Source organism: Dama dama, chromosome 20 (genome assembly GCF_033118175.1).
Source record: "Dama dama isolate Ldn47 chromosome 20, ASM3311817v1, whole genome shotgun sequence".
In the NCBI taxonomy this organism is placed as follows: Eukaryota; Metazoa; Chordata; class Mammalia; order Artiodactyla; family Cervidae; genus Dama; species Dama dama.
The window spans coordinates 45,363,512-46,516,944 of NC_083700.1; the positions used below are offsets into that span (position 1 = coordinate 45,363,512).

Below are 1,153,433 nucleotides of genomic sequence, written 5' to 3' on the forward strand. Positions count from 1 at the left end.
CAGAAATAAAGACACCCTTAAAATGGACATTCCTCTTATAAATATGTTTCTTACAAAAGGGCAACTCTTACCTGGTTTTTGAGCCCTTTTCATGTCTGCTGTTTCTCAGAAAATAACCAATTTAAAATAACATGCCAAAGAGACATATTTTGGGGTGGCAAATTCTGCTCTCCAATACTACTAAATAATTGTTCTCTTGCATTCTGAAAATTGGATGCAATTTTTTTTTAAGTATAATCTGATAACATTTTCAGTAGATGGAGAAGAAACTACTCAGGATATCTGGAAAAAAAAAAAAACTAATGAAACTCTTTGAATGCTTAAGACATGAAATAAGAAAATGAACAATATTTTCAAATGTACTGAAAAGACTACTCTAGGTACTTTACACACTGACTATATTTATCAAATGTTGCCCAGTAAGTTGCTAAGGCAAGAATGAGAACAGGAAACATGTTTCAGAGTAAGCTACTAGCTTGGAGTTTCTGTGGCTGCCATACATGATAAATTTCAACTTTTAAATGTTTAACGATGTAATGGGGCAAGTGCTACTGGAAAAATACACAAACATGCTGATTTTCAACCCATTTATTCATTCGATCAACACATATCTGGGTACATCTACTTATTTCTAGACACTATATAAGCTAAGGATTCAATGGTTAACAAGACATAGTATTTGCCCTTGAATAATCCTGATGGGTAAGATAGAAAAATAGATGTACAATACTCAATATTAAATGCTAATACAAAATAGGAAAAGAATGAAAAGAGACCATAATACACTAGTTATATCATCCATTCACACGAAATATTTGTGGAGCATATACACTGTGCTAGGCAGTTAGTCCAGACAATGGGGAAACATCAGTGAACAAAACAACCTTATAGAACTTAATGTAGATGATGAATCGACACGTAATTAAAATAAATAGAATGCCAGTTTGCGATAAAGTAAGAAAAGAGGTATAGAGAATGGGAGAAATGAGAGCTACAATTTAAGTGTGGTAGTCAGAATAGACCTTGCCAAAAAGGTGAATTTTACATAAAAGCTTGAAGCTGATAAGAGGCTAGCTGTTAAAATAGCTGGTAGAATATCACTACAGGCACAAGGAATAGCAAGTAGAAGAGTTGGAGTGAATAAGAACAGTGGGAAGTAGGGGGGGAGGAATAAATGAGCTAGATCATTGATGCCTTATAGGGCACTATGAACTTTACTAAGTAAACTGGGAAGCCATAAAGGTTTTGGAGCTAAAGTCTGACTAAGTATCACTTTAAAATTCAAATAAATCAATGCATTCAATTAATTATGTTGTAATGGGATATTATTCAAATATTCAAATTATTTTGTCTTGTTAGATGAGACTTAAGTAGTGTTCACTATTTGTCAGTTTCTACAATTTGGACTGCAAAGAGATGAAGCCAGTCAATTCTAAAGGAAATCAACACTGAATATTCATTGGAAGGACAGCTGCTGAAGCTGAAGCTCCAATACTTTGGCCACCTGATGAGAAGAGCTGACTCATTGCAAAAGACCCTGAAGCTGGGAAAGATGGAAAGCAGGCTGACAGAGGACGAGATGCTTGGATGGCATCACTGATTTAATGGACGAGTTTGAGCAAGCTCTGGGAGATGGTGAAAGACGGGGAAGCTTGGTGTGCTGCAGTCTATGGGGCTGCAAAGTCGGACATGACTGAGCAACTGAACTGATACAATGACACAACTTGAAAGTTGTAGCTAGGACCATGATATTATAAATCTATTTGCCAGTTTCTATAACTAGTACAAAATTTTAATTCAGGACTATGATATGAATAATTATTTTCATAGAATGGACTGTAGAACATTATAGACACTTTTGCATGTGTGCTAAGTTGCTTCAGTCATGACTGACTCTGTGACCTTACAGACTGTAGTCCACCAGGCTCCTCTGTCTATGGGAATCTCCAGGAAAGAATCCTGGAGTGGGTTGCCATGCCCTCCTCCAGGGTATCTTCCCAACCCAGGGATCAAACTCACATCTCTTCTGTCTCCTTCATTGGCAGGCAGGTTCGTTACCATTTTAAACGTAAAATATGAAAATTACAGTGAGCCTAACATGTGCCAAGTACCATGGTAAGAGTAAGGAAGATCTTTCTTTCATGCACACGCACAAATTTATAAAAGGTATATGTGCTTATAATGCAATAGAGTTTTTAAAATCTATTTTACTTTTTCCTATAATTGACTAGTTGTGCTTGTTACTTATCCAAGTATATTTAGGCCATATAATCTCATCTGTTCTTTAATATACTGTCAGTGCCCTTCACTGTTGGTAATATCATGCAACTTCAGTTCTAAAGACTGAATAAAACTTAACTGTATCCATTCAATACAGTTATTGATCAGTCACCTTTTGTAGGACATTTATGATGTCATGTTTTTGCTTTTGCATAAACAACTTTGGAATGAGCCATACTTCATGTAAATTGTGCATAGAAGTATAACTTTTTTAAGACACAAATATATACAAAATGAAGTTGGGACAAAGGTAATGTACATGTTTAAAATTTTGGTGAGGGCGTGTTCATTCACTTCAGTCATGATTGGCTCTTTGCAAACCTGTGGACTGTAGCCCACCAGGTTCCTCTGTCCATGGAGTTCTTCAGGCAAGAATATTGAAGTGGGTCACCATGCCCTCTTCCAGGGGATCTTCCTGACCCAGGGATCAAACCTGTGTCTCCTGCATCACAGCCATATTCCTTACCCTCTGAGCCACCTGGGAAGCCCTAAGATCTGGGTGTGTTTTGCTAAATGGCTCTAACTATATACCATACAAAATTTTAGTAATTATAGAGTCTTATGAATCCATTAATTTTCCAACTTCTTGACCACTCCTTAAATTTTCTTTGCCAGTCTAATGGGTGAAAAATCATATCTCATTATCATTTAACTGGCATTTCTTTGACTACTAGTTTGGTTGATACAGTTCCACTTTTTTTATCATCCACTTGTATTCTTTTGTGTGTGTGTGTGTGTGTGTGTGTGTGTGAATTGCCCATTATTACCCTTTATTTATACACTTATTACTAGAAATCTTTTCCTCTCAGGCTTTCTGTTTCCTCTGTCATATCTAGAAAGTAATAATTAATACTAATTTGAACATATTTGTATGTACTATTACTAGGTACTCTTTTAGGCATGGAGGATGATAGGATAAGACACACTCAAAACTAACAAGGACTTCACACTATAGAGGAAATGGTGATCATGAAAACAAACCAAAGAACAAGAATAGCCTGTCATTCATTACTCAGAAGATTAAAAATGGATCTTTACAGTTTCATATTGGAAAGCAGAAAGAGAGCCACTGATGGAGAGGGGTTTAGGCTTTTCTTTCCAGACTTTGATTAAAAGCATAGAGATGTTTGATTTTTTTTCCCTCCACATATAAGCGATAACATACAATATTTGTTTTTTCTATGTCTGACATTTCATGTAGCACAATGTCCTTCAAGTCCATTTATGTTGTTGCAAATGGCAAACTTTCACACTTTTTTATGGCTGAAAGTGACAGTCACGCAGTCATGTTTGACTCTGCAACTCCATGGACTGTAGTCTGCCAGGCTACATACCATATTTGGCTATTGTAAATCAGGCTTGTATGAACATTAGGATACTTAAACTTTTTGAATTTGTCTTTTCATTTTCTTCAGATATATACTCAGGAGTAGAATTTCTGGATGACATGGTAGTCTAGTTCTAAGTTTTTGAGGAACCTCCACACTGTACTCCACATTGGCTGCAATAAGTTACAATCCCACCAACACTGTACAAGCTTTCCTTTTCTCGTTATTTGTGGTCTTTTTGAAGATAACCATTCTGAGAGGTGTGAAGTGATATCTCATTGGGATTTTGATTTGAATTTCTTTGATGATTAGTGGTGTTGAGCATCTTTTTATGTGCCTGTTGGCAATCTATACGTGTTCATTCAGCCCTTCTATGCCTTTGGAGCATTCCAGTTTATTTACATTTAAAATAATTACTGATAAGTATATATTTATTACCATTTCGCTAATTCTTTGGGGGTTGTTTATAGCTCTTTGTTGTTCCTTTCTTCTTATTTTGTTCTTTTATCTTGTGTCTTGATGACTGTCTTTAATGTTGTTTGTGGATTCATTTCTCTTTCTTGAGTGTGTATGATAGATTTGGGTCTGTGGTTAACATGAGATATTTATCTATCTATCTAGATATATAATATATACATATACAGTTTTTTCAGTTGCCCATCTAAAAGATTTCAAGTATTTTAACAACCCTGCCTTTTTACTCCCCACCTCCTCACTACTACTGTATTTAACATCATATTTTACAACTTTTTGTTTTGTGTATTGCTTAAGTTCTTATTGCAGACATAGATGATTTTACTACTTTTACCTTTCAATCTTCTTACTAGCTTTATACATGGTGGATTTACTACTTTGACTGTATATTCGCCTTCATGATTTTCATGTTTCTTGTTTTGGTCTTTTCTTTTTCCCTTGGAGAAGTCCCTTTTAACATTTCTTATAAAACTGGTTTGGTGGTACCGAACTCTTTTTCCTTTTTTCTTGTCTGTAAAACTTTTTATTTCTTCATCAAATCTGAAAGAAAGCCTTGCCAGGTAGACTATTCTTGGTTGTAGATTCCCCCTCTTCACCACTGTAAATATATTAGGCCACTTCCTTCTGGCCTGCAGACTTTCTTCTGAGAAGTTGGTTGATAGCCTTCTGGGAGTTTCCCAGAACATACCTTGTTGTTTTTCCCTTGCTGTTTTTAAAAATCTAGCCTCTTTTTAAGTTTTGCTTTTCCATTCTAATTACAATGTGTCTTGGTGGGTCCTCTTTGAGTTGATCCTGTCTGGGACTCTCTGTGCTTCCTGGACCTGGATACCTGTTTACTTTCCCAGGCTAGGAAGTTTTCAGCTATTATACCTTTACATATATTCTTTGCCCTTTTCTTTCACTCTCTCTTCTTATGGGGCCAGTATAATGAGAATGTTACTATGTTTTATGTTGTTCTAGAGATCTCTTAAACTCTTAAACAGTTATTTCTTTTCATTCTTTTTTCTTTTTAGCTTCAGTGATTTCCACTCCTCTGTCTTCCAGCTCACTAATTTGTTCCTCTATCATTTTATTTACTTTTGATTCTTTCTAGTGTATTTTTCATTTCAATTATTGTATTGTTCATCTCTGGTTGGTTCTTTACATTTTCTAACTTTGCTAAAAACCTCTGACTTTTCACTTCATCCATTCTTCTCCTGAGTTCTTTGTTCATTTTCACGATCATTACTTTGAACTCTTTATCAGGTAGACTGCCTATCTTCACTTCACTTAATTCTTATGGAGTTTAATCTTGCTCCTCTGTTGCTTCATTTTGCCTAAGTTGTTGTTTTAATCTCTGTGTATCTGGTAAGTTGTTTATGCTTCCTGACCTGGGGAAAGTGGCCTTTTATTGAAGATGTTCTCTGATTCCCAGCAGGGCACTCCCCTCTCTCTGGTCACTAGAACTGTATTTCTAGAGGTATTGCTTCTGCTTCCTGCACGAGTACTTCTGTTGTGGTGGGCTGTGGGTGGCTGCTGTCTGGTTGATTGCTAGGCCCTGTTGTGTGTGGAAGGTCCTGGCCACGCTTTGGTGGGGCCAAGTCATGGAGAAGCTGATTGTGGAATCCTGGGACAGGGGGTCCCAGGGCTAGTGCTGGCTCCCTGGCTGGCAGAGCCAGGTTCTAGGGGGAGTGGTTGGAGGATCAGGATTCCCAAAGGTGGTGTTGGCCCGCTGGTGCGTGGGGCAAGTTCCTGACAAGGCTAGCTATGGGTTCTATAGTATTCCAAATCTGGTGCCTGCCTGCTGATGAATAGGGATGGATTCTGGGACAGAATCAATATAACAAACAGAAAAAGACTCACAGATATAGAGAACAAACTAGTAGTTGCCAGTGGGGAGAGGAAAGGGGGAGGGGCAGATAGAGGTAGAAGATTAAGAAGTACAAACTATGTACTATGAATCACTATGGTGTACATCTGTAACTAATATAATAACGTCACTACATGTCCATGGAGAAAAAAATAGAGACCTGCTTTCTAACTGTTAGAAAATAATAAATGACAATGATATTGATACATGGTAGAAAACTCACTGTTTTGGTTTCCATGACAATGGTGACTATCAGTCAGGCTAGCATGTGGAGGAAATGACTGAGCCCGTCCCCAGAAATCACTTGCCTTTGTTGATTTTCACACATTCACCCAAGTGAGTATATGAATATGCAATTACACATATACTGCAATCAAAGTGATACTTCAAAATACATACATTTGATCATGTCATTCCATTGCTTTAAAAAACTTCCATGATTTCTCATTTCTTATAGGATAAAATTCAAAATCCTAAACTAAAACTAAAACAGTTCAGGCCATTCTTATTTCTACTGCCTCCCTCTGGGATACTTTCCCCCCAGCTTCTTGATCTCCAGATATCAGAGTCTTCTTTCCCTTCCAATAGGATAACACTGCTCTTGGTCTTTGCAGAGATTACTTTCTCACCTGGAATGCTTTTGATCTCCTCTTTTTTGCCTTCTTAGGGGCTCCCCTGGTGGCTCAGATGGTACAGAATCTGCCTGCAATGCAGGACCCCCAAATCTGATCCCTGGGTCAGGACAATCCCCTAGAGAAGGGCATGGCAACCCACTGCAACATTCTTGCCTGGAGAATTTCATGGACAGAGGAGCCTGGTGGGCTACAGTTCATGGGTCATAAAGAGTTGGGCATGACTGAGCAACCAGCACTTTCACTTTCAATACTTTTTGCCTTCTTAACTCCTGTTGTCCTTCAGAAATTAGAAGCAAGGTCATTTACTCAAGCTGTCCTTCACTGATTTCCCAGTACTTCGGATATAACAGTTCTCTACATTTTCCTTGATATTGTTATTCATAGTAAATATTATATTTTTGTTTGATTACTTGACAAATATTCATCTCTCTATCTTATCTGTAAGCTGCATGACCAGAGAATTCATTTCTTTTTTGCTCATCATATCTCTATTTTTTTTCACTATGCCTAGTGTATATTAGGCATATAGTTATTTGTAATATGAATAAATATATGAACAAATATAGGAATATCTCAGTATGTGGAAAAATCATGAGACTTTATTATGTGAGTCAATTTTTTATGTCCAGATGTGTGGATAACTAAGTATATTTAAATACAATTTATTTTATCAGTGAAATAATGTACAGAGGTGATAATGCTGCTTAGGTCACCTGGGAAGTGAACCTAACAAAGAAATATATACACAGGCAGTTTATTTATTGGGAAGTGCTATCTGGATAAGGACCTGTTGGAGTGGAGAATGAAGCAGGATGGACAGAGGAAGCTATATTCTTGGCAACTCCAACACATGTCTCAGATGATCCCATCAGGGACCTCTGCAGTTGGGATGGCCAAAGATATCTTGAACTGAGGCAAGTGCCAAACCTTTATGGCCCTACATCAGTTATTGGATGTGCATTACCATTGGAAAAGACCCTGATGCTGCGAAAGATTGAAATCAGGAGGAGAGGGGGATGACAGAGGATGAGATGGTTGGATGGCATCATCGACTCAATGGAGACGAGTTTGGATAAACTCTGGGAGTTGGTGATGGTCAGGGATGCCTGGCGTGCTGCAGTCCATGGGGTCACAAAGAGTTGGACATGACTGAGTGACTGAACTGAACTGAACCAGAGAAAGAGGCAGGATTCTCAGGTGAACTAGTCTCTTTAGCCAGGGGCAATTTCCAAAGAGTGACTCAGCAAAGAGCTGTCAACCACCAGTAAGCCCAGAATGAATACCTTAGTCTTAACTTGCAGGGAAGGGTGGGAACCTGTGAGGCACATGAGACGTCCATTGCAGACAACCAAAATAAACAGCGAATAATTTCAGCAAGGTTCTGTCTCAATCCCAAATATAAACATACTTAAAACTACAAAAGAGTAAACTCTCAGCAAGAAAACCAAGAGACAGCTTTTTAACTGCCAGCTGCTGGAATTATGGTAAATTTTGATTGTGAGAGAGAAGCAACAAGCAAGAAGAAAAGGCTTTGCAGTAATGAGAGAGATTCAGGGACTATTCATTCTAGAGGATATTTTTTCCCTACTTTAAGTCAGCTAAGTCTATAAACCTCCTACTCACACTGCATTTTACCCTAAATCATTCATAGTCAATCATACTCCAATGGTGTATTTCCAGAACATGAACATTGGAGAACATATCTTTAAATACTTAATGTGTAACATTGCATGGCATTTTGCAATTTACAAAATACTATCATATACATTGTCATTTAACTCTCATAATAACCCCATTCATTTAAAACACTTACTCAAAATCATTATGTGACAGTATGTGTTTCTGAACTAGTGGCTTAATTTTTGTGATGACAAGAAAATTGTCTTTATTATACACTGAGGTGTCACTAATGCCGACCTCAGTGTCTGAAACAGTAGCATTCAATAAGTAATCACTGAATAAATTTCTGACAGGGATTTATGTTTTCTTTACTATCTGTGATGTTTATGCCATTACCTGATATATATGCATATATGTAGCACCCGTGTGTGTGTACGTGTATGCACAAGCAGGTTTGTACAGAATACATGATACATGTAGTTGAATAAATTATACCATGTTTATTCCATAAAATAGGACTGATATTTACTCCAGTATCCTTGCCTGGAGAATCCCATGGACAGAAGAAGCTGGCAGGCTACAGTCTATGGGGTCACAAGAGTCAGACATGACTGAGCAACTAATAAGCACACACACACATACATACATATTTATATATATAATTCCATTTTTTGAGCAGGAATATTAGAAATATTTGAATCCACTTGATTTTTAGTCATTATTCTCTTGGTCAATTTGGATAGGAGTTAATCTGGCCTTAGAAAATCAGAAGTGGAAGAAAAGTTTTATGATAAATCAAAGTCTCTAACATTTGGGAGAAAATCACCATCCAAAGAATTTTTTTTTTTTTCCATTGGAGGCTAATTACTTTACAATATTGTGGTAGTTTTTGCAATACATTCACGTGAATCAGCCATGGGTGTACATGTGTTCCCCATCCTGACCCTCCCTCCCACCTCCCTCCCCATCCCATCTCTCAGGGTCATCCCAGTGCACCAACCCTGAGCACCCTGCCTCATGCTTCGAACCTGGACTGCCGATCTCTTTCACATATGATAATATACGTGTTTCAATGCTATTCTCTTAAATCATCCTACTCTTGCCTTCTCCCAGAGTCCAAAAGTCTGTTCTATACATCAGGGTTTCTTTTGCTGTCTTGCATATAGGGTCATCATTATCATCTTTCTAAATTTCATATATATGCATTACTATTCTGTATTGGTGTTTTACTGTCTGACTTACTTCACTCTGTAAAATAGGCTCCAGTTTCATCCACCTCATTAGAACTGATTCAAATGCATTCTTTTTAATGGCTGAGTAATATTCCATTGTGTATATGTACCACAGATTTCTTATCCATTTATCTGACGATGGAAATCTAGGTTGCTTCCATGTTCTGGCTATAGTAAACAGTGCTGCAATGAACATTGGGGTACAAGTGTCTCTGGTTTCCTCCGTGTGTATGCCCAGCAGTGGGATTGCTGGGTCATATGGCAGTTCTATTTCCAGTTTTTTAAGGAATCTCCACACTGTTCTCCATAGTGGCTGTACTAGTTTGCATTCCCACCAACAGTGTAAGAGGGTTCCTTTTTCTCCACAACCTCTCCAGCAATTATTGTTTGTAGACTTTTTGATAGCAGCCATTCTGACCGGCGTGAGATGGTACTTCATTGTGGTTTTGATTTGTATTTCTCTGATAATGAGTGATGTTGAACAGCTTTTCAAGTGTTTGTTAGCCATTTGTATGTCTTCTTTGTAGAAATGTCTGTTTAGCTCTTTGGCCCATTTTTTGATTGGGTCATTTATTTTTCTGGAATTGAGCTGCAGGAGTTGCTTGTATATTTTTGAGATTAATTCTTTGTCAGTGGCTTCATTTGCTATTATTTTCTCCTATTCTGAAAGCTGTCTTTTCACCTTGCTTATAGTTTCCTTCGTTGTGCAAAGCTTTTAAGTTTAATTAGGTCCCATTTGTTTATTTTTGCTTTTATTTCCATTACTCTGGGAGGTGGATCATACAAGATCCTGCTATGATTTATGTCAGAGAGTGTTTTGCCTATGTTTTCCTCTAGGAGTTTTTTAGTTTCTGATCTTACATTTCAATCTTTAATCCAGTTTGAGTTTATTTTTGTGTATGGTGTTAGAAAGTGTTCTAGTTTCATTCTTTTACAAGTGGTTAACCAGTTTCCCCAGCACCACTTGTTAAAGAGATTGTCTTTTCTCCATTGTATATTCTTATCTTCTTCATCAAAGATAAGGTGTCGACAGGTGCGTAGATTTATCTCTGGGCTTTCTATTTTGTTCCATTGATTTAAGTTTCTGTCTTTGTGCCAGTACCATACTGTCTTGATGACTGTTGCTTTGTAGTATAGCCTGAAGTCAGGCAGGTTGATTATTCCAGTTCCCTTTTTCTTTCTCAAGATTGTTTTGGCTATTCAAGGTTTTTTGTCATTCCATACAAATTGTGAAATTATTTGTTCTAATTCTCTGAAAAATACCGTTGGTAGCTTTATAGGGATTGCTTTCCATCTATAGATTGCTTTGGGTACTTCACTCATTTTCACTACATTGATTCTTCCGATCCATGAACATGGTATATTTCTCCATCTATTTGTGTCATCTTTGATTTCTTTCATCAGTGTTTTATAGTTTTCTATATATAGGTCTTTTGTTTATTAGGTAGATTTATTCCTGAGTATTTTATTCTTTTCATTGCAATGGTGAATGGCATTGTTTCCTTAATTTCTCTTTCTGTTTTCTCATTGTTAGTGTATAGGAATGCAATGGATTTCTGTATGTTAATTTTATATCCTGCAACTTTACTGTATTCATTGATTAGCTCTAGTAATTTTCCGGTGGAGTCTTTAGGGTTTTCTATGGCAATCCACTCCAGTACTATTGCCTGGAAAATCCCATGGACAGAGGAGCCTGGTAGGCTACAGTCCATGGGGTCACAAAGAGTTGGACAAAACTGAGTGACTTCACTTCACTATGTAGAGGATCATGTCATCTGCAAACAGTGAAAGTTTTACTTCTTCTTTTCCCATCTGGGTTCGTTTTATTTCTTTTTATGCTCTGATTGCTGTGGCGAAAACTTCCAAAACTATGTTGAATAGTAATGGTGAGAGTGGGCATCCTTGTCTTGTTCCTGACTTTAGGGGAAATGCTTTCAGTTTTTCACCATTGAGGATAATGTTTGCTGTGGGTTTATCATATATGGTTTTTATTATGTTGAGGTATGTTCCTTTTATGCCTGCTTTCTGGAGGGTTTTTAATCATGAATGGATGTTGAATTTTGTCAACAGCTTTCTCTGTATCTATTGAGATAATCATATGGTTTTTATCTTTTAATTTGTTAATGTGGTGTATCACATTGATTTGAGAATACTGAAGAATCCTAGCATCCCTGGGATAAAGGTCACTTGGTCATGATGTATGATCTTTTTAATATGTTGTTGGATTCTGTTTGCTAGAATTTTGTTAAGGATTTTTGCATCTATGTTCATCAGTGATATTGGACTGTAGTTTTTTTGTGGCATTTTTGTCTGGTTTTGGTATTATGGCAATGGTAGCCTCATAGAATGAATGTGGCAGTTTACCTTCCTCTGCAATTTTCTGGAAGATTTTGAGTAGGATAGGTGTTAGCTCTTCTCTAAATTTTTGGTAGAATTCAGCTGTGAAGACATCTGGTCCTGGGCTTTTGCTTGTTGGAAGATTTCCGATTACGGTTTCAATTTCTGTGCTTGTGATGGGTCTGTTAAGATTTTCTATTTCTTCCTGGTTCAGTTTTGGAAAGTTTTACTTTTCTAAGAATTTGTCCATTTCTTCCAAGCTGTCCATTTTACTGGCATATAGTTTCTGATAGTAGTCTCTTATGATCCTTTGTATTTCTGTTTTGTCTGTTGTGATTTCTCCATTTTCATTTCTAATTTTGTTGATTTGATTCTTCTCCCTTTGTTTCTTGATAAGTCTGGCTAATGATTTGTCTATTTTATTTATCATCTTGAAGAACCAGTTTTTAGCTTTTGTTGATTTTTGCTATGGTCTCTTTTGTTTCTTTTGTATTTATTGCTGTCCTAATTTTTGTGATTTCCTTCCTTCTACTAGCCCTAGGATTCTTCATTGCTTCCTTTTCTAGTTGCTTTAGGTGTAGAGTTAGGTTATTTATTTGATTTCTCTCCTGTTTCTTGAGGTAGGCTTGTATTGCTATGAATCTTCCCCTTAGCACTGCTTTTACTGAATCACATAGGTTTTGGGTTGTTGTATTTTCATTTTCATTCATTGTTATGCATATTTTGATTTCTTTTTTGATTTCTGTAGTTTGGTGGTTATTCAGAAGTGTGTTATTTAGCCTCCATATGTTTGTATTTTTAATAGTTTTTTTTCCCCCTGTAGTTGACATCTAATCTTATCGCATTGTGATCAGAAAAGATGCTTGAGATATTTTCAATTTTTTTGAACTTACCAAGTCTAGATTTATGGCCCACGATGTGATATATCCTGGAGAAGGTTCCATGTGCACTTGAGTAAAAGGTGAAATTCATTATTTTGGGGTGAAATGTCCTATAGATATAAATTAGGTCTAATTGGTCCATTGTATCATTTAAGTTTGTGTCTTCTTGCTAATTTTCAGTTTGGTTTATCTATCCAAAGATGTGAGTGGGGTATTGAAGTCTCCCACTATTATTTTGTTACTGTTAATTTCCCCTTTCATATTTGTTAGCATTTGCCTTACATATTGCAGTGCTCCTATGTTGGATGCATATATATTTATAATTTTTATATCTTCTTGGATTGATCCTTTCATCATTATGTAGTGTCCTTCTTTGTCTCTTTTCATGGCCTTTATTTCAAAGTCTATTTTATCTGATATGAGTATTGCTACTTCTGCTTTCTTTTGGTCTCATTTGCATGAAATATCTTTTTCCAGTCCTCCATTTTCAGTCTGTATATGTCCCTAGGTTTGAGGTGGGTCTCTTGTATACAGCATATATAGGGGTCTTGTTTTTGTATCCATTCAGCCAGTCTTTGTCTTTTGGTTGGGGCATTCAACCCATTTACATTTAAGGTAATTATTGACAAGTATGATCCCGTTGCCATTGACTTTGTTGTTTTGGGCTTGAGTTTATGAACCTTTCTGTGTTTCCTGTCTAGAGAAGATCCTTTAGCATTTGTTGAAGAGCTGGTGTGGTGGTGCTGAATTCTCTCAGCTTTTGCTTGTCTGTAAAGCTTTTGATTTCTCCTTCATATTTGAATGAGATCCTTGCTGGATATAATAATCAGGGTTGTAGGTTTTTATCTTAGTGTTCTGCTATTCCCTTCTGGCCTGAAGAGTTCCTATTGAAAGATCTGATGTTATCCTTATGGGGATCCCCTTGTGTGTTATTTGTTGCTTTTCTCTTGCTGCTTTTAGTATTTGTTCTTTGTGTTTGATCTTTGTTAATTTGATTAATACTTGTCTTGGGGTGTTTTGCCTTGGGTTTATTCTGTTTGGTACTCTCTGGGTGTCTTGGACTTGGCTGGCTATTTCCTTCCCCATTTTAGGGAAGTTTTCAACTATTATCTGGTTAAGTATTTTCTCATGGCCTTTCTTTTCGTCTTCTTCTTCTGGGACTCCTATGATTCGAATGTTGGGGCATTTAACATTGTCCCAGAGGTCTCTGAGGTTGTCCTCATTTCCTTTAATTCTTTTTTCTTTTCTCCTCTCTGCTTCATTTATTTCCACCATTCTATCTTCCACCTCACTAATCCTATCTTCTGCCTCAGTTATTCTACTGTTGCTTCCCTCCAGAGAGCCTTTGATCTCACTTATTGCATTATTCATTATCGACTCTTGATTGTACATGATTTATTATTGACTCTTTTTTATTTCTTCTAGGTCCTAGTTAAACTTTACTTGCATCTTCTCAATCCTTGTCTCCAGACTATTTATCTGTAACTCCATTTTGTTTACAAAATTTTGGATCATTTTTACTATGATTATTCTGAATTCTTTTTCACTTAGACTCCCTATCTCCTCCTCATTTGTTTGGTTTGGTGGGCTTTTATCATGTTCCTTTACCTGCTGAATATTTCTTTGCCTTTTCATCTTGTTTAGGTTGCTGTGTTTGGGGTGGCCTTTCTGTATGCTGGAAGTTTGTGGTTCCTCTTTATTGTGGCTGTTCCTCCCTGTGGATGGGGTTGGACAAGTGGCTTGTCAAGGTTTCCTGGTTAGGAAAGCTTGTGTCGGTCTTCTGGTGGGTGAACCTGGAACTGGATCTCTTCTCTCTGGTGTGCAATGAAGTATCCAGTAGTGAGTTTTGAGGTGTCAGTGGGTTTGATGTGACTTTTGGCTGCCTGTATTTTTGTGCTCAGGGTTATGTTCCTGCATTGTTGGAGAATTAGCTTTCTATGTCTTGCTCTGAAACTTGTTGGCTCTTGGGTAGAGCTTGGTTTCAGTGTAGGTATGGAGGTTTTTGGAGGAGCTTTTGTCAATTAATGGTCCCTGGAGTCAGGAGTTTTCTGGTGTTCTCAAGTTTTGGATTTAGGTCTCCTTCCTCTGACTTTCAGTCTTATTCTTATAGTAGCCTCAAAACTTCTCCATTCATACAGCACAGATGATAAAACTTCTAGGTTAATGATGAAAAGATTCTCCACAGTGAGGGACACCCAAAGAGGTTCACAGAGTTACATGAAGAAGAGGAGAGGGAGGAAGGAGATAGAGGTGACCAGGAGGAGAAGAGGGGGAATCAAAAGAGGAAAGAGAAGTGTAGCCAGTAATCAATTCCCTATTTGCTCTCCACAGTCTGGAACACTCATAGAGGTTCATGGAGTTCCATAGAGAAGAGAAGAGGGAGGAAGGAGATAGAGGTGAACAGGAGGAGAGGAGGGGGAGTCAAAAGGAGAGAGACCAATCTAGCATGTGATCAGTTCCCTAAGTTTTCTCCACAACCCGGAACACCCAAAGAAATTCACAGAGTTAAGTAGAAAAGGTGGAGGGAGGAGATAGAAGTGACCTGGGGGAGAAAAAGGAGAGTCAAAAAGAGAGAGAGCAATCAAGTCAGTAATCACACTCCTAAGTAAAAATGGGTACTGAAGATTGGAATCTTTTTTTTTTTGTACATGAATGCTCATATAAGCTTTATTTGTAATAGCCTCAAACTGGAAATAACCTGCCTGGAATGTGGGAGACCAGGATTAGATCTCTGGTTTGAGAAAATCCCCTGGAGAAAGGAATGGTTACCCACTCCAGTATTCTTGCCTGGAGATTTCCAAGCATAGGGGAGCCTGGCGAGCTACACAGTCCATGGGGTCGCAAAGTGTTGCATGAGTTCAGCTGAGTTCAGTTAAGTCGCTCAGTCGTGTCCGACTATTTGCGACCCCATGAATTGCAGCACGCCAGGCCTCCCTGTCCATCACAAACTCCCGGAGTTTACTCAAACTCATGCCCATCGAGTCGGTGATGCCATCCAGCCATCTCACCCTCTGTCGTCCCCTTCTCCTCCTGCCCCCAATCCCTCCCAGCATCAGGGTCTTTTCCAATAGGTCAACTCTTTGCATGAGGTGGCCAAAGTATTGGAGTTTCAGCTTCAGCGTCTTTCCAATGAACACCCAGGACTGATTTCCTTGAGGATGGACTGGTTGGATCTCCTTGCAGTCCAAGGGACTCTCAAGAGTCTTCTCCAACACCACAGTTCAAAGCATCAATTTGAAGATTGGATTCTTAAAGGTACAGAATTGATAACAAATACCAAAAAGCAAAGATTAAAAATCTAGAGTAGAGGTTAGACTCTCAAAAATACAATATTAAAAAAATGAAACAAAATTGCAAAAGTTACATTAAAAAAATGAAATTTGCTTTAAAAATAGGGTCTTTTTTCCAAGGTAATAGTAGGTTTTAAAAATGAAAATTAAAGGAGTAATAAAGAACTTAAAAAGAAATTTAAAAAATTAAAAAATGATAATAGTCAAGTATATCTAGGAATTTCTCTGGGGCTGTTGAGGGCAGTGTGTGGTCAGTTCAGTTTCAGATTGTTCATTGTTCCACCTTATACTTCTTCTTAAGGTCTATAGGTCCCTTTCAATGTAGCCAGTGCTAACTGCAGGGTTTTAATCTGTTGCACCTGTCACTTCCAAAGCCTTTCCCTCTTTGTTTATTTTGGCTTCCTCTGTTTGCAAGTGGCTTCAGTATCTAACTTCTGCCCTGACACAAGATGGTGAAGGTGGTCACTTATTTAGGCTCACTTGTTCAGTTGTGCTGCGGGGAGGGAGGAACAGTGCAAAGAGTATCACTGGCGTCTGTGGGGAGTGCTTGCAGTGTCTGGGCCACACTGGGTTTGCCCCCACTCACAGCATGTGTGCTTTCCATGTCTACACTGTTCAGGCTCCAGGTTGCTCTGCAGGTTGTTGCTGTCTAAGGCCAGCCCTGGGTTGCGTGCACTTCCCAGATCTACGCCGCTCATGTTCAGGTTCTCGGGTACTCCACAAAGGCACAGACTCGGTTGGGCCTGCGTTTCGTGCCCTTCCCAGCTCCGAGTAGCTCAGGCGACCAGGTGGTTGGCAAGCGTACTCTTCCCAGCAGGGTGGTGTGTCTTATCACCTCTCTGGTCCCAGTTGCCCGGTTTCCTGGGTGCACAGTGGGAGCGCTGTCTCAGGTGTGCCGTGTGTCTCTTCTGGGGTGCTGATTTCTGGCTGCAACCCTCCTGATGGATGTCAACCGTCCAGGATCTCAGGAAGACTTGGTTAGCAACTGGGAGCCTCACAGTTTGGTAGGGGATACCATCTCTGCGGCCAAGTTTGTCCCTTTCCTTCCGGCTCTGGCTGTTGACAGCCTGCCTCCCTGCCTCTGGCAGGGGATGGGCCGGTCCACAGCCAGCTGACTCTCCTCTGGTATTGGCTCAGTCCTTTGTTCTGTGAGCAGGCCCAGCAGTGCCTTAGGTTAGAGCTTTTCATGGGAAAGTTCTCTCTCTCCTCTTTTTTTTTCCTTTCTGGCAATCCCAGTTTGGGTAGCTATCTCATGCTAGCTCCCTCAGATTGCCCTCAAGGCATTTAGGCCCGGTCCTTACACTAAGCAATGCAGCCCACACCTCCCTGTTCAGCCCCCGCTTGCTGGTGGCAGACGCAAGCATCTGGGCTACTTCTCTGCTGGGAGTTGCAGTTAGGCACGAAATCTGTGGGTTTTATTTACTTATTTTTTCCTCCCAGTTATGTTGCCCTCTGAGATTCCGAAACTCCACACAGACCTGCTGGTGAGAGGGTTTCCTGGTGTTTGGAAACTTCTCTTTTAAGACTCCCTCCCTGGGATGTGTCTCTGTCCCTAACTCTCTTGTCTCTCTTTTTATCTCCTATATTCTGTCCTACCTCCTTTTGAAGACAATGGGCTGTCTTTCTGGGTGCCTGGTGTCCTCTGCCAGCCTTCAGAAGTTGTTCTGTGGTATTTGCTCAGTGTTCAAATGATCTTTTGATGAATTTGTGGGGGAGAAAGTGGTTTCCCCATCCTATTTCTCCGCCATCTTAGGACTGCCCCCTTGAAGAATGTTTTAAAAATTGCTTAATTTTTGAGTAAAGCAGGAACATAAAAGCACATGGAAATTTACATGTTTATTGTGTTTCTAAGTTTGTGGTACTGAATAACTTTCCAGAAATGAAAGATGACTCATAAACCTTCCTTCTGACTATAGTAATAATAGTAATATTCAATTATGTAATGTAAATTATTAGGCTGAGATGCACTTTGGTAAGTTTGCACCTTATTAGATGAGCTGTCTTGCCAAAGCCTACAAAAAAATTAATGTGGAACACCTGATATTTGACTGTGCTTCCAGATGGAGGGACAGCTTGACAAATGCCATCATAATTTACAACTTTAAAAAGTGTACTGTGAATGCATTTGCAGTAAGCTTCAAACAGCTTGGATTATTTACAGGTACAACTGTGTTTAATGTGGAATTTCAATGGATTTAAAATATTATTAGATTCAATCACTGATCATGGAGTATAGGTGTGGCATATGAGCAATGTAGTTATATGCCTTAATTAAATATCTCAGAATAGAATACATCTGTTTGGTGAGGTTGAGGGAATGGTAATATAACATTTAAATTTTATATTTGATTATTGAGTACCACTGAAGAATCTCTCATCTTTGGAAAGGCAGCAGCATGTTTGGGGCTTATCCTGTATAGTGGTTTAGGAAAATAATACTCACATAAAATAAAAATGGAAATACAGTTCTAACTCTTAAGGATAACAGGACACTTATACCCATAAAACAAGCAAAAAAGAAGTACGGATTGCTAATTGATAAGATCTGTATTAGTGTGCAACCTAAAAGAACACTTAAATCTATATCTCTGTGGTCAGGAAATAAGTAGAACATTGAGAAGAATAAATGGTAAAGTGAAACTACAGTTTCTAAAACAAACTGGTTAGTGTGTAAATCTACTTCAGGACCTACTGAGTTCATTCAGTCACTCAGTATTTCTCTTGTATGTTTCAGTCCTGGCTTAGAAACTGAATATTCAGTACGCTACCAAGCCAGATATGTACCCTTGCTTTCTGGTGCTTACATTCTAAATAGATGACATATATTAAACAAATCACACTCAAATAAACAGGCAAATAAAATCTGACAGGGCTATGGGGCTTCCTTTGTAGCTCAGTTGGTAAAGAATCTGCCTGCAATGCAGGAGACCTGGGTTCCATCCCTGGGTCGGGAAGATCCCCTGGAGAAGGAGATGGCAACCCACTCCAGTATCCTTGCCTGGGAAATCTCATGGACAGAAGAGCCTGGTGGGCTGCAATCCATGGGGTCGTAAAGAGTCAGGCACGACTGGGCGACTAACACTCGCTTACTTATTTATGGAGAAAAAAATAGGGTGCCGTGAAAGGATAACAGAGGACAGGGTGGGCCTAATTTTGTTGGTGGTGGGGATGGGTCAGGGAAGGTTTCTTTGAGATCTAAGGTACCAATGGAATGGAGCATATGTACAAAGGGAGAACGGTGATAGAAGAACGGAAGATTACCTTGTAACCGGAACACAGTGGCTCTTGGAAAGAGAAGCCCTAGAGTGAAGCTGCAGAAGAGGGGAAGGGCTGGTTATTCAGAGGTCACTATGAAGTTTTATTTTCTTCCGAATGCAGTGGGAATCATCAAAGATTTATTCTGTGTGTGTTTTATGAGCCAATTAATACTTTTTAAAGCTTAATCTGTAGTGAAAAAGAGTAAGAACAGAAGTTGCAATACAATCAGCTTAGCTCTTGGTGGGTTCAGTGAAAGTGGAGAAATAAAGAAATGTTTCAAGATGTATTTAAGAAGTTGAATCCTGAGAGCTTGGGGATGCTCATTAAATATGGGAGAAAAGGGAGTCAAGAAAGATTTCGAAGTTTCTGTGTAGCTTTCTACATTCTCTTAATACACTGCTTAAGAAAAATGTATCCATCTCCTAGTAAATTTCAGGTTCTGGAAGGTAATCTGGTGGTTTGTTTAAAGAAATCTTCCCACCCACTTATGATAGTGAGCACTCACATCCCATTCAGTTCAGTTCAGTCGCTCAGTCGTGTCCGACTATTTGCGACCCCATGAATCGCAGCACGCCAGGCCTCTCTGTCCATCACCAACTCCCAGAGTTTACGCAAACTCATGTCCATCGAGTCGGTGATGCCATCCAGCCATCTCATTCTCTGTCATCCCCTTCTCCTCCTGCCCCCAATCCCTCCCAGCATCAGGGTTTTTTCCAATGAGTCAACTCTTCACATTAGGTGGCCAAAGTATTGGAGTTTCAGCTTCAGCATCAGTCCTTCCAATGAACACCCAGGACTGATCTCCTTTAAGATGGACTGGTTGGATCTCCTTGCAGTCCAAGGTACACCCCATTAATTCTGTCCTCCTTGTTTTACTTTCCAGGCAGGCATCTCAGTCTCCTATTAGTTTGCTTATTTCTGAGTAACTTTCCATGAGAGTGATGTTTCTTCTTGAAGACTATAAGCCAGAGCACCTAACACAGTGTTTGGTAATGAAAATGTTCCATAAATATTTATTGAATGACATGATGAACTAATGAAAGAATAATGATAAAGAGGAAATACTAGAACCCAAGGTGCTCACTGTCTAGCCAAGAGAACTAAGAAGTGTGATAAAAACCTTAACAGAAGTAGGCAAGACGCGTTTCAGGAGAAGGGAGGACTCTGGAGGGAGAATGAAGAGAGACATCTGGAGTACAGATATACTCAGAGGAGGATATTTTCTGGATTGAGACCATCTCCAAATGAAATAGCTCTCCTCTCCCCAGCGAGCTCTAAATCAAAACGTTAAGGAACAACTCTTGACAAGAGCTTCACATTTTAGATTTTTTTTTTTTTAAGGCCATTAGAATGGATTGTCCTGCAAATATACAACCTTGATTTTGTACCACCTACAGACAGGACTTACTGCTTGCAGCTTCTGACTGTAGAAATTTTTGCTCACCTCTATTCCTGGCCCCTCTTCTCGTCGCCCCCGCCTCGTCCCCGCTCCCAGGGATCGTCCATTTTCAGAAAACCCTTGCCCTTGCCTGTTCCCGCCTATTTGTTGAATGCACAGAGGAACATTTACTACCTTATCCCTGAGGAATTCTGAAGCTGCAGTTGCCAAAAAACAATGTTTCTGCACCTCGCAGGGTTCCTGCGGAAGGAAAGAAAAGGAATAATTTGTTACTTAGGGCGCCGATTGTTTTTACCTTTAATCCTGTGGTTCTCTCACATCTAGCCCCCACCTACCTAGCTCTGCCTCGAACAGTTTATAGAGCAAAGGCCAGTCCCGAACGCCAGTGCGCTCTCTCCCTCCCTTCCAGCCGCGAGTAGCAGGAAAACAAGCTGCTAGGTGGAGGGGCGGGGCGGGAGCCGGGGCCGGGCTCCAGCCGGCCCGCTCTGCCCGCTGCGCGGGGCTAGAGGAGCCGCAGGGCCCCGCGCGCAGCCCCGCCCCGGGGGCGGCACCGCCCGGCGCCCGCGCCGCCTCCGCGCCTCCGGCCCGCCGCTTCCTATTTCTAGGGGCGCTCGGGCAAGCTGTCACTTTCGTCTCTGGTTGAAGCCTGAGGGCGCGGAGGGGTTCGTGGCAAGGAAGCTCCAGGCTCTGGGCATCGCCATGGCCCCTGTGCTAAGCAAGGACGTGGCGGATATCGAGGTACCGACTGCGCGCGGGCTGGCGAGGGGCGGGCGGGGAGCGCAGCTGGTGGGTGCCCGAAAGGGCGCTGCGGCCACCGCCGGGCGGGGAAAAGAGTGGGAGCCTCGGGAAACTTTGCCTCCGCGGGAAGTCTGCGGAGGAGGAGGAGCAGCGGAGGAGCCGGCGCCCGTGTGGGCTGGCGGGGAGACGAGTGGGAGTCCGCGGCTGCAGGGCTGTCCTTCGCGTTGGGACCTGGCTGTTTACTTCGGAGTCGGGGTCCGAAGTTTCTGGGTGGCCATTGAAGAACTAGAAGAGTTCGAGGGAGATGGACTTTCTCATAAGGGCGTTCATCTCCCAGTCTATCCCGCACCGCCTGTTTTTTCCCTGTAAGCGTTTTGGGATACCTGTCTGCTACCCCCACCTCCAGTCGCTGAATTCTGCATATTTGCAAAGGTGGAGGATAGAAATAATGGAGATCTGTATGTAAGCTAATGCAGCCGCTGGTAGCCTTAGTATTGCTTATGAAAGTAACATAGGGAAGAACGGGATAGGGTATTGAGAACATGAAAAATACAGTGCCTTCAGAAATACAAAATAAACTGTATATTCCTCTTCTCAACAGTTTTTTATTTTCTCTTGCACTCTGTTTCTGTAAAAATGTCATCTTTGTTCCTGTGAATAAAGCCCACCCTGAAGTAACATGATCGTTTCCTTCAATTTCTCCCTAGGAGGATCTTTATGTATGCGACGAGAGAGAGATAATTTCAAGCAGTGATTTTAGACATACTAATCCGGTGTTCACAGTTCTGAGCTAAAATAAACTGCTTTTTTAGTTTTTTGTTGTGTTTTGTTTGGGGCTTTTTTAAAATTTAAGTCTTCTACTCTGGTAGAATGTACGTGCATGCCTGTGTTTTCTTAGAAATGACATCTTCCTTTCCTCTGTCCTTTCAGTCAGTGGCTTAAGTAAAACTTTAAAACCACCTGTTTGCAAAAGAGCTGCTTTTGCCACTGCGTTGCCTCTAACATTGATTGTAGGAACTTTGTGTCCTGTTTGGGGGATGGTAGTAGTGTTTTCTCCAGACTCCATGCTTGGTTTGAAAAATCCATCCTAGTAAGTAGAGCCAAAGTATGACTGAGCACACACGCACATGCTATGTGTACATGTCTACTTAATTTTACTTGTGGTTTCTCTTGTGGATAGTTTACTTTTTCATATTGATCTGTGTGATATATTTAACCCCAAAATTTATTCATGCACAAGGTAAAAGATGATTGATTTATGTTGTCCATTTTGGTCCTTGTTACTTTGACTTAACCACCGCCCCCCCCCCCCCCCCCTTTTAAGCTAACTCAAATAGTAACCTTCTGACAACGTTCATGTGGTACTGATGTACTGATTTCAGAGTTAAGAATGTCAGAGGGCTGGCGGCTTTTGGATTTTGAATTTCTTTATCGGTGGCTCTTTTGCATTTGTCCATGAAATCAGTTCTTAACCACATTACACTAAGGAAAAGATGCCACTGAAACATTAATGACCAGTTTAATTTCATGACTTGTTTCAACTAAGACTATTTAAGAAGTTCAGACCCTTACATTGACTCACCTCAATCTAACCTTAGTCAGCCTGATATTACTTGTACTATAGAATAGTGGTATTTAAGCTTCTTCAGCTTTTCTGTAATTCACACATGCAACACACTTTAATCAGTAACATCTTTCATCACACATAGTTATTTTCTTTTCCCTCAAAGTAATATCCACGATTCCCGAGCTAGAGTACCATGAAAGAGCATGAAATTCATCATTAAAATATAATGCAGTGCGGAAAAATACATTAAGTCTAGAGGAACACATTCAAGCGTAGATGTCTCAGGTGATCCTGTTGACTCACCAAAGTTCATTTTTTTGAATGAATTATAAAGGCTCAGTTTTCTATCAGATTTGAATGCATACATTGGATTTGGTTTTTTTGAATGAATTCATTAAAACCATTGTCTAGAAATTTATCTGCTTGTGACCATTGCCTTAGTCTCAAATATGTGAAGCATGCCATCTTTAAAAAAATTATCAGTATAAAACAGAGTACATGTTCAACTGACAAATGTGAAAAGAACAGAAGGTGATAGTGACAACCCACTATAACAGTGATTTAATTTTCCCCTTAAGCTACCTATAGAACCTCAAGTTGCAGTGAAGCAGCCAAGAAATATTTTATTTCTGGGGCAAAAAGTTATTGAGGTTTACAGAGTTATTTTGTGTGCTCACTCCATATTTCTAACCTCAATCCAATATCACATCAGGGTTTGAAGGGCTGAGAGCATAAAAGACAGTCAGAAGGTCACCAGATTCCAAAACTAAAATATCCCTGGGGAGAAAGATAGGCATAGCAAGGATGCCGTAGTAGATGACAGGTACTCGGCAATAGAACCTAGCTCACATACTCAAAAATTACTGTCAATGTATGAGAAATCAGACATTTTCCCAGATATGTTAATACGGTTCAGGACCACATTGTTATGGGATCTGGAGCAAATTGCCTGTGATTGAGGTCTAGTTCTACACCTTTTTAGACAGGTGACTTTGTTTAAATACCTAACTTCTCTGTGTCAAATTTGCATGATTTGTTAAGTAAGAAAAATAATCAGACAACATAATAAATGTGTCACACCTTGACATCTTCTCAAGAAAATAACAAAATATGATAAAATTAAAAGTTTTGAACAACTAAGGAAAATCACTGCCTATGAAATAACTTATTTTAAAGTTCACTAATGGTAGCTATAGACTTTAAAAAGATATTTTACTTTGTGGGCTTACTTTTAGGATACAACTGAATTTTATCAAGAATGACTTTTGAATACAAATTCTTTGGGGAAGGTTTCAAAAAAGGTGACTGTCAGACATTGATCACTTTCCCTGACCTCAACAATACCTTCACAATAATTCACTTAGTTTGAATCGACGGCTGGTCTAATGTCAGTGTCTGTACTTTTAAAAGCAAGTAAGAATGATTTTGGAAGAGTTCACTTTTGTTCAGTGTCTTGTTCCTCTCCACTGACATGGATAATTGAGAATTTACTATAGAAGTATAGCTGAAGAAAAATATGTGCAGGTACAGTGAACTTTTAATTAACTCTTTGGATATTAATAATTCTGGTAAGTATTTATAACTGAACTGAATTGCAATCTCGCATTCTACTATATCCACAACCCCAAGTCAAGATTTATTCTTAGAATTATCAGTTAATGACTCTTTGGTAGTTATAAACTCATTTCAAATTTACTGTGAATAAAAAAAAAAGATTTCAGTCCAATATCCACAAAATCATAATACTTTTAGAGTTAAATAGAAATGTTTTTTGAACAACTGATCCTATAACTTCTATTCATTTGAGAAGACAGTCAAAAATTTTGTGTTTATTAATTAAGAAAATAGTATAATAAAGTGATGGCTTTGGGAAATGGGAGTATAATGGTGTAACAACTTGGAGAAATTACATTTTTAGGAGAATTTTGAAAAAAAGGCTAATTAGTTGGTAGAGGTGGTAAAAGATATTGCAAGAATACCCTTTATTATAACTGCTTTTGCCACTGGGGAGGGAGGAGGTAGATCCCAAGAAGAAAATAAGGACTCAGCTTTGCAGAAGGTATGCATTATTTATTTATATAAACCTAAATGTTTTTTTAAGTCCAGTTTTGTTTCCTTGTTTTTATTGATTGGGTGCCACAAGTCTCTGGGAATGCTATCTTGACTTGCTAAGGCTTTTAAAGCATTAAAACTAAAATTTCATTTTTAATTTGTTTTGTGAGTTTGCATTGTTAAAAATATACTTGTTCTCCCTACTTTAAGCTGTCCTGTGGACAATACTTAATTTTAAAGTATTTCTCCTTTCTAAGGAATTGAGCTGGGCAGTAGAAACGTGCCTGTTTATGTGATTTAGAAAGTTACTCCAAATTTGGAGTTATTTCAGTGGAAGCTTCTTGTAGCTTTAAGGTACTATACACATTCCTATAGTTAAGAATGGTCATATATATATATATATATATATATATATATTTCATTATAGTTTTTCTTCTAAATTCTGCCTCCTACACATGAATTCAGATGACTCACTTTCAGTGGTTTAATTAAAAACTGTGAGATTAATGACTAATGATGAATCTATCACTAGGGAGATTTTTAGATTGGATCTGCTTAATCTTAATTATAGCAGATAGTGTTGACTGATTGCTTAATTGTAAAAGTGTGCTAAAACTCAATAGCCTCCTTTCTTACACTGTAGAAGGAATATCCAGTTTTGGAAAGCTCCACATTTGCAGTGAGGAATTAATAAGAATCCTATGCAGACCTCTAATCAAAATGCTGAGATAATTGGATGATCATTAAGCAATCATATCTTTCCTTAACTATTTTAATACAGTATTTTACCATACTCTGTATATGAACTGGCAAAACAAGAGCTTAAAAATAGGATAAACCTGTGGGAGAATCAAATAGCATAATGTTAAGTCACAATATTAGAAACACTAAAATTAAAGACAGACTGAAAAATATTTCACGTCATGAAATAACGTGACAACGAAGCCATAAGACATTTGATATAGTCTAGGCCTCAGTGTGGCTAAAAAGATTGAAAATTATAACTGGTCAATTTGCCTTTCTGCTTCTTAGCTAAATGGACACAATGATAAATAGTCCTTAAAACTGTAAAGAAAATTCTGTGTCATTTATATCCTGCCTTAATTAAAAAATACTTAATAAGGCATTCTAAGATTGTAAATTTATCTATAATCAGGATTTTGATTTTCAAATGTGACATGCTTGCCTTCTGGACTTCATTTCCTCTTAATCCTCCATATTAAGACAGAAGGTGTTTTTTGGCCTCAAACATCAATACTGTGGGTGTTCATAGATATCCTGGAGCCAGTTATACTACTGATAACTCTTAATAGGATTATGTCTTTCCTGTGGTTTATAATTATTACTGCTTCCATTGCTTTTAATTAAAATGTTATACTAGTAGATATGAAACATCTGTATTTAATTCAGCATATAACTTTTCTTTCAGACTATTCACCATAGTTATCTATATATTGATGTTAGGAACTCATTATATTTATATAAAATTTTTGATTAAGCTTCATTTCATGGTTAGTTTAAAAAACAAAATAGACGCACTGTGTTAAAACAGGCCTGTGTTCACATCCTGGCACCGTTATTATATATATTTTTTATTTATATGATTGTGCTCAAGTTGTTTGCTAAACTGTCATTTCTTTCTTTGTCAGTTGGATTTAATCTTAATTTATTTCATGTACTAGATAGAAGGATTAATTGGAGTCATGTACATGTAATGCCTCAGCACCTGTCACTTGAAATATATACCTCTTGAATGGTAGTAGTTATTTTAAATATTAGATTGAATGTATGTTATGCGTATGTATTATATAAATGTCATTTGGCTAGAGTATTGTTCAACTCCAAGAATTAACTAGTGGTATCAAAGGCTGTTAAAATATGTGAGGAAAGAGAGAGTTAATGAAGTTAAAAGAATTATGAGAGAGGCTTATTATTGATTAAAAAATGTTGCAAACATGACTTATGAGTAAACTCCTGAATTATTTTTGTCAGTATTAACAATGAGATGGGGGAGTTTTTGAAATTCAGGTCACATTAAAAGGACTGTCTTCATTTTGCTTTTTATTTCTATTTAAAAATATTTTTAGTACCCACTGAATAGCAAGCCCTATAGTGTAAGCTGTAAAAGATTTAGAGGAAGTATGTGGTGAAGGTTTTTTCTATATAGGATTGTCCACATCTAATACACTGTGGCAGAGAGTCAAATGTAGGAGTCCTCCTACTCCTAACCCTTGCTATTTCACTGCATTTGTACATGTGGATTGAATTGTTGGTGTTTTTCTGAATGTTTTTGTGACTAGATCAGGTCAAACCATTGGTGAAATTTACTTCTTGGCATTCTCAATGGTATTCAGAAGGGATTATTGTTATCCTTCTGTGAAAAGAAACCCTTATGTGTCATTATTTTAAGAAAAAGTGCCCAGCTCCATATGTCTTGTGTTTAACTGGACTAAACTTACAGTTTCTTTAAGCCATCATATTAGCTTCAAAGAGTTTTTTCTGGGCTTCTAAGCATCCTACACACACTATATTTGTATAGTATTTTATACTATATTATATATTTATATATTATATATTTAATATATATTATATGTTTAATACATATAATATACTGTATATTACAGTATTATATACTATGCTATATATATATATATATAATATTATATATTTTGTAACTTTTAAGTCCAAGGGAGGAGGGAATTGGAGATCAACCTATTTTGCACCAGGAAAAGGTAAAGTGTGCCCTTTCTAAAGGATGACTCAGATAATAAACTTTTTGCATTACATTATAATAATTTAATTTCTTTGAGGATTTCAGCTTGGTTGTGTAATAGCATTCTCACTATCCTCTACCTCTATCATAATAATTAAAGAGACAATCTGTGTTCCTACCTCCCAGGTGCTTGGAAATTGATATTATGAGTGCTTATGAATGTCCCCTTGAGGCAATCCTGACTAGGCCACTTTGAAGAAAAATCTCTTCATCAATAATGAAGCCCTGAGGGCCACTTCTCAGGGGACCAACACAAAATTACATGTCAACTCCAGGCCTGATTTATACAGATGGTGCTCAGGGATGGAGCCTGACTGCACTTCTCCCTCCCCCAATATTTTATTACTTACCACTCTCTGCTGATCCTCCCCATGCCCCTTCCCACTTTCACTTCTCTCCCCAAACCTCAGCCTCCAGTTTTCACCTTGTTTTTACCTACTCAAGATTGACTCCTCTAAGTAGATCCACTTCTTTAGTCCCTTTGAATGATATTAAAAATTGACCATAGTAGCATATTAAAGCTTTAAAAATCTTAGTATATTTAATTAAAGGCCAGGTGAAGATCTTCAGCAAAACAATAGAAGATAATGTGTATTTACTATATGTTAATGAAAATAAGCATCCTGGGATAGGGGCCAAGCTTGGGTATATTTTTGCTCCACAAGTCAGATCCTTTGCCTCTGACCTTGTGGAAGTCACTCAACCTCTGGGAAGAGTCTGCTGATTCCTCAACAAGTTTGTTATTGATTAGTCTTTCAATGATGGTTTGTAATAAAATATGGGAATGGTGAAATTGTTTGGAAACATGACCTGTTGGGTGATCATATTAAGGAAATGCAAGATGGTGGTGTCAGAGCTAGTGTATTTTACATGCTATACAGGATTAAGTGTACCATTTTTACCAGCTGTGTGGATTTGATGTCCTTATTCATCTGATTTTTACTTTTCTCATGCTTGCCTGCTTTCTTTTCTTTTTAAATCAAATAAATAAGTCTAAATCTCCCCTGAGCATGCCAAAGAAGTCTGATTTTTCTCTATATGGCTGGAGTTCTGTGAAGGTGATCTGGAATTCGTAAATTCATATTTTTGTATGTCTGTAGGATGATGCTGTCTTTAACTAGGAATTAAGAACAGAGATTCCAAAAAGGAATCAGTTTTTCCAGTGTGCTTTTTGATCGATAACTGTCAGTGGAAACTAGAGTACAAATAGTTGGGTCCCCAAGCCCACAGAAATACAAGTTACTTTTCTCTGACTCTGCACCACAGTGTCCTCAAAATTTTGGGGATCTTCTGCTAAATATTCTCTCATGACAGATTTTGGGGAATGCTGGTGTAAAAGTTTGATATCCTTAGTAATTCAAACAGAAAGTTATTCAGTTCCCCTTCGCAGATGCCTGAGATTAAAACATGACAACTTTCACAGCAAAATACTCTTTTTGAGGGGTTAATTTTCATTAAAACATTTTTTCATTTCTCTAATTTAATTTTCAAATTATTTTTAGTGATCATTACAGAAGATTTCAAAGAAACAAAAAAGAAGACCCCAAACATACAGTCACACCATATAAAACAGTCATGCTAATAGTAATTTAGTACTATCCTATGCATGAGGTTTTTTTTCCCCTAAATAGTTTAATCATATATAATATTTATTTATTGAGGTGTAGTTGATTTACAATGTTAGTTTCAGGTGTAGAATATTATGATTCAAAATTTTTATATATTATACTCCGTTTCAAGTTATAAAATATTAACTATATTCCCTGTGCTATACAATATAACCTTGTAGCTTATTCATTTATACATAGTACTTTGTATATCTTAATCTGCTACCCATATCTTGCCCTTTTTTCCTTTCTTCTCCCCTCTGGTAACGACTAGTTTGTTTTCTGTATCTGTGATTATGTTTCTTTTAGTTATTTTCATTCATCTGTTTATTTTTTGATTCCACATATAAGTGTTAACATGTAGTGTTTGTCTTTCTCCGTCTGACTTATTTCACTAAGCATAGTACCCTCCAGGTCCATCCATTTTGTTGCAAATGACAAAATTTCATTCTCTGTTTTGGCTGAGTAGTATTCCAGTGTGTACACACACACACACACACACACACACACACACACACCCCATCCACCAGCAAGCAGGCTGCCTTAAGATCCTTTGAACACACAGCCTCTGCTGCATACACACACACACACACACACACACACACACACACACCCCATCCACCAGCAAGCAGGCTGCCTTAAGATCCTTTGAACACACAGCCTCTGCTGCATATATACACACACACACACACACACACACACACACACAATCCACCAGCAAGCAGGCTGCCTTAAGATCCTTTGAACACACAGCCTCTGCTGCATACACACACACACACACACACACACACACACACACACCCATCCACCAGCAAGCAGGCTGCCTTAAGATCCTTTGAACACACAGCCTCTGCTGCGTATGGCCCTGTCCAGGTCCATCCATTTTGTTGCAAATGACAAAATTTCATTGCTGTTTTGGCTGAGTAGTATTCCAGTGTGTATACACACACACACACACACACACACACACGGCCCCATCCACCAGCAAGCAGGCTGCCTTAAGATCCTTTGAACACACAGCCTCTGCTGCATATGGCCCTGTCCACCAGTGGATCTGGGACTTGATCCCATGCACCAGGAAGCAGGCATTAGAACTCGTATCCCTAGGGCCCTTCAACCAGAGACTCCAGAACCCAGGTCCTCTATCCCGGTGGGCAGGCAGTAATCCCAGAACCCGGTGAGTTCCAGTCCCGCCTGCTAGTGAGTAGACACCAGTTCCAGTTCAGTTACAGCTTGGTGGCCTGCCATGGCAGGGTCCACCTTACTTACCACAGGCCGACACTGCTCTGAGAAACCTTGGCCAGCTGCCCCAGGTTCTGACTCACCAGTGAGTTAACACAAGCCTTTAGACACCCTGGGGCCATGCAGCCAGAGACCCTGGGAACTGGCTCTGCCCAACAGTGAGCTGGCACTAACCCTGGGATCCCATGGACCCTGGCTCCAGTGTCCCATGGAGCCTGCCCATGTCCAGCACCAGCCTCAGACTCCACCAACCCTGGCCCAACCCACCAGCAGGCCAGTATCAGTTCTGAGATATCATGGACTCCTCAGCCAGTTGCCCTGACTTCCAGCTTCATTCACCAGCACCAAGTTTGGGACACCCAGAAACTCACAGCCTGCCATGGCAAGAACAGGCGTTATCCACCAGCAGACAGACAGTAGATCCAGGAATCTTAACCCTGCGTCCACCCACTCCAGAACCAGCTCTGCCTACCGATTAGCCAGTACAAGTCCTGGGACCTCCTGGGGTTTTCCAGCCAGCTGCCCTGTGACCTGGTGCTGCTAACCAGTAGCTGGCAGCCTCTGCACAAGGCAAGACCTGGAAACCAATGGGACGAAGGAGCAGCCACATCTACCAGACCACCCACTTTAGTCAGCCTGCCGCAACAGATGTACCCACGCAGGCTTCATAGGTGCATCACTGAAGCTTATAGCTCTAGAGATCAGAGGGGACTATACTGCTGGGATGCATAGGGCATGTCCCACAGAAGGCCACATTTCTCAGGTCAGGAAATGCAACCAAGCAACCAGGTACAGAGAAATAAAAACAGCAATTTAGACACAATGAGACGACAGAGGAACATGTTCCAACGGGTTAAGGTAAACCCCCAGAAGGAAAACTAAGTACAGATAGGCGATCTACCAGAGGAAGTGTTTAAAGTAATGATTGTGAAGATGATCAAAGAACGTGGGTGAAGAATGGATGAACAAAGTGAGAAGTTAAAGATTTATAACAAACAAAATATAAAGAGAAACCAATTAGAGATGCAGAATACAGTAGTTGAAATGAAAAATACACTAGAAGGAATCAACAGTAAATGAAGTGATACAGAGGAATGGATCAGTGAGCTAGAAGACAGAGTAGTGGAAATCACTAATGCTGAACAGAAAAAAGAATGAAAAAAATGAGGACAATTTAAGAGATCTCTAAGAAAACATAGTAAAAACTATCTCATAAAAACATAGTAACATTTGCATTATAATTGCCCCAGAAGAAGAGAGAAAAGTAAGAGAACAAGTTTGAGGGTATCATAGGTGAAAACTTTGCTAGTCTGGGAAAGTACACAGACATCCAGGTCCAGGAGTCACAGAGAGGCCCAAACAGGATCAACCCAAAAAAGATAATACTAAGATGTATTGTAATTGAATTGGCAAAAATTAAAGAGAGAGAGAGAGAGGGAGAATATTAAAAGCAGCAAGGGAAGAGGGATGAGTTATGTAGAATGGAGCTCCCATAGGCTGTCAACTAACTTTTCTGCAGAAACTCTGTAGGCATGGTGTACTTACAGTGATGAAAGGGAAAACCTACAACCAAGAATACTCAATCCAGCAAGGCTTTCATTCAGATTTGATGGAGAAATCAAAAGTTTTTATAGACAAGCAAAAGGAAAAAGAGTTCAGCACCACCAAACTAGCTTTATAAGAAACATTAAAGAGGCTTTTCTAAGCAAGTAAGAAAAGGCCAGAACTAGAAACATATATAAATTACAAAAGGAAAAGCTCATTGGTAAAAGCAGATACACACTAAAGGTAGTAAATCCCACCTCATACAAAGTTAGTAAGAAAGTTAAGAGATGGAAGTAGTAAAATCATCTATATCTGCAATAGGAAGTTAAGGGCTACACAAAAAGATGTAAAATATGTCAAAAACAGTAGTAGTGAGGGAATGGGGAATAAAATTGTGGGATGGTTAAAATGTGTTTGAAACTAAATGAGCGACTTAAGAATCACATACATGTATGTATAGACCTCATACTAAATATTAACTTCAAATCCAAAATCTATAATATATACCACACAAAAAAGAGAAGGAATGCAATCTTATATTGGCCTTTTTATTCTGTCGGAAGCATTTCTCTACATTCTTACTAACTTTTTAAATAGTTTTAAATAGCAGCATGATTCTCTGGGAGTGGAGATAACAAAATTTATTGAAGATAAACTTCATTATCTTTTCATTCATGCTTTTGAACTGTGGTTTTGGAGAAGATTCTTGAGAGTCCCTTGTACTGAAAGGAGATCAAACCAGTCAATCCTAAAGGAAATCAGTCCTGAATATTCATTGGAATGACTGATGCTGAAGCTGAAGCTGCAGTATTTGTCCACCTGATGTGAAGAACTGACTCATTTGAAAAGACCCTGATGCTGGGAAAGATTGGAGGCAGGAGAAGGGGGACGACAGAGGGTGGGATGGTTGGATGGCATCACCGACTCGATGGACATTATTTGAGTAAGCTTAGGGAGTTGGTGATGGACAGGTGAATGAATAAATCTCAGATTGTCATCTCAAATGATTAAATATAATACCAGCTGCAGATGTCCCAGCATGTGACTAAGGATAGAAACTTTTATATGGAAGTCCTACCACCAAAATCACTCCAGCAGTCCAGATTCTCAAAGGATTCTTTCCCCTTAAGTCTTTACATCAAAAGAATGAGTAATATGTTTGTGTGTGCATGTGTGTATATACACAAACACATGCATGTTTGCAATTTTTTCCTTTTTATTTTTCTCATAGTACTTAAGATGAAAGGGGCAATTAGTGTAGCTACTTTTACCTGAACACAGTTGTGTCACAATAACAAATTTAATAAAGCAAAACATTTTTCTTTTGTCTTAGGTGTGTTAACCAAAATAACTTTTTAAAAAACATTTTTTTTTAATTTTTAAATTTTTAATCTTTTGACTATGCCTCCCAGCATGTGGAATCTTATTTTCCCAACCAGAAATCAAACCCACACCCCCTGCATTGGAAGTATGGAGTCTTAACCACTGTACCACCAGGGAAGTTCCAAAATAACTTTTGATTCATGCTTCATTTTAAAGCTAAAATTTACTTGCAACCTGAACTCTGAAGATTGGTATTCTTAAACCTCTATGTTTTTTGAAAGAGATAAAACATTCATAGACGAAAATTCTTAGATTATTCATGAAAATTATTGCCCATCGCCCCTTCATCCCCAAGCTAGATAATAATAAGCAAGTTTAAGATCACATTATCATGAAAGGATGCTAACTGCAGGTAAAATTATTTTAAGGATTCGAAATACTTGAAAACTGTAGTACAGTTTTATATGGCTACTATCAGTGTTTGAATGTGTTTGAAATAATATCCTTTTAAGGTTAATAATGATTTTTAATTTTTATTAAATTTTTAAATTAAAAAAAATGATGAAAACATCAAATGGTTCGATTCCTGGGTCGGGAAGATCCCCTGCAGGAAGGCGTGGCAACCCACTCCAGTATTCTTGCCTGGAGAATCCCATGGACAGAGGAGCCTGGTGGGCCATAGTCCATGGGGTTGCAGAGTCGGACGTGACTAAAGTGACTGAGCACACCTCTCTGAAAAATGGGGGCAGTGATAGTAACATACTGTAAGATTGTTGTATGGTTGAAGGAAGCACTACGTATTTAATAGTTTAAAACACATAGTAGCTGTGCCGTTGTCAGCTATCAAAATATTAATGGCTCCCGATTTTTGTTTTTATTCTAAGGGGTTTTTTATCCCTTTGAAAATATGGAATGGAGGGGAGGGAAAGAAAACTCGATGTTAAATTTTCGCTGAGTTTGGGCAGAGGGCAGTGTGGTAATCAAGGGGTTGGTAGCTGACAGGAACATAGAGTTATAAGGAGTAGAATACACAGGAAAGATGAAGATACGTGAGGAAAGATTGCCTTATGACTGCGGAGGCTGAGATGGAGTGAAGCATCTACATGCCAAGTCATGCAGAGGGTTGCCTGCGAACACCAGAGCCTCCACGAGACACAGGTTTCAGAGGAAATACGGCACTTGACAGTAATGTCAGACTCATAGGCCTCAGAACTGTGAGCCCGTTGTTTTACGCCACCCAGTTTGTGGTATATTTTTTTTTAATGACAATCCTAGCAAATGAATATTGGAGAAGGAAATGGCAACCCACTCCAGTGTTCTTGCCTGGAGACTCCCAGGGATGGTGGAGCCTGCTGGGCTGCCGTCTATGGGGTTGTAAAGAGTTGGACACGACTGAAGCGACTTAGCAGCAGCAGCAGCAAATGAATACAGATCTTAATAGGAATTGCAGAAAAGCAGAGAGATTTGTGGAAGGAAGGAAGAGAAGGAGGGGTGAAAGTTTGGAAAAAGAGATAGTAAGGCTAGGGATAAGCTAAAGTATGTAAGAGGGGCGATCTTTATAAATTCACATTCATAGCTTAAGGAAGTAGTTAAGGTCAAATATCATAATGAATTTTAAAGAGCCCTAAATATGCTATTAAAGTCCTGGTTCTGCCACTGTATGACTTTGTCAAATTAAGCTAATTTCTGTTCGTAAAATGGAGATCATGATCCTTTTCCTGTCTACCTCACACTATAATTGATTGGAACAAATGAATTAAGAACAAATGCATCTGTAAGCTGGATTATCATGAAGTCCTTTGACTTACAGACATGAACAGTACTTGTATGAGAGAAAAGTATATTATTATCAAATATGATAAAGAACCAAGTAGATAAATTCTAAAATCTACACGGAAAATTAAACATATATATTTTTCAAAGCTAAAGTTATCAACAAAATATACATCTCATTCAGTTTTATAAGTAATTGTTAAGTATCTGCTATATCCTAAGCACTGCATTAAGTATTAATAAGATGTGGGGGCTGGCTAAAAAGATTAATGTGTCTTTCCTAAATGAGCTTATGACATCAGAATGCAATTTGAAGCAAATTCACAAATAAGTATAAATCAAGATAGAAGGTGAAAAGTGCTTGGGTATGATGGTTCAGAATTATGGTGTTAGAATTAAAGTATGCATATTATAAATCCACTTTCATGCAGCTTGATGATTTAGTTTCACACTGCTATTTTCATTTTATTGAATGAATGATAATAGATTCATGTAGGCTTTGATATAATCTTTTTCCACATTCGCTACAATCTCTTATAATTCAAGGGCCAAAAAATGAGTTAGGTGTCTGTTTCTAGGGATAGGTAGAAGAGGATTCTCCTGGCTGAATTAGGTCAAGTGTAAGACAGGTGTTAGTGAAGGAGCTGGTAGAGTTAGTGCTAAGAAAGTTAAGTGTGGGTCTGTGTACTCACAGCACTATTTTCCCCCCACCTTACTTAAAAACATGTTTCCAACCTTTCAAAGATACATTAGTTTCAGAAGTGATGAAGCCAAGGGCATAGAGAGGTTAAATGGTATGATTATAGGTAGTGGTTGAACTGGAAACTAAAATCTATAAATATGAACCAGTTTTACATTGCTCTTTATTTAGACATTAAAAAACATGACATGAAAATGAGGAATCAAAGTAGTATAGGAGGGAGAAGTCCTTCAGATGTTACCTCATTTTTTCCCACTGTATGCATTCACAAAATTTCTCAATAAGATGTTTTATATTCACTTCTTCAAGGAGTCCTTCACATGTGTAAATAAAGCAAAGTATGAATGGCTTCTAATCCACAGACCAGATGGTTGCAGTGGAGGGAGCTGATGAGGCTTCATCAATCACTTCTCAACATGGTGTCAAGTGACCAGTTTTGCCCTTTGCCAGGCTTCTTTGACCTGTGACAGGACACAGTCTTTATCTGTTGGGGAAATTAAGAAAAATCAGCAAAATAGACAAGAAAACTGGAATTGGTTTTGGGATTCTAAATATATATGATATATATGTTTTTTCTCTCTTTGGTTTCTATATATTTAGACATGTTATAAAACTGATTCACTGGACCCCTTGACTGAAGGACATTATTCTTTTGCAGTTCTACTTTATAATGGTAATGATGCCACTGTGAAGACAATCACTTCATATTTGAGAATTAGAAAAAAAATGCATTATAAGGGTGTGATCTATGATTAATTTATATTAGCCGACCCATTGCCTCTTTTGTGTCTTTAGTACTAATACAGTTTTGATTTAATTATGCTACAATGGCAAATGCTTAGAGGTCCATATTATGTAATTATAATTTGCTCTACAATATTCAAAACAAGGCAATTTGTCTAGTTCTCAGTTAATCTGAAAATGAAATAAATCAGGAATCTATGTAATTATTTCATTTCTCAATTTTAAAATAATATGCCTCCATAAGACCCTTTGGTTTAAGAATATAACCTTTGGGTTTGATAACCTTTATTGTTTGAGTCAACTTTTCTGGGGATATTAAATTACATTGACTAGTTATGCAAATTCTCATGCTATTACTCAAGCTCACCAGTGCCTTTTAATACCCATGGGAACTACTTTTGATTAGAATGGACCTTTGAGTTCTCTCCATTATTATTAAGGTATTGTTGCTGAAATGTTATGATTACCTTGCTGCCCAGTGAATCCTATGGAATAAGCTCTGAATTATTCCATTGTTTTAATAAGGGCATCTTTAAATATAATTTTTTTATTAGTGTAACAAATGCACAATATAAAGATAAAAAATAAAGAAAAGCTTTTAATGAAGTCAGTGGTTCTCTTTACTATTCCTCCCAGTGATGTGTTGGCAAACGATTAACTGGGAGCTGGGAGAGGGGGGTGGGAGCAGGGAAGCCATGATTTGCAGTGTTTGCTGATTATTAGGTTATAGGCACATTCTCTGTGGCAGACTTTAAACCCTAAAAACATGAAGTTGGGAAAAAAGAAATGTTTACTGTAGGCTCTCCAGTACCCACTGGAGCTGAGTCCAGCACAGCACTGACTTCTCTGCTGTCCTCTCCATCTTCTCTCCATTCTTTTTCTAGAGGCAGCACTTTGAGCTGTTTCTGTTTTTAATTTACCCACTAATATGAGTCCAGTTTCTATTCATCTGTCACATTTTGGGACACTTTTCACTTTTTCTTTGGCTATTTGCCTAGCAGTTTTAGAAAAGTACATTTTTTTAAAAGGCCCCCTAATGGTTAAATTAAGATTTTAAAACATTAAATATTTGAGTCTCTGGGTTCCTCTGGTAGAGTTGAAACTACCAAATAATGGGCTAGAAGGTAGAAAACAATGAATTGTAAGATAGTTTCAAGGGAAGTTTTCTAAGGAATAATTTTTAAAAGCTATTATTGGTCCTAAACATATTACCAGGTTAATAATAAAATTAATTTAATAACCACAGGAAATTTCTACAGCCTTGCTCATGTTAAGTATTGTTTTGTCTATTTCAAGATTCTGGTTATGGCAGAAGCTCTACTATAGGGCTGATTCATGAATTGTGAGAAACACCATACATATATATTTAAAAGTTATCAAATAACTTCTGCTGCTGCTGCTAAGTCGCTTCAGTCGTGTCTGACTCTGTGTGACCCCATAGACGACAGCCCACCAGGCTCCTCTGTCTCCGGGATTCTCCAGGCAAGAATAGTGGAGTGGGCTGCCATTTCCTCCTCTGAATAATTTACTAGGAGGGTTCAATTTCATTTTAATGAAAACTTTTCTTACTTTCCTGATAAAAATTGTTATGTTCAGTGTAAAAAAAAAAAGTCAAGGAATCTAAGATCTCATTATCTGTGATAATGTTAAATAACTTATTTCTAGTCTTTCAAGTTTTTATTTCACTTCATAGTAAATACTACAAGAGATATGTTAATCATCTAGCCTTGGTTCCTTAAATCTTAACAAGTGTGTAAATACCTTGACTTGCTCACATTCAATTCTGTCATTTAATTATGTAACAACCTTGTTAATTTCCATCACAGTCTTCCATTAAGTCAAATTCTTCTCTATGCCAATATAATAACATTAATTACAAGTTAATATCCATCATTTTTGAGGAAAATGTTTATACCTTTGAATGAGTTTAAATTCCAGGAAGGCTTGTAGAATGTATGTGGACCTATGCAGTGATGGGAAGTGCCTTTTGTCAAATACCTGGAAGTTATTACAAGTATTTAGATTGAAATAGAGAACAATAACTGATTGTTTCCTAATGGTATGCCCCATTTTAGGAAAGTCTTAAAAGTTAAATGGTTCTGTTTAGTATGCTCTTTTTACAAAATACTCTACGAATAAAATAATAAATCTCACTAGAAACTGAATGCTACTAATTCGATAAAATTATTACTCATTACACAGCAATCTTAACTCTGCTTAAAATTTATTTTCAGTATGAATCTGTAACATGACAGCTGAAGTGTAAGAAGCTTTGTATTCAAAGTGACGGTGATAATTTACTCATCTTGAGATGAAGAGTTATTATTTCAGTGGCAGTGGAAAACTTTTAATGCTTAAAGAATTGTTTTAATATAGGGATTGTGTAATCTTTCCTGTGGGAACAAAAGGAATCTAGTTTTATTCAAAAATTATGAAACCCTGAACTTCTGACCTAGTATGCCTCTGTCTGGTCTTATTATTTATACACTTGGTTGATTATTGCTCCATTTCTACCTTTTTATATGACTTCCAGTCAGACAGAAGTGACTCAGTCAGAGGCAACATAAAATAGTGCATAACTCAAAATATTCGGTAGCTTCTTTGTAATAATATTCTTATATGAATATGGTAATGTAATGGAATCAGGAGACTTGGTCCTAATCTTGACCACCTTTAATTTGGGGTGTCCTTTCACCTTCCTAGGTTCATCTGTAAATGGAGGAGCCTTACAGCTCTAACATTCTAAGGAGGTGCAGTTCAATTCATTGTAAACCTCCTTTATATTATATCTACACAAGGTCTTGAAGACACTGAGATGACTCACAGCCAGTCATTATATTCATTATGGGCAGACAGGCACATAAGTAGACATTTTTTACAGTGTGGATTTCAATTGGAACACATCATCTAATAATACATGTAAAATTTTTTTTTATAAACTGAAAGTGTTAAGCATATAATTTCTATTATAATGGGAGTAGTGTTATTTGGCATTTCTAAGTTGTAAACTATATTTTTGGTACCAGAGCATCTGTGATTTCTTCACAATTAAGGAAGCAGCTTTTCAGATAAGATGTCTGGACTTAATTCAAATTTAACAATTGAAAGGCACTGGTAACATGCTGTATTTCACTGTCAATTTTTTTTTTAGCCTCTATGTCATTTGTAAGATGACACCAAAACTCAAGTGATGTGCCAAAATGAATTGAACACTTTTTCCTAAGCCAGTTCTGTATCATAACTTTTACTTTCTGTGGTTATCCTTGCCCTTATAATCACAAATTGTTGACAAGGGAGATAGACATATTTTTCTATTCTCGTCAGAGTGTTTATTCATTGTCTTTAGCTCCTTCCAGAGCTTCCTTAACAACATTTCTTAGATTTGCCTCTTTGTCATCATTTAACCCCCAAACAGGTAACCAGGTAGTTTGGTAGATGCTGTGGCTAACAGATAGATGATAGGTTTTCTATAAGTCTGACTTATTTCATGTCTTGTTTACATTGTTATATGTCCTACTGCAAAATTCATTTTATTATTTATGATGAATATGCAGCAATCTTTGAGTTGTATACATTAAAAAGAAATATGAAACTAATTTTATTGGTGCCCATGGAGGAAGTACAGACTAGTGATTAACAGTATAGAGTCTGAAGACAAAACACATGTAGAATCTGTCACTTTCTGGGCAAGTTATTCAACCTGTTCACAGGTTTGTTTCCTCACCTTTGAACTGACAATAATATTACTAAGGGCATCATAGGATTGTTGTGATGATCAACTTTAAAAACCCTTAGAAAAGTGCGTCACAAACTGGAAGCTCCCATTTAGAATCAGCTGTTACAAACAGTCACCCAGTGCAAGAACATTGGGAAAATGAATTTAAGTATTTCTTCAAATAAGAAACCTTATTAAATTTTGAAAAAAAATGAGTTAAACTGTCTTCTTGTTTGAAATATATATTAGGCTGAGAATAAATCTTGAAGTTAAATCAGAAAATGTTGATAGAGATAGTAGTGTATCTTGGGAGCACTGAAGTGTGTAATCTACTACAGCCTGGTAAGTTGGGTTTAACACATCTTGGTTGGGAGTGTATATTGAAGGCAGAGAGTGTACAAAGGATGATTATGGAAGGTTGCCAGAAAATAGTTTCTAAAGGAACATTGGGTAAATTTTTATTCACAACATCGTGCCGTGCTGTAAAAAATTTATGTCAGTTAAAATGGAGAAACCTATTAACAATCAGTCAAGGGAGATTAAAATGAATCTTTTTTTTTTTCTGTGCTGGTGCAACAAAATTTCCATTGATCACTTCTTGAAGTGAGTTATTTTTGGTTTAGGATTTTTGACACTGTGATGGATGTCAAGAAAAATAATGACTTATGCTGATGTGATTTCCCATTTTTCTTTTAAGTACATAAGCCAAATGCTTTCATTTTCATGTTTATAAATATTCTGACTCTGGATATTTTGCTTGTTGATGGGACTATCAGTGCTTCCCATACCTGGTTGGCCAACAGAATCACTGTGGGCACTGTAAGAACCAGTTTATGAGGCATATTATAGAAAAAAAATGAATAAAAGTGGCTTAAACAAGACAGTGTTTTATTTCTTCCTTGTGTGAAGAAGCCCAGAGATACATTGTACAGGGCATACAGTGCCTTTTTCTTGTAAACAGGTTTCTGTCTTTATACTCTGATATCTTCTAGTCCACCTCATTGTTCAGTTTGGAAGTTCAAGTTTCAAAAGGAGGGAGAAGGGGAAAAATAAAGGTGCACCCATCCTTTTATTGAGACTTCTTAAAAGAGTCACATTTCTAAATACATCTTACTGACTGACAATTAGTTGAATATGTAAGTGGAGAAATCACTTTATTGCCATTTTGAGAATTTTTCTTTGTTTTTTTCTTTTTTTTGGTCAAGATAATTTAGGAAGTTAAGTTGTGTGGGAGAGAAAGTGAAGTGAAAGTGAAAGTCACTCAGTTGTGACACTTTGTGACCCCATGATAGTCCATGGAATTCTCCAGACCAAAATACTGGAGTGGGTAGCCTTTCCCTTCTCCAGGGAATCTTCTCAACCCAGGGATTGAACCCAGGTATCCAACCCAGGTCTCCTCTTTACCAGCTGAGCCACAAGGGAAGCCCAAGAATACTGGAGTGGGTAGCCTATCCCTTTTCCAGCAGATCTTCCTGACTCAGGAATTGAACCAGGGTCTCCTGCATTGCAAGCAGATTCTTTACCAACTCAGCTATCAGAGAGAGAGTGGTCACTAAAATATAGTGTTCTGTCTGTATTTCCACTTCTGCTCAAGGTGGAGTATTAATAAAAGGGTGTGAGTTTCCCGTTTGTGTCAGGGGTCCCCACGACCACTCTCTGGTTCATTAATTCACTAGAAGTAGTCATAGAACTCCAAAGTTATTATATTCACGATTACAGTTTATTATTTGAAAGATATATTAAGATCAACAAAGAGAAAAGGAACACAAGTCAAATTCAGAGGAAGCCAGGCAGAAGCTTTGAGGCGTCCTCTTGGTGGAGCCATGTGAGACATGCTTAATCCCCCCGTCACAGAGTGTAGTAACCTGTGTGTAGTGTTGCTCGCCAGGGAGGCTGACCCAAGCCTTAGTGTCCAGAGTTTTTATTGGGCATTAGTCATGGGGGCATGTGGTGCTGCATGGCTGACTTCCCTTATTCACACTCCAGACCACCAGAGAAAAAGCAGATGTTCATTATTAATCACATGGTGAGCTTAAATTACCTAGTCAGTTAGTGTAGCATGGCCCAAGGCCTTAGGCATACAGAAATGCTCTGGTCAGAGCATTCTCAGCTTGGTTCCCAGGAGTGGGTCAAGGGCCACTTCTGAAAATAGTCCTTTTCTGGGACTGTGCTGGATTTGAGCAACTTAGGCCTACTGAATGAACATATTCCTGCACATATTCCCACCAGACAGTAAAAATAAATGAAGCATATGAAACAATGTTTTTAAAGAAACTAGCTATCAGACAACAAAGATGTGATCCCTAAGAAACAGAAAACAAAGGAGGAGAGCCCCCCAAATTTCCCCAGCTTACTCTCTTGGAAGAGTTTATAAGCTTTAGCTTAGGAAACTGGAGCCCACCCAAAGCCTGGTGGACTCTGGGGATCCCAAGGCACTGGACTTTCTAGAACAGAGTAACAGAGGAGAGAGCTTCTCAGAAGGAAAACCAGAGCCCTGTAGGGGCCTCCCCCTGAATCTTCCACAGAGGACTGATCGGCACATGAATGTGAGAAAAATTACCCAAAGCTGGGTAAAGAACAATCAGAACTAGAAGGAGCAGTATCTGACATTTACTCTGGTCTGGGAAGAGTGCCTGTTCCCAACCAGCAGGACTGGAACCCTTCATGTCATAGAGCATTAGGTACTTGCCTCAGTAGTGAGAAATAATTAACCCTGGACTAAATACTGCTCTGATACCACCTCACAAATCTTAGAAGCAAGACTCGAGGATCAAACTGTTTCCACATAACTCAACCATGTCTTAGAACAAAACTCAAGAATATGTATCAGAGAAGGCACTGGCAACCCACTCCAGTACTCTTGCCTGGAAAATCCCATGGACAGAGGAGCCTGGTGGGCTGCTAAGAGTCGCTAAGAGTCGGACATGACTGAACGACTTCCCTTTCACTTTCCACTTTCATGCACTGGAGAAGCAAATGGCAACCCACTGCAGTGTTCTTGCCTGGAGAATCCCAGGGACGGGGGAGCCTGGTGGGCTGCCGTCTATGGGGTCACACAGAGCCGGACACGACTGATGCGACTTAGCAGCAGCAGCAGCAGCAAGAATATGTATATAGGAATACAGGAATATCCCAACAAAGTGTGTCCACAATGCTTGGCATCCAATTGAACATTACCAGGCATTCTTAAAAGAAGTAGGAAAATGCAACTCATCATGAAGGTAAAAATGAATGAATTGAAACAAACTCAGAACTGACACAGATGTTAGAATTAGCAGAGGACATTAAAATGGTGATAACATATTGTATGTGTTCAACAAGTTAAGTAGAAGCACAGAAGGTAAGATAGAAATGTAAATTGAACTATAGAAATTGTGCCTACTATATCTAAGATGAAAGATACACTGGATAGGATAAAACACTGATTAGATAGTGCAGAAGAAAAGATAGTGCAATTGAGGACATAGTAATGGTAAATATCCCAAAATGAAGCACAGAGAGAAAAAAAAAAAAAGAGCTACAAGTTGTGGGACAGCTTCAAGTGACCTAAGATGCATGTACATGGAATCCCCTAAAGAGAGGAGTGGAGGTGGGATGAGAAATCAGAAGAAAAAAAAATGCGAAAATAAATTCATAGGTCCAAAAAGCCCAGTGAAGCCAAGCAGAAGAAATACAAAGAAAACCACAGTAAGACACATAATAAAACTGATCAAAACCAATTATAAGGAGAAAATCTTCAAAGCAGCCAGAAAAAAAAAAAAAAAGGCAAATTATGTACAGAAGAACCAAGATAAGGTAAACAGATTTCTTCTTGGAAATGATGCAGATGAAAAGACAAGAACAACATATGTAAAGCACTGGGGGGACAGCACACAACTCTCAAGCTAGTATTCTATACCCAGGGAGATCGGCATTCAAAAACTAAGGTGAAACGGACAGATCAGTATCTGAAGAGAAGCCGTCTGCACCTGCATGTTCACTGCAGCAGTATGCACAATGGGTGAGATACAGAAACAGCCCAAATGTCCATCAAGAATGAATATGAATGAATACCAAGAATGCAGCGCACACACACAGACACAACGGAATATTCAGCCATTAAAAAAGAAGGAAATTGTCTCATTTTCAATGTCATGGATGAACTTAGAGGACATTATGCAGAGTGAAATAAACAGCGCATAAAAAGACAAGCTAGGGGCTGGAAGGTGGGAGAAATGGAGAGATGATAGTCAAAGGGTACAAAGTATCTGTTATATAGAATGGACCTGTTCTGGAGATCTGATATGTACAGCATGGGGACCATAGTTAATATTATAATTTTGTATTTCTTGACATTTTCTGAGAGGAGACTGAAAATATTCCTCCCCTCCCCCCCCCACCATGCACACACAAACAAGAGGTTACTGTAAGGTGATAGGTATTTTAATTGTGGTAGCATTTCATGATGTATATGTGGATCAGAATCACATTGTACACCTTAAATAAAGTCCTATATATATATATATATATATATATATAATATTTGTCAGTTATGCTGCTGGAAAAAAGAAAAACTGGAAAAAAAGAACAATCTGTACTCAGAAAGTAGATTAATCATTGCTTGACACTGGGAATTTGGGGGAAATGTGAAGTGACTGCTAATGGGTATGGATTTTTTGGGGAGGAGGAAATTGATGCAGTATTCTAAAATTGATTATGATGATGATTGTACAACTCTGTGAATATACTAAAAGGCATCAAATTGTATACTTTAAATGGGTAAATTGTGTGGTAAGTGAATTATATATCAACAAAACTATTATAAAAATTTTAAAAAGGGACAAAGTATGAAAAACGAAAATGTGTGACAACAGTAGCGCAAAGAGAAGTAATGGGTAAATTCTTCATTATCAGAGACTTGAAAGAGTGTTTCTAATAGTGATAGGAACAGAAACTTATTTGCAATGAAAACCCAGGGGGTGGCTGAATATATCTGTTAAACTGAATATATATATGCATTCCTCTGTGAAGTGTTTTTGCCTGTTTTGCATTTTATCTTTTGGCATTTTCTTTTTTTTTTTTTTAATTCATGTGAGCTTTATATATGTAACCCTTTGTCATATTTCTTTGATAAATTTGATATAGTTCAATAAGTGTTTGGAATAGGATTTCTGAATTAGGATGGGAAATATTAATATCTAAAGTTCATTCCAACTCTAATGTACTAAATTCTAGAGACCTTGAGAAGATGCAGAGTTCATTTTATTTATTCCCGAAAGGAAACCAGTTTAGGTCAAGTAGATACCACGTTTTTCGTATGTTTGAGATGTCTGTATTGTGTAATAAAATCTGAAGTTTTGACCCTAGAACATTTTGAGTGGATAACAAGTAATTCATTTGTTTTCTTGTCAGAAATTGTTGCTGGTGTTATATTACCACAGATTGCAAGGTTCAGTTCAAAGTGTTTCACTGCTGCTTCTGCTAGTGAGTTGCATGATTAATCCTTCCAATGAAAGTCTGAAAACACTGACCTCCCATTTCTGAGTAGTTAATGATTATATGGCTTAAAAATCTTTGTGAGTGCTGACAAGTACTGAATGGTGTTCTTTGTCCTTTGCAATAGAATGAACACTAAGAAGAAAACAAAATTCTGTTTGTTTTGCCAGCATTAAAGTCCATTCTCCAGTGGAAGTTTCTTGCTGCTTTTTCTGACTGTTCTGCTAAAGAACTATTTTTTTTTCTCATTGGAGGATAATTGCTTTACAGAGTTGTGTTAGTTTTTGCTCTATGACAACATAAATCAGCTGTATGTATCCCCTCCCTCTTGGGTCTCTCCATCCCACCCATCTAGGTCATCACAGAACACTGACCTCGGTTTCCTGTACTTTATAGCAGGTTCCAACTAACTATTTTACATGTGGTAGTGTATTTATGTCAAACCTAACCTCCCAATTTATCCCACCCTTCCCTTCTTCCTCCCGTCCTTCCTCCGTGTCCACACATCTGTTGTCTGTGTCGCTGTCTCTGTTCTTACCCTGAAACTAGGTTTCTCTCTACTACTACACATATATGCATCAATATACAATACTTGCTTTCTCTTTCTGAGTTACTTCACTTTGTATGACAGACTCTTGGTCCACCTACATTTCTATAAACGACCTAATTTCACCCTTTTTTATGGCTCAACATCACTAATTATTAGAGAAATGCAAATCAAAGCTACAATGAGGTATCACCTCACAACAGTCAGAATGGTCATCATCAAAAAAATCTACAAAAAATAAATGCTGGAGAGGGTGTGGAAAAAAAGGAACCCTCTTGCATTGTGGATGGAAATGTAAACCGATAGAGCCACTGTGGAGAACAGTATAGAGGTTCCTTAAAAACCTGAAAGTAAACTGCCATATGACCCAGCAATCACACTACTGGGCGTATACCCTGATAAAACCGTATTTCAAAAAGACACGTGCACCCCAGTGTTCATTGTAGCACTATTTACAATAGCCAGGACATGGTAACAGCCTAAGTGTCCACTGACAGATGAATGGATAAAGACAGTATGGTACATATATACAATGGAAAATTACTCAGCCATAAAAAGAACTTTTCTAATTAGCAATTTTTTGTTTTGCATAATTTTACTTATGAAAAATTATGCTTGGTTTTGAGGATAGGAAAATATATAAACTATATCATTGCTTTTGAGGGTTTTACAGAGCAATTTGATAATAGAATGTATATATATTAACAGTTACTTGATTTCTTATCTGATATGTCCAATGATAGTGTCAATGGGATATCTCAAAGTTCATGGGTATGAGCTAAATAGAGGCAGGGACAATTTTTCTTAATTTTTGGAGAAATAGATCTCAGATTGTAAAGGAAAACTAGCATTAAATTAACATAAAGTGGTTCCATCTTAGAAAAGATATGTGAGTAGAGGTGTAGATGTAGGATTGTACATGGACTCTATAAACAACAAATAAGGTGAGAATGGTAGGTTGTAACACATTGAACAATAAAGTGGTAGTTTTTATTAGCATTAAGTATAAAACAGGGAGACATGTAAGCTTTGTGGTCTGTATATGGGTATGTGTACATGCATTTATCTGTGTATAGAGGATGTTTGTTATATAGGAAAGAGAGAAAGTACAGAATTGAGGTAAATAGTTTAATTAGGAGAGTACTATTATATCAGGCTTCCCTGGTGGCTCAGTGGTAAAGAATCCTGCAATTCAGGAGACACAAGTTGGATCCCTGGGTGGAGAAGATTCCCCGGGAGGCAGGCATGGCTACTCACTCCAGTATTCTTGCCAGGAAAATCTCATGGAAAGAGGAGCCTGGTGGGCTGTGGTCCCTGGGGTAGCAAAGAGTCGGACATGACTGAAGTGACTACATGCACACACTATGATGTCATGATCCAAGTGTACTGTAATAAGATCTGCAATAGTTTGTAGATGCAAGAAATACAAAAGGACAGGCCAGATGTGAGTAACATTGACTGGCATTGTGTGACTTTAAGGAACAAAAGAAATAGTAGTTGTAGATTGACCACGTGTGAAGTTCAATTTACTAGAAAAGTGGTGATATTATTAACAGAAGTCAAATGGATAAAAAGTTGGGGGTGGAAAGAGAATGCATTGTTTTTTGAGGTGAAGAAACTGAGATAATGATGAAACATGCAAGTGGGTTATTTGTCATCTATTGAAGTAGATGACTATAAATCAAGACAGAGATCTCAGGGTTTAGAATGTAGGTAAGACTCAGCGGCAGAAAAGTAATCATTAGTAGAAGGGCATGCAGCAAAGGTCCAAGGACCTTTATGTGTGATCAAGAGGGAAATGGAAGTCACAAAAGTAGAAGTAGCCAATACAAAGGGAAGTCTCAAAGCTCTGATGTCAGGGAAACCAAACAGGATGTGTTTCTGGATAGAAGAGCCAGTCAACACTGCAGAAAACCCATAGAGAGTTGAGAAGCAAACTAAAACATAGCATAATAATAAAAAATGTTTTCAAAAGTTTCATTTTCTTGATTTTCAATAGTTCAACTTCCCAATTTGCCATATCCTTGCCCCACTCCTATCCTTCTCAATTGTTACCAGACCCTGCTTGGATCGATTCAATTCCAGTTGAGTCCTTTTCATGCCTGCTGTTGCTTCCACCATTTGAAGAAAAGCAAGTTCCTGCCAAGCAGAGCAGGAAATATTATCTATTGATTAAAGAGTGAGGAAGGGAAAGCTCCATGCTCTAACCATCCCTTCTTCCTGGGGGAGGCAGGCGAGAAAATTTCAAGGGGTTACAGGTGAGTACGTCATCAATTTGAGAAAGGGGTGGAAATTTCCAGAAATAACTAGAGCATGTGTAGTCCTTTGGGCCCTTTTGCACATATTATGTCTTGCCAAGTGCGGGTCCACTCTGTGGGTGGAGATCTTAGCGTGATAATGAGGCAAAGGCAACTTTCTCACACTTTGGGTCTCATCTATGCAGGTGCTGCAGCCGTGGTCTGGCTGGAACCAGTTCAGGGCAGTGGACTGTTGCCGTTTTAGCCCTTTCTGGTTCAGGCTGGTTCTACGGTTTAACCTTAGTTTATATTTAGTTAGTCTCTGCACAGGTATTAATAAAGTCAGGAAATTAATAGGTCATTTCTGATATAAATCACTTGCTATCCCACATGTTTTCTTTCAGCTGTTAACCATATAAATGAAGGGCAACTAGTCAATCCTTGATTTATTATGCTATTGTGAACCTGAAAATCATGCTACTTGCTCAATTTAGTTAATTAAAAAAAAAAAAATCTAAGCTCAATTAACAAAAGTTCTCCTTTCTTTTCCTTTAAATCTTGTTTTTGAGCTTTTTCATTTGCTCATCAGCATGGCTTTATTTTTAGCATGCTGGTGGACACAGCCTCTCTTGAGCTAAAATGACCCTTGGTCTTGTAAACACAGCTCTTTTAGGGGACAGTGTGTCTTTTATTCAACAGTGAATAGATTAAAGGTAAATTGTAATAGTTTTCCTATTTCTTTGAAAGAGTCTGAAAAGCTGATTTTACTTTGAGGCCAAAAAATTACTGTAAAGCAAGTTTTGAGATAAAGTTACTAATTTTACTTGACTCTAAAAAAGTATAAATTAATGGTTAATATTAATTTCTTTGTTAATATTGTTTTTATTTTTTAAAATTTAAGCATACCATGTAATATTCCTTTTATTTATTTTAAAGTTTCTTCTTGTCTTGATAAAATAGAAATATAGACTCAATATAGTACCATTTGCAATCTAAAGAGAAAAATATCTTTTAAATTAATGCCCTGGATTTACAACATTTGCATAGTCCCACAGACAATAGAATCCTTTCCATAGCTGTTATGGGCTGAATGTTTGTCCCTCTTAAATTTTGTGTGTTGAAGTGCTGACTCTCAATGTGATAGTAATTGGAGATGAGGCCTTCTCAGAACTGTGAGAAAGAAATGTCCCTGAGATTCTTTAATAGCAGCCCAAGTTGACTAATACAGAGTCTAAGTCAGAGTCAATCACCACCTTTGGCATGCTCTGTTCTGTGTTAAGAATTACGAGAGTAATATCAGATGTATAAGTTAGGGTTCCTGTGTTTGAATTCTTAATCTTTGCTGAAAGACATTAAAAGTCATTTTTCAATTAGGGAGCACTTAAGTACCTAGTATGTGATGTGTGTTCTGTAAGTGAAGGAGGGTACACACTGGACCTTGCAAATACAGACAGCAGCTTCATGTAGATCTTTGCTTGCTGAGTAGGAGAGTGCCATGATGAAAACTGTTTTATTTGTGTTACCTATGGGTTCAGTAGAAATAAATCAAATTTCCTATGCAATGCAACTAGCGTGTGAAGGGGTTTATTCATTTCTAGTTGATGATTTTTTTTTCATTTTTTATAAATTTGTAACTTTTTACTTGTCTTTCTTAGGAAGGAATTGTGAGTTAACCTAAACATGTTGGGACCAAAGGTCCATAAGTTATATACAGTTATATGTGTTATAAAATGATATCTACATTGCTATATACATGTACTGGATTTTAAAAATCTATATTTGAATTTCATGACTCTTCCACACTGCCATTTTAATTTGTGTAGAGCATATTGCATTTTCAGACAAAGTGCCTTTGAAATTGCAGGCTTAGGGCAAAAATAACTTCAGGAACCAATGATTTGGTTTCATCTGGGAAACATCTCTACTTACTGTCTCTTTACATTTACCTTTTCACCTGTTTTCTTCATCTTTTTCTATATTCCTGTACTTTTGGGCTTTATTCTATATTCCTGTAATTTGGGCTTCCCTGGTGGCTCAGATGGTAAAGAATTTGCATGCAATGTGGGAGACCTGGGTTGGATTCCTGGCTTGGAAAGATCTCCTGGAGAAGGGAAAGGCTACCCACTCCAGTATCTTGCCTGGAGAATTCCGTGGACAGAGGAGCCTGGCAGGCCCATGGGTTTGCAAAGAGTCACACGACTGAGGGACTTTAACTTTTGCTTGTTTTCTTCACCTTTTTCTATATTCCTGTACTTTAAAAAATGGTTCCTATATCTGTATGTTCAAAATGAACAATACAAGAATATGAATACAGATTGGGTCAGTGGAGTCTAAAATCTAGATCCATCACTTACTAATTGATAACATGTGTTAAGCACTTTCTGCATGCACGGTTCTAAGTTTTTTATGTCATTTTAGGTAATCCTCAAAATGATATTATGGAGTGGGTACTGTGACTAGTCAACATTTTATAGTTGAAGAAGTAGAGGGATAGAGAGTTTAAATAACTAGCAAAAAGCAGTAGAGCTAAAATCTAAGCCCATTTAACCTCTAACACTGTGCATATTGTTTAGTAAATACTTAGCACAATTCAAGTTGTAAAACTTAAGACTGTTAGAGACTCCATCCTTCATCAATTATGTATTAATCATAATGAGTTAGTCATTGTGCATAGAGGAGAAAATGTTCTTTGAATAGAGTTAATCAAATGAAAAATGTGGAAGATAAGTTATTTGGAAAGGTAATACAGTCTAAAGGAAAAGAAATCTGAGCCTGTACAAAGAATGAAAGTGCAGTAAATATAGGAAAATCTGAGAGTTCTTGACTAGGACTGATTACCATGACTTTTCAAGGTTTTCAGACTTCAAGGTTATTTATACTGATCTCTTGAATGTGAGTGTCAGGTGCAAAATTGAGGCTGTGTTCTCTCTTCTACTCCCAAACCACCTGGAGTTCTGAGCTTATCCAAGAACCAAAGGCACCTTTGTAAATTCTTAAGTTACTTACTTAAACTCTCCTTACACTATGATCAGTGATAGACATGGGAGAGGGTGGGGTAATTGGCTGAGATTGGGGTTTATATGCAAGAGACTGTTAAGCAAATAAAAAGTTCAGTTCTCAACTGCTGAACATTTGTTAGATTGTTACCCGGATGAAGCAAACAATACTTAACAGAAGGATTAAGCAACAGTTATTTATTTTTCTGTTAACCAGGAGTATTTATTGAAGAAAAAAATGCTGCCACACTACATTTTATTGAAATTAACATAGTCATACCAAATTATGAAAAAAATGAGAGAAACAAGTTTTAAATTTTATTTACTTATTATTTATTTTTAACCTGGAAAAGTAGGAGACATTTATAAAGAACTTAGGATACATCATCAGAGACAAAATTTAAGCGTAATTTAAATAAGACAAAATTTAATGAATTAATAAGTTCAGCCTGTGAATTGAAATGTTGGTATATGTGTATTATGTTGTATATGTGTATAATGGCTCAGAATTAAAGTAAGTAATGACCAGTACTGAAGAGGAAACATTTGCTTATAATTTAAAATGCAAAGGATGGAAGGAGCTTGCTATGCTGTGCTGTGTTTAGTCTCTCAGCCATGTCTGACTCTGTGACCCCATGGACTGTGGCCCACCAGGTTCCTCTCTCCATGGAGGATCTCCAGGCAGGAATACTGAAGTAAGTTGCAAGCCCTCCTCCAGGGGATATTCCCAACCTAGGGCTCAAACCCAGGTCTCCCACATTGCAGGCCTATTCTTGACCATCTGAGCCATCAGGGAAGCCTAAGAATACTGGAGTGGACAGTCTATCTCTTCTCCGGGGGATCTTCCTGATCTAGGAGTCGAACCGAGATATTCTTCATTGCAGGTGGATTCTTTACCAGCTGAGCTACCAGGGAAGCCTGGAGAGAGCTTAATGGTGCATTAGGTTTGAATAATTGATACTGAGATGTAAAGCAAAGCTATGCTTTTAGAAAGAGAATATATTGGCCAGGTGACTTTCTGCAGTTGGAATTCACGCTCTCAGCGCTCAGTTCCAGTATTTGGGGGCTAAGACTTAGTGCTTTTATTTGTGAACTGAGGGCCTGTGATTGTAGTCAATAGGAGCTCCTTTTTGTGTTCTCTATGGTGGTAGTACAGAAGGCCACTTCTCAGATGTAGAATTCTAGTTTGTGTGTTGTGGCCTTCTATCTGCTTCCCAGAGAAGAATTGACAGACAGCATAGGGAAAACACATGCCTCTGATTTGATCTCTTGTGTGAACCTGTCTCCTGATCATATTCTATCATTTCTTAACCTAAATAAAATTAGTGCAATGAAATTCTCTCAAATTTTGTTTTTCCCCTCTAGAATCACCAGTACATTTTTATTGGGTTACTGAAAATGACTGGGGAAGCCAAAGGCCAAGTTCTTTGCATGGGAGAAAATCTTCCTTTATAAGTAATATGCCTTATTTCTGAAAGGGTTAATGGGTCTCTTAAAGTGCTCAATTTATCCAGAGAGGGGACCCTGTGACCCTGTTAGGACCTGGCTTTGGTCATTTCTTAGGAAGAATGCAATTTAGAACTCTCCTGTATTATTCTGCCAGCTGCTTAGTTATTGATGATATTGACTTTTAGTTCCAAAAAGTCTTGCTTTGGAAAATTGTTTTTAACAGCTCTCAACCACTCATGTCTTGTATTTTTATTTTATATCACTTTTCATTTGGGATATTATTAAGTCAAATCCTTGGTAACCATTCTTCACAATCCAATTTATTTTTACCCAAGATCCATTGAATTCAACTCATTGCCTTTTTGCAAAAGGTTAACCCAATATTTCATGTTGTGTTATACTTTCTACTTATGCTGTGCAAAAGAAAAGTTATTGTGATAAGCAGCCAATAAATTGCATTCAGAATGTTTATTCTTAAAAGTTACATTACTGTGCCAACATAGATAAACATAATCATTTATCACAATATGAATTGTGGAAGTAAAAACTAAATGAAATACAGCCATCTTTCTTGCATATTATCTACTTGGTTTTTTTTTCCCTTTAAATGTTGGTCACAATAACTACTTTAAAAACATCATCTTCTTATTTATCAGCTTGAATTAATGTATGAGATGACTAATGGTTCAAATAGGATAACTAAACAAAATTACTTCTGTTTCATGATAAAAAAATATTTTCTGTTTTTTTGTATATAAATAGGATTACTTATGTTTTCTAATGTTGGCTCTTTGTATATAAATAGGATTACTTATATTTTCTAATGTTGGCTCTTATTACTAGGTTGCTTTGGCATTGTTTAATCATGAGGAATATATTGTTTAAAACTCATAGATTTATTGTACATTTGTTGTTCAGAACACAGATATCTAAATTGATTGACTGAAGAAATATCATGTCTAACATATATAGCAGTTACTAAAAGTAATCTTCATTAATGTTAGGCTAATAAAATAAGCCCCAATAATGTTTACTAGAATGAATGCAATATACAGTGACATTCACTGAATGTAGAATTTACTGTGTATTATTAATACTATTATTTAGTAACAGCTTTATTAAGATATAATTCACATACTGTACAGTTCACAGATATAGAGTGTAGAATTCAAAGACTTTTATTGTATTCATAGTTTGCTACTATGACTGCAATCAATTTTCATCTACCCAAAGAAACCATATACCCTTCAGCATTCATGCTGCATTTGCCCCTAATCCCCCAGCCCCTGGCAACCATATCTACTTTCTGTCTCTATAGACTTCTCTATTTTGGACATTTTATATAAGTGGAATAATACAGGATGTGGTATTTTGTAACTGACTCCTCTCAGCACAATGTTTACAGGTTCATATATGTTGTTTGTAAATTCCCCAAATTTCCTTCTGTTACCAATATCTGTATTCAATCCATTATGGTTGGATAGCTGCTTTATATGATTTGTATGATTAAACCTTTGTAAATTTATTAAGGTTTGTTTTATGGCCTGGCATCTGGTTTGTCATAGAGGATGTTTTGTGGACACTTGAGACATGAAATAAAAAGATGCTTGCTCCTTGCAAGAAAAGCTATAACCAACCTAGACAGCATATTAAAAAGCAGAGACATTACTTTGCCAACAAAGGTCCATCTAGTCAAAGCTATGGTTTTTCCAGTAGTCATGTATGGATGTGAGAGTTGGACTATAAAGAAAGCTGAGTGCTCAAGAATTGATGCTGTGGTGTTGGAGAAGACTCTTGAGAGTCCCTTGGACTCCAACCAGTCCATCCTAAAGGAAATCAGTCCTGAATATTCATTGGAAGGACTGATGCTGAAGCTGAAACTCCAATACTTTGGCTCCTGATGCAAAGAACTGACTCATTGGAAAAGACCCTGATGCTGGGAAAGATTGAAGGCGGGAGGAGAAGGGGATGACAGAGGATGAGATTGTTGGGTGGCATCACCGACTTGATGGACATGAGTTTGAGCAAGCTCTGGGAGTTGATGATGGACAGGGAAGCCTGGCGTCCTGCAGTCCATGTGGTTGCAAAAAGTTGGACATGACTGAGCAACTGAACTGAGAAGAATGTGCATTCTGCAATTTGATGAAATGTAGTTATTATCTATTAGGTTTAGTTGGTTTACAATATTCAAATCTATTTCTTTTTGTTCTTCTCTCTTGAATATAGTATTCTTGCTTGACAATTTTTTTCTTTTAGTACTTTGAAATCTTATCCTACTACTCTTAAGCATCTATTCCTGATGAGAAGTCAACCGTTAAACTATTGGAGTTGTACATTTGAGTATTTTTCTCTTGCTACTTTCAAGATTTTCTCTTTGGTGTTGACTTTTAGCTCTTTTGCCAATGTGTCTATGTGTGGATCTTTTTGCATTTATCCTACTTCAAATTTGTCTGTCTTACTGAATATATATTTAATGTTTTTTCTTTTTTTAAAAAATTAAAATTTCAGTCCCATTATTTTTCATATATTTTTCTCCTCCTTTCTTGCCTTCCTTTCTGAAATCCTGCTACAATATTTTGGGGTACTTATCTGTGTTGGAGAAGACTCTTGAGAGTCCCTTGTACTGCAGGGAGATCAAACCAGTCAATCCTAAAGGAAATCAGTCCTGAATATTCATTGGAAGGACAGATGCTGAAGCCGAAGCTCCAGTACTTTGGCCACTTGATGCAAAGAGCCGACTCAATACAAAAGACCCTGATGCTGGGAAAGATTGAAGGCAGGAGGAACAGGGGACGACAGAGGATGAGATGGTTACATGGCATCACTGACTCGATGGACATGAGTTTGAACAAGCTCCGGGAGATGGTGAAGGAGGACAGGGAAGCCTGGGGTGCTGCAGTCTAGAGTTGCAAAGAGTCAGACATGACTGAGCGACTCAACAGCAACAAATTGTGTACCATATATCTTCAAGGCTGTGTTAATTTTTTGAAAAATATTTTTTGTCTTTTGGACTGCTTAGTATCTCTTGAGTTCTCTTAAATTTTGCTGATTCTTTCTTCTGCAAATTAAAATATACTGTTGAGCCCTTCTTAACTTATATGCAGAGTACATCATGAGAAATGCTGGGCAGGAAGAAGCACAAGCTGGAGTCAAAATTGCCGGGAGAAATATCAATAACTTCAGATATGCAGATGACACCACCCTATGGCAGAAAGTGAAGAGGAACTAAAAAGCCTCTTGATGAAAGTGAAGGAGAGTGAAAAAGTTGGCTTAAAGCTCAACATTCAGAAAACTAAGATCATGGCATCTGGTCCCATCATGTCATGGGAAATAGATGGAGAAACAGTGGAAACAGTGGCAGACTTTATTTTTTTGGGCTCCAAAATCACTGCAGATGGTGATTGCAGCCCTGAAATTAAAGGACACTTACTTCTTGGGAGGAAAGTTATGACCAACCTGGATAGCATATTAAAAAGCAGAGACATTACTTTGCCAACAAAGGTCTGTCTAGTCAAGGCTATGGTTTTTACAGTAGTCATGTATGGATGTGAGAGTTGGACGGTGAAGAAAGCTGAGTGCCGAAGAATTGATGATTTTGAACTGTGGTGTTGGAGAAGACTCTTGAGAGTCCCATGGACTGCAAGAAGATCCAACCAGTTCCTCCTAAAGGAGATCAGTCCTGGGTTATTCATTGGAAGGACTGATGTTGAAGCTGAAACTCCAATACTTTGGCCACCTCATGCAAAAAGTTGACTCATTGGAAAAGACCCTGATGCTGGGAAGGATTGGGGGCAAGAGGAGAAGGGGACGACAGAGGATGGAGATGGCTGGATGGCATCACCGACTCGATGGACATGGGTTGGGGTCGATGCCAGGAGTTGGTGATGGACAGGGAGGTCTGGAGTGCTGTGATTCATGGGGTTGCAAAGAGTCGGACACGACTGAGCGACTGAACTGGTTGATTGAGCCCTTCTAGTAAATTTTTTATTTCCCTATTATAGCTTATTATCTCCAGAATTTTAAAAATAATTTATATCTCTTTATGAGTATTCTCTGTTTGGTGAGATATTGTTACCATACTTTCCTTATAATGGCTCCTTTGAAGTTTTTATTCAATGTTACACCTGAAACCTCTGAAAGGCAATATCTGTTACCTGCTTTTGTTCTTTCCAGGACCATATAATCCTGTTTCTTTGAATGTCTTGTAATTTTCCTTTAATGGAAAATGGAATATTTCAGATGATATAGCAATTCTGGATACTAAGTTCCCTCTACCCCGTCCCAGAGTGGGGGGCTGGTTGTTGTTAGCCTGTTTGTTTAGTGACTTGGTGGACTACTTAGGTACCTTTGTTTCCCTGATCTCTGATAGCACTCACACAGGGTGAAGCCCTGGGCTTGTGCACATTAACTCTGGTATGACAGTGCTTTAAGTGGGACTCTTTTTGCCTTCTCTTTGGGTTTCTTTGTTAAATGGTCCACCTCTGTTTGTATCACACCCAGTTCTTAGTCTCCTTGATTGCTAGTTGATTGCCCTGTTGTTTTAGGCAGTGCCTTGGGATATATTAATAAATGGCTCCCCAGTGTGATTCAGTTAAATTTGGGCCCCTTTGCAAGGGTAGCTTTTAGGTGAGTCTTTGAGATTTCTTGTGGCCATACAGGAGCCATTAGCTATTCTTTCTGGTAAACTGCCTTGTGATTTAGTTTATTGCTCTCATGAAGCTACCTACTTCCTCTTAATTGTCTGGCACTGAAATCTTTATTGTTTTTGAGATTACCCTTAGACTTGAACTTCCCATGTATTAATTTAAATGAAGTCAGTTCTTCTTTTTGTGTGGCCTCTTTCTCTGGGAAAAACCTCTGCCACAGCTCCAGATCTAGGGGTAGTTACAGTGGCCCGCATTTCTCAGAGCCACACTCCTGCTTTATGAGCCCTGGTATAGGCAGTAACCTCTGACCTCAGTTTGCTTCTCCTGGTTTGCTAACTCTAAGCCATGAGTGAGCTAAGAGATGGTGATCAGGATCCTGTTGTTACAGGAGTGTTGCTCCTGAGATAGAGCCTTTCTTCTGTGAGTGAGCAAGGAGCTCATGACTTCTCAGCTGCACAAGGAGCTCATGACAAACAGGCTAACAACAACCAGCCCCCCACTCTGGGACGGGGTAGAGGGAACTTAGTATCCAGAATTGCTATATCATCTGAAATATTCCATTTTCCATTAAAGGAAAATTACAAGACATTCAAAGAAACAGGATTATATGGTCCTGGAAAGAACAAAAGCAGGTAACAGATATTGCCTTTCAGAGGTTTCAGGTGTAACATTGAAAGTGCAGCTGCTGCATAGCTGGTAGACTGGGGAGAGGGGATTAGATATGCTAATATCCTGCCTATCTTTGGGAGATACCTCAGTGTGACCTGGCAGCGAGGAGGGGGGGATAGCCCTCTGTTCTTGGCTGTACTCACCTGAGGTAGAGTTTCTGCATGCTGAACTGGGAGTCTGGAGGAGGGAGACAGACTGCACTTCAAATGCCACAGACCCTCGCCATTCTTACCAAGTTTTAGTAGGTTTTTTTCAATAACAATTTCTGCATTTGCTCTTTGACTTTAAGAATTTCTGGAGACTTCAAAGGCTTCTTATTTTTACTAATTTTTATCAGTTATATTGTTCTACTAGGGAGTTGATCTGCAGAGGTCCTCATACATTCATTCTGCAAGAGTCCTAGTGGTCATGTTTTAAAGCCTTGCTTAAGACAGGCCTTTTAAATTAATTATTTCTTCAGTTATTCAGGTGCTGCTTTACACATGTGTTTAAAAATGTTTTGTATTCTATTTTATACCTCAAAAAGTCACAATAAAATGTAGACTCCATCTTTGGATAAATTCACATGTAAGCCCAACACTCAGAACAAGTGTTGGGCTGATTTCTGATTCAATCCCTTCCACATATTAATTGTGAGATCTTGAGCAGGTTACTTCATCACCCTGAATTTATTTCCTTATCCAAAATTTTGAGATAACAGTAGCTATTTGTATATTAAATAATACATGTGAAAGCAATTGGTAAAACTCTAAAAACTTAGTGGAGATTATTATTACTAGTTTAAATCAAATCTGTAATGAAGTGCCTGCCTCTTTTCTTTCTCATTTAAGAATACTATTTATAAAATTTATCTTAAAGTCAATTGTTATGTTTTACATGTCTTTGAACTCCTTTATGTTATCATAAATAAATATTTGTATAAAGTGAACTGGAATATCACCTAGTAAATGGTTTCTTTAGATAAGTTTGTTGTGGAATTACAGTAGTAGAAGGGGAAAACAACATTTTTAATGTACATCTTTGGAGTATGTGTGTGGAATCTTAAAATAAAATTTTATTTTTTAAAATCCCAGAATATTTATGCTTATATTTTGCCTATGCTATCTTCAGAGTATCCTGGCTTTAAATCCTCGAACACAGTCTCATGCAACTCTGCGTTCCACTTCGGCCAAGAAATTAGACAAGAAACATTGGAAAAGAAATCCTGATAAGAACTGCTTTGTAAGTACCACTGATACATGGTTTCATGCTGAAAATTATCTCATTCTACACTGTAAGACATGATTTTATATATACTTAAAAATATAATTCAATATGTGTAAAATACAGCAGTTTTTTCATATTTAAATATTTCATATTTGAATCATCTCAAAAATATGATTCATTTTGCTCCTTAAAAAATCGTTTGAAATTGTTTAAAATCATATAAATTTAGTTTGTGCCAAATTTTATTTTTTGAAAATGTATAAAAATGTATTAAAATAATTTTATAATAACACAATGATATAGAAGAGTTTCCAAATTTCAGATGTAATTCAACTGAAGAAGGGTATACTAGTATACACAAACCATTGTTAAATATTCTTTTGGGGAACATATAAAAATTAAGTGTTCAATATGATCATCATATATTTCCAGATGAGGTGCAGGTGCAAAAATCTATGATTACTGACTCCTAGAATGTTATTTAATTGGATCCATGAAATCATTATAGGGCTGGGATTATTAGGCTATAAATGGGGATTAAGTAAGTACAACTTTGAAGGCAATATTTGAAATGTCATTTTATGAGGTATAAATATTTGTTAGGAAAACCACTTCCTTTTCACCTGATTTCCCAAAGTTAATTTCTCCAAGGGCTTCTCTGGTGGCTCAGATGGTGAAAGAGTCCACCTGCAATGCAGGAGACCTGGGTTCAATCCCTGGGTTGAGAAGATCCTCTGGAGAAGGAAATGGCACCCACTCCACTATTCTTGCCTGGAGAATTCTGTGGACAAATGAGCCTGGTGGGCTACAGTTCATGGGGTTGCAAAGAGTTGGAGAAAAATTAATTTCTCCAAAATTAATTTTCTCCAAGTTATTAGTGAGTCAAGTAATAAGTATAAACTTATTTAACATTAACTCTTTTGATACTTTGTGTATATGTTCTTTTTAGTATAATGATTTTAGTTTTTTTTTATGTACTTCTTAACTACATGTAAACTCTCTTAGGCTAGGAATTGAGGGTATCTGTACATGTGCATTTGTATTTATCTGATTTTTAATTTTTCTGTCACTGGCCAACCAGCAAAGTTTTTTACAGGGAAACAACACGATTTGCGATGATAACACAGCCACTTACTAGCAGATTTGGATTTGTAATTCAGTTTGCCTTGCTCCACTTCTGTGAACTTTGCATTCTACCATGACATTTCTTGTAGAGGTCTCTGGAAGGACACTAGTGTGGTCCAAATTAGATCAAGGAATGAATCAACTATCAGTTGTGATCCTGTATAATGGTGTAAATAATTGAAGAACACTTAAAAAAGAATCATGTAATTTTCAAACTTAGAAATCGTTTAATGATTATCAAGTCTCTTTCATTTTAAATGTGTGAGAACTATGATCCAGATAAATTAAACTCTCTAGGGTTTCCCCTTTATAGATTATTAAACTGTTTATTTAGAAGGGGAGACATTCACCATTATTATTGTTGTTGTTATTATTATTATTTTATGAAAAATTAACATTTTCATTCCATAATGTTAGCTTATAAATTGAGTGTCTCATATTTTCTTTTTTTTTTTGGTAATTGACAATGAAAGATTGTCAAGATACATGTCAAAGATACAGTGAAATAGGTTTTCTGCATTAAATATATATTGACATAGATTTCTAGGAACACAGTTTGACAGTATCTTTGTCAGTATCTTTGACAATATTTGTTAATACTTATGTTAGTTTTCTAGGGCTGTCACAGGCTGGGTGGCCTGAAGAACAGTTTATTTTCTCAGTGTTCTAGAAGCTAGGAATCTGAGATCAAGGTGTCAGCATTGTTGATTTCTTGAGGCATTTCTCTTGATGAGAGGTGGCTGCCTTTTCACTCTCGTCTCATGGTTTTCCCCCTGTACATGTCCAAATATCCTCTTATAATGACACCAATATATCAGATAAGAGCCATTCTGATGACCTCATTTTAATTTAATTACCTCTTTTAAGACTGTATCCGAATACAGTTACATTCTGAAATACTGGGGTTTAGGCCTTCGATAAATGGATTTGATGGGATTCAGTTCATAAGAATACCTTTAAATTATCAAACACTTAAACCTAGTAATTCATCTTCTGGTAAACTTATCATAAGGGGCAAATAAGGAATGTAGGTAAATAATTAAATAGAAAGAAGATTATCTCAATACTGTTTATTTGTAGAGAAAAATGTGGGTGGGAAAATGCAGGTTATAGCTAAGTAACTTAGGGCAGATCTATTCTGTAGTAAATTGTGCAACCATTAAATTACTATTTTTAAATAAAATTACTTTTGAAGTAATTAATAATCTGAAAAATACTTATAATTTATATTATTAATTTATGGACAAGGTACAGAACAACTCTATATTTCAGAATGGTTGTATATAGTTTTACAGAACCACACCTATACACATATTCATACAGAAAAAAATGAAATGTTAATAGTAATTGTATTTGTTTTCTTAGCACTTTTGTATATTTCAGATTTGCTATAATGAGCAAGTGTTAGAGGAAAAATGAAAGTTTTAAAGATATGTTAGTATTATCTCAATTATAAGATCAGATTTATTGCTCTGGATATATACTTGAAAACTCTATGTATTAAATGTATATACTGTATTAATTAAGAACAGTGAAATATGTTTCCAAGAGGGAATATCGAACTAGAGTTGAAAGTTATCCTCAGTGTCGTTAAAGAATGCTATTCTTCTCCTTTTCATTATTATTCTCTTTGTGCTTCCATGAAGAATTGAATAAAAGTATTACCACATGATATAATTTATTTTTTAATTTATTAATTTTCATACTTGAGTTTTATAATTACTCATCCAAATTAAAAAACATACATAAAACACATATGAGAAGATTTTCTAAGGTGTAGAGAAGACTAATTAACTAGGAATATGGAACCTGAAACATGACACAGTGATGAATTCCCTGGGTTTTCTGTTTTTCTGCATATATCTTGGAGCCTTGGAGCCGAAGAAGTTGGAAAACCAGAAATGCTAACTGATACACACACACACACACACACACACACACACACACACCTTAACAAAAGTCTGCTCTTTCTAGCCAAAATACTAAGAAACGAACAGTGTCTTTTCTGATCATAGCAAGATGGAAGACTTTTAGAGTAACTGCTATCCTCTAGCCGAATACAGCAACAACAACAAAAATGTGACCTCATCCCAATGTATTCATAAACGCTGAGCAGGGAGCCTGGAATTCAGTCCTGTGATGAGGTGATGAGACGATCCAACCCCTCTGCTTGGTGAAAGATACGGGAGTCAGGACTTTCATGCTCACTAGCTACCTGGTAACCAAGGCAGCCCACATCCCAGACCGCTGAATTTCTACCCTTAACAAGAAGAGAAGAAACAGGGTGAGGCTGAAAAATACCCCAAAGGGATATAACAGCTAAAAACTTACTAAATTTAGCAAGAGACACAAACCTACAGAATCAAAAACGTCTGTGAAACACGAGGGAATCCATATCAAGATGTATCATAATTAAATTTCTGAGAACTAAATACAAAGACAGTATCTTGAAAGAAGCCAGCCTGCTTGCCTTAAGGCGAGGACAGCTCCTATGGGCAGTTGTGCTCCAGATCCTTGCCCTGTGGCTCTTAGACCCAACACTATCACTGGCCCATCCTTGACCAGTGTTTCCTTTTCTACCCTGCTTCATCCCTCCTGTATTGTTATTTCCTGAAGAGCACTCACTCCATAAATCACATGTTTCAAATTCTGCTTTTAGGGAAAGTGAAAGTGAAAGTTGCTCAGCCGTGTCAGACTCTTTGAGACCCCATGGACTATACAGTCCGTGGAATTCTCCAGGCCAGAATACTGGTGTGGGGTAGCCTTTCCCTTCTCCAGGGGATTTTCCCAACCCAGGGTTCGAACCCAGGTCTCCCACATTGCAGGCAGACTCTTTACCAGCTGAGCCACAAGGGAAGCCCAAGAATACTGGAGTAGGTAGCCTATCTCTTCTCCAAGGAATCTTCCCGACCCAGGAATCAAACTGGGGTCTCCTGCATTGCAGGCAGAATCTTTACCAACTGAGCTACAAGGGAAGCCTTTGCTAACTGAGGAACCAAACCTTGCTGTTAAGTAGCAGCAGCACTTAACATAGGCAGTCACTTTCTCCTTCTTGCAATTTTTTTTTTCACTTCCCTTCCAAGACATCACACTCCTTTTTTCTTCTTTCCTCATTGGCATCTTCTTCTCGGCTTCTTTGTTGGTTCTTCCTTATCTCCTCACCCCTAAATATTAGAGCGCCCAGGGTTCAGATCGTTCTGTTTCTTTTTAAAGACTCAGTAAGTTGTTGATCACATTCTCTCTCCTCAGTTTAAATACCATCAGTTTAAATAGACAGATGGTTCCTGCATTTATATCTCTTGCCTGGACTACTGTCTTTGATTCTAGACTTCTGTAACCAAGTGCCTAATGAATGCATGTGTGTGCTTAGTCGCTCAGTCATGTCTGACTCTTTGCAACCCCATGGACTGCAGTCTATAGACTCCTCTGTCCATGGGATTTCCCAGGCAAGAATACAGGAATGGGTTGTCATTTCTTTCTCCAGGGGATCTTCCCAACCCCTGAGTCTAGTGATTACCTCCACTTAAATCTCTAACAGGCATTTCAGTGTCAAAAATCCAAATTACAGTCTTACATCCAAGATCTGTTGTTCCTGGAGTCATCTCTATCCACCACTTTCTGAAAGCAAAATATTGAGTCCTCGGTTTTGTTATTTGTCTCACCTCCCATACTAAATTAGAAGATCTGTTTGGATATATCCTTCAGTTATATTAATAGCTAGAATCTGATTATTTCTCTTCACTTCCACCACTTCTGCCTTTCTAAACCATCATCATTATTTTTCATCTGGGTTATTTTAGTTGCTTTGTAATGGTTGCATGCTTATGCCCTTTCCTGGTAGAGTATCTTTCTAATAGATAAATATATATCTATGACATCTGAGAAATCCTTTTAATATTCCTGTGCATGGAAACTTTCAGTGATTTTTCCAGCTTACTTGAGAGTTTGCACAATTTCCTTTGTACACCTCAGCAAGGCTTTCTCCGGCCACTCTGTTTAAAACTCTAGCCTGCCACCATACTAGGCTCTCCTGAGACTTTGCTTAATTTTTTTTCATGGCACCCATCACTGATATACTGTTTTCGTATTTACTGATTTGTTTATTGTCAGTTTTTTCCCACTAGCATATGAAATCCAGGTGAGCATGGATTGCTATGTTTTGTTCATTATATATTTTGTTTCAGAAGCTGTGTCCCCAGCATCATGAACCCTTGGTGCTCACTAAAGATGTGTTGAAAGAATTTAACCTTTCTTTTACATAGTCTTCACATGCTAGATGTAAGGATCACATATTTTTTTGGTATACAGCTCCCAGACTACTGTTGCATATTGGGTTTGATTTTAATCATGATCTAAATGAATAACCCAGATTTGTTTCTTCATTTTACTGACTATGCTGAAAATATTAAGTTATTTACTTAAACTCATTAAAATTACTTAGTTTTGTAGCCATGTCTAGAATTCTGGTCATCTGAATCTTGTATGCCTTTTCCAGTGTATTACCTCCTTAGAAAACACAAATAAGATTATTAGAAAATAGATACTTCAAAGTTAAGGAAAATGCAGATTGTAATGGTTGTTGCCATGACATTGAAGGAATCTTATAGCCTTTATGAAGGCAGCTAAAGAGGTCATTTTGAGCCAACTCCATGACTATCGAATGTAAAAGCTTGATATGTTTGTGTTTATTTTATTTTCTCATTATTTTGCATTAACTTTACAATTTTCTATTTTGATTTGACTCAGATAATCACTGCCTTATCATTCTTAGCAAATCTACATCAGGGTCATGGTTTGGGCTTATTTGAGTAGAGTTCTCTCTTTCTCTTTCTTTCCACTTTGGCCCTTGAAACAACCATATGTGAGGCACTACAGTAATGCCAATCAAAGGTAAATAAAATATGCAAAATAATTAGTCTAAAATTGTCTATTAAATTGAATCACATTTAGTTTTAATAAACAAATATTTGTTTGTAGGCTTTATAGAAATTCTGAAATTTTTTACCCAGGAATTTCTTTCCTTGCCAAGTTAATACGATTCTAGTGATAATTAGAAATTCTGAATTCAGTAGGGAATTTAAACTGGCAAATGTGTTTTTACTGGTTAATGAAGCACAAAGCAGTTATTTCCAGTATCTGTTAAGCAGGTGTTCCATAACTGCTGTTTATTTTTGCCATTTTTTAAAGTGTTGAACTGTCCTAATTACATAAATATTTTGTACTCCTTTTCCATTAGCAATTTTTAAAGCCCAGAAAATGTTACAAATCAGAAAATTTATCCTGTATGAAAATAAAAAGGAAAGCAATTAGAAACAATCAATTATTTGACATGATTTTGGAAATTTTAGCTAATCTATTTAAAATTCATGGCATGTAGTAGGTGCTCAAAATGAAATAATAAAAATAAGAATAAACTGTAATATATATTAAGAAATTACTGAGTAGTTATATTTCAAAGTGCTTTTTGTGAAGTAACCCATTTTAAGCCTCAGAGCCACCCATACTGTATTTTATCTTCATTCATAGATAAAGGAAGCTTAAGAAACCTGTCTAAGAGTCCACAACTAAGAGGCTGAAATTATGCAGTATGGTACCAGAGCTCTTTAAGCAGACTTTTAAAGATACTTAGATAAAAATAAATCATTGCCCTTTTTTTTTCTAGGAAGTAACTTAAGTAATATATAAGTTTTGATGACCACTTTTTTCCCCCTTCACAGTCTTAGTCACTGCTTTGCGTTCTCATTTATTGCCTGTTTACAATGGGCCAGGCATGGTACCACTTAGAACTCAGGAATAAAGATCAACACAATACGGGCCCTTCCAAGAAGGTTTCATGTTTCTTTGGAAGAAGACAGCAATATTAATGTGTAGTACTCTTTCAAAGGATGAACCATGAAGGAACTTTAATTATCAGTGTGAGTTGGTCAGATTGGCCTTGAGATGTATCAGTCTATAACTTTCAGTGTGGAAGTTGGGTTCAATGCAGAAGGGGTGAAGCAGGGTCTCTGAGACTAATGTGGAAGGCTGGAAGACAAATCATGAAGACCAGGGACAGTGGGTATGTAGGAGAGAGGACAAGCTTGAATATAGTTAGGAGGTGTCCTAGTCTGTTTGGGCTACTATTACAGAAATATCACAGACTAGGTGGCTTAAACAGTAAACATTTATTTCTCATACTTCTGGAGGCTGGGAAGTTTAAGGTCAAGGCACTGGAAGATTTAGTATCTGGTGAGGGCCTGCTTCCTCATTCATAGATGGATTTTTGCTGTGTCCTCTCATGGCAGAAGGGATGAGAGAGCTCTCTGAAGCCTCTTTCATAAAGGCACTAATCCCCTCTATGAGGGTTCCACCCTCATGACCTAAACACCTCCCAAGGGCCCCACCTTCTAACACCATCACACTGAGGTTTAGGTTTTCAGTATGCAAATTTTGAGGGAACACAAATATTTAGTCCATAACAGGACATAAATATGATTTGGGAGTTGACTTTATGTGTGCATTTTGTTGGTATAGGATAAATTGAGAAAAATCTTGAATTCAATTTGAGATCTTTTGAGTTTCTTGTACATGTGGGACATCCTGTTTAGTATAAAGCTTATAGCTAAGTAAAGGGGTCAGGAATGCAGATGAAGAGTTTTCAATACAAGAATTCAATACAGAATACAAGTGGGTAATTAAAAGCCTGTGGGTAGAGTTACCCAGGAAGAGTATGTAGAATGAGAGGAGTGTGGAGGTTAGACTTTGGGGACATTTGCGCAGGAATTAGGGAGAGGCATTGGCCTCCGGTGAAAAATGTAAAAGAGGCACCAAAAGACTCAGTATCAAGGTAAATAATAAAAACATATAAATCATACAAAATATATAAATGATGCAAGGATATATAAAACACATATGTGGAGGCACATGCATGCATGCTAAGTTGCTTCAGTCATGTGCAACTCTTTGTGACCCTATGGATTATAGCCTGTCTTCTCTCTCCATTGGACTCTCCAGGTAAGAATACTGGAGTGGTTTGCCATGCCTTCCTCCAGAGGATCTTCCAGACCCAGGGATCAAACCCATGTTTCTTACATCTCCTGCGTTGGCAGGCAGCTTCTTTACTGCTAGTGCTACCTGAGAATCCCATATGGGAGCACATTTCTTTCCTTTTCCCTCAGTCTCCAGAGTGGCTCAGCTTGGCGCTGATAAGCAGACAAGGGCAGGCAGATGAGAATTTAGCCAATAAGCCCTATAATGGGTGAGGTGAGGAACACGGAGCATGGTGAGAGAGTTCTTACAGGAAGAAGGGGTCAATGTGCTTTTCCTGTAACACCTGATTAGTCAATGTGGTTATTTTTTTGTCCTTTGGAAATTATCCTTCTAGTTTACCTTATCTGCTGAGTCCATTTTTCCATCTTAATTTTATGTGACTATTAAGAGATGAAATCCAAGTAGTTAATAAAGTTATTTGTTAGCTAATCTCTTTCAGAAAGTGAAGGTGGAAGCTTGAATCCCCAGCTCTGTTAAATGACATGGGGTGCAGGTCCCAATATTGTTATTATTGTTTTTATTTATTCACTAAGTCGTGCCCTACTCTTTTGTGACCCCATGGACTGTATAGCCTGCCAGGCTCCTCTGTCCATGGGATTCTCCAGGCAAGAATGCTGGAACGGGTTGCCATTTCCTCCTGCAGGGGATCTTCCTGACCCAGGGATCGAATTTGCGTATCTTGTACAGGCAGGTGGATTCTTGACCACTGAGTCACCTGAGAAGCCCTAGATCCCTGTACTGGTACATATCAAATTCACAATACGAATTTTTATTTTTAAGCTCCAAAATTTAATGAGTTCATGATTCATAGTGAGGAAGCAATCTGATTCTGCCCTGGCCTCTTCTTAAACCATAGTTTGAAACAACTTCTCAAGCTTGAGCTTGCTTTTCTGGTTGCTGACAATAGCTTTCTTCCCCAAATAGACTCAGTGCCTGAAGGAGTTTCTGGAATAAAGAAGTAACTGAAACCAAGATTCTTTGCAACTTAATGCCTTCTTCAGTAGGTGAAAAATACATTGTGTGGAGAGTACAAATATCAGACTAGAAACTCAGGCGTGCAAGAAATAAAACCTCCTTTATTTTTCTGTAACTAAACTTAATTTTTGTTTTGAGCTTCTCTCAGAGTGAAAGTTTAGTCACTGTCACTCTTAGAATTCTTTTTTTCTGTGTTCATAGCACCCCACCCCCCACCCCCCGCCACTTCCCCCATTTCTCTGAGCTAATATCTGAGTTTCTGAGTATTTGGTGGCAAGTGTGGTAGGTGATCTGAGCCCAGCTGATGCTTCATAACATCTTTCTGCTAATAACGATCCTGGGGAATGTGAAATCATCCTTTATTCCCATTTATTCCCATTTATCAAGTCCTTTCCTGTCCCTTAACTCATGTCTACTTTGAAGTCACTCTTGAACACATGACAGTCATTCTTAAGTTCTTCTCAACACTGGGGCTTGGAGAACTTCACGGTTCAGTTGCCTCTTCCCAGGGCGTCATCTAGTGAGTAACAGGTTCTCAAGCTCGTGATTTCTATGTGCCTTGATAGAGTTTGTCATTGCCCCTGTCCAGCCCGAGGAACTGATCTTCTTTCTCTGGATCTAACAATATTTCTGGACTCATCTCTTTCCTTTTGATCCTCATTTTGTTTCTCCATTCTTAAAATACTTACATAACTTAGATGCAGAGGTAAGAGTGGAGGATAACGTTTGCTTTATCACACATATCCTCCTAAACCCACACTGTCAATCACCCACATTCTTTCAGTTTCCTTGAGAACTTGACTTCTGAAATTTGAAACCTTATAGTAAATCTCTTCGTGCCAGTGCTTTCTGCCTTTGCATTCTTCCCTTTAAGAAATGAAAACCAGTGGCCTAGTTGCCTAACATTATAAACTTTAGAAGGAAGGAAACAAAGTTACAAGAAAACATCCCCTATCCTCCAGAGTCTGATTTTGAATTTAGATTTAACAGAATTGATGCTTATCTCCCATCCTTCATCCAGCAGAGTCTCAAATGCGATATGTTGGTGTGGGAAGATAGGGTAGGGTAAGTTCCTACTCTGGGTCAGAAAGACTAAGAAGGAAAGGGTCTTAGCCTGACCCTTATTTTGGGTCAGACTAACTAAGACTAAGAGACTAAGAAAGAGGCCAGGGAAAGCCTTTCAGAACCCTGTGTTGGGAAGCTGAGACGGTACTTGCAAGACTCTGAGAGTGAGTGTCTCCTTAAATTTTGTGACATGGACACCTCACTTACATCACCATAGTACTGGCCCTGAAAAGAGCTGCCAACCAAAAGGCTTCCACAGTCTTAGAGGTACCAGCCAGCCCGGGACACAGGAATGTCCTCATGAGTGTTTAAACTTGGGTAGCAGCTGCCAACCTGCAGCAGGGACTCAGATGGACTTGGATGGCCCAAGTGGACCCAGAACTCCTGGCTGGCTCCATGAGGGGCTTCCCTGGCCATTACATTAATTTCCCAGTAATGCTACTGTATGTAGTATGCATTTTTGGTTTTTTTTTTTTTTAAATTATTAATCTGGTATGGTTTTACCGTTTATATTTTAAGAACATTTCTCCTGATGAATTTGTGTTGAGAGCATTGTAATGAATTAGAAAAATAGATTTGTTTTTAAATGGTATATTTTAAGTGATCTTTATTGTACAGTCTCTTGCATACTTCTAACAAAGGTTAGAAATTATTACTGTTTAAATTTAGTAATTGATTTTATGTTTGTGTTAGGATAGATATTAACTAGAAAAAACTATGTGATCCTTTAAAGAAAATGCAAGTTTAAAAGTTCAGCAGAGGCAAACATTTGCAGTTAAAATATACTGTGAAATGTGACTACCGAAAAATTCTGTTGCCAGGATATACAACTTTAAGAACAACAGGGATTCTGGGCCCAAACTCTGCTGCGTGGTCATTTAGACATATTTAGACCTTGTTATTTTGAAATTGGGATGAAGTCTTCTGCTATATGAATTCTGACACATAACCAATATTTACTTTAATATAGAAGCATACTGCTTATGGGAAAGGCATTTTGGTAGAAGTCTAGTTAAGAATTTCAAAAGGAGAATTTTGGGAAATCTCAATTTCTTTAAGAATACAAAATATACCCTGAATTTGTAATTAAAATAGGAAAACATTGATTGGTTTCCGTTGTCTACATATGAATTATGAATTCCAAAGAACATCTCCTGAACATTTTTGGGCATTAATCCAATGACTGGAAATACTTTCTGTGGCAGTGAACTCTCTTAGATAACATATTGCATCATGCTTTCCCATATTTATATAACACTGCTGCTGCTGCTGCTAAGACACGTCAGTCGTGTCCGACTCTGTGCGACCTCGTAGATGGCAGCCCACCAGGCTCCCCCGTTCCTGGGATTCTCCAGGCAAGAACACTGGAATGGGTTGCCATTTCCTTCTCCAATGCATGAAAGTGAAAGTGAAGTCGTTCAGGCATGTCTGACTCTGAGCGACCCCATGGACTGCAGCCTACCAGGCTCCTCCGTCCATGGGATTTTCCAGGCGAGAGTGCTGGAGTGGGTTGCCATTGGCTTCTCCTTATATAACACTATTACAGATAAATTATTTTACTAAATATTTATAGTATATGTGCTTGAAATCTGAGTTGTACAGTTTAATTAATTACCATATATTAATGGAAGGCCTAATATGTGTCCACCAATATGAAAAGTGGGGAAAGGGACAGGCGCTTTTCTTGCCCTGACAGCTTACAGTCATTGGAACAAGCATTGAACTCATTCACGACCAAGTGTTATGCATATAGCCAAGCAGAGGCCTTATAGCCGAAGTAGGTAACCTAGTTTCAGGATTTAGGGTTGAACTTCCCTGAGGAAACAGAATTTAAGTTGAAAAGATAGAAGAAGGAAGGAAAGAAGATGAAGAAGGATCCCACCAGAGTATAGACTATATATTGCAAACACTTAAGATGAGGAAGGATATTGAACTAAAGGTACTTTAGCAACTTTAGTGCTACGCCTGAAGTGTGGAATATGGGTGGGAGTACCAAGTGATGAAATAGAAGAGGTCAGAGACGAGTAGTACAAGTAACAATAACAGTGACAATAGTAAAAATTACGTTTATTGAAGAGTTCTATTTTTTGATGCTTTCATTAAGAGACATGCATGCCATCTCATTAAGAAAGCACACTGAGCTACCTGCTATAATTTAGAATTTTGCCATATATTAGGTTATGTCTTTGAAAGTATGTATTTTCTCAGTGCTTTATTCCACTCATAGAATAGTATTGTCAGAAATTTATTCTCCAGGCAAAATATGTAATAAAATGTTAATTGACTAAAAAGAAGAAAAGTGTTAACTCTTGATTTCCTGAGGCTGTTACAAGAAAGCTTTGCTTTAATTATTTATTTCAGACTGATCACAACTTTCTCCACGTCCATGTGACATACAAATTAAACTCATTTGTAATTGTCAGCCATCAGCCCTGTTGCTTGTATTTTGTTCTTCTTTAGCCTGAAATTTTATAATGGTTAAGTGGTGGTTCTGCTTCTTTTTTCTTTTTTTAAACCAACTTTACTGTTGATTAGAATGCAGTGTACTTGTCTAGTCAGGGTTTAAATTGAACTGGAAAAAACTTTCCTCTAGGTCAGGTGGGTTTCGGCTAGCTTTATTAGCAAAAGAAAGAAATCTTTCTATTTAAAGCTAACTTTCTTTTCTTTGAGGTTGGGTTTTTATGAAAGAAGACTGTGAAACCTGAGGGGATGACATATCAACAGAAAGGCTGGTATAAGAATGAGTTACAGAGATAAATTAATTGGGTTCAGTTATTGGTTCTGCAATTTACTGACTGTGTGACCTTGAGTAAATTCTTTTATTTCTTCCTACCTCCATTTCCTCTTTTGTAAATTAAGGATAATAATAGCATCTACTTGATATAGTTGTTGTTAGGATTAAATGAATGAATTTGCATACTATTCTTAAAACAGTTCCTGGCACAAATGTATATAATCCTCTGTAACTGTCATTGTTTTGCTTTGATGGATTGATGCTCCCAGGTCTGTTTCTGTTACTACATATGTAGGTTCATAATGACAGTGGGTACAGAACACAGTAACTAAATATGGAAAGAATGTGGAAAGAGACAGGAAGATATTAAGGACGGTAATGGAAAACAGAACAGACATTTCCTGCATTGCCCAGCAATTTCTTAGCAGAAAATTGTATGTGTGTGGTCTGTGTTTGTGTGTGTATGTGTGTGTATGAGAGACAGAGAGAGAGAGAGAGAAACAGAAACGGGGAAACAGAGATACCAGATTTTTGAGCACTGCCTAATATATGCATGGAGTTGGAATGCATTATCTTCCTGAGAATTTTTTTTTGCCACGCTTTGGCTTCTCCAAAAAGCTTCAGTATGACATCTTGGTCCTGCCCAGTTTCATTGGTCTATAGCTCTTCGTTGTCATGGGGACTTCACCCTGGTGGACACTCTGTTGTGTGAGCGCCTGCCGGGTACTAAGTGTTAACTTGAAATGTTTCCCTCCCTTAAAAGGGCTCGAGAGAGACTGAAACATTTCCTCTAAACATTTGACAAAGAAGTTTCTCTTTGGAGAATTTGTTCATATAGATTACATATTAATCCAAGAATATTGAAAAGGGAATCCTAAAAATCTGAAACCAAACTGATCTGATTTGTTTATACAGAAATTCTTTGCATAATCATAAATACTAAACTGGAATTATATGATGTATTGTAGGTCAATAAGTACTATATAATAAAGCAGATGTGTTAAGACTATGTCTATAAAAACAGAATATGTATATTTTAAAAGATATTAATGAAGCCTATTACTGTATTTGCAAATAAGAAATATCTTTGCATATGGGAAAATAGAATGCTCTGAACAAAAGAAATCAGCTGAATTGTCTTTAGAGCCTAATGGTATATTTTACCTTTGCAAAACATTTATTTGGTGCTCATAACAAATAAATATGCGAGTTTTGCTGTTTTCCCGAATGGGCATACAATGGCAGCTGTCTTTCTAATCGCTCCCCTATTCAAACACTAATCGGTGGAACCCACGTAGAATGCTAGCCGCCTGAATAGGTAGACAATGGCAGCAGCGTTTTTAATCACAGTCCTATTCAAGCACTAATCGGAGTGATGATTAAGGGACATTAGAGGGAGCACTCTGACATCTGATCCTTTGAACTGGCGTCTGTGCAGGCTGCACTCCGTAGAGCTCCCTTGGCCAGACTGATTTCCTTAAATAAAGTGCAGTGATTTCCAGTGTAGGAAATATTACATTAGAGCCTATTGAAATGATTAGGAATTGAGGAGCTTTTCTTTCAGTGAGGGTTTGCTGTATGCTGTATACTCACAAAACTAGAACATTAATATTGCATGTACTCTGGGTGTCAAGGACCATGGAGACATAGCTTGAAAAAGGTCCTCCTGTAGTCACACACTTAAAATTGAATCTGAACAGAAATGTGGAACTCTGCTATCATAGTTCTCCATTATGGAAGTTTCTTTGAATTTTTATGTAACTCAGTCAAGATCAGAACATCCTGCATTGCATTTTTTTTTTCTTTTCTGTAGACCAGGGTATTTTAGTGTTACCTCTCTTGAGTTGCTTTAATAACAACAAAAATAAGTATTGTGTTATATTCTATGCATGGTTATGTCTTTAATAAGACAGAATGGACTGTTTCTATTTTTACTCTCTCAGAATTTCTAATATCTATTTAGATTTTACTAACCTATTCTCTAGAACATTACATATGATTGATCCTGAAAACATTAATATCTATTCAAAATTTGCAGATTGGATCAGTGATTAACATTTTAACACCAATATTATTTGAAGATATAGCTTTAAATATTTCTATATCTATCCGTATTTATAATTTATGTTGAAAAGAAAAAACTTTTCTATCATCTTATGTTCAGTATATGAGGTCTATGAATGAAACTGACAAGACGCATTAATAGAATAAAAAGCATGCACATTTTATTTGATGTTAATACTTTATTTTTATGTCCATAGAAGCCTTCATAGAAAAGAAGTGAAGACTCAAAGAAGCAGGTAGACTCATGGGCTTATATAGCATTTTAACAAAGGGTGGTGTATTGTGGAAAAGTGACCAGACAAAAGAAAAGGGATTTGACTTCTAGGTGTGGTTAATTGTGGAAAGGTAAGTATATGGGGGAAACTAATGGATGATAAGATTTATTTTAGCAAGGTTCGTTTGTTCATCTTGGTGTCAACTTTCTGTCTTCAGTGATAAGGATTGTTCTCCTGGTACCAGAGAAGCGGGGAGAAACACCTTCACAGAGGGAAATTTACGTCCTGCTTTTAGACAGATAGCAGAGGGCAGAGAGCTCTTTGTGCTTTTGCTTTGTCTTAATTGGCTTTAGCTCAAAATAATCTTTATGCTGCAGTAGCATATTTTGGGGTAGCATACTTTGATTGCCTTCATGTGCAGCCTCTTAGAATTGAACTGGCTGTATTTTTTATGTTCCTTAGTTATAGGATTCTTTTTCTGCAAGAGACAAATTTGTATCATAAGTTCTGGAATAAATATAACTGTGGTGTATACTTTTGAGGATATATGCCCCCAGTTTACAGACACATAGTGTGGGGCCTTGAATTTGTTCATGTACCATTTGACTCTGAGCTCATTCTAGGGTCAAATTCTGAATCTGATTGAGAAAATTGATCCAACCCAGGAAAAGCAGATTCTCTCTTAGAAATCTGGGACAAGAGATGGTATTTCATTCTAGGCTGTTTGGGCAGAAAAAATGTGAAATCTGGGTGTTATGGGGTGGCCATTTTCCACCTGACAATTATATTAAAAAATCCAGTCTGAAGAGAGAGAAGATTGAGGCAGATGTAGATAAAAACTTTCCTGGGTTACTCATGGCTTTTCATTAGGAGAGTTTTGCAGTTTTGTGTTTGTGATATATTCTTGTACCCAAATATAGTCATCTTATTTTGGCTTAAGCTAAAGTAGGTTTTAGGTATAGACAACCAAAAAATCCTAAGGTGCACAATATGACAATTTCTCATATGTCAAATTCTAATGACTTAGAAAAAGATGTTTAATTTTTAGGGAATATATTAAACTTACAATTAAAGTAGGGGAAGAATAACAGAGTAAGTAGTAGTAAAACCTTACATGTTGAGTGAGACAGTAGAGTGTAATGTAATCATCTCCTGCTCAGAGACAGACTGTGTGTGTGCTAAGTTGCTTCAGCCATGTCCAACTTTTTGAAATTATATGGACCATAGCCCATCAGGCTCCTCTGTGCATGGGATTCTCCAGACGAGAATACTGGAGTAGGTTGCTTAGGTGAAAACCGTTTCTCTGCATTTACTGACTTGATCTTGGATACAGTTCTTCACTTCTATCAGCTAACTCCAATTTCCTTCAATAAAAAAGGAAAATACTAATAATTAGGGCAATCTAATTAAATTATTTTGAGAATTAAGTGAACTAATAAATTTTAAATGGTATAATACAAAACTTGCGTGCATGCACACCAAGTCTCTTCAGTCATGTCTGACTCTTTGTGACCCCATGGACTATAGCCCTCCAGGCTCTTCCGTCCATTGGATTCTCTAGGCAAGAATATTAGAGTGGGTTGCCATGTCCTCCTCAGGTGGATCTTCCTGATCCAGGGATCGAACCCACGTCTTTCGTGTCTACTGCATTTCAGTCAGATTCTTTACCACTGAGCCACCGGGGAAGCCCAATATAAAGCTTAGCACATGGTAAATGCTCACTAAACAAAGTTATTTTATTATTTTATTTTTATGTACATATGGGGAGTGTCTCAGGCTCAGATGATAAGACACTTATCTAGGATTTCTTTGAAGAATTGTATGTCTTCAGTCTTGGTTGTTGTTCAGTCTCTAAGTTGTGTCTGAGTCTTTGTGACCCCATCTACGACAGCACGCCAGTCTTCTCTGTCCTTCGCTATCTCCTGGACTTTGCTCAGACTCATGTCCCTTGAGTCAGTGATACCATCCAACCATCTCATCCTGCATTGTCACCTTCTACTCATGCTCTCAATCCTTCTCAGCACTGGGGGCTTCTCCAGTGAGTCGGCACTTTGAATCAGGTGGCCAAAGTATTGGAGCTTCAGCTTCAGCATCAGTCCTTCCAGTGAATATTCAGAGTGGGTTTCCTTCAGGATTGATCTCCTTACAATCCAGGGGACTCTGAAGAGTCTTCTTCAACACCACAGTTCAAAACATCAGTTCTTCAGTCATAATTATAGATATTAAATATTGAGAAAAGTGATAGTACATTTATTTATCTTGTGTCTTTTTTTTTTCAAATGTCACATGCTTTTTTAAAAAAATGAGGTAAAATTGGTATGTAACATTATATAAGTTTCAGGTATAAAACATTATAGTTCAACATCTGTACACAATGTGATTACCACCAAAGGTCTAGTTACCGTTCATCACTATACAATTGACCCCCTTCATACATTTGGGTATTTGGTTAACAAATCCAGGTTAATATAACCATATGTTTTTTTATGATTAAATAGAGCTTTTGTCATAAACTCAGTGTTCTTTATTCTATAAAAGACAAAACATACCCAGATGTAGTATTTTTAATTTGTTTCCATGTTACATGAAGTAATTGTAGTTGGTTATTTTGGACTACTTGCATTTTTTTCTCCCAATAAGAATACAGGTAGTATTTATGGTATGACTTTGCTCTTATTGTCTATTGGTTCATCCTATCCATATGCTTTTAAATTGTCACTCATGTGTTTTGAGAATTGGAATCTGTATCTGTACCTCTATATTAATGTATCCCTCTTTATCTCTATCGGTATGCCTTCTTTTTAAAGTTATACTTTCTGGCTTTAAAGCTCGTAGCTTTGTAAACTACATATCAACAATAATCTATGCAAATCATTTCCCCACAGCACTGCCTAAAGTGGTTTGACAGTGTGGTTGTTTTTCTTGCACATATTTGGAATAGTTTTTCTATTATCCCTGGGCTCTTGCTATCTTTTGGTTTAGTAGGACAAGATTTAAAAGAGTGAATAAAAGGAAGAGGGCCAGGAGGTCCAGAAAGGAGAACAGAGGTTTGAATGTGGAATATGCATACTATATTTGGGAGACAAAAATCCAGTAGATAATTCAAATTTGAGAAGGGATTCATGTCTGAGAGTAATAGAAGAAGGCAGAGTGAAGATGGAAATGTCTAGAAAGGAAAACTGTATTGAGCTTGTGAAAACAATTAAGTATACTTTAGGGATTTGGATGTTTCCCTTAGGGTAATAAGCTCACGAATTTGACTACAGTACGACCATCATAAAAGTAATGTTTTAAAATTAATGAGTAATCTTTAGAATATTAATTTGGAACATTTTAGTTAAGAGCATCAATAAAGGTGGGAGTTATGTGAATAGAGAGAATGGGATTAAAGATTCTTCAGATATTGTGAAGATTATTTAGAAAGAATGAGCAGCTCTCTACATTGGAAAGGGATGAAAAAGTTAAATAAGATGTCATTTATCATTCAATAAATATATACTGAGTACCATGGTGGTGGTTTAGTTGCTAAGTCATGTCCGACTCTTGCAACCCAATAGACTGTACCCCGTCAGGCTCCTCTGTCCATGGGATTCTCCAGGCAAGTATACTGGAATGGGTTGCCATTTCCTTTTCCAGAGGGTCTTCCCGACCCAGGAACTGAACCTGGGTCTCCTGCATTTCAGGCAGATTCTTCATAGTAGGGTTATAAGAAGGCACCCATATTTTTATTAGGGAGGAACAGACAGGAGTGGAATGTAGCACTGATGTATGGTGAGAATTACCAGCTGCCTTGGCTCATTGACTGGCAAGTGCCTGGCGTATAGAGAGCACACTCAATGACTGCTAGCTGTTATCTTTGTTCTTGATAGATTTTTATATCCTTGATGCTGATATTTTCTTCTTATTGTTGTTATTACAGACATTCAGTGGTAAAATCACTTCTTTCTAATTACTGGTGATATTATACCGTCTGTGGTTCTGGCTGTCCCACAATTGCCTCTAGGCAGAGATGAAAAAAAAAAAGAACAAGTGGAAGAGAAGATAACTTCCCTCCAATCCAAAGAAAGGCTGATAGAACTTATCAAGCCTCAAACCTTTGGGTATATATTGGACAGGTTATCTGCAAGGCAAATTTAAGCTTTATCAGATGTTCTAAGCTTTATTACATTGAATATCATATACTTGTAATTTTTTCACTGAAAGTGTTCTTTTGAAGAGTCTCACTTATCTTCCCTATAAAAAGCATTATTCCTTTTTACTTCATCTTATACCTTCTTGGAAATGTTCATAGTACATTTTGTCTAGCATTGAAACATTACTTTCTTTGTGATGAATGTCATCATAGTAATCTGGTTTTAATCTTTTGAGTGGGAAATTTTATGAATCGATTGAATAAATGTTTAATCCCTCAAAGACAGAAATAAATGGAAATGGTGGCATTTCAGTCTTCTTTTCATTCATTCAACAGACTGAGTTTGGACTGATGGTAAAAAGATAAATATGATTTAGTCACTGAGTTGTGTCTGACTCTTTGCAACCCCATGAACTGTATGTAGCCTGCCAGGCTCCTCTGTCCCTGGGACTTCCCCAGGAGGAATACTGGAGTGGATTGCCATTTCCTTCTCCAGGGGATCTTCTGGACCCAGGGACTGAATCTACAACTCCTACATGGCAGGTAGTTTCTCAGTTGAATAAATATTTAATCCCTCAAAGACAGAGATAAATGGAAATGGTGGCATTTCAGTCTTCTTTTCATTCATTAAACAAACTGGGTTTGGACTGATGGTAAAAAAGAAATGAACAGAGAAGGTCAAGATAGAAACAATTATATTTTTAAGATAAATCTTGACTAGATACATTTTAAAACATAAAAAGATTCTAGAACATTGGATAATGTTGGGCATTCTATAAATATTTGTGAAATAAATAACTGGATAATTACAGAACATTTACCTTTGCCAGGAGGGAGTACAATGAATAATTGGAGAACATGATGGCTCATTTGAATCTTGAAGATGTAGCAGGCCTTTAAGCAAGCAGGAAAGAGAAGAGGGAAAGGAAGCAATACAACCAAACAAATATCATGTGTAGCCTCACAGATTTATGGAATAGTGACATATTTTCAATGAACTGCAGATAACTATAGTATTACTAGAATAGACAGGATAATAAGGACAGCTTATGAAGGCTTTAATTGTATGTTACTGTCCACCCTTTTTAGAAGAAGAAATTAAATAGCACTCACTTAATTTTCACAATAATTCAGTGATGTTAAGTACTAGAGTTATCCCTATTTAAAGACAAGGAACAGAGAATTAGAGATGTTAAGTTCCTTGTCCAAGTCACGTAGCTAGTAAGTAAAATATTTAGCATCTAGGGATGAAATTGACAACTTTAAACCCTAGCACACTTCAGAATATATAAAAAAATATATTTTTACAGGAAAAAATTAAATGTTTGGAATATTTTTGTACTAAACTGAAAAAAGACATGAGTAGTTGTTACATTTATCCACCTTTTAAAGTTGTTTTTGTTACCAGTTTTTCAGTATGCAAGTTTTACTGGGTTTGCCCAAAATTCAAATCAAATTTAACTAAAAATCTCATTTCAAAAGAGTGATCCAAGTCTACTCAGCAGTTTGATATACCTGACAGAAAATTGTCTCAAAGCAATAATGTTATTGTACTGTCATAAGGGCAGTAACAGAAAGAGAAATAAAAATACTTTATTATGAATCAGAAAATAGAAGCAGATATTTAAATAATGGGAATAAACATCTAGAAAGCTACATGTGAAAGATCAGTAAAATTCAGTAATGTTGAAAACAGTGCTGAAGTGCTGAAAATAGTGATGTTGATGAAAGGAAAAAAGTGTTTTGAGGTTTGCGTTGTATTTGAGTCTTATATTGGCACTGTTAACACAATGTTGGCATCAGGAAAGAATCTAGACGGAACATATACTTTTAAGAAATCATTTAAAATCTATCATGAATGTAATATCAAGATAGCAATTCCAGTTTGCATTTTTAGAATGTTTTCCTCCAAGGAAGTCAAAACACTTGACATTTATCTTATTACCATAGTGAAGTATTTCTGTGGTAGGTATTATTGTTCTGTCATTCCTCTCTAGAGAAAATACACAGAAAGTGTCAGGAGTTTTTTAACAGTTACCTAAACTTTTATCTGTTTAAATGCCAAATAAGTCTCAGTGAATGATAACTTTATCCACTTAATTCCTCTGGCCAAAAATGTTGAAGTCTTTACTTCTCATTTTCTCCAAACATTGTTTCTTGTCTGTTAAGAAATTAGGTCTGCCTTCAAAATACATATAGAAAAGGCAACTTCTCACCTTCTTGACCTCATGAGAGCTTCATTTATATTGTGATCCGTGTGAATGGTTTCTCCTAGAATTTTGTGTACAGCTGCACAATCATATCTTGTCTTCTAGTTGTCACACTAGCCTGGACATTTGTTTGGTTCAGGCAAGAATACAAATAGAGGCCCACATCTCTTCTGTCTGAATATTTATAGGCTATAATGCAAGACCAAAAAGTGTTAAAAAATTATGTTCTAGCATCCAACTTTAACAAATACATATTCATAGTGACAGTGTTGAAAAATATGCCTTTTATACATGTCTGTTCTGTTGGTGGGCTGGTGAGGCTTAGATGAGTAATAAGCATATGTATAGTTTATAAATTATTGTATTTATATTACAAAATTTATTTTTTCTTGCCTTTGTTTCAGCAGAAACAAACTTGTATAATTGAGGATGTCATATAATTTGTATTCTAGTGACAATGTTTTAAAGAATTAAACTATAAATGGAATTTAGTCAAAATGCACAAATTTAAATATAATTCAATAAAAGGTAAATGGAAGTTTTTCAACTATTTAAACATTTGCAGACTATTTGCATATGTTTAAAACTTATTTTTCAAAAATATTCAAATTATGAGAATGACATAATAATATAAACAAAATCGTGCAATGAAGTAATATACTTTATAATTTTTAATATCTCAAATTTAAATGCAGATTTTTTAATGAAGTTGAAATTTATATTTAACTTTTTTGTAAATATTATCAAATATTAGTATTTTGATAAAAATTAATTAATTTGAATATAGACTTTAATTTTCATGTAAATGGTACTATAAAGAATTATGTTTCACATATTCTATCTAGATCTATATAGGCATACAAATTTAAGAGTAATATGGATTGTTTAATATTGCAAGTTATTCTCTGGCTGCCACAAGCAGATTTTTGTAAGGATTAGATAGTCGGGGGTCAGCGGGGTGTGGAGAAAAACATTCCTCTCCAGGCCGTGCTGAGTTCCCTCTACCACACAGCACTCTTGGTACTACTAGCAAATGATACATGAAGTATTGCATTTATGCTATCTATCCACTTGAGTTCAGTTGTTCAGTCGTGTCTGACTCTTTACGACCCCATGAATTGCAGCAGGCAAGGCCTCCCTGTCCATCACCAACTCCGGAGTTTATTCAAACTCATGTCCATTGAGTCGGTGATGCCATCCAGCCACCTCATCCTCTGTCGTCCCCTTTTCCTCCTGCCCCCAATCCCTCCCAGCATCAGGGTCTTTTCCAATGAGTCAACTCTTCGCGTGAGGTGGCCAAAGCATTGGAGTTTCAATTTCAGCATCAGTCCTTCCAATGAACACCCAGGACTGATCTCCTCGAGGATGGACTGGTTGGATCTCCTTGCAGTCCAAGGGACTCTCAAGAGTCTTCTCCAACACCACAGGTCAAAAGCATCAATTTTTCGGCACTCAGCTTTCTTCACAGTCCAACTCTCACATCCATACATGACCACTGGAAAAACCATAGCCTTGACTAGACGGACTCTTGTTGGCAAAGTAATGTCTCTGGTTTTTAATATGCTATCTAGATTGGTCATCACTTTCCTTCCAAGGAGTAAGCGTCTTTTAATTTCATGGCTGCAATCACCATCTGCAGTGATTTTGGAGCCCAAAAAGATAAAGTCTGACACTGTTTCCACTGTTTCCCCGTCTATTTCCCATGAAGTGATGGGGCCAGATGCCATGATCTTAATTTTCTGAATGTTGAGCTTTAAGCCAAGTTTTTCACTCTCCTCTTTCACTTTCATCAAGAGGCTTTTTAGTTCCTCTTCACTTTCTGCCATAAGGGTGGTGTCATCTGCATATGTGAGATTACTGATATGTGAGATTTCGGCTGAGTGCCGAAAAATTGATGCTTTTGACCTGTGGTGTTGGAGAGGACTCTAGAGAGTCCTTTGGACTGCAAGGAGATCCAACCAGTCTATCCTAAAGCAGATAAGTTTTGGGTGTTCATTGGAAGGACTGATGCTGAAGCTGAAACTCCAATACCTTGGCCACCTCATGTGAAGAGTTGACTCATTGGAAAAGACCCTGATGCTGGGAGGGATTGGAGGCAGGAGGAGAAGGGGACAGCAGAGGATGAGATGGTTGGATGGCATCACTGACTTGATGGACATGAGTTTGAGTAAACTCTGGGAGTTGGTGATGGACAGGGAGGCCTGGTGTGCTGCGATTCATGGGGTCGCAAATTGCCGAACACAACTGAGCGACTGAACTGAACTGAACAGAAGCAGAAGATATTAAGAAGAGGTGACAAGAATACACAGAAGAACTGTACATAAAAGATCTTCATGACCCGGATAATCACGATGGTGTGATCACTCATCTAGAGCCAGACATCCTGGAATGTGAAGTCAAGTGGGCCTTAGAAAGCATCACTACGAACAAAGCTAGTGGAGGTGATGGAATTCTAGGTGCGCTATATCATAGCCTGAAAGATGATGCTGTGAAAGTGCTGCATTCAATATGCCAGCAAATTTGGAAAACTCAGCAGTGGCCACAGGACTGGAAAAGGTCAGTTTTCGTTCCAGTCCCTAAGAAAGGCAATCCCAAAGAATGCTCAAACTATCGCACAATTGCACTCATCTCACATGCTAGTAAATTAATGCTATCTACAGGGAAGGACTTTAAGTTTATGTTTATTAATTAAAGGCTTCTGTGACTCACTTCTTCCTTTCATTCCAAAGCAGTTTTGTCTCATATGTCAGTAACGGCATAACTCAAACTTGTTCATATTGTCCTCTCTTTTTAAAGGAGATAGGATGTAAGATGTAGAGAAATATTCTCTGGAGTCTGAATGGTTGATTGTAACTGGATGTGTAGAATTATGAGAGAGCTTAGGCCTGCTTCTGCTCCTAATATCAGTTTCAGAATGACAGAAGCAGCCATTTTTTCTTTTGTAAATTTATTATGGGTGTTTATGCTTGAAATATAGAGGTTCACCAAAGTGACCATCTCTTGCCCTGATCTAAAGCAACATTGAACTTAATGTATTCTCCCTGATGATCTTCTTGTTTTCCCCTTGTCCTCAGCCATTAAAAAATACCCAAACCCCATATTATTTTTAATTTGAAACATAAAATGCAGCATGTCTTCTCATTGTCTTCCCATCACACTCAAGATAAAAGACAGAACTGTAAAACTTGCAACACTATCCTTCTTATTCCAACTTTCGTTGTTCCCCCCCATGATTTAACTCTGTGGGATTGCTGGGTCATATGCTAGTTCTGGGGCTTACCTGGTGGCTCAGTGGTGAATTATCTGCCTGCTAGTCAAGGAGATGTGGGTTCGATCCCTGGGTTGGGAAGATCCCCTGGAGAAGGAAATGTCTACCCACTCCAGTATTTTTAGCTAGGAAATCCCGTGGACAGAGGAGCCTGGCAGACTGTGGTCCATGGGATTGCAAAAGAGTTGGACACGACTTAGTGACTAAACAACAACCACCTGATAGTTCTAGTTCTAATATCTTGAGGAGCCTCCATATGTTCTCGATATGGCACTATCAGTTTACATTTCCACCTACCGTATATGAAGAGTTCCCTTCTCTCCATGTCTTCTCCAGCATTTATTACATTTTCTTTTTGATAATAGATGTCCTAACGTGTGAGGAGATGTTTCACTGTGGTTTTGGTTTGCTTTTCCCTGATAATTAGTGATGTTGTTCACCTTTTCATGTACATGTTGGCCATTTGTATGCCTTTGGGAAAATGTGTAAGTTCTTTGCCTATTTTTCAATTGGGTTATTTTTGCTGTTGAGTTGTACGTGTCCCTTGTATATTTCGGATATTAACCCCTTGTCAGATATGTGATTTGTGAATCTTTTCTCCTATTTCATAGGCTGCCTGTTTATTTTGTTGATGGTTTTCTTTGCTTTGCAGAAGATTTTTCAGTTTGATGTCATCCCACTTCTTTATTTTTGCTTTTGCTTTTGGTGTCAAGTCCAAAATTTTTTTCTAAGACCAATGTCAAGGAGCTTTCCTCCTTTGTTTTCTTCTAGGAGTTTTGTATTTTAAGGCCTGTTGTTTAAGTTTTTAATCGATTTGAAGTTGATGTTTTTTTTTCTGAAGTTGATTTTTATGTATGGTGTAACATAGGGGTCAAGTTTCATTCTTTTGCATGTGGCTTGTTTTCCTGTGATAAATTTCGTTGCTTTGAAGTCTGCTGTCTCTCAAGTTAATATTATCTACTCTGGGTGGTGAATCTGACAGTGTTTTGGAGGCTTCCCTATTATAGGGTTCCCTGGAGTTTTTCACTGTCAGACTTGTTCACATTGAGCCCCCAACCGTTTATCAATGACAGTTTATCGTTTCTTACTCTGGTACTGCTTCCCGTGGCAATTTCCTCTCCTTAGTCTTCATGCTGGTATACTCTGACTCGCTGTGTACACCTGCCTCTCCCATCTTGGGAAAATGCATTGCTCTGGGTCCTCCCCTCTTTTCCAAGTCCAAGAAAAGATGTTGATTTTTCAGCTTGTTCAGCTTTTTACTTTTTGTTAAGTTGCAGTGGTGACTTCCAATCTCTTTACTTGCAGAACCAGACACTCCAAGTCTGTCGCCTGAATTTTTTATGAAACATCATATAGCTTCCGGCTTCATGGCATTTATACTGTCTTTTTTTTTTTTTTTAATCTGACATACTTCTTCCCATATATCTGCATAGCATACTCTATAACTTCCTTCATATATCTGCTCAGATGTGATCTAACTGGCGAGATCTTTCTTGAGACTGAAAGTCATAATAGCAATGTCTCCCATTCCAGCATTTCTTTTTTCCTTTGTTGTTCTATCTTTATTTATTTATTTATTTATTTTTTATAAATATGGAACGCTTCACGAATTTGCGTGTCATCCTTGCACAGGGGCCATGCTAATCTTCTCTGTATCGTTCCAATTTTAGTATATGTGCTGCCGAAGCGAGCACTCTATCTGTCTTTCTATCATTTCTTATTATCCCTATTTACACTTAATATTTCTCTATAGCATTTATTATCACCTACATATTTGCTGATATTTGTTTATTGACTTTCTCCTTCTCTAAAATACAAGTTTCTTGAAGGCAGTGGCTTAGTCAGTTTTGTTCATAACTATATCCTCAGGGATGACACAAATACTTGGCAAAAGTACATGCACAAATTAATGAAACAAAAATTCTAGAAACTAGACCATGTTACTATATCAGATCTAATTAAAACTTAAAGAAATAGTCTCACATGTATCAAAATTGAAGTTCAAATTTAAAATTTGGTTTTCCAAACTCATTTGCCATTGGACACCAATATTTTCATGTTGTATCCATTTTGAGGGATCAGAATTAGAAGTATTTAGCCCCCAGTGTACTCAATAAAAAGGTCTGTAGTAGAATGCCCAATTATCTCTAACCATCTCTAACAGTATTTTTAGTGAGCAAAATGATTTTCAAGTTCTATAAGTAAATATAATACTGCTATCATCCTGGCTTTTAACTGAAAAAACTATTTTAGGTCATAAGAGGAGAAATATCAGATAGCTTATATCTTTGGATTGTTATGATGAGAAGTTTTTATTTTTGTCTGGAATTATTCTCTATAAAGGACTAGAGGAGGAGCATTTTATGCTTTTTCTGTGGTGCCCAAATGAAATCAGTAATAATGTTTCTTACTCTGATGCACTTAAGATCTGGACATCTTATGAAATTGTGAGATCCTTTGAGGCATACTTTGTAATATTGTTTATAGGTTAAAATTTCACAAACAGAATAATCTAGCTGAAGAGAGCACCACTACTGTAAAGATAGGGCACTTTTTTCCATCATCACAAATTGACTAATCATTTCGTACAGCACTTTCCAGCCTTTTTCTTTATTTTTCTTCTGTTTTAGAACACCATGGCACACATAGAAATATATACATGCCACACTGAAGTATCAGGCAGTATTTGGAGATGTATAAATGGGGCTTGCTAAATGAGTTAATTGCATTTCTGTATATATGTTAATTTATGTAAATAAACATTTTATATATAGGTAAATACAACATATGACATAAGTATGTCATTATATATAAAACATGAATATGTATGTAAATAAGAGAATGTAGTAAAAATCAAGTACAGAAAGAAGATATTAAGTATTTATAATTTATTAAAAACCTTTCAAATAGGGTATTTTTGAAATTGTTAAAATCAGAAAGGTAACCGATGGACTTACATAGTGTTCAAATATGTTTTGAGACGTGGTAAATTCTGAGTGCGTACAGATGACTTAGTTTTTATCATGTAAAAATGCTATCACTTTACATCCATCAATATGTCTTGCCACACTTCTAAGCCACTCTCAGGAGGCCGGTTAAGAATCTCCCTATGGAAGTCATACTGAGTGCCTGTTGCCTGTGTGATTACTCTGCATTTGCCTTCCTGTGGCATCTTTTGATTGAATCAATCAGAGGTGGCAAGGTGACTTGGAAAGTAAATGGAAAATAACGGTTATTTTATGTATCCTTTTGGAAATACTTCTTGAAGTTTCATCCTAGTTTTAAGGAAGGAAGTTTTCTCTCTGTGGCCATGGTACTGTGTGGATTCCCATGACTTCTATTATAACACTTGAGATGACGAGAGCCTCTGGGTGACAGGTTTTGTGTCTTAGCCGTCTTTGCTGCTTCTATGTGTGTATAACCGCTTATAGCGATAATTTTAAATGCAGTGCGAAGAATTTTAAAATGCAGTAATCACATTCCCAAATATTGTCACTTATATAAAAAAAGCCAATTGCCAATTGTTAACGTTATAATATGGTCAAGTATTTTATAATTTTGTAACTGATTTTAAAAGTAAAAGCAATGTACTTATATTGGTGTGATATAGGTGAATTTCTGGGTTACTTTTGCCATAAAATTAAGTAAGACAAAATAAATGCAATGTTATTGACTCACGCTTTTTTGAACTCTATCTCTTAATGCTATAATATGCTGCAAAAAATTTATTATTAACTTTCAGCAAATATTTCCTGACAATTAACTGTGGAAAGAATGGAACAAGGTAAATAATTAAAGAGCGAGGGAGGATGGCAAGAAAGAAACAGAAAAAAATAGAATGAGAGAATGGTGATGATGAAAATTCTATGGTAATTTTTCATAATATAAATGAATGACTTTCCAGTAATCAATAAGTAATGAATTTTAGGTCTCAGTTATTTTATATTCTTTACAATAAATCATTTTTAGATATCTGCAGAAGTATTTTGATATTTTCACAAATACTATCCTAGAACACCAAAAGCACAGAGATATATAAGCTTGAGTATGCTCCTGGGGAGAAAAACTAAATGCATTTCATGTAGTTCAGTCAACACACTTACTCTGCTCATTAAAGTTGTTTATTTTTCTTTTCACATTCAAATAATATGCAAATCTTTCTCCCAACCAACCACTGTCAATAAATAATCTTACACTGTCGAATTCTCAGAGTTCCTGGTTAGCATGTCCAAAAGCCTATGGAAGAAGCTAATTTTTAGTACAGTGCATGTTTTTCTTCCTCTACCTCTGTAGCAATATTTCCTCTTCCACATACAAACACAAAGCCTAAGCTTGTCACTTTAAAAAGGTTTGTTGAAGTATATATTATAACTAGAGATATTCACAGATGTAATCAGATAAAGCTCCTTTTCTCATCCAGACCTCAAAATCACTACCCATTCACTGGAAAAGCCAAACATTCATTTCTCTTTTACTCCTAAACCCTCCACAGTCTGGTTTCCACTTCTTCCCTGTAATGAAATCGCTCTCATAATGGTCACAAGTGGCCTTTGTGTTGCTAAGTCCAGTGAACATATTTACAGTCATTTTTTCTTATTAGAGCTCTCTGTGTAATTTGATATATGTATCAAATTCTATCTATCTGACATCTTAACCTGGGATACTCCACAGGGACATTAGTTGCAAAATAAAACAATATTTTCACAGAAATCAGTTCCATTTATTTCTAAGAAGTCTTCTATGTCTTTGGTCCTTGACCAAAGACAATATCATGCCATTCAGATATATTCATTAAATTCAGTCTTGTTTTCAGGTCTCTCTGAGGTTTTTATATCTTCTCAGAAACTTTCTCTGATTACTTCCTGGCCCAGTACCCTGAATCTACGTCCAGTGTAGCCCAACCTCCCTCCTTTGTATTTTGCCTTACTTTCTCTCCCTTTCTTTATTCAATCAACTAATCTGTTGAGAATTTATTAATTCCCTGTCACTGCTATAAACATTTGGAATACAACTAGACAAAAATCCTTTCTTCATGGCACTCTCATTCTAGTCATGGGAGATAGACAATAAAAGCTTACAAATAAGTAAATTATACTGTTTAGAAATTATTTACATTGTATTTGCATTGCTTGTTTACTTGTCACTCTTTCCAATGATACTATAAGTTCTTAAACCTACTAAGTGTCCAGCATCTTATTAGATACTTGCCATTTTTTATTGACTCTAAATCTGCCTTTCCCACTAATTGGTGAGTTTGTTTCCCAACTCAATTAGCCTAGCCTTCTTTACTGTATTCCAGGGTCTTAAATATCGATATAAATTAACTTTAGATTAGTGTTACTTTCATGTTTTGCTAGGACCCTAAAGAGATGACATTCTCTTTGAACAGATCTATACTACTCTGTTACATGTGATATTATTTTTCTTTTATTCCAGTTTGGGGGTTTAGGTGTTTATTGATTGCTTTCTAGAAACTTAATATTATATATTTTTTAATGTAACATTGTAACTTAAACTGTCATATTGGATTGATTATCAGGTTATAGACTTTTAGAAGAGTTAGTTGCTACATATAAAAACAGAGTTTCCTGATTCCTGGGTAGTACATATTGATCTATTTCATTAATTTTAATGGCTGCATAAGCAGTTCAGTTCAATTGCTTAGTCGTGTCCGACTCTTTGCGACCCCATGGACTGCAGCATGCCAGGCCTCCCTGTCCATCACCAACTTTCGGAGTTTACTCAAACTCATGTCTATTGAGTCGGTGATGCCATCCAACCATCTCACCCTCTGTCATCCCCTTCTCCTCCTGCCTTCAATCTTTCCCAGCATCAGGGTCTTTTCTAATGAGTCAGTTCTTTGCATCAGGTAGTCAAAGTATTGGCTACATAATATTCTATTACATACATATGTAATTGCATATTTAATCATCTTTTTTTTAAAGACTTTTATTACTTCCCAGTTGTATACCATTACAAGCCATGCTGTAGTGAAACTCCTCTGTCTACCTTCTTTATGTATATCTACAAGTCTCTATAGTGTAGAGTCCTAGAAGTGAAATTGCTGGTTCAAACAATGAATGATGAAAAATTTTCCTTTATAAAGGGTTTACTAGTTTATACTCCCCCTAAGAGAGCCCCTTGGACTGCAAGGAGATTCAACCAGTCAATCTTAAAGGAGATCAGTCCTGGGTGTTCATTGGAAGGACTGATGCTGAAGCTGAAACTCCAATACTTTGGCCACTTGATGCGAAGAGCTGACTCATTTGAGAAGACCCTGATGCTGGGAAGGATTGAGGGTAGGAGGAAAAGGGGATGACAGAGGATGAGATGGTTGGATGGCATCACCGAGTCAATGGACATGGGTTTGGGTGGACTCTGGGAGTTGGTGATGGACAGGGAGGCCTGGCGTGCTGTGGTTCATGGGGTCGCAAAGAGTCAGACACGACTGAGTGACTGAATTGACTCCCCCTAAAGTGTAGATGCTGTTTCCCTTTCTTCTTCTTTTTTTCCCTTTCTTCTTTACAGATCTTTCATCTCTGTGTATGTGTATGTGGTGGGTATATGTGTGTTTAATTTCTGCATCTTCTGGTGATCATATAGCATTTCCTTGTGAAGGGAAAGGGGGTTTGCCCTTGCGTCTGTGGTGTAGATCTGTGTCTCTGCTGGATGCCCTTATAGCATGCTACATCACATTTTATCCTAATTATAATACCATTACTATTATATTTTACATTTTAACTGTTATTCTTGTTTCTTAACTTCTTAAGTTAAATATATCATTAAGGTTAAAAAATAATAATTATAGCTTGGAGAGATCTTTAGTATGGAATTTTTTAGTTTTACATATTTAGAATTTTTTTTAAATTTTTTTCTTTTTACCTAACATATGTTGAGAGAATGAGTGGTTCATGCTTTTTCCAAATGATCATAGTTTTCTTGTTATGTTATCATTTTCTCTTTATGCTTCATTGTAGTGAAAAAGCCTATATAATAATTGGTTTTTAGAATTGACTGTAAAATATATTTTTAAATTTGTATAATATTAGGATACTTTTAATGTCCTAAGAATAATTGAAACTAAATTATGTCCCCTTATTATGGGCTATCATGTGAAATTTGATATATGTTTATTAATTTAAACTTGTTAGTTATGTTGTTTAAACAACACTATCAGGTTACTGTTTAAATGGGACTGGTCATATGGTGTGTACAATCTAGTTAGGAAAGACCAACAGTAATTAAACAGATTAAAATTTTGGCTATTATAAATACATTGTGGTGAATATAAATAGAAAAATGAGAGGAAATTGAGAGAGTCAATTCCTAGGCAGGTTGATAAAAAGTTTGGAGTGCCAGAGGAGGAGAAAGGGGTCTGGGGCTCTCAAGGAGGAGGTCATGACTGAGTGACTTCAATTTCACTTTTCACTTTCATGCATTGGAGAAGGAAATGGCAACCCACTCCAGTGTTCTTGCCTGGAGAATCCCGGGGTCGGGGGAGCCTGGTGGGCTGCCATCTATGGGATCGCACAGAGTTGTACACGACTGATAGGACTTAGCAGCAGCAGCAGCATCTGTATATCTGAGGTTATTGATATTTCTCCCAGCAATCTTGATTCCAGCTTGTACTTCTTTCAGCCCAGCGTTTCTCCTGATGTACTCTGCATATAAGTTAAATAAGCATGGTGACAATATACAGCCTTGACTTACTCCTTTTCCTATTTAGAACCAATCTGTTTTTCCATGTCCAGTTCTAACTGTTGCTTCCTGACCTGCATACAGATTTCTCAGGAGGCAGGTCAGGTGGTCTGGTATTCCGATCTCTTTCAGAGTTTTCCATAGTTAATTGTGATCCACACAGTCAAAGGCTTTGGCGTAGTCAATACAGCAGAAATAGATGTTTTTCTGGAACTCTCTTGCTTTTTCGATGATCCAGCGGATGTTGGCAATTTGATCTCTGGTTCCTCTGCCTTTTCTAAAACCAGCTTGAACATCTCGAGGTTCACTGTTCATGTATTGCTGAAACCTGGCTTGGAGAATTTTGAGCATTACTTTACTAGCATGTGAGATGAGTGCAATTGTGTGGTAGTTTGAGCATTCTTTGTCATTGCCTTTCTTTGGGATTGGAATGAAAACTAACCTTTTCTAAGGAGGAGATAGGGATTTGGAATTCTCAAGGTGGAGGAAAGGACAACATATTTTTTTTTCCCTCTACATTCCTTAGTCTTAGTCACATAAAATTGTTTTTTACTTTAAGCCTGAAACTGATGATTACACAACAAACAACTCAGTTAAACTCTGTACGAGGGATTATATAACAGCAATGTGTCCCACTTGAGAACCGTTGCTTCTTCCTGAAAACCTCCTGACTAATCCTGATATTTTAGAATGTATATTATGGGAGTGGGTCTGGCAAGATCTTTCTGTTGTTAAATTCTAATCCTGTTACCTTAAAATGTAAATTGTGGGTGTGGGTCTGGTAAGATTTTTATAACTTTGAGACATTCTTTTGACTTATTGTAATAACTAATTTAAAAAGTATGTAACTCCTTTGGTTAGACCACCAAGGGGGCACTCTCTGTCCCTCTTCTGATGTCTATGTCAGAAGCATTCTCTGTCCCTTTCATATTTTAATAAAACTCTGCTACACAAAAGCTCTTAAGTGATCAAGGCTGGTCCCTGGTCCTGAAGCTGAATCATCTTCAGAGATCAAGAATCCGACACTGTTCACTGTAAACTATCAAAATGACTAAAATGACATTGGAAATGAGAGGAAATGACTAAAATGACAGGGAATTTAGGTTGGGTGACCTCTGAAGGGGTAGCATTTAAATTAGGCAGCCATATATTTTATCATGTGTTGAAACTAAGTTTAAAAGTTTTGCTTTGTGTTTTACTCTATCTGTTACTGTAATTGTTAGTATATTATTGTAGCTGTTTTATTTTTATTTGCTTACTTAATATATTTTTGTCCATGGTTGTACCTTTAAAAAGTTTTCTTTCTTTTTTTTTTAAAATTTTTTTCTGGCTTGTTTGGTTTGGTTTCTCCTAAATAGTATGTTTGGATTTAATTATAATTCAATGTCAAAAAACTTTGTCTATTATTGGTGAATACAAATGATTATAGATGATAAATTTGTTAAATGCTTCTATGATTTGCGTTGAGAATCATTTATCTGTTTTCTGCATTTTAGTACATTTGCTAAGCTATATTTACCTCTGTCTTCTGCAATAATTTGGTAGGAAAAAACCATTTATTGGAAAAAAGGGTACTTTAATAACTGTATTTATACTGACACTGTTCTAATTTTAAAAGTCAATAATTGACTAGTAGTAAGAATGCTAGAGCGGTTCCCCGGTGGCCCAGTGGTAAAGAATCTGCCTGCAGTGCAGGAGATGCGGGTTCAGTTCCTGTGGGGAAGATTTCCTGGAGGAGGGCATGGCAGCCCACTCTAGTCTTCTTGCCTGGAGAAGCCCACGGACAGAGGAACCTGGCAGGCTACAGTCTACTGGGTTGCCAAGAGTCAGACATGACTGAAGTGACTTAGCACACAAGGATGCTAGAACCTGTAATTGTTTTCTAGCTATAAATATTTTAAAATTTAGAATTTCTATTGTTTTTCATAACTATGAGAATCTAAGGTATCTTATTTAATCTACCAGAGAAAGATTGAAAAAAAAAAGATTGTTATGAATTTTTGTTTTAATAATGGAAGAAATCTTTGTCATTTCTATCTTTCTGTTTACCAGTGAGTCAATATACAGTGAAAGAAAGGTTTTGCATAGATTAGTAAGGAGATAGAAAGGGAAGGAATCCTTGTTACTGCTCTGTGTTTAAAAGGGCAGTGGATAATGTTGCTAGACCATACAGAATTCCAGTAGAGAGCATTTTCTTTTAACCTTTAATTTTTTCATTTAGAAAGAGTAATGCTTAGGGTCATCTGGGTAATAGGCAAGCAGATTTCAAGCTGAAGAATAAAATACAGAAAACAAAAAATAAATTGTTTGATATTTTCAAAATCAGAGAAGTAAATCATCCAAAAGGGGGACTATGATTAAAAATTACACCATGGTAATATAAACATAAGTGAAAAAAGTCCAGTAAAAATTAAAAAACAGAAATAATTTCAAACTAACTATAGATCATTATGCATTTGCAGAACATACAGCATGTATTTTGATTCAAAATTAAGAACTACTGTCACATAATATTTGTCACGTACATTCTGCATTTGGCATTAAAGATTTCATGTATATATTCATTAAGCATATATTATGACTAGTATTAAAGTTGTTTTGACAGTACTGTAGATTTGATAATTCTTAGTTGAAGTGCTAGATAGTAATGCCTGTTTTTCTTTGCTAAAGCCTAGATTTTTAGGTAGTTTGGGTTTTTTAAACCAGGTTTATTTTAATAACCTTGCTAGTTTCACCAGTACATTAAATTTGATAACTGGTTACAGATTTAAGTTTGAGTTTCAAATGTTTCTATCGCAGGATATTCCTGGTAAAACTCTTACTACAGTTAAGTTAGGGAAGACTTGTAAAACAGCAAAACAGAAGTACTGCCTTTATACCATCTAGAGACAGAAGAAAACAAGCAATGTATCCATGAAAGTCACTTTTCAATAAACTTTGTATATAAAACCTTATCCTCAGAATTATAATTCTATCAGGTTTCCATAATCACTTAGGTAATAGCCACAAAAAAGGGACAAATCACATTTATTATTGAACAAAGACAAAACTACTTGCTGTGTTTCTGGATTATTTCAGTGGATTTAAAAACAAAAATACTGTAATTACAGTACCTACAAATTGAATAAAAGGAAGTCAGTTTACTTATTCACATTTATTATTATTTTTTTAAAGTGAATATACAATTTATTTAACATTCAAACTTCATTAAGACATGTGCAATATGGCCATTTTACTGGGGATTTTACCCTACCTAGGATGATTGTTTGCTGGGGCTTAGCAACAGAGTCCAGTTCACACTTAGCACTAATTAAATACTTTATTGAATAAATATAATACCAAACAAAATGCATTCAAATGCTAAAAAACAAAATCAATTTTAAAGGCCTTTCTATTCAGGCTAATGACAAACACAATAAAGGCAGATATGCTAGTTTAACATAATTGGCTGATTTTATACAGCACTTATATCTTTTAGTCCACAAGTATATTATTAAATGATAGAGAACATCTAATACAACCATTTCTACAGAACTAGGAAATAAATTTCTAAGAAAGAAAGATTTTACAGATCCCATCTTTTATACCCACCCCAATAGTCTAACTCTAAAGAGGATAAAGCCAATGACTTTCCTCACAAGAGCTCATGACTAATGTTGCTTTGCTATCAAAATCTGTATTTCTGATCCATTATGAGCATTGAGACAAGATTCAAATATTCCCAAAGAAAGAAGCACAATGTACGTTGTGATCGCCTATTCAGCAACAGCGAGCACTGCATTCAAAACTTTCTTATCCCAGGAATTAAATAAGGTCGGCCACATTCATTGGCATTTCCCCCACTGTAGTATTGTAGAAAGTCTCAATGTCAGGAAGAATCCTCTTGTTTTCTTCAGTAACAAAGTTTATAGCCACACCTTTCCTCCCAAATCGACCCTCTCTGCCAATTCTGTGAATATAGTTTTCACGATTGGTAGGTAGATCATAGTTTATAACCAATGACAGTTGTTGCACATCAATTCCATGAGCCAACAAGTCAGTAGTGATCAGAACACGGCTTGACCCTGATCGAAATTCCCTCATGATAACATTTCTTTCTTTCTGGTCCATGTCACCATGCAGGGCAGAAACCGTGAAGTCCCTGGCATGCATTTTCTCTGTGAGCCAGTCCACCTTGCGCCTTGTATTGAGAAAAATAACAGCCTGTGTAATTGTCAGTGTCTCGTACAAGTCACAAAGTGTATCCAACTTCCATTCCTCTCTTTCAACATTAATATAAAACTGTTTGATTCCTTCAAGGGTCAATTCTTCCTTTTTCACCAAAATTCAAATTGGATCTCTCATGAATTTTTTGGTCACTTCCAACACATCCGTGGGCATTGTGGCAGAAAGCAACACCACCTGAATACTAGTATTTAATTTTTGGAAAATCTCATAGATTTGATCCTTAAACCCTTGGCTCAGCATTTCATCTGCTTCATCCAAAACGAACATTTTGATCCATTTTGGAGAGTATATCTTCTGTTTAACATATCAAACACTCTCCCTGGTGTTCCAACAACAGTATGTGGTGCTTCAGCCTGCAGTTTTTGCATTTCATTTCGAACGTTTGTTCCACCAATGCAGGCATGACAAGTTGCTCCCGTATAATCTCCAAGTGCCAGAATTACCTTTTGGATCTGTTGAGCTAGTTCTCTGGTGGGGGCCAACACTGGTGCTTGGGTCTCCTTGAACTCAATCTCCAACTGTTGCAGGATGGAAATAGCAAATGTGGCTGTCTTGCCAGTACCTGACTGAGCTTGAGCAATCACATCATCCCCTTTAATACATGGAATAATAGCTCTCTGCTGAATAGCTGATGGCTTCTCAAAACCATAAGCGTAGATGCCCCGAAGAAGAGACTCCTTTAAGTTCATATCATCAAAGTTATCAACAATCTCATTCCAGTTGCTCTCGATGACACCATCGGGGTCCATTCCCTCTGGGCTGCCATGTTCTCTGTTATAATCTGCGGAGCCACCAGACATGTCCGAAGAACCACTCAGTGCCTGACTGAAAAGCTACTTATTCATATTTAAATTATACATAGTTATAGAACATTTTCCTATGGATTATAATCCTATGATGGAGAAGACAATGGCAGCCCACTCCAGTACTCTTGCCTGGAAAATCCCATGGATGGAGGAGCCTGGTAGGCTGCAGTCTATGGGGTCACTTAGAGTCAGACACACCTGAGCAACTTTACTTTCACTTTTCACTTTTGTGCACTGGAGAAGGAAATGGCAACCCACTCCAGTGTTCTTGCCTGGAGAACCCCGGGGATGGGAGAGCCTCTTGGGCTGCCGTCTATGAGGTCCCACAGAGTCGGACACGACTGGAGTGACTTAGCAGCAGCAGCAGCAGCAGCATAATCCTATGAAACTTTCATTTGAGTCATATAATCTTTTAATTGTAAAAAATTGAAAGAAAAAATCAGAATTCCTTCAGTAAAGGGAGAAGAAAAGCATCTTGCTATCTTCTGGATCCTCAGAAAGAGCTCATGGGAACATCAGATGAACTAGGAAATGGATTCACATCTATTTTTCAAGCTATGTGATTAGAAGATAAAATTCAGTGCTTGGCATAGAGACTGTTTTTGTTGTCAGGGGAGGATGTACTGAGTGAGGGAATTTCTTCAGGGGACTGGCTGCTTCAGGAAGTTCATTTTCACCTTACAGAACTGGAGGAGGTCAAGAGTTCCTCTTCTCAATCCTGTCCCTGAGCACCCCTGACCTTTGACAAATAGACCACCTGAGTCTAGACTAGCAACTCCAAGTCAAATGGGAGAGTTGAGCCCAAAGAGGGTCCAAAACACCTGCCAGTGCAAGGTCAGTTTCACTTATGCAGGACCTGCTCTGTCAGAAGGGAGTTGGCTTGATGGATGGACTGTTCATGTGGCTCTAATTCTGGGCTGGGGCAGGTGGCATCTGGTCTGTTCTGGAGTTTAAACTGCATCTGCACAACATCACAACTTGATCTCCTCCTTCCTCAGAGATCTGTTTATCTAGAGCATTTCCAGGTAGTCCTCTTTGGTCTCTGTTAAGAGCCCAACTTGGAGTATTGAGGATGTTAGTATAGTCAAAGCTATGGTTTTTCCAGTAAGCGTGTATGAATATGAGAGTTGGACCATAAAGAAGGCTGAGTGCCAAAGAATTGGTGCTTTGAAATTGTGGTTCTGGAGAAGACTCTTTAGTATCCCTTGGTCTATAAGGAGATCAAACCAGGAAATCCTAAAGGAAATCAACTCTGCATATTTATTGGAAGGACTGATGCTGAAGCCGAAGCTCCATTACTTTGGCCACCTCACACGAAGAGTTTATTCATTGGAAGAGACCCTGATGCTGGGAAAGATTGAGGACAGCAGGAGAATAGAGTGGCAGTGGATGCGATGGTTGGATGGCATAGCTGACCCAATGGACATGAGTTTGCGCAAACTCTGGGAGATAGTGAAAGACCAGAAAGCCTGGCGTAGTACAGTTCTTGTGGTTGCAAAGCGTTGGACACGACTGAGCAACTGAACAACAGTATGCTTTTCAGATATTTGATTTCTTATATTTGTCCAATGTGTAGGGATTTTGTTTTCTTAGGTTATCAGGGTTTTTCCTCAGCTAGTAGATCTTTTATCTGAGTTTTTGTGATGGAGAATAAGCTGCCTTTTATAGTAGCCAATGATTTTTTTGAAATTTTTTCTAAAAGACTTTGGCAATAATTTTATATATGTCTGTCTCTTTAAATGTGTAGCTGATCTTTTCATCTCTGTTGGGAAGATTGCCCTCTATCTTTATGGAATAAATTCACTCTAAACTGGATACTTTGTGAAAGTGCGTTTTTAAAAATTCAGTTCAGGAAAACTTGAAGCTTCCATCTCCCTTTCAGTGTGTGTATGTGTGTGTTTCTGACTGAAATGAAACTTTGCCAATTTGGAAAGTTTTGATATAACATTTAAATACGTAAGTTTTCTTATCTCCTTCAGTTAGCTTGCTGTTGCTGCTGCTGCTAAGTCACGTCAGTCGTGTCCAACTCTGGGCGATCCCACAGACGGCAGCCCACCAGGCTCCCCCGTCCCTGGGATTCTCCAGCAAGAACACTGGAGTGGGTTGCCATTTCCTTCTCCAGTGCATGCATGCGTGCTAAGTCACTTCAGTTGTGTCTGACTCTGTGTGACCTCATGGACAGCAGCCCACCAGGCCCCTCTGGCCACGGGATTCTCCAGGCAAGAATACTGGAGCAGGATGCCATTTCCTTCTCCATCAGTTAGCTTGGTAGCATTTATTTATTTTTATTGAGTTGTTAGAGAAGTAACATAACTGCATCAATTAATTTCTTCAAAATGACTTTTAATTCATCTTCTAAGAGGGCTCAATTTTCTAATGCATTAATTTTAATTGAAGTATAGATGAGTTAAATTTTTGTGTTATTTTCAAATGTACAACATAGTAATTTGATATTTTTATAGGTTATGCTCAATTCAAAGTTATTGAAAATATTGACTATATCCCCTCTGCTGTACACCTTAATCCCTATCCCTTCAGAAACCACTAGTGTTTTCTCTGTGTCCATGAATCTGTTTCTGTTTTATTTGTTCATTTGTTTTATTTTTTAGACTCCACATATAAATGAAAACACACATAATTTGTCCTCTTTTGTCTGACTTACTTCACTAAGCATAATATTCTTCAGGGCCATTCATGTTGTCAAAATTGGAAAAATTTCCTTCTTTTTATGGTTGAGTAATTGTCCTCTGTGTGTGTGTGTGTTTGTGTGTGTGTGTATCACATCTTATTTATTCATTCATCTGTTCATGGACACTTTGGATCTAATGCATTCTTTATATTCAGTTCCTATCTATGTTATCTTCTCCAAGAGCAGAAGCCTAGGCCCTTATTTTTAGCTAGATCAACCCAAGACTTGATCCTTCTTTATCTTTTAAAAATCATTTCATACACACTCTAGAGTTTTCTAATGTTTTATTTTGTTTAATAAGTTTGTTCCCTTCCCTTTTCCATTCTCTGGCTTCTTGTGAAAGCAGTTTTCTGCTTCCCTGAAGATTGAAATTTTTATCTAATGCACTGTTTACTGTTATCTGAAGTTCTTAATTCTTCTGATGTATTTTGAAGGCTGTTTCATTGCAGCTATATGAAACTGACTATGTTTTGATGTGTCTTCTAAAGACTGAAACTATCTTGGATCTTCAGCTCCCAGCTTAACATATTTTACACATTTAGATTTTTCTTCTGTATTTTCTAAAAGGAACTTTCCAGCTGTTTATTAAAGATTTTTGTGTACATATTTTTAATGATTTGTTCTTGTATCTGATTTCTCTTAAAGTTGATTCTAGTCCTCCAAATTTCTTCTTGAATCAGATTAATTTTCTCATCAATTTATTCTTTCCTCTAGAATGTTTTCCCAGAACCAAAAATTGTGATTAAGAATGTTTTCCCAACTTTATTATTTCCTGCTATTCTTTTATGCTTACACATTTTTTGTGTGTGTGAGGATAAGACGTTTGCTTCCATGTGGCCTGGTTTGTTCTTATAACTTGTATTTTGAAGACAGTTTCATAAAGCAAATCTTTGTTGGAAAATGGAAATAGACTATTCACGCTAATTACTCAATTTTATATGAGTCATGTGACTCACGTGTTTTCTGATGCTTTGTTAGTATCTGATGACATCCTTTATGTCCACCTTCTAATATAATTGTATTCTGAAGATAATTGAAGACTGTGTATATTATATTTTGAAAGAAAAATTAAATGTTAAATAAGTGATGGCTGTTAATTTATTTATACAGTTTAGTACATTTATTAAGCATTTTTACTCAGTATTCTAGTTTAGATTCTAGGCTAGGTGTGGTGTAGTATGTCTTATACTTAGGAAAAAAATGAGCCTTGAAATTGTACTCAGAAATTTTATAAAGGTTACTGCTCATCAGATGTGCCGGCATTTGGCAGGAGAATCTTAATTATTCTTTTCACAGTGATTCACCTAGTTCAGAAACTTAAGTATGACAATACCCAAGGATTTTATTGAGTCTAAAGTTGTGAAGACTTCACAGGACTGAACTAATAGCATAGAAGTTCCTGAAGAGTTGAATTAAATACAAATCAATCATTAATTAATCCAGTAAGTGGATATTGAGCACCTACTATTGACCAAACACTGGGTTATACATGAACTTTTAAACAGAGAGAAATACTTGGTCAAGTGAGAGAGAGAAACCCATTAATAAAGAACTGTAATATAAGAGAAATAACATGATAGACAGATGCTCAAGTGCTAGAAGGTGCTTCTATGGAATCATTAATCCAGAATGGGATTAATGGGTTTAGGGAGACATATGCCTGTAGGTGATGTCAAGATAGAAAGAATGCACTGTGGGATGTGGGTACTGATGGACAGTTCGATCTCACTAATAAGCCTAAGCTATTGGGAAATATATGGGACTGGTTCTTGCTAACTTTCTGTGTACCAGTTTATTAATTTATAACAAGGAAAGTAACTCTTCCATGTATTAGAACACTGATTATTATTATTTTCTGCTTGTGTTTGAGCTACATGGGGTATTAAATCATCATCAAAATTATGTTCTTGATTTAATCTGAGATGTCATCACCACTGAGAAAGGAACTCCACTGAAAGTCAAACAATAATCAGAAGGTTGCTGTGTGAGCATCAGATCCATTGAATTTCGGTAAGATGAATAGAAAGTTGCCGTTCTACATAGCAATTTCAAAATGAAGGTTACCTTTTAGAAAATGCAGATGCTCAGTGCTCATTGGCTATAACTCTACTTTTACAATTTGGATAATATTAATAAAGAATAAGAATTATTATAATGCATTGCATTTAGTATATTGTGTTCTACTTTAAAGATGGGGAAACTGAGTTTAGAAAATTACTAGCTCTGTAAAAAAAAAAAAGAAAATTGCCAGCTCCCTGATATTAGGGAGGTTATTGCTACTGTTTGGTGCTCAGTTTCTTCATCTATAAAATGAGAATGATGTTAATTTATACTAATATTGATAATACTAATCACATGTAATAATAATATTGTTAGCAAATGTGACACCCTATTGCACATAGCAAGCACCATGTAAGTCATAATACTACTTAGTGAAAACAGAAAGAAAACAGAAAGAAAATGAAAATAGAGCACTAATTTTTAATGTGAGAATTATTAATTTTAAGAAGCTAGGAGATAGTTTAGTTCTTAATTTGATCCTTCAGTTCAGTTTCAGTTCAGTTGCTTAGTCGTGTCCGACTCTTTGTGGCCCCATGAACTGCAGCACGCCAGGCCTCCCTATCCATCGCCAACTGCCAGAGTTCAACCAAACCCATATCCATTGAGTCGGTGATGCCATCCAACCATCTCATCCTCTGTCGTCTGCCTCTCCACCTGCCCTCAATCTTTCCCAGCATCAGGGTCTTTTCCAATGAGTCAGTTCTTCACATCAGGTGGCCAAAGTATTGGAGTTTCAGCTTCAGCATCAGTCATTCCAATGAATATTCAGGACTGATTTCCTTTAGGATGGACTGGTTGGATCTCCTTGTAGTCCAAGGGACTCTCAAGAGTCTTCTCCAACACCACAGTTCAAAAGTATCAATTCTTCAGCGCTCAGCTTTCTTTATAGCCCAACTCTCACAGCCATACATGACCACTGGAAAAACCACAGCCTTGATTAGATGGACCTTTGTTGATGAAGAATTGTCTCTGCTTTTCAATACGCTGTCTAGGTTGGCCATAACTTACTTGCCTTTCAAGGAGTAAGCATCTTTTAACTTCATGGCTGCAATCACCATCTGCAGTGATTTTGGAGCCCAGAAAAATAGTCGGCCACTGTTTCTCCATCTATTTGCCATGAAGTGATGGGACCGGATGCCATGATCTTAGTTTTCTGAATGTTGAACTTTAAGCCAACTTTTTCACTCTCCTCTTTCAATTTCATCAAGAAGCTCATTAGTTCTTCTTCACTTTTTGCCATAAGAGTGGTGTCTTCTGCATATCTGAGGTTATTCATATTTTCCCGGCAATCTTGATTCCAGCTCTGCTTCCTCCAGCCCAGAGTTTCTCATGATGTACTCTGCATATAAGTTAAATAAGCAGGATGACAATATACACCCTTGACGTACTTCCTTTCCTATTTGGAACAAGTCTGTTGTTCATGTCCAGTTCTAACTGTTGCTTCCTGACCTGCAAACAGATTTCTTAAGAGGCAGGTGGTCTGGTATTCCCATCTCTTTCAGAATTTTCCACAGTTTAATATGACCCACACAGTCAAAGGCTTTGGCATAGTCAATAAAGCAGAAATAGACGTTTTTCTGGAACTCTCTTGCTTTTTCGATGATCCAGCGGATGTTGGCATTTTGATTGCTCGTTCCTCTGCCCTTTCTAAAACCAGCTTAAACATCTGGAAGTTCATGGTTCACGTATTGCTGAAGCCCAGCTTGAAGAAGAAGCACTGTAGAAGTGAATAATGTCATAATAGAGAGTTTTAAACTTCATTTTCGTAACTAAAATTTTAGTTAACCTTAATTTACTTCATTAATTAATACCTACTTTGGAATTTAAATAACACAGAAAACTGGAAATTTACCATGCATTTAACCATTTGTAAGAGAGGAAAATATTCTATATCAGTTGTAATCGTGTGTGATTTTAATCTGATATTTGGAGTCCTATTTCATTTGTCTGCAGTGTTAGCTTTTCAAACTCAGAATATTCTGTAAGATTCCCTTATAACTTGAAAATTAGATGACTCATTTCCCTTAGACAGCTCAGCTTGTGCAATTTTAGCTGTGGAGAATGAGCTGTCCATTACACTTTATCACCATTCTCTGCTGAATGCATTTGCTCTTTCTTCCTTTCCATTGCTTGTGTTTGTTTATCTAATTTGGATTATTAGCATGCCATAATGGTCTGTAATTTTTCCCCTCAGTCATTTACTTCTCAGGCAGGAAATTTCTTAGTGCTCCTGAGGACAACAAGAACACGTGGTTTGTTGTTGTTAAAGGAAAGTCACAAAATTAAAAGTTTGGAGGAGACTCCTGTCTTTAAGAAAAGCTTTTTCAAACATTTCTACAGAATATTTGTCCATATTTTTTTTCCTGTAAATATGCATGGAGATAGAACTGAGCTTGATGATAAATGCAAACATGGCAGTCTTTATATTCATCAAGTTTGTTCCTTTTAAGTTTTAATATAACTGTTATAATGCTTTGAGAATTATAGAAGATAATTCTATTCCTATTTGTGGAATGTTTAGTGTGTAGTTCAGGTCCTGATACCATACTTGTAAAGTTCAGAAATGAGTCCTATCAGTTACTACCTAGGAAACTTTAGGCAAGTTATTTAACCCCTTTACAACACTTCCCCAATCTGAGAAAACAAATTTAGTAATGGCTCTTTTAGAGGGAGATGATAGGGTTTTAAAAAATTAAGACAAAAAGAACTTAAAACAATGTCTGGTACAGAACAAAAACTCAGTAAGAGTTAGCTATTAAAGAATTTTTGATAATGTAGAGAATTTTAGGAAATACATAGAACACAGAAAAATGGGATCACTTGAAATCTTAACCCTCACAAATAAGTTCACAAATATTTTGGTGTGTTGTTTCAGTCTTAGTTATACTTGTAGATTTTTACGAAATATGGGAGTATTTGTTGTTCATTTGCTCAGTCATGTCCAACCCTTTGCAACCCCGTGGACCTCATGAACTGCAGCACACCAGGCTTTACTTCCTTTACCGTCCCCTGGAGCTTGCTCAAAATCATACATGTTTAGTCAGTGATGCCATGCAACCATCTCGTCCTCTGTCATCTCCTTCTCCTGCCTTCAGTCTTTTCCAGCATCAGGGTCTTTTCTAATGAGTCAGCTCTTTGCATCAGGTGGCCAAAGTATTGGAGTTTCAGCTTCAACATCAGTCCTTCCAGTGAATACCCAGATCTGATCTCCTTTAGAATGGACTGGTTGGATCTCCTTGCAGTCCAAGGGACTCTCAAGAGTTTTCTCCAACACTGCAGTTCAAAAGCATCAATTGTTTGGCGCTCAGCTTTCTTTATAGTCCAACTCTCACATCCATACATGACCACTGGAAAAACTATAGCTTTGACTAGGCGGACCTTCGTCATCAAGGTAATTTCTCTGCTTTTTAATATGTTGTCTAGGTTGTTCATAGGTTTTATTCCAAGGAGCAAGTGTCTTTTAACTTCATGCCTGCAGTCACCATCTGCAGTGATTCTGGAACCCAAGAAAATAAAGTCTCTCACTGTTTCCATTGTTTCTCCATCTATTTGCCATGAAGTGATGGGACTGGATCCATGATTTTCGTTTTTTGAATGTTGAGTTTGAAGCCGACTTTTTCATTCTTCTCTTTCACTTTCATCAAGAGGCTCTTTGGTTCCTCTTCACTTTCTGCCATAAGGGTGCTGTCATATTCATATCTGAGGTTATTGATATTTCTCCCAGCAATCTTGATTCCAGCTTGTGCTTCATCCAGCCTGGCGTTTCATATGATGTACTCTGCATATAAGTTAAATAAGCAGGGTGACAGTATACAACTTTGACGTACTCCTTTCCCAATTTGGAACCAGTCTGTTGTTCCATGTCCAGTTCTAACTGTTGCTTCTTGACCTGCATACAGATTTCTCAGGAGATGGGTCAAGTGGTCTGGTATTCCCATCTCTTTCAGAATTTTCCACAGTTTGTTTTGATCCACACAGTCAAAAGATTTGGTGTAGTCAATAAAGTAGAAGTAGATGTTTTTCTGGAATTCTCTTGCTTTTTCAATGGACCAACGGATGTTAGCAATTTGATCTCTCGTTCTTCTGCCTTTTCTAAATCCAGCTTGAACATCTGGAAGTTCTTGGTTCACGTACTGTTGAAGCCTGGCTTGGAGAATTTTGAGCATTACTTTACTAGGGTGTGAGATGAGTGCAGTTGTGCGGTAGCTTGAGCATTCTTTGTCATTGCCTTTTTTTGGGATTGGAATGAAAACTGACCTTTTCCAGTCCTGTGGCCACTGCTGAGTTTTCCAGATTTGCTATTGAGTGCATATGTAATTATGCACTTATGTAATTTTTTTAAACAAATGATTATCAATTTATTAAAAAGGTTGATTTAGGCATCGGCAGTGGTGACTCCCACCTTGACTCCTGGCTCAGTACTGATGGGAGTGATCTTCTTGACAATTTCAGAAGGGCTGTGCAGGTCAATGAGTCACTTGTGGATCCTCATTTGGAACTGAGCCCAAGTCTTAGAACCTTCACCACAAGGAGTTTTCCTTGTAGTTGTTCTCAGAGTCTTGGTAGGCATCCGAACTTGTCCTTTCACTTTGAGATTTTTTCCTTCGTGCCTCTGATCAGGTCAGCATACACCTTCTCCAGAGTCTTCGCGTTGCGGCTGGTGAGGGTGATCCTAATCCAGTGAATGGCCACCTCTGGCTCCATGGGAGGCTTACTGGTGTCATTAAAGGCCGTGGCTGCAACGCAGCTTCCTGACCAACGTGTTTGTGCACGAGAGCGAACAGCGGTGAGTTGGGAGCAGGAGCGGGCCTCGGGGAGCTTCGGTGCAGTGGCGACCATGTCTTCCTCAAAGAGCAATTTTTTTTTTTTACTGTTTCAGTATACTTTTATTAGCAGTTATTACATCAAAATTCACATTTACAGGATACAAAAGACTGTCTTAAAAATTCTAAAGTTTATGTAATTAGATATATGTAATTACACTCATAACAAATCTATTGAGTTTATGTAATTAGGTATATTGAGTGCAGGACTTTCACAGCCTCATCTTTTTTGGATTTGAAATAGCTCAACTGGAATTCCATCACCTCCTCTAGCTTTGCTCGTAATGATACTGCCTAAGGTCCACTTGACCTCAGACTCCAGGACATCTGGCTCTAGGTGAATGACACAGCATCATAGTTACCTGGGTCATTAAGGTCTTTTTTATATAGTTCTTCTGTGTATCCTTGTGACCTCTTCTTAATATCTTCTGCTTCTGTTAGGTCCATACCATTTCTGTCCTATATTGTGCCCATCTTTGCATGAAATGTTTCCTTGGTATCTCTAGTTTTCTTGAAGAGATCTCTAGTCTTTCCCATTCTACTGTTTTGGGGCCGAGAATCTTACAATATTGAGAGAAATTCTTTGGTATTATTGTTCTCCAGTTTGTGGGTCGCCCCCTGGTGGGTATGGGATTTTATTTTAACTTGATTGTGCTCCTTGTGTCATCTTATTGTGGCTTCTTCTTTGTTTTTTTATGTGGAGTATCTTTTTTTTGTGGGTTCCAAGGTCCTCCTGTTGGTGTTTCTTCAGCAAATAGTTGTGATTTTGGTGTTCTCACAGGAGAATATGAGTGCACTTCCTTGTACTCCACCCTTTTGATTGTATGACTTAGCCCATTTCTGAATTTCAATTAATAAGTTGGAAATATAACACTGATTCTTAGTGATATATGAGTGGTGCGAGTTAGATCTGAGAGTGGCTAACTAAAAGTGATGACTAGGATATTCATTCATCCCTCCCTATTTAGTCATCTTATTTAATTCTACAAGCTAAAAGGTGATTTATCTCTTGTGTAGTATTTTAGAAATCTGTATTTCCTGATGAATATGTGTATTCTAGAAGCACATGATGAATTAATATTTTAAGAAGTTAAAAAATTACTAAACAAAAATAATTAAAGAGGACAAAGTATTATATGATGATTTTCTTACGCTTTTTAAACAGTGATGCTGAATTAAGTGTTTTCCTGTGTTCATGTTGTAATTCCAGTAAATTACAAACTCCTTACCGTAGTTTAGCAAGTTTTTTTATGATCTGAGCCCTGTCCGCCTCTCCTGTTGTAACCTCTACCGTTAAGCATGATATCAAATGTAAAAGAACACTTTCTTTTATTTGGAATTAGTCAAGTTCATAGCCATCTCAGAATTTTTGCAATTCCTTTTTCCTGTATCATGACCTTAGAAACTAGGCTGTCCCTGGCTATTCTGTTTTTCCTAGGTCCATTTCCCTCACTATCACATTACCATCCTGTCTTTCCCTAAAGTGTTTTAACAGTATATGAGGCTAACAGTATTAAATGTTGACATTTGAAGTGTGTAATTTACCATATTTTAAATAGATATTTTGAGTATATATTTATGTCATTTCTCTCTCTATTAAAATGTAATTTTTACAAAGCCAGAGAGCTAGAACATACAGGATATACTCGAAAAGAATTATCAATTTATTTCTAATAAATCTATACCAATAAAATACATATAAATGATTTATATATGGAAATATTATGAAGTGTCTGTTTCAGAGTATTGCTCACTCAGTAGTGAACATTTGACTTTTTAAGGAGAGAAGTGTGGATATAATTTAATCTAATTAATAACTAACCAAGGTAAGCCTGATTATATGCTATGATAAGTGTTTAAAAAAATCAAGTTTCCAGTTCCAACTTAGCTGAGGAAATAAAAGTTCTCATGCAGCAGATGTATTGTTCACTGGGGATTGTCAGAAACTTCCACGAATAATGAATTTGGGAAAGAGGATGGAATTATTCAAATCCACCATGTAATGGCACATGGGTGTCACTTTTTACTTTGTTTTGTTGTCTTAAAATTTTATTCAGTTTACATGTAATCAGCTTGTGCTGAGGAAAATTATTATCCAACTCTACAGAATATACTAAAGGAAAACATATTACTTACTATGAGGGAAAAGAGCTTCTGCCACTAAGTCTGTAAGTTCTAGTGGGTCAAAGTATCACTTTAGTTCCTAAAAGCATCTAAATCAGGCTGTTTGAGAGGGAGTTATTGCTATAGTAAGAAGCTCTAAAGCAATATTTTGTTGATTATGTTCAAAATTGGTTAAATGCATAGAACAGGTTGTCCAGTTTTGAGCCCCACTGCTAAGAAGGAAAGTTGAGAACTAAAGTGGATTCCTGAGATAAGCATGTGTATAAATTGAGAGTTGAAAACAAATCAGAATGATGAAGCAAGCCTAAAGAATTGGATTGTTCCAACTTGAGACTGTAAGAGTATGGAGTTAATAACAGTCTTTGAGTGAAGGGTTCTTACAAAAGAAAGATGACTAACTGTTTTCCATCTTTAGTGAGTGCAGAACAAGAGGATAGAGTTTAACAAATATTTATTGAACATTTCCACTGAGTACAGAACAAGAGGATGGCAACTATAAGGGCTTCAGATTAGAACTAAAGAATATCCTAAGAGTGAAGATTTTAATTCCTTGAGAGGCTGTGAGTTTTGTTTTTTTTGGAAATTGTTTAAACAATATAGATTTTTACTTTATAACTACCAATAGTCAGTAGTTTCAATTCAGCAAACATTTATTGCATTTTCAAGGATCTCTCCAGTTCAGTGGTTTCAGCAGCAGTCTGTCAATGAATGTTAATAGAATATTGGGCAGATCTTTGTAGAACTAGTAACATATAAGCTACTTAAGACAGTACTAATGACCAGCATGATAATTATGATAATTATAATTCCATGAAATCAGCAAAAGGTATTAATGACATCATTTAGTGGAGAATTACACCAAGTAATTTCTTATATGAATTGTAGGACATGTATAAGTGTATGTATGTAATATATATGTATGTAATATGTGTATAATGTTTAACTGAAGTGTTAAGATAATTTGACAATTTAAATATATAGATGTCTTCTAATAGAAATAAATAATAGTGAGAGAGGAAATCATTTGAATTGCAGCATTAGATTTTCCTTAAAAATGTCCATTTGAAAGTTAAGTTCTAAAGTAATTTTTTCATATTTTGCAATTTTAATATAGTCACTGAGAATTTTATTATACTTGTTATTCTATTGATTCAGTTCAGTTCAGTTCAGTCCCTCAGTTGTATCTGACTCTGCGACCCCATGAACTGCAGCACGCCAAGCCTCCCTGTCCATCACCAACTCCTGGAATTCACCCAAACCCATGTCCAATGAGTCGGTGATGCCATTCAACCATCTCATCCTCTGTCATCCCCTTCTCCTCCTGTCCTCAATCTTTCCCAGCATCAGGGTCTTTTCAAATGGACTAGTTGGATCTCCTTGCAGTCCAAGGGACTCTCAAGAGTCTTCTCCAACACCACAGTTCAAAAGCATCAATTCTTCGGTGCTCAGCTTTCTTTATAGTCCAACTCTCACATCCATACATGAGCACTGGAAAAACCATAACCTCGACTAGACAGACCTTTGTTGACAAAGTAATGTCTCTGCTTTTTCATATGCTATCTAGGTTGGCCATAACTTTCCTTCCAAGGAGTAAGCGTCTTTTAATTTCATGGCTGCAATCACCATCTGCAGTGGTTTTGGAGCCCAGAAAAATATAGTCAGCCACTGTTTCCACTGTTTCCCCATCTGTTTGCCATGAAGTGATGGGACCGAATGCCATGATCTTAGTTTTCTGAATGTTGAGCTTTAAGCCAACTTTTTCACTCTCCTCTTTTACTTTCATCAGGAGGCTCTTTTGTTCTTCTTGGCTTTCTGCCACAAGGGTGGTGTCATTTGCATATCTGAGGTTATTATTTCTCCCAGCAATCTTGATTCCAGCTTGTGCTTCTTCCAGCCGAGCATTTCTCATGATGTACTCTGCATATAAGTTAAATAATCAGGGTGACAATATACAGCCTTGATGTACTCCTTTTCCTATTTGGAACCAGTCTGTTGTTCCATGTCCAGTTCTAACTGTTGCTTCCTGACCTGCATACATGTTTCTCAAGAGGCATGTCATGTGGTCTGATATTCTCATCTCTTTCAGAATTTTACAGTTTATTGTGATCCACACAGTCAAAGGCTTTGGTATAGTCAATAAAGCAGAAATAGATGTTTTTCTGGAACTCTCTTGCTTTTTCGATGATCCAGCGAATGTTGGCAATTTGATCTCTGTTTCCTCTGCCTTTTCTAAATCCAGCTTGAACATCTGGAAGTTCACGGTTCACATATTGCTGAAGCCTGGCTTGGAGAATTTTGAGCATTGCTTTACTAGCGTGTGAGATGAGTGCAATTGTGCGGTAGTTTGAGCATTCTTTGTCATTGCCTTTCTTTGGGATTGGAATGAAAACTGACCTTTTCCAGTCCTGTGGTCACTGCTAGCTTTCCCAAATTTGCTGGCATATGGAGTGCAGCACTTTCACAGCATCATCTTTTAGGATTTGAAAGAGCTTAACTCGAATTCCATCACCTCTAGTAGCTTTGTTCATAGTGACGCTTCCTAAGGCCCACTTGACTTCATATTCTAGGATGTCTGGCTCTAGGTGAGTGATCACACCATCATGATTATCTGGGTAATGAAGATCTTTTTTGTATAGTTCTTCTGTGTATTCTTGCCACCTCTTCTTAATATCTTCTGCTTCTGTTAGGTCCCTACCATTTCTGTCCTTTATTGAGCCCATCTTTGCATGAAATGTTCCCTTGGTATCTCTAATTTTCTTGAAGGGATCTCTAGTCTTTCTCATTCTATTGTTTTCCTCTATTTCTTTGCATTGACTGCTGACTAAATCTTTCTTATCTCTCCTTGCTATTCTTTGGAACTCTACATTCAAATGGAAATATCTTTCCTTTTCTCCTTTGCTTTTCGCTTCTCTTCTTTTTCAAGCTATTTGTAAGGCCTCATTTTGATTTTTTTGCATTTCTTTTTCTTGGGGATGGTCTTGATCACTGTCTCCTGTGCAATGTCATGAACCTCTGTCCATAGTTCATCAGGCATTCTGTCTATCAGATCTAGTCCCTTAAATCTGTTTCTCACTCCAATGTATAGTCATAAGGGATTTGATTTAGTTCATACCTATACGGTCTAGTGGTTTTCCTACTTCAATTTAAGTCTGAATTTGGCAATAAGGAGTTCATGGTCTGAACCACAGTCAGCTCCTGTTTTTGTTTTTACTGACTGGATAGAACTTCTCCATCTTTGGCTGCAAAGTATATAATCAATCTGATTTCAGTGTTGGCCATCTAGTGATATCCATGTGTAGAGTCTTTTCTTGTGTTGTTGGAAGAGGGTGTTTTCTATGACCAGTGCATTCTCCTGGCAAAACTCTATTAGCCTTTGCCCTGCTTCATTCTGTACTCCAAGGCCAAATTTGCCTGTTACTCTAGGTGTTTCTTGCCTTCCTACTTTTGCATTCCAGTACCCTATAATAAAAAGGACATCTTTTTTGGGTGCTAGTTCTAGAAGGTCTTGTAGGTCTTCACAGAACCGTTCAACTTCAGCTTCTTCAGCATTAACTGGTTGTGGCATAGACTTGGATTACCGTGATATCAATCGTTTGCCTGGAAACCAACATAGATCATTCTGTCATTTTTAAGATTGCATCCAAGTACTGCATTTCAGACTCTCTTGTTGACTATGATAGCTACTCCCTTTCTTCTAAGGGATTCCTGCCCAATGTGGTAGATATAATGGTCATCTGAGTTAAATTCACCTATTCCAATCCAGTTTAGTTTGCTGATTTTTAGAATGTTGACATTCACTCTTGCCATCTCCTGTTTGACCACTTCCAATTTGCCTTGATTCATGGACCTAACATTCCAGGTTCCTATGCAATATTGCTCTTTGTAGCATTGGACCTTACTTCTATCACCAGTCACATCCACAACTGGGTGTTGTTTTTGCTTTGGCTCCATCCCTTCATTCTTTCTGGAGTTATTTCTCTACTGATCTCCAGTAGCATATTGGCCACCTACCCACTTGGGGAGTTCATCTTTCAGTGTCCTATCTTTTTGCCTTTTCATACTGTTCATGGGGTTCTCAAGACAAGAATATTGAAGTGGTTTGCCGTTCCCTTCTCCAGTGGACCACATTCTGTCAGACCTCTCCACCATGACCTGTCCGTGTTGGGTGGCCCCACATGACATGGCTTAATTTCATTGAGTTAGATAAGGCTGTGGTCCATGTGATCAGATTGGCTAGTTTTCTGTGATTGTGACTTCAGTCTGTCTGCTGTTTGATGCCCTCTCTCAATGCCTGCTGTCTTGCTCGGGTTTCTCTTACCTTGGACGTGGGGTATCTCTTCACAGCTGCTCCAGCAAAGCGCAGCTGCTGCTCCTGACCTTGGACGTGGGGTATTTCCTCTCGGCTGCTGCTCCTGACCTTAGAAGTGGGGTATCCCCTCTCTCCTCCTGCCGCTCCTGCGCCTCATGGCTGCCTAATAGCAGCCAATACTTAATTATTCTAAGAAGGATGGCATGATAGCTACTACTCAGTTCATCAATTTTAAGTATTAAATATGCTTAATAGAAATATTAGTCCCTCAGACTAATACTTGGTTACTCAGTTGTTTCTGACTCTCTGCGACCCCATGAACTGTAGCCCACCAGGCTCCTCTGTCCTTGGGGATTTTCCAGGCAAGAATACTGGAGTGGATTTCCACGCCCTCCTCCAGGGTATCTTCCCAACCCAGGGATCAAACCCAGGTCTCCCTCATTGCAGGCAGATTCTTTACTATCTGAGCCACCAGGGAAGCCTGCAAAATATTGCTTTATAATATTTAAATAATACACTAAAGTATGTATTACTAATAGTCATTACAAATGAAATTGAGATATGCTTATCATCTTCCCCAGTTTTTAAGAACTGTGTCAATAAAGTAGTGCTCATCAAAGGAGCTACTGCATACTAGAGAAGGTCTGGCCCTTTAGCCCAGGAAAAAAATCTATGAAGTCTTTCTTTTGTTTAATTTGAATACTTATGCAAATCTAAAATTCTACATATAATGTGATTTTTAATTCATTCATTGAGTGCCTGTTATGGTCAGGTACTGTTTAATGCCCCAAGAACACAGCAGAGAACAAAATATAGGAAAATTCCTTTTCTTGTGGAAATTACATTCTAGTTTTAATAAAAGTAACAGCAAACAAATAAAAAGTAAAATATATAGCATGTCACGTTGCTTTAAGATTTGTTCATTTTGACATTAAAATATTTGAATTGCTTATTCCAAGGAACAAATTTGTTTTTTCCCCAGCTATTCCTTTTGGGTAACCAGTAGAATGCTGTTTCAGTGATCTTATCAGTGTTGGGAAGTTAGTGTAATTAAGAGGTACTTATATCACACATTCATTTCAGCATTGTGATGATTATTATTCTTTTTCAACATTCTCAGCATTGGCAATTTCAGACAGTTCTGTGGGGAGAGATGCCATCACTTTCTTTTCTTCATTGCTTGTTAGGTACATCCAGATAATCACTAATAAGAGAGATCCAGAATCAAGTCAAAGAGGCCTCGCAGTGCAATATTTCCAGACTGTGCTGATGGAAATTTTGATAAGTGTATTTTCTGATGACAAGTTAAGCCACTTGTGGCTTGTGATGAGATGAAAGGGATAAAAGGGTCACTAATCTTTTGGTCCATCTTCTCTTGTCTCTATGATAATCTCATAAAAGGACTGATTCAGGGAAATGTGATGATTGATAATGCCATTAATTTGAAAACTGATACTGTAATTTTCATCACATGTAAATTATCTGAGCCTTGCAATCTACATAAGCAACACTCTTCATTCAGTTTTCAAATTTCATTTTCATTGCAGTACTTTGGTTATGTACCATAAATATATATTGTTTTCCTTATAATTTTTTTAAATGAATCATGTCCAAACTTGTAAGAGTGTTTAAATAAGCCAAATTTGCAAATGTTCACATTAGAGTGAATAGTGAATTCAAGTCGATTTACCTTATTTCAGTTTTTAACCTCTGATAGAGCAGCATTTTTCCTTCATGAAGAAAAATTCTTGAACCAACACTTGTCTCCAGTGAAGAGCACCAGAGAAAGCTGGCTATACACATTCTTATCTATTTCATTAAAAATTATCAAAAAATATGCTATTGCTCCTTCAAGCTTTTGAATGACTAAAACTATTAATAGCTGTTTTACTGCTTAAGCCAGTCAAGGAAAAGAAGCAAAGTTTTGGAGGCAAAGTATAAACTGAGAATGAGGCTATAACTCCTGGAACATTCAGAGTGGCATAGCCCAGATGCATATGAATCTTCTTACCTTTCATGGATTTGGCATCATTGTACACACAACCCCATTTATTTTTTCTAATTAATACAATATTTTAAAATAATAATAGAAAAATAAAAGGAGAAAATTCAAATAGTCTTCTGAAATTTTCTTAACTGATTATTTTATCTTTAATGTTTGGAAAATGAACATATCATCATAAATAAAAGGGTGAAGTGGTAAACATGGGAAAATAAGGAAATTAGTGATGTTCATGCTTTCATTCAAGAAAAATACAGTATTTGGCTAATCTCTACTCCCAACTAGTTACTTAGATGTTTTTTGAATATATAATTGTTATGGTTTAAACATAAATAACAAGCCTATTTTCTTCTTCCATGCTTCCTTCTGACCCAAAGCAGATCCAGCCAAAATATTGCAGTGTTGGGCTTCAAAAATTTATTCCCATTTCATCAGACAGTGGGGAGGGATTCTCTTTTTTCTTCTCTGTTATGAATTGTTTTAAATACTTTATAATTATCAATGGTTATGATTGTTTCCCATGTTATTTCTTTAATGCTATAAAATTTTTTCTAAAAATCCATTTTAGCTTCATCTTATAGATATCTTCATTTTTTGTCATTATTTTTAATATTACTTGAAAAACAAGCAACAAATAACAGAGAATGATTGTGTGGAAAAATGTATCCTAAACAATCAAAGATAAGCAATTATCTGGGAATATGTTTATAACATAAGTGTTGAAGAAAAATGTCAAAGGATATGAATAGGTAATATCTACAAAAGAACATATAAACAACAAGTAAACACATGAAAAGATGCTCATGTGTCAGGTAAATGTGAAATGATTTCCAGTCTCAAGTTGGGAAACATACAGGAAATTAATAATATCCAGCATTAACAAAGTTTCAGGTAATGACACACTTTCATATACTGCCAGTGAGTTGTGAATTGGTACAAATTTTGGTGAAAAATCTAGTTATGTATATTAAAATGAAAATAAGTCCTAACATTTCCATTATGAAGACATTTATCCCACAATAAGAAAAATTGCCATCATCACTCTTTTACAGTGGTATATATTTGTAGCAATAAGATACCAGGATAAAAGTTACATTTCTCTTATTAATAAAATTATTAAAATTATGAAATATGATGTAGTTTTTGGAATTTTAGAAACATGTTTATTGATCTGGTAGGAGATCTACATATTCATGTTACGTGAAAAAAGAAATTACTGACTTTTTAAAAAGGTGGACTCCATTGAAGAGTACTCTCCACACACAGAAAAAAAACTACAGCATCAAGTATATGTTTCTGTGAGCATGAAACACTCTATAGAAAGATAGTAATTGTGCTTAAAACGGCTAGTACAGAGAATTATAATAGATGTTAGTATAGGGTTGGAAATTATTAATTTTTATATAACTATTTTAAAAAATTTTACAAGAAGCATATATTACTTTTTCAATTGAACATCTAATTATTAATAACATTTGAAAGTAAAGTAATATTAAACTTAAAGATACAAATTCATTTATGTACAGCATGTTTTTTTATTGAGGAGAATACTGAGAAAGAACTGAGGCATGATAATTGTTGTTAATTCGCTCAGTCATGTCCAACTCTTTCTGAGTCCTTGGACTACCCCATACTAGGCTTCCCTGTCCCTCATTATTCCCTGGAGTTTGCTCAAACTCATGTCCATTGAGTTGATGATGCCATCCAATCATCGTCTGTCACCCTCCTCCTTTCCTCTATCTTAATAATGTGTATTACTAAACATTTTTAAGGAAGATGTTGATGTATTTTGTGGGAAAGAGTTTTGTCTGTTGGTTGGCTTAATTGATGAAGAAAAAAGCCTGGTATCTAAAGTTATAAACTTATTTTTTAGGAACTTGAATCATGAGAATCTGCTGAAATCACTGGTTCTAGCTCCTACATTCTTTTGGCTAGCAATGGTCCTGTTAATCTGATGTGGCTGCAGGGTTTATAAATTTAGATTCAGTAATAATACTCAATTCCCAATGTTTACCAATTACTTAACATTTTTTCCACTTTGAGATTTCATGGAAAGGACATAATATTGAATAACATGGAAAATGTGGCACTATTGGTTCTAGTTTGACTGGCAGAATTTCCAAACATTTTTCCAAGATATCATTCATATAGTTTATGTTCCAGGAAAAGATATCCCCTTTTCATTAGTCTTTCAATACTCACAACTTTCAGCTGCATGACTTTAACTACTATTACATCAAGTCATTTTGGGAAATTATAGCATTGATGTATTCAGAGAATTTTAATTTTTATGTTTCTAATTCTGAAATGCTTGATATGGTGAGAGATGCACTAAAACAACTCTCTGGTATTAGCCATTAATTAAATGTAATGATAACTATCTAAGACTTTGGTTTAGTTCTTAAAACTTCATCTTTTAGTTTCATTTGTTTAGTTAAAAAAATTAAAACACACGTGTAATTTGTAATTATTGGAAGAAAATGAGGGATTTATTTTTCATTTTATACCTTGTGAAATGAAGGTTATATTTTTTACAAAAAAATAGAAAAATCATATATAGACAGATGATAGAAACTTGATACATATTTCAGATACAAAATTACTGTCTTTCATATGTCTCTGGTGTTGAAATAAAAAAGGATATATGACTTAGAATTTCAATTCAACTCTATACCTCTATGTGCCTGTTATCTGCTGTGTTAGAATTTTACCTAATTGGTATTAAAAAAAAAAAAAAAACTGTTATCACATTCAAGTGCTTAGTTCCTGAGGATGGAATTTATGCTGAATTTATACTTTCCATATTGATCTATTACTACTGATACTTAAAATTTTAGGACTGGTAATCACTTATTTTCTGGGGAATATAAATTATTTAATCAGTTCCAAACTTTTGAAATAATTGTCTGATGTTTTAGAAACCAGAAACAAAGATTATAATAGGAATTTAGACTATAATATATTGCTGCAAGGATAATTATTAAGGGAAAACACAGCTGACATTTTCTGATTTATGCACACAATCAGAGATGGAGTCCAAGGACTGTGACATAATTATCTTCATGCTAACAATTTTTGTAAATCTCTTGACAGAATTTTAGCTAATTTTAAAATGCCTTCTGAAGATTAGCACTTAAAATTGTTGGGGAAAATAGCACAATTTATTAGCAAGGGTATAATTGTAAACCTTCTAAATACTCATTGTGAATATCATTTAGACAGTAACTCCTGCTTTAGCAGCTGGTATATAAGACACCAGTTTATGGAGTCTTGAAACAACAGAGAGTGGAATCTAATTAAAGAGGATTACATGCCAACGAAAAATTATTAAAAACAGACTAATAGACAATTGTTATGAATTTAGAAGTCTCTGCCAACTTCTCTTTTTGATACAAATTTATGTAAGTAACTGTCAAGTAAAAGCCTTTATTTCTTCAAAACCAAAAGATTGTTAGAAGGTTTTATCTTTGTGACTTAAAAATGACTGCTTTTCTGAATTTTAACTTAATGCAAGAACTTAAATGATTCTATTAATCTTTCCTTACATATTTAAAATGCACATGTGCTTTTAAGGATAAATGATTAGAAATACTGTCTTAGGGTCTTTTGTTTGTTTGTTTGATATCTATCTAGCACCAGGCATTTCGTGTCCATAGAGGAATCTTAGCTATATATAAGCAAAACTCAGTTTATCAATTTAGGTGCTGTTTATGGAGACTTATGTAGAATTGGATTGAATATTTTTCTTTGTAATGTTCGTTTAAAATTTTTGATGCACTGAAGATTGTTCAGTTCCAGCACTTCCATCTACTGAATTTCTCCTTCCTGTTTAATGACTTACTTTGCTCTGATCTCAAGGGGTTTTATTCCAAACAAGAGAATTGAGATAGTTTAAAATGATACATAGGCAGCTTTTAATTATTTGCTAATAGAATTTTAAAGTAACTGGTCCTTGTCAGCACTGGAGAAAAGAGTATGTTTACATCTCTTGAGTTTACCTGATGTCCAACTTTACATTTTGTATTCTCCATATGGTACCGTTATAATACATCATGCTTTACTTTACACAGCCATATGGTCTGTAGATTTTTGTAAACGTCTATAGATTTTGACCAAATTAAACATATTAGAGATTAAATGCTAAACACTGAGAATCATGTGTTTTCTATGTAATTAGTTAGTGCATGAATAAGCATATTAGATTCAGTAAATGAGAGCATTATTTACAATTTTTTAAAGTAGATGTTGTTTCTAAAAATAATCCTCCATGTGAAAAGCTTAACTATCTAAAATTGTCTTTGAGATGTAGAAAATCACCATTGATTCCAGAATAATAACAATGGAGTTAATCCGCCCCCCCAATACCATCAACCCTGACCTCAGAGTTTTCCCCCTCTACCCAGATACACCTATTTTATTGTGTTCATAGACAGAAGATCACTCACTGCTTCAGAGATAAACTTCACAAGGACAAGGGATTATTTAATTCTAAAGCCTCCAGATTACATAACATGTTTAATTTTGAATAAGCTTATTATTATATACCCCTAAAGGAAATGACAGCCCACTCCAGTATTCTTGCCTGGAGAATCCCATGGACAGAGGAGCCTGGCAGGCTACAGGCCATGGGTTGCAGCTGTCGGACACAGCTTAGTGACTAAACCATGAACCATTATTGTACATGGGCTTCCCTTTGGCTCAGTGGTAAAGAATCTGCCTGCCAATGCAGGAGACACAAGAGAAGAGAGTTTGATTCCTGGGTTGGGAAGATCCCCTGGAGTAGGAAATGGCAACCCACTCTAGAATTCTTGCCTTGAAAATTCCATGGACAGAGGAACCTGGTAGGCTACAGTCCATGGGATCATGAAGAGTTAGACACAGCTGAGCATGCATGCACACACAGTATCCTGTATAGAACAGCTGTGTGTCTGTGCCTTTCTAGTGGTGGTACTTACTTTAGTGGAGGCATACCAATGTTAGTAAAACGATTAAATAGTTTATTTTCAAACTTCAACATGACAAAGGTAAATAGTTGTTCGATCATGTGGTTGATCATTTTAATGCAGAGACCTTAAGCTATCCTCTTTGATAACAAATCAGTCAGTATCTGTAGTGCTTGGTACTCTGAACTTACTAGTATATGAAATGCTGGGTACTATGAATTTATTAGTATTAAGAAAATGAATTTAATTTTGTCATTTGGTAGAAATACTTTCTATGAAAATTAACTCATAAATATGTAACACTTATAGAACTTTGGGACAGTTCTGATCTTCTTGGAATTAGGTTTTTCCTGTTGGCTTCATGTAGCATATCAGGGATCAAAATATCCTCCAGAAGGGTATTTGAAGGTATACAAAGTTCTGTCATTCATTTGAAGATCACAGCAAGAAACTGCCAAAAAGGAACTAATTCATGGTGAGCCGTGGTCTGAAGGCACTCCAGTGCTAAAGAGGTGTTTAAATATGAGTGCACACACTCAGGCTTAGGAGACAAATATGGTAATCATAGCTTCCATTCCTCTGTAGCATTCTGTCTTCCACTGTATCACTGAAGACAGGAAAGTCAGTTTGGCCAAGGAGTTTTGCCACTCATCAAAAAAAAAAATTATATAGCCATGCTATTTAGTAAGTATCATAAGTCTGAACTGGTTGAGAGTGCTGGAAATGAACTAGGATTGAGGCAGTGTTTTGAGAAAATGATACAAATGTAGATTATAATTTATAATTCAATTTTTCCCCCCATTTATCTTATTCTTAGCAGACAGATTCTATAACCACCATCAGTTTCTGGTACATTAAGTTTTTTTCTCGTCTTTTTTTTTTTTTTTTTTTGCTTTCTTATTTCACCCCCCCACCCCTATTTTAGCAAGTTATTATGCACCTAATTAGAAGTCCTTGTTTTCTTACTATAGTGACTTTCAAATAGTTTTCTTTTTTATTTATGTTTTGGCACCGCACAGAGCATTTTGTTGTGACTTAGGAGCCTGTATATTAAAAGTTATCTTACAGAATTCCAAAATCCATCTGGCAGATGAAGACTTGTTTAGGTTAACTCTACTTAAATGTCCATTAGTACAATCATAGGATAAGATAAGTTGGAAACTCAACAAGGGCAGTGTCTATTCATGTCAAGTAACATCACTGGTATGATCTCTTTGTGGAATACAAGAATGCTCTATGCCATCTGTTTTGAAATGAATAATACTTTTGAAAGTCTGATTTCTTTTCATTAGAATCTGTGCTCACTAGCGAACATTGATTTTTATATGCCATTCCATATTGAATTTCCTGAGAGTTAAATTTCACTCCTCATGTTATCATAATAGTCTCATTCATGTAACAGTTTCATGTAATAAATGAGTGCATTTGCACTCTAATTTTGTATCTCTGTTTCTATTAACTTGGCTAATGTGAGATAGAATAAGAAAGGCAAACTCATTGTCATGACTGACAAAATTAATAGTTAGTTTGCCAAGACTGAATAACCAAATTTGGACTGTGATATACTTGTCAAGATAAGGCTACAGTGGAAAGTCTCTTGGAGGAAAGATAGCTAGCTGCCTTCACTGACATCATTGAGCACTTTTAATTGAAGCTAGTGTCTGATTCATGTATATGAAAGTTCCTAGACCATCCACTCAACAAGCCTTTAATGGTTAACTACTATGTGGAAATACAGTAGTAAATAAATTAATAAAAAATACCTCTTGCTTTCATAACTACAGAAAATATTTATAAATAAAAAATAACCATTTGCCTTTATGAATACATTCAGTCTTTTAAAAATACTGTAACATGTAATATAATATTAGGTATAATAAATGCTATGAAGAAGAATAGAAAATAGGGAAAAGGGCAGAGAAAGTGGAGAGAGATTCAGTTTTAGGGACAATGGTTAGGTAAGATGTTTCTAAAGAAGTGCCATTTAAACAGAGACCTGAATGAGATGAGAGTGTAAACTCTGTGAACATTTGGCAGGACATTTCAGACAAAGGGAACAGCATGTGCAAAGGCCCTGAGGAGGAAGTGTGCTTTTGTCTAGAAGGAGCAGCAGGGAGGCACTGTGACTGCAGCAAACTCAGTGGCAAATGATATAGTCTGGTAGCAAATGAGATGGGTCCTCATACAGAACATGAAGGTGAGCAAACATGCCTGGTTGAAATGATAGATGGCAGAATTTCAACTGCTATTTGAAAGCCTTCCTCTGATCAAGATTAAGTGAATAAGTAAATAACAATGGCTTCCAGAAAGCAAATATTAAGGTCTGTATAGCAATTTGAGTTTGGCAATGCCTGGCACATAGTACTCCACAATATTTATTGAAATAATGATACTCTTTTTCATTTGGTTATCCTGTAAACCATGTGAGATTCATTCAAAATGTAACCATACGTTATGTAAAGAACTGCGTGGTAATTTGAATAAGAAATTAAGATTAAGAAGTAAAGACTCAGTCTTGAATTTTGTTGACTTCCTTTAGATACAGGAATTAATGCTTAGCAGGTAGGATTTGCAGAACTGTTTTTATTTTAACTTTTGCTTCCTTTGGGAAAGTACTAAAATATTACTTAATTCTTACCATGGATAAGAATTAAAATCTTAAATACTTTAAGGTAAATGTAGCGAAAATACGTTGTGATTTAGTGTATGAGCCTGGAAATGAGATTTATTCTGCCCATTTAAAAATGTATAGCATTATTTGAACAGTACTTTCTTGTTTATCTTTTCACATACATGATCTCATTTAATTTATCCTCACAACACTTAATTATTTATCATTACTTTTATCACTTTCATTAATATCTTTGTTTCATGAGGGAATATTTGCAGATTGAGATGTTAAACATTTTCCTAAGAACATATAAACAGTGTGGTTGCAAACCTGAAAGTTAAAAACAGATTTCCTGTTTCCACAGCTCCTCGGTCTCCTACTATATTATATTCCATTTCACTGTTACTCATGTGAAATTCTCCTCGACAGGCCTCGATTGTAAGCTGGCCACCGTTAGTGAAATGACATTAGCTAAATATGATTATGTCTTAATGTTCACTGGAAGGATTAGACTAGTTAAGACATACCAAAGGGAAAAGCAATTATCTATTGAAATATGAATCTCTTGATTAGAACTGGAAATCATATATTGGTATTAGAATATTCATCTGGAATTTAAAATATCTGAATATAGTTATTACTTTTTTACTTCTCCTGTAAAGAACTTCAGTGAGGTTAGTTTTGAGGCTTTTTGATGAGTGCCAAGATTTAAAACAACATTTTACTGGAAGAGTAAGCTCATCTAATTGACTCATTTTTTTGTAGAAACTTAGACTGTAGGAATTTCTAACTACATGAGAAACATAGGCACCGGTATTATCTTTTCCCTATTTACCTTACTGCCTAAATAAAATAATTAATCAATGTTAAATCGCCTTAGAGTTGTAGCGGTATACCTTAGAGTATGCTGTTTTACTTGTTCAGATTTTGAAATATAAATTTATAATTGACTGCATAAAACATGTGGCCTCATTGATAATAATCCCCTGTGAGTCCTTCAAAATATGGTGTCCTGCTGGCTTCCAGTCATCTGAGATTTGTAATGATCGCAGTAATATGTGATTAATGTATGGCAAGGCTTCTTCCACTGGATGTGGGACATACTTGCCTGATAACAGTTTCCTTATTGGATTGATACTGTGTTTTTTTTAAATGAAGAGGTTTTTGTTTTTGTTTTTTTAAAAAGCCTTTGTATCCTCAGTGACCAGTGACTATTACATATCTGGCATGTATTAGAATCTAAATAAACTTTGAATGAGTGAATGACTTGCTTTCATTGTTAGCTTGGGAACAAGATAGACTTTTGCATCATATTTTTTATTAATAATTTGAATTTTTGAACTGAAGCTTTATTATCAAACAATAGAAACTTGTCAGCTATTGGACCCCTTGCTTCTCAGTTTACTTGGACAACATAGTAGCTTTAATTTTTTGTCATCTAAGTCCATTGCTTAGATGCTTGAGAGTCCCGTGGACTGCAAGGAGATCCAACCAGTCCATTCTAAAGGAGATCAGATCTGGGTGTTCACTGGAAGGACTGATGTTGAAGCTGAAACTCCAATACTTTGGCCACCTGATGCAAAGAGCTGACTCATGTGAAAAGACACTGATGCTGGGAAAGATTGAGGGCAGGAGGAGAAGGGGATGACAGAGAATGGGATGATTGGATGGCATCACCGACTCATTGGACATGGGTTTGGGTGGACACCAGGAGTTGGTGATGGACAGGGAGGCCTGGCGTGCTGTGGTTCATAGGGTCTCAAAGAGTTGGACGTGACTGAGTGACTGAACTGAACTGAACTGAAGTCCGATGCAAAATCATCTTTCCTGATGTTAAAATTCGGTGCACGTAGAGATATGACCAAAGATGGGCTTCAGGAGATCCATTGGTCATTGAAATTGTATATATAGCATATTGTCGTACCGGACTCTTTGCAATCCTATGGACAGTAGCCTGCCAGGCTCCTCTGTTCATGTTCTCCAGGCAAGAATACTGGAGTGAGTTGCCATATCTCCCTACAGGGGAACTTCATGACCCGGGGATTGAACCCATTTCTCTTACATCTTCTGCATTGACTGCTTTTTGAATATTTAAGTTTTAAAGGGACTTTCCTGGTAGCTCAGTGGTAAAGAACCCGCTGCCAATGCAGGACACGGCTTCAAACCCTGGGTCAGGAAAGATCCCCTGGAGAAGGAAATGGCAACCCACTCCAGTATTCTTGCCTGGGAAATCACATGGACAGAGGAACCCGGCAGGCTATAGTCACATGGGGTCACAAAAGAGTCAGACACGACTTAGTGACTAAACAGCAACAATTTTTTAAGAGAAAAGGATCTTGATTTTTCATTATATTCTCATAGGGATCTTATGATCAAAAAGTTAAAAGTCTTGTTTTTTTCCCATAAAGACTGTATTTATTTTGCTTTATTACTCATTAGTATCACTTGAACAACTTGAAAAGTACACTCTTTTCTACCTCATTTCATAACATCTGATCCGTTAGTATTATAGTGGGGTTCATAGATACTCTTCTTCCTCTTCATTTTTTTCCTTCGCTTCCTCTGATTATTGAAAAACCTTCTATTTGTTCAGTGTACTAAGTGCTTTACATACATTACCTCATCTAATTAGACTGACAGCTCTAGAAGGTTCAAGTATATTTTGCTCAGGATAAACTAAGTGCCCTGCCTAAGGATTATAACCAGTAGACAATAATGCCAAGGCCTAGGGCTAGAGCCAACTCTTCTACCTTTCCCTCTCGCCCCTCCTTAGCCCTCTTAATTTGGAAAATTTTGAATCGCTTCAAAGACATGTTTAGAAGTCATGAACCTAGACATCTCTGCTCTAGGAGAATTAATTCCTCTCCCTTCAGTATATTATCGTGGATTGTGATCAATATGAGGGTCTTTTCTTACTCATCTTTATATCCTTGATGCTTAGTATGATGCCTAAAAAAAGAGTAGATTTTCAAATTTCTTTTTTTTAATTGAAATTTAATTGGTTAATTTCAGCTTTGGTTATTTAGTAAGTATGACACTAAAGTTCTAGTAGCTGTGCCATTAACTCTCTGTGACCTTAACAATATAGTACTGTTTCCTCATTTATTAAAATTAATTTACTAATTAAAAAAATTTAGGTTAATATATACATTTTAGATCCAATTTATTTAGTTCTGGTTATTGTGATTATTTCATAAAGGAAATGTAGTCCTAATAGAAACTAAATTATATGGTAATACCATCAGTTATTTTATTTAATAATGCAATTTGCTAACTTTTTTGCTTCTTTTCTGTCCTGTCCAGCATGTGAATTAGTAGATATTTGGTTGAATTTATTATTGCTTGGTTTTGTTTAAGTAAAGATAATTCAGTGATTTTGTTTAAATTTGTCACCATTGGGAGGTATTCTTGTGTATTACTTTGCCCCAAGGTTGCTGTTGGTATTCTGCTCATTTGTTTTGTTATGTTTTATACAATCCTTAAAACAGATGAGATATAAAACACTGTAAAATTTATCACAGTTGAAACTTTAGACCTTCTCTCAACCCATGGGGATTCATTTGGCAGGAGGCCATCAGAACCAGTTCTTTTTGATCCTTAGTTTCTAGTTTCCACTTTAATTGCTGCCAAAATCTGAGCACTTGGGAATTTAATTGCTCATTATATTTGTCACAGTGGTGTCACAGACCCAAATACAGACTGTTGCATGCACAATATTTATGGGTATTAATTTGGCCTAAATGTGTATATTGGATTCCTTTTTTTTCTACATTGTAAAGTATAGCACATCTAGAAAGAAGTCAGTCAGTATTGTGTATGGACTTATGCCCCAATTTACTAGTAAACTATTATCTATCCAGTGCAGCATCTAAATTTAACGATGGACAACTAGAGGAAGACCTATTCAGAACTTTATTATATTCACTTTATTCAGTTTACTCTTTTGAAGCAGTCTGAGCGATTTGAGTCTAGCTTTGAGGACAGACTCCCTGGGTTCAAATCCCTATTTTATCACTTACTAGCTATTTGACCTTAGGCAAGTTATCTTAATCTCCCTATACCTGTTTCCTCATTTGTAAAGTATACAGCTCAATGATTTTTGTGCAGATTAAAAGAGTAAAGTTCCTAGAAAAGTGTATAACAGAGTAAGCCCTTCATGTTAGCTACTTTATGGCACCCCACTCCAGTACTCTTGCCTGGAAAGTCCCATGGACGGAGGAGCCTGGTAGGCTATAGTCCATGTGGTCCCTAAGAGTCAGACACAACTGAGCGACTTCACTTTCACTTTCACTTTCATATGCCAAAAAAACTGTAACATTTACCCTGGTTGATGGTATGGATTTCCAGTTTCCTACTAATTAAGTAGAGATAACCTTTGCCTACTGTAGCAAATGGGATGTCTGGTCAGCACTAAATTCAATACTTTCATGTCCTTCCATTTTTCCCGTGCATTCCCACTTACTTGCTCAATGGTGTTTAGGCTAATAGGCCTGGTTTTCGTCCCAGTGTTTTATTACTAATCACTGATTTTTCTCGTTCTTGTGCTTTCTGATCTGAAGAATAGTTTGTTCATTTTCTCTGTGTGTCCCCTTTTCCTTTTAATATGCTTCTGCCTTTCCCTTCCTTATTTCCTACAAAACTGATGGCCCATCCTGCCTCTGCCGTGATGGTTGCAGCTTTCTCATGCATTTGTCTTGGTCAAAGGAAATTATAAAAAAGGCCCTTGAAAAATCGGAAATATCAGTCATCAACCACGGGCAAGATAGTTTTCAGAACTGTTTGAAAGGTTTTACATCCTGGAAAGTCCCTTATGCCTTACTTATGCCTGAAATTGTGTTCTGGGGTAAGCCTACACTTATATATAAAATTCCATTGAAACGGGAGGGAAGGGGGCAGGGTACAACGTTTGAAAGAATGACATAGCCATCAGTTCAGTTCAGTCCAGTCACTCAGTCGTGTCTGACACTTTGCAACCCCACGAATCGCAGCACGCCAGGCCTCACTGTCCATCACCAACTCCTGGAGTTTACTCCAACTCATGTCCATCGAGTCGGTGATGCCATCCAACCATCTCATCCTCTATTGTCCCCTTCTCCTCCTGCCCCCAATCCCTCCCAGCATCAGGGTCTTTTCCAATGAGTAGTCATAGGACATGACAGAAACTGGTTAAAGCCAACTATATCCACCGTGGTGGTTATTTGGCTTCCAGTGTAGCTTGAGCCTCATTATATGCTCATTGTAATACATTAGCATGCTAAATGGCACATCCGTCAATGCCATGGCAGTTCTGAGACCAGCCGAAAAAGGTCAGAAAGTGGGCAGTGGCTCAGTTCCGGCAAATCCCTGCCCTTTCTTCAAAGTAGTTGGAATAATCCTCCCACTCATTAGCTAATGAAATTATTAAGCCTATAAGAACTAACCATGCTATATTTGGGGGGCCTCTTGCCTTCTGAGATGGCCCACACTGTCTGTGGAGTGTATTTCTCTCTAAATAAATCTGCTTCTTACCTATCACATTGTCTTTCACTGAATTCTTTCTGCAATGAGATATTAAGAACCTGAGTTTTATTAAAGCTTAAGACCAAGTGTGTGATCTCATTTAAAAGACTATGGGGTTCAAGTCCTGATCTGAGTTACAAGATTTTATCCTGGAGTAAACAACATATTAAGTTATTTGTTACTTAAAAATAAGTTTGTAATTTTTCTCAGGTACATACTTGTGTGCACTGGGCTGAGAATAGATTTTGATAGGAGGATGTTGGCTCCATTTTACTTACAGTTGTCCCTACTTTTATGAAAATGTAACTGATAGTGGACATGACAGTGAATCTCTTTGCCCCTCATTTAATGGCTCTGATACTTAACTTACTTATGAAGAGAATGAATATATAAAGATGTTAGTTTCTTGAGATGTTAACTTGATTCTGGAAAAAGACTGACATATTTCTAAATTAGATTTAACCCTTGTATCTCTTCTTTTATACTTTCATATATTGTTCATAAAAAAAAAAATCTTGGATTTGGTTTCCTCAGGACTCAGAGGTACTTTTGGTGAAGGTAACAATTAGACTGTTTAAATGTTTATAGCATTCACTTATTTCCTCTTTTTTTTTTTTTTGTTGGGCACAATAATCTTTGTACAGACTCAGGGATTGTGAAACAGTGCGTTCTTTGCATTTCTGGTATTTGTCACTCACTTTGGGTTCTCATTGTACTTCATGGCAAAATATGGCATTTTAACCACTTCCAGATAAAATCATTAAATTTGAGGCTTCTCTTCATTAAAATGAAGAAATACCTTCAGATGCTATGGAACACTTTCTCTCTCAGTCAACTCTGAGTTCTTTGGCTGTCCTCAATTCCTGTAGCCACAATGAGCTCAGTGGTGATACTTTAGGCTTTTGTGTCCAATTCTCTCTCTCTGTCTTCAACAGAGTGTTTTCTCCTATCTTTGTGGCTGGAAAAACTAAACAGTCAAGTAGGCTTTCCACTGTATTGTTTATGGTAGGAATAGGCCTTTAAGATCTCAAAATCTAGTAATTTTATTAGTTTCTTTTAAAATGTCCTTCATAAACTTGTTTCTCTGCAGCAGTGGTGGCCAAAATAAAGTTTAAAATTACAGTGAAGGTTGCAAAGAGGAGGAAGGTGATGAGGGATGTCAGGTCTAAAAGAAAAACACACAAAACAGTATTTTTTCTTAATGCTCTTAACATACCACATAGAAAGGCGGCAAAGACTTTTTTTTTATACTAACATCTAGACTCATTGGAGATTCTGAAGCCATCTACATAATTTTTAAAAATATAAGTCTGAAAAACTAAAATTTCCACAAGAATTCTGTTTTTGAATGGTTGTCTATACATAGATCTTACTGTGAATTGACCTTTTCCAAAAATTGATCAGATTAACATTTACTTTTTTGGAATGATTTATAAATTCTGAGAAATGATAAAATCTTATATTTTATTTTTATTTTTTACATTTTATTATACAGTTTTTCCCAAGGGACTGAGAAATGGATATTGAGGTGACAAGAGATTTTTGTGAACTATGTCTGTGTTTGCTTTTGATTCTAAGCTGCCGTGTCACATGCTTGTAGCAGGCTGCCTTAAAATTTGTTATCTATGACTTGTTTGCCATGGATGTTATTGCTCTGGTCTAGGGAGTTACTTTCAATGACTATATTGAGATCTTAAAATTCTCTCTTAATTACAGTAGTGCGACTTTCTAGCTTTTCCATTAGATTTAATGAGTAAATCTCAGCTGTCCTATAGATAGCATGTCTTAAAGACAGCAACCTAACTGAAGAAAATTATTTTTAAATAAAGGGATTCAGATATAATTTTATTTGATTTCATTAATCCCTGTTGGTGAAATCAAAGTTTCTAAGATAGTCTTGAAAATCAACCATGCAAAACAAAAATACCCTGTCAAAGTACAAGATTTATTTCTGTTAAATGACTCCGTTTAGCAAACATATTTGTATATATGTGTGTGTGTTTATGTATATAAATATCCAAAGTAGGTGGTTTATTAAAAATATGACCATAACAATGAAATAGAAGTGTCTATTTCCACATCTGATTTATAAGCCACCTGTGGGGAAGTAACAGATGCAGTTTTCCATATTGAGTTGGTAAAGTTTTATTGAAAGATGTTATGAAACCTTTTTCAATTTAAGATTTAAATGTGAGACTCTTAGCAGTGATTCATTTAAATTGATGGTGTTTGGTTTATGGAAAACATGGAAAAAAATAAGTATAATCATATGACCACCAAGAAAATGTGCATTGTTTTCCATCAGTGGTTGAACTGGGAAACAGCAAGAATGAGATTTAGAATCAGTCATCCTGAATTTGAGTATTAACTTTACCATAGTCATGCATTTTGAATATATTTAACATGAAAACAGTTTGAGTTAGATGGGAAATTATTTGGAATGAATAATCCAAGTTAATGAATATTAATATTTTTCTTAATACTTTTAAGGTTGTATTTCATTTTCATCCATCTATTCCTGTTTTATGTTTGTAATAGCATTAGCAAAGAAACAAATCAAACCAAAAAGGAATTAGCTAAATAAGTAATAGCACATGGATGCAATGGAATATTATGCAACTCTAAAAACTGTATCTTGAAGTCTGTTTAGAATCATGAATAGATACTAGTCATCTGTTATTAAGTTTGAATATATGAAAGTTAAAAAAGTACACTGCAAATATTATATCCATAGTAATTATGTTTGGGTCTTTTTATGTATTCACTTAAGTAGCATTCAAGTGGCATTATTTGAGTAGAAGTTGAACACAGTGGGTTAAATATAGGAAATATATGTAACTGATTTCATTACATGACTTTATTTTCTTTTACTGCTTTGTGTACATCCTTATACCTCTTTTGGGAGTGCAAGATTTTAAAAATAAAACTGATTGGAAACTTTGGACAATTTGAAATAGTAGAACTTTCATGAACTCATTGGCAAATAGAGGCAGAAATTTTATTTTGTCAAGGTCATATTTAATATAAAAACAAATACTAGAAAAGTAAAGTTCCGTCTTAAATTTCTTTTGTTGCTATCTATTATTTTGTTGTATTCTATTTTATGAAGCATATTCAATATAGAATATACAAATACTTCCAAAACTTTAAAAAAACTCTTGATTTTTTTATCTTGAAGTAAAAAAAATGTAAACATATAACAAAAACCTTGGGAAATATTGAAAACTATAAGTAAAAAAGATGTCCTTGTTTATTTAACATTTTGAGATAATCTGAGTTACTGTTTCATTGCTAGTCTTTTTTGGCTTTGCTTGTTTGTTTTCCATAATTGTGATTGTATCATACAACATATTCAGTTCAATAGTGTCTTTTTAAAAAAGGTACTCAATATCATACATTGACTATATCCACCTAAACAGCATTTGTAATTAATGCATAATATCCTTTAAATTTGAAGTCCTTTATTTAACCATTCTTTCATTATTAAATTTTAGAATCCTCCTCAGTATTTCACTGTCATAAAAATGCTGCATTGAACACCTATAAATGTAAAACTTCTTAAAAATATTATTGTTCCCATAGAATATATGAAATGGCACTATAATCTGTACAGTTTAAAATTTACACCCCCTCCGCTTTTCTCCCTTGACTTTCAGTATTAGGCAAAAGATTGGAAAAGTTTGATTTCTAATTTAGAGGCCCAGACTATAAATTTTATCTCATAAGTTCTGGGAGTGCTCTTCAAAGCCAAGCTAATTCAATAGTTAGGTTATTTATCTTTGCAATTATAGTCATATAAGTGTTATTCTTTAAGACTATCACTGTATAGAGAAAAAGTCTGTAATTTAGTTAAGGTATCAAAAGTTTATCAGGGTAAGTTATAGGAATTTGATCTTTATTATAGAATTTTAGTAAATAATAAAATGTTATTTCATTATTATTAGCTGATAGCTGACATTTACTATGTCAGATACTTTGAATTTCTTATCTACCTTTTTTTAAAACAGTAATGATATTCTGTTGCATTATGATTCCTTCACCAGAATTCAAACTATCTTCTAAAAGTGTCTTATTGCAGTATCACATATGGAAAAGTAAACAGATCCTAAGTATTCAGGTCCATGAATTTTCACAAAATGAATTAAACAGTGCCCTAGAAGACTCTTCTGCCTCTTGTAGTCACTATACACTGCTTTCCAACTGATTAGTTTTGCCTGTTTTTAAAATAACAGCTTTATTGATAGATGCACATACCATAAGGTTCACTCTTAAAGTGTATATAAATCGGTGGGTTTTAGTATATTCAAAGTGTTGCACACTGATTGTCACTAATATCAAAACTTTCACGTCCCCGGAAAGAAACCTCATTACAATTAGCAGCAATTCCTTCCCTCTCAGCAGCCACTGGCAACCACTAATCTCCTTACTGTCTCTATGGATATTCCTATGCTGACATTTTATATAAATGAATTGATGCAATGTGGCCTTTTATGTCTGGCCTTTTCACTTAGCATAATGTTATTAAAGGTCATCATGTACCAGAACTTTACGTCTGAATAGAATATCATTATATTGGCATACCATATTTTTTATCCATTTATCCTTCTATTGACTTGAATTTTTTTTACTTTTTGTCTTCTGTTGTGAGTAATGCTGGCATGAACATGTGTGTGTGTGTGTGTGTGTGTGTGTATGGATGTATGTCTTGATTATTGTAGATTTATAGTGATTTTTGAAATTAGAAAGTATTAGTCCTTCAACTTTGCTCTTCTGATTTTAGGAAGGTTTTGTCTATTCTTTGTTCTTAATATTCTGATAGGAATTTTAGGATCAGCTTATCAAAGCCTGCCAAAAAAAAAAAAGTCAGCAGGAATTTTGATAGGAATTGCATTAAATCTTTAGAGTAATTTAGGGAGTAGTACACCTTAACAATAGTAAGTCTTCTAATCCATGAACATAGGATGCCTTTCCATTGATTGTGGCCTTTAATTTTTTCATGATGTTTGCACTCCTCAGTTCCCAAGTCTTAGGCTTTTTTTTTTTTTTTGTTAAACATTCAGAAATATTTTATTCTTTTTATGTTCTTATAAATGGAATTATTTTCTTATTTTTGGAATATTCACTATAGGTTTGTTTATTTTTGAACTTTATGTAAGTGGAATAATTTTCCTGTGTGCTCTTTTGTATGTCATTTAATTTAATGCTTGTGAAATACATCCATGTTACTCCACATAGTCAGTTTGTTCATTCTCATTGCTGTGTGTTTTCCATTGTGTTAATATAGCACAACTGATTTGTATGTCCCCTATTTATGTGCGTTTGACTTTTTTTTTTTTTTTCGCAGTTTTGGGAAATTTGGTAGTGCTACAATTAATATTCTTGTATATGACTTTAGGTGAACATATTATAATATATATGTGTTCTGGGTGTATTCCCAGACATGAATGTTCAGCTTTTGAAAGTGCAACCAAAGAGCTTTACAAAGTGGTTGTAACAATTTGCAGTTTAGTTTTTAAACTACAAAAGCACTTTTGTATCATCTATCTTTTTCATTTTAGACATTTCCAAAATGTGTGTGATATCTCATTTTTAAAATTTGCATCTTTCTCATAATTAATGCTGTTGAGCATTTTAAAAAAAGATTAATTATTTGTATAGTCTCTGTTATATAGTGTCTATATAAGTCTTTTGCCCATTTTACATTGAATTATCTGTTTTTTTCATATGTAAAGGAAGACATTCTTTATTTATTATAGACATAAGTAATTAAAGCAGTGTGATATTGGCACAAGAATTGGAAATTAGACAGTTGACCATTATGGACTCCAGAAACAGATCCCATGTATACTGTATCTTACTTTATGGGAAAGATGAATTAAAGTGGGGGAAATGATGGTCTTTTCAGTCAATAGTACTGATCTAATTGCTGACCTATATGGTGTGATTTTGTTACATACTGTATACAAGTATCAATTCCAGATGAACTATTCATCTAAATGTGAAATGAAAATAATAGAACTTTGTGGAAAAAATATAAGAAAATATCTTTATAACCTTGAGGAAAATAAAAGATTTCTTAAATAGGACAAAAATAGCACTAATCATAAACCTAAGTGATAATAAATTAGGCTTTTTAAGAATTATGAATGTATGATAACACATTTACAGGAGGCTTAGAAAATACAGAACAAAATTACATATAGTTCCACTATATATTACAACTAATTTTTAGGTAGCTAAAGTAAGATTTTTAATTGGAGTTTCAATATCAAACTCTCAAAAATTAATAGAATCAATATACAGAAAAGTAAAAGGATATGTGCTGGTTTAGTTGCTTAATCGTGTCCGACTCTTGCGACCCCATGGCCTATAGCCTGCCAGGCTTCTCTGTCCATGGGATTCTCCAGGCAAGAATACTGGAGTGGGTTGCCATTTCCTTCTCCATAAAAGGATACAGTAGACTTAAAAAGCACCATGAACCAATTTGAGATCATTAAGATTTATATAATTTTAACACAACAGTAGGATACAAATTCTATTCAAGTTCCCATAGATTAAATATAGATGCTGGAACATATTCAGGGACGTAAAAGAAGGACAAGGTGCAAAAATTTCATGGTATAAAGGTATTGAAATCACACATAGTCTGTTCTTTTATCACCAGGGAATTATGTTAGAAATCAATACAAAAGATATTTGGAAATAACCCACATACTTTCAAGTACAATGTGACATTTACCAAGAGAGATCTTTGGCTTAGCCGTTGAAACCCTCAATAAAGTTTGAAGACTGAAAAAACACAGAGCATGATTGCAGAAAAGAAAGCATTTAAATGAGAAATTAATATCAAATATACTTTAAAAACCCATGTATTTGAAAATTAAATGTCTGCTTTTAAGTGACATGTGTATCTAAGAAGAAATTGGGCCTCTTTAAAAATAAGAAATTCTCTTTATGAAAAGATACTATTAAAAAGTGAAAAGAAGACACAGGGCAGGAGATATTTGCAACTTACATATCCATAGAAGGACTTCTATTCACAATTCAAGTGATTTTAGGTACAATTTTGCGAATTTTCAAGATTTTCATTAAAAACATGCCTCTGTGTTAAAAAGAATGTTTGCCATAATTTGGCCAATCTAAAAAAATCAAAGCATGGTCATATTGATATATATATATGAATAAATAAATGGGTTTTAAATCAATGAATACTTACACACTGAATATTGTTAATCTAAATTCTGTGTTTTTGTAAAATCCAGCATATTTATTTACAATTTAAACAGAGCACACTGATGTTTAAAATTATATTAGTTTTTCTTTCTTAAATTAACTAAAATGTTAAGTCCACTTATTTTATTACCTAAGTACTACTAAATTATATATGAAATATAATGTGCCAAAAGATTCATATGGATGCACATTTTAGGCTAAAATTTAATCTTGTACATTATGTTCTCATAACTTATTAGGATCATGTGAGATTAAGTTAGTTTTACATATAAAAATATTATTAAAATTTTTAAAAGTCTGTTAAAAAATTCAGTCCAGTATTACTAAGAGCCTGATACAGTGTCACTTGATTTTAATGATTGGACTTATTTATTTTTAAATATTTATACATATGTATATTTGTAAACAGTTTATATATGTGTTATTTAAAGATCCAATTAAAAAATTTTTGATTTCAAGATGTTTGAACTTTATTACTATATTATGCTTGGGCTTTATCTTTCTGTTTTCAGTAAATACTAATTTTTTAAGAACTGAGTATTTATCATATCCAGTTTAATATCATTTCAAACTTTATTGGCTTTCTTTTGAATTCCAGTTGGTTTTGATATACTTAGATTATTTTAGAGAACTAATTTTTTAACTTCAAAACTCTAGAAGTTGTACTACTTTTATGTAATATTCATTTCTCCTATTTAGCCAATTTTCGAAAATTGATAAGATGAATTCTGTGACAGCTGTATCATAAGACGTTTTTATTTTGTTACTGTTGAATTCACACTGTCAATTTTAATGAATCCTATCCAATTAAAGTGGTGTACGTATTTTTTGAGTCTGTAATCAATATAATCAATTATATTTTTACATAATTGCATAGATATAATTTTATCTCAGGATGTTGGAGGATTAATGCGTTTTTCTAATATGTTACAGAATTGCGAGAAGCTGGAGAATAATTTTGATGACATCAAGCACACGACTCTTGGTGAGCGAGGAGCTCTCCGAGAAGCAATGAGGTAAGTCTGAGTCACCATAGCAACAGTCACAGATGTGGTAAAGAAAAAGTCATTCTTCATTATTGGGGGAACAAATGAGTTCATTGCCACCATTCAGCTCTGTTCTCTAAGGTATTAATTTGTCAGTGGAGAGACTTCCCTTGAGGCTCTACTTTGGTTTTGAAGCTGCATAAATGTTAAGCCTCAGTGCACAGTAAAAAATGTAAATGTTTAATTTGTTACTTAAAATGCTTAAGGGGTGTCTTGTTTTATATTTATACTAAACTGTGTGATTGAATTGAAATATTGTTCATCTGCATTCTGCTTGTATAAAAAAATAAATAGTACAATGGTGTTTTAACTGAGTAGAATTTTCTCCTAATTAATATTTAATTAAAAAAGAGGTACTTAAAATTTCATATTCTATTAGATTTTATAGGATTATACCATAGTATTTTTAAACCGATGTACGATTTTATACAGTTATAAAGCATACAGATTAACTTTTTTTCAAATACAACAGTCTGTAATGAACCTGATATTTTTTTCTTTTTAACATTCCTATTTCTGAATGTTTTTCTGAAATCTCCCCAAACTTAATACCTTTTTAATAACTTTTAGGAAGCAGTCTTTAAATCCATCTGATCAGAATCAATGAAGGCTTTTACTAGACATTGAAAATGTGTGAAGAATAAAACTTAGCATCCTTACAACTGGAGAAACGACAGCAAATGATGTTAATCTTAAAAGTTCTGAGCTTGAATCTTGGAGTGGAATGATTTCCACTGCAAGATTTCTATATATTTGTATAGGAATAATATATTTACTTTGATTTAGCCTATGAAACTAAAATTGATTTTTAAAATATATCTCCTCCTATCAATGCTCATTATATTAGGGGCTTAACTCAAGGCAAAAGAAAATATTTTAAATAGCAGAAAGGATAAAACCTGTGAAACTCCCTAGAATGGTAGTTCGGGTACAGTTTTGTTATTGCTGGCACACAGTTACCATATACTTTAGTCTAGAAGCTGCTCTCATTTACTGACCTCCCTTTTACCACGCAAGCAGCAGGGGAAAGTAATTAAATTTAATAGAAGCTGCCCTCATTTTGAAGCCACTTCTATTTAAAACCACAGGGGGAGGTAATTAAATTTAATGGAAACAGTAGCTTCTACACAAAGATACATGGTACTTCTATATAGATGATTATGATGTCACAAAAAGAGGAATAATATATTACTAGTACTGAGAAATTACCAGCTGGAGCAAGTGAGCCTATTTTATTGTTAATGTCTTTACTAATAAAAAAGGGGGAAAAATAAAACTGAGTTCACAATAGAGAATTTGTATGTATATAGAATGTAGTTGGATATTCTAAGAAAGTTAAAGTTATTGAAAATAGTAGTAATTTAAAAATAAAGAGTAAATACATGTGGAAAAGGCCAAGGCAGGAGTTGTGACCGAACTGCTGGTTTTCAATATATTCTTTATCCTCTATCTAAAAGTACCTCAGGTATACATTGAAAATATCATTTTTATAAATATTTATTATAATAACTTTGAATATAATAAACATAGCATCAGTATTTATTTAGAACATTACAGTTATTCTATGTGTTTTTATTTCTGTTCAGTTTGAAGTAAGCACACAGACCCACAGGAAGACAAAGAGAATGCCAATTCTGAAGCTTTGAATAAAAGGCCAAAAACATAGAAAAAATTGAAAAGGGGCAATGTGAATGAAAAATGGATGTGAGTGAGGGAAATACAATGAACAAGGAAAGGACATGTAATTAGTGCAGAAAATTTGTCATCAAGGAAAGAAAAACAGAAGGAATTATGGGAGAACTGCATTTGAAAAGATGATTAAATTCTTCCAAATTTTGTAATACTTGTCATTTTAGGAAATACCAGGATATTCTGCTTTTTAAAAAGTAGAGATGAACTAGTGAGAAAAACAAGTATTACCTGATTGGAGTAACCTCTCAACCACCCACACTATGAGATAAAGCAATAGTCTAGATGAGTCAGTATTTAATTATATGGCTGTGTAATGTACTTTATTTACATAGGCAGCATATTTTACACACACACACACATACACTCACGCTCATAATGTTTAGATTCGCTAAGCAAAATTAAATAATCTAGTTACCAAAAGCATTCAATATTATAGCATACTGTGGACTTAGCACTTTACAAAAAATTTTTGGGTTTTGCCTTTAGAAAATCCAGCAGGAGCTCATTCTTTATATGGGAAGATTATGGAAGCATATAAACAAAAAGTTATAATATTATGCGACAAATAGAATATGAGGAGAATGCATCGAGGGGCAAAAATTAATTGTTCTCTCATCTGTGATCACTTTTGTCTTACATGAAGGGTGTCAAACCAGACAAAATCATGGAAAAGGTAAGAAACTTGATCCAGGCCTTGAAGATGGCCAAGTTTGTAGCTAGAGGGAAGTGTTGAGCAGAGGCACTGAGTTGCAGGTGCAAGATGTATTTTAAGAACAGTAAAGTGGTCTGATGTAAAGCAAATTTTTTTTGAGCTTTTTTGAATATGTTTTCCTGCAAAACTCATATAGACAGCAGTATTTGGTCAGTAATGTCTCTCCTTATGTGTCAGGAATCCTTGGGTATAAATAAAGCAGTTACAAGTTTGGCAGGATTGATGGGAACAATTTAGAATTTCAGAGTGTGAGTCGGGCGGGCCACTGGGAAACAAGTATGAATAATTTGGCAAAAATTTCAGTTACCTCAGGGGCTGGCCTCAGGAGGCTGGTTGGAAATGTGTTTGTTGCCATATCCTGGAAGTCAGGCCTCCTTGATGGCTCAGGTGGTAAAGCGTCTGTCTGCAGTGCTAGAGACCCGGGTTCAATCCCTGGGTTGGGAAGAGCCCCTGGAGAAGGAAATGGCAGCCCACTCCAGTACTCTTGCCTGGAAAATCCCATGGACAGAGGAGCCTGGTAGGCCACAGTCCATGGGGTGGCAAAGAGTCAGACATGGCTGTGACTTCGCTTTCACTTTCACTTTAGAGATCAGTTACATAGAGTCTAGCTTGCCAGGATAGATGCTTTAAATTACTTCAGGGCAAAATTGTGGTTTTGGGGCTTCCTAGGAGAAGGCAGTGGCACCCCACTCCAGTACTCTTGCCTGGAAAATCCCATGGACAGAGGAGCCTGGTAGGCTGTGGTCCATGGGGCCGCGAAGAGTCGGACACGACTGAGAGACTTCACTTTCCCTTTTCACTTTCATGCATCGGAGAAGGAAATGGCAACCCACTCCAGTGTTCTTGCCTGGAGAATCCCAGGGATGGGGGAGCCTGGTGGGCTGCCGTCTAGGGGGTCGCTCAGAGTCGGACACGACTGAAGTGACTTAGCAGCAGGAGCAGCAGCAGCAGCAGGTAGCTCAGTGGTAAAGTATCTGCCTGCCAGTGCAGGAGACTCAGGAGACATGGGTCCGATCCCTGGGTTGGGAATATCCCTTAGAGGAGGAAATGGTAACCCACCTCAGTGTTCTTGAATGGGAAATCCTATGGACAGAAGAGCCCGATGGGCTACAGTTCATGTGGTCGCCAAGAGTCACACACAGCAGCAGCAGATTGTGGCTTTTAACAAAGGAGGTGACAAGATTAAAAAGTATGAAGACTATTTTACAGCGTTTCAGAATTTGAATAGGATAAGAAAATGCAATGTGGGGATAGAGTCAATCATTCATTATTTAATTAACATTTATTGGGTTTCAGTAATATACCAGATAATGGGGTTACAGATATAAATTAGAGAGTCTCTGCCCTCAAGGAACTAATGGCCTAGTTGGGGAGACAGATACAAAAGTCAAATGCTTGATGTGAAGACTCAGAACCCCAGTACTTGAGTTGTTTCCCTGTAGCCAAAATTCCGTGGCAGTTTTCCTCTTGGCCCAGTGGTATGGCATAGCTTGGCTGTGGAGCATTCTTTTTTTTTTTCACTAACTTTATGTCTGCAGCAGCCCTTAGTAGGCTCTGAGCACCTACAATGGTACCCTCCTTCCGAGTGTGTCTATCCTGGGGATGTTGGAGCAAAACTGGACTGTATGTGAAGCTTGACATCTTGTAGCTGCTGTGCTCAGGTATTATTGAATAGCCCCTTGTTTAAGGTTCTGCTACTTATGAGCTCAGAACAAAAAAGAGAGGTCTCTGCCCTCAGTCAATGCTCTGTCACCTCATCCAATTCTCTCGGTGGCCAGTCTTTGCCATGCAGTCTTGGACCAGTTCTTTCATCAGTGTCCCAGCTAAGCAATTTTTGAGGACCACTCCTGGACTTCTTCCTGGTTCCAGATGTGAGGATCGAATCCTGGGTGCGAGGACCTATGGCCAACTATTTAAAAAGCATAAGGGGCTACAGTCTAGGTTTTAGATTAGGTTTTAACTCATACTCAGAATGGGAAAAAATAATTTAAAAGCTTCTTTTGGCAGCAAAGTAGAGGGACAGTGAAGAGGGTGAGAGAGCAATCAGTGACATGACTAATATTAAGGTAGAAGGGGGTAGCAGTTCACAGACAGGGAGTGTCCGAGAAACTTAGAAATATTTAGAAGGTAGATCTGATGAAACTTTTTGATTTAATAGCCACAAAAACCAGAAACTTGGTTTAATCAGTGTTGTACTGTTTACAACTTTTTAAAGTTTTCTTATGCTTTTAGAATAAAGTCTCGTTTACTTGAGTATCCTACTAGATAGTAGAGCCCATGAGGGTAGGAGAATTGCTGTTTTGCCCTCCTTTTTATTCTTAGCCTTACCATAGTATTAGTATATAGTAGGTACTTAAAAATTGTTTGTTGAATTTTTTATAAAGATTAAAAGTAAGAATAAGGATATTTATCAAGGGCAAGTTGAAAAAAGTTTTTTGATTTTGTAGTCACTTGTTTTTTTTTTTTCCCTTCCAGTTTTATTGAGTTATACTTTACATGTAGAACTGTATATGTTTAAACTCAAATGTTTTTAAGTATTTGGATATACATTAATTGAGACAGGGAGAGAGAAAAGAAGGATAAAGTAAGATGATTTTGTTTTTCAGATGAATTTGAGATAGCTGTGAAAAACCCACGTGTACATGTGCAGTAGGAAAGAGAAGAGACAGCTCTGCAACTCAGGAAAAAGGCTAGAGGTTGAGGACTGGGATTTGTTAATATTTTTATATTTGCAGCCATCGGAAAGCGTCTGATTTCCAACAGTAGTGCATGGAATCAGAAATGAGGCAAGTCTAACCAGATGCCTAATGAAATACTTGGTTTAGGAAAATGTTTCAGAGAGAAATGTATTTTCAGATTTAAAAATTTTAAATAACCTTCTCCTATAATGTGATGTGCCTGAGACACAAAGGATGGTGGCATTCTTGCCCCATGTTCTGTGGCTCATGGATACATCTAGAGCAGTGCCACTCAGTAGAACTTTCTGCTAACTGGAGTAAAAAGCTGCCTCAGTTAAAAAATACCGACTGTTCGTTTTGACCGCCACTGACCCGGTGTGGTTACTGAGCACTTGAACCATGGCTAGTGTAACTGAAGAACTGAAAATGCAGTTTAATTTAATTTGTTAATTTAAATGTAAATTGTTGCATGTGGTTAGTGGCTCTGGTTTGGACAGCATTGCCCTGGAAGAATGTTTTTTGTGTTGCTAACATGACATTCCTCTTCCTCTCACTGATGAAATTCTCACCAAAGGAGAGTCTAGGGAAAGGCTAGACCTTGTTCACACATATCACACATATACATCACACACACACTCTCTCTCGAAAAATGAAGAGTAAAAGTAGATCCAGAAAACAATAATGGATATAAAACCCAAATTAACAAATAAGATAAGGAGGAGACAAGGTGACTCTTATTCTCTGAAGGCATGATTTGTATGTTATGTGGACATCTCTATAGAATTAACAACAAAACACTCTAGAAATTCATAAAAGATTTAGTAAGGTGGTCAGTTTTAAGATAAAGATGGAAATTTGTGACATTTTTCTGTGTATTACCTATTCTATGAAGATCATATGAGGTGGTTATATTAGACCACCCCAATCATCCAGGACAAGTTGAATCACTCAGCAGATGGTATAAGAGGCAGTTATTTGGCTGTTTAGAAAAATGAATCACCTTATATTTTCACCTCATGGCTAACTGCTAAAGGAATTTTCATGTATATTAAAGAGCTAAAGGAAATAAATGAGATAGCCAAAATCCAGTGAACTATGTGAGAGACTATCTCAGAGGTTTGGATGGGAAAAGAAATAATAATCTAAAAAGTTGGGAAATAACTGAGCTTTGATTACATTAAAAGAGCTTCTATAGCTGGAAAAATACAAAAATTTAAAGACATCAGTGTTCTGTATTGTCAAGTGTGTAAGAGATTCAAAAAGATTTAGGAGATCAGTGCTTAATTGGCAGAGTATGATTAATAAACCCTTAAAATAATCAACTCTAATGACAAGCAAAATATAAATTGCATTTAAAAGTACTAATTTCTTGGTTATTGACATTACTGTAGTTCAGTGCAGATGAGATTTTGAGTGCTTGAGATGGATAAGAGTCATTGTCCCATTCTCAGAGCTCAGAAAGAGTTGAAATTACCTGTGCATTTAAGGAAAGGAGTGTACCGATAAGTAATAAGAACCTTGAAACAAGCATCCCCCTTTTCATATAAATTTAACTTTGTGAAATATGCTATGCACAAGACATAGAAATTATGGGCAATCCAAAACTATTCCTCAAACTATAACTGTAAACAAATTGAGCTGAACCTAATTGTCTTCTATTGAGGAAATAAATAAGAAAATGCAGAAAATGAAGTTCCTAGAATATATTCATATATATGATATATCATAAATTATATACATAGTGGTAAATTGTGGCATATTTAGTTATATCTGGAAATTAAAATGATCTTTAGCAGAGTGATTTTTAGTGACCCAAGAATCCTCATGTTAATGTTTAATGAAAAATGCCAGGAAACAAAATTGGATGTAGCACATGACCTTCATTGAATATTAAAAAAATGAAGAGAAAAAATTGGAGTCAACATAGTAAAATAGCTACTGTGTCTGGGTGGTGGGCTTACATTTTTTTCGGGTATATAGCTTTCTGTTCTGAGTTTTTTATAATCAGAGCATATTATGAATGATTTAGAAAAATAATGAAGAAATGAAAAATTAAAAGAATAAAATAAGATGCAAATACTGGAATAAGTGGCAAAAATCAGATTTTAGACTCCAAAACTTGATTTTAGATAAAGGCATGTTTTAAGTCTTACTTTTTTGTAAGGTAAGATTAAAATAGAACTGATATGAAGAAAATAATAATGCAGAAGAGAATGCTTTGTAATTTATGAAGCATTTAGAAAATGAAGATACAAAGTACTGTAATGTTTGTATACATCATTTCCATTTAATGGTGGATAGTGCTTATTTCAAAGAAAGTATATGTTGTCCATAATGGAATTGACTGGAAAACTTCAGTGTGGTTTTATAATGTAGAATACTGTGCTAAGTAAGTTGCTTCCCTGTGCAGCGTATGGTCCCTGTGAACCATAGCCTGCCAGGCTCGTCTGTCCATGGGGTTCTCCAAGAAAGAATACTGGAGCGAGTTGCCATGCTCTCCTGCAGGGGGTCTTCTCAACTCAGGGACTGAACCCTGGTCTCTTCCGTCTCCTGCATTAAGAGGCGAGTCAGTGCAGGAGACAGCACCACCTGGGAAACCCATAGAATGGAGACACCACCAGAGGGAATATTTTTTGTCTAACTTAGCGAGTCCATTGTAGTTTCATGGCTGTGTGGAAATATTGTACAGGATTTTTAAAAATGATGACATAAACATTTTTTAAATATAGAAAAAATGTATGATCTCTAAGTGAAATCTCTATAGTATGATAATAGTTGATTTAGAGGTGAAATTCTCAATTTTTTCATCATTTTTTCCCTTATCTTGGTCAATCAACTCTCTTATCATGCCAAAATGATTTGATTTCTATATTATAATATTTTACACCAGTCTTAGCTCCTGTAATAAATTCTAAATATGAAGGGGAAAAATGGGAATTTTTAAAAAACAATATGTCTCTTTGTCCTCTTTTTATTTCCTGAGGCAGGAGTGGGCATGATTAGTAGAAATAAGAAATTGGAAAGTATTTGAAGTTGAGGAACTTGAGAAAATGGAGTGTCAAAATCTGAAAGAAAAGGTACATATAGAATATAGCTCATTAAGAAAAAATGTTAAAAAGTGTATGAAGCTTTCTGACAATGACTTAATACACAAAAATATAGATTGGTGAGATCTATGGCTATACCTCTATGGAGAATATAAATTACATTTTAGAGTACAGACATTGCCAGTTAGGGGTTAGTATTTTATTTGCTGAGACAAACATATTCAGTGAGAGCTATTACATTTTGATCATTATCATAGAGATGAACTACCAGGGCATTGTATCTCTGAAATCTATTCCTTTTTGCTTAGCTTTGTCACGTGTTAGGAATTCTGTCACTAGATGGTGATGTTGAGTTGCACGGTTTATGTTCTTGCCTTTTTTTCTGGTGTCTGTAATAGTAATTGTAGGTATACTTATGTATCCAGAGTTAAAACTGAAAGTATAACTATATAAATTAGGAGAATAATTTTAAGAGATACATTCTAAACATCATTTAAGTCAAAAGGTAAAAATCCTTTAGAGCTATTGCTTTACTTGAGACTCATAGACTTTGAGAGGTAGAAAGAATATAGATAGCAATCTAAACTTTTCATTGACAGAGTGAGGTCTGAAGAGAGATTCAAAGACATTAAAAAGATGTATTTTTCAGTGTTTCCCTTCTATATGTATTAGTTTATAAATAACAACTTTAATTTAATTCCCTGGCTAATATTTAGTGGTGCTGAGGCTGTTTGCCATCTGATCTAAGGGTTGTGTTACTCCTGGTACCTCGGTATTGTTTTAGTTTCTTATTGTTTTATTTATATTAATTTTACACTCCTTGCTAAGCATAATGATCAAGCTACACTATTTCTTTAACTGGTATTTCTAAGTGAATTGGAGTAAAAGACGATCTGATTACTGGAGTAATTTTGTCCATCTGAATAAGATTTGAAGATAATATTAAAAGGAGACCAAGCCAGTCAATCCTAGAGGAAATAAACCATGAATATTCATTGGAAGGACTAATGTTGAAGCTGAATCTCCAATATTTTGGCTACCTGATGCGAAGAGCTGACTCATTGGAAAAGCCCCTGATACTGGGAAAGATTGAGGGAAAGAGGAGAAGGGGGCGGTGGAGGATGAGATGGTTAGATGGCATCACAAACTAAGGACATTATTTTGAGCAAACTCTGGGAAATAGTACAGTAAGGACTGTGCCTGCAGTGCAGAAGACCTGGGTTCAATCTGTGTGTTGGGAAGATCCTCTGGAGGAGGGCATGGCACCCCCCTCCTGTCTTTTTGACTGGAAAATTCCCATGGACAAGAGGAGCCTGGCGGGTTACAGTCCATGGGGTCACAAAGAGTCAGATACGACTGAATGACTAAGCAGCGCTGGGAGGTAGTGAAGGACAGGGAAGCCTGGAGTGATGCAGTGCATGGGATCACAAAAAGTTGGACACAGTTTAGTGGCTGAATAACACCAATAACTTAACCTTACACTTGCAGATAAGTAGGTGTGCGTGTATGTGTACATATATTGCATATGTGTACATATATTGTATATGTGTAAACATGTGTTTATATATATATATATGTTCATGTATATGTACTCTATCTCCATTACTTTCAGTTTTAATTTCTCTTCCCAAATCTTCCTGTCTCAGTCAAGAAAACCTTGCAGTGTGATTGCATTTGAAATTTGGAGATCCCTTTGCTTTTAAGATACATCTATTAGAATTACAGTTGTATGCACAGCAAGCCTGCAATGAAATTCTTCTATGATGGTAAAAAGAAAACAGGAGCGGGGGAAGAGCAGGCAGCCTAAATGTTTATTAATAGTGAATTGAATGAGCAGTTTAGAAAACAAAAGTAAGGCATGAGAAAATTTGAAGTGGCATTGAAGAAAAATATAAAATAAAATGAGAAATAATTAAATTATTAAAATACTTCTCATGCAATCAACAGATTGTTTAATGGTATGAAAAGTAAACACAAATTGTTTAAAATCCTGAATACATTATATCATGGTATCAGTGGCTACATATGATTTAGTATCAGTAACATATTTTTGTTTTCAAAGTTTTCAAAAATAGTAATCATAAAGGCCCTTGTATGTATGTATGTTTTAACTACATGCAAAGTTTGACCTGTGAAACTGGATGCAGAGGCAGTGTGTAAACTTTCTATTTTAATCCTATTTCTCGATCCTGTCGTAATTATAGTTGTCTAAGTTTTTTTCCACTAAGTGGTAAATCTTGTCTAATTATCATTTCTGTTAGAGAGAGGCACACACTCTAATATGCACATAGTAGATTTTGTAAAATATGAAGACAAAAGCACACCATCATTTTTTCTAGATAATGGTGATGCAACTACTTTGATAAGCATTATTGAAATGAAGCTTAAATAATGTAAGTTAGGCATTAGAAATATGATTAATTGCATAAAAATATATGTAATTAATTGAATTTTATTATATAATGTAATTAAGTTAATGTAATTTGTGTAATATGAATGTAATGTATACACACACTTTACACATATGTGTGCAAATGTGCACATGTGCATGCACACTCACACATACATTTGATATTATCTGTTTACTGTACAACTTAAGAATGTTACTTTCATTCTCTCCAGGAATGAGTAAAAGCAAGATTTGTCATTTACTTTTAGATGAGGCAAATATAATTTAATTTTTTCACCATTCATGGGAACTAGAAGGAATGTTCTATATTAATTTTCACTAATGTTTAATAAATCAAATATATGCTAAATATTAATACTGTGGATTATTTATGGATTTGTTAGCAATTGGGATATATGAATTAGGAACTATGTTGATTTACAATATTTTTCTCTACCTTGAACTTAGAACTTGAATGTGAGAAATACTGATTATGTACTTATCAATTATGAATTTTGTGAAACAGAAGCACAAATAAATCAGGCATGGATTAATACAATTATATATTTATAAAATGCATTATAATGTTAGTCTGAGCAGTGGTTCTTTCAACCTAGTGCCTACTATGTACTAGGCAATAGTTACGTAAAAGGAATATTTATAGAAAAAAATCAAATTAGTATTTTAACTGCTATTTTATGACAACTTGATACATTTAGAATAATAAGACCCAAACAAATATATATTATTAATATATTCAGTGTTACTATTTATAACAACTTTAGCAACAACATAAATAAATAGTACTTAACTAAGGGAAAAAAATTGCATTTTTCCCTTAGTAGTAAAAGATTATGTGCTAAAAATTGGAAAGAAAGGATATAGCTTTTGTTTTGCTGCCAAAGAAAAGTACAGAGCCAAGTCTTACTCTAGAATGTGTACCATTTTAGATCCAGACTTTGAATTAGCAGTTAATAGCTAAAATTATTTAGGAGATAAAAATTGGTACTGTGAGGATTAGCTTTAATTTTAAGTATCCATAATTGAAGTGCTACATTATGATTTTAATGTTATGATAATCTTGTTAACAAGCTGTTGTGTATATACTATCATATTTTAATGTAGTTGCAAAGCTTAAGTAAACCATAAAGTAAATTGCTTTTTGAATCAGGCTTTTACAAGGGGAAAATTAGTGGTTTACATGTTTTGAATACATATTTTGTAATTATAGTTGGCATTTTCTACAACTTAAGAAGAATAATAGAATGGGTTTATAGATAATTCATTATTGTTTATAAGTACATTGGTTTATTTTGTTATTGCTATTTCTAATTAATTTGGGCTCATTCCATATATAACACAGTAGCTGATTCTATATTTTTTCTGTATCAGTCTTCTCTTCTAGAGGACATACGTTGCATTTAGTTTTTCTGCTTATTATTTCTCAATTTATCAGCACATTACATTTAAAAGAAAATTTCTGCCTTTCTTATCTGTTATTTCTCCAGATTATTATGTGTGTGTGTTAGTTGCTATTGTGTCTGACTCTGTGATCCCATGGACTGTAGCCTGCCAGGCTCCTATGTCCAAATTCTCCAGACAATTGTCTGGAGTGGGTTGCCATTCCCTTCTCCAGGGGAACTTCCAAACCCAGGGATTGAACCTGGGTCTCCTGCATTGCAGGCATATTCTTTTACCATCTGAGCCACCAGGGAAGCCCTAGATTATTATCATATATACTATTCCATCCATTAGGAGTGTTTATGTTGATTTTATTTTTTAAGGGGGCTAGGAAGTATCCCATTTTGACAGTGAAGATAGCTAGTAAGTTAGATTTACTTTTCTGAATTTGTTGCTTCAGTTAACAGAACATGATTTGATAGCCTAAAGCAGAAGTAAGCAAACAGTTCATGTAGAAGTCCAGATAGTAAATACCTTCAGCATTTCTAGGTCAAATGGTCTCTGTCAGAACCACTCAGTTATGCTGATAGACTGCATTTGCAGCCACATAGACAATATGTCAGCTGACGGGTGTGGCTACATTGGAGTGGCTGTGTTCTAATGAAATTTTATTTACAGAAATTGGCAGCCAGCTGGACCTGTCCCATAGTTCATAGTTTACCGAACCCTGGTTAAGAGCAAACTTGACATAGATCAATTAAATTAATATCAAAGAATTGTTTGGTATATATGTGATGAATTTGTGATTTTTCTCTGGTAGACTATTACTAAAAACACTATGAAGCTCTTCCAGTTTTATTAATAAGCACTACTTAGAACATTTACTGAGGTGTTATATTTCCCAATTTCTGAACTGTTCCTTGAAATTGAATAAATTACATTTCCTGATTACTCTTGCAAGTAAACAAGCATGATTAAGAATTAAATTGCCAATCGCAATTATAAAATCACCAATATGCAGTCAACAGGAGGTGTTGGTATCAATGCCACTGAATCAGTTAGCATCAATTTGTTATGTTTGTGGTTGAAGAACCATGTACATTATAAAGTGGTATGATGTTACTCTCCAGTTTGATACTAGTTAACCACAGCGTGGTACCAATGAAAAGACAACATTGTGATAGTTATCAGTTATTCTTATAAATGGGTGAGGAATCGTGGCATCTACTAAAGTACATACATGATATTTGATAGTTATTGGAAAATATTCATTTTGATGTGTTTTTGGTCTATTTAACTCCTTTATAAAGTTTTCTACCCATGGGACTATCTGAGGAACTGCCTCTATTTCAAAATTTAATATCAATATTTATTTAATAAATCAGTGAATAATGAATAAATAATGAAAACATATTTTTCTTCTCATGCACAGAGATTCAGTGAGATGTCATATGGGATTTCTGAATTGTTTTTTTTAAAAAATGCTCCTGATGCTTAAAGTTCAATCTTTCTAATATCTTTTAAGAAACCTCCTAGGAAATTTAGTTAATTTAGTACATGTCCTAACTTTTAGCCCTATAGTTCTCTCCCATTTTAAGGGCCATTACTTTGACTAGCAAATAGAAAAAATAGTAGTAATCATTTTATTTAGAAGCCTTCTCTAACATCAACTTCCATCAAGTTTTAGTGGAAATGGGTGTTAGTCATTGGACCACAGAGGTGATAAAAGTCAATATCAGTGCTGTGTTTACAAACCAATTATTTTGCCAGTATCTCCCTCTATCTTTGAGGAGAGTTTAGAATAATCTTTTTTTTTTTTTTTTTTTTTAGATGGGTAAGAAAAATGATTTACAATAAGGTTAAATTACTTACTGGTATTAAATTTGTCATTGTCACATTTTTCCTCTATATTTCATTTCTTCCTTCATTCCCTTAGATGTTGTTTATAATTTCATATTCTGTGAGGAAATATTGCTTCAGACATTTCTCACCCAGGGCTAAGAATTGTGTTGAAATTTAAACAGTTTGGATGAAAAAGTTTTTTGAGGAATTGGATTTCTTCTTTTTGAGATTGAAACAAGGATAAGAAAATTTTTCATTGTAAAGAAATAAATTACTAGTTTTGACATATGATTATAATGAAATGATTTCATATGAACAGAGTATATTAAATAATTTAAAAAGCATTGGTTAGCAAGTTTGAACCAGTTAGAACCATTAATTGAAACCTGAAATCATTCCTTAGAGTGGGTCATTCTACTAAAATGAAAGTCTGTTTTTATTTGGTAGTAATTCAAAACTTGTTCTGCAATTTATATTTCTTTAGAGTTATTCTGCTTATTTGAAATTTTAGAGTATTGATTGTTCTTTTAGTACTCCACCAAAATATTTGTTTGCTTTTAAGGGTTATGATAAATATTTTTGTCACTTATATTTCTATAGATGATATAGTTATTCCAAAAGATATTTTGACTATATAAATATGAATACATACTATTTCTAATGTATAGCTAAATGAGCAAACTAAGATTATCTAAACATGCTAAATTATTAAATGCCTCTGATTATTTTTTTGTCTGCTGATATATAAAAACAAATACATTTTAATTATGCATAGAAATAGTATATTTACACAAATTTCTAAACAGTCTATTTAGGCCATGAATAAATTCCTTAAGCTAAGTTTTATATTTTATATTTTCATGAGTATGTAACATGGTAGATTATTTGGATTTGACTCAATCCACGATGATCTGTTAATGTTAGAGTACTCATGTTTTAAAATGGACTTTGGAAAGAAACCCTCAAATTTTGAAAACATATAGATGTTAAACACACACACTATATATGTATATGTACACAACACACACACACACACGCAGAGCCACACTCACCTGTTCCTTGTAGCATAATTCAAACTGAATATCTTTGAAAGTCTTATCACGTTATAGGTTTATGTTGTGCTCAGAAGTGCTAGTAGTTATTATGTATGTTTTAAAACAACAGTAGACAACCTTTTTCTGTTCTTTGCTATTCAAATTAATTTGATTATGGGGCCTGTCAAATACCCAGTGTGGGCTGGGTGCCAGAGTTGAGGGGAGAACAACACTCAATCTCTGCTTTCAGAGGATAGTGCCTGGGGGTAGGTCTCCTGGTAAAAGAGCTGGCTTTTCTAAAGTGTTTACATAGAATCCAGTGATATACATAAAAATTTGGTAAACCATTAGCATGTACTTATTAATTTTAAAATCATAAGAGAAGATTAAATGATGAGGAGCAAGCTGCTGCTGCTGCTAAGTCGCTTCAGTCCTGTCCGACTCTGTGCGACCCCATAGACGACAGCCCACCAGGCTCCTCTGTCCACAGGATTCTCTAGGCAAGAATACTGGAGTGGGTTGCCATTTCCTTCTGCCGATGAGGAGCAAGAGGTGAAGCTAAAAACCTAGAAATAGTCACAGTATGAGGTTATTGATAAGAAAACAAGTTACCATCAGCAAGGGATGATTTCCTTGGTTTATGAACTTTCAGTTTATATACTCAATGATTTTCTGATTTTGATGGCTATTCTTGAAATATAGTGTATTGTGTTTTTATTTGTTATTTAAATTAATGTATTTAAGTTAGTAACCACAAGCTCTTTATATTTGATTAGAAATTAAATGGTATTAGGATTTATGAGTACTGTCTATACTTAGAATTATAGTGAGCTTTAACATAAACTTAACAAAATGTGGTCCATTGGAGAAGGGAAGGGCAAACCACTTCAGTATGCTTACCTTGAGAACCCCCCATGAACAGTATGAAAAGGCAAAAAGATAGGACTGAAAGATAAATTCCCCAGGTCAGTAGGAGCCCAATATGCTACTGGAGATCAGTGGAGAAATAACTGCAGAGAGAATGAAGAGATGGAACCAAAGCAAAAACAACACCCAGTTGTGGATATCACCGGTGATGGAAGTCAAGTCTGATGCTGTAAAGAGCACTATTGCATAGGAACCTGGAATGTTAGGTCCATGAATCAAGGCAAATTGGAAGTGGTCAAACAGGAGATGGCAAGAGTGAACATCAACATTTTAGGAATCAGTGAAGTAAAATGGACTGGAATGGATCAATTTAACTCAGAAGACCATTATATCTACTACTGTGGGCAATAATCCCTTAGGAGAAATGGTCATAGTTAACAAAAGATTCTAAAATGCAGTACTTGGATGCCATCTCAAAAATGACAGAATGATCTCTGTTCATTTCCAAGGCAAACCATTCAATATCACAGTAATCCAAGTTTATGTGCCAACCAGTAATGCTGAAGAAGCTGAAGTTGAATGGTTCTATGAAGACCTACAAGACCTTCTAGAACAAACACCCAAAAAAGATGTCCTTTTCATTATAGGGGACTGGAGTGCAAAAGTAGGAAGTCAAGAAACACCTGGAGTAACAGGCAAATTTGGCCTTGGAGTACAGAATGAAGCAGGGCAAAGGCTAATAGAGTTTTGCCAAGAGAACGCACTGGTCATAGCAAACACCCTCTTCCAACAACACAAGAGAAGACTCTACACATGGACATCGCCAGATGGTCAATGCTGAAATCAGATTGATTATATTCTTTGCAGCCAAAAATGGAAAAGCTCTATACAGTCAGCAAAAACAAGACTGGGAGCTGACTGTGGCTCAGATCATGAACTCCTTATTGCCAAATTCAGACTTAAATTGAAGAAAGTAGGGAAACCTACTGGACCATTCAGGTATGACCTAAATCAAATCCCTTACGATTATATAGTAGAAGTGACAAATAGATTCAAGGGATGAGATCTGATAGAAGGAGTGCCTGAAGAACTATGGACAGAGGTTCTTGACATTGTACAGAGACAGGGATCAAGACCATCCCCAAGAAAAAGAAATGCAAAAATGCAAAGTGGTTGTCTGAGGAGACCTTAAAAATAGCTGTGAATAGAAGAGAAGCGAAAGGCAAAGGAAAACAGGAAAGATATACCCATTTGAATACTGACTTCCAAAGAATAGCAAGGAGAGATAAGAAAGCCTTCCTAAGTGATCAGTGCAAAGAAAGAGAAGAAAATAAAGACTAGACATCTCTTCAAGAAAATTAGAGATACCAAGGGAACATTTCATGTGATGATGGGCTCAATAAAGGACAGAAATGGTATAGACCTAACAGAGGCAGAAGATATTAAGAAGAGTTGGCAAGAATGCACAAAAGAACTATAAAAAAATATCCTTATGACCTAGATAATCATGATGGTGTGATCACTCACCTAGAGCCAGACATCCTGGAATATCAAGTCAAGTGGGCCTTAAGGAGCATCACTACAAACAGAGCTAGTGTAGATGATGGAATTCCAGTTGAGCTATTTCAAAACTGAAAAAAGATGATGCTGGGAAAGTGGTGCACTCAGTATGCCAGCAAATTTGGAAACTCCAGCAGTGGCCACAGGACTGGAAAGGTCAGTTTTCATTCTAATCCCAAAGAAAGGCAATATGAAAGAATGTTCAAACTACCTCAAAATTGCACTCATTCACATGTTAGTGAAGTAACGCTCAAAAGTCTCCAAGCCAGGCTTCAACAGTACATGAACCTTGAACTTCCAGATGTTCAAGCTGGTTTTAGAAAAGGCAGAGGAACCAGAGCTCAAATTGCCAGCATCCATTGGATCATCAAAAAAGCAAGACCATTCCAGAAAACATCTATTTCTGCTTTTTGGACTATGCCAAAGCCTTTGACTGTGTGGATCACAACAAACTGTGGAAAATTCTTCTAGAGATGGGAATACCAAACCACCTGACCTGCCTCCTGTATGGAGGTCAAGAAGCAACAGTTAGAACTGGACATGGAACAAGAGACTGGTTCCAAATAGGAAAAGGAGTACGTCAAGGCTGTATTTTGTTACCATGCTTATTTAACTTATATGCATAGTACATCATGAGAAATGCTGAGCTGGATGAAACACAAGCTGGAATCAAGATTGTCAGGAGAAATGTCAATAACCTCAGATATGCAGATTACAGAAGCCTTATGGCAGAAAGCCAAGAAGAACTACAGAGTCTTGGTGACAGTGAAAAAGGAGAGTGAAAAAACTGGCTTAAAACTCAACATTCAGAATACTGAGATCATGGCATCCAGTCCCATTACTTCATGGCAAATAGATGGGAAACAGTGGACACAGTGAGAGACTTTATACTTTTGGACTCCAAATCAGTGCGTATGGTGACTGCAGCCATGAAATTAAAAGACACTTGCTCCTTGGAAGGAAAGTTATGACCAACCTAGACAGCATACTAAAAAGCAGAGACATTACTTTGCCAACAGAGCTCCATCTAGTCAAAGCTTTGGCTTTTCCAGTAGTCATGTATGGATGTGAGAGTTGGACTATGAAAAAAGCTGAGCACTGAAGAATTGATGCTTTTGAACTGTAATATTGGAGAAGACTCCTCAGGGTCCCCTGAACAGCAAGGAGATCCAACCAGTCCATCCTATAGGGAATCAATCCTGAATATTCATTGGAAGGACTGATGCTGAAGCTGAAACTCCAGTACTTTGGCCACCTGATGTGAGGAACTGACTCATTTGAAAAGACCCTAATGCTGGAAAAGATTGAAGGCAGGCGAAGAGGATGACAGATGATGAGATGGTTGAATGGCATCACCAATTCAGTGGACATGAGTTTAAGTAGACTCCAGGAGCTGGTGACGGAAAGGGAAGCTTGGCATGCTCCAGTCCATGGATTCACAAAGAGTCAGATACTTCTGAGCGACTGAAGTGAAGTGAACTAAAACTTTGAATTTCTATTAATAATTTGAGATGATAATTTAGGATATGTTTCTGTCCATGGGGTTCTCCTTAGTAGAATACTGAATTGCCATGCCCTCATCCAAGGGATCTCCCAGATCCAGGGATTTAGCTTGCATCTCACATGTGTCCTGCATTGGCAGACAGGTTCTTTACCACAAACACCATCTGGGAAGCCCCTGTCTGTATATTGGGGTGTCATTAAATATAGTGATTGATAGTATAATTTGTTGAATTTTAAGCATGAATTTAGGATAAAAACGATGTGGCACATATACATAATGGAATATTGCTCAGTCAAAAACAACAACACAATAATGTCATTTGCAGTGACTTAGGTTGACCTTGTTATTGTCATAGTGAGTGAAGAAAGTCAGACAGAGGAAGATACTATGCTATGGCTTATATGTGAAATCTTAAAAATGATACAAATGAACCTGTTTACCAAAAAGAAATAGAGTCACAGTTATAGAAAACAAAATTATGATTTTCAAGAAGGCAAGTGGAGAGGGATCCCTTGGGAGATGGGCATTGACATACATATACTTGTTGTCATTCAGGTGCTAAGTCGTGTGTGACTCTTTGTGACCCCATGGACTGCAGTATGCCAGGGTCCTCTGTCCTCCACCTACTATAGACAACATGGTACTGTCCTTAATTCTCTGTAATCAGCTATATGGGAACAGAATCTAAAGGAGGGTCGATATATGTGTGTATACACACACACACACACACACACACACACACACGTAACTGATTCAGTTTGCTGTATAGTAGAAAGTAACAGAACTTTGTAATAAAATAGCTATAGTCCAGTAAAAGTTAATTTAAAAAAAAAAAGGGTTTTTTTTTTATAAACTTCACTCAATAGATTTCTTTTGGCATTTTAAAAATCATAATTCAAAACTTATTTAAAAATATGAAGTTATATTTTACATACAAAATACTCAAATCTCATCTATGATGTTTTAGAAGATTTGAATAAGGAAGAGGGCTTTGTTATTACACTAATTTTTTTATTGTTTTGAGCAATGTCTGTATTTGTGGACTCTAATAGCACTTATCTAAAAGGGTGTCTCTAAGTGTAACAGAAGCCACTGAAAACACAATGAAAGTTTGTGGAGATAGCTTCTCTTAGGTATGATTTAAATATTTATTAAATTATTACACGTGCGAAGGGCAAGGAGGAACAAGAGTTACAATCTTAAGCAAATTTTCATGAGCTTTACAACTATAGTTTAGTGAGAGAGGAGGTAGGCATTTATTAAATAACCACATAAACGTGAGTGAGTGAGTGACTGAAGTCGCTCAGTTGTGTCTGACTCTTTGCGACCCTGTGGACTGTAGCCCGCCAGGCTCCTCTGTCCATGGGATTCTCCAGGCAAGAATACTGGAGTGGGTTGTCATTTCCTTCTCCAGGTGATCTTTCCAACCAGGGATCGAACCTGGGTCTCCTGCGTTACAGGCAGATGCTTTATCCTCTGAGCCCATATATTAATTTATAACTAAGATAATTCTGCAAAGGAGAGTTTTATTGGTAAGAGTATAAATTATAGGATACTTTGACAGGGAAGATCCCCCAAGGGAGTTAGTTTACTTGAGATCTGAAGGAGGGCTGGGAGGCTGTAGGCTAAGAAAAGTGTGTGTTAGTTGCTCAGTAGTTTCCAACTCTTTGTGATACCACAGTTTGTAGCTCACCACAATCATCTATCCATGGAATTCTCCAGGCAAGAATGCTAGAGTGGATAGCCATTCCTTTCTCCAGGGGAATATTCCCAATCCAGGGCTTGAACCCATGTCTCCTGCATTGCAGGCAGAGTCTTTACCATCTGAGCTAAGAGAAGAGGTGAAGACATAAATGGAAGACCTTTGTGGGACATAGTTCTTTGGGAATATGGTGCATAAATGAACTGCAGCCGACCCATACCTCTCCATTACCACTAATTCACTTTGTAGTTTAACAGAAGTCAACCTAGTACAACAGTTGAGTCATTCTTGAACTTTTTATTCTTTTTTTTTTCATAACCTACATTCCATTAAAATTCATCAGAAAATATTGACTTTAAAAATTTATCCAGAATATTCAAGCACAATAGTTCTGAACCTTGGATGCAGATTGGAATCACTCTGGGGACATGGAAAGTTTAAAATTTTCCAGTTCTTAAGCCAAACTCCAGGCCAATTAAATGGGAAAAGTGTGTGTGTGTGTGTGTGTGTGTGTGTGTGTGTGTGTGTGTGTGTGTGGCAGGGGAGCTTTTAGTAAGCTTCAGTATTTTTAAAGCATCTCAGGTAATTTCTGAATGCAGCCAAGGTTAAAGAATATACTTCCATTTGGTCTCTATAAAGTATGTTTTCTATGCAGCAGTTAGAATGACCTTATTAATTTGTCAGATCATATTTCTTCTCTTCTCAAAACCCCCATTGGATTCTTACCTCACTTAACTTAAAAGGGAAAATTCCTACAATAACCCTTGTATTTAACATTCTCTTAATTGCCTCTCTGACCTGATATTGGGTCCTCCAAAAAAGTTGTTTGGGTTTTTCCCATAAGCTGGACTACCTTCTTGACTATCCTGATATTTTGTGACTCAGTTTCACTCTTACTTATTTCCAGCCAGGTTGGACTATTTAGAAATTAAACAGCAAATTTAAAAATAACCATGTTTCAGAGGAGTAATCACAGGTGAAATTAAAAAAAAAATTGAACTGAATAATAATGGAAATAAAATATCAAAATATGTCAGATGCAATTAAAGCATAATTTAGAGGAAAGCTTACAGCCACTCTGAAGGAAAGCTTCACAGTTTATTATAAAACTAAACTACCCTTATCATTTTTGCTATGTTGAAAAAAAGATTGACCATAGATTAGTGGTTTATTTCTGGGCTTTCTATCCTGTTTCATTGATCATATTTATATGGTTTTGTGCCAGTATCATGCTGTTTTGATGACTGTAATTTTGTAGTATAGTCTGAAGTTTTGGAGCCTGGTTCCTCTAGCTCCATTGTTTTTTCTTCTCAAGATTGCTTTGTGTATTTGAGGTTCTTTTGTGTTTCCATACAAATGCAAAAACAAAAAAAAATTGTTCTAGTTCTGTGAAAAATGCCACTTGCAATTTAATAGGGATTGCATTGAATTTGTAGATTTCCTTGGATAGTGTTACCATTTTGACAATAACGATTCTTCCATTGTATATCTTTCTATTTTCGTCTTCTTTGATTTCTTTCATCGCTTTTTAGGAGTGCAAGTATTTTGCCTCCTCAGGGAGTTTTATTTCTAGGTATTTTATTCTTTTTGATATGATGGTAAATGGGATTGTTTCCTTAATTTATCTTTCTGAAAATATATTTGTGGTTTGTTTGGCTTTTTCTAGTTTTTGACAATTCAGGCATTAAATAGGCACCAACTGTGACCTACTACATTCTGTTTAGAAGATCTTTTTTTTAGAAGATCTGTTTACTACATCTGTTTAAAAGATGAAGTCCCCCTCTGCTTACCTTAATGCACTGTATTGGTTATTAAGTTTATGTACTGGTGGGATATAAGCAATTACATGTAATTATAACTTTAGAGAAAAGCAAATTTTTTTCTTGTTTTATTCATTCAAGCAGGATATTTAATCCGCTCCCCCACCCCTTCTAAAAATAGGACTATAAGCTTTCCTCTTGGGTCATCTTCTTACTATACATTCATGCCTTTAGTGATCTCACCTACTTATTTTGCCTGTATTCATAGTATGTATATTTGTTACTGTTTCCTAAATCTGCATTGTCTAGTTTTTCATGGCATTCTTGCCAAAAAGCAAATGTCTGCTGATTTCATTGCTGCAGTCACCATTCTCAGTGATTTTAGAGCCCAAGAAGAGGAAATCTGTCAGTGCTTCCACGTGTTTCTCCTCTTTTTGTCATGAAGTAATGGGGCCACATACCATGATCTTCAGTTCAGTTCAATTCAGTTGCTCAGTCATGTCTGACTCTTTGCATGCAAGAGAGTGGACTGCAGCATGCCAGGCTTCCCTGTCTATTGCCAGCTCCTGGAGCTCACTCGAGCTCATGTCCATTGAATCAGTGATGCCATCTAACCATCTCATCCTCTGTTGCCCTCTTCTCCTCCTGCCCTCAATCTTTCCCAGGATCAGGGTCTTTTCAAATGAGTCAGTTCTTCGAATCAAGTGGACAAAGTATTGGAGCTTCAGTTTCAACATCAGTCCTTCCAATGAATATTCAGGACTGATCTTTAGGATGAACTGGTTGGATCTCCTTGCAGTCAAGGGACTGTCAAGAGTTTTCTCCAACACCACAGTTCAAAAGCATCAATTTTTCGACACTCAGCTTTCTTTATGGTCCAACTCTCACATCCATACATAACTACTGGAAAAACTATAGCTTTGACTAGCTGGACCTTTGTTGGCAAAGTAATGTCTCTGCTTTTTAGTATACTGTCTAGGTTGGTCATAGCTTTTCTTCCAAGGAGCAAACATCTTTAATTTTATGGCTGCAGTCACCATCTGCAGTGATTTTGGAGCTCAAGTAAATAGTCTGTCACTGTTTCGTTTCCTCATCTATTTGCCATGAAGCGATGTGACTGGATGCCATGATCTTAGTTTTTTTTTAATGTTTATTTTTAAGCTGGCTCTTTCATTCTCCTCCTTCACCCTCATCAAGAGGCTGTTTAGTCCGTCTTTGCTTTCTGCTGTTAGAGTGGTACCATTTGCATATGTGAGGTTGCTTGTGTTTCTCCCACCTATGTTGATTCCAGTTTGTCACTCATCCAGCCCATTATTTCTTGTGAGGTGCTCAGCATATAGATTAAATAAACATGGTGACAGCAGACAGACCTGTTGTACTCCTTTCTCAATCTTAAACCAACAATTGTTCCATACAGGGTTCTAACTGTTGCTTCTTGACCTGCATACAGATTTCTCAGGAGACAGGTAAGGTGGTCTGGTATTCCCATCTCTTCAAAACTTTTCCAACAGTTTATTATGACCTACACAGTCAAAGGCTTTAGTGCAGTCAATGAAACCTAAGATAGATGTTTTATTTTTATAATTCCCGAGCTTTCTCTATGACCCAGCGAATGTTGACAATTTGATCTCTGGTTCCTCTTCCTTTTCTAAACCCAACTTGGACATTTGAAAGTTCTTGGTTAACATAATTCTGAAGCCTAGCATGCAAGATTTTAAGCATGACCTTACTAGCATGGGAGATGAGTGTAGTTGTCCGATGATTAGCACATTCTTTACCCTTCTTGGAAAGTGGGATGAGGATTGACTTTTTCTGGTCCTCTGGCCACTGCTGGGTCTTTCAGATTTGCTGGCATATTGAGTGCAACACGTTGATGGCATCATCTTTTAGGGTTTTGAATAGTTCTACTGGAATTCCATCACATCCACTAACTTTTATTAACACAGTGCATCCTAGGGCCCACTTGACCTCACTGTCCAGAATGTCTGGCTCTGGGTGCCTGACCACACAATCATAGTCATCCAGTTCATCTGGATCTTTTCTTATACATTTTTTTATACAGTTCTTTTGTGTATATTTCTATCTTTTCTGGATCTCTTCACTGTCTACCAGGTCTCTGTCGTTTGTTCCTTATCATGCCCATCTTTGGGAAAAATGTCTCCTTGATAGCTCCAGTTTTCCTGAAGAGATCTCTTGTCTTTCCCCTTCTGTTTTTTCTTCTAGTTTTATACATTGTTCATTGAAGAAAGCTTTTTTGCCTCTCTGTGCTGTTTTTTTGAAAATCTGCATTGAATTGGATATACCTTTCCCTTCCTCCCTTGTTTTTCACTTCTCTTATCTATTTGTAAGGCCTCCTTAGGTAACCACTTTGCCTTCTTGCTTTTCTTTTTCTTTGGGATGGTTTTGTTCACTGTTTCCTCTACAGCCTTACAGACCTTTGTCTATAGCTCTTCAGGCATACTGTTTACAAGTTCTAATCCCTTAAATCTATTTGTTACCTCCACTGCATATTCATAGGGGATATGATTTAAGTTGTACCTGGCTGGCCTGGTGGTTTCCCCCACTTTCTTTAGTTTAAACCTGATTTTTGCTATGAGAAGCTAATGATTTGAGCCACAGTCAGCTCCAGGTATTATTTTTGCTGACTGTATACAGCTTCTCTGTCTTTGGCTACAAAGAATGTAATCAATTTGATTTCAGTATTGCCATTTGATGATGTCCATGTGTAAAGTCATCTCTTGTGTTGTTGAAAAAAAGGTATTTGCTATGACCAATGCATTCTCTTGGCAGAATTCAGTTAGCCTCTTGACTTCCTACTTTTGCATTCCAGTCCCCAGTGATGAATAGAACATCTTTTCTTTTCTTTTTTTTTTTTGGTGTTACTTCTAGGAGGTCTTTTAGGTCTTCATAGAACTGATCAACTTCTATGGCCTTGTTAGTAGGGGCATAGATTTGGGTTACTGTGATGTTGAATGGCTTGCCTTGGAAATGAACCAAGATCATTTTGTCATTTTTGAGGTTGCACTCAAGTACTTCATTTCAGACTTTGTTGTTGATTATGAGGGCTACACCATTTCTATGGGTTTCTTGCCCACAGTAGTATATATAATGGTCATCTGAATTAAATTTCCCCGTTCCCATCCATTTTAAATGTTCACTGATTCCTATGATGTCAATGTGTATTCTTACCATCTCCTGCTTGACCATGCCCAATTTACCTTGATTCATGGACCTAACATTCCAGGTTTCTAAATAATACTGTTCTTTGCCCCACCGGATTTTACTTTCATCACCAGACTCATCCACAACTGACTGTTGTTTCCACTTTAGCCCAGCCATTTTATTCTCTTTGGGGCTATTAGTAGTTCTCCTCCACCCTTCTCCAGTAGCATATTGGATACCTTCAGGCCTCGGGGAATCATCTTTTGGTGTCATATCTTTTTGTCTTTTTATGCAGTTCATGAGATTCTCATGGCAAGTATACTGGGGTGGTTTGCCATTCCCTCCTCCAGTGGATCACGTTTTGTCAGAACTCTCCCCTTTGTCCCATCTGTCTTGGGTGTCCTTACACAGTGTGGCTCATAGCTTCATTGAGTTATGCAAGCCCCTTTGCCACCACACGGCCGTGATCAATGAAGGGGATGACAAACCTAGACAGTGTGCTGAAAAGCAGAGACATTACTGTGCTGGCAAAGGTCCATATAGTCAAGCCTATGGCCTTCCCAGTGATCACATATGGTCCTGAGAGCTGAACTGTAAAGAAGGCAGAGCACCGAAAAATTGATGCCTTTGAACTGTGGTGCTGGAGAAGACTCCTGAGAGTCCCTTGGACAGCAAGGAGATCAAACCAGTCAATCTTAAGGGAAATCAACCCTGAATACTGGTTGGAGGGACTAATGCTGAAGTTGGAACTCCAGTATTTCGGTCATCTGATGTGAACACCTGACTCATTGGAAAAGTCTCTGATGCTGGGAAAGATTGAGGTCAGAAGGAGACAAGGGCATCAGAGGATGAAATGGCTGGATGGCATCACGAATGCAATGGATGTGAACTTGGGCAAACTTCAGGAGATGGTGAGGGACAGAGAGGCCTGGTGTGCTACAAACTGAACAACAACGAAATGTGTATTATCTGGCGCATCACCCTCTTGAACCCCAGACCCAAAGCTCTAAATATTTGACATTTGCATGTTTGTCATGCATACTCAACTGCTTAAAACCCAATTTAATTTGCTTTACCTGTCAAGGTCTCCTAACTTCTAGTTTTGACTCTGTCCCTAGGACTGACTGTAATTTTTGGTAAGCTCTTTAACCTCTATAAGCCTTATTTTTCAAAACATTTTCATTTATATTTCATTTACATGAAGCCAGATCATTGCTTCTTTAACAAAATATTTTAGTAAGTGTCAAGTTAGTGTTTGTTTTTTCAAAATCAAAGTAATGTATGTTCCGGATACCCCACATGTAAATGAAGTAACTCACTGCTTTGATAAGAATAAATTATTAACTGATCCTGTCATCAGTTCAGTGCTAAATAGTGTACATTTACAAATCCTAAGAGAAAAAGGTTAATTAGTTTTAATTGGGCTTTTTATATGATCACTTAAGCACTTACTTTTCCTAAAGTGACTATTTTTACAACTATAATATGCAACCTGTTATCATTTAATTTCTTTAATTCCCTCTTTACTCAGGAGGGAGTTCTGTATCATTGGGTATGCTGCACGTGGGTGAACACAATCAAATGTTTTAGACTTTGGTATAGGAAGATAAATATCAGATTCTGTAGGGATAGATGTCAAAGACACATTGTAGGAGGATGTGTCTAATTAAAGTTTTATGAAATAAATGCATTTGTTTATTTTTCTTAATGAATTTGTATAACATGTTAAAATCCTCAGAAATGGTTTTAGGACAGGGTTTTAGAACATTATACCATATGATGTCATTTTCAAAATTATGTTTAATTCCTTTTTTATTATTTAAATTATATTCACAAGTATCTGTTCCTGAAGGAATTCTATGTGTGCTTTTATGTAAAACAAAGTTTTTTGGTATCCTTTTATTCTGATCCTCAGTACTTAAGGAACAGGTGGTATTTATATAAAGCTCCAAATTAGATGTTATATCCCGTTATATGAACTCCTTTATTTCTTCTCAATGATTTCTGCATTAAATGAGAATTAGGGTTAAAAAAACATTTAATATACTACTAAGTTTTTTTTTTCTAAATGGAATGTGATAAGACTTTTTATTATTCATTAGAAATAACATTTTACTGCTATTAGCACAATTCATAAAGCTACTCCAGCTTAAACACCTTTCCAAAGAATTTTTTATTTTAGTGACAAAATTCACCTTAAAGGTGGTCTTAATATGAGGAATCCATGGAGGGATAAAGTGGAGTTATCAAGCATTTTCTAAGCATGGTTTTTAATTTTTCTATAAAGATATTAACACTTTCATAAAAGTTATTTTACTTCATGCTTTATTTCATAAGCATGAAAAAACTGTATAATATGTAATAAGATTCATTGAATATAACCCTAAACCATAATCTCCAGATGTAAATTTTTTTTTTCAGATGTAAATTTTAAGACTGCTTTTTATACAAGGAGACTTTGCTTTTTAGCCATGTTTTATTTGAAACTTGAAAGGAAAAAACAAATTTGTAATCTTTGAATAGTAAGATATATGCTGTTTATAATTTAAAACATTTGAAGAAGACATATTTTTTTTTTCCAGAATGCTTATCTCTCAATCCTCTGTGTAGTCTCATTTTAGAGATTTTTGGGTGGAAACATATGTGTGCCTGTATTTTCACTGTCAGAAAATACATTCAGTCATGTCATTAGGAGCATTTGCCATTACAAGTAGTCCTAACACAACTTTTGATTAATATCTTTAAATTTTTGTGTCATATTATTTTTATCCCTAAATATAAAATAATAATTCAGAAATCCTTATGTTGTATATAAAGGAAGAGCATGAAACAAGATTATTATACTAACTCAGTGATATATTATAAAGGAGAGTATTTCCTGTGGGGTAGTCCAATTACAAAATAGGAAAACAGGAACACAACACAATGAAGTGTTTTTTTTCTATTTGTTTCAGTAAGTTTAGCACAGCAGGAGTTGTGGCATTCCTCCTGGCTGGTGCGTCAAATCTGCAGTTTGAAATGTAACTGCAAATGGGAATTATTTGAAAGACATATATAAGCTAATAACCTGAGTCATATAAATGAGATAATTACACAGCATTTAATTTATTTAATTTGCTTTATTGTAATAATCTCATACCTTCAGTTTGAGAAAATAATGTGTTTATTTGAAAAGAATAATAAACTAGTATGTTGAAGACATGTAAGAACAAAACTTTAAATCATTTAAATGTTGCTTTTGCATGTATTGAGTTTTTTGCAGGTGTCTTTCTACCTGACTGTATCTTGATGAGTCAGTTCAGTTTAGTCTGAGTAAAAAAATGTTACTGGTGGTGTAAATTAAACAACCATATGAAAGAAAAAACAAACAAACAATCTGGTATAGGATCCAGTAGAACTTATGAAGACAAAGCCTGATACCATTTCGGGGCCAGACTTTATACTATAACCTGAAAGGGAAAAAATATGTACATTTTGAAGAACTGTAGACATTTAAAACAATTTTTAAATGGTAAAAGTTCTAGATTTCAGAACGATCGGCCAAAGCATTAGAGAATAAGTAAGTGAGCTCTGACATCCTGCACTAAAGAGAATAATATCCCCAAAGACAGGATCTCCGATAGTAAGTCTTTCAAAGATAAAGCTGGGTGGGAGTCTTTGTAACAGATATATCTGAGGAATATATCTGGGACACCTAAAGGGCAACAAATGATCCTTTGATAGGGGAAATTGCTTATGACTAGTGGTTTCTTTTATATTTCCTCAAGTCCAAAATTCTTACTGGAGCTTGGATAGCCTTGAACGTGTGTGAGAATTTGCTTGGCGGTTCCTGGTAGCACGACATGTATTTAAATCTGGAGACTATAGAATGAGTTTAGACAGAAACTTTTAGTCTTGCCCTCTGACATTTTAGCAGTTTTTTATTCAGGCAGAAGAAAGAGTTATCTTAATTAAGGCTTATGTTCATATGTTCATAATTAAATATTTTTAAAAACCTGAAAGAATTCACTAAGCACCACCTGTTAGAACTGTGCTGTGTCCAACGACAAATTTATCTGAAGCTGTTTCACTGCCAACCGTTTGGAATATGTAATCTGAACGGTGTGACTCCATGTCTTTACCTCTCAGTCATACCTCTATCCACGACAATCTGGCTTCACTGCATCCCTTTTCTATTAGGCATAATGTTCTTTCTTTACAAAGTAAAAGCTCAGTTGACGTACTGATTATTTTAATTTGATTTATTCTATTTAATATTTATGTCCTGCTTACTTCTGAAATAAATTAGAAGAAAATATGTTTGCATGAAGATAAGACACAACTAGTCAAAAAATAAATACTATTTATCACTTACTGGAAAGGAAAGTAAACAGGAAAGGCATAAGAACTTTTAAAAAAATCCTTGGATAGTGATTATACCTGGCTGAAAATTCGATTAGAAAGAGATGAGGCAAAGCATAAAAAGTTTCATAGAACACAGGGAAAAAGGAAGATAAGAGAGAAGAATCATCCTTTGCATATTCCATTCTTTCTTCCCCCTGCTCCCTCTCAGTCTTTAGTTCTCTTCTCTGAAGAACTGAGTTGTCTGTTGTGATCTCTCCATTTTTATTTCTAATTTTGTTGATTTGATTCTTCTCCCTTTGTTTCTTGATGAGTCTGGCTAATGGTTTGCCAATTTTATTTATCTTCTCAAAGAACCAGCTTTTGGCTTTGTTGATTTTTGCTATGGTCTCTTTTGTTTCTTTTGCATTTATTTCTGCCCTAATTTTTAAGATTTCTTTCCTTCTGCTAACCCTGGGGTTCTTCATTTCTTCCTTCTCTAATTGCTTTAGGTGTAGAGTTAGGTTATTTATTTGACTTTTTTCTTGTTTCTTGAAGTAAGCCTGTATTGCTATGAACCTTCCCCTTAGCACTGCTTTTACAGTGTCCCATAGGTCTTGGGTTGTTGTATTTTCATTTTCATTCATTTCTATGCATATTTTGATTTCTTTTTTGATTTCTTCTATGATTTGTTGGTTATTCAGCAGCATGTTGTTCAACCTCCATATGTTGGAACTTTTAATAGTTTTTCTCCTGTAGTTGACATATAATCTACTGCATTGTGAAATGTTACCTTCTTAGAGACATCTTCCTTAACTGCTATATAAACGTTACCCAAGTTATATCATCAACAGCTCTTATCTATCTTCCCTAATTTATTTTTCTTCTGAGAACTCCCAGCTATCTAACTTACTGTCTATATTACTTGTTTATATTTAATGTATCTCCCTTGGTAGAATGAAGTTCTGTGAAAGCAAGAAGTTTTCTGTGTTTGTTCACTGTATATCCCTACTATTTAGAACTGTTCCTGGGGCAAATCAAATGCTTAGCACATATTTGTTGAATTTCAATGAATGGCTAAATTCAGTAATTATATTTGATATACATGCCCAAAGGTAAGGACAGAGATGGGCTGTAGGGTGGCGATCCGAGAATGAAAGACATGTAAATGATAAGTGTGGAGATATAATTGAGGCCATGGAAATGAATGTGGAATGAGACAAAAGACAACAGTAGAATCTTGAAGAACTTCAATATTAACAATTTTTTAGGAAAAGATGGAAAAACACAACTGAAAACAAAGGAGACTGTAGAGTGATTTTAAAAAAAAGGGGGGAAGCATAGAGTTTTTAAAATTGAAAGAGAGTGCTTTAAGATGGAAAGAGCAGCCAACTTTATTTAATCCTTCCAAAAGAGCAAATAAAAGGAGATCTGAAAAAGTATTCTGTGGAATGAGTGGCATAGACATACTGAGTAACATGAATATATCCATGGAGAAGTAGGAGCAGAAGCTAGACTGGAATAGACTATGGAATGAATGAATAAACATTAATAAGTGGGCAGGAAGAAAGTGGGGATGGTTAATATAGACAACAAATTTCTATGACTTTTTGGCTACACATAGGGAGGAATGAGATGTAGAATTCAGGGAAGAATGTTATCACATTAGAGGGACTAAAAATAATTAGATGTGAACATGAAAGTTCCAGGAGATGAAAGAAGAAGAGGTGAAACTTGAAGGCATGTGATTTTAGAGACAGTAGAAGGAGATGAAATCCAATTACATTTGTAAGAATTCGTGTTTGATTGGAAGAGGGCCAGAAACACCATTGTGATAAGGGGCAGAAAAAAAAATAAAGCAGGTTTAGAGAATTGTTGGCATCTCTGTTTCAGAGCACCAACTTAAGACTTTTGTCATAAAAATACAAAGGGAGATTATCATGCTGAAGATAAAGGAATCAAACAAAAATGGCTTGGAAATCAGGAGGAAGGACAAAAGTTTTAAGTAGTTGGAGAATGGAAGAATGAGAAGTTGACTTCCACTTTCTTCCATTTTCTGTGGAGTCATGAGAGCTCAGTTTATTGGTGACATTAGCTGTATTATGATGCTGATTTTCTGCATGTATGTATGATTTTCTCTGTGGACATGAAAGTTTTCATTCAGATTATGAATTTTCTAAGAATGGCATAATGGAAGAACTGAATAACAAGGGGATAGCCTTCTTTATAGAAGGGTTTTAAAATAATTAAAATTGAGTTTCAAATTTAAAAAGGGGATGAACAAAAATAGAGAAAGTTGAAGGACTCAATGATAATGGATGTAATATTTTGCTTACATATATGCCAAGAACTCTGTATACTTATTTGTGATTACTCACTTAATTCTTGCTACAATCCTATGAGGTGGATATTATTAATACTTAAATTCAATGTATTCTTACATTAATTTTACAGTTAAGAAAACCATGCCTAAGGCTGCACAGATACTAAAGAGGAAATCAGGGACTTGAACCATTGGATAGTCTAGTTCTGGGTGTCTTCGTTTTAACCATTTTGCAACACAGAGTATAGCAGAAACCTTGAAGAACATAAAGACCTGTACTAATTGAGAAATTCAGTAAAAATGGGAGGCTAAGAGATCCATGTTGGAATTGTGGGATGTTTGAATCAGTCAGTTCAGCAGGAATACATTAAGTGACAACAACGTTCTAGTTTTGGTGTGCATACTTATATTTTTTCCTGCTTGCCTCCAATGGAACAATTCAACACTACAGGGGTAAAATACTTTAGTCACACTGTTGAAGATTATGTTTTTTATGTATCATTTTTGAAACATGGGAGTGTTGGCAAGTCATTGAGACCCTAGTAATTTTTTATGGATTTTTAAGAAACTGGATTAAAGTATTCTCAGTGAAAACTCCATGGGAGAGCATCTTGAGGTAATAATCTCAAGAAATGGGTCAGACAGAGATAAAGACTAAAATCACAGAGTAGCAATATATGTTTATTTCACGTTATGATGAATCACATAGTTTGTACTTCACCTTTGTTATTTCAGATAACTAGTATGGACTTTCAGAAGGTGTTTTTTCTTTTTCCAGGATGAGAGCATATTAATGCACGTATAAATTTGCCTCTAGAAGGCACTGTCATATAGTCAGTGATTTCCATGAAAATCTACTTAATTAATCACACACGTCAGGGTCACATTTTCTTGTAAAGCTAGGATAATCATTGGTGATTCCTAAGAAATACTGAAGTTACTCAAACGTATAAACTTCCTAGAAACTTTATTTCAGTTGACATAGTGTGCCTGACTAATCATTGTATAAATCCTCCATGCTTCCATGTTGCTTTCTGTGGGTGAGTGGAGGTGTGGTACAGGGGGTTCCAGCCCACTTTGATGTCAAGCTTCGTATGCTTGAGGACTCTGAAGATAAAAGTGTGCTTGGAATTTGGAAGCGAAACATGAGTTCTAGGGCAGTATATGACACATTGGCTATGGGAAGGAATATGAGTTTTATTTTAATAATAGAAAAAAAAATAAGCAAGTGGACACTTACAATCTCTACCCTTTTTAATAGATAATTCAGATTCAAAAAATTTGCAGATGGGAACTCTCTTAGGTGACAAAACTACAACTTATAGTCTTGTCTGCTTGATACCAAAGTTTGTTTTCAGTGCCACTTTTTGTTCCTGGTACACAGAAGATTACTCAGCAAAGTTTTGGGAATGTTTCAGCTATGTGACATGGTAGATAAAAATTTAATCACTGAAGTGAATATATCTTAAGTATTTTAGATGTGTTTAATAAATTGCAGCTATAACATAGATGTTTATTATAATCTTTCTGTTTTTCAATACTATGCTAAATACTTTACATGGATTATCTTGTTCCTTTCTAAAAATAATTCCATGAGGCAGGTACTATTATTATGCCCATTTTAAGTATGAAGATACTGAGATTCAAGTAGGTCAAGAAACTTGCCTATGGTCATACACAGAATGGTGGTAAATTTATAATAGTAAAAACCATTTCTCTATTTATTGGGGTGGTTTATTACTTTAGTTTGTAGTCAGCCTTTGTTGTTAGTTCTTATAAAAATAAAGTAAAATAACATGCCATAATTCCCACTCTCACTGATCTTTTCTAAGATATTGTGGAGAGAATATTCAGAGACCTAAAAATTAGAAGACTAACTCTAGAGAAGTAGGTGTCAGAGGAGATGACTCTAAATGTTGGTTAGGACAAGGTTATTATTGGGAATATGGCCAAATAAAGGTTTTGAGAATGTTTATTCAATTATTCAGCAAAAATTGTAAACCTATTATATGCCAAGTACTTTGGGAAAAAGAAGTTTGGTGGGTAGGAGTCAACTAAGATTAGAACATTTATGTCTGTGATTTAGCTTTTCTTCAGAACTACATTCTACATTGTCAGAATGTAGTAGTCTCTGAAGTTAGGCTGACAGGAATCTATGATATGCCAAACAAAAGACTTTCTAGTAACTATTGACCTTGCATTGCATATACAGGGAAAATATTACTCAGCAAAAGCTTATCATAAATCTTAAGATGTAATTATATCTCTAGGTACAGTTTGATCATTTCAAAAGCAAAAATAGATTTTAAAATAGACTTACTGAACTCTGAAGAATTCGTATCTGAATTTTCTATCTGAAAAATGACAAAATAGTGCCAATCTCATGATACTTAGTTTAGCACAGGCACATAGATGTTAGCTAATCTCAGCAGTGCACTCAGCCAATTTGTTACCATCCCAGAATGGTGTTCAGCCTGTTTAGTATTATGAAAGAAGGGTGAGCTAGAGAATGTGGCTTCTACCTCTGGGCTGCTAAGCCATCCAAAGCTTGGGATGTATAGATTTTAAAATGCACAGCTCTAATTCAGAATTTCTTATGGTATCATACAGTTATGCTTTTCCACTTGAGTGTATACTCTGTTCAGTATTTCATGTTGAAAAATAAAAAGAAAGAGAAATGTAAGCTACTATTCTTTCGGCCGAATGTTCAAAATTTCCTTCTATGACTTTGAAGATAGTAGATGGCAGATGTAATGGATCTTCCTTTTTCAATGAATATCTTTAAGCTAAATTGTTTTTAAAAAATGCCTGGTATTCTGTTTGTAGCTAAGGGTTGCCTAGCTATCTGCAGTATGCATGCTTTTCTTAAGTGTGTATATGTGTGTATGTATCCGTTTGGTATAGCTTCTAATAGCATGTAATAATTTCAGGGGAGGAAAGAGAAAAATAGAGCAAGATAAATGTGTTACATCTTTAACTTTCTTCTTGCGGTTTTTTAAAGACAAGACTCTGTTACTTAGTATAAACTGGTAATTTGATTATTACCTGCTATTCATTTGAACTAAATACAGTCAACAAATACTGAACAGTGAATGGGAGGAAACCCTTTTGGAAAGCCAGGTAATTTTTCCAAGGGTGATTGCCATGCTATGTGTATTTAGATAGACACATTCCCCCGTATAATCAGCTTGCTGCTGCCCATTTTACTTCTGCCCATTCCTTCTCTATCATAGCATAATACTGTTACCAAGGGAACAGCTTATAGACAACCCTTACAGTAGTGCCACAAATTAATTTCACAGTTATCAGGATGTAGGATGATAACAGTAACATGAGCTACTGTGAAATTACCATTGTTCCCATGGAGTTACAGTGTAATTATTACTTTTGTGGTAACTAGGCAAATAATTCATATCGCTACTGCTGGATATTTGTTCTTTCTTGTTTCTCTGTCTCTCCTGCGTTATCTCTCTTTCCTCTTCCCATCCTATACTTGCCTCCTTGGTGTTGATTCAGAATTTCCCTGACACCTTTTGCACAAATAACAATATAGAGTAATTTTTATACTGGCATTAAGAAAGAGCTACAGTAAGTTAGAGTGAAAGTTTATTTATGTATGTCTTGTGCATAATTATAATGTTTACTTACATCAAAAATATATAAGGACTAAAACATAGATTTTACTGGTAAATTAATGTTGCTAAAAATGCATGTTCGAGTGTCTGATGCACAGTGAGGCTAAACAATATTAAAACATTGGAGCTTGAAACAGAGAAAGGTATATTACAGGGCCATGCAAGGAGATGGATGGCTCATGTCTTAAGAACCCCAAGTTACTGAAAGCTTTCAGCAAAGCCCTTTTAAAGCAAAAAGATGAGGAGGGACATGGTTAGTTGTTGCGAACTACTTGGTGTCAAATCCTTGGTTCTTGAGGTCAGGTCATGGTCCGGTAACAATGTTCCTGTAAATCCATACCAAATGAATACTTATTCTCTGTCCTGACAAGAAAAGCAAGGTCCCAAGGCACAGCTTTCACCTCGAAGGTCCCCATCCTAGCTAAGAGGAGGCAGGTCTCCGTTGGCAGCTCCCTCAGCACTAGGTCCCCACACCCTGCCCAGCTGTCATCACTGGAGGAGCCAGGTGCCCAACCCAGTGGCCTCAGGCTCCTCAGGCCCCTCAGAGGGGAGACCGGGTCCCACAGAAAGGAACCCAGGCACGCTGCCACTGCTGTTAGGTCACAGAGGCAAGGATGGGGACGAGGTTCACTGTTGCCTCAAGGCCTGGGCCAGGGCTTCGGGTGACCTTGGTGGGGGCTCAGAGCTCTGCAGGACACAGCCCCAAGCCTGCTCTCGGGGGCCCTACTCACCTGCTGGCCCAAGCTAGGTGAGCTGGAGGGCCTCAGGGAGAAGGCTGGGGTCCACCTCTCACCTCACTCTCCACCTCACAGCCACCACTCCACTGCTGTCCACAATCCCTTCACTAACTGTCCTTTCTTGACCGTGGGCGGGGCTTACTGAGGCACCACCCAATGGCTGAGCAGGACCACTAATGGTAGCTCAATGACAGTCGGTCGCTTTTGGGTGGGGCCCACTGAGGCACTGCCCAATGTCTGAGCAGACCTGTTGTCTGGTAAACAGGGTGTGGAGTAATGATGTATTCACTGGGCTCTGTTACGCTGAAAGGATATTTTAAACTGGTATTTGTATGGAATGAGAAAGTGCAATCTTGTTTTCGTAAAAAAATTAAATCCCTATGTTGAATAGAGGAATCCACTTAATGTGATTAAAATCACTGAAGAAACATGAATGTTACCTAACTTCCTTAATTAGGTGTGTAATTTGACACAAGAAAATAACTTCCTTAAGCCTCAATACTTCTGTCTATAAAAGGAGGGATTAGCAATAATATCTCCCTAACAGAATTGATATGTAGATTATAAAAGAAAGTGAATTTTAAACTGTATAGTACACTGAAAGTTTTAAGATATCACCTTCATTACTATGTTGTTAATGAGGGCATCTCTTGATGAAATACTGTTTTTTTTAGAAGATTTATAGGGTGACTTTAAAATAATAATAGTAACACAGGGAAAGATAATTTTTATTACATTTTATAAGAATAAGAAATAGTATTTCAGTATATCTGGATACAGCAAAATGAGACATGTAATCATCACTGTAACTGTAAATTCCTCAGAGAATGAAATTTTTATTTTCTACTATTTTTATTGAACATGTACGTATATTAAAGTTAAATACATCTATGCATAAGGAGTGTGTATGCTATGTTTATTGTTAAAAAGCAACAATGATGAATGTGAAATTTTATTATATCAAACAAATATATCAAAATGTGGAATTGTTAAAAGTAAAAGTATGTAAATCATAGTCAAATTTATGTAGAAATCCTTGTTCTTATTATTTGTTATAATGTACACTATTCTTCATTCTACTTTAGTTTACTTTTTAAATATATTTTGTATATTCTATTAGTAGAGCCAGCATGACTTATAATTAATATTTTTCAGTAAATATTCAATAGTTGATTTCATAGTTATTTACTATTCCAAAATTTAAATTTGCATATCCCTAGAATTTAGAAAATTGATACATGATGGAATAAAATAATTTGATCATATTTGTTATAGGTAGATACGTTTATTGAATGAATGAATGAATGGTGGTGAGTATATGGTAAGCTGCCTCCACTTGCTCAATCTTTTTTAAGAGAGGGTAAAAAATTACAAATAGAAACTTTTTTCTCTCCTGTATTCTTCTGCTAGCCCTTCTGAAGTTGTTCAAGGCTGATTAACTTGCATAAAGGAACATGACTTACTGAAGTTTCTGGTTATATTATTAGTTTTCTTATATTATTTTAATGACACTTAAGGGTGGTGTGACATAATTTAGGCTTAGTGTCATCACTGATTAAATGGAAATACTGATAAAATGGTGTGGGATTTAGTTAAAAATATATATAGTATTTAGCACAAGGAAGGTCTGTTGTAGACTAAATAGTCAGTAGCAGTAGCTTTTTTTTCTCTGGGAGATGGGCAAAGTCCTAAATTGGTATCAGGGAAGTATTCCTGATTAAGGTCTTCTGACAGTATAATCCTTTTTTGTATCTAAGGGTCCTTCTTTGTATCATATTATATGAACAATTATTAATTGAAGTATCATTACCCTGTATTGCATTATGACTGCATAAAAGGGTTAACAGAGGAAGCTTCTCTTCGAATGCTATTAAGAAACTTCAATCTATTTTCTCATTTTAAAAATACTTATAATTGTTTGAAATCAGTTTCTTAATTCAAAATATATGAACACTGTGCTTCCTAGGCAATTAAGAATCGAAAAGATTTTTTTCTTTCTCATTACAAACTCCTTCTCTATATTTCTATTATATTTCTTCACAATTTAACAAAACATTAATAAATATTTAATTTAAGCATCTAATAAAACATTGATGTTCAGTATTTAACTGAACAAATTTCAGTGATCACAGTAGTTTTAGATGTCAATAAAATATTTGTTTTCCTCTTGTCCACAAATGTGCGAAACTTTTTGGAATGAATTAGTTTAGTTTATTGTGTAAGTGTTCTTTTTCTCCAAGAAAGGGAATTTTAAAGAAGTAAAAAGACTGTACCTGGGGCCAACTGATTCATGATCAGACCATGATATAGTTACTAGGCTTAAACATGGTTTCCCTATAAGCTTTCTGCATTATTCCAAGTGCAGATTTCTCACTCTTTCAAGAATGTTTAGCACAGCTATACTATAAATACACACTAGACCATAAAACTTGTTATAGTACTGCTAATGCTACAGTTGCAAAAACAGATTATTATGGTTTCCAAGTTAAGTAGAGGTTTCATTGGTTTCAATTTTGTAAAAAAACTTTTATTCCCTTCTGAATTCTAAAGTGAATCTATTTATTATTCTTAACTGGAAGAGTGGATACCCCTCAGGAGGCATTTGAAAATGTGGGGAAGCATTTTTGGTTGTTGTCACAATGATGAGTGAGTGCTTTGGCATGTAATAGGAGGACAAACAGATCTCAGACATCCCCTGTATATAAAAAAAAAAAAAAAGAGTTGTTCCTTACAAAATGTGAATGATGCCTCTTGAGAGACTGTGGGTATAACTGGTCTATCATATTGGGTATTTATTTATAATATATGTCTAATTCTTAGTTAGGCACTTTGGATGAACCAACTGCCTATTTCCTGACTGAATGTATATTAATAAGGACGTTACAAGCTCAGTAGAGTAACTTATCTATTTATAAAATATTTTATGATAGTAGATAATTGGAAAGCTTCTGACTTCAGTTTATACTAAGGCAAAGAAGGCTATTTACCATGTAATAACTGGAGATAATCTTTAATCATGCCTATAAATATAATTAAATGACATATCAACCTTTTTTCTAATTAAATAGTTTCAATTCAGCAGAATGTCCTCTGTAGTAACTGTACTTTTCCCGATATAAATGATTATACATAAACCTAAATTTTCAAAAATTCTAAAGAAGGGTAAAGAGATAAAAAGAGAGTAACAAATAGTATTCAAATAATAGAAGAACAGAGAAAATCACTTTTTACTTTTCCAGTGTATGTTATTATCCACATTTTGCAAAAAAAAAAATATTCAGGCAACTACTCTGAAACAAATGTCAAAAAAGTAAGCGAATTATATACATTCCATTGTTGCAGAATATTCTGTGCCCTCTGTGGAAACATGGTACTTTTGTTTGAAATGCATAGATGCTGTAGAAATTCTGTTCTCTCCTGGGACCTGATGCGAAATCCCTCCAGGCGTTGTACTATCCTTTTTAATATGTGTAAGAAAGAACTTTTAGCGACTAAAATGCTAATATCGTTGCTTCCCTCTTATGCAAGAAGAGTGGCCTCTTCCAGAATCACCTTCTCTGCTTAAAAAGAGCAGAGTCTTGAAGTCAGTTGGGTCCATGAGTAGTGTCTCTTTTGAGCCCAGACTCACTTTGAGACAGAATTGATCACTTTTTTCCATCATCAAATAGAGTTCTTAGAAATTGATATAGTAAGCAGTGGAAAAATTGCTGCAGATTTTCTGAAGGAGGTGGTTTACAGCACACATCTGTCCTGAATTCCTGTTAGTGTGGATCCTCAGTGTCCTGTGGCTTCCCCAGAGGGGCACCTTCCCTCTCTCAGGCATCCTCAGGTGCTGCCAATGTGCTCCTCTGCGCTTTGACTTGGTTTTCTCCCTTGTCCTATAGAAGACCTCCCTCCTTGATTTTTTCAAAAGCATCCATCTCTAAGTCTGTCAGAAAGTTAAAGTGGTATTTTTGTTAGGAGTGTGTTAAAGCTTTTTGCTAATAACTAGCTGATACCAGCTGTACTCAGAGGCTGAATGTGTTGACTTGGGGAAGAGTTGAGTGATTTGAGGACATGGAGTCCTTTGGGAAATGTATCTAAAAAGGCATATTTATGTTATACTTAATTTTATTGTTTAAACATTGCTTTTTTGAGCAATGGAGAAAATTGTGGAATAGCAAAAGGAAGTCAGGCCAGCATGAGATCCCATGGGCTGAGAAAAAAGTATGGGAGGTGAGAGAAAAGCAGAAGAAAAAAAGAAATGGGGCTCTTTAAGTTTTTGCTTAATATCTATAATAAAAAATGCGATTTATTTTCTGGGAAGAAAAGCCTAAAATTCATCCCACAAACTATTTTCTCAGAAATTAAACTACTTGAATTTACCACACAGATTTCTGTATCCTAGTGATCAATAGTAAGTATGTGAGTAATAGGTTATTCAGTTTTACAAAAGAAATGATGCTGCTGTTCAATGATTTATGCTCCCAGTACAGTCAGAAACCATCATTAAACCATACCTCAGATAAAGAATGTTTGAGGGAGGTTCAGCTTATATGGTCCTATTATATTGGTTTCTGAAATGTGGCTTTATCACTTTCAAAATTTTAATACTGAATAGCAAATTAATGGTAATATTTTTAATTGGGGCTGGTACATGAACCTTTATCAGATTCTGAATCACTATGAGTTTATTATTGAATGAGGGTATTAATGTGTCTCACTGATGTAGGTCATCTCTTGGTCTGGTTAATGTGATTCACATTTGGTCACAAGATTTTGTGTTCCACTTGAGACTAGAGCTTGTATTTTTGCCTTTGCACTATACTTTCATATTGGGTGGGAATTCAGGGGAATTGGCTTTTTTCCCTTTACTAGCTGATTATTCTTAGGGAAAATTGGATTAGATTTTATAGATTATAAGGAAAATTCCTTATTTAACAACATTTATCTATTGTTGCATAATACCATCCCAAAACTTAGTGGCCTAAAACAACAACAGTTTGCTGTTTCTTACAGTTCCTTTGGCTGGGCTCAGCTGGGTAGTTGTACTGGTCTTGCCTGGACTCACTTGTTTGGTTGCAGTCCTGTAGGCACTCAGCAGGTGCTGGAATGCCAGGATGCTTTCACTTGCAGGAGGAACCGCATGGTCACTCATCTTCAAGTGGGCTAAATTAGCATCATATAGCATTAAAGTTGCATTCTAAGAGAGCAAAAGTGAAAACTCTAGGCCTCTTAAAGCCTTGGTTCAGAACTGGTACAATGGCCCTTTTGCCACCATTTTATTGATCCCTGGAAGTCCTCATAGAATGTGGTCTAGTTTCAAGGAGGAATAATTTCCATCTCTTAAAGGGAGAAGGGGCATGCTCATACATAGGTGGAAGGGATTATTGGTACCCTCTCAAGAAAATCTATCACATAATACCAATAAAGTAGTTGTTACACTGTATCACATTGATTATTTCAACCTAGTCATACCTATTTCCCCACCGTGGTATAATTTTTTAGGTGAAGATGTATTATTAAACTTTGTCTCTCAAATGTGTACACTAGGTGAGCGGTAACAGTCAATGGCAAAGTAAACTCTGTGCAGATGGATTGATAATGATATCAATGTTAATGCGCACTAACATCTTAGCACTTAACATATAAATATCTTCTCTTTTCAGAAAAGAACATTCTGAGAGTCAGTAGCTCTAATTTAAAAAGTACTTTTATTACTATAATTTTACTCAGTTGAACTGCTGTTTGTTCGGAATTTCCCAAAAGACTTTAGCTTTTTTTTTTTTTTTTTTAATTTTTAAAGTAAAGGACATCATAAAAATTGCAGGAGAATCATTATTTTGAATTTTGTTATTAGACTTCTAACCTTTGCCAAGAACCATTCTTTAAAGTGTTTGCTGCTTCTCTGCCTAAGGGTAAGTTGAATCATGTAAATAGACCTCTTTCTTTTTCTTCATGTATTGCAAAGTAGCAGGAGAACCTTGCCATGGAAGACTGCCACTGTTCTAAATGGATACTAGAAATGCAGGTTGACAATTTAAGCCAGCAGTTATGATATAGCTTCTAGAAACTTCTTTCTTTCCAAAGTGTCGTTATGATCTATTTCACTGTTTAGAATGACTCACTTTTTTCTATTTTACTTTAGATATAGATGCAATTATGGCTTATTAAGTTATGCTTTCAAATATTTTTACTGCCTATATGAAGTATCCTACTGGGAAATCTGTGAAATGAGAAAAGGAGCTTTATTTTCATGAATTTACATATGACTTGTATGCATATATAACTTGAAATTTTTAGTACTCTTTTCTGTAATTGAACAAAATGTTCAATTTTCTCATTACTATTGTACAAAGAATAGAAGGTGGCATGAATATTTTAAGAACTGCTCTTAGTTCACAGTGACCTGTGTATTTTTTCCCCAAAGCCAGGGAAATAAAGCGTAAAATATGAAGCTGTGATTAAGTAGTCTAGAAGTTAGGGACTTCCATGCAAAAAGAGAATGATTTAGCCTATTTTCTCCCTCAGCAGTTATGCCAACATTAGCTTTTTTTTCCACCCAGATTCTTGCAGGTAAATGCTGTATTTTAACAAACTTTACCTTTGTAAATTTTTGCTATTTTTAAACCAAACAAAATAAGTGATAACTGCTTGTTGCCAAGATAGCGTAAATTAACTCATTGGCCTCAGAATGTGTAAATTAATAGCAGCCCTCATGAATCACACTAGTTAGCCTAAAAAGAATGCTATTCTTTAGGTGTAAACTTCTCAGTTGTCTATTCTAAGTTTCATTCAGAGACGAGAGAATAAAACGACTAATACTCACACCTCCTCAGGTAGGGCTCTAAACTTGTATAAGCATTTTTCCACGATGAGGAGGAGGAATATTTAAGGGATGTTCCCTTGGTATAAAATAAGATAATCTCTGACAGATGGTGGTTTTAAATGAGACTATTATAATAATTTAGAGTGGATTGGGCACATTTGATCTTTCTGCTTTATAAAAAAAATATTTGCAGTGTCAATGTCTTTTGTGTAGAAATGAAGGCTAATTACAAGTCACACATGTAAATATTTTTAAGTATCACCCTATTTTTTCATTTTTATGTTAAGAGAGGGCATAGATTTCCTAGAAATAAGATCAAAGTTTTTGAGGCAGCAACCATCATATTTGATAGGCTTGGTAAAGTAATGGTTACTAAAAAACATGTTATGAACAGAGAAGGGAATTCGTTTTAGAAAAAATTGTCTTTGTTCTTTTCAGTGTAATAAGTTTTAAATGCCATTCATCTGTAAGATTGTCTTGAGAATTTTTGGAGAAATGCTGAGCCTTTATGTTGTTTGTTTTTTAATTCGGATGAGGCATATCATTGACCTAAGATTTAAAGGCCAAATTGGTCACACGTTATTTCAGTCAGGAGATAGTGATCTATAAGGAAAGGTCATCTTTCTCTTTCAACTCATATAAAGATCTATTAATAAACAAGGAGGTGTCTGATGTGTTTGATACCCACTGAATATTTAGGTTCCCTTTGTGTTTAGAGAACTGCTATGAAAACCTATGTCATGAAAGACTATTGATGGGTGGGTGTCATTGTCTAAATGAAAGTTTTGAATCACAGGTGTGTGTGTGTAGGTATCTTCTTCTATTTGTAAAATGCTACTCTAAATATATATTCAAATTGAATAATATGCATAGTGTAAAATGATGGCCCAAACTGGTTTATGTGATACTAGCAGAGAAAATGGGGGGGCGGGGGGGTCCTATTTCTGGTACATACTCCGAAAGATACATTTTTGATGTGTCTTATATTCAGTTAAAGCATATTTCTGCCGCTGCTGTTAAGTTGCTAAATAGTATCCAACTCTTTGCCACCCAATCGACTGTAGCCCGCCAGACTCCTCTGTCCATGGGATTTTCCAGGCAAGAATACTGGAGTGGGTTGCCATTTCTTCTCCAGGGGATCTTCCCCACCCAGGGATCATACATGCATCTCCTGCATTGGCAGGAGGATTCTTTACCACTGAACCACCTGGGAAGCCCCCAGAGCATATTAAAATGTGGTAAATGTTATCACAATTACATATAGGCATGTTAATGAGATTGAATGTTTAATTGACTTCACGGTGTTTGAAGCTTGTTGGAAAGGCCAGTATATTTTTATATGCTGCTCTGTTTTTTCCCTTCTACAAAGTCTGAGTTAGCTATATTCTCATTTAATGGTTTTAGTAAATAGCAAAATGTAAATCTAATTCCCATTACACAACAAAAATGTTGTTGTGTTTAATAAGTCAGAAGACCATGTAAATTATAGTCATACATTACTTCCTAACACCAGAGTTACAAACGCAGGAATTACTTTTCCGTCTTTTATTGATGTTAAAATTCCTCTGGACATACATTTTTATGCATTAGATGACTTTGTCCTCATGTACTTAGCACTGTAAAAAATGGAGACATTAAGAAGTTGATATATATAACCATCAAAATCACAGACTCTTAACATTGGCGCTTTGGATAACATGTGTTAGCCTAGTTACTCAGGTAATATGAAATCTCTCATGTTTTTCATAGAAGTGGTTAGAAAGGACATTCTGATCTGGGACTGGAGAGGACCATATATTCGAACATAGACCATCTGTGAGAGGCAGTGCTTCCCTAGTGCTCTTATGGGTAAGAGGAAATTTAATCTGGTTGATTCATAGCCTATTGCAGTAAGTGAGAACTGCCCCCCGCCCCCCGAAGACTTAGTGCTCCATTTCTTGAGGACAGTGGTTTAGTCTTGTAAGATTGTGTATATTTACATTGGATAGAGGATCCTGGTGGGCTACAGTCCATGGAGTCACAGAATCAGACACGACTGATCCACGAACACTTTCACGTTTTCTGTAATACACTTAGAGACTAAAGTGTATTCTTTTGTTCTGTACCTCCTTTTCCTCTAAAGAGCTCCTTCATGTATTCCCAGGAGCTTTTTACCAGGGAGACTTGCTTACTAAATAGATATTCGTACTTTCAAATGTTGATATGAATAGCTGAAAAAATGTTTTTATTTTCACTGTAAGAGTAATTTTTTTGTTTTTAAAAGGAAAAGCATAGCTCATACTTAAGGAGCCATTATTGCTTGGAGAGATAATGATCACTAGGAATTGAGATGCCCTTCATTTTGTTTTTGTTTATGATTCCTTTTATTTTGAACATTTTTAATATCTTTGGAATAGAAATTCAAATGAGATCAAATATTGCACATCAGATTGGATATATTATAATGTGACTCACATTTGTGTAAATGATTTCTAATATTACTAACAAAACATAAGAAGATAATGTCAGTTATAGTATCAGTCCTGTTTCTTAAACCACAATTATTTTTCGTATTTTTACTCTATCCTTGCCTCTCCTAAGATGCCATCTGCTGCTATGAGAAGCATGATTTTATTAGAAGTATGAGGGATTGTGTAGGAAAGCTGATGCTTTCTATTACTGACATGAGGACAAGTTTGGGATTTAGGACAAAGTACTGATCTTAAGTGAAGTACGGCCTTTCATTGAAGAAGTTGTTATCTGGTTCTCTCTTTCACTAGCTTTATGATTTCCAAGAAACAATGCCTTCTTATTCTTGTCTGAAAGTAAAATAGTGTAGATTCTTCCCTTGTTCATCAACATCATGCCTGAGGTAACAACCCCTTCAACCTAAACCTAAGTATGAAAGCACATCTCATTTCCTATGGTCTGCATCCACTTACATAAAAACATTTTTTTGCGTATTTTTTTTTTTTTTTGAACAGGATGATCAATATATGTCTCTGTAAAATTGGACCATGGAGTTCTTTGTATTGTAGAAGAAGCGAACCTTTTCTAGTCATAATTATTCAAAAATTATTTTGTCAAGATGGAAGTTTTTTGTTCTTTTTTTTTTGTTGTTGTTGTTCAATTGTCTTGATTCTGTAAGAACTAGGAATGGAATGTTTGAGAGGTGGGTAACACAGGAACTTTAAATGGTAACATTATGTGCTTCTCCCCAACCCAACCCTCTTCTACTCTTCAAGAATTCTTGAGTGCCTGTCACAGCATTGCACATTTTCTCTATGGTTGTGTCTTCATTGGAGAAGGCAATGGCACCCCACTCCAGTACTCTTGCCTGGAAAATCACATGGACGGAGGAGCCTGGTAGGCTGCAGTCCATGGGGTCTCTAAGAGTCAGGCACGACTAAGCGACTTCACTTTCACTTTTCACTCTCATGCATTGGAGAAGGAAATGGCAACCGCTCCAGTGTTCTTGCCTGGAGAATCCCAGGGACGGGGGAGCCTGGTGGGCTGCCGTCTATGGGGTCGAACAGAGTCGGACACGACTGAAGCGACGCAGCAGCAGCAGTGTCTTCATTATGTTGATTCACATTTTGTATTTTTGAGTCACAAAGAACTATAGCAACACCCTGATGATACTACCAGCTGACATTCAGAGAATATATTCTAAGGCTTGATTCATATGGACAAATGCAGAAAAGAAATTTAGTTTTCTATTCTGTTTTCCAGATGTAGTCAAGGAAAATAGTTTACGTTTTATGAATGACTTGAGGCAGTTGACGAAACCTGTTAATGCTAGAGTGAAGTGAAAGTCAGTTAGTCGTGTCCGACTCTTTGCGACCTCATGGACTATACAGTCCATGGAATTCTCCAAGCCAGAATACTGGAGTGGGCAGCCTTTCCCTTCTCCAGGGGATCTTCCCAACCCAGGTCTCCCACATTGCAGGCGGATTTTTTTTTTACCAGCTGAGCCACAAGGGAAGCTTGAAAGGGAAGGCAGTGCTAGAGTGGGTATATACGATAGTAGTGTGATTTTTGTGATCCTTTTCTGAGAGGCCCTTCCCTACCTGCCCTTTGCCTTTGTAACACTTGGATGTTCCATGTTTTTGTTGCTGGTTTTAAATGTAAATAGGCAACTGAATGAAATCGGACTGCAGCTCAGTAGGATGGAAGAGGGCCACCCTGGTGGCTCAGCCGTAAAGAATCTGCTGCAATACAGGAGATGCGGGTTCAATCCCTGTTCCGGGAGAAGGAAATAGTAACCTACTCCAGTATTCTTGCCTGGGAAATCCCAAGTATAGAGGAGCCTGGTGGGCCATAGTCCCTGGGGTCACAAAAGAGTTGGACAGGACTTAGAGACTAAACCATCACAGGGTGGGAAATTGAGTGTGCATGGCAGTGTCTGGAACAGTGCAGATATTCTACCTGAGGATAATCAAGAGGTCTCTGTGGTAGGCTTCTCCTCTTCAGGGAAGAGGTAGTTGCCAGGAGAGGATCTTCCATAGAGCACGTGCCAAGCTAGGCTGCAGTGACTGCCATCCATTGTGTTGTAGCCACAACCGCTATCTGGTGCCACAAAAGGAAACGGGATGATCATCTGAAAGGAAACGTGAAGTAAAATGACTTGTAAAGAAGTGAGGACTGCAGAAGTAGTAGGGTTATGAGTATATCTTGTCCAGTGAGTTATGTAACTCCCAGAAACCAGGAATTATGAACTACACCTCCTACATAGAGATTCTGTGTTTGCATTGGTTTAATTTTGCATCTATTAGTGCAAGAGGATAAAGAAAAGAGGAAGCAGAAAGTAGTGGCTGGGTTTCCTGCCTCAACAGTTTGAGTGCCATCTTTCTGTCCTTTAAAGATACTTTACAAAATATACTAAAAGCACAGTCTAATGTTTATACCTGAAAACTTTGTCAGGGAGTAAGGGACTGGAAGGACACATGGGCTGTGTCACAAACATGGGCTGGACACAAACATGAATCAATTCCTCAGAACCCCAGTACTCTCACTTTCTGTGTGATCTTAGGCAGCTCTCTGAACCTTTGTGCGTCTCAGCTTTCTCATCTGTAGTGTTGGGTGTAAAGATGCCTGGCTCTCATGGATGATGTGGTGGTTGTATGCAAATAATGTAAAATTATAAGTATTTGAAAAGTGGATAATATTGTTAATAAAATATAATTTAGTGTTGACTACCCACCTTAAGGTGTGTTATTATTGGTATAAAAAATGAGAGTTGACTTGCTAAAATCATTTATGTAATTCTTAGGCTTTATGTGGAAAAGAAGCAAACAATTTGTTTCATTAGGAGGCTGTTAGCAAATTGCTTATACTATAGAATTTAGTGAGAAATGTTACGAGTATTTATAGAGATTCAGTGATTGCTATCATACCATCATTAAGACATCATACCCAATGGAGACTATGATGTGATTCATATTCTTGATACATTCTCTTTCAGATTTTGTAGAATATTTTTCCCACCCTAAACTAAATTCCAGCTATGAAAGAAATGTTTAGCAATATTGAAGGAATGGCTCCATGTAAATAAAAGTGCATGGTATATGTTATATAGTAAGTACTCAAGTAATGTTTTTATGCAGGCATATGAGAATGATGGACAAATTAACTCATTCACAGTAGCATTTCAGAAATAGGGAAGCTTGAACTCTAAATATTGTCCAGTTTTATGAAAAGCATCTCATGATCTTAAAATTATAAGTGATTTTTGGTGGCTAATATATCACAAAGTATCAGTTTCTGATCTTTGCATACATTAACAATTAAATATGACCACATTATATTTAAAATTATCATGATAATTTTGTATAATGGATGGAAATGAAAGTCTGTACTGGAGATGCAAGTGGAGGTTTAGCCATTCTAACACAACTAGGATTGCTATACTATAAATAATATAGCTTCTTTTCTGGCTTTCTGTGGCTGTGTGCTCCAAGAAGACTGCACCATTAACTGTTGTGAAAGATGGCTAGTCATGCAGCAGTCATACTCATTCTGGACATTACTAAACATCTAGAATGATGTCTTTTATTTCTTCATTCTGTTAATATGTTAAAGATACAATCATATTTCCATTGTCTTTATATTTATTGTATTTGCTTAGAGATGTGGTATGGTCTTTATCTGGAAAAACATCCAACATCTTTGTTTTTATTTTAAAATGTCAGTGAAATTATTCTGAAATTGAGTGACAAAGTATTTAAAGCTGAACATAGAGAGTGACGCGCATTACGATTTATACAAATTCCTTATTTGCAATTTGACAAGTTGCATATTTCCATCTGGCTTCTTTTCAGTTAAAAGAAGGGACAGAATGAGGTTTCATGGAATACCACGTGCTTGGTAGAACTTAGAATATACCTCCTTCTGAGTTGACAGCTGTTGCCGTGTGTTCAAGAAGTACCCGTGATTTCTTCCCTGTGGCGTCAGCAGGTGTGGCCGTGCCTAGAGGAGTTAAACGCGGCACTAACTTTTACAGATGTCTCCACTGTTATCCACATGTAAGAACTCTCTTGATTAAAACTTTGGGGCAAACAGCAAATCAGTAATTAAACTAAGCAATGTGTTCCTGTGCACAATTTCTTTTTTAAAGTTTTGATCCTTTGCTTACAATTTTAAGCAGAAATGGAAAAGTTTAGTGAATTGTCAACTTTTTCCCCTTAAAACTATAATGCCAGAGTCTTTAGTACATCCATTTATTAATTCTTCATTCAAGATTTAACTTCAGCTGAGCAGTTGATTGAAATGATTTTGTTAATAATTCTGCTTAGTTCAAAAAGAATATGAGGGTGATTATAAAAATAAAGAGCAATAACTGCTTTTCCTAAATTCTAGGACATTGCTGGTTTAAAAATGTCTTTTTTGAGAGAACACTACTGTATTAATTGCAGTTATAAAATATAATGGTTTCAGAAGCTTTATTGAAATAAAAATGTAGACATTGTTATATGAGTAAGCATTCCATATTAAGCACCCAACAAATTTTAGGTATCTCTTATCATTGTCCCTAATGATTATGATAATTGTGCAAAGAAGGTATTTTAACCTTAAGTTATAAATGACAAATCTATAGTTTGTCCTAGAGATGGAGTAATTCATCAGGATCCTACAGCTAATAAAAGTTAGAAATGGTTCTAGGTTTTTAGCTTCGAAAATCCATATTCCTTTCACAGTATCAAGTATATACATAAAAATGAAAGTAAATGATACCATCAGGCAAAAGTAAAAATAAGGCAGAAAAATGAGATTAATCAGGAGTAATAGTAGAGAACAAAATGCATACAATGGCTTCTTATATATTTAATAACTATGAATCATATATTTGTCTATAAGTACCTTAAGAGTTAATGCTAAAAAGGAAACAAAACCCAATACAAACATGAGTCATGGATCCATAGAGAAAAATAAGCTAGCTGCTGGGAAAAAGCTCCACATTTTCCAGTCCAATAGGAATTTTACAGTGGAAACAGGATTCTATGTAAATAGGTGCTTTAATTTGTAGTAGTAATAATACTTATTTTGCCTTATTGTCAATTTCGCACAATAAGGACTTTATTCAGCTTTGCAATCTTTTTTAATTTTAGTGTTTATTTCCCCTATATTCCAATCAGAACCATTACAATTTTTATATCCTTTGAGTGTGTGTTTGCAATATGATAGATACAGTAAGGGACTAATGCTTTGTATATAACTTCTGAAGCTATAATTGGAAGGTAGACTCAAAATTTAAGTCCATTGCCAACATGTAATCAGTTATAGCTTGGTCTCTTGAATTTAAAAATGTTTACATCATGTCATCAAAATCACTGTTATTCAAAATCTAAAAATAGTCTTTTAAGTATAGCATTTTTCTCTTGGTCTATTTTCAGTTGAGCTAGGGATTTTATTTTATGTATTTATTTTAAATTTTAGATAATTTCTGTACTTCATGGTCATACTCCTGGCAAGAATTTATTTTTAAAACAAAGTGTTCTGAAAATTAAGATATAAAAAGAGTTGTCATAAGGTGGCAGTATGTTTCAATGATAACCATCAGTATAGAAAGAGAGCTTCTTGTACCAAGTGGTTCCTTAGCCACTGTTGTGCTGTACATTAAAATTCACTGTAACTTTTTTTTTTTTCCCCTTTGAGGAAAATTGAGCATCTATTTCTTAGGGAATATGTGGAAAATTATCAAAGATAGCTACTCTTTTGAGTTTTACTGTTGCTAATTCCAAAGATTGTTAGATTTAAGTATTCACTGCTACATAAAGTAAAGCCTTTCTCTTCGCCCTGTCTTTGCCTATATACAATGATGTAGCAGTGAAAAGGAATGTATTCTATTATATCATTGTTACATTTTAGTTAGAAGTGGTAACTAAGTTTACATGTTTTAAGAAATATATTTTAGTAATTTTGAATGTTGAGTGTAGTAATTATAATTTTCATTTTGGTGGTATTGAATATAGGAGTTTTTGGACATGGTTTAATAAACAGCATTTGTCTGTGGAGAAGTGATAGACTGAATTTAAGTTTTTTAATGAAATGGACTAAGTTTAATTTCCTGCCTTTCCACTCCTTAGCTTTGAGACATTGAGCCAGTTTACTTTGCCTCTGAGATTTTTCTTCTTCTTAGTACTTTGGAGATAATAGTAATGACTACTAAATAAAGCCATTGAAAGATTAAATGAGATGATATTATTGATATACTTACTAGACTTTGAGATTTTTTAAAAATTACTGTAGTCAAAGAAAATATTTTTTATTTCTAAGTACTTTCTGATGTGACCTTACTTGGGAAAAAGTTTGAGGTTTGTCACAATTTAGTTGTCCTATTATGATATGGTACATAATTGCTACTTAACCATGCGGTCCAGCTGAAACAACAGAACAAAGGCATGTCTTGCTTATCATCCGTCACTTATGAGCACTTCAGCATTTTTCACTCACACCCGTAGTATGAGTATGAAGGAGGTTACTGGGACATAGAGGACATGATCTCTGTCCTTAAATACCTTCCCATCTGGCTAGAAAATTAAAACTGGAAAAGAAATTGTAAGACCTGTGTTCTAGCCTCAGTTCTGCCATTAGCTAGCTTTGCAATCTTGAATATGTCTCTGTGGTTCTGTTCTCTCATTTGTAAATTGAACTTGATAATCTGTAAGGTCCCTTCTGGCACTTCTATCTCAAGAACATTTCATACTATGAATCTACAAATAATTAAGCACTAAATTGCATGTTAGTGAGTGAATGTGCAATAGATATTCAAAGAGAGGAGAAATTAATGTGAGCTTGGGTGTTTGGAGTATCTCTGACACTATTTCCAAAGAGCAGATTTATAGTTACTCATAAGCAAAGGGAAAGACATTTTCATTACTAAATCATTTTCTATATTGCAAGTGAAGAATCAGAGATACATAATATGAGAAAGCCTGGCATATATAAATTTTAAGATGTTAATATTTTAAATAATTTGATTTAAAAATTAATCATTATGGATTTTCACTATCAGCTTTTAGGTGGCAAATAATGAGTACCCAGGGAAGAAAGACATATAAATAAATAATTATTAATTGTAGTTAGTAGTTTAATCATGGCAAATAGTATCCACACTTCATGTGGTATTTTAGATAATTTTGGTAGAAGGATATAATGTCTGTCAGCAAACTGGGGTGCTGCTTTAATTAGAATTTACATAATGTAGCCTTTTCCAGCTTTTATGAACTCTTAAAGAGATATACTAAAACTTCACAAAACACTGACAACTAATTCTTATGGACAATCTAATAATCTTAAAGAATTACATACTACATATACATCAAAAGGAATTCCCCTAACAGAACTCGGCCAGGTTTTATATTTTTATTGTGCTTAAAATGTGTATCATAAAGATGCCTGAGACTGAGGGAGGAGGATGCATCATTGCTCTAACTTCTGACCTGGAGAATTGACACATGTGATAATGAGGAAGACAGGTGTCTGTTCCTTTGTATCATTCTGGAACTTCTGTGGAACAAAAGAAACTCTCACTCCTGTCCCAAACATGCCTCCTTCCTCTTTCTACACATAGCAAGGTCATGAAAGGACTAGAGAAACTGGATAGGAAGTCTGTAAAATCTAATCAAGTCATAGGGTCTTCCATGAAAGGTAGTCCCAAGATAGTCACAGGACTTCATCGAATGAAGCCGATGAACCCAGTAGCAATGCCTGTAACTGTTACCCATTATCTTTTGTCTAAAGACAAGTACATAGGAATGCACATATCTTGGCAGAATTGTAGGACCTCAACACAGTCAAGAAGGCATGACTTCTGTGAAAAAAGAATAGAATACAGGAGGAGATAAGAAGGGAAAGAGGTAAGGCAGAACTGCTAAGAATCTAAATCAAATAAATCCCACTTTGGAGACTGTAATGAGTAGAACTAGGATGAAATAAAAATAAAATAAATCTGTGATTAAAAGAAGATGTTTGAGCAGCTTTTAATAATGCAGATGAAAATGATAATGTTTAAAATAATGTGAGACAAAATCAATTATATTTAAGCTAAAATGATGACCCAATATATGTGATTTCAGAGATTGACTCAAAACATATTTTATATTCTGGCTGTTCTAGCTGTACTAGATCTCGTTCAGTTCTCTAGGGGTGAAGCAATGAACAAGGTAAATACTGTACCTGCTCTCTCAGAGCTGACATTCTATGGAGGGATGACAGATTATAGACATGGGGATATGGAGATATATAATACATTAGGAATGAGAAACACTTTGAATTAAAAGAACAGAGTAGAGATGGAATAGAGAGTAGGGGGGCAGAAATAAATGTGTTCCAAAGAGAAAGTACAAAATGTGGAAATGAGACAGTAATCATAGGCACAATAGAAGAATATTTTATTTACCTAAATATGTAGCTTGCAGTAATTTCTTTATTTTTTTGTTATTGTCAAATTATTAGACTTCAGTAATTAAGGAAAGTTCTATCTAGGCCAAAGACACAAATAAATTACATAGAAGGGGAAATGTCAATTGGCTTCACCCATCTTCTTTTCAATTCCACATGTCAGAAGACAATGGAGAAATTCTATCTACAGGATTTTAAGGAAAAAATAGATTGGTGGTGTGATAGTTTTATAAACAGTCAGGATGTTCATCTATGGTAGTATTAGAAAAATATTCAGAATATGCATCATTTAGCCTATTAGGGGCTTCCCAGATAGCTCAGCTGTAATCTTCCTGCAATGCAGGAGACCCTGGTTTGATTCCTGGGTTGGGAAGTCCACTGGGCAAAGACATAGGATACCCAATTCAATATTCTTAGTCTTCCCTGGTGATTCAGATGGTAAAGGAACTGCATGCAATGCAGGAGACCTGGGTTCAGGCCTTGGCTTGGGAAGATCCCCTTGAGGAAGGCATGGCAACCCACTCCAGTATTCTCGCCTGGAAAATCCCCATGGACAGAGGAACCTGGCGGGCTACAGTCCATGGGGTCGCAAAGAGTGGGACACGACTGAGTGACTAAGCACAGTACAGAACAACCTATTAGGAAAAACTACTGGAAAATTTATCCTACTGAATGAAAAAAATTGAGAAATCAAGAATAGAATTTAAAATATCTTGTGTACAAGTGAATGTAAAAGACAAATATTCTTGAAAGAATAGATTATAATGTAAACATGTCAATATAGTTATGATAATCTGCATGTAAAATCCCAGATGGTAATAATGAAAACTGTTTAATTATGGAGTAGGGAAATGAAAGAAATGAAAATGTACAGATTACTTTTAACTGACCAGGAGAGAAATAAGTTCATTTATGCTATTAAATAAAATACAAAAAACTAAAGAAAATCAAAGCACATTATGTGCCTTGTAAAACATTGGGGAGACAAAAAAGATAAAGAAAAATATTGCCTTTATTTATAATGAGAAAACTATTAGAATTAGGATGCTCGATAGAAGCCCAGTTGTAGTGGAGATACAGGATAGCAGTAGGGAAGTCAGTAAAAATTAATGAAGGTATCAAATAAAAAATGAAAAAACCTATAATGCAATCTGAGCTGGTTTTTCAAAAATACAAATCAGTTATTTAGATAAAACAAACCAAATGGGTAAAAATCAATAATATGAAACATAAATTAAGAATATTAGGAATGAGGAAGGAGGTGCAGAAAAATTACTAGTTATTGCTTTATAAACTCTACTCAAAATTTAAAACCTCAGTTAAACAGGCTTTCAGGAAAGTATTAATGAATTAAAAAATGTACATGTATTACATGATGTTAGTAAGTTAGAAGGTGTTACTAGACATGTAACAATGGAAGAGTAATGAAGAGGGGAAAAAGAGAAATTTACAAAAAGAAAGGGAAAAGATCTAAAAGCAAGCAGAGTTGCTACACAAATACAGGTGAGCTTTAACAATCCTAAATAATAATAATGATTATATACATATATAGATGACTAGTTATATAGTTATAAACATATATCTAGATAAACATAGGATATATATATAAACATACACAGGTAACTATATATATTATATGTATATATATAATTTATTGCTATTTGCCAGATCCTATTGTAAGTCTTCAGCATATATTAACTGATTTAATATTCTCAACAATCCTATGAGGTAGATACCATTATTATCTCCCATTTTGCTAGTCCATAAATCAGATACATAGAGATTAAACAACTTGTAGAAATTCACAATTATACAATTTAATTTTAGTCAAATATTTGAAAAATAAAGCTACCAAGTGTGGGTTAGATTAGCCTTAAAAATAGTAAAATGTTTTAGAAATTAAAAAGAAAAATTAAGAGTAGAGCTCTAAAAGGAGATTTCAGTGAAACAGACTCAAAGATATGGGGTTTATTAAATATTTGTTTTAGTTTCTAAGTCCTGTTTGGTTTCTTTTGCATCCCCATGGACTGTAGCCTGTCAGACTTCACTGTCCATGGGACTTCCCAGGCAAGAATACTGGAGGGAGCTGCAGTTTCCTTCTCCAGGGGATCTTCAGACACAAGAATCAAATCTGTGTCTCCTGTATTGGCAGGGGGATTCTTTATCACTGAGCCACCAGGGAAACCATATTATGTATTATAAAGTCATAAAAAAGAAACCTGGAATGGCATAATATGAACATAAGAAGTTAGGCATATGAAGTGGTTTCTTAGCTATTTGTCCTAATAATGAAATAAAAAAGATAAATATTTCATTTGTCCAACAATAGGGAATTGTTTAAATAAATTTTAATAAAGCCATACAATGTAATAACAAATGATTAAAAATTATGGCATCTATTTTTGTTAATCTATAGCTTATTTGTACTATTTTTTGACCTAACCCTTTTTGTACTCTGTGTGTATTGTTTATTTCCTAATGTGCCTTATAAAAATAAGCTCAGAGGAAATACCTATTAATGATTAAGGTCATGAATTCTGGATTCAAGTTCCACCATTTGCTGGCTTGTTTCCCCATATGTTACTTGAGTTAATAATGGTGTTAGCCTTCCAGGATTGGTTTCAGACACAAAAGCTGCTATAGTAAAGAGCATAGCAGGGTATATGGCACATGATAAAAACTCAGTGCATTTTCTAGAGCTACTGTTAGAGACAGAAAACCTTTTAGTATCTTCTTTAGGAATTTAAAGAGTTAATTTAAACCATTTTTAACTTCTTAGCTAGTTAATTAGGTGATTGATTTTCTGTTTTCTCAGGAGAAGAACGTTCATTGTCCAAGTGAGTCTCCTTTCAGTTCAGTTCAGTTCAGTCGCTCAGTTGTGTCCAAATTTTGCAAACCACAGCATGCCAGGCCTCCCTGTCCATCACCGACTCCTGGAGTCCACCCAAAGCCATGTCCATTGAGTTGGTGATGCCATCTAACCTTCTCATCCTCTGTCGTCCCCTTCTCCTCCTGCCCTCAATATTTCCCAGCATCAGGGTCTTTTCCAGTGAGTCAGCTCTTCATATCAAGTGGCCAAAGTATTGGAGTTTTGTTTTGTTTTTTTTTTTTAGTATTGGAGTTTCAGCTTCAACATCAATCCTTCCAATGAACACCCAGACTGATCTCCTTACGATGGACTGGTTGGATCTCCCTGCAGTCCAAGGGATTCTCAAGAGTCTTCTCCAATACCACAGTTCAAAAGCATCAGTTCTTTGGTGCTCAGCTTTCTTTATAGTCCAACTCTCACATCCATACATGACCACTGGAAAAACCATAGCCTTGACAAGACAGACCTTTGTTGGCAAAGTAATGTCTCTGCTTTTTAATATGCTGTCTAGGTTGGTCATAACTTTCCTGCCAAGGAGTAAGCGTCTTTTAATTTCATAGCTTCAGTCACCATCTGCAGTGATTTTGCAGCCCAGAAAAATAAAGTCAGCCGCTGTTTCCATATCTGTTTGCCATGAAGTGATGGGACCGGATGCCATGATCTTAGTTTTCTGAATGTTGAGCTTTAAGCCAACTTTTGACTCTCCTCTTTCAGTTTCGTCAAGTGGTTCTTAAGTTCCTTTTCACTTTCTTCCATAAGGGTGGTGTCATCTGCTTATCTGAGGTTATTGATATTTCTCCCGGCAATCTTGATTCCAGCTTGTGCTTCCTCCAGCTCAGCATTTCTTACAATGTACTCTGCATGTAAGTTAAATAAGCAGGGTGACAATATACAGCCTTGACATACTCTTTTCCTATTTGGAGCCTTCATGAAAAATCACTTCTCAAGAGTTTATGCAGGGACCACCTACCATCTTCAAAAATCTGTCCTCTCACTTTTCTGTATCTGTAGTGGAAGAAATACTTCTACCATTTCTAAGTTTACTTTTAAACTATTTTGTCAGATTCTTACATCTGCCAGAAACTTGATCCCTCAAACATTTGCTTTTGTTGTTACTCTCGTCAATTCTCCTTTGTCCTCTGCTTACCAGTTCTCCTCCATTCCCAAGCACATGTGATACACTCTATACTGAAAATGCTTTAGCTTGACATTAAAGTCCTCCCTAGTTACTGTCCTATTTATCTTCTTTCCTTCATAAGCCAACAATTTTGAACAAAAGTGCTTGTAAAATGCTGCATCTACTTTCTCATGAAATACTTCTTAGCACTGAAATTCTTTCAGAATGCTCTATTAAAATTATACTTTTGAAGATGACCATAGAGTTCTATGTGTTTAAGAGGCATCTCTATAGTTCTCTATACAAGATGGGATAAGAGGTAAAGTACTATTGGCATTAACTGTGAGCAACCTGGATGTTTATTTCCTAATGTGTCTTATAAAAATAAGCTCAGAGGAAATACCTATTAATGATTAAGGTCATGAATTCGTGTTAGCCTTTATCACAAAGAAAGGCAATGTCAAAGAATGCTCAAACTGCCACACAGTTGCACTCATCTCACACGCTAGTAAAGTAATGCTCAAAATTCTCCAATCCAGCCTTCAACAATATGTGAACTGTGAACAGCCAGATGTTCAAGCTGGTTTTAGAAAAGGCAGAGGAACCAGAAATCAAATTACCAACCTCTGAAGGATCATCGAAAAAAAATAGAAAGAACTTCATTGGGTAGAGAGACTGAGAAAACATTAATAAATAAATATTTATCATTTATTTTTGATATAGTAGTGTGAAGAATATAAGAAAGATACCAAAAATAATTAACATTATTAATTTTCTATTTATTTGATTTTATTGACTTCCCTTATTAAAAAATTAGAAATTAATTGAGGGTAAGGAAGGACCATGTAGCTGATACTATTTTATAATATTAAAAGTATGTTTTTAGGTAAAACTAAGTGAAAATTGCTTAGTCGTGTCTGACTCTTTGTGACCCCTTGGACTATATAGTCCATGGAATCCTTCAGGCCCAGAATACTGGAGTAGGTAGCCTTTCCCTTTTCCAGGGGATCTTCCCAACCCAGGATCTAACCCACATCTCCCAAATTGCAGGAGGACTTTTTTTACCAGCTGAGCCAAAGGGAAGCCTAAAGAATGGTGCTAAAAATCTTTAGACTATGTCATCAAGCACATAACTTACCCAGTTTAAAATAGCAGTCACTTATCTTTCCTTATCCACTAAGTATGAACATTATTGTTACTATTTAGAAAATCTTTTATAGGTGATGTCCTGCCTACTTATTTTGATAAGGGAAATTGGAAGTATTCTTCGTGTCCAAATACAGCACACATGCATGGTGCGTGTGTGCTCAGTTACTCAGCCTTATCCGACTCTTTGTGACACCGTGGCCTCTGGCCCATCCTCTGCAGAAAGAATTTTCCAGGCAAGAATACTGGAGAGGGTTGCTATTTCCTTTTCCAGAGATGGCACACATAGCTAGTTTTAAAGGAGACTATTGCATGTATCTAACTACTTTAATCAAATATAAGGGGAAAATATTTATTTTCAAAATCATAACAATAATTTTAGATTTTACTTTAGAACTTGTAGTTTTACTTGTAGCAAAATTAGTGCTTTTAGACAAACAGTGTTTCTTATATTAATTATTTCTCCTTAACTCATTTGAAATAAATTTATATGCACGTGGCTCTGTACATATATGAGTGTCTCTACAGGCTATATTCCTAGAGTTGAACCTCTAAGTAAAAATATCAGGAGGATTTTTTTATTTAAATGTCAAATATTTCTTTAAACTTGATAGCCACTAATATATTATTAATACATCGATATCCCATTTACTTTCTGATGTTGGATACATTTTAATATTTGCCAATTAGATTTTATTGAACTATAAATCTTTGGTTAAAAATAAGTTTAAGTATTTTAAAATATGCCCAATGGATGACCCGTTGTATTTTTCACAATTGCCAATTTATAGTATTTACAGTGCTATTGTCTATTTTATCTACATATACACAAATACATCCTATTTGTATAGATGTATATGTGTGTGCACATACATGTTTATATTTTATATTATAATTTTAAATATATAATAAATGTAAAAATAAAATATCTGAATGAGACTTGTACAGTAAATAGATTATTACTTTGAGATTTTGGATGTCATAACTGATGTATTTCATGTCATTGTCTAACATGATCTAATGTTTATCAAGATATGTTTGGAAGATTATTATGATATTTCCCAGTTTAATAAAATAGAAATAGTTATTACCTAGTCAGACTAAAAAGAGCCTGTATCAAAGAGCTCTAATGCAAATTTAGTGTGTTTTCTAGGTACTCAAAATAGTATGTTACCATGCAAGGTGTTAGTCACTTACAGTTATCTTTTTTCAAATTGAACTGTATTTGCCATATAATATCATGTTAGTTTCAATGTGAAATATAGTGATTTTACATTAAATATATTATGAAATGGTCATTTCTGTAAGTCTAGTAACCATCTATCACCATACAAAAGTATTGGCCTGTATTCCTTATGATGTATTTTATATCCTCGTGTATTATTTATTTTATAACTGGAAGTTTGTACCTTGTAATCCCCTCATTTATTTCAGCAACCCTCCCCACTCACCTAGCTCCCCTCTGGTGACCCCCAGGTTATTCTCTGTCTATGAGTCTCTTTCTGTTTTGTTTTGTTTGTTAATTTGTTTTGTGTTTCAGATCTCACATGTGAGATCATACAATGTTTGTCTTTCCCTCTCTGACTTCTTTCACTTAATATAATACAGTCTAGATGCTTCTGTGTTGTCGCAAATGGCAAGATTCCATTTTTTCTTGCGTCTGGGTAATTTTTCAGCAGTAAGGAATCTGCCTCCCGGTGTAGAAGATGCGGGTTTGATCCCTGGGTCAGGAGAATCCCCTATTGGAGGAAACGTCAACCCACTCCAATATTCTTGCCTGGGAAATCCCATGGACAGAGGAGCCTAGTGGCCTACAGTCCATAGGGTCACACAGAGTCAGACACCACTTAGTAACTAGACAACAACATAACAACTATATACCACATCTTTATCCTTTCTTCTCAGTTCAGTTCAATCAGTTCAGTCAGATTCTTTGCGACTCCATGGACTGCAGCATGCCAGGCTTCCCTGCCCATCACCAACTCCCGGAGCTTACTCAAACTCATGTCCCTCGAGTCAGTGATGCCATCCAACCCTCTTGTCTTCTGTCATCCCCTTCTCCTCTTACCTTCAATCTCTCCCAGCATCAGGGTCTTTTCAAATGAGTCAGTTCTTCACATCCGGTGGCCAAAGAATTGGAGTTTCAGCTTCAGCATCAGTCCTTCCAATGAGTATTCAGGACTGATTTCCTTTCATCTATCAATGGACATTTTTGTTGAATCCACATTTTGTCAGTTGTAAATAATGCTATAATGAACATAGAGATGCTTTTTGTTCAAGTGGGTATTTTCTCATTCACATGGACAATATTAATTATACATACATATATATATATATGTGTATATATATATATATCCTAATTTGGAAATTTTGGGTACTCATGGGAAAAATACATGCAAAAGTTTTAACAAAAGTTTTGAAAAATTTTTATTCTTGAGCTAGTTTATTAAATGTATATAGTTCCTTATTTATATAACATAAATCATTTATGTTTATGTTATAAAACATTTTATCTTTTCCTTATAGCTAAAATAAATATACATACTCAGATATGCCCCTACAAAAATTGTATTTTCATTAACTAATAGATTTCTAATAATCAGCTCTTGGGAATATAGAGTTATGGGGATAATAACGTTCATGTAAAGCAACTTGGGTAATGTAATCTCTGAATTTGGGCAACTGCAGTTTATGTTTAGTTAGTTTAGTTATGTACTGAAGTACAGTATGAATATGTTAATGAGCAGTGATCCTTTCTTTTTATAGAGCCTTCTGTGAAAATACTGTTCCTCCTGGGTCTTCTGATAGCTGGCAATTTTTTTTTTAATTAAAATTTTTTCACAGTGTTGTGTTGGTTTCTGCTCTACAACAGTGCAAACCAGCCGTAATTATCCACACATCCCCTCCCTCCTCCCCCACCCCACCCCTCCTATCATCGCTGCCTTCCCCACCCCACCCCTCCTATCATCGCAGAGCAGACTGGGCCCCCTGTGCCACACCACCCTTCTCAGCGGCTGTCCATCTGACACTTGATAGTGTATGCATGCTGATGCTCCTTTCTCCATTTGTTTCACTCTCTCCCTCCCCTGCTGTGTCTACAAATCCATTCTCCTCATGTTTTCTTACTTTCCCTGCAATAGGTTCATCAGTATCGTTTTACTAGATTCCATATATATGCATTTGTTATATTTGTTTTTCTCTTTCTGACTTACTTCTCTATGTATAACAGGCTCTAACTTCATCTACCTCACTAAGACTGACCCAAATTCGTCCTTTTTAATGGCTGAATGATATTCCATTGTAGATATGTACCACATCTTCCTTTTCCATTCATCAGTTGATGGGCATTTAGGTTATAGCTGGCTTTTTAATATAATTTGGGCTTAGTTCAAGTATTATGTCTTAAGGGAAGCCTCAGGTATCTAATCTAAATGAACTCCACTCCTGTTAATCAGTTTCTATTTTTTTGGTGTATGTTCTGTTTCACACATTTATCAGGAACTGAAATCATATTGATGATTAATTTGTTTACTGATTTATTCCTTTATTTTCCCCAATCTCCAGTCCCACTGAAAATTGAGGGTTTAAAGTTAAGGTATGAAAACTTCTTCCTAATGTCTATTATTTTCTGCTTCATTTATTCAGATGTACTATTCTTTTTAATATGAAGAAAAAAGAATGTTTGAATATTTTAAGGTTGTTGTTCCATGTGGAATAAGCAGCTAATATGTATTAGAAGTTTGAAAATATGTGCATTTATATTTTAACAGCTAAGAAATATTTCTAAATTCACATTTGACTTTCATATATTTTCACAGGATATATTGAGAGTAGTCTTGTGGTCTTGTCCTACACTTTGACAGTGGTATCTTTTTTAATATAAAAATGTAACAATTTAACAGTCATAGTCTCATAATTGTTTAAAATGAACACATTATTCCTCAGTGACAAATGTTTTTCAACATGATATGTTAAATGTTCTTTTTTAACTCAAAAAAAAAAAAAAGAACATGATAGAGATTATTCTTATTCTTGAAGAATGTTGGTGAAAGTTGAGTTTGTTTTTTTTTTAAGGTTGAAAAAAACTCTATAATGATGTGTTTGAAACTTGATGTTCTATTGCTTTATAAAAATTTTTATAATTGTATCCAGCTCTTGTATTCTTTGAGCTTGAAAATTATATGGAGAGTGCTTCCTTTTTCTGAAAAATCCTTTTTCTTCCTGCAGAATAGTGCTAATAAATGGAAATCAAGGCAAGACAAATAATTTCTACTTAATTTGTAAGAATCTGGGACATTCTGTCTATAGAAAGATGAATGGCTACAGAAATTCTTGTTAGTTACAACCTAGTAAATGCTGCTTTTTTGTAATTTTATATGAAAAACTAATAGAGTTTTCATGTTTCAGATCTAATGCTCTTTATTTTTTATTTAGTGAAATTATGTGATATATCATGGTTAATATAAGCATTTTATTTCTTATCTTTTAATTACTCTAATATGATAAATATTGATATTTATCATATCTTGATAAATATATCTTGCTAAAATAGATTGTATTTTGTGAAATTTCTTTGAAGAAATTTGGAAAGAGCCCTTATTTAATTTTTGATAAGTTGTAGACTGATATGGACTTTTCCTTTTTAGAAAAAGATGAATTTTAAAACAATTATTTGTGATTTGGGGAGTCCTATAGGCATGAAAGTTAGTTATACTTATAGCCAAAAATGTTGAACATTTATCCATCTTGTAATAGGAGTTTAGTTTCTGTAATTGAAATATTCCCATTTTCACGTGACTGAAATAACCGGTCAACTATCTAAACTACAAAGAAATGACTAAATTTAGAATGTGACAAGATAGTTGAAATTTTTATGTTATCATCACAGATCTTAATGTGTCTTCTAAAATGACAATAAAAATGACAGTAAAAAGATGAGTGAGTTTCTTTTACTTTCAGTCTATGATTTGTGGAGAAGTTCTTGCCTATAGAATTATGTTTGGCAATGCTTGCATGAAGTGTTAGTTGCTCAGGTGTATCCGACTCTTTGCAACCACATGGACTGTAGCCCACCAAGCTCCTCTGTCCATGGAGTTTTCCTGGCAAGGGTTTGCCATTCCCTTCTCTAGGGGATCTTTCCCACCTCGGGACTGAACCAGGACTCCTGCCTTGCACGCAGATTCTTTCCTAATTGAACCACCAAAGTACATAGGAAAAGCATTTAGAATCAGCTAACATTTAAATAAATGCTTATAAGAGCACAGTCAGGGTAAAAGTATGTTTTATGCTTCCTAATCCTGTAGCTACATTATAGTGAATTTTTAAATTAATGATGTTTAACACACAGATAGACACAAAGCATTTAAGAAAAAACAACTGTACATTATATGTCTCATGACATTACAGAATCTAGAACTTTTAAACATAGGAGGATCTCCTGAGGCCTAGATTCAGAACTGGTACACTGTTTGCCACATTGTTTTGGCCAAGGTATCAGCTTAAAATCAAGGAGTATGGAAATAGACCTCTACTTTTTTGGTGAGAGAAGCTACAGAGTCACATTGCAGAGTGTATAGATATGGGAAGGGGTGTAGAAATGGGCCCATTTTTCACTGGTCTTTTATAGACCACTCCTGGCTTCAGTTACACGTCTCTCCCAAAATAAAAATTTCTTCATTCCAACTCAGCACCTTCAGAAATCTCATCCAGTTTGAGCATCATGTTAATTCCAGGGTCTTGTAAACTGCATACATTTCTGATGTGTTTCCTTGAATGTAGCTCCAAAAAGGGGGAAAATGAGAGGCACCAAGCAGTCACTGGTCCATAGTAATTCTGAAACCGTGCTGGAAACATATCATCCTGTCCCTCAGCTCCGAAAAAAGAGGAAATGTTCCTTGATTAGGTCCTGACTCTTCCTCTGACAGTAACTTTCCAGGTCATTGCTCCCCATGGCCTGCTCTGGGGTTTTTGCTCTGCCTGTGGTGATATCCTTCCTAATTGATTGCTTTTCTTGGCTACTTTAGAAGCAACACTTTTCATGTTCATTTTGGCACCAAAGAAGTTTTCTTCGACTTATTCCTGCTCATAGAAAGTTGGAGCCCCAGAGGTATTTTGCAGTTTGAACAATTTAAATCTCCTTTATTACTTGCTGGTGGCTCTTTGACCTATGAAAGTTACTATAAACTTCTGTGGGCTTTCTCTGGGTCTGGTATAGTTTTCTGTCCACTGCAAAACCCAAACCACAGTTGTTTTCCAGAAATGCTTCTTTGTATACACTTTATTTTCCGGTTTTTATTTTTTTTTTTCCTAATTTGGCATCTGTGAGACCACAACGTAAAGATTTCTAGAACTCCATGTCCTCATTGCTTATCTCCCCACTAGACTCCACATACTTCTTTTAGAGTTCTTAACAAAGGACCTTGAAATCATAGCCTTGACTTGTTTGTAGTCCTTGGGCATCATTTCACTTTGAAAATCTTTTGCCCGTTGGAAAGACTAGAGATGAGAAACAATTTTATTTTCCAATGTAGTTACCCTAGGCTTCTCTATATTTGCTCTAATATTGACTTGCAAATGGACAAGTATTTCTTGAGTCTCTCATTATTAACGTGCTTTATCATAAAGACCAGTGGACATTGTGAATATATCACCTGAAAAGTCATCTTGCCAAGGTCCATAAATTCATTAGGTATTTATTATCTCACTTTAAATTTACCATAGGCCAAAGTTTTACATTTATTGTTACAAAACACATCACCATTTTTTTCCAGCATCCATGATAATTTCAGTACTTTTTCAATTTTTAGTAATAATTCTCTTGCATTTTTCTATCTTTTGTAAGAACTTTCAGCTTCTGACTACCACATCATTGTAGATCAAGTACCATATATTTTAGGTTTCTGTTATATATATATATATTTATAAATTAATATATATGTATTATTAATACTGAACTTCTAGGCACAGTTTTCCTATCAATTAGTTATTGTCACATAAAAAGCCACCCCCAGCTCATTGGTTTAGAACATGTGCATATGTTATTGCTTACTAGACTATGGGTCGTGTGGAGGGTCCTATAGATTTGTAGTAGGTTTGATTGATCTGCCATCTTTTTCACCAGTTGTTACTATCTCTTTAAGAGTAAGGCTACCAGCTACTCCCCTGTTTGTGTTCTAAGCCTGCCTGAGAGGTGTGAGCTGTTGACTGGAGATGGAACTTGGAATTTCTTGAGTGGATGTATGGTATTACCTGCCACAGGTGCTTGTCTTCCACAGCTAATTCCGTGTCCTCTGAGCTTGCACCTGATTTCTCAGATGTCCTTCCTAATCGTGTAATGACTGTTGAGTATAGTGATCTTGAGATGGTCTAATAGCCTGTCTGTAGCCATAGCCCATAAAATGGATTAAACAAAAAATTCTGCAGACATTTTGTTGACACATGTTAAATATTCAAACAATTTGAAACGTAAACTGCAAAACCATCTCCTTCCCTCAAACTCTATAAAGATCTCCCTCAAAAAGTTTATGATAGTGTCACATACTTGAAACAAAAAGCTAAGAATCTCATGAGAGTGAAAGTTAACATTTAAATCTGTCATTGAATGATAGAAAGCTAAAGACATTTAAACTTTTAAGCCTCAGAAAGGATGAGACTTTTTAATGTTTTGAGGCAGGAGAATATCAGCATTAAATAAATATTTAAAGATTAAGGGATTCCCTGATGGTCCAGTGGTTAGGACTCCATGCTTCCATTGCAAGGGGCACAGGTTTGATTGCTGGTCAGGGAAATAATATCCTTCATGCTACATGGCATAAAAAAATCAATAATATTAAAAAATAAAAAAACATTAGCTTGGTATAATAGGTAGTTTGGAATGAAGGAAGTGGATAGATATATGTGTCAAACATGAAAAGATTAGTTCACACAGGAATTAAAGTATACATAAGCCATAAATTTCATTGGTATATTAATTAATTAATTCAACAAACACTTGTTGAATATATATAAATTGTTGGGCATTGTGCAAAACATGAGAGATGCAACATGAATTAGAATTAATATCACTTTCAAGAAGGAGAGAATTATAGAATAAATCTTATACACAAAATATGAGAAAGTATTCAGAAGTCAGCATTGTAGGTGACAATAAAGTACTATAAATATTTATTCTTAGGGAAACCAGTCTTATTCCTAGAGTTTTAGAATTATTATAAAGTGTAGGTTAATTATGAATAGAAACTGGTTTATTTCTTTTATCCTAATATATGAAAATACAAATTGATAGATAATTTTGTGTAAAGACATAAAATTAAGATTATTATTTGGCTTGAAGCTGCATGACAAGTGGTGGAAAGTATGCACTGTTATTAATGTGAACATGTAATGTGTGTGTAATGTCACCTTTATGCTAAACCAAAACAGATGACTGTGATCTAAATCCAGATCTCATATTTAAGTGTTTTGGAATTTCACAACAATTTCTAGGCTGGAAATGTGCTAAATAGTTAAAAGATATTTTGAGACAGCTGAGTCATTTTATCTTATACTCTAGTCTAATTTCATAATGCTAGAATTTTATACATATGAATAGAATAAATATCATATGCATCTAAGAATTTTTCCCTTTCTATGCTCTTTGTTCTGTTTTCTTGTTCTTTGCGTTTTCATTTGTGTACTGCTCCTCCTTATTTCATTGTTACCTTTTTCACCCCCCTCAATTTTTCCTTTTTTATTCTGTTCTTTTTTCCCCTTTTTTCTCAATACTGTCACCTTTTTCTTTCCGTTTCCTATTCTCCTCTTCTCCCTTCTTTCTCATGCTTTCCTTCTTGCTTCAACAGTTTGTCAGCAATGTTCTCTTATTTTTTAAATATAATGATAGATTATGTCAATTCTAAATTAATAAAATATGTAGTAGCTATTAGTACAAGCAATTATGAACTGATTGGAAAAAAATACTTGAGGATGTTTTCACACACAGTAAGTGCATGCTACTTAGGTTGTATGAAGCTTGACTTTCAGAGAAAAGATTCATAATAAATGTTTGAATGAATATTGAGAATCTTAATATCCTATATGCATTTTAAAATCCTCATTTCAAGTTCTCTGGCATAAATCAAAATAATCAAGTTAATAAATCATAATAATTTTAAAAATGCATTATGATGCATTTAATGATGCTTTCTACTGCTGGGAAATGGCTTCCTAGGTGGTGCTAGTGGTAAAGAACATGCCTGTCAATGCAGGAGACATAAGAGATGCAGGTACGATTTCTTGGTTGGGAAGATCCCCTGGAGGAGGGCATGGTGACCCACTCCAGTATTCTTGCCTGGAGAATTCCATGGACAGAGGAGCCTGGTGGTCTGCAGTCCATCGGGTTGCAAAGAGGTGGACATGATTGAAGCAACTTACCATGGCAGGGCAGTGCTGTGAAAATACGTTTAATTTATTGGCAAGATTACTTAAGTCAGATTAACAAGTTTGAGCTCCTACCATGTGTGAGAAGTAGCCTAGGGAACAGGATATGTTATTGGATATTATCTTTAAGAAGTTCGTACTGTGAAGTTTTAAAAAGGTTTGATTGCATGTGAGTGCACATTAGGGCATGAATGGGAGATAAATGAGATGGTAACTATATTAATTTATTTATCTAATGTTTAATATTAAGCCTCTGCTACTTGCTGGGCACTGTGCTAGGTATTAGAGGGATGCAGAGAGGAATAAAGGTGGGCACTGATCGGAAAGTTTTACAGACTCACAGGGGGAGACAGCTGTGTCAATAAGTTTAACCAAATACAAAAACAGAGACAGATAGTCACCATGAGGGCACTGATCTTTTCTTTATTGATTAATAGAGAATGTTAGAGAATGCTGTTGTTGTTAGGTATTAAAGGAGATGGAGAAGTAACATTTATTAAGCAGTTGCTGCTGCTGCTGCTGCTGGTGGTAAGTCGCTTCAGTAGTGTCCGACTCTGTGCGACCCCATAGACGGCAGCCCACCAGGCTCCCCCGTCCCTGGGATTCTCCAGGCATGAATACTGGAGTGGGTTGCCATTTCCTTCTCCAATGCGTGAAAGTGAAGTCGCTCAGTTGTGTCCGACTCCTGGCGACCCCATGGACTACAGCCTGCCAGGCTCCACCATCCATGGGATTTTCCAGGCAAGAGTACTGGAGTGGGTTGCCATTGCCTTCTCCGATTAAGCAGTTACTACTTTACAAATACTTAGGTAGACTCTGTAGATATTTAATCTCTTCTGATCCTCCTAATAATGTTATAAATCCACTTGTATAGCTTCAGGAGGTGAGGCTCACAATAATTGTGGCTTGTCACATTAGTAAATGGAAGAGACAGAATTCGAACCCAAATCCTTTTGACTTTTAAGATAGTATTATTTCTATTATTGTTTTCAAGAGTCTGCACTTCATTTGACCCTTGTTGGAAAATAGTATGGCTGTAATATAATAGTATGATTTGAGATATCTAGATATTGAAAATAAATTATACTCTGGACAGTAAGTAATAGTAAGGTTCTATGCTGGGTGGAATTAAATAGCTTTCTTAATGACTTTTTAGTTAAAATTTAAGTCAGATTTGCCAAGAAATAGAGCGTGAAGGAATTGGAGACATTCTGTATCCTCATCACTTAATGTAGCTGGACATCTTGGACCAGATGAAGGTTGTCAAATATTTTACCATTTTTATTACTGTGAGTTGGATTTCTTACAAGTTCTTCACATTAAAATAAGGATTTCCATGCTACTAATGAAATTTTAGAGGAGGTCTCACTATTGGGTTCAGACTCTGTTTCATTTATTGAAAGATTCACTTTTCTCATTAAAAAGAAAGTCTTTATAGTTTAAAATTTTGGTGATTCTTTATCAACTCCTAAAACTGAAGGTGGTATTTATAATTTTCTAAGAATTTTCCTTTGATAATCTCATACTTGAGAAACATGTGAGAAGGACACTGGACCATGGCCCTTTTATGTTAGAAAGCACTCTAGAGACCACTTGATCATATAACCTTGCCTTTAACATAAGAAAACAGAGACCTAATCCAGTTAAATGACAGGATCGAGATTGTATAATTTGTTCCTAACGTGATAGGAACTGGAAAGGCCGCTTTGTCCAGTGCTCTTTCAGTGCAGAGGAACATTGAAATTCCTTCTTGATTCTTGAATTTGTCTTCCCTGAGCGTTTATTTTTAGGTATCTTTGCCTCATGACTGAATCATTTTGTGATGGGAAATGTCTATAATGAATTCATCAATCAGATGGAGGTGTTCCTTTTTCTTGGGCAGTATATATTATGGGAATCCAGTAGTGCAGACAAAAGAAATGGTTAGTGCCAAGCTGTCTTTTGGGGCATTCATTTGGTAAGGCTATGTGGAAAATGAGGATCATTTTTCTCCTAAAGAGATTGTACAATTTACATCGTCTTGGAATCCACAGAGAAACTTGGTAAATATTATAAATATTTCCTCTGGAAGCAGATGTATGTTAAGATGTGTGTTTTTCAAGTTAGCTGCATCATAAATACCTTATATACTGTATTTAAATCTGAATTATAGTTCTCTAAATTACTTTTAAATATACGAAAAGGGGAAGGTCTTAACAAGGCAAAAATATTCCTGTTTATAGTAATGTGAAGTAAATTACCTTGTAAATTTTTTAAATTTTCCCAAGATACAAATAACATAAACCCTCAAAAACCAAGCAAGTGCATAGTCTTTATTATTATTATTCATTTATTTATTCAGCAAACCTTTTTGAGCACCTGGAATGGCTAGCTGCTAGAAGTCCCAGGCTAAATCTGTAGTCTCTCAGCCCTTGTCAGCCACCCTCCCCATCAATTCCTGCTCTGGGCACCAGCATCCTTCAAAGCCTTCAACCCCTGGGCCTCCTGCCATCTCCTAGCATTTGTACATCTGTTTCCTTTGCCTACTCCCTTCTTCTCCTTGCTTGGGGGTAACTCCTACTCATCCCTGTGATGGCATAAAGAATTCCCTGATCCCCCGATCCCATTGCTCTATGCTATTATAATTCATCTTCATCTTTAGAGTGAAATGTTTGTTTAACCCTAAGATGCAGGTATCTATATTTAACCCTAAGGAAGTATCTATGTGTGTTTTTTTAGCCATCGGTTTCTCATGACTTACAGATGCTCAGTGTCTTTTGAATGAATAAAATTTGTCTTCTGAGACCTATCGGCTATTTGGGTTTACAGTTTAAAAAAATCTAGTAAAAGATGAAAATGTGGATATATGAAGTAAATGAATTACCTTTATGAGGGGAAAATGAGGTAGTTGAGGGAGGCTTCTCAAGAGGAGAGATACCTAAGCTCCATCCTGAAGAATGCCCAAGAATTTGCCAGAAGAGGAACATGAATGAGGAGTCCTGCGTTTTATATTGAAGGAAATGTAAGAGCAAAGACTGAAAAATAGGAAGAATATGGCATGTTTACCTAAAGATACTGCTTTTGTATCAGCGTTACCAAAATCAATACTGTACTGTTGTCTTACATATAGAACTTTAACAGCACCTCTTCAATAAAAAAGGATTTATACACTCAGTATTCTGAAAGAACAGATTCATATCTTCCTAGCTTGTGAAGCAATTTCCTCTCCATGAGATTGTTCTGAAAAATTCACCTTAAAAAATATCAAGAAAGGAGCAGGTGGGGCATTTCACAGCTTGAATAAAAAGGTAGTACATAAGAAAAATTATTCTCTAAAAATATTTAAAAATGAGTTTTTCTGTTTACTTAAAGTAGAAAATTCAGATATCCCATCATATGAAATGCATTCATTGTATTGAAAAGGTATCCATTTTAGATGTAGGAAATAATAGAAGCAAAAAGTTATACCTCTATGAGAGGTTCTTCCTTTGGCAAAGCAAGATTCATTTACCTTCCTTCCCACTCTCACCACCCTAGGTTCCAAAGCCTTTTTTATTCTTTGTGTACATATGAATTTGTCTACACTAACTACACAAATAGAGAATTGGTTACTAACTGCCTCACTGAAGCTATTTATAATGAACTAAAGAAGAGATCATTGGGACAAATGAGGTACAGACTGCCAAATCATCGCTGAGTTTGTCCCATCATGCTAATAGCATATCTGTAGAGATCAGTTTATGTTTGGCTTTGTTATGTGACTGCTGTTTTCATTATCAAACTTATGGATGCACATAACAATTACATCTTACATATTTTATTTCATATAATCACATGGTTACACGTTCTGTTTCTATTCAGAATGATATCAGTTCACTTCTGTATTCAACAGACTCTTCTTGAATTGGTTTGGAAGATATTCATATTTTTTAAAATGTTCTCAAATTATCATTTATTGGGCAACTTTTATGAGCATGACATTGTTGTCTTATTTTGTTTTCGCAGTAACCTGTGTATTAGACATTATTTTACAGTTATATCATACAGTTACATCATAACACTGTGCTTTTCAGTAGCTGTGGAAAAGAAGTACTCATTTATTCCATTGCATTCTCTATTGTTCCTAGACAATAATGATTTACAACAGTGATTTGTATCATTGAGCCTTTATTGTGTAGCAGGCTCTAAATGTTTTACATATATTAATTTAAGCAATCCTCCCTATGATGGTATAGTGTCTAGCCTATAATTAGCAAGTTAGATAAGGAAGCTGAGGGCACAGACTATTTAAATAGTTCTAAGATCACAAAGCTAGTGAGCGATAGAGTCCAGATTTAAGTCCAGAATCCATCAAAGTATATTGTCTTTTATGGTATTGTATTGTCTTGTGATGACTACCTACTGGCTGGTGCATGGGTAAAAGAAGAGAGATCAGATGAAAGAGACAATCTGTTTGTGATTGAGATGAACCTAAAAGTAATTGGGCAGAGAGCTCTATGCTACTTTCATTTGTCATTTTTATTTAGTTGCCCAGTTCTGTCTGACTTTTTTGTTACCCCAGGGATTTGAAATCTTTCAGGCGAGATACTGGAGTGGGTTGACATTTCCCTTCTCCAGGCGATCTTCCTGACACAGGGATCAAACCCTCATTGCCTGCCCCCAGCTCCTGCACTGCACAGGTGCAGGAGTAAATAGCAAATAGCTAGTAAGTAGCAAATACTTTCAGTTCCTTTATTTTATATAAGCCCTGTATTACTTGGCATATTTGTTATTCAGTCGCTAAGTTGTGTCCAACTATTTGTGACACCATGGACCACAGCACACCAGGCTTTCCTGTCCTTCACTTTCTCCTGGAGTTTGCTCGAACTCATGTCCATTGAGTTGACAATGCCATCCAACCATCTCATCCTCTGTCACCCCCTTCTCCTCCTGCCGTCAATGTTTCTCAGCACCAGGGTCTTTTCCAATGCTCTTCTCATTAGGTGGCCAAAGTATAGGAGTTTCAGCTTCACCATCGGTCCTTCAAACGAATATTCAGTATTGATTTCCTTTAGGATTGACTGGTTTGATCTCCTTGCTGTCCAAGGGACTCTCGAGAGTCTTCTCCAGCACCACAGTTTGACAGCATCAATTCTCTGGCACTCAGCCTTCTCTGTGGTCCAACTTGCACATCCATACATGACTACTGGAAAAATCATAGCTTTGACTATTCAGTACACACACACACACAGACACAGACACACACACACACACACATATCCTAGAGGAACAAATCTGTTCATTGTGTCCTTAGCATTCTACTGGGAACTGAAGCTGGAGGAGTGAACAGTGAGACAACTATATACATCCTTCACCTCTCCATTATAAGACCTTCTCATCATATTGAGAATGTGTGCTTATTTGCCTGAATTCTCCACTATAACCTTTTTGAGGGCAGAACCCAAGTCTTACTCATCATGCTTACTCCAGAACCCAGCAAATTGCAAATTCTTGCCAAAGAACAAGTGCTCTATTGATATTTGTTGACTGAGAAAAAATGGAAGGAAGGAAATGAATGAGAAAACAAAGGCAATAATGTGTTAAGATTCCATAGACCACAAACATTAAGTTCTATTACTTTCATTCAAATTCTTTATTTAAATTTCTTAATGGTGCTTGTGACAAAGTATGACAGCATTGTCAGTGTTATAGCAGTCTTCATTAGAATTGTTAGCTCAGTCGCTCAGTCATTTCCGACTCTTTGCAACTTCATGGACTGCAGCACAGCAGGCCTCCCTGTCCATCACCAACTCAAAAAACTTGCTCAAACTCATGTCCATCCCCTTGGTTGGAGTGGGTGATGCCGTCCAACCATCTCATCTTCTGTCATCCCCTTTTTCTCCTGCCCTCAGTCTTTCCCAGCATCAGGGTCTTTTCCAATAGTCAGTCAGTTCTTCATATCAGGTGGTCAAAGTATTGGAGTATCAGCTTCAGCATCAGTCCTTCAATGAATATTCAGGACTGATTTCCTTTAGGATGGACTGATTGGATCTCCTTGCAGTCCAAGGAACTCTCAAGAGTCTTCTCCAACACCATACTTCAAAAGCATCAATTCTTTGGCGCTCAGCTTTCTTTAAGGTCCAACTCTCACATCCATACATGACTAGGTGGACCTTTGTTGTCTCTGGTTTTTAATCTGCTGTCTAGGTTTGTCACAGCTTTTCTTCCAAGAAGCAACCATCTTTTTATTTCATGGCTACAGTTACCATCTGCAGTCATTTTGGAGCCCAAGAAAATAAAGTCTCTCCCTGTTTCCATTGTTTCCCCTTCTATTTGCCATGAAGTGATCGGATTGGATGCCATGATTTAGTTTTTGAACGTTTAGGTTTTTTTTTTAATTAATTTATTTAATTTGAGGCTAATTACTTTACAATATTGTAGTGGTTTGTGCCATACATTGACATGAATCAGCCATGGGTGTACATGCGTTCCCCATCCCGAACCCCCCTCCCTCCCCATTCCGTCCCTCTGAGTCATCCCAGTGCACCAGCCCTGAGCACCCTGTCTCATACATTGAACCTGGACTGGTGATCTATTTCACATATGATAATATATATGTTTCAATGCTATTCTCTCACATCATCCCACCTTGCCTTCTCCCACTGAGTTCAGAAGTCTGTTCTTTACATCTGTGTCTCTTTTGCTGTCTCACATATAGGGTTATTGTTACCATCTTTCTAAATTCCATATGTATGTGTTAATATACTGTATTGGTGTTATTCTTTCTGACTTACTTCATTCTGTATGATAGGCTCCAGTTTCATCCACCTCATTAGAACTGATTCAAATGCATTCTTTTTAATAGATGAGTAATATTCCATAGTGTATATGTACCACAGCTTTCTTATCCATTCATCTGACGATGGACATCTAGGTTACTTCCATGCCCTGGCTATTATAAACAGTGCTGCGATGAACATTGGGGTGCACGTGTCTGTTTCAGTTCTGGTTTCCTGAGTGTGTATGCCCAGCAGTGGGATTGGTGGGTTATATGGCAGTTCTATTTCCAGTTTTTTAAGAAATCTCCACACTATTCTCCATAGTGGTTATACTAGTTTGCATTCCCACCAACAGGGTAAGAGGGTTCCCTTTTCTCCACACCCTCTCCAGCATTTATTGTTTGTAGACTTTGGATAGCAGCCATTCTGACCTGTGTGAGATGGTAGCTCATTGTGGTTTTGATTTGCATTTCTCTAATAATGAGTGATGTTGAGCATCTTTTCATGTGTTTGTTAGCCATCTGTATGTCTTCTTTGGAGAAATGTCTGTTTAGTTCTTTGCCCATTTTTTTGATTGGGTCGTTTATTTTTCTGGAATTGAGCTGCATGAGCTGCTTGTATATTTTTGAGATTATTTCTTTGTCAGTTGCTTCGTTTGCTATTATTTTCTCCCATTCTGAAGGCTGTCTTTTCACCTTGCTTATAGTTTCCTTCATTGTGCAAGAGCTTTTAAGTTTAATCAGGTCCCATTTGTTTATTTCTGCTTTTATTTCCAATACTCTGGGAGGTGGGTCATAGAGGATCTTGCTGTGATTTATGTCAGAGAGTGTTTTGCCTGTTTTCCTCTAGGAGTTTTATAGTTTCTGGTCTTACTTTTAGATCTTTATTCTATTTTGAGTTTATTTTTGTGTATGGTGTTAGAAAGTGTTCTAGTTTCATTCTTTTACAAGTAGTTGACCAGTTTTCCCAGCACCACTTGTTAAAGAGATTTGTCTTTTCTCCATTGTATATCCTTGCCTCCTTTGTCAAAGATAAGGTGTCCAAAAAATGTGGAACGCTTCACGAATTTGCATGTCATCCTTGTTCAGGGGCCATGCCAATCTTCTCTGTATCGTTCCAATTTTAGTGTATGTGCTGCCAAAGCAAGCACTGAATGTTCAGATTTAAGCCAGCTTTTTGACTGTCCTCTTTCAGTTTCATCAAGGGGCTCTTTAGTTCCTTTTTACTTTCTTCCATAGGGTGGTGTCATCTGCATATCTGAGGTTATTGATATTTCTCCTGGCAAACTTGATTCCAGCTTGTGCTTCATCTATCCAGGCATTTCACTTGATGTACTCTGCGTGGAAGTTAAATAAGCAGGGTGACAATATATAGCCTCAATGTACTCCTTTCCTAATTTGGAACCAGTCTGTTCCATGTCTGTTTCTAACTGTTGCTTCTTGACCTGCCTGTAGATTTCTCAGGAGGCGGGTTAAGTGGTCTGGTATTCCCATCTCTTTCAGAATTTTCCACAGTTTATTGCGATCCACACAGTCAAAAGGTTTAGCATAGTCAATAAAGCAATAGTGGATGTTCTTCTACAACTCTCTTGATGATCCAACAGATGTTGGCAATTTGAACTCTGGTTCCTCTGCGTTTTCTAAACCTAGCTTGGACATCTGGAAGTTCTAGGTTCATGTATTGTTAAAGCCTGGCTTAGAGAATTTTGAGCATTACTTTGCTAGCGTGTGAGGTGAGTGCAATTGTGTGGTAGTTTGAACATTATTTGGCATTGCCTTTCTTAGGGATTGGAATGAAAACTGACCATTTCCAGTTCTGTGGCTATTGCTGAGTTTTCCAAATTTGCTGGTGTATTGAGTGTAGCACCTTAACAACATCATCTTTTAGGATTTGAAGTAGCTCAACTGGAATTCCATCACCTCTAGTAGCTTTGTTCATAGGGATGCTTCCTAAGACACACTTGACTTCAGACTACAGGATGTCTAGTTCTAGGTGAGTGATCACACCATCATGGTTATCTGAGTCATGAAGATTTTTTTTTTGGTATAGTTCTGTGTAAATTTGCCACCTCTTCTTAGTATCTTCAGCTTCTGTTAGGTCCCTACCATTTCTGTCCTTTATTGTGCCCATCTTTGCATGACATGTTCCCTGGTATCTCTAATTTTCTTGAAGAGATCTCTAGTCTTTCTCATTCTATTGTTTTCCTCTATTTCTTTGCATTGATCACTAAAGAAGGCTTCCTTATTTCTCCTTGCTAGTCTTTGGACTCTGAATTCAGATGGGTATATCTTTCCTTTTCTCCTTTGCCTTTATTTATTTTTTCTTTTTTTTTTTTCAGTGGGTTTTGTCATATATTGATATGAATCAGCCATAGATTTACACGTATTCCCCATCCCGATCCCCCCTCCCACCTCCCTCTCCACCCGATTCCTCTGGGTCTTCCCAGTGCACCAGGCCCGAGCACTTGTCTCATGCATCCCACCTGGGCTGGTGATCTGTTTCACCATAGATAATATACATGCTGTTCTCTCGAAACATCCCACCCTCACCTTCTCCCATAGAGTTCAAAAGTCTGTTCTGTATTTCTGTGTCTCTTTTTCTGTTTTGCATATAGGGTTATCGTTACCATCTTTCTAAATTCCATATATATGTGTTAGTATGCTGTAATGTTCTTTATCTTTCTGGCTTACTTCACTCTGTATAAGGGGCTCCAGTTTCATCCTTCTCATTAGGACTGGTTCAAATGAATTCTTTTTAACGGCTGAGTAATATTCCATGGCGTATATGTACCACAGCTTCCTTATCCATTCATCTGCTGATGGGCATCTAGGTTGCTTCCATGTCCTGGCTATTATAAACAGTGCTGTGATGAACATTGGGGTGCACGTGTCTCTTTCAGATCTGGTTTCCTCAGTGTGTATGCCCAGAAGTGGGATTGCTGGGTCATATGGCAGTTCTATTTCCAGTTTTTTAAGAAATCTCCACACTGTTTTCCATAGCGGCTGTACTAGTTTGCATTCCCACCAACAGTGTAAGAGGGTTCCCTTTTCTCCACACCCTCTCCAGCATTTATTGCTTGTAGACTTTTGGATAGCAGCCATCCTGACTGGCGTGTAATGGTACCTCATTGTGGTTTTGATTTGCATTTCTCTAATAATGAGTGATGTTGAGCATCTTTTCATGTGTTTGTTAGCCATCTGTATGTCTTCTTTGGAGAAATGTCTGTTTAGTTCTTTGGCCCATTTTTTGATTGGGTCATTTATTTTTCTGGAATTGAGCTTCAGGAGTTGCTTGTATATTTTTGAGATTAATCCTTTGTCTGTTTCTTCATTTGCTATTATTTTCTCCCAATCTGAGGGCTGTCTTTTCACCTTACTTATAGTTTCCTTTGTAGTGCAAAAGCTTTTAAGTTTCATTAGGTCCCATTTGTTTAGTTTTGCTTTTATTTCCAATATTCTGGGAGGTGGGTCATAGAGGATCTTGCTGTGATTTATGTCGGAGAGTGTTTTGCCTATGTTCTCTTCTAGGAGTTTTATAGTTTCTGGTCTTACATTTAGATCTTTAATCCATTTTGAGTTTATTTTTGTGTATGGTGTTAGAAAGTGTTCTAGTTTCATTCTTTTACAAGTGGTTGACCAGTTTTCCCAGCACCACTTGTTAAAGAGGTTGTCTTTTTTCCATTGTATATCCTTGCCTCCTTTGTCAAAGATAAGATGTCCATAGGTTCGTGGATTTATCTCTGGGCTTTCTATTCCGTTCCATTGATCTATATTTCTGTCTTTGTGCCAGTGCCATACTGTCTTGATGACTGTGGCTTTGTAGTAGAGTCTGAAGTCAGGCAGGTTGATTCCTCCAGTTCCATTCTTCTTTCTCAAGATTACTTTGGCTATTCGAGGTTTTTTGTATTTCCATACAAATTGTGAAATTATTTGGTCTAGTTCTGTGAAAAATACCGTTGGTAGCTTGATAGGAATTGCATTGAATCTATAGATTGCTTTGGGTAGAATAGCCATTTTGACAATATTGATTCTTCCAATCCATGAACACGGTATGTTTCTCCATCTGTTTGTGTCCTCTTTGATTTCTTTCCTCAGTGTTTTATAGTTTTCTATGTATAGGTCTTTTGTTTCTTTAGGTAGATATACTCCTAAGTATTTTATTCTTTTTGTTGCAATGGTGAATGGTATTGTTTCCTTAATTTCTCTGTCTGTTTTTTCATTGTTAGTATATAGGAATGCAAGGGATTTCTGTGTGTTAATTTTATATTCTGCAACTTTACTATATTCATTGATTAGCTCTAGTAATTTTCTGGTAGAGTCTTTAGGGTTTTCTATGTAGAGGATCATGTCATCTGCAAACAGTGAGAGTTTCACTTCTTCTTTTCTTATCTGGATTCCTTTTACTTCTTTTTCTGCTCTGATTGCTGTGGCCAAAACTTCCAACACTATGTTGAATAGTAGTGGTGAGAGTGGGCACCCTTGTCTTGTTCCTGATTTCAGGGGAAATGCTTTCAATTTTTCACCATTGAGGGTGATGCTTGCTGTGGGTTTGTCATATATAGCTTTTATTATGTTGAGGTATGTTCCTTCTATTCCTGCTTTTTGGAGAGTTTTAATCATAAATGAGTGTTGAATTTTGTCAAAGGCTTTCTCTGCATCTATTGAGATAATCATATGGTTTTTATCTTTCAATTTGTTAATGTGGTGTATTACATTGATTGATTTGCAGATATTAAAGAATCCTTGCATTCCTGGGTTTGCCTTTAATGTCTCTTCTTTTCTCACCTATTTGTAATTCCTCCTCAGACAACCATTTTGACTTTTTGCATTTCTGTTTCTTGGGGATGGTCCTCCTGTACACTGTCAGAAACCTCTGTCCGTAGTTCTTCAGGCACTCTGTTAGAGTTAATCCCTTGAATCTATTTGTTACTTTCACTGTATCGTAAGGAATTTGATTAGAAGTGTAGTCAATGGAATTTTCTGTGTTTACAAAAATTTATATGATTTGTCTTTAGTTTTTTATTTTCCTGATTTTAAAGTTTAAATAATATGCTGTAGGCAGCTAATTTTGATGACCGTGTTCAAGATATTATATCTGAACATTGTATCCTTTGGCTTCTAGGCTAATTTTTTTCAAAATATTCTAATAATGATCAGACTATCATCACATTAGTTCATTTCCAGGCAGTGCTATTGCCTGAAACCCTGGTCCACCTTAAGATATGAATTAAATTAAGAAGATTAAACATTTATATTCTTATCTGTTTTTCTCTCATATTCATTAATTTCCTGAAATTTCTCCTTATTCTTCATGTGAGATGTCATCATTGACTCTTAGACATTAAACTCCCAAGGACTGAAATAGTGTCTAAGTCACTCTATACAAAACCTAGTTGTAAGTAATGGTGGACTGGACAACATCTTTTTTTTTGTTTGTTTGTTTTTTTGAACAACATCTTTAATCGAGCAATTTTGATCTTACCTGGAGTCTCTTTATCTAATATATAATGTTGCAAATGCTATTTAGTGACAGAATTATTTTAGACTGGTAATGATTATAGATGTTGAATACATTTTATCTATTTTGACTCATGTTAGTGATATCTTTAGGTTGTTTCTAATTGTTTTCCTTTGTCTATCTGGTATTTTTATTGATAAGATTAATCTTAGTGCTCTCTGTAGGTAATTTAGTATAAAAAATGCTTTGTAAAGGATTACATGATCTGTAAGTATTATTGCTGGGTATGTTTAAAGCAGATAAAGAGTTTTGTTAAATTGCATTTGCAACCAGCCATGTATGGCATATATTGCATAAGAAGGTCTACAACATATATGGTTTTTTATATTGTATCAGAAACTTTCTCAAATTCTCACTGTGACTATCACTATGGAAACTACTGCAGAAATGAAATTATGATACCCACAGTCTTGACTTTGGAGAACATCAGACCTGGATAAGAGTCCTCAATCTGGCTTTCCAGTCCACAACCTGGAGGCAAGCCCTGACTTCACCATACACTATTATGATTTTAGAAGAGAAAATTGGGAATCACAGGCCTTTGAGAAATGTCTCTTAACTTTGTTTAAAATTGGGGTATAGTTGCCTTATAATATTATGTTAGTTTCTGCTGTACAATGAAGTGAATCAGCTACATGTATACATATATCCTCTCTCTCTTGGGCCTCCCCACCCCCATCTCACCCTTCTAGGTCACCACACAGCATGGAGCTGAGCTCCCCGTGCTGTATATCAGGTTCCCACTGGCTGTCTGTCTTACACATGGAAGGGTATATATGTCAGTCCCAATCTCCCAATTCATCACAGTTCCCCATCCCCATTCCATGTCCATATGTCCATTCTCTAAGTCTGTGTGTCTATTCCTGCTCTGCACATCGGTTCCTCTGTGCCATTTTTCTAGATTCCATATGTATGCATGAATATGTGATATTTGTTTTTCTCTTTATGATTTACTTCACTCTGTAGAGAGACTCTTGGTTCATCCACATCTCTACAAATGACCCAGTTTCATTCCTTTTATGTCTGTTAGCTTAATGATCACCAGGATCACAGAAATAGACAATAAAATATTTCACACCTAAATCAGAGAAAAAAATTTTGTGCCTTGTTATCTTTAAAATGAGAATAAAAAGTTTCTACCACATCAGATTCTCATAAAGCCATAGTGAATTAATATTTATGTCTACCTCACTGAGTGGTTATGAAAATTAAATGGGTTAGTATTTATAAAACACATAGGCTATAACTGACATATAGCAACTCCTACGTATTTACTAGATAAACTAAAACAAATATAAATATCTTTTACTGTAAACATATATTATTTACATAAGTTTGAAAGGAAGTTACTAAAATTATTTTCCCATCATTAAAAAAAATGACTGGTACATTTCCAAAATTCTGGTTGCCTTTTTCAGCCAATTTAAAATTAATTTATTTCCAAGCAGACCTACAACAAAGACAAGGAACCCTACCATTTTCTCAGTAGAGAAGGATTCAGAGAGGCCAGAAAATCACTGTTAGTGTCCAGTGTGATCATTACTTTCATAAAGGAATCCACAGGGTGCTCTGGCAGATGAAAATGGTAAGAACCAGGGGGCTCTATGAGAGACATTGGAGATGAATTCTGCCCCTCTTTAGGCAAGGGAAGATAGTGTTGGAATACACAGAGGTTGACAAGTGATGACCTGGTCACAGAAATACAGAGGTCTAGAGTCGGTCAGTTGTTGCAGCTGGAGCTGGAGGAATGCAGTCGGCCGGGGCCAAGTTCAAAGGCCACTGTACTCAATGCCAGTTCTCCTTTTAAGCAAGAGCATGTCATAATCAGTTATGGGTTTTAAAAAGATCAGCAGGATTGTGTGTAATACTTAAATTTTTTTTGTGCTGAATGCAGTTTTCTTTTACTTAAAATTTTTTTGTGCTGAATGCGGTTTTCTTTTACTTAGGGTAATCAACATAGATTTAACTATGTAAAAGGAATGAGTATTTAAATTTTAAGTATGTTTTAAAGCTTTTACTTTTAAATAAGGAGAAGTGACATTATTTTTATAAAGTGAAGCTTTTAGACAAATTTTTATGGGCTCTGCAATGAAACTGAATACTAGTACCAATAGGAGGAAAATTCAAGGATGGTGATTGCTCTCCATATTTGTTCTTTCATCACCTCAAGTATTGCAATAACTGTTGCACTTACAAAGACAAAAAACTGGACAAAATTCTCTTTTACATGAAGTAAGTCCAGTATATTTTTAAATCAGTATCTTCCATACATATTTACACAAATGTTCTTTTTTCATAATCAATATATCCCACATATCTGGGAATTGTATCTTATTTATAGATTATTCTGTTTGACTTTGTTTCTCTTTTACATGTTTATTAGAAATCAGATAAAAATCTGACAACATTACTATTATTCTTATATTTTTCCTGAAATTACCTGCAAATTCATAAATTATAAAGCTTTTTTAGTTTTGAAATTTGCTGAAAATTTTGCTTTAAAAACATCTATGACTAATATAAATTACTCTTTTTGGTTGGCCTTCCTAAGGGGGCTTCATGGACATTAAGATAAACATATAACAGGTGTTTCAAAGTTTGAAAATATAATTTGCACATCATATGGATATGTTACGAAAAAGAATGTCTTCTTTCTAAGAAGCCTGGAAGGATTCTCAATATAAATCAAAGAGTTTATAACACTACTGGGGAAATAGTCCAGGTGAAGTAAGATTATTGAGTAGCAGGAAAGCTATAATAAAAACTGTCAGTACGGTCACCCTGTTCTCTTTAAGGTCTGTAAAGGATCAAAAGTGTATTGAGCATCATGTAACAGCTGTCTAGAATGTGAGGGGAACCACAGCTGTGCTCAGCAACAATATGCTGGTTTGAAAAATAATTACATATGGCTTGTTGTAGTTAAATTAATAATAGCACGTTAGACTGTAGATGTGTTGCAGATCTTGGATTTTTCAAAATGACTACATGCTTAACTAAAGGTGTTGTTGTTGTTGTTAGTTGCTCAATCATGTTCTACTCCTTGCGACCCATGGACCACAGCCTGTCAGACTCCTCCATTCATGGTATTTTCCAGGCAAGAATACTGGAGCGGGTTGCCATTTCCTCCTCCAGACTAAGCATGTGATTGATCTTTATTATGAGTGTATGTGATCGCATGTATATTCAATCAGTTCAGTTCAGTTCAGTTGCTCAGTCATGTCTGACTCTTTGCGACCCCATGGACTGCAGCATGCCAGGCTTCCCTGTCCATCACCTTATTCAAATTTAAATGGTAAATAAATCATATATATTTTCTTAATTGTAAACAGATATCTAAGGAAATGTTTTATTTGTTCATAGGTAGCATATTTTGTTAGGGCAAATTGCTACTCTACCCTGGAGGGTAAGAAATACTCTGTCACCATCTCTTCAGGTGGTAGCAATGGAAAAGGGAAAGGGAGAAATATGCCTTATACAGGCATTGATAAATACAGAAGTACTGACAGGTAATATGTGGTTCAGCAAGAAAGGAAAGCCTCTTTCACAAAGATTCTCATATTTACTCATTGCTTTCATTACTTTCTCAAGTATACATTCATACAAGGATCAGTTACACTTTTAGTTAGGGTATATCCATTGTTCAAAAGCTCAAACCTCACAGTATATTGAATTGCCCAACCTATCATCTTTAATTTAACTTATTTTGGGGAGGAGAATATGTTTGCCTCATACTATTAGCATAAAGAAACAACAAGAAGCCTCAAGAGGAAAGGATTCTGTATAAATAACACTGGATCGCTGATGAGATTGACGTGCATTTTAGCAGTTTGATCCCTGAAGAAATGCAGTAACAGGAATTTTCCATAAGCATCTGTGAGCAACTGTACATGTGCCAGCTTTAAGCATAGATACGGAGAACTAATGATGGGTTATTCTCTCTGCCCTGGTTGAACCCATAGTCTGTTTTTTTTTTTAATGAATGATATTAGGCAGTAGATGTTCTTTTCCCCTCATTCCATCCCCTCATTCCTCTCATTCATTCCTGCCATATTACTGGACAGGTAAAATGCACCTTGTATAGTAGCTGCTATGTGGAATATGGAGAACCACATATGCATCTGAAACTTGGTCTCAGTATTAAGCTCTGGTAGACTCATTGGTCCATGGTAAAATCCTACTTATTCTGCAGTCTCCATCATAAGTATCTGTTTGAGAAGGCTCTCTGATTTTCCTGAAATGTAAATACTGTTTGCTTCTTTTGAAATCTCATAAGGAGAATATGAAGATTTAAAGCATATGTTCATGTTGGTCAGAAATCCACTTTAATATATTTAAATATATGTTTAAATATATATGTTTAATATATGTAAATAACTATAAAACATACTATGATTCTTCACTGACCCCTTTCACATTAAAGGAGAGAAAGCAATACATAAATTTTCAGAGAATTTTGAGAATTATTGAGAATGACTGTTAAATAGCTAAAGGAGTACATACTATTTGGTGTAAGTGTATAATATTTTAACATTCTCACAACAAACCTCTGAAGTATAAATTATTATCTCCATTTGCATATGAGAAAACGGATCCTCAGAGAGGTTAGGTCATTTGCCTAACGTCTTAACACCAGTAAAGCTAAGTCAAGAATTAAATGTGGACATCAAAACCCAAAACATGTTCTCTTAATCTCTATGCTGTGCTTTCTGGGTTAATAATTTAAAGGCTTTGTACAAACAAGCAGATCTGATCACTTAGTAATTAATATTTGTGTACATGTAAGTCTAGGTGTATGCACACACACTATGTGTCATACATATATGCTTTGTATTATCTGACTTGTTTGTGCTGGCTATATTTCATATAAATAAAGTAACCCAGACCACCTGACCTGCCACTTGAGAAACCTGTATGCAGGTCAGGAAACAACAGTTAGAACTGGACATGAACAACAGACTGGTTCCAAATAGGAAAAGGAATACATCAAGGCTGTATATTGTCACCCTGCTTATTTAACTTATATGCAGAGTACATCATGAGAAACGCTGGGCTGGAAGAAGCACAAGCTGGAATCAAGATTGCTGGGAGAAATAATAACCTCAAATATGCAGATGACACCACCCTTATGGCAGAAAGTGAAGTAGAACTAAAGAGCCTCTTGATGAAAGTGAAAGAGGAGAGTGAAAAAGTAGGCTTAAAGCTCAACATTCAGAAAACTAAGATCATGTCATCTGGTCCCATCACTTCATGGCAAATAGATGGGGAAACAGTGGAAACAGTGGCTGACTTTATTTTTCTGGGCTCCAAAATCACTGCAGATAGTGATTGCATCCAAGAAATTAAAAGACGCTTACTCCTTGGAAGGAAAGTTATAAATATTGAAGCATATTGAAAAGCATATTGAAAAGCAGAGACATTACCTTGTCAACAAAGGTCCATCTAGTCAAGGCTATGGTTTTTCCAGTAGTCATGTATGGATGTAAGAGTTGAACTATAAGGAAAACTGAGCACTGAAGAATTGATGCTTTTGAACTGTGGTGTTGGAGAAGACTCTTGAGAATCCCTTGAATTGCAAAGAGATCCAACCAGTCCATTCTCAAGGAGATCAGTCCTGGGTATTCATTGGAAGGACTGATGTTGAAGCTGAAACTCCAATACTGTGGCCACCTGATGCGAAGAACTGACTCATTTGAAAAGACCCCGATGCTGGGAAAGATTGAGGGTAGGAGGAGAAGGGGATAACAGAGGATGAGATGGTTGGATGGCATCACCGACTCAATGGACATGAGTTTGGGTAAACTCTGAGAGTTGGTGATGGACAGGGAGGCCTGGCATGCTGCAGTCCATGGGTTTGCAAAGAGTTGGACACGACTGAGCAACTGAACTGAACTGAACCGTATCCAGGTACATGACTTATCATTATCTCATTACTGCAAGGTGGAGGAAGCTCTCTATCTTCTTCTTGAATCTCGCCATCTTCTTCAATCACTTTGAATACTCTCAATCCCTACCATCTTTAAGTTGAATAAAGAATGGTTTCCAAGAGGGTTTTGCCAAGGACACCAGCCCTCCAGGACATCAAGAAGCACTTTTATCTGTAGTATTCTCTGGTTTTTTGATCAAAGTATACATCTATTATAGGTGCAAGTGGCAAGGATCAAATTATATCATAGATTTTAGGGCCTAGATATCCCCTGGGCAGAGAAACATTTAATAAATACTCTGTTTCGTTCTCTATTCGTTGACTTAAGTGCTTTTGTGTTACTGACCTATTTTTAAAAACTTGTGAATGCGTAATATCACTTCTGATAGTTGTCATATAATAGCCTCCTTTATTCCATTTCAACAATTCAGTTTGTGAGTTATGTCATTGTACTCTGAATAACTTTGTAGCAGAGGGAAATTAGAGAGAGGGTCATTGTTCCTTCACTACTGTAACCTGCATTTGGCAAATAAACATAATTTCTTTAGATTTTGGGGTGTGTATGGTAAGTCAGTTCGGTTATATCCAACTGTTTGTGACCCTATGGACTGTAACCCTCTAGGTTCATCTGTCCATGTGATTCTCCAGGTGAGAGTATTGGAGTGGGTTGCCATGCCCACCTGCAGGGCATCTTCCCAACCCAGGGAGCAAACCTGCATCTCTTTTACCTCCTTCATTGGCAGGCAGGTTCTTTACCACTCCTGCCATACCTTTAGATTTTGGTATTGGTATTTAAATCTTGGCTTGTTATTTAGTACTTCAATCTCTAGTGCCTTTAAACCCCAGTAGATTCTGAAAACTTTAAGGACTGACTCCACTTCCTTTAATGATGCTTAGTTCTCTTTTCCTACCTAATTAGTGCTGTCTTATGTGTATATGCATGATGTGTGTTTATTTTCTTATAGTGACTTTTCCTGTAGCTTATAATGTACATCGATTCCACCACATTCTTCTTATTCCACTTCTGTACAGCAAAAACAGAAAGTTAAAGTCTGTTTTGCTCATGTAAGAAAGAGAAAAATCTAAGTTTAAGAACAATATTCTAAGATACTCATGATGATGATCTCTTTGTGTAGTAAAATACAACAATGTGTTTAAAATTTTCCAGGTGGTACTATGTACTAAGTTCTTACGGAAGTGTCTTATTTGCTTGCAGGATAAGATGCGTGCAAATTAATGGCTTCTTATGCTGTTGAGGTTTTTGTAGCATACGAAGATTTTTAGAAAACTACATTTCCAGTAGATATGTCTGTATCAAAGCTGTTTAATGTTGTAATAGAATTAGCCTTCAAAATTGTGTAATATCATAAAACTCTAAGGTTTTCATCTTGACTTGAGAAGTCTCTTGAGGAGATGGTTAAGACTACCTTCTGCTTTTTTTTTTTTTTTCCCTTAAACTAAAATTGGACTCCAGGAAAGAGGATACTATAGCTTTCTCTAGGTAAGACTTCTTAATTGCCTTTTTTCTCAGTCTTCAAATTACTGTGGCAAAAAGGCACTGATAATGCCAAAGGATAAGGTCAGTAAAACATCACCTTTTAAAATTTTAACCTGCCTTCATACATGAATGGACTAATCCTGAGTATAAGATGGTAAATATGTTCTAGTATTTCCTTCAACTGCCTTAGCCACTTATATCATTATGCCTCTGGGAGATTTCTGGAACCTCAGTATTTTCATCTATGAAGCAGAAATAAAAGTAGTCTTATTAATATTTAAGAATCTGTTACATATGAAGATTAAAAATGAATATTATTTTTTTAATTTTAAGTTCCTTCATGTAATTCAAATTATGCATAAAATGTAAAACATACTGTTTTTAAGCCATTAGTATTAGAAAACCAATAATCTTCTGTGTCAGACTATAGAAAGATTATAGAAAAGTTTGTATCTATATTATATTTCTATATTCATGATCATCCAACAAAATGTTTTGAGCATCAATTGTGTGAATTGTGTACTATTCTAAATTTTGCTTCTTTTGAACTGTCTTGAAACATCCACATGTGAATGGAAATTTCTAGTGGATAAATAGCTTTACTTAAAGATATTTTTGTCGTTAACCTATACAATATTAAAAGCCTTAAATCATGAACACCAATGGGGTGGTTAAAAAGGCAGAATGGTGCATAGGATGAAAATTTCAGTTACTGTAAATATTTTTGCCATAGCTTTCCAAACCAGTGGAGTGTAGAAACTGGGCCAAGATGCATATTGCTGATTGCTAAGTTGCTTCACTTTTGTCTAACTCTTTGTGACCCTATGGACTATAGCCCTCCAGCTTCATCTGTCCATGGGATTTCCCAGGCAAGAGTCCTGGGGTGGGTTGCCATATCCTCCTCCAGGGAATCTTCCTAACTCAGGAATTGAGCCTATCTCTTACATCTCCTGCATTGGCAGGTGGCTTCTTTACCACTAGCGCCACCTGGGAAGCATATTAGGGGTATTAAAAGTTAGTTTCAAATATGCATGTGTTAATAAGAACTTGTTGTGTAATCAGAGAAACAGAGAAGTATAAGAATGGCTGTTAATGAAATATTGAGAAAGCAGAAAGAATTACTTTGAGCTGAGAATGGCCCTTGAGTGTTCGATGTATCATAACATTGGGTTGATGTCATGTTTTAAAGATGCCAACTGTCCTTTTTGGGGTCCTTTTATTATGACCATATCTGGGTGCCAGATGTATCACTGGGTACCAGTGATACAAGCTGTGAAACTCAGACATAGTTATGACACTTTTAACCTTCATTTCTTGATTCATACTCCTTCCATTCAATCTGATACTCCATTCTGCCTGGTTTCAGTAGAAATTATTGTGAAGCTAGGGAAGGATATTAGACTGTAGATTTGCCTACACTGGTATTACAGGGTAGAGAAATTACATTGTGTACCCATTGCTGCATTTGAATTAGTTAGACCTTCCAGATAAAGCTGCTGAACATCAAAGATCTTAGGAAAACCAACATCAATGTTAAAATAATTTTTAATGTAAATACTAACTTCCTTGTTAGATTATATATCCATTAATATGGATTATACATAATCTGATGAAGCAATGCTGGCTTGATTGAGCCAATGTATAGCAAATAAAACCCAAAAACAGTGCAATGTGAGGCTTAAAATCTGTCAAATATATTTGTGTGATTTTTTTTTTACTGGCAAAGAAATTATTTAGACTCAAAGATTAGAAAATTCTTTAATAAGCCTAGGTTACTATTCCAACTGTTATGGATGCTTAACAATAAAAGAAGCAGGTGTCTGTTCTTAAATGTGTGAAGGATGAAATGCTGCTGCTTCTGTTACTCACTGTAATTTTTTGGTTTTTGGTATCATAATATAGAATAAAACTCTCCAGCCTCATTGATATTTGGGGAAAGGAATCACAGCTCTCTTTCCCTAGAGAAAGATACTGGATAAATATATCTTTAATAGTTTTTGTCCCTTAAATAGTGGCACTAAATTCTTCATACATTTTTTATGGTGATGTTGAATCATGAAGGATTAACATTATTAGAGATTCTATATTTTGCTTTTTAATGAAATCTATTGTCATGTTCTCTATTAAATATGAAAATGGAAGAAGTTCATCACTAGGAAAAAATCTAAGATGTTTTATTGTTTTAAAATAACTTAATATACTCCTTGTAAATGTAATTATTTGGGGATTAAAAATATTACATGAATGTTTATCTGAATTAAATTTTGCCTCTTACAATGCATTTCAAAATAAACTGCACTATAAATGGATAACTTTGAAACATAAAAGGGGAATTAAATGACTGAAGATAAAAACAAGCGTAATTTAAATGTTAACTTCTAACGAAAAATTTATGTAGAACTGTGGTTTACAATAATTGTTGACATATTCCCCTAAGTACTGTGTCTGTGGTTTTTCATGGTATCAATCATTTAAAGCAATTTAGGTAATACCATTCTGACATGCATTTCTACTATTTTATTTACACCATTTGCCTACATCAGTGCGATGCAGTACCTTTCTGATTTGGTACAGTAAATGCACTCTGTAATATCTATTATGGTTTGGTCAAAGGATAATTTATTGTCAAATAGAAAAATAGGTCAACACTAATGTCACTTGATGACCAACCCCCCCAAGTGTAATAAAGCATCTCACCAGTATGCATTCCCCTGCAGTGGCTGATGTTTTATTAGGACTACCTGGCTATAGCAGTGGTGTAATTACTGAGCTGTCAGAGTGATAAGTGGGATTAATGGCAGCCTGGTGCACTTTCGTCTGCAGAGCGCTTAGAGAATTGCAAGATGGTATTATTATCAGAGTCTGCCCATTCTGGCATATTCATGGCACCAAAGAAAAAAAAGAATGCTACAATTCAGGTTTGCGTTGCCCTGCCTCATTAACATCTGACATTTCCAACAGCTGTTATTTGTGAACTAGCTCAATAATAAAAGGAGAGTTATTTGGTAAAGAGGCTTAATAACCACAACTAAAAATCCTTACGTTGTCAGTGCTGTTAAGTGAATCTGTTTATGTTGAATTTAAGATTTCTCTGGAAGAGCTGAAAAATATACACCTTGTATTAATTTGGCTCATTCATACCTGCTGACATTATAACTTTATTTCTTAATTGCCTTATATTTAAGTTGGGTGTTAGAAAAAAGAAAAGCCCAAAACTTGTGCCTTAATAGGGATAGCCAGAACCCTCTATCTGTCTGTCTGTCTGTCTGTCTGTCTGTCTATATCTTTATCTATCATAAGTATTTCTGTTGCTTTGTTCTTGTGGAATTGCAGATGTTTAAAAAACTGTCAAAATGACTTTTACAAGTCAGAAGATATTTTTTATTGCATATTATTTTATAGCTTTTTATTTTAGCTACTTTATTTTACCTCATAATAGGAAATCCTTTCAAACACTATTAATGTACAACATGTTTATCCATGTGAAGTTAACACATATAGGTATCACCTATATGTTATATTTCATATATTTCATATTATATTTTTGGATTGTTGTGCTACTGATCAAATTCTTTTTAAACTCAGTGACAATGTCTTAGGGGAAAAAAATCTTAAGTATTAGAAGATAGGAATTCAACTCAATGATAGCTGTGAATCTAACAATGGCATTTAGAGAAATGATAGGGGAGAGGTTTAATGACTGCATTTCAGAGAGGACAATTGATTATGAAAAGGCTTCGGTCCTCATTGTGTAAAATTTAATTTAGAGAGAAGGCTAAGGGCACAAACCAGAGAAAAGAGATCAGATTTAAAAACAAGATATTAATTAGGTACTGAGAAATTGGTCCAGACAATGAAGAGGACTCTCTGATTGACAAAGAATGACAAGGAGACTGGTATTGTTTTCTCAAAGGAAATGAACCAATGTCTTTACACATGGAAGTGGATAGAAAATGAGCTTGCTCGTCACCTTTGTCACTGAGCAATGTGGGACTCATTCTGAGTGAAATTCTCAGAGAATCCTCGTCTTCTGACAAATGTGAAAATGATATATCTTAAATTTTAGGTCGCCAGCCTAATTCCTCTCTATTCTCACTCTCACTTTATGCCAGACCAGATTCCATTAGTCTACCTACCATGTCATGTTCTTTTCTCTCTAGTCCTTGGCACATACTGTTTTTAATGTTTTGGTCATTTTCTCGAGTGATCTTCTGCTCTAAATCCCACCCTCCTTCACTTGTCTAACGCCCTGTCATTCTTCAAGCATCCCTTTATGCATTATTTCTCCCAATAAGCTTTGCCTGACTCTCTCCCTCCTGGACTGCTGTTCCTCTTATATGCTCTATTAGCTTGCTGTTTCTACCCAGATTCACACTGACCACAATGACACTACAAGTGTCTTTTATATGTGTGAACTTCCTCCAAACTGCAGGGTCCATGGGAGCAGGGCCATGGTTGTCCTTTTCATCATTTTTATAACCTAATATCCCAGGTTCTAACATGTAACAAGGGTTCATTAAATATTCATCAAATGAATACACAAAAAGTATAAGAATGTAGAAATTAAAGACCATTCTAGCCAATGGTTTCAGTCCTAAAGTAGTAATTATAGAATTGTGATTCTCTCTGTGTGGCTCCAATCATGTTTACCAGAATCACCATAAAGGGCAGTCATTGGGAGTGGGGGAGTGGCAGCAAAATGCAGATTCCCAGGACATTAACTAGAATTCGCCTGCCAATGTAGGAGACGTGGGTTCAGTCTCTGAACTAGGAAGATCCCCTGGAGAAAGACATGGCAACCCACTCCAGTATTCTTGTTTAGAGAACCCTGTGGACACAGGAGCCTGGCAGGCTACAGTCTATGGGGTTGCAAAGAGTTAGAAACAACCGAGCGACTAAACAACAAGGGCCAATAACTCAAACTCAAGAGGGACTTCTCTGTGGAAATTATGACCTTTATCAGGCTTCCCAAGTGGTTCTTAGGCACATTAAAGTCTGAACATGTGTCTGGTCATTTCTCCAGGAAGCAAACTCTGATATGAAATTAGTATATGGAAAGTTTATTAGAAGATATACATCTATTGAAGAGTGATGGAATCAAGATTGGACAGACATAGCCACAGTAAAGGCTGCAGTGCATCCCTGAAGACTAGTTACCCAAGTAGGGGCAAGGAGAATGGGTCTTTACTTCCTGTCAGTGGCCTGTGATTGGAAACTCGCTGCCCCTGGGAAGGGGGCATGACCTTGGTTCAGCCTATTTTCTTCACCCGAGGGCACGGCAGCTGGGAGAATAAATGTTTCAGCCTGGAAGGCAGGGGATCCGGTCTATGCATTGCAGTATCTACTACAAAGCCCAATTGCTGTGTATATAGTGTGTATGTTAAAGAAAAAAAAAAAAATTGGAGAAAGGGAGGGATGATCAGAGAGGAAGAAGGAGTCAGGGAAGAGAGGTGGGAGGATAAGTGGAAGGGATAAATGGAGGAAGTAAAGAATTTACAAGTGGTGAAAGGAGATCTTTTTCTTTGCATTTGTGAGATAACTACTGTCTAAAAGACATACAAAACTATTATCATAAAAGATTCTATTCTCAGGACTTCCCTGGTGGTCCAGTAGTCAAGACAATGCACTCCCACAGTAGGGAACACAGGTTAGACCCCAGATCAGGGAACTCAGATCCTGCAGTATGTAAATAAATTAAACAAACAAACAGCAACAACAAAAAAAGACTCTATTCTCTAAGCATTATCAGTGCAATGAGAAAGCCAAAAAATACTGATTTAGGAAATGGATGAATCATGTATCTTAAGTATGATATTCTTAAACTCTAGGAGGAACACCATGAGAAAGGGTAGCTATTTACCTGAATGGTACTATATTATACACCTTAGGAAGTGTGCAAAAAGTGAAACACAAGTACTGTTTGTTTATTGCTTAAATAATTTTTGTTCCTAAAAATAATATAGTTTTATTTGTTATTACTGGACACTAACTCTGAATGTGTTTAGGGTAGAGAATATATAGAATGTTACTTGACATTTTCTTTAATTCAGTTATTTTATTCCCTAGGTGCCTGAAATGTGCAGATGCCCCCTGTCAGAAGAGCTGTCCAACAAATCTAGATATCAAATCTTTCATCACAAGTATCTCAAACAAGGTAAATTTGGATTTAGCTCTGCAAATGAAAATTAATAGCAGCCTTTGATCTTGTTCTCTATTATTACCATGATTAAAGCATAAAGCTTGTCTTAGTAAATTAGGTTAAAGTATTAAAAGTATGATTTCTGTAGGCATGTGAGAATGTGGCACATTTTATTAATTAGTCTCTTCCTAGTTGTGATAATGATTATTGTGAAATCCATTTTCATTGTTTGTTATCTTAAAAATTAGTTTGTGGTGAATTGAATCATTTTTTAATACAAAGCATTCACTGAATAGATTGATTCTAGCTTAAGCATGCTAAATGCTTACAGATAGGGACTGTCATTGATTATCAAAACACATTTCAAGTTTGATATCTTTGTTTTAAAATGTACTTTAATATTAACTCTAGGGCACTGAAACAAATCAAAGGAAGTTGTCTAAGACTTAGAATAATTCATAGAGACTGATAGTGTTTTAACAAAACCCCCACAACAACTAAAAAATAGAAAACAGACTTTTATGGACATTTGTAGAAAAAAAGGAATTTTGATCTTTATGTTGTTTTTTAAAATTAATGTAAGGCTAAGCCCAGATTTTAGTAAACAAGAGAGTGGTTGATTGATTAATTGATCAATAGTATCTTTTGTTTGCAAAAGAAGCATTATGAACTCTTAGTCAAGGATCCTATCCTTTAACTACTGAGCAACGACTGAAGGCATCTTCCTGTAAGGATGCAGCGATTGCTTCTTTTCATAGGAGTTAGTACTTATATGCTAAAATGCTGCTAAAATCCAGTAAGTGCTCCTCAACTACCTGGTACCTTTTTACATATAAAGATTGTTTCTCAGTATGTCAGTGATTTTAAAATGTTGTAGGAGAAAAGTTATAAATTTATATAGCTTTAAGATTTCAAAAGAATTAGAGGTTATTACTTAGATATAGGACGTGGGATTAATCTACATGGTCAGATTTGAAGTCCAGGTTGAATTTTTGCATTGAACCCCTGTGAACCTAAGAAAAATGACTTATCGCTTCACTTTCATTTATGAAAGAAGGATAGCATCTGTCTTACATGATGGTGGTGTGAACTGAATAATATTTTCATGTGACAATCTCTGATATGGCAATTATTCAACAAATATTTTGTTGATGTGGAGTAATTATTTTTTCTATTCATTCAATATGGTAAATACTATACAAGTGATTTCTCTTTTTGTTTCTGGTATTACTTATTGAGCATCTATTATCTACCAAACTCAGTGACAGATACTGGGTGAGAAAGGATCCCTGCTATGACCTTGCCTTCTGGAAATTATAACTCTGAGCAAATCCAGATACATTAAAAAAATAATACAACACAAAAACCTACGGATAATTCACTGTGATTAGTGCTGAAACCATTCAGTTTATGAAGATTATTCAGCATATGAAAAAGCAAGAATGTGGGTTATACATGGCATGTGTAGGGAAATATAGTAAATTCAGTGTGGCTAGAATGGAGCCTTGACTATATAAAGAAGAGTGATGGGAAAGAGACAAGGCAGTTAGATTGATATTAAGTTGTGAAAATGTTTGAATTATACGCTCCATATTTGAGACTTAATTCTATACATAGTAGAAAATCACTAATGCTCTGTATTTGTTTTGTAATTAAGAAGATATAATCTGAAAAGAGATCTCATTTATTAACTGAAATATCTTCAACATTCATCATCACCGAATCTCTGACTTATATATGAAAATAAATAATTTATGTGAAGCATGTATATGAAATCTCATGAGAAAAAGAATAAAATAAAATGTCCAAAATTTGAAGTAGAAAGAGTTTTGGCTAAAATTATACCTAAGGTTGCACTCCTGGCTTTAAGCATGAGGCAATAGAATTGTGATCCATGCTAGCTAAATTTTCCCTAGAGAATCTGTAATTTAGTAGTGATTTTGTGATTCTAATTAGTGTATAGCACAATCATTCAAGCTCTACAAAATTTTATATGAAAAAAAGACAAAATGGGAATAATGATATTCTTTGAAAAACTTATATAATGTCTAAGTAAGATCAGAATCATCTCTGTTTTAGGATAATGTTGTTTCATTAGTTTGTTCATATTTCTTACTACCTGAGGAAGCATTGCACTTTGGTATTTATTTAAATAAATTTCCATATGAAGATAAGATATTTGAAGATATTTAATTGAAAATGTAATCTTATGCCAGACATTTAAGGAACTCTATTGTAAGTAATATTTTGTTGAAGAATCATTGTAGCAATCATAAAAGGTAAGAGATTCTTGTACTTGAAAGCCTGCAGCTTTTAAGATATTTACCAGCTGTGTACGATGTAGGCTGTCCCACATTGTTCTACCAGTGGACCTCAACTCAGGAGGGGGGTTCTTTCCAGGTTGAGAGGGTAATTGAATCGCCAGACTCAATGAGCCTTGAGCCTTTTTGAGAAAAGCATGTCACTTATATTGTATTGTGTTAGGTTTCTGTGATTCAGTGGAGTTTAGACCAATACTTCCATTCTTTATTTTTTTACAAACTGGATTACAGCTCTAGTTTCTAAAGGTACACTCAATTCTATTGTACCTCGTTGGTCAGTTTTTCTCTGTTTCATTCAGGTTCTTCTTTGCAATTGTATCTCTCAATGGAAAGTACACGTTTCAGATCATCAAACTGAAAATAGGGTTATATTTTTTGATAGTTTTCTTCTGAAAAAGAAAAAAAACCCACTAATTTATGTAAGAATTCATAAGGTCAATCTATAAATGTAATGAAAAACTGACTTTAAAAAAATGTTCCTTAGTTACACAATGCTTTATTTTCTAATAAAAAATATTTATTTTCTCTTTCAAAATTTTACATTAAGTTGTAAAGCAATGGCTTTGCCACAGACTTGTATATTTTACAGAATCTGTATACATTTTGTATACAATCTGTATAGATTTTACAGAATCTATATAGATTTAGTGGCTTTTATAGCCAATAAATACATTTAATAATATACATTAGAAAAAAACTGACTCAGTGTCACATAAAAGGCTCTTATCATAGATTCCTATTGAAAGTAACTAGAAATCAGAGGAGCAGCACAATTTAACCAGCATTATTTATTGATTAATATTATTGATGGCACTAGTTTTATTTAGAAATGTTTTCTTGATATATGTGTGTATGTATATATGCACATGCATGCACAAATATTACAAAGCAGACGTGCAATCAATAGATTTAGTCCATTCTACTTTAGGGTTTGCTTTTCAGTTTCAATGGCCAAGTGGTTTATACCATTATCAAATAAAATATTGATCATTTTCAGAATAATTTTCTAAAATCATAGCTTTTATCACATTGTACCCTTGTTCAAAAAACTTCTGTGACTCCCCATTGCCAATAAAGTAAAGCCAATTAGGTACCCCCATTTTTATGACAGAGAAGTAAGTAAATGAAAAAAGTATTAGGAAGTCCATAATTTACTAATAAGTAAGTTAAAAAATGAATATTTTAGATATATAAAACAAAATATGAAAATTGAGATTTCAGGTTTCCTTTGATACACAAGGCTAGTTCCCACACTTACTGCCAGATGGTACTTGGAGCGCCTCTGTCCATCCCAAGAAGACTGACAGAAACTTACCTACCTGCCATAAGATGATGTTCAAGGGAACACAGCTTTTAAAAACTTTTTGTGATGCTCCTAGAGAACTAATAAGTCATTATCCTTCAGAGTTCAATCTGCCATTTGGTTTACATAAATAGTTCTGAACTTGTGTGTCAGTTCCCCTTACAGTCATGATGTCAATTTTTAAATAACATAAAATATGTAATTTTTTTCTAAATTTTACAACAGCTAAATATTATGAGTCTGTGTCATTCCAGGACCCAATCTGAGTAGGTCTTGTGGCATAGACTAAGGTACTGCAATTCTAATTAGCTCTTCATTGTCTAATTAACAGTAATACTATCTTTTTAAAACTTGATGAATAAAATTGTATGCTTTATTATTGTATGCTAATTATTGTATACTTATTAATCAGTTTTGGATTAGTTTTACTCAAATTGTTGGCAGTTTTCTTCAGTTTTTTTTCCCCCTTGTTGAGTTTTCCATGAGAAAGCAGTTTACTTTTGCTTAGAATAAATATCAGTTCTTTAAATCTCTTTTGGTAAGGCTATGCTGTTGACCAATTTTTTTTGTTTCTGAAACTGTCCATACATTTCTTAACTCTCATAAAATACTTTGTGCACAGAGTAAAGGATTTGCAGTTATTTTTTACGCCTCTCAGGCAGTATCACTTTTGTGTCTTATGTCATGCGTGCTATTTGAACGTCACCAGCAGCCTAGTTATTGCTCACTTGAGAATAATGTCTTTGGAGGGTGGCTGATTTAAAGATCTTTTAACCTTTAGTGTTCAACTGTGTTACAGTTATTTATATCAATCTGGATTTCTTTTATTTATTTTGCTTCATTTTCATTATGACTCTTAAATCTGTGGGTTGATATCTTTCATCATTTGGGGGACTATTTCATTGTCTTTACTTCATTTTATGGAGTTCTCATTAGATATATGTTAAATATTCTTATTTTATTGTCTATGACTCAACTTATTTTTCGAACTTTCATTTCTTTGTTTTTTGAGGGTTATATTTTAAATCATTTCCTTAAATTCTACTTTCAAGTTTACTAAAACCTTCTTCACCAGTTTCAAATTGTTGTTAAAATTGTCTGCTGAGTTTTGAGTTACAATTTTATCTTTCATTTCTCGGAGTTATATTTTACATTTAAAAAGTCTGTTAGCTTTTTATTTTTTTTCAAGTCTACCTATACTTTCTTTTATTTTTTGAATGATGACATTTTATTTATTCTTTATTTTTTTTTAATTTTAATGATTTATTTATTTTACTTTACAACATTGTATTGGTTTTGCCATACATTGACTTGAATCCACCATGGGTGTACATGTGTTAAAACAGACGAAATTTCTTATTTTTGTAGTCTTGAGAATCCCACTATCTGGAATATTTGTGAGTATGATTATATTGCCTATGATGTCTAGTGGGTCCAGACATAGTGTTTTGTTTACTTTCATGTTTAATTTTAAAAATTATTATTAGTATTTTTTTTCATTTTGGAGGCTAATTACTTTACAGTATTGTGATGGTTTTTGCCATAGATCAACATGAATCAGCCATGGGTATACATGTGTCCCCCCATTCTGAATCCCCCTCTGTCCTCCCTCCCTACCCCATCCCTCTGGGTTGTCCCAGAGTACCAGCTTTGAATGCCCTGCTTCATGCATGTAACTTGCACTGGTCATCTGTTTTACATATGGTAATATACATATTTCAATGCTAGTCTTTATTGCAGTCCTTATAAAATTTTCACAGATAAAGCCTCAAAGAAAATGAGCAAGCATAGTTAAAAAAATAAATACTGTAATAAAGATGTTTATTTAGAAAAGGAATCTATATTTGCTATGTTCTCAAAGGCCCTGAAAATTAAAGGCTTTTTTAAAACCTGATTTAGCAAATGGCTTAAAGTTTGTTCCACTTATTTCTTTGCTTACATCTTGTCATTTTCTGTCCCTGAACATGAAAGTTCATGGATGCATTCACAATAACTTAAAAAAAAAAATTTTACCTATAATTTAACCTTTATAAATTAGAAGAGTCATAGTAGGTAACTGTTTCTCAATACATGTGAAAAAGTGCCTATAAATATTTAAGACCTAATGGGTAGTCTAGAATGATTGAAACCTACATTTTTATTGGTAAATTCTGGGATGGTAATCAAGAAGGCCTATCGAAGAAATAGACTGTTGAAAAATGAGACAAAAAGATTTGCCATATCAGATATTGAAACTCACTGTACAGCCACTGTAGTCAGTATAGAACTGGTATAGGAATACACATTTCTGAAACAGATGAAAATCTGTAAATGGAACCAAGTAACTAAGAGAACACAATATATAATGAAGAGGATATTTTAATTCAGTGGAAAATGATGACTTCTTTGAAAAGTGATCTTGGTATAATTTCGTCTTTACCTTTAGAACACTTGTTCAGGCCATCTAATATAAATTTTAGATGTACTAAATTTTTAAATATAAAAAGGAAAATGTTTAAGGATAATTTTCAATCTGTGAACTATGTGAGAAAAAATTTTACTACACACATTTAAAAATGTATTTTAAAATAAAATCAAACCAAACTTGAAACCAAGTGAACATTTGTTTTTTGTTCTGCATGTTTAGACTAAGTGGTAACTTCTATTAAATCAGAGTTCCTAAAAATTTAAATGAGAAAAATAACCCACCTTGCATGGGCAGTGTTCTCATAAGCATTAAAAAAAGAGGTCATGCAATTGATTAATGGCCATACTAGAGATGTCCTACTTCCATATTAGCCAGAAATATGTAAATAAAAGGGTGGGATACCAGTTTTCTCTCATCATATTTTTAAAGTTGAGAAGTTAAATAGCCTCCTTTGCTATTTATCAGAAAGGAAGCAAGAAATCTCATACAGGAATAATATATTTGAAAATTTCAAGTATTTATACAGTTGTGCTGGCAATGCTTTGCTATCTGTTCTTCCTAGAGAAATAAAAGTACGACCATGTAATGGTATATGTACAGTAGTATTTATTACAGCAATCATAGCATTGTTTGAAGTAGCAAAAACTTGAGACAACAATAGTGCCCAACATTAAGAAATGTGTTTAACCTGTTAACCTGTTTTTATATGAAGAAATGTTATGTGGCTCTCATTATATTTGTTGATCTAAAAGGATATTCCTATTAAATGAAGAAAGTGAGTTGCATACTACTATGAATAGCATAACACTATCTTTAAAAATTCTGATTTATATATAAGTGAAACATGGCATAGAAGGACTTGAACTATAGATTCCTCAGGTGATTGAGGTTGAGGAGGGGTAAAGAGGTTATTAACATTTTTCCTAAAAATGGCCATATTATTTTACTTCCTCAATAAGCATGTATATTTGTAATAAAAATAATAGATTAAAATTCTATACTAAAATAAAGTAAAGCTAATGGGTTACAGAGTAACATTATAGACCTTATTCTTAGTTTTTGTTTTGGTACCAAAAAATGAGAAAAATATTCAGCTTTATTTTTTCCTAAATGACTAATAATTCCAAATCTATTTATTGAAAAATATATTTCCCTCTATTCTGAAATGCTACATCTATCATATACTTAATTCTATATTTATTTAGGTCTATTTCAAAACGCTTTATTTGTCCTGTTAATCTATATATCTTTGACAGGACCAAGATATTTTATACTATGTTGTGTAATATTTCTTACAATTGATAAAGGCTATTCCCTTGATAATATATTTATTTTCAGAATATCCTAACTTTTCTCAACATGTAAAACTAGTTTCATGAAATGAAAAGAAGCTCTACAGAGTAATTATTGAATGCTGTGTCTGGACTATGCATGCATGCTAAGTGGCTTCTGTTGTGTCCAACTCTTTGTGACCCCATGGACTGTACCCTGCTAGCCTCCTCTGTCCATGGAATTCTCCAGGTAGGAATACTGGAGTGGGTTGCTATGCCCCCCTCCAGGGGATCTTCCCCACACAGGGATCGAATCCACGTTTCTTGCATCAGCAGGCGATTTCCTGCATTAGCAGGTGGGTTCTTTATGACTAGCTCCACCTAGGAAAGCCTGAACTAGACTGTGGTAATGTATTAATTTAAATTTAGTAATGCAAATATATGCTTATCTTAACTCATTCACTTATCAGCTGGAAACATTAACTCAATTTTCTAGAATTCAGCCTTGAATTTTAATATGTAACTTCTCAGTTTTGAGACTAGCAAATGGTAAATTTACTAAGTGCTAAATTACCAAGGGCTGTAATATTTTCAAAATGTCCCCTCTTTTCTAATGTGCTGGTGGAAAAGAGAGTTGGATATTACATTGTTACTGCTGTGCTTAGTCGCTCAGTTGTGTCCGACTCTGCGACCACATGGACTGTAGGCCACCAGATTCCTCTGTCCATGGGGATTCTCCAGGCAAGAATACTGGACTGGGTTGCCCATTCCCTTCTCCAGGGGATCTTCCCCACCCAGGGATTGAACCAAGGTCTCCAGCATTGCAGGTACATTCTTTACCTATACAAATGGAATTTTAATCTGACTAACCATCTCATTATGTGGAAAATAAATATGAAATCCAAAAAGGTAGAATGGTTTATCCCAGATCACATAACCACTTGAAAGTGTAACAGTGTTTTCCTGAATTTTGTCCAGTGTGCTTTCCTTTGCATCACACTGCAACATTTATATGAAAAAACATATGTATAAGTCATTATTAAAATGTGAAGTGCTAAATAAGTAACATATTTTCTATCATGACAGTTTTCTAAGTACTCCATTCAGTTCAGTTCAGTTCAGTTGCTCAGTTGTGTCTGACTCTTTGCAACCCCATGAACCGCAGCGTACCAGGCCTCCTTGTCCATCACCAACTCCCAGAGTTCACCCAAACTCATGTCCACTGAGTCGGTGATGCCATCCAACCATCTCAACCTCTGTTGTCCCCTTCTCCTCCTGCCCCCAATCCCAGCATCAGTGTCTTTTCAAATGCGTCAGTTCTTCGCATCAGGTGTAAAAAGTATTAGAGTTTCAGCTTCAACATCAGCCCTTCCAACGAATACCCAGGACTGATCTCCGTTAGGATGGACTGGTTGGATCTCCGTGCAGTCCAAGGAACTCTCAAGAGTCATCTCCAGCATCACAGTTCAAAAGCATCAATTCTTTGGCACTCAGCTTTCTTTATAGTCCAACTCTCACATCCATACATGACCATGGAAAACCATAGCCTTGACTAAATGGACCATTGTTGACAAAGTAATGCCTTTGCTTTTTAATATGCTATCTACGTTGGTCATAACTTTCCTTCCAAGGAGTAAGCGTCTTTTAATTTCTTGGCTGCAATCACCATCTGCAGTGATTTTGGAGCCCCCCAAAATAGTCAGCCATTGTTTCCACTGTTTCCCTATCTATTTGCCATGAAGTGATGGGACCGGATGCCATGATCTTAGTTTTCTGAATGTTGAGCTTTAAGCCAACGTTTTCACTCTCCTCTTTCACTTTCATCAAGAAGCTCATTAGTTCTTCTTCACTTTCTGCCATAAGGGTGGTGTCATCTGCATATCTGAGGTTATTGATTATTCTCCTGGCAATCTTAACTCTAGCTTGTACTTCTTGCAGCCCAGCGTTTCTCATGATGTACTCTGCATATAAGTTATATAAGCAGGGTGACAATATACAGCCTTGACATACTCCTTTTCCTATTTGGAACCAGTCTGTTGTTCCAGGTCCAGTTCTAACTGTTGCTTCCTGACCTGCATACAGATTTCTCAAGAAGCAGGTCAGGAAGTCTGGTATTCTAATCTCTTTCAGAATTTTCCACAGTTTATTGTGATCCACACAGTCGAAGACTTTGGCATAATCAATATAGCAGAAATAGATGTTTTTGTGGAACTCTTTTGCTTTTTCAATGATCCAGTGGATGTTGGCAATTTGATCTCTGGTTCCTCTGATTTTTCTAAAACCAGCTTGATCATCTGGAAGTTCATGGTTCATGTATTGCTGAAGCCTGGCTTGGAGAATTTTGAGCATTACTTTAATAGCGTGTGAGATGAGTGCAATTGTGTGATAGTTTGAGCATTCTTTGTCATTGCCTTTCTTCGGGATTGGAATGAAAACAGACCTTTTACAGTCCTGTGGCCACTGCTGAGATTTCCAAATTTGCTGACATACTGAGTGCAGCACTTTCACAGTGTCATCTTTTAGGATTTGAAAGAGCTCAACTCGAATTCCATCACCTCCATGAGCTTTGTTCGTGGTGATGCTTCCTAAGGCCCTCTTGACTTCACATTCCAGGATGTCTGGCTCCAGGTGAGTGATCAACCATTGTTTTTATTTGGGTCATGAAGATCTTCTTTGTACAGTTTTTCTGTGTATTCTTGCCAGCTCTTCTTAATATCTTCTGCTTCTGTTAGGTCCATACAATTTCTGTCCTTTATTGAACCCATCTTTGCATGAAATGTTCCCTTGGTATCTCTAATTTTCTTGAAGAGATCTCTAGTCTTTCCCATTCTATTGTTTCACATTCTAAGTACTATTAAATCTTAAATAGTGGCAGAATATATAATACAATAAACTGCGTCTTAAGGAAGTTTGAGTTTTGTCTTTAGACAACTATTTGATAAATTGAAGAATTTTAAGTAAATAATTGGAAAGAAGCGAAAGTTGCTCAGTCATGTCCAACTCTTTGCGACCCCATGGGCTGGTCCATGGAATTCTCCAGGCCAGAATAATAGAGTGGGTAGCCTTGCCCTTCTCCAGGGGATCTTTCCAACCCAGAAATTGAACCCAGGTCTCCTGCATTGCAGGATTCTTTACCAGCTGAGTCAGAAGGGAAGGCCAGGAATACTGGAGTGGTTAGCCTATCCCTTCTTCAGCGGATCTTCCTGACCCAGGAATTGAACCAGTGTCTCCTGCATTGCAGGCAGATTCTTTACCAACTGAGCTATCAGTGAAGCCCTGATTGTAAACAAAACTAATTGTATTTTGAAATTTGTGTGGGCTTAAATTAATGCACTTTGAATGGAGACTTTCTGAAAACTGTGTTTGTATCTTCTGTGCAGATTGTAGCTGACTGGTGGTTTTATGAGTAATATATAATAACACACTATGTTAGACAGCAAAACACCCAGTTGATTAAGAAATCTCATTTCTGTCTGTGAAGAGCAAACCTTCATAAAATAGTCTTACTTTATTTTGTTTGAATAGAAGAAAATAGGAGTGTTAAATTGTAGTCTAGCTCTACTATCATAAGTAATAATTCTGTCTTAAGTTTTATATATATATATATATATATATATGATGTTCAGCAATTATTTCTGAGTTTGTGTTTTTAAATCTTGTTTAAGGGAAGATTATTTGGCGTGAGATAATTTGATCTCTTTCTTACCTTTCAGTTTTTTTCTTAATTTGGTCTTACTTATACTTGTTATTGAAAATATAAACTTATTTTTAAAAGTTGGCCAATCATTTGATTGACTTGTATTTTTTTGCCCTTCTTAGTAACAAAAGATTTTTAAAGAACAAAGAAACAACAGAATTTCCAGTTTTCTCTTTGTAGCCAAATATTAATTACCAGTATATTTAAATTATATCAAAGATGAAATAATTCTCAGTAGTTTACTGAGTAGGCAGTAGCACATGTGATATAGCTTTGTTTTTAGTATAACATCTTTCAGAAGAGGGAGATATATGAAGTGCATTAATACATCCAGATACTAATTTTCTATTTCTGACGTTGGGCAACAAATGCCCTTTTAGTATAGAATTTGTGTTATATTTTTGTTCCAGTAAAAAGAATCAAATTTAATCTATATTTCTGGTTACCTTTAAAAGGATGTACAGTTTAGTTGGCTTGTAAGGAAAAACAATCTCGGTGAAAGATGAAATGTGTAATAGCAAATTAGAGAAAAATCTTTTAACATTTTATATAGTATATGAATAGGTGATTCTATCAATATTCATTTTACTTCACCTTCAATAATTTCTCAAATTAAGACTTTTTTTTTTGCTTGCAAGTTATGCAGTATTTATAAATGATACTCTACTTTTGTGTATTTTTCTTAGCTTTAATGATCATTCTAACATTATGATCTTGACTCTACCATATATGTTTCTATATTGGCATAGAAGTTTCTATGTAGAAAGGCGTTCTATCTCCTTGAAGACATTATATCATGAACTATGGTAACTTATATGGGGGGGATTCCTAGGTGGCACTACTGGTAAAGAATCTGCCTGCCAGTGTAGGAGATGCAAGAGAAGTGGGTTCGAACCCTGGGTCGTGAAGATACCCTGGAGTAGGAAGTGGCAACCACTCCAGTATTCTGGCCTAGAAAATTTCATGGATTGTGCAGCCTGGTGGGCTACAGTCCATGGGATTGCAAAGAGTTGGACACGACTGAGCGACTTTCAATTCACTTGTCAGCTATGTGATCTTAGGAAAATCACCTATCTTCTTTGAGCATCACTTTTCATTTCATTTTCATTATATGTGAATTCTAGCACTCTAAATGAAATAACCTTGTATTCTGTTGTTTATTTCTGTGTTTCATCATAAGAATAAAAAATTATACTTCTGTAAATTTCTTAGAAAATCTATGGCAAATTTTATTTTCTGTGGATAAAATGGGCATTTTAGTATTCACAACAGATATTCACATTACTTACTTTAAATTGGTCATACAAAACTATGAAGTTGTTGTTATTGTTCATTCACTAAGTCGTGTTGGACTCTTTGCAACCCTGTGGACTGCAGCACTCCAGGCTCCTCTGCCTTCCACTGTCTCCTGAAGTTCACTCAGATTCATGCCCTTTGAGTCAGTGATGCTAACAATTTGAATTTTATATAAGTCTTTATTTTTGATATTAAAAGATAAATGCTAACAAGTTTCTAGTAGTATATTCTACTGCTTGTTTAAAGAATATAGATTAGATATGGTCTCTTAACTTCAGAAATTTTTAAAAGCTAATTGAAGACACATCCGGAGAAGTCAATGGCAACCCACTCCAGTACTCTTGCGTGGAAAATCCCATGGACAGAGGAGCCTGGTAGGCTGCAGTCCTTGGGGTCGCTAGGAGTTGGACATGACTGAGTGATTTCACTTTCACTTTTCACTTTCATGCGTTGGAGAAGGAAATGGCAACCCACTCCAGTATTCTTGCCTGGAGAATCCCAGGGACGGGGGGGAGCCTGGTGGGCTACCGTCTGTGGGGTCGCAGAGAATCTGACACAACTGAAGCAACTTAGCAGCAGCAGAAGGCACATCAGAAAAATATACAGTTATTATAAATTTATATTAACAAATGCAATGACCAAAAAAGTGTAGTACAAAGGGAGGATATTGTGGCATTATGTTTCTAGTTGGAAAATGGTGAAAAACGTAAAGTTTTTAAGGGAAATGTTATTTGAGCAATGATACACGGTATGAACAGGATGGATATTGGTATGGATGAAAATTGTATTCTGTTTAACCAGAACAATCTAGAGGCAAAAACACTGCTTCTTCATGCATATCTAGTGCTTACCAAAGGGCCTCTCACAGAGTAGCTGCTCATAAATACTTGATGATTGGTGAATTGAGTACATGCACACATGCACACTAAGTTATATTAATTAACTCAGGGAAAATTATACATTCTCAAGTCAATTAAACAGAGATAGGTGGGTACGGTGCAGAAAATTGGAGAACTAGAAATTAGATTTTTGCATTTCTACAACATACATAAATTATTATGCCTTTACTTGCATGTTTCTCTGCCATTTCTTTTTCATGACTTAGTAGATTGTGGTAGTTTTTCTTTCTATACTTTTGCTCTTATTTGCAGTCTTTATTAATCTACTTCCTAACATGAGTTTTCTTTAATAAACATTAAAATCTTAAACTGTTAGAATTAGCATTTTAAGAAACTTTTTAGGGAGAAAAAGCCTAGGGGAAGGGGTGGAAACTTAAATTTATTAAATCTAGCCTGTGCTTCATAATGTACTAGGCATCTTATCTGTGTCAAACATTTTAAAAATATTTAACATAAATATGACTAATTAAGAAGGAATTTTGATGTGTATTTCTTAAGTGATGAAACCTGTGCTAAGAGATAATACATTTTCCTTCAGTTGTATGGTTTAAACATGATTCAAATTCAGGAGCGTGTTGCTCTGAAGCCTGTGTGTGTGTGTGTGTGTGTGTGTGTGTGTGTGTGTGTGTGTGTACTTGAGTATGTGTTTTCTAGTTTACCATCTCAAGGTCAGATAAAAACGTTATTTTCTACAAGAATTTTTTTTTTTAAATTCCTTAAGTGAGGCCAAAATAAATTCATAGTTCTGGCCTACTCTTGTAAAAATCTTATAAAATTTAGTGTATGTGTTACAACAAACGGTTTTCAGAAAAAAGCAGCCAAATCTATTCTTCCGTCCTCATTTGTCTTCACAAGAATGTGAGTAATATGAGGGCAGGAGGTTTCGTGTATTCCGTTCATAATTTATTCCCACCTCTCCTTTACCAAATACATGAAGATTCATAGATTGTTTATTGAGGGATGGTGACTGGCAGAGATGTCCTTTTACCTATTCTTTTTGTATGTACTACTAGATACATTTTCTGTTCAACTAATGTGCATCATTACATTCACCATTATATAGCTCCATCCAGAAATACAAGCAATGTTAATTCACCCTTCTCACACATGCAAACTTACTGAAGTTTAGCCCAAGTATTTTTTAAATGCAACAGATTGGAGTTTATCTTGGAAGGGTGCTTCCATCTGTGAAAACACTCATTGGAAGAAGGAAGAACACTTTAAAATAAATCCACCAGCTGTATTGATAATGCTGTAGTGACATGAAGGCCTGAATATGATAGAACTATTTGTTAAAATAGTTATACCATATGAGAGAATAGCTAGCTTGTGGGTTTCTTGTGTTTCTTGATACTGACTTTAAAAATCATTAAATTGTACAGGGATGACACTAATGAGGTTTCAAGCTCTAATTTTAAAATAAAAAAGAATAAAACTTAAAGTTTTCTTAAAATTAACTCACATAAATGGCTTTAAAAATCCCAATGAGTAATAGAAAATTCAGCACCAGCAAGATCCTGGGTAAGCTTATGGACTGGACAGCATTCAATTGCTATTCTTTTGTGTTGATATAAAAGCAGCAAATATATAAAGCATCATTTTGTCTCTAGATTTTTGTTACAGAAGGGTTAAACCTGTCATCCAATATGTATAAAATAAATCTGTGCACAAAAGATCAGATATTTATTTTTATCCCCCCTAATATAGCCTTCCTTGTACATTTTTTTTTCTTTCACACAATAGAAGACTAATATACTTGTGATTGATTGAATAACATGAAGAAACTAGTAAAGTGGTTGTGTATTTTCAAGAAGGAGACTGCTGGGGTGTCTTTAAAGTACCCTTCTAAATTTAAATTTTATAGCCTTTACTATTAGAAAGGTTAAAGAGCTCACAGAATAGGAGTCAGAACTCTTATTTAGAAGGAGGGCTCAAGAAATCTTCCCACTTACTATGAGAGAAATAATCGATATTGATTGTGAAGTTCTTGATGGGAAGAGTTGAGGAAGTGTTCTCTTTCTAATACATTCCTGAATGTCTTTGACTCTGAATAGCCAGATCTCTACACACAGAGTTATCTGCCATTTCTTCAAAGTTATTTGTAAGAGGTGAATTGCAAAGATGACTTCTGAATCATTGCTTAATGTTGTTTCAGCCCATTTTTAAAACCACGTTTCTATGTTCTGTGATATATGCCAATACTTTCTTTTTTTAGGTTTAACTGTGTCTTCTTCACATTCCCAGTATTTCCACTCCGTTTTTGAGAATTTCCACATAATCTATACATAAGTCTTCCCAGCTAGTCCCTTAGTACTGGCACCCTTCTATGAATATTAAAAAATTTCAATTAAATACCAAATTCTTATTCTGGCAGTGAAGGTTTTCCATAATATAGTTCAAGCATATTTTCCAAATATATCTCCTAATCATCATTTCCTAAGTGAGTGAATGAACTCTTAGCCAAACTGTCAAGTCATTATCCCAAATTTTGATTATTTACTCATTTGAGTCCACAACAACTTGTATGTCATTCCCTCTTATCTCAGTTCTATCAACTAGAGTCATTTGAATGCCACCAGTTTTAAAACTTAAGTCTAATAAACCTTAGCCTGAAATGACCTCTTATACTGATAGCAAAGCATTTTGATTTCAGAGAGTGAATATTTGCCTTTTAAAAAAATTGTCTTGGTGATTTTTTATTTAAGAACTGTTCAATAATACTTATTACTTTTTAAGAATTTTATAGCCTGCTACAGGAATACTACCAAGCTCATTCTGTGAGGCTACTATCACCCTGATACCAAAACCAAAGATATCACACAAAAAAAGATAATTATAGATCAATATCACTGATGAACATAGATACAAAATATCCTCAACAGAATGCTAACAAAAAGAATTCAGCAGCACATTTAAAGGATCATACACCATGATCAAGTAGGATTTATCCCAGAGATGCAAGAAATTTTCATTCTACGCAAATCAATGTGATACATCGTATTAACAAACTGAAGAATAAAAACCATATGATTGCCTAAATCAATGCAGAAAAAGCTTTTTACAAAAGTCAACATCCATTTATAATTTAAACTCTCCAGAAATTGCACATAGAGGGAACTTACCACAACAAAATAGAAGCCATCTATGGTAACGCCATAGCAAACAGCATTCTCAATGGTGAAAAACTGAAAGCATTTCCTGTAAGATCAGGAACAAGGGAAGGATTTCCACTCTCACCTCTTTTATTCAACATAGTTTTGGAAGTCCTAGCTATGGCACTCATAGAATAGAAAGAATTAAAAGAATCCAAAGTAAAAATAGGTAAAACTGTCACTGTTTGTAAATAACAGAATGATACTATATGTAGAAAACTCTAAACCCTAAAGATGCTGCCAGAAAACTACTAGAGCTCATCAATGAATTTAGTAATGTTGCAGTACACAAAATTAATACACAGAAATCTCTTGCTTTTCTATACACTAACCACAAAAGATCAGAAAGAAATTAAGGAAATAATACAATTTGCCACTGCAACAAAAAGAATATCTAGTAATAAGCCTACTTAAGGAGTCAAAAGGCACAAACTCAGAAACTGTAAGATATTGATGAAAGAAATCAAGGACAACACAAACAGGTGGAGAGATATACCATGTTCTTGGATTGGAAGAATCAATATTGTGAAAATGACTCTACTACCCAAAGCAATCTACAGATTCAGTGCAGTCCCTATCAAATTACAAAGGGTATTTCTCACAGAATTGCAGAAAAAAAAAAAAAAAAAAGACCTCAAGTAGCCAAAATAGTCTTAAGAAAGAAAAACAAAGCTGGAAGAATCAAGCTCCCTGACTTCAGAGTATAAACTACTGTATCAGTTGTTCAGTTGTGTCTGACTGTCTGCAACTCCATGGACTGTAGCCTGCCAGGCTCCTCTGCGCTTGGGATTTTCCAGGCAAGAATACTGGAATGGGTTGCCATTTCCTCCAGAAGATCTTGTCGACTCAGGGATCGAAACTGTGCCTCGTATGTTTCTTGTGATGTCAGTCAGATTCTTTACTGCTGTACCACCTGGGAAGTTCATAGACTGAACTACAAAACTACAGTAATCAAGACAGTATAGTACTGGCACAAACATAGAAATATAGATCGATGGGTCAAGACAAAAAGCCCAAAGAGAAATCCATGTGCCTATGGTCACCTAGGAGGAGACAAGAATATATAATGGAGAAAAGACATTTTCTTTAATAAGTGGTCCTGAGAAAACTGAACTGCTGCATGTGAAAGACTGAAACTAAAACCCTCTGTAATACCATACACAAAAATAAACTTAAAATGGATTAAAAACTTAAATGTAACTTTGGGCACTGTAACACTCTTAGAGGAAACCATAGGCAGAATGTTCTTTGACATGAATCATGGCAAGATCTTTTATAACCTACCTGTTAGAATAATGAAAATAAAAACAAAAATAAACAAATGAGACCTAATATAACTTAAAAGCTTTTGTGAAGCAAAGGAAACCATAAATTAAATGAAAAGACAGCCCTCAGAAAGGGAGCAGACATTTGCAAATGAAGCAACTGACATGGGATTAATCCCCAAAATATACAAACAGCTTATGCAGCTCAATATAAAAACAAAAACAAATAACCCCCAAAATGGATGGAATACCTAAATAGACATTCTCCAAAAAGACAGACAGATGGACAACAAATACATGAAAAAATGTTCAACATTGCTAATTATTAGAGAAATGCAAACCAGAACTACAATGATGTATCACCTAACACAGGTCAGAATGACCATCATCAAAAAATATACCAATAACAAATGCTGGAGAGCATGTGGATAAAAGGGAACTGTCTTGCACTGTTGGTGGGAATGTAAATTGATACAGCCACTATGGAGAACAGTATGGAGGTTTCTTAAAAAAGCTAAAAATATAATTACCATATGCCCCAGCAATCCCCCTCCTGGGCAATTCCTAGAAAAAACCATAATTACAAAAGATACGTGTACCCCAATGTTCATCACAGCACCATTTGCAATAGCGAGGACATGGAAGCAACCTAGATGTCCACTGACAGATGAATGGATTAAGAAGATGTGGTACCTGTATACAGTGGAATATTACTCAGCCATAAAAAGGAACACAGTTATGCAATTTGCAGAGGTGTGGATGGACATAGAGACTGGTACAGATTGAAGTAAATCATAATGAAAAAACAAAGGTCATATAATATCACACATGTGGAATCTAGAAAAATGATACAGATGAATTTATTAGCAAAGCAGACATAGAAACATAGAAATAGAGAACTGACATATGGATACCATGAAAGGAAAGAGGGGTGGGATAAATTGGCAGATTGAGTTGATCTATATATATATTATGTATAAAATAGATAACTAATGAGAACATATTATATGACACAAAGAACTTTACTCAGTGCTCTATGGTGACCTAAACGGGAAGGAAATCCCAAAAGAGAGGATGTGTGTATATGTATAACTGATTTACTTTGCTATTCAGCAGAAACTAACACAATATTGTAAGGCAACTATATTCCAATAAAATTAATTATAGCATCCTATAATTTTATTTTGATATAAGGGTTACACTTGAAGCTGTGAGATTGTTGACGAGTTACTAGACAGTTTTATTGTCAATGATAGGCTGTGATAGATCAGGTTCTAGTAGTTTGACATCTGTGGCAAATGGTGAGCCATAAGTGTAATTTAAAATGTTTTGTTTCATTATATTTTATTTGTTGTGAAATAAATATATATATGTATATATACATATATATATTTCTCTCCTGTCATTATCTTTTGTGCTTAAAATGAATTTGGGGGTCATAAAACAATCAACATCCTTGTGGAAAAATCCTTCAGTGTTTAATTAGATTAAGTTCTTTCTACATTTTTGTCCTCAAATATCCTGACAAGTTATCAGCAATTGACATTTTTCACCATGACACTATTTTTATATTATAAAGCTTCTAATTATGCAATAGGATATTTTACTCAGTGAGTCAGTCAATATATATTTGTTAATCAATCATGTCAAATGTTCCAGAGGTGACAAGTAAGATGAGGAAAGAATACTTAAAATGACTTTGAGATTTTTCTCTAGCAGTGATTTAGCTGTTAGTTTAATTGTAGGTGCTGAGTTAGAAGATCAGTGGGTTTAAGTTGGAACTAAGGAAGTTTGCTTAGGAATAGAAGATTAATTTTAAGTTAATAACTGTTTGGTATGAACAGTTTTATGTTTACCATTATTAGGTAAAATTATCCAAAACCGTAACTAAGTACAATGAAATAAGTCTATCTTTTTGCTGCTATACTAAAGCATTTTGTAAGTAAATACAAGGTGATCCATAAGTATTATTTAATTTTTAGGAAAAATAAATATGAACTTACTAATTAAAATTTTAAACTGTAAATTTACATCTTTTCTTTTAGATTTGTGTACAGTAGAGATGCAATTTATTTTTTTTTTAGTAGAAAAAATATTCCAAAAATTTTATTTTATTCCCTTCCACGATACTGATGGCTCAATTGATAAAGAATCTGCCTGCAATGCAGGAGACATCCTGCAGTGTAGGAGACCTGGATTTGATCCTTGGGTCAGGGAAATCCCCTGGAGAAGGAAAAGGCAACTCACTCCAGTATTCTTGCCTTGGAAATCTCATGGACAGAGGAGCCTGGCAGGCTACAGTCCATGGAATTGCAAGAGTAGGAAATGACTTAGAGACTAAACCACAGGATATTGTCCAGTTTTGCATCTAATTTAGCAATCTTATTCAAATATCCCTTTGCTAAAAGTTTTTTATTTCCCACAAGAGTAATTTTTATTGCCTTCCACAGTGCCTATTATAATTTCCAGTCCTGTATGTGTACTTTTTAAAAATATAACAGCTTTTTTTGAGATACAACTCATTTTCCATACAATTTGCCAATATACAGTGCATAGTTCAGTGATGGCAAATATATTTGCAGAGTTACACTTATTATCGCAATCAAAATGAGCATATTTTTATCATCCCCAAATGAAATCGTATACCTATTAGCAACTGTTTTCCATTTCTTCTCAGAGCCCAGTCATAGACAATTATCAATATGTCTTCTGTCTCTTTATTTTTGCCTATTCTAGATATTTTCTATAAACGGAAACACAGAATATGTAGTCTTTTGTGAGTAACTTCTTTCACTTAGCATAGTATTTTTAAGGTTCAGCCATGTTGTAGGATTTGTCATTACTTTGTTGCTTTTTATTGCCAGATAACATAATAACATAGATTATATGTATATATGTTTTTTAGCCTTACATCAGTTGATGGATAATTGAGTTGTTTTTTTGTTTTAGCCTTAGAAATAATACTGCTATGAGCATTAATGTACAAAATTTTGCATAGCTAAATTTTGTAAATGTTCTTGAGTGCACACCAAAGAGTAAAATCCCTGAATCTCATGGTAACTTCACTCTTAAAACTTTTGAAGAGCTGCCAAACTAATTTTCAAATCAGCTACATCATTTTCCAATCCCATGAGTAGTATATGAGAGTTCCAATTTCTTCATATCCTTTCCAACAGCTTTTACTGTATGTCTTCTTGATTATAGCCATCCAGGTATGTTAGAAGTGATATGTCTTTGTCATTTTGACTCACATTTCTCTGATAATATTGAGCATCATTTCTTATGCATGTTGATCATTTGTATATTTTTGAAAGACTATTTATACTAATTCTTTGCTCACTTTAATTGGGTATTTATTTTTTACTAGTTTTTTAATTTGTTTTTTATTAGTGAGTTGTAGATATTCTTTATGTATTCAAGTTGGAGATTAGTTAACTGGTTTCCTCCTGGGTTGGTTTCCTCCTACGTTGTCTTTTAACTTTTCTGATGGTATTCTTTTAATTTTGATGAAATCCAGCTTATCTTTTTTTTTGCTGTTGCTTGTGCTTTGTTGTCTTATATAAAAACCATTGCATAACCTAGTCATGAAGATTTACTCCTATTTGTCTTCTAAGAGTTTTATAGGTATAGCTCTAAAATTTAGATCTATGATCTATTTTTCAGTTCAGTTCAGTTGCTCAGTCATGTCTGACTCTTTGTGACCCCATTGACTGCAGCACACCGGGCTTCCCTATCCGTCACCAATACCTGGAGCCTGCTCAAACTCATGTCCATTGAGTCAGTGATGCCATCCAACCATCTCATCCTCTGTCATCCCCTTCTCCACCTGCATTCAATCTTTCTCAGCATCAGGGTGTTTTCCAATGAGTCAGTTCGCATCAGGTGGCCAAAGTATTGGAGTTTCAGCTTTAGCATTAGCCTTACAAAGAATATTCAGGACTGATTTCCTTTAGGATTGATTGGTTTGATATATTTGATCTATTTTTAATTAACTTCTCTGTATGGTATGAGGTGGAGATTCAGCTTCATTCCTTTGCCTGTGAAATTTGGCTATTACTGCATCACTTGTTGAAGAGAATATTCTTTACTTCCTGAATTCTTGGAACCCTTTTAAAAATCAATTGAACATAAATACAAAAGTCTTACTGGATTCTCAATTCATTCCATTGAGGTATATTTTTATCATTTTGCCATTACCACTTTATCTTGATTACCATAGCTGTGTGGTAAGTTGTGAAATCAAAAGAATGTAATTCTTCTAAATCTGTTATTTTGCAAGATTGTTTTGGCTATTCTGATTCCCTTGGATATTCATATGAATTTTAGGGTCAGCATGACCATTTTAGCAAAGTACAAGTCAGCTAGGATATTTAGAGGGATTGCATTGAGTGTATTGCTATCCTGACAAGAAACTTTCCAATTTATTATCATGGATTTAGTTTCCATTTTTAAGTCTTACTTAATTTTTTTCATCAGTGTTTAGTTTTCTGCAGAATATATGTTTTACACTTTTTTAGTTAATATAATTTTAAGTATTTTTGATGCTCTTGTAAATATAAACATTTTCTTGATTTTATTTTTGGTTTGTTCATTGCTAATAGATAGAAATACCAATTAATTTTTATGCATTTATGTTATATCTTTATGGTTGCTGTGTTTCTTGTGTGTTGAAAGTGTTAGTCATTGAGTTGTGTCCAACTCTTTTCAACCCCATGGATTGTAACCCGTCGAACTCCTCTGTTCATGGAATTTTCCAGGCAAGAATACTGGGGTGGGTTGCCATTCCTTTCTCCAGAGGATCTTCCTGACCCAGGGATCAAACCCAGGTCTCCCGCATTCTAGGCAGCCTTTTACCATCTGGGGCACCAAGGCAGCTTGTTAGTATTCTCCAGAGAAGCCAAATATATCATATATATATATAGATAGATAGATAGATATACATATAACATCATTGTATATATCATCAATGTCCCAGCTCAACCACAAGATACAAGTTTATCCTTTCTCTACCATTTTTATGCTATCCAGGTCCTCAATGGATTGTATGTTACTTACCCACATTGGGGAGAGCAATCTACTTTACTGAATCCACCAATTCAAACTAATTTCATATAGAAACACCTTCATACCCATGCCTCAAAGTAATGCTCAACCTAAGCATCCCAAGGCACAGTCAAATTGATTAATAAAATTAAAGATAACAGTGCTAATAATTTTTAATGGAATTTATTAGGATTTTCTATGTGAAAGATTATTTTATCATTTGTTGTTGATTTGCTCAGTCATGTCTGACTCTTTGTGACCTTATGGACTATAGCATGCCAGGCTTTGCTGTCCTTCACCATCTCCCAGAGCTTGCTCAAACTCATGTCCATTGAGTCAGTGATGCCACCCAACCATCTTGTCCTCTGTCGTCCTCTTGTCCTCCTGCCTTCAATCTTTCCCAGCATCAGGGTTTTTTCTAATGAGCCGGTTCTTCACTTTGCATTAGGTGGTGAAAATATTGGAGCTTCAGCTTCAGCATCAATCCTTCTAATGAATATTTAGGATTGATTTCTGTTAGGATTGACTGGTTTGATCTCCTTGCAGTCCAAGTGACTCTCAAGAGTCTTCTCCAGCACCACAGTTCAAAAACATGAATTCTTTGGCACTCAGCCTTCTTTATAGTCCAACTCTCACATCCATACATGGCTACTGGAAAAACTATAGCTTTGGCTAGACGGATCTTTGTTGGCAAAGTAATGTCTCTGCTTTTTAATATACTGCCTAGGTTGGTCATAGCTTTTCTTCCAAGGAGCAAGTGTGTTTTAATTTCATGGCTGCAGTCACCATCTGCAGTTATTTTGGAGCCCCCCAAAATAAAGTCTTTCACTGTTTCCATTGTTTCCCCATCTAATTGCCATGAAGTGATGGGAACAGGTGCCATAATCTTTGTTTTTGAATGTTGAGTTTTAAGCCAGCTTTTTCTCTCTCCTCTTTCACTTTCATCAAGAGGCTCTAATTCCTCTTCACCTTCTGCCGTAAGGGTGATGTCATCTGTATATCTGAGGTTATTGATTTCTCTTCCAGCAATCTTGATCCCCGCTTATGCTTCATCCAGCCTGGCATTTTGGATTTTGCATTCATCGTAAGTGGAAATAATTTTACTTCTTCCTTTGCAATCTGAATAGCACTTATTTCTCTTGCTTGTCAAATTATCTGAAAAGATTTTCTGTACTGTGCTAATTAGAAACTCATCCTTTGTTCCTGATCTTTGGGAGGAAGCATTCACTTTTCAGCATAAAATAAGATGTTAGCTGTTGAATTTACGTAGAGGCCCTTTATCAGAGAATAAGTTGATTTGTGTTTGTGGTTTGTTGTGAGTTTCTACCATGAGTTGTGTTGGAGTTTGTCAAATGCTTTTCTGCATCTTTTGAGATGATTGTGTGAATTTTATTCTTTATTCTATTGATACAGTGTATTTGGCATAATAAATTAATCTTGCATTTCTGGGTTAAATTAGATATGTATACTTTGGAAGTATTTGTTAAGAATTGATATACATATTTGAATATTTTATAGAATTTATCATTTAAACCAAATCATCTTCAAATGCTCTTTTAATCAATTTTGCAATTTAATGAGTTTTTATTTATTAATGGATGATGTAATATCTTTGGTTTATTTTTTGTACATAGTCTTTCTATATGTTTAAGAGAGTCCAATGTTAATTTTTGAAAATTCAATTTTGTCAGTTAAATACTTTATTATTGGTCCTTATTAGTGATACTGACATACTGTCACAAAGATATTGGTAAATGTGACCAAATTTAGAGAAAGAAGCAGATCTTAATCTTTTGAATTAAGAGTAAAAGACATACCTCGTAATTTTAAAATGGACTGATGAAAAATCAAAACTAAAGATACTATATAAACAAAAATCATCAGATGAAGTATAAAGAAAAATCTAACGGGCTTGCTGTCTACTTTCCTAATTATAATGAAAAGAGCTTTGTGTTTCTTTTACATTGTGGTATGTGCTATAACTGAAAAATAATATCATAACAAAATTTTATAATCTATTGAGTAATGAGCAGTAGGATTTCATATGAAAGTATACCTTAGTACTTAAGAGTATATAGCCACAATATGGCTTTGGATTCTGACTCTGCCACTTATATACTGTATGATCCCTTGGCAAATTATTTACCCTTTTTACTTCACTTTCCTTATTTATAACTTGAATCTCATAACACATTTCTACTAGGTATTCAGAAAATGTGTATTGAAGAGGCATTTACATGTTAGATGTGACTGTTGGTTGCTAAGTAGACACTGAATAAGAGAAATATTGTTAATCCACCTTGGATGCTGTTAAAACCATGCATTTAGATCTATTTTTAAATGTTTCATTCAGTTATGGAATGTCAGTTTGATTGTTTTTTAACTAATTATAATATTATGATTGTATTTTTATTGTTTCATGTCTTTTTGCCTGAATTTTTATTTAAAATTTAATTAAAGGTTTTATATGCTAACATTACATTCTGTATCACCTGTGGGTCTGCTTCATTAATTTATTTTTTATCTGGTTATCAAAGATTTAATTCTATTTTTTTCTCATGCCTAGAATTTTTTTCTTAAGTGCTAGATATATTAAATAAGATGATTGATGTTAAAAACTTAAATAAAGATCTGGTAAAGTATCAGAAATGTAGCACAGAGTTAATAAATAGTAAAGATTATTGCTGTTCTTTATTATCCTCAATATTTTATCTAGGAATTTGTATTTCTGATTGAAGTTAGTCGTGGAAGTAATGTATGTTTTCAAAGACTTTCAAATGTACTTTAAGTAAAAGCTGAAAAAAATAAATGCATCTATTTCATATTGTTAAGTACATTCTTCCTTATCTTCTTTTAAAATGTATTTTAGAGTATTTTTATATGTGAAATGGACAAAGAATTTTATTACATTTCACCTATTATTAACATATAACATTGTATAGCATGTTTGTTACAACCAATGAAACATTATTAATGTGTTATTGGTGGTGGTTTAGTCACTAAGTCATGTCCGACTCTTGCGATCCCATGGTCTGTAGCCTGCCAAGCTCCTCTGTCCATGGGATTTTCCAGGCAAGAATATTGGAGTGGGTTGACATTTCCTTCTCCAGGGGATCTTCCCAACCCAGGAATCGAACCTGGGTCTCCTGCATTGCAGGCAGATTCTTGACCGACTGAGCTATGAGGGAAGCCCAATATGTTACTGTTATTAACTAAAGTTTATATTTTCTTCAGATTTCCTTCATTTTTACTTCATGTCCTTTTTCTGATCCAGGATCCTCTCTAAAATAACAGATTACATTTAGATGTCACATCTCCTTGGGGATCTTTTGACTGTTACAGATCCTCAAAATTATCCTTATTTTTGACAAAATACTTAACAGCTTTGAGGCATACTAGTCAAATTCAATTTTAAATTTTCATGAAAGGAACACATATCTCTGAAATGTTCAGCGTATTGTTCATCATTCAGTAAAATTGATGTATTTGTATAATTTATGAACAAGTAGGATTCCAAAAATTCTTAATGAAACGCAAAATATTCTAAACTAGTCTGTAATAGTCAAACGTGTGGAAGGGAGTGATGAGTGATGAGTGATGAACTTAACAGTCTCGTCTTGTATAATGAGTTTCATCTGCATATTTGGTTAATAGATTGTTGAGGATGATACTCAACACAAAAGTGTCACAATACATAGTATGCATGGCCAAACCAGATAAATTGAATGGAAAGAGAGCCCTGGCCATCCTTCATATAGTTACATGGAGTATATCCTGAATTACCAGAGCATAATTTTTTTTTCTTTAGTTTTAAGGTTTAGGTTTTAAGCCTGTTCAAGCAATCTACTTAACTAACTTGTGTTAAAAGTGAAAAGAAATATTTGTAGCAGGATAGAATTAGATGGTCTACTTTAAATTCCAATTTACCAAATTTCATTATTCATTATTAATATATATGTATTGGATTCGTGTATATTTTACTATGCTAACTTGATAGCTTCTGATGTTAAAGACTAGTATAACCTCTGCATCTTATACACTGATTTAATAGAAAAAAGCCATCATAATTTGAATGTTAAGAGGTACATTGTTACATAAAAACATTTTATTTTTGCAGAACTATTATGGAGCTGCTAGGATGATTTTTTCTGACAACCCACTTGGTCTGACCTGTGGAATGGTATGCCCCACCTCTGATCTTTGTGTAGGTGGATGTAATTTGTATGCCACTGAAGAGGGACCAATTAATATTGGTGGACTGCAGCAATATGCTACTGAGGTATGTAAGATGTACAATTGTGTTTTTCTATCCCTGAAGCACGAAAATCTTAAAATAACTTTAATCCTTGAAGCTTTGTTGATATCCAACATTTTTAGTGTGATATACAGCTACAGTTTAAGTATTTTGTGCCATAAATGATGTTTTTATTCAACGACTTGGCTTCAAAAATGAAATTTCTAAAACCATATGTCAAATTAATTGTAATCCCAGAAGGTTATTAAAATACTTTCACTGAAAGTTATATAAATTGGAGTATCTGAAAATAGAATTTATTCATTAACTTTACGTTGGAGTGTGGCTAGGGGGTCCCATTATGGAAAAAAAATAAAAACTATCTTACTTAACTGGTTCTTTTTCCTGAAACCATCTTTAATCTTCACAGCTTGAAAGAATACATCAGCATTCTTCTACAATATATTTTGAGTAATAGAGGTTATAGAATTATCAAAAACCCTCAAACTGAATAATATTTTTTAACATTAGATTTTGTGAACCTATGGATTGAAAGCAGGTGTGTTTTTTTGGATGCAAATTTATAATGAAATAATATGAAAACATTTTGTCCCTATTTTTCTTGTAAGTTTGGGCCATGTCTTTCTTTTTTAATGAATCCTTTTTAAATGACTTTGAAGCTCTGGGACATCTTATTCCTTTTGGGGCCTCCTTTTCAGAGTCAACTACCAGATCAATTCCTATGTATCATTTAAATGATCAGCTTATATGGAGGTTACAGTAGAATTTTGTAATCCTTGGGGTCTGTTTGGCTCGAAGACCAAATTAAACAACCTGTCAACACTAGAATTTTAATTAATGACTTCTCTGTCTGATGTTGTCAACTCAAACACAACATATTCTTTCTTTTTAGGACCCTTCTCATAATATCCCTCAAGCTTAAGTCTTACTTTGCTTTTAGTAATAAATCAGGTTTTTATTCCCTTCCTGCTTTCTGACAGGTTAATTCTAAGGAAGGGCTCCTGGGAGTGAGAAAATAGAAACAATTTGAGGTTGTGAGTTGTTGCAATAAATTCTTGGATTTAATTTCTTTTCCTACCAAATTCAAAATTGCATTAGTTTACTTGACTAGTGCAAGGTATGATCTTTACAACCTGAGACAATCCCTAGTTGATGGAGAAGATTCACTTGAATTCTTCCACATTTTTCTTTGGGGACTCATTGTCTCTTCATTAAAACGGGGCAGGCTTGCAAGGATGTAGTAAGTAAAAGGTCACACAGTATCTATATAAACTAACACTGCATTTCAAAGCAAAATCAGTAAAATAATGTTATTTGTCTGTGGTTTGGACTAGAGAGGGAGGGAGGAAGGAGAGGGGGGAAGGGGAGAAGAGAGAGAGGAAACAGTGAAGGGGGGTGGGGAGAGCGGAGAGAAAGGGAAACACCATTCCTCGGAGAACTCTGTTTGTTTTAATGGGGTTGTTCCTCTGCTTTCCAAAGCAAAGTCTATTTATTTCAGACATAGCATAGATTAGGATGGCATTAGATGCATTTTAAGAGTCTCATGGAATTTAGATAGGAATGTATCTTCTTATTCCATTCCATTTATGCTTCTTATTACTGTGGCTTCAAATATATCTCAAATTATAAATAAAAATCTCCTAGTGGAACTATAGGGGAAGGCTTTTCATTGTTTTTGTTTTTTAAGTTGACCACTTAGGGCAATTTATTTTTTAGAGCCTTCTGTCAAAGGGTTGTTTACTTAAATTTACCCAACTGTGAAAGTTGTTGTGAAGGTAAGCAGTAATGGATTCACAGATATAGAAAACAAACTTGTGGTTACCAAAAGGGAGAGGGAATGGGGGTAACAAATTGGATATATGGGATTAGCAGATACAAACTTTTATGTATAAAATAGAGCAGCAACAAGGATATATTATATAGCACAGGAAATTATTATTTTATAATAACGTAAAGTGAAGTATAATCTGCAAAAATACTGAATCACTATGCTGTATCCTGAAACTAGGGCTTCCTAGATGACTCAGTGGTAAAGAATCTGCCTGCCAATGCAGGAGACGGAAGAGATGCTAGTTTGCTCCCTGGGTTAGGAAGATCCCCTGGAGTAGGAAATGGCAACCCATTCCAGAATTCTTGTCTGGGAAATCCCATGGACAGAGGAGCCTGGAGGTCTACAGTCAGTGAGTTCTAAAAGAGTTGGACGTGACTGAGCATGTACACACACACATAACCTGAAACTAACACTAAATCAACTCAATGAAAATAATAAGCATAATGCAATGAATTAATTGACTGCCACTGTAAATAGTATAACTTTAAAAAATAATTCTAAAATAAAAATATTAAATAATGTTATAAATAATAGTATGCAAATACCATTACTCTTTCAAACTACTAAACTATTGATAGGAGTACTTAAGTAAAAACTGAACATGATGCAAATAATTTGATGTTTGTTTGATAAAATAATGATTGATTTTTTACTTTTAAAGAATTATAAATCTATTTTTCAACCATATTAAGCAAAGGTTAGGAGAGCAGACTAAAGTATATGGTATTTTTCAAAAATGTTTTTCCTGTAGTTTATATGTGTATATATTCCTATAATATCTATGTGATATTTGAAATATCAACTCCATAGTCTACCTTTAAAATTTAAATCCATACCTTAGATTATACCTTTCCATTTAAACATGGGTGTATGATTTAGAACATGTAATAGAAATGTATGTAGTATGTAGTAGAAAAGGAATAAATCACATAAAGGATAGCATGGGGAGGATCAGGAGACCAGCTACTTTAACTACTTTTGTTTTGTCCTATATTGTCAATCCTGTGCTGTCCCCACATCTGCAGTGACTTTGCTTCATACACTTTTGCATACATATGAGACAGACAGGCTACAGAGTAATTCCAAATCTCTCTAGGGGGCAGTTTTTTCTTAGTTCAATTAAGTATAACAATAGTGCTTCAAATAAATAATTTGGAAATAATAGCTTGCTGTGGATTTTCTTATCAATTTCATCAGGGTCTTAAAACTTCTCTACATAGGTATAATACTTGAAATTTTTATTATAAAATGTCTTTGATCATTTAGTTGACTTCTTAAGAAATCATATATTTATCACATTTAATTAACCAACTAGACTCTCATTGCCTCTCAAATTTAACTAATTAATTGCTGCAAAAGGATAAAGAAGAATGCATCTTTCTACTCATTTCCCAAAGTTTGAAAAATAACTATAAATAGAGAATTAACTGCATGTCAAATCACTTCCTTTCCGCTGATGTTAAAGAGTTTTAGAAACAATTTAGAAAAATTAAAATTCCAAGGTTCTAAAGTTTGACTTTAAATCTTAAAATGAATGAGGCTCAGAGGATTAGTACTTAAGATTGCTGCCTCAATTATGAATTTTTAGGAATACATTAGATTATGAAATTGGTATCAGAAAACAGTACTTGTTTTTCACAGTAAATATTCTGTGGGATTATATTAATACCCATTAAACATACTGTTTTACATGGCATATACTCCTTGCACTGTACTTTGAATTTACTTTTTATACTTTTGGTTAAGAACAGAACTGAGTTATTCTTTAGATTTTTCTTTAACTATATTTTTCAGGTCTTTTGTATCAGCTCTCATTTGACATACCCTATTTTTGTCCCATCATCATATGCTATTTATACACTATCATTTGCTATTTGAGTTTATTTCTATATTTTATTGAATAGGCATAGTTCAAATCAAATTGACCAGTGCTTATAACATAATAAAAAAATACACTGATATAGTTCAAATCATCAGGTATTATGAGGCTACATTAAGAGGCTACATTAAGTAAATTAGTAAAATTATTTGAATGACATCAGCATGTTTTGTTAAATGCTGCAGTCAATAGTTTAAAGAATTGTGAGTGAAGAAGGAACATGATTACTTGAGTTAGTGATTATTTTAATAGGACAAATATTCCTACGGTATCTTCAACTTGTACACAGAGTCACTAAAAGCTTTAAACTTTTGGTTTCTACAGTTATATTGGCAGAGGATATAGAAACACATGTATTCTAATAAATAACATAATATTATGTCTCTTTTCAAATAATGTATTTTTGTGATGCATCTTCCCATCTATCAAATAGATAAGTATAGAAGAAATTAGGGGTAGTCCTCATATTAACACCAACTATTGCAAAAAAGTGCATAAGCTGAAATGTAAGATTAGGTATACTCTATGTCTTATGTCAGTTGCTTTATAAGTTAATCATGCAAAAGACTGGAAGAGTGAATGAGAACACTGTTAACAATTAATGCAGTGCAGCAGAAGCAAACCAGCACCATCTGAAGAAAACTGGCTTCTATGAACACCAAGTGTATTATTACACTCCCAGTTGGTAAGGATTTAATTAATCTAACAAACACTGATTGAGCATTGATTAGAATTAAGCATTGTTGTAGGCTGCTTCTACATACTACATGTCCTGAAATTCCGTAATGACTTGATAAGACTTATGCATTGACATCAGCATCTTTAGACTAATAATCCAATCTCCATTAATATTCTTTGACTGGTTCCGGAGGTGAGTAGACCTTGGTACAAAAAAATGGGATCAGATGGGGGAAAATGTAGTCATAATACTGTCTACTTGCATAGGGCCTCAATGCTTTCTTGTAATAACCCATTTAAATATATTGATAACCATTAAGACGTGTAAACTTGCTAATGTTTTCCCCATTTGGAGCTTAAGGAAATGAAGGATCAAATGCTTCTAAACTTATAGTTAATTAGACAAACTCCTTTTGCCCTGGACAATGTTAGGTACTGTACTTAGAACTTGACTGATAACTCAGAATAACCCTCTAGATGAATGTTATCATCCTCATTTTATGTATGAGTAACAAGAGGCTCCGGAGAAGGCAATGGCACCCCACTCCAGTGTTCTTGCCTGGAGAATCCCAGGGACAGCGGAGCCTGGTGGGCTGCCGTCTATGGGGCCACACAGAGTCGGACACGACTGAAGTGACTTAGCAGCAGCAGCAGCAGCAAGAGGCTCACACAAGTTCGCATGTAATAAAGGGCAGATATAGAGTACAGAGCCTCAAATTCCTTTTATTTCACAAACCCTCACTTGCCCCACCTAATATTAGGTCATTATTACAAAGTCAATGTAAACTTGAATGTTCTGGCTGCAAGCTCCCAGTGTTACACCTTGTTGTCTCAACCACAAATACCTCAGTTACTGTACCTCGTTGCTGTCGTCAGTCGCTAAGTCATGTCTGACTCTTCTGTGACACCACTGACTGTAGCCCTCCAGGATCCTCTGTCCATGGGATTTCCCAAGCAAGAATACTAGTGGGTTGACATTTCTTCTCCAAGGGATCTTCCCAAGCCAGCAGTTGAACCCAGGCTCTTCTATGTGCAGAGGATTCTTTACTGCTGAGCCACCACAGAAGCCAAAATGAGGTCGCTACATCATTTTCTGTTATACAAGAGTCAGCTATATTAAACTAGGTTGTGTGAGACGAATATATATAGCTTAGTCATTTTCTTTATTTGTGTATGTTACCAAAAAGCTTTTGGTTTTCCTTTTTTCCTTGTCATTGAAGGATTATTATACAGCCAGTATTCTGGTTTTGTGGGGCCTGAGATGATGAACTTTGAGTCTCTTCTTTGAAGAATTACACAAAAGAGTACTATATACATCAATGCAGGACCTTGGAAGAGGCCTATGCAATTGAGAGTCCTGAAGTTTAAGCTTTTAAGTTCATTAGGACTTAAGTTTTATGTTCGTTAGGAAAACCTAAGCTTGATTTTGTGATAACTGGTCTATAAGTAAATTTAAGAATGTGTCTATCACCTTTATGTCCCAGTTTGGCAAAGTGGTCAGTAAGATCTGCCGGTTCCTGTGCCTGTTAAGATACATTATCATGATAATGGAAAATAACAATTTTTGTGGATAATGATACTTATGGCTAATATTTTTGCAGTTCATCTATAAATGGAATATGGATTAGTAATAGTTATTAGATTGATACCTCAAACTTTCTTTATTGTCCCAAACATATCATCTTTGATAAAATTTCTCAATACTACTCTTATCTTAAAAGTGTTATCAATAGCTTATGAGTACTGTTCACATAAAAGAAAAAAAAAGTTTCTGAAAGAAATAAGATGTACACGAATATGCATTAAACATTAATAAAATCAATAGTTCATATCAATAAAATCAAGAGCATGGCTCTTGGGGATGCAAACGCAAGTAAAATTTGTTCGGGCCTCATTTGTGTCTCCCCTTTCAGTCTTAATGAAGTGATTAATAGGGAGGAAAAATGTCTTGATAGCTTTAAATATTTGATATTGTTTTCCAAAAATCTTTGGAAATCTATTAAATATCCTCAGTGCTGGCACAGTGATGGATAATAAAACTGCCATGACTGGACAGATTGCTAGATGATTTTTATCACAAAATTTTAGTTTGACTTAAAACTATACATTAGTATCTAGAATTTTAACACATAAAAAAATAAGTTTCAGTGATTTGGGGCAATAATATTGAAATTTACCAAAACTGCATGGTTCTTAAGGTTATTTGCTGTGAAAGTTTTTGAATTTGTTCTTTATAAGTTCAAAAATATATATACTCTTGGGGGCACCTTACTGTGTAGATGGCTGGACTTTCACTGATTTCAATCTAGAACTTAAAATACGTAGTTTTTCATAAATATATTTGATGGATAGTATTATAAAGGAGTTTACAGCAGTAGTAATGTATCAGCATGAATACTTGCAAGAACCATGATGCTGTGAGTTAGAATTTAAATACCCATTTGCTCCAAATGGTAATGATAAATGACACAGAATAAGCACACAAGGAAAATGAATAGCTGAAGTATAAAAATGAGAATAAATACCTTTTTGGGCCAGAAATGGTATAGAAATGTTGTCACTAAATGGTTAGTCACTAAGTCGTGTCCAACTCTTTTGCGACCCCGTGGACTGTAGGCCTCCAGGCTCCTATGTCCATGGGATTATCTCAGGCAAAAATTGTGGAGTGGGTTACCATTTCCTTTTCCAGGAGATCTTCCTGACTCAGGGATAGACCTTGCATCTCCTACTTTGGCAGGTGGTTTCTCTACCACTTAGCCACTAGGAAAGCCCTGGTATAGAAACATTCAACAGTAGACAGAGGACTTGGGGCACTGTCCTCTAGTCTCTACATAAGCAAACCATCAGGGGCTGCTGGGGAGTTTGACTGCTATGGGGTAGTAGGTACCAAAAGCTTTATGCATGGTAGAGAACTGGATTCACCTACCCCTGGTAGAAAGTTTGAAAAAAAAAAAAAAAAAGAACAGGACTTGCGCTGGCATGAAGCTGCAGAGAGCTATGTCCCAGTGTTTTGGGCATGTGCCTAGTGGCCCAGTAACTTGCTTCTATATTGTCTGTAAATAATACCTGGAGACTGGGGCTCTGGGCCTCCAATAAGAGACTTGGTTCTGCAGTGGTGGAGAGGGAGAGGAGTGACACTGGGTGAAAGCTATTGTGTACTTGATGTAAGAAGCAGGAGGGTTAGTGCAAAAACAGAAAATTTTCTCTCAGTGTTAAGTCTAAAACCTAAAGTTCAAAACGTTAGAAAAACTAGTTCAACCAGTTAAAAAAAAACTAGTTAACCAGGGATAATCAAAAGACCCAAACTACAGATGATTTTATCCTAATGAAACCAAATAATACCATATTCAGGCCTTTTAAAATAAATAGAAAATAATATCCACATAAATAAGTTAAAATTATTAATAAAACAATGAATTTGATATGAAATAATTGATTAGAAATATTCACTGAAATAAGAATACTAGTAAAACTTTAAATTTAGAACTGGCTTAGAAATTGGTGTAGAGCAGTCTTAAAGCAGTCTTAAGGCAGTTGTGGTAGAGGATTTTCCAAAAGAAAGGAAAGATATAAGTTCCTCATTTAGAACATGATTGTAATATTGTGAAATGCCAAGGTTCTTGAAAGAATCAACTTCTAGGGGAGAAAAAAAAGATTATTCTAAAATAAACAATCTGCCCTCAGACTTCTCATTAGTATCCATAGATGTTAGAAGCCAAGAATACAGTGTTTTAAAGGACTAGGATAAAGAACTGTATTTCTCCCTTAACGATATAAACATGAATAAAGATATTGTAAACATTTAAAACCTAAGGTGGTTTGTCACTCACCTTATTATAAGAATTCTTAAAAAAGTTATTCTTCAGCATGATTGATACAAACTTGGAATGAAAGAGGGATGTAAGAAATGATGATGGCAAGGAAACCAGAAAAATATGATTATAAATAAAATTAACTATTGACCATAGATAAGAATGACAATTCATTTTGGGGTGTGAAAAATAAAGATAGAGATAAAAATTTTACATAAAATTGACAAGGGAGGTGTTTGAGGTGGGGGGTCAGGGGTCAGGTAGTCAGGGGTGCTAAGGGCCTTTTGTGTTGAGAGAAGAGAAATACTTGATAACTTGGAAATATGTTTTTTAAAACATTGAAATATCTGTGTTAAAAATTAAAAGGTAAACCAGAAAGATAAAGACCATTACAGCATACTAACACATATATATGGAATTTAGAAAGATGGTAATGATGACCTTACATGCAAAACAGAAAAAGAGACACAGATGTACAGAACAGACTTTTAGGCTCTGTGGGAGAAGGCGAGGGTGGGATGTTTCGAGAGAACAGCATAGAAACATGTATATTATCTAGGGTGAAACAGATCACCAGCCCAGGTTGGATGCATGAGACAAGTGCTCGGGCCTGGTGCATTGGGAAGACCCAGAGGGATCGGGTGGAGAAGGAGGCGGGAGGGGGGGGGTCGAGATGGGGAATACATGTAACTCCATGGCTGATTCATGTCAATGTATGACAAAAACCACTACAATATTGTAAAGTAATTAGCCTCCAACTAATAAAAATAAATGGAAAAAAAAAGGAAAAAAAAAAAAACAAAACAAACAAGAGGTTAAATTTATAAAATCATTGCAAGGAAATGGAATTTTCCAAAAGAATGTGTTAGAAAAAATAAAAAAGTGAAAGAATAAAAAAAATTAAAAGGTAATCACATAAAATATAGAAATACAATTTGTAATTTGTAAGCAGTCATAGAAACAAAGATGGCTGAGATGGTAGAAAACTTAATCCAGTGAGAGACAGAAAAGGGAAAATAAAATAAAAATCAATAGCGTGAGGAGCAAATAAAAAGCATAGGAAACAGGAAACACAAGGCAGATAGAAGAAATTAATGCAAATATATTATTAACCACAAAACTTACTTTTATCAAGTTTGCCTATTAAAACATAAGAGGCTCTATTATGGATTAAAAATAAATACTTTAAACAACTATAAGATGTTTAGAAGAGAAAGACATTATTGTAGCAAACTTGAAAATAATGTGGTTGAAAAAAGAAATACTATGCAAATACTAACCATAAAAAGTTAATGTAGTGGTATTTATATGTAACAAAAGTGGAGTTTTAGGGACATATATTAATAAAAATAAAGAGAAAAATAAGTAATGAAAAGAATAAACATTCTTAAAATTACATATACATTACAACATGGCCTTAAAATTTTTAAGAATTATTTGAATTAAATTTATTAGATTGATTTAATAAATGTATAAAAGTTTCTGTATCCAACTAATACAGAGTGAGTGTAACCTTTTCAGGCACCTGTGGAAAGAACATTTATCCAAATTTATCATGTACTTTCAGAAATATATATATATGTGTGTGTGTGTGTGTGTGTGTATATAGTTTTCAGTTAAATATGTACAGGCTATATTTTTTTCTACAACACAACTAAATTAGATATAAAATATCAAAGACAGAAGGAGAAGGGGATGACAAGAAGATGAGATGGTTGGATGGCATCACCAACTCTGGACATGAGTTTGAACAAGCTCCGGGAATTGGTGATGGACAGGGAAGCCTGGCATGCTGCAGTCCATGGGTCGCAAAGAGTCTGACATGACTGAGTGACTGAACTGAACTGAACTGAAGATATCAAAATATTATCAAAATGAAGGCAGTAACAACAGATTTAAAGCGCATTTGTAAATAATGCATGGGTTGAAGAGGTTGTCACAATAGAAATTATAAAATATTTAGACTGAATAACACAATTTCCATTGACAACCTATAAAATGTAACCAAAGTTATTTTTAAATGAAAATTTGTGATTTTACATGTCTATAGCAAAAAAGATAAAGATTATATATAAATAAGCAGGTTTCATTTCAAGATGTTAGAGAAAGAGGAAACAGGTGGGGGAGGGATGTTTTAGTTGCAGTGGATTGGTAAATTATGAAAAAAATGGAAGAAAGATAATGTAAATAATACAAATGAAAACAAAAATGATGATGGCCTACAAAGAAAACCTGACTTTGAAAATAGATTAGTAGATGATTATCTGGCATATCATATAGTAACCTGTACATTTCAGTTACAGCTGCCTTCTAATTACTCTTCTTTTATAATTTTATTGAACTTCTTATAAGTAGTTAATCATACTTAAGTAGTTAATCATTTTTCTAGAAAAATCACGTTAGCAAGCAATTGGAGCTGACAGAATGGGGGAAGATCTCTCTAGTCTACCATGTCTCCATCATTCTCTGTTGCCTCCCTGCTCCCCTTTCATCCCCAGCAAGCTGTAAGATGCATTGCCTGGCCCCCAACAGCTTTATTTTCCAACCCCAGCACTGAAAGTATATTTGAGTGACTAACTAGATGCTTGCAGTGTCTGGGTGCTAAGGACACGGTGATGAACAAGATAGGAATGACACTAACCCTCAGGTAGCTTACTGCTTCCTGAGAAAGACAGACTATTCAGCAAATTATAATGAAGTGCTGAGGGGAGCAGTCAGACAGTACTGTGGGAGCCAGTAGCTAGGAAAGCTAACAGATTTCCTAACCTATCAGGGAGGGTAAGCTGAGTTGAGGAAGTGAAATTTAAACTGAGTCCTGTACATCATGTCCAGTAAAGTGAGGAATAGGCGAGAATTCCAGGCACAGAGAACAGCATGAGCAAATTCCTGAAGGCGCATAAGTGTTTGTACTGATTAGTTTGAACCTGCATATGATTTTAGATCAGTGAAGTTGTTCACAACCAAAGTATACATACCTATGCTTTCAAATTGTTTTTTGTCAACCATTTATTTCAATTGTAGCCTTAAAGCACAAATAGAACACATAGCCTAATCACAATAAAAATATGAACCATAATGTAATAGCAGTAATTTAGGAATCAGTTCTGCTGTGCATAAAATGAACAATTGTACCTCACTTTGAAGTGTTTGGGAGGCTGAAGATATAAAGGGTTAAGCACTCAGGAGAGTGCATTATAGAGAGAAAGTGTTAACCCCTGGAGGTTATCATTGATTTACTCAATCTTCACAATAAATTGTTGAAATAATTATTACTCTCTGAATTTTAGAGCTGACATTTAGAGAAGTGAAATCTTCTCCACAATAATATGTGTCATTTTTTTAAGATTTAGTTAAGGTATTATTTTTCCTCCCTTCTGGGATAAGTTTTCTTTCTCACTGGTTCCAAGAGCACCATGTATAAAAATGAACCCTACACATTGGCAGATTGCATTGTAGCAATTTTTCTGTGTTTAAGACACATGATTCTTCTGTTACCCAGGGAGCTACTCACTGGAAGGTCTATGCTTGCCTTACTCATACTTGTGTCTAGTGCATAGAGGGCACATAAAGATATTTACTCAATTAAGGTGGAAATTGAATAGAACAGAGCATTCTGATTTCACATCATATAGTATTTTTACCATGCCAGATATGCATTACAACAATGACTCTTTTAATAATAAGATAATAATGAAGCAATTTAAAAAAAATCACTAAATGCATTGATAATTAAAACTGTGCCATTGTATGAAGTTTTCCTTATTTTTGGTATGTTTGAAATACACTTTCCGCTTTTAGTGTCCCTTGTTTAATTGTTGTGGAGAAACTGTCGGGTAGCCCAAGAATATTTCTTTCCAAAGGATGAGTGCAGGGGATAGTATGTACTCAGTGTTTCTTTTGACTTCTTTCACAAAAGGAAGCACGTTATCAGGAAAATTACATAGAAGCGTCTCCTAGAAGCCATGTAATTTGAGGTAACATACTTTTGGATGCACAAATAACAATCTCTCTCCATTCAGGCATTCAAAAGGTAACCAGACTGGCATATTGCTAATTAAATAACTCAAAGAAATTGAAACCAGTGAAGTGAAAACCAGTGTAATATTTGTGTTAAGATTTCTCTTAGACCTACACTGATGAAATAATATACCTTTTGAAATGACCAGAAATTATGTTTTATTCTATAATAAAATCAAGTTAAAATGCTTGCAAAAATATAACACTCTTATGGGATGTGTAGGATACAGCTAACCTTTTACCATATATCCTTCCAACTGGTGGAGATATTCTGAAATTTCCCAAAATATTTTATTTGTCATGATTTCCCTATGGTTTACATTTGCTATTTCTTAGTTAATAAGAACAAGTAGAGCAATTGGGGAAGAATTATAGCTACCAAATATTTCTGTCTGTTTTCATTGTGTATCATTTTAGAAAGTAAGAAAGATTAAAATGAGAAGAACTTACCCTCAAATTAGAGTTGGTAAATATCTTTGCATTTACTGTGTTATGTCCTTTTCCATTGAGAGAGGACTATATAACTATTAGAAATTTATAGTCTTTCTGTCTCCGTAATGTGAAGAGGCTTGGGGGAAAAATCACCCCCAAGTGAAATACTGGCATCTCTCTGTCTCAGTCTTTAAAATCAGGATAATTTCTCCCTTGCCTCAAAATGTGAAAATTATAGGGGAAAAATAATAGAGTCAATATGGAGTGATGAAAGGAATGCCCTTTCCAGATGGGTGAAAATTTAGAAATCACAGGGCGATTATGCAAGGAGATCTATTTTAAATAGCCTCAAGATTAGAAAGTGAAAGTGAAGTTGCTCAGTCGTGTCTGATCTTTGCGACCCCACGGACTGACTATAGCCTACCAGGCTCCTCCGTCCATGGGATTTTTCAGGCAAGAATACTGGAGTGGGTTGCCATTTCCTTCTCCAGGAGATCTTCCTGACCCAGAGTTTGAACCCGGGTCTCCCGCATTATGTAGGCAGACGCTTTACCGTCTTGAGCCACCAGGGAAGTTGCTCAAGAAGATTATTCCCTTACAAATAACAGAGAGGTAACCATCCCTTTGTGTCACTGAGAAAGAACTATGTGTGGTGCTCATTTATTGAAGCCTATCACTGGAGTTCAGAGCACAGGAATTTTGAAATTAATCAGAATCTGGTTGGATGCCTACTATGTGTTATAACTCCACCATGCCCTGACATTCACTACAGATGGGAGGAGAAACACTCAGATTAGCTTTGTACGTATTAACTCATTCAATCCTCATAGCAGCCTTAAGAGATGGATATTTCTGATACCAGTTTACAGTTTGAGGAGATTCATGCATGGAGATATTAAAGTCTTTATTCAAGGACTTTCCCATGAGAATGATAGAGGTCAAGACTCAATCCCAAGAGTGTAATTTGAAAGCCAGACCTCTAAATATATTGTCCTCTGAGATGAAGTTTACAAGCTCTATTTAAATAGTCACTTCATCAGAAAAAACTACTGCTATCAAACAAAGGGAAGGGGAGGAGTCAGATGCAATAATAAGTGGAAAAATAACAAAATACTGACCTATCTTCCATTTATGAGTCCAGTTTTGCTCACCTGTTCAAATTACTAAGGACATTTATTTTGATTCTGATTTTAATTTTGAATTTCTTCTTTTTAAAAATTTCTTTTTTTTTTTTAACAAATTTAAGTTTCCTGGTGAAATTACATTCTTATAAATTTTTTGAACATGTTCATTGTAGTTTTTCTGTATAAAGTCCATTTGTGATAACAACATGTACTGAATTATGTATTCATATCTATCTATTTTCTGAGTTATTGGCAGTTCTTAGTTAATGACAGACCTGGGATTTTTTATCAGAATCCAGGCCTTGTATATGAAAATTTGTAGACATTGTGGTTAACTTATTTACCACAGAAGGTTCACCATTTCTTTTGGTAGGTAGACAGGAGTGAGACCATATCACCTTTATCTAAATCAGGAGCTGGGTTGATATCTATCTCTGGTCCGCCCCACTTGCAGAGTATAACCCTCCATATGTTTCAGCTGTCTGCTGAGAGGTTGACTAAGACTTTCTCTAGCTACTCCTGTACTCTGGTTGTTTCATTTGGTCCATCAGGGTGCAGAAGGCTTCCTTCTGCTTTGCGTGCATGCCAAGTTGCTTTAGTCTTGTCTGACTCTGTGACCCTGTGGACTGTAGCCCTGCAGGTTCCTCTGTCCATGGGATTCTCCAGGCAAAGATACTGGAGTGGATTGCCTTGCCCTCCTTGGGATTTTCCTGACCCAGGGCTCGAACCCATGTCTCCAGGGCCTTCTGCATTGGCAGGCAGATTCTTTATCACTGAGCCACCTGGGAAGTGCCCCTTCTGCTTTATAGAGACTTTTTTTTTTTTAATTGTTGTTTATATTCTTAGTCTTTGTCTTATGAAGTGTAAGAATTAAACTTTTCTCTACTTTCTTCTGCTTCTGGTGTCTAGCCTATTAGATTCCCCAAACCCTGTGTCACTCTAGTCCTAGAAGATTACCTAAGATCTCTCTTGCTCTTTCTTCTGAGCCTTGGTCTTCTATCTACAAGAGTCCTCATTTTGCTAAGTCACTGATTCCCTCAGGATAAAAGTAACTCCTATACTATCATCTCACTTCCCTGATGTTATCTTTTTTCCTGAGATCATGGCTCCTCTAGTCAGGGTTACTTCAGAGTCTATCCAGTGCTTCCAACATATTTTTGAAAAGTTATCCTTCAAAAACTAGTCTGTCATAACCAGAAACAGATGCCATAAATTATTTACTGAATGTCTACATGCCAGGATAGTGCTCACTGCTGGTTATACATGGTAACATGTGTCTAAAATGTTTAAAACAGTTAATAAGTTATATGTGTGCATTTTTATATCTGACCTATTCTCTAACTCAAGAACTAATGTTCTGCTGACTAACAAGGACACGTGACACATATGGTAAATGATTTTCTTAGTAGCGTACAAAATGTGATTCAGGAGCTCAGAGGAGGAATGCTTAAGTTGGCTTAGATAGTGGAGTAGGAAAAGTGAGTCAGGAATGCTTCCCAGAAGAAGTATAACCTTAGGCAGGAATTTCAAAGATTGAGAAAGAGTTAATCAGGCATAAATTGTTATCAACTGGATCCAATATGACTTCTAAATAGCCTATGTTAGTACTTAAAATATATTTATTTCTATTAAAGGCATAAGTGAATTTGAAACATTAAAAATACATTTGAGGATATAAATGCTATCTTAAAAATTTTAACCATGCCAATTGATTTCTCCATAGGTGTTCAAAGCAATGAATATCCCACAAATCAGGAATCCTTCTCTGCCTCCCCCAGAAAAAATGCCTGAAGCCTATTCTGCAAAGATTGCTCTTTTGGGTGCTGGGCCTGCAAGTATAAGTTGTGCTTCCTTCTTGGCTCGATTAGGCTACAGTGACATCACTATATTTGAAAAACAAGAATATGTTGGTGGTTTAAGGTAATTCCTACATTTATTTCATGTTCATAGTGTTCAAAATAATGGGTAAAACAATTATGAATATTGGTTTGTAATCATATAGGAACTTCAAGTTCACAGATGGTATTTTAAGTGTTCTTTTTCCAAATGCTCAAATTTTGCTTTCATTATTCACTTTAAATTTGCACTTGGCTTTAAGTAATATTTACTTTAAAATTTCTCTGTCTAGTTCTGTGAATTTAAGAAAAATCACAGCAAAATATTTTATGAATAGAGGAACCAATGATATGAAAGCTTATTTCATCCCTGTGAATCTTTCCTTTAATGGAGATATATGTGAGTTATGCAGATTAGAGATGGGGAAACCTACCTCTACAGAATATTGGATGATTCATTTCAGTGTGTATGTAGATGCGTTGTCTTGGTCATGTATTTTCGTTTTCCAATCTCTTAAGTTTTGCATTTGATTGCAATTAAGTTAGAAACTACTAAAAATGTTCCATTTTACTGTACATTTATGCAGTGTTTTATCTCATAAGTACCATATTACTATTTGCTATTAAGCAATATCATTGTTGTAAACCAGGATTCATCACATAAACATTTATTCCCTTGAAGATCCACACACTAATATGGAAAATATTCACTGTGTATAAGTGATTTTGAGATATTCATGTCAGGCTTGGACAATGGATGGAGTTTACTTTATTTAAGATAAATGGACTCTGTAGAATATATAGTGGAAAAAAGGCAGTTTTTTCAATGAGTGATGTTGGGCCAGTTGGACAAATATATGTAAGTCATTAAACTTAGAACACTTCCTCATGCCATATATATAAAAATAAACTCAAAATGGCTTTAAAGACCTATATAAAAGACATGACACCATAAAACTCCTACAAGAAAACATAAGCAAAGCATTCTGTAATTGATATAAATCTTAGGAATATTTTCTTAGATCGATCTCCCAGGTAAAATAAATAACAACAAAAATAAGTAAATAGAACCTAATCAAGCTTGAAAGCTTTTGCATAGCAAAGGAAATCATCCACAAAACAACAATACAATCTGTGGAATGGGAGAAAATATTTGCAAACAATATGACCAACAGAGTTTAATTTCCAAAACAGCTCGTATAACTCAATGTCAAAATAAAATAAAATAAATAACCCAATCAAAAAATGGGCAGAAGACCTAAGTAAACATTTCTCTAAGAAAGACATACAGAAGGCCAACAGGTGCATGTAAAGATGCTCAACATTGATAATCATTAGAGAAATGCAAATCAAAACAACAATGAGGTATCACCTCACACAGGTCAGAATGGTCATCCTTCAAAAGTCTACAAATAACAAATGCTGGAGAAGTAGTGAAGAAAAGAGAACTGGTCTGCACTCTTGGTTGGAATGTAATTTGGTGGAGCCACTATGGAAAATAGTACAGAGGTTTCTTAGAAAACTAAAAATAGAGCTACCATGCAATCCTTCAGTTCCATCTCTGGACAGATATCCAAAAAATATGAAAACTCTAATATGACAAAAATGCATGCATGTCAGTGTTCATAGCAGCACTCTTTACAGTAGCCAAGATATGGGAGCAACCTAAGTGTTCATTGACAGATGAATGGATAAAGGAGGTGAGGTAAATATATTTACAATGGAATATTATTCAGCCATAAAAAGAATGAAATATTGGCATTTACAGTAACTTGGTTGGACCTAAAGATTATCACACTAAGTGAAGTAAGTCAGACAGAAAAGACAAATATTACATGATATCACTTATATGTGAAACCTAAAAATAATTTAAATAAACTTATTTACAAGCCAAGACTCACATAGAAAACAAATTTATGGTTACCAGAGGGGGAAAAGGAGGGTGAGAGAGATAAATTAAGAGCTTGGGGTTAACAGATACAAACTACTCTACCTAAAATAGATAAGCAACAATGATTTACTGTGTAGCCCAGGGAACTTAATTCAATATCATGTAATATCCTATAATGGAAACTAATCCTAAAAATTATAAAATAAATGGAACTTTATAGTGGACATGTATTTTATTTAGGATCATAAAAAATAAACTTTATTTTATGCAGGGACTGGATATTCCTGAAAACATTTGATGTAAAGATGAGCAAGAATTTGCATGATAGTTTGATAATATTACTCAGTTTATTGTTTTTTTTTTCATGAATGTGTCATTTTGCATCAGAAACTCATTGATTATAAAAATATATCCAGTTGGCATATCTGTTGCTTTACTTAGCATTTAAATTTTGATGGCTACAGAACTACTTTTTAAGCAACAGATTTGTCATATTTAATAATCAGAGAATAATTAAATCAAGTTGTGATTAAAATTTATGTTTTTTTTTACATGTTATGGCACCTGTAAATATATATTAATAGATATATAAATATCAATATTGGTAAAATGACAATATGCTAAACTCCAAGTAAGCTATTATTAATATAAAACTATTAGACTAAATCATGAAATAAAAGTATCACATAGTATGAAGACCCTTTAGAGATGATATGAAGCTTAAACTGAAGAATAAATATCCTGATAGCCCAGAAGTAATTATTTTCCTGTATTGATGTTTCACTAATTTGAGTTTTAAGGTATCACACATACTTAGTAAATTTTTCTCCTGGAAAGTAAAATACCTAACATATTATTTTGCTGGAGTTATTTAAGCTTTCATTTTTAATGGCATTTTATCACAGCTTCATTAATTAGGAAAAGCATAATCTATTAGCAACATATGTATAAACACTGTACTTTTTTCAGATACACACATCAATGAATATATGAACTAGTTTAAAAAATATGAACTTAATTGTTGGGTAGCTGTATAGACTAGAAATAATCTTTTTACACTTTAATTTCATTTGCAAAAAGAAGCTTGAAAAGGAACAACCCCTGTTTGTGAATTATTGTGTTGATAATTTTGGTAGAAGTTTTTTGTGGTTGTTAGCATCTCTATTTTTTAACTCAAATGCAGGATATGCACTTCTAAATCATATAAATTGACATGAAACTTGTGTTTCTATGTATTTCCTAAACATATTCAGTGGGACAGATTCCCCTGGGTTAATGACCTAGAATGTTTAAAAGAAAATCTTTTATGATTTACTTTGTTTCCTTTGCCTTTGAATCTTCCCAGTCTCCAGTGACAATCAGGTCAGTTCAGTTCAGTCGTGTTCAACTCTTTGCAACCCCATGGACTCTATCCGACTCTTTGCAACCCCATGGACTGCAGCACACCAGTCTTCCCTGTCCATCACCATCTCCTGGAGCTTGCTCAAACTCATGTCCATCAAGTCGGGGATGCCATCCAACCATCTCATCCTCTACTGTCCCCTTCTCTTCCTGCCTTCCATCTTTCTGAGCATCACAGTCTTTTCCAGTGAGTCAGTTCTGCGTATCAGGTAGCCAAAATATTGGAGTTTCAGCTTCAGCATCAGTCCTTCCAATGAATATTCAGAACTGATTTCCTTTAGGGTTGATGGGTTTGATCTCCTTGCAGTCCAGGGACAATATGAAGTGTTTAATCAGTCTCCTTTGGATCTTCCCATGGTAGCAGCATGTGTAACTGCTGCAGGATTATAAAAACTGACACTGGAATTTAACCACAATCACACTGCAGTACTTTTCTACTAATTTATTTTCTCACTTACAGATGCCTCTCATTCTCTTGTATCTTCAAAGTGGCTAAAAAAGATTACATTAGCTTTGTATTTGAAATCAATTGCTTAAAGAGGTGATGTCAAGTTTTATCTTTCCTTTTCCTTTGCATCCAAACAGAATCTTTTAAACCTGGTGAACAAGTATCACAGCCAGTTTTTAAAACATCACTAACCTGGGTAAAAATTATCCAAGACTTAATCCCTATTGTATGGTGTCATGATGGTTTCAACAAATTTGTGAAATAATCAGTAGTTTTGCTTTTCTTGAATTGTGGCTTCTCCCCCACCAATATGTGAGTTTTAAAAGTTAAAAAAAAAAAAAGTTTAAAGGACTTGATATTATAATAACAAAGTTATATGAATATGGTATTACATACAAATGTAATGTGATGTGTATATGTATATATATGTATACTTTCTGATTTTTTTCTATTATAAAATTAATATATATTCATATATATGAATATGACTTTTTGTTAGATAGTGTAATTGGAATAATAATGTCCTTTGCCTTAGCTATTTTAGATGTTATGTTTTCACTATGTCTATTGCATTTCATGTTGACTGACAATAAAGAAATAGGGTTTAGGTGAGATAGTTTTATTTGTAGAAAGTATTTTGAGAACATGTGTGATGTAACACAAATTTAAAGTCTGGTACCTGTATCATAATAAACTAAAGCAAAGTTTTTTCAAAGTATGAGAATTGTACTTTAAAAATAAGGGAAGGAGGTTGTTTTTAATTAATTCCATTTAGATGAAAGAAACATGAATATACAAGAATGATTTTTTTTTTCAGGAAATCTGAGCACTCCACTGACTGACTGTACTAAAAGATTTGTGGCCACAAGGAAAGATTCTTTTGAAACTTTCTTGTTAAAACAGAACATATAGAATGAAAGCTTGTCTTTATAAACACAACAAACTTGAGATGTAACTATTCTAATAAAATTCCATCTTCTATCCTCATATCACATTTCTCAATGTGCAGTCTTGAGGGTAAGCTCCCTTTCTCCCAATTTTTCTTCCTTTCTTCTTTCATTCCTTCCTTAATTTTTTATTTATCTCCTACTATGTGCTGGTCATTACCTTAGGCCATAGAGTTACAAAGATGAATAAAATAAAGTGCTTATTCTTATGGAGGCATATGTTCTGGTAGTGGGTTGTTTAAGTCACTCAGTCATGTCCGGATTTTTGTGACCCCATGGACTTCAGCATGCTAGGCTTCCATGTCCTTCACTATCTCCTGGAGTTTGCTCAAACTCATGTCCACTGAGCTGATAATTCCATCCAACCATCTCATCCTCTGTCGCCCTGTCTCCTGTTCTCCGTCTTTCCCAGAATCAGTGTCTTTTCCAGTGAGTCAAATCTTCTCATCAGGCAGCCACAGCATTGGTGCTTCAGCTTCAGCATCAGTCCTTCCAATGAATATTTAGGTTTGATTTCCTTTAGGATCGACTGTTTGGATCTCCTTGCAGTCCAAGGGACTCTCAAGAGTCTTCTCCAACACCACAGTTCAAAAGCATCAATTTTTTGGTGCTCAGCCTTCTTTATAGTCCAACTCTCAGCTCCATATATGACTACTGGAAAAGCCAGCATTGACTATACAGGCCTTTGTCATTAAAGTGATGTCTCTGCTTTTTAATACATTGTCTAGGTTTGTCATAGCTTGTCTTCCAAGGAGCCAGTGTCTTTTAATTTCATGGATGCAGTCACTGTCTGCAATGATTTTGAAGCCCAAGAAAATAAAGTCTGTCACTGTTTCCATTATTTCCCCATCTATTTGCCATGAATGATGGGACCAGATGCCATCTTAGTTTTTTGAAAGTTATTTTAAGCCAGCTTTTCCACTCTCCTTTTTCACCTTCATCAAGAGGCTCTTTAATGAAGAGAAATCTTCATCAAGTTCTTCTTTGCTTTCTGCCATAAGGGTGGTGTCATCTGCATATCTGAGGTTATTGATATTCCTTCTGGCAATCTTGATCCCAGCTTGAGCTTCATCCAGCCTAGCATTTCACATGATGTACTCTGCATATATGTTAAATAAGCAGGGTGGCAATATATATATAGCTTTGACATACCCCTTTCTCAATTTTGAACCAGTTCATTGTTCCATATCTGTTTCTAAGTGTTACTTCTTGACCTACATGCAGGTTTCTCAGGAGGAAGGTCAGGTGGTCTGGTATTCCCATCTCTTTAAGAATTTTCCACAGTTTGTTGTGAGACCCACACAGTCAAAGACTTTAGCTTAATCGATGAAGCAGAAGTATATGATTTTCTGGAACTCTTTTGTTTTGCAATATAGTTTTTCCTATATAAAAGTATACATTTTTTAGTATGCATATCACACATGCATGTTCTATAATTATATAGAAAATACATATACTTTTCTATATAGTTATTGAATACATATGTATCTATGTATGATGTACATATCAAAAACTGTATACTTTCAAATAATTTCTTATTTTTTAAGGTTTTCCTCTCAAGACATTTATGGATTTGCTAGTAAATAGATCAACTAAATATTGTGTAAAACTTAAATTATAGGAATTGCTTTTGATGAATTCTCTACTTAGTATTTGTTTTTCATTGTTTTTATTTTTACATCAATTTCTACTGTTTCTGTAATAACCCATATTCATATTTTGTCATGCATATAAAAATATGTATTTCCTCACACGCATCTTATACATTATGAAAACCCTTAGAAGAAATACTTATTCCTTTAATACTGATCAGTAACACGTGTTGCATTTTTTAAACTGCTGATTTTTCCACAAATGTTTCTCTCTCTTTTTTTAGTACTTCTGAAATCCCTCAGTTCCGGCTACCATATGATGTAGTAAATTTTGAGATTGAGCTTATGAAGGACCTTGGTGTAAAGGTAAGTGAAAAATATAACATTTGTGTATTGCTTTAAAAGAAAGGAGTAAGCTCTATACTGAAGATTAACAGCAAAATGTCACACACTTTAGGAAAGAACAATTAAAAGCTACACCAGGCAGAAGCAGAAAGATGCTTCTCCTTGCTTAGGGCATTTGTCTGTCTACTGTCTGAATGCCACTAGCCTGGAAAAGGGCAATCAATAGTTCTCATCTGGCACGCCTGCATGTGATTAATTGTCTGTAAGAAACAAATTCCTAAATTGCTTTAGGGGTTCAGTGCAGCTAATAGAAGGATTTGCTTTCTTTAATCACATTTTTTTTGTGTGTGTGTGGAAGTTATGTGAACTCTGAAACATTTGTATTACACAATTTGGGACAAAACTTCTTACAGAGGTTTATTTTATTTACTATGTGCATAATGTCAATAGTGTTAATGTGATAATCCTTTTTCAATATAAACAGCAATTAGGCAAGGTAGAAAGCAACAGTTCTGTATTTTTAATTGTTTTGTGAAATAAATATTGTGTTGTTCTTTTAAAGATGATCAAAAACCAATACATTTTACTTTTAGATATAGCTTTAGATATTTCCATTCTTTTTTTTTTTGATATTTCCGTTCTTTTGTATTATATTTAAGAATATATTCTGGCACTTCACCTAAATTTATTGCTATATTTGTTTCAAAACTTTTAATTTTCCATGACAGATATAAAATAATGGATTAACAGAGTATTATAAATTACACAATACATTCTTGTAAGTACATATAAAAACTGTTTTGAAAAGTGGTTAGCAAACTATTCATGATTCTTGCATTTAGAAATACAAATTAAAATAACCAATAAAAAGAAAAACACTCATCATAACAGTATTTTGTGTTTTTATACTTGTAATTAATTTTATTTGGCAGTGATCAGATGATGAAATGTGTATATAATCACGAAATAAAAAATATTCTAGCAAATATGAAATACATATGTGCACACCTTTATGAAAACTATTCAAAATAATGTTCAAAACAGATTTAAGGGTGATTGCTTGCTTCATATAAATATATCCTGAAAAGTTCTTTAAATGTCTTTCATTTTGAATGCAAGTTCTTACCTAAATCTCATTAAGTAGGGAAATGATTATTGAGACCTCTAAGTAATATATTAGGGGATACTTGAAATTGAAGATAAATCAAAAACTAATTTAAGACACCTCTAAATTCATCTTATAAATAATTATAAAATTGCATTCAATTTCTACCATACCGGATATGTTGCAGAAAGTAGGGCACACCCATTACTCTTACCAGGAACCTCATCAAGGCATAGTGACACAGTAGTGGTCAGTGCGCTGAGTGCCAGGAAATGTACGTTTCAGCTACAGTTCTGCCCCTTCCTAATTTTATAGTCAGATAGCCTTGATGAAGTCAGTTAATGTCCTTCACCTTGGTCAATATTTGTTCAAAGGGAAAAGTATGCTATTACCACTTTTATAAACATACCTACTTATATATGCCTGAAAATATATGTGCTCCGGACATGTGTAATAGTCCAGTAGAATAGATTACCTTTGGGAAGGTGTAGGAAGTCGTTTATCATCATTTTGTACATTTGAAATTTAAACCCTATGAATTTATTATATTATCAAGAAATAATTAGAACCTGAATTGAGGAGGTTAGTACTATCTTGTCCATGACTCAGGTTGTTTTAAAATGTGAAGGACATGAATCAGCCATGGAGAAGGAGGTAAAAAAAATAAATAAATAAAATGTGAAGGAAATAAAGTATTCAAACTTGCTTTGTAAACAATAAATTCTATGTACAATTCTGAAGAGAGACAGTAACAAGATTATTTTTAAGCTTTGAGGACTGGCGTCCACTAATGAAGTACTTTCATCTTATATGACTTATCAAACTTACCCATAAAAGGATATATCTCTCAAAAATTGGTATACTCTTGTTACCACTTTTTCTTCATCACCACATTCTTCTTATAACCTGCCTTATGTTTTTACCTCTCAGCTAACACTGTATATTTTAAAGTCAACAATAATTTACGGGCAATGAAGTGGATTTCTCTCTGGATTTATTCTCTTTGGCTCCTGGGCAGCATGTGATATATTCTTATATGTATGCATGTAACTGTGCATGTATGTGCCCATATCTATATATGTATGTATGTATTTTTAGCTTTCATGATCTAGCATTATCTTGGATATTGCCTGTTTTTTTCTCTATTAGATTTGTTTCAATTTGATAAAATTATTAAGAATTTACTTTGGCCAAGTTATGTACCAAGGATTCTTCTAGTTCCATCTTTCTTTTGAACTCCAGTTCTGTATTCTTAGTAGCTTACTGAGCATATTTATCATCCAAATAACATACATTCATCATATCTAAACTTAACATAATTAATTATCTTCCCCCCAACTATGTTCTTCTAAATTTCTTATTGAGTAATTTCAACTTATTTCATACTAATAGCTGATAGATTAGTTCTTATTTATTTGAAACTGAATTTTACCACTCAAAGATTGTGTCACAATAAAATTTTATTTGTACATTGTATGTATGTATATTATATATATATACATATATATGCTCAGAGATCAGTGCAAAGAAATAGAGGAAAACAATGGAATGGGAAAGACTAGAGATCTCTTCAAGAAAATTAGAGATACCAAAGGAACATTTCATGCAAAGATGGGCTCAATAAAGGACAGAAATGGTATGGACCTAACAGAAGCAGAAGATATTAAGAACAGGTGGCAAGAATACACAGAAGAACTGTACAAAAAAAGATCTTCACGACCCAGATAATCAATGGTGTGATCACTGACCTAGAGCCAGGCATCCTGGAATGTGAAGTCAAGAGGGCCTTAGAAAACATCACTACGAACAAAGCTAGTGGATATGATGGAATTCCAGTTGAGCTATTTCAAATCCTGAAAGATGATGCTGTGAAAGTGCGGCACTCAATATGCCAGCAAATTTGGAAAACTCAGCAGTGGCCACAGGACTGGAAAAGGTCCATTTTCATTCCAGTCCCTAAGAAAGGCAATCCCAAAGAATGCTCTAACTATCGCACAATTGCACTCATCTCACACGCTAGTAAAGTAATGCTCAAAATTCACCAAGTCAGGCTTCAGCAATACGTGAACCGAGAACTTCCAGATGTTCAAGCTGGTTTTAGAAAAGGCTGAGGAACCAGAGATCAAATTGCCAATATCCACTGGATCATCGAAAAAGCAAGAGAGTTCCAGAAAAACATCTATTTCAGCTTTATTGACTATGCCAAAGCCTTTGACTATGTGGATCACAATAAACTGTGGAAAAATCTGAAGGAGATGGGAATACCAGACCACCTGACCTGCCTCTTGAGAAACCTGTATGCAGGTCAGGAAGCAACAGTTAGAACTGGACATGGAACAACAGACTAGTTCCAAAAAAGGAAAAAGAGTATGTCAAGGCTGTATATTGTCACCCTGCTTATTTAACTTATATGCAGAGTACGTCATGAGAAACGCTGGGTTGGATGAAGCACAAGCTGGAATCAAGATTGCTGGGAGAAATAGCAATAACCTCAGATATGCACATGACACCACCCTTACGGCAGAAAGTGAAGAGGAACTAAAAAGCCTCTTGATGAAAGTGAAAGAGGAGAGTGAAAAAGTTGGCCTAAAGCTCAACATTTCAGAAAACTAAGATCATGTCATCTGGTCCCATCACCTCATGGGAAATAGATGGGGAGACAGTGGAAACAGTGTCAGGCTTTATTTTTTTGGGCTCCAAAATCACTGCAGATGGTGATTGCAGCCATGAAATTAAAAGACTCTTACTCCTTGGAAGGAAACTTATGACCAACCTAGACAGCATATTAAAAAGCAGAGACATTACTTTGCCAACAAAGGTCCGTCTGGTCAAGGCTATGGTTTATCCAGTGGTCATGTATGGATGTGAGAGTTGGACTGTGAAGAAAGCTGAGTGCTGAAAAATTGATGCTTTCAAACTGTGGTGTTGGAGAAGACTCTTGAGAGTCCCTTGGACTGCAAGGAGATCCAACCAGTCCATGCTAAAGGAAATCAGTCCTGGGTGTTCATTGGAAGAACTGATGCTGAAGCTGAAACTCCAGTACTTTGGCCACCTCATGCGAAGAGTTGACTCATTGGAAAAGACCGAGATGCTGGGAGGGATTGGGTGCAGGAGGAGAACGGGAAAACAGAGGATGAGATGGCTGGATGGCATCACCGACTCAATGGGCATGAGTTTGAGTAAACTCCGGGAGTTTGTGATGGACAAGAGGCCTGGCATGCTGCGATTCATGGGGTCGCAGAGTTGGACACAACTGAGTGACTGAACTGAACTGTGTATATATATATATATATATATTTTTTTTTTCTTCCCCTGTTTCATTGTCTGGAATCTCTAGATGTTGTAAATGTGATAATACATGGCATCTCTTCAGACCTATGAAATAACATTTTCATCATACTGAATAAATATTTTCTTTTTCTATTTATTAATATAATAGTAACATTATGTAGTTACTTTTTATTTTAATGAAGAAAGTGTATTAAAATTTTTAATTGCCCATTTAAATTGAGTTATATTCATTTTTGCATTTCTGAAATATATATTTTACATGTTTTATTATATCTGTACATCTAGAACTAGATTTGTTTTATGAGTTTTAAAAAAATTTTCTTTTGCATTAACTTATTTATGCACTGAATATTAAAATTGGTAATATAACAGAATAGTCAGATTGTGTTGCTTTCATTGTAGAGTTTCAGAGCTGCTGAATGTCTTCATTTTGTTTATTTTTTTGTTATATTTGTGCATTTGGGTTATTCTATAGATTTTGGTTATAGAGTTACACTAACTTTATAAAAATTAACTTCTAAGCATTTCATTATTTTATTATTGGTAATAATATTATCTTGATTCTTATGTTTTTGCTAAATTTGAAATTTTTATCCTTATGATATCTCAAAGTGTGTTGTAAGAAAGAGAAAATTAACTTTTGAAAAGCTTTTTCCTTAGTCTTTCCACCTATTTTATTCTCATGCTAATTTGGTCAATATATGTTTTTTTAGATAAAATTTCTGTTTCATTGAGACTTTTGAATTAATTAGCATAGATTTACCATACTATTTCAATATACAGTAAAAATACCTCATCTGTACCTGTGATGCACATTTAAATTGTGTTATATATTTATATATACTTATATATTGTGTTAACTTTTTTTGATATGACTAGATAGTGGTTCCTCTAGTTAATATATTCTTTGAAAAAAACAAGTCTCAGGCTTTTCTGTTTCCTTCTTCACTAATTGCTGACTCTATCTTTATTTTTTCCCCCTGCTATAATTACCCTTATTTGTTATTCTTTCTTAACCTTTTGAATTGCATTCCTATTTAATTTTTATCTATCTAGGTTGAATAAATAAACCATTAAAAGTTGATAATTTCTCTTCAATAAACCCTTATCAGCATTCAAGTGTTTTCTTTGGCCTTATTATTTCAGTTTTGTTGTTCCCCTTTAGAACAGTTTTTAGGATAATATTTTTATGTGCTTCTGTATTCTTGTGATAGAATTCATTTTTTTTTAAGCTTACTATCAGTAGGATATAGGATGTTTAACTTGTCAAGTATACTCTCAACTGATTACACATCAAAAGATCATTCTTAGCGTAATAAAGAAATATTCTTTGAAAGAAGTAGCCTCTAAGCTGTTACATTTTTATAAAACTCTTTATTTTAAAATAAAAGGTCATTATAAAACACTGTCAGTTATTTCACCCTAGGTGGACTTTAGCAAAATCTTCTGTTGTAATTGTGTCTGAAAATGTTACTAATCTTTTTGATTGAATGCTCTTTTATTGTTTGTCTTGGAATTCAGAATTTAGGTAGATATAAATATTCTCCTTTCATAGTCTTTATAATATTTCTACTGATTTTTTTAAATGTTAAAAATGTAAATCTGCATAAAGATTTTAATTTTTATAAATATGTGTAAAATATGTATATTTGTCATTTCTCAATATTTTGATAGAATTCTATTTTGATTAAACTAAATTTGTAAGAAGTAGTCTTCATAATTTGAGTAAAAATGTCTAATATACCTCTTGATAAATTCTCTACATCATCTTATTTGTCATTGTATTTATTTGAAGCAAATATTTCCATCATTATAGCTTGTTACTGAAAACTAATATAAATTCATGTCTTATCTCTACTGGAAGGTGAGGACCATATGCATTAATAGCCAACACAATAATTTTGTGTCCAAAGAGAGCTGAATTTATTTTTTAAATTATTTTATCTTATTTTATATGTTAGAGATTCTGGAAATACTTGCTCCATTTAGCCAAATTTTATATCAGAAAAATGTAAAGAGCATGTACATTGTTATCTGTATTTTTTTTAAATAACAGGTATCACTAGTTCATTTCAAAAAAAGAATTCCATACTAAATATGTTGTAAACCTTAATCCTACATTAAAAACATTATATATATGAGGACTTACTACAGTTTTATAAAGAAAGTTTTTTCAGGTCTCAGAATATTAGGTGGAACTTTGGCTCAGTCAATCCTCTAGTCAATCCTCTAGTCAATCCTCAGTCAATCCTCTAGTCAAATAGCGATAAAATTCTTATACTTGAGCTGGCTTGAAACTCAGCATTAAAAAACTGAGATCATGGCATCCAGTCCCATTCCCATGGCAAATAGAAGGGAAAAGTGGAAGTAGTGACAGCTTTTATTTTCTTGGGCTCCAAAATCACTGCAGATGGTGTCTGCAGCCATGAAGTTAAAAGACACTTGCTCCTTGGAAGAAAAGTTATGACAAACCTAGACAGTGTATTAAAAAGCAAAGACATGGTTTTTCCAGTAGCCATACACTGATGTGAGAGTTGGATCATAAAGTAGGCTGAGCACCGAGAAATTAATACTTTTGAGTTGTGGTGCTGGAGAAGATTCTTGAGAGTTCCTTGGACTGAAAGGAGATCAAACCAGTCACTCCTAGAAGAAATCAACTCTGAATATTCATTGGAAAGACTGATGCTGTAGCTGAAGCTCCTTACTGGAACTTTTTCGCTTTTGGCCACCTGATGCGAAAAAGAAGACTCATTGGAAAAGACTCTGATGCTAGGGAAGATTGAAAGCAAAAGGGCGACAGAGGATGAGATGGTTAGGTGGCATCACTGACTCAATGGACGAGAAATTGAACAAACTCTGGGAGATAATGGAGGACAAAGGGCGTGATGTGCTGCAGTCCATGGGGTCACAGAGTCGGACACAACTTAACAACGGAACAACAAAACAACCTACACTAAGCTTGATGTGAAGTGAATTTTATTCTGAATTTAGCTGGGATATCTGAGTACTCAGGCATATATTACCAAAGCCATTAGAGGAAGGTGTAATATGTTCTACAATATATATCTAAGAAAATCATGATGAAAAAATATTAAATGTATAAAAAAATATGGGGGTAAAGGAGCAAAAACAGAAACAAAATGCCCCTAATGCAACTTTCCTAACATCGTATATATATACATTTAACAAGTGGTGTTAGGACTTCCCAGTTACATCAGCCACAGGATGGTTTTGATCTTTGTAGTTGTCATATAATACTAATCTTAGTTAAGTTTTACACATCTTGATCCAATTTCCCAAGATAAAATACAAGCAAAATTTTAGCTTTTTGTTGGAGAATGTGTCTCCTTGCTCTTCCTGAGAATAAGTTATTGATTTAATGGCAAATATTTGAGGGTGTGAGGCTTTTAGAAAAGGGAAATTTGACCATATTCCCCAGTACAGACAGAGAAGAGTCCTTGTGCTTGTCACTCCGCTAATTATTATTGCTTTGTTCTCATTTGCACAATGGGGCTACTTACTTCACAATGATGGTTATCCCCCCTACCTTTTCCGTGTCTATCCACAGTAAGTAAAGTCTTAATGGTCCTAGTCCCAGTAAATTAACACTGGGAGTTAAGCTACTTATCTTTGTAGTTTTCTATACACAAAAGTATAGTTCAACTGTTTTGCTTCCTCAGTTGCACACTATTACCTGCTAGGGTGAAAACAGATTGAGAAATGCAAAATGTTTGTGCATCCTTCTTGTATGTTACATATTCAGGGGCATGTTCACTCTATAGCGGTGGAAAATTTGGGGTATTTTCATTCCCCTTTGATAAATCACATAACACCCCTATGAAACTACACACGCATGTACACACAAACACACACACACAGGCACACAAATGCCACCTCAGAAAGGGGGGTCTTTCTTGAATTTTATTTTTTGCTGAGACAATTAATAAATCAAACCTAAAGTCAAGTATGATGAGCATCAGTTCCATTGATAAACCCATTGACAGGGCATTCAACTGCTCAGCTTTAGAAATGGTATATTTACTCAGATTGGTAAAATCTTATTTAGAATATTTGGATCTGTAGTTTTCTTTTACGTCTAACCATTATATATTGGGATTGATATCATTAAAAAAATAAGACCTAGAAATTTTATCATTCTTTCTGATCAGAAATAGTTTAATAAAAAGTCTACTCTTTGAAAAGTAAATTGCAATTCTAAAGATTCATTATTCAATACTTTTAATAGCATCTAATCCCACTAACTCTAATAGTAATACCTACTATTAGATACTTTTAATAATATGTGTTTAATTGTCCAGTTTATTTCATGGTATTTGATGTATTCCAGAGTTCTGAATTATCAGTTACTAACTCTGACCTAGAGCCAGACATCCTGGAATGTGAAGTCAAATGGGCCTTAGAAAGCATCACTATGAACAAAGCTAGTGGATGTGATGGAATCCCAGTTGAGTTATTTCAAATCCTGAAAGATGATGCTGTGAAAGTGCTGCACTCAATATGCCAGCAAATTTGGAAAACTCAGCAGTGGCCACAGGACTGGAAAAGGTCAGTTTTCATTCCAGTCCCTAAGAAAGGCAATCCCAAAGAATGCTCTAACTATCGCACAATTGCACTCATCTCACACGCTAGTAAAGTAATGCTCAAAATTCACCAAGTCAGGCTTCAGCAATACGTGAACCGAGAACTTCCAGATGTTCAAGCTGGTTTTAGAAAAGGCTGAGGAACCAGAGATCAAATTGCCAATATCCACTGGATCATCGAAAAAGCAAGAGAGTTCCAGAAAAACATCTATTTCAGCTTTATTGACTACACCAAAGCCTTCAACTGTGTGGATCACAATAAACTGTGGAAAAACCTGAAGGAGATGGGAATACCAGACCACCTGACCTGCCTCTTGAGAAACCTGTATGCAGGTCAGGAAGCAACAGTTAGAACTGGACATGGTACAACAGACTGGTTCAAAATAGGAAAAGGAGTATGTCAAGGCTGTATATTGTCACCCTGCTTATTTAACTTATATGCAGAGTACGTCATGAGAAACGCTGGGTTGGATGAAGCACAAGCTGGAATCAAGATTGCTGGGAGAAATAGCAATAACCTCAGATATGCACATGACACCACCCTTATGGCAGAAAGTGAAGAGGAACTAAAAAGCCTCTTTTTAGTGAAAGTGAAAGAGGAGAGTGAAAAAGTTGGCCTAAAGCTCAACATTTCAGAAAACTAAGATCATGTCATCTGGTCCCATCACCTCATGGGAAATAGATGGGGAGACAGTGGAAACAGTGTCAGGCTTTATTTTTTTGGGCTCCAAAATCACTGCAGATGGTGATTGCAGCCATGAAATTAAAAGACTCTTACTCCTTGGAAGGAAACTTATGACCAACCTAGACAGCATATTAAAAAGCAGAGACATTACTTTGCCAACAAAGGTCCGTCTGGTCAAGGCTATGGTTTATCCAGTGGTCATGTATGGATGTGAGAGTTGGACTGTGAAGAAAGCTGAGTGCTGAAAAATTGATGCTTTCAAACTGTGGTGTTGGAGAAGACTCTTGAGAGTCCCTTGGACTGCAAGGAGATCCAACCAGTCCATGCTAAAGGAAATCAGTCCTGGGTGTTCATTGGAAGAACTGATGCTGAAGCTGAAACTCCAGTACTTTGGCCACCTCATGCGAAGAGTTGACTCATTGGAAAAGACCGAGATGCTGGGAGGGATTGGGGGCAGGAGGAGGAGGGGACGACAGAGGATGAGATGGCTGGATGGCATCACTGACTCGATGGGCATGAGTTTGAGTAAACTCTGGGAGTTTGTGATGGACAAGGAGGCCTGGCATGCTGCGATTCATGGGGTGGCAAAGATTCTGACACGACTGAGCAACTGAACTGAACTGAACTGAGGCAAACCGGTAACTGAGTATTCTTATGTTTCTCCCATGAATGTGAACTGTTTCCGATCCCTTTTCCACAGCAACAGGATGAAAAGTACACATTCACCAAATCAATGGCCACATGCAGTGTACCTGTGGGCTTAACTATTCTGCAGTAATACCACATTTGCCACAGACACTGCAGTCAGGACTATTGGTCAAACCTGCAGCAGTTTACAGTCATTCTCCAGGAATCATCTAGTCTCATCAGGGCAGACTGGGGAATGAAACAGAAGTAGAACATAGACCACCACCGTCTCTCACTATTCCACCCACTCCAGACTACGATATTGTGTTTGATTTAGTCTCTTGACCAGGGTTTCAGAAGTTTTCTGGCCTTCCCATCTATTGTAACTATAATAGCTCTTAGTTCGCAGACCGGAGACCTATTGTGGACTTACTTCTACTGACGCATTTAACATTTTGGTTATACACCTAGAGGCTTGGGGATAACCACTACCTGGGTTGCGAGTGAATTTGAGGTTCTTTCTTCATCACGAAAGAGTTCAGAGATGAAGCAGAGGGGTTAAGAAAGTGAAGCGAAAGTTTATTTAAGCAAGGATACGCTATCAGAGGGATAGTGAGCAGGCACCCCAGGAGCTGCCACCCGGGTTTCTTTGGCAAGCCACTTAGGAGGGGCCCACAAATGAAGGAGTGGAATATTCACTGGGGTAGGAGGGATTTTTGTCGCCATTTAGCTTGAGTTAGAAGTGTCATGGCCTCATGGCATCCATATACAATGATTACTTCTTATCTGTTAGATAATCTTATGGTGATGAGGGCACGAGGAGCAAAGGTTGCATTTGGATTCAGGAGATTCACCCTTTTCCTTACCTTTCTTTGCCATCTACTCGGACTCTTATCACCGCAAATGTATGGTTTCCTATCAGTCTGAAGGCTCCTACTTTCCTTTGTCTATGTATGGACTCCTGCTGCTTATAGGATGGGTGGTTTAGGCCCTTGACCCCGTTTCTCTGCTCATACCTGGCTACTTACCTGCTGTAACACCTGGAGCTGTGCTCCACTTAGGTCCACTGTGAACTTTATCTAGGCTTATTTTTTCACCCTGTCTCTGTAGGTCCCCACTCCTCAGGTATCAAGTCAATGAAGAGCCTTTTCCAGTGTCCTTGAAAATGTGTGATTATCCCCCCTTCCCCAGTGTACATAACTGGGTAAATGGCTGAGATTCCCTTTGAAGAAGTAGAGGAATCATTATAGTATTTACTTGTCAGGATGTTGCAGGGTGTTTCTTTCTACGCGACCTGACCACCCCTTCAGTCAGCAAGTTCAGGATCTGAAAATTGGCTCATGTCTGGGAATTGAGCAAAGTATTGTGACTTTTAATAGGAGTGTCCATCCTCTGACTCCTGACTTTATTCATCTTCCCTGGACAGTGTCCACTATCAAAATCCTATCAATTTTTAAAAGGGAACTATATTCAGTATCTTATAATAAAATATAATGCAAAATAATTTTTAAAAGAATGTAGATATACATACATACATACATACATACAATCACTTTGCCGTACACCTGAAACAAACAAAATATTGTAAATCAAATATACTTCAGTTAAAATAAAAAGGCTTTATTGAAATCCTACTACCTCTCTTTTTTTTGTATGTATGACCTCAGCCAAAATGAATCTCTCTATCCCCTGAATTCTTGTAGACATAATGCTGGTCACACTCTGTTGTTTGTTATACTTATTTCCGTACATCTTCTGCACAGATCTTGACTGTACATTAGGCTGAAACTCTCATTTATCATTTTATTCTTTAAAATACTCCACATAGTGCCTTGAACGTACTAAGAAAGCAGTGAAAATTTACTGACTTGATTGTAAATTGCAAACTTTTCTTCTGCCACTTAATTAAAAGGCAAAAATGCATTTAGCCATTAAGTAGAATATGATAGTGTTCTATTTATAAACTATTTTGTATATGTAAGCCTATATACTGAAATATAAAATATTTTCATATATATACATGGAATTATACATGTGTATACTGAGCTGGGTTATTTTTTATTTTAAAGATTAAGATTTTAATTATTCAAATGCCAAAATCTAATTACCCAAATCTTTCTTTACAGATAATTTGTGGTAAAAGCCTTTCAGTGAATGACATTACTCTTAGTACTTTGAAAGAAGACGGGTACAAAGCTGCTTTCATTGGGATAGGTGAGTAGCTTATTTTCAAACATTTTTCTTTATAATTTTTTTTTTTTTTACTTCCTGACAGTATTCAGAAGAGTAACTACCTTCAGACATTTTTATGGTAGAATTTGTATCTGTTCAGAAAAGAGCAGATAGAAATGAATGGCCAAAGAAAATTTCTGTTTTATAATGAGTTGCACTGCCTTACCTCATTATAGATTGACCTGGACGAGGTATCTTTATCTTCCCATTCTCTTACCATATTCTCATCACCAGTAAACATCTAAGATGCAAAGTGTTTTCAGGTCATGCTACAGAAGCTCAGAATTCAGGCTTAGAAATATCTAGATGCTGTAGCTTTCTCTTTATGATAAAACAAATTAGTTTAATTGATATTAAGAGATAAAATTGGCTCATTTTCTTTTTCTATTTTTTTCGGTATTTTTAAAGACTTTTCATATTTGGCTGAATTATAAAGATGTTTGATCACAGTTCTGAACATCAGATAGTGTATAATTGCTAAGGCAATCAATGCGCCCTATGGTTCCATGTTTTGCCTAACTATCCCAGGGAGATTGAGTTTTCTAACGTGTTCCCCTTTCCCTTACTCTATACCAAGACCAAAGAGAACACACTGCTGGTCTAATTTAGTCTTTGTCTTGTGAACTTTGTATTTATTCTCTTATATGATCATATTATGAACAGTGCATGGCATATAAACTGAGTAAGTGTATCCTCAGGTCTTTTAGTTTGTCTATCTCCTCTCTAGTTCACTTTCTTTAAATATGAATGTCTAGTAAACCTACACAGAGGTAAAAACTGTTCCATCTCTTTAAGTAATCACATGCTAGATAACATTTGTTTTGGGGCTGTCATTTTTCATATGTTTCTAGAATAAAATCATCAGGAATGCTTTTTTGCCTACTAAATTTTTATCAGGATGGTATGTGTTATCTTACTGGTTAGTTGATAGCAAGTCTTAAAACCATCTTGTCACTCCCTTTACTTAGGTGAAAAATTAGGAAGAGGCAAACAAATTTTCACTGCCTTCTAGCTCCTAAATGTCTTTATTCAACCTCCTTTCTTTCATAAACTTGATTGCCATTGTCATCAGGATTTCTCTAGGTTAAGTACAATAATCCTGTGAGATAAAAACAGGAAAGAGAAAATACATAGGAATATATTGCTTAGGTTCCATTTTTAGCAGCATTACCCTTGACTTTGGCTTTATTTTTCACCACTACATTTGTACTGAGAATTTTGCATAAAGAAATAGGGAAAGTGTTTTTTTTTCACATATATTCTACCAATACCAGCAAAATTGAATCATTAAGTTGCTTTTTTTCTCACCAAATGCATATTAAAATATGTTTTGTTGTTGTTTAGTTGCTAAGTCGTGTGCAACTCTTTGTGACATGGTGGGCTGTAGCCCCACTAGGCTCCTCTGTGGGATTTCCCAGGCAAGGATATTGGAGTGGGTTGGCATTTCCTTTTCCATGGAAAATGTGTTTAGTTAATAATAAATGAAAGATTTAGTCAGGCAATAGGTTTGAAACATTGGCAATGTTTTCAAATAGCTATTTGAAATTCACCATTGTAGTTTCCTATAGCAGTTGTATGTAAAAGATGTGGAATTGTATATGCTAATGCAATTTCATGTATCTCTATGAACTTTGTCCACAAAGAATCTCTGTACTGAAGAGATAGGGGCCGAATAAACAGCCAATATGTTGAAACATCTCCAAATTAACTGCTCAAGAAGCAAATTATAACAAAATTGGGAAGAATTGAATGTTTTATCAGTCTGAGTGGTTTCAGTTATAAAGCGATATCTTCCATCTGCAAGAATCAGGAAGGTTTCAGTTTTCTTTTATTCCATTAAGTCCCCTTACATATGTTATTTGATAGTGCTATATCCCATTCACAAAACTCCGTTTGACTCTGCATTGAGGTGTGAATAAAGTACTTAAAATGTGAAGTCCTTTCATATTTATGTTTCTGTGCATTTTCATGCTGAGAAATGAATCTTTTGACATTTTGGTGTAGTGATGTGTAGAATGCAGTTATGTTCTCTTTCAGTATTCTGTATGAAATATATACAAGAAAGTTTCATCTTGTCAAAAAAAGAAAAAAGGAGGGTGGTATTCTGTGTATAGAAAACAAGTAGCCTTGCTCTCCAGGAAGTACTTACTTGACACTCTTGATTGCCAAGTTGGGAATTTATGACCTTTCTATTACCATCTGACAGCCTATTACTTAGATGGCCTCACATCTTTCCATGCTTTTGTTCAATCACCATGCTTCTATATTGTAATTAGACTTCACTCACTTTGTTTACCTAGCTTTTCCTACTCAGAATAGAGAAGTAAATTTTGGAATAGGAATTCTATATTACTTAGGATATAGGTTTGGCCACTTTAAGAAAGGAAAATAATAAAGACTTAAACAAGATATATGTTCAGTCCTCTCTCAGTGTGAACCATCCTCAACAGGTGTCTTCCGTATTCGGTTCTGAGGTGGCCAGTCTTTCCACATTCCTGCTAACAAAAATTGGAAATAAGGAAGGGCGTTCCTTTCCTCTTAAATTTATGACCCAGAAACTGCACGTGTTACTTCTATTTTTATCTTATTGTGTACATCCTAGTAATATAAACATACCTGGCAGCACAGGTTGCAGGGAAATACAGCCTTTAGCTGAGTGGACATTAGTGCTCCATTAAACTTCTATTCCTATAGAGAAGGAGGATGATAGATATATAGAGAGGGAAAAAATAGAAGTCCTGCTACTGATGTGCATCATTATTTGTATTTGACACATAGAATCCTTATTGAGAGAAATTGGTAAGCAGGTAATAGCCAAGAAAGACACTCTTAGAACTTAGCACTTAACCTGTTGGTTATAATGATAATGGAGTATTTTCTCTTTCTGTAGTTGGGAATACCATATTTTAGACCTATGTTTGTAACTATGTCTCATTCTCTGTTAGTCTAAAAGAAAAATAAAAACTTATGTTTTAATTAAGTATGACTTATGAAGGATAGCTTTATAAGTCTGCGCGTAAGTCCATAGCATGTAAGTCCATCTCAGATTCTGAAGTTTCCTGATTTTTAATATTGTTTGTGCTATTGCTGGTGAAACGCTCACTTTTCACTTTTTTCCAAATTCTAACAGAATCCATTAAGGAAATTATCTCATTGTACATACATCATTGTGAGACTGAAAGAATATGTCTCTTTACCCATGAGAGGTTTACTTTTTTCTAAGTGAAATAAAAATAAGTGAGATAAAGCTCTGTGCCTTATTCAAACTGGATTGAGTTATCTTTGAGATAATTGGTATTTTTTCAAAGACTCTAAATTTTTGGTATTTTTATTGAAATAAAAGCACTGACACAGTGTTTTACTGTCACTGTTTAGAAATAACGTTAGAACATCCTCTGTACAAGGGTTTTTTCAAAGTATTGGATGGCTTTCTTTGGTTGGTATTAAAATCAATATAATGGATGACAACCATCATTTTTTGTTATTAAAAATGAGCACAAAATAATAGAAAATATCAGTGTGTTGCACATTGTTAGGGTGAGTATTATTTTGAGAAAAATATTTTTCCATCATATGTGCATTTGCTTTTGGTGTATGTGCTTGCGCATGCATATTGCATTATATGGAAAATGTGTTTTTAAAATGTGGTTTGATAGTCGATGCTCAAAACCCACTGTTGTACATTGTAAAGGCCCTAAAGTACTAATTGCCTTTTCTCCATAGCACGACAACCCTCTCAATAAGCAGTTCCTGAGTGAATGTAACAGGTTTTGCATGGTTTCAGTATTCTAAGCATTTGTTCCTTTTTGTTTTAGTTCTTTGGGTGATTATATTCTAGAGCCAATCTGAGTATCACTGTTCTAGGTGACTGAAGAATCAAACCCTTAATATTTGCGTCAAAGTAGCCTATTTCCCTTCCCTTTTTTTTCTTTTTCTGGCTACACTAGGTCTTTTGGGGGCATGAGTGCTCTCTACTGTGTTGCACAAGCGTACTTGCCCAGTGGCATGTAGGATCTTAGTTCCCCGACCAGGGATCGCACTTGCATCCTCTGCATTGGAAGGTGGATTCTTAACCACTGGACTGCCAGGGAAGTCCCTCTCTCTTCCCATTTCTGATCGTCCATTTTATGGTAATTTACTTCTTATATTCTCATAAAGCATGACAGTGATGAAAAACTAAGCAAATATGTAAGGGAAGGAACATCCACTAAGACACTCTCAGGAAAGATATAATGCTTTATATATTCTTTTGATGAAGTGGTTTTTTTTCCTGAATTTTTAATACTTGGGGGAGAGAAAAAATTATGAGGTAAATAGAGGTAAAGTGCATAATTATAGTCACAATAGATACAAAGGGAGCAGAGACAGCCGAAGGAAATTAAAAAGCTGAATATCACCACCCTGTGCTTTAGTTGTGTCGACTCCAAAGTCTCTGCTCTCCTCCTTTCATGTTACTAGGCTACTCCTTAGCCTCCTAACCAGTCTCCTTGGCCACTATTAGCCAAACAACAGAAATAGTGATCTTTCTAAAATTAGATCTCATCACATCATTCTCTCATTTAGATTCCCCCACCCCCCCATTCAATAACTCCCTATTTTCTTCAAGATACAGGAAGAATCCCTTAAAATAGACTGCTGACAAAACCCACTGGAAAAAAAATAATAATAATAATAAAAAAAAAAAGAAAAAAAAATAGACTGCTGAGGTTTTTCATAATTTATGAACAACTTATGTCTTTAGTGACTTATTACATTAGGTGTTGCAGACATTTGAAATGTTTTCAGTTTTACCTCATGTCAATCTTTTAAAATCAATTTTTGGACCTAGTGTTGCCTGAACCCAGAACTGTCACTGTTTTCATATTTGTGTTCTAACATGTCCTTTTTTTCTACTTCATGTAATTCTCTTTGCTTGTAAGGATCCATCCGCTACCTTCACTCTTTACTGTGGGCAAATAAAGCCACTTCACCATCACCAGTCATCATACCGTTATGTTTCTGTTCCCTCTCTGGATGTCCAGATCAGATTTTAGCACTTATTTCCGTGTATCATAGTAGATTGGTATGTATTTGTTTCCACCACCAGATGTTAAAACTCTTGTAGTCTGAAGAGTCTGTGTGCCTTACTCATTGATAAATCTTCAATGTCTAGCATAGTTCCTGGCATGTAGTAGGAACTCTCTAAGTATTTTTAAATTATTGATTTTTAATGCAGCTCTTTTGAATATTTGCCAAAATAAGTTGGTAGGATGTTAAAATATGTTGGAGTTTTAGGGTATTACAATATTAATCAAACACAAGTGGAAATAGCTACTACATTATTTTTAAGGTAGTGTTACAATATAAATGAAATAAAAAGTAGGGACAGTGATATTAGTGGTAGTGATCATGATAGTACTAGCAGTATTAGCTAAGATAGTCTATTCTCAATCTTTATTTTATGCCATTAAATTTTATGATGACCTTTGAAGTAGATATTATAAACTCTATTTTATGGATAAAAAATTAAGGTTAAGCAATGTTAAAGAAAACTAGTAAATGGCAATCAAAACATGGAAAGAGAATTTTATATAGAATGTGGAAAAAATGTAATAAATGAAAACATCTATGTGTGTGAAGTTGCTTAAGTAATGTTCAACTCTTTGAGACCCCACTGGCGACTTAGCCAATGCATTTATTTCCCAACCCTGGAATCAAACCCAAGTGTCTTACATCTCCTGCACTGGCAGGCAGGTTCTTTGCCAGCAGGGCCACCTGGGAAGCTGGCAAACGTCTATACTTTGGCATAAAAAGCTGTTGCAGGGCTTTCCTAGTGGCTCAGTGGTATGTTAATGCAGGAGATGCCAGTTTGATCCCTGGTCCAGGAGATCCCACGTGCCACTGAAAAACTGGCCCAAGCACCACGGCTGTTGAGCCTCTAGAATCCGAGAACTGCTACTGCTGAAGCCTGAGCTCCCTAGATCCCATGCTTTGCAACAGCAGAAGCCATCACAACGAGAAGCCCCACAACTTGAGAGTACCCCCTGCTCACTGCAACTAGAGAAAAGCCTTCACAGCAACAAAGACCCAGGATAGCCAAAAAAACAAGAAAAGAAAAAAAATAAAAATTAAAAAAAGAAAAAAAAAAACAGTTGCAGACACAATAACTGAAAATCAACATGTTAGTTGATGACAGCTATTTATATTGAGGAGTTCTACTTAATGATCTTGAACATGGAACTTCATAATCTTTAAGAATTAGGCTTGATACTTAGCCTTACTTTTCTTATTGTTAGCACCATCAACTTTCTTCCGTTGCTATCAGAAAAGAATATTTTTTAAATGTGATGATGCCCAAATATTGTAACAGCTGAAGAAGAGATAATTACAATTAAGGAAATCCATTGAGAGACCTTGGTATTAAATTTGCTACAGTGTGGCCTTTAGTTAAATCTCTTGTGCCTTCTTAGAGCCAGAATTCTTCTCTGTAAAAGTTATTCTTAATTAGCTTCTTAATCAGGAGTTTCTAAATTGTACACAATCACATATACTTCCATTTATTTAGAAGAAAATGAAATGGGGTTTTAGACCACCCATTTCTGAAAAACTTAAGTTGTTTAAGAATTACGCACAATTCTGAATAGATTATTTTAAAATAATAAACCTGGCTTAATTGAAAGTGAAAGAAAGGGCTTGGATATTTTGCCAATCCACCTTTTTTAATTTACAGTAATGTCTACTCTAGTGTCATTTGTAAGTACTCCGATATAATTGTGAGATGGTTCCCAAGAATTCAGAAATGAGGGAAATAGAATTCCAGCTGAGAGTTCATTAAATCATCACTTAATGGGTTCAAGCAAAGCCCCCAGAAGGAGATAAAATAGATGTAGGGCAATTAGTCTTTGATCATATTAACATATCTATAGAAAGTGCATCTTAATCTGCAGAAGCAGTTAATAGGGGCTGGTCAACTTTCCAAACATAGAAAAGGTGACGAGGGTCAGGGGGAAGAGTCTGAGGAAATTGGCGGTGTCTTTTTAAAGGCACCTAAGTCAATGAACCTGGACTTATTTGATACCCTATCATGAAGATATATATTAAGTCCATTCTCCTCTAAATTTCCTTGTTCTAAGTTTGCCAAGCTGACACCGATTCCTAAACAGTTCGGTTATGTTAGGAGACCATGCTAATCATGTCAGCAAGAGTAAATCTGGTCCCTAGGATGCATAGCACTGCTTCTCTGAGTAATCTTTGTTGTTGTTCAGTCACTAAGTCATGTCCAACTCTTTACAACCCTATGGACTGCAGCATGTTAGGCTTCCCTTGTCCTTCTGTTCCCTCCAGAGTTTGTTCAGATTCATGTCCCTTGAGTTGGTGATGCTATCCAATCATCTTATCCTTTCCTGTTATATGATACTCTGATATGAAGAACTTTCCATCTATGGTAACACTACATAAAAATAAGCTATATATGTCTTGATACTTTTTTTGACTGTCAGTACATTCAGAATAAGTCGTATTTTCTTAGTATGACTTCAACTGACTACCAAAGCTTTCCAGAATATACCCCTTTTTAACCCTCCCACTACCACATTTCTAGCCTATAGTCTCCCACCGTTATACCTTGGCTTATACTCTGAGAAAAACTTTGTCTGTCTCCATGTGGTAAAATGAATACTTATAATATTAATTTCAAACGATATTTCCTGCATGAGACGCTCATACTCATCCTGCTGAGATAAATGTTTGCTCTATGTTCACACATAGCAAAATGTTTTATTTGTTACTTATAGGGCTGAATTTATTTTTCTTCTTATTTTTGGTTGTGTGCATATATTCACTCCTACACCCCATGCACAAATACACAATATTAAAAACCTGTGAGAGCTGAGATTAGTTTTTTAAATGTATTCTCCTGTTTTAGCATGTTTCTTGAGACATTCAGTATGTCAATATGACTTTTGGAAATTTAATGATCAAAATCACTGTGGACGATGACTGTAACCATGTAACTAAAAAATGCTTACTCCTTGAAAGAAGAGCTATGACAAACATAGACAGCATATTAAAAAGGAGAGACATCACTTTGCCAATAAAGGTCCATATTGTCAAAGCTATGGTTTTTCAGTAGTCATGTATGGCTGTGAGAATTGGACCATAAAGAAGGCTGAGTGCCAAAGAATTGATGCTTTAGAACCGTGGTGCTAGAGAAGACTCTTGAGAGTCCCTTGGACAGCAAGGAGATCAATCCAGTCAATCCTAAAGGAAATGAACCCTAAATGTTTTTTGGAAGGACTGATGCTGAAGTTGAAGCTCCAGTACTTTGTCCACCTGATGCTAAGAGCCAACTCACTGGAAAAGACTCTGATGTTGGAAAAGATTGAGGGCAAGAGGAGAAGCAGGTGACAGAGGATGAGATGGTTGGATGGAATCATTGACTCAGTGGACTTGAGTATGAGCAAACTATGGGAAATAGTGAAGGACAGGGAAGTCCGGTGTGCTGCAGTATGTGTGGTCACAAAGAGTTGGACATAACTGAATGACTGAACAACAATAAATAGAAAAAGTGAAAAGGGAAACAAAGGAAAAAGTTGGAAAATGGGATAATGACTTCTTAAGAAGTTTGAAACTATACTTGATCAATTAACCTTTTTAAAATTTATATAGTTTTCAGTATCTTTTTTTTTTATTTTTTTTTTCCAGTGGGTTTTGTCATACATTGATATGAATCAGCCATGGATTTACATGTATTCCCAATCCCGATCCCCCCTCCCACCTCCCTCTCCACCCGATTCCTCTGGGTCTTCCCAGTGCACCAGGCCCGAGCACTTGTCTCGTGCATCCCACCTGGGCTGGTGATCTGTTTCACCATAGATAGTATACATGCTGTTCTTTTGAAATATCCCACCCTCACATTCTCCCACAAAGTTCAAAAGTCTGTTCTGTATTTCTGTGTCTCTTTTTCTGTTCTGCATATAGGGTTATCGTTATCACCTTTCTAAATTCCATATACATGTGTCAGTATGCTGTAATGTTCTTTATCTTTCTGGTTTACTTCACTCTGTATAATGGGCTCCAGCTTCATCCATCTCATTAGGACTGGTTCAAATGAATTCTTTTTAATGGCTGAGTAATATTCCATGGTGTATATGTACCACAGCTTCCTTATCCATTCATCTGCTGATGGGCATCTAGGTTGCTTCCATGTCCTGGCTATTATAAACAGTGCTGCGATGAACATTGGGGTGCACGTGTCTCTTTCAGATCTGGTTTCCTCAGTGTGTATGCCCAGAAGTGGGATTGCTGGGTCATATGGCAGTTCTATTTCCAGTTTTTTAAGAAATCTCCACACTGTTTTCCATAGCGGCTGCACTAGTTTGCATTCCCACCAACAGTGTAAGAGGGTTCCCTTTTTTCCACACCCTCTCCAGCATTTATTGCTTGTAGACTTTTGGATAGCAGCCATCCTGACTGGCGTGTAATGGTACCTCATTGTGGTTTTGATTTGCATTTCTCTAATAATGAGTGATGTTGAGCATCTTTTCATGTGTTTGTTAGCCATCTGTATGTCTTCTTTGGAGAAGTGTCTGTTTAGTTCTTTGGCCCATTTTTTGATTGGGTCATTTATTTTTCTGGAATTGAGCTTCAGGAGTTGCTTGTATATTTTTGAGATTAATCCTTTGTCTGTTTCTTCATTTGCTATTATTTTCTCCCAATCTGAGGGCTGTCTTTTCACCTTACTTATAGTTTCCTTTGTAGTGCAAAAGCTTTTAAGTTTCATTAGGTCCCATTTGTTTAGTTTTGCTTTTATTTCCAATATTCTGGGAGGTGGGTCATAGAGGATCTTGCTTTGATTTATGTCGGAGAGTGTTTTATTTTTGACAAAATGCAAAGATATGTTCATGATTTTGATTACCTGCTCAAAGGCATGCCTGCATGCTAAGTTGCTTCAGTTGTGTCCAGCTCTTTGTGATCTTGTGAACTGTAGCCCTTCTCTGTTTATGGGGTTCTCCAGGCCAGAACACTGGAGTGGGCTCCTATGCCCTCCTCCAGGTTATCTTCCCAATCCAGGGGTTGAACCCCAATTCTTATGTCTTGCATTGGCAGATAGATTCTTTACCACTAGTGCCACCTGTGAAGACCTACTCAGGGCAATAAGTTTCTAATTCTAAATGGTTTAGTTAATAACATTTTTACATTTATGCTAAATCATTACACCAAATATTATAATGTCATATTGAATATTAGGTGTTTTTGAACATTTTTAGTAAAGGCAAAGCTATTTGCTTGAGGGCGTTTAATAAGTATTTTATGGTGAAGGTGTTGATACAAGAAAATCTTTTCTAAAAAATAGATTTTTCTGCTGGTAGAATTCCTGGAATATTATAGGTGCTCAATAAATATCTATTGAACTAACCATTGATTTTAAGCATATTTACTACTTCCATATAGTAGTCAAAAAGGAAGTAATTTATTTAGCAAGAGGATTATTTAAAAATATTCTGTAGCTCATGTTCTTTTTATTTAAAATTTTAAAAAGTAATGTAGTTATATTTTAAAATATTGAATGCATCTTTAGATTTCTTCAGGCAAAGACATGGAGGCATTTCTATTATATTTCTCTCTATATATTTTTATAGAATGAAAATATATTTCACTTACAGTAGTTGGTGAAGTAACAGGAGCCCATTGTTAAAGCACTGTATTTTATTTTGTTTATTTATTTTTTCTTTTAGCACTTCTCAATGAGTTATGGGCTTCCCTGGTGGCTCAGTGGTAAAGAATACACCTGCAATGCATGAAATGCAGGTGTCATGGGTTCCATCCCTGGCTCAGGAAGATGCCCTGGAGAAGGGCATGGAAGTCCCTTCCAGTATTCTTGCTGGGAAAACCCCAAGGACAGGGCAGCATGATGGGATGCAGTTCAAAGGGTCCCAAAGAGTCAGACCTGACAAAGCTACTGAGCACACATGCATACAATGGCTTATGACTGATGGTTACATTTTTTTGGTGGGTGAAAATCATCGTCTGAACTTGGAATGGGATATTATTGAACTTTCACTATGGAAGTTAAGATGGATTTTCTTAAATATAGTAATCATCCTGTAGGTATGGATTATCCTCTACAGGAAGAATTTTGATATTGAATGATAAACTTTGAAATAATTAGCAAAATTAGAAATCACTTAGATAGTGGATATTATCATAGTAGTTTTAAGAAATGCCACAGTACACAACCTCCATCTCCAAACCCCCAGTTCAATGAATTTATATCTAAAATTCATGACTGTATCAAACACACATGTATAAAACATCAGTGATTTCCATTTAGAGTTGAGGCATACTATTGGGGTAAAGATAGCTTTATTCACATTACAAATTACACAACTCTGTATATCTTACCTTTTTGTAAATCACTGTATTTAAAATTTGATAAAGTCGCCCATTAAACACAATGAAAGATTTAAGAGGCATGAGAAATGATATGGAAATGGCAGAGTTGATGTAAATTAGAGGAAACTAGGTATATTTCTCCATATGCTTTAGCATTCTTTCTATCAGTAGAAGTAAGTTTTCCCAAAGAATAGAAATAGGAAAATTTACAACCTAATTTGTGTCTTATTTATCACTTATTTACTATTTATACGGGTTAGATTACACAATCTTTGGCTAGGAGCACTAGATCAGATGAACAAATATTCTTTTCCATGGGCTTTTGAACACCTTCTTTGACAGCGCAGTGTGTTCTAAAGAAGGACGTGTGCTTTGAAGAGACTTCATTAAGACACTGTATTTTAAGTAATACATCTATTTTAGAAACAATTCAATTGAAAGTTGTATCAAATTGTTTTTTCTCCAGATCCTATCTTTGAATGGTTTAGGGGGCCTCCGGCAAAATCATGCTCTGAATTCTTCAAGGCTCTTTTGTATGACATAAATTTATTTAAATGAATAAACAGAAGTCAGTGGGGGAGAACTTAGATTGGTTACGTTACTCTTTCTTAATTTTTTAAACTCATATTCATAATATTATTTAAGTTATATAAGGAGTTAATATATGCAGAAAACAGTACTACAATCATGATTAATTTATTTTATTAACTCAAAACAACATAAATCTTTAGGGTACACTTTAAAGCATATTTGCCATAGACATTTAAGAAACAAGTTTTAAAACAAAATTTTGATTTATTTACTTTTTTTATCTGAAAATTTGTGAGAAACTTGATGTGTGTTATCTTCTGATTAGCCATGCAGTGCCACCTGGTGTGCAGATGGGAAGAACATTACACATCAGAGGCTCTGTTCACACCCCCCCTCCTCAAACACAAACTTCCATGACAGGAAATTAACAGATGTTCACTTTGCTTGTGTTACAGAGATAAACTGTGCATCCAACTCTTAATTCGTAAGTTAAATTTGGAGAAGATGTTGATATTGAGTTAATTAGTCAAAGATTATGTCAGTACATCCAGTTTAGTGGAAACAAGTAATGTTAAATGGAAAATTGCTACCTTGGCTGTTTAAGTTCCTATTTTGTACTTCTTTCTTATGTACATGATGGTTTTGCTTATTAAACCTTAATATTTATATTTTATTGATAAATTTATCAGTGCTGGAATAATTTACTTTAAAATTTACTGCAGTTAATATCTCTGTGACTGTTTTCCTTTTACTGAAAGAAAACAGTCTTTCTTTTGTGTTTTATAAAGACCATATCATATTCAGGTGCATTGCCACTGTTCTTATTCTTTTAATCTTATCATCAGCTAACCATATTTCCAAGTATGTTATTAAACTTCTACCATAGCTGGTAAGGATTATAGATTGCAAAATAAATTTAGGGGTCTTGATTGGTTTAGAAAATAATGTCTACTTTAATGCTATTCATAAATAAGAATTGTGTACATGTGGATATATTGAAGGACTTCCAATATCATTGGAAGGACTGATGCTGAAGCTGAAGCTCCAGTATTTTGGTCACTTGATGCAAACAGCCAGCTCCTTGGAAAAGTCCCTGATGCTGGGAAAGATTGAGGGTATAAGGAGAAGAGGGTGTCAGAGGATGAGATGGCTGGATGGCAGCACTGATGCAATGGACATGAACTTGGGCAAACTTTGGGCATTGGTGAGGGACAGGGAGGCCTGGCGTGCTGCAGTCGTCCATGGGGTCACAAAGAGTTGGATACGACTGGGTGACTGAGCAACACATATAAATATAACACATATAGCAGCTAAATTTCTTGGAGTACTGACTTTTTGTATATGAATTATTTTAATTATCTTGAAGTAATTTTAGATATTTTTGATTCTTTCATTTCATGCATACATAAATTTTGTCTGAAAGAAATTAAGTAATTTTGTCTTTACTAGATTTGAATGCAGGTCCAACTGAAACCAAAGTTTTACCGTTAACCAATACAGGGAGATGGTATTGCTCATATATAATGATTTAAATTTTAAAATTCATTTACAAATTGTGGTGAAGTACTCATAACATGGAATTTATTATTTTGACTATTTTTTACGTGTACTGTTCAGTGGCATTATGTGCATTAACCTTGTTGCGCTACGATCACTCACTACCATTCATCTACAGAACTCTTTTCAACATGCAAAACTGAGGCTGTATACCCATTTAACAACTCCTTATTCTCCCCTCCCCCTGTTCTCTAGTAACTACTCTTCTTCTTTCCATATCTATAAATTCAACTATTCTAGATACTTCATATAGGTGGAATCATACAGTATTTGTTCTTTTGTGCTGACTTATTTCACTTAGTATAATATCTTCAAGGTTTGGGCTTCCCAGGTATCACTGTAGTAAAGAAACTGCCTGCCAATGTAGGAGACACAGAGACACAGGTTTGATTCTGGGTGGGGAAGATCCTCTGGAGGAGGAAATATCAACCAACCCCAGTAATCTTGCCTGGAAAATCCCATGGACAGAGGAACCTGGCTGTAGTCCATGGAGTCATAAAGAGTCAGGCACAACTGAATGACTGGCCACACACACATACACACACTTTAACGTTCATCTGTGCTTTAGCATGTGTCAGAAATTCCTTTTATTTTTAAGGCTGAAGAACTTTCTGTCTTATGTATTACCACATTTGTTTATCTTTTCATCTGTCAGTGGACCTTTGGATTATTTCCATCTTTTGGCTGTTGTGAATAATACTGCTATGAGCATAGGTAAACAAATAATCTCTTCACGTCTCTGCCTTCACCTATTTTTTGTGTATACCCAGATGTGGAATTGCTGGATCATGCAGTGATCCTATGTTTAATTTTTCCAGGAAATTCCTTAATGTTTTCTATAATGACTGCATCATTTTATATTTCCACCAGCAATGCACAAAGATTACAATTTCTCCACTTTCTTGCCAACACTTGCTATTTTCTGATTTTTTGTTAGCAGCCAAAGTAATGGGTGTGAGGTGGTATATAAGGACTTTTAATACTTTTATTTGCATCTGAACTGTCACCAACAGAAACTTTCAGTGATAATATTAGATGTAATAAATGTTAAAGATATATAGGTTAATGCAGAATTAATCAAGAGAATGAATTAGAAGAACGTATCTGAGTAAAATAATTATATTTCAAATTCAAAATAATTAATTAAAAAAATATTTTTTTTGAATTCATGAGGACCTCAATTGGATTATAAGCTGACAGGATGGGAAGAGAGTGCCAAATTCAGCAAGAAGTTCAGTTTAAAAGGGGAAGGGAATATTAAAAGACAGAACTTAAATATATAATATCTATTTGAGATTCTAACTCGTAAAAAAAATATAGTTAAATGAGAAGTCAGTGAAATTTTTCTCTAAAAAAACAGAAATCAGTATTTACTTCTAGGTTTTGTAGGCCATATAGTGTCTGTCCCAGCTACCAAACTCTCTGCGTTTATAGTGAAAAAGCAGGCATAGAATAGATTATATGTAAACACAGGAACGCAGCTGGCTGTGTGTCAGTAAAACTGTATTGTAGATAGAAGACCAGATTTGGCCAGTAAACTGTAGAATAAGGAATTACTTAAGAATATTAATTGCTTATATTTTCTCATAGTTTTCAGACAAGAGAAACTTTTACATGGAAGTCTACATATAATAAAAATCAAGTTAACTTTTTAGTGTAATACCATCTAACTTGTTTTGAGAATGTGTGCCTGTTTGTAGAATACTTCTAAGAACAGCAATATAAAACCTGTCTTTGAAGCAGAAGATGTATCTGTCACTGTTTATTTTGTTTGCTGTTGTTGTTGGTCAGTCGCTCAGTTGTGTCTGACTCTTTGCAACCCATAGCGTGTAGCCTGCCAGATTCCTCTTTCATGGGGTTCTCTAGGCAAGAATACTGGAGTGGGTTGCTATTTCCTTCTCCAGAGGATCTTCCTGGATCAGGATCAGGGACTGAACCTCCGTCTCCTGCATTGGCAGGTGGATTCTTTACCACTGAGCCACCAGGAAAGCCTGTTTATTTTTTGAATGCTCTTTGAAATAGGCTACTGTAGGTGGGTCCCCACACTTTCATGTTCATTAAGGCACCTGACTTCCTCCCTTCTTAGTTACTATTTTAGCAAATAGATTATCTGGAAAATGTATCCATAAATATTTTTCTTCCTGTTGCCACGCTTGTATTAGTTTTTTAAAAGCCTATTAACATAGGCAAACTTGCTATTTTTCTCAGGTTTATATTTTCATCTTTTAAAAGTAATCTTTGGTAAATAAATATATGCTTGGTTTCAAATCAAAGAAAAAAAACTACAGCCAAGATTTAAAATCACAGCAGGGAGGAGGGATGATCTGAGAGAATAGCATTGAAACATGTATATTATCAAGTGTGAAACAGATCACCAGTCCAGGTTGGATGCAGGAGACAAGTGCTCAGGGCTGGTGCACTGGGATGACCCAGAGGGATGGGATGGGGAGGGAGGTGGGAGGGGGGATCAGGATGGGGAACACATGTGAATCCACGGCTGATTCATGTCAATGTATGGCAAAAACCACTACAATATTGTAAAGTAATTAGCCTCCAACTAATAAAAATAAATGAAAAAAAAATAAAATCACAGCAGGATTGAGAATTGAAATTACTCAAATTTTTATGATGTGACTGATGGTTCTTAAGGTGTAATCTTATTAATTGTGATTCATGGTTAGTTTTATGTTTTCTCATTGATTTATATTGAACATTCTCAATGTTTTACATTGATAGGTAAAAAGGAGCATATGCAATAAAAATCTTCTTTGCTTTAGGTTAGGATATGATTTATCAAATCTATGTAACTTCTTTCGATTTTATTTTGTTTTCTCTCTCAACTCTCCATTATAATTTCTAACAGTTAGCCCCTACTGATTCAACCTGGAAGAAGCAAAGAGCCATTCATACCATAATTCCTTTTATTTTTGGTACTCAAGGAAGTCAGCTGGGCATTATTTGGAACATATCCTTACATTTTTATGCAACTACATCCATCATCTTAATACAAAAGACAGATAAGGTGTTTGTTATATAGCAAAGTTTATTAAAGATTGTAGGAAAAGTATAACTGGTAAATGAAAAGGATAAAATTAAACTAAATACTGAATATGAAAAATGTGGCTATTGAATTTGTGATTTTTCTTAGCTTTAAAGGTAATAAGATCAAATAGAAATGCATTCTCCTGCGCTACTCAGTGGAATAAAACACATTTTATTTTAGTTCAGTATCTGTTTGACCAACTGTAAAAATATATTGAATTCAAGACTAATTTATTCAGTTTTTGTTTTTTTCTTAAACTTGACTTAAATTGGACTTAGGTTTGCCTTTATGCTACTTAGAAAAATGCCCTCCCCCAAGAAAAGTAAAAACTAAAACCCAAATGTTAATCATAATTAATAATTAAAAATCCTGTTGTCATTTTTGAAAGGTATAAATCAGCTGTTATTATAAAATTAATTTTTTTGTATATAAATTTACTTTCTAAAGACGAGCACTCTGACACAGTCAATAAATGAATTATTAAAGTTGTGTGACCATATGTATATTTTCCTCTGTTATTGACTGCAGAAATGCTTTATTAATGGGGGACTCTAGAGACAGTTGAATCATTGTTATGTATATCTTTAGTTCACCCTTATAATAAATTTTTGGTAGTGATTGACTAGAATTTCTAGTGGGAAAATTCTGGGTTATTATAGCATGGATCATATGAGGGCTAAAGAAGACTAAGTCTGTAATGATTGGTTCAACAGTGAAGTTTCCTGTTAGAAAGGTATAGATTTGACCCCAAAGCTGTCAGGTTTCCTTGTGACTATTTTTCATTATATTTAAATGTGTTCTTTTTCCTTCTACATATATGTGTTTGTGTGTACAGGTATACACATACTATAGACACACACACACACACACACACACTCATTATGAAAACACCTCGGTTTGGGCATGTGTTTTGGAATGGAGTTGTTTGTTTCATTTTAGTTTTCAACTACCATATTTTTACAATTTAAAGTCAACTTTCTGAGAAATAGAAGCTTGAGGAGGATAAAGTGAGGAAAGAGTAATTTTGTAAAGGCAATGTAATCTTAAAGTTATTTCTATTCTGTCACCCCCTTTTCTGTAAATTCAGAAAGCAGCCTAGGGAAACTAGGAGAAAAAAGTAACCTCACTTGTTAAGTTTAGAAGTTTTCTATGCATCAGGACCTCTAAGAACAAAATAAGGTAAAGTTTAAAAAATGCTTTGACACAGTATCATATTAAAGATTAGTTTTGAATAGTTTAATATATGTAGCTATATTTTTTACCTAACTATGTCCATATAGTCTGAAAATGTTATTTGAAAAATCTAGTATTTCTGTGTTATTTTTTGAGTCCAACTCTAGCATCACTGAAAAATATCAACAGACATACTTAAAGTATTACCAATAATAAATGACTTTCATTCTCAAATCTAGACATTGTAATAAAAAGCAGAGACATGACTTTGCTGACAAAGGTTCACATAATCAGAGCTGTGGTTTTTCCAGTAGTTATGTATGGATGTGAGAGTTGGACCATAAAGAAGGCTGAGCATTGAAGAATTAATGATTTCGAATTGTGGTTCTGGAGAAGACTCTTGAGAGTCCCTTGGACAGCAAGGAGATCAAACCAGTCAATCCTAAAAATATGAACCCTGAATATTCATTGGAAGGACTGATGCTGAAGCTGAAGCTGCAGTACTTTGGTCAGCTCTGATGGGAAGAGCTGATTAACTGGAAAAGACCCTGATGTTGGGAAAGAATGAGGGCAGAAGGAGAAGGGGGTGGCAGAGGATGAGATGATTTGATAGCCAACTCAATGGACGTGAGTTTGAGCAAACTCAGGGTGACGGAGAAGCACAGGGAAGCCTGTATGCTATAGTACATGGAATTGCAAAGAGTTGGACATGACTTAGCAACTAAACAACAATCATTCTATAATTTTTATAATGCTAAGTCTTTAACTCCTGCTATTGCTTATATCACCTCATTTAGTTGTTTTATTCAGTAAATACTGAGTTCTTAATAGGTGATTAATATGGCTTTGCTATCAAGAAGCTTGCAGTTTTGAGGGAATACAGACATACAAACATTTCCTGATTATTCCCCAGGTATCTGTTTCTTTTTTTCCTATAATATGTAACATGGTAGCACAGCATTTGAAAATTGTATCTTCTCACTTTCATGTGCTTCTATTTAATACATCCTAGGCTATTAGCCTCTATAGGAAAAAGACAAATCAGGGATTATGTAAGGGGCAAAAGATGAGAAGGACACCCAGATACAGGGAATATCATATGTAACAGCTCCATATTGTTGCTGTAGCTTTTACTGCTAGGAGTATGTGCTAGAAGACAGGTTCCAACAGATAGAGTCAGATTCTGCAGATGTTACATGGTTTGCACATGAGTTTAGTTTAGTTGGTTAGTGTATTTCTTTTGTACTGTGGAAGATGAAAGAATGTAATGTGAGAGGTAAGAGATATGAAAGATAATTTTTGGGACTGTGGAAATGGATTGGGGAAGGTCAAGATCGGACACTGGGAGATTTTTACATTGTTCCTATTAAATAATTCAGGTAAAATAAAATCGAGGGTCTGAAGTAGGGCTGTGAGAGCTGAAAGCAGGGAACAAGCATGAAGAAGTGCAATGAGTAGGTCTTAGCACCTGATTACATATGATCAGTGAAGAACAGGAGCAAGGATCAGCAAGGCGGGTGTGGGACTGAAGGAACAGCTGTAGTCAAGGATGGCTTCAACAATTCTCTTGACCAGTTGAATGGTGGTATCAGTTTACCAATGGAATAAGAAGGGGGAAGATTATGAGTTCTGATCTGACCTCTTCCATTTGGGATTCCTGGTGGAGAGATGCTATAAACCCTCATCTGTAGCTGATTATGTCTGTAAATCAAGTGTGAAGTATGGGCAGGAGAGGTGGATTTGGTATTACTTGCTCTGTGCCTTAGCAAAAATAAATGAATAAATAGATAAGCCTTAAAGCTGGTTATATTCAGTCAGTATCCCATGATTCATAATTACTGGGAGTAATAGAACTAATGCAAGTTGTTTTTTCAGTGAAACTGGCATATGGTAAGGAATTAAAAAATGGCAGTCATTACTCTTATCAGCTTATATGTATTATATGAAGCCTTGGCATCAGTGAGGTTACGTACTTGTTTTTTATAGCTGCCCTATGTGGCTGAGAAACTAAGGCCCAGTGAAACTGTATAACTGCCCACACTCAAGAGTGTGATATTCAGACACACTGCAATGACTTTATTCTAATTCTCTTTCTATGAATATTATTTCAACATAACTTATTCATACTTGTTTTTACTTTTGTTGTTGTCGCATTATTTTGTCCTTAGCATAGATTAGGTAAATCTATGCTTAGAGGAAACTGTTGTGGTTTTTAAGAAAAAGTAATGTTAGCTCACATAAAGAAGCTGAATTTCTTCAGTAGGATGTTGGTATTAGCTGCTGATGTACAGAACCAGTATCCCCAAACCTGGATATTATTTGCTAAGGAGTTAGAAATGCTAGATATTTGTCAATAGTAAGCTTGGGATACTAAATAATATTGAATATATACCTTTAAAAACAAAATTGTGTATAATACATGTGTATTTAGAAAAGAAATTGGGAAAGCAATTTTTTGCTTAAAAAAATAATCTTGGAGTCCTTACAAAGGCAATGGTTAACAAGGGTTAACATGAGATATACTTACAAAAGTTATTGATTTTTTTCATAGAGACATGTTTGTCACATAATGTAAGATGTGAGTTTTCCACACATTTTCAATAACCAATAAAATTATTTTGCAAAAAAATACTCAGTTTTCCATAATTTATTTTTAACTTTGCTTCTTCCCTAAAGCTTTGTTACTGGCTTTCTATATTTTGTAGTTTATCAAAATATAGCACTAGTATATGCTTAATACATTTAGAAATTCTCTTAATTACACAACTATTAAATAGATACATCTCTAAAATTATCTTTTGCCATCATTAGGGTTCAGTATTGTATTCTCCTAATGTCTGGAAAATATGCATTATGTATTATGGAAATGTAAAATCAGTCTTCACAGATTCTATATGTTTTCACAATGCAGAATAACTGAACATATGCTCTTCACAAATCACTGCAGGTTGATTAGTATAGAAAATAAAAGGAAGGAGGAATATCTTAGGCAAGTCTTTTATCTCAGATCTTATGTTTACCCTCTTAACAAAATGAATTTGTAGTAATGAGTTGTACTAACTCTACCCAATACTTATTACTATAGATAATTTTTGTTAAATTTACTGAACAGATCTTTTAAACATTGGTAATTGTGTTAAATTCTTTTCTCCTCAACATTATAACTTTTTAGAATACTGATAATAATATGTAAATTTATTCATTATTTTTATTCATTTTTTAAAACTATTCTGGTTTTATTTCTATTCAAAAAGAACTAATTTTCCAAAAATGCTTACATTTGGTATTAAAATCACTTACCATTCAGTTGAAAAGTGTTGTATATTTTTCTTATCAAATTGGTTGCAATGGACAGTTCTCTTTTATTTATAATAGGATGCTGAAAGGATTCTGGGATCCTATGGGAATTCTTAACATGTTCCTGATCATCCCAGCCAATATAGATGAGTGACAGGACGCTGAACAGTTAAACACAAGCTTGTTGATCACAGATGTCAGCTCTCCTCAAATAGTTACAATGAAAATGAACTAAAATCCTTAGCCAAGTCATTTAGAAGGTTTTAAATGTCTATTAATCAGTCTAAAGAATGTTTCATGATTACATTGTGAGGACTCTTTTGAAATGCAGCTTTCTCTGGTGGGTCCTGAATCTGAGTTGTGGGAATTGTCTCTGGTGAGTATTTTGAAAAAAAACTTTAAAAGTTCTATCAGTAACTTGATAAACTTGAGAAAAACCATTCTAGAAAGGCCATTTGGTGTTTTTGAGAGTTTTTCTTATATAATGCAAATAAATCTCATCTGTAGTATCATAAACTTCAAATTTGGCATGAATCATCAATGCCTAAGAGCTTTGCTAACATCTTCTTGAATGCTTACTATGCGTTAGAGTCTTTGTACACATGATCGCATTGGATCTCATGTAAACTGCACTATAATTCCAGGGAGTAGGTGTTTGTTACATCAGTTTTAATGCTGAAAAAACACATCTAGGGTAGAAAAGTTACTTGCCTAAGATCACCAAGATTCTCAAGAACTGAAGCATATATCCAAGCTTTATGGTTTTCTTACCATTCCACAATATCGCATAGAGTAATCATGGGGAAGTAAGTAAAAAGTGGTATATAATGGCTTACTGCAAAAGGAGAGGTGAAAAAGTTATAGTTACTGTTTTAAGATAGAAATCTGAATACATTTTATGGCAAGGCAAAGAAGAAAATGGAAAACAAAAGTTTGAAATGGTGATATTTAAGGAGGAGAAGGTGGGGAAGAGTAAGAAGAGACTAGTAAAGAACAGCATAGGCAGATGTGTTAGTTTTTGAAAGTCATAAGAATGTTTTTCCTCAGTGACAGTTTGGTGAAGATGGGAAAAATTCTACAGTAGAACATGATAGCCAAGTGAGGGGGTGGAGGTAGTGGGGAAAGGAGAGAGAGAACCTTATCTCCATAAACACACAAAACAGAAAATTTGAAGAGGGTAAAAGAAACTGCACAGCAGAATAGAGATACATAGACATAGAACATTGAAGTGTTACTTAAGTACTTTTACATTTATGGGAGTCTTAACCAGTTTATTTTTATGGGATGAAAGGAAGAAAAGAAAATAAAGCCCTTTATTGTAAAAAGGAAACACATGGTGTAGATACCTTTATTGAATATTAGTTTTATTTTTTATTTGTATTTAGAACAAAAGTAATATTCTTGAATTTATTACAGTGAAATAAGTTATTATTTTTTCAATGGGATTATAGGAGACCTACAAAATTATTATCCCTTCAAGCAGATATATATATAAAACCAAAAGCACGAAAAGCTGATTTGAGCCAGTTTGTCTGTCTAGAAGTTATACTCAGCTATAAGTAATTTATTGCTTTGAAAAGGAGTTAATTCTATCAGGTCACTGAATAACCCCAACAGTAAATTATTATGACAAATATATTACCCTCAAAAATACAGCACTATTAGTGTTTAGCAACAATTTGTGTTTAGCTTGGCTATGGTGATGAAATATACCATGCCATTAGAGAATATTTCTATTAGGAAAATGTAGGACATTTTGTAAGTTAAAAATTAAAGAGAAGTTCATCCTTAAGCATATCATGCTGTGTTACTGGAGCTTTGTAGACTGGGCTTATGTGAAAATCAGATGACTATATGAATGTACAATATTCATGTATAAGGTGGAAAAGGAAGAAATTAAATATGAGGAGAGACAAGAGAGCAAAATAAATGTATGTAAAATTCAATGAAGAATGATCTAATTGAGCATTAATTTAAAAACTTGAGTTTTTACGCTCTGTGTATGTATTTCACTTTTAAATAATCTAGGTCAACTATAGACTGTGAATGAAAAAAATAACAAGTTAAAAAAGCCTTATTTGCTGACTTGAAAAATGAGGTAATTCATTTTGAACTAAGCCTTTAGGCCAAACCTGTAGTCAAAAGAAAATAGTGGGTTATACCAAAGGCTTAATTAGCCATATGTTAAAGGACAATAGTTCAACATATGTAGTATGGAAAATATGTCTCATTATGGATTGATCTTTTTAAACTATACCTATTCGGAACACTACAGATAACCAAAGAATTTCCATTATTGAATATGTGGATAAGATACCACCCATGTGCTTGTGCACAAGCTGTATTCTGTGATATAAAAATGATCATTGAAATATTTCTCCTGAATCTCCACAGTGCAAATTTATAAGTGGCCTATTTGGATTTATCTAATTATATCAAAATTATATATTCATCCTATAGCTATTTCCCATGATCTCCTATAGCAATAAAAAACCTTCCAGATTTTTAAAATGCATAGTCAAATTATCACCTGGGCTTAAAATTATAGAGGCAGTAAAGCAGTAAAGGATAGGAGCAGGGAATTCAAGGTTAAACAGACATGTATATAATCCCAATTCTGTTAAATATTCCTGGTTCGATTCCTGGGTCAGGAAGATCTGCTGGAGAAGGCATAAGCTACCTATCCCAGTATTCTTGGGCTTCCATTGTGGCTTAATCGGTAAAGAACCCTCTGCAGTGCAGAAGACCAGTGTTCAATACCTGGGTTGGGAAGATCCCTTGGATAAGGGAAAGACTACCCACTCCAGTATTCTGGCCTGGAGAATTCCATGGATTATAAAGTCCATGGGGTCACAGTCATACATGACTGAGTGACTTTCACTTCACTGTTAAATATTAGCTGTGTGAAGTGAAAGTTGCTCAACCATGTTAGACTCTTTGTGACCCCGTGGACTGTATAGAATTCTCCAGGCCAGAATACTGGAGTTCCATTCTCCAGCGGATATTCCCAACCCAGGTCTCTCACGTTCCAGGCAGATTCTTTACCAGTCGAGCCACCAAGGAAGCCCAAAATTTATTTGGTTGTGCTGAGTCTTAGTTGCCACACATGGGATCTAGTTCCCTGACCAGGGATTGAACCTGGGCCCCCTGCATTGGGAACCTCAGAGTCTTAACCATTGGGCTACCAGAGAAGTCCCCCCTTGAGTAAATTCTCTAACTTCTCATTGTTTAGGTTTCCTCATCTTTTAAGTGGAGACAGTAATTTGCCTCATGCATTTTACTCTGATGATTACATTGATTTAACACTGTTCTTAGTACCAAGGACTCAATGGTTTTAGTATAATCTTCATTGAAGTTATGGATTTCCCTTAAAATCTTTGTGATAATAAGATAGGTAAACAAAAACACTTGTGAAAAAGAAATTTAAAAAATGAAACATTAAAATTTGACAAATAAATTGTACTTCATCAGAATTAAAAACTGCCCTTTAAATGAAACAGCAAATCACAGATTGAGAGAAGATATTTCATACATACATACATATATATATATATATATATATTTCATGAAATATATATGTATGTGTGCTCAATTGCATCCAACTCCTTGCAACCCCATGGAATGTAGCCTGCCAGTCTTCTCTGTCCATGGGGTTTTCCAGGCAGAATACTGGAGCCAGTTGCCATTTCCTACTCCTGGGGAGCTTACTGACCCAGGGATTGAACCCAAGTCTCTTGCATCTCCTGCTAGTGGTAAACAACCCACCTGCCAATGCAGGTGACATAAGAGGTGTGGATTTGATCCCTGGGTTGGGAAGATTCCCCTGGAGGAGAGCATGCAACCCACTCGAGTATTCTTGCCTGGAGAATCTCATGGACAGAGGAACCTAGCAGGCTACAGTGTTGCAAAGACTTGGACACGAAAAAGTGACTTAAGCATATATATATATATATATACATATATGTATATATATACATACATATATATACACACACACACACACATATATATATTTAAACGTAGACAGTATATTAAAAAGCAAACACATCACTTTGCTGACAAAGGTCCATATAGTCAAAGCTATGGTGTTTATACAGTAGGCATGTATGTATATGAGAGTTGGACCATAAAGAAGGCTGAGCGCCGAAGAATTGATGCGTTCAAATTGTGGGTCCTGGATAAGACCCTTGGAGAACAAGGAGATCAAAACAGTCAATCCTAAAGGAAATCAATCCTGAATATTCACTGGAAGGACTCATGCTGAAGCTGAAGCTCCAATATTTTGTCTACCTGCTGTGAAGACCCAACTCACTGGAGAAGACCTTGACACTGGGAAAGATTGAGAGCAGGAGGAGAAGGGGGAGACAGAGGATGAGATGGTTGGATGACATCAGCGACACAATTGACAGGAGTTTGAACAAACTCCGGGAGATAGGGAAGGACAGGAAAGCCTGGTGTGCTGCAGTTCATGGGGTCACAAAGAGTTGGACATGACTTAGTGATTGAAACAGCAACATTGTGTTTGTATATTTCCAGAATATGCTAGGAATTCTTTATGATATATAAGAAAAACAATCCAGTTTAAAAAGAAGCAAAAGCTTTGAACAGACAAATAAATACATAGGGCCAGCCAATGTGTATATGAAAAAGATGCTAACCATCATTAGTCATTAGATAAATGGAAATTAAAACTACACAGGGAAACCACCTCACACTCACTGGCATGACTAAGGTAAAAAGAATAATAATACCAAAAATTGCCAAGAGTATAAAGCAACTGGAACTTTCACACATTACTGGTTGGAGTGTAAAATTTACTTTGGAAAGCAGTTTAGTAAATTTTTATATGGTTAGACTTATACCCACCCTGTGATGCCAGTGCCAGATATTTCACCAAGAGAAATAAGGATATGAACACAACAAAGACTGCTAAATGAATACTCATATTAGCCAAAAATGGGGATAAATTCTTCGCAAATATATATTAACAGATGAATGGATTAAACAAATTTTGACATATTCACCAATGAAATAATCCTCAGCAAGAAAAAAGAATGAATTAGTGATACATGAAACAGCATGGCTGAATCTTGATGTTGTATTGAACAAAAGAAATTGTAGGTACTACTTCTTAAGCATTCAGTAACAGAGGAAACATTGTACTTGACTTCAGGAAGACTGAAGAATCATTGTGTGTAAAGTAGCAGTTTCAAAACATCTTGATATTGTATGTAATGACTGAAAGGTGCCCAGTGTTGTGGGGGCACAATGGGATGCCTGACATTATCTATGACCCTGATGAATGAATATAAGTGTAAGAGTGTTTTTTTAGGGTAGGGGAAGGATGTCATGGATACTTCCTAGAGAGAATGGCAGCTTTACTGAGCTGAAAGAATGATTAAGAGGTAGCAGGAAAAGAGAAGATGGAGGGAGAGGTTATTTCTGCCAGAAGGCTTAAGAGAGCAAGTTTTCAGTGAACTGGCATAGAAAATCCTGAGTACTTTTAGTGTTGTTGAAGTGTGTGAATTTCTCATTGTTGAATGTTTGGCTTGAAGAGTTAGGCAAGAAACAGATATTGGAAGACCTGCTTAGGAAGCTAAGGAAGTTGCACTGTTATTCTATTGAATACAGAAGATGATTGAAAGGTTTTAAGCAGCGTAGTCTGTACAAATAGGATATGCATCTGAGAGTTACAAGACTCGGCATATGGAGACAAGTGGTCAGTTGTTATACAATATAGATAAAAAATGATTAGAAATCGAACTTGGGCCAAAGATGAGTTAAGTAATTAATATTTAGGTCTAAAGGTTTAGGTCTTTTTTTATTTAAAATTAGGAATCTTAACGAGAAGTTTGGAAAACAATTGGCCACTTAGTTAGCAGCTATTAGACTTATATCTGCATTCTTGCTCTTAAGATCCCGTAGCTTTGGTTTTTCAATGTGTATTAATCTCTATTTACATGGCATAAAATCTAACATTATCATAAAAGTGAAAATCATTATTTTCACCAAATGAAGCTATATTACCCTGGCACTGACATTATTGAAATGATATATTTTGATCAGCATTTTCAGATTATGTAGCATTATTCTTATAATTGGTTTCAAAACATTTTTTCATATTTATCTCTCAGAATATTAAAACTCATTAGGAAATGTATATTTAGATATTCAAGAAAATTAATTTATAAAACTAAATGTAAACATAGCAACTAATTGAAATGCTTAATAGAGCATCAACAAAAATTAAATTCTAGTATAACTGAACAAAGTATTTTCTTGATGTTCTTACGGTTTATTTGATGAAAACTGCAGGTACTATCTGTAGAATAAGACTAATAAAAATTTTGAATGGAAATAAGCAACTGAATAACTGTTAATTTCTCTAAGTGTGGTCCTGTAGGTATATTTGAACCATTAATTGACATTAAAATTTAAATACTCGTATGAAATTCAAGAGCATAAGCTGTATCTGGTTTTAAAATTCTTCAGGAATAATTCTAATCAGAAATTTTTATAGTTATATCATCTCGAGAATGATCTCTGAGAACTGAATAAAGAATCATCTTCAATATCCCCCATTAGTTATATACTAAATATATTTCTATTTGGAATGTATTATCAGTATTTATTAATTTTCTGATGCTGTTGTTAGAAGAAAAATGCAATGTAAACTTAATTTTCTGGACAACTCATATTCTTTTGTTAGGGAACAATCTTTTATCAGATATACCTATAACTATAAGAAAATGGATAGTTTTTCATTTATATACACTGTATTAAAAATAAAACCAGCTGTTTAATCTGTAATGGCAATAGGATGTGATATCATTGATTGAAAAAAGCCCCAGCACTTTCAAAAAAAAATTGATTTTATATTTTATTAACTCATATAAAATATTGACAGTTTTCTTTAAAAGTCAGAAGCATGAGGCAACTCATGGGCAAGATGGTATTTTGAATTCAGAAATTTAAATATATAAGTATTAATACTTTCTGGAATTTTTAGTAAATAAATATCTGTAGAAAGCCATAGCTGATTTTTGGGTTTTTTTGCCTTATGTCTTTCATACTTATGTGATAATTGTACAGTGAAGGTGCTAAAGAATACAGTTAATGCAATGATTTTAGAAGTTACAGTTGAACTTGAAAGTTCAAGTTAAGTCTGAGAATATAGACCAAAGAGAGAAAAGCCACACCTACGAATAAATTTTCTAGTTCTATTCAAGTTATTTAAAAGAAAATAGAAAAGTTTCCAAGTATTAATACAAAGTAAGATATGGTAGAGAAGTTCTTATTTTTATAATTAGTTCAGTGAGACTTCCATTTGAAAATGTCAGGCTGAATACAAGCATATCCTTCTATCCTAGACTGAATTGCCACTAAAATAAAAGCTACAGGATTTTTCAAATGCCATAAGCTCTGCCTACCCCACAACATTAAAAAAAAAAAAAAAACACTTGGAGAGGAAGCAATGATAAAATTTTAGAAGCTGAAAATCAGATGGCTCTATGAGATCAGAATAAGCAGGCCCTAGAAAACTGAGTCCTGAACTGGACAGACAAGGAGTATATCACGGTGTGCATCACTGAATCCACTTTAAGTTTCAATATTAATACCATACCGCAGTAGGTGTAGGCATGAAGGAACTTTGCCAAAGTCTGTTAAAAAGTAGCTAAATCTCTTGATTCCCTCATCCACCTTGACTAGCTCAAGAACTCCATCTGTTTAGTTCATTAAACTCCATTCCTAGACTGGAGGACACAAGATACAAATGTACTCTAGTGAAAAAAGCATATATACACTATTGAGATTGTGGATAAAGTAGATAACTCACGAGGACATACTGTATAGTGCAGGGAACTCTACTCAATGCTCTGTGGTGACCTAAATGGAAAGGAAATCCAAAAATGAGGAAAAATATATACACTTGTAACTGATTCACTTTGGTGTACAGCAGAACTGATACAACATTGTAAAATAACTATACTGCAATAAAAATTAATTTAAGAAAAGTATACATGCTGTTCTTTTGAAATATCCCACCCTCACATTCTCCCACAAAGTTCAAAAGTCTGTTCTGTATTTCTGTGTCTCTTTTTCTGTTCTTCATATAAGGTTATCGTTATCACCTTTCTAAATTCCATATACATGTGTCAGTATGCTGTAATGTTCTTTATCTTTCTGGCTTACTTCACTCTGTATAAGGGGCTCCAGCTTCATCCATCTCATTAGGACTGGTTCAAATGAATTCTTTTTAATGGCTGAGTAATATTCCATGGTGTATATGTACCACAGCTTCCTTATCCATTCATCTGCTGATGGGCATCTAGGTTGCTTCCATTTCCTGGCTATTATAAACAGTGCTGCGATGAACATTGGGGTGCACGTGTCTCTTTCAGATCTGGTTTCCTCAGTGTGTATGCCCAGAAGTGGGACAAAACCCACTGGAAAAAAATAATAATAATAATAAAAAAAAAATATTAAAAAAAAATTAATTTAAGAAAAGAAGTATATGCCAGTGAGAAAAAAGGAGAACTAAGTGAATTTCTACATTTTGAGTGAGTTAGTTTTTCTATAAGTTATGATTCTTATTATCCCTTCTCTCACTGGGCTTTCAGAGCAACTGCTTTGTAGGTAGAATATGACAGCCCAGCATGGTTGTTTGTTAGGCAAGTTGTGTTGTTATGATTTGTAAAGAGATTGATAGCTAATGGAAAATGGTACATTAAATTTATAAGAGAAATGGAATACGATAAAGTCAGAGCTTCAAGAGATGTTGCTATTTTGAAAAGTCCTTTCAATCTTCTAAGCCCTCATTCTTGTAAAAAAATAATGATATTCTTAATCAATTATTTTTCATTAAGTTAAAGGGGAAAATAGTCTTTATTTTGAGTTTCCTAGGCGTGTCATCCCACTTTCAGCCTTATTTCGTCTAAAACAATGAAAGCTAGATGACTCAAAAAAACACTTAAAAGTCAATATCTTTATTAATTGCTTTACAACACAAGTACATTTGCATTTATCCCAAATGTGTGCAGTTTTTAAGTTTTTGTTTCCTTGAGTGGCAGGAAATGCCCGTGCTTTGTGTACTTGTATGTGTGTTACAGTCATTTGATTGTTTCTTTTATAAAAAGACTATTTTAAAATATTGTAACTTTCATTATTGAGTTCTGAAGGTTTTATTTTCCTTGCCCTAGCTGAGTTTTAAGAATCAACTTGTTTAAATGAAAATAAACCATGACACTCCATGAGAGATTACTGCTTTCACTTTGGAGCTGGGATGGCTAGATGTGTTTCAGCAGGCAACAGGGGAAGAAACTCACAGAAAGCATCTTCTGAGAGCTGAAACAGCAGTTACAAATGTGTCTTGCTCTGACCGTGTTTTAGCCTCTATAGGAAAATAGATACATACTCATTTGTAAGAAAGTAATGTAGTAATTTGAAAGATCAAATCCATGACACTTGATTGTGGGATCATGTAGGATTTTATTTTCGAAATGTCTCATTGCAAAATTAATTGTAAAGATATGTTTCTTAGGAAATGCAAGTGTTTAATCATATTTTTATATATTCAAGTAGGACACAACAGATAGAAATATATCCCTTTTATGGTAGCCCATTTTTTGATTCATTAGTTTTCAAGGTTTTTATTATTGTTTGCTATTTAATATTTTGCTAATTTTTATAAAAGATTTCTGATGAATAGGATAATATAGTCAATAAATTCCTTTTTTTAAGATATGTATTTGCTGCTCAAATCAGGTAATATATATTAGTGATTCTATATAGAAATGTTACAAGGATATGATATTATATTCTTATAAAGGTTACAATAAGATATCTCACAAATCTAGAAAATTATATGGAGCTGTATATGTAGGCATTTTATTATATAATTCCCTAGACTTCTCTGAAATTAAAAAGCCAAATACATTCTATTCCTTTTGTAAAGTTACTATTGAATACAGTTATATCGGTCAGTAAATTTTATCTATTGACTGGTATAACAAAATTTCTTGATAAAAATAGTCTCTCTTGATGCACTGGTAAATTTTCTTGCTTTAGATATTGATATCTATGTAGTTTATACTCATTTCATTTTTACTCCATTGCTGCAAAGCTCACAGTTAATGGAGTCTTCAATCAGTGTAATTATCTCAAATATTATATTATGTCAAATACATTATGAAACCAGGAGAAAATATAGCTACATGTTTGTAACCCATTTAGCCATATGCAAATTTTTGAATGACATCTCTATTTATCACCACTAATTTTTTATATTATTGGGTTAGTTGAGATAAGATAGGGGTTATAAACTACAGATGACTCCTTGATAAGTTATTGTACATACATATGGAGAGCACATGCACAATGATGATCACTGCTAGACATTAAGTTCAGCTTTAAAAGAGATCTGATTCTGATTTCTTTCCTCAAACCCTTCTAAACCAAAACGTACAACTTCACAACTAAAGGCTTATGATTTAGCATAAGGACAACATTGTATGCTGTCCTTGTTAAATACATATCTGTCTTGGAAGAATAAAATTTTAGCATTGTCATTTATTTTAAACCTAAAATATTTCAGATCCTTTTCATGTGGGAAATTAAAAAAAGAATATAGAATGGATAGAGAAAGAAAAGGAGGGGAGAGATAAGTCTTATAAAAATGTAAAGAAAAAAAAATTATCAAAGCATAAGTAAGAAATTCAACTTCTGACTGCTAAAGACTACTTTTACTCATTATTTTATTCAATTATTTGTCATTTTTAACAAGTGTTATTGTTCCAGGTACTCTACTAGCCATTCGCAATTCCGTGATTATTTAGACATACTCTCTTCATAGCTAACCTCATAAATCTTTAAGGGGGAAAAATACTGTACTAAAGTATCCATACAAGGGAGAACAGAGAAGATATTTAATGACTGTCTAGAATGAGACTTTAACTTGGTAGGGTGGGAGTTTTTTAGACAGAGAAGGTGAGGTAACTCCACTACTGGCAGAGAAGATAGTATCTCCCACAAGACAAGACTTGAAGGAACCGAGTGAAAATCATGACACGTATTGGGTGATGTATTCCAGGATTCATGCTGAAGGGTAGAGTGGATAGGGCATGAGAGTGGGGCATGAATAAATTGTTATGGGTCATGTATGAAGTTAAGAAGTCTGTGGAGTTTTAATTTATCCCTGGGGCAGTGGGAAGCATCTGGATTTCCGGAATGATATTATTGGAGCCTCCATGGGGAAACAATGGAAACAGAGACTTTATATTTTGGGGCTCCAAAATCACTGCAGATGGTGACTGTAGCCATGAAATTAAAAGACACTTGCTTCTTGGAAGAAAAGTTATGATGAACCTAGACAGCATATTAAAAAGTAGAGACATTACTTTGCCAACAAATGTCCATCTAGTCAAAGATATGTTCCAGTAGTCATGTATAGATTTGAGAGTTGGACTATAAAGAAAGCTGAGCACCGAAGAATTGATGCTTTTGAACTGTGGTGTTGGAGAAGACTCTTGAGAGTCCCTTGGACTGCAAGGAGATCCAGCCAGTCCATCCTAAAGGAAATTAGTCCTGAATATTCATTGAAAGGACTGATGCTGAAGCTAAGATGAAACTCCAATACTTTGGCGACCTGATGTGAAGAACTGACTCATTTGAAAAGACTCTGATGCTGGGAAAGATTGAAGGTGGGATTAGAAGGGGGTGACAGAGAATGGGATGGTTGGATGGCATCACTAACTCAATGGACATGAGTTTGAGCAAGCTCTGGGAATTGGTGATGGACAGGGAAGCCTGGTGTGCAGCAGTCCATGGGCAAAGAGTTGGGCAAGACTGAGCGACTGGACTGAACTGAACCGACGCTTAGGAGCATTGCCCTGCACACACACACATGTACAAACGCCATAGTAGTGTTACTCTCTCCTCTTCCCTCAAGTTAATATTCTATAAGATCAGCTGAGACTTCACTGAAATCGTGGTAACATACTTTTCATGTCACTTTTCTTACTGATTTTGAATCCCTCAAATCTGATCTGAAAAAGGATCTTGCAAAATTTCACATTACTTTTATTATAAATTTACTGGAAAAAGGACCATATAAGAATGTATGACTTTTTGCACCATACCTTAATGAGAGAGAGTTTATGAATAATTAGTAATGATATCGATTCATAATGATGAAATGAAATATTTATAAAAGATTTCCTTTATGTCTAATTGCATGGCAGTCTCCAGTTCATTAATTCATTGTAAGTCAATTTTGATCTTTGAGTTGGTTTTTGAATTCTTATTGTTCAAGACTTACTAATCAAAGAGAATAAATAACTTGAGACCATGTTTTTGAAAAGAAAATGAAAGTGATTGCTGAAATTCTTCTTTGCACTATCTGTATTGCTGAGCTATTTTTAAGGCAGTAAAGAAATGCAGTTTGCATCAGTTGTCTGTTCTTTATGTCATAAGGATGTTATGGAGTGTCTCTAGTGACTCATGATCCATAAGATCATCTGTAATATCTTGTATTACAAGTCGATCCATTTTCCATAATGTGTTTCCTTAGAGAGGAATAAATTGAGAAAAATTTTACAGTTGTCTCTAACTTTGCTCCAGTTTCTTTTGTAGGCTTAAAAATCACTGTGGGTAGACAAATTGCCTTATCATTGTTTTTTGAAATGATTTAAATAGCTAAGCAAAATTTTTTAAGAAAGTACATTCCTACATCTGTGTTCTAGAAATGTGATATGTTAGATATATTCATAGAACCAGAGCTTACGTTATAAATTTATTATTTTTGTGTACCTAATTCTGGATGGACAGTATGACTGCATTTATTTGCTATTTTAGGTATGTAGTATGATTTCACTCAGGATAAAGCAATATAGAATCCAAATATATAATACCACATAGGATTTTAGCTGGAAAATCTATTACACCGTAGGAGGTTTCACATTTCTAAAATGCAAGCAGTGAGTTCTGTGGGGTCAGGGACTAACCAGTGAATGAAAGTCAGAACTCAAAATGAAGTGCCTTTTGTGTTTAACACTGGGCAGTGATAGAAACTGATAATGTTTGATTAATGAACGGCAGCCTTACAGCGGGTGAAAACATCTGTGAGAAGTGATTTATTATTTCAGAGGTATTGGAAGCTTGCAGTATCTTGCAGATTTAAGTATGTGTGCCTGAGTAAAATAAATGAGATGCAACATGTGAAAAATGAAAACACATTACTTGTAAAGGATGTGTCACAAGCAGGGTATTTTTGTTCAAGTACACTTTGTCATGGGGACTTTTAATGCTGTTCTGAATACAAATCATTTAACTGGTTCATAAAATCGCCTCAGTTGGAATTCTTGCATCTATCATCCAAGACATAAATGAGGGTTAAACTTAATGTGGTGTAACATCCCTTAAATGTTCAAATTTTGCATCATATACCACTGTTAAAATTGCACATATGTTTTATGTATAAAGATGAATAAATTGTAGATACTTAAAACAACAGTCCCCAAACAGAAACAAGATGTGAAGTCTTGAGGTCTTAATTGAACACTCATCAGATACTCAGAGTTAAGGATTTCACTGCAACTATTATAGCTAGACATTTGAATAATCTATCATTTTATGATTGAACAGTTTTTAGTTAGGTGACATGTTATATGATAAATAATAGAGTGCAGTGAATGGAATGGTACTATTTTAAGCACTGCTATTGGAGCTCTGTGTGTGTGTATGTGTGTGTATTGTGTATGTGAGTGTGCATGTGTGTGTCTGTGTACACACTTGAATTATTCCCTGTTACTTAGGTAAAAATTTTACCTTCTCTATAAATGTCATTACCTTATATTTCATATGTACTAGATCGTTATTTCAGAAAATAAAATTTAGAATTCCTTCAAGTTACTAGTAACCTGATCATAGTTATAGTGGGTTAAATCCACTGAGAAATAATGTGAAAATAAACTTGGAACAATCGGAGAATTGCACCTTCAGGATTATTAATCCTTTTTATTGTGTAATATGTGAAATGTGTCTGCTTATTTAACTCACCACTAAAAGATACTTTTGCAAAGTTGGGCATTATCACTGTAAGAAGCATGCTTTTCAGATCAACAAGATTTTAAAACATGTAATCACCATCATAAGCAAACTAAATTCTATGAAATAAAGATGTTTAGATTTATAGAACTTACTACATGCATTATTCTTAATGAATTAGAAACTGAAATGGAGCAAGGTTTATGCATTCGTTTTGCCCATGGTAGCTTTTGGACTGAGCATAAACTAAATCCTTATTAAATATTTTATTGAATGATTGAATACATGAAGAGATTCAGTTCAGTTCAGTTCAGTCGCTCAGTCGTGTCCTACTCTGCGACCCTATGGACCACAGCACACCAGGCCTCCCTGTCCATCACCAACTCCAGGAGTCCACCCAAACTCATGTCCATTGTGTCGGTGATGCCATCCAACCATCTCATCCTCTGATGTCCCCTTCTCCTCCTGCCCTCAATCTTTCTCAGCATCACGGTCTTTAGTAAAGAAAATATTATTCATTGCAAATTTATGTATTAATTTAGTAGTGTACTGGAGAAACTGCTTCATGCCAGGCATTGAGCTGGTTCTGGAAACATCAAGATAAAGAGAACACACATAATCCCTGCTCTTAAGGAGCTCTTAGACTGGTGGGAGACAGATATTAAATGCAACACATATCACACTGTGAAATAAGTTGAAAGGTGATATAATGAAGTAAAGAACTTCGTGAGCTTCCAAGGTGGCTCAAGTGGTAAAGATTCCACCTGCCAATGCAGGAGACACAAGAGACATGGGTTCGATCCCTGAGTCAGGAAGATCCTCTAGAGTAGGAAATGGCAACCCACTCCAGTATTCTTACCTGGGAAACTCCATGGACAGAGGCTCCTGGTGGGCTACAGTCCATGGGGTTTCAAAGAGTTGGGCACAAGTGAACACACATACACACACAGACTGTGTGACTGCATTCCAAGGGCACCTATACTGAGTGGGAGATAAGGAAAGTTCATGCTAGCTGAGCGTGGAGGGAGCAAAGGAGACGAGTGGCCTGAGAGGTGAGGTAGCTGAGTTGGCAAGTGAAAGGATCCGATTTCCATTTTAAAGGAATTACTTTGGCAGCTGTGGAGAGGGAGGAGTGTAAGTGGGAGAATCATTTAAGAGGCTTTAGTTATAGGAACACAAGATGATGACATTGATTCTACTCTTTTCAGGAGTAGAGATCTTTACCTATTAAGGTCTCTCAACCTCTCTCTTCTCTCATTTTCTCTGTTCTCTGGGAGTGCTCATGGCCTGAAAATAAGGGATTTTTCACCATTACTTTTTGGTACCTCCCAACTCCCACTTCTTATAACTTAGACTTATAATGAAATCTTAATTACCATTTAAATTAAACACAGGGGCACTTGTCTGGCAACAAGACAGTCCCAGAAGAATTTTCTTGTATTTTTTGCTTAATTTTCAAAATATTGACTCCACTGAAATGTCAAAAAAATTTAATACCATCTATTAATTACAAAATAATAATACATGATTAAGTGCATTGTGATCAGATTTAAATACATTGCTATACACAGCTACAGAATCATTTAAAACTGCAAAAGAAACATATTTTAAATAACTTATTCATGTGCAGACAAAATTATAGCTAGAATAATAAATATGAAGATTTAATAACATTCATAGTAAGGATTTCTATAACCTTTATGTTTTCTAAAATTTGCTAACCTTCACTGTCAGGAATATTGTCATCTTTTTTTCTTATGAATCAGTTTTTAAGTGAAAATAGGCATGATCATCTTGAGAACTCCTTATGTAGCTAAAAATCTTCATTTAAATTGACTTCTCCAGGCTGAATAATTACAGTTCCAATTAATTAAAGACTAAAAATTGCTTCCTCAATTAAACTGAAATATGTAGGCAAACATGTGAAAATATAAACCTTCTAGATTTAAGAGTTTTCTTAGAACTCCTTGCTAAGATGTCAAATATTAATATCGCCTAACATCCTTAACATCAAAGAACATATAGAGTTATGTTCTTCTTCCTAATTATGTAGATATAACATATGTAAAACAAAATTAAGATCCAGGGCATACTTAGTATGAATCTAATAAGAATTCAGAATAAATACAGGTTTCTGGTTCTTTGTATCTTTAAGCTGCAACCTTGGACAAGTCACACCCTTCCCCAGTCCCAAATGCAGGGTTGATATGATGATGAAAAGAAATGACCCATGTGAAAACCTGATAATTATGCATCAGTCTATAATCCTTATAAATTTTAATTGTTGGTGCTGACATTGATTCCCACTTTTCATCTCCTATAAAACTAGCACAGGTACAGGCTCATATGAATAGCATAAGCAGACTCTATGACCTTACATGGGTCTTTCATAAGAAAATTTGAACGCCAACCAATCCTACATTATTATTTTTTGCAAGATTTTGTACCTTCAACTTAACACTGTGGGACTTTTTTTTAGGCTGACTCTGAGGGCAGAAGGTAGCACTTGGTGCTTTAAACAACTAAAAGCTAATTGTCAATACTGAGAGATTTTTTTTCATGATGGATGAAAATTTGAGAGTTTATACTTTCAGTAGGATTTCTGTTCTAGGAAAGAATCCAAGGTAATAACATAATCTATGTTATTTGGCAATAAAAGTATGAAAGAAATATATATATATATTCAAAAGGATACCTATGTGCTTTGGGGAGATAGTTCGGAAAGTGATTGTGGCAGTGGATATTAAATAACTGTATTAAATAGCTATTTAAATAGCTCATTCCTTCCTACATATACACATATATAAAGTTATCACATCATAATAATTTGAACTAAATGATTTTGGGGTTTGAAGCGAGATGAAGCTGAAGTAACACACAGTGTTGCTCTTACTCTGTTATTTTGGTCAAAGCAGACCAAAGACTGTCTTTGTCACAAGATAATCCAAATGTGAGAGCAGGGTCATAGACTCCCCTCAGATTTTAAGGGGAGTAATAGCAAAGTAATCTGCAATAGGGCATGCGTGCCAGGGTGGGAGAAGTTATTATGGCCTTCAGTGCAAACAGTCTACCATCCAGATAGCATGTTATGTCAAGAAAAATAGTAGAATTTTTTCTAGGTGTTTTCTCTTTTAGCATAGTCTTCCTACATTAAAATGCTCTATGGAGGATCTCGTGTGACTGAAATAAGAGAGCAGGAGTCATACACTTATGCATAGTTTCAAAGAATCATGTATTCCAAATGATTATGATAGAAGGTTTCAGAACTGTAGTGCTTGGACCTAAAATTCTTTTTTTTTTTTTTAACAAGTTACTCAATGGCTCCTTGTTTTAGTATTTTTAAATCTGAAAAATAATATAATTGACACATAGGATAATAGGATTAAATGATTTGGTAAAGATAAAATGTTTAGAATAGTGTCAAATAAAATAAATGCTTGATATGTTAACTATTGATATAATGTCAGCTGTCTACAGTGAATAAAACTATATGTGCTTATGATATAAACAAATGTAATCTCTAGTTTTAATTATGTTTCTACCTGTTTTCTCTTACTTTTTATTTGTATAGCTACTTTCAGTAATTATGTTCTAAACTTTATTCTCAAAATACTAATTTTAACCATGATCATATAACAGAAATAAAGTTTATTCCCTATGTATCTGCTTTCCTAACAAGCATGAGACATAATACCTACTGAGATGATACACAGACATTAAACTGCTTTTAAAGCTCTGCTCCCTAATTCCATTTCCTGTTATGTTAGCACAGCACCTGACCCACTTTTACCTTGATTTTAGATTAGTTTGCCTATAATGCCTTAGACATTCTCTCTAAACACCAGATTGATCTCCACAGTTCTATGAAAGGTGGGGTTCTGGATCACAGCTGCTACTTGATTGAATCCAGGATGCATCTCATCACCTAGATGATTCCTTACAACTATTTCTGTTAGACAAAAACTGTATTGATATTCTCAAACCATCACCTAGTAACACCTGTAATTAAATCCAGACCTGACATTCGGTAGCTTAGTTATGATTGCAAAGTTCCTTTTAACAATAACTTTTCATGTTTCTATGAGGCTATCATCAAAGTGAAAGATAATGATAATTTGATTTGGTAGTAGCAGCAGAAATGAAGATAATAAGAGGAATGAAACAGAAAGGGCACAGTTGACTCATCAATAATTGGCAAAATATTAAATATATGAATTGGAAAACAATTAGAGGAGATTCTGAGGAGACTTTTGTTTCAGTAAGCCTAATGGACATGGTTTTGATTATGATATAGTACTTAGCAGTGTAATAATTTTAATATTTTATTAGGAAAAGAAATATATAGTAAATTTACATATCTTTATTTTCAGAAGTTATATAATTATACAAAGGTACTTTAAGATAACCTTTCTTTGGCTTATTCAGAGAAAGTATAAAGATGTAGCACTGTTGAATAAGTTATGCTCAATGGTTTATTACACATTATAATGAGCAGACTTCTCCCTTTTAAACATGTCTGATCTTGGATTTAATTTTTATGCTTTTAGGAAGAAACACATACTATATAGGTATATATTATATTAGCAGAAAACCTGTATATTATACTCTTTTGTTATCTTTTTTTTCCATAGTTTTGTACATAGTATATCTTACCTCTAGGGATTTCTCTTCCATATCTAATCAGGTAAATAATTGGGCTCTGGACTTCTCATTGCATGGGCTATCAATATAAGATTTCCTTAGAATAAAATATATAAACTTATGTTAAAAGTTAATAATATGTATTACTTTAATTTTTCTTTATTTGTGAAAAGGAGACTAAAATATTTAAACTTATATTTTCTAGTAAATTCACATTTCTTCTGAAAGTCAACATCAATAATATCAAAAACATCCAAACACATTTTTTTCAGTAAAATCAAAATGCAAATATAATGTATACTCAAAAGTATTTTACAGTTAATAATCTTGGAAGGTTCCCTTCTTTCACTGCCTAACCACCTCTGCAGGATCATCCTCTAAATAATCGGTCTAAATGAATATAAAACATTAGGTGATTAATAAGGTATTATTGGGGCATTAAAACAAAAATACTGTAAGAAATTGTGGGAAAAAAGCAAATATATTTACCAATATATGAATCACACTCTGCAGAAACATATAAGAAAAATGTGCATACTAAGTAGCTTCAGTCCTGTCCAACTCTTTGAGACCTTATGGAGAGTAGCCTGCCAGGCTCCTCTGTCCATGGGAATTCTCCAGGCAAGAATACTGTAGTGGGTTGCCATTTCCTTCTCCAGGGGATCTTCCCAACTCAGGGATTGAACCCACATCTCCTGTGGCTCATGCATTGCAGGCAGATTCTTTACTGCTGAGCCACTGGGGAAGCCCTATAATAAAAATAATGACTTTGTTTTTGCTCTTCAACTGGGAAATTGTGTCTGACGTTTTGTGACCCCGTGGACTGTAGCCCGCTAGACCCGTCTGTCCATGGCATTTCCTACCCGAGAACACTGGAGTGAGCTGCCAGTTTCTTCTCCAGGAGATCTTCCCACCCAGAGATCGAACCTGTGTCTCCTGTATTGGCAGGCGGATTCTAAACCACTGAGCCATCTGGGAAGCCCCCCAAATAATGACTCATATTTTGCTGTTTATTTAAAAGAAGAAAACTTAGTGTAGCATTAGTTCTGCGAGTAAAAGCTATAAAACCTAAGTGCCAGAACCAATGCAGAAGAATAGGAGGAGCGAGAAGATGAGTTGACAGAATATAAGAAAGAGGACCAAAAAAAAAAAAAAAAAACATAATTACTGAAATAAAGCAGTAACAAACCTGACAAATTCTCCAATTCGCCCAAAAAGAAAAAAGAAAAACCAAAAAACCTATATACCAGTCTTACCAGTCTCACTTATAAATTTTATTGTAAAATACTAAATAAAATTTTGCAAGCAGACTCCACCAACAAATTTAAAAAATAACGCACCAGGAAAAAGGGAAGTGCATTAGAGAATATGAGTTTGTCTGACATTAGGAAAAGTAGCGATATAACATGTTAACATGTCTAAGGAAAATATGATAATTTCTATCAAAATCAGGAGGTCATTTAACAGAGTTCAATAGTCATTATTGATTTTCAAAGAAAATGGATGATATGGATATATTCTTAATACAAACATATATACAAACATATATCTATCCTAGCACAAATCTAATAGAGCATTTCTCTGATGCAGAAAGAGTATCCTCATTCTCCATAAAGTCAGGACCAAAGTGATGGTGTCCATTATCATTATTATTCCACATTTACTGGAATAACTGTCAGAACACTGAGGGAAAAGAAAGGAGATAGAGATACAAGAATTGTATTGGTTGAGAAAAACTTTAATTCTAGGTGAGTATCAATGAAAAATCAACTGATAAACTTCTACAAACAAATTTCAGTAAAATTGGACTTCAAAATTAATATACTAGAAAGAATGTTATTATAAGAGAAGTTAAATATATTGTGATAAACCTGAAACACCACTGTTGTATCATTTAAAATAATATGGTATTAGTGCATGAAAAGACAGATCAGTCGAATAGGTTAGGAAAATCCAGAGACAGACACAGATGCACACAGGAATTTAGTATATGTAGAAGATAGTATTCCAAATTAGTGTGGAAAAACAAATTATTCATTATATGGTTTTGGTATAACTGGGGTATCCTCTACAATAAAGTTGGATCTGTGTTTCACATCCTACACTAAGAATAGCATATTTTACAGAAAAAGAAATAAAAAATAACCCTTACACAGTTTGAAAAAATACTGAACATCACTCATAATAAAAGAAATGCAAATTAACACTCCACTGAGTTACCATTTTATCTCTTAGAGTGGCAGATTGTTGATGAGGCTGTGAGAAAACAGACACTCTTATACAATGCTTATGTAAAACCATCAATTCCACTTCTGAGAAATTATTTTATGCATAAGAAATGTTGTGTCTACTAGTTTATTAAGTGCAATATTTTTTAGAGTAGTGAAGAAATGGAATCAACCTAAGTGTCCATTGGGAGAAGCTAGCTAATAATCTACAAAAAATTATGGTGTATTTATACAATATTAGGAAGCATTAAAAATATGAAGAAAATCTTTATATAGCAACTGGGAAATATCTCTGAGATGGATCAGTAATGTGAAAAAAAAGTTCATGTAAAACAGCATATGCTGTCATTTGTGCAAAAAAAAAATAGAGCAATAAGAATATTTACTTGTGTATTGATGAAAATTCCATATATTAAATGCTATCCAAAAATAAACTTTAAAAAGACAACATGGAAGGGTAACTTTTCAAAATGTACCGTTTTGTATCTTATCTTTTAACTAAGTGAATGTCTTACACATATCAAAATGTAACTTTAAAATATTTTCTTTTAAAAATGTGTGATAAGTTTCACTCTCTAATGCATTATCATCTGATATATATACACAGATATTTGCAACATGTAGAGCCTTGATAGAACTTCCCTGGTGGCTCAGACAATAAAGAATCTGCCTGAAGTGCAGGAGACCCGAATTCAATCCCTGGGTCGGGAAGATCCCCTAGAGAGGGGAATAGCTATCCTCTCCAGTATTCTTGCTTGGGGAATCCCATGGACAGAAGAGGAGCAAGACGGACTACAGTCCGTGGGATAGCAGAGTCAAACACGACTGAGCAACTAAACTCGCATGCAGATAGCCCTGGTAATCAGGATAGAAAGCAGTGGGATGATATTTTAATATTACTCTTTGGTAGTTATACAAAGTTACAGTTTTGTTTCTTATATCTTAGAGATGGAGGAGCTTGAGAGTTGTAGTTCAAATTTTATAGACATTGCAATCTATAATAACAAATGTTTGTTTGTTTTTGTTATTCTCACTGGTAGTCTTCTTTGCAGAAAGAAAGATTGAAAGAAAGACCGCTGCAGCTAGCTCAAGTAAAGAGTGATTCATAGTAAATATAGGACGTGAAATATTGCCAGGCTTTATGGGAAGTGGAAAGCATCAGGGATAGAAATAAAGCTCTTCATTTCTTGGTGGTCAAATACTCTTGTGTCTGATCTCTCTTTTTGTTTCTGATATCTTCATCCTTTACTTTTCTATACAACTCTTACCTGTGCTTATTGTACTTGTCTCCAAAAGAAGACCTTAACCTTCTATTAGTACATTACAAACACCAATCAAATTCCCCACTACAGACTACATACAGTATTTGGGTGGACTGGTCAGAGGTTAGCACCTGGATTAAGCATGCATCTCCCATCTAACCAGTTGTGTCCAAAGGAGGGTCATTTGGTTTATTCCCAGTGCAAGACTTGGGACAGGCTAAGCAGTGCCATAGGTCTTTTATATTTGATGCATGTGTCAGCTAGACAGTCTTAATCTTCATCTAAGAAAGACAGGGAGGCTAAAACTCACTTTTCAAACTGAAGAGGAAAAGTGAAGCATTGACTTCATAAATAAGCATTTTATGCTAGAAGACCAGCTGCTGGGATCGATCTCTTTAAGGGGTTTGACCTCCTAAAGTCATAGCAGGCAAGAATAAACAAGATATTTAAACTCACTTTCAGACCTCAGAGCTAGAGCACCAGAGTGAAGTATGAGTCACCCTTTTCGGCTGTTACTCTATTGGCCTCTGTGCCTTTTCTGTAAAAATGACCGTTTTATTCACCAAGGGAAAATTTCCACGATACATGGCTGCCGTGAAAGGTCAGGAGCCTCAAAGCAGTGACCATTGTTGCAGATGTAGAGTCTGTCCTAACTTCTCTGCAAATACCAGGGAACCACTTGCCCTGGTTAGGCCTTGATGTTGTTATGCAGCCAGAACCATTACAGACACACAGACTCTTTTAACAAAATAAACATTTAAATAAACATACCTCTGCCAGAGGCTGAACACAATACTAAAAACAACCTTAAATGTGCCAACGGAATTGAAAATGCCTTTTTTTCCTCCTTAGGAATTTCTTTTTAAGAACAAATCAGTGAATTTGTACTCTTTAAATTCTGCAAGTCACTGTGTAACCTGACTTCATTCATATATATTTAAATATTTTGATGAGTTGTCAGTTATACATGCAGTCTAGATAAAGAGATTCTCTGATGACTGATTGCCCTTGGATTCTTCTGTTTTGATAGGTAACTCCTTATTTATGATACGATAAAAATATAGTTCTGTCCCCATAGTTCAATTATGTTGAGTAGAATCAGAACCAGCTTTTACATGACTCTTGACCTTATCAGTGTCACTCAGAAATCACAGCAGCTTGCATAGGAATGTGAAGCATCGTCTCGTGATGCCTACATGTGTTTGAGGATCTAATTTGGTTATATTTTGTTAATGGAACTTAAGCCTCCAGGGGGCTCCTTAAATTAACAATGAGATAATTGGAATCAATGTCATAGCTGAAAATCTTATTTCTTTGTTTACCTACCAATTATATGAAATTAAATACACAGACATACACCACTGAAACTCAAGGACTCAGCTTCATAGACTATTTGTAAGACCGCTGTCTTGTTTTTAATGAGACCATTGATTATTTGATATTGCATATCACTTTAATGATCATTAAGGAAGGAAATTTTTTAAACCTTCAGAGAAGTCAGCTGTTTCTTAGTTACACTTTTTAAAATGCATGGTGCTTGCAAGTTCTTATTTCCACAATGTATACAATAGGAAAGGAAAAGATAGGATGGGAAGAAACAGCCAAATATATATACACAAAATAACAGCTAATGTTAACTACAGTAGTTTTGTTTGGTGTCTGAGCCATGAGACAGCAGATAACAGAAGATAATAGAACATTATTCTTAAATTCAGTACACATACATTTATATTATGATAATAGTATTATCAATAAAGGGTAAGGAATGAACATTTATTGAATGCTTACATATATCAATCATACATAATGACTTTTTAAATCATTGTGGCAATTCTAGAATAGACAGTCTCATTTTCATCTTATAAATGGGGAGGCTGCCTGGTCACTGCAGCCCTTGGTTTGCAGACATGTCACTCTAAGGGTGGTATAATAACCGGAAAAGAGGCTGCAGACCCTGGAAGCAATCCCAGGTTTTTGGTGAACAAAATTCCAGCCTGATGGGTGGGCACTTAGCTTCAGCTCCACAGAGCACCTCATCTCTTGGAATACAGCCAAAAATGACTAGAGCAGTGCCTTCTGAAATCCAGAGTCAGGGGTCCAGAGGGCCTGGGCCTGAAGGCAGTGCTATTCCAGAATCTCTTCAGAAACTTATCGCTCTCAACAGATCTGTCATGGTGGCTTGTGCCTCTTCACTTTAACACTCCATCTAAGTAAACAGAGCGTAGACTGAACACATTCATTCTTTCTGGTTATTTGCATTTTAAGCCTTTTATCTCTAGCTATAGATTGAAAGGCTTTGTCTCCAGTTAAAGGAATTTCAGGCAATTGCAACTAGATGGAGGAGATTAGATTTGGTCCTGAGGGGCTTTTCTTTGTCCCTAAAAATCCTACTCTTGTCAGTGCACTGCGCTAGACGTGAATAGGTTTTGTTCTGACACTGTTCTATAAGCCCTGTGGAAACATATGTGCCTGCTTTGCCCACCAGTGTTAAATACTGTGAAATACTCACTATTTTTTTGAATCATACTTCTCTGTTTTTCTATTTTATTCTTGGAACTTCAAAGATATCTGTTGGTATCTTTCATACCTTCTACCTGCTTATTCGTTATTTTCTCTTCTGCCTTGTGGATGAATTTTTCAATATCACTACTAATTATCTTTTTGACATCTTCAGAGCAAGAGTTATTTTTTCATTTATTGTTATGTTATTAATTGTATTTTCTTTCCAGTATTTCATATGAATTTTTTTTTTCAAATCTGTTGTTTCATATTGAATGTTCCTCTTTTTGTATTGGAAAGTTAATACTTGGTTGAGGAAAAGCAATATGTAATATTCTATTCTGAGCATCCTGGACATAATTACTGTAATGTTTTTGTCAGATTGTTCCATAAAATTAATTTATTTTTTGTAATTCCTGTTTCGCATGTTGACTTAGATCATTTTCTGTTTTAGTATTAGAATTCTTTATAACTTTTAAGGTTGTTTTTGCAGATTTATTTTTAATAGAATTGAAAGTTTTTGTGTTGGTTTAGTTTTTTCTGTCTCTTCATCTGTGCCCTTTCTTCCCTATCCAGTGGTTTTGCAGTTTCCTTACCTGTTCCTCCAGAATTTTAGTCTTGAATCAGATCTTTTAAGACAATCAGAATATGCCACTGCCAAATATGCCATTTAGGCATAAGGATTATTTTCAGTTGAAAGCAATTAAGAATCACAGATACAGGAAAGGTACTCTTCTCTTCCCTTATCTCCCTAAAGACAGGGCATAAATTTCTCTTCATGAAGTGCACTCTAGTCATCCCCCCAACCCCGGCAGGAAAGGAAGAGAAGAGGAACTCCATGCCAAAGATTGGATTCAACACTTACCATGAGTTTGCATAAACAAACTTTACTACAATAACCCTTATCTTTATTTCCCCCATATATTTCTCAATTGTTTCCACGTAATTTATCTTCCTTTGTAGTTCAAACCTCTTTTCCATTGTTAAAAGAGTATATAAGCCCCCAAGTCTAATTGCCTCGTTGAGTTTTGCTTATTTTCCATGAATGTTAATATTAATGTAAACTATTAATGCATGTACATATTAGTAAAAATCATACACCTTTTCTCTGTTAATCTTTTATTGACTGAATTCATAAGATCCAGATGCTGAATCTAAGAGGATAGAACAAAATATTTTCCTTCTTAACATCTTAATAAGTTCTTGCCCCAGTGATCTAATGTCTGAAGTGGTTGGCATCTTGGTTTGATCAATGTGAAGAGGCTCTGTCTATGCCCAACTGTCCCCTCTAGGCCCACATTTTAAAATGCCATGCTTCTGGTTAGCGGGTTGGCAATGGTTTTGGCCACTTTTCCTGGCAGGTTAACCCAACCTCAGGCCTAGCCTTTCAGGGGAAAGCTGGATCCAGATCTTCATCTCATTTCAGTACCCTTTACTAGAGCCTTAATTTTGCTTGCTGTTTTATATTTTTATTCATTTTCTGGTCTTAGATGACCTTCATCTTATATTTGACACTAAGTGTTTTCTTTTTTAAAATTTACTTGTCAGCATCTTGATTCAAAATTTTCATTAATATGTTTGATCTCACATTTTAGATTTAGCTTTCAGACCTCTTAAATCATTTTTTTTTTGAAACTCTTAATCAAAAGCACATGATTAGCAATAGAACCAAAGAAGGTAGTGTGGCTTCAGCAAATTTGTTAGTGTTAAAAAAGCATGCCTTATAGTTTTGTGTTAGAATTACTTACATTTTTGAACCTTGGAAAGAAGCCAGGAGCATTTTTTCTTAGTAATGTGCATGTTGCCTATATCCTTGGGCTTTAAAGACCAAACTAAGAATAAGCAGAAACTGCAAAAATGTTGACTTCTGTGAAACCATTTTGAACATTTCACCTAAAAAAAAAAAAAAAGCGCATCCTCAAACCTAGTAATATAGTTTACACAAGTGAAAGTAATGATAACTGTATTTATATTAAAAAATTCTGGGACTATCATTATAAGACTAATGATAACGAGCAACCATTTGAATAAAACACATATCACCCAATCTGCATGAGTTGAAATTGTGAAAGTCACCAGCAAGATTGGGGCCATTATTTGGCTTAAAAGCTTTCTGGTGAGAGTCAAACGTGATGAAGAGCAATGGACAAATATGACTTATATTCTAAGAGAGTTTTTTAAAAATATATGTGTATTAAAATATTTTGTTACCAAATCTCATTTATGTCCAGCTTTTGAGTGAGTTTGGCAATATATCTATGTATGTGTAGTCATCTGACTCATTATCTCTATATGCATTTATCATTAAATAAACCTCACAGGAGATAGCAAGATTGTTTACTTAAGCAGTATAATACTGGAGATGGTAGATAGCTCTAGAACACAAGATTACATTGCCAGGATGGCACTATTTATTAAGCTATGATAACGCTAATGTTCCTCTTTGATGTATAGCATGTGCGACTTCAGCTGAACTTGTAGAGAGCCTTAAGGATGTTTCATTGAACATTTAGTATGGCAGCCAGCCAGAATACATTTAGCCTAAGCCCAGATGACGGGCTGGTAATGAGGTAGTGATTGATGACCACAGCTTCCTTATGAAAACCTGCTTGATATGCTGGGGGGGAAATGCACTGCCAGCTCTTTTCACTTCACTCCCTGTTATATTATTTATTTTTACTGTGGAGGAAGTTACATGGTCTTGTGCTTATGTACCCTTGGCATTAGTTTTAGGTTACAATTGAGTGGTGGTATGGAATTTTAGATGTCCAATCCCATGGCTATATTTATGTATAATTCAAATCTCAATTTCAAAGGGGTCTTTATAAGTCATTTTTAAAAACTATGGCTGTGTTATCCATAAAATGATCTAATATTCTTATTTTGTATCTTTTAATGGTTATGGTTTCTCTGACTCTTGTTCCTGTACAGTATTATAAAGATCTCCACGAATTTTTTCCTACTCCTTTAACTTTAAAGAGCATTTATCCAAAATTGCAAATTATGTTCAATAATATTCCATTTTCATTTATTTTTATGCTTTACTAGTTTGCATATGTGTCCTTTTTCTGAATAAAACATAGAAAAGTTATTAATTCATATCTACTTTTATATATGAAATTCCTTCAATTTAGTTCTGAATAATGCATTTCTTAGAAGCACATTTTTTTGTCCATCTCTTTATTGTGTTATGCATTTGATCTCTTACTCTTTGTCAACATAAATCATTTCTCAGATTGGTTTCACGTAAGTGCTTATGATTGCAAAATGCCACTTGGTAGAGTGACCACTTTCATTGCCTACTGACCTGGGACAAGGTGGAGCAAGGCCCAAGATTGACATTTCACCCTTAATAAATCTTGCTTGTTGAAATGCCAGCAACAAACAGGGTTTGCTAGCTTGACAAGAGAAAATAAACTAAGCTCTGAGCTGGCTTGAGAGTGGCTGGCTGGGCTTTCAATTTTGTTGATCAGAAGAAGCTTGTATCTTTTTTTGACCTGTGGTCCTCTGAGCGTGGAGTGACTAGCAGAATGCCCAGTACTCTTGATCCCAGTCCCATCATTGGGGTAGCTCAGACAATGACAGTTTGAAGGAATGGGAAGTCCTTCTGGGATCCCTCTAAGCTAATCCCTGGGATAGCTGTAAGTCACACTAGGTGTGATATCAGCAAAATGAGAATTGGTGAGCTGCTCTCAGAAGCCTGTTATGTACTTACCTTTTTGTTGTTGTTTCAACTACTTTCATTTCTTCAATTATTTAAGTTATCATGGAACCTAGAATGAAACATATTGAGACAATAGGAGCATTATAGTTCCATTGAGGTTTGGCTTAGCTCTTGAAGCTTTTGATGATACTGCCTATTGAGCAGGCTTTCTAAGGAGTGGGAAGCTGTATTACCACTGTGATTCTTTGCTTTGCTCCCCATCAAAAAAATCATAGCAAGTAGGGCTGTACCAAAGAGGAAGGCTTATCCCTTCCTATTATGGAACTTATCTTTCATTAATAAGTTGCCTACTACTATTACCACCAAACCATACTGTCTTACTAGAGATAAAGAAACTTGTTATTTACTGGGAAAAGTTTCTAGTAGCAAAAACTTGACCTGAAATGAATTATTTACGGGTTTAGAAGAAAGACTTGCTAAGTCAATGCTACAGCTGAGAAATAAGCCAACACTTTCTCCAAAACAGCTTGAAGCTGACAAAACACTAAGCTCTAAGGTCCTAGAGAGGCAGCAGTTCAGGGTCTTGTTAGCTTCAAGCGGCAGGAGAGACGATACTGGCAGAATGCTCAGAGGAAGGAACGAGCCCCCCAGGAGGAGGATGTGAAGGGAGTTAGAAATAGAGTGACTGAGAAGGCATGGAGAAATAGAGCAGCGTCAGATTGCACACACAGGAAGAGATGCTGCGGCGTACAGAGTATTCTAAGGGATTTAAGAAACAAACAAAACAAAATAGACAAAAGTAAGTGGTTAAGTAAGGCAAATGGAAATGAAATAAAATGAACTGTACAGAAAATTAGTATAAAATATTAAGAAATGTTAAGTATAAGAATAATGTTTTTGTAGTACATTTATATAGTGCTTTATAGCATATTTATATTATTTCATTCAATTCTCACACCCTAGGAATTTCATTATTCCCGTTTTCTTGGTGACATATTAAGATTTAAGACTTATAATAAGATTTAAGATTTATATAAATCATAATATCATCTAGATCCTAGTTTTTAAAACCCATTCATAAAAATCTGCTGTATATATTGATCTTGGACAAAAGATTGCTAACATTTGAAATAAATTTTTGACTTTTAAGGGGAGTGGGATGCTATTTTAAAATAGAATTATCAGAAATGGCATCCCTAAGGAGAGTCATTTGAGTAATTGAATTATGTGAGGATGTCAATCATGCTGATCTTAACTGCGTTTGATAAAATATAGCTGTATCAATCTAAAATAAGGAGCTAGGATGAGATGACAGTGGAGAGGCTCAGGATGCACTGAAAGAAATAATGCCTCTACAAGCAGCCTTCAAACTATGACGGATGCACCCCGAATGCTCCAGTTACCAGACCTCTGGGATAGAATAGCTCTGAGACAAGTATCCAACATTGGCTATCAGAATCACTAGCAGGTCTGAGCGCATTACTCACGGGCTAACTTTTTGGAAAACAACTCTTGTTTTTGTTCTTCCCTTTCCCAGCTCCTGTCCTCATCCCCCAAGGATATAATCATCTCCCAAGTAAAGTACTTGCAATTGATTTCTTGTCTCAGGCTTTGTTTCTGGGAAAACCTAAAGCAAGTGGTAGCAACCTAAGTGGTAAAAAGATGTCAGATCTAGCATGTGACTTAGAGATGGACTGATAGCTCTTACTACTAAAAAAGTTATGGAGTGGTAGGAAAATGGAAAATCAAATAAGTCAGTGATTTGCATTTTTTTTTTTTTACAAAAAAGATAGCTATTAACTTTAAAAAAGCAGTAATAATATCTAGTATATATGAGAGTTTACTAATTGCTAGGCACTCTTCTAATTCTGTTGTATGTGTTAATTCAAATGAATTATGTTTATCTCCTCATGATTGCGATTCCTAGTTGAAAATCCATCCCAGGTTATTTCCTTAGTATGTAGAGGCTAGGATTTGAACACAGGTGTCTAGTTTTAAAGCCTAACTACATAACCACTATGCTCTTTTGCAAGTAATATATGGGCCATAAAACAGCACAGCCACACATTAGTATTTACTAGTTCTGTTTGCATACAATGAGAATCCAGAGTTTTTCTTCTTCTAACCATATTTTTGTATATATAAATCATTTTGAAAGTCTAAGTAGTGTTTGGTTACCACCTCACAAATCATGGCTGTTCTCATCTTCTAAAAATTGTAAAGAGGTATTATTTATTATCATTATTGTTATTATTGGCAAGCTTCCTAAGTGGTACTAGATTTCCTATAATTAGCTGTTATTTGATACAATTGTTTGAGAATATTGCTATGTGCTTGATTGCAAGACCTAGAGCAGCAGGCAAAACATAGGATGCCAAACACATTTTTTCCTATTGCTAGCTGATTTTCAAATGACAATTTAACCACTAATGTCTGAGTTTTGGTTTGGTTTTGTGTTTTTTACTCTTTGGCCTACACAATAAAAGAATCACTGTGCATACTGGGTGATAGCTAGGGATGGAATATGCATCAAGATTCATAGAAGAGTAATGAGTATACATTGGGAGTGACCTTTAGCAGGCTGTGGAAGTAGATTCCTGGGCTCAGATGATAAAGAATCTGCCTTTAATGTAGGAGACCCGAGTTCGATCGCTGGGTTGGGAAGACCCACCTGGAGAAGGAAATGACAACCCATTCCAGTATTCTTGTCTGGGAAATCTCATGGACAGAGAGGCCTAGATGGCTACAGTCCATGGGGTCACAAAAGAGTTTAACATGACTTAGTGACTAACACACACTTTAGTTCCTCTTTGCTTTCTGCCATAAAGGTGGTGTCACCTGCCTATCTGAGGTTATTGACATTTCTCCCGGCAAACTTGATTCCAGCTTTCCCAATTTGGATCCAGTCCATTGTTCCATGTCCAGTTCTAACTGTTGCTTCCTAACCTGCATACAGGTTTCTCAGGAGGCAGGTAAGGTAGTCTGGTATTCCCATCTCTTTAAGAATTTTTCACAGTTTGTTGAGATCCACACAGTCAAAGAATCAGAAGTAGAAGTCAATGAATCAGAAGTAGATGCTTTTCTGGAATTCTCTTGCTTTTTCTGTGATCCAACAGATGTTGACAATTTGATCTCTGGCTTTTCTAAATCCAGCTTATACATCTGGAAGTTCTCAGTTCGTGTACTGGTGAAGCCTAGCTTGAAGGATTTCGAACATTACTTTGCTAGCATGTGAAATGAGTGTGATTGTGCGGTAGTTTGAACATGAGTGAACGAGCTCTGGGAGATGGTGAGGGACAGGGACACTGGTGTGCTACAGTCCATGAAGTCACAAAGAGTCGGACACGTCTGAGCACCTGAACAACACTGGTACCAAGAAACCTGAGAAATCAAAAAGCAGGAGGGTGATCTGGAAGTATATCTGAAACAGTATGAGTTGCCACCAGCTGGCTCCTCATGCTGTCGGTTTATAAGACAACAAGGAGTGATTAGGTGGGTAACAGCAGCTTACTAACATGGAAGAGACAATTGAAATGATTATAGTTAATAAATTATTGTTGTTAACATGTAGATATAGAGTTTCATTAATCCTGAAAGGCAGTGTGTTGTAAATTAAAGGACGTAGGCTTTGGATCCAAATCCTGGATCTGCTGCTTAGTGAATATTTTAATTTGGGAAGTTACTTCAGTCACTTAAGCTCCAATTTTTCCTTAAATAAACTAGAAACAATAATACATTAATATTTCATTAAATGCTATGGCTTCTAAAGGGGCTTCCCTGGTAGCTCAGCTGCAAGAGAATCTGCCTGCAATGCAGGAGATCCTGGTTCAATTCCTAGGTCAGGAAATATCCTGGAAGGGATAGGCTATCCACTCCAGTATTCATGGGCTTACCTGGGGGTCCATACAGTAAAGAACTGGCCTGCAATGCAGGGGGCTTGGGTTCGATCCCTGGGTTGGGAAGATCCCCTGGAGGAGGGTATGGCAACCCACACCAGTATTCTTGCTTGGAGAATCCCCATGGACAGGGGAGCCTGGCGGACTGAAGTTCATGGGGTCACAAAGAGTCGGACATGACTAAGTGACTAAACATAGCACAGATTCTGTGGAAACTGAATGTATGTAATCTCGAAAATACCTAGGTCTTCCTAGATGGTACAATCATAAAGAATCCTCCTACCAGTGCAATGGACGCAGGTTTGATCCCTGGGTTGGGAATATCCCTTGTAGTAGGAAATGGCCACCTGCTCCTGTATTCTTGCCTAGGAAATCCCATGGACAGAAGAGCCTTGCAGGCTACAGTCTGTAAGGTTGCAGAGTTGGGACACAGCTGAGCAACTGAGTAACAGAAAATACCTGGCACGTAATATGTATCTCAAGAATTATATTTAGTTCTCCTCCAATCTCTCCCCTGCCTGTGTCTTTTCATTTTGACAATTGTCAAGCTAATACAGAAAGGAAGCATGATAAAATTTGATCCCGCTCACCTCTGCAAGCCAGGCAAATATTAACAATTGATACCAATTTAACATTGTTTTAGGAGACTTTTGATTATGTTGGAAATATAGACATCATATTTAGAAACTGTAGACTATTTTCAGTTCAGTTCAGTTCAGTCGCTCAGTCATGTCCAACTCTTTGCAGTTAGGCAGGGATTTTAGGAGGGGCTTAGAAGCCATTCGTTGTTTTGTTTTGTTTTTTTCTTTCTTGTCATTTGTAGTAACCAGTGGTAGGCATTGAAAGTATTCACTCCCAAATTAAATTGAGATTAAAATCATCTTAAACTAAAGTGCCTGAAGTAGCTGGATATTTGCATGATATTTTTCCCATTACTTTAATAATTGTTTTCTCATTTAAGATATGTTGGTGTCATTGACATTTAAAAATAATTACAACTTTGACTAGAGCTTAAAACATTTTTTCCTATTGATTTGTTTCAACAAACATTAATGAAGCACTGACAAATGCAGGAGACTCTGGGCTTGGCACTGTGGGAAATATAAACTTATTCACTCAACAAATATTAATATAGTTCTTGATATATTTCAGGATCACAGAGAGTGAAAAAAAAGAAGGAAGTGGTCTCAGATTTCACTTTGCCCTCAGGCTAGTAGGTGCACAGTCTGGATAAGTTTTTGGTTTTTTTATCACTAATTTCTTCAGTTCAGTCGCTCAGTCGTGTCCGACACTCTGCGACTCCGTGAATCGCAGCACACCAGGCCTCACTGTCCATCACCAACTCCCGGAGTTTACTCAGACTCACGTCCATCGAGTCGGTGATGCTATCCAGCCATCTCATCCTCTGTCGTCCCCTTCTCCTCCTGCCCCCAATCCCTCCCAGCATCAGGGTCTTTTCCAATGAATCAACTCTTCTTATGAGGTGGCCAAAGTATTGGAGTTTCAGCTTCAGCGTCAATCCTTCCAATGAACACCCAGGACTGATCTCCTTTAGGATGGACTGGTTGGATCTCCTTGCAGTCCAAGGGACTCTCAAGAGTCTTCTCAACACCACAGTTCAAAAGCATCAATTTTTCGGCGCTCAGCTTTCTTCACAGTCCAACTCTCACATCCATACATGACCACTGGAAAAACCATAGCCTTGACTAGACGGACCTTTGTTGGCAAAGTAATGTCTCTGCTTTTTAATGTGCTATCTAGGTTGGTCATAACTTTCCTTCCAAGGAGTAGGCATCTTTTAATTTCATGGCTACAATTACCATCTGCAGTGATTTTGGAGCCCCCCCCAAAAAAGACTGACACTGTTTCCACTGTTTCCCCATCTATTTCCCATGAAGTGATGGGACCAGATGCCATGATCTTAGTTTTCTGAATGTTGAGCTTTGAACTAACTTTTTCACTCTCCTCTTTCACTTTCATCAAGAGGCTCTTTAGTTCCTCTTCACTTTCTGCCATAAGGGTGGTGTCATCTGCATATCTGAGGTTATTGATATTTCTCCCGGCAATCTTGATTCCAGCTTGTGCTTCTTCCAGCCCAGTGTTTCTCATTTTTCCTATTTTTTACTCCTTTTCCTATTTGGAACCAGTCTGTTCTTCCATGTCCAGTTCTAACTATTGCTTAAACGACCTCAAAAGGGCAATGATTTATCTGTTGAGGGATTTATCATCTGCCACAGCCCGCATGAACTCCCTCCTCCATTTTCCCAGTTACTTTTGATATGTCAGGGTTATTGTACAAGTTTGCAAAACTCCAGAATTGAAAATTATTGTTTAAATTATTGTTTTATCATTATATTAACTTTCCAAAGTTAGCACAACAGAGTACCACAAACTGAGTGGCCTAAACAGCAAAGTGTGTTTTCCCACAATTTTGAGAGCTAGATGTCTAAGATCTAGATGTCAGTATGGTTGGTTTCCTCTGAGACCTGGCTCCATAGCTTGTGGATGGGCATCCTCTCTCTGTTTCAGTCTTTTCATGCTCTTTCCTCTGTGCATTTTTATTGTCTTTATTTCCTTTTCTAATAAGGATACCAGACATAATGCATTAAGACCTATCTCATGACCTTAACTTTATTTTAGTGTAGCTACCTCTTTGAAGACCCTGTCTCCAAATACAGTGACATTTTGGCTATTGAAGTTTGGGACTTCAACACATGACTTTTGCAGCACAAAATTCAGGTCATTATAATTACTGTCCTGGGTATCATCTACAATTAAACTATCGTAATTCTATATCCTTTTTTTCTTCTGTTGTATCTGCTATTACTCTAATCCAGATGTTTGTACATGTTAATATTTTCTGTTAACGACAGCCTCTCTGTATCAGAATTTCTTCTTTTATTTTGTCCATTCAACTAAAATTATCTTCCTTAATAGTTCTTTTAATTATATTGTGTCCCTTATCAAAACCCCCTAATTAAAACGCTTCTGTTGCCCAGGGCTTACTTTCTGGGGTCTTGGTAACAATTGAACACTCTATGGTAACAATTTTATTTCTAATTATTCTGTACTGAATCGTCTCTACTCTAGATTGGTCATTCTTTTCACTTTCTATGATATTTCACCTTCAAACTTGTTCTGGTCTGTTTGGCTAAAGTAGTGTATGATAGGTTTCCTCACTACTAAGTTACCTTTTTTCTCTTTTCGTATTCTTTGGAAGGAAGTCACTATAATCAGGTCATTCTTAAAAGCTGAGGAGTTACCCTTCCCTTTTTGAGAATAGAATATCTGCATAAATTATTTGGAATTATTCTGTGTGAAGATTTGTCTATTCTGCCTGTTTATTTATTTACATAATCACTTATTTGTATAAGGGTGGACTCATGGATACTTCAGAGAAGGCAATGGCACCCCACTCCAGTACGCTTGCCCAGAAAATCCCATGGAGGGAGGAGCCTTGTAGGCTGCAGTCCATGGGGTCACTAGGAGTCAGACACAACTGAGCTACTTCACTTTCACTTTTCACTTTCATGCATTGGAGAAGGAAATGGCAACCCACTCCAATATTCTTGCCTGGAGAATCCCTGAGATGGGGGAGCCTGGTGGGCTGCCGTCTGTGGGGTCGCACAGAGTCGGACACGACTGTAGTGACTTAGTAGCAGCAGCAGCAGCAGCAGCATAAATACTTATTTTGTGCTCTGGGATATAATCTAATATTAAGTATATTGTATATAATATATTTATTTTGTAATTTTTCCATCTGTGGCCATTAGAAGTTCTTTAAGTTGGTTCCAGTGTTTCTTTGATATATCCCTATTATCTGGGGAGTGTGTGTATGAGTGTGTATATTTGTGTTTTTAACATTTAACTTCTGGCACTACAAGATACTATAGGCATATCTTGCGTGATTCTTACCCTAGTCCTAGAATTAGCCATTTTGCCAAGGTCCTTTTATTAAAAACCAAGATCTCAGAGCTAAGCATGCAAATTGCTGTTGCAGTACTATTGCTTCTAGGACCTCTTAACTGACAGAACAAAATAAGATACATGTGTATACTCACCTGTGTACATGCATATATCTATAAATATATAATTATCCATACCTGTAAGGATTTCCCTGGTGGCTCAGATGGTAAAGAATCTGCCTGCAATGTGGGAGAGCTGGGTTCGATCCCTGGGTCGGGAAGATGCCCTGGAGAAGGAAATGGCTGCCCACTCCATTATTCTTGCCAGGAGAATTCCATTTGCAGAGGAACCTGGTTGGCTACCCCCACAGGGTCACAAAGAGTCGAACATGACTGAGTGACTAATACTTTCACATTTATACTAAGTTGAACATGAATATATATTCTTGTCTCCCTCTCTAATTCATTGCCACTCAGTCATTTTAGCATCTTCCCTTTATTTGCCTGTATCTTCCTACACCTCCTATGTGAGAAAGCTGACTCCCATCATATGTCATTGATTTACCTAATTGTTCAGTTCCAGTGTACGTGTATTTATGCTAAGTCGCTTCAGTCATGTCCTACTCTTTGTGACTATGGATAGTAGCTCACCAGGCTCCTCTGTCCATGGGATTCTCCAGGCAAGAATACTAGAGTGGATTGACATGCCCACCTCCAGGGGATCATTCCAGACCCAAGGATCAAACCCCTGTTTCTTATATCTCCTTCACTTGCAGGAGTACCATGTACATGTGACTTCACAGGTGGCTCAGTGGTAAAGAATCTACCTGCTAACGTAGGAGCCACAGAAGACACGGGTTATATCCCTGAGTTGTGAAAATCGCCTGGAGTAGGAAATGGCAACCAACCCCAGTATTCTTAGCTGGCAAATCCCATGGACAGAGGAACCTGGTGGGTTACAATCTGTAGGGTTGCAAAGAGTCAGACATGACTGAGCACACACATGCACATGCATGCACCAGGTACCTACCGTATTTCTGTATTACTCAAAATACATAGAAGAGTGATAAATTTATAGTAAGTTCTCAATGTTTATGCTGAAAATAGTTAATATTTTTTAATACTTAAATTCTTTGATATCCAAAGACATTCAGCTTCTTGCAATGCTGGCATGACCATCATTATGAATTTAGATACTCTTACACTGTAGATGAACAAATTTGCCAATTATTAGATAATTGAGTTTGAAGTAAATATGGTAGGTCTCTTAATGGGATGAAAACTTCTAATTATCCAATTTCATATGAAACTATAATACTTTTGCAAGTGGGAGACTGATTTTTTATTAAAAAATTATAGTAAAAATTGAACCATAAAGGTGTAATTAAAATGATTAGATAAAGGCAGAAGTATGTAGGAAGCCTAAAGCTTAAATCTCCATGTGTTTGGAGACTAAAGAATGAAAGTGTATGCTAATAAAAGTCATACAATAGTGAATAATATAAAAAGAAATATGGATTTCTGGTCTGATGTGTGATATTGTAAGCTATTTGAAGTTTAAGTGAAGTGTTTTGGCCAATTTTATTTGCCTCTTTTTAAGAAGATGATATAGAAATGTTCTTATAAACCATGAGATGTTACTAGTGAGAAATCTAAATGTATTCAAATGGATCTGAAAACACCAGTACATAACAACTTTAAGATTAATGTCCTATAGATACCCTGAGATAGCAATGTTGTCAAATAGCCCTGGAACCTGAGTTTGATTCATAGTAATAATTCCAGAGTTCCTGTATACTTTTTTACTTATGCTGGGAAATTTTGCCTAACTATAAAATTCATTAAAAAACAATGACTAAATCAGTTCTCATAGTGTTCAGCTATTTTGTATTTAGAATCAATCATGGCAATCACAGGTGTTTGATTTTGATTTAACTTACCCAGATCTATTTTTCAACATCAGAAAAAGCTGTCATACAGTATAAACTTAAAAATGCTTTAAGTTTAGAAATTAATGTTGACATATTTAAAATATCCATTTTTAATGGATAAAAATTGCTTCCAAATTTCCTGGAAACTAAATGAAATTAGACTTTGAACATATGTAAGTGCTTGTCAGGTGGTGCTAGTGGTAAAGAATCTGTCTGCCAGTACAGGAGACGCAAGAGACTCAGATTCGATCCCTCGGTCTGTAAGATCCCCTGGAGAAGGAAATGGAAACCCACTCTAGTATTCTTGTCTGAAAAATTCCATGGGCAGAGGATCCTGGTGGACTACAGCCCATGGAGTCACAAAGAGTCAGACACAACTGAGCACACATGCATACATGCACACACATATATGTTTAAAAAATTGAAAAAATACCAAGATTAAGGAGGGAAACAAAAACTTTTTAAAGGAATAAGAAACACAGCTGCTGAATTGCTGATGCTGATCAGTATTGTAAAAATAGAAACAATGGTTCTAACACTATCATTAGTTTCTCTTGCATTGATTAAAACATGGATATAGATTAAATATATGTAGTATGTTTGAAAGAGAAGTAAATTATTTTTTCAGAGTTCTCATGTGACATTATGAAAAATTAAGTACAAAAGTACACTTAATTCCAGTATAATGGAAAGTAGTTAATTTGTTATCTTTACATATTTCTAAATGTATAGGCAAGTGAATCAATACAGAATACTGTATTTTATCATGACAACCAGCATATCCATTTTGATTATAAACTGATAGTTGTCAACTTGATATAAATAAGATTCTTGAATATAATTTGTTATAAATTGTCTAGGAATAATTTTATTAAGCATCTCTAGCAATTCTAAGAGAAATGAAAATATGTTTTGGCTACCTAATTTTGATTGGGAACCAAACAATTAATTGGTTATGTTTCTATAAGATTAGATTTTGTAAATTAACAATATGTATAAAACAAAATACTAACACTTTGTCAAAGAATCCATATAACAACCCAGTGATGTGATATATTAGTCTGTTATAGACTGGAGTATATATGAAGATGAATAAAAACATCTTCATTGAATTACATACTAGTTGTAAAGCTGAGACATAAAACTACATCCTCTGATGTTTCTGGGCTTCCCTCATAGCTCAGTCAGTAAATCATATGCCTGCAATGCAGGAGACCTGCATTCAATTCCTGGATCCGAAAGATTCCCTGGAGAAGGAAATGGCAACCCACTCCAATATGGCAACCCACTCCAATGGCAACCCACTCCAGAATCCCATGGACATAGGAGCCTGGCGGGCTGCAGTCCATGGGCTTGCAAGTGTCGGACACGACTTAGCAACTGAAACCACCTGATGTTTCTGGTCCATTATGATATCTTCTGTGTTGCACAGCCTATGACTTAATTTGGTTCCCTGACAAAAACTAAGGACTGGTCTATAAGCAAGGAACCCTGTGCTCCAGGCTAAGCTGTGCATTTCAGAGGTCAGTGATTATAGTACCATGGTTGAAATGGTGCTTCTGAAGCCTGATGATCTGAATTGAAGTCTATTTATTTCTGCAGTGTATGACCACGTGGGTTCAAGCTCTGTGTGGTCTGTAGCAGTGCCACTGACAGTGTAACCGTTGACTGCTGCCAGACTCTGAAGTAGTTGGTACCGACCAATAATAAACTGGTGTTTATTTTCATGTCTGATGAACCAAATAATAAAATATCAGGGCATATATTTGTATGCCTACTGTTTTTTCAATTCATATTTCTAATAACTTATTTTTCTATTGTTTTACCAAAGTTATTTTTTGAAGTGGATTTGAATTAAAGAAGACTGCCCCCTCAACACAGAGAGTTTGAGAAACTCTGATCTCGAATGGCACTAGCGATGCTTTAATTTTCTCATCAGTGAAATGAAACAAAAGCAAACCAGGGGAATGATTTTCATATAATTTAGGTGACAGCATTCCAAAGGGTCTACTGTAGCACCCCCAAATTCTTTCTCTATATACTTCTCTATTTGGTTTCTTATGCAGTTATTAGAACTACAACAGGTCTGGCCATGGTATGACCTATGTTTTGGTGGGAACAAGGGGCAAACCAAGAGTCTTTCAAGAGAAGGTAGGTTGAGACTTCTTTTTTTCATAAAAATTTATTCTTACTTCAGGGTGAAAACTAATGGTTTAATGCTGTGCTTAGTCGCTCAGTTGTGTCCAAGTCTTTGTGACCCCATTCGGGATTCTCCAGGTAAGAATACTGGAGTGGGTTGCCATGCCCTCCTCCAGGGAATCTTCCCAACCCAGGGACTGAACCCAGGTCTCCCATGTTGCAGGCAGATTCTTTACCAACTGAGCCACCAGGGAAGATTAATGTAAATATGAGTTACCTCATATCTGCTTCCAGCTGACTGAGTGGGTCTAGGGTGGAGGTTGGAATTTTTCTCAAGTTCTTATGTGATGCAGATACTTCAGATTTGCAGACCTTGCTTAGAGAAGCAAGGGTTTAACAAAAGTTGTTTCTCTGGTACACCTTTCCTCCTAAGTGTTTGGTAGAAGACACACCCTAGTCAGAGAAAGAACCTCCTGCAGATTTTCTGTAACCATCCCTAGGTCATAAGACAAGTTTCATCCTCAGTCAGCCTGGTTGTCCTCAGTAATGCTGTTTTTCACTGGACATGTAAACTACCAAAAGTCAAAGAGCCAGCAAAGCTAAGGGTCTAGAAATTCTAGTGTAAATGTGACTTTATTAAAGTTTAATTTATTTTTTTTTTAATGCTAACTTACAGATATGGATAGGACAGGTCTGTTTTAGTCACCATATCTTACTGATCTAGAAGCCTGGTAAAAGGTTTATAATTGTGCCTGAAATCAATAGCCCATTGTCAGTGAACTTCATTTGTTGTGGACTGGTTGAGTGTTCTTGTATAGGTGTTTTCAAAACTGACTTCTTTGGAGTCATGGTCTTGTGGTTTTAGTGAATCAAAGTGAGAGCTGTAAACATGTACATTGTGTATGTGTGTATTTGTTCATAGTTTAGCCTCATCTTCGTATGTGGGAATTGGGTCTTTATGAATTATAAAAGGCAGGAAGGAATGGTGGGAGGGAGGAAGGAAAGGAGAAAAGGTGGAAGGAGGAAGGGAGAGAGAGAAAGGGGAAAAAAGAAAGAAAAAAATTTTTCATAACTTTATTTTAGAACAAATCTCTGGTCTCATTAACTTAGAAATTTTAATGCAACAGCAGGACATTCATTCTTTGAGCTTCCCTTTTGTCAATAGCATTAAAATTTAAATGAAAAATTTAAATGTTTAAAATTGTACCAATCATTCCCCTAGGAGATATATATATATATATACACATATATATATATATATATGTATATATATATATATATATATATATAATACAAATGTATAGTTTGTATGAATCAGTTTTCTGCTTATTGTGTCATCACAAAGTAATTTGCACTGATATGTGAGTAGTGACAGTTATTAGTATTTCTTATTCTTAGATTTATAATATTGTCATGCCAGGAAATTTTGGTTCTAGCACAACATCCAAATTATTTTTATAAATAATTACGTGAAAAATAGGTAACTCTCCAGAGTCTCTGTATTGTCCCTCTGGTTTCTGAATAGTAATACCATTTTGTCTCAGAAAGATAATATTTTGAAGAAGTATTCTTTTCTTATAATAATTTGAATCTCATTATCCTAAAATTACTTTTGGATACTTGAATATTAAAATAAAAAAGGATAAATCATTCACATATGTAGGGAGCTTTTCTTTTATGATGCTGAGAAAAAGTGTGAAAGTAAATGAAAAATGAAGAAATAACTGAATTTACCATTCCTTCACTAGACTAAAATTTATTGAGTACCTACTGTGTACTAAGCAGAAAGTATACAGAGAATAACAAAGCAGGGACTTCTCCTTAATGAATTCAAAGACAAAAATAAAAAAATAATTAGAGTGTAAAAATTGGTAAAATAGACTGAAACACTAGCTATAATAATAATAATGAAGAGGGGGGCTACGGAGGGGGAATTTCCTATCTCACTTTGAGGTAGGTGGTGACACCCATCTATAAATTATCTCAAAAATATTGGTCTATCATATGCTTCTTAAAGAAAAGATAAGAAATAACTAGACAAAGAGGGAGGGCAGGGCCTTCAATCAGAGAGAATCAAAATAATATGTGGAGAAATGAGAAGGAATATTGTGTTCAGGATACTACACAATGAAAGTCAAATTGGTCTATAGGAAGTGAAGTCTAGTTGCGAAAAGATTGGGAGATGTGAGACTAAACTTCAAACAACTGGAATAAGGGCTTTCTATTCCATGCTAAGGAGTTAAATGCTGGGAGTCCCTGTTCAGTGATATTGCTAACTTTCAATTTCTCTCTGCCAGTATGGTGAAGAATGATTCCACTAAGATGGACTAGAAGCAGGAAGATCAGTTTGGGAGATTATTTTTGTCAGCCAGGAAATAGGGCCTGTACTATGGTAGTGAGATTGAGAAGGTTAACTTGAGAAATTAAGTCAAAACAAGTAGGATTTTGTGATTTAATATATAAAATGAGGTTTAAATAAGAAGGAGATGTTTAGGTGAATGATTCCTACTTTTTGCATAGCTGATGGTCTGGGTAGTTGGTGTGTACTTTGCAGTTATTTTGTGTGTGTGTCTTTTATTTTTTACATGAAGGCATGCATCAGATCAATATTAGTCAGCATGAGTTCTCAGCACACTGGCTCATAGTAGGTGCTGTATAAATATATTTTGAATGAATGATAACCTTACTGTTCATAAAAGGAAAGGTAGGATTAATATTATATTTGAGGAGGAAAATGATGGGTCAAATTGTGCACATGATGAATTTGATGTGGTATTAGGCCAAGCAGTGGAAAATGTTCAGTAAGTAGTTGTGTATATAGATATATGAATTTTTTAAACAAGAATCATGTCTTAATCACGTTTTTTCATTCACCAGAGCACCGTTTATATAGCTCTTTAAATGTATGTTAACTTGAATCATACTTGCCAACGATATTCAAGCAGTATTTCGGGGTTTAGCAGCCTAAGCTATTAATGGTTCTTATTGAGCTCAGTCACTCAGTCATGTTCAACCATTTGTGACATCATGGGCTGCAGCCTGCCAGTCTCATCTGTCCATGGGATTTTCCCAGCAAGAATTCTGGAGGGGGTTGCCATTTCCTCCTCCAAATGGTTCTTTTAAGTATATATGGAATATTTGAAATGGTTCTAGATATTTAGAAGCCTGAAGTCTTTCACTTCAGTTGCTCAATCTTTTCTGACTCTTTGCAACCCCATGACGGCAGCATACCAGGGTTCCCTATCCATCACCGGCTCCCAGGGTTTACACAAACTCATGTCCATCGAGTTGGTGATGCCATCCATCCATCTCATCCTCTGTCATCCCCTTCTCCTCTGGCCTTCAATCTTTCCCAGCATCAAGGTCTTTTCCAATGAGTCAGTTCATGGCATCAGGTGGTGAAAGATTTTGAGTCTCAGCTTCAGCATTAGTCCTTCAAATGAACATTCAAGACTGGTTTCTTTTAGGATGGACTGGTTGGATCTCCTTGCGACCCAAGGGACTCTCAAGAATCTTCTCCAACACCACAGTTCAAAAGCTTCAATTCTTCTGCTCTCAGCTTTCTTTATAGTCCAACTCTCATGTCCATACATGACTACTGGAAAAACCATAGCTTTGACTAGCCAGACCTTTGTCAGAAAAGTAATGTCTCTGCTTTTTAATATACTGTCTATATTTATCACAGCTTTTCTTCCAAAGGGCAAGTATCTTTTAATTTCATGGCTACAGTCACCATCTTCAGTGATTTTGGACCCCAAGAAAATTAAGTCTCTCAATGTTTCCATTGTTTCCCCATCTCTTTGCCATGAAGTGATGGGATCAGATACCATGATCTTAGTTTTCTGAATGTTCAGTTTAAGCCAACTTTTTCACTCTCCTCTTTCACTTTCATCAAGAGGCTCTTTATTTCTTCTTCACTTTCTGCCATAACAGGGTGTCATTTGCATATCTGAGGTTATTGATATTTCTTTCAATAATCTGGTTCCAGCTTGTGTTTCACCCAGCCCAGAATTTCACACGATGTACTCTGAATATAAGTTAAATAAGCAGGGTGACAATAGACAGCCTTGACATACTCCTTTCATGATTTGGAACCAGTCTGTTGTTCCATGTTCAGTTTTAACTGTTGCTTCTTGACCTGCATACAGATTTCTCAGGAGCAGGTCAGGTGGTCTGGTATTCCCATCTCTTGAAGAATTTTCCACAGTTTGTTGTGATCCACACAAGTCAAAGGTTTTGGCATAGTCAGTAAAGCAGAAGTAGATGTTTTTCTGAAACTCTCTTGCTTTTTTGATGATCCAACGGATGTTGGCAATTTGATCTCTGGTTCCTCTGCCTTTTCTAAATCCGCTTCAACATCTGGAAGTTCCCGGTTCACGTACTGTTAAAGCCTGGCACGGAGAATTTTGAGCATTACTTTGCTAACATGTGAGATAAGTGTAATTGTGTGGTAGTTTGACTATTCTTTGGCTCTGCCCTTCTCTGGGATTGGAATGAAAACTGACCTTTTCCAGTCCTGTGGCTACTGCTGAGTTTTCCAAATTTGCTAGATAATTGAATGCAGCACTTAACAGCATCATCTTTTAGGATTTCAAAGACCCCACCTGGAATTCCATCACCTCCATTAGCTTTGTTTATAGTGATGCTTCCTAAGGCCCATTTCACTTCGCATTCCAGGATGTCTGGCTGTAGGTGAGTGATCACACCATCGTGGATATCTGGGTCATGAAGATATTTTTTGTGTAGTTCTTCCATGTATTCTTGCCACCTCTTCTGATATCTTCTGCTTCTGTTAGGTCCATACCATTTCTGTCCTCTTTGTGCCCATCTTTGTGTGAAATAATCCCTTGGTATGTCTAATTTTCTTGAAGAGATCTCTAGTCTTTCTGATTCTATTATTTTCCTCTATTTCTTTGCATTGATCACTGAGGAAGGCTTTCTTATCTCTCCTTGCTATTCTTTGGAACTCTGCATTCAAATAGCTATATCTTTCCTTTTCTCCTTTGTCTTTAACTTCTATTCTTTTCATAGCTATTTGTAAGGCCTCCTCAGACAACCAGTTTGCCATTTTGCAATTTTTTCATGGAGATGGTCTTGATAAATGTGTCCTGTACAATGTCACGAACCTCCATCCATAGTTCTTCAGGCAGTCTGTCAGATCTAATCCCTTGAATCTATTTGTCATTTCCAATATATAACTGTAAAGGATTTGATTTAGGTCACATCTGAATGGTCTAATGGTTTTCCCTACTTTCTTTAAGTCTGAATTTGGCAATAAGAAGTTTATGATCTGAGCCACAGTCAGCTCCTGGTCTTTTTTTTTGATGACTGTATAGAGCTTCTCCATCTCTGGCTGCAAAGAATATAATCAGTATGATTTTGGTATTGACCATCTGATGATGTTCATGTGTAGAGTCTTCTCTTGTACTGTTGGAAGAGTGTGTTTGCTATGACCAGTGCATTATCTTAGCAAAACTCTGTTAGCCTTTGACATGATTTGTTTTGAACTTCAAGGCCAAATTTGCCTGTTACTCCAGGTATCTCTTGACTTCCTACTTTTGCATTTCAGTCCCCTATAATGAAAAGGACGTCTTTTGGGGGGATTCTAGATGGTTTCTACAGTTCTATGAAGGTTCTATGTAAACCTGTTCAACTTTAGGTTCTTCAGCATTACTGGTCAGGGCATAGACTTGGATTACTGTGATATTGAATGGTTTGCCTTGGAAATGAACAGCAATCTTTCTGTCATTTTTGAGATTGCATCCAAGTACTGCATTTTGGACTCTTTTTGACTATGATGGAAATTCCATTTCTTCCAAGGGATTCTTGCCAACGGTAGTAGATATAATGGTCATCTGAGTTAAATTCACCCATTTCAGTCCATTTTAGTTCACTGATTCCTAAAATTTCGATGTTCACTCTTGCCATCTCCTGTTTGACCACTTCCAATTTGCCTTGATTCATGGACCTAACGTTCCAGGATCCTATGCAATAGTGCTCTTTACTGCATTGGAATTTAACTTCCATCACCAGTCACATCCACAACTGGGTGTTGTTTTCGCTTTGGCTGCATTTCTTCATTCTTTCTGGAGTTATTTTCCACTGATCTCCAGTATCATGTTGGGCATCTGCCAACCCAGGGAGGTCATCTTTCAGTATCCTATCATTTTTGCCTTTTCATACTGTTCATGGGGTTCTCAAGGCAAAATACTGAAGTGGTTTGCCTTTCCCTCTCCAGTGGACCACATTTTGTCAGAACTCTTAACTGTGACCCATTCGTCTTGGGTTGGCCCTGTATATTATGGTTCATGGTTTCATTGAGTTAGACAAGGCTGTGATTATGTGATCAGATTGGTCAGTTTTCTATGATTTTGGTTTTCAGTCTGTCTGCCCTCTGATGGATAAGGATAAGAGGTTTATGGGAGAGACTGAGGGGAAACTGGGTCTTGTTCTGATGGGCGGGGCCATGCTCAGTTCAGTTCAGTTCAGTCGCTCCGTCATGTCCGACTCTTTGTGACCCCATGAATCACAACACACCAGGCCTCCCTGTCCATCACCAACTCCCGGAGTCTATCAAACCCATGTCCATCGAGTCAGTGATGCCATTCAGCCATCTCATCCTCTGTCGTCCCCTTCTCCTCCTGCCCCCAATCCCTCCCAGCATCACGGTCTTTCCAGTGAGTCAACTCTTCACATGAGGTGGCTAAAGTATTGGAGTTTCAGCTTCAGCATCAGTCCTTCCAATGAACACCCAGGACTGATCTCCTTTAGGATGGACTGGTTGGATCTCCTAGCAGCCCAAGGGACTCTCAAGAGTCTTCTCCAACACCACAGTTCAAAAGCATCAATTCTTCAATGCTCAGCTTTCTTCACAGTCCAACTCTCACATCCATACATGACCACTGGAAAAACCATAAGCCTTGACTAGAGGACCTTTGTTGGTAAATCTTTAATCCAGTTTTCTTTCGATGCCTGGGGCTGTGTTCCCTCCCTGCTGTTTGACCTGAGGCCAAACTATAGTGGGGGTAATGAAGATAATGGCAACCTCCTTCAAAAAGTCCAGTGCCTTTCAACCCTGCAGCAGGCCAGTGCTGACCTACGCCTTTGCCAGAGACTCATGGACACTCACGGTCAAGTCTGGGTCAGTGTCTTGTGGGGTCCCTGCTCCTTTCTCCTGGGTCCTGGTGTACACAAGGTTTTGTTTGTATCCTCGAAGTGTCTGTTTCCCTAGTCCCGTGTAAGTTCTGGCAGCTCTAAGGTGGGGTTAATGGTGACCTCCTCTGAGAGGGTGTATGCCATAGTTAGGTCTGTACCGAGAGCCACTGCTGACCCATACCTCCACAGGAGACACTCAAACACAGTTCTAGCTCAGTCTTTGTGGGGGTCTTTATTCACTTGGATATATGTGTATATGTGTATGTGTAGGTATATATATATATATATATATATATAAACTATTACAAATACACGTACGATGAAATAGCATTCACCAGTAAAAAAGAAAAAAAAAGGAAAGAAAGAAATTCTTCCATGTGTGAGAACAATGATAATCTGAAGGACATCATACTAAGTGAAGTTAAGTCAGTCAAGAAAGACAAACACTGAATGATTCTTGTGTATGAAACCCTAAATAAGTCAGACTCGGAGCACCTGAGAGTCGAATGGTGAATGCCACAGACTGAGGGGTAGGGAATATGGGGAAATATTGGTCAAAGGGTACATGCTTTCAGTATAGATTAAATAAGTTCTGGGATTTCTAATGTAGAGTACAGTGACTATAGTCATCAATTCTGTATTGTATACTTGAAATTTGCTGAGAGAGTGCATCTCAAGTACTCCCCCACCACACACAAACTATGTGAGATGAGAGACGAGTTAATTTGGTAATGATAATCATTTCATTTCATATGTGCATTAAATTATCACATTGAAAGTAGTGAGTGTTAGTTGCTCAGTTGTGTCCGACTCTTTGCAACTCTGTGATCTGTAGCTTGCCAATCTCCTCTCTCCATGGAATTTTCCAGGCAAGAATACTGGAGAGGGTAGCTATTCCCTTCTCCAAGGGATCTTCCCAACCCAGGGATTAAACTCAGGTCTCCTGCATTGCAGGCAAATACTTTACCCTCGGAGCCACTTATACAGCTTAAATATTAGAACACAGCTTGTTGTATAGTTGTTAAGTCATGTCTGATTCTTTGTGACCCCATGGATTGTAGCCCACCAGCTCCTCTGTCCTTGGGATTTTCCCAGGCAAGAATACTGGATTGGGTTGCCATTTCCTTCTTCAGGGGATCTTCCTGACCCAGGGATCGAATCCATGTCCCCTGCACGGGCAGGTGTGCTACAGTCCATGGGGCTGCAAAGAGGAGGACGTGACTTAATGTCTGAACAACAATAATAATACCTTGGTTGCTGTTAGTCAGCTGCTCAGTCGTGTCAGACTCTTAGCAACCCCATGGACAGCAGCATGTCAGGCTTCCCTCTCCTTCACCATCTCCCTGAGCTTGCTCAAATTCAGGTCCATTGAGTCTGTGATGCCATTCCAAACATCTCGTCCTCTGTCTTCCCCTTCTCTTCCTTCCTTCAATCTTACCCAACATCAGGGTCTTTTCTAATGAGTCGGCCATTTGCATCACATGGTCAAAATATTAGAACTTCAGCATCAGTCCTTCCAATGAATATTCAGGATTGATTTCCTTTAGGATTGACTGCTTTGATCTCCTTGCAGTCCAAGAGGCTCTCAAGACTGTTCACCAACACCAAAGTTCAAAAGCGTCAATTCTTCGGTGCTCAGCCTTCTTTATGGTCCAACTCACTCCATATATGACTACTGGAAAACCATAGCTTTGACTTTATGGACCTTGTTGGCAAAGTAATGTCTCTGCTTTTTAATTCACTAAGTTTGTCATAGCTTTTCTTCCCAGGAGCAAGCCTCTTTTAATTCATGACTACAGTCACCATCTGCAGTGATTTTGGAGCTCAAGAAAATAAAGTGTCACTTTTTCAGTGGTTTCCCTGTCTATTTGCCATGAAGTGATGGAACCAGCTGCCATGATCTTCATTTTTTAGTTGTTGAGTTTTAAGCCAGCTTTTCACTCTCCTCTTTCACCTTTATCAAGAGGCTTTTTAGTTCCTCTTTGCTTTCTGCCATAGGGTGGTGTCATCTGCATATCTGAAGTTATTGATATTTCTCCTGATAATCTTGATTCTAGCTTGTGCTTCATTTTTCCTGACATTGCACATGATGTACTCTGCATATAAGTTAAATAAGCAGGGTAACGATATATAGTCTTGATGTACTCCTTTCCCAACTTTGCACCACCTTAAATGTATGCAATTTTTATTTGTCAACTATACCTCAGGAAAGTTGGGGGGAAAATAGATCATATCCTGTTCTAAATGAAAGCCTACCATTATAGAATAAATAAGGCAGAAATAAGGGGCAATTCTGATTGTGGAAAGAGCATGGATGTTTGAATTAGAAGATCTCAAAGTCTTAATTTTGTCCTTAACTAGCTTTTGGTACCAAATAATTTAAAAGTTTGTAGGCTTCATTTCTTTACTACTACTAATAAAATGCAGCCGTGATGCACACAGGTGCGGTAAAGAAAGCTGAGCACTGAAGAATTGATGCTTTTGAACTGTGGTGTTGGAGAAGACTCTTGGGAGTCCCTTGGGCTGCAAGGAGATCCAACCAGTCCATCCTAAAGGAGATCAGTCCTGGGTGTTCACTGGAAAGACTGATGTTGAAGCTGAAACTCCAATACTTTGGCCACCTGATGCGAAGAGCTGACTCATTTGAAAAGACCTTGATGCTGGGAAAGAATGAGGGCAGGAGGAGAAGGAGATGACGGAGGATAAGATGTTTGCATGGCATCACCGACTCAATGGACATGGGTTTGGGTGGTCTCTGAGAGTTGGTGATGGACAGGGAGGCCTGGCGTGCAGTTCATGGGGTCGCAAAGGGTCGGACACGACTGAGCGACTAAACTGAACTGAACTGATTAATAAAATGAGACAGTGAGACCTGAGGATATGGGGTCTCTTCAACCTGTAACATTAAGTAATCATGTATTTTCACACTTCAACATGATTTTAGAAACTACATTGAAAAGTGTGTGTTTTGGTGAGTGGGGAAGATGTACGTGTGATTTCGTTTTGTGTGTAACCATGATGCTTTCATTGTTAATGAACATTAAGTGACTTGAGAATTAAGTAGTTGGTTTCAGGCCCCAGCTTAGTTACTTATTTGACTGTGCAATTTTGAGCAATTCAAGCCTCTTCTGAGAGAAAATCATCCTTGAAGTACCTTTATCTCAGTTTTATCTGATCTTATAAAAAGTTTCTATGTTTGATTGTACTCTGTCAAACTTCCGGAGGATATCACCTCACTATGTTGTAAATAACATATGCTATATCTGCTGGCACTAGTGATAAAGAACCTGCCTTCCTGAGTCAGGAAGATCCTCTGGTGTAGGAAATGGCTACCCACTCCAGTATTCTTGCCTGGAAAATCCCATGCACAGAGGAACCTTACGTGTACAGTGCATTGGGCCACAAAGAGTTGGACAGGACCAAGCACGCACGTGCACGCATGCACACACACACACACACACACACACAGACACACACGTTTTGTCATTTGGCCTAAACATTTATAAATTAGAGTTTATTTGTTGCATATGTTTATATTGATAGCCTATGTCTTTAAATTGTAATTTTAATTTGTGAATGCATATTAAATAAATGAACAGATTTTGATGCATTTTGGCAAATCAGTGTGGTAGCAGGAGTTTTGGAAGTTTCACCAATACCTATCAGCGTGCTCTTTCCTCTGCCCTCTCCTTTTGCCCTGCTTCCTTGAGGATCACGTCATCTCTCCTCCTTCAGTTGACTCATTCTTCACCTTGACGTGCTTCACAGTGAAAAACATACTTGCTTTAAGTTATTCAATGAGAAACCAAAACTCCTAGATACAGTATCAAAATGCTAACATTTTGTGATTGAAACTACCTAACCATTTATGTGAAACAGGTGATGAGGATTGTGTTAGAGGATGAACAATGATAAAGAATTTATTAAAGATTTTAATGACATGCTTATTCTTTCTTAATTATTTTCAGAGAAGTATGATTGATTTCTGTGAGCACAATGAACAGCGAGTTTGTCCCCTTGGATTATCAAGACATAAAATAGTTTCCTTTGAAAGAGAGTTTGCAAACTTAAACTTTATCAACTATTGACAGCTGCAATTATGCTTTGTCTGTGCAAGTAGACTTTATATTAAATTTAAAGCAAATTTATATAACTTCTCAGCAGAGAACATTGCCTATCGTATCAAGGCCACTTAATAAATATTTACTGAAGGGACGAGGGAATATAGGGAAGTGGAGGATGAAGTAGGGGGAGAAAGAGACAAGGAAGAAAAATACCTGCCTAATTTGACTTTAACATTTATCACATTTTAAGGCAGCAATGATAATTTGATTCATAACATTCACTGGGTTATTTAATAGTCTATGTTAATCAGTAAGAAAATGTCAAAATTAGATACAATTAGACTCTTAATGGAAAAACATTCATATATTGTTGTCTTGACCTTGATTTTCTCAGTATTTCAGAGAAGTGCCTGCTCATAAAAAGGAAGCTTGAGGTAAATTACAACCTTGTTTAGCCCTGGGGGTGGGCAGAAGGTGGGGGGTAGAAGAAACAAACTCTGTTGCCATGACATAATTTGTCCTGGGGCTGTGGAAGGCATTTTCCATATAATCATTAAAACTTAAATTAAAGATATATTAAAGCAAAAATTAAAGATATAATTTGTTGCTTAATAAATGATATATGTTTTATAACTTCATTAAGGATGCTACCTTCCTTAATTTTTGCAGACCATGAGATTTTAAGTGAGGTGCATATTAACTGCAGAGATAATAATGTTTCTATATGTTAATAATTTTAAATGAAAAACACTTGAGCTATTTTCCAGCCACATGGGAGGAATCATTTACATCTTTAAAGGCTTATTTTTACCATTAACCCCTTCATTTGCGTGGAGTGGATAGCCATATGTAAAGTATTAATTCTTTTTACATTAGTGCTAATAGCAAGTATTTTAGACCCACTGGTGTGAGAGGATTAAAAGCCACAACATTAGGCATGCACCAACATTTCTAAGATTAATCCTTGTTAGAGCAACCTAGCGGGAATATGTAACTTGATTTTCTGTTTATTGATCAGATGCTTCTTGTTTCTTTTATCATGTGAAATGGAACTCTGCAGAGACAATATCATATTGCATTAATATGCTGAATTTAAAAATGCAACACACGATTAAGTTAGTCTCTTAACCCTTTCTACTTTTAATGTCATTTGCTATATTATTGTTGCAGGTTTTAAGGAGAAATCTGTGGAAAAAGGATATACTCTAAATATTTGACATTATGCTTTTTCTAGTTGTAAATTAATGCTTGAAAGTCATGTTAACAATACATCTCTGGGAATATTTACTTTTGTTTGAGAGAAGGAGGGATTAAGAAGTCAGTGAAAAATAGATGTATTCTAAGATTTTGTTTATATTTTGAAAAGAGGAAAAAGGCAATATTTCTGTGCCTCCTCATTTCTTTGTTGTCAGACCCTACCCCATCTCATTCCACTTTGTTGTCGTGTTAGCATAGAAAATATTTCCTGGCCTCTCATCCTCATGATCACTTTAATTTGGCTAGATTCCAGGAGTGACATTTATTTATATTAATTAACTAGCAGAGCTTGGGCACGACCAATCAGGAGGTGCATAGGCTATGAAAGACTTCGTGATGGATGGCTTGGTTGTTTGGCTAAAACGTAACCTGGTCTGGTGGACATCTTATCCCTGAGTGGTCTGAGTGTCTTAAACCACCTTGGATAGTGTGAATCAATGGATTCTTGGTGATGTCTACCCTATAGAAAGGTTAAGAGATAAAAGTAGGGAAGGAGAGAGGCTATTCTACCGAAAGCATCTATAACTGCTTAATCTTGTGAATGATTTTCAAAACCATTAGAGGGGACCAGGTAAGTTAATTAATTGTGTTACTTTTTGATAGAGCTATGCTATGTTTGTTATTAACTAATACTTCTAAAACATACATATACAGCTAGATAAATAGATATGGAATTACCTGTGTACTTGTAGTTGTGAAAGTTTGCATGCATACATGTTACTAATATGTATTATATACACATGTAGACATATATGCAAAGTCTATCTTCAGTTTATGCGAATTGGCCTCAAAGTTCTGTACATAAGTTGGCATTTATAGCAATCAATTTATAGCAAATTTTGTCAAATAGTATATTACTCTTAGTTAAGTTCATTTCAGTTTAGTTCAATCACTCAGTCGTGTCCGACTCTTTGCGACCCCATGAACCGCAGCAGGCTAGGCCTCCCCATTCATCACCAAATCCCAGAGTCCACCCAAACCCATGTCCAAGAGTCAGTGATGCCATTCAACCATCTCATCCTCTGTCGTCCCCTTCTCCTCCTGCCTTCAATCTTTCCCAACATCAGGGTCTTTTCAAACGAGTCAACTCTTTGCATAAGGTAGCCAAAGTATTGGACTTTCAGCTTCAACATCAGTCCCTCCGATGAACACCTAGGACTGATTTCCTTTAGGATGGACTGGTTGGATCTCCTTGCTCTTCAAGGGACTCTCAAGAGTCTTCTCCAACACTACAGTTCAAAAGCATCAATTCTTCCATGCTCAGCTTTCTTTATAGTTCAAATCTCACATCTATACATGACCAGTGGAAAAACCATAGCCTTGACTAGACAGACCTTTGTTGTCAAAGTAATGTCTCTGCTTTTTAATATGCTGTCTATGTTGGTTATAACTTTCCTTCCAAGGAGTAAGCGTCTTTTAATTTTGTGGCTGCAATCACCATCTGCAGTGATGTTGGAGCCCCGAAAAATAAAGTCAGCCACTGTTTCCACTGTTTCCCATCTATTTGCTATGAAGTGATGGGACCGGAAGCCATGATCTTAGTTTTCAGAATGTTGAGCTTTAAGCCAACTTTTTCACTCTCCTCTTTCACTTTCATCAAGAGACTCTTTAGTTCTTCCTCACTTTCTACCATAAGTCATCTGCGTATCTGCAGTTATTGATATTTCTCCTGGCAATCTTGATCCAGCTTGTGATTCATCCAGCCCAGTTTTTCTCATGATGTACTCTGCATATAAGTTAAATAGGCAGGGTAACAATATACAGCCTTGACATACTCCTTTTCCTGTATGGAACCAGTCTGTTGTTCCATGTCCAGTTCTAACTGTAGCTTCCTGACCTACATACAGGTTTCTCAGGAGGCATGTCAGGTGGTCTAGTATTCCCATCTCTTGAAGAATTTTCCACAGTTTGTTGTGATCCACACAGTCAAAGGCTTTGGCATAGTCAAAAAAGCATAAGTAGATGTTTTTCTAGAGCTGTCTTTTTTGATGATCCAGAGGATGTTGGCAATTTGATCTCTGGTTCCTCTGCCTTTTCTAAAACCAGCTTGAACATCTGGAAATTCATGGTTCACATATTGCTGAAGCCTGGCTTGGAGAATTTTGAGCATTACTTTACTAGTGTGTGAGATGAGTGCAATTGTGCGGTAGTTTGAGCATTCTTTGGCATTGCCTTTCTTAGGGATTGGAAGGAAAACTGACTTTTTCCAGTTCTTTGACCACTACTGAGTTTTCTAAATTTGCTGACATATTGAGTGCAGCACTTTCACAGCATTATCTCTTAGGATTTGAAATAGCTCAGCTGGAATTTCATTACCTTCACTAGCTTTGTTTGTAGTGATGCTTCCCAAGGTCCACTTGACTTTGCATTCCAGGATGTCTGGCTCTAGGTGAGTGATCACACCATCATGATTATCTGGGTTTTGAAGATCTTTTTTTTATAATTCTTCTTGTGTATTCTTGCCACCTCATCTTAATATCTTTTGCTTCTTTTAGGTCCATACCATTTCTGTCCTTTATCGAACCCATCTTTGTGTGAAATGTTCCCTTGGTATCTCTAATTTTCTTGAAGAGATCTCTAGTCTTTCCCATTCTATTGTTTTCCTCTATTTCTTTGCACTGATCACTGAGAAAGGCTTTCTTATCTCTCCTTGCTATTCCTTGGATGTCTGCATTCAAATAGGTAGATCTTTCCTTTCCTCCTTTGCTTTTGGCTTCTCTTCTTTTCACAAGTATTTGTAAGGCCTCCTCAGACAGCCATTTTGCTTTTTTGCATTTCTTTTTCTTGGGGATGGTCTGATCCCTGTCTCCTGTACAATGTCATGAACCTCTGTCCATAGTTCATCAGGCTCTCTCTCTATCAGATCTAGTTCCTTAAATCTATTTCTCACTTCCACTGTATAGTCATATGGGATTTGATTTAGGTCATACCTGAATGGTCTAGTGGTTTTCCCTACTTTCTTCAATTGAAGTCTGAATTTGGCAGTAAGGAGTTCATGATCTGAGCCACAGTCAGCTCATGGTCTTGTTTTTGCTGACTATATAGAGCTTCTCCATCTTTGGCTGCAAAGAATATAATCAGTCTGATTTCGGTATTGACCATCTGGTGATATCCATGTGTAGAGTCTTCTCTTGTGTTGTTGGAAGAGGGTGTTTGCTATGACCAGTGTGTTCTCTTGGCAAAGCTCTATTAGCCTTTGCACTGCTTCACTCTGTACTCCAAGGCCAAATTTGCCTGTTATTCCAGGTGGTTCTTGACTGCCTACTTTTGCATTCCAGTCCCCTATAATGAAAGGCACATTTTTTTTTGGGTATTCATTCTAGAAAGTCTTGTAGGTCTTCATAAACCATTCAACTTCAGCTTCTTCAGTGTTACTGGTCAGGGCATAGACTTGGATTACTGTGATTATGAATGGTTTTCCTTGAAAATGAACAGAGATCATTCTGTCGTTTTTGAGATTGCATCCAAGTACTGCATTTAGGACTCTTATTGACTCTGAGGGCTACTCCATTTCTTCTAAGGGATTCCTGCCCACAGTAGTAGATATAATGGTCATCTGAGTTAAATTCACCCATTCCATTACTCTTAAGATACCTAAAATAAATTTTTTCAGTTCCACAAAGCTTTCCTAAACCAGTTTTCAAGAAGTGGTACTTTATTTTTCACTGAGTACCAGTTCTCACCCTCTTTTCTGCCCTTTGCCAATCACTCCCAGATCTGGACTCTGGGTCTCATGCCCCTCCACCCGAATCTGGGTGTCTTTTATTTGAACTAACTGCAGTTACGCTTGTCATTCTATTTACCACTTGACTGGGTCTGTTAACCTCATATTTCATTACCATGTAAGGTGCTGATACATCCCTGGATTCTTTCTCTTTATACTTTTAATATAGCATGGAGAATATTACTTTCAGAGAACAGCTCATTAAAACTGATCAGATTGGAGCATTCATGGAACAGATCTGGACTGATAGACAGTGATAATCTCACTTACAGGTTAAAATGTTACTATCCTTTTCAGATCAATATATGTTTTAACTAAGATTAATATTCATTTTAAGTGGAAGTATAAATATAATTTTCTGTTACCAAATTTCACATAGAAAATTCACTTCTGTTGGCCGAGGTGGAGTCATTGTTCTTAAAATAGAAATGTCAAAATGATTCCTATTTCTGTTTTCTTGTTTCCTTTTCAGAGTTTTCTAGCTGTTCAAAATGTCATGGATTTCATTAAATATTTTAAAATCAAATAATAAAATAAAGTACTCCTTCCTGTTAACCAGCACCATGCCCTGCTTTATAGGTTTTAGAGTATCAGTTGACTGTGTGCGTGTGTGCTTAGCTGCTTCAGTTGTGTCCGACTCTTCGTGACACTGTGGACCAGGACTCCAGGCTCCTCTTTCCATGGTATTCTCCAGGCAGGAATACTGGAGGCGGTTGCCACGCCTTCTTCCAGAAGAGCTTCCAAACACACGTCTTTTAGTCTCCTGGGTTGGCAGGTGTGTCCTTTACCAGCAGCAACACTGCCAAATTTGGGCCTTTTGAACTGTGAACTGAAACATAATAAATAGAGAAAAGGTAGCTCCTGTGAAAGGAATCTGTATCTATCATTTACATTTTTACTGAATGCTGATTTGTCTATGGGAGGAAACAGAACAAATGTGCTTATTGCCAGGACTTCATGTAAAAACCTTGTTAGAAATATTTTAAGTTCACTTATAAATATGTGCTCTGAGCTGATGCCTGACTGATTCACTCTTATTTCTTCTCTGCCTAAAGCATAACATATGTCTGTCCATCCATCCATTTGTCCAGTTCTTTATTTCTTCATTCAATAAGTATTTATTGACCGTCCCCTCTATGTAGCTGGAGTTATGATTGACACTTTGCATAATTAATTTCATTTGATCCATACAGCAGTCTTGCAAGACAAATGTTAATATCTTAATTTTGTAAATAAGGAGGCTGATGTCCAAAAATTAAGCAACTTGCAAACATCAGATTGTCGAGTCTTCTGCTCATCTTGTTTCCTAACACAGTCCTTGTTACATAACAAGCTCGTACTGGAAGTTTTTTTTTTATGCAAATCCAATATTCTAGTCAGTTTTATTTTATTTTTTTCCATTTATTTTTATTAGTTGGAGGCTAATTACTTTACAATATTCTAGTGGTTTTTGTCATATATTGACATGAATCAGCCATCAGGTGTAGGTCTGGAAGTTTATTAATGAAAGAATGAGTGAACTAGAATGTATTTTATTATATCTAGCAACTATTTTATGCCCATAACGTACCACACATGCTTCCGTATTTTCCTACATTCTCTCATTTTTTCGTTATAAAAACCTTACTAAATTCATTGCTATTAATGACCACATACTTGTTTTACAGATGAGGGATCTGTGGCAAAGATGGTAAATTTATATGCTCAATATCAAACAACTGGAAGGTAGCAGAGTTGGAAATTAAAATTTTGGCTCTGCCTCTTTAACACCTTTCTGGGTTTTTTTTGTTTTTTTGTCTAGCACAATACATGATGCATCATGAATGCTCATAAACTGCTGCAACGATGGTGGTGATGACATGGAATAGGAATTTTTATCTGATGTAGTGAAAATTCTATTCTATAGTAACTAGGGATTTTTCAAATATAGTTATCTTGACTGTTCCTGAAAACTTCTGGAATACTTTATATTTGCTCTATGTTTAACAATAAAATGTGTTATTTATTATCTTTATAGAGAAATAAGAATGTTTCTGCATTTTGTGTAAATGCATTACCATACATATTTATATTACTATATATAGAGAGACATGGATATAAAGATATAAAACTGATAAACTGGTAGTACCTTACTTATTCATATCAGTTTGCAATTTAAAGTTCCCAAAAATGTAACAGTGTACCTGAACGTATGCATTTGGAAACAATTAATAATTACTTTTTCAAATGCTGATTTTAGTAAATGATGCAGTCTTTAATTGCTTAAACATAAAGATTTTCACTCAAAGAAGTATGGTGCAAAAGTATGATGAAATTCAAGATATAAAAAGTGATTGCACTTTAAATGTAGTAGTGAAACAAATCACTATAAAGTCTGTTTTTGTAGTCAGTTGATCACATGTCCACAAAGAGCTTTGCTTTTTTAACCCATTGCGTATACATTTTTCAGTATTTAGCTTGTCAATAGAGGACCCTGGAAGCAGTGAGGGTAGTGAGGAGGAATGATAGTTTAGATGTATTCTTTCCTGGAATGCCAGTTGAATTAAATCTTTCATTCCCACTGAAGAAGTACAAATCTATAACCTCCTTTCAAGATAAATCCAGAATCAGGAGTCTGCATTCTTTTATTCTTGGTCCGAAGATTAAAATTGATCACGGACCACACAAGGGAGTTGGCTGTAGTATCACAGCTCAATGTGGTTAACGAGGACAGCGCTTGCCTTCTGTTCTCCTTAACAGTGCACTTACAAGTTACAAATATTATTGATTCCAGGGGTCATCTGCGGCTGTTGGGAGGTTGTATGACTTGACAATATTTTGCTGTTTTTAAAGGATAAGAGCTATGAGCCCTGATAGCAACTGGGAAAGGGAGAGTTTAAATTTGACAAATGAAGATTTATACTTTTTTGAGCTGGCAAAATCCTTCATGTAGAAATAATGAATGAAAATTTGAGAGTTGACTTAACAGGTCAAATGACTTGCAGTGAAAAAAAGAAAATAATGCTTTCATTATTACCCTTTCATCAAAGTGAATTGATGATGGGTTTGTCATTGTAGATCTGAGCTTTAAACAAATGAATAATGCTTAGAAAATCCTTTTACAAGACATCATTTAAAATTAAGTAGGCATAGTTTTACTAAAATCTTTAAAACTGTAGTGTAGGTGGGATGATACGTGAATAATTACCTACTAATCTTTAAAGCCTGTTTTTATCTTTCTTATGAATAAAACTACTATATTAACAGTCAGAAAATTTAAGGTGCCACAGATTACTGAATGCTAAATTTTTAAAGACTAACTTATGGTTCCTTTTTTTCCCCTAATGATGAAGACTATGTGCTACCCTAAATATATATTTTATATAATGGTGGAAGAGACACTGTATTTAAGAGCTTTTGCTGGATTAAATCTGGCTTTGGCACTTATTAGCTATGAGATTTTAGAAAGCTTATTTCACTGCCTTGAACCTCAGTTTGCTCATTTTTTAAATAGTCATAAAGATGTCTAGCTGATAAAGTTCTTGTGGAGCTCAAATATACAAGAAATATTTTTTTGGTAGTAAAACACTCTACAAATGTAAACTTTTAAAATATTTATTACTATGGAGCTTATATGAAGTTGAGTCTGTATTTAAGACAGTTGTGGGGAAGAGAGCTTCTGAACTACATCCTATCTCCTCTTCTTTGTAATATACAGAATACAGGCAGCAAGTTAGAGTTAATTGTGGCTGAAATGTAAAACTGTCGAATTAGATTAAATCGCTAATATTGGTTTTACATGAACCACGCTCTAAGCAGCACAACTGAAACAGCTTAGCATTAGAATGTGACTTTTTAAAACTATCTGAAAATGTTTACAATTATAAGAAATGGCCCTAAAATCATATTTCAGAGTAGAAATGACCTGTTCAGAAACTGGATAAAAAAAGAAAAGATCAAAACATTGATTGCTCAGTTCACAAAACCACAGGCATTTGGGATAGAATTTATTAGTTTGTATGACTTTAAAAAGTGTAATTTTTTATTGACAATGTCAAGGTATATGCTCTATGTACTATGATTAGAGTGGTTCAGGTGCTTTTTGCATGTAATTTAATTTTTAATTGTATGTGTGTTAATAGTTCATAGGTAATTTAAATAATTTCTAAAGAGCAACCCAGAATTTCAACTCGATCTCCCTGATTAATCCAGCATCTAGTTACGGTAGTTTGTTCATCTCATAGTAGTGAAAGAAGATGAGACTCTTTGTCTGTGTAATAGAGTCCATTATAATGAAAGTATTTTCAGTGATTATTAATTACATTTATTTGTATAATGCTTCATGATTCAAGTTCTTGGAAAATCTCAGGGAAGGGGTGCTAAAAGCTTCAGTTACAGAAGAAAAAGCTATGGTACAGAGAAATAGGCTAGTGTGCTGCATATCACACGCAAGTAGGTGGAGGAGCTGGGAGCAAACTGTCACTACCTTGGTTGGCCGTGTATTTCACCTGTCTGGGAGTCGTCATTTGGGTTTGCTTTCAGAGGTCAGAAAATTTGTTGCAGGATGAACCACACATCAATAGCCGCTTTTGTTGGATTTCCAAACCTACTGGAGGTGGAACACAGCTCCCTAATTCAAAGCTTCAGTTTTGACAAAGTTATTTAAGAGAAATTCGTTATGAACTGTCCTAAAGGCTGTTTTTAATTGACAAATATTTTACAAGCTGTTATTATCCATTGCCTGAGAAATTCGTTCAGAATTTCATTAATGTAGATTTGCCATTGTTAACTAATTCTTTCTTCTTAAGAAAGCACTTTAGCGTGAATATATTCTCGATTGATACTGACTCCTAGGAAGGCATATGATATATTCCCATCACACTTTGGTGGGCATCACCAGTAGAACACCTTGTAATGTGGTGTCAGTGTAAGGTTTATTCTGTTTCTTCTTCCTCTTCTGATACGCCTCATTTTTCTTGATTTTCATAGTTACAGTAAATCTATTTCAGTTTTGTTGTTTCTGTCCTGTTTTATCTCTTTTTTGAAAATACACTTTCATTACATTATTTCTCAAAATAATTAATTAATGCTGTTTGTTCCCATTTTATAGTATAATGACCTGGTACTATACTTAAAATTCAAGTAGGATGAGTTCTAAAATCAAAAGTACCCTTTAAACACCTGTCTCCTGGTACATTTTTATACACTGGAGACACACACATACACATATATGTATTTTTGTTATTGTTGTATATTTTCTTCTGCAGACAAGAAGGTATGGACTCACATCTCCTCTTGGCTTTCAGCATGCTGCTTTCTCTTGCCCCTCCTGACTGATCCCTCTTCAATTTCCGTTTGGGCTCCTCTTCCTCTTTCTTCCGTTAAATGTGCTATTGATTTGTTATGTAGGGCTCTACCATGGGATTTCTTTAGCTCAGGATTAGTTCATTAGCATTCATGGCTTCCAGTTCAGTCTGTTGGCTGATACTTTTCAGATCTCTTGGTCCAGACCAGATTTCTTTCATGAGCTTCAGACTTAAATTTTTACTTGTCTGTTATCTGTAGGATAACTTTTCTGGTTGCCCTACACTCTATTAAATATGTTCCAAATGGGATAATATTGTTGCCTAGGATCTGCTCCTCCTTTGCTCTCCTGGCCTATAGTCAGGCACTCTATTGTTGAGAAAGCCACCGGAAGAGGAAGTTGAGGCTCAGCTTTGGCCCCACTAGTCCTTCTACACCTCTTATCCACTAGGTGCCAAATCCATTGAAATTAACCCCCAAAGACTTTTAGCATATGTTTTTATTCTCCTGTATCCCCACTGTCAGTGTCTTAATGTGAATCCTTTTTTTTTTTTTTCCATTAAAGATACTGTAATAGGAGAAGAAAGGGAAAGCATACCTCTAGGGAATCCTGAGGCACAGTTTCAAATCCCACATACAGAATTTCTTTGAAGTACTAAAATTTTCTTCATAATTTGCATTTCACTCATCTGCATCTCCATTTTTGTCTTAATATAAACACCATAATTTACATTACCTATCTTTGATTGAAATTGTTGCCCCGGGAAGGTAGACTGTATTTGTACTGAGGCTGTGGACACTCCCTGCCATGCCTTGTTAGTGGAGATTACTAATAATCCAGTTTGAGAAGTACAAGGTTAGTGTTCCTTTCTTATCTGGATTTATGCAGCATCCCCTTACATTATCTAGTTCCTTCATTTTCACCACCTGCGAATCAGTTCTACACCCTGCTACCAATTTGTCCTTGGTAAGGTACAAAGCTGACTATATTATTTTCCTGCAGTGTTTCCTCCAGGTGAAATACAAGCTCCTTAGTGTGGCTTGCATAGCCTTTTATAGTCTGGACCCTATCTGTCAAATTTCAGATTTTGTTATGACTCTCCCTGGTTGCTAAAGCTGAAGCTCCAATACTTTGACCACCTGATACAAAGAGCCGACTCACTGGAAAAGACTCTGATGCTGGAAAGTTTGAAAGCAAAAGCAGAAGAGGATGCAGAGGGTTAGAGACGATAACATTACTTACTCAGTAGAAATGAATCTGAGCAAACTCCTCGAAATAGTGAAGGACAGAGGAGCTTGGAATGCTGCAGTCCTGGGGGATTGCAAAGTGTTGGACAAGACTTGGTGACTGAACAACATCAGCAGCTCCCCCCTTATCTGGTCCCCTACCACACCCTCATTTCAGTCAGATTTAATGCTTGCCCCATTCACATCTTTGTATATGCTGCTTGTTCTTCCTCTTTCTTTTTCTACCACGGGAAACATTCATCTTTGAATTGTTGTTCAGTTGATCAGTTGTGTCCAACTCTTGGCAACCCCTTGGACTGCAGCACACCAGGCTTCTCTATCTTTCACCATCTCTCAGAACTTGCTCAAACTCATGTCCATTGAGTCAGTGATCCATCTAAACATCTCATCCTCTGTTGTCCCCTTCTCCTCTTGCCTTCAATCTTTCTCAGCATCAGGTCGGTTTTCTAATGAGTTGACTCATTGCATCTGATGGCCAAAGTATTGGAGCGTCAGCTTCAGCATCAGTCTTTGCAATGAATAGTCAGGGTTTATTTCCTTTTGGATTGAATTGTTTGATCTCCTTGCATTCCAGGGGACCTTCAAGAGTCTTCTCCAAAACCACAGTTTGAAAGCATTAATTATTTGGCACTCAGCCTTCTTTATGATCCAACTCTCATATCCATACGTGACTACCAGAATACTTTGAATTACTAACATAATTACCAGTGTCACCAGATCAGGTGAAGTGTGTTTTGTAAGGGCTCCTCTGTGTCTGTTTGTCATAGCACTTACTTGCTTTATGACGTTTTTGATTATAAGTCCTTTTCCCACTAGATTGGAAGCTATTTATCTTTGTATCTCTAGTACCTTATGTGTCAGCTGGCACATGGTAGGCACTCAATATATATTAATGAATAAGTGTTTAGATAAATGAAATATCTAAGGTTTCTATTTCTATCTGATCTTAAACCACAATTAAAAATCACATCTAGTATCCAAATTTGAATGTTGATCATGATAGACTGTAGTTTTGCTTGACTTTCTTATGTAAGAAAAATTTTAGAACTAGGTATATAGTGAATATATATTTAATCTCCTGAGTTTTATATGGTTAATTACTGTGCCTAAGGAAATGTTGATTGACACTTAAGTTAAAAATTATCTATAGTTTTGGTAGTTATGGTGTTTTAGGTTAAAATTATGTTAAATATTAAAAAAAATATCAAGGAAGGTCCAAGTTGAAAGGAATAGGGTTTTTAAATTTGGAACATAATTGCTTTATAATGTTGTGTTAGTTTCTGCCATACAATTAAGTGAGTGAGCTATATGTATATATATATCCGCTTCCTCTTGGATCTCCCTCCCACCGTCCTACTCCATCCCACCCCTTTAGGTCATCACAGAGCACTAAGCTAACTAAAGTTCCTGTGTTTTATAACAGGTCTCCATTAGCTCTCTGTTTTATGCATGGTAGGATACATGTATCAATCTTAATCTCCCAGTTTGGCCCACCCTCCCCTTCCCCCTGTGTCCACATGCCTGTTCTTCATGTCTGTGCCTCTATTCCTGCCTTAGAAATAGGTTCACCTGTGCCATGCTCTAGATTCCATATTTATGCATTGATGTATCATATTTGCTTTTCTCTTTCTGACTTACTTCACACTCTGTATGACAGTCTCTAGGTCCATCCATGTCTCTACAAATGACCCTATTTTGTTCCTTTTAGTGGCTGATTTATATGATACAATGGAATATTATTCAGCCATTGCAAGTAATAGGATTTTGAAAGGTAAAATATATAAAAGCCAATTCTTTGATTAGCATTTACCACATGCCAGTCACTATTGTAAGCATTTATCATATTATCAATATATATGATCTCAGTTAATCTACCTGATTTCATAGATAAGGAAACAGAATTGAAATTTAAGTTGCTGTCATTATGTAAGTTACATAGTCAATATATAGTGGAGTAGTAATATGAACAAAGTTATGTCTGATGTCAAAACTATTACTTAATTTTATCAGGCCTTAATATATTTACAAATTCTTAGATAAATTGGTATTCATTCCTGGTGTGTAGCAGTTGTTAGGTGTGGATAATTACATTACATTTTGGCATTTGAGACCACACTCCATGTACTTGGAATGGCAGTTGGATAAATGATATGGTACATGTTTTAGTCTTTCAGTTGTGTCTGACTTTTTGTGACCCCATGGACGGTAGCCTGCCAGGCTCCTCTGTCCATGGGATTTTCCAGGCAAGAATACTGAGGGGGTTACCATTCTCTTCTCCAGGGGATCTTCCCAACCCAGAGATCAAACCTGGGTCTCCTGCATTGCAGGCAGATTCTTTACCATCTGAGCCACCAGGGAAGCCCCAAATGGTATGATATAGTTGAATTAATCTTGGTGAATATGATTCTTTAAGCATTTTTTGAGTTGCAGGCTCCTTTGAGTATGTAATGAAAGATATGAACCCTGTGCACACATACACGATAAAATGCACATATGTACAAAGATACTTTTCATAATCTTGGGTTCTTTGAGAAACACAAGCAAGTTTCCAAAACTTGGTTTCTAGATAATCTGCCTATTTTGTGGATGAACAAATTGAGGTTCAAAGTCAACCATGTGTTTCTGAAATGGTTAACCATGTCTATCCATAAAGAACGTCCTTGGAAAGTTACTGCTTTGTGGAAATTTCTGAATTCCTAGAAAGGTATTCTAATTTCAAGGCTCGTAGCTCAGCAATATATCAGTAGTACTAAACACATTCCAAGTGTATTTAATCTTGGAAATAATTTAATGTTTTCTCATATCATACACATTTCTTGAAAAAAAAGTCATCTGAGGTAAGTGTTTCCTTGTAAGATTTATAAAACCACAGTAGTGAGTTAGAGGAAGATAAATAAATTTGCACAGAAATGTATCATTTGAGTGAAGAACAAAATGCATAATTAAAAGATTAATTATATGATATAAAAACCAATATTTATGATTATGAATTGCTTTTCTACATGTAAAATTAAGTTGTTTCAAGTATAGAGCTGCATTATGCTTACTTGTCCATGTAACAGTTCTGTAAGGAAATGCACTTTTGTGATTCTTCTAATTTCAAAGATGAGAAAACTGAGGTTTAAAATTTAATGACTTGGGCACAGGCGTATAGCTAATAGCTAAAAAGTAAAGGCCAGAAGTCCATTAGAAGTCTTTTGAGTCTGAATCAGGCAGCTCTCTATTGTTTCACAGACATGCCTGTGGAGAATTATATAGATGAAGAAACAACTTTCAGCAGCTGAGAGCGTCACCAAGCACATTTGGTGCATGGTCTTTATTTTAAAGTCCGCCACTTGCTTGCTTAAACTTGCATTGCTTCACTTTGCAGAGCTTTGAAGGCCAGGGCATACTTGAGTAATTCAGAATGATTTTTGGCTTTCATTTCAGTTTTAATCCATAATCCATGACCTCAACTCTTGTATTGTGTTTCACTTTTTATTTCAGTACTATAGTAGCAAAGATGATTTTGGCTTTAAAGGACACAGTTTAACTGTGTTATCTAAATGCATGTTATGTTAAAATGTTTTGTGTAAAGTTTTGATAATATAGAATACTTTGGTCTCACAATATAGTTGTAAAATTCACTAGAAAGATTACAAATAAAGAGGTTACCAGTACCTATACTTAAGGATTTATTTGAATAAAAAGTGTAGAAATGAAATTAAAAATACCTTTGAGAAGGTAACTAATACAATACAATGAATGTGAGATACATTTACTGGTGATTAACACATTAGTAATACTTTTGAGATTACATTTTTAAAGGGGTCTTCTCCCTTCTACAGAATATGTGTTTATGGTGGCAGCTTTAATGCTATTTCCTGCTGTGCAGTTCAATAGAGTATGTTTTTAGGTGGCTGGTTGAGGGTTTTTTTCGTTATGTATGTCGATGGAGATAAGTGTTTTAATTACTTTTTTAATGTCTGTGCTTTTGTATTTTTCTCCTCTCTTCTCTTTTATTTCCTGCTGTTGAGATTACTGCCTCATCTCCACAGCAGGTGGCTGTTGCAAATTTGTTTTCTTTGTAAGCCTGGTAGATTTATTTTATAATATAACTGTTCCTTTTAGTATTTTATTATTAATGATTTCTTTACTTTGGAATATAGTATACTACATAGTCCTAAATAGTAATTTTCTAACACCATCTAAGAATTCTAGTCTTTAAGGAAAAAACCTTTGCCTGAGGCATGTTCTTTGAATTTTTTTGCTTACCCTTACTTCATGATGTGAGGATTAAAATTTAAGGAAATTGTTTTAGGGCAAAAGCCAAATGAACATGAGAAGCAGAGAAGAGAGAAGAGAGGAAAATAAATAGAAAAGGCCCAAGAGATAAAACACACTTTAATAAATAATACCAAGAATCAAAGGGATAGGTATAATTTTGTGACAGAAATAGAAAATTACATTAATAAATCTTTTCTGGAAGAGAGCTTTTAATGAGATCTTATGTTTATATTAAAATTAAATTTTAATTAGTAAAATAAATTTTGCTAATTTTAAGAAAGTTAGATTACAAAAATATAAAGAAAAATATTTCATCATTTTTTTTTTTGGTCCAATATTTTATCTTTTTGGTTCCTTCATGTGTCCTTTTATATAGAGAGCAATAGATAAGGTAGATCCTGTCAGGAGAGTGTGTAATTTCCTCAGTCTGTCTCGCCACAGCAAAAATTTGAAACAATGGATGGACCCAGTGTTACAGTTCAGTTTTATTTTGGAAGCAAAGGAAAACACATCCTCGAGCCATGAGGGCCGGCTGACCCAAAAAATGCAAAGAGAAGAGAGTCAGAGGCTCAATTTTGGCTCCTCTTTTTATGATTTTTTATCCTCCCCCTGAGCCTGCCCTATGTAAATTGGGCTAACCAGAAGGTCCTCACTCTGGTGCTGGGACCTTCCTTTGTTCTATTTTTGTGGGCTTTTCCCTTCTTTGTCTTTTAGCCACTGCCATTCTGGACTCCTTTTTCCTATTCTAACTACCTAACAATCCTAAGTTAGAGAAGGCAATGACACCCCACTCCAGTACTCTTGCCTGGAAAATCACATGGATGGAGGAGCCTGATGGGCTGCAGTCCATGGGGTCACTAAGAGTTGGACACGACTGAACAACTTCACTTTCACTTTTCACTTTCATGCACTGGAGAAGGAAATGGCAACCCACTCCAGGGTTCTTGCCTGGAGAATCCCAGGGATGGTGGAGCCAGGTGGGCTGCCATCGATGAGGTCACACAGAGTCAGACACGAAAGACGTGACTTAGCAGCAGTAGCAGCAGCAATAATCCTAAGTATAAGCATTATTTATCAGGAAAGTAAAGTATACTTAAGGATATTTTATCCATCTTTGAATTCTTAGACATTATTGCATTAATGGAAATAAAGTCTCCCTCTCTCTATTTTTTCCAAATGTATAAAAGAAGTAAAAATTATGAGAGTATAAATGAAATGCATAGTGAGCAGTATTCTCAATTTGTTGTATGAAATTGCTAGATATTTTATAACAGGTTAAAAAAATCTTCTAGAAGAATTTTAACTCCTTGGATTCAAGTAGTTTACTTCATATGTGTTGATCTTGTGAATACAATGCTTTATTTTGTGTATTGTCACCCATACAAACTCTACATTGGAGCCTGATATTAAGTTTTAATATGAAGTTTTATGTACTGCTATCATTGATATAATAGAACTTGTAGATATTTTCTACATGAAATCATAAAATCAAAGTGAAATACGTTTGTAATGTTGTAGGAATTATTATGTTTGTTTACTTTATTCTCTTCTCCAATGCTTTTTTTTTTCCCAATGCTTTTCAAATTTTACTATTTTTATAATGAAATACAAAAAAAGTAAAAAGGTCTTAGTTCAGCCTCTATCCAGAATTATATGAAGAGCCTCTCTTAGTTCTGGATGTCATTATTGTTATATGTCTTTGTACAGAAAGATAACCTGAAATGGGAAAAAATATGAGATGATTTCATTCATAACATTTTTTGAAAGTCTTCATCTTGCTATGCTCTACTGAATTATATGATCCATACAATTAATGCTTGTGGTTGGTCACATAGAGGAGGACTAGACTGTGGTTATACAGAACAGATGTTTAATGGGGATTTAAAAATCAGTGAAATGAATACTATTGTGATGCATGGTGATCTTATTTCATATGTATTATTTAGAATCACTCCATTCTTTCTGAATTCAGTCTGAACACTCAGAGCTAAACATATTTACAGTGGGGTGTCAGGAAAAAGAAGGGGAGTTTTATTGAGAAAAGAATCACAATAGGGCATCATTGATCTGTTCTCTTTCCAGTCAATATATAGATCCTGGAATGATAACCCTTATGGCACTGTTTTCCCTTGGAAATAAGATATAAATCCTTTAAGCCATATAAATGATTTTTAAGTGACAGTTGAAGAACTTTATAATCCATAGTGGAATTTTGAAATGCTTAGGCCCTTGAAAAGAGTATTTTACTTCCATATTGTAATCTCAACTGTTCAGGCTTGATATGGAAATAGTTTACTTTTTCTAAGTATATAAACATATATATCCACAAATATATGAATTTATGACTCATTCCTACATTTACATATCTACATACAGCCATTTAAATATCTTCTTATAATTAACTACAATATTTTTTGTTTGTGAAAGTGTGTACTATGAATCTTTTATAATGTGAGTCTTTATTATCCACAGTTTTTGTATTTTGAAAGTGAAAGTGAAAGTCGCTCAGTCATGTCTCACTCTTTGCTACCCCATGGACTATATACAGCCTATGGAATTCTCCAGGCCAGAATACTGGAGTGGATAGCCTTACCCTTCTCCAGGGGATCTTTCCCACCCAGGGATCCGACCCCGGTCTCGTGCATTGTAGGCAGATTGTCTACCAGCTGAGCCACCAGGGAAGCCCAAGAATACTGGAGTGGGTAGCCTATCCCTTCTGCAGAGGATCTTCTTGACCCAGGAAACGAACTGGGATCTCCTACTTTGCAGACAGATTTTTTGCCAACTGAGCTATCAGGGAAGCCCTTTTAATTTTTATCAGACAGTAATAATAATTTACATTTGAATGTTATTTTAGATTTAGTCAGAGTGCTTTTTTTTAAAACTTCCAGAGTGCTTTTATGCATAATTTTCTACCTCATTTTCAGAACAATCCCATATGTAAGTCAGGAATATCTTCATTCTAAAAGCAAGGCAGTTAACTTGACTTATTGTGGTAATCATTTGGCAATATATACAAATATTGAATCATGTTGTACACCTAGAACTAATATATTTCAATTATGGCTTAATAAAACATAGATACAGTGAAGAAATTAATTTGAGAGCCATCAAGGCTGTATATTTTCACTGTGCTCATTTAACTTATATGCAGACTGTATTATGTGAAATGCCATGCTGGATGAAACACAAGCTGGAATCAAGATTGCCAGGAAAAATATCAATAACCTCAGATATGCAGATGACACCAATGTTATGACAGGAAGCGAAGAGAACCAAAGAGCCCGTGATGAAAGTGAAAGAGCAGAGTGAAAACCTGGCTTAAAATTCAACATAGGAAAACCTTAAGATCATGGCATCTGGTCCCATCACTTCATGGCAAGTACTTGGGGAAATAATGGAAACATTGACAGACTTTATTTTCTTGGGCTCCAAAATCACTTCAGATAGTGACTGCAGCCATGAAATTAAAAGATTCTTGCTCCTTGGAAGAAAAGCTATGACCAACCTAGACAGCATATTAAAAAGCAGAGACTTTACTTTGCCAACAAAGGTCTACATAGTCAAAGCTATGGTTTTTCCAGTAGTCATGTATGTATGTGAGTGTTGAACCATAAAGAAAGCTGAGCATGGAAGAATTGATGCTTTTGAACTGTGGTGTTGGAGAAGACTCTTCAGAGTCCCTTGAACTGCAGGGAGGTCAAATCAGTTGATCCTAAAGGAAATCAGTCCTTAATATTCATTGGAAGGACTGATGCTGAAGTTGAAGCTCCAATGCCTTGGTGGTCACCTGATGTGAAGAACTGACTCATTGGAAAAGACCTGATGTTAGGAAGCATTGAAGGCAGGAGAAGGGGATGACATAGGATGACATGGTTGAATGGCATCACCCACTCAGTGGATGTGAGTTTGAGCAAGCTCCACGAGTTGGTGATGGACAGGGAAGCCTGGCGTGTTGCAGTCTATGGGGTCTCAAAGAGTCAGACAGGACTGAGTGACTGAACTGAAAACTAAACTGAGTGATCTTCTAGCTGCCTAAGGTTACTCTGAGGAAGCCCCTGTGGTTAGTTCATATCCACTGTGTGCCTAGAGCATGTTCAGGAATTGGAAAACCCTTTGTGGTTATTTTGTAGCATATATCAGAGCTCTCCTAGGCCTATCTGGGTTGGGATTAAGAGATCAATTTGCACCTTTTTGGGCTAGGTCACCACTCCTTGCTCATGCCTATTTTCTTACCTAAAATTCTAACCAATCTGTCTGGTACTGACAGTTTACATGTGCAGGAGTGTTAATTGTGTATATCATGGATGAGACGAGCATTTAATTCATATCTAGCCAAATGTATCATTTGATTATATTAAACAAAGGCTTTCAGGGAAAGAATATGAATAGAAGGAAACATGAATTTCACATCTATGCAAAGAGCTTTACGTATATTGTTTTCATTTTATTCTCCTAACAAACCTAAGATGAGGCTGCAGCGGCCCAGAAAGAATAATTTGCTTGCCCAAGGTCATAATTGCCAGTAAGTGCTAAAACTAGAATTTTAATGCAGAAATGACTTAGAGGTTTCACTTTTATTCAGTATGCTGTGTTTACAAATGATAAAAATGAGTAAGTTGACGTTAAAATACTTTAAAAAGATTTAATAAACAAAAATAAAACCAATGGTTACACAGGGACATTTCTTACAGAGGCACAGGTGCATAGCTGTGGTAGACAGCTTAGTGTCCCTCAGAGTTTGTTTAATGAATCCATGTTTAATCTTCACATGTTATTGTTCTTCCTAATGCAGCACCATTCCCCGAACCAGGCTTAGCAGTGAGGACTGAGATCACACAACATGCTTTCTTCTATGAGAAGTAAACAAGGTCTCAGATACAGAAGTACTTGGTAAAGTGAAACGCTTAGAACATTTACCATCAGCTACATTTTGCTGTGTGCAGCCAGTGAACTTGAGAGTAGGACATAGTCAGTGGGATTTTGTGTGTCTGTTAAAATCTTCTTGTTAAAAAAGCACTTGTGTGAAATAACAAGGCTTGATGAACCTGCCAAGACAGTTCAGTATACTAGAGTACTGCCTTTTCTTGTAAACCACTCTTTTGCCAGGTACCTGAGACAGTCTCATAGTGTTCTGGGCTGTCTTCTCCACTTCTGTGGGATGTGTGAGGCTGTCTCCAGTGACAGGTCTATCTGGCCACCATCTTTCCCATGTAGCTTAGCTGTCATTCGAATGAGAGGCATCACACTAATGCTTGCTCAAATCAATTAACACTGAATAAGGGACCCAGTGAAGTAACACATGCAGCTATTACATATAAAATCTGAGAAATTCATAAACATGCCCATCCTACAATAGCTATGAAGAATCATCCTTTGAAACTTATTCCTCCTCTATTACTTACTAGACGGTGACATGAAACAGAATATTTAATATCATGTTAATGTTCATTGAAGTTGTATAGAACTTAATATGAGCAAAAATAATTTACTGTACACCCTGCTGTTGTTTATCCTGTAGTTGTTCCAGAGGGAGGTGCTTCAGAAACAAAGCAGAGATATAGATTTCAAAGAATATCAAGTCATTGAAAAATAACCAGTAGACAGTCAAGAGGAATACACTAAAGGAGGAAAACATTTTGGAAAGGAACTATGCTAGAGAAAGTAATCGCAAAACAAAGACACAGTCTAGAGAAGCAGCCAGTCTTTTCTCTCCCACTAGAGAGGAACATTCTGTGTTGTATATGTATTCATAGCTTTACAGTGAATCTTAACACATAAGTTGGATGATTAATTTAAGTATCACTTGTTATGTAGCAACACATTATAACAGGGCCTAATTATAATTTTGTATGTGGCAAAGGCAGCATTTTCAAGTTAAAGCATACACACTCTGTAGTCAGATCGTCCAGTTTAGAAATTGGCATTGCTACTTCCTTCTTCTATGACCTTCCACAGAGTTACTTAATCTTTATGTTCATCAGAATCCTCATATCTGCAATGCAGATAGTAGAGTTGTCTTACAGAGTTGTTTGGAGAATTAAATGAGTTGGTATATAAAAATCACCTGCCTATAAGTCAGACACTTAAAACAGTGCGTGTAAATAATCAATACATGTTAAGTCAGATTTTCTGTAATGTAAGCAAACTTCTCTGTCTTTCCTTTTTTTGGAGAATTGAAATTGATACTCATCTTTCAGTGCTTCTCAAGAAGGTGTTCCTTTGTATAAATACATGCTGAAAAACCAAAAACTTCAGTAACTATTCTAGGGGAACAAAAAAACTATCTGGCCTTATTGAAAGACAAAGAACACTATACATATATTATACTGAGCTGTTTTTTGTTTGTCAAATCTTTGTCAATTTCTCTTTATTCATAAAGCTCCTTCTTCCCACTGAAAGATGAATTAAAAAGTCATTTCAGTGCCATTTTGAAATCATCCTAGTATAGACATGTACCTTATTTATTAATATGCCACCTACTCTCGGGGAAATCTTCCTTTGATAGATGGGTATTTGCAAGTTTCATTATCTTTCATATTTCACTTAAGATTGCTTCATTTTTCTTCTTTTAGCACTTTGTTTAAATTTGCTAAAGTTTAATACTTTACTTTGATTTAAGCTTTATTCTTTCCCTGCCACAAGATGTGGAATTTGAAAAAAAAAAAATAGAAAGTACCAAATAATAATCCTATCTTATTAGCTAACATTTATTGAGCATTCACTATACACTAGGTCCCAATGCTTTATAGATAGATATTCATTTAAATCTCACATCTATGAGAGAATACAATTATTATTCCTGTTTTAGAAATGCAGAGGTAGAAGATCAGAGAGAGTAATGAATTATTTCAGGGCTCTCTCAAATGATAAAAACTTTAGGAAATATAAGATAGAAAGAGTGGTATAATTTATTTTAAAAAATTGGCTTATGCAATTGTGGGAGCTGACAAATCTGAAAGGTATAGGTCAGGCCAGCAGACAGACAGAACTTCTTCTTCCTTAAGGAAACAACAATTTTGTTCTTAGGACCTTTGAACTTATTGGATGAGGCCTACCCAGGTTATTGAAGTAATATCCTTTTCTTAAAATCAAGTGATTATAGATATTAACTACATCTATTAAATGCCTTCACAGTTATACCTAGATTAGTGTTTGGTTGATAATTTGACAGGCATACTTAGCTAGGTACACATAAAACTAGCATAGAAACTTACAGAAAATCACAATCAGAAATATGGGAGAGGACAAACTCAACGTCAAAGTCTGATGACAAAATCCTGTTCCTAATCACCCAACAGCCATCATGGTTAGCAGAGGATTAGGGTACTTCTGCCAGGTGGGCTGGACTCCCTCAATCTGTGAGAAGAGGTTCAGATACAGGGCCCTACTGGATGACCTGCCACCCAGGTGGGAGAGAAGGGCTCCATGGACCTTGGAAATCTGAAAGTGTGCATGAACTGGGATGTGGCTAAATAGGCTGCAGAGCTGTCTAGTTACTGGCTCATTTTTCCTCTCCTTAAGCCAATATCTATAGGTCAGGATATGTAACTGGTGCCCTCCTGAACATTTACAGGGAGACTCTGAGCTAGTAAATGTTAAATTCATTACAGTGATAAATGCAGAGTGGGATGAAAACACAGGAAACACAGTCATGTTTGTCCATGTCTGATTCAAGGGAAAAGGGAAATATAAATTTTACCAAAGCTTTTTTCTCATGAAATAATTCTCGAGGAGAGGAAAAAGTCATCATCTCTGTGGGTCAGCTAGTGCACTTAATAAGAATGCCTTGCACTTCTTTATATAACAGTTATTTTGGCAGTGGATCTATAGAAATTAAGCACAGATGTAAATCTCCATTTTGCCTTAGACCTAGCAAATAGTGAAAAAGATCAGATTAGGAATTAGTAAAGGAATGATCTTAGACTTCGTTACCAGAAACTGTGGAATTCTTATCCACCACTTACATTCTCTGTGCTTTGTTTTTGATCTGCCTTAAACATTTTTCCTTATCATATCACATTAAAATTGCAAAACACCTCACATTATTTTCCTTGTTGTTTATTGTTTTTTAACAGGAAAATGAGAAAATCGGTATCATAGAACATACACAATCTCTATGGTATAGTAATATAAAAGGGATGACAGGTCATTATTTAAATATATATGTATATTTATATATATGTATATAAAATGATTTATGTTCCTTTGACTAATCAAATGTAGCTCAAACTACAATCATCTTAATAACTTTTGAGAAAAATTATTTTGTCATTAGGATCTTCAAGTACTGAGTCACCACTTATTTATGTAACTGTATCCACCCCCATCTCAGTCTTTCTAAAATAATTACATTAATAACCACACATTTATGTAATAGTTGCCATGTTACAAATAGACTAAAGTATATTCATCAATGTCAGCAAATGAAGAAATAAACTTATCCTCCTTTCATTTTTTTTTCATTTATTTTTATTAGTTGGAAGCTAATTACTTTACAATATTGTAGTGGTTTTTGCCGTACATTGACATGAATCAGCCATGGATTTACATGTGTCCCCATCCTGAACCTCCCTTTCATTTATAGAGAAGTAAGAAAGGCAAGTCAAATGATTTGTCTAACTTTCTTAAATAGTTAAAATAACTTAAAATAATGCTTTTAGAATAATCTAAATACAAAAGGCGAATGTTTTTGGGGAGTAAAGGGAGGAGGTGATGGACAGGGAAGAAAAATGTTTGATTTAATTTGAAGGGACAGGAGTGGTTTATTGCTGGCTACAAACTCAATGCACAAGGCCCTTTCAGTTTTCAGGTCAAACAAAGTATCTACCTTATCTCACACAACAAAACTCATCCCTTGCGCCATGCTTTTTGCTCTTTGTGTCCACCAGCAACTACCATTGCCCTTCATTTAACTATGAAGTAAACTCCTGCTTCTCTGGAACTGCCTACTGGTCGAGGGAATTTTAGATAGTAAATAACATTAAACTTAAATTTCCTCCTTACTGAATTGAGATGAAAAGCTTTCCTGTAGTGGAGTGAAAGCTCTCAGATTTGTTTCAATTGTAGTTTGAAAACATTTTAGCTGCCTATTCACATTCTTTTCAAACTGTTGGCAATTATTTCCTAGTTAGTTGATACATGAATATTACAGACCATTTGGCAAATAAGAAAAAAAAACAACAAAAAACAATGGAATATCCTTAATCCCACTACCAGAAATGATCACTATTCAGATTGTATTGTTTATATATATATATATTTTTTTTAAATTTATTTATTTATTTATTTATTTTTGCAAAACTTGAATATACAATGCTTTGTGTCCTGCTGGTTTATTTAAAATTGTATTTTTTACTGCAATCTGTTACCACATTTTTCAAATGTTTGTTTTAATGACTGCATTTTGTTCTATTATCTTTTTCTTTTCTTAAACTAAAACTGTATTATTCATTCTGTGGCATTTTTGTATTCCTCTATCCTTTATTTGTCTCTCTCTTTTGTTTTTTTCTTTTTTTTTTTTTGCAATGACCGTTTTTATACATTAAACCTTTATTTGCATGTCTCAGTGTGTTCTTACGATAGATTCAAAACATTTTTTAGAAATTGAGCACCAGTTTCTACTAAATTTCTACCAAAGGAGCATAACGAATCCCATTTTTAATCTTGCCATATGGTGTAGTTTTCTTAAGTCCTTTACTTTTTAATAGAAGAGAAATCATATCTTATTGCTTTAACTGGCAGTTCTTATATTACCTAAAGGGTTTAAGATTTTTGGTGCTTATAAGCTGTATTTTTGTTATCCCATTTTTATTATCCTTTGTTTATTCTTCTATTGAGAATTAATGTTTCTTATTGGAATTGAGAAATGTCTTTATATAGAAAAGACATTTTATTTGTCAAAATAGCCTTCTAGTTAATCATTCACTGTTTAATTTGTATATATTTTGAAATGTAGAAGTAGCTGAATATTTGTGGTAAAACTCTTTTCTCCTTTGAAGTCTTTTAGTCTTTTTCTTCCCCCTTATAATTAGCTTCCATATTCAGGAACTAGATAAATAAAAATCCATATTTTCATTTAGATTTTGTGATGAATTTTTTATATTTAGCACTTTAATACCCAGAAATAACATTTTTATTTATGATATGAGGAAAGAATATAACCTGATTTCCCTCTTAACACTATATGTGTGTATCCATGTTTTTGTATATCTGTACATAAATGTGTGATTTATGATGTATGCTTTACATATACATCAAAAGTACAAGTTATTTATCAATTATAAAAATTACATATCAAAAGTACACTCTGAGGTCTGTTACAATGTCTTCTGTACACTTTTATATTAATTTGCTTATAAATTTTTTCTTTTAGAACCACATCATTCTAATAACTGTAGCTTTCTACTTTCTTTCTAATAGCCGGTAAGAAAAATCACTCCTCTTGCTAATGATATTTTATAAATTTGTATTACTTAGGTTTGCCAGAACCCAAAAAGGATCACATCTTCCAAGGCCTGACACAGGACCAGGGGTTTTACACTTCCAAAGACTTTCTGCCTCTTGTAGCCAAAAGCAGTAAAGCAGGTATCCCCAATTGTCTTCTGTTCCTAATGTTGCCTATGTTGTTGTATGTATTATACAATTATCTTAAATCCAGGCTCAGTAGGAAAATTTCCAGATCTCCTGCTCATCTTTTCATAATAGCAAGGTAAAATAAAAAAAAAAAAAATCTGATGTAGTTGTTAGCCATAATCACATATTTGTCCATCCTCCTAATTGAACATCATCATAAGGATTATATACAGGTCTAAATTGCATTATGAAAAGTTATTTAAAATAAGACTGTCTTAACAAACATCAGAAGGTGTTCTTAAAAGAAACTTAACTTCACTTTGGGAACTATTTTTTGTTTGTTTGTTTTAAAATGGCGCAAGTGATCGTGTCTTCTTTGTATCTATACAAGCAGAAAGATTCAGTCCCTTCTTGAACCAGTTTTATGAAATTAAAGTAAAACATTTTGATGAATACCCTAATACCTAGTCTCTGTGTGATATCACTTCACATACCACAAGAAGACCAACCAGAAGCTATGCTTGTCTTCTGCTGTGACTGGGCTAGACTCATCATCTTAGTGAGAAAGAAACTACAGGGTATTCCCTAAAAGCCAATAGCCAAACTCCTTAAATATATACTTTTAAAGAATTCTGAACTTAAGCTGTTCTAACATATAATTACCTACTGAAAAAATAAGAACTTATATTTATTCTCCTAAAATTGAAAAATATAAGAAACTGCCTCTCTTAGATCAATCTGCAGAATTTTACAGCAAATTTGTGTACTATCTTCATCTTTTTTCCCAAGAGAACATGATGTTTGCTTGGGAAGCAAGAATATCATAGTACACATAGTACGTATTTGAGAGTTACAGAGGGCTAATTATATAACCCCAAACAAAAACTTTCAAGCAAAATGATAACACTAAGTTATAAGTGGTACCATTTCAAAAATTATAGTAATTTATCTTGTCAGCAATTTTATTTAATCCAATAATACAATGCTACCTATTATATAGCAAACACCTGCTTTTACTTTTTTAAAGAATCTTCATGTGGACATCAAATCTTTATATAAATGCTGTTGAAAAATGCTCACTTGGAGATTAATATTTTTTAATTGTTCAATTTTACAGACAAAACCAGGGAAAAGCAAAAAAATTAAAAAAACAAAAGGGATAAAGTTTTAACTATTTGAAGGAAATAATTCTTAGAAATTCTTCAGTTACATAAAGGGAACATACTAAGCATGTTAATTTTCAAAATTTACCAAATATACAGCAGGGTACACATTAGAAATAAAATGTTGTAATGAAATACTGCAGATTATTAACCCAGATCACAAGGATCACTCTTTTCCTTCTAACAAACAACTTAATGACAGTAAGTTAAAAATACACATCACAGGTTTGACAAAGAGAGTTTTAATAGGTTGATTCTAGCTTCTTAAGACCCAAACTGTTCAAAATGTGTTATAGATATCCTTCTAGAAAGAAGAGAAAAAAAAAACAGAAGTTAAAGGTATTGACTATGAAATTACATATATGAGCATATTTTTAAAGTGGGAATAAAACTGTCTTTCAATGAAGCAGAATAATTTGATAGTGACACTCCGTCCTGGAAAACTGCAAGATGCAATTTTACACTGCTTTGAGTACAAGTATCTTTTGAGCTGTCATGCAGAAATGGTTTCTCTACTTGAAAATGGGGTTTTCCTTTCATCATTCAGGAATGTGCGCCTGTCACTCTCCATTGCTGTCGATACGGGGAGCCGTGATTGTGCTCGGAGCCGGAGACACAGCTTTCGACTGCGCGACATCCGCTTTACGTTGTGGAGCCCGCCGAGTGTTCATCGTCTTCAGAAAAGGCTTTGTTAATATAAGAGCTGTCCCTGAGGAGGTAAAAAAAAAAAAAAAAACGTCAGAAAATATGGAGTTGTAATGCAACAGATTTTAGAAGATATAACTGTTAATGTGCAGGCTCTTAGTTTAAATCACTAGAATGTTCTTCAGATTGTGAAATGCAAAGTTTAAAATTTCTTGGTTACCCATAGTTGCTATTTTTTAGTACAGACATTCAAAGGAAAAGAAAATTATTTTATAATACTGATTTGGAGAAAATGAATTTATCTTTGCCATTTCACAAGTGTTTCTTATTCTGTGTTAGTATCATTGAAAGATGTTGTATTTAACTAGTAACAGTGGAATGTGCTAAGTCTTCCATATCCTAACAATAGATACTCTTCCCAAAATGCATGGATATTAGGAGAATGTGGTAATTAGGGACATTCGAAATTTTCTGTAAATCAAATTTACAAGCTACATTCAAAGATATATATATATATATATATATATATATATATGCATATGTATATATATATAATGGCAAGGGGATTGCCATTTATTTTTTAAAAGAGCTCTAATGTAAGGATTATTTAGAATTAATAATTAGTTAACTACTAAAAATGACAGATTTAAAATCATATCATTCTTACAGGTGACTGGTGACTAATCTTGATTGAGACAGCAGCTGGGTACATGTACCATAGAGTTCTCAAATTTTAATGTTAAGAAAGATAATACCTTATAAAGGATATTAGTTCTGAGAACAGGAACCAAATGTATTTATAGAGAGATAAATTACTCATTTTATACAAATCAGTATTATGAATTTGATTTGCTTTAGAATTCCTGAACATATTTGGAGTCTTTATACTAGGCAAGAATTATGACTGTAGTCAATAGGTAATTTGTCACATGTAGGCTAACTACATTACAGGTTAATCTCACTGAAATATCAGAGTCACCATTGGTTCATGACTGAGTTTAAAATGTCAACTTTATTCTCCAGGGCTTTTCTCCATCCACTCTTTTTCAGACTTTCCCCTCCAAATCCAAGGTGGAGATAGTCTTGTAATCCTAGGAGTTTTTTCTGGAGCACTATTTTAGGCATGAATTAGTGCAATGAGAGAGACCTGGGTTCAAAGAACCCTATTGGGAAGACCCGAAGAAGGGAAAGCCTACCCACTCTAGTATTCTGGCCTGGAGAATTCCAAAGGGGTCAAAAAGAGTTGGACACGACTGAGCAAAAAAGAAAAAAAAAAAGTGCAATCTTACATTGGTACAAATACAGGGAAAATAGTCATACTGGAGTAAAGTGACTTGCTTAAGAGAAGACAGGAGCTAATGTTATTCATCTTTATATCATCATGTATAGCATAGGACCTCAGCCAATAATAAGTACTTGAACAATTTTGAACTAAGTATTTTACATCTTATTTTTCTAAATCTAAAGCACCTTGAAATTTGGAAGGGAAGACACCGCTGAATGGCAGTGTCAGTTTACTTCATACTCTATATTATAGTCATCTTCCATTGGCAAGGGTCACTAGAAATGAGTGGTGGCTATTTCTTCTACATAAATAGAAAACACACACACATACACAAACACAATGAGACCAGATAATTAATTACTTGTGAGGGTAGAAGTTTTGTTTGCTTGTTTTATAATAATACAATAAACAACTTAAAGTTTATTGAGCATCCTTTGTGTATCAAGCACTGTTTTAGGCAATTGGAATATAGCAGTGAACATATCAGATAGAAAATCTTGTCCTCATGGAGCTCATACCTAGTAAGGAAAGATACTCAAGCAAGCAAGTAGATTGTCATATAAGTGTATGTGGAACAGTGGTTAATGCAATGCAGAACAACAATTTAAATAGGACTATAAGAAGTGTGAATTTGGGGAGAGGTTATGGTGAAAGAGAAGGTGAGATTTCCATTTTAAACAGGGTGACCAAGGAAAGCCTTTCTATTACTATGACTTTGGGGCATAGAGATGAAGACATTGAGGAAATGTAGACATCTGGGAGAAAAATGTTCCAGATCAAGGCAAATGCATTCACCCTTTGTTGAGGAAGTTTCTTGGACTTCTAGAAATAGAAGAAGAAAAAAGTCAGTGTGACTGGAACCGAGTATAAGAGGATGATATGTGCCTGTATGTGATGAGGTCTTATAAGTGTTCCAAAGGCCAGTATTTACTGAGGAAGAGGAAATCCTTGAACTGTTTTGAGCAGACAAACACCAGGATCTGTGTTAAATTTTAAAAGGATGGCTCTATTGATAATTGACTAAAGAGGGGATTGGGTTAGATGCAGGGAGGCTATTCAGGGGCTAATTGTAAGAGTAGGCTATTAGATGCTTCCCAGGTGGCTCAGTGGAAAAGAATCTGCCTGCAATGCAGGATATGCAGGTATGATCCCAGGGTCAGGAAGATTCCCTGAAGAAGGAAATGGCAACCCACTCCATATTCTTGCCTAGGAAATGCCATGGACAAAGGAGCCTGGTGGGAACAGTCCATGAAGTCACAAAAGAGTCAGGCACGATTTAGCGACTAAACAACAACAAGGCTATTATTTGATGTGACTGGTTTATAGGAAGGAAAGGATCAAACTCCAGGCATTGCTCAGTCAGAAGGTCATGCCTTGGTGGGATGAACTATGGTCATCAAAGTATTGGGAGGAAGCAATGGGTTGGGATAACTTGTTTTATTGCCTGCAGCAGAACTTAGTAGACTCAATCAGGTCTGGGGCTTAATTAAAACTAGAAGAACAAATGTTTGGATGTTTATTATTAGTTTATAAGAAATGAAAACATTTACATTGTCTTAAAACCCCTGGGCTGTGAGCTCTATGAGCATGATGCTATGTCTTCATTTTTTTCCTTCCCCTGCCTAGCCCAATGAATGTCACATGAAAAATGTTCAATAAATAATTGTAGAATGAATGTTTTCTGGAGAAAATAAGCATCCAGGGATTCTAGCATTAAAAAGTCTAACACCAAGTTAGCTTAGTTGTAACAGCAGAAGGCATTTGAAGTTTCTTTTGCAAATTCTAGGCAAACGTTTTCAGCATTAGAGAAGGAATAATACAGCAGCAGGAGGTACATGGATTTTAGGGTTGGATCACTGGCCCATGATTATACATTTTTCAGACTGAGGACTTTCAGTATTTGTAGAGATGGCAAGATATTTGATTTTGCGTACATCAAAGAGGCCCAGGACATGGTAGTGCTAATGCTTATGAAACTGCTAAGTCAATATCGTGTATATACTTTAAGGTAACAGATTTTGAGAGAATATCCTGAGAAAAAATTTTAACCTATATGAAGAATTTAATACCAAATCTAATTTCTTTGTATTTCTTCTATTTCTCGTATGCTTTCTACCACCAAAATACATAAACTGCAGTCACACTTGGTTTCTATGAAGTCAATGAAGATTGACATTTAGAGCTTTTCTCAAATATGTATATTGTTTATTGGGCTTTGACTCTTGGATGGAATTTGAGAATAACATAATTTGTCTGTTGGTAAAAGGCCTTACTGTCAGGCATGTCAGCATGTATATATCCAAAGCTGTGGTCTAATCCTCAAGTGATTTTTGAAAGAGGAGGGAACTAGAGAACAATATAAAGTTTTCTGACCATTTAGTGGCAAATATAAATTACTACATAGGCCAGTAAGATTTAACAAGGAATTTTTACATGGTTAATAACAAAGAACCATATAATTAGATCCAGAAATGTTTTAATCTACTAAGAAGCACTACCCAATAGACGCTGCAGGACAAGCACATCTCACTTAACCAATCAGAGGTTTTCATACTTTAGTGTGCATCAAAATAACCTGGAGGGGCTTATTCAACACCGCTTATTGGGGCCCCGTCCCAGTTTCTGATTTGGTAGGTGTGGGGTGGGCCTGAGAATTTGCATTTTTAACAAGTTCCCTGGTGACTCTGAGGCTGCTGATCCATTGCTCTAATGGATCATCAATCTGGTTTCCCGCTGTCTAATTAGAGCCATAAGCAGTGTGCTGTTTTGGGGCATTTTCCATCTTAGTTAAGGAAGCATTAATGCTACAGAATATAAGGTGTGATGAAACGAAGATGTGGAGGCATCATCAGCATATTGATGTAATTCTGATTCCAAATGTCTTTCAGTCTCCCCCGTGGCCTCACACACATGCTAAATAGGATGCTACTGACAAACTGGCACTTCGCAGCCAAGGGTCCTTAGGGAAACCAGCCAATCATTCAGCACTATCCTCTAAGAAGATGAGGGAAAATCTGCTAATAATTCCCTCCAGAACTTTCTGCAAGCTTAAATAGGTGAGATTAAATTTCACAGGATAACAGAATCCCCCAAAATGCTGGTATTAAAAGCTGTTGACAGATCAGATAGAACTGCAGAAATGCTTTAGGCAGTTGGGAATCCCTAAAAGGAGGCATGAAGGTCAGGACTCAACAGACCCACTTGAGTTGATAAATTTAATGGAGAAGGTTGGGGAAGGACTTTGTAGTTCATATTAATTATTACTGAGAAGAATGCAGTACAAAATTATTTTCATAGCACAGTCCCACACACAGAGAACATACCAAGAAACATACTCAGTTTCCCAATAGCAGCAAAACACAATAGATCTTTGATTCCGTTGTTTTAATTTTTGGCGGCACTGAGGTTTTGTTGCTGTATGTGGGCTTTCTCTAGTCCTGGCAAGCTGGGCAACCTCTCTTGTTGCGGTGCAGGGGCTTTCCATTGTGGTGGCTTCTCTTGTGAAGCATGGACTCTCTGGAGTGTGGGTTCAGTAGCTGTCGTGCATGGGTTTAGTATCCTGCAGCATGTGGGATCTTTCTGGACCAGGGATTGAGCTTGTGTCCCTTGCATTGGCATGCAGATTCTTTACCAGTGGTCCGCCAGTGAAGTCCTCTGTGATTATTTTTTATATTTCATATTATTTTTAATTGCAGTATAATTGCAGTATTGTGATGGTTTCTGCCACATATCAATATGAATCATCCATAGGCATACCCATGCCCATTTGCTCTTAAACCTCCCTCCCACCTGCCTCCCCCTGCCACCCCTTTAGGTTGTCACAGAGCACCAGCTTTGGGCTCCCTGCATCATGCAGCAAATTCCCAATATACATTACCTCTGTTATGTTTTATTTAGGCTCACTATTTTATTCCACCTGTTCATTTGCCAGAATAATAACTGATTTAACTTTGACAATGCCTGTTTTCATGTATTTTTAGCTATACAGAAGGTCAGCTATTTTGATAATGCTGCTTTATTATTTTTAATAATAAAATAACAGAAGCAGATAGACTGGTCTGTTAGTCAAAAATGTCTTCATCTGTTATTACAACTCTGAAAAAATGCATTTTATGTGAAAAATATGTGTCTTTTAATTGAATCCTTCTGGTACCACACAGCATTCCCCATTTTAGATCATTAATGTGGCATGATCTGCAGGTCTCCTCTGAAGTATTTTTAAGGTCAAATGATCATGTTAAAGGGATATCCATAGTTTCTTTCATCATCTAAATATTGCTAGCTAAATATGCATTTTCTTACCAGTAGCTAATGCTTTCTAGTTTTTATTGAGTTTTAAGAAATATGACTCTGGGACTATTTTTAGAAAATAACCTTTATAAGCTGGCAAAATTAATTTTACTTAGTTAAGAGTGATGCTTATAGCAGCTCTTCAATAGTTGGCACCTGCATATCATTTGAGCTGGTGGTCTCCATGGAAAGTAATCAGAGACCCATTAGCTAGGTAGTGATATGAAGATACCTGCAGACAAACAAACAGGCACAATTGTCCCTGGGAACACAAAGTTAATTAATGGTAGTTAGGGACTTTCCTGGTACTAAGATATTAAATATGTCTTTAATAATTTATGATGATGTGGGAATGACATTCCAAGGATCTGTATGTGTTTACCTTTGTGAAAAGACTGAAATTTCAGAGAATGGAATAGTCACAAAAGGAATTAACCCAAAGTTGAAGTACTTGGGTCTAGGTTATATATTTTAGTCTGATATGCCCATCTATAAAATCAGTGTTATAACTATATGCTTCTAAAAGTTCTTCTATTCCCCAAGTTGTGTATTTTGAACATTTAAGAAAGATATGCGAATGATACATATTTGCATATGTAGGACAGGAAGGCTTTATCTCTTCATGAAATGACAGGAAGTCTGTGTTGAAAATTTTGGCAATATCTATAAATACTACACTTGAAACAAGTTGCAATTAATGTGTCCCCAGTCAGTTGGTGAGGTAAAATCTGCTGCAGTCAAGACATGGATATCAAAGAAGCTGACAGGTGAGATTGTCAGAATTCTACACTACATTTGATAATTCAGGTGGTAAGTGAAAAACAAGGACTGTAAATAGGCCAGGAGCCAAAAAATGCTTGTGCCCATTCAAGATTATATATTCTAAATACTTACTTATTTTCAAAAATCCCAAGGGATGGCTACATCATGTTTATTTAGGAATACGTGTAGAGCTAAAAACAATGCACCTTTTAAAAAGGTTTACCAACTTTCCCATGAATGTATTGATCCCATGGTTGTTCAGTCGGTAAGTCATGTCCAACTGTTTGTGACCCCATGGACTGCAGCATGCCAAGGTTCCCTGTCCATCACTGTCTCCTGGAGTTTTATATATAATATATATTATATACACATACATACACACAGATTCATTAACAGTGCACATTTTAATCTGGTATCAGTTCACTATCAAACTGTATTAAACAATGGCATTTTGTTATTACTCTATTAAACTTTATGTTGTTATTACTCTATTTACTTTTATGTGAAATTTAGAAGCTCCTCTTCCATTAATAATATTCATCTCAGCTTCCCAATATCTTTCCTTTTTTATAGATTGAAAATATTAAAAACTAATTTGTATAATTTTAAAAAACATTGGTCATGCATGCAGTTTAAAAGATAAAAATAAATGAAAAGCACGTATGAGTTAATACAAAAACAAAAAAAATTGTCATTCTTTTTAAAAGTGATTTTTTTTTCTCTTAAAAAAGATAAACTCATCCTTCAATGTCTGTTCTAAATGTCATTTTCTCTTTGAAGGTTTCCTTAGCTCCATCCTAATTAGCCTCTCCCTCCTGTGAGACCTTACATTTCTTTATGCTTCCTATATTATAACACTTATAGAGTAGTTATTACTTTATACTCATCACACAAATTAAAGTGCAATCTCCTTCAAATGGTTTGGCTCATTCAACATGAGTTTGAGTGAAAGTATAGAATAGTGCTTGATCCAAGTAAACAGATCAGTAAAGTATGTTGAATAAAGTACTTTAGGGGCATTGAAAACCTTATAGGAAGACTTTAAATGAATATAAAATATTTAAAATATGTAATTTATATCTTATACATATATATACTTCAAAATTACTTCTAATAGCTTTTGAATAAATAGTTTATTCAATTGTTTATCAATATATATTAATCTAAATTTTTAAAGTTTCTTTTATTACAATATCAACCTAGCATTGCAAGTAGATTGAAAATGTCAATTTTCCCTGGCCTTCAAACTCTTAAAAGATAACCGAATTTAGAAAAAAAGAAAAAAAAAATTCAACCAAGCAATATATGAAATTAAAATTAAAAATCAGTAAAAAATGTTGAATCAGAGAGGATTAGTAAGTTGTACAAGACATAGGATCCTAATTTGTATAGAATTTATATGAAGAGGCATTTCAAGATTGAAGAAAGTATTACAAAGGCACCAACATAATGCAGAAGGTAATCTAGTGAGACATTCCAACAGTAGTTTGACTGTATTCCAACAAATATTCTAACAAATATCTTGTGAGATATTCCAACAATAGCTTGATTGTAGCAAAATCTAAGATGAGGATTAATAAAAGCTCGTCAGATTTCAGAACATTTTGTCAGTCATAAATGAATAATGTTTAAAAATACTCTCTTCTTTTAAAAATGATATATTTTATAATACCCGTGCAAAGGCGTTTTAAGCCTCTAGATTATGCCACGCATTGGATCTCTGGTTTTTGTAGCTTAATCATGACACAGCATAGATAAGGGGCAACTATATCCAATGTGTAGTACAATGCTCATGTGGAGAAATGTTTCTTTCTGTTCAAGATTCTTCAATTTTAAAATCTTCCAGTTAAAAGAAGCCAAACACAATAGGAAGTACTAAAAAGGTAACCTCAACTTGTGGTTTCAGCAAACTTTTGCCTAGAAAAGAATAATTGCAGAGTTAGCTTATGTATTCCAGAGACTGGTAAGCACATCCAAAGCTCTGCATTCCACCACAGACTGTGAGTCTGTATAAGTCAAAAAGTACAAAATATATTAAGGTGTTTTTAATAAATTAAATAGATGTGATCAGGAGTAGATTTTCAGAGTTTACTGTCTCTTTCTCTATCCTCCTTTGTCTCCTTGGTAACCAAAACAACCAGAAGATTGGATTGTGAATTCAAACTCACATGAATTAGAGTTATAACTTGTATCCAGCTTTATTAATAATTTCAAGGATACAAGTAAACATGAAGTGTGCGGTAAACGATCAAAGGTACAAGACTGCCATCTTGTTGCATCAGGGTATGCTTTTATCAAGAATAACGTAGTCTCTAAGTAACATTAGTAGCTCTATCACTTACACAAAACGAAGTTGTTTTAACTATAAAACATCTCCATTTATATGCAGATAGTCACATAGTTTACATGACTGTTTAGAGAGAGCTATGCTGCCTAAATCCCAGGTTTTGTTTACCTTAGCAGTCCTAGACTAGCAGGTATACCTTGGCAAAAGCATTACAAGGATAACTGCTCTCCCACTTGCAAATGCTGATTGATAACTTGCTTCCATTAGCATGTTTACAAGGGGATTTGACCAGGTCACGTTCTTTCTTGAGATAAACTCTTTTGCCATCCTACACCTTCTCTCACTGAAGGAAGATAATCTGTTTCATACCAGAATTTCTAACTAATTCCTACTCTTCTTTCAAGATTAGTTTATATTTTACATTTTTCAGGCAGCCCTTTTGTGACCTGCACAACTGCTGTTTAAAATAGCCCTTTTATGTGCCATTAAAACAGAATGTGTTTATACGTTATCACAAAATATAATTGCATATTTTTCTTTCTCAGAGATTTTTGAAAGTAGGAATTATTTTATTAACTACAATGCCTAGCACCACTTTTGTACATAAAAGGACTTAATAAATGTTGGCAAGTTAATACATTGATAGTGTTCTTATTATGTAGTATGAATAATTTAATAGTGATGAAATAAAAGATAATATTTTCCCAGATTATCACTAGCCAATACAGAGTATCAAACAATTTTGATTTGAAATGCTATCTCTGAGGTCCTCATGTTCATATATTGATAGAATTGATCACTTGTTGAATGTCTAGCTGTTAGAGGATAATCTTTACAAAGAATATTGTTTCTTCACATAATTTCTCAAACTTTGGCAATTAGAATTTAATGTATGCTGGTTTTGAGTTCTGCTCATTATCGTTTATAACCTATGCTTACTTTGTCTATATGCAATCTAAAAATGAGTTGACATCATGCTTTTAATTATAGTAAATTATGTTGTTTCATAATTTCCACAGTATGATGCCTGTAATATTAATCAGACCAAATCATCACATTACATAAAGTTAATCATTAAAATGACGATCTTTATTGCATGCTATAGCACTCTATTTTTATTTCACTCTGCATCAACCACATATTTTCCCCGAATATGGAGGTAAAAATCAAAGCTAAGAAGTGTTTTTTTTTTTTTTCCCTCAGACAGTATGAAAAGAAAGTAACGATTTATTGGACTTCAAAAATGGAAACTTATGGATGCATTTGTCTCTATGAATTCAATTCCCTTGAATATTTATTGGTGGGGAAAAGGACAAGAGACATGTGTATGTTTGCTTGGTGTACCAGTTGTTCCTCATGAGAATAGGCTTATCAAACAAGTAAATAAATAAATATGTGTGTCATGAACAGAAGTGTCCATATACTCAACTCACTGAATTGTTGATTATTAATGATCATTGGGGCTTCCATGATGGCTCAGTGATAAAGAATCCACCTGCAATGCAGGAGACGCAGGAGATACAGATTCAACCCCTGGGTCAGGAGGCCCCCAGAGAAGGAAACGGCAACCCACTCCAGTAGGCTTGCCTGAAAAATTCCATGGACGAGGAGCCTGGTGGGCTACAGTCCACGGGGTTGTGAAGAGTCTGACACGACTGAGCGATGGAGCGCACACACAGTGATCATACTCAAGTGTTAGGTATTAAAAGGCGCTGACACTGACATCTGTGAACCAGTGATTAGCACAGGAGCCTGATTAATTTGAACAACAAAATGTTAAAACCTACTTCATGAAGTTAGACCACTGGTCACTCTGGTCCATCATAAAACATATGGCACTGAAACTGACAAATGAGAAGGAGTACCATTTGCTTTTTTGTTTCAAACTCACAGTATAGGATGCCCTGGTCAGGTAGCATGTCTTCTAAATACTAAGTGTCCCTTTCTTTAGGATGAATGTTGACTCCATTTACTACTAGTCGGTTGTCATTTTGTTAGCTTGAATATCTTTGGGGTTTTCATATTAGTCATTCATCATCGTAAACAAAATGTTACTCAATGTCAACTGTATGCCAGTCATTTTATTAGATACTGATAGGGCTGAAATCCACCTGATAACCTTTCATGTGGCATATTGGCTAGACTATATCCTGATTTGCCAGGCATCTGTCCAAATGTTCATTTTCTTGTACTCATCATTTCTTAAATATTTGAATGTCACAGCTGGATATTGGGGATAGAAAGTTAAGTAAGATATTCTCTTTGTGTCAGTTTACTGTCTAACAAATAAATACATTTAAATTCTGTTTTAATTTTCTATCTTTCTATCTTTAGATAATGTGTTCTATATCTCTACTATTTGCTTTATGAAGTAGTACTTCTTTGTTCTAAACTTGCCCTTCCTTTGTGTTCAAGGAGTCTCCATTAACTAATCTACAATATTGAGTTCATAAGTCCATCACCTGGTTCCTGTATTTTGTGATTATACCTATAAACTTACTTAGACCAGGAAGGTTGGATTTCCTCTTTCCACTGAGGACAGCCTTCATCCAGCCAAACCCTTACCTTTAATTTGCCTTTGGCTAGATCCTTTCCTGTTCCAATTAGCCTTGTTTTGAAATTCAAAAACTGTAGCTATACAGAGTCTCATTCTTTCAAATATACTAAAATTTCTGTCTTTGAATAAAATTAAATACCACAGGGTTTTGATTTAGCCATATCATAATTTTTAGATAAGCTTCGTCATTTCTTAATATTCCTTTGGTTTCTCTGAGCATCAGTTTCTCTTCTGTAGGAAGGAATACTTCTTCCCACAACGGTTTGTTTGTGAGGCCAGCAAGCAGGAGAATCACTGAGGTTGTGAGATCAATCTGTAAATCATGATGGTACCCACTGTGTTTTTGGCTTTTCGAGCTGCAACAGAGAGAAAATTTTGAAGCTAGATAATTAAAATAAACAACTAATATACAGATGTCATATCTCCTTTGTGAAAATTAAAATGAATTATGTGTTAAGCACTTAAAAAATGATTATGTGTTGAGAAGTTAAAAATAAATATAAGTACTTTTTATTACTTATTATTATAATAAGTATAATTAATAATTATTATTTAATATTATTATTTATTATTATATTAATAATATAAGTATTATTATTGTCTGTATTTTCAACAGATTTCATAGTAATGGAAGTAAATTCCTTTGTTGTCCTCAAATAACTCAAAGGATATTTCACTTAACATATGGCTTCACTTACTTTGAATTTCTCATTTTCCTAATATTTCCCTATTGACTACAGTAAATCTTATTATCTCAGTTCTTTTTTCAGTGTAATATCAGTAGTTTCCAAATAATTATATATGTTCAAGTCATGTTATGTAAAATGGAAAATCTAGGTACCAAATAGCAAAATAGCAGGACAGAGTGTGATTCATGTCTGCTGCTCAAATCTTAAATATTTGAGAGAGTGAATAACATTGTAATTTTCAAAAGCAGAATTATGGAATGGTCTGCTTGGGGGCCAGTGTGTATACCTTCTGACGTCTCTGCACAGTCAGATAGCTGGCACAAATACTGAATATTCGAATACAAGTTATAAACCCTGCTGCATATGAAAAGTTATTATGTTAGTTGAGGGCATATTAAAATACAGTTTCTTCCTGCTCATAATTCTACATTTTTTTTAGGCAATAAATTTTACTCAAAAGCCATGCAAGAGTACCACTAAATCTTATTCAGCCTTAATCTTACTGTAAATTCTTAAAAGTTCTGATTTATTTGCAGTGTTCAATAACTCATTCTAAGTTAAATGCCAAACTTGGTAAAAAGTACATAAGATTATCTACATATAATAATATATACTATCTAAGTATTCATAGAGAAGAGTAGAAAGGATTGAAACACACCCTAAACGCGTCTGAGATGTGCTCCCAATATGTGCAGCCTTAGTTCGGGATTTTATTTTTGCCCTCCACAGAAAAGAGTACTATTATAAATACACATCATGTATTGATTTACTCAAACCTAAAGATTTAGCATTGTTCTCCAGTCAAGTTTGCCATTATCATTAGAATTTAGCATCACTTGACATTTTTGAAACACAATAAGCTGGTTTATATTGATGAGCTATGAGACACTCCCTTCTGCAAAGGTGACAAAAGTGATACAGAAAGCGTGTCATAGTATGGGACTGTATTTATTTTGTAATTTGAAGTATTTAAGGAATATTTTGCTTTCCAGACACCACACATTTTTATTTTGTAAAAAGTTAAAGAGGAGCGGTTTTCATTCCAATCCTAAAGAAAAGCAAGGCCAAAGAATGCTCAAACTATCACACAATTGCACTCATCTCACACGCTAGTAAAGTAATGCTCAAAATTCTCCAAGTCAGGCTTCAGCAATACGTGAACCATGAACTTCCAGATGTTCAAGCTGGTTTTAGAAAAGGCAGAGGAACCAGAGATCAAATTGCCAACATCTGCTGGATCATTGAAAAAGCAAGAGAGTTCCAGAAAAACATCTATTTCTGCTTTATTGACTTCGCCAAAACCTTCGACTGTGTGGATCACAATAAACTGTGGGAAATTCTGAAAGAGATGGGAATACCAGACCACCCCACCTGCCTCTTGAAAAACCTATATGCAAGTCAGGAAGCAACAGTTAGAATTGAACATGGAACAGCAGACTGGTTCCAAATAGGAAAAGGAGTCCGTTAAGGCTGTATATTGTTACCCTGATTATTTAACTTATATGCAGAGTACATCATGAGAAACGCTGGGCTGGATGAAGCACAAGCTGGAATCAAGATTGCCGGGAGAAATATCAGTAACCTCAGATATGCAGATGACACCACCCTTATGGCAGAGAGTGAAGAGGAACTAAAGAGCCTCTTGATGAAAGTGAAGGAGGAGAATGAGAAGTTGGCTTAAAGCTCAACATTCAGAAAACTAAGATCATGGCATCTGGCCCCATCACTTCATGGGAAATAGATGCGGAGACAGTGGAAACAGTGTCAGACTTTATTTTTCAGTGTCAGACCTTATTTTTTTGGGGCTCCAAAATCACTGCAGATGGTGATTGCAGCCATGAAATTAAAAAACACTCCTTGGAAGGAAAGTTATGACCAACCTAGACAGAATATTAAAAAGCAGAGACATTACTTTTCCAACAAAGATCCAACGAGTCAAGGCTATGGTTTTTCCAGTGGTCATGTATGGATGTGAGAGTTGGACTATCAAGAAAGCTGAGCGCAGAAAAATTGATGCTTTTGAACTGTGGTGTTGGAGAAGACTCTTGAGAGTCCCTTGGACTGCAAGGAGATCCAACCAGTCCATCCTAAAGGAGATCAGTCCTGGGTGTTCATTGGAAGGACTGGTGCTGAAGCTGAAACTCCAGTACTTTGGCCACCTCATGCGAAGAGTTGACTCATTGGAAAAAGCCCTGATGGTGGGAAAGATTGAGGCCAGGAAGAGAAGGGGACAACAGAGGATGAGATGGCTGGATGGCATCACCGACTCGATGGACGTGAGTTTGAGTAACCCTCGGGCATTGGTAAACGGATAGGGAGGCGTGGTGTACTGCGATTCATGGGGTTGCAAAGAGTCGGACAAGACTGAGCGACTGAACTGAACTGAACTGAACTGAAAGAGGAGTAGAAGTTTTTTTGGCTTTTCCTTTTTTTTTTTTTCCCCCTTACCTTTGCTGTTGAGTTACCTTTATGTTGGAGTCATGATCTTAGAGCTAAGTGTTACTGAGTAGGTTGAAAAATGATTTGGGGGAAAAGTGAATTCAGAAAAGGACAACTTCAAATAAATTGCATTTATTTCACCTTCTACAAGTTAAGTTTGCTTCAGGTGTTTTACATTTCTGAATTGCCTTAAGCAACACCACAAACCAATTAATGTAGCTAGGTATTGTTATCCCCTTTTTATATGTAAGGTCAAAGCGATTCAGCTACTATCCCAAATAAGCAGTGGAAGTAGGTTTCAAACTATTCAATTTCACTTACTTCTCTTTCCCTTCTAAACCACGAGCATTTTGAAAGCCACTGTCTTGTGTATTTACCACCCGCAATATCCATTTATTTATTGGTTTTGCTATTGCTTATCTCTTAATTTTATAATTAAAAGGAAAAGATTGTGTGATAGTAGTTTGTGGAGCTCAGTTTTCAAGTCTTCAAAACCAGTTTTCAAAAAATATCTTAATTAAGACAGACTGAAATAGCTTCATTTCAATATATAGTAATGTGTTTTTCAAATTAAAAAATCATCCCTTGAAGGAGTTGCTTTAGAGTTTTTAGATTTTTATGACATTGTAATTTTCATACCATAAATATTCTGTATATTTGTTTATATGCTGTGACTCTATGCTATTATGTTATGTAAGAATTTTTCTTCTCTGAGGAAAAAAAATTTCACCCCCTTATGGGTGATACTAATCTCACTGACAGTTCATGGTATAGATCAATGGGTGATCTAATCTCACTGAAAATTCATGGTATAGATCAACTGAAGTTCAGAGATAGGCAGCTATAGTCTAAAATGACGTGGTTCACAAAGGGTCACTTCTGGGACAGCAGCAAAGCATCACCTAGCAATTTGTTAGAAATGCAAATTCTCAGGCCTCATTCAGTCCTGTAAAACTGGGGGTAAGCCCGTGCAGTGTTGTATCAGGTCTTCTAAGGTGATTCTGATGTACTGCAAAGATTGGAACCACCGCTCATGGTTGGAGTGCTGAGAGATGGGTCCATCGCTTCATGGTAACATTGAGCAAGTTACATTTTATCTCAGTTTTTTCATTTTGTTGTAGCCCAAATAATTCCTGGTTAGAAGCCTTACACATTCAACTTTCTCAACCTCACTTGTCAACTGAGAATCTACCTTTCTTCCATTGGGTAGGGAAAGAGTGAGACTAGACACACTCACAACCTCTCCTATGGGTTGTTTTTACATTTCCTGCAAAAGACTAGTCAACATACTGGTTAGGGTCACATTAACAAAGGCCTGGCCCCCAAAACAGTAAGTGGAAAAAGAAGTAAATAAATAAATCTTAACATTCTATCTTAATAGACATCCCATTAGGGGCATGAAAACAAAAACTGGGGTGTCCAATTTTATGGCAGAATAAATTAATGTGAGATACATGGAATAACTGGGAATTTGTCAAGAGGAACATGTTTGTTTCTCTTTCTTGAAATTTTCTTTTTTTTTTTCAAAAGTAAAAATAAATATTACTTGTTTCATGGTTCTATGGATTTTCTCTAATCTTTTCTCTTTCCTATCATTTTAATCAGTTACTTCCAGAGACTTGCTCACCCACTTTATGGACTTTTTGCTAGTTTAGATATATGCAGCCTGGTAATAATCAGAATTTATTTTCATAAAAGGGATGATTAAAAAGAGAACTTAACCTACAGAAATAAAAGCACAAGGAGACCGTGCTATTCTAGTGAGAAACCTCACACACCGCCAGCCATAGGGCATGCACTACCTAAAACCTCAGAAATAGCTTGTGATGTCATGATCTGGACATCCCGGATGGCGCTAGTGGTAAAGAACCCACCTGCCAGTTCAGGAGACAAGAGACACAGGTTCAGTCTCCTGGTCTGGAAGATCTCCTGGTGGAGGGCATGGCAACCCACTCCAGTATTCTTGCCTAGAGAATCCCGTGGACAGAGGAACCTGGAGAGCAAAAGTCCGTAGGGTAGCTCAGAGTCAAACATGACTGAAGCGACTTAGCATGCATGCACGCTCTCCATGATCTATAATATTTCACATGACAACTTCAATCCAAGACTTCCTGTGTCAGTGATTTACAGAATGTTAACAGCTGATAACTGAATCTCAGCTTTGGTGAAAGAAAAAAACTTCATGTTGATTTAAACATTATAAGCTTTAGCATGAATAATTGAATTAAAAATCAAATATTAAATCAAGAAGAAACATTTTCAGGTTTTTCTCTGTTCTGTTTCATTTTAGATGGAGCTTGCTAGAGAAGAAAAATGTGAATTTTTGCCTTTCTTGTCTCCACGGAAGGTTATAGTAAAAGGTGGGAGAATTGTTGCTGTGCAATTTATTCGGACAGAGCAAGATGAAACTGGAAAATGGAATGAAGATGAAGATCAGATAGTCTGTCTGAAAGCCGATGTGGTCATCAGTGCCTTTGGCTCAGTTCTGAGTGATCCTAAAGGTAGAGTGCTTGGGAGCTGAAATGTGTTATGCAATTGTCTGTTATTTTACTGCCATAATGGTTTCCAGCTTTCAGGGAATTGTTTTTCACTTGAAGATTCATTTCCTTCTTCTAGTATGGAATGCCAGAAATCTTGATTTTCAAGACTTAGTAATGGTATTTAATACTTATACAGAATTATTTTTAAAGTACTGGGAATCGAAGACAACATTAATCTTTCTTTTAAGCTTATAGTCAAAATACATATCCTACTTTGTAACAATGTTTGCCTTGTTTCCTCTGTAAAAATCAGCTTTTTCTTCAATTAGACCTAGAATAAGAAAATGTGACAGAGAACTTGTAATAGCCAATCTTCAGTGATTCAAGCAAATTAAGATCTAATGAATAGTCAAAAATAGAATTCATGTTTACTATTATTTGCATACCAAATTATCAATAGAAATATCAAAATTGTCAAATTAGGAAATTTGAACTTCTGTCATTTCATCTAAATGGCATAAATGGACATGCTAAGAACAAAATGCTTTGAACAAGATATGAGAAAAAGAAATATATAACATTCCAACTGAATAATAAGTCAATCAACTAAGACTATTTTGTGTTGTTTGCCTTGCACACAGTGTTTTTGTGGGCCACTTTACATAAAGGTTTAGGTTCCTCCGTACCCTTCACTTTGCAAATCTTTTACCTTTTACTGCACACCGTCAAAATGACATCTATTTCATTAACTAAAAGGAAAATAAAGAAAGATGTTTCTCTAATTTCAAGATTCATTAGGAAAAACAGTAAGTAAAATTTCTGAACCTGATGATTCCTATAGCTTCCTACTATATCCGTGCTAAAATTACATTTTGGGTCTGAAACAGAAAAAGATAATGCTTGCAAATGTGCATTTTTATCCAATAGATAAGTAAAACGTTTAACCACTCATCAGGATATTTTATCTGCAGGACATCAAACATCTTGGTATTTGGAAACATCCAGATGTTTAATGTCATCAAGATAAATGTTTTCAAATAGTTGGATGATGGCCTGAATTTGTCACTTTTCATCTAGACATTTATGTGATATGCAGACATAGTCACAGTGCGCTTTGTTATTCATTGATGAGTTCAGGAGGGAAAAAGAGAGCAACGTATAAACTGTATTCTGTTATCTAAAAAAAGATCATAATATTCTTACTGCTCTGTATATGACTGAAGACTGAGTAAAAATTTGAATCACTTAACTTGCAATTCTGTTGATTTTTTGTCTATCAAAAAACAATTTATCTTACCATTTAAATTTACGTTCCACAACTGACAACTCTAATATTAAGAAAAATATATCTTTTCCCTAGCAAACTTAAGTAGATGTGACTCAGAAAATCATAGAATACAGCTTTCCAAAGCTTATGTTGGTATGTGTGTGAAGAGTGAAAGATTTAACTTAATATTTAAAATATTGAGTAGAAGAAAAGAAAATCAGATTTACTTGTGTTTATTGGACTAAATCATTTAAAAATTTATTTGTGAATTTTGTTCCAAAATTTACTTGTGTATGTTTCATCCAGTGCTCTATATGTTTCACCCCATATACATTAGAGAAATCAAGGAAAAAGGATTAAACTTTCCCTTTCCCTTTTTTTCTCCCTCCTCCTGACTTGAAAAACAAACCGCTTGAGAAAATTTTCCTCAAATAAAACTACTTGCTTTACGAGGACCTTCAACGTTGACATTAATGAGAGCTACTTTCTAGTTAGAGGGGAGCTGGAAGAGCTGCAATGTTAAATAGCATTCACATCTCTACTGCTTTCTAAATATATTCAATACTGTTTTTTGAATGGAATACATTTAAAAAATGGTAGGGAGAAATATAATTTGTGAAAAGTTGATCAGGAAGATCCTACCCAAGTGGTATTTAAAATCTTGAAACAGCAATTTCAAAGAAAACTTTCATGTGCACATGTTATCAGATATAGTGAAAATCAGATTGTAGGAAGCAAGTTGTCAGTTTGGGTAAGAAGAGAAGCTGTTCATGTCTCTTCTGCCCTGAATCTTTTCCCATCTCAATACTCCTGTGATATGATTTATGTGTAATACTTTTGTGATTATTGCATATGTGGTATTATATATTTCAATATATTTACTTATAACCTCTTTCTTAAATCATCAATTTGCTTTCCTACCCTTCTTCTTCACTCCTTCCCAGGCTCACTTTGTACAGACTCCAGTGAACTGCACACAAAACTCGACATAATCTTTTCACTCCTTATTCTATTTTCTGCATTTAACAGTGTTAAATATTTCTTTCTGTTTGAAAAACTCTCTTCTGCGTCACTTAACCTTTCTGAGCCTCAGCTTCTTCCTCTGTAACAAAACATGGATAATAATACATACTCTTTCTACCTCTCAGGACAGTTGTCAGAATTAAAATGAAGTAATGTGAAAGTGCTTTGGAATTGAAACTGTAACACTTTATTATTGTTTATGACACTCCATTATCTTGCTTTTTCTTTTAACTGTTCCTTTTCCACTGTCACTGACTGTTTCCTTCCTCTAAAAAGTTCAGACTTTGCCCATTTTCTTTTTTCTTAATATATTTATTTCTTCACTGAACTCATTTATTCATTTATCCATCCATACATTAATTCCTGTTAAGAATATTTAACAGACAACTTCTATGTGGCAAGTGGTAGCCAGACTTACAATAAGCACTACTGCACTTCTGTATAAAATGACTCTGAAATCTCTTTCTCTACTCTTCATTTCTCAGCAGATATTTCATCCTCTGTTTATGCTCATGCATGTAACAAGCATTTAGTGAGTTTCTAGTGAATGCCAGGTACCAAAATGTATTCTGGAGAGTACAAAGATGAATGAGATATTTCTTGAACTTAAAAACTTCACAGACTGGGGCTGGAGGCAGACCTTCAAACAAAAGGTTTGTTTTATTAAGTTTAGAATACATTTAGAGAGATAAGCACAAAATAAGGATCTCATCATCAGGTTGCCCTAAGACTGATTTCCTCTCAAGTTTGCTATTATTGGAAATGGTACAATAGTTCTCTTCTCACTAAAGTTCAAAAATGATATCCCAGATTCAGATATCTAATTCCAATTTTGCTTTTCATTAAAGTCACCCAGTGTTACCCTGTACAAGAGGATGAAACTCCTACTGACTGGCTGAGAACTTCAGCAAATGATTTTCTGTACTATGTGCCTAGCTTTACTTTCCAGTATTCCCCATTGAACTGTTCCTCCTAGTATCTAGTACAGGGTGGATTCCATAGTGGTTAATTTGGAAAATACTTGGTGAATGTATTATGTAAATATATGCTGAAGAATTAAAGGAATGAAATAAATGACAATACAGTGATAATTTATACTCTCCACATTATCTGATTACAATAATATTTTAAGTGAAAATAGTGAAATGAAATTGTAGTGTCTCAATTATATCAATAATAGTTGTTTGTAAAGGTAAACTGAATTGGGAAATTCGAAGAAAATTATTTATCTAATTTTTTCTTATATACTACATTATTTTGTAAGTCCCTTAATTTATGTGTTACACAATGGAGAATATAAAATAGCTTTAGTATTAAGCACCAAGTGTATCTCTAATACTTACTTCATGTCATAAAAATAGTAACTGCCTCAATAGCCTATAGAAAAGAAAAATGTGTCAAATTTATAAAATAAATTTGTATAATATCCTTAGATTACAGTTGCTAATTATTTCATTCTTCCCAAGGCTTATCACAATTATAAGTAATCATCATTATTTTACTTAATTCTGTTTTATTTCTCTCTCTTTTTTTTTTTTTTTTGGATTGTAGCAGTGAGTAGAAACTAAGAACAAAAGAGTACATATTCCACATCCTTATGCGTGGAATTTATGTGTGCTTATTATAAGCACAATTTAATTGAATCCTTCATTAACTACTGTTACAAATTCTAAAGGTAGTATATTGTCCAATTTCTAATTTGATTGGGATGATAAATTCTTAGCCTTATTTAATATCTTTTCTATGAAAAACTCAAGGTGGTTCCACCTTTTCAAAATTCTCATCCATTCCCTCTAAGAATGTAAGATCCCAAATCACATTTAGTTTGGATTTTAGTATTCAAGTCTGATTTTAAAAGCTCTCAGTAAATTAAGCACGGGCTGCATCTAATTGGCATTTCTACTCCACAAATATTGCCCTTCACTGGAAATTTTAAAACATATATTTATTTATTGTAAGAGCATATGTTTCATGATATAAGAAGTCTTTTCTTCTGTTAAACACCAACATCAGTGTTTATGGAGTTGAATTTTCCCTCTTTTTGTTAGGACAATGTCAAGTTTAAGATACTTTTATCCTTATTTTATTCCCTTTTCTTTCTGCCTGGAACCAAACTACCAGTTACGAAAAAAAATGTTATGAAAAATCTCTATTGTTAGTTTGGAATTGATAAGGAGAATCTGTTACCATTTTTACTGACCTCACAGTTTCATTTTCTCAGGGGAGGTGATAACATATGTCCTTGTTTGCACATCCCTAGGAGGTGTAGATGATACAGTTTTGTCTGCTTTCCCACAGCTGAAGGAGGGCGCTGTCAGCTCCGCCATGACCTCGGTGCCTCTCTCACATGCTGCACCAAGTCATCCTCTCATTCCTTTGCAATGTCTACTTTGAAAAGACCCATGTGCTTTGATGTTTCAGAACCTGTAATAATTTATCTTCTAGTTAGATTGTAAACCCCCAAAGGACAGAGGATGTATCTTTACAGTACGTTGTAGTCCCAATAATAGCCATGATAGATACTTAGTTTATATTTGTGCATTTGATTTGACTTGATTCTTATTAAGATTTTAATTTCTTTATTTGTTGTTGTTGCTCAGTCTCTTGTGACTCTTTGTTATGTCCAACTCTTTGCGATCCCATGGGCTGCCACACGCCAAGCTGCTCTGACCTTCACTGTCTCTGAGAGTTTGCTCCATTTCATGTCCATTGAGTTGGTGATGCTATCTAACTACTTCATTCTCTGCCACGCTCTTCTTTTGCCTTCAGTGTTTCCCAGCCTCAGAGTCTTTTCCAGTTTTATTATACCTAGTTGTTATATTTTTCCTGCTATGGGGCTTATTTGATTTATTTTTCTTAGAAAACATAAATGTTAGAAAAGTAATTCTGTTTTTTCTTTGCTATTGATTTTTCCCTTGTTTTGGCATAAATTGTTGAACTCTTTATAATCCAATAAATATGACACTATTAGAGTCTGTCTGATGTAGCAGCTTAGAGCAGGGGCTCTGGAGCCAGGCTGCCCAGCTGGAAATCTGGCTCCCTTAGCCTCTTTGTACTTCATGATCTTGATCTTTTAAGAAGGAAAATTATAGTATCTACCTTCTAGCGTTATTTTAAGAATAAATAAATTAATAATATATGTAAGGCACTTAGATATATGTCTAGCACGTAGTGAACATCTCTTACGTTGTAGATGTTACTATCCTTGTGTAACAAAATCGCACTTTAATAATTAAATTGATTTATAGTTGAGTTATAGTACACCCTTATGACGGTATGAATCTTGTCTAAGAATAAAAGCCTTGAGAATTAGGACTTCATCTGGGGCCTTGCAGGCTCTGTCCACATGTCTCTGTAAATGAGTAAAACAGAAGCTCTTACAAATTATGAATTTTTAAATGAGAAAATGTTTTCTTTATTTCATTATTTTTACTTTACAGAAAAAAAGTACACAGTTTTGTAACTGTATCATATGTTTTCAAAATGTTTTATGATCAATTCTGATGATTTTTATACCATTGAGAGGAATTTTTTTCAACTACTTTTAGTACTTAGAAATCTGTATTTTGGGTTTTCCATGAAGCAAATAAATGTTTAAAGAGCAGAGGATATGTTTAATATCTTTGTTTTCTCCTCTTGAACAAGGTAAAGTCTGGGCCAAATTTTTGTTTTGTATGATTGCTCATTTTTATGTGAACAAGGAAAGAGAGAAGCACTGTTGATGTTGCTAAATTGGAGCCTTTAAGTACTCAGAAATTATGGGATTAGATAACTAAGGTGAAAAACCTTTGTTTTCGGAAGAAGGATGAATGGCGGCAGTGAGACCCACTCAGGAAAACGCCGCCCAGCCTGCTCAGGCTACAAGTGACGAGGTGACTGAGCTCTGCGCGCGCGTCTCCGGGCGCAGCATGCGTGTGTGGTGCTCCCAGGGAAGGAGTCTGTGCGCTTCACCCAGAGGCTGCGTTTTCTTCTGGCTCGTCTCACTAGAGACCACGAGGAAACACAATGCCCAGCGCTTTCTGAACCTTTACTACCCCCCTCAGAGAACAGCTGCCTTCATAGCATTAATAGCAATTAGTTCCATAAGGAAGTGTTATTTTTTGGGGGGTAGGGTGTGGGGAGGGGCTGGCAGGATGGTGGGGAGGCTATAAAATGACTTACCAGCTCCTCTTATTAGAAGGCCCTCAGAGAGTGTTTTCCAAAACCTCGTGGAGTAAATAAAAGATTCTGCCAATACTAGCTTCAAGTGTAGTTTGATTCAGTTGCTGTCACCCTGAAAAAAGGAGCAGCCCATAGGTTAATTTGCCTTATTCTGGCCTAAGCCAGAGCTTGAAAAGGCTAGGTATGTAAGGAATAGTGTGCATGAATCCATGACGATGCAGATATTCAGGAATTTTTCAAAAGGGCCCGTTTTTCCTCCGTTATTTTAGGTATTGGGAAAAACTAGAAAAATATTTTAAATTGAGCAGTACATGAGTCAAGTGCCCAATAGTCATAGTTATCTGTGCTTGAAAAGACATGGCATCAGTATGTTTAATTTGCTTTTTTTCTTATTAAATGTTATTTATATGCTACTTTGCTAATGGAAGTGGGAACACTAGGGCATTTTAATAACCTGCCCTTTTTAACAAGCATGTTTCATCTTTCAAACAATAAAACAGCTCCTTCAGAAGCCATTGATGGCATTTAGAAATTCAGCAAACTTTTCTTTGAATAATTGTCTACTTTTTGTGGCTTTTAACTTTCAGAATTCCTTTTCTGCCTTACCAAAAATAAAAAGGAGAGGGATGGAATGGAATATCAAGTTGAGAATGTGTCATAATTGATCAGATTTTCCCTATTATATACATTTTTATAAACAGAAATGTTTACAGTATAGTTTCAAAGTACAGATTAAGGAATACTGTACTTTAATGCTAGCTAGGAGAACTTTTTGATTGATGGCAGAAATGTTAGAGGAAGGGCCTCACTGATGATTGATATGACTAGGAATGGATAGATAAAATTGAAAAGTAGAGTAGCAGGCATACTAGCACTGATGTTTTCCTTACTTACATTTCCAAATATTGTGGGAGGGACTTAACTGATTTTGTTTAGTGTCTAAGCCTTGTCTGACACTTTTGCAACCCCACGGAGCTCCTTTGTCCATGAGATTTTCCAGGCAAGAATATTGGAGTGAGTTGCCCTTTCCTTTTTTAGGGGGGTCTTCTCAACCCAGAGATGGAACACATATCTGCATTGCAGGCAGATTCTTTACCACTGAACCACCAGGAAGACTGCTGGAAGGGACTTAAGAGATAATATACTGCAGACTCCTAATTTCACAAGTTTATTTGTTTAGCTAATAGTTTCTGATGGCCTGCTGTTTCAGACACTGAGTGTGTTCTCAGGATAAAGTGGAGAACAGGTAGATGCAAACTTGGCATCCAGGAATGCAGTTTAACCAGGCAAGACTCACATTCATAATAAATTGTGCTGGGAGAAGTTTAGAGTCCCCGGGGAAGCAGAGAGAGAACAATCTGAAGGTTCAGAGAAGCTTCCTAGAGGAAGTGGGTTGTAAATTGAAGGCTGAGTGATGTGTAGGAGTTTCCAGGTGGAATGGGGGTGGAAGGGAGAGAGCCAGGGGGAGATTATGCAACTTGCTCAACACCACATTGTTAGATTAAGTAGTCATTTTACAGTCATTTTTAAAAGCTATATTAAAAAAATAGCATGTCTTTAGAAAGTTATCATCCTACTTATTTCATGCATGTTCTTTCTCATCATTATAAATGAAGGTCTGAATTTTTCATTTTTATGTCCAAAATTTAACTTTTTATTTTATGATTTCTATTATTTATTCTCTCATTATTTTTCATTCAATGAATAACTTTTTAATACCCAAATATGTTTTAGGGCCTATCCAGGCACTAAGAATACAAATATGAGTAAAAGGGAGTCTTTGCCTTTCAGGGACTCATATAGGCTAATGAGAGAAACAGGCATGTAAATAATCCATGCACTGTAGCATAATGTAGCATAATGCTAATATGCAGTGATGTTTGGTCTGGGTTTTAGGGCTTGAGTAGGAGTTTCTCCTGCTCAAGCCTGAAAAGATGATGCTAAGATGATGCTGTGAATGTGCTGCACTCAATATGTCAGCAAACTTGGAAAACTCAGCAGTGGCCTCAGGACTGGAAAAGGTCAGTTTTCATTCCAATCCCAAAGAAAGACAACACCAAAGAGTGTTCAAACTACTGCACAATTCCACCCATCTCACATGCTAGCAAAGTAGTGCTCAAAATTCTCCAAGATAGGCTTCAGCATGAACCAAGAACTTGCAGATGTTCAAGCTGGATTTAGAAAAGACAGAGGAACCAGAGATCAAATTGCCAACATCTGTTAGATTATAGAAAAATCAAAAGAATTCTGGAAAAATTTCTACTTCTGCTTCATTGACTATTGACTTCTACTTCATTGAGTGCTTCATTGACTATACTAAAGCCTTTGACTCTGTGAATCAAAACAAATGGTGAAAAATTCTTCAAGAGGTGGGAATACCAGACCACATTGTCTGCCTCCTGAGAAACCTGTATGTGGTCAAGAAGCACAAATTAGAATCGGACATGGAACAACAGACTGGTTCCAAATAGAACAAGGAGTGTGTCAAGGCTGTATATTGTCATCCTGCTTATTTAACTTATATGCAGAGTACATCATGAGAAATGCTTGGCTGGATGAAGCACAAACTGGAATCAAGATTGCTGGGAGAAATATCAATAACCTCAGATATGCAGATGACACCACCACTATGGCAGAAAGTGAAGAGGAACTAAAGAGCCTCTTGATGAAAGTGAAAGGGGAGAGTGAAAAAGTTGGCTTAAAGCTCAACATTAAAAAAACTAAGATCATGGCATTTGGTCCCATCACTTCATGGCAAATAGATGGGGAGACAATGAAAACAGTGACAGACTTTATTTTCTTGGGCTCCAAAATCACTGCACATAACTGCAGCCATGAAATTAAAAGATGCTTGCTCCTTGGAAGAAAAGCCATGACAAACCTAGACAGTGTATTAAAAAGTAGAGACATTACTTTGCCAACAAAGGTCCATATAATCAAAGCTATGATATTTCCAGTAGTCATGTATGAATGTGAGCTTTGGACCATAAAGAAGGCTGATCGTCCAAGAATTGACGCTTTTTGAACTGTGGTGCTGGAGAAGACTCTTGAGAGTACCTTGGACAGCAAGGAGATCAAACCAGTCAATCTTAAAGGAAATAAACCCTGAATATTCATTGGAAGGATTGATGCTGAAACTGATGCTCTAATACTTTGGCCACCTGATGCAAAGAGCTCACCTGATGCTGGGAAAGATTGAAGGCAGGAGGAGAAGGGGACAACAGAGGATGAGGTGGTTGGATGGCATCACCGACTCAGTGGACATGAGTTTGAGCAAACTCCAGGAAATGGTGAAGGACAGGATAGCCTGGTGTGCTTCAGTCCATGGGGGTGTGAAGAGTTGGACTCGACTTAGTGACTAAACAACAACAAGGATTTTCTCTGTTAGAGGGAATATCATATACAAGGTGCAAGCTGATAAACAGCCTCAGGTGACCAGACAGTAGTGAGAAATTCTGTTTAGCTGGAGCACACGCTGCATGTTAAGATATGGTGGCAAGTGGACAGGGGTAAGATTGGAGGAAGTTTGTCTACAAATTTAGGTGAAATTAGGAGACTTACATGCTAAGCCAGGGATTCTGAATTTTGTCCTATACACACCCAACTGATAAATGAGGCTTAAATATTGGAGAGATCTTTGTGTTAATGTGACAGTTCTGGTAGGTGCTGGATCTTCCTTCTCTCTGCTTGGGTTTGAACCATTTGTAATATTCTTCAAATAGTTGGGAAACCATGAAGTCACCCTTAAGGTGCTTCATATCAGAAGGCAAACGTGCTTCCTGCTATTAGATGCCGGAAGTAGGTAAATTACTCAGCAGTCACAGGTGTGATCCAACAATGCAGGTTCCCTGTTGGGAAGCTGAAGCAGGAAGATTCTTAGTATTAAGGCACCCTCAACTGGGCAGCTGTCAAGCTGTACTCTTGGCAAGGGTGTGCTGTTGTTCAGTCGCCCAGTCGCTCTTTGCGGCCCCATGGATTGGAGTGCCCCAGTCCTCCCTGTTCCTTGCCATCTCCTGGAGTTTGCCCAAGTTCATGTTCATTGCATTGGTGATGCCACACATGCCTAATTTCTTCTTTCATATCTGCTAATTATAATTACCAATTGCAGCTTTTTAAAGAGAAGTAAGATACAGAGTGACACCACGAGTATTATACCAATATTTGTTTCCCTGCATGAAAGGAAGCATCAGGAGTATGAAATAAACATGCTTCTCCAAGGTGGCAGTGATAGTGATAAAGATGGCCTGGGATTAAGACAGAATATTATTGATGAAACCAGTTAAAAGACTGTCAGTTTGCATGGTTACTGCTTAAGGCTTAAGTTAAGTTAAAGGACATAGCACTATTGAGGAACATTCAGAATCCAGATGTATTTTTTACACAGACATTAATGATTTGGTCATCTGTATGATAAAGAGGTGGAATATGGAGAATCTAGCATGGGATCTGATTAGATGTAATCAGATATGTCCATATAATGCCTGAAGAGCTCATGAATGCAGCAGGTGGAACAAATAGATCTGAGGGAAATGGTGATGTGTTTCCTTTGGATTTGCTACTCTCTAATCCATTCAAAAGCTGGAAATAGGACTAGAACTAACAAGTTTCAGGTTGAAAAGAGACATCAGGTATTATTACATATCATTTGTCTTTTCACTGTCATAAACTAGTGTCTAGAATAGTGGTTATTCTTTGGTTGAATTAATGAATAAAGACTATTATAACTTATAGTTTAGATGACAGTTTCTTAAAAGTATGAATAAAGAGGACATGTGGCATTTCTTCTGGAAATCAAGAAGAATCTATCATATTATGAACAGGGAAAAAATCAGCCTTTCTTATGCTGATCTTTAGGTGGTAAATATTTTAGGAGGACATGGGCATCAAGACAGTTTTAGTCTGTGATGCAGCACCACCCCCAGTTTTACTAATGCATGTAATTCCTGATGCTACCTTTCCATTATATAATGCCTGAGAAATAAAACATTGACATATCCTTTGTATTGTTGGCCCAGTGATGAGAATAAATCCTTTTTTAGTCTTCCTGTCCGTTGTCTTGCTTTTAACCCTATTTTAGATAAGTAGCATTCTCAGAAAACCAATAGTAAAACTGTACATGTTTTCTTAAAAATTGCCCTAATAATCAGATGTTTTTTCTGACTGAAAAAATTATTGTCTTTTTATTATAGACTATACTGTGCGGAGTGAGGATAAAGTGGTAGAATTTAAAGCAAGTACTGGCATTTCTGCAGAATTACCATCCAAAATAATGGAATCTTTGCACAGTTTTTCTTTGGAATTATTTTAAAAGGGTGGAGGTGATGAGGAAGGAGGTCAAACTGATAACAGTGTTGAAAGTGATTTGGAATCAACATCACATCACTTACAACTGCCTTAGACATCCATTTGAAGCATAACATATTTCTGTAATTATTTTACTTCTCTCTAATAACTGCATAGGAATAGGTTTGTTTCCCCAGTGAATAGCTCTGTTCAGAGCCTTCCCTTATCTTTATTTTCCAGGTTTCACTAGTGGTTGATATCATATGCATTCTTACAGGGAGACAGTGGATAAATCAGTACTTTTCCATCAAATCAAAGATTACATACAAGAAGTCGAGCAGTGGCATGTAACAAGTTTTGCTGGGAAAAGGAGGTAGAAAATGGAAAAATAACATAATTGTTTCAGAGAACAGAAATCTTCAAATGTAGGAAGATGGTATTCAGTATATAGTGACTGTAATACATGTCGAGAGCTTTATTGACATAGCCTATTATATTTGTCTTTTAAATACTAGTTAGCTTATGGTACACTAAAAGTTTATTCTGAAGCCTGATATCCTTCTGAAGTATTAAATTATAGTAAGCTGTTATGATGTAAAATCAACATACAAAATTTAGTCAAATTATAAATTTAGTAATAATGTAGATTTTATACTAATGCTCTTAGTAATATATATTTAATATTACAGATTAGTGTTAATTACTTTGCATTTGTATTATTGGCTGAAAGCACAAAGTAAAAATAACGATATACCTCTTTTAGACAGATACATTAGATAATGACCTGCATGCTTGTAAGTTGTAATTTTATGAGTTAGAAAATTACGTTGAATCATATTTAATATGTGCTAAGTTGCTTCAGTCATGTCCTACTCTTTGCAGCCCAGTGGACTGCAGCCAGCCTGGCTCCTCTGTCCATGGGTTTCTCCAGGGAAGAATACAGGAGTCGGAGTGGGCAGGAATACTGGAGTGCGTTCCAGGTGATCTTCCTGACCCAGGGATTGAACCCGTGTCTCCTGTGTCTCCTGAAATGCAGGCAGATTCTTTACCAAAGAGCTTCTGGGGAAGCATATTTAATATATAGCCCCCAAATAGGGAAGCTACCTAATGCAAATGTAATATGCCCATATGATTTATTCAGTTCAGTTCAGTCACTCAGTCGTGTCTGACTCTTTGCAACCCCATGAGTCGAGCATGCCAGGCCTCCCTGTCAATCACAAGTTCCTGGAGTTTACTCAAATACATGTCCATTGGTTGGTGATGCCATCCAGCCATCTCATCCTCTGTCGTCCCCTTCTCCTCCTGCCCGCAATTCCTCCCAGCATCATGGTCTTTTCCAATGAGTCAACTCTTCACATGAGGTGGCCAAAGTACTGGAGTTTCGGTTTCAGCATCAGTCCTTCCAGTGAACATCCAGGACTGATCTCCTTTAGGATGGACTGGTTGGATCTCCTTGCAGTCCAAGGGACTCTCAAGAGTCTTCTCTAACACCACAGTTCAGAAGCATCAATTTTTCGGTGCTCAGCTTTCTTGACAGTCCAACTCTCACATCCATACATGACCACTGGAAAAACCATAAGCTTGACTAGACAGACCTTTGTTGTCAAAGTAATGTCTCTGCTTTTTAATATGCTATCTAGGTTGGTCATAACTTTCCTTCCAAGGAATAAGCGTCTTTTAATTTCATGGCTGCAGTCACCATCTGCAGTGATTTTGGAGCCAAAAAAAATAAAGTCTAAAACTGTTTCCTCATCTATTTCCCATGAGGTGATGGGACCAGATGCCATGATCTTAGTTTTCTGAATGTTGAGCTTTAAGCCAACGTTTTCACTCTCCTCTTTCATTTTCATCAAGAGGCTTTTTAGTTCCTCTTCACTTTCTGCCATAAGGGTGGTGTCATCTGCATATCTGAGATTATTGATATTTCTCCCAGCAATCTTGATTCCAGCTTGTGCTTCATCCAGCCCAGCATTTCTCATGATGTACTCTGCATATAATTTAAATAAGCAGGGTGACAATATATAGCCTTGACGTACTCCTTTTCCTATTTGGAACCAGTCTGTTGTTCCATGTCCAGTTCTAACTGTAGCTTCCTGACCTGCATACAGGTTTCTCAAGAGGCATGTCAGGTGGTCTAGTATTCCCATCTCTTGAAGAATTTTCCACAGTTTGTTGTGATCCACACAGTCAAAGGCTTTGGCATAGTCAAAAAAGCATAAGTAGATGTTTTTCTGGAGCTGTCTTGCTTTTTTGATGATCCAGAGGATGTTGGCAATTTGATCTCTGGTTCCTCTGCCTTTTCTAAAACCAGCTTGAACATCTGGAAATTCATGGTTCACATATTGCTGAAGTCTGGCTTGGAGAATTTTGAGCATCACTTTACTAGCATGTGAGATAAGTGCAGTTGTGCTGTAGTTTGAACATTCTTTGGGATTAGAATGAAAACTGACCTTTTCCAGTCCTGTTGCCACTGCTGAGTTCTCCAAATTTGCTGGCATATTGAGTGTAGCACTTTCACAGCATCACCTTTTAGGATTTGAAAGAGCTCAACTGGAATTCCATCACCTCCACTAGCTTTGTTTGTGGTGATGCTTCCTAAGGCCCACTTGACTTCACATTCCAGGATGTCTGGCTCTAGGTGAGTGATCACACCATCGTGATTATCTGGGTCATGAAGATCTGTTTTGTACATTTCTTCTGTGTATTCTTGCCATCTCTTCTTAATATCTTCTGCTTCTGTTAGGTCCGTACCATTTCTGTCTTTTATTGAACCCATCTTTGCATAAAATGTTCCCTTGGTATCTCTAATTTTCTTGAAGACATCTCTAGTCTTTCCCATTCTTTTGTTTTCCTCTATTTCTTTGCATTGATTGCTGAGGAAGGGTTTCTTATCTCTCCTTGCTATTGTTTGGAACTCTGCATTCAAATGGGAATATCTTTCCTTTTCTCCTTTGCTTTTGGCTTCTCTTCTTTTCACAGCTATTTGTAAGGCTTCCTCAGACAACCATTTTGCCTTTTTGCATTTCTTTTCCATGGGGATGGTCTTGATCCCTGTCTCCTGTACAGTGTCAAGAACATCCATCCAGAGTTCATCAGACACTCTGTCTATCAGATCTAGTCCCTTAAATCTATCTCACTTCCACTGTATAGTCATAAGGGATTTGATTTAGGTCATACCTGAGTGATCTAATGGTTTTCCCTACTTTCTTCAATTGAAGTCTGAATTTGGCAATAAGGAGTTCATGATCTGAGCCACAGTCAGCTCACAGTTTTGTTTTTGCTGACTGTATAGAGCTTCTCCATCTTGGGCTGCAAAGAATATAATCAATCTGATTTTGGTGTTGACCATTTGGTGATGTCCATGTGTAGAGTCTTCTCTTGTGTTGTTGGAAGAGGGTGTTTACTATGACCAGTGTGTTCTCTTGGCAAAACTCTATTAGCCTTTGCCCTGCTTCATTTTGTACTCCAAGGCCAAATTTGCCTGTTATTCCAGGTGTTTCTTGACTTCCTACTTCTGCATTCCAGTCCCCTATAATGAAAGGACATCTTTTTTGGGTGCTAGTTCTAGAAGGTCTTGTAGGTCTTCATAGAACTGTTCAACTTCAGCTTCTTCAGCATCACTGGTTGGGGCATAGGCTTAGATTACCGTAGTATTGAATGGTTTGCCTTGGAAATAAACAGAGATCATTCTGTCATTTCTGAGATTGCATCCAAGTTTCCATTCTAACCATTCTTATAATATTTTGCAATTATGAAGGTCTTTAAAATGTTTTCAAGGGACTTTCAATTACACAACCACTCTTTCCATACAAGTGCATGAAAGAGTACCAAGCATATTATATTCAGCGAACATCCAGTGATTTTCCACGTCCTCTGTAAAGCATAGTGACTAATCACTTGGTTTAATATGGTCCAGTGTTTTCCCTGTATTTGAACACTGTTACCAAATGAGCTACTAGATCATCAGTATCATTGCATTACTCTCATGCTTTAGAATCTAAAGTTATTCTCCCCTGATGGTGGGATTGAAACCAAATGCTTCTATTTAATGCTGACACCCTTCTAATCTGCCCTCCTACATACTTGTGGGACTATTTCCTATTCTTTCATTCTAGGTTTATTAGATTCTGTGTTAAGCTTTTCTGAATTTACAAAAAATGAATACATTGACCCTGTCTACAGGAGCTTGCAGTCTAAAAGAGAGGGAAACTGCACATAAAAATACCATTAGGTAGACTCAAGGAGAAATAGATACACTGTCAGCATAACACACAGGATGGAGAGATGACTTCCAGCTGTAATCATCAAAGAAAGTTTTACAGAGGCAGGGGTATTTTTAATAGAGATGGGAACTGGGTTGGGATTAAGAGACTAGCGACAGGGGAAAGCACATTTTGTCAGAGTGAACAGGGTGCATAATAGAAGGGGTAATTCCTTTGATGAGATCATAAGGCACCCAACAAGAAACAGTAAAGGTGGAGAAGTATATCATTGCTAATTCACAAAATGTTTTAGTGTAAGACTAAAGTACTTGAATTTTATTCTAAAGGTAGTGGGTACCTGAAATCTAAAGGGCCGTGTTGATGAAATACGTTCCCCTTACCACAGAGTAAAACATATAATTAATCTGCTCCTGGTCTTCTCCTGTTTTAATCTATATACGCTTTATAGATTCTAATTATGTTGACAGTAGGACTGCAACATATTTATTTATATTTATATTTATTTTTTATATTTATATTTATTCATATTTTAATCCAAAGTACCCAGCAGTGTCAAGGGGTCATTGAATGAATGGATAAATGGATGAATGAAGAGATGGATAAACATTGGGGTGAACAGAATGAAATGATTGCTTTATTCTAACTGCCCCTACAGAAAATTCAAAGTAAAGACAAGAATGTTTGAAAGTAATGTTTATGTAAAGTGTCACATGAAGACAAGCAGTCCTCCTTCTGTTCAGGCAATGGTTAGATGCTGGACACTGTCACTTGCATAGAAACTAGTAACCTTCTCACTGGTCAACCTGCATTTACTCTTTCTTCCTTATAATCCTATCAGAATCAGCTTTATAAACAGAAATTACATCATTTCATCCCCTTGTTCCAAACCCTCCAGTGGTTTCCTACTTTATTTAGAATGAAATACATAAAACAAATCAATTCTATTTTGTTCTACTTTATTTAGAATAAAATCCTTCCTAGCTTCTGAAGCCCTCCTTGATCTGCCTCTCGGCCTCCTTTCTTCTTGCTTGCTTCCTTCTACCCGCATGAAGTCTCCCTTCAGCTCTCCAAATGCATGAACTTCAGCTCATTCTAACTCCTCTGTCATGGTTCCCTCTGCCTGGAATGATCTCCCTCAAGGACCTCACATGCTATCCCTGTCTCATCCTTTATGTATTAGCTCAGATGTCATCTCATCAAAGAATTGTCTGTGCCCCTCCATCCCCACCGTGATCTGCAGCACCTCTTATACTTCTCAGCCCCCTCACCACATAACACTCTCGTTCGTGTCATTCTCTTTATAGCCATTTTCACTATCATTTGGTTCACTTACTTATTTACTTTGATTTTATCTTCTGCCAACTGAAATGTGCGTCATACAAGGACATGTCCCTTATCTGTGCTTTACTACAGGGCCTACAGTTGGATTTACTACACAGTAGACAATAAATAAATATTTGCTAATAGAGTGAATGAATGAATGCAAGCTACTGCCTTAATTTTTTCCCCTATGCAATCATTATTAAACTCCCAAAAGAATATCCTGTATGCACTGCCTTGCTGTCTTTGCCAGATCTTTTCTCCTTAACCCCTTTTATTCTGCCTTTTGCCTTCATCATTTATCTACAAATGTCCCTTTTTACTGCTCATTGACCTCCAGATCCCCAAATCTAGTTATCTACCTTACATTTCTCTTGTATTTGACATTTCTTAAAATTACCACTTCTTGTCTCGTGTGGCAAAGAAATACCTTGATCTTCATGAAACTCTGATGATTCCTTTTCTGGCTTTAGCCCAGGTAGTGATTGCTGCCACTTTAAAAATAAATGATTCATTCTATTTTTACCCAGACTTGTGCTCTTTCTCTAAGAACTTCTTCCATCCTATGACTATATCTAATCTTAAGTTGTACGGCCCTCTCCTAAGGTTTAGGTGTTTGTCTCCAAATGCCCGTAAAGAACTCCAGGTATTCCCACTTAGAACAGCGATAGTGGCTTGTAGTTAGGTTCAAATTGTGAGATAGTAATCTGTGTAACTTAGCTAAGTCTCAGTTTCCTCAACTATAAAATTAAAGTAATACCTCTTCTGTGAAAATACAAAGAGATAACATGAGTTGACTTGTCCAGAACCAGCTACATGTTCATGGGGGCACTCAATAATTATTTGTCATTATTATCATCATAAATTCTATTTAATATATAGCCTTTGACTTTACCAAAGATATTTATTGACTACATAGTAATATAATCAGTACTCTGTATAAAACCTATATTTTTGACTTTTGCATTTACCTATGTGCTAAAATTGTTTAAAATAAATTCTATTCTATGTTTTAAATTTGCACTGAAATCTGCCTGCAGCCGATTGACAAGGAAAAAAAGTCATAAGATGGATATCAAAAAATAACATTAATGAGCTGCTAAAGCTAAAATTACAGGAACTTATGAAATTGGTTAAACATAAAAACCATTAAACTGTTTACTGAAGCTTCACAGATATACTGCAGCTAATGAGCATTTCTGCTATTTAAATAAGCCCAAATTGAACACACATTACATGGATACATAATTAGTCATGGCAGTCAAACACACATAGACTTACTTTTAAAGCTCTATTTAGGGAATCTTTTCCATTTGATTTATTTTGTTAATTAAAATATTTTTCAGTATTCACTTATATTTTAATAATATTGTTTTCACAAGTAGTATAATTTACTTCTGGCTTTCTGTTTGTTTTTATTTATGCTTTAAATGCAGCAAATGAGGATTTTATATTAAACATTTTTTAACCCCTTTCTGTAATTATTTTTAACACTTGATGGTATCATTCAACATTTTAAAAAGTTCTTTCACTGAGAAGTTATATAAAATATTTCAGTAGCCTTTCCATTTTTTTTCACTGTCTCCTAATTATCAAGAGGTATTAAGCACCCAAATGTGCATAGAATTATGATGATTATAGTCCAAATCAGATTAAAGGATGGTCTATTCCTTCAAGGAGTTTGTAGTCTTAAGTAGATGGTATCATTGAATATAAATAAGCAAATCAAAGGGCAGCGTTTGGGAATCCAACAGAGAATTTGAAAACAATCCCCATATATTTTCTTCAAGGACACTGAGCTCCTTGAGAGATCTCTTCCATAGAAAATGAAATCAAATCTTCAAGGAGTTTAGTGTTTTAAATAGACGGAATTATTGCAGAGAAATAAGCAAATCAAGGTGAAGTGCTTAGGCAATTTTAATTCTGAATTGATTAGTTGGTCAGTTTAGGAAATGAGAAGGAGACTCCCTGGAGAATACAAGTAAAACAAAAGGAGTTGCTACAGGCTATTATTGACATCTATCTTTTGTATTTAACTTGGGGAGCCTAAGCTTGTCCTGGGCAAGGAGGGAAAGAAAATTAAATCTGTACTTTTACATTGTCTGAGTTCTACAAGCATATCGAAATGAACTTTTTTTTTTTTTTAACACAGCGGCGGATAATTCAAATAGTTAAATCAATCAAAAGGTATTAGCCAAGTGCCTATTCTACTCGTCAGCATAATGTCACATAGAGACTTTCTTTGTTGCTGTTTATTTGCTAAGTCATGTCCAACTCTTTGAGACCCCCCCAAACTGTAACCGGCCAGGCTCCGCTGTACATGGGATTTTCCAGGCAAGAATACTGTAGTGGGTTGCCATTTCCTTCTGCAGAGGATCTTCCTGACCCAGAGATCAAACACATATCTCCTGCTTAGCAGGCAGATTCTTTACCACTGAGCCACTTAAGAAGCCCAGAGACTTTTTAATGGCTGAGTAATATTCCATGGTGTATATGTACCACAGCTTCCTTATCCATTCATCTGCTGATGGGCATCTAGGTTGCTTCCATGTCCTGGCTATTATAAACAGTGCTGCGATGAACACTGGGGTGCACGTGTCTCTTTCAGATCTGGTTTCCTCAGTGTGTATGCCCAGAAGTGGGATTGCTGGGTCATATGGCAGTTCTATTTCCAGTTTTTTAAGAAATCTCCACACTGCTTTCCATAGCGGCTGTACTAGTTTGCATTCCCACCAACAGTGTAAGAGGGTTCCCTTTTCTCCACACCCTCTCCAGCATTTGAACCAGTCCTAATGAGATGGATGAAGCTGGAGCCCCTTATACAGAGTGAAGTAAGCCAGAAAGATAAAGAACATTACAGCATACTGACACATGTATATGGAATTTAGAAAGGTGATAACGATAACCCTATATGCAGAACAGAAAAAGAGACACAGAAATACAGAACAGACTTTTGAACTTTGTGGGAGAATGTGAGGGTGGGATATTTCAAAAGAACAGCATGTATACTATCTATGGTGAAACAGATCACCAGCCCAGGTGGGATGCATGAGACAAGTGCTCCGGCCTGGTGCACTGGGAAGACCCAGAGGAATCGGGTGGAGAGGGAGATGGGAGGGGAGATCGGGATTGGGAATACATGTAAATCCATGGCTGATTCATATCAATGTATGACAAAACCCACTGGAAAAAAAAAAAAAAAAAGCCCAGAGACTTTCTTTAGAACCTTTATTTTTAAAGGGAAATATTTGGGCTCCTTCTCTACAATGAACTGACTCTCAAATTGTGGAAATGAGACCTACAAGAAAAATAACCACTGTCTCCTCAACTCCAATCTGCTTCATTTTCGTTATTCCCGTTGTTCCCAGTGTGGGCTTCCCTGGTGGCTCAGACGGTAAAGCGTCTGTCTGTAATGCTGGAGACCCAGGTTCGATCCCTGGGTTGGGAAGATCCCCTGGAGAAGAAAATGGCAACCCACTCCAGTACTCTTGCCTGGAAAATCCCATGACAGAGGAGCCTGGTAGGCTACAGTCCGTGGGGTCACAAAGAGTCGGACACGACTGAGCGACTTTACTTTACTTTACTATTGTTCCCAGTAGAGAGACTGTTTTTGGCCTATCCCTGGCTTTTTCTTGCCCTCACACTAAGGGTCAGTGGCAAGGAGAGCTTGGAAGTGAGAAATAACTGGTTTCATAGGAGCTTGTGGTGGACAGGGAAGCCTGGCATGCTGCAGTCCATGGGGTCACAAAGAGTTGGACACGATTGAGTGACTAAACTGATCTATTGACTTTGCCATCTCGTAGCTGTATTTAGGATGCTATCAATAATACCTAACTTAAAGAATTGTGTTGTGGTCTAAATGAGATTACTGTATGGAAATATCCAGAATCATGTCTACCATACACAAGGGATCAATAAATGCTAATTGCTTTTCTTAACGTTCTTCATTAGATGAAGATGATGTGAATGAGATATAGGAAGTAACTAAGAGAGAGTTTCCTTCGGTTGAGTTGTTAGAATATGGTAATTTGCCACATGATGAGATGATTGTACAGAAAAGGTTGAAAAAATACACCAAAATCAAGATCCATTTCCAGGTTTTTGTTTTTTGGGAAAGGAGAATAGAAAAAAGCAACGGTAAGGGTTAAAGTGTGATCTTGGAGGCACAGGGAAAGGCAGGAAGTGTGGTGTCATTGAAGCCTAGATAAGGGACTTTTATGAGGAGGAAGTGGTTATCTGTTGAGAGCTCCTGAGAAGTCTAGGAAGGCAGTGCCATGCTTAGGTTGAGAAAGTGGAGGCACTGAACTGCCTTTCCATGATCTTGTGCCTAAGGCCCTTCTTAAATCTTACTATTTGGGTGCCTCGCCCCACCTCACCCTAGTCCTGGTCCTGAGTCGGGGCGATCACTGGAACAGTCGCTGGATGTGGCCCTCTCGATCTTCATAGTGAAGAGAGTTTCAGTGAAGCTTTGGTGGTCACAATGAGTGGGAGACATGAAGAACCAAGCTTACTAATAATTACTTGTAAAATGTGAAAGGCCCAGAGGAAGCTGTTGAACTGGGTTTTAGATGTGATGATTTAGGAGGGACAGTAGAACATCCACGTTGGAATCTCTAACAGGCAGATGGGAGTGTCAGAATAAAAAAGTGGAAGGTAGCATTTGAGGTCACTTCCAGAGAGATGAAGTTTAAAGGCAGAAGATGACTATAATTTCTGACCCACTGACGTGTAGCAGACGATGTTTGAGAGCTGGAAAGAGGAGGAGGATGAGATGAGGCAGAGCTAGGTGGAGCCCATGGACAGTTTTAAAAGAATGAGAGCCCAGATAGAGTGGCATTCTGCAAATCAGAGAAGGAGATCAAAATTAACTTGATTCAGCTAATGGGTGCTATAGAAAGGCAAAAGTGAGGAGGACTAAGGTCGTGGAACTTGGTGACAATAGACACCATATTTTCATAAGAGGGATAAACTGAAAGGAATAATTGGGTGGTGAAAAAGGTAGGAAGTTAGTGTAAATTAAGAAATTAGATAGAAGAAGATGTGAGAATTACAGTGAGAAGAGAACCAGGTTAAAACCAGTTATTCAACCTACAGCTTCCCTGATAGCTCAGTTGGTAAAGAATCCACCTGCAATGCAGGAGACCCTGATTCTATTCCTAGGTTGGAAAGATCCACTGGAGAAGGGATAGGCTACCCATTCCAGTATTCTTGGGCTTCCCTTGTGGCTCAGCTGGTAAAGAATCTCCTTGCAATGCGGGAAACCTGGGTTCGATCCCTGGGTTGGAAGGATCCCCTGGAGAAGGGAAAAGCTACTCATGCCAGTATCCTGGCCTGGAGAAATTCGTGGACTGTGTGGTTCATCGGGTCTCAAAGAGTCGGACACTGCTGAGCAGCTTTCACTTTCATTCAACGTAGGAGGTGAAAGAGGAGAATAAGAGAAAGATGATATTATAGAAAGAACCAGAGTTACTTGAGGTCCAAGAGGGGCAGGAAAGTACAGTATCAAGGTTGACTTTTGAAGGGTTTACAGAAAGAAGTTGATGAATCTTCATTGTTCTCTCCGTTGTATTTGGAAATGGACTGCATATTGATTTGAATACTTAGAGGAAGAGGGGGATGTGAGGACAGAGCTCATGCCTTCAGGACTTGATATTCTTAGGCATTCTGTGGTTCTGTCCCCTCCTTACCCCAGGTTATTCTATTTAAACAGCTCTGATATCCTGGCAGTGTAATTAGAATTTATTTGCTCTTGCTGATATTTTGTTTTCAGCTCTAATTTACTGAGATTATTGCCTCAGCTTGTCTTTTTGTTTCATTGTGCTTTGGTCCTATTGGCTAATAGGTTATGTAAAATTAAGCAACAAGCACATAGATGAATTCATCTGTTTTCAAGATATCATTTTCTTATAAATGTTGGAATTTTTTTTATTCCCCCCATTGTTTTATAGTCAAATTCTCTGAAGAATACTAATAATCCTTCTTCATTATAATTTCTGTTGTATTGTTTTATTGTTTATGGAGAATTAATTTATATTTATGTACTAAAATATAACATCCTTGACATCTTTTTATACATACTGAGAAATATACTTGTCATATGCTCGTGGGTTTCTCTTCTACATATATGACAGCACAGCTACATCAGTTTAATTGACCTTGGCAATCTGCATCTGCTAGCGATGTGTCCCTCAGGGAGGGTTTCTGCAATTTTAAGCTGTGGCTTATTGAAGAACTTGTGTGTCACAATACAATTAAGTCTATATAAAAAAATCATTTCATGCATAACATTAAGTTGACTAAAAGTTCCTATTTCAAAACCGTTTCTTGTTTTAAAGCTACCTCTGAGTGTCTTTGTTTTTTAAATCAGCTCATTGGAACATAGTAGTAATTAAAGCCGAAAATTAACATAAATCTTGAATGTTTGGTATGAATAAAGGATGTTTTTGTTCCTTTTAAAGACTGCATAAAATTCCAGGCACCATATCATTTAACACATTTCTCTCCCATTTGCAGAATAATATAGGCTGTGAATAAGCACATTTTGGGATTCTTTTTCAAGTTCTTTTTCTGTTCATCTACGGAGCTACCAGGGCATATGCTGCAGTCTCCAGCAAGATGCAATCTCACGAAAATCTGTGGGGAAACTGTATGATCATAACAGAAAATCCCACTCTCCCCACCCCCATTATTTTATAAACAAGAAAGAAAATAATACAATCCTTCTATTAATATTCATTTAACACTTCACAGGAAATGACAAGCAGTTATTTGGTTTGCAAATGTAAATATACATTTTTCATCCACTTATGCTTTCACTCTTTCCAAGCCAGATAAAGGCAGAACAGAAGATATCCTTCTGAGACTTATTTTTATTGTATCCCAAGTTAGACGTATCAGCAGAGATGTAAGAGAGCTGTGAGGAGTTCATAGAAGGATGGTTACAATGACGAGGATGAAAGTTTCCTTCGTAAGAAGCAGCTAAATAAATGAACTCCTTTCTGACAAATTATGAATAAAAGCACATGTATTTTTTTTTCACTGAATCTTTAATTTGCATTCTAACTTAAATACTTTGGAGCTTTAAAAGTATGATTAAATGATGGAAATAACTGCTGTCTTTCAAAAGAGTCATTGAAATTGTGAAAAGTGTTACTTGGATCCACAGTCAGAATCAACAAAATTTTAGAAAGTTAACGATCCCCTCTCTTTCTGTCTGTCTCTTTCTTTCTCTCTCTCTACCTCTCATGCTTCAATATTGAGTCTACTGTGCTTACAGGGAAATGATCCTCATCATCTGCTGTTCTAGGTGTAATGAACAGTCATTCTTGTGTTAACTGCTCAGTGCCACCGACAGAAAACATTTCTGACTCACTAAAGGGTCACTTATATTCTTACAGCTGTCCATGGTCTACTTTTTCAATGATGAAGTTTCTGCAAATGATAAAGGACACGTTGAACTATTAGATATTAAAATGCAAAGAAATGATCTTTATTTTGATTGATGTAAGCTTTGCTATACTATTGCATAACAGCGTAACCAATTGCTTGATCTCTCATTGCTTTCTATTTATTTATTAAATGAAGCTATGAACATTTTAAACTTGAAGGCCTCTAAAAAAGAGTAGGGGGGAATTAAATAGATGATTTTTTCAAAGAGAGCTGAGATAATTTTTAATATGAGACATAAATTCTCTTTTGGAATAGAGTATCAGGAAGTTATTTGATTATTTATAAGGTTAGTTGGATGTTACAAATGATCGAATATAATTAAAACAGTTTATAGTCAGATCTAAGACTTCAAGTTATAATTGAGTCAAATATTGAGGAAAGAGAACATAATTTAAAAAGTAAACATAAGTATATACGAATGTCTAGAGACATAAAATAATGCAATGTGTATCTAATGGAAAGACCTGTGAATAGAATTAGTGCTTTTGAAATCACAAATGCATATTCCTAGGTTGGTTTATAGTATTGTGCCAAATATTTTAAGAAATGCAATAATTACTTATTAAACTTCTAGTAACATCTCCTGACTATTTATTGACTGAATTAGTGATGGCACTCTAATATTAAAGTGAATCATACCATGTGCATTAAATCATAAAAAATTATAAAACACATTTCTCATGAATTTCACTTTAATTCAAACATTTATTCGGCACCTACTATTTACGATTCACTGAGCTTGAGTAGATTCAAATTTTGTGAGACCTGAAGCCTATATAATTTGAGGACTTTTCTATAAAAAAGGAAAAAAAATTGCAAATTAAAATTTAGGTCTTGAAAGAGGCCTATGCAAGTGAGGGACCCTGGAGCTTAATCTTCAATAACTTCACAGTATATATGTCTTTGGCTAATACCTGCTATGGGAAATCAAAGATAACTAAGGCATAATCCCTGCCTTGCTCAAGCTTAAAGTGATATCTGTGCTAACCTTCAAGAGTATTCCTATAAAAAATGAGAAAAATGTATAAAAAGGCTTTGATCTCCTAGTGAAATAGTTTTGAATTCCTTCTCATTTAAAAATCATCTTTATTTCAGATCTCTATAAAGGACAAGGTGGTATCAAAGTCTTGGACAAATAAGGTTATTTCTTATACAGGAGAATTATTTTTTAATCTCTTGCATATGTTTATGCTTATCTATAGGGCTTCCCTGATAGCTCAGTTGGTAAAGAATCTGCCTGCAATGCAGGAGACCCTGGTTCGATTCCTAGATTGGAAGGATCCACTAGAGAAGAGATCGGCTACCCACTCCAGTATTCTTGGGCTTCCCTTGCGGCTATACCATTCAATAATGGTGTGTTAACAGTTACCATTATTATAATAAGTTGAACAGATGAGTCATGCTCACTGTCAAAGTTTTGCAACCCAAGTAACTGTCAGCAGATGGTAGTGATGATCTGTTATACAATAGGGAACAAATATTAAGGTTTCTTTCCATGTGACCTTTAAAAACATTAGAAAAATCTTCTCATAATGTCATTCTGCATTGAAAATAATTATATGAACATTAAATTTTGCTCTCAATGAAAGGTGAAATTGCATCAGAGATACAAACAATAGAAGATTTAAAAATAAAAACCTGAGCATGATGGCATTGACCCATCTACTAATTTATCCATCCATCCATCCATCCATCCATTGAGTTGAGTGTCTTCTATGTTTTTAGGATATACTAGCTTGGTGACACAGTGGTAAGCACCACAGCATGGACATATTCTTGTTCTCATGGAACCTACAGTCTTGTGGAGAAAACACAATCAACAATAGTCCCTTAATGGTTTTCCAGAATTCTAATCTGTTTCAAGCAGAAAGCTACGAACATGTACCAGAGTTTATTTTTATATTTTTCTATTATTGTTCAGGAAAAAAAGTTAGAATAGCATGTTTTTTTTTTCTTCCACATTTGGCTATTTAATTTTCAACTTAAATTGTCAGTCTATTCAACAACTAACTTTTGTGCTCCAAGAACTTCTAATATCTTCTCCCTTAGTTTACATAATTATATTTTCTTTTCAATTACAGTAAAGAATAGTTCCCTTTAGTATATCATGAGAATCTGTAGGGCTTCCCAGGTGGCACTAGTGGTAAAGAACCCACCTGTCAATGCAAGGGACATAAGAGATGTGAGTTCAATCCCTGGGTTACGAAGATCACCTAGAGAAGGGCATGGAAACCCACTCCAGTATTCTTGCTTGAAGAAGCCCATGGACAGAAGAGCCTGGTGGGCTATACTCCATAGGGTGGCAAAGAGTTGGACATGACTAAGGTGACTTAGCACACACACAGATACATGAGAAACTCTGCTTAAAATGCATCGCATGAATATCTGAAAAGAACATTTTATCTTAAACATTGGCTCAATTTGCTTCATCATATATGGTACTATCTACCTTTCTTCATTTCTTCTCTAGATGAACTTCTTATCTAACTTATTTTCTTTCATCTCTTCCAAATATCCAGATCATGTGTCTAGTCAACTTCTTTAGAAAATTTTTCTTAAAGGGATTCAGTTTCTCCCTTTTTCTGACATGTTTAAATTCATTGGGACACAGCATATTTAGCAGAAAATTTAAATCTCTTTTACAGAGAAATTTCCCTAAAGAACTAATGTTAATGTTTGCATTTGTTGATTTTTTCTGGCTAATTTTAACAGTATTCTGGATTCTTTAAATCACTTAACATTAAGTGTAAATAGCTTGATGAAAATGTACAAGCTTTTTTCTTGTTTATAAAACTTTCTGTGAAAGAAAGATATTGGCAATTGACTCAAATTCATAATATAACTTACACCTGTATTACACAGGAATACATTTGGGGTCATATGAGTAATAAATTTGTGAAAATAATGGTTATGGACAAAGTTTTAGAAAATACTTTTTATAACATTTAGAATATTTAAAAGACTGTAGTCTCCCATACTTCTTAGACAAAAATACCAGATCTGAAATATTGCCTGTAGCTGTATATGTGAGTTTTATTTTGAATTGATTTAAGTCAGTATACTTTGAATATATTGTTAACTTAGATATTTCATTAGCCTTCCATTTTATGGTTCATTAAAAACAGTTTTTTGAATCCCTAGAATAATAATTAAATCATAATTTTTCTTAATTTTCAAATTATTGTTATGTGGTTACAAATTAATCATTGCTTGCTTTCTTTCACTTTTTGCAGTAAAAGAAGCCTTGAGCCCTATAAAATTTAACAGATGGGATCTCCCAGAAGTAGATCCAGAAACCATGCAAACCAGTGAACCATGGGTGTTTGCAGGTGGTGATGTTGTTGGTATAGCCAACACTACAGTGGAATCCGTGAATGATGGAAAGCAAGCCTCTTGGTACATTCACAGATATATACAGGTAGGCGTTTACCATCAAATTCAGTTAATTTTTTTCCAGTGGATTAGTACTTCATTTATTTTTGCTACTTACTCATATGAACATTTCTGTAAGGTGTATAGACCTGTTTAGGTGATTGAAAATTCATTGTGCATTTCTACCAATGAAATACTATGAAGTTATTTATCCTCTGTGATTAAAAGATTTATCAATGTTTTAAGACATAGATAATATATTTATCAAATCTGGATGATATACAGTATGATATAGCATCTATATTCCTAAAGATTTATCAATCCAGAAAATTATGTTGTCTGTCCATTTGAACAGGTGAACTCCTATTCACTTCCTGAATTATATGCACCTAATTGAAAAGAAAACAAGTATTTTATCAATATGCATTCTAGTGTCTTTCACTGTTAAGTTTTGTGATACATAAGCAGAATGTAAAAATGATAAAATGTAAAATAAACTACTCTGCTACAGTAACTTTGTGGTCTATTGGATAAAAAGCCATAGCTATTAGGTTTCAGTTGTCTTACTTTTTGATGAAATGCTGTCTTCTCTTGCTCTATGTTTTAACTAAGTGCAGACACAGTGACCTAATTTACAGAAAATGTTTCTGGAAAAGTTTGTTTTTGTAAGTAAAATTTTACAAATTCTTTCCTATTCAGGAATGACTCTAAATTCAAAATATAATTCCTGCCTGCCTCCTCTTGGTTTCTTTGGTTTCTTACATGCTAACAGGATTTACTTTGTCTTTAATGTTTCCTTGAATATTTTTCTTCCTCTTTGTCCTGACTATTTAGTCTGTTCTGATTGTTCTCCTACTCTTTCTGTAATTCACTTTCTAGGTAGGGCTTGGACTTGGTACTGATTACATCATATTTTTATGTTCAGTTAACCTACGTACTCTCATCTCCCTTGTGGCTCAGCTGGTAAAAGAATCTGCCTGCCATGCAGGAGACCTAGGTTCGATTCCTGGGTTGGGAAGATCCCCTGGAGAAGGGAATGGCTACCCACTCCAGTATTCTGGCCTGGAGAACTCCATGGACTGTATAGTCCATGGGGTCGCAAAGAGTTGGATACGACTGAGTGACTCACTTTCATTTTCACTCTCACCTCACTTTGGCATCTCTGAGTAATGGAGCTTGAGATCCCAGGATGTGGCCTAGAGTGTGTTGTCCCAGAAATATAAAGGTCTAGTTATTGTTGTAAACCCTACTGGCTGTGCACTCAGACAAAAGTGTGATTTAGGAAGCAGTGTTTTTGCATACATGCATGCTAAGTCCCTTCAGTTGTGTCTGACTCTTTGAGATCTTATGGACTGTAGCCTGCCAAGCTCCTCTGTCCATGGGATTCTCTAGGCAAGAATGCTGGAGTGAATTGTCATGCCCTCCTCCAGGCGATCTTCCCAACCTAGGGATAGAACCTGCGTCTCTTATGTCTCCTGCATTGCTGGCAGATTCTTTACCACTGAGCCACTGGGGAAGCTGTGCAGTGTTTTGGGGAGATGATAAATCTAAATTAAGAATTCTTCCAAATCTGTCATAAATCATGAGTTTAGGCTAGGAAGAAAGGGGGAAAAGGAATGGAGTTTTAACATATGGAAATATGGGAACACAAAGGTGACGCATCAGTGGTGGTTTCAACTGCAGGCTCTGCAGCATCTGTATTTTGGAGTGTCTCCATGACCTTGGAAACACATAGAAGGAACAGTTCATGACAACTACTGAGGATGGACTCCTGCTTTGGCTCTTTTTTGCTTTTTCTGTCCCCAAACCTATCACCCTTTTTGTATTTCCTCATTCTTCTCTTCTTATATTCATAGTATTCTCCCAGGGCACCCACGTGCTTAACTTCCTACTGTGTATCTACAGTAGGAAATTCTGTCCCTGGTCTCACTGGCTGCTGAATATTTTCACTTGTCTAAAACACATTTCAAATTCACTACTCCACTTGTGTATATATATTTACCTACACTTCAAACTCACTGCTTTTAAACCAAACACAATCTCCTAAACTTGTTTTACTTTCCGTATTTAAAATTTCTGATTCCTAGAGTCAAATCCTCTACATCAGTGGTCCTCAGACTCTGGATTCAGTTCAGTTCAGTCACTCAGTAATATCTCTTTGCGACCCAATGGACTACAGCATGCCTACTTTCCCTGTCCATCACCAAGTCCCAGAACGTGCTCAAACTCACGTCCATTGAGTCAGTGATGTCATCCAACCATCTCATCCCCTGTCATCCCCTTCTCTCCTGCCTTCAGTCTTTCCCAGCATCAGGGTCTTTCCCAATGAATCAGTTCTTCTCATCAGGTGGACAAAGTATTGGAGTTCCAGCTTCAACATCAGTCCATAATCAGGACTGATTTCCTTTAGGCTTGACTGGTTGGATCTCCTAGCTGCCCATGGGACACTCAAGAGTCTTCTCCAACACCACAGTTCAAAAGCATCAATTCTTAGATGCTCAGCTTTCTTAATGGTTCGACTCTCACATCAATATATGATTACTGGAAAAAACATAGCTTTGACTATACAGACCTTTGTCAGTAAAATAGTGTCTCTACTTTTTAATATGCTATCTAGGTTTGCCATAGCTTTTCTTCCAAGGAGCATGCATCTTTTAATTTCACCATCTATAGTGATTTTGGAGCCCAAGAAAATAAAGTCTGTCACTGTTTCCCCATAAAACATGGGGAAAACATTTGCCATGAAATGGCAGATGAAGTGATGGGACTGGATGCCATGATCTTAGTTTTTTGAATGTTGAGTTTTAAACCAGCTTTTTCACTCTCCTCTTTCACTTTCATCTAGAGGCTCTTTAGTTCCTCTGTGCTTTCTGCCATTTTCTTTTGCTTTTTGGCAGAAAGCAAAGAGACTCTGGATTCCTGAAGCTAATAAAACTTTCAAAGTCAATTTGGAAACCAATATACAGTCAATGACTTCTTATTTTGCTGAGTAACAGCACTAAAATAGACATTTAAACACATGAAATTATAATATTTACTTTCATTTATAACAGGCTGCTTCATGAGAAAAGTAGGAACCAGCATAATCTCAGAATAGATTTATTTCTTAAGAAAACACAGTTGAAAGAGTTATACTAGTGTGCTTATACATATATTTTTCTCATAAAACAGCACAATTATTTATGAGCTACTTATTTAAATTTTCTTTTCTTCCCTCTCTTATATATACCTGGTCAATTCGATCCCTATAAAGACTTTTATGCACTTATTTTAATTTCCTTATTTTTTGTGTGAAATACAATTTTTGGTTGACCAGACGTGTCACTGACCAGTCTGTTAGCTCCTTGAAGAAATGAAAGTGGACTCGGGAGAAAAAGCTTTTGTGCTAGGCCAGTAAAAAACCTAGTGAAGATGTGAATTCAGTTTGCAGAAGTGAAAATGATGGGAAGGCAGCAATGCTAAAGAGATTTGAAAAGGTAAAATTGAACACAGGCAAGTGGAGAATGGTTTGTGTTATTGTTTTCTGTATATTTAAATCCATTTATAGCTTTTAAGATAAAGACATAGAAAATATTTACTATACTTTATGGAGGTGGTGGTTTTGTGGTGCTTCACAATTATCATTCAGAGGGATTCTTAAGAGTATTTTTTAATTCATTGTTATCTTTCTACTTTCCTAAATCTGATAAATGTTAACTGATAGAAATGAACAGTCATTTTACTTAGTTTCCACTTACTCATGAAAGATATAGACTCTTAAGTACGATGAAAAAAAGTGCATGTGATTTAAATATATATACATATATATAATTTCTATGATTGATAGTTTTTAATGTATAAAAGTTAAAAATTAGTGACCAGTAAGCATTTTGGATTTGGCTGCAGGATTCAGATCAGTCAAACAAAGTATTGAATGGCACTTTAATTCAGAGTTAAATGCAAGGTAGGTAAAATCTCTGTCAGGTTAACACTTCCATCTTTCTGCGATGGTGCGGGATACAAAGTACTAAGCAATTATGAGACTAAAAAGGAATATACAGACGAAGTAGAATTTTTCTTTCTATACTGTCGGTATCTTAGTTCTGGCCTCTGTCACCTCTTAAAATTGTCTCCAATTTCCTCCTGTCAAATTCAAGGCCCCCTATACTGAAGCCAGAGTTTTCTTTCTAGAATACAGGTTCTTCAGTTAAAACGAGGCTCCTTTTTATACTCAAGTGGAGTATACTCCTCTTTGTGTGTTCAATCACTCAGTAGTATCAGATTCTTTGTGGACCCCATGGACTGTAGCCCGCCAGGTTCCTCTGTCCATGGGATTCTCCAGGCAAGAATACTGGAGTGCGTTGCCATCCCCTCCTCCAGGGTATCTTCCCAATCCAGGGGTCAAACTCATGTCTTCTGAGTCTCTTGAATTGGCCAGTGGGTTCTTTACCACTAAGCCACCTGGGAAGCCCATATTCCTCTTTATACTCCTTAGCTCATGAAACCAATTTGAATTTCATGAATTGGTTGTTTCTTCATGAAACATCAAGATTTCTCCTACATCCAGTCCTTTCCCAACTCCAGACGTTTCACAAGTCTGCATCCCTCTTTCCCTTCAGGTTTTGCTTCCTCCTCCTCTTCCAGGAACAGATTCCTCCTGGTGTGTTCTTTAGCATCTTGTATTTCCCTGATTAGAGTCTTCTTACTGGTCTGATGCTGCACTAGCCAGTGATGTGCTATTTACTAATATATCCTCAAAATAAAAAATATATTCATTCATTAAATAGAAAAAATATGTAGTGATAATTGATTTTAAAGGAACTTAAACAAGAGTTAAGAGAACTAAAAATTTGTTATATAATTAATTAGCACTGTAAATAGTGTTTTCTTATGAATGTAAGAATTGTAGTATTCATTTAGAAAGCTTTCTATAATGCCTGAAGTATATTTATGAATGAAAGCTTGTAATACCTTTTCTTATATTATGCTTTGTTTAGGGAAAACTGTAACACTGGATAATGGATTTTTAAAAAAAAAAATTGTATGTATATTATAGTCTTATTTTATGCATACAGTCATTGCAATTGGATAGAATTTCTTTGTAATATACTTTTTTAGATAAATATGGTTATTAAAGACACCCATGTTGAGATTTTAGTATTCTCATAGTTATCTGAAATGATCTTTACTTATATTTTATTAGTTAATTTAATCAATTACCACCTATTGAGTATCAGCCCTTGGTCTAACACTTGACTTTGGGAAGGTATCAAAGTGAATAAATGAGGGGAAGTATAAAGAGTCGTTAGACTTTTGGGTTCTGGATTGAACAGACCAGATTTCAAATCCCATTCTAGCAGTTTCAAACTGTATGACTTTGGTAAAATCATGTCATTGTTCCAAGACGTGGGTTTCTTAGGAGAAAACAAATGAATTATTAATGAATTAATATTGATAATTATTAATATCAATATCAATAAATTATTAATAGTAATTAATAAAGGAGAAATGGTAAAGTGCTACCCTATTGGATTTCAGGGAAGAATACAGGAGAGAATTTATGGAAAACTCTTAGTAAAATAATACATACTTATTTGTAAGTTAGTAGAGATTGTTCCCTGTGAACAATTAAAATGGTATCAAGAAAAGTTATAAAATTGGAGATTTGAATAGAATGTGAAAGTATAGTATTTTAATAGATGAAGATTGAAAGAGACTATTTCAGATAATGATAAGAGATTTTTATCTAGTAATTGACTTATTTATCCATTTGCATCCATCTGTCTCTCAATGTAGTCATTCTTGCATGGATTCATTCATTCATCCAATATAGAATATTTTTTTAATGGTGCTTTAAGAATAGTTATGTAAACATACGTATAATACAAAATAGCAAATGCAATAATATTAAGTGTAAAGGCGCAAGGATGTATGGAAGAGATGATGATTGATTCTGTCTGGCTGTAGGTATCAGGATATGGAGTCAGCAGACTTCATAAAAATCAAGATATAAGTAAACAGGGAAGATAAGAAAAACTGGAAGAATATTGAGTGATTTGAATTGCTGGAACTTAAAGAACACTGCTGGATAAGATTGCATAGCTTCCTCACTGTGCAAGGGGTACCCAAACAAGGGTACCAGTTGGCTGAAATCCAGACCGAGCTGCACTCACTGAACAATGGTACCTTTTATTGTGCTGCTTCTATTCAAGAGCAAGAGTGTCTTCCTCGAATTCTCACAAAGGTGTTTTCTGCCTGCTCCGTAAGCCTTGCCCCTGTGCAGCAGCTCAAAAGGCTGTCTGGGCTAGTGGAGACCCTGAACATGGAGAATATATAAGAAAAATAGGAGAAAGGATCTGTTATAATACTGGGGTTAGAAAATGATGAGAATGCCCAGCTTGGGAATTTAATTTGATGTATGCAGTGGGGCAGAAATGTGGTAGAAATTGTTTAAATAAAAAAGTGCTAGTGTCAGATCTAGAATTAACAAGGAGAGGAATATTTTTCATTTTGTCAACATTCTCCCCGCCCCTTGTAAGTCATTATTTTAGAATATTAAACTTACTCTTCGTTGACTGTATACTAATGTGATCCAATATGACTTCACCTTACTTGTTTGAAATACTATGTTAGTGGAGTCCAGGCATATTTAAGATTTCTTCTTACACTTAAGTAAGAATACTGACTAAGATAATTTTGACAGTGTAGTCAAAGAAAGAGTATGTAACTGAAAGAATGACTGCAGGTAAACAAAGTCTATGAAATTTAAAATTTATACTTCTACGTATATCTTTCTAATCGCTTTATTTATTTAACTAATGTGTATATGTGTATGTTTGTGTCTGTATACATGTGTGTATGTATGTTCACAGATGGATAGATAAAAAGTTCTGTGCTAGAGAAAAAGAAAATTAACCACATTAACCCATCAGCCTTTCTTCTCTAAAGGAGCTTATGATGTTATTTGAATTCAGTTATTTTATCCATGCAAAATAATTAGAGAAAAATATGTATGACATAATGGAAAGCTAAATTTACTGCAGCTAGTAAATGCTAATGTAGTCAAGTCAATGTTGGCTAGACTTTGGTGAGAAGACTCTCCATAGAAGTAGTCCCCGATTTTTATCCTCTTTGAAACATACCTTTTTATTCATTTGTCAAACGTTGAAATAACAACAGCTAATTCTTTAGTATCTGGGCTTCCCAGGTGGTGCTAGTGGTAAAGAACCTGACTGTCAGTGCAGGAGACATAAGATATGGGGATTTGATCCCTGGGCCAGGAAGATCCCCTGTAGGATGACATGGCAACCCATTCCAGAATTCCTGCCTGGAGAGTCTTATGGACAGAGGAGTCTGGCAGGCTATAGAGTCCATAGGGTTGCAAAGAGTTGGACACAGCTGAAGCAACCTAGCACACAGTTGTTTGATGCAACCTAGCATCTATCATAAATTGTGCATTTTTGGATTAAATGACCCTGTTAAACAGGAGTCATTATCTGTGTTTCATAGTTGGTAAAAGTAAAATCTTAAATGATAAATCTTCAAGGTCAGTATCCTGTTAGAAATGAAGCCAGAATTCGAACACACAAGTGTCTGTTCCCTTATACCAAACTACTTCACTGGTACTTTTCAACTCTGAAATGTTAGTTTTCTTGCCAATTAACAGCGGTCCTTGATGTTAATATCTTCCCCCACTGTGTGTGTTAAAATTTAAAAATAAAATAATGCAATAGAACTTCTCCTGAGAGTTCCTCTGTAGTTTGAAACTGAAATTAGAAGATTGTGATTAGAGGCTGTAGTCTTTGTATAACTTAATTCTTATTAAAAACATACCTTAAGCAGAATGAATAAGTTGATGAAAAATTCTAGTAATTTGAACTTTCCAGAGAAAGAAAATAAGGGACAATTAATTAGTATGATTAAAGACCATTTAATTATTAATTGGGATAAAAATTAGACAATTATATAGGTAAATTTAGAAAATTTATTAATGGTAAATTGGTTAAATCCAGAACATTTATTTAAAAACACAACAGTATAAAAATGTTGTCTTGTCCTATGACACAATAATCACCAATTTGTCAGTTAATCCAAAAAAGTTAAAATGGGAATATATAAGAAAAATATACACATACTTTAAGCATATCATTTTATTTTAAAGCATTTAGATATTTTCTCATTTTCATTTCTATTAAAAAAGCAAGCAGGGCCAGGATTTTTTCAGTCTAGTCTCTGGAGTTCTAACATATTTCTTCTGTATACCTATCTATAATATATTGTCTACAACTTCCTTTTTTTTTTTTAATGGAGCAACATTTTCAAGGAACATACAGAGCAATTTTCTGAATCTCTATAATTGCCTTGAAGTCATTTCAGTTCTTTCTCTCACACCTAATTTGACAGCTACTGTTTTTTAGTATCTCACCTTTTTATCATACCTTTGAAACAGAATCAACCCACTTTCTTTTCACATTCATACAGCTCATCAATTTATGTAATTTTTATTTATACTTAGAGCCAACACAAATGGGATAAGAAACATACAACTCAATAAGCACACAACTTAATGGATAGAGTAGAAGGTTCATAGGAGTATAGGGGTACCCCTCCCATTACAAAATTAGGACTCCGTGGCCTTCCTTTGTATGTCTCAGAGAGGAAAAGGAGAGAAGAAACTAGTTCAATGAATCTGTTTGGCAAAACCAGCTTCATAAAGAGTGTAAAATGTGCTTAAGATCCTACTTTACCAAAGAGAAGAGTTAATACCAAACATTATTTACAAAAAGGCAGTCATTCAGAAGATTCAGCACTTGCTTTCTTCTAGTATTAACATACAAACAAAAATGTAGTCACAAAAAGTAGAGGAGGGAAAAGGCTATATGATATCTCATTATGAGCTATGTTCTTCTCGGAGAAATTGGACATAGAATACAAGCTAAGTTCTAAATCTAACCCTGGATCAGAAGATCATTCCTTAAAGTATTCATGGTAGTTCTCAGAAAACAATCTTATAAACATGAGCTGTGTGTGTGCGTGCTTAACCGTGTCTGACTCTGTGACCCCTTGGTCTGTAGCCTGCCAGACTCCTCTGTCCATGAGATTTTTCAGCAAGAATGCTGGAGTTGGTAGTCATTTCCTCCTCCAGGTGATCTTCCAGTCACAGGGACTGAAGCTATGCCTCCTGGTTTGCAGGTGGATTCTTTACCTCTGAGCCATAAGAGAAGCCCTATAGACACGAGACATGATATTAAATGAAACAATCTAAACATATGGAAGCTATAATCTCAAAACTCACAGTTTTATTACATCATTAGAGTGATCCCCTAGTCATGTCATTCTGTGATTCAGAATTCTATTTTAAAATCACTGTCTCATATGTGTCTGTCTGTGTGTGCTTAATTGCTTAGTCGTGTCCAAATTTTTGCGACCCCATGGACTATAGCCCTCCAGGCTCCTCTGTTCATTGGATTTCCCATGCAAGAATACTGGAGTGGGTTGCCATTTCCTTCTCCTTACTGTCTTATATGTAATATTAAAAAAACCACAATATTTATTACTTGCACTGGAAGGATTTCACTAAATTTATATGTTGCTGCTATGAAAGCAGTTGTAGTGGTGCAAAGATAAATATTGAACAACAGAAGACAAGAGTTATTAGTAGAAAGATAAATATAGAATGTATAGAAATTCAAATAAGGGAGAGAATTTGTGTAGAGCTTCTTCAACTATATAGGCAAGGAATGGAAAAGATAATGCCTGGTTTCTTCCAGGTAGAATTCCTAAGAAACTACAAAGGATAAGGAAGGAGGCACTGGGTCATTAAAGATTAAATTAAAAAAAAAAAGTTTTTGTTACTGAGTTTACAAGTGATTTAGAGGTCACTAAATACTAAATTATAGAATAGTTGAAGTTGAATAGTTACAGGATATTGTTTATTGGCAATAAGCATTTGAGGTCAATTCTCAACAACAAAAAGTTAATGTTATTATTAGTTTAGTTTTGGTGTTCCTTCTATATACATGAGTTTGTCTACATGCATGTTCGCAAATAATATGTTTTATTCTCTCTCTTTCTCAAATTTTACCCTTAATTAGATATGCTGTATTCCTATAATAAGTATTAATGTTAAAATGCCTGATACTGTTATGTTATTTTATTTATGATTATTTCTTATATCATTCTTTCTAACTTGTCAATCCCTTCCGAAACTAATTCTTTTGGCGAAATTTTCTTAGAACATATGTACAAAACACACATGAATATTCTGGCATCATATTAGATGTAAAATGCCTTTTCTAATCCTGTAAGGTCACACAACACAGGTATCTTTTAAGTTTTAGCTTTCCATCCACAGTGTTTTTCAGCTCAACTTTCTACAGTGTTGTGCACCTTCAGTGACACATGATATTTGAATGAAGGTTTAATGAAGTTCTCCCACAGTTAATGTGATTCTACTCAGTTGTATATAGTATATGGGTTGATAACATCCTTCAAAACTATCATAAATCCCTTTCATTGATGACCTGCTTCTCTATTACTTGAGGTTTTTGTGTATTTTGTTTTGGTTTGATTGAGGCACAAAGGAATCACTCGTTGAAGGAACTAGGTATCTTATGGGCTTGGTAATGAGATAGAGTCTTTAACCTCTTGGGCAGTAGTTTAGATCTGCCTCAGGTCAAGAGTGACAGAAAGTCATTACCATCTCAGGGCAGTTTAGTAGTCTATGTGAAGCAAATTTGTGATTTCAGTACCTAGAGGAGAGAGAGTCATGTCATAGTCCCACCGTAGAGTGAGTGAATACAACACGGTAGTTGTGATTTTAGTTTGAAGAGAAAGACATCTTCCCAGTCATAGCTAAGTATTTGATTTTCTCTGTGAGCTGAGACCCTTCTTGGTGGATTTGTTGATGGAATGTTTTGAGAAAGCTAGGTTTGTGTTTGTGTTGGTTTGTGATTTGGGGCCATGAGATGTCCATCCTGAGGAATCCCCATCTGTCAGTGGGGATTGTTGCTAATTGGGTAAAATTCAGCATCATTAAATTAACTTTTAAAAAGTGATTTCAGCCTCAGATGATGATTAGTTCAAGATTCAAATATCTTTCATGTCTCCTGTTTCTTCAGTGTCTTTCTGCATATATTTTTAAATGTTTCATTTTCTTCTTTCATCATATTATTAATTTTATCTGCATTTGAACATATGACTGAACATTTAGAGAGGCCTATTCAGTCTTGTCAATCTTTCACATGGGAAATACTGAGTTAACAAGCAAGAGTAGAAAATTGTAAGGGCATTTTGTAGACGGGGAATTCAAAATTGAGCACAGTGTGGAAGGATCATTGTCATAAAGCTAATTGAATTATGTACATTCATATCAATAAATGAAATCTTTCACCTTCGCCATTTTTAGGATTTGAGATTATGTGAGGGATTTTGTGTTTCTAATATCTTTAGTGAACAGTCAGGTTATTAAAACTTTTGATTTGGGGATCTCTTTAAATGTTCCCTTTCTAAAGAGAAAAAAAGTCCTGTCTTTACACTTGAAAGATTTATAAGATCACAGCATTTTCTTAATACTGCAGTATTTACAGTTTCATTTTATATTTAGATCAGTGGTTTTTGAAACAAACCTGTATTGTTAGACATTAGAATTTTAAAGCTATTGCTAATAGGTATTCTATGATGTGAAAATAAAACCTAAAGAATGGTAACAACAGGGGCCTTATGTTTAAGATTTCTACTCTGGACCAAAATGAAAGGTTACCAAAAATATGACAGTCTGGGATTTTAGAAAACAAACTTGGAAGAACTTATCTATGTCCAAGTCTCTGTTGCTTAGAAGACCTTCAGTGCCAACTTTAAATAAAAGGGACTTAGCATCATCATTGCTTAAAATATCACTTTAACTCCACATCTTCAAAGAAATTATTTTGCCCTGAAATATACTGGTGGTTTCTACAATATCTGAGAACTATGATTTGAGAATTAGAAATTTAAATTGCACAGGCTTAATATTAGAGTATTTCCGTTACCCTTTGCAGGTTTTGAGGCAGCTTATTCGACCTTACAGTCTCACCAGGAAGCTAATGGGAAAGCCTTGCAGCAATCTTCACAGGAAAGTTTCCAAATGTCAAGTGTCATCTTTCCAGCTGTTAGATGAATGGGTAGCCAAGAGGCATTTATTTGGGTGTGCAGCCCCTGTGAAATCTGGGTGAGGCAGGAAAAAGGGCTATAATTTGGTGGTTAGTTTACCAGCATTGGTATAGTTGCAAATCTCCTAGCCAGGCAAAGGACTTCATTTGTGGTTTAATGATTGACAGCCAACTGCAGTGTTCTTTCTACTTAGAGAATAAAAATGTCTTATAAAAAAGCATCATCAATATGTCATACTAATTTTTTTAATCTTCCACTGCTTCAGATAAAAACGATCTTATCAAGGGAGCTGGCTTCTTCTCTAAACCCTCTCCAATTGAGAGGAAGTAAGGCTTTACAAGTGACAGTTGTATTAAAATCTTGAGCCCTATTGGAAAAGCATTCTTTAAGATATTTTTCAAACTCTTTAATTTCTGTGTTAAGAGAAAATTGATATAAATCATTGGCCACTGTCAGGTTGGAAAACAATGAATATCAATAAAAAGACAGTTTTAAATCATAATGGATTTAGTTTGAGATAGTGATAGCCTCCGAAAAATAATATTGAAGTGTGTCATGGCTAAATGCTGTTTCCATGCCAAGTTTTTCCACTTGGTCAGGATCACAGTATTGTGATGACTTCAGCTCAGTTTTTCACTGGGAGACTGGACCTTTAGACTGAACAAGAATCAGAAGTGCTTGTGATCTCATTTTTATCCCTTTCAGTGCGAAGTAGAAATGTTAAATTGGCTTGCTGTCATTGAAAAATGACACCTTTTGGTGGTATATTCATGTTAATTTTTGGTGTATTCCCTAGCTAATATTTAAAGTAATTATTAATTATCAGAGATGATACTTTTCTATTACAAATTCAATTGTAATAATGTGTAGATTTTGTGTATGAAGAGGGATTTATTTTTTATATCATCTATATGTTGTAAAAGTATATCAAAGAAAAAAATGAGGAATGAATCTATATCTAATGGAGCTATCAAAACAAAACTATGCAGTTGGTGATAGAAGAAAATGCCATGACTAATAAGTAATTTTAATGCCTTTTATTGACTTTGTATAAGGTTCCAAGCCTTATTAAATGGCAGCACTTGACCTGAAAAGTAATTTAAAATGAAATTGTCTCCATAAAGACACAATATTTCCTTACCAATCTAGCAGTAGATTGCTACTTCAGGCAGCTAACTCTAGAAGGGGTAGAAAAATAACTCTGAAAAATCTGATCCATGCCACATAGAACCTGATCTCAGTGTATGCTTCTGTTGTATAAAAGAACTTAGCCTCTTCAGTGTCACTTGGTCAAATGCACTATATAGGTGTTAAGAATTCTGGACCAAATCTCTAACACCTTGATGCCTGGTGCTGTATGGTGCTAAGGACAGAATCACAGTAGAACAGAGCCCTAAAAAATCTTTAGCTTCTTGGGAAAAATTCACCTGCAAAAAACTCAATTGAAATTTTTAACTTAGAATTTTGTTCTCTGCACTCAATGATTTATTAAAGTTGAATCTTATGCAAGATGTAAAGGCTCAGAATTTGGGATTGACATGTGTGTGCACTACTATATTTAAAATAGAAAACCAACAGAGGCCTACTGTATAGCACAGGGAACTCTTTTCAATATTCTGTAACAACCTAAAGGGAAAAGAATTTGAGAAAGAATAGATACATGGATATGTAAAACTGAATCAGCTTGCTACACACCTGAAACTAACACAATATTGTTAATCAACTGTACTCCTATATAAAATGAAAATTAAGAAAAAATCTGGATAAAGTGATGTAGTTCAGTTGATGTAATGGAAGGCTAAAAGTCAGGATACCTGGGTTCAAGCTCTGACTTAATTACTCATGAATTCTGCCTTCAGACCTTTGGGAATGTCATGTTGCCTTTTGATCATCTCATTAATGGCTTTGAGGCAGCACAGTGTGTTAATATTTATGGACGTGAAATTCCTGATTTAATAAAGTCTCCAATGTGTTATCTTGGCCTTACTATTTTCATCCATAAAAAGGACAAAATTAGATTCTTTATGGTTTGCAAATAATACATGTTCCAAATAATCTAATTTATTGAATACCTTTTTAAGGGCTTAGCATTAATGTTATAGTCCTCTGGAGTAAACAGTTTCCCCCATTTTACAAATGAGAAAACCTGTGCTCTCATCTCACATACTAGTAAAGTAACACTCAAAATTCTCCAAGCCAGGCTTCAACAGTACATGAACTGTGAAATTCCAGATGTTCAAGCTGGATTTAGAAAAGGCAGAGGAACCAGAGATCAAATTGCCAACATCAGTTGGATCATGGAGAAAGCAAGAGAGTTCCAGAAAAACATCTACTTCTGCTTTATTGACTATGCCAAAGCCTTTGACTGTGTGGATCACAACAAACTGTGGAAAATTCTGAAAGAGATGGGCATACCAGACCACCTGACCTGCCTCCTGAGAAATCTGTATGTAGGTCAGGAAGCAACAGTTAGTACTGGACATGGAACAATAGACTGGTTCCAAATAGGAAAAGGAGTCCTTCAAGGCTGTATATTGTCACCCTGCTTATTTAACATATATGCAGAGTACATCATGAGAAACACTGGGCTGGAAGAAGCACAAGCTGGAATCAAGATTGCCAGGAGAAATACCAATAACCTCAGATATGCAGATGACACTATCCTTATGGCAGAAAGCAAAGAAGAAGTAAAGAACCGCCTGATTAAAGTAAGAGGAGAGTGAAAAAGTTGGCTTAAAGCTCAACATTCAGAAAACTAAGATCATGGCATCAGGTGCCATCACTTCATGACAAATAGATGGGGAAACAGTGGAAACAGTGCTGACTTTATTTTTGGGGGCTCTAAAATCACTACAGATGGAGACTGTAGCCATAAAATTAAAAGACACTCGCTCCTTGGAAGAAAAGTTATGACCAAACTAGACAGCATATTAAAAAGCAGAGACATTACTTTACCAACAAAGGTCCATCTAATCAAAACAATGGTTTTTCCAGTAGTCATGTATGGATGTGAGAGTTGAACTATAAAGAAAGCTGAGCACTGAAGAACTGATACTTTTGAACTGTGGTGTTGGAGAAGACTCTTGAGAGTCCTCTGGACTGCAAGGAGATTCAAACAATCATTTCCTAAAGGAAATCAGTCCTGAATATTCACTGGAAACACTGATGGTGAAACTGAAACTCCAATACTTTCACTACCTAATGTGAAGAACTGACTCGTTTAAAATTACCCTGATGCTGGGAAAGATTGAAGGCAGGAGGAGAAGGGGATGACAGAAGATGAGATGGTTGGATGGTATCACTGACTCAATGGACATGAGTTTGAATGGACTCCGGGAGTTGATGATGGACAGGGAAGCCTGGCATGCTGTAGTCCACGGGGTCACAAGGAGTTGGACACGACTGAGCGAATGAACTGAACTGAATGCTGAAGTTGGTAGAGAGGGATATAGGTGTCATTTGGTTCAGCCCCTTAACATTCAGGGCAGTAAGTGAGGAACAGACTTTGAAAGAGTAAATTCAAGTAATAGGACAATTGAATCATAGAGCTATCTTCTGAAAGGGTTTTACAAAAATACTTTAAAAATCAAAGAGATAAAAATAACAATAAAATCTGCAAAAACAAACAAGCAAACAAATGGCCCATGGGAATGTAGCCTTCAATGTGTTTTGGTCAGTTTGTTCTCTCTGATTCCTTAATGCCTAGAAAACCTCTTATCTCATAGTAGGTAGTTGTCTAATAACTGCCGACCATGCGGTAGGCACTTGATAACTGTGGTTGAAAAACTGAATATGCTGAGGATTGCAGGGTGCATAAAGTTTAGGAAATAGATTTTTATAAATTCACTCAGATCACTGGTGATAAATACTACTTTCAGCTGTTAAAACAGGTGGTGGGGTACAGTTAATGTGGAAACCAAAGGGTACTATAATTTTTCTCTTTTGATTCCCACAAGCATGCTTCACAATTGCTGGTTTAAAGACGAGACAGATGAGTTTCACAGCGGCCTAAATGACCTGCTGAAGATGGCAAAGTGACCTCTGAGAAGCCATACTGGTTTTCTCCCTGCATCCTGCCCCCACCTTAACTTATATCAGAGTCTTCTGTCAGAAATAGAAGAGTTAATAGGTTAACACAAAAGCCTGGTAGGTTGTTGACTTACAATATTGAGCTTTTTATTCCAAGTCTTAATATTTAACATTGCTGCTGCTACCTTTCTTAAATGTCAACTTCTTTTATTTGCCTTCATCCGTCTCGCCTTGATCATACTGACTCCTTCGTGCTACATGGATTTGCTGTCAGGCACCACCCTGCGCTGGTCACCAGGCTTTTCTTATACTAGTCATTGACATCTTGTCAGCAGTGTTGACACCTTTGCCCCAGGCCTGTGAATATGGCGATTGTTACCTTCTTGACTGACATTTTTGAAAATTTGTCAACATGTTAGTTATTATTTGTGGAGGGCGGGGGGCAGGGGATCTTTCAGTACTTTAGAAGCCCTTTCTTAAAGTACTATTTTATTATTTTAACCAACTCTATGGTTGTATGAAGTAGAGCTTCTACATACTGCATCCTTTTTTAAAAACTAATTTTAAAATTAATTAATTTTATTGAGGTATAGTTGATTTATAGTATTAGTTTCTGTTGTATAGCAAAGTGATTTAGTTTATATATATATATATATATATTCTTTTAAAAAATTCTTTTCCATGGTAATTTTTTACAAGATATTGAATATAGTTCCCTGTGGTATACATATGGCATTGTTGTTTATCAGTTTTATAGTGGGAGCCACATACCTTCCACTGAGAGAACCATAAACTAGCAAGGTGAAAAGTGAAAGTGAAGTTGCTCAGTCATGTCTGACTCTTAGCGTCCCCATGGACTGCAGCCTACCAAGCCCCTCCCTCCATGGGATTTTCCAGGCAAGAGTACTGGAGAGGGGTGCCATTGCCTTCTCCGTGTTTCTCCATTGCTGCCCTGTAAATAGATTCTTCAGTACCATTATTCTAGATTCTGTATATATGTGTTAGAATGAAATATTTATCTCTCTTTCTGACTCACTATACTCTGTATAATAGGTTCTAGGTTCATTCATCTCATCAGAACTGACTCAAATCCATTCCTTTTTATGGCTGAGTAATATTCCATTGTGTATATATACCACAACTTCTTCATCCATTCATGTGTCAATGGATCTCTAGGTTGCTTCCATGTTCTAGCTATTGTAAATAGTGCTGCAATGAACAATGGGATACATGTGTCTTTTAATTTTTATTTTCTCAGGGTATATGCCTAGAAGTGGATTGATGGGGCATATGGGGGTTTTATTCCTAGTTTTGAAAGGAATCTCCATACCATCTTCCATAGTAGCTGTATCAATTTACATTCCTACCAACAGTGCAAGAGGGTTTCCTTTCTCCACACCTTCTCCAGCATTTATTGTTTGTAGACTTTTTGATGATGGCCATGCACAGGTATGATGTGATACCTCATTATAGTTTTGATTTGCATTTCTGTAATAATGAGTGATTTTGAGCATCTTTTCATGTATTTGTTAGCTATCTATATGTCTTCTTTGGAGAAATGTCTGTTTAGGTCTTTTCCCCACTTTTGATTGAGTTGTTTCTTTTTCTGGCATTGAGTTGTATGAGCTGCTTGTATATTTTGGAAATTAATCCTTTGTCAGTTGTTTCATTTACTATCATTTTCTCCCATTCTGAGGGTTGTCTTTTCACCTTGCTTATAGTTTCCTTTGCTGTGCAAAAGCTTTTAAGTTTAATCAGGTCCCGCTTGTTTACTTGTTTTTATTTCCTTTACTCTAGGAGGAGGGTCATAGAGGATCTTGCTTTGATTTATGTCATTGAGTGTTCTGCCCATGTTTTCCTCTAAGAGTTTTATAGTTTCTGGTCTTACATTTAGGTCTTTAATCCATTTTGAGTTTCCCTTTATGCATGGTGTTAGGAACTGTTCTAATTTCATTCTTTTACAAGTAGCTGTCTAGTTTTCCCAGAACCATTTATCGAAGAGGCTGTCATTGCCCCACTGTATATTCTTGCCTCCTTTGTCAAAAATAAGGTACCCGTAGGTGCATGGGTTTATTTCTGGGATTTCCATCTTGTTCCATTGGTCTATATTTCTGTTTTTATGTCAGTACTATACTGTCTTGATGACTGTAACTTTGTAGTATAGTCTGAAGTCAGGAAGCTTGATTCCTCTGGCTCCATTCTTCCTTCTCAAGACTGCTTTGGCTATTTGGGGTCTCTTGTGTTTCCATATGAATTGTGAAATTTTTTGTGCTAGTTCTATGAAAAATGCCACTGGTAATCTGGTAGAGATTGCATTGAATCTGTAGATAGTGTTTGGTAGTATAGTCATTTTCACAATATTGATTCTTCCTACCTAGGAACATGGAATATCTCTCCATCTGTTTATGTTGTCTTTGATTTATTTCATCAGTGTCTTATAATTTTCTGTGTACAGTTCTTTAATCTCCTTAAGTAAGTTTATTCCTAGATATTTAATTCTTTTTGTTGCAATGGTGAATAGGATTGACCCTTAATTTCTCTTTCTGATTTTTGATTGTTAGTATATATAAATGCAAGTGATATCTGTGTATTGATTTTGTATCCTGCAACTTTTCTAAATTCATTGATTAGTAATTTTTTGATACTATCTTTAGGGTTTTCTATGTACTGTATCATGTCATCTGCAAACAGCGAGAGCTTTACTATTTGTTGATATGCAAAGTTAAACAGAGGTAGATAAAGGTAGATAAAGAAGATTTATCTGCAAGGGGCAAAGAACAGTAGGAAAAGCAAAAAAAAAAAAAGAATAAATGTAGAAAAAATAATAATAGGTTTAAAAAATTAAAAATTAAAATTAAAAAAAGAGAAAAGAAAAAAAAAACAGGGAAACTTCACAGAACTGCAAAAGCCCAATGTAGAGGCAGAGGTTTATAACAACAATAAAAAAATGTGACTGAGCAAAAGAAAAAAAGTTCACAAGCTTAATTAGATTTCATAGTGCCAATAAAATCAACAACTAAAACAGTATGAAAAAAAAGAAAAGAAAAGAAAAAAATCCAAGAAAATCTACAGAGCAAGTCAAAACATGAGAATAATAAATGTTTTTTTTGAGTCACTGCTGTCAGGGTCCTTTCACTCGCTGGGAGTCACAGTCCACCTCACCTCCCTAGGATGCCCTCCAACACTGTGCTGATCTCTGGACCTCCTGTGGGGGCTGCTCAGATTCTAATGTGGTCCTACTCCTGTGTGTTCTTGCCTCCAATGTCCACAGCTATCAGAACTAGTGCGTTTTCTTTTGTAGGAGCTCTCCATGATGTTTTATATATTCCACAGACACAGAGTCTGGCTAGTTGATCATGTGGATTTAATCTGAAGCTTGTATAACTGGTGGAAAGGTTTGGGTCTTCTTCCTTAGCCACACTGCCCCTGGGTTTCAATTGTGGTTTTATTTCCACCTCTGCATGTGGGTTGTCCACTGGGGTTTGCTCCTGGGGCTGCCCTGGAGGACTTGGGTTTGCCCCTACGAGGACCAGGTGGTGCAACTGCTTGGGTCACAGGGGTTCTGGCAGCACCAGGTACTCAAGGGGGGTTGGAGGCTAGGGCAACAGGAAATGTAGTGCTCTAGAAGGGTATGGCAACCAGTATTGGCCAATACACTCCAGTATTCTTGCCTGGAGGACTCCCTCCCTGACAGAGAAGCCTGGCAGGCCATAGTCTACAGGGTCACAAAGAGTTTGTCAGGAACAAAGTGACCCTGTACGCATAAACACAATACTTTTTTTTTTTTTTTTTAACCTGTGGCAGCTCTACCCCAGTGAGAGTTGAGTATGAAGGTGGCGCAGTTGCTTGGCTTGCAGGGACCCTGGCGGTGCCAAGTGTTCAGAGACACAAACTGCCTCCACTACAGAAGTTATGGCTCCATCAGAGTCTTTTATTGAGCCTCTTGTAACTGGTGATCAGAAGGCCTCTTTGGCCAGTCTTTCTCCGTAGCTCCTCCTGTTCAGGCACCTAGAGGGCTCCCTTGCCTGGGGTCCTTCTCTCTTGTTTGGTGCATCTGGCACATAAAGGGGTCCCCCTGGCTGGGGTCCTACTCTGTAGATCCGTGTGTTGGGCACTTAAAGTGGCACCCTGGGTGGGGTCCTACTCTGTAGATCCATGTGTTGGGCACTTAAAGCAGCTACCTGGCTGGGGTCCTACTCTGTGGTTCAGTGCATCAGGAGTTTGATGGCCAGCCTGTCTATTGTTCAGCTGCCAGTGCTGGTGTGTGGGGGCTGAGAGAGGCTATCCTCCCTATGTATGACTCAGCAGTATCCCCTTGCTTCCATGGCTGCCAGGCTTTCCTCCACAGGCATTTCCCACCAGAATCTCCTCCCTCACATCCCCTTGATCCGTCTCTCCTTAGTCAGCATCAGCCTTCACCATGGGATTGCTCCACAGTCCCTAAACTCCAGCTCTCAGTCGCTGCATCTTCCAGGAGACCTGCTTCCCTCTCCAGGGTATGTATGGCTGCGGCAAGGACGGTCTGATTCTCATTCCATTTAGGCTGGCGCAGATCAGCTGTTTCACTCTCCCCCTTAAATGTTTCTCCTCTGACTCAGACAATTGCCCTGATGTGAGGATCAGACCCGTGCTTCAGCTCCCACACCTGCTGAGGCCATGTGCAGCCCTACTAACACTCCTGTTTTTCTCCCTAGTTCCTTCATCATACGGGGTTTAGCGTCGTTCTATGTATTCTTTTCCTCTGGTCAGGTACCCTGTCCGCTCTTGGTGTTGGTGTTCTTGCATGCACTTCTGTGTGAAGGTGTATTCCTGATGTATCCATGGAGAGAGACGTACTCCACGTCCACCTACTCCTCCGCCATCTTGTCCTCCCCTCAAAACTTTTTCATAGTCTCATATCTGTCTAAAATTTTCATTACAAATAAAAATTTCTCAAAATGGAGAAATGAACTCTGATTTTATGTTATAATTATAATCCTGTACCTAGGCCTTTCCATCATGGAAGCAGCTAATCCAGATAATTTCTGCTTTGCAAGTTTTTTTTCTCCCGTCAGATATTTCTTCAAAGAGCAAAGTAACTGAGCTAGAGTTAATTAATGCATTAATCCAACCTATGAACTAATCTAGCTATAAGTAGCTACACAGAGTTATTTTTATTTGCCTTAAAATAATCTCAGAATGGATGCTTCAAGAGCAGTTGTACCACAAGATAGGGAGCAATGTAGATATATCGTAATGAAATATAAGTGAAATGAGTGAGTGAAAGCTGTTTGATGATTTTAAATTGCAAGAAACATAGTAATAGTTATTATCTCTTCTTTAGTCCAACCTAACACTAGTAATAGTCTTGCTTTTAACAGTATTTTTTAAAAAATCTTTCTATTAAGGAAAATTAGGGAAAAATGCAATTGGGGTACATAATTATTATGTAATTTAATTTCCTCCCAAAGACATAACTTTGCATATTTCTTTGCATATTTGTATGCATATTTTCTGTCTATGAATGCATGACCCAGCCATGTTAATAGAATACTAGTGATAAAGAGTAATAATATAATAATAAAATCATTGGTCATTGTATTACAGGATTGTACTTGTTTTTATTTCTATTCTCAAATGAAAAGCATTGTGATTGATTATCTCATTAATATCTGAATGATATGTACTTTTCACATTTGATAATAGTTTTTAATGCATGTGTACATATGCTATATGTGTGTGTTTAATCAAGCCATCATGAATAATTTTTAGGTCAGTTTCCTAATAAGTATTATTTGCTTATTCATTCAAGTATCTTGTTCATTTTGATTATAAAGTAAGTGACCTATTTTTACAGTGGGCCTTAATATTTTGAAAATGTATTGATAGTTGTCAGAACTGATGCCTTTTAAGCAGATAAATCTCCCCATATGAACACTTTTTAAGAGTATGTGCCCAGTTTATTTGAATAATGCAGGTATTTTAGATGATGGTGGCTAAACTTGAGTGTTTCACTTGAGAATAAGAATTAGGAGAAGCATTAATATGGCTAAAGAAATGATTTTCCAGTTTGGGTTCACAGTGCAATCTCTTGGAGAGATTTTTAAAAATTATAGTATTTGAGTCCTACTCAGAGTGATTCTGATGTAATTGGTATGGAGTCTCTCTTGCCAAGACGTAGGAACTTTTTTAAAAAAGCAAAAACCTCTCCAAAATTTTAACATGTAGATTTTAAAATGTCTGGGCTAGACCTATAAAACATCAACCATTCTGGATGAGGAAGCAAAGGAAGTCAATTTGCAGAGAGAATTATTCTAGATAAACAGAGAAGAGGAGAAAGGAAGAGATAAATCATATGGCTTTCCAAGTGGAGTCCCAGCCTTTCATGGACACCATGCTTCATTCCCTCTGAATTACATGAGATACTTCTATTCCATCATAATAACCTTATGAACCTAGTTGTTACTTGGAACCAAAGGAGTCCATTTGAATCTGAAAGTTCAGAATCATGGCGGGCAGAAATGTAACCCCCTATGGACTGTAGCCTGCCAGGCTCCTCTGTCCATGGAATTCTCCAGGCCAAAATCCTGGGGTGGGAAGCTGTTCCCCTCTCCAGGGGATCTTCCCAACCCAGGGATCAAACCCAGGTCTCCTGCACTGCATGTAGACTCTTTACTGTGTGAGCCACCAGGGAATCCCAAGGATACTGGAGTCAGAGGCCTAGCCCTCTCCAGGGGAATTTCCCAACCCAGGAATCAAACCAGCATCTCCTGCATTGCAGGTGGATTTTTAACCAGTTGGGCTACCAGCAAAGCCTTATTTTAAACTGGATCCTGGCAAAATTGTGAGGTCAATTTTTATGTCAGTTATTGTGACTGAATTAAAGAATACCTGTATTTACATTGCCCAGAAAGTTATCATTTCTACTAGATAGCTCTTTTGAATGCCTTTGTTAAATTCTGTAGTCTTCCAGAGGTAAGAGTTGAATGTTGCTCTTGTAATTCAGTTGCTAAGCCATATCCAACTCTTTGTGACCTCATGAACTGCAGCACACCAGGCTTCCCTGAGTTTCAGTGTCTGCTGGAGTTTGTTCAAACTCACGTCCATCACTCTCAGTGATGCCATCCATCTGTCGCCCCCTTCGAGCGATGGATGACATCACCAAGTGATGGACATGAGTTTGAGTCGGTGATGCCATCCAACCATCTTGTCTTCTGTTATCCCCTTCTCCTCCTGCCTTCAATCTTTCCCAGCATCAGGGTCTTTTCTAATGAGTCAGTTCTTTCCATGAGGTGGCCAAAGTATTGAGGCTTCAGCTTCAGCATCAGTCCTTCCAGTGAATATTCAGGGTTGATTTCCTTTAGTATTGACTGATTTAATCTCCTTGCAGTCCAAGGGACTGTCAAGAGTCTTCTCCATCACCACAATTTGAAACATCAGTTCTTGGGTGCATCAATTCTATGGTCCAACTCTCACATCCATACATATACTCTACATTAGAATAATAGAATATTGGACATTTTTTAAATATCTGAAATATAGCTAATGATTATTTCATGTAAACTGATCATTATCATCTTATGGAAACTGATGTAAAAAGGAAGGTAAGTACTAGTATGAAGGTCACTAGTATGATGCATTCAACAAATATTTTAAGCATTTTTTGCTAAGTCTTATGCTAGGTGCTGAAAGTAAGTTAGATGGGACACAATACATGTAAGCAACCAAGAAACAGAGTATGATTCGGGAACAACTGTGCTTGTGGATAGCTGCAGAAATGTCCTGGTGGAGATAAGACTGACTTTTAGATTAGTTGGAATTTTCAGAGCATGAAAACTAGGCAGGAAAGAACATTGTAGGAAAAATAAAAAAATCATAATGCATAGATGCATTAGTGATATTGGTTTTTATGAGATTATATGTGGTTCAATAAACTGAAGTATCAGATGTGAGGGAATGGTAGTAGGTGAGATTAGAAAGCCTGAAACATGTGATTAGAACAAGTAGAGAAGGGGGAAAACCCAGATCACAACTGAGATTATATAATAATAAAGAGATTATGCTGTATTCTGTATTCTGCAAGCACTGAAGCTCCTTGGAGCATTTTGTAGATGGAAATGAAATGAGAAAATTTAAGTATAACCTTTATAAATTTGGGATATCTCACGATCTATGCTTGTCATGGAGTTATTTTTTTTTCTTTATTAGTTTAGTTTAGTTGGAGGCTAATTACGTTACAATATTGTGGTGGTTTTTGCCATACATTGACATGAATCAGCCATGGATGTACATGTGTCCCTCCATCCCCAACCCCCCTCCCACCTTCCTCCACATCCCATCCATCTGGTTTATCCCAGTGCTCCAGCTTTGAGTGCCTTGTTTCATGCATCGAACTTGGACTGGCCATCTATTTCACGTATGGTAATACGCATGTTTCAATGCTATTCTACCAAATCATCCTACCCTAGCCTTCTCCCACAGAGTCCAAAAGTCTGTTCTTTATATCTGTGTCTCTTTTGCTGTCCCGCACATAAGGTTGGTGTTAACATTTTTCTAAATTCCATACATATGTGTTAATATACTGTATTGGTGTTTTTCTTTCTGATTTACTTCACTCTGTATAATAGGCTTCAGTTTCATCCACCTCATTAGAACTGATTCAAATGTGTTCTTTTTAAGAGCTGAGTAATATTCCACTGTGTATGTGTACCACAGCTTTCTTATCCATTTGACTGCTATTGGACATCTATGTTGCTTCCACATCCTAGCTATTGTAAACAGTGCTGTGATGAACATTTGGGTAAATGTGTCCCAATTCTGGTTTCCTTGGTGTGTATGCCCAGCAGTGTGATTGCTGGGTTGTATGGCAGTTCTATTCCCAGTTTAATAAGGAATCTTCACACTATTCTCCCTAGTGGCTGTACTAGTTTGCATTCCCACCAACAGTGTAAGAGGGTTCCCTTTTCTCCACACCCTTTCCAGCATTTGTTGTTTGTAGACTTTTTGATGGCAGCCATTCTGACCGGTGCGAGATGGTACCTCATTGTGGTTTGATTTGCATTTCTCTGATAATGAGTCATGTTGAGCATCTTTTCATGTGTTTGTTACCCATGTATATGTCTTCATTGGAGAAATATCTGTTTAGTCCTTTGGCCCATTTTTTTGATTGGGTCGTTTATTTTTCTGGTATTGAGCTGCATGAGCTGCCTGTATGTTTTGGAGATTTAATTCTTTGTCAGTTGTTTCATTTGCTATTATTTTCTCCCATTCAGAAGGCTGTCTTTTCACCTTGCTTATAATTTCCTTTGTTGTGCAAAAGCTTTTAAGTTTAATTATGTCCCATTTGTTTATTTTTGCTTTTATTTCTATTACTCTGTGAGGTGGGTTATAGAGGATCTTGCTATGATTTATGTCAGTGAGTGTTCTTCCTATTTGCTCTGGGAGTTTTATAGTTTCTGGTCATATATTTGGATCTTTAACCCATTTTGATGTCATTTTTGTGTATGGTGTTAGCAAGTGTTCTAGTTTCATTTTTTTTACAGGTGATTGACCTGTTTTCCCAGGACCACTTGTTAAAGAGATTGTCTTTCCTCCATTGTATATTTTTTCCTCCTTTGTCAAAGATAAAGTGTCCATAGGTGTGTAGATTCATTTCTGGGCTTTCTATTTTGTTCCACTGATCTATATTTCTGTCTTTGTGCCAGTGCCGTACTTGATGACTGTAGCTCTGTAGTGTATATAGCCTGAAGTCAGGCAGGTTGATTCATCCAGTTCCATTCTTCTTTCTCAAGATTGTGTTGGCTATTCAAGGTTTTTTGTATTTCCATACAAATTGTGAAATTATTTTTTCTAGTTCTGTGAAAAATACTGTTGGTAGCTTGATAGGGATTGCATTGAATCTATAGATTGCTTTGGGTATTATACTCATTTTCAATACATTGATTCTTCCAATCCATGAGTATGGCATATTTCCCCATCTATTTGTGTCATCTTTGATTTCTTTCATCAGTGTTTTATAGTTTTCTATATGTAGGTCTTTTGTTTCTTTAAGTAGATTTATTCCTAAGTATTTTATTCTGTTCATCACAATGGTGAATGGGATTGTTTCCTTAATTTCTCTTTCTGTTTTCTCATTGTTACTGTATAGGAATGCAAAGGATTTCTGTGTATTAATTTTATATCCTGCAACTTTGCTATATTCATTGACTAGTAATTTTCTAGTGGTGTCTTTAGGGTTTTCTATGTAGAGGATCATGTCATTTGGAAACAGTGAGAGTTTTACTTCTTTTCCTATCTGGATTCCTTTTATTTCTTTTTCTTCTCTGATTGCTATGGCTAATGCTTCCAAAACTGTGTTGAATAGTAGTGGTGAGACCGGGCACACTTGTCTTGTTCCTGACTTTAGAGGAAATGCTTTCAATTTTTCGCCATTGAGTATAATGTTTGCTGTGGGTTTATTCTAGATGGCTTTTATTATGTTGAGGTATGTTCCTTCTATTCCTGCTTTCTGGGGAGTTATTTTTTTTTTAGATTGAATTGTAAGTAACTAAAATCTTTTCTCCTAAAATCTTTTCCCCTAAAAAATTCTGAAGTGGAAAAAGCAAACTTAAAAAATCATCTTTAGACAGCTCTCTCATTCTCAGTGTCTCATGTCTGACAATGGGTTTTATAAAAGAAGTGTTACTTTTATCTTTACTGTCAAAAAATCTGCCAAACATTTAGTCTCTCCTTTGTCTATGGGTTTACTCTTGCCCTCCATCCTGATCTCAGTTCTTTATTACTTCACTGTTTTTTGATTCTGTAGTTTTCCTTTAGTTTCTAGGTGTCTGACTCCCATCAACCCTCCAAACTTCTCTATAGAAAACAGACTCTATGACAGTGGGCACCTCATTGGACTTACTCTGTGCTAAATCCCCAGTGCCTATCCTAGTACCTGGCATATAATAAGCATTGCACAAATGCTTAACTGAACTCATGAATGAATGAGTTCATCCATTATGACAGTGGTCCTGAATCTTTTTTAAGTGCATTTTGAACAACTAGAGAGATTGTAGTGATGTCCAGATTATTAGATGATTCCTTCCTTAGAAAAGGGAACGGAGGAGGGAAATTTAAAATTCAAGTTTCTGTATTTAACCCTTTTAAGTATGTTAGCTGGTTCCTCTGTTTCAGAGCACAAAAGGTAAATGAGCTATCTAACAAAGGACAGTGAGAATGTTGAAAAACATTATATATTAAAAATAATAATGAGAAAGTAAATAATGAGGGTTACCTTGAGGAAAAGTGATTTTACTTATCTTTTTCTCTACAAAGGGCAGAGTTGCCTTTAAGAATAAGTATTTTATATAAAATATGATGTAATAGAAACATATATTTTGCAAATATTTTTGATTCTAATGGAGATATTAATTTGAATATGCTACAGTCACTGCCTTCAAGGAACATATGTTCTGTTTGAAGAGAAAAATCAACAGGTACAGCCCAGTACAATGACTACTGAGGTGAAGCCATATTTTAAATGATAAAATATCTAAGAAAAGAGTCAGCTACATTAGACAAGTGTATGGAATCTATTAAGGGAATGCCCCAGGAAGCATATGATTGCATGAGTTGAGTCTTGAAGAATCACTTAAGAGCTTGATGGGTGAAGAATGTGTTAGGTTATATTTCAGGCTAATGGGAATACATCAGATAATGTATGAGGCAAAGGATAGTGTGGTGAATGATCTGTGATTTTAATTTTGTGTTTATTTGTTGGTAGCTTTCTTAATGTTTTCTATATGTAATCTTCAGAGGCTTTGTCTGTTTTATTCACCACAATTTTTCACTTATTATAGGATAGACTCTCTTCTATGTCAATATTTTATTTTTCTTTGTGTTGTTCCTGGTGCCAGTATAACATCCTTTGTACAGTAGTGTCACTGGGGAACTGGCCTCATCATTCAACATCTAGGTTGTTTCTTACATTTGTTATTTAGTCATACTACTGGATGACTGGAAAAATAGTACTATATGAAATTATATTTTATTGAATATTGGAATCATATTCTTTAGAAGGGAATATGATGAGGTACAGTTTGAAGGAGTTGAGTTTGAATTAACGACAAAGCATCCACTTCCAAATGTCTTGAAGTCTCTTGGAAATCTGAATTTGGAAGTTGCAATTTGGATTTGGGAGGAATTAACCTTGTGGTTCCAAATAGGAAAAGGAGTACGTCAAGGCTGTATATTGTCACTCTGCTTATTTAACTTATATGCAGAGTACATCATGAGAAACGCTGGGCTGGAAGAAGCACAAGCTGGAATCAAGATTACAGGGAGAAATATCAATAACCTCAGATATGCAGATGACCACCCTTTTGGCAGAAAGTGAAGAAGAACTAAAAAGCCTCTTGATGAAAATGAAAGAGGAGAGTGAAAAAGTTGGCTTAAAGCTCAACATTCAGAAAACTAAGATCATGGCATCTGGTCCCATCACTTCATGGCAAATAGATGGGGAGACAGGGGAAATAGTGTCAGACTTTATTTTTTTGGCTCCAAAATCACTACAGATTGCAGCTGTGAAATTAAAAGATGCTTACTCCTTGGAAGGAAAGTTATGACCAACCTAGATAGCATATTAAAAAGCAGAGACATTACTTTGCCAACAAAGGTCCGTCTGGTCAAGGCTGTGGTTTTTCCAGTGATCATGTATGGATGTTAGAGTTAGACTGTGAGGAAAGCTGAGCGCTGAAGAATTGATGCTTTTGAACTGTGGTGTTGGAGAAGACTCTTGAGAGTCCCTTGGACTGCAAGGAGACCCAACCAGTCCATCCTAAAGGAGATCAGTCCTGGGTGTTCATTGGAAGGACTGATGTTGAAGCTAAAACTCTAGTACTTTGACCACCTCATGTGAAGAGTTGATTCATTGGAAAAGACCCTGATGCTGGGAGGGATTGGGGACAGGAGGAGAAGGGGACAATAGAGGATGAGATGGTTGGATGGCATCAATGGACATGGGTTTGAGTATACTCCGGGAGTTGGTGATGGACAGGGAGGCCTGGCGTGCTGCGATTCATGGGGTCACAAAGAGTCGGACACGACTGAGCGAGTGAACTGAACTGAAATGAAATGAACTGAACCTTGTGCTGAGGGCTGAAATTTAAGATGCTTGAGTTCCCTGAGCAAAAGTGCAAAGGGGAACAAGCTACCAAATTTCGGAAAATGAAAGCTTGAATGTATTATGAGGTCAAACAAATATATTAATGTGGTGCTGTTACACCCCGCTGTGGTAAAAAGTCACAAAACAAAACAAAAACATTGTCCTGTATGTACACCATGAAAAAGGACTGCCTGTTACATGGCATCCGGTCCTATCATTTCATGGCAAATAGATGGGGATAATGAGGAAACAGTGCCAGATTTTTCTGGCCTCCAAAATCAGTGTGGACAGTGACTTCAGCCACAAAATGAAAAGATACTTGCTCCTTGGAAGAATAGCTAATGACAAACCTGGAAAGTGTAATAAAAAGCAGAGACATCACTTTGCCGACAAAGGTCTGTGTGGTCAAAGCTCTGGTTTTTCCAGTAGTCATGTATGGATGTGAGAGTTGGATCATAAGGAAGGCTGAGAATTGAAGAATTGATGCTTTTGAACTGTGGTGTTGGAGAGGAGTCTTGAGAGTCCCTTGGACAGTAAGGATATCAAACCAGTCAGTCCTAAAGAAATCAAACGTGAATATTCATTGGATGGACTGAAACTGAAGCTGAAGCTCCAATATTTTGGCCACCTGATGTGAAAAGCTGACACTTGGAAAAGACCCTGATGCTGCAAAAAATTGAAGGCAAGAGGAGAAGGGAATGACAGAGGATGAGATGGTTGGATGGCATCACTGACTCAATGGACATGAGTTTGAGCTAACTCAGGGAGATAGTGATGGACAGAGAAGCCTGGTGTGCTGCAGTTCATGGAGTTGTGAAGAGTTGGACACAACTTAGTGACCAAACTAACAATAACAACTTAAAACTAAAGGTTGTATCTTATCTGCCTATACATCAGTAGTATTTTTGTCGATAAAATAAAATATACATTTTATGAAATGTTATACCTCTCATTTGAAAAAGTTTTGTGTGTATTGATTTTTTTTTTGTTACGTGTTTTGTTTGCTTTTCATTTTTTGTTTTGAAACTTAAGAAAAATCTTGCAAAGTTTGCCCACATTATTTCCTTTCTAAATATTGAGATAGCGACATTTTTAAGAATTTCAATACAATGCTTTGTGTATTTAAAAGTACATCAATTAAGAAATGCAAGTTGAACTACACATATATTTCTACTTCCTTGGTCTATTGCCCAAAACTGTATAACTCTAATTGTTGACAAACTAAAATTCACCTGTGAGATTTAAGAGGTTAGTTACTTCAGTATAAAGCCACAAAAAGATGAGAGACTGTATCACTTCAGCGAACATGGAACTGTAAGTATTTCTATCATTGTCATCAGATGAAAGGTTTCCCAAAGTTTCTAGGTTCCTCAGACATGGAAGGAAATTTTTTTGTAAATTTCTTTGGTGTTAGCCAAACTGTGATGTCAGGAAATTCTTCCTTCATCTGATCCGAACTTCCTTGATTCAGTTTGAATTATTATTTAGAACTTAGAAAGGGCTTCCCAGGTGGCTCAGTGGGTAAAGAATCTGCCTGCAATGCAGGAGACGCGGGAGATGTGAGTTCAGTTCCTGGGTTGGAAAGAGTCCCTGGAGGAGGAAATGGCAAAGCACTCCAGTATTCTTGCCTGGAGAATCCCATGGACAGAGGAGCTTGGTGGGCTACAGTCCACAGAGTCGCAAAGAGTTGGATACAACTGAAGCGACTGAACACGCAGGCACAGAGCTGAGAAAATCTCATGGAAGCTGTTTATTTCATCACCTACTCCTGCACACACTCACACAGACACACATGCCTCAAATTAACACGTCTCAGATTATCCTGTATTTTGTTATTTTATACATTATAACTTTTGTTTTTGTTAATAATCCTTTTAATAATATTGCAACCCCTGTGAGAACTGGAAGAATTATCTGCACAATATAGAAGTGCACAATATTCAGAAATGTGCCTTGAAACCCAGAACATTCTTGGCAGAAGATGCGTGCCACAGCTGAAGCGTAGATGCCATCAGGCACCACTTTGCAAGCACCAGAGACACATTAGTCTTTCAGTTGACAAGTTTGATGCCTTTTTACATATTAAGTGAACTTTACTTTGCATTATAAATGGTGGAGGTCCAGAAATAATTTTTATGCAAGTCATGGCAATCTTTATCTACACAAGACACACTCCTGTAAAATTAAAGTTCTGCTCAAACAACTTTTGAGTGATTATTCACAAGAGAAAAGAGTTCTTACTTTAGAATTAACTAGACTGGTCCATTCAGTAACTGCTTTGGCTAAGAAAATTCATCTTCTTTATATTTGCCAGTATTATTTGTCTTTCAAAGATAAACAGAGAGAAAGAGAGGAAGGGACGGAGAGAAGGAGAGAAACAGACACATTTTATAAAGAACTCGACAAAAGCTTTAATAATCTCTGCAATCAGAGAGACAGCATTTGGCAAGCACCTACTATGTTGCAGTGGGCCATGCACTTTGTAAAGGATTTTTTGATTGATTTTTTCCAATAATTCAAGGTAGCCTTATACTGTATCCATTTAAGAAATAAAATTTTACAGTTTGAGAGCCAATAGACGATTTTGACATTAACTGTTTGGTACCTGTTTTTGCTGAAGAAAGTCTCCCCGTACACATGAGTACATTATCTACTTTCCAAATTAGATGTCTCCCTATGGCTTATGATTTCCTGCATTTTCCAATATCCCTAGGAGGTAGGAAATTAGGCAGCCAGAATTTGTGCTGCTGTACTGAAAATGGTAAGGGAGAAAAAGCAAGGATGTGTTGGGTGGCTTTCCTAAATTCTCATAAATAGAATGAAGTTACTGAAAATTGAATTTAGGTCTCCTAACTTGCTATTTTTCTTTTTTTTTTAAATGTATCGCTGAGCACTAAAGATACTTCTACAAATTAAGTACAAAAAGGCTAGGTTAATGGGTTCAGGGAGATAAATTTTGAAATTATTCTTTTTTGTGTTTGAATCTCAGTATGTTTTAAGTATAGTTTTTTGTTTATTTAATTGATATTATTTCTGTTAGTATTCTCTGTACTGCTTTTGAAATACGAAAAAGATGGTATATGAATTTTACTCTGCTAACTGACTTTATTGGCCAGTCTTAATCATTCCAAACAGACCAATGTAATCTATGTTAATATTAATGCTGTGCTGAAGTGATTTTTGTAAAAGACTATATATGGAGAAATCAGATGTGATTCAAGAGTAATTATTGGCTATTTGTCTTTTTTTACAGTCACAATATGGAGCTTCAGTTTCTGCTAAGCCCGAACTCCCCCTCTTTTATACTCCCATTGATCTGGTGGACATTAGTGTGGAAATGGCTGGATTGAAGTTTACAAATCCTTTTGGTCTTGCCAGTGCAACTCCAACTACCAGTTCATCAATGATTCGAAGAGCTTTTGAAGCTGGATGGGCCTTTGCTCTGACCAAAACTTTCTCTCTTGATAAGGTAAGAAATTATTTTTGAAGATGTGTTTAAATATCTATCATTTATTTTAATTAGGGCATAAATATTATAATGCAAAGGTTCACCAAGCTATAACAGTTATTAAACTATTGGGTAAGACTGATTATTACAAATGAGCTAATTTCATTACATTTCTTCTATCCCAAGATGGGGAATGGGATCGATTTCTATTTCTCATTTGTCTGTGTGTGTGTTAGTCATTCAGTCATGCCTGATTCTTTGGGACGCATGGACTGTAGCCTGCCAGGCTCCTCTGTCCTATGGAATTCTCCAGGCAAGATGCTGGAGTGGGTAGCCATTCCCTTCTCTAAGGGATCTTCCTGACCCAGGGATCAAACCCCAGTCTCCTGCATTGCAGGCAGACTCTTTATCCTGAATCACCAGGGAATCACTGTGTTTTGTCTAAGTATCAAAAATGTAAATACTACAAAATGTCTATTTCATTTAATAATTGCAAGCTCACTAACTCTTATTTTGGCATTATTAATTGTTTTGTGATTTCTGGATGTGTGTGAATGAGAACATGTGCCTTGACTCAAAGTTAGACAATGAATTTGATTTGCACATAATCCTGGACACCAGTTCATGTGAAAATGAATCACTCAGTGTAACTTAACTGGTGCCTGGAATAAGATTTTTCTTGAATTTTTAAATACAGAAATGTTTCCCCAAATGCATTGACCTGAGTTTAATTTGACATTATGACTGTGTACTCACATAGCAAGTGGACATACTTAGTAGAAAATTAACTACATATTAAAGTTAAGATTGAGTCTTTAAAATACAGAAAGTATATAAGTGAACATTTTAAAAGTAGGATAATTTATGCAATAGAGGGTTGCATCCTCATATGGCTTTGAATTAGAAAAGATCAGCAAAATTTAACATTTTTAGATCTTTTATTGATAAAATTTTAGATGATACACCTATTGGTATATTTAATACTCACTGGTAGTAATAATTAATGTATAAGAATGTGTGAATCTAGTGACTGAGAAAAGACTATTATTATTTAAATCAGCCTTATCCTTAGGCAAAGAAACGAATAGAGAACAAAAATGCCCCATTAAGCACATTCTCTTCTTTCTCCTCTTACTAGGATCAATAGCTGGCATTATTATGGCTAAAACATCTTGGCTGTCTCATTCTGACAGCTTCACAAGATGCTATGTATAAATGTGATCACAATTATCTAGAAATCCTCAAAAGTCAGAAACCTAGTGCATGAAAAAAAATTACCTAAATATTTTTATATTTAAATAGCTAAGGGAATTTTTTTTAATAAATTGGCTGAATTCTCAGAAATTCTTTGGTTAAATAAAGTGTAAAAATAAACGACATACTGAATTTAGCTTCAGAATATCCTTAATCAGTTGTTTACAGCTTTGTAGACTATTGACATTATATTTGTTTGTATTTCAATTCTTCCTTTAAGAATTACTCAGAAGCTCTAATCTGATGTTTAATCCATTGAGAAGAACTTAATCTCTGATACCATTTAATGAGTAGTTATGCTATTGAAAAAATTTTATATGTAAACAAAAATGGGTGGCTAATCAGGAATAAGTGAAGAATTGTAGGAAAAAGAATATTTGCTTCGAATTTGCTTACAAAAATTGAATTCTGATTAATCAGAGACATTTGTCTTTACTCCGTTCGTGACATGTATTTGATTTGTGAAGCTGTCTCTTTCAATAACCTAAGAGCAGTTGCCTTCATTAGGATCACCAGCAGAAATGAATGTGGGAGCTAACTTCCTTCTAGACCTCCAATTTGAATTTAATCTATCAATTCAGAAGTCTGTGATGATGTTTCAAAAGGAGAGTTATGGACAAATGCAAATTAAATTTGCACATAAAACATAATGATAGGGAGTTTTAGGAAGCTTTATTTTACTTACTTTGATGATGGGTAAAACAAAATATTTGTGCAAAAGCTATTTTAAATTCACTCATGCAGATTGTAGTGACATAAATAAGGATGCCACCTTGGGCTTATGTAAGCCTATTTTTAAAAATGACTACTTCCCATACATGATTTTGCAACATAGTTTGTATCATGAAGATCTACTTTTTGTTTTGTTTTCTTATATTGTCTCTGTTTAATGATTAAATATGTTTTGAATATAATACTGTCCTATGATTTTTGTGCTTTCTTATTGGTGAAATGTTGTAGTATACAACTCGTTTTTTTCATAGCCTCTTACTAAAGACATCTATTCATGTATTGTATGTACTACACATTTGTGTGACATTATAGCGTACCAATTTAGATTATCCTCATTATAATTTAGTATGCAATTTCAAGAGTCTACTTAAAATGTATTAAAATTCAGAGTCCTGACATTTGAAATTTGGATGCTCTTAATATGACAAAGGTTATTCTATGGAGTTTTGTTATTGTATGAAATATTAATATTTCACAATGCAGTTTTGATGAAGTACAATTTGCCAAGCTTGCATATGATAAAGAAATTAAATGCTTACCAAGGGAGTTCAGTAAAAATTAGAGCCCTGTCTGAACATCTGCTGGAAATTTTATTATCCTGTCCTACTGACAGTGTGGGTCCCTCTTTGTTTTTCTAGATTGACAGCTGAATATTACACTGATTTCTCTAGCAAGCATGTTTAGGTGAACTTTGTTTCCCATTTTTTTTTTTTTAATTTTTGGAGCGTTTGGAGCATGCTTTGATTTTCATCCTATAAATATATATATATATGTACTCTTGACATTTGTAGGTGCCAGATTGAGGTCTAATATGCTATAGCAACGACAGACCATTGACTTACAGTGAGATGCCAGTTGATATCTCAGTAAACAGAAAGATTATTATTCTTTACTGTGCAGGTGTATAGAAGCTGTATGTGCTTTCTTTAGCGAGGCAAATGATCAATCTTTTAAAGTTAAATATATATAACAAAGACCTGTGTTTCCTTTTGTGTTAAATAACATAAAAGTTGGCTTTTATTAACTATATTCTTCCTTCCCAAATCAGACTTGCTTAGAGTGTCCCAAAATACCTAGATTGCTTTTCTTGAAGTCCTGTTTATAAAGACAATATTTGAAATAGCACTATAAAATGATATTTAAAATATAATTATAAAATTTTAATATAAATATATACTGAGTTCAAGTTTAAAAAGATAGGAAAGAAATCAATCCGTCAAGCTTAATTAAAGCTAAACTCTCACAACAAACTGATGTAATGCTCTGTTTAACTGGGAATATTAGATATTGTTAATATTCATATAAAATAACCTCCTTACCTGTGTTTGCATTATACTGATAGAAAATAGATACATGCTTTGGTTTTGTTAATTTTATTTTATTTATTTCTTTTAGAGCAACATATTAGATACTCAAATATATAATATCTAACTGCAGGGTGTATATATCTTCATAACTACACAGATAAACTCAGAAGGGTTTACCACTATCCTAAATCAAATTCAAACCTAAGCAGAAGTTCTGTTCATTTAAAAACTATGTATATATACACACACACACACATACTTATATATATATATATATACACATATATATATTACAGTACACTTGTGATTGATTTTTTAATATCTTGAATGCATATATTTTATTTTTTTAAGTATCAAATAATCAGGTAAATAGATATACAAATAATGAGTTTCTCTCAACATAAAATACTGAAAACTAAAATCTGAGAAATATTTAAGGTCCTTCATTATTTCTTTGGCATCAAAGTATTGATTGTAACTGTTGCCATAAAATAGTCTTATACGACAGGGCACAATGCTTAGTGTATAGCAAGAGTTTGATAAATGTTTCATAAATATTCTTTGGATAAATGAATTAGTAAATGAATACATAGATTTCTTGGCAACAGCATATTGAGCTTATTTTTTTTTCTAGCCATATGAACAGATAGTTAACACAAAAAAATTGCTTGTTCTGAGTATTGATCTCAATCAAAGGAGAAAAGGCCAATTTAAAATTTTCATATCCTAGGTTGTTTTTATAGTATATGTTTATATGTCTAAAAATGAAAATGTCAGTGGAATTTCTAAATGCATTGATTGCATATTAAGTTTTAGGTTGTTGACTAAGCCTTTTAAAATGCAGAAAATTTTTGAGAAAACAGTGTAAGTATCACACAGTATCAGCAAGGGAAATAAAAATTACCTGGCTGAATTATCTAAGCTCATGTGTCAAGACCTCTGACAGAAAAAAATGTAGCCTGTTCTTGAATACTTTTAGTGACAGAACATGCTAGATCTTTAAAGCAATGCACCAGCTATAGCTATAGAAAGAGCTAGTTTAGAAATATATTCCATTTATTGTCCCCAAATCAGCCTTCTCACAAGTTGCATCCATGTTTTATAGTTCTGCCCTCGGAGACATCATGACATAAATTAATCTAACTTATTAACATAAATGAATTGTTGATTTTAAAATGTTTTTTTTTCCTCTTCCAAGTAAATAAATACCCTAGAGAAAGGCTAACAAGTATGGAAATGTAGTGCCATCTAGGGAAAAGAAATTTGACCTGGGAAACTCCAGTCTCTATTCAAGGTTGCTTCTGTGTCACTATCTTGAACTTACTGTTTGAAATTGGAGGTCGTTGTTATGATTATTATTTTTATACACATTGCTAACTACCATCTATTGAGTACTTAGAATGTATGGACATGGACATTGCCAAATACTGTTCATAAGTTATTCATTGAATCTTCATAATATCCCTATAAGATAGATAGTAAATTTTTTTAGATGAAATACAGTTGGACCCTTGAACACCATGGGTGGTAGGAGCACGGACCCCCTACAAAGTTGAAAATCTGCTTATAACTTTATAGTTCAACCCTCTGTTATTTGTGGTTTCACATCTGCAGATTGGACCAACCATGGGCCCATATAGTACTATAGTACTTAATTATTGAAAAAAAAATTCTGCAAAGAAGTAGACTGTGTAGTTCAAATTTGCATTGTTCAAGGAACAACTATATTAGTCTGAGAAAGTTAAATAAGGCGCCCAGGCCTTGGAACAATCGCTTTTTCACTCAGTTATGCATACTGGTAGTTTGGTTGAAGGAGCTTCCCAGGTGGCCCAGTGGTAAAGAATCTGCCCACCAGTGCAGGGGATGCAGGAGACATAGATTTGATCCGTGGGTTGGGAATGTTCCCTGGAGTAGGAAATGGCAATCCATTCCTGTATTCTTGCCTTGGGAAATTCCATGGACAGAGAAGCCTGGTGAGCTAGAGTCCATGGGGTTGCAAAGCGTCAAACATGACTGAGCACATACACATACACACACAGTTTGGCTGAGCTCATATGGGAAGTTCTTGTGCATCACATGTCTGCTGGGCTCATTCAAGCCTTTGCAGTCAATTGGAGGGATGCCTGGGGACTGGCATGATGCCTCCACTCATGTGTCTAGTTGAAGTTGCTATAATTGCTGAGATGGCTGGCCCCCGCTCCATCTCTTCATAATATCTCTTTCCTCTTGGTGTTCTAAGAAGGCAAGAGTGGAAGCTTCAGGGTCCATTGAGACAGAGACCCAAAAGTCACACACTGTCACTTCCACTGTACACTCTGGGACAAAACAAGTTACAAGATGCAACGTACATGCTGTAGGTAGTGTGTTTATAAAGACAGTTGCAATAATCCTTCCATGCTGCATGTATGCCCCTTTGTGATTTGACTTTGCTGTTCTTCTCACCATTGAGCAGATGGTATTTACCTGTTTCTTGAATGCATGCATGCTAAGTTGCTTCAGTCATGTCTGACTCTTTGCAACACTATGGACTGTAGCCAGCCAGGATCTTATGTCCATGGGATTCTCCAGGAAAGAATTCTGGAATGGGTTGCCATTCCCTTCTCCAGGGGATCTTCCTGACCCAGGGATCGAATCCAGGTCTCCTGCATTGCAGGCAGATTCTTTACCACTAGCACCACCTGGGAAGCCCATTCTACTCCCAAGTAGTGATTCCCTAATCCATTGTTCCTATCCATTATTGGCCCTACCTTCTGGGCTGTTGATTCTGTCTTCTGAGTTTTGTTTTGTTTTCTTTTGTTTAGAAAGGACCAGTCATGGCCCATGTTGGCAGTTGAGTAGCCTTTTCTGAATGTTTCTGCCCATAGAAATTAGGAATTCTTATTCTTTCCTTTATTTTGAATTATTCATTTTAATCCTAGATCATAGTGATGTCACCAAAAACTCTCTTAAAAACATTTCAAATCATGCCCCGGAGCCACATCCATAATTCTTTGAGACAGACTTCTCTCCATTTTGAATATGTCTTGCTACTATGACAGCATCCTAGAGATTCTTAGAATCGATATTGTCTACTTGAAAGAATCCACTAGGACTCCTGCAAAATCTTTGTAAGGTTCTAACAAAGTATCATATAGCAAAGCTCTTGATGCGATCTTTACCCTGCAGTCATTTCTTAGTTTGAAAATCTTCTTCCAGGAGAGATAAAGTGTAAATAATAGCTTTATTTTCCTACCCAGCAAGTGCTAGTCTCATTTGCTTTACTCTAAGTTTGCCAGCAATCAAATATATCCTTTTTGGCTCTTTTTCTCTATACAGTACCTTATTATACTTGGGAAGAAATAACTAACACTTAAAGCGTTCTGTCTAGATATATCTTTAGTCAGATCCACAAATGCATTATGTACGTTTTCTGTCTTTTGAATTATCACCAGTGACATTCTTGCCAATTGTTCTGTCACTACATAATACAGTCCACTCTTTTCCCAGTCGCCAATAACAGTTTTCACACTGTATTTCCAGCTTCCACTAGCATTCTTCCAGACTTTACTAGCAGACTATTCCTGAGTTTTCAAGAGCGGCTTCTGCCTGCCTCTCAATCTGAAATCCATTGCCACATGTTTTAGACTAGCAAGCATTTCTGTCTCACTTATTTATTGCTATATATTAAACTGCCCCATATTTTAGTGGCTTATAACAACAAGTAATCTGCTCTTGATCCTATAGTTTGGTAATCTGGTCAAGGCTCAGTTGGGTAAGCTTCTTTTTGCCCCATGTGATATGTCACTTGTTCTCACCAGTGCATCTGTTGTTTGACAGCCTTCTTGGTGGCTGACTGGTTCCTGATGGCTTCATTCATGTTCTTGGGTCCTCAAACAGGACCCAGGAGCATAGGTGTGGCTTCTCTCATTCAGCGGTTTAAATCTACCATGCCTTGTTTTGAACCACCGTCTATTTGATACAGATCCAGACTCTTTTCTCTATATATGCTCTCTGGATAAATTCTGTCCAAAAATGAAGGCAGTTTGTCTCCATCAGCATTTGCAGTTAATTTGAGCAGGTGCACCGAGGGTCTCCCACCCCTTGCTTCAAGCAAAGTAGCACTTAGGAGTTTATGTCTATTTTGGTTCTTGAGAGGCGGGGCTGGCAGGGGAGAGATGGATTGATTAATAACCTCTGGGAATCCATTTTCATGAAAAGCCAGTTTTCCTACGCCATCCTTCTCCAACCATTCTGTCCTTCCTTCCTGCCCTCTAACATGGTCAGCTCCTCCATTTCTGAGAGCTGTTTTACTTGTGTTTGCTCTGCCTTCACATCTTTATACAACTGCTTTTGCTTCTCTTTCCATTTTCACATGAAAAATTTCCTCAGGGAATTCTTTGCTGACCACTCAGATCTCACTCTGTCTGTCCCGCGTTTCCTTGGTTGTTCTTCCTTCACTATGCTTGTCACCATATGAAGTTACCGTGTTCTTAATCATTTATTCACGTGTCTACTTTCTGTTTTAGCCATTTGAAGTAAGCTTCATAGGAAGAGAGATGTTATCTTTCTTGCTCGCTACTGTATGCCCGGTGCCAAGAACCATGTCTGGCAGATAAGAAGGACGCACTACATACTTGCTAGATGAATGAATAATTATAGGATTCTAATTTAAACCACAATTCCACATGACAGCTCTTCAGTTACTTGGAGACAGCTCTCATGTCCTATCCACAAGTCTTTTCTTTTTTCTTTCTAAATAGTCCTGTTTTCCTTCCCATAATAAGGTTTGCACACTTTTTACCATGTCAGTTGTCTGTTCTCCCATGTGGATTTCCAGAAACTTGTTTCAATCCACGTTATCTTAATTGAGAGGAAGTTGCCTGCATTTGCACAAATTGTTAGCACCTATCAACCAGACAAAAATTAAGACTAACACTGTCAGGACTATAAATACTGAAAATAATCTTTAACATTGTTATGGGGAATTTAACAAATAAGTTACACAATAATATTTTAGTGCCTAGCTAATTCTCTTTGGATTACAATACAGAAAATCACAATTTACTCTTATAACTCCTTTTGGAAAGTTTAATGAGCAATGAATACCTGTGTTTGTAAAAGATTATATCAAAACCAATATTTTTTTGTTATTGCATTTCTAAATTACTTTATCATGAAAATCTGTGAAACAATAAATGAACAGCAGTTCACTGCATTATTTTCACTGCTATAGTTCTGGCTTTAAATTTAGTACATAAGTAATTTGTTTTTACTATATGGTATTGCTTTCCTAATATATATCTATATATTAAGTAAGGACTTAAAATTATTTAAATGCATTCAATATAAACTTTTCATCTGGGAAACTTATAGCATGCTAAAACCATCAATGATTTCTGTGTAGTAACAGTTTGATTTTCACATGGTTAGTCAACCCAGGGATCGAACCCAGGTCTCCCTCATTGCAGGCAGATTTTTTACCAGCTAAACCACAAGGGAAGCCCAAAAACACTGAAGTGGGTAGCCTATCCCTTCATCCAGGGGATCTTCCTGACCCAGGAATTGAACCAGGGTCTCCTGCACTGCAGGCGGTTTCTTTACCAGCTGAGCTATAAGGGAATTGAAGTGAAGTCACTCAGTCTTGTCTGACTCTTTGAGACCCCATTGGAGAATGAAATGGCAACTCACTCCAGTACTCTTGCCTGGAAAATCCCATGGACGGAGCTATGAGGGAAGCTCTTTGTTACTCAGATGAATTATATTCATAAATTTGACAGAATTTACAATTTGTAAAATTGATGCATCCTTGGATTATAAAGAGTGCGTGTTCTTAAAGGCTGCAGTCCACATGTATTAGTCCTATGAGAGATTTTCATCCAGGTGTTCACTTCACGACCATTTAGCAAGCTCTCCTCTGATATAACCTTGATTTCTCCAACAACAAAAGAATATTGCATGCCCATTATTGTTTATACTTGCAGTGATGAAGCTAAATCTTGCAAGTTAGACCAAAGTTCTAAATGAATAATTTTCAAGCATGTCAGGTATGCCAGGCTTAGTTTATTCAAGAGAATATATAGATTGTGATGTTTCTAAACAGATTAACACACATACTTCTAATATTAAGCATAAATCTTTCAATCAAAACCTAAGTAGTATTTTTAACCTGGTGCATTGTTAAAGTTATTTCAGGTGTTCTCAGCTTTTTGTTTTTACTTTCTATTTCACCATTTGGGCTAGCTGACTATGAAGGAGACCAATCAATTTTCCAATATAATTATGTCTTTTTTCCACCTTTTTTCCATTTCAGACTGTGATTTTACACTTGTTAATTAGTTAATCATTTTGGGAGAATGGGTAAAGTGAGACTCAAATAGGTTTTTTAATAATATAAATTGACATGTACAATTTTGATCTTAGTTAGCTGGTAGCAGAACCTAACGTAGTGGAAAATACCTCTTGTTCAGTTCCTTTTTTTTTTAAAGCAAATGGCATCAAGGTTAATGGAAAATTCTCATAATTATGGCTAACGGAAATTTTCTCAAAGTATAATCCTGCTCTTGGGAAACTGATTTCACGTTCATCCTGTCTCAATCTCAACTGCAGATTTTAAATTTAACTAGCTGAAAAATATCCATATTCTAGGTGTATTTGAATGATACAGTCTTGGTTAAAGTTAAGATGACTTGAATTCCATAATACCCTCCTTGGATTTGTATTTTCTTTCTTGATTTTTAACAAGAGGCTTGTCATACTACATAAGGATACTCTTTATCCTTCATTTAAGTATGTTAGTTGTTCAGTCATGTCCAGCTCTTTGCAAACCCATGGACAGTAGCCAGCGAGGCTCCTCCATCCATGTAATTTTCCAGTCAAGAATCCTTCATTTAAAACAAAACTTTAAATATAAAAGCCAAGTGATTACCTCACTTTCAAATTTTTATTAAAAACATGTCTGCATTGGCTATTTTGTTATTTTATAAGAATTTGTTCAGTTTTAAATTATAGTTGTATTTATGCTTCTTTTTCTTAGATGACTTGTAATGGTCTTTATATTCAGTATCCACTGCTTCATATTCACCACTATTTCTGAAATAAGATGTCACTACATGCTTAAGGAGGTAGCTGCTTTTTTAGAGAAACATTCAGCAACACTTTATATATCAGTTACCTTTACTTACCCGACTTCCCCATCTGCTTCTTTCATTTCAGCTAAGTCCACTGGCCTTTTTATCCTGCTCTGCTTATTCATTTGCACATTTTCGCACAATATCCCATATGTTTGGAACAATTTATCATTAGTTTCTGCCAAATTCACCCTCTATTAAAGTTAAAATTTATCTAAAAGTGTCGTAAGTGTCACTTTTGGGTATATGGACTAGACTAGATGTATTCTGAGAGCTGCTGTTAATTGTCTTTATTTACACTTTTTTTTATCTTATTCACTCAGCATACATTTCTTAGGCACTGGCCATTCATATAGTGTGCCTGTCTGAGTATATGTGTGTGTGTAAATGGTTTTGCTCTAGAAAATTTAAACTTGTTCAGAATATGCACCAAAGATGCAGGACTAAATGTTGACACAAGACAGCAGAGATTCTTAGACTAAAAATGTGACTTCAAAATAAGTATTTTGCTTTTTTAAAAAGAAAAATGACTTCACATTTGAGCTGTATCTTTATTCTAGGCAGAAGGAATAGCACATGGACATCCATGGTCTTGAGTGTGCCAAGCATATTTAAGTTTCAGCGGCTGAATCTTAAGTGAGATTCAGCATGTTTTGCAAGGTGGTATAAGTAGCTGTGGTGACTATGAGAAAAGCCTGTTGTGCTGTAAATTTAAATGTGACTGTATAGACAACAGGGACCTGAAGGGGTTTAAGCAGAGGAATTGTGTAATTCAGTTTGGAAGTCACTGTTAATCATGATGTAACTTCCATTCACCATTTCAGTAATCACTTCCACTTCCCCTCCCAAACAGACAAAGTCTCTGTTTTCTGATTGATCCCTTCTAGTCATGGGGTTTATGTTTCCATTATCTACCCTTTAATTTTACTGTTCCTCCTTACAAAGACTTCTTCTCCTATTCTAATATTTAAAGGCCAGTGATGATGCAAATCATCTGTCACTGTGTTGGCCAATGGTTATCTTCTCTACATTCTTTAAACATTTATAAAATTTTACTTAATTGATAAAATTGATTTATTAAATAAGATGGAATGGATTCTTTTTTGTTCCTTTTTTCCTTTCTTAAACGTAAGCCTCTGGAAGGCAGCTCCAAATGAAGGAGTTGGAAAATACCTACTTATTGACTATTTCCCTAGTCTAATATGTTTTAGAATTTAGCATAGCATTAAGCATCATTGTAAAGAATAAATTTTTAAATGTCACTACTTCACGATGGGCTTCCCCTGTGGCTCAGCTGGTAAAGAATCCGCCTGCAATGTGGGAGACCTGGGTTTGATCCCAGAGTTGGGAAGGTACCCTGGAGAAGGGAAAGGCTACCCACTCCAGTTTTCTGGCCTGGAGAATTCCATGGACTGTATAGTCCATGGAGTCACAAAGAGTTGGACATGGCTGGGCGACTTTCACTTTTCACTTTCACTTCATGATGAATAATTTTATTTTCTTGGATATATAGAATTTTTACATCTATATTATTCTTCTTTAGGACTCATACCTTTTTAGGCTCACTTGGGTTCTACAAAAATTCCTCCAGTCATTAGGGAATACTCTCCCCCGTGGTTCTTTTGGGGCTTCCCTGGTGGCTCAGATGGTAAAGAATTTGCTGCAGTGTGCGAGACCTGGGTTCGGTCCCTGGGTTAGGAAGATCCCCTGGAGGAGGGCATGGCAACCCACTCCAGTATTCTTGCCTGGAGAATCCCCATGAACAGAGGAGCCTGGTGGCTCCCAGTCCATGGGGTCACAGAGAGCCAAACATGACTGAGTGACTAAGCACAGCACAGCAATTGTTCTTTGAGTCTTTGGTTATTGCTTACTCCCTGCACAACTCCTGGGAGCCCATTCATCAACTTTGCTCTGCTGAGAACTCTTTGCCTTTCTAGGTGTCCTTATTGAATAGAGCTTAAGTGGCCTCACACTGCCTTATTTTATAGGGTTCCTAAACTGGTGCATATTGCCTTTGCCCTGACAAATCCTAGGATTACAGACTGGTCAAGGTAGAGTTGCATCTCCCATAGCTTATCTTTCTAACGCAGGCAACTCAGGCTTTACCCTTCAGACATACCAAATGGAGTCGGACACCATGCATTGTGCTTTTACCCTTCAAAAGAGAAATAAAATTGAGGGAACACATATCAAGTGTTATGAGGGTCTCTTTTTAACTACTCTCTTGGAGTTTGGTATGGCAATGAGACTCAAAACACACCATTAACATCCTCCAAAGAATAATTATAATTTCCAGCATGCTTTTGTATTCTGTTGAAGGTGAAGGGTATAAGGACTCCTTAAGCAGATTTTTGTCACCTACTTGGAAATTTACTCAACGGGAATTTATTTTTGTAATTTATTTCAATTCCCCTTAAGATCTCAACCAAAATTTGTACTTCAACACAGTCGCATTACTAAAGTCTGTGCCAAATTTAAATTATGTGAAAGCTTTGTGACATTTTATGATATTAATTATGTGAAAATAAATTACAAAAATTTCTTAAATTTTACAAAATTTCTTTCATATTGAGAAATTTTTCTAGATGCTGTGGTTGTCACTTAATTGATTATTTCTGTTTCACATGGCATCAGAATTGTTTTAGTCCAGATCTTCCACAAAAGAGTTGCTGAGATGGGATTAAACGTGTTAGAAAGTTATTAGGTGAAATACCTGTGAGAGAAAATATGAATGAAGGTAGAGAAGACTGGGAGAGCTGTAAGACAGCAATGTAAATCTGGGCTCAAGCAAAGGAGAGGAAGGAAAGGTGAGTGGAAGCATTCTAGAGTACCTTGCAGTTAGTCAGTTTTCAGCAAAGCCTTTGTTTTCCCTTTTTTATGGTTTTCTAGTGAAGCTCAGTTTGAATTAAAAAAAAAATAGTAGATGTAAAAAATGATTTGTAACATGTGAAACACCATGTCAGTAAGAGTTGCAATTATTATTACCATCTGCAAGCCAAACTAAAAAATTAATAGTTATGTAATCATTTATTAAAGCATAGAAAATCACTATAATTTTGCCCATCTCCTTGAAGGGGTTATCTCCACTAGTGGTACCCACATCTGAGCCGCCATCATTTCTCACAGAAATACTGCTCGTTTCCTACAAGAGCCTGTCTGCTTCTCCTCCTGCCTTTCCTGCATGCCAGCGTGCATACCATAGGCTAAACGGTCTCCTCCATACTGTAGGCTAACTGGTTTCTTACAACCTAAGTCACACCATGCCACTCCCTTGCTTAAAACATTCTAGTGGCTTTCATAGCTCTTAACTAAGATCCAAAATTCTTGCACAGATCATGTCATCATATAGGTTCTGCCTATCTCTCAGACCTCATCTCATTCTACTTTTACCAACTAAGCTATAGCCACAACATCCTTTTCTAGATTTCTCCAGTGAGACAACTTCATTCTTACCTATGGCTTTTCACTAATTGTTCTTCTCGCCTAGAACTTTTGGGACCTTACATTAAAAAAAAAAAAAAAAAAGAAAGAAAGAAAGAAAGAGAAAAGCTTTGCTAATGGGAAAATGTAAATAATATAGAAAAAAATTTGTCATAATAAGTACATTAGGTTTATTTTAGTTTATCAGATAACAGAAAATGTAGATGACAACTAACCAACTAAATTATGAAGGAATGGTCACATATTATTCCTTTCTGCTCCTTTCCAATGGCAAAAGATTTTGTGACTTTTAAATCATCCCGAAAACTTCATCTTTAATATTTCTGAAAAGAAAAAAGGTAAAGAATTATTGTTTCTTATGGCTGTTGGAATCTCACTAGTTTCTAATCATAAAATCCCCAGAAAAGGCAAAGTTTTTTAGAAGGGTCAGAAATTGCCCTGCAAAGAGCAGTGGATGTTATGTGACATACACATGGGCTCAGAGAAAAACATTTCTTAAAATGCTTTTTCATGTAAAAATTAATGTGTTCATATAAATGTTAAAACACCAAGATGTGATTCCTTCCTGATTCCTGAACCTGTTCATAATTCACTGAGAACTAGAAAATGCTTCCCAACTCTAGAATGCTTTCTGTTAGTATGTGTGGGGTTTGTGTCTGTAACTGCTATTAACATTAATGGAATTTAATCGAGTCGTTTTCTCTTACACACAGAGCAGAAAATTCACTCAAATTATTACAGGCATAGTCAATCATGGAGCATAATTCATAGTACATGTAATTTACAGTGTTTTACACTAAAACATGAAATAAGATGTAAGAAGTTGGCTCTAATACCATTTTTGGAGTGGCTACTTAAATATCTTTAACATTGAACTCCAGTATTAAAAGAAGACACGTTTATAAACAGTTCAATAATTGGACAGACTCCGTATTGATTTTTTCCTTTGTTATATAATATCACCCACCTCTCCATCCAGAACCGTGTCGTCGTGGGTTGAAGAGTGCTGGAACATGGTCGCTGCTGTGTGTTGGAATGTGGAGAGACGGAAAGGCTGTCACAGCAGTCAATAAGATCTGAGAGGTGTTGACTAATTGCCTGCTAATTACACAGTAAATTGTCTAATTAAGCTGATGGTTAATTAGGGTACGCTTGCACAGCAGTCTTATGGAATTTGTGTCTGATGTCTGGGAAGCAGCTTGTGTAATTGGCAAACTGGTAAGGACTGGCAGAGAACATGACTGGAAAACTCACTGCCAGTGGATGACAGAAAAAGGGTTTCTGTGGAAACAAAAGGGCTTTCATTTTTATACGAAAGTTTTCTTTCAGTTCTGCAGCTATTCTGCAGTGAGCAATTGAGAAATATATTTGAAACCTAAATTGTGTGAGTCAAGGAAGGCTTAAAATGTGCTTCAACATGTAAATATGCTGCTTGCCTGGAAGTTATCAGCTCTGATACACTGTATCACATTATATTAATGTACACATTATGTTTTTACAGTTCCTCCTTTTAACATATGTTATTTGGTATCATGTGCCAAAAAAATCCCACATATATAAGGAAAAAAATGCCTCTTTATGATAACATAAAAAATAGCAAATATGACTGATGGAAGATTTGGAATCGAATCTTGGGTGAATTATTTAATATTTTGTTTATGCATCACCAAGAACCATAAAATAGTAGACATACTACAGATACAAGTTTGAATAATGCTTTAAACAAATAAAAATATTTGTAATGGTAGAATTTCAGTTTTATTTTTATTTATGCAATCTTACCATGCAAATGGATTTTGCTTAAATTTAGTAAAATGTAAGAACAGAGTAATCTAATATCAAATTATATGTATTTCATTTCTAAATGCATGTGAGCAGTGCTGGAGAAGTTACGAAAAATTTTAGTACTTTAAAAGTAAAAGTAAAAGATCTAGAAATGTGTTTTGTTGCTATTGTCCTTTATAGCTGAGGAAATATAACTTTTCATTTCAGAAAGTTATCTGTGGTTGAAATATAAACATGAAAATTCTCCTTGTAAGTAAATTAAACTAATGCTTTGAAAAATATAGGCCCTTTATAAATGAAGTGGGGTATACACATACATCTCCCCTTTAAAAGAGACCTGAATGCAAATGATTGCTTCTGCCATTTGCCGCCAGATTCCAATATCTTTCAAGATTTTGAATAGAACATTAGGTTGCATTTGAAGCAAAAGGTTACAGATGCACAATAAATCTTATATTTATACTTTTATGTTAATAAAGAAAGATAAAATTTTAAGTGTTTCAAAACTAGATTTTTGAAACATAAGAAGCCCTTGATTAAATTATAGTGTCAACGTTTATTTTCCTGATTTCTTAGCAAATAAACCACACATATGCATCTGATTCTGGTGGTTCAGACGGTAAAGCGTTTGCCTATAATGCAGGAGACCCGGGTTTGGTCCCTGGGTCAGGAAGTTCTTCTGGAGAAGGAAATGGCAACCCACTCCAGTACTCTTGCCTGGAAAATCCAATGGATGGAGGAGCATGGTAGGCTACTGTCCATGGGGTCACAAAGAGTCAGACATGACAGTGACTTCACTTTCACTTTCATGCATCTGATTAAATGAATGTGGATGTTTTTATTCTCACTGTTTTCCATGGAGGATTTGAAGTTGTGTTTATGCTATATGTTTTTAAATAAAAAGAAAAAATATACCTTATATACTCTGAAAAATATCTTTGAATTAAAATTAACTTTGGAGTTACATGCATCACAAATGCATTAGGAAGTATCACTATAAACAAAGCTAGTGGAGGTGATGGTATTCAAGCTGAGCTATTTCAAATCCTAAAACATGATGCTGTGAAAGTGCTGCACTCAGTATGCCAGCAAATTTGGAAAACTTGGCAGTGGCCACATGACTAGAAAAGGTCAGTTTTCATTACAATCCCAAAGAAAGGCAATGCCAAAGAATGCTCAAACTACCGCACAATTATATTCATCTCACACGCTAGCAAAGTAATGCTCAAAATTCTCGAAGCCAGGCTTCAACATTACATGAACCATGAACTTCCAGATGTTCAAACTGGATTTAGAAAGGCAGAGGAACCATAGATCAAATTGCCAACATCTGCTGGATCATCAAAAAAGCAAGAGAGTTCCAGAAAAACATCTATTTCTGCTTTATTGACTAAGCCAAAGTCTTTGACTGTGTGGATCACAACAAACTGTGGAAAATTGTGAAACAGATGGGCATACCAGACCACCTTACCTGCCTCCTGAGAAATCTGTATGCAGGTCAAGAAGCAACAGTTAGAATTGGACATGGAACAACAGACTAGTTCCAAATCTGGAAAGGAGTACGTCAAAGGATATCTGTATGCAGGTCAAGAAGCAATGGTTAGAATTGGACATGGAACAACAGACTGGTTCCAAATCAGGAAAGGAGTATGTATATTGTCACCCTGCTCATTTAACTTATATGCAGAGTACATCATGCGAAATGCCGGGCTGGATGAAGCACAAGCTGGAATCAAGATTGCCGGGAGAGATATCAATAACCTCAAATATGCAGATGGCACCCCATTAAGGCAGAAAGTGAAGAAGAACTAAAGAGCCTCTTTATGAAAGTGAAAAAAAAGAGTTAAAAAGTTGGCTTAAAACTCAGCATTCAGGAAACTAAGAGCATGGCATCCAGTCCAGTCACTTCATGGCAAATAGATGGGAAACAATGGAAACAGTGAGAGACTTTATTTTTGGGGGTTCCAAAATCACTGCAGATGGTGATTGCAGCCATAAAATTAAAAGACACTTGCTCTTTGGAAGAAAAGCTGTGACCAACCTAGACAGCATATTAAAAAGCAGAGACATTACTTTGTGGACAAACGTCCATCTAGTCAAAACAATGGCTTTTCCAGTAGTCATATGTGAATGTGAGAGTTGGACTATAAAGAAAGCTGAGCACTGAAGAATTGATGCTTTTGAACTGTGGTGTTGGAGAAGACTCTTGAGAGTCCTTTGGACTGCAAGGAGATCCAACCAGTCCATTCTAAAGGAAATCAGTCCTCAGTATTCACTAGAATGTCTGATGCTGCAGCTGAAATGCCAATACTTTGGCCACCTGATGCAAAGAATGGACTCACTGGAAAAGACCCTGATGCTGGGAAATATTGAAAGCAGGAGGAGAAGGGGACAACAGAGGATGAAGTGGTTGGATGCCATCAATGACTTGATGGACATGAGTTTGAGTAAGCTCCGGGTGTTGGTGATGGACAGGGAAGCCTGGGGTACTGCAGTCCATGGTTTTGCAAAGAGTCAGACATGACTGAGCGACTGAACTGAACTGCATGACAAATGAAAAATTTTGCTACTTCAACAAAAAGATGTTTTTCAAGCTGTTTTAAACTGATACCTTAAAATATTAAGTCACAAATATAAAAAAGATATAATAATATTCTTTATTTCAAGGGTAAAGAAAAATCATATTCATTTCATATGGAGTCTTAGGTTATGAAGTCTTTATAAAGAAATTATACAAGATAGAAGAAAAGTGAATTTACCAAAGGAATACAAGGCTAAACATTGAAATTGCTTATTTAAAACTAAATCTCCTTAGGGAGAAAAATCATATAGAGGTCAGTATTTCAAACACCAACCATTCTACTTTTTGATTTACTCAGTTTTTCATTTTTTTCTTTAGACAGTAATATAAAAATTTATTTATTGTTAGTGAGATAAGTTTGCATAAAAAGAAATCAAGTATATCTGTCTGTCATTCTAGATAAAGTTTTAAAGAACACTCTTTACAAAGAGCAAGCTTCAAACTAAGTTCCTCCTTTATGTTTATATATAAATTTCAATGTTTTTTCTGTTATTTCAAAAGCTAGATAGTCTCCATTTATATATAGCTAACACAGGAATAAATTATACATATCCTGATATCATGTAGTTATCTGCTGAGAACTTATAATACTTTGTTTTGGCATGTATATATATATAAAATATTTGTGTATATTTTATATGCCTAGATATTTGTGTGTGTTATGTAATCACCATTTCTTTTTTAATTATTTGGAAAGTTTTATCTCTGCAATTAAAATATCAGTGTAAAGAAATATTGTATTTAGGAATCTTAGCTATCAACTTCATTATAGACTTTCTCTTTTACAATTTATACATCATAAAGTTTACTCTTTAAAAATATGTATTTTCTTATTTTTGATGTACTCACATAATTTCATAACCATCACCACTGTCTAATTAATTTCAGGGCGTTTCCATCACTCCAGAAAAGAAACTTTATACCTGTTAGCAATTGCTTCTTATCCCTCCCACCCCTCAGTCCCTGGAGACCAGTAATATGCATTCTCTCTCCATTGATTTGCCTATTTTTAACATTTTGTATAAATGGAATCAAACAATATGTTACCTTTTGTGTCTAGTTGCTTTTATCTAGCATAATATTTTGAAGATATCATTCATGTTGTAGCGTATATCCAAACTACATTCTTTTCTGTGAATATATTAATATCTTGTTTATCCATTCATTGGTTCATGAATACTTAGAATCTTTTTTTCTACTTTTTTGCCTACTACAAGTACTGTTTTCTTGAACACTCATGTATAAGTTTTTAAGTGGATGTATGTATTCAATTTTCTTGTGAATATACCTAGGAGTAGAATTGCTGAGTAATATGGTGACTCTCTGTTTAAGTTTCATTGAATCACCAAACTTTTCTCCAAAATAGCTTCACCAATTTGCAGTCCCACCAGCAGTGTGTGAAGGCTCTAATATCTTCACACACTAATCAACATTGTTGATTGTCTTTTTTTATTATAGCCATCAGAATGAGTTTGAAGTTTTTTCTCATTGTGATATTGACTTCTAATATAATTGGTAACTAAAATAGTAAAAGTATGAAGGCCTTATAATTGCATTAATATTCTTAATAACATGTCACCATGACAGCTAATTATTATAACTGGCTGTTAACATAGCTGCCATTTTTCATTCTTCTCTCTTGATCTTCAAAGTGTGGTCATTAGGAAAGGTTGATGCACTTTCACTGGAGGCATAAAGTGAGAGCAGGTCTGAAAATAAGAGTTTAGGGTGGAGGTTGGAAGGCATCCTGTAAAGAGTAGCCAGTTCATATGGACCCCTGGCCTGTGGGAGATACTGTTACAGGAAGTCATATACTCAAAGAGTAGTCTCATTATTTGGTCATTTATGTAGTTCAAGGAAATGAATAAATATTCCAAGCTAAATTATGAGCCTAACTTACAAAATTAGACACCTAAGGAGAAACATTTAATGTACTCTTGATAGCAAGATTAAAGAATATTACTCTAGGAGTCTGGATCAAATGTTTTTCCCTGCTTTTGCTGCCCTACTTGGTAATGTTCTCAGTCTAGTTAGAGCAGCACAGATCATGAGAGTTAAAACAACAACAACAAGAAACTTACCTTAGCTATAACTCCAGTCTAAGAGCTCTGGTTTACAGATGAGGAGAATTAGTCTCAAATTAATTAGTTACCAGCTTTGTTCAAGTTCATGTAGATAGTATAGGGCAGTCTCAAATTGTGTATTTGGCACTCTTAGCACTGTATCTTTAAATTTTTTAATTGACATTAGTTGCTTTACAATGTTGTTTTGATTTCTGTTGTACAGCAAAGTGAATCAGTTATATGTATAAATGTATCCCCTCTTTTTTATATTTCCTTCCCATTGAGGTCACCACAGCGCATTGAGTAGATTTCCCTATTTAGCACTGTATTTTTAATAGAATTAAATTATCTCTGTAGTTCTTTGTTCATTTTTTAAGGATTGCAAATTGTTGAACTATTACACTACCCTTGCTCTCAGAGAATTTAACATCTGGTGGTGAGATACATTGGTATCCAATGCACACACTTTGTAAAGCATGATTAGAGAGGTAGAAACAGGGAACTAGAAAAATGCCAGATCAAGATTGGAAGAAAGGGATGTCATTAGAAAAAAAGATGATATTTAAGAGGAGTTCTGAATAGTAACTCTCAGAAGAAAAGGGAGCATGTTGTGCATGAGTAGCGTGTACAAAGTCAAGTAGAGAGAGAAAGCCCAGTAGAAGTAGAAGGAAGGGTTGAGCTTCCTCACAGGGATGATATAGTGAGAATAGGCAGGTTAAATTAGAATCAGGTAATAAAGGGCCTTGTTTGTTCATTGGGGAAGAGTTTATAATTTTTTTTTTCTTAAAGGATAATGGATGGACTTCATGTGAAAATGACGAGATCAGATGTGGTTTATTTTTTTGGAAAGATTTCTCTAGTACTAGGCAGACAGTTTTTAGAAAATAGCCATGCAAGTGTGGGAGGATCAACATATTCAGTCCACAAATACTTATAACAAGTACTCTATTTCCAAGCACTGTACTTGGGCACTGAAGGTAGAATAGGGAGGAACATGACAAGGAGCTTCCAGATTTCATGTAATTTATAGGAGCATTCTATTAGGGAAGAAATGGTATTGGTCCATGGATGTAGACTAGTAATGCCAACTTATTTAGTATATATAAAGGAAACTACAGTAGCAGCCTTGGTGATTGATAGCATGAAGCCAGCGATGGGGAGGGACAAGGTAAGAACAACTCCTGGATCTCTGACTTTGCAGCTGTTTATGGTTGTGCCATTCACAAAGGAAGCGAAGAGAAAAACCTGGTTTCTCTGTTCTGTGCCAGTCACTGAAGTAGGATTTTTCAACAGCAAAAGAAAATTGTCAATGGGTACTTTCATTCTCCAGCTTAATTACTTCAAATATTTGGAAAGAAAAGGTCACCCTACTAGAAGAACTGCAGTTATTAAAATTGAACTGAAAATGTTAATGATTTTTCAGATGAGATATAGGTATTAATGTAGAGTTTGAAAGTTTGAACTCAATATAATTACTCCAAAATTAGATCTAAAGCTAACAAGTACAGGGGAAAAGTTAAGTAACAGAACAGGATTTTAAATCGATATGATTAATTAACTTGATATAAATAACTTGAGTATTGCTGTGTTTATCTGTAAATCATTTATCAAGGTACCAGCTGTAAAAATAAATCTTAATAATAATGATAATGATATGTGTCATCCTGCCACCCAGCAGAGGTGTTGTGACAAATTGTTAACAAACTGTCTTACAGCACTTCACATATTCAAATACTAAGGTAATAATAGTATAATCAATGATAATAAAATCAACAATGGAACAAATAACTTGTATGCAGCTTAGGAAGGGAAACTTATTAAAACTTTGGGTACACAAGTGAATAAAGTACCAGCAACAGAACTCTTCATCCATTTAAGTCCATATTTACATTTTGACTCTTAACTTTCTATGAGGGAGAGAGAGAACACAGAGAAAGGCAAGGAAAACGTTTTCACAGGTTATTGAGATGTGGGAACCGATCAGTCTCTCTCTGTCTCTCTTTCTCTCCCTCTCTCTCCTTCTTTCTCAAATGAAGTATTGACTATTCCCATAGAATCATTTTCCAAATCCGGAACACTCTATACACATGTATCTTACATCTCTGCACTAGCTTTCCTTGTTCAAGGCTCATTTGTCTTCACTTTGATCATTTCATGAACCCCTTAAAAGGTCTAATTTCCATGGTGTTTCCCAACAGAAATTAATGTACTTATTTTCAACCAAGTTTACCCACCTAAAGTAGATTTTGGCATGTCACTACTCTGTCTACCTGTAGGAGAAAGTTCATACTCCTTAGCATGTTGTGCAAAGTCCTCTATCATCTCAACCCGGCTTTTTCTTTGCCTTAAGATGTCCACTCCACCGTTTCACAAAAGGAGGTTTAGTAACAGAAAGCCTAAGATTTTTTAAAATAGCAGTGTTCCCTTTGTAGCATTATACAATTTCTGAAACCCTGTGTGTTCTTTTTATTATCCAGTCTCCAGACTGTGCTTGTACACAAGATTTATAGACTGCTCACTGCAATAGCCACACCTGCCTAAGGGCACCCTCGTGTTCCCCCAGCACTTGTTCATGCAGCCAGTTCCCATCTGAAGAGCCCTCCCCATTATATCCCTTACTAGAAACTTAATTTAGCCTTAAAATTCCCTTAAAACTTAACTCCCTTAAAATTGTGTTCCCATAAACCACTGGAACTCTAGAACTACCTGCTTTAATAGGAAAAAGACAAAAATTGCAATGAAATTTCAACACACTGTGTAGCCTTGTAAAATGAAGTGAGTGAGCTATTATCCAGCTCTTTTCTCCTCTACCATGCTAAATGTTTGATTAGAACATTTAAAATCTTTTTAGAGTTACCTGAGTACCAGATTTATGTCTCTCTGAGAAATTAATATTGTATATTATTAGTTTCAAGTGTATAGCAAAGTAATTCAGTTATATATGTATATATATTCTAAGATTATTTTCCATTATATGTTATTACGTGATACTGAATATAGATCCCTGTGCGATTCAGTAGGTTCTTGTTGTTTATCTCATTTATATATAGTAGTGTGTATACATTAGCTTAACAGTTTCCGAGTTCCCTTGTTGTGTCTCCTGCAGTCATATTTCAATGCCACAGACACAGTTACCACTCAGCAAAGGCCAGAGTCCTCTCCTCTGTTCTCTTCTTTTTCAAGTTAGGACTTTTTTTTATTCTTTCAGGTGGCAACATGATGTAATTTATCATTTGATACAAACTGGTCAATAATATATTTGTCCTGATTTAGCTATATGGTTGAATTTAAATTGCTATAAGTTTTTAGAAAAGAAGTGAGAAATTTATTAAAAGATTTACTGTTGGCTTCTTTTAAGCTATCTTATTTATGGAACACGATTACTCCCTCTTAAATTCCATTGTTCTCAGGATCACGTTTGACTATTCACGGGTCATCCTCATTTTGTTGGTATTCTCTCTCTGGCTCTTGTTCCAGTAAGTTGTTTTATATACTGTGAATTCCCAGTTCTTGGACAAAAATGACTCAGCTCCAACATTCACCCATTTTACCAGTGAAGTTTTGTGTTAAGTGGAGCTCATTTAAATCCAGTGCCCCCACAGGGAAGGCGATGACCCTGGAATCACTGCTTTATTTCTTAACGTTTTTAAATACTGCAAATAATTTCAGAGGCAATGAAAAAGTTTCTTTCGAATTGAACTCCCCCGAGCCCTGGATTTCCATGGCTTTCTTCACTGCTGATATTTTAGTACAGTGGTATGAATATGAAAACCGTTAGTACTAGGGGATTAACTTCTCCCTGGTGCTCCGTGCAATATTTTAAAGGTGTCCTGACATTATAGATTATGCTGAAATAATAGAACCTACTTGGTATTACATTCTGTATTCATATTTACTGTAAAATGTATTGCTATAGCACATTCCTTAACTTCCTATAGACAAGAATATAATGTACAACAGAAAAGTGCATTTTTTTAGAAACACCAAAATGAAAGTTGTTGATTTTAAAAGACATTTTGTCACAGATGAGTGAGAGAGAAAGAGATCAAACCAGCAAGTCTAGCCAATCCAAGGTTTCATTCATGCATCTCTTCTGCTTAGTGCTTTCCCCTTCGGTATCATTAGCATTTTCATTTCGAAAAATGACAGTCTGCAGTAGAAGCAGTAAAAATGTTCAACCTGTGGTTTAAATTATTGATTTTTTAGAATATTGAAGCAGTATTTCAAATGGATTTTGTTAGAGATACTTCTGGGTGGGGGGTTTCAAAGGTAATTTGATATCCAAAAGCCTGTATATTTCAAAGACTTTTCATTCTTTGAATTTCTTTAGACTCTGGTTGATTGGATAAAACTGTTTATTGTCTTCAGGATTATAAGTAGCAGATCATTGCTGCTTGAACTTGAAACATATCTTTGTAGACTGTGTTCTTTGTGATTTGTGCTGTATGTTCAGACTATGATCAACTGGGAAAATAAATCTTCATTTGGAAACAAAACCTGATTTAAAATAAAGGAAAACACATTGTAACTGGCATGCATAGAAGGTCAACAGTCCAGTGATAGCCAGTTTATTGTAATAAAGCATCCAATGTATGGTTCTATAAGGATGGATTTTCCTGAAGCTCCTCAAATTTGTGTTATGCTCATAGGGAGGAGAGTGTGGCTACAGAGATTTTCCTTAAAATCTTTTTAAGTCTCTCACCACAGTCAACACTCCCATATGAACAGAAAATGTTTCGACAAGGAGCGAGATTACTGACTGCTGTGTGTATGCTGTCCAGGTAGTTTGCTATTCTCAGCATGTTTCTACTTATGGAAAAAAGCTACTTAAAAATTACATTATATCAAAACGCCTTGATCTGTAATCATTCTACAAGTTGAAGCTCTATTGAAGTCAATGAGGGCTTGGAGTGCAAATTTATGACTGTATTGAGCTTAATATGTGAAGAGTTGCATCATATTTTGTGATGTCAAGTATCACACAGCAATGGGATGACACAAATTTGAAATAAAACCTGATATTCCCTCCTTGATAAGTGGAAATGAATTAAAAACACCCTATCAGAAGAGCTCCTTTTGAGGCATTGGGACATAAAAGGGAAGGCTGCTACTGAATACTGAATGCAGGAGCTGTATCCATAATCATGTATCCATAATAAGTCCTGTTGTTTCAACCAGTTTGAAAATGCATTCTCAATGGCAGTGCTACTATGATAGTTGGGTGGATAATCTGCTGATGTTGCAGCTTTGAAAGAAAAATACTTAATCTGAGGGTGCAAAATTCTAGGATCAAATCTCCTACCTTCCTCTAAAAACTTTATACAGAGGAAAATATGACTGAAATAATTTATGACATTGATAATCTGATTTAATCATCATCATAAATCTTAGAAACGAGAATGTAATATCTTCTCACATTATTTCAAAATCCTATAATGAAGGAATCAGAATCCCAGAGAAGTAAGTAAACTATTCAGGGTCACATAGCTATTAAATGATGAAGCCAGAATTCTTACTCAGATTTATCTAACTCCAAAATCAATTGTTTTTTGACTATAAAATATCTTCCCTTATTCTTTAATCATGTTACTCTAAAAATGGCATCAAAAGAAACTTTAAAAAATAACAATGACACAAAAGAACAATGAGCCCTCACAATTGTGCAGTATGTGTAATGTTTAATTCTTTTTGGTTTCAGGGGTAAAGTCATGCATATTTGCTCCATTCTCCAACTCATTAAATGTTTACCCAATTGAAAGCAATTCTTTTTTGTGTGTGTGTGAAAGCAATTCTTATTGGTTTATATTCCAGAAACTGTGGGTTAACTGCCTCACTAAGTCTCCACAGCAAGCCTATGAAGTATGTATTAACATTAGTCCCACACAGCAGACGAGGATGAGACCCAGAATGCTTGCTTTCAGGGAAACTATTAGTAAAGGGGTAGAGCAGATGAGAGTATAAACCATAAGGAATTGTTGTGAATAGGCAGTGAGTCAATGATAGTGATAATGATGATAATGTACTAGTAAAGATACTGCAATTGTAAATACTTTATAGAAAGGGAATCAATACTTTATAGAAAGGACTCATAGAGAGGTTAGTGACCTGCCCAACCAGTATCATGCAGTGGTTGATTTGGCATAGTGATGAAAGTACTTGATACATTTCTTGGCATCTAGTAATTGCCCCCAAAATATTAAGGGTAACATTACTAGGTACATAGAGCACGAATCAAAATTTTGTTCCATTTTGAATTAATGAATAAAGCACTGTTCCTCTCTTTTCTGATTCACCAAGCAACTTTTCATCTAGCACTGCCATTGGGAATGAATTTTTAAGTTGATTTAAACATCAACTGGACTTATTATGGTTATGTCTCAGGTATTCAGTAGCAAGTTTCCCTTTCATGTCCCAATTTGCTAGGGGACTTTGTCCAAGTTATTTCAGCTCTAAGTTTCAGTTTCCTATTTCTAAACATGTTGTAATGAAGTAGTAATAACTACAAGTTACTGAGTTCACCCATGTGTCAAGTATACTGGCAAATAGAAGTAAAACCTTATAAAGTGTTTATGACATAGCAAGTGCTCAACAAATGGTAACTATCATTATTGATACATTTTGTCATCTTTGTGATAGCAGGAAAGTATTAACCAGGAAAGTAACCTCAGGTCAAGTCTGTGATAATATCATTGAGTAGTTCTAGCACATGTAGTTGTGGTGGGAATCTGAGGGACATCAGGGACAATCTGAGAATTCCTGAGTCTTGATTCGTTGCCTTTTACTGTACTAATTTCACCCAGTTTTTAGAACTGGGCTTTTGCCTTGATGACAAGGTAAGAACATGGGTTCAAACCTCTTTTTGTTTTCTGTTTCATTATATTCATTTGTTGCTTTTTGGATTCTACTTATTAGTAATATCAGACATTTTGATATTGTCTTGCTCTGTCTGATTTATTTCACTAAACATAATACCTCCCAGGTCCATTCATGTTGTTGCTAGTGTTAAAATTTCACTATTTATTCATAGATGGATAGTATTTCGCTGTTAGTATACACTCACACACATACGTATATACATATATATACCACATCTTCTTTATCCGCTCATCTCTTAATGGACACTTAGGTTGTTTACATATCTTGGCTACTGTAAATAATGCTGTTATGAACATTGGGGTACATGTATCTTTTCAAATTAGTGCTTTCTTTTACTTCAGATAAAACCAGAAGTGGAATTGCTGAATCATATGGTAGTTGTATACTTCGTTTTATAGGGACCTCCATACTATTTTCCACAGTGGCCACATTAATTTAAATTACCACCAACAGTGTACAAGGGCTCCCTTTTCCCCATATCCTTATAAACATTTGTTTTGTGGTATTTTTGGATGACAGCCATTCTGATAAGTGTGAGATGCTATCTCATATGGTTTGGATTTGCTTTTGTCTAATAATTAGCAATATTCAGCATTTTTTCCTTTACCTGTTAACTATCTTTTTTTTGAAAAACGTCTATTCAGGTGTTCTCCCCATTTTTTCACTGGGTTGTTTGGGTTTTGATACTAAATTATATGAACTGTTAATATAGTTTTGATATTAACCCTTTAGGGTGACACATGCCCCAAACTCATTAGTTCCTTAAAAATACATTTTTCATCATCATAATTTCTCCTAAAAATAAGGTTCCTGTTATCAGCAGGTATAAATAGTTTCATGAAGCTATGGTTTGTCTTTTCAGCCAAGTTTTGTGTGCTCACATAGTGTATTATCCTGTCATTGTCACCATTTTTTGGACATTTCACCTGTAAGTCATATCAGTTTGTGGTTAGCTTATGATATAGAGATTAAATTTACAATAGACATAAATATTCTTTTGATATATATATGTAAATTATAAAAATGGGACATAAATTGAAATATTAGGTACAGATTTTTATGGAACCTGTTTTGAATGTCTGAAAGGGATAATGGAACTTAGTATTCATGTCATATTAAAAACTTTTACTTACAGAAAATTTCAAAATGTAGAAAACATGCCCACTCCCAAGCTGCAATACTTATAACTTTATAGCCAACTATCATCCATTTTTACCTCACCACTTTTTCTATTTTGGGTTGAAGTAAATATCAGTTGTTTTATGATTTAATTGGTAAATATTTCATATATGTCCAAAAACACAGTTAAAATGAAAATGATACTAGAATAACAACTAAAAATAATTTTAAAATTCCTTAGTATTATAAAATATCTAGTTTCTTGTTTGTTTTTAATTTTGTTTGTTTATTTGAATTAGTATATCCAAATAAGATCCTTAAATAGCAGTTGTTTGATGTTTCTTTTAAATCTCTCATAAATTTTCCACCTCTTTAAAATTTTTTATTGAAGTTTTTGTTAGAAAAGCCAACTAATCTGTCCCTTAGAGTTTTTAAAAAAATTTGTTTATTGTCTCCTTGATATTTCTTTTAAATTATCTCTAGATTCTTAGATATATTATAATGTATGTAATATATGGTTGAAAGTGAAGTTGCTCAGTTGTGTTTGACTCTTTGCGACCCCATGGACTGTAGCCCACCAGGCTCCTCAGTCCATGGAATTTTCCAGGAAAGAGTACTGGAGTGGGCTGCCATTTCCTTCTCCAGGGGATCTTCCCAACCCCCGGATTGAACCTGGGTGTCCCGCACTGCAGGCAGACGCTTTACCGTCTGAGCCACCAGGGAAGCCCCAAGAAAGTGAAAGTGTAGTCGTTCAATCGTGTCCGACTCTTTGCGACCCCATGGACTGTAGCCTACCAGGCTCCTCTGCCCATGGAATTTTCAAGGCAAGAGTAGTGGAGTCTGTTGCCATTTCCTACACTCCAGGGGATCTTCCTGACCCAGGGATTGAACCCAGGTCTCCCACAATGTAGGCAGACGCCTTTACCCTCTGACCACAATATATGGTTAGATCTAGAGAATTGATAGTTTGTGGTGTTGTTTTGGCAAGAATGTCTAATAGCTATCTATACTCATCTCTCAGGGTATAAAAATAGCCACTTTTCTGTATTGATGATGCTTGTAAGTAGCTATTGGTCATCTCAAGAGGTTATAAACCCCAAAGAGCCCCAGGTTACATGTTTTCTCTAGTGTCTTAGTAGTACCCTGACCTAGAAAATAAATTTTGTTATTCATATTACTCTGTTGGTTATGGGTCTATTAATTTGGCATTGCATAAACATGATACTGTATTTCTATCTTACCTTCTTCAGATGTTAACTAGAATTTTATAAAGAGTAATTTCCTACCATGAATTATTTGATGACCCTGGAGCTAGAGTTCATATAGGATAAGCAAGATAAATGCTTTCGTTTTTCCACTTATTTATGTTTTCACATGACTCTGGTAATGCTTTTGTATTTTTTGACAGCTTCCTTGCTTTTTGATAGGATAAAACATTTTAGGCTCACTTTGCTTGCTTTCTGCCTTGAAATAGAATTAGTCATTTCTCTAAGCAATTTTAATTAAAAAGTAGTATTTAGAGACCATAATCTGGATCTTAGGGCCACCCACTGATGCTAGGTTGGTCATTGCTTCTAGGCTTTAAAAAGGCAGCCATCTGAATATTAACTGTTTTAGAATAAAATAAATAATAATACAAATTATTTCCAATGCACTTTCAAACTGCATGATTTTTAGTCAACATTGTCAATGTTACATTTATACTTTCTTTCTTCTGTACTATACACAGCAAAACCATTATCCCAACAAATTTAATACTGAAAAAATGTTGACATATATTTTATTTTGTTTTGCTTTACATTATGTTTATCTCACTGGAGATACACAAATCACAGTGTTTTATCCAAACCAGTTTTACTCATGTGTGCCTGAATTTGGTTCAGCCTTCACCTGAGTGGGAAAAAAAAAAACAGTGGAATTTAAGTATATATTTTCTATTAGAGTACTCACGTGGAAACTATCTTTGCCTCAAGTTCTTCACCATAAATAACCTAATGATGTCAGTCAATACTTATAGAATTGTAGCAATCTTAAACTCTAATGGGGAAGGAGAAATATAGGTGTCTATGATGTGTGCATTGATTTTTAACAGTTCATCCTTAGTGGAAAGTGTAATTGAATATGTTTTCAGGTGGATAATACCACTTTAAAGGAGGAATAAGACAGTTCAGTGCAATGGGAAGAACTGGATACATCCACATATTAAGTAACCGTATAGTTCACTGAATGACAGTAAGTCTTTGTATTTAGATTATATACATGTATCCCTAGACCATTATCTCAGCAACAGCGCTATCTTCTTCAATTGTTATCAAGTTGACATCTAGTATCACTGTCATAACTTTCAATGTGATACACTTTTCCTTCTCCCCTCACCCCTGTCACCACCCCCCAAGAGAAGAAGGTAATGCACTGGCTTTAATAGAAGCAATATGGAAAAAAATACTTTCATGCCGTAGTGATTTATAATCCACTGTCAGTACTTTCTTTCTCTAGGAATGTGTATGTGTGTGTGTTTTTAGATGAATCTATGTGTGTAAATGATCATGCATATACAAAGAGAGAGGGAGAAAGTGGAGTTCACAGAATTTTCTAAGAGGAACTAGTAATTTAAAATATTTGTTGAATAAAAATATGTGCCAATGTAGGTATCAATTAGTTAAATGAAACAGTCAAAGGAACCATGGCTTTTTTACTTAAAAAATAGCTTTAACTTTATCAAGATTTTAAGGTTCTAACAAGATAGTTATATTAATGCATGTGGTTTTATTTATCTTTTTGCTATCTGCCTTAGTACAATGAGGTGCTAAGTACCTTGTTGGTATTATTCACTCATTTTTTAAAAATGGCGTCCTAATTCTCATTGTATGGATTGGACGTAGCATGATTTATTCAACTATATTTTTCTTGGTGGACATTTGGATTTTATAAATTTTTGTCATTATGTAATGTTCACATTTCGTGTCCTGGACTATTATTTCTCTAAACTGGATTCCTAAAGGGGAATGTTGATTCAAAAGCATCTGTATTATTTAATTTTGAGAAACACTGAAGGTTAAATTTTCAAAAATGTCCTAGCAGTTCACACAGCCAGTAATGTAAGAGTATCTATATTCACCATGAAGTCTACCATTGAATGTTATATCAATCTTTCCATTTTTTTTTTACTTTCAGTCTTTAAAACATAAAGGAAAGCAGCTTAGCCCAAAAAGCCTGTTTATTTGAGAATAGCAGAGGAATTGCAATTTAGGACATGCCAACTATGACTGAACCACAGGTGTATCTGAAGAACAAAGTAGAGGAACATTCTTTTGGAAAGTATGGGGTTGGGAGGTGCTGTTTGAAAATTCCTTGGAGGAAAATAAGAGTTCAGCATAGTGGCAGATTCTTATTGATTGAGCTTCACTATTTTTTCGGTTGGGCTATTGGTGGGCAAGGAAAAAATCTTGAGAGTGGTGGTGCAAGAGAGATCCCACTTCAGGGCTTGTCCACTTCATTTAAAAAGAGGTTTTCTTTATTCATTTTCACACACTGTGTTGTAAAAATGCTATGGTTGAAAAATGACGTCTCCTGGTTCCCGTGCTTTTTCCTGAGGACTGGCAGAGTTGAACATCTTTTTATACTGTTATCTTTATTTGCTCTCCTTCCTCTGTGAAATGACTGTGCGCATCCTTTAACTATGCTTTTTTGTTTTTTCCTTCCTCCCGCAAAACTTTAATAAAGAATAAGGACAAATATTGACTTCTTTTCTGTTGAGTCATTTGTCTCTAACAATTGAGGGGTATTTTTATACATAGAGAATAGTAATCTTTAATGTAGTACGTTTTATACCACATTTAAGCCTACTTTCTATAACTATTTTAAAACAAAAGTTTGTATGTACCCAGAGTTAAACCTCAAATAATACTAAAAATATTTCTACGAAATTCAACTGTACCCTGCCCCACTTTTTAGCACTTTCTTTTCTTGCTATCGCAAAGCAATTCTTTCAATTCTTACCTTTTTTTTTTTTTTGAGATTTTTAAAACACTGTGATTCTAAATAATGTACTTACATTGCATTTTTCAGTTAGACATTTCCTATTGGCTTCCTATTACAGTTTCTAAGAATTTTATTCTCAATTATTAATGTTTACCTTACTTTGTCTGTGTAAATATTGTTCATTGTTGACTCAAGTTGTGTGCAATGATTGTTCCCTTTGACTTACAAATGTTTGTTTTACATAGATTTAATAATTGCACCTTTTAAACAAAATTTTTATATATATATAACTTTCCTTCTTTTTCATGTGTATTTTACCCGATTTCTTAGATATGCATAAGCAATTTTTCCACAAAAAGTTCCAAAGATTCAGTCAGCTTGTTCTGACTTATGGAGACCACCCACTTCTGTTCTAATCTAGACTCTTATTTCTGAATCTTCAAATTACTTTATGCTACTCTGCATGTTTCCTGAATCCCATTTCTTCCTTTCTTAGTTAGATCTCTTATTTTCCTAAAACCAGTCCTCCAGAAAGCTCCTCAGAAAGGATGTATAGCAGGAACATTTTTAGAATTCTCCCTGATTTAAGATTTCTAGCTTAAAAGTTACGCCTCTTCAAAAATTTGAGGCATTTCTTCTTGCTTTCTAGAATTTAAATGATGCTCTTGAGAAATATGTTTTTTAGGCAGAAATAAAGGAAAAGCAGGGAAGTGCAATGTCTATATCAGGAAGCAAAGCTTTTTCAGAAATTCTCAGATTACTTTTCACTGGCCAGATCTATATCAAATGGCTTCCCCTAGGTGTAAGAGAATATCGGGAGGCAAGTCTTAAACTGGGCACATTGTTCCCTAAATGATATCTGGAATCTGTGAGTAAGAACAAAAGTAGAAGTGAACATTAGATAGGTAGTGAACAATGCCTGATGAATTTGGTTTCACTAAATTTTAAGGTTAATAATTTACTATTTGACATTTAAAGCTGTGTTTAGTTTGTTTGCTGTTACAAATAATGCTATACATACTATATGTATACATATAAATTTATATTTTGTATGACTTACATTTGAAATAAAATCTCAGCAGTGAGCCTGTTGTTCAAAAAGTACATTTTATTGCACCTCTGTTGCTAAATTCCTTCAAGTTTTCCAGTGTAAACTCTAGTAATAGCCCATGAAGTTTCCTATTCCCTCAAGTTTCACCAATATTCACCAAGTTTTATCATAAAATAAATTCTGTTTTGATAGGCATATAATGGGGTATCTTTTAAACTTCTTTGATTACTAATGAGGTAAACTTCTTTAGTGTTGCTCTTTTCATTTTTCATATGAATTTTTATTTTACCAGCTGCTTGTTCATATTTATTGGCCATTTTTCTCTTAGAAGTCTCATCTTTTTCTTACTGATTTAAAACTTTTTATAATTGCACTTATGGTTATTCTTATCAGCAGCCGTTGTCTTTGGATTTGGATTAGTAGTCTAGCTCAGAAACTCAGAATCAGGTTTACTGAGCTTTGAAGAAGACCTGGGGCAGGTCTGTTCAGCATCCAGAGTGGCGGCAGAGTGCAAGTGACACGAATCTCTGGCACAGTTTCCAACGTCCACAAATCATTCTGTACTGTGGATTCGCATGGTTACTAGAGGAGAGGCTACCTGGGTGAAGACTCCCAGTTCAGAGCAACCGTCACCTCTTTGGGATCCATTTAGTCTTTTTTACCTTGCTAGGTAAAGTGTCTGCCTACAATGTGGGAGATCCCAGATCCATCCCTGGGTCGGGAAGATCCCCTGGAGAAGGAAATGGCAACCCACTCCAGTACTCTTGCCTGGAAAATCCCATGGACGGAGGAGCCTGGTAGACTGCAGTCCATGGGGTCGCTAAGAGTCGGACACGACTGAGCAACTTCACTTTCACTTTTCACTTTCATGCATTGGAGAAGGAGATGGCAACCCACTCCAATTATTCTTGCCTGGTGAATCCCAGGGACAGCGGAGCCTGGTGGGCTGCCGTCTATGGGGTTGCACAGAATTGGATACAACTGAAGCGACTTAGCAGCAGCAGCAGCAGAAGCTAGAGCAAAGGTCAGCAAAGTCAGGCCCCTGGGCCAAATCTGGCCCCCTGCTTAGTTTTGTAAGTAAAGTCTTATTGGAACACAGCCACACCCATTAGTTTATTTTATCTGTGGTAGCTTTCATGGTACAATTGCAGAATAGTTAGGACAAGACTGATTGAATCACAAAGACTGAAATATTAACTAAATAGCTCTTTACAGAAAAATTTTGCTGATACTGGAGCTAGAAGAGAAGACACAACTCAGCTATTAATCCTTCCCTTCCAGTTGAGCAAGAGTTTTAATCCAAGTTAGCCATGCTGCAAATATTATCACAGGTTTTCATTTATATTTTTATAATTATATGGTATGGAAGTATATTTTGAATTTTTATTATCTAGATTGTCCTATTTGTTTGCTTTCATTGTTGTTATACTTAGAAAATTTACCAACGTGTAAGATTGAGACTCATATTAACATATATTTCTTCTATTTCCTCTAGTTCGTTTACTTATTTTACTTTATAAAATTTAATATCTTTTCTGGTGTATAGGCAGTCATCATTATTTTTAGCTTATGCATAGGTGCACGCATGCTCTGTTGTGTCTGACTCTTTGCGACTGTATAGACCGTAGCCCACCAGGATGCTCTGTCCAGGGAATTTTCTTGGCAAGAATACTGGAGTCGGTTGCCATTTCCTCTTCTATGGGATCTTCCCAACCCAGGGATAGAACTTGCATCTCCTTTGTCTCCTGCGTTGACAGGTGATCTCTTTACCACCGAGTCACCTAGCAAGCCCATTTTTATTTGATTTTTTTCTCTAAATGATGTATCAATTGTTCTAGTACAATTGATGACTATTTCATAAATATTTCCCTTAAATTGAACATTATAGTCTAACTATCCACCATATTCACAAACATGCCGACATACACTGGCTTTCTATTTTGCTCCATTGTTCGATTTCCTCTTGTGACAAAACCATGCTGATAAAATTACTGATTTTTATTCTTATGTTAATTTTATGAATATATATTATTGCACTTTTCTTATTTTTTACACTTCTTTAGCTATTATCACTGCTTTATTTTTATAGGTAAAATTTGGAATTATTTCTTTTATAATTTCAGAAGTCAAAGGAATTTATATTTAAATTGCATTTTATTCACAACTTACTGAGTTCTGTAGGAAAAAAAGTGATGTCCAATATTTGTTATAATCATATGTTTCATACAGGCTAAATAAAAATTTAGGAAAGATGTTCAAAATGACAAAATTACATATCTGTATGCATTTTCATTCAGAAAACTAAGATCGTGGCACCTGGTCCCATCACTTCATGGGAAATGGATGGGGAAACAGTGGAAGCAGTGGCAGGGCAGACTTTATTTTTTTGGGCTCCAAAATCACTGCAGATGGTGATTGCAGCCATGAAATTAAAAGACGCTGACTCCTTGGAAGGAAAGTTATGACCAACCTAAATAGCATATTAAAAAGCAGAGACATTACTTTGCCAACAAAGGTTCGTCTAGTCAAGGCTATGGTTTTTCCAGTGATCATGTATGGATGTGAGATTGAACTGTGAAGAAAGCTGAGTGCCGAAGAGTTGATGCTTTTGAACTATGGTGTTGGAGAAAACTCTTGAGAGTCCCTTGGACTGCAAGGAGATCCAACCAGTCCATCCTAAAGGAGATCAGTCCTGGGTGTTCATTGGAAGGACTGATGCTGCAGCTGAAACTACCATACTTTGGCCACCTCACGTGAAGATTAGACTCATTGGAAAAGTCCCTGATGCTAGGAGGGATTGAGGGCAGGAGGAGAAGGGGACAACAGAGGATGAGATGGCTGGATGGCATCACCGACTTGATGGACATGAGTTTGAGTAAACTCTGGGAGTTGGTGTTGGACAGGGAGGCCTGGCATGCTATGATTCATGGGGTTGCAAAGAGTCAGACACGACTGAGTGACTGAACTGAACCGAACTGATGCATTTTCTACATTATATACCACCATGAAACATTATATTCTGTATTCCTGAAAAGGTGATTAGAATACACAGAAGATCTACACAAAAAAAGTTCTTAATGACCCAGATAACCACGATTATGTGATCACTCACCTAGAGCCAGACATCCTGGAGTACAAAGTTAAGTGGGCCTTAGGAAGCATCACTACAAACAAATATAGTGGAGGTGATAGAATTCCAGCTCAGCTGTTTAAAATACTAAAAGATGATGCTGTGAAAGTGCTGTAGTCAATATGCCAGCAAATTTGGAAAACTCAGCATTGTCCACCTGAATGGAAAAGATCAGTTTTCATTCCAGTCCCAACGAAAGGCATTGCCAAAGAATGTCCAAACTACTGCACAATTACACTCATCTCACATGCTAGCAAAGTAATGATCAAAATTCTCCAAACTAGGCTTCAACAGTATGTGAACCCTGAACTTAAGATGTTCAAGCTGGATTTAGAAATGGCAGGGGAACCAGAGATCAAATTGCCAACATCCGCTGGATCATTGAAAAAGCAAGAGAATTCCAACAAACATCTACTTCTGCTTCATTGACTACACTAAAGCCTTTGTGTGTATCACAATAAACAATGGAAAATTCTACAAGAGATGGGAATACCAGACCACCTTACCTGCCAAGAAACTTAGCATATTCATCATCTGTAGAAATATCCTTGTGTTTTTCGTGGATTTTTATTTTTTGATAGGAACACTTAATATGAAGTTTATCCTCAACATATTCTAAAGTTCATAATACCATATTGTTATAACTATAGGTACATTTTTGTAAGGCAGATCTCTAAAACTCATTTGCATAAGATAAATTTTATACCCATAACTAATAATCAGGGAGATTTGGACCTAAACTCACAAGTAGATATTACCTCAATCTTGTTAGGTTGCCTTAAAAAAACAAGCAAAAAGACAAAAACCATGAAACAACTGTTGGTGAAGATGTGGAAAAATAGGAACACTTCTAAGAGGAACTCTCTACAGAAAAAGTATTGCTTCTTTAAATAGCTTTGGATATTAAAAATATAGTTGAAATCATTTTTAATAGTTCCTAGTTATTGAGCAAGTTATTCCTTCTTAAGATGATTTGAAAAATAGTCTAAACTTCCTGTGTATGACTGTCTCTCATATAAATGATCACAGCTTTTATATATCATTTACCTCATATAAGATACTTCTTTTAACTATTCCTCATATGATATCATTTTAAGTCTCTTAACCATGTTTATTGATTTTTAATGAATGTGTTCTGTTACCCCAAATTAGTAGCAGTACTCTTAACAGCTATAAAAAGAGGGGGACAATCACATCCCTTTTCTAATACAAATTTACTATTAATATATTCACTGTTTTCTGTGTATATCCTCCTTTTTTTTACAGCCGTACTGAAATAAAAGCACCATGATATTTTATTATTTTCAGTTGATCAACTGTTCCCATTCTATCTTGCACTTGTACATTTGGAGTGTTAGATCCAAAATACAATTACTCATCACATGCTATTTTAATAAATTAAATCTATCATTCTGGCCCATCAGCATCTCTTTGGGATTTGACTCTGTGTCCAACATACTGGTCTCCCTTTCCGACTCTAGTGTTTTTTCTTTTCTTTTTGTTCTGTCTTGGGACCATCCACGTTAGTCTTTGTGATCTCCCTTAAAACATATTGAAAGTAGAGACAGTGTTATTTGTAACTATTGGGGAAACTTTATTGATCTCACTATACAAATTTGCATCAATGAAGTGGGTACCTCAAGCTTTGTACAAAGTTTTCCTAAAAGGATACGTACGGCCTAGATCTTTTCTCCATTGTAGCACTCACCGTCTCTAGCTTAAATTCTTTCCCTTTACTAGAATAAGCAGTGTGGCATGTTATCAGGAAACTTGTTCAGAAATCTTAAAATCCTTTTGTGGGCCCAGTTGTGTCAGCTAACACATGCAGCTTCAGTAAATTAGCAGAAGCCCTCCTAAAGACCAGAGTTCTCCATGCACAACATCCCTAATACACAGTATCAATTCACCAAAATAAGATAGACATCAATATTAAATCAGATATATTGAAACTATAGAAAGGGTAAAGCATGTTAATGCACAAAAGACCATTGAACTATAATAAATATTTATGCTCTATCACATACTATTCTAAGCTCTACATGTACCTTGTTTTACCTTATCCAAGATAAGGTTTTTTTTTTTTTTACCAAGATACCTTTTTAAATTTTTATTTCTGTCTTCATGTTACCAGTGAGGAAAGTGAAGTGGAAGGAGGTTGTAGCTTGTCTAGGTGCCACAGTTAGTATGATGAGAGAATTGGAGTGTGAACTCAGGTAATTTGACTTTATTTTTTTAACCAATACAGCATACTGCTTCCTGATATTAAAAAAAAAGTCTTTGAAAATGCAGGACAAATGGGTACAGTAGGATTAATATAATCAGTATGGACCTGTGTCTCTTAATCTGATCTCTTACACCTCACCTTTGAAGCACTTTCTTCTAATCCCCTCAATCCAATCAGCACATTTAATAAACACAATCTCTGTATTTCTATCAGGTCTTTATATGTCTATCAGTTATTTATAAAAATGACAAACATGACTTGGAGCCCTTTTGTTTAATATTAGAAATCCTTTTTTCATGTGAATAAGCAATTATTTAAGTTTTTTTTTCCCTAGTTCATTTCCTCCATTTTATCTAAGGGAACATTCAGATACCTTACTTGCCGTGATTTAGGTACTTGGGATCTTCCACATTTCTCTCTATATTAGATTTGTAACCATTTCAAAAAGAAATAAGATTATTTTGAAATTACCCTATTACAAAATTGATCCAAGACATTGCAGTCCAATTATAGGATCATTATATGGTGCTGTGGTTAGTATCTACAATCTAAGTTGTGAACCGTTAGTATAGCTTAGCTTTGTTATAGAAACAGAAACTTATCAATATGCTAATGAATGAATTTCAACATGCTCTTATTTGTAAAGTATTAAGCAGTGCTGCCTGTAAGTACTGTTTTATTTTTGCTACCAGAAAATTAGCAATAAAAATACTATTTTTAAAAAACCAACCACAACCAAAAAAGTTTGTGAGGAAATAATGACATTTTATTTGTGTCCTTTGTCTTTGCAATCGGAGCTTCCCCTTAGGGCTATTTTATCACACAAATTGTACATCTGTAGGCCTGCAGTGTATAAATTACTCATTCTTTAGCCTTTGGTAATCAGAACCATGGGTTTTTATTACATTTACATTTATCAGATAAAAGGCTTCTGGAGATCTATGATGTTTATGTAACCCTCACCTAAACGTGAAAATAATTATATGTAGTGCTATGAAACATTACAGATGTTAGCACAGTATTTTGTTCCTAATGAGGTTGATATATTAAAAGGCAATTCCTTTACATCATTTTTGCAAGGACAATTCCAGCTAATAAACATCAGTGCTGACTGTCCACAGAGAGCCGTACGGACCGTGGATTCAGCTCTGACTGATCTTGGACTTTCCTGAAAACTTGTCAAAACTGTCATCATTTAAAAAACTATTTTGGACAGTATTTCTCTATACATTTGTTTTGGAATCGATTGCTTTATATTGACCAGCTGTACTTTGTATTGTTGCTTACTGTCAAACAGCTTATATGTCTTAAGCCTTTCTGAACCTTAAGAAACAGGATGATCTTTAACTAATTATTTGCATTTTTCCCTTTTAAGTTTTGCAGGAAAATCAGAATGGTGCTTTCCCGCATCCTCTGTAGTCATCCTTTGTTTGTTCTTTAATCTGCCCCTTTACACTTTCAACAAAGGGTCTGGGTACAGTGGCTGACTGGCTAAATCTGATCAGTCTGTTTTTATACAGCCTGTAAACTGAGAATGATTTTTACATTTTTAAATGTTTGGGGGGAAAACAAAGGAAAAATAGCATGTGTAACTTGTGAAAATTACATGAAATTTATGTAAGTAGCAGTAAGAAATAAATAGTTGGCCTGTACTTAGCACGAAATTCAAATTTTAGTGTCCGTAAATACATTTTCATTGGAACACAGATTGCTCTGTCATTATATTTTGTCTATGACTGCTTTCATGTGACAATGGCAGACCTGAGTAGTTGTGACAGGGATAGTATTGCCTGCAAAGCCTAAACTATGTATTACCTGACTTTTTACAATAGAAGTTTATTGACCTCTGCTCTAGACAATCTTCCTGTCCTTTGTAAGATTTTAAGCTTTCTCTCTGGACAGATTTCTCTTCTTTTTGTACTCCAGAGAGATCTTTTTTCAGTGCCCTCCTGTCCATTGTGAGTTCAAAGGTCTCTAGAGCCTTGAGATATAGTAAGAAAGCATGAGAATATTTTGTTTTTGTAAATGATTTATTTGGAGATGAATGGTCAAATGTGTGCTCATAATGATGGGTATGAGATAAAAAATTTTAAAGACCACTGCCCTATTTGTATGCCATATCCTATTTTCTATAAAATATTAAAGGCATACAGGATATTATTTGGCAATATATGAGAAAAAGTTTCAGAGTCTGATGGGTTTGTGAGATAATGAATTCTAGAAAGGTTGACAGATAGGTTTAGTACTGGGTATCTTAAGACCTTTCGTATGGTCAGAGTGTATTGTGAATCACCGAGAAGAGGTGTCACTTGATGTTATCCCAAGATAGTCTAGCCACAGAACTTCCCATCATACCCAAATATTCTAGCAAGCAGCTTTGGAAAAATGTTTCAGAGGATGTTTAAGTACATTAAATTTTATTGTATATGTGAAAGTACAGATGATATTGTAGACCACCATTTAAATATGAGCTATCATTTGGAGGGGCTTTTACCAATCTTGGCTTCTGGACAAGCATTTAAGTGACTAAATTCATTGCTACTTAAAATATATTCATTATCATTATGATTGTCATTTAGTTAATTTTGAATATACTTAAAGTCAGATTGTGATTACTGTCCAAAGAAAAACTGATCATTGGATTGTTCCTTCTAACCATCCAATGATCTCTAACACTACCTCAGCAAGCTAGTGGTAGAGTCTCAAATTAGTATTTTAATCAAAGTGATTAGAAGATTTTGATTATAACATCTCTACCAGAAATTAGTTGATTTTTAGGTCAGCATGTAAGAATGTTTATTTTATGGTTACATCTAGCATTCTCATCTGCCCACCACTGTTTTATTATGATTTTGATTATACCATTTTCAGAATTAGTAACTATTATAACTAAAGTAATTCATTAAATAATTTAAGTGGTGAAATTCTCCATTTCATGCTTTCTTCTGAAGGATAAGTAAACAAGAAAGTATATTATCACAGAATAATTGAACTAACTGACAAATCCATTTGTAGGGGAAGAAAAAGTTTTCCTGGAACCTCATAGGGCTCCAGGCTGGGTTCTGAAAATTAAACTGACGAGACAGATTAAAGAGGAGAAAAGCATCCACATTTGGTTGCGTTTTTACGTATACATGGAATCCTTCAAAAGAGAATGAAGACTCAAAGAAGTGACCAGAGCAGGAAGCATTAATACCTTTCAGACAAAGAAACACTGTATTTTTGAAGAATGGACAAGACAAAGAGGTGAAGGAGTATCTACGAAGATAAGGATGAGTTGAACGAGGTTTGCATGTACAGCTTTCTTGGCCCTCCCATTCCCCATCTCTGGTGATAAGAATGTACTCCAGGCAGAGGAAAGTACTTTTTACAGGAGAGTTGTATAACATGTTTCAGGGGAGGAGGGTGAGGGGAAAGAGGGCCATATGACCTTTCTGCTTCTGCCATTGTAAATGGTTTCTTCAATTAAGTTATTTAACATGCCAAGGTGCCGTATTTTGGGTTAGCATGTCCTGAACCTGATAAAAGCAAAGATTTTGCCATTCAATTTTTCTTTTTACAATAATGCCTAAAAAGTGATCACATTCTGAAGTTCAGAATTCTGTTTCTTTGCTTGGTTTTTCTTCTTTTATTTTGATTCTGATTTGTAAAGTCTTCCCCTATAAAGCTGTATTGATCATCTTCTAAGAGTATAAATGCAACAAGATTCTCTCTTATGAAACTGAAAAAAAAAAAAAAAAAAACTTGAAAAACTAGAAGACACAGACAGGAAGTTTTTCAAATGTCCTTCAGTTTTCTTGTTTGCATTTCCTCAAATGAGACTGCTGCAAAGCAGTTCAGAGTTTAGAATAGCTTTGAAAGCTTTTATTGTTCCATGGCTAATTTTAACCTGTGATAAAGATTGCTTTTTGTATTCAGTTGAATGTGATATCCAGTAATTGTTTGTCAAGGCTAAGTGCTGTAGGACATAATACATTTTTTAAATGGCATTTTGTAATTATAATACAACCATCTTTATGGCCTAATATATGAAAGAATGTTATTGAGGAGGGGTGTTACAATTATGAGAAAATAGACTTTAAACTTTATTATTTCAATTATTAAATCTCATGGCTGCTTAACTTACATTTAGGGAAGTCTGATTTTGTGTATTTGCTCAGATGAAATGATTTTTGATTAGCTGATTGGTTTCACAAATTCTTGGCAGTAATAAACTTCTTTTTTTTCTCCCATACTGTGTCTTCTTATTTTAGTCAGTAGAATATTGGTGGGGAGGATTCCCTAAGATAGCCAAAGCATGTGTGTATGTAACCTAGAGTGTTTTTTCCTAATAATTCACTTTGTTTATTTATGGCTGTGCTGGGTCTTCGCTGTGCAGTTTTCTCTAGTTGCAGAGAGCAGAGTCTGCTTTCTCGCTGCACTGCTCAGGCTTCTCATTGCGGTGGCTCCTTTCATTGCAGAGCACGGACTCTAGGGTCTGCAGGTTTCCCTAGTTGCAGCAGTTGGTCTCAGTCATTGCGATTCCTGGGCTCTAGAGCACAGACTTAATAGTTGTGACACATGGGCTTACTTGCTCCACACTGTGTTCGATCTTCTTGGACCAGGTATTGAAGCAGTGTCTCCCACACCAGCAGGTGGATTCTTTACCACTGAGCTACCAGGGAAGTCCTAAAGTGATTTTAATATGAGTTTGACATCACCCCCAAATCATAAATTTGCATCATGAGTTGAAAATGTTCAGATAGAAATATCTGCGTGTTGAATGTGTTTTAGTTTTATAGATAAATGACTTTTTGTTGTCCTAATCAGTGATGACTGAAAATGATGGGAAGAATCATGTCATACAATGTCACTATTTTGTTAGAGAACAGTAGAATCAGTGTTCTCTAAAACATCATTCAGGACCATATCAACAGAGGTGGTTAAGGTTGAGGGAAAGCACACTAATCTCAGAGTCTTAGATGGCTTACACTAGAATGTAAGCCATGGCTTACACTAGAATGTAAATCTGTGCTCTATAATGAAAGAAGCCAACACAACTTCCACCATCAGGTCTGCATGCTATCCTTTGTTTCCTGCTTGATACATGATGCTTTCTTTTGTTTACTCTTTTTAAAACCATAAAATATACCAAAAGGTATGTCTAATTTAGATATATAGTTTAAGAAATAATAAAATGAAGATCTTTCATTTCACAAGTTAAGATGCAGAGCAGGACATGGCTGCACCTTTGAGTCTGTGTACCCCTCCTCAGTTGTGTCCTTCCCTCTGAAAAGTGAAAGTATTAGTCACTCAGTCGTGTCCAGTCTCTGTGACCCCACAGACTGTAGCTCCTCAGTCCATGGAGTTCTACAGGCAAGAATACTGGAGTGGGTTGCCATTCCCTTCTCCAGAGGATCTTCCCAACTTTGGGACTGGGTCTCCTGCATTGCAGGCAGATTCTTTACTATCTAAGCCACTAGGGAAGTCCCATCCTTCCCTCTAGAGGTAATGAATTGAATTCTGTGATAATAATTTTCTTGCTTTTGTTTATGTTTTGCCACATATGCCTCCCTAAATAGTGTGTTGTTTAGTTTTGCCTGTATTCATACTTTATGTAAAGATAATCAGACAGTTTATATTTTATGCAACTTGCTTTTCACTTCTTAGTGTTCAGTCTTTAGTTTTTCACATTTATTGCAGTTGAAGTCACACTAGTTCATTCATTTGCTAATCATTTTTTTAATTTGAAAACATCTTTATTTTGCTCTCATTCTTGAGTTACAATTTTGAAGGTATGCAGTTATTCTCAGTCAACATTTCTTCTTTAAAGAAAATAGTTTACTCTCTTCTGACTTCCACTGGCACTGCTAAGAAGTTCACTATCAATCTGCTTTTTCTTGTAGGTAGTCTTTTTAATCTTTGGTTTCTTTTTAAATCTATTTTTGCTACAAGGACCTACATTTACTTATTTATTTTTGAATAAAATTGACATACAATATTATATTAGTTTCAGGTGTACCACATAGTGCTTCAATACTTTTATACATTATGGAATGTTCATCTTGATAAATCTTGTTACCATCTGTCACCATACAGAGTTGCTATAGTATTATTGACTATATCCCTTATGCTGTATGTTACATATCTGTGTCTTATTTATATTATAACTAAATTTTTTACCACCTGATCCCCCTCCATTATTTCACCCATCTCCCCATACCCCACATCTTTGGCAACCACCAGTTTATTCTCTGTATCTATGAGGCTGTTTCTTTTTTGTTAGATTTATTGCTTTTTATATTTAATGAATAAGTGAAACCATATGGTGCTTCTCTTTCTCTGTGTGATTCATTTCATTTAGCATAGTACCTTCTAGGTGCAACCATCTTGACAGAAACAGCAGAATTCATTCTTTTTGATGTCTGGGTAATATTCCATTCCCCTTCATGGATCATGTGGCAAAGGGGCTTGTGTAACTCAATGAAGTTATGAGCAATGCCGTGCAGTGCCCCCCGGGACAGATGGGTCACAGTGACGAGTTCTAACCAATCGTGGTCCACTGGAGCAGGGAATGGCAAACCACTCCAGTGTTCCTGCTGCGAGAACCCCATGGACAGTGTGAAAAGGCAGAAAGACATGACACCAGAAGATGAGCCCCTAGGTCAGAAGGTGTCCACTATGCTACTAAAAAGAGCAAGGGCAATTACTAGTAGCTCTGGAAAGAATGAAGTGACTGGGCCAAAGTAGAAATTACAGTCAGTTGTGGATGTGTATCATGCTGAAAATAAGGTCCAATATTATAAATAATAATATTACATAGGAACCTGGAATGTTAGGTACATGAATCAAGGTAAATTGGACACAGTCAAGCAGGAGGTGGCAAGATTGAACATCAACATCTTAGGAATTAGTGAATTAAAATGGACTGGATGGAGGAATTTAATTCAGATGACCATTATACCTACTACTGTGGGCAAGAATCCCTTAGAAGTCATCGAGTCACCCTCATAGTCAACAAAAGAGTCTAAAATGCAGTACTTGGGTGCGATCTCAAAAATGACAGAATGATTTTGGTTTGTTTCCAAGCCAAACTGTTCAACATCACTGTAAGTCTCTTGATGAGGGTGAAAGAAGAGAGTGAAAAAGCTGGCTTGAAATTCAGTGTTCAAAACACTAAGATCATGGCATCCAATCCTATCACTGCATCACCAATAGATGGGGAAAAACTGGAAACAGTGACAGATTTTATTATATTGGGTTTCAAAATCACTACAATGACTGCAGCCACAAAATTAACAGACAGCTGCTCTTTGAAATGAAAGGTATAACAAGACTTTACAGTGTATTAAAAAGCAGAGACATCACTTTGCTGACAAAGGTCCATAAAGTCAAAGGTATATTTTTTCCATTAGTCATGTATGGATGTGAGAGTTGGACCATAAACATGGCTGAGTGCCGAAGAATTGATGCTTTTGAATTGTGGTCCTGGAGAAGACTCTTGGGAGTCCTTGTACAGCAGGGAGATCAAACCAGTCAATCCTAAAGGAAAGCATCCCTGAATATTCATTAGAAGGACTGATGCTGAAGCTGAAGCTTGAGTCCTTTGGCCACCTGATGTGAAGAGCCAAACTCATTGGAAAAGATACTGATTTGGGGAAAGACTGAAGGCAACAGGAGTAGGGAATGGCAGAGGATAAGATGGTTAGATAGCATCACCGACTCGATGGACATGAGTTTGAGCAAACTCTAGGAGATAGTGAAGAAGAGAGGAGCCTGGCATACTGCAGTTCATGCGGTTGCAGAGAGTCAGACATGACTTTACTGAACAACAACATATTCCATTGTGTATACATGCCATGTTTTCTTTATCCATTCCTTCATCAGTGACTACATAGGCTGCCTCCATGTCTTTGCTAATGTAAATAAAGCTGCAGTGGACATTGGGTGGGTGCATATAGCTTTCTGAATTGATGTTTTCTTTTTCATTAGTTAATACGCAAAAGTTAAATTTCTGGATCACATGATGGTTCTGTTTTTAATTTTATGAGGAACTTACATATTTTTTTCCCATTTTGGTTGTGCCATTCTACATTCCCATGAACAGTGCATGAGGGTTGCTTTTTCTCCACATCTTCACTAACACTTGTCATTATTGTCTTTTTGATAACAGCCAATCTGACAGGTATGGGATGATATCTCATAGTGATTTTGATTTTCATTTCCCTGATGTTTAGTGATCTTGAACATCTTTACATGTATGTCTGTTGGCCATCCGTACATCTTGTGTGGAAACATGTCTATTCATGTCCTCAGCCTATTTCTTAATAAAGTTTTTAAAATACAATTTTATTTATTTATTTATTTTTGGCTGTGATGAGTCTAGTTGCTGTGGCGGCTTTTCTCTAGTTGTGGCGATTGGGAGCTACTCTCTAGTTGCAGTGTCCAGACTACTTATTGTGGTGACTTCTCTTGTTGTGGAGCATGGGCTCTAGGGCATGGGCTTCAGAGGTTACAGTACCTGCGCTCAGTAGTTGTGGCGCCTAGGCTCTGGAGCACAGGCTCAATAGTTGTGGTACATGGAATTTGAGCTTTAAGTCAACTTATTCACTCTCCTCTTTCACTTTCATCAAGAGGCTCTTTAGTTCTTCTTAACTTTCTGCCATAAGGGTGGTGTCATCTGCATATCTGAGGTTATTGATATTTTTCCTGGCAATCTTGATTCCAGTTTGTGCTTCCTCTAGCCCAGCATTTCTCATGATGTACTCTGCATATAAATTAAATAAGCAGGGTGACAATATACAGCCTTAATGTACTCCTTTTCCAATTTGGAACCAGTCTGTTGTTCCATGTCCAGTTCTAACTGTTGCTTCCTGACCTGCACACAGGTTTCTTAAGAGGCAGGTCAGGTGGTCTGGTATGCCCATCTCTTTCAGAATTTTCCACAGTTTATTGTGATCCACACAGTCAAAGGCTTTGAACTAGTCAATAAAGCAGAAGTAGATGCTTTTCTGGAACTCTCTTGCTTTTTCGATGATCCAGCGGATGTTGGCAATTTGATCTCTGGTTCCTCAGCCTTTTCTAAAACCAGCTTGAACATCTGGAAGTTCATGGTAGTCCTATTTATTTTTTGCTTTAGTTGCCCTTCACTGAGGAGACACAGGCACAAAAATATTGCTAATACCAGTGTAAAAGAGCTTACTGCCTATATTTTCTTCTAGAAGTTTAATGGTTTCAGGTCTTATATTTAAGCCTTTAATCCAGTTTGAATTTATTTTTGTATATGGTGTAAAATAGTAAGTCTAGTTTCAGTCTTTTGCATGTAGTTGTCCAGTTTTTGCAACATCATTTATTGAAGGGACTACCTTTTCCCCGTTGTATATGCTTGCCTTCTTTGTTGTAGATTAATTGACCAGATAAGTATAGGTTTATTTCTGGGCTCTCTATTCTTTTCCATTGATCCAATGGACTTTCCTGGAGTTTGTTGGTGTCCCTAGATCTGAAGATTGACATCTTTCTCTGTTTGTATTAAGTCTATGACAATATTTATTGAAATACTTCCTTTCCTGATTCTTCCAATTATCTTCTTGTGAACTTCAGTCACATTTCTCATTCAATTCCCCATGTTTCATTTCTCTTTCCTTTCATCTCCTATGTCTGTGCTACCTTTCAGGTAATTTTCCCATATATATCGTCAAGTTGACTACTTCTCTTCAACCATGTCTAGTCTCTTATTTACCCTAAACTGTTAAGATTCTTTTTTTTTCCCCCCAATTATTGCTTTTTATTTCTAAAAATTGTATTTCTGATATTTAAAATTTTATAGTCAGCTTTGAATTTCTTATTCTTTGATTATACATTCAAGCTTCTCTTTTATTTTTCAAACATGTAAAATTTTAGATTCCATATCCGAAAATCTCAATATCTGTGTATTTGCTCTTTTTTTTTTTTTTGGTAGATCTAACATTTTAGCATTTTATTCCTAGTGACTTTCACTTATGAGGCTTTTTGCCCTCCCTCATTTGATTAGTAGAATTCTATTGTGAACTCACATTCCTGAGGTAAAAATTTCTCCAGAGTGATGTTGACACTAGTTACCTGAAGACACTATGAGCAAGAACCACTTTTAAACCACATTTTCCACCTGTGGTTTGGGGCCCACCCAAATTTGTATTCTTAGGAGAGATATTTTCTTTCTTACACAAAATTAGGACTCAAATGGACACATCCCATCATTGTCCTATAGTTATTCTTTAACTCACAGAATGAGATGAGAGCATCACTTTTTGTTGGTCCTGCCTATATGTGGAGGTTTCTTGTCACCCAACTACCATACTTGGGCCCTGACTTTGCCAGCTCTCTCAAATGTTTCTAAAGCATTAGAATTCGGGCTCTAGGCCCACCTGGGACTGGCAGACACCTTGAGGGCAAACATCACCCTACAACTGGTTTGCCTTATGGATCTCTGCTTGGTAGTCACTTCTGATCTTTGCTTTGACACAGGGATGGTTGTGCATCTTTTGCTTTTGTTTTTTCATAGCATGTCCAGTCTTTTTAAATGCCCCGTGTTGTGAGGTTTTTCTCTCAATATCTTGTCAATTATAATGCAAAAATGGAGAACTCCTGTCTGATTCTTTTGGATGCCCCCTTCCTTAAGTAATAGCCATTTCATTTACAGTGGCTTCTAGAGTAAGACCACAATATTTATACAAGTTCTATAAAAAGTAAAGCCTTTTTAATGTTTATCATTTTCAGTGAAAATTCTGCTCTAATACTTGAAGATGTTTAACAATTATTAGAACTGACTCATGCTTACACCTTCACAGCTGCTGTTTTGGGCTCTAAAATATTTCTTCAAAGCATATCACATGATCATCTTATGAGCAGGCCAGCAGAAATTTCTAAGTTAATTATAGTTTGGCAGAGTGTATCCAAAACCTCTTATCTGAACAGTGAACCCAATAATTTAATCAGTCTGTGTGTTGATTAATCAGGTTCTAATCCATCTGATATCAACATTGAAAAAGCTCTTCATCTGTTTCTTATAAAACTTACCTCTGTGAATGCACAGCTGCTGTGAGCTATTGGTATTACTAACTTGAATAGGAGACAAAACACAAAAGATTCTCAAAGCCTGCATGAAGTTTAGACTCTTTAAAACAGTCATCCATGACTCTTTAAGCTGTCCCAACTCTATGCAGTCTTCCTATATCCTCATTTCCTGTTTCATCCCCAGCTTCAGCCTGTGCACTAGTTAAGGCGAATTGCCTGAACTTTCACAATTTCTAGTTAGTGTCCAAAGTTGGTAAATTGATGAGTGAATAAATATTTATTAGATACCGCATTTCAGGCATGTGCTCTATCATTCCATGTAATATCTTACAATATATTTGTGATATAGTGAAGCTATTTTGATAGATGAAAAATTCAAAGAGCAAGCTAAATTATTTTTCAATGGCCTGTTTGCAAAGTTATAAACTCCTTGTAAAGGGGCAAGAACAAAGACAAAAGGATACACAAGTCTGGGACCTAGAACTTTACCTATCAAACATGGCTAAATTCAAAAAATGAATCGTCATGCTTATGTAGTGGGAGAAACCAAATCCTCTAGATGTCTGACGGTATTCAGGAGGTGAAAGACATTTGGCCCAGGTATGCCCCATAGAGGATATGAGTAAAATTCCTTCCTAGACATATACATTCAGAATATTTAGTTTCCATTCATCATTTCCCTTTTTAAGCTTGCTCACCTTCTCAGTCGCTCAGTTTTGTCTGACTCTTTGTGACCCCATGGACTATAGCCTGCCAGGCTCCACTGTCTATGGAATTTTCCAAGCAAGAACACTTGAGCAGGTTGCCATTTCCTACTCTGGGGGATCTTCCTTTTCCAGGAATCGAAACCTCATCTCCTGTGTCTCCTACATTGGCAGGTGGATTCTTACATCAGGTGGATTCTTTTACCACTGTGCCATCCTTTTTAAAGCCTGATAAGGTTCTAAATTGTCTCCCTAATTATTCTATTGCACAGTGCACTATTGTTGTTTGTTTTTCTTCTTGCTCCTTTCACTCTCTTACACTTCTCACACAGAGTAGCCATTCAGTCAGTTCTGTCCAACCCAAGATTGAGATTAAATGCACCCTAGGCCATTTTGTGTTGGCAGTCTTCAACACATAGGTATATTGGAAATACAGAATTACCAGTGTGATCTAAAACATGAGAGGGTTTCTTAGAACTTTGATCTTACAACATTTGGGACCACAGGAATAAGAAACAGATAATCATGATTGATTAAAGACTTTGGAAAGTTTAACTTCACTAAATGATAATAAATTTGTCTTTCTCCTATTTAATGAGGCTTTATCAATGCCTATATCGTAACTTCTTTCTAAGGTGAACCTGTCCTAGTATAAAAGACTTTTTTAAGATTACTTGTTCAGCTCTCAGTTACTCCATGTTTGGTTACATGAGCATCTATGTGTAAGTAAGTAAGTAAGATAGACAGAGTAGAGGGCCTGGTGAACTATGGACGGAGGTTCATGACATTGTACAGGAGACAGGGAGCAACACCATCCCCAAGAACAGGAAATGCAAAAAAGCAAAATGGCTGTCTGAGGAGGCCTTACAAAAAGCTGTGAAAAGAAGAGAAGTGAAAAAAGCAAAGGAGAAAAGGATAGATATACCCATTTGAATGCATAGTTCCGAAGAATAGGAAGGAGAGATAAGAAAGCCTTCCTCAGTGATCAGTGCAAAGAAATAGAGGAAAACAATAGAATGGGAAAGACTAGAGATCTTTTCAAGAAAATTAGAGATACCAAGGGAACATTTCATGCAAAGATGGGCTCAATAAAGGACAGAAATGGTATAGACCTAATAGAAGCAGAAGATAGTAAGAAGAGGTGGCAAGAATACACAGAAGAACTGTACAAAAAAGATCTTCATGATCCAGATAATTATGATGGTGTGATCACTCACCTAGAGCCAGACATCCTGGAATGTGAAGTCAAATGGGCCTTAGGAAGCGTCACTACGAACAAAAGCTAGTGGGCGTGATGGAATTCCAGTTGAGCTATTGCAAATCCTGAAAGATGATGCTGTGAAAGTGCTGCACTCAATATGCCAGCAAATTTGGAAAACTCAGCAGTGGCCACAGGACTGGAAAAGGTCAGTTTTCATTCCAGTCCCTAAGAACGGCAATGCCAAAGAATGCTCAAACGACCGCACAATTGCACTCATCTCACACGCTAGCAAATTAATGCTCAAAATTTTCCAAGCCAGGCTTCAATAGTATGGGAAACGTGAACTTCCAGATGTTCAAGCTGAATTTAGAAAAGGCAGAGGAACCAGAGATCAGATTGCCAACATCCACTGGATCATCAAAAAAGCAAGAGAGTTCCAGAAAAACATCTATTTCTGCTTTATTGACTTTATGTCCTTTGACTGTATGGATCACAATAAATTGTGGAAAATTCTGAAAGAGATGGGCATACCAGACCACCTGACCTCTCTCTTGAGAAATCTGTGTGCAGGTCGGGAAGCAACAGTTAGAACTGGACACGGAACAACAGACTGGTTCAAAATAGGAAAAGGGTGTATATTGTCACCCTGCTTATTTAATTTATTTGGAGAGTACATCATGAGAAATACTGGGCTGGATGAAGCACAAGCTGGAATCAATATTGCCAGGTGAAATATCAACAACCTCAGATATGCAGATGACACCACCCTTATGGCAGAAAGTGAAGAACTAAAGAGCCTCTTAATGAAAGTGAAAGAGGAGAGTGAAAAAGTTGGCTTAAAACTCAACATTCAGAAAACAAAGATCATAGCTTCCAGACCCATCACTTCATGGCAAATAGATGGAGAAACAGTGGCAGACTTTATTTTGGGGGGCTCCAAAATCACTGCAACTGGTGATTGCAGCCATGAAATTAAAAGATGCTTATTCCTTGGAATAAAAGTAATGACCAACCTAGATAGCATATTAAAAAGCAGAGACATTACTTTGCCAACAAACTTCCATCTCATCAAGGCTATGGTTTTTCCAGTAGTCATATATGGATGTGAGAATGGACTCTAAAGAAAGCTGAGCACAGAAGAATTGATGCTTTTGAACTGTGGTGTTGGAAAAGACTCTTGAGAGTCCCTTGGACTGCAAGCAGATCCAGCCAGTCCATCCTAAAGGAAATCAGTCCTGATCGTTCATTGGAAGGACTGATGCTGCAGCTGAAACTCCAATACTTTGGCCATCTGATGCAAAGAGCTGAGTCATGTGAAAGGACCCTGATGCTGGGAAAGATTGAAGGTGGGAGGAGAAGGGGACCACAGAGGATGAGATGGTTGGATGGCATCACTGACTCAATGGACATGAGTTTGAGTAAACTCCGGGAGTTTGGTGATGGACAGGGAGGCCTGGCGTGCTGCAGTCCATGGGGTCGCAAAAAGTCAGATAAGACTGAGCAAGTGAACTGAATTGAACTGAATAAGTAAGTGTTAGTCGCTTAGTCATGCTTGACTCTTTGTGACCCCATGGACTCTAGCCCACCAGGCTCCTCTGTCCATTAGATTTTCCAGGCAGGGTTACTGGAGTGGGTCACCATTTCCTTCTCTAGGGGATCATCCCAACCCAGGAATTGAATCCGGGTCTCCTGCACTGCAGGCAGATTCTTTACCTACTGAGCTACAGGGGAAGCCCTGAGTATCTATGTGAATCTTAATTAATTCCACTGTGCTATGTGTGTAACTTACTTCAGTTACGTCCAACTCTTCGTGCCTGTGTTTATTGTAGCCTGCCAGGCTCCTCTGTCCGTGGGATCCTCCAGGCAAGAATACTGGAGTGGGTTGCCATGTCCTCATCCAGGGAGTCTTCCCGACCCAGGGATCAAACCTGAGTCTCTTATGTCTTCTGCATTGGTAGGTGGGTTCTTTACTCTCACCATCTGGGGAGCCCTCCACCTTACTGGCTAAAGTTAACTATACAAACAGGGGCTCTCAGACCCAAGTTAAACACATCAGAGTCTCTGCCACCAGGGTTGGTGGACCTGAGAGATACCAGTTTGTGGGAGAGACTACACGTACAACTTAAAACTTGAGACCTGTCACAGACTTGTGTTCTGTCATTAGAACTGAGACAGAGGAAGACCTCTGCAGGAAAAAAAAGAATAAATAGATACACAAATTGAAGCAGATAAGAGACAGAGAGTCAATCTCTAACTGAATATCCTTTCTGGCATTATGTGATTTATTCCTTTTCTTTAAAGCACACATGCCACATCCCACTTTTAAAATGTAAGTTGTTTAAGTCAATTTATATTTCTTGCAACTAAAGTCAGTCCTAATTATTATCATATACATAAACATAAAATCACTAATAATTTTATTACTCATATAACATAAATACAGCTAGATTCTAGTCTCATTTCTAATGCTCACTAGAACTGTGCAACAGTGGGCAAGTCACTTTAATTTCTCTAAGCCCTGACTGTAGCATTAACTGCATGGTGATAGAGTTGCAAAGATCAAATGAATGATCTATGTGAAATATCTGTGCTATAAAAATCTAAATTATTATTGTTTCTGCATTTTCAACACCACTATTTCTCTGATAAATTGTTTTGTGTATTTAAGATAACGTTGTTGATCTTGTTTACTGTGTTTAACCAATGTGGATAGACAGATTTAAAGTTCCTGATGACAAATGGGTAAATGTCACTCTTTCAGGTTTTTGAGTGCTATCTTTGTATAAGATACTAGGATGGAAAGTTGATGTATTAAGAACACATTCTCATCCTATCCATGTCACTCACCCAAAAAAACAAAATGGAAATTATTCTGACCATTATAAAGTTTATTTCAGGGACTAATCAAATATTAATAAACTAAGTTCATGTAGAAAATAAAATGTTAGAGAGTTCTTTCATAATAGTGGAGTTGCACTGGAAACTGGGCCACTGTTGAATTTTATTTTACTTTTTGCTATTCCCAGGGTAGCAGTATGCTAGATTTATAATGATAGAATCATATTATGTAATAGGATATTTGTCATTCAATTTATCTATAAAGTGAGTATATATATGCTTTATGGAATAATGTATAGTTAAATCCCACTTATATAGAAGGTGATATACTTTAAAGGACTTTTTTTTCCTGTTGTGCATGACATTTTTGATATTCTAACTATTACAACCAAATAAAAGATTTTTTTGGATAAAAACCAATTCACAGCAGAATCTTGGAAATTAAAAAGGAATAAATATACCTAAGATTTATGTTACAGGTTTCTAGGTAAACCAATAAAATTTTACCAATAGCTTATAACATTATTCACTATGCTAGCACAAAATACATTAACCAGATTTCTTATTCTACCATGTGTTTCTGCAGTTCAGGAATAAATCTTTAATTGACATATTATGAATACTTGTAGAAAACCTCTGTTGCTTCTCCATCCCCTAATTTCTTTCCGAGCTTACTCCAAAAAGTAACAGTGGTAATTGTTTTAAGTTATTCTCTGACTTATTTTTTATATTTCATCACAGAAGCATGTTTTAGGTATCATAGTCTTTATTTTTTTTTAAATATCTTACTCTTTTCATTTAACATATTTTTAAAATTCATTTCTTGTAGCATGGTAGCTGTGGTTCACCCTGCAAATTTAATTTTTCATTTTCATCTACCATTTTTGGACACCAATTCTTTTTCTAGTTTTTACCAAATAATCTCTGAAAAGTTTCCTTTTCATTGAGTCCATTGTGACTATCTTACTCCAGCAGTAACCATGGAAACAGCATAGTTTTTTTTTTAAGCATAAGAGAGGTCAAGAAAATCATCTTAAACAAACAAATATAATCACCCTGTTTACCATTTAAATCTCTTTACTAGTACTGAAAAATCACTATTATCACTCTGAATAAGCACTCCATTTTATAATGGTAATTACAGTATCACATGAAGCAGAGATATCACCTAATGCTTTCTTATCAATAAATATCAATTTTTTAAAATCGTGTCTGACTCTTTGTGACCCCATGGACTGTAGCCCTCCAAGCTCCTCTGTTCATGGGATTCCCCAGGCAAGAGTACTGGATTGGGTTGCCATTTGCTTCTCCAGGGGATCTTCCCAACCCTGAAGTTGAACCTGGGTCTCCCACATTGTAGGCAGACATTTTACCGACTGAGCCAACAGGCAAGTCATAAGTGCTTTGCTGGACTGGCCGTGTGGAGATACCCCACGTCCAAGGTCAGAGAAACCCCAGTAAGATGGTAGGTGCTGGAGCAGCTGTGAGGAGATACCCCATGTCCAAGGGCAAAGGAGAAGCTCCAGAACAAGACCCAGTATACCCCTCAATCAGTCTATCCCATCAGGAAGTTTTCATAAGCCTCTTATCCTTCTCTATCAGAGGGCAGACACTGAAAGTCACAATCACAGAAAACTAACCAATCTAATCACATGGACCACAACCTTTCAGTCTAACTTACTGAAACTATGAGCCGTGAATGTAGGGCTACGAAGAAAGATGGGTCATGGTGGAGAGTTCTGACAAAATGTGGTCCACTGGAGAAGGGAATGGCAAACCACTTCAGTATTCTTGCCTCGAGGACCCCATGAACAGTATGAAAAGGCAAAAACATAGGACACTGAAAGATGAACTTCCCAGGTCATTAGGTGCCCAATATGCTACTGGAGAACAGTGAAGAAATAACTCCAGAAAGAATGAAGAGACAGAGCCAAAGCAAAAGCAACACCCTGCTGTGGATATGACTGGTGATGGAAGTAAAGTCCGATGCTGTAAAGAGCAATCTTGCATAGGAGCCAGGAATGTTAGGTCCATGAATCAAGGCAAATTGGAAGTGGTCAAAAAAGAGATGAAAAGAGTAAACATAGACATTTTAGGAATCAGCGAACTAAAATGGACTGGAATGGGTGAATTTAACTCAGATGACCATTATATCTACTCCTGTGGGCAGGAATCCCTTAGAAGAAATGGAGTAGCCATCATAGTCAACAGAAGAGTCTGAAATGCAGTACTTGGATGCAATCTCAAAAACGACAGAATGATCTCTGTTCATTTCCAAGGCAAACCATTCAATATCATGGTAATCCAAATCTATGCCCCAACCAGTAATGCTGAAGAAGCTGAAGTTGAACAGTTCTATGAAGACCTACAAGACGTTCTAGAACTAACACCCACAAAAGATGTCCTTTTTATTGTAGGGGACTGGAATGCAAAAGTAGGAAGTCAAGAGCTACCTGGACTAACAGGCAAATTTGGCCTTGGAGTACAGAATGAAGCAGGGAAAAAGCTAATAGAGTTCTGCCAAGAGAACACACTGGTCATAGCAAACACCCTCTTGTTGGCAACACAAGAGAAGACTACACATGGACATCACCAGATGGTCAACACTGAAATCAGATTGATTATATTAGCCAAAGATGGAGAAGCTCCATACAGTCAGCAAAACAAGACCGGGAAGTGACTGTGGCTCAGATCATGAACTCCTTTTTGCCAACTTCAGACTCACATTGACGAAAGTCAGGAAAACCAATAGACCATTCAGGTATGACCTAAAACAAATCCCTAACGATTATACAGTGGAAGTAAAAAACGCATTTAAGGGACTAGATCTGATAGACAGAATGCCTGAGGAACTATGGACGGAGGTTCATGACATTGTACAGGAGACAGGGAGCAACACCATCCCCAAGAACAGGAAATGCAAAAAAGCAAAATGGCTGTCTGAGGAGGCCTTACAAAAAGCTGTGAAAAGAAGAGAAGTGAAAAAAGCAAAGGAGAAAAGGATAGATATACCCATTTGAATGCATAGTTCCGAAGAATAGGAAGGAGAGATAAGAAAGCCTTCCTCAGTGATCAGTGCAAAGAAATAGAGGAAAACAATAGAATGGGAAAGACTAGAGATCTTTTCAAGAAAATTAGAGATACCAAGGGAACATTTCATGCAAAGATGGGCTCAATAAAGGACAGAAATGGTATAGACCTAATAGAAGCAGAAGATAGTAAGAAGAGGTGGCAAGAATACACAGAAGAACTGTACAAAAAAGATCTTCATGATCCAGATAATTATGATGGTGTGATCACTCACCTAGAGCCAGACATCCTGGAATGTGAAGTCAAATGGGCCTTAGGAAGCATCACTACGAACAAAAGCTAGTGGGCGTGATGGAATTCCAGTTGAGCTATTGCAAATCCTGAAAGATGATGCTGTGAAAGTGCTGCACTCAATATGCCAGCAAATTTGGAAAACTCAGCAGTGGCCACAGGACTGGAAAAGGTCAGTTTTCATTCCAGTCCCTAAGAACGGCAATGCCAAAGAATGCTCAAACGACCGCACAATTGCACTCATCTCACACGCTAGCAAATTAATGCTCAAAATTTTCCAAGCCAGGCTTCAATAGTATGGGAAACGTGAACTTCCAGATGTTCAAGCTGAATTTAGAAAAGGCAGAGGAACCAGAGATCAGATTGCCAACATCCACTGGATCATCGAAAAAGCAAGAGAGTTCCAGAAAAACATCTATTTCTGCTTTATTGACTTTATGTCAAAGCCTTTGACTGTATGGATCACAATAAATTGTGGAAAATTCTGAAAGAGATGGGCATACCAGACCACCTGACCTGCCTCTTCAGAAACCTGTATACAGGTCAGGAAGCAACAGTTAGAACTGGACATGGAACAACAGACTGGTTACAAATAGGTAAAGGAATACGTCAAGGCTGTATATGTTACCCTGCTTATTTAATTTATATAGAGAGTACATCATGAGAAACACTGGGCTGGATGAAGCACAAGCTGGAATCAAGATTCCGGGAGAAATATCACCTCAGATATGCAGATGATTCCACCTTTATGGCAGAAATTGAAGAAGAACTAAAGTGCCTCTTGATGAAAGTGAAAGAGAAGAGTGAAAAAGTTGGCTTAAAACTCAACATTCAGAAAACTAAGATCATGGCATCCGGACCCATCACTGCATGGCAAATAGATGGAGAAACAGTGGAAACAGTGGCAGACCTTATTTTTTGGGATCCAAAATCAGTGCAGATGGTGATTGCAGCCATGAAATTAAAAGACACTTGCTCCTTAGAAGGAAAGTTACGACCAACCTAGATAGCATATTAAAAAGCAGAGACATTACTTTGCCAACAAAAGTCCGTCTGGTCAAGGCTATGATTTTTCCAGTGGTCAAATATGGATGTGAGAGTTGGACTATAAAGAATGTTGAGCGCCGAAGAATTGATGCTTTTGAACTGTGGTGTTGGAGAAATTTCTTGAGAGTTCCTTGGACTTCAAGGAGATATAACCAGTCCATCCTAAAGGAAATCAGTCCTGAATGTTCATTGGAAGGACTGATGCTGCAGCTGAAACTCCAATACTTTGGCCACCTGATGCGAAGACGTGACTCATTTAAACAAATCCTGATGCTGGGAAAGATTGAAGGAGAAGGGGATAACAGAGGATGAGATGGTTGGCTGGAACGACCAACTCAATGGACATGAGTTTGAGTAATCTCTGGGAGTTGATGATTGGCTTGGAGGCCTGGCATGCTGCAGGCCGTGGAGTTGCAAAGAGTCAGATACGACTGAATGACTGAATTTAACTGAACCTATTTTTGAATATGTTTATTTTGTTTTGTTAACTCCCTTGCATTGCTAATATGATTTAGCTATTAAATATTAAAGCAAAATGTTATCTTATTAAATAATACATTCTAGTATTCCCAGGTCAAATGCTTTAGTAAGTTATTACCCAAGTATTGAAGCTCTAACTCTAATCAGATAACTAAGCATAATTGATTGTATCCAATTTTCATTCATCTTTCCTTTAATTCAAAAAGTCTGAATCTCCAGTCAGGGGAGAATGTTTTTGACATAGCAGTGGCAAATATGACTGAATTTGGGAAACAAAATCTAAAGTTTATGTTACTGATTAATCACTGGGTGACCATATTGGAATTTTGGCACTTTAGTTGAATTTGAAATATTCATATGCTGAATTTTTAAATTGCTTTGATGGTAACAATTGCCTCATGGATAGTTGAGTTCTACACAATAGGTGCCTGTAATTGGGGAAGTTATTTAGTATCTTTTGTGCTTGAGTCCCACTCCAGTACTCTAACCTGGAAAATCCCATGGACAGAGGAGCCTGGTGGGCTGCAGTCCATGGGGTCACTAAGAGTCAGACACGACTGAGAGACTTCACTTTCCCTTTTCACTTTCATGCATTGGAGAAGGAAATGGCAGCCCACTCCAGGGTTCTTGCCTGGAGAATCCCAGGGACGGGGGAGCCTGGTGGGCTGCCGTCTATGGGGTCGCACAGAGTCGGACACGACTGAAGCGACTTAGCAGCAGCAGCAGCAGCAGCGGTAGTGCTTGAGTTAAGGAAAGAGAAAGCAGATCCGTTTCGAGGAGCTCTATTATTGTTCAGTCACTAAGTCATACTTGTGTGTGTGCTGACTCGCTCCAGTCATGTCTGACTCTTTTCAACCCTATGGACTGTAGCCAGCCGGGCTCCTCTGTCCATAGCATTCTCCAGGCAAGAATATTGGAGTGGGTTGCCATGCCCTCCTCCAGGGAAATTTTCCCAACCCAGGCATTGAATCCATGTCTTTTACATCTCCTGCATTGGCAGATGAGTTCTTTGCTACTAGCACCGCCTGGGAAAGCTGCTAAGTCATAAATCAACATAAAGGAATAAACAGTGCATGTCATAAAGTAGACAAAATTTCCCTTTGATTTGCCTTGTACTTCCTGTTGATTCTTGGTTAAGGAAATCATTGATAATCCTCAAATGGTATATTACAGTTTAACATTGATTTATAAGAGAGGAAAATGAAACCATTCCAACATTAACAATAAATTCAACCCATAGTACACAAAATCTCTAATGGAAGAATTTGAGGTTTTAAGGTATCACTGAGGCAGGACATTTTAAGAAAGAAGCATTTGCTTAACTGTACTTTGATTAAATATCACAGCTTATTGACCCTTTTGGCTGTTTTGAGTTCCTGGCCAAATTGTCATTAGGAGGAATCCTGTAAAATAGCATATGGGTTAAAATTTCTGGACTGTTGAGTTTTTCCTTTCTCAGTATAGCTGTTATTATTATATTCACGTCTTTTTATTTTATTATATAGAAAATCTCTGTGCAGTCTGTTAAGATGTGAGCACAGCCTAGGCACAAATAAATACAAGAGGCAACTGTAGTTGGTTTAGGTCTTGATAGGAAGAAATCATCTTCTTATCAGGATCTTTACCCAAAGAAATATCTTAGGAATTCTTATCACTTGAACTGAAAAAGTGTAAGAGTTAGTTTATATATATGAATGAAGTTATTCTGTTTGGATCTTAGAGAGCTGATAAATCTAGCAATTTAGGGTCAATGGTCAAGAAGGTCTTAGAAGTTACAGAGTGATCAAGTTCAGTTATGCTCTGTGTCATCGAAGCTCTGCGGTAGGCTAGGATGGGGAGAAAGAAGTGGAGTACTGGGCAAACTACATGACTGCCTGCAGGTATCAGGATGTAGCCATAGTGTCGGGGAGCGGACTGTTTTCAGAGGAAGTGTCTCTGAGGGATCAGGGTAAGCAAGTAAATGGACTAGTGTGTGTCTGTTCATGCTAAGTCGCTTCAGTAGTGTCTGACTCTGCGACACTCTGGACTGTAGCCCGCCAGGCTCTTCTGTCTATGGGATTCTCCAGGCAAGAATACTAGAGTGGATTGCCGTTCTCTCCTTCAGGGAATCTTCCTATTTAAGCCACAAATGAATGACTTCCTGAATGTTAAGTCCAAGTTCACCAACAGAATAAGGCCAACAGTGAATACCTTATAGTTCCCATGCCTCAGGACAAGACCTATTCTAGTGCCTAGGGTTTTTGTCTAGGTTCCTTCTTAAAACATTATTTGAAACAACAAGGATCTACTGCATTAGCAACTATCTTATAATAACCTATAATGAAAAACATCTGAAAAAAATACACACACTGTGCATGCATGTTCAGTTGTGTGTCCAACTCTTTGCAACCCCATGGACCATGCCAGGCTCTGTTGTCCACCGAATTTTCCAAGCAATAATACTGGAGTAGATTGCCTTTTCCTACTTGAGGGGATCTTGACAACCCAGGGATAAAACTGATGTTTCCTGTGACTTCTGGATTGGAAGGAGGATTCTTTACCATTGCACCACCTGGGAAGGGCATGCATGCACACACACACACACGAAAGAATCATTTTGCTCTACACATGAAGCTAACACAACATTATAAATCAGCTGTACTTTTAGTGAAAAAAATATTTGAACACATTAAAAGCTAGGCTAGAAGCTGATTATGTAATAGTAAACAGGATATAGTTCCTTCCTTTCAAAATTTGCACTTTACTGGAATGTACTGACAATATAGACAATAAAAATATAGATAGAATATTAAGAGTACCAATTGGGAAAGTTATGTACTGTGACGATGCTGTGAATAAGATTAGATTAAGACCTGATGGTATTGGAGAGATCAGAAAGGATTCCTAAATAGACTGAAGTCTAAGCTAAGTCCTAAAGAACGGGCAGGAGCAGTGAGTCTAACACGAGTCAGTTTTGTTGAATAAGCAGAAAGTGCCACTTCCAGATGCAGGGGTTCAGAATTAACCTCCCCAAAGTGTGTTACTTTTGCATGAAGGTTTTTTTGAGCTAAAAGAAGTCAAGATCCTGCAGCTTCAAGAGAAACCATTGCTCTCTCTTAACTATAAAGAATAATTTAAATTGGGAATCTTTCCCAGAGTTACTTACCTAAAGTGACCCCATCTATACAACAAGGCAAGGATCTGCTTACCAAATGTTTGCTCTTTTTATTGACCTATGATGACCATTCAGGTTCTTGGAAGCCCCGTACCCCCACTCCTTTCCTTAACTCTGAATGGCATGTATATTTCATTTAACTTTTCTGTCTCTGAATGTCTCATGCATGTGGCAGCTCTGACGCTCTCACATATGTGAAATTCCTGTACATATGAAGTGAATTTCATTTTCTCCTGTTAGTCTATCTCATGTCAGTTTAATTCTTAGACTAGTCTGAAAAATCTGGAAGCATGGAGGAAAGATTTTTCCTCCTTAACACGGACCAATAAATGATAAGACAGTCATTTAAAACTTGCGGCCTTTCGTTTGTGGAACTACCCAGTGCTAGGGCATGTGACTTGATGAACTGAACTCTTGTCCTGAATATATTTGCTCCTTGGTCAAATTCTCTTGTGCTGAGCACAGCCTGTGACCTAGATTGGCCTTATAAAGTGACGAAAAATGCAGAGGAAAGGAGGAGCTCAAAGCTTAAAATTGTGGCTCTTGAAAATTGAAATATGAGAGAAAATCAACCTGATTTAAATGAAACATTTCTAGAATTGTCCTCTCAGACCATGACAGCCTGAGAGTCCCTACCTGGATGAGCTGCACAGAAGCTACCTGCAGAGATACATTCCACACATTTAAGCATTTGCCAAGAAAGAAATTGGACTCACTAGGCATGAGCTTCCTGGAGTGACTCTACATGTCATTTTACCCGTTAAGATTGTGTAACATGGTTTCACAATAGCAAATCAAAGTAAGGCTGGTGACGTTCCTACAATTACAATAGAAGTGAAATAGCTTAATTAGTAAAACATTAACTGGCAGGATTCCTATAAGTAAAAACGTACATATTTAAGGCGGCTTATTGTAACATTTATACCATTTATTTTATAATATACTAATTCGAATGTAAAAGTGAATGTAAATTGCCAGAAATTAACATGCAATGTGTAGAAAAGTCCTTTTATCCTCTGCAACTGTAGCATTTGGCAGATTCAGGAATAAATAATCTTTTGTGGCAAGGGTATGCCTTATCAAACATATGCAGATCAGCACTAATTAATGCTAATTAAGGTTTCCTGTCTATCTAGTTGGAAAAACGTCCAAATGTTATGAAATCCAGTTAGTATGCCTATTACACTAATTGTTTTATATGGGGTGGTTCTTAATTAAAATATGTAAATTGACCTTAATTGCTATATACTAATGGGGGTTCATGTTATCTCACTAAAAGTGACAAGATGGTGAGGAGGGGTACTTAAATGACTAATTCTGATAAATCCTTAACTAAATGACCTTTACTCAAAATTAATTTTAATTGGAAGTTGGCTAAAGAAACATTTTTCTTCTTTGTTTCATTTTAGTTTTTAGTAATGTAAGAATGTTCCTCTTCTTTGTTAATACAGCTTTAGAAGCAGTTATGGATTGTTAATTACACTTAACAAGCAAGTTAATTTGACTGTTTACTGTTTATAGTTATCAGGAAGTTATTGATAGCCTCATTCCAGTTTTGGGAAAAATTAGTACTTATTGAGAATGTAAATTTATAGTTAGAATAATATAGGTAAGTCAACCTAGTTTGTTAGAATGTGTTTTAAAGTTTGATGAATCAGTGGTGCTAATATATACTCTAGCTGATTTATATTGAAATTACTTCTTAGAAAAAAATTTTTCTTTGCAAACATTAACTCTTATTTGAGTTAAAATCTCACTGATGATACTTAGATTAAATAGACTGAAATAATATTTTGACATTTTACTTGATGTGTTTTTATTTATTATTTAATTGCAAATAAATTAAAATGTATAAGCCACAAACCAGTGGAAATGAATTTATGTCTTTTTTCCACTGGCCTAACCTTACAATTATAGGAAGTAATTTAAATAAAGCTAACAAATATTATATTTTTACTTTTTCATTAAGTAGTTTATGTTCAGCTGTAATTTAAAATATATTAAAAATGTGAGACAGGACTTGGTAGAATGCTGTCATATGGAAATGAGCATAGAATGAAGATAACAGTTTTTCTTTGTAGAAAGGAGACTCAATATCTTTACTCTTTCAACAGGATATAGTGACAAATGTTTCACCCAGAATCATCCGGGGGACCACCTCTGGCCCCATGTATGGCCCTGGACAAAGCTCTTTCCTGAATATTGAGCTCATCAGTGAAAAAACGGCTGCATATTGGTGTCAAAGTGTCACTGAACTAAAAGCCGACTTTCCAGACAATGTAAGTGTGATTTAACGCCTAAAACAAAAGAATTGGCATAAGTTGGTGAATGTTTATTTAAACATCCAATTCATAGGCTTATAAATATTAATGTGTATAATATATTTTATTAAAGAATCTGCCAGTTGCTTTGCTGATGCATAGAAAGATAAAAAAGAAAGAAATGCTAAAGAACTCATAAAAATCCACACAATATAAGTCTTTGTTATAAATGGGTGCCATGTAGATGGAAGAAGTGTCTATATAAGCAGGAGGAAGAGAAATGAAATACTCATTTTATTGAGTTGGTTTTCACTGTATGTGGCTAGTATTTATGAAGGTGATGACCTTAGGAAGAAATTGCAGACTGTAAATCATTTTAAATATAAAGCTGAAGCAGATGCATAATTTCTTATGTAGTTTATATTTTTCAGTGGGAAATAACTTACCAAATGTTTTAACACCTTTATTCTGAATGAGCAAACTAGCTTTTATAAAACCTTTTTTTCCTTCTAAAGTACTATATACAAATATTACAGTAAAATCAGGCTTACAGATAGTATTTCGTTTCTTTGTGGATTTTTATAGATTGCCTGTGTTTTTTTTTTAGTCCACAGTATTTTTCTCTTCAATATTGGTTAGGATTGTCCTTAATGTCATTCATTCATTCTCCTCCTTGTCCCCTAGCCCCTTTCACTGTGCACACACATGCACCCACACACACACATTTCTCTCTCTTTCTCTCTCTCTCAATGAGCTGGTGGTGAATTGATGTTGAGGTTTGGGGCAATGTTTACATTGTAGAAAAGATTTTTCTGTGATGATCTTTTAGAGATAAATGAGAACACTTCAAATATTCTAATGATAATAATAAATAATTTAAAATCCAATGAAATATGTGAATGTTTGCCCACAAACTGATAAATCAGAAAATTTTACAAAGGGACTTCAGCTATCACACAGTTGCCTAGCTTATCAGGTTTATTTTTCTGTTTTAGAAAGCTCTAATTGTTTCCAAATTCTCTCTTATCTTAAAACAAAATATAATCACATAGGATACAATTTATCTTCCTCAGTTCAACCCTTCAGATGTGAAAGAAACTATATAAAGGCCATCTGAAATCAATAGCTTCTGCTTATTAAGAATTTTTCACTTTTGGAGCTTGATGTTACAATTATCAGTTTGAGCATTATACATCAACTCTAGTAACAATTTTGTTGGACTATTTGTATTTTAAAGAATCCACATGTTTTGGGAAACTTTTCTCATAATGCCAAGGACAAAAGTGGTCAACAATAAAAATAATTATTAATATATTTTTAAACATAGTCTACAGTTTTATGAAATAAAATAATAATGGTAATAAGTAGGTGTGTGTGCATGCTTAGTTGGTTCAGTCGTGTTTGACTCTTTGTAACCCTATGACCCTGTGTAAGAATGAGCACTTATATAATATTCACTCTGTACTAGATATGGTTATAAATGCTTTATATATTTTAATACTCATTTAATTTTCCAATAGCTTTATAAGATAGGTAGTAGTATTTCCCCCATTTCACAGATGAGGAAACAGATGAGGCAGGTGGCGCTAGGTAGCATACTTAAGGCTCACAGCTGTTATATGGTGATGCCAAAATTTGAACTTAAAATTTGATTTTAGCATCCATGCCCTTTCTAGTAATAGTGTTCAATAGTATACCTGCTTATATTGCAATATCATTCCAGGTCCTCTTAAAAGCTCAGTATTACTTATTTAATGCAAAATAAGAATAGTAGGAAATATTCCTTCAATAGTATTTAAATGAGCCAATGTATTTGAAAAAAAACAAACAAACCTTTTTCTGGAAAATAACTCCTATTAATAACTTGTCTTAAAGCTCTCCTGATACTTTCTACCCTCTCTTGAGCAGGAATAAGATGTTATAATAATGGCCTCTAAGAAATGACAGTAGATAGACAAGAAAGTTAAGACAAAACCCTTGCTTTGTGATTCTACAGTCAAATAGAAAGACTTGAACACATTTAAATGTTCTTTTCAATTTCCCTGGAAACAATTTTCTTCTCCTATAATGCTTCTTCTTCTGAGAAAACAATACATGCTTTTCTTGTTTCTAATTCTTTCACCATTTAGATTTCACTCATTATTATTATTTTTCTGTATTCTTAGAACTAATTTCTAACATTTTTACTCCCCATATCAAAGTTAACATTTTAAATACAATTAAAATGGCATTCCCATTTGAACCCATAGAAATAATGTGTGTGCACCTAGATATTGCCATGCTGAGAGTAGAATATCCCCCACTGTTTTAGAATTACTCTGATGCCAAACCCAATGAGCTGAATGAAAGAAGGTGACCCTTCATTTTCCAAGTTTAATTATCACTCTCACTGGAGTTTTCCCACATCATTCTCAAGTGCATGGCTGCCACCTTTAATGACAGGGATTGGATAATTCAACCCATTGTGGCGGCTTCTAATCAAGGGCTAACTTTTTTGAAAAAGAAATTGTGTTGGGGGGCTTACAGGTCAGCTAACACCCATAACCAGTATCTCTATTTCCAGAGACAGTAGGTACCAGTTGACCATGGACTAGAGACAGCTGGAAGAACATCCTGAATATAAAGATGAAATATCTTGTAAGGGGGCTTGTTTCTTAACTGTCACAGAATTATACCAAAGCCTACACTTGTATGGGCTTCCTTGATGGCACAGTGGTAAAGAATCCACCTGCCAATGCAGGAAACACAAGAGACATGGATTTGATCCCTGGGTCAGAAAGATCCCCTGTAGTAAGAAATGGCAACCCACTCCAGTATTCTCTCCTGGAAAATTCTATGGACAGGGGAGCCTGATGGGCTATAGTCCATGAGGTCACAAAGAGTCAGACACGACTGAGCAAATGAACACCCACACCCACATATACTGCGCCCCCCCAACCCAGCACATACACACACACTTATACTAGATTTCTTCTTGGCTTTCAAGGTTTCCTTTTATTTATCTGTGAGTTAAATTTGGCACACTGATAATTGTATCAATCAATCTATTACTAAAAGGTTTTTTTTTTTTCCCTAAGCTGAGATTTTTGCAATGCTTATTATGAAATGTATAATTAAGGCTTACAGAAATCAATTTTAAGTGAATCCTTTCATTCTCACTACAACAACCTTAGAAATCATATATTTTAGGGCTGCAAAAAATTTTACCAACAAATACCTGGTGCATTTTGTCTGAAGGCACTGAATTAGGAAGCAAAGACTGATATTTTCTATCATTTGTGGCAGTTAGAGAGAGAGTTAGGCAAAAGGTAAGGATTTATCAGTGAATCAGCTGGTGAAGGTAGAAAAGGGAATGATGGCTTTGTTAGAGAAATTAATAAAGGAAGAACAATGGTAAGCAATATACTTCTATTATAAGATATGTCATTTCTACTGAAGCCCTTTCTCAGTTTATTACTGAAAGAGCAGCCGTGCACACATGTTCACAATGACTCTAAAGAAGTTGCTCTTCATCAGCATTCTGAAGATGCATTCCTGATTAGGAGCCTTTAAATACAGAGTTCTTAACTTTGTGTGGGCGCCATGACCTCTGTAGGCACCCTGGTGAAACCTAAAAGCCTGTTTCAGAATACAGTTTTTGAGTGCATAATACAAAATTCACAAGGTAATAAAATATTACCATTAAATTAAAATGAAATTCTTGAATTATTTTTAAAAATAGTAGTAATCTATATTACTCTTTAGTAAGAGACTAAAAATACAGTCTAATGGCGAATCTAATACTTACTGCAATCTCGATGTAAGGGTGACTTCAAGTGACACCTTGCGCTCCCTGTAGCAACTCTACACCTTGACATGATTTTATGTGGTTTCCCTTGGTGCAAAGTCACAGGTATAGATAGTGTTACACTGGCTTGTTGCTTCATGATAGAGCAAATGATACATTTGAATGCGTGTCTAGGGAAAATAAAGATCTAAATTTTTTTCCATCAAAGTTCATGAATTTACTATTTTCTATCAAGAGTTCTAAGGACTTCAGATTAAGAATTTATGTCTTGCATTTCCTAATTCTAGTTGCCTATTAGGATCTCCAGGAGACAGTGTTCATTGCAGCACTGCTTACAACAACTAGGGCATGGAAGCAACCTTAGTGTCCATCTACAGATGAATGGATAAAGACAATATAGTACATATATACAGTGGAATATTACTCAGCCCTAAAAAAGAATGAGTTTGAGTCAGTTGTAGTGAGGTGGATGAATCTATAGCCTGTTATGCAGGGTGAAGTCAGTCAGAAAGAGAAAAACAAATATTGCATATTAATGCATATATATGGAAACTAGAAAATTAGCGGTGATGAACCTATTTGCAGGGAAGAAATGGAAATGTAAACGCAGAGAATGGACTTGTGGACAAGTGGGGAAAGGAGAGGGAAGGATGAACTTAGAAAGTAGCACTCAAATATATACACTGTGCTGTGCTGTGCTTAGTCGCTCAGTCATGTCCAACCAAGTCTTTGCGGCCCCTTGGACTCTAGCCAGCTAGGCTCCTCTGTCCACGGGGATTCTCCAGGCAAGAATTCTGGAGTGAGTTGCCATGCCTTTCTCCAGGAGATCTTCCCAACCCAGGAATCAAACCCAGGTCTCCCACACTCCAGGCAGATTCTTTACCATCTGAGCCACTAGGCAAGCCCATATATATGTACTCTCAAGTGTAAAATAGATAGCTGGTGGAAAGCTGCTCTGTCACATAGGGAGCACGGGGTTGGGTTGGGGGCATAGGCAGGAGTAGGAGTGTATAGACACACACACACACACACACACACACACACACACATATAATTATGGCTGATTTGTGGTGGTGTACAGCAGAAATCAACACAATATTGTAAAGCAGAAATCAACACAATATTGTAAAGCAATTATCCTCCAATTAAAAAAAAAGTTAAAAGGCACAGTATGTTCTAGGAAATTTATAACCAGAACATGGATCTGAGATATGTCCTAGTTAAGCTGATATACTTGTAAGGAAAGATAGAAGAATTCTTTAGGCATCCAGGCAACAAGATACTATCAAAGGGGAAAGACAGCGATAAAAATTCTCAATATTAAAAATACTCCAGATATTAAATTAAAAAAAAGAAATAACAGTTCAGCACCAAGTCTTAGCTTGACTGAAATGATGTGACCAAGATCAGGCATCCTACTCAGTTACCACTTTGATTGTCAGTGAACTTGACTTCACCCAGATATTAAGTCCAGCCTCATAGGAAAAAGAAAGTCACTGAATAAATATTTAGCATAACAGACTTAACAGTAAAGCCCCACCACACTGCCTTGTTTCAGACCACTTGTTAGCAAGTTGTTAGAAGGGACGCTTGCTGCCCCCCTAGACAATGTTCAGCCTCAACTCAGAAAGATTCTATAGGTTTCAAACAGAAGACCCTCTGGCCTGGTGTTTGCAGAGAGAGTTTTGGAGAGGCTCCCACCACTGAGCCATAGAAATCAGCCTGTCCCTACATCCAGAGCCACTTCCAAGTGTCTGGGAAGAATGAAGGGTTTAAGCTCTACCCCCTCTGTTGATAGATCATGTCAGGTGTTTAATGGGTGTGCAGTTCCCCTTACCTCCCTCACTTTCAAGCTCTCTGCTTCCCCTTCTCAGACCCCAAGTCAAGAGAACTCTCCCTATTTCTTCTGGGGTTTGGCCAGGTCCTCTGGTGTGGTCAAAAGTTTTTCAATCCTCATGACACTGATCACAGTGGTCTGTCGACATTTGTGCTGTTTATCAATGTCTGCCTCCCAACAAAGGACTACTAAGTCAGGTGTTTTTCTGGCTCCTAGCACACACCTGATCTGTTGGACTTCTAGGAAATTATATCTATATATTAATAAAATGGCCATATCATTTTATCATCTTAAGTCATAAGTTCAGTCTTTAGCCTTAGCATTAACATACAATATTGTTTCTCTCTCTCAGACTTACTTTACTCTTTATGACCCTCTCTAGGACCAAAGACTCAAGGTTTCAACACCATGTCAAAGTTTGTGTCTTTTTCGGATGGATTTTGTATAACATTAACTTGTTAATTTTGAAAATATTACTGTGCTTTGCAGATGATCCATGTTGAAAAGTAACTAAGTCTGTATGAAGGAGATGATATAAAAATGATCCAGTGTTTGTTTGTTTTAAAAAGAATCTCTGGGAGAGTTAGGCTCTATACTAGTTGAATCATTTCAGTAATTCTGGCATGGATAAAGGGAATATATATCTATGAGTATGCATATGTAAGCATGTGTATAGATACGTATTTGTGTGTGTTTATATCTTTATAAAGTTCATCAATTGATTTTACTACATATATAATCAATATCACTCATGAACTTTGCATATATCATTAAATATTTATAAACTCCTAAACCAGAACTATTTACTGGGAGCTGTTTATTTGTTCCAGGAACTATACTAAGGGTTTTATGTATCTGTGAAACAAAGATTTTCCCCATTTTACAGATGAGGAAACTGACATTAGAGATATTGCTTTAACTGTCCAGATCACAGAGTTAGTAAGTTAATGCACTGAAACTGTAAATCATCCTATTATACCATGAAGCAGGTTCCATATGACTATAAAGAACCTGAGGAATTAAGAAACATATGTGTTACAATCTTCCCTTACTGATATGGTCCAAATAGATTGAGCTTTCTCAACTGCAGACTCTCAAAAAAAAGTAAAAACCCCAAATCTTTTCACTTGACAAAGAAAGTTCTGTCATTAGTTCCAGTGAAGAACATTTTATGGCTCAGTTATTTTGGGTTTGCAGAGATGGAGGTGTATCTATAGAAAACAATACCAGCAACTTGGTGTGGACTGGTTTGTTACCCAGCCTCCTTTTAAGTCCTGTATTTGGAAATAGGAAGTTGAGAGTCAGATCTATTTATCTTCCAAACAGGAGGACGCTCTCTGTTTATTCAGCAGACATTCATCACCCCATCATTCCTGTACAGTCTTCTTACGGGTGTCCCGGAGGCTGACTCAGCAGAAGTGGTCTTTCTTTTCTTTGGCATATGTGTAACTAAGTCTAACTAATTAGAAATGGGGGGGTGTGTTACTCATGCAATCTGGTCAGAGAAATAAAATTTAGTAACAAATAAAACTACAGTAAATGTATTATCAGCCAGCAGTGATCAGTACACGATCATTACTTTTGCTTTCCTACCTCAGAGCTTATAAAGTACAAACAGCACCCTAGCTCTTCTCTCCTCGTATCCCAAGAAAAGGGTTTCACCAACAGAGATGTAAGAATCTCATATTTTTAGTGATTCTTCTGAATTTGAGTTACTTATACTTTATGTAGAATGTGAGATCTTCTGATTTCTTCCTCAATGTTTTATTCATTGTACTTCTTTTCCTTAGTATCATTCATTCATTGGCTTTATCCAGAATTATTTGAGCTTATTAAGTTCATGTTTCTGTAATCTTCTACATGTTCCCATGCTGGTTTATTTTAAATAAAACTGTTTCTTTTTTCTTTTTTTTAAGAAAAGTACTGGATTAGGCATTGAAGGGAAGCCTAGTAAATCCTCTAGGAAGTCCTTCCTTTTTCACACCATCACTTGAGTAGTGATTTTGTAACATTGTGAATTCTAGAAGACAGATATTTCCTAACCTTCTTTTTTTGCTAAAATCTCAAACAGTTATCTAGTGACATTATTATTTTTTTTAAAAAGATCTATTTAGTTTATATAAATAAGAATAAATCATATTTAAATATATCATAGTCTAAAAAATGAATCATAAAATGGAAATTTAAAATATTAAAGTGGATGGGGCAAAACAGTCCATGTCCAGTTATTTTAATAAGTATCTGTTTTCACTTTTCTAGAGTATATGGAGTCCAGGGATGAAAGGCGTAGGGTTTAGAATCAGAATGGATTTAAATCCCAGCAGCTCCTCTGACTTGTTGTTTTATTGATACTTAGCCTCATTCTCATCAGTATGATGATAATACCATCTCTCAGAGTTTGTTGTAAAAATTAAATGAGATATTATAGGTAATGGGCTTGACATATTGCAAGTATTTGTGACTTTATACTGCAGAGAATGTGTCCTTAGTCACTCAGTTGTGTCTCTTTGAGACATCATGTACTATAGCTGGCCAGGCTCTTTTGTCCCTGGTATTCTCCCAGCAAGTATATTGGAGTGGGTTGTCGTTTCCTTCTCCAAGGGATCTTCCCAACCCAGGAATCAAACTCATATCTCTCACATCTCCTGCATTGGCAGACAGATTCTTTACCACTGAGCCACCTGGTAAACACTTCATAGAATAACTTTATGCATTTAGCTTTTATTTCTACTAAAAATAATAATTTGTTTTCATGAAATATTCTGAGGGGTAGATTTAGCAAATAGAAGGAAATATCATTTTTATAGCTCTTGAATCATATTGCCCAATTGATTTTCAAACATTTATAAACAGTTCATATAAAAGACACTATTTCAGAAATAATTATCAATTAAAAATTAAATACTAAGTTAATAAATATATTTTTAGTGATTATTCTGAAGTTAATTATATATTATATAGAATGTAAGGTCTTCTGATTCTTTCCTCAATGTTTCATTCATTGTACTTCTTTGCCTTAATATCATTCATTCATTTGACTTAGCTTCTGATTAAAATAAAACTAGAATAATGACAGTTATTTTCTTGGTTGCAGCATAGAAGTGAAGAAAAATTAAACTATAATTCCACAAAACAAGAGCAGCCAAATTAATAAGAAAACATAATATAGCTCATAGTTACATGATTTGTTTCTGGCTCCATGTAGCCAAGCATTTTCTTAAGATAAGGCATTCCTAGTTCCTTAAAAGAAAACATTAGCAGCATCCTAGATGGAGTAATGGGACTGAATTTACTTTCTCAATTGAAATAGCAGCATCCAAAAACTTATATATGAAACAACAATTTTTAAGAGGTAGAACAACAGTCAGTAAAGACAGTGGTCACTGAGAGATGGAAAGCAAAGGAAATGAACTCTGCCATTGCCCAAGAAAACTTCCAGGCTACAGGACAGGCAGGAAAAACCAGTCAGAAATCAGAAAAGTAGAACTTAGAGTCCAGAGAGAACAAGGATGACTAGCATTCACAAGATAAAGCATCAGAAAGTAGAGAGTTGCATACAGAAAGACCATTGGAGATTTGCAAAAGATCCCTTGAGTATTTAACAGATCAGCGTATGCCTGTTAGTAAATTAGACTATAGAAGGAACTTTCAGAATGGATTTGAGGGACTATTATTCAATTTTCACATATATCTGGAAATTGTGACTCTTCCTGACAGCCACAGTGAAAAACCTTATGAATCACAATTAGTCATAGGCCAAACACTTGTTTGGGTATGCCCAACAAACCTTAAAAGCCAGACCTGAAAGGATAAAAATATGTCTAAGTAATGTAACTGCTAAGAATGTGAAGTAGAAGGACATGTGCTCATTTTCTCCTGTGAGAACTCCAAAATTGCGATTCGCTGCTGAACAACCATCAATGGGAGAATATTGGATCCCACCAAAAAAAGATACCCCGTGTCCAAGGGCAAAGGAGAAGCCCCAACATGACAGTAGGAGGGGTGAAAAAATCTCATTTAGAATCAAACTCCATACCCACCAGATATACTCAGAGGGCTCAAACAAAGCCTTGTGTGCACCAGGACCCAGAGACCCCACAGAGACTGAGCCAGACCTGCCTTTGAGTGTTTGAGCATCTCCTATGGATGCAGTGGCCTGCCGTGGGGACAGGGGTTCTAGCTGCAGCAGATCTGGGAGGCAAGGTGTGTGGCGTAAGTCTTCTTGGAGGAGGTCACCATAAGACCTACCATGGAGCCACCAGACAACCCACAAACTGGAGAACAATTATACCAAAGAAGTTGTCACACTGTTACACAAGTTCTAGGACCCACAACATATTTCCCAAACCTGGGGATCTGACAAAGAGACTGCGAACCCCCAGGGAATTTGATCTGGAGGCCAGTGGGATTAGATTACAGAACTTTCACAGGACTGGGAAACAGACTCTTGGAGAGCACAAACAAAACCTTGTGCACACCAAGACCCAGAACAAAGGAGCAGTGACCCTGCAAGGAGACTGAGCCAGGCTTGCCAGTGAGTGTCCAGGAGTCTCTGGAAGAAGCGAGAGTCAACAGTGGCCTGCCATGGGGTCAGCGGTACTGAATGCAACAGTGCTGACGTTAAGTCCTTTTGAAGAGAGAGAACAAAGGGAGGGAACACAGCCCATCAAAAAAATTGGATTAAATATTTGCTGAACATGGAGCCACCCATCAGAACAAGACCTAGATTCCTCCACAGCCAGTCCTTCCCATCAGGAAGTTTCCACAAACCTCTTATCCTTATTCATCAGAGGGCAGATAATTTGAAAACCATAATCACATAAAACCAACCAAACTGATTACATGGATCATAACCTTGTCTAACTCAATGAAACCATGAGCTATGCCATGTAGGGCCACCCAGGATGGATGGGTCATGGTGGAGAGTTCTGACAAAACTTGGTCTGCTGGAGAAGGGACTGGCATACCACTTCAGTATTCTTGCCTTGAGAACCCCATGAACAGTATGAAAAGGCAAAAAGATATGACACTAAAGATGAACTCCCCAGGTCAATAGGTGCCCAATATGCTACTGGAGAACAGTGGAGAAATAATTTCATAAAGAATGAAGAGATGGAGATGAAGCAAAAACAACACCCAGTTGTGGATGTGATTGGGTGATGGAAGTCCAGTGCTGTAAGAACAATATTACATAGGAACCTGGAATGTTAGGCCCATGAATCAAACTAATTTTGAAGTGGTTAAACAGGAGATGGAAAGAGTGAACATTAACATTTTAGGAATCTGTGAACCAAAATCGACCGGAATGGGAGAATTTAATTCAGATGACTATTATATCTACTACTACTACTTCTAAGAATCCCTTAGAAGAAATGGAGTAGCCTTCATAGTCAACAAGAGTCCTAAATGCAGTATTTGTGTACAGTCTCAAAAATGACAGAATGAACTCAGATCGTTTCCAAGGCAAACCGTTCAATATCACAGTGATCCAAGTCTATGCCCTAAACACCAGTGCTGAAGAAGCTGAATTTGAGTGGTTCTATGAACCCCTACAAGACCTTCAGGAACCAACACACAAAAAAGATATCCTTTTCATCATAGGGGACAGGAATGCAAATGTAGGAAGTCAAGAGATACCTGGAGTAACAGGCAAGTTTAGCCTTGGAGTACAAAATGAAGCAGGGCAAAGACTAACAGAGTTTTGCCAAGAGAATGCACTGGTCATAGCAAACACCTTGTTCAAGAAACACAAGAGAGAATTCTCTTGGACATTACCAGATGTTGACATTATCAGATGGTCAATACCAAAATCAGTCTGATTATATTCTTTGCAGCCAAAGATGGAGAAGCTCTTTACAGCAGGCAAAAACAAGACCAGGAACTGACTGTGGCTCAGATCATGAACTCCTTATTGCAAAATAAGATTAAATTGAAGAAAGTAGTGAAACCACTAGACCCTCAGGTATTACCTAAATCAAATCCCTTATGATTATACAGTGGAAGTAACAAATAGATTCAAAAGATTAGGTCTGATAGAGTGCCTAAAGAACTATGGAGAGAGGTTCATGACATTATACAGGAGGTGGTGATCAAAACAATCCCCAAGAAAAAGAAATGAAAAAAGGCAAAATGGTTGTCTGAGGAGGCCTTACAAATAGCTGTGAAAAGAAGAGAAGCGAAACAAAAAGGAAAGATATACCCATCTGAATACAGAGTTCCAAAGAATAGCAAGGAAATATGAGAATGCCTTCCTAAGTGATTAGTACAAAGAAATAGAGGAAAACAATAGAATGAAAATGACTAGAGACATCTTCAACAAAATGAGAGATCCCAAGGGAATATTTCATGCAAGGATGGGCATAACAAAGGACAGAAATGGTATAGACCTAACAGAAGCAGAAGATATTAAGAAGAGGTGACAAGAATGTGCGGAAGAACTATAAAAAAAAAGATCTTAATTACCCAGATGTCCACAATGGTGTGATCACTCACCTACAGCCAGACATTCTGGAATGCGAAGTCAAGTAGGCCTTAGTAAGCATCACTACGAACAAAGCTAGTGGAGGTGATGGTATTCCAGCTGAGCTATTTCAAGTCCTAAAAGATGATGCTGTGAAAATGCTGCACTCAATATGCCAGCAAATTTGGAAAACTCAGCAGTGGCCATAGACTGGAAAAGGTCAGTTTTCATTCCAATGCCAAAGAAAGGCCATGTAAAAGATTGTTAAAACTATGGCACAATTGTACTCATCTCACACGCTAGCAGAGTAATGCTCAAAATTCATCAAGCTAGGCTTCAACAGTATGTGACCTGAGAACTTCCAGATGTACAAGCTGAATTTAGAAAAGGCAGAAGAACCAGAGATCAAATTGTCAACATCCATTGAATCATAGAAAAACCAAGAGAATTCCAGAAAAATATCTACTTCTGCTTTATTGACTACACCTTTTGAATGTGCCTACTGACTATTGCCTTTGACTGTGTGGATCACAACAAACTGTGGAAAATTCTTCGAGAGATGGGAATACCAGTATGATTCAATGGATGTTGGCAATTTGATCTCTGGTTCCTCTGCTTTTTCTAAATCCAGCTTGTACATCTGGAAGTTCTCAGTTCACGTACTGTTGAAGCCTAGCATGATGAATTTTGAGCATTACTTTGCTAGCGTGTGAGATGAGTGCACTTGGGCCATAGTTTGAACGTTCTTTGACATTGCCTTTCTTTGGGATTCCTTGACATTGCCTCCTGAGAAATCTGTATGCAGATCAAGAAACAATAGAACCAGACATGGAGCAACACACTGGTTCAAAATTGGGAAAGGAGTGGGTCAATGCTTTATGTTGTCACTCTGCTTATTTAATTTATCTGCAAAGTACATCATGTGAAATACCTGGATGAATGAAGCACAAGCTGGAATCAAGATCCCTGGGAGAAATATCAATAACCTCAGATATGCAGATGATACCACACTTACAGCAGAAAGCAAAGAGGAACTGAAGAGGCTCTTGGTAAAAGTTAAAGAGGAGAGTGAAAAAGTTGGCTTAAAACTCAACGTTCAAAAAACAAAGATCATGACATCTGGTCCCATTGCTTCATGGCAAATAGGTGGGGAAACAATGGAGATAGCGGCAGACTTTATTATCTTGGGCTCCAAAATCACTGCAGATGGTAACTGCAGCCATGGAATGAAAAGATTCTTGCTCCTTCGAAGAAAAGTTCTGACAAACCTAGACAGCAAATTAAACATCAGAGACATTTCTTTGCCAATGAAGATCCATCTAGTCAAAGCTGTGGTTTTTCCAGTAGTCATGCATAGATGTGAGAGTCAGCCCACAAAGAAAGGTGAACGCTAAAGATTGGTGCTTTTGAAATGTGGTGTTGGAGAAGACTCTTGAGAGTCCCTTGGACTGCAAGGAGATCCAACCAGTCCATCCTAAAGGAAATCAGTCCTCAATATTTCTTGGTAGGACTGATGCTGAAGCTGAAGCTCCAGTACTTTGGCCACCTAATGCAAAGAGCTGACTCATTAGCAAAGACCCTAAGGCTTGGAAAGTTTGAAGGTAGGAGGAGAAGGGGACGACAGAGGATGATATGGTTGGATGGCGTAATCGACTTGATGGACAGAGTTTGATCAAGTTCCGGGAGTTGGTGATGGACATGGAAGCCTGGGGTGCTGCAGTCCAGGGGTTGCAAAGAGTTGGACATGAATGAGCAACTGTACTGAACTGAGTATAACTGCAACTGAGAAAGATAGCTCAAGAATATTTATAGGAATTCCAACTATCTAATATCAAACAATATAAAATTCAATTTTTGACATCTAATTAAAAAATTACCTAGCCTGTAAAGAAACCAGAACATAAACACAAAATTTTAAAAAATCAGTTAAAACTGTGTTATGTTAATATTAGCAGACAAATACATTAAAGCTGTTTTTACAACTATATTCCCTACTTTCAAAAATCCAAGTTAAACTATGGAAGATAGATAAAAGACCTATATCAAAATTACAGGTCTGCAAACTACATTTCAAAGGGTAAAGAACACAATAAAATTTATTAGCAGCATGTTAGGTACTGCAGAAGAAACAGTAACTTGAAGATGCAGCAATGAAAACTATCTTAAATGAAGCACACACAGAGAGAGAAGAAATTAAACATACACCTTGTGAGCTGGGGACAACTTATGTATACTGGAATTCCTGAAATTTGAAGAAATAATGGACCAAACTTTCTCAATTTTTCTTAAAACAAAAAGCCTTCCCCACTCCACAGCCAATACAAAAACAAACAGAAATAATAAATAAGAAGCTTGATGAACTCCAAGTGTAAGAAACATGAAGAAAATTACAGCAAGGTAGTACATCATAAAAAGATTAATTAAACCAATGATAAAGAAAAAAAAAAAAAAACTTCAAAGCAGCTAGGGACAGAAAGCATGTTCCATACAGAGAACCATAACATAAGAAAAACATAATATTCTGCTGTAATTTATCACCAGAAGCAATGCAAATTAACATCATCTTTAAAGTGCTGAAAGTTTAAAAAAACAAGCAAACAAAAGCTGTTAACATAGATTTCAAAATTCAGTAACATGTCTTTCAAAGTGCAGGTGAAATAAGTTCTTTTCAAACATAAAAAGAGGGAAAGAATTCATTACCAGGAAATCCGCACTCCAGGAAATGTTAAAAAATGTTTTTTGTTAAGGAAAATGATGCCAGGTTGAAGTCTTGATCTACACAAAAGAGTAAAGAGCACTAGGATTTGTAACTACATGGATAATATTTTTTTAATCATTTAACTTACTTTAGAAGAGAATTTGTTGTTTAAACAAAAACATAATATAGCATGGGAGTATATAACGTACATGAAAGTAAAATGCATGACAACAATAATGCAAAAGGTGTGAGGAAGAAATGGAAGTATACTACTAAGTGTCTAAAATCATATGTAAAGTTTTATATCCCTTGAAGACAGACAATGATAACTTAAAGATATATACACTAAGCTCTAAAAATAATTGAAACTGTGTGACTGAGTTACAGGTAAATCATAAACAATAAAGCATGAAATAGAGTCAAATTACTCAAACCAAAAGAAAGTAGAGTTAAACCTAACCATATCCATCTAGTCCAAACTATGGTTTTTCCATTAGTCATGTATGGAAGTGAGAGTTGGACCATAAAGAAAGCTGAGCCAAAGAACTGATACTTTTGAACCATAGTGATAGAGAAGACTCTTGAGATTCCCTTGGACTGCAGGGAGATCAAACCAGTCCATCCTAAAGGAAATCAGTCCTGAATATTCATTGGTAGGACTGATACTGAAGCTGAAGCTCCAGTACTTTGGCCACCTGATGCAAAGAGCTGACTCATTAGAAAAGACTGTGATGCTTGGAAAGATTGAAGGTAGGAGGAGAAGGGGACAACAGAGAATGAGATGATTGGATGACATCACTGACTCAATGGGCATGAGTTTGAGCACCTTCCAGGAGTTGGTGATGGAGAGAGAAACCTGGCACGCTGCACTCCATCAGGTCGCCAAGAGTCAGACACGACTGAGCAACTGAACTGAACTGAACTGAACTGATATCAATAATTGCATTAAATGTAAATGGTCTAAACATCTGAATTAAAAGGGTGAGATGTCCATATTTGACAAAAAGTGGGATTCAACTATATGCTGCCAACAAGGAAAAAAAAAATGGTTTTAAATGTGAGGATACAAAGAGAATACTGAAGCAATGGAAGGAGATATGTCATACTAATTCTATTCAAATAAAATCTTGTAATATTGATAGAAGATAAAGTAGTTACAAAAGCAAAGAATATTACCAGGGACAAAAACGATCATTTTATAATGATTAAAAAATCAACTCATCTAGAGTTGATAGCAATCCTAATGGTTTCACTCACTTAATAGCAGAGCTTCAGGATACCTAAATACAAAAAAATGAGACAACTGCAAAGAGCAGTGGAAAAAAATTATAAATGGAGATTTTCATACCTGCTTGTCAGTAATCAATTAAACAATAGAATGAGGCTATTGAGGATTTGAAAAATGACTTATCTAGTTGACATTTGTAGGACTAGCCATCCAAAGAAGGCAGAATACACAGTCATTTCAAATACATGCATAACATTTACTAAAATAGGCCATATTCTGGGTCATAAAAGATGTCTCAGTAATTTAAAAAAACTTAAGTCAACCAAGATATATACTCTGCTCAAAGTAGAATTAAATTTGTATCCAAAAATGGGAAAGTATTTGAAAAATCGTCAAATATTTAGAAAGTAAATAATATACCTCAAAAACACTTAGATGAAAGAGGAAATCATAAGGAAAATTAAAAAGTATTTTTAACTGAATGAAATTTAAAACATAAAATATCAAAATTTGTGGTATATCATAGAAACATTACTTGATGGAAAGTCTATAGCATCAAATTCATGTATCAGAAATTAAGAAAGGCCTCAAATAAATGACCACAACTTCCACTTTCAAAAACTGTGGCAAGAGAACATTAAGCCCAAAATAAATAACATAATGGACATAATCGCAATCAGAGAAAGAAACTGATGAAATAAAAAACAAAAATATAATAGAAAATATCAAGAAAGATAAAGCTGATTTGTTAAGAAGACATAAAATTGATAAACTTTAACCAGACTGACCTGGGGAAAAAAGAGAGAATAAACATAAAACAATATAAGGAATGAGAGAGGTACCACACTGCAGGCTTTACAGCTATTAAAAGGAAAATTCCAGGATATTATGAATAATTTTATAGAAATAGACCTGTCAACATAGGTGAACTGGACAAAATCCTTTAAAGACGCAAGCTTTCAAAATGAAGTCAGGAAGCAATGGATAGATAACATTAAGGAAGTTGAATTTATGTCAAAATATTTGCATGATTAAAACTACTGGCCCAGATGGCTTCATGATTGAATTCTACCAACCATTTAAGAAAGAATAATGCTAATTCTACACATACTTTTTCAGAAAAGAAAAGCAGAAGAAGTACTTCCTAACTAAGCTTCTAATGCCAACACTTTGATATCATAACTAGACAAAGGCAGAACAAGAAAACTATGGACCAGTGTCCCTCATCAGCACAGATGCAAAAATTCTAAACAAATTTACAAATATTAACCAATAATATATGAAGAATATAATAGATTGTGAGCAAATGAGGTTTATTCCAGGAATTCTAGTAAGTTTAACATTTGAAAATAATGCTGTTCACAAAAATTGCAAACTAAATAATAACACCCAAAACACAAACAGAACAAAAACATTTCAAGAAATCCAAAAATCTGTTCCTAATTTTTAAGAAGCTTCAGCACATAAAGAATAGAAAAATAATTTCCCAAATTAAAGACATTTAATTAATGCATTATAAAAATTATAAATTGTATTTTTAAAAAATTGCTACACCTAACATCTAAGTTAATGGTAGAAAACTGAATATTTTCTTCCTAAGAAAAATAAAACAACAATATTTGCTTTTGCCATTTCTAGGACACACTGTCCTAGAGCTCCTACACTGTTTAATAAGGGAAGATAAAGAAATAAGATATCCAGATTGCAAAGGAAGAAGTAAAACTGCCTTTATTCACAGATGATATAATTGCTTATATAGAAAATCTGACTAAATATACCAATAAAGCCATTTTATTTACAAAAGTAGGTAGCTAGCTTACAAGCTCTTGTTTTCAGATTTGACTTTTTAAAAAATGACATTGAAATACTGTTTATTTTCATTACTGACTTTTCTTGCACTCTCTTAAATTCTGCACTCCAGGCAAATGCCTAACTTGCCTCAATCTGGCCTTGGCCTGCCAAAATGCAACTTTAAATAGTAAATGAGTTTAGCAAGACTGCAAGATACAAGATCAACTTTTAAACATCATTCTTACTTTTTATATACTAGGGATTAACAATTGGAAGCTGAAATAGGTATATCACATCTATATAGCAAAAAAATTTAGCAGGGATAAATTTGACATAAAATATGAAATATATAAACACTGAAAACTACAATATGTTACTGGTAAAAATTAAAGAAGAACTAAATACATGGGAGGACTTTCCTTATGGCGCAGTGGTAAAAAAATCTTCCTGCATTTCAGGAGATGCGGGTTTGATGTCTGGGTTGGGAAGATCTCCTGGAGAAGGAAATGGCAACGCACTTCAGTATTCTTGCTTGGCAAATCCCATGGACAGAGGATCCTGGTGTGCGTGGGGTTGCAAAAGAGTCAGATGACTTAGAAACTGAGCACATATCGTGTTCACTGATCAGAAGAGTCCCTACTGTTAAGGTGTCAAGTAGCTTCATATTGATTTAAAGGTAAAATGAAATTGCAATCAAAATATTAGCATGATATTTTGCATAATTTGACAAATTGAGTCTGAAATTCATTTAAAGTACAAAGGGCTTACCATAGTCAGAATAATTCAAAAAGAACCAAGTTGGAAATTTAAAACTTTCTGACTTCAGGACTAGCAGTAATTAGAGTAGTATAGTATTGGTGTAAAGTTAGATTATTGGAGCAGAATAACAAGTCTAGAAAGCAACATACAAATTAGTTTTATGAACAAATAATTTTTGACAGATACTTAAAGGAAATCCAGTGGACAACATATAGTCTTTTCAACATACAATGCTGGTAAAATTCTTGCCTGGAGAATCCTGGGGACAGAGGAGCGTGGTTGGCTATAGTCCATGGGGTCACAAAGAGTCAGACAAGGCTGAAGCAACTGAGCATACACGCATGCAAAAAAAACTGAATGACTCATATCCGACACTATACGTAAAAATTAACTCAAAATAGTCAATTGACCTATGTGACAAACCTAAAATTATAAAACTTCTTTAAAAAAATAAAGAAGGGAGAATGTCTCTGTGACCTTTAGGTTAGGCAAATATTTCTTGGATGCATACCAAAAGTACAGTCCTTGAAAGAAAAAGATGATAAATGTGATTTCTTCCAAGTTAAAACTTTTGCTCTTCAAACCTGTTGCTAAGAAAATGAAAATACAAACTACACACTGGAAAAAATATTTGCAAGTCATATCTGGTAAAGGACTTGTATCCAAAAATGTTTAAAGGACCTTCAAAACCCAGTAATAAGAAAGCAAACAACTCTTCCCACTTTGAGCAAAATAGGTAAAGAGACACTGCAACCAAAGAAGACCATAAAAGACAAATAGGCACATGAAAAGATGCTCACTATCATTAGTCATTATAGAAGTCCAAATTAAAGCCATGGTGAGATATGCATCTACTAGAGTGTCTAAACTTTAAAATGTTAGCAAGGATATGGAATTATAAGAACTCTCATACATTGCTAGTGGTAAAACCACTTTTGAAAAAAGCTTAATAGTTTCTTAAAAAGTTAAACACACAGCTATCAAATGACCCAGATAATCCAATTTTTAAAAAAATATTTTAATTGAGGGATAATTGCTTTACAATATTGTGTTGGTTTCTGCCATAAAATGATGTGAATCAGCTGTAAGTACACATATGTCCCCTCCCTCTTGAGTCTTCCTCCCACCACCCCTCCATCTCACCCCTCTAGGTCATCACAGAGCACCAAGCTGTGATGTAAAGCACCCTCTGTTGTATGGCAACTCCCATCTAGGTATTTTATACATGGTAGAGTATGTAATTCAATTTACTCTCTCAATTCATCCCATCTTTTACTTCCCCCCACTGTGTCCACAAGTCCATTCTTTACATCTGTGTCTCCATTCTCTCAGTCACGAAGTCGTGGTTGACTCTTTGTGACCCCATGGACTGTAGCCCAACAGGCTCCTCTGTCCATGGAATTCTCCAGGCAAGAATACTGGAGTGTGTTGTCATTTCCTTCCCCAATGTCTCTATTCTTGCCCTGCAAATAGGTTCATCAGTACCATTTTTCTAGATTCCATATATATGCATCAATATATGATTTTTGTTTCTCTCTTTCTGGCTTACTTCACTCCATGTAACAGGCTCTAGGTTCATCCATCTCAGGCCAGCTGACTCAAATCTGTTCTTTTTTATGGCTAAGTAATATTCCATTCTGCATATGTACTACAAATTCTTGTATCAAAATATATGTCCATACAAAGACTTGTACAGGACTGTTCACAGCTGCTATAAATGCAATAGCAAAATACTCTGAATGATTCAAATGTCCAGCTGGGTAGATGAACAAATTTGGTGTATGTATACAATAAAATACTACTCAGCAGTAAGAAAAATGAGCTATTGATACATACCACTTGAATTAATCTCAAAAATTATGCTGAGGGAAAAAAGCCAGCCTCCCTTCCTTCAAAAAAGTATACATTTTATAATAAAATTGTAGGAACAGCTAGCTAATCTATAAGGACACAAAATAAGTTAATGGTTATCTGATAGACAGGCGAGGAGTTGGAGGGAGGAATTATAAAGAGTCAGAAGGAAATTCAGGGGCATGATCGACATATTCACTACCTTGATTCTGATAATAGTTTCAAAGTATATACACATGTCAAACTCATAGAAGTATAAGTTCTAAATATGTGCAATTATTATATGTTATACTTCATGTAACATATACAATTATATTTCAGTAAATCTATTTTAACAGACTCAGTAGGTTAAATTTAAAATTACCAAAGTGCTTTTCATGGGATGTGTACTGGCAAGTAATCCCATGTTGGATTAAATGGCTAAACCTCTGTCACCCAACTGTTCAATACCTACCCACTGCCCAAGCCAGCAGTCAGTTATTACTTTCATGAAATTTTCTAGTGTTTTGATTGTATTCACTTTGATATGCGGACATGGGAATTAACATAATGTTAAAGATGACCTTATGCAGTGTTAAGAAAGGAAAGAAATGTGTGGATTTTTAAGTGGCTGCTTTGTAGGAGATTAAAATGCTAGTGCTTTGTCTCATTCAGTTAAGGGAAAATCTTAAGAAAATCCATCAAAGCTTTTCAATCACTTTGTGTATACAAGCATTAACTGCCTACAACATACTTTTTCTCATATTCTCCTCTACTTTGTAATTTGTCAGGCTGCCTTTTGGGTAACAATATCTGTCCATGGGGTGGCAAAGAGTTGGACACTACTGAGCATGCACCCACACTCACATTGTCTCCTTGGTTTGGAAGTATAGCGTCCAACACAGTTAGCTCTGTGAAAGAGACCCTGGGGATGGCAATGTTGCATTGAATTTAGACTCTATTGGTATAAGCTTTAGCTCATGAGAGGGGCAATGGAGACTGTTTCTAAATTATATATGTTTACTACATAATGAGACCATGTCATAAAATACAAACAAAGTCCATACTCAAATAACTGCAGAGGTTTGTTCAGTGGACTCAATTTAATTAATATCATTTTGGTAATATTTCACATCAGTCAGTGTTCTCTTTTTGTGGAGAAGTCAACTCTAATGCATTCTTCTCTTAAAAATATTAGGGAAACTAGGAGAAAGAATAAAGTAAAACCTCTTACTGCCCCTGAACCTATAAGTCCCCAAAATGCATTTTCTTTCTTTTTCTTTCCAGTCTCGAATGGCCCATTTAATCCGTTAATTCTTTAAAAAGAACCAAGATTTTATGAGAGGCTAGAAGTAAGAAGTTGTCAAATAAATGTTGTTATTTACCATAAGGTATGGACGGAGACTTCCCTCGTGGTTCAGACGGTAAAAAATTTGTCTGTAATGCAGGAGACCAGGTTCGATTCCTGGGTTGGGAAGATCCCCTGGAGAAGGAAATGGCAACCCACTCCAGTATTATTGCCTGGAGAATTCCATGGACAGAGGAGCCTGGTGGGCTACAGTCCATGGGCTCATGAAGAGTTGGACATGACTGAAGAGACTTAGCGCGCTTACACTGTAGTTATATGTGTTGCATTAACTTTGTTACAAACTACTTATTCTATTTTACTTTCCTTTTTTTGCCACTAGTTATTTTATTCTTTTATACTGTACCTTACAGAGAACATTCCTACAGGGAATATTCCAGAGATTTATTTTTCACAAGGAACAAATTTCATTATTTTTCCCCTTAGGTCTTCTGAGGTATTTACTTAAAAGTATTCTTTTTATTCTTTAAAACAGTTTTCTAAAAAATAAATACTTAGTACTATTTTAAAGATTAATATACTGTACTTTAATAACTGTCTTTTATTTCAACCATTATTTATGGTTGAGTAATTGATTCAATTTTATTAGAATTTAAAACTATATCTGTGATGAGCAAATATGATCTAATTAATCGTAAATAATCTAAGGGAAATGGTCACAGAGGTACTGGACTAGTTTAATCACACAGTAAAATTCGGTATTTCATCCTTGTGTGTGTGCGTAAGCAGTTATGTCTGACTCTTTGTGACCCCACCAGGCTCCTCTGTCCGTGGAATTTTCCAGGCAAGAATACTGAAGTGGGTTGCCATTTCCTTCTCCAGGGGATCTTCCTGACCCAGGGAGTGAACCTGCATCTCTTCCACCTTGTGTCTCCTTCATTGGCAGGGGAATTCTTTATCACAAATGAGGCAAACTTAATAGAATAAACATACGGATATTGAACCCTCTAATTTACGTAAAATTTGTGTCTTCATTTTAACAATCAAAGTCATGAAAATATACTTTAAAATGAGGTCTATTTTGGTAAGACTGTATATTAATACCGGCAACTTGAGCCTATCTGTTTTAATAGAGGATAGAGAAGAATTGGTGAATGAAATACATTAGTAAAGATATGGTATGTTTACCAGTCACTTCTGCTTTTCTACCAAGAGTACAATTCATAACCATGTTAAGAGAAAAGAAATCTTAAAAAAACAAGGCAGGAAGAAAAAAAACACATTTTTTGTCAAGGAGTCTTTTCCCAAGGCAAACCTTGAATCTTAATAGAAGAAAAGGAAGCAAGAATTGACAAAGAGGTTTTGTGAATTCAAAACCTAACAACTTATTAATTTTGTATAGCCATTTACAATAAACAAATTTGTATTTCTCCGAGTTGGTATCACAATAACCTTATAGGGAATGCATGAAAATATCATCCCCAATCCATGTTAGAGTCTGAGACCCAGATGGAGATAATTTCCCAAGGATACTTCTCAGACTGTGAGAGGTATAATTTCAAATTGATAACAGAAGTCTGATATACATACACTCACAATAGAAAAAATATGTCTGCATATATTTTTTAAAATCAAGCTTCACAGTACCTAAAATTGTTCCGTGTCTGAGTTACGTTTTTTGTTTTCACCTGGATTTTCTTCCCCTTCTTGTGGAGGTGCTAATGAGCAGAGAAATGGGAAAGGTAATCAGCCAGAGGGAAGAGAAGAATCAAAGACCTAGATAATTTGCAAACTGGAAAATGAGCTCCTAACTAATCAAGACGGGATTGTAAATAGGATAGAAAGAATTTATGCATCCCTGGTATTGGCCTGAATAGCATTTTCACCCAATCCAGGGAAAGTATTTGCAGATTTCACAGTTGGGTATTTTTCTCCCTCTGAGATTTTTCCTAAACTAATTATCCATTATATACTTGAAGTAAAGAAATAAGTTATCATTAAAGTCATTTTTGAGAGATACTTCACTTCTCATGTTGTTATAATGCCTAGAGTATTAATAAGGAATGAGTTAACTATTAATACAGCTTCTTCTGGGAGTTTCTGATCTATGTACTGATCACTCAAAAGGAAATTTTGTATAATATTTTATTCATGAAAAATTTAGAGAAGTAACTAGATTGACTAATCTTTCCATAATAAATAATTTAATTTAATTTTGTGCTGCTTTTCACATTTTAATTTTTTCATAATATGTCCTTTAAAATCTCCAACATTAAAATGATCAGTAACTGTTTTGTGGTTGATTTAGTTAAAATTGTATATTTAGTTATGGCTCTTGGATTGTAAGGTTGGGGGGAAGTGTCTTAATATAAGAAGTGAACACATTTATATATTGGAAAAACTATGTGTGCAATAAGTGTTTAGATGAATTATTAAACAGCTTAGAAATCAACATAAAAATGGTATAGAACAATATTGTCATTGTTACTATAATCATACCTCAAATACTTTAAATTTAATACACTTTTGTACTTACTGTTCAACTGCAGGGTTTTGTATCATGCTTTATGACTCAGAGTTGTAGCCTTATCTCTGCTTAACACCTTCCAAGACCTTCCCAATTCAAACTCAGCCAGGATAAATACAATATGGTTAGACTGTGACTTTGAATTTCAGGCAGGGCTTCTGCTTCTAGTTAGGAGAGGGAAAGCCAGAAGAGATTACACTCCTACCCTAAAACCAGAACAAATCAGATAATCAGCAAAATAGGATTTTTTTTTTAAACCCATTCAGATTAACCCCAATGAACTAAATTCCAGAAAGTAATAAGCTCTTTTGGGGAGAGAAGAGACTCTTGATTGCTTTTCTTCTTAGAGGAATGGTGGGAGGGGAAGGAAATCACAATAGAGGAACCAATAAAGATTTAAAGAATATTTAGTGGATGTGTCTGGAGTGGTATGATGTTTGAGAACCTCAAAGAGCCCAGGCAGAAAACTGTCAGCTGTTAGCAACCAAATCTTCACCATGTCGTTTTGATACTATTCACCTCAGATTGGAACTTGAACCCACGTGCCAAACTCAAACCTGCCCCAAACTCATGGTCTAAGATAACACACCTGGTTTTGGGACTTAATGAAGCTCGGGTTCTTTGTGTCTCAACACAGAAGGAATTAAGTGACAGGCAAAGTGACAAGGCTGTATATTGTCACCTTGATTATTTAACATGTATGAAGAGTACATCATGCGAAATGCTGGGCTAGATGAATCACAATCTGGATTCAAGATTGTTAAGAGAAATATCAATAACCTCAGATATGCAGGTGATACCACTCTAATGGCAGAAAGTGAAGAGGAACTAAAGAGTCTCTTGATGAAAGTGAAAGAGGAGAATAAAAAAGCTGGCTTAAAACTCAACATTCAAAAACTAAGATCATGGCATCCAGTCCTGTCACTTCGTGGCAAATTGAAGGGAGAAAAGTGGAAGCAATGACCTACTTGATATTCTTGGATTCTAAAATAACCATGGATGGTGACTGCAACCTGAAATTAAAAGATCCTGTGGCTTGGAAGGTAAGCTATGACAAACCTAGACAGTGTATTAAAAAGCAGAGACATCACTTTGCTGACAAAGGTCCATATTGTCAAAGCTATGGCTTTCCTAGTAGTCATGTACTGATGTGAGAAGAGGACTATAAAGAAAACTGAGCAGTGAAGAACTGGTGCTTTCAAATTGTGGTGCTTGAGAAGACTCTTGAGAGTCCCTTGGACTGCAAGGAGATCAAACCAGTCAATCCTAAAGGAAATCAACCCTGAATTGGAAGGACTGATGCTGAAGCTGAAGCTCCAGTACTTTGGCCACTTGATGGGAAGAGCCGACTCTTTGGAAAAGATCCTGATGCTCTGAAGGACTGAAGGCAAAAGGAGAAGGGGGTGGCAGAGGATGAGACGGTTAGATAGCATCACCGACTCAATGAATATGAATCTGAGCAAACTCTAGGAGATAGAGAAGAACAGGGGAGCCTAGCGTGCTTCAGTCCATGCAGTCACAAAGAGTTGGACATGACTTAGTGACTGAACAACAGGCTTACATCATTAGCTCTTCCTTTCTTATTGGGCAGGAGGGTGTTTGACCCTATGATGCCGAACTAGGATTATCATAGCACTTATTCAAAACAGTAGAAGGGTGGTGATATTTTTCTTTCACCTAATGGCCTGGGGCATATCTTGTGCTTTTATTTATGGTTTTATAGAATGAAGCAAGCCTGCTTCATTCCACAACATTCCAGTAACTTTCTTGAATGATCAACTTAAAGTGGTCTCCCAGAATTTCTAGGTTTCTTTCTCTATTCATAGTCCTCTACTGGGACTTCTATTTGTATAACTATCTGATTCTATCTCTATCAACTTCACTGAGCTGCTTACCAGATGTAGAGCCAAGGTAGGAGATCCCAGAGACATCATCCCAAAGGGAAGCAGGACCTTTCCCAGTTACAAAGCAGAGGCCTGCTGAATTCTGGGGTAGGGAGAGTCCTGTGAGGAATTCCCCAAGGCATTCTAGGCCTTCACTGACTATACTACAGTAGCTCTTTGAAGGTTTGAGGAAGGCAGGTTCAGCAGAAAGATACTCTGAAGCACAGAAAGCCATTGTAGAACTAGAGAGCAAAGAGAACTCCCCAGCAACACAAAAAGCTCCCCAGCTGGCCTGCAAGCAGCAAGAGCTATCCCGTGGTTTGGAATGTTGGAGGCTAAACTAATCATAATAAGGAGACACTGGAGTCTTTCTGTGGCCCAGTTCCCAGGTTGTACTGAACAGAAAGCTTTGATCCAACCCTCACAACATTTGAAGCTAGTGAACTAGATCTGGTAAAACCAACACAAAAAATGAAAGTGAAAATGTTGTCACTGTCATGTCCGACTCTTTGTAACCTGGTGGACTCTAGCCCACCACTTCCTCTGTCCATTGAATTCTCCAGGCAAATATATTGGAGTGCATAGCTCAACTACAGATTTGATCAAGTCAGTCTCCTATGTTGTCATTGTTCAGTTACTCAGTCGTGTCTGACTCTTTGAGAACCCATGGACTTCAGCATGCCAGACTTCCCTGTCCTTCACCATCTCCTGGAATTTCCTCAGACTCATGCTTCTACATTAGCAGCCTGGTAATAGAAGGGGATGCACCCTTTTCTGAGATCATTTTTATTTGTCTCTACTGTTCTTTTATACAAACTCTCTGGCATACAATTTAAAAGTATAAGTTTAAAAAATGTGACCCAGGTCAAGAGAGTTTTCTTATAAGTTGCAGAAGCTAATCCAGAAAGAAGATTGTAAAGATCAGATAGAGACTCTAGAATTACCATGATAAATGTGAAAGGCGGCGGGGGGAACGGGCTAGGGGAAATACAGTCATGGAAAGATAACTAGAATTTTATCATATGGTTATAAAATATGAAGAAGATCCAAATGGAAATATATGAAGAATACTATTTCAGAAATCAATAATTCATGATATAGACTTGAGGGAGACTGGGTATAGCAGAGAAAAGAATCAGTGAAGTTGAAGACAGGGTAATAGAAATCACTCAAACTAAAAAACAAAAATATGTCACAGTGTCTGAGATCTGTAGGACAATATCACATCCCTTAAAATTCATATAATTGCATCTTATCAATAAATGAGAAATATAAGCACAAGTTATTAATTTGAATCATACCATTTTACAATAGTTTTCCTTGACCATCCTGTAGAGAGCATTCCCTATCACAAACTCCAGCAGCACTCATTGCTGTCAAAATTGTTTCTTTTTTTTAAAATTCTACTGGTATTTTTTTTAATTGGAGTATAATTGCTTTACAATGTCGTGCTTCTGCTGTACAATGAAGTAAGTCAGCATGTGTATACATATGTCCCCTTCTTCTTGAGCCTCCCTTCCACCCCTAACCCATCCCACCTCTCTAAGTCATCACAGAGCACTGAACTGGGCTCCCCGTACTACACAACAGAATCTTTACAGAAAAGCAAAAGCTAAGGGAATTCAGCACCACCAAACCAGCTTTACAACAAATGCTAAAGAGACTTCTCTAGATGAGAAACACAAGAGAAGAAAAAGACCCACAGAAGCAAAATTTTACCAATGCTATTGAATATATACTGGGTGACAGAAACTATTTTAGAACATAGTATTCAACTAGTCCCTTTTCTCACAAAACGTATTTCTTCTCTAGAGTGTAAATTTCATAAGGTTAAGGACCTTTTTTATTTTTTCTCATTTGCTCCTGAATCTCAGTCTTCTAGAACAGTAGCTTGTGTATAGGAGGAGCTCATTTAACATGTCTCAAGAAAAATGAATAAATGAATTTTTCTAAGGGTCATTTCTAAGGCCCTGTTTTACACTGTCTGGCCAGAGATTGACAAAAATGCTTAAGCTTGTTCTGCTATGTTTTATTTCTCTTCTTTGTTCTTTCTAACCCCCAGGCTCTACTTCTACATTCTCAAAAGGATTGATTCACACATAGCCACTTTTTACAGATATAAAAAGTATATCAATGTAAACTAGAATTTTTACAAAAGAAACTAGTTATGCGAGAAGGATAATCATACTTCTGTCTGTGCATATATCACTCTTCCTTGTAATTATTTGCATATATGTCTCTGTTCCCTCTAGATAATGGTCCCTCGATACTTCTAGGGCCACACCACATATGGAGCCCAGTTTAATTGTTTTTCTGTCGTATACATCATAATATGTTATTTTCATGCAGAAGTGAATATTTCTTAACATTTTCAATAATTTATAAAAATCAGCCACATAATTAAATGACACATGCCATGAAAGTTTTTTTGTTTTGTTTTGTTTTGTTTGTGTTGTTTTAAAGAAAAAACAACTATCAAATACTTAGTTTAAATTATTACTTATTTAAGAATCCATGTCCCTAAGCCATGTTGACTGAGTCTAACAGAACAGATGATTAAATCTGTCAAAGTCTATCAGTAATTGATTACATGAGTGTGTACTAAGTTGCTTCAGTCATGTCTGAGTCTTTGAGACCCCATGGACTGTAGCTCACCAGAATCCTCTATCCATGGGATTCTCCAGGCGAGAATACTGGAGTGGGTTGCCATGCCCTCCTCCAAGGGATCTTCCTGACCTAGGGATCGAACCTGCATCTCTTACATCTCCTGCATTGGCAGGTGGGTTCTTTACCACAACTGTCACCTGGGAAGCCCGATTGATACATAGCATATATCGAACCATATACTTGACTTTTCCAAGAGTAATATTCCTTTTTCTTAGATATAACTAAGGAACTTCTGTCCATCTCCTGTGATTTTCTGATTTATGTTAATATTTGCTTCCAATCATCACTGAAGCAGCCTTCTAATCTTAGAGGGAAAGCTGATGATGATAGAAAAAGTTGGGGTTGCCATTCTTTAGCATTCTCAATAAATGTAATTGAATTGTTAAGCCATAGAGTCCTTGAATGCCAGAGAATCTTTGAATCATTAATTGTCAAGCATCATCTGGCTCAGTCTGTTTACTAAGGAGAAAAATGCAGGTTGAAGATACTGATCCCAATGTGATACAAACTAGTGTTCAGTTTGTCCACATTTATGAAGCACCTCATGCCTCTTTTCCTAAATACATGTTTTTGGTTATTATTAATGTTCCCTTCCCACCCCTTACTTCTCCCGCAAGAATAAGACACACCCAAGAGAATACTATTAAAGCTCAGGGGCATGTCCTTTAGACTTACTTTTTGCCAGTATCTATTAGTAAGAGTATCATAATTAGTGATAAATAAATTTATTAGTATTAATATTAACTACCTATTATTGTGCCAGTTGCTATGCTGAGAAATAGACCTACTTGATCACTAGTGCCCATCATAGTTTTAAAGATAAAGTATTATTTTCCTCTCTTTCCAAATGTGGAAACTAATCCTAAAAAATGAGAAGCAAATTATTAATACCTAAGAAAAAAGTGATAGAATGTTGCAAAGCCAGGAATTGAACTTCAAAATTTTCAGTCTCTCCAATATACAGCAGTTACCTGTAACAATATCTACTTAGTCATTCTTCACCCAAAAACAAGACAAAACAATACAAAAAGAAGAAAAAGGAAAGGAAAAAAATATAAAGGAAGAAATTGCAGACCAGAATGATAAATATTTCTGCATATTTAGGTTTAAGGCAAACAAATTATGGGGTCGCAAAGAGTTGGACACAAATGAGTGACTAACACTTTTACACTTAGACAAAATATGTTGAATTTATTTCTTATATAAAATATTTTCACCAGTGTTATTATTGATTTACTGAAATATAAGAAGCATACAAGTTAATTAAGTATCATATAAAATCAAATTATGTGAAATAAAGTAAGCTATAAAGCATACCAACCTTTACAATCATACACATAGTACAAAATGTACAGTCCTCATTAGCTCAAATTTACAAAGATGTATATCATTTTATACTATTAATAGTTTGAGCTAACCATTTAACACATTTCTCTATATAGTTACAAAGGATGCATAATAGTTTTTATTAATTCTACCAAAATCCAAATTATGTCTAATGTCCACTTTTAAAGACGCATGCTGTGTTACTACTTAAGCTCTTAAATTTCCCTGAACTGATACTGTGATGTCATTTGCATCCTTGTAAAATTTTCTAAATGCTTTACAATGTTGATACTCTAGTTACCCAATATTCTCTTTAACAAAATAAGCCATTTTATCAATTAAAATTAATCCTGCAGTTTGTACTGCAAATCAATACTGCATGGTTACTGCACATAATCATGTGCACATTTTGAAAAGAAACCTTTCTTACTGGTACTCACATGAACAAATTTAAAAGCACCTAAACATACTCAAAAAAACTTAAGGGCTTGTTGGATTCTGAACATGTTAATTTTCTTTTTTTTTTTAATTTTTTATTTTATTTTATTTTTTTTTAATTAGTTGGAGGCTAATTACTTCACAACATTTCAGTGGGTTTTGTCATACATTGACATGAATCAGCCATAGATTTACACGTATTCCCCATCCCGATCCCCACTCCCACCTCCCTCTCCACCAAATTATATGAATCACTTATTAGTATAAGTGATGTTGTCAAGTATTTTTTTCAGGACCATGGGTATTTGATTTGCTTTTAGTTCTAGTTCCTTGGTTGGTTGATAGGATATCTGTCTTAGCTGCCTCCTAGCACATGATCCACTTGTTATTTTAAGTAATGAGCTCAAACTGTAAAACTTCCTCGTGTGAACAAAGCCTACTGCCTTTCTCCCTCTACGATTCCACCTCATTAATTTTGTTCTACAGTATCTGGCACATGGTAACACTCAAATATTTATTAGCTGTTAACTTTTTGAATTTGTGTCCTTTTCAGGTTTCACATTTGAAGAAGTACTTGTCTTTCTAAAATAATTTCAAGCAACTGACTGAAACTGAGATCAGGGAGTCTGCAACTTTGTGAGGGGGATGAGGAGGGGAGGAGGGTGAGTTTGGGGGACAGTAATGGAGTTTAGGACATAAATGAATAAACGCTGAGAACTACAGTCTTTTGCAGCTCTGTTGGCAACCATATGAACTTGGGCAAGTCACAGTCTCATCCATAAACAAAGAGCTTGAGCCATGTTATCACCACCCTAATAATACTGCACTTCTGATGTTGATTTGATTAAAAAGATCTCTCACTGAGGCTGAGAAGTCTTGTTGTATCATGTAGCTTAGATTGCAGTAGTATTTGTTGTAGTGGGTATTGAATAGTAGAAGAAACCACTTTTACATTTTAACTGAACCATAAACACTTAGTCATTTTGTAGGCATCTTTGAATTGCACATAAGAGAAGCCAATGGGATCTCATGCTCAGAAAATATATGAGATCATTCTAGAGGTGAATACATACTATTTTCTATTCCCTACTCCATTTTAGTCATGTGTAATGAAATAGTTTGATGGGAGCAACATAGAAAATTACTGAGAATTTTTGTATTCAGAGGTTTTTTGACTATTGGCTGAGTGGGCAAAGGGGCAGGATTAATATCTATTTCTGGAAAAAATTTGAGATGGAGGTACATTTTCAAAGAGAGATTTTTTTTTTTCTTCTTGCTTCATTGGGCAAGAAAGCTTTATCTTGTCTGTGAGGTTAACTATGGGAACAGACCACTGCTGGGAGCTGGGGAACACACTGCAGAAAGACGAAAGGAGAAAATGCTCTGTTAGTTTCCTGGCTAGACAGGTCACATTGCACTTGGGGCATGAAGATGAGGGTAAGAGTTTTAAATCAGCTGTGAAATTATTTTGGTACCTAGTGTAGAGTGAAGGATTGGGGTTATGTTTTCTTAGTAATTTCCTAGAATAGACAAACAGGAGTTTTGTATTACAGCTTGTATGTGATGAAGGTATAGGTCTTTGGGAACTCAAAAATGTCAGTCATTTGACCAAGCCCAAATAGAAATAGGTTTATGTTGGCTCTTGAGATAATAACCAGTAAAAAAATAAATAAATAAAAATAAAGGAGGTCATTTTTGTCTAATTATCAAGATTTCCAATATTAGAAAGCTTATATTTTGAATGGATTTATGAACAAATAGATAATTACTTCAAAAAATAAAGGACAAAGCCTTGGCTCTATGCCTTTCCTTTTGCCTCAGAGTATTCCAAGTCAGTGGGTATTGATAGAAATTTTCTCAAAGAATGTATCTGAGGATTAAATATGAAATAGTGCAGAATTAAAACAACTTAATTCATATATTAAATGCTGCATAAATGATGAAGTTCTTTTGCCAACTCTGAATCCTAACTTTCTCATGCCATAGAAATTGCAGGAACATGAACATCATATTAAACAAAATCCTAAGTAGTAAAAATGGCTTGAATAGTGACATCTATTAGTGTCACTAATAGTGATTGAACTCCTCCTCCTATTTTATCCTGAGTACTGCATTATTGCTGAAGGTGAAATCTCTCTGATTAGTTATTACTCTATAGGACTTAACTTTATTCTTTCTTTGAGTACCTTCCTTCTAATTTACTCTGCCCTGTGAAACCCATGTTCTACTATCTTCTGATAATGTTAATATTTTCCTAAAGTCTTGCATCTACCACTTTGCCTAAACAAAAATATCTCTTTCCCCTCAGAAAGTGGAGCATTCTTTAAGTCTCTCTCAAATAGAGGTCACTTTTCCCCATTCTTCCTGCCTACTGTTTGCCCTACCCCCTACACATTCATGTCTCTACTCAGGCCGGTAGTTGCATTCAGCACTCTTCTAGCTTCCCAATACCCTTTCTAGTTTTCTAGTCAACTGTGCCTTATCAATGAACCATATTCCATGAAATCAAGCCATACTCTTCCTATCCTGTAGCCTTGTGGACCCTTGCTATGTATTCCCTTTTCTGCTCCCTCATCTTCAAATATTCATGAGACCTTTAGTGTATCGCTTTTAAGTTTCATCTGCTGTCATCCTAAGCAACTTTATCAGCATTGTTACTTTGTCTTAACTTTTTATCCTCTGGATAATTTTGCCATCATGTCTTACTAGCTTTATTTCCATGGACAGCACCTGGTTTTGTTTCCCAAAGAACTATGCAGCCTCTACCATCTTGAAGGCTGAGATACTGTTTCTGAACAAAAGCCCTTTCCTTCTATAACCCCCTCCACATGTGAAAGGATATCTCCATGACTTCTTGCCTCTTAATTTCACTCTATTCTCTTCAACTCTCAGCCCACTCTGGGTTCTATAGCTCTCCTTTTCTATAGTGTATTCAATAAGCACATTTCAATTCATGCTTATATCTTAGTATTTTTTAAAAATGAAAAATAATGAAAATTATATAAAATAATGTAACAAACATCTTTGTATGCACTACTCATGACTAACAATGTTAAGATTTTTTCATACTTGTTTTACTAGAGATTTTTTTAAAGCTGTAAAGAAGACAGGTTTATTTTTCAGTAAGCTGAAGCCAATAGATATAATATGCATGAAAGTATACAGTTAAAATGCATGCATGGAATGGGAGTTGTGAAAAGAGGAATCATTAAAAGAACACTGTCAAAGTTACAATAAGAATGTTTTTAGGATCAAATGTAGGAGGATTTGACCAGAGTTGGGGGATAGGGGTGAAGCCATAGCATGTTTGGATGAAGCCTGCTTTTATAAAATGTCAAATATACTTTTATTTCCATTGAAGTTTGTATGTAATCTAGGAGCATAATCATGTATGAAACCTTACTAATCATAGACATCTGTTTCTATAAAATGTCCCTTTTAAACTTTCCTCAGGAATAATGAAGAACTGAATCATTATAGGAGATTAGGGTTTTCAGAAAGTTGTAGTTATAAAAGAAGAATAGATTTTTCTGATTTTCTGTTTTCTTCTGATATCTTTATAGTTTTAATTTTAGTAACAGAATATTCCCGACTAGTATTTAACTGATAAGACAATATGATAATTCCACCATTTACTTTGATAACTTGTTGCCATACTGAAATATCTTGATCTGCTTAATTGTGTTCTATCAAAATGTACTAAATAGGCAAATCATCAGTTTATTAAAATATCAGCTTAATGATCTATTGTATTGTTATAAAGAGGAAAGAGATAGTTTATATTTGTTTTTCTTGTACTGAAATATTTTGGTAACATCTAGTTATCCTGCTGATTTTAATATACACTTAATAAAAGAATTAATTATGTATGCCAAATGTACATGTATTAATCATCTAGGGATTTCAAATTAATTTTACCATTTTTTTATAATGCACTACTCTAAGCATGGTCATGATATACCCTAAAATTTTTAAGGCAGACTCATTCTGCAATCTATATTCAATAAATGTGATTCTATTTTTATAACTTTATACATTTTTAATACAAGAAAAATTTTAAATCTGAAAAATTGAGTCAGTTAATCTATGCATTTGGAACATATTAGAATAAAGATAATGTGGCAAACTAGGAATGGCCAACTAAGGACTCTTACTTGCTTGGTTTGTATATTTTAGAAAACTCTAAGAAAAGTTTAACCTTCATTAAAACAGCATGTGGAAAAGGGTTTTATTCACTGCGGCATGAGATACATAATACTCAAGGGCACACTAGGTCATATACTAATATCATTGTCTGGAGAAGAGGAAGATTATTTTCAAATTGATCTTATGAAAGTGACAGAAGGATCTTGGAAGAATTACTGAGCCTGAACTCTATAATGCTTGTTATGAAGAATTTCACTGTAAGTATTTGCATAACAAATGATAATTGATGCATAGTTAGTTTCATAATCAATGTTCATTTCCCCTTTACTGTAGTTCTGGTGATACAGTTTAACCAGTAGGGCCAAAGGATCTTTCTTTCACAATCTAGCTGGTCTTATTTCCACATGACAGTTTTCTTTCTTCTCTGAGCCACATGTCTGTGTTTTCTTTGCCAATAGTATTCTGACTAACACTCTCAGTTGTTTTTTCTACCCATGTGATGAAAGACATATTTCCATCCTGTCTCCATCCAGCAATGCAATGGCTGCTTCTGAATAACCACCCTAACAAAAGTTCTGAAGTGTTCCCATGTAACCACTGAATACCCTTTATTATAGGGGCTACTTTTCCACAGGTATTTTGATTGAAAAAATATTAAATGTTTCCCAGATGTGATTCTCATTAGCTTTATGAACCACTCTGGAAGTATTTTTTTAATTCTCTTTGACTATATGTATTTTTTGGAATAATATCATCATCAGTAGATAAAATTAAGTGTAATAATTATTGTATACTAAGAAAGTTTCACATGAAAAGACTAAACAGAGATGATATAGTGTTCATTAATTAAAAAGACACAAATCTTAGAATCAAGATGACTAGCTGTATTTCTGGTTGTGTATCTGGTTTTATTACAGACTTATAGGCAAGATTTTGTATTCATAGGCTAATAGTAGGATAAGCAACACTATGCATATCTTGTTTTAAAATCAGTGTCAAAGAAGATTTTCAGTGCAAAATGCCTGAAAAGAGAAAAGGACTGGAAAGTAAAGGGCACGTTAAGCTGGAACCTGAAGTGACAGGGCTGTGTCACTTTGCAGAAATCCTCCAGTGTGTCAAAGGGCTGGTGATTTAATTGTCTGAATGCTTGATTTGGTGAGTCGGTTTAGACTAGAGCAAACTGGACCTGTCACTGAAATCACAATGGGCCAAAATGGACCTATTCAATCTGCCTCTCAATACCCCAAATTCTTCCCGGTTGTAAATTAGAGCTTCTGGACAATACATTAACTCACTCGGGTCACCAGGGTACTATGTCAGCTCAGTGCTCACAATTGCCCATGACCAATTCTGCACTCTCCCCAGCAGGAGGGCTGCAATGTCATTTTGTACTCTCTTCTTCAGGATAATATCAGGTCTGAAAGGAAAGGAACAAAAGAAGTTGCTTCTTTCCTTTCACCCACCCCACTTAGCCATAATCATACCCCTCCTCCCACTAGGCCAGATGATGAACTAGACAAGAAAAAGAGCTTACAGTATGAATGTGTGGTTACCTACAGAGTTGAATGAAATCAAGAATTCAGTGATGTTCAACTCCACCGTCAAGTTGAAGAAAATAGGCATATGGGCAGCACGGGAGAGCGCGAGCGTTTTCTAGCTCATTCCTAGTAAAATCATCATGATGTGGTTTCATTTGCTGAAACCAGCATTTTACTATGGTTCCTATTTGCTTGCATGATAGCATCTAATACCATTTCATCCTGTGGGTACCATCCAGCAACACTAGTCTTCTTACTGCATCTGGGTCTTGATATATGATAGTCCGCTTAGTTGAATTCGGCCATTTTTCACCCCCCAAATTCTGCTCATCTGACAGATCTTTCACTTGCAAGTCACTTCTATGGGTAGACATTACCTGAAAGGATAATCTGTATTAAGTTCACATTATTTCTTGTTGTATATGTTTGTTTGGATACTGTAACAACCTACTTGCATTCATCACAGTTTGTAGGAATGTGAGTGTTTCTTTTCCTTACTGGACAGTAGTTTTGAGTGTGTATGCTGGTATCACATATTTTCATGACTATTCTATACCTAGAACCTAGCACAACTCCTGGCAGATAGTATGTACTCAGTGAATGACGCTCCAGAGCCCACCACCCTGTCTTGTGCTCAGAGTCTAGTCTGACCTGTAAGATTTGAGACAATGCCACTGACCTGACAACACCAAGGAAGTAGGAAGTGAGATGTTGTAGACCCTAATGAGAAAAGTAGTTTATTGTGTTTTACCCCTCCTTGGTTTGCTGACTTCATGGTCTTCTCCCAGGTCAGCCCGCCTACCACAGTCCCTGCTCAGCAGTGGACATGTTATCAGAGGAAGTCTGCAAATGTGACCTCAGCCTATTCACTTACTGCCATTTGCCCTCTGAAGCTCTATCTTCTCATTTTCATGGTATATTGATAAGGACTAAACAACTTGTGATAGTCTTCTTTAATTGTAAAACCCTCCCTAATGAATGTATTATTTTTTAAAAGATGTGCATTTTCTAAACTGTAAACAATTCTTTATCCAAACAGTGGTATTTTTCTTAATATTGTAATATTATAATTTGAAACTCAGATTTGGGGTTTTTGTTTTTTTTAGTTTTTTCAGAATACCACTTAGACTTATTGGTGAGGATAATTCTTCTATATATCTGCCTTTTCACAAAGATAAAACAAGGAGTAGGAATGAATCAGGATTTAGGAACATTTAACTCAGTAGCAGCTCTCAGTGTGAATAGAGAACTTCAATCACTATTGTTCCTATGTTATGTATTCCTTGCCTCTGTCCTCAGAGGCAAGTACATCACCTTTCAGAACCTCTTCTTTTACAGAACTTCTTCCTGCTTCTGCTCTTGGAAGCACTCATCCTATTGGTTCTGCTATCAGGTCTTCAAAGCTAAGGAGGACTTCCCACCAGAGGTAACAGTTTTTAAGACCCTACATTGTTGCCATGCTTTTTGAATAGTGTTTCCACCCTCCTGAGGAGTTGCAGTAATTTCCCAGTCACTCAGACAAAGGGCATGAATGTCACTTTATGTGATACACAATTTGTGTCCCAATTAAAGCATATACATTCTTCCACCAAATATTATTATCCCCTGTTATATGCTAGACAGACATGTATGCTATGGATTACACAGTGAGCCGTAACTGACCAAAACAGTCTACCCTAATATTTCTCCAGGTACCCAGGGATTTAGGCAGCCACCTGTTTCTTTTGTCTGTCCATAACTTGATGCCTTCAGGAGTTTTAATGTCAGGCCCCAAACCTTTTCACATTACTCCAGGGAAATCTAGTGGTTTTTCATGTAAATAGCACTCTAAAACTCTTGGAAATGGAATCCTTGGTCGTTTGATATGATACATAAACTCCGGAGCAAGCAAGATTGTGTGTGTGTGCTAAGTCACTTCAGTCTTGTCCAACTCTATGGACTGTAGCCCACCAGGCTCCTCTGTCCATGGGTTTTTCCAGCCAAAAATATTGGAGGAGTTGCTGTTTCCTCCTCCAGGGAGGGAGGAGGGATTCCATTCCTGGGGATTGAATCTTATGTCTTATGTATCTTGTCATACTGTCTCTTATGTCTCCTGCATTGGCAGGTGGGTTCTTTACCCCTAGTGCCACCTGGTAAGTCCATAGACAAGATTAATGACCAACAATTTATTGAGTGCTTCTATACCAGATATAGTGGTAAAGGTTTGGCACAGTTAGAACTCTTAACTCTTACAACAATGGTAAGAGCAAGGCACTATATTACACCCATTTTGCAGCTAAGGAACTTGGAGAAAAGAAGGAACTTTAGCATGTGCACACAGCAAATTAGCGAAGGCTTCAGGATTCATGCTCATGAGACATCAGAATCTCTGCTGCATACCAAAGAGGGAGATGAGTAAAGTGAGCAAGCAAGAAGCCCTTCTCTCAAGTTGTTCACAGCATAAAGGGGAAGATAAACAAGTAAACAGGTTCAGAAAGCTATGAGGAGAAATGTACAGTGTCACGAAGAGGTTGAGAGTACTGAGTGTCTATCTTTGCCAAAAGAGAGTTGGTTGGGATGAGCCTTCCAGGGGCAGAGCCTCTGGAGTAGCATCTTGAAAAATGAATAGGAGTTGGCCATCTGTGCAAAGGAGAAACTGGTTTTGCTGACCAAATAATGCAGTCACATACAAGTGTGAGAAAATGGTTCACAACTGAGAACTGCAAATGACTCAACCCTGCTTGAGTGTGTATATGCTCAGTCGCTCAGTTGTGTTCAGTGTTTTGCAACCCCATGGACTGTAGCCTGCCAGTTTCCTCTCTCCATGGGATTTCTCAGGCAAGAATAATGGAGTGGGTTGCCATTTCCTACTCCAAGGGATTTTCCTGACCCAGGGATCAAACCCACATCTCTTGCAAAAACTGCATTGGCAGGCAGATTCTTTACCACTGTGCCACCTGGCAAGCCCATTTACTGCTTGAGAACTGAGTACAAATGGGTGTTTTTTGGCGGCAGGCATAATGGCTAGAGAGGTGGCTCCAGACCACAGGGGTCCAATTATGAAGGCCATCTATTCTTGCCTAGGAATTTCAACTTTATCCGGGAAAATGAGAACTACTGAGAGTTTTATGCAGTGAAGTTGCACAACCCCACTTGCATTTTGGAACGATCCCTAAGTAGCTCTGCAGAAACTTAATGGAAAAAGAGCAAGAGCAGAGACACCAAAACCAGTTCGCAAAGGAGTATTTAGTAGTTCAGAATGCAACATGGCAGAACTGAAATACTCTGATGCCTCAGCATTGTGCACAAACTCCTTTTAATTTTCAGCTCTGGGAAATGACAAGATATGGTCGACATCTTCAGTGTGCTGCTCAGACCTGCTCTCCCCTTTCACACAGTACCTATATTTGGAAGGCTGACCTGTGTCAGTGGGCCCCTTGTCCTCTGGCCTCCAGCTGGGCTCAGTCAGTGGGACCAGAGAGATTGTGGAAAGGTTGGGGAGATCCTTCCCGACAGGGTCACTGTGAATGCCACTAAATCTCAGCTCCTCTGATGGCCCTCTTCACCAGCTTTCAGGTCTTGGCATGCCAATGGCTCCCTACTCCTCTAGTATCCTCCGCGGTCCCCTGTGGTTTTTCTACACCTGTGTATACCTTTGTCAACAGCCCTTTTATGAATCTTTACTCAAATTACCCAAATTGAGTATACCATCTGTTTCTTCCAGGACTCTGATTAATATAACATTATAGGAAAATGGACATTTTCATACACTGATAGTGTATGAATAGCATATGTATTTTTTATACACTATTTCTACAGAGCAGTTTGACCATAGCTGTAAATTTTGAATGCATGTGCCCTTTGACCCAGAAATCTCTTCATTAAGGTTTTACTCAATGAATATAGTCTCCAACATATGTGTACAAAATATTTTTGTGGTATTATTTAATGTTTTTGTAAAAAACTAAGAAAAAATATATAGACAGGCTGATTTAATAAATATCAAAGATAAATTTTGGGATTGAAGTTCAAGTTGCAGAACCATCTTCATGATGTGATCTCTTTGGTGTAACAATATATGTTTTTAATACTAATAGTATTCATATTTGTGGGAGAAGGTTCTAGAGGCAGAGAATAGAGTTAGAGGTAAGTTTTTATTCTTCATATTGCATTTTCCTAAACTTTTAATTATCTAAACCTTAATACACATGGATTTTAATTTAACAAAAAAACCTTTAAAATGGGGATATTTGTACCTATGTCATAACACTGTTGTGAGATTAACGCCATAGTATATCTTAAGTAGCTGTTAGGCACCAGATCTATAGAAGGACCTCATGTAGGTAATAAATGGGAATACTGGACAACAGTAATGGACATAGACGAGGTGATACGTTTTAGAAAGTGTAAGAATTAGAATTGCCAGAGATAGTGACTATTCAAGTACTACTAACTAGTGTAGTTTATTGCATAAAGGAAATACAGTATAATAGAATGATTCTTAGTTCTCTTAACTATATTTGATGGTTCTATTCACTGAAGATAGAATATAATAATATGAGATACAGATTTGGGGAGAGAGATGGCGAGTTTGGCTTTGGGTACAGTGTTTCTGGTTCCTGTAGGATATGTAGTTGGGTTACCTACAAAGGCATTTGAACAAGAGCAGGTGAAATGATAGCACGGCAAGTTGACCCTCTCTTCATCCTGGTATATCATCATCTGGGGTGGTGACAGTGGGAGTGAGGGTTCAAAACCAATTGGAAATTTCAAGAAACTTTTCTAGAATCCCTACTTCCACCTTGAACTTTTTTACCCCTTAAAGTGTGTGCTCTTCTTTTTGCAGTCCTTAGGCACTGATAACATCATTACTTGTAGGTTTCAGCCAAAACCTGTCTGTGTCTGTTAATGTAATTTAACCTGCATCAGCATTCTAAGATACAAAAACATCTTCATAAATTTGCAGTACAACTGCACTGATTTCTTGCTTTCTACTTCTTCTGGCAATGTATTTTTACACCAAGAAGATTTTCAGTCTTTTCTAGTACTGTATATTTGATTGATATATTTATGCTTATTATTTTTACTTTTCTTGTCATATATTCTCATGGAAAAATGTATGACACATTATTTCATCTTATATTCCTCTGAATTAGAACTAGAGGCAATTTTAAGGCAAAATAACAAAGGTAAACTGTATTTTGCAGAAAGTTTGCTAAAGCAAATAGCTGAATCAATAACCCTACATCTGCTTTTTACATCTCTTATGTAATTGTAGTACTTCAATCATCTAAAGCTTCAGAAACATATTATACATACAGATTATGCTAAAGGAAACAAAGGAAGGAGGAGAAAATTTGGTAAATTATTTACTAACCCTTCCAAGAAATATTTTTTCAAATAAAAGGATTATAGATCAGTAATGTCAAGATATTCTGCATAGCTTGTCTTTATCAAAATAAGGAATCTTTTTATTAAGGCATCCCAGAAAGAGTAGAATTATGGATTGAAGGGAGTATGTTTAATATGTCCGTATCCATCTAGATTGACAGTTCTCACAGACATGAATTTCCCCAGAGAGGCAGTGTTACTGGTGTCAGTGGATGGCGTCATTTATTTCAATGTTCTATTATTAAATTGATAACAAGATAATTCCTTTGCTTCTCAGAGACATGACAGGGTTTACAATGGTTAACACTCTTATTGCATGGGATTTGATATTCTAGGTAGTTTTTAATAAGAAGCATATTTGTATTTCAATATTGAAAAAATTGAAGTAAAAACAACACAGTAAAATAAAATAAAAATCAGATATATCAGGCAATAGAATATGTCTGTTTAAAGAATATTCTTCTTACTATATATAGCTTTGTTTGAAAGAAATTCAATTTTTATATCGCTATCAATCATTCTGCTAATGCCATTCTTCTGCTTAAAGGCATGTGTTATAATGGGTTATTTGTTGACATTGAAATTTACATATTTGATTTAATATTTATATATAAGAAATATATGCTAATTTTACATAATTACAGAGGCAAAAGAGCTAGCTAATACTTTTGGGGTGTTTTATGTTTATCATTTAGAAGTACAAGTATAGAAGCAGAAATGGTGATAGGATTAGAGATAACAAGTGGATATAGAAATAGCCAAATAAATATAAATGCTTTTTAAAAAACAACTCAAGAATTCACCAAGGCAGTTATTATTAATCCCATGTTACAGATAAGGAAACTGAGGCTCACAGAGATTCGTATCCAAGGAACTATGAAATTTACCTAAACACAACTAATAAAGGTGGAAGCCCAAGCTCTTTTCACTGTCATGTGACCTCCTTTGTTGACTTTAGGGAAGTATGTTTCTTGGCAGTGTTCAAACAGCAAGCAAGGGAGCCAGTAGTCAAAGATCTCTCACACCTTAGGAAATACTAAATTAATTAACCTTTTGTGACAATAGTAGAGGGTAAATGTTGAGAATGAATAGTAGGAAGATATGAGTCAATAAGAAATCCTTTGAGATGGAGATGAAACCAGGACCTAATGAAAAGGGAATTCAGGGAGCACCTCTCAGTTGAAGATATCCCAGAGGGTTTGGATTAATTCTGTCATCCCAGTGATGAATGGAGCAGCACTTTCACATTTGTTCACATTTGTTTAAAACTGTGTTGAGTTTGCAAAGTTTTATAGGGCATGGACCTCTAATGATTTCCAGATAGAGCGTTTTTCTATTTCGCCAAGAATAATGCTATATTTTGGCAACTGCTAATTACCACAAAAAGTACTGTGAGAGAAATGTTATGCCAGTTGCTTCAAAGTATTCTAGAATCCATTTCTTATGGGAAAAAAATGTGGCTATATACCTAAAATCTAAAACAAAATAGCATCTTCAAAGTTAAAAATGAAGAAGGTCCCAATTTGGATGCTTATGGATACGGCAAATCAGAGAGTAAAGCGTTTACTCAATGATTCTGGAAGAACCTAGCACCATGCACGGTGACTGGATTCATTTCCTTCGCCTGTTCCAAACTATAGCTCTACATGAGCCACTGACAAGACCATCAGTTCCTGCACCACATTGCATGAGAGGCTAATTCATGTGAATTTAGTCCTTGCAGGTGGGTGGGATGACACACTATGAAATCTTTCCAAAACTATAAGAAATTTGATTGTCCTCTTCTAGTTTTAAATACAAAATACGTGTCATATACTTTTACATCTATAATGTGGTTTAAGTACAAATAAGGTGCTTTCTTTAGTCCTTCCAAAAAGGGCATTTTTAATATTTTTGACACAAATGAAATTTCATCCTGCCAACAATTCTAATTACAGTGTATATATATCCAAACCTGGAGAGTAGCAATAAAGAAGCCTATATCCTGCCATGGTTTTCAAGTTCTCAACAAGTAATTTAATAGCAAATTCTAACAAAATGAGAACTGAAAACATTAACAATCCTTAACTGGATTTCTCTTGCTATGCTAATCATTTCCTTCATCTTTTTGTAGTAAGCCAGGTGACATTGAATAGTTTTTATATCTACTAATCAGGGGAATAGTTTATATAAGACACTATACATGGGAAAATACATATATAAGAATCCCTGCCATCAAAAAGGTATATACTTGGGAAGACAGGTCAAACACATCCAAAATAATTTATTTTAAAGAGACTATTTTGTAAAATTCATATCTTTACAAGCTATAAGCGCTACAAGAGTACACACACACACACACACACACATACCCTGCTAGTGTAACTCTATCACAGAAAAGGGTTGATGCTATAGGGGTGTCAGGAAAAACTTTATCAGTAATAAGTCATGGAAGATGCCATATTGCTGATTAGTATCTCATTGAAATATGGACAACTCAGGAAGCATAGTGGTTTTTATTATTGTAAATGAAGTTTTGTTTCATCAAAGATGGAGATTATGGAAAAGATTATTTGATTAGTTTATTAGGATTGATGACTGCTATAACACTAGCTTAAAAAGGAAATCCTTGAGAAATATATAGATTGATAGTAATTTCCCCATATTTTCATTCTAAAAGTCTCCTAGAGTTTTTTATTTTCTTTTCCTTAAATGTTTTTCTTTCTTCTTCCTCATAGCTTCAGGGAGGGTAGCTTCATATGAAGTAAAAACAGCCATGCTACTGGCAATGAAGTTTTAGTCTGATAAAAGCAAATTGAATGAAAAGTAAGGAATGTTGATGAGTTTATTTAACAAGAATGACATACCTAAGTTAATAAAGATTCTTTAGAGTGGCTGAAAAAAGTTTCATCAACAAAGTTATTTAAGATAAAATGAACAGAGGAAGAAGCTGACACTTTAAACCAGACCAGAGGCCAAGTCAGGCAAGAGAAATGCTTCAATATAGCATACACAAAGAGATATAGGTTGTGAACTAAAATACTTTGCACCTACAGAGACTTGACTCTTTGCAATTTTATAGCTACAGCATATTCAATGGAGAGTGATAGCTCTACTGCAAATAAATAAGAAGGCAGTAAGAAATGGAGTGGAGCAGAGTAATTCTACATGAGAAGAAAACCACCATTAAGGCATATGTATTTTGAGAAGATGAGCATCTTGCTGTGACAGTTAAAAAGCCCAAGTTAATTTTCCACTTTGGGTCCCTTCTGATGCACATTGAAAAATGACACCAGGAAACTGACACCAGAGCAAAACTACACATGTCCTTTAATACATGAAATGTAGCCACTAATTTGCTTTGAGTGAATTTATTCTGGCAGTTCTAAGACCATGTGTGTAAGATAGAGATGATACCCCATATAATGAGCCTCACAGCACCTAGCTTATTGGTTATGGTATTTTGATACAATGAGTCCTTTACCAGAAATTGCTTGTGCATTCAACCAAGAGTGGTAACCTTAAATTGATAAAAAGACGACTTATAATAAATTACAATTCAAAAAGAAGGACTTTGCCTAGATAGGACAAAATCTTAAGGTTAAATTTGTATACAAGGATTTTTCCTTTCAATTCTGAGAATGGTGTGTGGGTGCGTGTGTGTGTTTGAGTAATAAAGGCTCATAAGTGGCTGATTCACTGTAGTGGTAATTGGGGTAGTTGACTGAGGGAAAGTATATGTCTATATGTATGCATATAATCTCTATATGATTTCTGTACATCATGTGTGTGCGCTAAGTTTTGTGTCCAACTCTACACAACCCCATGGACCATAGCCCGCCAGGCTCCTCTGTCCATGGAATTCTCCAGGCATAAATACTGGAGTGAGTTGCCATGCCCTCCTCCAGGGGATCTTCCCGACCTCGGGATTGAACCCCAGTCTCTTACGTCTCCTACATTGGCAGGTGAGTTCTTTGCCTCTAGCACCACCTGGGAAGCCCTCTATGCATCACAATATGTATTACTTACATAAATAATTCAGGGGACTATATTATACATTTAGCCAATGCAGTAAATATCTCTAGCTTGGCTGACTAATATCTACTGAGAAATAATATGCCAAGTCATTAAAATATATTAAAAGAGGAAAGGGATTGCTTAACCCGATTCAAGAGGTGGTGTACCCAAGAGTATCTTGAAAAGGGAAGGAAAAAAAAAAACAAACCCACAAACTCTTGACAGTAACTTCCTATTGTGATTTGTTCCTAAAGAAATAATGAAAATTCATGTTACTGAAAGTATGCTGAAGGAAGCATTTAATACTATACTGTAGCAAATAGTTCTTTACTAAGGAGAAGATGGATTGGGTGACACACGAGAAGTCTACATTTATTTCTCCTTTCCTCCCTATCCTCCCTCTTTCCTCCTTTCCTCCCTCATTGAACACTTTTGTCTCAAGAAAAGAACAGCATGGTGCCCAAAGAGGCTTCTACTCAGTCTTTACAATTCTTCATTCCTTCCTTTATTTAGTAAAACTGTAAGAGGTTTTTGTTTTGCTTTTATGCTTTTTTGTTCCATATAGGAGTCCAGGAACCATTCACCTTTTGTTCTTGGTAGTTGAAAAATGTAGCATATGGTAAACCTTTTCACTGAATAGGTATTCATGATCATGCATGTGAAAAAGCATTAGAAGAATTTATGAGACATATGGGGACATGGGCTGCATCTGAGACTAAAATCCTGATCACAGGCTTTTATATTATCTACTATGATAACTTGTTCTATGGGGGAGGTAAGGACACTTCTCCATTCCTTCCTCAAAGGATAGAACAATTGGAGTTGTTGTACATAATTTAAAAAACCTTAACAGAAATTTGCTTTTTAAATAAAATCATTCTAGAGGCTGTTCTTTGCCATATTCAAGTAATTAAAATAATCATTGCTATAGTTTTATGTTTTTGAAATATAGTGGTAATTATCAAAACAGAAAATGCTCAATGACCAAAATTTTAGTCTTATGCCTTTTCCCAACTCTTAATTGTGTATACTTTTATACAATAATTCCCATGACATGTTATGCTTATAAATTCATTTTTAAAACAAACTTTCAAGTTGGCAAATCTTACATAGTAAGGAAGATGTATAATCTGCCCTTAATTTAGAGGACTGCAAACTCCAGCCTTACAATCAGTTTATTTTGAAAGGCTACTGTTCTCTTATTTGTTTTGAAAGTTTCAGAGATCACATAGTTATATGTGGAATATAGGAGAGTAAAGATTATAAAACAAACACCTTGTTGTTACTTAAAAACAGCATTGTTATCACATCTGTGCAATCATGAGGAAGCTGGAAAGGGTGAACAATCAGGAAAAAGAATATTTGAAAGAAAATGTCTAATTTTTAAACTTTATTGTTAAAAACATCAAATTTTAAACTCTGAAAAGGTCCTTCAGATTTCGCTTTGCATTGGAAGTCCTAGTACACTGATTATTGACAAATGTGACTTTAGCTCAGCAGTTGAAATAGGTACAATTGCTATTAGAAATATCTTATGAAATGAGTAAAGCAAAGAAATTTGAGGATTTTCTCATTTGCTTAATGAGAGGTAAACCCATTTCATTCATTGTAACTATTAGTGCATATGTGTTTTCTTAGAAGTATAGCTTGAATACCATTTCATGATTCTAATTAGGCTACACTGCCTTTTGGTGTCTTCATTTAACAGGTAATGTGAATTTAACAGGGACTTTGCTGTGCTCTCTGTTGTATTTTTATAGTATGCAAATAAGTTCAAAATGCCAACACATTCATTATGCTGTATAAAGTTTATACCAGAAAGGTTCCAATCACTTTGAAAAAGATCCTGTCATTATATCTGTTGTAAATCCCTATGCCAAGCTTCTGGGAAAGATCATTTCAAACTGAAATTTGGAATGTAGATGAAACCCTAAGATGTTTACAAAATGTGGAAATATCTTTGATTTGATTCCCAAGTATCAATAGCATATGAAGGCATGGGAATCATTTATTCAATGATACAATGAATGTTTATTAGTTGAATATCATTCATCATTGTCCTGAAAAGTGAAGTGCATTAGAGGGTTTGGTTCTACTGTTGTTAACCAAAGTGCCCATTGTTGGCAGGTGCAGCAGCTCCAAGTGGAGGACGAGGAAGCGTAAGGGTCCAAACATGGAAAAAGCTTCTTATAAAGAAAGGTCAGATGAGGTGAGGGAAAGTGTGGTAGAGTTGGGGTCTGCTGAAGAGGAGGAAGGAAAGCAGAACGAAAGCAAAAATGGAATCATTTGTGTGAAAGGAGGGTGCACAGGCTCCTTCGTTTATTCAGTCATGTGGTTTTCACCCAGCTCCTTTTCCGTGCCTGTTTCAAAGCAGGAGCTGAAGCAGGTGGTCTCAGGGGGAGAAAGGTAATGAAGGCGTGCTTACAGACGTGCATAGGGGAAAGACAGGAGCAATGGAGACGCATGTTTCTCCCGCAGAGCATGGGTGAGAGGAAATGCTTCCAGCTTTGTGGTCTAGAGTGCATGTTCCTTAGACCTCTCAGGGAAAGGGCATGGTTCCTAAGTCCTCTCCCACTCTCCAGACTTTCTTCAGCCAACATCACAACCCATTGCAGCATGCTACTCTATCTTTAACATGGAATTTGTTTACAGTATTGGTCCTCTTTAGATATTCCAAGTAAGAAAACATACATGTCGGAGGCTTAAAGTCCTTAGAATTGTTTCTGAGTGAGTAGGAAAAAGATTGTAATCTCAATTCTGATAAAGCAATTTAAGCCAAAAAATATAAAATTTAATAAATGGTATCCTAGCTATTAGTCAATTTCCTAGTATTTTAGTGAAATCTAAACAATTTTTAAATATCTACAAGATGGGAATTGATCTATACAATTTGATTCTATGGATCTGCCTCCTTTTTTTAAACTACATTAATTTACAAATATGCCCACAATATGACACTACCAAAAGATCAAAGGAGCACATGAAGATGATGCTTTCTACCCTTTCCAATGGCATGTTTTTAAGTCTTATCTGCAGATGTTTAAAACCAAAGTGTAGCGCTATTTCAAAATGTCATTGTTTGCACTCTAAATTGTAGAAAATGGCAAATCTGAATATGATATTATTCTCTTAGTCATAAAAAATAATTGAATTTCATTGAAAAGTATTTCATGTCAAATATATAACACTATGTTATTCTTGGAATAATCCCTATGAAATAAGTGTGGTAAATCAAATTATTCCCATTTTATAGATTGGATAGCTGATGCAAAAAGCTATCTAAATGATATGTTAGTATTTGATTATTCCTTTAACAAGTAGGTAGAATCACCTCACTGTTCTGTATCCAAACTCTTCCTCCAGTGGAGCATACATTCCCACTGAGGTGAGAAAGACATTAACTATTTTAAATAAAATGACATAATAGTGCCATGGGAAAGAAAATAGAGCTAGGAGGGGATGGTTTGCAATCTTAAAGCTGTCACTGAGGCAATGACATTTTAACAGAGACAGGAGGGAAGTATGGGAGAGTGCCTGTGGGTGTCTGGAGAAGAACATGGAAGGTTGAGGCAGAGTCAGAGTCCCCCAAGGGTGGGCAGCTTATCCCACAGTAGGTTGGATTTAAGCATTCCTATACCTGAGCACCAAAGAATTGATGCTTTTGAACCGTGGTGTTGAAGAAGACTCTTGAGAATCCCTTGGACTGCAAGGAGATCCAACCAGTCAATCCTAAAGGAAATCAGTCCTGAATATTCTTTGCAAGGACTGATGGTGAAGCTGAAACTCCAATACTTTGGCCACCTGATGTGAAGAACTGACTCATTTTAAAAGACCCTGATGCTGGGAAAGATTGAAGGCGGTAAGAGAAGGGACAGAGAATGAGATGGTTGGGTGGCATCACCAACTCAATGGACGTGAGTTTGAGTAAGCTCCGGGAGTTGGTGATGGACAGGAAAGCCTGTTGTACTGCAGTCCATGGGGTGGCAAAGAGTCAGACACAACTGAGCGACTGAACTGAACTGAACTGATAGCATTTCTCTGAGGTAATAGCACATAGTTGGGAACAAGTAACTTGTGTGTTTTTAGAAGTCCCTGACTTCCTAAAAGCTTTTCTTTTAACGAACACTTAACTGCATTTCAACTGTTTTATTTATTTCTGTATTCAACGAATACTTTTGTGTTCCTAATATGTGTCAGGTACATTAGTAAACAGAACAAGCAGTCCCAGCCCACAAGGGACATATGCTGAGATGGAAGACACAACCTACATCCTCCAGAAGCTTACCATCCAGTGCTTAAGACACAATACCACTATCGTACACAACAGGATTATCTAATTGAACGTGCATTAAACATGCAGTCATAGTTAATGAGAGCAAAAGAGCTACATCTCATAAAATAATTACAATAATGTTTAGTATTTACATAAAATTTTCATTTGGGATTTAAAGTCTTTACAGAAAATAATCTTTGTAATACCCAAGTGCTACATGTTTGGTATTGGAAGAAGTGCCTAAACTATCTCATGTAGTTCATCATTCCACGTAATTTTCTTGAGAGTTTCTTTATTACTATTTTATTTTTAACTTCTTTTTTCCTTCAAATTCCTATGTCACATTTTAACACGGTATTAGTTAACCTTATTAATTTATGAAGGTATTTAATTAAGTGAATATTTATTTCCTCTAAATAGAAAAAGTTTTAAACTGAAATATAGAAACCTTATATTTCAAATCAACTCCTTTATGTGCCTTTGAAAGGCTAAGTCCTTGAGTGAACTACATCAATACAGCAACATATCATGACCTTTTAAATAGAAGAAAAATCAAATCTCATACACAGGTTTTATGTAGGTAACATTTTTGTGTACATGGAATTCAAATTTTATGACTTCAGTTGACTTACTACAACCTCATTGAAGGGTCAACAGTGATCAGTCAGTTCAGTTCAGTTGCTCAGTCATGTCCAACTCTTTGCGACCCCATGAATCGCAGCACACCAGGCCTCCCTGTCCATCACCAACTCCCGGAGTTTACTCAAACTCATGTCCATCGAGTCGGTGATGCCATCCAGCCATCTCATCCTGTCATCCCCTTCTCCTGCCCCCAATCCCTCCCAGCATCAGGGTCTTTTCCAATGAGTCAACTCTTGGCATGAGGTGGCCAAAGTATTGGAGTTTCAGCTTCAGCATCAGTCCTTCCAATGAACACCCAGGACTGATCTCCTTTAGGGTGGACTGGTTGGATCTCCTTGCAGTCCAAGGGACTCTGAAAAGTCTTTTCCAACACCACAGTTCAAAAGCATCAATTTTTCGGCTCTCAGCTTTCTACAGTCCAACTCTCACATCCATGCATGACCACCAGAAAAACCATAGCCTTGACTAGACGAACTTTTGTTGGCAAAGTAATGTCTCTGCTTTTTAATATGCTATCTAGGTTGGTCATAACTTTCCTTTAACAACCTAAATCCAGTTAGACATCGTAGATTAAAGCCAGTGTCAAAATCATGCTATGAAGGCAGTAAATGGCTTATGGGTATAAAAATATATAATAGTCTTGGTAGTTTTATATATGTACTTTTTCTCCATTATTGCAGCAAGTACTATAATCTTTATAGAGATGAACTAGAATTTTTTTTAACAAGTAATAAGTAACAAGAGGACATCCTTCCTTCCATAGACATTTGTTAAATGCATTAGATGCTATGCAATGCTGAACCAAAAGATAAGAAAATAAAGGTGAATAAAAAGTAACGTGTTTTTCCATTGAGTGGAGTAAGGGAAGACAGTGATATAAATAAGCACACATTTGTGATATAGTGTGACAGGAACTGGAGTAGAGAAGCAAATTCATCACCCTCAGATATCAGTAAAGACAGTAGTTCTGTCTTTGAGATCATTGAGTGCAGTAGAATAGAAGTTAGCTCTGTGTTAGAAACTTAAAGAGTGAATAGAAGATATACGGTCAGAGGAATGGAGAGGACTATAAAAAGAAGAATCTGCACACAGAAGAGAATGGAAACCTAAAAACAATCTGGTGGCCAGTATATATAGGGAATTCAGTTTGGTGGGTCAAGATAAGGGACAGCAAGGTGATTTGGAGCCAGATTATAAGGGGCCAGTACTACCCTATTTTCATTCCTTAATGTTTTCAGGTGGTTAGGAAACAGCGGATCATCTCATTGGGTCTTTCTCACTTGATCTTCCTTTGACTTCATGATTTCCTAGGGAGTTCCACCTGCCTATCCTAGCTTAGATGGTATTTAAAGAGTCACAGTGAAATAATACATTGAGCAAGAACACAGCAATAATGTTAGTCTCTGAGAATAAAAGTAATAAAAATTGACACACATTGAATAAAATCTACTGAGTATAAAAATAAACCCACAAGGTTTTCTATAAATGTGTATTTAAGGAACGCAAAAAATGATTCAGAGGAAAAAATACTATAGGTAGAGAGTTCAAGATGTATAGTTACTCTTGTTAGCTATACAATCATGAGTATTACTTAACTTCTTTAAATACATTTTTTCTTTCATATATGCAAATCCAGACTGATAAGTTTCTCTTCATCATGATTAGAGGTAATGCATGTACTTGGGGCTTCCCTGGTGGCTCAGAGGTTAAAGTGTCTGCCTCCAATGCGGGAGATCCGGGTTCGATCCCTGGATGGGGAAGATCCCCTGGAGAAGGAAATGGTAACCCACTCCAGTATTCTTGCCTGGAGAATCCCGTGGACGGAGGAGCCTGGTAGGCTACAGTCCACGGGGTCGCAAAGAGTCGGACTCGACTGAGCGACTTCACTCACACTATGTGCTTGGCACGTGCAAGTACACAGCAAGTGCTATTTCTTACTGTTGTTATTGTTAAACTTAATAAAAGTGGTATCAGTTAACTTTGGCTATATAACAAAACACCCCAGACTTAGTTGCTTGAAACAACTCTTAATTTAATTCACAATTCTGCATGCATGTGAGTGATTTAGGTTGAGCTAAACCGTGGTTCTTCTGGTCTCAGCTTGTCTTGCTCCATCTATAGTCAACTCCTAGGTGGGCTATGGGCTGACTGGTCCCAAGTAGCCTCAGCTGGATGGCTCTTCCCTGTTGCATGTGATCTCTGACCCTTCAGCAGAGGCCATGCTTACTTGATCACACGACTAGGCAGGATTTTAAGAGAGTGAACAGAAAAGGAGGACAGGCCTCTTTCAAGTCGTGGCTCGATACTGGCACAGCATCACTTCTGCCACATTCTGCTGATTGAAACAAGTTACAAAGCCCAGATTCAAAAGGCAGGTAAGTAAATCCCCCACCTAAAGAGTCGCTGCACATTTACATTGCCGTGGCTTCCCTGGAGGCTCAGCTGGTAAAGAATCTGCCTGCAACGTGGGAGAACTGGGTTCCATCCCTGGGTTGGGAAGATCCCCTGGAGAAGGGAATGGCAACCCACTCTAGTATGCTTGCCTGGAGTATTCCATGGATAGAGGAGCCTGGCTGGCTACAGTCCATGGGGTCCCAGAGAGTCAGACACGACTGAGCAACTAACACACTACATTGCAGAGGGGTATGAGTGCAGAGAAGGCACACCTTTGTTCAAATGATTTACCACAAGAGGACTGAGAACACAAAATCAACTAGACTCTCTAATGTAAATTGAAAGGATGGGAAATCAATATGGTATTGTCTTGATGTAGTCAAGAGTAACTTCGAGTCAAAAGACCAGAGCTTAATCCCTGCCTCTGCTATTGATTTATTTGCCCCTGGTAAAATAAATTATCTGTGCTCATTATTCTCAACATAAGGTTTTCTATATTCAAAATTATTATGCTAAATAAATTAGATAATAGATGTGAAACTGTGTATTAAGTGTAAATATATAAATAAATGATTTTTATTCTTTGATACATAGTATATTTTATTAAGTATGAGAGATTCTTGAATACTCTTACCTTGAACCATCTGTCTGTTCTTATTGTCTCTGTAGACTATAAAAATTTACTTACATTTAGATATTGTAAATGTAATGCAATGCATTATTTAACTACTTGGATTACTTGCAAAGTGTGTTACTTTCAATCTCTTTTCTCAGTTACCTATTTCAGTATTCCTTTGAGGCAAATATTTTTTGAATCCTAATTAAATATAAGGTAAAATACTAGATGCTAGTTTTTTCATTGGAAAAGACCCTGATACTGGGAAAGGTTGAAGGCAAAAGGAGAAGGGGGTGGCAGAGGATGAGATTATTAGACAGCATCACCAACTCGATGGAGATAAGCTCCGGGATTTGAGCAAGCTCCGGGAGATAGTGAAGGACAGAGGAATCTGGTGTACTGTAGTCCATGGGTTCACAAAGAGTTGGACATCGCTTAGTGACTGAAAAACAGCAACAGCTAGATGCTAGCAATACAGTGATGAAAAATATGGGCTCTAACCAACTAAACTTTGGTCATCTTTTGAAAAACGTAGAAACACCAATTTAATACAATATAACAAATGTTATGATAAAGAAATGCAAAGGATGCTGTGGGATGTCAGAAGAGGGGTGCCTGACAAAGAGACGGAAGGGTGAACAAGTAAGCCTTCCTAGGAGAGGTAATGTCCAAAAGAAGAGCAGGGATTTGCTAGGCCGAATAATCTAAAATTCAAAGCCAAATGATCACCTGGTTAGAAACCATTGTTTTAGCCCCTTGCTTGAATAAACCTGGCTTCTACCTATGTTTGCAACTCCACTGCCCATGAAGTGAAGCCATTCATTTCCCCCAAAGCTAACTGAACTCCTTGAGAGTCCTTAAACAGAGTTGCCTTTGTTTCTGCTGCTTATTACAAGTGGAGTAGTCTTGGCTGTTTTATTCTAATCGGTTTCCAATAAATACTCATGTATGATTTCAGAATCAGTTAAGAGTTACTGTTCTATGAGACCTTCCCTGATTCACACAGGTACAAATAACTACTCTTTCCTTTCTGCTTTCACTGTACGCTGTTTCATACACTATAATTATTTTTGTATCAATTTACATATGTCTGCTTTATTATACCATATGCTCCTAGAGCACAGGGACCATTCCTTATTCATTCAAACAAAAAGAATAGACATATGGTCAAGAGAATGCAGAATACGTATTACGTTCAGGAAACAAAGTATTTAATTCTTTGTGGTTGAAACAAATGTTGCATTGTGGTCTTGTATAGCATATTAAAGAGTTGGATTTTTATCTTGAAGTCAGATTTGAAGCAGAAGTGTGATATGATCAGGTTTGTCTCTTTAGATAGATCTGGCAGATGGCTTAGGCTGATATCAGAGATGGGGAGACTAATAGGAATCTATTTCAGTAATCCAGGGGAGCAAGCATGAACATCTTAACTAAAGCAGTTATGATGAAAGAGTCAGAGACACCTAGAAGAGATATTTGAGGAGTAAATTAGAGCAATACTTCTCAAGCTTTCCTGCAGGTTAGAATTACCTGGAGGTCCTTGAGAAAACACTGATATCTGGGCCTAAATACATACCAATGTAGGAGTTATGTTTTTAACTCTCCAGATGATTTCAGTGCTCAGGCAACTTTGAAAACCTGTGGACTAGAGAGTATTTGGAAATAGTTGGATGTAGGCAATGAGAGAAATGTAGAAAGAAAATCTAATTTTCTAACTTGGAACAAAAGCATAGAGTATAAGCATATTTAATGGAGAGAGAATGCAAATTTTGGGTGGAGAAGTTTAAGTTTGATTTTGGGCAAGTTGAATGTAGGTTCTTTAAGGTAGTTGATTATGCTGTTCTTATACTCAGGAGAAAGACACAGGTTGGAGGCATTTCTGAAGTTTCTACATATAGGTATTACCTTAAATCATTATGAATTTGATGTCTAAGGGATGTGCATGAAACAATGCTAAAAGAGGACCATGAGTACAACCTGGGGACGTTAACATGTAAAGGACGGTCAGGGGCAGAAGAGGCTGAGAAGGAATAGCAAAAATAGGAACAATAAGGATGAAAGGATGTATCTCAAGAGCCCACATGAGGAGGGTTTCAATCAGGAAGCTGGAGGTGGTTAACCACCTCAGTGCTGGAAAGAGTTCTGGTAAAGGTTTGGGCTGAAAAGTATCTAATTTTTGTAACTGGTGACCAATGGTAGATCAGTTTCTAGATACAAAGGGGATGAAAATTAGATAAAAAACTAGTAAAGTAAAAGTGAAAGTCAGTCAAACGTGTCCGACTCTTTGCAACCCCTTGTACTGTACAGTCCATGGAATTCTCCAGGCCAGAATACTGGAGTGGGTAGCCTTTCCCTTCTCCAGGGGATTTTCCCAACCCAGGGATCAAACCCAGGTCTCCTGCATTGCAGGTGGATTCTTTACCAGTTGAGCTGCAAGGGAAGCCCAAAAACTAGTAAGAAGTGATCAAAAGAAGAGGAAAAAACAGCAGTTACTGTAGTTTCTGAGTAGTCTCCAGTTGTTCATTTCTTGTTCCAGTGGAAAACATCTCTGATTTTCTTTTTTTTATTTTTTGCTCATATTGCTTTATTTTATTTTAATTGGAGGCTAATTACTTTACAATATTGTAGTGGTTTTTGCCATACATTGACATGAATCAGCCATGGATTTACATGTGTTCCCCATCCTGAACACCCCTCCTGCTTCCCTCCATATCCCGTCCCTCTGGGTCATCCTAGTGCACCAGCCCTGAGCAGCCTGTCTCATGCATCGAACCTGGACTGGCTATCTGTTTCACATATGATAATACACATGTTTCAGTGCTATTCTCTGATCATCCCACCCTCACCTTCTCCCACAGAGTCCAAAAGACTATTCTATACATCTGTGTCTCTTTTGCTGTCTCGCATATAGGGTTACCGTTACCATCTTTCTAAATTCCATATATATGCGTTAGTATACTGTATTGGTGTTTTTCTTTCTGGCTTACTTCACTCTGTATAATAGGCTCCAGTTTCATACACCTCATTAGAATTGATTCAAATGTATTCTTTTTAATTCCTGAATAATATTCCATTGTGTACATGTACCACAGCTTCCTTATCCATTCATCTGCTGATGGACATCTAGGTTGCTTCCATGTCCTGGCTATTGTAAACAGTGCTGCGGTGAACATTGGGGTGCACGTTTCTCTATGAAAACTTTGTGCACATTCTGTAACTTTGAACATGGCTTTTTACATATTAGAAATAGTTGTATAAGTGAGATATGTGTATGTCCCAAAATAAGCAAAGAAAGAAAACACTAAATTTTAAAATAATATAAAGAAGAACTTTAAGAGTACTATTCTCATTTGCAACCATTAAGTTAGCAATAACCATATAAAATTTGAAGAGCTTGTGAGTTTTACTCTTAATGTTCTTCTCTCAATGTGTACATTTTAGGAAAATTGTACCAATCTCATTTTCACTATATTCATATAATGGCATAAAGAACATTTACAATTTGAACGTTTTACAATTAATTAATATTTAATGAACATTTTTTTTAGTTTAAATGTCTTTGAAAATCACATGTCCCATGTTATTTTTCCTCCTCAATGTAGTATAATCCCTGTAGTGTTAGGAAAGATTTTGTTAAATTGTTTGAGAAAACCTAACTTTACTACTTGTTACACTGTTCCCCTTTGTCACTTTGCCAGTTTTTCCCTGCTAAAAACTTTAGGTTGTCTTGAAGCTGAACTGTTGACTAAATTTCCATTGTAGGTCACAGAATGATTACAGAATACCAAAATAGTATTTCCGAACCTGTGTTGTAATCATAGACTGCACATGCTTGGAAATTTGACGTGACAGCCAAAGATAAAACTTGGAAGTTTTATATTGTTCTTCACCTTAATTTTTGACATGCAGACTTCATTGTCATTCAGCTTGAAAAAAATGCTTAATAAAATCATTTTATTTATTCCATAAGGAAATGAATTATATAAAAAATAATTTGACCGGGAAATGTGATTCTTTAATTTAAAGCTTTGAAGGATGACAGTTGAAGCCATTTAGCACTATTTTTTCTTGCTGTGGAGTAAGTGTCCTGTTTTTTTTAACCTATGAAGTCTTTTTCAGGGAGAAACAACACAAAATCTGATTCATAAACTATTACAGTTGGCATTTTATATGCTTTAGAACATTAATGTTTAATAGAAATTGAATGTTTACACATTGTAATTTTAGGCTACATGCATTAGTCAAAATGAATGTCAAAACTATGTAAAACTGCAATTTAAAAGTATTCTCTCAACAACAGAATTAGATATAAGAATGCCCTCTTATGGAATGAATCAAATTTTAGTGACTGAAGCAACAAAAAACATCTTGATAAGATGAGTTTCAACTTTAAAGTAATTTATAAAACCTGTTTTATGGTCAGCTGTGTAAAGGGAGCTCTCTTCTTTGTTCTAATTTTCTAAATTATACTGTCCTTTTACTAATTTCATCTTACAAAAACATATACTGATTAAATATTTTTGCCTTTCTAGCCTAGTAATCTTACCATAACCCTTTGGTAAATTTTTGTTCCCATTTTCTTAGATGTCTAGGTCGATACTTTCATCTCCCTCTCATCCTTCTAAATCTCTGTCTCTACTTCTCTTAACCATCAGTAGGAGACCTCATCTGTTACACGGTAAAGAAAATCTAAACATCATGGAAGATAATTTCATCTTTTCCACACCAAATCTGTACACTCAACTACACCCATTCTTGTTTTCTGTCTATTCTGACTTTTAGCATTGTTAGACTGGAAACAATGGCTCTGCTCCTTGCACAGTTTACATTCTCTACTTATGTGGTAGATTCATCATCACCTCTTGGCTTTTCAACAGTTTCCTCCTCTTTCCCATGTCACTTCCACCGGTATAAAAACATATGTAATATATAGCCCATTAAAAAAAAGAACAAACTCTCACTTGCCCTCCCATAGCCCTTCATTTACTGCCTCATTTCTCTTTCAGCAAGCCCACCAAAACTATTAGAAGGCTTTGTGTATCACTTCCCTAATTCCTTCATGTTCTCTTTATTCAGTCTACTATAGTCTGACTATCTATCCTCCCTGCTTCACTGACCCTTCTCTTGTAAAGGTTACCAGTGGCATCTGTATTGCCAAATCCTCTGGACACTTCTCTGTCTTCTTACATCAGCTCTCAGAAGCATCCATCCTCATAAATTTCTCCTTTCTTTATGGAACATTTCCCCCTCTTGGCGTTTGTGACACCACATTCTAATGTGACTCTAGGTCAATCATCATCTCTTTCATTTTGTCTTGTTTTTTTCTATTCTGTTTGTAAAGTCACTAAGCCAGGTGGCTTTTAAATACCATTAATGATGAAGTCTTAAAATATTCACTTTCAACCCTAACTTCTTTAGTGAATTCTATACTCATGTATCCAGTGTCACAAGTGATGTCATCACTAATAGTTTGCTAAATATTTTATATGTAATATATTAAAGTCAAACATCTTAACAGTTCCTGACTTATAATTGCACTAGGCTTTGTCCCATCTCAGTGAAATGTCTATGTTACATTCAGTGGCTCAAGCCAATAATCTAGGGATCATCCTAATTAATTCTTTTTTCTCACCTCCTGAGTATAACCATTGACCCTTCTAGCTCAGTTTCCATGTCTGGCCATTTCCGTGAATATTACACAAGTCATGTTATTTCAACTTCACTGGACTGTCCGCTTTTACCCTACAACCCCGTCATTCTGTTCCCCTATAAAGTAGCCAGCATCTTTTAAAAATGTAAATCAGATCATTTTATTACTCTTTCTTAAACCTTTCAGTGGTCTCCTGGTACCTCCCATATGCATGCACACGTGTGTGCTGAGTCATTTCAGTTGTGTCCTACTCTTTGCGACCCCATGGACTGTAACCCACCAGGCTACATGGGATTTTCCAGGCAAGAATACTGGAGTAGGTAGCCATGCCCTTCTCCAAGGGATTTTCCCCACCCAGGGATGGAACTGGCATCTCCTGTGTCTCCTGCATGGCGGGTGAATTCTTTACCGCTGAGCTGCCAGGGAAGCCCCATTACCCCTGTAAAAAATACCCTAATTCCCACAGGTTTCAGCTCCCAGAGAAATGACTGCTTCCTTCTTTCATTTCCTTTTGCACTCTTCTTGCCCTGTCATGAAGCACCAATGACAAAGGCCTTCTATTTTTAAGTGTATCATGGTCACTCCTACTCCAGAGTTCCTGTACCTGGAATGCAACTCATCTAATGTGGCTTTATGCATCCCTATGATTCTCCATCTTGCTCACCTGTAATGTTTTTAAATCTTGAACCAAAAATAGTCCAAATAATGTATTCTTTAATGACTTTTTCCCCCTCCTAAAAATGTAGGGACTTTCCCTGTTTCCTTCGTCACTTTAGAGTTACAGATACTGGCACATAGGTCTCAAAGAAATACTGATTGTTGAATAATCAAAGACTCTGAATCAGTGTCTTAAACTCCTCTATATGTCATTTAGTGCCTACTACAGTAGATACTCAGTTTTCATACTAAGTGATTAACTAATATTGTTTGAATCTCTCACTTGACTCTTAAAATGTTCATAAAATGTAGGATTAGTTAAAACTATAGCATTTGGTTTTTATGTGTTTTAAAATATGAGCCATAAAAATGGAGCATTAGAAATGGCATAAATTAAATGAAATATAGGGAAATGTTGCTGTGTTTTAAAAATGTTTCATTGGGTATTCATTTCTAGTAACTTTTCATAATGTTTCACAATATAAAATATACATTAACTCTTTTTTTCCATAAGAAAAAAGTAAACTGTCTTCCTTTGCTTGATTAAAAACCAAGCACTGCAAAACATGGAAGGGCTTTCTAATCCTCAAAGAAAGATTAAATTCTGTTCAGTGTTCTTTTACTGTTGATGTGTTTTAGCCTGGCTTTTTGAAAAATCCTTATATCTTTTAATCAAGAATAAAATGATTTGGGGTCATCTTTATTCCTCTGAAATAGAATGTCAACATATATTTTCACGAACTATCCCTTGATTTTAGATAAAGATATTTAGACTTCTTAGATAATTTAGCCTTTAAAAATAAGGTATAAAGTTATTTTTCCTTTAAATTTACTTGACAGAAAAAAAATGCTTAGGAAGTTATTTTAAAAGTGACAGTTTTAGTTTTGCATGTAGTAATTGTCAAGACTGTCAGTGATAGAAACCAGAATATAACTTGAGTTTTCTCAGGTCAAAGGTGATATTTATTGGTTCACTTGAACAGGCATGTTAGTGGTACACCAGACTTAAAAGTGACAGAACTGTGTCTCCATCTTGCATCTCTACTTTGCTTTGTCTCTGCTTTTTATCATCCTAGTGCAGCTAGCTTTGAGTGGGAGTGGGAGGGTTGGTTTGGGTAAGTAAGGAATCCGTCAGTGATTACTAGCTGCTATGAACACTTCGTTCCAGTTTAGGGACCAAAGAGGAAAAAAGTCTTTATCTCCCCAGCTCAACTGAAGGACTTTAATGCGAGTAGAGTAGCTGATTACAGTGATTAACCCTGTTGGAGATATTTTCCCAGCTTTTTGGGTAAGAAGGTAGAGTCTGTTTTTTGAAGATGAGGAACAGGGTGGTGCTTAGAAGTTTTGTGCACACAAAACTTCTGTCTGCTCAGCATAATCTATCTCTCCCACCTGTGGCCACCCCTCCCCAACGACAGCGTGCCCCAAATCATACCCAGTCACTGCGTTCCTAGGCATTTGATGGCACCAATGTTCTCAATGTCCAGGACAGTTCTCTGAGTGTTATTCACTTGTCTCTATCAAACCCAAATGTACTCCTCATAATCTTGGGGACTTAAAAGGTGAATGATGATTCTAACCAATCCAGGCACAATCAATATATAGTTGAAGAAAAAACAGCTTTGTCAAAATAAAAATCACCATTTAGTAAAGAGGAACTATGTTAGTCCCTACTTGAGAACATCTATCATATCCAGTTGTCAGGGCCAGTAAATCTTGCTTTCCTGGAAGTGGCTTCCTTGGTCAGCCCATCTGCCCACCTGGACCCTGCCCACTAGAAGGATCTTCCCTGTTGTCCTCTGTGGCGCCTGAAAGGGACACTGGAGAGGAGGATGCCATCCCGATTTAGCAATCACTTCATATTTATATGGGAGTATAAACTTGAGCGTTACTTTGTCATAACTGGAGGCAAGTTTGGTTTTTGTTTTTTGTCTGTGTTTCTTGGTTTTGAACAATAGAACTCCCTAAAAACGTAGGTCTACTGTTTGTCTCTTTCACCACAGAATCAGTATCTAATGCTAAAGTCATTTTTTTCAGTCTGAATCTTTGAATCTAACCTTGCTCTTGACATTTTACCAGCAAGCTCGGGGAGTCTGCTCCTTCCCTAAATCCTTAGATTAACCTTTCTTTATAGAACAGTCTTTGGACTCTGTGGGAGAAGGCGAGGATGGGCTGATCTGAGAAAATAGCATTGAAACATGTATATTATCATATGTGAAACAGATCGCCAGTCCAGGTTTGATGCGTGAGACAGGGTGCTCAGGGCCGGTACACTGGGATAACCCAGAGGGATGGGATGGGGAGGGAGGTGGGAGGGGGGTTCAGAATGGGGAACACATGTAAACCCATGGCTGATTCATGTCAATGTATGGCAAAAACCACTACAATATTGTAAAGTAATTAGCCTCCAATTAAAATAAATAAAAAAATAAAAAAAGATGTATTTGTTGACTTGACCTCAAGGCCACTGAGGACAGTAGGACCTGTCCACCTGCCCCCAGCCCTCATCCCAATTGGTTTTCATTTCAAATGAAGTCCCCCTCTTTTACATGCAAGGAATACTCAAGAGGAGGTAATAGTGTAGTCCCTGAAGGTCTGGTACCTCTCTGGAGAATTTCTCCCTGGTCTGTTTTCTAACTGGAGGGTGGGGAGAATAACATCAGATTTTATAGCATGTAAAAATGGCAGAAAGAGTGTATTGAAGATGCATAATTATGCTAGAAACCCTTTCTTGCTTGCAGATGGGCAAGTTTGGAAGTTGACTTTTCACTTTCTTTCAGCCCTTGTAGAAACTGCCAAGGGTCATTCTTACATTTTTTTTTTTTTTTCCTCCCCAGTTCTTAAAAGCTACACAAAAGTTGAATCCTAAACTCAATAAAAAACAATCATGCATTCTTAATTTTCTTCCTCTATTCATCATCTACTTTTACTTTTCTCTGTTCCTCTCTCTACATAGGAATCTGTTTGAATATTTCTCCTGGCTTCCTTTTTGCTCAGCATCATCTTACCTTTGTCTGACTAAAGTTGTAAGGTTTTCTCAGTCACTCACAGTCAGCCTCTCAGATCTCCCGATTCTGTGTATTTTGACACAGAATACACACAGTTTCTGTGTATTTTGACATCTGACCCTTTCTCTGTCACCAAGACCAGCATTCACAACTGTTCTGCTCACTCTTCTCTCTGAATCATACAATAATCATTTGCCAAAGTTTTCACCAATTGTTTATTTTTTCCCTTCTCTAACTCATGGTGTTCATATCTGCTTAATCTTAAAAGGATAAACTGAAAATGCAACTCTCTGTTCCTAAACCTTTAGTGACCTCGTACATTTATTCAATCAATTCTACTATGTGCCAAACATCATGCTGGTTATTGTAGATAAAATGATGAATGGTGCAGAGCAATCCAGGCATCCATGGAGGATCATAGTCTATCAGGAAAAAATTGACCCAGCGTTAAGGATAGGCTTATTCAGTATTTAGAACGCTGGTATTCAGAACTCTCTCCTGTATGATTATAGCTTATTTTCTTTCTCTTACTGATAAAAGCATTCATCTGACTTGTTCATCACATCTTTGTTTTTTTTTAAGGCACAAAAAAAGCTGCTTGTGGTGAGAGTCCAGGGGCTTTTAGTGGACTCTTCCACTAGACTCTGTGGCTTTAGATTTGGCACAGACTTTGTGTCATGATCTCATAGTCTTTAAATGGTAATTATAGAAAGTAATTACTGACATATACTGAATATTTACATTAGGCCAGCAAGAACTAATGGCTAAAAGCACAGATTCTCAGTTAAAATTCTGGGTCTGAGTCCTGGCTCTGCTGTTTATTAGCTCTGAAACCTTTGTGTCTCAGTACCTCAGCATCTTCATCTGTAAAATGGGAAGAATAATTTGAGAATGATTAAGTAAGTTAATAGGATAAAATACATTAAAACATTACCTGGTACATTATTAAAGCCATAAACTCTTAGCAATTTGATTATTACTTTTCTAAGTAGATAGTGGGTAGGGAATTCCCTGGTGGCTCAGTCGTAAAGGCCCTGCCAATGCAGGAGGCATGGGTTCTATCCCTGGGTCAGGAAGATCTGCTGGAGAAAGAAATGGCAACCACTAGAGTATTCTTGCCTGGAAAATGCCACGAACAGAGGAGCCTGGTGGGCTATAGTTCATGGGGTTGCAAAAGAGTCAGACACAACAACAGCAAGTAGATAGTAATGTTATCCATATTTAACCAATGAGGAAATTAAATGTCTTATCCAGGACCACACAGTTAGTGATAGAGTCTGAACTCTAATCTAGACATTCTGGCTTCAGAGCAGATACTAGTAACTACTACTCCATGAAGCCTCCATTATAACATACTGTAATACAGTAGTTAAATAATCAACATTTAACAAACTTTAAAACTATAATTCACTCTGAATATGTAAGGTGTAATTATCCATACTATAGTAAGGTATGATTGAAGAAGACACTAATTTATTTCCTTTTCATACCTTGAAACCTTTTAGCTATACCAGTAATTACATTAATAAATATTTCTACATCATTATGGGCTTCCTAGGTGGCTCAGTGGTAAAGAATCTGTCTACCACTTCAGGAGATGCCAAAGACCAGGGTTCATTCCCTGGGTCAAGAAGATCTCCTGGAGTAGGAAATGGCAACCTGCTCCAGTATTCCTGCCTGAAAGAACCCATGGACAAAGGAACCTGCTTGGCTGCAGTCCATGGGGTTACAAAGAGTTGGACATGACTGAGTACACACACACACTCCATCATTATATAACTTAAACAACTCTTTCTGCATACGCAAGTTCATGTAATTCTCACTATCACTTTTTGAGGTTGGCAAAGTCAGTATTATTATCTCCATTTTAAAAATGACAATGCTGAGGATCAGAAAGTTAAGTAACTCGCTCAAGCATTCAAAGACAGTAAAAACCTAAGTCTGAAGCCCCAGATCTTATCCTTTGCTTCACTATAATTCCATGCTGTAATTTACTGATTTCTTTCAGCAGATGGAAAACTAATTTTTATGATATAATTTACCATTATAAACATATATATATAAATATCATAGACCCCTGTGTACAAAGACAAAACTATTTGAACTAATTTTTCTTTCCTTTCTCTTTTTAAAGATTGTGATTGCTAGCATCATGTGCAGTTACAACAGAAATGACTGGATGGAACTCTCCAGAAAGGCTGAGGTAATGATTTCTTTATATTTATTTTATTTCTTCTCTTCTATTTTTATTAGTTTTAAATAAAGAGCTGTCATGAAAAATAACCCAGTAGAAGAAAAATTGAGTGAAAAATGGTAACTTAAAACATTTCTATTACAATTTGTTTACCCTGTGTTTTCATTAAAATGATGGAAATGTAAATTTAAAAGGAATCTATTCTATAAAAGTAGTCCCTTAGATTTCACACACTGCCTAAAAATCCTTTATTCTTTGACTCCATATACTCTTTATTTGCATATTAAGCAAACTGTATATTATGATGGATGCCATGATAAAATTTAATTCTACCTTTGAGAGTCTAACTTGATCTTACCTTGCCTTTAGGCAAGCTAGTTTGACAGCAAGAAAAGAAATTTTGAATATAAAGCTCTTGAATATTTAAAATATAAAAGGTTCATTTAATACTATTCTAGTTTGAATACAGACATGCATAAAATGGTAGGACAGAATGCTCCTGAATGGAACACTAGTCAGCGAGTTTTCTATAATATAAATTGAATCTTGCACAAATGCAAACAACTAACCATGTGCCTCAAATTTCTATTTCAAATAGAAAAATACATACTTAAAATTATGTACTTATGTCCATTGTCCTATCGTGAAAAACACCGTAGCTGGGGTTTCTTGAAAACCTGTAAGATGTGAAGACTAAACCTAACAATAATTGTGAACTAACAGCTCTGCCTTATAAAATGTTATAAAGCTTTTTATAGCATTTAAATATTGTGATTGTACAGTTTATTTGGATATCTTAGATCTGTGAGGGCAAAAATTGTTTCTGGGACTTAGAGGGATGAAATTAAATATGATCAGTAATTGGCTTCATGATCTTTGTTGCTGGGTCCATTTTACACATGTATTTACCTAATTGACCATGAAATTTTCCACAGAGCCCAGGTTTGGCATGAGTTTTGCCAGTTCAAAGCTGACTATGATGAATGGCTTCATCACACTGCTTGCTCCTCTGCCTTCTGTAGAATAAGATACTGAAAGTATTTTTGTCAATAATGTGTTAATTTTTTTTTCTTTATGATTTTTTTTCATTTAGTTTTATTAGTTAGAGGCTAATTACTTTACAGTATTGTAGTGGTTTTTGCCATACATTGACATGAATCAGCCATGGATTTACATGTGTTCCCCAGTACAGTATACTAACACATATATATGGAATTTAAAAAGATGGTAATGATAATTTTTAAATAAGCCAATTTTACTTTTAAAAAGTCAAAAACTTTTATATATGCATAAAGATACAGCTTAAAGATAATTTCCATATTTCTCACATATATCTAATGTATATCTATCTCATATATATCTCAGATATCTCATATATCTCATATGTGAGATATATAGTATTCACATATATCTAATTCTTTAATTGTAGTTTTATTCAATATTATTTTCTAGTTTCTCATTAGCAATCAATCAGAGTAAAAGGGGAAGGAGGAAAAAAAGGAAAATGTGTTTGAAAGAAAGAAAAGGAAAAAGATATGCCTTCCATTCAGTCAAAATAGTCTGTTAGATTTCTCAACAGAAGAGCAATTTACATATCAAGCAGTTCGACCTATAGTGTCAATTTAAAAAAAAAAAAGTTCCCTCTCATCTTTGAAATATGGACCAGCTCAGGGCATAACACATGAAGGAACTATCCCCAGGTCTTCATATTCCCCTGGAGGGAAGCAATAGGCAGCATGATTCCATCATAGCTCATATGACTTTGTAGAGTCAGTATTTGGTTTTGTTTCCGTGAACACATGCTTCACAACAGATTAAAACAGATTTTCTTACAATGGAAGAGCCCACATTAAAACAAATCAACAAAAACAAAAGTGTTCAAGCCAAAGTTACTCTACTACTTACAGTGTACATTTGTTTGGGGGTGGTGATAATGAAGGGTAAGAATCGAGAGAACACACCAGCCGTTCTACAAGCCATTGGCTTTTAAGTTCAGCAAGTCACTTAATATGATGACAGATATGCTTTAAATTCATGAAGTTCCTCTCTATAGAGTAGATTAATTCTTGAATTGCACAACAGGGAATTCAGAAAATCTTGCTATCAGCTCTTCACTGTTATATCTGAAAACAGAAATGCATGTGTGTAATAGCAGAGCAGATCCAGTTGTACAAGAACATGAAAAAATAGAGATTGAGAGAGAAACTCTATATCAGAATGAAAATTTGGACAAGAAGGGACCCTTATTATTTATTTCACTGGAGACTACCACTTTATTGTATTATTTTGAATAAACATTTAAGACCATGTGTGGGGGTTAAAAGAAAAGAAAAGAACAGAAACCTAGTACATTCTTAAAATATGGTAAAATCTACCAGATGCTGTTTTTAAAAGTCAGTGTGCATGCAGTATACCCTTTTTTTCACATGCATATTCTTGGAAATAGAACCATGTTGAACCAAACTTTCCTTTTCACTCTAACTCTCCAGAATATACATGCTTTTAATGTCTTATTCCTCAACCTGGTTTTAATTTGTCTTGTTTTTTGAGCACCATAAAACAGAAGCAGCCTCCGGAAAAGGTTTTACAGCTTGGTGTCAAATCAGTAGCATTGTTAGACTTGGTTCAATTTCTTTGGTTGAGGTATCTGATCACATGCTATCCTAATTTTCTGGGACATTGATAAACTATTCCAATTCCATGGAAGGAAGATCTCTGAAGCACTTACTATTTTCAGAGTCCCTGGCCATCCAAAACAAAGGTGAATAAGGTATAGCCTCAGCTATGTAGACATGTTCACAGTTTAAATGTGTATACCGTATTGAACCATACCCCATAGTAAATCTTAAATAGATCTTGAACTCATTTGAATCGATTTGGAATCCATTTCTTTCTTAATGTGTGTTAGCTTAGAAAACAGAGCCTGAGTCAAAATTAATGTGAAGATGCTTCACTGAAGGATTCAATTCCAAAGCAATAAGAATGGGGGGAGGGGGGGTGAGGGGAGTGAAGGCAATGGGAAGAAAGGAAAGCAGATGGAGCGTGGTGCGTTCCAGAGCTGGCTGCCACTTCACAAGGAGATGGAGCCAATTGCTCAGCCATGTGGGATGGGAGGGCTGTGTGGGATCATACTGCTTCACAACAGTTTAGAGAAGAAGATGAGTGAAGGACATATCTACTGGTTCCTTCTGTTTCTTCTCTCTCACTCGTCACATTTTACACCCCAAAGGTTTACTTTCTCCTGCACATTTGGGCTGCGGATCCTTCCCTCCTTAAGCAGCTGCTTCAGAAGCCAAATCCCACAGCATGTTGAGAGCACTGGCCCTCCTGGAGCTCCCACTCTGACACGTTCAGTAGAGAGTCCTGCTCTCATTCTGAGGGAGCTATGAGAGCTGGCAGTGACAGGAAAGCAGAGGATAGCAACAGGAACCAAGGTTCTTTTTTAAGCTAGTGGCAAAAGCTTGGGTGGCAAGTAAGGCCACCAAATTTGAGGAGACATATTAATTAGGTGTGGCTCAATATGCATTGCACTTGTGTGTGCTAAGTCATTTCAGCCATGTCCAACTCTGTGTGACCCTATGAACTGCAGCCTGCCAGGCTCCTCTGTCCATGGGATTCTCCAGACAAGAATACTGGAGTGGGTGGCCTTGTCCTCCTCCAGGGGATCTTCCCAACCCAGGGATCAAACCTGCTCTTCTATCTAACCTGCATGGGCAGGCACGTTCTTTACTACTAGCACCACCTGGGAAGCCCTCAATATGAGTTGCTGCCATCCTAATCTGAAAGCCCCATTAATCTCTTTGCTTTCAATCAACTCACAGTCTTCCCACTAGCTTTCTTACCATGTACAACTCTTAACTTGACCTGTATGGTCTGGTACCTGGCCATTCCCCTGGTGTTTCCCTGGGTTTGTTCTTTACATTCCAGACCCCAATGGCCTTCTTTTACTCCTCCAACACACTTGTACCTCAGAGCCTTTGCCATTACCCTGGGCTGAAATGTTCTCTCTTCCTCCTCTCGGAGCTCCCTGACTAGTAGTTTAACCCCCTGTCCTACTCCTTCTGAAATGCTATCCTCAGGAGCTAGGATATCATATCATTATCATAAAGTTAATGAAGGTTAAGCTTCAGAGCCCTTACTTGTACAAGCTACTTCCAAGGCTCTGTACCTGATTTTCTCTTTTTAATTTTTAAATCATTTTTATTTTTAAAGATGTATCTGCAAATTGTATGTACTTCAGGCTCCTCCCCCAAATCTGGGTCTACCTCTGCTCATGCCTTTTCTCCACAGAATTTAATAAAACTGGTGATTAACAGTGATGTCATCAGCTCTTTCACCTGTCTTCTTATGACAAAGCAAACTGTCTGGGTGGACATCTCATCTGGTTCACTATTTAACCCCCAATTCCAAACACAGGGCTTTGCTGGTCAGTGGACAGTCCTCAGATATTTGTTGAATGAAGCAAAATAAAGGCAAAGAGCTGATATACAGGCATGTGACAAACAAAAGGAAGCAATTACAGAGTCAGTGGGAAGAATGGATTTGATTTGGCACCATGAACTTGAGGTGATTAAAATCCAAAGCTGAAGGTCAGGGATTTGATGGGTGATTGCCAAGGGTCTGACTATAACTGGTATGCCAAGACAAGGAAGGTCCAGCTGAGAGGCATAGGTGTCAAAACCAGGTGACCATACTATTCCTAGCAGAGAGTCCAAATAAACCACTTTGAAGCCAGATTCCTTTCATTTTTTTAAAAATTAGGATCTGGACTAGCAGTATTTCATGAAATTAAATAGATGTTGAAGTTAGGAAATCTCAAATAGGCTGAGACACAAAGCAGACAGAGGTACATGATAGGAGTATGTAGGACCAGTTGGATATAAGTCCCTGAACACTAACAGTCAGCAGGACGGAACAGAATCAGGAAAGATAGATGTCTACTTGGAGATGAGAGATAGTCACAGACTTAGTGCCCAGTGGGGCCCAGGCCAATCCAGTGTTTACTTGTCCCAGGTCCATTTCAAAGTGGTCTAAGATCCCAGAGAACTTGGGTCCCCCAGTTTTGGATAGTTGAGACTGATTGACAGTGTTGCTATGTAGAAAGTTGGCAGTGGGCCTCATGTATTCTTTTAACAGAAGAAAATTAGAGAGAATCCAAGAAGTGTCCCTGGAGTAGGCAGTGGCAACCCACTCCAGTATTCTTGCCTGAAAAATTCCATGGACAGAAGAGCCTGGCAAGCTACGGCCCATGGGGTCACGAAGAGTTGGACATGATTGAGTGACTGACTGAGCAGACCCCAAGAAATGTAGCTTCATGTCTTTCTACCCTGCTTGGTCTCTTGTGTCCTTTATTTGTTCCCCTTGACCCATGGAAGACTTCTCTTCCCACTAGGGCTCTGATGTACAGCCCCAAGCCACCCTCTGTCGTTCTCACTGTGCTCAGGCTCTCATGCCCCCACTGGGCCCTCGTGACTCTTCCTCCAAACTTCCTAGTCACCTCCCTTGCTCAACCCCAGCCAGTGAATTTAGAACTACATAGATCGATAAGGAAGGGAGAGGTGAGGAAAGGAGAAGGAAAAGAACTGTGTACCCCGTTTTGTTGGACATATTGTACAAGGGTTTGTGGTTTTGCTTCCCTAATTTCTCTGAGAGGTTTTACAAAATGATTCAGAGAATTTTAGAAATCACGTTACTACCATGACTCTGAGAATTTCTTAGAATAGTTTTCTGCCACCACTTCCCCCGGCCCCAAGTATGGATTTTTGTTGTTTTGTTGTTCAGTCAGTCAGTCATGGAATTCTCCATGGACAGAGGATACTAGCAAGAACACTAGAGTGGTTTGTCATTTTCTACTCAAGAGGATCTTCCCAACCTAGTGATTGAACCCTCGTCTCCTGCATCTCCTGCATTGGCATGGAAATTCTTTACCACTGAGCCACCTGCAAAGCCCCCAAAGTGTGTATATAGCTACTTTATATTCTTTCTCAGATCAAAGCTGAGGAAAGGCAAGTTGGAGATTGTAACTGAATGGATAGATGGATGGATGAATAGATGGATAGACAGTGAGACAGGTAGTTAGACTAGATTAACTGCTTATACTTACATAATATTTACTGCAGTCCAGGCACTGTTCTAAGTCATTCGCTTTTATTAAATTTATTTGTACCTTAGAAAAGCAACCTTATGAGGTACTTTTCTGTTTTCCATGTTTTGGAAATGAGGAGACTGAGGCCAAAAGTTGTTAAATAATATGCCCAAGTTCACACAGCTAGTATGTGGTAAAAGTGGGATTCAAACCCATGAAATCTGGCTCCATAGTCCATGCTATTAACATATCATTCTACTTCATGCCGATAAACAGATGATAAATAGATAATGTATGAAATTAGAAGCAGCAAATTTTCTATGTCACTGCCTTCACTAGATTATTTTATTGTATAATCATTTAGGTGAGGCAGAATAAACTCTGGGCTAAGTGACTAAACTAAAAAGCTTGTGACTAACAGGAGTCAGAATGCATGCCCAGTTTCAGTTAATTTAACATTTCATGGTAATTCAGCAATTAAGGCTTTCTGAATGCATGTAGTTGCTTGGAAATAGAATTAACTGCCTTTTAAGGTGGTGTACATCGTATGACAAGAATATTGAAGCAGAGGCCAAATGAATATTCCCCAGCTCTTGGTGTTATTTTGAGCAGGATTATCTGTTTTTGAGGCCTAGATCCTCATTTCAAAGGTCTTTATGGGTATGTTTAGTGGGTTAGCATTTGTATGTATATATAATGCTGGGAAAATTTTTGACAGTCACTGAAAAGACTAAATTTAATAAGTGGTCTTACAAGATTTTAATATCTATTTAATATTTAGAAACTTGAAAGATGTTGAGTTGTAATGTTTTATTATCACGTTAAACCAATTCTAGCCATGGAATACCTGATTTCTAATAAGTAATGATAGTGACCAAGAATACAGGTTCTATGCTTAAAATACTTGATTTAAAGATCCTGTTCTCATTTACAAGCTTTAGAATAATAAATTAGTCACTTGAATTCTTTGTACCTTGATTTTATCAGTTACAAAATGGGAATAATGATACATCCATTATAAAAAGCCTAGTAAAGTGTCTGGCATATTGTAAGTGTTCGATAAATGTTAGTTATTATTGCCTACTATGAATCTAATTGTAAGTTTGCACTTACATTTTAGAAAATATGTATAATGTAAATATCTATACAAATGACACCTAAGGCTTATTCCAAAATGTTGTTGAATTGATTTGCTGTTAATTGCTGCATTTCAACTAGCAGTCTAAAGCAAATAAGTCTAAAAGAAATATTTGAAATAACTAAGACATAATAAGAAAAATATATATACTTGCAGTGTACAGCCTTTTAATTAAGCTGCAGATTACCACATGACCTGGTTTTGAGATAGGTCCTATTGTCTCCAGTTTACACTTGAATGTGTCTATGCTTAGTTGCTTAAATGTGTCCAACTCTCTGAGGCCCCATGGACTGTAGCCCATCAGGCTCCTCTGTCCATGGGATTTTCCAGGCAAGAATACTGGAGTGGACTGCCATTTCCTCCTCTAGAGGCTCTTCCTGATCCAGGGGTGGAACCCATGTCTCCTGAGTCTCCTGCATTTCAGGCAGATGGGTTCTTTACTGCTGAGCCATCTGGGAAGCCCTTACACTTGAGTAGATGGGAACAAAGAAGGTTAACTGACTTGCCCAAGTTCCTTAGCAGATCTAGGATTAGAACTCAGAGTTAGCAGGTTGTGCTTTGTCTAAGCTTACCACCGAACTCTGATTCAAATAATTTTCAAATAACATGAAGCATTTACAAAAACCATAATAAAACCATGTTAGAAAATAGGCTGAATGACTCATTGAACTTTCACAAATGTGAAGAAGGAAAAGCAGGCTCACTCATGAGTAAAGGCGAGTAAGAAAGTCAACCAAGAAAGATGTAGCTATCGATAGAATACTTGTTTGTTGAGGTCTTATTTAAAATTAATAAATAGGAAAAAATCGTGAATGATTAGGAAGAAAAGAGACATTTGAAAAAAAGCTGTTGGTCTAAAGAAAGGTCTGATATTCTTAGAAAATAATGAACTTTTAAAAAAGTCTTTCTATGATGTGATAAACATGTTATAATATTATGGAAACTGAGCCACGCTTACCTTACTCAAAAAGAAATGGTGGCATTGAAGATTCTAGATGTTAGGTAAAAGAATCATTTCGTTTATCTTCCATTTCTCAAATTTAAAAAAGTGTTTTAATTGTTCTTAGAGTTTTTACAGAAGACTTCTAAAGAATTCTATGGTTCTCCAGTTATTTTAAGAATGCTTAGTGTGAAATAGTTTGTTCATTTCTATAGGTCCCATTTGTGTGAATTAATGATTTAAATAAGAAAGAGTCCTACTCAATTATTAAGTAAGACAAAATTATCTGTACTTCATGTTTCTTAAGATGGACTTTTAAAAAATACAATAAAATTGATTCAGTTTAAAAATATGAGAGAAATGGGTGAAGAAAATTAAGAGGTACAAACTTTCAATTACAAAAGAAATGACTCATGGGTATGAAATGCACGATATAGTCAATAGTAATGTAATATCTTTGTGTGACAACAGATGTTGACTAGGCTTATCATGATGATTATGTGTAATGTATAGGAATGTATAAAAATATTGAATCACTGTGTTGTGCACCAGGAATTAACATAATATTATAGATAAATTATAATTCAAAAATAAACAAACTTATAGAAAAATAGATCAGATTTGTGGTTACCAGAGTTATTGGGTGAAGGTGGTCAAAAGGCCTAAACTTCTGGTTATAACAAAAGAAGTATTAGGGATGTAATGTACAACTTGATTAATATAATTAATACTGCAATATGTAACAGAGAAAATCCTGAGAGTTCTCATCATAGGACTTTTTTCTTTTATCTTGTGTCTATATGTGATGATGGGTGTGCTCTAAACTTATTGTGGTAATCATTCATGGTGCATTAAAATTAAATCATTATGCTATACACCAAAAACTTATATAGTGCTGTAAGTCAGTTGTATCTCAATAAAACTGGAAGAAAAAATGAAAATATAAAGAGCAAAACCAAGAAGAAAAAATAAGCCTGATACATGTGTTATATGTGTGCTTTACTTTTTTTAACATATAGAAAAAGTAGAAAATTACACGTTAAATTGTTAACATAGATTACTTTAGAGGTACAAAATTGAAAGAGAGAGGAGAAAAACTATTTATATTTTTATATATTTTGATTTAATTTGAACTATTACCACAATCTTATTTGCCACTTGAATTTTTTTAAAGCAACATAGAATACAATGAATGGTGTTCCCAGTTTGGGCAGTTAACATGCTTGAGTGCTCTGAAGCATTTGAAAGCAGTATTAATAAATAATAAAAGTTAACTGATAAAAGAACATTTAAAATTTTATTCATATTTATTCCATCTAGCCAGCTACATTTTTCTTTGCCCTGCTACCTTCAGTACCAATTATCCAGAATTAATGAGGTTTGTTTCTATAAAAACAGAAGCTGTATAGGGCAGAATCAACATGATATCAAACAGACCTAAGTTAAAAATCTCTGTTGTGTCACTTGATAACCAGACTGGTCATTTAATTCCCTTGTGTATCAGTTTCCTCATCTGTAAAATTGGTACCTGATTATTCCAAGGAGGATGAGAGTTAGAGATAAGAAATACAACTCACAGAGAGCAGTGAGTGTCATAAACACTCAATACGTATTTGCTTTTGTTATTAGAACTGTGTCTGAATGTCTCCTATAGAGGTATAGGTCGTCAGTGGCCTGCCACAGGGCCTCTGGGGGCAGCAGACCTGGGTATGGCATAAGCCCTTTTGGAGGGCACAAACAAAATCTTGTGCTCACAAGGACCCAGGAGAAAGGAGCAGTGACCCCACAAGAAACTGACCAGACATGCCCATGAGTGTCCAGGAGTCTCCGGTGGAGACATGGGTTGGCAGTTGCCTGCTTCAGGGTTGGGGGCATTGAGTGCAGCGGTGCTTGCATGGGACCTTTTGAAGGAGGTTGCCATTATCTTCATCAAATCCAGCATAGTTTGCCCTCAGGTCAAGCAACAGGGAGGGAACATAGCCCTGCCCATCAATGGAAAATTGGATTAAAGATTTACTGAACATGGCCCAGCCCATCCAAACAGGACCCAGTTTTGCCCTCAGTCTCTTCCATCAGTAAACTTCCATAAGGATCTTTTCCCTATCCATCAGAAGGCAGAAAGAATGAAAACCACAATCACAGAAAACTAACCGAACTGATCACATGAAGCACAGCCTTGTCTAGCTCAATGAAACGATGAGTCATGCCGTGTAGGGCCTCCCAAGATTGACGGGTAATTGTGGAGAGTTTGGACAAAACGTGGCCCACTGGAGAATGGGATGGCAAACTACTTAAGTATTCTCACCTTAAGAACCCTGTGAACACTGTGAAAAGGCAAAAAGGTATGACAGTGAGAGATGAACTCCCCATGTCGGAAGGTGCCCAATATGCTACTGCAAAAGAATGGTGAAACAACTCCAGAAAGAATGAAGAGACAAATCCAAAGCAAAAACAATACCCAGTTGTGGATATGACAGATGATGGAAGTAAAGTCTGATACTGTAAAGAGCAATATTGCATAGGAACCTAGAATGTTAGGTCCGTGAATCAAGACAAATTGGAAGTAGTCAAACAGGAGATGGCAAGAGTGAACATCGACATTTCAGGGATCAGTGAACTAAAGTGGACTGGAATGGGTGAATTTAACTCAGATGACCATTATATCTACTACTGTGGGCAAGAATCCTTTAGAAGAAATGGAGTAGCCATCATAGTCAATAAAAGAGTCCAAAATGCAGCACTTGGATGCAATCTCAAAATGACAGAATGATCTCTGTTTGTTAAGGCAAACCATTCAATATCACAGTAATCCAAGTCTGTGCCCCAACCAGTAATGCTGAAGTAGCTGAAGTTGAACAGTTCTGTGAAGACCTACAAGACCTTCTAAAACTAACACCCAAAAAAGATGTCCTTTTCCTTATAGGGGACTGGAATGCAAAAGTGGGAAGTCAAGAGCTACCTGGAGTAACAGGCAAATTTGGCCTTGGAGTACAGAATGAAGCAGGGCAAAGGCTAACAGTTTTGCCAAGAGAACACACTGGTCATAGCAAACACCCTCTTCCAACAACACAAGAGAAGACTCTACATGTGGACATCACTAGATGGTCAATACTGAAATCAGATTGATTATTTTCTTTGCAGTCAAAGGTGGAGAAGTTCTATACAGTCAGCAAAAACAAGACCGGGAGCTGATTGTGGCTCAGATCATGAACTCCTTATTGCCAAATTCAGGCTTAAATTGAAGAAAGTTGGGAAAACCACTAGAACATTCAGGTATGACCTAAATCAAATCCCTTATGATTATACAGTGGAAGTGACAAATAGATTCAAGGCATTATATTTGATAGACAGAGTGCCTGGAGAACTATGGATGGAGGTTCGTGACATTGTACAGGAGGTGGTGATCAAGACCATCCCCCAAAAAAAGAAATAGAAAAAAGCAAAATGGCTCTCTGAGGAGGCCTTACAAATAGCTGAGAAAAGAAGAGAAACTAAAGGCAAAGGAGAAAAAAGATATACCTATATGAATGCAGAGTTCCAAAGAATAAAAAGGAGAGATAAGAAAGCCTTCCTCAGTGATCAATGCAAAGAAATAGAGGAAAACAATAGAATGGGAAAGACTAGAGATCTCTTCAAGAGAATTAGAGATACCAAGGGAACATTTCATGCAAAGATTAGCACAATAAAGTACAGAAACGGTATGAACCTGACAGAAGCAGAAGATACTAAGAAGAGGTGGCAAGAATACACAGAAGAACTATACAAAAAAGATCTTTATGACCCAGATAAACACTATGGTCTGGTCACTCACCTAGAGCCAGATATCCTAGAATGCTAAGTCAAATGGGCCTTAGGAAGCATCGCTACGAACAAAGCTAGTGGAGGTGATGGAATTCCAGTTAGCTGTTTCAAATCCTAAAAGATGATGCTGTGAAAGTGCTGCACTCAATATGCCAGCAAATTTGGAAAACTCAGCTATGGCCACAGGACTAGAAAAGGTCAGTTTTCCTTTCAGTTCCAAAGAAAGGCAATGCCAAAGAATGCTCAAACTACCACACAGTTGCACTCATCTCACACACTAGTAAAGTAATGCTCAAAATTCTCCAAGCCAGGCTTCAACAGTATGTGAACCATGAACTTCCAGATGTTCAAGCTGGATTTAGAAAAGGCAGAAGAACCAGAGATCAAATTGCCAACATCCGCTGGATCATGGAAAAAGCAAGAGACTTCCAGAAAAATATCTACTTCTGCTTTATTGACTATGCCAAAGCCTTTGACTGTGTGGATCACAACAAACTGTGGAAAATTCTTAAAGAGATGGGAATACCAGACCATCTGACCTGCCTCCTGAGAAATCTGTATGCCGGTCAAGAAGCAACAATTAGAACTGGACATGGAACAACAGACTGGTTCCAAATCAGGAAAGGAGTACATCAAGTCTGTATATTGTCACCCTGCTTATTTAACATATATGCAGAGTACATCATGAGAAATGCCAGGCTGGATGAAGTACAAGCTGGAATCAAGATTGCCAGCACAAATATCAATAACCTCACATATGCAGATGACACCTCTGTTATGGCAGAAAGCGAAGAACTAAAGAGCCTCTTGATGAAAGTGAAAGAGGAGAGTGAAAAAAGTTGGCTTAAAACTCAACATTCAGAAAACTAACATCATGGCATCCGGTCCCGTCATTCATGGCAAAGAGATGGGGAAACAATGGAAACAGTAGCAGACTTTATTTTTGGGGACTCCAAAATCACTGCAGGTGGTGGCTGCAGCCATGAAATTAAAAGACGCTTGCTCCTTGGAAGAAAAGCTGTGACCAACCTAGACAGCACACTAAAAAGCAGAGACATTACTTTACCAACAAAGGTCTGTCTAGTCAAAGCTATGGTTTTTTCAGTAGTTATGTATGGGTGTGAGAGTTGGACTATAAAAAAAGTTGAGTGCCGAAGAATTGATGCTTTTGAACTGTGGTGTTGAAGAAGACTGTTGAGAGTCGCTTGGACTGCAGGGAGATCCAACTGTCAATCCTAAAGGAAATGAGTCCTGAATATTCACTGGAAAGACTGATGCTAAAGCTGAAACTCCAATACTTTGGCCACCTGATTCGAAAAACCAACTCACTGGATAAGACCCTGATGTTGGGAAAGATTGAAGGTCAGAGGAGAAGGGCGCGACAGAGGATGAGATGGTTGGATGGCATCACCGATATGATGGACATGAGTTTGAGTAGGCTCTGGGAGTTGGTGATGGATAGGGACGCCTGGCGAGCTTCAGTCCATGGGGTCGCAGAGAGTCGGACACAACTGAGCAACTGAACTGAGTTATTCTTGTATAGATACCCTCATTTGACAGAGTCAGAATATACCTCATAAAATAGCCGTGGTGCAGGACAAAGAGTAGTTAAAATTTGTCAAATGTGACCTATGTTGTATTATCGGTGTATTATTAGTACACAATTAAAGCTTTGTGTTTTCTTTCGTTTTCCTTCCTCATCTTAAAGGCTTCTGGAGCAGATGCCCTGGAATTAAATTTATCGTGTCCGCATGGCATGGGAGAAAGAGGAATGGGCCTGGCTTGTGGGCAGGTAAGGACCTCAACAGCTGCCGTTATATATGTCTGTTACAGAACAGGCCCCTGTATGGATAGTTACTCTACCTTAGGCAGGAAGATGGGAGGATCAGATGACTGGCTTGAGACTTCCAGGTCTGCATTGTTTAAATATTTAGTGCTTAAAAAGTAGAAAATTAGAGAAGCTGAAATTACAGCAACTGTTTAGTTTTTATTGAGGAAAATATCACATTATGTGCTTGACAGGAGGTAATATCATAACAAATCGTTTTTAAAAGCGCTGAGGCAGAATTAGCTGATTTCAAATGCAGTGTTCTTTATTCATTCCTGATGCTGATCCACTTTCCCTGGAGCAATATACTGTACAAAATGCATTGTTCGTAGTGATTTTGTAGTAAATGGGGCACAGCACAAATTGCATTTTACATTTTTTAGCATATGATCATTATTCTCTAACTGTGTTTTGGGAGTTGCAAAAAGACTTTGATGATATTTTTATTTTTTGATACAATAAATGGAACCTTCATGCTAAAACTCTTTCAGAAACCTAATGAATAAAATGTGGAAATCTGTGTTAATATGTAGAAAATACTGAATCTTTATGTAACTAGAAATAGTGTTATATGTTAAGGAACAATGTAAAAGCTTAATGCTAAAAAGGTGAGTATTTTGCATCTAATTTAATTTTTAAGCCCAGAGAGAAATGATGTGAATTAAATAATACAAATTGTTGTAATTTATGACAAATTTCCTAGTCCTAAAAAGTTTAATTTCCACATCTGACATGGAGCCTTATACATAGTAGGTAGTCAGTTCTTTTTTTTCTTCCCCCACCCCCCCCAAGTCATAGAATTATCTGAATTAAACTCAGAGGCCTGAGATGCTTAATTTGGACAGGCAGAAATTTCTGCTTATTCAAATGAACGTAGGTTACTGTTTTCAGATTAGCATTCAGGGAGGATTTTAAAGTACCTTGTAAATATTTAATTAACATTCAGGATAGATTTGTGACTTGGGAAGAAACCATTCTTTTGTAGCAGCAGGGGAAGGTGGCCTAGTCAGATGTTGTTCAAGTATACTCTCTACTCCACTCACAGCAGATTATCCAGAAGATCATTCAGTGTGGTAACAGAACAAGTCTCAGAATTACCTGTAGAGGGAAAACATCATTACGTTACATCATAATTTTTATAAGTCATGTGATTAGGCAGCAGTCCGTGTGTCAAGATAAGTAACTTGGTTAAAACAAGGAACATTCTTAAAAGGACATCTGGAGCAGGGCCCAAGGGAGTCGAGTTTCTCTACACCTTTCCCAAATATCTTTTAGTTACATGGATTAAAACAGCTATGGAAAATTTGAATCTATTGACTAAGTTTTAAAAGAAAGATGTATTTTCATATGTATTTCTTGCCACAAATATGAAAATTATTCTGAAAATGTTACCCAGCTTTTAGTTTATTTTTTAGAGCGGACTTTTGCTCTGTGAACACCTCAAAACTTACCCAGCTGTTAAATGTCTTAGGTGGATCCTCTCCAGAGAGTTATTTAGCTGCATAAAACAGCCTTTGGCTGAATGAGGATGCAAGTGCTAAAATTTTTCAGTCAGTTATCATTAAGATTTCTAAAACTCATGGAAAACATATGTTCCAAAAACCATTATGTCTTAGACTGAAGGAAACTTAGAAGCATTTCCGTTTCTCTTGTTAGTTATAATATCTAAAACTATAACCAATTCTGCTGGCCAACTTTGGAATTTTTCTTTCAAATTATATTCTTTTGTACCTTGTATAATTGAAACATAAAGCTAATTTAATTATTTTGCTCCAACATAATTTAAATGGTTACTCTGCCTCTGGACACATGCTTGTTCAATATTTTAGATATCAGGAAGGAAGAATATTAGCATATTGGAAAAAACTTTACTGTACCTCTGAATTTTTAGAGTGGGCACGAAGACATCTGGGGCTTATTCATTTTCTCCTCTACTTCCTATTTCCTTTTCTCTGCCTCCTGTTCCCATTGCTTCTTCCTCCCTCCCTAATGTTTATAGTCTTAAACACTCACAAGTTGGTGGGATGGGGAATCTATACCCAGTATTGGGAGACTGAGGAGCCATTCCAATTTGTCTTCCTCATCGTAGTATGATCTGCATCCCGTCTGCTACAAGCTCCCTTTGTGCCAAGTAAAGAGCTATGTGTATCGCCAGAGCCTGAGAAACGTTTGCTTCGTCAGTGAATCAAACTGACATTAGTCCCATGGCTAGAGTATTTTTCCATTAGAAACACTCTCTTGTACTGTCACCATTTCTGGTGTTTCTAGAAATCATGATTTTAGCTCCTTAAGATGACTATAAGCAGAGTATAGTAATACAGTACATTTTTTTTCTTCTTTATTTCAAATATTTTCTTGCAACTATCAACTAAGTGAAATACACTGCTTTTATACCTGAGTTTAATTAGTTTAATTATACATGTAAATTTAAACTCTTTATATATGTTCCCATAGTGACTAAAAGTTGTGAAATATAGGAACAGAAAAGGCTATAACCTTTATGACATAGAGACATCATATATATTTATGGAACTTATAGAAATAAATAAAATCTCAAGCTGACCTGTGAGTTTGAATTGTGTATTCCCTGTGTGGTGAAACTTCATATAAAATCTTAAACACTTAGCAGGACACTCGCTAAGTGTTTAAAGGCAATCTCATTCTTTATTCTTTCCATCAACCATCTTTGTCACCTTGATCAAGTCACTTACTCTCCTGAAGCATCAGTTTCCATCTCTATAATATGGAATTTGAATTAGATGGTCTCTAAATCCCCTTCCAGCTGTAATGTTCTTTAAATGCTAACATTATAGGCAGCAAGCTAATATGTCATTTTTAAACTACTCATAAAGACCATTGGTAAAATAATAACAAATAAAGAAATAAAAATTGCATATTGTTATTCTTTTTAAAAACAGTAACATTTTCCTGGCTTGCATGAAAGTCAATGTTTTATTTATTTAATATCCATTTTTTTAAACAAATCAATTCTCACTTTTTGGTATATTTTATTTATTTGATGAATATCTAACTAGAAGTTGTTTAAAAAGCTTTGGTTTAATAGACATTTTGTACTTTACATTGTTAAAATAGAACCCTTGAACTTTTAGTATGTCAGCCTGCTCTTCTATCACATTTTTTCCATTTTAGTTAATGGTTTCACCTAATAAACTTGATGCTCAAGCAAACATAAAAACATGTTCTAGTTTGGGTGGCATATATAGTTCAAAGAGTCAGAGTTATATTACAATATGAAATTTTTTTTCTGTCTTTTCTTCAGTTCATAACAATCCTCTGAAGTAGGATGAGTTTCCATTCCATTTAACAAATTAAAAAAGAAGAAACAAAAAACCTGACCTTCCATGTTCCCCAGGTCACAAATCTGTCAGTGGCTACCAGGCCTGAGCTTTAGTTAGCATGTAAGCCTGAATATAGGGAAGGCACAGAGAACAGTCCCTAATAAATCAGTATTTGAATATTAGTATAAATATTATCATTATTATCTTAAAATTAAGAGCAGGATTAAGCTCTAAACTCCCAAACAAACCTGAACGTCCTATGTAAGTGTTCTGTCTCTCAGGAATAAGGGAGCTTTGATGTCTTCACAATCAAATTTAAAGTTGTCTACGTGCAATCTATGTAAACTAATTTCTGTGACAGCATATTACTTTATAAAGGTACTTGAACTATGATAAATTCTATAAAGTGCAGATGAAATGGCATCTCTTTGAGGTCTTCTTTTCTAAAATGCTAAGTGTCCATAGGGCATTAAGTGAATATTCCTCTTCTGTCCTTTCAGAATTATGCTGAATATTTTTACTTCCACTTCATAGACCCTCCTAACCTAGATTCACACAGTACCTGAAAAGGCCTTGAATAGCTTTCTATTGTTATTGTGTTTATTTTGTTTTTCAAATTATTACCAACATTTTAAAAACAGGTGGCTGGACACAAAGAAATAAACCTACTTCTTTCATCTCTTGAAATAAAGAAGGTATGGCCACACTTGACCTATACTGACATGTGGCAATGAGGAACTAGAGCTTCATTAGGCTCCTTTCACCCTCTATGTGGTACACGTAAACAGCAGCAAACACTTGACCAAGGATAGGTGCTCACTCAATATGGATTTTATCAGTATGTACCTCTCTGATTCAACCTTAAAATATTGAAACCAAGCCTTCCCAGGATTTTTGCTGATTTTCTGGGTTCTTGGCATTGAAGATTCTCTAGATTGCCTTCTTCAACCAGCAATACTTTTAATTCTTAGACCCTCCATCAGCTACCAAAAGAAAAATAGTAGGAAGTAGGGTATGGGGTATGGGATAAGTTGCCTTCCTATTTTATCTTCCACATAGCAAAAGAGAAGAGCAGGAGGCAACATGTTCCACAGGACTTTATAATACTAGTTACATAATCTCCTTAAGATGATGTTTTGTCCTTGCCATTAGAAAGTATACATTTTTAAAGCTTTTTCTTATTTTTCATAGCAGCTGTTTTCTTCTTTGCCTTGAGTCAATGATGTGGCACAGACTCTCAGAATTGAAAGGAACCTTGAAGATTTACCAGTTCAACCTCCTTATTTAGAGGATAGGAATTTGGGACTGGGAAGTTATCTAAATAGCCTTAGTCTGAGCTAACCAACTAGCAGAGCCTAGAGCGTGTAATGCCCTTGTCATTGACCCCCGTCTAGTGTTCTGGCCAGTATTTTCTAATATGTCATCTGGGTGTAATCAAATCTCCAGTCAACTGAATAAGTCAGTCAGTTGCCGGGGAAACTTCCTACTTTGTACCCTTTTGAATACTATTATTCTCTCCACCTGGAATTCATATCTTTTCAACTGAAATTATTCAAATAAAATTCACCTAATTCTATGTTGGATGACCTCTAATTCATTAATTGGGCATATATTATCAATTAAATTGTCCATGATAAAGAAAAAATAACATGTTATATATGAACAGGTTAAAGATAGAAACTAGATACACACTCTCATTTCAGTCTGTGGTGACCTAGAGACTGAATCACTGTCAATGAATTTGGATTTCTTTACCTGAAAATTCTAAGAAGTTACGGAGATGTTTATCTGGCCCTTGGAGGATTCTCATTGTTCAGTGTTTGCAAGCCATGATTTGGCCTTCATCATAGGTGTGATTGCTAAATAGTGCACAACTAGTTCAATAACAATTCCTTTGAATGGAAAATTCCAAAATGATAGTATATAATTGGAGGGAAGACTGCCCTAACTTTACAGACAGAGCAGAGTCCTGAATGAAGATGGTGCACCACTCTCATCACCTGCTGTCTTGCTTTCTCACAACCCCATCCATTTGTTTACATACATTCTCTACATAGAATTTCTGAACACTGGAATATTCAACTCAATCTTAACAGTTGCCATCAGGAAATACATATACAGTCCTGCTTTTATGATGATTTAGCTAGACAAAACAATCAAACAGATTTAAAAGTGGTAAATCTTATATATTCCGTGATCTTAAATAACTATTGATTTATATTAAGATCACCTAAAGCAAGATTTTGATGTTTCCCTCATGATCTGTTCTGTGTCCAAATTTAATTTTCATAAACTCTGTATTTTTCTTTTTAAAAAAGAAAAAAAAAAAGATTTGTTTCTGTTACAACATGCCAACATTTTTCATAAAACACAGATTATTGCTCTTTCCCTTGCCAGAGAGCAGACGTCTGTCACCAGGAAGAGAATCCAAAACTAAGTATGAGGACCACATTGCCCCAGATGTGCTATCCCTTCCCTTGGGAAATAAAACCTTTTTCTAGCAGCTGGGCTAACAGACCTTCTATCTCATATGCAGTACAAGGTCTAGGGAACAGTGACCATAGCTCTGCCTCCATCTGGTTCCCATGGCATGTCTGTGGAGAGGACAGTATAAAGATACCACTTTTAAAGCCAAAACAGCCGACTAGTCATGGCATTTCCTATATACCCCAGAGGGTGAGATGAAGGCACTTGGGAGTATGAGAAATCTTAACAGAAACAAACGTAGCAGCCCCAGCAGTGGTAAAAATACAATACACTGAAGCCACAGTGCTCTCTCTGGTATGTCTTGGGGGATCTAAGGTGAGGATCACTGCTGAGTTAAATTTCCTTTTTGATACTGGTTAGATGTGTGCCCGTGATATCTATTTCAGGTTCTAGATTCCTCTCACCCTTTCTGACTCTAGCCTCCTCTAAGAAATATGGGTGGAAAAGTACTGCTTTGTTCCTGAATATGATGTGTAATTTTGCTGTAATCAGCATGGATGAATGTTAAGTTCAGGCTGGAAAGTTGTACTTGAGGTCTACAAGCTGATTGGCTAAACATGGGCCAGGCTAGGTGTGCCTCTGTGGATTGATCCCTGAGACATCATAGGTTTGGAAATTACTGCATTGTAAAATAACCTCATTCCTGGAAGAGAGACAAGAAATGGCTGCATGATATAAGCTCCTGCCAAAAGTGACTAAAATCCGATATTACCCAAACACGTTTTACTTAGCCTGCCTTCTTTTATTTTCTTTTTGGTGATACAATTTTGGAAGTGCTTTAAAATAGATTATCAACTTGTTTATGAGGAAAAGTATCTCTGATTAAAAAGAAATATTTGCTTTACACTATGTTATGTTGCCTAACTTTTTATTTGATTTTAATTCTCAGCCATTTGCATAGACATGGATACTTGGATAAGTAGATAACTATAGGAGATCTGTAAGAGGCATTTCTACAGCTGCCAATATTTTGCCTTAAGCTGGTTCTCTATGAGTTTTTCAATTTTAGTTATTATGCTGGCTAATGATATAAAAATGATTGCTTTCTTTTAAAAATTATAAATGTTTAGGAGAAAGCAACATCCTTTAAATCTAATCTAACTAACTGAGATGTTAGTTCTAGATCAGGAAATATCTAGGAAAAAATCAGGAAATTGTTGCTATCTATAATAGCAATCATGTATCTGTCATTTTTTTAAAAAATTATGTTGTACAAATAGGTGGACCACCTGGTGAATTGTTGCAGGAAAAACATTGAAATATGTGTTTTTAAACTTAATATGGTTTTTATTATAATCATCATGTTATATTCCTGAAATAAAGCAGCAGTAGCATTTTTAAATTTTTTTATGAATCACTTTCAGATGATCATACCACAGTAAATTTGAGAGTTTTCTATATGTCTGTTGACTAGAGTACAAAGATAAACTAAAAATATCTTTGACCTATAGAGAGGGATGTGAGAGTAAGGTGAGGAAGAGGCTATGAACTTAGTCTGTTATATCATATACAATTTGTAAAGCATAATGTTGCTGAAGAGTAAATAGGTATCAGCAGTGTGAAATGGAAACAAGTTGGAAACCATAATTATTAAGATAGAAATATTGGCAAAGAAATGGAGAGCCCAGTTATAGGATCCAACTAGCCTAGAATATTTGGAAGAACTAGCAAACAGGGCTTGAATCTGATGTTAAAATGGACGAAAGACCCAGGAATAAAGGACACTGAATTTAGGGTTAAAAAGCAAGATTGGACAGAAAACTGATAAGAACTCAGGAGCTAAGAGACTCAGAGGCAGCAGAGTTCAAGATAAGGCAAGAGAGAGAATAATAAATAAGGGGAATCAAGGCAAGGCATAAGAGGCACCACTTCTAAGAAGACTGTAAAATTAAGGCAACTTCTACTTCAGAGACAGTTTTTACACATTTCTCATTGGGGTAGAAGTTATCTTTAAAGTACAATCAGTTTAAGTCTTCCAGCTGGGAATAGGGGAGCAACATTAGGAAGGCAGTACATGGATTTGTCTGACTAGAGGTGAAAATATTACCCTCTCCCCCAAAACATAAGTCAAAGAAAATAGATTTAACAAACTCATAGCATTTTATAGCCTGTAGTACTGATTCAGAATTGAAACTTCTATGGCTTTTGTTACCATAATTTGGCGGCTACATTCCCAGAGAACTGTTATGCCCCCACCCCACCCCTAAACACATGAGGTGGTCCTTACTGGGAATCACGGATGTTACACAAACATGAAGTCTGTCTTGTTGTCAATTACATTGCAGAAATCTTAATGACAATCATGTTTGGAGCTAATGATGCTTTTGTTCTTTCATCAAAAAAATCAATGTGATTAATTAATATATACTCTGAAAAATAAGTTTTGTTTAAAAGGATATCAACTTTAAGATGGCTGTGAATTTTAACCACTTTTAGATGTCTTGAATATCTTTAGTTCTTTTCTCATAATATTTGCTATTTTACTTACTCTAGAGTTAATGGTTTGAGTGTTTACTCTTCTCTATCTGTTGTTCCTGGGTGTATTCAGCTTTAAAAGTCTTGATAGGTCAAGTTGCAAATTTGGTTACATTTCCTGTATGTTAATCACTCATCAAAAAAGAACATACAGATGTTTTTGTCTTTTTTGTAAAACTTCTGGTCCTCTATCAAATGTGATTTCTGTTACCTGTTTTCAATTGCCAAGATGTTTCTCTTCTTGAATACACCAGAAATTGTGTGGCAACACCATAGTATGCATTCCATTCCTGTTTTTCCTATAGTTGTGCTTTAGTGTATGAAGGAACAGTTTGTTCTCTTCACTTCTAGTATTTGTTCTCTATTCCTCTTTCCTTGTTCACTGTTGGTTCTTCTTCTATATCCTACACCTGTCTCAGACTTTTAGAGAATAGCCTTTTTATTTAGGAGAAATAGATTCTAGAGAGCCTATTTTACACTCCCCAAATCACCAAATATTTCTCTACTTTCAATCATTCAATAAATTTTTAGAGTATCTACCACGTCCAAGGGCTTCCTAGGTGGTGCAGTGATACAGAATTTGTCTGCCAATGCAGGAGGCACAAAAGATGTGGGTTCCATCCCTGGGTTGGGAATATCTCCTGAAGTAGGGAATGGCAACCTGCTCCAGTATTCTTGCCAGAAAATTCCATGGACAGAGGGTCCTGGCAGGGTACAGTCCATGAGGTTGGGGAAAGGCAGACAATGACTGAGTATACACGTAGCACAATGTACCAAGAACTGTGTGAAATGCTAAGAATACAGTGATAAAAATAGACATGTTCTCTGTCCTCATGTAGCTTTCCATTTGGTAAAGTAGAGATATATTGGATAAATAACCCCACAAATAATAAGTGGTGAGTTGAATGGTGATAGTGGTGGATATGATAAGAATATATTTTCATTTTGAGAGAACGGAATAGAGGAGCATGAGAATAGACTTGAGAAGATAGGCTAAAATCTACAATAAATAGTTCAAGTAAGGAATATCAGTGGTTTGTATCTTAGATTAAGAAAATGATGGTAGAGATAGAGAAATGCATATGCCAAAGATAAGGATCACATTGAACAGCATCTGAAGATAAATTGTATGGATGTTCCAAGGAAGAAACAAGTGGAAAGATAGTTCTTATATTTCTAGCTTTTGCCAAAATTCTGGTTTTGTAAATTAAGACAGATATATTCCCTATGTAATTGATGATACAAGGTTAAAGTTGACTTCGTGATTGTCTGGATCCAGGAAAACAGATGATATTTTCAGCATTCTCACTCTCTCTGCCTCTCTCTCCTTTGCTCCATGATGTAGTGAATGATGCATTCTTAAACAGAACAGATAAGCATTCTTTATTCATCTGATGACCTCGCCTCAGACAAATAAACGGTTTATAATCTCACTCCAGTTGTCTTGCCTGGAGAATCCCAGGGACGGGAGAGCCTGGTGGGCTGCTGTCTATGGGGTCGCACAGAATCAGACACGACTGAAGTGACTTAGCAGCAGTATTCTTGCCTGGAGAGTCCCATGGACAGAGGAGCCTGGTGGGCTGCAGTCCATGGGGTCACCAAGAGTTTGACACGACTGAGCGGCTTAACAGTGCACACAAGCACACACAATTCCAGCTCTTAGGGGATCTTTACCTTTCCAACCTGGTCCATCCACTGATATATATGATTCTGGTATTTTCTCCATTTCTTATTACTAAACTCTTATTCAAAGCTTTCCTCTAAAGGGAGCCATCCTTATTTTAAACAATTAAAAACTTAAACATGTATAAAATGTATTAGATATTTACTCTCTCAGTAGAAATGGTAGACTTATGGTAAAGTGAAGTGTACAGTTTTCCTAATAGTAAATAAGGAATTATATTTTTGAGGTGGCTATAAAGTTACCATGATATATCTAGATATATAGATATGTGTGTGTGTGTGTGTGTGTGTGTGTGTGTGCATGCTCAGTCATATCTGACTCTTTGCAACTCTATGGAAGGTAGTCTGCCAGGTTACTCTGTCCATAGAATTATCCAGGCAAGAATACTGGAGTAGGTTACTATTTCCTGTTCTAGGGGATCTTCCTGACCCAGGGATCAAGCCCACCTCTCCTGCATTGATAGGCAGATTCTTTACCACTAATATGTATGTATGTATGTATGTATGTATGTATGTATGTATGTGTGTGTGTATACCAAGATAATAAATTCATAAAGAGTTTTTTAATGAACAGTAGAAATTGAGTTTGTTTTACATAGTGCCCATATTATTCTAGGCAATGTGCTAAGTCTTTCTATGCATGGAATCACATCCACTCCTCAATCAACTTTGAGGGGGAAAATAAACATCTACATTACAGACAAAGGAACTATGGCTAGAGTGACTTACTCTACATTGAACTCCCAGAATTAATGTCATTTTGACACATTATAGGTTCAGTAAATATTTTGGACAGGTTAATAAAGATATGAATGAATGAGTGAATGAATGAGTAATTGGATGAGTTAAACCTTCATGCAAAATGGATTTTTGTGCTATTCAGATTAAGAAGGTCTGGAGCAGAGTGATTTATGAATATGACTCAGTAAAGCAGTTCTTGATTTTTTGTAACTTTAGAACTTAGATTTTAGGTCATTTTACTCCCCTGTAAAACCAATAACAATTCCTTGTTGTGATTTTTTGTTCTCTTTGCACCACAAATGTTTTAGGTTTCATGTGCCTGATTTCTTCAGTTCAGTTCAGTACAGTTCAGTTGCTCAGTCATGTCTGACTCTTTGCAACCCCATGAACCGCAGCACACCAGGCCTCCTTGTCCATCACCAACTGCCAGAGTTTACCCAAACTCATGTCCATTGAGTCAGTGATGCCATCCAGCCATCTCATCCTCTGTCGTCCCCTTCTCCTCCTGCCCTCAATCTTTCCCAGCATCAAGGTCTTTTCAAAGGAGTCAGGTCTTCGCATCAGATGGCTGAAGTATTGGAGTTTCAGCTTCAGCATCAGTCTTTCCAATGAACACCCAGGACTGATCTCCTTTAGAATGGACTGGTTGGATCCCCTTGCAGTCCAAGGGACTCTCAAAAGTCGTCTCCAACACCAGAGCTCAAAAGCATCAATTCTTCGGTGCTCAGCTTTCTTTATAGTCCAACTCTCACATCCATACATGACTACTGGAAAAACCATAGCCGTGATTAGACGGACCCTTGTTGACAGAGTAATGTCTCTGCTTTTTAATATGCTCTAGGGTGGTCATAACTTTCCTTCTGAGGAGTAAGCGTCTTTTAATTTCATGGCTGCACTCACCATCTGCAGTGATTTTGGAGCCCCCAAAAATAAAGTCAGCCACTGTTTCCACTATTTCCCCATCTATTTGCCATAAAGTGATGGGCCCGGATGCCATGATTTCTTCAATATGTCTCAAATCCATTCTAAACATGTTTGTCTAGAAGTACATACTACTCACATATACATATTATTCCTAATTTCCTGGGCAGGGACCTACCTCCTTTTCAAATATTCCATTTTTGGAACTCACTAATCATTTTTTAAGAATCAGCATTTTCCGCATGTTACTGTAGGTGTTTGGAAGATAAAAAATGTCAAAATGTCTGACTGTGACTTCCTTTTACACATTTGCTATCCTGTGTAAGCAAGGTATGTACCCGGGAATGAGGGAAGGGGAAAAAGAGTAGACCACCTCAGCTTGGCCTCCAGTGGGATTAAGGACGTTTTTATCTCCTGTCTCCATGCCCACCACCTAATGATAGAAAGTTCTGGGTTACAAACGCTTCCTGAATGCCCCCCATGTTATTTGAGAATAGGTACAAATCACTGAGTGGGCTTCCCTGGAGGCTCAGACAGTAAAGAATCTGCCTGCAGTGCAGGGGATCTGGGTTCAATCCCTGGGTCAGGAAGATCCCCTGGAGAAGGGAATGGCAACCCACTTCAGTATTCTTGCCTGGGGAATCCCATGGACTGAGCAGTCTGGTGGGCTATAGTCTGTGGGATAAAGAAGAGTCAGATACAACTGAGCAACTGCATTTTCACTTTCACACAATCAATGAAACCTGCCTTGCTGTTTGCCAGGTTCTGATTCAAGGTCTAACTCATGCAATCCTCCCTGCAACTCTATGGTGTATGGACTATTATTAATTCCTGTTTTACAAAGGGGAGAACCCAGTATAAGTAATGTGGCAGGGCCACATAGCACATAAAGGGCAGCATCAGGATCGAAATCCTGGGCATCTGATTCATGAACCTGTGCTCCCAACCTCCGGCACTAATGCCTTTCAAAAAAGAATTTGAAAGAAGTAATCCCTGGCTTTACTGACCATAGAAATGAATACCTATCTTACTGATGTATATGTCTTTGAAGACAGTGCTATTTGTGAAAGTAATGAAAGCTCTTCTATATAAATAACTACTGAAAAGGCCATGTTCCTTCCTGAAAATGAATGGTAAAAATGATTTTAATGATGTTTATTTTTATGTCCTGTTTATTTTTCCTGTATCCAAATTCATTATAAAGAGGAACCCTAACAGTTCTTTGTTAAGTCTCCAGATGTGGATTAAAAAAATACAGTTTTACAGTCATGAATGCTAATTTTCAAGGACTGTTCTTATTCTAAAAATCCATTTTTTCATTGCTCCAATTTTTACATCATCCCTCCCCTAAAGGAAACAGTGTGTGATACCAGGCATTCAGAAACTGTCCCTGATAGATGGCGATTATCCAGGAGACGCTGGAGAGGGGTGAAACACCCCCCGCCACAGAGGTGCCCTCAGAGTTAATTCACCCTTCTTTGACGTGGTGGAGAGCACTAAATATGCATAGCACCATCCTGCCTGTAAGTGGTTCTGTCCTCGCCTGCCATTCCACAGCCCTACCCTCTACAAAGGGTAGATCATTAAGCCATCCAGCGGTGGGGAGTATTTTCATATAGCTGTTGCCCTTTATAACAGCCTGGCAGCGAGTGACCATAATAAATTATGCACTGTTCTGTGAGGCTGTGACACAATGCGCTGGCAGAACAGCGGGGGTGTTAGAAAATCCATTATTTGAAATTTTTGTTTCTTTTTCTTACTAGATTCCATGCTGCTCTATTCCTGTCATCTTGTTCCTTTTTTTCGCATCTATTGTTTTGAGGGTTTTGTGTCTGACAGTTCTTTTCTACTGCTGGTTTTGTCCTTTTTGTTACCTTGTTTCTGCCTTAGCGGGCTCCCCCACCCCCTTTTCTTGGTCTTGTGTGTTGTGAGCCTCGCTCTTTTCTGTCACGCAGTCGTTCGCTTTACTTTTCTTTCTCTTTCTGCCTTATTGTCTCATAAAACGCAAAAACAAATTCTCTTTTTTGTTGGCATTCTTTTGCATGATGTTACGTGGTTGTCATTTTCCCTTCAGGATAGGTGTACTTTACTGTATGTAATATTCATTTTGGTTCCAAGAATCCCACATATATGGCCAGAGGAGTGCCAAGTTTGGTGACAATAAAAACAATCAAAGCAACCAGTAGAATAGTTCTTTGAGAACAGTGCAGACCTATTTCTTCCCTGTAGATCAATTCACAAAGAATCTGTATGTTTTTGTTCCTAATTTCAGATTATTCAGTGTTTTCATCTTTTTCCAAGAATAGGTCTATTATTCCAAAGTGGCAGTCATTTTGACACTATTCCTGGCAAATCTACCAATTTGCTTTTCCTTCATCCTTTTTCCATTGATGAACACAGCCTGGAATGATTGTTTGGGAGTTGAAACACCCATTGATTTAATGAATTCATTAGTTATTAACTGAGCAACTATTACATGGCAGGAATTCTGAAGGTGTTGAAGATACTGGACACTTCTGCATTTTTTGCATTCTTTTAGTCATGTCCCTTATTCGCAATTTCTTTTCTCTTTCTGTGGTCACATATTGCTATTTGTCATTCTACCTTCTCCATTTTCTCTTCCTTGATACTTTTGGATCTAGCACTCCTGTTTTTTATTTAGACTTATTTACAAAGAACTTCTGATTTTCTTCCTAAATTGGATTAGGAAGCTCCAATTTCCTTGGCAGTGAGCACTCAAGAATATACCAGATTCTCCAATCTCATTTTTGAGTTGCATTTAAAGACAAATATAAACAATACCCTCACCTCTGCTGTGATCATGATTTTCTTAATATTTGCTGTAGCTGAATTTAATGTATTAATATATATATTTATTAAATATTAATGAATTAAATCAAAATCTACAATTAAACTTTTCCTTTTGCAGTATTTGTTTCTTGTTTCTTTTAAATGTTTTCCCTCTGTTTTTATTTATTTATTTTTTTGTAAATGATCTTCTAATTCGGTTTCTCCAGAATCACCTTTGATTTTATGTTTCTGTCCCTATTATGTTTTTATATTTCCATTATCTATTTATTTCACTGTATTCCAGAGTCATTGTTATTTTGAATTGTACTTGTTATTTAAAATAAGAATGGTAACAGTAGCTCAAAAATAAGTATATTGCTTTTTGCCACTTAAATGATTTTTTTCTATCTCTATATTCATTTCCCTTATATTTTTAATCTCTCTACTCTTCCTCATGTCTCCAAATTTATATTTCCTTTATTCTATTTTATTTTTCTTTTCGTGCCAGTCTGAATTCTGTCCCTTAACTTTTTTCCTATATAATTTGTTTCAAGAAACACTAGTCCTATTAATATCGTTTTACAAATGCCATTGGAACAACTTCTCTTATTTTTACTAATCGGGCTTTCAGTGTAAACTCTCAAATTTGTAATATAGTGTAGCACATAGTCCACAGGGTCTGAAAAAGTAGGACACAACTTAGGGACTGAACAACAATGTACCCAGAAGAATAAGTCAGTTGTCTTGTCAGCTTCCAGATGCATTAAAATGTTCATGTTATTTTCTCACGTATTTCACCCTTACATTTTTAATATTGTCCTTCTAAGTTGGGAGAAGAGGAGGGAGGAACATATATAAAAAGCTATGAAGATGTTGTAAAAGTGAAAATGAGATAATAGACTGAAAGTAAATAAGGAAATGTGGTAACTAGGACACTTGCATCCTTAACAGATGCCACAGGAAAATATTTTTGGTGACAAAATAGAAGAGAAGTTCAGGAAACCTCCCACAGACTTGTTCCTAAAAAGCGGGGCTTTTATAGCTGATTCATCAGACAAAATTGACTTTTTTTATTAGGTGAACCCATTTTACCCTCTAGAGTTTTAGTCATCTCATTGCTAAATGGTTCTGCCTTGGCTGGGCATTGCTTCTGTTTTGTGTGCCTGTAGCACGATGCCCTAATTTTTAAAAATTGACAGTGTCAATCTGTTTTGAATCTCCTATTACATTTTTATCAACCAGATTCCAATCATGATATAAACAGTTGACCTAATGCTAACATTTTTTAAATCAGTATATAAAACAAAAAAATTTGTCATATATTTTCTCCTTATTTTGTGACTTATAAGATCACTAATAATTGAAGCTTAGTTCTTCCTGTGCCGTTCTTGACTGGTGCCAATCTTAATACAAAGCTTGTAGTCTTAAAAAAAGTCATCAAAAATAAGCTAGTATTTTATCAGTTAGTTTATTTTGCTGACTCCTGAACCCAAGCTTTCAGATCACCTTTGAATTTGTCAGGTGGAATAGTTGCCTACAAAAATTATCTACTTATATGTAGATGAGTAAATATAAAATTGACATGGGCAACCCACATTCTGGTATAAGTTGTGAACATAAGAATAGAGAAAGTTGGTAAATATAGAAGGCTATAGAGTTGTTTTTTAAATAATTTTATAAATATTATACAGTGGTACATTTCATATTAGTAAGCTGCTTAAGTAACATATTTTGGGCTAAATCTTATATTTGAATATTTAATTTCTTCCTTCTCACCACCAATGCCCCAGTCAGTATTATAACAAAGTTTAATTTCCTTTGTTAAAAAGGAAGTTTCAATTTCCTTATGACTTCCTTACTTTTTCAGTCACCCTTTCCTGTCATTCTTACCTCCCTCTCCAGCTCTCAAGAGGGGCAGTCCCAGGTCTGAGACTACTTTTATGTCACAAGAATTTAAAAAAAAAAAAGTCTCACCATTTGTTGTTGTTGTTGAGTTGCTAAATTGTGTTTGACTCTTCCTGACCACGTAAACTGCAGAATGCCAGGACTCCTTGTTCCTCACCATCTCCAGAGTTTGCCCAAGTTCATTTACTTTCTTTTTATTTCTTTAATTATATTTTTCTTCTTTTTTTGATTACTTAACATTTTTCTTGTTTGAATGTGTCTCATGGTTTCTTATTCTCATAGAATCATCACTTTTCTTTTTTTTGGCTGCACCACGTGGCAGTAAAATCTTAGTTCCCCGACCAGGGACTGAACCTCTGCCCCCTGTGTTGGAAGTGCAGTCTTAACCACCTCACTGTGAGGGAAATCCAAATCATCACTAATTTTTTGATAAGAATTTATAGTTTGCTATGCATTGGCAATAACAAATAGATCTTGTTTTTTATGAGATTTCATTATATACCAAGACATGTATTAACATTTTACATAGATTATGTTATTTAATTTTCAAACAACCCTCTGAGCTAGCAATGCCATGTTCCTGATTTTTGCAGATAAAGAAACAGAAGCATAGAAAGGTTAAACAATTTGTCCAAAATCCAGCAGCTAAGAACTAGCCAAGCTAGGCCTCAGAGTGTCTGTCTGCAGGCCTGCCCATTTTACCACTACTCCATAGCTCCTCTTTTTAAGTGATGATGCCCAGTTATGTTAATTTATTTTTAATCCTGATGTAAATATAAGTAATTTCCTCACTGTATCCTTCTTCATCATTAAATCTGATGAGAGCAGCGTGTGTATGTGCTAAGTCACTTCAGTAGTGTCCGAGTCTATGGACTGTTGCCCACCAGGCTCCTCTGTCCATGGGATTCTCCAGAAAAGAATACTGGAGTGGGTTGCCATGCCCTCCTCCAGGGGATCTTCCCAACCCAGGGATCAAACCTACATCTCCTATAGCTCCTGCACTGAAGGTGGATTCTTTACTGCTCAGCCATGGGGGAAGACCCTGATGAGAGCAGAATTGTATCTATATGGGAGGTATGACTCCTGTGCCGCTGACATCTTGATCCATACGCTCCTTGGCATATTCTTCTGGCTGCCTTCTGCCCATGAACCAGATGAGGTTAGTTTATGCATGAAAGTGACTCTTGTCATACCTCCATTACTAAAGGAAATATTACTTTACTTTAGTAAAGAGTAGATCTATATCACATTCCTTTTTATATCCTCCACCTTGTCTTGTACCTTAATAGTTTCCAGATAAAGGGTCAAAATTATAGACCCTACTGTCCAGTGCTCATCGTATAACTGATCCATCTTTTCACAATACAGGGGAAAAGAAGGCAAGGCATCATCCTTCCTTCAGTGTAGGCCACATCGAAACATTTCAGAGTCTTTCCCAAGTGGTCTATTTGCTAGAACATCATTCAGTTTTACACATTTTTATTTTCTTCATTTACTGGAATTGGGCACAAAAGAGGAAACGGGATAACTTGGCTAAGCAGTTAACTTTATAGAATCCAAGAACCTCGTACACTTGAAAAGGCATTGTAGAATTTTTAATAAATACTCCCAAAGAGCTTATGTTTTTATTTCGAGTTACAATTTGACAACATTTAATCCCTTGTTATTGCTTTGTCAGACTTTTAATTGAATTATTCAAAACATGAAACAAAAGGAAAGAATTGCAGATAGCACAGTAATATTAGCAGAATTACCAGAGTGCTGAGAATTATTAAAGAGGACATTATGTTTGTTAATCGGGCATTTAATTTTACTTCTGTTTGTTGATGGGAAACAACCTCTTGGAAAGGATTTTTTTCAGAAACCTTAATTGTGACAATGCCATCCTAACATCCATGAATATACTGTGCAACCAAAAGCTGCTTGAAACCTAATTAGTCAAAAAGACTCCTAATTTCCATTTTAACTATAGAATTGCTAACCAGTATTACATTCAGATTGGTCTTCAGTGTATAGGAAAAAAGCAGACCTTCCAAAAGTGGCTTTTAAAAAATGGGAAGTGTTTGGAGAAAAGATTTTAAAATATAATAGACCATAGCAAAAAAGGAACACCCTCTCAACTCATTTTATGGGATAGGCATAACCTCGATATTCAAAGGCCAGTGTGAGAAATTACAGGGTAATCTTATTCATAAGCACTGATACAAAGCGCCAAACAAAATATTAACGTGTTGAATCCCACTAGGCCTAAGAAAGGTGAACATGCAATGACACTTGGGGCTTATCTCAATGAAGCAAGTTTGATTTAGCCAGAAATATATAAATTAATGTAAATTATCATATAAACAGTTAAAAGGGAATAAATTCACATGATCATCTCAATAGCTACAGAAAAAACATTTGATAAAATTCAAATCTATTTATAATTTTAAAACCATCCTAGAAAACTATGAACAGGAATCAATTCCTTAAAAATAATCAAACATATTTGCAAAATAACTGCAATGTATATCAAACTTAATGGTAAGCATTTCTTTCAGGTCATTGTGAAACAAAGATGGCTGCTGGTTAGCAAATCAGTTCTACATTGTACTAGATATAAAATGTCAATGCAGTGAGAAAGTTAATTTTAAGTAAACTAAAATATCAGTTCAATTCAGTCGGTCAGTCATGGCTGACTCTTTGGGACCCCATGGACCACAGCACACAAGGACTCCCTGTCCATTACTAACTCCTGGGTTTTACCCAAACTCATGACCACTGAGTTGGTGATGCCATCCAACCATTTCATCCTCATCCACTTCTCCTCCTGACCTCAATCTTTCCCAGCATCAGGATCTCTTTAAATAAGTCAGTTCTTTGCATCAGGTGGCCGAAGTATTGGAGTTTCAGCTTCAACATCAGTCCTTCCAATGAACACCCAGGACTGATCTCCTTTAGGATGGACTGGTTGGATCTCCTTGCAGTCCAAGGGACTCTCAAGAGTCTTCTCCAACACCAGAGCTCAAAAGCATCAATTCTTTGGCCCTCAACCTTTTTTATAGTCCAACTCTTACATCCATACATAACTACTGGAAAAACCATAGCCTTGACCAGATGGACTTTGTTGGCAAAGTAGTGTCTCTGCTTTTTAATATGCTATCTAGGTTGGTCATAACTTTCCTTCCGAGGAGTAAGCCTCTTTCAGTTTCATGGCTGCAGTCACAATCTGCAGTGATTTTGGAGCCCTCAAAAATAAAGTCTGCCACTATTTCCACTGTTTGCACATCTGTTTGCATGAAGTAATGGGGCCAGATGCCATGATCATCATTTTCTGAATGTTGAGTTTGAAGCCATCTTTTTCACTCTCCTCTTTCACTTTCATCAAGAGGCTCTTTAGTTCTTCTTCTCTTTCTGCCATAAGGGTGGTGTCATCTGCATATCTGAGGTTATTGATATTTCTCCTGGCAATCTTGATTCGTCCAGCCCAGCATTTCTCATGATGATTTCTGCATATAAGTTAAATAAGCAGGGTGACAGTATACAGCCTTGACGTACTCCTTATCCTATTTGGAACCAGTCTGTTGTTCCATGTCCAGTATTTATTATTTCCAGTATTTCATCCTGAATTAAAGTGACACTTTTGAAGCATTCTGCTGGTTACTAACAGGTAAGGGTAAGAGATACCTCTGAGTCAGTATACATGAATGGACACTAAATATCTTACTCTATTTTTGAAACATAAATACACTTTCAAATTATCTGATATCATATTTGTGAGTTTGATAACTATAAGCTTTATTACCTAGTATTATGTATACCTAGTATTATGTATGACAAATAGATTCAAGGGATTAGATCTGATAGACAGAATGCCTGAAGAAGAGTTATTTCTCCACTGATCTTGAGTAGCCTATTGGGCACCTACCCACCTGGGGAGTTCATCTTTCAGTGTCCTATCTTTTTGCCTTTTCATATGTTCATGGGGTTCTCAAGGCAAGAATACTGAAGTGGTTTGTCATTCCCTTCTCCAATGGATCACATTTTGTCAGAACTCTCCACCACGACCTGTCCATATTGGGTGGCCCTACGGTGCATGGCTTGGTTTCATTGAGTTAGACAAGGCTGTGGTCCATGTGATCAGATTGGCTAGATTTCTGTGATTGTGGTTTAGTCTGTCTGCCCTCTTATTCCCTTTCTCAGCACCTACTCTCTTAGTGGGGTTTCCCTTACCTTGGATGTGGAATATCTCTTCACCACTGCTCCAGAAAAGCACAGCCGCTGCTCCTGACCTTGGACGTAGGGTATCTCCTCTAGGCTGCCGCTGCTGACCTTGTACATGGGGTATCGCCTCTCGGCCTTCCAGCACCGCGCAGTCGCTGCTCGCCCACTCCATTGCGGTGCAGCTGGATTGGTTAGTTTTCTGTGATTGTGGTTTTCAGTCTGTCTGCCCTCTGATGGAGAAGGATAAGAGTCTTATGGAAGCTTCCTGACCCATGGAAACTTTGTGATCTATGGACTGCAGCATGCCAGGCTTCCCTGTCCATCACCAAATCCCAGAGCTTGCTCAAACTCACTTCCATCGAGTCAATGATGCCATCAAACCATCTCATCCTCTTTTATCCCATCTCCTCCTGCCATAGTCTTTCCCAGAATCAGGGTCTTTTCCAATGAGTCAGCTTGTCGCGTCAGGTGGCCAAAGTTGTTTAGCTTTAGCTTCAGCATCAGTCTGCCCAATAAATATTCAGGACTGATTTCCTTTAGGATGGACTGGTTAGATCTCTTTGCAGTCCAAGGGACTCTCAAGAGTCTTCTCCAGCACCACAGTTTAAAAGCATCAATTCTTGTTCAGGGATCAGCTTTCTTTATAGTCCGACTCTTACACCCATACATGACTACTGGAAAAAACCGTAGCTTTTTGACTAGATGGACCTTTAAAGTAATGTCCCTGCTTTTTAATATGTTGTCTATGTTTGTTATAGCCTTTCTTACAAGGAGCAAGCATCTTTTATTTCATGGCTGCTACCACCATCTGCAGTGATTTTGGAGCCCAAGAAAATAAAGTCTGTCACTGTTTCCATTTTCTTCCAATCTGTTTGCCATGAAGTGTTGGGACCGGATATCATGATCTTTGGTTTTTGAATGTTGAGTTTTAAGCCAACCTTTTCACTCTCCTCTTTCACTTTCATCAAGAGGCTCTTTAGCTCCTCTTCATTTTCTCCCATAAGGGTGGTGTCATCTGCATATCTGAGGTTATTGACATTTTGCCGGCAACTTCATTCCAGCTTGTTCTTCATCCAGCCTGGAATTTGGCATGACGTACTCTGCATATAAGTTACATAAGCAGGGTGACAATATACAGCCTTGACGTACTCCTTTCCCATTTTGGAACCAGTCCATTGTTCCATGTCTGATTCCAACTGTTAGATTTCTCAGGAGGCAGGTCAGGTGGTCTGGTATTCACATTAGATTTCTTAGGAGGCAGGTAAGGTAGTCTGGTATTCCCATCTCTTTAAGAATTTTTAAGAATTTTAAGAAACTAAAATGTAAAAATGTTTAAATATAAGGATTAAAAAACATATATATTCTGATCAATGAAACTCTAATCCACTATAAATTATTAGAAATAAAAGGATTTTAGAAAGTTTCAAGGGAAAAAAATTCTGCATGCAAATATCAATTTATCTTTATACACAAGCTACACAATGTTAGGAATGTATATTTTTAAACTATACACTATTAGAGTGTTAAAATTATAAATAAATAGATTTAATCTAACAAAATATGTATACAATCATTTTGTAGAAAATTTAAAACTTCTGATTGAAGACATTTTAAAAAAATGTAAAAAAATGAAAATTATCATCTTCTTCCCTGTGGCTTAGATGGTAAAAAACCACTTGCAGTTCAGAAGACCCGAGTTTGGTCCTTAAGTGAGGAAGATCCCCTAGAGAAGGAAATGGCTGCCCACTCCACTATTCTCACCTGGAGAATTCCATGGACAAAGGAGCCGGGTGGCTCCAGTCCATGGGGTTGCAAAGAGTTGAACATGACTGAGCAACTAACACTATGACTTTCACATAAATATTTTCACTTTTTTTCCAGATTGGTTTCAATGTTTATTGAGCATCCAGTCAAAATCCCAGCAAAATTATTTTATTGATATTGACCAACTGAGTCTAAAATTTATATGGATAACAAAAAAATAAATTATAAATATAAATAATAAATAAGTAAAAAAATAAATAAACCCACAAAAATGGCCAAGACTTTCAATAATAATAGTAAAGATTCATATAACATTTATTCACTTTTAAACATTGTTCTAAGCAATTAGTATATATTGAGTGGGCCTTAACCACTATCAACAATTGTTATAAAGCTGTAGCTCTTAAGATAGTGATTTTGGTAGTGGCTTAGATAGTTGAACAAAGTTACAGAATAGAAAATTCATGAAAAAAAAAACCCAAATCATGTGGAAACTTGATTTAAGTGAGCTATAATTGTAAACCAATGTGAAAATATTGAATGAATAACTAAATGGTACTGAGACAATTGTTAGTTGTTTTTGTTGTTGTTCAGTTGCTCAGTCATGTCCAACTCTTTTCACCTCCGTCAACTGCAGCAGGCCAGGCTTCCCTGTTCCTCACCATCTCTTGGAGCTTGCTTAAACTCATGTCCATTGAGTCTGTGATGCCATTCAACCATCTCATCCTAAATATTCTTTTGTATTTAATCTATTTAAATAATGAAAAAAGTCTCTGTTTAAAATCCCTGCAATGTATTAGGGGGAAATGGTCTTGGGAAAAATGATTCAAAAAACACTAACCCAAGTGCAAATAATTTCATTGGTGCTTTTGTACTTCCATTAGGCAGACTGAACAGATACTAAGATCCTAGGACTAGATTGCTGCATTCATTTCCTCTTCTATAAAATGGATTAATAATAGTACCCATTCTATGGAATTTCAGTGAAGATTATAATACATGTAAATATTTAGAAGAATAGAGCCTGTTTGCATATGTAATTGCAGTTGAGGTTCTTGTCAATTTTCTCCCTGCAGTTTTCCACTTAACAACAAAAAGGCACGTTCTTGCATCCCCACAGTCATCATGATCCAGTGTAAGATATGAAATCTATGAGAAGAAGCTGATTGAGCAGCTTTGCTTTGATTCAACATTTATTTTGAGTTGTGGATGAATAGTAAAAGTATAGAAAAATGCCAAGGCTATGTTGCTGAGTGAATTGGAGAGGTGATAAAACAGAACGAATACAATTATTTTATCTCATCATTGATGCTACTAAAAAGACGTATGCCAAAAAAATTTTTATCTCTGTGTGGGTAGAAATATGGACAGTTTTAATCTTGTTTTGCCTATATGAAAGTGAACATGCATTATCCATATAAGCTGGAGAAAAAAAAGACATAGAAGAAAAGATTTCTAGCGAATTAATAAGAAAAAGACAACGACCCTATAAAGAATGGGTAGTGAATTCAAAGAAGCAGAATTGCAAATGGCCAGTAAACATGAAAAGATATTCAATTCATTGGTCAGCATGGAAATGCAAATTAAGCCAACACAGATATCAAATTTTTCATCAGTTAAATTGGCAACGAGCCTAGCCTTCTGTGCTATTGAGAGTGTGGGGGAAGCAGGCACTTTCCTATTTTGTTAGTGAAGAAGTAAATCGTACCACTCTTTGAGAAAGTACTTTGCTGAATCTAACTAACTTTCAGGGCATGAACTTTTAGGCCCAGTAATCCAATTCTAGGAAGCTATCCTATAAAAATCTTAGAACGTACATAAACACGTTTAATATAGTTCAGTGCAGCACTGTTTGTAAAAAGACAAAAACTAGAAGCAATTTAAAAATTCATCTTTAAGGGAATTGCATATCCATACAACAGGATACTCTGCCCTTATCAAAAATAATGAGGTAGGTCTGTGTCTTAATCTGAGGGAAGAAGTGAATATTTCATGTATATCAATGTACATGGTGTGTGTGTGTATATATGTATGTATGTGATATGCATATATATATATGTACATATATGTATACATATGTGTATGTATATATATATGGTTTCCCAGGTAGTGCTAGTGGTAAAGAACCTGCCTGCCAACACAAGAGACATAAGAGATGCAGGTTCTTCTATCCCTGGGTCGGGAAGATTCCCTGGAGGAGGGCATGGCAACCCACTCCAATATTCTTCTCTGGAGAATTGCATGCACTCTTTGTGCAGTGTCACAAAGAGTTGGACACAACTGAGCACACACATGAAAGAAAGAGAGAAAGAAAGAAAGAAAGAAAGTGAAGTTGCTCAGTCGTGCCCGACTCTTTGCGACCCCATGGACAGTAGCCTGCACCAAGCTCCACCGTCCATGGGATTTTCTAGGCAAGAGTACTGGAGTGGGTTGCCATTTCCTTCTCCAGGGGATCTTCCCAACCCAGGGATCAAACCCAGGTCTCCCACATGGTGGACAGACGCTTTACCCTCTGAGCCACCAGGGAAGTCCAGCACACACATACCACACGGTATATACATAGATGCGTGCGTGCTAAATCGCTTCCTGTCCTGACTCTTTGCGACCCTCGGGACTGTAGCCGCCAGGCTCCTCTGTCCATGGGGATTTTCTAGGCAAGAATACTGGAGTGAATTCTATTCCCTTCTCCAGGGGATCTTCTCCACCCTGGCACGGAACCTGGATCTCTTACGTCTCCTGCATTGGCAGGCAGGTTCTTTACCACTAGCACCACCTGTGCATGCAGTACATGCTAAGTCGCTGAAGCCGTGTCTGACTCTGCAACCCCATGGACTGTAGCCCACCAGGCTCCTCTGTCCTTGGGATTCTCCAGGCAAGAATACTGAAGCAGGTAGCCATTCCCTTCTCCAGGGGATCTTCCCGACCCAGGGATAGAACCTGGGTCTCCTGCATTGCAGGTAGATTCTTTACCTTCTGAGCCACCGGGGAAGCACATATCTGCCTATATAAATATAGGATAAAAAGTGAAAAAAAACACACTAATGCTCATAGTGGTTAGAACCTGTGGGATTAAGAAGGAGGACACTTTTTTAATACATTTATATAGGAACAATTGTTAATTCTTGTGTGTTTCAAGATATGTCAGATTTTAAAAGGATGTTGTTATGTTTGAGTGCACAAGATGTGACCCTGTAGTTAAAGTAATTCCACTACCACTGTTGTTATTAAGCTATGAAATATTTTGCATGGCATTAAATCAAGCCCAATTTTGGTCCGCCTGTTCAAAGAATGCACCAGGTTTATTTGGAAATATATTGCTTCACTTTCAAAATTCCTTAGACTTTGGGACTGATAATCACAGGTTAACTTTTGGGAAGAGTTTCATTATTTTCTTATTGGAAATAATGATCTACAATAAATTATGCTAAACTCATTTACTTGATCTAGAATTCTTGCCCATGAAATAGTCCAAAAATGACTAGTTTCCATCTAATGAGAATTATAATTTGGTAGTGCTCTATAACTATTTAATGATAACGTATCAGTCAACAATAATTAAAATTATTGGAGTAATTTTAAAAACCAAGATACTGTTTAAAAAAAATTTCACAGTGGAAACAGCACATAAAGCTTTATTTATCATTTACAAATAGGCAAAAGAGGTAGTAAGTTATGATACAAATATAAACAATTTGAAATTGTAAAGACTTATAGACATTTTAAATTTGCCATTGCTTTTGTGAAGATTTATAATATCTTATCAGCTATTTTTTTTTTGCCTATTTATTATAGAAAAGGGACTTTATGCTTTCATACCTGCCCATAAGAGAAAGCCATTTGTAGCTTTAGCACTCATATATTAAAGAAGTTGTATGCTTTCCTTTAAAATTTCTCGTGGAAGAAATAAACCAATCAAACCGTTCTCCCCTCTAGCTGGTAACCTCTGCATGAACTAAAGGGTTGAAATATTGTTTAATCATGCTACATACCACTTTTTACAGTTATGAGAAACATTATTTTGCTGCAATAGAAACTCCAAAACAAAATGTTTTTACTCTGTGCGAAGAGAAATGTATTTGTAAATTATTTATTATTTTAAATGGCTTGATTTCTTATGAAACTACATTTTCTTTCTCTGGATTTCAAATATTACTTTGGGGAGAAAGACGCATTTTAACATCGTGTTAATATATATGTAATCTGTGGAACACAGACCCTAATACTGACTTGTGACTCAGAGAGGAACAACGTGCTAATTTCAGTTGGCAATCTTTACTTGATTCCTTCAGTCCAAACTCAACTATTATTAACCTTTGTTTGTGACAATTGAAGAGAATAATGGTTGAATTTGGCGCCTTTAATGTCACATTGAAATCAATAGCTGTAAATGGTAGTTGCCACAGTTCTAACTGATCTGTCACGCTCAAACAAAAGAAGGTCTTTCTCGGTTCATAGAAGATAGCTGAGACAATTAAACACACACACGTACACATCGCAGAAGACCTTTATAACGTTAAAGAAACGCACTGATTTTCAGTATTTTTATAAGTGTTTTTTTTTTTAATGTTATTTTGTGTTATCTTTGGTTTTTTTTTAGTGTATGTGTGTTGGGGGGGTGGGGTGGAGTTCCATTTCTTTGTTTTAACAGTGTTTTCAAAATACCTGAAACTGTAAGTCAGATACAGGAAGTGGCTGACTTAATCCAGACCTCAAACTGGTCTCTGTCATAAAAATAAATTGAATTGTCCTTCTTCAAGTGGTGATGATGGTGAGTGGTAGGGGCGCTGATGATAAGCCCCTTCATGAGCTGGCAAGGACAGAAATTGCAAAGGCTGCTAAATAAAAACTCAAACCCCTTAGAGCCAGGGCTCTGCCTCCTCCTGACAACCCCCTTATCATGACTTCAACTCCCAACACAAATCCATCTTTTAGACTTCTGCACATTCATCAGTGTTAAACTTTCAGTGCTCAATTTTGAGCTTGTATTTACTTTTCTTACTTTTCTGGACATTTTGTGGATGAAAATTAAGGGATTTCAGTTCATGTTCCCATACATGACTGTGATTAGCATTTTTGCCAAGTCTGAACCTAATACTGGCTATAATCTGCTGGACCTTGATTAATTCTATTAAGAACATAAGTCCACTTCTGCTTAGCATTGTTAACTTGTATGAAGTAATAAGAATGTTTCAGTGCTTTATCAGAAAGAAAAAGCTTTGGTAATTTTTTCTCTCCATTGAGTAATAACAGGTCTCCAAGTTTTATTAAGGCATAATATGAAAAATTCTTTCTCGCTGAAATGCCATTCTAACTGTCCTTTGAAAAATTAAATTAGTTGTTCTTGGAAGTAGAAACTAAAAAGATTCACTACTATAAGAATATAAGAGATTAAAAAGAGAAGTAGAAAAGATCATGTTTTAACTTGCCTTAGGCAAAAGTACAATTCTTTTCTAGCTTGTAATTTTATAAGATGATTTTTCAGACTTAACATTTCCTAAAATTATTAGTTTAAGGACCCCATGACTTTTTTAAAAAAGTTATACTTCTCAGAAATAAATTCATTTACTGAAGTGGAAGCTAATCACTCTTTAATAGGCCTTTCCCACTCTATTTCTTCCTACTAGAGCATGAGATTCCAAACTTTGTCTAACCAACTACCTGGAAAAAAATCAGTAGTTGCTCTTGACTAGCTCTATGGAAAATAAATCCCTGATCTGGAGTATTTGTGGTTTCTGTCATATAAAAGCTCTCACTATGGCCAATTTCAAGCAACAGCTGATGTCACTGAATATAGAGTTGGCTCCAGTCCATGGAGTAGTTGGGCTTCGTCTATGAAAGACTTAGTTCTGCAGCTGCTATTAGCACTACTAGAGCACCGACAACAGGAAAAGATGTGCCAATGGTTATCAAGATGGAAAACATGGAGTGAGCAAACGGCTGACCAAGAAACCAGCTGTTCTTATCAGATCATCATGCTTATCTGCTTTGAGGTAAAGGAAATGAGAACCCTTAACTTTGTAGGTAAAATGAAAAAGTCTTTAAGGTAAATTTCACCTTTTAAAATGCTAAGCCAGATAACTCAAAATGCTCATTGAAATAATTTAGAAACTCGAAAATTCCATGGGTTCCCAAATATATTCTGTACTCAACAAAAATTTTTATTTTTCTTAAATTATGCTATTCTGGGGAAGAAAAGAAAGGTTCATAAGAGAAATCTAAGTTGTTAGCCTTATGCATATGGATATAAATCTAAGGATCATGGTGGTTTAGTTGCAAAGTCATGTCTGACTTTTGTGACCCCATGGACTGTAGCCTGCTAGTGTCCTTTGTTCATGGGGTTCTCCAGGCAAGAATACTGGAGTGGGTTGCCGTTTCCTTCTCCGGGGATCTTCCCAACACAGAAATCGAACCTGGGTCTCCTGCATTGTGGGCAGATTCTTTACCAACTGAGTTACAAGGGAAGCCCCTAAATCTGAGGCTATCTGCATTAATTTAGGGTTTTTGCAATTCTACTGATATAAATGAAAGTGTTTATATAAATTTGGTATACATGTTTGCATTTTATGTGTGGAGAGAAAAAGAGAGAGAACCTTGAGTTATTTGGCCCTTTTTTGGATGAAAATATAAAAGCTTAAGCCAAATGAGTGAAATGTTGGCTACAGCCAAGCCACAGGAGTGACAATACAGCTGACTTGGGAAAAGTGGAATCAAGAATTTGATGCCTCAGTGCCCTCTCTATCTATTGAATCAGTTTCTCTCTGTAACTCAGCTGTGCCATCACTCTCCTATAATAACATAAGTGGATTCAGGACTGTGGTAGGTCATCGACTGGTGGTTAATGCCTAAAATTCTTTGGTTTCTAGTCAAAGAACTCAATAAATCAGATCACTATTTGGGGGGAAACTGCTGAGGTATTCCACTTGTGGCCAATTGTATGTCCAGGGTATTCACATTGCTAACTGAGAGAAATATCTGTGCTTCATGCGTTAAATAATTCCACAATTATCAATTATATCAAGCTTGTTAATTGTATCATTCAAATTATCTACATCCTTACTTAGTTTTCAGTCAACATCTAAAAGATTTATTAAAATCTCTGATCATCATTGTTTTTTCAGTATTTTCCTATTTGTTTCCTAGAATTGTAGTGAAAGTCACCCAGTTGTGTCCGACATTTTGCGACCCCAGGGACTGTAACCTGCCAGGCTTCTCTGTCCATAGAATTCTCCAGGCCAGAATACTTGAATGGGTAGCCGTCCCCTTCTCCAGGGTATCTTCCCAACCCAGGGATCAAACCCAGGTCTCCTGCATTGCAGCAGATTCTTTACCATCTGAACCACCCAAGAAAAAAAGGCTTCCCTGACCTCACTGGGAATTGAACCCAGGCTGCGGTGGTAAGAGTGCAGAATCATAACCTCTAGACCACTAGGGAGCATCTAAGTGAGAGTTAGTCACACAGTCGTGTCCTACTCTTTGGGATCCCATGGACTGTAGCTTGCCCGGCTCTTCTGTCCATGGCATTCTCCAGGCAAGAGTATTAAAAATGGGCTGCATTTCCTTCTCAAGGAATCTTCCCTACCCAGACCTGGGGATTGAACCTGGGTCTCTTGCATTGCAGGCTGGTTCTTTACCAACTGAGCTGTATGCTAAATAAACCTTATGCCTTAAAGTTATTTAAATGTATTATCTTGCTTGGTGTATAGTTTATGAATATAGTTTTGGGAATATGTTAGTTATCCCTCTATAATATCACTCCTTATCCTCACTAAAGTTTTTGGTCTAGATTTTCACTCTTAAAATTAAATTACTATTTCTACTTTCTCTCTCTCTCTGTTTTTTTTCTATTTTAGCTGTTTGATTTGATTTTTTAAGCCCAATCTGGATCTTTTAAAAATTTTGATAATGAATTCAACCTACTCACATATATAGTGGTAACTGATCAACTTGATATAATATTTCATATTACTTTCTTTGTTGAAGTTCTCCCCCCTTGTTTTCCTTTTTATTAGTTTTTACTCCAATATGAACTTCTATTCACAATGATATGTAAAGCACTATTTCTCAACTAGTGTATCAACTTCAGTAATTATGATGACTCTACTAGAACAACCTACTTGCTTATTTTACCTCTGAAGCTCTCATCCTGTGTTTTTTAGAAACTGTCAGACTTCTGCCTGCCTTCCTGCACTTTCTTCCCTCCACAATTCCTGGGTTTCCTAAATGGCTGGGGGGGTGGGGGGGGAAGATATATATATATATATATATTTAAGAATCCTGTATTATAACTTCCATTCTAAATATTAGTTATGGAGTTATCATCATATAATTAAAACAAGTTGCTTAACATTGTTTCATTGTTGTATTTTTCTTTCCTCAGAATGAAATGATTTGCTTCTGGTTGAATTTTTTATGAGGTTGGGAGTACTTCCTCAAGTATTTTCTACAGATAAGATGAGTGGCATATTTTCTGAATCCTCGAATGTTGAAAACCCATTGTGCTTTTTCCTTAACATTTGAGTATTATATTGGCTGGTTGAAAGATTCTTGGATCACAGTCCTTTTCTTTTAATAACATAGTCAGATAATCTTTCCTTTGTAAGATAACTATTTTTTGTTCTGGGTAGAAGAAAGCACTTTTTTTTTTTCATTAGCATCAGAGGTCAGACATTTCCCCTGATTATATCTAGGTGTGTGGCTTTTTGTAAAATTAATCCTGTCTGAGTCTTACTGAGCCCATTCATTCAAAAGGCACAAGTCTTTCTTCAACCCAAGGAATTTTTATTCTATTATTTCTTTGATTATCACTTCTATTCCATGCTCAATTTTTCCCCATCTGGAACTCTACTTCTTTGCATATTCTATCACCTAGATCTTCCTCTAAATCTCTTATTTTATTGCTAATTTTCTGCTCCCCCTCCCTTTCATTTGATCATCCAGGCAACTAATTCAGTTCTCAGCAGTGGCTACTGTCTCTTTCAATTACTCTGTTAGTTTTTAGAATTCTGAAAATCATTATTGTTAGTTCAAGTGATTTTTATTTTCTAATTGCAGCTCCTTGAGAGTACTCATTACATGTAAATTAATATTCTTCTCTATTTAATTCATTAGCTCTTCCTTAATAATAGGCACCTGTTCAGCTTGACCTCCTTCCCACAACTTACAGAGTCTATGGAATAGGTAGTAATTCTTCTTTGACTTCCCTATGTCATAGGTTTTGTCACTCAAGAACAGGCCAGGACTTGAGGTTCTCTGGAGCAAGAGGAAGGTTGTGGATGATGCACAGGTTTTGTTTCAGGAGCTAGTGATCACACAAACCCCTGAACCCCTTCTCTGAGAAGTGTATAAGATCAGGTCCTAAAACTTTGCAGGTCAAAGTGGAAGAAAGTCAGTTCTTCCTAAAAGATGAATACTTGGAGAAATTTATTTCATCTACTCCCCAGCCACCAGCCCTTCCAGGTCTGTCTGCCCTAGCAGATCAGGTACCTTCCCAGAGGACAGATGTGCAAGAGAGGAGCATCAGTGGCATATGTTGGCTGAGCCCTCTCTAGTGGCAACAAAAATCTGCTGTATTAATTTCAGATCTACTGGGACTTCTGCTTCTTTCCCCTTCCCAAGGTTAATGAAGCCTCACATTTGCTGTCTTCTCTGGGGAACTCAGAGCTTCTTTAGGTGTTGAGTTATTCTGGCAACTTTCTATATCCCAGAATCTGTTTTCACAGTTTTAAATGTTGCCATCAAGTGTGAAGGTTTAATGTATATGATTTTTCACTTTCAGCTTTATTTTGTTTGTTTGTTTGTTTGTTTCCTACTAAGCCTAATTTCAGTCAAAGTACTTTTGAGATTAAATGGCAGGGTAAAATAACAGGATCATGATATCTTGCTACTTCATCTACAAACTTCTGTAACAGAGTAATTGCCACATTTAATAAACTGACATAGAGGAGCCACTCATTTAGAAAAGGAAAAGAAGGGAGTCAAGATATAGTTGTTAATGGAGCTAAGCAGGGATCACCTTCTGCTTGCTGGTTTAGTGGTAACTCACTTCCTATGAAGTAAATCAGGTTCTTCACTTAGCCAGTCTGGCTGCCATGGATTCAGGTTCTGTTGCTGGGAGATAGCTCTTGCCCAGTATTAACTCAGCCACGCCTATTAATATAGTTAAATAGTCTTCAGCCATTAAGCTATCTCTTGCCATTCTGCCAGACTTAGAGATTCCTGGTGATATAATCCTTCAAAATCCTACTCAGCCCCATACTGATTTCATTTGAGGCACTTTCTTAGCTAGACACCAATTTCCAAAAAAAGTTTTGAGTCAAAATTCTGCAATTTAGACCTCCCTTAGTAGTTTCTGAGCGAAAAACAAATAGTTGAACCCATCAGCTAATATGCCTTTTGAAGGTCTTTTGCCTCAGAGCAGTGGGAGATGGTAGGTATCTGTTCTGGGAGACCTAACTAAGTACATTATACCAGAGAGTTGAGCCATTGTGTGGTGGTCTGAACAAGGTGCAATGAGTACTTTTCCTGAGACAGACACCACAGTGGGAGGTATTTCATAGAGTCCTGAGGAATTCTGCCTCCTCATTGCTCTGACTCTCCTGGAAATATTTCTTTCTAGTTGGCATTCTCCTGTAACCTGAATATCAGATGAGTCCCTCCTCCTTTATAAGACAAATCTTTCTTCTCAAGTGCTTAATCCTAACTTTGTGTACTTTAATGTCTCACTTTCTTCCCTATACTTATAGTTTTCATTTCTCCCTTGCCCTGGTCTTTCCCCATCTCCAACATGCGTGATCAAAATCCTGAGATAAACCTGGTCCAATCCTACCACCCTCTCAATACACCTGTCCTTTTTTTTTTTCATCTCTTCATTTCCAGTTATCTAGAAAACTGCCTTCACTTCTTCACTGCTTACACTCTCCCAAACTTCTTTTGCCTGATTTTCCTCTCTCTCTAGTCAAAATACTATTAGAAATAACACCAATGGCATTTTTACAATCATCTATTTCCTTATCTCCTGCACAGAATTTGACCTTATTTAGAATTCCTTCTTGAGATTTCCTTTCTTTTAAAAACTGCATTTTTATGGCTCATTTCCATGGCTTTAAGCACTTGTTTTCCTCTTTTTCAAGTCCATGTTCATCTTGTTCCTAAGCTAGAACTCAGGTTTCCTGGCTTCTCGTTCAGTTCTCTTTCCTTGGCATTTAAATATATTGGCACAATCCTTCATTCTAAACTGTTATTGAGCACCCTACTAGTCAGGCATTGAATAGTTTACAGAGTGTAATTGAGGAGGCTCTTTGTAAAGTCTTCTCGGTCAAATGAATCTTTTCTACTATCGTGCCGTGGTGTTTAAACTGTCCACTATTACTGAGTCATTCTATGAGGTGGAGACATTATTTTATTGTTGTTGAGTTACCCTTTAAAATGTGACCATTCTTTATAAGGTAAAATCATTAAGCTATTGGTAACTTCATGACTTAAATTTATGGAACCAGTTACCTTGAAGAAAGAGAATGAGATGTTAGGACATAAGGAAATGAATCCAGAAAGTAACCCTTGGGAGTAAAGTGAGAAGGAGGTCTGAGTGGCCTCATATCACAGGGAAGAAGGTAGAGGAGTAGAAGACTAAAGGAAATTAGAAAGACTGCACTGCATTGTGTCTTTGCCTCAAAAAAGTATGTGGATTGCTTTTAGGAGAGGAGCAACTGCACTGTTGTACTTTCCAACATGCTGGTTTAAAAATGTAAGAAATTTAGAGTTAACTTTGTTTCTATCTGTTGAATTCGCCAAATGGGAGGTAATGCAGGAGACTGTGGGGACCCAGTGGGTCAGAAAGAGAGCTCTGGTAAATGAAGTTAGCTTTCAGGTATTGATATCTCTGCAGCTAATTTCACAAGGTGACATGTTCCATTATTTTAGGGAGAAAATATACAGTTATCCCAAGGAGAAACAAGGATGCTATTGTATCTGAACAGGTGACTATCTTTGACCCACATTTTAAAGAATTGCTAAGAAAAAAGATATGATCTAAAAGTTCCTTCCCAATCATTTCTGAAGATTAGAACCACTGGTGAAACTCTTTCCAAAAGGTGCAAGTGCTCAGGGCTGGTGCACTGGGAAGACCCAGAGGGATGGGATAGAGAGGGACATGGGAGGGGGGATCGGGATAGGGAACACATGTAAATCCATGGCTGATTCACGTCAATGTATGGCAAAAACCACTACAATATTGTAAAGTAATTAGCCTCCAACTAATAAAAATAAATGGAAAAAAAAAGGTGCATGGGCCTATCTTCTCTAGATTCTCCCAAAAGGCTGAGTCCAAGGCCTGTGTGTGTGTGTGTGTGTGTGTGTGTGTGTGTGTGTGTGTCTGTCTGTCTGTGTTTAAGTGCACAAGTGATTCTGATGCACAGTGTTGAAAACAACTAAGCTGGAAATTTGATGAGCTGAGTTTGATTAGATAAACTGCAATAAAGGAAAGAAGAGGGGAGGCTCTGCTTCCGCATTAGGAAGCATCTTCTAATTAAATTTAGGAAGCAGCCTCTACAAAAAGCTGACAGCAGAGCTTCCTGTGCATGTTGCAAAGGAAAGCATGATGAAAAACAAAGGAAGTTCCCTCTCTGAAAGCTTATCAGAGAGACAAGCAACCTGTCTTTCTTTTGGAATCTACAGTTTTGATCTGATTTCCCCTCACCCATCTGCAGAACCTCCATGGTAGAGCATGTACTCTGCTTTTCCCGCTATGAACCTGGCTTTCCTGTTCCCTACAACACCTTCATTTGTGTTTAGGTCACAGCACAGATTTCCTTCCAAAGTCTGCCCAGTCAAGCTTGTTTGTTCTGCAAGGATAGAGTCGAAATATCTACCAATCACTGTCCCAAAATGACTTTTCCCTTCTCTAAACTCAACAGAATTTCTGTTGCTTATCTTGTCTGTTGAGCGTCTAGTGTGTGCTTGGAACATGTCATGTAGCTGCTAAGTGACAGAGCCAGGAAAACAAAGGCTTAATTCATTCCAATCCCACAATTTGTTTTTTATTCATTCTGTCATCATGCTGCTTCCAGCACCCCACACCAACCTATACTCTGATGATATGCTTTGCTTCCCTCTTAGAATATAAACTATTTGTGGCCACAGACCATGTATATACTTGTTAGAAATCCCATAAAGCCTGCCATAGTTTTCAAAAATGAGTCAAAAAATGACCAAGCAGGAGCAGTCAACAGCAGTTGGGTGTATAACTTTAACCATGGCTTATGCTAGCACCTGGACATTTGGAGAAATTGAATTTTCTTAAGGTATCTTAAGTCCTAAATGTCTATCCACTGTAGTGTAAAATTTAAAAATAACTTTCAAGAACACTCTGAACCTTCAAAAAGAGTTTCATAGTAAGCTGAATAAGCCATATTTTAGCAATTACTGAGGAATTAAAAAGAAATTATAGAAGAAAAATAAATCTATAAGTGCTGAGACTTCAATATTAATGAGGGACAGATCCCAAGATGGTCTCAAATCCCTAAGTATCACTGTGACATATAATTTTCCTCATAAAAAGCAGTAAGCAGTTAAGTGTAACTGAAATATTTCAGTGATCCCTGTAGACCCTAATGATTCTATAGAAACAGAACTAAAGTCATTTATAATGCTATTAACATAAATTCTGAATTGAGCACCAGCTGAAACATTTCCAAGCATCACTTTTTCTTGTTTCTCATATAGAGCGTATGGTGTACTCATTTTTGCCTGAATCAACACCAAATTTACCCAGAATTTCTATTTCCTGAGATGCATCCGCTTTATAAAACTGTTGCACTTTTTTCTTATTTCCATCATAATAATTAGCTAGTGGGCTTCTTTTGGGGTCACTCTACACAAGAGTTTTTTGATCTATTCAAAAATTTATCTGTACTTCTAAGTAAAAAAAATGTTAAGCTGCACTGCAATGTAGGTGCTAACTATAAAAGCTCTTAAAAATTAGGCTTATTCCTAGCCAAGTGCCTCATTCACACCAACCTCATGACATGATCCAAGTTTCTTTAAAAATTATATATGAATATATGTTCTATGGGATCATTCACAAACACTTGAGACTTCAAATATTTAGTTGAAGAATATCAGAGACTTACCATATGAAGTAGTTTTAATTCTTGCTTCTTTTGTGTTTTTCACTGTCTACCAGTAATAATATGGAATTTATTCATTTATTGACTATTCACTTATAATTTATTTCCACAGAGTTTGTGATTTATATTATTGCTTATGGTATGCCAGGATCCAATAAATGGTAAATATTTAGTCTCTGTCATATGATGCAGCAGTACTATTATTTGTTGATGACTGTCCTGGATTGTAGTCACGCTAAAGCCTGAAGACAGAGTACTCAGCTTGGAGCAGATGAAGATGCCTTTAAGACAGAGTACCAAACAAAATGATCAGGTCTTCAGAGAGAGATTTCTTACTTCAAAGAAACTGCCAAAAATTTGCCTATAGTTGTGCTAGTCCTAATCCTACTTTCATATTACTGCCACCATTAATATATTTACTAAATATATACATACATTTGTGCTAAGTCTCTTCAGTTGTGATCAACTGTTTGTGATGCTATGGACTATAGCCCACCAGACTCCTCTGTCAATGGGATTCTCCAGGAAAGACTACTGGAATGGGTTACTATGTCCTCCTCCAGGAGATCTTCCCAATCCAGGGATGAAACCTGCATCTCTCTCTTGCCTCCTGCATTAGCAGGTGGATTCTTTACCACTAGCAACCCCTGGGAAGCCCTCTGTGTGTGTGTGTGTGTGTGTGTGTGTGTGTGTGTGTGTGTGTGTGTTATAAAACAGAAACAGGAAAACTGGCTGGAAGACCCCATATGCAGGTAGGATGTGTCATCATTTTAAACAAACAACTCAGACCTCAGAGTGCCAGATGGGCTTCCCTGGTGACTCAGGTGGTAAAGAATTTGCCTGCAATGTGGGAGACCTAGATTTGATCCCTGGGTTGGGAAGATACCTGGAGGAGAACATGGCAGCCCACTCCAGTATTCTTGCCTGAAGAATCTCCATGGGCAGAGGATCCTGGTGGACTACGGTCTGTGGGGTCGCAAAGAGTCAGCGACTAAGCACAGAATAGCACAGAGAGAAAAATAGCCCAGCAAGGTAAGAGGGTGTATCAAGGCCCAGAAACACCAAGAGTGTTCTCAGTGTTCACAATCAGAAAATAATTAACAGTGATTATCTCAGTAACATTTCAGATGGAATAAAAAGGATCTGGAAATATAAAACCTGAGAGAGAAATAAGGCATTCTTTCTTCTAATGTAAGATTCCTAGGTAATAAAGAAATAGTATGAAGAAAATTCTCTTAGTACTGTGAAGTTCTATTTCTCTGAACGCCTGCTTCAGCATAAGTATTATATAGCTTTAAGTGGAATTTGGGCTTCCCTGGTGGCTCAGATGGTAAAGCGTCTGCCTGCAGTGTGGGAGACCCAGGTTCGATCCCTGGGTTGGGAAGATCCCCTGGAGAAGTAAATGGCAACCCACTCCAGTACTCTTGCTGGAAAATTCCATGGACAGAGGAGCCTGGGCTACAGTCCATGGGGTCACAAAGAGTCGGACACGACTGAGCGACTTCACTTCACTTCAAGTGGAATTTAATCAAAGTTATTTTCTTTTTTAAATTAATTTATTTTTTATTGAAGGATAATTGCTTTACACAATTTTGCTGCTTTCTGTCAAACCGCAACATGAATCAGCCATAGGTATAAATATATCCCCTCCCTTTTGAACCTGCCTCCCATCTCCCTCCCCATCCCACCCCTCTAGGTTGATACAGAGCCCTGTTTGAGTTTCCTGAGCCACACAGCAATTTCCCATTGGCTGTCTATTTTACCTATGGTAATGTGAGTTTCCATGTTACTCTTTCCATATATCTCACCCTCCCCTCCCCTCTCTGCATGTCCATAAGTCTCTATGTCTGTTTCTCCATTGTTGCCCTGTAAATAAATTCTTCAGTACCATTTCTCTAGATTCCATATATATGTGTTAGAATACAGTATTTATCTTTCTCTTTCTGACTCACTACACTCTGTATAATAGGTTCTAGGTTCATCCACTTCATTAGAACTTACTAAAATGTGTTCCTTTTTATGGCTGAGTAATATTCCATTGTGTAAATGTGCCACAACTTCTTTATCCATTCATCTGTTGATGGACATCTACGTTGCTTCCATGTTCTAGCTAGTGTAAATAGTGCAGAATGAACAATGGGACACATGTGTCTCTTTCAATTTTGGTTTCCTCACAGTATATGCCTAGGAGTGGGATTGCTCGGTCATATGGTGGTTTTATTCCTAGTGTTTCAAGGAATCTCCATACTGTCTTCCATAGTGGCTGTATCAATTTACATTCCTACCAACAGTGCAAGAGTGTTCCCTTTTCTCCACACCCTTTCCAGCGTTTATTGTTTGTAGACTTTTTGATGAGGGCCATTCTGACCTGTGTGAGGTGATATATCTTTGTGGTTTTGATTTGCATTTCTCTAATAATGAGCGATGTTGAGCATCTTTTCATTGTTTGTTAGCCATCTGTATGTCTTCTTTGGAGAAATGTCTGTTTAGGTCTTTTCCCCACTTTTTGATTGGGTTGTTCATTTTTCTGGTGTTGAGTTATATGAGCTGTTTGTATATTTTGGAAATTAATCCTTTGTCAGTTGTTTCATTTGCTATTATATTCTCCCATTCTGAGGGTTGTCTTTTCACCTTGCTTATAGTTTCCTTTGCTGTGCAAAAGCTTTTAAGTTTAATCAGGTCCCACTTGTTTACTTTTGTTTTTATTTCTGTAACTCTAGGAGGTGGGTCATAGAGGATCTTGCTTTGATTTATATCATTGAGTGTTCTGCCTATGTTTTCCTCTAAATGTTTTATAGTTTCTGGTCTTACATTTAGGTCTTTAATCTATTTTGAGTTTCTGTTTGTGTATGCTGTTAGGAAGTGTTCTAATTTCATTCTTTTACATGTAGCTGTCCAGTTTTCCCAGCACCATTTACTGAAGAGGCTGTCTTTGCCCCATTGTATATTCTTGTATCTTTTGTCAAAAATAAGGTACCCATAGGTGCATGGTTTTATTTCTGGGCTTTCTGTCTTATTCCATTGGTCTATATTTCTGTTTTTGTGCCAGTACAATGCTGCCTTGATGACTGTAGCTTTGTAGTATAACCTGGAGTAAGAATGCTTGATTCCTCCAGCTCCATTCTTCTTTCTCAAGACTGCTTTGGCTATTCAGGGTCTTTTATGTTTCCATATGAATTGCGAAATTTTTTGTTCCAGTTCTGTGAAAAATGCTGTTGGTAATTTGATAGGGATCACATTGAATCTGTAAATTGCATTTGGTAGTATAGTCATTTTCACAATTTTGATTCTTCCTACCCAGGAACATGGAATATCTCTCCATCTATTTATGTCATCTTTGATTTCTTTCATTAGTGTCATATAATTTCCTGTGTACAGGTCTTTTGTCTCCTTAGGGAAGTTTGTTCCTAGATATTTAATTCTTTTTGTTGCAATGGTGAATGGGATTGATTCCTTAATTTTTCCTTCTGATTTTTCACTGTTAGTATATAGAAATGCAAGTGATTTCTGTGTATTGCTTTTGTATCCTATAACTTTGCTAAATTCCCTGACTAGCTCTAGTAATTTTCTGATACTATCTTTAGGGTTTTCTATGTACTGTATCATGTCATCTGCAAACAGTGAGAGCTTTAATTCTTCTTTTCTGATCTGTATTCCTTTTATTTCTTTTTCTTCTCTGATCGCTGTAGCTAGGACTTCCAGAACTATGTTGAATAACAGTGGTGAAAGTGGACACCCTTGTGTTGTTCCTGATCTTAGGGGGAATGCTTTCAGTTTTTCACCATTGAGAATAATGTTTGCTGTAGGCCTTTCATATATGGCCTTTGCATTGTTGAGGTAGGCTCCTTTTATGCCCATTTTTTGAAGAGTTTTAACCATAAATAGGTACTGAATTTTGCCAAAGGCTTTTTCTGCATCTATTGAGATGATCATATGGTGTTTATCTTTTGTTTGTTAATACAGTGTATCATATTGACTGATTTCCATATATTGAAGAATCCTTGCATCCCTGGAATAAACCCAACTTGATCATGGTGTATGAGCTTTTTGATGTGTTGCTGAATTCTGTTTGCTAAAATTTTGTTGAGGATTTTTGCATCTATGTTCATAGTGTTATTGGTCTATAATTTTCTTTTTTTGTGTTGTTTGGACTTTTTTGTGTTGTTTGTGTTTCTAGTTTTTTCCCTCATTTGTGCAGTATTTCTCTGCCTTTTCAGTTTTTATTTTAAGTTATTGTGTTTGAGGTCTCTTTTTCCCAGGCTTCAAAGAAAGTTGAATTCTTTCCTTGAAGAAGGCTGAATTCTTTCTTCCTTTTGGTTTCTGCTCTTCTAAGGTTGACCCAGTGGTTTGTGTGAGCTTTGTATAGGGTGAGATTTGTGCTGTGTTTTTGTTTGTTTGTTAGTTTGTTTTTCCTCTGATGGGCAAGGGTGAGTGAGGTGGGACGCCTGTCTGCTGATGATTGGGTTTGTATTTTTGTTTTGTTTCTTGTTTAGATGGGCATCCTGCACAGGGTGCTACTGGTGGTTGGGTGATGCTGGGTCTTATATTCAAGTGGTTTCCTTTTTATGAGTTCTCACCATTTGATACTCCCTAGGGTTAGTTCTCTCCTAGTCTAGGGTCTTGGAGTCAGTGCTCCCACTCCAAAGGCTCAGGGTTTGATCTCTGGTCAGGAATGAAGATTCCACAAGTAGTTTGTTATGGCATTAAGGGAGAGTAAAACAAATATCCAAAATGAGAAACTGAAGATGAACCCCAGACAAATGGCAGTTACAAAATCAGCCTAATAATAATTAAAATAATGGAATGTACACATGTACATATACACCCATGAGCAAAGTGAAAACAGTCCAACAAAAATAAATTACAGTAGATTGATCTGGCAAACAAAGGAAATCAAAAATTATATTTACCAATTAAGAACAAAACTAACTTAAGCACAAACTGGAAAATGAAACTAAAGCAAGGTGCCAACTGTGGAATAAAGCAGTGAAAACAAAACAAACATATATGTTGAGAGGAAAGGAAAGAAAGAAAATAAAGAAAGAATAGATATTTAAAGTTAAATAGAGATAGATGAAGAAGATTTATATATGTTAAAGATTAATTACAAGGTGAAAGAACAGTAGGAAAGGCAAACGAAGGAATAAATGTAGAAAAAATATAATAGGTTTAAAAAATTAAAATTATAAAAAAGAGAAAAGAGAAAAAAATGGAAGAAGAAAGCAAAAAGGGGAAAAAAAGGAAAACTCCACAGAACTGCAAAAGCTCAATGTAGAGGCAGAGGTTTATAACAACAATAGAACGTGTGACTGAATATACATATATACATATACACCCATAAGCAAAATCAAAACAGTCCAACAAAAATAATTACAATAGATTGACCCAGTGAACAAAAGAAACCAAAAAGTATACCTACCAGAACAAAAATAATTAAAGCACAAACTGGAAAACAAAACTATAGCAAGGTGCCAAGTGGGGAATAAAGCAATGAAAACAAAACTAACAAATATGTTGAGAGGAAAGGAGAGAAAGAAAAGAAAGATAGAATAGATATTCAGAGTTAAACAGAGGTAGATAAAGAAGGTTTATATATGTTAAAGATTAACTGCAAGGGGGAAAGAACAGTAGGAAAAGCAAACAAGGGAATAAATGTAGAAAAAATAATAATAGGTTTAAAAAATTAAAACTAAAAAAAGAGAAAAGAAAAAAAAAAAAGGAGAAAAACTCCACAGAACTGCAAAAGCCCAACATAGAGGCAGAGGTTTCTGACAACAGTAAAAAAATGTGACTGAGGAAAAAGGAAAAAAAAGCTTAAAAGCTTAATTGGATTTCTTAGTGCCAATAAAATCGACAACTACAACAAAGGGGGAAAAGGGATAAAAGATTTAAAAACATCCAAAAGAATCTACAGAACAAGTCAAAAAATAAGAATAATAAATGTTTTTCTTGAGTCACTGCTGTCAGAGCCCTTTGCCGCACTGGGAATCACAGTCCACCGTATCTCGCTAGGATGCCCTCCAACACTGTACTGCTCTCTGGACCTGCTGTGGGGGCTGCTGCTGCTGCTGCTAAGTCGCTTCAGTCGTGACCCCATATGGCAGCCGACCAGGCTCCCCCGTCCATGGGATGTCCCAGGCAAGAGTACTGGAGTGGGTTGCCATTGCCTTCTCCAGCTGTGGGGGCTGCTCAGATGCTAATCTGGTCCCAGTCCTGTGTGTTCTTGCGCCGATGTCCACAGCTATCAGAGCTGATGTGCTTTCTTTTATGGGAGCTCTCAGTGGCCTTTTATATATCCCATAGATACAGAGTCTGCTTAGTTGATCATGTGAATTCAATCTGCAGCGTGTACAGCTGGTGGGAGGGTTGGGGGTCTTCTTCCTTAGCTACACTGCCCCTAGGTTTCAATTGTGGTTGTATGTCCACCTCTACATGTGGGTCATCCATTGGGGTTTAGCTCCTGAGGCTGCCCTGGAGGGCTTGGGTCTGCCCCTGTGAGGGCCAGGTGAGGAGGTGGTACAACTGCTTGGGTTGCGGGGGTTCTGGCAGCACCAGGTACCCAGGGGGGGTTGGCGGCTAGGACAGCAGGAAATATAGTGCTCTAGAAATGGATAGCAGCAAGTATTGGCCAATACGCTCCAGTGTTCTTGCCTGGAGGACTCCCTCCCTGACAGAGAAGCCTGGCAGGCCACAGTCTACAGGGTCACAAAGAGTCTGTCAGGACTTAAGTGACCCTGTACGCATAAACACAATACTTTTCTTTTTTTTTTTTTAACCTGTGGCAGCTCTACCCCAGTGAGAGTTGAGTATGAAGGTGGCGCAGTTGCTTGGCTTGCGGGGACCCTGGCGGTGCCAAGTGTGCAGGGACACAAACTGCCTCCACTATAGGAGTTATGGCTCCATCAGAGTCTTTCATTGAGCCTCTTGTTGCTGGTGATCAGAAGGCCTCTTTGGCCAGTCTCTCTCAGTAGCTCTGCCCATTCGGGCACGTAGAGGGCTCCCTTGCCTGGGGTCCTTCTCTGTAGGTCAGCGAATGAGGCACTTACAGGGGCACCCTGGATGGGGTCCTACTCTGTAGTTCAGTGGGTCAGGCGTTTGATGGGCCGGCCTCTCTATTGATCAGCTGCGATGCTGGCCTGTGGAGAGAGGCTATGGTGATGGCTCCCCGCTCCACATGTGGCTCAGCGGTATTGCCTTGCTTCCATGGCTGTCTGGCTTTCCTCCACAGGCATTTCTCACCACGATCTCCTCCCTCACATCACCTCAATCTGTCTCTCTGCAGTCAATTGCAGCCCTTGCCCTGGGTTTGCTCCACAGTCCCTAAACTCCAGCTCCCAGCTGCTGCCGCTTCCAGGAGACCCATGTTCCTGCCCGGCATATGTACGCCTGCGGCAAAGACTGTCTGATTCTCATTCCATTTAGGCTGCCACAGATGAGCTGTTTCACTCTCAGCCTTAAATGTTTCTCCTCGGACTCAGACAGTTGCCCCGCTGTGAAGATCTGACCCCTGCTTCAGTTCCCCCACCCACCAAGAGTAGGTCCAGTCCTACCAATACTCCTGTTTTTCCCCCTAGTTCCTTTGGCTTACCAAATTTTGTGTGGTTCTAGATATACTTTTCCACAGGTCAGGTCCTCCTGTCCGCTCTCAGCTGTTGTTCTGCATGCGCTTCTGTGTCTGAAGGTGTATTCCTGATGTATCCATAGGGAGAGATGTACTCCACATCCACCAACTCCTCCCCCATCTTGTTCTCCCCAAAGTCATTTTCTTAATAAAGGCAGATATTCAATTAATGCTATATCATTCTGTATCTATGTCTGAAAAAGTAAAATTACCCATTATTCTTACACAGATGGCACTATCACTAAATTTATAACAAAAATAAAATGTCATGATGCTGTGGAGGAGTTAATTCAGTTTCTTGGGTCTCGTCTTGTTTAGCCTACCTGCCTACTTACCTTCCTCCTTTGCTTCCTTCTTCCTTCCCTCCTTAAATCTCACTGTGTGCTTAGTCATTCAGTCACGTCCGACTCTTTGCTACCCCACAGACTATAGTCCACCAGGCTCCTCTGTCCATGGAGATTCTCCAGGCAAGAATACCTAGCCATAATCCATTTGAACATGAATGTGAACATTTGCAGTTTTAGCTACTGATGACTGATCTCATATAAAATAGAGCAGTATATAGTTTTCTAAGAAAATTGAGTCATACAAAAAGGTTAGTGTAAGTGAATCACTTGGCTAAGAATTAGTCTAACTTTTAGAAGCTTTTTACTAGCTAAGATCTGCATCTCAGTTTCCTGTTATCCTGTTATACATCAGTTTGGTTCAGTTGCTCAGTTGTGTCCAACTCTTTGAGACCCCATGGACTGCAGCACGCCAGGCTTCCCTGTTCATTCCCAACTCTTGGAGCTTTCTCAGACTCATGTCCATCAAGTTGGTGATGCCATCCAACCTTCTCATCCTCTGTCGTCTGCTTTTCCTCCTGCCTTTAGTCTTTCCCAGCATCAGGGACTTTTACAATGCGTCAGCTCTTCGCATCAGGTGGTCAAAGTATTGGACCTTCAGCTTCAGCATCAGTCTTTCCAAAGAATATTCAGGACTGATTTTCTTTGTATTGATTGGCTGGATCTCCTTGCAGTTCAAGGGATTCTCGGGGATCTTCTCCAACACCACAGTTCAAAAGCATCAATTCTTTGGCGCTCAGCTTTCTTTATAGTCCAACTCTCATATCAGTACATGACTACTGGAGAAACCATAGCTTGACTAGACATACCTTATTCAGCAAAGTAATGTATCTGCTTTTTAATATGCTGTCTAGGTTGGTCATAGTTTTTCTTCCAAGGAGCAAGTGTCTTAATTTCATGGCTGCAGTCACTATCTGCAGTGATGTTAGAGCCCAAGAAAACAAAAGTCTCTCACTGTTTCCATTGTTTTCCCATCTAATTGCAATGAAGTGATGAGACTGGATGCCATCTTAGTTTTTTGAATGTTGAATTTTAAGCCAGCCTTTTCACTCTCCTCTTTCACTTTTGTCAAGAGGCTCTTTAGTTCCTCCTTGCTTTCTGCCATAAGGGTGGTATTATCTGCATATCTGAGGTTATTGATATTTCTCCTGGCAATCTTGATTCCAGCTTCTGTTTCATCCAGCCCAGCATTTCACATGATGTACTCTGCATATAAGTTAAATAAGCAGGTGATAGTACACAGCCTTGATGTACTCCTTTCCCAATTTGGAACCAGTCCATTGTTCCATGTCCAGTTCTAACTGTTGCTTCTTGACCTGCATAGAGATTTCTCAGGAGGCATGTTAGGTGGTCTGCTATTCCTATCTCTTTAAGAATTTTCCACAGTTTATTGTGATCCACACAGTCACAGGCTTTGGCATAGTCAATAAAGCAAAAGTAGATGTTTTTCTGGAACCCTCTTGCTTTTTTGATGATCCAATGACTGTTGGCAATTTGATCACTGGTTCCTCTGTCTTTTCTAAATCCAGCTGAAACATCTGGTACTTCTCAGTTTACATACTATTGAAGCCTGGCTTGGAGAATTTTGAGCATTACTTTGCTAGCATGTGAGATGAGTGCAATTGTGCGGTAATTTGAACATTCTTTGGCATTGCCTTTCTTTGGGACTTGAATGAAAACTGACACTTTCCAGTCCTGTGGCCACTGCTGAGTTTTTCAGATTTGCTGGCATATTGAGTGCAGAACTTTCATAGCATCATACCTTAGGATTTGAAATAGTTCAACTGGAATTCCATCACCTTCACTAGTTTTGTTTGTAGTCGTACTGCCTAAGGCCCACTTGACTTCAGTCCCCAGAATGTCTGGCTCTAGGTGACTGATCACATCATTGTGGTTATCTGGGTCATGAAGATGTTTTTTGTATAGTTCTTCTGTGTATTCTTGCTACCTCTTCTTAATATGTTCTGCTTCTGTTAGGTCCATACAATTTCTGTCCTTTATTATGCCCATCTTTGCATGAAATGTTCCCTTGGAATCTCTAATTTTCTTGAAGAGATCTCTAGTCTTTTCCAGTCTATTGTTTTCCCCTACTTCTTTGCATTGATCACTGAGGAAGACTGTCTTATCTCTCCTTGCTATACTTTGGAACTCTGCATTCAAATGGGTATATCTTTCCTTTTCTCCTTTGACTTTTGCTTCTCTTCTTTTCTCAGCTATTTGTAAGGCCTCCTTAGACAACCAATTTGCCTTTTTGCATTTCTTTTTCTTGGGGATGGTTTGATCACTGCCTGTTGTGCAATATCGAGAACCTCTGTCCATAGTTCTTCAGGCATTCTGTCTATCAGATCTAATCCCTTGAATCTATTTGTCATACATAATACTAGGTATACATAATACTAGGTAATAAAGCTTATAGTTATCAAACTCACAAATATGATATCAGATAATTTGAAAGTGTATTTATGTTTCAAAAATAGAGTAAGATATTTAGTGTCCATTCATGTATACTGACTCAGAGGTCTCTCTTACCCTTACCTGTTTGTTAGTAACCAGCAGAATGCTTCAAAAGTGTCACTTTAATTCAGGATGAAATACTGGAAATAATAAATACTGGACATGGAACAACGGACTGGTTCCAAATAGGATAAGGAGTACGTCAAGGCTGTATACTGTCACCCTGCTTATTTAACTTATATGCAGAAATCATCATGAGAAATGCTGGGCTGGACGAAGCACAAGCTGGAATCAAGATTGCCAGGAGAAATATCAATAACCTCAGATATGCAGATGACACCACCCTTATGGCAGAAAGAGAAGAAGAACTAAAGAGCCTCTTGATGAAAGTGAAAAGAGGAGAGTGAAAAAGTTGGCTTAAAGCTCAACATTCAGAAAACTAACATCATGGCATCCAGTCCCATCATTTCATGGCAAATAGATGGAGAAACAGTGGAAACAGTGGCTGACTTTATTTTTTTGGGCTCCAAAATCACTGGGATGGTGATTGTAGCCATGAAATTAAAAGACGCTTACTCCTTGGAAGGAAAATTATGACCAACCTAGACAGCATATTAAAAAGCAGAGACATTAACTTTGTCAACAAAGGTCCGTCTCGTCAAGGCTATGGTTTTTCCACTGGTCATGTATGGATGTGAGAGTTGGACTGTGAGGTAAGCTGAGCCCTGAAAAATTGATGCTTTTGAACTGTGGTGTTAGAGAAGACTCTTGAGAGTCCTTTGGACTGCAAGGAGATCCAGCCAGTCCATCCTAGAGGAGATCAGTCCTGGGTGTTCATTGGAAGGACTGATGCTGAAGCTGAAACTCCAGTACTTCGGCCACCTGATGCGAAGAGCTGACTCATTGGAAAAGACCCTGATGCTGGGAAAGATTGAGGGCAGGAGGAGAAGGGGATGACAGAGGATGAGATGGTTGGATGGCATCACCAAATCGGTGCACATGAGTTTGGGTGGACCCCGGGAGTTGGTGATGGACAGGGAGACCTGGCCTGCTGCAGTTCATGGGGTTGCAAAGAGTCAGACACGACTGAGCGACTGAACTGAACTGGAAATAAAGTTAAAAATATACATTTTCCTTGATTACAAGGCAAAGAGAAATTTACTGGATTTTAAGTGTGCTTATAATATAAATAGCTCTTATAACTCCAATATGGATAATCAGAGTTAGTGGCTTAACCATAAAAACTGAATGTATGCAGTATCCAATTTGGTAGCAATTCTGTATCCTAAAACATATTTTTGTTAATGCTCATTCCTATTCATGCAATTTTAGCAAAATTCAGAGTTATAACTATTCTTCTTTTCCCTTATTCTCTAATAGCTATTTTAGGCTATTAATTTCATCCTGCCAGAGTGCCCCCAAAGTCTCGGAAGTAACATTTAAAAGTTGTCTATTACTCAACTTGGGAAACATTTTCTTTAATTTATCACACTTAAATAAATTGTTAGCTTTAATTAAATGTTAAATAAAACAAAGACATAAATTAAAAAGCATCTTGGGTATGAAGAACTGATATAATAAAATTAAATAAGCATTTATAAATTATACCTCTTTTCTATAAAGATTGATTCCAACATAATCAGAACGAAATTTTGGCAAATTTTAAGGAAATTTAATTGTCGGAGAGTAAATATATGACTCTCAGATAATTAGCGAAAGATTACATAAAGATGCTTTATGAAAGCATGCTGTATTTAATGTAGTTTGACTTTTTTGTGACTATTTTTTAAATTGAAGTTTAATTGCTTTATAGAATTTTCTTGCTCAACAAGAATCAGCCACTGGTACACCCATATACCCACCCTTCCGAGCCTCCCTCCCATCTTCCTCCCCATCCCACCCTTGTAGATTGTCACAGAGCCCCTGTTTGAGTTCCCGGGGGCATACAGCAAATTCCCATTGGCTCTCTATTTTACATATGGTATTGTTAATTTCCATGTTACTCTTTCCATACATCTCACCCTCTCCCTTCTCCCCTCAGACACAGAGATCTGACCTTTTTTTAATATAGCAGTATGTAGTCTTTCTCTTTTCTAACTAATATCTCTTTGGAAATGTACAACCCTATTGATATTTTAAATTATTTTTATTGTATTATCTAGTTACATAATACTAATTCATTCATCTATGTAGTATATTTATACTGAGCCATCCAAATACAAGTATATAGAAAATCTTAAGGAAAAATAAATGAGGAAATTAATTCAATGGTTGACACTAATGTGTGTGATATGAATGGGGAAGTATATTGTGGATGGAGGAAGCATATTAATAAATTCTGATCTGGTAGTTTAACATAAGTGGACTAATGTGACTGTCCTAAAATTATACAGTGACTGATTTTGACTACATATTATGGTTTATATGTATAGTATAGGTTATTGTCTGTTTTCTGATTATTTAGAAATGACTGTGGCTGCCATGTCATTTTTCTCTTAATAGCAATCTCTGTGGTATGTTAGGTTCAGGAAAATCCCATTATGAATAACACTGGCTTAAACTAAGCATTCTAGAGGAACCAAATTGTACATCTGCTAACTGAGGGGAGATCCATCTGTGAGGGAGACATGGAAGCCCTGTATTTTGGAGGGGAGTGGGGGTGCTAAAGGCTGATTGCTTGATTATGGTTGGCCTCTCATCTATTTTGCATCAACTGAAAAATCCAATTTTATTGTTGGTTTTCTTGGACTATGTGTATCTATAAATATAACTGCTTAACCCATTGTAATCTGCCTCCATCTCTATAATGTCTAGCTATATGTGCCATAAATTGCCAATGACTCTACAGATATAATCTATTGCCTACATTTCAGTCCTCATCCTACCTGATTTCTCTGGTGTATTTTATATCAAGATCTACATCTACATTTTCTTTATTGGAGTTTCTCTTCCTCCCTGGATTTTTCCTCATTGTTCTCTTCTCTCTCTGAAATAGCAAAGGTTTCACAAGACTTCAACCACCAACTACATACTAATAGCTCCTAAATGTATGCTCCAGTGATCCTGTGATCCAGATTCCTGTTAACTCTCAACTGGATTCTTTCAGCTAGCTGTCCTGTAGGGACCTTAGACTCAATGTTATCTAAAGCTCATTCATCATTTTACCCCCAAACCTGTTTCTTTGGTTTTTTCTCACTTTGTTGATGAAATAGCTACAACAGAATTGTTGATTTTCATTCAACAGTTTGTTCTCATCTTGAAAGTTTTTAATATTCATCCCTAATATGATATTACAGCCCACTAGCACTCTTATACCATAGGCCTTTCTTCTCTTTCAGATTGACGTCCCTGCTTGCACTGTGTTTTATCCTACCCAACCGCAGACATATATGGAATTATATTTCTGAAACATGGATTTAACCATATGGCTTTTCGTATTTTCTGATTGCTTAAAGGGTAAGGCACAGACTCTTTAGGAAGCTGACTCTAAACTCTCATTGAACAGTTTAGTCATATCTCCTGTCTGTTCCCTTCAAAAGCAATAATTTGGATTATTTTTTTCTATTTCCCATCACACCATGCATTCCTATGCTTTAGAGTCTTTCTAGGTATTCGTTATCCATGTGTTTCTCTAGAGGCCCTACTCTAGTTGTTGCCACTTTGTGAATCCTTCAAGACTCCAGTCTTTCCCCTCAATCCCAAAGGCACACACTTTAGAAGTAAATAAAAGTAATCACTCTGCCATTAATGTCCCACCTTTTTTGTGCACACTTCAAAAGGAAAGAAAATTGTTTGGAGTTCTTTTTATGTCTGTTTCTTATTCCAAAATGAGACCACTCATAAAGTCTTCATGGTTAGCTGCAGGGTTATTGCAAATATTCAGAAAGGTTTAGATTCTATAGTTTTTGAATTCCCACAGACACTTTATTGAGCAGGGAAAGGACAATGTAAGATTAAGACTATTGCATTTGTGATTCCAACTGTCCCATGTTAAAATCGAGGAATATTAGCAACTGGAAATGCATGAGTAAAGTCTTTTTGTAATGCTGGATTCTGTCTTTGCCCAATATTCTAGAAAGCTAATTATTTGCTGCAACATGTAAATGTTAATTATATGATCCAGTAAGGTTTACCACACTTATCTTTAAGTGAAAAAAATGCAAAGTATAAACTATCTAAATTTAGCAGTCCTTTGGGTACTTTACGTTTGTTAAATATTACAAAAGTAATACTCATCTGTTTTTAATACTAATATGATTTTGTGCATCAAGCAGCTTGAAGATTTTTCCCTCATGCAAGCTTCATCAGCTATTTTATCAACAGTGTAGGCTGCAAGCACCTTAGTAAAGTTGAGTTGGGATAAATGAAAGATCCTTGTCGAATTGGTAATCATGCAGGTGTTCAGAGTGAAAGGGAGATCCTATTTTAATTCAATTTCAGTGCTTCAAGATATTTTTTCTTATGGGCTGTATTACCAGTTTCTGTTTACATATCCATCTTTTAAGAAATCATAGCTACTCTTAATACATTTCAAATCAAGCTTCCCTATACTAGGTGATATGTATTACTTCTTTCTGCAAGGGCCTCTTTAATAATATATCTTGCTTATTATGGCATATTACAAATAATGACATATAGTAATCCCAAAGGACATTTATATATTCTCTTGACTTTGACCAGTTTTTAGTGCCCTAAGTGATTCTGACTGTACTTGAGGACAAATTAATACCTTATTTTTAAAAATAATTTCACATTTCACAGAAAGTTTCAGGTTAATTATTGGGGATTAAATAAAAATATTATTTATTTATTTGTACTATATAATCCATGCAGCTAAGGACCTGCCACACCCTAAGCTCCTTTCTAAAGGAAAATTATCAAAGACAATATCTTGCTGTCAGAAAAGTATGTGTGCTAGATATCTAGACCACAATTCATTGGAATAGATTTTGTATCCTGAGTAAAAAGTGACCACCTATAGACTAAAGAAAGAGATCAGCAGGCTATCCGGGAGTCTGGTGTCATAACTCAGACAATAAGGTACTCTATACTTGGTGCTGGCTAACTATCATTTAGCACTCTTAATTGCAAGAAACAGAAACTGATTCTGGTCTCAGAAGTAAGAAGGAAATTCATTGGAAGGATACAAGATGTCTAAGAGAACCAGAGAAGGCAGGAACAATAGGCTTAGAAGAGGGGTAGAAGCCAAATGGATGCAGAAAATGGGCAGCAGGAATTTTTCCCATATTGCAGCCTCTACCAGCGCCGATATCTGCCACCAGGGCCTTTGTTGGGTACTGTCAGGAGATGTTGCACCACCCACTACACAAAGAAACTTCAGCCACTTTTCCGATTATGAGATTGGAAATTCTGGTTGGAACAGAACAGCAGTTGGCCATGCCTAAAACCATATTATTGTTTCTTGGTTGACAGAGAATAGGGACAGAAAAAATTCTCTGTTCAGTGGGTTCCATACTGGTGATACTTTCTGTGTCCCACCAAAACTTCATGCAATGAGGATTTAACAAAATAAATGGGAAAGGTGCGAAGTAGGAGAGATGGCCAAAAAAAAAAAGAAAAAAAAAGAATTGTTCTGCTTGTATCTGAGAATCTTCTGTGTGGGTTTGGTTTTGAAATATATAGATTCTGTGGCAGATCATAGAAAAATGATTGAATTGGAGAACCAAAAAGGCAATATAGAAAAAAATAGAAAGGGAGTAGAAGTAGAAATGGAAAAATAGATACTGAAAAGTTAAGAGAAAATTCATTAATATCACAGAATTTCTAATCCTAAAAACCATAGACACCAACTCTTAAAGGAAAACAAGAGAGTAAGAACTACTTTTTGTCACTGATTTCACCGGAGGGTCACCAGAGCTGCTGTGTGTCCTACAGACATGAAAGTCATCCCAGACCCCAGAGGACTGGCTCTTCCTTTGTCAAAAATATTTCACTTACCTTCTTACTTCCCCATATATACTTGTAAGAAGCCTCCATAATGGGGTGGGAGGGGGTAGGCTCACTATGGTTCCTTTCCTTGACACTTGAAAGACTTTAAAATAGAGCATCTTCTTTTTACACACATAAGTTCATACACACACACAAACACACAGCCCTTGTGATGTATACTCTTATAAACCATGAATATAAATAGATAAATTTATAAAAATTAAATTACATTCAGATTGCTCAAAATTTGGGAGAAAATCTAAAATCCATGAATTTCCTATCAGGAGTTTGTGAAAAATCACACTTCTAAAGGTCATGTTTTACATCTTCCCCATCCCATATTTTCACACAAAAACTTTTCAATAAAGTCACCCTTCTTTTAGTTATCTCAAAATCTTTTTCAGTTCGTAGAGTGAAATTAGTCTACTGAACTGGCAAGACAAAGACCTAGCTAGATACCTCTTTCTAACTCTCATAGCAGCAGTAGGAAGAAATCCCTTAAGGAACTGTACCAACTTCTTATGGATGCATTCCCTTAGCTGAAACCATTCATTGCCAAGGGATTGCAGTTTTCTCTGCTATGTTATTTAAAATTCCCTCAGCAATAATTCCTTCTTGCTTGGATTTCATAAAGTTTCCAGGACAGAAGCATGACTTCCCTAGACTCCCTTCAACCTAAATGTATCAGCTTTATAGGTGCTCCAGGGCAGAAGGCGGTTTTACACTAGCCTCCTCCCTGTGTCGGTTAATCATTCACACCAGTATGGGATTATAAAGATACTGAGGTTTTGTGCTTCTGGTTGTTTTTAACTCTAGCATTCAGAAACATGGACTAAGTGAATAGACCAACAGACGTATAAAATATCAATTGTTACACTGTTTACACTAATGTTTTGCATTAAGAAAACAAATGTCAAGCTGCCTGAAGTCTGCAAAGAATAAAAAATCCTTGTTATACACTTAAATACTCAGTTGCCCTTATCTAAAATGAATCCATACACAGTAGTGCCAGTGACTGCTGGCATTTCATTACCCACTGAAGCCTTTTGAGTGTGTTCTGAACAGAGATTGGGAAGCCTGCTGAGTTTCAGTTTGGCTCAGCTGGCCCACAGTTTTGAACCTCTACCGGTGGTATCAGCAAAACATGTGCATAGCCTATCTTTCCATAGAGTAAGATTTTTCAGCTTACTCTGAGTAACCTCATTAACAAACTATGGACAACACTCTTTTTGCATGATGGACAACACTAACCTTTGAATTCACAAATAAATAACACCCCACATATAAGAAAAGATCAAGGTCTTTGCAGGGCCTCAGCATAAGTAATGCTGAAAAGAGTAAGCCATTTTCAAAAACGTTTTAATGTAGAGGATTTTGAAGCATCTTTATTGCTATGAACTATGGCCAGAATATGGTTCTCAAAGTGCATTTGTTTGCCTACGAAGATAGACATGGAGCCTGTGTCATTCTTGATTTGGGTGGGGAGAGGGATGATAAAAGCTAAAACAAAGGAGGTAGTGATGGAAATACCCAGCATAGGCAAAGGAAAATCACTGTGAAGCAGAAGGGAATGACTGGCTGTAACTGACTAACAGGTCATGGATCAAGTATGGGTGCAAACAGGGCAACTGCAGGTCAATTCAGGCAAAACTCAAGGAGATCTTATCCAGAAAGAAGTGGACAAAGGATAAAATCCAGAAATTCAAGAGATCAGGCAAGCAGAATGGGTATGAAAGCAAAAGCAGACTTTGGATAGGATATTAGAGACCCAGTGCAGCTGTAGGAAGTTTACAAAGGTCTCTTCATGATATTATTAATTGCCATTACTTTCTGATTCCCCTGGCTGCACTCCCCTGATGGGTAGACTTGGCCTTTCAGACACAAAAGTACCATCTACTTTATCCATAGACTTCTGCACAGTCATTTCCAGTGTCCCATATCACAGCAATGACTCTTCCAGCAGGTTCTGAATCAAAGATGAAGTAGCTATCTATACTCTCCAATGACGACTCTGAACTGTCTCTGCATGGAGGACACCCAACCATTGTCTGCTACTATTCCCTTAAAACAGTCTTTTTCAGGAGAAAATTAGTACTGGTTCTGGGTATTGGGCCTTTTCTTACTCAGGAGTATATATATTGTCCATTGTTGAGTAAAGTGGCTTGATTTTTTTTTTCCAGGAGCTTCCAGGAAAGCTGAGGTTAAGAGATTTGTTGGGATTCCATTTAGTTTTCTTGAGTTTCTCTCAGTTAGATACACTGGGGTCATTTGGGTGAGTTTCTTTTTCTTCTTTAACTTTCTTAGAATTTACCCTAATCCTATCACAGAGAGAATTCAAATCCAAGTAAGGAATTGAAGCCTCTGGGAATCAGACAGATAGATGGAGTTAGAAGTGCAAAAGATTTCTTGAGGAGTAACACCTGTGGAAGAAATAGGGAGGACTCAGGATTGAAGAAGGGGAGCAGTCAGACCCTGAAACAGGTATGAGGAGAGTCTTCACCAGCCCATCAGAGAACTCTAGGGCAGAGATGGCCAACTAGAGGAATCTTGCATTGGATAGAACGGCTGGGTTCTTATACCACGGTTTTGCTGTCTATTGCCTGAGACCTCCCCAAGAGGACTCTGACCTCAGCTTATAAGCTGAAAGTAACTTGAAAAGGTGAGCAGTTATAAGCCATCAGCTCACCACACTGTTGCAGCCGAACACAAGTCTTTTCCTGGAGGAGGATCTGGGTGGTGCCTAACTCAGTCTATCAAAGTTGCCAGCTTCTGCATGTCTTCACAGGGACATTTCAGATCCCAGTTAAGTCACCTTGTGTATCTACTCATCTGTTCTTATGAAAGATTACACAATTTTTCAGCAGTTCAAAAAGTTGATCCACTTACAGAATCTGAGTTCAGCTTGTATTTTTCTGTTTGTTTTGGTATAGTTTGGGGTTCCTAGAGTAGAGGCTCAAGGCATTTGTATAGTAAGACAGCAATAGTGCTATAAGGAAGTTTCCGCAAGACATTCATTGGCTAGAATAGCACATGGAGCTGTGAGCAGGAGATGTCCACTGGCCTGATTACTGATCAGATACTCCTTCTCAAGTGTTATTGCCATGGTCAGTAGAAGCAATGGATTTATATTTGGGATTAAGATAGTATCAAGATAAATCAAAGAAGTCTGAATCTGCTTCCATAGGAGCAAATTATGGAGGAGAAAATTTGAACAGTTTTCAGAGCTGACCTCCACCATTAACAATTGCCATTTGGAACAATGAAGTGAGCTGGTAGACCAGAGGGTCCTCAGATGGGATAAAAATAATGACTCAAAGAGCACTTATTTCTTAAGAATCACGTATAAATAGTCCATGGCAATTTTCATCCATCTGTTAAAAGTTTAAGCTTCTGAAACTAAGTGTGTGGGAATGGGGGGAAATGATACTAGGAACATCAGAGGAATCATATGCTAGAGAAATGTTGTATGAATGGAAGAAAAAATAGCATTAAGCCCTAGTCACAGGGAATGGTATTTAAAGTAGTACAGGTTCCCTTTAACTGGCAAAACTGTGGGTAGACTTCCCCACCAAACCCCAGGGACCAATAACTGGGTCTTGAGGCAAGGTTAGGGGTGCAAACTCTGGAAAACCTTCAACATCCTAAAGATTCAGACAGAAAGGGCCATGGGCAGCCTGGGACCTCAGGGAGTTTTTAATGTATTGCTGGGTCCAGGAGAGCACAGCTGTCCTGAAAGCAGTTCACTATCTGGTAAAGGACAGCAAAAGACTGCTTCCAAATTCCACTGGCTTGTGGAACAAGAGCTACAAATATCTCCAGCTTACTTTGTCTCCTTTGAAGGGAAGGGGCAATTGTTTTCTTTCTCACTGTGGAAAGCTGGTCCACATTTAGAAATTCTTCATTCTTCTGTTCAACACAGTATTTATTATCTTTAGTATCTCAGACTTTATATAAGGTGGCAGGATAAAGGAGTATGATATAGCCCCTAACAGACTGAAAGTCTAGTAGAGATGGAAAGAAAAAAAAAAAACGATTATAAAACACTGTGATAAATGAAGTAATAAAGACACATTTTGGGAGTATTTAAAAGGGAGTCATTATTTAGTAATCCATCCTGTGTTGAGGTAGGAGGGAAAGGGGTGTTATCCAAGGGACAAGAGATAAAGGACATTCCAGGCAGAAGGAGAGAAAGGCCCAAAGCTAGAGTCAGAACATGTGTGCCTGGGGAGGGGAGAATACACAAGCAGTTCGTTCTGTGTCTTCTTCAACTGAAGGCACAGGGGACATGGAGGAAGAAAGAAAGAGAAGAAAGAAAGTGAAGTCGCCCAGTTGTGTCCAACTCTTTGCCACCCCATGGACAGTAGCCTGCACCAGGCTTCTCTGTCCGTGGGATTTTCTAGGCAAGAGTACTGGAGTGGGTTGCCGTTTCCTTCTCCAGGGAATCTTCCCGACCCAGGGATCAAACCCAGGTCTCCCTGGCATATTGAGTGCAGCACTTTCACAGTATCATCTTCCAGGATTTGAAATAGCTCAACTGGAATTACATCACCTCCACTAGCTTTGTTTGTAGTGATGCTTCCTAAGGCCCACTTGACCTCACATTCCAGATGTCTGGCTCTAGGTGAGTGATCACACCATCGTGATTATCTGTGTCATGAAGATCTTTTTTGTACAGATCTTCTGTGTACTCTTGCCACCTCTTCCTAATATCCTCTGCTTCTGTTAGGTCCCTACCATTTCTGTCCTTTATTGTGCCCATCTTTGCATGAAATGTTCCTTTGGTATCTATAATTATCTTGAAGAGATCTCTAGTCTTTCCCATTCTATTGTTTTCCTCTATTTCTTTGCATTGATCACTGAGGAAGGCTTTCTTATCTCTCCTTGCTATTCTTTGGAACTCTGCATTCAAATGGGTATATCTTTCCTTTTCTCCTTTGCTTTTTTGATTCCCTTCTTTACACAGCTATTTGTAAGGCCTCCTCAGACAGCCATTTTGCTTTTATGCATTTCTTTTTTCTTGGGGATGGTCTTGATTCCTGTCTCCTGTACAATGTCACGAACCTCCATCCATAGTTCCTCAGGCACTCTATCAGATCTAGTCCCTTAATCTATTTCTCACTTTCACTGTATAGTCATAAGGTATTTGATTTAGGTCATACCTGAATGATCTAGTGCTTTTCTCCACTTTCTTATATTTCAGTCTGAATTTGGCAATAAGGAGTTCATGATCTGAGCCACAGTCAGCTCCCGGTCTTGCTTTTGCTGACTCTACAGAGCTTCTCCATCTTTGGCTACAAAGAATATAATCAATCTGATTTCAGTGTTGACCATCTGGTGATGTCCATGTGTAGAGTCTTCTCTTGTGTTGTTGGAAGAGGGTGTTTGCTATGACCAGTGCGTTCTCTTGGCAGAGCTCTATTAGCCCTTGCCCTGCTTCATTCTGTACTCCAAGGCCAAATTTGCCTGTTACTCCAGGTAGCTCTTGACTTCCTACTTTTGCATTGCAGTCCCCTATAATGAAAAGGACATCTTTTTTGGGTGTTAGTTCTAGAAGGTCTTGTAGGTCTTCATAGAACTGTTCACCTTCAGCTTCTTCAGCATTACTGGTCGGGGCATAGACTTGGATGACTATATCGAATGGTTTGCCTTGGAAACGAACAGAGATCATCCTGTCATTTTTGAGACTGCTTCCAAGTACTGCATTTCAAACTCTTTTGTTGACCGTGATGGCTACTCCATTTCTTCTAAGGGATTCCTGCCTGCAGTAGGAGATTTAATGGTCATCTGAGTTAAATTCACCCATTCCACCCCATCTTAGTTCGCTGATTCCTAGAATGTCGATGTTCACTCGTGCCATCTCCTGTTTTACCACTTCCAATTTGCCTTGATTCATGAACCTAACATTCCAGGTTCCTATGCAATCTTGCTCTTTACAGCATTGAACTCTGCTTCTGTCACCAGTCCCATCCACAACTGGGTATTGTTTTTGCTTCGGCTGCATCCCTTCAGTCTTTCTGGAGTTATTTCTCCACTGATCACCAGTAGCATATTGGGCGCCTACAGACCTGGGGAGTTCACCTTTCATTGTCCTATCTTTTTGCCTTTTCATGCTGTTCATAGGGTTCTCAAGGCAAGAATAATGAAGTGGTTTGCCATTCCCTTCTCCAGTGGGCCACATTCTGTCAGACTTCTCCACCATGACCCGTCCGTCTTGGGTGGCCCCACATGGCATGGCTTAGTTTCATTGAGTTAGACAAGGCTGTGGTCCATGTGATCAGAGTGGCTAGCTGTCTGTGATGTCGTTCAGTCTGTCTGCCCTCTGATGCCGTCTCTCAGAGCCTACCGTCTTCCTTGTGCCAAGCGCTGTGCTACGTGCTCTGAAGTGTTCTGAAATGAGAGCATATCAGGATCTCCTTGTTCATACTTAACATCTATCGCATGTATGCTCAGTCATGTCTGACTGTTTGGAACTCCATGGACTCAAGCCTGCCAGACTCCTCTGTCCATGGAATTTTCCAGGCCAGAATACTGGAGTGGGTTGCCATTTCCTCCTCCAGGGGGTCTTCTCGACCCAAGGATTGAACTCCTGTCTCCTGTGTCTCCTGCACTGCAAGTGGATTCTTTAACACTTGAGCCATACATTTTTTTGTTGTGCCTGGGCTGTACTTCCTAGGAGACTCTGCCTTCCTCGTCTGACTCATCTTTGTCTCCAGCAGAGGCCAAATGCAGTGCCTTGTGGTCAGTAAATATTTATTAAAATGATAGAACCCATATCGCCTAGAATGACCCTGGCTTTAATTTTTCTATTTATGTTTAGAAAGTGAAAGTGAAGTTGTGTCCGACTCTTTGCAACCCCATGGGCTGTAGCCTACTAGGCACCTCCTTCCATGGGATTTTCCAGGCAAGAGTACTGGAGTGGGTTGCCATTTTCTTTTCCACGGGATCTTCCCAACCCAGGGATCAAACCTGGGTTTTCCGCACTGCAAACAGATGCTTTACCATCTGAGCCACCAGGGAAACCCTATTTATATTCAAATACCCTTGAAATTATTTTGGGCTTCCCTGGTGGCTCAGTTGGTAAAGAATCTGCCTGCAATGTGGGAGACCTGAGTTCGACCCCTGGATTGGGAAGATCCCCTGAAGAAGAAAATGGCTACCCATTCCAATATTCTGGCCTAGAGAATTCCATGGATTGTATAGTCCATTAAATTTTTAAATGAAATTTGTAATGGTATAATTTACTTATAACAAAAAAAACACATTCAAATCAACACATCGATACATGTTGACAAATGTGTATACTCATGTGAGTACCATCACAATCAAGATACAGAGCACTTTTTAATTTACAAAATTTCCTTACATCTTTTCCCATTTAATCTGTCTCCCATCCCCAAACCTCAGTCACAGCAACCAGTTCTGTGCTTTCTATCTGCATAGTTTTCCTTTGTGGAATTTCATACAAATCTAATCATATAGCAAATACTCCTGGTAGCTCAGACAGTAAGGAATCTGCCTGCAATACAGGAGATGGGTTTTGACCCCTGGCTCAGGAAGATCCCCTGGAGAAGAGAATGACAGCCCACTCCAGTATCTTGGCCTGGAGAATTCCTTGGACAGAGGAGCCTGGCAGGCTCCATGGGGTTGCAAAGAATTGAACACAACTAAGCGACTATCACTTTCACTTTTTACTGAGAATAATGTTTTCTTAATTCTGTCCAAGCTGTTGCATGATTTCTTAGTTTTTTTTTTTTAATTTCTGTCTAGTATTCTATTGTGTAGACATGCCAATTCATTCTACTAATGGATATTTGAGTTGTTTCCAATTTGGAGCTATGTTGAAAAAGTTGCTATGAACTTTTGTGTGCAAGAGTTCGTGTAGACACTGAGGAAACCAGATCTGAAAGAGACACGTGCACCCCAATGTTCATTGCAGCACTGTTTATAATAGCCAGGACATGGAAGCAACCTAGATGCCCATCAGCAGATGAATGGATAAGGAAGTTGGGGTACATATACACCATGGAATATTACTCAGCCATTAAAAAGAATTCATTTGAACCAGTTCTAATGAGATGGATGAAACTGGAGCCCATTATACAGAGTAAAGTAAGCCAGAAAGATAAAGAACATTACAGCATACTAACACATATATGTGGAATTTAGAAAGATGGTAACGACAACCCTATATGCAAAACAGAAAAAGAGACACAGAAGTACAGAACAGACTTTTGAACTCTGTGGGAGAAGGTGAGGGTGGGATGTTTCGAAAGAACAGTATGTATATTATCTATGGTGAAACAGATCACCAGCCCAGGTGGGATGCATGAGACAAGTGCTCGGGCCTGGTGCACTGGGAAGACCCAGAGGAATCGGGTGGAGAGGGAGGTGGGAGGGGGGATCGGGATGGGGAATACGTGTAAATCTATGGCTGATTCATATCAATGTATGACAAAACCCACTGAAAAAATAAATAAATAAATAAAGGGAAAAAAAAAGAGTTCGTGTAGATATATGTTTTCATGTCTCTTGGATATATAACTCAGAATAGAATTGCTTCATAGATTGGTAAGTGTATATTTACCTTTATAGGAAAGTGCCAAGTGATTTTCCAAGGTGATTGTGCCATCATTAGAACTCTTATGTCAGGAAAACTGGTGCAAGAAGGACATATGCTAAAATATAAGTTAATTTAAAACATATGCATTCCTATGCCTAGCTGGAGTAGTTAACTCTACCTGTCTTGCTTTATTAACATAGAAGGATAAATATATCACTTCTGCCTGTTATTCTGAACCTACATCTAGTCTTACAGATATAAATGAAAGTAGAAGCCTTTTATAGTTCTCGTTTACAATTGATGGCTGCATTTTACGTTAGGGGGCAATTTTGCTAAAGAAGATGATGGTTTAGGACATGATAATGGGAAAGAAAATTAAAAAGGTGAAATAGGTACTGAGATTGATCTTCTGGGCCCCAGTTCTCTCTGTCAGAAAAGTGGACATAATAAAAATGCCAGCTACTTCCTGGCATGTCATGTGAATTAAGACTTAGGAGTTCCTTAGTGGAAAACATTTCATAACTGGTAAAATTTTTCAGTGGATTCATTGAAATGCCACCTTCTAAGAAAGCCATTTTGAAAAGAATTGTACAGAGTGAAAATTACCAGGGAAATTGGAGAAAAATGTTTCTTAAAGTCAAAAATTTCACTTGTAATTTAGCTTATCAAGAAATTCTCACAGTCTCATTCTCTAGTGCTTATTCCTTTGTACCAGGGCACGAAATCAATGAGATTTGATGTCCTAGGTAATTGGTGGAAATACCTGTCCTATAATGGAGAAGTCATCTAAGGGTCCTCAAAAGCAACAGGGTGCATCATTTGTAGAGCCCCCTTGATGTGTAACTAGAGACATACTAGTTACTGGAATTAAAAATTATTATCTTGTGGCTCAGATAGAAAATTAAGCTTTTAAAAGCAGCCAGTTTGGGACAATGGAAATTTCTGCAACAGTCTTCTCAGAACTATATTTTTTGCTTTTTGCTATTATCATTGTTGTTTCATATTTCATAGGAAGCTATTCCAGAGTGTATTAATTGCAGACAGACATAGGACTGCTCCTCATTAAAATTGTCACAGAGGTCACATTTATCTCTAGTTTGCTTTTATCCCCTTCTTAGCATCTCACAAGCTTAATCTGGAGCTTCTATGTCACATAGTACCCTCAAGACCACCAGGTGCTTTCCCGGTCTGTCATTCAATCTTTAAGGGTTTCACTGCTCTCCTGCTTGTGATATCACACACCCCCATCACAGGACAACCCATTCTGCTGCCTCACAATTTTCTTTAGTGATCATATAAATGACAAAGTGGTTAATAAGATATTAAAGTAGCACACACACATATATACAAGTGGTTGCTGTGGGAACGATTACAAATCACGGTCAGGGATGGGCATTGTGAATATCTGTAGGAAAAGCCAGTAAAAACTTGGTGATACAGGTAAACTTTCTGTGGACTAGACACTTTAAAATATTTGTTCAGTTTAGTCGCTCAGTCATGTCCGACTCTTTGCGACCCCATGGACTGCAGGTATCAGGCTTCCCTGTCCACCTCCAACTTCAGGAGCTTGCTCAAACTCACGTCCATTGAGTCGGTGATGCCATCCAACCATCTCATCCTCTGTCGTCCCCTTCTCCTCCTGCCTTCAATCTTGCCCAACATCAGGGTCTTTTCCAATGAGTCAGTTCTTCATATCAGCTGGCCAAAGTATTGGAGTTTCAGCTTCAGCATCAGTCCTTTCAATGAATATTCAGGACTGATTTCCTTTAGGATGGACTGCTTGGATCTCCTTGCAGTCCAAGGGACACAAGAGTCTTCTCCAACACCACAGTTCAAAAGCATCAATTCTTCGGTGCTGAGCTTTCTTTATAGTCCAACTCTCATATCTATACATGACTACTGGAAAAACCATAGCTTTGACTAAACAGACCTTTGTTGGCAAAGTAATGTCTCTGCTTTTTAATATGCTCTCTAGGTTTGTCATAGCTTTTCTTCCAAGGAGCAGGGGTCTTTTAATTTCATGACTGCATTCACCATCTGCAGTGATTTCAGAGCCCAAGAAAATAAAGTTTGCTACTGTTTCCATTGCTTGCCCATCTATTTGCCATGAAGTGATGGGACTGGATGCCATGATCTTCGTTTTTTGAATGTTGAGATTTAAGCCAGCTTTTTCATTTGTTAGGCTGTTCTTTTTACATGATTATCTACCATTTTTTCTTCAGAATCTTTCCTGCTTTGTAAAAAAGTCTTCATGAATTTCATCCTATTCGACAGTGTCTGTCATAAAATGTATTAGTTTTTCTTAAACCCAGACATAATCTATAAATTGATGTTTATATAAAGAAATCAATTGAAAATCTATGAAATTATCATTTATTCTTCTTCCATCAACACAACAGAAATTTTTGAGTGCCTACAGTGTTACATGCCTAGAATTGAAAAAGCAGTCCAAAACTGTCTTCTTTTATTGACTTTTTGTTGGTGTAGATAATGTTAAAGTCTTGATTTGTCAAAGAGACTGCAGTACCTTTGTATATTTCTTATCCTAAAGACTTTTCATAGGGGAGAATTAGAAATTGTCTAAAGTTTATTCATCTCAATGAGATTCTGAAAATTGACCTGTGAGAAAGGGCATCACCACCTGATGCTATCTCTAGCAAATGAGAAGATGCAGAAGTACTATTCATTGCTTTTAGATCTTGATCATTCATAGCAGAAGTGTGAGAATTTTAGGAGTATGTGAATAGTTTCCCCAAAGTTTATAGATTCATTATTTTGTATTTATTAGCCTCACGACATTTCTAGTAGTATTAGAATATTCCCCATTATGCCTGTCAAACAAAACCTTGCAATTTACAGAGCAGTCATTAAGTTTTAAAATAATGTTGGCTAGAAGTTGTTTTTAAAATTCTGACAAGCAAATTATGTTTCAGCTGGGTATGAGGATTAGTAAGCAGCTAGTTCAACTGTGTATGGAGATAAGTAACATATATCTTACTCACCATAAACCTTAACTTAAGGTTAATAGCATAAACCTTACCAATAGAAATATGGTGGTTTACTTGCCAAATCATGTCCAACCCTTGCTACCCCATGGACTGTAGCCTGCCAAGGCTCCTCTGTCCATGGAGTTCTCCAGGCAAGAGTACTGGAGTGGGATGCAGTTTCCTTCTCCAGGGGACCTTCCCAACCCAGGAATTTTTTCCAGGATTCTTCCAGATCCAGGATTCAGGATTCTTCCAGACCCAGGAGTTGAACCTGGGTCTCTTTCACTGAAGGCAAATTCTTTACCAACTGAGCTATGAGGGAAGCCCTATTAGAAGTATCAGTTCAGTTCAGTTTAGTTTAGTTTAGTTCAGTTGCTCAGTCGTGTCTGACTCTTTGCGACCCCATGAATCACAGCACGCCAGGCCTCCCTGTCCATCACCAACTCCCAGAGTCTACTCAAACTCATGTCCATCGAGTTGGTGATGCCATCCAACCATCTCATCCTCTGTCGTCCCCTTCTCCTCCTGCTCCCAATCCCTCCCAGCATCACGGTCTTTTCCAATGAGTCAACTCTTCGCATGAGGTGGCCAAAGTATTGGAGTTTCAGCTTCAGCATCAGTCCTTCCAATGAACACCCAGGACTGATCTCCTTTAGGATGGACTGGTTAGATCTCCTTGCAGTCCAAGGGACTCTCAAGAGTCTTCTCCAACACCACAGTTCAAAAGCATCAATTCTTTGACACTCAGCTTTCTTCATAGTCCAGTTCTCACATCCATACATGACCACTGGAAAAAAAAATAGACTTGACTAGATGGACCTTTGTTGACAAAGTAATGCCTCTGCTTTTTAATATGCTATCTAGGTTGGTCATATCTTTCCTTCCAAGGAGTAAGTGTCTTAATTTCATGGCTGCAGTCACCATCTGCAGTGATTTTGGAGGCCCCCCCCCAAAATATAAAGTCTGAAACTGTTTCCACTATTTCCCATGAAGTGATGGGACCAGATACCATGATCATAGTTTCCTGAATGTTGAGATTTAAGCCAACTTTTTCACTCTCCTCTTTCACTTTCATCAAGAGGCTCTTAGTTCTTCTTTGCTTTCTGCCATAAAGGTGGTGTCATCTGCATCTCTGAGGTTATTGATATTTCTCCCGGCAATCTTGATTCCAGCTTGTGCTTCTTCTAGCCCAGCATTTCTCATGATATACTCTGCATATAAGTTAAATAAGTAGGGTGACAATATACAGCCTTGACGTACTCCTTTTCCTATTTGGAACCAGTCTGTTGTTCCACGTCAAGTTCTAACTGTTGCTTCCTGACCTCCATATAGATTTCTCAAGAGGCAGGTCAGGTGGTCTGGTATTCCCATCTCTTGAAGAATTTTCCACAATTTATTGTGATTCACACAGGCGAAGGTTTTGGTGTAGTCAATAAAGCAGAAATAGATGTTTTTCTGAAACTCTCTTGCTTTTTTGATGATCCAGCGGATGTTGGCAATTTGATCTCTGGTTCCTCTGTCTTTTCTAAAACCAGCTTGAACATCTGGAAGTTCATGGTTCACGTATTGCTGAAACCTGGCTTGGAGAATTTTGAGCATTACTTTACTAGCGTGTGAGATGAGTGCAGTTGTGCGGTAGTTTGAGCATTCTTTGGGATTGGAATGAAAATTGACCTTCTCCAGTCCTGTGGCCACTGCTGAGTTTTCCAAATTTGCTGGCATATTGAGTGCAGCACTTTCACAGCATCATCTTAGGAGGATTAAATTATGCTATCTCAAAATAGTGGCAGATAATTCAAGTAAACAAAGGTAGCCAATGGATCATAATTTAAAAAGAATAAGTTGAAAATTCTTGAGCAAATTTCAAATTTAAATGAATAAAAGGCACTCATTCAAAGTATTCAACTAGTGAGAATTAACAACGAGGAAAGTGTGACAAATGTTCAAAGTAAACTATACAGGCATGGTGGTCAATAGTATTGAAAGCTACTTAGAAACATATATCAGATTATTAGTGTCTACTGTATTTGAACCAGATAATATTTTAAATTTGTTTCACTAATTCTTGTCAGGCTACCTGCCATGTATTATGCAATTTAAAGATTCAGTGATCTTTAAATTATTGGTAAATTCTGCCTTAAAGAGAGCTTTTATGAAGGACATGTAATTCGTATCATCTAGAGTTACTGTCATTTCTAGGCTAAGTCCCATGGAAATTCATAACTTAAAAATGAAAGTCACAAAGATGCAACTGCCTTCATAATGCCAATGCAGTGGTTATAAATATTTCATGAACATTGCATGGGCAGGGGCAGATCTCCATTTTCATGAGTTAGAATTTGTATGGTTAAGTCTAGATTTTACTATTCATAATGCACAGTGTGCCCTGTAGAGCATTCTATATAGTGCTTTTTTAATATTTATGTTTAATGAAGAAATTACTGTTCTGAAAAGAGAACAAGCCAAGTCAAAGATTTCTTGTTAAAATTATTAGTTTGCTGAATAGAGACAGTAACAATCAACAGAAATTACCTCATTGCAGTGTCTTAGCACATACATAACTTTTAGAGTAATACAAGATGACTGATCAAGATACATTAAACCTAAGTGAAAAGGTTCTTTCTAAAGGTTAAAACATTAGAAATCTCGTCTTAAAAGAATTTGAAAGGTTAAAATGCAAAGAGCAACTTTCTTACATATAAAAATATTAATTACAAATGAAATACTAGCCTCGTGTTCCATGGTTTAAATATATGTCTGTATTTTTCTGGGTGGATCTTTAATTTAAAAAAAAATAAAGCATTTTAACTTCCTAGGATAATATTACCAAGTTCAATAATGAATTGCTGTTGCATATTTTAATGTAATTTATCAAAGCACATTATCATTACCTGTCAGAATAAATTTTGCACTAAAAGTAATGAAAAGAAGGACTATTGTATGTGTTGAAATCAAGGAACATTACTACTGCTAAGTTATTTTCAATGGAAAAGAAGGTGATTGCCCTCTAAATGATACTTGTCCCATGAGAAACTAGAAGCCTGAAAAATCACAAGAAAAAGGCTCAGGAAAACTTCTATGCCTTGCTTTTAAAAATGAGTGTTTGATATTTTGTTTCATTTTTGTCATTTTGATCAATTCTTTCAAGTAGATGAATGTTGAAAAGTACTGCACAGATCTTAGTAACATTTACAAAAGTAAGCTAAAGTTACTGATCAGCTCGTGTATAACCTAAGGCTGAATTATCCCATATTAGCATATACTATATATCATAATTAGATTGACTAGGAAGTCACATATTTTCTTTTGAATATACTTCAACAAGACTAAGTCTTTTAATAATGAAAACAATAAGCTTCAGATTTCATATCATTCACCTGGGAATCAGCTATTCAAATATTTTTATAGGTTCAAACCAATGAGGTCGTTAGAAATTCTGTGATGTTTCTCAAACTTACCTCCCCAGAAGTCTATGCTTTATTTCTGATATTATTTAACTGCAAGTGGGAAACACTTTCCATTTGGTTCTTTGTAATTTTATTTTCCAAAGGCTCCCTTGAGGAATTTAACCTTTATGTGATGAATTTGCAGTTCACTGGAAGTGTGTTAACCTTCGTTCCCTAATGAGCCTAGGTGTAATACTGAGGAAGAATTTGAGAAATTTATCATGTAACTCATTGTCAGGTTGGATTTGTCTCGCACGTCTCCAGCTTTGCTGTTGTTCCAGTACACATTTTGATCACAATTCTTTAATTATTTTCTATATTTAACTGACCTATTTGAACAGGATCCAGAGCTGGTGCGGAACATCTGTCGCTGGGTTAGGCAAGCTGTTCGGATTCCTTTTTTTGCCAAGTTGACCCCAAATGTCACTGATATTGTAAGCATAGCTAGAGCTGCAAAGGAAGGTAAGAATCCAACTCACGTCAGTTGCCTCGTTATGTATTCTGAGCCTAAATTTCAAAGCCGTGATAAAATGTATCTCATCTACCACTTTATATGTACATCTCTGTTTAAACTTTAAGGAAGTTGTTAAATTGAGCACTTGATCTCACAAACGTAGTAGATCCATACCTATACTCAATCTAGTGGATGGACTTCAAACTTTGGCCCAGGAATACAAGTATATCTATCATTTTTCCTAATAAGCACCTGCTTTACACACAAAGAATTAGGAGACAAAGCCACAGTCACAGCAAAATAAATGACCTCATAATGTAACAATCCAGCAACAGCACTTGAACTTTTAATGAAATTTTTTAAAAAGATAGCTGCTTCCACAGGTGAAATTTCTTACAAGTTCCCTTTGTATTTGATCAAAGCTAGAACACTGCCTTAAACATATGCTCGATAAATATCTTGAATACATCAATCGTACAATCAGTGCACGGTTTCACAAATCATATGTGCTTGCATGCTATCCAATGGAAATTGCATCCTGATTTGTAAAGATATTGTAAATTACCTGGAAAATAACACTGAGTACAAAACACAAATCTGTATAATAATTGGAAAAATAAAGTGGTGATAATTAAAAATTCTTATGTCTAGGATTTTAAGCATAATTATGGGCATGAGATTGTGAATACATTTGAGGAGAGGAAATGCTATCAGGAGAAAGTAGTGTGTGCATTTTCCTGGATTGTGTGGGTTTGAATGGGTTTTAACCATTGTCCCTTTAAGAGCTGCGGATGAATGCTATGTTTTTCATAGGTGGGGCAGATGGTGTTACAGCCACCAACACTGTCTCGGGTCTCATGGGATTAAAAGCTGATGGCACACCCTGGCCAGCAGTGGGCACCGGGAAGCGGACTACATACGGAGGAGTGTCCGGTAGGTGTTACCCTCTCTCTCCATTTCTGCTTCCATGAGGATTGGTGAAAACGCGAGAGATCGTGTTACCAGCAAGAATACGGTGTCTTTTTTGATCCCCAATTTTTATAACTCACTACTTGTCAAAGTTCCTAATAGTTATGACAAATGGAACAGATCCATCAAGTGACTAGTGGCACAAGAAGAGAGAATACCAAGATAGGGCTTCACATACATTCTATTCTCTTGTGGTCTGTGCATTACTCAGGATTTCTCATTACTAATTAGTAAAAAGCTAATACCAAGGCCTTATAAGAAGAATATAAGCACGGTCATTTTAATACCTTTTCCCATAGTCTGGGTTAGTTTCCACTCTTCCTAGAAGTTTGAAATCTTCATTCTTCAGAAATCTTACTTTCACAACTGTGAAATAAATCATTAAAACATTCCATTTATAGCTTCAGCTGACAAGATATTTGCAGACCTTATACCTTCATGCACATTTTCTCATCATAAAACACTTGCATTTGAAACAGAAAGAGAAGTTTTAATCCCAAAGTCCCGTTCAGTGTCTTTGCTCTGTGCAGTCTGTTGCTCTGACAACATGAACTTGGTCATGCAAAGACGATGCTGTGAGGTTCTTGACTGTACCGGTATGGGGATTAGTCTCCTTGGTGATGGAGACAGTGGTAAATATACATAACATAGCAGTGTCCCACTGTTCAAGAAAAGCATTGCTGAATCAGACCAAAATGTGCTTTTGGAAGAGGCTGCATAGACACAAATAAAGCTCTCTGCATGCTGAGGTATTATGTTTTGAGAGCGTGAAGTGTGGCTATAAGCCATGATCTTTTTTTTTTAAGAGTATATTCTGCTTTTAATTGAATGCCATTCCCACAATGTCAGAAAGCGGAAGGCTGACGAGGAGCACCTGTTCAGGGTCCAGACAGAACTCCCTTTTATCTGGAGCTATCAAACAGGGCCTTAAATATTATTGTAATGCAGAATAACAGGGAGCGAGTTAGCCAGTGTCTCAGAGAGTTGTGAGATCCCAGAGTTGGGCTGTGACGTGCACTGTTTTCTGTCAGCCCATTTCAATTTCTCCAGCCTGCCATGTTGACGGTGAGAGAATAAAGGAGGTTACAGAGGGTACTGAACATTAAAAATTAATAAAAGAACTATTGCAGTAGTATTTTATATAAGTAACACCATTCACGTTTTCTCATTTGAGGTGCAGTTTCTGAATATTCTCCCATAGTATAACTCAGTCTAATAAAATGATGCAATTACAGCATTAGAAAAAGTCTTTTGTGTTGCAGTCTTTTAAGCATACATACACTAGGAATTATAGTGGTACCTGCAAACAAGTGCAGCTATACCTCAGGGCCTGTTAACATTTCCATAAAACTCTCTTTCTGAGATTTATAAATTCATGTATAAATATTCACTTGGGCTATAAACTCAGCCAAGCCTGTGTGGAACTTTAATTTTAAACAACAAAATGTCCCTAACATTTTTAAGGTTTTGTACCTCATTTCTAATAGGGTCTATATTCAGTCCTTTCACATTAAACAGTTTGTTTTGAAAATAGACTCTCTCCATATTGACCGAGTTAATAGTTTTCTCTCCTTTAAGGCAATGTTTGCTTTAATCTAAAGGTAATATAATCCGAAAAACAGTTTAAACCGGCAATGATAATATATTTTAGGGTAGAAGTCAGTTCTATAACAAAGTACCTTCAGAATGGGTTATAGTGAAACCTAGCCTAGCAAAATGTGGTAAATAATAAAGGCTTCAAAGTTTAGGAATGATGAAAGTATCAAAATGGCTAAATACCATTCCTAGTTTTATCAATTACTCTGTTTCAGTATAGAAAACCACGTAAAATATGCCAGGTATTTTTACAAAATTAAAAAAAAAAATTCCCACAGCTCATTTCCAGTGCTAATACTTACTCAAGTCTTGTCTCAGAACATTGGGATATCTACTTTTAGAAAAACTGCTGGAATCATAGGGGTGTTTTTTTGTTTTTTTTTTTTAATTTTTTAAAGTGAAAGCTGAAAAGTGTTCAGTTTTGGAAAGCCACCTGAAATACAAAACATGCTTTTTATTGCTGGAAAAGGGTATTTTTCTGTTTCAATACTTTTGAGCTTTCTATCGGTTTTTGGCTTTTGTTTTTGTCTTTCCTCGGAATAAGATTCCTGTTATTTGAAATGGAGGTTTTGGTTTTGTTTCCACAGGGAAATGCTGAGGAACCGGGAGTGGTGCACGTGCTCTAGAACAATGTTCACATTTCAGTAATGTCCTTCGTTTAAAACGTGTTAGCTAATAAGGGGCTAGCTTCAGAAACAGAACCTCAGCTAAGGATTGTCAGTTTCATTATTTTAAATATGATTAGTCTGGATTCTAGAGTATTCTAAAGCAATGTTTCTCAAACTTTGGTTCCCAACTTATGAGTGTATTGTGGAATCAAGCTTAATGAACTGTAATCATTTTTTTTTTAATGAAATTGGATAGGGAAAATGTCCGAAGGCTTTGCTCATGGGTGATTTAAGCAGTGGTTAAACATCTTTTTTAGTTATCCATGTAATGCACACATAGGTATATTTCAGTACCAGGTCATGATGTAAACTGAATTTTTTTTACTGTGGTTAATTCAAAAATTTTGGAAAGCTGCTGTTTTAGAGGGAGGTTTCTTTGTTAAATAGAAATGTCATTTTGCCCATAGAAGTCATTAAGTGAGGTAACTTCTACCTGTTGAAGTTTAAAATTTAAATCGAGGGAGAGTAAGGACTTCATCCCAAGCTGTCGTCCTCAGCTTTGTTATTTTAGAACTGCATTTGCCAAGTCATCTGTAGGTAATTGGAGTAGGGGAGATGGTCAAACATATGAACCAGTTCATAGTAAAAATGATTTATAAACCTAAATTTTACTTGTAAGAGAAATACCTGGCAAGATTCATGATAACAGTATGAGTCTCTTAATGGTGATTTCATAATAACAGTATCAAAAGAAATCTTGTTCAGTATTCATAAGGAATATTTTCATGAGAGTAGGATGACTAATTAAGCTTTCCACCATATAAGTACTTCTGTCCAAATCATTGCCTCTAAAGGATCAATATTCTCTACCTTTCTTTGAACAGTAGAGACCTTATACTATAAGCTGTTACCACACAATTTTCTCTATTCTAGAATCCATGTGAAACACTTTAAAAAAATCAAACAGCAATTACTTTATGTATCACTACAGAGTTGAGTAAATTACTGGATTTTCCTTTTTTCTTAGGGAGGGGAGAAGAATCTTTGCTTCTATTGGTCAGAAGAAACACTAATCTCTTCAGGATTATTATTTATTAGCTCTGTCCTCAAGTGAATTATTCATTATTTTTCCTAGTTTTAGTTTGGTTATTTTTTTTTTCTTGATTTAGTTTCAAACTTTGACCTCTTTCTTGATCTTGTCCCCAAATAATGATACCTTAAGCCCACTCCTAACTCAGTGATTACTATCACCTAAGTAAATAGTGTTACACATCTATGGTATGACGTTTTCACATGAAATCATGTCTGTGGATAAGCTTCTTTTAGAGATGGTTAAAAATAAGTCCTGGGTGACATAATTAAAGTTATGTCTTTCTTGCAACTGACTTCGCAAGGATAACCTTTATCCATTTATAACTGCATCAGGAGAAATAGTAATCAAGGAATGGGGTAAACTCATTTGAAGGAGTTTTATTATTGTTCCTCATTGTGTTTCAAAAGGTTCTTTTTATCAGTGGGGAATGGGCGTATTCCTTAGGTTTATTGTTTTTCCATTGCCCAATTACATGTTTCCTTTCTTTCACATGTAAACACATACACATACATACCCACAGATAGGGGAAGTTCTGAAAGTCATCTGCAGAAGGCTCAATATAATTTACTTTCGACAGACTGAAAAATTGACCTGTACTTTTATTTGTTTGCTAACTTTGTTTTATTTGTCAAAAAAGGGACATTCTTGTTCTCAATTTCAAATTTTAGATGTTTGAAATTATTGAATCTGTATCAAGTTATTCAGTTAAAACAATAGAACACTTATTATTCACTACTAATACTTGTAATCTTTACACTGATTTCTGAATAATTCATCAAAGGTAGCTTTCAAGATTTGATTTCTTTCCAGGAACCTAGATTTTACTAGTCACATGAAGGATTATTACAGAAGTTAAATAATTTTGTATTGCTTAGCAAATAATAATGGTATACTCCATGAATACTCTCACATTCTACAAATAAATGATGTGTGATTTGAAATCTTGCAGTGTGGGCTATTGGACACTGAACTCTTATATTTACAAGCCTAAAAGTGTGTGTGTGTGTGTATGTGTTTTGTAAAATCAACATGGCATGGGAATTGCCAATAAAAGAAGGTGCAAGTTAGAAATGTGGCATCAGCTCATAACTCAGTGCCAATGTAGTGCTAGAAATGAGTACAAAGTGTATAGTTCAGAAAACTTGCCGGGATCAGTGTAGTAGCTTAAAAAAGAATCTTAAGCATTGGCTCCACACTGCATATTTTATGTTTGTCTTTAAAATAGTTACTGAAAAATTGTTGAGACTGTGCAATGACCTAGAAGTATGCACTGCTACTGGGAATTACATGAATACAGTCCAGTGTAACCTGCTCTGATCATGCACTTATTTTGTTGCATTTATTAGTGACTATTGTGTAAAATGGGGAAGACAACAAAACTTACACTAGATTGGAAACTCCAAAGTTTCAGTTTCATTTTCCTTTGAAAAACTATTTTTATATGTGCAAGCAACTGAAAATTTTGGTAAGATTGCTTGAAGTTCTTACACTATACATTACAATTATATCATAAAATACAGTACTGGTATTTTTTTATAAGTAGTTTTTAATGGGCTGGATTTTTTTGTGTCAATCGCATGATTACTGATGCATAAAATCCTTTCAGAAAAACACGCCTACTATGTCATAAAATCTCAGCTCTTTATTGTAACCATCTTTATCAATAAGAACTTAGCTTTTAATACTGAAATGTATAAAATAGCCTGATAAAAATAATATTTAAATGAATAAAAAAGTAGTGATAAATCATGCCAAAAAGAATAATTAAAGAAGAACCTTTCACTTTATACTCATTTATTCCTTTTCTTTTTTTAGTATGTACCAGCATAATGCAAAATAGTCTAGTCTGTTATTCACATATTTAAAAACATTCTTAGACTATCACAAGTTTGATCAAATTCTCAAAGCATTTGTTATAAAGATATATGTACTATATTTGCAGGATAGTCAAAAGTAGGCATATCAAATAAAGATGCTGAATTATAATTTTCATTATAAATTATCAGTTTAACCAAGAGAAGCTCACCATTAGAACTCTTCTCATTTAAATCATACTTATTTGAATATATTCATGTACAGGTTGACAAAGAATCCCCTTTTGCATTATATTGCTTTTTCTGAAACCAGAGTTTCTCACTGTTTGGCCGTCATTGGTCTATGCAGGAGATCAGAGCCCTAATAATAGATTTTTGACAGTGAGCTCGCCTGCTACCTGCCCTACACAAATCCTCACTGTTCATGTTTGCTTCATGGCAACAAAGCAGACAGAAGGAAAATGCCAAGTGCTGAGTTTGAGGTACAGCCTTGCCTTGGCTTGACATTTCAGCAGAATAGCAGTTTATGAGATGCATAATTTTTCATCTGGGACTCAGCTGCCATATTCATAGATGCTTACAGCTCATGGACGGACTGGAGCGAGGGCAGAGGTTTAAAGCATAGATCAAGGTCTACGTTATTTCCTTAGGTATTTTAAAATAACTGCAGAGAAATGATAAAAACGAATACTGATTAAGAGCCAACAAATTCTTGGGTATCTGGATATTATATGTGTTTTCTTTGTTCAAAATTGGGAAAATAATGTCTGTTACCAGCTCCTAAGAAAATATTTGATAGACTTTGTAAACTAAAGGACCCTGACAAGCATATTAAGAAAACTTACCTTTGCAGTGGTGGTAATGAATTATTAAATTTCTTTCCTCTGTGTGTGTTTTCATAATGATTTCAAGCTTGAAATTAATCAAAAATGTTCTATTATGAAAGTAAAACTAGAGAGTATTGTGTCACTGTTTGAGCTTGAATTTAAATATTCACAGATTCATGCATATCTACTGTACTAAAAAATCGGTGTAGGTACACGTCAGTGACTATTTAATTTAGAGCTACACATCTCTGTAAGCTTCAGAAACAGTTCACCATGTCACAGTCTCATACAGAACAATGGTACAGTACATTGGATTAATTAAAGAAGCCTTGCAGAGAACTGAGTTCTCAGTATGTCAAGATTTCAGTTTTATGTTAAATATTTTCTAAAGGCCAGACCCTTAAATCTCAGGGGCTGTACCAAGCAGTGAGCTGTGAATTTAACCATAGGCTAACTGCTAATGATAAGGAAAAGAGTCCTAGTTGAGGCAGCTGTAATACAGTCATTGGATTAGGCTATCAATCACCCAGCTCCCCAAGGAAAAGTGGAAGACCAAATAGTGAAAAGGGAAATTAGGAAAGGAGGGCATGACTGGAATGAGATTCTTCGCCATCTTTATCCATGCGTTGGCTGAAATCTGTAAGCACTGGTCCGAACCCTCCAGTAAACTCTGACTATACAGCTGATGCATTTATTCATCTAGAGAACTATCAACATGGTTCTCAGTAAAAGATCTTGAAGCCTCTAGAAGCAAATACCTGATCACATAATAAAAAATACATAGATTCATACTTAATTGTTGGACTTAAGATTTGTATGTATGATTCTTTTATGTTCTAGGATTCATGTATGGCGATAAAGGAAGTATTTCTATTTAGCTTCTAAACTGAAGCCCGTTTTTACTTATGGAGCCCTGTTGGTGATCCAGGAGATCAGTGCTTCTCAAACCTCGATGTGTAGCAGCACCTGGAGGACATATTAGAACACAGGTTACTGGAGGCTTGCTCTTGAATTTCTGACACGTGAATCCCAGGCTAGAGAATATGAACAGTAGATGACATGCAGTTAGTGTCACTGAGCATTTGGTTTGAATAACTTATTTCTAAAATAACCTAAAAGTCTTTAATCCATGATAAAATTAGAGACTCATGGTATCCTATAAATAAATGCAGAATCTCTACCCACAGTTAAATATCTGAAACAAATTGTAGTTAATAGGGTCAGAAATAATTCCTAGAAAACTTGTAGAACACAGTATTCACTATAGAAAAAATATCACCCCATTCCAGATTAAATGTTGAATGCAAACCACTGTTTATGCAAAGAGAATCCATTCTGAGTGTCACTAAAGACCATTTATGGATTATTAGTAATCCTTTCAAGAGGAAACAGGTGTCAGAGGCAGACAAGGGTAAAATTAAGCTCACGATTGTGAAATACTATGTTTTCCTTTTAGACTTTGTATAGATACTAACATACTGAATAATAACAGTTTTCTCCCAGGACAGGCTTTTAAATATCAATGAACCTAGTTATTTTCTCAGACTCTTAAAATATAGAAGACAACAGTATTGGTAGCCTCCTGTCTCTCTTCACTCAGTTCTTTCCTGTCATCCCCATACAATGGTACCTCTTAGTAGTGGAGATAATCTGTTCCCGTGCACAGGATCTCTGCTGTTCTCAGGATTACACTGTGTGCTGAGAGTCTCCCAGTCATGTTTATATCCTGTTTGCCATAATGCTCATCAACCTTGGAAGCTACCTGCAGCCTTCTTGGGTGAAGGAGTGTCCTGGTGTGCAACCCAGACAATTGTGTATCATGTGAATACCTGATAAGTTCCAAGAGGTCCTTAAATATAGGGCATGGTGAACCCTTTGAGGAGGCCTAGGCACTATCTAATGCATTAAAGGTGCAGACTGCCAAGATGATACAGGTGTGATGGGACAGGAAGAGTTAAGGCTGAAATAGAGGAGGCAAAGGAATCTGGTCTGGCTGGCTTAATTTCCTTTGCTATGCTTTTACCAAAAGTCCAGCACTTTGATCTAGCATTTTGATCAGTATTTCTACACTCCTCAGCCCTGGCAATTCAAAAAATTAGTAACAGCTGTGTGGAATATCAAGGCTTTTTATTAATATGATCTTTATGCTCCCAACACTGTATTAAACACTTCTAAGTGCATTCTTATTTAAATAACCCTACGAGGTGGTTATTACTAGGCCCATTTTACAGTCTTAGAAGCTCAAACTCCAGATAGTTAAGTGACTTGCCAAAGTTTACATAGCCAGGACGTGTCAGATTCAAACTAAGATCTGTCTCCAAAGATGAACTGCTAGGCGTTTTTATCAATGTTTTCATCCAAAATCTGCCACAATAAATCTGAATGGTAGAAATATGGTATACTTATTAAATTCTAATAAGGTACAAATGTCACTTAGTAATCTAAAATTTATTCTATCTGGATTTGAAAGCCTGTGAACTTTGTCAAACCCGTGTCCCTTATTATCTGTATCACTTTATCTCCATACTGGAAAATTGAGTCAAATAGGTGAATTAGGAAAAAATCTTGAATTGAACGACACCACCAAAAGAGACAGGAAGCATTCAGGCATTTTCTTAAAGTGTAATCACTCAGCATTTGCTTGAAATGAAACTGTCATCAATATAGCTACAAATAACCTTATTTGTTACTGACTTAGATAAACTGTATGAGGGCTTCATCCAGCTATAATGCTGAGAACAAACTTTGGGTGTCCTTCCTGTATTCCCTCTTTGTAATCTTCAGTCAGTTACAAATGACCATGTATTCCTACAACTGTCTCACCTTCATTTTGGACAGATCCATCTTTTTCTACAGGAGCAGTACCATCTCCTCCATAATTTCAACTGAGCTTGCAAGAAGCACTATTAAGTAATTCAGAGATGTTTGTTTTTCATTAAATGGGGAGAGAGAAAAGGACATTTTGAAAATGATGAGGTGGGGAAGAAATTGAGCCAAAAAAATCAATGCTAAGCCCTTTCTGAAAGGGAAAAAGTAAACTACATTATTTCTCACTTTCCCTGGTTTAAAACAAAAGAAGATAAACTTATAATTAATATAAGAAGGTGAGACATTCTTAGTATACATTGGGCATGATATCATATGAGAAATTCAGTGTTCATTATTTTTAAAGAAGTATATAAACATAAATCAAGAGTCCCAAGGAATGTGTCTTGAACATCTTTGTTCATTTAGCACAGCTCTTTAATGATTAACCTAATTGGATTATAAACTTCTTAAAAGCAGGGGCATTTGCTGTTTCTTTGTCATCTCTATCCAAACATAGGAATGTTAGAGGCAGCTTTTAGACCTGCAATAGAATCTGCCTGCAATGTAGGAGATGTGAATTTGATCTCTGGGTCAGGAAGATCCCCTGGAGAAGGAAATGGCAATCCACTCCAGTATTTTTGCCTGGGAAATTCCGTGAGCAGAGGAGCCTGGCAGGCTACAGTCCATGGGGTCACAAAGAGTATGACATGACTGAGTGACTAACACATTTCGCTTTAGACCTGCAAGAAACACTTTTTTTTTTTTTTTTGAGAAACACCTTTTGATTCCTAATTTTCAGCTGTGTATAATGCAGAAAGTTTTGGAATCAGACTGCCTGTTAATCTCTGCCATCCATCTAGACTTGCTGGTGAGCTTTTGGCACCTAAGAAATTCTATAGACTATAGGCCATCTTACTATGCACCAGATACTGAAAGCTTTTCATATGTGATATCATTTAATCACTATAGCCTGCTCAAGTGGTCACAGGTAGTGACCTGTTTTACTGAAAAGGAAACTGTGGCGCAGAAAGGCCAAGTAAATTCTATAATGTCACACAGCTGATACCTAGGTAATTGGGATTTATGTTGTCCTACTCTTGATATTATGAATTCAACCATAAATTGTGCTGTGTTATAGCAGATTTCCTATTCCAGTTCATCTTGTATTAATTTACATTATTATGCTTTTGTAATGTTCTTAACATATTGTAGGCTGAAAATACACAGAGAACCACTTTTGTATTTCTTTAACAATAAAAATTAGGCTGAAACTAACCTATAAATATACCACTAAGGTTAATCACTGTTTTAAAAAAATCCACAGTAATGACAGGTCACAATTATACTGTAAGTGGTCTAGTAAACCTCTCAGTATTCCTATTAACCTCTGTGCTTCATGCATTTCTCATATTAATATACTGAGAAATAACACAAAGAAACATATGTACTTTTCAAGGTAGATGCCAGAGGTTTAATGGATCAAATTTTTTCTGTGCTGAGTTTTTATTCACTAGCTCCAAACATTTGTTCTTTTACTTTAGTGTTTAGTCCACTGTTAAAATGGAATTATAAATTTCTGTCTTAAATAGTATAAAATAAAACATAATAGAAATGAATTGGGCTAACAATAGTAGTTTGTGTAGTTGAATTATCTTTTTGCCTTAGCTTTTCTAGCTTCCTAAATCTTCGTTTTAACAGCAAGTTTATACTTGATGAGGGTATGTTAACTTTTTTGTAGAAATAGTGTGTGTTTGTGTGTGTACTTGCATGCTTATTCCTTGTCCATTATTCTAAATCATTTCCAAAAGATTTTTGTTTAGTTTTACCATTTTTATATAGGTTTATAACAGGGATCACCAAAGGGTTTAGTGTGATGGTTGTCACCTAAGGGGTTTGTTAACTGCCATTTCCTGAGTGCAGAGAGCATCTCATTCAGTAGATCTGAGGTGAGGTCAGGAATACTTACTTTTCTCAATAAGAATCTTAGGAGATTCAGCACCTGTGATCTTCAGTCCTCATTTGGCAAGATTGGGAGGGGATTTTAATGTGGGGACTGTCACCATTACAAGTTATCATAATTCATATAAAAATTTGAGATGTTTGTTTTAAGAAAAATGAAGTGAAACAATATATCTTTAATGGTTCAGTTTAGTCATTGACATGTCTAATAATAATTTAGATTTTAAATGAGTAGACCCACAGATAGATTCTCCACAATTCTCACTGAAACAGGTATGAAAAAATAAAGACTGACAAAAATTCAAAGGAGCAACATAACATTGAGTTAACTTTTAGCCAGATGTCACACATGTCAAACAATTTTTGCTAATTTTCTTTTTGTTGAGCTTTACATATAAGTATTAAATCTGGGGAATGGGATACACCTTTAGTGGCTCTTCTTTGTCACTTCCATAGGGCTCCTGACCAGGTATTTCTGAGAATATGCATATGATTGGATGTATCAAAAGAGCTGTTTTTATGAGAATATTTTTGATAATTTTTTTGAGGTTTTTCTAAACCAGGAGTAGATAAAGACAGAGCCAATAAGTACTTAGCACTTTTATACCTACTTTAAGGCAAGCAGAATCGCTGTTGTGTCTGTGCCATAAGATGGATTCTAGAATGAATGAAAACTTCATCTCTCTCTCTCTGTGAGGGGTGGCAAGGAGTAGCTGGAGGCAATGCCTAATGCTTAAGAGCTCTAATCCTCATAAGCTAAGATCTCCAAGTAGAATTAGAAACTTCAAGACTCCTAGTATCTGTTCACTGGGAATTATGTAGTTTTACATATATTCCATCTGTAAAGAGTGTCAGAGATCAAGGCAAGGAAGAAAAGATAAAGCTTTCCTACTTTAGTCTCACAGACTCCCATGGTCTGCTAGAGCCTACCAATTTACCTTTGAAATATGAACATCAATGATGCACGTACCTTTAGTCCTGAAGAGGGGATTTGCCCAACCAAGCAGACAGAAAATGCAGGGGCATTTGTATTGGACTGAGATGAGAAGATGCAGAATGTATAGGAAAATAGTTTAGAAACGGAAAAATAGTAAAAAAGTGAAAATATAATAACACAAACAAAATACACAGTGCTTTTATGACAGAGAAAAATAGAAACCATGGAAATTCAAATCAGTGTTATGAAGGGTAACCTTAGAAATCTCTCCCAAATGTAGACAAACTAGACAAAGAAGTCAAAATCATGAGAGAGAAGGTGATGAACATACAGACAACTGAAAACAGAATTCTTGCTGAAGGTAGCAAGATGGGTGTGGAGCAGTAGGCAATTAGAGAAAAGACACCAATCACTATTCTAAGCTTACTTTCTATATTTTAGTCTCTTTAATAGGCACTTTCCATTTGTTATTTCATAATGAAAGCCATATATTTTTAAACTTTTAAAAGCCTTTCCTAAATTGAAAAATAATTTAACTATAAAGAATTCACTGATTACCAGAAAAATCTGTAAAGAGACTTACCTAGCACATTCTACAAAATATTTTGAATTATAAGAGTAAATGGATAGAATTAGGCTAACCCCAGATATAGTCTCAGCAACATGAAATAGCAGAAGAAAATGGAGTGGCACATATTAGAAGAAAGGGTAATTAAATATTCAAGTTGATATTAATGTGCAAAGATTCTCATATATTCAAGGGCTCAGAAAATATATCATTCTTTAAAAATATTATTGAAGATATATGTACTAAATAACTGAGTGATCAATTACAAGAGTGGTTTTCAAATTATGGTTTCTGGACCAGCAGCAAGCATCACCTGGGAACTTATTAGAAGCACAGACTTTTCAGGGTGAACCCCAAGACTTACTAAATCAGAAATTCTGAAGCGTAGCACCCAGCAGTCTGTTTTAACAAGCCCTCCAGGTGATTCTGATGCACACTAAAGTATGAGAGTCATTAAATTAAATTATGAATCTAAGAGTTAGAAGGGTGTTGCATAAATGTTAAGCTCTTAAAATATTAACCATATATGTAGGCCTAAATAGTTATTGGAAATTGAGTTTTAAAATTAAATGCCTATGTCAAAACTTAATCCTGAAAATGAAGCCACAAATATTAGCAAAATTTTAAAGGGAAATAACTTAGATCTAAATTCCAGATTATTTTAACAAAGAATAATTTATGATAAATAACAAGCTGTTGGTGAAAATTCCAGTATTCAAACTTCTTACCCTAAATTAGAGATTTGTTTTTTGGTTTCTTTTTTTTCTTTTTGGCTTCACTTGGATAATTTTAAAAGGTTAAACAACTCTTTGAAAAACTTTAGGGTAATTATTATTTGAAATAGTTAAATTTAAAAAGGACATGTACTATAAAATGCCTAGGAATAAATCTAAGGAGGTAAAAGATCTGTACTCAGAAAACTGTAAGACACAAATGAAACTGAAGACAACACAAAAATGGAAGGATATACCATGCTCATGGATTGGAAGAATTAATATTGTTAAGATGGCCATACTACCCAAGGTAATCTGCAGAGTCAGTGCTGCTGCTGCTGCTAAGTCGCTTCAGTTGTGTCCAACTCTGTGTGACCCCGTAGACGGCAGCCCACCAGGCTCCCCGTCCTTGAGATTCCCCAGGGAAGAACACCGGAGTGGGTTGCCATTTCCTTCTCCAATGCATGAAAGTGAAAAGTGCAGCCACTATCAAAATACCAAGGGCATTTAGACAGATCCCACAAAAGTTTTACTTGCTTATTCTGTTTATGATCTGCTACTACTCAGTGAGTGCTTTTCGGGTGGCCCGATATTAAAGAATACAATTACCAATGAAAGAGATGCAAGAGACACAGTTTCAATCCCTGTCTTGGGAAGATCCCCTGAATTAGGAAATGGCAGCCCACCCTAGTATTCCTGTCTGGAAAATTCCATAGACGGAGGCGCCTAGCAGTCCGCTGGGTCACAAAGAGTCAGACATGACTGAGCATGCATGCACACACTACTCAGTAAAATGTTAACGTCCCAAGAGCAGAGATATTTTACTGTGTTACTTAATGATATATCTTCTGTTGCTAGAATGGTGGCTGGCACATAGTAGGTGCTCAGTAAACACTGCTGAATGAGTGTATCTTCAAAATTACGATCTGATGTAAAGAATGGTGGTGTGGTAATATAATTAGAAAATAATATTTTTGAAAGTCATGTTAAGCAGGGTAGTGCTCAAAAGCACAGCTTTTTGAGTTAATACATTTTGAGACCTTGAGGAATATTTATCTCCTGAATTTTCTCATCTGCATAGTAGGAATAAGAATAATGCTTATTTCAGAAGCAGTTTTGTGATGGCTAAGCAAAATTATATGTATAAAATAAATGGTTGCATTTATAATGCTCCCCTCTTTGCCAAAACTACAAAAATAGTCCTAGACTATTTCTGTAATGGAAAAGTCATTATGAAACTCAGCATACTAAAAAGTTGATTTTTTAAAAAGCACCAAATAAATATTTTAGATTACTTTCAATTATGAATCTAAGTGTACATTAATTACTAAGAAGTTGAATTCAACATTATATTAGGATAATCCATCTTAACCAAAGAATGATGTTCCAGGAATGCAAGGGTGGCTTGATTTCATGAATATTAGCTACATATTATCATCAGATTGTTACTTAATATTTTTCTGGAAATTATGCATAACATGAAAAAAGGGATATAAATTTTTAGAAAATATTTTTGCTTATGTGTAGGTGCTTTGCTTCTATACTTAGGAAATGCAAAATGAAATATTAAATCTTAATTTAGGACATTGTAATGACAATGGTGGCACTAAGATATTATAGCAGCTACCTCTTATTAAAGGGCGAGTGAGTACCAGGAACTGAGCTTAGCAGGCTTTGCAAAGATTCATTTCATAAATGAGGAAAATTGTGCCATAGACTCAGGTCATTGTTATTTGAGGTCATGTCTGACTGATTGACAAGCCTATGCTTTTAGGGTAGCAGTGCCTACACCATACAGCAGGTATACAAGCATGAATTGCTTTCCTATTCACTAGCATTCACACTAGTAAGGGGAAAAAAGCATAAAATTTTCAACCTTAACAGAAAGCACATAGAATTGAAAGGAAGAAACAATATAACCGCAGAGCATGGAAAAACAGATTTGAAGGGCCTCCCTGGCGGTTCCTTGGTAAAGAACCCAGCTGCCAATTCAGGAGACATGGATTCAATCCCTGGGTTGGGACAATCCCCCTGGAGAAGGAAATGACAATCCACTCAGTATTCTTGCCTAGGAAATACCATGGACAGAGGAGTCTGGTGGGCTGCAGTCCATAGGGTGGCAAAGAGTCAGTTATGACTTAGCAACTTAAACAACAGCAAAATATAGTATATTCTTGTAGTAAAAAACTCATTATTGTAAATATGATATTTCAAATAATGTTGTATGTTTAATGCAATTATAGAACTACAATAAGTTTTTTACTAAAACATGCATTATTTTAAAGTTCAGAACCAAGACCAAATAGGAAAAAAGAAGTTACTAAGCAGTCTTTTTAACCAGAAAGAAAGGTGTAAAAGGACATACACAATTGATTATATAAGCCAATTGCAAAATTATGATGGTTGTTAAATGTTTACTACCATAATAATCAATGACAAACCAAGGAACATGACAGAAAATTCTGAAACTCTGTATTCCAAGCAACATAACATATTATAAAAGAAGACTTCAAGTCAATTGGAAAAAGATGTTTTATTAAACATATAATGAATGGATAAATTAGCTCTTTGGGAAAAAAATCTAAGTATATATGTAAAAATAAGTTTTATATTAAATACTTGAAGAAGTACTGTACTAGATTAAATTACTGAAAAAAGAAAGCAAAGATGGATATTTACCCTATTTGAAAATGGGAAAGAATAGCTTTCTAAAGATGAAAGAAATGAAAAATTATCACAGTGAAGATACTGAATTTACTTGCATGGAATTGTATATTTATTTTTTAAAAACATGAACAAAATTAAAATGTGAATGTAAAAAGTGTTTTTAAGATGATACTGCAGTTGTTTCAGAACTAAGGTGCATGTCTTCTCACTAAATGAATACCATGAGATTTAGTAACTCTATCATCGACAAGAGCCTTAAGAGCCAACATGCTATCTCCAATGAGTTGGCTTTCTAGTGACATCCATCAGTTTTTAGCATGATATCCAGGTGTAATTAAATAGAAGCAGTTCTTTGCTGGTCTAGCTTAAACTAGAGGTACAGTTTTAAAGTTGTTTGAGCAAAAGTGTATAATAAATAACAAAAAAAAAAGCTCTTTTGTCTCAGTTTACAGAAACATGCAAAGTAAAGCAGCAGTGAGCTATTTATAATAATCAAATTGATAAATTATTTTAAAGAGAATATTTAATTCAAAAGATGGTAGTGAAGTAGAGAATTTGACACCCTATTGGAAGAATTAAAGAGAATTTGATGTATAGTAAAAAAAAAAAAAAAGAAAACTATGCCCTATGTGTCCATCTGGTATCATTTAGGAATGTCCCTTAACTTAGTACTTGTGTTGGATTCTCTATTTCTGGATCCTCCTGTTGCTTATGCTTAGTTAGTATATTTGGTTTTTTTTTTTTCTGAAACTTAGCTTGAGAACTTCCTGAGATAGTCTAAGCATTCTCATAAATTTTAAGTTCATGCATATTTGAAAATATTTATTCTATCTTCATATTTAATAACTTGAGCATAAATTCCCTCATTAAAGTAATTTTTAACTTAACATTTAAGACATTATTCCAGTTTATCCTGCCAGTTATTGAGAAATCTGATTGCAATTAATGCCTGCTCTTTTAAAACTCGTGTGTGTGTGTGTGCATGTGCATGCGCACATGCACAGTCTGACTCTTTGTGACCCCATGGACTGTAGCCCACCAGTCTCCTCTGTCCATGGAATTTTCCAGGCAAGAATACTGAAGTGGGTTGCCATTTCCTTCTCCAGGGAATCTTACTGACCCAGAGATTGAATCCATGTCTCTAGTATCTCCTGCATTGGCAGGTGGATTTTTTATAACTGTGCCACCTGGGAAGTCCCCTTTTAAGATATATATATATTCCTCCTTTCAGATCTCTTTACCCCTTGTGATCTGATTTTCTCAATGAAGATTTTCCTTTTAATTTTTTGTTGAACTTTCAGGGCTTTGGTATCTGAAAATTTATACCTTTTCGTTGTAAGAAATTTTCTGGTGATATTTTGTTATAATTTGTCTTCATTTTTTCCTGTCTTTCTTTTAGTAATTCTCCTGTCTAATTTTAAAAATATTTTTTCTTCCATTTGAATCTTACTTTTCTCTCTTTTGGGAGATTAATTATTCTGTCTTTTGGGAAATATTTTTATATAATTTTCAATCTCCTAACCTATTATTTTATTGATAGTTATAGCTTAATTTTCTTAAAATTCTTTGTTTTCTGATAGTTTCTTTTTTTATTGCATCCTGCTCTTTTGAATGCAGTGTTTTTATCTTGCTCTTTCTAAGGATTAATGGTTTCTGTTTTTTTCTTTCCATTTTCCTTCAGTTCTTATATTCTTACTATTTCCTCATTATTCGTGTATTCATTATTTTGATGATTTGTTTTGTTTTTTTTTTTTTGATGATTTGTTTTTATTTTTCTAGTTCATGTAAGAGACTTTCTGAAATGTCTGAGGATCCAGGGCTCTTTTTCTTGATTCAGTTTTGAGCATGAGACATTAAAAGCTGATTGGAAGCTCTGAGTTTGTGTGTGAACTTGATCAGCTATAGAATTTAAATGTTAAATGATGGAAAAATAAGCTCTCCTTTTTGTTGGGGCTCACAAATGTAAGTATCTTGAGGTCTTTTCTCTATAAATAAGTAGTTTCTTAGGAGAAGAATCCTCAAGTGTCTTACAGTGAAAGCACATGTCTTCCTGATATAAAAGGAAAGAAGGGTGAATGATAGTCTCAGTGTTCAATATGCAGATTTTCATTTCATTTCCCTACTTTTCATAATCATCTCATTCACAGCCTTCTACTAGTTTGATACCTGGTGTATCTCTAGTACATTTTCTCCGTAAAAATAAATCTCCGGTCTCTAGTGGACCAACCTGACTGCAAAGAGTGGGAGAGGGGACCTAGGGTCCTAGAGATTGATTTTATGTATCAATCTTCCCACGATAGTCCCATTTTCAATCCCCTGTGAGCCCTATATCCCACTCTCCTGAGCCTTTCTGGGATTTCCACACTATGAATGTTCATAGGTTTCTGCTAAGTCAGTTACTACTTTTCAGTTCACTTTCCAAGTTCCAGAATTTTTCATCTGCAGAAGATACCTTCCTTACGCTCCCTGTCTTCATACATCTGTGCTTATTTTCTTTTAACACTTTCTGTCACCCAGGTGGTGTTTTCAGGAAGGACTGAGTAGATGTGGTGAATCTGCAATGTTTCATCTAAATGTGTGTTACATTTCAGAATAATAAAGAAAAAATTATTTGAAAAATCTCAAAGTAAGAACCTTGATACTTAGAGATCCAACACATCACATTATATTAAAAGTAAATTCTTGCCATTCCTAAGCTCAAGTTCAGTGTCTACCAAGAGCTATGGAAAAATTTTCTGTGAAATACCTTTGTCTTATTTAGTGTAATGTATATGTATGTGTGTGGTTGTGTTGTATGTGTGTGTACACATGCACACATAATTAAAATTGATGTGGGAACTAGTAAATTTCCTTGTGCAAGGAAAATATTCTCAGCACAGAACTAAGGATTTTAGATTTCTCTAGCTTTTTGTAGCATAGCCAAATGACAGGACACTTTTTTTTTTCTTAAATGATGTTGTCTTTCCAATTATGTACATCAAATTAGCCTGATTTGGTTGTCCTCATTTTCCTCTGTTTGAACCGTGTTCAAAAATACACTTTTGAAACTTTTAGAGGAGAGCAATGGTAGGAAGTCTGCTTGGGGGTTGGTAATATCACCAGGTAATTCAGCATAAGTGGAGCACTTGTCTGTGACTTTCTATATCCAGGCATTGAGTTAAGAACATTGAGGAACATTTAACTAACTCAGCTTAGTCATGTGCTCATATATTATCAACAACAATTGTATATCTCTTTCTCTGTCCACTCACTTCTTGGAGGTTTTGGTTGTCCTGCCCTGAATTATGATGTGGTAAAGGGGCAGTCAAGTAGTAAATGTAACTTTTGAAAATTGGAACCTCAAAGCATATTGCTCTGTTATAGACTGTTGCACTAACTTTTGGCTTTGAAGTCCCTGAGTAGGCAGACTTTCACTGACATTAGAAATTGTTCAAGTTAGAGGAGAATACATCTCTGAAGATGAAAAAATATTAAGCCACAATCAAAGAGAAATTAATATTTTTTGATCTTTGCATTTCCTGGAACAGGCTGAGTCATGAGATGAATGACAGTAAACAGTTACATGGCATATTAGTCAGAGTTAGTTACATAAAGTGAACTGAAAAATTGCAAACTAAATACATAGATCAGTACCACCAAAGAAAACATTTTGAAGAAAGTGCCTTATAGGGGAAACATAAAAGGTAAGCTATCACTCATGAATGTTTAGTTAAGCTGTGAAGAAAAGACTGGTTGTGTCAGGAGACAATTGAACATGATCTTGATCAGAATGCATCCAAATGCTAAACTGGTCTGTTACTTGAAATCAGTTATTCAAACCTATTTATGATATCTGTTTTATTAAACATTTATTAATTGAATATTTATTCAATAAATATTGTCTTGCTATTTTCGATTGCTCAAGAATATAAAACTGATTAAGATAGATAAGCTCTTTTGCTATCACAAAGGTTAACATCCTAATAGGGGAGACATGGAATAAATAAATAGGTAAATAGATTCCTAATGCAATGTGGTTACAAGTTCTGTAAAGAAATGACAGGAGAAGGGGCAAAAGAAATATGTGATCACAATTTTATAAAGGATAATGGTCAAAAAAGACTTGAAGTAAATGTGGGGACAAGCCATATTTCCACCTGCAGAGGGAAGTACAGCACACAGGCCCTGAAACGGTGGAATGCTCAGAAGCATCAGTGAGGATGTGTGATGTGAGGTCAAGTGAATGAGGAGGAAAGTGGTTGAAGATGCAATTAGAGGTATAAGCAGAGATCAGGGAGGCCTTCTGTGTGTATTTTGGATTTTATCCTAATTTTTAGGATGAGTGTATGATCTGATTTCCATTTTTAAGTCCAGTGTCACAATAGCTATTTTGTGGTAGACATAATGGAGATGGGGAGATCATTTTGATGGCTAGTGCAGGAATCCAGGCAAAAGATGATGGTCATTTAGACCAGTGAGGTAACAATGGAGAGTGGGAATATTGCATTCAGGGTAGACTTTATAAGTAAATTAGGGTGATGGATTAGGTTTTGGAAGTGAGAGGATGGGACGTTACAGATGACTCCAAGTAGTTTGGGTCAAGGATCTGAATGAACAGTGGCACCACTTAAAGTGATGGAGGACCCCGAAGAAGACCAATTTTATGGCATGGGAGTGGGGAGGAAGATCAGTAGTTTATTTCAGATGTGTTGGATTTACAATGTCTATTAGAAATGCAAGTGAAGATTAGAGTCACTGACTGGATATTTGATTATGAAGCTCAGGGGAAAAGAAGAGCTTGATACATACATAGAGCATTCCAACTGCGAAGGATGTGCAGTATTTACAAATCATGGGATCTGATGAGTTAGACTAGATATGCATACTGATAAAGAGAAGAAGAGATCCAAAGAGTGTCTAAACATTCTGTGTTCAAAAAGAGGAAGAGGATCCAGCAAAGGAACATGAGAGGAGAAAGATTAGAAGGCAGAATACAGCAAGCACCATGTAATAACTTTGCACCTACCTATAAATCGAGGAGAGGGGAAGTAACCCTTCAGGGAGAGGGACAAAGCAAGTTTCCTAGAAGAAGTAATGATTGAGATAGATCTTCAAGGTTTTAGTCTTATAAATAATTGACAAGCTTCTGTCCACCTCTCCTAGAGTCTAAATCTAGTCCCCTTTAAAAGAGTGTGCATTCATATAGGAAATAACAGGATATGTACTCAAATAATTCAAGTAACATTTCTAGAGTACCTTCATGTACTCACAATAATCCTGTGTGGTAAATGTATGTATTGTTACCCAGAAGTAATAAGGTTAACTGACTTGTCCAAACGTAGATAGGCTAAAGCTTTGTGATACAGCTGAGGGTAGATCCCTTGCCTTCTGAATCCTACATCCCTGTTCTTTTCACTCCATCACCTATTGCAACAGAAAATGCAGGGAATGCCAGAAGATCAACTCAAAAAGCGTTCTGGAGGAGCTCCATGGAAAGCCTACTTCTCTCTGGAAAGATCAGAGATTTCTGGGAGAGGTACCATTTTTGACCAGAATTTATAAAATGGACAGAATTCCAGGATAAAAGTTGCTTTACCATGGCATTCCAAGTTCATGCATGATTCCGTCCCGCCAAGCCATCCTCATCTGTTTTCATTACTTACAGCTGCGGGAGGCCTCGACTGACCATGCTGAGCCGCCCACACTTGTACATCATGTCAACCTCTCTCTTGCTGATCTACCTACAGTCACACTGCTCCCTTATATATAGAGGCATTCCTACTGTAAGAGTCACTCTTTCATGTATTCTTCAAGACAAAGTCCAGTGTTTTCCTTACACTTCCCCCGAACAATTTAGAAGCCCCTCCTCCTAAGTCCGTGCCTACTGCGCATCTCTCAATCAAGGTTCTATGGTATTCTTCTTCTAATTTCTTATCTGTCTTCCTTAAACTGTAAACTTCAGGAGAGAAGGACTTGTCAAGCATGTAACTGATGCTAGTCCCACGTACCAAGGTACAGTGGTCACTCACACCGATCACTTCTTATCCCCATGGAGCTTCAAGTATAGCAATACTTAAAAAATACTCATTGGACATTTTATTATTATGATGATCATTGTTAATGAGTATATGTACTTTGTTCATTGTGTTCCAAATCCACATTGTATAAGTACATCTTGTGCTTAGATGTATTATCTGAACTAAGGTTTATTTTACCTATTTTAAAGTAAAGTTTATTTTATTTCACTTTATTCTTTGAAGTGCATCCTTCTGAAGTAAAGATTGCTATAACTTTATGTTGTATAAAGTCTCCTCTGAGCAAAATGGGCATCAAATAATAATTCACAGACTATGATGATAATTTAGAGTCTATGCTTCCTTCAAAAGAGATATTTTCTCCAACTTTACCCCTAAAGTTCAATGGGAAAGTTAAAAAAAACGGCTTGTTTCTGTATGTATATTTCTTTAGACATTATCTTATCCTTTGAATCATATTACTAAATAATTTTGTTCCTGAATTGTACAGACTGCAAGAAATTTGGGGGCTTCAGGGTTTCAAATAATACAAATGACATATATCAGACAAGCAAGACACCTGCATTTTAATATGTGTGAATTCATGCAAGAAAGAGGACAAGATTAAGAGAGTGGGATAAATGTTTTGCTGAAAAAAGCAATAAGTACAGAAATCCTCCAGGAAAAGTGGTGCAATAATTTAATCACATATTGACAATATATATTCCTAGGCAAATACAAAACACCTTCCAATTTATAAATAGCTTATCACCTTCCTTAGTCCTCTCCAACACTTTAAAACTCTGGCTAGTAAGCACATAGAAGCACAGATTTACACTGTAGAACCTTGACTGCCCTTTTGCAGTTACTGTGGAGGTAATTAGACTATATTAAAAAATGATATCTTGTAAGAGGAAATAGTTTATATATGAATATCTATGTCATCCTATTAGCATATTAGCATAGTTTATAAACTTCTGTGTTGATTTTCTGCATTCATTTTTTTGTAAAGATTTCGGGGGTCAGAAAATACTGAGTTTTTACCCTTAACCCTATTGGGCTGATGGCGAACCATGTTTTGAAAGGCTTGATTATGTTAGAAAATTACATTTCTTAAGTTCACCTCTTTGCTGGAGACTGTTAGCTGATTTGGGGCTTCCCTGGTGGCCCAAAGGCAAAGAATCCACCTGCCAATGAAGAAGACACAGGTTTGATCCCTGATCCAGGAAGATTCCCTGGAGAAGGAAATGGCAACCCACTCAGGTATTCTTGCCTGGGAAATCCTATGGACATAGGAGCCTGGTGAGCTATAGCCCATGGGGTTGAAAGAATCAGACATGAATCAGAGATTGAAAACATGCACACACACACACACACACACATGTTAATTTGCCTTGAAACTGAATTTAAGTTTGAAATTGTACATTATGAATTTAAAATATAGTCACCTATGAGTTATTTTTGAAATAACTATTTTGTATTTAATGAAAGGAAATCTCAAGTATTCTTATGTTTTTAATTTTGTGGTACCATATGTAAAACACCCTTGTTTTCATTTCTGCCAAGTAACTTTAGTGTTAAAATTTTGCAGTTTGATTTTGGCTCAAATATAATTTTAAAACTAATTATCACTCCTTTAAAAAAACCAGTGAGAAAATGTGCACTTTTTAAATTTTAATACAATTGAAAATAAAGATCTAAGACCAACTATATGCAATTTATCTGATCTCAGAGATACCTTATAATCAAAAAGTTCAAGATGTTTGTTGGTAAATATTCTAGAGAAATTATTCCCATAAGTCTGGTTGGTCAGAGAGATAGCTTGTAATAAAGTATCTTTTCCTCAGTCCAAAAAAAAAAAAAAAAGCTTGAAATAAGTAATCACTACGTCATTAATCTATTTAAAGATTAACCTTTTAAACAGCCAAGATTTGTAACGTACTTGTTCTTATTCAAAGTTCAATTGTGCTCAGCACCATGGAAAGTTTTATGATTGAGTATATGTAATTATAGTATATGAAGATTTAAAAATAACTCAAGGGATTGGACAAAGTTTTCCAGTAGTTAATCATTAATGAAGATCTTAAATCTGTGCTTTAAATACAGACAAAACTAGTTATAATGATCTCATTAATGCCTTATTAAGGTTATCTATTTTAGAATTTGTCAGGAGAATTCAGATGGAAATGAACTCCTTAACATATTTAGAAAGGGTTGTTGATCATTTACTCAGATAAAAGACATATATAGTTGATTAATTATTGTGTAAATAAAGTTTCCAATAGAAGCATCAGAATGTGCTTCTAGCTAAATGTAGCATGCTGAAATAAAATAAGCTTATATACCAGTGCTCTCTGCCGTCTGTCTTTTTATTTGCTTTTACTAATTTAGGAAGTAATTTTAAAATGTAGTGGAAGTTGGAGAAAAAGTAGAGATGAAATAAACATGAATGTGAGTTGGGTTTTCCTAGGACTTCGCAGAGTATCAAATGGAATCGAGACCTTTCACAGGTGTGTTCAAAACTTGAGTTTTTAAAAGGTGAAAATGTGCTTGTTTGCCTTTGACAAAATCTGTTGTCCCAAGTTCAAACTGCAGAAAACAAGACATCTTTCAAAAAGCTCACAATTATCTCTTGCTCTTAAAATGGAATACTGTGATATAAAGCCAGAGGAAACTGCAATTACTGATAAGAGAGAAGAATATAATTAATGGTCCAGGTAAAGAATTTGCCTGCAATGCAGGAGACACGGGAGCCACTGGTTCAGTCCCTGGGTCGGGAAGATCCCCTGGAGAAGGAAATGACAACCCACTGCAGCAGTCTTGCCTGGAAAATCCCATGGACAGAGGACCCTGGCAGTCCAGGGGTTTCAAAGAGTGGGACATGACTGAGCAGCTATCACTTTCACTTTCAAGGGAGCATGCTGGAGATCAATTATTATTATTCCAAGTGTGCAAGTGATTCCATTTGAATGCTGTGATTCAGTGGTTCACTAAGTGGGAAACAGGAATCCAGACAATTATTTTGGGATGTGGTGAAGTAGAAAACAGTGGTGAGTGGGCAATAAATTGAAAAAAGGAACTGTATATGTGTGTGTGTGTATTATTCACTAAGTCGTGTCTGACTCTTTGTGACCCCATGAATTGTAGCCCACCAGGCTCCTCTGTCCATGGGATTTCCAAGGCAAGAATACTAGAGTGGGTAGCCATTCCCTTCTCCAGGGGATCTTTCTGACCCAGGGATTGAACCCAGGTTTCTTGCATTGCAGGCAGATTCTTTACCAACTGAGCTACCAGGGAAGCCCAATCTGTGTTATTGTTGTTCAGTTGCTCATTTGTGTCTGACTCTTGTGACCCTGTGGACTGTAGCACACCAGGCTTCCCTGTCCTTCTCTGTCTCCTGGGGATTGCTCAAACTCATGCCTATTGAATCTATGATGCCATCCAACCATTTCATCCTCTGTTGCCCCCTTCTCCTCCTGCCCTCAGTCTTTCCCAGCATCAGGGTATTTTCCAGTGAGTTGGCTCTTCATATCAAGTGGCGAAACTATTGGAGCTTCTGTTTCAGTATCAGTCTTTCCAATGAATCTTCAGGGTTGATCTCCTTTAGGATTGACTGTTTTGATCTCCTTGCCACCAAGGGACTCTCAAGAGTCTTCTCTAACACCACAGTTCAAAAGCATCAATTCTTCAGTGCTCAGCCTTCTTTATGGTCCAAGTCTCACAACTGTACCTAACTACTGGAAAAACCATAGCTTTGACTATATAGACTTTTCTCAGCAGTGATGTCTCTGCTTTTTAATCCACTGTCTAGGTTTGTCATTGTTTTTTGTTTTTTTTTTTCCCAAGGAGCAAGCATCTTTTGATTTCATGGCTTTAGTCATCCACAGTGATTTCGGAGCCCGAGAAAATGAAGTCTGTCACTGTTTCCATTGTTTCCCCATCTATTTGCCATGAAGTAACAGGTCAGGATGCCATATTCTTAGTTTTTTGAATGTTGAGTTTTAAGCCAACTTTTTCACTCTACTCTTTCACCTTCATCAAGAAGCTCTTTACTTCCTCTTCACTTTCTGCCATCAGGGTGGTGTCATCTGCATGAAATATGAAGTGAATATCTGAGGTTATTGATATTTCTCCCTGAAATCATGGTTCCATCTTAAGGAATTCCAGCAGGTGAAATCTTTACCATGAGTGCCACCTGGGAAGCCCACTCAATGCACATTACCCCTTCTAAAATGATAAGAGCCTAGGATAAGTATTACCATATCTGATTGGTCTCTGAAGCCTAAAAAGCCTACTTAATTGATGTTTTTCTGAGCTTGTCTTTTCTTCTAATCTCCAAGATTATCTCTGATTGGGAATATTAAAGTACACTCCTAACTGATTTTACTACCATGATTCCTCTCCCATCTTCTGTCTATTCTTTTACACCATACCCTACATTCTTAATGTGCACAAACTTATCCTTAACCATCATTCTAGCCTTAGTTTTTTTTGTTGTTGTTGTTGTCTTCCTACCTGTCTACCTCCCTAGACTCAGCTGTCACCCTCTGGTCTTATAATGTTCCCTGGTTCCCGTGGTTCTTGCTTTTCTCTTGTGTAACCCCTGTCTGTGGAAATCCCAATTTTTCTTCGGTGTGCAAACAAATCTTTCCTGCAAACTCTCTTGCTAAATTAAATGTTCCCTTCAGTAACTTCCATGTACTCTCGATGTGCTTCTATCAAAGAAATCAATCATTTTGTATGGTTATTATTTGTTTCTCTCTCTCTCAGTAGCCTGAAAGATCTTTCAGCACAGAAATGCTATGTTGGTCATTTAAAGGAAACTCTTCTGTTAGTAAAGTTGCTTATACGTAGTAGTAGTAGATACTCAATAACTGCTTGGGAATCAATAGAAGAGATGGATATTAATAACAGAAGTCATCCTTACCAAAATTACTCAAAATACATAAAAGCATTTGTGAGAGAAAGTGTATAACTAGTTCTAGGGCTGGCTCTTGGAGAACCTAACTAGACAAAGTTTTTGTCTCTCTTACTTTTACTTCCCCTTTTGACCGACAACTTCCCAGCACCCATATTGCCTTTCCTTGTCTGAGCCCAGTTTTTTGTTTCCCAAGCCCCACCTTGGGGTAGTGATTGTTTATATTCCAAATATTTTCTGGCCCCCTACACACTCACAGCAGAATTTACCTCTTCTGTGTTTTATCCCCTCACAGACATCATAGCTGTCCATGTGAATGAGAAATGACTTAAGTGGCTTAGCTAATTAACTTTCACACATAATGTATGTCTGTTTTAATTAGATTCTTCTGGATATCTGTGATGTAATCCGAAGGTGTAGCTCATATATGGGGAGTGATAGTACTTGGTTCAGAAGGGCAAGGAGGCAGTTTGGGGAAGGAGAAGGATGGAGATTTAGAGTCTGTAGACATCCTTCAGCAGTACCAAACTAGCTTTCAACGTAACAATAGCATAGATCCTTGGAAAAGCAAAACTCATTTTCCCGGTTTAATAATTCAGGCTCCTAATGGGATATTATTAGGTGTTTAGTGATTCCATTGCCTTCCTGCCTCCTTCTCTACCCTCTTTCCTTCCTTTAATAAATATATATTCCAGGCAGTCTGCTGGAATGAAGTAAGGGAAACATGTATGGCCTCAGGACTTCAGGGTGCTTATAATCACTCTAGTAAGGGAATAACTCTTGAACATTTAGAAGATAATTGCCATTGTGCTAACTGGCGTGAAGAAAACTACCAACTAGATGAGCATCTATCTTCAGGGTTTCAGTGTAATATCCACAGTGTGTGTGTGTAGTCAGTCACTGTGTCGTGGCTGACTCATTTGGACTGTAACAACGTACCAGGCTCCTCTGTCCATGGAATTCTCCAGGCAAGAATGCTGGAGTGGGTTGACATTTCCTCCTCCAGGGGGTCTTACCAACCCAGGGATTGAACCCAGGTCTCCTACACTGAAGGCAAATTCTTTACCATCTGAGCCACCCAGTATCCATAGAGTTAGTGTTAAAAACCATTTTGTATATAGTTAACACACTATAATTTTTGTGGATTAAGTGTTGGATAAAGGCAGTTTCTGTCCAAATAAATGGTGCAATCCTCCATTTTCCAGTGAGATGATTGAGAAAAAAGCTTTCAGCCAATTTGTATAAATAAATTGTATGAATGTGAAGAAAATTTTCAAATGCTTAATAATATTATTTAATATCTTACTTTCATTACTCATATGTACATAAAAGTACATTGTATGTAAATAATGTTAATTTGGAAGTACTCTTTCACATGTTCATTTCATAAACAATCTTATTCAGACTTAAGCACATCATTAATAACAGTGATTTATCATCAAGAAGCTACTCTTAGTTACCAGTTCAGTTTTCCCAAAGACATTTTTACTTATATCTAATACATTTTCAGTAAAATATTTTTTAAATCATATATATTTTGTCAGTGAAAATTTTATGTCAGACTACAATGCCAATTTACCTACATTTTGGTCTTTTTCCCTCTTTATCATATAAGGATGCATTCATGATCTTGACAACTTTTCATTTTATATTGAATTTTATTCTAATATCCAGCCTTTTCAGTTATGAGGTAATTCTCCATTATGCAAGAATAATAATTAAATAATGATAAAAATATTTGCCTGCTTATTTAAAATAGGGTTTCCCTTGTGGCTCAACTGGTAAAGAATCCACCTGCAATGCGGGAGACCTGGGTTCGATCCCTGGATTGGGAAGATCTGCTGGAGAAGGGAAAGGCTACCCACTCCAGTATTCTGGCCTGGAGAATCCCATTGACTGGACAGTCCATGGGGTCACAAAGAGTCGGACACGACTGAGGGACTTTGACTATTTAAAATAATCCTAGCACATAAATACTGAAATCTCCAAAATATCATATTAAGTTGTTTCTTTCTCAGAATGAGTTTGTTGGGAAAGTACATGATTGAAAGACTTTAAGGGCTTGAACATAGATGACTTTATTTTTAGTGGGATTAATTTGAGGCATTACAGTTTATCTTCCATTTGAATGTTTATGAAAATATGAGTACTTTTGCTCAGTTTAAGTGAATTATTTAGCAATGGACTGAATTATATCCCCTCAAAACTCATATTCATTAGGAAGCTCTAGTTCCTGATAGATTTGAAGATAGGACATGTGAAAAGGTAATAAAGCTAAATAAAGTCACAAGGGTGATGGTGCCCTCATAAGAAGAGGGAAAGACCCCAGAGCTCTCTTTCTCCTCCATGAGGACACAGCTAGAAGACTGCTGACTGAAAGCCAAGAAGAGAGCCCTTCCCTCCTAAGGAACTGAGTGAGTTGGCACCTTGATTTTGAACTTCCCAGACTCCAGAACTGAGAGACATAAATTTCTACTGTTTAAGTTACTCAGTCCATAGTGTTTTGGTATGGCAGCCCAATCAAGCTGGTTAAGTACACAGTTAGAGCAGGCAAGCATTAATAATACAAGGCAAGCTTTCATGGAACAGCTCTGGGAGAAAAGACATAAAACATTCTCCCTCTTTATGCCTAAGTATAGTATTCTTGGATGGCCAAAATTGCATCCCTGCATTGGTCCAAGTTGATGCTTGGAAAGGGAAGAGACTTGAACAGTGAGTGACACGGCTACCAGTAATATAACAAATACTCTTATACCAAATGATTTCAAATTGTAGCAATATTAAATCCAATTATTTTGACACCTTCAAATGACTGTCAAAACAAAGACACTATTATTAAAAAGTTTTATCTAGATAAAAGAAATATATATTAAAAAGATAAAATTCAGTAATTCTATGCTGTCTTCACTACTAATACATGTGTGTGCATGAATACATTGTTTTGTATACATGTATGTCTGTACACACACAAGAAATTTATATTTTATCATCATTGAAAACCACTGTATATTCAATTTTATTTTCATTCTTTTTCACTTAAATTTATATTATCATGTTTTGTCTTGCAATTAGAAATTATCATGATTATCATTTTTAATAGTTGCATAATATTCTTAGCTTGCCTAGGATATAAGAAAAAATAGCAAACACATTGAAAAGTTATTAGTTCAAAGAACTTGTCTTTGGAGCAAGTGGTGTTCCAGCCAAAGCTGTAGACAAGTGTATTCTTCTTGAGGAACTAATGGTGACAATTCCCAAAGTAAAGCTGGATGCTCAGTCAGACTTCTGCCTGGTGTGATTCTTGTGCAGAGCACAAACTTTGAGCTCCTCCAACAGCTAGTGGGGAACCTTGCTCAGCTAACAAAGTTGACAGAAGAGCCAAATAATGTGCCTCTGTGTGACACTCGGAGATCCAATGCTTTTCTCTCACTTAAGCCTCTGAAGAATCTTAGTGAACACTTCAAGAGTACCAAAATTTTGAAAGGGGAATTTGGTTGTCCATGAATGCTAAATGATGAGATCAGAATTAAAGGATTTTGTTATTATGTACTATATTCTTTCATTGACAATAAAACTTCTCCTCAGTGGCTTAACAGAGAGCACACTACTGATAAAAACGAACCAAACACCTGATTCTGGAGTTTGTGAAGTTGTGTTCTAACGCCACACTTCCTCAAAACCAACAGATGTGGAATCAGGTCTTAATCCTCCTTACCCTCACCAAAGCTGAAGAATGATCTGGAATATAATCCTTTGCAGCCTACAACTTCAGGCTGCCTTGAAGGCTTATCCCAGCTAAGAGAGGAAAAAAAGATATTTTCCCAGTTCCATCTCTCTTTCTAAATCACCATTTGAGTTAAGATGCTGAACTCTTCAGGAACTTTCTTCTGAGGGTCAGATAAGTTACTCTGACCTAAATAAAAGTTTTCTTTCTAACTAGTCTTCTAAAGGAGGGGCAGAGCATGATGATATAGCTTTCATTTGAAATATTCACATAAAAGATGAAGAAAATTGCAAATCCAGCAGAGGTAACTTGACAAGGTATAATGAAGTATTGAACTGAATTGCATGGGAAGGCCAAAGTTCCAGGACCCTGAATTATAGGCCACAGCAATGTTATTTAATCAGGTATTGGTTTGCCTTCCTAGAGTCTGTCTCGATGCTTCCTGTTCATTTTGTCCATGGTGCAGAGCTTTTTTCTCCTAACAATTGAGTATTCTGGGCTCAACTGCACTATTTTTTATTCCCTGGCTGGTATTCTCCCTTGACATCTTAAGCTGTCTAGGGACATTTATGAATACCCTTCCAAACTCAGAGGGACGAATCATACAGATTTTATAGTGCAGTATTTCTCTGAAATTCGTATTCTATTAAAATTGTTATGAGCTAATTCTTGGGAAACTTAGATTAAGTTCTTTATTTCGGATAGCTCCATCTTTTTATCTAAAAAAATCTGGTAATTGGTAATAACTTTATTCAATACTCCTATTTGTCTAAATTCATATGACTTAAAAGTAATTTTCACTTTTACTCAAAGCACAAAATGTTACTTTTCTCCATAAAAATGTTGTAGAATATATCTGATGAAGAATGTATAATTTATAAAATTCTGAGTGGAAGAATCAAACTTATAGTACAACAAAGGAATGGGATTTTCTTAGAAAATTGGTCATCTAAGTGGAGAATACTAAAATATTCTGATTTATGAATAGATAGGTGACATGTTTGAAATTGAGCTAGTTAGTAGGAGACCTGAAATTATTAAAGAAATACAGTGTTTAAAAGCATAATGGAAAGATTAAAATACCAGATTCATCTTATAGTCAGTATTATATTTGAAAAAATAAATTACCTAATAGAAAATAAACAGTGAGGTTGTTTATACATCATAGTGACACAACTTCCCAGAGATGGGGCTGGTAACAACAAATGTTATTTCTTAAAAATATTTTTGTGGGATATATTATATCTGGATATTAAAGAGACTGATTCAATTCTTTATCCTTTAACATATTTGTAAGAGAGCTTACCACATGCTAGGTACTATTCTAGACTCTGAGGAAACAATGGTGAGCACTCCTCTCCAGGAGGAGAGGGTGAGGAGAGGAGAAATAAACAATTAGGAAGGATAATCTCAAGGTGGCTCAGTGGTAAAGAATTGACCTGTGGATGCAGGAGACGCATCCTCAGGTTCAATCCCTGGGTTGGGAAGATCCCCTGGAGTAGGAAATGGCAACCCACTGCAGTATTCTTGCCTTGGAAATCCCATGGACAGAGGAGGCTGGTGGGCTACACTCAATGGGACTGCAAAGAGTTGGAGACAACTCAGCAACTGATATGCACAAGAGGATAATCTGAGATACTTCTAACTGTTATGAATATAGAAAAACTAGGTAGTAAAATTTTGTTAGAGAAAGAAAGGAGTGGAGCTTTAGAGTGGGGTTCAGAGTAGGTATCTCTGAGAAATAAGACTTGAACTGAGACTTGTGTGAGTAAAAGGTGCCAATCATGCAATCATATGGATTCTTAGAGCAGAGGGAAGAGGACAAGCAAAGGACACACCACATGAGTTTAGGAATTTAAGAAAAAGTAAGTACTAGTGAGGCAGAAATGTGGTGAGCCAGAGCAAAGTAATATGGTGTAATTTGTATCTAGGATTCCCAGCATCTAATAAGGCAGTGTCCAAGGATAAAAGGGATAGTGAAGAAAAACTGATTTGCCACTGTTATCTATCAGGGGGAAATTGAAGTGGTTTTCTAAGACTACACACAGTATAACTGAAACAGTTAGGTTTTATGTTTCCCTAACTAAATCTTCAACACATGCTGGAGAGTCATGTTTCTCTTTATTTATATATATATATGTATATATACATATATATATACACACACACATATATTTATTTATATATTTATATAAATTTATAATTTATATAAATTATATAATTTGTATAAATTATAAATTTATATATTTATTTATTTACTTATATTTATATATATATTTAGATCCAGAAGCTTCATCATTGTTTGTGTTCAAGCTTTCCTTGGATAGAGAAACCTCTGATAAGTTGATAAAGACAGAGCCCCAAGGCTGTAATAAACAGACCCAGGTTCAAATCACGGTTTAAGTATTTGTAACTTTCTGGTGTTACCTTGTGCTCGCTTGAGCCATCCGAGCCTGGTTTTTCATCTATAAAATATGACAATAGTTATGAGGGTCAACTGACATTTAGGAAGCTAGTTAGGGACAATGATGGGAAGATATATCATTACATAAAAGTTTTTAAGTAGAATTTAAGAATGTGTCTCAGATATTTGTCTTACCTTAGGAAAACAAATATGATAAGTCAAAACTATGTCGTTTCAGTGAATCATTAGAGTTTTCGATTCAGACATTTGTAGACTGAGAAGAAAAATTTGCCATTTATGTGTTAAAGATAAGAATTGTGCATCACAGCTGTCTGTAGCTAACCAAAAATAGCTGGATCGTGGTCTGGTACCTCTGGTGGTTTCAGCCTGATTCTTACTAGTGCAGCATTGATCTGATTTCATCTTTAGTCATTATTTTGGGTAAAACACTAAGATAAGTGATATCAAGGCCATTTTCAGTTCTATTATATAAGGAACTTGTCATATATGAAACTGTTTATCACAAAATGAAAGGAGTAATTTTTCAATTATGTGAAATATGTTTATCATTTTGTTTTTATTTTTGCTATAATCTTCATCATACTCAATTTCATAAATGCTTTGTCAGGCTCAATAAAAGGAAGTGTAGGTTGCTAACCTATATCTATTAAGCCAGAAAAGTCAGATGGGAAACAGAAGTGTATTAGTCTAGGGCACAATACTAATTTTCTTATCATGATTTATTCTTAATCACCATAGAGGGTGTAGGTTTTCTTCATTATAAGATTGATCCTCACTATATTTTCTTAAATGTAAATAATAGTGGCTACAGAAGCTTAGAAATTTCATAGTTTCATTGGAGAAGAAGGTTGTAAGTATAGAGTTATTAAAATTGCAAACTATTTGTTTTTAAGTTTGTAGGAATCACTACCTATAATCTCATCTGTTTTACATTTATTTCTCAGTGTGGATTAACATTTTTTCCAAACTTTTTTCTGTTTTGTGATCATGGTGGGGTAATGCTATTTCAAACCTCAGAAAAAAGCCTTATAGTGATTCTATGTGACAGAATTTTATCTGGGTTTCAAGAAATCCTAATAATAGCATTTACAATTCTTCTTTGCAATTTTTCCTCTTCTTGTTACTATAGAAATATGGAAAACACATTCCTGGTTTAAAAAGCTAAAAGAAAAAAATCAGCAGTTTAATCTGAGTCTTAGGAAAAGGATCACAAATCCTGGTATAGTATTTTGTATTTAAGCTAGTTTCTGTAAAGGCCCCTGACATGCCCCCTGGGAGCTAAATATTGACAAGCATGCTTTGGCAATCAAGATCAAGCTTGTTGAATTAACACAGCTCAAGTCTTGCATTGACACTGTAACCCAAGACTGAGAACTCTTATCTCACCCCATTTATTTTGGCTTTATAGGTGATACTGTACACTTGAATTAGGGATTTTCACTGTATCTCAAATGCTACAATGTGGATTAATTTGATTTGAGAATATACTGGTCCTTATCATGTTCACAGTGGAAATTATAAATGAAGTGGAACATTCATTGTTTTCTCTCCCAGCATGGCTCCAGAGTAAAACTAACTATATGCCTAAGTCTGGTATCTTTTCTACTAGAAAATGTCTTATAATTTCCACCTCCTAAAAAAGAGAAAGAGAAAAAAAGGATAATATTGTCTTTTATGTATCTTCCAGGTAAAGGTTAATCTATCGCAAATTGCTAATTCTTTCAAGGCTTTGATCAAAAGTTAAATTATAAATTATTAAAGAAATAAAAGTTAATTTTTCATCATGACTCTTCAAACTCAAATGGAAATCTCCCAATATGATTATTTTTGTAAAACTTAAAACTGTCTTCAAGTTTTAGAAGAAAACATAACCCTTTACAATCTTTCAGGAGTTAAGGAATGAATTTTATTAATAGCTAGGAGTAATGATGTAGTGGTAGTGGTGGGAAGAACTAACACTCATTAACAGCTTACCATGTGACAGATCCAATATGGAGCACTTTACATGTACTTTCCCATTTAACTCTATGGAGTGGTTATTTTCATTGGCCCTGTTTAACCCTTGAAGAAACAGACTGAAGAGAGCGTCAGAAACGTATCTGGTCATGCTCACTGTTTCCTAAAGCCTACTCTTTTTTAAAAAAATTAATTAATTTATTTTAATTGGAGGCTAATTACAATATTCTGGCACTCTTATTTTCTTTTCCATGAATATGCTCACAGTCAGGGTAGTAACTAGATTTTTTTCCTGCCCTTACAGAATGCATACCACAAAGGAAGAGGCATGCGTGCCTGTACCTGTCATTCAAGGTGATGACTGCTAGTGCTAGAGGGAGCAAAAGGAAGGAACATGAGGACTGGGGATGATCCAAGAGGGCCCCCAAAAGGGCATCACATTCTGTAGGGACCTTAAAGGAAGAATAAGCAAAGAAGGTAAAGAACATTTCAGATAGTGGAAGTAACAAGGGAATTGACACAGAGGTGGGAATAAACACAATCTCTTCAAGAAATTGCTGGTAGTTCAGTGTTTCAGGAGTTACTGGGTGGAGGCCACATAAATGATGCAAAGAATTTAATGAGTTTAAACATCAAAGGCATACTTACCAGCTGATGACCTCTGTATCTTCACTGTGAATTGAAGATAATAACCCAAATCAGACCTCCCAGAGCTATTATGAGGGATGAATGAGATAATGCATGCTGAATGCCTGGCTTAGTTTTACTTCTCAATTCTAAGATCACTGTTTCATTTTCTCAAGTTAAAATCACACTCGTCTCAACCTTCAGAAATAATTTTTGAACTAACTTCTGAAATTAATTTTTTAAAATAAAACAGCCATTTGGCACAATTTTCCTCCCCCCTATAAGAAAGTGAAAGTGAAAGTTGCTCAGCTGTGTCCGACTCTTTGCGACCCCATGTACTATACAGTCCATGGAATTCTCCAGGCCAGAATACAGGGAGAAAATCCCTTCTCCAGGGGATTTTCCCAACCCAGGGATTGAACCCAGGTCTCCTGCATTGCAGGCAGATTCTTTACTAGCTAAGCCACCAGGGAAGCCCAAAAATACTGGAGTGGGTAGCCTATCCCTTCTCCAGTGGATCTTTCTGATCCAGGAATTGAACTGGGGTCTCCTACATTGCAGGCAGATTCTTTACCAGCTGAGCTACTGGGGAAGCTACCTCTATAGGAAAGAGATGCAAAGTGGATCTTTCTTGATATACTGTTTTTGTTGTTCAGTCATTCAGTCGTGTCTGACTTTTTTAGACCCCGTGGATTACAGCATGCCAGGCTTCCCTGTCCTTCACCAGCTCCTGGATCTTGCTTAAACTCATGCCCATCAAGTTTGTGATGTCATCCAACCATCTCATCCTCTGTCGCCCCCTTCTCCTTCTGCCCTCAGTCTTTCCCAGCATCAGGGTCTTTTCTAATGAGTCAGCTCTTTGCATCAGGTGGCCAAAGTATTGGACCTTCAGCTTCAGCATCAGTCTGTCCAGTGAATATTCAGGATTGATTTCCTTTAGGATTGACTTGTTTGAACTCCTTGCATTCCTAGGGACTCTCAAGAGTCTTCTCTAACATCACAGTTCAAAAGCATCAATTGTTCAGTGCTCAGCTTTCTTTATGTTCCAACTCTCACGTACATACATGACCACTGGAAAAACTACAGCTTTGACTAGACAGACCTTTGTTGGCAAAGTAATGTCTCTGCTTTTTAATATGCTGTCTAGCTTTGTCATAGCCATTCTTCCCAGGAGCAAGCGTCTTTTAATTTTGTGGCTGCAGTCACCATCTGCAGTGATTTTGTAGCCCAAGAAAATAAAGTCTCTCACTGTTTCCATTTTCTCCCCATCTATTTGCCATGAAGTGATGGGACCGGACACCATGATCTTCGTTTTTTGAATGTTGAGTTTTAAGCCAACTTTTTCACTCTCTTCTGTCACCTTCTTCAAAAGGCTTTTTGGTTCCTCTTCACTTTCTGCCATAAAGGTGGTGTCATCTACATATCTGAGGTTATTGATATTTCTTGACTTACAGGTTCTTCTTTTATCTCTTTCTCAAAGATGGTTGTCATAATTTCATCCCTACAAGCAAGTGTCATTTAGTACTAAACTTTCCCATATTTGTATGCTTGGTTTTCTAAAATAATTTTGAATTTATATGATTTCAAATACCTGTATTAATGATAAAGTAAATTATGAAGATGTCATATTTTAAGTTAAAGTTGTCTGTCACAGTGCCCAGCACATAGAGGCACTCAGTCAGTTCACCTTTCCTTTCTCTCCCTGAACCTTTATTTTAAAATCTCCTTCAAAATCTGACCAGTGCTACTCAGAAGTAACTCTGTGTATTATGCCAGTGTTTCACTTGTCAAACTTCTTAGCCATCCTAGACTAAATCTCTGCGGTCTAGCAAGCATCTGCTTCCCAATTTGCATCTCTGAGCATTTTACAGAATGTCTACTCAAGTTGAACCCTTATCATCTTGCTCTATGAAATCATCATGTACATTCTCACTTTTGTGCCTTCTTTCAAAACAATTTCTGAAGTTTGGAATGCCTGAGGTCTATTTATCTACTTTTGTACTTTGCTGATCGCTTTCTCCCAGCACATCTTGGAATTCACCTGCTCTCTGATCTCCTTTGGAGCTGTCCACAGTATTTCTTTGGCATTTAGATATGGTACATTATATAATTATGTTCACTCTGCAAACCCTCTATCCAGCAAATTATAACTCAGATTAGGTTAGGGACCTTCTTTCTCTGTATTTGACACAAAAAGAAATTTTGCTTTTGAAAAAAATCATAATTTTTTTAAATCAAAGAGCACATTCAATAAAGTATATGTATCTAACTATTTCATAAATTACCTAAACATTTTAACTTCAGATAATTGCAAGATATATCATAAACGAGGTAAGAATTTACCTTGTCCATACTTTTGCAGTAAATTAAAATACTCTCAAATCATGTTTTAGTAATTATTAAAATGGAAAATTCTTCAGATTAAATGGTCTAATGCCATTGCATCTTTCCAGCATACTTTCAAGCAGTTCTAAAATATATTTCTATATCTTATTTCTTATGTCAGTATGGAACAGTGCCGTATAAATTTCGTTACAAAAAAGATACAGAAATCTTAAAAACTAAATATTTAGAAACTGATGTAGCTAGTTATAAAACCATAATTATATAAGAGAGTGTTCTTTTATAACAAGAAGGCTTCACATCTGTCATCCAGTGTTTTAAAGCCTAGAGTACTTATTAGCTGACTATTTCTATTATTACCATTCTACAAGCAACTGCCATTCTTGAAACTGATTGATGTTCAGGAATAAAGCACATTTATTACATGTTGCCAACTTCAGAGGAGCAGTCTTATAACCTACAGCACTTTTTGAGAAGTGATGATACCTTATATTTCTGGAACTAATCACTGCTAAAGAAAGTAAAGGGTGAAAACACAATATTTTTTTTCCTGTGAAGACCTTTCACTGCATTATATGCCATTCAACTATAAAATGATTATAGTGTTTTATCTGCCAAGAATGACAGTGGTGAAAGGCAACTTTATATATATGTAGAGCTATGTGTACATTCCTATCTATCCATACATGCACTGTCTGTATCTTTTTCCTATTTTAGTCTGGCTAGGTTGCCTTAAACAGATATGGGGGAGGGATGAGACTAGAAAGCAAGAATTAAAGCTTGTTGAGTTTTAATGTGAACAAAAATTAATGATGTTCATATAATTATTTTATTATTTTACTACTTCCAAATTGCTGCTGCAATTGGCTTCAACTGTCATCCTTTGAAATTCTCGCCTTTTTTATACCACTTGAATTTTTGCACTGGCCTTGCCTCAGTTATGTCACTTGGTCTCACCTACTGTCCTTAAGTCACTATCCCACCTTGATTGAACACTTTGGTCCTTGGTTCACTGGCCTTTTTATCACTCCAACATCTGCCATCATCATTAAGGGATAATCATTATGAGATACTTGAAGATCTAGCTAGCATATAGTAAGGGTAATAAATTTTAGCTTTTATTGTCCTCACCAGAAATAGAATTCATGTTGCCAAGTATCCATCAATTTTCAAAGCTACTTTCTAAATGATACAGTAACTGATATTTGTGTAACACTTTTACTGTTTCAAAGCATTTTCAGAATTTCATTTGATTCTCACAACAACCTTATGAGGTAGGTGTTGTTAGCTTTATATTTAGAGTGATTAAAATCCAGTTCACGGTTGCTATCAAGAGAGGAAAGCAGAATTTATACTGAGTTTATGACCCTAAAATCCAAAAATGATTTTTCAGTTGGACAACATTTTGGGAAATGCTTCTCAGAAGTCAATACTGTCACACCTTCTTTTAGGCCTAGGCTACTATATATATAGAAGACATTTACAGAAGCCTGATTATACAGTGCACACTATGCATGACAAACCAAAATATAAATAATGGACTATATTCCATGTTCCTAAGTAGCTCAGATGTTTTCCACCTAGATAACCTCAGGTGCTCACTGAAATTCAAATTATCTTCTACAAACCAAAAATTATCCTAGTTAGTAAAGGTAACCTCTTGAGTCTTCTGAATGCCTCTCAGCCTCTTACTCTGTGTATCTAAAGAATGACAGGTTCCCATGTGATCCATATCTGAATGTGACAGAATTTCACTTACCTCATTTTCTGTCTTTATAAACTTGATTTAGTCCAAGCCCATAAACTTACACATGATGAACTTCTTATCTTTAATCATGTCTGTTTTAGATACTATCCAATCAGATATCAGTGTACATAAGTAACTTAATTCCACTCTAGTTACTATTTTAGTTGTTACTGTTTTTTAGGAGCTTCCTGTGTATTTTTTCAGAGCTTAAGTAAAATAGGTGGAGAATGATCAATTCTACATTTTTTTTCACCAGCAAACAGCCAAGTAGAAATCTACAAAAACATACTTATTGCTTAATCTCACTAGTTTGGGGTTCATTTGTTTGGATTATCTCAGATTCACAAAGATGGGTCTTCAGTCACAAAACACTATCAAGATTGGTCTATGCATGCTACTCTTTTATTAACTTATTAATTATTTATTTCATTAATATTATAGGCCGCTGATCCCACTAACCCAATTTAAGAACTAAAAGTTGCCCACAACCAAGCCTATCTGTTCCTCCCTATCCTATTCTCCTATCTCACACTCAGAGATAACCACCATTCTAAACTTTATCATTATGTTTACCAAGTTCTTGTTTTTTCTTTAATTTTATTTTGTGTATATATTTGTGTGTGTGTGTAATACACCTAAGCAATATGATATCTGATTTTGCTTGGATTTGCAGTTTATACAAAGGGCATGGTACTGTATAGTGTATGCTTGGGGACTTACATCTTTTACTCCAACAGATTATTATTAAAAGGTCATCTAATGACCTTTTAATAATCTCTTCACTTTCACTTTCATCTCCTCTAATCCTTACTTAACACCACTACCATTTATAAAGTCTGCAATACCACTGGATCTGGTGACCACTCTGCTCAAAATTCTCAGAGGCCTTCCCTGCTCCTGTGAGAAAAAAAATCCAAAATGCTGAGTGGAGTGCAGGACCCTTCACAAACAGGCCCCATTGTAACTCTCAGTGCCTCAGCTTGAGTTCTGAAAGCCAAACCTGTGACAAAAACTCGGATGCAGCTAGTTTATTTGGGAAGAGGGAACATGAGGCAAAGAAGAAGCAAAAGCCAATGAAGAGCATTATTCTGAGACCGTAACTGTAAACTCCCAAGAAATATAGAGATGGCAGAGGGTCTTGCTGAATCTTCCACCTGAAGGATGAAAGCTGAAGCATTTATCTAGTGGCACCCATCACCCCCTACTTGGAAGTTGTCCCAGGGAGTTTTAAATGCTTGGAACTTCTGTGGGTGCAGTTGGGCAGATGTTGGGCTTTGACTGTGCCAGCCTCAACGCTGGTGCACAAAGTTGAAAGAAGCCTTAGCAGAATGTGAAGTGGGCCTTTGCATTCTTGGGTTAGTAATAGCTGGCCTGGAACTGTTCAGCTAAAGTATCAGAGGTTGTTGAGGAGATGAGATGTGGGTCCCAGAGATACCTGCCACACTCTCCTTGCAGACTTTTCCCTTTCCTGTCCCTTCTAACTGACCTAATTCACCCTTACTCTAGGCCTTGTGACACACCTGTTCCAATTACTTCCAGATCTTTGACCTGTTGCTCATGTAGTTCTATCTGTAATTTCTTTACCTGCCTTCTCTGCCTTCTAAAATGACACTTATCCTTATTAATAGCTCATATTATCTTAAAGATGACCCAGCCAGACAGAGTACATGGTACCTTTGTCTGAGCTGTCGTGGCCATTTGCTCAGGTGTTTCTGGAGCCAGTAGCATGTATTACAATAAGTTATTTCACCACCTCCAAACATAGTAGCTACTTTATAGTTAGCATTCAAGAAATGTCTAGTGATTTAGTAGCTGAAAACACTTGAATACTTTATGTATACCTTTTTGTTGTTTAAAGTCATGTCCAACTCTTTGGGACCCGTGGACTATAGCCCAGCAGGCTCCTCTGTCCATGGGATTTCCCAGGTGACAAGAGAGGAGGAGTGAGTTGCCATTTCCTTCTCCAGGGGATCTTCCCCACCCAGGGATCAAACCCGTGCCTCCTGCGTTAACAGGCATTTTCTTTACCATTGAGCCACCAGGGAAGTCTAATATATAGTTTAAACTTGTGTAAAAGTTCTTTTTCAGTTCAAACTGTTTTCCAGTTGAAGGTCTGAAGTGTCTCTTAAATTGAGGAAAAGTTACTAAGATATTCACACTCAGGTATCCTATATATGTATATATGTATGTGTGCTTAGTCGCTCAGTCATGTCTAACTCTTTGTGACCCCATGGACTGTAGCCTGCCAGGCTCCTCTGTCCATGGGGATTCTCCAGGCAAGAATACTGGAATGGGTTGCCATGCTGCCCTCCAGGGGATCTTTCCAATCCAGGTATTGAACCCAGGTCTCCCGCATTACAGGTGTATTCTTTACCAGCTGGGCCACCAGGGAAGCCTTGCATATATGTATATATAGTCTTTATTTTAGTCTCAGTAGTAAAAAACAAAAATCTGTTCTCAATAATAATGCTTAAATATCAGATTTTCATTTATGAAAGGATGGATCTCATTCATCTAGTATATGTACTATATGATAAATTATTATCAAAATTATACTATTGAAATAGCTTATATTCTGATAATAGCATATCAAATATGGAGATCATATACATATTAGTATATATTTTAATATTATCCAGATTATTATTGGGAAAAAATTCTGTATCTTTTTTGTGAAATGTGTTTTGTAATTTTGCTTTTTAGTTTTCTCTTTTGAAATGACCCTTATCATGATCTAAGAAATTTTTCCCCCATTGTGATATGTTAAAAGTTTTTCTTCATATGTAACAATGCCTTCTGTCTCCTGACTTCTTTTTACCAATTTTTGGCCTTGAGATTGTCCAAGGGATTGGTTAGTGTTATGGACGGAATGATTGTGTACTCCCCAAATCCATATGCTAAAATCCTGACCCCCAGTGTGTTTAGGAGGTAGGGCCTTTGGGAGCTGATTAAGTCATGGGGGTGGCACCCTGGTGAATAGAGTTAGTCACATTATAGAAGAGACCCCAGAGACAGCTTTAGAATATGAAATCTACTCCTGTTGGCTTTGCTTGAAAATGAAATTGCCAGCATTTTTGTCTAAAGGCCATAGAAATATCATAGAGGGAAATAATTCAGTCACTATCAGACATTCTCGTTTTATCCATAGATGTTCAACCTTTTGTAGGAAAATGAAATTTTAATATAGGCAAAACAGAAAGAATACATAACTGTCATCAGTCACAAGTCAATATTAGTATCTTAATAGAAATATTAATGATTTTACTGTGGTTAGCTTATTTACAGAGGAGATAATTTTCCCCGATGGCCCTGCCTAAAGAGGAAGTCATGAACTTGACAACTTCTTAAATTTACATAACTTCTAGACCATGACACAAAATAATCTGTTATCCTATTTCCAAAAGGCAGAAGCCCAGACCAGGGATGAAGTGCAAGGACTCTGGTGCTCCCTGCTTTGGGTGAAATTCTGGGGCCACCACTTAGTAGTTTCTCTTAGGTCACTCAACTACTTAGAATTTTCTCAGGTGGGGAAAAAAAATGACTAAAATAAGATAACCCATTTTGCCAAACTGTTGGGAGGATTGCATTGGTTGATATCTGTACAGCACTTAGAATGGAGATTAGCAGATAAGAAGGGCCATATAAGCTTTATTATGAAACTCTGCCTTTATTCTTGGAAGCTCTGTTTCCTGGAGAGTTTGGGATACATCAGACTCTTCTCATTAGTGGATTCATGAAATAGAACGTATGTTTTCTTTGTAGAAATACCACCACAGTACATTTCATTTGCAATGTGATGCTCAGGCATGCCTTGAAGTCTCAAAATTGGTTTAGATAAATGTGATGTCTAAATGAAGCCTCTGTAGGTGATGCTGTGTACCACATTCTCAAAGCTTTTACCAGGTGTGAAGCATCAAAACCCCCATCACATCTTCTGATCTAGCCTTTCCAAACCAAGGACTCTACACTGAAACTCCGATATTAGCCTCTGTGCTTTGGCCTCTTGACGTATCTTAGCAAAGGAAATCTTTCCTTTTTGTCTGGGTGAATCTTCTGAAGTAGAAAGTGTTGAAATAAATGGCTTATGACACGTATAGTGTTGAAATAAACGTTTATTTTAACACTTCATAAGTCATGAGCCATTTATTTTAACACTTTTCACTTGAAGTGCTTAAATAATAGGTTTTATACAGGGATGTGTCATCCACTCTGTTTAATGTAAAAATGAATATGTAAATATATCCATCTACCTAATCTGGATTTTCCACCCTTTGACTGCCAAACAGCCTGGTTACCATAGTTTCTGGAGTAATCTGAAATTAAATTTTCTACTTTTTCTTTTTCATTTGATAGGTAATTTGGTGATACATAAGGTGATTGGACATCAGTCTATTAATGAACAAAGGCTAAATACATCCTTTTTTAAAGTAACCTGAAGAAGTGTCAGCAAAGAATAGATAGTTAAATGTTTTCATAACTAGAACAGCTTTTACTAGAAAATGTTAGGGTGTTTCCTTTTGTTTTTAGGACAAATAGCAGCTTGTTTTTAGGGTTATTTTTGAGCACTCTTTCAAATGTGTAACCTAGAATGGTGCCTGGAATCATATTAGTGTGAACATAAGTACAGAAAAATGCTAACTTTCTGAAGTGAGGCAATGTGGAAAGTGGCACTAATTTGGGAGTCAACAGATTTGGTTGGAATCTAAGATCTTTCACTTATTATCACAAGGGAGGGATATTTAACCTCTTTGAACATCTAAAGTAAAAACTCCTAAGGGTTTGTTGAGAATTAAATGAAACTGCTTAACTAAAAACCTTAATAGAGTGCTTTATATATACTAGACAGCTTAATAAAAGATAGTTATTATTATTACTATTATTTCTTAATATGAAATGGCAGTTAATAAAAACAACTATAAATGCTATGTTTTTTTAATTTTTAAAAGCTTTTTATTTTATATTGGAGTATAGCCATCAACAATGTTATGATAGTTTCAGATGGACAGCAAAGGGACTCAGCCACGCATAAACAGTAGCCATTCTCCCCTAAACTCCCCTCCTATCCAGACTGCCACATGACATTGAGCAGAGTTCCTTGTGTTATAAATGTTATGTTTTTAAAAAACTATTTCCAGTATTCACAAATTTGTGTCTTCATTTCTGCCAAATAGTATAGACAAACTGATATTTTTTGTAAGAGCAGGAAGAATCCAAGTGTTGTATAAGGGATTTCTTTTAAACTCTTTTTTTTTTTTTCTGAAATGATTTTGGATTAACAGAAAAGTTGACAAGATAGTACATAGTTTCCATATGCCCATCACACAATTTCTTTCATTTTTAATTATAAGAAGTATTTTAATTTACAAATTTACCAAAATAATAGCTTGTGGTAGAAAGTATTTATGCCAAAGCCTTTATTCTGACATGCTAACAAAGTGGAACTGGAGGCTGAGAAGGTCATAAGGGAAAGAAGCCAAAAGGAACAAAGACTAAAGGAGAAAAATTGGGGTTAACTTGCATTCTCGTGAAGACTTGACACTTCGCTGTGTATAAAACAGCTCCCTGACAAATCTGAATCTGTTGGAAGAGTTAACTGAGACATGAAAGGGCAAATGTTTGCTTTTGATTTTAGATACTAGGAAATCTTTTAAGAAATGATTAAAATCTAAGCAGTGAGAATGCTCCAGAAAGAATACAAACACTGACATTCATTTTCCATTTGACATTTTCCAATGTCTATAAATGCTATTGATTTCAAATTCTAAATTATTTCACTTCTGAACATGCCTTGTAGAATTATTACAATGCTGTTTGTGTGGGCTTGTAATTATTGATTGTGGCATTATACTCTCCATAAATGTGCCATTGTGAATAATTAAACTTGTTAGCATTTTGTTTGCCTACAGTCTTTAGAGTGCTAGCCCCTTTTTGGCAATCACAAATATGTTTCTCTAGTTCAGTGTGTGCTAGATAGGGGACACATATCATTTTTTCTTGAAACTTTTTAATATTTTGCCATTTTAAAGTTTCAAATCTTAAGAGCTGTTCTGTAACAATTTAGCTTTTAGGAAATAATAACTCTGGGAATCTTATGATTTGTATTTTGGAGTTTATAAATAAATGATCTTCTAGAATGTAAACAGGAGACCTTTTCCAAGCCACTTACTGCCTGTGAGCATGGTATTTCTCACACTTTATTCTTATTGCCTATGGGCTTTCCTGGTGGCTTCCCAGTGGTCAAGAATCTTCCTGCAATGCAGGAGATGCAGGTTCAATCCCTGGGTCAGGAATATCCCCTAGAGAAGGAAATGGAAACCCACTCCAGTGTCCTTGCCTAGGAAATCCAATGGACAGGGGAGCCTGCTGGGCTAGAGTCCATGGGGTCACAAAAGAGTCAGACATAACTTAGCAACTAAACAGCAATGACAATTACAATTCTTTTTGCCTAGAGTAAAACAAATATTAGTGCTAGAAAAGAGAAATACAGTGTGACTGCTGGCCCTAGTTATACCCATTGCAGATATCCTTGAAAATATTAGAAAGATTGATATAGTCCTAGATGACTTCTGTCAGCTACTACACAATTGCAAAGAGTCTCTGAGCTCTGTTGAGAAAAATAACATATAGCAATTTTGGCAAAATCTCTTTAGAAAAGTCTCTCCCCTTGAGGCATAGAAACTGTGTTCTAGCCATGCCTCTGGAACCGAATTTAGCACATCTGTGATGCCCATGCCCGATTCTGAGTGGTCCAATGCTATTTGAAATCATTATGCACAGTTTAAGCATTTGGACGATGAAACACGGCAACAATATAAACTGAATGAGCATCTATGAATGAAGAAAAACATATGCATCACATTTCTGCTTAGATATGTGTATTAGATACTGACTATATATCCTTTTTCTACCAAGTTGGTCCTGGTAATAGGCTGTCTCCTTTTCATGCATACAGAAGTTAGCTAAATGCCATTTGGCAACGAGTTGAATCATCCAGGGTGGTACACTTGCCAATTCAGCCTAAATAGCCATGCCAACTGACAAAGTAATGACCTCAATTTGACAAGAGCCTGAAATTTCATCAGAAAACATAAAAGATTGGAAAAGCAGCAAATAGGGAGAGGATTTTTTCATTTCAAACCCCTCATAGACTTGACATAAGCTCTAAGCCAAATATTCTTTAAAGATTCAGCTGGGAAGATCAGTTTATGATTACAAGGTTTTAATAGGAATAACACCCTCGACCACTCGCTCTCTTATTTTGAAGAGGTAAAGATATACTCAAATAGCAATTTGGACATAAAGTGTAGAAACAGAAAGTCTCATTATATGTTCACAATATTTATGATCAGTTGATGACATTTTTGAAATTTGGCTCTGGAGTCTTACTCAGTACCACAGTCAGCAAAAGGCCGAACAGCCTTTGCAGCTTACTGGAGTTGTGTCTTTCTACATGAAGCAGTGCTTAGCATGTCTGGCTAATTTAGGGGCTGTGCTTTAAATCTACAGCCTGGCCATAATACCCGTCTTTATATTTACATCCCTTTTGTACTCCATTAATCTTTATTCTTAACAATCAGTAACATCACTGATGGTGTGTATTTGTTCATGTACATGCTTACATAGGTTGTATATGGCATCTTTAAAAGCATTGCTTTCAAGAATATTTTATGGAGATTACAAGCATTGAAGAGGCCAAGAACTTCATAAAAAGTACTTCTGATGGGTCATCTTGTTCTCCATATTTCTCTTTCATGATGTACTGCAGATATGATCTTTAGTCCTGTTTACTTTTAAAATGTAAGATTCATTTTCTCTCAGATGTAGTTCCTGCCCACTAATGGGAGGCATGCTCTCATGTTTTGTAAAATGAAGACTTTGAGTGATCTAACCATCTAAAACTTCTTAGACATGAATCCAGCTGGGAGATGCTTACTTTTAAGATGGACATTTTTGCTACCTCTTATATATATTTACATATTTTTTATTTTTTGTATGAAGTGTATTTTATATAGGATACCATGCACAAATGTTAAGTGTTCAGCTAAATTACCATTGACTATTGTCTACATTTGTAGTAACTACAGGGGCTCAGGTGGTTCAGTGGTAAAGAATCCACCCGCCAGTGCAGGAGAAACATATTCAGTCCCTGGGTCAGGAAGTTCCCCTGGAGGAGGAAACTGCAACCCACTTCAGTATTCTTCCTTAGAAAATCCCATGGATAGAGAAGTCTGGTGGGATACAGTCTTTGGGATCACAAAGCGTCAGACACTACTGAGCAACCGAGCATGCATGGATTAACTACAGTTTGAAATAGAATAGAGTATATTTCTTTCATACCTGAAAATTCTCTTGGTACTGCTTGACAGTCAGTTCCTCCACCATATATTATATGAAGTTTAAGAATAGTTAAATATATATTAAATATAAATAATAAATATAACTCAAATATAAATAAATAATAATATAAATATAAATGAATAATAAAAATAAATTAAATATGAATATTAAATATAAATATTAACATTAAATATATTTAACTATTCTTAAACTTCATATAAATGAAATAATTTATTAATTCTTTGTGTCTCCCTCTTCCTCACACCCCTACCACTGTGTGTGTGTGTGTATGTGTGTGTAATCTTTGGGTTCATTTACTCAACTATCATATTTTTCATATTCATCTATGTTGTTGTAGGTACCAGTAGGCAAGTTCTTTTTATTGCTGATAATTTTCAATAAATTAATTGACCACAATTTGCTTATCCATTCTCTTGATGATGGACATTTGGTGGTTTCCAGTTTGGGGCTATTATAAACATTCTTGTACGTACACTTTTGTAGTCTTATTTTCATTTCTCCTGGGCAAAAGTTTAGGAGTGAAATTGCTGAGTCATAGGATAGATATATGTTTAATTTTTAAAGAGATTTTCAAACAATAAACAAAGTGATTTTCTCATTTTGTACTCCAGTTAGCAATATATGAGAGTTCTACTTGTTCCACACTGTTGTCAATGTTTGGTGTTATCAGTATTCTTGATTTTTACCTATTTTCTAATAAGTGTGAAGTGGAGGCTCATGTAGGTTTTGATTTGTATTTCTCTAACATGGACTCAATGGACATGAGTTTGAGTAAACTCCGGGAGTTGGTGATGGACAGGGAGGCCTGGCATGCTGTGATTCATGGGGTTGCAAAGAGTTGGACACGACTGAGCGACTGAACTGAACTGAACATGGAGTGACTTTACATGTACTCATTGTCCGTTTATATGTCTTTTTTAAAAAACATCTGATCAAGTTTTGCTTATTTTAGTTATTACTCATCTTGTAATTATTGTTTTATAGGAACTCTTTATACACTTTAGATATAAGTTCTTTTTTAAATTTATGTATGTAAATATAATAATTTTTATAGACTTTGGCTTCTTTACTGATTTTTTATAAAATCTAGTTTATCAATATTTTATAATTTAGTAACTTGTTTTAATATTCTTTCCAAAAATATCTTGCTTAACTCTAGGTTATAGAGATACTTTCCTATATTATTTTGTCTGTTTGTTTTCCTAAAAACTTTATAGCTTCAGGTTTTACATTTAGGCCTTTAATTCATTCTGAATCTTTAAAAGTTTTTTTGTATGCAGTAAGAGAGCAACTAAGATTTTTTTTAATCCCCTTTTCTTACAAATATCCAGCTGTTCTGCACTATTTGTTAAAATGATTTTTCTTTCCCCCACTGAACTAACTTAGTGACTTGGTCAAAAATCAATTGACTTTATAGTGGTGACTATTTCTAGATTCCATCCTGGTCTATATTTTTATTCTGTTATCATGATACTAGATATTTATGCAAGTCCTGAAGTGAAATAGAATCCTTGAATTGTGTTTTATTTTTCATAATTGTTTTTGTTATTCTGGATAGTTTGTATTTTTATATAAATTTTAGAATTAACTTATCAGCTTCTTCAAAGACAGTTTGCTGGAATTTTATTAAAAACATTTGAGTCTATATTAATGAACAATATTGGCCTACAATTTTATTTTCTTTAAGTATATTTGTTGGATTTTGGTATCAGAATTATGCTGACCTCATAAAATGAGTTGGGAACTGTTCCTTCTTGTTCTGTCTTCTGCATATGTTTCCATAAGGTTGATATTCTTTTTCCCTTAAGAAAGTGAAGTCACTCAGTTGTGTCCAACTCTTTGGGACCCTGTGGACTGTAGCCCACCAGCCTCCTCCATCCATGGGATTCCAGGCAAGAATACTGGAGTGGGTTGCCATTTCCTTCTCCAGGGGATCTTTCCGACCCAGGGATCAAACCCAGGTCTCCTGTATTGCAGGCAGATGCTTTAACCTCTGAGCCACCAGGGAAGCCCTTAAGTTTGATAGAATTTACCAGTGAAGCCATCTGGGCCTGCAGTTTGCTTGGTACAATTGTTTTATTATTATTATTATTGTTATTATTACTAATTCAATTTCTGTGATAGGTATGAGGTTGTTTTTTACTTTTATTTTCTGGTTTTTGTTGTTATTTTTGCTTAGATGTGGTTTGCTTGGAATTTGTCCATTTCATTGCAATTGTTTCATTTTTTGCATAAAGTTGTTCACAGTGTCCTTACTTTATTTATATAGTTTTTAAAATCTGTTTTGATGGTCCTGCTTACTAAGCACTTCATATGTGCTTGTCACAGAGCTACCTGCTTTACATAGATTATCTTATTTGATTTTTACATGGTTCTGTTTTTGTCCATTAGATGTTCCTTCCCAGTATATGGGTTTGTGCAAATAGCTGCTGGTTTCTAACTATTCACTTACCCGAGGAGCATCCTTGCTAATAATTCAAAGCACTAAAATATCAGGCAACACATGGATAAGCACATGTTAAGGCTAGATGACCAGTTTAAGCCCCCAGGTGCCCTCTGGTATAGAAGAAGTTTCCAGAATATACCCATGATCTAACATAGTGTAAGAGCTCCTCTAGGTACTAGTTTAGAAGATCTTGTAAAGAAATGTAATGTTAAATTATTTTCCCTTTCCTAAGTGCTTGATCGTGTGCTCTGTTTTAATGTTTGCTACAGATTCTTGCAATATTTATGAAGTTTTTTAAGACTATAACTGCATTTATGAAAATGAAAATGTATGATACTAGTAACAGTTGTTGAATGGAGTGGAACTTGTACACTCTTTCATTACGCGAGCTTCCTAAGTTGTAAAAAGAGGCAACATTATTTTAATTTTAATTGCAACTTTTGTCCCTTCTGATGGGTAAAAATCCTATTACTTTTAAAATCGGACTACAAAGATCCTTGTGATCTATATAAAGGCTACAACCAGGGACATGTGTGTGTGTTTGTCACTCAGTCATGTCGGACTCTTTGTGACCCCATGGATTGTAGCCCACGGGCTCCTCTGTCCATGAAATTCTCCAGGCAAGAATACTGGAGTGGGTTTCCATTTCCTTCTCCAGGGGTCTTCCCAAACCAGGGATCAAACCTGGGTCTCCTGCATTGCAGGCAGATGCTTTTACCATCTGAGCTACTACATAGACTATATATTCTGTTTAGTTTCCTTAGAGAAATATTTTTTATTAACATTGAGATAAATCTGGGCTTCTTTCATTTTATTATATCTTTTTTCAGACACTGTTGAAATTCATAGAAATTCAAAAATTCTCATGCCAACTCAGTATTTTAAAAATCAGTTTTTAAAATAAAGTATCATATATAAATTCATAACAATAGCTGGGGGAGTGGGGGTGTTGCCTTCTGCTCACCAGGCAACACCCCCATGCAACCCAAACTCATTGCATATGGTTCCCCAACCTGAGAGGCTACTTTAGTTTTGTTATTAATACAAGAGTCTCAGAAACATGAATTGTTCCTTACTGTAACTGCAATTTTGCTCACCTTGTCCCCGACCCTTGCCAGAATTTGAAATATCCTAGTTCTGAACCCCAAACCTACCTACTCGTCTCTCAAGAGCCCAGTTGGTATCCTGAATCTCTCACAAAGCCTTTCTGAACCACTTCAGTCTTCCTGGATCATCCTATTCTCTGAGTTTCAGCAATTCTTCAGTCTGCCTCACATAATCAGGATGTGAACATGCTTTGTCCATAGCTTCATTACAGCTACTTTGTCTCATAAGCTCAATGAGAGGAAAGACTTTTATTGCTGCCTTTTAGCAACTGACATCATATTAGGTACAAGAAATAATTTTGACTAACAATGATTTCTCATTTTTTACCCTATTGAAACGTAGGAAGAAATTTTTCCTGTCAGTTAGTTGAGAGGGCAATTACGGATCAGTAGAGCAAATATTGGTGAATAGAGCTCCTACTTTCCAAAGTGCCTAGTCAGTTTACAGGAGCACTGGTTCTCAGAGGGTTCCAATAGGGTCCAGCTGGAGATGACCTTGTCCACATTATTATCTTTAAACACATGTCAGAACACCTTTCATCAGAAAGTCTATGGATAGCAAATGTTAGAGAGGATGTGAAGAAAAGGGAACCCTTGTACCTGTTGGTGGGAATGTAAACTGGTGCAGCTACTATGGAAAACAGTATGGAGTTTCTTCAAAAAAACTAAAAACAAGACTACCATATGATCCAGCAATTCCACTGCTGGGTACCTATCTGAAACTAATGAAAACACTAATTCAAAAACATGCATGCATCTGGTGTTTATAGCAGCACTATTTATAATAGCCAAGATGTGGAAGCAGCCCAAATGACCATCAATAGACTAATGGATGAGAAGGTGGGATATACACAGTGGAATACTATACAGCCATAAAAAATGAAATCCTGCCATTTGCTGATAGAGATAGAGAACATTTTATTTGTTGAAATAAGTCAGAGAAAAACAAATACTGTATATCACTTATATGTGGAATCTAAAATATATTACAAATGAATATATGCAAAACAGAAACAGACTCACAATATAAAAACAAGCTAGTGGTTTCTGATGAAGAGAGGGGAAGGGCAAGGGGCAAAATAGGGGGATGAGATTAAGAGATACAAACTACTGTGTATAAAATAGATAAGCAACAAGGATGTATTGTATAGCACAGGAAACTAAGCTATGCTCTTGTGATAAAATTTAATGGAGTATAGTCTGTGAAAATACTGAATTACTGTGCGTACACCTGAAATTAATATATTATTGTAAATTAACTATACTTCAATAAAAAAAAATGTTAAGCCCATTATTATCTTTGAGAGGTGTCCACCCCCGAGAAGAGAACAAAACCTCAGTGCTTGCTGCACAACCTGGGTTTCATCAGGCTGTGAGAAGTGCAGCCTTACCATAGAGCACGGAAACTTACACTGGTGATTCATTGTCAAATAAAAAGAATAAGAATAAAAGGAAAATTCTGATGGTAGAGCAGGTGCGACCACGGACACCCTGCCCATGGAAACACCCACAGTATAAACTGAGTACAGAGTTTCAGAGAGGAAAGAAATATATGACATTCCAAAGAAAGAGAGAATATGATCCTAACGAATGTGAGAACTCTTTTTGTCATTTTTTATGTCTTCAGAAAAAGGCTCGTTTTTAATTGTCCTGGGTCTCCAAGAGCAAAGCCTTACTTCTAGTTATCAACATTACCATTTTAAACTTCCTCTTTCTCTTCTTCAAATAACCATTTTTGAACACACAGACTGTGAGATTTTTTTTGTGGTTTCATAACATTTGTCCTGAACATCCTTAAGCAAAATCATATGAAAAATATTTATACACCAAATTTGCTAACTCATAGTTCTGAATCTCTTCACCTAGGAAATATGTGTATTATTAAATAGTCATATATCTATATTTATAGGTAAATTTGTTGCTTTTATAGGTTTATAGCATTGCCAGAAGTACTTCAACAAGAGACAGAAGGATATGGTAATCTAGAAATAAAGAAAAACCCTCAAATTCAAACCCATCAATGTATTTTATGGTCACATTGTGAACTAATTGTTTTATTGCTATAATGTGTTACTTCACTACATGATGCTGTCTTTCTTATGTACATATGCTATTTAACTTTTCTGAGCCTGAATTTCTTCATCTGTACAGGGGGAATAATGCATATACGACTTGTTGTGAAGATAGATATAATGTGTAAGTAACTTCGTAGTGAAAGTGAAAATGTTAGTTGCTCAGTTAGGTACAACTCTTTGCGGCCCCATGGACCATAGCCTGCCAGGCTCCTCTGTCCATGGAAATCTCCAGTCACGAGTACTAGAGTGGGTTGCCATTCCCTTCTCGAAGAGATCTTCCCGATCCAGGGATCAAACCCAGGTCTCCTGCATTGCAGGCAGATTCTTTACGATCTGAGCTAACTTAGTAGTTCAGTTTAGTTCAATCGCTCAGTCATGTCCAACTCTTTGCGACCCCATGGACTACATAACACCAGGCTTACCTGTCCATCACCAACTCCTGGAGCTTGTTCAAACTCGTGTCCATCGAGTCCGTGATGCCATCCAACCGTCTCATCCTCTGTCGTCCTCTTCTCCTCCTACCTTCAGTCTTTCCCATCGTCAGGGTCTTTTCCAGTGATTCAGTTCTTTGCATTAGGTGACCAATGTATTGGACCTTCAGTTTCAGCATCAGTCTGTCCAATGAATATTCAGGACTGATTTTTTTTAGGATGGACTGGTTGGATCTCCTTACAGTCCAAGTAACTCTCAAGAGTCTTCTCCAATACCACAGTTCAAAAGCATCGATTCTTCATCGCTCAGCCTTCTTTGTGGTCCAACTCTCATATCCATACATGCCTACTGGAAAAACCATAGCTTAACTAGACAGACCTTTGTTGGCAAAGTGATTTCTCTGCTTTCTAATATGCTGTCTAGGTTGGTCATAGCTTTTCTTCCAAGGAACAAGCATCTTCTAATTTCATGGTTGTAGTTACCATCTGCAGTGATTTTGGAGCCCAAGAAAATAAAGTGTCACTGTTTCCATTGTTTCTTCTATTTACCATGAAGTGGTGGGACTGGATGCCATGATCTTAGTTTTTTGAATGTTGAGTTTTAAGCCAACTTTTTCACTCTCTTCTTTCATTTTCGTCAAGAGGCTCTTCAGTTCTTCTTCAATTTCTGCCATAAGGGTGGTGTCATCTGCATATCTGAGGTTATTGATATTTCTCCCAGCAGTCTTGATTCCAGCTTGTGCTTCATCCAGCCTGGCATTTCATATGTTGTACTCTGCATATAAGTTAAATAAGCAGGGTGACAATATACAGCCTTTATGTACTCCTTTTCCTATTTAGAACCAGTCTGTTGTTCCATGTCCAGTTCTAACTGTTGCTTCCTGACCTGCATACAGACTTCTCAATAGGAAGGTTAGGTGGTTGGTATTCCCATCTCTTTCAGAATTTTCCACAGTTTGTTTTGATCCACACAGTCAAAGGCTTTGGTGTAGTCAATAAAGCAAAAGTAGATGTTTTTTCTGGAACTCGCTTGCTTTTTCTACGATCCAACAGATGTTGGCAGTTTGATCTCTAGTTCCTCTGGCTTTTCTAAATCCAGCTTGAACATCTGGAAGTTCTCAGTTCACATACTATTGAAGCCTCACTTCAACAAAAGAGAATTTTGAGCATTACTTTGCTAGAGTGTGGGATGAGTGCAATTGTGTGGTAGTTTGAGCATTTTTTGGCATTGCCTTTCTTTGGGACTGGAATGAAAACTGGCCTTTTCCAGTCCTGTGGTCACTGCTGAGTTTTCCAAATTTCCTGGCATATTGAGTGCAGCACTTTAACAGCATCATCTTTTAGGATCTGAAATAGCTCAGCTGGAATGCCATCACCTCTACTAGCTTTGTTCATAATGGTTTCCTAAAGCCTACTTGACTTTGGACTCCAGGATATCTGGTCTAGGTGAGTGATCACACCATCATGGTTATCTGGGTCATGAAGATCTTTTTTGTATAGTTCTTCTGTGTAATCTTGTCATCTCTTCTTAATCTCTTCTGCTTCTGTTAGGTCCATACTACTTCTGTCCTTTATTGAGCCTATCTTTGCATGAAATGTTCCCGTGGTATCTCTAGTTTTCTTGAAGAAATCTCTAGTCTTAGTAAAGCACCTAGTATTCAGTAGATTCTCAGCAGTATTTTCTTTTAGCTATAAAATGATACAGCCATTGGTTTTGAATTTTAGTCCTGTTTTATCATATGAAGGCCTACAGCTTAAAAACTGTGACAGTCTCAGAGAGTTTTATCTCTGATGACTCAGAAACACACCACGAGCCCTTATCAGTAGGTCTTAGAATAGGGAGCTGAATAACAAGGAAGAAGCTGAGATCCAAACCCTGGTCCATTTTAAATGCTAAATACCAGCTGAGATGTAAAAGCAGTTTATAGTTCTTCTTGATAACTCTGCTTTGAAAATTTGCATCATTTTGTAAGTAAGAACATACTTAAATATTTTAAAAATGAGAGTAAGAAAAATTCTCTACTTATTTCTCTTGTGTGGAGGTTACTGAACAAATAATATGATGAGTATATTTTACATATTCATAGATTCACATGATTTTAATTAACACCAGCCAGTTGCATGAACCAATTTGCAAAACTTTCCATTCTTGTTTCCAAAGAGAATACATATGTTGTAGCATCTACTATGAACACTAAACCAAGTTGGAAATAGCAGGAATGTACTTATTTCAGTAATCTTTTTTCTTTTGTCTGTGTGTCTTTACTCAGTGTTAACATGTCTGCATACTGGATTTCTTTCTAAATCTGAATGTCCTTGCTGACCATATTGAAGAATGTGCTTACTGTACTGTTTCATTAAACCGCTGTGTTATCGGGTAATTGTTTAAGCATAATGCCATAGCACTATCAAAAGGAAAGGTGAACTAATGGCATTTGCAAATGTCAGGGATTATCTTAACACTTTTATTATAGTTTATAAAAAAGTAGGTTCAGGGCATTTCATGGCAATTATTTCTACAGAAATTGGTTATTTAAATAAATTGCTAATTATCTGAAGAAGACAGTATTGAAAATGCTACTAATGAGTTGTTTAATAAGTGTAGCTTGTGGTGGCCACCTACAGGTTGAAAATAGAAAGAACATATAGAATAATTATGCCCAGATATCACATATACATACCCTATATTTTTCCTTCTAGTAATAAATTCAAGGAAATATGTCTCTTCATGCCATCCTTTGAGTCTTGGACAGTGTAGTTAGTTCCTAAGTTTTTCATAGATTATTATTTTGTTCTAAATCAAATTTCATTTGCTTCCATAATTATCTTTGTGTTATAATCCCTAAATACAATTTCATTATAATTTATAATCCAAACTAGGTGCCTTTAGAGTGAAAGAGGATGGTATTTATAATTACATCATGTAATTACAAATAAATATAGGTGTGACAAACTGGGAATCTCCTAGGCAAGCTAGGTCATAAATTACTATTGTTTCTATCTAATTCCTAGCCGACAATTAAGATAATACTCATATTCTTGCTTTTATCATACATGGACAACAATTCTTTATTAGTTACAAAATTAGTTTGCAAAATTTAGTCTTATTTTTTTTTAAATTTATTGAAGTATATTTGACTTATCTTTTTCCAGAGGATCTTCCCAATCCAGGGATTGAACCCAGGTCTCCCACTTTGCAGGCAGACGCTAATTTACCACCTGAGCCACCAGGGAAGCCCATATTGAATGCATTGAATGTTAAAATTTGACTTTCACTTATAATTAATCCTTTTATATGTTAGCTTCATCACTGGTATCTATTGGGAAACCACAGAGCATATAAAATAAATCCTTAAAATACCATGACAAAGTATCCTGGAATTTTTAATTGGCAGAGATCATATAATCCAATATTTTCTATAGTACAGAGGTCTTTTCTACTGGCCACTACCTGCCAAATACCCACTTAGTTTCAACTGATAGGGGCATACCAATGTAGCTACTTCTATCGCTGAATTTACAATTGGAAGATTTTAATGATATTAATTAATGATAAAAAATAGCAAAATAAAACCAAAAGTGTGTGCTTAACCATTGGTTCTAGTTATCTTTTGAGAAAAAATATGGATGGAATCTTTCTTCATGATTACCTCTTAAATACTTGAAGACAACCATTAGATTATTAATACTTTCAGCCATTTTATACACCACACATATACATATTATTGTTTAAAATTTTTATTTAAAAATCAATTTTATTGTAGCCAAAACAGTGGAATTAACTTTACATAATAAACTATTTACATATAATATATGTGTATACATACACGTTTTAAGTTATGGGGATTGAGTTTATTTTGGCAGATATTGTTAAACAAAATTAAAGTTGCATACTTTAGTAATATAACTCAATATCCTTAATTGGTAGAAGTGTGATACATATTCTTGCTCTCTTGTGTTTTACTAAATTACTGTAGCCTAAACTACTTCATAAAACTGACAGTTAGCTTTCCTGAAATTTAACTTTACTGATTTTGCTTACCCTTTGATTCCAAACAAAACTGTTTATATGCTTTTTCTATCTCTGGTTCCATCTCATTATGTGTGTGTGTCTGTGAAAGTGAGAGAGAGAGGGACAGAGATCACAGTCATTCTGTTCACCCTGTCTTGGATATATTCTGTTAATATTTTACTTAAAATATTAGATATAGAACCAAAAGTGCTCTTCTGATTGTACAGAGGGTAGAAGCACTGCCCATCTTTTACGTAAAAGTTTCACAGCACAGAATCTTGAAAATGCCTATTCCTGTATTGTTTTAGATGCATTATTAAAAAGAGTCATTTTTTCATTGCAGAAGTGAATCATAATCACTCTCTTACCTTAAAGAATCAAATAATATAGAAGTATAGATATCAAACTTGAAAGTTCTTCTTCAGCCTGTTTCCCCAGAGATAATTATTAGCAGTTTAAAACACAGTGTTCTATGCATTTACATGTCCACATACTAAATGTAATCATATTTTTTCTTTACCTAAAATGGGACCACACCCTATATATTGTTCTGCTACTTGTGATTTAACACATAACTATGTATCCTAGAGATATTTCCATGTCAATTTTAAAGGTTTCCTGCAGCATCATACATGAATGAACTATAATTTATTTTCTATCATAAGCACTAGTGATTATTTAGGTTGTTTTTCACTGTTTTGTATATAAAACAGTATTTCAAGGAACATCTTTATATGTGTAACTTTGTATCTATGCATAATGGATTATATTTCTCAAAATGAGGTTTCAGGATAAGACATATACCTTTAGAGATTGCAGCTGCATTATAAATCTAATAAAAGTTCATCACACAAATAAATGCATTTGCAATCATAGACTTAAACTATATGTTTTGGAAATGAAATGACTTAGGATCTCCAAATTTACTCTCTAGAATATTAACTAACACCCCTTAAGTACTAAGTGTTTAAGCCCACATGTTTATAGTGAATGCTTATTTCTCTGGTCACTTTTCTGACTTCAATAGTAATATCAGTCTCTATACTACAACCAGGCACTGGGCTGAATGCTTTGCACAAACTGAGTCATGTAATAGTCCCCAGGTTGCTATGACATTATTGTTATTGATGTTCCTGTTTCACAGATACCAAAAACTGATGTTCTAGGAAGCTGAGGAGCTTGCTCAAAGTCACAATTGTGTGAAGTAATAGAGTCAAGACTTACACCTGCTTGGGTGGATGTTAGAAACCGTCTGAGCTTTAGACTGTAGGCAGTACTGCCACTGGCTTTCCGAAGGTGATGCTCCTCATAATTTGCTGCACTGTCCGTTCACAGTCCAAAAGTATGGACTCCACACAGAGACTTGATCTTTAAACTTTTAAACTGTGACATCAAACAAGTTTTATTCAGGTTGAACTATACTTTCTTCACATACATGATAGCATCTACCTGCGCAGTACTGCAAGGCTTAAAACACATGCTGTATATGAAGCCCCAGCCTCCACGCCAAGTATCAGGGAATTTGGGAATTACTTCATGAGCAAGCACCCAGAGAGGTAAATGTCCCCTTCTTTGGAAAATAGTATTAATTCTATTGCTTTAAAATAAAATGTCTAGCACATTCTAGGTACCAAATTATTGAATATGAATCGACTGTGAACATATTGAATATGTTATGAAGCAGATAAATAGTTATAAAGATATAAAGACTGGGAGAAATTTTCTTGAAATACTTAACAAAAATTAAAACATTTCATAAGAAAAATTTTAGTTTTTCAATAAACCTGAAATAACAATATAAAACAACTGGTTTTCTCTCTCCCATTTCTCCTGTTTAGATTTCACATCTCTTGATATAACCCTGATCCTTCTGGTACTTCAGTTTCTGGTTGAATTATGCTAATTTTCTTACGGGACTTTAATCCGTGTATAGCGATGTATTTTTAATTAGTTGTGCTTTACATATTTATCAGTATATTAAGTTCATTAACATTTTAAAGTTGTTTTAAAGTATAAATTTTTGGTGCTTGATTTATGTGTTTTATAAAAATCAATCTCTCAACTCCTACATCCTTGAAAGTGTTGATTTGCTACTACTTTCTTTCTTCTGCGTGATGTTAAAACTGTTAACAATTAGGCAGTCAAAGTTCAATTTCTAATGAATTTATTATCCACTTAATTCATTATATTTTAATTAATGTAAGCAAATTAAAACTACATTTTCTTTTTGTATACACAGTGAGCACGAGTGAGTATTATAACCCAATTTCTCTTTTATTGCCAGCTAGAGCTATTATCAGGGAGTTTATTGTGGACTTAGCTCTAACAATTAATTCTGTAACAGTAGCTGTCCTGGAAGTCAAATGATTAAGGCAAAAACAAACAGAATTAAACTCAATTATTCAAAATTTCAGTTATCCAAAAATTAGCATATGTTCCACACTGTCTTGCCCATTAAAAAAGTCTTCTCTTCAAGGATTTAGTCATGCTAAATAAAGTTCTGCTTACTTCTCACAAATAAACTCAAGTTCTGATGTCATTAAAAATTTTGCATATTGATTTAGTGCATGGACCTTTTGAAAAAATGTAATATATGGATGTCTGTGTTTGAGATTTTTAGCTTTGGAGTCAGTTAATCCTACCAGCATTATGATATCACTCAATAAAAGCTGCTAGAGATGGGGAAAAGAAGCAAGAGATGGTTTTCCTAAGGGAGCAGAGGTTATAAAGTTTCATCATCCTAAGCATCATGCTTTTGTCTACAATAAAAAAATTGCATTACTAAGCATGCAGCAACAACATGGAAGTCATGAAGTAAACTAAATAAATGCTCCCTCTGAAATCAATTGTCGTTTTAGGGTACTACAGGTTATAGTAGCAAACATCTGTATAATATTTGGCACTTCCCTGGTGACTCAATCAGTCTGCAATACCAGAGACCCAGGTTTGATCCCCTGGAGGAGGAAATGGCAACCCACTTCGGTATTCTAGCCTTGAGAATCCTATGGACAGAGGAACCTGGCAGGCTACAGTCTATGAGGTGGCAAAGAGTCAGACACAACTGAAGCGACTTAGCACACGCATATAATCTTTATCATGAGCTAGCCCTATATATATATATATATATATATATATATATATATATATACACACACACACATACATATATAAAATTAATCCTCAGAACAGCTCTGTGAAGTTATTAAAATTTTATTATTTTATAGATTGAAAGATTAAGATATTTTCACAAGATTACACAGCTTGTAAATAGTGGAGCTAGAATTTTAACCTAAGCAGTTGACCATGTTGTTTCTTTGATATTGTAACTAGTTCATCTTCAAATTCCCTTCTTTTGAGGATTTATTTTAATAGTAATTATAAAATATATGATGTTTAAATGAATGCGAAGTTTTCCTAATGGTACATGTCTTGGCATCAGTGTTGGAACTCACAGGTCTGGTTCATATTTGTTTGTTTCTTTGTTTCCTCAAAATGTGAGGATTCAGGATGGCTGACTTTCCTTGGCGCATCCCACACATTTGAAACGGAAACACTTGATGTAACTGAATTCTCCATCAGGCCCATCTGGTTATCCCATGTAGATGAAGACTTAATTTAAATTGCCTATTGCCTATTAGTTAATTTAAGCTAATAGGATTTCAGTTTTTTTAAGTTTAAACCTTGTTGTTTCCTTTAGGATGTAGTCTACTTTTAATTCCTTGAGCTTCTCGAACTGGCCTCTTCCTCCCTGGTTTTTTATCTAAAATCACTAATTACCATAGCAGTGCCAAAAAAAAAAATTATCTCAATAATCATGATTCTGAAAATCTTTATGCATTTTAATTAACATATGTATAATCTTGTGTGGTATTGACATATGTGACCAGAAGTTTTATTTTTATATTGAATCTATTATTTCCTCATTTCTGTCATTTTAAAATTAAAAAAATTTCTGTATAACAATTTGAAAGATCTTTTTATGTACCTTCAGTTTCCTTCTAAAAACCTTTCATGCCAGATAAAAGTCATTTTTAAAACCTATTCCCCATAAAAAATGCTAAGAACAGGTAGATTATATTTCATTTAAATCAAGTTATAAAGAAAACCAATCAAATAGAATTTATAATGGAAATTAAAACTGAATTTACTATTACCAGCAACAGAAGGATCCATTTCTTCATTTTTGGATCACATTTCCTCAGAGAACATAATTACTCTTAATTTTTAAAAAGATACCTTTATTAGTTTGAAAGGTTTTCATGTTCATTAGGTAAATTAGAAAAGCTTTAGAAAAAGAAGGGAAACATCAAGTAGAAAACATCTTATTGACCTAACTGAACATTTTAAAATGCCACTGAGGGTTTGCTGATGTTCTTTAACACCTGTGTAATAATGTTGCCCTTTAAATGGAACTGGTTAAATTTTCAAAGCTGTGTTCTGGGATTTTGCCATTTGATGTCCATTAATATCAGTTGGAATATGTGGCCAAATCCCTGTGTACCACTTTGAAACTTTACCCCTTAGTGTTAATGATAGTCTTCTAACAGTGCAGTTAGAAATAAATTATTTATCTGCTTAGCACAAATTTCCTTTACTCTCTAGGGTCAACTGAATAAGAAAAAAAAAAAAAAAAGAATCCCAATGTTTCTTTATTGCTTCAAAGTAACATGTGTGTAAGGGAGCCATCAACTTAGTATATATTGAACATGTCAGTTATATTATGCCAGGATAGCTATATGTCTGTCTAAAAGATTCAAGTTACAAATTCCCTAAAAATGCTTTCCTCTAACCTTTACTCTTGAATTCCTCTTTAGTATAGCTAAAGATATGTTTTTATAAGTATGTGTGTGTGCAGTTTTTCCATGCATCCTGCTGTCCACTGTGTTCGCCTTTTTCAATGATTAAAACATTCAGACTTAGAAGAAGTCACTGCTAAATATTTTAAAATAGAAATAGGGTCTTGATGTTCAGTTTCTAAATGACCCTAACTTACTGCCTTGTATTTAAATATCAGTTATGAAATTCCGAAGTTTCAGCATTGAATATTCTTGCCTAAGAATGCTACTATCCAGAGGAAGATATTTTTAGGTTTGGGAGCACCAAGTAGTCATTTCAACAAACATTTTGGTGTTGAATGCAAAAGCATTAGTTACACATAAATTCAGTTCAATCTGAAATGAACAGGATGAAAAGAAAACCACTGATTTTATTTTTTAAATTGTTTTTATGTTTTTTAAAAAATATTTTTTCTGTTTACTTACTTACTCTTTGCTGTGCTGGGTCTGCATTGATGTGAGGACTTGTGTCTAGATGCAGTGAGTAGGGCTGCTCTGTTAGTTGCGGCGTGCAGACTTCTCATTGCAGGGGTTTCTCATTGCAGCGCATGGGTTCAGCGGTTGTGGTTCAGCGGTTCTAGGCACTAGAACACAGGCTCAATAGTTATGGCACACAAGCTTAGTTGCTCCTCGGCATGTGGGATCTTCCTGGATCGAGGATAGAACTCATGTCTCCTGCACTGGCAGGCAGATTCTTTACCACTGAGTGACCAAGGAAGCCCAACCACTGATTTTAATGGAAGCTCTTTGTGCTTCCTTAATGGGAACACCAATAAATACATACTGAGAATATTGGTAAAGATGCTGGTGATGGTGGACGGGATGCCAAAGTACTCACCACAAAAGACTTGTTTTACCTTTCACTCGTTTGGTTGTTTGTGGAGGTCTGGTTGAGGCAATGCCACATTCTTGCACAAAAGAAACTACTTTTACTTCAGAAAATGCCTTTAAGGGACCATTGACTTATGAGTGTACACCAGAAATATCAAATTACATAGCTATATTGTGAGAACATTAATTTACTCCAGATTGTGTTAACCCTAGAGAGTCTAAGCAGTGTAATCATGTGAAATATGACCTGAAAAAATGATGTCTTCTGTCTATCCCTGCAGCTTTTATTACACTTAGCAAATAATGTATTGGTAATGTGTGGTTAAATAGTGTATAAAAAATAAAATGTACACTCTCTAATTACTGAATTCTAGTAAATTCTCTTTAACTTGGTTAAAAATTTCTAACATATGAAAAATTAGATTAGGCTCACCATGTTTCATCAGATTTGGGAAAATACATGTAAAATGCAATATGGAATCTGTAAGTTCTTCAGCACCTTACTTGTTTTTGCAATATCTCGATTCACACCAGCTGCTTTATACTTCATGGAAACATAACATAACTGTATGTCTATTTATGCACTGTATGTGATTGTTTTTCTTTTACAAAATCTGCCATTCCTTGTTCTTTCTCAAACAGATGCTTGAGTGTTCCATACAATCTTTTACACAGTACTATATATCAAATTGTAGTATGTATGTATTGTATGCAGGAGTTTGCATTGCTATGCCCACTTGCATAACATTCCTGCATGCAATAATAGCATCAAAGTCCTTAAAATAAGAATATATCCATTTATAAATTAACATACTTTGAAACATAACAATGTTTCTGTTTTGCATACTTATGTATCTTAAGTAGAGATGAAATTGAATTTTGTCTAGTACAACACTGCCATCACACAGTAGTGTTATAAGGCAATATGCTCAAGTGGTCAATATTCTAACCATTGATCACCCTTTTTTCCATAGGCACAGCCATCAGACCTATTGCTTTGAGAGCTGTGACCACCATTGCTCGTGCTTTGCCTGGATTTCCCATTTTGGCCACTGGTGGAATTGACTCAGCTGAAAGTGGCCTTCAGTTTCTCCACAGTGGTGCTTCGGTGCTCCAGGTAGTACTTGTGTCTGTCCGTCCCTTCATAAAGCTCCATCTAACAAATAAACTGTAAATTATGTGACAACAAATATGTTCTTATAGGGTCTCTTAAGAAAGAATCTTTGTGGGATCAAATTGGGTGGCGCTCATTAAGTTTCTATTATGAGTTGAGAACAACCCTGAGGTTTATTTCCTGTCATTTCCTGTTCTTTTAAGAGCTTATAAACCCTCTATTTAAAAAAAAAAACAAAAAACATATTTGTGCACCTGTATGTTTCTAAAATAAACGGGATCAGGTACCAAAATGCATACTGTGCTACTGGATAAAAACCAAATACATGAGGAGACCTGGGTAAAAGCAAAATCTTGACTAGAAAATAAAAGAAGCCCAGGGTAAGGCCAATATAAAATCTCTGCTGGATGGTACTGTAAGATTGACAAAAGTGACTCTGAACTTCCTGATAGCCAAAGCGAGGAAATCACAGTTTCTCAAAATATAGAAATAAATCAGTTGTTTACCTTCTTGTGATATAAAGCTGAGGGAGATTCTTTCATTGTTTTCATAAAAAGATACTTTGAGATATAGTACATCATACTCTTATTAACCCTCTACAAATAACTTAGAAATCACTTTATTTTTTATTCATTATAACCTTGCTTTTTACATTATAATCTTGTTCAGTGTAGATGCAGCGCAGTGCCTCCGTAGTTTATAGTATAAGCATTACTCTCAGGGGCCAGATATGCAGGTTTCAGTGATGTGATAGGAACCAGAGGTAAAATTTTTCACATGGCAAGTAGGCTGTGACTTCTGAGGTAATATTCCTTTAATATGGCTTCTTACTACCTAGCATTGATGGTAACTGGGGAGCAGAATGTTTAGCATCACTTATATTCTCTGGCAAGAATTTAAAGTGTAAAATAACGTGTTGCCAATTTGACAATTGGAGTTAACATCCCATTATGAAATATAAAGTGAAAACAACATATATCAAAATGCTAATGGAGGCAGACTTCTGCTTCCAAGAAGATGGAATAGATGTAATTTTTCCTATGCTTCTGAATTTTATATATACAGCTAACATAAAGAGACTCTGAAATGTGAGGAGAAGGCAGTCTGGCTAGGAATCTCAGGACCCAAGGCACAAAAGAGTGGAGGGTTTCCTGGGTTTTCTTTTTGCCTCATATATCCAGACTTGGATCCAAAGAAGCCAGCAGCAGGGAAACAACAGGGGTAGGCAAAAAATACACACACACACACACACACACACACACACACACCCTTTGTAACTAGAGAACTGAGAAAGGGCAACCTAGCAGACAGAAAACTTTTAGACCATGAAAAAAATACACACACACACACACACACACACACACACACACACACACACACACACACACACACACACACACACCCTTTGTAACTAGAGAACCGAGAAAGGGCAACCTAGCAGACAGAAAACTTTTAGACCATGACTGCTCTACTCCAGCCAAATACTGCAGCTAAAACCTGCAGTGCCAAACCTCTCTACACAAAGTACAAGCATGAATCTTATACTTCCAGTCTCAGGAGGCCATAACAAGGCACCTAGCATTGCCCGTGGGCCATAATGATCCCCCACATGTTGGAGGCATGGACTTCCACCCCACTGACAGTGATGAAGTATCCCTTCTCCTCCCTTTTGGGACACTGTCAGAGAAAGTCTAATGGGGAGTCAGGACTTTTATCACCACCCAGTGGTAACAAGGCCACTCTGTCCCTCCCACCACAGTCCCCTGGTGTCAGAGGAGGCCTAGTGGGGAGCCAGATCTCCTATCCTATCCTGGCAGTAACATGGAGAATGTCCTTCAGAGTCAATGGAGGTCAAGTAGGGTACCTGGGCAGTAAGGAGGCAGCAACCTCACCCTCCCCCGCCAGAATGGTATCCAGAAAAGCCAGCTAAAACTGGTTTAAATAAGATGAAGACTCTCTTAACATAGTACCCCAAATGTCAGTATTCCGATTGAAAGTCACTCATCATACCAAGACCCAGGAAGATCTCAAGATGAATGGTAAAAGACAATTAATAGATGGCAATATCAAGCTAACAGAGATTTAGAGTGATCTGATAAAGATTTTGAAATCAGCCATCATAAAATTTCTCTAACATGGAGACTACAAACATGCCTGAAACAAATGGAAAATATGGAAGATCTCAAAAAAGAAATAGAGGATATAAAGTACTTCAGTACTGAAAATTACAACAGCAAATACAAGAGTCAGTTGACAGACTCAACAGAAGAATAGGGAGGACAGAGAAATAATCAGTGAAATGGAAGACAGAGAAGTAGAAATTAACCAATCTGAAAAAAAGAGAGAAAAAAGACTGAAAGGGAAAAAATGGGCAGAGTCTCAAGGAACTGTGGGAGTACAGAAAAAGATCTAATATTCATGTTATCAGAATGCCAGAGGAGAAATCAAGGAAAGAGGGGATAAAAAGGAAATAATATCTGAAATTTCTCAATTTTTGCAAGAGACATAAACTTATAAGATTCAAGAAGTTGAATGAATCCCAAATTTGAGAGGCATAAAGAAATCTATACCAAAACATATCATCATCATACTTCTGAAAACTAAAGACAAACAACCCCTTGAAAACAAGAAAACCATGACATTTTTACTTATAAGGAACAAAAAATTCTAATGACAATCGATTTCTCATCAGAAACCATGAAGTCCAGAAAGTGGGACAAAAGTTTTCAGTTGTTGAAAGAAAAGATCAACCCAGAATCCTATTTCCTTCAAGAAGGAAAGATAAAAAACATTCTTAACTCAAGAAATACCAAGAATGTATTTCCAGGAAGCACAACTAAAAGAATGACAGAAGTTCCTTAAGAAAAAGAAAAATTATGAAAGAAGGTACTTAGGGGCATCAGAAAGGAAGAAAGAATACAGAGCAGATATACAGATGTGTAAATACATTACAGATACGTGAATGTAGAAAGTGCTATGTGTCCCCATAAAAACATGTGGTGAAAGAATCACTCAAATTGCAGTTTATGCTTAGGCTCACCTGGGATTGAAAAGCAAAGAATCCTTCAAACTTCCTGAAGAAAATGAAGCCTATTGTATAGTATATATAAATGCAGATAGGAACTACAAGAACCAATGAGGCACTTCTCTACTCAGAAAGGGCAGAGACCTTTTCCACTTCTCTTTCGTGAGCCGTGTGATTTTTCCCAAAAGGAATCTATAGTTCTGTCTGTTCCTCTTTAAGACTTTCCTCATTTCTGCCTCCTCTGAACTGCCTAGCTCATGCTTATCATGGGCCATTCTACATGGTGGTCTGTCAGTTCCACTTTTTACATGAAATACCTTACCAGCTGAGTATCTGTCTCTTGGCTTAGATTTTCAAAAGAGGAAATCTGCTTGGCTTAATGTATCTTTTCATGCCAAGAATCATCATAAAACACTAATCACCTAATGTATTGGCCGGTGTATAGCAGAAACACATTAAACATTTGTTGAATGAATTTTTTAAGTGAGTATGCTTGAGTTGTGATTTTTTTTTACTAGATCGTGAAGAGGGGGTGAGACGGTCAACATGGTATTAAAAAGTGGCCGCCAAAGCTCTGCTCCTTCAGCTTAGGCTTGGAGACTTTCCAGCTACATAAAATATTGACTCCCAGTTGATATTCTTAGAAATGTAAATTTCCATACATAGTCTTTTACTGGTGTAAAATTGCAGGTTACATATCAATTATGTGTCATTATGTGTCATCATGGACATCACCATTGGTTAACACCGAAATCAGATTGATTATATTCTTTGCAGCCAAAGATGGAGAAGCTCTATATAGTCAGCAAAAACAAGACCAGAAGCTGACTGTGGCTTAGATCATGAACTCCTTATTGCCAAATTCAGATTTAAATTGAAGAAAGTAGGGAAACCACTAGACCATTCAGGTATGACCTAAATCAAATCCCTAACGCCTATACAGTGGAAGTGAGGAATAGATTTAAGGGACTAGATCGGATAGACAGAGAGCCTGATGAACTATGGATGGAGGTTTGTGACATTATACAGGAGACAGGGAACAAGACCATCCCCAAGAAAAAGAAATGCAAAAAAGCAAAATGGCTGTCTGAGGAGGCCTTACACATAGCTGTGAAAAGAAAAGAAGCCAAAAGCAAAGGAGAAAAGGAAACATATACCCATTTGAATGCAAAGTTCCAAAGAATAACAAGGAGAGATAAGAAAGCCTTCCTCAGCAATCAAGGCAAAGAAATAGAGGAAAACAATAGAATGGGAAAGACTAGAGATGTCTTCAAGAAAATTAACAATACCAAGGGAACATTTCATGCAAAGATGGGCTCAATAAAGGACAGAAATGGGATGGACCTAACAGAAGCAGAAGATATTAAGAAGAGGTGGCAAGAATACATAGAAGAACTGTACAAAAAAGATCTTCATTACCCAGATAATCATGATGGTGTGGTAGAGCCAGACATCCTGGAATGCAAAGTCAAGTGGGCCTTAAGAAACTTCATTATGAACAAAGCTAGTAGAGGTGATGGAATTCCAGTTGAGCTATTTCAAATCCTAAAAGATGATGCTATGAAAGTGCTGCACTCAATATGCCAGCAAATTTGGAAAACTCAGCAGTGGCCACAGGACTGGAAAAGGTCAGTATTTATTCAATCCCTAAGAAAGACAATGCCAAAGAATGCTCAAACTACTGCACAATTGCACTCATCTCACACGCTAGCAAAGTAATGCTCAAAATTCTCCAAGCCTGGCTTCAACAATACATGAACCGTGAACTTCCAGATCTTCAAGCTGGTTTTAGAAAAGGCAGAGGAGTCAGAGATCAAATTGCCAATATCTGCTGGATCATCGAAAAAGCAAGAGAGTTCCAGAAAAACATTTATTTCTGCCTCATTAACTATGCCAAAGCCTTTGACTGTGTGGATCACAATAAACTGTGGAAAATTCTGAAAGAGATGGGAATAACAGACTAACCTGACCTTCCTCTTGAGAAGTCTGTATGCAGGTCAGGAAGCAACAGTTAGAACTGGACGTGTAACAACAAACTGGTTCCAAATAGGAAAAGGAGTACGTCAAGGCTGTATATTGTCACCCTGCTTATTTAACTTATATGCAGAGTACATCATGAGAAACACTGGGCTGAATAAAGCACAAGCTGGAATGAGATTCCTGGGAGAAATATCAATAACCTCAGATATGCAGATGACACCACTCTTATGGCAGAAAGTGAAGAAGAACTAAAGAGCTTCTTGATGAAAGTGAAAGAGGAGAGTGAAAAAGTTGGCTTAAAGCTCAACATTCAGAAGTCTAAGATCATGGCATCTGGTCCCATCACTTCATGGCAAATAGATGAAGAAACAGTGGAAACAGTGGCAGACTTTATTTTTTAGGGTTCCAAAATCACTGCAGATGGTGACTGTAGCCATGAAATAAAAAGACATTTACTTCTTGGAAGAAAAGTTATGATCAGGCTAGACAGCATATTAAAAAAGCAAAGACATTACTTTGCCAACAAAGTCCATCTAGTCAAGGCTATAGTGTTTCCAGTAGTCATATATGGATGTGAGAATTGGACTATAAAGAAAGCTGAGCACTAAAGAATTGATGCTTTTGAACTGTGGTGTTGGAGAAGACTCTTGAGAGTCTCTTGGACTGCAAGGAGATCCAACCAGTCCATCCTAAAGTAAATCAGTCCTGAATATTCATTGGAAGGACTGATGTTGAAGCTGAAACTCCAACACTTTGGCCACCTGATACAAAGACCTGGCTCATTTGAAAAGACCCTGTTATTGAGAAAGATTGAAGGCGAGAGGAGAAGGGGACGACAGAGGATGAGATGGCTGGATGGCATCACCGACTCAGTGGATACGAGTTTGAGTAAGCTTCAGGAGTTGGTGATGGACAGGGAGACTTGGCATGCTGCAGTCCATGGGGTTGAAAAGAATCAGACACGACTGAGCGACTAAACTGATGTGTCATTAGTTTTAGTCACGTTTCTATTCAGCCAGAAAATATTTTTAAACCAATTTTACCTAAAGTGAGAACTAAAATCATTATTAAGGTATATTTAGGACAGTTATGAGTGGGAAAATCCTTGAATTTACAATTTTGACTTGGCATTTGAATGGGGTGGAAAATGTATAATATTTCTATATCTTTTCTACTGTAGCTAAATTTTACCCTGTTCTACTTCTTAGACCTGGGTTAATCTAACCTTTCATTTGCTATACTTCTGGGCTGCTGAATATTATTAGAGAAATTCAGGTAACTCTGCCAATTGAATTTTCTCCAAATTCACAATGCTTAATGTCAGCTGGGCCATGGGTGACTGTAAGCATCAGTTTTTACTCATTTTAAAAAAGAAATTCCCATTAAAGTCCCTCTGGCAATTTTTGTATACCTTAAGGCCCTACATCCCTCCATCATCACCCTCCCATTTTCTTGCCATTTCTTCCCTGGCTCTTACTGCCTACTTCATTCTCTTCTCTGGACCTTGCAGTTTATAAATGGAAATTGTCTTTTCGGGTTTCTGATTTCATTTTAGCAGGCAACTTTTTGCTTTTCAAAGTCTTTTTACCATTTTTAGGAATGTATCATTGGTAAAATGTCTGCCTGCAATGCAGAAGACCTGGGTCAGGAAGATGCCCTGGAGAAGTGAATGGCAACCTACTCCAGTATTCTTGCCTGGAGAATTCCATGGACAGAGGAGCCTTGCGGGCTGCAGTCCATGGAGTTGCAAAAAGCTGGACACGACTGAGCGACTTTCACTTTCACCATTTCTCATTGGTGCTGTTTATTTCTGTTATCTTATTCTACAACTTGCTTTGACAAATATTTTAGCATTTTAGTGGTAAAATATCCACTTTATTGTTGTTCAGTTGCTAAGTCGTGTCTAACTGTTTGTGACCCTATGGACAACCCTACTTTAAAAATGCTTCAGTTAATATGGAATAGAAAAACTAAGCAGTTAGCTAGAGAGTAATTTCAATATTCCAGAGTATTTCCCTGAAACAATTTTAGAGTAAAAATGACTATCACAACAGAACAAGATGCAACACATTGGCCAAGAAATAAGGTTCAAAACTGGTTAAGGGTCTGTATTCTTGGGTAGCTGCTCTGATTAGTCAGTCAAATCAACTAACTTAATTCATTTGTGAACCCCATTGTCTTGAAATCTTATTTTTCATGTTTTTTGATAGGCTCTCATTAGTTAGAATATGCAAGTTAGGTCTATAAAAATTCTAAATGAAAATTATTAGTAAATTTCAGATACTGAGTGCTGAAATTTATAAATATCCCTTTGCTAAATTACATTCTCAAATTCTTCATAGACTCTTGCAGTCTTAAATCTTTTGAAGGGCTACTCTGAAAAAAAGGTTTGCTTCTGGATGTCCATGAGTTATTTAGAAAAGTGATAGTAAATAAACAATTTGAATAATTTCCCTTTAAAACAGTTTGAAATGATTATGTTAATAAATTAACCCTGGCTTTTTTTTTTTTTAGCTTTTATTTTAAATCATTTGTCCCAGACTTAGCCTTCAGAATTCTGTATCCCTTTCATCTGACTTAAGTGTTAGTCTAAAATTTCTGTTAATAAAAAGCTACTTAGGGATTTCTATTACAACCAAAACCCAGGCTGAGTCAGTTGTTTTTAGTAATAAGTTTCATCACAAAATGTTTACTCTCCTCTATTGTATATATATATAGAGGATATGAGTACTATACTACCTTTTTTCCGCACTGAATTACTTTGTTTTTCTATAATTTAATTTAATGATACTGCCATTGTAATTCAATCTTCTAAGGACTTTGATTCAGGACATCAGAAATTATAGGAAGCCATCAGTTCATTCATGTACAATTATGACCTGTGCCTTCATTGAGATTGTACAGGTATTTTTTAAAAATCCATTTCTTTTGTGTGGGTTTGTCACTGAAATTAATAGAAAATCCTGAAATACCACAGAAACAGGGAGTGTAGTGGGCACTTGCTGTGAGTCATGGTCACATGACAGACACTCACTAGAGTTGTATGACCAAATCAATTTTTAACAATAATCAGCTACTTTGATGGAGCTAGTTCCAGCTGAATGGAATTTTTAAATGTGATCAAGAGATGTATATTTTATTGAAACTAGAGAAAAAGAAGTAATTGAAGCAGCATGATGACACATTTCCACGTGAATGTAGATGCGTAGCGGACATTCTCTCTTGGTCATAATGCACAGGAAGACTTCACTGCCTCAACTATTTAAGTTGGGGTTTTTGGATGGTAAAAAATTTGCCTAATGTATTGTAAATTCCTGTTGGGTAAGTGGAAAATATGTTTTTTCAATTATTTCATATTTTTAATTTCATCATCATTCACGTTGAAGTCAGGCTATGATACCAAAGGTATAATAGTTGATACCATTCAAAGTTATTTTAAATGGCATCAGAACTATTTCACATAGCTAGTTAAAATAGTTTTCTTTCCACTATGCAATTTCTTGTTTCCTAGCTTTAATGAGTGTTTCATTTACAATGTTAAGAACAATATGCAAGTAGTTATTTAAAAATAAAAGAAACCCTGTATTCTTAGGATAATATATAAGTAAAATATGCTCTTAGTATCCATTCAATGAAATTCAAATTACTGTCAATTATTACATTATTTTTAAATTACTTTAATAGATGGTTTCTTTGATGGAAGAGTTTTTAGTTTTTGAAAAGCATCTTGATTCTAGGGCAGCAATGTTGTTTATAAGCAAATAGAGGAAATTAAATGGAAGCCTGCTAGGCTTTTGAATTATTATACACTCACCACTTGATAGATTAATATCTACACTCAAAAGAAATTAATTGAAATTAAATCTAATCTTTTTGAATGATAGTTTTACTATAAGAAAAAGTAACTATATCACAAATGACTATTTTATGTGAGAAAATAACCATGAATTAGCTAAGATGTTTGCAGATATAGCCATATGAAATTTCTGATCTTGTGTGAAGTTCTTTGACTAAATTTTTTCCTGACTCTGGCTAGATCCTTTATATTGTTTGTTCCTTTCAGTTTTGTATGCAGAGCTATGGTTAACTACTAGTTTCACTTCTTCATTAAAGAATCTTCATATGTCTGACAAAAAATTTTAAACTACTTATTTACCTTTTTATTCTTCAGTTTAAAAAAAAAAAATCCCAGTTGTTTAGATATTCTTTTTTACATATTGTTTTTCAAACATTATGTTTTCTATGTTGGTTTTCTCTGAATCTTTCCAATTTATCAGTTTATTATTTGAAATGAATTGTGATTGAATGTAACTAATTTTTAAGTAATCATTTCATAACTTATCCACTCAAATAACTATTAAAACTAGTCACTTGGGAGCTAAGGTATTTTCAATTCCATCAGTAACTACTCTTCATACTTTGAGAATGGGTCTGATTTCCTATAAACAAAGCTAAGGAGAGCCAAGTTGAGAGAACAAAGTTGGTTGTTGAACTGAGTTACATACACAAAATCATGAGTCTCTTTTTCTCTCAGTCCATAAACTGACTTCAATAAACAATTCCAAAAAGGTGTAAGAAAATTATTCTGAGTGCCAACATCCACCAAAGTGATTATTTTGAAGAACCCAACCTAATTTAGATGTGCATAATTGTGTATTTGTTTAAAAATCCACCTTAATATTTTAGAAACTCATTTTGGTACTAAGTTAGGGTTCAGAATTCAGACTGAATAGAGTTAGAAAGCATTGCTGCTGCTGGTTAGTAATCACAATTATGTCTCCCACTTAAAAATTTTAAAAAATCAATGATAAGTTTAAGGTATTTGGAGAAGTTGTAAAGGAAATTTCAGAATCTCTCTCCAGTTCAAACAACTCCTAATTCACAATTCAGAAACCAGGCTTAGGCCAGATGACCTATGTCTAAACTAGGAGCATGATCAAATTCAGCATTGAGATACAAGATTATAATCAGTTCCACTAAGTAGAAGAATTTTTATCAATTGATACAAACTTGAGAAAATCTGGATTTTGTGAGAAGTATTCTGTGCAGATATCTATAAATATTTACTGGATTTTGGCATCTTCCTCTTGCACTTAACACTCCTTAAAAAAATGTATCTGATAGAAACTGTTTACTTATATGTTAAAAGTTTGCTCAAGGAATGGAAATCACATCATTAATACTCCCACGTAAAATGCTTTTAGGGGAAACTTTTGAATATTTTATTGTAGACTGTTCAACAAATTGTAATTTCAGATAGAGGACCAAATGGACTTCGGTTTTATCTAAATTAAAAAAAAAATCATTCAAAAGCTTGCCTCTCTAAAAATATGTATCTTTGCATCATGTATGTGTTTTATGGCATAAAAGTTATAGTTCAATAGATTTCTAAACAGCCTTTGAGACAGAGATATGAATTTTTACAGATTCTAATTACAAGTTAGAAGTCATCTCACTGTGCGAAATTAAAAATGGAGACAATTAGAGAAAATTCCAGTTGAAAGAAGAATGCATTATGGAAAATGCAATAAAAGCGCAAAAAATAGGAAAGTAAAATCACTTCTCAGTAGTTCTTCTATGATTCAACTATAGATCAATAGTGTGTAGTTAATGCATTACCAGGAGAGCATTAATTTGCAATTACGGCAGGTGATCTGATCTGTGTTCTGTCCATTGACACAGATGACCTTTTGTTGAAAGAGATTCTTATGGTCGTTATTTTAAATAGAGCAAAACGCAAGTATTTTGTAGGTGAAATTAGGTCACTTTCAGTGGTAAGTATCTCACACAACACAAAGTGGGAATCTTTGTAGTACAGCCCCAGTAGTCACATAAGGGAGAAGAATAAGCCTGGGCATATCTGTTTGTATGCAGAATGGATATAATATGCACTGTATGATGGTGGGCAAAAATGATTCAAGGAGAAACTACAAAGTAAGCATAAAATAAAATAAACCTATAATAAACCTCTGCATAGGAAGATACGAGAAACTTTGATGCAACTATGTGTTCAGTGATGCTTCGTTTTGAACATGTGAGCTAAATAGCCCAGGAGGTAGAGTCTGATGCCCCAACAACCACATTCTTCAAGAAAGTGGATCTCAGCTGTTTAGAGACCTTATTCTAACCATAAACATGTGTCAGGGACCCAAGGGTCTTGTCCAGAGTCTGCTACACAGGCAATGATATCAGCCTCAGAATTGCCAGCTAGGCATGGGAGACCTTAGAAACTGCACCTTAGTGATAAATGTTTCAACACTAATCAAAATGCATACATTGTGCAGAGTGAAATCTTAGCTCTGCTGTTCACTAGCTGTGTGACCTTGCCTTTATTAGGTATATGAACTTTTTATACCTCAGTTTTGTTACCTCTGAAGTGGTAATCATAGCAATACCTACTTGGTAAGATGGATATGAAGAGTAAACACTGTCACATGTAAAGCATTTGTAATAGTACCTGCAATAAAGTACCTCATAAATCTTAGGCTGGAATGATCCTCATCATCACACCCCCACTAGCATGTGTTTGCCCTGACAAAGAATTTTAAAACAAAGTTGACAGCCCTGTATTCTAGCAGGTAGACTTTCCCACTGGCTCAGCATTTAAAAACAAAAACAAAAGACTCTGCCTACAGTGCAGGTGATGCAAGTTTGAATCCCTGGGTTGAGAAGATTTTCTGGAGAAGGAAATGGCAACCCACTCCAGTATTCTTGCCTGGGAAACCCCATGGACAGAGGAGCCTGGTGGGCTGCAGTCCACGTGGTCACAAAAGAGTTGGACACGACTTAGCAACTAAACAACAGGAACAGCAATTCTAGCATGTAGCTAGTCTTAGTTCAGGTTGATTGAAACACAGTCTAAGGGAGAGATCAAGGGCTGATGTTTTGTTGGAAGGTAAAATCTAGGATAGCAAGAGTCAAAGAAAATAGAAGTGAGAAAGAAGATGCCATTTGAATACAAGGTAATGCATTACTGAGTTGGCCACTGCTTCACAAGATGCAAAGACAAGCAGAGAGCAGTTGGCAACGTGGATTGCCTTCAGACACTCTAGATAAAAACCAGTGCCTTGAAGGAATTCCCTGGTGTTCCAGTGGTTAGGACTCAGCTGTTTCACTGATGTGGCCCAGATTCAGCCCCTCAGCATTGAACTAAGATCCTGCAAGCTGGTGGCACAGAAGGAAAAAAAAAAAATGAAAGAAACAAATTAAAAAATCCCATGCCTTGGGACTTGGGACAATCTATTTCAGTGAAAATGAAGAAATTTATCTACCATTCCCTTCAGCCCTCTGTTGCCCACTGGTTAAAGTTCATCCTTCCAGAGTTAACTTTCCCATCCTTCTGGGTTTTATCACCCTACAAAAGCAGATTCCTATGAGCTGTAGTGTGTGGCCCATTGTGGCACTTCATCCAGGATTCTAATCTCTTCTGCACATCTGGTTATCAAGCCTCTGTATTCACAGTGACAGATAATTTATTACATTACAAGTTATCCAGTTAAAACTATAAGCAAGTTCTACCTCATATTTCCATGCCTTATACCTGCTTCCACGTATCTTTCAGCCACTGGCCTCACTTCTTTTCAGACAGAATACATTCATGCTATTTTTCTAAAAGCATAGGATTTCAGAAAAAAAGAAAAATCCTGTGAGTACAGTAATAGTGAAATATCATATTCATACTGTTCATATCTTTGCTATAAATATAAGTGGTATTGTCAGTACGTGAATTTTTAGCATAAGATCACTTATAAGTGATCACTTCACTAGATCGCTTCACAGAATGAGACACAGAAAGCTAAGAAATTCGGTGATCTCAAGTACAACTGGCTTGCTGTGAGAGAATTAAATGGGTACCCCAAGACTCCTGTAACTTGGGGAAATTAGTACAGCAGTGACCTAAGCATGCAGAAGTGATCTCACTTCTATTAATAGCTGGAAACCCAGAGGAAGTGCTCTGATATGCTCTCAGTAATATAAAACTGAGTAACATGCATTCAAAACATATTCTAAAGGACTTCCCTATTGATCCAGTGGTTAGACTCTGCTTCCGATGCACAGAATGCAGGTTGGATCCCTGGTCAGAGAACTAAGATCACACATGCCACACAGTGCGACCAAAGGGGAAAATATTTTTTGAAAAAAAGAAATATATCTGAAGAGCACGTGGGACTTGTGTCTTTCTGGAAAAGTGTCTAAAACAGGCATCGTAGTGGTTCAAGAAGGGGGACTCTCATCTGCTTCTTTCTCCATTCATTTCTTGGGTAAAGCAGCAGTGATTCGTTAATCATCCAGTCAGAAGAAAAGGGGGACAAAGAAACAAATATGCAGATAAAGAAAAGGGAGGAGTAAGGTCCTTATGGTCAATTGATTGGGAACTGAATCCAACTTTATATAGGAAAACAACTTGTCTGTAGTAGCTTTCCATTTTTTTCATGGATAGACACATTTTATGAATAAATGGTGAGTTAGTGAATAAATGCTTAAGTCAGTTGAAGTCCCAATTTTGACCAACTTGTCTGGTAGGTCATTCTGGCCATTTGGGGTCTTACCCATTCTAATTCTATGTAAGCTATTTAGTTCCATTTGTGTTAACAGTTGACATTCTAGTGACTGCATATTGTGATAACTATCTTAGAACAACATCATATAAGGAACTGATAATGAAGAGAACGTAAATAGTTTACTAAAGCCTTACTATAATCCACAATAAGGCTGTATATGCATTTTAACTCTGCAAATCTAGATACAAAACTATTATAATGGCTACTGCTTACGTTGAATTTACTATGTGTCAGATGCTTTGTAGGCTAATAGTTATACTAATTCATTTACTCCTCCAATAATCTTGTGAGATAGTTGTTGGTATTATTCCCATTCTATAAATAGAAATATCAAATTATAAGATGATAAATGGCAAAACTGTCATCTAAATTCACATTTGATTTAGCATATCTGATTTTAACCGCTATACTTTATTGACATTTTGTCCACCAGAATAACCATATTTTCAAAAGGCAGACAATAATAAGTGCTAGTGAGGATGTGGAAAAACTGGAGCCCTCATGTATTGCTTGTGGGAATGTCAAATGGTGCAACTACTTTCAGAAACATTTTGGAAGCTCTTAGCAAGTTAAACATAAATGTACCACACAATCCAGAAATTTCACTTCTACATATCTATCCAAAATAAATAAAGACATACATCCACAAGAAGACTTATACATATATGGTCATGGCAGCATTGTTCCTTATACCCTCAAATTGGATAAAGTTCAAATTCCTATCAACTGATGAATGGATAAACAAAATGTGGCATGTCCAATGGCAAAGTATTCAGTAATAAAACAGACTGATATCATAACAACATAGGTTGTTTAACATGTGTAAAACCTTATGCTAAGTGAAGACCAGCAGACAGAAAATACAGTTCTATTGGTATTATATAATTCTATTTATATGAAAATGATCAAAAGGAGTAAACCTACAAAGGTAGAAGACTCATCAGTAGCTGCTGGTAGCTTGGGGAGGAAGTGGGAGAAAGACTGTAAGCTGGCACATGGGAACATTTGGGTGGTAGAAATACTTTTAAATTGGGCTGGCTGATGGCTGTACAGCTCTGTAAGCTTATTAGAACTCACCGACTTGCACACTTGTATAGATAATTTTTATGGTATTCAGTTCAGTTCAGTCGCTCAGTCATGTCCGACTCTTTGCAACCCCATGAACCACAGCACGCCAGGCCTCCCTGTCTATCACCAACTCCCGGAGTCCACCCAAACCCATGTCCATTGAGTCGATGATGGCTTCCAGCCATCTCATCCTCTGTGGTTCCCTTCTCTTTCTGCCCTCAATCTTTCCCAGCATCAGGGTCTTTTCCAATGAGTCAGCTCTTCGCATCACGTGGCCAAAGTATTGGAGTTTCAGCTTCAACATCAGTCTTTCCAGTGAACACTCAGGATTGATCTCCTTTAGGATGGACTGGTTGGATCTCCTTGCAGTCCAAGGGAATCTCAAGAGTCTTCTCCAACACCACAGTTCAAAAGCATCAGTTCTTTGGTGCTCAGCTTTCTTTATAGTCCCAACTCTCACATCATTACCTAAATGATAGTATTTTTTTTGAATGCACATATCTAGAGATGTATTATTGGGCTTCTCAGGTAGTTCAGTGGTAAAGATTCCATCCACCAATGCAGGAGAGGCAGGTTCAATCCCTGGGTTGGGAAAATATCCTGGAGTAGGAAATGGCATCCCATTCCAGTATTCTTACTTGGGAAATCCCATGGACAGAGGAGCCGAGTGGGCAACAGTCTATGGGGTCTCAAAGAATCGGACATGACTTAGCGACTAAACAACATCACAGCAACAAAGAGATAGATTAAGATTGTTAAATACTGTATGTAACAGAGTTATTAAATATAAAGATTTGAAATTTGAATTAATAGTGATTCACAGTGAAAAACCTGGAAGGTAAGCAATAGGGATATTGGGAACACTTCAAAGTTCTGTTTCTTTAATTTTACTGGGAAATAAGACATAGTACCTTTTAAAGGAATCCATTAATATTTATACTATTATTATTATCTCAAATGTAATCAAGTTAAATAAATGTTTATGAACCTTGCCTAATTTAAAAGTAAGCACATTCACAAAGAATTACTTCACAAATAATTCTATGCATTAAAGTATTAAAATTAGACTATTTTCTTACCAATAAACATGATCATACTTGATGTAGATGCTTATGTTTGATGCAAGTATTTTAATTCTTAAAGCTATATGTTATGTAGGAAAAGTTAAATAGATCAGGGAGAGATTAGCTTTAATGGTATCAATAAGTAACATCTGTTGAGAACTTTAGTCACGAAAGTCATGTGACCAAGCAGTGTTATGTAGTGGTTATAAATAATGCCCATTCATTCTCTGAATAGTTATTTAGTATCTGATAGTACCAGATATAGTAATAAGAAGCAAACATATAAGAAAAAAATGCCACAAGTAGTGATAAGTGCTCCGCAGTTCTCTTAAACTAGAAAATGTGATAGTGACTGGGTGGCTGGTTTGACTGGTTGGAGATCTGGAGAGGTGACATTTAAGAGGAGAATTGAATGAGAAGACCACCCAGCTATGTGAAAATGCAGAGAAGAGAATTATAGGCAGATAGGGCAAAAATAAAGGCATGAGTGACAAAATTAAAGGCATGTATAGCAGGTACGAGAAAGAGAGGTAAGCAGGAACCAAGTCATACAGAGTTTTGTCAGGTATTATATCTGATGTTCCCATTTTTGCAAAGTGAGATAAGACATTTCTGGTTTTAATCAGTATTGAAATATGATCTAATTTATATTGTAAGATAATTATTCTAGTTGTGTAGATAATTGATTTGAGAATGGTCAACAGTGAAAAGTGAACATTCTAATAATCCACATGAGAGATTATGATGAATTTGAATAACAAAAATCAATAGATATGGAGAGAAATGAAGTGTGAATCACAGTGTATATTTAAAGGAGAGCAATAAGACTTTCTGAGAGATTAGAATTTTACGGGCAGGAATCAAAAGGAATGAGAAATGATTCCTCAGTTTGGACTATTGGAGAAGTAGGTTGTGAGGAGCTGGAAAATTAAAAATGCTTTTCTGGCCGTAGTTCAGAGTCCTGGACACCTTAGTGGAGATGTCAGATAGTTGTGTGTCTCCCTTTCTCTATCCTGCTTTCCAGAAATGTACCAAGCCTTCAAATGCATGTGTAACCCATAAATGTTTGTCTTCTCTCTCAACTGGGATGTATATTTTTCCATTTCTTATGAATGCTTGGCAGTATTAGGCACAAAGTAGATACACGGATAAGTGCTTGTGGATAGATGCTGAGAACTGACTGGGTAGATGTCTATATCAGTATATGTTTAGAAATAGACAATAAGCATCTGGTATTGAATAGTTCAGAGGGAAGTTTCAGTTACTCCTTATCATTCATATATATATATATCTCCCAAAGCTGAGATCTAGAAGATTGTGTTAGAGGAAACAATTTAAAGAATAAAATTTGCATCAAATGTATATTTTTTTTTAAAAAAAAAAAAAGTAAATAAAATGTCTAAAGGGGAAACTGTCCAAAGGGGGAAAAAAGCCTAAATTTATCAGTGTTTAAAAACATTCTCATTCATTTTCTTAACTCATTTTCTTCAAACATTCAAGAATTATTGCTTCTCTGTTATGTTTAAGTGGTCAAATTTCCCACACATTTAATGTTTTTACGACTCATGGATCTTTTGAAAACTTTCAGACCAGATTCTCCTGGTCTGAAATATACACATTCCTAGTTAAACACCTCTCATACCCTGATTCCACCCCATGAAATCAGAGGAAAGAAAAATAATGATGCTGTTTGCATCTTTTGTTTAAGCTGATAGACTTGAACCAAGAGGACCTGAAAACTTCTTGGAGTTAGAAGTTTGGGTCTGCAAATGTAAACCCTCATTATCTCCGAATCAATTATGCTGTGTTTGTAAGACAAAGACGATAATATGTTTAAGGATCAAAATATCAAACCTGTTTCAGATAGCTGGCTTAATCCTACAGTGATAGACATGTCAGATATTATAATATTTAGCATATTTCCTCATGTGGAAAATGATAGGATTTCAGTTGTCATGCTCTAAGGGCATGAGCCATAATCTCATTATCATCTTCCTAAATCAGTCACTACATCCTGGATGTTAACTCCATCCTAATGATACCAGATGCAGTAATATATATGAGGTGAGAGAAAAGTTCCATGACTCATCATTGGGCCTGAAAACAATGATGCAAGCTAAAAATGAATTTAATCACTGGTGAATTCAGCATGGGCAAATACACCACACATTGCACATGCCTGGTTTTACTAAATAAAGAATAATGTTGCATATTTATAGGACCTGATGTCTCTGAAACACACAAAGTAAATGTGAATAATCTAAAGAGAGTTAAAAAAAATAAGTCAGCTCTATAGCGTTTTAAAGCATTATATAATTAGGGAATGTTCCTTATAACAACTTCAGGATGTAAGCAATAGATGAACTTATAGTGTAACATTTCATAGGAAAGACTGAAATGTAAAACACATAAAATTCACTTATCTGCATTTAACTTATTTATCTTTTCTTTAATTCATATACATAGTCTAGTTCATATTCAGTCATTGATTTAAAACTTACAATGTATTGATATGTGGAGAGGGAATAACAGTCAGATTTTAGTTTATGTTGCCAAAGCATAACAGTTGAAATTCATTTGTTTCTTGGTCCTCACATATTATCTTATATATTCATCTGTGTGTGATAAGTCAATCACTTACAACATAGATGTGATCATTTTAGTCCTGGGGCTCAATGTAGTAACTTGTCTTAGAAGTTAATCATCATGGGAACAAAACTCAAAAGGCATTAGTTTCACATCAAGATACACAATTAAGAACTTGAATAGTTATTCTTACCTCTAATGAGACCCACTGTGTCATACATATAGCAAGAAAGCCTTACTGTAAATAGTACTTCATAATTCTCATCTCGTTTGGTCCTGACAGCATCTTTTTGAGGAAGGTTCACTGTGATAGATATAAAACAAACAGCATACTCTCAGGAGACTGCAGTCAGAAGTTTTGTTTGATAATAGAATTTGAAAAGAAACCAGATGACTGGTTCATAAATTAGTATCATTGAATGAAACAATAAATGAGTGAGTGGGTAATTTTTGAGTAATAGGGAAAAACTTTTTTTGAAGAAAGGATGTCATAAAATTGCTCTATTATGATCAAAATTCAGAATGATCTATTAAACACGCCTGACTATATCCCAAGCAAATAGAAAAGACCTTTACTGGGAAGATGCAGCAATTTTGCAGGATACATATTAAAGGAGGACAAAGTGTATTAAATGCCAATATTTCCACAAATCTGTTCAATAGTAAATTTGATTATTTACCTTGAACTATTTAGAGGGAGTTGATAAGGTTCCTAACTTTAAATTTAAAGTATAAATTTGAAATAATCAAAGAGAAAGAATTCTTTAAAATGGAAATATTGGTCCTGATCCAAAGAGACACTGGCCGGACCTGGATGTGTGTGATGCAGAAATGAAAAAATTAAATAAGAAAACCCAGGCACAGAAAAACACAGAAACCTTTCCCTTAGCTTCTCTTGGCTCTATTTTATCTATTCTTCACCAGTGGCTAAAATCTAGACTGCTCTATATGAATGTTTTGACATATATACATATACATGTGAAAGTTAGTATTTTAGAACATTGCATAAATTGGACATGATAAATAAATTGCATGTTTATCCAGTTGTTATGAGAGACTACTAGAAGAGAAAAATCAAATGACAGCTGCTGTCAAGTTTCAGGTATCTAGAGTGGGACTCCCAGATAAGCAATAATCCATATACAGGCCAAGTTTGGCTATGATTAACAGTATATTGATTATCAGGAAGAATGTTAAAGAAGCAGAGCTGCTTCTTTGCATCCTAGAAAGGCATTGATACCCCCAAAAAAGAGTTAACTGATAATGCAAAGAATTTAATATTTAATGGGGCAGTGAATAGCACAGACTCTAATATAGTAGAAATTGAAATAATATCTTATTGTGGGTTGGTGTGAATTCTGAATTATGATGTATTTGTGTAAGTAGAGGAAGAGAAAATGTGTTATTGACAGAAAATGAAAGAGAACTATGCTTGTCATTGATTGCTATTACTCTCATATCCTCATTTTATTTCATTCATTTATTCAATGAAGAAATCACATGCCAACCACAAATTTTTACATGAATGTGCAGTGATGAACAAAACAGATATAGCACCTATCTTTTTACTGTGTCTTTGGAAGCTGAAGAGTGAGATTCGGGCAATGATACCGGCTATACATGTACTTTAGGTACTGAACTAGATACATATCATTTTATTCAATATAGTCCTCACAAGAGTTCTATTTTAGAAAGATACATAAATAGATTCATAATATATGTATATGTGTGTGTTAGTCATTCAGTCATGTCCAACTCTTTGAGACCCCATGGGCTGTAGCCCCTCCAGGGTCCTCTGTCCACGGGATTCTCCAGGCAAGAATACTGGAGTAGGTTGCCATTCCCTTCTCCAGGGGATCTTCCTGACCCAGGGATTGAACCCGGGTCTCCCTTGCTGCAGGCAGATTCCTTACTGTCTGAGCACACACACATATTTATTTATTCCTGTTTCTGCATGAGTTATTGTAGTGGTTACAACAGAAAAGCAAGAGTACACATGATTTATGAGAAAGGAATCTAGAAGCAGATAGACTCAGGATTTGAACTTTTGCCCTGCTGTTTATTAGCTGTATGATCTTAGTCAAGGTCCTTAGTTCTCTGGCTCTCTGTTGTTGTTCAGTCACTAAGTCATGGTCCAATGCTTTGTGACCCCCATGGACTGCAGCACCCTGCAGTGCTCCTCCGTGCTCCACTATCTCCAGGAGTTTGTTCAAATTCATGTCTTCTGAGTCAGTGATGCTATACAACTATCTCATTCTCTGTCATCCCCTTCCTCTCCTGCCCTCAGTCTTATCCATCATCGGGGTCTTTTCCAATGAGTCAGCTCTTCCAGTTTGTGATCCATCCAGCCTGGCATTTCTCATGACTTACTCTACATATCTGTTAAATAAGCAGGATGACAATATACAGCCTTGTCATGCTCCTTTCCCAATTTTGAACCAATCAGACTCTGTTTCCCATCTGTCTATTGAAGAAAATAATAAAATTATTTCATGGTGTTATTATGATATTTAAATGAACTTTATTTAAAGTACAGTGCTTGAAATGTAATAACTATTAAATGAATTTCAAAGTGCAGTAAGCCTAAAAGAATTTGAGTAAGGTGTAAGGAAATGATAGTAAAAAAGAACAGACTATTAAATATGTAAAGTACATCAGATTTTTCCACCCTTAAGGATGGTTTTGTTTGGCCTACAAGATTCAGATTTAGGACAGTCCTTACTGTTTCTATACTTCTTGAGTTCTTTTTATGCCAAAAGACCCTTGGCAGCCAAGAGTGCCCCTTTATACCTTGGGTTCCTTCAATCAGATCAGGTATCCAAGATTCCAAAATCCTACCTAAGTATTAAAGGCCCCATGACTTCAATCCAGTGTTTTGTTCTGAGGTCTGCATAAGTACCTGAAGGACCAGAATACTTAACCAAGCCAAAAGTAACAAAACATTTTAGAATGTGTTCTAAGAGGATAAGTGAAAATCTCCCTCCAGTCTAAACACAGAGAAGAAATCTGTCTAATAAGTAAGAAAATCATAGACCTGGATTTCTCCAGGACAGTTTTAATTTACGCTGATTGTCCTGGAGTTTTCATTACCAATTTCCCCATTTACTCTCAAGTATCACAATTTTGGTGGTAAATCATCTGATCACCTTGGAGTATCCTAAAACCCTCAGCCTAGAATTTTTCATGGTGTTGGTAATTTTCCCTCAGGTTAATTCTCATACTCCACACATCATAAAATACATGCCCTTTTAGTGAGAAATGCAGAAATAAAACTGCTTGTTTGATCATGTCAGCCATTCATCTGTAACCATATTCCAGTGATCCATTTTTGGAAGCTGAAAGCCAGGCATTTTGTCTTTAGGTTCTTGATCTTCATTAAATTAATAATAATAATAAAAAACCCAAGCATACAGTTTATTTCCCTGATTTTTCCACAAAATCACAAACTTCGTATGCCTCGTGTTTTCCAGCTGTATTGTAAAGGAATTAAGAATGTCTAATGCTCTTTGTCTTTAGGTCTTTAATGTGTAAAAGAACACATCTTTTAAAAAATATAAACCTTTTTGCTTTGCTTTTCCAACCTTCCATCAGTACATACATGTGCTTTCACTATATTAAAATAGAATTTTAGAATTTTTTTTTATAGCACTTTGTAAGTACTTAGGTCTTCCCTGATAGCTCAGTTAGTAAAGAATCTGCCTGCAATGCAGAAGACCCCACGTGGGTCTGGAAGATCCACTGGAGAAGGGATAGGCTCTGGTATTCTTGGGCTTCCTTTGTGGCTCAGCTGGTAAAGAATCCATCTGCAGTGCAGGAGACCTGTCTTTGATCCCTGGGTTGGGAAGATACCCTGGAGAAGGGAAAGGCTACCCACTCTAGTATTCTGGCCTGGAAAATTCCATGGACTACATTCCGTGGGGTTGCAAGAGTTGGACATGACTGAGAAACTTTCATAAGTACTTACTTTTAATCAGCTGAACTTTGTCTAACTTTTGTGTCCCAGACTACATTGGCAACTCAGTCAAGATTCTTGACTCACTGATAACAGTTACCGATCACTCTCACAAATTTGTGTTTTTACCAATAATAGATTAAGCATAAAATCAACTACTGAATTATGAATGCTTTGAGTTCAGAAGGGGACAGTATTATTTGAGATGCTAATTTTCACATTAACATTTTTTTTCATTGCAGGCAAATAGTCCTTTTTTCTTAGAATGATAAATGTCTGCTTATATTGTTGAGTATCCACATACCTTTGTTTTTCTACAAGGTCCAGAAAAAATTTGCATGGGATAATTTACCCAATAGACGTTTCCTTTCTTGGCTTTATGACTTATTCTCTTTCTGTCATCCAAACCCCATGTGGTATTTTAGTAAATGATATCGTAAATCAAGTTTTCACAGCTGTGTTGACTCTGTTGAAAAAGAGAGATTGCCTAAAATTAAGGATTTTCGTCATCTGACAGCTATTGTTTAGATATTTAGTTTCCTTTTCTTGCCCCACTTTGATCATGGGAGGTGCTGAGCTTGCACAATGCTATACGAAACCCTTGCACCACCACCTGTGCTGCCGCAGAGTAATTGAAAATTACTGTGGTAACTGATGCTGCACGACAGCAATAGCCCAGGATGGTGAAATTTTTTTAGTAGAAAAATCTACTGCTTCTGAAGCAAAAGTGACCAAGCTTCCTCAAACTGCAGCCATAGCCCCTAACCAAAGAATGGGCTGCGTAAGACCCTGATGTACAGAAGACTCCAGGTCTTACCCAGTCTTTTTAGTCTTGTATTTATGTCTGTGAGGAAGCTGGGTCATCAACAGTAGTGTCTTTGAAGAGGCAGGACAGAAGTCACCATTCTTTGGCCCTGCGTGTTGGGCCCGGTTCACTCATTTTCTCTCTGCTGCTGCTAAGTCACTTCAGTCGTGTCCGACTCTGTGCGACCCCATACACGGCAGCCCACCAGGCTCCCCCGCCCCTGGGATTCTCCAGCCAAGCACACTGGAGTGGGTTGCCATTTCCTTCTCCAACGCATGAAAGTGAAAAGTGAAAGTGAAGTTGCTCAGTCGTGTCTGACTCTTAGCTACACCATGGACTGTAGCCTACCAGGCTCCTCCATCCGTGGGATTCTCCAGGCAAGAGTACTGGAGTGGGTTGCCATTCCCTTCTCCACATCTTCTCTCTAGCCCCTCATAAAAGGCAGATAGAGGTGCTGTGTCTCTGTATGGTTCTTTTTATTATTATTTCTCGGTTCAGGTCATAATGAGATCTGAGTTCACCTGGAACTGACTTTAATGGACGAGACAAGGAGGGGGACATAGGCAATCTCACCTGCAGGGCATATCCCTTTGACTAATCAGCTGAGGCTGGTGACTTCCCTGGTGCTCCAGTAAAGACTCTGCACTTTCACTGCAAGGGGCACAGGTTCAATCCCTGGTCAAGGAACTAAGATCCCGCATGCCACGTGACATGCCATTTAAAAAAAAAGTGGCCCTTACATAAGGAATTAATCAGCCCAGGCCATCTTCAGTCAAGTTGTGTCATCAACAAAGTGTGAGTAAGATCAGTTCCATGTGCTATTCTGAATAACAGTCGAGTGGGTGACCCATCACCTGTGCTGCCTTTGAGAAAATACTTGGAGAATAGATGAATATATTCTGGTTGGCAAATGTGGTCTGGATCCCAGAACCTTGGGTCCTTGGAAACACTTCATACTCTTAGTCTGTATTCAGCTGAATGTGGGTTAGGAAATTCATCAGAAAGAGAATGACCACAGATGGACATTGAAAAATAACCTTTCAAGCTCCATAAAATTCATTCTTGACTGGGAAAAACGAGGTATTCAGACACTTAGAATTTTTCAGAAAATATATAATTTTAAGGATTAGATATGAGGATAAATAATGTAATCTACAATGAAATAGATGAATATGCAAAACAAAGTGACTCCTATGCCTTTAGGATTTATCAATGAGTAGCAGTTAATTGAAAAAATTAATAAGCTTAGCCTCTTATCCATTAGGCTTTTCCTGAGTTGAAACTTTGAAAATAACAACTTCTGTGGGGCTATTTGTTTGTTGTCCTTTTTGCCCCCTCTCTGATTTGCTATGGTCAGAACGTAGAAAACTGAACTCAAAGCCAGATTTCTTAATAGGATGGCATTTGGACAGCTATTTTACTTAGTGATCCTGTGCAGGTTAATAACAAAGCTGAAATAAGCCCTCTCCTTTTGGGGGAAACAAAATGGTATTCTGTTGAATGCTAGAATTTTATCACTTTGAAAAGAAAAAAAAAAGCTGCTTGAGAGACCTAAGAGTATAAAAGCATTTGAAACCTCAGAAGGAGTTTAAATCAATGCATTGCTACAGTTACAGAGCAGATGAAAGAGCCTGCTGTCTCAATTGCCAGGAAACTACTTAGAAACTCTCACTTTGATTTCTTCACATAGTCTGTTACATTACTGCTAAATGCAATATATAGGGACATCACAACTTTGATGTTGTACAGCTCCAACAAATGGAAACTAATATGATAGAACAACTAAGATTTGTGGTTTTATGTAGATATACAAATACATCCCTGTCTAGCTCCCTATGTACTGTGTGTCTCCAGGGGTTGTCTTTTCACCTATAGCTTTATAAAATTATAATTTTTGGTGTTTTATTCATGAATTCCAGTAAGCAGTGCCATGTTTATGTAGTACCAAAATCTCATAGGGGGATATTGTTATTCTGAATTATTACTTCAATAGTATGTATTGTGCACCAGTTTCAAAAGTACACTGTAATTTTATACATGTTTGTCAGTACTGGTCAGAACCCAATTCAGTGAGGAATTACTTGATTCCATGCCTTTGGAAAATCTGGTGTTTTTAATCAGTGGATGTGGACAGATGGAGTTGGAAACTGCATTTTCAGCCAACAACAATAGAGATCTGTTTTCCAGTTTCAATAATAAACCTTGCAGTAGTCATCTAACTATTAAGATCCTTATACAGATCTGTGGATTTCTGACATTATTCATTAAATAATAAATTTGAAATTATTTTTCAATAATGTGCTTCTTATGAAAATCACAAATATGAGCATATTTAACTATGGAAGACATTACAATTAAGATTTTGGAATTTATAGAAATAAGATAAAAGCAGAGGTCTGAAGATCTGAATCTGACCATTGACTCTACCACCTACTAATCTTTTGAGTTGGAACATAGCATTCAGTGTTTAGTTTCCATTTCTTCACTCAACTGAACATTTAATAGCACCTTCTCTGTCTTGTTCTTAGAATTGGTATGTGGACTAAGCGCTGGTATTAAAAGGCAGTGCCTTAGCTAGAAAACTTCAGAATGGGTGGGAAGACCAGCAGTGCCTCCAATTGTGTGGTACCATGGACAGTTTCACCTTTCTGGACTCCTAACCTGTGACACAAAAAAATCCCTTTTGTCTTTGAAAACAATAAAGCACTATGAAAATACTGCAGGTGTTTTACATTGCTTAAACAGATTAACCCTTTATCAAAATGGATTGGTAAACAGAGATCATAGGATCACTTTTTTCCTTCTTTTTCTGGGAAATCGTTTAAGAATTGAGTAGATAATCCTTCTTATTCACTGTTTCACTTATGGTTTGTTTAATGGGGATATTCTTGAACTTCCTCCAGCCACAAAAGACTCTCTTATTAGTATATTTTGGTATGTGTTAAGCATTGCAGCATAATTTCCATTTTTACTTAAAATGCATTTACTCTCTGATACTCCTCTTACTAATGAATTTACAGAAACTTTGAGACTACTTTGGACTTAAATTGTAACCATATATTTTGCAGTCTGGTGGCACACATTTCTGAGACCTGGAATGTAGTTTGTCCATCTATGTGGTAAGAATGAAAAGGAATCATTATGATCATGGGTTTATCTGAATTGTGTCTAATACTTTAAGATCCCTATTTTAAAAATCTTGTCACATTTCAAAATACCATTTGAAAGTTGTGCTACTCTGCTACACTAAAACCCATGCCAACCTCACATGTTCTACTTCTCTAGAACTCTTCTTTGCCAAATTAGTTGCCTAAGATTAGTATTTTTAATCCAGTTTGAATTCTGTTTGCTAGTTTTCTAGTATGTTGTCTTTTACAAATCAAGGACTTTGGCTTTTTCTTTACAGGCCAAACTTTCCACTTTGACCTCCACCAAGCCCTTTAACTTCTAGATTACTTGATGAAAACTGTGGAGTTTAATACCAGTCTGTCTAAATAATACTACAATTTCCACAGTAGTTCCATCTTCATGAGGTAATTTCATCCTCACAGTGATGAATAAGATATCATCATCTACTGTTTTCAAATTGGAAGGTGGGAGAGAAGGACTCAAAAAGCTCAAAGACTAGTTTCAGTCACACAGCTACTGAAGGGCTTAACTGGGTCTCAGACATGTCTTCCGACAACAAGACCTAAGCTTTTTCTGAGATTATTGCTTAATGCAAATAAAAATAATATCCATGACCTTTTATTGCTTTAGACCACAAAAGTACAGATTTAAAAAATTATATTCTGCCTAATTCATGCTGTAATCATTTATACATGTTATGAAATTTAGTTTTGGTGCCAATCTAGCTTACAAAGTTCTGGCTACTGACTCAGAGGTTAAAGCGTCTGCCTGCAATGTGGGAGACCCGGGTTCGATCCCTGGGTAGGGAAGATCTCCTGGAGAAGGAAATGTCAACCCACTCCAGTATTCTTGCCTGGAGAATCCCATGGACGGAGGAGCCTGGTAGAGTACTGTCCGTGGGGTTGCAAAGAGTCAGACAGGACTGAGCGACCACTTTCCCTTTCACTAGTTTATGCACTTAAATATGTTACCTTTTACTCTCCTATGTGCATAGTATTTAATCTCCATTTTTAAGTGAAGAAAGTTGCACATGCTTAGGCAGCTAAGATGTAGTTTAAACCCAATTCTGCGAAACTTCTACACACATGTGCTTAACCCCTAGGCTATACTACTTGATGTGGCATAAAAACCACTTGATTAGATTTTAAGAAATAGTTCTTCAAGTTCAAGCTCTTTCCATTGTTAAAGCATAAATATTGATACTGTCCTCTCACCTGCCTAATTTGTAGCTTTGCGTTGAGTATTGAGAATTTCTCTCAACGTATGTGAAGGAGATTTTAAAAATATAGACCACCGTAAATAGGTAATTTACTATTAATATAGTTAATCTCATTTAATGAAAAATAATGAGAAAGGAGTAGCACCCAGCAACCTTCTGTCACCTCCCAGGTATTTTTACAGTTGCTTTGCATAGACAGGCTCCAATTAAATGTGCCTGCACCTAAAGTGAAAATTCAGGGCACTGTGTCAGACCTCTGGAGGGGACCATTTGGTGGCCATGGGAGCTTTATGGCGCACCTCAAATCATGCTGCACAGGGGGTCACCACATACTCAGCCTCTGCATACAGCTGGCCCTGCTGAGAATCAAGGGCCCCTATTTAGAACAGCTCACTGTAGGGAGATTCACGCTTATGGAAATAATTAATGGTGGCAATGATCCTTATAATGGCACCTGATGCCCTGCTGCGAAGAAAGATAAACCAGCCTTCACCATAAAGAACTTACAAATTATACTGAGCAAACATGTTAACAGCTATTAAGAGTCCTAATCAGAGCTGTTAAACAAACAATTAAGAGATGTCATATAAAATACACCCGTTTAGGAATAGCAGCTACATGTTTGGAGTTTTAAAAGGAACCATTTACCTTTGAGATAGAGATAAAGCCCTCAGTGCAAGTTAGGCAAGAACGAGGCACCTTTCTGAGCAAATCCATTTTCTGAGCATCAAATCCCGTGGACAAAGCCCTGTTCCCTATAGTTGTGCTTGCATCCTAAGATTTATTTCTAGTCTCATTACTACTTCATCAGAAAATTACTCTTGTGTTTTCACATATAACATTATTGTAAGTAGAGCTTTAAAGGGCCAAAATATTGCAGTCTAATAACAAAAAGCAGGAAATTATTTGTCTGGAAGAAATTTACTTTGCAGAAGGCATTTCTAAGATAAGAAGAGATTCATCCCCACCAGTGCTTAAATCTTTGTTATTCTAAGTGTAGTCGGCAACCTCAGCACCACCTGGAAGCTTGTCACAAAGGCAGAAACTTGGAACTTGGAACTCACTCCGAACCTACAGAAACAGAATCTACAATTTAATAGACCCTCTGATAATGTGTGTGTGTGTGTGTGTGTGTGTGTGTGTGTGTATCACATTTTTCAAAGAGATAGCAATGTAAAAGCTTCTATTATCAGAAATTCTTTCAGAAAATTAATGTTTAATCTTATGGGAAAAAAAGTTAAATTATTTTAGGAAAGTATATGAATAGTGTGACAGTTGCTTTATGATGAAACATGTCTGAAGTGGTCCCCTCTGACACCCATGCCTGATGGTGGCATCCAGGGTTTCCAGCATAGCACACCATCCCAGCCATGTTCCATCACCACCTGGGAGTCTCTCCTCCCTCTTCAAGTTCTGTGTCCTCCTCACAGGCTCAGTGTAGCTCCCAATTATGTGAGCACTACAGATTAAAGAGCATACAAGAGTGTGGGGAAAAGAGGAAGTCTTTTTAGTCTTCAGCTAAAAACTATGATCTTCCATAGTTAACATATGATCTTCCATAGTTAAAATACACAAGTCACTCTTATCATTCTGGCACCACTTGCTTGAGTCTGCTCTCTACAAATTATTTGTGGATTAAGGGAAGTAGTGGCTTCTGTATCTTCTCACCAGGAAAGTTAGGGAGGACTAAGACTAAACTTGACTATTCATGCATTGCAAAGTAGCCAGAGTCCTTTTTAGAGTCCTTTCAGCGGCACGTTTTCACAGCAATCGTGAACATCCTGTAAATTACATGACATGATGTGATTTTCAAAATCTGATCTCTTATGTTCATATGGGGAAATGTTTTAAGACTATAGTAAAAGTGTAACCATTAGCATATACTAGAAAAAAAAATAGAATCTCACAGTGAACAAAGAAGATTAAGTAAAGCATCAGTTGACTTTTACAGGTAAAAAAAAATCCTGTGGAGGAGATTATAATGATGTTCTTTATCATTGTTCTGAAAAGAAAATCAACTCTAAGAAAGTTATAACAGGCCTAATTAATGCTTAAATTGTTCTTCCTGAGAAACAGGTTTTTTTATGTGATATAAATGGACTTCCTAGAAAATATTCTTGTCTGTATTTAGTTATTCAATGTTCTTTCCTACATTGTGGTAACATACAGCCCTTCACAATAGGAAATGAAAGGATGAAAGGTTTTTATTCCTCCTTTTGGTTTTGGCTTGTTTTTACTCATACTATGTAAGTAAGAAGTAAATAAAACATGAAGACATTGACAATTTTTGTCTACCAGTATCAGTTTTTCAAAACAATAGTTGTATTTGGGTTGAAGATAATTGCCCATTTAAAATATATATGCATGGTTTTGGTTCATGGAAAAAATAATTTTCGTTATATGAAAAGAGTTTTTCTGCTGTGAATGTCTATACCTAAGTCACCTTAGCCTGCATGGTCATGAATTATGTAGTATAATCCACTTTCTAACCATGTGGCCTGCCTGGGACAAGTCAGTTGATGTCTCTGCATCTCATTTGCCTCATCTGTAAAATAGAGCTAAAAATTAAACCTAACTCTTAGTGTTATTTTGAGGACTGCATGATATAATACATTAAAAAGTGTTGAACAGAGTGTGTGGCCCATAGTAAGAGCCTACCTCATGTTATATATTGCATTGTTCTTCCCACATCATCATTCAACCAAGTTTGACAGAAATTTAATATACAGAAGCCATTCTGTTTTATTCTGAAATATAAAATGGCCACATTCCCTTAAAACACAGCCATTTTCATCCTTATAAAAATAATACAGAAAATTCTCCTGCTTATACCACGAGCTCTGCTCTTTTTCTTACATGAGCCAAACTTCTCATCAGATCATTCCATCTTCATATCTTCAGTTCCTCAATCCTCATCCACTCCTCAATTCATCGTAACATGGCTTCTGCCCTATTGCAGAAATTCTCCACCATAAATGCTACTGTCTGTTGACTGATACATTTAATGACACCTTTTCACTTCTGATATTATTGACCCTTCATGCAGCATTTGACATCTTGGGTGATGCTATCTTGTGTCTCTTCTGAGTGTCCTTCATTGTCTTCCTTAAGCCTTCATTTTAAATGCTTCTATTCCCAGAATCCCACATTTGGCCTTTTTTATATATACATTGTGAAATTACTACCACTCTTTGCTGAGAACTGCTAGGTGTATGTTCTTCTTGCCCTTTCTCTGTTTCTATCTATCTCACATTCCCTGTTCTAGAGCCTCTGAATGTGTTTTCAGTAAATTTTCTCAACCAGTCTAGCAACAGCTAAGTATCTGGTAGTGTGCTAGGCATGAGGATTGTAATGAAATATAGTAATTAAACACCCAGAAGGCTTTAAGAGACCTTGAAATAGAATATGCTTTATCCTTCTATTTTCAGGTATTTCCTCATCTACATTCACATATGACATGAGTTTTCATTGTTGTTGTTATTCAGCCGCTAAATAGTATATGATTCTTTGCAACCCCATGAACTGCAGCACGCCAGGCTTCTCTGTCCATCACTATCTCCCTGAATTTGCTCAAACTCATGCCCATTGAGTCCGTGATACCATCCACCCATCTCATCCTCTGTCGCCCCCTATCCTCTTGGCCTAAATTTTTCATCATTGAGGTCTGTTCCAATGAATCAGCTCTTTGCATCAGGTGGCCAAAGTATTGGAGTTCCTTTATTGGCTGCTATCACCAGGCACAATGATATATGCTAAGAATCTAACATCTGGGAAGATAGGCTAGAAATGAGTTTTGCTTTGCTTACTTTTGTTTGGATGGTTGTTTCTTTGGATTGATTTGAAATATGGATGTAGAGAGTCATTGAATTCTAGGTGATAAATTTACTGTTTAAGTGATGGTGGGCCATATGGATGAAGAGGTCCTACCAGCAGTTGTAAATGAGTTTCTGGAGTCTATGTGTAGTATAAAAATTGGAGAATTATCTTTGTAAGTAATCAATCTGGAAGTGTTTCTCTAAATCCACTAAATTCAAGCTCTAACTCAAATCCTAACAGACTCTCAAATATATTGTTTTTAGAAGGATCCTAAATTTCTCAGATTCAGCCTTCCTTAACTCTAGAATTAAATCTCTGTTTTCTAACAAATGGTCATGCAAATAAAAAATATCTCTCCTGCATATGCATTCATTAAACATATCTCTATTAAGAGCAGAATAAGTGACAAACTCTATGCTAGTCACTGGGGATAATATGTTGTCCAAAATAAATATAGGTTCTTCCCTCCTAGAGCTTCAGTCTATTGGGGAAGGGAGCTATCAATCAAATAATCTTGCAAAAGTTAGAAGTCAAAACTGTATGAGTTAAGGAGGCTTTAACCTATATGGAACTCCTAGAGGCCTCCTTGAAGAAGTAATATTTCCCATGAGATTGAAGCTGAGGGGTTAGTCAGCCACGTGTAAAAAGCAAAGGCCTTCCAGACAGCAAGGTCTTAACAGGACTCAAGGCAAAGAAAGAATATGGCAAATCTGAGGAGAAGAGGAAAGACCTGGGTGATTGGAGCATAGTGAATACAAAGAAGAACAACAATAGATGAAGCTACAGAGGTAGGCATTGGTACCTGAGGACTGAGTTAACTGATGCGAGCACTCCAGCACAGCATGACCACCTTCAAACAAGGTACATGACCAGCCCAGACATGTACCTTCAGGCAGTACATCTCAACAGAGAGAAAATGAGAGATTAAAATGTTCATTCTTATGTTGTGCTGAATTTAACTCCTTAGAAATTCTACCTATTCAACCAAATTTTTTATAACCATGTAAAAAATGCCACTATACATGACATATAGTGCACTACACATATTTAAGGGTTTCCCTGGTGGCTTATATGGTAAAGAATCTGCCTGCAATGCAGGAGACCTGGGTTCAGTCTCTGGATTGGGAAGATCTCCTGGATAAGGGAATGGAAACCAATCCAGTATTCTTGCCTGGAGAATTCCATGGAAAGAGGAGCCTGGAGGGCTACAGTCCATGGAGTTGCAAAGTCAGACACAACTGAGTAACTAACACTTTACACATATTTAAAGTACACAGCCTGTTGTTTTGAAATATGTATATACCTGTGAGACTGTCCCCACATCAAGTTGATGAAAGTATCCATAGTCCCTGAAAGTTTCCCAGTGCCCCTTGACAGTTTTTCCTTCCCTAACATTCCTATCACCTGCAGGCAATGACTGACACATCATGCTTAGACCAGTGCCTAGCATATAAAATAAATTGTGTTGACTGTCTGAAAAGTGAGTCTGTTTAGAGAATTAGTTCTTGATTTGACTGAAGCTGGTACTCCAATACTTTGGCCACCTGATGTGAAGAACTGACTCATTTGAAAAGACCTTGATGCTGGGAAAGATTGAAGGCAGGAGGAGAAGGGGACGACAGAGGATGAGATGGCTGGATGGCATCATCAGCTCAATGGACATGAGTTTGAATAAACTCCGGGAGTTGGTGATGGACAGGGAGGCCTGGCTTGCTGCAGTCCATGGGGTCGCAAAGAGTCTGACACGACTGAGCAACTGAACTGAACTAAACTGAACTGACATTCTGTTGGTTGCTCTACCTTTTCTAGGTATGCAGTGCTGTTCAAAATCAGGACTTCACTATCATTCAAGACTACTGCACTGGCCTCAAAGCCTTGCTTTATCTGAAAAGCATTGAAGAACTACAGGACTGGGATGGGCAGAGTCCAGCCACGAGGAGTCACCAGAAGGGGAAACCAGTTCCTTGTATTGCTGAACTTGTGGGAAAGGTATGTGGTCGCCTCTCTTGGGCTGTCCTTGAGGACTCTGCCTTTTTCATTTTCCATTTCAGGTCTTGTTTGCCCTCCCACCATCCTACTAACAGGGGAAACACAGATGCCCCATTGGATATGATTGCACAGTAGAATCGTTCTGAAGGAGCCTGGATTACAACTGTATGACAGGTCTCTGAGCTACATCTTTATGAAACCTGTATAACACAAGGTCATATAAAGGAAAAAGATTGAAGTTTATAGTATAAAATGCCTCCAAATTCTTGCTTACTGTGGTGATGACTGGCATTCTTTCCAGTGGGAGGCTGGAGATTTCTTTATTCTTTAACCAGCTCTGAAAATTATAACATTACCTTTCTATTTTCAGACAATCAAATCACTGGAGCCCTGAATAATATGATGAAGTTTTTAAAATTAAAATCTAATCAGTATCTTTTGTAACTGCTTCGGCTATGTGTGTGGTTAAATCTGGGCTCAAAAGGTTATGTCCCAACTTTCTCTCTAACTGCTATTTTCAGAGAAATATACACTACATTTACATTTTGTATAATACAGTGATTTTAGCAAATCTTTTCTGAAACAACATTCAGTATTTTGCCTTTGTATTTCCTTTGTATTATTCTAAATAGACAACCATTGTCAGAAGACGTTTCTTGAGTCCTGAATGAGGGGAGGAAAAAATTGTAATTCTTAGTCTTTTCAGCTTGTCACTACATCAATAATTAACTTTTAAAAAAAGAGAGGCAAGTATAAAAAGATTCTTTAAGGAAGCATTTAATAATTCAAATGAATCTTAACTTGAAACAGGTCACATGAAAAAGAATAGAAAACAAAAACCCTGGGTTCTGTGCTTTCGATGGCAGGGTTAGGGCCTCAAAAAGAATAAGAGAAACATCATATAATGATTTACATTTGACTAGTTTTAATTGGAAATATCACTATTCTTCTCTGAACAGATAGCCAAAAATAAGAGCTTCTTATAGATTAATGTGTATGAATGACTCCAAGTCCAGTGTTCAAAAATAAAAGGGGGGAAAAATAAAATCTTGCTGGTTTCCAGGAGAATATCGTGATGAATGACTCCCTGAATAGCAATCAAACAGAAAGGCTGGGTGAAATTAATATTTATAATATCATAATTAGCAAGACTGTGCCTAAGCAGTATTATTGGTGTAACTAATCATATTATCATAAACTGAGTCTGAAAGTATTTAGACAGTGAGTGTTCATGCCTTTATCAATGATCATCAATATCCCAAGTTTGTTCATAACTAAAAAAAATTTACAAATAACTTTGCGCTCATGCAATGTAAATATATCAAGTTAATTGTTTCTGACATGATAGTTTTGATAGTTTATGACCATCTCTAAAAGCATTGTCTCAAGTGTATGCAGTCATCATGACAGCTGAAATGGAAGAGGCTGCATTGACCTGTGTCATTTTGTCTCTTAAGGACTTCCACACTCATTTCAAAACTTACATATTCAAATAAAAGATGGGTAGTGATGGAGACACTTGTGTCAATAACATAAGTGGAAACTGATTTTCAGATAGTTTGAATCTAGGTTTAGACTTTATTTTGGTAAGCTCAGCCTTCATCAAAATTGTAAGTGTAATTTTCAGTATTATCATTTGTTAAAAAAAAGAAGATCTTGCCTGTGTGATTGTATTACTGATTGATTTCTCAGCACTAAGTTGAGGAACAAGCAGATGGTCTGGTAAATAGATCTATGCTCCAGAGTCTCCGGTGAGGGCTGACATGACTCAAACAATAGGTGACTATCTCCTTTAGGTTAATATTCCAAATAGTGAATCAAAGCACTCTGGGTCCACAGTACAGGTGGCTTCCTAGCTGTTCTTTCCTGGTATGTGTGTGTGTGTGTGTGTGTGTGTGTGTGTGTGTGTGTGTGTATCCTTGACAGTAATTCGTATTATATTCTCATTAGCTAAAGAGTAGGATGTGCTTCTTACCATGTTTTCGTGCTATAGGGAAACAAGAGAAGATGCAGAGGCTTTTAAAAAGCCCCACTAGAAGTAGCTGGCTTCTTTAGACAGGAAAAAATTTGTTTGGAAAGTATAATTGTTACTCTACTTAATCTTTCACTCAGAGGTCAGGCTAGAATAAATTAGAGTAGAAATTTAGAAGAAACCAATTACAGTACAGTGTTTGAAGATGGAGGAAAATGAGACTTGAGCCATGGAAACAAGGATTTGGCCAAATTAGTCATGTTATCTTTCAAGTAATTAATATATTTAATATATTCTCCCTAATGCATGCCTCACGTATTAATTGATTAAACTTCCCAAGCAATGTTTCTTCATGTGACTTTGGAAGAGCAAGAAGTCAAGCATTTATAGTTTGCTCTGGTCTTATGGTGCAAGTTGTACAAATTTGTGCCTGCAGGCATGAGAGTAGATGCCATAGGAAGGGCAGTCATAGCTCTGCTCCACCACAGAGCTATAGATCGCCAACTCATGGTGCTTGAATACTGTGTGGCATGCGTCTGACAGTGGAGATTCCCCCGCTCCACTCCTAGAGATCCCGATTTAACTGGTCAAAGGTGGGTCCAGGAATCTGCATTTTAATTCCTTGATTCTGATGGAAGAACACAAAGATCCATGTTGCCAAGAGGAATGAAGAGAATAGCAACCGAATAGAGTCAGAGACTGAGAAGATAGTGATGGACACAACACAGCTTCTTTTGTGGGAGAAAGCTGGTAAAAATGATTTTGAGCTGGAAGAGAAATGACATAGAGAATCAGGAGAGGAAACCCAGAGAAGCAGAACCCTGGGTTCTGTATAGCCAGTGGCTGAACATGCCCATCGAGGAACCAGGGAGTTAGTTCAGCTGTTGGATCAAAGACACGTAAGCAAGTTCTCAAAGGAATGACATCTAGAGTTCATGCAGACAGTCAGCAATGAGGATGTCTGTGAGGATTAGGAAGCTGAGACTATTCACAGTATCATCAAAAAAGGAGAGGCATCTATAGCCAAAGCCTTTTATTTTATACTCAGTTACCTTAATTCCCTCTTTACCTGGCAAAAACCTGGCAGCTCAATAAAAGTGAAATGTTTGCTTGCTGCATGTGGGACAGTGGTTACTGGCAGAGTTCAGAGTAAGCCTGTTGGGTTTCTATGAGGCTTTGTCGCTTACTAGCTAAGCAACTCCGGCAAGTTAATTAATCTCTCTAAATCTGTGTCTTAAACTATAAAATGAGGATAACCACAAGTCCACATTCTCTCATTAACAATTCTGAAACCCAAAAAACTCTGAAACCAAATGCTTCGCATAACTCATTTGGCAGCAAACCTGGCCTGAACTGATGTGAGGCTATTTATAATCTTTATTTATTCCTCTTAGAGTGAACATTTGCATGTTTACTGCAGAGAGACTAATGTGTTTGAGTCCAGGTTGCCACTCCGTGTCTTGCTGGAGGTACTAGGTATAATGTAGTAAATGTACCATTTTTCTTTCCTAAAGTCCAAAAAAGTTTCTGAATTTTGAAATGCGATTCGCCTCAAGTATTTTAGATAAACTGTTGTGCAGAATACTTAAATGAAAATGTAACTGCGATTATATCTTTATCCACAAATTCTTCTTTAGAGTTGGAGGCGAAGTATATGTTTTAGTGACATTGGAAAATAAAATGCTAATATTTGACATTTTAAGGTGTGAAAATAAGAATTATGTTGAGATTATTTGCTTGAGAAACATGGAAGAAATTGCATGCTAAAAGAAAAAAAAAATTACAATCAGAAAGCAGGGAAGGAAATGACTGCAGTTTTCTGTGCTTAGGATGAAAGCAGAATTCCTAGGCAAGAGCCCTTGAGAGGGAACAACACAGGACAACACGCTGATTGCGTGGGGTCTGTGTACATTTTCACCTGCTATCTTTACATCTGGAATGTCTTTCCAGTTCACTAGAGAATAATTAAAGCATCCTCTTCTCTTTGAGTTATTCTCTGACCTCTCTGAGCAGGGTCAATTTCTCCTTTTCTTCTTCCATCTGAGTTGCAACCAGTATCACACAGCATTTGAATTTTTGCATCTCTGATTCTTCTGCCAGACAGTCTTCACCTTTGTATCCCAATCCTGGGTACCCACTGATACTCAGTAAGGGCTTAATAAATGATGCTTGAATAAGTAAATGAATGAGTAAATAAATGTTGTAAGGAAACAGCTAAGTGGTAGAACTAACAGTCAATATTCACCATGCCATCGTTTTTCCCATTACATCAAAAATGAAAAAAGAAAAATAGTAACTTTGAACTTAAAAGTCTTTTTTGGTGTATGAGTCTAGTAAAATGAGATGGAAAGAAGCCAGAGTGAAAAGAACGAGGTATGCAAGTGAGCGACCTTGATTCCTTCTAGAATTGGCAACATGTACCTCGAGTGTAAGCTTCTTGAGGGTCTAGACCACACTGTGTACCAGTGGCTGACCTAATGCTCATCATTTAGTAGTAACAGCGTGGTAGCTGAATTGCTGAATGATATATTAATCACACTTTTTTTTTAATCTTAAATGTGTTATCTATCTTAAATGACACTTCCTTTGTGAAGTCATCTATGACTGTCTTCCTCTCCCTCTAGGAAAATTGAGTCGCTTCTTTGATAGTTCAGTTGGTAAAGAATCTGCCTGCAATGGAAGAGACCCCAGTTTGATTCCTGGGTTGGGAAGATTCCCTGGAGAAGGGATAGGGTACCCACTCAAGTTTTCTTGGGTTTTCCTTGTGGCTCAGCTGGTAAAGAATCCGCCTGCAATGCGGGATGCCTGGGTTGGATCCCTGGGTTGGAGAAGGGAAAGGCTACCCACTCCATTATTCTGGCCTGGAGAACTCCATGGACTGTATAGTCCATGGCGTCGCAAAGAGACACAATTGAGCGACTTTCACTTTCACTTTTCTCCTACAGCCCTTTGTTCATATAACCAGTATTGCAGTTATTAGATGATCTAGTTATATTACTTCTTGTCCATCACTGTGCTCATTATGAGCTTGTTGAAAACAGAGATCATGTCTCATTTATATTTGAATTTTCAAGCACCTCACACAATGCTCCATGTTTATAGAATTAAGTTGCACAGACTATCTGTGGTGTCCTTCTTTAGAAGAAAAAAAGAAAGCCAGTTTATAATTAAAATTCCAGCCAGGCCCTTTCAAGAATAGCAAGCATTTTAGAAGAAAACAGTAAACGTGCCAAATTACTTTCAGTAGGTATTAAAATATGATGAAATACCTATCAGTGGTATTAATAAGTGAACATAATGTGTACTCATTAAAAAGCTTTCATTAGGATAAAATCAGAAACACTGTCTGGTGCTTGTATAGTGATTCATAATACAAGGTTTTATTTTGATGATAAAAACCAAAATTGGTGCATCTATATGACCAGATGCATCATTCTCATGTTTTTAAAATCAAAAGGAATATGATTTTATAAAACTACTGCTATCTAGTTGTGGTGCTTTATATGTAGATGTCTATCTATTTACTTGTCTCTGGTATGTTTTTCAACACAGGGAACAAAGAAGCATCCACAAGGAATATATAATGTCATAAGCATGACTATCACAAAAGTCCTCATAATAACAGTGATACCTCTTGTTTACTCAAAACTTTAAAAGTCTTATGTCTTCATGCTATTTATTCTTTTGTGCTTTTCATTTTTCCAAATTGAAGTTTAATTTACATAAAAATGGACAGATCTTAAATAAACCATTTGATGAGTTTTGGCCAACAATACACCAATAAGACCCTTATCTATCAAGACACACAACATTGCCAACACCTCTTGGATTCCCTTCTACATTTGCCCGGTCATTATCTCTCTGTCTTTCCTACCACCAGAAGCAAACACTAATTTCCATCAACATCGGTTAGTTTGCTCATATTCTTTAGCATGATACAACATAAAGTATGCTTTTTTCTGTGTCATTATTCTCACTCAATACAGTGTTTCAGATTCATCCATGTTTTGGGGGCTGTAAAGCAATTCATTTTTATCAGTAAATGATATTTTATTGTATAAATATGCCACAATTTGAGTATTCATTCAAATCAACATTTGGGCTATGTTCACCTTCCCAATATTGTAAATATATCTGAAATAGGCATTCAGGCATAAATGGTTTTGTGAATACAAATTTTTACTTCTCTTTAGTAAAATCCAGGAGTGTAATATCTGCATCATAAGGTAATGTGTATGCTTTATAAGAAACCTACAAACAGATTTCCAAAGTGATTGCAGCATTTTACGCTCCTACAACTGCAGATGGGTGTTTTGGTTTTTCCACATTCCAGCCAACATTTAGTATTCTCCTTCTTTTCCATTTTAGACATTTAGACAGTGTATGTACATGAGTACCATACTGTAATATTAATTTTCATTGCTCTGAAAATTCATAATGTTCAACCACTTCTTTGTGTTCTTTTTACCCATCCATATATCTTCTTCTCAGAAGAGCCTATTCAGTTCTTTTCCCTACTTAAAAATTGGGTTGAATTTTTAATTACATTTTAGGAATTCTTTATATGCTCTAGATGCAAGTCCTTAGAGGCAGAAAAAGCAGTTGACAAAATCCAGCAACTACTCATCATAAAAACCTAAGCAATCTAGTGGAAGGAAACCCTCAATCTGATAAAGCATGTATAAAAGTTCGACAGCTCATACCGTATGTAATGGTGAAAAAAATCAACTTCCCCTAAGATCAAGAACTAGGCATAAATGTCTACACTCAGTACTTATATCCGACATTATACTGGAGGTCCTAACTACTGCAATAAGGACACAAAAAGAAATAAATGGTATCCAAATTGGAAACAAAGACTATGAAGACTGTCTTAATTTTCAGGTAGTAATACTGTGTACATAAAACTTGTAAAGCACCTGTAAAAACACTATTGTTCTTGTTCAGTCAATAAGTTGTGTCCAACTCTTTGAGATCCTATGGGCTGCAGCACACCAGGCTTTCCTGTCCTGTACTACCTTCCAAAGTTTGCTCAAATTCATGTTTTGAATCAGTGATGCTATCTAACCATCTTACCCTGTACCGCTCCCTTCTCCTTTGGATGTCAGTTTTTCCCAGCATCACAATCTTTTCCAAAGAGTCAGCTCTTTGCAATAGGCGGCCAAAGTATTGAAACTTCAGCATCAGTCCTTTCAATGAATATTCAGGGTAGATTTCCTTTAGATTGACTTATTGGAACTCCGTGCTGTCTAAGAGACGCTCTCAAGAGTCTTCTTTCTCATGAACCACAGTTCAAAAGAATTCTTCCTCACCTAGCATTCTTTATGGTTCAACTCTCACATTCATATAGAATTACTGGAAAAAATATATCTTTGACTATATGAACCTTTGTTGGCAAAATGATGTTTCTGCTGTTTAATATGCTGTCTACGTTTGTCATTGCTTTTCTTTCCAAGGAGCAAGTGTCTTTTAATTTTATGGCTGCAGTCACTGTCCACAATGATTTTGGAGCCCAAAAAAATAAGATGTCACTGGTTCCACTTTTTCCCCTTCTGTTTGCCATAAAGTGATGAGACCAGATACCAAGATCTTAGTTTTTTGAATGTTGAGTTTTAAGCCAGCTTTTTCACTCTCCTCTTTCACCTTGATCAAGAGGTTCTTTAGTTCCTCTTCACTTTCTGCCATTAGAATGATATCATCTGCATATCCGAGATTGTTGATATTTCTCCCAGCAATCTTGATTTCAGCTTGTGATTCATCCAGGCTATCATTTTGCATGATGTACTCTGCATAGAAATTAAATAAGCAGGGTGACAGTATATAGCCTTGACATACTCCTTTCCCAATTTTGAACCAGTTCTTTGTTCCATGTCTAGTTCCAACTGTTGCTTCTTGAAACCACATACACAGGTTTCTCAGGAGGCAGGTAAGGCAGTATTCCCGTATCTTTAAGAATTTTCTACAGTTTGTTTTGATCCACATAGTCAAAGGCTTTAGCATAGTCAATGAAGAAGAAGTAGTTGTTTTTCTGGAACTCTCTTGCTTTCTCTATGATCCAAGGAATGTTGGCAGTTTGGTCTCTGGTTCCTCTGCCTTTTCCAGACCCAGCCTGTACATCTGGAAGTTTCAGTTCACATACTGCTGAAGTCTAGCTTGAAGGATTTTAAGCATAAACTTGCCAGCATGTGAAATGCACACAGTTGTATGATAGCTTGAACATTTTTTGGCACTGCCCTTCTTTGGGATTGGAATGAAAAACTGACCTTTTCCAGTCCCATGGCCACTGCTGAGTTTTCCAAATTTGCTGGCATATTGAGTGCAGCACTTTCACAGCATCATCTTTTAAGATTTGAAATAGCTCAACTGGAATTCCATCACCTCCACTAGCTTTGTTTGTATTGTTGTTTCTTAAGGCCCACTTGACTTCGCATTCCAGGATGTCTGGCTCTAGGTGAGTGATCACACCATCGTGATTATCTAGGTAGTGAAGATCTTTTTTATACAGTTCTTCTGTGCATTCTTGCCACCTCTTCTTAATATCTTCTGCTTCTGTTAGGTCCATACCATTTCTGTCTTTTATTGAGCCCATCTTTGCATGAAATATTCCCTTGGTATTGCTAATTTTCTTGAAGAGATCTCTAGTCTTTCCCATTCTATTGTTTTCCTCTATTTCTTTGCACTGATCACTGAGGAAGGCTTTTTTATCTCTCCTTGCTATTCTTTGGAGCTCTGCATTCTAATGGGTATATCTTTCCTTTTCTCCTTTGCTTTTCGCTTCTCTTCTTTTTACAGCTATTTGTAAGCCCTCCTCAGACAGCCATTTTGCCTTTTTGCATTTCTTTTTCTTGGGGATGGTCTTGATCCCCTCTCATGTACAATTTCACGAACTTCCGTCCATAGTTCATCAGGCACTCTGTCTGTCAGAGTTAATCCCTTATGTCTGTTTCTCACTTCCACTATATAATTGTAAGGGATTTGCTTTAGGTCATATCTGTTAGTCTAGTGGTTTTCCCTACTTTCTTCAATTTAATTCTGAATTTGGCCATAGGGAGTTCATGATCTGAGCCACAGTCAACTCCCGTTCTTGTTTTTACTGACTGTATAGAGCTTCTCCATCTTCGCCTGCAAAGAATATAATTAATCTGATTTCGGTACTGACCATCCGGTGATGTCCATGTATAGTCTCTCTTGTGTTGTTGGAAGAGTGTGTTTGCCTATGACCAGTGCGTTCTCTTTGCAAAACTGTTAGCCTTTGCCCTGCTTCATTCTGTACTCCAAGGCCTAATTTGCCTGTTACTCCAGGTATTTCTTGACTTCCTACTTTTGCATTCCAGTCCCCTATAATGCAAAGGATATCTTTTTTAAGTGTTAGTTCTAGAAGGTCTTGTAGGTCTTCATAGCACCATTGAGTTCAGCTTCTTCAGCATTACTGGTCAGGGCATAGACTTGGATTACTGTGATATTGAATGGTTTGCCTTGGAAATGAATCGAGATCATTCTGTCATTTTTGAGATTGCATCCAGGTACTGCATTTCAGACTCTTTTGTTCACTATGATGGCTACTGCATTTCTTCTAAGGGGTTCTTGCCCACAGTAGTAAATATAATGGTCATCTGAGTTAAATTCACCCATTCCAGTCCATTTTAGTTCGCTGATTACTAGAATGTTGACATTCACTCTTGCCATCTCCCGTTTGATCACTTCCAATTTGCCTTGATTCATGGACCTAACATTCCAGGTTCCTATGCAATATTGCTCATTACATCATCAGACCTTGCTTCCATCACCAGTCACATCCACAATTGGGTGTTTTTTTTTGCTTTGGCTCCATCCCTTCATTCTTTCTGGAGTTATTTCTCCACTAATCTCCAGTAGCATATTGGGCACCTACCGACCTGGGGAGTTCCTCTTTCAGTATCCTATCATTTTGCCTTGAACAGTATGAACTGTTCATGGGGTTCTCAAGGCGTATTGGGCACCTACCGACCTGGGGAGTTCCTTTTTCAGTATCCTATCATTTTGCCGTGAACAGTGTGAACTGTTCAAGGGGTTCTCAAGGCAAGGATACTGAAGTAGTTTCCCATTCTCTTCTCTAGCGGACCACGTTTTGTCAGAACTATCCACCGTGACCCATCTGTCTTTGATGGCCCTACATGGCATGGCTCATAGTTTCATTGAGTTAGGCAAGGATGTGGTCCTTGTGTTTAAGATTGGTTACTTTTTTTTTTTTTTTAATTAGTTGGAGGCTAATTACTTCACAACATTTCAGTGGGTTTTGTCATACATTGATATGAATCAGCCATAGATTTACACGTATTCCCCATCCCGATCCCCCCTCCCACCTCCCTCTCCACCTGATTCCTCTGGGTCTTCCCAGTGCACCAGGCCGGAGCACTTGTCTCATGCATCCCGCCTGGGCTGGTGATCTGTTTCACCATAGATAATATACATGCTGGTCTTTCAAAACATCCCACCCTCACCTTCTCCCACAGAGTTCAAAAGTCTGTTCTGTATTTCTGTTTCTCTTTTTCTGTTTTGCATATAGGGTTATCGTTATCATCTTTCTAAATTCCATATATATGTGTTAGTATGCTGTAATGTTCTTTATCTTTCTGGCTTATTTCACTCTGTATAAGGGGCTCCAGTTTCATCCATCTCATTAGGACTGATTCAAATGAATTCTTTTTAACGGCTGAGTAATATTCCATGGTGTATATGTACCACAGCTTCCTTATCCATTCGTCTGCTGATGGGCATCTAGGTTGCTTCCATGTCCTGGCTATTATAAACAGTGCTGCGATGAACATTGGGGTGCACGTGTCCCTTTCAGATCTGGTTTCCTCAGTGTGTATGCCCAGAAGTGGGATTGCTGGGTCATATGGCAGTTCTATTTCCAGTTTTTTAAGAAATCTCCACACTGCTCTCCATAGCGGCTGTACTAGTTTGCATTCCCACCAACAGTGTAAGAGGGTTCCCTTTTCTCCACACCCTCTCCAGCATTTATTGCTTGTAGACTTTTGGATAGCAGCCATCCTGACTGGCGTGTAATGGTACCTCACTGTGGTTTTGATTTGCTTACTTTTCTGTGATTGTGGTTTTCTGTCTGCCCTCTGATGGAGAAGAATAAGAGGCTTATGGAAGCATCCTGATGGGAGAGACTGACTGAGGGGGAAACTGGGTCTTTTCTGATGGGTGGGGCTGTGCTCGTTGATAACATTTTTTTGCTAGTTTTTTGAATGATCACTTGCAGAGCTAACCAAGAAAAGAGAGTGCAAAGGAGATAAAGGTCATTTTCTTTCAAGTTCATCTTATGGCCTTGTATTTCTTGTCCATGTTTTCTTCTCTCATCTCAGCTTTGTCCCTGCAGTTATTTGTGTGCGTGTGGGGAAGGGGGGGAGTTACATTATATTGTTGGAGAAGTTCCAAATAGCATGTTCCATTACTTTCAGTTACTTGGGTAACGATGGAATTAGAAAGCAGTATTATTGAGGTCACTTTCTATGACTGATTGTATGAGGCTAAATATTTTTTATTGTTTTAGTTCATTTCACAGGACATGGCAAAAAAAAAATTGGTTCCTAGAAATTCAAACTTTCCAAAATTAGTCAATCAGTCTACCTCATGGTTATTGTGGCAACGTGTTTACATCTAAATATCATCAGATGGTTTGACTAGTACCTTAGGTAGAACGCTGAACTGCCAAGTACCCTTTAAGAATAGGGCAACCCCCTGTTATAAATGGTGATTATGCCTACTTAGAAGCAAAAATTGTTGGGTAAGTTTTGGTAGTCCTTGATAGTCTTGTAGTCCTGAGTGTCTCATCATCTCATGAATGTGTGAGCACCCCACAGTGAAGTCAGCGCACTACTGTAGTAAAACAAGCATGGTGTTTGGAGTCCAGCAGGTCTGAGTTTGAATCCTGGTTCAGTGTCTCACTACTGAATGAACTGGGGCCAGCCACATCAATCCTGCAGTTCTTTCCTGAAATGACATATTTAGATAATGATGCTGATTTTGTGTGTGCCTTGTTTCGTAAGGACTAGAAATCGTATGTGTGATGTGTATAGCATATAGCAGACATTCACTGTGCAGCAATGGCAATTATTGTTATAATTAATTCTAACATAGCTAGCTAGCTAGCTAGCTAAGGGGTGATTTGGATATATGATATATTTGTATCTAAAATATATATATATAACCTTAGGGTAAATATGAACATTTGAGCAATGCTTTATGGATTGATTTCTCCTAGATTTTGCATAGATTTTCCAGCTGATATTCATAGATTATTTTTATACATTCTCTTGGCCTTCTATTGATAACATGTTCTTATTAGGTTCATTTCACTTGAACTGGTTAAAAGCTGGCAACTTTGTCCTTTGAAGCACTCCCTTTCATAGCCATATAAAAAAGTTCCTGAACAAATCAGTGTTTGCTTTCCAGGTAAAATGGAAAGGAAAGTGAAGTGAATGAAAGTATTAGTTGCTCAGTCATTCTGATTCTTTGCGACCCCATGAATTGTAGCCTACCAGGTTCCCCCATCCATGGGATTCTCCAGGCAAAAATACTGGAGTGGGTTTTCATTTCCTTCTCCAGGGAATATTCCCAACCCAGGGATTAAACTCGGGTCTCCTGCTTTGCAGGCAGACTATTTACCATCTAAGCCACCAAGGAAGCCCAAAATGGAGATAAATTTGTTAATTCAGGGTTTGGGCAGTAAATCGGTATGAATGGTTCATCATTGGTCCTAAAATAGGTAGAAAGGAAGGGCCCCTTTTGCTCTCCATTTTGACAGAGTAACTCTGTCAGAATGTGAAGTGAACCATTAGGAGAGGGACTGGTAGAAGTTTCTCATTTTATGGGAAAAGATAGTGTTGCAGAGCTTATAACCAGAATAGCTCTTCCCTTATAAACCTTCCCAGCTTGTTTTCGCCCATCTCTGGGTGGGTTCATTTCACAAGGAAACTCTGATCACTTCGTAGAAATTACTGGGAGCACTTTGAAGAGGAGGGCTAAGCCCAGCTGAGGTATGTGATTGAATGAACATGCCTACGTGGGCACGGACAGAAGACACGATGTTTCAGGACATGGCTTTTCACTTCCCAGAAGGTGGAGCTTGGTTTATGCATTTGGGCAACCGTGAACTCTTGTGTTCATAACCATTGCACCCACCTTGTTGTGGTCCACCATTGTAGGCCTGAAATAAAATATAAACCATATAGCATTCTCACTGCTGCCAGAACTCCATCATGCTTTTAAAAAGTATGATTCCCTATTTTTTCCCACTCATTAAATTGATGTCTAATTGCCAAGTACAAATGAAATTATTCTCTTTGTCACTTTCATGAAAGTAAGTGGTTAAGTATAATTCCTCATACTTCATCAAATATACTACTTTAATCAGAATGCATCTCATTAATATTAATTATATACTTAGAACTTGCGCAAAAGTGCTTTTCATCTTTAACACAAGTTACCCACATTAATTTTGATGGTACTTTTAAGCCAGGAAAAAAGATTAGGATTTCTCTTGTTCTGGGTGGGGACTGAGGATTTGTAAAGAAACCATTAGTATAAGCATGTAAGATAAAATTTGAATTCAAGTACTATCCTTGAACTCATTCCCTCTCCCCACTCCTAAGAACTCTACAAAATCAGTGAACATTTATTGCAAACCAGTTAGCTTTGTTCCTAATTTTATGGAATATCCTGATTTTATGGAATAAAGCAAAATATCTCTCTGATCTCTGAGCTGTACCCCTGAGAGTCTCCCTGAGAAAAAAACAGGTATTTGTTATATGTCTGTTTGAGCTCTTCTGTCCACTTGAATAAAGGGAGTATTAGATAAAAGATATATTTTTCTGATATTAAGGGAGTCAAAGGAGTCAGTTTGATAATGCAAAGAGCAAACAGAAATTCTAGTTATATTCAGCTTTATACCTAGTTGTCTTAATCTAAGATTTGAGAAAACAAATTAAATATCTGCTCTTTGAAATTCAAAAGAGGGATCTGATTTACCTCCTCCCCAGAAAATCAAACAAGACACATCATGGTACTTTGCTTTTGTTTTTGTATTTTATTTTTCATTTTGGTTTTGTAGTTTTTACCTGCAAAATTTTATGCATTGTGACTGCCATTGAATAGCGTTACTAAAACCCTGGAAGCTCAGGAAGGATAGGCAAAGATATCTTCAATAGTACTGAATAATTGGCAATCAATCTCTCAATTAACTAAATCCATTTAAATATCCAGATGAAATATCTATCCCTTTTCCTCTTCTCTTCAGAAACCTGACAAATTTGTTTGGTTGCCCATGTTGATCTAATTAACCACTTCATTTCTAAATCTCCCGTCCATTTCATGCTGTATAGACATTGGAAAGCAATCTTATTAGTGTCTAAAATCCATGCCCTGTATTAGTCTGTGCTTCATGGTCACCAGTGACCCCTAGAAATGTGTTTGAGAAGATGTGATTGCAACCTGCTCAGATAACATGACTCATGCTACGTAGAGAATCCTTTGATTCTTGGAGCCTTTGATTTACAGCTTCAGGCTCTGTCTGTGAAGTAGTCTTACAGACCTGGAAGCACCCTGAAGCCTCACTCCCGGCTCCTCACACCATACTCGTCCATCTGTTGTGGATTATTCCTGGATAATCATGTCAAGACTGTGCCTCTTGAACTTCTGTTACCTTTTCTCTTTAAATCACTTTTCTTGTCTTTCCTGCTATCAGTTTTATCCTATTTCATCTCAAACTGGAGAACCTTCTCTAGATCCTCTGCTTGCAGTTATTCTCTGCATGTGCCCATTCCAACTGAGCTGTACAATGGCACCCATCATCTTAGGTCTATCAAGGTGGTGACCTTTTGGAGCCTAAATGTTACCCAGTGTTGCTAAATATCTCTTTAGATTTAATGTAGGTCTCAAGTGAAGGTAATGAAGGTAAACATGGGGCACTTGTGGTAATCCAGGCCTCCTAAGAATTCTTCTAAGATTACTGTATACAGTCTTCACTGAGATGTGTAACAAGCATGCAAGCTGATTTCTCCTCTGTTCATGCCTACAGACTTTGTAGTCAGCACTGGTGGTGCTCCCTAGCATTCAGGGTTCTGTAGAAGTAAACCTCCTTGCCTCTTAGATGCTCTGCATGACCAGGTGACATGCTTTCATCACTGCAATGTGAGTGAGATGTGGCATGTGATTTGGAGGGGAAGCGTTTCACAGAGGGTGCTCAGGTCTCTAAATTACCTGTCCTTTGCCATAGCAAACTCCAAAGACTCAAGTTGAGAAAGTGTAGCATAAAATGGATGGCCTAGATTGCTGAGTTGCTACATTGAAGATATCCAGAGACACAACAGACTTTTTTTTAATGAGTGAGAAATCGGCTTTTATTGTATTAAGTCGCTGACATTTCAGGTTTATTATTACCAGCCAGTGAGGATTGATACAGAATTGCAAATAACCTGTAGCTGTTGCCAGAGGATTGATAGCTCTGTAGCCCTTTGAAAAATTATAAAATGGAAGAGCTTTTCTTTAGTGACCTTCCCTTTTCTTTCTGCACCTCTTTCCACGTGCTGGCAACTGGTACCATAATGCAGTTCCCCATTACATCACCCTACCCTGGGTCTGATCTCTTAGTAAAATGCCTGAAGATACTAGATAGACTTTTATTCCAAACCACACAGCAATGATAATTATTCCTGCCCTGTAACTGGTTATAGATAAATTATTATGAAGAGACCCAACCATTGGCCTAATCCAACTGAGGAAATTGAGCAGAATGTGTGCCTTTCACAGAGCTTCTTTCTTGTCAGTAGTAAGGCCTTGGGCAACTTACGTACTTGGTCTTAGCCACCATTTCCTCATCACAAAACTTGGTGTAACAGTAGGCATTCCACTGGATTATTGAGAAAAATAAATAATATTTTCTGAATTTTTTTCTTCCTTTCAGAGTTGAGGTTCCAGAAAATGTTGCCGCTACTCACTCTCTCATTCTTTACTTGCTTTTCGGTCTCTGATCCATTAAAATTAGATTTCTATTCATCCCCACCCCCCAAAATCACTAAAACTGCTCTTGTTAGGGTTGCATGATATAGTGATCACCAAAACCAGTCATTTCCCAGTCTTGTCTTCACCACATCTTGTCACATGCCATAGTCGACCACTTCTTCCTATTTGAAATGTCTTCTTTGATTTTTGAACACACTTTTCTACTTGGTTCTCCCCTCCCTTTTATCAAGCAAACAATTGTTAGCACCTAGTATGTGCCAAGCATTATAATGTTATTTTCCTTAAAAGGTTCACAGACTAGTACAGAAATTAGGCAGTTAGAGAGTTATTTATATAATATGGTATGATGATGACAGTGATATTGAGATACACACAGGATAGCAGAGGTATCGAGGAGTTTGAGGGTGTTTCCCAAAGTAATCTGAAATGAAGGTCTAGTAAATATCGGAAGAATACCCCAGGCTAAGGCAGAAAGTCTGGCAGAGGCTTGGAGGCAAATAACATTTCTATGTGTGAAGAGAACCTTCCTGGACTTAATCTTTCAGGACACCTCTCCTTTTTCTGGCTCTTAAATACTAACATTTGCCTATCCATGGCTCTCCTTGCTGTTATCATCCAAATTTGTAGTCTCACTAGAGACCCCCTGTCTGGACCCCACACACCCATCTAACCAGCTTAATGGTGGACTTTGCCACCCAGTGGTCCAGTTCAGTGCTCTTCCTGAAACCTAGGAATGAAATAACAGTAGTGATTATTTTTGACAATTATATAAGCACTTTATAATTTACAAAGCACTTTGGCATACATTATCTCACCAGCTGCTTCCTTAATGTAATAGCAGCAGTGGGCAAAAAACCGTGTCACTGCCAACAGCGCTTTTCTGACCTTGGTCTCCCAACCCCACCTACTGAAAACATGAGAGCAGCTGGATGGGAGCTGATTAGAGGCTGGAAGCTGACCTTGTTTGGGGACCAGGGGAGCGTGATAGCAGTAGTTGCCACCTCCACCTTCTCCATCTCCGGAGGGGCTATAGAGCAAGCCAGAGGTTTCGGAGCAAAATCTAGGAGGCTGCACAGAGAGCAAGGCTTCTCATGGGTTGGATCAGTGCAGACTGAGGGTGGCAGGCATCAGCTTGTGGGAGGTTAAGCACTTATCCACTCTCCCCCTACATTTCAGATTTCTCATTTCTTACATGCATTAACTATCATTTTGAAAGTTTCAGTGGGTTAATTAAATTCTTCCACTGTTGATGCTAAGAAAGCTGAAACATTTTCAACTGAGATTGACACTACTCAAGACATAGGCTTCACTGATGTTTGTTCAGTAACACTCCAATATGTCACAGGATTGCTGAGAGAACATCTGAGAGCTATAATGAGCTAAAAGTCAAGTACAGGGGAAAATATGTTCCAGACTGCTGCAGATGTTCTCAAATCAAATCATATTTCTGTGAAATGCCATATAGAATATTCAGCAGTTGAAGGATGCAACATGAAAGGACAGTTCAATTGATTTGCACTGTATTCAAAAATTTTATTTAGCCTAAATTGTATGAAATGTGGTGAGTTTTTTTTTTTTTTCTACTTTGAGTCAATTAATAAGAGATACACTTGATTCTAATGAACTTCAAGGATAATTTCCCTGGGCTAAAGAGGAATGCATTAGCTGGTTAAGTAGAAGTCAAGGCCTAAGAAAGAAGCAATCGAATAAAACAAACAAGGTAGAGAACTCAATAACAGATATTCTATAGCCCCATACCCTTGCCTTTATTTTTTCATTAGTCTTTTGACCTCAAAATTGAGCAGACCTCTGTTTAATTTAATTAGGGGAGTCCATTGTAGCTCAGATGATAGAGAATTTGCCTGCAATGCAGGAGACCTGGGTTCGATTCCTGGGTTGGGAGGATCCCCTGGAGAAGGAAATGGCACACCAGTATTCTTGTCTGGAGAATCCCTTGGACAGAGGAGCCTGGCATGCTACAGTCCCCGGGGTCGCAAAAGTTGGTCATGACTTAGCGACTAAACCACCTGTTTAATTAGTTCACGAAAATTCTGATAAGCCTATCTGTGATGCAATGTTGATGGTGGTTCATTCTGCCCCTCCTGGGAAACTCAAAAGAAGCTTAGCAGGAATGAGTTAAGGAAATGTTTTGGTAGATGCATCTTTTGTCATCACCAACTTCTGTTTCATCACACAAGTGGTTTTTCACATCACTATAGTGTAAGTAGACTGGTGATTAGAAATGATATTCTTCTAAGTAAAGGATGGCACTAGGTAAAAACAGATAAACCTGGGTAAGAAAAAGAAAAGTGTTTAGGTGACTGTGGAATTTGCAGCAAAATACTATAATGAGATACCACTTCACACCCTCTTCACACCCACTGTAATGGCTAAAATTAAAAAGACTGATAACATCAAATGTTGGCAAGAATATGGAACAACTAGACCAGTGGATATATAAAATGCTATAACCATTTTGTAAAATTCTTTGGCACTTTCTTATGTTGTTGTTGTTTAGTCACTAAGCCATATCTGATTCTTTGTAACCTCATGGATTGCAGCACACCAGGCTTCCCTGTCCTTCACTATCTCCTGGAGTTTGCTCAAACTCATGTGCATTGAGTCAGTGAAAATGAAAGTTGCTCGGTTGTGTCCAACTCCTTGTGACCCCATGGACTATATAGTCCATGGAATTCTCCAGGCCAGAATACTGGAGTGGATAGCCTGTCCCTTCTCCAGGGGATCTTCCTCACCCAGGAGTCGAACCAGGGTCTCCTGTATTGCAGACGGATTTTTTACCAAATGAGCTATCAAGGAATCCATTAAGTCAGTGATGCTATCCAATTACCTCATCCTCTGCCACACCCTTCTCCTCCCGCCCTCAATCTTTCCCAATATCAGGGGCTTTTCCAATGAGTTGGCTCTTTGCATCAGGTGGTTTCCAAGGCAAACCATCGAGCATTACAGTAATCCAAGTCTATGCCCCAACCACTAATGCTGAAGAAGCTAAAGTTTACTGGTTCTATGAAGACTTATAAGACCTTCCAGAACTAACACCAAAAAAAGATGTCTTTTTCATCATAGGAGATTGGAATGCAAAAGTAGAATGTCAAGAGATAGCGGGAGTAACAGCAAGTATGGCCTTGGAGTACAAAATGAAGCAGGGCAAAGGCTAACAGAGTTTTTGTCAAGAGAACACACTGATCATAGCAAATACCCTCTTCCAGCAACACAAGAGACAACTCTATATGTGGACATCACCAAATGGCCAATACTGACATCAAATTGATTATATTCTTAGAAGCTGAAGATGGAGAAGCTCTATACAGCCAACAAAAACAAGACCTGAAGCTGACTGTGGCTCAGATCATGAGCTCCTTATTGCAAAATTCAGGCTTAAAGTGAAGAATATAGAAAAACTCTAGGCCTTTCAGGTACAGCCTAAATACAGTGGAGGTGACAAATAGATTCAAGGGATTAGATCTCGTAGACAGACTGTCTGAAGAACTATGGATGGAGGTTTGTAACATTGTACAGAAGGAGGTGCCCAAAATCATCCCAAAGAAAAAATAATGCAAGAGGGTGAAGTGTTTGTCTGTGTAGGCTTTACAAAAATCTGGGAAGAGAATAAAATCAGGCAAGGGAGAAAGGGAAAGATACACCACCCAACTGAATGCAGAGTTCCAGAAAGTAACAAGGAGAGATAAGAAAGTCTTCTTAAGTGAACAATGCAAAGAAATAGAGGAAAATGATAGAATGGGAAAGACTAGAGCTCTCTTCAGAAAATTGGAGATATCAAGGGAACATTTTATGCAAGGATGAACACTTTCTTATAAGACCAAACTATTCTCCTGGGTATTTACCCAAGAGAAATAAAAGCATATGTCCTTAAAGTTTGAGATAGATAAATTTCAAAAACATTATGTTAAGAGAAAGAAGCCAGACACAAAAGCATACTTAGAAAATAACTCCATTTATGTGAAATTTAAGTATGGGAAAAATAAGTCTATGTTATCAGAAATTGATGCCAAAACCTCGGCCACTGTGCGCCAATGCTGAATCAAATCTCAGAGACAGAGTTTGGGTGAAGCAGCAAAGAATAGCTTTATTGCTTTGTGAAGCAAAGTTTGGGCACAGTAGGCTGGTGCTCCAGAACTGTGTGTCTCCACTGGAGGGGATATGGTGAGGAATTTGATAACAGTGGTTCAAGAGTGAGGTTGCTGATAAGGATCAGGGATGCGCTTCTTGAGGTTACCAAACTGTGACCAACCTTCTCTTTAGAATGAAGAATGCTTCACCAAGTAGTTAACATCTTCAATTTGTTGGGGGTTTTATTTATGCAGAAGAGCTAAAAAATACTGTTAGGTGTATCCCTTGAAGCAGAACCAGGATCCTGTCCCAAGGCTGCACTATTGTTTCTTGACTGCTCCTCCATTGTCTCTGCATCCCCTCCCTGCCCTGAAGCAACAGTTTGAACCTGCTCTTTAGAACTCAGAGAAGGTCATGGAGGCTGAGCCCATTCCCTACAAACAAGAAATGGGGACAGAGAAAGGCTTCCATTCCCAGGAACCCCACAGGGTCCTACTCAGTCTCAAAATCACAACAGTGATAAGTAGAAATTTACTGGAGTAAAGCCTAAGGGAATTTTCTGGAGTGATAAAAAATTTCCTATACCTTGATTAGGGTTATAGTTTCATGGATATATTTATTTATTCAAATTCCTCCAACTGTATACTGTTCCTGTGTATTTTTCTGTGTGTTAATATATGTACATACATTAAATTACTTTTAAAAAAGTAAACAACTGGCCCTGAAAGAAACTAGAGAAGAAACCTTCAGTAATATTTCTAGGGACAAAGCAAGATATATCTATCATACAAGAAATACTAAAGTCATTTTTTGTATCCAAATTCCTTTTAATCAGATAGCCTTTGGGAACTAAAAACCTTATGAATTTAACCATTGGAAAATAATAACTGGTACCTAGATAACAATCTTGGCTGGAAACTAGCTTAAAGAAAATGGATGGCTGGGGGCATAAACAAATGTATTTCCCTCTGCCAACTCCCCTCCAGCAGCTGGGTGTGGAATTGGAATACTTCAGGCCTTGCGTATCAGGGAGGCTGGCTAGGGCTTAGAAATCAAGAAGGGGAACATCTGGCTCCTTGAGGGGTGACGCAGGTAAGGGATGTGGCATCACAATGCAAATGAGAAGCTGTTTCGTAAAGATGGAAAATTTGATTAGGTCCTTTGGTAGACCTTCAGCTTGCTTTGCTTTGTAGGATCAGCCAGTGCCTGTAGCCTCTGTTAGTAAAAGCTGGCCTTGCCCGAGGCCACAGCTCCCAGAACAGAACCTTAAATCGATTGTAGATAGACTGTTACATTCAGGGCTGGGCTCTTTTGCCCTAATGTCCTACCCACCTTTATACAAACAAACCCAGTGGGGCATCTGTCTGAAAATTTAAGCCAAATGCCTTTCTAATGCTTTAATGTATGCATTGACATTTTGTCTTGTAATAGCACTGTTAATAGTGGACAATAAAATTATATATAACATTTACTGAGATAAAGACAAAACTCTTGAGTTTGAATTTCCATTCATACAGGTATATTTTCTGCATTTTGTGGGCGTTACCATGGCGAAGTATAAATGGTTCAAAGCTATATTGTGATTCAGGTATTTTTTTTTCCTTCAAGTTCTGCTTTTGTGCTTCTTGTCATCTAAGTCTCATCTCCTAAAAACATATGGCTGGAAACAAATATCACATATCTTTTATGAACTCATAACTTTTGTTGTCAGGTTTCATTTTGAGTATTAACTAGAATTTATTTTATGTCTCTCTGCCTAGCTCAGAAGCTTTGAGTCTGGCTTTTAATCATTTAAATATATATCTGTTCATTCAACAAATATTGAATATCTGTTACATACCAGGCATTGTGGTAGATAATTGAGACTGAGTGATGAACAAGACAAACCCTTTATCATCAAGGGATGGTCAATTGCAAAAAATATGACAATAGTAATAAACTCATTAAATGCTTTACATAACTATATACACATATGCATATATATGCATTTATTTATACACACACATATTTATATCCTTATTTTATAAAGGTGAAAGCTAAAGCTTAAAGTCTCAAAGAGTTGGACATGGCTGAGCAACAGAACTGCACTAAATTGAAGGCTTAAAGATGTTTAGTTGTTACTAGTGGAAGCATGATACAAACCCATGTTTTGTTTATTGCAAAACTGTGCCTTTAACCACTTAATTATACCTACTTTCAGCATAACTGCTTTTATGATATTGGAGTTATAGAAGCAGAAAGGAATGTGTCCGTCTCAACCTGGGAAATCAGGAGCAATTGAGAAGGGACAGATGAACTGTCTTGAGGGATGAAAACAGTAGTACAAGCTTTATGTAAATGTCCTCATTAATTCCAGTCTATACTAGGCAAGGGCTGTGGCCAAGTGATCACGTGAAAATTGCTGCGTCTTTATTTATAGCAGAGAGAGAGTTACAGATCTGTTAGATAATTAATTCCATACCCTGATAGGGCACAGGCTTCATTCTTAGCTTGTGCTTTTGGGTGCCATTGTCTTTTAGCATAAATCCCATCAAATCTTTGTGAGTTTTGCTTTTACATTTCCTTCATCTGTGACGAGAAGATTCTATTAGCAACCCTGGCACCTTCCATTAAAGTCTACAACTTCCAACTGCCAGAAAGGGATAATGAAGTGATAAATTTAATTTGCTACCAAAATATGTAAGGCAGAGATATCTACATGAATTTATAGCGTTAGCTATGTCTTTCCTCTTAGCATTAACAAAAGTTTTATGGCAGGTTATCAAAATCAGTGCGACAAAAACAAATTTATATGAATTTTCACAGACAGAAATCAGATCTATAACTCTGTATCAGATCATGCCTATCTCTCTCCTTCTTAGCATTTCTAGACTCATCAGAGCTTAATCCAATAAGTTTTAAGTACTTTATTTACTACTTGAAGATTGTCCAAAAAAAGTGTTAACCAGAGTAAGGCAGTTTTGACTCACTAATATACAAACTCTGGAGTTTATAAAATATGAATCCCCTTCTCCTACCCACTGTTAGAGTCTCTAAAGGCTATGAAGAAAGATAATAATAGCATCATTCACCTATGATTGTGACAATGGTGTGCTTCAGATTCTATGGGACACAAAATCTACTTTCACCTCATTTCTTAACTCCTGTGTCATGGTCATAAACCCAGTGATTCCTTAGCTTGAAAATTTTCTTGAATCTCCTCCAGATATTAACATTCCCATTTTAAGAGTTCATTTGTTCCAATGCACTTCCCCTTCCTTAGTCTCACCATTCCCTCTCTTGTCAGTGGGATCTGTCTTGTTATTCCTGGGGTCCAGTGATTCCCCTCAGCTGTACCCACTGAATACACAGCTGGCGAAGTCTTGTTTCTGCCATTCATTGATTATGTGTTCATCTTATAACACGGACTAAGCTGTTAGTGCATGACTTCACATTTGGTTGTTTGCCCAGTAATTACGGTGATATGATAAAAACACTTTCAATTGGGTGTCATGTAGTGTTGTTTTGAGGGTCCGTATGTTAGCTACTTTAATCCTTATAATAATTCATGTAAAGTTTCAACTATTATTCTCTTTTCCTACTGAGAAAAGTAAGAGTGAGGGGGGTTAAGAAAGTCATACAAGTTCTCATGCTAGTATAAAAACAAAGACAACATTTAGGCCTGGGTGTATTTGCTCACAAAACCTGCACACTTACCTTCTGTACTTCACCGCCTCTACTTTTCATCCTGTGCTAAGGCAATCATTGGTCCGAACGCTTTAGATTTGATCCTGGTTTGACAGATAGCAGACTAGGATTCTATTAATCTGTGGGCAAAGTGGTGAACTTTCCACCTCCCTCCCAGTGACCTATGGTAGTGGATTGTACTGAGAATAACTTGACACCTGCTTGCTCACCTGTATTCAGAAGACTCAGGATAAATCATTACTTTTGCAGCCACATCACATCCTTCCCTAGGCCCTTAACCACTAGCACTAAGATCATTAGCCACATTGTCGTCTTGCTTACTAGGCTGATCTTCCGTGTACTCTGTTTACTGGCAGAGGTTGTGAACTCATCTCTCCCTTCAGTTCTGTCTCTTTATTTTGGATTTCTTGACTTTTAGCTCCTCTACCACAAATCCAGTTTGGGTTATGAATTTATGCATTTATAGGCATATATTTTCTCCACCAACTGCCTTCAGGAATCTTGTCTGCTCATTTTTGTCTTCAGTCATGTTGAAGATAAAGGGAGCCAGAGTTGTAATGGAGAAGAGAGAGCCTTCAGACAGCAGGGAGGAGCCAGGCCCCGGGGTCTGCACAGGCTCCAGCAGACTGCTTTGTTCTCCCTGCATCAGGCCTCTTCTCCGGCAGCTGCCGTGCCTGTCTCGATTTGTGTGCCTGTCTGGCTAGATGCCCAGCCAAACTGTGAGCATTGCCGTCTTTCCCTCTTAAGTCATCTCAATTCCATATAAAATCAGCCATGTAGGCAGTAACTGTATATTTGAATGGACTTTAGACTCTCCTACAGTACACAGTCTCCTATGGGCTTCTAATGCCTGCCACTGCCCAGGGACCCAGGCAGTGACTGGTTTATACTTAATGGTATGCAAACCCCTCCATACACTTGCCAAGAATATTGAAACATTTTCATTATATTCCAGACGAAGCTTCCATTCTTGTAGTCCTTATTCAAGCATTGTGGTCTGCAGCAAACCAAAATTAAGCCTACAAGTGGTACTTGAAAATTCCCTAGATCTGTATGTAGGTACTATGCCCTAGTTTTGCAATGCTTGTATACTTCCTGTATTTACTTCTATTTTTTTTTTTATTTTATTTTTATTTTTTTTTTCCAGTGGGTTTTGTCATACATTGATATGAATCAGCCATGGATTTACATGTATTCCCAATCCCAATCCCCCCTCCCACCTCCCTCTCCACCCGATCTGTATTTACTTCTATAAGGTTCTTTCTGGAAGTCCTAGACAAATGTGGCCTTATACTTTTTAACCTTAGAAAAATTCCAGGAAAACAATTAAAATTTTGCATTCATTTTTTACTTTTATTTGGTGTTACAAGGTACAACATGCCAGAGCTGGGTGGGATGAGATGAAGCAGCAGCAGGATTTAGGGGTGGAGTGGCAAGCTCTAAGTGTCTTTGAGAAGATTTCAGTGTAGTGAGTATATAAAGTCAATTAATAATCCCAAGCAGGGTGTGGATGTGCATACAAGAGTTATACTGCTGGGCAGCATCAAAGAGTATTTTTTAACTTTTTTATAAATTTATTATTCTAAATGTGTACAGAATGCAGGTTAGAACAATGTAACTTGATTCAGTAGTGATAAACTGCTACAAGCTGAGACTCTTTGCGACCCCGTGGACTGTAGCCCACCAGGCTCCTCCATCCATGGGATTCTCCAGGCAAGAATACTGGAGTGGGTTGAAAGAGCGAAGCATGACAGTGTTTCAAAACTTAACCCAATTCATCCAAAAAAAAAAGAAGAAAATCTGGTCATCACCACAAGTATTTGTAAACACATATTCATACTAAGAGTATTTCCTCCAAATATTTTTCCTTAGAAAGAAACAGATGTTTCATCTAATACAAATTGTAGGAAGGATGATGATATGGAGCTATTTTGATTTGGAAAGAAAAGAATAATGCGGATGGTATCCATCTCATCAGTTATGTGTGTGTGTGTGTGTGTGTGTGTGTGTATTTAAGAGCTACCAGATGAAAAAGCTAGTGATAAGATCATTTCTTAGGAAAGTAAATGTAAGATTAGGTGTTCACTGGTGACACAAAATTGACAGAACTACTCAACTCCTATTTAGTTTCCATCTTCTCCACCAAGAAGGATCATCTCAATCTGGAAAGAGCAGAACAAAAATCACTAAATCCAAATTGAAGCCCTGTTTCAATATGAACAAGTGTAGTCAGGTAGTACTGAACTACTTTAAGTGAAAGTTTCCAGCCCCAGACAAATTGCATCCAAGGAACTGAGTGAGCTTGAAAATCTGATCAAACACAGTACTGGTCATCTTTGAGAAATCATCACACACAGGGGAAGAAATCACACACAAAAAACTTTGAAGATACATCGATTTTACCAAAGGGGGGAAAATGTGAATTTTTAAAATTTCTGAATATTAAAGTTGAATTTGGCCTTCTGGAAAATACTTGAACTCATTGGTTTTATATATATATATATATATATATATATATATATATATGTGTGTGTGTGTGTGTGTGTATATATAGTGAAAAGAAAGACTATTCTTTTGGAAGCAGAATTTGTCTAAAACAATGCTCATGGGTAGAGGTAGTTTTTGTTATATTAGTTGCTCAGTTGTGTTGGGATCTTTGTGACCCCAAGGACTATAGCCTGCCAGGGTCCTCTGTCCATGGATTTCTCCAGGCAAAATTACTGAGTGGGTTGCCATTTTCTTCTCTAGGGGATCTTCCCAACCCAGGGATCAAACTCAGCTCTCCGGCATTGCAGGCAGGTTTTTTCCTTTCTGAGCCACCAGGGAAGCCCTAGAGGTAGGGAGAAATGAAAACTCATTAAGAACAATTCATGCCAAAAGAACCCAACTTCTTTTTGATATATCTCTAGCAAACAGATAACTATTGTTAACATTCTCCTGGCTCCTGCGAAGTACCCTGTGCTGGACTGAGTGCTTCATTTAAGCCTCAGAACAGCCTATGAAATAAATAGGTCTTGCTGGTATCCCTGCCTCACAGATGGGAAGACACTCAAGGCTAGTAAATAGCTGAGCTGGGATTTGAACCCAGTTAACAGGAAATCAGAACACAAACCCCAAACCATTCCACATCCCTCTCAAAAAAGAATGGCTGCTGGCAAAATGTACTTTGATTCCCAGAATGGATTTGCCACTTGACTGTGATAGCCTGTTGAACCCTATAGGGGATGACTATCACAGAAAAAGATAAATATTAGGTAAGCCTCATAATATTCTTATTTCCCTGTGAAAAACTTACTTGCTATCTGGAGAATACCACACTTATAAAAAGTTTTCATATTCTTAGAGTTCTTCAGATTTACGATTAGAATCTGTGACTTTTGAAAGAAAAAGTTTAGGCTTTATAGAAATCTGTCATCCAAATTTGAAAACAAAACTTAGGATATGATCATATTTAATTAGAGTTATGTATTTATGAATAGTAAATAAGAGTAGTGGACCTCTGAAAGAAAGGCCTCATATTTTTTCAGAGACTAGTAATGGAAAACTACAAACTTGTAAAGTTTCAGTTCAATTCAGTTCAGTCGCTCAGTCGTGTCCAGCTGTTTGCAACCCTGTCGACTGCAGCATGCCAGGCTACCCTGTCCATCACCAACTCCCGGAATTGACTCAAACCCATGTCCATTCAGTCAGTGATGCCATCCAACCATCTCATCCTGTTGTCCCCTTCTCCTCCCGCCTTCAGTCTTTCCCAGCATCAGGGTCTTTTCAAGTAAGTCAGCTCTTTGCACCAGATGGCCAAAGTATTGGAGTTTCAGCTTCAGCATCAGTCCTTCCAATGAATATTCAGGGCTGATTTCCTTTAGGATGGACTGGTTGGATATCCTTTCTGTCCAAGGGATTCTCAAGAGTCTTCTCCAACGCCACAGTTGTAAAGTTTAGATATAACTAAAATGCAGGATGTTTAGTCATTAGTAGCTGTAATATATCTTTATGCTATTTGATATAAAAAAGACTGCCATGCTAAATAAATTATCAGTATAAACACATTTCCAGAAACTGTTTAACCTACTTAAGATAATTAACAGCTTTCAAGTATGCTATCAAAATTCTTAGGAAAACCAACAATGAATGTGCTGTTTTAAATGAGCATTTGTTAGCATTTTTTTCCAGTGGACATGTATTTCATTCTCAATAATCTATAATTCAGACTTTTCACCAATTCAAAAGAACTCTTCATACAATTCATCCAAATTAGTGAGCTTTTCCTGTAGACTTTTATGGAATATAGAGAGCACCATATTCCCTGTGGATATAATTTGATCTCAGTTATGTAGTCATTGTCTCATTCTATCTCCTTCTACCAGGAATCTTTCATTAGTTGCTTACTGATCTTACTCTAGAGACTCAAAGTAATTATGCCCAAGAATTGTACGGTGTCAAGAAGTGGCAACTTACAGGAAGTGGAGTGATATGGGTTTTAATTTTTAAATCTAATACTAAATAAATTCAGGGAGTATATAAATACGAGGTAGATATTCCACAGAAGTATTTACCATGTTTTTCCTATGGCAAGAATAATTTTAACTTTTGATCAGCACTAAAATTTTTGATAAATGTAAAATTTTCATGAATATCCTCTGAAAAGGAAAAAAAAAATCACTATAAAAATTTAATATATAAATCCCTTCTTCCACTTTTTAATAAATATAAACTTTTGCTATCAGAAGCACTCCTATTTTCTAATTTACTGTTAGTATGCTCTCTAAAGTTGTTGAAAACACTAGTGGTAATAAAAGGTACTGAAAATAAAATATAAGGAGAATTTCCAAAATGCTCAGATAGTAGGGTACATAGGTAATTTTCCTGTTTCTGCATTAAATTGTTTGTTTGTTTTTTAACTTTAAAGCACATGATCTGACCCATTTGGCAAATTTCTGGACTCTTGATTATGTTTGGAAAACTCTCAACACAAAGTATAACTCCTGGCAGGTAATTCCTAGTATCTGGGAGTTGGGAGAATGGAGAAGTTTGGAAGGAGTAGACACCTGAGTTGATCAGCTGCCAAAGGCTGAGAGAACAGTACAGGTAAAGCACCAAGCATTTGAAGAAAACCCCAAGAGGAAAGTCATTTTTTTTCCCCGACTGAATAAAGACTGTTTTACTATACAGCTTTTTTTTTTAACACAGCTTTTTTTTTTTACCTTCTACATTTTTTTTTTTTTCCAAGAATCAAACTCTAGGGACCAGAAGCCAGTGGAGGTCACGGCCTTGCCCTCTCAACCATGTTTCCAAAGGAGGGTCATCCATTCTTCTACTGCTGTTCACACTGTGTGATCTTGGGAGGTTGGTTGTTTTTTTTCCTCTTGGAAAATCACTTTAACTACACATGGTTTGGGCTTCCCTGGTGACTCAGTGGTGAAGAATCCACCTGCCAAGGAGGAGATGCAGGTTTGATCCCTGGGTCAGGAAGGTCCCCCGAAAAGAAAATGGTAACCCACTCCAGTATTCTTGCCTGGGAAGTTGCATGGACAGAGGAGCTTGGCAGGCTATAGTCCCCGGGTAGAACAAGACTTATCGACTAAACAACAACAGCAATGCATGGTTTAGGTTTCATGCTGAATTTGAAATTAAGAAGGAGGATATCTCTATAGATACCAAATACATAACTCTTTCTTGATTGGCTTAGAAATACTCTCAGATCCCTCATGATTGCAGATGCCTTCAGAAAGTGAGAGTTCTTTACAGAGTCTCAGTTTATTGGAACATTGATACTGTTGTTTCTTATACTTGTATTAATGTTGAATAATGATGGATTGCCCCCACAGAGTTTCCAGGCTCTTTCTGTGATAAAGCTTGTAACATTAAAAATGAAAGTATTCAAAGATAGTGCTGTATTATATATTGGGCTGTTTGAGACACTCCCTGCAGCTGTGTAGAAAAGATGCTTTATTTAAGGAAAAATCCTTGGAGAAATTAATTGATACAAGCCAGAAGTTGTTCAGCCAATTTAATCACTAATCTGCTGTTGTTTCTAAATTGCATGAGATACAGGAAGTCTGCCTGCCTCCAAATCAGCCAGTTCAAGATGGGAACACAGGATGAAATTTAGACCACTATATGCTAAAATGCCTGCTTGAAATGAAACAGACTTTGCTTGGGGTGGGGATGAGGGAGGGATTGGCCTGGTTGTTAAACATGCTAATTCACTTTTGAGGGCGTTTTGCCAAGTTAACTAAAGCTATCCTGAAGCTATTTGAAGAATTAACTGGAGAACAAACAATGACCAGGTCCAAATTTATGTTTTCAAAATTTGTTAAGAACTGGGCTTTGAAAAAAAAAAAGAAGTAATTAAAGCAAGGCTTTTATTCAGATACCACATTCTTAAATTCCAGTAATAGTAGTATTTTATCATAGACAAAGTAAATAATTTGGATGGTACACTTCAAACTCTGACTGATTCTATGTGTAAAGCTGTTGTGTTCCCCCTGTAATTCAGATGTTCAGACTTTATGACAATAAGGGAAAGAGATACCTGGAGTAACAGGAAAGTTTGGCCTTGAGGTACACAATGAAGCAGAGCAAAGCCTAGCAGAATTTTTCCAAGAGCACACACTGGTCATAGCAAACACCCTCTTCCAACAACACAAGAGAAGACTCTACACATGGACATCACCAGAAATACTGAAATCAGATTGATTATATTCTTTACAGCCAAAGATGGAGAAGCTCTATACAGTCAGCAAAAACAAGAATGGGAGCTACTGTGGCTCAGATCATGAACTCCTTGTTGTCAAGCTCAGACTTAAATCGAAGAAAGTAGGGAAAACCACTAGCTCATTCAGGCATGACCTATATCAAATCCCTTACAATTATATAGTAGAAGTGAGAAATAGATTTAAAGGATTAGATCTGATAGACAGAGTGCCTGAAGAACTATGAACAGAGGTTCATGACATTGTACAAAAGGCACTGATCAAGACCATACCCAAGAGAAAGAAATGGAAAAAAGGCAAAATAGTTGTCAGAGGAGGCCTCACAGATAGCTATGAAAAGAAGAGAAGTGAAAGGCAAGGAAGAAAAGGAAAGATACACCCATTTGAATGCAGAGTTCTGAGGAATAGCAAGGAGAGATAAGAAAGTCTTTCTAAGTGAACAATGCAAAAAAAAAAAAAAAAAATAGAGGAAAACAATATAATGGGAAAGACTAGAGATCTCTTCAAGAAAATTAGAGATACAAGGGAACATTTCATGCAAAGATGGATGCAATAAAGGATAGAAACGGTATGGACCTAAAAGAAGCAGAAGATATCAAGAAGAGGTGGCAAGAATACACAGAACTATAAAAAGAAGATCTTCATGACCCAGATAACCACAATGGTGTGATCACTCACCTAGAGCCAGACATCCTGGAGTTTGAAGTCAAGTGAACCTTAGGAAGCATCAGTATGATCAAACCTAGTGGAAGTGATGGAATTCTAGTTGAGCCATTTCAAATCCTAAAAGATGATGCTGTGAAAGTGCTGCACTCAATATACCAGCAAATTTAGAAAACTCAGCAGTGGCCACAGGACTGGAAAAGGTCAGTTTTCATTCCAGTTCCAAAGAAAGGCAATGCCAAAGAATGCTCAAACTACCACGCAATTGCACTCATCTCACATGCTAGCAAAGTAATGCTCAAAATTCTTCAAGCCACACATCAACAGTGCGTGAACTGTGAACTTCCAGATGTTCAAGCTGGATTTAGAAAAAGCAGAGGAACCAGAGATCAGATTGCCAACATACACTGGATCATCGAAAAAGCAAGAGAGTTCCAGAAACACATCTACTTTTGCTTTATTGACTACACCAAAGCCTTTGACTGTGTGGATCACAACAAACTATGGAAAATTCTGAAAGGGATGGGAATACTAGACCACCTGACTTGCCTCCTGAGAAATCTGTATGCAGGTCAAGAAGCAGAAGTAAGAACCAGACATGAAACAATGGACTGGTTCCAAATTGGGAAAGGAGCGCATCAAGGCTGTGTATTGTCACCCTGCTTATTTAGCTTATATGCAGAGTACATTATGAGAAATGCTGGACTGGATGAAGCACATGCTGGAATCAAGATTGCTGGGAGAAACAGCAATAACCTCAGATATGCATATGACAACACCCTTATGGCAGAAAATGAAGAACTAAAGAGCCTCTTGATGAAAGTGAAAGAGGAGAGTGAAAAGCTGGCTTAAAACTCAACATTGAAAAAACTAATATTGTGGCATTCTTTCCCATCACTCCATGGCAAATAGATAAACAATGGAAAGAGTGAGAGACTTAGTTTCCTTGGGCTCCAAAACCACTGCAGATCATGACTGTAGTCATAAAATTAAAAGACGCTTGCTCCTTGGAATAAAAGCTGTGTCCAACCTAGACAGTGTATTGAAAAGCAGAGACATTACTTTGCTGACAAAAGTCTGTCTAGCCAAATCTATAGTTTTTCAGCAGTCATGTATGGATGTGAGAATTGGAACATAAAGAAAACTGAGCACTGAAGAATTGATGCTTTTGAATTGAGTTTTGGAGAAGACTCTTGAGAGTCCCTTGGACTGCAAGATCAAGCCAGTTAGTCCTGAGGGCAATCAGTCCTGAACATTCATTGGACAGACTGATGCTGAAACTGAAGCTCCAATATTTTGGCCACCTGATGCAAAGAACTGACTCATATGAAAAGACCCAATTGCTGGGAAAGATTGAAAGCAGGAGGAGAAGGGGATGACGGAGGATGAGACAGTTGGATGGCATCACTGATGCAGTGGACCTGAGTTTGAGCAAGCTCCGGGAGTTCATGACGGACAGGGAAGCCTGGAGTGCTGCAGTACACACAGTCACAAAGAATCGGACAGGACTGTGACTGAACTGAACTGACAGGCATATGCATGTGTGCTCAGTCATGTCTGACTCATTTGTGACCCTATCAGCTGTAGCCTGCCAGGCTCCTCTGTCCATGAGATTCGCCAAACAAGAATACAGGAGTGGCTTGCTGTTTCCTACTCCAGGGAATCTTCCTGACCCAGGGATCGAACCTGATTATCTTGCATTTCCTGCTTTGGCAGGCTGATTCTTACCATTGTACCACCTGAAAAGCCTGTAAACGTATGCATCTTACTAAATTTGAGCGATATTAGTTATTATTTCTTCAAGTAGTTTTTGTGTCCCATTTTGTGTTTCCTTTTTCCTAGGACTCCAATTAAATGTTTATTAGACATTGATATTATTCCACAGATCCTTATAGTTCTTTTATTTATTTTTTCAGTTGTTTATTTTTTCTTGTTTTCAGATGGATAAATTCTAATGATCTCCCTTCATGTTTACTGAATATGTTTTCTTATACCATCTCCATTATGCTGTTGAGCCAACATAGTGAAAATTTTTTATCTTAGATACTGTATTTTCCAATTTTAAACTTTCATCTTGGCTCATTTTTAGAGCTTTTCTTTCCTGTAAGGTTTCTAATCACTCATTATCATTATTTTTTTAAATATCATGAGCATTGTTATGATCAGTTCAGTCAGCTCAGCTCAGTTGTTTGCGACTTTTTGAGACCCCATGGAATGCAGCATGCCAGGCCTCCCTGTCCATCACCAACTCTCAGAGCTTACTCAAAATGATGTCCATTGAGTTGGTGATGCCATCTAACCATCTCATCCTCTGTCATCCCCTTCTCCTCCCGCCTTCAATCTGTCCCAGCATCGGGATCTTTTCCAATGAGTCGGTTCTTCATATCAGGTGGCCAGAGTTTTGGAGTTTCAGCTTCAGCATCAGTCCTTCCAATGAATATTCAGGACTAATTTCCTTTAGGATGAACTGGTTTTATCTCCTTGCTGTCCAAGGGACTCTCTAGAGTCTTCTACAACACCACAGTTCAAAAGCATTGATTCTTTGGCCCTCAGCTTTCTTTATAGTCCAACTCTCAAATCCATACATGACCTCTGGAAAAACCATAGCCTTGACTAGACGGATCTTTGTTGGAAAAGTAGTGTCTCTGCTTTTTAATATGCTGTCTAGGTTGGTCCTAACTTTTCTTCAAAAGAGCAAGTGTCTTTCAATATCATGGCTGCGGTCATCATCTGTAGTGATTCTGGACCCCAAGTAAATAAAGCCTCTCACTGTTTCCATTGTTTCCCCATCTATTTGCCATGAAGTGATGGGACCAGATGCCATGATCTTAATTTTCTGAATGTTGAGCTTTAAGCCAACTTTTTTGCTCTCCTCTTTCACTTTCATCAAGAGGCTCTTTAGTTCTTCACTTTCTGCCATAAGGGTGGTGTCATCTGCCTATCTGAGGTTATTGATATTTCTCCTGGCAATCTTGATTCCAGCTTGTGCTTCATCCAGTCCAGCATTTCTCATGATGTACTCTGCATATAAGTTAAATAAGCAGGGTGACAATATGCATCCTTTATGTACTCCTTTCCCGATCTGGAACCAAAGAATATAATCAATCTGATTTTGGTGTTGACCATCTGGTGATGTCCATGTATAGAGTCTTCTCCTGTGTTGTTGGAAGAGGGTGTTTGCTATGCCCAGTGCATTCTCTTGGCAAAACTTTGTTAGCCTTTGCCCTGCTTCATTCTGTACTCCAAGGCCAAATTTACCTGTTACTCTAGGTATTTCTTGACTTCCTACTTTTGCATTCCAGTCCTCTACACTGAAAAGGACATCTTTTTTGAATGTTAGTACTAGAGGTTCTTGTAGTTCCTCATAGAGTCATTCAACTTAAGCTTCTTTAGCATTACTGGTCAGGGCATAGACTTGGATTACTGTGATATTGAATGGTTTGCCTTGGGATCGAACAGAGATCATTCTGTCATTTTTGAGATTGCATCCAGGTACTGCATTTCAGACTCTTTTGTAGACTATGATGGTTACACCATTTCTTCTAAGGGATTCTTGGCCACAGTAGTAGATATAATGGTCATCTGAGTTAAATTCTCCCATTCCAGTCCATTGTAGTTCACTGATTCCTAAAATGTTGATCTTCACTCTTGCCATCTCCTGTTTGACCACTTCCAATTTGCCTTGATTCATGGACCTACCATTCTAAGTTCCTATGCAATAGTACTCTTTATAGCATCAGACTTTACTTATATTTACAACATCAAACTTTACTTATCACCAGTCACATCCACAACTGGGTGTTGTTTTTGCTTTGGCTCTCTCTCTTCATTCTTTCTGGAGTTATTTCTCCATTGATCTCCAGTAGCATATTGGGCACCTACTGACCTGGAGTGTTCATCTTTCAGTGTCCTATCTTTTTGCCTTTTCATACTATTCATGGGGTTCTCAAGGCAGGAATATTAAAGTGGTTTGCCATTCTCTTCTCCAGTGGACCACATTTTATCAGAACTCTCCACCATGACCCATCTGTCTTGGGTAGCCCTGCATGGCATGGCCCATAGTTTCATTGAGTTAGAGAAGACTGTGGTCCATGTGTTTAAGATTGATTAGTTTTCTGTGTTAGTTTCTATACATATGGTTATAATAGCTGCCTTTACCTTGACCTCTAATTCTCCTACCTGGATTGTCTCAAGATTGATCTTGTATTGACTGCCCTTTCTATTGAGAATTGACACAATTTCATGCCTTGTCATGTGTCTGCAATTTTTTTTATTGTTTCTGCATTGTATGAATGATGTGTTGTATAGACTCTGGACTCTGTTGTTTGCTACCTAAGAGTGCTGAGTTTTATTCGTTTTAGCAGACAGTTAACTTATGTATATGCAAATCTGGACTCTGTCTTATCTCCACTTTTTTGTCATTTGGTCACTAAGTCATGTCAGACTCTTTGTGACCCCATGGACTGCAGCACACCAGGCTTCCCTGTTCTTCTGTCCACTTAGTGGAAATCAGAATATGTTTCTCAGTTATTTTAGCTTTAGTTGAGCTGCTTGAAGTCTGCAAAGTGTGTGCATGTCTCAGAAGTCAGTCAGAGATTTGGGTCAAGTATGTATGCAGAACCCTCTGCTCTGTAGCTTTCCCCTTTCCTAGAAATTCACCCAGTTTCTAGGGGCTTTGAGGGCACTCAATTCTGCTTCTCACCCAATTAGTACTGTGGGTTTCTCTCTGAATTTTAACCCCCCTGATTAATACCACCTGAATCCATCCTCAAGCTGAAAGAATGATGTCATCCCCTTCTTCCAAATGCCTACTTCCCTTCATTTTCCATTTTGTTTTAATCATTCTTCACTGCCTTTGGATGACTTTGTGTGTGTGTGTGCGCTTGTGGTTAACTGCTGAAGAACTCCAACACAAGGTACTTTGCCATTTGTAGAAGTAGACTCTCCAAAAATCATCCCTAGTAATTGAGGAACATGAAGAATCTTCATAAAAGAACATTTACCTATATATAAAACTCTCTGAGATTGTGAATTTGTATAGTTTGAAAATGTTTTCTGCTATTGTTGTTTTTAAATTCTCATCCAATGCATGGCTATCTCTGAATCAGAGCAATGAATTCAGTGGTTGTGAGCAACTTGACATGATTTGTAGAAGCACAAAAGGCACTGGGGAATTGGACTTGGTATTGCTCACTTTTAAGCTAATAATGAGAAAACCCTACAATCAAATGCAGTGAAGGGTATAATTGGTGCAATACTGCTTGCTATCAGTGTACTTTTCAGGGTCATTTTTGTTAACTGCAGAATGAAGTAAAACATTTGTAAGCACCCAGCACTTCAATAAGAATATATATGGTTACCCAGAGCAGTCAAGTCCAAATACATGATGCCTGATTATTATGGAAGCACCTATTCAACACTGCTCATTGTAAAGAATCTTATTCTCTGGCTACAGATATACATTACCTGAAATCAAGCCATGTCTAGAAAATATATCACTTTTAGCTCCATGTACCATTAAAGGTGAATAAAAATGTCAAAAATAAAGGAGAGCTTATACACATATTACAGGTATGGGAATGCTTGTACAACTTGAAAATATATCCATCAAGATGTGTGGGCAGTTTTCACAGAAAGTAAAATATTTCAGAAGTGATACTCCATTCTGTGCCATGGAATACATATTTCCTGAGTCTTGAGAAAGTTCAAGGCTCCTTTTTCTGTCTCATTTGCTCTGGCTGGCTCATTGTAATCATTGCTTTTTCATTCAGTCAGCGTGGAAATGAGAGGAACTTTGATGTCCTCTATAAAGTACTGCCTTAATAATAGGGATAGCTAGGCATTTGTGTTCTTCAGGGGTCAGTAATGAAACCTATCTTATTTGAGGAATAAAATCTCACATAAGCAGATAATTCTCCCCAATAAGCAGAAGACAAGAGGGTAGTAATACATTGAAAAGGGATCTCTAAAATTGAATGAATGGGCAGAAAGGTGACATGTGTTTGAACATGAGTAAACATTAGGTAATATAGCTTACCATCAAGATGAGCTTGAAAGAACCAAGTAGGCATTTTCTTACCCCAAAACAGAACCCTAGATTCTGAAGAAGGGAAAACCAAATTCTCATCACCCTTGTAGGTCATTTTGAAGTGAGAACTTTTCTCTAATCCAAAGTCAAAGAATTTCATCTCAAATAACCACCATTTCAAATTAAAATCAAAGTGTAAAAAACATGAGCATTTTCATTAAACTTTTATTTGAAATTAGTTAGGTTATTTATGTAATTTGCATGAATTAAAATGGTCTAGATGAATGCTACTCAAAGCCTGGTATCTGAACCAGCAGCATCACATCACCTGCAGTTTGTCTGAAATGCAGAATCTCAGGTCCAACCTCAGATCTACTGAATCACAACCTGTAGTTTAACAAGAATCCCAGGCGTTTGACTGTACATTAAAATTTAAGGAGTGCTGGTATAGATAATACAATAAAGTAAAATCTCAAAGTAAGAAGCACTTTCTAGGTCTTATTTAGAGATCTCATTAGAAAATGAGACCAAAAAACAGTAAGGAAACTTGTAGATGGTTATAAAACTTGTAGTTTTCTGAAAACTTCTCAATTTTCAGAAAAATCTAACTTGCACAAAAGAATCTGAAGACATTACAAATAAGGAAGAAGAAATTAAATGAAACCTGGTTAAATGTAAGATATGAATCTGTGAAATAATAATGCCAAATAAGACATTTAATAGACACAGTAAGACATTTAATAGACACAATTTAGAAAACAGTAGTATCAGGAGACCTAGAGCTGGGATGAAAGTGAAGAACAAATTACAGTAAAATCAACTTTCAATGTATTAGGATAATAAAAACAACTAATGCAATTTGGGGCCTCCTACCCAGAGACAAATTATGGAAGAGGCAGATAATGGTTGTTTTTTAATGACTCCAGTGAAAATTCAAAGAGAATATTTGGCCACAAAAGCAGAAAGGTTCATGCTTCATACAGGATCCAGAGAACAACAGGTTATAAAGTTTGATGGATGAAAAGAACTATGAATAGTTTAAATGATGATCCCAAGGTCAGACATCTGACAGCGTATGGAAATATGAAATGTGAAAAGTCTTTGATTCTAGGAAGCATGAAATTTGAAGTATAGTAATGAAATCAAACAGAAAACTATGTCCCAAATGTTATATCCCATGTACTTAATAGTACCCAGCCCAAGTCTATGTGCTCAGCTATTCAAGCAGGTAAGCATTCTCCCAAACAGAAGATAAGTAGTTGAGGCCAACTTCCCACTTGAGAAAAGTTTGGTCTAATACAGCTCTAGCCTGTTCCACTCTCATGATGACACAGGTAAAAACGCATTTAACTTACCTAGGACAATGGTACCTACTGTGCAGGTTGCCTAGACACATGCTCTTAACACTGTCTTCACTATGTTCTGCAGCCTGCAGCCAGGCTTCAATTCACCTATCACACCATGTCAACAAATAGTCCACAAACATGATAGTGGTAGGAAGGGAGTGTAGAGGTAGGGTAGCTGTTGTCCTGTTTTCCCCCAGCTGAACCTAAATCCTGTTCCTCTGGATTGTAATTCTGCTCATTAGGCTCTAAATTAGTTATGTTACAAAGTAATGCAAAAAAAAAATTTTTAAACAGGCTCTTATCAGCTATCATCAGATTAAGCTGCAGAGCATATTACAGGTTTACCCTGCAAAATAGTACCTCTGTTATATAAACGTCAGTAGTTAAAACACAAATAAATAAATTGCTGATTACAAAAGATTTTTCTCACATTTCAGAAGGCTTCTCTGTAGGGTTTCTTTAAAAAAATCGATCTCCTCTTGTGTTTTTAAGTGTTTTACAGATCATTAAGTACATGGCAGAGGGGCAATGAGAAGGGATTTCTAAATTTAATGAACTAGGAAGCACTCAAATGAGGACAGATAAAAATAAAACAAGTTATATTTAAAATTCTACTTTATCAGTGGGAAAATACAACAAAAATTATCAAACATAAGCTTAAAAAAGTATCCATTTCTTAGTCATGCTATATCTGAGAGAGGAACAACTTGATAAAACAACTTGATAATGTTAATATCATACAGATAATTATATATATTAATATGTACAAATATTGTATGTTAATATCTATTTTCTATTGTATATGTCAATATCTATTATATGTATGCCTATCTACATATATAATAGCATGTATTATATATAACATAAATATTAAATGAGTATATATACATATGTATATGTGATATCCCACCATCATTTAATAGATACAAATATGGGCATCTGCATATGTATGTGCCCATATATACGTATACATATTTGTGAGTTAGCTGTCACCTAACGGCTTCCCAGGTGGAACTAGTGGTAAAAATCCCACCAGCCAATGCAGAAGGCTTAGAGAGACGCTGATTCGATCCCTGAGTCAGCAAGATCCCCCTGGAGGAGGAAATGGCAACCCACTCCAGTATTCTTGCCTGGAGAATCCCATGGACAGGGAGGCCTGGTAGGCTACAGTCCGTGGGGTTACAAAGAGTCAGACACGACTAATGCGACTTAGCATGCACAGACATCACATAACAAAGTGAAAACATCAAACTTCCTACCTTTGCATTTTACACCGAAATGTAATACTGACATTGACCTTGCAAATCTCATTCATCCGAATTTAATGTAATCCAGCCATATATTCACTCCCAGTTTTTAAATTCTTAAATCTCATTTAGAGATGGTTTAGTCCAAGAAATAAATCCTTCATATCCCTGGAAACTTCGGCCAAAATTGCATAGTATATTTTTCTATTGAAAGTATTGAAAATGTTTCCTATGATGTAAGTGCTTTACAAAGTTACCACAAGAGATTTCCTGGAAATACCAGTTTAAATGCATTTTGATGGGAAACCAAGAAATCAGGATAATGAATACTTTATTCATAATATGAAATCAGGCTAGAAAAAGTTACCTCTTAAATAATTGTAATGTTAATTTAATACACTTCTTTTTTGATGGGGAAAGGTTGATGAGGGCTTAGTAAATAATACTAGATAAATTCAGATCATGTACTGTTGTAAATCTCCATGAATTATTGTAAGACTTCATGAATTAACTTTTTGCTATTAAGTTCTTCCATGGAATAGTAGAATATGTTCATCAGAACATTTTAAATTTAAAATATATTTTATGTTTGCTGTGTTTATTAAACATAGAATGGTAAAATAGAAAGAATAGGACTCTGAAGATCTGAATTCTGACTTTACTATTGGCTGGCTGCATGGTCATAGACAGTATTTCTGAGCCTCAATTTTCTCATCTAGAGAATGGAAATAGTTAAATCTTCCCCTGCTGATTTCATAGAACTATGATAGAGAATCAAATTTTACACACATATATATATGTTTATGTATTTAGTATATTTTATATATACTCATAATATATATAAATATATATAATAAAAAGTTCCTAATAGGTGCCATATATATATATGTAAAGTATTTTAATGTTTTCTTAGCATTCACATTATAATGGAATAAATTTCATAGAAGAATATTTTACGAATGCAATGATTTTTTATTTTGAGCATAAGATAGCTGGATTTGATATCAATATTAATTTTCCATGTGTGTACTGATTTTGCTGCTTATCTTATAACAAGATGCCTTAATCCTAACATAGTTTTATTCTATTGACTTTATTACTTTGTCAAAGCTAGTAATTATACTTCTAGTATTTACAGGCCAACAACAAAAACAGTTGAACATAATGTCGTGAATATTGCTATGAAAAACATTTGTCATAATAGTGTACTAGAGTTCCAGGAAGAGGCAGTATACTCTATTTGTGTGTAGTTTCTTAAAAATGGTCCTAATTCTATTTGAAGCCAAAGAAAAACAAGATGGCTTATGAAAAATAACAGCCCATTGTTCTGAAATAGAATAGAAAGTGAGAAAGAGAAAGCCCTAGAAAGAGACATTATATCTCAGACCATCCAGGAGTCATGAAAGCAGATGACGTGGGAACATACTTAGTTTTGGGTCTTATTTTGTATAACAGAAATAAATATTGATAAAGACTCATTGTCCTGAGAAAATAGCTTCTTCCTGGGTACAGAAGAGCCTAGTAAGTACCCGCCTCCCTCCAAATGCCAAAGTGAACTTGCTATATTTCTGGGTGCCCAAGAGAATTACATCTTAACTTTGTGAAAAGAATGATAATAATGAGAAAAGTGTCATTGAGCATTTGAATGAAACTTGCATTCATTCATTTACTCATTTATTCATTCAGTAAATGCTTATTAAATTCCTGTTGTAAGCTAGGCTTTGTGCCAAATGTTGTTATGCTGTGGTGAATAAGATCAACTAGGTTCTGACCCTCTTGGAGGTTATAGTCAGATAATGGAGAGAAACAATTTTAACTTTTTTAAAGTTAAAGTTTGTGATACTATAATGAAGGAGAGAAAGATGTGTTTAGGAGAATGTGTGGAATGCGTCGTTACTTTGGCTTGGGGATCAGGAAATGGTTCTCTGAGGGAGTGATATTTGAAAGGAGATCTGAAGGATGAGAAAGACTCAGAGAACAGCATTCCCTGGGAGAGAAAAGCATTTGTGATTTAGTTTAATAGACTGAAAGAAGACTTGTATGGCCAAAGTCAGAGAAAAAGGGTAAAGGTCACACTGCATAGGATTAGAGAGGCTGGCAGTGGCCACATTGTGTAGAACTTTTTGGTGATGATAAAGACTTTGGATTATATTAAATGTGCAAAAGGAAACTGTCAAATGGTTTAGCCCAGAAATGATGATATTATCTAAATTTCATTTTAAATAAATCATTGTTCCGTTATGGGAAAACAGAAAATATGCAAAATCAAATCAGAGAAATCATTAGGAGACTATCATCAGGCCCAGCTTCATGGATGTGTGACCTATGCAGTCTCACAGCTCTCCCTTCTTCAAAGGAGTTCTGCTCTTCCTCTACTACCCTGCTAACTCCATCTTTAAGTTTGTAATACTTAATGTATACTTAATACTTGAAGTTTGTAACACTGAACTTGCCTTTTTATTTTGCAAGAGGCAGGTGGGACTGGCTGTTACAGAAATTTAGTTGCAAGACAATTGTTGCCATAGACTAGGATGATGGCACTGGGGATGGAGCAAGGTAATCCGTCTTTTGCAGGTGAAATACAGTTAGAATCCAATATCATTGCCACCAATGTGAGCTTTCAGTTTGGTCCACGTGGAGCATTTTATTTGTTCAATGTTATCTTAAGATAACACATACCCTATCCATTTAATAAATGCTAGTTTTTAAAGTGAAAGTCACTCAGTCGTGTCCACCTCTTTGCGACCCATGGATTATACAGTCCATGGAATGCTTCAGGCCAGAGTAGTGGAATGGGTAGCCTTTCCCTTCTACAGGAGATCTTCCCAAACCTGCAATGTGAGAGATCTGGGTCGGGAAGATACCCTGGAGAAGGGAAAGGTTTCAAAAGACTGCTATTTATTGTCATCCTGTGTTAGCACATCAACATATTAGGTTTCTATAATAGAAATGAACCCTGAGGAGGATGAAACATTTAGATTTACCCTTCTATTCCACTAATAACTATTGAGCCCAAAGCACATGAATAGCTCTGTGCTGTGAACTTAGAATGAAACAGATGTTATCTATTGAGAACTTATAATTTAGTTGAAAGGTAAGACTTAAATAGCTATAATGCAAGGAAGAATATACCAGAAGAATATAAAGGAAATACAAGCAATGCACTGTAGGGGATTCCATTTATGTAGAACAATCATTAGAAGTTTTATCAAGTGATTTTTGTTATGACATCAGAATATGGAATGATATTATTGTGATATTTCATTTTAATTAAAACCAGCTATTTCCAGGAATCTCTAGTAGACATGTCCCAGTGTGTAGCAAGCCGTAAGATAGCCCTGGTGTATTTGAAGATTCCATTTAAGAGATAAATATTATTGAGGTCTTTAAAGAAAAAAATTCAGAATGCTTCTTATTCCCTACAGAATGAAATAGAGCTGTGAGTAAAGTAATTCTGAGTATTCATCATCAGAGTTGAAAAAAGAAAACTGGAAAATTGACCATTAGATGAAAAATCTAATGAAATTAAGAGATAAATGAAAGCATTCCAGTTGCCATGCAGTGTTATCTGTCATCAGTTTAGCAAGTTACACAAACTGCCGGCTGATGTAGATGTTTTTTCTATAGGATGGTGCTCTCCCCAGGGAACAGCCGGTTTGATGACCAGACTTCAAAGCAAATGTCCCAAAGGAAAATACACACACACACACATACACACACACACCCCTACACAGATGCACACCAAACAGAAGACATTTGGGCAATGGAGGGATGTATTCGTGCCCCAGAGACAGAGACCTCTGGCCCTGAAGAGCTTAACTTGTCATGCATCACAGCTTTAAGACTCTAGACATTACATCCCAGGACATTTGTTACACTTTCAGGCTTCCATGATTCAGCTGTGGGCAGAGCTTCTGACTTCCACCTGAAACAAACTCAGAGCTCTGGTTTGCCTTGCATTTATCTTCCTTTTCAAAGCTGCACCTATAAAATAAAGTAGGTATGTCCCCAGAGTGCTCACACTTTTAAATATTAAGGCAAAAGAAAATGCCAACTAGCTTCAGCTTTACCAAATCAAGTAAATAGACTCACCCTCTTGGTCTTGAGCATTCTCAAAGTAGAGCTCAAGACCTACTCTCCAGTAAGAGATGGACATGGAAGCAAGAGAGGCTGGTAGGCTGAGGACAGAGAAGACATTGAGAAGTTACAGTGCAACTTAGGAAATGTTATAAGCCTCACAGTAGGAATATTTCAAAAAGAATAGAAGCACTTGGGTCAGCCCCATTTATCCAACTCAAATATCAATATTCTAGTGTAGGTTTTTAGGACCACTCTCCTGTTCTGCAACTGAGAGGTTTTCTCCTCTCAGCTTCTCCCACTCCAGTCCTCTTACATATCACTGCCAACTTACTCTTTCCAAAACTCATTTTCCTGTTCAGAGTCTCAATGATACTGCATGATCAATAGACATAAGGGATTCTTTCATTTGGCATTCAAGGCTTTTTGTGATCTTGGTGCAGCTTACTATACCAGCCTTACTTTTGTTAATCCTCTGCACATCATCTCTGAGTCAAGAGTTCCCGAAACATTTCCTGCCCCTTCTTATCACAATCACAACATCTCGGCTTATGACGTGCAATTAATTCCCCAGACTCGATTGTCCTTGCCTAATGAAATTCTACTCAACTTGATGTCATTACCTACTTTAGGAAGCTTTGTTCACTTTTCCTCACCAGCTAGGATAGTTCTCTCCTCTGAACTAAGGGACTATCTGGTTTATACCTACATTAATATTTACTATGTGTGTACCTGTTTGTTTGAGTCATCGTGCTACCTGCCTTTAACCATCTTTCCACCCTCAGGCCTGTTTATAAACATCACATGGACCATACGTTTTATAAATTGTTGTCTCTCATAGTGTGTGCTGATCATTAAACAAAGGTTCAAAAAGATTTGTTTCAATGAGTGATTAGAAAGTAGTGTAACAATGGATTTTTTGTTCTAGTCTGCCACTGTCTTCCAGTCTTTGTACTTCTAGCCAGATCTTATGGAGTATCCATTGGTTGAAGGCACAAATAAAACCCCTACATGTTTAATACAGACTGTCTAAAGTAAGAGAATGTTTTATACTGCCTTTGATCATGGTTGAGTGTCTTTCACATTTACCAATCTAAGAACTTATGGTTAGGATGATCATGTAAGCCAGTTTGCACGTGACAAACCTGGCTTTTATGCCTTCAATTGTTAATACCCCTCTCTCTTTCATTCTCAGAAGAGTTCTGGTTTAGATGAGAAATTATATGGTCATGCTCCTTGAGGACCATTTTTATTGACAAGTGAAAATATTTACCTTATACCTTGTGTTTGTTTTCTTAAACTGGCTAATATGGACGCTTTAGGTTAGTCTAAAAACCAAACCAACGGACAGACAAAAAAGCAAGAAAGCAAGACACAGGGAAAAGAGCTACCAGGGAAGCCCTGTAAAAAGGAAGACACCAACAGACAAAAAAAAAAAAAAAAAAAAAAACTAGGAAAACAAGCAAACAAAAAAAAGTCCCAAAGGTTAAGTCATTTGAAGTAGGGAAGGATAAAACATAAAGCTTCATATCATTGGGAGAGATTTTCTTAGCCTTCATTTTTTTCTTTTGTCTCCAAGGAATTCTTCATTAGACTCAATTTAAGCCTTGAATTTGAGGTTTTGCATTCTCCGTTGGTAAGCACACCTATTAAAAAGCAATGTATTCACATATACTCCCTGGCATCAGGAGGCTCTGTGTATTCACCACTAGCAGCGGACACCATGCCAGGAGAACCTGACTCCGGGTGGAAAAGGATTAAAAAAAAAAATTTGAGCAACGCCAAGAAAAAACAACAACAAAAAAACCACTCCCACATAATTCTTTTCTGTACTCTGTGGTTTGTTTTACTTAGGAAAGCGGCCTGGTTTTACCCTGCAGCGCGCATTCATTACTGTGATCTTTGACTGGCAGATGCAGAGTAATAGGATGCATATTTTAGTGCTTATTATAATACCCTGTCCAAAAACAACTTGACAAATTTGTGATTTCGACAATATCTCATTTTGCTGGCTGCAGTGCTCTGTGATTGTCTGGCCCACGTGGCTTCCAGATTATGCATACCACCAATACTTCTCATTAAAATGGCCACAGTTCACCAGTTTCGGTAGCTTGGAACGAACTTGGAATGAATTATTATACAACAAAGAGGCTGCTGTCATGCAGAACAAAAGACAAGCAAAAGAGAGCTTTGGCTTAATGAGGCTAAGTGAGTGTCTCCCCTGCATCACAGCTACTTGACGGCCTTTGAGCATGGATTTTTTTCTCCACAGGCCAAAACCTTTGGTCTATTATTTTGTGTTTATGCACCTTGAGGCTAATATACATTTTAATATGCTTCACATGGAGAAAAAAAAATCAGCCATTAGATTAGAACATGTGCACTCCCTGTTAAATTAATGACAGCCGAACATAGAGATAAATTTAGGTTTTCATATTTAATTATAGCACACTGCAGTACGTTTAGCAAGGATAAATTGCACTATTATTATGCTTCATTTTTTTTTGACATCTTCTCCTATTAACGGTGCACACTTGCCCCCCCAACACCCTGTACCGTGCTCACATCTCTCTATACATCACCCTTCCCTCAACATGACTGAATCTTAGCCACTGCATTGAAAGGTATATTATTTTATTTATTAAATTTGCTGAGAGAACGAATGCTATTTTGGCATATCTGTAAAATGAATAAGAATGTAATTTGTACGAGAAAAGTGATAACTTGTCTAAGGCTACTTCAGTTGTCACTCCTCTCTGCTGCATCAATGATGCAGTGATGGAGCTGAGCACTCACTCTTTCTGATCTACCAAAGGCATGCACCACAGCACGTGACTCCAAGCAGGTGATATTTCACCATGACTCAAAGAACTTCCATATAAAGAGGTAATCTCAAGAAAACCCAATAATTTTGTCACCCTTTGGAACTTTCTCTGTTGATTTTAATCCATTTGTTACAGAAATGAGAACACTTTAAGTAGTGAGAAGTTGTAGGTTATTACTAATACAGTGGTCTTCAAAAAAATTAATAAAACAGATAGCAGAGATTATGAATATTGCTGTTTATTGTTCCAAGGCCACCAAGGTAGGAACAGATTGTTAATACAACAGAAATGTCAAAATGGACTTTTCATGTAGAATGACCTGATAACTCTTAGTTCTTTTCATTTGGGGGGCTGTGACTTTACCTTCCATTAATTGAGTGCACTTGTTCCCTGTTACATCTGGAACATATAGTTTACTTCATCTACTAGTTAATTAAGTTCTGGTTGGTTGCCGAGAATCAAAAATTCTTCTACTACGTTTGTGTAAAGCAGAAAGTCAAGCACTTGTGTATGTATCTACTTTAAGGATGTAGACATAGCATGTGTGCTCAGTTTATGTAGACATAGCATGTGCGCTCAGTTTATGTAGACATAGCATGTGCACTCAGTTGTGTTCAACTCTCTGTGACCCCATGGACTCTAGCCCTCCAGGCTCCTCTATCCTTGGGATGTCCCAGGCAAGAATACTGGAGTGGGTTGCCATTTCCTCCTCCAGGGATCTTCCCCACCCAAGGATCAAACCCAAGTCTCTTGTGTCTCCTGCATTGGCGGGCAGAAGGAAACATGCATGACAAGCACTTCTTGTCCTTCTGCCTTAGAGCATTACTTGAATTATTAATATCAAAGTCCTTAAAGTCAGAGAATATTGTTCCACAATCAGAGAGTCAGAAGTTCAGCTCTGGGGTTATCCTGAAATGACCATTTATCGGATATTTGATTCATGGTTATACTTATTAGGGTTTGATGACCAGAAAAGCAAATCAGGAATAAAGATTACCATGTAGGAAAGGTCTGCAACTGGGAATACTGTGTACACTACAGGACTCAAGTCACTGTTGGCTGGGGGATACCTCTTCTTGATGACACAGAAAGGCAGCCTATGCGCACTTACTAAGAATAACTTGAACTTCCCTGTTGGTAAAGTTGGTGGTAAAGATGCTCAGTGGTAAAGAAGCTACCTGCCAATGCAGAAGACACAGGCTTGATCCTGTGTAAGAAAACCCTACACGTTGTGGGTCACCTAAGCCCTTGTAACACGGCTATTGAAGTTATGCTCTGGAGCCTGGGAGCTGCAACTCCTGAACTCATGCGCCACAACTACTGAAGCACATGAGCCTAGAGCCTGTGCCCTGCAAGAAGAGAAGCCACTGAAATGAGAAGCCTGCCCGTGGCAGCTAGAGAGGGGCCCCCACTCGTAGGAACTAGAGAGAAGCCCATGTAGCCCTGAAAACCCAGCACATAAATAATTTAATAAAGAAAAAAGAATAACAGTCTTTTTGTCCAAATTCTGGTAGAACAAAAATTTGTTAGATAACATATACGAAAAGGCTCTACAAAGTTGGGTGATAAATTTTATTTTCAGAATGCTTTTTGGTTTATAATTTTGCTCATGTCAGAAAATAAATCTATGAGGCAATGAATAGCTGTTTCCTGGTAACATGCTATGGTAAACAAAAAGTTCTTATGATTAAAAAGAACTAATTTTTAATCTGTGAATGCTTGACAGATATAATTCTAAGAAAGTCCTTGTAGAATATAGATGAAAATATATTTGCTCTTTTATAGTTGTTGACACTGAGTCACGACATACAAGGGTCTACCTAATTGCTACAGTCATTGGATGATGCTAAAATGTCTTACTCAAGAGTCTAGGTCCATGCATCCTTGAGATTTCTTTGGGTAAGAGATTCAGATATCTCAATCAGTGATGGACATGTCACTTCTGAGTTTATTTCCTTTGCAGTTCAAACAGTTTACTCTAACTGGTTAAGTATTCTCACTCACAAATACTCTGGCCATTAGTTATTTTGGTGTGTTTAAAGCAAATGCTGAGATACTCCTCTTCTTATATAACTGTTCTACCAAGCAGGATTTCAAAAATATATCTTGTTATAAACAAGTTTAGCAGAGTGAAAGTGACTCCTTTTTAAAATAAATACAATATTTAAAAAGAATGTATACTGTACCTAGGAAATGTTCATATTAGGTCAAAAACCAGGAAGCTAAATTATATCTAAATGTAATTCCAGTTTTGTTCAAAAAACATGTATGTGTGGACAGAAAGAAACAGCTATGATGATCCCCATATATTAACTGGCATTTCTTAGAGCAGACATTCTGGGAGATTTTGGTTTCCTGCTTTTCTTTTTCTGTATTTCCTCAATTTTCCATAGTGAACATATATATTTTATAGTGACAAAGTCTAAAAATGAAAGTAGTAGCTTTAGAATGTTTTGTAGGAGTCTCTAAAAAATTTTGATCAAATATTTCATCAAAATAGTCCTGGAAGAACCAAATTTAAAAGAATCAAGACTATTCAAGTGGCAGAAAGCACAATCAGGAAGGGTGTAAAGAACTGGCAGTATTAGCTTGTAGAATAAATTGAACTTAGTTTAGCCACAAAAGAAAGGCTGAAGAAAAAAATGCTCCTTTTTAAAAAAATATTATTATGTAAAGTTTTTTTTTTTTTTTTAAAGAGTATAGTTTTCTAAGTCTACCACTGAGGAAGGGAAATTAAATCAAAACAAAGAAGCTAAATCTGATAGGAGTTATGTGAATAGGCTATTTGAAGAGGACTGAAAAAACAATCCCTAGAAACTTCTTTTTTTTAATTTTTCTTTTATCTTTATTTTTTTCTTTGGTCTTTGAGAAAAAGAGAGAGTCTCACATATCTATAATTCTAAATTTGTAGAACTATGTATATATATATATGAAAGGTCCTTGTTTCTTTTCCTTCCCTAATGTTACATGAAGTTTTCTTTAAAATGCATTCACCAGAATTCTCAAGTTAGCTGTTCTTGGTAACACCAAAAATATTTGGTGAAATCCTACTGAAAATAGATTTATTTTTCCTTAATGCAAAGTGTTATTATTTTTGGTGCACTTGGTGTTCTCTGAATACAAGTTGATTTGAAGAACTTTGTAGTCTAAATCCTGTTCTCCCTGCAAGATATAGGGATAGATCTCCAATCTTGAGTACCTCCAAATCGCTTCCAAACAACCAAGGAGGAGTCCAAAGCAGTTCTTCCACCTGCCATTTGACTTGAGAGCTCCTGAGTAATTCTTCCCCCCACCCAGCTTTATTGTAATGTAATTTGACAGATAAACTGCAAGATATTTAAAATGTACAATGTGATTATTTGATATTTGTATACATTGTTAAAGGATCTCTTCCTCACTGCAGAGTTAATTAATACATTTATCACCTCACATATTTACCTTTCTTTCACTATTGTAATGATATTTAAGTCTTACTTTCTTTTTTTTTTAAGTCTTACTTTCTTAGTAAATTTCAGTAATATAATACAGTGTTATCAACTGTAGTCATCACTTATCATTAGTTCCTCAGACTTCATTGATTTTACCACCAGGTTTGCACCCTTTCACCACCTTCTCTCATTCTTCCACCAACCTCCTCCCAGCCCCTGGCAACCACTTTTCTACTCTGTTTCTCTCAGTTTGATTTTTCTTTTTCCTTTTTATCTAGAGTTAGCATATAATTGATATGTGTAGTATTTGTCTTTGTCTGTCTTGCTAATTTTACCTAGTCTAATGCCCTCAAGGTTCATCCATTTTGTTGCAAGTAGCAGAATTTCTTTCTTTCTCATGGCTGAATAATATTCCAGTGTGTGTGTCTGTGTGTGTCTGTGTGTGTCTGTGTGTGTTTGAAAACTTCTGCGGGGAACATTAGAATGCAGGTATCTCTTCAAGAGACCCTGAGTAGTATCTGAATGGGATTTTCAAATACCCAGGATACTGGCTTTTCATAGGAGGTCATGGATACACATTGCAGTTACTTGTCCTAGAGGTCAGTAATTGCTTAGCTGCCCACAGGACATATTCTGTTGTATTTCAAAGGGAATTCAGTTAACATGGCACTGAAACCTCAGGCCAACTATAATCAGTCTTCATCAGCTAAAGATAGCTATTGAATCCCTACTATTTGCCAGACATTGTCCTAGACAATGTTCAGTTCAGTTCAGTCACTGAGTCATGTCCGACTCTTTGCAGCCCCATGGACTACAGCACATCAGGCCTCCCTGTCCAACACCAACTCATGTCCATTGAGTTGGTGATGCCATCCAACCATCTCATTCTCTGTCATCCACTTCTCCTGCCTTCAATCTTTCCCAACATCAGGATCTTTTCCAGTGAGTCAGTTCTTCCAATCAGGTGGCCAAAGTACTGAAGTTTCAGCTTCAGCATCAGTCCTTCCAATGAATATTCAGGACTGATTTCCTTTAGGATGGACTGGTTGGATCTCCTTGAAGTCCAAGGGACTCTCAAGACTCTTTAACACCACAGTTCAAAAGCATCAATTCTTTGGTGCTCAGCTTTCTTTATAGTCCAACTCTCACACCCATACATGACTACTGGAAAAACCATAGCTTTAACTAGATGGACCTTTGTTGGTAAAGTAATGTCTCTGCTTTTTAATATGCTGTCTAGGTTGGTCATAGCTTTTCTTCCAAGGAGCAAGTGTCTTTTAATTTCATGTCTGCTGTCACCATGTGCAGTGATTTTGGAGCCCAGAAAAATAAACTCTTTCACTGTTTCCATTGTTTCTGTGTATTTGCCATGAAATGATGGGACCAGATGCCATGATCTTAGTTTTCTGAATGTTGAGCTTTAAACCAACTTTTTCACTCTCCTCTTTCACTTTCATCAAGAGGCTTTTTAGTTCTCTTCACTTTCTGCCATAAGGGTGGTGTCATCTGCATATCTGAAGTTATTGATATTTCTCCTGGCAGTCTTGATTCCAGCTTCTGCTTCATCCAGCCCAGTGTTTCTCATGATGTACTCTGCATATAAGTTAAATAAGCAGGGTGACAATATACAGCCTTGACGTACTCCTTTCCCAATTTGGAACCAGTCTGTTGTTCCATGTCCGGTTCTAGCTGTTGCTTCTTGACCTGCATATAGGTTTCTCAGGAGGTATGTCAGGTGGTCTGGTATTCTCATCTCTCGAAGAGTTTTCCACAGTTTATTGTGATCCACACAGTCAAAGGCTTTGGCATAGTCAGTAAAGCAGAAGTAGATGTGTTTCTGGAACTCTCTGCTTTTTCAATGATCCAACAGATGTTGGCAATTTGATATCTGGTTCCTCTGTCTTTTCTAAATCCAGCCTGAACATCTGGAAGTTCACCGTTCACGTACCATTGAAACCTGGCTTGAAGAATTTTGAGCATTACTTTGCTAGCGTGTGAGATGAATGCAATTGTGTGATCATTTGAGCATTATTTGGCATTGCCTTTCTTTGTGATTGGAATGAAAACTGACCTTTTCCAGTCCTGTGGCCACTTCTGAGTTTTCCAAATTTGCTGGCATATTGAGTGCAGCACTTTCACAGCATCACCTTAGACAATTAGGACACATCAATAAAAATAAGTCCTACCCTTGTAGAACTTATCTTCAAGAAAGGGTACATAAAAATGAACGTTAAGGATAACAAGTGAAAGTATGTTACGAGACAGGGTTATGTAAACAGAATAGAGTAGGGCAAGATAGTCAAAAGTACGGGAGTGAGGAGACCGGTTGCAGTTCATTGAGAAGGTGATGTTTGAGCACAGCTGTGAAGGATGTGACGAATAAGCCATGTGGATACCTTTGAAGAGATTTCCAAGCCAAAGGTGTAGGCAGTGCGAAAGCCTGAAGAAACAGCAAGGAGCAATGTGCTGAAGTAGAATGAATGGGAAAAGTAGCAGATAAAGTCAGGGAAGTAAGGCAGAGTAGAGCAAGGGTGCGCATCTTTATGCCCTAACTTAGTTCCCTTCATGAACCTACTGGTCACTTTCTGTGTCCATCTGCCCTGTTGTCTCTCAAGCTTCCAAGTTCAGTTTGACATACATTTATCCAGCTTCTATTATCTGTCAGGAACTGTGCCAGAAAATGCAAGCACCTCCTCCATGAAGCCAGGTCACCATAGTAGCACCTCCCTCTTTGAGATTATAATAATAAGGTTTGCATATGTCATGTGTGCTCAGAAGAGAGCTTTCCTTACCTTCCATGTGTTTGCAAACCTACATGACTTAAGGCCCACTCTCAGCTCACACCGATGTTTAGATTTGTGGCGCATGCGTAGTTGCTCAGTCACGGCTGACTTTTAGGATCACATCAACTGTAGCCCGCCTACATTCCTCTGTCCATGGATTTTCCCAGGCAATACTGGAGCAAGGGAGAAGGCAATGGCACCCTACTCCAGTACTCTTGCCTGGAACATCCCATGGACGGAGGAGCCTGGTAGGCTACAGTCCATGGGGTCGCGAAGAGTCGGACTCGACTGAGCGACTTCACTTTCACTTTCACTCTCATGCATTGGAGAAGGAAATGGCACTCGACTCCAGTGTTCCTGCCTGGAGAATCCCAGGGACGGGGGAGCCTGGTGGGCTGCCGTCCGTGGGGTCACACAGGGTCGGACACGACTGAAGCGACTTCGCAGCAGCAACTGGAGCAGGCTGCCGTTTCTTCTAAGGGATCTTCACGACCCAGAGACTGAATCCACGGCCCCTGCATCTCCTGCACTGGCAGGCGGAGTCTCTGCCCCTCGCCACCTGGGAAGCCCCATGTTCAGATTCATAGTATAACACAAAACTAAATTACTTGAGTGTTAGAAAAACTGATACTACAGTTAACTGAATGAGCTGCACTTTTATAACAAGCCAGGAGCATCTCTATTCTCTCTCAAACTCAGTGAATTCTCTTTTTGCTTTTGGATAAAACCCTGGGCACATCCCAGAGTTCTTCTGGTCACTCATTCTCAGATGTTAGGGTTAAACCCAAATTCTAAGGAGATAAGTTTTAAATACTGGAAGTCCAAGATTTTTCAAATCCACAAATAAAACTCAGTCTTTGGATTTGGTGCTATTTTATTGTTCTACTGCATATATAGAAGTTGTATTATTTTTTCACAATGTTTTGACTTTTCTTTGATTCACCTTATGAAACCACTTTAATAATAATTATTTTTATTTTAATAACTTGTTTCCAGTAGAATGAAAAGTACTTTGCAGCCTTCTAAAAAAATCCATTTACTTAATCAATTGATTGCTGTAACATCAGAAATGAGTAAGAAGTATCTGAGGCACCAGGACTTGCGCAGCACTAATGAACCAAAGCTGGCATGGATCAAAACAATGGACCAATGGAATCTCAGGATTCCTAATTAGGAACCGTCTCAGGCCAGATAAGATTCATGAATCCACAGAGCTTCAGAAGAAGTATGCAGTTGCGGCAGATTCCTTTCTTTTTCTTTTTTTTTTTTTCAAAAAGATCAAGCTAAATGACAGAATTTCCAAATTTCTTAAAAAAAGTTGAAGTGAAATCACCTTGGTATTTTATTCTATGACTAATGTCACTGTATTACTGTCCATGAGTTTTATGGTGAAAGTAAAACGTGTCTAACTAAGTCAGCCATGTGAGTAGGATCAGTGAAAGCTGGTCACTGCTCCTGCATAATAACCCACAAGTGGTCATAAAGTCAGACGGGCTTTCGGTTTTCTAAATCCCTGGAAAATGCATCGCCTTCATTAGCAGACACCAACTTGCGTGACTCCCCTAGAGACTCCCAATTAACTAAGCTTCTAGACTAATATTATTAATACTTCCCTCTTATTAGTTCATATATAGATATATATATATACCCATATTATATATATACTTATCTTATATATATATATAAAATCAACAAACATTCTGAACACTTTGTAACCCTAAAACCCAACCCATATGTAAATTTTCTGGTAGTAAGTGAGAAAGAATGAAAGTAATGCAGCTTATTAAGCAATTAATCTTAGAAGCAACACACCACACAATAGCTCACAAGCACATGAGGTTGTATTTGCTGCTGTTTTCAGTCACTTCTGTGAATGCTTCTAACTGGATAAACTCATCATGCCCCCTACTGCTTAGGAGCAATACTACCACAGTGTAACACGGCACAACACATCCTGGTCTACTCCAGGGATTTATTCCAGGCCATATGCTATCTTTCAGAATGCTTGTTGAACAACGTTGTCTGTCTCCCCTTGGTCACCAATGCCAGGATAAATCTGTGGAGTCATGCTGGCAGAAGAAATGGCCTCCAATCGGCAACAACAACAAGTTCCTTATTACTGACCCCACCATCTGTCCCGCTTTCCACATGCCACACTTCACATAGGAACAGGTTTCAGCCAGGCCACGTTCAACGTGCAGCCAACGTCCACCAGTAGGGTCAGCTTGAATGGCCAGGTTGCACCTGTGCTTCGCCCCATACCCAGCTAACATCCTTCGTCCAGACTGGAACGTAGTTGGTGGATACTGAAAAAAATCCTTTGGGAGCTCCACCGCCGATCTGAGAGTGTTCACTAACATCTTGGATCAGGCATGTGTAGTCAGGGAAGCCATCAGTCTCTCTGTGGGAAAGGCAAAAGTAGGTGTTACGTTATGTTAAGGTGTGTGCCCACCAAGACCACTCTGCTTGTAGGCAGTGGGAATGAAAGCAGTGCCGCCTGGCACATTAACTATTAACCCTTTAAAAAATGGTGTAGAATAGCCAGACATATTCCCAAGATGAAGTAATTTCCTAAAGGCTCATTTTATAAAGAGGTAGGTGATCCTTCGTGTTCTCTGTTGTAGCCTCGATATTAATCAGTCTCAATATTTATCCCCACTTGCAGTGTATCTTGAGTGCTGAAAACATCACATTTGGTGACAAGGATTAAAAGAAAAGCAGTGCTCTCAAACCAGCCATACCAAAGTAAGTGTGCCAAGAGCACATTATGGAAAAACTGATAGAGATCCAGAGCTGGCAGAATGTCCTCAGAGGAGCACATGAGGGCAATTGTCTTTAACTGTTAAAACCATTATGAGAAAGCTTACTGAAAAGTTCTATTAGGTATTTGTGTATTAAAAAGGAAAAAAAAAAAAAAAAACTCTTCCTCTGGAATTTAATGCTACACAAAGTACTGAATAATCAAGCTTTAAGAGAGATGATAAACTTGGAAGAATTACATTACTACCCAAAGTATTGGTCATTGTACAGCAATTTAAAATTTAACAACCACATTAAACACCAAGCTAAATCAATAGTAATATGTTTTGTCTCTCCAAGGCAGATGTTTAAATCTGCTGAAAACATTGTGGGGTTGTGTGGCATGGTATTAGGTGGGACATGTGTCACTGAGGCTGGCATCCAGCAGAGTCAGCTCTGGGAAGACACTATACTCTTAGCATTTTTAAATGTCCCACTATTCCACAGCTACAAAAGACCTCCAAACACCACACAGTACTGTGGTACCAACAACTGAACAGTAAACATGCTTCAAAGTGAACTGTTTCATTGGCATTTGCCATATGATTCCTTAGGCTTCATGAGAAAACTTAACAGGCAAATCACCTTGAGCAAATATCATAATTATGGAATGGAGAGATTCGTTAACTGAGACTTTCTTTGATTTGCATCACTTTTAAATATTATGGTGTTTATTGTCCATTTTATTCTTTCTAGTCTGAGACAACCTAGCACACTACTCTTTTCTGGTATTGAGGATGGCGTAAACAAAGGATCCAGTTGCTTTCAGCTTAGATTCCTTCCTTCTCTTTACAAATTTGATTCCTACATTCTTCCAAGTTCCCCCTTAATCGCAGCACATTCTTTTCACATCTTTTGGGTGGAATTCAGACTATTCCTGCTTGACTTGTCCAAATACTTGGTGTTTTCTTGGATTCCAGCATGGTTTGTGACTTCAGTCATCAAGTGTTGAGTATAACTTTCTGTTTTGATGGTGGGAAGTTTCCGGGGAAAAGGCCTAAGTAGGTAGGAAGTAAGAATTCTATTAGAGGAATATTAAGGTAGCTCAATCTGACCTGGTAAAGTCTCTGTGTATCTAAAAAAGAAAGCAGTGGATTTACTGTAATGGATTTGTGAGGCAGTACTCGGAGTAAATGAGAGTTCAGCTAAATCTTGGTCCTAAGCATAGGGGCTGCTGCTCATTTTCTCATCTGTAAAATGGGAATAATGGCAATGCTTATGTCAGAGGTTATTGTGAAGATTATAAGAAATAATGAAACATGTTTAACACGGGGTCTGGCACAATGAGCACTATGGATTTTGTTATTTATGTCATGATTCCTAGCACTTTTAAAGCTTAGAGGTTATGAATAGAGGTTGTAATTAGGGTCATGCTTGATTTCAAACCTTAATGCAATTCAGTTTTACTGTGTAGACACAGAAAGTAAATAAATGGATTGGCCTCAGCTGACTCGATTGGAAAATGAGACGCCTCAATTCCAGTTTTGACTTTCTAAATGACTTAGCATGCTACCTTTGCAAATGATGTAAACTCTTTGAGCCTTGGTTTCCTAATCTCTGAAATGAAGGAATTGGACTCTATCGAAATCCTTTCCAGCTTAAAGAATGGTGATCCTGGATATACTCTCTCTTACATGTAGAAAATAACCACAGTCCATTTTGGAGGAATTTGAAAATAACAGAAAGCCTCTTCAGTTTAATATTTCTCCTATTAACCTGTCATTTTTTTAATGAAAATTCATTGTTAAAAATCCTCTCTAGACATCCTCTTTTAAAAGACAGCTGTCAATCAGTCAAGTTATTTATTGACTACCTAAAAGTGAATGGTATAGAAGGTATAAAACAAAAAATCCTGCTGTAGGACCCTGAAATTTACTTGGAAAGAAAAAAATTACCACTGTCTTTTAAAAATTTCTTTTTCCATTTAGTAAAGCCCAAATGCACTTACCTGGTGGCTCAGTGGTAAAGAATCTGCCTACCAAGAAGGAGACTCGGGTTCAGTCCCTGGGTCAGGAAGATCCCCTAGAGAAGGAAATGGCAACCCCCTACAGCATTCTTGCCTGGAAAATCCCATGGACAGAGGAGCCTGGCGGGCTATGTAGTCCATAGGGTCACAAAAGAGTCAGACGCAACTGAGCAACTAAACAACAAGCAACAACATGGTTTTTAAAGCAGTTTACAGATTTAAATTATTTGAGACAATACAATTTTTTTAAATTCAAGAGTGATCAGGAATCATTTAGGAAGTAAAAAGAATTTGTATCAGAAACCAAAGATAAGCTATAGGACTAAAACAGAGCACCAAGTTTAGCTCTAAAGTTAATAGTAGCAGTTGGCTTTGCAGTGCTTGTTGTGTAATAAAGGAGGATGACTAGGTTTGTCTTAAGAGACAACATTTTGTTCTTGGCAGGCGCTTAATACTGGGAAATTTTGTTACATGGATCCATATTTAAGAAACATTCTTTAGTATAATGTACAATGCCTACAGCTGCTATTTTGTGAAAGACACAAAAATGTCTTTCAATTAACTACATCACTTCAATTCTTAGTAGAAGCTAAAGTGAAAGTATTAGTCGCTCAGTCATGTCCGACTCTTTGAGACCCCATGGAATGTATCCACCAGGCTCCTCTGTTCATGGGATTCTCCAGGCAAGAATACTGAAATGGATTGCCATTCCTTTCTCTATGGGATCTTCCTGACCCAGGGATTGAACCTGTATCTCCTGCATCTCCTGCATTGCAGGCAGATTCTTTACCACTGAGCCTAGCCAAGTCAGCTCAGTAAAAGTATCTATATGCAGAGCTGAGCTGATAAACTCTAGGATTACTGCTTCATGGTGGCCAAACTTAATGCTTAGAGAAACCTAGAAAAATGGTGGATTAAGCTGCCCTTTAGGAAGATTTTTTTTTTAATATCAACTATTTCTGAGACACTTTTTAAATAAAAAATGTACGTGAGATCCTGCCTATAAGAAGTAACCCACTAGCTACTATTCACCTTTGTGTAAATTATTGTTAGATTTTTACCATTTATACTCTCAACATTGGGTTACTCTTCAATACTAGTTCCACTGAGAGGAGATACATGTCAAAGGCAGTACTGACATGCTTCATCATTAGGCCTAGGACTTCTTTGAAAAGGAAACATTCAGCTTGTCCCAGCAGAACTGAGCAGAACTTTCTAAAAGTATGTAGTAAAAATTCACTGCTAAATCAGCAACCACCAACTTCTAAAACTTAATGTCAAAATGAAAAATTTAAGTAGTGAACATCTACTTATATTTTAAGATTTAGCCAAATGATAACCTTTTCTAGGAAACCTTTTTTAACACAATTTCCCCTTTTCCTCCAAAGCTAGGTAAAGTTTTATATAGATATATACTTTTATATATATATATATATATAAATTCTATAACAACCCCAGAATTGTTATTGTTGTCATTTTATATTTGAGGAAAGTAGTACACAAAGAGGTTAAATAATTTGCCCTAAACTATCCAGCCTGTCAGTAGCAACATAAAGAATTGTACTCAGCCAGTCTGGCTTCAGAATCCATGCTAACAATACTATGTTGTGATACAAAATGCAGTCTTATTTTAAACAGATCATTTACCAAAGGAAAACAAACATTTATACTCAACTTTAATGAAAATGGTTATTTTCATTTTGGAGATTGAATCATAACTTAGTTTAAAAATTGGAGGAAATAATCTTCTCATTTCCTGAAAACTTATGATCAGTCCAGCACCAATTCTCTGAAGTTCTGGCTTGGTCAAAAGTCATTATCTATTAATAGAAGATAAGTAAATTATTACCAGTATAATATTGCTTCCCATAATTATATTATCAATGTAATTAACCCTTAAAAACCAGTCTTCACCTATGTAGAATATAATTTTAAATTAAAAATGGAACCTAGAATGTATAATAAGTCTGTGAATTCTGTGTATCACAGAAAGCTTCATACAACAATTGGAAAGTATTTTTAATTAAGATATATTATACGATAATGTATAGCAGTTACATGGAAAAAAATCTAAAATGTCTTGTCCCATACACCAAAGCAAATTCCAAAAGGACTAAATAATTAGATATAAAAACAAACCGATGAATAGGTAGAAATTAAAACTGAATATTTATCAAACTTCAGCAGTAGATTTAGGGAGAGTATGTAGTAGATTTAGGCAGAGTTAATGTTTTGAAGGTTTTTAAGATTAAATTAAAATTTTAAGAAATATGCCTTGATAACTCTATAATCAAATTCATGAACCAAAGTACAACTAATAAAGAACATATACAAAGTTTTTAAACCAACTAGTTTTTGAAAAAAATTGAAGGAAAATAGGTATAATTTGTATGTCACATAACAAATAGGCAGCAGAAAAATTACATTTATGTATATTAAGACACTATCAAGTATATCAGTATGTAACTGGTGATATCATAAATATTGATCACTTTAGAAATATTAATTGTTTCAACTCTTTGGAAAAGAAATCCCATAATCTGTGTGTGTGTGTGTGTGTGCATGCTCAGTCGTGTGTGACTTTCTGTGGCCCCATGAACTGTAGCCTCTGACAGGCTCCTCAAGTCTTTGGAATTTTCCAGGCAAGAACACTGGAGTGGATTGCCATTTCCTACTCCAGGAGATCTTCCCAATCCAGGGATTGAACCGACATCTCTTCCATCTCCTGCGTTGGCAGGCAGATTCTTTACTACTGTGCCACCTGAGAAGCCCTTTTAATTAATTCTAAGGAAATAGTCCCAAATACACTTTTTTTAAAATGTGCACACAAGTTCACTTCACCATTATTTAATAATCAAATATAACTATAAAAACTTGGAAGCAATATGGAAAATTGATTAAACCATGGTACATCATTGAATAAAATGTTTCAGTTTCTAGGCTAGGCAGTGTTCTGGCACACTCCACATGATAAAATGAAAAATAAGTAAATATATTCCCAGTCATTTTACATCATGATGACCTACACATGAAAAAGATGAAAGGAAGACCTGTAAGAATGATAAGAATTTTTAGAGCATTAATTTTGTGTGTGTGTGTTTTACTTTTCTTCATGTCAGTTTTTCCTATAGTATTATTTTACCTTTATAATTGCAAAATATAGAAACAAGATGTTTTATGCATATTTCTTATGCTGTAAAGATTTCCTGCATCTTATTCAGTTTCTATCCTAGTAAACTATTCTATGGTCAAGTTAATGGATGTTGAATATATTAGTGAAATGATATAGTAGTTTATCTGTAGGGCCGTTTTCTATATCACTAAAGGGAAAAGTTCTTAGCATTATAATTTTTTATTATTAGTAACAGCTCTTGCACTGAAGTGTTAACCTCAATCATGATGTTCCTTCTGATGAAAGCATTAGCAGAGATTTAACTGATTGACCCAAAGAATGCTGAGATGTAAGAAAGTCTGATGAAGATAATGAAGGAATTACATTATTTGTGTGTATCTTTAAAAATATCTTTAAAAACAGTTTTTTTGTTTATTATTTTTCCCCCTGGGCTCCTCTCTCCACGTTCCTCCCAATTTTAGTTGTGTTCACTCTTAATAGTGTGGTAATTGTGAAGGTCACAGAAATCTTTTCAAATGTATTTTAAATTATAGACACCTTAGCAACCAAGCCAAGGTAAATAAATGAATGAAAAGTTTTGTAATATAAGAAAAAATACATTAAGGTAACCCTAGAAACTATAATAATTTAGTTTTTATTGATCTTTCTTCATTGCTAGTCCAACTGAGCATAATATGAAAGGTGGATTTCCTTCTCCTGTTATGACTGCATCTCTTGACTTGTTGCGGCCTCATTCTTTAGGAGACTATACTTTGAACTTCTCAGTAGGGGCATCTTGATTTCACCTCTGTGTTGAGTACACAGTCAAGTCATGACGACTGGCATTTGAACTCGTTTCTTCAGATCCTGTGAACATTCACACACACACAAACACAAATAGTTGTCTCTTCAGCTTCCACTGCTCTTGACCTTCTCAGTGTCTTTCAGGTACCTTGCTCTGACATAGATCAGGGACCAACAATCTATGCTCCTTGCCCTTCTTTTGTGCACATCCCGTAACACTAACCTTTCTCAGGTGGAGGTAAGAGAGATATTGATGACTATTTTTTATGACTGCTGTTTAACAGAGTTAGTGAATATGGTGGTGCCTGAGTATTATTTCGTATGTGAAGAGTGACATTCTCTTTCAGATCCTCTTTGTGAGGATTATAGTAGGGTGAAAATACTGCATATGTTGCCTCACCCTTTTATGTAAAAATTATGAAGTATGACTCACTATAATCACATGAATACCATATTATTGTGTTTGGCTTCCTTCTAGTGACCGAGTACATCTTGTAATCTTTTTCTGTGGAATTTTTTAATGCTTCAAAATTCTTTGAGTTCAATCACAAAACTGTTGAGTACCTTCTATATATAAAGTGGCATCTTATGTTCTTTGTATGAAGTTAAACTCACTAGCATATTTTCCTCAACTCTATATTTTAAAACTTATTACAGTGATTTTCAATAAATAAGTAATAACTGGATAAGTAGGTGATAAACAATTGGTAGATGTTAAGGAAAACTCAGAGGATAGATATTAAAGTAAGAAAAATAAAATGGAAAAAGAATGGAGTTATTAGGCAAGGGTCTATGAGTGGCCTTATGTTTGCTAATAAAAGAATATAGAGACTAAGACTCTAAGCTGCCTAGCAACTAATTGTAAGACTGTTTCTAATTGGAGAAATCCAGTAATATTACAAGAATCTTTTGAACCACAGTTTGACAGAGGAGCCATATTTCAGAGGGTGAAGAAATTCAAGGGGATTTAAGGTTGAGTAGAATGTGCAGATGGAGAAGGCAATGACAACCCACACCAGTACTCTTGCCTGGAAAATCCCATGGATGGAGGAGCCTGGTGGGCTGCAGTCCATGGGGTCGCTAAGAGTCAGACATGACTGAGCAACTTCACTTTCACTTTTCACTTTCGTGCATTGGAGAAGGAAATGGCAACCCACTCCATTGTTCTTGCCTGGAGAATCCCAGGGACGGGGGAGCCTGGTGGGCTGCCATCTGTGGGGTCACACAGAGTCGGACACGACTGAAGTGACTTAGCAGCAGCAGCAGCAGACTGTGCAGAAGAACCTGAGTGCATCCGGTGCTGCTGTTGTAAGGATTTCTTAAAGGAATAGTCATCCTGTGGGTGGCATGTTGGAGGGTTATTTGAGTGGGGAAGGCTAGAGTCCCATTGATTAAGATATGATTGAAGTAGGCCATGGGAGATAAGGCTTCCCAGGTGTTGTTAGTGATAAAGAATCCACCTGCCAATGCAGGAGACACAAGAGATGCAGGTTCGATCCCTGGGACGGGAAGATCCCCTGGAGCTGGAAATGACAACCCGCTCCAGTATTCCTGCCTGGAGAATTCCAATGGACAGAGGAGCCAGGCAGGCTGCAGTCCATGGGATTGAAAAGAGTTGGACACGACTGAGCAACTGAGTGTGCGCATGTGCACACGCACGCGCGCGCACACACACACACTATAAGGTCAAGGCCTGAAACTAGGGAAGTGCAAAGAAGATAGAGGGGAGAAGTGGATAGGAGAGAATTGAGAGGAGAAATGAGCTGTACTTGTTGATCAACTAGAAAGCAAAATGAGAAGTGAGACTGTGCTAAGATTTCTAGACTCTGTCTCCATGATTAGATCCATGATCGTGAAGAGGAAGACAAGAACTCTATATAGGCTTCCCAGGTGGTACTAGTGGTAAATAACCCTCCTGTCAATGCAGGAGGGAGATGTAAGAGAGGTGGGTTAGATCCCTGGGTGGCGAAGATACCCTAGAGAAGGGCATGGCAGCCCGCTCCAGTATACTTGCCTGGAGAATCCCACGAAGAGAGGAGCCTGGCGGGCTACAGTCCATAGGGTCGCACAGGGTCGGACATGACTGAACCGATTTATCATATAGGAAGCAGCTAAAAATTTGAATCTAGAGCTCAACAAGTGAAGCATTTTAAGAACACAGAAGGCTCTTTCAGAACCTCCTGTAGGATTACAAGAATGATTACAGAATGACAAATTCTCCAAGGAACTACCTGTGGCCTGCCAAAATCTGGATGGGCTCCAGTGGAAGAGGACAGTGAAATTGTATTTGGTTTCGCACCTCTATCCACACGCTAAATGTCTCCTCTTCCTCATAGATATTATTCTGTAGCTTATGAAATTAAAATATCATTCCAGGAACTATTGACTTCAATCTCCAGCAGGAAAAGCAACAACAACAATAAAACCCAAACAAGGAAACTGTAAAGGCATCGAAGTTAGCATAGTACATTCCCAGACTTCTGTTCATTGCAGAAACAGAAGAGCTCTGATTCAGGTTGCGAGAGTCTGATATACTGCAATGTTCCTGCCACGCAAGCAGGCAGCATTCCCTCCCCAAGTCCCGTAAGAGCACTTTACATTTTCTTCCCATCTTTCAGCTCATAAACATGTTTCTCTTCAGAACACACACCATATGCCATTGGAAAAGGGTTGTAAAGTTTTATAGATATATTTGAGAGTATTATAGGAGTATAATAAAGCAAAAGTAATGCAAAGGAATGGGAATTATTGAACAATGGAATTAAAATATTAGGCACGGATAACTCGAACCACATCCAGCTTCTGTTTGTTTGTGCAATCCATAAAACCCAGAACTCTTGTTTAGTTCAAAGATATGAAGCCTTCAAGTTGGGCTTTTAAAAAAAATCAGTAATGGCTATATTTTTTTTAAAGAGTATGTTTCTGTATTATCTTAAATACCATATATGAAGCTCTGTGTATTTGGAGGTGAGCAAATTTATTTTCTTTTGCACCTCCTTGGGATTTTTCCTTTTTCTGAAAGGATTAATTACATTCATTTAATTAGCTTTTATTGAGTTGTCTGTACCAGTGAGAGTGTAGGAGGGTGTAGAATAGAAAAACTAATTCTTATTCCTAAGAAGCATGTATTCCAACATGAATCAACAGTCATTCCATTCATTCATTCACTAAGCACTTATTAAATCCCTACTACTATGTGCGTGGTTCATCCAAAATCAGCTATACAGACAAGGTTATTATTACAATATATAGCATCATGTGGGTGAGACTAACAGCTTCCATTTAGTATGCCTTTTCCATAATCCAGTGTTCAAGGGAGCTTGGCCACAAGTTAGTGTTTCAAAAGACAGACAACACAGAGGTATACAAGACAAGGAAATGACTCCAGAAATGGAAAAGTTGGAGTCAGAGTTCTCATAAGGACCAGGAAAATGTGTAGCAGGTAAATTGGAATTGGACGGATGCCAGTAAGAAACTGCAAAAGATGCTAATTATTGAGATTTTTTAACCTGATGTGAGTCATAAAGCTTAATGGGGGTGGGGGAAAATGGTTTGACAATGACCTTTCCAGCAGCCTTCAAGTGGGGCATTTAGAGGAATCAGTGACTATGTCATAAAATAATAAGGAAAGGAACAAAATGAGAAGTATTTCTGTGGCTTTGTAGGAAAAAAGTAAGATACAGAAATATTATATAGGAAGATGAAGCCAGACAATGAGAGATTTATAGCTCTGCTCATAAGCTTCAGTTTTCCCCTTTGTCAACCAAAAATCTAACTCTGTAGCTTAGCATTGAAGGATCTCCACTATCTAGACCCAGGCTCCCTCTCAGCATACTACAACATTGCTCTCATTCATAAACCTGGAGCCCCAAATAGGGTTTTGTCTGTGTTTTGTTAGTCATTCAGTCATGTCCAACTCTATGCAACCCCATGTACTGTAGCCTGCCAGGCTCCTCTGTCCATGGAATTCTCCAGGCAAGAATACTCGAGTGGATTGCTGGAGGATGCCCTCCTCCAGGGGATCTTCCTGAATCAGGGATTGAACCCAGGTCTCCTGCATTATAGGTGGATATTTTACCATCTGAACCACCAGGGAAGCTTTGTTGTCTGTGTTTACATGCTCTCTATTTTCCTCTTTCTTCTTTGCACACATTATCTCATCGTTTGCAATGTCTTTTCTCTGTATGCCATAATGTCCAGACCCTGAACATGCCTTAGGACCTTGTTCATGTTTAGGAAGACCTGCCTTATCTGTCCAACTAAAGACATCATTTCTCTTGCATGACACTCTATTTTGATGATAGTGTTCTTTATGCCGGTCTTTCCTTTTCTATTAGACTGTAAACTTTTTAAGGGCAACACTCAAGTATGATTTCCCTTGGAGTTTTTTTCCACAACCTTGACAAATGACTTGTACACAAATAAAACTCAAAAATATTTGTTGAATGAATAAATAACTGTTCAGGCAGAGTAAGGTAGAAAAGTCCCAAAGAAAACAAAGGATATGAGTAAATTTCAAGCTTCTATTTTCAGGGCATTAAAAAGAACTGAGATGGGGAAGTCATGTGCAGAAAGCACATTAAAGAAAAGATGATATTTTTACTTTCTCGTCCTCCCTATATTTACTCAACACACATATCTGAGCAGAGCTGTGTGACAGGCACGGTTTTAATAATACTATTACAGTCAGGTCTTGCTCTTCAAGAAACTAGCCTAGGGAGAATGTAAAGTACTCAGGGGAGTGGAGTGAATGTTATGAATGGGTTAACCTCAAGTGTTATATAAATAAGTGTTGACAAGAGTGCTTCCTAGAGGAAGCAGAATGTGGTGCTAGTGGTGATGCAGGTTAGATCCCTGAGCTGGGAGGATCCCCTGGCAACCCACTCCAGTATTCTTGCCTGGAGAATCCCTTGGACAGAGAAGCCCACCAGGGTATATAGTCCATGGGGTCACAAAGAGTCAGACATAACTGAAGCAGCTTAGAAAGAAAGAGCTAGGATTCACTAGATTAAGACTAGAAGAAAGGTGTATAGGGCCCAGAGAACAGCATATGTGTACATGGAGAGGTGTGAGATATAATGGAGCCTTTTGGGATTGAAAGGAATTGAGTTTGGTTTCACTTTTAAGTATGGATGAGTGGAAGAAGGGTCCAGGCAGGCACATCAAAGCAAGTGCTTGTTTTGTTAAGATCCAGAGCTTTCAACAGGACATTTATATACAAATGCTTCATAATCTACAGATAATAAAAATTACGAGGATAGAATCAAGTTTGTCTGATATTCACATTTAGAAGTTCTACTCAAGCAAATTTATCAGATTTATGTTTAGATATTAGAATCTAAAGAAAAGATATCCCAACTTAAATCATTTGGGAACCTTGTACCAAAAGTGGGTAAATAATAGCTACTGCCTCTCAATTTCTGCAGCTACTCATCACTTAATACCACATCTGTTAAAATGAGAGCCAAAGAACAGTTTTGGAAAAAGTCTCACACATATAGTAAATTTCATTCATTTTTATCCCCCAAATTGAGAATCTGTGACAAATCAGGCAAGAGCAAGGTTAAAATTAATCCTTGTTTTATTCTTCTCAAATGGATTTATAAGCCATTAATAGTATCAGAAGAAAAGAATGATATAAACTGCATTTCCACTAAGCAGTAAAGAACCCACCTACAATGCAGGAAACGGACTCAATCTGTGGGTTAGGAAGATCCCCAGGAGGAGGAAATGGCAACCCAGTCCAGTATTCTTTCCTGGAGAATCCCATGGACAGAGGAGCCTGGCGGGCTATAGTCCATGGGGTCACGAAGAGTTTAGCATAACTTAACTAACCGACGACAACAAACAGAATGAACTATTCCCAAGCATTTATATAAAATAATTTACTGCTTATCATGGTTTGTTCTGGCATATTCAGTAAATTCAAGCTTTCATTTAATTTTATTTATTTTTTTTGGCTACACTGGGTCTTTGGTGCTACAGGAGCACTTCCTCTAGTTAGAGCAGGTGGGGTCTACCCTCTAGTTGTGGTGCATGGGCTTCTCACTGCAGTGGCTTCTCTTGTCGCAGAGCACAGGCTCTGAGGCCAGCGGGCTTCAGTGGTTGTGATGCATGGGCTCAGTTGCCCTGAAGCATGTGGGATCTCACCAAACCAGGGACTGAACCCCTGCATTGACAGGTGGATTCTTAACCACTGTATCCCCTGCATTGACAGATGGATTCTTAACCACTGCACACCGGACCACCAGGGAAGTAATTTTTTTTTTTTTTTTTTTGGTCTCTTTTGGGCCATGCCACAAGGCATGCAGAATTTCCCTGAACAGGGATCAAACCCGTGGCCCCTACATCCTAAGCGTGGAGTCTTAACCACTGGATCACCAGGGTTGTCCAAGGCTTTTAAATCTCAGGCCTATTTCAGGTATTTACCATGAAACTAGAGTTTTTCTTTCACACCAAGTAGAAAAAGTCAGGGTGCACAGACAGAAAGAGAATGCCTTTCCTAAATTCACAAGACAAAGATTGCCCAGCATTTCACTAAGAAAAGATCATGAAAACCACTCTATTTTCTGTGTGGATGCACAGACATTTGGAACAGGAGGCAAGTAAGAGATGGATCCTACAGGATGTCCAAAAATGCAGGCAAATTTTAGTAACATCTAATTTTTCCCAGTGGGCCTCTATCCTTGGAAACCAAATATTTTACTTCTAGTATCTATCTGTCCAAATATGGAGGAATAAATTCCAACTGGACCATGGAAAATATATTTTCCATTCTTGGGAGACACTGAAACAAGTTGAAGAAAATAATATAAAATGCAAAACACAAATTTGCATATGGACATTGACCTATTGAATCTGTGCTTGGAATAAATCTAGTTCTTTGGTTTCCCTTGGCTGTCTGCTGGGAAACTGTGCCTCTCCGTGATTTTAAAACTACTGAGAAAAGTTACTAAAAGTTATAATATTAAAGCATTGTGACCCAGTTAGCATGACTATTTGCCTTTTCTCATGGCAAAGCATTAAGAGAAATAAATAAGCTCAGGTTTAGGAGAATTATTATAAGGACTAAAATCTATCTGGTTCAACTAATGACATATTAAAATGCCAGAAATATGTGCTGTTTGGAGCAGGGCAGGGGGAGCCATTTGCTTCAGTAAAATAAGAAAGGAGTTTATTCTGAAAATTTTTTCTGGTTCCTACACATCAGTCATTGTGTCATTTTAAACTGTAAACTCACTGATTGATCAGTGACTTTCATGCAGAGGTTTAAAGTATAAACTACTTCTCTCAAAGTTGTTTAATGAAACAAAATCCAAGGAAAAGTGAAACACAAGAAACTCCAGCATGATTTAAAATACAGGGATGGAACTTCACCATGGCAGGCCATATTTGGCAGGGACCCAGATTCATTACTGCATATTGACTTCTGTGTGCTGAGGGCTCAGAACCTGCATCGTCCTGACAACTCAATAAAGGTATCCACCCAAGCCCAGCAGTGGCTAAATAGGAAACAGGATGCTTAGGATGGTGTAATGTAGCATTTTTTTTTTAAGTTGTTAAAGATTAGATGGGAAATAAAAGAAAAATTGAGGAACAATGAAAGAATAAAAACCAAAAGTGAATATTGATATACATTCATGTATATTTTCTTGGTGAATAAATGCTGTCATCCATTTTAAAAGCATCTAGCTTTCTTATTTTCTTACATTCAAAGGACCAATAAAGAAAAATTTCATAAATAAGCTAGTATATAAATGCGATGTCAAGGAGCACATGTATTTTTCTTCATATATTTACTTTGTTTATCAGATTTAGAAAGTAGCAGAGTCCTCTGGGCTATTGAAGGTGCTATATTTCAAGGTTTTCTTAAATTCATTTTATAGTACCAATTTCAGAGGGTAATAAAGGACCAAGTCTCAATGAACTGGTCAAACGCCAACCTTATTATTAGAGGCAGAATTTATTAAAAAAATAAATTTTATCTACAGGAACTGTGGTAAACTCTTGGAGTGTCTATCTGTCCTGTCTGGTATGCAAGGCAAATGTGCTTCTGATTCCGTTTTCAGAAGTCAAATGAGAACCTAAAATGTTATAGTTGGCATTAAAAATTGTAGTCTACATTTAATTGCCTTAAAACTGAGAGCTCTACCTTTCAAACTTAAATTAATATGTCAAAACCACATTTCCCTCTTACTTGGTCATGTGATAGTTAACCTTTACTCTGAGGGTAACGAAGGATGATCTCACCTAAGTAGGTCTAAGTATAGAAAAAAGAAAAGTATGAGGTTATAGGCAATCTTATATTTAATTAGACTAATCAGAGCAATGCAGTTGAGGACTAAAAAGTCAATCAGTGACATTAAACAGCCACCATATGATCATCTACTAGTCTCTTCAATAGGCATACTCTTCAAGATACAGTTTTATTGTTAATCTTCAGAAGGAAATATAAAGACAGCAAAGAGACCTAAGACTTTTGTCTTTTTTTTTTTTTTTTTGGCTAAAAGGATAAAATGAGTGACATTAGGAAAAATTATAGCAACAAGGTTTTAAAGAACAGTAGATTATTTCAGCAAAATGTTCTTCCTTACTCTCTTCAGGCATTTATGAGGCTAACTTTTATATGGCATATGGTAATTCTCTGTATACATGTAGGATGGAATCAGATAAAATTGGCTATAATGAATGTTAACAGGTTTGGTTTGAAAATAAGAAAAATTTCTTAATGGTTCAGAGTACTAGAAAGATTAGTGAGAAAAGTTGCAAAGTCTCTACCTAGGAAGCCTCTGAAAAACAAATGTGACTGTATTCTAGAATATTCTTTTATCACTTAAAGATTAGAAGTTGGATGAATTTCATAGTTTTTAAGTTTTATGATTCAGCATTCATAAATATTTATTTGCTTAACTGATTATGTTTACCACCACCCCAATACCCCCACAAAATCAGAATAAAATAAAATATCCTACCTAAAGCACAGATTTCTGAGGGAGTCTTTCCTCTCCTTAAAAGATACTGCTGGTTCCCCAATAAAATAATACAACATATAAAACCAGATCTCTGATATAATTAGCCACCTATCTTTCTAGATTTATCTCCCTTTTCAACATCCCTCCAGTAAACATGTCTACAAGTTAAGTGGACTATGTGAGGCTAATTGCTATTCCTCAAATGCATTCTGCTTCTTAGAACACCATTCCCATTGCTTTTAATGCCATTCATCTCATCTCTGCTGCTGAGAGCTTTGCCATTCTTCAAGATTCAAGGTAGTAAAACTCCATGTCCTGTTCCAGTCTTGAAATATATAAGCTAACTACTGTAGATCATAATCTACTTGTAGACACAGGCCAGATGTGTCTCTTTCGCAGTGCCAGACATGGTAATGTAATATAATGTGCTCATTCTCTCAGTCATTCTGACTCTTTGTGGCCCCATGGACTGCAGCCCACTAGGCTCCTTCACCCTTGGAATTCTCCAGGCAAGAATACTGGAGTGGGGTGCCATTTCCTTCTCCAGGGGGATCCTCCCAACCCAGGGTACCTACATCATAAAGACCCTCACTAAATGGCCCAATAGCTAAAGCCTTGTGTCAAACTGAAACCAGCTAGTTTTGTCTACAATCCCCAAGTCCCAAGATCTGATTGTTCACAAGCCCACACTTAGACTAGTTCATTGGTCTGGTTTGGAGTTGGGCTTCCTCTCCTCTCCTAGTCTCAGTTCTAATGAAAGTTCTAGGGATTCTCAGAGTAAGAGATGACTTTCTTCACAGACACAGCCGTAATGCGAGTCAGCCTCCAGTAACCCTCTAGAGCAGGCCTTGGTCTAGGATGACTGTAGAGGTGCAGTGCTGCCATTCCTGCCTACAGAGAACAAATTGGCAGGTACGGCCTTGTAACATGTCCTTGGGGAATGATTGCGAGGTACCTACAATGTGCCAAATGATTGCGAGGTACCTACAATGCAGATATGGCCTTGTAACATGCCCTTGGGAAATGATTGCGAGGTACCTACAATGTGCGAGGTACCTACAATGTTCCATGCTCTGAGGATAATTTAGTGAACAAGCAGTCAAGGCACTTAACGTTTTCCCTGAAATGGAGATAGACAATAAAAACAAATTATAAAAGAGGTTGAAAGTCATAAGTGCTGAGGAGAAAAAGAAGCCATGTAAGTTATATACGTAGGTGGAGCTGCGGAATGACACAAAGCAGGAAGACTTTTCAGTTGAAAAGGATGCTTAGGGAAGGTCAGGTCTGAACAGAGACTTGAAGAAGCGATTCATTTGACAAGAGATTCCTGTCGAAAGGGCTTCCCTGGTGGCTCAGATGGTAAAGAATCTGCCTGCAGTGTAGGAGACCTGGGTTCCGTCCTGGGGTCGGGAAGATCCCCTGGAGAAGGAAATGGCAACCCACTCCAGTGTGCTTGCCTGGAGAATTCCATGGACAGGGCAACAGTCCTGGGGTTGCAAAGAGCCGGACACGACTGAGATTGAGTGACTAACATTTTCACTTTCATTCCCATTGGCCAGCTCCCTTGTGGGGTTTGCCCTCACTCCTGCTCATCCACCCTGGCACTGGCTGGCCTATGACTTTGAGGTGGCCTCCTTCCCCTGTGAGAGTGCCATGTCCAGAGAAGCGTGAGTCTCTGTCTGCCAGTCATTCTCCTGCGATGAAATACAGAGAGAAGGAGTGAAACTGATGAGTCATTTTATGGTGGACAGAAAACACAGTGTTGTTCACTTAGAACTCTCCCCAAGGATTAATTATGATTAAACAGCCCCAGTTTACTAAAAATGACTGGGCTTCGCTACCTCGTGCACATTTTAGACACTTGGCATCCCATTTTTACAGCGTTTCCCAAGCATCCTTAGCAAAGCTAACAAACAGTGTAGGCCAAGATTTTTTCCTCCCTAGAGCCCTTCTGCATTTCTCCAAGTTGCTGTGCTCACATTGATTTCAACAGGAGCTTTGCATTCACAAGAAAATCACAGAGGGCTTAGTATGTGACCCATGGTTTACACAGCCATACTATTTTTAAAAAGGGAAGAAGCTCAAAGCTTTTTCACATTTTTACATTGACGGGAATTGGCTCTTTTGACAAGGGGAAGTCATGGCATAGGATTTTTTAGCTAAATTAACAGAATGAAAGTGCTAAATTAAAATTGCCACATTGATTTCCTTTTTAGCTCAGCTGTGCATTATATAAAAGGGTCAGAGGAAGGATTTATTATGGGCGATGAGTCTCTGTCGCCCACTAAGAGAGACCAGTGTAGAAAATAAAGTTGTCCATTTCAGACACCCTTTGTCTTCAAGGAATGCTGTCTAGGGGCCCACGGGTGGCACAAGTGCTGAAAGGAAATGGAAATTGATAATCGGCCCTGTTAGGCTGCTTCTCTACATGTTCAATTCATATCCTTTTGAAAAGAAGAGATTAGGATGAAATTCCTCATTGAGGAATACACATTTTGAAGAAAATAGAAACAAAGGTTCTGTGAGGCTATTTCAGTTGGTGTCAAATGTGAGAACAAGGCGACACAAACTTATATGAAGAAAGGGCTTTAACCAAATCCCCAGACAAAGGAGGAGCTAATAGCAAATATATGCAGCCGTCTTTATGGATGCTCACAGGAGAAGTGGTACAACTTGAGTTACAAAGGACCTGGATAATTATTTGTTACTTGGAGCCAACCCCGCCTCTCCCTCTGCAGAGGGCAGGCACTGACCATCTGCGTGTCTTAGTTTTGCTTTTGTGTGGAGGAGAATTAGCCACATTTTTGTGTCTGGTAAGCTTTGCATGAAGAGATGTTTGAAGCACTGGCTTTGTTTTGTTTTAAATCTTTAAACTGTTCCCTCCGCTTCGGTCAGAGGATTATTGCACATCTAACCACAAATAAATTGAAATATCAGCTGAAGAGAGCGTGTGTTGCTCGCTGACGGAATAATGGACGGCAGGTGGTAGAGGGTTTTGTTTTCAGAAAAGCACAGGAGGCTAGAAGTGACAAGAGTGATTTTGTGAGAGGGCTGCAACTGTCAGGATGAAGTCATGGGGGTCAGTAGTTCCTGAGCTGACCTTTTTAAACAAACCCTGAGAAGACCTTTCGCTGGATCCTCACAGCAGTAGAGCATTCACGCCAGAAAGGTTGCCCCTCCCTCTCCATTCTGAGAATTTGAACAAGAAGCATATTTTCTATGATAGGGCCCGTGTTCTCGGCTTCACTCCCCAGGTAGCCTGACACTCCCTCTGCTGTCAGCTGTGACACACGATCCTAACTGCTCACCTATCCTTAACACCTTTGCGCAGCCTTTGATACCATCTTCCTGTCAAATCATGGAAATCAAGGGACTGGGCTGCAACGCGGGCCACGCAGTGTGCTAATTTCCACGTCACTGCCTTTCAGCAGCCTTCTCGTGCAGGCTGTTACACGGGACTCTTACCTGACTTCCGGGGACACGCTGAAGGGATGAGATGTGTTGTCAATGGGCATAAAATTGACTTCCTAATGTTTGTGAACCAGTTAGAATGCATGGTATTGGGCATTCTTTTCAAATACTGTTCTGGCCTCTAATGCATCACTAGAAATCATAATAAATAACACATCCAGTGTGCTTTTATACTGAAGCCTTTTTGTTCAAAATTGCCAGCACCTGAAGGCAAGAACCTTTTGTCTACAAAGCCTGTGAAAAACAATGAGGTTTTTTTCCCTTTATTACTAAATAATAGTATATTATTTTTCATCTCGTTACATTTTTTTAAATGATGTAGAGAATCTGTCTTACACACAGAAGAGGCATCCTTGTGGGAGCTGTGCTCCTTGCCCAGAACAACGTGCAAATTGGTTCTTTCCAGAGTCAGAGATCTCCAAAGCCATGCACCTAAATTTAGAAATTTCTTTTCCATTTGCAGCTAGCACAGGAACTTTCTCACTCAACTTCAATCCTCAGATGACCTGGTCTAGACCACTGAAATGTAAAATAAATCATTAAAAATAAGTAAATAAGCTTTTATAAGGTTTTGAAGCAGATTCAACCCACTCCAGTTTTCTCACCTGGAAAATTCCATGGACGGAGGAGCCTGGCGGGCTACAGCCCCTGGGGTCTCAAAGAGTCTAAGATCCCTTAGAGAAGCCTTAATTTTTGAATCTGGCAGAAAAAATAATTTAAGCAAAGACCTAAAGTCTTAATTTTCCCAACTGATTCTAGACTCAATACTCTTTTCAGTACTGTTTCAGATGCTGCAGTTTCCTGGTACTTAAACAAACAGAAAACTTACTAATGTCACTCATTACTCCTGGACCTAATTTTGTATTCCCTTCCCATTCCTACTTCTTTGCAGAAGCCAAGAAACATGGAATCTATTTTCCAACCATCTATTGCTTTCTACACATGTATATGCAAATACTCTGCATCCTTGAAACCCAGTTTCTGGCTTGAAATGTTGAGGGAAAGAGAAATCTAATCTTAAAAAGAAAGATCATCTACATAGAAAGTTAAGGACAGGGATAAAGTAGAAGGGAAAAGAAAGAAGGTGTACTTACAATAGAGACTGAAGATCAAGAGAGCTCACAATGCTCAAAGAAGGGAAGGTGAACCTGTTACAGGGAGATACACTGGATCTAAGAATATCCACTTCTCCTGGGTATCAGCAAGGTATGTTTGAGAAATGACAACAATAACAGAAAAAAAAAAATCTAAAACAAAAAATGACATTTGAAAAGAAAAGCCAATAAATACATAAAATTATTAAAAATTTAAAAGTAGGAAATTAATTATATTCTGTAAGACTGAAGACAGAAGTAACCTCAGATATCAGAGAATTAGTAGGAATAATAATGTGTTATGTATAACTCTTTGGCAATAAAATCTAGAGAGAATAGCCAATTTCTAATCAAATATAAATGACCAAAGTTTTGAAAACATGTAACAAGTTATCATCGATAGAACTGGAATGCAAACTTTAAATTTTACCATGAGAAGGATATCAGGCATGAGTAGTTTTGCAGTTGAATAGCTGATAGTTTTATGGGTTTCTGTGTTATTTAAACAATTACTGCTTATAAAAAGATACAGACCCCCCAAAACTTATAAAACTTGATGAACTTTACTACTAAGACCTAATAGTACTACAATAAAAAATATAGACAATTTTAAACTTATGAATAAAGATGCAAAATTCTAAATCAAATAATATTTAAACTTCATCTTTGACATTTTAATGATACTGAATGTTTTATGCAGCATCTCTCTCCAATGGATTAACTCTCTTCTAATCTCTGTATGACTTTCTAGACTGTGAATAAACCCCAGTATGTAGATTGAATCAGTATATGAGAAAGATGGTAACGGTGCTTGACCTAACTTCCTCTGCAATTATATGGTAATAATAAAGCTTCAGGCTACAATTCTGAAGTGATCTTTTAGTGAAGATTGTTCAGGGAAAAAAAAATCTGTGTTATTCAATTCACATATACTTGAAAGATCAGGTAAATGATTGACTCTTAATAATGATAAGGCATTTGATCAATAAAGATTTTATTTGGGAAACCTGTAGTATTAGCACATTCAACCTGTCATTATGCTTTTTGTCCCATGGAGATGTGAGTTTTTTCTTTAAGCATCTGCTGGAATATATTTTAGAGGACAATAACCAAAATTGGAAATTCATCGTCACTACAAAATGTTGCAAGAAAGAGATTGTGTACAGAAATGAATTCTGTGAGAAGAACTCCCCTGGATCCATAGCAGATCCAGGACTGTCATTTCATACCAGTTGTATGTCTCTAGGCCTTCTAAGCTGGTGTCTCAGTGCAACACAACTTAGCCACCTTTAGAAGGTGTCCATGGCTTCCCAGGTGACACAATGGTAAAGAACTCATCTGCCAATGAAGGAGATGCAAGAAACTCAGGGTCCATCCCTGATGTAGTAGGAAATGGCAACCCACTCCAGTATTCATGTCTGGAAAATCCCTTGGACAAAGGAGCCTGGTGGGCTACAATCCATAAGGTCTCAAAGAGTCGCATGCAACTGAGAAGGTATGCATATGCACACAATGGTGCAGTTAGCCTGGGTCTCCTTACAGAACCATGAATCAGTGAGAAAAGGCAATGCCTAAAATATTGTAGATTTTCAGTAAACATTGGTGTGCACATGTGCCTACTAAGTGGTATCTGATTTTTTGTGACCCTGTGGACTATAGCCCGCCATGGAATTTTCCAGACAAGAATACTGAAGTGGGTTGTCATTTCCCACTCCAGGGGATCTTCCCGACCAAGGGATCGAACCTGCATTTCTTGTGTCTCCTGCATTGGCAGGCAGATTCTTTACCACTCTGCCACCTGGGAAGCCCAAACATTTGTTGGTGTTGTTCAGTCGCTCAGTCATGTCCAACTCTTTGTGACCCCATGGACTGCAGCAGCCCAGGCTTCCCTGTCCACCCCCAACTCCCATAACTTGCTCAAACTCATGTCCATTGAGTCAGTGATGCCATCCAACCATCTTGTCCTCTGACATCCCCTTTTCTTCCTGCCTTCAATCTTTCCCAGCATCATGGTCTTTTCTAATGAGTCAGCTCTTTGCATCAGGTGGCCAAAGTACTGGAGTTTCAACTTTAGCATCAGTCCTTCCAATGAATATTCAGGACTGATTTCCTTTAGGATTGCCTGGTTTGATCTCCTTGCAGTCCAAGGAATTCTCAAGAGTCTTCTCCAACACCACAGTTCAAAAGCATCAATTCTTAGGTGTTCAGCCTTCTTTATGGTCCAGCTCTCACATTCATACATGACTGCTAGAAAAACCATAGCTTTGACTAGATGGACTTTTGTAGGCAAAGTAATGTCTCTGCTTTTCAATACGCTATCTAGGTTTCTCATAGTTTTTCTTCCAAGGAGCATGGGGTCTTTTAATTTCATAGCTGAAGTCACAATCCACAGTGATTTTGGAGCCCAAGAAAATAAAGTCTCTCACCGTTTCCCCATCTGTTTGCCATGAAGTGGTGGGATTGTATACCAAGATCTTACTTTTTGAGTGTTGAGTTTTAAGCGAGCTTTGTCACTCTCCTCTTTCACCTTCATCAAGAGGCTCTTTAGTTCTTCTCTTTCTGCCATAAGGGTGGTGTCATCTGCATATCTCAGGTGACTGATATTTCTCCCAGCAATCTTGATTCCAGCTTGTGCTTCATCCAGCCTGGCATTTCACATGATGTACTCTGCATACATATTGATGTAACTTAATTGAATTATCAGACAGAAGATTATCCAGCTTTCAAGTCACATCAGATGACTCAGCATGTGCAGAGTTCAATAGCTACTTTTTCTGAACTTCAATATCATATATAATGGGAAAATTAATGTTTTATTGATTCAATAATTTCCTTCATTTACCTTTTTAGATCATGTTCACATGCCCAATTTCCCCTTTGTGCATTTGTCCTTTGCTTCCAGAGGAAGGTGAAGTTTAAATTACAGTTGGCTTCTCTCCATGTGTACTTACCTGTGTGTATGTATACATAGTGTATAGTGTGTATAGTATATATTTTGTTTATATATGCTGTATATGTGTGTATAGCAGGCCTGAGTGAAATACAAATACCCATTTTTAAATGTTTGTGAAGTAAATATTATCTTAATGGGTCTTCGATGTTTGTAAAGTACCAGTCTTCACTGTGTCTCACCAACTTATAATCCTCTCTCTACCGATACTTTATTTTTCCAGCATCAGTGTATTTGCTGCTATGGCCTCTAATCTATGTATATAGTCTTTGTTTCATTTTTTTAAAAACTAGTTTTATTATTCATGGGGTTCCCTGGTGGCTCAGACAGTAAAGAGTCTGCTTGCAGTGCAGGAGACCTGGGTTCAATCCCTGGGTCGGGAAGATCCCCTAGAGAAGGAAACAGCAACCCACCCCAGTGTTCTTGCCTGAAAAATCCCATGGATGGAGGAGCCTGGCAGGCTACAGTCCATAGTGTTGCAAAGAGTCAGACACGACTGAGCAACTTCACTTTTTCATTATTCTAGTGAAACTTCTCTCATACTCACTGACTTCTACATAAAAAGACTTTCCTACAAAAGACATCACTAGCCAGTAAAAAGTGTTCTTTTTCATCCACAAACAGTCCTATTGAAAATAAGTGTGAGGGTAATACTTAGCTTGATAGCTCCTCTCAACTCTGTTCAGTGCAGATGATACTTGCCACCAAAGATCCTTCCAGAGATGCAATATTTTTAGGCTCAGGGACATTCAGGAAACTACAGTTGTTTAGCTGTTTAACTCAACTTTGGAGGGACAAAGTTTTATTCTGAATATGATTATGTATGAATGTGAAAGTGAAAATCGCTCAGTCCTGTCCGACTCTTTGGGACCCCACAGACTATACAGTCCATGGAATTCTCCAGGCCAGAATACTGGAGTGGGTAGCCTTTCCCTTCTCCAGAGGATTTTCCCAACCCAGGGATTGAACCTAGGACTCCTGTACTGCAGGCATATTCTTTACCACCTGAGCTATCCGAGAAGCCAGTATGCATATAAGTGCTATATATGTGCATCTGTCTAAATGTATGTCTCCTTTCAGAAACATAAAATGAATAAATATCTCACCCTAATAAAAGCAAGTATTAGAGTTGGCTTTTTAATTATTAAAGTTTACATTACAGTTTAATTCTTGGAAGCATATTAATTTGCCACCACTCTGTACAGGACAGACATTTAGTTATATATTCAGAAATAAACATTCAGTTTCAGTTCAGTCGCTCAGTCATGTCTGACTCTTTGCGAGCCCATGGACTGCAGCATGCCATGCCTCCCTGTCCATTACCAACTCCCGGAGTTTACCCAAACTCATGTCCGTTGAGTCAGTGATGCCATCCAACCATCTCATCCTCTGTCGTCCCCTTCTTCTCCTGCCTTCAATCTTTCCCACCATCACAATCTTTTCAAATGAGTCAGCTCTTTGCATCAGGTGGCCAAAGTATTGGAGTTTCAGCTTCAGCTTCAAAATCAGTCCTTCCAATGAACACCCAGGACTGATCTCCTTTAGGATGGACTGGTTGGATCTCCTTTCAGTCCAAGGGACTCTCAAAAGTCTTCTCCAACACCACAGTTCAAAAGCATCAATTCTGCAGTAATCAGCTTTCTTTATAGTCCAACTCTCACATCCGTCCATGACTACTGGAAAAACCATAGCTTTGAGAAGACGGACCTTTGTTGGCAAAGTAATGTCTCTGCTTTTTAATATGCTGTCTAGGCTGCTCATAACTTTCCTTCCAAGGAGTAAGTGTCTCTTATTTTCATGGCTGCTGTCACCATCTGAAGTGATTTTGGAGCCCAGAAAAATAAAGTCAGCCACTGTTTCCCCATCTGTTTGCCACGAAGTGATGGGACCGGATACGATGATCTTAGTTTTCTGAATGCTGACTTTTAAGCCAACTTTTTCACTCTTCTCTTTCACTTTCATTAAGAGGTTTTTTAGTTCTTCTTCACTTTCTGCCATAAGGGTGGTGTCATCTGCATAGCTGAGGTTATTGATATTTCTCCTGGCAATCTTCATTCCAGCTTGTGCTTCATCCAGCCCAGTGTTTCTCATGATATACTCTGCATATAAGTCAAATAAGCAAGCTTGACAATATGCAGCCTTGACGTACTCCTTTTCCTATTTGGAACCAGTTTGTTGTTCCATGTTCAGTTCTAACTGTTGCTTCCTGACCTGCATACAGGTTTCTCAAGAGGCAGGTCAGGTGGTCTGTTATTCCCATCTCTTTCAGAATTTTCCACAGTTTATTGTGATCCACAGTCAAAGGCTTTGGCATAGTCAATAAAGCAGAGATAGATGTTTTTCTGAAACTCTCTTGCTTTTTCAATGACCCAGCAGATGTTGGCAATTTGATATCTGGTTCCTCTGCCTTTTCTAAATCCAGCTTCAACATCTGGAAGTTCACGGTTCGTGGACTGTTGAAGCCTGGCTTGAAGAATTTTGAGCATTACTTTGCTAGCGTGTGAGATGAGTGCAATTGTGCAGTAGTTTGAGCATTCTTTGGCATTGCCTTTCTTAGGGACTGAAATGAAAATGGACCTTTTCCAGTCCTGTGTCTGCTGCTGAGTTTTCCAAATTTGCTGGCATATTGAGTGCAGCACTTTCACAGCATCATCTTTTAGGATTTGAAATAGCTCAACTGGAATTCCATCACCTCCACTAGCTTTGTTTGTAGTAATGCTTCCTAAGGCCCACTTCACTTCACTTTCCAGGATGTCTGATTCTAGATGAGTGACCACACCATCATGATTATCTGGGTAATGAAGATCTTTTTTGTACAGTTCTTCTGTGTATTCTTGCCACCTCTTCTTAATATCTTCTGCTTCTGTTAGGTCCATATCATTTCTGTCCTTTATTGAGCAGAGATTTTCCCTGCTCATTTTCCCTTGGTATCTCTAATTTTCTTGAAGAGATCCTGGTCTTTCCCATTCTATTGTTTTCCTCTATTTCTTTGCACTGATCACCGAGGAAAGCTTTCTTATCTCTCCTTGCTATTCTTTGGAACTCTGCATTCAAATGGGTATATCCTTCCTTTTCTCCTTTGCCTTTCACTTCTCTTCTTTTCACAGCTATAAAATAAACATATGTAATCTCAAATTGTATTCAGTGCCTTGCTAGAATGGATGAACATTTCTGATTTAATGTGTATTTAACTATTTTTTTAGAACCTGGCCTGAGATCTGCTTATCATATTTATGTCTAGTTATGCTTTTGAACTGTGGTGTTGGAGAAGACTCTTCAGAGTGCCTTGGACAGCAAGGAGATCCAACCAGTCCATCCTAAAGGAGATCAGTCCTGGGTGTTCATTGGAAGGACTGATGTTGAAGCTGAAACTCCAATACTTTGGCCACCTGTTGCGAAGAGCTAACTCATGTGAAAAGACCCTGATGCTGGGAAAGATTGAGGGTAGGAGGAGAAGGGGACGACAGAGGATGAGATGGTTGGATGGCATCACCGACTCAATGGACATGGGTTTGAGTAGACTCCGGCAGTTAGTGATGGACAGGGAGGCATGGCGTGCTGCAGTTCATGGTGTCGCAAAGAGTTGGACACAACAGAGTGACTGAACTGAACTGATTGCATACGGTTTCTCCCACTTATTTGCTTAGTAGCTACCATCCCAAATTAATATTTGAAGCTCATAGGTTTAAAACAGAATAGCAATTTTTTCCCACAATGATAATTGTAATTTAATCCCACAAACGTTTTTATAATATTTTCCACTAGTATATCTTTTAAGATAGTATTTGTTTTAATAACATTTTTCTGATAATGAAAGTAATATATGCTCACTGCAGAAAATTATCAAAATACATTGAGTATAAAAAATATCATTGCTAGTCTTACCACTCAGATATCCTAACTGCGTGCAGGTGTGTGTATACACATATAGACAATAATTTCTCAAACTAAATTGATGTCATACTGCATATACTGATCTAATTCCTCTTTTTATTTCTCTTAAAAGTATATTGTGTAAGCATTCTCTATACTTCTTCTAATCCTCCTGTACGTGATTTTCTTTCTAATGGCTGTCAAGAATTTTGAGGAATGAATGCAAGTTTAGCCAACCTACTATATTGGAACTTTTAAAAATCAAAATCCATTTTGATGACAAACCAAAGAACTTACTGCAGCCAGTCCTGACCCTCTGGAAATTTTCTCTCAAACATGAAATGTGAGATCATAAGAAAAATTAGGAGCAGGAGGAGACCCCCAAAGTCAGTACCCAGCCTTGATTCTGTGTGTTGACAGGAAACACTGCTGAGGGCGAGCGAGCCATGAAGCTCCCCAGATTGTCGTATGTGTAATAGAACCTGGACCATTGTATAACCAGTAATGGCTTCTTTGGCCATAAGTTGAAGACATCCTATTTACACTAGGGTCCTTTTTTCAGTGGTGGATAGATTGCTTTTAAATTATAAACTTGGAAAGGAGAAGTAAAAGGGTTACTGAGTATGAGAGATGAATGAAGAAAAGCCGTAAATCCTGTGTGATCAGAGGGATAAGTCTCACAGTTCATCTGACATAAGAGATGGATTACAATGGCTCTGAAGTGAGGGACGGTTTACTTAGGAATTTAGCGGTAATTTGCATTTAAGGAATCCATTAGTGCCATCACATACACAGTTCCATCATGGGATGACTAACAGGGGTGTATAGTATTTGCTTATGACTTTATTGATTCTTATAAATTAGGACATTACATTTTGATTCATTCTTATTCGGGGTAAACCTACTTTCCCAGGATTATTGGCTGATGTAACCCACACCAGCCATTATAAATGGCATAATGATGCTGTATCCTTTGACATTGTCTTGTGTAGCTTTCTCCTGTGGCTCATTCTGTCTTAGAAAAAGTATCTCCGAGGGACAGTGGTAGAATTTTTCCCTGCCCTCTGATCAACAGACATTTCTTCTGGAAATAACTAAGTCCATCAACTGTTCAGGTATTTAGCTCATGCAGAGACATTCATAAGAAATACAGGAGGTGAATTTTGCTCTTAAAAAAATGATCACATATGATTTTCCTTGAAGAAGCACTATTGCTTATGACAGTTTCTCCTTGAACTCACATTAATCTTTTGTTAAATGGCATTACCTATGTCTAGATTAGATATGGGGGGAATAGAATTCAGGAAACAAAGATACCTGTCTCAGAGGCATGCAGACCTGGACTCTACCCAAAACAGAGGCATCCAGTGAGTTCTCCTCTCTGCCTTCTCTTCCTTTTAGATACACTGTTTGGGGGGGATAAAGCTAGAAATAAAACAGTGTTTATTCCCTGCATTTTTCTGATGATAATTTTTTTGTCGTTGTTTTATACTTCTAAAATTTGGACTTTTATTTATGAATGGAATTTTAGAAATGATGATGTAATTTTCACATAGCATTGCACTAGGAATAATGAAATACCATTGTTATAGCCACTAACAATGATAAGAAAGAAACTTAGAACTGAGCCAGTAAATATTTGGGGAACATAGTACATCCCATCAATTATAAGACATGCAGTTTTTTCACATTTTAATACCTCTGAATCTGGATGTCTTGCAATTAATTGATGGCATCTTTAAATTAGCAGACTCTGAAGGTAAAAAAGTTCTATTAACATTTTAAGCAATTTATTTTGCTTATTTTTCCTCATAATAATATGATAACACCTTAAATGTGATTAAATATAATGCTGTGCTTTTAATTTGTCATAAATAAAAACAAAATTATCCAGTACTTTTAACTGGCATTCTAATACAGCAACATAGTCTCTCTCCCAGACTTCACTAGACAGAGAAAAATATGTTTTCTTGGAAGGATCTTCCACAAAGGAAATTCAGAATCTCATCATCACCTGTTTAAAAAGTCACTTTCTGAAATCTAACTATTAGAACATTGGACCAGGGTAGATTAATTGATTCTATAGATAATCCCCCAAAACTCAATTTGTTCATTAATTTATTATTCCCAAGTATATTCCTAAAGCTTGATGGGTAACCAGATTAATTATTCTGTTACATATCCTTACCCTTCTCTTCTGATAGTCAATGAAATACAAGGACCCAGATCATTTCTAACTGGATAACCACCCCTGGACAACAGGGAGCCTACTATGCTTTATGTCTTTCTGTTGAATTCAAAATATTGGATTAGAGCATGGATGTCTTACTAATATGTATGTGTGTGTGTGTGTGTGTGTGTGTGTGTGTGTGTGTAAGCACATACCTATTTAATTACATTTTGTTCTTATTGTTCAGTCTCTGAGTCATGTCTGACTCTTTGTGACCCTGTGGGTTGTTGCACACCAGGCTCCTCTGTCCTCCACTATCTGCAGAAGTTTGCTCAAATTTATGTCCATTGTGTCGATGATGCTATCTAACCATCTCATCCTCTGCCGACCCTGCTCCTTTTGCCTTCAGTCTTTCCCAGAACCAGGGTCTTTTCTTCACATCAGGTGGCCAAAGTATTAGAGCTTCAGCTTCAGCATCAGTCCTTCCAATGAATATTCAGGGTTGATTTTCTAAAATGACTTTGACTGGTACGTTCTAAAACCACTACTAAGAAAACAAACATAAACTCTACATGCTGAAATTTCTTTCTGGTTTAATGGAAATAAGGGGGAAAGTTATTGGGGGCTTGCAAATTTATTTATAACATTGTCTTTAAAAATATCCACTGACCTACATTTATGGAAAGAAAAAACAGTCAACTCCAAATGTAATTGTTATCTTGCCTGGTATTTATTAATAGGCAGACGGCTGTTATCTTTGTTAAAATGCTCTGAGTTGACAGAATTTCATTTACATAAATGGGTAGAAAGTCCTTTTCTTACTTGTCCAACAAACTGGAGACAAAGTGCCTGCCAGTGTTTTAATTTCTTTTTCATGTTCTGGTTAGAGAGTGAGGAGAATGCCTTCACTCCACAGTGTCATGAATATGATAATCTATGGAAATCATGGAAAGCAGGTACTTAAGTTAAGCATATACTGTACTCTGAGAATCCCTGATGAATTCAAGTCTCTTCTGTTTGGAGAAGATGTTGTCGCCTGTGAAGTGACAGACTGCCAGATGTTCCTGGAGTAGCGCGGTAATGGGCTCAGATCTGAGGCTCTTCCCCACCCCCACAGATGACAGCATTTACTTTAGGCTACAGAATGGGCTTGTCTTCATTCTTTAAGCACTAGTGTTTACATTTACCTCTCAACTATCAAATCTTCATTTCCTTAATTTTACTTACTTAAACATGCAGAGCTTAAAGTTGTATAACTATGGGAGCGATTCTTACTCTATAGAATGCATGCAGTCTAAATGTGAAATAATTTTCCATGATCTAAAACATGCTTAATCCATTGACTTCCCTTGTAAACGCTGGGGAAAAAAGTTTATTGGAGGGAGGGAAACGTTAATTCTAGGGTAATATTAAGCACAGAGCAAAATATGGTAAAGCACGTGTAAGATAGTAATAGTGAAAACTGCAACACCCTGCTGGGATTTCTATCAAAATAATGATGTTGAAGACAAGATCTAGTATTTATTAAGTGCCTAATGTGTACAAAGCTCTGACTTTGTTTTATATACCAAGTATAAATTATATAATCTTTACTACAGCCCAGTCTTTCCTGGTGGCTCAGATGGTAAAGCGTCTGCCTATAATGCAGGAGACCCAGGTTCGATCCCTGGGTCGGGAAGATCCCCTGGAGAAGAAAATGGCACCCCACTCCAGTACTCTTGCCTGGAAAATCCCATGGATGGAGGAGCCTGGTAGGCTACAGTCCTTGGGGTCGCAAAGAGTTGGACACGACTGAGCGACTTCACTTTCACTACTACAGCCCTATGAAAAATTACTCCCATATTATGAATTAGGCAACTGAGACATGAAGGTTAAACAAAATTTGCCTAGGTCAAAAACCTGGTAAATAATAGAACCAGGATTAGAAGCCAAGTTCACTTCAAGGACTGCACTGTTTATCCTAAATATACTATATACTTCTACCCAATACCTCCATTCACTAAGAATATTCAGTGAGTCAGCCAGAGTTCAAGGTTCTTGGGAAACATCAATGAACAAAATTGATAAACAATTTAACCTGGTAGTTTATACCTTCTAGAGAAGATGGAGAAAAAACATTAGTTAATTAATTATAGGATTATTATTAAAAGTGAGATATGCAGAGTATGATTTGGAGGACCTACTTTAAGTATAAGGCTATAGGAATTTATAAGACGTGAGAAAAGCAAGAAGACCAGTATGGCAGCAATATAGCAAATTAAGAAAACAAAAAAAAAAAAAAACAGAACTGAAGAAGTAGTCAGGGACCAGATAAATCTGCAGTTATTGTGAAGCTTCTATATTTTATTTTAAGGACACTGGGAAATCATTGGAGAATTTTAAGCAGAGGGGTGACCTGTTCTCATTTCTGTTTGAGACAATTGCTCTGGTTGCTATGTGGAGAATACATTATAGCAAGTCATAAACAAAGGAGGCAGATCAGTTAGGAGGCTACTGCCCTGTTCCCTGTGAGAGACAGTGAAACCCCGACTAGTGCCTTACAGGAAAGACAGTGAGGAGTGGGGAGTTTGGGGATGTCTGTTGGGGGTGGAACCTAGGTGTTTTGCTGAAGGAATAATCTAAGCAGGATGGTAAGGGAAAGAAAGAGCCTAGAATAACCCTAGGTTTTCCACTTGAGCAAATGGGTGAGCAGTCACTCCATTATCTGAGATGAAGATTAGAAAGAAATCTATTTGGAGTGAAATAATAAGGAATCTACTTAAGATATGTTAATTTTGAGATTGCTTCCCAACATTTAATTAAATATGTTAATTGAGGTGCTGGACTTAAGAGTCTGAAGCCCAGTGTGAAGAACAGTATTGGAGCTATAAATTTGAAAGCCACAGCTGAAATGATATTTAAGGCCATGAGACTAGATTAAATCACTTAGAAAGAGTATGTTGATAGAAGGGGGAAAAAAGAGTGTCTAGGACTGAGTCTTGGATATGCTAAGTTATAGGTATCATAAAGAAAAGTTTAACCAGCAAAAGGGATACAGAAATGATGTAGGAGGAAAAGAAGGGTAGTATTTTTAAGAAAGAAGAAGGGATTTTTCCTAGGTTGCATATTACTGAAAGATAAAGTAAAATGAAGGGCTTCCTGATGGCTCAGCAGGTAAAGAATTGGCCCACCTGCAGGGCAGTAGACAAAGGAGACATGGGTTCAATCCCTGGGTTGGGAAGACCCCCCAGGAGAGGAAATGGCAACCCACTCCAGTAGTCTTAGTCACAAAGAGTCAGACACTACTGAGTGAGGAAGCACACAAAGTAAAATGAGCACAAAAGCACAACCATGTCATTTGCAATATAAAGGTGCTTTTTGACCTCATTACCAAAGCATTTCCTTAGTTTGGAAAAGAGGACAGATTCCTGAAAGGAGTATCAGTTCAGTTCAGTCACTCAACCATGTCTGTGTCCGACTCTTTGCGACCCCATGGACTGCAGCACATCAAGCCTCCCTGTCCATCACCAACTTCCGGAGCTTACTCAAACTTATCTCCATTGAGTCAGCGATGCCATCCAACCATCTCATCCTCTGCCTCCCCTTCTCCTCCCACTTTCAATCTTTCCCAGCAACAGGGTCTTTTCAAATGAATCAGCATCAGGCCAAAGTATTGGAGTTTCAGCTTCAGCATCAGTCCTTCCAATGAATATTCAGGACTGATTTCCTTTAGGATGGACTGGTTGGATCTCCTTTCAGTCCAAGGAATTTTCTCGAGTCTTCTCCAAGACCACAGTTCAAAAGCATCAGTTCTTCAGCACTCAGCTTTCTTTATAGTCCGACCCTCACATCCATACATGACTGCTGGAAAAACCATAGCTCTGACTAGATGGACCTTTGTTGGTAAAGTAATGTTTCTGCTTTCTAATATGCTGTCTAGGTTGGTCATAGCTTTTCTTCCAAAGAGCAAGGGTCTTTTAATTTCATGGCTGCAGTCACCATCTGCAATGTTTTTGGAGCCCCCAAAAATAAAGTCTCTCACTGTTTCCATTGTTTCCCCATCTATTTGCATGAAGTGATGGGACTGGATGCCATGATCTTAATTTTCTGAAGGTTGAGCTTTAAGCCAACTTTTTCACTCTCCTTTTTCACTTTTATCAGGAGGCTTTTCAGTTCCTCCTCACTTTCTGCCATAATGGTGATGTCATCTGCTTATCTGAGGTTATTGATATTTCTCCCAGCAATCTTGATCCCAGCTTGAGCTTCATCCAGTCCAGCATTTCTCATGATAAACTCTGCATATAAGCTAAATAAGCAGGGTGACAATATACAGTCTTGATGTACTCTTTTCCCGATTTGGAACCAGTCTGTTGTTCCATGTCCGGTTCTAATTGTTGCTTCTTGACCTGTGTACAGGTTTCTCAGGAGGCAAGTAAGGCGGTCTGGTATTCCCAGCTCTTGAAGAATTTTCCACAGTTTGTTGTAATCTACACAGTCAAAAGTTTTGGTGCAATCAATAAAGCATATTGTGTGTTAATAGAAATAATATTTTTAAAAATGAGATTGAATCACAGGATGAGCATAGATGAAAATTACAAAAGCAAATTCCTTCAGATCATCAGGTGTATATGAGCAATAGAGCCCTCGATGAATAGTTGGAAAGAACCAGGACGCTTCCCATCTTAATAGAAGAAAAGATGAAGGATGATAATACAAATGAGGTAGATTTATAAGATTCAGGATAGAAAAATTGCTTCAAATATTTTAACCAATAATGTAACGATCTTTAACTAAGACTATCAACTAACAATGAGAAGGAGTGGCAGTTTAGATTTGAGAAGAAAGAAGGAGGTATAAACATGTCATTTTGTGATGAGAAAGCCCCAGGTTGACAGTGGTAACATACCAAGGCTTATTGGACAGGACTGAGTGCCCAGCTGGGGACAAGGAGCAGTTACATTCTCTACCCATATATCGTTTTCAAGTGTAAACATAAAATAACTGGGTATTTGAGTTAAATACAGGCAAAGATTTTGCTTGGTGAGTGCAACAAAGGGTTAGAATTTGTTGTCTGGTAAGATTAGACAAATGATTATATAAATATATATCAATGAAAATTGTGATAAATGTTGTATGTATTTATAGTATTATTTATTTATGTTTAATCCTGTTACATGAAAAACTACTACAAACTACTAAAAATGCCAAAAACCTTGCAGTAGTTTTAGGTGAAATGGCAGCCAAAAAGCTTGGGAAGAACATGGTCAGACAATGAAGAAGGCGACGGGGTTAAGCTTTGAGTTGGGAGACCAAGGTCTGAGTTTGCTCTGCTACCTACTGTTATGTGGCCTTGGGTGTTAAGTGTTTGCCTCATCAGTGGGTTTCAAGCTTCATCAGTATTATAATAATTATGTTATGATAAAATTGAGATAATGCACAAAAACATGTATTTTTTTCTATAACTTTAAAATCTATAACCATGTTATTTGGTTTTAGAATTTGGTACTAATTCTTCTTGGGACATGTGATATTCAACAACTGGCTGATGTCTGGTGAAGCTCAGATAATTATTAACTAATAGCTGATTTCTTTGCTGTCTTCATTTTGTGGTTATTAGTCAATGCCAAGCATTAGGCTCATCTTTAGGCCCAAGGGCTAGGGTAGGGGATAAAAAGAACCGCAGCATGGACTACACAACCATTTTGCCTTTATAAAGGCCACAGAATCAATTGGATTGTACCTTCAGGGATATTTGACCTAATGTGATAATTGCCTAGGTTCACAATTGTTTTAAGTAAATTTTCAATAAAATAATGATTTTTTTATAACTATGATTTATAAAATATTTTGTTGTTTGATATTTTTATGAACAAGAGAATGAAAAAGTTGGTCATTACTATTTTCTTATTAAAAACTTAAAGCAAAGAACCTGGAAAATACACAGAAATTATTTGTATTGCGCTCTAAGCCTACAATATCTTATTACTTATTCAGCTATAGGATGTTTTCACGATTCAAAGTAAATGTTATTACCAGGGATTGGTTTATGCAATACTATGGACCAGGCCACATATCATGCATGTATCTGGTCATTAAGTGTTAGATCAATCCCACTCTTGCCAAACATTGTATGTAGCGGGAATCTTTTTGAATATTTTGTACAAAAGTGTTCAGGCTAGATCACGTGTTGTCATCATTAAGCTGTGACCACTTAAGGTTAGCTGAAATTACTTGTCAGTATAGTTTTCTGTCAATTTTAATTCTTCATTCATTCATCAGATATTTAATTAATGCCAGCTAGATGCAAAGAATTAAGGGAAATGATGAAAAATCAGCACGTTCCCAAAATGTTTATGATCTATACAGAAAAAAAGAAAATGCACAAATAATGGTATTATAGTTTAGAAAGTGATGTGTGTGGAAGAGACAGGGGAAGATCCAAATCTGTGGGATTGGATGACTGCCTTCAGCAGTGACCCAGGTCTGGGTGCAAGTCTGATGTTACAGACGGACGTTAGCTAGTGTATTCTAACCTGCATGGAGAAACTATTGTTTATAGAGCCCTTTGCCACACAGGTAAAAGATTCTTTCCCGCTGTTAAATATTTCCTACCAGCATGGTAATTAATTGTGTTAGAAAATTCTTTTCCTTTCAACTAAAAACTTGCACTTACTTTCATTTTCTCTCCAATATAAATCTCCTGCTTAGCATAGAAACCCTAAAAATTGACTTTCAAAATGATGATCATTTTTTTCCATATGTCCTGAAATGTAACTGCAAATAGGGTTTTTGATTGGATCAACATGTAATACTTTATATCTTGTGCCACACTTTGAGGTAAGAAGGTTTTTAAAGCCGTCATCCAGGTGTTTCCATGTAGGAAAATATTAGGTATTGTAGTATATAAATCTGAAAAAGATTGATTAATCTTCTACTGTGGCTCCAAATATAGCCTGTATCCTGAGTGCCTTTTTTCATATTTATAGCAGTCCCATTTTCTTCATCACTCCACTTTTCTGTTTCCCTTTGCTTCTATCCCATTGTATGAAATAATTTTTATCCCATTTTCCCTCATTGGTTTTTGCCCTTGACATTCTATGCAATATTTTGCCATGAAAGCAGTGGCATTTTGAAGGTGGATTTCAAAGCATATTATTGCATCCAAGTCCTCCTAAAGCACTGGAAGAACTATAGCTCAGGAAGTCTTTCTTCATGTGTATAGTTTTTTTGTGACATTTTTATAATTCAGCATACTCACTTCATCTTTATATTGTTTGCTATATTGAGCATAAATCATATTTATACTCAATATATTAAAATAACACTTGAGTTCTAGGATGCTTTATAGTTTATAAAACAGTAAAAGCTCTATTTTAATAATCTGTTAGTGCCTTCCTATTTCAAACAATTGTGAAGAGTGAGGAGGCAAGAGTGATCATTATTATTTCATTTTTATATAGATAACAACAACATTTTTATATAGATATATAGAGGCTCACAGAGGGCAAGTGACTTGTCTTAGAGACTGAGTGTCTTAGTCTCTGCATCCAAGATGAGTGACCATTCTGTATATTGCACTGTTTTACTGTTATAGGAAGTTCTATTTTCTTTGGGGCTTCCCATGGGGTGTAGCAGTAAAGAATCTGCCTGCCAATGCAGGAGAAGCAAGAGACACAGGTTCAATCCCTAGGTCAGGAAGATCTCCTGGAGTAGGAAATTGCAACCTGCAGTGTTCTTCCCTGGAAAGTTCCACGGATAGAGGAGCCTGGCAGGCTTATAGTCCATGGGGTTACAAAGAGTCTGACACGACTGAGCACACACACACAAACACTATTATTTTCTTTTAACAGCCTAAAACTTCCAATATACACAAATGCAATCAGAAGTGTATCTCTGTTTTATTCTTACTTACTTGGCAAGTTCATGCCCTGGATCACTTATATCTACTTCTAAATGTGCATGTTTGATTTTGTAGACAGTGTGTCTCAAGTGACTTTGTAAGTAAACATCAAACTTTGTACAGATAATTACAGTGTAGTGTTAGTTGCAATCTGTAGGAACTTCCCAATTTATACAGATTATATTATAGCTTTCTTTGTAAAAAATGTTTTCTTTCTGTTAATTATCCATACAGATTTTATTACTTAATGAGATAAAATAGCAATGCTATATGTGGTTGTACCGATGAAGCCTAAAGCAGTGTAAGAATTCATCCAACCTCAGGAGTTTGGTAAATATTAGCTACACTATCCATATTTTTACTACTTAAATAGATTCAGAATGTTCTATCATTAAGTAAGAGGGAAAGAATTATGTAAGTTATGACTCAATCCAACGTTTCCTCCACAGACTATGTGTTGCTACCTGGGCATAAACCTTGAGGATTTCTAACTGAATTTGAAAACAAAACAAAATGTGACACTGGAACGAATATTATATATCATCTGGTCCAACCTTCTCATTTTATAGATGAGAAAACCAAGAAAGTCACTGCACTGTCAGAGGTCACAAAAAGAGCCAGTAGCAAGGTTACAATTGGGGCCACATCTCCTAACTCTCAAGCAAGTACTACTTGCAATATATCACGTTGTCTCCCCCCAAAAGATGCCTCCCATGGGGTGCTGCATCTTGAGAATGAAGTATATTAAATTCATATTTGGCTGCTAATCATTTTCTCAGCAGCTCTATGGTATTTCATTAACCACTGCGTGTAACACTCTGGCCTTTCACCTGTATTAACTTGGGCTCATTAAACTTGAGGCCAGTAATAAACAGGACTAAACTAATACAGATATTTTGCATGGCATGTGTTGGGCATTCTTTTGAGGCATTTTTCCCTTCACAGTTTGTGGAATGAGAAAAATGAGAAGCATAGATTTCAAGGAACGGAATATGTGTGTGGTATTCGTCTTTACATCAATCAAAATGGAGTAGATACTCATTTAATAAGCTTTGTAAGGACTGCAAAGAGGTGTGTGACACACAGCACAGAGTCTAGCATCTGGCAGACTGGGAACTGAATCCTGGATCTGTGGTTGATTAGCAAGTACGAACTGGAGCAAGTTATTCATCTTTTCCAACCCTCCGTTTTCTCAGCTGTGAGTGGGGACAAGAACAGTACCCACCTCATGGGTTTGCAGTGAAGAAGAGTTGATGGACTCCTGCACTTTGCAAAGGGCTTAGTGTGAGGGATGCTAGATAAATATGTTGATTTTGAGGAAGATAATGATGATGGTACAGTTGCTTCCTGTATAGAACTTACAGTCACCTCTCACTAGAGCTATTGTTGAGGAAGGTGATTTTTCCATGTCTTCGCCCTCTACTTGATCACCAGTACAAAGCACCAGCAGGAGTTCTCCAGTGTGCAAGGAAAGCAAATGGAATCCTATTTTGTCCCCACCAGATTCCCTACCAACCTTGTTTTATGCTCACTTTCATGAAGATGTAACTCTTCTGTAGCTTACAACCTGTGCAGTCATCCATTAACACAGTTCCCACATGATTTTGAAAATGCTTGAGACTCTGATTGAGCGGGGGGTGGTGAGAGAGGGGAGGTCATTTGCAGGGAGATGAGCAGTAAAGAGGTAAAAGCAGAAGCTTGTCAGAGAGGAGTTCTGTGTCAGAAAGAATGAAAGCGAGGTGGTTTCAGGCAGCAGTCATTGTCAGAGCAGGGCGCACGGGTTGGTGAGTTGTGAAGGAGTGAAGACCCTGTATTCTTGGGGTTGGTATGTGTAGTCGCTGTTGGCCCTCTATTTTTCAGAGTATACAATATTTAAAAGATATTTTCCGATGTATAAAAATTCATTCTTTTTTGATTGAGTTTGCTCTTCATTTCCTTTTTTTTGTCTTTGCCTCTTTCCTTTACTCCCTCACTCCATTCCACTCTTCTTTCTTTCGTATTTTTTTTTCTTTTTCTATTTAAATTTTTTTCCAGTGCTCTGAAATCCAATATACTTCTTGAACTCACCATTTCCAACATTCTGGATCATTCTCCTCTTTCTGCCACAAGCATTCTCCCAACAATTCATCCTTCTGTCTCCCACCATGGAGACCTGATTATATAAAAGTATATCAAGGTACATGTTTCCCTACACCCTGAAGAATAAAAAGTCAGACCACTTTGCCCTAAATTCAGAGCCCCCCATAGATTTCCCGGCTTCACTTGCTACTATTCTTCAGGTATTTACTATGTTTAGGTTGTGTAAGGATGAGTTCATCCTGTAGCTTCTTAACTTTCCATCCCTTTCTCAACCATTCCTTTCTCTTTTTTCCCCTTTTCTAGCACTACATGCTATTTCTCCTTTTTATAATCTTTCTTCACAGTTTGAAATCCTCCTTCACTAGAAAGTCTTTAATTTGCGTGCCTGCTATGTGCACGCTCAGTTTCTCAGTGATGTCTGGCTCTTCTATGACCCCATAGACTTAGCGCTCCTCTGTCCATGGGATTCTCCAGGCAAGAATGCTGGAGTGAGTTGCCATTTCCTAGCTCCAGGGGATCTTCCTGACTCACGGATCAAACCCAGGTCTCCTGCATCTTCTGTATTAGCAGGCAGATTCTTTACCACTGTACCACCTGGGAAGCTCTTAGTTGAAATAAATTGCTCATTAGCCCAGAGTTACGTCAAACTGTGCACATCTTCCTCTATTTATCTCTTTCCTCCTTACAATTATCTACATAACCCAGACGTCAGCTGAGATCACCCAATCCCACCCTCTGGATATTGCTACAAAATTCCTAGAGGTTGTGTTCTCTACATCACTTTTGGCAATAAATTCTTACTGCCGCTGATTTCTGAATCTCCCTCAAATCTCACCTCTCATTAGTCTCTATTCTGAGGCCAACTTCAAGAATTCTCTAATCCAACCATGAAACTCAATCCTATTTTCCTTTCTTCCAGATTTCTCTCCAGGGTAGGAAGTTGGGTAGGAGATGTTATTAAAGTTTTAGGGATCATAGAGGAGGATTTGGGCTGCAGCAATACAAACATCTTAAAGTTGAATATTAGCTCTTCCTCTTTATGAAAATCCTCCAGCCATCACACCATCAGGTTCTGCTCCCTCTCTCTCTGTCTCTCTTTTCCTTCTCTTAATGATCTTTTCTCTTCCCTCTCTTCTCTCCTTTCTTCCCGCTCTGCTTCAGATTCTTCTGCATTTCTCATGCACAGTGGTTTGGACATCTCTTTGGTTTTATTTCTTTTCAATCACTACGTCAGGACTTAATCTCCTGAACTCCAAGCTAAAGATATTGCTTTGAAAGTTATCACTTTAAGCAATAAGTTTGTGTCTTTAGAGGAATCTGCTATACATCATTTAAATAATATGTCAATATAAAACAGTCATGATCTCACCTCAGTTCTGTCAGATGTGAGTCAGTCTTCCTCACAGGCCATAAGCTGCTTTTGGAAAGAACCACCTCCTCGCTGTCTTTGTGGCTACAGCACCTGCACAATCTTTGTCAAAAAGTCAGTCTTTCCTCCTTCACCCTTTTCTGGCCTTCCATTCATGTTAGATTTTCTTCTCTTGATTGACATTCTTCTTAACATATATGCCAGCGTCATCACTTCACAACAAAACATGCTCTGCTTCCCCTTCACTGAAGAAGCCCCGCACTCTCTTATATCTTATTAAACACGGAGCAGAGCGTCAGCAGTCTCCTGGACCCCAGCGCCTCTTCCAAAGTGTTACCCTTCTCCCCCTGTTATTTCGTATACTGGGAAGATTTTCTTTTCCTTTCCTAACCCTCACTGCTCTGTCTTCACTACTCGCCAATCAACTTTCACTTTTTCCCTCAGAACTTAGCTCTAATGTCATTTCCTCTAGAAAAGTTTCACCCTCTCAGCCTGGGTTAGGTGCACATTGTCATTGCTTATCTGACATCTGAGGTCACCTCTGCCACAGCTTTTGTCTTGGCATACTGCTGTTGTTATTAACTACAGATTCTTTAAAATGACAGATTGTTTTTTATATATAAAGTAAGTGTCTTGCACTGTTACTTTTTTTTAATTTGTGAATCACACATGTTGTGTAAGTATGATATAATTTTTAATTTTAAAAGAACCTATTTCTGTAAGTTAATTTCTTTCTGAAAGTAATTGTTTGGGATTGTCTGACATTTCAACCAACCAGCAGGATTTTTAACATACATTCAAGATATTCATGTGTGCATTCATTCAGTAATTTTTCAAGTTTTGAAAAACTTATTGAGAAAAAAAAAAAACAACTAAGCAACAAGCCAAAAACAAGGGGGAAGAAAATACATTGAGTGGTTAGATCAAAAACTAACCCCGCCCTCAAATAGGGAAAATGAAGTCAGAGGCTAGTAGTGATACCGCAGTGGCATAAATGCAAGGATAGAAGTGTCCAGAATGCTTTGCAACACTCTGAGGGGCTCTTAATACTGGAGAGACTGGGGAGTCAGTAGAGGACATTATTAAGATCCCGTGAATACTGAACTGAGACAAAACACCAAATGGACATGTCCCAGGTTAAAAACACAGGGTGGGTTCCTTCCTAACATGAGCAAACACGGTCATACAGAGCATGGTACACAATGCAATGTAAGCTGCTAAGGCTTGTGGGAATAAATTGGCAGGCATGAACTTTACCACTGTTATTCCATTGAATGCTTATACCAACATCGTGAGTTAGATATTATCATTCTCATTTCATTGATAAGGAAAATTAGTAGCAGAATGGTTAAGTAATTGGCACATAGTCACACAGCTAGTGGGTGTAAAACTGTGATGTGATTTTAATGCAAATTTGACTTCTAAATCAGTATCCTAACCACTATGCAAATGCTGCCTTTCTGCTTTCACCATGAAGCATGAGTTATCATTGCTTTTGACTGCCATCGACATCAAATTTTTGATCATACATTGTCCACTTATATTTATCAGGTTAAACTAATAGCCACATTTTATTGATACCATATATTTTGCATGTCCAGCCCCAGTGTCCCAATTTGTACCACTGGGCACCACATAGTATTATCTAACATAATGTACAGAAGGTCCTCTCTCTTTCTTCTTACTGTTTTCCACTGTCCAAATTTGATAATATCATGAAAAATTGCTTACTATTATATCAGTGATAAAGTATTACAAGCCAGTTATTCATGGGGAAAATCCAAGTTTCTAAATGTAAGCCACATTAAAGCAGATTGTGGAATAAAATTCAGGATCAAATGTAAGCAACTAATTGCTGTCATAATTGAAGGAAGGGAAGAAGAAAAATTAGTAGATTCAGATAGAACAGAACAGACCTCCCATCTCTGTTTCCCATACTTTCTTGCATCACACCGAGCACAGAGTGATTTCGTTAGGGTGTGTTAGGAACACACTAAGAGAACCCAGGCTCCTGACCATTGTGCTCCTACATTTTTATTTTAGATATCCAAAAGTACACCATTGCATTTCTGAATTTTGTTAAAGATTAAATCTTGGAAGGTTTATTGTCTTCACTTTTTGCTTTGTTGATCATTTGATTGAGATTAAATAATTTTCCAAGGATCTTTGTATACAATGCCCTTCAGTTCAGTTCAGTCACTCAGTCATGTCCAACTCTTTGTGACCCCATGAATCGCAGCACGCCAGGCCTCCCTGTCCATCACAGACTCCCAGAGTTTACTCAAACACATGTCCAATGCCCTTAGATAACAGCAAAACTAGATATGCTTGGTATATAATTCAGTATAACACTAGCCCTCATGAATGACAAGAGATACTTATAAAATTACTAGCAATGATAATTACATTACATATAGAAATTATTCAACCTTTAATGTAGCAAGGGACAATTCCTTGTGCAGTGTAGGCATTTGATATTGTATATGTTGAATAAATGACAAAAGATAGTGTAACTAAGTTGTATGTGAACATGCTTTTGTAAAAAAATAAATTCTTAGTTGTGAAGCATACTATATCATTTACACTTAATTTATTCTTCAATCTATCAGTGTGTATACACGCACACAGAAAATATACACACACACACACACACACACACACACACACACACACACACACATATATATATGGATTTCAGGTTTATACTGTGCAAAATATATATGCAATTTGTAACACACACATATATTGTACTCATATATGTGTGTGTATGTTTTAACAGTATATGAAATATACATATTTATATCGCACTCAGTATAAACTTGAAATCATTTTATCTTTTAACTTATTACCATTTGGTTATCAAAGACCTTTCTTGCCCTCATTGTTTCAAATCAGGTAAGAGGGTACGATTAAAAAATAGAGTTGATCTCTTACAGCACTGTAGACCGGTGCTATTAGCCAACTTGCAGCCATTCTCATAAAAATTAGGCAATTTAAACTGGGAGATGCTAGTGCTTGCTTCTATTAGAAACAAGAACCCTCTTCTACTTCATAATATGCTCAATTACCTTTAGATTGATCCATGAATAAATTATAGTCCAAATAGACTTCTTTACCTTAAAGCTTTGCTGGCTTAAGGTATCCTTGTTGATTCATTATGTTGTCACTTTTCTATCGGCAATATAATGCTTTTAATATCTGGATAGAGACAGTTTTAGTGTGAGATACTGTTATCTTTAAATGAGTAGGATTTAGCTTTTCTGGTGAGGACAAATTCATCAATGATGAATCCCTGGAGAAACTATTGAAACAAAAATCACACCATTTCTGAGCTTTGTTCAGCTCATCAGTTACAAAGCAGCTTTTGAGAGTCCTAAAGAACTTTTTCTTTTGTTTAAGAAATATAGCATGACGCTCAAACCTCTCACTTGGAGTTACCGCAGGCTACAACTTTTTCTGCAAGAAAATAATGAATGAAGAGGAAAAGCTCCTGCTGCTGACTCTGTCAGGGCCTGCTGCTTCTCCTCCTGAAATAGGAAATCAATTAACTGTATGTTCTGGCAGAGATTTGAGCTAAATGCTTTATTAATCATCGCTGATTGCACACGTATGCAGTGGCCCACTATGCCTTCACCTTCACTCTTTCTTATTTTTATTTTGCTCTGGTTTGTCCCTTTGGCAAGATCTAAACACAGACATATGCCTAAGTGTAATATATGGTCCTCAGATGCAAGGCGCAATTGATCTTTTTTATTTTCAGAAAACTTAACTTTTCAAATGTTCAGTTCTCAGCTATCTTGGAGGCATTTAAATATGAGCAACATAATAATAATTGTTTAAAAGCACTGAAATTTCTTATACTAATGCAGAAAGCAAAATGACTATGGCAACCTTGAAGTTTTGGAAGCTGCTCCTACACTTCAGTCTCCACATGGCAGTGCGAAACTGCATGCAGACAGACCCTCATTGATTTGGAGACAAATGGCAGAACATCGAAGGGGCGGCCAGTGATCTGGGTGGATGTGCTGGCAATTTAAAGAAAACTTTGACAAGCATTTTATTTTCCACTGTTTTCTTCAACCAACACACAGAGAAAATCCTGTAAGAATTGTTATGTTAAATTGAGAACCTCTCCTTAGGATAAATTATAAAAGGTTAACACATTATAATTATAGCACCATTAGTCATGAAAAGGCTGCATTAGTTAAATATGGCAAATATGGTCAGCCACTGCAAAAAAAAAAAAAATAAAAAATTGCACCAAATAACAAGTGGTTGGTGTCTGTGCAAGCTGTATTCTATTCTGCATCAAACGATTTTTCTATCATTATTACCATTATTGGAACAATTTAAACGATCACAGTTTAAATTTAACTACTTTATTTCTCTTTGGATAAATAATAATTTAAATGGAAAAGAAATATCTCCTCTGGTCTATGTTTAAAAGTAGACTAACAAGTTCCAAGGATGATTTCTTTTGAATAACGTTATAGAACTCTTAGGTGAAATGAGACAGTGTTGAATAAGGTAAGACCTTGTCAAGGAAGAGGATAATGGTTCAGATTTTCATAAAACTTGCCTTCCTATGAGGGATCTGCTAGCCTCAGAGGTCATGTGCTTCACACTAACAAATCTTGATAATCTTCAAGGATGTAAGATTAGGGTGAGAGTGTCCTTGATGTAGAAGTGTGGTGAGAGTGATATTTCGACAAGATTTGTATCAAGTGGACATGCATTCACCACCTTCTGAGGTGTTATCAGGACCCTAAGGGGCATAGGCACTAAGTGTAATCCCTCACGCCTCATGTGCCAGGGGAAAGAGTCATTTCAGTAGAGGATACTCTAAGCAAGCTTATCTTTTCTATATTAAAGGGCCCTAAATATGTGATAATATTAAGGATTTGTTTTATACTCTATGTGTTTTAATAGGACAGCATCACTTACTTTATGATAAAATAGATACAATATATTCATATATTCTCTCCCTCCATCATCTCATTTCATATTACTCTAATCATTAAATATAGTAATTTAGGAAAGCATTAAGGTGCGGAGATGAAGTGTATAGTTCTGGTTTAATTGTATGTAAATTAAATTGGCATTCATAACATTGTTTCTATTTCCTCAACTTGACATAATTACAGTAAATTGATAATGGAAGTAACAATCTTAGATAGTTACACATGAATCTTTTCTGCCAATATAAATTTCCAGGTGCAGTTTGGCTGAATTGTAACATAGTTTAAGTTTAGTTTACCTACCCTACTGACATCTCTAAAGGACAAGAGAACTCACTTTGCTAGGGCATTATGCAGCCTGGCAGGTAGAGGCCAGTGTTTTGAAACAACTATGATTTTGTACCAAAGTACTTGCTAGGTCAGAGATCAGTATGACCTTGGAGTGCTGTAGTTTTCCAAGCCTTCATCGGCTAGATAAATGTGCTTTATTTTGCAGGAGAGGTGGGAGGGGGTTATTTTTGCAGTCTTAGGAAAGAGACCTAGCAGTTCCAAGTTACAAGCAAACACAGAACATTTGGAATTCAATGGTGTCTATCATCAGCAGTATATGTCAGTAAAAGTGAAGATCAAAGGTTCTAGAAGAGAAGGACAAAGTGAAGAGGAAATAATTGTAAGATAATGAATAATAGGAGGGCATATTCATGTTAACTTGAAACCACTTAGCATTTTTCCATGACATCCAGGTATCTTTCTAAATGAACTTTGTAAAGTACAATTGAATAACCTTGAGATTTAAAGCTACATAATGTGATTTTGAATACTGATGGAGTTTGTTTAAGCAATGTGATATTTCTTCTGCTTTTCGTTTCTATTTTTGCCACCTTCATACAAATAAAGTTTATTTTCTGTACAGAGAAATCAATATTTTTACCATTCTGTTTTTCAGCTATTCCAGTAGACTGCAGTCAACATTAGTTTCAGTCTTTAAAGAGATGTAGTAAGAATTTTAACACAATAAAATAGAGATACAGATTAGAACTTTGGCCAAGTATCTTTGCTATTGACAAAAGCATTTGTCAGAGACTGGGCTGTGTCTATACTGTGCTAAAAACCTGATGAAGAGGAAAAAAACCATCAATAGGTTTCACTTTCTGTCTATATGAACTGAACAAATGGTCTAACTAGTAACTATTGTTTTAAGTGAATGGTCTGATTTTACCATTGTGAATTTTATTCCGTTTTTAGAGATGTGTTTTAAATGAACATTTGTATATATAACACATATATATTTAGTAATGGTATTGTGATATTGTGTTCTTTTTAATAATTAATGAAATCTAATACCTAGAAGACTAAAGGTCCAAGAATGAAGACCTTGTTGCAGTTTACCTGAACCAGTCTCCAAACACACATTTTGTTTGTTCATAATATTTATGTGTTTATATTCTCACATTTTTCTATTCTGTGAACTAACATGCTTTCTTGTTTGTGTGTTTTCCTATTAGAAACTGCCAAGTTTCGGACCTTATCTTGAGAAGCGCAAGAAAATCATAGCAGAGGAAAAGTTTAGACTGAAAGAAGAAAGTGCGACCTTTCCACCACTTGAGAGAAACCATTTTATCCCCCAAAAAACTATTCCTTCTGTTAAGGTAAAGATTAAGCTGTGTTTGTGTGTGTATTTATATATATATATATATGTCTATTTTACTGTTTAGTTTGTGTTTATTTCCTGCTTAAATACATCACTGGCTTCATTTTTAAAATATATTGAAAGTTAAAAAATTTTTGTCTGTGATGACAAGACAGCCTCTTTTGTATGCATGCATGCTCAGTTGCTAAGTTGTGTCTGACTCTTTTGCAATCCCATGGACTGTAGCCCACCAGGCTCCCCTGTCCATGAAATTTCCCAGGCAAGTATACTGGACTGGGTTGCCATTTCCTCCTCCAGGGGATCTCCCCATCCCAGCGATCGAATCTGTGTCTCCTGCGTTGCAAGCAGATTCTTCACTGCTGAGCCACTGGGGAAGCCCCGCATGATCAATATGCACCATCAATATCAACATGATACCTTACATTGTAGAAAAACTTTCTCCACTTCAGCCTGGGAAAGTCTGTTCAAATTTGGGTTTTAGAATTATTTTCTGGATAATATCAAAAATTATTATTAAGATGGAATTATGTGTGCAAGATGTAGATTCACATACAAGTGTAAGAAATAATACAGAGAGGTCTTGTGTACCCTTTACATAGTGTCTGCAATGTAGCATGTTGTAAAACTGTAGTACAGTATCACAACCAGGAAAATGACAGAGATACAATCTACTGATCGTATTCAGATTTCTCCAGTTGTGCTTCTCATTTGCATGTGTTTGCATACATGTGTGTTTAGTTCATGCAATTTCACCCCATGTGTAGGGTCCTGTGTGCACCACAGGCAGATACAAGATTTCCATCAGCATAAAGATCCCTCAGCTTGCCCCCTTATAGCCACATCTACTTCACTCCTGCCCACCTCCCTCAAGATGGAATTATTTTAAAGCAATAATAATGGGAAAAAAAGGAAGCGGGGGCGGATTACAGGCCCACATTGTCTCTGAAATCACTGTCACTGAATGTGCTTTACATTCACTGAAACTTATTCTCTTTTTGGTGACTATCTACTCCTACATCCCCATTTTCTGGTTGAAGCATCAGTTGAAAAGCTTGCTCTTAGGAGTTTTCTGGAATTCCTCTTTAGTAGTCAAATAGAAATTGGAACCCTTAAAAATGTCTTCTACCTATGAGAGAGAAAAAATGTGCCCTATAAAAAAACAGTGGAATTTTTTCTTGATGTTGGGAGGGTTAAATGATTCAGAGTTCTGAAACGAAATATGGAAGTGGCTGAACACAAACTCTACCAGCACTTCAATGCCATAATTCCAAATAAAGTGAACACTTGGGACTTTCAACAATAAAATAGCCCCAAAGAGTCTCTTGAGCTGTTTACTTTAAATTATTTGTGTGCTACTAAAAGGATGACGTGGACACAGATGATAAAGAAGAAGCTGGATCCTTCAGCTCTTCACAACCGCCTCCCATGTTTGACTATAACTACTATATGATTTGGGGTCAAGTGGGAATTCTGGGTCTGTGTCTCTAGTTAATTAGTCTGAAGTAAACATAAGATCTCCATCTTTGCTGTATGTATAAAAGAATCAAAGTAAAATATTATTTATATTTGAAATAAAAGAAATGCAATGTAAAACATTGCAACTTTTTCCAGTCTTCTATTCCTTCATAGCATCTAGTCCTATCACTTCATGGCAAATAAATGGGGAAAAGTGGAAACAATGACAGATTTTATTTTCTTTGGCTCCAAAATCACCATGGATAGTGACTACAGCCATGAAATTGAAGACACCTGCTCCTTGGAAGAAAAGCTATGACAAACCTAGACAGCATATTATAAAGCAGAGACATCACTTTGCCGACAAAGGTCTGTATACTCAAAGCTGTGGTTTTTCCAGTAGTTATGTATGGATGTGAGAGTTGGACCATAAAGAAGGCTGAGCACTGAAGAACTGATGCTTTCAAATTGCAGTGCTGGAGAAGACTCTTGAGAGTCTCTTGGACAGTGAGGAGATGAAACAAGTCAATCCTAAAGGAAATCAATCCTGAATATTCATTGGAAGGACTGAAGCTGAAGCTCTGATACTTTGGCCACCTGATGTGAAGAGCCCACTCATTGGAAAGACCCTGATGCTGGGAAAGATTGAGGGCAGGAGGAGAAGGGGGTGACAGAGGATGAGATGGTTGGATGGCATCCCTGACTCAATGGGCATGAATTTGAGCAAACTCTGGGAGACGGTGAAGAACAGGGAAGCCTAGGGTGCTGCACTTCATGGGGTTGCAAAGAGTTGATCACAACTTAGTAACTGAACAGCAACAAATTCCTTCAGGAAATGTAGAAGCAAAACAAAAAGAGAACAAACAAAGGACCTGCTGTAGTTGAATTAAAGCTAGCTAATCGTACCTCATTGTGGTTTTGATTTGCATTTCTCTAATAATGAGTGATGTTGAGCATCTTTTCATGTGTTTGTTAGCCATCTGTATGTCTTCTTTGGAGAAATGTCTGTTTAGTTCTTTGGCCCATTTTTTGATTGGGTCATTTATTTTTCTGGAATTGAGCTGCAGGAGTTGCTTGTATATTTTTGAGATTAATCCTTTGTCTGTTGCTTAATTTGCTATTATTTTCTCGCAATCTGAGGGCTGTCTTTTCACCTTACTTATAGTTTCCTTTGTAGTGCAAAAGCTTTTAAGTTTCATTAGGTCCCATTTGTTTAGTTTTGCTTTTATTTCCAATATTCTGGGAGGTGGGTCATAGAGGATCTTGCTGTGATTTATGTCAGAGAGTGTTTTGCCTATGTTCTCCTCTAGGAGTTTTATAGTTTCTGGTCTTACATTTAGATCTTTAATCCATTTTGAGTTTATTTTTGTGTATGGTGTTAGAAAGTGTTCTAGTTTCATTCTTTTACATGTGGTTGACCAGTTTTCCCAGCACCACTTGTTAAAGAGGTTGTCTTTTTTCCATTGTATATCCATGCCTCCTTTGTCAAAGATAAGGTGTCCATAGGTTTGTGGATTTATCTCTGGGCTTTCTATTCTGTTCCATTGATCTATATTTCTGTCTTTGTGCCAGTACCATACTGTCTTGATGATTGTGGCTTTGTAGTAGAGTATGAAGTCAGGCAGGTTGATTCCTCCAGTTCCATTCTTCTTTCTCAAGATTACTTTGGCTATTCGAGGTTTTTTGTATTTCCATACAAATTGTGAAATTCTTTGGTCTAGTTCTGTGAAAAATACCGTTGGTAGCTTGATAGGGATTGCATTGAATCTATAGACTGCTTTGGGTAGAATAGCCATTTTGACAATATTGATTCTTCCAATCCATGAACACGGTATGTTTCTCCATCTGTTTGTGTCCTCTTTGATTTCTTTCATCAGTGAGGTACCATTACACGCCAGTCAGGGTGGCTGCTATCCAAAAGTCTACAAGCAATAAATGCTGGAGAGGGTGTGGAGAAAAGGGAACCCTCTTACACTGTTGGTGGGAATGCAAACTAGTACAGCTGCTATGGAAAACAGTGTGGAGATTTCTTAAAAAACTGGAAATAGAACTGCCATATGACCCAGCAATCCCACTTCTGGGCATACACACTGAGGAAACCAGATCTGAAAGGGACACGTGCACCCCAATGTTCATCGCAGCACTGTTTATAATAGCCAGGACATGGAAGCAACCTAGATGCCCATCAGCAGATGAATGGATAAGGAAGCCGTGGTACATATACACCATGGAATATTACTCAGCCGTTAAAAAGAATTCATTTGAACCAGTCCTAATGAGATGGATGAAGCTGGAGCCCATTATACAGAGTGAAGTAAGCCAGAAAGATAAAGAACATTACAGCATACTAACACATATATATGGAATTTAGAAAGGTGATAACGATAACCCTATATGCAAAACAGAAAAAGAGACACAGAAATACAGAACAGACTTTTGAACTCTGTGGGAGAAGGTGAGGGTGGGATATTTCAAAAGAACAGTATGTATACTATCTATGGTGAAACAGATCACCAGCCCAGGTGGGATGCATGAGACAAGTGCTCCGGCCTGGTGCACTGGGAAGACCCAGAGGAATCGGGTGGAGAGGGAGGTGGGAGGGGGGATCGGGATTAGGAATACATGTAAATCCATGGCTGATTCATATCAATGTATGACAAAACCCACTGGAAAAAAAAATAATAATAATAATTAAAAAAAGAAAAAAAAAAAGCTAGCTAATCACTAATCCAAATAAAATATCAAACTGAGCAGAATTAAAAAAAAAACAAAGAAATGGGAAGTCAAGAAATTAAGTAAACATTTTTTTTTAATTCTGAAGGAGAGATGAGGTGTCTTATTAAAAGTAATACAAGCTGACATTTCTATTCTAAATTGGCATACTTCAGAGATGATCCAAACTGAATTATCCCAAGTATTACTGTACATTAAGCCTCAAGACACTGTGGATACCAACTTCCTATCATCTAAGACCCTAACCATGTTGACTGACAAATTAAAGGGTTGCTATAGTAGATTTTTTTCTCACTGTCAAGTGGATTTGCTACTACCTCTTCTCCCCAGGATGCCCATACCCATTCTACCGTTATCACTTAATTTAGGAAAACATTGTGTCCTAGATAGCATAATAGGAACTGATATTGGGTGGTGGGGGTCTGGAAGGTGAAGGAACATTTTCATCAGTTATAAGTGCAACTCTCTCTTTGGGAAATGGGGAATTACTTGTTATGACAATGATTTCTCATTTCATCTTGCTTTCTATAGGGTTTTATATTTCTATAAAATGGAACAGAGTTTATGTTTTAGAGGAAGAAGGAAGTAGAGGTCTGTTCTTATCCCAAAAGTATCCATGGTGGCTTTAGATGACTGTTCATCTCTAAAGCTATGATATTGTTACCAAAAGTGAACTCTGTGTGTGCATGTGATAGTATTTTTAATTTAAGTGTATTTCATTCAAGACTCTCCATTTCCTTGTATCTAATAAGTTCAGTTTTACTCATATTCCAATATGATTTTCCAGACTAGGAGAGAAAATTCATATCTTGTGAGCATCCATGGAAGTGTATAGCAATCAGTAGCTCTAATGTGCCTGTACTGTTCCAAGTTCTATACCTGTTTTATCTCATTTAATCTTCACAATACCTGGGATAGGTATATATTATGTATAAAGATATATATATGGGCTTCCCAGGTGGGTCAGTGATAAAGAATCTACCTGCCAGTGCAGGAGATGCAGGAGACATGGGTTCAGGCCCTGGGTCAGGGAGATCCTCTGGAGGAGGAAATGGCAACCCACTCCAGTATTCTTGCCTGGAGAATCCCATGGACAGAGGAGCCTTGTGGGCTACAGTCCATGGGATCGCAAAGCGTTGGACACAACTGAGCAATTGACCACACAACAACTCTATGTGACAGGGTAGTTCTCGGCTTAATTCAGAAAACTATTTTCCCATTAATGTAATTTGCTAAAATCTTACAAACTTTGCTATGTATTTCAATGAAGGAAACAGCTTCTTAAGAATTCCTTGCATTGATTTTCTTCAAACATGCGCTACTTCCTAAAAGAAAATTGGTAAGCCCAAATTCAATTTCATTAAATGTTTATGACATTGCAGTAAGTAGAAGATCATAAGATATGTCATTATTTTATCCAAGATGACTTCATATCTTATCTGGACTCTGTTCCTCCCTTACTTGCCAAGAATACTGGAGTGGGTTGCCATTTCCTCCTTCAGGGAATCTTTCCAACCCAGGGATGGAACCTGTGTCTCTTGCATCTCCTGCATTGGCAGATGGGTTCTTTCACCACTGCACCACCTGGGAAACCCCTCTGTCACACTACTTGGGTTCAAATCATGGCACTGCCACTTAGCAGCTATATGAACTTGCCTCAGCTAACTAATCTGTAAGATGGACATAATAAAAGAGTCTGCCTCATGGAATTATAAATTAGGTAGCATGTGAAGTGCTTTTTAGCCTGTGCTCATGTGCTCAGTCATGGCTGACTCTTTGTGACCCCATGAACTGTAGTCCACCAGGCTCCTCTGTCCATGGAATTTTCCAGGCAAGAATACTGGAGTGGGTTGCCATTTCCTTTTCCAGCTTTTTAGTCTACACCTAAATATATCCTAAATAAATGTTATCCGCTATTAGTTATGATGTTAGGAATGGACAACTTGAAGGAGGTAACTGGTTAGGGTGACTTTCCATTTCCTTATGTCAAACAAAATAAACTTAAAAGTGTAAAGCTCTGGAGGTCAACCAAGCTGGAAGTCTTGAAGAGGTTCATACATTTTTCAGGAAATCTTTATTGCATACCTACCATGAGACAAGCAATGTGCTAGGAATTGGACATCTGTAGTACAACAAATAAAACAGACACAGCCTCTATCCCCATGAAACGTATAGAACTGAGAAAGAAACATAAAATTATGTTTATAGTACAAACTGTAAAGAAAAAATACAAGATGTATGCAGTCTTTTTCATAGCATGACCTAGTTTAGATTGAAGGGGATGAGGAAGGCCTCTTTGAGAAAGTAGCATTTAAGGACTGTAGACTGGGTAGTGACTAGAAGGTCAAGAGGAAAGGGGGCTATTCCCAGTGATAGGGTAACAGAGACAGAGGTGAAATTGATGAGGTCCTGTTAATTCTTCTCAAGCTTAGTGATTCTTTTATATACTGGGGTATAAGGAAGGGTAAGGAATTGCAATTAAGGAGGTTAAGATGCTTAAATTATTGGTAGTACACTAACTAAAATAAAGAAAAATAAAAGATAATGAATCAGGGTTTTTTCCCTGGTGTTTTTAGGTTTGATGAGTTTTTTTGATGTGGTTGAAAAATTTAGATTTGAACATACTGAAGTTAGTGAACTCCGGCTAATTATGGACCTGTGCTGGAGGATATAAAGAGAAAACTAACATACTGACCGCCTACTAGTTGCCAGACACAAGACAGTAGCTTCTCGTATATTTTCTTATTTCTTGCTTAACCTAGTACCCTATGAGGGAATAGGACATTCTAGGGAAGAAAATGGGATCAAGTGATCAAAGAAATAAGAGAATAATCAGAAGGAAATGATGATGTGGAGGGGGGAAATAAAAGAGGAAGTCTGAGGAAGTGGACCACAGATCAGAAAGTGCTACTCATCTTAGCAAGGGCATCCAATAATGTTTTATTGTGTCTTTCACGTGTAACCACTGAGATTTCAATTTCCAATTGGCAGTAATTATCCTATTTACCCATACATCCATTTTGTCATTCATCCAATGACTATTAATATCCACTCACTATGTTCCAGCAATGCTCTAGTCACCAGCAAGTCAGTAGTGAACAAAACAAAAGCCCAATTCTGAGGGTGCCTACATTTTAGTGAGAACAGACAATAAACAAATGAGCGAGTGGATACATACTGTTATCAGATGGTCACAGTGCTGTGGAGAAGGTTCAGCAGGTTTTGGAGAAAAGGAATTGCCGGAGAGGTTGGTTGGTCAGGGGTTGCCTGCCTGGTTAAATGGCATGAGTAGACACATCACAGAGACAGAGTGATAAATGCACATAAGCACCCAAGGTACAGCCTTCCATTCAGAAGGAACAGAAAATGCAAAAACTCCGAAGTAGGAAAGTCCTTGGCAGGAAACTATGGAGGCTTTTTAAAAGGAAGAACGACGTAATCAGACTCAGTTTTTCAAAGGGTCATCTGGCTGCAGTGTTGAGCGACGTCCTAGACGGGCAAGGACAAAAGCAGGGAGACTGGTTAGAAGGCTATTGCAACAAGATAGGGGAGACATTGGCAGGAGGGAGAATAAACACTAGATGTCAGAAGGCCACAGCTCCATTGTTCTCAATGAAGTGATGTGTGTGAACGTATCGTACTAAGCCTGTTTGCCCAGCGGCTCAGTTGTGTCCAACTGTTTGTGACCCCATGGGCTGTATGTAATCCGTGAGGGTCCTCTGTCCGCTGGATTCTCCAGGCAAGAATATTGGAACAGGTTGCCATTTCCTTCTCGCGGGCATCTTCCCGACCAAAGGATCAAACCTGCAGCTCTTGTGTCTCCGGCACTGGCAGGCTGATTCTTAAGCCCTGAGCCACCTGGGAAGCCCCCTCACCTAAAGCATAATCAAATGTAAGGGGACACACTTATTGTTCCTTTCATACAAGCCCCCCGTCCCTTCCCCATTAATTCCCACTCCATCTGGACGACATTGAAATTAATAGTCACGTTCCCTTCTTAAAGGGAGTCATTCTGCCTCTGCATGTGCATCAGACACTGCTTCCCCATGCTTTTATTGCTTCACTGTACCACACTTACCCAGGCACACTGCATTCTTCCCTCTGCTGCTTCATCATCACTTTCATGCTTTCTCTACAGTGTTTGTTCTATGCTTGACATAACCGTTTTTCCTTCTTCCCTTTTTCCTGAGGGTCTGGGTTATCTGTTTTCATGCTTAATATTTTTTCTGTCCACCCATCTGTTTATTTTAGCTTGTTTGTTCTCTCCTCTGCTGGCCTCTTTATAGATTCCTCTGTTCAATAGTTTAAACTCCATGACAATGCTTTGTTTATCCTCTCAGCTAGCACAGTATATTATTCCCCATCTGCTACAGAGAGGGCCCCAGTGCCCCACAAAGTTAACTAAGCCCCTCTTGTCTGAACAAGTTTTTCAGTCATGCATTCAAGTTTCTAATCTACCCCCATCTTCCCTGGTTATGAGTGTGACAATATTATTTCTAAGCAAGCCATGCTCAATAGATCTCATCTTTTGTTCTTCTTTTTCTTTCAAATACCTCAGATAAGAAGTAATGGTCTGCTGCTACAGAGGTAGGCAGTTTCAATATCAGTCACTCAGTAAATATTTATTGAGTATTTGCTATGTGACTGGCAATGTGCTAAGGACTGGGTCTATTTCCAGAGACATACAAGGTACACAGTCCGAGGCACCACAATTTTCCTGATCTCGGAGGAGATGTAGTGTTAACATATATTTACTATGCACTCGCTGCAATCCAGGAATTGTGCTAGAAACTGGGAATACAACATGAATTTTAAAAAGAAAGATATCTATCTTTATGGAGCTCATAGTCTAACAAGGGAGAGAGACACATGTTAAAAATTATTTACAGTTCATTCAAATATGTACAAAATGCTCTGGGAACAGAGAGGAGTGAAAGGGATTAGTTCTGCCTCGGGTAATTGTGGAAAGCTTCACAGAGATGGTGATATTTAACATGGAGTTTAATAAATTAGTGTTAATTAAGCAGAGAATTAATAATAAAAGCTAATATTTATTGAGTACTTATGAGGTTTCAGGCACTGTTCTGCATGCCTGTGAATTAACTCATTTAAGCCTCACCATAGCCCTATCAGGTACCCATATTTTCCCTAGTTTACTGATTAAGTAATTAATAAACAGAGAGGTTAAATAAGTTATCTAAGGTCACACAGCTAGAAATATGTCAAAACCAAGATTTGGTTCCAAAATCTGGCTCTAGAACTTGAGCCCTTAATCACTATCTTCTACTGTCTCTCATGAAAGGGAGAAAAAAATAAAAGGAAGGTGGCGTTTTAAGCATATGAGTATGTTGGCAAAGCATAGTATTAATACATACTTGGAATAATTTGCAGCCATGGGATCTTAAATCCAGTACAACTCATTCTTTTGTTCAGTAAGATTTATGGAAGGGACCAAACTAAGAGGTAATAATGAGGAAAATAATCCCATTTTCTCCATTGGTCTTAATATAATGTGAAAGGGCAAGGGGATGTAATGATTATACTTTTCAAGAATTCCAGCTGAAGCACCAGGAGTTACACAGTGGTACACCGTGACTAAAGGGTCCCTAAGAACTAGAGAAGGAAATGGCACCCCACTCCAGTGTTCTTGCCTGGAAAATCCCATGGTTGGTGGAACCTGGTAGGCTACAGTCCATGGGGTCGCAAAGAGTTGGACACGACTGAGCAACTTCACTTTCACTTTCACCTTCAAGAACTAGAAGTCTTTGCTAGCCAACATGGTATCCAGGTTCTCCTTGCATCCTTGGAAGCTAAAAACTGGTCTCAGAGACTGTCAGTCCTGCAGCAAGGAGTAGTCTAGGGCCCGAGAGTCAGCCGGGCTTCCCCGGTGGCTCAGATGGTAAAGTGCCTGTCTGCAGTGTGGGAGACCCAGGTTCGATCCCTGGGTTGGGATGATCCCCTGGAGGAGGAAATGGCAGCCCACTCCAGTACTCTTACCCGGGAAATCCCATGGCCAAAGGAGCCTGGTAGACTACAGTCCACGGGGTCTCAAAGAGTCGGACATGACTGAGAAACTTCCCTTTCACTTAGAGTCAGCCTGGCATCCAGTCAGTTTCCTCTTTATCAACCCTACATCTTGGCTTCCACTTCACAGTGACACAGCCTTTATTGTACATGTTGCCATACTGTGGGGCTTTCACTTTTGTGAAAGAAATTGAAAAAAAAAAGATTCAGAGGAAGAGGAGAGTAATCCACATCAGTATCGGAAAACTGAAGGGGAAGAATGAGATAAAATAAGCAAAAGAGAGCTGGCCTCCAGCAATAGATAAAAGTCTTCTCAAAGATGAACCAGGACCTTCTGAAGAAGCTCCTGACATTCCACAGGTTCACCTGTGCTAGAGAAAAGAAGCCAAATAGGAGACAGTTTTGTCTCCTGGCTGAAGAAAACTGAAGTGACAGTGTGCATATTTGGCCCTGCTAAACGAGAAACGTGCTTTATTCCCAGGCAGCGTATAACAGAGATTTGAGATTCTGCCAAGACTTATAAAGTTCCCCGAATGCTTCCCACTTCTGTTGATATATATGAGAATGAATTCTCCTTCTCTTTATGAAGTCAGGAATGTATCTCTAACGTCTTTGAATTTCTGGGTAGGAAAATGAATGGTTTAGGGGCACTAGTGATGTTTTCATCTCTTCTTCCTGCTGCTTCTAGTAAGAGATGGACTGCATCTCATAAGACTGGCAAGACAGTGTTGGCAGGAGACCAGTCAGCCTGATCGAGTGGTTTATTATTTCAATTGAGTTGTGAGGGGAAGGAGAAAAGTACTCCGATAAAACTGTAAGGCCATATTATATACTATGAAGCCTAAAAGGGGTGGCACAGAAAGAAAAATACTGGAGGACTTTCCCAGCAATTTTCAGAAGATACCAGAGAAATGGGCAGGAGGTATTCACATTCTCAGTTGTCTGTATACAGACAAATAGGAGATGAAAAATTGTCAAACAGAACTTTAAAACACATGAAAAGAATTTTTGGTAAAAATCATCTCTTAAGTCTTGCGAGGATATTTTGAAATGTGACTCCTGACTAGAATATGATGATGGAAAGGTGTATCTTATTCAAAATAAATAAGTCTAATTGAAGGGCTGGAGGAAAAGCAGTATATGTCAAAAAGATGTGCACATGCATGGAAATCCACATACCTGAAGGTAAGGCATGGAGGAAGCAGCTGCAGGAGAGTGTGAAAGGAGAACAGAAGTGTTATCCTGGGATTACATCAGAGACCTCGTAACCAGATGGTTAATATGGAAGGGCAAGAGAGAGCAGCGATGTAAGCCTTTGTAGACTTCAGATGAAAATCCTACTCCACTCAAGGCAAAACATTGAAAAAATTATTGAATTGCCTTGTTGGAAATTTAATCTCACAAAAGAGAAAGAAGCAATGAGGAACTTACTGCATTGGCTTATTTCTGGCTCCTTATAAAAATCTGTTTGTGGAAAATGGCAGCTAAAAGAATCTTGAAGGAAAGTAACCATTCTATATCATCTTAGAGTTCATTAGGCCATAGAAAGGAAGTCTGAGGTAAAATGTATGCCACCTTAAGTGAATCTACTTTCAGGGAATTCAGAAACAACAACAGAAAACAATCCCGTAGCCAGAGCTGTAACTTGGATGATGATCAAGAAGAATGAGAAGCTGCCAAATTGAAATTTGATGACATAATCTCTGAGTTTCACAAGGAGTAGGAAAAGAGTTAAGCCTTTAGGTAATTCCGTTTTCAATGGTCATATGAGAAAATAGAGATCATATGACTAACGATGATCAGAAAAGAGTGGCATCAAGATTTTAACATGTTTCAGAAGTAACAAGGCCTCAAATTATCTGAATTTGGAGAAAATATTAGGAAAAGTAGAAATGTACTTTGTTAAAAACTTTTTAAAAAGGGAAAGAGAAAACACCTATTACTTTGAATAACTGGTATATAGTTAATTTACAATTAGAACTGTTCAATTCCCATTATCTATCTAGCATCCCCATAAAGAACGCTCTCAGAACCAAAAAGAATAGGGAAAACATATTCAAGAGTTGAATAAGGTACAATAGAAACACATCACATTTAGCGTCATTAAATGCATTTAAATCTAAAGTGGCAAGAACTTGCTACTTTAAAGCCTGAACCAACCCACATAAAAAGAATACAGTGATCAGGGCCACAAATCTATACTGAACCAACCTTCACTACACCCAAATCACACCCATCTGTCTATCTCCCACTCCACCCTCTCACCTCACGCACTTCGCTTCCCAGATTTTCATTAGCTTCTGGGCTTCCCTAGTGGCTCAGATGGTAATGAATCTGCCTGCAATGCAGGAGACCTGGGATCAATTCCTGGGTCAGGAAGGTCTCCTGGAGAAGGGAATGGCAACCCATTCCAGTATTCTTGTCTGGAGAATCCCATGGACAGAGGAGCTTGGCAGGCTACAGTCCATGAGATCACAAAGAGTTGGACACGACTGAGCGACTAACTCTCCATTAGCTTCTATCCCATCTTTTGGTTTGCTTGCTTCTCTCACCTTCTCCACTAACCTACTTCTTTATTTCCTGAATCAAGCTTTGTCTTTGCCCTCCCAGTTCACCTTATTCATCCTGAGTCCTGTTATCAGAGTTCAACTGAATTTAAACTCTAAATTTAAAGAATTTGGACTTCTTTTTCTAATTGTACAGTCACCCTCCCTATCTCCTTACTCAGAGGACATTATATAAGATATCAAAAATAAATTGTATGCAATATTTTTGAGAGTATTTTTGTATGATATTGTTCTATCACACTGCTGAAAAATAAATGGTGCCCTGGGTTCTTTTGGGCTTGCCACGTGGCTCAGTGGTCAAGAATCCACCTGCCAATGCAGGAGACGTGGGTTCCATCTCTGGGTTGGGAAGATCCCCTGGAGAAGAAAATGGCAACCCACTCCAGTATTCTTACCTGGGAAATCCTATGGACAGAGGAGCCTGGCGGCCTACAGTCCATTGGAGAGCAAAGAGTTGGACATGATGAGCAACTGAGCGTGAACACACCAGGTTTTTTAGAAAAGAAAAAAGTGGATGTGGCAAGGAGAGTGAGGAAAAGATATAAGTAGAAAAGCTTCATTAAGGATCATTGAACTTTTGATTTGAGAACATTAGTTAAAGGAGAAAATATTAAGTGTCAGCATAAATTCAGTAGGAACAAACCAAATGATCTCATTTCCTATTTTGATAGGATAATTAAGCAAGCAGTGAACCTGATATAAAAAATAAGAACCTGTGACATTGGTAACAGTACAGAAAAGGAAATGGTAAAGTAATTAAACACCTATGTCAAATAATTTAAATATTGGCTGTTTCGGACAGATGGGATGGGGGTCCTCTAGTTCCTCATTCTTTGATCCTAAAGTTTGTATTAACCAGAAATACTGACTGATCTGTTTTTACAAAATTCTTTTGACTATCCCAAACAAATAATTAATTGGCAAAGATGTGATTCTAGAATTCTGTACTCTTTTCCAACATTAATTTTGGGAACAGATATTTAAATCAAATGTATCATCTATACTTTAAAGAATTTAGCATCACTTTTTCCCACATACACATTCATACATAAACTTTTCCACTAATCAGGGATGACTATAGCACATCATTTGACCTTTGTATAGCCATACCTTGCTTGTAATAATGAATGTAGTTTCCCTAATCGCCACAGATGTGTGTCCAACAGGGACTAGACTAGCCATATGTGCTTCGTTGATTATACGAACCTTTCAGCAAACTCCAAATTCCAGAATGTGGACTCAAAGGCTTTCGTAAGCTGACTAAGTGCTACATGGAAGCTTTGATTTTAAACAAACCTCCACATTTTCCACCGCATAGAATGATAATTCATTTTCTTTGATACTCTTTCCAAAATAATTTAAAATAGTTGTCATTCTTGGATCATTTTTCAGATTAAAAGACATTAATTTTCTTAAGAACTATGATGAAAGAGAGGTGATTTCTTTTGATTGGAGAATAATTGCTTCACCATGTATGTTAGTTTCTGTTGTACAACACGTGAATAAGCTATAAGTATACATATATGCCCTCCCTCTTGAGCCTTCTCTCCACCCCCTCACCCTACCCCTTAGGTCATCACAGAGCACTGAGCTTAGCGCACTCTGCTATATAGCAACTTCCCACTAGCTATCTATTTTACACATGGTAGTGTATATATAGGCTTCCCAGGTGTTTGGTGGTAAAGAATCCACCTGCCAAATGCAGGAGACACAGGAGACGTGGGTTCAATCCCTAGCTTGAGAAGATGCCCTGGAGCAGAAATAGCCATCTGCTCCAGGATTCATGCCTGGAAAATTCCATGGACAGAAGAGCTTGGCAGGCTATGGTTGAGGGGGTCACAGAGAACTGGGCTTGACTGAGTGACTGTGCATGAGCACAAATGTATAAATGTCAAAGCTGCCCTCTCAGTTCATCCCACCCTCTCCTCCCCGCACTGTGTCCGCATGTCCATTCTCTAGGTCTGCATCTCTTTTTCTGCCCTGCAAATACTTTCATCAGTTACTGTTTTCCTAGGTTCCATGTGTGTGCATTCATATACATTCTTTTTCTTTCTCTGACTTGCTTCGCTCTGTGTGATATACTCAAGGTTCATCACATCACTGCAAATGACTCAATTTAACACCATGTGTTAATAAACTTTAGAGGCTCCAAAGACTTTGTTTTATTTAGTTTCACATTAAAAAATGATGTTTTAAGAAATGACAAGAACAATTCCCCAATAAAGTGCAAAAAGGGTAATTGATATATGTAGAATGTGAATTTGCTTCCTACAATAACATCTCTTAGAAATATGCATTGTTTCTTTGGAATAAACCTTATAAGCTGGATTGCTGTCTAGAGAGTTTCCTGTTTTATCAGCTTTTGAATATTCACTGATTATTTCAGTCAAGTCATGCTCTAATTCAATGAAACAACCATTTTGACTGAGTTGTCTACTAGATTGAAAAAATTATTTTCTATCACATATTGTCTTTTACAGCCATAAAAGAACCTCATCCATTTAAATATTAAACATATCTAGATTCTTTGACTATGATTATTTTGTATTTGAAGAAGTATTCAAGATTCTTTAAGAAGCTAAGAATAAAACTACCATATGACCCAACAATCCCACTACTGGGCAAATACCCTGAGAAAACCATGACTGAAAGAGACATATGTACCCCAATATTTGTTGCAGCACTTTTTACAATAGCTAGGATACGGAAGCAACCTAGATGTCCATTGACAGATGAATGGCTACAGAAATTGTGGTACATCAATACAATAGAATATTACTCAGCTATAAAAAAGAACACATTTGAGTCAGTTCTAATGAGGTGGATGAACCTAGACCCATTATACAGAGGAAAGAAGTCAGAAAGCAAAAGACAAATGTTGTATATTAATGCATGTGTATGGAATCTAGAAAGATGATATTGATGAGCCTGTTTGCAGGGCAGCAGTAGAAACGCAGAAACAGAGAACAGGCTTGTAGGCACAGTGGGGGAAGGAGATGGTGGGAAGAATTGAAAGGATAGCATGGAAATATATATCTTATCTTATGGAAAATAGATGGCAAGTGGGAATTTGCTGTCTGACACAGTGACCTCAGCCCAGTGTTCTGGGACAACGAGGGATGGGGTAGGGTAGGAAATGGAAGGGGACTTCAGGAGGGAGGGGACATATGTATAGCTGTGGCTGATTCATATTGATGTTTGGCGGAAACCAACATAATATTGTCAATCAAATAGCCAGCATCCATTGGATCACCAAAAAAAAAGAGAATTCCAGAAAAACATCTACTTCTAATTTATTGACTATGCCAAAGCCTTTGACTGTGTGGATCACAAGAAACTGTGGAAAATTCTTCAAGAGACGGGAATACCAGACCGCCTTACCTGCCTCCTGAGAAATCTGTATGCCTCTTGATGAAAGTGAAAGAGGAGAGTGAAAAAGTTGGCTTAAAACTCAGCATTCAGAAAACTAAGATTATGGCATCTGGTCCCATCACTTCATGGCACATAGACAGGGAAACAATGGAAACAGTGAGAGACTTTATTTTGGGGGGCTCCAAAATCACTGCAGATGGTGACAGCAGCCATGAAATTTAAAAAATTCTTGCTCCTTGGAAGAAAAGCTATGACCAAACTAGACAGCATATTAAAAAGCAGAGACATTACTTTACCAGCAAAGGTCTGTCTAGTCAAAGCTATGGTTTTTCAAGTAGTCATGATGGATGTGAGAGTTGGACTATGCAGAAAGCTGAGCGCCAAAAAATTGATGCTTTTGAACTGTGGTGTTGGAGAAGACTCTTGAGAGTCTGTTGGACAGCAAGAAGATCAAACCAGTCCATCCTAAAGGAGATCAGTCCTGAATATTCATTGGAAGGACTGATGCTGAAGCTGAAGCTCCAATACTTTGGCCACCTGATGCGAAGCACTAACTCGTTGGGAAAGACCCTGATGCTGGGAAATGTTGAAAGCAGGAGGAGAAGAGGACGACAGAGGATGAGATGGTGGGATGGCATTACTGATGCAATGGACATGAGTTTGAGTAAGCTCTGGGAGTTGGTGATAAACAGGGAAGCCTGGCTTGCTGCAGTCCATGGGGTTACAAAGAGTCAGACACGACTGAGCAACTGAGCTGAACACAATATTGTAAAGCAATTATCCTCCAATAAAAAATGATTTTAAAAAAGTACTCAAATCTTTCTGTGACTCTCATGTTTTAAAAAAATATTTAGTAAATTACAAATAGCTATTAGCCCATACAACTAATATTTCAGTTGTAATAAAACTAATATTTTAGCCTAATATTTTGCCATATATTTAATATATAAAGAAATGAAAGATACACTTATTTTAACAAATATTCAAGTACCCATTAGATTTCAGTGATCTCAAGAGCAAGATATAACACATGTGACACAAAGATGAATAAAGCCTAGTAAAAGACTGCATATAGGAAGCAAATATAGAAATATGTATGAGATGAAGCAGAATTTGCTAGAGAAGCAACAGATGAGTCAGCATAACAGAGTGCTTACAATCATAGATTTTGAAGTTAGGCAGCACTAGTCTGAATGCCTGCTTTTTCATTTACTTACTCTTATACCTTAAATGTTAGGCACCTCATCCTCTATAATATGTGTGAGATTTAAGTGAGAAAATGCTTAAAAATTATGGCACTGGCCCAATACATAGTAAGAACTCAAAGTAATCGGTAATCATTAGTTCCACATAATAGATAAAATACTATGAGCCACTGTGGGTGTGTAGGAAGGAAAGAGGTAGGAGACGAAAGAGAAAGAGGAAGAGATCACACCTTACTTGGTTAGAAAAAAAGGAAAGCTTGAGGAAATCTTCTTGGAGTAGTGGTGTGTCAGCTGTCTTTGAAGGATGGACAAGATTTTTCAAAATCAAAAAGGGAAGGAAGAGTATTCTGCACAGAGGACCCAAGATAAAATTAGGTACCAGAGGAGTTGATTGATAAGTGTGTTCAGTACGGGGCATGTGTCTGGTATAGCTAAAGCACACGGTGTTTGAAAGTGAGAAATCAGACCAAAAAAGGCACGCCAGTGAAAGCCTTAAACGCTAGACTTAAATGTGAAGCTGCATTTAATTCAGTAGACTTTGTTTTTTTAGTAAGGTAGTGGGAAATGCAGTTTGTGTTATACAGCACAGATTAAGATGACAACACTGCATAAGATAGGACGGGAAAGGAAGAAAATAATGATGAGACTTACTGTGCAGGCTCTTGTAACTACCTTAGAAGTAATGGGAAATTAATTAATAGTGGATAAAAACTATAGTGGACATGGAAAGAAGATTCAAAAGATTTTGCAAATCCAGAACTCAAAAGACTTGGCAACCGATGAGATATTGGAGTAGGGAGAAGTAGGAGTAAAATGCAACTCTGAAATGTCAAGCCTCAGTGACCGAAGAAATCCTAACAGTGTTTCCATGACTAAGGAAATCAGAGGAAGATCCAATTTTGTGATGTTGATGAAAAGTTCAGTGAGTGGTGAATTTGTTGTACCAAATTCTAGGAATGGTGTTCATCATGCCACTGATAAAGATCTTGAGTTTGTGAGAGAAACTCAGGATGGAGATATTGATTTGGACCCCCAGGCAGCCCCTTACAAACAGACAGTGAGATTGTTGAAATTATATTTTCAACACCCTGAAAAGAAAATAGTAAAAGACATTAAGTTTCTGATCTTCTTATTCCTTGAGAGCTACACCAATAAACAGTTAATAATAATGTAAACTTTGTTTCAGTTTGAAAGCTCAAAGTCATGAGCATATTGTCATTTAGAGTGGAAACAGGAAAAAAAAAAGTTTAAAAGGGTAACCAAGGTCATAAAAAGAAGAGCAGGAAATAAAATACCAAAGAGAATATGGGAAGATGGCTTTAAATAAGAGTGAAACCTCTTTGAACATGGACCTTGAATTCAAACAAAAGATTGTCTTGTTAAAAGTTAAAAACAGAAACAGAAAATCTTGACAGCATACTAATTTGACAAACATTGTTACATTCTTCTGTTTTGTTTTATGAAACAAAGTGTTTCTTATTGTTGATGAAACATCTTCTGTGCTTCACATATTAAGCACACTTCCAATTAATATGAAGAACAAAGATGTGTAACGGCATGAAGAATCTTCAATGGTGAACGAAGAAAATCCGAGTTCTTTAATAGCAAAAGAGCATCTTATTTAGCTACTAGATTAACCTAATTAATTAACATAAATTAGAATTTTTAAATAATGAAATAACTCTTCAAAACATGACAGGTGGGTGTGCTATCTTTTTTAAATGAAAATCTAGACTTCAAATGCAGTGCTATAAATGCATAGTGTTCACATTTTTATTCTCATTCCTAGCAATCTAACATTTTCTAGTATCAGTGCATTTCCCTCTGTTGCTCCTCATTATTTGGTCATTCAGAGTCCAAAACTAAGGAAAAGGAAGCCACAACCATTGAAAAATGCGTCATTTCTCCTGCCCACAGAAACATTGATTTAGATCATTTGTGGAAAACCTGTTGAATGCAATGAGTTAAGTCTTGTGTTTCTAAGCTAGATATGGAGAGAGGGTCCATCTTTCAGGACACAGAAATATGTAAGCTACAATTTTAAAAAGTATATCCATGAAAGCTACAATATCTAAAATCTTCTAAGTTAGATAATGCAACATTCTATAAAAACAGGGAGATTTGGACCGATACTAGTCATAACACGGCAATATTTTAAAATGAGCCCTGTAAGTAATTTGGCGCCTATCTTTTAGGATGTGATTGGAAAAGCTCTGCAGTACCTTGGAACATATGGTGAACTGAGCAACATAGAGCAGGTTGTGGCTGTGATCGATGAAGAGATGTGTATCAACTGTGGCAAATGCTACATGACCTGTAATGACTCTGGCTACCAGGTAAGAGTCATGCTGTAATTAAGATGCTGTGAGGCATGTTTCTTCTGGCTTTTGTAGCAGAAAGCATCTTTTGTTGTGAAGTGTGGGATTCAGACCAGACATGCCAAGCGTCACTTCTCAGCAGTGACATAGCTTTCCATCCCCTCACATCCATAGCACAGAGGTGATTTTCCTTTATAATTGGAGAAACAGTTGCTTTACAATGTCAGGATAATTATTGTTCTCCAACAAAGTGAATCAGCGTATATGTACATAGATCCCCTCCCTCATGGACCTCGCTCACACCTCCCCTATCCCACCCATCTAGATCACCAGAGGACATTGAGCTGACCTCCCTGAGCTATCCAGGAGGCTCCCACTCGCTATCTGTCTGACCCATGCTAGTATATATATGTCAATCCCAGTCTCCCAATTCACCCCTCCTCCTCTTTCCCCCTCACCCCATGTCCACACCTCTGTTTTCTGCATCTGTGTCTCTATTCACGCCATGCAAACACGTTCATCCATACCGTTTTTCTAGTGATTTTTTCAAAGGAAGCTAATAATTCATAAGAACAAGGCCACCTTTCGGTGCACAGTATTGTTTTAGTGTCACTTCATCACTCATAAAATTGGAAGGAAAAATTCAAACAAAAACTTACACAATTACGGCCATAAGGAAGCATCATATCTTAAAGGAGAAAGCAGGGAAAAGAACTACCACTTATGTCCATGATCTGGAAGGAACTTGCTTCCTTCTGTGGCCTTCCGTTCAGTGTTGACTGGGCTTTTACTACAGTTAGAAAGAAAAGGCGTTTTACCACCAACTGGTTGTGCTGGTTGGGACCTGAAATTCTTCTGTAGCTGGAAAAGCTGAGCAAGTTGTGTTCCTACCACATAAAGTGAGCCAGAGCTTCTTCCCAGTCCCCGAGCCTCAGCTGAGAGTCTGCCATGGAACAATAAAGAAAAAAGGGCGCATTCAGCTGTCTTCGGGTTAAGAGCTACAGAATAATATTGTTTTCATTAAGTATTTCACACTATAAAGAAGTATAATAAAGTAAAAATAAGATCCCTTTAAGATGATTAATGAATTTTCAAGATAGATAAAATGGCCTATTCTTTAAAAACTATATTTCGTTCACCTTATTTAGCTTGGAGAAAGGTCCTATTTGCTTGTGATATGATTTTATGTATTCTTCTGACCACCTAATAGAGGTATGACAGACATAAGTTTAACTCTTAAAAAACCTCTTCTTCCTTAATTTAACGCTGTTCCATACCCAGTTTTTACCCATTGTATTTACTCATCTTTTTCTACACCTGAAAAGCATCTCTAGCAGTTATTTTGAATAATCATATCATATTCATTTTCATTTCATCTTTCCTCTCATTAACCAAACAGAGATAAGTCAGGAAGTTCTAACACTAAAGTCACAGCACCAGGGTTCTAATGTCTTAAATATTGGAGGTTATGATTCCCACCTTGGAATTGTAGCCTTGGCAAAACTTCAACAAAAATAATCTTATTAGTGAGGGGAGAGATTGAAATTATGCATTCAAAAAGATTTTTAAAAGCCTTCCTTTGGCTCTTCTGTCTCTCAAAGATAAAAAATAGAAAATAAAAATAAAAAAAAATAAAAATAAAAATCTTCAAATGTGAAATTTTACATGTTTGCAAAATTTCAAAGTGTAAGATTTCTAAGATGTAAGTATTATTTTATTTTCATCAATTGTTTCTTGGATTTCTGTTTATAAAAGGATACATAAGGAAGAGAATAGCTTTTACTCATTTAAACAGTCATCTGAGATGTTGTTTTACAAAACATGGCAACAATTTGGTTAGACCAAATTTCCTAATGGTTTGTCATAGCTACATACTTGTTCAGATATATGGTTGTTTCCTTAAAGCTCAGAATTTTTTAAAAATATTAAGCACTCTGACATAATTCACTCTAATGAGACCATTTTAATTTGTTATGTTCATAAAAGGGAAAATATTAAGTTGCAAGGAACCTTATTTGACGGAGGGAAATTCTTAAACATAACAAATACTTTAATTGGATTTTATAACATGTTGTATATGACACAGGAAAAAAAATCAGAACTCAGTAATTATTTGAAAATGTAAGATTCACAGACCTGACCTCCAGGAGTATCTGGGACGAGGTGGGGGCTTACTGACCCTCGTAATTTTGCTCAGCCCCCTCGCTCATCCCTCCAAATTAGCACGCAGCCTGAGTAAAAACATTGACTTGTTCTCCAAGAGAGACTTCTCGACGAGTCCTCAAGCCCTCTCTGCCCCCATGTAGCTGCCCTGAAGTCTTTCCTGGATGGAAATTCTTGTCTGTTGTTTCCATTGTTGAAATATCTCTTTCACAGGCAAATAGTCATCATGACTTTAAATAAAAATCTCAAGGCTTTTCCGGTGGCTCAGGGGGTAAAGCGTTCTACTTAAATAAAAATCTCAACTGTAAATTTCACAGTAGGTATTTTCATTGCATACTACAGATTGTTGTTGTTCAATTGCTACACCATATTGTAAATTAAATCATGTTAAAAGAAAGAAAGGAAGGAAAGATGAGAGAGAAGGAGGGAGAAAGGAATAAATTATTGAGTTTCTCAAGATCCTGAGCAGTTTGAGAACTGGAAACCTTATCCTGGTTCTCCAAGCAGAAGAGTGTGGGGCCAGACCAGAAGCCGGGTGTTCGGGTTCCCGTCTTTCAGTGCTTTTCCCTTTGGTGGGGGAGTAATGCCTCGAATCAGCTTGGAAACCCTCAAACCTGAAGGCTGGCTCTTAAGCTAATTTTTTTTTTTTTCTATTGCCTTTCTGTAAGCTCTATACCCATAATGTGACACTTCAGTGTCGAGAAGCAGGCGTGTGAAAAGGCCAAGGTGTGGAAGCGCCCTGCCCGCCTCAGGTAGCCGACCCACCAGGTCGTGGTCAGACTGGCAGGACCCACAGTCTGCTCACAACGCAGGAAACCCGAGAGTTCCTATGTTATGAAATATTTTCCTCACACAAAGCAAGAAAAACACCCCTAAGGAATTTTAAGCATCGTGTTTCTAGTTTAAAAGGATTTTTTCCCCTCTTTTTTTCCCCCCCTCTTCCCTAGCAGCTCAACTGTTGCTATAGCTGCACCGCCGTGCTGGGCGTAGCTGTCTCCGAGCGCAGCTCTCCTGCGGTGGAGAAAAACGCTGATGCCAAAATAGGGGCGTTCTTGCCCTTTGTGGGCAGTGACAGCAAGACTCTCTATTTCTGTTTGCAGGCTATCCAGTTTGATCCTGAAACCCACCTGCCCACCATTACTGACGCTTGTACGGGCTGTACCCTCTGTCTCTCTGTCTGCCCTATTATCGACTGCATCAAAATGGTTTCCAGGACAACACCTTACGAACCAAAGAGAGGCTTGCCCTTGGCTGTGAATCCTGTGTGTTAAGGTGATTTGTGAAACAGTTGCAGTGAACTTCGAGGTCACCTACTTATGCTGATCTTTTCAATTGTGATCATTATGCTCAGCTTTTGCTAAATTCAAACAAACCTATAATTTCTAAATTTTAAAAAAAAGTAATTTCTAAAGAAATTTCTGAATTTTAAAAATGTCTGCTTCCAGTGATCATTCAATTAATGGTCATAAAATAGAATAATTCTTTTCTGAGCAGAATTGTTCAATATAACTATGTAGCAGTTAATTGGATGTTCACCATCAGTTGTCCATAATGAAAAAATTAACTTTTTTGTAGCAATTAATGCTACACTTTCCAAATTGCCCTATGCTGAGTTCTGTCTTTGATTTCTAATTGTAAGGGAAATTAAGTATTTTAGAACAAAGTACAATTTAACTTACAAGCAAATGTTTCCAAGGAAACATTTTATAATTAAAAATTACATTTAATTTTAACTCTGTTTCTAAGCAAAAGTAATTAGCTCCATAAAGCTCAGATGAAGTCAAATAATTATTTACTATGGTAGGAAAAGAAAGCCAATGAGGGTTTGGGAAACTTTTTGTTAAGGTCTGGTCACTGAAATATCTGGATACTGAAGGCGAGAGTGTTCAGCAACCATTTGTATCGAGCTATGCTATTCACCACTCAGGCCTGAGATGGGTGTCCAAATGCTACCAATGAATCAACATGACATTCCTCTTTAAATATGTAAACTATGTTCCCAACAAAGTAAGACATTAGGATGGAACTCTGGTTAAAGCCACTCTTTTGCTGTGCACATATCTGTTCTATCTGCTTCTAATATAGTCACCTTCATGATCCCAGCAATTAATGTTTGAACACAGCACAGATTATACAGAAGTGGAGTTATGTGCTTCATTATTCAAGAATGAGAAATACAGTATGGGCAATATATATTAAATGGGTGATACCACTTTACCAACTCTTTATTTTAGTGTTCATGTTGAGTTTTGAAAGTAATTAAAAAAGAAGTGGTATTTTCTGTTACTGCCAAATAATATTTTTATATTCCTCTATTTTCAAAACCAGCAAACAGCATCTTATAAGCTTGTTTATCTCTTCTTTGTGGCATATTTTAATATGAATCCATAAGTAGTAAATCTTCATGTAATCATCCATAGCACCTTTCTATGACAAATGCAAGATCAAGAAAAAAATAAATGCTTGATTATGCACTTTTAGAAATGCACATTTACCATAAAATCTGTATGATCAAATAATATTAAATAAAATTTTATAAAGCATTTTAAATAACATGGTCATTCTCTATCTCTTTTGCAAATACAATCTCATGTCAACCATTTAGATTTTGAGGTAGAGTAGTTTGGGGTTAACTCTGTTGTAAATTTCATTCACATTCAGTAATACATATAATAAAGTTAGTTCAGATCTAATGAAGGTGTCCTTGAGACTTCTTCCCACTCCTCCACACTGACTGATCACCCCTTCTGTACAGATGATGCTAACGTCTATACCTGCAAGTTTGACTTCTATCCATGTATCTGACCACTTGCTGTATTTAAGCATTTCAAACTCAATTTCAAAAGTCAAAATAGTTACTTCTACTTTTTGTCTTCCCTGTTTTCATACAGTCCTTTTACCATGTCCAATAATTTTACACCTAAAACATTCCCCAAGGCTTTCCCCAGCTTTAAATTGTAGAAACTGCCATAGTTCATTCCTCTAACATGTATTGTCCAGCTCTTGTAATAACTTCCTAACAGGTCATTTGATATCCCTGCTGACATCCCTGCTCACTTTTTCGGGTGTTATGCTACACTACTTGCCAACGTGATTGTGCCATCATATTTCTCCATCATAAAAACCTCCAGATCTTTTCATGTATTAACAAATTAAATGCAGTTTCATTGTAGCTTAGTTGGTAAAGAATCTGTCTGCAATGCAGGAGATCCAGTTTCGAATCCTGGGTTGGGAAGATCCACTGGAGAAGGGATAGGCTGCTGCTACTCCTGCTGCTGCTAAGTCGCTTCAGTCGTGTCCGACTCTGTGCGACCCCATAGACAGCAGCCCACCAGGCTCCCCCGTCCCTGGGATTCTCCAGGCAAGAACACTGGAGTGGGTTGCCATTTCCTTCTCCAGTGCATAAGAGTGAAAGTGAAGTCGCTCAGTCGTGTCCGACTCTTCACGACCCCATGGATGCAGCCTACCAGGCTCCTCCATCCATGGGAGTTTCCAGGCAAGAGTACTGGAGTGGGTTGCCATTGCCTACTACAAGGAATAGGCTACCCACTCCAGTATTCTTGGGCTTCCCTAGTGGCTCAGCTGGTGAAGAATCTGCCTGCAACACGGGAGACCTGGGTTCAATCCCTGGGTTGGGAAGAGCCCCTGGAGAAGGAAATGGCAACCCACTCCCGTGTTCTTGCCTAGAGAATCCCATGGATAGAGGAGCCTGGCAGGCCACAGTCCATGGGGTCACAAGAGCCAGACACGACTTGGCAACTAAACCACCACCATTAAAATGGATGCATGAGACAGGGCGCTCAGGGCTGGTGCACTGGGAGGACCCAGAGGGATGGGATGGGGAGGGAGGTGGGAGGGGGGTTCAGGATGGGGACCACATGTACACCCATGGCTGATTCATGTCAATGTATGGCAAAAACCACTACAATGTTGTAAAGTAATTAGCCTCCAACTAATAAAAATAAATGGAAAAAAAAACAAAAGGAATACAATACTCTCCTGCTTAGCACCACCCCCCACCCCGACTATTCCAAACATATGTCCCTTACATAACTGAGCTTTAGCCAAAGTTGGAAGATAACTACAGTCTCTGGAGTTTGATATCTGCCTGCCACTTAATTGCTTGTTACCTCAGGCAACCAACCTCAACTGTCTAATCTTTAAAACTGGCATTAAAACAGTTTCTAATTCTCAAGGTTATTGTGAGGATAAAAAATAATAATACAGGTTAATTAAACAACTCACTGAATAAGCAATTATTTTTACTTACCTAAAAGCATCCTATAATGAAACAATTTAGAAAATAAAGGTATGTTTTGAATACAAATCATCTTCTGTCTCTTCTCTTATGTGTTGTTATTTTAAAATTAAAATGTTTATACTAGAACAAGTTGTAAATCTTACTGGTACCCTTGTCAATAATGAGTTCATCAAATTTTTAACATCTGTTCAACTAAAAATATATTTATACTGGAGCTCATATAATCAAGTTATACTTTAAAATCTATACATAATTTCAATAATAAAATGACACGCAGTTATGAGAATCTTCTTAATATTGTCTGAGGATCCATCAGAGGTCTGTCATATTATTCATGTGAGAGACTATCACTGCAATAAAATAACTTAAAAATTCTTGTTAACTTGTATATTAACAAAAAAGTCACCTGTGAATATCATTTACATCTGCTTCATGGATCACAGCTTTATCGTGGTGAAGGTGCTTGCAAAATACAATGAAGCTATGAGCCATGCCATGCAGAGCCACCCAGACGGATGGGTCATAGTGAAGAATTCTGACAAAACGTGAGGAGGAAATGGAGGAGGAAATGGCAACTCATGCTAATATTCTTGCCAAGAGAATTCAAAGAACAGTATGAAAAAGCAAAAAGATTTGACACTGGAAGATGAGCCCCCTAGATCAGAAGGTGTCCAGTATGCTACAGGGAAGAGCAGAGAGCAATTAGTAATAGCTCCAGAAAGAATGAAGTGGCTAGACCTAATCAGAAGCAATGCTCAGTTGTGGATGTATCTGGTGGTTAAAGTAAATTCTGATGCTTTAAAGAAAAATATTGCATAGGAACCTGTAACGTTAGGTCAATGAATCAAGGTAAATTGGACGTGGTCAAGCAGGAGATGGCAAGATTGACCATTGAACTGGTAGGAATCAGTGAAATAACGTGGACGAGAATGGGCGAATTTAGTTCAGATGACCATTATATTTACTACTGTGGGCAAGAATCCCTTAGAAGAAATGGAGTAGCCCTCATAGCCAACCAAAGAAACCAAAATGTGTTTCCAAGGCAAACCATTCAACATCACAGGAATCCATATCTATGCCCTAACCACTAATGCCAAAGAAGCTGAAGTTAATTGGTTCTATGAAGTCCTACAAAACCTGCTAGAACTAACACCAAAAAAAGATGTTCTTTTCATCATAGGAAATCGGAATGCAAAAGTATAAAGTAGACTAAGCAACAGTTCTTTATATGCCACACATTTAATGCAGAGGAAATTCTTTTACCATTGTTTTGAAACTCCATCAACCAAACATCAGCAAACCAAAATTGAAATGTAAATAAAACATCTATTTAAGCATACAGTAATCTAATCAGACTAGAGGTTGTTAGCCCCATTTCATAGATGAAAAACCAAGGCTCAAAGAGTTAATGCAGTTTACCTAAGACCATACATTGAAGAGGGCAAAGTCCATATTTAAACCCAATACTGAGCTCCCCTCACTACACAGCCTACAGTCTGTGTTCCCCATCTTCATTCACACCTCTCAAACCTTCCTATGAATATGAAAAACATTTTTCATCTTACACACATTATTAGAACCTAAATCTGCTGCTTGCCAAGTGCATGAACTTGGATACTTTAGCTGTACCACTGAACCTCAATTTCCTCATCTATAATATGAAGATGATAGCTTTGCATTTAATATGTTAGATATCACTTGTGTTGCTATTCTTTATGAACATAGAAATTTCAAATACATTTTAAAGAGATAAAAGGCTACTAGCAAAAATCTACATTTGTTAGACTCAAAGTCAGACTGTCTTAGTATTAACTGGTGAAATGACCTTTTAAGCATTCATTCATCATCTTAGCAATCTGGAAAAAGACATTCCAAGCAGTTGGAAAATCAAGATTCTTTTAAAAAGAGAGTAAGATAACTAATAATACTAACAAAAATGAAAGAACCCAGTGATGAAACTTAACATATATCAGTTCAGTCAGTTCAGTCACTCGGTCATTTTCTGACTCTTTGTGACCCCATGGACTGCAGCACGCCAGTCTTCCCTGTCCATCACCAACTTCCGGAGCCTACTCAAACTCATGTCCATCGAGTCAGTGGTGCCATCCAACCATCTCATCCTCTGTTGTCCCCTTCTCCTCCCGCCTTCAACCTTTGCCAGGATGAGGGTCTTTCCAATGAGTCAGTTCTTTGCATCAGGTGGCCAAAGTACTGCAGTTTCAGTTTCAGCATCAATACTTCCAATGAATATTCAGGACTGATTTCCTTTAGCATGGACTGGTTGGATCTCCTTGCAGTCCAAGGGACTCTCAAGAGTCTTCTTCAACACCACAGTTCAAAACCATCAATCCTTCAGCAATCAGCTTTCTTTATAGTCCAACTCTCACATCCATACATGACTACAGGAAAAACTATAGCTTTGACTAGACAGACCTTGGTTGGTAAAGTAATGTCTCTGCTTTTTAATATGCTGTCTAGGTTGATCATTTCTTCCAAGGAGCAAGCGTCTTTTAATTTCATGGCTGCTGTCACCATCTGAAGTGATTTTGGAGCCCAAGTAAATAAGTCTCACTGTTTCCATTGTTTCCCCATCTATTTGCCATGAAATGATGGAACCAGATGCCATGATCTTAGTTTTCTGAATGTTGAGTTTTAAGCCAACTTTTTCACTCTCCTCTTTCACCTTCATCAAGAGGCTCTTTAGTTCTTCTTTGCTTTCTGCCATAAGAGTGGTGTCATCTGCCTGAGGTTATAGATATTTCTCCCAGGAATCTTGATTCCAGCTGGTACTTCATCCAGCCTGGCATTTCGCATGATGTACTCTGCATATAAGTTAAATAAGCAGGGTGACAATATAGAGCTTTGATGTACTCCTTTCCCATTTGGAACCAGTCTGTTGTTCCATGTCCAGTTCTAACTGTTGCTTCTTGACCTGCATACAGATTTCTCAGGAGGCAGGTCAGGTGGTCTGGTATTCCCATCTCTTTCAGAATTTTCCATAGTTTGTTGTGATCCACACAGTGAAAGGCTTTGGTGCAGTCAATAAAGCAGAAATAGATGTTTTTCTGGAATTCTCTTGCTTTTTTGATGATCCAGAGGATGTTGGCAATTTGATCTCTGGTTCCTCTGCCTTTTCTAAATCCAGCTTGAACATCTGGAAGTTCATGGTTCACGTACTATTGAAGCCTGGCTTGGAGAATTTTGAGCATTACTTTGCTAGTGTGTGAGATGAGTGCAATTGTGTGGTAGTTGAACATTCTTTGGCATGTATATGTATATATAATTATCCAATTATCATATTTAGAAATGAAGCTCAGCTGACTTAACTTTCAGATGATGCTTTCTCTTCCAGATCATTTTGCTAAGTGGGTATTATCTATTTTTTTACAAAATGAATATTTGCAGATGTTTTATTCCCTTTTTGTGGTCTAAGGTGCCATTTAATGACTTGAAGAAATTGTGTAATATCCATAGTCTGAAAGGGTTAAGATACAGTCCTTAGAAATGAGCTTATTACCTGGCAGGATCTAGTCTACTTCTGTCCTATGAAGTTAATTCAATTAACAGGAAAGCCATTAGACACACTATTATCCACCCAGAGCTGTAACTTTCCCTTTTATCCACAGTTGCACACAATTCAGAAACTGCATAGAGAGTAAAAATTTGGACCAGATCTTTAATGATCCTGGGAGATTCATGTAGTCTAACTCTTTTATTAATTAATTTGGTAACATTAATTAATATGGTACCTCTTTCCCTCTTTTATTAACTAATACAAATTTTCTGCTTAAATTTTTTAAATTACAAATGACAGTTTTAAAGTGAGTAGTCCCATTTAGCTTGGAAACTTGCATGGCTAGTTGTCCCTCTAAGTATATTTGCCTTTCATTAACTGATCTACACCATTTATGAACTCTGATATTGTTTATCATTGCCCTCATATTTACTATTCTTCTAATATGCATGTAAACTGCCATGCCGTTTTAGAAGCCAAGCCATTTTGTCACTGATAAATTCTACAGTAGTGAGTTATCTTAATTAATGTATCTGGACAGTTATTTATTTACAGAATTTATGTAGTGCTTTTCCATATGTTGTGTTCTGCAAACATCAAGAGGTTTCTGGGCCCCTGCCTTCTCTATTCCACTATCATTAATGAATTCAAACTCATATACATTCTGGCAGTTTTTGAAGATTTTCTCTTCTTCTAGTCACTCAGGATTGCCCATTAAAATAACAATAAACTTTTCCTTTCCTTTCTGCCCCATATCAGTCAGGAAGCTTAATTTCAAGTGACAGAAGACCCAATTCAAACTATTTTAGGAAAAGAATGTTATTGGCTTACACATCTAAAAACACAGAGGTACTGTCTGATGGATGCAGAGTTTCAAGTAATGGCATTGACAGAACTCAGATTCCCTTCATCTCTTCATTCTGCTTACGTGGCTTTATTGTCAGGTTCCACATATGACCCTCGGAGCTCAAAGTTCACGTCATCTTTGTTGTGTCACAACAAATAATATCATGTTGTGTGGTAGGCAAAATAATGCCCCCTCCCCAAACAGCTTATGTCTTAATGTCTGGATCCCATGAAGTTATCATGCTACATGGCAAGTAAGTGAGCAAGTATCGTGCTACATGACATGACTGACGAACTAACACTAACACACGGCAAGAGGAGAAAATAAATACTGGATAGAATTCATGTCGCTAATCTATTGATCTTAAAATGGGAAGATTATCCTAGACCGTCTGGGTGAGCTGAATGTAAACACGAGAGTCCTCAACAAGTGGAAGAAGGAGGCAGAAGAGAAAGAATGTCAGAGTGATGCAACTGAGAAATGCTCAACTGGTCACTTAAGGCTTTGAAGATGGAAGCAGGGTCACAAGGCAGGAAAAGAAAGCACCTCTAGAGGCTGGAAGAAGCAAGAAAATGGACTTGCCTCTAGCGAATCTAGAAAGGAACGAAGCTCTGCCCATCCTTAGTTTTTAACCTATGGAGATACTTTTTAGACTCTGACCTCCAGAACTGTGAGATGATAAATATTTGTGTTGCTTTAAATAACTTAATTTGTGGTCATTTGTTATAGGAGCAATAAGAGAAATATATTCTGCAAGGATCAGGAGCCTTCTGTGGGCTCGGTCTTCTATGCCTCTGCTGTTACCAAATTTGGGTGAATGGATGGACCAAAAAATAAAAATCGACTACAATCTGTCCCACTTTATTCCTCCCGTCCTTTGCCAATTTTTATCAATTCTGCTTCTGAAATAAGAAGTCTTTCTGTATTTACGTCTATTCTCACTGCTCTACTTCAGGTCTTTATCAAGGGATTTAAAAGTGATTTTTAAGGTCCATACTAGTGCTGTGTTTCTAGAATCTAGTACCTAAGATACAAAAAAAAAAAAAATCATCTAAAGTAGAAACTCACATGACCTTAGAATGAAAAACTAAACATTGATCTGTGCCCACGAAATAGCAAATTATGCTGATATGTGTAGGAGATGAGAGAATAAAATGTAGAGACAAATATTTCCAAAAATAATTTTAATATGATTTTTGTCTTATGTGATAATTTTACTTTTTATAAACTTCTTTTATTAAAATATAACACATGCAGAAAATTTCACAAGTGTAAGTTTCAGCTTATTGCACAAAGAGAACAATATTCATTTAATCCCCACCCAAGTAAAAAATCTCCCTACATCTCTGAAATCCTCCTTGGGCCTTCTTATTTTCCACTGAAGTAACCATTGCCATGACTTCTAACATCAGGCTGGTTTACCTTTGTTTGAACTTTATATATGTAGATGGAACCACACAATATGTTTTTGTTTTTTGCCACATGTTGCTACAAGCAGGATCTTAGCTCCCCAACCAGGAATCAAGCCTGTACCCCCCCATAGTGGAACCTTAACCACTAGACCACCACAGAAGTCCTCCACTATATATATAGTATATATATAAAATATATATATATTTTAATGACTGATGTCTTTCACATGATATTAGCCTTTGGAGAGTCATATATGCCATATATGCCATTGGATGCAATGGTAATTTGATGATTTTTATTGCTGTGTAGTATTCCAGTGCATAAGTATATCATAAGTTCATATCTATGTTGTTACTGAAGAAAGTATAGTTTGTTGGCAGTCTTTCTTACTATTACAAACAATGTTTCCATGAAGATTCATCTTGGTACATATATGTATGCATTTCATTTGAGAAGTAACCATGAATGGGATTGCTTAATCATAGGAATTATATATGTTCATTATTATTTGTTTTCTAAAATAGTTTCCAAAATGATTATAGCTATTCACACTTCACCAGCAGGATTCAGATTCCTCTTCACCCTTGTTAACATTTTATATTGGGGCATGGGTGTTAGCCATTTTATGGGTATATAGTGGTAAATGTTTAATAAACAGGAAACAAAAATCCTAATCATGAAAGAAAAAGTTGATAATGACAACATTAAAATTAGGAGTTTCTGGGAATCCCTAGTGGTTCAGAGGTTAGGACTCCATGCTTTCACTGCCAAGGGCCTAGGTTCAATTCCTGGTGGGGAAACCATGGTCCCACAACCCATGAGGCATGGCCAAAAATAAGTTTATTTTTAATTCTTAAAAATTAGGAATTTCTTTTCATTAGAAGACCACTAAGAGAATGAACAGGTAAGTCAGAGAGTGAGAAAATGTATTTGCAATACATATAACTGACAAAGGACTCATGTACAAAACTTAAAACTCCTACAAGTCATTAAGGAAAACACAGACTACCAATAGAGCAAATAGGCAAAAGTCATGATAGAGGCCACACAAAAAAGGGTATTCTATCAATTAATAAAATGTATGAACATGTGCTCAATTTCACTGGTCATCAAGGTATTGAGAGCTAAATAAAGTATAAGGTACAACTGCACTAGATAGGAAAAAACTGAAAGAATTGTTGTTGTTCAGCTACTAAGTAGTGTCCGACTCTGCAACCCCATGGACCACAGAACACTAGGCTTCCCTGTATGTCACTATCTCCTGGAGTTTGTTCAGATCCATGTCCATTGGGTCAGTGATGCTATCTAACAATTGTAGTAAATAGAAAATTCTGAAGCTGCCAGGCCCCTAATCAGGTTGTGTAATTGAGGAGTTAATAAAATCTAGCCCACAAGTTTCATGCTGAGGCAAAATGAGAAACAAAAGTTTCCTAATCTTTATGCACTGTAAAGGATTTGTTTATTTAGGAAAGGAAGTTTATTACTTTCTGCATCTTAAGTGACATTTTAATGAATGACTGACTGTCAGTTTCAGAAAATTTAGAAAATACCTTCCTTAGAGAAGATGTTCATTACTATAAACAGATCCATATGGAATTTGTCAGGCAGTTGAAAATTTTAGATGGCTTGTTTGATACAACAACAGTAAAGAAAACCATCCTTTGCATATTAGTATCATGTCAACCATTTTTACACTCAGCCAAGCATGTGTGCATGCTGAGTCGCTTCAGTTGTATCCAACTCTGTGTGACCCCATGGACTGCAACCCACCAGGCTCCTCTGCCCATGGGATTCTTCAGGCACGAACACTGGAGTGGTTTTCCATGCCCTTTTCCAGCACTCAGCCAAGAGATGTTTACAAATCAACACTCTTCATCACCATGCGTTAAATAGCGGAGACAGCTCCACATTTATCAAATAGCAGTTATTAAAGAATTTCAGGTGGCAGAGCTGCCCAAATTATGAAATAATTGGACCCAAAGGTATATACATTTAACTTTCAGATCAATTTTATCAACAGGGATACTCTAGGAGTATTTTGGTTGCACAACAAAGGCTGATTAGGAGTATTTCAACCACGTGGTATGATAATGGGTATGGCAGCACAGTTTAATTACAGTACTGTTGCAGCCACTCAAACAAGAAATTTTGAGAACTTGAACTGATAAGACAGCAATAGTGTGGTTAGGGAGAAAGGAATGAATTGAAGATATATTTAGCAATAGGGTTGGGAACAACATGTATTTATTAATAACCAGTAGATATCAGCCACTGTGTAAAGGGAAAAAACTAGAAACATAGAGTAATTTTCTTTTAATAAAACATTGATCATGCTACTATGGAAATAATATAAAGGCATCCCTAAGTCAATCTGGGGAAGAAGGGGACGACAGAGGATGAGATGGTTGGATGGCATCACTGACTCAATGGACATGGGTTTGGGTGGACTCCAGGAGTTGGTGATGGACAGGGAGGCCTGGCGTGCTGTGGTTCATAGGGTTGCAAAGATATATTTGTTGCTTCGCAGCAAATATATGTCAGGTGAAGAGAATCTTGTGGACAGGTGATGTGGTATACTGATTTAGAATGCAGATTCTGGAATCAAATTCCTTGTGCTTGAATTCTGGCTCCACCTCCTAGATGTGCCTTCTTGTGGATGGCACTTAATGATCTCAGCCTGTTTTCTCAGTTGTAAACAGAAGGGGAAACAGGCTGAGATCATTAAGTACCCTGGTGGCTCAGACGGTAAAGAATATGCCTGCAAAGCAGTGAGACCTGGGTTCGATCGCTGGGTCAAGAAGATCCCTGGGGGAGGAAAGAGCAACCCACTCCAGTATTGTTGCCTGGAGAATCCTGTGGACAGAGGAGCCTGGCGGGCTACCGTCCATGGAGTCGCAAAGAGTCAGACGTGACAGAGAATGAACACACAACATCCTCCTTCCTCTCAACAGTGCTAGAGCAATTGCCCAATAAAATGCTTTCTAAACTTCTTTATCTTTTCCTTTTTTAGCATAGAATTTTTTAAAATGAACCTTATACCAAGATATATATATATATAAACACCCCAATACTTTAGCAAGTGCTGTTTCCTCTTTATATATTGGTCTTCATCACATCACACTAAGAGTAAATTTTATTTCTTCAAAAACTAACTCAAGAAGTTAAGCCCTCTTCTTAAGGGCATGTCCAGAGGTGAGAGTTAATCATTCCCTCCTGATAATATCTTTGCTCATTATGCATGTCCCTATGAGTGCATTGAGCTTCCCAGATGGCTCTAGGGGTAAAGAACTGCCTGCCAATGCAGGAAACTTAAGATATGCAGGTTCAATCCCTGGTCTGGAAGATCCTCTGGAGAAAGAAATGACAACCCACTCCGTATTCTTGCCTGGAGAATCCCATGAACAGAGGACCCAGGCAGGCTAGGCTCCTAGTCCATAGAGTCACACAGTTCAGTTCAGTTCAGTCCAGTCCCTCAATCGTGTCTGACTCTTTGCAACCCTATGAACCACAGCACGCCAGGCCTCCCTGTCCATCACCAACTCCTGGAGTCCACCCAAACCCATGTCCATTGAGTCAGTGATGCCATCCAACCATCTCATCCTCTGTCGTCCCCTTCTCATCCTGCCCTCAATCTTTCCCAGTATCAGGATCTTTTCCAGGGAGTCAGCTCTCTGTAACACGTGGCCAAAGTATTGGAGTTTCAGCTTCAACATCAGTCCTTCCAATGAACACCCAGGACTGATCTCTGTTAGGATGGACTGGTTGGATCTCCTTGCAGTCCAAGAGACTCTCAAGAATCTTCTCCAACGCCACAGTTCAAAAGTATCAGTTCTTCAGTGCTCAGCTTTCTTTATAGTCCAACTCTCACATCCATACATGACCATTGGAAAAACCATACCCTTGACTAGATGGACCTTTGTTGACAAAGTAATGTCTCTGCTTTTTAATCTGCTGTCTAGGTTGGTCATAACTTTCCTTCCAAGGAGTCTTTTAATTTCATGGCTGCCATCACCATCTGCAGTGATTTTGGAGCCCAAAAAAATAAAGTCAGCCACTATTTCCCCATCTATTTGCTATGAAGTGATGGGACTGGATGCCATGATCTTAGTTTTCTAAATGTTGAGTTTTAAGTCAACTTTTTCACTCTCCTTTTTCACTTTTGTCAAGAGGCTTTTTAGTTCCTCTTCACTTTCTGCCATAAGGGTGGTATCATCTGCATATCTGAGGTTATTGGTATTTCTCCTGGAAATCTTGATTCCAGCTTGTGCTTCTTCCAGCCCAGCATTTGTCATGATGTACTCTGCATATATGTTAAATAAGCAGGGTGACAATATACAGCCTTGACATACCCCTTTTCCTGTTTGGAACCAGTCTGTTGTTCCATGTCCAGTTCTAACTGTTGCTTCCTGACCTGCATACAGGTTTCTCAAGAGGCATGTCAGGTGGTCTGGTATTCCATCTCTTTCAGAATTTTCCACAGTTTATTGTGATCTACAGTCAAAGGCTTTGGCATAGTCAATAAAGCAGAAATAGATGTTTTTCTGGAACTCTCTTGCTTTTTTGATGATCCAGAGGATGTTGGCAATTTGATCTCTGGTTCCTCTGCCTTTTCTAAAACCAGCTTCAACATCTGGAAGTTCACAGTTCATGTATTGCTGAAACCTGGCTTGGAGAATTTTAAGCATCACTTTACTGCTGTGTGAGATGAGTGCAATTGTGCGGTAGTTTGAACATTCTTTGGCATTGCCTTTCTTTGGGATTGGAATGAAAATTGACCTTTCTAGTCCTGTGGCCACTGCTAAGTTTTCCAAATTTTCTGGCATATTGAGTGCAGCAGTTTCACAGCATCATCTTTTAGGATTTGAAATAGCTCAACTGGAATTCCATCACCTCCACTAGCTTTGTAAGTAGTGATGCTTCTTAAGGCCCACTTGACTTCACATTCCAGGATGTCTGGCTCCAGGTGAGTGATCACACCATCATAATTATCTGGGTTGTGAAGATCTTTTTTGTATAGTTCTGTGTATTCTTGCCACCTCTTCTTAATATCTTCTGCTTCTGTTAGGTCCATACAATTTCTGTCCTTTATTGAGGACCTCTTTGCATGAAATGTTCCCTTGGTATCTCTAATTTTCTTGAAGAGATCTCTAGTCTTTCCCATTCTATCATTTTCCTCTATTTCTTTGCATTGATCACTGAGGAAGGCTTTCTTGTCTCCTTGCTATTCTTTGGAACTCTGCATTCAAATGGGTATATCTTTCTTTTTCTCCTTTGCTTTTCACGTCCCTTCTTTTCCCAGCTATTTGTAAGGCCTCCTCAGACAGCCATTTTGCTTTTTTGCGTTTCTTTTTCTTGGGGATGGTCTTGATTCCGGTCTCCTGTACAATGTAACGAACCTCCGTCCATAGTTCAACAGCACTCTGTCTATCAGATCTAGTCCCTTAAATCTATTTCTCACTTCCACTGTAGTCATAAGGGACTTGATTTAGGTCACACCTGAATGGTCTAGTGGTTTTCTCCACTTTCTTCAATTTCAGTCTGAATTTGGCAATATGATCTCCATCCATAGTTCATCAGGCACTTTTTCTATCAGATCTAGTCCCCTAAATCTATTTCTCACTTCCACTGTATAGTCATAAGGGATTTGATTTAGTTCATACCTGAATGGTCTAGTGGTTTTATCCACTTTCTTCAATTTCAGTCTGAATTTGGCAATAAGCAGTTCATGATCTGAGCCACAGTCAGCTCCTAGTCTTGTTTTTGCTGACTGTATAGAACTTCTCCATCTTTGGCTGCAAAGAATATAATCAATCTGATTTCTGTGTTGACCATCTGGTGATGTCCATGTGTAGAGTCTTCTCTTGAGAGTCACACAGTGTTGGATGCAACTGAAGTGACTTAGCATGCATGCACACATGAGTGCATTAGGTTGCTAGCAATTGCCATATGCATATCTGCATTCCCATGACCAGGTTGAGGGTCTGGCATATTGTAGGCCAGGGCCATAATAGATTATTTAACAGCTTTACTGAGATGTAATTCACATAACCCAAAACTTGAGCCATTTTAAGTATACAGTTCACTAGCTTTTAGTATATTCACAGAGTGGTGCAATCATCACCATTATGAATTCCATCACTCCCAAAAGAAATCCCTTACCCACTAGCAGTCACTCGCCATTCCTCTCTGCCCTGACCCCAAGCATACATCAATCTACTTTCTGTCTATGGATTTCCCTATTCCAGACATCTCATAAATGTAATCACATAATATTTGATTCTTTATGACTGGTTTCTTTCACTTTGCAAAATCTCAAATCCCACCCATCTTGTAGAGTGTAGTTTATTTCTTTTTGTGACTACATAATATTCCATGATACACCAATGTTTTGCTTACCCATTCATCAGTTGATATACATTTGCCATGCTTTCATTTTAGGCTATTATTAATAAAGCTGCTATAAATATTCATGTCCAAATTTTAGTGTAGACGTGTTTTCATTTATCTTGGGTGCATGCCTAGGAACAATTCCTAGGAGTGGAACTGGCAGGTCATGTGGTAACTATGTTTGAGCTTTTAGGGACCTACTGGGTTTCTTTCCAAACTGGCTGCACCATTTCACATCCACACCAAGAATGTATGAAAGTCCGATATCTCCACATCCTTACCAACACTTGTTATTATCTGTCCTTTTGATTATAGTCACCTAGAAAAGTGAAATGGTATCTCCTTGCATATTGATTTGCATTTTCCTGATAGCTGATGATGTTAAACATCTTTTCATATGTATATTATCATCTCTGCTTTGGTTGTTCAGCTGCTAAGTCATGTCCGACTCTTTTCAATCTCATGGACTGCAGCACACCAGGCTTCCCTGTCCTTCACTATCTCCCAAAGTTTACTTAAACCCAACTCCATTGAGTCTGTGATGCCATCAAACCATGTTATCCTCTGTTGCTCCCTCCTCCTCGTGTCTTCAATCTTTCCCAATGTCAGGGTCTTTCTAATGAGTCAGCTCTTTGCATCAGGTGGCCAAAGTATTGGAGCTTCAGCATCAGTATCATTCCTTCCAATGAATATTCAGGGTTGATTTCCTTTAGGATTGAGTGGTTTGATTTCTTTTTTGTCCAAGGGACTCTTAGGCTGCCTTTTTTATTAATATATTAAGTTATAGAGTTCTTTGTGTATTCTAGGTACAAGTCCCTGATCACATATAAAATTTGGAAAAATTCTTTTCATTCCATATGTTGTGTTTTCACTTTCTTGATAGTGTTTTCTGATGCATAAAGTTTTTAAATTTTTGACAATATCTGATTTATCTACTTTATTTTGCTGCTTATACTTCTGGTATAATGTCTAACAAACTAGTAGGATCCAGCTTCATTCTGTTGCACATGGATCTTCATTTGTCCCAGCTTTATTTGTTTATGATATCATTCTTTCACCTCCCAGAATAAGATTTTGAATTAAATGACATGGTTCCTTCCTTCAGGGAACTCACAGTACGGTAATGGAAACTGGAAGGTATATCAGAAAATCACATAACAATATGTGAGCCCAGAAAAGTGCAAAGGTCAGCTAGAAATCTCTTCTAAGTTTCTAGACTAAGCCCTGGTTCTCTCTTCCTATGAGGTATAATTTAAAATGACATCTGAATAATATCTGGATTTGGGGAAGGGGGCATTAATCTTTCCACCTCATGGGAGCATCAGTTTGTAATCAGCAAGATGCCTTTAATGACGTCATTATGCCTATGGTTAAATCGATCCATTCATTTAAACTACTAACCCCACATACTTCCTTTTTCCACCCTCTGTCTCCTTCTTCATCCTGAGTCAGGCGCCTGGCTTCTCTGCAGACATTGCTGAAATCACCAAACTCAATTAGAGAGAAAGGTCTGTACTCCTTGCTTTTGGATATCTGTCAGGGCATTGGTTTGGTCAAGGCCAAGAGATTGAGCAGAGCTTTTCAATCCCAGTCTCTTATTTCAGAGTCTGCCCCAAGCTTTGGACTTGATACTTTGAAGATGGTAAAGAAAACACTGACATTAAATGACACTATTTATCAAACTGTTGCCATTTATCTTTCAATTATAATAAACTGGCAATATGCTAGTACTGTTTTTCCTTAATCTGACATTGTTGTTATGGGTATGAGCAGATACATATATGCAGCATTTCATAACTATGCTTTTCCAGTAACAAAAACCGTCTATATAATAATTTTTATTCATTGAATAATATGGAAGTTTCTAAATCTTCTAGAATTTTACCCATAAAGATCTAAAATATTCCCTGTTACATAAGAAGTATCCTAGGGGGTTGTCATTTGCTTTAATGTTTGGCACCACTTTGCTGATGACCTGTGGAAGATATGTTTGCCTTGCCAGCATCTGGCTACCTGGCAGACTCCAAAGGCAGCTGGGGAAGAAACTTCAGAGTTGCTTCTGGGTCTTCCACATAATTAGCCTGTTTATAGGCCATCTGGGTTGCTTTGATTTCACCATCACCATTTCTTTCTTTCTGAGGAATTTCTGTGTATTTCTCCCTTTGGGACTAAAATCATTAATAAGTCCTTCCTTAGTCAGGGACACTGGCTTCTTTAATGTATCTGGCAGCTCTCTGTCCCCCTGGATCCATCTCATTATGAAGCCCCCCTCCAGACCTAAGGAGTGTGGTGTTGATATCTGAGCAGGCTGTCACAAAATTAACAGGACTCATTAGAAGGAAATTACAGATTTGGGGCTCCCTAATAGAATAGGTTTTTAGAAAACCCTCATCCAAAGAATTACAAAGGGTACTTAAAGAGAACTATTGCAAGAAGGGCTGGATTTTAGTGTCTCCAGTGGGGACATGTGCTAAACTGTCAGCACTGGGCTAATCAAACAGCACTTGTGTGAATGTTCACCTGATTTGAATATCTTCAGGCCTCACTAGGTCACTGTGTGGACCAGTGAGGTCACATTAACATTATGAAATAAATGTTAACAGCCTACCCTCACTTGCAAACCTACCTCTTGTTGTTGCTCAGTCGCTCAGTCATATCTGACTCTTATATGACCCCATGGATTGTAACCTGCCAGCCTCCTCTGTCCATGGGATTCCCCAGGTAAAATTACTGGAGTGGGTTGCCATTTCCTTCTCCAGGGGATCTTCCCAACCCAGGGACTGAACCTGCACCTCCGCGTTTCCTACACTGCAGGCAGATTCTTTACTGCTGAGCCACTGGGGAAGCCCACAGCCTACCTATGACACCCCTTTTCTAAGAGTACACCCCATTTTCAGCTTCCTACAGTAGCAAAAGGATTAGCATCTGTCTCCAAGGGGCCATGTGCTCCCGCATCCTCCTGCATGCCAGCCGTGTGCCTGGAGACACCAGGGTCCCCTCAGTCTAAACCTGGATTCTGCTCATCTGAGTTTCCACTGCATAACATCCTCTTGTTAGCAAAGCTCTCAATCCTCTTACTATGATATTAACTCTGTGTTTGTGCATGCTAAGTCGCTTCAGTCATGTCCAACTCTGCGACTCCATGGACTTAGCCTGCCAGGCTCCTCTGTCCATGGAATTCTCTGGGAAAGAATACTGGAGTGGGTTTCCATGCCCTTCTCTAGGGGACATCAGCTCTACTTTTAGGAAAAAGAATAAAAGTTGCCCTCACTCCTTATATTACCTTCTGTTAAAGGGGTCCAGTGAGTTGCCCTGATATTTATGGTGCCTGGGGCAAAAGTTCAAATGGAAGCTGCCTTCCCAGCCTAAGCCTTTCTCTCTGTACTCTCTTTCACTCCCTGTTTGTATCTGTCAGTGACCTCAGACACATGCCTGCAAATCCTTTAGTGCAAATGTTCAGGTCCTTGGAAAAACATTCTCTTCCTCCCAACAGCCAGTCCCACATTGCATGGAACACATGGCATGGTTGGATACACCTTTAGAAAGAGGGCCCAGGGAATTGGGCTGGGCCAGTCCTAGAAACACTGATTGGTAATCTTGGGCTCCTGAACCATAGGCTCACGGGCTTCTATTGCAAGGTGATTCTAATCTCAGCTCAGGCTTAGAAGAGACACCCTATCCAGTAATGTAGCAATGATGCTTAAACATTCTCTGAGTTTTGTTGCCAGTGTTACAGGCAAGATAATGCGCTTTTGAGGGGAAGTAGTGACATGCACTGCAGGGGCTTCCAAATGGATAAAACAGATGCAAGTTGAACTTCTCTGGTTGAAACAGGTCAAGAATAAAAGCCCTCATGCCTTCCTCCCTTCCTTTATGTATTTATTCACTTTTTTAAAATAAATACCTAGAGCATGTGCTGGGGCTTTCCCGGTGGCTCAGTGGTAAAGAATCCGCCTGCCAATGCAGGAGCTGCAGGAGACACAGGTTCGATCCCTGGGTCAGGAAGATTCCCTGTAAGAGGCATGGCAATCCCCTCCAGTATTCTTGCCTGGAGAATCCCACGGACAGAGGAGCCTAGTGGGCTATCGTCCATAGGGTTGCAAAGAGTCAGACATGACTGAAGCAATTTAGCACACACACACACACAGTGTATGTTCTACGCTTCCCACGTGGCACTAGTGGTAAAGAATTCACCTGCCGATGCAGGTGACTCAAGAGATGCGAGTTTGATCCCTAGATCAAGAAGATCCCCTGGAGTAGGAAATGGCAACCCGCTCCAGTATTCTTGCCTGGGAAATCCCATGGACAGAGGAGCCTAGTGGGCTACAGTCCTCGGGGTTGCAATGAGACACAACTGAGAGCGCGCGCGCGCACACACACACACACACACACACACACACACACTGCATGTTCCAGGCCTTGGTGGTTTCAGCGTAAAGACAGACAAGATCTCTGCTCACAAGGAGCTTATGGTCACTCTCCTAAATTCTAGAGTTCCACAAGATACCTTTTGAAAACGACAGCTACAAAAGAAGGACACAGGCATTGACATTAGATTGGATTTGAGTTTATACCACTGCCACTTGGCAGCAGCAGGCTACTGGGCTCAGAGAATGAGAAGACTGTCATACTTTACAGGATTTTGATATGAACTCTGATACCTGTTGGAACAATTAGCATATACTAGATTTCCTTTGATGTTCCTTCTCTCTTCTTCCCTATTTGGTACATATAGTCTATCTTGGTCTCTTGGGACCAAGATACATGTTTGCAGACTGAGTGACCAGTCAGGAGTGGAGTTTGACTTTTGACCAAATGGAAGTTATCTGCCTGTGTGGAATTCACTAATCCCTACCACTACTAATAATAAAACACATATATCAATGAGAAATGGGCAATGAGTGAAAATTTGTGTACTCATTCATACTAGTTAGCTGGCCTAAACATCTAATTTGCAATTTATAAGTTCTCTTAACATCTCTGTTTATTATTATTAACTCAATAGCTATTTGGTGATTCCTCTGTGCCAGGGACTGTCTTAAGCACTTTTACAAATAATAACTAATTTAATTCTTATTATGCAGAATTGGGAAATCCAAGCCTGGGAGGTGAAGTCATTCATCCAAGGTCTCATGGAAAGTAGATGGCTTTAGCATTTATACTCCTAAACCACTCATCATGGGCACCTTCAGTTTCTGGATAATTCTTCTCATGCTATTCTTTTTTATTAGAAAGTTTTTCTTTCTCCTGTTCAGCTATCAAATCCTGTTTATCCCCAAGCCTATGTCAAATCGTACTGAGCATGCAAATTGGCCACAATGGAGCCATAGAAACAAATTTGCTTATATCAGATGGCATTAAAAGTTTTACTGAGTCAACCTCTTAAAATCAACATATTTCATATCATGAACCTGATTTCTGTATTTTTTTAAAAAGCCAGATCCAACAACTATCAGTTCTAGAGCAGAGGTTGTCATACCTCAGCGGCCACACCAAGGCAGATTGCTTTTATTAATGAAGTTTTATTGGAGCAAAGCCACATTCATTCACTAACTGAATAGTCTACAGTTGCTTTCATGGGTAACAAGTTGCATAGCAGAGTGGCAACAGAGCTTCATAGTCACCAGTTATGACAGAGACAGTATGGCTGAAATATTTATGATCTGGCACTTTCCAAGAAAGATTTGCTGACCCCTGAGCTAAATCTATAAACAGCTGCCCCTTCTAGCAGGGTTCTCCATGTGGACAGACCAGCCCCATCACCCCTCCCATCGCCTCCCTGCCTTCTGCATACCTACAAGTGTCTTCGCTGCTTACAGGTTTCTAGAACCTTTCACCAAATCTGCTCACACCTCTCTCCTCCTCTTTTAACTAAGTCAGTCCCCAAGTCTTCCCACTGTCAATCAAACCAGCCACACTTACCTGCCCTGGTTTAGCTGCAGAAATGGTTTTTTTGTTTGTTTGTTTCATCTTCCCAGGGAAGAAACATATCTCCTTCTTTTGCATGCCCATAAGGCCTGGCACTGTGAGGAGAAAACGATAGACACTTAGTAAATATTTTTGACTAATTATTGTCAACCTGATGTACCTTAACCTTAGAAAAGAATGAAGAATACCAAAAATAGCTGTTTTCCTTCAGGAAGAAAACTTGGAGGGGAAGACGCACATTTCCTACTTGACAACTCAAGAAGCTGTCTGTGTCAGCTTAACCTTATCACCCATCTGCTCTCTGCGGCAAAGGCAGACAGTCTCAGGAGAGGCTGTGCCCACCTGCTAGAAGTCCTCAAGGCTGGAAGCTCAGTCCCGGGAGCTTATTAGCACGCACAGCAGACTAGCTCCACATTTGGGGCAAACTCCTACCACCTCCACTCACAGAGACTGTACAGTAAGAACCAGAACAGTCAAGGAGCCTGCACTCTCAGGCCCTTCAGTTCAGTTCAGTTCAGTTACTCAGTCATGTCCAACTCTTTGCGACCCGGTGGACTGCAGCATGTAAGGCTTCCTTATCCATCACCAACTCCCGGAGCTTACTCAAACTCATGTCCATCAAGTCAGTGGTGCTATCCAACTATCTCATCCATCCTCTGTCGCCCCCTTCTCCTCCCACATTCAATTTTTCCCAGAAGCAGGATCTTTTCCAATGAGTCAGTTCTTCACATTAGGTGGCCAAAGTATTGGACTTTCAGCTTCAGCATCAGTCCTTCCAATGAATATTCAGGACTGATTTCCTTTAGGATGGACTGGTTTGATTTTCTTGCAGTCCAAGGGACTCTCAAGAGTCTTCTCCAACACCACAATTAGAAGACATCAATTTTTTGGCACTCAGTTTTCTTTGTGATCCAACTCTCACATCCACACAGGGGAAAAACTATAGCTTTGACTAGACAGACCTTGGTTGGTAAAGTAATGTCTCTGCTTTTTAATATGCTCTCTAGTTTGGTCATAGCTTTTCTTCCAAGGAGCAAGTGTCTTGTAATTTCATGGCTGCTGTCACCATCTGCAGTGATTTTGGAGCCCCCACCCCCCAAAAAAATAAAGTTTCTCACTGTTTCAATTGTTTCCCCATCTATTTGCCATGAAATGATGGGACCGAATGCCATGATCTTAATTTTCTGAATGTTGAGTATTAAGCCAGGTTTTTCACTCTGCTCTTTCACTTTCATCAAGAGGCTCTTTAGTTCTTCTTCACTTTCTGCCATAAGGGTGGTGTCATCTGCATATCTGAGGTTATACATATTTCTCCTGGCAAACTTGATCCCAGCTGGGGCTTCATCCAGCCTGGCATTTTGCATAATGTACTCTGCATATAAGTTAAATAGGCAGGGTGACAATATAGAGCTTTGATGTACTCCTTTCCCGATTCGGAACCTGTCTGTTGTTCCATGTCCAGTTTTAACTGTTGCTTCTTGACCTGCATACAGATTTCTCAAGATGCAAGTCAGGTGGCCTGGTATTCCCATCTCTTAGAATTTTCCACAGTTTGTTGTGATCCACACAGTGAAAGGCTTTGGCATAGTCAATAAAGCAAGAGTAGATGTTTTTCTGGAACTCTTTTGCTTTTCCATGATCCAACAGAGGTTGGCAATTTGATCTCTAGTTCCTCTGCATTTTCTAAATCCACCTTGAACAGATATCTGGAAGTTCATGGTTCACGTACTGCTGAAGCCTGGCTTGGAGAATTTTGAGCATTCCTTTGCTAGCATGTGAGATGAGTGCAATTGTGCGGTAGTTTGAACATTCTTTGGCATTGCCTTTCTTTGGGATTGGAATGAAAACTGAGCTTTCCAGTCCTGTGACCACTGCTGAGTTTTCCAAATTTGCTGGCATATTGAGTGCAGCACTTTCACAGCATCATCTTTTAGGATTTAAAAGAGCAACTGGGATTCCATCACTCCACTAGCTTTGCTCATAATAATGATGCTTCCTAAGGCCTATTTGACTTTGCATTCCAGTATGTCTCGACTGTCTTAACTCAATGAAACTATGAGCCATGCCATATAAGGTCAACCAAGACAGAAGGGTCATGGTGGAGAGTTCTGACAAAACGTGATCCACTGGAGAAGGGAAAGTCTTCTTATTCTTCAGTATTCTTGCCTTGAGAACCCCATGAACAGTATGAAAAGGCAAAAAGATAGGACACTGAAAGATGAACTCCCCAGGTCAGTAGGTGCCCAATATGCTACTGGAGATCAGTAGAGAAATAACTCCAGAAAGAACGAAAAGACGGAGCCCAAGAAAAACAACACCCAGTTGTGGATGTGACTGGTGATGGAAGTAAAGTCCGATGCTGTAAAGAGCAATATTGCATAGGAACCTGGAATGGTAGGTCGATGAATCAAGACAAATTGGAAGTGGTCAAACAGGAGATGGCAAGAGTGAACATAGACATTTTAGGAATCAGCAAACTAAAGTAGACTGGAATGGGTGAATTTAACCCAGATTACCAGTTTATATCTACTACTGTGGGCAAGAATCCCTTAGAAGAAATGGAATAGCTCTCATTGTCAACAAAAGAGCCCAAAATGCTATACTTGAATATAGTCTGAAATACGACAGAATGATCTCTATTCATTCCCAAGGCAAACCATTCAATATCACAGTAATCCAAGTCTATGCCCTAAGCAGTAATGCTGAAAAAACTGAAGTCGATTGGTTCTGTGAAGACCTACAAGACCTTCTAGAACTAACACCCAAAAAAAGATGTCCTTTTCATAATAGGGGACTGGAATGCAAGCCTTTATGTCAACATATTTTTTCCATCTAGGCAGAGGAAGCAGGAATAAAGTAAAGGGAGTTGGTTAGACTGTTGGAATGTTCACTGACATCAGTTTCTAGTAGTCCAGAGCACCTGGACTGGTAAATCACCTCCCCTAGCCAGAGTCCTTTCCCTCCACAGAGCTTTAATGATTTCCATCTGTGATACCATTTCTAGGATTTCATTACAAAACACCCTTCTAATTCTCTTTCCTTCTCTAGAACATTTAAGTACCAGAACTAGCATCCATGAGCTTCCTAGCTGGCACCAGAGGTAAAGAACCTGCCTGCCAATGCAGGAGATGTAAGAGATGCAGGTTCTATCCCTGGCTCAGGAAGATCCCTGGAGAAGGATATGGCAACCATCTCAACCCACTCTTGTCTGGAGAATCCTGTGGACCGAGGAGCCTGGTGGGCTACGGTCCATCGGGTCGCAAAGAGTCAGACACAGCTGAAGCAAATGAGCACAGCACAGCCCTAATATCTGTGTCTAGTCTTTCTTTAACATGATGTTCTGTGTCTGCTATAATCTGTTAGAAACTGGTAAATCTCAGAGTACCATCTTATTTTCAGGACAAGAGGAAAGAAAAGGGAAGCTGTCAGCCCAAAGTGGCCACAGGTCCTCTGCATTACTGAAGGGGGCAAGGTGTGGACCATTCAATAGGGCAAGAGCTCTCAGCACCAAACTGAAAACTAAAGATGAGTAGGAACCCAAGTCTCCAACATGCAAAGGAAGGCCTTCTTGGAACTAGAAATGTTAGGCTCACAAGGCCATATTCTAACCTCACTGAGGAGGTCACCTGAATTCTGATTGTCCAAATAGTCTTTAAACCTAGACTCCTGGCTTCAAAAAAGTGGGGACAGTTTGCTTTCTCTAAGGTAAGAAATCACCACAGTCAGGCTGTGGCTTCAGTATTGATGGCCTCCCCTCTCTCTGGGAGCCTGCCAGGACTGCCTGGAGATGAAAGATGTTTCCCCAGGAGTAGATGCTTGGAGGTGATCACCCAGGGAGGAGTGAACAGATCACACTGGGTCAGCTTGCTTTACCAGATCAAAATGTATCTCCTACTAGGTGTAGTTCTTTTTTCTTTTTATTTATTTATTTATTTATTTATTAGTTGGAGGCTAATTACTTCACAACATTTCAGTGGGTTTTGTCATACATTGATATTAATCAGCCATAGATTTACATGTATTCCCCATCCCGATGCGCCCTCCCACCTCCCTCTCCACCCGATTCCTCTGGGTCTTCCCAGTGCACCAGGTCCGAGCACTTGTCTCATGCATCCCACCTGGGCTGGTGATCTGTTTCACCATAGATAGTATACATGCTGTTCCTTTGAAATATCCCACCCTCACATTCTCCCACAGAGTTCAAAAGTCTGTTCTGTATTTCTGTGTCTCTTTTTCTGTTTTGCGTATAGGGTTATCGTTACCATCTTTCTAAATTCCATATATATGTGTTAGTATGCTGTAATGGTCTTTATCTTTCTGGCTTACTTCACTCTGTATAATGGGCTCCAGCTTCATCCATCTCATTAGGACTGGTTCAAATGAATTCTTTTTAACGGCTGAGTAATATTCCATGGTGTATATGTACCACAGCTTCCTTATCCATTCATCTGCTGATGGACATCTAGGTTGCTTCCATGTCCTGGCTATTATAAACAGTGCTGCAATGAACATTGGGGTGCACATGTCTCTTTCAGATCTGGTTTCCTCAGTGTGTATGCCCAGAAGTGGGATTGCTGGGTCATATGGCAGTTCTATTTCCAGTTTTTTAAGAAATCTCCACACTGTTTTCCATAGTGGCTGTACTAGTTTGCATTCCCACCAACAGTGTAAGAGAGTTCCCTTTTCTCCACACCCTCTCCAGCATTTATTGCTTGTAGACTTTTGGATAGCAGCCATCCTGACTGGCGTGTAATGGTACCTCATTGTGGTTTTGATTTGCATTTCTCTAATAATGAGTGATGTTGAGCATCTTTTCATGTGTTTGTTAGCCATCTGTATGTCTTCTTTGGAGAAATGTCTGTTTAGTTCTTTGGCCCATTTTTTGATTGGGTCATTTATTTTTCTGGAATTGAGCTTCAGGAGTTGCTTGTATATTTTTGAGATTAATCCTTTGTCTGTTTCTTCATTTGCTATTATTTTCTCCCAATCTGAGGGCTGTCTTTTCACCTTACTTATAGTTTCCTTTGTAGTGCAAAAGCTTTTAAGTTTCATTAGGTCCCATTTGTTTAGTTTAGCTTTTATTTCCAATATTCTGGGAGGTGGGTCATAGAGGATCTTGCTGTGATTTATGTCGGAGAGTGTTTTGCCTATGTTCTCCTCTAGGAGTTTTATAGTTTCTGGTCTTACATTTAGATCTTTAATCCATTTTGAGTTTATTTTTGTGTATGGTGTTAGAAAGTGTTCTAGTTTCATTCTTTTACAAGTGGTTGACCAGTTTTCCCAGCACCACTTGTTAAAGAGGTTGTCTTTTTTCCATTGTATATCCTTGCCTCCTTTGTCAAAGATAAGGTGTCCATAGGTTCGTGGATTTATCTCTGGGCTTTCTATTCTGTTCCATTGACCTATATTTCTGTCTTTGTGCCAGTACCATACTGTCTTGATGACTGTGGCTTTGTAGTAGAGTCTGAAGTCAGGCAGGTTGATTCCTCCAGTTCCATTCTTCTTTCTCAAGATTACTTTGGCTATTCGAGGTTTTTTGTATTTCCATACAAATTGTGAAATTCTTTGGTCTAGTTCTGTGAAAAATACCGTTGGTAGCTTGATAGGGATTGCATTGAATCTATAGATTGCTTTGGGTAGAAGAGCCATTTTGACAATACTGATTCTTCCAATCCATGAACACGGTATGTTTCTCCATCTGTTTGTGTCCTCTTTGATTTCTTTCATCAGTGTTTTATAGTTTTCTATGTATAGGTCTTTTGTTTCTTTAGGTAGATATACTCCTAAGTATTTTATTCTTTTTGTTGCAATGGTGAATGGTATTGTTTCCTTAATTTCTCTTTCTGTTTTTTCATTGTTAGTATATAGGAATGCAAGGGATTTCTCTGTGTTAATTTTCTATCCTGCAACTTTACTATATTCATTGATTAGCTCTAGTAATTTTCTGGTAGAGTCTTTAGGGTTTTCTATGTAGAGGATCATGTCATCTGCAAACAGTGAGAGTTTCACTTCTTTTCCTATCTGGATTCCTTTTACTTCTTTTTCTGCTCTGATTGCTGTGGCCAGAACTTCCAACACTATGTTGAATAGTAGTGGTGAGAGTGGGCACCCTTGTCTTGTTCCTGATTTCAGGGGAAATGCTTTCAATTTTTCACCATTGAGGGTGATGCTTGCTGTGGGTTTGTCATATATAGCTTTTATTATGTTGAGGTATGTTCCTTCTATTCCTGCTTTTTGGAGAGTTTTAATCATAAATGAGTGTTGAATTTTGTCAAAGGCTTTCTCTGCATCTATTGAGATAATCATATGGTTTTTATCTTTCAATTTGTTAATGTGCTGTATTACATTGATTGATTTGCGGATATTAAAGAATCCTTGCATTCCTGGGATAAAGCCCACTTGGTCATGGTGTATGATTTTTTTAATATGTTGTTGGATTCTGTTTGCTAGAATTTTGTTAAGGATTTTTGCATCTATGTTTATCAGTGATATTGGACTGTAGTTTTCTTTTTTTGTGGCATCTTTGTCTGGTTTTGGAATTAGGGTGATGGTGGCCTCATAGAATGAGTTTGGAAGCTTACCTTCATCTGCAATTTTCTGGAAGAGTTTGAGTAAGATAGGTGTTAGCTCTTCTCTAAATTTTTGGTAGAATTCAGCTGTGAAGGCATCTGGTCCTGGGCTTTTGTTTGCTGGAAGATTTTTTATTACAGTTTCGATTTCCTTGCTTCTGATGGGTCTGTTAAGATCTTCTATTTCTTCCTGGTTCAGTTTTGGAAAGTTATACTTTTCTAAGAATTTGTCCATTTCATCCAAGTTGTCCATTTTATTGGCATAGAGCTGCTGGTAGTAGTCTCTTATGATCCTTTGTATTTCAGTGTTGTCTGTGGTGATCTCTCCATTTGCATTTCTAATTTTGTTAATTTGGTTCTTCTCTCTTTGTTTCTTAATGAGTCTTGCTAATGGTTTGTTAATATTGTTTATTTTTTCAAAAAACCAGGTTTTAGCTTTGTTGATTTTTGCTATGGTCTCTTTAGTTTCTTTTGCATTTATTTCTGCCCTGATTTTTAAGATTTCTTTCCTTCTGCTAACCCTGGGGTTCTTCATTTCTTCCTTCTCTAATTGCTTTAGGTGTAGAGTTAGGTTATTTATTTGGTTTTTTTTCTTGTTTCTTGATGTAAGCCTGTAATGCTATGAACCTTCCCCTTAGCACTGCTTTTACAGTGTCCCATAGGTTTTGGGTTGTTGTGTTTTCATTTTCATTCATTTCTATACATATTTTGATTTCTTTTTTGATTTCTTCTATGATTTGTTGGTTATTCAGAAGCGTGTTATTTAGCCTCCATATGTTTGAAGTTTTAACGATTTTTTTCCTGTAATTGAGATCTAATCTTACTGCACTGTGGTCAGAAAAGATGACTGGAATGATTTCAATTTTTTTGAATTTTCCAAGACCAGATTCATGGCCCAGGATGTGATCTATTCTGGAGCAGGTTCCGTGTGCACTTGAGAAAAAGGTGAAGTTGATTGTTTTGGGGTGAAATGTCCTATAGATATCAATTAGGTCTAGCTGGTCCATTGTGTCATTTAAGGTTTGTGTTTCCTTGTTAATTTTCTGTTTAGTTGATCTATCCATAGTTGTGAGTGGGGTATTAAAGTCTCCCACTATTATTGTGTTACTATTAATTTCCTCTTTCATACTCGTTAGTGTTTGCCGTACATATTGCAGTGCTCCTATGGTGGGTGCATATATATTTATAATTGTTATATCTTCTTCTTCGATTGATTCTTTGATCATTATGTAGTGTCCTTCTTTGTCTCTTTTCACATCCTTTATTTGAAAGTCTATTTTATCTGATATGAGTATTGCGACTCCTGCTTTCTTTTGGTCTCCGTTTGCATGAAATATTTTTTTCCAGCCCTTCACTTTTAGTCTGTATGTGTCTCTTGTTTTGAGGTGGGTCTCTTGTAGACAGCATATATAGGGGTCTTGTTTTTGTATCCATTCAGCCAATCTTTGTCTTTTGGTTGGGGCATTCAACCCATTTACATTTAGGGTAATTATTGATAGGTGTGGTCCCGTTGCCATTTACTTAGTTGTTTTGGGTTCACATTTATACAACCTTTCTGCATTTCCTGTCTAGAGAAGATCCTTTAGCATTTGTTGAAGAGCTGGTTTGGTGGTGCTGAATTCTCTCAGCTTTTGCTTATCTGTAAAGCTTTTGAATTCTCCTTCATATCTGAATGAGATCCTTGCTGGATACAGTAATCTAGGTTGTAGGTTATTCTCTTTCAGTACTTTCAGTACGTCCTGCCATTCCCTTCTGGCCTGGAGGGTTTCTATTGATAGATCAGCTGTTATCCTTATGGGAATCCCTTTGTGTGTTATTTGTTGTTTTTCCCTTGCTGCTTTTAATATCTGTTCTTTGTGTTTGATCTTTGTTAATTTGATTAATATGTGTCTTGGGGTGTTTCGCCTTAGGTTTATCCTGTTTGGGACTCTCTGGGTTTCTTGGACTTGGGTGGCTATTTCCTTCCCCATTTTAGGGAAGTTTTCAGCTATTATCTCCTCGAGTATTTTCTCATGGCCTTTCTTTTTGTCTTCTTCTTCTGGAACCCCTATGATTCAAATGTTGGGGCATTTCACAGTGTCCCAGAGGTCCCTGAGGTTGTCCTCATTTCTTTTGATCCTTTTTTCTTTTTTCCTCTCTGCTTCATTTATTTCCACCATTTTATCTTCTACCTCACTTATCCTATCTTCTGCCTCCGTTATTCTACTCTTGGTTCCCTCCAAATTGTTTTTGATCTCATTCATTGCATTATTCATTTTTAATTGACTCTTTTTTATTTCTTCTAGGTCTTTATTAAACATTTCTTGTATCTTTTCAATCTTTGTTTCCAAGCTATTTATCTGTAACTCCATTTTGTTTTCAAGATTTTGGATCATTTTTATTATCATTATTCTAAATTCTTTTTCAGGTAGATTCCCTATCTCCTCCTCTTTTGTTTGACTTGGTGGGCATTTTTCATGTTCCTTTACCTGTTGGGTATTTCTTTGCCTTTTCATCTTGTTTAGATTGCTGTATCTGGAGTGGGCTTTCTGTATTCTGGAGGTCTGTGGTTCCTTTTTATTGTGGAGGATTTACCCAGTGGGTGGGGTTAGACGATTGGCTTGTCAGGGTTTCCTGGTTAGGGAAGCTTGCGTCAGTGTTCTGGTGCGTGGAGCTTGATTTCTTCTCTTTGGAGAGCAATGGAGTGCCCAGTAATGAGTTTTGAGATGGGTCTATGTGTTAGGTGTGACCTTGGGCAGCCTGTATGTTGATGTTCAGGGCTATGTTCCTGCGTTGCTGGAGAATTTGCGTGGTATGTCTTGCTCTAAAACTTATTGGCTCTTGGGTGGTGGTTGGTTTCAGTGTAGGTATGGAGGCTTTTGGATGGTCACTTACTACTTAAAGTTCCATGTAGTCAGGAGTTTTCTGGTGTTCTCAGGTTTTGGGCTTAAGTCTCCTGCCTCTGGATTTCAGTTTTATCCTTCCTGTAGTCTCAGGACTTCTCCACCTATACAGCACTGATAATAAAACTTCTAGGTTAATGGCAAAAAGATTCTCCCCCGTTAGGGACACCCAGAGAGGTTCACAGAGTTACATGAAGAAGAGGAGAGGGAGGAGGGAGATAGAGATGAGCAGGAGGAGAAAAGGGGGGACTCAAGAGGAGAGAGACAGATCTACGCAGCTGTCTGTTCCCAGAGTGTACTCCGTAGCCCAGTCACCTACAAAGATTCACAGAATTGGATTGGGAAGAGAAGGGGAAAGGAGGAAATAGAGGTGTTCTGATGTAGAAAACAGAGAGTCAAGATTGGGAGAGAATAATCTTCGGTTTAAAAATAGGGCTTCTCTTCTTTTTTTTTTTTTTGTAAGGTTATAGTGTATTGAAAATGAAAATTAAGGAGTAGTAGAGGAGTACTAGAGGACTTTAAAAGAAATAAGAGAAAAAGAAAAATAGAAAATAGAGAGAAAAAGGAAAGAAGAAAAAAGAAAAAAAAAAGAAAAAAAAATTTTTTTTTCCCTAATTAAAAAAAATCATAAAAATCTATGGAAATGAAAGTTAAGGAGTAATGGGGGAGTAATAGGGGATTTTAAAGGAAAATAAAAGAGAAAAAAGAAAAACGAAAAAAAGAAAAAAAAAAGAGAGAAGAAAGTAAAATTATGTCTAGGAGTTTCTCTGGAGCTGTTGCGGTCAGTGTGGGTTCGGCTCAGTTTCAGATAGCTCCTCGTTCCAGCTTACACTTCTCGATATCTACAGGCCCCTTCAGGTGTAGTTGGTGTTTTCTAGAGGGATTTTAATCTGTTGCACCAGTCCCTTCTGAAGCGGTTCCCTTTGTTTATTTGGCTTCTGTTTGCCGGTCTCTTCAGAGTCTCATTTCCGCCCTGACACAGGCGGGCGGAGGTGGACTCTTATTCAGGTAGCTAGTTTCATCACTCTCGGGTAGGGGCTGGCGCTGCAGGGAGAGGCTGGCGCTGTGGGGACGGGCTTGCACCGCAGGGACGGGCTGGGGCTGCCGGGAGGGGCTGACCCTGCTTTCTCCGTCTGCGCTGCTCAGGCTCCCGGCTGTTCTATATGGAGCGCGCCCCGCGCTGCGCGAGGTTCCAGCCCTCGGGTGTTCCACAAAAGCGCGGAAGGAAAAGCTGCGCCTGCTCTCTGTGCCTTCCCCGTCAGAGCGGTCCAGGCAGCCAGGGGCTCGGTGGGCGCACTCTCCCCAGGTGTGGTGCGCCCACTCCCTTCCACGGACCCATTTTCAGTTTCCGCTGGCGCCAGTCGGGTGCGCGCGCCTTCCGCCCTCCGCGTCCCCAGCCCCAGTCCCCGCCCGCGCCGGTCGGGTGCCTGCGCCCTGTGTCTCGCTGCGACCTTCCCCTCCCCCCTGCCTCCTGCCTCCGGCGGGGCTGGGCCTGTCCTCATCCTGCGAGCTCTTCTCTGGCCTTTCTCGGTCTCTTTGTTCTGCAAACGGCCGGCAGTGTGTTCGGGCCGGTTAATTTACTCTCTCTCTCTTTTGGTCTCCCACAGTTCAAGTTGGCAACTCACGGAAGCTCCCTCCGATTGTCCTCACGGCACTCAGGCCCAGACCCTACCCCAAGCAATGCCGCCTAAGACTCCCTTCCTGGGACGGATCTCCGTCCTTAGCTGTTTTGTCTCACTTTTATCTTTTATATTTTGTCCTACCTCCTTTTGAAGACAATGGGCTGCTTTTCTGGGCGCCTGATGACCTCAGCTAGCGATCAGAAGTTGTTTTGCGAAGTTTGCTCTGCGTTCAGTTATTCTTTTGATGAATTTGTAGGAGAGAAAGTGGTCTCCCAGTCCTACTCCTCCGCCATCTTCCTGACATCCCTAGGTGTAGTTCTTAATCTCTTATCCACAAAGATATGATCCACACATATTTCCTATTTCAGAATTTCTCACATTTTAGGGAAAAAATGCCTATGCATATCCTGTATATCATGGCTTCCCAGGTAGCTTGGGTAAAGAACATGTCTGCCAATGCAGAAGACTCAGGAGACACAGATTCAATCTCTGGGTAGAGAAGATCCCCTGGAGAAGGAAATGGTAACCCACTCCAGTATTCTTGTCTTGAAAATCCCATGGGCAGAGGAGTTTGGCAGGCTACAGTCCATGCGGTCAAAGAGTCAGACACGACTGAGCGACTGAGCAGCTCAGCACCAAAAAAACCCACGCTGTATATCATATCCCAAGAAAGGTCAGGGCAGCTCTTCATATATGAAGTCATAATATTTCTGGTTGTGTGTATTCTTTCTAAGGGTGATGATGATGCTATAATAGATGCACATCACTTCCGTTCAGATTTCATTGCCACGTGAGTACAAATCAGGTTAACTTTGGTGACAAAAGATAAGTGACTAAACAACAACCATACAATACCCTCCTCCCAAAACCTTCTTGGATTTTGGAGTTTTTTTAGATGTTGGAATTGTGGAAAAAAAGATTGTGGATCTGTATTGCCAAATAAATCTGTGAATTGATTACCACCCACTCTTGACTTATCTTTGGTGCTTTCTCAGCACAGTGGGAATTGCTATCACAACTCAGGACCTTGGTTCAGGCTCAAGCAGTCTCCCATGACATTCTTTCCCTCCAAGACAAGCAGAAAGGCTTATGCTATCCATTAAGTAGGACACAGTGATCTCAATGTTTGAGGATGATTCTTCCAGAAGGGTAATGTCAGCTCCTGATCACCCCCAAAGATGAATGCTCAGCTCTTTTCATTTTATAGTCTTGACTCTAAACATTACAGAATCCATAATATTAATAAAACTGGGAAATAATAGTATGAACAGCAATCATACTAATAGCAGTGTTAATATTTATCAAGCCCTTACTAAGTGACATCTATTATTTTAGTGAACTGTTTATATGATCTGATTTAACTTCAAAATAAGTCAGTGAGAAAGACAGTACAATTATCTTCATTTTCGAGATAAGGATATTACGGCAATGATAGGTTAATTGACAAAATTACAAACTTTTAAAATTCCTATCATGATTGATGAGATGAAACATTATGACTGAGTTGGACTTTGGGTCTCAGTTTGTTGGTTTTTAACTATTGAGGGTAAAGTTGTATATTGTTCTTTCTTTTCTCTAAGACCCCCTTCTTCAATCATTAGATTTTTCAACATGCCAGAATAATGCTGCTGCTGACTGTTCAGTTACTAAGCTGTGTCTGGCTCTTTTGGGACCCCACAGACTGTAGCCCACTGGGCGCCTCTGTCCATGGAATTTCCCAGGCAAGAATACTTGAGTCGGTTGCCATTTCTTTCTCCAGGGGATCTTCCCAACCCAGGGATCGAATCCACGTCTCCTGCTTGGCAGTTGGATTCTTTACCACTGAGCTACCTGGGAATTCCTATGGCAGAACAATAGAAATCACCTTGTCCCTCAAGAAAGTAACTGATTTCTTCCAGTACTTTCTGACTGTGTGAAAAACATTAGTGCCCCTTTCAGAGTTTTCTCATGCAAAATATAAGCCAGACAAAATTCTCTGTTGTCTCCAAGACTTTCTACAGTAATGCCTATCAGCTGCTGGAAGAAATGAGAAAGCTTTAAATAAGTCTTCTTGCTTTTTAAGAAACTCTATAACCAGTCATCCTGTAGAAGGATGAACAGATGATCATGAACCAGCTGGTAAACTTTAGCTAATGTAATAGCAAAATGCTTTGGTCAGATTAAGGGATGATCTAAATTCAATTTAATACAAGTTAACAAGCAGTTCAGAATTCACCAATAATTAGACAACAGCCTTATGTTCCCCAGAACTGCATTCCTGTCTGAAAAAGATAAAGATTATAATAGTGCATGTTCTCTATTTGCACTACAAAAAATGTGTGTTTTTCTGTCTTCAAAGCGCTATTACCAAATGTATCAAGGTGCATATTTCCACCCACAGGTAGTGATTTATTACCAAATAAAGACAAAAGCTAAGCTCAGAGTAAACTAGTGTTTGTAAAAGACCCTACCCTGTAGAATGCTACCATAAAATTAAAACAAAAGAGCCTTTTTTTCTATCATACACTTTTTTCCTATTATACACTTTTGATAACTTAAAAACCTGCCCATTAAATATTATCATGAAAAGAAATATACATCCCACAACTAAAACAATAGCCAATGGTCAATTTCTCCATAAAAAAAAAAAAATCCCTCCCCACACTCCCAAAGGCCTTTTCTATTTACACATGAATTACTACATAACTAGGATTTATCATCTGCTGAAAGAACATTTTCTTTATTCATATGTTTTGAGACTTCTTGCAATCATCATTTCTATTTGCCCTTATTAGAAAAAGGTTCAAACATAGTAACCAATAATAATATATCTAATATCTAGGAGTTAATGTTTCTCAGGAAATGAGTTACCAGTATCACACATATTAGAGAGCCTGAGGATGAAATCGTCCAGTTTGATTATACAGAAAATGACATTGGTGTCCTGATTCTAATGACTGAGGACATAGACAACATCTATGTAAAGAATGATCATAGGCTTGTTAATAATTAAGACATTTAAACTGACTTGAGATCTGATCTAACCACTTCTAATGAAGAAAAGGAAACAGTTCCACACAGACATTTGGAGCTCCTTTTTCATTTAAAGATGACTCTCCTGAAAAAAAATAATGAAAAAAATTTATTTGCCTGATCCCTCTCCTTTTAGGAGTCATCAACTTTGCAGAAGTCCCAGAGTAATAATAGCTCATTTGGTTTAGTCACTCTCCTATAAACTTTTCTCAGTCTTCTATCAATTTCGCATTTATCTGGGTTGTCTGCCTTCATATCTATTAAATTAAAAACAAACAAAAAACCTCTCTAAAATAAATAGATAGTGTATCTGAACCACTAAAAATATTAATACTATCACTGAAGTGGTGCTGGGCTTCCCAAGTGGGACTAATGGTAAAGAACTTGCCTGCCAATGCAGGAGACACAAGAAACATGGGTTCTATCCCTGGATCAGGAAGATCCCCTGGAGAAGGGCATGGCAACCCACTAGATTCTTGCCTGGAGAATCCCCATGGACAGAGGATCCTGATAGGTTACAATCCATAGGGTAGGAAGGAGGCAGACATGACTGAAGTGACTTAGCATGCATGGATTATTATCACTCCATTTCATTCATTGGCACGTTTTTCCCAAGTACCTAGTAAGTGCTAGGAATTCTGCTAGGTGCAGACAATCTAGAGATTTGTCCATATACAGTACTCTACCTTTTATTTATTGAACTATAATCTACTTATTTGCAAGATCTGGATTTTATAAATAACTTGTGTTCCAGTTCCAGGCACAGTTCCTGGTACATTGCAGGTCCTCAATAATATTTGCTGAAAGAATTCAGTGAAATTTTATCGTGCACTGATTATGTCAGATACTGAGCCAGGTTCCAGGAATGCAAAGGCACAATCAGGTTGTCTTCCAGGTTTAATAGATGTGCTTACACTTTATTTTTACCAGAACATAATCACATAAAAACTTCTCCTCTTTAAAAGAAGCCATTAAGAAGATGAAAAGTCAAGCCATAGACAAGGAGAAAATATTAGAAATATATACATAAAACAGAAAACTTGTCCTAGGAAAAAATATTTTAAATTCTTACTACTCAAGAAAAAAATGACAAATTTAAAAATAAGAAAAAGATTTTAATAGATTCTCATCAAAAAAGATAAACAGATGACCAAGCACTTGAAAAGATGCTCAAAGTCATTAAGCATCAGGTAAATACAAATCAAAACCACAGTGAGATATCACTACACACCAACTAGAATGGCCAATATTGATAAGAATCACACTGTAAGACATTGGAGAAACTGGAATCTCATGCACTGGAGGAATATAAAATTGTTCAACCACTTTGGAAAACAATGTGGCAGTTTCTTGTAAAGTTAAACATACCCTTACCAATCAACTGAGCATTCTATTTCTAGATATTTACCCAAGAGAAACAAAACACATGTCCAAGCAAAGATGTGTACTTGAAGGTTCATAGCAACTTCATTTATACCTTAGGCAAAAACTGGAAAAAAACCCAGTGTCCACCAAGGTGTGAACAGATGAATTACTGAATAATGAAGGAGAGTATCACTCAGCAATAAAATAAAAGGACTATCGATAAAACAACATGGGGGAACCTCAAAATCACTGTGCTGGAAGAAAAAAGCCAGACACAAAAAAGCATATACTATATGGTTTCATTGAAATTCTAGGGGAAAAAAATCTAATCTATAATAATAGAAGGCAAATCAGTGGTTGCTTGGGGCCGGGGGTAGCAGTGGGATTGACTGGTTAAGGGAGACAGGAAAATTTTGGGTGATGGGATATTCTTTATCTTGATTGTGATGATGTTTACATGCTAGAATGTATTAAAAAATCCATCAAACTATACAATTAAAATGTTTGCCTTTTATAATGTGTAAATTATGCATCAATAAAGTTAATTTTAATACCTGAATTACATTGAACATACTGTTTTTTTCACCTGATAGTAACCCAAAAAGATAGCAAAAAAAAAATTTTTCTGTATCAATACATATATACCTCTAGCATAGTTTATAATGGCTTCAAAATATTCCGTATTGTGTCTATATCCCAATTTAATGATGGGATATTTGAATTTGGACCATTTTTTATCATTACATATAATACTATGTTGTCTACTTTTGAAAATACGAGTTAGATCTAAAATTACAAATTGGAGAGCATTAAATAGAGAAGCAAAAAGAGAGACCTTCAAATTGAAGGAAGAAAGAATTGTAAAATAACACAGACATTGAGAACATACTGTCCATTTGGAAAGCTTCGAAAGATATTTTCGGCCAGAAAGGAAGGTGTGGGCATCACAGGAGATGACAGTGATGTCACTAAGGTTCAGATCATGAAGCGCCTTCTAAGGAGACCCTGCCATTTGCAACAAAAGGGATGAAACTGGAGGGCATCAGACTAAGTGAAATAAGCCAGGCATAGAAAGAAAAATACTTCAGACTCTTATTTATACACGTAATTTTTAAAAGTAACATATATAGAAGCAGAGAACAGAATGGTGGCTACAAAGGGCAGGGAGATGGGGAAATGAGGAAATGTTGGTCATAGGACACAAAACTGCAATTCTGCAGGATGTGTTAGGTCTAGAGGACTAGTGAATACCCTGACTGTAATTAATAACACTGTATTATACTCTCAATATCTGCTAAGAGAATAGATTTCAGGTGCTTTCATTAAAAAAAAAAAAAAGGAACTGTGAGGAGATGGATATGTTAATTAGTTTGACTGTAGTAATCATTTCACTATGTATAGGTACATCAAATCATCATGTACGCCTTAAACATACATGGTTCTTATTTTTAAAAAGAAAGACAGAAGAACAAAAAAAAGAAAGAAGTTTGGATTTTTTCCTGAACATAAAGGGAGACCGGGCTTCCCTTGTGGCTCAGGGTTACCACTGAATCTGCCTGCCAATGCAAGAGAAGCAGGAGACGCAGGTTCGATCCCTGGGTCAGGGAAGATCCCCTGGAGGAGAAAATGGCAACCGACTCCAGTATTCTTGCTTGGAAAAGAGGAGAACAGAGGAGCCTTGCTGGTTATGGTGCATGGGGCCACAAAATGTCAGACAGGACCGAACGACTGAGCATGCACCAAAGGGAAACTATCTGAAAAATTTTAAGACAAGTAACATAATTTGATTTGTGTTTTAAAAAGATCACTCTGATATCTGGGAAGAAATTAAGTTGGGGGCACATTTGATTATTATGGTAATGCAGGGAAAAAACACTGAGCACCCAAGCTACAATCATGATCAAGAGTGGAGAGAACAGTTCTGATAGAGATCCATGAGGAGCAGAGATGAGGAAGACAAAGAAAGCTAGGACATCTTCCAGGAACCAGAGGGTGGAGAGAAGTTTATAAAGAAAGGTAAAATATTATATGGATCTTTGTCAGAATCCAAAATTGATCTGAAATCTGAGGTAGATTTACTGGTGTGATTATTTAGCAAATTGAAATGAATTCACTTTCACAGAAAAGCATTGATGAGCCTGGAAAACAAACTTGCTCACTTATTATGTTCTGGTGGGTTTTAAATTGAATTATTTTTGCTGTTGCATTGCTTTTGTTGTAGACAGTGATGTCATTATCTCAAATATAATACATTCCTACTGACTGGTTAGATAATAATGTGTTTGATAATTACTCTGATATCCCATTGGAACATATTTTATTTCTTACAATTTCCACTCAGTAAAGGTTTTTATTTTTGCAGGAGCATATGTTTACTTTCCAGATCACCTCTTGAGATTGAGCATAGGTAAACTTCTTTTATAAGGTTTATAATGTGCAAACATATATTCTTTTTTATGCTACTGGTCTATTTATTGGATTAACTGGAAGGATTTGACATGAAAGCTTAGGATGATATTGAAAACACATCACTTCTATTGTAGCTAAGAAAATCAGCTTTAGAACTAGAGAGACCTTGCATTGGGCATTATGTATAGACCTTTAGCTTTTTTTTTAATCACAGCTGTTCTTTGTTGCCATGACAACAGAATTAACTATTTCATTAATATCACTGAGAAAAGACACTTATTTATGCATGTCTGACTTCGAACATAGTCTCTGTTCAGATTTCAAGGTCTTTGGCATGGTTATGTGCTTGTTTTTATCCCCAAATATTTTGCTTAATGCTTCTACAGGATGTTTAAGGCAGAGCTTTGTATTTTGAGAATTAAATTTCTATTGGCTACATTGGTTTGGCTGCTTTCAAAGTGTCCCCTGTGTGGCAAAACAGGCTTCAGAGTCTGAAGCTGGGGAAAGCAATAGGGAAGGAAATTTAATACAAAAGAAAACAGTTACCTGTTATAAGGAAAGTCACTTGTTTGTTTTTTGCTTCTTTTGGGCTCCACTTGGTGAAATGGGTGTTCCTATAAATAATGAAGAGTAATCCCTCATCAAAATGGGTGATCCAGCTGTTTCTGTTGTTACTGAGTGAAGGTAGTGCGCTGATTGCAATTGTGATGAAAAGGCAGGAAAAAAAAATCCTAAGATAAGTAAAATCTATTATTTTCTAAATAATACCTGAAGAGAATGATTTTAACCATTCTCCAAAGCTAGGATGACTCCTTACATGTTTCCTTCTAGCTTTTCTTTTAAAGGGAAAAAAAAAAAATGCATCTTCGTATTGAACTTTCTATAAATATTCCTAGTTTTAAAGACGAAGGCAAAAACTCCCTCATGAACATGAAAATGGCTTGAGGAGGCTAACTCTGTTTTCTCATCATGTACTTTAGTTAAATAAACAGAACTTTCCTTCAGAATTATTGTTATTAATCTCTCATTTGAATGTCTATCATGTGCTAAGCAACTTTGCAAAGAGCTTAAAATACATGATTTCATCTGTTACCCAGGAGAACAGCTGTGTGAAGCTGTCCCCATTTTACAGCTAAGGAAACTGAGATTCAAAAAGAGCACTTGTGCGGGATTTCACAACTAACAAGCAGGGTTTGAATCTTCATTAGTCAGACGGCAAAGCCCGTGCTCTGCTCTGTTAGGGCAAAGCGCGGCCCCTGGCTCTTTGTTTGCAGTCATATAAATATTGTAACAACACTTAAAATATTTACATTCCCTCCAAGGCATTTTGTCATGGAAGTGGGGGGAAGTCTGAAGGGATATTATTCATAATAATTAAACTCATAAAACAAGAAGGCAGATTTGAACCAATGACATAAAATCTTTAAAAACCAAGGAAGGTTCTGAGGCTAACGGCACACATACGAGGAGCTTTGAATGCCAAATATCAGACATTGACAATAAAGCAAAAGACTTTTTACAAAACAGAGTGGGTGTTTTTTTTCTTTTTGTTTTTACCCTTCTTGTTTTTTTAAATAACAGCTTTATTGAGATATAATTCCAATACCGTACAACTCATCTAAAGTGTACAGTTCAGTGGTTTTTAATATATCCCCAAAATTGGGCAACTGTCACCACAAGCAATTTTAAAAGAATTTTATCACTGCCTGAGAAAATCTTGTGCTCGTTAACAGCAGCTTTCCTTTTTTTTCCACCATCTCCAAACTTCCCTGTCACCGCACGTCCTAGGAAACTATTAATTTACATTTTACCTTTATAGATTTGCCTATTCTCAACATTTCACAAAAATGGAATCAAACATTATGTAGCCTTCTGTGTCTGGCTTATTTCACTTCACATAATGTTTTCAAGATTCATCCATGTTGTAACAGATATAAGTGCTTCACTTCTTTTTATGGATGAATAATATTCCATTGTACAGATAAACCACAGGTTTCCACTGATGGACATTAAGATTATTTCCATTTTTTGGCTATTCTGGTAATTATGAATAATACTGCTATGAACATTTGTTTGCAACTTTTTGTGTAGACATATGTTTTTATATTTCTTGGGGCTCTGTTTGCTTTAAGTCATTTTTATCTTCTAAAAAGATGGAGTTCAAACATCATCCGATGACTAAAGACCTCATGGAATTCTAACGTGTAAGCCACATCAAAGCTTTACTTCTCCATCCTGTGAGTTATGTGTTAGAGACAGAATGATTAATTCAGATAGCATTGCTCACGATTCTTCATCACTCATAACTTCACAGTCAACTAATTCTTTTCTAAGTGACAATAATTATTTGTTAAGTTCTTAAAACCCTAACTTAAAAAGTACAAGAAAGTATTTGCATAGAATAAAACACTATTAAACTATCAGTTAGAAATAATCCATCTATTTGATCTACTTATCAAAGATGCATTTTGGAATCACTGCTTTTGCAATGAAACTATAAACTTGGAAAAATAAGACAAAAAAGATGGGAGAGCATGTATGCTCTGTTGTTCACTTGCAAGTGCTAATTTTGAAAGGAGTTTTCACATTTCTTCTTTCCCTCTGGTGACAAAGTCAAGACTCAGCCTTCAGTAGACCAAAAGGAGTAATTCTGACTTCTTTTTCTTTAGTTACATGCTTATTATCAGATCAGAAGATTTTGTAACTAGAAATAAGCACATCATTTATTTTTTAAAAGGGGAACCATGTAGATTCTTCCTATCAGTGGGCTATTTTCTTATATGGAAGTGAACTTTATCTTTGGTCTGAGTTGTATTAAAGAATTATGAAAATCATCCTTGGTATTTCTAAAAGATGATTTGTGGGTGTTGTGCAAAGTATTAATGTCCATTTCAGAATCCAACAGAAATTGCATCACTAATAAGGCAAATGAGGTTTTTAAACAGTTGCTTCTCATCTCTGCACAAGAGGGCAGCCTTTCACCAAAACCAAGGAAACAGTTGGGCAGAACTTTTTGTTAATTTGTATAGAGACCCCTCCAATCATAGAACTTCCAAGAAGACCTCCCTTGCTGTAAAGAATGAAGAAACTTTGAGACAGTTAATGTCATGTGTAGTCAATCCCAGAAGGTACCTTCACATCTAGATTACCATAAAAATGTTTGCAGTTTAAGTGACATTTTGCCATTATTGCTATATAAATGTTTGGATTTCTTAAACTACCGTGGACAACTAATATGAAATTAATGCTAGAGATGAGGTATTTTTTAAAACTGCTCCTGAAATCGAATCACTTAACCTTAAAAGGTAATATTTTTTGTCTGTCTCTGACATGAATTTTTTTTATTGGTTCCCCATGATTAGATTTCGAGGTTTTAAAATCAAATTGCCAAAATCAGTGATAATTCATACTGAAGCAATTATAAATTTAAATGATAGAACACGGTCGAAGAGAATTGCCAAGAAATTAAGAGAAGCCAAAAAGAGTTGCAAAAATGCACACACTTTCAAAATGATTAACCACGCTTGACAGGAAATACATGGTTTAAATGTGTTATGATGGGACTCAAAATGCTACTTAAAAGGGGGTTAAAGTTAATTTGTCACATGGGAAGGTAAATGTAACTATCTTTATGTCTAAAACTTTGGATAATATTTTTATGAAGTAGAAACTAAACACAGTCCTTTTTTTCTCTTAAAGTTTATGAAACTTTCAACTAAATATCTCACAGGAAATTACTGCCTCCAAGAATATACAGGGTTTTATATGAAGGATGTCGATCAGTTGTTCTCTATGGACACAGAGAAGCAAACAAGCAGAAATTGGTTTAATAAAGCAGGAGGGATTTCAATTGGACACCGGGCAGGACTTCGGGACTATCATGGTGATAAAAGAAAAATAGAGGAAACTTTTCAATAATTTTTCAAAGATAACTGTCAAAAAATATCCAGTGAAATGGATAAGAGATGTCTTCACTTTTATTACTTATATTTATAACACTCAGGAATAGACAAGGAAATTAATATAGACCTAATAAAATTTCTACCATTTGCTTTATTTTTCGACAAAAGTAGTCATGTAATATTAGCTCATCAGTTATTAAGGTAAACAAGGAACAGTATTTCAATCTCCTCCAGATTCAGCTTTGTAAATAGAGGTAAGTATGTATTCTTGTAGACTCAGTGAAGAACTGGGAAGAAACCTAATTTTAATTTTCCTTTAGATAACATTTACTGGTGGAGAACAAAAAGGTAACCAACATAAAAATGTTCTTTCAGTCTCACTTGCTCTGATAATTTTACTAAATTGAGAGCTCCTAAATTGTACAGTAGGTACCAAGGACACTGCTTGTCACAGTAGACTTTTAACACCAGTTTACTGAATTATGTCTCCATAAAGTACATTTTTTTCTGATCACACCAGGATAAAACTCTAAGCCCTATTATCATTTTCATGGATCACAGCCATACTAAATACAGAGCTAAAGCTACAGTGCTTGATTGTTTGTAGACCCTTTCATAATCTGTATGAATTTACACTACTTTTAACCTGCTTGGTAACAAACCATACTAACTATGCACTTGAAGAATCCACCTGAGAATAAACTTCATTCAACAGCAAATACATATCTAACATTTACTATGTGCTAGACAGTGAGCCAAGTGCTAGAGACATAGCCATCAAGGTAAGCACAATTTCCTTTCCTGAAGTTTACACTCTAGAAAAGGTAGCTAAGTTAAGCTGGAAGTTAAGCATTTAATAACTTAACAACAGTTGCAGTAAGTGCTGCAAGGGAGAGGTCCAGGGTATTGTGAAAGAAGATTGTGGTGGACAGGTAATCACAGAACCTGTTGATGGCAGAGAAAAAGCAGTAGATTGGTTGCTGTTGAGAACTGATTTTATACGCTGAGATCTAAAGGATGAGAAGAGTAACTAGGTAGGGAATTAGGGAAGAGTATGGGGATGAAATTATATTTCAAGGGTAAGGAAGAGGATATGCACAGACCCAAGTCAAGGAAAAGCACGGTACCATAGAGGGAAGAAAGTAAAGCCAACATGAGCAGACATGGAGAGGGATGGGGAGTTCTCATCAAAAAGAGCAAACAAGACAAAAATGAAAGAGATGAAAGGCAAAATCAAGGTATTACCTGCTGGGGAGAGGTTCACTTCCCGTTGTTCTCTCCCACATTCAATATCAAAACTACATTTTGTCAGAGATCAAACATCCATTAGATCATAGAAAGAAAACAAGAGAGTTCCATAAAAACATCTGCTTCTGCTTTATTGACTATGCTAAAGCCTTTGACTGTGTGGATCACAACAAACTGTGGAAAATTCTGAAAAAGATGGGAATACCAGACCACCTGACCTGCCTCCTGAGAAATCTGTACACAAGTCAAGAGGCAACAGTTAAAACCAGATCTGAAAGAGACACATGCACCCCAATGTTCATCGCAGCACTGTTTATAATTGCCAGGACATGGAAGCAACCTAGATGCCCATCAGCAGACAAATGGATAAGGAAGCTGTGGTACATATACACTATGGAATATTACTCAGTCATTGAAAAGAATTCATTTGAATCAGTTCTAACGAGATGGATGAAACTGGAGCCCATTATACAGAGTGAAGTAAACCAGAAAGAAAAACACCAATACAGTATACTAATGCATATATATGGAATTTAGAAAGAGGGTAACGATAACCCTATATTCAAAACAGAAAAAGAGACACAGATGTACAGAACAGACTTTTGGACTCTGTGGGAGAAGGAGAGGGCGGGATGTTCTGGGAGAATAGCATTGAAACAAGTATACTATCAAGGGTGAAACAGATCACCAGTCCAGGTTTGATGCATAAGACAGGGTGCTCAGGGCTGGTGCACTGGGAAGACCCAGAGGGATGGGATGGAGAGGGAGGCTGGAGGGGGGATTGGGATGGGGAACACATGTAAATCCATGGCTTATTCATGTCAATGTATGGCAAAAACCACTACAATATTGTAAAGCAATTAGCCTCCAACTAATAAAAATAAATGAAAAAAAAAAAGAAAAGATAGAACCAAAAAATAAAAAAAATAAAATAAATATCTCCTATAAATCTGAAACATACCAGTAGTCAGGTCAAGCAGCAAAGGCCTTTTTTATTAAAAAAAAAAAAAAAAAAAAAAGAAAGAAGAAGCAACAGTTAGAATTGGACATGGAACAATGGACTGGTTCCAAATTGGGAAATGAGTATATCAAGGCTATATATTGTCACCCTGCTTATTTAACTTATATGCAGAGTACATCATGTGAAATGCCGGGCTGGATGAAGCATAAGCTGGAATCAAGATTGCCAGGAGAAATATCAATAACCTCAGATTTGCAGATGACATCACCCTTATGGCAGAAAGTAAAGAGGAACTAAAGAGCTTCTTGATGAAAGTGAAAGAGGAGAGTGAAAAAGTTGGCTTAAGGCTCAACATTCAAAAACTGAAGATCATGGCATCTGGTACCATCACTTCATGTCAAATAGATGAAGAAACAATGCAAACAGTGAGAGACTTTATTTTTTTTGGCCTCCAAAATCACTGCAGATGGTGACTGAAGCCATGAAACTAAAATTCGCTTACTCCTTGGAAGAAAAGCTATGACCAAACTAGACAGCATATTAAAAAGCAGAGACATTACTTTGCCGACAAAGATCTATATAGTCAAAGCTATGGTTTTTCCCCTGTATGGATGTGAGAGTTGGACCACAAAGAAGGCTGAGTGCCAAAGAATTGATGTTTTTGAATGGTGGTGTTGGAGAAGACTCTTGAGAGTCCCTTGGACTGCAAGAAGATCCAACCAGTTAATCCTAAGGTAAATCAGTCCTGAATATTCATTGGAAGGACTGACGTTGAAGGTGAAACTTCAATACTTTGTCTACCTGATGCAAAGAATCGACTCATTGGAAAAGACCCTGATGCTAGGAAAGATTGAAGGCAGGAGGAGAAGGGGATGACAGAGGATGAGATGATTGGATGGCATCACCAACTCTATGGATGTGAGTTTGGGCAAGTTCCAGGAGTTGGTGATGGACAGGGAGGCCTGGCATAGTACAGTCCATGGCATCACCAAGTTGGACACAACTGAGTAACTGAACCGAACTGAACGTTTCATTATTCCTTTAGTACCTACCTAACCATGTGTCAGCTCCTGCACTCTAAGAAAGGTGACTGGTACTCTAGTACAGTTGTTTTTATGGAATTTGTTTGTCTATGGAAGCACCCCTTGAGGATTTAATCGTAACATGCAACATTCTCTATCAGAGCAATGCTGAAATGGGAGGCATAAATGATGCATAATTCTTGAAAGGCCTATTGTAGGCTTGGGTCTTTATAACAAAATAAAAGCTCCATATTAAACTGTAAGGCATTACACTTCTGTAAAATAAATTAAATAAATGGCCAGCAGGGGTGTTTTACACAATTTATTGGTGCCCTCTGTAGCCAATGCTACATCTCATTAGTGGCTCTGTCACTCATGAAAAATGTGGCACCCATCAGCATCACTCATTAACTTAAAGCATGTGCCCACATATCAAATATATATTTTTTAATTATGGGAACATGTTATAAAGCAGATATGTGTGTGTGTGTGTGTGTGTGTGTGTTATGAACAACAAAGACTATTCAAACGTCTCCAAGCCTCTCGATGTTTTTTCTTTCTACCAAAATGGAGAATGAGATACTGTTTTCATCCTTTCAAAGTTTTTTTCCTCTCTACTGACTTTTTCTGCTTGTATTCATTGCAATAGTCCAGACTTTGCCAATTTTTTTCCTTCTTGACATTTCATTTTTAATTAAAAATGACATTTTAATTAAAAGGAAACATATGTAGAATAAACAGAATAACTCACCAACAGCAGAGAGCTGGGGCTGTCCTTTCAGCACAGTTTTAACCTTTCTGGCTCATGAAAGGCTGTGCTGGGCTTCTCCACAAGTCTTGCCAAGGCACATTCTGGACAGAAAGAAAAGAAAAGAGAAAATTAAAAAAAGATAGTCACTGAACCAAAATCCACCCACATCCAGAAAGCCCTAGGAAGTGCAGAGAGAGAAAAGAAGCAGGAAGATATACCCACTCCAAACTAAATTATTTAGGACTTTTAGGACTAGAAAATCCATCTTTCTTCTGTTCAAAATATTAGAACTATCCTTTTGGTGAAAGACCCCAGTTTTACAACTTTTCATGTTTACAGATGGCCTGATTTGGCAATCTTAAATGTTAAGGGAATTAGAAATCTGGCAGGAGGTAAGCATAGCCAAAACTAAAGCATTACAATTAAAACTAATTACCCTTCTTTGAGTATCTATAACTTAGGACAGTGTGCTTTCCAGAGACATCTTGACTCCTGTATCAGAGCTGGTGCTGGTGGGGTCCACTATCTGTGGACGTTAACCCTCTTCCTGCAGCATCTGATTCCTTGCACCAAAGCACATTGTGGTATGGAAGGGATTGTAGTAAAACTGAACAAAATGACAAAGAAAGAAGCCAAAAATGGGTAAACACTGAGTGAAGTGCAAATAAATGCTTCTCTAAACAAAAATACCAAATAATATTTATTAGCCATGTCTTGAGAAACCAACATGAGGTCAAAAGAGGTCAACATGGTGACCCAACTTTCACCACTTTCAGTGCACATTTTGGACAAGATGTAAGGACACTGGGACAGACTGAAATCAGTCACAAACAGGCACTGTGATTAAAACCCAGCAGGAAGGAGAAAGGAAGGAGATAAAATTTTGTGGCATCTATATAATTGAATGGCAAGCATTTGATCCATCATTCTAGTTCAAGCAAGAATGCCATAGGTTAGTGTTATGGGTTGAAATGGTCCCTCCTAAGAGACTTACATTAAAGTCTTAACCTCCAGTATCTCAGCATATGAATTTATTCGGAAGTAATGTCATTGCAAATGTCACTGCTGAGGTTAAGTTAAAATGAGGTCATACTGGCTAGGGTGTGCCTCTAATAAAATGTAACTGGCCCTTAAAAGAAGATGGTCAGGTGAAAACATCGAAACAGGGAGAACACGTGTGATTACAAGGACGGAGATCCAAGTTACCCAACGGCAAGTCAATGAACCACAAAGACTGCCAGCAACCCACCAGAATCTGGAAAGAGGCAAAACTGCAGGTCTCAGAAGGAGCATGGTTCTGCTCACAACTAAGTGTTTTCCTTCTAGTTTCTAAAGCTGTGAGACAGCCACCCAGGCTGTGGTACTTTGTTGTGGCAGCCCTAAGAAACAGGCAGTCAAGTCAAATTATTGAGGGAAAATGAGACATAAAAAGCTAAGATATTTTCTCAAAACCCCACAGTTACTCAGAAGCCACAATCAGTCTGATTCAAAGCTTATACCCTTTACTATATATTACAACTGGGGCAGAAAACTAAAAAGTCATATTGAAGAGATGGGGTGAAGAAGAAAACCTTTGTGAAGGTGACTAAGAAATAAAATGATTAGGGGGAAAAATCAAGAGAATTAGTTACCATGCAGCCCAAAGGGAGAGATCATTTCAACAGGTAAGGAAGGGTAATTTGTGTGTTCCCAAGTCACACACACTCATATACCATTGTGGGATTTACCACAAAGTATCCTGCAAAAGGGCTTCCCTGGTGGTTCAGCAGTGAAGCATCTGCCTGCCAATACAGGAAATACGTGTTTGATCCCTGGGTGGGGAAGATCCCCTAGAGAAGGAAATGGTTACCCACTCCAGTATTCTTGCCAGGGAAATTTTATGGACAGAGGAACCTGGTTGGCTATATACAGCCTATGGGGTCTCAAAGAGTTGGATATGACTTAGCAACTAAAAAGCAACAACAGATTTTCCAAAAGAAGAGCTAGTTCAAATCTAATCATGAAATGACCTTAAATGCTTCAAGTCAATTTGGTTGTGCAGTAACGTACATCATTGACTTTGGGGACACATAATTTTAACTTCTCAGAAATGAGTGAGCCTAGCTGATAAAGAATGAAGTGGTTTTTGTGAAAAAAAAACAAACAAAATATGTTGTCACCTAAATTACATGGTGAGAAGAATGGCTTAGTTTTAATTTTTTTAAAGTAAACACCAGCTTTCCCAGAGCTCTTTAATGATCAAACTTGTTCCACTGTATTACCTTAAATCCTGATCAAAATGAGACAGCAATATGCTTTTTCTGGTCATTTCATAATCATCCATTAGAACAGTGGGATTATTTATGAGAGCTGAATTCTCATCCCATCTCCCACAAGACTATGTGTCATATCCCTGGCTGCTAAACAAAAGCTTTTCTCTTCATCACTTAACTTTCTTTGGTTTTGCTTTTAAGCAAAGGTATTTATCAGGTTCTGGGTTTGTTTTGCTTTTGAAGCTTTAGCCACTTTATCAGCTTTAGATATGCTCAGTTTGTTTATGAGCCACAGCTTCCTAGAGAGGCAAGACAATTGACTGAGTGATTTGCCTTCTATGACCAAGCAAATTTTGGTTTTCTCACTTTTTCTCCTCCCATGGATGGGCAAATATAAAGCCACCCGCCAGGTGAATGTGAAAGTTGGATTACTTAATAGTGGTGGTATTTTGGAGACACTGCCTGATTTACTGACCTTAGAAAATAAGCTGACATATGCCAAATCATCCTTAGTAATCCTGGAACATCAAGACTTTGTTTAGATGTGAATCGAACTCAGAGACAACTATCCAGAAATTCTCTAGGACCTCTAGCAGGCATTTGTTGTGCTTAGTTGCTCAGTTGTGTCTGAGCTTTTGCAACCCCATGGACTGTAGCCCACCAGGCTCTTCTGTCCATGGGGATTCTCCAGGCAAGAATACTGGAGTGGGTTGCCATGTCCTCCTCCAGGGTAACTTCCCAACCCAGGGATCAAACCCAGGTCTCCCACATTGCAGGCAAATTCTTTACCATCTGAGCCACCTGGGAAGGCATTTGTTAGTGTTTGATGAAAGAATAAATCTAACCAATCATTAAAAATTATTATTGCCATGGAGAAAATGCTAAGTATATATCTTAAAGAATAAAGATCACCACAAGTCAATTAAGAAATCAATTAATTAGTATTTTTGGCTGCTCACTAAGTCTAAACCACTGTACCAGCTGGTGAGGAAGGGAGATATGAGGGAGAGAAATACTATATAAGGCAGCTTCTTTCCTGGAAAAATTTAGAATTTGAGTCATCTGGGACAACTGTTAGCATGACATGTAATACCAAATTATCATTAATATATCTTCTATAATGCATTTTAAAGTCCCTACATGTAATACTATATACATGGGTACATATTTAGGTAAGTACCTAAAACACACATAATAGAGAACAAGAGCCTCAAGGAAATAGATTAGGAACTCTGTTCATATTTGTACCCAAAATGCTAATCCTAGTGCTTTGTACCAAATAATTACTTAAAGGAGTTTTGGGAAAGAATAAATGATTGCATTAATCCATTTGTGCTTTATTGTGGTTGTTATGGTAGAAATAGAAGGGATATTAAGGACAGTTAAGTAATTGATTATCAATTACCTCCAGGACGGTAGTAGAGAGTAGTATCAATAAATCTACATCATTGTTTTTCTTCAGGTACCACACTAAGAGTAGGGTGACTCTAAGGATACTGATAACGTGTTCCTCCCCCACTAAACATATCTTCTCATTTAGATTCTGTTCATACTTTATATTCAGGAGGTTGTCTATGGAGTTGCTACTAAATGGCCTTACTTGAGAGCATTTTTAGGTTACAATAAACACTCACACTTTCTAAGTGCTGAGAGCTTTTTGTGCTGAAGTGTAAACCACAATACAAGACTGTGAACAGTTTTCAGAAGTCATTACACTAAAAAGTTATAACTTTTAATAGCATGGTGAAGTTTATAGTATAAACTTGTTTATACTTTCAATTTTAAGTATAAATGAGACAAATGTAATACAGGTGAAATTACTACTAGGATATTTGAAACCCATTCAAGACTATACTTTCCCTCTCCACCCCTTGTAACCTTAGTCAAATCACTTAACGTGTTTCCTCAGCTGTAAAACACGATAATGATACCTACTTCACAGGATTTTTGTGAGTATTAAATGAGATAATGTACTAAAGCTCATACTTAATCATATCTAATTCATTGGACATTTTGCTGGGCATGATGAGAAAAGTTCTCTCATTTCTGAAATGTGTAATATGCTATTAATAAGACAGGCACTAATGCCATTGTCTTAGTGAAGTTACCTGAATCTTTATATAAAAGTTTAAGTAATATAGGAAATTACTTAAAACTAAGACTTTTGTGTATAGTAGTTAGATTAACTGAAGATGGTGTGTGTGTGTGTTTGTGTGTGTTTTGACTTGCTTTAATGAAGGTCCGGAGTCTGAAAATTTGACAAAAATTTCTTCAAGAAACATGCAGGTGATATTGACATGGGCCAAACATTGAAAACTCAGAAAAAATTTCCCCTGACTTTCCTGAAATTACTCCTTGGATTCACTGTTCTCTATCTTGGTCACAGTCTCCTTTCTTTTTCTCCCCTCCTTGGACTACAACCACAAAAAACAGGTCCATTGGTTAATGAAGAGCTTGAACTGGGAAAATCACCACCAAGCCATGTTTCCTTACAGCATGGTGTTTAGTCTCTATATATATTAAATATGTTTTTTTTTTTCTTGACACCATAATCAAGTGGAATTTATCCCAGGGATACAATATCTGCACATTAACTGATGTGATACATCACATTAACTGATTGAAGAAGCAGAATTGTATAATAACCTCAACAAATATAGAAAAAGCTTTGGGCAGAATTAATTCATTTATGGTAAAAATTCTCAGCAAAGTGGGTGTAAAGGAAACATATGTCAACATAATGAAAGCCATATATTACAAGCCTACAGCCAACATCATACTTCACACGCAAAAGCTAAAATCATTTCCTCTAAGATAATAAAGAAGACAAGGATGACCACTCTTGCCACTTTTATTCAACATAGTATTGGAAGTCCTAGCCACAGAAATAAGACAAAAAGTAAGACAAGAAAGAGAAATAAAAGGAATCCTAGTTGTAAAAGAAGTAAATTATCACTTTTTGCAGATGATGTGATACTGTATGGGGTTTCCCAGGTGGTGTGTGATACTTTATATAGAAAATACTAAAGATGCCACCAAAAAGCTGTAAGAGCTCATCAATGAATTTGGTAAAATTGAGAGATACAAAATTAAGATACAGACATTTGTTGTGTTTCTGTGCCCTAACAATGAAAAAATTAACAAAGCAAGCCTATTTACAGTTGCATTAAAAAGAATTAAATACTTAGGAATAAATCTAACTAAGAAAACAAAAGACATATACTTAGAAAACTATATAGCATTGGTGAAAGTGACTAAAAACAGCACAATGGGGAAAAGACAGTCTCTTCAATAAAAGATGCTGGAAAAACTGGACAGCTACATGCAAAAGACTCAAACTGGACTACTTTCTTACATCATATACACAAATTAACTCAAAATGGACTAAAGACTTAAATGTAAGACCCAAAACCATAAAACGCCTTGAAGAAAACATAGGCAGTATGCTCTTTGAGAAGGAAAGCAAGCCAAAATTAGAGTTAATTAGCTATCTCTGAGTTACTCTACCCTCTGTGGCTCCACTTCTTCAACAGAAATTGGGAATAATGAAAGTGCCCACACCACAGGCTTGTTGAGAGGACTAAATGAATAACTGATGTAAAGTGCTTAGGAAAGATTCTGGCACACAAAAAAATCCTATATAACTGAATAGTCTTATTTTGCTATAATTATTCAATTCCATTACGTGTATATTGGTTCTAAATCTGATCCCAGTCTAATTTACATCATGGTGAAATGTGTACATGACAAATTCTATTGAAAATTTCTTGAAGACTAACATGGTGTCTTATTTATATATCTCCCTCAATGCCTTGCACATGGTAGGCTACAAGTAATGTTATTTAATTAAATTGTTAAACTGCTTGCACTAGTATAGTTTTACTTTTTATTTCTTTTGCTTGTTATACTTGCTAAATTTTACTCTCAGAGGCTCAAATGTAATTCATAAATTAGGGTGACACATAAAACTGCTGGTTCTTAAAAACTAAGCCTTAGAAGCATTTTAAGTTTATTATGAACCCAAGAAGCTATGTCAATTTTTTCCTAAGAAATTACTTCTACCTTTAGATGAGAGGTTAGTATACTGTGGTTTCTGGACCACTGATGGCCCACAAGTGCCCTCTGAGTGGTCTGCAGGCTCATTGCTTGTAGTTTGCAGGTTTATAATAAGACACCATCTGTGATTTTGTTGCTGCCATGATTTCATAATCTATTTATGACGGTCAATAAAATTCAAATATTACTTCAAGGATACACCATTCGTGCCATTCATTCTAAAATTTATTTTATTCTTATGCTGTGTGAAAGTGGACAGATGAGGGGGTTCACTGCATTTTACGTACAGCAACTGACCTGAAGATTGGTCAAGTGTGATAGGCATTGGACAGCCTCTAGGCAGGAAAGGTTGAAAACATTTTAAGACTTTCTCACTTAATCTCTCTAATCACAAAGCAAAGGTTTACTGTTGAACAGCTACATATTACTGGATCCTTTTCTTTGAGTCAAAGACAAAAATGGATATCAAGCATCAGTAATCAAGGACAGAAACCAAAACCTGAGAGTCATTGGAGGCGCCTGACTTATTACCAAGACACAAACTGTGTTCTCAGTTCTGTAGAACCTACTCAAATAACTCCAACTAGCCAATGTCGTGCCTAGTATTATTTATTTCCCCCATTTAAATGTAAGCCCCAGTTACTCTAGAAACCAGCTTGATAATGCATAACTTCTCCATTAGGAATATTTTTATGAAGCCCATCGTTATGAATTCATTTGCTATTCACTGTAATAGCACATATCATAATGAATTCATTTTGTATTCATGGGGATAACACAAACACCATTTAGTAACTGGTTAATGAACTGAGTGGGGCTCTTTATCCTTCCTGGGTTTTATAAGAAACAATTCTCATTTATTTAAATCATCAACTTCTTTTTCAGCTTCATTTTACATGAGCTCCTTTTTGTTCCCCAGTGTCCAGATCTAATGCTGAAGTATAGAACAGCTTTCTCTGGATGACAGAAACCTGACGACAAGTAGCCAAGAGATATGGAGTTAAGGCAATAAAGTGTATTTATGTGCCAGTTCAATGCAGGCCAGTTTTGACAATTTTATCCTGAAAACTTAAAATCATTGAAACAAGAATACTGCTCATGCACCAGGCTCTGAGCTAAGCTAAACGCATCATTTTGGGCCCATTTTACAGATTAAAAAACAAAAAGAAACACAGAAAGACTAAGTAACTTTTTCAAAACAACATGGCAAATAAGTGAAGAATCTAGAATTCAAATCCAAGAAGTCCTTTTCCAGATTCCTGGCTTTCACCATGTGCTAACCCACATGCCATCTGAGTTTTCAGTGTCTCAGCTCTACTTTTGTGAAAAATAATGTTACATGTGTATTCTGCTCACTAAAGTTTTTGTTGAAAATGACCAAAAGGCTCTTGAAGCAATTTGCATAATTAAAACGTGAAATCCCTTCAATAACCTATAGTAAATTATTAAATTGAGGATTTGCATGAGCCAGCTACATTCTGTGGGCAATTTGACTTGCAATAATTAATGCTTTAAGTCAGGAACAAACTAAGTAATTCAGGAACAATTTTGTCCCAAGTTCATATCCTTAAGGTAAAATATGACTATTCCAAAATAAAATATGGCATATTCTCAAACAAAAGAAAAGAGAAATAGAGCAAAGAGAAAAATACCACAGTCTTCACTAGCAAAATTAAGACCAGAAGGGAAAGTTGAGTATATACAGGGTATCAGTTATCACTGTAGATTTCTTCTTACCAAGTAGCATAGAGTAACATCCACAGGCCAAACAGAAATCCACATGCAAAAATTAGAGGTCATGAGAGGAGAAACAACAGGCTCCCCTCCTTTTGTGTGTGTGAATGAACTATTAGTCATTGACTTTACGTTGGAGATGAACAGAGCATAAGAAGGTGTATGAATAAAATGGCATCTGGAGGAAATGACATCTATGAAGGCTAAGAAGTTAGAGAAGCCAGAGGAGGGAGCAGAGTTATTTATAAATGTATACTCTGAATTTTTGTAAAGACTTAAGGTAAATGTTATAAAATAGAAAAATCTGAATATATAGTGTTTTTGAACACTGAGATCTGGGATAATAGAATATAGATTGTAAGCTGTAAAGATCCTTTCAGTGACTAGAATTGAGACTTGAAGTTTTGTAAGTTTCCTAGATGTCAACATGAAATAGTGAGATGGGTTTCATATAGGAGCCACACTGAATAATGTAGTAGGCAATGTCCTCAATAATAAACCTGAAGAGCTAATACAAAGGTGCAACTCATAAACCTGTTTCTTACAGTATCCCTCAAGGAAAAGGTTACAGGTCTCAGATACCAAAATATCTTTCAGTTAAAGAGTCATGTTGACATAGTCTATAATGTGAGTGTTGAAGACAGATAAAATCATCTAGTCTATGCCCTTTTAAATTTAAAGATAAGAAAAGAGAAAATGAAAAGGATTTGTTTATTCTCTTTCCCAATCCTCATAGACTCCATATGTTGAAAGATGGATTTCCCAGAAAAAGTGTATTTCCAAGCTGATTCTTTTCTTTCCCCATTCTTTCTTTCTCACTCTCTCTCTTTTCAAATGTAAGACATTTATATCTCATTAGAGTTGCTGATAAACATGAACTAGACAGTCTCTCTATACTGAGTTGACCTAATTAGAGTCAAAGGAAAAGAAACAATGAGGTGCTATTACTGATGAATTTAAGGTTTCCCTCAGGCTTTTGAAATAGTTAGAAACCCTTAAGCATTTCCAATACAGCCCTTGTTTGAGACACATTGGATTGGATGGCAAGCAAAGACATGCGTACCCTATGTTACTGTTAGGAAAGAGAGAAAACTGGACAGGAAAGGGGAGAAAGGATAAGGGAGGAGAGGGTCCAAAATTAAAAAGGCCAGTAAAGAGAGAGAATACGTAACAGAGAAATAACTTTCTTTTTGTGGAGTCTGATACTCTATAGTCAGACACTAGACCAAGTGCTTTATAATTATAATCCCATTTATTTTTCATAGCACCAATTAAGAGATGAGGAAATAAAGCCAGAAAAAAGAAACTTGCTCAAGTCAGCACAGCAAGCATAGGGCCAGGATTTCAATTCCCAATCTATCTGATTCCAAAGTGCTTTGAAACACAACAGTATCATTTTTCCTATGAACTTTAAAAAATGAAAAAGAAGAGATATACAAATGGAAGCTTTTAACAGCAAAGCTAGAGGAAGGAGACAGGGGTGTGCAAGGGGCAGGCAACAGGGCAAAAGCTGAAGTGGCAACCTCACTGGCCTCCAGTTACTGTTATCATATCTCCACCTTGTAAGAAACTCGAGGTTTCCGTTACATTGGGTAATTGATGGCAGATCATATGGGAATGGACACAAGAGGAAGTATACAGATAAAAATAAATATGGTAAGAGGTTTTTGAAACCTGCCTGGCTTCTTAGCTCAGCACACTTTAGATTTGTCTCCCATTTGGGGGAGATGATCATGTCCTAGCTCCATTTCTAAAAGTCAACTCTTTGGCCCAGAAGATGTCCTGGTTTTAAATAAAAGATATGAAAAGTACTTTTCTGTTTTATGTGAAATCCTCCAAAGTTTAGAAAATGCAAGCAAGACACAAAATTCGATTCTTAAGGTAAACTTGTAATAAAGATATATAGGATTTTTTGTAGGTGGAGGATAACAAAAATCTATGTCTCATCTTAGTTGGGTAAAATAATTCTCTGGCTTGTTTGTTCTCCATAAAAGCCAGGGTTTCAATGGGTTTATTGCAGTGTCGGTGCTGAAAAGACTTGTCAAAGATTGCCAAAAATAGAGATAATCCTTAAATAAAATAAAAACATAGCCACTGTGCAATTTTTGATGTTGAACATCTAAAAGACAGTGAGCAGCATTGATATTTGGCTAGAAAGTTACTATAAAAAATGTGAAATCAAAGACAAGTTGACGGGATTGGAAATGTTCCACCATGGTGAGTATACACAGCATTGAGAGCTGGACGGGACCAAAGCCTTTATATCAGGGTTGGCAGCCTTCTTGGAAATCCATTCTCAGGGTTACAGAAAATCCTTTGTCCCAAACACTTCATATTTTTGCAGAGAGAGCTAGTGCAGGAGTCAAGACTTACATTGGTCAAAGAGCCAAAATAATCACTGTCTACTTTATACCTGCCAAATCCTGCTGGTTGAAAATGTCAGTTGTGAGCCTACCTTACATCACTCTACCTTACAGAAATATTACTCCAGTGAAAAACACAGCAACATCTACTCACCTCTGCCTGGATGACCAACTTATGAGACTGCCAGGCTGACACGTTACTCAGCTGTTATGGGCTGAATTGAGTCTCCTTCTGTTCATAGGTTGACGTTCTAACCCCCAGTACCCCGGAATGTGACTACATTTGAAGCTAAGGCTTTTAAGGAGGGGATCAACTTCAAACAAGGCCAGTAAGGTGGCCCTAATCCAATCTGACTGGTGTCAGAGGAAATTTGGCCTTGAAAAGAGACACCAGGGAAATGCAAATACAGAGGAAATACCATGTGAGGACACAGAGAGAAGGTGGTCATCTGTAAGCCAAAGAAGGAAGGCTCAGTAGAAGCCAACCTGATTGACACGTTGATCTTGGACTTCCAGACTCCAGAACTCTGAGAAAAGAAATATCTGTTGTGTAAACCACCCAGTCTGTAGAGTTTGGTTATGGTACCCCTCACACAGTAATGCACATGCTGTTTTAGCTGGGGGCTTTAGGCTGGGTTGGAGGGGACAGTGGGGGTCCTCTGTCTGCCACCAACAGAATTGTAGGGGGTGGATGAACAACTGGCAATCTGGTCTCCCTATGCTTTTCTCTCCTCTCCTCTCTCCCCTCCCTCTCCTCTGACCCTTTACCTCCCCCTCTTATCCCTCTAATACTCTAATAACCATCTGTTGTTTTAAAAGCTAATCACTCCTTCTCCTTCCATTCTTTTATGTCTACCAAGCATTCACTCTTTTGCATACAGAGAGATTGCTTGCATGTTTTCCAAAAGAAAAAATAAATCATTCCACCACTGATGAGAAACCTTTAGTTTGGATATGTTACCAGTGCATCACAACAACACAAGTCATCATTCGCAGGAGGTAAAGAGAGCAATGATTTGGGGCAATTTTTCTCTCCATTATGAGCACAAATCTGGAGGCCCCATCCCATCTCATATGTTCTTGGTATAATAAATATTAGAACAGCCACATATAAGGACGTAACCCCACATTTATGTTTTTGCTGCCATTCTTTGCCCTGTTCCTGAGGTATTTGGTAGAAATGTGTTTTTCTTGAAACATTTCCAAAGGATGCAGGGAATAAGGCCTCCAGATTCTAATCAACTTTAAAATATAACATTAAATCATCGCTTCTAGATCTCCTGCTTCAGGCCTTAGACATGGCCTTAAACAACATTAAGACCATTCTAGAGAGTTCTCTATCATCTTGGGAACAGTGGGAAGAAAGACTGAAAGTCTTTACATGAAGGACATAGATGCAAAGAAAAACAGGATGAATCTAACCAAAAGTTAATTTTCAAGGTGGCAAAGTTGGGAGGGTGTTGGTCAGCTAGAGTCTATAAGCAAGTGCCTATGGAAGTGTGTGGTTGGGGGAATCCTTGAGATTGTATGCAAAATGTTTTATGTGTGCAGACATACATTGGTTGAGGATAAAGTCTATGGCTTTTGTCAGACACTCATAGATATTCCTGGCACCCATAGAATCTTAAGAAGAAATGTTGTAATGGAAAAATTGTTAGTCTAACACCAATTAGTTGGGTAGCCTTATGAAAGATATGTAGGCATTCTAGGAATCAGTTTATTCATCAGTAGGAATGGTAGTCAAGACTTTGCCACTTTCTGTCTTGAGCAATCTATTACCATTTCCTAGTCAAAGAGTTATCTATGATTAGACAACATTAAGGCCATTCTAGAGAGTTCTAAAGCCAGGAATACAACCAGGATGTGGTGTGTACATGATGGGACAGATTTTTCTATCCACAAGTGAGGAGGAGGAATTAATGATTGAGTCATAAATAGTAGGAAATTTTACTAAGCAGTTGCTGTATAGCGGGCACTGAGGTAATAACATTACATGGATTTGCTCGTTTAATCAGAATAACCTTTTCAAGCAGGTTGTATTATTATCCACAGTCTGAAGATGGTAGATCTGAGATTTAGAAATTAACTTGTCCAAGTTCACACAACCAGCAGGGAAGATTTTTTGAACTTAGATTCTATAGCCCATACTCTTGACCAACTCTATGCTAATGCTTTCCAATGACATAATGGGTAATGAGTCATAATTCTATTAAATAGCCAAGAAGCATGCTGGATTTTCTTTCTCACAAATTATATTCTAACATCCTGTTTTCTTTCTCTTTCTATATGAAATCGGTGACTGTGATTGAGGTACAGCCACAGTCTCTTTAAATACACTTTGTTTCTTACCAACTTTGCACTCTTCTTGCATTTCCCCCACCATATCTCATCCTTATGTTCCTTCTCTCACCATATCTACCGCCTCGTCCTTTCAAGCTATGGAGACACCCTATTATCACCAGAAATTAGAGGTTACATTTGTTTAATCTTAAACTGTCCTTTGAACTTCCTATGCAAATGCACCTCCATTTCTCAAAAAATATTGCTGTAAATTGATATTAGTATTTCATCATCATGTTCCCAGAGTTAATGGTAGATGGAAAAGATTTTTGAATATCGATCTAAACATAAAGCACATTTTTAAAAGCATTCAGTCTAAAACTTTCTATTATTCATCTTCCTAAATGATGGAGTTGGAGCTGCATGTGCCGTCTACCACACACTATTTCTCACATTCACTCAAGCTGGTCAAGAAGAAAAGCTTCAATCTGATGCCCTGGTGTTTTTAAATACATGAAGTCCCACATGTAAATTTCTTTTTCTCACGTAATGGGAATGAGAAAGAAACTTGTCCTTTCACATCCTGATTCTTGTTCAGTGCTGAAAAAGTGTGACCTCCATAAAGTACAAGTCTTTATCACTAACGTAATTTGTAAGAACACTCTTGTGTAAAACCATCGTTTACTCGGAAGAATGACAGCAATGTAAGGCAGTTGTAGCCAGACCAGTGACAGACCCTTCTCAAAAACTGCAGATTCCTCTAAGAGTTGATCCATCCCGTATCCCAGAATCATGTTACTTAAAGTGTTATGTGTATTAATGCTATTTTGCTTATTTCATTAGAAAGCACCAGGTGGCAATTACTCTATCAAAAAACCTCTGACAAGTCAGGTTCTAAGCTTTGCATGTTCACTTTCCTTCTCAGCTTAGTTATCTTTGTCACAATCACAGACTCTTCCAGAAGTCATTCAGCAGGCAGTCACAGCTATTCTTCTAAAAAAAAAAAAAAAAGGTATTTCTTATTCCCACCAGCTTTTCCTTACAATTTTATCTCACCCTAAACTGATATAAAAGTCCAAATTAAGGATGAAATAATAAAAAATTTCCAATAGTCACTTATTTGCTAAATTAACACACATTAGATTGGTTACACCATTTTCCCCAATATATTCCTCTGACTGTGCAAAGCAAGAAATACATTTTCAAGCCTTCTGTCTAATAGTCCTCTATAATTTATTACTAACTGCAAACAAATGAATTTAGCTGAGTTTTCTTTTGGAGCCATCCAGTAAGTGCTGTCTGTTTATCACTCTGTCACTTTTCCTGGGAACGTCTCCTTTACTATTCTATCCACATATTTCTATGGGACTGATATGTTTTCAAATGATCCAACCCCTCTATCTCAAGTCCCAATGGATTTGTTCCAGTGAACAGACCCTTGGGAAATTAACCCAAGTTGTGTCCATAAAATATATTGTCTTAGATTCTTGAATTGGGCATGAAGAAAATGACAAAACTGTCTCCCTTTTTATAAGATCTAAAATATAAAATGTGTAATCTATGGTGGCTCGTGTTTCCTGCCACTTGGAAAAAGCCAGTTAGCAATAAAGGGAAATAAATGAAAGAAAAAGCAGATGAGAACCAAATCTATCCATTACTGTTAGTTTTCTCTGTGTTTTTCCATGATGTCACTGTTCTGTAGATCTTTGACAATTCAATATGTTTTTCTTTTCAAGTTAAATTTCTGATGCTTGCAACTATATGTCCTAAATTATATAATTTATCTTTTAGTCTTTGAAATTATATTCTGATTGTAAAACAAATAGTGATGTGTAATTAAACTGTTCTGGAAAGTAGGTATAGCCTTTTTAGGAACCCAGAATCAGACTAAAGGCTGCTAGAAATCAATTCAAGTGCTTCCAAGAGGATTGATTGCAAGACTAGCTGGATGTAGTTGTAGGTCAACAGCCATCTTCAAATACTAAGAGGAGACACATCCTTTTCTAAGAAGGGAAGCACTAGTAGAAACCACCACTGTCACAGAGTCACAATTTAATGGTATAGTGTAGCCATGATCATCTTCTCTTCTCTTTAGACCAAACTGAGTGAAAAGGACATCCAGTTAATTTTATACCACAAGTTAGTACTGCATAGTGGTTAAGAGCCTGGACTCTCAATCCAGACTTTCTGGCCTCCAGTCAGGATTCAATTACTTAATAGTTGTGTGATCTTGGGCAAATTCCTTAACTTCCCCACATCTCAGTTTCTGTGACAGTAAAGTAAGGATAACAGCACATTTGTCATCAGGTTGTGATAAACGGTAAATGAGGTGGACTAGTGCCTGTACATATCTAAGAACTTAATGAATGTTAGCTATTCAATCTTAGTGTTTTTATCCTTGTCATCCTTATAGGTCCCCTCGAAAGTGATAATATAGAGAGAATATTAGATTACAAAATGTGGATCACCTGCTGGTTGAAGGAGAAATCTGTAGTGGTCTAGAGAATCTTAGTTAAAAATTATAGGGTCATGCATGGATCTTTATTTTTGTTTATATTGAGTTTGAATGTCTATAGTACATTTTTTCTGGGAAAGAGTCCTTAGCTTTCAGAACCTACTCAAAAAGTCTGACCTACAAAAACATTAAGAATCTCTATCAACATAAAATAAGTCATAGGGGTTTGAAAAATTAGAGATCTTAGAACTGAGAATAGACCACACATGTTTTTAAAAAGTCTTAGTGTTTTTATTCTATCTTGAAGAGATTGTCATGGTGATGCTAAATAAAGCTCTGTTGAGAGTAGTGGAGGGGAGAGGAAGGAGGGTAGAAAAGAGGAAGAGAAAAGAGAGGGAGCAAAGAGAAGAAGGGAAAGATAGCTGTTATCATGCGATTAGGCCAGCAATTTCACTTAGTGCCTGGAAATCCCAGAGAGATTGTAGATGGCATGTGAGAAGATGAACATCTGTTCCTTCAACCTGCCTGGTTCTTACATGCCTCTCATCATGTGACTGTCCTCACTCTGTCAACTCAGATTCTAGTTCTTATATATATATTATTGTGCGTTATGACCCTAAATAAATGGCACTTACTGCCTCTGGTGCACACAGAAATACTGATGTACCCAACCTGGAAGAAAACTGGTGGCTCTGGATTAACTGAGAGAGTGTCTCACTCTTTGATAGGGTAACTTCCTAAGGTTTTCAAGAGTAATTCTGACGGTATATGTCTTTCATCCTTCATGATTATGTTAGAACTTAGAAACATCCCACTATGTCCTGACTTGGCATTTAGCACTCCACATTTGAGAATAACAGAGAATTGTTGTAGCATATTCTCTATAAGTTTATGTGATTATTTTCTGACCTGAGCACTGAGAAATCAGTCTAGGTCCCCCTTTTCACAGCTTCAGAATGTCACCTACATTGTTTCATTTCCATCTCATAAATACTTGCAACACATACCTCTCATAGACTCAGCAGTCCTAGAATTGATCGAACCCTCTGGGACGAGATGAAATTATAGCACATTATTCTGTTAGAGGTCTGCTTGTCATTTTACATTTGAAATCCAAGTGTAGTAAGATCTCATAGAACACTTCCAGGAATGACTTGTCTAGTATTTCATTGACAACCTATCCTCTGGCTGAGAAGCTTCAAGTACTTAAGATTTTCAAAGCTTAAGCCTGAAAAATCCAATGCTCATCATCTGGCTTTGTCTCTCATCCTATAATCGATCTTAGTTTCCCTTTCATTAGTTATATCCCCAAAGCTACATATGGTACATAATCGGATAGACTCCACAGAAAATCTCTCTTCACACTATCATAGCATCAACACAGAATATGCCCACATATCCCCATTCAATGTGAATACTCACCTTCTGAGGCAAATTCTAATTTGCTTAAGAATACACATTGATATACAAATTGATATACAAATGAATTGGAAGTTATGTACTCAACCAAGGATTCACTAGTAGTGAGTTACCGTCTTCTAATTTTTTAAAGAAAAATTTAAAGAAATTTTAAAGAAAAATTTTTAAAGAAAAAGTCCTATAACTAAGTATGCAACTAAAAGAATATGAAACAAAAACTCATTAAAATCAATATTAGTGTGAAGCAGAATAGTGACTTTAGAAAATTTAGCCCCAAAAGTGTGTTTTTTAAGAAAAATCTACTGCTTATTTGATTATGAGAGTTTAAATTCATGTATAACAGAAAATTCATAGAGATACTAGGAGCAAAATAAATTTTCAATGCTAACATCACTTAATCACTACTGTCCATCAATAGTCCATACAATAATACCATGCAACATTTAGCCTGACCTCTTTCCTTTATGTGTAATTATCACCAGGAAGAAGATATACCTGTGTCAGTTAACAGTTTTAAATTACCTCTATGTGATAATTTATGTTAATAGCATAATAGCATAACAATGATGGATAATGTGTACCAACATTTACAAATTGGGTGCAATGCATTTCAATTACAATTCTCTTCCTATCTCTGATCAGCAGCAAAATCAAATTAGCAATATAACCATTAGTTAGTGAATTATCCTAACATGTAGAGTCTTTACTTAGACACCCTTTCATTTGTAAAACTGTTCTAGAATTCCAAGTGCAGCAAAATTGGCAGGTGAATCAACCAAATCAAACACAGTGCTGCTAATGATTTTTTTGTGGGAAGAGGACAGGGGGCAAGAGTGAAGATACTGAGAGAGCAGAGGACATGTAAAGAACTCAGTGGCTGGGGATTTCCTGGCTGTCCAGCGGTCAGGACTCCAAGCTCTCACTGCCAAGCATCCGGGATCAATCCCTGCTTGGGGAACCAAGATTTTACAAGCCACGTGGAGAAGTCAAAGTAAATAAATTAAAAAAATGACTCACTGGTTAAGGCCAAAAAGAGGATACTGTTGGTGTTACTCCAGAATGAAATGGATTGGTGGTGTGAAATGATATGGAATGAATTGAAACAAATGAACCAAAGGTTCATCCTTTCTTGTGTCCTGGCCACAGACCAAGGTAAGGTCTGCATGTGAGTCTTCAAAGGTAGGGTTTCAAGTTTTCCTTATTTCACTAGGTTCCTTGGGAATCCCTACTCAAGACTACCTCAAATGCTTACAATATCTCAGAAATCAGGGGAACCCAAGACTTATTGTAAGGCCAGACCTAATAAGAGCAAATCAAAACATTCTACTCAAGGACATCCCTTGAAATGTCTAGTCCTTGCTAACATGCACCATCTACAGAAAATGCATTTACAGAAAATGTCCTATAACTTTGTGTGAAGCTAACTAATGATTGGAGGGTACAGAAGGGCTCCTTACTCTACGTACGTTGTCAACCAAATGATTCAACTATAGTGAACACTGCATTCCTTTGAAGTGGAACCCTACCTCCTACTTAGGTAAGACTTAAAACTATGGATGACACCAGTTCTGGAAACATCTATTCTATTATCACCACATGGGGTAAGAGCAACTTTATATTCATACCTATTGTTGGTGTTCAGTCGCTCAGTAATGTCTAACTCTTTGCAGCCCCATGGACTGCAGCACTCCAGGCTTCCCTGTCCTTCACTATCTCCTAGAATTTGCTCAGACTCATGTCAATTGAGTTGATGATGCCATCTAACCATCTCATCCTCTGTTATCCCCTGCCCCTACTGCCTTCAATCTTTCCAGCATCAGGGTCTTTTTCAGTGAGTTGACTCTTCACATCAGGTGGCCAAAGTATTGGAGCTTCAGCATCAGTCCTTCCAATGAATATTCAGAGTTGACTTCCTTTAGAATTGACTGGTTTGATCTCCTTGCTGTCCAAGGACTTTCAAGAGCCTTCTCCAGCACCACAGTTTGAAAGCATCAATTCTTCCAAACTCAGCCTTCTTTATGGTCCAACTCTCACATCCATACATGACTACGGGAAAAACCATAGCTTTGACATTTGTCAGCAAGGTGATGTCTCTGCTTTTTAAAACATGTGATCTCTCTGCTTTCTAATACACTGTCTAGGTTTGTCCTATCTTTTCTTCATACCTCTTACTGGTTGCAATTTTTCATGTATTTTACTTTCAGAATATTTTTGGTGCAAAAGGAGAAAAAGTATAGTTATCATAGACTTAGGATTTCCCCCCAAATTAAGGAGTCTTAGATGCTGTTGCTAACATAGCCTGAAAAGCCAAGAAGTTTCAGTATCATAAATCAAAGATTTCTGGCTTCTCCTCTGTATTGACCTGCCATTAGAAAAGTTCCTTACTACCACTTCTACATAATCTGTCTTTCAAAATCCTTGGCCATGGTGGTTAAAAACATTGGACCGGTTTCCCTTCCACCACTTACTGTGTGGCTCTAGGAAAAAAAATTACTTAACCTTACTATGTTTTAGTGTCCTCATCTAGAAATTGGGAAAATAATAATGCTACTCGATGGGGTTGCTGTGATGGTTAAGTGGACTAACACATGTCAAGCCCCTAGAAACTGCTTACATAGTACTTACATTACTCAGTATATACTAGCTCATCTGTTGTTCTACCAAAGAAATGCACAATATACCCAGAATAAGAACAACTTGAATATTTCAAACTGTAGCTGCATTTTAAATAAGTTACTGGAATACCCTGGGTCAAGAACTGTAGATAGAAACCTCAAGTCTGTGGTAGATAGAAAGAAATCTCAAGTCTGTGATAGAAGAGGGGTACCAATCATCCCTCTCTTCTTTTGTTGCTCCCAAATCCTGAGCCACTTGGAATTCAATATGGTGACCACCACTCCCCATGCAGTAATACAGAGTCCTGAATACAATAAAACAGCACTGAGTATAAACCAAACATACCTCTAATGACAAGCCTATGATTCCTGACTGTCATTGTCTAAAGACATTTAAGTCAGTAAACTGATCTCATTCCTGGCAGATTAAATTCAAACACCATAACACATAGAGTTACTATATTGATACACACACATCACACACAGGTTAAAGTCTCACCATGTATTTTCATTATGTGCAAAATACATATAGTCAGAAGCCCTTAGGTTTTTTGGCTGGGAGATTTTGAAAGCCAAAATAGGCCCTGGAGCCCGTGAGTTTCCATGTTTAAAGCATTTTATCTGTTGAGTAGAAGATAATATATTTTTATACAGCCTAGGAAGTGCTGTGCACTCTGCAAGCTTTCTTCATTTATTAATGCTCTAATCAACAATCTAGTGTACACAAGGCCAGATTCGAAGCTCAAGAATATTCCTTAGAATCTGTGCTGCTACCTGAGAAGTTGTTATTAGTGTAGGAGAAACATCATGCTTTTTGAAATGCTTCTGTTTGAATTTCAGTAGCTATTGATTCTCAAAAAGATAGATTTAGCATTTCTGTTAATTGAAGACAAAAATGATTTTAATGGTCAAAACTAGGCAGGAGGCAGATTTTGTGGTTTTATCATGTTTCTCTCTGGATGTTGTGCACTGGACAGGTTTGGAGAAAACAAATCATATTTTTAAAGCCAGCATGGAACTACTTGGAGGCACAGCAGATTTCCTGTGATGTTGCATGTGCACGCTGACAGCCCTATCCGATCTCCACACATTAGCTGGAATAGCTAAGTGAGTGATGCTGCATAAAGATGAGAGCTGGAGTTCTTAGGAATCACAGCTACCACAATATAATTAGTAACCTATTCTGGGTCCCATTCCCAAGTGGAAAGAGAAACCAAAGGCACAGAAGAAGAAAAATATTTCAGATTTAGAAACAATGCTGGTGGTTGACAAGGTATTGCTATGAAGAAGCTCTCAACAATCTCATCCTCTTGACACCGGCATGCAGCCAGCTGGCGTTTCTGTGGGCTATACTGAGAACCAGCGAATACCATGTGGGTGGTTGTCAACATTAGAAACAAGAAAAATAGAGAGGAAAAGTGCACTGAGAGTTATAACATCAACTTTTAGGGGTTTTTATTTCTACCCAGATGGCATAAAGATTCCTAGGCATTGGTACCCACACAATAGGCATTCAAGGATGATAATTGTAAAAGGTTTAAAGTTTACAAAGTATCAATACATGCATAGGCTCTAGGATAAAGTCAGGACTCTACATCCTGTGATCAGAGGTGGTAGTGGTCAGGGGCACTGACCTTCTCACACTGCTGCAGGGGGTTCGTTATTACTGTTGTTGTTCAGTTTGCATGTAGATCAAGGCCACCTGAACTAATACAAGAGTCCAGTGAAACGGGAACACTGTGGTCTTCTCTTACAGTGATAAAACATGTACCCGTGTGATACAGCACAAAATGTGTTTACCAGTAGTTCTTATGTTAGAATGAAACATTCATTAGCTATATACAAATGTCAGAAATCTGTTATGGGGCCATTTTGGCCTCTGCACCACTGGAAAATGCATAGCCTTAAACAAACCTGACTATAAGTCCAGACATACCACCTACCATGGTGCAGTTTGGAATCACTTATGTTTGATTTGTTTTTCTCCTTTTTGACAGGAGGACAAATATAATACTGATATTTATAAAGCTGATATTTATGGATCACTTACTATGAGCCTAGTATTTTTCTAATTTCTTAATATGTCAAATTGTTTATTTATATTACATTTAGTACAGGAAGCCAATTTCTGCAGTTGGTACTTTTATTATCCACACTACTGTCCATATTACTCAGAAGAAGAAATCCAAGGCAAAAGGGGACCCAGATCACACTGCAATGAGTGATGCTACCAAAATTCTAATCCAGACTGTTTCACTCCAGAAATTTGGCCCTAATCACCTTATTTGTGGCCTCCCAAGCCCCATTTCACATGTATCTGAGGTAAGACAGGCAAAGAACCAAACATAGTGAACTTGAATATAAGAAGATATTTAATGAATGGTAACCGTCAATGTTAGCAAACCTAATATCATCATTGCCATTATTAGTATTAACCTTTCTCCTATACTTTGCTCAAGACTCTCAGGAAAGGAGAGTCTGCGTATTTCAAGAACAAGATAGACTCCGAAGAATTAGCAACTGAAAACCCATCGGGTATGACACTGGACCTGTGGATACCTCAACTGAGGGGGATGTTTTATATTATGCCCATGATGCAGAGGAGATCGGTCTACGTGCATCTACCAGGAACAATATCATCCACCCCCAGTGACATGAAATAGAGCATTTGCTTCCACCGTCATGTCTGAGCACACTTAGGGAAGATGGACGTATGAAGGAAGAGGTAAATGTGGAGAGTATAAATGAAAGGAGGAGAGTGAGAGCTACATGCCTTAATATCTCCTCATTGTGAGGCATGAATATGATACAGGGAGAGTACAAACCCCAACAGACAGATGTACACGCAGGCCCAGCTTTCAAATATGTTATTTTTAGAAGGTAAAGAGATGGAAACAGTAGGAGGCAAGTGGCTTTTGTTAGTATTCAACTGGAGACGTCTCTTTCATGTCTTCTCTGCTCATGCCTTTGTTAAACCAGGAAGCTACGAAAGGATAGGACTTTCCTTCTCAAAATACTGCCCTGGGTGACATGCAAATTGTGTCCTCACTACTCCTCCCATGAAACTTGAAGGGAGTGTAGACAGGTTTGCCTTCCTTCCTCATCAACAGCCAAGCAGATGTCTAAGAATTTTGTCCTCAGCATCAGTACATACTCTCTAGGTCATATAAATCTACTTCTACTTTTTCTTTTTTCTTGGGCTTATGGTCAAGGGCAAAGGAAAGGGCAATGGTCAGTCTTCCATCTCCCCATCCCAGGTGTGCATACAGTGCTGCCAAAAGATAATCAGTGAAAGGCAAACATTCTTCAAACACTTGAATTGCCAAGGACCAAAAATCACTGTGAATGGCAACTGTAGCCTTGAAATTAAAGATGCTTGCTCCTTGGAAGAAAAGCTATGACAAACCTAGACAGTGTATTTAAAAGAAGAGACATCACTGCCAACAAAACATAGTTCTTTTTGTATAGTCAAAGCCATGTTTTTTTTTCCAGTAGTCATGTACGGATGTGAGAGTTGGGCCATGAAGAAGGCTGGAGCACTGAAGAATTGATACTTTTGAACTGTGGTGCTGGAGAAGATTCTTGAAAGTCCCTTGGACTGCAAGAAGATCAAACCAGTCAATCCTAAAGGAAATCAACTCTGACTATTCATTGGAAGGACTGATGCTAAGGCTGAAATTTCAATACTTTGGCCACCTGATGTGATGAGCCAGCTCTTTAGAAAAGACCCTGATGCTGAGAAAGACTGAAGGCAGGAGAAGGGGGCAGCAGAGGATAAGATGGTTAAATAGCATCACTGACTTAATGGACATGAGTCTGAGCAAACTCCAGGAGTTAGTGGAGGACAGAGGAGCCTGGTGTGCTACAGTCCACGGGGTCACAAAGAGTCGACATGGAAGATGGTGGAGGAATAGGACAGGGAGACCACTCACTCCCCACAAATTCATCAAAAGATCATTTGAATGCTGAGCAACTTCCACAAAACAACTTCTGAACACTGGTGGAGGACACCAGGCACCCAGAAAGGAAGCCCATTCTCTTCAAAAGGAGGTAGGACAAAATATAAAAGACAAAAAGGGAGACAAAAGAGTTAGGGACAGACGCTCCGTTCTGGGAAGGAAGCCGTGAAGGAGGAGAAGTTTACAAACCGTAGAAAACCCTGTCACAGGGGGATCTGTGGGGAGTTTTGGAACCTCAGAGGGCAACATAACCGGGAGAAAAACAAAAACAAAAAACACACAGAATATGTGCCTAATCGCAACTGCCAGCAGAGGAGTAGCCCAGATGCTGAAGTCCGCCATCAGCAAGTGGGGTCTGGACAGGGAGGTGTGGGCTGGATAATTGGTGCTTAGGGTAAGGACCAGGCCTGAATGCCTGGAGGACAATCTGAGGTAGCTAAGGTGAGATAGCAATTCAAACTGTGGGATCACCAGACAGAAAAAAAGAGAGAGAGAACTTTCCCACGAAAGGCTCTAACTGGCAGCCTGGCCTGCTCACAGAGCAAAGGATTGAGTGAATACCAAAGGGGAGCTAGCTGGCTGCGTTCAGGCCCCTCCACGCCACCGGAAACACACAGGCAGGCGTGCGACATCCAGAGTCAGAAGGCAAGGGTCTGCTCCAATCTGGGCCCCAGAGACCGGCATCCTCCATCAAACTGTTTGTGCAGGTTCCCAGTTACTAACCACGTCTTCCTGGGATGGTTGACATCTGCCAGGAGGGTCGCAGCCTGAGATCGGCTCCCCAGAGGAGACACATGGCCCAGCTGAGACAGTGCTCTCCCGTGCACTCGGGACCCGAGCAGCCGGGGCGGGGAGGTGATTAAGACGCACGGTCCACTGGGGACAATGCACTGGTCAAACCCCTGGTCGCCTGAGCTGTTCGGACCTGGGAAGGGCACAAAACGCACGCCCAGCTGTCTGTGCCCTTACGGAGTACCTGAGAACCTGAGCAGCTTAGACCTGGGAAGCGCACCAAACGCAGGGTCCACTTTGGACAGTTCCCTTGCAGAGCACACTGGAGCCTGAGCAGTGTAGACCCTGAAAGCACACGCCGCCTTGAGCTGGGGCAAACCCAGTGTGGTCCATACACTGCGAGCATCCCCCACATATGCCAGTGATGTTTGTTTGCAGTGTCCCTCCCTCCCCACAACACAACTGAACAAGTGTGCCTAAATAAGTGACCACCTTCGCCCCCTTGTGTCCAAGTGGAAATTAGACACTGAAGAGACTTGGAAACAGAGGAAGCCAAAATAAACAAAGAGGGAACCACTCTGGAAGTGACAGGTACAACAGATTAAAACCCTGGAGTTAACATTGACTAAGCATTGGAGGGGGCCTCTAGACCTTGAGAACAAATACAAGCTGGAACAAGAAACTATCTGAAACTGAACTGACCCCACACTGCCCACAACAGCTCCAAAGAAATTTCTAGGTATATTTTTACTATTATCACTTTTTAATCTTTTTAAATTTAAGTCCTTTATTACTCCTTTAATTTTCATTTTTATAACCTACTATTACCTAGAAAAAAAGACCCTATTTTTTAAAGCAAATTTCATATACATATTTTTTATAATTTTTGTGATTGATTTTGTTTTGTATTTTTAATATTGTTTTTTGAGAGTCTAAACTCTACTCTAGATTTTTAATCTCTGCTTTTTGGTATTTGTTATCAATTTTGTACCTTTAAAAACCTAATCTTCAATATCCATTTTCACTTAGGGATGTGATTACTGGCTTGATTGCTCTCTCCCCTTTTGACTCTCCCTTTTCTCCCACAGGTCACCCTCTATCTCCTCCTTCCCCCTTTGCTTCTCTACTTAACTCTGTGAATCTATCTGGGTGTTCTGGGCTGTGGAGAACACTTAGGGAACTGGTTACTGGCTAGATTGGTCTCCCCGCTTTTGACTCCCCCTATTCTCCTTCTGGTCACCTCTCTCTCTTTCCTCCCTGTTCTCCTCTCCATGTAACTCTGTGAACCTCTCTGGGTGTCCCTCACTGTGGATAACTGTTTCACCATTAACCTAAATGTTTTATCAACTGTGCTGTATGGATGGAGAAGTCTTGAGGCTACTGTAAGAATAAGACTGAAAGCCAGAGGCAGGAGGCTTAACTCCAAAACTTGAGAACATCAGAGAACTCCTGATTCCAGGGAACATTATAGATAAGAGCTCACCCAAAAGCCTCCATACCTACACTGAAACCAAGCTCCACCCCAAGAGCCAACGAGTTCCAGAGCAAGACATCCAAGCTAATTCTCCAGCAAAGCAGGAACACAGACCTGAGCATTAAAAGATAGGCTTCCCAAAGCCATGCCAAACCCATAGACACCCCAAAACTCACTACTGGACATTTCACTGCACTCCAGAGAGAGGAGATCCAGCTCCACCCACCAGAACACCAACATGAGCTCCCCTAACCAGGAAACCTTGACAAGCCACTAATCCAACCCCACCCACAGGGAGCAGGCTCCACAATAAAGAGGAACCATGAAATTCCAGCCTACAGAAAGGGTACCCCAAACACAGCAACCTAAACAAAATGAAAAGGCAGAGAAATATTCAGCAGGTAAAAGAACATGATAAATGCCCACCAAACCAAACAAAAGAGGAGGAGATAGGGAGTCTACCTGAAAAAGAAATCAGAATGATAGACAGTACAGACGATCCAAAATCTTGAAAGCAAAATGGAGTTACAGATAAACAGACTAGAGACAAGGACTGAGAAGATGCAAAAAATGTTTAACAAGAACCTAGAAGAAATAAAGAAGAGTCAATCAATAATGAATAATGCAATAAATGAGATCAAAAGCACTCTGGAGAGAACCAACAGTAGAATAACAGGCAGAAGATAGGATAAGTGAGGCAGAAGATAGGATAAGTGAGGCAGAAGATAGAATGGTGGAAATAAATGAAGCAGAGAGGAAAAAAGAAAAAAGAATTAAAAGAAATGAGGACAACCTCAGAGACCTCTGGGACAATGTTAAATACCCCAACATTCGAATCACATAGGAGTCACAGAAGAAGACAAAAAGAAAGGGCATGAGAAAATACTTGAGGAGATGACAGTTGAAAACTTCCCTAAAATGGGGAAGGAAATAGTCACCCAAGTCTGAGAAATCCAGAGAGTCCCAAACATGATAAACCCAAGATGAAACACCCCAAGACACATATTAATCAAACTAATGACGATCAAATACAAAGCGCAAATATTAAAAGCTGCAAGGGAAAAGCAACAAATAACACACAAGGGGATCCCCATAAAGATAACAGCTGATCTTTCAATAGGAACTCTTCAGGCCAGAAGGGAATAGCAGAACACACTCAAAGTGAAGAAAGAGAAAAACCTACAACACAGATTACTATACCCAGCAAGGATCTCATTCAAATATGAAGGAGAATTCAAAAGACTGATAAGCAAAAGCTGAGAGAATTCAGCACCACCAAACCAGCTCTTCAACAAATGCTAAAGGATCTTCTCTAGACAGGAAACATAGAAAAGGTTTATAAACTTGAACCCAAAACAACAAAGTAAATGGAAATGTGATCATACTTATCAATAACTACCTTAAATGCAAATGGGTTGAATGTCCCAACCAAAAGGACAAAGACTCAATGAATGGATACAAAAACAAGATCCCCATATATGCTGTCTACAAGAGACGCACCTCAAACCAAGGGACACATACAGACTCAAAGTGAAGGGCTGGAAAAAGATATTTCATGCAAACGGAGACCAAAAGAAAGCATGAGTAGTAATACTCTTATCAGATAAAATAGACTTTGAAATAAAGACCATGAAAAGAGACAAAGAAGGACAGTACATAATGATCAAAGGATCAATCTAAGAAGAAGATATAACAATTAAAAATATATAAGCACTCAACATAGGAGCACCTCAATACATAAGGCAAATGCTAACAAGTATGAAAGGGGAAATTAACTGTAATACAATAATAGTGGGAGACTTTAATACCCCACTCACACCTATGGATAGATCAACCAAACAGAAAATTGGCAAGGAAACACAAACTTTAAATGATCCAATGGATCAGTTAGACCTAATTGATATCTATAGGACATTTCACCCCAAAACAATGAGTTTTACCTTTTTCTCAAGTGCACATGGAACATTCCCCAGGATAGATCGCATCCTGGGTCATAAATCTAGCCTTGGTAAATTAAAAAAAAAAAAAAAAAATTGAAATCATTTTAAGCATCTTTTCTGATCACAATGCAGTAAGAGTAGATGTCAACTACAGGAAAAAGCTATTAAAAATTCCAACATATGAAGGCTAAACAGCATGCTTCTGAATAACCAACAAATCACAGAAGAAATCAAAAAAGAAATAAAAATGTGCATAGAAACAGATGAAAATGAAAACACAACAACCCAAAACCTATGGGATTTAGTAAAAGCAGTGCTAAGGGGAAGGTTCATAGCAATACAAGCTTACCTCAAGAAACAAGAGAAAAATCAAATAATCTAACTTTCCACCTGAAGCAACTAGAAAAAGAATTGAAGAACCCCAGGGTTAGTAGAAGGAAAGAAATCACAAAAATTAGAGCAGAAATAAATGAAAAAGGAAAAAAGGAGACTGTAGCAAAAAATCAACAACACCAAAAGCTGGTTCTTTGAGAAGATAAATAAAATAGACAAACTTTTAGCCAGACTCATCAAGAAAAATGAGAGGAATCAAATCAACAAAATTAGAAATGAAAATGGAGAAATCACGACAGACAACACAAATACAAAGGATCATAAGAGACTACTATCAGCAACTATATGCCAATAAAATGGACAACTTGGAAGAAATGGATGAATCCTTAGAAAAGCATAACCTTCCAAAAATGAACCAGGAAGAAATAGAAAATCTTAACAGACCCATCACAAGCATGGAAATTGAAACAGTAATAAAAAATCTAACAAACAAAATCCCAGGACCAGATGTCTTTACAGGTGAATTCTATCAAAAATTTAGAGAAGAGCTAACACCTATCCTACTCAAACTCTTCCAGAAAATCGCAGAGGAAGGTAAACTCCCAAGCTCATTCTATGAAGTCACCATCACCCTAATACCAAAATCAGACAAAGATGCCACAAAAAAGAAAACTACAGGCCAATATCACTGATGAACCTAGATGCAAAAATCCTTAACAAAATTCTAGCAAACAGAGTCCAGCAATATACTATAAAGATCATACATCATGACAAGTAGGCTTTATCCCAGGGATGCAAGGGTTCTTCAATATTCACAAATCAATGTGATGAACCACTTGAACAAATTGAAAGATAAAACCCATATGATTATCTCAATAGATGCAGAGAAAGCATTTGACAAAATTCAATACCCATTTATGATAAAAACTCTCCAGAAAGCAGGCATACAAGGAACATACCTCAACATAATAAAGACCATATATGATTAACCCATAGGAAACATTCTCCTCAATGGAGAAAAATTGAAAGCATTTTCCCTAAAGTCAGGAACAAGACAAGGGTGCCCACTCTCACCACTACTATTCAACATAGTTTTGGAAATTTTAGCCATAGCAATCAGGAAAGAAAAAGAAATGAAAGGAATCCAGATTGGCAAAGAAGAAGTAAAACTCTCATTGTTTGCAGATGACATGATCCTCTACATAGAAAACCCTAAAAACTCCACCGGAAATTACTAGAGCTAATCAATGATATAGTAAAGTTGCAGCATATAAAATTAATGCACAAAAATCCCTTGCATTCCTGTACACTAACAATTAGAAAACAAAAGGAGAAATTAAGGAAACACTCCCATTCACCATTGTGACAAAAAGAACAAATTACTTAAGAATAAATCTACCTAAAAAACAAAAGACCTATATATAGAAAACTATAAAGCACTGGTGAAAGAAATCAGAGGACATAAATAGATGGAGATATATATCATGTTCATGGATTGGAAGAATCAATATAATGAAAATGAGTATACTACCCAAAGCAATCTAGAGATTCAATGCAATACCTATCAAGCTACCAATGGTATTTTTCACAGAACTAGAACAAATAATTTCACAATTTGTATGGAAATACAAAAAAACCTTGAATAGCCAAAGCAATCTTGAGAAAGAAGAATAGAACTGTAGGAATCAACCTACCCGAATTTAGACTATACTACAAAGCTACAGTTACCAAGACACCATGGTACTGGTACAAAGACAGAAATATAGATCAGTGGAGCAAAATAGAAAGCCGAGAGATAAATCCACACACCTATGGACACCTTATCTTTGACAAAGGAGGCAAGGAGATACAATGGAAAAAAAGACAATCTCTTTAACAAGTGGTGCTGGGAAAACTGGTTAACCACATGTGAAAGAATGAAACTAGAACACTTTCTAACACCACACACAAAAATGAACTCAAAATGGATTAAAGATCTAAATGTAAGACAAGAAACTATAAAACCCCTAGAGGAAAACATAGGCAAAACACTCTCTGACATAAATCACGGCAAGATCCTCTATGACTCACCTCCCAGTGTAATGGAAATAAGAGCAAAAATAAACTAATGGGACCTAATGAAACATAGAAGCTTTTGCGCAATGAAGAGAACTATAAGCAAGGTGAAAAGACAGCCTTCAGAATAGAAGAAAATAATAGCTTACAAAGCAACTGACAAAGAATTAATCTCAAAAATATACAAGCAGCTCATGCAGCTCAATACTGAAAAATAAATGACCAAATCAAAAAATGGGCCAAAGAAATAAACAGACATTTCTCCAAAGAAGACATATAGATGGCTAACAAACACATGAAAAGATGCTCAACATCACTCATTATCAGAGAAATGCAAATCGAAACCACAGTGAGGTACCATCTCATGCCGGTCAGAATGGTATCAAAAAGTCTACAAACAATAAATGCTGAAGAGTGTGTGGAGAAAAGGGAACCCTCTTACACTGTGGGTGGGAATGCAAACTAGTACAGCCACTATGGAGAACAGTGTGGAGATTCCTGAAAAAACTGGAAATAGAACTGCCATACGACCCAGCAATCCCACTACTTGGCATACACACCAAGGAAACTAGAGTTGAAAGAGACATGTGTACCCCAATGTTCATCACAGCACTGTTTACAATAGCTAGGATATGGAAGTTACTGAGATGTCCATCAGCAGACAAATGGATTAAGAAGGTTGTGTACATTAAAACAAGGGAATGTTACTCACCTATTAAAAAGAATGCATTTGAGTTGGTTCTAATAAGGTGTATGAAACTGGAGCCTATTATACTGAGTGAAGTAAGTCCGGAGAAAAACACCAAACAGTATATTAACACGTGTGTATGGAATTTAGAAAGATTGTAATGATGACCTTATATGCAAGACAGCAAAAGAGACACAGATATAAAGAACAGACTTTTGGACTCTGTGAGAGAAGGCAAGGGGGGATGATTTGAGATAATAGCATTGAAACATGTATATTACCATATATGAAGTAGATGACCAGCCCAAGTTTGATGCATGAAATGGGGAACTCAAAGCTGGTGCACTGGGACAACCCAGAGGGATGGGATGGGGAGGGAGATGGGGGGGGTCGGTGGTTCAGGATGGGGAACACATGTATACCTGTGGCTGATTCATGTCAATGTATGGCAAAAACTACCACAATATTGTAAAGTAATTAGCCTCCAATTAAAATAAATAAATTAATAATAATTAAAAAAAAGTCAACATGACTTAGATACTGAACAACAACAACAAGCCATGCCCTGGCACAGAAACACCATGTGTTTGCTGATAATGGCTACATTTTATCTTTAGCACAATCCTCTTTTCTGAATGCCTAAATGCCTACCCATCCTTTCCATTTAGATATCTAATAGATATATCAAATGTAACACTTACAAATGGAAATTTGATTTTTCCCTCCAAAAGTATGCTCTTCTCGCAATCTTACCCATTTCCTCAAAAATAAGCTCCCAGTTTTTATTTTAATTAAAAATATTATATGAAGTGTAGTTGATGTACAATATTATATAAGCTACAGATATACAATACAGTGATTCACAACTTTTAAAAGTTATACTCCAAAGGCTTCTCTGGTGGTTCAGTGGTTAAGAATCTGCCTGCCAATGTAGGGGACACAGGTTTGATCCATGATCCAGGAAGATTCCATATGCTGTGGAGCCATCCCATATGGGCCACAACTACTGACCTGCCTGCCACAAAGGAAGATCCCACATGCCACAGTCAAATAAATAAATTTTAAAATATACTTTTAAAAATAAAAAAATAAAAGGCATACTCCATAAATAGTTATTATAAAATATTGGCTATATTCCCTGTGTTCTCATCCTTTGATTTTTTTCTACACATACAAACATACACACCTGTGCTACCTGTTAATAGAGGAAAAAATAAATGCTAATATAACATGGTAAACTTTTAGATTCAACAGTATAATTATTCCATTAAAATAGTTCAGTCTCTTCTGGTATAATAGTCTCTTTTCAGTATTTCAAACTATCTATCCTTCCCCTGCTCTTTGTAAAAATGTTGTCAGAGTCTGTAGTCTTCCATTAAAAATGGTCTGGTCTGGTCTGTTCTGCTCCATAAACTTGGGCTGCATAGGTAGAGTGCTTCTATCATTTTTTTTTTTTTTTTCTCTTTTTGGAGGATGAGAGTCTTATGTTCCTTGCCAGAGACTGCAGTCTCCACCATTTAAACCCAGTCCCCTCCTTCCCAGCTCAGCATCTTATACTCCATGCCCTCCTCATCACAACTTCCAGAAGTCCTCGGGCCACTGGAGGCCTCTCCATCCCCCACCCCAGGCCAATTTTGCTAAGCCTTACAAAGGCCAAGGGCCGCCAGTGATGCTCCCTCAGGCTCATCCCTAAGAGTGACAGAGTCATCGTTTCTAAACCAAGTAGGACAGAGATCCGTTGTACAGCCGGCATTGTTAAGAGAGTCTGTCGCCTTTCCCCACACAATGCCATCAGCACTCATGACTCGGGATCATAAAATTATTTGGATTACTCTTAAGTTTCCTTGTGCCAATGAGAAGTGGACCCAATCAGGGGGCTGGAAGAACTATTCACTCACCCCTTCCTGGAACACAAGAAATCAATTTCTGGCTTCCCGTTTCCTTTTCCCCCGACCTCCTTTTGTGCCAGGGCAATGAGTCTCATGGCCTTGCTGCCAGAGGTAGAAGGGCATTCCTCTTTAATTAATTAAAATTTAAAAAAAATTGTGCTTAAAATCCTCTATATTGGGTTCTTTAAAAGATAATTGTAGATAACAGGATGGGGGGGAAAGGTTTTTTTTTTTTTTTTCTATCTTAAGAAATCTAGATTTCAAAGTGATCAGCACAGCACAAAAATGCCATTTAGCTAATTAAAAGCTAAACAACTCTTTTCACATTCCTGCTACACTATTGTTTATTCCCCAGTGCTTCCCTGGCACAATGAGGTTGATGTCTTGGACTGACTGTTAAACAACAGTTACTGAACACACTTTTTGTGGTTGATGGGTACAAAGCATATGTTGTAATACAATTTTTGCATACATCATCTTTTTTAATCCTCAAAACAATTCTTAAAGAAAAGCATTTTTCTTACTCTCATTTTACAAATAAGGAAACCAAGACTCAAATTGTTTAAGTTGTGAGAAAGGAATATATCTATGTACAAGAGACAGAATTCAGTCTGTCTTGTGATTGCTGCACAATAGAGTCTTTTATAGTGTACCAGAGCTCTTAGTTTTTATTATGAAAGATCAAGTTAGCTCATTCCTCAAATTGCATTGATAACATAAAAAATTAGACAGTCTGGACAAATGATCTCATGATACAAAGTAAATGCAAGAAATACAGGAAAGTAAGAGAAGAGGAAGGAAGGAAGGAGAGAGGGAGGGAGGGAGGAAGGGATGGTTAATCCAGAGGACATCTTCCCAAAGACAATTACAAGTTTGAAAGATGCACTCCTGTGGTTTCCTGATTGTATGTGTCAGGAATGTAAAAAATGACATGCACTACACTCAGAGATATAAATAACAAAAGCTTTAGTAGAGAAATATAAGGTATTAGTTAAGACATAGTCTAGAGTCACATTGCTGGGTGATTTGGTGCAGAAGAAATGTTGGCTCTTGTTACGGTTATTACCAATGATAGTTTTTCTTGATACCTCTAACCATCTCCATGAGCTTGCCACCTCATTCTGTAACAAGGATATGAGTAATATAATCCAACTAATTAATGCAGTCTGACCTATTGATTTGAAAAATATCTTAGGTAACTATTCCTTTTATATAATAGTCCTTCAGACTCTGCAGCAATAACTCCATAAGGGCTTTTATTCACCTTTTGCCTCTAGTATTCATCACAGTGCCTGGAAAATAGTTCAGTTTAGTTCAGTTTAGTCATTCAGTCGTGTCCGACTCTTTGCAACCCCATGGACTGTAGCATGCCAGGCCTTCCTGTCCATTACCAACTCCCACAGCCTACTCAAATTCATGTCCATCACATCAGTGATGCTATCCCACCATCTCATCCTCTGCCGTCCCCTTCTCCTCCTGCCCTCAGTCTTTCCTAGCAAGAGGATTTTTTCCAATGAGTCGGTTCTTTACATCAGGTAGACAAAGTATTGGAGTTTCAGCTTCAGCATCAGTCCTTCCAATGAATATTCCAGACTGATTTCCTTTAGGATAGACTGGTTTGATATCCTTGCAGTCCAAGGGACTCTCAAGAGTCTTCTCCAACACCACAGTTCAAAAGCATCAATCCTCTGGCACTCAGCTTTCTTTATAGTCCAACTCTCACATCCATATATGACTACTGGAAAAACCATAGCTTTGACTAGATGGACCTTTGTTGGTAAAGTCAAGTCCTGCTTTTTAATACACTGTCTAGGTTGGTCATGGCTTTTCTTTCAAGAAGCAAGTGTCTTTTAATTTCATGGCTGCAGTCACCATCTGCAGTGATTTTGGAGCCCCAAAAAGTAAAATCTGTCACTGTTTCCATTGTTTCTCGAACATCTATTTGCCATGAAATGATGGAACCGGATACCATGATCTTCCTTTTTTGAATGCTGAGTTTTGAGCCAACTTTCTCATTCTCTTCTTTTGCTTTCATCAAGAGGCTCTTTAGTTCTTCTACACTTTCTGCCATAAGAGTGGTGTTATCTGCATATCTGACATTATTGATATTTCTCCTGGCAATCTTGATTCCAGCTTGTGCTTCATCCAGCCCAGTATTTCATATGATGTACTCTGCATATAAGTTAAATAAGCAGAGTGACAATACACAGCCTTGATGTACTCCTTTCCCAATTTGGAACCAGTCTGTTGTTCCATATCCAGTTCTAACTGTTGCTCCTTGACCCACATATAGATTTCTCAGGAGGCAGGTAAGGTGATCTGGTATTCCCATCTCTTGAAGAATTTTTCACAGTTTGTTGTGATCCACACAGACAAAGGCTTTGGTGTAGTCAATAAAGCAAAAGTAGATGTTTTTCTCGAACTATCTTGCTTTTTTGATGGTCCAGTGGATATTGGCAATTTGATCTCTGGTTCCGCTGCCTTTTCTAAATCCACCTTGTACATCTGGAAGTTCAGGGTTCATGCACTGTTGAAGCCTGGCTTAGAGAATTTTGAGCATTCCTTTCCTAGTGTGTGAGATAAGTGCAATTGTGTGGTAGTTTGAACATTACTTGGCACTGCCTTTCTTTGGGATTGGAATGAAAACGGACCTTTTCCAGTCCTGTGGTCTATGCTGAGTTTTCCAAATTTGCTGGCATATTGAGTACAGTACTTTCACAGCATCATCTTTTAAGATTTGAAATAGATCAACTGGAATTCCATCACCTCCACTAGCTTTGGTTGTAGCAATGCTTCTTAAGGCCCACTTGACTTCGCATTCCAGGATGTCTGGCTCTAGGTGAGTGATCACACCATCATGGTTACCTTGGTCATGAAGATCTTTTTGTATAGTTCTCCTGTGTATTTTTGCCACCACTTCTTAATATCTTCTGCTTCTGTTAGGTTCATATCATTTCTTTCCTTTATTGAGCTCATCTTTGCATGAAATGTTCCCTTGGTATCTCTAATTTTCTTGAAGAGATCTCTAGTCTTTCCCATTCTATTGTTTTTCTCTATTTCTTTGCATTGATCATTGAGAAAGGCTTTCTTATCTCTCCTTGCTATTCTTTGGAACTCTGCATTCAGATGGGTATATCTTTCCTTTTCTCTTTTGCCTTTAGCTTCTCTTCTTTTCTCAGCTATTTGTAAGTCCTCCTCAGGCAACCATTTTGCCTTTTTGCATTTCTTTTTCTTGGGAATGGTCTTGATCCCTGCCTCCTGTACAATGTCTTGAACCTCCATCCATAGTTCTTCAGGCACTCTGTCCATCAGATCTAGTCCCTTAAATCTATTTGTCACTTCCACTGTAAAATCGTAAGGGGTTTGATTTAGGTCATACCTGAATGGTCTAGTGGTTTTCCCTACTTCCTTCAATTTCAGTCTGAATTTGGCCATAAGGAGTTCATGATCTGAGCCACAGTCAGCTCCTGGCCTTGTTTTTGATGACTGTTTAGAGCTTCTCCATTTTTGGCTGCAAAGAATATAATCAATATGGTTTTGGTATTTCTGGTGATGCCCGTGCGTAGTCTTCTCTTGTGTTGTTAGAAGAGGTTGTTTGCTATGACCAGTGTGTTCTCTTGGCAAAACTCTATTAGCCTTTGCCCTTTTTCATTCTGTACTCCAAAGCCAAATTTGCCTTTTACTCCAGGTAGCCTTTGAATTCCTATTTTTGCATTCTAGTCCTCTATAATGAAGAAGACAACTTTTGGGGGTGTTAGTTCTAGAAGGTCTTGTAGGTCTTCACAGACCCATTCAACTTCAGCTTCTTCAGCATTACTGGTCAGGGCATAGACTTGGATTACTGTGATATTGATAGGTTTGCCTTGGAAACGAACAGACATCACTCTGTCATTTTTGAGATTGCATCCAAGTACTGCATTTCGGACTGTTGTTGACTATGATGGCTACTCCATTTCTTCTAAGGGATTCTTGCCCTCGGTAGTAGATATAATGGTCATCTGAGTTAAATTCATCCATTCCAGTCCATTTTAGCTCACTGATTCCTAAAATGTCTATGTTGACTCTTGCCATCTCCTGTTTGATCACTTCCAATTTGCCTTGATTCACGGACCTAACATTCCAGGTTCCTATGCAATATTGTTCTTTAAAGAATCAGACTTTACTCTCACCACCAGTCACATCCACAACTGGGTGTTGTTTTTTCTTTAGCTCCATCTCTTAATTCTTTCTGGATTTATTTTTCCATTCTTCTCCAGGAGCATATTGGGCACCCACTGACATGGGGAGTTCATCTTTCAGTGTCATACTTTTTTGCTTTTTCATACTGTTGTTCATGGGAGTCTCAAGGCAAGACTACTGAAATGGTTTTCCATTCCCTTCTCCAGTGGACCACGTTTTGCCAGAACTCTCCATTTTGACCTGTCTGTCTTGGGTGACCCTCCTTGGCATGGCTCATAGTTTCACTCAGCTAGACAAGGCTGTGATCCATCAGCCTTGTGATCAGTTTGGTTAGTTTTCTGTGATTGTCATTTTCATTCTGTTTGCCCTTTGATGGATAAGGAAATTTCCATAAGCTTATGGAAAATAGTAGGTACTTAATAACCACTTGTTGAGCTTTTCTGAAATATTAACCAGAGCCTTAAACAACTTTTCCAATCACTCATAGGAAGATGGACATTTATTTGGCCTTTTGGCTGTGATACAGATGACCACTGAAGCTAACATTTGCCATGTAGCCACTCCAGGTAAGGCACTGTCCTAGCATTTTACTGTGTGATCTCATTCCATCAATCTGGTAACCTCATGAGTTGTTGCTATTTTCTTCATTTTTTAATAGATAAAGAAAAGGAGGCCCAGAAAACTCGAGTTATATATCAAAGTTATATAGCTAACACCCAAAATCACTGCATATGGTGATTGCAGCCATGAAATTAAAAGATGCTTACTCCTTGGAAGGAAACCTATGACCAACTTAGATAGCATATTAAAAAGCAGAGACATTACTTTGCCAACAAAAGTCCACCTAGTCAAGTCTATTTTTTTTTTCCAGTGGTCATGTATGGATGTGAGAGTTGGACTGTGAAGAAAGCTGAGTGTCAAAGAATTGATGCTTTTGAACTGTGGTGTTGGAGAAGACTCTTGAGAGTCCCTTGGACTGCAAGGAGATCCAAAGTCCATCCTAAAAGGGATCAGTCCTGGGTGTTCATTAGAAGAACTGATGCTGAAGCTGAAACTCCAGTACTTTGGCCACCTCATGCGAAGAGTTGACTCATTGGAAAAGACCTTGATGCTGGGACGGACTGAGGGCAGGAGGAGAAGGGGATGACAGAGGATAAGATGGCTGGATTTCATCACTCACCCCGTGGACATGAGTTTGAGTAAACTGCGGGTGTTGGTGATGGACAGGGAGGCCTGGCATGCTGCGATTCATGGGGTTGCAAAGAGTTGGACATGACTGGGTGACTGAACTGACTGAAGTTACAAAGTTGGAATTCCCTTCTGCTTGTCCCCTAAGTCAGAGCTCTCAATAAGAAGCTATTTGTCTCTACCATTAGTACTGCATGGATGCAAGTACCTCCAGTAGGATTCACACCAGAATAAGTTGACTGTTGATGGCAGCTCTTCTCTAACTTGTTATAGTAGGACTTTGCGGCTTTCCAGGTGGTGCACTGGTAAACAATCTGCATGCCAGTGTAAGAGACTCAAGAGACATGGGTTCAATCCCTGGGTCGAGAAGATCCACTGAAGTAGGAAATGGCAACCTGCTCCAGCATTCTTGCTTGGAAAATTCCATGGGCAGAGTAGCCTTGCTAGCTACAGTCCATGGAGTTACAAAGAGACAGACATGGCTGAGTGACTGGGCACAGCACACACTGCTCCATGAAGGAGCCCTAGCCACGCTGAGCAACTGCGTGCTTGAAACGTGGCTGGTCCAAACTGAGACGTGCCGCAAGTGTAAGATACACACCAGATTTTGAAGGTTTAGTACCAAACAAAGACCATACAATATCATATCAATAATTTTTCTATTGATTTCATTTTGGATGTACTGGGTTAATTAATTTTATCAATCCAAATAAGGTCTGTACTTTAGTTAATTATATTGCACCAATATTAATTTCTTAGTTTTGATAACCTTACCATGGTTATGTAGGATGCTAACATTAAGAAAGTTTGGGAACATGAAGTTGCACTATTTCTGTAACTGTTTTATGTCTAAATTTACTTCAAAATATAAAGTTTTAAAATTAGTTCTACCTGTTTCTTTCAACGTGACTTCTAGAATTTCCAAGTGCTGCCTATGTTACTCACATCATATTTCTATTGAATGGTACAGTAGTAGAACATTAAGCTACAGGAAGAAGGAAAGTAACATCTACACAGCTCTGCACTGTCAACTGCAGGCCTGTGTTGAGAGATGGTTTGGTTTACTTAATAAGTGGTTGTATTGTTGAAAAGCTAATTGGGCCATCACTTAATGCAGCCCCGTCACACCACTACACTGAGGTGAGTGGATCCAGAGGTCTTCGAGTCAATCTATGATTCCAGGCAGAAACATAATAAAACTCTTCCTAGAAGACAGCCCTATTCCTCAAAACCTCCTGTAAACATTTCCACCACCTCTCTCAGGAAACTGCTCTGGTTCTTCACATCACTGACATCAGAAATGTTCCCCCTTTGCACTAGTAAGTAGTTACAACTTTATGAACGTTTATTTCTTTGACATATCCTAGAGTTGCAAAGAAGGTAAGCTACCTAAAAACTATCCTGAGAGCAGAGAATAGGTTGTGCTTTCCGGACTTGCTTGAAAGTGCTTGAATTAACTCTTGTGCTTGAATAAATATACTAAGCATGGTTCAGTAGTAGGGTAATGAGAGAGAAAATGCTTTTAAAATATTCCTCGTTTGCACCTATGTGATTTGAAAAACACCAATCTAATCCTATCTACTCATTTTACAGATGAGGTTGCTGAGGACTGATGGGGCTGAAGGACTTGTTGGGCAGAGGCAGAACTCGAATGCCAGTGTCCTGACTCCGAAGCTAAAACTCTACCACTCACTGTTGTAACAGCTGAAGAGCAAGCAGTGATCTAATGTGAGCTGTTAATTTTGTTTAGTTTACATTCCCATTCTGGTCTCCACAAAGATGGAGAGAGTTCTCTGAGACCATGGTGCCACCAGGAGGCCCAGCCTCGCCAGATGAAGAGGGCACATGGACAGAGATCCCCAACCAGACCCCAGCTGTTCAAGAAAACCCAGGTGAGGCCCAGACATGTGAGTAAAGAAACCATCTTCTTATGTTCAGTCCACAACAGACACCAGATGGAACAGAAGAACCCCATCAGTGAGCCCAATCCACATTGGAGAATAATGAGAAATGGTCGACTATTGTTTAAAGCCAAAAAGTTTTAGAGTAGTTTGTTGCAAAGCGATATATTACAGAAACAATGTCTGTGGAACTGTTATAAGAGTGCTGTGATTCTCAGGGGCTAAATGCTTCTTTAATAGTGATAAGACCTCAGTTTATTCTGCAGAGTTCATTTCACTGCACAGGATGTCAATATTTACCTAGCATTTTAGGGAAACCTTGGAAAGTCATGAGGGCTTCCCTGGTAGCTCAGCTGGTAAAGAATCCATCTGCAATGCAGGAGACCCCAGTTTGATTCCTGGGATGGGAAGATCTGCTGGAGAAGGAATAGGTTACTCACTCCAATATTCTTGGGTTTCCCTGGTGGCTCAGCTGGTCAAGAATCTGCCTGCTGTGTGGGAGACCTGGGTTTGACTCCTGGGTTGGGGAAGATCCCCTGGAGAAGGGAACCAGCTACCCACTCCAGTATTCTGGTCTGGAGAATTCTATGAACTGTATAGTCCATGGGGTCACAAAGAGTTGGACACTACTGAACAACATTCACTTTCACTTGGCAAGTCGTGGACAATGCAATGCAAATTGCAACACTTTGCTAGCAACATGGGGAATTTACTGGATGCAGAATAAGAGCTGAGAAAGTATATTCATGTAAATAAAGGATTTCTAACATCTCAAGATTTCCTTGTTAAATTGGCTGAAGTGCAGTGAGAGACAAATATTCTGGAAGGCAGATGGAGAAGGCAAGTCTAAGACTCTTCTCCTGACACACAACTCTATGGACAAAAGTGAACACCGAAACACAGCAAATTATTTGCCAGTGACAGCCCTTTCATTTGTACCCAGAGCCGCTGTTAAGGACCACCACTGCCTCAGCTTGATCCAATTACTGCACTGTGTACCTTATCACACAGCTTCGTTTTGTTCTTCTCCTGTCCTAGGATCTGTGCCTCATTAAGATAAGATCTGACAGCCTCTGTCAATGCCTAGTTAGAGCTGGTGGCTTCTCTTTATTTGGCCACAACTGCAAGTTCCATGGACTTATATTCAGTCACACGAAGGGGAGGGTGTCGTTTGCTGGGGAGATTTTCATTTACCCTGCTGTTATTTATCCCATCCTGGGCATGTAAGCAAGTACAATTTTCTAGTCTCTTATCAACAACATCTCATCCCCTTCACATTCCTTTTCATGAGACTAAAGAGCTACTTCTTAATTAGAAAAATATCTCTAATGAGGAGGTTATAAATTCATACAGTGTTTTGTGACATGGGTCAACATGTTCTCCTTTTTTTTTTTTTTTTTTTTTTAAGTATTCTTGCTGTTCTCCCAAAAAGCTACATACAGGATCTTGTTGAGAAAATTCAACTCCTGCACCTTTAGTGGGCTTGATTTCCTTTCAAACTGACAAGGACTCAGTTCTTGACTGTCTGCCTTCATTTATCCTTTGCACTTTAGATCTGCCTTCCTCACTGGCTCCCAGAATAGTCCATATGGAAATAAAATACATCCACATGTGAAATGAGAGTGTCTTCCCTCCCTGGTATTTGTGTCCAGTATGATATATTTATTTCAGTGACAGGGTCCAACGGTCAAAGATATAGTAAGACCAGAAGTACGTGAGCAGAGAAAGGATTGAAGTGATTCCCTGGTTACTCAGGAAAAAGAGGCAGAAGGAGAGAGGGGTCCCAGGGGCCTGGTAGGTTCTGCCTGAATTATCTAGATAATTACTTCAACCCTTTACGTTGACAATGGAGACTTGGACTACAATTACACAGGCCAACAAAGGTTTATTTAACTTATTTTTTCACATTCCCTTAATAATGAGAGAAATGTAAGTGAGTGGAGCTACCTATCACGATTTAGGTTGAAGCTGAATTCCATGACTGAGATGTTTTTGGGGAATTTGTGAAGTATTATAGAGGTAAATTCTGAAATAAATAGAAAATGTGGTGAAAGTGTTAGTCACTTAGTTGTGTCTGACTCTTTGTGACCCCATGGACTATAACCTACCAGGCTCCTTGGTCCATGGGATTCTCCAGGCAAGAATACTGGAGTGGGTTACCATTTTGTTCTCGAGGGGATCTTCCTGACCCAGGTATTGAACCCCAGTCTCCCACACAGCAGGCAGATTCTTTATCTACTGAGCCACCAGGGAAGCCCATAAAAATAGAAAGAAGAAAATCCAAAAAACTAACTTTAGTAGCCCCTTTTCAGCACAATCTCTAGACTTCAGCATGCTAAAAGGCTCCACACTAGGCCTTACCCTCTTTTATTTTTTAATTAATTAATTTTCTTTTTTGGCCATGGGGCATGATATGTGAGATCTTCGTTCCTTGACCGGGAACTGAACCCACACCCCTTGCAGCGGAAGCACAGAGTCTTAACTGTTGGATGGCCAGGGAAGTCCCCTTATCTTCTTTTTAATCTATGTTCTTTCCTTAATCTCACTCCACTCCCATGATTTTAAGTATTATTCACACTCCCAAATGTTTATTTCCAGCCAGGACCTCCCTCTGAGAGCACACTTAACATATCATTGCAGAGGTAGCCGCCTCTTTTCAGTCCCACCAGGACTTCTATCATCTTCATTTCTGGTACCAATAGAGCACGTCAATGCCACATCCTGTCCTCAAACGTGTATGACCATGATCTCCTTTAATTCTCACAGATCTAAGCAGTAGAATCTACAGTTATCTTTTTTTCTGGATAAAGAAACTGAGACAGAGGGTCTATGAGTCATTCAGTGTTTCACAGTCACAAAGGAATGGAACTTGAACTTGAGGGCAGAACTGTTTGGGTCTCAAATCTCTATTTACAGTGTTCTAGTTCTCTATTGTGGTTACTATTTTGTGTACACATTTGTGATTTAGCATATGCTATTTTGAATTACCATAGCCATCATCATCATCATCATGACTGTTATTATATTATTAACTCTTGCTTCTTCCTCCCCTAATGCCAGTCCTTATGGCAGGGGCCCTTACGGCAGGGACCTGTCTGGTGTTTCTGCATGCTTAGTTCTAGCAAAGCCTTACAGGATACTTTATTACTGAGGCTGAGGTTTCACAGAAAGCCAATATTATAATTAACAGCCTGGCAAGAAAACTAAGTCAAGAGGTTTAAAAGAATATTTTTACTAATCAGGTTTTTAATCCATTACTCAGGTCTCTAAAAAGCTAGAGAACGTGTGGTTTGTGCTATGCCTGATTTATAGGGGTATAAGGTGATTCTGTGACTTCCTCTCCAGAATACACTTTGCAGAGATAGACAGAAATGAAATATTAAATGCAGGTCAGATTCTTTCAGCTCTGCATATTGTGCTTTGGAGGTCACCAGGCCAAAATCTAGGAGACTAGCCTAGAAAGCCTTTGGAGGGTAGGGATTTATTGTTCTTGGGACAAAGGATGTAATCAAAGGCTTGTTCCTAACACTACTGGGGATCAGCCTCTTGTCTTAAAGACTGTTTTTTGCTGTTTTTAGCTTTTGTCACATTGTTCTGTCATTTAGTGTCAAATGGGGCAAGTTCTCTTTCCCTTTGTAACTAATCATTGCTGACACACAGTTAAAAATCTTTTATTCCAGAGAGTCTCCCTGTGGTGTTTCAGGTCAGCCTCACCCCAGGTGAAAATACCATACATGGTGTCTCCGAGTCTGGGATCTAAAAATACAACACGCTTGTTGTATGCTGGTACTTTGTAGTACATGAGGCTGGATCATCTATCACTGAGACGATGTGCTGTCCAACAGTCCACAGCAAGGCCATCCCTGGCTTTGTTCAAAGTCCTGTGGAGGCAGCGAGCGAAAGAGGGCCTCATCAGCCCACTGCCCCCTGCCCAGCCCTGCAGGAAGCCTCCAGCGTGGGATTTGGTTTTTCCTTGACTTTCGGAGGTGGTTTCCCAGGAGTTCAGCACTGTGAAGCCATATGGCTATTTGTTTGTTCTGATTTCTTTCTAGTTGCTTCTCAAGAGTATAAAGAAATCCTAAATTTTTAATCAGGGATGATTGCGATATACTCATTTATACAGTGAAATCCACCTCTTTGGGTGAGAAGTTTTATGAGTTTTGACAAATGTGTACAGTCATGTAACCACCACCAAAACCCAGATATAAAAGAGCTCCAAATTACATATTTGTGTCCTTTGTGGTCAACTCCTTTCCACAGCTCCAGTCAGTCACAGAGCTGATCTGTTCTGTCTTGGTAAAATCAGACCATATTTGGACTTTGAATCTGGCTCTTTAAACTTACCATGATGCATTTGAAATTCATCCATGTTGCTATGCATATCCATAGCTTGTTCTTTTTTATTGCTAAGTAGTACTCCATTGTACAAAATCACTGCAGATATTGACTGCAGCCATGAAATTAAAAGACACTTGTTCCTTGGAAGAAAAGTTATGACCAACCTAGATAGCGTATTAAAAAGCAGAGACATTACTTTAACAGCAAAGATCTGTCTAGTCAAAGGTATGGTTTTCCAGTAGTCATGTATGGATATGAGAGTTGAACTATAACAAAAGCTGAGCACCTAAGAATTGATGCTTTTGAACTGTGGTGTTGAAGACTCTTGAGAGTCCCTTGGACTGCAAAGAGATCAAACCAGTCCATCCTAAAAGAAATCAGTCCTGAGTATTCATTGGAAGGTCTGATGCTGAAGCTGAAGTTCCAATACTTTGGCCACCTCATGCAAAGAAGTGACTCACTGGAAAAGACCCTGATGCTGGGAAAGATTGAGGGCAGGAGGAAAAGAGGACGACAGAGGATGAGATGGTTGGATGGCATTACTGACTCGATGGACATGAGTTTGAGCAGGCTCCAGGAGTTGGTGATGGACAGGGAAGCCTGGTGTGCTACAGTCCATGGGGTTGCAAAGAGTTGGACACGACTAAACAACTGAACTGAACTAACTCCATAGTAAGAACATACCACAGTTTATCCATTCACCAGTTAAAGGACATTTGGATTGTTTCTAGTTTGGGACAGTTATGAATAAAGCCACTCGTGTACAGGTTTTTGTTTACAAGCTTTTTTTTTTTTTTTTTCTTTTGGGTAAATATGTTTGCTAGATCTATGTTGAGTGCATACAACTTTCTATTTTCCAAGGTGGCTTTTTATCATTTTATATTTCTAACCATCAGTCTTAGTTGCTCTGTATCCTCCTTAACATTTGGTACTATGTTTTTTACTTGCTTCTTTTGTTTTTGCTCTTTAGTGATTTTAGTTAGTGTGCTATAATATCTCATATTGTGATTCTAATTTGCATTTTTATAAAAGCTAATTATACACTGTACCTTTTTGTGTGCTTATTCGCCATTTTTATATCTTCTCTGGTAAAGTGTTAGTTCAAATATTTCACCTATGTTTTAATCAAAGCTTGCTATTCTTATTATTGGATTTTGACCATTCTTTATACATTCCAGATACAAGGCCATGGCATTTAAGAGACATTCCAAAAATTCAAATTTCACCTGCTGTGTACTATAACTTTTCTTTCAGCAGAAACTCAGCAACAGCAAGAAGACTTACACTTTTCACAGTTTGAAGGCACAAAAGTGATCAGTTGTAGATCTGAGCTCTTTTGAATAAGATTGCTCTTCCTTTAATTTTTGGAAGACATCTTTTAATGAAGCAAACTGTCCAGAGACCTGACACCTGGTCCCCTTTACTCTATCACATTAATTGGCTTCATGATTTTATCCAGTCTATGTCTTTGAATTCACCTCCATGCAAATGATTTCCAGATTTGTATCTCCAGTCTGACCTCTAGATTCATATCTCTGACTCTAGATACATACCTCTGACTGCCTAGTCAGTATCTCTAAGTCAATACACATTTTAAAATTCAGCATGTCACAAACTGGACTCCTGGTCTACCACCCAAAAGTTGTTCCATTTCAGTTCTCTCCCTCCCAGCTGATAGCACTTTATGCTTCCATTTACTTGGGTCAAAGCTTTCAAGTGATTCTTAACTCTTTCTCTTGCACCCTACATCCAACTCATCTATCATGATGTTGTCTCTACCTTGAATATACATAAAGAATGCAATTACTTCTCAAAAGTTCCTCTGCAACCATCCTGATCTAAGGCACCATTGATTCTCATCTGGATTACTATAATGTCCACTTGAGGAGGATTTCTACCTCCTGCCTTCCTTTCTCCCCAAACCCCACCGCTATAGGCTACTGTCAACAGAGCAATCCCAAGAGTCAATTCAAAACTTAATTCAGTTGGGAGATTGGGATTGACATATATACACTCCTATGTTCCCAGGTGGTGCTAGTGGTAAAGAATTTGCCTACCAGTGCAGGAGACATAAGAGACATAGATTCAATCCCTGGGTTGGGAAGATCCCCTGGAGAAGGAAATGGCAACCCACTCTAATATTTTTGCCTGGAATTGATGGAGGGGCCTTATGGACTACAGTCCATGGGACTGCAAAGAGACGGACACAACTGAGCACACAGCACATTATTTATAAAACAGATGAGAACTGACTATATAGCACTGGGAACCCCACTCAGTTCTCTGTGGTGATCTAAATGGGAAGGAAATCCAAAGAAGAGGGGATATATGTATATACACAGCTGATTCACTTTGCTGTAGAGCAGAAACTAACACAACATTATAAAGCAACTATTCTCCAATACGGAGAAGGAAATGGCAACCCACCCCAGTGTTCTTGCCTGGAGAATCCCATGGACAGAGGAGCCTTGGTGGGCTGCTGTCCATGGGGTTGCCCAGAGTCAGACACAACTGAAGTGACTTAGCATGCATGCATGCCTTGGAGAAGGAAATGGTAACCCGCTCTAGTATTCTTGCCTGTAGGGTCCCAGGGACAGAGGAGCCTGGTGGGCTGCTGTCTATGGGGTTGCAAAGAGTCTGACATGACTGAAGCGACTTAGCAGCAGCAGCAGCATACTCCAATAAAACAAAACAAAACAGAACACCCTCAAACCTAATTCAAGTAACTATACTCCTCTACTTAAAAATCCTGATGAGGCAAAGTCAAAGCCACCATCTTCACAATGATCCCTAGGGTTCTGTATGACCTGTTCCTGCCCCCATTATTTCCAGATTCCTTCCTAAAAAAGTTTCATGGCACTGAAATCACCAAATTCCAGCATTGTATTTTCCAGATAACTTAAAATTAAATGGCACAAATGAAAAAGTACTTTACTCATGTCAAACATGCAACAAGTCAATAGTAGAGCGACGAACAGAATTTTGTGCCTTGCCCACTTCTAATACTATATTCTGACTACTGGATGTTTTATCTTCTCAGGGGCTATAATAACCTTGACAAGAAATAAAAATAGTTGACAATTATTCATTACTTACTGTTTTCTGAGTACCTTGTATATATTTTCTTTAAATATTCACAACTCTACATGGTATTTATAATTGTATTCATTTTTTAGGGGCTGAGCCTAAGACTTAGGATGGGTAGGGAACATCCTTCAAGCCAAACTGAGGGGTAGAGGAGCGTTCAGGTGGACCAGGCTCAAACCCAATCTCATTATTGCCTTATCCTTCTCCCTTTGTCAAAAGTAGGTAAAAATATGAAGAAAAATACAAAGATTATTTTTCCTAGGTTTTTTTTATATAAAAGATATCAAAGGTAAACATTTTTATGCTTTGTAATTCTATCTTCAAAACACTCTGTACATGCTTATGTCTTCCTTTATTGTTTTTTTTTTCTTTTTTAACCCATACCCATGTAGGTGGCAGAGGCCTTATAACCCTGGAAGAAATGCTGCTAGTGAAGAACATGAAACTCTAAAGAGAATAGTGAATTTACAGGATATGAATCAAGTTCTCCTGCCGTGGGAACCAGCCAGTCTAATCAATATATAGATCTACTTAGCTTTATGAACTAAATGCTCCTGAAAAGTTGTCTATAAAATAAATATTTGTATATGAAAATCATACATTCCCACTGCCTTCCTCTGTGATTTTAGAAAGTTGTTCCCACACATACAAAGAAAAATATTTACCCTACTATATTACAGAAGGATGCTGGTGAAACTAAACATGTTCTTGAAGGAATAGTCTGAGTGTCAACACCACTCATGCAAAAAGTTCATCAAATGAACAAACAATCTATATGATCATTGATACTCCTGCAAAAACACAACTATGTCAAAACACACAATCAATCCCCACTCAAATATTTAAACATCATTCCTAGGCTGTGATGCTGGGAATTTAATAAAACTCAATGGAAATAAATGAAAATAACTTTCTGGAGAGTTGCTAGGTGTCCTCTGCTTGGCAGTTAAGTTGTTACTGCTGCTTTAACTAGCCACATACTCCTTTACCAATCAATAGAAGTTTGCTGACCTTAATGAGTACCTAATTGATTAAAAAAAAAGAGAGAGAGAGAGAGATTCTATGCCTCTTACCTGATAAGAACAATTGTAGTGTCACTTGAGATAAGGGGAAGGTTCCTACTACTTCTACATAAGCCTGAAAACTTTAGAGCAAGATGTCAGGTATATAAATCAGAATGTAGCCTCCTGTGTTAGCTATTGAGATGTCATTCTGTGCAACTTGGGAGAATCCTATCTGGGAGCAGCTTGATTGCCTCCTCTTCAAAAATGTGCAAAGTAATGGCAATGACTCATAGAATCATCCGTAGAATTAAGTATTAATTTACTCACATGTCTTATCTAATTTAACCCTCATCAATCACAAAATAAGTATTATTTATCATGATCTGACAGATTCAGAAACTGAAATTGGAGAGTAGAACTCACTTATTCAGTATTAGGCAGTTAATAGAATTTGAATTAAGGTCTTTCCTAACAAGAGTTCTGTGCTCTCCTTTTTAACAAAGCAGTTACCTCATTGTAGGCCTTCAAATGAGTTTATACATTTAGTGACTCATTTACGGATCAGCAAGCAAGTATTTGTTCAATGGATGAATGAATGAATAAATACATTGTGTGTGAATTCACGTGCATGTACATAATGTGTGTGCAAATTCATGTCATTGAAACTTTAGTACTTGTTTTGTATCAGTGGAATAGAATGAGTCCTGATTAGAAAGTTATTGCCCATAACAAATTGTAAAGAAATAGAAGAAACAAAAACACCTAACCACCACTAACCCTACACTAAAATTAACTTCTTTTTTCTTGTGATGAATTCACAGTTTTCCTAGACAAATTTCCTTTACTGAAATAAGAGCTATGGGATTTGGAAAACTGTCATCAAACCAGACATGTCAGTGCTTAGCAATCATACTATTTCTGAAAAATAAAGCCAGTACAATTATAAATATGGCAGACATTGTCAAATTTCCTATAGTGTAAGAAAATGCTTATACTGTTACTAAAGCATTTGAATTATTAATAGATCCGTTTTTAAGAATGTTGACGTTTCAGGTGATTTGAATGGCCCTTAACAAAGTGAGGTTTAGCATTCGGGCTAGGTTGGCAGGCCAGTTTACAGATCCAGGTTCTAGATACTCAAAAGCCAGTATCAGTCAAGGTGGAGAATTCCCAGTGAGGGAAACCATTCTGGTGGCAGCTACTGTTTCGTCTCCTTAGTTCGGAGACTACCTAACGAGGAAAAGAAAGTGAAATTGTTAGTTGCTCGGTCATGTCCAACTCTTTGTAACCCCATGGACTGTAGCCCACCAGGCTTCTCTGTCCATGGAATTCTCCAGGCAAGAATGCTGGAGTGGGTTGCCATTGCCTTCTCCAGGGTGTATTCCCAACCCAGGGATCAAACCCAGGTCTCCTGCATTGCAGGCAGTTTCTTTACTGATGGAATTAAAGGAAAAGAGCATAATTCTTGAGATCAGGCGTCCTTGATTCAAATTCCAATATTTTAATTTATTATTCCATTTAACAAATACTTATTTTTATTAAACAGGTACCAGCCGCTTTCTCAGGAGCTATCGAAACAAAGGCTGATGATTGTAAATGGCCCAGTATCCCAGCCAGCCCTCCTTCTTTGTTAAATCCGTCTCTGTGGAGTGGGGGTAGGGAGGACTTTCATTTCAAAAAAACCACACCAGCATGGAACAGGTTCTGACCAAAGGGAAGGAGGGGTCTCTGCATTTCTGGGTCACAGCCCAGTGAAGTATAAAAATGTTTCTCCTGATATCTTTGAATAGAGCAGTAGTGGACGGGGCAGTGAGTGGCCTGCCCATTCCCTTTGGCTCTGACGGTCCCAGTGCAAGCTATTATGGGCTGCTGACTGCAAGCACCTATGACAGCACGAGGGCTTCCTCTGGTTTCTAACAGAGAGCAGGGCCTGATACTCCCTTTCAGAGTAGCATTCTTTAGTAAGGCGTGCATGTATGCTCAGTCACTTCAGTCGTGTCTGACTCTTTGTGACCCAATGAACTGTAGCCTGCCAGGCTTCTCTGGCCATGGGATTCTCCAGGCAAGAATATTGGAGTGGGCTGCCATTTCCTAATCCAAGGGATCTTCCCGACCCAGGAATCGAACCTGTGTCTCCTGCGTCTCCTGCATTGCAGGCAAATTCTTTACCCATTGAGCCACCTGGGAAGGCCCATTCTTTAGTAATAGAGGGGAATCCTGCCCTTAGGTGGGACATTGCTGAGGTAAGTTCCTTACAGTCTCCCAGCGTTTGGCAACCCAGGAGTCCACTGCACACACACTAGCTTCCTCCCTTCTCTTTCCTGGCTCATACCTGCATTCCACTACTGGCATTTCCTGAGATCATCTCCCCCACAAACTGATATACAGTGAGTCCCCTACATTCAAATGAGTTCTGTTCCAAGAGCAAGTTCATAAGTCCAATTTGTTCCTAAGTCAAACAAAGTCAGCCTAGGTACCCAACTAACACAATTGGTTATATAGTACTACACCATAATAGGTTTTTCATACAAATAATACATATTAAAAAGCCACAAAAAATAAAGAAGACATTTTTAATCTCACAGTAGCTTGAAAAGTACAGTCATACAGTACAACAGCTGCATACGAGGGCTAGCACCCACATGTGCATCTTTGAAAGTTTGCAACTTGAAAGTTCACATGTAAAAGTCTTCCTACACTTAAAGCTTTGTCTCAGGGTCTGTTTCTGGGGGACCCAACCTAAGACAAAGACTAAAGGACTTGTGTGTGAAAACATACTGAGTGTGTACAGGGCATGGCCCCCCACCCCCAGCAACACAGTCTGTGCTGGTACCTGCAAGTCTTCCCACCTCTGCACCCCAACTCTGTGGTCAAGGAGCTATTTGGGGAGTTGTCTTATCCCAATACACACATGGACAGTTGATCCATAACAACTCAGGTTGAACTGCACACTTCCACTTAGCCATTTTTTTTCCCCAATAGTAAGTACTACAATACTATACCATCTGAGGTTGATTGAATCCCCAGATGTGGAACCACAGGTGTGGAGGGCAGACTATAAGTAATGCAGACATTTTTAACTGAGCAGGAGGGTCAGTGCCCCTAACTGCCATGTTGTTCAATGGTCAACTTGTACACCCGTTTCCATGACTTAATTTTCAAAGAGGCTTGAGCATGCATGCAACACAATGCCGATGAATGTAAGGAAAGTAATGACGGGGAACGTATAAGGCCAGGATCATTCTCAAGAAGCAAAGTCAATGGTCTGTGAACAACAAGAAATGGGAACCTGTGCCAAAGGTTAAACACACAGTCTTCCAGAGGACAGTGTCCTGGGAAGAGGTAGAAGGGGAGCAGGACTTCCATAGCTCCAGCAGGCTCTAGGTGAGAGCACATCTGGAGGACCAGTTGAAAGCAGGAAAAATGAAGAAAGCCATGATACCTAATGGAGACCCGAGGTCCACACTGTGGAATTTTCCTGAGAAAGGAGGCATACAGCGGCTTCATCATTCTGCTGAGGTGTTGAATTTCTGGGAGTATTTGTGGAAGTAGGAAGGGAACAGGGATGGTGTGATTAAAAGCACCATTATGAGAAGAGGCTTTAAAGGGGTGAGAGGAGAGAACAGAGAGAATTAGTGAGCAAGAACGAATCCACTTGGAACTCAAGGCCAAGGTCGGGAGGCCTTGCTCCTTCACGTGGTGAGAAGCCAGGCAATCTCCCCGCCCTCAACACTTTACTATACGGTTTGAGAGCAAGCATGTCAGGTCTTCAATGAAGAACTGCTGATAATAGTCACCAGCATACTCGGTTCTCCTGGAAACCTTCTGAGGCAGATACTCCATCTGCCACAGAGAGAAGAGGATCTACTTCTGACAACCACACGGAGGAGGAAACAATGGTTGGCCAGAAGGGGCCAGACGCCCTCACAGTGGGAGAGGAAGGGCCTCACCACCTGAGTGGCTCCAGCACTTCCCACCTGAATTCCTACACTGGTCAAGGATTTCAGGATGAGAACATTCCTATTCAACTGCCTCTCCATCCTACCCCATCACACATGTGAACGTCCATTTCCATGAGTGACTTTTCAGAGGCTGGCATCTCAGCTGAAGGAAGCACTGTGTGGGTTAGGAGTGTTGCTATGGGGGTACAGATGAGGGATCCTGAGGTGGGAGGAAGGATGGAGAGCATGGTATCCCTCTGTTCCCCCAACGTGTTTCTTCCCCACCACCAGATTGACAGGCAGCAAAGGTCCTTTGACAGGTTGATTGACAGGTCCTTCTTAGACCAAAAGGAAGAAGTTAGGATGTATGGAGCTAAATTCACAGATGTTATAAGGTTCTGGACCCAATTTATTCTACTCTGAATCCAGGTGACAAAGGACAGCATAGAGATGGGGAGAAGGTTTTTCTTAGCCCTTCTCATGGGCTTCCAGCCCCATGATACCCCCACAATGGTACAGCTCAGTCTCCCAAAAAGCTCTTGGGGCCATTCCCAGAATGTGCCAAGAAGAGTCTTCTGTCTAATGACACTGCAACACTGGCAAAACACCTTGCAAAGAACTTGAGAGACTGAATCCTAAGTGAATGTATCCCAGGGTGAGCCTACACACATGATTAGTGAATCAAGTGGGAGATCGGCTGGGATTCTCAAACGAGCAACTAAGGGCTTTGAGCTGGTAAAGTTCAGGTAGTAATGTTTATGAGCCATCATTTATAAGATCAGGGTCGTCAGATTACACAAGTAGTTAGGCATCCAGATATGGGGTACAGAAGTCGATGTAAGAGAGCTCAGTGCTGGCTCTACATTAGTGAAGGTGATTCCACAAAGCTCTTTTGGGAATAACTAATATGTATGGGACAGATGTTGAAACACTCTCTAACTTTTAGAGACCTATGAGAACAAAATGCTTCTACCAGAGAAAAAGAAAGTGGAGATGGAGTAGGAAATGCTTCTGGGTGTTTTAAAACTTACTATTAGAGAAGAAGCTTCACCAATTCTTCACTAGGCAAAAATGCATCATGCTAAGAGGAAATAGAAAAGAAAAACATTGAAGTTGTCTTGTATTGATTTCACCTGTCATTCTGGTGGTTGCTCAAACATCCCCTTAATTCCTAGAGATGCTTTTGAACTATTGAACTGTGCACTTGAGTTTGGTGTCCACATTTTGTCAGGCCTTGTATAAATGCACCACTGAAGGAAAAAAAAAAAAAATAGAGGAAATAAATCATTGTGGAAAGAAAAAAAAAGTGTGATGTTTTACCTTGGATCATCCCATGGAATAAGAGAGAATTGACCACTAGCCACAGTTATGCATCCTGTAAATCCCAAGGCATGAAAAACATCTCTTCCTGTCCCATTGAATGCCCCATGGCCATAACCACTGCCTCCTATTCATTCAGAACAACATGGAAGGGACATCATTGAAGCACTTTTTTCCTGAGCTCAAAGATATTGAAATGACCACAAGCTCGAAGTGAGAATTATTTCACCAAAAAGTTAGCCAAACAGCCATTTTAAGAGACCCTTCTCCATCAGTGACATGCCCTTCCCTCCCCTGCCAAGGAATGAATTGACTGAATAAGTAGATTGCCTACATGGATCAATTGTTTTATGAACAAGTAGTCTTTGCCTTTAGACTTGTATCCAGAAATATTTGGTAAAATCGTATTTTATCTTATGAGAAAGAAAAGACACACCACTAAGAGTTAGGAGTCCAAGGCTCTTAACCTACTTAGCAAATGAAGAGCAGTGCGACCTTTATATGTCTCGGTTTCCTCATCTGTGAAATGGCCAGAGCAGCTAGTTTGGTGCTCTCCAAGGTGCTGCTGGACCTAACATTCTCCGATGTTTGATTCTGGTTGCAAAGCACAGAAATGCTTTTGAAAACTGCCACCACATATATTTTGCACCTTCAGAGAGAGTTTTATGAGATGTAAGGCCTTCTCAGGAGAAAATTTACTATTCAATAGAACAAAGATTTGTTAAAGGATTCTCAGACATCTTTATTTTCCATTTACTTTTTAAATTGAGATAATTGACAAATAGCATTATACATTTCAGATGCACAACATAATAATTTGATGTAGGTATATACTGTGAAGTAATCAATGCCAAGAAAACACTCTTGTGTTTTCTGATGTGATGAGCTCTGTAACGTATTTTTGATATAAAATTACACTCAGGAAAGTTCCTTTGTGGAGACACAGTGTAACAGAGAAAGTTAACATTCGGGGGCTTTGACCAAGAAAGCATACTGCAAAAAAGACTAAGCTCAAGTCTGAGTCCACAGCTACTATGCATCACAGAGACACGAGTTGTTTGGTTCAGCATGGGTCTGCAGTGATAGCATAATAGACATGTTTCTCACAGTGTCTCATTAATCCTTACCAATACTAGATAAATAATCCTATGAAGTGGTTATCAATATTACTGCCATTTTACAGATGAGGAAGACTCAGACCATAAGTGTCAGGGCCAGGGCTTAAATCCAGGTAGGTCTTGACACCAAAAACTATAATTGCCACTTCTACTCCATCCTTCAGGACCTGTTAAGCAGCCAGTAGGCTGGGCTTTGCTTTTGGACATGCAAGTCCAGACTGAGTGGCAGGACCACACCTCTCCTCATAAAATCTCTTCTGGCCACATCTGATGCCAGGCTCAAGCTTACTAGGTTATCCTGAGGCTGTCAGCAGAAGTTTAGACAAGTTGAGAAAGGAAAAGGAGGGTTAAAGAACATGTCCTTCAGATTAATTCAAAGTCCTGGGACCCTTTCCTCTCCCCTTCCTCCTGGTAAGACTTAAAGTAGTGTGTAACTGAGCAGAGAAAAATATTGAAAAGGAAATCTATCAGAAAAGAAAAATAACTTGAAAAGAGATTCAACAAGAAGCACCTAATCTTGTATCAGCAGACACGGTTCCACACATCCTCAGCTCTAGTCTTCATCACAGCCATCTCTCAACTGTGGAGGCAGAAATAATATCTGCCCACTCTGCCTTACCTGAATGCTATAGAAGTCAATGAAAATGCATGAAAAGGGTTTAAATCTCATTGAAATTGGTTAAATGGATTCTGGGTGCTTTCTTTATGTATTATTACAAATTATCTTTGGTATCATAAGTAGCAGCCATTCAAGAGAGCTCTCTCCCCTCTCCATGCAGAAACTTATTTTTACCACCTACACAGTGGTTTTTTGACAAAACTGTTCTTCCTCTTGTAAAGAAAACCAGCAACTGGCTATAAAATTATTTCCTTGGGATTACATTTGAAATGACACAACTCCAGCAAGTTCCCAATCCATAATATACTTCTGAGTTCTTCATCTTTAAACCCTCTGCATAGTCTCATCTCTCTCCCAAGTGTGTGTGTGTGTGTGTGTGTGTGTGTGTGTGTATTTAAAAGCCAGACTCCTAGGACCAAGGCATAGCAAATGAATGCATCCTTGGGGGAAATGCTAAGTTAGTGACATGAAGGTTCTGGTCTTGTAAGACATCCAATATTATTTAGCTTAAAGCATAGCCCTGGCTTCCAAGGCAATAGACCCAGCTGAAACTAGGATCCTAAAATTAAGAGAAAGAGAGGGACAATGTTGTATCTATAACTCTCATGTTAACTCAAAAAAGAGAGAAACACATTTCCAGAGAGGAAATAATTTTTTTCTAGATTCATCATGTAGGAAAATTCAGTGCTTTTCTGAAAAGCTCTGTGTAGGATGCTTTTAACTCAATTTAGTCCCCATTTTAAATTCTGTTTCTTGGGGCAAAAACAGCTTTTTTTTTTTTTTTTTTAGAGCAGAGACAGGTAACAGTCAGCCTCCCAGATAGTCTAAAGCTTACGAAAGTCTTACTCTTGGCTTTCATCTCTCCATAAAACTGTACACTCTCCTGATTACCCCAAATTACAATGTTTGCTGCTACTCCCTTTAATCAGATTTGAGCAATTCTCTTTCATTAAAAAAAATCAAAAGGCATTTCCCTTTCATAAGGTTTTACAATTCATAGAGGAGTGAATTCTGTTATCCTTCATTGCTCCCCATGAGAGACTTTTCTTTTAATGTTTTGAAGCCATGATTGTTGTGTATCGAGATGTTCTGTCTTGGCAGCATGGTGGTGGATTGGATTATTTTGCTGATTTCTTACCTGCAGTGTAAGACTCCCATGTAGATTAAGACATGGTTTAAGAGGAATTATCTCCTTTTTTTTAATAGATCACATACTGAGTCTCAAGCTCCAAACTCAACAGAAAATCTAGCTAATTGTTCATTTCTTCCAGGATATCCCTGAAGGATAATTGACCTCTGTAGATCAACTTCTTCATAGGAAATTAAATAATTAAGTTGGAGGAAAAACATTTCTTGTTCACTATTGCAATTGTAAAAGGTTTTTTGTATGTGTGATGAGATCATAATCCTGCGTGCATTTTATACAAAGATTAACACACCTTTTTCTCAAGCCTGTTTTGAACTAGTTATTTGAAGCAGGACACACATTTACTACTATAGGTAAAAATCTTTACCTTTCAAGTTACTGAAATGAAATATTCTCATCCTAAAAGAACCTCTACTCACCCAATAAATCAAGTTCTTCTATGCCAATTGGATTAATTCCTACACTAAAAAAAAAAAAAAAAAAAAAAGTGATCTGGAAATATACAATCCAGACAGCTCTGAAAAAGTGTAGGTTTGGATGTTTTCCCCAATTGGCACATTTTTCCTTTATTATTTTAATCTACTGTGTCTATCTTCCTCTCCTACAAATTTTAAGCAGTAACTATGATTTGTACTCCCCAAATGATAGAAAAGAGTGTAAACCCTAAACTCCCAATTCAGTCAGAACACAGATCAACAGCCCAAGTGAGGCAGCTGTGTTTCCTATGATGTTGGAAGCATTTAAACCCAAAATATTATAAAAATATAGTCTTCTCAAAATAAGAGGAGATCCTAATAAATGTCTCCAAACGCACTAAAAATTACTCTTAAATTACAGAAGCCCTGACATTTCCTAGCTTTATGCTTAGTTGTGTCCAACTCTTTGCGACCCCATAGACTATAGCCTGCCAGGCTCCTCTGTCCATGGGATTTTCCAGGCAAGAATACTAGAATGGGTTACCATTCCTTTCTCCTGGGGATCTTCCTGACCCAGGGATCGAACCTGGGTCCTGCACTGTGGGCAGATTCTTCACAATCTGAGTCACCAGGGAAGCCCGATATCTCCTAGAGTCAACTCTGATTTAAATCAATGCAATTTTAACCTAACAATTAAAACCTCCAAAAGGAGCTTTATCATGAAATATTTCAAGATGCTTGAGAAAAATGTAATAAGGTTCCCTAGCATGGCCTGAGTCATGGGAAATCTTCCTTGGGAGAGGACAACTTTTTTAGTTCAGTGCGCATCCCCAACCACCCCCAAAGTCTCTAATTGGTAAATCACTGAATCAGTTTGTGCACATTTGGAAAATTACTGCTTTCCCGCAATTTTCTGTAAGCTATTGCTAAATTGTTCTGTTGAATGTTAGTGAAAAATTATATTTTTAAACTACCTCTGAATCCTAAAAGCCCATGGCACAGTATTCTGTTTATGTGAGCAATTTAGCTTTATTAAACAGCATGGCATAGACTAAGTGAGCTAAGATAAGCTTGGTACACTACGTGCTCCAGAATCATCAGCCAGGGAAGCCCGTCCGTTTCCGTCCTGATTACTGAAAACTGAAAGGACAGCTGGGAAGAAGGAGGGCTGGGTCCCAGAGAGATCCTATCCCTCTTTCACCTTGATATGATTAGAGGAATTTTTCTAGACAGTGCAAATTTGAAGAACATTTTCCAGAAAGTACTTCTATGTGTGTGTGTGCTCAGATGCTCAGTCCTGTCCAACTCTTTGAGACTGTACAGACTGTAGCCTGCCAGGCTCCTCTGTCCACAGGATTTCCCAGGCAGGAATCTTGGAGTGGGTTACCATTTCCTTCTCCAGGGGGTCTTCCCCACCCAGGGATGGAACCCACGTCTCCTGCCCTGGCAGGTAGAGTCTTCACCACTAGTATCACCTGGAAGCCCATTTCTTTCTGAACACCTCCATTTTCAGCATTTTACCAAACCACCCATTATAGTTTGCTTTGCTGATCTTGGGCAACATGATAATATGATTCCCTAATAGAGTTTGAAGTGCTGTCCTCCGAAGACAGAATTTGTTCATTTGTTAAACAAATAGAATCAGGTAACTCAGTTATAACTACAAAATTGAGAAAGAATAGACACTTTGCGAATTATTTGCAAACATACAAAGTGATGGGAGCTTTACAGACCAAGGGAATAAAAATAGTTGCTGAAATCTGTCCATGCCCTCCCGACTCATCCTGACTGCAAGTTTTAGAAAAGAGGGATTAAAAAGGAACATGCAGAATTTCAGCGGATCATCACGTAATGTGTTCTCATGTTTCACCATGAAAAGTAATATTCTTGCTAAGCAGTTTGTTCCACTTTAAATCTTTAGATACTCAGCCTTCTCTAAGGTCATTGTATGAGTTTAGACACACCATTCTGGAAACTAAATTAGCCTGCATTTACTGGGAAGTTGAATGCAGCCAGACTAATGGTAGTGCAAGTGTAATTGGTTCTCAACATGTGTCACTGTGTATACTTCTCAAGCCCTAGAAAAGATGCATTATGGGACTAATTTTTAAATGTTAATGGATATTGGACATTTGCCAGATACCCAGCTGTACACAAAACACTGAGATGGTAAATAGCTCTTGATCTGTTTAAAAACAAATGATGATGGTTTTTAGGATTCCGCAGGACTGACGGCATGGCAACCAGCTCAGACTCAGAGACTGACCCCATTAATGGCATTGAGGGGAAATGGTCTGATTTTTACCATCAAAATTAAGGAGCAAGGGCATTGTGTTAAAGCTCAAATTATTTTTGATTAATATTAAGGAAAGTCTAGTCCCTCACACCTATTAACCTTACCTGTATCAGCACAGCTCTTCGACAAGTGTTTTGCGTTTGTTTGTCTGTTTTCTATGGGATCAGGTCAAAAGGAAAATGTCTTCCTCAATTAGCTTGGGTGTTAAAGCTGCACCTGGCTTGACCTGCTCACCTGTGCTTGCAAAGACAGCCTCGCTCTCCCACCAGGCACCAGCCTCAGGGTTGACAGAAAGGCAACAGGTTTCCTATCACTTGATCTGTTGCTGTTATCATTTTAATTCAGAGTCAACGAATGGAGCATTTTCTGTACATTCTTCCTCCAAAAGGTCTTACTAATTGTGTGCACTTGGCCAGTCAAGCCTGCTAGCAATGACTGTTTTGTTTTTTTTGTTTTTTTGTTTTTTTTAGTGTTGGTGATGAGCTGCTTTTGATTAAAAAGCATTAAGAGAAAGTGTCATTTTTAGCATAAACATGGGAGAGAGATGGAGGCCGGGCACTGCAGCCCACTGTTCTTCTGGAAAGAGACCCACAGGGTGGTGTATTCAGCATCTAAAATGCCATCTGAGGCTATCAGCATGGCTTAAATATTTCATCAGCCAAGGAGAATATGAACATGAGTCTGACATCGCTTCTGGAGATGTGTGAGAAGCACCAGGGGAGCTCTGGTTTGTTGGCAGCTCAACAACTAGCAGTTTGTGTAGGGTGAAAGCAAGAGAAAAAGACAAGAGAGAGAAAGTGCTGTTATTTGAATCCAGTAATCATGAAATAAGAAACTTTGAATTTTCAGGACTAAGCAATGGTACTGACCTTTTAAGAAATAATTGGCAGCACTCACTTTAGGATGTGGTTTCACTTTTGACAACTTTATGGAGGGACCTTCTACATAGCCAGGCTTCTTTCTTACCTCTTAGGTTGTTTTGTACATCTTAGCAGTAAGGATGTTCAAGCTGCAGCTTTGGTCCACTTTCTTCAGAGGCAACTTGTAACAACATACTGGTATGTGAAAGACACAGATTTAAACCTGGCTCTGCCACTGAGCCAAAAATAGGAATTTGAAGCAAATTACAGTCTCGCTATACTGTTTCTTTAATTCAAAAGAGAACTGTGACTAAAGTATATAAAAGGGACTAGGACACAACAAGTACTAAGTACCAATAAGTAAAATTTTTATTATGTCACATAACAAATGACCTGGTGGTTCAGATGGTAAAGAATTCACCTGCAATGCAAGAGACATGGGTTCACTTCCTGGGTCAGGAAGATCTCCTGGAGGAGGGTATGGCAACCCACTCCAATATTCTTGCCTGGAGAATACCATGGACAGAGGAGGCTAGCGCACTACAGGCCATGGGGTTGCAGACAGCTGGACATGACTAACATTTTCACTTTCTTTCTAACTAACATTTTCACTTATAATTATAATTTTAACAAATAATAATAAAATTTTGAAATTTTTAGGGTTAGCATTGTTGTACCGCAGAAACCAATACAACATTATAAAGCAATTATCTTCCAATTAAAAAAGCAGATTAAAAAATTTTAAAAACATGCTAAAATTTTTTTGAAATTTTAAATATTTTTCCTTATTATAAATTTCAAGAATATTTTGATGAGTGATACCCTTCTTCTAGTATATGTTTCTTTTAAAATTTGTCCTTTTTGATAAAAGTTCATTGAGAGATGAAGAGTAGCCACTGATTGGTGAATTTCTCTCAGCTCTTTCCTTCTTCTGCATCTTACTGTTGCATCTTTAGGAGTGAGAACCTAGGACAAAGGACACAGAAAGCACTTTTAAAAAAAAAAGGCAGGACCTATCTTTCAGAAAACCCAGTTTCCCCAAATCATCAAAGAATGTCTGATTTCCATACATGCTAAAAGGCTCAAAAGGAGTCTGAAATGGACCCTCTCTTTTCCCTTGAACCAAAGCTGTAATTTGGTGTGTCCCATAATCTGGTTAGAAAGGTTGAAAGCACACATTCAAATATTACTTCTTTTTTTTAACAACTTTATTGAACTATAATTCATGTATCCTACAATTTAATCATTTAAAGTATACAATTTTAGCATATTCACAGATATGTGCAGATGTCATTGCCATCAATTTTAGAATCCTTTCATCACCTTAGTGCATACCCTTTAACTTTCATTCCCCTAGACCTCTAAACTCTTCACCAGCTCTAGACAACTACTAATGTATTTTTTCCTCTATAGATTTTCCTATCCTGTACTTTCAAATGAACAGAATCATACAATATGTGGTCTTTTGTGATTGGCTTATTTCACACAGCATAATCTTTTCAAGGTTTGTCCATGTTGTAACATGTATCTGTACTTCATCCTTTTTATGGCCAATAATATTCCATTGACTGATCGTCAGTTGATGGACGTTTGAATTGTTTCCCTCTTTTCTCTATTATGAATAGTGTTACTATAAATAGTCATATACAACTTCTTGTATGCATATAGGTTTTCATTTCTCTTGTGTATATACCTAAGTGGAATTGTTGGGTCATATGGTAAATGTATGTTTAGTCATTTGAGTAACTGCCAGACTGTTTTCCAAAGCAACTGAACAATTCACATTCCTTCCAGCAGTACAGTAAGGTTCTACAGAGACAGGTGAAGTAAAACGAATTGCTAGGAAGTTCTTCCTCATACTGAGTAAGATCTGCCCCCCTGATCCTCCCCTTTGGTCCCAGTCCTGCCCTGCCCAGCAACACCAAGTAGGAACACGAGTTCCTCTCTCTTCTAAAGTTCAGTCCCTCTGCTATGCATAGTGATCAAACCTCACTCTCCGTTCCCTGAGCTTTCTCTTCTTCTTATGGATAAATTCTTCAAGGTCCCTAAATACTCTTCATATGTACCCACATCAACTAAAAAAAAAAAAAAAAAAGCACAACCTAAAAGTTGAGAATTATGTCTGATTTTTTTTTGTTTTTTCAGGGTACTTAGCTGAGAACTTAAGCCCAGAAAGCAGCCTCTCAGAGAGCTCTGAGGGACAGCTCTGAAGAGGGCCCGGATGTGTAAGGAGTTTTTACAACAAAAAATGAGGTAGTTGGAGCATCAAAATAGCACTGTTAATTAAAGAAAACCAGACATTGCAGGTTAATGAATTTAGAGCTTTTTTCGCTTCCTATGTATGGGAAGATGCAAGAGTCTGCAGTCATTGAAATCATTCCTTTGATATTCACCTTAGCTGTCTAGGACCAGTATCCTGCTTTTCTTCATCCCGGATCCCCTCAGGGAGCACAGTTGGGGGCAACTGCAGTGGCTGATGACTTGATGGCCCCAACATCTTTTTTGACTGATAAATGGCAGGTGACATTTTTCATCCACACCCATTTCCTTTTTCTTATTTTACTTTCCAGAATACAAGCTCCCTTAGGACAGAGACTTTATCTACCCTATTTAACACTTCACCATTTTGTCCCCAGCACCAAGAAAAAAAAAAAAAAGATGGCCCAGAGAGTGCAATAAATATTTGTTGAATAAATACATTGAATAATTGAGTCCCAGTTGCTCTCTGAAAGATGTACTGTTTGTATCCAGAATTGTATAATGTACTGCAGGGGAGGTTGACTGGTGTTGAGTATGAGGAGCTCACTTCTCCCATTGCAGAAGCTTCAAAAACTAATTTCATAACCTAATGCCTCTGTATATACAACTTTATAAACTAGAAGCGAGAGACTTCTTTGCTCTGAAGTGCTCTAAGAAAATCATTGCAAGAGAGTTTTGTACCTAAGCATACAGACTGATAACAACCAGACTGATATGAAACCCTTCATCATTTATGTTACAAGTATCATGCACACTTTTCCAAGTATACTGTGGTTACTAAAAATAAACACCCCTCTGGTTTAAAGAATTTTAGGAGATTCTAAGGTCAAGATATCTAGCTAAACAACATGGGAGCTAAGGCAATTGACATCTCAAGTCAGTCTCTGAAAACAGACATTGTGAGGAAACCTTGTATGGGAAAGAGAAAGTGACAGTATTCTATAACTCCACTCAAATTTTACCTCTATAAATATAGCAGTAGGCAATGAGTGCAAGGCTTTCAAAATGCCTTCTGAGTTGTAATCCTTTATTGGTGAATTGAATTCTCTCTTTAAACCTCAATGACCAGCAGGAATGAGCTCTGCAAGAGAAATGTAGGATGTATTAATAAGAAGTTCAGATCAGAGAGAAAGAAACTAAAATAAAAGCCCAATCTTGCCAACTCTGAAAACTGGTAGGAAGAAACAATGCCCAAGAAGAGATTGTATACTTCCATATCCATACAATCCTCCTCCCCTGTCCCACCCATCCTGGGGTCACAGCCCAAGAGGGGATGATAATTAAAAACTTAGTTATAGGGGAACTTAGGAACCCTGCTACTAGTGCCTGCCCACTTTGACAGGCTCCAGATCTCTAGGACATTCCTAGACTTTGGGACCAAGCCAAGCCCCCATAGTGCAGGAGCAACAGTCCTGGGAGGAGGCCAGACAGATGAACCAGAGGCTGAAATGAGACTGTTTAAAGCAGGGGAGACTGATATCTTGTTAATTGGCAACTCAAAGCATCCAAGAGAGAGGGGACTCATAAAGAAGACTCAGATCAATTATAGAGTATAAAGACACTGCATTTTCCCAGCATGGTTGTGTATGGCTTGAGTAAATGTGTGACCCCACTCTTAATCTATGTAAGGTATGGTGGATGGGAAAATCATGTCAGAGGAGGGAGAAATCAGCCAGTCGCTTCAGCTGTAACCTTTTACTTGGAGACTAGAGTCCCGGGAGTTCTCCCTAAACTGTAGTATGCTACCCAGCATCTTGGTGCTGAGGTCTTTGTCCCCGTGACAGTATTAATCCAACAGGTCAGATCAATGCCCAGATCTGTCGAGATCCTAAATGTCAACTGGATGGGTGAGGAAGCAGCATTCTGGGACAAGGCAGTGCAAATTGACACTGGGGAGCCTTCTGTGAAGCCGGCCGGGGCTTTGCGGCTGTGTGCCTCCAGGAATGCTTTGGACAAATGTGGCTTTCAGAAATGCTCCTTAGGGCTACACTATGAGTGTGAAGCCACACTCAGAGTTTGGTGTTAAGTGTGTGCCTGTAATTTTGAAAGAGAGGGTACTCAGCTTTCTGGCTAGACAGTTTTCATCATTCTTTCCAGTTTTTACAAGACTGTGTGTGTTGGTACTGATTAAATAGCCACTGGACTGAAAGCCTAAGAGGAAAGTACGTATTATAACTCTTTGCTTTGGAAAAATAATTTCCACTATCAGTTCATTTCCATCAATTTCATTAATTCATTTAAGCCACCTCATCCAGATGATTTCCCATGTGCTACTGAAGCAGAAGTGGGAGTGATTTCAAATCTCTGCTAGTCCTTCATATTCTTGCGTAAAAGGTGGGGCCTGAGGGCTGTGGACTTAATTCCATTGTCACAGCTCTTGCTCGGGATTCACGAGTTTATTGCGTGACTAAGCTGTACGGAAAGAGGAAAAACCAGCATTCGCCCCTTCAAGCTGCCTGTTGCCATCACGTGATGTGGTGCCTGACCCAGTTGTATGTCACACAAAGTTACCCACAGGGAAACAGGTGAAGATTTTCCGTATGCTACTAGATTTGGTGACTATTCTCAATCCAGATAAAAAGGGCAGCGGGAATGCACAGTAAAATAAAGTACATGATCCTGTTTCTTGACAAACTGATACCCAAAGCAGGTTTCTTAGATATACTAATTTTAACAAATCCATCTTTGGAAATTTTTTATTTACAGAACTCATTGCTGCCTCCTTTTAATGTAATGAGATTTCATAATGAAGTCCAAATACAATCTGGTAGAGGAAGATGGCATGTTAACACTGATTCTAATAAGCTTGCCTAAAATCAATAATGTTGTTAGGTTCCCTGAAACTCGCCTGCATTGGCTCAGAGAACCATGTTCTGCCTAGACCACAGTATTAGCAGTTTATGTTATACTGAGTAGATTTCCTCCACAGGCAGGGGGGAAAGATAGAAATTTAAAGAAATTAAGAAATGTTATCAAATGTGTCTTTAAGTTTTAAGTGACCACAGATTTGTTTGCTTCTCTCTTTTAATCAGTTCTTGGTTTCTGTGAAAATAGTCTGAAAGCATCATGTTAGTGCTCATTTCTCCATGCCTACTTCTTCTCCATTTATTTTGTTTTCTCCTCTCTTGCTTTCAAGGTATCACATGAGTAGGTGACTGCTTACAAGTGTATTTTGAGGAGGATACCCAAGAGAGCCCTGAATCAAGAAACCACAGTTGATGTCTCATAACTAAGCAATAGAGACATTCTTTAGACATTCAGACATTGCCTGTTTATAATACAAACACTCATGTCAGAATTAGTGGGATTTAAAATGGAACAGGTTAGTTTTTTTCAATTCAAGTGCAGTTGATCTGCAATATTGTGTCAGTTTAGGGTGTCCAGCATAGTGATTCAATACTTTTGCTGATTAAACTCCATTATAGGTTATTTTAATGCGATGGCTATAATTCCCTGTGCTATACAGTATATTCCTGGTGTTTATTTTATGTATAGTAGCTTGTACCTGTTAATCCCATACCCCTAATTTGTCCCTCCCCACTTCCCTGGGCTCATGGTAACTAGTTCGCTTCCTACATCTGTAGGTCCATCTCTGTTTTGCATAATTTTTTAGATTCCACATATAAGTGATAAAATATTTGTCTTTCTCTGACTGGCTTATTTCACTTAGCACAATATTCTCTGGGTCCATCCACATTGCTGCAATGGCAGTATATTCCATTGTCTATCAATATCACATCTTCTTAATTCAATTGTCTGTTTATAGGCACTTGGGTCACTTCCATGCCTTGGCTATTGTAAATAGTGTTGTTATGTACACTGGAGTGCACATATCTTTTCGATTTAGTACTTTCATTTTTCTCACATATACACTCAAGAGTGGAATTGCTGGATCACATGATATGGAGCAATAAAGTTTTGGTTGTAGAAAGTCAAGAGAGAGGAAAAAGACCCTGATGCTGGGAAAGATGGAGGTCAAGGGGAGTAAGGGGTGACAGAGGATGAGATAGTTAGATAGCATCACCAACTCAATGGACCTGCAACCTTTGCCTCTTAGTTAAATCTTCTTAAATAAAAGCACCCTCCTTTGGGCCTCAGCCTGACTCTCTGAATCCTTGTCCCACTGCACAGAGTTCACAGCCCTAAGCAGTTGGCCCAGTTTTCCAGGCCTGAGGTTTGCCTCTAAGTCGATTCCGTTCCAATCCCTCCAGGTGGTGCAGCTGCAGATATCTGAGAAAACTCATGTTCATAAAATTTGAGTAGAGCTTCTCCATCAGAGATATTATTCTACTCCCCTGTGGCCAGTTCACCTGTCACAGGCCAGCTCACATCTTATGTCTGTTTATGTACTGAGCCTCCCAAGGAGCTTAATTATTTGATTCATATATAACACCTTAAAACCATTAGCCGACACTTTACATGTGTTTCACGTTTCTGCAAATATATTGTAAGCTCCTTGACAAAAAGCACCTTTTACAAATTTTGGAGCAGGTAGGATGGAGTTCTAGTGGGGGTACTCAAAAGATGTTGGAGATTGATTGGCTGATTAATTACAGAGATTGGGCCTAGCATCCTAGAGCCGCAGAATGAGTTCACTGAGTCTGATTATCTCCATCTATGTTAATATTAGTACAAATTAAACACATGAGAAAAGATATCTGGGTCCTGGACATTTCTCACAGTTAAGTCTGGTTCAAATTCAATTAAACTTATCACAAAGGCCAGAGAGTGAGAGCAAAGCCAAATAGCCCAAGGGAACTTGGTTTTAATTTCATTTTTAAACCTAAAATCAAATCAACTGATGCTGAGTGCCTACTGTGTACAAAGAAGTTACACAAATAAACAGAAATCTGAGGGCTGCCTTCTCTTAAACCTTCTAGGGTAGCCTTAGAGACAGAACAATGCGCACTATGTTCCCTATAGGCTCCTAGATCCTGGAATAAATTATTTAACTCTCTGAGTGCAAGGTTTTTATTTCTGTTTTTGTTTTATGATGTCCTTGAACCTGAGAGGCAGGAGCAAATGCAGCCATTCTACTTCCCTATGGAACTTGGGAATTAAGCTCCCACTGAGCTCAGAGGTAAAACGGTACCATTCAATGCAGCAGACTTGGCTATCTTTAAGAAACTGTGTCAGACTATGTGTTGTTGACAATGTGAACTGCGACTGCTGGAGCTGTGGCAGCCATTTTATGACTATGAAGATACCAGCTAAGCACAAATCCAGTGTGCTCTGAGAACAACAGAGCAAAAGACCATGGCAAACATTCAGTCCTTGAGAACATCATTCTGCCCTGGAGTCACTCTACACTGAAGCTTTTGTTATGAAAGCTAATATTGGGTTGGCCAAAAAGTTCATTCTGGTTGGAAAAACAGAAATGAACTTTTTGACCAACCCAGTATTTCCCTTTGTGTTTAAGATGTTTTGATTTGACCAATTCCTGCCTGAATGTTAGCTCAGAGAGCAGAGGGAAAAAAATTTTCCTGTCTAGAGAATTTCCCCTCTTCCTTACTTAAAATATACATATATACAAATATGTATATAGAATTTTTAATGGGAAGGCTTCCCAGGTGGCGCAGTGGTAAAGAATTTGCCTGCCAACACAGGAGACAAGAGTTCAATTGCTGGGTTGGGAAGATACCCTGGAGAAGGAAATGGCAACCCACTCCAGCATTCTTGCCTGGAGAATTCCATGGACAGAGGAGCCAGGCAGGCTACAGTCCACGGGGTTGCAAAGAGTCAGACATGACTGAGCACACACACACACACACACACACACACACACACACACACACAACAATTATGTATTCTCAAAGGGATGGTATAAGAATCAGTGAAAGAAATATGCAAAAAAATACTATAGAAGTATTAATAATTTCCCTTATTACCTTCGTTCTCCCACTACCAGGCTTCCCTCCTCTGCTCTCTTCCCAGTAACACTCGTTGCCTCAGACCTGCCTGTTGTCAGAACCTCAGTGTTGGGAAAGGAGCAAAACAGTGCTTCCCTTCAAAACTGAGGCGGCAGGGGTGGAGAGAGCGAAGTGCTGTTGGTTATACTGGCTAGTGAGGAATAAGCGAGTTAGCTGCTTCCTTCACCGATTTGGAATCCTGTCACTGTTCACCCTGTTTATGTAACAGATGCTAAAAAGAAGAGAGATGCCGGCTTTGAAAGCAGAATCCTATACTAACTCTGAAGTGAGAACGCTAATGAAAGCCAAAAATAACAAACTTCTCTTCTCTGTGAAAAGAAAGAGGTATTAAAAATGCAGGCAACCTGAAACAATTCATTCAAAATGGCATAAATCTCCCTCTAAAGTTTTACCATATTCTAGAATGTAACTTTGTTTTTTTTTGATGTGGATCATTTTAAAAGTCTTTATTGAGTTGGTTACAGCATTGTTCCTGTTTTATATTTTCTTTTTTTGTCTGCAAGGCATGTGGGATCCTAGTTCCTTGACCAGGGATAAAAACCATTTCTCTGCATTGGAATGCAAAGACTTAACCACTAGACTGCCAGGGAAGTCCTGTAGAATGTAACTTTTTTGACACTCAACCAGGCACAACTGTGATGGAAGACAAAATGGACGCTACCTATAAACTGGTGATAAGAAAATATGAATAACGAAATTCAAAACTCTGATCAACCAGTTGTACATTCTGTATTTTAAGTGAAAGCCATAAAAGGTATAATTTTATAGCAAAATGTGTCATTTCAATTATGTGCAGTGTATATCACATTTTTAAAAATTACTGCACATATTCATAAGGTCTAGGTCTTCCCATCAAAAAAAAAAAAAGAGAGAGAGAGAGAAGCACAATGATCCAAAGTTAAACATATAGATATATAAAGGGATATAAAAATACACTGATTTAATTTAAAATGTCTTATAAAATTTCTTTTTAAGAATAATACACATAGACTTGGGCTTCCCTGGTGGCTTATATGGTATAGAATCTACCTGCAATGAGGGATACCTGGGTTCAAACCCTGGGTAGGGAAGATCCCCTGGAGAAGGAAATGGCAACCCACTCCAGTATTCTTGCCTGGAGAATTGCCATGGACAGAGGAGCCTGGCGGGCTAGAGTCACGGGCTAGCAAAGAGTCGGACACGACTGAGCAACATAGACTTTGGCTCAGTGGTAAACAAGCCACCTGCCGGTGCCAGAGACATGGGTTCAATCCCTGGGTCAGCAAGATCCCCTGGAGACAGAAATGGCCACCCACTCCAGTATTCTTGCCTGGAGAACCCTGGCAGGCTACAGTCCATGGGGTTGCAAAACAGTCAGATATGATTTAGGGACTAAACAACCACAATACATAGACTTTAGGTAACTATCATTCCGTAATAATGCATTTACGTTGCTAAAGCACGAAAACAGGGTAAGGAACACTTTCTTGCCAGGTGTTTGAAGATATTTGCTATTGTTTTCTTTTTTTTTTTTTTAATAGGTAAATAAAGCCCTATTGCTTCTTCCTTTTACACATCTGGTCCAGGATGATGAAAATGGCCAATTTGCTTTAGTTAAACTTCACAAATTATGTTTTGGTAAAATGTTGGAAATATCTGTCACTCTTCAGGGAATTCCTTAGTAATACTCAGCAGGCTGCCAAATTAATGCAATGTTTAAATATGTAATAAGATGGTTACATAAACAATATTAATGTCTAAACATGTAAGGAGATGGCTAATTAAAATTTCTAGAGTCTGTCTGTGAAATCAAGGTTTGTTGAACCTTGACTGTTTCCTCACTGAAAAGTTCCTACTGGGAAAGCAGAGCCATGATTCTTAAAAGTTCTAAAGTACCATTGCTCTCCACTCAAAGATTTGCAGTGTTTAGAATTGTTGCCCCTTTCCTTTGGAATCCTGCTTAAATGAATAGAATTGTTAGTTTGAGAAAAAGTCAAGAAAGTCCCTTTTATTTAGAAGTGTGAAAACATCTGTGTGTATTTCTTTTAACAGCCCAGTTCTTGACGTTGAGAGAGTATTCTGAACCAGGTATTGATATTTTAATTGAAGCTATAGAAGCTGGAAATATCTAATGGGATAAATAAAAGATATGTCATGATAACAAGAACAAAAATAATAACTAGTTCTTCTCATTACTGCGGCTTGCGATGTATTGAAAATATGGTTATTCATCATGGGAAACACCACGACGTGTTACTGGTGTGCACTAGTTACCAGTGCCCTCTGCTGGACAGAATGCGCATTTCAGGCACCACGAGGGAATATGGCTGAGCTAGTTAGGGATGGATCTATTGATGTATTTCCTCCATTTCAGATACTGCTGTTGTGGAACACAAAATGCACAGCATCACCCCAAAAAGAAAAATATCTTTCCAAACTGAAAATACAAAGACTCATACCTACTATGTGATTCTGTTCGGAATAATGGTTTGCTATTAGCTTACTCTCTGATGAATTCCTTCTTTACTGGTCTTTCCTGCTTTCTTTCTTCCCTTAAACAAACGATGTAATTAAATTCTTCACACATTTATTCCATGGTGACCCCTCCCTCTCATTTTTCCCCTTTCTACCTTAGCCTTATTACCTAAAATATTTCTTTCAAAAATCAAGTATTTCATATTCGTTTTAGTTGTAAAATGCATTAATATAGTGTCATTTCAAAAGTAGACAGTAGCCATGACATTGCTCACCTCAAAAGGCTCCAGTTTATCATAAATGATCAGTAGCAGAGAGTGGGAAATCAAAGTCAGAGAAACATGAAAGACCTCCTCTGGTGTCCAATCCTTTAAGGCCAGTTTGGACCAGCAGTCCAGCAGTAGGAAACCCAGCGTGGAGGTGTGCTGGGGCTCGTGTGAACAGTTCCCCGTTATTCACACCCCCTGAGTTGGACTGCTGAATAGAAAGTTCAAACATATTTCCTCAACTCAAAGCAACACTAACCTGCAAACATAAATTGGCCCATTTGGGCTTCAAACTTGACCCAAATGGACAAAAAGGGGTTCGCAAACTTCAGGGAACCTGATTCAACCTTTTAGTTTGTTAAGAAACCCAGAAGAGAGGGTCTTTATAGTGATCAAAGTCCTGAACATTACCTCGCCAATGGAAGTGCACTGTTAATAAAAGCCATTCCCCTAGATGTCAGGGGCACGAACCCACTGTGCCTCAGAAGTTCCCGAATGTTCTTGTATGGCCCAGCCTATTCGTCAGGCTCCATTTATACTCTCTCCAGTTAAACTCTGATAAGCAGAGTGCCAGTTACTTCAGTTAAACAAATAGCTCACGCCAGAAATAAAGAAAGCCCGGTGATGTGTAGTGGAGATAAAGAAACTGAATATATGAAAAGTATTGTGTCATTAAACAATTTATAATAATAACCTTGAAAACTTACAGCAAGGACACTAAAATATTTTACATTCACCTTGTCCTTTTCCTGAATACACTTTAAAATATTTGAAAAATGACCTACAGTTCTGTGATATCTGCTAAATGGTCTCGTAATTGTCATCACCTTCAGTGTTGTTTGCCTTCTATAAATAGTGAACACACCTGAAGCTTCTCAAACATCACTCACATTATTCCTGGGGATTTATTTCCCCTCTACATAGGAAGAAAAATTTCTAAATGTGTAGCGTGTAAGCACTTCTAATATCATTGTTCTCTTTCTCGTGCTCGAATCATTCCTTGCCTTTTGTCATATCCGATATTGCTTTAATATGCAGAAATCAGACAAAATGTCAAAAGAAGAAGAAAGCACCAGCAGAGATTTAGTATAAGGGAAATATTTCATATCTATAGCAAAAGAAAACTTTAATTTAAAAATTGCCAGAAATGGCTCAGTCAGTGTGAAAATGAAGATGTCATGACTAAATAGGAGTTTTTAGTCTCTTAGCTGTCAATAATTAATAGATTATTTACACTGGCACACTCACATTTCCCAGCTTTCAGAATTCCATTTACACTTTGATCCTTTGCTCAGGAGCAAATTTAACAGCAGTGTGACCTTCTTCTGCCCAACACCATTTGCCCATCAGACAGGGAAGGAGCATCATCTGATATGTGCATTTATTAAGGCAGCAGCCTCCAAATATTGGAAAAATGACAAATTCCAGTGTTTCCTATAATAAACTGGAAGAGAAACAGATTGTTCTTAAGGAAAAATCAATTAGCAAACCGTCTCCACGATGCCTTTCTTAGGAACCAGGATGTTTGCATCCTATGGTGAAACATAGCTCTTCTAAGATTGTTTCTGATGTAAACCCTACAGAATTGATAGCAAGTTTGCAGTAGTTATTTAATGGTTGTAGTCATACAGAAGAATTGTTAATGTTAAAGATTCAGTGTCTTGCTTAATTGCATTGCAAACAATAGAGTAAAATAATTGAAGTATCATTAACATCATGATGCTAGAAAACCCTGAGTTGTACTGAAAATTACACATTTAATGAAGAATAGATTTAAGAAAATGAGAACTAAAAAATTATGCCCTGAAAAGCATATTGTGAAAGACCACATAAATTAATGGAGAAAAAAATCAACACAAAACCATTGAATCTTAAAACTGTGTGGTAATCAATGTGATAATATTTGGTGGTGATGCACAAGAGTGTTAGTGTGGAAAATCATTTTGGAGCTGATTTGTCCTTTGATGTTGAATCAGGTTTGCATATTAAAAGATGCTGAACTAGGCCAAAATGATGCAGAGCTCCAATATGCAGGGAAGATACAAAGAACAGTGAAAAATACACAAGGTAGCTGCTATGCAAACAAGATGTCAAGTGTTATTTGTGGATTTCCTCACTAGAAAATAGTTGTGCAGATAATGTGTCAACATTAGCATTCACGATAACACTATTAATAATGAAACTGTGTGGGGTGATGTTATGCTCTTGGTGCCATGTTTCAGCTTGGAATGTGTGTGTGTGTTGGCGGGGCGTGTATTATACCTCTAAAACAAAAGCACCAGTATTATAAACATATTGCAGGAAAAGTAGTCATTGTGAATAAGCAAATACCATGCTTCCTTCCTGTGGCCTCCTTCTTGCCTATATTGATTCTGACTCACAAAGGGAACATGGATTTGGGGTTTCTTTTAAGGTTACATGAGATTGAAGTGACACCTGTACTGCTTTTGTGTCGATTCAGAAATTCTAAGCTCTTTTCAACTGTTCCCCATCACAACCTGTCAGCAGGCTAATGCTGTTTCACTTGCCTTGAAAATCTCTATAGAGAGACAGTCTTTTTCTCAGCCTTTTTCCCAGACCGGTTTTCTATTATTACTTCTTCACTCTTTAGCATCTAACCAACAGTTAAGATAATAAAAATGGTAGCTAGGATGTATGGAGGGCTTTTATTTCAATGCAGGTATTTTTACATTTGTTCTTACTAAATCATGAAAACTTAGGTCTTGAAAGGAATTCAAGGAGTTCTGTCTTGTCGCCCATCTTGAGGTTTGCTCTCATCTAATATGATCATGAAGAGCTGAAAATATTTCACTTAAGAAATGGATGGTTTGTAATAAACCATCTCCAAGTCTCCCTTTATTGCAATGACTTTTAATTCTCTGAGTATTCTTATGTAAATTTCCCCAAAAGACACCTCCAAAGAGTCCTCTGAGAAAGCCTTCTGAGTAGTTGAACAAATTGCACTACCAGAAAGGTCTTCCATTAATCTAACACTGATACCCAGTCCAGAATTACATAAATGTGCTTAATTACTATATTAGTTACAAAGTCAAGTCTGAATGTCTAAAGCATTCCATATCACAGAAATAGTTTCTTTCAAATGGATAGAAACATGAGGCTACTACCCAATCTCCTTTATCCTTATCTCCAAAGCTGTGGACTTACTTGTCCTCTTTGTTGTGACAGTGACCTGCAGAGGTCAGAAGACCAGGGTAAGTTTTTCGAGCCTAAGCTTTTTTTTTTTCCTCTGCTGAGAGCACATATTTCTATTCATGTGGTAGGTACTCAGAGTTCCAGCAGAAAACATTCTTCATGCATTACCCAAACATAGCAATTTCCTTTGCAAAAATTTTTGGCAGGAAATACCACCAAATGCTAACCTAGTCCCAGAAATAACTGCATATCGGACATATATGAATCTCTCCCAGGATCCCAGGATCTGTGTACATGAAAGATCCTATACAATATACCTTAACTGTGCTTGAAGAAGTGGTGATATCAAGGAAATCACAAAGTATAATGAAATCTGAAGCTTAGGATAACTTTCTACTGCAAATTTCCATCCACATGCCAGTAATCTTGGTGAGAAAATTACCACTTCGTTTTTAAAAAGACATTCAACTGCTATCTTTCTGGAAGATATTCTTTGCCTTGGAGGCAGAAAGATGAATGGCTAGTAATATTCTTTCTTATTAACCTGTTTCACAACACCAAATTATCTTTTTATCAGTGATCTATGTATTATACAGGATTCTACTTTAATGCAAGAAACCCTTAGTGTTTCAAGATGACCAGAGATAAAGAGAAGAAAAATATTGCATAAAGTTGATTTATTACCAAGCAACCCTACAATATTTAGACAACTAAAATAAACCTAAGAAGCATTCCATTTGTGACATGGGCCAACAGAAAGTTAAGGAATTTCCACCAGAAGTGAATTTTCAGCTTGAGCTCTGACCTCTGAAGAAATGAGATTTGTAAAGTAAATGCTAATAGAGTCTCCTCCATGGCAGCTGAACACACTGCTATAAAAACACAGAATAACAAGCATCCTTCGACTTCTTCAGTTTAGTTTTAATTACTGCAGAACAGCCTCCTCCTGCTTTTGCAGTTTGTGTCTGTCAACACTCCACTCTAAACCTGGACTCTCCGAAGTTAATGTGTTCGCAGTATAAGTTCACTCCTGAAAGTCTTTGTTTTGTAAGGTTTTTAAAAATCTCTATTTTCACTTGGGTGACTGTAATTCTCTCCTACCATTTCCCATTGACTCCTTTAAATTCTACCCAGAGAAATGGATATTGCTGTGCTTGAAACACTAAGGTCAAAAATTGCAGCCAGGAAATGACTACCTCAGGAGTCTCACTTTCTTATCCTGAACAATCCAATGTTAAAATTGGTGTTTTGGGCATCCAAGAAGTCTACAGTATAAAACAGCATTTCCTTGCACTTGAAACATACTTAGATACACACAAATACTTTTATGAGTTAGCTTCTCTCTCTGAAAAGTTATTTTTTCCAAACCTGTAAACTTGCCTCCATATTTATTTCAAACTTCCTCCATAGAGGAAGCTAATTTCTCTTTGTACCTTCTACACAGATGGTTCTCAAAGTGTAGAATGCAGAATTTCAGAGATCTTTCAGGGCATCTGCAAGGTCAAAATTATTCTCATAATATTACTAACACGATTTGCCTTTTTCATTGCATTGATGGTTTGCATTAATGGTGCTAAAGTAATGGTGGGTAGGGCTTCTGGTGCATTTGTGAAATCAAGGAAGCAACATCCAACTGCACAATGTAGTCGTATTTTTCAACTGCTATGCAATTACAGTTTAAACAAATGCTACTTTCACTTAAGAATGTCTTTTATGAAACAGTAAAAATTAATTTTATTAAAGCTACTCTTGAATACAATATTTAATAAGATGAAATGGGAAGTAGATATGGAGCACTTTGGTTATATATAGAAGTACAAGCTTTGTCTCAAGAAGTATTTAGGGGCTCATTTGTGTTGTAAGCTGAACAAGCCACTTTGTGGAAAGCATTTTTACTTGAAAGAACAATTGACACACTATGATTTTTTCAATGTGTATTTGGAAGACATTTTCTCAAAAACAAATGACATGAACCTATCACTTCAAGAAAAGCAACTGACCATCTTTGCTGTCATTGATAAAATTAAATTTCATTCAAATAAAAATCGAAATTTTGGAAATCTGTATCCATATTGATTAGTTTGACAACTTCCCAATATTTAAATATTTTGGGGTGAGATTGGTGGTGATATTAATGAATGCAATTTTTAAATGCTATGTAATGGAATGCATCAACATTTGGAAGATCTGCATATCTCAGTGAACTTGCATTTCCAAACAAATATTGCAAAATTTTATAAGCCTCATACAAGAGTGAAAAATTCACTCAAAATGCAAAGAAAACTAGTAGATGTTCAAGTAGCAGAGCAGAAAAAAGTTCATTAATACTGTTTCAGGTCTGACATTTCAAATAACTTTTAAGAAACAACTGTTTGCCAAGTTTTGGTGTACTATCAAAGAAGAATGTCCACAATGATCTCATGAGACTATTAAAGTATACTTTCCTTTCCTACTACATATCTATGTGAGAATAATTTTCCTTTGTGAGCTCAACCAAAATAACATATCCCAACAGATTAAAAGCAGCAGCAGACTTGAGAATCCCACTATCTTTTACGGAGCCAGACATTAAAGGGATTTACAAAAATGTAAACTAATACCACTCATGTTACTGATTTCTTTAATTTGGAAAACATAGTTATATTCTATAACAATATTAGGGCTTTCCAGGTGACTCAGCAGGTTAAGAATCCTCTTGCAATGCAGGAGACGTGGGTTCGATCCCTGGGTCGGGAAGATCTCCTGGAGAAGGAAATGGCAACCTACTCCTGTATTCTGACCAGGGAAATCCTGTGGACAGAGGAGCCTGGTGGGCTACAGTCCATAGGGTCGCAAAGAGCTGGACACGACTGAAGCGACTGAGCACATATGCATGCATAACAACATTTATGCAAGCACATAATGGAAGTTGTTATTGTAATTTTTGAATTAATAGATAATATGTTTAAGTTTCTCAGTTCTCATTTCTAACATAGGTATAGATTTATATAACCCACATAAACCAAAAATTTTGGGTGGGGGTGGTCCTTAGTTTTTACAGACATAAAGAAGTCCCTCAGGACTAGAAAGTTTAAGAACCACTGATCTGTACTCACTTACAGCCATTGTATATTGGTAGGCTTATTACTCATCAAGTTGCACTCCTTTAGACCAGGGGTCCCTAACCGGGTCCCGAGCGGATTTTAGAGAGTTCACAAACACCTTGAAATTTCACAGAATTCCACAGAGGTGTACATTTTTTTCCCACAGGGCGAGGTCATGGATATTATAAAGTTCTCTACAAATCAACAGAAACCACTACTTCCAGTTAAAATCAGGGCACATATTGTCTCCAAACTCTCAATAGACCCTGCTGCACCCAAGACTGCCAATATGGAAGTCCCTGGTGTTGGGAAACAATGACTTAATTCAACCAATTAAACATTAGTCTGATCTACTTAATCAGTTTCTCTGTGAAGAATTCCATGCCAGGAACTAGAGGATAAGGAAAAGCCGCAGTAGATAGGATGCAGTCCCAAATAGGGGTATCTCTTCCTTCAGCTTTCATTAGATTCCTACTCCTGAATAGTTCCTACTCCTATAGTTCCAGATGGGTTAGATGCCCTTCCAATCACTTCACTAATTCTCTCTCTACATGCCTGTCTCTCGCTTCCCACAATGCAGTCTAGTTTCATGTTTATCTGCCCTGCTAGACTGTGAGCCCCTAGAAAGTAGGGGCTATGTTTCCTCATCTTGACATTCACCTGGGCTGGCACGTTGCCTGGGATATAACAAATACTCAACTATTACCATTTCTAATGCAGAGAACTTACAGTCTAAAAGAAAGAAGTAGAACATAAATAACTATCATAGTAATATAAACAACATGGCATTGAGACTGAGTGTAGGCTCTGGATTCAGAGTTCCTGTATTCAAAGTCAAGGATCTACCACTTAACACTTCAGTGACTTTAGGCAGGATACACATCCTCTCTGTGTTTCAGTTTTCTCATCTGTAAAATAGGAATAATAATAGTATCTACCTCATAACATTGTTATGAGCTAATTGTTATGAGATTAAATGAGGTAAGTCATGTAAAATTCTTAGAATAGTGCTGCATTAAGTGCAGTGGCTCTCTGGATAAAGAAGATGAAGTCGTTCATATCCGACTAAATAGCAGAAAGCTTTAATGGGGGGCAGCATTTGAGTAAAGTGCATTTTATTCCAATATCATGTTAATTATCATTAACATCCTTGCACTTGTTTAAAGATAAATTTATAGAAGTCAGTATCAAGGTAGCAATCAGGGGTTCATCAACTTTTCATTTTATACCCAGTTAATCTCTGATAACTTTTCTCTTCGAGTGATACACTGTAGTATCGTAAGGCATTGTGCAGTATTAAATGTTATGCACAAATAGGTACCTAATGGTGGGTTTAAGGACGTTGCAGCAGTCCAAGTTCTTTCATTTTCCTGATTATAACTGCATTTGCATAATGTATGAATTCAAACATTATTGCTGTTAAATAATGCATAAATATTCTCCCACACCGAAATATGTCTATTTCCTCTTCATGAATCCTGTTGAGTGTATCGTTCAGTTGTTGTTCTATTTAAAATGTACTTAGAGATCTGCATACATCAGAACTATGACTGGGGGAAATGTCATAGCCAGAAGAACGAAGCTCCTCGGAACTGTAAATGAAGTATACATTATTAAACGAGCCAGGTTTTCCCCTCTTTGGGGTGCATTATCTTTAGAATCTAATGTTTAGTGTTTTAGAAATGACAAATACTTCCTTGATCACTGGATAATCAGAAGGGATTTGCATGTCGAGTAAGAATTTCCTGGAAGCTCTCAGAAAGAGAAAGATTTTTTTTTGAAACCTATGTGTAAATCTGAACATGATCATATACTTTAGAGATTTTCTTGCATGCTAGGAAATACTATCTAAATTATTAGAGGCAATGATAATTGGTATGAATTCCCACTTCAACTTTACAGCTTTAAATATTCCATTTAATGCACTCTCAAAGGTTCTCTTATGGAAACCACAGCTGCTTCTTTGTTTTACAAAATATATGTTTAAAACAAATATGACTGTTTATTTCTAACTATACTAGCTCCTTCTCTTTTCCAAATAGATGACTTGCCTTTTAAATTCCTTTTCACTTATAAAAGAGCTATAATGTAGGACTTAATTTAGAATCTAATATAGCAGATTCTCTTGTCTTAGTCTATATTCTGTTTGCTGCTGGTATGAAATAATCAAGTGACCAAAACAGACCACATTTTAAAAATTGTATTTTGTCTTCTGATTTGCCATTATGATGCCAAAAGATGTCTATCCTCGTATTATACTGTAATGTTACTCACACATGCAATCACATACACATATGAAGAGAGCCTATTTTCTCTGCCAAATAGATTTTCTGTCACTTCCCTATTCTATCCTCTACTTACTACTGCTGATAAAACAGTGTGATGCATTCAAATGTCTAATAAAAAAAGATGCGCCTTTAAAAGAATGCATTTTTAATTCTAAGTGTTTCATTATAAGCAAAAAAACAGCTTTAAACAGCATCACATAAACTTTAATGGGAAATACAAAAATACTTTATTATAAGATTGAATATATCAGTGCAAAAAAGAAAATAAAATGAACTGTGACACTGCATGCCAGTTTCACACATGAAGCTCCCAAACTAATATTTACTAAAGAAATCAATTTCATATACCACAAGGCTGTTCATTAAATCTTTTCCACTCTGCCATGGGATATATGCAATGGAACCTTCAAAGCATGAGGTAAGGGTTGCAGAGCTCTAGTGCCAGGCCTTTCAGAGTTAGAGAATGCAAATTTTCAGCACAAAAATTGAACCAAATTTGCTTCTTTTTCAAACTCCTTAATGAGCAATTCTAAAGCCCCATGGTGCAATTGATCTAGAAAACAGAAATCAATAGAAACCCGACCACAGGGTGTGGAGACTCAAGGTTCATCCAGTGGAGAATCATGGCTGCAGTTTTGGAACTTGAGGCTCTGGCTCATTTCTCCTCACAATTTATGCCTATATGATGTTACCTACCTCTAAGACCTCAGTCTTAGAAAGGAGCTGGAGCTGCCAATAGCAACATGAACAAACATTGTATGATCTCCAGTGGAAGGAAAGTTTATAAGAACTGCAATCCAAATTCCAATTTTTAAAATCCAACTGCTGTCACTTTTCCATCATATTAAAATGAGAAATAAAAGATTCCTGAGTGAATACTATAGGAGAAGAAATTTTGAGAAGCTGCTGAGAGATGGGAAGAGACTCTTAGAGCAAGATGAGAGAAAGGCAGCAGAGACTGCCCGTGTCCTCCATGTGGGGAACTCTAGGGCTCAAAGTGAACTCCACTCTTACCCCAGCGGAAGAGCAGACCCAAGGCCCTGCACTTCTACTCCACCCAACAACACCGAGCCCTCTGCAGCCAAAAGAATTCTGCCTTGACATCGCAGTTTTTACTTTTAACAGCTAAGAGCTCGATGCAACAAACCAAATGGCATATAATTTCTGATAGTATGCTTGTTCGTATTGAAGCATATCAAGTAGTGTAAATAAAGATGAAACTTGCATTGTATCTGTGAGAATGCTATGGCAACACTGGGGAATTTACAGTTTTCAATTCATCTTCTGTAACATATTTGCAGAATCTTTAGACTGCTTTGTAGGTCCCCTCATGTCCATTCAGCTCAGATGGTAAAGAACACGCCTGCCAACACAGGAGACACAGGTTCGATCCCTGAATCAAGAAGATCCCCTAGAGAAGGAAATGGCAACCCACTCCAGTATTCATGCCTGGAGAATTCCATGGACAGAGGAACCTGGTGGGCCACAGTACACGGGGTCACAAAATGTTGTATATGACTGAGCGATTAATACACACACCATGTCCAGTCAATGTTCCACTTTGTCTTGCACAGTTCCTCAACAAAAGAGATTATTATGGAGCAAGCCTTTGGAAAGACACTGAATTTCATCAAGGTGCTAAAAATCCACACATTACATGGAGTCTATTGATTGGAATTTTACACTCTGAGGTCTGAATATTATGTCTGGCCCTAATATTATCCCAATTGCCTGCACTGACAAGGATTCCTGATTCAAGGTCTTAAGAAAGTCAAAGCTCAGGTGACATTTGGACTCACCGTGGTGTCTCCATGTAGCCCCAGCTGTAGGTCCCATCTCCAGCTCCTACTCATTTAGGCAGTTTCTGTACAGCTGAGACAAATGAGTGTTTAATCAGAAAATGTATTAACTAATTGGTAAAGCTTATTATAAAAATGCCCCTAATTACTCCATGGTGTCAAGAAAAAGGGCCTGTCAGGAGAGTGTCAGCATGACAACAGTGACAGCAAAAAGCAACATTTGGAAGTCCTCCTCCCCTGAGCCTTTTCTTTGATTTCTGCCTTTAATACTGATAAGAAGTGACAGTAGTTGGATAAAACAATCAAAACTTGAGTTGAAGAGCTTATAAACCTTCTGACACTTCAATAAACCAAAAGCCGATACGCAACTAGCAAAAGGGTTTTATTTTAACTCTGGCCAGCCACACACCACAGACATGACAGCAATTTGAGGAGCTCTGAGCTATCTCCTTGATATAATATTTTACTAACTCTCATTTCACATCTTTTAAATAAGAAATAAATGCTAAATTCTACCCAGAGAAATAAAATCTTTTATAATCTTTGAGACAGTTGTTGTCATCCCTCAGGAGAGCTTTATGCCTGCTGCTAAATGTCTACAAATCAATATTTAATATTTTGAAACATGAAGTCTTAATTATCCATCTCCCCTTTAAGCGTGAAACCCTTACTGAGTGAAAATAAAACCATTTGTTGGCTGATGGATTGATTGCCACTTATTAGCACTTTTTTGATCTGCAGGTCAGATTGCAGGGCTCCATTCCAAACACATACAATGATGCCTTATCATTTATGCCTGGATGTATGAGTGAGTAGAAAAGAATTTGTTAACTTGGAACTGTGTGAAGATCTTTTCACTTTGGTTCGTCAGACTAACACTAATGACTTTATAATGAAAAAAAGCAATAATCAAAATCATGACTATTATTTATACTCCAGCAAGACTTTTCTACTCTTCAATACAATAACAACACACATTCTAATGCCCTATGTACAAACTGACACATAGAAAGGAGACTTGTGTATCAAGGAAGGAAGGGAAAATTATATGATTCTGGTCAATTATGAAATATCACAAAACTTCCAATTATAAAATGAAAAAAAAAATCAGAAACTTCTGTAGACTTTTAACTTGTCTATATTTGCTCAGAAGATTGAAACCACAGCAAGAGAGCTAATCCCTAAGCATGGAGGTCTTCTGCCTTGGGGAACAAAGAGATCAGAGATTGGTAATACCCTGGGTTTTCTCTGTATGTTCATCCAGAACACAGGAGGAGCTTTCTGAAATGGAACATGTGGGAAAGTGGGGAAAAGATGTGTCCATGCTCTTGAACCCATTTTAACTGGGGTTAAAAATGATCTTTGCTGTTGAATTGAAGTTCTATATGTGAGATCATCCCGGATCATCAAGTTGGGCCCTAAACCCAGGGACAAGTGTCCTAAAAAAGAAACACTGAGAAAAGACACAGTGAGAAAAAAGAAGTCCATGTGAAGATGGAGGCAGAGAATGGAGTTACGCAGCCACAAGCCAAGGAATACTTGGAGCCACCTGTGGAAGAGGCAAAGGATTCTCCTCAAGGGCCTCCAGAGGGAACATGGACCTACTGACATCCTGATCTCTTGTGACCTCCAGAATCTAGAATAAATTTCTACTGTGGAGTTTGTGGTTCTTTTTTTAAAAGATTTTTTTTATGTGAACCATTTTTAAAATTTTTATTGAGTTTGTTACAATATTGCTTCTGTTTTATGTATCGGTTTTTTTTTGTCCCTGATGCATGTGGGATCTTAGCTCTCCAACTAGGGATCAAACTCCCACCCCCCGAATTGGAGGGCTAAGTCATAAGCATTGGACAACTAGGGAAGTTCTGAGTTTGTGATTATTTGTTATGAAAACCCTAGGAAACTAATACCCATTACACAAACGCAAGATGACTTAATGGGTTGCTGGTGAAGTATACAGGTACAATAACAAATAAATTTTGTGGATTTGTCCTAAATTTAGCCAGAATGAGAGATTCAGGGATATCGAAAGGCCTTCCTCAAATCACATCTTTCTTATTTATCTTGCTTTGTCTTTTGTTCACCCTTTTTAATTGTTTTTAAATACACCACATGCCTAGGACTATGGAAGGTAGGATTACATAGCTCTGGTTTTCACATCAGCTCTGCCACTTACCTTAATCACCACTTAATCACTCAGAGCCTCCATTATATTATTTAAAATAAGGAGATAATAATACCTTCTGACAGGTTTGTTGTGAGACTAGAGATATATTTTTAAAGTATTTAATATGGTGCTTGGAATACTGTCAGTATCCAATAAAGAGTAGCAATTATTACCTCACCAGGTGTTGCAAGGATTAAACAACATAGATACCTCTTGACATCAAGGAAGCATTTCATAAATGCTATTTGTGGCTATCGTCATTACATATTTGTGCTCCCTGGCGTTTCCATCATCACAAATTGGCAATCACAGGCTGAAATCCTTTGGTGGCTGCCCTTGCACTGGGGTTAAAATCTCAGACCTCTAACGCAGCCCACCAGCCTTCCCCAGCCAGGTCTCTGTAACAGTGCAGGGCACTATCATATCCCGCGCCACATCATGTGTTCATCCTTATTCGGCCGCCCCACCTATCCCCACCAGCTTCCATGTGGTTCCTCAGAGGAGCTTCCTTCCTCCTTCTTGCTATTGCACTCCTGACATATCCTCCCCCTGTCCCAAGTTAAATACTACTTTCTTCAAGTCCAAGTAGAAATGTCAACCCAATACTTGCTCAGAGAGGAATTCCCTACCTCTGCCCATTCCCATCTCAATAGATCCTATATTTGTTTTCATCATACTTATTCCTCTTCATAATTACTTTTTTTGTTTGTATGAGTGTGTGTTAAAGCCTTATCTCTTCTACTTGGCCTTGTAGCAGGAATAATACTTAAAGGATATTAAACTACTGCATTTTCATGCTAGTTTCATTGTTACAAATTATTCCACGGCTACCATAAGAACAGTCATGCCTGAGAGACTCAGATCATGGATTTATTTATTTATTTTTATTAGTGTAGGAAAATACAGCACTTCTTTCATCATGGGTAATATTATGAGCCTTGGTACCAGGGGGCAAAATAGACTTAGATAGGCAAGTTTATGCACAGGAAATGGGAAGTCCAACTTTCCTGCTCCAATAAATCATAGAAAGGAAAGAGAAGAAAGAGCTAAGAAATCATACAGAAAAGTCTTCAACTTTCTGCTTTGGAAGTTGTGTTAGCTGGCTTGGGCTGCTGTAACAAGACAATGTAGTCTGAGTGCTTTAAACAGAAATCTATCTTCTCACCATTATGGAGGCTAGTAGTCCAAGATCAAATGTTGGTAGCTTTAGTTTCTTCTGAGACCTCTCTCCCTGGCTCACAGATGGCCAACTTCTGGCTGTGTCTTCACATGGCCTTTCCTTTGTGTGCATACTCCTGGTGTCTCTGTGTGTGTCCACCTTTGCTTGTCTTATAAAGACACCAGTCAGTTTGGGTTAGGGTCCACCTATATGGGGCTTCCCAGATGCTCAGCGGTAAAGAATCCGCCTGCTAGTGCAGGATACACAGGCTTGATCCCTGGGATGGGAAGATCCTCTGGAGGAAGAAATGGCAACCCATTCCGGTATCCTTGTCTGCAGAAGTCCATGGACAGAGGAGCCTGGTGGGCTATAGTCCATGGGGTCTCAAAAAGTCTGACATGACTGAGGGACTGAGCAGGCATGCCACCTATATGACCTCATTTAAACCCTAACTGATAGCCTTATCTCTGAATATATTTACATTCTGAGGAACTGGGGGCTGGGGCTTCAACATAGGAATTTGGGTGAGGGCAATAATTTGGACTGAAACAGGGTTAAAGTCTTCAGGAGGTGGGGAGTTTTAGAGATATGTAGGGAAGTCTGAGAAAGCCCAGTGATGCCACATGAAAGGAAGGAGAGTCAGTTGCATGCTTTTTCTCTTGCCTTAAATAAGCTGCTCTCTCCTTGTCCCTCTCTGCTTATAAAAGCCTTCCATTTTGTACAGCTCCTTTCTATCTGCTCGATGCTGCTCTGTTCATGAATCCTTGTGTGCAAGCTAAGTTGCTTCAGTCATGTCTGACTCTTTGCGACCTCATGGATAGTAGCCCATCAGGCTCCTCTGTCCATGGGATTCTCCAGGCAAGAATACTAGAGTGGGTTGCCATGCCCTCCTCCAGGGGATCTTCCCAACCCAGGGATTGAACCTCTGTCTCTTATGTCTCCTGCATTGGCAGGCAGGTTCTTTAACACTAGTAACACCTGAAAAAAAGCCAATAGGATCTTTAAAATTTACTAAGTTAAAATTTGCTTTTTAACACAGCTATAAACTCTGGAAGGATAGGGAGCTTGTCCACTGGGTGTATCTAGTACAGTGTTGGTATTGACAAATGTTTTTTGAATGAATGATATCGCCAAGTTTGCAGCAATTTGTTTTCTAGATTATATTCCTCCCCACCTATAGAATGTTTGCCTCTACTATGGCATTTTTGCACAACTGTCCAGTTCTCATTATCCCAAATAATTTCATTAAGCAAGTCTCCAACCTTACAAGATAGTGGTGGAAATAGAGCTTACCTCCACATCTAAATTCATCCATCCACTAAACTGTATGCCATCTCTAATTTAGAACCCTATAAAGGGTACAATATTAATTCCAACTCTGCCTAATTCTCCTGGCTTATTTGCCTACTTTGCTTTATCTTCTGTAATTTCAAATCCACCAAAAACTAGTTCCAGTAAGCACATCCTTTCACGGTCACCTTGACCCTAGCCTCTATCTTGGCTCAAGTTGCTTGTCACACTCAGTTGCTTTGCTCCTCCCATCTATGCACTCAAATGTCCAGATCAAATTATCTTTATATCTTTATTCATATTATTTTTTCTTAAATATTCTCCTTTGTAATATCTGTATTGCATATTACATAACTGACAGTCTTATATGCCAGTACCTCGCAATTAAACATTTAGTCTTGCCTATATGTAATATATATATAATATTAAGTCAAGACCTGATGCTAATAGAATTCTACAGATAGGTGATACATAGATGATAGATGCATAAATGGATACATACAGAGATAGACAAACAGATACAGACAGACATACACACATGTGCGTGCAGCTTGTCCTGGTAATCATATGTACTCTCCTTAGAAGCAGTCCATATCTTTAAAACTCACTAATTTTGTGCTCCGTAATTCATAACAGATATTTAGCAGGCCCTCAGCAAATGCTCCTTGATTGATTCTAGGCCAAACATGACATTATTGTTTAGGAAACATACCAAGAGACACAAAAAATTGATTTGTATTTGTTTAATTTTTAAAATCACTTTACCATCTTTAGCATTTTATGAGTTGTTTTCATCTAGCAAGTAGGAGAATTTTCCAGCACCAGCCCATCTGCTCCTCCTCTCGAGTTTGAAGTGGTCGGCAGGCTAAATTGGTAACATCTTTCATCCTGTGGCTACGCCCCCATGTTGTCACAGACATGCAATTCTGATTTCATTGCCCTATTGAGCCAAAGGCAAAGAGAGGCAACAAGAGATAAATCCCCTCAAAAACTCAATAAGTTTAATAATAGCTAACAGACACAGAATACTACCCGCCATAGAAATGCTTAATTGCTCTCTGTCGTTAAGTTGGCTCTAATGATAAAGGCTGTTTGTGAAGTTTCCTTCCCTTCGGTATTAGACTCTGAAGGATTGGACTGGAAGGGGCTTTGGATACACTGCTCCCACCCCTACCCCACCCCCACACTTCAGCTACCACTGCATCGAATATAATATAAACAGAGAGGAAGCCAGTCTGTTAAGAAAATTCTCAAGGGAAGATATTTTCACAGTCATTCCAGATAATACACCACAGTGTTTTAGAAATTTTCATCTGAGCCAGTTCTAACCTCTGTCTTCAAAATCACTCCTGTTTCCCTTTGAATGCAATTTATCTTAGTCTGCCCCCAATGGAAACCAAAAATAAATTAATACTAGGTGTGAATCTAAAATTAATAGAAAAGGAACCCATTGCTGCTCTCAGGGATGTTAAATTTATTCTTACATTTCATTCACAATTGTCAAGGTAAAAATCCAAGTGAATTTACAGAAAGGATTCACTTGTACTGCAGTCATTACAGTAGATTTTTAAAAAGCCCTTTTTCCTACAAAAGAAATCCACTAACTGAACATTAGGACAGCAAATGATTTCTACCAAGTGGAAAAGTGGGGACAAAATAGAGAAATTTAAAGTAGAAGACACTAGTGTGAACATAAAATACAGAAGCCACATTTATGTCTTGCCACGAATCCACTTTCACTAAGTTTCTCTTGCTGCATTATTTTCCTCTGGAAAGTCAAAGGTCATTCCTACAAGAGCAGTAAGCCTATGAACTATAAGAAAACTGAGGCAAATGGGGGGCAAAGCTACAAAGCTCTAAAAAATGTTGTTTCTGGTGTCTCTCTTTCCTCCTTCTACCATCTCAGTCTTTCCACTCAACATCCCCTCTAGTCCTTTTGAGAAATAAGTGAAGTTAAGAGTTTAAAACTCACACAAAGTGCTGGACTTATACCACTCAATAAACACTATTTTTAAAATTACTTATCTGAATCTTCCAGCCTACTTAATGAGATAGATGCTGTCTCTAGCCCAGTTTTCTAGTGAGGAAATGTGGCTTGGAGAGATTAAGCACTTACTTCAGTCGCCAAGACAATCAGCGCTCTAACCATGGCCCTGCACAGGGCTGCCCGGTGGCTCGTGGTAAAGAATCTGCCTGCCAGTGAAGGAAATGTAGGTTTGATCCCTGAGTCAGGAAGCTCCCCTGGAGAAGAAATTGGCAACCCACACCAGCATTCTTGCCTGGAAAATTCCAGAGACAAAGTAGTCTGGGGAGCTACAGTCCATGGGGCTGAAAAGAGTTGAACACCACTGAGGAACTGGGCTGTGTGTGGGGAGCACACACAACACTGCATGGACACCGTCGAGAGGGCCAGGACATCCTAACCTGGCAGGCTTCTGTAGTTTTGGTGGATCCAGTCCTACAAGAGCTATAACCTTCAATTAGCGATTTCACATTTATAATTGGTCTATGGAAACTAAGGTAGATAGAGATCAGCTCCAACCCTGAAGGAAATAGAGAAAGTCATTCCCTCACTGCCTCATTGACATTGCTGTTTACCACCATGGCCCTGACAGCCCATCTGCAGAGTCTGGTAAACCAACCACTTTAACAGACTCATCAAACTCCTGAAATCATGGGCCTTCAGGCAATGACATGAATTCATGTAACATCAAAGCTAGGAGGCTTCTCAGGGGGCACACAACTGAATCTACTCATCTTACAGATAAGAAAACTAAGGCATACATTGCTTGAATGATTTTCCCACCATTCCAGAGCCAACATGTGGCAGAGTCTGGTCTTGAATGTATATCTTTGGACATGACTCAGAAAATGGACTTCTACTCTATCACATGGGTAGTAACTCTGGCCTTGATTTGTCATAGCCATTCACCATCAACTCAGACACAAAATCATCGTGGTCTCTCCCTGCAAAATTCCTTCCACTTCTTCTTGGGGTGAGTCTGATTAAGCCAAACATCATGACATCATGATATTTTTCTCAAGTTTTAATTCATTGTAGACACACGTGGGTTCCTACTGCATATGTTGATTATATTTTTAACATTTTAAAAGACTTATTAGTATATAAGACTTTAAAGATGGACTCTATTGTGTGTGCTTAACTACTTTTTTCCCCCGTGATATACATGCATAGATACATACATACATACATACACCTCAATTCTCTCATGAATCCAGCAGGCTATTCAAATACACAACATGAACAGCAAGATTCTTCTGTTATGAATATGGCATCTGAGTCTTCTTATGTAAAAAAGTATAGTTCTCTAAGATTAGAAAAAACATTCCTTTCTGGGGGCATGGACAAAACAATTAATTGTCCTAAGAGTGACTTGAATAACAGCATCACAGTTATCATCATCACCCTTGATTAATATTTTGGCCATTGACTGGGCATGGGGCTCTATAATGGACCTGCAGACACCATTGCCATCAGCTCTACAGTATCCCATAATCATGACCTCTTACATAAAATTTAATTCTGCTTTAATCAAGAGAGGAAGTTTGAGATCCACAATTACTTTTAAGGTTATTTTCCACCAAATGTGCATAAGAGGTTGGTCCAAATCCTGCTGTGCCGCAGCTTACAAATGAACATGAACTTGCTTGAATGCCAAGGGTTTGGTTGAATTTCAGATATGTGCCCTGGGTTGGGAAAATAATGGTGATTTTGTACTCTGAGAGAGTAAAGTCATGCCATAGCTGATTCTTTTGCTATAGGGCAAATAAATCATTAACAATTATCAATATATGATTGTTGCCAATAAAATCCTTCTCTCTACTAGGGTTGAGTTTTTATATGCTCATCTTTAGAAAATCAAATTCTGAGAAATGTCACTCAGTATTTTATAGGCAATTCCCGATTATCTTCTCTCTAAATTGTACCCCACCCGACACCAAAATGATCTTCTTACCAAAAAAAAAAAATATATATATATATATATATACATGCATGTCACTCTCATCTTTCAGAACCTTCAGACTCTATTACCTTTAGAATATAATATGACCCCTTGAGAAAAATCACACTAAGTCCTTCCCCATGAGAGCCCAGCTCTCCTTTTTATCCCCATCCCTCTATTCTCTTCCATCTCCAACTTCTTTTTCATCTGTCTCTTCTCTATCTTGCACACTCCTTTCTAGTCATGAAGACCTGGTTTAAAAGTCACATTCTCTTAGTGCCCTTGTAAGTTAATCATTCTTCCATTTGTAAATACTCAGTATTTTTGTTGATACACAACTTGGCAGTGTCCTCCGACCAGGCTGAACTAACTCCTCAAGGGGAAGGGTCAACTACTCTTTTAAAATATTTATTTATTTGGCTGTACTGGGACTTAGTTGTAACATGCAGGATCTTCTATCTTAGTTGCAGCATGTGGGATCTAGTTATCTTACAAGGTCCAATCCTGGGCCCTCTGCATTGGGAGCTCAGAGTCTTAGCCACTGGACTACCAGGGAAGTCCTGTAAGGGTCAACTCTTATTTATCTTTAAATGCTCCTCCTGAGTTAGCACCTGAGCAGGCACATGCTAGAACATCAATAAATATTTGTTGAAAAAAAATGGATGGATGAAGAAATAAATGCATCTCTTTAAAGTTGTTAGAGCTACAGCCTTCAGGCAAGAGGGAAATGTCTTCAACTATTACAGATTAGCTTATTTTGATGACATCATTAGCTTCCAATTTTTTCCCAGGCATTTGCATGGCATTATAAAGTAAGATTAAGTAGATTATTGTCTGTGTGACCAGCCCTTCTTTATGAGCAAGGTAAAGGTCATGCTTGTATGGTGTGGGTTGCTATAATAAATAATCCCCAAACTTTAACCTTCAAAAATAGATGAATCCAAATTCTATCATCCAATGCCTCTAACTATGCATATGCTTCTGATACATAAAATCAGCTTAGCAGGAAAGATGTAACATTTAGCAACCAGGAAATATATTTCGAATAAAGTAAAAAACAAAGGGTAGATAGTCTTTGTAGTAAGAAGACAATTGAATAATGGTTGGCTAACATGAGTATGTTTAAGGCCTGTTTTGTTTCAGTTCTCATTACAAAGGCCACTGTTGTCAGAGACATAATATAATTCCTACCAGAGGACTTAAGAAATAGGATTTAAAACAGGCCAGGGACTTAGTCACCCAGATCAGATTTGCCAAATGTCCAAAAAATTAATCAGTTCATCCTGCATTACAAGAAGAACACAAGGACTAACTCATGAATTATGGAGCAGTTGGTCTGACTCTCAAACCTGAAAGTTTCTTGGGCAATTCATTAAGAAAAAGATCAATTTGTAAAATCCTGGAGGTTATTAAGTTGTTTAAAAGCAGCCCACAAAATTTGTCATGTCAAACCAATTCCTCTTTCTTCTTCAGCCAGGAGGAGGTGAGAGGTGGCATGAAAGATGTGAAGGAGATGCCTTACTCTGGTCTTAATAAGGTTTATGATAAATCAACATATTGACCATCAACTAATATGTTGTTTGGTTAAATTTAGAGACAAGCAAACCACAGAAAGTGACACAGTAACAAAATAAGAGAATCAATCCTTCATCCAATATGTATTGAGTTTCTAAATGTGTAAGGCACCCTGCTGGGCAATGTGGAAGAACCAAAGAAAATCAAATAGCAGCTCTATGCTCGAGAAGATCAGTGTAGGAAAAGAAGTTGCCATCAACACCTTTAACACTAGATATAAAGCACAGACCATATTTAGACATTATAGAATAAGGGTTAAAAACATGAACCCTAGAACCAGACTGTCTAGGTTTGTATACTGGATCTGATATTTACTAAGAGCAGGAGCTAACGGTAGACAATCTGCCTACCAATGCAGGAGACGCAAGAGACACAAGAGACATGGGCTCAGTCCCTGGGTTGAGAAAATCCCCTGGAGTAGTAAATGGCAACCTGCTCCAGTATTCTTGCTTGGAAAAATTCTATGGACAAAGGAATCGGGTGGGCTACGGTCCACAGGATCACAAAAAGTTGGACATGGTTGAGCAACTGAGCACAGGACAAGAACGTGAAATCAAGAACATGATTGCTATGCTTTAATTTCCTCAGCTGTAAAGTAGCGGTGATTTTAAGGTTATATATTATACATCATGGGGTTATGTTTAGTATTGAATGAGTTAGCACATGCAAAGTACATAGAACTGTGTGGACAAGAACATGAAATCAAGAACATGATTGCTATGCCTTAATTTCCTCAGCTGTAAAATAGAGGTGATTTTAAGGTTATATATTATACATCATGGGGTTATGCTTAGTATTGAATGAGTTAGCACATGCAAAGTACATAGAACAGTGTGGGAAGTTCAAGGAGAGAGCATTATTTTCCATGGTGAGTAAGTTTGAAAGGGAAGGGGATAAGAGGAATGAGGTAAGCAAGAGCAATCAGAAGCATGTAGCATTTAAACTGAGGCAAATTAGTAAGCCTTGGACATATAGAGATTAAAATAGAAAAGGCTATGGTTTACATGGGAAAACACTGTATTAGTTCAGTTGTAACTAATATGCTAACCATTTGGGGAATAGTTTTCTGTCATATTGTGGATAGTCCAATTTTATCACAACATAATGTGTATAAAAGGCAGAAATGAGAGACAAGATTGGGATTCATTCACGTTGACCTCATTGTTACATCAAATCAGATAAAATTGTAGACAGAAAGAGGGTAGAGAAAAGATATGGTTCCATTGAGCAGCTCCAAAAATATGAGAATCAGGAAAAACATACAAGGCAGGGAGATAGAAATTAGAATAGGAAGGATTATTTCTACTTCAATAATACATGTTCATATTCCTTTGTTTAGCTGTAAGTATATCTGGTCTCCCTCAGAAAATAATAGATATCAAGCCAGAAAATGGAACTGATTCTGAGAAAACAGTTGTATTTTGATGAATTCAAGGGCAAGAAGTCCTGCGAGGCTATGTGAGAAGATGAGAGCTATCAAGAACTGGAGGGTTTATGCTCTCAGTGATACTTCCCTCACCCCCCACCCCACTCTCTTTCCCAAGGCTTCATGGCAGTTTTCAGAACAGGTGAACATGTGCTTGGCAGACTCCCAAGGACTCTAGAACATTTTTCCCTCTGCTCTCTCCAACTGCAGTGCTTCACACAAAGCTTGACCTCTGGGAAGAGTTAAACAGTTGTTGCTGGATGAGATCCCTACTTGTTTAGACCTCCTTGCTGGACTTAGAAATAGACTTGGCACAAATTGCTTGCTCTGTACGTGTTGCGAAACTTACAATTTATATGGAAGCTTCAGTTCATCCTCATTCCCAGTGTATTTTTTTACTTATAGTTGCTTTACAATGCTGTGCTACTTTCTGCTGTACACTGAAATGAATCAGCTATATATGTATGTAATAAAACAGTTGTATTCCAATGAATTCAAGGACAAGAAGTTCTGCCAGGCTATATCCTGTCCCTCTTGGACCTTCACAGCCCCATCCGATCCCCCCAGGTCATCACAGAGGACTGAGCTGATTTCCCTGTGCTATATAACAGCTTCCCATCAGCTAGCTATTTTACACATGGCAATTACACCTATGTCAATCCCAATCTCCCAATTCATCCCACCCTTCTACATGTCCACTTGTCCATTCTCTATGTCTCGGTCTCTATTCGTGCCCTGCAAACAGTTTCATTTGTACCATCTTTCAGATTCCACATATATGCATTAAAATACGATAGTTTTTTTTCTCTTTCTGATTTACTTCACTTTGTATGACAGACTCTAGGTCCATCCATGTCTCTATAAATGACACAATTATTTTTAAATGAGGTTTTTTTTTCTGTCTTCATTGAGAACTATGTATGTTTCAAGAGGTGGTTGCCTTGCCTTTGAGAGAAACCAATGCCAGTGTTATGGATCAGAGACGGCCTGGGTTTTTCTGATAATTGTGTCCCTTTGTCAGAGGTTCACTTAAGCTGCCTTTCCTTTTCCTACTCCTCAAGTGTACAATGTTTCAGCCTCTTACTCTTTTTATATGTTAGAAACTATGAATCATCTTTTATCCACCTCGCTTCCAGATTTGATGCTTAAATCTCAGAAAATCAGTCCTGCCCCATCAGCCAGTCCCCTCCACAACCACAGAGACACACCTCCTCAGCCTATCTGAGAAATTCTCTGAGGAAATACAGAGTGGTGGCTGCCACGACAGTCAGATGTCAGTGGTCACTGCACCCACACTCAGCCAAGATCCTGCCTAAGCATCTGCCTGAACTGAATCCTTGCCCACAATCCCGCCTCACCTCCAGTATGTAACCACCGCAGCTAATATTTAAATGTACCTGATTTCCCCTTAGTGGGGAGTAAATCTGTATCATGAAGCTTCAAAAGCAGTGTGAAAGGCATATTGTCACAAAAAGCAGGAGGTTCCACAATTCAGCTCTTTACACAAACATTCAAGGTACATGATGTACCCGAGTATGGACACTCTCCATTCCTGTGTACTTTGCCACTCAAAGTATTTCGCCTGAACCAACTCCAAATTCATGCAAAGCTGAAACCCACAGAGAGTTGCATCTTTCCTTGATGACTTCAAATCCCAGGGAAGAGGTATATGTTGATGTGAGACATGACTTCAGTGAATTGAAAACTCATCTGGAATTTTTCTGAGCTTTGTCCTGCCCTCAGTAACAATCAGACTTCTGTTGACAGTTCCACCTTCAACCACACTCTGCAGCTAGCAAGACTCCTTATACTATGTACTTTGCTGTCTAGAGCCCTATTAACCCCGGATTTATTAGCTTTTTTTGTCAACCACTTATACTGCCAGCCTCCCATGAGAAGAACACATCACAAAGCAAAGAAACTCTGAGACACATACATAGAAAAATATCTCAAATAGCAAACATTTACCGAAAGCACAAAGTCAGATGGTAGCACTTGAATAACCCTTCTCCCCACAAGCACATTCTATAGATACACTCAGGGAAGTTGTGCAAATAAATCTCATTATGCTGCAGAAGTGCAAATTTATTGTCTCTCTGAGAGTACTGAGATGAAGCCGAGAATCTTCACAAATTTACTGGGCTGGCTCCAGACACATACTAGATTATATTCATCAAAATGAATGGATTTTAAAGCAAGTCTAAAATAGATTCTTTCAAAAATCTAAGACTTTGCCTCAGAGGGACTTCTTTTTTTCCTCCTGTCCTCTCTCTCCAGCTTCCATGGAGAATAGAAAAGGATAGTTATTAAAACAAAGAGAAGAAGGTAATTTGACTTAACTTACTGAGCCAGAGAGCTGCCAGATGTCAACTGAGCCAGCAGAGGTTACTGGCAGCCTGGGACCAGAAATAGAAATTAGAGCAAATATATCTATAAAAAAAATGTCTGAAAAGTCCATTCAGCTCTAAATACAGAGCAGTTTTGATATCCCTAGATAGAACCTCTCTTGGCTGGCCAGGGTATATCGCTGCCTCTGTAGTGAGCTCCACAGACATTTTCCTCATGCTTTTTCTTCGTTAAGTGTAATACTTTTGATTATTCCAATTTACTTTATGAAATCAGATAAATGTGACTCAGTTTAAACATAGTACCAACCAAAAGGGATATAAGTGAACATGGCTTGCCACTGGATCCATTTTTCCTCCAGGTCATGTATACATGGTGCTCCCAAATACACACACACACACACACACACACACACACACACACACACACACACACAGTGAAATACTCAGAGCTAACATTCTTAAAAGCTTGCTATGCACCTTGCTCTGTTTAATCTTATTTAACTCACCTAAGACAAAGAGAATAAGAGAAAAAGAGCCTTGCCCAAGGTCACACATTAGATTATGGAGGCAAGACAGGAAAACAGCAGCCCATCTAGCTCAGAGCTTGGCTTCTTAACCATTGCTATCCCCTCCTCAAACAGTGCTTAGACTGATAAGTGTGTTAAATAATGCAATATGTGCCTTGAGAAAGTAAATTTTCAAGTTATCTTACTAGCTTCCATGCATCTGTAGAAGGAGAAAATATTCAGTTGTTAAATTACAAGTTATATGTCTATATGCTTGCCTTTTATCCTCTAGATCTGTACTGTTCAATATGAAAGCTATCAGATACATGTTGCTCTGGAACACTTGAAATGTGGCTGATCCAAATTGAGATGTGCTGTAAGGGCAAAATACAGCCTGGATTTCAAAGACTGAGAACTAAAGACGAGACTATAAAATATCTTACAATTTTTATATTGATTATATGTTGAAATAATACTTTTGGATATATTGAGTAAAATGAAATATAGTATTAAATTAATTATATCCATTTCTATTTATTTTTTAAAATCTGGCTACTAGAAAACTTTTCAGATGTATTTCTAATGGACAGCACTGGTGTATGTTAATAAGGATACAGAAAAACTGTCTCAGATTCAACATATAACTTTGAAATGGTGAAGGCTTGTGCCTTATTTTTATCCTCACATTATTAGTAATTTTGAACCTCAATAACATTTTATTTTTTAACAAGACTTTGAAAATCTGGTTACAAATTGACAATATAACACCTATTTATACAGAAAATCATAAGAAATTTACAAAACAATTAATAAGCAATTTAATAATTAACAATTTAATAATTAAGTTAATAAGTAAATTTAGTAAATTTTAAGATTACAAAGTCAATGTATAAAATTCAATTAAACTTTCTTTTATCAGTAACAAATAATTTGAAAATAAAATTCAAAGTGATACCATTTTAAATAGCTTCAGAAAAGATAAAATACTTAGGAATAAATTTAACACAAGCTGTGTAAGACTATATATCACTTCTGAAAGAAATATAAGACAAATAAATGGAGAAATATACCATGTTTATGGATTCTAAGACTAAATATTATTAAGATATCAATTCTTCATGCATTGATCAACACAATTCAATTATGTTAAATGAATGCAGCACAATTTCAAGAACTCCCAACAAAGCTTTTTAAATACAAATCACAAAGTTAATTCTTAACACTTATGTGGAAAGAGCCTACAATAAGAAAGAAAAAATTTGGACGCACAATGGCTAATTTCAAAATTTGTTATAAATAGTATGTATTACTTAAAGATTAGAAAATAGATCAATGAAACAGAACAGAGTGTTCAATAATAGTCCAGAAACATATGATTGATTGATTTTTGGAAAATGTCCCAAGGCAATTCAATAGGGAAAAAAGTCTTTTCAAAAAGTGATGCAAAATTACCGGATAAATACACAAATAAAAAATAAATCTCAACTTCTACCTCACAGAGAAATTAACTTGAAATAGGTCATAAACCTGACCTCAAAAGCTAAAATTTAGAAGCGTCTAAAGGACAAAGTAGAATATCCCTGCAATTCCTGAAGAGGAAAAGTTTTTGTAAAGATGAGGCCAAAAGTACTGATCATAAAAGAAAAAATGTGTCAAATTGACTTTATCAAATTTTAAAAATATTGTTTATCAACAAGACATGGTTAAAAATGAAAATGCAAGCTACAGCTTGGGAGAAGATATTTGCAGTATATATACCCGACAACAGACCTATATGAAAAAGGACTATCCCTGGTTGTTTATTATAGATTGTATTCATAAGAATCTAAAACTAGAAACCACCCAAATGTCCATCAACATTTGAATGAATATACAAATTGTGGTATATTCATACAGTGAAATCATACTCAGCAGTAAAAAGGAATGTAATGCCAATACAACAGCATGAATGAATCCCCAAAACCTTACACAGAGTGAAAAAACTAAGACAAAATAGTGCATATGCTATAACTGTATTTATACAAAATCTAAGAAAAAGAAGAAGCAATTTTTGGTTTTCCAGATAAAAACAGTGATTCTGGATGTGGTGTATGAGTTCCTTGGGAAAGAGCACGAGGGAACTTTCTGGAGAGATAGAAATGTCCTATACTTTGCAGTTATAATTACACAGGTGTATATACTTATAAGAACTTGTCCTACCTGTACAGTATTACACATTCTGTAAAAAAGCCAGTTGCATTGCTCAATCTTATACACAACTGTCATTAAATATTTAAAGTTGTAATTAAAGTCATCATGGAATTGGTGTTCCACAAAGGTGGGGATTTTTGTTTGGTTTGTTTACTGCTAAATCCCTAATCCCTGGTCCTTAGTAGGCATTCAATAAATATTTTTTAGGGAGTGAGTCATGGTACAGACTACTAATGCCAGCTAAGGATCTTAACTTCAGTTATACAAGTCAGTGTGTTTCTAGTTATGTATATACAGAGATATATTATTTATTATCCAACTGTAGAGCTTCTTAGAATATTACACCTAACTGATAAATAGGAATTAGGGAGTAAAGCATTCATTCATTGGTCACTTGGTCATAAATTTAACTTTACCAGTCTAATAACTAATGGCTGTAATTCTCATGCCAAATGCTCCAAGCATTTCATCTTTCATGCAGGCACTCAACAGGTAACTGGCTTAACATTAGTTACAATGTTAGATTTTAACATTTAGCATGATGAAAACAAGTCTACACAGATTAAAAAATTAAATTTTTTTGAGAGATTTATGACCAATTTAAGGCTTCAGGATATAGTTACATACATGGTTCACAGAATTATCCCCCTGCAAAGAATTAGGGTAGAATTCCATTTTTCCATTGGGTAAACATTTCTTCTTTGAAATGTGATCAGAACTAGTCAAAAATCATTGAGAATCATAGGGATACTAAGTAAGGAAGGTCAAGATCTTTGACTATTTCACCCTCCTAGTTTTAATGTGACAGTTTAATTTATTCTTATGTTTTAGGCATGTGCACACAGGGGATAAAGGCAGGATGGGACAAACTGGGAGAGTAGCATTGATACCTACATACCACCATGTGTAAAGCAGACAGCTAGAGGGACCTGGAGTATAACGCAGGGAGCTCAGCTTGGGGCTCTGTGATGACCTAGAGGCGTGGGGTGGGGGATGAGGGATGTCCAAGAAGGAGGGGATATATATATACACACATACACACATACATGTAGCTGCCTCATTTGGTTTTGGTTGTGCAGCGGAAACCAACAAAACATTGTAAAGAAATTATACTCCAATAAAAAAGCACAAATTTAAAAAAATGAGCAGGGTTTGTATGTAATAGGCTATTATAACTGATTCTTAAATGTATGTGTTACCATCGCTTCCAAAACACCTCCAACTTTTATACAGTAGCATGAAATTATCTCCCAACATATTGAATATGAGAGGAAATTAGTAGACTCTTAATATAGATGAACAAACATTTATTGTCATCAAGGAGCATTATTTCCCTGTAAATTACTATTTAAACCCATAAACTGAATGAGTCAACTTGGACTTGCACCTCACAACAGCTGTCTCTCATGGGATCATCGCCCCCAGAAGATTCCAGTTACATTTTATTTCATATCAAGTTTGGATTTTCTGATTAATCTTGAGCATTATTTTCTTAGGAAAATATTTCAGAAAGAAATATTTTAAAAGAAATGCCAAGTGGAAGTAGGTTATGTTGGTTAGATAGTTCTGGATATATACATTCTAAGATTTCATACCTGGTTAGTTCTCTAAGAGGTGAAAGGGGGGAGGGGAGGAAAGAGAGTGAGTGAGAAAGAATGAGGAGGAAGAAAGCTCTCCCCTGAAGAAAAAAATAAATGTTATCTACCAATGCAAGCAATTTATCTTTTTTTCTATTTCCCAAGCATCCTAAGAGGTCTTTTTATGCTCTCTCCTATTCTTTATAAAAGAATCTAGTTTGAGCAGGTTTGAAAAGTAAAGGCTATGAATATTCTATTCTATATAAACCTATTTTTAATACAAACCCCCTCCCCACCACACATACAAACTACACATAATTTGACCTCCATAGTTTTATGAGAGAGGCTATTTCTGATTGGGTGACTCTGCCTCAGTGGTTGCTAGGTAATGAGATTTTAGGATAAATGCATTTCTCATCTCCAAATCAATAATCATACAATGTTCATTTAGAACTTGATCTCCATGGTCACCAACAATTACCATGAGAATCTGCTTTTCATGAAACAACATTTGCACAAAACTTGTCCCTGCCAATGCCTTCTTGAGTACTTACTATATTTGACATTGGCAGCTGTACTACCATGGCTGGCTCTTTGCTGTTGAATCTATTGATTGAAATGCCATTCATTTTGTGCAGATAAAAAAAATATGGCTTAGTTGGTTTCTGTTTATTAAGAGACATGGCCAAGTAGAAATTTCATTTAACTTTAAGAAACCCTGGTATCATATTCCTTCCATATTTGCTTCTCACAAAAAGCATTTGAAGTTCAGGGAAGAATTATAAGCCATTCACCTGCGCTTTGGTTTAAAAAAAAAAAAAAAAAAAAGGCCTTCAGTTTCTAGTAAGTCCTCAATGACTAGCTTTTATTTACACCACAAAACACTTGCACTATGAAAGCAAACTCTATCACAGATGTACTTTTAAAAGAAAACATCTACCCTACATGAAGACAAAAATACTTGATGGGTAAAAAAAAAGAATATGGGTTGGCACAGGATGTCACAAATCAACTGTATTAGACCACTTGTTTGGAAGTTTTCTCCATTTAAAGAGAATGATTTTACAAAAGAAAAAGTGAGAGAAGAGAATTATTTGAAGGCAGTGAATATACATCAAAATGGGTGAGTATCTGCATCAGTTTGCAAGGACTGACATTAACAAACCACAAACAAAATGGTTTAAAACATCAGAAATTCATTGTCTTGGAGGCTAGAACTCTGAAATCAAGGTGTGGGCAGAGCCATCCTCTCTTTGAAGGCTCTAGAATATTATCCTTCCTTGCCTCCTTCTAGATTCTGATGACAGCTATCCTTGGCCTTCCTTGGGGAACCAAAACTCTAACCCATGCCTTCTTCACATGGCTTACTTCCTCCATGTGTGTCTGTGTTCAAATAACCTTCCTCCTATAAGGATGCCGCAGTGTGATCTGATCTTAACATAATTACCTTTTCAAACATCATATTTCCAAATATGATCACACTCCTGAGGTGGACAGGAGATCAAGGACCATGACTGACTAATCTCAATATTCTCAGAACCTAGTATGAAGCATTGTAAGTACCATGCATGTACTTATAAATGTTTAATGGGGTATATGGATGAATTAGTAACAGGCTAGATAATGACCCTTAGAGATGAAAAACCAATAAATTGCAGATGTAAAATAAAAATAAATAAGACATTTATATTGCATTATATTTTCTGCTCTTTATCTTTGTGTTTCTGTTTGAGAATTATCCAAGAATTCAAGATTCCCATTGTAACCTGGAGCAGAAAGCACTATTAGACCCATCTGTCTCTCTTTCAATCACACCATGAGCCCCAAAATAAAGCAGCAGTGTTAGAGCACCAGTGAAGATCTTTCTAGTTTAATCAGACTCTCCTGCTCTTCTCTAAAGTACATGAAAATAAAACAGAGCTGCTTATAAAACAGTATTTCCAATTAAGGAAAAAGACAGAACAGTAAGCTGTCTTCATTTCATGTCAGGCTCTCTTGGTTCTTTATATACTGTTTTTCCAGGAGTCTAGAAAAATGTGTCAGAAGTTTTCTCAGAATTTTCTTGCTTTGGCAGAGCTATGACAGATTATAAGGTTAGCTCTGCCACTTAAGAGAAAGAGACATCTCCTTTGTCTTTATTAAATAGAAGGGGTGACTAGAGTTAGCATCTTGTGGTATAAGGACACCACTGTGTGCTCATTTTCCAAAGATGTCTGAGTTTAGCATTGTAATGATGGGCCAAAGGGCTATAAAAAGAAAATACTGGGAATCTTTGTGATACTTTTTATTTACTTTGATGAAAAACCCTGGAAATGAATCACAGCTTTAAAAGACAACCACAGAACAGCAAAACAAAGAAGATTTACAACCGTGCTATCCCCTTAAATCCTTCCTTGTTTCTATTCTTTTTGTTGTTGTTGTTCTGGAGCTAAGTGGCACACTGACCGTGACATTAAGGAATAGCATCTGTCAAAAATAAATGTCTAAAATCACAACTGCTTATTTGTAAAGGTCCAGATTCATGCATCCATTGATAACAATATACTGTTATTTGAGGAACAGCAATCACACTCATTCTTCAGTAACATTTCCTCATCAACCTTATTACGGAAATTCCACTGTTCAGTCATCAGGTATTGGATAATTGTTTCTCCTACTATTGAAAGTGCAAATGTTCCCAGAGAGTGGAACACATTAAAGGCTTCATCCATAATACTTTATTATGATCCAGATAATATCTTTACAAAAAAAAAAAAACTACCTTCAACGATTATAATAGAAGTTCGGTCTCATGTCCTGGGGGAACTAGAGAAAAATACTGCTGAAATTCACCATCAGCATCCTGTCACGTCTCTTTTTTGCAATCCCATGGACTGCAGCCTACCAGGATCTTCTGTTCATGGAATTTTTCCAGGCAAAAATACTGGAGTGTGTTGCCATTTCCTTTTCCAGGGGATCTTCCTGACCCAGAGTCCGAACCCTCATCTCCTATATTGGCAGGCAAATTCTTTACCACTGAGCAACCTGGGAAGCCCACAATACTTTATTATGATCCAGAAGAAATAATACCTTTACAAATTTTAAAAATACTACAGCTCCAAGGGTTGTAATTAAGGTTCAGTCTCCTATCCCTGGGGCAGCTAGAGAAAGCACAGAACCATGCTGAAATTCAGCACCAGCATTCTGCCGTGTCTCTCTGGAATACTTACACCCTAACTCTCCTAGGTGGTTGCTTCTTCTCTTTCCTCAAACTCTTCACATTTTCTCCCCTCTTTTCACTATCTTCTCATGACCTTGCATTTTACTTCACTGAGACACTAGAAGTTCTCAGAAGTAATAAGAACATCTACCAACCTTCCAATCTATCTGAGTCTGGTCCTGCATCCTCCATCTTCCCTCTTGTCACTTTTCCTGATTCTCTGTGAGGACAGCACTTCCCTAAGCTTCATTCCTTTGTCCTTTTGAAAATGAAAGTGAAAGTTGCTCAGTCATGTCCAACTCTTTTTGACCCCATAGTCTGTACAGTCCATGGGATTCTCCAGGCCAGAATATTGGAATGGGTAGCCTTTCCCTTCTCCAGGGGATCTTACCAACCCAGGGATCGAACCCAGGGTTCCACATTGCAGGCAGATTCTTTATCAGCTGAGCCACAAGGGAAGCACTTACCACTTATTAACCCACTTATTTTGGCAATTGTCCTGACTCCTGCATCGTCAGTTTCTCCTACTAGTTCATTCCTGTACTATGTTGTGCTGTGCTTACTCTCAGTCGTGTCTGATCTTTGTGATCCCATGGACAGTACCCCACCAGTCTCCTCTGTCCATGCGGCTTCTTCATGCAAGAATACTGGAGTGGGTAGACTACCCCTTCTCCAGGAGAACTTCCCAATCCAGGAACATGGGGTCTCCTGCCTTGCAGGAGGATTCTTTACCAGCTGAGCCACCTGGGAAACCACAGTTGATTACCATCAGCCTACAAATATACTATAATTTCTCCCATTTTTTGTAAACCTTCCCTTGTACATGTTAAATTTATACAATGTTATATATCAAATGTATATTAATAAAAATAAATAGCATTTCCAAAATAGAAAAATATAAAAAAACCAAACCCTTGACTCATGATTGCCTCCACTATTATTCAATTATACTGCTCTTCTTCAGAGATGTCATACTTAAAGGGTGTCTATGGATGTGGAAAACTCAGCAGTGGCCACAGGACTGGAAAAGGTCAGTTTTCATTCCAATCCCAAAGAAAGGCAATTCCAAAGAATGCTCAAACTACCACACAATTGCACTCATCTCACACGCTAGGAAAGTAATGCTTAAAATTCTCCAAGCCAGGCTTCAGCAATATGTGAACCTAGAACTTCCAGATGTTCAAGCTGGCTTTAGAAAAGGCAGAGGAACCAGAGATCAAATTGCCAATATCCGCTGGATCACCGAAAAAGCAAGAGAGTTCCAGGAAAATATCTATTTCTGCTTTATTGACTACGCCAAAACCTTCGACTGTGTGGATCACAATAAACTGTAGAAAATTCTGAAAGAGATGGGAATACCAGACCACCTGACCTGCCTCTTGAGAAACCTGTATACAGGTCAGGAAGCCACAGTTTGAACTGGACATGGACCAACAGACTGGTTCCAAATTGGAAAAGGAGTATGTCAGGGCTGTATATTGTCACCCTGCTTATTTAACTTATATGCAGAGTACATCATGAGAAACTCTGGGCTGGGCTGGAAGAAGCACAAGCTGGAATCAAGATTGCCGGGAGAAATATCAATAACCTCAGTTATGCAGATGACACCACCCTTATGGCAGAAAGTGAAGAGGAACTAAAAAGCCTCTTGATGAAAGTGAAAGAGGAGAGTGAAAAAGTTGGCTTAAAGCTCAATATTCAGAAAACTAAGATCATGGCATCTGATCCCATCACTTCATGGCAAATAGATGGGGAGACAGTGGAAACAGTGTCAGACTTTATTTTTGGGGGCTCCAAAATCGCTGCAGATGGTGACAGCAGCTATGAAATTAAAAGACACTTACTCCTTGGAAGGAAAGTTATGACCAACCTAGATAGCATATTAAAAAGCAGAGACATTACTTTGCCAACAAAGGTCCGTCTGGTCAAGGCTATGGTTTTTCCAGTGGTCATGTATGGATGTGAGAGTTGGACTGTGAAGAGAACTGAGTGTCGAAAAATTGATGCTCTTGAACTGTGGTGTTGGAGAAGACTCTTGAGAGTCCCTTGGACTGCAAGGAGATCCAGCCAGTCCATCCTAAAAGAGATCAGTCCTGGGTGTTCATTGGAAGGGCTGATGCTGAAGCTGAAACTCCAATACTTTGGCCACCTCATGGGAAGAGTTGACTCATTGGAAAAGACCCTGATGCTGGGAGGGATTGAGGCAGGAGGAGAAGGGGACGACAGAGGATGAGATGGCTGGATGGCATCACCAACTAGATGGGCATGAGTTTGAGTAAACTCTGGGAGTTGGTGACGGAGAGGGAGGCCTCGCGTGCTCTGATTCATGGGGTCACAAAGAGTCGGACAAGACTGAGTGACTGAACTGAACTGAACTGATACTTGCTGTCTCTGCTTTCCTTTCACCCTGTCATTCTGGAGCTCACTCCAATCAGTTTCATCTTTACTATGTCACTGTAAAATCTCCTGCCAAGGTTATCAAAGTCCCCTCTACATTGTTACATCCAACAAGCAGTTTTCAATTTTATGTTTTTCCCCATACTAGATACATTTTGGGGGTTCCCTGGTGGCTCAGTGGTAAAGAATCTGCCTGCAATACAGGAGACACAAGAGATGTGGGTTCAATCCCTGGATGGGAAGATCCCTTGGAGGAGGGCTTGGCAGCCCAGTCCAGTATTCTTGCCTGGAGAATCCCATGGACAGAGGAGCCTAGTGGCATACGTTTGGTCTATGGTTTCTCAGTCAGACACGACTGTAGCAACTGAGCACGCAGGTGCAGTTTTACTCTCCTTCTGGAAACACTTTCTTCACTTTACTCTAAGGTTGTTCCTCTATTTTGATTCTCTACCTATCTCACTGGCTCTTTCTCAGCTTAGTTTGCTCATTTCCACCTCTTTTCTCCAACTGCTTAGTATTGAGACACACCAGGAAGGACTTAAGGTGACTCGCAACTTTTATATCCAGTTTTAAAGTCCAAACTTACATATCCAACTGCCTATTTGACATTGCTACTTGATTATCCAATGGGAAATTCAACCTTAACATGTCCAAAGCCACAATCCTCATTTGCTTCTCTAAACTTGTCCTGTCCCTGGATTCATTCATCCAAGTGCTAAATATCAACTCCAGTCTTTCAGTTGCTCAGTTAAAATTCTTGGTTTTATCTTTACCTCCTCCCTTCCCCTCATATCACACTTCCCCTTCATCAGCAATCTTTACAGATTTGCCATCAAAATAAATTCACAATCTGGCCCCTTCTCCATCTTAGGTGCTACCATCTTCCCTCAATAGGGTGATTTTCATGGCCTCCTGACTGGTCTCTCTTCCCCTTATTATTTTCCTCACCCTCAGCAGCTAGAGTAACCTTTTCAGAACTAAAATCAGATCTCACCTCTCTGTTCCAAAAACCCAGTGGGTTCTCATCTCACTCAGAATGAAACCAAAGTTCTCAAATATTAGCTATAGTCTTGTCCCTACTACTTCTTTGAACTCATTTCCTATTTCTGTCTAGTTTTCTCCTTCTGCTTCACTTAGAATAATTTTTTCCAGCGATTCTACTTCTGAGTGTATAAACAAAGGAAATGAACACAGGAAATAAAAGAGATATCTGTATTCTCATATTTATTGTGGCATTAATCATAATAACCAAGACACGGAAACAACCAAAGTGTCCATCAGTGGATGAATGGATTAAGATGTGATATATCCATTATATAAAGTGTATATATATATATATATATATACATATATATATATACACACACAATACATATAATGGAATATTATTCAGCTATGAGAGATAAGGACATCCTGCCATTTGTGACAACATGGATGGATCATGATGGCATTATGCTAAATGAAATATCAGACAAAAAAGACAAATACTAGTTAAAAAATAAAAAGCACAGGGAGGCTGCTTTTATGCCCAGCACCACTTAAAAGAAGGCAAGTATTGTATGATATCACTTACATATGAAATCCAAAAACAAACTCATAAGAGCAGAGTAGAGTGGTGATTACCAGGGGTTGGAATGTAAGCAAAATGGGGAGATGCTGGTTAAAAGGTACTAACTTCCAGTTAGAAAATGAATAAGCCCTTGGGATCTAATGTACAGCATGATGATTATGGTTAAGACGTCTTTTACATTTGAAAGTGCTAAGAGTGAATGTTCTTACCAAATGTTCTCATCAAAATGATGTTCTCACAAAAAAAAAAAAAAATTGTAATGGTGTGATGGATGTAGGTATTAGTTAATGTTATAGTGGTAAACATTATGCTATATATGTTTATGAAATCAACACATCAGAAACCTTAAACTTACCCAACAATATATGTCAACTGTACCTTAATCAGTTCAGTTCAGTTCAGTCGCTCAGTCGTGTCCGACTCTTTGCGACCCCATGAACCCAGCACATCAGGCCTCCCTGTCCATCACCAACTCCTGGAGTTTACCCAAATTCATGTCCATTGAGCCAGTGATGCCATCCAGCCATCTCATCCTCTGTTGTCCCCTTCTCCTCCTGCCCTCAATCTTTCCCAGCATCAGGGTTATTTCAAATGAGTCAGCTCTTTGCATGAGGTGGCCAAAGTATTGGAGTTTCAGCTTCAGCATCAGTCCTTCCAATGAACACCCAGGACTGATCTCCTTTAGGATGGACTGGTTGGGTCTCCTTGGAGTCCAAGGGACTCTCAAGAGTCTTCTCCAACACCACAGTTCAAAAGCATCAATTCTTCAGTGCTCAGCTTTCTTTATAGTCCAACTCTCACATCTATACATGACCACTGGAAAAACCATAGCCTTGACTAGATGGACCTTTGTTGGCAAAGTAATGTCTCTGCTTTTAATATGCTGTCTAGGTTGATCATTTCTTCCAAAGAGCAAGCATCTTTTAATTTCATAGCTGCAGTCACCATCTGCAGTGATATTGGAGCCCCCAAAAATAAAGTCAGCCACTGTTTCCACTGTTTCCCCATCTATTTGCCATGAAGTGATGGGACCGGATGCCATGATCTTAGTTTTTGGAATGTTGAGCTTTAAGTCAACTTTTTGACTCTCCTCTTTCACTTTCAGCAAGAGGCTTTTTAGTTCCTCTTCACTTTCTGCCATAAGGGTGGTGTCATCTGCATAACTGAGGTTATTGATATTTCTCCTGGCAATCTTGATTCCAGCTTGTGCTTCCTCCAGCCCAGCCTAGAGTTTCTCATGATGCACTCTGCATATAAGTTAAATAAGCAGGGTGACAATGTACAGCCTTGGCGTAATCCTTTTCCTATTTGGAACCAGTCTGTTGTTCCATGTCCAGTTCAAACTGTTGCTTCCTGACCTGCATACAGGTTTCTCAAGAGGCAGGTCAGGTGGTCTGGTATTCTCATCTCTTTCAGAATTTTCTACAGTTTATTGTGATCCACACAGTCAAAGGCTTTGGCATAGTCAATAGGGCAGAAATAGATGTTTTCCTGGAACTCTCTTGCTTTTTTGATGATCTAGCAGATGTTGGCAATTTGATCTCTGGTTCCTCTGCCTTTTCTAAAACCAGCTTGAACATTTGGAAATTCATGGTTCACATATTGCTGAAGCCTGGCTTGGAGAATTTTGAGCATCTCTTTACTAGCGTGTGAGATGAGTGTAATTGTGTGGTAGTTTGAGCATTCTTTGGAATTGCCTTTCTTTGGGATTGGAATGAAAACTGACCTTTTCCAGTCCTGTGGCCACTGCTGAGTTTTCCAGTGTGCTGACATATTGAGTGCAGCACTTTCACAGCATCACTTTCAGGATTTGAATTAGCTCAGCTGGAATTCCATCACCTCCACTAGCTTTGTTTGTAGTGATGCTTCTAAGGCCCACTTGACTTCACATTCCAGGATGTCTGGCTCTAGGTGAGTTATCACACCATCATGATTTTCTGTGTCATGAAGAATTTTTTTGTACAGTTCTTCTGTGTATTCTTGCCACCTCTTATTAATATCTTCTGCTTCTGTTAGGCCCCTACAATTTCTGTCCTTTATTGAACCCATTTTTGCATGAAATGTTCCCTTGGTATCTCTAATTTTCTTGAAGAGACCTCTAGTTTTTCCCATTCTGTTGTTTTCCTTTATTTCTTTGCATTGATTGCTGAGGAAGGCTTTCTTATCTCTCCCTGCTATTCTTTGGAATTCTGCATTCAAGTGGGTATATCTTTCCTTTTCTCTTATGTTTTTCACTTCCCTTCTTTTCAAAGCTATTTGAAAGGCCTCCTCAGACAGCCATTTTACTTTTTTGCATTTCTTTTTCTTGGGGATGGTCTTGATCCCTGTCTCCTGTCCAATGTCATGAACCTACGGCCATAGTTCATCAGGCATTCTGTCTATCAGATCTAGTCCCTTAAATCTATTTCTCACTTCCACTGTATGGTCATAAAGGATTTGATTTAGGTCATGCCTGAATGGTCTAGTGGTTTTCTCCACTTTCTTCAATTTCAGTCTGAATTTGGCAATATAGTGTTCATGATCTGAGCCACAGTCAGTTCCCAGTCTTGTTTTTGCTGACTGTATAGAGCTTCTCCATCTTTGGCTGCAAAGAATATAATCAGTCTGATTTCGGTGTTGACCATCTGGTGATGTCCATGTAGAATCTTCTCTTGTGTTGTTGGAAGAGGGTGTTTGCTATGACCAGTGCACTCTCTTGGCAGAACTCTATTAGCCTTTGCCCTTCTTCATTCTGTACTCCAAGGCCAAATTTGCCTGTTACTCCATGTATTTCTTGACTTCCTACTTTTGCATTCCAGTCTGCTATAATGAAAAGGACATCTTTTTGGGTGTTAGTTCTAGAAGGTTTTGTAGGTCTTCATAGAACTGTTCAACTTCAGCTTCTTCAGCATTACTGGTCAGGGCATAGACTTGGATTACTGTGATATTGAATGGTTTGCCTTGAAAATGAACAGAGATCATTCTGTTGTTTTTGAGATTGCATCCAAGTACTTCATTTCAGACTCTTTTGTTGAGTATGATGGCTACTCCATTTCTTCTTAGGGATTCCTGCTCCCAGTAGTAGATATAATGATCATCTGAATTAAATTCACCCATTCCAGTCCATCTTAGTTCGCTGATTCCTAGAATGTCGATGTTGACTCTTGCCATCTCCTGTTTGACCACTTCCAATTTGCCTTGATTCATGGACCTAATATTCCAGGTTCCTATGCAATATTGCCCTTACAGCATTGGACTTTACTTCCATCACCAGTCACATCCACAACTGGGTGTTGTTTTTGCTTTGCCTCCATCCCTTCATTCTTTCTGGAGTTATTTTTCCACTGATCTCCACTAGCATATTGGGCACCTACTGACCTGTGGAGTTCATCTTTCAGTGTCCTATCTTTTTGCCTTTTCATACCATACCATAATAATGCTGAAGGGGAAAACAATTGCTCTTCTCTCAGTATGTCAAGAATATTCCTACCTCAAGGTCTTTGGACTTGCTGTTCCCTCTTTCAGAAACACTAGTTGTCATATATTCACATGGTCTGCCTCTTCTTAATACTTCCTTTCAGTCTCTGTTCTTAATAGTAACTTATCAGGGAGGTCTTCTTTGGCCACCCCATAGAAAACAGCAACCACCACCCCAACTGACTCTTCTCAGACTTTTCAGCACATTCCACTGCTAAATATTATATACAGACTTGTTAAGTGTTCATTATCTACCTCATAGAAATTGATGTCTATGCCCCTTAGACAGGGCTTCTTGGCTATTTGATTCGTTACTGTTTGTCTAGAGCCTAGAACAGTGCCTGGCATATGGTAATTCTTCCATATGTTTCTCAGTGAATAAATGCCTGCCTTTTACCAACTTCACTCTTACTTCTCCTAACAGTGTTTCCTTGATTCTTTTTCCTTTTATTGATGAGATAAACCAGTTTCAAGGCCTGCCATCTGCAAATAATATTCAGAATCTTCACACAGAGTTCCTTGAAGACTAGGCTAAAAAATAATAGAAAACGTGGAAATTTTTAATGCATTTATTTTAGGATAAAGTTATCATTTTTACTAGGCTAGGCCTACACAGTGTAATTTATTTTGGGGGGCAGAAATTTGTTAAACAAGGCAGGATAAAAAGCAAAAAAGTAGGATGGAAAGAGGGTTAACTGCCATCTTACCTATATACCTCGTAGGTAATCTATAGGCATCAGATGTGTGTGAAAGCATGTAGCAAAGTACACAGTATTATGCATTCTAGTTGTTTTGTTAAAAATTCATATTTTCATTATTAATGAAATAAAGTTCATTATTAATCAAGTTATTTTTGTTTACATATTTATTTTTGAAAGTCTTTTAAACACCTCTTGGTGGCATTTTCTACCTGAATAAATGAATTATTGCATTCCAAACCTCACTGAATCTTCCTTTCTGTGAAAACAGAACAGGGTGGTCAGCAGAGTAACGTTCTCCAAAGATGTCCATGTCTTGAAAATGTTAAGTTACAGAGTGAAGGGAAAATTGCACGTATAATTAATATTGTTACTCAGCAGACCTTTAGAGAGAGTCTTCTCAATTACCCAGGTGTACTCAAAGTAATTGCAAGTGTTCTTAGTGAAAGTCGGCAAGGCACCTTAGAGAACGCCGCATGAAGACCCAGTGAACATTGCAAGCTTTCAAAATGGGGAGGATGCTAGGAGCCAACAAATGTGACCTGGCCAGATTCTCAAAGCTGGAGAAGGCAACAAAGTCGGTTCTCCCCAAGAGCCTCCAGCAGGAACACAACCCCGCTGACACCATTTTAGCCCAGTGAGGCTTCTATTGAACTTCTTACTTCTAGAACAATGGTAAGATAAAACTGTGTTGCTTTAAACCACTGAGTCTGTGGTATTTTTTTCCAATAGCAATAGAAAATTAAAAACAAACAGCTTTGGCACATGAGTGAGCTCCAGTGTCTAAAAGACCTGAGTCTACATTCCACGCCCATTAACTTCTCCAAACCTTTGTTCCTCACCAGTAAAATGAAGATAGCAATAGTGTTTTCTCTGTAGGAATTTTGTGAACATGAAATAAGATCGTTTATGTAAAGACTCAAAAGGGGGCCCACAGCATAGTAACTTCTCAATAATTGTTAGCTGTTAACTAATCATTTTTCTGTGAACTTTAAGTGTGGGTCATTTGTGAAATCAAAGGGCTAGTAAGCTGTTATGTGTATTGGGATGAAAATAGATTCAGAGTCAGAAGAAATGAACCAAAGTTCAGGCTCTCCTGGTAGTATGATCTTGGGCAAATCATTTAACTGTCATCATCTGGAAACTAAGATAATTATAGTTGCCTAGTCTGCACCAAATTAGATGCTCAATGTGAGAGCATTTTGGAAATCAAAGTCATGCTGCTGGAATTATTGCACATCTCATAAATCCTTCCTATTAGCTTCTTTTGTTGACATTTATTTTTCTAAGTGTGGAATAATGAAGAAAGGCTCTTTAGTTGTAGCCAGAGGAATCTAGTTAGTTGAATTTGGGTTATGATAAATTTTATAGCTGGTAATGAGGTAGCAGAGAGATTGAACAACAGTATTACTGAAGAGGATTTCTTTTTTAATGAAATGTGGATCATAACCATGTTCAAGAGAGGAATCAGAGCAATTTTTCTGAAATCGTCATAAAGAACGATTCATTTCTTTCTCTATTTTAACTTTTTTTTTTTTTAATCTCAAGCTCAGCTCACTTTCATCCCAGTTCTTTTGAATAGACTGCATTGTCAAAAGAGTAGACTGCATCTAGTGTGTGTGTATGTTTGAGTTAGTTGCTTAGTCATGTCCGACTCTTCACAACCCCATAGACTGCAGCCCACCAGGCCCCTCCACCCATGGGATTCTCTAGGCAAGAACGCTGGAGTGGGCTGCTGTTTCCTTCTCCAAAAGGAACTATGGAAAGAGAGAAAGTGAAGTCACTCAGTTGTGTCCAACTCTTTGCGACCCCATGAACTATAGCCTCCCAGGCTCCTCCATCCATGGAATTTTCCAGGCAAGAATACTGGAGTAGGTTGCCATTGCCTTCTCCAAGACTGCATCTGGTAGAAATCCTAAAATCACACACAGGAATCCAGACAGCCTATTCCCTTATTCTTTTCCCTAAATTTCATATTCATATGAAAAGGCTTTGGCCAGCTTGGTTCGGTTTCTAATCTAACACCATCTTGGTTCTGAATCTCTCTCACCCTCTAGTAGCTTCACTTTCCTCTTTTTATCACCTATTTTCTGAAATTTTCTTAGGTCTTTGGTAATATGGATGAATAAAGGCCCATAGTAATAGAACTAAAGTGACAAGATAGAAAATGCAACACAGGTGAAATGAGTTAACACAGTATCCTTCAAAGGATGTGATACAGATGTCTAGCTCTGTGGGGAAATTATTATAAAGAGTTTCTTGCTTTCCTAACTTTGGAGAATGCTGGGTTAAATTTCAACAGATTTCATGATTTCAGGTTTCTCGCGCCTTTCATATGTTAGTATGCATGGAGTTTTAGCACACAGCTTTTCAGGTTTACCTGGCCAGGAGCTCTTTTCTGAATGTAGAACATTTGGGGGACTGTTTGCTAAATGTAGGTGAACTCCTGGTTAAATAGTTGCCCTCCAAATGTGTGTGCGTGTGTGTATATTATATTTTATACATATTCTTGTCCACTGAAGACCATGTAGGGCTACAGAGACAGGGGAACAAACACCAGGAAGCACATTTACCAAAGGTACAAGATATATGTAAAGAAGATAGGAAGCTCCAAGATTATTGTTAGTTGTCTTTTAAGCTAGTAAAATATTATGCTTGTGTGTAAAGAAACTACTCCTTTTCTAACTCTCCTTGTCTTGATAGGGAAAGGCCCACTCAGTCAATTTCCTCCTATTGTCCAACACTTTTCCTTTCTTCTCCTCAACCCTAAAAACATTATCTTTGCCCAGTTTTCCTCCTTTATTTATTTTCCTCTCTACTACCCTCCTACCCAAAAAGAGAAATAGCGATATTTCTTCAAAGCTTCTGGGTGTTATTTTTTCTCACTGGAGAGATAGTCTATAGCAGAATACTTTATAGATATCTTACAACTGAAGCATTTAAAAATCCAGGAATTAATTACCATTCAAATGTCTCTGGCTTTGAGTCCTTACCCCCATTTTAAAACTTAACATCTTACTATGATCCCACCTTAATTATTCTTATCAGAAAATAATCATGTACTTGAATTTTACTATGATCCTACACCCCTGGAGTTGGAATTTTAGAAGAGACCTTCTTTACATACAAGAGCTCCAAGTTCTGTCTCTTTGAGCCTCACATACTAATTAATAACTAGGTGTAGGGAAAAAGCAAATTATCCAAGATGGCAGTGGTCAGGCTCTCTCACCCCACAGCCTGTTGCTGTTGCCCCATGTTTTGTAAATACCTGGTTATATAACAGGTGAGATCACTTACAGCACTGTGCATGCACCTCAGGATGTACCCGCTTGGCCTTGGGCCACTTTTGTTGTGTAAACATATCTGAGCTCCACCTGAGAAGTCGCTGAGGCTGGGTTATCTTGGGTTGACCACAAGAGAATACAGCTTGTCTGCTGCTGCTACAGCTGCCACACCTGCAGGTAGGGAATAAGCACGTCTGTAGTTCCTGCAACTCCTTCAGTTATCTTCCAGCTTCTCAGCTCACGCCTTGCCTACCCTGGGTTCAGCGAACAGTGAGATACAGCAAGACACTAGGCATTCCTCATCCATTGGATAAAGATTTACTAGATGTTGTTGCATACCAGAATGTGCATGGCACTAAGAATTCACATAGGTAGCTTACAGTTATTGGTGGTGGAAATGATGGTGGTTGTGATAATGTGGTTTCCTGCAAAAGATGTTCCTCCATTATAAAAAAAGCCAGTGAAGTGGAAGTCTCCACCATTCTAAATGGATGAGCATGGGACCAACTTACAGAGAGAGGGTGATTAGTATTTTTGGTGAGTGGCTTATTGGACCAAGCATTTGTTCTGGATCAATGGTTCTAAACTCAAACTGCACAGCAGATATCTAAAATATTGATGCCTGGGCCCTATAACAAGTCAACTGAATTGAAATCTCTGAAAGACATGAGGTCTTGGACATTGTTATTTTATAAAAGGTCCATTGATGAGTGTAATATCTATTCAGTGTTAAGAGCCATTGTTGTAAATGGGAGTGAGAAGGGAATTGTGTGGCTACAGTAAGAATATCTGTATCAATAGGAACTGAATTAAGAGGAAGGCCAGGGGAGGAATTATTAGCTCTATATAAATTAACTAAGGAGCTCAAAAGTTGGACGTGCCACGGAATTGTGGCCACGGGTCATGGCACATGCAAAATTACATGAGTCAGATTCCTGATCTCTTAAGAAGCTCCATTCTCTTAGAGCATGGGGGAGGAAGATGGCTACGGAAGCGATCTCAAATTTCTCAGGAACTCCGCTCGTAGGATGCATTTATCAGAGTTAAAGTTATAAATATTGCACATGGTCTCAATACCCAGAGGTAAACATTTACATAACAGATCTTATTAGCAGACAATTGTGAAACCAAATAATGATTTTTTTCCCACAGAGTTGCACATGTAAGAACAAACATAAATTAAAAATAAGAGGCTTAATTCTCCCTGTTGAAAATGGGGGAAGAGACTTCGCTCTCCTCCCTTTTCACAGAGCGTTTGCTTTCTTATCTCTTTGAAATATATATAAATCATTTTTTAGACTAGATAGGTCTTTTGTCAGCTGGCCTCTTGTCGCTTTTCTGACCTAGGCATGTCTTTCTGAAGAAACTGGAGAATCATCTCTTTGAAGTGCTAACATCAGGAGAGAGAGTACCCCTAGCTTCCAGAATCTGTGGCAAGAGAGGAGCCTAAATTCAGTGGACACTTTGCTCTAAGGTGCAAAATTAGGTGTTATAAAGATATGAGGTTTGCTTTTTCTCTAGATAGATCCAATTAGCTAATACATACGGTCTCCCCAGTTACTAGGTAAAGTTAGGATGAACTGTTTGTGACAAATGAGTCATTTACTTATTTACTTGTTATTCATCTTGAAACGTGTACATAATGGGTTAATCTGCTTGACTGTGTAAAGGAATGAGATTTCTTTCTCCTTTGAAGTCTTTTTTTAAATTGAAGTATGGGCTTCCCTTGTGGCTCAGCTGGTAAAGAATCTGCCTGTAACGCGGGAGACCTGGGTTCGATCTCTGCATTAGGAAGATCCCCTGGAGAAGGGGAAGTCTACCCACTCCAGTATTCTGGCCTAGAGAATTCCATGGGCTGTATCGATAGTCCATGGGGTCGCAAATAATCAGATATGACTAAGTGATTTTCACACGTAGTTGATTTATAATATTGTGTTACTGCGTGTGTACAGCATAGCAAACCTTTTTTTTTCCTTTGCAGATTATATTGTTCTGTGTGTGCACGCTAAATTGCTTCAGTTGTGTCCTACTCTGTGACCCTATGGACTGTAGCATGCCAGGCTCCTCTGTCCATGGGATTCTCCAGGCAAGAATACTGTTTGCTGTATCCTCCTCCAAGGGTCTTCTGATCCAGGGATCGAAACCTCATCTCTAATGTCTCCTGCTTTGCAAGTGGGTTCTTTACCACTAGCACCACCTGGGAAGCCCATGTTCTATATTAGGTTGTTACAAATACTGGGGATAATTCTCTCTGCTATACAGCAAATCCTCACTGCTTATCTGTCTTATGAATAGCATTTTGTATCTCTTAATCCCGTACTCATATTTCATCATCACCCCCCACCTATCCTGTTTGGTAACCATAAATTTGTTTTCTGTGTCTATGAGTCTGTTTCTGTTTTGTGTATACATTCATGGTGTTTTTAAAATTTCACATATGAGTGACATTATACAGTATTTGTCTTTCTCTGTCTGACTTATTTCACTAAGTATAATATTCTCTAAGCTTATCCATGATGATGTAAATAGCAATATGTCATTCTTTTCTGTGGTTGAATAATATTACATTGTGGGGCTTCCCTGGTGGCTCAGATAGTAAAGAATCTGCCTACAACGCAAGAGACCCGGGTTGATCCTATGTATATTCCCATCAACTTTCCATAGTGGCTACACCACTATTGAAGTTTCTTTCTTTTTTTTTTTTTTTTAAATTATTGACCACTCTGCCTTTGATCAGAGCATTTAATCCATTAACATTTAAAATAATTATTGATCGGTTTCTACTTATTGCCATTTTACTTTTTGTTTTCTAGTTTTGTAGATCTTTGTTTTTGTTTTTATGCTGTAGTTTGATTTTCTTCTGTAGTATGCTTGAGTTCCTTTCATTTGGGGTTTTTATGAATCTATTATAGGTTTTTTATTTGTGGTTACCCTGGTATTCATGTATGTTGAGTCATAACTACTTCAACTTGCTTTAAACCAATAATCATTTAAGTTCAAACACATTCTAGAAGATCTATATGGGGCTTCCCTGGTGGTTCAGATGGTTAAGAATCTGCCTGCAATGCAGTTGACCTGTGTTTGATCCCTGAGTTGGGAAGATCCCCTGGAGAAGGAAATAGCAGTTTTCTTGCCTAGGAAATCCCATGGTTAGAGTAGCCTGGCAAGCTACAGTCCATGGAGTTGCAAAGAGGCAGACATGACTGAGCGACTGACATAGTTTTTACTGCCCACCCCGCCCCCCACATTTTGTGTTCTTCGATGTCCAATTTTTCATCTTCGTTGCCTATCCTTTCAATATGTACTATAGTTATAGTTGCTTTAACAATTTTGGTTTTTGATCTACATACTGGCTTGCTTAAATCATCTTTAATCCTTCCTATATATTTACCTATCATATTGGGATTTTTCCCTTTTCTGTAAATTCTTGCTTCTTTTCAATTCAGGAAAAAAAAAAAAACCTTCAACATTTCTTTTAGGATACATTTTAATGTTTTTAATTCTTTTAGTTTTTGCTTATCTTGAGAAATTCTTTCTCCTTCTATTCCAAATGATGGTCTTGCTAGGTAGACTATCCCAGGTTCCTGGCTTTTCCCCTTCAGAACTTTAAAAGTCAGAAGGGAGTTGCATGATATATTAAAACTTTCTGCAGAGAAATCAGCTAACAGCCTTATGCAGTGTTTCCTTGTAACTAACTCTTTGTTTTCTCTCCTGTCTTTATCTTTAAATGTTGGCATTTTTAACTATGATATGTCTTGGTTTGGCTCTGAGCTCGTTTTGTCTGGGCACCCCTGTGCCTTCTGAGGTGGTTCAGATAGTGAGGAATCTGATTGCAATGCAAAAGGCTGTGGGTTCCACCCCTGGGTCAGAAGGATCCTCTGGAAGAGGGCATGGCAACCCATTCCAGTATTGTTGCCTAGAGTACCCCATGGACAGAGGAGCCTGGAGGGCTACAGTCCATAGGGTTGCATTTGTTTCCTTATTAGGTTTGGGAAGTTCTCACCCATAATATCTGTTTTAAATCAATTTTTTTTAATGATTTGTTTTTTGGTTTGTGCTGGATCTTCACTGCTGTGCACAGGCTTTCTCTATAGTTCCATAGAGCAGGGCTACTGGGCTACTATTTGCTGTAGTGCATGGGTTCTAGGCATTTGGGCTTCAGTAGTTATGGCTCACAGGCTCTAGATTGCAGACCCAGTAGTTCTGATGCACTGGCTTAGTTGCTCTGCAGCATGTGGAATCTTCCAAGACTAGGGATTGAACCCATGTCCTCTGCATTGGCAGGTGGATTCTTATCCACTATACCACCAGGGGCATCCCATAATTTCTTTAAACAAAATAAAAATTGTTGTGATTTTCTTTTCTCTTTCTCTGTTCTCATTCTAGAAACCCTACTATATATAAGTTGTCATGTTTTATTCCCATAGGTCTCATATGTTGCTTTCTTTTTTTTTTAATTTGTTTTTCTGAGTGCTATTCTAATTTGGTGATCTACATTACTCTATATTTCATATCACTTGTACACTCTTCTGTGTCATTTAGGCAGCTATTCATTGCTTCCAGATTGCTTTTTTATCTCAGAAATTGAATTATTTTTGATTGGGTCATCTTTAATACTTTCTAGTTTCTTGTTAACATTGATCTGCATTTATATTGATAATCTTAATTCAGTTAGCATTTTTATAATCTCCATTTTGAACTCATTGTCTAGCATAGACTGATCTGTTTTGTCTTTCAGGGGGCCTTCCCCAGCTGTCTTAATTGGGAATAGTTTGACTTTTCACTTAACTTTCTCTGTTCTAAAAAAAAAAAAAAAAGCAAAAAACTTGCTCTGTTCTGTGAATATCAGAGAAGCCCTAATCTATTGTGGTGTTAACAGAGTGTTTTCATGTGGCAGTGTCCCTGTGTAGACTGTGCCTTTGGTGTGAGGGTTTTTTTTGAGGGCTTATTTTGATGTGGACACAAGCCACATCTTTCCTCAGGGTAAGCTGAATGCCATCACCTTGTTAGGGTGGCTGGTGTTAGGGGATCTAAAGGCTGTGCAGAGTGAGAGGCAGGACTTCCTCTCTGCTCAGGGGCTGTCTCCCCCATATCAGAGGCAGGGTCTGCTCTCCAGCTGCTGGGGCAGAAGCCCCGGGGGTTGAGCTTGAGTGGGCTCTGTTCCCCTTGAGGGCGTGCTTTGCCCCAAAGGACGGGAGCACTGAAGTGAGGCTCATGTACTCACACTGGTCTGATGTGCTGCCTGTGTAGGGATTCATGGCTCAGCTCAGACATAGCGCACAGTTGTGTCTCTTCCCCTGTGTGGTCCTCCCAGATCCAGTGCACAGCTGTGATATGGAGTGAGACCCGTGTGTTATCCAGGCTGGGGCTTTGTGGCCACAGGAATTCAAGCAGCTCCGCTGCCATCATCAGTCTGGGCTTCCCCTGTGGTGCAGGTGTGAGCTCGTGCTAACACTGGCAGCCGCTGTTTCACCTGGACCACATCCCAGACCCCCCCAACCTGCCTGTGTCCCTAGACAGAGTTTTTTCCCCCAGACCCGGCTCTCCTAGATCTCAGGCCAGGTTCTGGTGTGCAGTGAGCAGGCCCAGGGTATTTCCTGCACTCAGGCTGGGGAGCACAGTGAGGAAGCTGCTGGCAGTGCGGAGCTCTCTCTGTCCTGTGGATGGCAGACCAGCCCTGTGCACTATTCACAAGTGGAGACCAGGCTCTCCAGCCCTTCTCCCTGTCCCAGCAGGTCTCCCAGCAGCCAGAGGTACTGGTCTTCTCCATGGAGGCCTCCAGGACCGGGACACCCAGCTTAACCTGCTTGCTCCCCAGGGTGAAGGTGACCCGTATGGACCTTTCCTTCCTTTCAAAGCCCTCCCCATCCCATGACTTTTCTCCACCCTGTCCAGTTATGCGAAACTCTTTCTTGAAGCTTTGGTTGTATAGGAGTTCTTCTGCTCGGTTTTCCTTGAGAATTGTTTCATATGTAGGTGTGCTTTGGATGTTTGTGTTGGGGAGGCGAGCCCCACATCCTCCCCTTCTGCCAGCTTGATCCCTCCTGTCTTTGCTATCTCTTAGATTGCCTGGGATGTGGATCATATTACGGTTTAATGCTTATTCAAATAAGTTTTCTACTACCATTGTAGAGAATTTTTCTGGGTTGAGAAATCATTTTGTTTTAATAAAATTTTCTCCAACACACAAGACTTTAGCCTACTAGAGTGTAAAATTTATCCTCAATTTGTTTTTTCTTATCTCGGGCTATCATCAGATACAAATAATTGAGATCTTATAATCAAATTTCAAATTCTTCCAAGTTTTCACAGACCAGACTGAAAATTTTAAAAATTTGAGTTGTAATCTTGTTTTTCAACCTAATACAAACTGTAAGAATTTCTAAGAATTCTCAAATATTTGCTGTTTTCTAGAAAAAAAGTTCCATTTTGGCAACTTAGATAACTCATACTGCTCTGAGCCCTGCCAACCAACTGGTCAAAAAAAATTAGGAATTTAGAAAAAAATCTTGGAATCCTTTCCTGCTTGGTGCCCACTTTTACTGAAGGCATTTCAAGGCAAAGATGGTCTCTGGTAGCCTTGAAAAGCAATTGTTTCAGGGAAAACATCTTCTTTCTTCCCCTAAGTGCCTTAGAGTAATCCTTCACCTCTAGCCCCATTTCATTTAGACCATTTTGTAACAGTGAAAGTGTCATTCAACAATTGTAAAGTACTTGTCTCAGAAAAAAAGTTTGTTTTAGAAGGAATCCATTGTTAGTTCACTGTGGTGAGGGTTCAGATGAATCACCGGTCCCAGTATGTCCTGTGGCAGCAGAGCAACCGCACCAGAAATGAACAGTCCTCTTCCCAAGAGGAACGAACACAGCCATCACCAGAGCACCATTTCCACATGTAACACTTGGGTTCCTGGGTGGATCAGAAGGATGGTTCTTTAGAAAGAGAAGCAGGAAGACACAGGACTAGGGCAAACGAAAATCTCACAGATGATCACAAGTACAAGCAAACTAGTCGCAGAGACATTTTTCAGGGCCTGGAACCTGGTAGTTGTAGAATAGCAGTGAGGAGGGAGGTCAGGATGATGTTAGATGGTTATCAGGCAGTAACCAAGATGAGCTGAAACCAACTGGCTTAGCACAGTTCCTGGGATGTAGAAAGCACTTCAGTTCAGTCACTCAGTCATGTCCAACTCTTTGTGACCCCATGAATCGCAGCATGCCAGGTCTCCCTGTCCATCACCAACTCCCGGAGTTTACTCAAACTCATGTCCATCAAGTTGGTGATGCCATCCAGCCATGCCATCCTCTGTCGTCCCCTTCTCCTCCTGCCCCCAATCCCTCCCAGCATCAGGGTCTTTTCCAATGACTCAACTCCTCCCAGGAGGTGGCCAAAGTATTGGAGTTTCAGCTTCAGCGTCAGTCCTTCCAATGAACACCCAGGACTGATCTCCTTTAGGATGGACTGGTTGGATCTCCTTGCAGTCCAAGGGACTCTCAAGAGTCTTCTCCAACACCACAGTTCAAAAGCATCAATTTTTTGGCGTTCAGCTTTCCTCACAGTCCAACTCTCACATCCATACATGACCACTGGAAAAACCATAGCCTTGACCAGACGGACCTTTGTTGGCAAAGTAATGTCTCTGCTTTTTAATATGCTATCTAGGTTGGTCATAACTTTCCTTCCAAGGAGTAAGCGTCTTTTAATTTCATGGCTGCAGTCACCATCTGCAGTGATTTTGGAGCCCAAAAAAATAAAGTCTGATGCTGTTTCCACTGTCTCCCTATCTATTTGCCATGAAGTGATGGGACCAGATGCCATGATCTTAGTTTTCTGAATGTTGAGCTTTAAGCCAACTTTTTGACTTTCTTCTTTCACTTTCATCAAGAGGCTTTTTAGTTCCTCTTCACTTTCTGCCATAAGGGTGGTGTCATCTGCATATCTGAGGTTATTGATATTTCTCCCAGCAATCTTGATTCCAGTTTGTGCTTCTTCCAGCCCAGCATTTCTCATGATGTACTCTGCATATAAGTTAAATAAGCAGGGTGACAATATACAGCCTTGACGTATTCCTTTTCCTATCTGGAACCAGTCTGTTGGTCCATGTCCAGTTCTAACTGTTGCTTCCTGACCTGCATACAGGTTTCTCAAGAGGCAGGTCAGGTGGTCTGGTATTCCCATCTCTTTCAGAATTTTCCACAGTTTATTGTGATCCACACAGTCGAAGGCTTTGGTGTAGTCAATAAAGTAGAAATAGCACTTAGTGAATATCAATTGAGGGATTAAATCAATGACGATGTCTTCTTTCCTGTTCTTTTTTTAAGTACAACTTGTATGGTATGCCACAATCTGATTTAAAAATCATAAGGACAAAGTGAAAACAAAGTATTTGTCTTAACTCGGTCTGCAGAATAATTTGCTCTTCAGATAAATTTGAAACTTTCACTGAGTGTAAAGCTCACTTCCCCTATGTTCTTACTATAAGTGAAATAATTTTCTCGTATAGCTAAGATGTTCTGTGGAAATCTGACCCATTGATTATTTAAATGAGCACAACTACCTTGTCCCTCACCTAAAACCCATGGACATATCCAAATTTACTTCCATTCCAGCAACATTCAAAGGCAGTCAAAAGAATTCCCCATTTTCTTTTATAAACTAACGGGTTTTTTGTCTCAAGAGATAAATAAAAAGCGTAACATTAAATGTTTAATGGAAAAGATATGCATTAGAAATGCTGCTTGAGCTGTATTTAAAGTGAAAGCATAAAAACTACACCTTTGATGCAGATAATCAATCATTAGAAACAAGTTCTAAATTAAGGATATAGATCTTGTCACCTTTTTCTAGATCTTATTCTGACTGAGTCTGAAGAAATTCTCCTACCATAGGATTTAAAAGATGACAGAACCACACACAGGAAAAACTGATAGCAACACCAGTTGGTTCTCTAGCAAAATCATATCTCCTTGATTAATATGAAATACCCAGTTGATAACGGCTGAAAAATAAATGTATGGGTGTTGTGATATCTCATGAGATTAACTCAGTAATATCCTCTCTGAGTAAATCTTTACCTCTTCTGATATCTGTAGCTTTACATGGTAATAAAATCTAAGTATAAAAATGAACTGAAAGAAAGATTAGCTTTGAAAAACAGCAACTCCAGGGCAGCAGACAGGCTATCAGCAGCCGCCAGGGTCAGTGCCCTGCGGTTCTCAGAAGAGTGCCAGCGCCGTGACCAGGAGAAGGCTGTTCCCTGATTCCTAATGGCCTCTCAGCCCCTCACATAGAACCCTGGTTGGCTGCCTAGGCTTGCAGCCCGAGTGGAGAGAGAGATCTTAGCATAACAGCATCTGAAGAGCTTGATCCAGAAGCTTGCCTTCCTACAGTGACTCGCTGGTTAAGTTCTGAGAAATCATAATTCAAAAGGAGAATTTATTGATTGATTAAATTCAAAGGGACAACTGAGCTCAACATGTGCTTACTAAAGGCTTTTAACTTGTGTCAGGATGAAAAGCTTTTGTATTTGACAGGTGGGAAAGGCTATTTATTTTTTAGTATTTCAAACTCCCTGGTAGTATGCATATGCAAATGTTCTGGCAATCTTTTAATAGTTAAGATTCATTGAAAACCTACACCTCAAAAATTTGTTGTTGTTTAGTTGCCAAGTCATGTCTTTTTTGTGACCCCCATGGACTCTAGCCCACCAGGTTCCTCTGTCCATGGAATTTCCCAGGCAAGAATACTAGACTGGGTTGCCATATCCTTCTCCAGGGGATCTTCCCAACCCAAAGGTTGATCCCACATCTCCTGCATTGGCAGGCATATTCTTTATCACTGAGCCACCTGGGAAGCCCACCTCAAAAATACTATGTATAATTTACCTGTCAAAAATAAATTTTCCCCAAATCTAGTCTTCACTTTTCTGGATGAGAGAATAGAAACACCAGGGGTGTTTCCTCCTGGAGTGGGGGATGGGATAGGGAGCATCATGGCAAAAGCAAAAATGTAGGTATCAAAATTTCTGCTTCATTATTTTCATAATAAATTCTTTATTAAAATATTCAAAATCATACTAATAAAACTACCACAGTCTACCAGTTCATCCAATAGACAATTATTTTATTACAGTGTTTAATTTTTGTGGTCATAAGCAATGATAGCATTACATTCTGTTCGTAGCTATTCTAACATTGTTATTTCAGAATCTTTCTACTACCACTGATGCAAGACCAAGTCCTCTATCCCTCATCCTTCAGTTTCCTATTACCTTAAGCAACCCAACAGAGGTGATATTATTTCAGGACATATCTGAAAATAACTTCTTTAAAAAAATTTTTTTTTTGTATAAAACAACCACCTGCATGGCAGGAAAATCACAGGAAACAAATAACCCTCCCTGCATGAGTCACTGTCACCAGCAATCTCACAAGGTAATGAAACCAATTCCACACTTTGCTGGTAGCCTGTAACCGGGGGGTGAAAACCAAAGGGTTTTGATCATTCTGAAAGCAGGGGCTAGAAGAATTCCTGGATTTAAACAAAGAAGAAAGGCAGAGTTCCCTGAGTTCATTGTTCTCAGCTATTTAATTGTCCTCCTGATTCAATGTTCATCCGAGTGCATAAAACACTACTGGACTTCTAGAGACCAAACTGAGCTCAAATGAAGAAAATTGTGACCAAGGAGAAAAAGTCTATGATTGGAGCTGCAGGAAGCTGCCACCCAGAAATTTGAATTTTGATCTCTGACAAACAAGTTCTACCAAAGGCACTAAAGAAGCCTCCTGATAATTTTTTCACTGAGTTGATCAGAAAGAGTTCTGTTCAACTGCTGGGATCCTTGAAAATTTCAAACCCCTGACTACACAGATGGTAATCAGGCTGCCACACTTTGAAATACAGGATAGAATACTTAATTCTGGTGAAATTATGAATGAGAGAAGAAATCTCTTCCCCTGATGGGCGGGGTGGACCGAGATGCATCCAGACATAAACCTGTAACCTTATCGGTGCTTATATTCAGTTTTCCCAAAGCCAGATCCAGTAAAGTGAATTTTCTCTCTTGAAGTCTCCCTTCAAGTCTAAGCATTTCAGACAAGATTCAATAAAAAATTTTAATCTAATTTTTGTGTCAGCAAAGCCCATATAAATCAGCACAAGCCCTGAAAAATTGAAGAGGCACTGTTTTTTATTGAATCCATAAATCTAAGAACTTAGCATTTAACAGTTTTAAGTGTTTCTTTTAAAAAAATAATTAGTGTGATAACAGACAGGGAAATTGAACCCAAGGGTCTAAGAGCCTTATTTAGATCCCAGAAGCAAGAAGTATTTGGGAAAAGAATGTTGCCTAAGTAAACGTGACTAAATTATCTGAATCCATACCTAACAATTGAATGTACTATATCTTGTTCCAAAGGGTTTTACTTTGGATTTTGGTTCCCTTATATGTGTTCTAAAACCCCACTGAGAGTCATGACACAAAAGTGCTTTGAAATCCATTTATTTTTCAAGTGAAACACTTAGACTTGGAAATTTGACAGGGAAGTTGGCACAAAGGGAGAACTTTGAGGTGGCTGCATTCAGAATTCTCTCTTCACTAACAAGTTTTTTGATCAATTTCTATTTATATAGTTGCGATCTCACTTCCAATATCAAACCAAGAAGGACATATATCAATACAAATTATGTTTATTCCTGCTCTATAAACCCAGCAGAAAAACCTCTTGTTGGCTTTCCTAGAAAGCTACCTGAAGTGTGATGTGGAAGAAAGCACATTGTGTTTTTAGTGAAGATTCAGATTATAAAGTTTACTCTCAACATGTATGTCCTTACAACTCCAATTGTGGTCTACAGTGGATCACATTGAAACCACATGAAAAATCTCAGGTTCCACCTGCTGCTGCTGCTAAGTCGCTTCAGTCGTGTCCGACTCTGTGCGACCCCATAGACGGCAGCCCACCAGGCTCCCCCGTCCCTGGGATTCTCCAGGCAAGAACACTGGAGTGGGTTGCCATTTCCTTCTCCAGTGCATGAAAGTGAAAAGTGAAAGTGAAGTCACTCAGTCATGTCTGACTTTTTGCGAGCCTGTGGACTACAGCCCACCAGACTCCTCCATCCATGGGATTTTCCAGGCAAGAGTACTGGAGTGGGGTGCCATTGCCTTCTCCTAGGTTCCACCTAGGTTTACTGAATCAGAATCTGCATTTTAACAAGCTCCCCAGGTATTCATTAGGGCTTCCCTTGTAGCTCAGCTGATGAAGAATCCACCTCCAAAGTTAGAGACCTGGGTTCGATCCCTGGGTTAGGAAGATCCCCTGGAGAAGGGAAGGGCTACCCACTCCAGTATTCAGGCCTGGAGAACTCCATGGACTGTATAGTCCATGGAGTTGCAAAGAGTCAGCCATGACTGAATGACTTTCACTTCACTGCTTCCATATTCATTAAAATGTGGGAAACATTGTTCTATGTAATTTCAACACACTTATCTTTTCTGTGTTTCATTTCCCCTATTGGTAAAATGAAAAAGACTAAGTAACTACTAAGGTCCTTTGCACAACTTATGATTTACAGCACATGCAAGCTGGAACCCCCCCCCCCCCGCCTCCTTTCTTAGATATCATTGAGTTTCCTGTAATGCTTCCAAGCAAACACCATCTACATATGTAGACTGATATTTAATGAGCCTTTGCTGCCTCTAGGTTTACTTCTTTATTGAAGCTTTAAATCAAGTCAAATATTTAGCTTTATCTTAGCCTCAAATAGAACACATTAAAGAGTAACGGGAAAATAGAAAAAGGGGTCTAACATATATTGAATCTTAATAAATACTTTAAGCTTACATCCACTTATAATCCTGTGAAGTAGGATTCTATAAAATGTTGCAGATGAGAAAACAGTCTCAGAAACCTTACTTGTTCTATGTCACAAAATCGAATTGACACAACCAGGATTTAAGCTGAAGTGCATCTCATTTGAAATCCCCTGAAAAGCATAGTTGCATAGTAATGTGCAGACAAATGCAGTGGTATCAACTGCTTTTATTATTCTTGGTTTTCCTGTGTAAGCAAGTCACATTGAAGTTATCTAAATGCTAAATAACAAAAGCAACACCAAAATTACATACCTGCTTTACCCTCCTCTAAACCACACTCTCTAATGATACATTGGTAAGTCTAGATGTTGCAAATGTTGTTTTTAAGTTGGAGCTTTTTTTTTTTTTTTTTTAGATTTATTAATATTTGGCTGCACTGGGTCTTTGTTTCAGTGAGTGGGCTTCTCATTGTGGCAGCTTCTCTTGTTGAGAAGCACAGGCTCTAGAATGTGGGTCTTCAGTAGTTGTGGAGCATGTACTTAGTTGCCCTGTGCATGTGGAATCTTCCTAGACCAGGGATTGAACCTGTGTTCCCTGCAATGGCAGGCAGATTGTTAACCACTAGACCACCAGGGAAGCCCTGAAAATGTTTTTAATATGCAATTTGATCACCCTATTTTTATTGATACTTGGTGTATTTAATCAACTAACATTTATTGTGATTACTGAATTATTTAGACTCATTTATGTTACATTCTTTTCTGTTTTCTTTTTTCCATATTTCTTCCTTTGTCCCTTTCTCTTCCAGCCTATTGTTTGATAACGTTTATTCTCACTCCCTCTTTTTATCTCTGCTAATTTAGAATTATACTTGTATTTCTATTCTTCTAGTGTCAATATTAAAATTTTTAAAAATCCTATTTAATTTCATATTTTTCTAACAAAGTCTATTTTACCCTCCAAACACTAGCCCTCTGTTTCTCTTGGATCTTGTACTTATCATTAGTTTGAAGATAATTGGTGGTTACTGGCTTCCCTGGTGGCTCAGTTGGTAAAGAAGACACCTGTGATGTGGGAGACACGGGTTCGATCCCTGGGCTGGAAAGATCCCCTGGAGGAGGGCATGGTAGCTCACTCCAGGATTCTTGCCTGGAGAATCCCCATGAACAGTGGAGCCTGGCGGGCTACCATCCATGGGGTCACAAGGAGTTGGGCATGACTGAGTGACTAAGCACACACACAATGTCAGTAGTTAATTTATATCCCTATTTTGATGATATCTTCCCTAATTTACTAGTTTACTAGTTGATTAGGTCTTCACTCAGCTATTATACATGGGGGATAAATTCACTTAATCTAGTACCTCAAAATGGTATTTTGCCTTTACTTTGAGCAATAGTTTAACTTGTTACAGAGCTATATTTTGAAAATTATTTTCCCTCTCTGTCAACTCATGGCATCTATTGTTACTTCTGTGAAGTCTGCTCTCAGCTTAATTTTCACCACTTTGTAGGTAATGTCCTTTTCTTCCATTAGCATTTAAGAACTCCTCGTCTTATTGTCTACATTTTTGTTACTCTGGATATGAATTTATTTTTATTTTTGAATTTCAGCTTGTAGTCCTTTTCTGATGATACATTTTTCAATTCAGAAAAACACTAAATCCTTCATTATCTCTTAAAATATTACCTTTCTGCTACTCTTTTTTTCTAATTCTGCAACTCCTATTACATGGAGTTGGGCTTCTCATTCTACTCTCTGTCTCTTACCTTTCCTTTTATACTTTATCTACCTCTCCTGAATTCTAAGTCAAGTTCTCAGATCTTTCTACTAGTTCACTCATTCTTCCTTGGTTGTGTTCAATCTACTGAGTTTCTTTCAGTGACTACACTTTTACTTCCGAAATCTCTGTATTTTAAAAAACATCTTCTCCTACCCATGACTCATACTCATCTATTTTTGTTTCTAATATCTGGTTTCTCTATGTATGTATTTTTACTTTGTGTCTTTGAGGATTTTGACCACCTACCATATAATGCCATGTTCAAAAGATGATAATCTTAATAATCTTATCATTTGGACTTTCTAGGTGGCTCAGTGGTAAAGAATCCACCTGCCAATGCAGGAAACATGGATTCCACCCTGGGCTTGGGAGGATCCCCTGGAGAAGGAAATGGCAACCACTCCAGTATTCTTGCCTGGAAAATTCCGTGAACAGAGGAGCCAGGCATTCTGGCAGTCTACGGGGTTGCAAAAGAGTCAAACACAACTTAGCAAATAAACAATTTCATCACTTAGTAAATCTGTTGACTATTGTGAGTTTTCCTTCATGAAATTTTAGTTGCAAGATCAAATTAACAATTGTATTTTGTCATTTTTCCTTTCTATTCCTCTTTGCACTCACTATTCCATGTCTAGTCTTTTTACACTTGACAGTTTTAAGGTTACTCAGGTCCCCAGTCAAAAAACAAGATTTGTACTGACAGCTCAGAATTACCATTCTGGGAGTTAAAACTGATCTAGTATCAAAGGCAGTATATGACTTGAGCCCTATCGAGCTGTCTCTGCTTCCTCTTGCTGTGCTACCAAGCAGTACATTACAGGCTATAGCCCCTGAGAATGATGTTGACTTTTTTTGTTTCTTCAGCTCCTGACCAGAAGTATGGAAAACTGAGGTTCCATTTCCCCATAGAGGTGGAGCTCTCAGCTGCCTCTTTGTGTTTTCATCCTATAATGTAGTAGATCTCCAGCTTCAGTCTCCCTAATTGCAATTTCTGTCTTTTAAAATTTTTGTCAATAAGATGTTTATCTTCTTTTCCAGTATAACAATGATTCTGTATGTATTATTTATAGATGTTATTGCCATACGTTTGTAGTTGGGAAGAGACAGTTTTACATATAAACTGACAGTGCCATTTTGATCAGAGTACTACCTCTCTAGTAATATGAATTTTTATCCTGAGGAATGAATGGCACCATGGTTAGAATCCACTGAGATTCCTTTTTTATGTGATCAATCATATTTAAACAAAAGAATTGTTTTTTCAGAAATCTTGCAAAACAAAAACATAGAGCATTAACAGTCATTGCTAACAAAAAATGCCCCCCTAAGAAATAATTTATGATTAATTTGAGACACACTATACTGATTTTAAGTCAAATGATGAGGAGAACAAACTTGATTTTCTTCTCCAACTAGCCTGTTCACCTATCACCTCATGTCCACCATTTTCCCCAGTTCACATGTCTCATGCAATCATTTCCTCTTTGTCTCTTCCCTTTTGGACAACAAAAGTATTAAAATTGATCATTTGAAATTCTCAACTGCTTGATAGGTATATTTTAAGAGTGCATTCCAAACATATTAACTTTTGAATAGTGAATGATTTGTAGCTAATAGGAAATAAAAGATTTTGTTTTGTTCCTTATAAACCGGCACTTGTCAACTATCTCTACAAGGATTAAATTATGTGCCACTGTAGCTTCAGTACCCCCTGAAAGGAGTTCAGAGTGGAGATCAGGAATGAGGCCCCTCTCTGCTCTGGGAAAAACTGGCAGAGCAGGGCTTCAGATACTTCCAGAAGAAGATTTTAGGAGCCCAATTCTTGCATCTCCTCATAAATAAAATCTTTTCTAGTGATGTCTGCTTCTCGTGAATCACAGTCACCAGACTGGCAGCAACCTTCTGCAAAAATGTATCCTTAATTTCATGTAGTACTCACCCTTCACCAAAATCACATATATAACTCCCCTACCTCTTTGGACTGTGAAGAAAGCTGAGCGCTGAAAAATTGATGCTTTTGAATTGTGGTGTCAGAGAAGACTCTTGAGAGTCCCTTGGACTGCAAGGAGATCCAATCAGTCCATCCTAAATAAGATCAGTCCTGGGTGTTCATTGAAAGGACTGATGCTGAAGCTGAAACTCCAATACTTTGACCACCTCACGCAAAGAGGTGACTCAATGGAAAAGACCCTTATGCTGGGAGGGATCAGGGGCAGGAGAAGAAGGGGATGACAGAGGATGAGATGACTGGATGTCATCACCGACTCAATGGACATGAGTTTGGGTAAATTCTGGGAGCTGGTGAGGGACAGGGAGGCCTGGCATGCTGCGATTCATGGGGTCACAAAAGTCAGACATGACTGAGCGACTGAACTGACTGACCTCTTTGCAGCAGTTTCTCACAACTTTCTGAAATACTGTCTCCCAGGCTATAGTCTTCATTTTGTCCCAAATAAACCTAACTCACAACTCTCACATTATGCTTTTTTTTCTTTCAGTTAGACTGTTTCCTGTTAAGGAGTTTATTAGTAAGCAAGCTGTTTGTTTGTTCTGAGCAGAGAGGCCTTAATTTCACATTAAGCCAATTTATTGCACAAACCATGAAAACACAACAGAGTAGAGAGATGACCGACCAACATTGACTCTAATCTGTAAGCCCCACGTCAGGAGTTAGAAAATTATGCCTGCAGGCAAAACCCAGCCCAATACCTGATTCTCTAGATAAAATTAAATTGGACCACTTACATAGAGTCTATGACTGTTTTCACAGGAGCAGAATTGAGAATTTCCTACAGAGTTGAGAATTATCTATAAACACTTATATAGCCCGCAAAGCTGAAATAATTACTCAATAGAAAAACTTTGCTGACCTCTTCCCTAAATGGTGTCCCTCCTTTTTAAAATAATGATTAATTAATTAATTAAGTATTTGGCTGTGCCATTCTTGGTTGCTGCGCAGGCTTTTCTCAAGTTGCGGTGCATGGGCTTCTCAGAGCAGTGGCTTCTCTTGTTGCAGAGCATGGCCAATGGGTTGCGCAGGCTTCAGTAGCTGCAGCAGACGGGCTCAGTGGTTGCACTTCCCGGGATCTAGGGCACAGGTTCGATAGCTGCGGTGCATGGGCTTAGCTGCTCCATGGTATATGCAATCTTCCCAGATTAGGGATTCAACTTGTGTCTTCTGCATTGGCAGGCCAATTCTTTACCACTAAGCCACCAGGGAATCCCTCTGCCTACTTTTTCTTTTTTTTTGAAGAAAAATTAATAACTGGCCTGGCCACCAAAGGAGATCTGAGAGTCTTCCATAAAAGAAGAACTTACGTCCATGTTGTTATACCAGCCTCTGAAAGAGATGAGTTTCCCCTGCCCTAATTCTGGTCTCCCAATTTTCCCTCTCTATCCACCCACTTCCCTGAAAACCTTTTTTCTTCTTCCAACCTAGCCCCTCTTTCCTTCTCTATCAATATCTTAGTGCCCAGTTGCATACATTATATCATCCTTTCATTTTACTCAATCTTGAATCATGTTGTGTCATAACCTCTTTCATCTGCCACATCCCTTTGCTCCATGTGTAACCAGCAAGTCTCCCTCTGATACATCTTGTACATTCTGTACTTTTCTAGTTGCACAGCCTCTTAGATTCACTCACTCAGCCAGTCTTTCAAACAAAACAACATATTCTTGCAACACCTACTGTGTGTACCATGGATTCTGCTAAGCACAAGGAGCACATGGTCCGGAAAGAGAGACAAATAGATAAATAAGTACACGCAATAAACTGTTACAATTGAGTTTCATCAGGACCAAAAAGAAAAAGAAAAAAGTATGAAATCAATTCTCCCTCGAATGAAATGAAGAAATTTGTGAGGCATGAAATCTATGAGGAGGCTTCTTTTTGTCAATAAGAGATTTACTGAATATGTCCTAAAATTTCTGAGAAAATGAGATTTTTATGAATTAGGTATAGTAAAATTCATTTAAAAATTAAAAGTTATTTTAAGATAAGAATATATTCACAAGTATACTTTTCTCAAATGCTTTAAAGCAGTTATAAAAGACAAGAGAGGCAACATGAAATTAATTAAATATAAATAGAACATGATTGATCTCCTGCCCTTAGGAATTCATTAGCTCTCACTGATTGAATTTTAAGAAATCAGAATGCATAGAGTTACCTTCAGTGGAGTTGGTGTTGCAATAAAGGCTCTAAGAGCAACAGACTCTTCACATTTAAAAATCCCTAAAAGAAACAATGGGTTAAAGAGGGAGCCAAATAGTTGGATAGGAAATTATATCATTTTTTGATGATAAAAAAGAGAAGAGGATGTAAGGAAGAGGAGGGAGGGGCAGAGGGAGAGATATCCTCCCAACTGATTTGGGAAATCTGCTGAAAGATGAGGATTTCTAAACATCAGTTCTCAATTTGACAGGAGAGACTGACACTGATTTGGAAATTGATCAAGATACCCAGATTTGACCCTTCCCAGGCTGTTCTATCCAGTGAAAGTGAAGTCGGTCAGTCGTGTCCAACTCCTTGAGGCCCCATGGACTGTAGCCTACCACGCTCCTCTGTACATGGGATTTTCCAGGAAAGAGTACTGGAGTGGGTGGCCACTTCCTTCTCCAGAGGATCTTCCTGACCCAGGGATCGAACCCGGGTCTCCTGCATTGTAGGAAGACGCTTTACCATCTGAGCCACCCAAGAAGTCCCAAAGTGAAAGTGAAGTCGCTCAGTCGTGTCCAACTCATTGCAACCCCATGGACTGTACCCTACCAGGCTCCTCCGTCCATGGGATTTTCCAGGCAAGAGTACTGGAGTGGGTTGCCATTTCCTTCTCCAGTCTATCCAGTGAAGTAGGAGCCAAAGTTGTCTGGCCACTTGTTCGCCTGGAGAAAGGTTAACTTTCTCCCTGCAGGCTGTTCTAGTGGAGAATGTGTGATGAAATCTAGTTACAACAGACACTTTAAAAAAAGATTAAAACTGAGATTTGAAGAATGGGCTACCTTGATCATAGAAGGTTTTCAAGTGGAGCTAAAAGTGTTTGGAACATTGTGGGTGCATGCCTCCCACCCCCACCTACCCTCCGACTGTTGTATCTAGAGGAAGTTTAAACTGCTTTTTTGTTGTTGTTCAGTGACTAAGTCAGGTCTGACTCTTGGTGACCCCATGAACCATAGTACACCAGGCTTTCCTGTCCTTCCCTATTTCCCGGAGTTTGCTCAAACTCATGTCTATCGAGTCAGTGACGCCATCTAACCATCTTATTCTGTCACCCTCTTCCCCTCTTTCCCCTAATCTTTCCAGCATCAGGGTCTTTTCTAATTAGTTGGCTCTTCCTATCAGGTAGTCAAAGTATTGGAGCATTCAGTGTGAGTCCTTCCAATGAATGTTCAGGGTTGATTTCCTTTAGGATTGACTGGTTTGATCTCCTTGTTGTCCAAGGGACTCTCAAGATCTTCTCCAGCACCACAATTTGAAAGCACCAACTCTTCTGTGCTCAGCCTTCTTTATGGTCCAACTCTCATATCTGTACATGACTACTGGAAAAACCATATAGATTTGACAATAAGGACATTTGTCAGCAATGTGATGTCTCTGCTTTTTAATACACTGTCTAGGTTTGTCATAGCTATTCTTCCAAAGAGCAATCATCTTTTAATTTCAAGTTTTAATTTTAAGCTACTTAGATAACCTGTTAGATTTATTGTAACTCTGTGGCTTTACCCAATGGTTGCATTTTGAGTATTGAGAGCCTGTAAGCCAGAATCTAGTGCAGAAAATGTATTCACTGTGGGTCTGTATAAGTGGAGTAGTATGGATGAATAGACAGGAGGAGGGGAGAAATGAGAAGCAGAAGAAGGGACCTAGTTTGTCATTTCAAGGCAGTCAAACAGATTTGCCTTGAATGGATATGTATTTACTAGTACATAACTTTGAGGAACATTACTTAACCTCCCTGAGTCGTGATTTATCATTTAAAAGATTGGGATAAGGTTGAGATAATACCAGTCTCATTGGGTTGATTTGAGGAAGAAGTGAATTGCATGTAAAGTGTGTATCATACTTCACAGTAGATAGTAAGCATTCAGGAGGTACCATTTCACTTCTTGAAATCCTCATCATTCCTGTTATCTGTATTAAAATGTAATTGAAATAACTCAAGAACTATAAAGGCATGGTGAACCGAATTCCATCAACCAGCATGAAAGCTGTGAGGGCACCTCTAAGTACAAGGCTCAATGTAGCAATGTAGATATCTAAGGATTCTTTTTTCTGCAGTTAACTTTTATACTAAGAGCATACATGGTATTCCTTTCATATTTTTTTTTTATTTTAGCCACACAGTGTTATGGGATTTTAAGGTGACGTCGACACAGGGAAGCCTGTGTTTTCTTTTGTTATTATTGGTATCTCTTCAGTCTCTTGGCAACTAAGGAAAAAAAGTCACTGTTCAGAGATGCCTGTATGGGAAGATTTAAACCATATCAATTTCAAAGGGTGTCTACAGCAAGAAAATATTGCTTCTTTTAAAAAGACTAATGTAAATCAGATTAAATGATTTAAACAGAAATGAACCTGTAAAGGGTACTAAGGCGCTGATAAGCTTTTACAGCTGTTAGACAAAGAGGGGTATCTCTTATATTTTAAAGGAGGCTTACAGAGGCAGCATTTATTAAGGCAAAGAACAGTAACCGCATGAAAAACCAAACGCGACACTCCCTGGAAGATATACGACCTTTCCAGAGCTCTGAAAGGACACAAATTCTATAGCAACAGGTTTTTAAGCCACGGTCCTGAATGTTTCTTAGTTCCTGGAACACTTTGAGAAGCTCTCTCCCTTTGTCAGCAACAATATGGAAAACCCAATTTTCTCAAAGATTTTTGTAACACGTGAATTGAAATAAATATGAGCATTTATCCACTGGACACCCTCCATTATTGGTTGGGGGCTGCCCCCAAGGCTGGTAACTCCTCTCCCACTACAAGGCTGACAGGTTCTTCAGAGGGCCATTGCAGTGGAAGGGGAGCTGCCAGCACAAGGCGGGTCTGGGCTTCCATGCAACTTCCATCACAGCCATGGCCGAAATCAAAGGTGAGCTAAGGGAGTGTGGCCGTGGGCACAGAAGGCATTGCTACAGTGCCCTTTCGGTTGGATGACAGGGTTTCAGGAATAAACCCTTCTGCACTGAGGACATATTGTACACATGTCCAGATGGGAAGCACTGTGAGTGCTCTGCAGACTCCACCCACGGCACATGACTTACCGCATCGTATGTTGATAAGATGGGAGGGCGGGAGGGGGGCAGATGGGGATACGTGCTCACCCAGCTGCTGACATGATGGAACCAAAGCAGGCAACAGGGAGACCTTGCCTCTGTGCACTTCCTTTGTGCACTCTCTTCCCCCTATAGCCTTACCTAGCAAAATCCTACGTGCCTCAAAACAGTACTCAAATCCCTTTCTAGGCTGCTTCTGTGCACTAAAATTTTCTTTGACTCTTTGCGACCATGTGTTTGTTCCAGGCTGTTGAAGGACACAGGGACAAAAAATATCCACTTCACTGGGAAGGCATCTTTAGGCCAAAAAAGAAGGCAGGCAGTTCCATATAGTCAATGAACTAGCTTTTTAGAGGGTAACATACTTGATGGGGCAGACCACAATCCAAAGGCTGCACTCAACACTGGTGAGCGGCCACTGGGACAATTGTATACTTAACCTGAGGGTATGGAAGTAGGGGCTTGGGAACAAGATGTGCTCTTCTAAGTCAAGATTCATGAATGTGTAACTATTGTCATGTGCCCTGGGAATATGTCAGGGGAGATTTTCATCATTGACTGGGGACTAACAGAGCATAGGGGCTACCTGGTCCTCATGATTATTAAACAATGTTAACTGCAAAGTCCTTGATGACAGAAGTGATTCACTGCGTAGGACAGTGCTGGGTAGGGTCAGTAGAAGAACAGGAGGAACTGATGCCAAGTAGCATCAGTTATGCTAATAGCCACACACACAGGCAAATTTCTGGAACACTCAGATCAAGCCTGTACCACCTTCTTCTTCCTGTTTGAGTTCAAGTCTGTCCCTTCTTCCTGGCATTCTTTCTGTTCATATCCATATTCAAAGTCTTCCTTGTTTTAGTCCGTGTCTACACATCTCTCTCCCAAAACCCTTCCTTGACCCCTCCAGCAAGGTACAATCTCCTGTTTAGTGGCGCTTCTTGCTTTCTATCTTACAGCTATTTATGTGCTTATCTCACCTCTTCTCTCAGATATAATAATAAATCCACAACACAAGGATCCACATCCCATTGATCTGTATACTTCATGTCCTGTGGCACATGGCATGGCTTATTGCAGATATGAAATAAATACTTATTGACTAAATAGAGATTGAATTATAAGCTTGTTGCAGATTGAAGTTGTGGAAACATTTGTGTGTACTCTCAATATTGCCACATGTCTCATGCTGCTTGAGGCAGAAATTTTTTGTGTGCCTCCCAGACCCCTTTTCTTCTCCCTCCGGGCACACATCTAGACTAGAAGTCTAGTCTTTCTTGCAGTTGGGTGGGGACATGTTACTGCATTTGCTGGCAGATGGGAATGCAAGTGATGTGTGCCACAGTTAGGCTCCAAGAAGGGTCCTCTGTGCTGACACTCTTCCATTCATTTAGAAGGTCCATGAGAAAGTACCACTACCCTAGTGGATGTAGAAGCCTCCAGATGGAACAAGTATAGGCTCTGAAAGAGTGCAGATAACAGACTCCCCTCATCTCTTCTCTGACCCACATTTGATAGCGACAGGAGTGAAGACTTAACCTTTGATAGGCTACTGAGATTTCTGACTATTTATTATGATACTCAGGCTGCCCTAATAGCTCAGTTGGTAAAGAATCTGCCTGCAATGCTGGAGACCCCAGTTCGATTCCTGGATCAGGAAGATCCGCTGGAGAAGGGATAGGCTACCCACTCCAGTATTCTTGGACTTCCCTTGTGGCTCAGCTGGTAAAGAATCCATCTGCAAGGCGAGAGACCTGGGTTTGATCCCTGGGTTAGGAAGATCCCCTGAAGAAGGGAAAGGCTACCCACTCCAGTATTCTGGCCTGGAGAATTCCATGAACTGTATAGTCCATGGGGTTGCAAAGAGTAAGACATGACTGAGCGACTTTCACTTTTTTTCCATTATGACACTCAGCCCTACTCTGATCAATAAAGACACTTAATAGACATTTTTAACTGACCTTATTAACTCTAGTTGGAAGGTAGTAATGCCATGTTTCTTTGAATTTAAGACACTATCACATGTAAGACACGTCATTATTTTATATTCCATTGAGAGAAAACGAATGCTGCCAATCAAGTTATGACAACCTGTCCCAATTTCCAAGGAGTTAAATTGTACAAAAAAGGGAATCTTAGAATCAATGAAATACCATAATGATAACTTGTGTTTAAAATTGTTCTATAATTTACAAAGTGCTTTAGTGAAATAGTCAACCCATTTTTGGAACAAGCATTCATTTAGTCACCTTTTTTTTTCTTTTTTTTTTTTGCTTAACATCATTCTTGGTCCTGAGTATAAGCATAGTCCCTGACCTCAGGGGGTGAATGGTCTAATAAGAGACACTCAATAATTCATTTCAGTGAGCATAAGAGTAGCTAATACAGACTGTACGTGCTTCGCACTGGATGCTGTGAGTTACACGTGTTTCAGGGTTATGTCAATCCCATGGGATCAGTAGTGTTTCAGTAGCATGCCACCCAGTAAGCACATCAGAGGGCAGTCTACACCGTCCAGAAACAGCATTGTAAAGAGAGTAACTAAGCGTGTGATGGCGGTGGGCTGCAGCAAGGGCTGTGTCACTGAGAAGACAGGGCTTTAACTATGCCTTGAAACTGAAAAGTGTCCACAGGCACATAGCAAACATTCCAGGGTGAGGGGAAAGAGGTACAGAGCAAAGAGGTAGTGAATATTTCCAAGGTGTCCATCTTCTGAGGATGTGGGAGGTCAAGGAAGATGAGTTTGGAAAGAGTGTGGTGAATAGCTCACAAGAAGCTTCCTGTGTAAGGTGAAAGTGTTTGGACTGGTTCACTGGGATAACTGGAATTTGAGAAAGATTTTGGGGAGGAGTGGATGTGGGTCTGGATATTACCAAAATGAGGTCAAAACTTAAAAAAATAATCCATGAATTTGTCTACATTTTTAGGCACTGAATGTAGTGCCTATATTGTCATCACTGAATGTGACGACAGAGGATGAGATGGTTGGATGGCATCACTGACTCAATGGACATGAGTTTGATCAAACTCCCAGAGCTGGTGATGGACAGGGAAGCCTGGTGTGCGGCAGTCCATGGGGTTGCAAAGAGTCAGACACGACTGACTGAACTGAACTTATAAGCACTGAGTTCAGATTAGCAAAGAAATAGGATCCTTTATGTCTCAGTATCACTCAATCAACAAGAATAAAAGATAAATAAGGAGATCCCTATTTAGATGGCAAAAACATCAAGAACATTTGTTACTGAAATTCATTTGAATTGATTTCATATTACACATGCATAAAAAGATAATTTTCTATTCCTTTTGCGGTTTTATGAGTTATTACCTAAGATTTTACGGTAATCATTCACAAATCCATTCAGTCCACTTATTACCTCTGGAATATTTTCTTTTAAAAATATTGCTAGGAGCAATTTTAACCAGACCAAGTTTCAAGCTTTAAAAGGCAGCTATTTTACATACACAGTAAGTACTTTTTCTGAAAATTTTGTGTTATAGATTCATAATTCACAGTGGGATACCCCTGTTAATATGCACTCACAGCTGCATGCAGCCCTCGGAACCATTATTATATTAAGAATAATGTAAAGACACTTGAACTTATTCTGTATCATCACGCATATTACTGAGTGTGTGTCATTATGAATAGCAGTCACAGCACACACCATAATGGTATGTTAAAGACAGCGTTGTGGTGTAAACTAAATGCGCATTAAGAATACACAAAACTCTGCTGAATTTTAATCGTCCTTATTCATAGGACACAGAGCTCTAATGATCCTCAAAATGCTTGTGATTTAAATAAGCCATCTTTATTCCATTCCATTTAAACCCTTGGTGTGAGTTAATCAGCTTGGGTGGCCTCATTCCTAGTGATGGAAGTGAAGAAATCTTGGCTCACGTGTAGAAAAATGTGTGGTACACAGTGAAAAACAAAGTGAATCATCTCTAACACATCTCACTAAAGACGCCCTACTCACTTCCGGTCCTGCTCATAAAGTTGTATGAATTTAGAAGGGATTCACTGATGGAATCTCCCCTTCTGAAAAGCTCATCTCCAGAGGACTTTAATATAAAATAATTACAACTAAATAAAAATGTTGCCAAAGTTACTCTCAAAGTGTAAAGCAGAGATTATTGTTATTCTAATACTTAATTTAAGAAACAACATTAGTGGGAAGAAGTGGGTGAGACAAGTTGAGAAAGTAGCATTAAAACATTATACATTACCATATGTAAAACAGATATTTAGTGGGAAGTTGCAGTATAACACAGGGAGCTCAAACTGGTGCTCTTTGACAACCTAGAGGGGTGGAATGGGGTAGGGGGTGGGAGAGAGGTTCAAGAGGGAGGGGACATATGTATACTTACGGCTGATTCATGTTGTTGTATGGCAGAAACCAACACACCATTGCAAAGCAAATATCTGCCAATTAAAAATTTTTAAAAGGAAACAACACTAGCAATAATCATAACTAACAAAACTCCATCTATCGAACTCATCTCAGTCATTTTAATAGCTTTATTTCCTCTGATCTGGTGAGTATAGCATTGCAGAGGAAAATACCAAGCCTACTACCAGGAATTGCATGATTCCTCCCAAATTTCTTCCAAAGAATATGAATTGCCAGTGAATAGTTATGAGGTCTTATGTTCTGCTAAAGTGGAACTCAGTGAGCTTTCTCTTTTTCATGTTTAAAACTCTTGTTCTTGGCGATTTGCTTTCAGAGGAGTGAGAAAATGGACACAATATTAAATCCTTTGGACACCTCTAACCAGTTAGAGGGGCTTTCCTGGTGGCTCAGTGGTAAAGAATCCTCCTGCTAATGCAGAAGACGTGGGTTTGATCTCTGGGTCGAGAAAATACCCTAGGGGAGGAAATGGCAACCCACTCCAGTATTCTTGCCTGGGAAATCCCATGGACAGAGATGCCTGCAGGGGCTATAGTCCCCAGGGTCGCAAAAGAGTCGGACGACTTAGTGACTTAGACTGCGGTAGCTCTGGTCTTGTCTGCTTCTGATATACACTTAGTTTCCTTTGCGAACCATTGCTTTCTGGTCCCACTCAGGGTTGTTAGTTCCAATGTCCTGCCCTCACTAGGTCAGTGGTGAATCCAAACCTTGCCAGGATAGCTAGGCATCTTGGGGCCTCGTCTTTAATGAAGGGATAGAAACCTGACCCAAGCAGAGCAGAAAGTCTTCTCCAAGGGTTATAGAGCTAACGGGAATGACAGCTATTACCCATGAGAAATGCTAAAGTAGTCAAATGTTTCCAGCTACATAACAAGGATGAGACTTCCAGCTGCCATTTTGCCCACCTTGTGCAGAGGCCTAAATACCGAACACCAAAGAGAAGTGAAGGAATGCAACTGCAAGAGTCATGAAACATCATTTGAGCTCCTCGTTGCTGCTTTGAATGAGGTCAGCTGCATCTCTGGACTTTTCATGGATGTGAACTCATGAAGATTCTTTCACGCCTAAGTTATTTTGAGCTGGATTCCTTTAAGTTGAGAGAGGGAATCCTAAACATAGATGACTTTTCTCAGTCATTAAGCATCCACACACCATTTTCCCAATAAGCTCAAATTCCCCTGGGGCATCCTGTTTCCAGTTCTTAGCCCTGGTGCTTCATGTGGGCCTCCAGCTTCAGCTACAGGCTTGGCCAACTGGAGCATCAGATTCCCTTGAACCACAGTGACTGGTTCGAGAACGGGAATGTACTCCAAACAGAGTCAGGGAGGCAGGATTTTGGAAGAAGGATAAAGTCTCTTTTCCACTGGATTTGAACATTGGAGAAACCAAGCGTTAAGTTTACAGGGATTACTATGCTAGGCCTAGCTGTGGAGCCAGTAGATCAGAAAGCAGAGTGGAGAAATGAAGAGAGAGAGCAAATAATCATGTATCATTTGCAATCCTGAGACCCTAGAACAACCTGTATCAGAAGCTATAGCTGCTGTTAGGTTTTTAATCAATTATTTTTCTTTTTTAGTTAAATCAGCTTGAAGTTTTGTTTTCAGTTTTGTTTTTAATTTTGGCCACTTGTAATTGATCATTCTAATGCACTAACAATTATTTACTAAATAGGTTACATCGTTGGTATAATATTTATACCAACCAAATAAATCTATATTTATAGATTTCCCTTGATTTTGTCTCTTCATTGCTGGGATGAAATGGTTCTGTGGCCTTTTCTCTAGTCTTGGAGATACCTGGGAACATGATTCTATAAATCCTTCCATAACACTAACAGAAGAAATTTTAGGAATATGCCTGAGCTTGATCCAAAATAAATGAGAATCCAGCCAAGGACTATAGAGTAGACTAAGAACGTATACCTTACTGTCAAGATTGTTCAGGAAATAATGAGTAACTTTTATTGTTGAGAATCAGTTGCACTAAGGAATAAAAGAAATATAATTCTGAGAAGATCTAAGTGACTAGCTAGTCTTGAAAGCTAAAAGGACCCAGAGGGGCCCCTAAACTGAGGTTGTCTCCATTGACTCACTTTCATTGCATTCCATGTGCAGAGTGAGAGGGAAATCAGAAAGGGTGCCTGGAAGTCTTGGGACCTTTGCTCTGCTGGTCCACTCATGCTATTATTATGTCCTGTAGCTTTTCCTGAAGGTAAACAATGATGGATGAAGTCAACTGCTTCTTCCTAGTCTGTCAATCCAAACCCAAGAGCAGGGCTTCTGTAAAGCAGAGAGGAAATGGCAATTATAGAACAGAATTACCTCCTATGCTGGGAGACTCATAAACATAATTTTGAAAGGAATGATCTATCTTTGGAAATATGTCATAGATTACAAGGAAGAACTTTAAGTAAAATTTATGTATGTATATATGGAGAAGGAAATGGCAACCCACTCCATTATTCTTGCCTGGAGAATCCCATGGATAGAGGAGCCTGGTGGGCTACAGTCCATGGGGTGGCAAATAGTCAGACACGACTGAGTGACTAAATAACATAATAACAATGTATGTATATAACTTGCAGTCAACCCGTAATTCTGTTGATTATCCCCCAAATCCTCTTTTCCATAAAGCTGCCATCTACCTATTCCTCCTTATCAAATAACAATTTGGGTGGAATTTTATCTTCCTCAAAAGTCTCAACGTCCATGTATTTTCCTCTGCCTCCTACATTTATAACTCTAGCCTAAGATTCCCTCTGGACTGCAGATATGTATTTCCACTTTCCCTCTCCACCTGGATGTCCTTGTCAGCATCTAAAATTCAACATTTCCTAACTCAGCTTCTAAAGCAATGTGGTATTACAATGGCAAAAGATGCAGTATTTCAGTTCAAGCAAAGCTGGGTGTAAATCTTGTCCCCACCACTCAATAGTCATGTGAATGTAACAAGCAATTTAACTTCTCTGGCCTCAGTTTTGTGGTCTGTAAAATGGAGATTAAAAATACCCATCTCTCAGTACTGTTGCAAGTGTTTCAATTAAGCCTGTCAAGACTAGAGCTAATGTTTAATTTCTATTCCTCTTATTTCCATAGATGTGAATAATCCCAATGCCCCTTCCAAGAATGAGAAAGAAAACCAAGGGCCACTTCCTCCAACTCTGCACCCTTTATTCATTTCTCCCCACAAAAGGAGAAGTTCTCTGGTGAGTTCAGAAGGACTTGAAGCTGCTCAGGTCAGTGTCTTCTAAGTTCTTTCTTTCAGAAGTGCCTGCCTTTAGAAAGGATTTGTTCTTTTTAGTCTGTTTCTAGTCCTGTGATAAATGCCTACAGTTGTCTAGTTTCACTAGTTGATAAATCTGTTTGATTCAGGTGAAAAATATGGGCAAGCCCACGTGGCCAGAGACTTTGATCTGCATGCGACTAACTCCTGTGTCCTATTCTTAAATGGTTTCCAATTTGGAGAGAGAAATAAGAATATTATTTTTTTTTAACTTTTTTCCAGAATTTAACTTAAAAAAACAAACTAAACCTTTTAGTTTTACTGGAAAAAAGGTGAAAACTAGTATACAGAATTCCCATATACCTTCCCTGTATTCCTCTCAAAATGTGAGCATCTTGCATCTGCTAGGTGCAGGAAGTTAACATCAGCACAGAACCATTAACTCATACACAAACTGGGCCGGGGTCCCATCAGGATCCCTGGTGAGGTATCTGCCTCCGGTCTGCACACTTGCTCCCATGTCTCTGGGCTTGGGACATATATGAGGAGTGCTGGCCTGGTGCTTGTGGGGCGCCTATGTTTGGGGATTGGCTGCCGTGTTACCTGTGATGTTGGGGAGGCACATGTCCTGGACTTACAGCAGTGAACAGCAGACAAAGTCCCCTCTCCTGATGCTTCTCCTGCTTGGGGGTTTTCCTTAGTTTTCAAAGTTTTCACAAAACAGTACTGTTCCCCTAGTTGAAAGAGCTAAGCCTCAAAATGTAGTCAGTGGAGTGGCTCCCTCCCATCGCTGCTCCCCAGTGCCCTGAGCACCAGGCTGGGGCTGGGTGTCCTTAGAAAGTGTCTGTGAGAGAGTGAACTCAGGTGGGGCCTCCGGAACCCTTGCTGCGAGGACAGCCACACATCCTCGCCCTGGCCTGCGGCTCCCGGGATTGCTTGCTGCCTCCATCCTCTGCTCTGTTCCCAGAGTTTTGGAATTGATGGAGAGAACCTCAGACAGATTGACAGAAATACCTTGGTTTGGTCAGATCCAACTTTACTGCTCAAAATCCTTCTGTTCTCGCAGGGTTTACGTTTTACCCTCAGTGAGCATCTGATGAGTTCTGGGAGGCAGACCCCTGGGTTTGGGTGGACAGTAGCCTTGTTGGAGGGCAGAGCTCTCGTGGCAGGTCTGCACTGGACCAGGGATAGGGCCCAGATCCTACCTGTGCAACCTTAGTGGGGCAGTGGCAAGGATGAGAAGCTGAGGGCATGGCTCCCATGCCCCTGCACGCCTGCCAGGTGCTGGCCGCTCAGACTAGGCACAGGCGGGCGTCCTGCTCCCCAGACACCCTGGTGAGTACAGCTTTGCCTCCTGAAAAGGGCAAGTGTCAGAGACAGTGTCTTTCCTGAGTGTCACGGGCGCTCCTTGGCCCTAAGTGAGGTTGGGGGAGAGCATTACTGTCCACCAGTGCCTTGCTGGCCGATTAGGGGGTTTCCTGGGTGAGGGCAGGGGTGAGCCAGGTGGGCTGCCTCCTGGTTCCTTGACTATGAGGACTGGAGTCTCTGAGAAAGAAATGGCCAGCCCTGGTGACAGTGACAGTAGCTGGTGAAGATGGTTGTGACTTGCATTTGCTTTTGGATGAAATGCTTCCTGGGAGGAATATTATTTCTTGACCTCCTAAACCCCAATAGTCATGGAAAATGCCCAGCACATTCTGTCACACACCAGGAGCTCAAAAATTGTCATAAGCACCTTTCTCCATAAGTACCTGCTGCTGCCCACATTCCCTAATTCAGATCCTCAAGCAGGAGACTAAGCTGGCTTCCTAATCTTCTTCCTCTCCCTCATTTCCATATGTAACTGTTTAGCAAGTCGGTCTGTTCTGCTGTACTGATTTGTCTTAAATCTATCCTGTCCACTCTACCCTCACTTCCATTGTCTTGGTTCATAAGCGAGTCATTTCACTCCCTGAATTAGTTCAACAAATGGGGATTTGAACTTAACTGCGTGCTGTCTGTCTCCCCTCCTACCAATGCATCCTTCGTATGGCAATGAGAATGATCTAATATATGATACAAGCTATATAACTTTTCCAAAGAGCTAAGTCTATTTCAATGTTTCTTTCTAGTCTCATATTCTATTATTTTCCACCATCTCAATACACACACACATACACACACACACACACACACACACCCCATACTGTTGACATGCATATACTCCATGTTGGGATACTTGCCCAAGTTCCTCACTGCTTCTAACCATGAGGGTAATTCAGGGTAATTCTGAGGATTACACATGTTGACCTAAATAAAAATGTAAACTGAGGCAAGCTTGATTTACTGGAATGAGTTTATTTGGGAGTAGCAGAGGAATTGCAATTCAGAAACACATGCTGCTGCAAGCTACAGGTGGGTCCCCTGAGGGTCTGAAGTGAACTGTATTTATGCACACAGAGGGCAAAGAGGAGAGGGTGCAATCAGAGGCTAAGTAGTGAGCTCACTGGCTCGGGAATGGAAGGAGAATTTTGGCAGGTGTTCTTTGATCAGGCGATAAGTCCCCATCTTCTGTAAATCAGGCATTTACAGGAAATCAGTTTCTCAGTTCTTAACTTCTGTTCTTTTGAGGGTAGATGTGTGAGATTCTCCATTCATATTCTCCAGTTCCAGGTTAGACTGAAATTCTTTCACATTCAGCTTCCCTAATGATCTCTCATTGACAGTTTGTTACTTGGGGACAGGGCCCACTGCAGTGCTGACCAATAGCTGAGCAGGACTACTAATGGTCACCGACTGACTGTTGGGTGCTTGAAGGCATGGCCCACAGAGGTGCCGGCCAATGGCTGAGCAGGACCCGAGCCCAGTAACAGGGTGTAAAATAATGACACACAACAAGGGCTGACTCACTGCCCTCTGTTAAAGACCTACCCTAATGTACATTCACCAGCTTGCCATACATCAGTAATAAAAATTATATTTGGTTCTCCATCTGCTACTCCATTATCTTATTTGAAAATTTGTTCTAAACCCAAGGTAGGGAAGAAAGATGCTATGATTAGCTCCTTTTCCAAACACTCCAAAACTCTTGTGTCCAAAATATGTACTTATCTTCTACCGTTGACATTCTCTGTCTTATCTTTGTAATCTAGTCCAAATAGCTCTGCCTCTACAAAGCCTGTCCTGACAATCAAAGGTATTTGAGTTTTAGGAGTGCTGATTACAGATCTTTCTTCCTAGGATTCAAATCAATACATAATAGACACATGAGTCAAAACAGGGATTGAAGTAGCCATGTGATTAATGGGAAAACGGGATTGGAGAATTCCGCAGAGCCTCATGTAGCCAGCCTTGGCACAAACACACTCAAGCATCACACCAGCCACCAGTGAGGAAATATTTCCCTCACCCTTGCCCAGAGCCCCCTCCACTGAGGCATTAACCTTACAAAAACTGTAAACAAAGCTTATTGTTTTCAAAGATGATAGTCCTAGAAATCAAGCCTCTGGATCATACATAAAGAAAAGCGCATTTATCCATGTCTAATAAAAAATGAGATCCACTGAAGGTCGGGGTCTTACATTTCACCAATTAGTTAGCTGAGTTAAGGGAGTGAAGAATTAAGAAGCTACCTCCCCACCACTTCAAGTTCAGTGTTGGAGGACATTCCTCCTTATATAGGTAAAGATGGGAGTTAGGGAGAGAAGAGTTTTCTCATATTCCTGTGATATTGTGATTTATAACAGCAAATATATTATTTGATCCTGTCTCCATTCCTGGCTCACAGTTCCTAAAACCATTGGAATTTCCTGAAGCAGAGTTGAAAAGGTATCTTTTATGTTAAGGAAATGACTTATGGAAAACCCATGGGTAACCTAGGGACTGGGGGCTGGTTTCTGGGAACCAACCTTGTAATTAATGGATTGGAACTTTCAGTCCCACCCCTGACCTCTAGGAAGGGGAGATGGGCTGAGGATTCAATTCTGTCACCAATGGCCAATGATTTAATCAATCATGCCTATATCATGAAGCCTCCAAAACCCCCCAAATTTCAAAGATCTTCTGGGTTGGTGAGTATTCAGGGAGAGTGGCACTCCCTTCCTAGGTACCTTGCCTGATGCAGCTCTTCCACCTGGTTGTTTCTGAGTTACATACTTTTATAATCGGGTATATATAAGTAAATATTTCTCTGAGTTCTGTAAACCTCTCTAAAAAACTAATCAAACTGAGGAGGGGGTCATGGGTAGCAGTTGGTGGGGAAGCACAGACAACAACCTGGACTTGAAATTGTCATCTAAAGGATGTCAGAGAGGGTATTCTTGTAGGACTGAACCCTTAACATGTGGAATCTGACATGAACTCCAGTGAGTATCAGAAATGAGTTGAATTGTAGGATACCCAGTGGGTACAGGAGAATTTCTTGGTGGTGTGGGAAAAAACACATAATTCCCTAATTTGATTTTCTTAACCCTCAGCTTTCCTGAGCTTCCCAAGAAATTTAGACATTCCTCTATGACTAGCTTAATTTTGCTATGTATGTATTTGTTTATGTATATTCCTAAAATATTACTTGTTTAAATATGAATATTTATGTTTCAATGCCTGGCACATAGGAGATTCTCAGTATATTTACTGGCTAAATGGATGAAGTGGAATCATAGAATCTGATAAACAGAAAAGGATCTAAGAAATCATCTACCTCAATTTTATATCCAAAGCTAAGAATCCTACAACTACACCTTGTTTAAGTACTTCTATGAATAGGAAGTACTTTGGCCACCTGATGAACTTTGGCCACCTGATGCAAAAAGCTGACTAACTTGAAAAGACCCTGATGCTGGGAAAGGTTGAAGGCGGGAGGAGAAGGGGATGACAGAGGATGAGATGGTTGGATGGCATCACTGACTCACTGGGCATGAGTTTGAATAAACTCCGGGAGTTGGTGATGGACACGAAGGCCTGGCGTGCTGCAGTCCATGGGGTCGCAAAGAGTCAGGCAGGACTGAGTGACTGAACTGAACTGATGAACAGGAACTCAACTTAACAGGTTGTATCTAAACAGAGAATATTTTAAAATCATCTCTGCGTACTCAAAAGGACACAATGTAATTTCTTCAGTTTTCTGATCAAAAAAGCATGTTTATTCTAAGCATGAGAAAACAACATACAAACACAAACTTGAAAGACATTCTACAAAATAACTGATCCGTAGACGTCAGAAGTGTTAACGTCATGAAAGACAAAGAAAGGAAAAAGAAATATCACATGGAGGAGATTGAGGAGACACAACAACTCAAGGCAGGGTGGGTTCCTGGAACAGAATGACATTATTGGGAAAATGGGTGAAATTAAAATCAGGTATGAAATATTAAATAAGGCATGGAGTTTAGTTAATAGTGCTAAACTGTGGCAATTTCCTGGCTTTGACAATTAAAGGATGGTTACTTGAGGTGTTAACATTAGGGAAGAGGGGTCAGTGATATATTGGTACTCTGTGTACCATCTCTGCAAGTTTTCCATAAATCTAAAATGAATTCAAACTATGTTTCTTTAATAATAACTTTAATAACACATATATGAGTGTGGATTTACAGGAGTGTAAAATCTTACCAGTCCTTTGGTCTGCTTCGCACACTGTTGTTCAGTTGCTAAGTCGTGTCTGACTCTGTGCAACCCCATGGACTGCAGCATGCCAGGCCTCCCCGTCCCTCATTATCTGATGCTATCTAACCATCTCATCCTCTGCCATCCACTTAGCACAATTGTGACAGCCATAAAATTATATCTGGGCCATAATGACATATCAGGTATCACTGCCAGTGAGAAATAGCTGAAATGTTGATAGTTAGGCAGAAAAAGTTGAAAGTCGCTCAGTCGTATCTGACTCTTTGTGACACTATGGACTATAGCCTGCCAGGCTCCTCTGTCCATGGCATTCTCCAGGCAGTTCTACAGGAGTGGGTAGCTGTTGCCTTCTCTAGGGGATCTTTCCAACCCAGGGATCAAAGCCAGGTATCCCTCTTTGCGGGCAGATTCTTTACCGTCTGAGCTACCAGGGAAGCCCAGTTAAACAGCAAACAGTATACAAATATTTCAGGAGTTCCTTGCACCAACCAGTTTGTCTCCTTGCATAGCTCTGATGCCAGGTTTGAAACAGCTCTCATTATCTTTTGGATTAACATATTACCATGAAAAGGCAGGCAGCAGGGTGGTGAAAACATCTGAAATGAACCTCCACGGACCTCTAGTCTTCCTGTTCCTCTTTTCTAAGAGCCGTGTCCCCACTTCTTACACGCCAGCCTTATGCTTGAGTTACACTTTAATTCCCTTGCATAGAGTTTCTGTGTTACCATTGTCTATTTAATGGACTTCATGGGAACAGAAGTATTTCACAGAGAAGGTAAGATGAGGGCCTCCCATCATAGTTGTAGGGTGTATGGGCGCATACTAGGGGCGTTTAGTAGGGTATGGTGTTGATTTTCTGATTCTCACAATATAATATCAGTACATAAAAACATCTTAGAACATCAATAAACTTCTGAGCAATATTAGCTATTTCAATTTTATTAGAATCTAGGGTAATGCTAAATCTAATTGAAAACAACTTTTTCTAACTGAAAAAACTTCTAGGTTTTTTTTCTGGTTGGTCCAAGAATTAAGTTGATGTGAAACAAATTAACAGGAGAAAAATCACACAAAATTATAAAAATATGTATATATAGGAGAGACCCAAGAGAACCAAGGAATTCCCCATAATAGCTAAAATCCTCACCTTAAATACTGTCTTTAGCTAAAGACAAAAGAGGAGGTTGCGGGTAGTAGTTTAGGATTTCCAAAGGAGGAAAGCAATTGAGATGGAGATGGAAGAATAAATGTTTATTAAGTAAATGTTGCTGGATCATGCAGAGACAATGGAACACAGAGTGAGCTTTAAACAGGTTGACTTTGCTAGTTTCAACCCTGTCTATACACCTAGTTCATACAACAATTATCCATGGGGCTTCCCAGGTGATGCTAGTGGTAAAGAACCTGCCTGCCAATGCAGGAGACGCGAAAGACACTGCTGGAGGAGCGCATGGCAACCAACTCCAGTATTCTTGTCTGGAGAATTCCATGGAGGAGCCAAGAGAGCTGCAGTCCATAGGGTCTCAAAGAGTCGGACACGAATGAAGCGACTTAGCACGCACACACAGTTATCTAAGGTGATTATTCCCTTCCAGGAACAGGTGCTCTATCTACATTGTTTAGGTAGCTAGGGGGAAAGCCAAAGAATCTTCTGTTTCCTGGGCCTTGATGATTTTCAGGTCAAAACAATTTGTATGCCAAAGAGATGTTAGTCAGTCAGTCAGTTCAGTTGCTAAGTCGTGTCCAACGCTTTGCGACCCCATGGACTGCCATATGCCAGGCCTCCCTGTCCATCACCAACTCCTGAAGTTTACCCAAACTCATGTCCACAGAGTCTGTGATGCCATCCAACCATCTCATCCTCTGTTGTCCCCTTCTCCTCCCACCTTCAATCTTTCCCAGCATCAGAGTCTTCTCAAATGAGTCAGTTCTTTGCATCAGGTGGCCAAAGTATTGGAGTTTCAGCTTCACCATCAGTCCTTCCAATGAATATTCAGGACTGATTTCCTTTAGGATGGACTTGCAGTCCAAGGAACTCTCAAGAGTCTTCTCTAATATCACAGTTCAAAAGCATCAATTCTTCAGCACTCAGCTTTCTTTATAGTCCGACTCTCATATCCATACATGACCAATGGAAAACCATAGCCTTGACTAGATGGACCTTTGTTGGCAAAGTAATGTCTCTGCTTTTTAATATGCTGTCTAGGTTGGTCATTGCTTTTCTTCCAAGGAGCAAGCATCTTTTAATTTCATGGCTGCAGTCACCATCTGCAGTGATTTTGGAGCCCCAAAAAATAAAGTCCCTCACTGTTTCCATTGTTTCCCCATCTATTTGCCATGAAGTGATGGGACCAGATGCCATGATCTTAGTTTTCTGAATGTTGAGCTTTAAGTCAACTTTTTAATTCTCCTCTTTCACTTTCATCAAAAGGCTCTTTAGTTCCTCTTTGCTTTCTGCCATAAGGGTGGTATCATCTGCATGTCTGAGGTTATTGCGATTTCTCCCAGAAATCTTGATTCCAGCTTGTGCTACATCCAGTACAGCATTTCTCATGATGTACTTTGCACATAAGCTAAATAAGCAGGCTGACAATATACAGCCTTGACGTCCTCCTTTTCCTATTTGGAACCAGTCAATTGTTCCATGTCCAGTTCTAACTGTTGTTTCTTGGCCTGCATACAGACTTTTTCAGGACGCAGGTCAGGTGTTCTGTTATTCCCATCTCTTTCAGAATTTTCCACAGTTTGTTGTGATCCACACAGTCAAAGGCTTTGGTGTAGTCAATAAAGCAGAAATATGTATATTTTCTGGAACTCTCTTGCTTTTTCGATGATCCATCAGATGTTGGTAATTTGATCTCTGGTTCCTCTGTCTATTCTAAATCCAGCTTGAACATCTGGAAATTCATGTTTCACATACTATTGAAGCCTGGCTTTTAGAATTTTGAGCATTACTTTACTAGCATGTGAGACGAGTGCAATCATGTCGTAGTTTGAGCATTCTTTGGCATTAGAATGAAAACTGACCTTCTCCAGTCCCGTGGCCGCTGCTGAGTGGCCACAAATTTGCAAATTTGCTGGCATACTGAGTGCAGTACTTCAAAGCATCATCTTTTAAGATCTGAAATGGCTCAACTGGAATTCCATCACCTCCACTAGCTTTGTTTGTAGCGATGCTTCCTAAGGCCCACTTCACTTCACATTCCAGGATGTCTGGGTCTAGATGAGTGATCATACCATCATGATTATCTGGGTCATGAAAATCTTTTCTGTATAGTTCTGTGTATTCGTGCCACCTCTTCTTAATATCTTCTGCTTCTGTTAGGTCCATACCATTTCTGTCCTCTTTTGAGCCCATCTTTGCATGAAATGTTCCCTTGGTATCTCTAAATTTCTTGAAGAGATCGCTAGTCTTTCCCATTCTATTGTTTTCCTCTATTTCTTTGCATTGATATCTGAGTAAGGCTTTCTTATCTCTCCTTGCTATTCTTTGGAACTCTAGGTATATACAAATGGGTATATCTTTCCTTTTCTCCTTTGCCTTTAGCTTCTCTTCTTTTCTCAGCTATTCGTAAGTCATCAGGCAAACTGCCTTTTTGATTTCTTTTTCTTGGGAATGGTCTTGATCACTGCCTCTGGTACAGTGTCATGAACCTCCATCCATAGTTCTTCAGGGACTCTGTCTAACAGATCTAATCCCTTGAATCTATTTGTCACTTCCAATGTATAATCCTAAGGGATTTGATTTAGATCATACCTGAATATCTAGTGGTTTTCCCTACTTTCTTCAATTTAAGTATGAATTTGGCCATAAGGAGTTCATGATCTGAGCCACAGTCAGCTCCCAGTCTTGTTTTTGATGATGCTTTATAGCTTCTCCATCTTTGGCTGCAAAGAATATAATCAATCTGATTTTGGTATTTCTGGTGATGTCCATGTGTAGAGTCTTCTCTTGTATTGTTGGAAGAGGGTGTTTGCTATGACCAGTGTGTTCTCTTGGCAAAAGTCTATTATCCTTTGCCCTTCTTCATTCTGTACTCCAAGGCCAAATTTGCCTGTTAGTCCATGTATTTCTTGACTTCCTACTTTTGCATTCCAGTCCCCTATAATGAAAAGGACATCTTTTTGGGGTGTTAGTTAGTAGGTCTTCATAGAACTGTTCAACTTCAGCTTCTTCAGCATTACTGGTCAGGGCATAGACTTTGATTACTCTGATATTGAAGGGTTTGCCTTGGAAACAAGCAGAGATCATTCTGTCATTTTGAGATTGCATCCAAGTACTGCATTCTGGACTCTTCTGTTGACTCTGATGGCTAGTCCATTTCTTCTAAGGGATTCTTCCTTAGTAGTAAATGTAATGGTCATCTGAGTTAAATCCACCCATTCCAGTGGCTGCTATCCAAAGTCTACAAGCAATAAATGCTGGAGAGGGTGTGGAGAAAAGGGAACCCTCTTACACTGCTGGTGGGAATGCAAACTAGTACAGCCACTGTGGAGAACAGTGTGGAGATTCCTTTAAAAACTGGAAATAGAACTGCCATATGACCCAGCAATCCCACTCCTGGGCATACACACCGAGGAAACCAGATCTGAAAGAGACACATGGACCCCAATGTTCATTGCAGCACTGTTTATAATTGCCAGGACATGGAAGCAGCCTAGATGCCCATCAGCAGACGAATGGATAAGGAAGCTATGGTACATATACACAATGGAATATTACTCAGCCATTAAAAAGAATTCATTTGAATCAGTTCTAATGAGATGGATGAAACTGGAGCCCATTATACAGAGTGAAGTAAGCCAGAAAGATAAAGACCAATACAGTATACTAACACATATATATGGAATTTAGAAAGATGGTAACGATAACCCTATATGCAAAACAGAAAAAGAGACACAGATGTACAGAACAGACTTTGGGACTCTGTGGGAGAAGGCGAGGGTGGGATGTTCAGAGAGAACAGCATTGAAACAAGTATACTATCAAGGGTGAAACAGATCAGCCCAGGTTGGATGCATGAGACAAGTGCTCAGGGCTGGTGCACTGGGAAGACCCAGAGGGATGGGATGGGGAACACATGTAAATCCATGGCTGATTCATGTCAATGTATGGCAAAAAACCACTACAATATTGTAAAGTAATTAGCTTTCAACTAATAAAAATAAATGGAAGAAAAAAAGAAAAAAAAAATCACCCATTCCAGTCCATCTTAGTTTGCTGATTCCTAAAATGTCTATATTCACTCTAGCTATGTCCTGTTTGACCACTTCCAATTTGTCTTGATTCATGGACCTAACATTCCAGGTTCCTATGCAATATTGCTCTTTACAGCATCAGACTTTACTTCCAACACCAGTCACATCCACAACTGGGTGTTGTTTTTGCTTTGGCTCCGTCTCTTCATTCTTTCTGGAGTTATTCTCCACTGATGTCCAGGAGCATATTGGGCATCTACCGACCTGGGGAGTTCATCTATCAGTGTCCTACCTTTTGGCCTGTTCATACTTTTCATGGGGTTCTCAACACAAGAATATTGAAGTGGTTTGGCATTCCCTTCTCCAGTGGACCACATATTGTTAGAATGGTCCACCATGACCCATCCGTCTTGGGTGGCCCTGCATGGCATGGCTCATAGTTTCATTGAGTTAGACAAGGTTGTGGTCCATGTGATCAGATTGGTTAGTTTTCTGCGATTGTGGTTTTCAGTCTGTTTGCCCTCTGATGGAGAAGTATAAGAGGCTTATGGAAGCTTCCTGATGGGAGAGACTGACTGAGGGGGAAACTGGGTTTTGTTCTAATGGGTGGGGCCATGCTCAGTAAAAATTAATACAATTTTCTGTTGATGGGTGGGGCCATGATCCCTCCCTGTTATTTACCTGGGGCCAAACTATGGTGGAGGTAATGAAGATAATGATACCTCCTCAAAAGGACCCAGCAACACACTGCTGCACTCAGTGCCCCCAACCCTGCAGCAGGCCACTGCCCACCCACGCCTCTGCCAGAGACTCCTGGACACTCACGGGCAAGTCTAGGTCAGTCTCTTGTGAGCTCACTGCTCCTTTCTCCTGGGTCCTGGTGCACATAAGGTTCTGTTTGAGCCCTCCAAGCGTCTGTTTCCCTGTCCTGTGTAAGTTCTGGCAGCTCTATGTTGGGGTTAATGGCGACCTCCTCCAAAAGGGCTTATGCCATACCCAAGTCTGCTGCACCCAGAGCCCCTGCCCCTGCAGCAGGCCACTGCTGAATCTCACCTCCACAGGAGATACTCAGACACAGTTCTATCTCAGTCTCCTTGGGATCTCTGGGTCCTGGTGCACACAGGCTTTGTTTGATCCCTCTGAGTGTCTCTGGCGGGTATGAGGTTTGATACTTAACGTGATTTTTGCCCCTCCTGACATCTTCCTGGGGCTTCTCTGCCCTTGGACATGGGGTATCTCCTCGAAGTCGTTCCAGCACCACGCAGCCACCGCTCCAGGGCAGCAAAATTTGCTCCTGTTACAACACTAGGCTCTATACCAGATTACTGAATCTGATGTTTTTTCAAATCTTTACTGGTATGTCCCTAATTGGCCCCTCCTACCCTCCTCTCTGGGGCTTCCCAGGGGGCTCAATGGTAAAGAATCTGTCTGCCAATGCAGGAAATGTGGGTTCAATCCCTGCCTGGGTCAGGAAGATTCCCTGGAAGAGGAAATGGCAACCCACTCCAGTATTCTTCCCTGGAAAAGTCCATGGACAGAAGAGCCTGGAAGCCTACTGTCCCTGGAATCACAAAAGAGTCAGACATGACTTAGTGACTCAACAAGAACGATGGGTGGAAGAAGTCAAAAACTAGCAACAGGAGTATAAAACAAAACTTCTAAAAGAACGTATGTTTAAGTTTGGGGATATTTTTCCATTAAATCTATCGTTGATATTTACGTGTTAATAAATACTTAGATTTCATATATCCTGCAGGTCAATGAAAAATGATAGAGAATGCCAAAAACATTATGGAAAAGAAAAAAAATCCTTGATTCACCTCCAATATTTGCCCTTTGTTATGGGATTCATGGTGGTCTTCCCAAAACCTATGACTCAATAATGCATCTCTCCCTGCTTCCCATGCACCTGTTGCTTTCTACACAGAGACAGCAAAAGGCATCGTCAGAAATAGATGGGAACACTCAATAGTGTACAACATCTTAGGAGGCCTAGGTGTCTGAGAAGAATGCTTTCTCTGACGGGACATGAAGTCTGATAGGAGACATGAATGCTGGCAGAAAGTAGTTTTCAAACTATTCTAAACTCGTGTCAAGAATTGCTGTAGATTCCTCTGTCTTGCAACCATAGACAGAGAGCCTGACCACAGAACAATATTCATATCAGACCCACCCTGAATGACAAGTTACTAAAAGCAGAATGTAGGAACTGTACACGTCACTCAGCCCTTAGGACCTAAATCTGAGAGGAAGAATTTCCCATCAACTAGTAAAGAGGAGAAGTTGCTGGAAACATACTCCTCATGTGAATAAATTGAACATGAAATATAGAGAGCTTTCTCTCTACTTAAGGAAGATCAAAAAGCAACACCCAAGAACAAGGAGGAGCATGTTGAAAACTCAGAACAATGCATGCAGGAAACATAAGACCACTTTAGATACCATCTCTTTGATGCCCACATGGCATCAAAGAATCTGAAACTTAGAACCCTTGAGCAGACAGTGTCAATTAGTGGTTGCTGTCTTTTATTTTTTTTCTTCCAGTTTTCTTGAGATATAACAGCAAACAGTACCATGTAAGGTGTACAGCATGATGATTTGACTTGCACGCAGCATGAAATGACTACCATAACGTCAGTGAACATCCACTGTCTCATATAGATACAAAATAAAAGAAAAAGAAAATTTTTTTTCTTGAGAACTCTTAGGATTTTCTTATTTAATAAGCAGAAGTGTTAATTATATTAGTTGTACATTACATCCCTAGAATTTATCTTATAACTGAAAGTTTGTACCTTTTGACCACTTTCATCCAGTTCCCCCTCTCCCATGTCCTGCCTCTGGTAGCCACAAATCTGATCTCTTTTTTTATGGATTTTTTTTTTGTTTTTGAAGTATAATTGGCCTACAACAGTGTTAGTTCCTGGAATGCAACATAGTGATTCAGTATTTCTGTACATTTCAAAATGATAACCAGGGTACATTTAGTTACCATACAAAAATATTACATTACTATTGACTATATTCCCCACACTATTTATTTCATATTGGTGACACATTTATAACTGAAGTTTGTATGTCTTCATCTCACCTATTTGAGTGTGGCCTTTGGGGTTCAACTTCCCTCCGATTTTCCAGTTGTGATGGCTTTGAAAAGTTGATTAACATCCCTGACCTTTAATTTGCCTAGTTTTAAGATGAGGATGCTAATAGTCACTGTTATGATTAAATTAGATGGCATATAAATTATTTAAAATAGGCATTTCAAGCCCTGAAGAGCACATGCTCTAGAAAGTGAGCTAGTGCCTCCCCATTCTTCTGTCAGAGAATGAAGCTTTCCTTTGCTTCTGAAGAGAACTCAATCCTGTTCTATCAGCTCCAAGGACACCGAGCAGAAGGACTCTTCTTGACAACTGACTTGGGAGGGTTCGTAAGGAAGATCCTTGACTTGATAAGCAAAGAAAGAGTGTATGCTGTGGTTCCTAAAGATTTGTGATTGAAATTTAAACAAAGACGGCTTCTTTGAAAGCCCCAAGTAAGAAATGCCAAGCTAAGGAGGCATTAGATAGATGGAGGCGTAAGGATGGAGCTGGCCTGGGAGCTCTGTGACTTATCAGCTCTCACCACAGTGGCAGTGCTGGCTGAAGTTTGAGGACCCAGGCCCTTGAATTTGGACCCCCACAAGCCAGCAGAAGCTCCATAAAGCTGGAGGGACTCAAGACTGGCAGGGTCTATGGAGAGCTGAACCGAGTTTCTCAAGCTAGTCGGGCTGAAGGAACCACAGAGGTCAAGCACTGAGCCTTTGGAGGGAGCACTGACTCCAAGACCCTAGACTACTAGAGAACTAACCTTAAGGAGTATCAAACAGTGAGAAGATACTGGAGATCAGTGCAGAAATAACTTCAGAAAGAATGAAGAGATGGAGCCAAAGCAAAAACAACACCCGATTGTGGATGTGACTGGTGATGGAAGTTAAGTCCAATGCTGTAAAGAACAATATTGCATAGGAACCTGGAATGTTAGGCCCATGAAGAAAGGCAAATTGGAAGTGGTCAAACAGGAGATGGCTAGAGTGAATATAGACATTTTAGGAATCAGCCAACTAAGATGGACTGGAATAGGTGAATTTAACTCAGATGACAATTATATCTACTACTGTGGGCAAGAATCCCTTAGAAGAAATGGAGTAACCATCATAGTCAACAGAAGACTCAAAATGCAATACTTGGATGCAATCTCAAAAATGACAGAATGATTTCTGTTTATTTCCAAGGCAAACCATTCAATATCACAGTAATCAAAGGCTATGCCCCGACCAGTAATGTTGAAGAAGCTGAAGTTGAACATTTCTATGAAGACCTACAAGACCTTCTAGAACTAACACCCAAAAAAGATGTCCTTTTTACTATAGGGGACTAGAATGAAAAAGTAGGAAGTCAAGAAATACATGGAGTAACAGGCAAATTTGGCCTTGGAGTACAGAATGAAGCAGGGCAAAGGCTAACAGATTATGCCAAGAGAGTGCACTGGTCATAGCAAACACCCTCTTCAAACAACACAACAGAAGACTCTACACATGGACATCACCAGATGGTCAATACCAAAATCAGATTATATTCTTTGCAGCCAGAGATGGAGAAGCTCTATACAGTCATCAAAAACAAGACTGGGAGCTGACTGTGGCTCAGATCATGAACACTTATGGTCAAATTCAGACTTAAGTTGAAGAAAGTAGGGAAAACCACTAGACGATTCAGGTATGACCTAAATCAAATCCCTTACGATTTTACAGTGGAAGTGACAAATAGATTCAAGGGGTTAGATCTGATAGACAGAAGAAGAACTATGGACAGAGGTTCATGACATTGTACAGGAGGCAGGGATCAACACTATCCCCAAGAAAAAGAAATGCAAAAAAGGCAAAATGGTTGTCTGAGGAGGCCTTACAAATAGCTGAGAAAAGAAAAGACGCAGAAGGCAAAGGAGAAAATGAAAGATATACCCATTTGCATATACCTAGAGTTCCAAAGAATAGCAAGGAGAGATAAGAAAGCCTTCCTCAGCTATCAATGCAAAGAAATAGAGTAAAACAATAGAATGGGAAAGACTAGAGATCTCTTCAAGAAAACTAGAGATACCAAGGGATCATTTCATGCAAAGATGGGTACAATAAAGGATAGAAATGGTATGGACCTAACAGAAGCAGAAGATATTAAGAAGAGGTGGCAAGAATACACAGAAGAACCATACAGAAAAGATTTTCATGACCCAGATAAACATGATGGTATGATGACTCATTTAGAACCAGACATCCTGGAATGCAAAGTGAAGGGGGCTTTAGGAAGCATCACTACAAACAAAGCTAGTGGAGGTGATGGAATTCCAGTTGAGCTATTTCAAATCTTAAAAGATGATGCTGTGAAAGTACTGCACTCAATATGCTAGCAAATTTGGAAAACTCAGCAGTGGCCACAGGACTGGAAAAGGTCAGTTTTCATTTCAATTTCAAAAAATGCTCAGACTACTGCACAATTGCACTCATCTCACACGCTAATAAGTAATGCTCACAATTCTCCAAGCCAGGCTTCAACAGTATGTGATCCAAGAACTTCCAGATATTCAAGCTGGATTTAGAAAAGGCAGAGGAACCAGAGATCAAATTGCCAACATCTGTTGGATCATCATAAAAGCAAGAGAGTTCCAGAAAAACATCTATTTCTGCTTTATTGACTACACCAAAGCCTTAGACTGTGTGGATCACAATAAACTGTGGAAAATTCCAAAAGAGATGGGAATACCAGACCACCTGACCTGCCTCCTGAAAAATCTGCATTCAGGTCAAGAATCAATAGTTAGAATAGGATGTGGAACAACAGACTGGTTCCAAATCGGTAAAGGAATACGTCAAGGCTGTATATTGTCAGCCTGCTTGTGTAACTTATATGCAGAGTACATCATGAGAAAAGCCAGGCTGGATGAAGCACAAGCTGGAATCAAGATTGCTGGGAGAAATATCAATAACCTCAGATATGCAGATGACACCACCCTTATGGCAGAAAGCAAAGAAGAACTAAAGACCCACTTGATGAAAGTGAAAGAGGAGAGTGAAAAAGTTGGCTTAAAACTGAACGTTCCGAAAACTAAGATCAGGTATCTGGTCCCATCACTTCATGGAAAATAGATGGGGAAACAGTGGAAATAGTTAGAGACTTTATTTTGAGGGGCTCCAAAATCACTGCAGATGGTGACTGCAGCCATGAAATTAAAAGGCGCTTACTCCTTGGAAGAAAAGCAATGACCAACCTAGACAGCATATTAAAAAGCAGAGACATTACTTTGCCAACAAAGGTCCATCTAGTCAAGGCTATTGTTTTTCCAGTGGTCATGTATGGATGTGAGAGTTGGACTATAAAGAAAGCTGAGTGCTGAAGAATTGATGCTTTTGAACTGTGGTGTTGGAGAAGACTCTTGAGAGTCCCTTGGACTGCAAGGAGTTCCAACCATTCCATCCTAAAGGAGATCAGTCCTGGGTGTTCATTGGAAGGACTGATGTTGAAGTTGAAACTCCAGTTCTTTGGCCCCCTGATGTGAAGAATTGACTCATTGGAAAAGACCCTGATGCTGGGAGGGACTGATGGCAAGAGGAGAAGGAGATGACAGAGGATGAGATGGTTGGATGGCATCACTGACTCTATGAACATGAGTTTGACTAAGCTCTGGGAGTAGGTGATGGACAGGGAAGCCTGGCATGCTGCAGTCCATGGTATCAGAAAGAGTCAGACACAACTGAGGGAATGAACTGAGCTGAAAGCCTAGGGAGTATCAAATAGCGAGAACTCACACAAAGGAAACCACTTGAATACAAGTGCTGGCATCTTCCAACCACCAGTAGCACCCTGTGCAGAACACCTCACCTAAACAACAAACAAAACAAAAATACAAACCATCATCAGCCAGAATTACCACCTCACTCAGCCTTGCCCATCAGAGGAAAAGCAAACAAACACTCAGCACAAATCTCACCCTATAGAAAGCTTACACAAACCACTGGACCAAACTTAGGAGGGCAGAAACCAAAAGGAAGAAAAAATTCAACCTTAAAGCCTAGGAAAAGGAGACCTCAAAACAGGCATTTCAAGCACTCAGTGAATAACTGTTATCAATACCATCATCAGTCATTAACTGTGACAATCAAATACATGTTCAATGAAATTTTTCCTTAGGTTGAAAGAAAATATGCAGTGTGTAAGCTGGAAGAGCTTACTATGTCCTTGTTTTTTGTTGCTTTTTAGTCGCTGTCATACCTGACTCTTTTGCCACCCCGTGGACTGTAGCCCACCAGGCTCCTCTGTCCGTGGGATTTCCCAGGCAAGAATACTGGAGAAGGTTGCCATTTCCTTCTCCTGACCTAGGGATCTTCCTGACCCAGAGATCACTATGTCCTAGACATGGGTAATAAAAAAAATTGCACTCCTGGCTGTAGCCAGGCTATTAAAGCTAATTGTAAGATAACAACAAAAAATTCTACAAATGCCAAAGCTTCTGATTCAGAACAAATATCAGGCTAACCTCCAACTTTTCCTAAATCATTAAACACCAAAAGACAATTAAAACAGAATGATGTTCTCAAATTATGCCACTTAAAATTGTCTCTAGAAAAAATTAAAGATGTTCATGCTTACTAAAGATAATCAAAATCAAGAAATCAAGAATGGGAACATTGTTTTAAAATCAATCAATGCAACTTCCGCAGATACGTTTACAAGATTTTTACAGACATATATTATACACATGCAAACAATACTTCTAAATTTTATGGTCTTCAAAGATCACTCTGGGGAGAAGAAGTAGAATGGTGGATAAATTCCTCAGCACATAAGGGGATGTCATCTCTGCTTGGTTCTTGATTTTAATAAATGGATAAATGAAGATTACATATGTACTTGATAAGCAAATTAGAGGTAGAACTTAAAATAACTTGCCACATCATTAAAGAAAATAAAAATAAGGAAAATATATTTATCAAAAGACAAAAAAATAGAAACTAGAAAGTACAAAAAAGCTGGAAAGGGAAAACATTAAATTTGACAATAAAATGAAAGTAGTCTATACAATAAAATTAAAAAGAAAAATGATTAAAGGTGTGTTAAGATGTCAAAAACATGAAGGAAAGAAGGGTGAAAGGAAAGTATAAAAGATAGAAAGGAGGGAGGAGGGAGAGGAGGGGGAGAGAAGCCATATATACATGAAACAAAAAAGAAGGCAAAGCCAAAAAAAGAGCGTTAAGTTGAACATATATATGAAAACATAAATATGAACAAAAGTTGTTTGAAACTTTTAGGAGGAAGAAATTGAGAGAAATATAATTATAGAAGAACACAAGCCACTCTCAATCTGTAGATTTGGTTGCCCGAATTGTAGCATAGATGGTTCAAACAATGTAATTAATAGAATTTATTAAAAAATAAGATTTACTACTTAAAAATAAGTAATTTTTTAAACTTTTCCAAACATTCATAGAACACATTTTTCCGAACATTCATAGAACATTTGCATATAACACTGAATACACACTAAACTATGAAAAAAACTTGATTCAATTATAGAATTTAATAAATTGTGGTTGATACACATATTATGAAATCTACCTGATTAACAAATTTTAAGTGTGTGGTATAGTATTGTTCACTGTATGTGCCTTGTTGGACAGATGTCTAGAACATTTTTGTCTTGCATGACTAAAACTCTATACTCATTGCCTAGGAAATTGCCATTTTCCTTTCTCCCCAGTCCCTAGACATTACTCATCTTCTTTCCATGCTATGAGTTTGACTGCATTAAATACCTCATATAAATGAAGTCATGCAATATTTGTCCTTCTGTAACTGGCTTATTTCACTTAGCATAATGTTCTCAAGATTCACCCATATTGTAGTACGTGAAAGAATTTCCTTCTTTAAGACTGAATAATATTCATTGCGTGTTTATATTACCCTTTGTTTTTCCTTTGTGCATCAGTGGACATTTAGGTTGCTTTTACCTTTTGGCTATTGTGAATAGTGATGCAATAAACATGGGAATCCAAATGTCTCTTTGAAGTCCTATTTTCAACTTTTTTGGATGAATATCCAGATATAGAGTTGCTGGATCACATGACAGTTCTATTTTTAATAGTTTTTGGAAGCATCACTCTCTTTTCACAGTGATTTCACAAATTTATATTCCCACAAACAGTGAACAAAGGTTCTCTTTTCTCCACATCCTTGCCAACACTTATCCCTTGTCTTTTTGACTATACTCATTCTAACAAGTGTGAGGTGATATCCCATCATGACTGATTTTCATTTCCCCAGTAATTAGTGGTGTTCAGCATATTTTCATGTATCTGTTGGCCATCTATATGTCTTCTTTGGGACAAAAAAAAAGTCTTTTTAGGTCCTCTGCCCATTTTTAATGAGGTCGTTTGCTTTTTTATGTTGAGTTGTATAAGTTCTTTGTATATTTTGAATATTAGTCCCTTATGGGATATATAATTTGCAGATATCTTCTCCTATTTAATAGACTGAATTTTTCTCTTGTTGATAGTTTCTGTTGCTGTGCAAAAGAATTTGATTTTGTGTAGTCCTACATGTTTATTTTTGCTTTTAGTGCCTGTGCTTTTTGTATCATATCTAGAAATCATTTCCAAGTCTAAGGTCATGAGCTTTTCCTTTACTTTTTCTAGAAGTTTTATGGTTTCAGGTTTTATGTTTAAGCATCTTATTCATATTGAGTTGACTTTTGTGTGTAGGATGAATGTCCATTTACATTCCATTGTCAATGACATGATCTTATATTCCATTTCATACACAAATCCAGTTTCCTCACTACCATTTACTGAAGAGTATATCCCTTCTCCAGTGTGTGTGATCTTCGTAGCCTTGTAAAGGGTCATTTGTTTTTATATATATATATGTATATATGGATTTATTTCTGGGCTCCCTTTTCTGTTCCATTTCTATATGTCTGTGTGCCAGAACCATACTATTTTGATTGCTATAACTTTGTACATGTTTTGAAGTCACAAAGTGTGAGGCTTCCACCTTTGTTCTTTCTCAAGATTATTTGGGCTATTTAGAGTTCTTTGTGATTACATATGAATTTTAGGGTTGTTTTTTCTATTTCTACAAAAACTACTAGTGGGGTTTTGATAGAAATTGCACTGAATTTGTAGATAGCTTTAGGCAGTATGAACATTTTTACAACATTAAGTCTTCCGATTCATGAACATAGGCCGTCTTTCCATTTGTTTGTGTTAATTTCTTTCAGCAATGATTTGTAGTTTTCAATGTACAAGTCTTCTACCTCCTTGATTATATTTACTCCTAAGTATTTTATTCTTTTTGCTACTATTATAAATGGAATGGTTTTCTAAATTTCTTTTTGAATTGTTCATTTTTGCTGTTTAAAGTGTGATGATATTTGTATGTTGATTTTGTATCCTGCAGTTTTGCTGAACTCAGTTCTAACAGTTTTTTTGTGGAATCTTTAGAATCTTCTGCATACAAGATCATATCATTTGCAAACAGAGATAATCTTACTTAAGTTTTTATTTCGATGATTTAGATTTCTTACCTGCTTTCTCTCTCTATGCCTTTTGGTACTATGTTGAACAGAAGTGGCAAGACTAGGTGTCTTTGTCTTGTTCCTAATCTTAGAGGAAAAGCTTTCAGTTTTTTACCATTGAGCATTATGTTAGCTGTGGGTTTTTAATATATGGTCTATATTATGTTGAGATACTTTCAACATTCCTATATTCCTAGTTTGCTGAGGGTTTTTGTTTGACATGAAAGGGTGTTTAATTTTCACAAATTCTTTTACCGAATCTTTTGAGATTATCATGTAATTTTTTTTACCGTTCATTCTGTCAATGTGGTATATCACATTGATTTTTTTAATGTTGAAACATCCTTGCATTCCAGGGGTAAATTCCAGTTGTTCATAATGTATGATCTATTTAATGTGCTGTTGCATTCAGTTTGCTATTATTTTGCTGAGGATTTTAACATCTATATTCACCAGAAATATTGGACTATAGTTTTCCTTCTCGTTTCTCTGTATGGCTTTAGTATCAGAGTAATTCTGGCCCCATAAATCATCAAGTTTAGAAGCTTTTCCTCAACTTTTGGAAGAGTTTGAGAAGGGTTGGTTTTAATTCTTTTTTAAATGCGGGAAGAATTTTCCAGTGAATCCATCTGATACTGGGCATTTCTTTGTTGGGAGGTTTTTGATAACTGACTCGGTCTCCTTACTAGTTTTGAGCTATTCAGATTTTCTATTTATTCATGATTTATTCTTAGTAGTTTGTATATTTCTATGAATTTATCTATTTCTTCTAGGTTATCCAATTTATTGTCATCTAATTGTTCATAGTAGTCTCTCAAAATCCTTTTTTATTTCTGTGGCATCAATTGAAATATTTCATCTTATTATCTGTTCTTTCTAGCTTTGTTATTTTATGTGAATCTTCTCTCTCTTTTCCCTTCATGTAGCTGAGTTTGTCAAATCTGTTAATCTAAAAAAATAAAAACACAACAACAACCTGTTGATTTTTTCTGTTCTTTTTCTATCCTCTATTTTACTTACTTCTACTTTCGGCTTTATCGGTTTTTCACCTTTTTCTAACTTTGAGTTTAGTCTGTTCTTTTGCATGTTCAAGTTATGAAGTTAGGTTGTCTGAGGGTTTTTATTGTTTGTTTGTTTTTTTAAATAGGCATTTACAGTATAAACTTGTCCCTGGTACTGATTTGCTATATCCCATAAGTTTTGGTACATGGTGTTTTTATTTCATCTGTCTCAATATATTTTCTAATTTCCCTTTTGATGTCTTCTTTGACTCATTGGTTGTAGAGTAGTATGTTGTTCGACTTCCACCTATTTTTGGATTTTCAAGTTTTCCTTCTGATATAGATTTTTAGTTTCATTTCATTATGGTCCAGAAAGATTCTTGGTATGATTTCAACATTCTTAAATTTGCTAATATTTATTTTGTTACCTAACATATGATATATACTGAAAAATGTTTCATGTGCACTTGACAAAATTGTATAGTCTGTTTCTGTTAAGATATCTTGGAAGTTGCCCTCCACACTCTCATCTTTTCAAGAATGGTTTATCAGATCTGAGTTCTGCGCATATGGCAGCCACTTGGTCTAGAAGTGTTATCTTTCCCAATCTTATATTTGAGGAATCTAGGACTCAGACACCACAGACATCCTTTCCTCATGAAATTGTACAAGAGATTTGTGAAACAAACTATGACATTTGTAAGCTCTTGTACCCCAGAATTACCTAACATCCAGGTGAAACTGAATTAATCTTATCAAACTAACTAATCTAAATAAAAGATGTGCAGAGAAATGAAACATTCACACAATTGAATGCTTTATAATAATTTGGCTTAAGACTAAGTTTCAGTATGATGTTTCAACTACTCAACAACCCAAAGCTAATTTAAAAAATACACTGGACATGCATTATGTGACAAAAGAGAAAAATCCAGCAAGCTTTTACCCTGAGAAATTAAGGAGACAGCACACAACCTGATATTTTCAATTAACACTCTATATGTTTCTTCAGTCCCATGACCTGCCTGAAATTAATGAAATCTTTCCTACATGCTGCCTCAATTTGTATAAATCAATCTGGAGTGTGAGAAAGAATAGAGTGAACAAATTCTTCTCGCTGGTCATCAGCACTGATGTAAATATCACAAAGTCCTGAAATAACAAACACAAGAAAATACATAAACCACACAAAACATCCCTGTGGGGACTGCACAAAAGAAGGCTGGATTCAAGTGGATTAAGTAGAAAGCTTATTTAAAAGACCATCTTTTGCCCAGATCAAATCATTATAGTAGCTATGATTAATTCTTTTTTTTCAAATAAATTCTTTGCACCCCTGTCCCCAAATATAATTCCTATTGCTGACTTCTCATAACCCCAAGGAGGAAAAAAATCTATTTATCAGTGTTTTTGCTCAATTCTAATTATTATTGAAAAGGTACTTTCACTGACTATAAATTTCCAGAGTCCACATTATATGTATGCACAAAAATCTAAGAAGTTTATTAAAATAGTCTCTCCTCTGATAATCTCTATAGATGCTTTAATCACACAGTCTGTGTTTTTAAACCAACATCTAAGTTCTTGTCACATCTTTTTAAACTGGCAGGGAGTTGGTGGCGGTGGGGGGAATGGAGATAGATGACGATAATTGAATTTGAAGTTGATTTTGTGAAGTCTATTAAAGGTGAGTCAAAAAATAAAAACATACTTCACATGATAATACAATTTAGAAAAATAGTCTTATTTTTAACACCTTTACCTTAGAAAGAATAAAACATTTTTCTTTTTATCCGCTTGTATTTTTGATGTAATTCATCATAAAATCTTTATGTGTTGTGGTAGTCGCTCAGTCATGTCTGACTCTTTGTGGCCCATTGGATTGGAGCCTGCCAGACTCCTCTGTCCATGGAATTATCCAGGCAAGATTACTGGAGTGGGTTGCCATGCCCTTATCCAGGGGATCTTCCTGACACAGGGATTAAACTCAGGCCTCCCACATTGCCAGCAGATTCTTTAACATCTGAGCCACCAGGGAAGACTTTATAGATAGCTATGAAAAAAATTGTTCTTATATCTACTTAGGCATCAAATTAGAGTGATCATTTCATTCCTTCAATGTTTGCGCTACTGGACATGAGGCTCGTGGTTGCTTCATTTTATTCACATGCATATGATACAGTCCTGTGTGGTAGTAAACCATGTTGTTGGTGTGTAGGGAAGCAGAATGTAAATAGAATGCCAAAGCAAGGTGGACAGTTTCAGGTGATGTTTGGAAGAAGAGAGAATCTATGAAATGGAGGGATAGAGAATGTCTATTAGCTAGTGAAAGCTGATAGAGGGCAAGATCTCCTGTAATGTAGGGACTCCACATCAACTTTGGCTGAGTTTAGCAAAAAATATCCTTGAGGAATCTCTCATACTCCTTTCTATTTTCTTTGTAAGTTCACTGTCACCCTCATCAACTTCCAACCGTCCAATCTCTTTCTCACTAGAAGCTGTATTCCATCTATTCCCTTCCCTACAAACTTGAAATATTTTATTTCCCCTGGTTAACAAACCTTTTCTACTTCATTTTATTGCCCTTTCTACTTACCAGTCAGTGGCATCCTTTCCTTTTCATACCAGCAGTCCAAACCAGTATTGCCAATTCTTGACCTTCGTTTTCATCGTAATTTCCCACAATCTGTCTCTTGCCCCTACCATCATTGCCAATGACCTCTCCTGTTTGCCACCTCCCATGACTTTTGGTCAGTCAGCATCACTGATCTTTCTGGAGCATGCTTAAACACTAGAGGCTTACTAGAAACATTCTCCTCTCTCGACATTTTAACTTTCATTATCCTCCTCCAATCCTATAATCAATCAACTCTGTATCTTCTTTCTCATTTCAATAGATAGTGTTATTACGATAATTACAAAAGTAAAACCCAGTTTTTACGACATTTTAGTGTACACATATGTGCTCCATCACTCAGTTGTGTCTGAGTGTTTGTAACCCCAAAGACAGTAGCCCACCAGGCTCCTCTGTCCATGGAATTTCCCAGACAAGAATACGGGAGTGGGTTGCCATTTCTTTCTCCATGATATATACCTGTTTGCTTGGCTTATTTGATTTTCCAACAATTTCTCTCCACTGATTTACTTCCTCACTGAGCTTAAGTATATTTCAGATTTCAACTATGAAACTATTGAAATTAGATTCCAAAACTACGTCTGCAGTTCAGGTCTCCTACCTCTATTCTGTTTTCTTATTTCAGACTATTTTCAAAACATTTCCTCTTGGATATTAGCTTACGGGCTCAAATTCAAACACCCAAATTAAACATATCTTCCCTCCCTTCTTCTACCCAATGTGCCCTGCCTCTGGGGAAAAAAAAAGAACACAGAGAGGCAATAATCTTCTGCCACCTTAGTCTGTCCCTAGAATTGGAATTTCCAGTGCTGTAATTGGTGGTATGACAAAGGCAAATAAGGCAAGAAAAAGTCCCAACTGCTTCTTTCCAATCCATTTTTCTTCATCCCTGCCCTGAGTCAAGGGTTATTAAGCATAGAACAACTGCAGTGTGGATGAATATGTCCCAAATAGCTGGAATTAATCCAGCACAAGTGGGCTTGATCCTCAAAGTAAACAAACAAGTTAGTTGGGTAAATAGAGTTTGGGGTGGATGGCTAGAGAAGCATCTATCCCTCGAATTGGCTTTTAACAAATTAACTGGAGTTTCTAAAGTGAATGGAGAGGGTTTAAGAGGGTTTAAACATCAGGAAAAATAGCAAGCTTAGAAAGTAGCGGCTTGTGTTTGATTCAAACTGACCAGGAGGGTCACCCAGGCTAAAACCAGGACAAAGTGTGATGAATATCTGTTCTCCCAAGAAATGAACAGCTATGAGAATGCAGAAACATATGTATCCTTATGGTTAGGCATCCAAGACTGTCACAGAACGAGGAGCGGGAATGGTCAAGATGAAGGTCACAGGCATGACCCTGTCTGTTTCTGGCATAAGAAGAAAGTCAATAAGAGGAAGAATGGGTGGAGTAAGTTTCCAGTTTTGTGCAAAATCACAGATCTTGCACAGAGAGACACAGTTTTCTAAGTTCCTTGAATACTATGGATAAATATGGGCTATAATCTTAATTCATGTCAAAAATATTTCATGGCTCCCTGATTATCATAGAATTGAAGTGCCTTGTCTTAAACCTGATCTTTAAGGCCCTTTACAAGGTATCCCAATTTCTCCCTCTCAGTCTTTACATTTTTCACTTTTACAGAAACTCTTGACTACATCCAAAAGCAACTACCCACTTTATTGAAAATTGACTTGTACTTTCCTACCCCTATGAGCTCACTGACCTATCTACAAGGTCTTCTATTTTAGCTCCACTTATCCATGAAGGTCTGGCCTTAATTTAACCCCCTTCAAGAGGTATTTTGCATGAAAACTAAGAACACAATGGGCTGCATAGTCTGACTGGCTTCCATCTTGGTTATACTGCTTACTAAATATGTAACCTTGTTCCAAATGCTTCATTTGTGCTTCAGTTTTTTCATTTGTAAGATGGAAATAACAGCATCTTCCTTTTAGGGTTATTGTAAGGCTCACATGAAATAAAATGTGTAAAACACTTAGAACAGTGCTTTCAATAAATGTTAGCTCTTACTAATCACGAAGCCTTTTTAATCTTCTATTTGAAAGTTATCTCCCTTTTTTGTTCTTTTAAGCAATATGTGTGTGCCTGTAAGCTCAGTTACGCACAAAGAATCAGTAAGTCTGATTCTTTGTGGCCCCATGGACTGTAGCCTGCCAGGCACCTCTGTCCATGGGGATTCTCCAGGCAGGAATACTGGAGTGGGTTGCTGTGTCTTCCTCCAAGGGATCTTCCCAATCCTGGTCTCCCACATTGCAGGCAGGTTCTTTACTGTCTGAACCACCAGGGTAGCCTTAAGCAATATGGTCTGGTCTGTTTATTTCGTCTTTAAGTTTCAGTTCTTGGGATTTACAGTTACCATTCTATTCACCTATGTTTGCTTTGTCTTTAAGTTAGGTTATAAGCTCTTTGAGGAGATAGGCCATGTCAAGTATTCCTTCTTACTGCTTAGTATCTAGAATAGTCCTTTTCAATGCATGAATATGCAAAAATATTTAGATGATTTATTTCTATCAAAGTCATCTGTAAAGTCCAAAAAGACACTTTATTAGGGAACTTCTTTTATCATTCTCTGTATGTAAAATTTCCCAAATGTTTAAGTTTTATTAAATATTCATATCTGTACTATATTAACATTCACAAAACTAATAACAAATGGAACCTATATATATATACATGTGTGTGTTTGTATACATATATGTATACACATACACACCATCAGATCACTGAACCACTAGGAGCTGACCACAGCCCATAAAATTAGAGAAATAAGCTTTAAATCTTATTTTCCTCTTGACTACTTCTTATAAGTACTACTTGAATTAATCTTTATCCACTGGGAAAGGCAATATATTTTTAGCATACTTTATTCCATCATTGAAATGTTATGAGGAAAAACAATAATTCCATAAGAGATCAGTTGGGATGTAAAGAAATTGTTGGGTGCTATCCTATTTAGTAATGTTGTTTCCATAATTGGCACAGTGTTGGCTGTGGGAGGGAAATTGTGAGCAGCCTGTCTAATCCATGGTCAGGAGACTTGATGGTCTGAAGGATCAGGAATGTTTAGGAGACACGAGGATCTGAAGTTCTATTTCTCCATGGATAAGAAAGTCCAGAGGCCAGCAGTTGCCTTTCCTCTTCACCTCCCAATGAAGTAGTTCAAATCTTCAGAGCAACTCTGTAAATTATAGAGACTGATAAACTGAGGCTGAGTGTTAAGTAATATGCCCGAGCATGTCTTAGTTTAGGCTGTACCTAAAACCATCACACTCCAAACTCACTCTTTACCCTGAACAGTCACACTGATCCCCTAAAATCATGGGATTTTATCATGTTTATCATCACTAATAACATCTTCATATAGCAGAAGCTTGAATCATTAAAGTTTGAATATGCCCACATCATGTTCATATAAAATATTATCTAAATTGAAGGTGATTATGATAACAAAATCCACTCTTAGTATCCACATGCCTGCCACTGAGTATAGTTAGAAGTGCTCTTCACACTTTAAGGATGTTGTCTAATTAATCCTGATAATCCATGAGAAAAGTATGTGTTACCCTTTATTTTATAGATGAGGAAGTTCAAGCTTGGAAGTAGAAGACAGAGAGCCAGAAATTGCTATGTAGTCTGCTGGTCTCACAAGCTGTATTTTTTAACAAAAACTATTCTGCAAACACAGTCAGGAAAATCTGTACTATTTCTGCAAAACAGAATTTGTATCCTTCTCTTCAAAGTGAAATTTCCTGTTGTGATAGTACCAGTGTTCACAAATGTTTCTAATTCTCTGTTACATGTCTGATGATTAATCTCAAGCAATAGTTTTCCCTACTATTGAAGAGAGCTTCAAGAAAGAAAAAAAGTAAAAAAAATAGTAATCCAAGCTGAGTTCTGGATAAAGGTGATCCTAGTAGCTAGAGAAAAGCTCCAAGGGTAGAAAGTGCCACAGACCTTAGCGTTTCCTGGCCAGAGTCTAGAAGCTCTGTGCAGGTCACCACTTCAAGTTAAATAGCAGATCCAAAGGCAAGAAGCAAGCTGCCAGGAAGGCCCACCTCTACATGAAAGCCTGTTTGCAGCAATAATTTCCTTTGCGTTGCCCAGAAGTTTATACTCAGAGCCAGTAATGTTTTCTGCTTTGCTCAATTTCCTAACTATTGAGTTTATAATAGCTATATTAGTGCAATTTCTGTGTGACAGCTCCCTAGAAAATACAATTGCAGAGGAAAATTCTTCCTTTACCTCTGGATATTGCTGGAAAGTGATTACAACCTTATGCCTTTGTATATATTGGAGGGAAAGTGGCAAAAATGTATTAACTTGAACAAGAGCCATTGAAATCCTAATGTTAATGGATAAATGAGCAGCCCTGGTCAGTTGTGTTGGAATAATGTATTTCATTCAATTCATTTATTTAGTAAACTGAATTAGTGTCCATCTTACATCAGGTACTATGCCCGACTAAAGTTTTTAAAAATTAATAAAATATTAATTATTCCCTCAAGTTGCTTGTTTTCTAATTCTCTCTGTAGAACATCCACCTCCAGCACCGTGCTGTTTGATAGTACATTCTGTCATAATCTTAAATTGTCATATTTTCTCATGAGGCAAAGTTTGAGTGAGACCCAATTCTAAGATTAAAAGATGTGTTAGCAACAGTCAAATAGGTATTATACTTGGCATCCATTTCTGTCCTTTCTTTTTCATGAGCTTTCCCCAAAGGGAAAGAAAACTACAATTCTCATTCCTCATTCTTATAGCTGGACCTATAAATGCAAATTAATCTCTGTCACTTAGATGCACTCTCATGAGATATGGAAGGTAAAGAGAACTGGAGAGCAGTTGTAGTTAACTGGTGCTGGCAATCTTGGTCATGGAGACTAGCAGTTGTGGTGGCTGGACTCGGCTTCCTCATGCCTGGTCATTGGTTTTACCTTCCTGGTCGAGTGAGAGTTGTTGTGGCAGTCCAGTGGGGCCAGCAGCAAGTGCCTGACTCCTGAATTGCAGTTATGGTGGTACATCCTTAAACTCTACCGTTGAGTTAATCATTAATTCCTGACTCACACCCTTCCAACTTTGCCAACAATTTTGTAATTTTCTAATACCCTATATCTCTTACCATTTGAAATACAACAGTGTTCTATCTTATGAACTAAACTTTATTTGATACACGTTATTGTCTCCAGATACAGTCCTGATCAGTAAATTCTTAGCTCCTTCAGTTCAGTTCAGTCGCTCAGTCATGTCCGACTCTTTCCAACCCCATGAATCACAGCACGCCAGGTCTCCCTGTCCATCACCAACTCCTGGAGTTTACTCAAACTCATAGGTTCTACTTAAAGCAATGTTGAAGCCTAATTTTTTTTATTTGGGACTTCGGATTAAATGGCTTAATTCAATCTGCTTGCATTGTCCACTGAGCTCCAGAAATGTTTGGGAAAAATAGTTGGAAGTAGGTAATGATTTAAAATCATTTTAAATATGAAGTTCATTATGTTAAATATAAATGTGATTTATAAATTATTTTTCAGTTTGTGAAAATACATTGTTTTCCATTAACCAATATTTCAAAATGGTGAACTATACTTTCTGTGGAGAGGAAAACAGAATCAGCTGATATAGAAATTTTTAAAAATCACACATTTAATGGAAAAGTTAGTTAGTTCAGTCACTCAGTTGTGTCCTACTCTTTGCGACCCAATGGACTGCAGCACACCAGGCTTCCCTGTCATGACCAACTTCCAGAGCTTGCTTAAACTCATGTCCATCGAGTTGGTGATGCCATCCAGTTATCTAATCCTCTGTCGTCCCCTTCTCCTCCTACCTTCAATCTTTCCCAACATTAGGGACATTTCCAATGAGTCATTTCTTTGCATTAGGTGACCAAAGTGTTGGAGTTTCAGCTTTAGCATCAGTCCTTCCAATGAATATTCAGGACTGATTTCCATTAGGATGGACTGGTTTGATCTCCTTGCAGTCCAAGGGATTCTCAAGAGTCTTCTCCAACACCACAGTTCAAAAGCATCAATTATTCAGTGCTCAAGTTTTCTTTATGGTCCAACTCTCACATCCATACATGACTAATGGAAAAACCATAGCTTTAACTAGATGGACCTTTGTTGGCAAAGTAACGTCTCTGCTTTTTAATATGTTATCTATATTGGACATAGCTTTTCTTCCAAGGAACAAGCATCTTTTAATTTCATGGTTGCAGTGAATTTAATTTCACCATCTGCAGTGATTTTGAAGCCCAAGAAAATAAAGTCTGTCACTGTTTCCATTGTTTCCTCTTCTCTTTGCCATGAAGTGATGGGACTGGATGCCATGATTTTTGTTTTCTGAATGTTGAATTTTAAGCCAAATTTTTCACTCTCCTCCTTCACCTTCATCAAGAGGCTCTTTAATTCCTCTTCATTTTCTGCCATAGGGGTGGTGTCATCTGCATATCTGAGGTTATTGCTATTTCTCCTAGCAATCTTGCTTCCAGCTTGTGCTTCATCCAGCCTGGCAATTCACTTGATGTACTCTGCATATAAGTTAAATAAGCGAGGTGACAATACACAACCTTGACATACTCCATTCCCAATTTGGAACCTGTCCATTGTTCCATGTACGGTTCTAACTGTTGCTTCTTGACCAGCATACAGATTTTTCAGGAGGCAGGTCAGATGGTCTGGTATTCCCATCTCTTTCAGAATTTTCCACAATTTGTGTGATTCACATAGTCAAAGGCTTTGGTGTAGTCAATAAAGCAGAAGTAAATGTTTTTCTGGAACTCTCTTGCTTTTTCTATGATCCATTGACGTTGGCAATTTGCTCTCTGATTCGTCTGCCTTTTCTAAATCCAGCTTGAATACCTGGAAGTGCTCTGTTCATGGACTGTTAAAGCCTGGCTTGGAGAATATTGAGCATTACTTTGCTAGTGTGTGACATGAATGCAATTGTGCAGTAGTTTGAACATTCTTTGGCATTGGAATGAAAACTGACCTTTCCATTCCTGCGGTCACTGCTGAGTTTACCAAATTTGCTGGCATATTGACTGCAGCACTTTCACAGCATCATCTTTTAGGATTTGAAATAGCTCAGCTGGAATTCCATCACCTCCACTAGCTTTGTTCATAGTGATGCTTCCTAAGGTCCACTTGACTTCACAATCCAAGATGTTTGGCTCTAAGCGAGTGACCACACCATCATGGTTATCTGGGTCATGAAGATCTTTTTCATATAGTTCTTCTGTGTATTCTTGCCACTTCTTAATATCTTCTGCTTCTGTTAGGTCCATAACTTTCTGTCTTTTATTGTGTCTATCTTTGCATGAAATGTTCCCTTGGTATCTCTAATTTTCTTGAAGAGATCTCTAATCTTTCCCATACTATTGTTTTCCTCTAGAGTTCTTCAGAGACTATTGTTTTCTTTGCCTTGATCATGGAGGAAGGCTTTCTTATCTCTTCTTGCTATTCTTTGCAATTCTGCATTCAAATGGGTATATCTTTCCTTTTCTCCTTTGCCTTTAGCTTCTCTTCTTTTCTCAGCTATTCATAAGGCCTCCTCAGACAACCATTTTGCCTTTTTGCATTTCTTTTTCTTTGGGATGGTCTCGATCACTGTGTCCTGTACAATGTCATGAAGCTCTGTTCTTAGTTCTTCAGGCATTCTGTCTACCAGATCTAATGTCTTGAATCTATTTGTCACTTCCACTGTATAATCATAAGGGATTTGAGTTAGATCATACCTGAATGATCTAGTGGTTTTCGCCACTTTCTTCAACTTAACCCTGAATTTTGCAATAAGGAGCTCATGATCTGAGCCACAGTCAGCTCCTGGTCTTGTTTTTGCTGACTATATAGAGCTTCTCCATCTTTGGCTGCAAAGAATATAATCAGTCTGATTTTGGTATTGACCATCTGGTGATGTTCATGTGTAGAGTCATCTCTTGTGTTGTTGGAAGAGGGTATTTGCTATGACCAATGTGTCCTCTTGGCAAAACTCTGTTAGCCTTTGACCTACTTCATTTCGTATTCCAAGACCAAACTTCCCTGTTATTCCAGGTATCTCTTGACTTCCTTCTTTTGCATTCCAGTCCCCTATGATGAAAAGGACATCTTTTTTTGGGTCTTAGTTCTAGAAGGTCTTATAGGTCATCATAAAACCATTCAACTTCAACTTCTTCAGCATTAGTGGTTCGGACATAGACTCTGATTATTGTGATATTGAATGGTTTGCCTTGGAAACAAACAGAGGTCATTCTGTCCTTTTTGAGACTGCACCCAAGTACTGCATTTTGGACTCTTTCGTTGACTCTAAGGGCTACTCCATTTCTTCTAAGAGATTCTTGCCACAGTAGTAGATATAATGGTCTATATAATTTATGAAAGTTAGGTGACAGTCACTCAGTTTGTCTGACTCTTTGCAACCCCATGGACTAAACAGTCCATGTAATTCTCTAAGCCAGAATAATAGAGTGGGTAGCCTTTCCCTTCTCCAGGAGATATTCCCAACCCAGGGATCAAACCCAGTTCTCCCACATTGCAGGCTCATTCTTTACCATCTGAGCAACAAGGGAAGCCCAATAATACTGGAGTAGGTAACCTATCCCTTCTCCAGTGGATCCTCCTGACCCAGGAATCGAACCAAGGTCTCCTGCATTGCAGGCAGATTCTTTACCAACTGAGCTATCTGGGAAGCCCAATATAATTTAATTCAGATGAATTAAATTCCCCCATTCTGGTCCATTTTAGTTCACTGATTCCTAAAATGTCAATGTTCACTCTTAGCATCTCCTGTTTGACCATTTCCAATTTACCTTGATACATGGACCTAACATTCCAGGTTCCTGTGCATTACTGTTCTTTACAGCCTCAGACTTTACTTCTATCACCAGTCACATCCACAACTGGGTGCTGTTTTTGCTTTGCTCCATCTGTTACTTCTTTTTGGAGTTATTTCTCCACTTTTCTCTAGTAGCATTTTGGACACCTACTGACCTAGGGAATTCATATTTTAGTATCCTATATTTTTGCTATTTCATACTGTTCATGGGATTCACAAGGCAAGAATACTGAAGTGATTTGGCATTCTGTTCTCCAGGGGACCACGTTTTGTAAGAACTCTCCACCATGACCCTTCCATCTTGGGTGGCCCTACATGGCATGGCTCATAGTTTCACTGAGTTAGAGAAGGCTGTGATCCATGTGATCAGATTGGTTAGTCTTCTGTGATGGTGGTTTTCAGTCTGTCTGCCCTCTGATGGGTAAAGATAAGAGGCTTATGGAGGCTTCCTGATGGGAGAGACTGACTATGGGGGAATCTGGGTCTTGTTCTGATGGTCCAGCCATGTTCAGTAAATCTTTAATCCAATTTTATGTTGATTGATAGGGCTGTGTTCCCTCCTGTGGAAGCTCCTGCAGTGCATTCCAAAAGGGAGAAGTGGTCTTCACATTTTCTCTTTTCCTACATTTTCCTTTTTGATTTTATCTCTTTCAAAAAAATAGACAGGTCCAGTGTCCAAAAGTTTAATTTCAGTAAAGTCTTCCATTCTGCCAAGAGACCTCTTAGCAGCACTCAAATCAGTTGGTCACTCCCTCCTTGAGACACTGTTTTCCTTTGGCCTTCTCTATTAATAAATGTCTTCTTATCTCTGACTGCCTCTTCAGTGAGGGCCCTTTGTAGGTACATCTTCCTAACGGCTTAGACAGCCTTGCTGTGAACTGTAATTGTGAATAAAAACACAGTTCTTTCGAGTCATAAAAACGAGGTGTGTACAAGTGAAGGTATTTTTTTTCATCCCTCTCCTCACTTCTGGCGCACAGTATAAAACCACAAATCTGAAACTTCTCGGTTTCAGTCAAGGGGCCTGTCTCTCTCTCCCACCTGCGTGGGGAACGTCTGTCCACAGGTCAGGCGTGGGTATTCAACCTGACCGTAGCAGGCAGGTTTCCCCGAGGCAAGGGCTGGGGCAAAGGTCTGGTCTCTCTGGGTGTTTCACATCTCCTGGACCATGCTCATGCCCCCTGGAGGTGAGCCCGGCCCCCTCCCTACTCCACCCTCACAGTCCTCAGGAGTTATGCTGATAAACTCTTAACACCATTTAAAAGAAATCTTAACTATGACTTTAAATACTGTGGCAGAAACTCTTTACTATTAATGACACTGTTATGTTTATAAAAAGGAAACACATCCTAGTACTGGTAAGCTTTGCAATTTCTGAATCTCTCCATCCAGATAGACAAGCAGAAACTTCCATTATTTAGCACCTAATCTCATAGTGTTCTTATCCCAACAGATGCAGTGTGGTATGGATCCATGAGCAACTGTCTGCTTCATTTCATGGCTCTCACCCACAACCTTTACATGTTTTACCACTGCAATTTTTTTTAAGGTATTATGCTTCTTAAGTCTTGTTTCATTTGCACTTGGATTTACTTTCCCTAAAGTGGCTCCTGCCTGCTTGTCAACCAGGTAAATTTCTAATAATTCTTCAACTCTCAGTCCAAATATGAACTTCTTTTCTAATACTTTCTCCAAACATTTCAGCACACTGAAGTGGCCCTTCAGTGGACCTCTGGTGCAGACATATATTCTTTTATCATGCCAGGGACCAAAATATGTTACAAATATTTGTTTACCTGTCTCTTCATCAAGTGTAAATTTCTTGAAGATAGTGACTATGCTTTTTCTTAATGGTGTAGGAACATTGCTACTTACTGACTACATAGTCTGCAACAATAACAAGAAAATAGTAAGACAGGTGCCCAAAACTATACAACTAATAATTAGCCAGGATTAGACACCAAGTTTATTGATTCCATAGCCTATATTGTACTCTTATTCAAAATATTCAAAAAATGAGTGAATGAATAGATGAATAAAATCAGTGTCATTCAAGGAGGGAAAATGGAATGAATAAATTTATTTTTTGCTTTGATTTAAATATGACTTTTTTAATCAGAAAATCATCCATCAAATGAGAAAATCAGAGGAATACATACAATCAGGTCAAGTATTTTATTTTAGACTTTAAATTCATTAATGAAAAAGGTAAGAATACGAAGGAACACAGAGTTTCTCATTTAACCTAAATATAAACTCCTATATCCATTATATCAACCTGTTTTAAAAAAGATTGTTCATTAATAGAAACATTTGTCTTCTATTATTGATTAGTTGTATTTTTAAATATTGGTTATAATCTCCATGCTATAAAAGGAACTCAGTTTAACTACACAATTTAATGAGTTTTAACAAATTATATAGTAATCAAGATATACAGTATTTTCATCTCAAAAGTTCTTATGTTCCACTCACAGGTAGTATTCCACAAACTCTGACCTCAAGCAACATTTGATCTATTTTCTTGTTAATATTTTAATTTTGTTGTTCCTAAATTTCATACAAGTAAAATTTAGAGTGTGTATTTTTTCTGTCTGATTTATTTTACTCTGCATAATATTTTGGAGATTCATCCATGTTATCGCATACATCAGCAGTTCATTCCTTTAGGCCTGAGTAGTATTCCACTGGATGAATAAAACAGTTTGTTCATCATTCACAAATTCATATATCTTTGGTTCCATTCCCAGTGTCTGGCCACTATGAATATTTATCATAAATGAAGACAGCATCTATGAACATTTGTGTTAAAGTCATCATGACTTTAACATGTTTCATTTCTCTTGGGTAAATAATGAGGAACAAAATTCTTTTTTTTTTTTTTAATTTTTTTTTTCTCATTTATTTTTATTAGTTGGAGGCTAATTACTTTACAATATTGTAGTGGTTTTTGCCATACATTGACATGAATCAGCCATGGATTTACATGTATTCCCCATCGCGATCCCCCCTCCCACCTCCCTCTCCACCCGATCCCTCTGGGGAAAATTCTTGAATCTATGGTAAGAGTATCAGGTATCATTGTTGCACCATTTTACATCCACACTCACAGTGCAGTTCCAATTCTTTGTGCTATTGGCACACATTTTGCGTTTACATATGCTATAATACCCTGCAAAACATTATTAGTCTTGGTCTAAATAGTGAATATATTTTAATTAAGAAACAAGAAAATGCCATTTTTGTTGCCTCAAATGTTCATCATTTCCAGGGCTCTTCTTTTTTTAGGTCCAAGTTCCTATTTTATTTTATCTTTTCCTCCACTTGAAAACTTGATGCAATTTTCATAGTTCAGAACAGCTGGCAATTAAATTCTCTCAGGTTTTGTTTACCTGAAATATTTTTATCTCACCTTTGTCTCTAGTGGATATTTTTTGCTGTAAGTAGTATTCTAGGTTCTCAGAGGTTTTCCTTTCAGAACTTTCAGTGTCTTCCAGTCTGCGTTATTTCTAATGAGAATCCTTCAGTCATTATTAGTATATGAAAACTTGTTCCAGGGAATATTTGTCTTTTAAACATTTTTGGCTATTGTTTTTTTTATTATTTTGTCATGTCCTGGTGTGTATTTTTTATAATTATCTTGCTTGGAATTCATTGGAGCTTCCTGGATCTATACATTTATAGGTTTCACTATATTTGTAAAATTTGGGATCAGTATTTAATTTTTTCTGCATATTCCCATGCCTTTCTGGGATTTCACTTCATATATATTAGATACCTTGTTGTTGTCTCAGAGGTTACTAGACTCTGTTTAATGTTTTTCAATTTTTTTTCAGAGGCTAAGGAGTGTGAGGAATATTCTATGTTGGAGAAGGGATGGGGACTTCCAGCAATTTGAGCGCCGCCCACTTTTTGGCCTTTTATGGTTAGCTTGGGAACTGTCCTGGCGCCTGTGAGTATGTCATGTGTCTCATGTGTTATATAATGAGCACATAATGGGGCCTGAGGTCTCCTGGAAGTCAAGCTTTCTGCCATCTTGGGCCTAGTAGGCTCTAACCAGTTTTTGTGGTATCCTGTTCTTAATGGGCGTGTCATTCTTTTAACGATTGTGCCCTGTCACCTTGCTTCCTGTCTTATTCCTTCTGGATTCACCACTGAATGTTTCAGATGTTCAAAGAGATCTGTACATTAAACTAGTGAGAGGTTGACCATTCCCCAGCCTTGTTTGAGGTCTGAGAATTATTTGTTTTATATTGCATGTAGTTCTTTGTTTGTTCTTGTAGAGTTGTATCATATCCACAAGCACTTCAGTAGTCAAAGACACAGTGAATTTCTCTGCAGATTTCTGGAGCTTCTTCCTCTCGATAACTCTCTCCTGTATGGGTGTGTGTGTGTGCTGTCTCTCAGCCATTTCCAACTCTGTGTGACCCCACGGACCGTAGTCCCGAGCAGGCTCCTCTGTCTATGGAATTTTCCAGGCAAGAGTACTAGAATGGGCTGCCATTTCTTAATCCAGGAGATCTTCCCGACCCAGGGATTGAACTCGAGTCTCCATCTCCTGTCTCCCTCACTGGCAGGTGGGTTCTTTACCACTGAACCACCTGGGAACCCCTCACTCCTGTATGTTTCCCCACCAATTCTAGCTGCTTCAGCCTTCCTGCGCTCTGATTTCTGACTCCACCACTGAGTGACATCTCTGTGTTCTGAGTTCACCTTCCGTTTGTCACCATACGGAAGGAATAACCAGGCAGAAAGCAAAGGACAACTGTAGGGGTAATCTCATCTATTTTCCTTTTCTTTCAGAACAGTCCTGCTCTATCTGTTTCCCAATGTCTGAAAACTTATGATCAGTACATTTTGTCCTGTGTTCTAGTTGTCTACAGTGAGCGAGCATTGTAAATACTAGTTATTTTGTCATGGCTAGAAACAGAAGCAGTTGAAATTTTTAGAGAGAAAATTTTATGAATTTTTAAAATAAAAAAGCTTTTGGGACTAAGTTTCCTTAAACCTAGTTTCCTTCATCGTGTAGAATTCAGTGAGAACTCATATTCAGAATGATGGTCCAGAAGCACTGTAATATTATAAATTATCAACCAACCTACCTTGAGTATTATAACTATTTTTAAAGAATGAATAAGATTGCATTAAAAAAATTTGTGAGGGTTACAACAGTTTTTTTTTTTTTCTTTTGCTCATTTCAGTTCACTAGAAAACTATATTTATGTGCCCATTCTATTACCTGAGTATTCTGGTAAATTATTACATTATATCATTACTAACATTTTGATTGTTTTTATTTTCCATGCTTATCATGTACATTTTTCACTTACCCAGGGCTGCCTGTGAATATTAAAATATATTTTTTATTTTTGGTAAGGTCTTTTGAGAACAAGTTCTGATTTATCTCTCTTCAAAGCAGGGCAAGGAACACCATTAAAAAGAGTCTCATTTATTTCCCCAAGTAGATAATTGCCCATAGTGAATTTTCCTGAAAAAGAGTTGTACCTGGACATAAGAAAGAAGAAAGCTCAAATCATGCCAAAATGAAAAATTGAATCAGTGCCTGAGTAGGCAAAAATGGCCTTCTCAGACCTCAATACAGCACTTGGCCTACTTTTTTTCTTAAGATTTTGTTTCTGGCTCCCAGTTTATCATTTCTGTAATGGGCTTTTAAATGACTTTTTTCTTCAGGAAAGTAGCATTTATCATGATGGTAGAAAGAGCTCTGGGATATGACTTGGGAGAACTGGGTTATGGCCTTGCTGGTTCTGTGTGTCTGTGAGCTATGTGATTTGTGGGAAATTATTTACCTTATCTGAGGTTTGGAATAGGAGGTTTTTTCATTCTGGATTTCTTTTCTTGTTTTGACAGTGGTTTTTAAGCTGAAGAATATTGTATCTAAAATATTATTTCATAGAAGTTCATGTGCAAAAGAGATAAAAGTAGATCTTCCCTGACCAATGGGAACACTTGAAGGCTCTCCAGTTCATGCTCTCCCATTGGCCCCTGTAGGTTCCTAAAGGAAAGTACAGGGCTCCCAGGGAAAGAGTGTGAAAAAGTCTCTGTGACATACAACTCCACTCCATACAACTCAACCATGATGGCCCAGAAGAAAATCTCTTCCTCTAAAAATGGCATAGTCATATCACAGAAAAAAAAAAAAGAGTTGAATAAGATCTTACCTCTACCTCCTTTTAGCTGAAGGATCCTGGATAAGATCTTTTTTCCTTTTATTTTTTCCAGTTTTATTGAAATATAATTGACACATAGCACTGTATAAGCTTAAGATTCACAGCATAATAATTTGTTGTATGTATATCATAAAATGATTGTTGCAAGTTTAGTTATGTAGATACAAAAGAAAAAGGAAAAATATTTTTCTTGTGATGAGAACTCATAGGCTTTACTCTCTTAACATCTTTAATATATATCATACAGCTGTGTTAAGAATAGTCATTGTGTTGTATGTTATATCCCCAGTATTCTCTTATAACTGAAGTTTGTGCCCTTTGACCACTTTTATACAATTTCCCCTCCTATGACTCCCTGTCCTTGATAACCACGAATCTGACCACTTTTCTATTAGTTTGGTTTGTTTGTTTTAGATTTCAGATATAAGTGAAATCATACAGTATTTGTGTTTTTCTGTCTGACCCATCTCATTTAGGGTCCAGTCCCTGGTGGCTTAGACAGGAAAGCATCTGCCTACAATGAGGGAGACCCGGGTTCAATCCCTGGGTCGGGAAGATCTCCTGGAGAAGGAAATGGCAACCCACTCCAGTATTCTTGCCTGGAGAATCCTATGGACACAGGAGCCTGGTAGACTACAGTCCATGGGGTCACAAAGAGTTGGACACGACTGAGTGACTTCACTTTCATCTCATTTAATATAATGCCCTCAAGATCCATCTATTTTGTAACAAATGGCAGGGTTTTTTCATTTTTATGGCTGAATAATATTCCATTTTATATACAAACAACAACATTATCCATTCATCTGTCAGTGGACACTGGTTGTTCCCATATCTTGGCTATTGTAAATGCTGCTGTGAACATAGGATGCAAATATCTCTTTGACATATTGATTTCATTTCCCAGTGATATATTTTCAGGAGTGGAATTGCTCAATCTTATGTATAGTTTTAGTTTTAATGTTTAAGGAAGCTCCATACTATTTTCTGCTTCCCTCATAGCTCAGTCGGTAAAGAATCTGCCTGTAGTACGGGGGATGCAAGTTCGATTCCTGGGTCAGGAAGAACCCCTGGAGAAGGAAATGGCAACCTGCTCCAGTATTATTGCCTGGAGAATCCTACGGATAGAGGAGCCTGGCAGGCAACAGCCTATGGAATTTTAAGAGTCATACATGATTGAGCAACTAAGCACACACACATACTATTATCTATAAACAGTGTACCAATTTACAATTCCATCATTAGTATATAATGGTTTCCTTTTCTCCATATTTTTGTCAGCATTTGTTGTATCTTGTCTCTTTAATGCTAGCCATTCTACCAGGTATTTTATTGTGGTTTTGGTTTGCTTTTCCCTAATTATGATTGATGCTTAGCATCCTTCCATGCATCCATTGATCATTTGAATATCTTTTATGGAAAAATGTCTATTTATGTTTTGCCTTTTTACTTTAGATTATTTGTGATTTTGTTTAAGTTTCCTATATGTTTTAGATATGAACTCTTTATCAGATACTTGGTTTACAGAATTTTTCCCATTCCATAGGTTGTCTCTTCATTTTACTGATCATTTTTTTTTTTTACTGTGCAGAAGATTTTTAGTTTTTTGTATTCTCACTTATTTTCTTTTGATTTTAACATTCTCTCTTTATCTTTGATATTTATCATTTTAATTACAATATGTCTTAGCATGGTTCTCTTTAGACTGACCCTGTTTGAGACTCTGCTTTCTGGATGTGGATGTCTGTTTCCTTTTCCAGGGTAGGGAAATTTTCAGCTATTATGCCTTCAAATACATTCTCTGCCCCTTTCTCTCTTTTCCTTCTGGGACCCTTATACTGTGGATGTTAGTATGAATGATATTGTTTCAGCAGTCTCTTATGTGAGATTAAATTCATTTTATTTTATTAAATTTTATTTAATAAAATTTTTATTTTATTAAATTCTCTTAAATTCTTTTTATTTTCTCTTCTTCTTTCTGTTCATCTTCAGTGATTTCCACTGCTTTTGTCTTCCAGTTTCCTAATCCAGTATCATATAATCTACTACTGGTTCCTTCTAGTATATTTATTTCCATTATTGTATTCTTCATCTCATCTCTGTTCAGTTATTCTTTATATTTTCTCTTTGTTTAAAGCTTCTAAATTCCCGTTTTGTTCATCCATTCTTCTCCTGAGTTTTTTGTTTTTCTTTACAATCATTACCTTTAACTCTTTATTGGGTATGTTATCTCTACTTCACTTGGCTCTTCTGGGGTTTTATTTTGTTCCTTCATTTGGAACATGTTTCTCTGTCACCTCATTTTTGCTTACTTTTCTTTTTTTATTCTTATGCATCTAGTAGTTTGGTTATGGTTCCTGACCTTGAAGTCCCCCTTTGCAGGAGATATCTTATGCATTCCAGCAACACACTCTCCTTTGATCACCAGAGCTATGTACTCTAAGGGTGCCCCTTCGGCATGTTGTGTGGGTCCTTTAGTTGTGGTGGGCTGACTACAGTTGGAGGTCTGGTAGGCATGGCACCCCTGGCCCAGTGGGTTAGGCCTGCCTTTGCAGAGGCTGCTCCCACTGGTTGGTGAAGCTGGGTCATAATGAAGCTGGCTGTAGAACCTCATGAATCCTGGGCGTAGTGCTGGCTCACTGGTAGGCTGGGCCAGGTTCTGAGGTGTGTGGTTGCAGGATCAGGGGTCCTAGATCTAAAGTCAGCCTTCTGGTGGCAGGGGCTAGGGTTTTATAGGGGTGTCCTAGGGCTAACATGAGGCTTCTGGTGGACGAAGCCAAGCCCAAGTGGTCCTGGGACTAGTGTCATCCCACTGGTGGGTGCACCTGGGTTCCAGAATCTCTGGCTTCAGGGCCTGGTCCACTGGTGGGTGGGGTCAATGCCTGACACTATTAGCTTCAGGTTCTGGGTGTCCTGAAGCTTGTGTCAGGCCACTGTTGTGTTAAACCAGATCCTGGGGCTGCTGGCTGAGGGGCCTAAGGTGTCTCAGAGCTGCTGCCACCTTGCTGGTGGTCTGAGTCCTGCTACTCCAGGCTGCAGGGATGCAGTGGTCCTGGAGCTAATGTTGGCCCACTGGTAGACAGAGCTGCATTCTGGGGTCTCTGGCTGCAGAGCCTGGGGATGCTTGGACTCGTACGTGCACACTGGTGTGTGGGGGCAGCATCCTGGGTCTTCTACTGCACAGTGTGTCCTGGGGGAACTTTGGGCTCAGGGTGGAGGCAGGGGAGGTGAGTGCTTAAGGCAGACTGCCTGCTGGTGCATGGGACTTGTCTTCACCCATTCAGTTGCTTGGCCTGAGGCGTACTAGTGTCAACAGTCTGGTGAGTGAGCCAGAATTACAGTGCTAATAAACCAGAGGGAGGATCCCAAAATGGTACTTGCCAGCACCAGTGTCCTCAGGGTAGAACAAACGCCCCAAAATAGCTACCTACCACTAGTGTCTACATCCCCAGGTTGAGTTTCCAGTTGCCTCTTGCTGCTCTGGGAGACTCTCTAAGAGAGAGATCAAAGTCAATTCTAAAGGAAATCAGTCCTGAATATTCATTGGAAGGACTGATGCTGAAGCTGAAGCTCCAATACTTTGGCCACCTGATGCAAAGAACTGACTCACTGGAAAAGACCCTGATGCTGGAAACTCAACCTGGGGATGTAGACACTAGTGGTAGGTAGTTATTTTGGGGAGTTTGCCCTGGCCTTCAAAGCCAAATGTTCTGAGGGCTTATCTTCCTGGTGCAGGACCCCTTGGGTGCAAAGCCCCATGCAGAGCTCAGACCTGTTGTTTCTTGGGGAAAACTTCTGCAATTGTAGTTAACCTCTCATTTGTGGATTGCCTAGCCAGGAGCATGAGTCTTGATTATACCATGATCAACCCCTCCTACCTCTATTGTGCTTCTTTCTTTATATCCTTAGTTGTAGATCTTTCTGCTAGATTCTGGTCTTTCTCATCAATAGATCCTTTATATAGTCGTGGTTTTGGTATGACTGTGAGAAGTGAGTTCAGGGTTTTCATACTCCAGCATTTTCCCCCAACTCTCCATTTTATGTCTTTTGACTAGAGACTTTAATCCACTTACATTTAAGGTAATTATTGATAGGTTAAAAACTTACTATTATCATTTTGTTAATTGCATTCAGGCTGTTCTGTAGGGCCATTGTTCTTTGTTTTTCGTGCTGTCCTTTTGTGTTTTGTTGTCTTTGGTCATTATGCTTTGACTTCTTTACCCTGTTCTTTCATGTGATTACTGCATGTTTTTCCCTTGTGGTTACCATAAGACTTACACAAAGACTTACCGTAAGACTTACATAAAGTTTTGTAAAATTGTAACACCCTATTTTAAGCTGGTAACAACTTAACTTCAAGGCATTCCTAAACTACTAAACTACACACTTTTACTCCTCCTCACCCTCACAAGTTTATTGATGCCTGTTTACATACTTTTTATATTGGATAACCAATAGCAGATAATTGTAGTTAATTTTACCATGTTTTGTTTTTTAACTTTTAAACTAGAGTTGTAAATGCATTGTATGCTGCTAATACCACATTACATAATCTGACTATATATTTATTATTTCCAGTGAGTTTTACACTACCTTCTTATGGTTTTATGATGTTAATTAGTGTCTTTTTTTACTTCCACTTAAAGAACTCCCTTTATCCTTTTTTGTAAGACAAGTCTGGTGGTGATGAACTCCCTCTGCTTTCATTTGTTTGGGAAAGTCTTTATTTCTCCTTCATTTTTGAAGAACATCTTTGCTGGGTATAGGATTCTTGGTTGACAATTTTTCTTATAATATTTTGAATGTATCATCACATTCTCTCCTGGTCTGAAAAGTTTCTGTTAAGAAATCCACTGATAACCTCATTGGTTTTCGTTGTGCATGATTTTTCTTTTTTTCTCTCACTGCTTTCAAAATTCTTTCCTTGTCTTTGACTTTTGACAATTAAATTAGAATCTGTCATAGTGTAACCCTACTCACGTTCAACCTATTTGGGGTCTTTTGGGCCTCATAGATCTGGATGTCCTTTTCTCTTTTAAGATTTAGGAAGTTTTCAGCATTTATTATTTCAAATACTCTGCATCCCTTTCTCTTCTCTTTCTGGAATTTTCATAATGCAGATCTTGTTTCTTTTGATTCTGTCCCATAAATCCTGTGGGCTTTTTTTTTTTTTTTTTAAACTCTTTTTTATTCCTTTTTTGCTTTTGCTTCTCTGACTGGATAATTTCAAATGTCCTGTCTTCCAATGATTCTTTCGTCTGTATGGTTGAGTCTACCTTTGAAGCTCTCTGTTGAATTCTTCAGTTCAGGCCTTATATGTTTCAGTTCTTGGATTTCTTTTTTGTTTTTTTGTTTTTGTTTGGAGGGTTTCTATTTCTTTGTTGAAAGTCTCATTTTGTTTATACATTGTTTTCCTTATTTTGTTTACTCATCTTGGTGTTCTTATAGTTCATTAAGCTTTTATAAGAGTTCATAGTTCTCCATTTCTTTAGGGTTAGCTATTGGAGCTTCATTAATTTTCTTTGGTGATGTCATATTTACCTGATTTTTATGATCCTTGATGCCTTACACTGGTGTCTCTGCATTTAGGGAAGCATTTTCCTTTTTCAGATTCTATAGGTTCACTCTGGCAGACAGCTCTTCACCAGTCAGCTCAGTTTGAGTGTCTGGGTATAACTTCTGGTAATGTCCTAGGCAGATATGTCTTGTAATCAGGATCTGTTTTTGTGCAAAGCCACTTTCTGAGCTCTGGGGTGAGGGAAGGAGATTGGGGAAGCCGCTGCTGGCTAACAGTTGGATAGGACTTCTGACTTGGTTCCCTACCCAACTGAAGGTGTAGTATGAGCTGCACAGTTACCTGGTTTTTCTGGTCAGGCTTACTAAGCAGTCAGAACTAGATACTATACTCAGCAGTGTATGGGGAATATAAATTAATTTCTCTGCCCTGGCAGGGTAACAGAGTGGGCCCCAGAGCCTACACAGCTTGTTTTCTGGGAATCTGAATTGAGCAAAACTGTGCACAGAATTCCCAGGCCAATGAGGCCACTAATTTACTCTACAGAAGGGGAAAGCCACAGGCTGTGATCTCTATTCAAGTGCCACTGTAAGTGGGGCTGTTGGATGAACTACACAGCTTCCCATGTGTTTTGTTTAGGTTTCCTAGTTGGGTGAGCTGAAGGCTGTATTCAGCAATGAACAAGGCTATGAATTAGTTTCCCTGCCCAGGAGAGCTTGAGAACTGACTCCAAGACTGGCAAGACTTTTCGTTTGTGGTCTTGACTCAAGCCAACTGACACTAAAAGCTCTCCAGCCAAACAAGACAACTGGCTTCACTCTGCAGATGATGAACTCTGTCTGCCACACTCGTGCATAAGCACTGTTAGGCTATGTAACTTCCGGGTGTTCTGGCCAGGCCTTTTGATCAGTCAGGCCTGGGAGACACTCGGAAGTGGGCTGGGATGTGATTGGCTTCCCTGCCAGTGTGGGGGTAAGTCTAGTTGCAGGGCCAGCAAAGCTGTTTGTTTGAGGTCCCAAATCAGACAGACCTGTACCCTTCCAAGTCCCCTGATCAGACTATTCCATGTCTTGGCTCTGCCAATGAGCAAAGGCACTGGTTGAGACTGTGCCTGGGTGCTACAGGTAGGAACTCATGCTGCCAAGATCCAAGTACTGATTATTGCAAGCCTCTTCTTCCCTCTTCTGTCACAATCAGATTCCCAGTAGTTGAGCACCACAGAAATTCTGCAATCTCTGTGAGACACGACTGGAGTGGAGGTTCCCAAAAAGTGATCCAGGATGCTCGGTGAGCTAAATGTCCACCCTGGGCTCTCTTTTCTTACTGGAGGAACTGTAGGCTCAGGGGAAGCCTCTTGGCATGGTACTCCTCCAACCTGGGAGAGGAGCAGTGCAGTTGCACCTGCATTGGCACACCTGTGCACAGTTGCCACTCCCCTATTCTAGTATGGGCTCTCTTGGTCTCAGTAGTGCAAAGTGCAGCCTCAGCCTCTCCCCCATGTTCTAGGATTCTCTCAGTGGTGTCTTACCTGTTACTAGTGGTTAATTGTTTGCCTTGTGAGGGGGAACCAAGTCAGGAATGACCTATGTCCCCATGTTGGTGACGTCACTCCTGACCTAAGAACTTTACCTAGCCGAACTTCAGTTTCTTTCCTGCAAAATGGGAATGTGAATGAAATATACTTTGTAATTAAAATACTATGAGAGAATGCTTGGCAAACCACTAAATGCCATTCAAATGTTGGCTCTCATTGACAAGTAGGAAAACAGAAAGGAAAAATTTGAGGATATGATCAAGAGTATTAATTATTGAGGTAAAGATTGTTGAGTGGAGAAAATCTTTGGGATATTTCTGGAAAGGCACTGGGTACTGAAAAAAAATGATATAACATTGTCGATAAGAGCAATGCTTTGAGCCAGATTATCTGGGTTTGGATCTCAAATTAATTAATTGAGATTAATTCCCTGTTAATTCCCTGAGCCTCATTTTTCTTATTTGTAAAGTGAAGAAACTTAGAGAGCTATAATAAAGGATCAATGAATTAATATACCTGAAGTTATTTAAAAATAACTTTGATATTTGATGATATATTAAATATTATTTATCATAATTTTGAAAATAATCCTTATCTTTCTCTGAATCTTCATTGTTAAAAGAGAAATGATAATTTATAAATAAGATGCATGATTATAAAATTAATTTTGCTAATAATACTTCTAAAGGACACCTAATGTTCTTTTAAAATGTTATGTTTTATTAAAATTGTAACCATATTTTTCATGTTTAGTTACAAACTAAAACACTATAATAGGCACAGTTCACTCTTTTGTAGTCTTAAAAATCCAGGGATACAAATTTCTTTTTAAACACCATACAGAAAAAAACAGAACCCAAGGAAATTGCAAAATTTGTATTAAAAACTTTAAAAAAATAAACATTTGCTTAAAAGATTTGCCAGAAAAGCAAATATTTGCCTTAAAACTAAAAAGTTATTCTTTGATGTATTATAATAAAAATGAAGGTCTTTTTCTCCCTTTCTTTCCTTAATTGACAAGAATAACTTCACAGAGGTAGTGTGCTTGAAGAGAATTTCTCAATGACAGCTACCTTTCAGCAAGTTTGCTCTGGTGTTTGTCACCCATGCTTTAGCATTCTAAAGCATTCTGTTTACTAAGAAGGTGTTGCTTTGGCAAAGGGTTTAGTCCGCCTGACATGTAATGAATTAAAACTCACTCTTTTTTTTTTTTTTTTTTTTCCAGTGGGTTTTGTCATACATTGCTTTGAATCAGCCATGGATTTACACGTATTCCCCATCCCGATCCCCCCTCCCACCTCCCTCTCCACCCGATTCCTCTGGGTCTTCCCAGTGCACCAGGCCGGAGCACTTGTCTCATGCATCCCACCTGGGCTGGTGATCTGTTTCACCATAGATAGTATACATGCTGTTCTTTTGAAATATCCCACCCTCACATTCTCCCACAGAGTTCAAAAGTCTGTTCTGTATTTCTGTGTCTCTTTTTCTGTTTTGCATATAGGGTTATCATTACCATCTTTCTAAATTCCATATATATGTGTTAGTATGCTGTAATGTTCTTCATCCCTCTGGCTTACCTCACTCTGTATAAGGGGCTCCAGCTTCATCCATCTCATTAGGACTGGCTCAAATGAATTCTTTTTAATGGCTGAGTAATATTCCATGGTGTATATGTACCACAGCTTCCTTATCCATTCATCTGCTGATGGGCATCTAGGTTGCTTCCATGTCCTGGCTATTATAAACAGTGCTGCGATGAACATTGGGGTGCACGTGTCTCTTTCAGATCTGGTTTCCTCAGTGTGTATGCCCAGAAGTGGGATTGCTGGGTCATATGGCAGTTCTATTTCCAGTTTTTAAAGAAATCTCCACACTGTTCTCCATAGCAGCTGTATTAGTTTGCATTCCCACCAACAGTGTAAGAGGGTTCCCTTTTCTCCACACCCTCTCCAGCATTTATTGCTTGTAGACTTTTGGATAGCAGCCATCCTGATTGGCGTGTAATGGTACCTCATTGTGGTTTTGATTTGCATTTCTCTAATAATGAGTGATGTTGAGCATCTTTTCATGTGTTTGTTAGCCATCTGTATGTCTTCTTTGGAGAAATGTCTGTTTAGTTCTTTGGCCCATTTTTTGATTGGGTCATTTATTTTTCTGGAATTGAGCTTCAGGAGTTGCTTGTATATTTTTGAGATTAATCCTTTGTCTGTTTCTTCATTTGCTATTATTTTCTCCCAATCTGAGGGCTGTCTTCTCACCTTACTTATAGTTTCCTTTGTAGTGCAAAAGCTTTTAAGTTTCATTAGGTCCCATTTGTTTAGTTTAGCTTTTATTTCCAATATTCTGGGAGGTGGGTCATAGAGGATCTTGCTGTGATTTATGTCGGAGAGTGTTTTGCCTATGTTCTCCTCTAGGAGTTTTATAGTTTCTGGTCTTACATTTAGATCTTTAATCCATTTTGAGTTTATTTTTGTGTATGGTGTTAGAAAGTGTTCTAGTTTCATTCTTTTACAAGTGGTTGACCAGTTTTCCCAGCACCACTTGTTAAAGAGGTTGTCTTTTTTCCATTGTATATCCTTGCCTCCTTTGTCAAAGATAAGGTGTCCATAGGTTCGTGGATTTATCTCTGGGCTTTCTATTCTGTTCCATTGATCTATATTTCTGTCTTTGTGCCAGTACCATACTGTCTTGATGACTGTGGCTTTGTAGTAGAGTCTGAAGTCAGGCAGGTTGATTCCTCCAGTTCCATTCTTCTTTTTCAAGATTACTTTGGCTATTCGAAGTTTTTTGTATTTCCATACAAATTGTGAAATTCTTTGGTCTAGTTCTGTGAAAAATACCGTTGGTAGCTTGATAGGGATTGCATTGAATCTATAGATTGCTTTGGGTAGAATAGCCATTTTGACAATATTGATTCTTCCAATCCATGAACACGGTATGTTTCTCCATCTGTTTGTGTCCTCTTTGATTTCTTTCATCAGTGTTTTATAGTTTTCTATGTATAGGTCTTTTGTTTCTTTAGGTAGATATACTCCTAAGTATTTTATTCTTTTTGTTGCAATGGTGAATGGTATTGTTTCCTTAATTTCTCTTTCTGTTTTTTCATTGTTAGTATATAGGAATGCAAGGGATTTCTGTGTGTTAATTTTATATCCTGCAACTTTACTATATTCATTGATTAGCTCTAGTAATTTTCTGGTAGAGTCTTTAGGGTTTTCTATGTAAAGGGTCATGTCATCTGCAAACAGTGAGAGTTTCACTTCTTCTTTTCCTATCTGGATTCCTTTTACTTCTTTTTCTGCTCTGATTGCTGTGGCCAGAACTTCCAACACTATGTTGAATAGTAGTGGTGAGAGTGGGCACCCTTGTCTTGTTCCTGATTTCAGGGGAAATGCTTTCAATTTTTCACCATTGAGGGTGATGCTTGCTGTGGGTTTGTCATATATAGCTTTTATTATGTTGAGGTATGTTCCTTCTATTCCTGCTTTTTGGAAAGTTTTAATCATAAATGAGTGTTTAATTTTGTCAAAGGCTTTCTCTGCATCTATTGAGATAATCATATGGTTTTTATCTTTCAATTTGTTAATGTGGTGTATTACATTGATTGATTTGTGGATATTAAAGAATCCTTGCATTCCTGGGATAAAGCCCACTTGGTCATGGTGTATGATTTTTTTAATATGTTGTTGGATTCTGTTTGCTAGAATTTTGTTAAGGATTTTTGCATCTATGTTTATCAGTGATATTGGCCTGTAGTTTTCTTTTTTTTGTGGCATCTTTGTCTGGTTTTGGAATAGGGTGATGGTGGCCTCATAGAATGAGTTCGGAAGCTTACCTTCATCTGAAATTTTCTGGAAGAGTTTGAGTAAGACAGGTGTTAGCTCTTCTCTAAATTTTTGGTAGAATTCAGCTGTGAAGCCATCTGGTCCTGGGCTTTTGTTTGCTGGAAGATTTTTGATGACAGTTTCGATTTCCTTGCTTGTGATGGGTCTGTTAAGATCTTCTATTTCTTCCTGGTTCAGTTTTGGAAAGTTATACTTTTCTAAGAATTTGTCCATTTCATCCAAGTTGTCCATTTTATTGGCATAGAGCTGCTGGTAGTAGTCTCTTATAATCCTTTGTATTTCAGTGTTGTCTGTTGTGATCTCTCCATTTTCATTTCTAATTTTGTTAATTTGGTTCTTCTCTGTTTCTTAATGAGTCTTGCTAATGGTTTGTCAATTTTGTTTATTTTTTCAAAAAATGAGCTTTTAGCTTTGTTGATTTTTGCTATGGTCTCTTTTGTTTCTTTTGCATTTATTTCTGCCCTGATTTTTAAGATTTCTTTCCTTCTGCTAACCCTGGGGTTCTTCATTTCTTCCTTCTCTAATTGCTTTAAGTGTAGAGTTAGGTTATTTATTTGGTTTTTTTCTTGTTTCTTGATGTAAGCCTGTAATGCTATGAACCTTCCCCTTAGCACTGCTTTTACAGTGTCCCATAGGTTTTGGGTTGTTGTGTTTCCATTTTCATTCATTTCTATACATATTTTGATTTCTTTTTTGATTTCTTCTATGATTTGTTGGTTATTCAGAAGCGTATTATTTAGCCTCCATATGTTTGAAGTTTTAACAATTTTTTTTTCCTGTAATTGAGATCTAATCTTACTGCACTGTGGTCAGAAAAGATGACTGGATTGATTTCAATTTTTTTGAATTTTCCAAGACCAGATTTATGGCCCAGGATGTGATCTATTCTGGAGCAGGTTCCGTGTGCACTTGAGAAAAAGGTGAAGTTGATTGTTTTGGGGTGAAATGTCCTATAGATATCAATTAGGTCTAGCTGGTCCATTGTGTCATTTAAGGTTTGTGTTTCCTTGTTAATTTTCTGTTTAGTTGATCTATCCATAGTTGTGAGTGGGGTATTAGAGTCTCCCACTATTATTGTGTTACTATTAATTTCCTCTTTCATACTCGTTAGTGTTTGCCGTACATATTGCAGTGCTCCTATGTTGGGTGCATGTATATTTATAATTGTTATATCTTCTTCTTGGATTGATCCTTTGATCATTATGTAGTGTCCTTCTTTGTCTCTTTTCACAGCCTTTATTTGAAAGTCTATTTTATCTGATATGAGTATTGCGACTCCTGCTTTCTTTTGGTCTCCATTTGCATGAAATATTCTTTTCCAGCCCTTCACTTTTAGTCTGTATGTGTCTCTTGTTTTGAGGTGGGTCTCTTGTAGACAGCATATATGGGGGTCTTGTTTTTGTATCCATTCAGCCAATCTTTGTCTTTTGGTTGGGGCATTCAACCCATTTACATTTAGGGTAATTATTGATAGGTGTGGTCCCGTTGCCATTTACTTTGTTGTTTTGGGTTCACGTTTATACAACCTTTCTGCATTTCCTGTCTAGAGAAGATCCTTTAGCATTTGTTGAAGAGCTGGTTTGGTGGTGCTGAATTCTCTCAGCTTTTGCTTATCTGTAAAGCTTTTGAATTCTCCTTCATATCTGAATGAGATCCTTGCTGGATACAGTAATCTAGGTTGTAGGTTATTCTCTTTCATTACTTTCAGTACGTCCTGCCATTCCCTTCTGGCCTGGAGGGTTTCTATTGATAGATCAGCTGTTATCCTTATGGGAATCCCTTTGTGTGTTATTTGTTGTTTTTACCTTGCTGCTTTTAATATTTGTTCTTTGTGTTTGATCTTTGTTAATTTGATTAATATGTGTCTTGGGGTGTTTCGCCTTGGGTTTATCCTGTTTGGGACTCTCTGGGTTTCTTGGACTTGGGTGGCTATTTCCTTCCCCATTTTAGGGAAGTTTTCAGCTATTATCTCCTTGAGTATTTTCTCATGGCCTTTCTTTTTGTCTTCTTCTTCTGGAACTCCTATGATTCAAATGTTGGGGCATTTCACAGTGTCCCAGAGGTCCCTGAGGTTGTCCTCATTTCTTTTGATCCTTTTTCCTTTTTTCCTCTCTGCTTCATTTATTTCCACCATTTTATCTTCTACCTCACTTATCCTATCTTCTGCCTCTGTTATTCTACTCTTGGTTCCCTCCAAAGTGGTTTTGATCTCATTCATTGCATTATTCATTTTTAATTGACTCTTTTTTATTTCTTCTAGGTCTTTATTAAACATTTCTTGTATCTTTTCAATCTTTGTTTCCAGGCTATTTATCTGTAACTCCATTTTGTTTTCAAGATTTTGGATCATTTTTATTATCATTATTCTAAATTCTTTTTCAGGTAGATTCCCTATCTCCTCCTCTTTTGTTTGACTTGGTGGGCATTTTTCATGTTCCTTTACCTGTTGGGTATTTCTTTGCTTTTTTATCTTGTTTAGATTGCTGTGTCTGGAGTGGGCTTTCTGTATTCTGGAGGTCTGTGGTTCCTTTTTATTGTGGAGGATTAACCCAGTGGGTGGGGTTAGACGATTGGCTTGTCAAGGTTTCCCGGTTAGGGAAGCTTGCATCAGTGTTCTCGTGCGTGGAACTTGATTTCTTCTCTTTGGAGAGCAATGGAGTGCCCAGTAATGAGTTTTGAGATGGGTCTATGTGTTAGGTGTGACCTTGGGCAGCCTGTATGTTGATGTTCAGGGCTATGTTCCTGCGTTGCTGGAGAATTTGCGTGGTATGTCTTGCTCTAAAACTTATTGGCTCTTGGGTGGTGGTTGGTTTCAGTGTAGGTATGAAGGCTTTTGGACAGTCACTTATTACTTAAAGTTCCATGTAGTCAGGAGTTTTCTGGTGTTCTCAGGTTTTGGGCTTAAGTCTCCTGCCTCTGGATTTCAGTTTTATTCTTCCTGTAGTCTCAGGACTTCTCCAACTATACAGCCCTGATAAGAAAACTTCTGGGTTAATGGCGAAAAGATTCTCCCCCGTTAGGGACACCCAGAGAGGTTCACAGAGTTACATGAAGAAGAGGAGAGGGAGGAGGGAGATAGAGATGAGCAGGAGGAGAAAAAGGGGGACTCAAGAGGAGAGAGACAGATCTACGCAGCTGTCTCTTCCCAAAGTGTTCTCCATAGCCCAGTCACCTACAAAGATTCACAGAATTGGATTGGGAAGAGAAGGGGAAAGGAGGAAATAGAGGTGTTCTGAGGTAGAAAACAGAGAGTCAAGATTGGGAGAGAATAATCTTTGGTTTAAAAATAGGGCTTCTCTTCTTTTTTTTTTTTTTTTTTGTAAGGTTATAGTGTATTGAAAATGAAAATTAAGGAGTAGTAGAGGAGTACTAGAGGACTTTAAAAGAAATAAGAGAAAGAAAAATAGAAAATAGAAGAGAAAAAGGAAAGAAAAAAGAAAAAAAAAGAAAGAAAGAAAAAGAAAAAAAAAAAGAAAGAAAAAAAAGTTTTTTTTTCCCCTAATTAAAAAAATCGTAAAAATCTATGGAAATGAAAGTTAAGGAGTAATGGGGGAGTAATAGGGGATTTTAAAGGAAAATAAAAGAGAAAAAATAAAAAAGAAAAAAGAAAAAAAGGGAAAAAAAAAAAGAGCAAAAAGTAAAATTATATCTAGGAGTTTCTCTGGAGCTGTTGCAGTCAGTGTGGGTTCGGCTCAGTTTCAGATAGCTCCTCGTTCCAGCTTACGCTTCTCGATATCTACAGGCCCCTTCAGGTGTAGTCGGTGTTTTCTTGAGGGATTTTAATCTGTTGCACCGGTCCCTTCTGAAGCGGTTCCCTTTGTTTATTTGGCTTCTGTTTGCCGGTCTCTTCAGAGCCTCATTTCCGCCCTGACACAGGCGGGCGGAGGTGGACTCATTCAGGTAGCTAGTTCTGTCGCTCTGCGGGGAGGGGCTGGCGCTGCGGGGAGAGGCTGGCGCTGCGGGATGGGCTGGGGCTGTAGGGAGGGGCTGACGCTGCTTTCTCCGTCTGCGCTGCTCAGGCTCCCGGCTGTTCTATATGGAGCGGGCCCCGCACTGCACGAGGTTCCAGCCCTCGGGTGTTCCACAAAAGCGCGGAACGAAAAGCTGCGCCTGCTCTCTGTGCCTTCCCCGTCAGAGCAGTCCAGGCAGCCAGGGGCTTGGTGGGCGCACTCTCCCCAGGTGTGGCGCGCCCACTCCCTTCCACGGACCCAGTCTCAGTTTCCTCTGGCCCCAGTCTGGTGCGTGCGCCTTCTGCCCTCCGCGTCCCCAGCCCCAGTCCCCGCCCGCGCCGGTCGGGTGCCTGCGCCCTGTGTCTCGCTGCGACCTTCCCCTCCCCCTTGCCTCCTGCCTCCGGTGGGGCTGGGCCATTCCGCAGCCTGCGAGCTCTTCTCTGGATTTTCTCGGTCTCTTTGTTCTGCGAACGGCCAGCAGTGTGTTCGGGCCGGTTAATTTACTCTCTCTCTTTTGGTCTCCCACAGTTCAAGTTGGCAACTCACAGAAGCTCCCTCCGATTGTCCTCAGGGCACTCAGGCCCGGACCCTACCCCAAGCAATGCTGCCTAAGATTTCCTGGGACGGATCTCCGTCCTTAGCTCTTTTGTCTCACTTTTTATCTTTTATATTTTGTCCTACCTCCTTTTGAAGACAATGGGCTGCTTTTCTGGGCGCCTGATGACCTCAGCTAGCGATCAGAAGTTGTTTTGCGAAGTTTGCTCCGCGTTCAGTTATTCTCTTGATGAATTTGTAGGAGAGAAAGTGGTCTCCCCGTCCTACTCCTCCGCCATCTTGGCTCCTCCCGACCAAAACTGACTCTTTTTTAAAGACACAGAATCCTGAGGAAGCAGACACCTTGCAGTTACAGTACATTCAAACACACTGAAAGGGAATATTAAAAAATTAAAAGCCTGGTGTTTTATGACCCTTGGAAGGGAGCAAAACTGCAGTTTACTCCCCAGTCTTCCAACTTCTCCAGAACAGCCTGTCTGTAAATTAGGGAATTAACCTCAGGTCAAAGGCTTGACCTGATGGGTTCAAATTTAATCCCATTCCTTTGACTGGTTCAGGGCATGTGTACTAATACCAATCAATAAGACCAAAGCAAAGGTTTGCTGGAATCATCAGAGACAGTTTTCCTTTACTCTGTAGAGAGCCATCTCTCTCTTCTGCCCAATTTGGTTCCCTTGCTGGTGGCAGATATCCTGCTGCCATATTGAGAAGGAGCTAAATCAATTTGAGTCATTTTATATTACTTACAGATAAAAGTGGGCCAACAGAGAAAGTATTTTTTTTTTTTTAAATAAATTCATTTATTTTAATCGGAGGCTAATTACTTTACAATATTGTAGTGGTTTTGCCATACATTAACATGAATCTGCCATGGGTATACACGTGTCCCCCATCTGAACCCCCCTCCCGAGAAAGTATATTATACAAAACTGTATTTCAGGTTATTAGGTGTTTTATGATTAAAGGGATTCTGAAAGAGAAAGCAAAGCTATGATAAAAGTATTAGAATAGAGTCAAACAAAATTGTCTGTTAGCTTTGACTCCACCCATTATAAATTCTGTGACCTTGGGCAAATTACTAAACACCTCTGATTAACTAAAAGTAAGGGATTCTTATGGAAGAAGTGCAAAACAGTGTACAGCTTCCCAGGTGGTTCAGTGGTAAAAATAATCCATCTGCCAATGCAGGAGATGCAGGAGACATGGGTTCAATCCCTGGGTCAGGAAGATACCCTAGAGGAGGAAATGGCAACCCACTCCAGTATTCTTGCCTGGAAAATTCCATGGACAGAGGAACCTGGTGTGGGCTACAGTCCATGGGGTCTCAGAGAGTCAGGTAAAACTGAGTAGCTGAGCAGGTACACCCACAGAACAATGTAAACAAATTTTACTTTTTAATGCTTTTCCTAGAAACCATTATTTCTACCCATATTTCAGGCAGAAATGCCCAGAAACTTATATAAGGTAAGAATTTGTACACCATGCATTAATTTAAATATATTCTGAACAAGACAGGATTTTGTGGAAGGGCAAAGTGACTTTGAATGGAATGCTATAGACACAATACTGTCTAAATTACATCTTATGAAAAAGTAAGGGATATTTCAGACAAAATAAATCTTGCTGCTGGATTTCAATACATCTCTATAATTAACATCAAGGA

The 1,153,433-nt window shown here is 37.0% G+C and overlaps 1 protein-coding gene, 4 non-coding genes and 2 pseudogenes across 5 annotated transcripts; 3 read left to right on the plus strand and 4 right to left on the minus strand.

Moving 5' to 3' along the window:
• The first annotated feature begins 21,161 nt into the window (after positions 1–21,161).
• DPYD (dihydropyrimidine dehydrogenase) lies at positions 21,162–907,783 on the plus strand. Its single transcript, XM_061121314.1, has 23 exons — positions 21,162–21,321; positions 59,492–59,602; positions 136,363–136,445; positions 230,817–230,904; positions 257,661–257,822; positions 273,295–273,491; positions 279,970–280,051; positions 292,466–292,553; positions 391,230–391,337; positions 393,036–393,205; positions 409,733–409,943; positions 437,882–438,066; positions 470,552–470,767; positions 535,287–535,451; positions 600,395–600,463; positions 614,127–614,210; positions 682,340–682,460; positions 683,266–683,385; positions 747,813–747,955; positions 780,967–781,146; positions 883,016–883,159; positions 902,713–902,853; positions 906,099–907,783. Exons 1-23 carry the CDS (start codon positions 21,283–21,285, stop codon positions 906,267–906,269), a joined length of 3,078 nt encoding a protein of 1,025 aa, XP_060977297.1. The 5' UTR covers positions 21,162–21,282; the 3' UTR covers positions 906,270–907,783.
• Positions 85,992–86,098, minus strand: LOC133041747 (U6 spliceosomal RNA). The gene has a single exon (XR_009689323.1). It is a non-coding gene; the product is annotated as a U6 spliceosomal RNA (small nuclear RNA).
• Positions 95,773–97,129, minus strand: LOC133040230 (eukaryotic initiation factor 4A-II-like; annotated as a pseudogene).
• Positions 106,261–106,724, minus strand: LOC133041154 (small ribosomal subunit protein uS10-like; annotated as a pseudogene).
• On the minus strand, positions 212,856–212,962 carry LOC133041768 (U6 spliceosomal RNA). The gene has a single exon (XR_009689342.1). It is a non-coding gene; the product is annotated as a U6 spliceosomal RNA (small nuclear RNA).
• On the plus strand, positions 430,576–430,647 carry TRNAY-GUA (transfer RNA tyrosine (anticodon GUA)). The gene has a single exon. It is a non-coding gene; the product is annotated as a tRNA-Tyr (tRNA).
• Positions 866,832–866,904, plus strand: TRNAY-AUA (transfer RNA tyrosine (anticodon AUA)). The gene has a single exon. It is a non-coding gene; the product is annotated as a tRNA-Tyr (tRNA).
• Positions 907,784–1,153,433: the final 245,650 nt, after the last annotated feature.

Bases quoted from the DNA above. Each gene is read 5' to 3' on its own strand.
- DPYD (XM_061121314.1), top strand. From the start codon at position 21,283: ATGGCCCCTGTGCTAAGCAAGGACGTGGCGGATATCGAG. The intron at 682,461-683,265 runs GTAAGAATCCAA...TGTTTTTCATAG, and splicing joins AGCTAGAGCTGCAAAGGAAG to GTGGGGCAGATGGTGTTACA. The intron at 747,956-780,966 runs GTAGTACTTGTG...TACCTTTTCTAG, and splicing joins GTGGTGCTTCGGTGCTCCAG to GTATGCAGTGCTGTTCAAAA.